Source organism: Chiroxiphia lanceolata, chromosome 2 (assembly GCF_009829145.1).
Source record: "Chiroxiphia lanceolata isolate bChiLan1 chromosome 2, bChiLan1.pri, whole genome shotgun sequence".
In the NCBI taxonomy this organism is placed as follows: Eukaryota; Metazoa; Chordata; class Aves; order Passeriformes; family Pipridae; genus Chiroxiphia; species Chiroxiphia lanceolata.
In genome coordinates this window covers 31682409-32835841 of record NC_045638.1, presented here as the reverse complement: position 1 = coordinate 32835841, position 1153433 = coordinate 31682409, and the positions used below count along the sequence as shown (strand labels likewise).

The following is a 1153433-nucleotide window of genomic DNA, read 5'->3' as shown; positions in this document are numbered from 1 at the left end:
TGGGCCTTCAGTCTCCTTAGGATGAATAGGCTTCCATTGGTACGATATGGAATGTAGATACCATCTTCTTCATCGAGGTCTGCTGTGGCCCTTTGAAGCATCATGCTGAAAAAGATTGTGAATAGGGTTGGTGCAAGAATGCAGCCTTGTTTCACACCATTGAATATTAGAAAGTACTCAGAAAGTGTGTTGCCGTATCTGATTTGGCCGTGCTGATCCGCATGAAGTAAGATGATCATTTTAAGGAACTTGGGGGGACAACCTAAATGTTCCAAAATCTGCCACAGACCTTTTCTGCTCACAGTATCGAAAGCCTTGGTGAGATCAACAAAGGTTACATAGAGACCTTTGTTCTGTTCCCTACACTTCTCTTGCAGTTGTCTGAGAACAGACACCATGTCTGTGGTACTCCTGTGAATTGGATACTGCCCCTAATACAGAAGAAACTCGTAAGGCCATACAGCAGGTGAAAACTGGCAAGGCAGCTGGGGTTGATGGAATTCCACCTGAAGTCTGGAAGCACGAGGGCCAAGCACTCCATGCTAAATTCCACGAGTTTGTGGTGTGCTGTTGGGAACTAGGTGAACTACCATCAGACCTTTGTGATGCAGTCATCATCACCTTGCATAAGAAGAAGGGAGATAAATCAGACTGCTCAAACTACTGAGGTATTACTCTGCTCTCCATTGCTGGCAAGATCCTGGCAAGAATACTTTTGAACAGACTAATACCCGTTATAGCAGACTGAAAGTGATACTCTCCTCCCAATGGGCTGAATCTGTGGAACAAATTATTGGAAGGCAGAAATCCAGTTCTGTGGAACCCACTTATGTTTCCAAACACAGAAGCCTTCATTTCATGCTGCAACATGAATCTCCTTCAGGCCACAAGGGAGCAGAGCACATCAATGCACTCATTAGTCTCATTGCAATAGCAATCACAGATACGTTCAATAAAAATGGACTGCCAAATCCAAGGCCCAAGCATCTTCGGTATTTCCCTTTGTAACTTCTAATGCTTTTCTGTTTCCTTTCAAACTCTGTTCATAGACAGAGAGAACTTTCCATTTAAGGAAAGATTTTCAGGGCCATTAGCATGCTGGGTATCAAGGCATAGAACTTCTGTCAGTCTTTGGCATGTCCAGGACCTCCCTGTTTTTAGGGCAATATTAGCCTGACAGGTTGCGGTTCAGTTCAACTACGGAGCTAAGACAGACAGAAGAGCAATGCATTTTGGTAGTGATTGACATATTTTAAACTCTGAATATGAACTCCATCCTGGTTAATGGCAACATTGCCAGAGATTTGAGATGGATTATCATTTCAGATACAGTGTTTATATCCAGTACCTGAAAAAGGGAACGTTAATTTTTCTCTAGGAACACAAGAAGCTTCAGAGAAGTACATTTCTTTTCCTTCCACTTCAACTTAACTTCCCTACAGCAAACCTTTGCGCAGTGCCACCTGTGGCATCATAACCCAAGTAAGGTTCTCTCTGACACCTTTTCTAGTTGTCTCTAGCATACAAACTTGTTGTGGTTGCTTCCACTATAACTTCAAGGTTCCTACAAAGAATTAGAAGCTACAAATTATAGCAGTTTACCTAAACTACTGTTTCAAAACTCTGTGATTTGTAGACTATGGATGTTTGATGGGAGTACACACACTTTTGGAGATGATATAGGTTATGCAGCAAAAATAGGTGGTTAAATTATACTATGATCATTTGGAAGAAGTCTAGACACAAAACTCCTGCTTCTCCTTGTTTCCAGATGTTTTTGCAGATGTTTGAAGTATCTACACAAAAATGGTAACATCTTGAAATGTTTTTTAAAATGAGATATTGTTTTCCACGAGCAAATGTTGATTCACTTAGTGATGCTTTCTACAGAAATGTAACATGCTGGACACAAATATGTCAGAGAGCATTGCATTCCTAGGTCCAGCATGAACAAGTGCCAGACAATATTTAGAAAAAGTAGTAGTCCCCATGCAGAAACTGCAATATTATTCGGTAACCTAATCCTGAAGAAAAACATAAATTCTATATGTAAACTGATTCTACTGAGAGCCCTAATGATAATACTATTGACAATTGTTTCTACCGATCAAAAATCTATGGAACAAAAACCCACATCAGACTTTTGATGTATTATGTAAATAAAATATAAATTTTTGTCTCCAGTCCAGTGTTAGCTAGCACAGAACTTGGAACTGGTTTTGATGCCTTCGAACAAGACAGGAATGAAAAGTCTCCATAAAGGGTAGCAGTCAAGAGACGAGTTGGAAATACTCAGGAAATGTCAGAAAGGTGCCTGACTTGGTTATACTTAAAAAAAGTCTAAAGAAAAAAAAATTATTAATACCAGCTAAAATAAAAGTAATAATAAGAGTCATAATTCATCCAACACATATGATTCATCACAGTGTAAGCTACAAGATTCCAATGCAAAATTCAGATTTCCTGATTTGCCATATTATGATGTCTTTGGTCCCCAGGAACTGGACCTTAATTCCCAAAGAGCTTAGATGATCTTTCCAAGTAACAAATCTACTGGCCAATTCTCTGCATATCTTCAGAAAAGTGTGAATTTCTCCAGCCTTTCTTTGCTGGCCTTATACCTTTCTTTCCTAGGAATGGTGACCTTCAACATTTCACAGTCTCATTTAGCCAAACTACATGCCACATGTAGTTTCTCATTCATTTCCACCCTGTCACTCAGACTAAAATCAGAGCAACCATTTTACTGGGAACTTTCAAACCGCAGGTTTTGGATATGAAGGTTCTTCAGTACTTCTCTCTTTTTATATTTTTATGCTAATAAAGTTGCCACAGAAGTGCTTCATAATAGAAACAGGATTGCATCTGAGAGCTATGCTGAAAAACACTCGTTAGATGTTGCCCATATCATATACAAATGACAATCTAGGGCGATGAAATGAAGCAGAGATAAACAAAGTTCTTATAAATGGAGAATTTTTCAAATGATAAGTAACCATGACTTATCCTCATGCCTCAAGTAAAAATAATTACAGAAATGTGAAGATTTTTGAAATGAACATTGCATAAAATTTCAGCATACTGAAAGCCAAGTGGAATAAAAATTTCATTTGGTAAGACTAGTTCTCCTTAATGACTGCATGTGTTTGTATCAGTCCTGCATATACTGAATTTCGTGAAGACCAGCTGAAGAAAAGGAACACAGTGATTGATGCAGTAACAGTTTTAAGAAACTGCAGTCACATGGTTTCTGCAGCATTATATTTTTAATTGTATTTAATCTATGTGACAAACAGAGAAAGGAGACCTTGAAGGACCGATTAAAAGAAAGAAGCTGTGCTGCGGATACAATGATTCATTGTTGAGATCCACAGTGCAATGAAAATATTGATGCCCTGGTAGGGAGAGTCTTTGCATAAGCACAAGCAACTTAAGAGGTACTTCCAAAAAGGTTGCTTGTGAGAAGTTGGGTTTTTCTCAGATGGAGTATGGTAACCAGCAATCTTCCTTGGGTTTAACACTATGAAGTAAAATGCTTTGCTGTTCATTATCTGGTGTCACAACATCTATTTCACTTACCACACCATTTTAATATGATTCAATATGCAAAATGTTGCATTTCACAGATGGCTGAAATCTGATATTCCACTAACAGTACCATTAAGACTCTTGTTGATTTAAATAATTAATTGTACTTTATTTTCCAACAGGCTTTGAAAGCCAACATGGTCAGTTGCTACATCTCTGCTAGGGAAGAGTACCTTCCAACTATGGGGTTGTAGCTTAATTACTTTTGAGCATGCCTCTATATACTGAGGCTTCGGTTGTTCTTCCAAAAGGGAAAGAAAGCAAAGAAAGTTCATCCAGTGACACAATGAGATCGCAGGATTAATCCCTGTCAGAAACCTCCTTGGAATAAATCAAAAGGCTTGCTAACCTCAGAGAGCTTTAGTTTGGTCCTAACTAAACACAGAAGCTTGTTCATTGCTCACAAAAAAAAAAAGGCAAAAACAACTCCCTCGGAAAAAAAAAACAAAAAACCAGGGAGGAACCCCACTCTACTGCAATTTAAGTAATTCTTCCCCTTGCACTATGATTCAGCATTATCTTCCCAGCCTTCAAAGACAGAAACGAACAGGGGTTCGGCAGAACAAGGATCATCTCGGACACATGTGTAGGATTTTTTCAAAAATTAAAACATTTTCTTTCCCTAATCAGTCCTATGTATTTCATACATCATTATTTGGTTAGTTCCATTGAATATCACTGCTGATTAACTGAGAAAATATCCTTCTGCTGTTTGATATAATGCTTCATAGTTTTGTGAATTACTAATTGCAATAAAGATATCATGCATCTCAAAACCTGTAGATGAAATTATTTGCAGACCAAAAGCATACAAAATGTACTGTAGAAGTGCAACGCACATTTGTTTAACGTTATGTATCTTTTGCTTCATAAAAACATATTGAAAAATGTAGACTCACAAGCTGCTGCACTGGATACGTCATTGTCGTGCAACTCTCTAAAATAAAAGTGACTGAAAACTCTTAAACCAGGCTGATGCTGAATTAAGTTCTCCTTACTTTGGGGATTCTTTTTTTTTTCCCTGTAATTTACGAATCCACTTCCACTGCATTTGCTAAAGCCGTTAAATATTTAATTTGTATTTGATTCTTCTCTCATGGCTGGAGTTCATCAGCTGACTTTACTTGGAGTAGGGTACTAATGCTGACACACTACATACATTTAAAGGAACACTCCTGTAGGCTTGTTGCTGGAATGTGAGTAATTATTAACAAACCGTAAGCCCCGTTTTCTTTTTGCTTAAATATCATTTGGGCTCAATTACACGATACTAAGATGAACAGGTCATTAAATTCGCTACTCTATTTATTCTAGTTTTAGCTAGATTAGATTCTAGTTTCATTTTTATTTGAGCTCATTTTCTTTGTTTTGAACTTTGACTATGTTATTTGATTGAAAGTTATCTTCCATAGAAATTATTGAGAGGATGAGGTCTAATACCCCTGCATACATCCCTGTATTCAATTTGATGTTAACTTTTGGGAGGCATTTTTTCTCTTCAGGATACTGTGTCATGGCTGCAGAGTTTAGAAAGCCTCATAAGTATCTAGGACCCTGCTCTTCCATGTATATGGTTGTGGCCTGAAAAGGGGCTGTTGTTAGGAGGAAAGACTCGAAAAGTCACATACACAGGATGGTGGGAACGGGCCAGAGTCCCCTTTCACACAGGGGGCCTGTGTAGACAAAGATCCTGTGGGCTTACAGCTGATGTGGCAGCATCACTGGGAGCAGAGGCTGGCACACAGCATCTGGTCACTCCTGGATAATTCAACTGAGGGCAACTTCTCTGATGCTGATGTGGAGCTGTGCCCCAGAGCTTTAAAGGTTGGGGGACTTCTTTGAACTATAGGAAGAACCATCTCAACTTTCAGTATAGCTCCAAAGGTTTTGGGAGATTTAGGGAGACAAGAGTCCATTGGGGAGGAAAAGCCCTGGTGCTGTGCCCATCCCCAGCCTGCAAGGTCTAACTTGGTAGAAAGGCTCCTGAGGTCACCAAGTCCAGTCTCCAGACCTGTGTGGGACATTGCTAAGAAGTTACATGGAATGGATAAAAAAATTGACAAACCAAGCATCTCTAACAAAGTACAAAAATATCGTATTATATTCCCTGGATTTGCCACCACTGCATGCTAGAGTGTTAGGCAATTGAAAAGAAATGGTTCAAATGCATTTCTCAGCTAGCTTTCTCAAACAGGAAGATTCTTAAGTGAACTACATCATTTTTTACCATGGAAGGAAGTAGCCCTTCTAGGAAGGAGGGCCTGACATGCTTCAGAACTCTTAATCTTTTCTCTAAATGGAGGAAATGAGTGCCTGTTTGAGATAATTACATACATTACCCATTACCATGAAATATGACTGTTGATTATGTATGTGCCAGGTAGGAATCTATAAATAAACACTTTTCAAATAAATTACTCAGTGGCCATTTGAAGTTCCACCTTTATCTCTGCAATGACAGGCTGGGTACGAACCTGCAACCCCGGAGGGAATAGTCTGGCCAGGTATAATTCTTCAATGCTTTTCAGTCAACTTACCTTACCCTTGGACCTGTACAGAAAGTATCAGCATCCTCTGAGAAAGACCAGAAGATCTAAGCTGTCCTTCTGATGATCTTTGTTTGTCTAACCTAAAAGGTACTAGAATTCAACCAAACTTTAACCTTCAAAATATCATGGAGTCTAGTGATTGAAAGAGGAGGTAAGGACTACATGGGTTTTTCTTGGATGGCACTAGAGGCGGAGGCAGAAGGAAAAGCCATTCCACATCTGTTGTACCATAGCGGTGACACTTGCAAGAAAAAAAATTCATGACTAGAGGAAGAAGGAACATGATGCCCTCACTGTTCACCGGCCATGCTGCTGCAACTTGAAGCTTAAGTCTTTCAAGCAGGGAGAAAAGGGGATTGATTGCTCCCAATTTCTTGCTGGGCACTCTATTAGTCTGCTGCATAGATGGCTAGTTCAGTTATTAAACTGGTATAAGAAAAGAGGTTCTCCATTTTTAAACTTTGAGAAGGCACATGCACTCTCTTAACTTCATGTGATACTTTGAACAAAAGAATAGAACTACTCTCTTCAGGGGTCCATACTTTCCATCCAGGGCTGGCAAAGATACCTAATTCCCAGAGGGGAATAGGATTTCACCTTTTTCTTCTGGCATCTCTGTCTCTCTACTTGCATGACACAGGGCCTAGCCTGCACAGCAGTGTGTGAACATAATCACTTCCCTCTTTCAAGATGCCAGGTGCTTTTTTTGTGTCTTAACTCTAGCTTCGTAGCAGGAGGCAATATTTACCAGACAATATCCAGTAGTTCTGTATAAAATTGATGCTTATTTTAGTACCACCAAAGATAGTGGAATTGCATAGAGACTTACCTTGATAGAGAAAACTTGGATTTTGCATGTTTTAGAGAGGGAAAGCAAATAAGGAGAAAGTGAGCAAGCACTGACAACAACAGCCAAAAAAAGGACATTCCAATCAAGGGGCACACCTGAGAAAGTCAGATATAGAAAGGAACCTCTCCCAGTTTTCTGTTACTCTTTCAGAGATGTCACTTCAGGTGACTTACTGGAGAAAAGTCAAAAGCACCTGCTTGCTTTTCAGGACTCCACAGTTTCCAAGTTTCTTTTCTCTCACCCTACTGCATGTTTTTTCTCTGTGTATAGAGAACTAGAACATGTAATGAACCATGTTTCTCATCTATTCCTAGCCCTAGGAACCCTATTGAACTCATCAGTGTTAAATTAGCCTTGATAGCGATATGTTATTTTGGACACTACTAAGCTGCAATGCTGCCACCTCCTAAACAAGCCATGGGCTTTGTTTCAAATTAACACAACAACTGATTAATCAATACTGAAAGGTTATCAAAAACTGTCTACTGATAACAGGCTTTCACAACGCCCAAGGACTTTTTTTTCTCTCGGTTATACAAAAAGTCATGGGCTTCTTTAATGTTTTTACTGCCTTCTTCTGGAGCCTTGTTTTCTCCTTCACACAACCTCTCCTGTCTTCCCTTTAAACTTTTTTTCTGATGATTTTCCCAGAAGTGCTAAGCGCCTGCCCTTCCATGGGTCTGGAGCCATGGGGCCAGCACCACAGAGATGAGGGCTTGCAGGCTGTGGGTTCATGTGCAGGGATACAATCACATACCAGGACAGGCCTGTGAGGAGAAAAAGAGCTCATGAGCCAGGTATTGGGGTGAACCCTGGAGAGAGACGGGGCTCTGTCAGTTGGTGGCTGGGACAACCTAGTTGTGTGTGGCAGAGTGCATGTGCCTGTCCTGCCTGTTGTAATTCCTCCATTACCGTACAATATGAATCACTGAGATGTTCCACTGAGAATGGGTGGATGCCTCTACTGGCTAATTGTTAAAGCAATCTGATATGGGGGAAGACTTGTGTTCTGAGCTTCACTCTAGAGAGTTTTTAAGTACGTGGTATAAATCAAAAAGACTTGGGAAAAAAAAAAAGTCTACACAGCACTAGGAGGTAGAGGATGAGGTATTGTTTGAAACATCTATTTCCCTTCCTTTTGAGTAGATAAATAAGTGTTGATTTGAAAAAGAATCATTGAAAATGAAATCCTACCTTCAAAGAACTTTGAAGGAAATATTAACATTCTTCCAGATTGTCAGGGCTTTTAAACAAAGGTCTGATTGCTCTTATGCTTTACAAGAAAAGACATTAAGCACCTAACTGCAGAAAAGGTTTGAGATTCTACATCCCAAGCAGCACAAGATGTGTTCCTATAGTCCAGAGGGTCTGGCATGGGTTTCTTACCTCTCCTCAGCATCCTGTACATGTTCTCCCTCTTGAATTTTCTAAAAATTCCCAATTTTAGCACCTTACTCTCTCCCTCTGTTGATCCATGGTACCAAAGGGGTATTTGTGAGCCAGTGGTGAAGTGTGTGTCTGCAAAGGTGCCTTTGCTTTCAGCTGCACATATGTTCAGTTCCCTCCAGAGGGGAGAAAAAGGCTTTTTCCTGAGAAAAATTTGCATCATCCATATTCGTAGAATCATAAAATGGCATGTTTGTTTTCTACAAGATTGCTAATCCTTTCTAAAAGATTTGCTTTAAGAATAAAATCAGGTTTTCTTCACATTTCTCACTTAAAGTAAATATTAGAGAAAAAAAATCAGTTCCTCTGCTTTGCACATTAGGCTGAATTTTGGTTGATTCTACCCTTGCTGAATCTGGTCCTAAAATGTGCTGAAAGATTCCTTCCAGCATGTAGAAATGTAATATATAACTTATAACATATATTAGTTTCAGTTGATTAAACAGAAATTTGATTTGATAGCAGTGCAGTCTGATAGGATTAAGGGGTAATAATATCTAGATATATTTTCTGGTAACAGCTTTGTCCACATCTGTGTTATAGACACATCTGCAGATGGCAACAAGAAAATTAATCTATGGGAGGTCAGTGAATTTATCTATTAAAATGACATATGACACAGCATTCCTCCACCTTATCAAAGAAGTGGTTTGGCTGCCTTATGCTCCTGTCCCCTTTGTCCAGCAAAACTTCTAAAACAAGAGGTCTTGGTCCAAGCAGCACAGTGAGTCAAGTCATTAAAAGGATAACTGTAATACCTTCTGTATTACAGCCTTGTGATCCATGAAATAGATTCAACTTCTACTGCTACTGTTTTGCAAAAAACACTACTTAAAAATAGGGGTGAGATTAGCAAATATATTATACTTGAAAAGACCATCAAGATCTTCAGACATGGCTGTAATGTTCAGAGTTACCCAATGGCAAAATATGAAAGAAGATTTAACTTTGAATAAATGAGAGGGTGAAAAGACTCTTTAGCACATTTTTCTTAAAACATAAACTTTAGTTTTACCTACCTAATTCTCTTAGAAATAAAAACATACTGTTTTCATTTGTGCCAGAGGCTCTTCAAATTTAATACACGTTAGCAGCTGGGAAAATCCAAAAATGTAGCCATTACAATTTATAAGTTAGTGCAGTCTCCAGTGAAATAAAAGTCAAATGATTTAATAACAAACTACTGTTTGATGAGTTAACTTACAAAAAGGCTAAAACTGTGATAAGAATGTTATCCAGCACAGCCTTCTTGTATCCCACTTGATATTCAATTCTTTTCTAAACTTCCTTTTTTCAACCTTTTTAAACCAGTACTCTAGCAATGCTGCCATTTTGCCAGAGCCTGGGTGTATACTTTAGTCCTTCCACAAATAAAACTCCCTTTCATTTCAGCAGGCGTTTTACCTGAATATGAAAGACAGTGTCTTTCCTGAAGCCTGCTTCAGGAGATAAGCAATTTTTATAGACTACTAAATCCCTCTCTAGGTTAAAATTACTAGATTACAGTTCTAATAAACACTTGATTATGGAGGCTGGAAATTTAACATCCATGCCAAGTAGACAAAATTGAACTAAATTTGCAGAGAATAAATGCTTTCAATGCTACAGTTTCCTTTTAACACAGAAGCAGTATTCTAGGAAATCTAGGTTATCATTGGTACATAGAAAGTGCCTGGGAGGTGGAATTATTCCTAGTATATCCTTACCATGAGGCTATTCAGAGCATAATTTGGAGCACTAGTCCTGAAATCAGCTCAAGGCCCTGTCCAACAGGTTTCAGAGAAGGGAATTTTTCGCTCATTTGGCCATTAGGGCACAAAACCAGTAACAAACCTGAGGAACACATACTTGCAATTCCAAAGTCAAAAGTCAAGCCTGGGTTCTCACTCTCAAATCTTTCCTTTCTCTGAGAGAGTTCTCTCCACTGTCTTCACTGCTATTATATGTTTCAGATGAGTTTTGAGGAACTGAAGGCCTTCATAGCAGCTACCACAGTTGCCAAAGGTAAAGAAGAAGTGCACTGCAATTTTGTACATCAGTCTCAATACTTGCCCAAGAGAATGCCTAAAGGGATCCAAGAGAAAGTTCTGCCTTAGGAGTTGAACAGGACAGAGATCATAGAATCATAGAATGGCTTGGGTTGGAAGGGATCTTAAAGACTGTTTAGTTTCAACCCCCCTGCCATGGACAGTGACATCTTCCACTAGACAGGTTGCTCAGAGCCCCATCCAAACTAGCCTTGAGCACTTCCAGGAATGGGGTATCCACAACTTCTCTGGGCAGCCTCTACCAGTGCCACGCCACCCGCACAGTAAGGATTTTTTTCCTAATATCTAACCTAAACCTTCTCTCTTTCAGTTCAAAACCATTCCCCCTTGTCCTATCACTATGTCACAGAAGTGACATTGACAAAATAAATCTGAATAATATCTGAGAATAAAAATACATCACATCTGTTTCAAAAGTAAAGAGGGAAGTATTATAGTGGGGTTTTGATTTCTTATGTTCTTATCTTTAAAACTGTAGAAGAGGCAAGCAAGATATTAATTCCATAACATTTGAAGAGTCTCTCATACTGTTGGTCCATTTTCTGCTTTTTTCTGGTGGGACTGTAAGGCCAAGGCAGGGCCTTACAAATGCATTTCTGTTTCAAAGCTTTGGCATCTGAACTCCACATCTGTTGTGCAAACACCGAGAAGAATTTTTATGGAGGAGGAGATGTAATTTCTAAGATCCCTAGCTAATGTAATAAAGTGGGTTCAAGGTGAGCCACAGCCTTTCTTCGATCCCCTACGTGACAGCTGTTGCATTTATCCCCAGTTTTTCAAGAGTGCAGATTTATTATGCACATTATAGGAAAGGAGAGGGTTTGTGTACTGGAAGACTACAGGTACTGGAAGGCTACGATGTAAAAGAAGATATCTTGAGAAATGGCAAAGAGCAGAAAGGGGAAAGAACTACCTTCTACTTAACTTTAAGATGAAAATACCCTACAGATTTTCAACCCAAAGAAATAAATGAAAATTAGTGATAAAAGCAGAGAGAAAGACAGGGAAGGAGAGAGCCCTGCACTAATCTCAGATTACAAACAAAATAAACAAAACCAAACAATAAACAAACAAAAATCACAAATAAAAAAATTACAATAATCCTTTGGATGGCATTCTTGTTTTTATCAGTTCACATGCAGCCACTGGAGAAAGAGAATCTGTACAACAACAGTTCAATTCCAGGACAGGAGTTGCCTTGCTGTCCAATGTGCAGCATCCTTCCAGATGTGCTCTCACTAGTCACCTGCACCAGCCCTATGAAGCCAGCAGAAACATCAGCCCACTCCAGGCTAAAACTCTTGCAGTGTTTAGCTTACACTACCATTGAACAGACTGACATTCAAAGAGGTGTGTGAGCAGTAATATCTGATTACTCTTTCAGCTAAACACCGTCTATCACCACTCTGCAACTTAGTTTAGTTAGCCAGCTGAGTTGGTAGCTAAACTATCTCTTCAGCTAGTCTCCCATCAAATGCTTGGTGAAGCCTGAATGAAAGACTGGTGGTCACAGACACCCCACTGGTTTTCTGTGGAAGTCAATGGTAGGAAAACCTCAGGTCATTCACACTGTAAGTAGCAGATTGCTGAATCACCTTAGTACTGCAAGACACTAAATCATGAGACATCAGCCATATTACATTGATGTCGGTTAACTCCCTTCTTTGGTTGACCAAGGTTTACTTAACGAGCATCAATATGTCTAGTTGACATATTTATAGCTTGGGCTTTCAAGTGATGTGTCACAGTGATAGCCCCAGCAGACATCTAGAGCACTGTTTGCTATTATTCTGAAAACCCTAACACTGCCTGTGGTTAAATGACGATGTGCCTGCTTGACCACCTTACATCATCCAGCACTGGCAGAGGGTTTGCTGGAATTAGATAGCAATGCTCATCAGTTTTGGGGTTTTTTTAACTGATAGGGATGCTTATCTGCCTGACTTGGAAACAAAGGCAGAAAACTGAGTTCAAGAAGATACCCTTTGTTATCAGGTATACCTGCAGTCAGAAATGGTTTTTTCAGGTCCAGATGGATTTGCAGACCCAATACACAATGCTGGGAGAGCTGAGTACTCACTGAGCCGATGTGAGTTTCACAGCTACAGAGAGGTTTACATTTTAGACCCACATCTGCATGACCTTCTAGTAGGGCAGATAACCATCTTTAGAGAACATCCTTTTGAAATGCTCTTCATCAAATATCCAGCAGGGCTATGGCTGCAATGTATGACATGAATGATTGTTAGTTAATACTTGGGTGCCAACATCCAAGACAGTGACAATAACTATTGTGGTGAATTTCCACAGGATGTAGGCAGCAAGTGTCTAAACCTAGTGAAAACCCTAGACAGAAAGAGTCACCTGAGAGAGGAATCAATAACTAAGGAATCATTCATCTGAAATGTCAGTAATGTAGGGAGTCTCTGACACTTGAACACTTATGCTATGTGTTAAAAAAGTAACAATAACACTATTGTTTATGTGAAAATAGAAGTGTAATGATCCACTATCTAAATTCTTAGTTATGCCCAATAATAAAAAGATTGTACATAATAGTGAGTCATGCTTTACATCACCATTGCAGGCAATGGTGAGGAATGGAAAACCTTTTCCTCTAGGACTGGAATAAGGATGGGATCTACTGTAGAGAAATACAGTACAATACATTTCTATGCATCAGTGTAGCTGAGGCAGCTGCTTACTGAAGGAACTAGGCAAACCCGAGCCTGCTTTAGAGGTAAAGAACAGCTCTGACACTACAGCAGCACAAGACTGCAATACCAGGGGGCTCAAAACAGGCAAGGCAGAGCCTCTTGTGTGGTGAACCCTGAGAAATGCTGAGATGCCCCTGCTACAGTTGCAAGTATGAGGCAGCACAAAGGTCTGGTGAATTCTTCCGGGTCTACAATGCTGGTGTGCAAGACTCCTGTCTGCTTTATGTGGATGATGGTTGGGACAATAGTTTCCAGGTGAGGTGTGTGGTAATGTGTCAGAAGGCATGGTGCAACAAACTCTCCCACTAACTTGTCCACCCTCTGGGATTTCTGTACAGAGGACCATCACTAAGGGCACACTTGCATTCCATCTAATAATCAGTAGCAACAATTTTACTTTGTCATGTCCTTGAGAGGCAATGCAACAAACTGCAAACAAAATAAACACCCTTCCTTTAGAAAATGCAATTTGGACATCATATCCAAATGAATAAATCATTCCTGAAATGCAGAAGCAATATTACTATTGAATTAGTGCTGGATGTTCTTTTGTTAAATTGTATACAATCAAAGCAAGGTGCCAAATTGCCAACTAACTGTCTGGAGGTCGATTTTTAAATTCATGGATGAGCTAATGCATTTGTGGCAGTGATCATAAAGGGAGGAGTTCACCTTGCATTAGCCTTGACTCATAACTATAAATCCACAATGTTACCCGAAATAGATGTCCTATTTCTTGTCATTGATCTGCAAGCCATAATTTAAACATTTACATGTCCTAATGTTGAGCCTTCCAATTGCCTGAAACATCTCTCTCCAGGGAATGGTCACCACGAGGAGAGGGACTGTAAAAAATAGGACCATCTTCAGTAAAAACTGGAAATCTTTCGCATCTTGAAGTTTATTGAAAGTTTCATAAGTCAAGGAGAGTCAAAACTGAATGATAAAAGAAAAGAAGCTGTAGAAATTGCTATAGTTAACTCATATGTTGCCTTACCTTTCAGTAGAGTTTATATTATTACAATAGAGTCATTCATTAATACAAAAATCAGAGAAATGTTGTTTTGCTTCAAATAATGCTATATGTTTCCCTGAAACTGATATTTTAAAAACAATACATATGGGAAATGAATGAGTCACCAGTTATGAAAAGATGTACTCATTCAGGAGAAGTAAAGTACATGGCAAATTTAAAGGAAGTGTTTTCAAGGCTATAGCATGAACAGACATCATTTGTAGGGGAGATTGGAGAGTGCATAGATTAATTTTCAGACATATTTGCGATATTTTGTAAGTGCACAAGCAAACTTCTCGATTGTTTCTTGTGAAGTACTCCCTTTCCTAAAGCGTGGAGATTGCTGTCAGCTAATTAAACGAGGGCAGTAAGTATGTCCAAACACTAGGGCAAAGTATCTGAATACTGATGTGAGTCTTGAGACATTGAATTGTATCATTTTTAATTAAATCGGTTTTTTTCAGACCACAGTTCAGAAAGCTGATGGAACAATAAGGTTGTGAAACCATGCAAGATGTTCATTGCAGTATTATAGTGAATTTTAAATCCTATAGTTTTATATAGTTTTTATATCAATTTGAATATTTACTATTTCTGAAAATTTCATAATTTACATAATCTGCAGTAGAAGAGTGCTGAGTTCTGCTGAGGCCTTTAAATGAGTCTATAATCATCTAATAAATAGATGATGATAGAATTTTTGAAAGTACCATGAAATTCAAAAAGATTTTGTGGTCTTTTAAAATGATACCAGTTATGAACATCAGTGCTGCGGGTCTAATGCCTACTTGACTTCATTTTATCAATTTGCCTTTTGTCGTAGTGGAAAATCAATAGAACAAATCTCTGTTTTCTTGTTAAAATATATCTTTGATCTGTAAGCCTATAATAGCCTCTAATTTTTGGTCAAATTACTTCTTAATGATTTCTGGTTTGCTACATCTTTCATACAGTTCTTTGCAAACAAAAAATGAAGAAATGTCCATGTATGCAGTGATGCTTCAATAGTCCAAATGGCCATATATATAAATGCCCCTCATGATGTCTTCAGTTGTACATGCATATGTAAATTTGGTGTGTTTAAATTCTGCGCTAAACTGAGTAACATTTGCACCATTTTTATATTGGAGGAAGAAATAAATCAGTGTCTCCTCTCACCTTCTAAGCAAATATTCTCCAGGGGCACTCCCTTGGTGGTGGTCTTAGGGAGCCCTGCAACTTGCAGGAGTGTGCCCTCGTCCTTCCTCATCCCCACACCTGGGCTCCACCTGATGAAAACTCGACTGCAAGAAACATAGAGAGCTTTGAGGACACAGATCTCATCCACATGTCCTGGGGCCAGGAAACTCCATCCAGGATGAAGAAGCACTCCTGAGCCCCAGAGTTTCCGTGGAGTCAGCACAAGCATTTCTCAGAGGAGAAAGTTCTCAGTTCATGTCATGAAAGGCAAAACTCCAGCTGATATAGACCCAAACATCACTGCTGGTCGTGTTTGTAGCACATGACATTTTGATGTAGTTTGGCAACACCTGTGCTCATATTTCCTAGCAAAGTTTTATGATCTTAACATGGCTTTAGGAGAAACAAAGGGGTTTCAGTCCTTTTGGATTGATTGAGTATTTAATGAATAAAGGAGATTTCTGACCTGGCTGTTGGCTGTAAGGAAAGAAAATTTCTTTGGTTGTTACTTGATGTCTTTGTTGATACTTTTTAGTTTTTTATATATCATATAGAACTGAATATCACATCTTTCTGCAGGAAAAGCTTGATCCTGTTTTATTAAAACTTGTGTGCACTTCTCTATTGTTTTGTAAGGAATTGCTTTGGGTTTCCTAAAACCACAAGAACCATAAATTCTTGTCTGGGACTGCTGAAAACATTCTGCAGCAGACAGCTGAGGCGTAAGTTGCCCTGACAGAGAGACTTCATAGGAGTTTCAGATGTCTATAACTTCTTCTGAATCCCCCTTTTCTGTAATTAATAAAGCTCTTCTTATTCTTTTTTTCCCTGTAACTCTCCAGACAGCTGTGTCAGTCTTTTAAAACTGTGGCTTCGATGTTTTATCTATTATTTCATAAAGCAAGAAAAAACTCTACTTTCATCACTTTTGAGTTTACCACCTTTTGTTTTCATTGGCAGCCCTTGTTCTAGTTATGAGACCAAGAGAAGAAAATTTCCTTATCCATCTTTCTTAGACTATAATTATTTTGAACATATTTATAATTTCTTTCCTTGACTTGCATCACAACTAGATGTGATGGCTCAGTGCCTTCTCCTACCAGGTGCCAGATGTCTCCAAACTGTTCCATGACATCCTGAGACAACCTTATGCAGTACTGAATCACATTTCTGAGAAGAATTGTTTTGCCCTATATCCAAGTGAAGTTTCCCTTACCACAGTTTGTGACCACACCTCTTTTCCTTGCACCTTTGGAAAGCATCCATCTCTCTTTTCCTACATGGTCCCTGTGCAAAATAAAGGAAAGCAGTCAAACTCTTGGTTTTGTCTTCTCTTTCACAGGCTGACCAAGTCAAGGCCCCTCAGTGTCCCCACTCATCACATGTTCCCCAGACATCGCAGTGTTCTCCACACACTCTCTTCTGTTTACTGATGTCCTTCCTGAAATAAGAAGCCAAAAACTGGACACAGTATGCCTCCCCACACCCTTGCAAATGCCAAGTAAAAGAGAACAACCACTTCCTGGCTATATTCTTGCTAATATAGCCCAGTCTGTGGTAGTCTTCATCATGATGCTGACCCATGTTCAGCCTGCTGTATGCCAGTTTCTCCTCATCTTTTTGGGCAAAGCTGATCCTTTAGTACCTTGCTCACTTCCTGCACAGTTACATGGAGTTTTCCTGTCCCAGGTACAGGATTTTGTATTTTAATTTGTTGAATTTTATTGCTTCTTTCAGCTGATTCTTCCATCCTGTCGTGGTTCTTGTGAATAGCAGCTCTACCCACCAGCATATCAAGGTCTCCACCAGTATGGTATCATATGCTAACTCAGTGAGTTTCCACTCCTTTTGCAGGGTACAGATTTTTTATGGAGATCACTCAATCTCAATATCAATGACCATTAACTGATTCTTAATAGCTTCCAGTTCCTGCCAGAAATATCTCACAGGTTTGATATCAGAGATCTAATATCCAGACAATTCTTTCTTTGTAAATTAACAGTGTGCACACAAAACAAGTATCTTGACTGTTTATTCAGGTACATTTGAGACACTAGGGCATTGATATATGCAGGTCCAGACCAGCTTTGGTTGCCTTCAGCAGTGTGTTCTCCTCCCAGGTTCAATTAGGAAAAAATTCTGTGATTTTAGGAGAAGTCACTGTTGAAAATTTTGATTTTTCTTGCCTCTTCTTCTGTTTAATATTTGTTAGTTTTACCTTGTGTCACCCTGAACACTTAATTTTCCCTTTTATTTACGCTTTCAAGTTTACATTCAGCCACATAGATACTCAAAACCCAATGTATTCAAAACACATCTCTGTGCCCAAGGAATGCAAGAATAAACTAAGAAAAAGAATGACAATTTCAATAGCTTCTGAGATATTTTTTGTCTCCATGCTGATGAATTCTGCAGCAAAATTCAAGGATCTTTCAAACGTGCTAGCTGAGTACTCAAAGTTCTGGCATAACCGCACAGCAGCTCTTACTGCAAAGTTATATTTCCCAAACAATTTCCACTTTTAACCAGACATGAATTTAAATGTAAAGAATCTTTCTATAAATAACACATAATTGGCAATGAAATTCATGTTCCACTTCGGAAAAAGAAGGCTCCCCTCTTTAGAGGCTACTCAGTACCTCATATTTAATGCTCAATACACTGTTTATTTAAGTCAACACAGAACACACCCTACTTGTACACATTTAGCTAAACTTCACCAGCTTTGAGTTCCCTTTTGAAAACCACAATGTCTCATGATTCCACTGTGACTAATTAGGATGACAGCCTTTAGCTTGGCTTCGCCATTCAATAAACAAATTTGATGTTTAAGTGTTCCCAGACATCATCATTCTCTGAAACTAACCCTTGTCAGGAGCCCTTTAGAAATGTAGAGTCCAAACCCACCAAAATGAACTACTTTTGGACAAATAATACAACAGCAAAGTTTCAGGCTTTATACTTTTTAGGCATGGTAGATTTCTAACTACAGCTATTACTCTCTGGGGTCATATAAGGACTATCTTGCCCATGGCAATTAAATCTCATTCTATGAATGGAATACACCAAAAAAAAAATAGAATAAGGTTTAGTTCTAAAACCATACAATACTCCTGCAAAAACAACAGGGTTCCCAAGGCACTCTTTTGTGTACAGTTGTCAGCAAGAAACAGGTGCACTACTACATGGCTGTACATGAAACCTCATGAAGTGACAGAAAAGTCAGAGGATGAAGTGTCATATAGCTGTTCCTGCTAAAATTTCATACCTTTTACCAGCTAGGAATGCTGACACAGGAAACCAAAAATGGAATAAGGGTTAAGAGCAATACGGAATTCAAAGGACCTCTAGCAATAAACGTGGCCTAGAAATCCAGACAGCACAAATTATAAACAAGATCATTGCATCAGATTTTAACTCAGACAAAAACACCTGGGCAGGTGTATGCCTTACATATTTTTGTGTTAACCTGACAAAGACTGCTGCAAGTGAAATATCAACAGCAAATGCTCCTTCAAGCAGTGACTCCTTCAAACTGTATTGTTGCAAGGAGTTGTTTCCTCCTAAAAAGCTTTGAAAAGCAATTTTCAGGAGATGCCTAAAGTCAGCTGGTCTCCTTCCAGAAAGGCCTATTTGGAAGGAGAGATGTCAGTCAGACTATTTTGGCTTGTTAGGTTTTCTTTCAAATCAAGTAGTCCATGTTCCTGTCAGTGACTGTAGCTCAGAGCACGCAGATACACCAAGTCCAGAGACAGGGAAACACTAAATTACACTATCCCTTTTGCTGCAGATGATGGGTGAACCTGAGAAGTGCTGAAGCAAAACTGAATGGCCTAAAACAGGAGCTCAGCATTAGTTGGTAAGGGACTTAAAAGAAACTTTCCAGAACAGCTACATTGATGCACGAGTGCTTCATGCTATTTTGTCTGTTTTCCCTTCCATGTCCTCTAGCAGAACTGGATGGAATTGCACTGTTTATTTCCAGGGCAGGTTTACCAGATAGGCAGGGGAAAAAAATTATCAAAATGAATCATACTAATGGTTCATCTCATCACTCCTGGCTGCCCACAGAAGGTTCTGCTTCATCTAAGGATGTTAATCGTACTTCTCCTGCCCTCTCAACACATCTATTTTAGGAGAGAGAAAAAACTAATCTAGAATATTTTTTTTGCTACCTGGCAATAAATTCTCTCTCCTTTTACTGTTATGCCATTGAACTCCTTCATAGTTTATGATATGACTTGATTTACAGTATTCATAATGTCACTAAATAGATCTGCAGCTCTGACCTATAAATACTGAGGTATGTGGCTTCTTCATTTATAAACGGAGTTGGTGATGAGAGCAAATTGGATTAAATGTTGTGGGCTGCAGGAGGTGTGAACTGAAATGCTATCACTCTACCTTTCTAATCTCATCTTCATATTTATCACTCCACTAGAGAGAAGTCTCCTCCCTTCATTATATCTGCATTGCAAAGCTTTTAAAATTGTTAATGTTCCCCCCTGAAGTCATACCGTCGCTTTATTTACTACGAGAGAAGATGAGGAAGTATGAAGAATGTAGAAGTTGACCAGTGTCGACAGTCTTCCCATTCATTTGCATGCAGAGAAGAAAGTCACACATAAAAAGGTACTTTCCAAGACTTATTTCAAACTTTGTCCAAGAATAGTCAATTTACTTATGTTAGATTCTATATTCCTGTCAAAAGCATGAGGAATGTCTTTATTTCCCAGAAAATGGTCATTGCATTCATCATTTTCAGAAGTAACTTCAAATTGCAGTGATGACCAGACCTTGCCTTATATTGTAAGGGGTACAAAATATTTAAGAAATGAATAAGAGAAAAGAATGACAAGAATTCTGGCCTTACTGGATTTTTATGCCTGTTTTAAAAACCTGTGGTGAGAGGTATTATATGACAATGTGAAGGGCTGTAAAAGTTTTCCTGCTACTAGCCGAAGAAATGTCACTAATGAGTAACACAGCCATCTCAAACTCGTAATAAAATTTTTTATAGTAACCCATACCAGTACAGGTTCTTTTTGACTACATATTACCTGTAGTTCTTCAAACCATCTGCCAACACTGAGGCTTCAGAAAAAGTGGGCTTACAGAAATTGGGTACCATTTAGCAGTCTTATGCCAGCAGCTACTCACTGGGAAAAAAACATTGCACACAGTGGGGAGGCAGCTTGGTAAAATCCTGCTTTGATATAAGTTTTGCTCTCTTAAAAAACACTGGAACTTGAGAGGTTTGACTCAATTCACTGCCATTCCCCAGCAGAACTCTCTCTTCTCCAGTTCCTCCATGCAGCAAGAGGAGCGGGATCATTTGATGCCAAATGCAAATTACTGCTCCATTGAAATGGAAACCTGCTGCAAAGTTCATATTTGATTCAGGTTGGAAAGCATACATGAGGATAGTTTTCAACACAGAGCTAACAGAGCCCAGGAGCATCAAGTAACCCTCAGAGCTTTTGCTGTAGCACAGTGATGCCAGCAGCTGATGCTAAAGAAAAAAACTCAGGAGCAGTTAATTGAGGGTGAGATAAGGAAAGGGTTTAATTTGTGCCAAGGCATAGATGTTACAGGACGCACGCACCAGCTGTGCCTGAGAGATTACATTTTATAATACTATCTGTCCAATCCCAAGTGTTTCCACCCCGTAGCTTTTGCCCTGGTCCTCTCCCGGCCCACCCCCTGGGAATTGGGTCTGGGGTGTATTTTGGGACCACCTCTTCATCACCATCACCAACTTCAGAGCACAAAGGGTACACAGTCACCCAGTTCTTGACTGTGTTCTGTTGTTGAGGCCAAGATATGAGTGTTCTCTAAACAACATAGTCCTTGCCTTGACAAGAGACTAAACATTTCTACTGAATTCAGGGGTAGAATTGATATGGGAGTATGGAATGGGGTAAGAGGGTTGAGGAATGTGTAAACTAAAGGGTGCTAAAGAGTGAGGAATACAATATAGCTACTTCTAAAATCTACTTCTACTATAATTACATATAAAGCTTATAAAAATTAGCAAAATCAAAAAAAACTAAAAGGGTCTTAAGGCATCAACAGCCACAAGCCAGGACAGAGCTAAGAAATACGTGGATGACAACATGCTATCTAAGTAATTTGGAAAATAACCTTCTACATCTCTTCTCTGTAGTTGCATTCTCTTTTGGAGCATCCATTGAAATGTCAAAGGAAGTGAGGAAGGAACAAGATGTTACAAGCTTCTTTGAATTGTCTTGGGTTTCTCGCTTGTCAAAATTAAGTTAGGTAAATGTGTGGAAAGCAACTCTTAGGACTGGGTGTCCAAAGCTTTTCAGTAGATATTGTTTTTTCTTTGAAAGACACTTCAGAACCCACACTGTTCTCTGTTTTTTGGGTACCATGTCAATCAAGTTCTGTATTTTCTAACTGCATGATTAGCTAGAGCTGCCCAGAACTTGCAGGCTGTGCTTGGGACTCTCCATGTTCTAGTCCCTTTCTTTTTTTTCTCCCATGTCTTCCAGAACTCTTATGCTGGCTGAGAGTAACTTATTATTTTTATAACAGTGTAAGGCATAAAGTGAAATAAAAGGAGGCTTTTAGAGTTTGAGAAAAGGAAAAAAAAAATAAAAAATAGCTGAGGTGAAGTACACTCAAGGAGAACTTAATCAATTATTGTTTACAATGCAGCTATTAAATGGAAGCTGATCAGCTAAGCCAGTCAAAGTTCACGAAGTGTTATTCTCTACACAAATGCCTGGAGTCAGAGTGTCACTTATCTATTGAATTTTCTGGTCTAGTAAACAAAACCACTGTATAAGTAACAGCAGAGGCATCACTGAAGGAGAGACACCTCAGGAGTTTTCTACCTCTTCCTATCTGGGGTTAGAGAACTTGGATTCGAACCTAGGAGATCTCCCCGAATTGCGAAGAAATACAAAAGTGACACTGTTGACCTCCCTTCCTCTGCCTTTGAATAAATAATGCACTGCTTTAGGATAAGTTGTTTCGGCTTCTCATGATGAGAACTTAGATCTGTCAAGCCCAGGTGAGCCCATGGGGGTAAGGTAGATGAGGCAAAGTGGTGAAGACTCTGGCAGTGGTGAAGTTTCTCATCAAGGGGCAGAAATAACAAAATCTTCCACAAAAGACTGTTCCTGGAAAGAAAGGGTCAGAGTCATAGTTCAGACTTTTCCTGTGTCTTTGAAATGTCCCTATCTTAAATAGCATTGTCGAGTATGTCTGGTTGTCTATAATAACGATGCTTGTCTAAAGAGACATTATTTTAGCAGCAAATGAAATCATACCCACAAATAAAGGACAAATTGGTATATCTCATTCAAATACAAAAAGTTTGTCCAAAATGAGCACTGTGGTATTTCAAATATGGGCTAAATTTTGAATGGATAAACAAAATGCAAGTTTTGATAGTTATTTACTTCAATGGTGCTTAAATATCTCTTAAACAGGTTAAGTAAGGAAAAGGAAATCACCATTAAACTGAAGGGTGACGCAAACACCTTCACATTGTTTAAACCAGACCAAATATATGTGTGCAGATGAAGATTTAATAATTCAGATTTCTGACACGTTTTAACATTTAACACTGGGAAAAGCCTCTGCCAAGCTGATTACCTTCATTGCATTTTTACAGTTAGTTAATGTGCAGAGCTAACAGCAGGATCTGTATCTGTAAAGGCTCTGTTTTCCCTTCTGGCAAGAAAGCTGTGATAGAAACAGCTTTATCCCCCTTTTGTACGTGTGTGTTTTGATGCTACCTAAGCATCTTGTAAAGAAAAGTGTTATTTAAAATTGATGTTTGCTCTGCTATATTTACAGAGAGCCGTGTCCTCTCAATCCCCCGTTAATCCCCACATCTTGTTTATGTCTGCATAAGCGGTCAACCTTTCACAGCAGCCCAAAGGAATACACCTCCTTGGCTTGTAAATGGATGAAATCAACCAAAGAAATTGCCTTTCCAGGTTTAAAAAAAAAAATCACAAATGGAGCACAATGAGAACTTCATGCCCTGTGGAATATAATTAAACTGTCGGGAGCCTCCTGCTGTGTTCATGGGATTGATGTTTATTATAGAACATCACTACTTAAAAACCAAGGGACCGGCTGTTCCAGTGCAGAGACCAGTGGAAACATGTTCCGTAGCATGTAGACATAAAGAAATGTGCATGCATTTATAGCAATAAAAGTAAATTAAGGTGAAAGGAAGGGAGAGGGGGCAGAAATCTGTCAAGTCATAAAACCAAATTGTTTGGTGGGACAGCTCCTACTGACTACAGGTGTCCCTTCATCTCCCTGTGAAAGCCTGAACACTGGTGGGCAAGGGTGAGAGCAGCTATGGACACCCCTTAAGGAAGGACCTGAAGGGTTTTGTCAGGAGGTAGAGCCCCACCTGAACTGGCAGTTTTAGGACACCCGCCTTCCCCAGGCAAGACATTTTGGTACACCTGAGATCTGTCCCAGAGGCTGCCAGAATACAAATAGCATTATAGGAACAGGGCCTGCTCATCTCGCATAAGAATTAGAGCTGACACAGGGGCAGGGCTACATCTGGGACTTCTTGTTGGCTGCACCTACACTACAAAATGTTTTTGCTCTCGGAAATGATCTTCAGCTTCTTTCCAAGTGGTGTGGAGTGACTCTGAGCAGAGCGCCTTGGAGTCCCCTCCAGAGCAGAGCAGCCGGATTCACACTGTAAAGCACATAGCCCATGTGCATGAGGCATCATTTTAGCCATCAGAAATGGGTGCCTTTTATTGCAGATGCAAATTTCTCAAATAATGTGGGCTGTATTTTGGTATGAAACCCTGGGTGTGTAATGTTTGTCCTGGGGCATGGTATGAGGGCAGCTGCATATATTGGGAGCTGCAAAAATTGTTATGATAGCATTGAAGTAGGTTGTGCAGAGGGACCCAAGGTTGGGACTGAATCCTCCATGCTGCCCACTGGAAGTAGTTTCTGAGCTGGACTTCCCTCAGAAGCAAACCCAGGTTTTTGTTTTCATTTGTTTATATTAATGGGAGCACATCAGCCCATTCCAAAAGAGAGTTACCATAAGCAAATTAACATTTCTGCAGCATGAGCAATTATGGGATAAGTTCATCCAGGGATGAAATGGGGAACTAAATTATTAGGTAGTGTAGAAGTACCAGTAATTCTGATCTGGCTTCAATAATATATTTACTGCATCTTCTAGTTACTTTCACAAATATTAAAACATTCTCAGTTAACTGCGAATATTGCCCAGTAATGTTGAAGAAGGAGACCGAGGATTTTCACACACATATGTAAAGTCTCCTTCAAAGAAGAGCAATAAGAAAAGATATCTGTAAAACCAACTGCGCCCTCCATATCTGGGCTAACCAATGACTTTCTGATTGTACAGACCAGGACATTGATCTAATCCAGCCCTCAGTAAAAAGCATTCACTGTTTAATTGAGATCTTTTAATAAGGAATCAGGACAGAACAGGTGCAAGGATTGAGACCGAGGAAGGAGAAGGACTCTGAGGCAGTAATAATGGCATTTTCTACCACAGGGAAGTTCTTGAAACAGTTTCCCATTAATCAAGTCACACTCATGATATTCATGATGCAAAAATATATTTCCTCTTTACTATGTTTTTAGCAAAAACAATCTTAACTATTATCTGTTTTTCTGAACCCAAATATTTGTTACACTGAAACCAGGAAACAATGGGTCAAATCATGAAGCAGGAGAGCCTTTTTTCTCTGGTGTTACCTACCATGCTCGGTTTGATTCACCTTCCTAATCACTTGAACTGCATAAAAATTGTTCTGTTGTTGACTGATAATATAATTAACCTAGATTAGCTCTCAGGTTAAATGAATTAATAAAGACAGAAAAAAGTTAATAAGCTAGTCAATAAAAAGATATGAAAAAATGTTGTAAAGAAAAAACTTCCTGATGCATCTATCTAAAAACAGTAAAAAATGGTTCTGTGATGCATAGGCTGAGGGTTGTGCCAGCCATTGGATGGTTTCCAGGCTGCTCTGTCTGTGTTGTACACTTTGTTTAAAAGACTAAACTGAAAGTGAGGGAAGAACAATGCAAGAAAGAAGAGGGTATTTAGAAGTAACATAGAGCCATACCTGTCCTCAATGGACTCTATGCAAAACGATTGCTGCACAGCAGCATCCTGAGAAATGTTCAAAGATCCTCCACACAAAACTGTTCTGCTTGTCTGTGGCACAGGCAACATCTTCAGCTGGATAATTAGAGGGTAACATGCTGGCAGAGAGTCTGTATAATCTATACAACAATAACATTAAGAAAAAAGTCAACATTCTGGGGACTACACCAGTGATCAGGGCACGATAATTGCTATAATTAAAAGCAAGGCAAATATTGCAGGAAAAGTAGGTCACTCTTCAGGCTGTGTATCCCTGATGCAAATGGAAATGAAATAAAGAAGATTCTGTAATGTGATCTAAAGCAGACAAAAACACTGCTGTTCCGAGGTTGCTGCAGACCCTTCATTAAATGCCTTTGTTTTCATATGCCACACCAGCAGGAGATGTTTTCATAAACATAGTGAAGCTGTTGCAGTCTGGTACAAGGACTACTGGAGAAGTATGTCCTAAAATTCACTGAATGGAGCATAATTAAGACCTATTGTGTACAAGGATGGTTTTAAGGAGGCTATCATACTGCCTATTTCAGAGCTGATGAACTTAAGCACTGGTGTTCTTCTGTTATTAGCTTCAGTCCCCGAATCTTGACATGTGGCTTTACACTTTCAGAGACATTGAGGCTTCAGCCAGTATTTAACGTCTGTTCAAGCAACCTGAGAACTGGTTTCTGAAGAAAGGCACAATAACAAGAAAACGGAAGGACCTTTCCTCTCATCCTCTTGAGCAACACATGAGCAGTGCACTGGGGGTGACTCTGTCTTGCTGGAGATGCCACTTCCACCCCTTCTCTGCTCATCTCCCTCCCACCAGTTCTTCTCCTTGTACAGGACTTACTAACATTTACACTGAGATTTCTGTGGCCCCATTGTTCACCCCACGTAATTTCTGTCTTGTTTTGCCCTCTCCATCTTTCCCAAAACTGTCTCATCACCTGACTTCTCCCCATGTAAATTGACTTTTTGTCTGACCCCTACAGGCAAATAATGCCTCCCCCATGTGCTAGCCCAAAAGCTTGTAAAAGCTGTTAGACACAAACATTCTCACCATGAAGCCCTTTGCACTATGAGCCTCTCCTTCCCTGCTTTTGGGTGCTACTCTTCCCCTCTGCCTTAACCTGGGCTCAGGGTTGCACACTGAGTGCTGGGTAGGCACTCTGCCCTGACAGCAGTGTGTGGGAGAGGTCTGGGTGTATTTCAACGAAAAAAGCGAAAGTGAAAAAAATCATTAACATATCTGAAATATGCATTTTAACTTTTCAGCATAAAGATCTCAATTTTCAAAAAATCCTTACATTTACCCTCTTTCCCATACCACTGCAAAATTAATTCTATATTGAATGCAGGGTTGCAAGAATTTTGTAGTAAGAGGAGGGCTATACTTAAGCCTACATTGCATTCCTTTGAAGGAATTAGCTAACACTGTTCCTCTTACTTGTAAAGATTCATTTATATCCATGGATTCTTTTTCTCTGTATCCACCTTTATTTTAAGTATTTTTTGACACTTATAATGTACCTAACAAAGTGATAAGAGTCACCAAAAAAATTCAAAGTGTACAGATGTTTTACCTTAGTAATTAGTAGAGCAAAGCAATTTCTCAGCATCGCTGTGAAACAATGGGCTTGATTTAGTTAGCATCCTGTAATGAAACTATTTAGACAATCAATTCAAATTAGGGTATGAAGCTTCTTTGGTAAACTACTGCATTATTAACCTTAACGATGTCAGCATTTGGGTTTTTGTTTTTCCTTCTATCAAACTCAACTTATTAGTGTCTAAGGTAAAAGTCACAAGAGTGTTTCATACTGAGAAATGTATTAATGTTGGTAATTAAACACAGCAACTGTGTAGCACAATGTGAGGGAATTGGGAAGTTTGCTAAACTTTAGAGATAGATGGCAAGGACAAATTTATCCTACTAAGCTTTTTCCTAAAGGTCTGTTTGTCGTGATTTAGCTTAATGCACTGAACTAACAGGAACATATAAAGGTATGGAAAGAAATAATAATTGCAATTATTTTGGTCAGACTTGTTCAAATTATATGTGTTACAATGTCCTACAGAAAAAGGCATCCACAGGTAGAACTTGAAAGTGCTAGGTAGTGTGTTGAGTTAACCTGGGCTGATTGCTGGATCCTACCCAGCCACTCTTTCAATCCCCCTCTTCAGCAGGGCAGGACAGGGTTGAGACAAAGGGCACACATGCAATATGGGGTCCTCCACAGGCTGCAGTGTGTATATCTGCTCCAGCATGGCTCTCCGTGGGCTGCAAGGGAACTCTGCATTGGTGCTTGGGGAACATTATCCCCTCCTTCTTCTACCACCTTGGTGTCTGGAGAGCTATTTCATTCCTATACTATATTTCTGTTAGATACTCTGCGATGGTTTACATGATCATCCATATTTCCTCTAGTAGTCATACGCCACCTGTCTATCTTCTCCTTATGACTTAGAAGAAGTCTAAACTATATTATCTTCTGTTGTTTTTCATAATTATTCCTGATTCTGGTGAGCATTTAGGACAAATTGGTTTCCTTGTGGGACTAGTTCTCCTTATAATTCATCTTCCCTAATAAATCTCATAAATCTTAGAGTGAAATGAACACTGGTATAATGAAAGTCTCTGTGAATGACTATTCAGAAGTGCTGCTACTCTAGATCTGAGAATTTAGTTATTTTCACTGCTTAGAGTTGTACCAACAGACTAAAGTCAGGAAAAAGATGAAGACCAACTAACTAAAATGGGACCATGGAAGAGCACAGTTACAGGACACCAAACTTCATGTCCTTCATTGCTCTGCCAACAGAATCTCACAAGTCCCATGCACAGCCTGAGAGTCCATGTTGGAATTAGAAACTAACTCCAAAAGACTGAGAATATATCTACATCCCTTGGCAAATCATTTTATGGTATTATACCCCACTTTCCTGATTACATCTATTAGAGTTCCGTGAGCTGCGACAAGTCTTTTTTTCTCAGTACGGCTTTTCCTTTAGTGTATTATGTTTCAGGACATGTATTTACAGCAGGTTATTAAGCTGGCCATAGTGTCCTTTTTACTGTCTAACTGCACATGGTTTGCTCATATTTTGATTCATCCTTGTAACTTACCTCTGAATGCTATCCTATTTTTTCAGTGTCTTTGTCAACTTAGAGACACAAAGAATGACAAGAAAAAATTATTTGGGTTAGGGACTCTCAGTTGATAGTCATCAACTATGACTGAGGACTGCTGTTCTGAATCCAAGTCATATCTTGTACTTCACAGCTCACTGCTCCTCTTCTGCAACATCCCAAGCTTTCTTTAACATGGTTCTACTCCTTACCAGATTTTTTCCTAACTGAAATCTTCACTTCCTGAAGACCACTTTTGTACAAGTGATCTTTTTCTCTGACATGAGTTTATTGACCCAGATTATCCTATTATTTTTAAGATAGAGGAAAACCAAAGTGAAAGTACCCATGAGGTGAAGAATACTGAACAATTTCATAAAAATTACACTTCTTCTCAATGGAAAAATAACATGCTAGATGAATAGACCAGGGAACTTCTCTATTTTTGAAGGCAAAATCCCTGCATATCCCATTTACTGACAGCTCCATATACAGTAGTAGCTGCATCTATCACAATATTTTCAGTGTATACTGTGATGTGTGACAAACTGATTAATAGTATATACACTCTCTTATGGTTGTAAATGGTTGAGGCATAATCAGGATTGTTTATGGCCTCTTTAAGCTGATTATCTTGGTGGAAGCAGCCACAGCAAAGGGAAAAATCCTCCTTGGTGAGCAGTCTTCTGCCTTGCCAGCAGAAGACACTGCTCCTCACTACCACACTCCAGCACACCACTTAATGAAGGGTATGGGCAGTTTCCTCTATATCAGTGTTTAATGAGGTAGCAGCACTAGTCTGATCTTCAAGTTTTTGCTCAAAGGAAGGAAGAACTCCAGGAAAATTTTCCAGTGAAAAAAGGTCCCTTAATTCTAATAGCTGAGGATCTAGACTTGTTCTACTTTAGGCAGGATTTATTGTGTAAAAAGAACAGCATATAGGGCTCCAGAGTGCTGTAATTCAAAATAAGCAAAAATGTACAAGCAAAAAACCTACTTTGCACAGATGCAGTATGAGAAGCAGTACCTGCAATTTTTTTTTCTGCATACAAAGAAACTTTTCAATGATTTATTGTCTAGTTACAAATTATTTTCAGCATATATTGGCAGCATATTGTTTCTTGTCCATGCTCTAACACTAGGGGCTGTTCCCCAGATGGAACCATTCAGAAAAGCAATAACTTCTTTCCCTGATTTCTGGCTTGGAAATCTGAAGAAAGCAAAGCAAATTGTATTGGAAGATACATGTCTGCTGAAGTTTAAGTGTCGGTATTGCTTCTTCTTTCCTTTTTCTTCTTTCAAAACACAAGTCAGACTTACTCTCATTTAGCATCTTCTAATTTAAGTTGGAGGGGTTTTTTTTCAAAGTCTAGTACAAAATAAATGTTCTGTCTTCTACAATTAGCAGACAGCACTGGCCAGCTGCCCAAGTAACTAATCAACATGAAACTTTTATCAAGACATACTGCAAAGGATATACAAGATCAAGCCAGATTCTATCACTACTCTGTAAGGTTATAAAATGAAATTTCAGTCACAAATCAGTTTCTTCTGCTATGTTTTTGTCTCATTTGAGAAGACGATAACTGAGATCAAATTATATTTTGAGACTCCTGCAAGGAAATGTTTTGCAAATACTAAAATCCTCATGGAAGTAAGTGATGTATGGTTATCTTCACTTATTGGTACCCTATCCTCCAGATGAGCACAAAAGAGTTCTAGTTTAATTGCTCAGCAACACAGCCAGAAATAGACACAGACAGTGACATCTGCACCAGAATTTCTCAGCTAGTCTGCAAATTTCCAACAAGTGCTTAGTACTGTAAGTGGTTCCCTGCTTGGTAGCTGAATGCTAGACTGCTTTTGCCTGAAGAAAACTTCAGGTGCTTAATAACAACTAATTCATCTCCACTCCTCTATTTTCTGTTTCCTTAGCAATCCAGGTTACTAAAGTTCTTTTTATCACTCTCCACAGAAGTATTCAGTTCCCTGATATACTTCCAGCTTATGGAAATGTTATTTTCTTATCACTCCCTCAGAACTGGGAGCACTTGCAAGGCACACATGTTAAGCAGCCTGAACATGCCCTTTTCTAGATCACAGATTTGTTTTTTGTCTTTTTATCTTACTCAAGAAAAAAAGTTTTCAACAGATAGTTCTTGGCTTCTTCTTTTGTATGATGATCCTTACGAGAAAGGGAGTTCATTAATGCCATTAGGTGCATCCTGTAAGGCTCCCTGACAAGCCATTAGGTACATAGTCCAAAGATGTATAGTTATGCAGTCCCCAGAAAGGATGCCACGTGCTGCCTTTAGCTTCGGGTGTCTTCTCAGTTATCCATCTGCTCCAAAGCAATCACTGTACCAGAGAGGCACACTGAGGAATCAGATGTATGAGTAGTCTAGTTATTTGTTGGGTCTTTAGATTTATAACAAGATTTGCACTGTTATTGCACATAACCCATTGCTATTTTCTTCTCAAAAAGATATTGTTAGAATTTTTCAGCAGGAAATACTCTACATCAGAGCATGCCAGCGTGTCTGTGTTGATATGTGATGTTAGTCAGACAAAAAAAAATTCAAAGAAGAATACCCGAACACTTGATTCCTTTCTGCAAATCTCCTTGTGGAGCTCTGCAGTCAGATTCTGCTCCTCCTCCAAGCCCCTGCTCTACTCCCTGATGAGAAATCACAATTTGTTTGGGTAGCAGACTTTTTTCCTCAAGGTGCTCCAAAGTCACTGACTTACACTTCAGTAGCTGGTGACAGCAGTGTGCCCACTGGCTCCTGAGGATTGCAACTGTTTGTGCTCTTCACTGCTCAAATCTGAATGTGCCTACGGGACCTTGAAGAAAAATGTTAATCTGAATATCTGAGGCCATGTTGTACAATATGTTGTCTAATTTCAACACTGTGGTACACTGGCTTCCCTAGGAGGCTTTCTTAATGCAGTCTTATTGCTCGATATACTCGGGTGGCTGCAATGCACTTTGCTCGCTGGGAATGTGGCAAAGCACAGCTACTTGAAAACAAACACTGTTCATCGTTGACGGGGAGAGGAAGAAGCAAGTAAAAACAGCCCATGCTGGCAGCGTGTCAGGATGGATTAGGCAGTCTCTTCTCTTTCAAAGGCATTGGCACTCTCCCATTAACCAGGCTGCAAATGCTACCTGGTCCATCCAACTGTGTCTTCACCATTGGGTGCAGTGCGGACAACAACAAACACCTTCTGGGCACCAGCTCAAGGGGGTAGCTGGTCCAAGCATGACTCTTATAGAAATGAGGATCTTTTCTTCTTAAAAAAGGCCAGCAATGTCATAATGGCATCACCCCAAATGTTTTAATCTCGTGGAAATAAAAAAAGAAAGTGTAATGGTAGACAGGGTTACTCCATAATGCTCCTGCTGGTTGAAACCACGTTTTGAATCAATGTTTCACTGCAGGATATTGCCTCCATAATATATTGCATCAATACATCAACAGAGAAGTGTAAGTCTGATACTTCACTGTTTCATAAATCATCCTCCCATCCTCAGCTGTAGAATTTATTGATTAACAGGATGGATATCTGGCAGGAGAAACACATCTCTCGGGATGTTTTCACCCACTGTTTAAGGAATATGTGGAAAACAAACCTCTAATTTCCTTTTAGAGGAGCATGTGCTGTGTCTGGAAAAGAGGAATAGCCTCAGATCTTTCTTCCCAGGGTCCCCCTTGTGCTGCCATCTCTGCAGAGGCACATTTCTCATCCCCATGGAAACAGGAGGAGGATAGCAACTTGCCTCTCCACAGAGGACCCTCTCAATAAAGCTGTCTAGAGGCTTTGTCTTCTCACAACCCAAGCAGTGACACCAGGGTCCCTTTGGGACCTGAGCTGTCCTAGAACACCCAGACCAACTCCCCCCAGCACAGTTTTCCTTCCCAGAATGCCACTTTTTTTCCTCTTAAAAATAACTAAATGTAATAAAATTAATTTTTACGGCACACTTAAAGGGGAGTCCATCCCTCCTCCCAGGGCAGCAGTGGCAGACAGAGAGGGTAGGGCAGAGGGAACTGGGCTCCCAGCAGTTGAAGTGTGGGGAGCAAATTACATGCTGGGACAGCTAGGCTGGCTGCAAGGGAGCTTCTTCTGGTGTCATGCAGCTGAATCGGTGCTAAGAGCTTGGATCTCAAAGCTCCTTCACACCTTTTTTCCCCTCTTTTCTCCCCTCACTTCTAGACACAAAAATCTTATTGCCACTCTTTCCATCACTTTCCTTCCACCTTCCAGAAGTCCCATTGCAGGACAGAAAGCACCTATTATTTTTCCTATGAAGCAAAGATGATACCCGTCTGCAGCCTCTTCTGCCAGTCCATCTAACAACATTTTCTCCCTGGATATTTTTCTCTAATCCAGGGTCTGGAAGGGATAATGTTTTCCATCACATCTGAAGGAAATAGCACAAAACTGTAAAACTTGGATGATACTCTCTAAAAATTTCTCAGAATAAATTAGATTAAATAAACTGGATTATTGAAATCCTGTTTCAGGATTTCATTGCTCAGGAGATGATGGATCCAATGGTCAGTATCTGGCATTTGCGAATGATGAAATCAGTTCTGTGGGAGAAAAAGCAGAGATAATTTGCAGTGCAGGAAGAAATAGGGTGATGCAGGTTTCAGACCCTGCTATGCTACAGGGAGATGGACCTTCCTGGTGCAAATGCTGGACTCCAATAGTACAACTTTGTCCCGCTTAAACATGTAAGTAAATCTTAAAAAAAAAAAAAAGAAAACCCCAAAGAAGAAGCCCTTAGTATCACCTGATAATCAGCATCTTATTCAGAGACTTTTTTAATTTCTCCTGTGACCACAGATCATTTTAGTACAGAGTACTCCCTTTTGAACTTCTAGTGTCTACACAACTGTTCACAGAAATGGTGTGTTCTTTCCTTCAAGAAGAGAGGATATATGTCACCCAGCAGGTTTCTCATCCTGATACCTGGAGTCAAACAGCTCAATATTAAAATCTTTCAGAAACGTGAGTTCTGAGTTAAAAAGAGTCAGTCATGATTGCTTCAAAATTCCACTCTCCTCTAGGTGATGTCAGGTTTTAAGATTATTTTCTAGAAGACTGGAGAAGGTTGAAATAGCATATCTTTTCAGATTAGTAAATCAAACTTTTGGTGGACTAAAAGAATTAATAAGAGGGGGCTATTATTGTGGAATAAAAAGACAGTTAATAGAAATCTATAAAAAATATCTAATTCTTCACTATAAATGAAAAGAAACAAGGATAATTCTAAAGAGACTATATATAAAGTAAAAATAAAAAATACAGTCAAAAGTCAACAAAGAAGCAATCTAATTCCAAACAAGTTTTTGATTATTATGGCATTGGTAACTAACAAACAGCAAAAATTATTAAATTTCTAGATTAAATGTTTTAATTTAAATAACTGAAAGTAGAATCTTACTACCTATTAATTTTCAAAATATTTTGTGCTTCTATATTTAACCTCAAAAGTATCAATTTCAGGCTTTTATGTAGTTTGACATTTTTAATATTTAATGTTCATGATATTTTAATTAACCAAAATTTACTGGAGAAGACATAACTTAGTAAGATAGACAAATTTCCAGCTGCTTTCATAACACTTGGTATTTTTTTTATTTTTTTTTCAGCAAAATATCTGGTCCCATTATATCCTCTTGAAATTTAAATCTAATTTGAAAGAGCACAAATTTAATGGTCCACTTTTATGTATTTTAATTGTTTCAATTACTAACTTTGCTAAATGGCCATATGGAAAGTACTTTTTTATGTGCTGTTAATTCCCTGATTTTTGTATCATAACACATGTTCTCAGCAAAGAAGAGGAAGTTACATCAGCTTCTATCATCATGCTGCTTTGTTTTACTCAACCATTTTTATTCTAGAGACACAAAATCCATCAGCAGGTGTAACTGGATATCTTTTGAGGGTCTCAGTAAATATCCAGCTCAAATTCCTATTTGTGTGTCTTTGCAGACCTCAGACAAAGAATAATAGTAAGTGTACCCCCATCTCTTATCCTTAAACCCTGAGATTGATCTGTGGCTCCAACTCAACCTGTGAAGTAACTGGTCAGCTAAACCTGATCTTTGTTGATAACATCCCTCAGGGAACAGAAAGGGATTTAAAAACAACTTTTCTGCTTGTTTAATCTTCACATACACTTCTGCAGCACTGTATATGATGGTCACACCAAAGTTAGTTTTGGTTCCTGAGTTATGTCCACTTTCCAATTCTCTTCCAAATATACTTGTGCAACATAAAACACATTTTTCAGTTCATTCAATTCATACCTGATGAATTTCTTCGAGAATGCGGCCATGAATTTTTAACAACTCTGCAAGCATAAAGGGAAATAATGCATATTTTTTGTTCTTCTCTATGCAATTTGACAAAGGAAGTTGTCCCTGTGCTCCCAAAAGAGGAATCTTTGTTAGCTGAGATGCTTGTTGCGTGTGCCAAGGCAGTGTTTCATGCTCCTGCCCTGATCAATGCCTCCCACAGAATAGAAGAAAAGTTGATGTCTGCTCTCTGTTTCAGGTCAGTTTTTCCTTTCTGACTGTTTGCCAAAGGAGAAGGGAACATTATGACTTTTCTAACTACTCCAGACTACCTGGATTCTTTGTTGCCTTGAGAGCAAAGATCCTTGAAAACCAAAATTTCAGCTGAACTGCTGCTGCTGTGGCTGAGGGACTCACAAGTTTCAGTTTTAGTTGTCCCATCTTGCTCATTTTTCTCTCTCTCCTCTCTCAAGCTACACCTACAGCTCCCCAGTAATCCGTCAGATGCCAAATACACTGCCTCAGATTTTGTCAGAAGGTGCACAACTGAGTGTGAGGACAAGAGAAATGTGCAGGAGCTGGTTCTGTTGCTTTATACATGTTCTTTTGGTTTTGTTTAATTTCATCCTATTTTAGGAGTTCCATGAGTTAAAAATAAGCTTAAGGCATCACCTGCTGTGCAAATCCGAAAGCAGCTTTAGCGTAGTCAAGGTCAGAGCTATTATATATAAATATCCTGTGATATTTAACTTCTTTTTCAATCTACATCCTATAGTTTGACCAAAATAAATAAAAAAGATGTCATAAGTGGTTTCCCGACTGTAACCACTACTGCTTTTTCTTTTCATTAAAGCTGCAGATTAATGTTTTCTTCCCAGCAACAGTATCTGAAGAGGACTTATATTTTACCTTCACTTTTCTACAGTACAGAGAGAACTGTCACCGTTTAAGAGCTAAAAATGACAATGCTATAGTAGCCTCCAGCCATTATTACTTTCAGAGGAATGTGTTTTTCATTTTTGCTACCTTCTAAGATACGAGCTATTTCTCTGAATATACATGCACTCACACATTGTCTTAGAGAAAAGAAAACCCAAAACCAACCAAATGCTCAGATCCAACACTTTAACTCAAAGGTGTTTGATGATTTACTACCAGTTTCTGTTACTCCAGTCCCATGTGCTGGTCACACTCACTTTCCCCCCTGAGGTGCTATGGTTTTTCCTGGCCATTCTCCTGGGCTCAGTACATAGACCATGGTGTGACGGGAGAAGGCAGTGTGCAAGCTATTTTCCATGACCATAGCAGGGAAATGCAGGAGCTGAGGAGCCAGGACATACTGGTTTCTGCAGCTCCTCCAATGGTGCAGTAATTTCTGGCAAAGGGCAAGACCACAGGCAGAGTGGCAGCTTCACCCTTGAACCCCAGAGCATGGCTGCAGACACAATAGCCTTTTGAGGGTTGTTTGAATCCTGGTTTCTGAAAAGAATCTTTCTTCAAGACAGTACTTGAGGTGCACTGAGAATTCACTAGTTAACTTTCCTTTCGTCTCAGCTATATTTTGCTATGACCTCCAGGGAAGGAGGTAAGCAGAGCAATTGAAAGACAGAACAACATTTTGGGTGATGCTGCAAATTACAGTTTTTGGCAACGTAGGTTCTGATTAGCAAGTGTCTAATCTCTAGCACAGAAAAAATCCAGTAAAAAATAATCTGTATGCTGAAGTATTTTACTGAATTTGAGTCTTGGTGACTATTTTCTGTCTATTGGTCATGGATATGCATCCTGAAATTTGCTGATCACACTCACTGCAGGACACCAGCACAGAACCCAATACAGCTCACAAAAGGTTCATCTCCCTTTTCTAATCATCAATGTGTATCAGGGCCACAACAGTGGTTTTATCTGAAAACTTAGTTTATAATTTAATTTCCATATTTACATTTATTGCAGTAAAAGCTCTCAAGAGAAATTCTTGTCAATATTTTAAAGCTGTTTGTCAAAGTGTAAACAAAGTTATCCACTCCCACTTACCTAAAGACTGGTGTCACTGGGGCACCCAAATAGATGCTGTACCAGTTATTTGCAATCATTCATGGCAATCTTATCAAACTCTGGTCAACTACAAACTATTTTGGACATAAACACAGTCTCATGAGTCAGGTTCACTAGTCAGTTGTGGAATGGAGACTCTGTGGAAGTTTCTCTCCCTCCAGTGGCAATGGAAAGAGTCTGGAGACTGGGAACCACAGTCCCCCAGATGCTATCATTAGTGAGTTATATTTCTAAACCACTGAATTTCTATCTTTCTAAATCATGAATTCTGTCTTTCCCCTTCTTAAATAGTAGACCTTTTATTCTGATTTCAATTGAGCTAATTGGAAATTACTCTAATTAAAAGCAAAAAAACCCAAATGTTTGTCTTCCCTTGTTTCATTTGGTGTTACAGTTATGGTTGGAAAACAGCAATCAAGTACAAAATTCATCACCTATTTTTAGACAGTAAGGTGTCTACAGTATAGGTATCTATGTGTGAGTTGGTGTTTAAGCATTTGTTACACGTAGACATTAATTAATACAGATTAAACAAAACAAGGCTAACATTGGTGGCAGCTGAGTATCTGAGCTATGCAATTGTTCAGCCTAGATAATAGGAAGATTCAATTGCCTAAATATTGATGCCATATTAGGTATATCCAGCTTGTGCTTCAAAAATGGTTGGACCTCCCAGAAGTCCTAGCTGTTTTTGACACTCCAAAATATACCATATGGCAGCAGATGACACATTTACATAAAGAAGTCACACACCATGGCTTGGGCAACATTGGTTGTGATGGAAGTTTAGACACATATGGACACCCATACACAAACATCTGAACTTCAATGTCTGCAAACTGGAACAGAGTACATCTCTTCTTATATGCATAATAACATGCTGTATCATTAAAACTTGAATTCATCTTTCTTTAGTTGCTGCCTTTAGTCACCCAATGTTTCATTTCTATGCTAGTTACTTAATCAGTACCACCCATAATTCTCAAGGACAATGTGAGTAAGGTCTCTTCTCCCTAGGACATGACCGCTGGCAGGCTAATTTCTGAGGGGGGGGCTGGTGGAGCCACCCAAGCAAATCCAGTCCAATAATTTGTAAATTCAGAGGGATGGCTGGGATAGATTTGTAGACTTCAAACTTCAAACCAGCACAGACCGGAGAGAAGATAATCAGGAAGCATTACACTTGCTACATCTTCAGGCAAGGATGTTGAAAGAAACAAGCAAAGGAACTCACAGAAACTTTTTTTTTCCCTCACAAGCCATTTCAGAACATAGAATGTTTCAGATGTTAAAAATGTGGTTGCTTTCTCATCACTGTGGTAACATTAGCTTTGGGTTGATTCCTGCTGCTGTGTGTGGCAGCTGTTGAACACATCAGTTGGAATGTACAGAACATGTTTGTCATATAAGTTTAAGCTAACCAATAACTCATCTTGCTATAAAACCTAACCCGTTCATGTCCTGTGTAATATCTGGCCCCTGCAATGTTAAAGCTCCTATAGTAGCACCTTAGCTAATTGCAACCATCAATAAAAAGGGATTCTAGACAATGAAAGCATCAATTAAACTATGAAACCACAAAAAAGCAGTCACTTTTAATGCATCACTTACCACAACAACCTGGTATTCTCATCTACAATTTTTAGAACTCTCGTTGCCATAACAACTGGATGCAGCCTTTACATGGTGTGGGCCAAATCCTGTCCTTGGTGACACAGATGCAAATTCAGAATAACTTTGCTGAAATGCCTGGAAAAACAGTGGTGCAAATACAATGTAACAGGGCAGAATGAGACCCACTATCTCTTTATGTAATCATTTTCTTCTTCTGCTTTGCCTTGTCAGGAAGACAAGATGTTTTTCTCTTCTACTCCGAATAAGCTCATAATGTAGTGGATAATCAGACATAATGACAGGTTAACCTGCAAAAGAGTGTTACATCTTAAATACCATATTAACTAAATCATAATTCGTATATTGACAGTTTTTGAAAAAGCCCAAGAAAAGAGTAAATCTGAGATAGGAATATATTCTTTCTGTTCAGAGGCTACATCTATATCACATAATATAATTAATAACTTGTATAATAAGAAGATGTAACCAAGTGTAAATTCAGACTTATTTGGCTAAACAGAAGATACTTTCACAGAAAGAAATGCTTTGGAGGGTCCTGGGTCTCATCAAGCAGGGCCCCATGCAGACAAATATTGTTTTATTTGCATGGAACTTATTTCAAAGACATCATCATAAAATATGTCAGACTTGCCACTCTCTTCAAGGAAATCCACAGGAATTTGCTGCCACATCACAGTCTATGTGTGGATCAGTACATCCAAAGAAAGTAGAGTCCGGGAAGAAAGTGTGTATCTGTTTTGTCTGGATTGATCTATAGAAGCATCTTCCAGGCTGGTAACTAAATAACATTTTGATTAATTATAATAGTAATTAGAAATCCAGTTGAACAACTGCTTTGGAACTAGATAGAGCTATATCTGCTAGATTCATAATAGTTCTAATATCCATTCCTGTTATAAAACCAAATTAAGCCGAGAGGCAAATTCTGTGGGTAGGCTGGAGAGAGGAATATGTAGAATTTAAAAGGCAAGGAATTCTTTATATGCAGTCCACAGAACTAACCAAACTGCAAAGTCTATACAGTAGAGATACTTTTACCCTATTAAATTCAAAAAGTATGGAGCTGCCATCCTTGACAATTGCTCTTCACATTTTAAGGCTTTGTCTGGATGAAAGGATAGCCAAAGATCTGACAAACCTAGCAGCAAGAAGGGAGGTGACTTGTTACACTGAAAGCAATATTAGAATGACATCATTTTAGAATGTGATTTTGTAACCAAACCTAATATCACGCATTACCAGGGCTTGGATGTCACTTTGAAGATTTATGCATAAACATTGCACTGAGGCAGAATAAGAACCTCAGAAAAACAGATTAGCAAGGTTTACTGCCCAGTGAAAAATGTAAGATTATAAAGTAAAAAAATACACCTGGCCAGGACATCAAGAGGTCAATTATTTTGTCTGTCTGTCCAAAGGCAAGATCATCTTTAACTGCATCATTCCATATGGCTTTTTATTCAGCTTCCATTTAAAGACTTTCAACAAAAGAAGTTTCTAAAATTTCTAGTCACTTGATTTCAATGGCCCATTTTCTTTATCATTAGAAGGCTCTATGGTGTACTTCAGAGGGGGATTTAAATATGGATAGGTATTACTGCAATATCTTAACTGTAATCTCAGTAAAGATGAACAGAAAGAAGAGCAGTGAAACCATATCAACACAGGCTGCATTGGCCAAGCTTTGACTGGATTTCCATTAGTAAAAACAGAAGCCCACTACAGTTATACTGATATTGATCGAAACCAGCTGATCTGCTGCATTTTACTCCCATCAGTTCTCTTACAGTATTGGATTAATTTTATTTTCTTTGAAGCCATGGTGCTTCACAGTTCTCTCTTTCAGCTGCTGTAGCTGCTGTGCCATGGTTTCCAAGCACTTATCCAGAATTTTTCAGGTTGATTCGGAATCAACTTGCAGGTGACTGATTGTTGCTGTACTGCCCCGTGTGTATATTAGCAAGAAGTAGGCAAAGTAATAAGATAAAATAGATTTTCTCATGTTTCATGGCAGATTAATTTATGTGAGTCTGTGCAATGAGCATCATTATACTGTATAACAAGAAAAATGGGTAATTTCAGAAAAAAGTGAACCTAGATTGGGAATCCTCCTTCAAAGCATTAGAGGAGGAATGTTACAAGGAAACATTCAAGCATAGAATCAAATCTGATAGAGGTGTTTGGCTAGAAGTGAGACATCTCCCACAGTAAGACTAATCCTTCAAACCAATCTCTGGATATGTAAACAATAGTGAAAGATCAACACAACTTTTCATGGTCTAAGAAAATGCCTAATCGATAGCACATTGGTGACAATAACATGGGTATAAGGCCCTACTGGCAGCAAAATCTCTTCTTGGCATGTTATAACTGCTTGGTGGTAGTGTGTCCATGCTCCTGTCTCCAGGGTAATTTTACGAGATCCAAAAGGAATGTATAAAGAGTGAAGGTAAAGGGCAGTGAGTGGAAAGGTTATGATTGAAAATAGTTGCTGCAGAAGCATCTGTTGGTAGTGCCTTCATGACAGATGTAGTAAAAACAAGGCCTACACCTAACATTGCTGATAAAAGATTGAGAATAGAAACATCATCTGTAAAGAAAGAAGCCACCAAATGTGTTGAAAAAAATGGAGAAAACATTCTACTGAGGAAAGTTAAAGGCTAAATCCATGTAAAAGCCTTCAACCAGGTTGAAATCTCTGGGTTAGGGGTTTTGACATCTGAATTTCCCTACAAACTCAATGAGGGCAGGCGGAAGGGAATCCTCTCTGCAAGGCAACACAGAGTTCACAAGCCTTAAACCATGACCTGAAGGTACCTCCCCCTTTCCTCTTATCTAGGGAAGAGGTGAGAAGCCGACCATGCTTCAACATAGGCATCTCAGTTCAAGTGGGATATGCTCAGGGAAGAGAGTCAAACCTGCATCACTGACCAAAACTACTGATTTTATTACAATGTAACTACTTTTTAGAGGAAAAAAATAGGAAGTGTAACAGAGTTCTCCAAATAGAGCAGAGCGACATTGCATAAACTGTGTGGCATGGGGGTGATGCACCACTTGAACAAACTAGCTAAGGGTTTTTGGCCAAAAGCCTCAGAGGTGCTGGTCCTCTAATGCTTGCTGAGTACAACACTTAGTGCAGTGGCACCATTCCTCGTTGGTCATTAGGCACTGCTGTAATAAATGTGATGAATGAGATCTTTATAATGCCCAAAAAACCAAACCAGATGCCAAATAGGAGTCTTTACATTCTGTAAAGCAGCAGAGAGTAAAATTATGAGACCTATAAATTAGGAGAAATCACCACTTCAAAAAAATTAAAATAAAAATGAAAGAAAAGATGGAAGTCTGGAAGGGATTTCAAGAGATTCTGTAGTCTATTTTCCCTTCCCAAGTCGGGATCTGCTGCTTCTTTTGACATTCCTGAAAAATGTTTGTCTAAATTGTACTCTTAAAGACTGCTTTCAGATTTCACAATTTCTGGAAACAAACTGTTTTCCAATTTAACTTGAAATTCCCTTACAGCAATTTAAAATGGTTCCTTCTAGCCCTAAGATTTTGCTCTTTTTATTCTGCTTCTTTTGAACCCAGCTCCCTATTTCAAGGAACACAAATCTGAGTAAGTCAGTAATATACTAATTTATACTCTTCACAGCCATGCTGAAATTAGTTGCTTCCAACAGTGCAAAAGCTCAGCATGTAATTAAACCTGTAAGACTCTATCTTAATGCTGAAATAAAGGTTTCAAAGGTTTCATTCATACAGACCTGTTCTTTGTGCCCATCTTGATATCTGTTATGTGATTCTCTTACAATTTGTCGATATTCTAAAATGTCAAATAGTTTATCACCTTCTATCTCTTCAATCTAAGTCTTCAGTAATTTTCTATTACAAGAGAATTTCTCTTCCTTTTTTTTTTAACACAAAATGACTTTCAGTTGAACTGCTTTATATGACCATCTGCGTAATTACTATGACTTACTGAACCAGCAGCTTGCAGATTATTAAGTGGATTCTGGTCCTCCTGGTGTCATTGGAAGTTCTGCCATTGAATTCAATGAAAGCAGGACTAGACCCCCTGAAAGAGCATTATTATTGGATAACTCAAAGCTCTGGTGAAAATTGACGTTGGTATATTGACAACAGCTTGCTTTTTTAATTTAGAACCTCTTAATTGGATTAACCAGTCACTTCATTTTGTGCCATGATTTTATATCTCTGAATGCAATTTTCTATGACTAAATAGGAAATGTTTCCTTCTTCAATCAACGTAGAACAAGAAAAATAAGTAGCTTTCAATCAAATGTACAAATTCCAACTTGCATCTCTTCATGCACAAAAATCTCTGGGTGATAAAGGAAAGGGACTGGATGGAGAAAACTGTGAGGAAGAAAGAATTTGGTTTCAGAACTAGGAGTGCAAGAAGAATAAACCCAGTCTATTTCTTTCAGGTTTGTGTCTCAGGCAGAAACAAAAAGGATTCCAAAGGCTGCACCCAAGGTCCCTGCTCTGGGCAGATGCCAACTTCACAGGTATGTACTCTTGAATCCTGTGTGATTCAATGTAATGCTGTTGTCTTACACCAGCCAGGGATGGACAAAGGAAGGCTGGTGAACAGAAAAAAGCATGAAGCTGAGGCAGGGGAGGTTTAGGTTAGATGCCAGGAAAAAATTTTTCACCCAGAGGGTGGTTGAGCACTGGAACAGGCTCCTCAGGGAAATGGTCACACCGCCAAGCCTGACAGTTCAAGAAGCATTTGGACAATGCTCTCAGGCACATGGTGTAATTCTTGGGGTGTCCTGTGCAGGACCAGCAGTTGGGCTCGATGATCCTGATGGGTCCCTTCCAATTCAGCATATTCTATGATTTTAAGACAATTGCTGAGATGAAGTTCAGGTCCTTCATAGGCAGCAGGTCAGAAACTCCCACTGAAAGTTTCTTGGATAGCCCGTGGATCAGCTCTCACCTGCCTTGAGCTGCTCTGACTCATCAGATTTAGGTCCACTTCCCTAAAAGACAAGCCAGCCTTCACCTCTCTCATGAGAACAGAGGGGCAGGCAGGAGAATGCCTTCTCTATGACATAACTGCAATTTCCTAAGGACTAAGTGGCCCTCTTGAAAAGAGGAGATCCAGAGTGGCTCCACAGGAGCAGATTGTCAATGTCCAGATGGCAGGTTTAATCTGTTTTTCAAAATCCAGAGAAACCTCTTTTCTTTGGGCTGGACTCCTGGGCTCAGGTTTCCCCCTGGCACTGAACTACAGTAACAAGGGAAATTATATTTATTGGTCTAAAGGTTCTAGGGTGACTAGTCAACTTTTATTTGTTTTATTAAATGTTACTTTTTTTTTAAACTTGATTCATATCAGGGGAATACATGCTTCAGAGCAATACGAGATCCAGTTTGCATTGTCTTCAGCAAGTCAGATACTGGACAAATAGCTTCTAAATCTTCAGTATGCTACCTTGCTTTTCCTCTATAATTTCCTCTGACCAGATTCGGGAACACTTGCCCCACTCATTTCCCAGGCAGTGATCTGACAAGTGATTAATATGTGTTCATGGTCATCATTCATTCACATTACAAACAAAGAAGCAATTTAACATTTACTCATATCTGAGAATGACCTTCCTGCAGCACGCGGGCTGGAATTCTTGAGGTCAGCTTGCTTGGTTTTTTTGCTCTTACTTTGTTCTCCTTTGAAATAGATTCATTCCAGTATTTGTGACACAGGAAAATAATCATCCCACCAGTTCTGCAACACATAAAAAACTGGAATTCTACATCCCCCTGCTGGAAAGATAATTTGAGTATGCATAAGGCATTACACGGCCACCTGATCCTTGCTAACCTGGCATTTTGTAGAGAAAAACAGACTGATACGTATTAAATTCCTCCACTTTCTCAGCTCAGTTACTGTGGAATCCACCTACGGGAATCCCTTTTGAAGAAATATGCCGTTTTTACTTACAAAATATACTTGTCATACAACCGAGCACAGGATTGCTGCAGCTTCTGTTTAGTAGGATCTGACAAATTAATGTTTTTACAGGGTAAAAAAAAGTTAAAAATCAGAGCTACTAAATTAGGGTGATAAAATTGCCTTCAAAATCTTTATGATGGAAGAAAAATCCTGTGAAGTGACTAGTGTGTGTGCTTACTCAAACTAAATTTTACAAATAAGTATTTTTAAATGGCTGCCTGTTAGAAGAATAAGAAAGCTGGGGAATTGTTTTGGTTTCACCCCCACTTCCCGCTCCCTGCTAAAGACACTGCTGCTGCAGGGAATTGTGTTACTGGTTGTGTTAAGCAAGTTGTGACAGCCATCAAGATGAATGTGTTTACGTGCATACCTGGTGACATAGTTAGAAGTGGTATATTGTAGGTATAAAACCCTGATCAAACTTATCTACAGGAAATCTTTGTGCAATAATTGTATTTCTTTGTTCCTTACTGAAATCAGAGCTGCTGCCTGGAAGCATGCAAGTATTTAATTTTGTCACATAATTCCCTCAGTTTCAGACCATGGTAAGTAACACTTTTGATATGTGTCAGCTGTCAATTCCTGTTAGAATATCTCGCTATTATATGGTTTAGATGTAGCTGTCTGATGATTACTGCTGGATGTTGTGAATTCATCCCTCCAAAAATGGCAGAATAAGTTGAATAGTAAGGATTCTGTATGAATTAACTCAATCCGTGAAGTGATAATTTCTGAAAGCTTTGTCACTGTGCTTCCTTTTGCTGGAGAGGACCACAGAGCACGCACTGCAGGCAAGAGCTTTGTCTGAGCAGAGGTAAGTCTCCTCTGGCCAAGTGAAGAGAGACCTCTACAGGTGTTTGGTTTTTTCAGTCCAACGCCCTTTGAAAATTGTTCCCTGAAGCTCTTTAGCAAAAGATGTGTCCAGTGTTCAGCTGCCAAGTCAGAGGAGATGGGAGAAGACCCTGGCCATACTTCCCATGGGACCTGTGCTGTCCCTGGTGCCACCTACAGTGCAGCCCTCCTGGGCTTGTCACTGTGTTTCCCTGGGGACCTCAGCCGTGTCACAGAGGATGTACAAGGGGATGTGTAACCCATTTGTCCCCAGACCAGCAGCCAGAGGGGTGGAAGCCGTGTTCTCCAAACATGCACAGGGCTGTTTCCTCCTGTACAGGACAGGGTGTGCTTGACTCTGTGGAAGAGGTAATTAAAGGTCAGATGAGCTTTTAAACAGCCAGCTTCATTATGCTTCTCTATGAGGCATACTGGGACTCAAGTTATTTATTATTATAACTGTTTTGGTGTATACACAAAAAACAGAAGAAAGTACACATTCCTACAGTTTTGCAGAACATCTGATGCTTCTGAAGAACTTAATCTATTTCCATAGGTAGCAGTCCCTAGTGTCAATACTCTTTGCTGCTTGAACAGCACAGTACGATGTAACCTTGATACTCTTTTTGTATATTTTGTAAAGCTTACTATCTTTCTCCATAACTGATGCTTATGGACAGAACTAAAGGCAGCCTAATGGAAAGCGTGATCATTTACAATCATACTTTCTGCACCAGTCTTCAAATCATTCTTCTCTCACAGGTATCAATAAGACTTGCATCACTAAAAATTCTGGGAAATAAATGAGGCATGTAAGAGAAGAGAAATGCTAAATGATATTTCTATGACAGATGCAGCAATGAAAAAGTAGAGCTAAAAACTGCTGATTCTACACAGCAGTTCAGCCTTTAAGAATTGTATCAGCCTCCTTTCTATATTTCATCATAATCATTATGTTTTAATCTATAGATGCCAATATTTTTCCAGAAGTTGCAAATGGGCACAGGTGCTGCAAAATGTTATGGCCAAATTAGGAGCAGTATTAACTTTTCATAATAACTACTTTTGCCATGAAAGATCAGGATTCTGAAGTTTCTCATGCACAAAAAAAGGATCGATAGGTTGATATTGGACACTTTTCAGTCATAGAGTATAAAAACATTTATTGATGGAACTGCATACTGGAGACTATTGAAAACTAAATGTTCTGTAGCAGAGATAAAAGATGAAAGATGGTACTCCAGGAAAAACTAAGAAAAATAAGAAAACAAATGAAACCTGATGAAATAAAAAGCAAAAAGTTCTCTTTTTTCTAAATTTGTTTTTCTCATTGGTATCTCCATAGGCTCCATAATGTTGCTATTCCTGTGTACACATGCTGCCCTGGATAATATTGGGAATTGTCCTGTATATTTGTACCTGATTGTTGACTGTCTAGGATATTGCTGCATTGGATAGGAATTCATAAGACCTCTGTTACAAAAACTCACAACCATAGCACTGACGGCCTTGAACAAGCTGCCCAATCAATTCTCTCCTTACCTGCTCAGTTGTAAAACAGATAGAATAATTCTGCCCTGGCAATAGTCTGTGTCTCTTCTCTTACATTATCTTAAGCTTTCAGGAAGGATATTATGAACACTTATATAAAGATCCTTGCAAAGTTCCCATGAATTGATATACCAATCAGTAAACAAGGAAAAAAATATTATCATAACAAGATAATTACATTTGTATACTTCTTGGTCATGGTGCATATATACAGGTATGCTATACTATGTACTACCATGTTCTCATAGGCTGTTTTATCTTTTAATGAGTTTGGCTAAGTAAATTACTCTACCACACCATCATTAATTCCAGAATCAGCTGGAGAAAGCCAGATCTGCTACTGTATAGAGCCACAGCTAGATGGAAGATGGGGCCTCATGCACATGGACCCAAACAGCCAACTTCAGGGAGCTGCAGGCACAGCTATCCCCTGAAGCACTCCCAGTTAAACTGCTACTGGGGATACATCACAGAGGAGTATCCTATGACACACAGTTATAGGATCTTTTTATTTCATATCCTTCAGAGAATGCCAGTTCCCTGTCTCCTTAGCCTTGTTGCTTCTTTGTTGTGCTGCATCCAGATTTCTGACCCCTCTCTCTCAGGCCTTCTTTCCAGTGAGTGCATACACTAAGCCAGTGTCAGTATGAAGTGCAGGGATCTGCTGCTTCCCTGCTCACAAAATTTGCATGGCTGTTGTGCCGCCAGACGCTGCCTATGTTTTCAGAGCTGTGATAGCTAAACCTAAATAGCCACTGTAGCGCATCGTGCTAAGCACAGATATAGCACATTTCATGGTAACAGCTTACCTGGTTGCCTTCAAAAGAGGGCTGAAATTGTCATTTTTAGCAAGTAACTGCTGATTGGGGTCTATTAGTCCCACCTGAGCACTAACAAACAGCTGTGCTGTCCCACAGTGCTGCTTCAGAGATGCTTGGGGTCAGGCATCACGCTGAGGATAGGTGCTGTGAGGAGGGGGCAAAGGAGCTGCAACCCAGTCAGTGCTGGGCCTTTTACAGCACAGTGTAGGTGAGGGCCAGGCATCTCTCAGGGTTTTGTTTCCACCAGCCTAATGATAGGCTGCTGGAGGGTTTGAAACTGCTCCTTCACTACAAAGAAAACTGTACTCTGTGTCCCCATCTATTTATGCATGATGTCCCTGCAAGCAGCAGGGGTTTGATCTGCTTGTATACTTCATCATACATCAACACACCTCCAAGCCAATGCATTGGCCAGTGGATATTTAGAATTAAATAATTGCTCATCATTCAGACAGCTCGGTAATTAATTGTACACTTCTTGAAATTCTATTACTTGAAATTCATGTGGGTCCACTCATTCAAGCCTACCTTTTCCATTAATTTTGTTGAAATGCTTGAATTCATACTCAATGCCTTTATATTCTTGTACTTTTTGTTTAGGTGCTAAAGGTCAGCAACAAAGCTTTAACATCAATGGTGATCTAAATATAGGCTCCTACATTTAAGAGCGTCATTCACAAAAAAATTATTTAAGCATTAAAGTACTTGAAAGATGAGGGACATGAAAGTTTGGCATGGCTTGAGATGTTGTGATAGGGCTGAGCATCAGTCTCAAGACCTGCTTGAAACTAAAGTCTACATGGGATACATGCTTTAAACTCCCAGTGCCTATATGCCCTGAGAGACCCAATCCAGCGGACACAAAAAATATGTCCAAGCATTTTGATAATGTGACATTCAGTTACGTACATTAACTGGTGAGCACTCTTGCTAACAAGCCAGGAGTTACCCTGAATCTGTTTCTCTCTAATTCAAATATATCAGTCAGCTAGCTGACTGATTATTTAAATGAATTATACTGTGACATCCTAATATTTATGCATGTACATAAAATCTTCTCCTTCAGAGGAGCTCAGCAATGACATGAAAGCTGTCATAATTAACCAAGGGAGTCAACAGCTAATAACACATGCCAGAGCATAGCTTGTCCCAAAAAGTCATTTCATCCAAAGTACCCAGTCCTGTCCAAACAAACTCAGTGGTCACTGTTTTTATTTCCTGAAGGGATTTAGTAATGAGCTGCATTTATAGATATCCCTGTATAAGGCTGTATAAGGGATATAATTTCCAAAATCTATGCTTTTCAAAGGGTTTACAGTTTAAATTGCTCTAACTCAGTTTTCAGAGAAAATGTCTTTTACTATGACTAAATGATACGTTTTAAATCCAATTAAATAACAGCCTGGCCATACTGTCTTGTCCAAATCACAGTGAAGAGCAGAATTAATGCTCAAGCAGATGTCATACTATAATGCAGAGGATCAGGGGTCTGACCTGTTGAAGCTCATTGTATAAGTGTCCGTAGCCCTTACAAGTTTGGCTATTTACATTGTAAGGAAACACCTAAACCAACTTCAACTCCAGGTGATAATTCTCTGTTGTACTATTACACAAAGCATATAGGAATGCTGTGCCATCCAAATAACCCACATTCATATTTGTCATACTTTAGCTTTACTGTCATATGTGGAGTCATGACTGTAACAAGAAAAGTGTTATAAATCTTGTACATTTCGTATCTTATGACAAAATGGATCCATCTATCTATGGATTGCTGTATCTATCTGTTATGTTTTAAGGACCCAGTAAACAGAACCAAAAAGACTGATACCTAAAGCTAGATCTCTGCTACTTTACGTTTAAAATAGAAATGGGAATCAGAACTGCAGCCCTCAGAAAGGAGGCTAACATGAACTCAGGATTATGTCTGTTCATGAGAAAATACAAAACAAAACCCAAACAACCCAAAACTTAAAGGGAATTATATTCTAGCCTGTCTGCTCAACCTCAGCCAGGAGCAGATCCAGCTCTTAAAGCTTCTCAGCACCTGCCAAGCCCAGGGCAGGTTGCAGAGGTCGGTTTGGGCTGACCTTGAAAGCCATGACAATGTTAGAGTGGCACAGGAAATTTCTTATATTAAACATGAATTCAATAACTTTGCTATATTTTTTAAATTTTATTCCATAGTGGCAAATTCGTGTTTTCAAATTAACAAGTAATTTTATCTGGCTTGACATGAAATTCTCTCCCCGTTGTTGTAATCATTATTCCAAAGTGGAAAACATTGTTTCTGCCCCATTAAATTATAAGATTCTCAAAAATGTCTGGTGTTACCAACCCTGGAAATACAGATGTTAGCAAATTTTCAAAAAGTGTCTTTCTCAGCAGAAGTCAGCTTAAGTCGCTTAAGAGGCAGGGTAATGAAAGAATGAAACATATGAATCACTCTAAGATGAATCTGTGAAGCTCTGGAGCCTCACAACTCTTACTTTTATAAAACTCTTGTGAGTTTTATAAACTCACAGAATCACTGAATGGCTAAGGTTGTAGGGGGCCATAGTGGGTCATCTGGTCCAGCCTCCTTGCTCAAGTGGGGTCATCTTAGAGCAGATGGCACAGGATTGTGACCAGACAGTTCTTGAATATCTCCAGTGAGGGAGACTCCACAAACTCTCTGGGCAACCTATTCCAGTGCTTGGTCACCCACACGATAAAGAAGTTCTTCCTCATATTTAGGTGGAATTTCCTGTGCATCAGTTTCTGCCTGTTGCCTCTTGACCTATTACTTGGCACCAGCGAGAAGAGCCTGGCTCCATCATCTTGACAGCCCCACTTTAGATATTTTGATATATTTTTGTTATATTGATGAGGTTCCCTCTCAGTTGTCTCTTCTTGAAACCGAACAGGACCAATTCTCTCAGCCTTTCCTTGTAAGAGAGGTGCTACAGTCCCTTAATGAACTCATTGAAAGTCATTGAAACACTGAGACTCAGATCTCTCCCTCAAATAATTTTAGTTTCCTGGGGAAACAGTTGCAAAACACAGGAGGAAATAAAAAAAAAACAAGCCAAAACCAAAAACAACAAAGTAGTAAGTAGTGCCTTCTTTTTGTATAAACATGCAGCCATTACTGAAATATAATGTAAGACAGCCACACACAACACTTTCATCGGCAAACAGGAAACTGGATCCATTAAATTCACGAGGCTTCAGAGAAGCTCACAGAATCACAGAGCACATAAAAGAAAAGCAGCTTTTTAATGAAATTCTTCATCAGGGAATTAATTTTTACCTTCATTCCCAAGTTAATTAGATGTATTTGATCACTGCCTGAGTGCCTGCATCTCTCCTGCCTTCCAAACATTATCTGAACCTTTTGGTCAATTTCAAACAAATCAAATGTTAATTAAAAATTCTCAAAATCTCCGTAGAAGAAGGTGGCCAAGGACTCCTTGAAGTCTTTTCTGAAGAATAACAACAGGAAAGGGGATGAGCCAACCTGTGCTCAGCTTCAGGGGATTCCTTTGTGAGAGCACCATGATGCCAACCTGCTGCACCTCACAGCTTTTCAGGTCCCTCCTTGGCCAGTCAGAAGATGGAAGGGCTACAGAATAAAAGCCTTTGCTGCTGCCACTTCCTGGGGTTTCATATTTCATTATTACCATTATCTTTTACCTGGACTATTTATATCTCTAGCTGTATCCATTTGTTTCCAGTCCCCTGGTTCTTTAAATAAGGCTGTCCAAATGTATTACTGTCATTTTTTGCTATTATTATTTCTTTTTTTTTTTTTGTGATGTGAGCTGCAGGCATAGCTCTTGCCACTATATGACTGCTTAATTTGAAGTAGAAATGTACCTAAAATAGTTTATCTTTTCTTTATTTTGGAACTTATGAGTTTATTCTAAATTATGAATGCTTTCACCCTGTTTTTCATTTAAGATGTGACTACCTGAATAACCTATCAATTTTCTGTCAGTTGCGTTATAGAGGACTTCTAAAGTCTTGCAAAGTGTTTATCCAAGGCCTAATTTACCAAGTTGATTTAGATATCATTATATGAAAGTCAATGGTCAATGGAAAAATTCTTTGATGGCTCCTACTTTCAGACAGAATTAGATGTTTTTCAGCAAGGGGAAATATTTTACCCTGAATGATATAGCACATGTAAATCATGTTTTTAATAAGCTTGGAAACTCATATGATTTTCCTTGAAATGTTTCTGCAGTGGATATATGCCAGGGTTACATCATGTTTCTGAAAAGGGGATCAACAATATTTCAAATGAGAATTTCTAGAGAGATGCCTTGGCAGAGGGGTCACAGCTATGGCTATGTTATTGTTGCTCATCTGTAAAGAAGAAGGAAAGATTCAGGCGGATGACAAAATCCAAGAGTATGTCCAAAATGGAGGGCAAGTGCAGCCATTTCATGTCAGGGCAAGGAACTCTCCTCCCTCTGCTCACTTATCTCATGCTGGATGTAATTGAGAGGAAATGTCCTCCCAACTGAATGAAGCCAAACCTGCACATTCCTCACAATGTGCTTCCCCTAAATCTTCTGTGCTTAACTGTAAGGCTGCTTCTTAGTAAAATGCAGCAGTTGAGGAGAATAATTTTATTTATATCTGTCCTAATTCATAGTCAAATACACAATTCATTATTCAAATATTCCCTGCTCAGGAGGAGGTATAACTGGGAAGGAAGAAATGCTGACTAAGTGTCTCCACAACTGCATCTGTTTCTTGTGAGCAGCTGGAGGCAATGAACTGTTATTAATTTTATTATGTATTTTGTAGTTGCCAGAAGCAAGTTGGATGTAAAGCTCTAACTAACAAGGTGTATAGAAATAGAAATTACCTCTCTGTTGTTGGCTGCAACTTCTCAGTAAAAGCTCCTTTTTTTCCTCTCCCCCTTTAATCTCTATGAACAGCAAGTGAATATTCCTATCACTGTCAGGGTGTCAAAACAGTCTCAACACAGGAATTCTCTCCCATGAACTCGCATGGCTGGGCCACCAAGACCAAACATTAAGTGTTGCAAGAGAGGCGACCTACAGCTTCTCTTTTCTGTTCTTGCTTTCCTCACGTAAATTCCACAGTTATTCCAGTGCCCTTTTTTTATCATCAAGAGCAGGATGTTCATACTACAGAGACAATCTCTATAGTACTAAAGTCTGCTGTGTAAAGCCTTCAGTGATTTCATATATATGACGAATGGCCTTTTAATGCATTACTGGGTCTTCAGAGATGTTTAGGATACCCCACTGGCCCTTGAAGTGAAAAGGTGACAGTAAATGCCAACTTCCTTCTGGTTTTATTTCATACCCAGTGGACTATGAACTGAATTACAGTCAATGAAGCATTCTGGAGAATTGTACAAATCATGCTACCGATGCAGAAATAGGACATGTAAAAACTTTCTCCTCCTAACAAATTTATAAGCTAAAAAATTCTGGGTTTGTAACTTGTGTGGATCAAACAATCCATTGAAATGAAAAGAAGGAAGACAGCCAATTTGTTCAATAATAGTGTGGAAGCACAGGTTGGCACTTAGATTTCAACATTGGTGTATTAGTCCAGAGTCACAGAACTGAAGACATCAACAAGCATCCAGTGTGATATCAAGCTCCTACAAAGCACATAGATTCAATCTATTTTTTTCTCTATTTTTCTCATAATTGTAGGTGGCTATAGACACACAAAGACACAGATAATCACATTCCTTTTTCTCTTGTGCATTGAATTCTTACATTTTGTGAGAGAACATATACAAGCAAGAGGAACTCTGAGCCAACATTTTGATAATTTCATCACTGTTTCAATGGAATGAAGCTGCTGGAGTGAGATAATCATAGCACCTTCATCACACTTTAAAAATAGGTATTTTCCTTTTAAGTTTCGAACAGCAAAACACGTTGTTCAGACAAGAGACCATAATCATCAGCAGCATCAGAATTTCAACCTTTCTTGAAACAACAGCAAGAAGTTAGTAGTAGAATCCAGGAAGGTGTCTTGTCATGGAACTTAAATTAATTCAGTTCTTCCTCCACCTCAGCAAACAGTTTGGGGCTATTGGCAAGTGAGATGAAAGAGAAGAAAGTGCCAAGCACAGCAGTACTTTCAGGCCAGCAACAGTGACAGCTATTAACACAGCATAGGAAGGCACAACACTTCTGAAATGAGACTGCCGGGGCTAGTGATAGAGGGGTGAGGGTAAAACAACACCCTGCCCCATTCCTGGAAAAGTGCTTGTAGTAGAGACCAGAAGGTTTAAGATCAGACAATTTTTCTCTGTACAATGTTTCAAGACTAAGACTGGAAAAGTTATTTGGCAAGGAATAGTGCCCTTGATTAACTTATCTATTTTTCCTGTTCACAGAATATCCAGAAATAGCTCACAATCACCTCTAATTTATCTGTTGTTGGAATGTACATGGTACATCTTGTTTAAAGTCTTTTTGGTCCTCTTTGGAGGATTTTTGGACTTTGATTCAATCTGATATGGAAACTGCTTTGGTTAGCTGATAATAGTCAAAAACCACACAGGATTGTTTTGTCCCTGAGAGTGTTAGCATGACTCATAATTAAGAGAAGGGTTTACAGAAAATCTTGAAACTTCAGGCTTTCAAAGAGCTGTGTAATAAATGCCACATCCTTAGTTGCCTTCTTATCCCTTGTGCTGCTTCCTCAAAGGGCCACTTCCTAGTGCCTGACAAAGAGACATCTCTGTAGCCAGTCTCCAAAGGATCTTTGTCCATCAGTGGAAAACACATCTTTTTCAAGAAGATCTCAGCTTCTTCTACACAGCAGACACCATGAAAGCATGGTTGTGCACTTGCAGAGCAGTTTTCCATTGCAATGGCTATGCCCTAGCTAGAGCATTCAGTGTTTCCAAGCTCCTAGGTCCAGACTAGCCAGACAAAGTCAGGTGGTGTGAAATAAAATGATCCTTGATTGGGATGAATGGAAGGTAGGATTTGGAATGGACGCTGCTGAATGCACCTGCAGCTAAGTATAGGTGCACTCTGTAGGATTTCCTCATTAGAAATCAGTGTTTAAAGATAAGCTCAATTTAGCCTGCCAAGGCATAGAAATTCCACTGAAAAAATCGAAATTAAGTTATGAAAGGAAAAAGCATCCAATGTATTTTAAAGATCATGTTTGATTATCAAATTCATTCTGAGTGTGCAGTTTAAATTTAAACATTATCATCTGAGATGAAAAAATGAATTTGGGTCAGTCCTGTTGTAGGAGGCATTGTCAGAACGTGAATGGCTCATTGAATTGCCTACTTGCCTGCATTATGGCTGCAAAATCTGACAAAGTTGGAGAATAATTTTGAGAAGTGTATTTATTCAGGAGTTAGAGGTATTAAGCAACCTGGATTCTATCCCTTCCATTTGTGTTTTGGTATAACCATGGACAGAAATTCCCATTCTTTTTCCATTTGGAACTTGACTTTTTTTCAGCCTCTTGCTGACAGCTGGTGGATGAACAATCTCTACAGCACCAGCATGGCTTCTGCATGGAGATACTTGCCACACTTGATCAAATCATATCTCAAACTACGGTTTAAAAAATAAATAAAATGAACTTCTTAAATCCCTAGCTGGGGAAAGCAGGCTTTCTAGATTTCTGGATTATTCCCTGTGCTCTTTCCTAAGCCCCCTCTAAATTCCTTCCTCCTTTGCCAAAAGGTAATCATGAAACTTGCTTAAATAATGAGATCTTTTATTCCTTTATACCATAGTTATGGGTAATACCATTTTTCAGCCAGAAGTAATTTAGTTGAGTCAAATTTTTCTCCTTTTGAAAATCCACAGATTAAAAGTCATTGGTGCATTGAGGTTTAAGTGCTGAAAAATGTAAGAAATTAATTAAAAAAATATTAGAAAGTTGCTATAATTTTAAAACTGGGCTTTGAATTCACTAAAAGAAGGAAATGAAAAAGTAGAAAATTATGTGAGCTGATACTGGTTCCAGCTTCTTAGACATATTTTAGGCAGCAAAGAATGGATATTTCTCATCTCACTCACTAAGTGAGCCTGCTTCGTCCAGAGGGACTACTTTCTGTCCTAGGAAAAACTGTGTCAGTTCCCAAATGTTCTCCAAATGTTTGACACAAAAGGGTAAACTAAGGACAGAGATCTTGTTGTAAATTACTTTTTTCTCCCTTTAGTGGATTTAAATTAGATGTTTATTATCGCCTTAACATTCTTGCAGTGGTTTAGTTCTGTATAATAGCAAAGCCAGTACTAAGTTAATTAAAAGAACTATAATGTCTGAAAGAAGCCAGCAGGTTTCTACGGGTTGCTGATCAAAGGGAAAGTGGTTCTTTTTTAATAGTGTTTTTTTCTTAGTCTTTTAGGTACACTATGTCTCTCTAATCACCTACAGTGTTGCCATGATGACAAAATAACATAAAACCAATAATCTGAAATAAAATAAGGTTGAAAAGAGAATTCACAAAAAAAAAAAAGTAAACCACCCACTTAAGAAAATCAGACCAGTAATTTATAAGAGCCATCACTGGTCAATCTAGAACCACAATATTCTGTAATCACAGCACCTCAATGACCTAGTTTAAGAATGAGTAATGAAGGACAGAAATTATGCGGATCAATAATGTTCTTTCATGTGAGTGGTAGTGATGTATTCGCGAAATAACGTAGTTTGAGTCAATGATATGAAACTATGGCTATACCATACTTGGAAAACAAGGTGTTGTGTGCCAGTGTTATCCCTTGATCAGCTGTCAAGCTAATATGCACATCGATATTTTTTAATGACCATATCAGTGAACTATTTGACTCTAACCATACACTTACTTTACTTGCATATAATCAATTTTTGTTTGTGTCTGTAAAGAATGTCAGCATTCAATATGATGTATATTCTGAAGAAAAATGAACCAACATTTTTATTTTTCTCCATAGTGCATACAGAAAATTTTTAAAAATACATGTATACTCTGGAATTATCTTTTTACTCTGAAAAAGTGTCAGATCACCTAACTGGTTTTCTCTGCTTTAAACTACTCTTCCTGTCCAAGTATAAACAGATTTCTGAAGCAGGAGGGTTTTTTGTGGGACAGGAAAAAAAGAAGGTTGTAATCTGTTGCACATATTAACCATGGACACAAAGGAGGGATATATGGCTAATAAAAGAAATAAGAGAGATTTTTCTTACCTTCCTCTAACATTTCCTGGAAGAAGAATTTATTGTAATTTGAAAGTACCACTAACGTGTGTCCCAAGGTAAGCTATAGAAAGAAAACCCACAAACTGCTGAATTTTAATTTTCATATCCTAAACGTAGATACAACATTGTGTCTGTCTCACCTACAAACTGTGGGATGTTACCCTTTTACACAGGTGTTTTAATAAGCACCTATGACATTTCTTAAAAAGTGCTTGTTTCAAGTAAACTAAACTTTTGTAGAGAAATGTTAATTTGAAAAGTGTTCAGTGGGAAGATTCTGAGGTCATATTGATCACAGAAAGAGAGAAAACACTGTTTTAAATCTGTGAATCTGACTTATTTGAGCACAAGTCATATTTGGAAAACATTCCAGATGTTTATTGATTTTCTGATAAGAAATTAAGAGAAATATGAAAGTCTGAAAGGTCAGAGCAATAAAGAATTGTCAGCCTTCATGCATATTTTATTTTGGATTCATTAGCAATTACAAAATGTTTTGCCGCTAAGACCCCTCAGTGATAAGCATTTTTGATGTGCCGTATTGATGGGGTAGGAGAGCTGAAAGGTGATAAATTTGACATTAAAATTACATGGTCTTTTGTATTTTCTGTGAAGAACTTGAGGCAATTTTATTCTAGCACAGTCGTCTTCAAATGTAAACCCATTTTAAGTCAGACTGTGAGAAACAGAATTTAGGCAGTGAGAAATTTTGTGAACAATTTTTCCCAGTAAATAGAACCTGTCAAATTAGGCTGATTTTTGCTGATCAACTCCATTTCCACAAATATTCACTAAGTTATTTACTCAAAATCAATCAGCCTGTGGTGTCTTTGCACACTGTTCACTCTATTCATTTCCCACACATTGAAATGGGGACAACATGACACAAATGCCTGTCGTGGTTTGAGACCCCCAAAATCCAATTCTCGAGTCCAAGCCCCCCTCCCACATCTCACCCCAGTGTGAGATGGGTTTTCCAGACACAACACAAGACTCAATATGGGGGGAAACGGAATTATATTACAATCACTGTACAAATAAATATTACAATACATCATATACATAATCTTAACTATCTCTCCTATGATAAATCAGTATTTACAAGGGATCAATCTCTTCTCCCTCCAATAAAAGTCCAGAAGGGAAAAGGAAAGATCCTTTCCACTCTTGGGGCAGCAGCCTCTCTTCTTCCATGCAGCAGCTGTAGCTGGACTGTTGCAGGTGGATCTCTTCCCAATACACACAAGGGGGGTCTCCTCTCACCCCTTCTCAGCAGCTGTAGCTGGACTGTTGTAGGTGGATCTCTTCCCAATACACACAAGGGGGGTCTCCTCTCACCCCTTCTCAGCCCTTCAACACCAAGCAAGGGTCTCTCTTCCATGGACTGCGGTAACCAGGACAAAGGTTCGCTTCACCACGTCATATCATGAAGTGCAGGGGTCTTCATGGTGGTCCCTTTCCTCAGGGAATTTATCCCTGAGTCAGAACGTCTCGGGCAGCTTTCAATTGAAAGCCTTTGCCTCAACCGTTCTATCAGAGCTCCTGTGCTCTGTTTCAGCTGCTGCCAGTTTGGCAGCAGCAGCGAGGGGCCCAAGGTCACCCCCTCCGCATTCCATTCGGCCGTCCCAGTCCAGCTCCAGGACCTCTCCGAGCTTCTTAGCTCCTCTCTCTCCAGTGCTGCTGTACTCCAAGACTCCTCTCAAATAGGAGTCCATCTCCTCCTCCTCTCTAGGAGGTCTCAGAGGGGTTTGGGGAGTTTGTTTCAGTTCTTACCCCAAACTCTCTCTCTCTGTAGAGCTTAGTCCTGCTCTGTTGCTGGCTCTCTCTCTCAGACATCTCTCTGTGTCTCTGCTTAGCTGCATGCTTGTTCTTTATCTTCTTGACTTTCTGCCACAGTCTCTCTGTTCACTACTGCTCTGCCGCTGCTCCTGCTGCCCACTCACAGTGGAGAAAGACTCCCAGCTTCTCAGTCACAGACCTCAGTCCAGTTTAACACTGTTTCCGAGTTTCTATGACCCCAGCCGGGGGCTGGGGGATTGTGGCCCCCCAGAGGGGCTCCTGCCCCTTCTCCTCATGGCTCTATAACATGACCACTTCTCCCCAACAACAACTACAACATCCTTCTTTTCCGATCTGGTTGTGATATGTTTATATTTTGCAGGAGCGCTGATTGGGTCAACCCCAAGGGACACCACCCCCTTGGGGGTTACCATTTTTTAACTCCAGGGGGAAAAATTTTTTCCCCCACCACAATGCCTCATTGTCTCCACATTGGGATACTTATTAAAAAGCTAAAAAAGGTATGATTAACAATAAAAAGCAATAACAAACTATGATTAGGGAACATATTTTTTCTCTGCATGATTAACTTTGATGGCAAGAGAAAATGGCTTTCATACCAAAAGCAAACCAAATACCTATGCTGAAGGTAATTTTAGAAAGCACTTTAAAATAACAAATATTTAATCTGGAGTTACGAAGATGATCTTAAGGATTTATAAATATTCTTAAGGTTGGTACTGGTGTCTTAAATAAGCTTAGAACTGTTAATCTATTTCAGACTTTGCACTGATTAGGAACACTGACTGAAATAAAACCTTGTGGCTAGAGAGCACTGGCTGAGTACTAAGTCAAGCTCCTGCCATGAATGACACAGTCTTGAGTATATCTTAAAGCTTTTGGCTGCATCAGGCAGAAAAACACGTGGAGCTATTCTTGAGTAATCTATGAATACTGTATTTTGATCTACATAAAAGAGTGTTCACTGTATGAGTACAAGAGGGCTGTCAGGAGAATCAGGCAGTGAGATAAGAGAATAGCTACTAGTAAGCTACCAGCAAATGTTAGTGCTCTTTTAAATAATTGACTTCAAAATTTTTACTTCCTCAAAGGACAATATTTGGTAACAGCTTCTCTAGAAAGACCAAATTTTGTAAGGGTCTGGAAGGAAGGAGCTGAGGAAGGAGTGATCCTTACAAGTCACTGTAAGGGAAGGAGCTCTGCTATGGTCAGTAAAGGATGTCAGGTAAAGGAAATTATTCAGAAAAACTGGATGAAGAAAGATACCTGTTCATGCTTCAGAAAAGTAGTTGATATTTGTAAAACCTCTGGATATTTATCAGTTGTCTAGTATCATATACATAAAATTGTATACCTAGTTACCATCTAAAATCCTTCTCTTTCTAGTTGCTCATCTTCTGGGCGAGTATGGCTAATGCCTGCACAACTCTGCAGCTCAGAGTAACATCATGTGAATATCCCAAGTACAATAAAGACACACAGCCTGATCTCGAGATGCCTCAGAGGAGGCAGAAAAGCAGTTGCCCTGGGTCACAGATACTAGACTATCAAGATGAATAGGGACTTTCTGTCAAATCATACAATTCCTGCTAAAGACCTAAGTTTTCAAAAATGCATGTGTATTCTTGAATTTAGAAATGAGCCTTACAACTTCATTTCTTTGGAGAACTGCAAAGCCACTAAAAGTGGCACTACTGAAAGTAAGAATAAGGAATTTTCCATCCAAAGTGGTTGAATTCTACTCCTATGCATGCAAGGAACTAACTCTCCTCTATAGCTAAAAAAGGTGGCACTTTGCTATCATGACTTCTGCCAGTAGTGGGAACATAGCCAGGGGCAGCATGGAAAATAGTTACCTAATTTAAAGTTCTCAATACTAATAATAAATAAGTGCTCCATGTATTATAACAATGTTCTTTCTGGAAATGTCCACCCCTTTCAGTCAAACTGCACACAAAAATCCTTGCAATAAATATCATATACCTTGCTATAAAATCTGTAAGGAAAGTCCCCTCCCCAAGTCTGTCTATGGAGCTTTCAAGAGTAATATTTCTATTATTGTGTAAGGCATATTATACCCAAAGTTTCCAGCAATGGCTGGAATAAATAACTCTTTTTAGACACTCCATAATTAGAGCCAAGGAAATGATATGTGATTAACAACCCACAAGATCCAATATCAGCAAGGAAGGCAGAGATTGTTGAAGCAGGATCACACAGAGGTCTTTGTGACAGAAAGGTGAAGCAGACCTAAAATCTTCATCATATGCTGCCGCAGTCCAGTTACTGTGCATTTTGCTACTAAGCTCAAAACAAAAATTGTAGGCTGTGACAGGAGAACACGGCTAGGAAAAAATCCTCAGGAAATGTAAGCCTTGCAAAATGTACTGAGGAAAGTGCAGATGAGAGCATGCCTTGGCACCCAAACTAATAAATAGGAAGATGCCACCACACAAGAAAACACACACCAACACCTGTCCCAACCTGTTACCTGGCATCTGAAGTATCACCTTCCTGGGCCCAGTTCTGACACTGTTCATTGTTGCACTTACAGATTTGTTTTACTTTATGGAGACTTTAATGGGACTGCTCATATGCGGAAACAAAATTAAATCATTAGATGCAAAGATATTTGAAGGTTTATGTTCAATTTGTAGACTGAGCAGGGCATGCTTGTAAAAAGAGAAGAATGTTTCTCATCCTGCAGTAAGAAGGTGTAGGTTTTCTGCAAGTCAATTAAATCCATCTTACTGTAGCTTTCAGAAGCAATTGTCTTTCCAATAAGGTGTGTTGGGAACTTGGCTCCTTATGTACTTCTCTTGTAAAGATCCATGTTTTAAGGCTTTTGCACGAGAAATTTGTTATTCTATATGCTGTCAGAGTAGCAGCCATATAATGTTTGGAAGCAGCTTTAGTGGGGAAGCAGCTTTTGTGGCGAACAATTGTTCAAAAGCACAAGCTCTGGAACATATTGTCTGTCATTTATTTGAATATAGTAATATGGAAAGTTAGAAAGCAGCCAGCCAAATTTTGCAGTTTGGCAGGATATAATGTAGATAGCCTCAGCACTATATCCAGGAGCTACTGGAAGCCTTTGAGTTGAATGACAAACCTCTTCCACTTGCACACTTCTTTAAACACTTCTAAGTTGCTGTTCATGGTGGCACCTGTTGCTGACTTGAGTCTCCTACAAGCCATGAGTGTAATTTTATACTCACAGTAGCTTGTATGCATTTGAAGGAACAGAGAGAGCTGTAGATGGATTTAAAAAAATGTAAAAATATACCCTTTCTCTATAGAGAGAAGTGAATGCTCCCTTGCCCTCCCTTTTACCACCATTTGCTGCTGAAATGTTGCACTTGTGTCACTGAGATTCAGTGCCAAGACGAGCATTTGCCACCTATATAGAAGCCTAAAATAGCACAGAGGCTGACAGAAATACCTTGAAGGCTGACAGAGGAGTGCTTTTCTGATATATTATACTCTGTTGTGGGAAGTTTTTATTTCTTTAGAATAGTATAAGCACCCTGGGGAGGAATATGGCTTAGATTTACTCTGGTCTGTCCCAAACACAGTGTGTCTGAAATGCAAAGTTATCATTGAGCACTCCCCAGGGGTCTGGAAATGGTGCAGCCCTAGTGAATGATAGATTTTTAGCAGTTCGCCTGCATGGATCCCACGTGGTTGATGTAACGCTGATTAAAGCAAGCACACTTCCTCTACAGCACTCCCATTCGTTCCTCTATAACCACTTACTGCAGAGACCATGCAGGTTTTTAATTATTTTTCTAAACAGGAAACCTTTTTCTTGGAAGTACATCATGAAATTTTAATGACCATGCTTTTAATTCCAGCAGAAAGACTTCAAATAGCAGTGAGTCCATGTGAAATTCCACATAGGTTTCAGCTTTCCTTCCACAACACAAAGAAGGAGGGAACCCAAGGAGAAGGTAAGAGCCCCAGAGTAACGTGTTCTCTCTTATTGTTCTCAGGTGATAAACCCCAAGGCTTTGCTTTCCATACAGGGAGGTAAAGCCTGTTTTCTGGTGCTACCACAGCCATTGACACCCATCTCACTGTTTTTAGCTCAAGCACAGCCAGGCAAGACACTGAGGTATCTCTAAGTCTCAGATTTACCAAGACTACAGGTGGGAGGATCTTCTCTGGTCACATCTTGACAACACGTTAACCTTCCTCTCCAAACAAAAGAGCATTGAGAAGCATGAAAATTGATTTTTTTTTTCCATATATAGAAATGTCAGACACTGTGCTCCAAAGTGTGTTGGTGAACTACATTGTACCCAGTGTAGGACTTAGTATTTAGTAATCTATGTTCTCACTCTGAAAGTTTGCTGACAGGCAGCTGCTTGACCCACGACTGGGCGGTCACGGTCTGCAAATAGACTGTGCAGTCATATTACTACCATTCTTTGCACTTTATCAATGAGAAAAGGCCTAAAGATTTAAATATCAATTTTAATATGGATTATTAGTTATCATTTGCTGTTCATTCATGGGTAGGATATGAGTATATTTAATTGACATAGAATTGTACCAGTTACTTGCTGTACCTCTTCCACAAAACACATAGAAAAATCTTACAACTTATTTCAGTTCTCTCTATTTTCAGAAACTTTTCCACAGGCTTAAACTTTCTTTCATTTTCCTCTTTTTCTTCACAAAACTTTCCTTCCCCTCATGCTTTCTGGAAGAGGCTGCACGAAAGTAATCACAGAATCACAGAACCAATTAAATTGGAAAAGATCTCTGAGATCATAGAGTCCAACCTTTAACCGAACACCACCACGTCAACTAGACCATGGCACTAAGTGCCACATCCAATCTTTCCTTAAACACCTCCAGGGACAGTGAGTCCACCACCTCCCTGGGCAGTCCATTCCAATGTCTAATCACCCTTTCTGTGACAAATTTCTTCCTGATGTCCAACCTAAACCTCCCCTGGCACAGCTCAAGACTATGTCCTCTCATCCCATTGCTGGCTGCCTGGGAGAAGAGGTTGACCCCCACCTGGCTACAGCCTCTTTTCAGGTGGTTGTAGAGAGTGATAAGGTCACCCCTGAGCCTCCTTTCCTCCAGGCTAAAGAGTCTCAGTTCCCTCAGCTGCTCCTCATAGGACATGCACTCCAGACCCTTCAACAGTTTTATTGTCCTTCTCTGGACACACTTCAGCACCTCAATGCCCTTCTTGAATTGAGGGGCCCAGAACTGGACACAGCACTCAAGGTGTGGCCTCAACAGTGCCGAGTACAGGGGAAGAATCACTTCCCTAGTCCTGCTGACCACACTATTTCTGATCCAGGCCAGGATGCCATTGGCCTTCTTGGCTACCTGGGCATACTGCTGGCACAGGTTTAGTGTCTGTCAACCAACACTTCCAGGTTCTTTTCTGCTGGGCAGCTTTCCAGCCACTCTGCCCCCAGCATTGCACAGGGTTGTGGCCAAAGTGTAGGACCTGGCACTTGTCTAGTTGGATCTCATGCCACTGGTCTCAGTCCATCTATTCAGCCCGTTGAGATCCCTTTGCTAAGCGTTCATACCCTCCAGCAGACTGACACTCCGACCCAATTTGGTGTCATCCACAAATGTGTTAATGGTACACTCAATCCCCTCCTCCAGATCATCAGTAAATATATTAAACAGGACTGGGCCCAACACTGATCCCTGGGGGACACCACTAGTGACCAGATGTCAACTGGATTCAGCACCATTGCCCGTGATGGTCTGTTACAGCGCTGAAACTAGTTGCACTTCAGAGTATGACAGGAGTAACTTGCATTGAACAGAAAAGGAAGAAAGGAAGGGAGGGAGGGAGGGAGGAAGGAAGGAGTAACATAAGGGTTTCTACCTCTATCTAATTTCTCCGACAAAAAAATGTGTATTTCTTCCATGCTCAGTGATTCAGTAAAAGTCCCTATCCTTCCTCAGTCTGACAAATTTCAGTTAAACTCTCTGAGAAGAGGAAGAGGAGAGAAGAGGAAGGAAATGGTCCTTTTTTTGCTCTCAAACAAAAATGAGGCTCATCTTGGACTTGATTCTTAGAGGTAAAATATATCTCCAGTCAAAGGCAGCCATCTGGCAAAAAAACAGGCACCATCACTTTTCTTTACTAATGCAAAAGATTCCCTGGGTAAATTAATCTCAAAGCTGGAATCATTCTCTGTCAGCAAATTTGCTTCAATAAATCAAGAAATCAGCAAACTCAGAAAGGTTTTCACAAAGATGACCCTGCATAATAAGTTTTTGCAGTGCTTAGTGGGAGGATACACCTGTGAAGGTGCAATAAATGAGGTGAATTAGCTACCAGCTGAAATGAATTATAGAGAGACCTTGAGAGAAATTCGAGGGAAAAAAATTGACAAATAGAAATCTGAGAATTCACATTTTACTTTATTAAGCAATGAAAATTAAGATGTTCTTGCATCATTCCTAGGCAGCTTATTCCTTTATTATTAATAAATGATATTTTATTTAAAGGATTTTGAAGTGGACAGAGAAAACAGTTTAATCATTTTGATTAAAAGCCAAGATTTTTCATCTTCAAACTGCTAAAATATCAGCATACACTAATAATGAACCTTGTTAATCATTAGCATCCTTCAAATGTAATTGGAATAACGCTTTTCCTAAGAGCGTGCAAAAGAAATGAGAAAAAAGCAGGTGGGGTTTTTTTTAGGTTAGACCTTTTATAACTAACTTTATTCATATTTTAATGAGTAATGTATGAATAAGTGGATTTTTAAGTTAACAAATGAATATTTAAAGGAAAGAGAACAGAATAAATTTGTCAATCAAAAGTCCTCCAAACTCAGGTACATGCTCCAGGCGTGATCTCGAAAACATTTATGCACATGAGTAACTCGTGACTCATGACTCATCTCAGTAAAGTCAAGGGTACTAAATTAACCTTTTAGGAGGAATGCATGTTAGAATGACAGTTTCTATTCCACCCAAGACAGCGGAAAAGATAAACATCTTCAAGGTAGGGGCCTAATATAAGGTCATCATCTAGGCTTTTTCTCCAGAAAAAGGTGGAAGGTCTGGGGAGAAATTCTGTGGGAAAGGCCCTGGATTGTGGCAAGCAGCAAGCTGAATGTGAGCATGTCATATGCCCCAGCAGCAAAGCTGGTCAACTGTGGCATGGCACACGGACAAAGGAAAAGGATGGTTCCTCTCTTTATGGCACTCATCAAGCCATATCTAGATACGACATCAAGTCTTGGGCCCTGCAATGCAGGAAAAACATGGACAAACTGTAGGGAGCTTTTGGAAGACCCCAAGGCAGTGGGGACTGGAGTCCTTGGCGTATGAGCAGAGGCAGGGAGAGTTGGGCTGCTTCAGCCTGGAGAAGAGATCTCTTAGAAGCGCCTCAGTACCTACAAGGGGTCACCAAGGAGATAGAACTGGACTCCTCACAGCAGTGCAGGATGGGAGAATGAGATATAAATGTGCATAAAAGAAATGAGAGAAAGGAAGGAAAGCTTTCTTCCCATGAGGACAGTCTGACAGTGGAGCAGGCTGTCCAGAGCAGGCTGTGCACAATCTTTCCTTAGAGGTTTTCGAGATCCAGCTGGACAAATCCCTGAGCAGCCTTGTCTCATCCCATAGCTTACCCTACTTTGAGCAGGGGTGTGGACCAGGTCACACCCTCTAGCTCATTTTTTAACTGATCCTATGATCCCACAAATTACCTACTGTTGCTGAAACCATGTAAATGTTGAATTTCCTCATTCCTTATGCTTGGCTGTTAAATGGTTCCTTTAATCCTATCTTTCTCAAGAAAATTTTATGTTTTGTCCTTCTAATGAAGTTCCCCAAACCTACATACTACCATGCAGCCTAGTCTTGATCTTTCCATAATAACAAGCACTTACCACGAGTTACTAGTATTACTATTTAAGTCAAAGATTCTGCTGTCCTGGTATATCACACCAACAGCAAAATAACACAAACTTATTCAACAGATCTTTATGTCTAAGAATAGATTCAGCTTACTTCATCCACCATCTCACTTTCTTAATCTTCCCAGTAAAATACCATGATAAAATGATTATACACATCACCATATGAAACTCCGTATATGTGACCCCTAACATAATACTTCTGCATTGATGACTAATTTAGCAGGAAAATGCACCAGAGCATTTCTGGAGAGTGAAGGAAATCAGGATAAATGAATCAGGAATATTTTTTTCTTTTCATTTTATTCCCTCTTACACAGGATGCCCAAACACAGGGTATTTTCAGTTACCTGAGGAATTTATGTACAAAGGTCTCATTCCTGTGGGCTAAACACTGAGCTCCATTGTAATTCTAAAAAAACCCCACCTCAAAGTGCTTTATGTATCAGAACTGTCTGCAGGCATGAGAATCTCTGTAAGGGTCTAACAAGAAACTAGAAATTGTCATGGTTATGAAATCTTATAGCCAGCCTGGCTGGGCCCTGTGTCAGGAATTTGACTTCTGTAGGCTGGGAATGGGCAGGGGGTGTAATGGGAAATGGTAATATCTTACATGCAAGGTAAGCAATGATTGCTCTTACTCTGCCCACTTTTTAAAAGCAAAGTAGCCACTGAGGCACTCTGTGGAGGACCAGATTTTCTGTGTGCATGCATGATACCATGCAAAGTTCCACAGAGAACTTTCACTCTGCCAAGTGCTTGGTCCCTAGTGGGGTTCAGACAGGAGAAATGAACACACACACTCTAGCTGGGGGAGCACATTCAAATCCGAAATACTCAGACTTCAGAGACTCTGGCTTTGAAGTGAAAGAGGGATACGTCTAGTGAGTTTCAGCAGCTCTGAGGTGGCCATTCTTACTTAGAAAGATTCTGGGGGGTTATATCCTCTTAAATACTTATGCTTTCTAGATCTGGCCCCAAGTCCATTAAAAATTTTTGCAGCAGATTTTGGGGAAGGAAATAAAAAATAAATATTAAAAAAAAAAGAACTTTCTGAAAGAAATGCTAGACAAATATCTTCTTCAGCTGTTTTCCTGCAAAAAGGCCAAGCTCAAGATCTAGATAATAAAAAGAGCAGGGAACTATCTGAAGAAATTCTCAGCTGGTATCCTGATAGGTATAAATCCTCCTCTCTCCCTTGCAAGATGCTAGTAACTGTTACAAACTGCTTCTTCCAAATTAAAGGGTGATAAGAATTACAAAAGAGGACAGATTTAACCAAATTTCACCCATCCTGGACAGATAGTAAAATGCAGTGCATCTCAGCTCTGGACAGCCATCCTAAGTTGTGAGAAGGTCTGGTAAGTAAGGAGAGAGGAGAAGAGAGATACGCTAGGACTAGTTCTTCTTACAGTATTGGTATCTTCTGTGATTTCCAGCTTTTTTTTGTGGACATATTAGGAAAGAAGGAGTTTTATAATCATATGTTCCAACATCAGAAAGTCAGCTAAAATAGATGGTTTTCCCACTGCAAATCTCCTTATCTACACAGTAATTTACTATCTACAAAAGTTAATGAAATCTGAAGTGATATTTGACATAAGTTTTTAGATCAAGGTGAAGGAATATCTTCCTGACCAAGTCTTTTTTTCTGTGGTTAAGTGCCCATGACTATCCTTTGGAGACCATTCAAGAAATTTTTCTGTGTAGCCTTTCCAGTGTAGATCTATATTAAATGAAGGATTGTAAACCTGCCTCAGTAGATCATAGGGAATAGCCAGACTTGTTATGTCTCTGATTATTCTCAAATCCCTAAAAGTAACCATAGTAATATTATGGACTTGTCTCCCTCTAATATGATGATGGTTCAGAGGTTTATCTTTTTCCAGATGATACAAGTACAACAGTTCTAAGATAATTATGTAGCTGGGAAACATGAAGGATGAATAAAGACTAGCTGCTTGAGCCAAACCTGAATAAGACAGATGCGTGGAAGGACATTTATTGAAGAACTCCCAAGTCCAGTGTAGGCTCCCTCTTCAAAGCACACACCACATGTAGGCAGGTCATGTTGTATTCCTGAATTGTCCTGGGCGGTTCCCCACTGCTGTATGCTCGCATAGCAGTGCCCCCTCAGTCACCTGCTGAGGCCTGCAGCAGTCTCTGATTTCCACTCCCATGATGATGTGACCTTATCCATCACCAGATACTGGCCAACACACAGCAGGTGATGACCTGCCCCCTGCTAGCAATGAAACATGTTTATGTCTACAGCCTTACTCATTAGGAAGTCTGACACACAAGTGCATTTCCTCAACCACCCTAATACCTCAGAGCTTCTCAAAGAGCATGGAGACATATTTAAAACTACTTGCAGCACCTTTGACGCAACACTTAGCTTAGGACTAAGTTATGTTCAAGGCTAGTTCAAGGCACAGAATTATATAATTACATCCTTAGCCAGCTATTTTTTTGTTTGATGAAACTCATAAAATGATGAAGGCCATAAAGAAGATAGTACTTTTGCAGGGGTCAAAAGACTGAAAACAATTTTGGCAGCTAAGGAATATGACCTTTCCTACCATCTTCTGCTTGAAAGACTGAAAACATGTTCTCTTGAGTGCAGCATTTCTTGGGTTACTATGGAATAATGAGGCATGTGTTACTCCTAAACAGCATGGAAAAAATACAGTGAGCCTTCTGCCATGGAAACTCAACCTTTTCAAGGTTGTTACTAGTCTATAGACAAAAATACTCTAAGTCGTAAGTCTCTTGCAAAGGTAAAGCCTTCTGAGCACATTCAGGAAACACAAGAAGGCACTGTGGAAAAAAGCCCTTGGAAAGGTCATTATTTAAAAAGTATTTCTCATGTGAACCTGCCCTTTTCTTCTTCTCCTCCCCAATTTTACAAGTGTACATTTCAATGAAAATATAAAGAAAAGCAATGGGCTGAAGTTCCAAAATAAGACAAACTTATAGAAAAGCATTGACTTTGAGACTCCTGCTGTAAAAGAACAATCCATAATGATGGTGCACATGTACAAAGAATTACAAGACTGTATTCTCGCAAACTTGACTTAGCTAAGATTAGTCTCAAGCCTTGATCAGCACATACAGGCTTCTCGGATCTCAGTGACTGCAGGGAGCAAGCACAGCAATTAGAGTTTAATAAAGCATAGATGAGGGCTGACTGCATCCGAGATCTCTGGCTGTGTGCCCCTGCATAGGCCAAAGTAGCACAGGAGGCTTCCCATCCACGCTGAATACTCTTCAGATGTCAGATGATGTTTCTCTTTGTGGCTGATCCCACTTTAGAGAGACATTTTAACAGTAAAAAAGCGCTAAGCCTCCACTTTATCTTTCAGAATTGGGCAAGATTCCTTCAGAAGGTTCTTCAGAAACAGCAAAAGGGTAGAAAAATCTCTACCAGTTATTGTCCTTGTAGTATATATTTTGGAAACAATCTGAAGAAAAAGATCAGTCTAGATAAGAAATAAAGATGCCACATCTAAATCATATTTTTTAACTGAAAATCTCTCCCTCTCCAGAGAGTTATAGAAGTCTTACCACAAAGCAGAATAAAAATATATCAAGGTCAGCTTCACCAAGTGAGTTTAAATGGCAATTCTTATTTCTCACTCGAGTTTTTTGAATGTGCTTGTGTTACAATGAGCAACAGAGAAGGATTGAAATGCTTGAAAATTACACGATTGTCACTGTAATTTAGCACTCAGTTAATGAAGGCTTGAACTCTTGTCCATATTGCCATAGTGCAGCTAGCAGGTATCCATACTGAACAGAGTTTACATTTGGAAGAAACTGAGTTGGAAGTAAAGATTAATCCACTGCCATATAAACATTTGATCTTGCAATGATCCCATTAACCTTTTTAGTATGCAAGGATTAGGCATAAGCAGCTAGCAAAATACTGACCTTATTTAAAATTGCAGAGCTGTGAGTACCCAAATTTTTTTTATTCTTTCACACAGGGACAAAGGTTTAAAGGCTTCCTCTGCTTCCTCTAGAAAACAATCGAGCCCAAAGTCTCACAAGTTTTGTTTATGTGTTAAAACACTGTTGCAATCAGCAGTTCTGTGAAGCAAACTCAGTTTAAAAAAAAAAAAAAGACAATTTTTCATCCAATTTTTTATCTCTGTTGATTCAGTTCGAATCCTATCCTGACTACAAGAGTGAAGAGGGGTTTGGAGGTTTCTCTGAGTGGGCTCTCCAGCACATCCTTTCACCAAGAACTCAGATAAGACTCATCCCACAGGCAATAACTGAACCTCCCAGCAGTGCCAGTAGCAGAGAGATCCTCTCTTGGCTGGTCCTAAGGGTGGAGCAGTCATGCCAAGTTTTATTACATTAACAGGTAGAACTTTCCAATACTCATGTCTTCTCATTAATGAGATCGATGTGCTTCTCAATGGATGGACTCTGGAGAGTTGCACTGTTGTGAACTTTTAAGCTCTGCAAGATCTCAGTGAAAAATAAATGCAGTCAACAGGTACAGCTGCAACATCCAACTCCGATGCTGGATGCACTAACTTAGATGTCTGCACGTGTGATTACAAACTTATTGCTTCCACGTAGAGGAGAGGTCATTAATCACAAGATCATAGAATAATTTAGGTTAGAATGGGCTTCTGTAGATCATCTGAGCTAACCCCCGCTCAAATAAGGCAGAAGTTCAAAATCAGAGCAGGTTGCCCAGTACCTTTTGCTTCTGTGACACTTTCACATGGCAGGGAATGGCCACACAGGGATGAGTAGTGTGATAGTAGGGTAGTGACACTGAGAATTATAGTGGATGATGGCTGTGAAGCATGGACCTAAATTTCTATATGCTACATTGTCTGGTAGTCTATCTTCAAACCCTAGAAGGAAGTTAGCAATAATTTATTTGCATTTTCTTTAAACACAGGCAAATTTTTTGGCATGTTGCCCTAGGAGGCTTCATTATTTCAGGAGTAGAACATTCAAGGTTGTTGAGGGATGAATTTAAAAACAACAAATAATTTCAACCCTGATAGTGGAACAACAAATAATTTCAATCCTGATAGTGGATTAACCCATTAAATAATACTGCTATTGTATTCTGAATGATAGAGCTAATATTTTAGACAGTTTTTAAAAAATATATATAGATAACACGCACCTGTGTTCCATGGATTACCTGAATCAACCTTTTTGACATAAAAATAGAAACTACTTGCAAGAGAGACTTTATGTCTTCTATGAGTTTGTGCAGCACCTAGCACAGCAGAGTTGCTCCAATGAAAACAAAAATCCCCACACCAAACCATAAATAAATAAATGATTTATTTTAACAAGTTATTTATTCTGGTGTTTTTGCAGATCTTTTGTCCCATGTATTCTCTCAACTTTGGGTTTCAAAAAAAAATAGCTACCATAGGCTATCCTTAAGGAGATGATGGTAACATGATTTGCCAGGGCACCACTGAGTCCTTGAGCACTTCCAGAAGGAGCCGTGATAAACAAGCGGCAGCTGCTGCCATTCAAGTCCCATTTGGTGCAAGGCTCCCATAGCCATACAAACCCAGTGCTGGAGAAACTGATCCTGGGAATGCTGGTGCCCCCAGATGAAGGCAGCTTGTGCAGCCAACATGGCAGGAGAGCACCTGTGGCTGGTGGCAGAGGTGGTGGAGACTTTTGCCATGGCAGTCCCTCACCACCATGTTGTGACCTCCTGAGCAGCTTATCTGGCAGGTCTTGTCGCCACTCAGGGACTTGTAAGTGCTGCACATCTCTCTACATGAAAGGATACGTCCCTCTATATGACAGTTCATTTTGGTCATGCTCTGTCTTCATTTGTAACGGTAGCTGAAGCATATTTAAGACGCCACTTTGCTCAAAGATGGAAATATGCAATTCGGTTTCTTTAATGACAATTATTACCACAGATCATGGTGACAATGCGGATAGAAGTCCTTACCATTCATTGCTATGACTTTGCCAAATGACTCATGTTTATTTCTCCATTATGGCAGCAGAAATGGCAAAAAAGTAAATGCCTGGACATTTTAATGGGCCTGGCATAGATAACAATATATTTGCACTTGCATCTAGCTAATATGCACTTGCTAGACTGCATACTTTATAATCTGCAACAGAAGTTGGCAGCGTCTCCACCTCTCATCTAAGATTTAATGGAAGGTACTGCAGTTTCCTATTAATAGCATCATTTCTCCTAGCTACAGTGCATGGGCTAGCGAGCATAGCATGAAGAATTGCCTTAGTACAGCAGCTCGGAAACAGAGCATTGTCATAACTTGCAAATCAGGGACGACAACATAAATGAGCTGCACATACCTTTTGACTGATTGCGCATTTCCATTTGCTTATCTACTTGTTAGTTTGCAAATTTAATTATTTTCAAAAGAGTTTCTAATCATTACTGCAAATTAGTGATCTACCATTGCATTACACGTTGTTAGACTGACCTGAGTAGTACGAGCAGAATTAAATAGCAGAAAATAGTAGAAATTAAAATGGAAAAAGAAATTAAGTTCTTATAACAAACGTAAGATTACTGCACATTTTCTTGTCATGCAGAAATAACAAACGCCAAGAACAGCCTACACTTTAAGGTCTCTTTTGAAGGAACAAATGCCCATATTTGTCACTCTCCCTTGCCTTTATTCTCCTTTATAGGGAATATGTATACTATGGTGAATGTCAACACTGACATAATCTATAGCACTTTTCAGGTTAGGAACCACCTGATCCTATGTTCCTTAGTTATCTGGCCTGTGGTCATTTGTTGGTGACGTCACACCACGTTTTTAAGGAAACATTGGTCGAGTCAAAGCCCTGCCAAGATCAAGTGGTCCTTGGTAATACATTATCCAGGCTGTAAGAAGTCTAGTACTGTTTTGCAACAGAAATAGTGTCACATCAGGAGGGCTGGCTCTGGGGCATGAGTTAATTCCCAAGCCCTTTCGGCAAAGCCAGGAGACAAGCAGCTCTGCTATGTTCAAGTAGAGGTGAGGAGGGCAGACAGCTCCCACGCTGAACACACTGTGTTGTGGCTCACCACAGCGCCCACGACACCCCATACTCACGGTGTGCTGGTTTGGGTGGGTCAGGTGCCAAGCTGGGATCATCTTCAGCCAAAGGTCAACCAGGCAGCCACCCCTAATCGCCAGTGTAAACCATGTTGCTGCACATATTTCACACTGTCACCATAGCCAGTCCTCTGTGGCAGCACTATTTTCCAAAGAAGATTATAAAGTGTCCAAAGAAAAATTAGTACATTTCTCCCTCCTTTCTCATTTTTAGCTGAATTTTAAGGCAAGCATAGGTCAAAGAAAGGAGATTGAGCTTTCATATCCAATTCAGCAGATGATTCATAAAATTAATTCTTGAAGTTACAAAAATAAAGTTAAATTTCCTTAAAAAGTGAAGCACTGGGTGTCCTTTCACTCTTTTTTTGATCTCATCTGTTTGTCTGGATCAATAGCAAAAGCATCTGAAGAAAGACTATCCAGGAAGGAAATTTTTAATAAAACACTTGTTCCTATGGTGAGTGCTAAGAGGGCTGAGGTGGGAATCATTGACGTTAGCAGCCAGTGTACACAGCAGAGAGAAGCTGCTGACGCAGATGAGAGACAGCCATGCACAGGGATGAGCTGATCTGAACACACCTGAAGCTCGGTCCACAGTCTGTCCTGGTTATATTTAACATGCATTCCCACTGTGTCCTATCTCAGCTGTGTCCTGACTTGTTCATGAGCAAAGTTCATGAAAAAAAATGTGATCTTTAAACCAGGGAATCATATTCTGTCCTCACCAGGATTTTATCAGGGAAAAAGTTGGGACAACCTGATTTACACTGCTGCGTTTTCTTTCTGCCAAGCAAGGAAGAAGGAGCCTCAGCAAGGCAAACACCTGATTTCTTCATCCACCAGCATGTTTGTTCATGAGGCTCCACTCACTGGAGGCCTCAGGCTGATGGAGCTGAGGGGGATCTCCTTGGTAGAAAATGCTTTGATAACTAAATACAGATAAAAGGCTTGTCTAGAAGCAGATCATCATTTCTCCCTTTTGTAGAAAATAAAGATAAACTGAATTTAATTTCATCCATTAAACACGGGGGTTTACAGGTGACTGGGTTCTCTGAGGCTGCAGACGTGCTGCACTGGAAATATTTCTTGGTAGGTCCAGTTCAATTTAACCTGATTCTCCTACAAGATTCAGAGATTATCCTGGATTCCTTTTTCAAGGGATAAGGTAGGTCAGCCTGGCTCTGTGCGCACATCATTTCCCAGCACCAGAGCCCTTTCCAGCTGTGGGAATCTGACTTGCATTTCTTTTCCTGAACATCACTGTTTTATGTTTTTTCTTCTGCTTATTACACCAGATTAAAGAAACAGGCTAATGCTGCAGGATTTCTTGATGCAGCCACTCCATTCAGAGCAGAAGCAAGCTCTGGAGTGCTGTCTGAAAATTGCTCTTGGTTTTATGCTATTATTGGGGGCACTCTGGTGCCTAAATTTAAGCACAATACAGGTGACTGAGAAAGGAGCACAGTTTCACTTAGTGCATTAGATAGTCAATAGAGAGATATAGGTACAAATTAGATGTCCTGACTAATCTTTATCTTTCTGCAGACCATACAAAAAAGCCATGGAAGTTGATGACCTAGTTGCTTACATCTAATATGTTAATACTAACAGTGTCCTAATCTTACGCTGAGATCCCATATCACTCCTGACAGACTAATATTTGAGTTTTAAGGCATCCTTTGATGGACAATCTGTATCTCACCAGAAAGCATCCTTTTTAGCATGACTGTTATAACACTTAAAAAAGCCCCAGTCTCCTCTGCTGTTTAACCCTACTTTATTTTCTTTGCTGTAGCCAGTTGTGCTTTGTCATAGAATCATAGAATGGTTTGGGTTGGAAAAGACCTTAAAAATCATCTTGTTTCAACACACTGCTGTGGACAGGAACACCTTCCACTAGACCAAGTTGCTCAAAGGCCCATCCAGTCTGGTCTTGAATATCTCCATGGATGGGGCATCCACAACTTCTCTAGTCTTCTGTTTTGGCAGTGAGTTGATTTTGCCTATGGAAGTACAGAACTTTTCATCTTTTCTTACCACATAGCACCCCATGTATTTCACACCAGTTTGTTGCATTGCTCAGTTCACCATGAGTGCTCTGGTTATGGTCCCCAACTTCCAGAGCATTTGCTATCCCATTTTCCCTCTCCCCTGCCACTCTGCAAAGGGATGGTGTTTGCCAGCTTCCATCTTGTTCTCACATCTTGAGAACATGATGGAAAATATTCAATTAAATCAGCTCCAAGGCAGACATTGTAGGTACCAGGTATTTGTTCTTAAAGGTTTAAGTCCCAGACAGTCACATCAGATGGTCTCAGCAAAGCAGTTGTTTTCAGAGAGGATTTTACCTGGTCTGTTCCCAACACCTTTCTCCAGACCTGTGAATCCTTTCAGGGGTGTGTGCTGCTCTCCTTTAATTTTGGAGGAGGCCAAGTGAAAGGCTGGTTGCATGACTGTGGTATGCACTTTATGCCTTCAGAAGCCATAACTACAGGTCCCTTATCACCACATTATCCGACATAAACTCACGAGGTGTATGTGTCCTCAGTCTGTGACTGGCCAGAAAGGCACATCTCCAAGGCCTTTTGGGGAAGTGGATGTCAGGAGCACAGCACGTAACACAGATTCCAATTTATGTCCATAGCCGCAGGCTAAAGGTCAGGATAAATGAGCCATCCACTGAGCATGAGAGACTCAAGTGATCACCAAGAACCCTAACAGAGTCCAGCCAGATGGTTTGTCACCATCTCCCTTCCCTGTGGCCTGTAACCCTGCCACAGGGAAGAATCTATAAGGGCTGTAGTACCCTGGAGCTCCAGTGAAGCTACTACCTCCTCCCTAGAACTTTACTTCATAAATTTTAATGTAATTTACCCTTGCTTTTATTTTTTTCTGCTTTCATACCTTTCAAATTAAATTCACTGGCTTATAGCATGTCAGTACTGCTGTTAGGTAACTGCCTAATGAATCTCAAAAGCCTAAAAAGGCTTCCAAAAAACTTCATTTTGTCTACAGAGAGGAAGGGGCTGATCAGCTCTTCTGGAAAAAAAAAAAAGATTTTTGGAAAAAGGAACTCTGTCAAAGTTACTTTAAAACTTATTTGGTTTTTAAACAAAAATAAGCCTTTACATAAACTTGTAAGTTAATACAGTGTGCTGCTTTCAGAGTTGTTTCTTTTCTCAATGTTATTATTAAAGTGGATAAAATTGATGCTTTTTTACCTCAGCAAGAGAGGTGGCTTTTCCTAGAAATGTAGACACATTCTCCCACAAAGACACAACTTCCAAGCTAAAAATTGTGTACTGACAAGGTATAAAAAATACAAATCATAATGTGAGGAGAACCAAGAGCTTGATTATTTCTACATTTCTGACGAATATGATGCATACCTTTCTGAGCTGCTATACCTCTTTTTTCCCCTGGTAACCTTGGGCTAATGCAAGCCTCTCCATCTAATAACAGAAATTAATAGAACATTTCTTTCAATTAGACATATGAAAAATGCATTCCCAAACCAAGCCACCACATGGAGTTAAGCTTTTAGAGGTGGAGAATGTGCAATCTTAATTCTTCTCACCCTTGTTCGTTCAGTTTACATAAATTCAATTCAAAATACCAGCTAATACTGGTCACCCTTTTTGTGTCTCCCTTTTTTCAGCACAAACACCACACATAGCAGAAGAGGAGGAAGGAGCATGAATTAACACAGGTTTCCAGACAAGGGAAGATTTACAGGGCTGCCCTGTGTACAAATCTCATTCCTGCTTTGGGCAGTTTCTCGTACTGAAAACAGGAAATTCCCAGAGCTTCACCTCAACAGATGAGTGAGATGCAGCAAGTTGCTTTGGTCCATAGAGCAGCTAAGCAGTAAAACCACTGAGGACGCATAACACAAGGAGGTGGGACAAATATTTCCCCATTCACTCCTTCTGCCAACAAATATTTAAAAAATCACTAAAAAATGGAAATTTACATGCTTTCTTGGTTGAGCTTTCACAGCAGATACATGTTGTGAAACAGGCTTTCCTGCCCACAGGAGGTACCCTGATAACACTTCTCCACTTGCTCCTAAATGAACATAAACCAGACTAGCAACTGCCTGTGGGTTTGCCACTGATATCCATGGAAGTAGTATCATTCTCCACCTAAAATATCTCTGCTCTGAGGTTATCAGGGAAATAGTACTAATGAACATTTCACTGCAGTGGTTTTGCTATTACTGGTGTTAGTGATTGATTTTGATGATTTCACTAAAGTACTGAATTATAGATGACTATATATAACCTAAGGACTCAAGAGGAGGTTAAATGACCCCTGACAATTAACTGCCACTTTTTTTAAAAGGCCGGTGCTTTGATAATACTTCTGGCAGGGAAGAGATGCGTAAAAAAGGCAGGTCTTTATTTCGATAAATTAAAAGGGGATAACAAAAAGAAAAAAGTATAGTTATTGCTGGTTTGCTACAGTGTAAGCATTCATTTGTGTCTAAACCTGTGTCATCATGAAGGATCAGCCTTGAAATTTAGCTTGAGTTAATCCATCTAAAGGAACTGGTGAACGCTCTCTTGATCTCTAATGTTTATAGGCTTTTGAGAGGGAAAAACACAGGAGAGATTTAAAGCCTCAGACAAGCAAAACCTTGCAGGTGTACACTTAACCTTGAGCACCCATTTCTCTTTAGGAAAGTGGCTGAGCATTTTTTTTTAATCTCGTTGACATTTTCTAAATCCTATTGTCTTTCATGGAGCCCACAGGTGTTACCTGAGAGCTTTGCTGAAGAGTCTTTGCCCTTCTACAGCCCTGCTGATTTTTGAACTTCTGCTAGCTCCACCAGCTAGCTCCACTAGTTCCTATTGCCATTCCCCTTTCAGTATTTGTATTTATAGTTTCTCAGGAGAGAGGCCACCATTAAATCATATATTGATTGCTTTCTTTTCAGATTACTTTATTGTGAAATCTCAGATGCACTCCCCACAATTTTTCTAATACATACAGCAAACCATCCTTTCCATCTCTGATTTATTTTATGTGATATCATTACTGTGTCTCTAACACATGCCTCCTCAGCTGCATTATTTCTGCTCCATCTGAAAAGCAGCTCAGGGCTGATCTCACTCAGCTGAAGGAAACCTAGACTCCCTCTTGTGAGCAAGGGATAACTGAGGCTCCTAAACACCCGAAGCATTTCAAGAAGATGGTTGAAGTCCAAGAAAGTCCAGCAAGGAATTTGTTGGCACATTTCTTGTCAAGCAGAAAGGCACAGTGCTGAGTCCTGGAAGCTGACTTGCTTGTCCCTCTGTCTCCTGCTCATCTTGCTAGAACAAGGAACCAGAGATTCCCAGCTGGATGACCTGCCTGGACACTTGCCTACTGGGGCCTCTTTAGTTTCCAGTTCCCCTTCAGCATGCATGGCAGAGCTATTGTGGCTAAGCTGTATTTTCCGTTTCACACAAAAGAAGTTGCATCATCTGTTTTCGAGTCCAAAATCAAGACAAAGCAAAAGCAAAACCCTACATATTGGAGCTCTAAAACTGTCCTTGAAAATACAGCTTCCTCAGCTTCACAAGTAGTAATGATTTATGCTTTCATATCTGTATCCTAAGCCAACACTACTGAAACATTCATTGAAAGGATAGCATGGCAGGGCTTTTCAGCCCACCAGGGTATTCCCTTGGCTATGTACTCAAATTACAGATGCTCACTATAGCATGCAGAGGGTATGTTCATTTGAGTATCCTTCAATTTAAAGAGAACAATGATGGGGGAGAAGCTGACAAGAGAAAAAGATGAGGGCAGTACATTAATGAACCCTCCTAAATCAGTGTGTGTAACCATCTAGCCTCTTCAAAAAGACAGCAATTGGCGCCCAGGAAAATAACTCATTGCAAAAGAGATGTCTCTTTTTTACAGCCGTGGTTATTGCTCCGGCTCCATGGGCATTGAGTGCAGTGTACTTAGAGATAACAACTGACACAATTTTTCTTTTCTGTTAAAGAAATTGTATTTTAAGCAATGGAAATGATTGCTTAAATAAGAAATTATCATTTAATCAAGATTTCACTGTCAACTCAGAGGTAAAATAATGAGCTATTTTATTTATTTATTTTCCTTGTAATAGTTATTAGCAAGCCCCCACTTTGACTGTCCAGAACACACTTTCCTGAATTATTATTTTTTTAATTACATTTGTTTTATTTTGCAGCAATGAGGTGTTTATGAGTTTCAGTTTTAAAAAACAACAATCTCCAAATATGTATGAGTCTGTGCTGCACGTAGGAACTGTTTTTCATCCTTCACTTCATCATGGCTTGGCTTTGCGAACGAAGATTTGGGAAGGCACTATCCACTTTAATCCTTCACTTAGAGTAGAAAAAATTATGCTGCAACAAGAATTTCAGTAATTAATTAGTACAAGTGATTTTCACAAATATGCTCCTGCTGTGAGACCTTTTGCCACAGATTAACTTTTATGTCCACTTCAGCCAAAAAAATAACTAACAAGCAGTTCAATAACCTCTCTCCTCATTCCACTAAGCTGTTCCAGCAATCAAACTTTTTATTTTTCTACACCCAGCCATTGTGGGAAAATGGACCAGTTGTGAAGGGCTGAGATAAAACCTGATAGAGCATCGGTTCTAATTTTCAATTTGTGTTCTTAAGAAAGATTTTGGCACATCCCCTGACTTTCCAATGTAGATTACTGATTTGTAATGGGACTTCACAGTAAGATGCTTGCTCATTTTCTATGTGGTTAAAATTGCTTCCTGTCATTTCTCAAAATGGGGATTAGAAATTGCTGCAACATCTTATTTTTGGAGACCTACTGGTGAAGTGTCATTGTTCTGAAGTCATGCATGCCCTCTGACCAAAAGCCAGATTCTGTTTGTTGCATTGAAAAGACATCCATATGCCTGATCTCTGTATGCAGGTGGAGTGCTCCCTTCCCACTGTCTACAGCTCAGTTGAGGCTGCAGGACATTGGGCTCAGTAAATCAGAGGACAAGCAACATCACTTGTGGACATATGCTCAAGGGAATGCATATCTACTCCTTTGGAGCACACACAGAGTATACAGGTGAGGTGAACTTCATCTTTATCATAAACATTACAATATTCTGCTTATCTTAAGGTGTGATATGTCAGAGAGAGGTGGAGGCTTTTGGGTGCTATTTTGCCAGGATGTCCTTTTCTAGGCTTTGGAACTGTAGATTAAAGCTCAAAAATGTGAAGTAAGCAAACCTCGGAAGTCCAGAAAGCACTTGCTTACGAATAAAAAACCAACAGACCAAAAATCATTTTTAAAACCTTACTAAGCTGCACCCACTAGTTTGTAAGAGGCAGATCATGATTCTGAAACGTCTCAAGAGAACAACACTGACCTTCTGTTAACCACGGCAGGGAAGAGATGGTCTCTTGACCTCCCACTTCTGCATTAGCACAGCCTGGAATATTCCCCATGTTTCCAATGGATCCAGGATTTCACTCATCTCCCAAGTGTTTCCCTGTGATTTTGTCTGTGCATTAATCAAAGGGCACAAGTTTATATTCATGGAAAAGAAATCTTTGGTGTAGCTTCTAGTGGTACAAAAACTGATTAGTGACCTAATTAAAAACAAAAAAGAAAATTAATTGAAAGATTCAAATAACTCTTCAATGATCTATGTGTACTGTCAACAACATATTTTTATGTAAATTGTTGTTTCAATACTTTTGATTTAGATTGTTGTAGGCTGGTTTTTTCCCTTCCCTTTTTCTTTTCTTTTTCTTTCTCTTTTCCTTTATGTACTCTCTTTTTCCCTTCCTTTCTTCTCTGTCACGTTAGTATGGTTTTATTGTTGTTGCTTGAATGATAAGACTGTAAAAGCACTAAAAACAATACTTGTTCTGAATTTTCTTCAAACAATGGGTTGTAGATTCAAATTAAAATACCCTCCTTTTCATGTCCAGAAATATGGCCTATGCAGCATGAATGTCAGATACCTGAAGATCTTCTCCTCTCTCATCAGCACAGTTGCTATTCACAAATTGCCAGCAGTTCCAGGTTCAAGACAAGCAGAGGCAATGGTTGATCACACTTGCTGCAGTTCAGCTACAGAAATCTGTGCCACAGGATGCCACAGATGCTAAATGCATCAGGGCAAATACACTGAAGACTACCTGGAGCAAAAATGCCACTCCTGGCTCAAAATTCCTAATTCTTAGATTATTGGGACCTGAGGGAGTACTGAGGATCCATTCGCCTTGTTCTTATTTTCCTAGGCATCTGCTGTGGACCAAAAAAAAAGGCAGAATATTGGGCTAGATGGATTATTCTTGTGGGGTTTTTTTAACCTGTAAGTAGATGGGCAAAAAGAAAGATGACAATCCTCAGAATAGGAAGTCTTGGAGCTCCTGGCAGCAGGATCATCAGGGCTGATGTTTCCCCAATGGCTTGCCATGCTGTCCATCCATAACCCAATCTCCTTTTAACACTGTGCGGAGAATTGCAGGATGTTTAGTTTTAATTCCAAATGTGAAAGAAAGCAAATATCAAACTCCTCCGTGAAACAGAATTTCCATTGCCATCCAGCTGCCTTAACTATTCATGACTTTAGTGTACAGAGAATTTTGTTTCACATTCCTTTAGTGTGCTGCTTTCCAAATTGTGCTAAATGTACCACAAGCGCTACAGAAACAGTCTCAGAGCAGCACGCCTGCACTGCCCAAATATCTTAATGTTTTCTCCTCTGCTTGCCAACATCAACAGCAATGTCAGAACAAGCCCAGTTTGGTATACCTGCCCTAGGATCTGTCATTCCACACAGTTCTTCATTATGAAACAGAGTTAACCATAAAAGAGCTCACATGAAATAAATGGACCTCTTCTGATGGGTAAATGAGACTGATCTGTGGTTTAAACAACATCTCAAGCCTACTTGCAGTCTTGGAGGATATCAGGATTGTCTCCTGGCTCACAAAACAGAATAGGAAATGTATCACATTGAGTGAGTAAAAGCTTCTTTTCCAAGGACCATCCACAGGCAGCAGGCGCAGCAATGCAGGAGGAACCATTGAGAAATTAAGAGGAGCTGGAGATATAGCTGGGACTTATTTCAGTTTGATTTGAATTACTATCTTTCATCTCTTCACAAGACATTTTGCAGCTTCCCTTGTGTTAAGACAGACGTCTGCACCTTAAAAAAATGTTGTTAGAAAAGAACACTTTGCTTGAGAGAAACACACTTTCAGTAAATTTTCTGAAAACAAAACTTTCCAAAAGGCTGAGGTCTCCTGTCTAAGGTCTATGCTGCAGATGTCCATGCTCTCAATGTGAACCTAACAGTGTACTAGAGGTCTGACTTGGCAGTGTCTTACCCTTAGCATAAAATATCCATCTATAACTGACTTCTTTGGTGGGAACAGAAAGCAAGTAAGCCAATTAATCTGTGTTATCATATATTATGAGATGTTTATAGGAATTATTTCTAAACTGCACTGATTGGATGAAAATCTTTCTATCGGTACCAACCTAGGAGATATCTGAACCATTGGCTGGACTTAAAAGGCTTGGCTCTGTGCAGTTTAATCTGCTTATTTCACTCTCTGCATCCCCTTGGACATTTCTGGAAGGAGGACAGCTGAGACCGTAAACAGATTCTGTTTTCAAGACCAACTTTCCTCCCTTCTCTATGTAACACCAGCTCTGGTGTTTTACTGTCGTCGTCTCATTTGTCTTCCTCCCCTTTCTTCACTTTAAAGCCTTTCCCTCTAATCCTGCTAGCAGAAGGTTATTCCCCTTCTGGATAAATTGGAGTGTCTCCAGTCCACACCAACTCCTCTTTCAGAGGAGCCTCACATCACATGAATCTAACATTTCTTCTGCCAAAAGTTTGTTTTCAAAATCCTGCTTGTTCCTTCTTTGCATTCAGTATTCACAGGACTTGTGAGAAAGTCAGCTGCAGCCCTCTCATCCAGTCTTACTCGTCCTGTGAGGATGCTATTTGTGTCACCAGTGGCAGCTAATGAAAAGCAGACTTTCCTAGGTGGGACTCAAACTGTCCATCATGATGGCCATGTGTTTTTTTGGGTGTTTGCTTTTTTTTTTTTATGTCATGCAGGCAGTCTTGCCCAATTTGGAGTCACCTTTCAGAAGTGGCTGCTGTTTTGCCAACTTTCAGATAGTGTCTCAGATTCTTCTCAGGTATCCTTACCCACTTGCTATTTCTTCAGGGAGCAGCAGCTAGAAACACATAGCATCATCTGTCCCTTAGTTCTAGCATTCTTCCCCAAAATTGTGTATCACTCTGTATGCTCATATCTCAAGCCTCCTCTTGCAGGAACCTTCCAAGTCCAATACTTCCATTTTGCACTTCTAATGAAAGTGTGAAAATTTGCAACTGAGTCCTTGCAGTCAAGGAAAAGCTGTCCTTCATCACACCAGAGCCAACTCAGTGTTCATAATGACAGCAAGACTGCATCTCTTTTTCTGATCCTTTGGTCTTGGTTCTGCAGGCTTAGGTGACAGTGTACAGCAAGGTGGGCACCCGCAAGATGTATGAGCAAAGCTGTCAAACAGGAACTGATGACTCTGTGACCTCTCTGCAAACTGCACCTCAGAGAGTAACACCTGAATTTTACCTCTCTCACAGAGAGCTTAATAATGCATGTTTTCACTTGGGTTTCAGACTTGTAGAGAGACAAGTGTCACTTCTTCCGTCACACTTACACACGGTGTCCAGATTTTGCGCTTGCTCACTGGATGTTGATTATACAACCTGGCTTATGGCTGTATCCTCTGCAAACAGCCTTAAACCCATTAAAGTCAACACTGGCAAACAGCAGTTAAAAATTCAAATCCCTCCATGAATCTAGAATTTAATTACTGCACTCTTTTTGTGACTCACAAAGAAACAGGTGGCAGGAGACCAATGTATGTGTTCCCTTCTCCAGTACATACATGGCTTACAACAATGGATTTATCACTATTGCCTTTTGTACCTTTGATACCTTATACCTGTCTTTGATGCCTTGATATCTGCCACTCCAGGCATCCTGCCTTCTGCTGCAGCTGTCTGGCTTTGCTTTTTGTCTGTAATTCAGTCCCTTTCTTTTTTCCATACGGGTTTTTCTATTATCCTGTCATTAAAATCCTACTGAACTTTCCCGTTGTGCATTAAGCAACATGACTCTTTAGCTAATCCCCAGTAGATATTCAGGTATATTTGTCCTAATTCTGTATTAAAAGGACTACCTAATATTCTGACACCATCTAAATATGCCAAATATAGTGAAGAATGTGGACAACATTTGTTCACAGGCCATGCACCTCATGTCTGAATTTTCCAGTACCTGCCCACACACCTGCTAAATTCCTCTGCAAGTATAATTTGGTTTGTTGTCATTTTATTTGTTCTGGCTTTTCACAGCCCAGAAGAGCTGAAGGCCAGACCAAGTAAGGACTCCTGCATCCACTAAGCAAGTGTTGCTATTTCTAACTTCTTGGTACCTCATTCCCAGGGAGTGACATCCAGAAGCAGTTGTTCACTGGGGCTAGAGTGACATCCAGAAGCCAGGAACTCAAAAAGTCCACTGTGTGTGCAGACCTAAAGCTAGAATCAGCTTTAGATCTTTCCATAGCTGGGCAGCTGCTAAGGGAGACTGATATAAAGCAAATTTACCTTGTTTTAGGTATTTTAATACTCTTTTTTCTGTTATAGTTATAAAGAAATAGCAACTTATATTTAATAAGAAATTCTGAAAAGTACCAAAAACAAGCACAGCACTGAAATGGTGCCTCCTCCTAATTTTTTTTTCCAAAACTTATATTTGGTTTAGGGGTTTGAGTCCTTCCCTGTTCCTGTTCCAGCTTCATGAATGCAGAGGCTTGTATTCCTTCAGGTGCAAGAGGAAATAAATGCCAGTATTTTCAGCTGTCTTGGTCTTTCAAGCCATAGAACATGTAATTCTACACTTCTGCAATATTATATTTGGCAAGGTCTACAGCACCATAAACTACACAGCCCATAAACTACAAAAGAAAAAGAATTTGTGATTACACATTTCTGAAGGCAGAACCTCCACACATTTTGGAGGTGCTTAAATTTCACAGCTCTGCCTTTTGAATATTCAGCATAAATTGAGGTCCATTTTACAAAAATCTCTGCTCCATTGCACTTCTAATCATTTGGCTAGCTGGAACTGAAAGTAAAATTTGCTGGTTTTCAACAACAGCATATTGCGCTATCATCTCATCTTGGTTTAACTCTCTTGCAACCCAGTAGCGTTTCCATTTCTACCACATTCTGTTCATGACATTTTTTACTTCAAAAATGGGCAACAGTCTTTTCCAACAGTACTTAATGAAGTTGCAAGCAGCAAAATATCCATTTTTGATGAGTAAACCTTTTCTTCTTCAGCTATTTAGGGCATGCCATAGAGGATCCTAATAACTGGAAAACAGACTGTTATGCAAATTTTTGATAACCAGAGCATACTTTGTTGACTTGGATTAGAAATGTTAATTAAATTCACTAGCGAGGTTTCTTTCCAGTGTAAGACCTTTCCATAACACACGTTCATTACAGGGAGGGTGGTGACCTAAGGGCCAGAATCTCCATTTACACAGGTTTCTGTTCTGTGGCTATATATAGACACGCAGGATGCAGAGGGACTGAGGCTGTCTGTGTGGTCTGTGAACTGTCTGGGCCTGAGCCAGCTGCGCTCCAGAGGATGAAAAGCCACGTTAAAGTAGAACTACATCCAAGCTAGTAAAACCTGCCAGGATCTTTACCATTGCTGCCATATTCTGGACCTGAGTTGGCTTGTATCTGCTTAGTCTGGTGCACAGGCAGAAGTGTCCAAGTCTTGGATGTCTCCTTCCCTCCAAAAAAAACCGTAATTCATTATGGCTGAACAAATCTGCTGCAGAGTTCAAGCAATGTTCAGTACTGTGAGCACAGGGCAAATCCTCATTTCTGACAAATAAGGAAATAGAGACGGCACGTCTTAATTCCCAGTGCAGCCCTCACAGGTGTGCACTGCCCTGGGAAATGAGTTGGAAATTTTTAGCCCAGCACAGGGAATCCCAGGAGGAGAGGTCACCATGCTCCATCTACGTCTTCCCATTAACAGCACAAATGCAAGGGACAGGGTACCAGCAGATAATGCCACACTTGCCCTGAGCTCCAGCATCCAGCAGGAGCTGCAGCTGTTTCCCCAGGGAAATGGCCTTGCTGGCTTGCTGCAGTGCCCCACTCCAGCCCCACCAGGCTGGTGATGGCCTTCAGAAGGATAGTTTCCAATTAATCCATCCAGAGTTCAAACAACAAAGGCTGGAGAGCTTCATGTGATGGAGAGTACAAGGCTGATGGAATCCCTGCCTGCCAATAAGAGTAGACAGCTGCTCAGGGGAGCACTGCAATTTCTGCAGGAGCTGCTGGGTAGTAACTAAGAAGCATTTGAATCCCTGGTGTAATCACCTGACATCCAGCAGAGTAAAATCCAGGTTATTCCCTCTTTCAGAGTACATTTAAGCTGTAAAAACCTGTGGAAGAGATTGATGCCCAGTGACTTTACACAGCATGCTGATCTACACCTGCCATCACACTCACGATCAGAAATTGCAGGCAGCTGAGAGTGAGGGGCTGCTTGTAGCTTCACAGGGCTCTCAGAAACAGTCCAACCCTTATGGAAAAGCATTGGCTTCATTACACATTGGCCAGTGCCAACAACTGAACACAGCTGGAAAAGACCAACTATGAAATCTGACTCCTGCTCTTTCAGATACCAGTCATACAACTCCTTTCAGGACTCATCTTGGGCGTGATTAGGGGTTTTGGTCCTCTCTTTTCCTTTTTGTATGGTGAAGGCACATCACACAAACCACAAGAATCTAGTCTGTTCTTTTAAGACCACTCTTTCCAGCATGACAGCATTTCCAGCACCAGCATGGCATCCCTGTTTTTCTTGGAGTTCCTCTTTCTTGAATATTGGTGGCCATAGCTGCATCCTCTGTCTCACATAAGGTCACACCAGAGCCCTGTTCAGTACCTTAATACTTCCTTCACTCTTCAGCCAAACTGGGATGCCAATATTTTGTTCAAATTATTTTTTCAGCTTTTGCTACAAATCTGTCATTTAGTTCTCATTCAAGAAGGTCATCAGAGACATTCTCAGAACTTGTTCTAAGATATTTTCATTACATACATAATAATTCCAATTTCCCTGACTGTACAAAGTCACAGGTTTGGATGGTAATATATCCTCAAAGCATACAACTCCCAGTGTTCTAGAGAAGAATGATTTTGTGTCTTAGGTATTGATGTAAACAAAAGGATTGCAGTCACATCTAGCTGATCTGGGAAATCCTGGGAGTGCCTGAAGCCACAGGGCACGCCCAAGACAGCAGTTAATGTTCAGTTGACTCCTGGCAGCAAGACAGCCACTACACATTGCACTACCTGTACATCCCTTGAAGGAGGCATTGTTAAGGTTCTTGTAGGGAAGATTCAGACTGTTGTGACCTTGATCACAGGGCAGTGTCACAGGGATAATGACAGTGTAAAGATGAGCACAGAACATCAGCGCTCCCCTCACTGCAGGCAGCAGCAATGTTGTAAGCCTGGTTCCCCTTAGGGAGTCCTGGGTGGCTGGAGCAGGCAGGAGGGCAGGTTGAATGATGGCAGCCCCTGGGCCAGCCTATAAGGAACAAAGATCACACTGCCACTTCTGCAGCAAGGCTGCCGTGAGCATCTGGAGAAGGCTCACAGCAACTGCAGTGAACTCCAGCTGTGATCTAGACAGAACATCCCCTCCAAACACAGAGAAGTTGGTTGCTGCTCAGGGTACAAGCCAAGGTACATACCACAGCGGTGGCCAAGGGAAAAGCATCTTTCACCTTGATCCACAGGTATTTGTCTTCTTCCACAGAGGTTCATTTCATCTAGCTTTTTCTAAAGTACTCAACTTCTTTAAAATGAAAACACGTTTGGCTTTGTGGGGTTTATTTTTTGAGGAACTATTGATATTATACCTGGAGGATGCACTAGACTTACCCTCATTCTGCTTGTTTGTTGGAAAGATGCAGCTAGGTAGCAGAAAAAATTCACCAGGTGGATTTCAGGAAAATGTTTTCTTGAAAATAAAGACATAGACCTTCAGCATTTAAAAAAGGAGAGAAAAAAAATCAGTCATGGTTGTTTTAGCAGGATTCTTATAACACAGCAGAGACATTATTATTAAAAGGAAAGTATCAGCAGAAAAATGTTCACAACCTAGTGCTGATGATTTAAGAGTAGTCAGGGATTCAGAAGACATTTTAATGTGCCAGCAGCAGAAGGCTTAAAACTAAAAAAAGAAGTCTGCAATTTAAAGGAGAAGTTATCAATGCTAAAACATCAGTTTGTGTCTCACTCACCTTCTCTCTTTTCTGCTGGGTCTGTCTCTCACCTGTGAAGTCCAGGAGCAAGGGTTTTTTTCCTTTTTCTTTTTTTTTTCCTTTTCTTTTCTTTTGATGGAAAATTGAGAGTAAGAGCAAGCACTTTTACAGACAGTGTTGAATTCTGTTTCCCACTAGACTCATAGACACACAGAATCATAGAATCATAGAACAGTTTGGGTTGGAAGGAACTTTAAGGACCATCTAATTTCAACTCCCCTGCCATGGGCAGGGACACCTTCCTCTAGACCAGGTTGCTCAGAGCTCCATCCAACCTGGTGTTGAATATTTACAAGGATCCCACAACTTCTCTGGGCAACCCGTTCCAGCATGTCAGCACCCTCACAGTAAAGAATTTCTTCCTAATATCTGATCTAAATCTCTCCTCTTTTAGTTTTAAACTGTTCCCTCTTGTTCTGTCACTTTCTGCCCATATAAAGCATCCCTCTCCCTCCTTTTTATAAGCCCCTTTTGAGTACTGAAAAGCTGTAATAAGGTCTCCCCCCAGAGACTTCTCTTCTCCACAGTGAACAACCCCAACTCTCTTACATCTTTCCTGGTGGTGGTTTCCCTGGAAGGGGCAGGCCAGATGTCCTTCCCACTGCGATGGCACAGTGGGGTGCTCCTGTTGTCCCTGGACTAGTGGGTAAAGGAAGCCGAAAGAGCCCTTGCTGATGTTCGCCCCTAAGCAGCTTGTAAACACGCCGGCACATCCACCCGGAGCACCATCGGGAGAGCCAGCGGAGCAGCATCGGCCACACGCAGGGTCCACGGGCGGGCGGGATCGCGGCGCCCGCGGGGCCTGCAGGTGGTGCTGTTTAATTGTGGAAGTGACTCCCCTCCTACGACAGCATCCCGCGGGATTTGCCTGGCACCCCGGAGCTGCAGTCAAGCGGTACGATCCAAGCCACCCACTGGGGCGGGTCGCTCCTGGGGCAGCAGGATCCGTAAAACACCCTCTGCCTTCTGACAATCCAGTTTCCTCCGAATAGGAAAAAAAAACCCTAGTAATAACAAGAAAAAGCCAATAACTACTGATGTGTTGTGAGCACATCTTCCCCTGATTCAGCAGGAACGGGTTGCACTTGTGCAGAGAGTGAAGACAGTTATATTTTATAGAAGCTCTCAGACAGAATTTTGGGTGCCCACTGGGTTTTGGCAGACATGCGCACTAAGTCCTGAGGTATTCCACTACTGATAAGCAGTACCAGAAGACCACACACATATCCAGCCACAAAAGCAGAAGACAAAAATGGTACAGTGGAATTTGCCCCTGCTCGTGGCAGGGGAGCTGGAACTACGTGATCTCTAGGGTCCGTTCCAACCCAAAACATTCTATGATTCTATGATTAATTAGTTTAGATAAAACCTCCAGATTTGTAAAAGCTCAGCATACCTAGCCATGCTAGTTTCTTCTGCAAATTTTCCAGAATCTGCCCAACTCCCTGGTCACCCAAAAGTAACTTTAAAACCTGGCCTGGTTCAATTCCTTCTGCAGGAACAATCCACCAGCCTGAAAATGATCTCTTGAAGAACTCTAACTTGGTTCCTTGCTCTGTCCTTGGGACACAGCCAAGCTGTGCAGCCACATGAAACACCCATCGTTTACCAGAGGTGCAAAGGGCAGGAAGGGCAAAGGATTCTCACAAATTTCGGAGCCTCTTTCACTTGGGCTCTGCACCTTTAAACCACACTATCTCTGCTGCAGTGTTTTTCTTCAGCCTTTTAGGAAGAAGGGAGAAGAGGAGAGGGTAGGTAGGATAGGTGGGGAGGGGAGAAGAAAGCAAAAATACCCCATCAACCTTTAGTATCAAAAGCCTGCCAAGCTGGGGAGGGAGTGGGAAGGAAGGAAAAGAAGAGGAATGAGTAAAAGGACAGAAGAGTTGAAAAGTCCTGCATGGTGAGATAAGGAGACCTGGAGGTAAACTCTGATGAAGGAGTGTCAAAATTCCAGGTGCTTTCTGGCCTTTGTAATCTTATTTGCAGACATGGTTTCATTCTTTCTTTTCAGGACCTCTGGAAGAAATAATTTGCTAAGCAGAAAGACATATTTGGTATCTCTGACAAGACTTCTCAAACCCAGATGAGCTCAGGATCTCTCAGTCTAGCATCACAATCTCTTCACTTGGGAGGTGTCCTTGATATTTCCTACAATGTCCCTCTGTGTGCTGCATCAGCAAAAGAAATTTAAGGATCTATGATCTCCTACACTATTACTTAACCATCCTCTTTTTAACACTTTTCTGCCTTGCCTTTTGGAACCTTCTACTCTATATGCACCCCAAGTGGTCATGACCCAGCATCTGAGAAACAACTGAGTAGCACAACCACAGCATAAATGCTATTGCAAAAATGAATTTATTTTAAACCTCACCTAAATCTTGATTAAGACATGACTATCCTCTGAAGTAGGCAACAATTTAGATTAGACATAGACCAAGATATTCCACTGATACTTTATGGTATGATGATAAATGCATAATCAATCAAATTAGTGCATCTTAAAAACATGCCACCTGTCAGGTGATCAAAAGAATTAGCTTAGAGTAATCCAACTGTAAAGTAAAAATAGTGGAATTTAAGCCACCAAACATATCCCTGTTGATATTGATGCCACAGATCATTCTGTGGTCTGCCACTAGCAGAGATGCAGAAATCCTTTGCTGAGATAATTCATCATTGAGGTGAACAAATTTTACAACCATTAAGAACCTCAGAAGATCATAAGTCCTCATTTGAAAACTATCAGAAGATAATATGAAATATTTATTGACTTAACCAGTTATGTGACAGTGTGAAGCTTGACACACAAGCACCTTCCACATGATGATGAATGATGAAAATGTAGCTTAGATCTTGAAATGACCAGAGAAAAAAGTAGTTCTACTTCAGGTTAGGTATTCAATTTTTCTACAACTGGGGCAGAGCCAAACATGCTTGCATTATCACTAAAAATGCCTCTTTTACAGGAGGATTTTTAATTCACATACTTTTCTCCCAGAGATGGAGAAAGTCTCCAGAGGGCTGAAATCCAGAGCTGACTGGATTCTCCTTATCTCCATCCCCCTTACTTAATGTCCTCTCGAAAAGGTCTTATTTTCTCTCTTTCCCACTGCCAGATTGACCAAAAAGACTTTTTTCAGGACTTTGTGGAGGAAGTGTACAGCACCCCAGCATAAAACAGCAAGGCTATGTGATATCAGTGTAGCTGAAGAAATGGGTTAGCAGTAAGGTATCTGATACATCTCAAATATTAATGGCAAAGGGCAGAACATTCCCATCCTGAACTTCTAGAATTCCTAGGATTTCCCAGATATTCTTGGCACAATGTTATTCATTATGTTTTTTATTAGTACTACTTTCTGGAAGGAATTGTAAAATAATTTCTAGTAAAAATGGTGAAGTGATATATCATGATTAGAGCAGAATGTTTACGTGTGAAAGCTTGCCCACATTCATAAAGGATGCTCAGATAAATAACATAGTCAAATTCAAAAATATGCCTTTGGAATTACAAACTTTATCCCTATTACATTCCTATTGTAAAAAAAAAAAAAATCCAATATCCTGGGATCCTTGGACAATGGCAACATTTTGGGAATGCAGTAGATAATAAAATCACTACAAGCTCCAAGGGCAGCAGAGTGGCAAGGAGTACAAATCTGGAGGCATGAACAATAGATAACGAAAAGAAACAAGGTAGTGTTCCCCTCTCAAAATGCAGCATTGTAAAGCCACCCCAGACTACTGACTGTGTCTCTGCCAGTAAATTACGAGCACCCTGTGCTACCCACTAGAACATGAAGGCTGGCATGAAATGATTCATATCCATGCCTGTAAACTATCTTAATTTCTAAAGAACAGTTACTGCAGATGAGCTACTGGCTTGTGATAACTCAGACATTCTCTGGGCTGAGTGGATCTGTCTCATTGATCCAGGGCAAAACCACACAAGGGTCTGTGCTAAGAATTTAACACCAGAGCAATCAAGTTCAAGTGCCCAAACAGTTTCCCGCTTAATTTACTATTCCAGATGTAGCCAGTGTGTCTAGGCTTGATAGATGCATCATGAGGACGACGATGAAAAATGGGAAAAGGCTCAGAAGAAGGCCACAAAAGTAATTTGTTGCCTATATAAAACCTAGTGGAAGGCTCAAAAAGCTGTAGTTGTTAACTTTATTTAAGGGATTAAAAGGCGTTGATTGTGATCTACACGAACCTATATAGGAAAAATATTTCCTGCAGACTACTACCCTATATTCCAGGAGTTAAAAATATGCTGATATCCAGGAGCTAGATAAATTCAAGATGTAAATAAGGACCTTTTTAAGCATTAGGACAATTAACTATGGAGCAAATTAACAAGTGCTCTGATGGATCCTTCATCGTGTGGGATCCTTAGTTTAATTTTTTTTTCTAAAAAAATCTTGCAAATACAACAGATGCTTGGGGGCTCATAAGAAAAGAACATATGAGTTTCTTTGACTTTGTTATACAAAAACCCAGTGTAGATTATTACACTGGTACCTTCTGATCTTGAATCTATGATTTGATGAAAAAACACTGTCAGTATCTTTAAAGTGTAAGTGGGCAGACTTCCTGCTAGATCTATAAAAGAAATTAAAATCATTACATGTGTAGTTGTAATCCAAGCTATGTAACCAATTTAGCAACTAGCAATGCAGCAATTTAGGCAAAAATTACTGTCTTTTATTGGAGCCAGCCACTAGCTAGAAAAAAGCTGCTGTAGAATAAAACCGCTGTGAAAAATGGAAGTCATTCTCGACATAGCTGTGCATAAACTACATAGTCTTAGAGATCTGAAAGCATTGCATCTGTCCTTTCTAGCTATCTTGAGAAAGCAAGACCCACTCTAGCTGGCACCTATGTCTCACTAAGAGCACTGGAATTTCTGTGCCAAGGAGCTCTGCAGAATTTTTGTCCAAGAGATATTTGCATATCCCAAACAAACCCAAACATAGCATGAGCTAATTGGCATGCTCTACCTTATCCTCAGTTATAAAATATAACCATGATCCATATTACTGCTATATGAATACAACAGTAGCAGAACTTAGAATACGTTTTCTGCTTGGATAAGAAACTGATGAAACAGACGTATGGGTTTCCTTACAACATCAATTTATTCATGAGGCAAAGATACAGAATAGAATACACCAGAGGTTGTTGCTAGAGCAGAGCTCCTCGTCCAACCTTTTTCTATTAGTGGTTGTCTTCTCCTTAACACAAAGGGAAAAAAGTAGAGACCCTTCTGGCTCAACGACCACCTCCCATTTTCTTGAGCACCCGTGGGAATAAACCTACAGGTGCCCAGTGTTGTCATTTCCCAGGTCCTCACCCTGACCCATGAGATAAGCCGTGGTGATGGCAAAGAGAAAAGCCCAGACCCTCACCCCTCCTGGGTCTCAGGTCAGGCAGTGAGCTGTGGGTATTTGCCTCACTGCCCAGGTAACTTCTGCTTCCCATCAAGGACACCATCAAAACCAAGTTTGTGCCCGTGTTCTATCCAGATTCCTTGCAATGCGTAATCTTTCTTGCTAGGTCCCCACATGACATTTTGAGCTTTGTCTTTGTGGTACAGGAGATCTCTGGGCTGTCATGGGACACTGGGCTGCCAGCTAGCACCAGGTGCCAACATCATTTGAAAACAGTGGAGTTGCAAGAAAAAGGCATTTGCAGCTGATTTTGCCATGCTGAGATATTGGCTGAATGCTCCATGGACCTACTTGTTTTGAGAAGGTCTATAATCTTTGTTTTCCAATTCCTTAATAGCAGACATTGAAGTCATGTTACAAACTAGGTATCAACCTCTAAAGTTATTTGGAGCAGGAACATGGAAATGTGAATGAGAAACAGTTGAAAACAGGTTAGCAAAAAAGAAGTTTTACAAGTGATTTCCAGATGAAAGCCTGGAAGGAATACAGTTCATATTCAAAAACCTTAAGATCTAAGGAGGCAGCAGCAAAAGCATGGAGATCACTCTGCCAAAAAGGAAAAGTGAGAGCAGAAAGCCTCTGGACAAGGTGTGAATGAGAGATTTATAATATATGTAGTAACACTGTAGTCTGTGGACTAAAGGAATGCAACTTCAACTGTGTTTCCTTTATAACAAAAGCTGACAGCCTGTACCAGGAGAAGTGGCCAAAGCTGTCTTTCCTGTTGAGAAATTGCAGTGATGCTGAGTGATAGGGAGCATGTACCCAGATGCAGTCAGTCAAAGCCAGCAGCACTTCAAAGTTTCATACCTTCTGCCCTCACTCGTGGGGCTGAGTTCCACTACATATGTCAAATAGACTTACAGTGCCTTGTCCTTCTCACAGTTATGCAGTAACAAAGCTATCTAGTGAAAACGTACTATCTTTACAGTAAAAAGTTGCCTTTATATGAGTCTTTGCTGAGAAGACAGTTAGGTCATTGCAAGACACACATCTCTTTACACAGACAAATCATTTATCCCACTACCCAAAATACCTCCATGCCAGAAATTAGCTGGATATATAAAGATCCTGCCTGCAAAACTTGAAAAATAAAAATGGGGTGTAGAAGAGGGGAGAAATCCCTTCAAATCTTGTGGGTTTGGAATGGTTGAGTTATATTAGTTTGGTTATTGGGATTCCTCAGCTTGAAGCAACATCCCTCTGGGAGGAAAGGTATCTGTGATGCTGCCTCCTGGCTCTGCACACTTCTTGAGCATGTACCCTCTGTCCAGCACTTCATAATGATGACATCCTCCACTGCCCCCCCGAGACTGAAAGGATTTTAATGCTTTAAACAGCTTTATAAAGATGAAATTCCACTGAAAGTTTATATATTCTGTTGGTGGAAGCTGTCAGGTTAATGATTAATTTAGAATAACTAAAAGCCATCTCAGACAAAAAATTTTCATCCCCTTTTTTCTGTAGCTGTTATTGCACAGAACTAATCCAGGATTTATTTCTACAAGTATTTATAATTTTTGTAGTTGGGTGTAATTTACTCAGTCAGTAATTAAATATCTCAGTTTACACACACAGACATTGTACTCTTCGTATTATGTGGCAGACTGTATAAGTTGTCTTAATTTTATTTCTTATTCCTTTATCTAGTTGCAGTAGGTGTCTCATTGTCCTCTGATGTTGTATTATGGGGAAAATTATTTCTGATATTTTCTAGATAGTTATTTAGATAACATAAAACATATACTGAACAATAAGGAACTAACCTCTTACCATTAACTTAGCATGAAATGGCAAATGTTTACTGGAACCACAACCTGCTTCCTAGGGATTTCATGCACCCATAAACTTTCCTAATCTGCTCTTAGTAAGCAGCCATTAAAGGACTCTAATCCCAAGTGGCACAGTAGAACTAGCTTTGTAGCATGTTTTGAAAGGCATTTTTAGTGTAAGTTCCTAATACTCAACAAATCCAGCTGAAAACAATATTAAATTACCAGCGGTCAGTTGAGGAATAAGCTCCACCAGCCAGGGCAGCGTGAGTCAGCACCAGAGGAACTTCATCTTTTCCCTGGGGAGCTCCACATCAGTGCAGAGCACCAAACTTCAGAGTTCCTTCCAGAAGTAATTTACTTGCATGCAGCAGGACAAGTTGGTGACCAAAAATCTATATTCCTCAAAAATTACCCCTTTTCCAGGACATATTACATGCATTTCAAAGTGTCAGCCATATTGGCTTCTCCAACGCATCTTTCACAGGGTCACAGGACTACAGAGTTTGGGTGTTTTGCAGTAGGTGTAATGAACACCAAGAGCACACTGCTGCTGCCATAGTCAGCCAGGCACTACTGCTGCCCCCTGTCCCCACCAGCCTGCAACATTCCCCTGCAGGTTGTGTGCCAGTGATGGAAGAGCCACCCACTAACTACATGGCCTGAAAAGCAACCTGAAAAGATAGGGTTTGCATAGGGTTTGTGGTACCTCAGGGAATTCTAAGTCAAGCTGTGCTCTACTGGCTGAAGCATCTTCTCCAAGAGAACTGGATAAAGAAACTTCGATGGGGCCACACATTCTCGGACTATGCAACATTTTATTTTATTTTTTTATTGTATTAATATATAAAGATGCACTCATTAACTGCACAAATGAATTTCCCCTCCAATTATATTCACCTTTTATTATATATTTCAATATAGAAAAGCAAGCAACACTGACATAAAACACTGCACTCTGTTGAACTCTCTGTGTTTATCTGAAGAATTTTTTAGGAAGTCCTTCTTTGTGAAGCGTTAAAACATTCAAGTTTATTTCTCTTCAGCAGCAAATCAGATTTTAAAATCTTCAGCAGACTGAAACATTCATCCTTCTAACTACTGGTAATATAAATTCTGCAAATACAGGACTATTATTCATCACAGAGCTCTCTTAGCTCTGAAAATGAAAGAAATAATTTATCACGCCCCACACATAACCCATGCAAACCCATGTCTTAGGAAGTCTGTGAGTACATGATATAATATCACAGACTTAAATCTGCTCAGGGTGAAGATGCTATTTGCATAGGTTGATTTGTGGTACCTTAAGAGCAGCAGAGAAATAGGGGGCTAAATTTTCTCAATTTCAGGATAGTCTCTTTTCAGTATTTCTAGTACTGTGATAGACACAATCAGTTAAAGACATGGGAGAAGCAACATTAATAGGGAGAGATAATCTTATTCATTAGAACTCTTGCTATTATGTCACACCTGTGACAGTGTCCTCAGGAAAACAAGCTGGTAACTCTTTCTGAATGTTGCTTCCAAGTATGAGAGTACCTATTATGCTTCTGCAGACAGGGACTGGGCTGGGTGGAAAGCGACTTTTTAAAGATGCTGCATTGAGGTATAGAAGGGCTGTCCACACCCAGACCTCCCTCCTGCCTTCTGGTTTAGCAGAACCTTTACTGACATCTTTGTAAAATTAAAACTTAAAGCCTCATTCTTTCAAGTAGTTACAGCCACTAAACTTCAGGCACGGGAATGGTCCCACTACAGCCCATATGCATACTTGTATGCTTCATTTTGGACATCTATTTTGCAGAAGCCTCAAACCAGCCTAGACATCAAATCCATGTTTAAGAGATCATACCCAAAGGACTGTCACTAAGTATGGATATCTATTGTTGTCTCTCTGCTCTGTGCCAATGCCTGTGAGATCTGCTGACTGGCTCTGAAGAATTGCCTCTGGCCTAAATGGTGTTAGTTGGGGGTGCTCCCACCACAGATTTGTGAAAGGCCTTAAAACCTGGAATTGCATTGTGCAAGGAGTAGTGAGGGCTCTGTATCACAACAGGATGGTGGGATTTGCTCTTCCCTCCCTAGGTCTGACAGAAGCCCCACCTCCCCAGCTCCAGAGCCAGCTGCCAAAGGTAATGACCACTGAAGGGTTGGCTAAAAGTCGTGGAAGCTGTAGGTTTGAATATGGTGATGGTAAAAGCTTGGACACATCTCTCTGCATTTCTCATGCTTCTGGGCAGCTATTTCCTGTATAGACTGTTATTTAAAAAAAAAAAAAAATAGAGATTTTAGATCTAAAGAGCTGTATTTTTTTTATTTAAATCTGAAGACATGTAATACATCATTAAATGATGGTTAATGGAGGAGTAGAAAAAGAAAACACATTTAAAGGCATCTGCTATGTGCCATTAGTTATTATCATTCAAATATAGACATTATGAGACGAATTTTCCTCAGTTGAACCTGACTGACCATTTTGGTCATGTAAGTTGAAATGTATTCTTGAAACTCAAATGTTAAGGTGCAAAGTCTTCTCTGGGTATGAGTCTCCCTGGGGCAAACACGAATATATTTCTTCATATGTGAGTAGGATGGAATTGATGGATAAAATTCAGATGGACACAAGCTATGCTACCTTATCCCCCAAAGTTTCTAGGAATCTTTTCAGCCACTGTACAACACAGTTGAGGAGAGATTTTGATCTGTTTTCTTTCTTTAAAGACTCAGGACAGTAGAGCTAATTTCACAAGCCAAATCCACCTACCTATTTGTACTATTTTTCTATTCAAGTGATATTTTCTTTTAAATTTTACAGGTAGAACTCGTCTGAAACTGGGAGTCGTAACTTGTTTGGGACTTTTTTCATGCTCAATCCACTGATTTAAAGCACTTTGGGTACAGCTTTATTAGCATTCTGTGAATTACTTTGTTGTGTGACAGACTGCAAAAAGACCGGTCTGAAGGATGCATTCATAATAATAAAGTTTATACCCTGATGTGATAGTAAAAGGTGGTTTAAGCAATGTTATTTGGGGTAATTAGCAGTAGCCATTTAGAGGTCCCAGCGTGTGTTTTGTAAGAGAAGCAATGTTAACCCTAGTGTCTTGGCCAGTTTCCAGCATAAGCAATTACATTCTTCCCACAGTAGTTAACAATCCCTTGCTGCTTCAATTAGATATGGTATTCTTCAGTTTCTCTCTGAGAGCTGTTGAGTTGTATTACTGGTGCTGTTATACGGCTGTTGCGTTCCAGCCGAGGGGTCCCAGTATTTTAGTTACAAATGAAGCGTTCTCTGCTTGTAAAAGTCTTCTGGAGTACAGTCTCAGAGCACTGCATAAATCAATAAACAACAGATGAACTTGGTATTTTACAATGACTTGAGGGCAGGAGGAAAAAAAAACAAAAGGGAGGAATGGTAGTGGCAGAAAGATAACCCCAGGATATGAATAAAACATGCACAGCAATACCCACATAGAGCAGGGAAAGGGCAAAGGCAGTAACAGTGGGCTTGGTCCTGATGAAGGAAAATAAATTAAGTCCAGAAAAACTGATTTAACATTGAATCAACCACACAGGATCCAAAGGGAGTTTACTTCAGATAATTTAGGAATGGAAATAAGGACAGATAGTCCCCAGTTTCCCTCTGTAAGGAGTGACAGCAAGAAAAGAGATTAAAAAAGCAACATGACCACTGCCAAGTCCTTGTATTTCTACTAGTTTCCTTAAACTGGTTGATTTCTTGCATGGGTAGCTACAACCTTGCTATCATGGTTAAAAGATCTTTAGAGTTGCAGTTAGGTGGCATGTTCCTCAATTTCCAAAGAAATGTTAGAAGAAATCTTTCCACAAGGTAAGCAATTTCTGCATATCCATTCTATATCCCAAGGGTATTTTATAGCAAAATAATAATGTGACTACATACAAAGAGATCTCTAGACAGCTATTAATTATAGCCGGGATAAGAATGAATAGAAAGGACAGCGTGTGAGGGCAAAATGTCAACAAGTATCTATTTTGTCTTGGCAACCTGGATCACTCTACTGAATAATCTGAACTCTTGTCCTCTGACCATCTTCCTTCTACTTTTCTACTTATTCTTTTTTTGTGTGTGTAATGTTAGATTTCCATAAATAGAAACATCCATTTATAGTTTTGGGCTACATGTAGAAAGAGAAGAGGAACACTGCAAGCACTTCATATGTGAGGTCTAGTTATGGTTGTCAGGGTGGTGGTAAGGGAGTCACAACGTTTGGAGTTTTTTATAAAATGTCATGTGCTTGCAAGAAAGGTGCTGATATGCCTATTAAACTATCCCCATCCTCACAATCTGGTGTTTCTCTGTCTCTTTTGCCTTAATACTCACATCCGAATCAGAGTAGTTTTGAATATTTTGGATAGTTCCTCTTCCCCCATCCTCACAAAAGCTACCTGTTTAACTGTCCCCTCTTGAGTCAGAATTGAAGGGTAAGAAATTGAGCTACAGGTATAGGAGCTTGAGCTTCATGTTGTTGTTTCTTCTTACTAGAAATACTACTGAGAGGACTTTTGAACCAATGGGATTCAGCTGAGGTGCATTTGAAATGTATCGTAGTGTGGCACAAACCCTCCCATGAGGGATAGTTCTGCCGTGTCCAACTGGAGCCTTCAGACAGACCCAGAGAGATAGAGGTTCAGAAAATAGGTTTCTGTTGACCTCACAGGACAGGCAGTGGGATTCTGATGCAGGATTAGATGTCTTTCTGAAATACAAATTGCCTAAATTCAAACTCATTAGCTTAACTTCTGTGCAGGAAAATCCCCTTTATCACATTTTGTGTCTTTTGAAGACTTCCTTTATGATTCTATTATTTTCATCTTAATGACACTTCTTAGGACTGTTTGGCAAATTACAGACCAGGATTTTTAACTTGATGTACTAACTATGCCAGCTATGACCACACTTTGTTTCTAGGTGATCTTATTTTGAGTTGGGTCTTATATTTGCCTTCTGCCTTGGATATTGAGCATGACCCATTAAACATCCTTGTCTTACAATCCAGCTGTATGTCATTGCCCCATTTAGTACCCCATCTGAAGGAAAAACTGCTACAGAGAACAAGCAGATCTCAAGAAATGAACAGTGTCATCCAGAGAAAGGAAGGCAAGTGATGGAAAGCAGACCTCCAGTTTATTTATATCTTTTAGTGATGCAAACAAGATGAAAGTGGTTTGCAATAGGCCTGCTTGCTGCTCTCCTGCTAAGGGGAATAAATGGGTCTTAGAAATCTTTTCCCCTTCATTGGTATAGTTACATAAATAGGGGTTTATTCAGGACTTGAGGAAGATGGAGGGGGCATTAATGCAGAAAGAACAGCACACTGATTGTAACATACCCCAGAAGTCCATTTACCTATTAATTCCAATATTTGTAATTTACAGGAAAGACAAACCCTTGTACCCTGGTCAATAGAGTGCTGAATGGTATGGAATGAATGATAGATCATCTGTACAATTTCAAAGATATCTTCTCCAAATTATACCCAATCTATACCCAGCAGGGAAAGGAGATAAATTCACTTTAAATTTAGATAATGCTGGAAAAAAAAGACAAAAAAAAAAGTAGAGAAATCAGCTGGCAAAGAGCATGGGAAGCAAAAATGGAAATTAATAGTAAGAAACTAATAGCCCACTCTTTCTATTGCACTGTAGTGGCCACAGGTGGTTACTGTGCCTGTAATTTCCCTCTTTGGAAGAGCACAGGCAGAGTTCTGCAGCCTCTTTAGCCAACAGACCTGTTTAGGTGGTAATCCATCTCCATCTCAAGAAAGAGAAGCAACAGATGTTCCTGGTGTTGTACCTGATGCCCTCACACGCAATGGGGAGTAAAAGCAGAATTTTACATGATATTTGATCTTGGCTGAAAGTTGAAAATCAGGATGAGGAAAGAGTTAGGGATGATAATGAATCCCTCTGAGGCTGAGGCATTGTGTGAGTTGTGTTATATTCAGGTATGTGATTGTTCACAATTCTCTGTGCAATTAGGTAATAAATACGTAGGAAGGGTGTGTCTCTACTGCAGAAAACTTGTGTGGATTAGGGATAAATTATTGGAGCACTGCTATATGCAATAATGAATAAGAAACAGATTTAAAACTAACGAGACAGAAGAATGGCAAGGACTACAACTAGAGAAAAGGCCTTCTATTTTTGAAAGGAAAAAAGCAATGTTCATATTGCCATTCATGTATTACACACACACAAAACTCCAGTTAATTGCAGATCTATTCTTTAGGTCCTATGCCTCAGATCACAGCAGCCCTAGTGCCAGAGCTTTATATTACCAGACCCTTCAAAAAAGATGGCTTATGCTGCAGTGGTGTGGCTGCTTTGCAAAAAGGTCATTACCAAATTATTGAGATCATGCAACCTTGTCATTTTACACCAGTATGAAGCAGAACTGTGCCACTTGCTCTCCCACACTGCACCTAACCTGCTCCCCTGCAACCTCATACGCTGCCAGAGCTCTGCTGTTACAATGAATTCCACAATGTCTGTGTGGTTCAGAATGCACTTGGTCATCATACACAATGGAGGGTCAAATGGGAATTAAATCCCCTCTGTACCACCTGGTTTCCCTTCACCTAAGCAATAGTTCTGAACAATATCTTGACATCAGGAAGAGAAGACAACTGGTGTGACTTGGACCAGCTGCCTCTGTACCAACATGCACCACTGAGATATGGGGAAGTCCTGGCTAATTACTGTGGCAGTAAATCTGCATTATATGGGAAATCTGTTGTTTAAATGTGTCTTAAAATGGCTTTTGGTGGTCTTTGCAAACACATGCTTCTTCTTCCCAACACCCCCCACGGTAACGTTATCCATGCAGGAATGTCCTGGGAAGGTGTCCTGAGGTGTTTCCCATTGGCCTTTGTTAACCCCTTCCTGTGATTGGGTGTTCCTGTAAGCCCCTTGAGACTTCTAATTGGTTACTCTGTGAATCCTCCTAAACCCTATAAATGTAACATCCCCAACAATAAACTCTCTCTTGCCTCCTCTCCACGCCTGGTGTGCTGTCTCTGTGCCTGCCATGGGACCACGTGCCTGGGGGGAGGGGAGGGCACCTCTCCCCTCCAGCCTCAGGGACAGAAGAAAACCCTGAGTAAACCCCTGGAGTTCCCTTTCCCCATCCTTCAAGACATCGGAATGGTTCTTCAGGTGGAAACGGAACTAGAACTGGGCCGCCTCACGCCGAGGGTGGGGAAAGGGATCCAGAATGGAGGGTCAAATGGGAATTAAATCCCCTCTGTACCACCTGGTTTCCCTTCACCTAAGCAATAGTTCTGAACAATATCTTGACATCAGGAAGAGAAGACAGCTGGTGTGACTTGGACCAGCTGCCTCTGTACCACCATGCACCACTGAGATATGGGGAAGTCCTGGCTAATTACTACTGTATCAGACACTTGTTGGGGGTGCTGGTTATAACTCTGAACTGTGCAGAAACAAGAAGGAAGAAATAACAGTCTTCCTGCTTTTCTTGCTATGTTCAAATGCACCTTCTTTTTTTCCAGGCTTTCTGCAATCCTTCACATCCCATCCTCAGAAATAATCATCTCAACACTGTTTAAATACAAGCAGAGATTACAAGGATTTAATGAAAAGAAAGTACACATCATAGGAAAAAAAGAAAAAAGATCTTTGCACCTGGAGACATGGGGAACAGAGAACAGTGACAGAGAAAGGATGGAGGCTGTTTAGCAGCTAGGACTAGAAATCCTTACAGTGCTTCTTGAATTGTCTCACCTCTACAACTCCAAGAGAGGGTTAGTGGCAGACCTAGTGCTGCATTACTTACTTGGCCCTAGAATATGTGGCTGGAGAGGATGATTAAAGGTACAAGGGAAGTCAGGTACTGAAGTGACAGAGGCTGATTTTCCTATGCACACTGTTATGCTGCCACCACCTGAAGTATCTCCCAGTGCTCATTGCAATGATGTAATGCATACAGCAGCAAGGGCAGGAACCTCTGAACTGTGAATAGCATTCACCCAGAACATGCTCCCCATGGACAACCAGGCAGCTCCCACCTCCCCCAGTAAATTTACTGCTCAGCCACCCCAGAGCAGCCAGCCTCCAGGACAAGAGGCACACCTGGGCCTTGCTGTCTGGTTTCAACCACAGGTTTCTATTCTCCTCAAGCAAGAAAATTAAAGCAGCCATCATCCACACCCCAGCTGTGTTCCCACTCTGTGCTATTTTAGGACGATTGCCACTAGCATCTCTCTGTTGCCTGGGCTAGCTCAGTGGGCAGCTCTCCTTCTACAAAGGTCTTGCTGCACTGTGCTTCTGATTCACCAGGGAGACAGGCAGGGATGGCACACATCAGCTAGCTCTTGATGCTTTGGGGCAGTCATGTTCCCAGTACAGGTAGAGCTGGTCTCCAGATCAGCTCTCCTGGGCCCAAGTCTCTGGACAGCTGGCCAGGAGGAGACCTTAGCAGGGAAACCATTCCATCCTAGGGCCAGTACAAGGAGCAATACAGTGCTATGTTGAGTTGCAGTGCAACAGTATGAGCTGTGATACACAGGTTGAAGCTGGATGACTGACTGATGAAGACCAGGAAGAGCTAAGTAGAGGCCCAGGATAGTTTCACTTCATCAAAGCCTTTTTCTCATCAAACCACCATAATTGCTGTGTACAGGTGCAGATGTTTGGGGTCAGAAGAGCATTGTTGTGAACTCCTGGCTCTGGTCAGAGCTGTGTAGGCAGGAGAAGTTGAAGAAATAGCAGAGGTATCAGTGCTGTGCTGCTCTTGAAACAAAATGTTCAAAAGAGGGGGAAGAAAACATGGGAAATGAGCATCTTACCTGGGCTGGTGGCTCTGTCTTGGTTTTGGACCTTTCTGTGGACACATGTGAATTAAGGAAATACCATTTTCCTTCTCTGCCTCAGGACTGTTCCTTTTCTTCGGATTTCCCTTTTTGCAGGGATCAGGAGGACTGGCTCTGTTCCTGAACTCAGGAAACAACTGCTCTTCACCTTCTGGGCTGCAGTCAGGCTTGCTGTAGTACAGCAAGCCTGCCCCGATGCCAGACTCGCCACTGACAACCTCAGCGCTCTTGTAGGTCCTCTAAGGACAGCTGGCCTTGCCTCTGTGCCATTCTCTCACTTCCCCTGCTGAAGCATCTCTGTAACTAGGGTTCAGAAAGTGGCATCTTGCTGCAAAACTGCCTTCCTAGCCAGACCCCCAGCAGGACTAAAGCATCTACCTCTATCCATTACCACTGGGTAAGGCTGGATCAGGAAGATAAGAATGTTGTGTATATTGTGTGAGATAGTTTGCATTGGCAATAAGGTGCTGCTACACTAGGTATTTTGGAAAATCCAAAGTCTTTCAGTGGTGCAGAATTCTAATACAAGACAAGAGGTCTCATTCAAAGAAAAGCAACCAAGGAAAGGCACATTGCAGACACCAGCTGCAAAACAAGGTTCAGGGCAGACAGGCATAGTTAACGAAAACCCAGTGGAGGCAAACAGCGAAAAGAAAGTAGAAGCACAGGGCCCAAAACCTGTAACAAAGGGAGGGCATGATCCTGGGTGGCAAAGAGCATGAGCTAGAAAGAGTAGCAAAAACTGTTGCAGTAACTGTGGATGGTTGGATTTGGACAGGTAATGCTGATCTAGTGTAAAGTCTACTGACAGAAAGCTAATTATCAAACCACTTTGAAAACATTTGAAACAGGCAGGAGTCTATACACACCTGACATTTCGTATTATAGGTTCAAGGTATTTTTCACCGAGAACTAGACGCACTTGAGCTTTAACACATCATCAAACCTCATCTGAATTATATGTAATATGCATGTATACATACATATGTGTGCACACATACAATAAAACAGGAGGCATCCCCACTCCAAAAGCCAGTGGCCTCTGAAGGCAAATAGTGCAGCTGTCTAGTAATGCCTGGCAATTACCATCAGCAGATGGAAATACCCTCTCCCAGAAAAAAACAAGCAAACCTACACCCTACAAGGAAAAAAAACCAACTATGGAAATCAGTTTGAAAGGATTTTTTGTAATAAAAGCATTGTAGACTCCAATGAAATACCTAGAGGCCTCATTAGAAGGTCCTAGATACATGTTTTTCAACTAGTTACTGTAAGGGAATGTGGAGAGCACTAGCAAGTAGGCCCCTGGAGAAGTAAAAGCAACCTTCTGTAGTTTGGATGCTAACTTTGAACTGCAGAAACACAGGCAGCCACAACAGGAAGAAATAAAACATTTGATTTTACTCTTATTGTATGCATCCTATTTTGACAGATTCCAAGACTGTTTGGGGAAAAGATTTATTTGATCTACCAGGATTCTCTGCCTCCATGTAGCTGTGTCACTACTATTTTTTTTCCACTGACAAATGTTTTTGTGTACATTTCTGCCTCTTGCTGTGATCCTGATGTGTAGTGTGTGCACTACAGTCTGAGTTTGAGCTCATGCTGTTCCAGGCTAAAGAAAATAAGGAGCAGGTGGAGTGGCTGAGGGGGCTACTAAAGATGACTGAGGAAATACAAGGGCATAAATATGGCAATTTCTTTATAATGAAAGTTTTCAAGTTTGATTTGTGGACACTTTTTTTTCATATGGAAGGTTGCAGAGTCTTGTGAATTGAACGCAAGTGTACTGACAGGCTGGCTTAGTCTGCTTTAGCAGATCCTCTAAGAAGCAGTTTGCATGTTCACAGAGATACCTTGACAACAAATGGAAAACTTATGCTTTACAATATGGCTTCATTATGTTTAAGTGGGACAACATAGGTCAGATGGGAACATGCACACTGCGAAGTCCAGCTCAAGTTGCCAGATGCCTAATTGCAAGGCAGCTGGGTTAGCTGCAAGACCGAAAGTTGAGTGTCACTGTTTCTCCCTGACAGGCATGCATGCTGTATAGGTTGAAGCATAATTCGTCTCAAGGGAGAATCTTTTGTGTGTAGATAGGATGAAGTTTAGGTCAGATTCACTACTAAAATGAAATCTTGGTGCTTGGAAGGAACTGTGTTTTGAGTCTGATACTGTCATTGCCTACCTTCTGTTTCACATTTTCTTTTACCAGAAACTTACCGAGAGATTGGGGTGAAACTTTTCTAGTTCTCTTTGACACCAGTAATTGTGGTTTTGTGTAGCCTCTTTCTCTTCTCTTCTGGTGACGAATGGCAATCCAATTTTTATGGTACTTCTTCAGTGAAGCTAAGAAAATTATGCACTCAGAAAAAGTAATTCCCCAAGAAGCTCAGTTGAAGGGATCAGGATCCTAAATTTATTCATTAGCCTAAATTGTCAACAACTTTCTTTAGCAATTTATTCCTTGGTCCTCAAGTGATCAGGAACCGTCAGCATATGCAATGTGAGGTTAGCACCAAATTACAGCAGTTAAGATTCCAGAGGGCTTCTTTTTTCTCCAGCGCAGGTGTCCACTGATATGAGACTTCCTATCTATGGTTTACCACCAATTCCAACTCTAACAGGGTCATTCTGCCTCAAAATGGGAAAGCCAGTAGAACCAGAAGTGTTCTCAAAACAGAAGGATTATTTTCCAGTCTAGGTCACTGATAAAAAGAGCTTGAGTTCTTAACAAACATTCACAATGGGAACTGTGAGTCTGAAACCTAAAATTCATGTATGGTGACTTTAAATAGAAAGCAGGAAACATGAGTTCATGTGTCAGCAGCTGAACAGCTGATGAGAATATCCCAAATTTTTTCAAGACATTTGGTAATGACCACTTTATTTAGACAGAAGAGCTGCTGGACAAAAAATTTATTTGTTTTGAAATTGATACTTTTCTTTCTAAGTTCACCCTCATGTGAATGTCAGACAAGGGAAAACTAGACTGTGATTATCAGGATCCACAACAAGAACGATGGACCAATGGATCCATGTCCTGCCTCCTTTAGAAGGCCTTCAAAAGACAGAGCAATACAACTGGCCATGACTCTTGTCTCATGAGTGAACATGATGAACTCATATTCATTCTCTTCTACCCATCCTCTGAAACTGGTCTCTGAAATGCAGTGCTGGTGTAGAAAGGGAATGAATACAAATGCGAGTGCCTTTTTTTCAGCTCAAGTCTGTTCTTCCTTAGGCAATGGAACCACTTTGTATATGGCAATAATAGGCTGCAAACATTACATTTACTCTGACAGCTGTAAAGCCACATTTCAGAGATACGAACCTTTCTTAATTTATATATCTTTTGCCTCCTCCTACATACACGTTTTGCCTTTTTGATAGCAAAATGGGGCCTGCAGTCCATGTAAAAGCATTGCTCGTTCATGCTCTGTGGCAGGATACCATATGACACATATTCAGTAAGTATGCACATATCCACCCCCCTGGCATAGAGAAAGTCAGGATTCACAGGAAGGGATAAGGTTAAATTAGTCTAACAGCAAAAGGAAAAACATCTAATCTAAAGTGATGATTTTTCTCTTGCACAGTGAGAGGGAAACTTAATTGCTGTACACAGAACTGCATGCTTTTCTGATCCTATAAAAGGAGTAACTTCCTTCTGATCAGAAAAACCCAGAAGTCTTTCCCCAAGTAGGACTCCCACTGAAGCAAATAGTTGCAGAGTAAAGATTTGGTCCTTGCTGCATGAGGCATATAACCCATCTAATTCTGCAAGCAAGGCAAGCACACATGAAGTAAGTAAGCCTCGTCCTAGAATTTTATTGTTCTCTAAAATTCCTGGAAGTGTTGGTGCTTTGTCATCATGTCATTGTAAAGCACAAAGATATGCAGATTTTTGAGCAGTGACCACACCTAATGCTGGAAATAAATAGGAGAGCATTATAAAACACCCATATCATTGCTAATGGCTCCTCTGTAATTTTAGAGAAAGCACCTATCCATATTGTCTCAGTTCTGACTATGTTGTTCATGTACTGATGGACAACGAGCAAATAACAAGGAAGGCCAGATCCCCCTGCAATTCCCCTCCCCAGGCTGGGCTGGGTCCCACTGCTTTGGTGGATGCCTATGGCCAGGCAGGAGCTATCCCAGACCCGAGGTTGGAAGCGGAGTCTGAGCAGTGCCCCTTGTGCCCTGTCAACACAGGCACATTTCACAGGCACTTGAGGTTATAGGTTGTCAGGTTCAACATGCTGCCAAATCACACCTCAGAGGCATTTTCTATCACCATAGGTCTTGCAGGGGTACATACAATGTCTGTGTTTGCTCACATAAAAAACAAAGTGGAGCCCAACTCTTCCCTGGTGGCACACTTTCTGTTTTGCGTGTAGGTGGTACCAGTCTCACCAATAAAATCTTGCCAGTAATGTAGTGAGTACCTCTCTTCCCATCCCCATCACCCCTGCCATGCTATGGGCACCTGCCCAGTCTGTCACCAAGCTGCACTTGTATCTCCACAGACTTCTTGGTAAGACAAGTGAACCCATGCTGCAGAGATGGCTGAGGATGGCAGGGTTAGAGAGGTTTAGTGAGGGTGAAAGACAGATTTTGGCCTGGAGGTTGTCCAGTGCAAAAAGAAGCATACGGTTGCCTGTCCAGAGAGAAGGGAGAGCTGTTCACCCTTCCCCTGTCACAGAGAGCTGGTTCTTCTGTCATGTGAGGATCTGCAGGCTCATTTTAATTCAGATGTGAAATGTGATGAAGAGCAACTTTACCCTTTGGCCCCTGCCAGGACATACCCCCCCACCGCTCCCCACCCCCCTCTCCCCCCGTCCCCCTCCCTCCCCCGCCATAGCACATTAGCACATGAAAGTAGAAGGAGAGTTGCCGGAAGGCCAGCAGAGATTGCTTGAGTGACTATGCAGCCTTTCCTGAGAGAACAGGGAGAAACTAATGCAGAAAGATTTTCCCAGCAGATAACAAAGGCAATCTGGCCATAGAAAGGTCCGGTTCCTACACATTAAAAGCAGTTTACAATTGTAGGTAGTTTCACCAGCCCTCCACAGATGCAAGAAGTTGCTCATATACATGAATTCAGAATCAGAGCCCTACTCCTGTCCACAAACCAAACCATAAGCCGGCTGGCATACACTTATTTTGTCAGGGTTTGCAAGAGTTTGGCCAGTACCAAGAAACACTTGGCAGAAAATTCACTTATCTTCTGTGCTCTGTATTGGGTCCCAGTTTCGCTATAAGATTCTTCTTGCAGCACTGTTCTTAATTTAAGCAAAGAGGTTTTATAAGGAAAGAGAAGCTTTATCTGGAAATCTGAATAAAATCAGTGAAGTAGGGAAAGTGATGGGGCAGGAAGGCGGGGCAGGAAGGCAGGGCAGTTCCTCACTCCTGCAGAGGTGCAGTAGTGAAGTGCGGGGAGGATTGGGCAGCGCTACTTAAAAGATCTGTTGCTCCATCCACTTTTGCCATTCAGAATAAGACTTCTTCACTTTCATGAGTGACTGGGAGAAGCATTCTTCTGGGCAGGAACTCTGGGTCAAAATGCAAAATTCACCAAGAGACTGTTGTCAGTAGGAGATCTACCAGTGTTGTTCTGAAAGGGGCAAGACAAAAGAAACTGCTCAACCACCACATTCACTCCTGAGCGCTCTCTGCTTCCCATTCGTGATAAATGCAGCTCTCAGGCTGTTTCCATGCACTAAGGTGCACCATGGCAAAGCAGAGGGCACAGGCAAGCTGGAGTCTGCCAACAGAGATGAGGGCACCAGTTAGCACTGAAGCCACACCAGCCTACTGTAAAAAATAACAATAGCATCCCTTAGCAATGGTCCTGGATCTGGCTTCCCCAAAAAGCAAACCCCTGCTTGGCCAAGCCCTCCCTTATGCAGGGAATAAGGGAGGAGTAAGGAACCTTCTAGTAACTCTTCAACTTTTATTTTAATACAGGGAGGCTTTTCACATGTGCTTTTAAATAAAACATCTATGACTGTATATAAGCAATGTATTATCAGGTGCCTAGTAGGCCAGGACAACTCTTCTGTTGCTTTTTAAAAATATATTAAAAGTACAAGCTCTAATAAAGCTGATTATTGCAAATGCTCAGGCCCTAAAATCCTAACTAAGCCACTTGACAATTAAGCAGTTCACACTGAATGATTCTATGGTCTAACTATTTTATTAGGGTTTTATTTCATTTCTACTGAAAATGTTCTTTGAACTGTAAATAATTTTATCTAATCTGTTATTTACTGCAAATGCAATCTTTAGACATGGATAAAGTCAACATGACACTTATTACTGATTTCATTTGCACTTGTATATCAATATGTTGGGGACCCACTTGAATTTTTTCTTAATGGGATATTTGCACTGATACTGTTAAGCTTAAAGCTTAAAAAGTGATTAAACAGCCTGCCTTTTGAACAGTTCCCCTGGAATAAAGTTTTAAAGTCCTTAACGAGACTGTGACATGGTAAAAAGGTTGTAAAATAATCTATTCACAGGTTACAGATGGAGACTGCTACCAAATCACAGTCTCTGTAATTAAAGCCAACAGCTGTGCCTTGTGTTTGCATACTGACTTAAGACAAATAAATATTTCTGTGGAGAATGACTCTTGTTCTGTTTTCCCGTGCCACTCTTCCAGATGCCAGCTCCTTCTCTCTCCTTTCAGTCAGCCTTGCACTTCCCTTTCTTACTCTCAGCTGGATGATTTTTCAAGCAGTCACCCAGAGTGAGGAAAGTCTTTGAGCAATCACTGAAAAAGAGTAGGACTATGTGCTCTTTAGCCTTCAGAGAGGGGAACAGGACATTACTAAAACATAAGGACCAGACAACAGCTATGAGAGCTTATTCTCTCAGGAGGGGATTGGTTTCATCTAAATTTATCCTTTCAGAAGTTGCTGCCTTCTCAAAGAAGGCAGCTGGCATCTCTCTGCAGCCAACAGAGAGAAACAAGGCAAAGGACTCCTCCGCAATCAACGTCTAAGACTGGTGGGAAGATCCCCCACTCCCAAGTGTGTTTCTCTCTCCCCACTGATTTAGAAGCAGCCTTGTTTTAGAAAGCCCAGAATATGACTGGACACAAAGCTGGGAGCATTTCTATCATCACACTGGGCGAGGTTCCCTTCCAGTTTCTCTGACGTATGTTGTGGCACAGGTCCAACCATCCTTCTTAGAGGGTAGTAAAAGAATGGAGGCAGTAGGAAGGGTGGACATGGAACAGTAGGCAGCAGCACTGCACTTTGTACCCATGCAGATGGCGAAAATCACATTGCCTATAGTCTACTTCAAGACCTACTTCAAGGAAGCCAATGAGCATGCAGCCATTCTGTTGTGGTCTTCTCATGCACCCCGTCTCCTGCAGAACAGGTGGAGGTCACCTGTCAGAGGTGATCACCTCCACCTCGCTCACTGGGGCACGGGCCTGGCAACATTCTGTCAACACTACATTCTCTGCTGGTGGACTGTCCAGCTGCAGCTCAGCCCCAAAACATTCCCTTAGCAAGGAACATAGTCCCTCTGCTTGCTGGGCAACTGGCTGCAAGGCTCCCGCCAAAGCTGCCCCTACTTAACCCCACAGGCTAGACCCCAACAGCCTGAGGAGCGGACTGGCACACCCAGCAGGGTCTTCCCTGCCCTTGAGAAATGCTATCAGCCCAATCCAGCTGTAAACAAACACAGGCCAGGCTGAGCACCAGGAAGGGAAGGCCATGGTTGCTGCCAGCATTTCTTCTGGAGCACTTTTAACAGGCTAGCAATCCTGGCAACACCCCATGGCTGCACATGCCAGCAAGTGTTTTGGGCACTTCCTTGGTGGAGAACAAAACCCTTGTCTCAGTGTTCTGCTAACTGCCAGCAGAGCACACAGACAACTTGACTCAAGGTACAGGACATTTAAAGCCACCCTGACCCATCCTTACCATGGTGCCTGATTGCTTCCGCAGCTCCTTCTCCAGAAGGAATCGCATGTTGTGCAGCTCTTTACATTAATGTGGGCAGAAGAAAAAGCCTGAAATTTCTCTTCAAACTGCTCAAAGGCTGAAAAGGAGTTACACTTTACCATCTAACCATTCAGGAGCTGGAAGGCTGGCAGGCAGAGATATCTCCTCCTATCCAGTTGTTGTCATGGGGCTGCAGAGGAAGAATGTTGTGCGACATCCTGACCTATTGTCCCACAAAAGCAAAGTTCTCCTCAAATTAACTCCCTGCTCCTCCATGAAAAGTCAGTGTCATCACTGTAAACAAAGAAGAAATATGATCTGATTTTCTCAGCATCAAGTTTACTCAGAAAATAACCTGAGAAAATACCAAGGCTTTTAATCAGTCATCCTGACAGGCCACGTGATGATCAAAACAAGAGTGTAAAACATCTTCTCCATTGAAACCCTTCTGTGAAGGAGCTATTTATTCATAAGATGTTGCAGCTCATAAACATTTGAAGGAAGAAAGGATGTGGTGCCTAACAACCAAATTGTTGTAAATGTTAGGGGACTCCAGAGACCCAGGGACACCGATGATTTGAAAGGGAGGGTGAGTGCAAAAATAACCCCAGGTGACTAGGCCAAATCACAGCCTTCCTGCACGTCTATGGCATCATCACTGGTGCTTCATTTCCCAGGGAATTATTAAGACTTAAGGAGTTGCATCCTACTTTCCATCTCTACTTACCAGCAGAGATGCTTTTTCCCAGTGAATTGCAGTGTGAATTTCCTCTATTCCTCAGAAAGACTAGACATGCTCCAAGGGCTGCCTTTGTCCTCACCACAGAGCAAATCATCCAAGCGTAAAGCAGAGCTTGGACTTATGCCTGCACTCCCAGAACAAGCCATAGTTTGGCTAATATAAATGATGGTACTTAGCTGCAGGTAAGTATGTGTGGATGGTGCTGTGGGCATACCAGGGACAGCTGGCAGTTCTGTGCATGCTTAAGATGCATAGTGAAGTTCAGCACAGAGGGTCCTTAGGCATAACACAGCCAGAGTGAAATGAGTAAGATTTTTGCATGGTGCTGTGCTATGTCAGAGAGATTTCACTTGGGGTAATCTTGGCTGCTCTTCTCCATGTGGCACTATACAGAGTGTACACTTGCTGTCAGGCATGCCTTCACATTTCTGCCTACCCCAGATACTCACACTACAGGCTTGAACAGATTTTTTTATACATTTCTAGGCTGTATAAAGCTCCTTCTCTCAGCTCCTTCACCACCCAGAATCCAAAGAGGCTGAAGAAACACAGAGGGTCATAAAGTAAAAATTCATATAATATCAGCTACAGTACTTACACTACAGAACTGGTTTAGGAGACCACTGCGGAGACCATGTGCTGTTATATTTTTTCAGGAGCACAAAAATCAGAAAAATGCATGTGTGTTCCAGTATAACCATTTTCTCAGTGCCCAGAGTGGACCATTGCTTCATGGAGACAGTGGGGTCTTCAGGGAGTGAAGCACCAGTTTTGGTCTTGAAGGGAGGGGTCTTAGTTCTGTCCTTGGTTTTATCAGCCAGCGTGTAACACATAGGTCAAGTCAAGTGCTAGCTTCTCTCTGACTCAGTACCTTCTGTCAGTGAAACATGGATGGTCATGGTTTTTAGGAAAACTCTTATATACTTGTGAACAGCCTTCTCCAAGACTAAGATGTTAATGTGCTAGCTCCGTTCTGGGAGAGAGATCATTCTGGTGATCTCTCTAGAAAGTGTCTGTTTTTGGGGAAAGGCTGCTGAGTTTAGGTTTTGTGTGCCCTGTGTAAGGCAGTACGCAGAGAAGAGCAGGGCAAGGGTCCCAGTGTTTCTTCTGAGATAGCTCAACCAGGACCACTTCCTCCTTGGGGCAGTGCCACTGCAGCACTGAACAAAGATGATACAGAAGGCTTCAGTCCACTGCGGTCTGCTGCTGCTGCTGATAGACAAGATAGGACTGCTACCTGAAGTACCTGAACGTGGAGGTGGGGAGAATGATGACATCGGTTCCTTTTTTTCCCCTCCTCTCTCCTCATTCTGCCTGCCATTACTCTGTGCCTGGATGTTGAGGTTCTGAATCTGGTGGGATTTTATTTTTTTAAAGAAATCTGGTTTTTGGACTTGGGCCTCCTTGTTGGCTGATGAAGGCGGATGAAGAGGTATGGGATTCTTTGCAGAACATCAGACAGTGCTGCAAGCCTTTGCTTGGACAGCTGTCACCTGAGGTTGACAATCTGGCAAAGACAGACTTGCATAAACTTCCATATTGTGGTTAAGGCTGTGATGTATTAGAAAAGCTAGATGTTCTCATTTAGTTGGCTTCAGCTTTGCTTACATCCCTGAGATTACACAGATGGCTCTGGCTTGCAATCTGCTCCAGGCTGTATCTGAATGAGCTCCCAAAGTGGTATCTGTAGAGCTCCCTGATGATTTTGGCATCTTTGATCACCAGGTGCCATCACCTGTCTACCTTCCCCTGAGCAGGGATGCCTTACAAGGACAGTTGGGTTTGTTCCTTGGAGAACCTAAAAGGCGATGAGGGATACAACCAGATTTAAAATTTTAAAAGCTGACTAAGATGCTCAGCCAAGCAAACACCATTCATTTCAGCTGGGAGCTGCTATTAAATCCCCAGGTCACACTGAACTGTGAGGACTTTTTAAGTAATGAATTAGTCAGAAATATACTTTAACCTACTAGGCTCCTAAAATGTGATGTAGCTGGGTTTTTTACTAAAACAGGTCTCTGCATCTTCACATAATTGTGTTGGAAGAAATGCACAGAAAGAAATCCATACTTGCAGTGCTCAGGTTTTATTTCCACTCTTGGAAACTAACAGCTCTGTTTTAAATACACTCGTGTGCAAATGCAAACACACACAACCAAATAATATATATATATGTATGTGTGTGTGTGTGTGTATATACTGTGTAAAATTGGTTCACCTTGAATTGTAACCAACTCTAAAATGCTGCACCATAGAAAAGCAATTGCTAAGCAGACAGAACTATAGAAAAAAACCATGCAGACACTTAGGGATCAGGTGGCACCAACATGCACAAGTTAAAACTTTAGGTCAGCCTTGCAATGATGTCCCATACTTCAGGACTAGCAGAGAACTCAGACTTATTTAACTGAACTCAGAATTATTTAACTATCATAAAAAAAGAAGTGACTGAAACAGTAACAAAGTAGTTTCTACAGCTTGGCTTCCCACTGCAGACCAACTCAGCAGCAACATTTGTTTCTCATTAAGTTTCTGTGGTTTATTTTTCTTAGCTCAATGGATAAGCAGATGGAGGAGGGTACAGAAGGGAGCTACGGTCTCTGAATGAATCACAGTCTCAGATATCAAATTGTTATCCTATACTAAGTCTTCCGCTACCCAGACCTCTGTTGTAACAAACTGAAGCCATTGTTTTCAATCTGCAATCCTCCACAGTTATTCCTGTGAAGATACAATCCCATTTATAAATTTCCCAGATGGACTGCTGTACAGCTGATATATTCATTTATTTTTCTTTGTAACCAGACCCCTAGGCAGTAAATCTACAAACAAGGACTGAGGTTTCTAAACTGTGAACCTGAACCAGGTGCTTCTGTGACAGACAAAATATAATCTCTATAAGAAAGATGGAGAGAGACTATTTACAAGGCCATGTAGTGACAGGGTAAGGGGTAATGGTTTTTAAGTGAAAGAGAGTAAGTTTAGATTAGATATTAGGAAAAACTTCTTTACTTTGAGGGTGGGGAGGCAGTGGAACAGGTTGCCCATAGAAGCTGTGAATGCCCCATCTCTGAAAGTGTTCAAGGCCAGGTTGGATGGGGCTCTGAGAAACCTGGTCTAGTGCACTGTGATCCTTGGCATGGAGGTCAGAACTAGATGATGTCTAAGGTCCCTTCCAACCCAAACTATTCTATGATTCTGTGATATCAGAAACCATTCTAAGTCATGGAGACATGCCTTAAAGCAAGGCACAAACACAGTATTGTATCACCCCCAGCCAAAATGTCATTGACTGATTTGATTAAGCTCAGAGAATTTAAGATCAGAGTTGAAAATTATATTCTTTCTTCCAGGCTCTGTTCTGGCTAAAACAACATTCTATTAAAGCACTTAACATTCCCTTCCACATTGAAGTTCGGAACCACCCTGTTCGCTGCCTCCCTGTGTGGTTGCACTTCACGCTACACAAATTTTCTCTTCCTTGTTTGCTTTGGAAACTCCTTGGCAGGAAGCCATCTCCAACTGTACATGGCATCTGGAGCTTAGGCTTTGATTCAGTGCATTTGTCTCACACTACTCTGGATAAAAAGGGCAGTTCAGTCAAGCAGGTATTTTCTTCTTCAGTTGCCAGTACCATGACATCAGCCTCCTTCTTTTTTTGGTCAAAACATATGCTTTAAAGATGCACTTTCTGATTTCTATAAGGAACCCAAAGGGGAAGGCAATTAAACTCAGCTTCTTTATCAAACTTCAGAACAAACAACTTAATGCAAAACACTCAAATTTGATGACATGCAGCAGCTGCACATTTTTTAGGTGGTACTCTTAATTTTTCATTCAATCTTTAGTAACTGAACTAAAATGAACAAAAAAAATGCCAAGAATCTAGAAATAATGTTCTTGCAGAGCTTGTTCCTATCTACTTTTTTCAGCCTGGTTTCTAACAGACAAAAAAATTTTGTGATCTTGTTGTATCGGAGTGTTTGGTCTTGTGTATCCCCTTGTTCTTTACTTATACCACCACCACCCCCTCCCAGATTCTTGAACCATTTAGATATTTCAATCAAATTTGATATGATGATCAAAACATCAGTGATACTAAGACCCAACCTGTTTTTATGGGAGTAGCCTAACAAGTAAAGGGAGAGATTCTTAAAAATGTACTAATCAAGGAGAGGCCCCTGGCACTAGCTCAACCCATCAATCACAGGAAATTGCACATGATAGGTATTATGAATAGCCCACATGAGAGAAAAAAACTCAGATCACTGCTTCTATTTTATTAGACACCTGAGAATCCAGCCATGAGACACAAGTCCCTTGGCGAGGCAGGTTTTGCTGCTTCTTCTGCTGCTGAACTTGCTGATTTGAAAACAAGTGTTAAGAAGATTTCTCACTTCTTTCATCCAACCATGTGACTTCTTTGACCTTGCTAAATTCCAGCATTTGCATCCTTCACTCTTTCAGGCTCATTTTTTTACCTTATGTCAGCTGATAATGGTTTGGCTGGTAGCAAACCAGATAAGGCTCATTTCTTTCCCCAGTGCTTACCACTCAATGAGGGGCAAACCAGCCAAAAAATGTTTGACATAATATGTGTTCACAAATCCTGCACTCAGATATCCTATGTAAAGAAAGTGTGCTAAATGTTTTTTAAGTGTAGATGGAGCCTCTCCCATTTAATGGATATTTTCTCTTTTTTTGCAAGATTTTTCCAAATGAGCACTCCTTTCTGAGGAAAATAACATCATCAGATGTTCTGAAAAATATTTCCTTTGTCTTTAGCTTTTTCCCATACATTTTTCATAATTTCTGAGTACCCTAACTCCTTTTCAGCTAAGACTTGTTTTGTTACCCTCTTCTATTTTCTTGCACATTCTTTGGCTGTTTTCATGCCTGTTATTTACCATCTTGACTTCAAACCAATGGATCTGTCCCACTCTTAATTCCTGGGAAACTCCAGTGCAACAGCTGAGTTTCCCATGCAAAGATTTAATTTCTGGGCAGCACCTTGCTCACTGGGCCTCAGGGGTGCACCCACCCTGGCAGTTCATACTGAAAGTGTGCTTTGGAGCTGATCTCCTGGCCATGCCCGCCAACTATGCTTTTCTTGTCATACCACTATAGCCTTTAATGGGCATCCAGACCACAGGACAAAGCTAGAACTAGTCCAAAGTAAAAATTCCCTGCAATGTGCCTTGTGTGGGTGTCATTTTCTCATGACCAACTGTTTTGCTCTACAAATGCATTTTAACCCAATCTTTCACAGTGATAGTACATACCACTGAATGCAAGAGTAGAAATTACCGTAGAATTTCTGGGGAGTGTTTCTATAATTTCAATGCATCAGTGTTTAACCCAAGTGCACCCTCAGCATATTTTCTCTTGTCATTTGATTTGTTTGCTTACATGAGGGTGAGTTTGCTGCTGCCTGAGACCATTTTGAGACTAAACTACTCTCCAAGTTCAAGTTCATTAATAACAGTCAGATTTAAGATTAATCCGGCTGAATGAGATGCAGTCAGGCTGGGAGGGTTAAAGCTATGGTGCCTCCAGGAAAATAAAATGCAGAAAGCAAAATACAGAGAAAGTTTTCAAAAATGAGGTTAGCTCTGCAGTTTGAGAATATGAAAATGGCACCCTTGTTCTCTATCAAATTGACTTGCTGCAGAAAAGGTTGGACTGGGTTCTGTTGTCTACTTGATCTTGTGGCAACTTGGATGATCACACATACATCAAATTACACAAAATAATTAAAAAAGGGCTGTCAGAAGACCAAGTTATGATACCAGTACACTACTTTAGTGTTACACTTGTGGTACATTGAGACTTAAATTTTCTTGACTTCACTATTACTGATTCTGACACTCATTGGATTATACTGATAACTAAGTGAATAAAACCAATCTCAGTAATTTCTCTGGGTATTCTTGGTTTTGTTTTGTTTTTCATTTCTCAGTGCTGATACTAATGAAGTTACAGGCTGAAGACGATATGAAGAGACATCGGCATTCCTCAGTGCTATAGCAGAGAAAAAAAATCCAACTAACTCCTAAAAGCACTTACTGTGGCTACTTCTCTGAGGTTTATTGTCTTTTATATGGAACTAGAGTCTGTAAATAACAATTCAGCATATCAAATTAATGACATTGAATGGAATTACAAAGGTATCTGAGTTACATAGTCATCCAACCACATATGAGTTCTCCTTAAATGGCATTTTATGTTTTTGCAAATCGAATTAGACACAATCTCATAGTGTACATTAGCAGGAATTAAATACTGAACTAGTTCCAGAGAAGCTACATCCACCACACACTGCCCCTCAAACCATTTTACTGATGAGTATGAAACAGCTCATGTAGGCTCAACAATAGCCCAAGCATCTTTATTGAGATGAGTGAATTTTACACAAGAAATGAATCACAATTACAGCAAACATGAATTCTCATCATTATCTGACCTCATCAGCCTGACCTCCTCGAGGGCTGATGAGGTTAGTTCTGGGTTGCCACTGATATTCACGCAACATAAAAACTGGAAAGAGATTTTTATTCCTGGCTTCCATCACAACAGCATACAGCCAGGGAGAGAGCTGCAAGAGACAGAAACGTGCTCCACAGGTCCTCCTCCCCAAAGCCCTGCATGGTCATTCTGGGGCTTATGGCAGCCTGGGGCAGTGTTTCTATAGTTAGCTTACACTAACTTGGAGTAGATTATTTCCGTTGTATCAATTGTTTTGGTTGATTGGTTGCTCTGGGGGTGTGTTTTTGTGTTCGTTTGCTTGTTTTCCAGAAACAATCCATGTAATCCATGTTTACAATCCTTAACATCCACCAGGCAAGAAGCACGGAAGGACAAGAAGAACACAGCAGCTAACCCCCGCTCCTGCTTTCAACCTCTGTTCACATGCTCACCACACCCCAAAGGTTAAAAACCTAAAAATTCAGTTTGATAAGACTCTGAATGAACTGAGGTGAGTGCCTGCCTCCCAGCAGATGGTGGCTACAAAGAGAAGGGTAGCGAATTTTTCTATTCAGAAAGCCCTTTGGATATAACTAATGCCCCCTTATATTGAAGTTCACAGTGCCTCTATTCTGGTGTATTTGTTTTTATCAGTCTGGATTGTGAACATGACCACTGCAAGGAAATACTTACGCTGGAAAAAGAAAGAGCACAGGGAAGAGGCTGCTTCAGTCAAAATGCGCTAGTCAAGGTATTAACTGAAGTGAACTGGAACTGGGAGGTAACAAGAAGCATCTGGCATTTAATGTAGCCATAGCAATTTTGTAATTATAGGAAAATAGTCCTGTGCTGTAAACATCAAGGCACTCTGGCCAACTAATTGCTCTAAATTGCAGACTATTGCCAAGCTGGCAAAGCTATATGATCTTTAATGATAATAAAATAGCTTGTGTCAGCATCCATTGACTTTGGTAGAGGTGTCTGACAGAAGTGAAGGTGTGGGCAGGAGGCATTACAGCATCTCAGAAGAAAAGACAAACACTGATTTCTTTGCCCTAGTCATCCCCTGAGAGACTATGAGAGCTTGAGGGCTTCCCAAGTGCAATGGTTTGTGCCTCAAATGGCACTTTTTCCTTCTAGTGTTTCAAGTGAGGACATAAAATATTTGAAGGAAGGGGGAATTCCGGTAAGGTCCAGTCAAACCTATTTTAAAACCAATGTGGTCAATATTCTGTGGTTAATACCAATCTAAAGGAATTCAAATCAACACAAGGTTGTAAGTAGTTATTAGCTGTCTGACAGCTTTTCCTCCCAAACCTCATTGATGGGAATCTACTCCAAATGAGGCCATTCATGCTATGCTGCCTCTTACATGGACAGCTTTGAATTTTAAACATTTTATTCTCCTTTGCATACTTCCACATTGCAGCCAACATCTTACATGAAACCAGCTATATTCCCTCATTATCAAAGAAGATCCTGGGTGATGTGTCAGAGGAACTGTTAGCTTTGTCCACTCTTGTCAATGGATTAGATTCATATATACATGTTTCCTGATGGTATTTCTCTATGAAAGTAGCTTTCTGAATGTTTTTTTTCCCTATCTTTGGATCACCACTTTTGTATATTTCTCCGTTCTCACACTGCTGTTAGCTAAATCACCATGTCCATTACTACTACTAGTGTACTACTAGTAGTACTACTGGTACTACTTTGAAGCCAGTGGTCCATGTGCACCCAAGAGGTGTAAAATAGGAAAAAAAGCAAAACCTTTTTGTCTGAAGTATTTGTGGTGGTTTCTCTGGATCATTGTGTGAGTTGTGATTCTCTCTGGACTTCTTCTGGGTTCTCATCTGGCTTCTGTACTGTCCTGTCTCTTTCCTCCTTTTGTTTACACTTGACAAACCACTGGTTTGCGTGTGCCAGAAACCCTTTGTGCAACACGCCCTTACACTCATCCACAGTGAGAGGTGGTCCCCATGCCATGCTACACCTAAGGAGCTAATAAGGAAACCAGATAAGTTGAGAACTAGGTGGAACAGGAAGATGACCCAGACGTGGTAGACCCTGTCACTAGTAACAGAGTAAGTACATACATCCTCAGAGTGATCCATGATGAAAACACAGAGAAAAACTCCTCTAAATTGTTCTACAAAACCTTGTTCACTGTGGTGTGTTGGCAGGATTAGGTTCAGAGCCTGAAAGGCAGAGTCCCCATTTGACCTACAGAGGAGGCACAGGTTAAAAGCAGACTTCTTGGAAACTTCCTTGACCAGAATAATACAACAATGATCCAGAATACTCCCTTTCTTGGTGAAGGCCATGCTATATCCTGCTGTCCTTGAGACAGGCAGCTAGTTTGCAAAGTTTGATCTTGAAACTGAGTCAGCCTATAAAATTGAGCAAGGATTTAGGTTTTTTTAATCCTGTATGCATCTAACTCACCTGGTCACTAAACTGATTTTTAAAAATCAGATTATTATTATTATTATTATTATTATTATCAAATCTGCCACACTGGATCCTAGAAAGATAAGGAAATTGTACTTTCAATTCTTAGTCTAATGTCACTTGCTAATTCTATTCCAAATGCTATTTATGTTCACTTTTTGACAGAAAACTGGAGCAAAACTTTAAGTATTCACTATTATTATTCTCTACATTATTCATTTTCAAAATAATGTGTGTTTGTAGGAATTTATTTCTAGCACCAAATTCAACTATAACTTAACAAACATGCATAAGCAGTCTTTCTAAAATAAGCATGTAGTATGCCAGAGCTAATCCTTAAAAACTTATCAAAAGTATGCTGAATTGTCCAAACTTGCCAACAATGGAGTATTAGTAGAAATAGAAACATTTTTTATTACTGAAATCTTTAAAAACAACAGTCCACCACAAGAGACACAGGCAATGAGAATGAATGAACTATGTGGATGGACAGAGTGCAGATCTATTCTGTATAGTTATTTTAAATGGAAAACAGACAATTTAGACTAATTTTTCCCTGATAAAAATCTATTAGCATTAATGGTGTTGTGACTACTTGTACCAAACTCAAATTTGGTATCTTTCAAAGCTAGAACCATGTAACTGTGGGCTTTAAGGCTGTACGCTGCTTTAAGAAGAATAGGTGTATAAGTACAAGCTGTCAGGGTCTTTTTCTTCAGAAAAGGAGGAACAAAGTAAACTCACTGAGTGCAAGAAAAACAGGAATCATGAGAAAGAAAAGGAGGCCAGATGCTTGCAGCCTTCAGAGAGAAGCGAACTGCCTCATGGCTATGGTTGAATTGATGAGGTTGAGTGAAGCCACTGTGGTAGATGGTAAGTAAAACAAGGGAGCTGGGAGGAACAAATGAAAGAGAAAAAAAGACTGCTTAGGGAAAGCTGGATGTGTTCAGAGGTAGTGGCCGTGTCTGTAGCCCTTGGAGACCAGGACACCAGTGCATAAGAGATGGATATCTGGAGAACAGGGAAAGGCCTTCCACTTTGGACCAAGGCCAAGCAGTTCCTAGAGCAGGCTGTGCTGGCTGAAATACAGAAACGGGTCTGCAATTGGGCATATCCAAGGAAATTTCTCTATGGAACACAATAGGGAGAAAAAAAAGTAAATTTCATACAAGCTCTTCCTTCCAAGAAAAGGAATAAAAATCAACCCAAAGCCAGAAAACCAGTTACCAAATCTGAAACTTGCTAGGGCTGCAGAATTGGTGATGCTTTTGGGGTCGGCACCCAGTTTCCTAAGAGCAGAGGAGAGTTAGGTGGGAGAACTCTCAGAAAGAGGAATGACAGTTTTGAATAAGTATTGTTCAGCTTGACAAGCCCTTCAAACTGTCATACTGTGGCTGGCTGGTTTGGATTCAGACATTTCTAGGACTTTCTCCTAAATTATCAGTAGCTTTGCCCAGGCCATCACAAAATTAAGAATTCAGATATGTAGCAAAAATATGTGTTAGTCTGGATGAATGTTTCATTTTTAATAAAGATAATAGAAGGCCTTCTGGAACAGCTCTGTTAACAGCCCCCTCAGCCACATGTTTGTTAGTGGGCAGTATTTCACAGAATCACAGAATGTTTGGGGTTGGAAGGGACTTCTGGAGATCATCTAGTCATTTGTTCCTTAGCAAAATGACTACAGGCTCTGTAGCAGTTCACTGGAGGCAACTATAAACTCTGATGTTTCTCTTTAATATTATGTGCCAATAATTCTGACAGATTTTCACAATTAACCAAAACCATTTCAGGAAATCCAGCGTTAAACTCCCATTTAGATAGCAGATTTCTTCCATCTGCACATTTTTCTAGTCTTCTGAGGAAATGATGTCTGGAATAAGATAAGTGGATTAACCATTGTGCTACTTAGTGATTTTTCCTACACCTTTTCCTATGTATGGCTTCTGTCACAGGTAGCACAACCAGCAATGAGACATTTCTATCACAGCACTTTTCCAAGGTAGTTTTTGGCTGCAGTTTTGCTTCCAGCCATTGTCATCTGCATTCAGACACCTTGCACTGTTTTGAAGCAGACAAAGTGGTTCGAGACTGTGGAACTGGTAAATGGTAGTAGACAGGTATAAAGTATATTGTTTTTAAGCAGCTCATTGCTCAGAATGATAAATGACACTGGCTATTCAAGTGTGAGCCAAAATAAATCCATTTTTAAATGGTGATGTCTCTCAATGAATAAAAATTGAAGGACCATACTCTGACAATGGAGAACAGCCACCTACTTATGGCATGTCAGGATAGCAATAAGTGACTCACTCGCCCACCTACACTCCAAGGACACCAGGGCCTGATGTCTCTATCACAAAGTTGTCACAACACTGAATTGAGACAAACAGTTTTTCCTACTGCCCACAGTCTGTACAGTACTCACTGCTTGTTCACTTTTCCAGGTCATCAATCCCTAAAATACCTCAAGGTGAAAATGAGTGGGAGTGACACTACACAAACACTTCCCTTTATTAGTAAGCCTGTACTAACATTTGCTTTAAAATCTGTTTGTTGATAAATGCTAATTAAATATCAGCTCAATGGTTTATTTTGACCTTCTCTTGGGATCTTTTGGACTCCTTAATTTGCAGGGCAATCAACAAATCCCACCTAGTATTTTCTGTAAGGTGATTAAAACCATCACCAGGGGGAAAAAAAAGAAGAGGATTTTATATAGTGGGAAGAAAGTGGAGAGAAACATCTGGAGCAGAGAGATTATGGGAGTTCCCAGCTGTGCCACAATTTGTTGATGATGTGAAAATAAAGCACAGCAGTGGCTTTTTCATGTGATGGTCAATAAGCTGCAAAGAATATTCCATCTGCAAAGAGATTCAAGAAATGGTTTGTCCAACAAGACATCAGCCAGTGCTTCCTGAGCTTTCTATATTCTTTGAGGAGCAGGTATCTGCCAGGGGCTAGTGTACTACCTAATTCTGCTGTGTGTTGCATGGAGATGGGAATTAGGGTTAAGGTTGTCTGCAGGTTGCCTGAACAAAGAATAAATTTCTTTATTCACTGTGGGGACAAAGAAAACTAGTCAGGTGGAGAAGAGAATATAAATGGAAGGGATAAAATTCATGCATTAAATAGAAGTGTGAAAGGACAGAAATTCAGCCCCAGAGGCTACTTGGATAATAATAAAATATTCCAGGGCCCAATCTCTGCAGGCTATTTGGAAACTACTGTTGAAGAGCTAAGCTGTTTCCTTCATAACACCCTTCCAAATACCCGATACATATTGTGCTCCAAACCACTGGTCAAACATTGCCTGAAAGATTGGTAGGCGGCTCAGATCAAAACAATATTTGGGACCAAAAGCTGAGCTAAAAATTAAGCTTTCCAGGTGATCGTGTGCTGGTGCTTACTTTATTTCTGCTTTGTTTTTAAGCATGGAGGAGTCAAGGAAGAGACAGTTCTGCACCAAGGATTGCATCAGTCAAACTGAGTCACTTGATATTTACATAACACATTCTCATGTAAGTTCCCAGTCTCCCAGAAGAACCTCAAGGATTTTTGCAGCCCTTCTGAGGAAAAAAAAAAAAAGAGCGCTTTTGCTGATATGTCTTAATCCATACCAGGGGTTTCTGCTGGCACAGCTATGCTGGTTGCAGATCACACTTCAGCACTCCCTTGATTGATGCACGTACCTTGCAACACTTTGTCATATTGATCTGGCCAAAGTCTGTGTTAGGAGAAAGGGAGTTAGAGGAGCAGACAAGGAGGGTCAGAGAGCAGAAATGGTTTTGTATTGTAACCAAGCGGAGAGTGAATAATAGTGAAAAGGAAGTCAACATATTAAGAATAAACAGAATAAACAGTACTCACCACAGTTTACTAGTTGGAGCTCTAATTCCAGCCATATAAACTTGGAGATTTTTTAGTGTAAAAAAAAAGTTTCTGTTTTTTATTGCTGTGTTAGCTATCTGGTGTTTTGTTGAAAGAGACTTATAAACTATATCCTTTCTTCATATGAAGATATATTAGCCTGTAAACTTGAAAGGCAGCTTGTGGTTGTTGAATGCATGGGTCTTTAAAAATCATGGGCTAGTGCTTCATTACATTGTGTTGCCATTGCAATTTTCCTCCACCCTTTGAATTTATTGTGCTGGCTGATCTTGATATTTCTTCTAACTACTGTTGATATGCCACTCTTTAACCGTCATTCCTTCTGATTTCCCACATCTTCTTTATTTAAAACATTAGTTATCTAAGGCCCAGTGCTTTTCTTGGAAGCAAGGCGTACAGGAGCTTGAGCTGCATTATGAAATTATAGCTGTAGCTTAATGAATGTAATTAATTTAACAGAGGCAAGCAATGGCCTACTGAAATCTCTCAGATTACAATATCATAACTACATGCTGTAGAGTACTACATTTCTATACACTATGCAGAGATAGATCCAGTGTGTGTATGTACAGACTGTGTGTATACACAAAATGGGTGCACGTATGTGTGGTTTTACTGTGTGCATATGGTGGGTGCTGTATAGTATATTTAGCGTGTTTATGGTCATGTAGGGATTAGTAGTGTTACCTGATAATATAAAAACATAGACAATAAAAACCTGTTTAAATTATGACCAGCAGGGATGAGTAAATGGAGGAAGGAAAAAAACATGGATCACTGACACTGCTGACAAAGCAGAAGCAGTCATTTCCCAAGTCAATATGCCAGCACAGCACCATGGAAGTACTATTTGTGAGGAACTGGCTGGAAGTTTCAGCTTCTGGACAACGGGAAGAAAGAAATATCCATTTTTCCTACACCTGAGAGTTACTTTCAGATCAGAGGAGAGCCAGCACTAAATTTCTGTTTTTCTAAACACAGTAAAAGCTAGTTGATTATAAAAAGTCTCTCCCACTTTTAACATACAGTCTTATATACAAGCCCTACACATTCTTAATGTACAAGCTTCTATTTAGTGTGTTAGTGAATGCTGCATTAGAAGTTATCTTTCAGCTGTTCCTGTGATACACATTTCCCACAGGTACCTAGCTGTAACTGATGCTTATATACACTCCATTGCCATACAGACTTGACTAGTTATTGCTTGCTACACAATAGAGAGGTCTACAGAGCAGTAAGATGAATTGCTATACCTGGAGGATTACACCAGGAAAATAACAAACCAAACAAATACAAAAAACACCCCCACCACCAACAACAACCAAATAGACAAAACCCCCACCAAATAATGAGTGTTTCTGAATCTCTGTAGGTTTTTAAACTGTTGGGAAACTCTAGGGAATTTGTGAGACCTCTCAACCCACTTCAGTACAAGTCAGATCAAATATATTTGGCATTGCAGAAATACTGGGTTAAATATTGTTTTTAAAAGCAGGTCTCCACTAAAGTTCATTAGCTTTCGTAGGCTGAAAGTATGACTTATTTCTTATGGTCAATGGCATACAATATAAACAGAGACAATAAGTTTGACATATAACAGTGATCTTAAAGTATGTGGTCTTTTAGCAGCCTGTGCTTGGGATTTTTAAGGGAGAAACAACCAGTTTGGATATTTGGATCTTGGCATTAAGCACTGAACTTGGGCATGGGTATTAAAAACAGAAATATTCAGGAGCTTGTGTTGCTCTATTACAAGGAATTTTCTACTTTTGGTTATATTATTTTGTAGGTAGTCTGAATTGGTCCCAAAGCACTGTTTTACTTCAAATATTTTTCAGGCTGTGTGTTACTAAAATACTGCATTTGACAGTTTCTCTGTTGATACTAGCAGACTCATTAGGAAGCCTGCAAGCTGTCCAAGCAGCTAGAAGGGCCCCAGCCACCAGAGTTGTGTGCTGCAGTCAGGGATCCCAGACCTTAGGGCATCCCTTGCCACTGGGGCAAGAGGAAAAGCAGATAGGGCAAACGTCCTCATAAGTATTATCACAAGTCTCCTGACAAACCCAGCAGGTACCACTGAAAATGCTGCCTTAATTTCAGCAAAAGCTCTTCAGGCTACTAGATTTCCAACAAAGCAGTCAAGCTGAATGAACTAGATTTTTTTCCAATCAGTTCTACTTACAGATGAGTTCCCCAAAGGCAGGAAAGTCACCCTTTCATTTTCCTGCTGTTGGGGTTTTTTCCTCCTTTTCTTTTCAAATCTCGTTGTTTACAGCCCATTTGCGCCATTTTGTACTAAGCCTGGCCATTCTGAGTCAGCTCTAGGCGGGAAAAAATCAATCAGTGTTGCCCTAGACCTGCAGTAGACTGAAAGCAGCAGTTGCCTTCCCAGGAATAAGAGCCTGCAGCCACCTCTTTTTGCTGCATGCCCAGTATCTGAGCTAAATAGGAGTCTTGTTTGTGCACTGCAGAGTCACAAAATCCAAAGGCAAATCTGACCACAGTGACTAGCCAGCAAGAAAACATTGGTTTGCACAGCTTTCTCTTCAAGAAGTCCTGACTAACAACCAAACAGCAGAAGAGCCCCAACTTCCTTTTGTTGATTCTTCATCCTCTCTGACCAATTCCTGTAAAAACTCATTCAAACATCTGTAATTAGCTTTTTTGGCAGTTTATAAGAAACATAGATATAGCAAAATATAAGTATGATATGTCATTAAATATCTCTTCATTTGAAGAGACACCCTGAATTGTCATTCAGGAACAATATCCTGAGACAGTATTTTCTTTTTAGGGAGGTGTGAAACAGGTTTTGACTCTATGCATACAGGAATTCCTACAGCAGCTTCAATACAAATCGAATAATTTCCAAGTTCTTGGTGTTAAAAATTAATAGGATTAAAAAAACCTCACAGAATTGCATTAAAAATCACAGTGTTTCTAAAAACATTAACTTATATCTTTTCATATCCTCCTCTTTATTTTTTGAGTCTGGGGTTCTCACTTTCGAGTTTTTTCCAACCATATTTTCTTGCCTTAGCAAGCTGAAATTGTTGCAAGTTCCCATTATACAAGGATATGCAGTTTTAAGAACAGCAACAAATACTGTGAGACTCGCCATGAAATAGCAAGAGTTGGCGCAGTAAGGATATTAACTTCCATGTCCTCCCTAACTGCAGTTTCTATAAATAGCATCTGTCTGCTTTTATTCCTGCAGTTAATTACATAGATTTTCCTGCATTTCCTCTTCTGCAGTGTCCCTGCGAATCAGTATGTTAGCTGGTGGACTAAAGCAATGCTTTAGTCCACCAGATGCTCCCCAGTAAACATCTTTGACATTAAAAATAAAAGTATTTCTGCAAGTGGGGAGCTTAACCAGGTAAGGAGCTGCTTTTGACTTCCCACTGCACACAGGGGGCAACTTGCCACTGTGTATTATCATTTTTGGCAGGTGTGCCAGGCACAGCTGAGCGACCACAGGATCCTGACAGGGTTAGGGTTTCTCCTGCATGCATCTTGTACTGTGTGTGCCCCATCCAGTTTACTCTTGTCTTTGACAGCAGAGTGCTGGTTGTTCCGTGCTCTGGACTGGCTTGGGCAAGACATTAGGGGGAAATTTAGTTCACTCAGCTTTGGACACCACCAGAGAAATATCTCCTCTGCACTAATCACTTATGACTTCTACAGTCAGTGAAAAATGATGTGCTTTTGAGCATAGGCTTCACCTGACCTGTTTACCTACTGACCCACTTTAGGATGTTCTTGGTGTCCTAGAAGTGCCAGTCTCTCTCCACCAACTGTGGTGGCACTTTTTCAGTTATTTGAGATCATTAGAGGAAATTTCCAGATTTGAAAGCCAAAATGTTGATCAATGGCTCCTCATAGCTATTCCATACAACTCAAATATTCGTTAAGCATTTCCAAAATGGTTTTTTCCATACGTATCATGCCTAGAAGCTAACTACAGCTACCTGAATGCTTTATTTCTTTATTTTTTCAGCTGTCCTACACCTTGACTAGTTTCTTATCTAGTTTATTATACAGTAGTACAGATTTCCAAATCTGCAGTCCCTGCAGCTCAACAGTTGGCCCATTTGCCAGGGGTGTGCATGCAAACAGGGTTATAGAGTGGACATGGCTCTTCAGGTTGTAGTGGAAGGCACCCCTCTGCTCTCTGGGCAGGCTTCTTTCCACACAAGACACCGATCAAAGGTACGTATTCCATAGTGCTGCAGCCTCCTTCCCACTCCAGTCCCTTACACACAAGAATCCCTCATCAGGCTGAACAGCTGGGTCGGGCTCACGGTGCGATGGAGCAGGAGATTCTGCAACACATAGTTGGCAGGATGCAAGATGCAGGTGCCCTTGGGGCACGGTAAATGGGAAAAACCTTTCGGTGAAATGCATGCAGACTGTGAGAGGCTTGCTAAGTCTCTGTAGCATTGCTCTCACTTCCAAAAGGCAGAAGCTGTTCCTCAATAATGTCTTACAATTGCACCAAAAAGGTCTAGCAGGGCTACTCGGGCCCTGCACAAGATTCCCTTCCCTTAATGCTGCAACACCGAATACTACTCTCTTTCGCACATGGTTCCTGCTCACCTTGGGACCCAAATCTCCCCTCTCTGATTGTTAAGAAACAAAGAAATGGGATTTCACTGGATGCAGACAGAGAGCTATGGTCAATGGCTGTAGGTCCAGGTGGAGGTCAGTGATGAATGGTGCCCCCCAGGGCTCTCTCTTGTAACCAGTGCTCTTCAATATCTTCATCAATTACATGGATAGTGAGATTGAGTGCACCCTCAGCAACATGACACGAAGCTTGAGCAGTGCAGTTGACACAACTGAAGGAAGGGATGCCATCCTGAGAGACCTGGAAAACCTTGAGAAGTGGGCCCACAAGAATCCCATGAGGTTCAACAAGACCAAGTGCAAAGTGCTGCACGTGGGTCAGGGCAATCCCAGACATGAGCACAGACTGGGATAAAGAACTCATTGAAAGCAGCCCTGCAGAGAAGTACTTAGGGGTTCTGGTCGATGAAAAACTGGACATGACCTATCAATGTGCACTTGCAGACCAGAAAGTCAATCACATTAAGGGCTGCACCAAAAGAGGTGTGGTCAGCAGGTCGAGGGAGGTGACATCCCTGCCCATGACAACGGGATTGGAACTAGATGATCTTTAAGGTTCCTTCCAACCCAAGCCATTCTATGATTCTATGATTTGCAGACTGCTTGTGGTGTATACATATATATATATATACATATATATATATATGCATGCATGTGCATGTCTGTGTATATCTATGTATCTCCTAGAGACTGGAAGGAAATGAGGAATAATGCCATTTTGGCTACTGTCTCTCCTCAGCAAATTCTGGCATTTTCAGCAGGCTGTTCACACTGAAAGCCTCTTGCCTTCTTTCTGCTAGTTCAAAACATGTATGCCTGTCTCCTTTACAGAGAGCCAGATGGAATACGTCTCATCTGCAAAGGGCAGAACAGATTTTGTCTGATGCGTGGTACCATGTCTTTACAGTTGTTTTTATAGTTCTTAAAGTCCCAGACTCTGACCGAGGCCTCAGGGTGGTCCCATCATATTAAGCATGTTAATACTAAAATAAGTCCAGATTCTTCATGAGAATCAGGACTAACTTGACAGATGTTTCTGGCAATATCCAACATGCAAAATCTTTATTTTAGGATCATATAAATATTAAAAAAGTGACCTAGTAAATTAGACAATATGTTAAAATTAGATTTACTTCACTTTCCTATGATAGGAAGAAGTTAATTGTTAAAATGGAATAATGATAACTCCAAGCATTCAGAAACCATGACAAGTCATATCAGGAGTTATTACATCAGTAACATATTTGGGATTTTTTCTCTTTGTCTATGGGGTTTTCATCCTTAGCATTCAGATGGATGCCAATTTCAAACCGCTCCATGCAGCCATCGGGCCAAAGGCATTTCTGGTTGGTGTTATGATTCTTACATACTGACAAAACCTCAAACCGTAGAACATACTTCCAATACAATCAGAACTGATGACTCTGAGAAGAGGAATAAAAATGGATATCTGATCTCTAAGCAACCAGCTTGTTCACATAACAATTTGATAATGATTTCAAGCTGGAGGGTGTGTGGCATCTAAAAGGCCAAGTTAGCACAGTATCTTGGGCCAGACAATCCCATAGTTCCTACTACCCTTAAAGGCAGTGTCATACCTAAAGGTTCAGCTTTTAGTGGCCTAAGATATCAAAGATGAGCTCATTAGGCATATTATCAGCATAATTCATGCTCAGAACCTCAACTTTAGTCCTTGATCTGAAGATAATGTGCACAGTTGAAGAAAAGAGTCAGTCACTGGGAAAGGCTCAGGGGAAAGCTAGAAATTCAAGAGATATTGGGCACCAAAGGCTGGATTCAGGTTAATGACAGGAGAAATCAGATAGCAGACACTCAGCAAACTGAGGGACATGAAGGACAATCAGAAACAGCCATGTGACAACAAAGAAAGACACATCACTGAGTGGCAGAGAGCAATTGGAGAACAGAGCAATCCTCAGACATTGCACATTTTTAACACTTTGCTCCGATGACCCTGAAAATAATAGTAAAGGATCCAAATTTTAATTCAAGTTATGCAGTAAATCTAGTCTTTGGTTCTTGGCTCCTCAGGTTTTTCCAGTCAGCTCACGTTTCTTTAGCGTGATACTTTGTAGGGCCTGTGCATCATCTGGACTGTTTCACCCCCTTTCCTTCAGAAGACCCCATTAACAGAAGATGCAGGTGTACTGCAGTTGACAACAAAAGCAAAATACTTGTCATTTTGTAATCCAAAAGCTAGAGCCAGATCTGCAAATGTGTATTTTGTACCAGTTAAAAGTTGAATTTACTGCCTGCCTGCCTCTAATTTGGAACCTCACACACTTGGACTGTGTGGGTAGGAAGAGCTCAGTATGAGTTCAGATACAAATATTCATGTTTTCTCAAATCTTAAGTGCACAGTTTTACTTAGAAATGGAAAGGAAGGACTAAATTCCTGGGAGTGTCTACACTGCCAAATTTTTTGGCTAGAAAAGCCTGGCAAACACTAGATTTTATAGGCTTTTTAAAATAAGGTTAACTCTTGTTTTTATTTATCATGGATTACATGTCCTCAAGTTTTAGCATAAATATCCAGAATTTTGGATTCCTCATGTGACTGCACAGAAAGCAGAGGTGTACCACATCCTTTCCTCATGTCACTGCCTTCCAACATTCTAGCATGCCTGTATTAATAAAAAGGCAGTTTACTGGCAACAGAGAAAGTCCCAGTTAATAACCTGAGGAGAGCTTTTCAGCTTTTTACCAGTGGGGTGTGGCATACTTTCCACTTTTTTTTATAGTGAAGCTTTGCAAGGGTGGCCCTTAACTCTGGCATACTCAAATGCAAAGCTTTAAACTGCTTTGAAGTAAATGATTTAGCACAGGAGTCTTCAGAGGCTCTCACCCAATTGTTTGCTATCTTTCTGCTGTTGTATCTGTTTGTAAAACTCTGCTATGTGAGCTGAGGATTACAAAAGAACTTTCAGCTTCTGTTTAATATCTTTAAAATAAGTTTCCCTCCTGTTACTCCATTGCAGAAAAAAACCTGTTAAGGTGAACCCTGAGCACTCCAAAACTGTGCAAGTAAAACAGGTTTTACATTATAGCCCACTGACTTATGGACTATTTCTTATAACTATGGGGTTATAACTGACAATTTTGGGATATCTGGTGTCGCAGATTTGGCCAATATCCCTAAGTGTAAGTACCATTCATCCCAGGTTAGGCTCTCCAAACTTCCCAATACACAGGTGTTTTCCTTAAACAAGCAGCTTAAGAGTTACATGAGAATTTATCTTTTCTTACCTTGCCTTGAGCACTGTGATTGAAAGTCTAATGTTACTAGATATCTAATCCTCAATTTACTTTCAGTTACCGTTTGCTGAATCTGCAGTGCTAAACTTGATCTATACATCATTTCTTATGTGGCATCAGTATGTGGTGGACTCACCTGTTTCTCAGACACTGTCACTGGCTCCCTTCCCCTCCCGGCACAGGTTCACACTACGCCACAGCATTGGTGTCTGCAGCATCCCTCTATTCAGATGTGCTGTACTAAAGCCACTCGTGAACCACCCAGCATTAATAAAGACAAAGTTTGCTCTAAGAGGGCCGTCTAGAGAAAAGATGAAGCCTGAACAGTGCTTGAGCTCCTGGGGGTCAGGGGTGAACCAGAGCCCCACACAACAATGGATCGCAGAGGCCAACAGGCAAGTGTCAAAAAGCCCAGCAACTCACTTTTTGAAGTATTCACTGCTGCCTGTAAGGAGCCCTTGGATGGGTGAAGCTCAATTTGTGGGGATATTGTGGAGTGATAATGTGTTCTTCTCATCCTATTTCAGCATTTCTGAAGCACAGGAAAAGGATTTTTTTTCATTCCAGCTCACTCTTGAAGTTGGCCCCAAGTGTAAGCAAAACAAACAAAAAAAAAACAAACAAAAAATACAGAAAACTGAAATCAGAAGGGTCTTTTTAATTTATCTCGTTTTTTTCTGTTAATATTTTTGTACTTTTTCCCTTATCAACAAAGGAGCAGACTTAGCAAAGAAACCCAGGCCAATTCTCCCTTTTCCCCTTGCACTTAGTAAAACCTTGTTGTTTCCATATTCCAAGAGCTGAGGAGCCCAGGAAATCCCTACTAGGTTTGCAGTAGCATCAGAAGAGTTGACAGCAGGCTTGGTAAAGGGTTTGTGACTTCACACAGCACCAATATCAGGTTATGTGCTGAACTAGCACTCACCTAGTGCCTCAGGGTCTGAAGGAGGTTCATAATTATCTGGACTTTAAAAAGCAAACTACAAACATATTGCAAATGGGAGAAGGAAGGATGGAGACACAGCATGACTTTATATCAAGACCAGATGTGCATACTTCATTCCTTTTTTCTGTGTTAACAAGAAACACACTGACAGGTATCAGGGGCTTGCTATTGTACTCAATATGAACCCACCTTAAGATATCACAGGATCAGGACCAAGGGTCACACCACAAAATGCATCTGTGCTACCATTTAGACACATCCTGGAGTGACCCGGTGCAGCCTTTCATGCTATCTGAGGAATCCCTTATCTACCACACCTGGTAGAAATAATTTCATTCTTTTCATATTATTTGTTCTTTAAACTTCTGCATTTATTTACTATGTTTATTTACTTGTGACTTTAGACTAAGTCTTTCAATCTGGATTATCCTCATCTGTATTTCTTGTCTATCCATCATGCTTTCTGTCATCACCCGCAACTGCATCTCTCTCCAGAAAGTGTGGAGTGCAAACCTCAGAGTGAGAGGTTGGCATTTTCCACCCCTTGCTGGAAAGACCTACTCTACTACAAGGGAATAGAAAACTCCAATAGAGGCGAACACATGTTAGAGCACACGACTGCCTGGACTAATGCAGTCCATCAGAAACCTCATTTTCAGTTCCCACCTTTGGGGTTGTCCTAGGCACCACGTCCACCACCGGTGGAGATGACGTGAGCAGCTGGGAGATGTTGCACTGCATCTCCCAGACCAAGCACAGGGTTGGGTACAACCACGGCACACGGTCTCAGTCAGAAAGTGGAGTATTTTGACGTGAGTCAGACGGTAAAAACTCCCACCAGCTGCTGCCGCAGCACAGTGAATGAACGCCGGTGCGGAGCGCCGACGCTTCAGTAGGAACTTCTAATTTCCTCACTCAAACCCCCTCCTCCTGCTTTCCACACGTAACTAAAAGTCAAAAGCAGCCGACGAAAGTGTCACAGCCCGGGTCTGTGGCCCGGGGCGGCGCGGCGCTCGGGGCAGGCTGTTCGCGGAAGCGCCGCTCCCCATTCCCGGCGGGCGGCCCCCGCCGTTCCCCCCGGCCCTGCCCGCGCCCCGACAGCGCCGCGCCGGGGCCACGGCACGGCAGCCCCGCATCCCCCGCATCCCCCGCGCCCGGGACGGGGCGAGGCCCGCGGGAGGAGGGCTCGGCTCGCCGCCTGCCCACGTCCCATCCCCGGCCCACGAGGAGGAGGAGAAAGCGAGAGAGGTCCCAGCAGAGCGGTTGGGAGCGGGTTCGAAAGAGCCCTCCTCCCCCCCGCCCGCGCCCGAAGGGGAAGAGGAAAGGAGAGCCGTGGCGGGCGGCGGAGGATGATAACTTAGGGCCGTGCCTGGCGGTGGGAGCTGCCCGCGCTGCCCCGGCGAGGACAACGGGGCGGCAGCGATGTCTCAGGGCACGGCAGGAGGAGAGGGAGCGCCCCAGGTGCTACCGGAGGGGAAGGAGAGGCAGAGGAAGAGGAGGCGGAGGAAGAAGGAGAGTAAGACGCGCCTGGTGCGCTCCAGCCTGCTGTTACCTGAGGCCGAGACGGAGAAGCCCAAGAAGACGGTCCTGGCCTGCAACCGCCTCAAGACCACGAAGTACACGGCACTGTCCTTCTTGCCCAAGAACCTCTTTGAGCAATTCCACCGCCTGGCTAACGTCTACTTTGTATTTATCGCCCTCCTCAACTTCGTGCCAGCCGTCAATGCCTTCCAGCCGGAGCTGGCCTTGGCCCCCGTGCTCTTCATCTTGGCGGTCACCGCCATCAAGGACCTCTGGGAGGATTACAGCCGCTACCGCTCCGACCAGGAGATCAACCACATGGAGTGCCTGGTGTACAACAGGTGAGGCATGGAGGGTGAGTGCCGGGGACGGCAGTGCTGTGGTGGCAGCCAGCGTTGGGGTCCCGCCGGGCACGAGGACTCAGGCGAGCGGAGATGTGGAAGCAGGGCAGTGAGCAGGTCCGTTGTAGAGGGCTTGCATTTCCACATGGAGTGCAAAGAAACTTCCAGTTGTACCTGGAACTGGTATCTCCCAGCCGTTTACTCACAACTGCCGGAGTTCATACAGTCCTACAGGTGAAAGTGAAGCTTCTCTAACTGGTGAAGTCCCACAGTAAATCACTGATTTATTAGTAAGAAACATTTTTATAGGTCTACACGTATGCTCTGGACTTGTGTTTTATACTTTAAAGGAAGGACACTGCAATGCAAAGTGCATGTAAGCATCACAGCAGTGTTTGATTTGCAAGCCTTTATGAAAACACTTCTCGATGTGAGCAGTAAACTACACTCGTGTATAGTTTCAGGCATGAATTTTGTTTTAATAATATGAGACCTCACTCAATCTGCTATTAAATCTTCAATGAGTGAAGGACGGATAGAGGCTAGAGGCTCCTGAATTTCAGTTAGGTATGTGAGGTTTCATGACATGTGAATTAGCAAGCCTAAACTTTGTTTGTCTTTCTAAAGAATGAGCCAGTCTTTCCATTCAACATTCACTTTCATTTATCGTCGCAAGTGTCATCATTCCCTGTGACTTTGCTATTTCCCAGTGCTTGTGATGGAGCATTAGGTCATTTATGTCCTTCAGAATTATTATTTTTTTAATGATCTGGGCAGTACTTTTATAGCACTGTGTTGGTATTTGTGAGTCAGACTGAAAGGACTTTTGCATCAACGTTTATGTGCTCAGAATCCAGCTTTACAGAATTTTTGTTTTGCTTTTCTCTGAATGCTAGACTGTCTTCTCTTAGTAGGCTAAGGCTACTGGGGAATGAGAGAAGAATATATTTTCCGAGAAAGCAGATTTTAATTCTTTTTCTGATGCTTCTAAGTTGAACAGAAACAAAACACGTGCCAAGAAGCTTACACTCTAATTCCACAGTCTAGCTGGGAGGGGTCCTCTGTACTGACGTAAGCGCTGAGACAGAGCAACTTTCCTATTGCAAGAAAGGCATGTGAAAAAATACACTGAAAAAAAACTCTAAGTAGGCTGAGTTTTCTGTGAAAAAAAATGCTGAAAAAGAACTCAGAATAGACTACATTTTTTAAGATCAGCAGACTCAGGTTATTTCACAAACTAACATCACATAAGAAATCTCACCCAGGGATATTTCTTCATCAGCAGATATGCATGCATGAAAACACAAATAAAAAGGACTTATTTCTGTACTAAACTGAAAGCAGATTGCTAACCTATGCCTTTGTCTAGTGCCTTTCTTGCCTGTAATTGTCTTTAACTCTGACCTCTTCTGGTGTTGAGGGAGGTGGGTGGCAGGAGGTCTTGTAAGGGTCTTCACGCAGTAAAGTAAAATAGTGCTAATGAAGATGCTCAATATAGCCTTTTCCAAACAAAATCAGTTTAGAAATAAGCAATTCTCCATATACCAAAAAAAGTAGACATGACTATGAGAAAAGGTGTACCTTTGGTGTTAATATCACTTGTGATCTTTTGGGAATCCCAGCTAAGTGCACTGCCCTTTGTAATACTTGTGGTGTTGCAGAGTAAAAGTCAGAATTGTTCCTTTTACTGCTGCTGAGTGACACTTACACAAGATTAATTTGGGAGTGGTTTTCCTTTGCATTTGCATCAAAGGCACGTGTCGGCCAAAGCCTTGTGGGGCAGCGAACCTGGAAGTTTAAGAGCTCCATCACCTATTCAGGCGCAGCTTTCTGGCTGGAAGCAGAGCTGAACAATGCATACTTACAGCCCACTGCAGAAGCCTGGTTGCCAGTAGCAGCTCACCTGTTTTCAGCTTCCAGTAGTCCCTAGGAAAAGCTTCCCTCCCACAACTAAAAAATCCAATCAAAATATGTGGTTAAAATAATTTGCTTACGTATTTTTAATCTGACCATTTTTAAAGCTTCAGCAAGTCACCTTTTTGAACACTCTTCAGCCCCAGTGAGCAAGATGGGACTAGAAACTTGCTACTTTTGCAGATGAAAGCTAAGATTCTTGCTAACTTGAGTGACAGGGTACCAGGAGTGAGAGATTTGTGTCAAGGTCATTGAAGTTGCTGGGCGTGAGTTCAGAAAAGCTGTTTTCTCAGAAAGGTGTCATGCCAGGAGAAACACTGGGGATTGATTGTGGCTTTCACTTTGTTTCCTTAGTCTCTTTGTTTCTGGAAAAATGTTGAAGTGCGTTGCATAAGGAAGTAATAAATGACAGCTTTCTCTTCACATCTGTTCAATGTTGATCCTTTATCAGTTCTACTACCTTTTGAGCAAGCTAGACTCTCTCTGTCTCTCCCTCCCCCTGGTTTGCCACTTCCTCTCTGTGAAGGCAGACTTTGATGCAAATGCTGTCCTCGATAGAGATGCTGCTGCAGGTAGGGCAGGTTAATGAAAGTGCTGCCCTAGGGCTGTCAGGGGGCAGTGACTCTGCTCTTGCTGGTCAGTACTTCCTAGCTTGTAAAGAGGCCTTCTACAAGATGGCATCTGAGTGCCAGGACTGTGCTATGATGCGCTCCCTCTCCTGCCAGCCTCCCACACAGCTGCAAGAAAGCCACCTCAAACACAGTCTACGGCAAAACAACATTGAATTATAACAGTCAGCAAATGGAGACAGGGACTTTTGCTTCCCAGTAGCAAAGAAAAGCCCTCTGTCTAATTTTATGTACTGTTTAGTGACCAAGGAAAGATTCGAGTTGGATACTGTGTGTTCTGTCATGTATACTTTTTATATATAATCCATACATGTTTTCCTGGCTGTTGAGGTACCTGTCCCCTGTTAGGTACAAGCAGCAATTAATGATGCAAGATCTACAAGACAGAGAATGCAGCGATAGGCAGAGCCTACTGCTGCTCAGGGCAGCTCATCAAGAGGAGGTTCAACAGCACACAGGCAGAGTCTACTTTGAGGTCCTCTGGCACAGTAACTGATCTGGGGGAAAATGCTGTTCTCCTGCTATTCTGACTGCTTGACAGCTGGTACAATGACTAGGCCTTCTTCCTCCTGCCTGCCCAGTGGTGTGGCCTCAGATGACCCATTCTCATACAGCCACTGCTGAATCAATGACTCCATGGCTCATTGTTAGCAACACTTATGAGACAACAGAACAGCAAAGGATGATGTAACTGTGGTGGGTTGACCTTGGCTGGATGCCAGGTGCCCACCCGGGTGCTCTATCACTCCCCTTCCCAGCCGGACAGGGGAGACAGTAAGGTGGAAAAACAACTCGTGGGTTGGGATAAGGCAGTTTATTTAAAGCAAAAGCAAAGCAGAAGTTTGCATGCGCAAAAGCAAGGCAAAGCAAAACGTAACACGGTTTATTCTCTACTTCCCATGAACAGTGGTGGTTGGCCACCTCTGAGAAGCAGGGCTTCAGCACACATAGTGGTTTCTCAGCAGGCAGCCCTTGGAGACAATGAATGCTCGCCTTCCTGCTCCTTACCTTAGCTTTTATATCTGAGCTGATGTCATACAGTATGGAATATCCCTTTGGTCAGTTTGGGTCAGCTGGCCTGGCTGTGCCCCCTCCCAGGATCTTGCCCACAACTGATGCTGTGCTCAGCAGTAGCCAAAACACCATTGTGTTATCAGTGCAAAGCACAGCACTGTGAGGGCTACTATGGGGAAATGAACTCCAGCTCAGCCAGACCCAATACAGCAACCTAAAGTAAAACGTTGAAGAGAGTTGCAGCTTCTTTTCACAGAAAGAAGACAGCTTTCCTTTAGAAATTCTGAATGTTGTGGAGCGTCCTTCAGAAGATTATTGCTTTCTAGGGTCAGATGGTGGAAAGGGAAAAGATCTGATTCTTTGAATAAATTGAAATAAGCTGTTGAATTTGAATTGGCAGCATATGTTGAGGAATGAAACATGCAGAAGAATTGCAGTCTTGTATTGCTCTGTGATGGACTTTGCAGGTCTGCCTGTTAGAGCAGTCAGGGTCTTGACAGGCAAAGAGGGAAGATTTCTTAGCCAAAAGGAGTTAATAGGGCCTCTCTCCAGAGGCCTTTAAGGGCGCGTCTCTCATTTGGCAATACAGAGGAAATGAGGCACTTACTTTAGGAGGACGGTTTTACAGGTCACCTAGAATTTCAATTCTGTACAGGTGCTTATGCTAGGAATGCTGGATCACAGCCAAACCCCTTAGTTGATTTAAATGGAGGGAAGTTAAAAAGGCATTAGAGCCCAGCCTGCAGAAAATTGGTTTTGCAAACCTGTGATGATCTTAGTCCCCTCTCTTTGTTCCTGTTCATTTCCATCACCCAGGGATGGAGGTTGAAGAACGGAGATTACAGCTTTTCAGTCTTAACAGTGAAGTCTTGTTTGGCTAGTTACTTTTCTGCATTGTTATCTTGGACTTGGAGGATAGGATGGTGATTTTTTTCTTTGCAGTTACTGTCTTCCAGTGCTCACTGGCTCTGGTTGCAGTTGTGGATCACACATGTAAAGGTTTGCTCCAAGTAATTCCAGGTTGCACACTGCTGCTACTCTTAAATATTTTATAGAACTAGATTTGTCACTGGGGCAGAAGTGTTAAGACTCTTCTAAGCAGGGGCTTTGTTTTCATTGTGCTGTTACAAAGTATGGTATACATTTACATGGTATGTAAATAGAAGATGAATAGTGATAACTACAATCACAACAAACAATGGCACTTGTCCTTCAGGGAATTACATTTTATTACTGACTCAGTGCTGTGTTGGTGAAATAAACTCCGCTAACATTTTTGTAGGAACCATATGTTCAAAACCAAAGAGCTTTGCTTTTTAAATCTACTCTCTGACTCTTGCTGTGTCCATCAAAGAGTATTGCTAAAGACTGTAATGGCCTCTGCATACTGATCAGAGACTGATAACTGCTTCTTGTGTCAACCTGTGACTTAGAAAATCCATGACAAATTGCGATTTACTACAGGATATTTGACTCCCCTGAGGTGTGGAAAATGTTTAATGGGGCATTCAGTCAGCTATCAAAGCAGACTGTTTTACATTAAATGTTAATTTATTTCTGCAAAACTGAAGAGGAGGAGAGAAGAGAGTTTGACATAGTCAACGTGTTTTCTATAATTTCCAAAATACGCTCTCTTCTTCCTCCCCTCTGTCAACCCGACAGTGAAAGCAATTCCAGCCTTGGAGAACAAGGTACAGCAGTGTTACCAAATCCTTGCAAAGGCACAGCAGATCCCATTCATGGCCTCTAAAATAGCTAGATGATGACTTGCCCTGCAACCACTTCACTTCTTATGTGCCTTATTTTGCTGACAACAGCAGTCTCTGAGGAGTACTACCCAAACAGTCCAGAGTAGCTTCTTGTCCCAAAACGTGCTGGCAGATAAGACATTTCTCACCGAAAGAAATAAGCTTGTCTCATCTCTCCCAGAACACAAACGTCACTTGATGTGATTGAAAAGGAAACTACCTGGAATTACTCAGTTTCCTCTGTGAGTGAGTTTGGTGCACAGAAAGCTGACAGCAAAAAGTAGCAGTCTGAATCTGTTGGTGAAGTCAGTGTTCCCTCCTTGAATTTCAGAGAAAAAGTGCTCTGTTCATCTTACTTTGTCTTTGTCCTTTGTTTCAGTTTTAGCTGGCCTGACAGTGAGTAAACTCAGTGGGAGAGGTAGTAGAGGCTTCTCCATTAGATTGATAGAGAGCAATTTTATTCTGCAGTACAGTTTATCCAAGTGGCAAGGAGTGTCTGTGCTAATCTTCTGAGATGTAGCCAGCTGCAATGCACAGGAGAACCCATCTCTCTCTCCAACTGTATGTATGCAGTTCATTTGCTAATCAGTGTAGGGCAAATTTTCTAAGTGCCTGAGCTTCTTTACTGGAAAAGAAAAATGCTTTCCTATTTTTACTAAGCTCTTTCATTTGTATGGGATGTCATGAGAGTCGCTGTAGGCTGTCTCACATGCCTCTGGCTAACTGCCAAAGAAGATGCTGTTAATCTCCACTGGAAGACCTGTGATGTCCCCAAATTAATTTTTGCAGTTACACATCCTGCTCCAGAGAGACATCATGATCACAGACCACAGCCCAGAATTATGGGTGGCCACCTTGTGTGCAGATCTACTTCCTGTCATGTGTCTTTATTACCTTGAGACCATGATTCTTGCTAGAGGTGGCCAAAAGAATAACAGCTCTACTTGATTCTGTCAGAGGGCATTTCCAGAGAACCTATGCAGGAGAAAAGAATTGCATGTATTGTTCAACTCTGCCTGATACTGTGATTCCAGATTCTACCTTTCAAGTGTCATTGAGTCAGCAGAACTGAAAACCAGAATTGAAACCCACGACAACCACGCAAAAATCAACGTTTATGGAACTGCTTACTAGCTAGCATGGCATAACTTAGCCAGGACATTCCTCCCACTTGGAGACCAGTCCTCTAGAGAAATAGGAAGGGTCCCTGTCACTGGGTAGGAGTTTTACAGACCCTCCTCCAGGTTTACAGACCCTCCTCATTCCTGGAGGGACAGGTTGCTTACCTGGATACAGCAACAGGAGAAGTCTGAGTGCCAAATCTCCCCTTGTCATGTAATCCAGCATACTCCCAATTTGCAGGGTAAGTGCTCTGAGCAAGAGCAGCTTTCCTTACAATACCAGGCCTTTTGGGTATGTGACGCTTTTGTGTCGTGCTGGTTTAAAGGTAAACCGGCAGGGGAAATGAACCCAACTCAAAAGAGATTATAAGTCAGAATAACAATTTAATAAAAATAATACAATAAATACAATTGCACAGACAAACAATTGGTTTTAACCCACAAACCCCAGATGTATAACCCAGCACCCTAGGACATGAACAGAGTAGTGTTCATTGGGCCCCCCTCCCCATACTGAGCCCCGTGTGGTCCCCCAAGTCCAAAAAGTAAAAGGAGAGGGAAAACCTGTTGGTGAGAGTGCTGGTTGCAGTTTGGTCGAGGGTGGTGATCTCAGTCCGGTTGGGAGTGCTATTGCAGTTGAGAGTGGTAGTCACAGTTAGGTTGAGAGTGGTGGTCTCAGTCCAGTCCAAGTTCCGGTCCTTCTCTGGATCCCACGAGTGGTACAGAAGTCCCAAGACCCCCAAGATTATATATCCTCAGGTTCAGGCAGGAATGCCCAGTACCTCCCTCAGGGCGGGAGGACAGGAGCATCCTCCTATCTCACAGGCCTCTTAACACCCAGCTTATAGCCTGAGGGGTCTGGCGTGCTCTGGGCAGCTGCTGTAAATGGTCTATTGATGGCATAGAATACACAGTTTTGGGTTACACCCACACAGTGATGAACTGGTCCCAGCTGTTCTAACTAGGACAGATGTATATACACAGTGTAGTCAGTGCAGCTGGCAAGACAAATGCATGGCTTCAGGGTTATGCTCGGTTTGCCAGATTTATGATATGTAGACTTGGTTTTAGCAAGCACATATATTGAAAGCAATTAAGTACATGAAAAGCAGAACAATTTGTTTCATTTCATATAGTTGGGGAAATGAACCAGTTTTCATGGCTTACCTTCAGCCTTAGTGTTTTCACCTGGGCATTGTCACCAATGCAGCTGTGTCAGTGGCCAGTCATGTTTTTACCCAGAAGAGATCCGCAGCAAAAACATGATTCACACCCTGCTGCTACCCATCAGCACTGCCTCACCTTGTCTTGCCAGAATGTGGAAGTAAGACAGTGGGAGTCTGTGCAGTGGGCCAGGGAGAGCTTCACTGCAGTGAATGGCATAAACATAAAGTGAGGAGCCACCTTGATGCTAGAAGCCAGGACACTCCCCTCTTATGGGTAAATTTGTGTAGTTATGGGCAGCAACTTCCTCTGATGCATATCAAGGACAAAAGTTGACTCACACCCAGAATGCAGCCGCAATGCATAAGTGTAAAAGATGTTAGCTAGCAGCTTTTCCTAGGTAGGTGCTAGTAGTGGTGCACGGGGGAGAGGATGTGCAAAGGAGAAGCTTGAATAGCCCTAATATGGAGCTCAACTAAGGAAATGTACATTTACAAGTGTATCTTTGCTTCTGAAAGATTAGATAAAGCAAACCTCAGATTTAGTTTTCAGAAGATCACCTATATATTTCTGAGTGAATTGGTTTCATCTTTGCTGTGTGTCCAGGAAGTGGCAGTGAGAGGGGTTCAAACTTAGAGCTTACAGTGCCTGTAAGATACAAGCTGAGAGGAATGTCTTTGTCTTTTTTACTCTTTCTAGGTTATAACTATACAGCCCGTCCACAGAAAGCTGCTAGCCACCCAGCTAATAGAGTGTTCTGTCCTGTGAGCTGCTGGGGATATCCAGCCCTTTTGAGCTGGGAAACTACCATCTGGTTCTTTGCTCCAACACGAGCAATGTTTTAGTCTGTTTCTCAGAACTGTTGCGGGTGAACATCTCTGCAATGGTCAGCCCACATCCTTCAGGCCATGTTGGTTAAAGGACAGTGTTGAACTGGCAAGGCATGCGTTTTCAAGGGTGGGAAACATCTTCCATCTCCTCTGCTATTTTGTTATCATTTTATCCTTGTCTGACCACAATTTCTCTAGAGTGACAAGTAGGCCACTCTCTTCAGTGCTGTGGCCAACACTTGCATCATGCCCAGTCATTTCATAAACCCAGACTCTGCCGGACATTTGTTATGACAGGCATGGAGGTCACTTGTTTTTATATTCTGGTTGCCTGGAAATACTGACCTACTTCAAGGAAGAGTTTAAATGTTTGACTGACAACTGCATTCCAGTTCTTAGGTATCTGTGCTGATACATTAACACTGAGGGTGTTCTTACATATCTGTGCTGATACATTAACACTGAAGGTGTCAAAACTATTGTAGAATATTTGGTATTTCTGTAGTTTTGATGGAGGTTTTAGCTTGGACCTTTTGGACAGAAAGTCCACTGTGAAGTGAAAGCATTTGTAAACACAGGTCTTTTGCGTTTGTATATTCTCTTATGCTTCCTGGGCTTTTTCTGGGTTGCACAGCCATATACCTGTATGCTTGACCCTTGTCTGTTCACCTTTCTGCCTTCCAGTAGCAATCTGACTATGCCTATTTTGTCTATGTTAGCTTGTTTTATATGTTCACTAACAAGTCATTGGGAAAGTTGTTGTGAAAACTCCCAAAATATTGAGGCCAACACAGGAAGGGCTAAACAGCAGTCACCTAAATACATCTGTGAACATGTTCTCAAAATCTAAACATAGAGTAAAATGCCTCAGAAGAGATGACAGTGAACAAATTTAGCAGGCAAATTTAGCAGACAAACCCTTATAGACTCAGGAAGTTCAGTAAATACATTAGAAAAGTGTAATATATTTTTGGAAAAAATAGATTATAAGAAATTGAGTATAATTCACCTAAGTCTAATCTTTCAGTTGTAGTGCATTATTTTTGCATGGGCCTACACTTACATTTGGAGGTTCAGATGCTTTCTATATTTTCTTTTTCTCCCTTTTTAGGATTTCCATGTTCTAATTGTCAGCTTCTCCTTGCTATACTTCCTTGTGATGTATACCTGCAGAGCTGTGAACCTAAAGCTGTTTATCAGAATAAAGATCTGTATTGATTTTATTTGCATGTTTGAGAGCATCTTGATATTCCTTCCTTCGCTATCATAGGTCCCTGTTTTATAAGAGGAGCTTGGACTGTGGTACCTATCTCCTGACAGAGCCACTGATTTGCATCTTGACCCTTCTTCATATGCCATTAGTTGTCTTCCCTGCAAACAGTAGTGAGCTGCTGATTGTAGCCCCCTGGCAAGAAGCCCTCTCAAGTGTTAATTAGGTTCTCTCTGACCTGACAAAGGTATTTCCTAACAGAATTTGTCATATTCTTTAGGTGAGATTTATTTCACATGTCTGTTAGCTAAAAGTATATGTTCAGTCTGACCGAGTCATCTATGCTTGTGCCAAAATCAGTGGAGAGCACTGAGTGGTCTGGGGGAGCAGGGGGAAATCTTTCCAGCTTATTTGAGATACCTTAGAAAGTTTGAATCAAGAGGTCCTTCTCTCTCCTGTGATGATACAGGTGAAGCTGAACTAGCTGACTTGCTTATACAGCTAAGTTCAGGCAAGATGAATCCATCCCATCATTAAACTCAGAAAAGATAGATTTTAATTCCTGTTAATGCTCCGTATGATTTTTTGACTGTAGAAGAGTAAGTAGCCTGTCCTGCTCAATATACTTTACGATTTATTTAAGAAACTAAGCTTGGGGAATCACAGACGCAAGTATGTTCACCTGTCAGGTGAAGGGGATAACCCAGTATCCCCTGCTTCATGTTCTGCCACATTCTGCCTTCAGCAATAGACATTAACTTATTGTTCATACTTGTGAAATGTATTTATATCATTTATCTCAATGCTGGGAAACAATGAGTTCTGAGATAGTTTTCCTCTTTTAATTGCAGATTGCATTTGCATTTCTGTGGAGTTTTTCAGGCTGTCCTCATAATGGGAGGAATCTTTGTATTTTGGGATGTTATTTGCTCTTTAATTTCAGATGCAGCTTTTGGGGATGAGTGTTGCAACAAGGTAGGAGGTTCCTAGTTCTGCTTTCTTCTATTTGTCTGGATGTACCTAAATATTAGGTAACTAAAACCACTTTGTAAGCTGTGTCTGTAAAATGCAGAGGGCAGTTGTGTGCTTGACATAATTGTGGCCATTAAAAGAGTGAAAGTGGGGCTTCACTGTCAGGTGTCTCACAAATATCATGTAGGGCTACTGGGCTTCTGTTTTCTGTCCAGTAGGCTCAGATGTTCAGACCTGCAGGTGGTAATGCTAGGTGAATCAGAGAGGTCAATGGTGAAATTATTCTGCTTATTTTGATAATTACTGATTTATCTTTGGTTACCAATTTATGTGCTGGAAATTTAGTGCCTGTCCATATGGGAGCATAGGCTCCTGTAGATATACCATGTAGCCATATAAGATGTCATGCCATTGTTTGCTGTCTTAAAAGTTCTGAATCCTGTTAATCTAATTGCAGCATTTGACACTCTGCTCTTCCTGATCATTCAGGCTTAAATGTACTGTATCCTATCAGGTTTTGTCTCTCACTTATTTTCAGTGCAGTTCCCTGTGTCTGTCTGCTTTTTGTGTTGGAATCATGGCTGTGTGTGGAAGTTCCTCTTTCTGTCAGATCCTGTGGGAGATTTCCAAAATGCAGGTTCAACAGAAAAACTGTACCACAGCCCAGCCAACCATCAGTCTAGTAGTGCTGATGGGTGCACCCATTTTTTGAGAGTCCAGTTTAAAGTCTGTAATAATCCTTGTCATGGACTGTACAATCCATGATATATCTTCAATTTGAGGAATACCACAGTGGACTGATATCTGCCAGCTCATGCCAGAAGAATCTGTGTAAGACCAGTAAGACCCATCTGCAAAGAACATTGCAGTATAGAATCCATCCCCAGACTGACAGTGTATCTCTATATGTAGAACTAACAAAAGTAGCGCTGAAATATAGTCTAGGAGGATTTTGTGTATTTGCAAAATGTTTCGTTTTTAATGTGTTTTTTATTTTGGTTGGTGGTTTTCTTGTTTGTATGTTTCTGGGGGTTTTTTTGTTTGAGTTTTTTGGTGGATGTGGGGGTGGGTATGTGTGTGTTTGTTTTTTCTTCCAGTTAACAAAAAGGTAGTTAATACCCTATTTCAAAACTGTTAAAGAATTCATCTTATCTTTACCAATGTCTCTAATGATAAAACTAAAGAGAAAACTTAAGTCCAAAACATTTATTTCTTTTTAAACAGACTTACTGAAAAAGAATCTACCATGATAAAGACAGTTCTAGTGTCTTTGAAGAACATACAGTCTCTCTATCTTTCAAAGACTTTGCGCTTCATTTAAGTGTAAGATTTCTCTGAAATTCCCCATGGTTATTCTAAATTCAATCCTCTTTGGAATGCAGGGAGCAGAAGAGGAGGAGGAGAGTTCCTGAGTTTATTTGCAGTGGCATTTGGTTTGGCATGGAGGATTTTTAAAATGCTAATTTGGTCCTCCCATATTAACTCATATTCTTCCTCTGCTGCTCTTAAATTGGAAACTTTCCATTTTACATCTGGCAGTCTTGTCCTCAGTAGTTTAACCTTTATGCTTTATCACTAGAAATAGCTGTTTTGTACATGGAATCCAGCCTGTTAGTCATAATAGCATTCCCTTCAGCTGTCCTATCTGGCAACTTCTAGAAAGGTTTCGTGTTTGCGGTTTTGTTTGTTTGTTTGTTTTGTTTTTAACCAGTATCTGCAATCACAGAAAGCATGCCTGAGTTGATGGTGCTGCACACTACCAAGAAGTTTTAAGCAAAAAAATTACAAAACATTCTTTTCACCACTGGCAGAAAGTTTAGAAATGCAGTCAAATCTACAGAGAGAAGTGGTTAAGACCAATGATGCATTGCCCCTGCTAGTTGAGCGTTATTCAAACTAGATGCAAATTTGATTGCTGATTTTTTTGAGAGCAGAGTTCTTACTTTTCCATTTACTGAGTATATATCCAGATGTCCAAGACTTTTGTGAGATGTGTCTTCATTGATGTCTAACTCCTTTCTGATCTGCTTTTGTAACTCATTAGTTACAGATAGATTCCACAGCAGATTATTCCACTGAGATCATGCACAATATGAAAATACTGTCTGTGCAAGAAGGGTCCCCAGTCAGTGTTTGCTGTAACTTTTATTATGGTGCTACACACCTGCACATGTTTAGTGGGAGCTCTAAGGTGATACACAGTGTGCACCAGGTATCTAGAAAGCTGTCTTTTCATCTTTTTGCCCAAGTCTAAATCAAATAAGAGACAAAGCTCAGAAAAAGAGAGATATTTTTTTTTCTATGACTTCCTGTGCAGTTGGTTACATGGATACCAGTCCTTAAAACTCCCAGCTGTAAAAGGTGTGTTTATACACACATTCAGCACGAAACATGGCTGTCCCAGCTAGTATATCGAAACACCTTCAGAGCACCATGCAGAGGTGGTTGTTCCTGTGGATGCAGTATTGGCCATTACTGCTGTGCTGTCTTGTAAGAGAATTTGTCAGCTCAAACATGGCCAGGTTCACATGACTAACAGTTTTCTGTGTGTGGAGGGGGCACAGCTGGTGGGAGTACGGGACCCTGCACCCTGCTCTGATTTACTGTTCTTAGACTGAAAAAAGACAGTAAGAATGTTCAGTAAATGCATTTACAAGTTGCATGACTGTGCTTAATTTTGTGGGGTTATTTCAGCTTAATTGAAATGCGTAGTAAGCCATCATTCTCAATACTGGCAGTTAATGCAGCATTGTTTCCTTAATAACTTTGGATCAGAAAGTATATTGTAAGAAATAGAACCCTATCAAAACACTCCTTTGTTTTTTTCAGACACACGTGGATAACAGGTGTGATCTACCGCATCAGCACAGGTCGCATTATCAGGAGACTCATGATGCAGGGTTGAAAAGGAAATGAAGCAAGTTGGATATAGGCTTAAGATATTCAAGTGAAGTAGAAGTAAACAAGTGCTACTGCAAGTTGCTATCCTTCTTCCATATTTCTGCCGAGTCCATTTTTGCTGAGAACTTAAATTAAGTGAAAAAGCTGCCTTTAAATTTTTAGGAAGGGAGCACAATATTTTTATGAAGCTTCAAAAAAGTAGCCTCTTTGTGCCACAGCAGTGTAGGCAGTTCATGTTCCAGAGTAATGTTTATCCTGAAAGAAGTCTACAGGAGAACACTTTGAACCATGAGTTTTCACCTGGCTTTCAAAAATAAGACACTTTTTGCAAGTCAGCCCTTCCTTTGGTCAATATAATACCCTCCTTATGATTTTTGGGATCACCTCCCATGGCCTTAAACATCACTGGCTTTCATACTTGACATCTGTCTGCATCTCTCTCTGTTGTAAGGGCAGTCCTCGGTAATTTGTATGGGGAACTAAAAGACACATTTATTCCACCCTGCAAGTAGGTCTGTATCAGCACTGCAGCAGGCTGCTGTGTTGGTGTGGCAAGCCCAGCGCAGAATGACTCTGATTAATGTCTCTGAGCTGTTCAGTAAGGCTGGTTAGGTAGCCTGCGTGAGGCACATAACATTTTGTTATAGTCACACTGCTTTAGGAGGAAAGCTGACTGTGCAGCAGTTGGTTCAGAAATCTCCAACTTGATTTTCAAGATTATTTTCCACCTCAGAAGACTCTGTGAACCTGGTTGACATACACATTCTAATCAAGAAGAAATACTGAGGTTACAATGTTTACAGCTGTAGACACCACCATTAACTGATCAATTCTTGGCCTGAGAAAGTTAAAAATATGATTGGGAGTTTAATAAGTCTTAAAATGGATATGAGGGGCATCATAGCTGTTTCTTTGTGAGGAAGCAGAGGGCATTTTTTAAATATCAATTGGGTGCTTTGCAGCTGAGGAGTTATAGGAGAAAATGACCAGGGTGACAGTTCTGCTGTCTTAGCTGTTTGTATGCTGGGACAGCTCTCTGTTTGCATAGTTGTGCTGTTTATCAAGAAACCTCTGAGCAATAGACAGCAAACAGCCACTGAATGGGTAGTCATTACAAAATAGCAGAGGTAGGTCTTTGTCTGCAGGCCTTCAAAGAGTCCAGGAACTGATGGCCAAAAAAACCAGTTTTTTTATGGTCCTGGGAACAGGCAGTACACAACAGCCAAGAAATTGGAAATCCAATATTTTCACCATGTCCTGGGATTATGCTTTGACCAGCTCAAACTTTTGGTCCTGGATTTACATTTCCAAAGCGGTGCTTTACTTCTGAAGTTGTGCTTTGAACTCTCTTGGCACAGAGAGGGCTGATGGTTGACAAAGAGATCAGTCTGCAAGGGTGGTACAGGCAGTCTTTAATTCAGCCGGCTAAGAGAAGGAAGAACAGAGCCAGACTTCACACATGAATAGCACTGACTTGGTCTCCTGTTTCAAGTTATTAAAATAACACTTCAGTGTTTTTTTAAAAGACATTTTCCTAAATACTCTCTAATACCCATAACAATTTCAGATGATGGGAAGTAAATATTTTTCTTCTACCACTGTGTTTTGGGTTTTTTCCCCCACTTGGCAAGCACTGGTATTTGGGGGTTTTGTATTTTATTTATTCTTCTACAATATTTAGGATGAAGTAGAGATTAGCTTTCCTACCAACACCTTGCAGATACACACACACAAAATACTTAAACTTGCCAAAACAAGTTATTTTTTACATCAGCATTCTTGAGTTATTTTCTGCTTGCATGTTTTTAGAAACAGAGTGTTTCTTACCAGCCTCTGTGAACAAAACATTGTGTTTGCAAGATGGAAAAACCAATGGCTTTTTAGTTAGTACTGTAGAGGTCAGCTAGGGAAGAGACAAATATGCAAAATCTGATTATTAGGTGGTCTCTTAAGACCAATATTAAGATAAATTAAAAAATAAGGAAAAAGACAAATGTAGTTGTGTTCTCTAATGTCAGAAAAATGAACTCTCAGTGCTTTATAACTGGGCCTTGAAATGAGCCCTGGGAGAAAACTAGGGCTTTGTGATGATTTTGCTTTACATCCAACTTTACATTTTTTCTTTTGATGGACACTTTGCTATATCATGACAGACTAATGTGACTTCACAAGCACATGAACTCTCCCTGTAGCACGATGGGAACATCACCTGTGTGAGAAAATCAATAGTCCCAAGGCAAGCTATATCCTCCCCAAGTCAGGGCTTCAGGGGCATCGGTAAATGAAGATATGCTTACTGTTCTCTTCCTGTTGATCCAGAACACTATTAAATATCCCATCTATGCTAGAGTCATGTTCCCTCCTGCCCCTTTTTATCTTTTGTTGTTTGATCTAGTGTCTTGCTGAATTGCTCAAAGGCCTTGGCAATCATTTTGGGAAAGAGGACAGTATTGAATCTTAAGGGCACTTACAGGGAATCAGCAGGTCTCCACTAGGGTCTTCAAAAGGATCTTGAGCAAGTTGCATAACCCTTTCTGTTGTCGAAGTCATAGTCTTCAAAATGGGGAAATCATGGTTTATCTCAGAGGTTTTGCAGTTTGAACCGCAACTTTTAAAAGAGGTCTTTGTTGTGATTTGATTCCCCTTAAAACCAAATGAAGTTCAGTGTCTTGATTTTCTCATTTCAGGGATATTCAAATGACCTATCTTATGTGGAAAAGCTTGATTTTTAATTTTTTTTCTTGGATTTTTGCATTATTAGAGATCTGATTTCACAATCTCTTTAAATGAAGTTGCAAATAGCTTATGGAAAAACTACTGTTATAGGTTATGGAGAGACTATTTAGGTTCAGTTATAAAGAAATCTGTATCTACCATCTGTAAGGGCCTGATCAGTCCCAACACTACTGTGGTAAATGGATTATAATTACTGTACTTCTTCCACAATTCCCAGGGAAACCGTGAAATAAAAAAGATTTTTAAAGAGCATTGTCAGGCACCCCAGAAAAAAAAAAAGGTGGGCTAGTTAAGACAAAGCAAAACATTTGGAAGTGCCATATGCAAAAATAACCACTTCAGAAATGCATGTTTACTGAAAAAATGTCACTGCACAATAACAGTTGCCAGGTGGTAGAGGTGTAACACTTTAGAAGTAAAGGTGCAATACGGAATAAAAACGTATGTGCTGTAACAAATTATGGACAGAATCACAGAATATGCCAAGTTGGAAGGGACCCACAAGGATCATCGAGTCCAACTACTGGCCCTGCACAGGACCATCCCCAAGAGTCACACCATGTGCCTCAGAGTATTGTCCAAATGCTTCTTGCACTCTGTCAGGCTTGGTGCCGGGACCACTTCCCTGGGGAACCTGTTCCAGTGCTCAACCACCCTCTGGGTGAAAAACCTCTTTCTAATATCTGACCTAAAACTCCCCTGACACAACTTCAGGCCATTCCCTCTGGTTCTGTCACTGACCACCACAGAGAAGGGATCAATGCCTGCCCCTCCTCTTCCCCTCACAAGGAAGTTGTAGACTGGGATGAGGTCTCCCCTCAGTCTCCTCTTCTCCAGGCTGAACAGACTAAGTGGCCTCAGCTGTTCCTCATACTGCTTCCCCTCGAGGCCCTTCACCATCTTCGTTGCCTCCCTTTGGAGGCTCTCTAATAGCTTAACGTCTTTCTTAGATTGCAGTGACCAAAACTGCACACAATAAGAGAGAATATTTCAAGTTCTTCATCATATTCCTTAGCTACAAATAATCTTGTGAAATATCTGTTCCAAAGGTCAAATAAAGACTTCAAAACAAAAAGGTTAATACTGAAACTGTCTCTAGCATGTTTATTCTGAAAATATTTCAGAAGATGACAAACCTTTCTCATGCAAGTCTTACAGGTTTTAGCTGTAGGTAATGAGGAGTTCTGCAAACACCTGGGCATGAGGATTAATTAATTTATGTCATCAAACTGAAAACAAGGGGAGTGTTTTTGGAAAATTTGTTTGGAGGAAGTGCTGATAAGTGAGGGAAACATGAAGCCAAATTCAGTGTTCACTTACCTTCTCTAGTACTGGACTATGCAACAGTTTTAAACTCAAATATTTAGATTGCACATTAAGAAGAAATTGTTTATTTTGAGGGTGATGAGGCACTGGAACAGGTTGCCCAGGGAAGCTGTGGATGCCCCATCCCTGGAAGTGTTCAAGGTCAGTTTGAGTGGGGCTTTGAGCAGCCTGGTTGAGTTGAAGGCCTCCCTGCCCATAGTTGAGACGTTGGACTAGATAGTCTTTGAAGATCCCTTCCAGTCTAAACCATTCTGTGATTCTATCCAGCAAAATAAAAGACTTACATGTCTTTTGCTCAAAAGGAAAGTTGGGGTTCTCAGAAGGGGTGAGAGTAAGGCATAAATTAGCCTCTGTATCCACCAGCCAAATTTCCTTTAGTTGTTTGGTGTTCTCTGAAACCATCTAGATCAACATGAGATTTCTCTTACGCGTCTTCAGCTATTTGGAAATTAGGCATTCAGTCCCACTAAACTCTTGTTCCTACACATTAGCCTGTGCAAAAAGATGGGCATCTCCAGATAGCTCTTGATCCTATCCATCTTCTACTAGGAAGAATCACCCACCATAGGTGTCCTCACCCCTCTTGCCATCTGCTGTGGAGACATCTAAGCAAGTAGAGGAGATGAGATCCCTCGTTTCCGGACAACTCAAATAAGGTGAAATGAAAACCTTGTCTCACCAGGAGGGTGGATGTGGAGGTGCATAAAGATGGTCTTAAACAGGACAGTATTTTACCTTTACACTGATGATAAAAAAATTGAGTCATACTAACAGACCCCTCCTCTGTTTGACTTTGTTGTAAATATCAAACTTTTTACCAGTTTTAACCTAAATGTAACTGAGTTTTAGGCCTAATTACTGCAGTTCTATTGCTTTATACAGGCCAGGATGTGCTCTCTCTGAAGCAGCTCTCATCATGCTGCCTGTATCACTAAGCTGCTTATTAGCACCAAATCCCGTGCTCCATTATAGGCCCAATTTTGTCAAAACTCTGTAATTTTGTTAGTGCACCTACTGTTTTTCCAGCAATTGTCATGGTTCATTTCTCACTGGAGAGACTTTTCCTATCAAGTGTGATTGAAGCTAGCAAACCCAGCAGCAAGTCCAGACCCAGGCCACCCCCAGCCCTGCATCAGCATAGTGCCGAGGGAGCCCTCCAAAGTCAACCTCGTGTTACTGGTGGATGGAGCCTTTCTGCCCGTGTACCTCTGTCACCACTCACCCAAGAAACACAGGCTTTCCAAAGCTGTAAGTGTATCTAAGTTCACTCAGATCTACTGCCAAAGGAAAAGTGTTAGGTTAATCCTTTGTAGTATCCTTCTAGAAAATGACTTTGGTGACCTTCTTACATTTCCTGAATATCTCAGGTTTTCTTATAAAAAATGGGATACTGAAATGCTATTCATGGTCATTTAAAATGAAGTGCTAAAAGCTTTGATGATGCTACAGGAAGCATTCCCCTTTCAGATATATACAGGCATTTTAAATGCATTTTCATTTTCAATAGCATTGACATCTCTGCGGAATGGTATCCTCCATAAAAGGAGGGAAAATGTCACATACCTCAAAGAGTCTCCTGATGTGCCCTTGATGTCTTCTGTACCTGTATAATAATTTTGTAAACATTAGGCCATTTGGACCAATACTAATGTTCTGCTTTATGTAGAAGGGAATGAGACATTGTAAAAGAGCTGATAGAGATAAATTGTTCTGTGAAGAAATACATAACAGAAAAATTTAAATCAAATGTGACTTTCTCTACATTTTTTTGGTCATAGGGGCACATTTTCTGCTTCTTTCCAAGACTTCTGTTTTGATCTTCACAGGGCAGGAAGGAGAGGGAAAAGAAGGGCAAGTTTTTAAATAAGATGGGAAAAGAAGGAGGCATTTTATTTTTCAAAACAGAATATGCATCCCGAAAAGCACATGTACAAGATCTAAACTTTGGAAATGAAAGACATCTTTCCTACCAGGCCCATAGAAGGGCTTTGGACTTATAGCAGTTCAGGTACAGAATTACTTGAATGCTGGAACTCAGCTGTGTTAAAGTCTTTTCCTGTCCCCAGCTCTGACAATCTGCCTATGTGCTCTTGGACATCTCCTGAAATGCACCCAGCAGTAATTTTCCACCTGCATCTACAAATGCCAGGAGATGCGGGAGGCATTACGCACTGGTTCCGTGAAAGATAAAAACAAGCTTATTGTCAGTAGGCTTAAAATGCTGGATCTGTACTTCACTAGAAAAATGCTTGCGCATAAAAAAGTAAGAAAAATCACAAACCCCTCTGCTATCACTTAGGCAAGTAAAATGGTAAATTTTCTGCTGTCGTGTTTTTGGGACTGAAACTGCTTCCAGTTTTGGGACTGAACTAGTACTACAAAGACTACAAGACGGTCTGCTTATTTGAACCTATTTGGTTCAGCTGTTTTGGTCCATCTCAGCTAAATTGTTGTCCCAGTACCCTTTTGCGCAGTTTTGGAACATTACAAATATAACAAGGGGATAAAATCTAATTTAGTATATTTTACTGGAAAAAAAACCCCAAACCTGTACCCAGTCATTCTGCTATCACACTTACTGCTGTCATGCCATTGTTTATTTCCAGACAGTGCTACTGAACAAAAGAGGCTTTTAGTGTTTCTATGGGATGAGAAGCTGTAAGTTTATTCTATAAATACAACCTGAACAAACTTGTAGGAAGGGCTGAGGTGCACATTTTCTCTAAGGAGGGCTGTGAGGCATGCTTTAAACAGAGAGATCCTTACTCGACAGGTAAGGATGATGAGTTAAGTCTCTTTCCTCCAGAGAGTACTTAATTGCTTTTTCTTGGGAAAAAAAAAATATGCCAGACAAATAAACAAAAAATGGAAGTGTTCCAACTATCTGTAAAAGTTTTGTTTTCGCACTGTGCTTCAATCTCATTACAGCTTTTGCGGAGTAACAGTGGTAGTCAGACTTTTGTCAGATGGGAAGTGATAAGGGTGCGAATTGCTGTAGAAAAGCACTATTTCCAGTAGTAACACGGCAGGTGTTTTGAAATAAAGCTGCTTTAACCTTTCAGATTGCAAAGGCATCCGAGTAATTCTAAGAATCACAATCTACACATGCCTAATTTCACTACTCTTTTCCTAATTAAGAGGGGAAAATGGTGTGAGGAAGCTGAATTTTGAAAAGTGTTCTCCTACAAATTAGCAGCTTCCTATTTCTGATCTGTCACTAGAAATAAAGTCATTTAAAAGTAGTTTCAAGACCTCCATGCTGGAGCATAGCATGTTGATGGGCACTTCAGGTACAAAAACCTATGTTTTGATCAAAGCCTAAAAAATGTAAAGGCAATGCACCACGGAAAACAGATTACAGTTCGTGATACCAAGATAATTGTTGTCTGATAACTATGTTTTCTTCATGACACGGGATGCAACTTTTTTAAAAGATTTCTGCATCATTTGCTGTTTGATGCAGAAAATCTTGTCTTAAAGATTTTATCTGAATGCAAATCCACCACATCCCTTTTGGAATCATCCTGGTGTGGTACAATGAAAAACTTGTGCATTGTTTTCCATCTGAACTTCGTTTATATTTAGGTCTTAACGAGTGAATCTTATTCTTTCCTTGCCTCATTACCTCCCTCAGAAAGCCTTGCTCTGTTAACAAATTTTGATCAGGTCATTTCTCATCCTTTCTTAATTAGTTAAATTGATCCATGGGTTAGAAACTTAGTATTATCCCCATCATTCACAAGGTCACGATTTAGTTAGATTTTCCTCCTACATAGCCTCGCATTATCTGTTCATATTACAAAGCAAAGTTCTTCATTTAACTGTTAATCTACTCTTGGCAACCCATATTATAAATAGTACCAAAAGAATCTAGAGGCTTCTCCTGCTTGGACTAAAAAGCACAAGTCCCAGTATTTCTAATGGATCTGGAATTAATTTCCTCTTTTTGCATGGTAAAAGTATAAGCATCAGAAGTAATGTGAACAGTTAAAGTAAATAAAATTAATCTATTTATCATTTTAAGACTGTAAATTACATGTTACTTTATCACTTTAGCACGGTATTCTGTTTTTCACTATTTACTGAAGACTGTATTTTGCCCAATAGCAAATCAACTATTAATACAGGGGGAAATTTGCAGTGTCAAACACTGTGCACAATATTCTGAGCACAGTGAGATCAAACCCATTCCTACCCATCCTAGCATAGGAGTGTAGGGGTTGGTTCAGAGCCTTTTGCTTGACAGAAATCTGAATGCAGCAGACCTGCTCCAAAGCACATGGAAAACACTGCAAAAAACCTCAGTGACTTCAGTGAGTTTGGGATAAAGCACTGGGACTTTCCTGAAAGGAAAATAAATGGCAAATATTTCTAATTGTAAGTAATTTTAAAGCAGACCACTTTGTTCTCCAGAATTACTTTTAAGGAGCTGCTAGAGACCAAAAACATGTATAATTTGATTAGTTTGATGTCTAGGATTTTTTTTTCCTGCTTATTCTTTTTAGTTGATGGAGAAAAAAAAAGGTATTCTCTTAAAAGCTTACCGCAGATTGATCACAGATAAATTAAAGAGCTTTGATGTGGCCAGCAAAGCATACTTACTAATAATACTTGATCTAATAACAAATACAAATGTTTTTGGAAAAAAGCTCTTGGGCGTATACTGAAATTACATGTTTGTTTTTCTCCCCTCTTTTGAATAATAAAAAAATTAAACTTTTTTTTTTTTAGGAATGTTTCATCAAGCTGATTGTTCTGCTTCAGCTATGCACACACTCTGTGGTAGAAAGGATAAACAAGTACAGCTTTGTATTTGGTTCAGAACAAGAGACCCTACATTGAAAACTCTCTTCATAAAAGCCACTGAGAGCTTAACCTGACTTAGGTTGCTGTTGCTTGGCTTTCCTTGCATGAAAGGCTTAGTGATACCAGGCCTATGTGCTCTTACAGTTCCCAGTTTTAGGGAAGAATATATAGAGATGAGAAAATTCTCTTCTTTGTCCTAAAATTCAAGGGTAAATGTTCAAATTTCCATTCCTCAGGTTTTTGTTAGCCTTTCTTCTTTAGAGGGAGGAGCTGTGAATTGCAGCAAAGCCTGGTGATAAGCTCCTATGTGCTCTTTTTGCTGACCATTTTGAAATTGATGTAGGTTTCAATGCCTTACTGAGCTCAGTGGGGACAGAAACTTGTCTGCCAGTAGAAGCCTAGGGCTGCCTAGGGTTCACTATAGTGTCAGGGTCTTTATTTTCAGAAAATGTGTTACTGTGTGGCTGAGGCGGAACTGCCTCATGATGCCCCGTCCCTGCTACCCATGTGCCTCCTTCACGTGTGCACCACACTCTTCCTTAAAGTGCCTGCACTACTGGCACAGACTACTGCTATGAGAAGGGTGCCCTACGATGCTTTTCTCTGGTCCTTAGAAATCCTGTTCTTTGCAGCCTCCGTTTTTTCATGGACAATTTTATACCTACTTGGTCTTGTCCAGGGATTTACCCCCTCGTGGTTAAGCATCCATTCTCTTCCTCTCAGGTTTGCTCTCCCGGAAGTAATCGAGCCACTCTCTTGGCTTTGTTTTGTTCACCATGAAAACCAAGCATAGGTAGTTGAAAATAAATGTTTCTTTGATTTACTTTTAGATCATTCTAAAAGCTCAAAATGGATCCAGAAGTTTTTTCATGAACACAAAATGATCACTGAAAACTTTGAAGCTGTTCTTCATTATGGATAAAGGCCAGGTTCATTCAAGGCCAGGTTGGATGGTGCCCTGAGCAACCTGATCTAGTGAGTGGCATCCCTACCCATGGTAGGGGGGGGTTGTAACAATGATCTTCAAGGTTCCTTCCGACCCAAACCATTCTATGATTCTATGATGAACTAAAATCATTAGTTAGGGAACAGCAATTTGAAACAAAAATTCTTGTAAACCAGAAAAGCATCTAACTTCTGAAAATGACACTCTGTCTGCCATCAGGCATCTTTAAGATTCACAGTGTGCTGTGGAATAGCCCTCCCTTTAATTTTTCAATCTCAAATAATCCCTGTTGAATTTCTCTAGTAGTTCTCTGCGCTCTGTCCTGAGCCCAGGTGACATGTCACCCTGCCATACAGGGCCTTGTGCCCTCGAAACAGTGACTTTGACACAACTGTCTTTTGGAGCCCTGGGCCTTGGAAGGATAAGACCTCTCTAATATTCAATTTGTAATAAATTATCAGCTGTTTTTGAAAATGCAAACTCCTGCCTTCCAATGTTAAAGTTCCATTTGGAGATTCTTGGGTTTAGTTTGTTCCAGCTGTCATTTTTGTTGGGGAAAAAGCTTACCTTAAAATGTGTGCTGCCTAGCTGCTATATTAACAGGGGCTGTTTTATTGAAAACTAGAAGCCAAGAGGGTTGTTTTGTTATTTTGGTGTTCCTTTTTTTTAATCCCCAGAATCTATCTAGTAGATTTCTTCGTGGCTGACTCCAGAACTCCTAATAAAAACCAGAACAGAACAAAATTGTTGGGAGACACATAAACCTAATATTAGTTTGGAAGGAGTAAATATTTATCCAGGCAGAAGGAGATGACTTATTTAAAGACTGACCTAATTTATTATTTAGGAAAACCACCTTTCTGTATCCACCCTGCAGCCAAGAATTGTCCTCTTTTTTTTCCTAGGGAATATTTTAGTTTAAGAAATGAACCACACAACCCAGAATATACTGGCAGGACAGTCTCCCAGAATGGAACTACTCATTAAACTCATTTATCCTCCTAACAGAGCAGTCTGAGCATGTTGCAGTGTTGCAGTGCATTAGGGGCAAAGCTGAATCACTGAAAGGTCACAGCTCTCAGACAGTGGCTGTAGAGGAAGGCTCTCTGGTCAGGTTTGGGTTTGTACTAGAAGTTTCAGAGATGCTTGTCCATGACAGACATCCTCACTCAGCAGTTCTGTTTAATACCTCATTTTTAAGCTATGTGCCAAGTAACCCCCCCAGAAAAACAAGTCTTGGAGAGCATGAAGGGGTCAGGGAGGATGTTTTTGTTTTCTTCATGTCATACTCGGTTAAGGTAAAATGCTAGATGAGGCAGGGGATTATAAAGATGGTAGAGTTTCTTATTTGAGGTTGATTGGTTGGTTTGGTTTTTTTCTTAAATCCTGTGCAGACTAGTAACAATAAGGAACATTCCATATTTGCTGGTAGCAATTGAGGTGTTGGATAGTTTGTGGTCTTAGGTTAGTGGGCAGTGGACAGGCCACCACAGTTATGGAAATTGTGATGCTTTCTCAGCTGAGAGGACTTGAAAAGGCTTGAAGAAAGAATTCCTTTCCTCCAGCAGAAAGATCCTCTCTGACATAAAGCGGGACAGCATTGTGGTTACACAACCTGTTCTAGTTGAAGCTGAGCCTTGCAGATCTGGTTATCCCCAGGACCCCCTTCCACTCCCTCCACTGCTCAGTTTAGCTGCTTTTAAGGTCTCTTCCTAGCTTTGTTCAGTCAAAATGATCCAGATGAACTCCAGCACTTCTCATAGTGGGATTCTATATTTTTCTAACTGTCCTGACCTAGGAAGCAGCTACACCAGCAGTTGTGTCAGCAGTTGGTGTGATGATCAGTCACATCTTACAGGAAGGCAGTGGTGAGCAGTCTGTGGTGAACTGCACAGGGTAACCACTCAACTTGGCCCAGTTGTGTTCAGAACATGCAAAGCCCTATCTTCCTAGAACAACACACGGAAAACATGAAGTTCCAGCGCCCCTTTTGTGCTACTGTTTGGGATGAGCTATGGGGCTATCCAGCCTTTCCCTTCCGCAAATGTGAATAAAATAAGTTTCTATCAGCATGTGTGGATGTTGTGCTACTTGAGCACAATAGTCTAGTAGCCCCAATCTAATATTTTATGTTAGTGTATTTGCTGTTCAGATGTAAAACACCTGATGGATTTTCATTGTTTCACTCTGTATGTGCCCCTTTGTACCACACTTAATATGCTTTCCCTCTTTCACAGAACAACTCCCAGTATTTGTAAGGTTATCACGCCTCTGCAGATTATTTGAATGTGCTGTGCAACATACTTAGTTATTTTTATATTTCCTCATAAAGATGTTTGCATGTTTGTGTTCTTTGAACTCTGCCCAGATTCTCATCCCTTTCATTCCAGGGACTGCTGAGGTCCCTGCGGAGCAGTCAGAGGAGTAGAAATCCCTGCTAAATGATGGAATAATCTCTCTGTTTAGCTACAAATTGTGCCGACCTTCAACTGTTGTGTTTCAAGATAGCATTGTCATCCACACCCTCATCTAGTGTGAGTGGGACTCATGTTCTTCGGTGTGTTCTCACGTCCTAATCTCTATGTCATCTTGACCTGTGACATGACGGGCAGATACCACAGCCCTCTTCCATCCATGGACTACAAACCCAGGCTTATGTGTTGTATTTAGTAGCTCACTTCATTTCTTCTTCATACACATAATTTTCAGAGAGTTTTCAGGGGAGGGGTTCTTCAAAGCTGATTACAGTGATAAGAAATCTTATACTTAACCTGAGTATCCTGTGTCTTTCTGCAAGCACTGAATTAAGACTCTGAAATGAGGAGCTGTCTTAAAACCTGACTGAATACAGCCTCATGCTAATAAACCCATCAGTTGAATTTAACATGGCTTTGTAATAAAGCAGATAGACAATAACTTACCTCACTAGGTCCTGTACTCTGTGTATTTGATGGGTCTAGTTTACCGTGATGCACAGCACTGCCTACAGACCATTAGCTTTGACGGTGACTAAAACTGGAGTAATCAAGCACTCCTCTGTGACTCTATTGCATATGCTGTCGTTTATTATTAACCTGTGTCAACAGCCCTTCTAGTAATTTATAAGCCACGTTACGCTGCTCTTTACACTTGATGCTATTAAAAGTAACATTTCTAGAAACCTTTTGTGAAATACTATATTGATGACAGCACTTACAGTCAGATTTCTGTGTGCTCTCTTCTTTTACTTTTAAGCTTTTGGAAATGCAATCACATTTAGAATTATATCCTCGTAGGTGTTTTTCTGCAGCTGTTTATTGCCAGAGAAGCCAGCCAAAAATCTGCAATTGTCATAAGTGAGAATTTTGACACGTAACTCTTTGAGAGGTCTGCGATTCTTTTGACATTGTTATTCATTCTGGTACTTAATGATTTCTTCACATGTTATACCATCACCCTAAAAATATGATTGTAAGTTTTGAAACTCATAGTACCTAAATCTCTTTTAAAGTTAAAAAAACCCCACCCAAACCCAAAATCAAAAAAGTGGGAATTTAGAGTGGATCTGTATACCCTGTTACAGTTGGTGACAAAATCCAGACTCACGTGGCTCATCGTGTCACTTCAATTAATACACAGCACTTCAACCACCATAATAGTCCACACTTTTACATAAACTCCAGAATTTCTCAGAGACTGCAACAGAATATTTTTTTTAGGTAAAAATTGGCTAAATACTATCAAATCATGATCAGTACAATGCAACCAGTAGTTTTATTTGCGGGGAGTTATTCACCCATAAAAAGACATAAATGGTTACCTTGCTAAGTCATATACTTTAGGCATAGAGTTGAATAAGGCACATTAATAGTTAAAATAGTCACAGTCTGCAGACAATTATATCTTTTCTCATTTTTCCACTACGCTATTTTAGGGAAAAAAATCAAAATAAATACCAAAACATACAATTCTTCTTGAAGGAAGAATTGCTTGTCTTTGTATAAAAAAGAGCCATAGGTTTTTAGTGTAAAGGAATTAGAGAATTTACCTCCATAGATTGTAGACATTATTATTGAACTTAGTTTAATTTCTTAGATTTGCTCAAACTGATTAACCTCAGAGGAACACCTTTTTGTGTTTTCTGATCTATGGGCAATAGGTTTTGTTAGACCAGGAATAATAGATTTAGTGATACCTAGAGATGGTATTCCATCTTCTGTTGGAGTACAGACATTGTGTCTATCCTGAGACCATAAGAAAAGCTTTCATTGAAAGCAAAATGATAGCAATGCCATTAAAATGTCCCAGTTTTTTTAGGACAGCGAGATCTGCCACTTGAGAACAATATGCAAACCAAAAACCTACTTCTGCAGATTTGTTTAAAGTGAGATTACATGATTTTAAAATACTTTGTTCCAGTGTTTTATGATCTGGTAACTTTGATTGCATTCTACTATTTCACTTGTCTTGTTTTTAGGAAACAAAGTGTCATCTTTTTTCATTTGGTCTGGATTTCATATGATGATGGTCTTAGGCTTGTGCCAAACACAACCTGGTTTGGTTTAAGCTGACCGGTCAGTTCTAACCACAGTCTGTCACTAGTGTGACAGTTTTGTAGCTAACAGATGCTGGAATTTGGCTAAAATTCTCTCAGTTTTAGTGCTTTGCTGGACAGATTCACAATCTGTGATAAACATAGGATTGCCAGAGTCCCACACCCATATTTAAAACCTTTCATTTTGAAGCTGTTACTGTGCATGCTAGCTCAAATAAATAATCGCTTGTTACAACAAACAGGACTTCAGACAGGTTTTGAAGTCCAGTCTGGACTTGTGTGGCTTGAAATGTCTTGTAATGTTTTGCTGGGGAAATACTGAGTCCAGCCTGAGTTCCAAGCACCTGAGTCCAGCTAAATACTGGGTAACTTTAGGGATAGCTGTCAGCAGATAGAGCTCTGCTGAGCTGAGCACTGAACTGTAAGGTGGTTAAACTGAGTACAGAATATTAATTCCACTGCAAGACTAAATCATTTGAGGCTTTTTGACTCAAAGATAGCTATCAGTATGTGCATATAAAAAGATAAAGGATTTTCACTGAAAATTTGGATCCTGCTGGATTTCCACCTTCCTATCTACTGCCATAGTTTACTTACCTCTCTGTTAAGGGTTTAAGGGGCACAGAGCTACCGTATCAAGGTAGACCAGCTAGAATGATACATTCTATTATCGGTTTTGATTGTAGTATTTCCTTGCATAAAATTCACTCTAATAAGAAATAGAGTCTATTGATAAACTGTATTAATCATAAAATCCCAATCTATGGATTATATCATTATACCTCTGTCCTTTGGGAAGACTTTTCAGTGTCACTATCGTCAGTTTCCAGATTTATTAAAAAAATAAGTTCAAAATAATTCTAAATCAAAGCATGAAAACTGGATCTATGCTGTTTCTGTAATGTTTCACAAATGAACTCATGGAAGTAAAGTGTGATTGATAACAAAGTGTAGTAGGATGTATTGTACATATTGCACATACACAAATATTCCTGTTTCCTTTAGTTTTATATGTCATTAAATGTACAGAACTCAAGATGCTTTACCAAATGAACTAAAGCTGGCTGTGAAAGACAAATAAAGAAATTTGTTTTCCCTCACTACATTTCTTGGGAGTAACTGAGCAAGTCTTGCTGCTCAGAGGTGGATCTTTGCAATACTGACAATTTTTCTGTAGCCTCTCTCTAAAAACTAGTATGCCCTGTGTATGAAAATGAATATATATAGTCCACTGAGATTATTTTTAATGTCTCCTGTCTACTTGCCTGGAGGTCACTCCAGGAGTGCAGCCCTCAATATATATTCAGCATGTGAATTTGACAGATTCATTTGACAGTCTCCAGAGACTAAATATGCCTGTGTATATGTATGCGACAAATACTTTAACCTTTGCAGAACTCAGTGGTTTCCTTTTACTTTTAGAATTTATCGGGTTGGATTTTTTGAAGGCATGCTCTGTAGGACAGGAAGATTTTGGAGCTGCCTACAGATTAAGATGATATCACTGTTTCTGCTGTGTCTTGTTTGAAAAGATGAAGGAAAATTATACTCTCTATGCGGAGTTCTCAAACAAGGTTTTGGACCAATAGCAATTTATTTTCTCATCTTAAACAAAAAATGACTAGAGATGCTTTCCAGTGCTCCATAAAACATTTTGCTTATTTTTATGCAGAATAAATGAATATAAGTCTAAAAATGTCAAGGAAACATATTTGTTTGGATTAAGCAAAAAAAAAAAAAAATTACAATAGCTTAACTCTGAAGAATTTATACAACTTTCTCACACCACACTCTTGCTCTAATATCACAGCTTATATGTAAGTCAGGGAGTTCTGAAAGTACAGTGATGTATGGCTGTTGTCTCTATAGACAAACAGAGCTTTAGGCAGCACACATACCAGTAGCACGCTGGTGCAGTGACAAGTGTATGTTGGAAGGTGTCTAAAATGAATTTCTGTCCTGATGACGAGTAATTCTTGATGTATGTTCACACAAGAAATGGATTGTGTTGAGGATAGTTGGGAAAGCATTTTCAGAATTTGTACTGTGCATTTACAAAGCGACTTGGTCTAAATTCATGCCTGCAGATAAGAGATTATTTTCCTTTGATGAGTAAGCCCCATATCAGAGGGAGATTGCAACCATGACTTTCAGTTTTAGGAGTTTTACAAACTGGAGTGTCTTCCTTACAAAGACTTCTCCTTACTTAACCTCACAGATATAGAACTAAATGCAATCACTTAATGTCTGGAAAAGTGTTTCATCCATTAGAGGAATCCTAAAAAAAAGATACATGATCAAACATGAGGTGCTAACAGGAAAGATCAATGCCTACAGAGGTATAGCAAAGACTAGATAAGTAGGTGGAAGGTGTTTTGTAGAGGATTTAGCTTTCAACTGGATGCAGCAAAGAGCCATTGTGTCCAAAGCCACTAATTGCTGAGGATAAAGAAGGAATGTGATTGTAGCAAAACAACTGGGGAAAAAGGATGGAGGCAAGACTGGAAATTAGTGTCTTGATAAGAGTTTGCATTAGGGAGGGAACGAAAGGCACGCATTTAAGATATGTTTTTTATGATGGGGAGAGGAGTGAAAAATAACCCTTGGATACTGCTTTGAGCAATAGAGATGAAAATGGTGATGATGTACGAGCTCTAAAAAGCTGAGATTCAAATATTTTAATTTCTTTTTAATTTCTTACAGACTTGTGAGGAAGAGCTATGGGGAAAAATTTCTTTCATTAGGTCCACAGCTTTTGTCTGCAGGACTAGATTGGTTTCATTTGGAATAGCATATTGTGAGATCAGATTGAAGTTCAGTTTCAAAACTAATATTCTTGCCTTTCTAAGTTAGCTTAGAACCTAGAGGTTGTGGCACAAACATTTTGATCTGTGTATGCCAGGCTGCTGAGTACTGTTTTTCTCTTCCCACAACCAGGGTAGCTGCCACCTGCTAAGGTGTTTCAGATCTCAGAAGCTCTTTTAGGCTGTTTGTTTCCTCTCTGAGTTTCAAACCTTTTCAGTAAGTAGTCTCTTTGAAATGGCTTGCTCTGCGCTCAGTTTCTGGACATTTCAAAAGCCAGTCACTTTCTTCTTTTGGCTGCAATAAAGACCTTGAAATTTATTTTTTCTAGGGTATTGAATTTCGATGTTTTATCATTTTTCCCCCAAGGAAGGTATGAATGTGAACTACAGAGAATTTGTCTTTCTGGAGTTTGGCCAGAAAGAGTGCTTTGCTGCCTGAGTTTAGACATCTGTTTAGATACATTGCTGAATTTGGGCCAAGATTTGTAGCTTGGTTTTGGAGTTCAGTGAACAATAAGTGAAAATCATGCATGAACTTTTTTTTCTAATTGTGAGAACACAGCATACGGGCCTACATACCAGGTTCAAAGCCCTCTACTCAGTGCTGATGGCCAAACGCTTCTAACAGATAAAACCTCCATTCTGAATCGATGGTCTGAACACTTTCAAACTCTTTTCAGTACCAACCGTGTGGTCCAAGACTCAGCAATTCAGTCCATCACACAACAACCAGTAAAGTATGAATTGGATACAGCCCCCACTTTAGAAGAAACCCTCATGGCCATACAGCAGGTAAAAATCGGCAAGGCAGCTGGGGTTGATGGAATTCCACCTGAAGTCTGGAAACATGGGGGCCTTGCACTCCACACCAAATTTCACGAGTTTGTGGTGCGCTGCTGGGAGCTCGGTGAACTACCATCAGACCTTCGTGATGCTGTCATCATCACTTTGTATAAGAAGAAAGGTATTAAATCTGACTGCTCAAACTACCGTGGTATTACTCTGCTCTCCATTGCTGGCAAAATCCTGGCAAGAATACTCTTGAACAGACTAATACCCACTATAGCTGAAGGGATCCTACCTGAAAGTCAGTGTGGTTTCAGAGCCAACAGAAGCACCACAGACATGGTATTTGTTCTCAGACAACTGCAAGAGAAATGTAGGGAACAGAACAAAGGTCTTTATGTAACCTTTGTCGACCTCACCAAGGCTTTTGATACTGTGAGCAGAAAAGGTCTATGGCAGATTTTGGAACGTTTAGGTTGTCCCCCCAAGTTCCTTAAAATGATCATCTCACTTCATGAGGATCAGCACGGCCAAGTCAGGTATGGCAACACACTTTCTGAGCCCTTTTTAATTAAGAATGGTGTGAAACAAGGCTGCGTTCTCGCTCCTACCTTATTCACAATCTTTTTCAGCATGATGCTCCAAAGGGCCACAGCAGACCTCGACGATCAGGACGGTATCTACATTCGATATCGTACTGATGGAAGCCTGTTCAATCTAAGGCGTCTGAAGGCCCACACCAAGACCCTAAACCATCTTGTTCGGGAGCTGCTTTATGCTGATGATGCCGCCCTTGTTGCCCACACAGAAGCAGCTCTGCAACATTTAACATCCTGCTTTGCAGATGCTGCTGAGCTCTTTGGGCTGGAAGTCAGCCTAAAGAAGACAGAGGTTCTCCATCAACCTGCACCTCAGGAAGTCTTCCATCATCCCCATATCACCATTGGCGAATCAGAGCTCAAATCAGTCCAACAGTTTAATTACCTAGGTAGCCTCATCTCCTCGGATGGCAAGATTGACGGGGAGATAGACAACAGGTTGGCAAAGGCATACAGTGCTTTCGGAAAACTCCACAAAAGAGTATGGCGTAATAAACACTTGAAGAAAAGCACAAAGATCAGTGTTTACAAAGCCATAGTGCTGTCTACTCTCTTGTATGGTTCCGAATCATGGGTCATCTACCGCCACCACCTGCGTCTCCTAGAACGCTTCCATCAGCGCTGCCTCCGTACAATCTTAAACATCCACTGGTCAGATTATGTGACCAATACATCTGTTCTTGAGCAAGCAGCAGTCACAAGTGTAGAGGCCATGCTGATGAGAACACAGCTGCGTTGGGCAGGGCACGTCTCAAGGATGAAGGACCACCGCCTCCCTAAGATCTTGCTCTATGGTGAACTTGCCACTGGCTGCCGCAAGAGAGGAGCCCCGAAGAAAAGATACAAGGACTCCCTGAAACAACATCTCAGCCTTGGCCATATTGATCACCATAATTGGTCCACTCTGGCCTCAAATCGGGAGGCTTGGAGACACAGCATCTATAACGCAGCGGAAGCCTTTGAGAACACACGCAGGATCTCTCTCGAGGAGAAAAGGCAACGCAGGAAGAACCGTGTCTTGCTGAATACTTCATCTAAGGAGTCTTTCTGTTGTGCCTTTTGCAACCGGATATGTCTGTCACGTATTGGCCTCATAAGTCACCAACGTGCCTGTAACAAATGTGGATAAAGCCTTCCCAAATCTTCGTTCGCGAAGCCCAGCCATGATGATGATGATGAGTTAAGAATAGTTTATATTTGTAAGTTTTTTGTTTAAATATGTAGAAATATGTACACATCTGATAACTAAAAAGCTCTTGAAAATAATTATGTTATAATCTCAATTTTTTTTAGAAGTGTGGATAATTATTATGGGAATTATTATGGAAATATATACTTCATTGTGAAAATGTATTGTCTGGTAAACTGATGGAAACAGGCTATCAAAATTTGTACTGATGGTGTTATAAATTAACCTTTTTATTGATGATAGTTCAGTAGCTGTGGTCAAGTGGCAAAGGTGCTTCCCTGCAGAGCTCTGTAATTACAAGGTCATTAACAGGATGAGATGTACTGTCTGCGTTAGGTGACTCTAACTCATAATTCCATTGGACTCACTATAATTCATAGTCATTTTGATTGTAAATCAGTGGGACAGGAAAGGACTATATTTCTCTCTGAGAAAACATTATTGTGAAAAGTATTATTCTAGCTTAGTATTTCATATTCAACTACACTCATTGACTGGCTTCAGTAAGTTTGGAATATTAATGCGATGAAGACCAACATCTTTAATTCAAGGGAAGCAACAGGTAGTATAAAAACATAGTCAAGTTGACACTGAAAGCATTAAATGAATTCTTATCCTGAGTTTTTTATATGTAGGTACCTACAGTAGTCAAGTTGTTGAATCTGAACTACCCAAATGTTACTAAAGGCATCCTACGTTTCCTTTAAATAGTAGAATTTTGCATTTTCTGTTTCTCACTTCTTCAATATGGATCTCTATTGTTTACTTTCACCAAGAATTTTGAATATAAAATTTGCATCTCTAAGCATAATTGTTTTGACTCAAACCTTCAAAGATTCATATCACTGCATATGATTTGCATGGAGCTCGGTCTTCTAATTCTTCTCTGATGGAAGACAGGAACATTTTTATATTCTGTGAATTTCTGTGAAACAGCCTTACATAAGGCTGAATTCAAACTGTTTTAGGACCTAGACTGTAGCAAATTGAGGCTTACACGCCCCCTGGTTTCAATCTAATGCAGGATCCAACCCAGTCTGTGTACTTGGGCATGAATACTGGGAAGTGCTCCCTCATCCCAGTTTAGATGGGGCTTTAATGATTTCCATTAAGAAAGCATTCTTGGGAAACACCTTGTTATTATTTTATAGCAGAATTTTAGAGATTTTCAGATTTTTCAATTTTGTTTTGAGAACAATATGGTAATTTAAATGTCTGTTATTACTAAGATACAGCCTGAGGCTGTTTGCTTTTCCTGGCATTTGTATTCTTGTCTTGCTGGGGCAAGCAGTGATCCAGAAACAGAAAGACAGGCTCTATAACCTATGAGAGCAGCTAAATATAGAAGAATTGGCTAGATATAGCCTAAGAGAAGTCACTATGCGTCAAACTTCAGCTGCACATTTCAGATCAGCCCGAAGAACAAGTTAAGGCCTATTCTTTGCCAGCTACATGGAAATATTAGGATTCTTCTGAGTTGTAGTCCCTTTTACTGCTCCTTCCCTCTTGAGAGTGTACTGATGCTGGAGGTGGATGTTTATGCTTGAATTCAGGGAGTCACTCAGGGATTTATCATAGAATTACCGTGTCATTTAGGTTGGAAAAAAATGCTAAGATCATTGAGTCCAACCGTTAATCCAGCACTGCCAAGTCCACCACTAAACCACTTCCTAAGTGCCACATCTACACATCCTAAATACCTCCAGGGATGGTGTCTCAGCCCCTTCCCTGGGCATCCTCTTCCAATGCCTAACTACCCTTTTGGGGAAGAAATTTTTCCTGATATCTAATCTAAACCTCCTGTGGCACAGCTTGGGGCCATTTCCTCTTGTGCTGTCGCTTATTACGTGGAAGAAGAGACCAACCCCCACCTTACTACAACCTCCTTTCAGGTAGTTGTAGAGAGTGATAAGGTCACCCCAAGACTCCTTTTCTCCAGTCTAAACAACTCCAGCTCCCTCAGCTGCTCCTCGTAAGACTTGTGCCCTAGACCCTTCACCAGCTCCATTGCCCTCTGGACATGCTCCAGCACCCCAGTGTCTTTCTTCTCACTGAATAGTTGTGGAGATAGACCACAATTTTATCTAGGATAGCACCGTAAATCTCCCTTTGTACCTCTTGCTGTCAACAGAGATGTGCCTGAGTGTACCTGAGTTTGAGGTTTTCCTGTTTATCTCCATTGAATGCATGTCCTCATACAATGAGAAAGGAATTTCTTAGAAACTCTACAGTTAAATATAATTCATAAGATTACAAACACGTGCACCAATGCATCCTTCCAATATCCTTGCAAGTCAGTAACCCACATATTATACAGTCTCACACCTTAGTTTAGAGTAGAAAAAACTTTTCTGCAAATATACAGTAGCATCCAAATTTGTTTACCTCTGCAAGATTGTTCCAATAATATTACAGCTAAGAGGTTTTTTCTAATTTTTTTTTTCTTTTAATCATCACCAGTTCTGTAAGCAGTTTAGTTTTGTGTGGCACCGGAGTAACAAAGTCCGGTGTATGGGCTAAAGCTAATTTCTGGAATTGCAACCAGAAGAAATTTAGAGGCAACAACATGAAAAACATAACCTCAGTTGTTCTGAATGTGACCACTGCACCCTGGGACCCACTGAGATCTCAGCTGGTATTCAGTATTTTTCCTGTCCTTAACCTGTGCTTTAGATTGTCCAGATGAGAACATCCAAATGAGATGGATGTCATGGATGAATGTTACCCAGACAAGAACAGAACTGGAAGGCAAATGTAGAACTTAATGATTTCAGGGAGAACTGGAGAAAGTTGAACACTTATATTCAGTCTAAGACATTGATTTTGCCAGTTAAATGTGAAAACGATGAATTACAAATGTTCTTTTCACTAATTATCTTGTTAACATTAAATAGCCAAACTATGTTAACTTCTAGAGTGCTTTACTGCAGTGGTTAGGTAACATGTGCCCTTTAGAATTTTAAAGGATATGTGCAGTTATGTGCAGAAAAGTAGTTTCCCCAACTGAGTATCCGTGAACAACTCCATCAGGACCATGTATGTAATTAGCAGTAAGTACCTTTTCTGATAAAAAAAATCTTTCAGCTGTCTCATGTTAACCTGAAAGAATTGGAATGATTTTTTCAAATAAAAACTCTTGCACTTCTTCAGAAGTACATTTCTTTAGAAATTCTCTACAAATGGCTTTTTGTGTATATGTAGTGAATATACTAATGCATTGTTATGTCCTGGGTCAGGTTGTCCTGAGATCAAATGAGGCAGATGTGTAGAACAACAGGAATGAGAAGGAATAAAATTTCCGTTGAAATGTCTGAATCTGTTAAAGAATGGTATTTTCCTTAGCAACTGTGCAGAGCCATGCTAAATTTACCTTTTAGGATGTACCATTAAGATTTGAAGAACTCCCTTGGAATGGTCACTGCCTTAAATGCAGTGGGAGAGCACCAAATGGAGGAGTTGGTCCACTGGAGGATTTAGTTCCCTGGATTTGTTCCTCTAGCTAGCACCTGAATGTTAGGCACTTGGATGGTATTCTCAAGTGTCCTCATGCTATTGATTATTGGTTTAGGGGACAAGGACCCTAGGAGGCTTCTACATAGAGCTCATGCCTTACCAAAATTTGGCACCTAGGATCACTGTAAGAAGAGTTCCTGCTTTTCTTTGATGGTTTAGGAAGACGCAGGAGATTTGTGTCATTGCGTTATCTACTATTTGAGTGGCTTCCCTTCAGGCAGGGAATTGTTTCTTCTTCCATGTTTTCAGAGCACCAAGCTCTGCTGAATCTTTTTGCAGTGGCTTGGAGCAGCACTGTAATGTAAACATTCAGTGTTAATATCTGTGATGGCTCTGGTAATCAGGATGAGAATCTTACCTGGCTGTGAGCACGATCACATCCAGGCCGTTCTTCCACTTCTCCACCTCCTTGTGTGATATCCTTTTAGAAAGCTGCAACACTAAACATTACCTATCTGTCCTGCTATATATAAAGCAACTGAGAGTCATCTCTCCCAGTATATCTGTTTACTGGAAGAGTGATAGGACTTTATTAGCATTTTTGCCAGTAGACATAAGAGTGTTGAGAATCATACCACTTACAGAGATCCTAATACTAGATGTCTCTCTGGAACAGCATTAGTTTTAAAATCAAGTTCTAAAAGGCAGCTTTTTCTTTCTTCAGTTTGTATAAAGTTTCATTACATGTTCTGCTTTTATGTTTTATGTTGTTATTGCAACAACAAGTTTCTTGGCTGAAAAATCATTTATTCCGGGTAGCAAATGTTTCATTATAGTTAACAATAGTGAGGTTTCTTTCAACACGAGGTATAATAATGGAGATAACACTGCCAAGAGAAGTTAAATTATTACTTCCACATTATAAGCCTGAATCATTGCGATTTCCTGAGTACTTTTTATTTCATAGCAAGTTTGACTAGTAGCAGAAAAATTAACAATATTCAGAAAGTGTAAATTTAATAAAAAGTACCTTTATGCCTCATCATTGCTATACATGCATATTTGCTTCTTGCAACTGTAAAATACATTAGCACATACTAACCCTCCAGAAAAAGAAAAAAATTATATTTGAAGTATTTGAAGTCAATGAAAATATATTTTAAGTGCCATTAAAAGAAGATTACGGAGTCTATTTAGAAACTTCAGTCATGGAGAGATTTCATTCTCTTCAATGTTTCTCCAAAACACACACAATTAATCTATTTTGTCTGATTAATATCAGATTCAGAGTCTCTTCATGATTTATTTTCATAGAAACAGATGTTATCATGTGTGGTGAAATGGAGATTGGAGACATATTCTGGGCACTATGTAACCTCCTTTGGCATTAACTTATGCTACATGTTTTTCCTTCATTTTGCCACAACATTGTAATTGTACACAAATGGTTCTCAGCATGTTTCCATAGATACTTGACATGTTCAGACTTTGTGCAGTGTATGCCTTGGTCTCACAGATAGCTTGTTTTTGAACTCCGAGAACTGCTACACCCATAGTTTTCAAATCATAATTGGTACTGGTTATAAATTACAGCAGTTTTGTTCACATATTTTGGTGCTGTCCACCAGCTCTGCTGTTGTAGGCTGTGATGACTTCATGCAAATCTCTGCTTGCCAATGAAGTGTTTATAGAGTGCTATGAACTCAATTAGTGTGAACCCTCTTCACACCTACAGGAGTGTGGGAAGTGGAGAGGTGGGGGATTGAAGGTGAAGGCTCCAACTCAGGCAAGGGAAAGAACAGACAATTTGGGAGAACTGTATGAGCATGACGTACCTGTTGACAAACAGCTGGATGCTGGAGCCTCCCTAAAGATAGTTTGGGCTGATATGACACTTCTGTATTTGTGTTACAGTTTGAGGTTCTCCTTCAGAAGTTGCTGTTCTGCTTGGGTCCTGTTAATTAGCTTGAAGTGTTTTTTAATTAGCTTACTTCTAACCAGAAGACTTGTCATGGCACTTGTAGCCAACTGATTTGAACATATTTTAAGTCACTGAGAGCAGAGATGTACCTGAAACAGATATTGTGCTACCCCAGTTTATTTCTACCTCCTGAGGTGAAGGACCTGGCTGACATCAAGAATCAATCCAAAGTATGCCTTGTACATGCCAAACAACTCTTTCACCTGTCTTTTGTGGAGGGCTTTTCCTCTTCCACAGACTTAATTTCTTGCTGTGTTTCTTTAAAATCCTACTGGTTCAATGGCCAGCCTCAGCTGGCAGGAAAAGCAAAGGAGTCAGATTTCTTTTGAAGTGAAGACGATTGTTACTTCAAAAGCAGGTCAGCGGATAGGCTTGGACTGGGAAACAAGATTTCACTTGGATGTTTTGAGAGGTTCGAAAATCTCTGGGTTGCAGCCACAACATATGTAAGAAGAGTTATACTGTGTAAGCCAGACAGAACAGGCTGAACACCTCAAAAGGTACAAGAGAACATCTTTTAATCTTCTCGTAAATGTATTCTACAAAACCTGCTAAGATGAATATAGGAGCTTAGTTGGGACTAAGCTAGGGCAGAGCTACATAGAACCACAGATGCCCCAGTCACTCACTGGATTTGATGGAGAAAATCTGCATCAGCCATCCCACTCATTAACTGTAATTTTTGTCATTGGAAAAGTACAGGAAATGAAGAACAAAAAATGATTACCCAGTAGTCCCCATCCTCTCAATTTAATGTATAAAATTTCTAGTATGCAGGCCTCGCTCAAGTGGAACAGATTACAGCTGCATAGCCTTCATATTTCTTTACCATACATTACTTATGATAATTTTCCCAAACTTAAAAAAAAAAAGAGGCAAGATGTTTAGTTTTGTTATCTTAAGTAATTTTTAATAATTCCTTATTGTGCCAAAACAGTAAAAAGACATTCAAAAGAAGTAAACAATTATTTTTGTAATATTTGAATGGAGACGGTTTGAAAATCTTCAGCCTTGTGTAGATATAAACTGGTATCTGCATGTCGAGAGACCAAAATTATGGGCATGATCTTTATCAGCTCACGTTGCAAAGGAGACCAGCAGAGGGAAAAGCATAGTTAATAGGAAAAGAAAATGTAATTTATGAGTTTCTGTGTTTCCAAATTATAAACTGACATTTGAAGAAAAAAATCATCAATATTTTTTGATTTGTTCAGTTTTTGCTGAACAAAGTAGCAGTTTTGCTGCTAACCAAAGCCAGTCTCAAATCTGGCACAAACCTGTAGGCTGTTCTGTTTTAAAACAGAGCATAGGTCAAATATGTGCAGTAGGTAGACTAATACAAATTTTTAATAGCAATAACGTATTTTTCTCTGTGTTCATACACTTGAAAGGATCTTTCAGAGTTTCCTTTTAATGTTCAAAAGCAGATATGCTTTATCATGGCAAAATAACATTAACCTCTAGAGGAGTTTGACTCCGGCCTGGGCGACATTTGTTGTTGGCTAACAAGTGTTGATGTCAATGCAGCTATACCAGCTGACTTTTTAGCTATTTATCTTTACATTTCAGTCAATGTTTACCTGCAACGATATGCTCAGAAAAGTGAAGGCACTGGCAAGTTCTGCTTCCAATTGTGGCAGAGAGAAGCATGAAGATTTACATGACCGTGGTTTTAAACCACAGATGACAGATAAATTGTTTGCATGCAAATGTATTGATAAAGATTAGGTTGTGTGCAGGAGGATGCACATTTTTAATATGTGAGCTCAACACAACACATTATAGTAACTGGGCATAGCTGGTCTAAAATTAATAGTTCGTCATGGTGATTTAACTAGCAAGTAACAAAAATATCTATCCATTCCTTTTGCAGAATGTCAGTAGTTCATGGCAGCATATTGATTTGCAGGACTTTTATGTAACTCTCCAGGTTCGAAAGATTTAGTATCTCTGACTTCTTCCTGTGGTTCATCATGGTTTGCAGCATTTGTTTCTTGTAGCATCAGCCTATAAGTATATTATAGGTAATAAAATGTATCTTCAGGCTTGTGATAAATGAAGGCAGGTAGAACTAGAGTTGTGGGCTGTTAGCTTCTGGGCTAAATATCCGGGTCATGGTTTTATGCAACCACTGAAGGGAACTGGATTCACTGAGATGGTGCCTCCCATTCCTTGTTCCTGCCAGAATTCTTCAAGCCTTTCAGCAAAATATTTCAGGAGGCTTGATGATGTTTACTTAAACTTGCCGAAAGCTTTTGTTAAAAAGGCCCTTGCAAACAGTGCCTGCAGCTGCCACAAATGAGCGATTTAGTCCACTTTAATAGTCACCATCAAAGGTATTAGCAAAAGCAGGGTTTAATATAAATTTGTGAAAGTGTGACTTAACAGAGTTTGATGGCAAGGTTCATTCTATTACTACGTTGATGACGCATACAAGGAAAATAGAATCAATTTTGTGTGATTTACAAAGGGGTCAGGGATGCAAAAGGGTAAGGTCGCAAGGGGTAAGGGAGATTTCTCTGTTGAGTCATGAGTTTTGGAGTGGACCTTCTTGCTTTCTAAACTTCTCATGGAACCTAGGTGCAGCTCAATCCAAACTTAGTTTCAGACTTGGTCAACAGGATATCTAAGGGATTTAATAGGGAAATCCTGCTATTGGGTCACAAGATTCAGAATAGATCCCCTTGCTTTCTAAAGTCCTGATGGAGCCTAGGTGTGGCTGAGTCCAGTCTTAGCCTCAGACCTGGGCAAGAATTTTTGTCTGGAGGATTTAGCAGCAGTCAATTATTGACTTAGTTTAGTGATTCAGTAAGATTAACTATAATCACAAGAGTAACTCAGTTTATCTGTAGGGTGTTTAAATCAATTCACACATGCACACGCGCAGACACAAAGATGTTATGTATATATATATATGCACAAAGGTACCTTTTAAAAATTCCACTCGAGTGTCAGTGAAATACTCATTTGGCATTTCTCAGTGGGAGAAGCTTGAACCTCAAGGAGTGGGGATATCAGCCCAGGACCAGTCATCAGCTTTTGGTGACAGTCCTCGGAGTATTGCAGCTTGAGAGCTTGCGAGCTCTGAGAGGCATCCCACTCTGATGCTGATGCAGCCTGCTGTGGTTCAGGAGAGCTCAAAGGGCCTCACTTAGGACCTCTCTTTATAGGGTTGTAAGATGATTGGCTTCAGTCATTAATCAGCTTCCATCCTGACCATAACCCAAGTCGATAATTCCTGAAATTATTCAAAAGTCCAGTAACAATGGGGTATCGTTCCACTGGAGTTATGATACAAGTGAGTAATGGTCTAAGGCTATTAGGGGATGACTGATTATTTCTCGTTCCTCTCCTTGGTCAGGCAACAGGTGTTCCTGATATAAACAGTGCCACTCTGCCTTAGCATAAGAGTACCTGGTATGGTCAAGGGACCATTCACCGCCCAAGTCATTACACAAAGGGTAAGGCCTAACAAGAATTACTGAGGTTGTAGAACAGACTTGATGAGGTAGAGCAGAGGGGTGGGGGATGCACCACCACAGAAGCCCTGTACTGAGTTTGCAGAGGACTGTCATCATTTTGGGCTCCTTCTCTATATGAAGTCCATCATTCCTAACTCTCTATATCATAAAACTTTACTGGTGCTGTATAACAGCAAGAATAAACATTAGTAGGTGATATAAAACTTGGACAACAAAGTCCTGTCTCTGCAGAATCAATGGCAAAAATTTAACTTTATCTCTGGAGTCACTTGTGTTTGCACTGGCTAGAGGTATGATGGTTGTCTCGAGGTGAGCAAACCCGCTGATCAGAAGATTAGGCTGATCACGTTAAAGGAATGCTCTTTAAGGACTGATGTATTCGTAGTTCAGCTAGTGTGACCCACCCCATCTGAAAACAGTGTTATGCCATACTCTGCAGAGAACACTTGCTGTGACTATCCATTGGCTGCAATGAGACAAGTTCAAAGCTGTGCTAGAGGACATAGAGCAACCCTGTTTGAAGAGGATTAGGAAGCAATTTTCCATGAAGACAGTAATTTTCCATCCACTACCTGACCCTTGTTAGAGCTGATCGAGTGGAATACTGGGCCAAATTGTTCTTGTGTGTCTGATGAAGGCGGTTGTGCCCTCGGGCCCTGGTGCATGTGCAGGAGGTCTTGCATTCGTGGATTCATTGAATCATAGAATAGTTTGGCTTGGAAGGGACCTTTAAAGATCATAGTACAATAGCCCTGTCAGAGGCAGGGCCACAGTTCATTATTATATCAGGTTGCTCAAAGCCCCATTTTGAACACTTCCAGGGATGGGTCATTGACACTACACTGGGCAACAAGTTCTAGGTCCCACCAGCCTAATCATAAGAAATTTCTCCCTTATGTTTCATCTAAACCTACCCTCTTTCAGGTAATACCATTACCTCTTGTCCTATGACTGCAGACCCTGGTAAAAATTCTCCGTCTTTCTTATATATTTATATTGAAAGGCCTTTATATATTGAAAGGCCATGATAATGTCTCCCTGCAGCTTTCTCTTCTCCAGGCTGAACAACTTCATTTATTCCAGCAGAGCCATTTGGCCTTGTGTTGCTCGATATCCACCCTTCCTGCCACAGTGCATACAGTTGTGGCAGTTGCTAAGCATGTGAGGGATGAGGAAATGCTAAAATAGCAATGCTTTTCAAACAATAGAAATTAAATAAAAAATAGTAGTGCTTATAGCATAGTATGGGACTACTTGCTGTTTTTAGCCTGATCATGCTTTTGTACTGCTGCTCATTGTACATGCATTTGTACGTCAGCCAGTTGCACAGTAAATTAAAAAGAATGAAAAACAACAGAACATGTAAAGGGATTCAGAGTTACAGATTGCAGAGCTAACAAACCCTTCAGATCTGCAGTGCAGTAATTTGTACTGTTATGGTGCACTGGGTTTCAAAGCAATTCATACTCACTAGCAAGACAAGTTAAATGTTTGTTTCAGCCTGATTGTGAAGAAAATGGGTAATTTCAGCACTTAGTATGTGCATTACCTGCCTTTGTTAGATTATCATGTTTTACACTTGGCTCTTACTAATCCTTTTCAGGCTTTATCAAAATGGAAATCACAGCCATAATTTTCATTCTTCCCCTTATAAACTGGATGTAATGAAAAGACAATGAAAAAATTCTGGGAGGTAAAACCTGATCTGATACATCCTTGTTACGCTACCTGACCCTTTATTGTTCAGGATTTGGGCTAAATATGTGAATAAATGGCAATTAAGTTACTAATTCCTGTAACACCAGTGAAGGCATGACTATCAGTACCTCCAAAGTAACAACATTGTTAAGACTTCCGTATTTCCACTTGGTTACAAATCTACTCATATTACTGCTGAAAGTGATGTATTTTAAAATAATATACTTTAAAAAAACAAAATAGCTGCCACCACTCCTAACCCTCCCTCAGAATCCCATTCTGCCAGTTGAAATCACAGAATCATAGAATCAACTGCGTTGGAAAAGAGAAACCCTTGATCCAACACTGTTGTGGTTACTAGACCATGGCACTACATCCAGTCTCATCTTAAAAACCTCTAGGGACAGTGAATCCACCACCTCCCTGGGCAGCCCATTCCAATGCCTGATTACCCTCTCTGTAAAAAATTCCTTCCTAATATCCAACTTAAACCTCCCCTGGCACAGCTTAAGACCATGCCCTCTTGTCCTACTGCTGGTTGCCTGGGGGAAGAGACCAACGCCCACCTGGCTACAACCTCCTTTCAGGTAGTTGTAGGGAGTGATGAGATCTCCCCTGAAAGTGCTATCCCAGGAGACCGTCTCTGGTGACAGTGGCAGTGACAACCATCTTGGTGCTCACACGGCAAAAGGCCTTCTGACAGCTTAGAAAAGTGTTAGAATAGCAGCTTCCCATTTTCGGGAGGTATTTTGCCAAGTCAATATTGTGGCTGTTTAATTTCTTTCAAAAGCACAACAGAATAAAGCAATTTCCACAAATGCCAAGAAAACAGGTGAGTCTGTGCATGCCATAAAACTAAAACCTGAAATTTTAGCTAAAATTAATTAAGCAATCACCTGTTCCTTTTTCCCCTGGCTCTCAAGAAAAAGTTAAAAAATAAAAGAAGTAGCAAACTAGCATGACCTTTAAAACTAGAGAGGTTTAGTGGTTGTATTCCAAAACAAAAGGTTCAGGGTAACTAAGCAAAAATTAGCTATGTAACAGACAGCATTAAGGCTAGAATGGAAATACAGCAGAAATACTTTAAAGAAATGACAGTGTCCTTTCTCAGTAGAGCAGCTGGGACTGCATTTTCACACATGACATGTCCTTGTAAATCTACATTTAGTGATGAATAGTGCAAATTCCTCTCAGTTAGGAACTTTGTCCAGGTATCATGTGCAGCACTATACAGAGTTTGTTCCCGTTGGAAAGAGGGAATAAGTGGAAGCTGTCTGAGGGTGCATCAGAGGGTGGCACATGATGGAGGACATTCAGGAGTCAAGCAGGTGTTCTGCACCCAGACCTGTTCTCATATCCCCCCTTGCCATAAAAGTGACTCCACACATTATGGACAATGGCTCCCTCCCCTTTACGGGATCAGATGGGTGACTCAGAGCATGGAGGGAGGGAAAGGAGAATATGTGAAGCTCCTGTTTATCCTGCTTAGTCAAGTCTAACATCAGCATGTCCTCTGGGTCTTAAAAGAGTGTCTTGGTAACTCAGACGTGGTTCTGAGTCACTGGGAAGTGGCCTCCTGGCACTCTGCATTGGCTTTTCCCAGAGTGATTGGAGAGTTCCTGAGAATCTTCCAAAGGCATTGTACTCCTGATACAAATCAAACCAGAAGCATCTCAGTCTGTGCATTTTTTTGATTTATGTGTCCTGTAAATGTCCTCTTTTTTTCAGAAATGAGAAGAAATATATAAGCAGATACTGGAAAGAAGTGAAAGTTGGAGACTTTGTGCAGCTTCGCTGTAATGAAATTATACCTGCTGACATATTGCTGCTCTCCTCGAGTGATCCCGATGGGCTGTGCCATATAGAAACAGCTAACCTGGATGGTGAAACTAACTTAAAACAAAGACAGGTGGTGAGGAGGTTCTTAGAGCTGGTAAGTCATCATTTAAGTTAAGAATTGGTAAACGGTAAGTAGCTGTTTACCAGTACACTCCACACCAGCTAAATCTGATTGTTCTAGTAGTGCTAATGAATTACTGCTATGGTTGTCATTAAAATGAGAGCACTTGCCAACAACTGACCTCATCATAGTATCAGAAGTTTTACCATAATTTTTCCCTGAATCTGAATAAGAATTATTTGGGGCAATTGTGTGTGGTTGGAAAATGTTGGGGGTTTTTAATGGCTTCTATTGTAGCTTGGTTCTTGAAAACACATTTTAACTGCCCAAGGAGAAGATACTTAAATATAAATAAATGCTTTTCTTGCCTGTAAACCAGATCAGTTTCAATTAGGAATTTGCCTGAAACTGTGTTGCAGAATATCCCTCCAGCACTTGGAGCATTAAAGCTTGCAAGATTTAAGGGGACAGCGAGCATGCATTCTGGAGTTGTCTGTGCTCAAAAACTGTTTTACTGCTCTCTCACTGTGCTTATCTCTGCCCAACAGCACTATTTTGAAACAAAACATAATCCAGGTCAGTTACTGTCAGCAGGATTAGAGGAAATTACCTGAAGTTTTACTTGCTTTAATGGTCTTACTGAAATACTATTTATTTGTGCATCCTCCTCTCCCGTCATTCTTACCAGCTAACTCCAGTTTCCTGTATTTGTCAGAAAAAAAAAATATTTTTTAGAATTCCACTACATCTTTTTCCTAGTTACTCTTCTCATTTGAGAGATTTTGCAAACAATGGGAGCTGCTGTCCTTAATACTGTCATCAAAGGTAACTACGGAAGCCTGGAGTTGTACTGAGGTAGATCAGCATTAATGAAGTTAAAATCCAACCAAGAGAAAAAAAGTCAGTGTGCCTTCCAAATAATTCTTTATGGTAGGTAGATCCTTTCTCTGAATAGCTTGTAAAAACATGAGATAAAGACTTGTTTAATCTTCAGTGATTTCCACATAGAATTTAGACATGACATGACAGCTACCAACATGGCAAGAAGCTTAATCAGCTGCAAGCCAAATGTTTCAAAAACTCTGATTGTTTCAAAGAAGTTAATTGAATTGCTTCTCAAACATCCCATCCTGTTCCCACTGAGAGGAAATTTCTCCCAGTGGATAGAGCTTCGGCGAGGTGCTCAAAGATGTATCATGGTTTTGTGCCAACACAGAGTTCCTTTGTGACTTCAGGTACATTATGTAGGATAAAATCTGTAGATTTTATTTAGCTTACTGAACACAGGCATGTTTTGCATTTGTAGGTACAGTTATAAGGTAAGGACACGTCCCAGCTCTGTCTCACAGAATGACCCAGGAAGGCACCAGGTCCTCCACTCATCCACAGCAGATGAGTGGATTTCTGTAATCAAAGACCACTGGACACATAGCAGTAGGTGTTGGTAAACATGGTGAAAGGAATTAATGTGTCCAAGTATAAATCATCAGAAGATTAGCTTTCAAGACTCTTGCTGCCCAAAGGAGTCCCTTATGCTGTCTTGGGATTCCAGGCCTCCTGGCAGTATGTAGTGACTCAGCTCTATTCCTGGAAGCTGGCAGGCTGAGAGGACACCTGCCAACCCTACAGACTCCCCTGCTCCTGTGAGCTGTGGAGCCTAGATGTGTGCCTGAGCCATCAGTTGTGGAGACACTTCTTTGTCTTCAGCCAGTGATTACATCCGTACATTGATACAGTAGGAAAAACCAAGAGGGACTACCCCTGCAATCTCATCTTTGGCATACGTGATGAGGTTTAAATTGCTGATCCAAACCAGGCAGCTAAAGACTTCAGCTCTGGGTTTTGTACAGTTTGACTGGACCTGTAACCATTAGACTGTTGTGTGGAAGTGAGTGGCAATGTTGTTTTCTCCTCAAGCAGGTTAAAGGTTATCAAAGATTGAATTGGGTCCTGTTGGGGAAGAAGGCTGAGGAGACTGTCGGAGGACAGAAATTGTGTGAACAATTTCTATTGCATTTCTGCGACCTTTGCCTTGGTATGGCTGGGTGCAGATAGTAATAAATACTGCGCCACTAATATGGCTGCAGGCCTTGTGCCAAGGTGAAGGAGGAGTTCTTTTGACAGGAAAACAAGTTTTATGGACACCTGCTGTTATCCAGTTAGTACTGTACACCACAGTATGTTTTCCTTATGTATCCAATGTAACCTGGGGAAGAATCACATGTCTCTGTGCCACAGGCAGCATATAAGCTGTCTTTCCTCTAATAAAGGGGACATTTTTGCCAATCATATTGATTTGTGTGCAATTCTGTCCGAGCCTCTCTGCCGTTAGGAGACAGTTCTTGCCTAGGGAAGCATAGCTGACTTTATGTGCCAAGCACATCAGGGTATATGTGGCGTGGCTTGCTCAGCATACCCTGCTTTACTGAGGAAATCTGTTATCATAGAGATACTTACAGTCAGCTTTGTAGACACCTGGCACACTTTGGATTTCCGGCTCATCCTCCTTCCATATCTTAGTTCTCTCTATTATAAGATGATTATGGAACTTTTCTATCTCAGAAGCGTGCTCCGAAAAATGGGGCTAAATAATTTTTTAAATAAATTTCAAAATGCCATGCTACAATAGCAGTGAGGTCCATAGTAAATTATCAGGGGTTAAACTGGGGGCAGTGACAGAATGCTCATTCATTCCAATGAAAACAGGACTGGTCCTCAAGGAGTCAAGTATTGAAAGAGAGCCTGTAAAAAAACCACATGCAACTACCTCCACTCTCTTAAAATAGCCGAGAAAGCAGGAAATATCCAAGCCTGGGTTCCTGCATCAACTAAGTTGTAGCAAAGTGCACACTTGAAACTACTAAGTCTTCAGCAGCTGCAGTATCACAGAGCCTCTCTGTAACAGCACCCCATAAGTTATCCAGCAGAATACTTGCCATCCTCATTAAAGTCCTGGCCAAAACCTGTCTATGCACACTGTTAATTCATGCAGCAGCATTAGCTTTCACACTCCATATTAGTAGGGATAGACTCATACTCGTTCTTGAAGATACTGCCCTGCTGAGAGACCAGTGAGATTGAGGGAGCTGCTTGGGAAATGTTGGATGAATAGTAGGACCATGGCCAAGTAGCATGGAATAACAAGGTGATGCCTATCTGTTGGATTGAAGTGTAGTTCCTCTTTGGATATGTCTTAAGTTGTGACAACTGGAGAGAACTTATTGTTAGATCTCATAAAATTTTCTTGCACCTAGTGCTAACCATCCTTTTGCCAAACCTCAGCGAAGCTCATTCCCAAATCTCTTACAGGACCTGCATCCCAACCTGTTCATGTATTGCCCAAGAATGCTTTTACATTTTTTATTAATATTGTGCTCAGCAGAACAACTCTCCGTCATGTTCATAGCTGTTTTGTTCTGTGTCATTCTGCAGCCCTGTTGTTCAAGCAGGAAAACAAACAAATAGATTATGTAGTCCTGACCCTCTCTTTCCCACACTGCTAAACACTTTCCCTACCTCCCTTACAGAATGACGTGCCTTGTCATGTGGCTTATCACAGGACAAGAAATAGATTTTTTTGGAAGCTTCTTCTTAAAACATCAACTGTCAATAGCTGTCTTTGAATAATGTCTCTGTAGCAGTATCTTAAGTATTTAAAAGAAACTTTAACAAAGCTTGGCCTGTCTGTGCTTTGTATATGAGCTAACTGATAACTTCTGAACACATGCCAGTGAAGCAGGTCAACAAAGGATAGCTATTTCTATACCAGTAACTCTGCTGGGCATGGGAATGGAGTGGGGGTGGGAGTAGGAACCGTTGTTTTAAGCTACTTGTATGCTTTTCTGATTCTGTTCCTGCCCTGTGTGCACTCATGCAATTTACAGTCCCACAGGTCTGCGCCGAGCTCTCATAGAGAGCCTGGTAGCCAATTTGGGGTCACTGAAATGGGGTGTGCTCTGCACGGTTTTCTTGCAACCACAGCATTTTCTCTAAATGCCCTCTCCAAAGGCCAGCAAGCCCAGTGCTGTTATGTTGGGTACAGCTGCCCTCTGGAAGGGCAACTGTTCTGCCAGCATCCTCTGAAGAATCTCTGTGTGTCTCTTTTCAGAAATAACGGCATATAAGGTCCATAGTCTCAGAGAGTAAAAGGTTTTACGGCTTCTCCCTTCCAAATCTTTGTTCACAAAAGTACAATTCTGCTATCTTTTTAGCCTGACTTTTGAAGAAGCAATAAGCAATTATAGAAGCTTTTCTGTATCCTCGTCTCCAATGCTTTGGAGGCATTATTTTACTTTAAACATATGCTCAGAAGATCCAAGATCAGCATTTGTGGGCTTGTGAATTCCAAGAAACTGTTTTCCTTTATAGTGCAAGTGACCAGAAATATTGTTTATTTTAGTACTGCTTTGAATTGTCTGAGTAATTTATAGTAGACTGGGAACACACTGCTTGTTAGCTTTGCATGTTTGTTAACGAATGGGATATGTCTGACATAAATCTGTATTTTCTGTACATGATTCTATACTGTATCAGTACACAAGCAGTGAGAAGACTCACTGATATATTCCTCTGTGGCTTCCATGCCTGAAGACACCAGTTTGAATCTATACCTTGTTGTTGTACACTCAAAATAGTCAGTCAAGAAGAAAGAAAATCACTCAGTGAGTAGGTTAAAAAAGAAAAAAGTAAAGAGGAGAGTTTTCAAAGGCCTTGACATTTTTTCCTCCAAGGCTTTAAATACTGTGTTCTTGTTATTCTGCTACTACAGCAACAGGATGTGTTAGAAATGTTTAAAATAGTCAGAAACATATTTCTGAATGCTATGTCTTTAAAACCAAAAGGATAGTGCACCGTCTTCACCCTAAAGTACAAATCAGGTCCATGTGTGCAGCATTGGCAAGTGCAGCTAAGGAAAAGCACTGTGCTAAATCTCACCATGAGTGATCTAACAGTGCTAGCAGTGACCAGTAAACATCTCTTGGAAAAAGAAAAACAAAACAACTGTTTCTTGGTATTTTACCAGTTTCCTTCTAATTTCAAACCCACTCTCACTGCTGCCGAGTCACAGCAGCCATTTCTGGTGTCTAATAGGAGGCACAGTAGGCAGGAGGAATCAATGTGTTTTCTGTGCTACTCGGCAAGCTGCTGTGCCACCACACCCTCCACAGTGCTTATGGAATGTTTTCCAGCCATCTGAGACGTCATGTCAGCCGCTCTACAGAGAGTGGATAAGCAGATACTTTGGGCTGTGAGAGCTCAAAACTCCCTTTCAGATTTCATAAACTTGATTTAGGATATTTTGATAGTATGAATCTAGACTCATGAAAAACATTTACATTTCCTTGCTCCACTGTTTTTACTCACTATGCCTTTTAACAAAATCCACAAAAACTCACTGTGGATTCTGGAGCAGCTTATGGTTTATTAACCAGTGCCTGTGTCCTGGATGTTTATGTGGAAAGCTTCAGTTCAGCTGAAAGCTAAGCTAAATGTAGCAGCTGCCATCCCCTGTGAGGAGGTGCATGTATCTCTCTCAGAACTGGTGGAGATAGGGGATGCATTTTTTTTTTTCCTCTCATTTTTTCCTAAGAGTAGAACTTAGTTTAAAACAAGTTCATAGTAGCATGATTAAACAGGTTTAGATAAGCCTTGCAAATGACTTCGTGACTGCTTATTCACTTTGTCTAAAAAGCACATCTGAATTTGTTGTCTGCCTGTTTGGGAGGTTCATTTGCATGCAGACTAGCACCGAAATAACTCATGAGTCTCATTTCCTCTCAAGTCAGTTTGTGAACCCTTCTGGAATATGTATAAACGCAGAGCCTATGCTTACTGCAGGCACATTTGCTCATCTGTCCCAGCCTGGAAGTTGGGCTAAATTGACAGATCCAGCTTTTATTCCAGCCCTACATGTTCCTGCACTGTGCTGGAAATACACTGGGTACAGCTGAACTTAGAGAAAACAGTCCCACAGCTCCCTGTTCTAAGCATTAGGCCATTTATACCATTTATTTCTTTCCCTGTGAGTCCTAGGCAGAAGCTGACCCAGAAGAGAAGCAAAGATTACTTTCTAGAAGGGCTGCCTTGTAAGCCTGACTGTTGGTGGCTCCAGGCTGCTCTGTACTTTGGCAAGGGCAATTCATGCTAATTACATGTAAACAACTCACAGGGCAGCCTTGGTATCTCAGTGTAGATGTTGCTTATGCATTCAGTTTTTACTCACTTAAAGAAAAATTAAAATAAAAAAGAAAAGAGAAAATAAAGTGATTTTCAAATTTTGGTTTAGTCTAAACTGATCTAAGATTTCTTGTGCATCAGTCTGCATTGACTAAACTAGCCCAGTCTGAGAGAACAGCTGAAGTTAAACCAGCTCAACTTCCAGGCAGGCTAGTTTTCGACTTACCTGTTGATATGAGCTTGTTATCTCAAAGAGTCTGATTGGATCTTTTAAAGGAAGACAAGAGCAGGTATAGCTATACTCTAGCTGTTGCTTCCTGTCCTACGAGTACCCTCAGGCTGTCATCTACCTGCAATTTACTGGGAATAGTACACTATTATAATCAAGTAGATGTGAACTAATCAGTGTTGTTTGATTCAGTGTTGTTTTGACTGTAAGTACTTTAACAGGGTAGAATCAGACCACAAGAACAGCCACTGTCTCTCTTTTCGGGGTTATTCCTTGTGCCTTTCTTTTTTGCGATATTTTGAGAAGGTTCATAAGGTGATGAAAAGTGGCTTGAAAATTCCAGATATGCACATGTTAAAATAGCAGATTAGTGCTCCATCCCACACATGTTGCCAAAATTAGATTTCCCTAAGGGAAAAGACAGTTTAAAAAAAAAAAAACCCAACAAGCAAAAATAAACAATGGTTTTCCCTATGCTCTGCCAGGATATAAAATTAAAACTTTTTCTTTTTTAGTTTTACACTTTAGCTGAAGATAAGCCTTGTAAAAAGGTGTGTTTCTCAGTGCAAAATGCAAGCATATCACACCCTATGAAGGACTTTTGTTTGAGGTCATGCCTTGAACGTTTTTTTCTTTGATGAGGGGTGAATTCCTACGAAAATCTCTACACCTATATTGTTATATCTTTTATTGGATAGTATTGTGTTCAGAGATGACTTGTGTGGAAACCATGGGCATGTCTAGTTAAAGAGGAAGCAGCAATACTGCCTCTTTAACAGAGAAACAAACGTATAACAGATGCATGCAGAACAACCTGATGCAGAGTAGGACCAAAATCAGTGCTGTGGCAAACTTTTTGTGAACAAGAAGTCCTAAAGGAAGGCTGAGAACAGTTTTTCACTCCACGCCATTTAGTCAGCAGTCTCGCACTGGAAAGGATGGGGAAATAAAAACCCAAGAATGATGGTTCACTTCCTCTTTGGTCAGCCTTGAGCAAGGTTAGCATCTCTTTCTAGTTTCCATTGTGCAGGTGTCCGGGCCACAAGTTTGAGTTTCGAGAGAGCACCATTAGAGGGACAAAGAATTTGAATAACTGTAAGCGAAAATTTTGGATAGAATAATCTAAGCATTGGGGGAAGAGGGGGAGGGCAGAGAGAGAGTCCAGTTCTGAAGAGTGCTGGAGTACTTTTACCATTGCCATTGGTTGTTTGCTTTTGTGTTTATATATAGGTTAAAGGGGTGAAATTGATGAATCTAAGTTTGAGTTGTGAAGGACCTCTCATCCCTAGAGTAATCCTTCCAGCGCTGGTGGAACAGTGGTAAATCCATGTAAGGAAATGCATTATGCCAGTGCTTATGCTGCATCTGACCTCTAGAGAGGCAGGATATTTCATTCTCTATATCAATAGCTCAGCATTTCTTCATTCTGCTGTTTCTCTGAAAAAGCATTAGAAAACAAGAGAGCATTTCAGGTCCATAGAGAATATAAAACGCTATATGGCTTTCCTGTTATGGAAAAGTAAACATCTACATTTAAAGCAAGTTAAGAAGAAATTTTCCAATTTTTTTTTTGTCTTGACTTTTCTGATGTAGCCTAATTCAGTTTTACTGAACAAAAGCTTATTTCTAGAACTGTTTATTCCTTAGCCTGAGAACGGGAAATATTTGGAATATGTTCTTGGAAATGAGATTTTCTAATATAACACTGAGAACTCCTGATTTTAGGTCCGGGATTTTGAGCTGGAAATACATCATATTACACTTCCCTCTGATACCACCATCCCAGGTGACAGTATCAGTGATTAGAAAAGGATGGAAAGACCTTTTTTTCCGGAGCAGAAGGGTTCACAGTATTAAACCACATGTAACTCCAGCTATAACAGTATGGTCTCACTTTCCTTTGAAAGTACTGAGGTGGAGAAGGGGTCTGCTTTTCTACCAGAAAAGGTAGAGCAACGATATGAGGAATTCCTCTATTTATTTCAGCATCAATGATATGAACCCTCACCCCACTTCTCTTTTCTCTACCTGCTGCTACCCTCCAAGTCTTTTACACAGTTTAGTACTGATAAGGCCATAGAGGTCAGTACAAATTTGCATTAAAATGTTACTTACATGGGAAGTGGCTGGCTGTATGTCTCAAAACTGTTATTTCAATAAAACATGAAAATTTCCATTCATTGGTTATACTTGGGTTCATACTTTCAAGCTCTGCTATGACTCTGTGATGGTCAGATACTTCACATTATGTGTATGTGCTCATGCAAGAGTGAGCTGTGGTTGTCCTATACGTGCGTGACTGGACACTGGACTGTTCTCCACACAGAACTGTAGTGGTTATACTTCTTTTTTCATAGGAGAAGTGTTCCAACTCTCATATCATTTTTGTAGCCCTCCTCTGGATCCACTCTTACCAGTTACATGTCTTACTTATAGCACAGTTGGATGCAATACTCCAGGTGGGGTCTCACAAGAGTGGAGTAGAGGGGCAGAATCACCTCCCTCAGCCTCCTGGACACACTTCTTTTGATGCAACCCAGGATACAGCTGGTTTTCTGGGTTGCCAGCACACATTGTCAGCTCATGTTCAGTTTTTCATCCACTGGTATCCCCAATCCTAATCCCCAGGGCTGCTGTCAATCCATTCATCCCCCGGCCTGTATTGATGCGGGAAGTTGCCTTGACCCACATGCTGGACCTTGCCCATAGCCTTGTTGAACTTCATGAAGTTTGCACAGGCCCACCTTTCAACCCTGTCAAGGTCTCTCTGGGTGGCATCGCTTCCCTCCAGTGTGCCAAACACACCACACAGCTTGGTGTCATCTGCAAGCTTGCTGGGAATCGATTCAGTCCCACTGTCTATGTCACTGATGTCCAGTGGTCCCCAGTACAAACCCTTGAGGCGGACACCACTCACTGGTTTCCCCTTGGACATCAAAGCATTGACTACACCTCTTTGGACAGGGCCATCCAGCAAATTCCTTATCCATCTATGAGACCATCCGTTAAACCTGTGTCTCTTGGATTTAGTGGCAAGAATGTTGTGGAGGAACATATCAAAGTCCTTGCAGAAGTCCCAAGTAGATGACATATACCCAGAGAATAATTTGTGAGGAAAGCCTGCACAAGAATAATAGACTCCTCTGTTCTGCTGTACTCTGATTGAACAGGTCATATGCATGTATGTCTTCTTTCCACACTTACCTGAACAAAGCATATAGATTACTGAAGACAAGACTACACAGGAGCTTTGTAACCATTGTGCGTGCCTGAAATGTGAGGCTGACTAGAGTGCTGAACTGGGAAGTGAACCTCACCTCTACCACAGTGATATATTTTCATTCCCCTCAGCTCATTTCCCAGTTTTGGAACTGGCAAGGCCATTGTGAATTTCTCTTCATAAAATACTGCAGTCAGCTGGTATCTGAAAAAAGTCACTCTTGAATTCCTTGAAAAGGTGTTCTCCACTTTGCTACCTGTGATTTTAGCATGTTGATTGAAAAGGAGCTTGTTCAGTAGAATAGATAGAAGATGAAAATAGGTCAGAGGGGAAGCTCTTAGCCAAAGTATTCTGCAAACATCCCAACTTCCCCAATGTACTGTACATGGCAACCACAGCCCTGTTGCCTTCAGACTGACTTAATCTTCACACTGCACTTAATCTTTCCTCCACCCTCTCCACAGGGCTAAGAAGAAAGAACAGAAACAGCTGGGATTAAGTGGAGAAGGTGCACTCTTCTTGCAGTGTTTGCAGTAGGGCAGGCATGTGATGGTGAATGTTGAAACAAAATACAAATCCAAGTGAAGACATCATGCCAGTGTCCAGCTTGGGGAGTTCTGACTTGGTTATAACGCTTTCTCACACTGGAAATGCCTGTGGAAAGGCTGAAAAAACTGTGATAGTGCCAATATAAATGCTCCCTTGTAGTATGTGGAATAAAAGGTGTCTTTTCATTAGGACTGCTTCTTTCCCTCTGCGCTCCCCTGCCACTGCCAGGGCCTGAAGTCTCTCAGTTCCTTAGGCAATTGCTGTATGTTACAGGTTTCCTTCACATCCTAGAGATGTTTCTTAAACATAATAACTTGCAAGGTAAAGATGCTTTTATCTAGTTATCCTGTCTTCAGGTTGAGGTGGGCTCATCAAGCTTTGGTCTGTTTAACTGCATCCTGACACTACAGCTACTACTTTTAGATTTTACCATTCATAAGGAAACCCCTGCATTACCAAACACTCTCTCTCCTTTCAGGACTCTGATGTTTTGGGTTTGATTTGTAGAATGATGTAAGAGCAGTGCTTAACATTTCCTCTTCTGATTGAAGAGTCTTAGTCCTTCCCACTACCATTTCTTCTGGTAGAACTTCATCCCACAAGAAGTCAGACTGGCCAGCAGGCTGGACCAGAGCAGGAGTAGGGCAAGGTATATTCAGAAGCTGATCTGAGCTGTTGTGCTTCTCCTTTAAAATGAGTGTGCGATGCTTCTGCTACTAATCAAGTGACGTTTTCATCCAGCAGTTACAAAATGCAGCAGAAAGACTGCTGGAAATCTCTCCAGAAAGGGGGAAGAACTGGAGAGTGGGAACAGTTACATCTGCCTGTAACCATGAAGTGAAAAGCCTCTGCAGGAGCAGTGTGGGTTGTACACAGAGTTTTGTGAGCCCTTGAGAGGCTTCGTTTGTGGTTTAGTTGAAGCGCTGAGCTAATGCTGAGGTTGGCTCTTACAAGGTGTGAGCCCATTCATTTATTTCAGTGACTAGCTTTTGGAACAGGCAGGTACCACTTTCTTAATTGTCCAGATCTGGGTCTGTATTTCAGCCTTGACAAACACTGTTCCCTTACCACTCTCCAGCACTACTAAGGTCCATGAATGAATTCATTCACACTCCTGTAATTTTTGGTGTGTTGCTAAGGGTGGCCGTCATCCCAAGAGACGTTAGAACTTGCATGTGTGTATTTTCAGCATTGTTGACTTTTTTTTTTTGGTACTTTTGTCCCATGATTGAGTAACAGCAATTTCTTCAGCTGGCTGTCATAGAATTATTGAGGTCTTTCTAGGCCTTGCAAGCAACACTTGCAACATTTTCTCTCCTGCAGGCTGGATATTGCATTATTCCTTCATATTATTTTCTACAAAGGGGAAAACTTAGGTCAGCCAGAGGAAGATCAGCCCCCTAATATGTATTTGACTTGCTCTGGTGTTCCAGTGCTTACTGGACATGAGTTCCAATATTCCAATGAATACTGAACATGAGTTACTTTTAAACGAACAATACTAAAAAAAAAAAAGAAATCCAATTATAGTAGTAGCTGTCAGTGTGGAAAACAGAACTATTAAATTCTGTTGTACAGATGGATCTTCTTAGTTCCTAAACAGCATAGATCAAACTGTTTCTTCCTTTTCTTGTGAATTAGTGGCACAGATAAATTGTACCAGAGAGACTAATGCAGTTTGGACATTTAAAACATTTCACTCTTTTAGTATATAAACAGTCTGTATGCTTTGGATACATAACATCAGTATGTAATCCCAGTTGCACATTAATAAAAGGTCAGATTAATTTTATGTGGTAAATGCAGGGTACTGCTATATAAAGCAGTAATAGGATGGACCAATGCATTAGGAGCATGAGTTCTTAGTGCACTTAAAAGCTTTTAAGCTGGAAAAGCTATTTTTCTGGCTGAGGCAGATTTCTTTCTATTAAATATTTTCTTTGAGTTGTCTCCATGACTCCATTTCTCCCTTTTTGTTTCCTCCAGGCATACATGCCAAAACAAATCCCAGAGCCCTCATCAGCAATTGTACTGCAGGGAGAAGTCTGGATAAGATACCCAGCATCGCCAGTAAACACAATGTGATAAGTGGGTAACTGTCACTGTCACCCAAGGGCGTCCTGGGTATTTACTCATTGCTGTCCTATTGGAAGGAAGGACCGAACATCAAAGTCAGGTTTCTGCAGAAGTGTAAAGTAGGGCAGGTGCATAAAGGAAAACATTTTAATAACTATGCATTATTAATATCACTAGCAGACTATTAAATCACTCATACAACAGGCATTTAATGAAGGGAAATATGTTGTTTGAACATTGTGTAATTGTCAAACTCATCTGGCAGAGCAGCATGCTTTGCTCCTTGAGCTATGACAGTTTTGTGAGGTTGCCAGCAGAATCGAAAAGGTTGGCATTTCACTGCAGAGATTCAGAATGATTTTACGGCTGAAGCTACAAAGTCATGTTGGAGAGAGCTAAATTCAGTCTGCTTTTTTTGTGACAAATCTTTATAGTCTCTTCATCTGTCTACCTGTTGATTCCCCACTCTGTAAAGCATTGTAACATTTTCTTCTCCTCAACACTTCGCCTTTTTAGGATATATGACACAGCTCAAGGTACTGTTTTAAATGGAACTCTTCATCAGATTTAGTAGCTGGAGCATTCTTAAAAGCCTAGCCACAAAACCCTTTGCATCTGCAATTTAACTTTAATTTGAAATTCACTTTTGAAGAAATCAATATTTAGCAGGTTTTTGCTTTTGACTAAGTCTGCTTATGTAAGGAAAATAAGCTTTTCCATTGTTCCACTTAGACTAAAAATGAATTTCCCTAAGTTTTAAGTAGAAGAAGTAGGATTTATGGATAGGATGTTAAATGTTTTCCTTGCAAGAGGCATCCTGAAGAAATGAAATACATTCTACAGAATCCCTGAGTACATAAAATACCCAATGTTTGAATCTCTCCCAGGTTTGTATCAACCAGAAAGTAAGTTGTTCAGATCAGTGGTGTACAAGGCACAAGTTTGGGACACCTGCTGAGGTACCAAATAATAAATATGACACATTCAGAAAATAAAAAAAATGCTTTCAGCTGCTTTTTGTGAATGGCCTGGCCTTGTTGGTGTGCACAGGGAGACAATGAGAACAGCGCATAAGTCAAGATTTCAGGGAAATTAGGCGCTGGAAAGCCTCATTTCAGATTGCAGTCTATCTAGGCACGGAGCTTTTCATCCCTCTTGAGACTGAGACAGCTTTAATGCCCAGTAGTTCTCTAAGTGAGAAGTAAGATAAGGAAAATAAGGCATACCAGATAAGTAGTGCACAAAGATCTGGAGAAGTTCAATGTTTGACCATATTTTGATCTTGATCTTTGTGTCTGTCTTAACGGTGATGCAGAAATTCAGCGTAAGAGAAAAATTAAAAGTAGTGGGGGATAATTTTTTTTCATGGACTTTTACAAAGAAAATAGCACAAATAGTGATTTGTGCACTGTGAAAAAAACACTTTTGGCTTTAACTTCTATGTTATGAGAGAGAACATCATTACAGTTTATGTTTCAATTGCTGCCGAAATGTAGGTAGCAGCATAAAAAGGAACATAACCTTGATCATTGTGAAATCTTGCATTAACTTTGTGCTTCTTTCTAAGCACTAAAAGCAGTCACATACAGGCTGTATTTAACATATTTGTTCTTTCATATACCAAAAAGCATTTTCACATCAAAACAGTGTCATCAGCTGTAATATACAGTGTAGATCTACCCTTCCGTTTCACAGGGAAGAGATGGAGAGATGGAGTGATTTGATTTATTAATAAACTAAAGAGCTTTTGCCATAAATCAGAATTCATCAGCTTTGTTTCCTTATGTAAACTACTATTCTAATTAGATTTTCTTTCCTCCCAGATATTGTCTGGTTAAAGACCATAGTCACATATTTCAAGTTAATGGTAACAGAATACAAATATACAGACAGTTAGATTTAGTGATAAAGTACTTTTAGTTCCAAAGCTGAGTAATAAATTAAAAGAATTCAACAAAGGAGGGAGAAAGACAATATATTCCATAGTAGTGATGTGTAAGTTGGGTACGCTTAGTCCTCTCTGATCTTTACAAGATCTTTCTTTTTTTGTAAAGACTTTAGAAGCCTCTAGATTTTAAGTACGTTTTTTTTGTTGTTGTTGTAAAATAGCTGGCCTTGCTGGCAAGTTTTCTAAGCAGAAAGGGAATCCAGTCTGCTAGCTTCCAGTGCTCTAGAAGTTAATGTGTCTGTACTGCACTGAAAACACGCTCTCTCTGCTGAGTTCAGCAGCCATACAAAGCCTGCATTTGATTACCTTACGTTTTATTATTAGGTGTCTAGGATTCCCTCAGGGCATTCATCAAAGATGTTAAAATTTCTTTCTTTTCTTTTTTTAAGACCACTGAATGAAATTTTGCGCTAAATTAAATGTAATATATATAGTATGTTATAATAAAAAGACAAGAAATTATTCCCATTCCAGTCTTTTCCCTCCAACTTACAAATGCAGTTTAAGCTACAGTGGTGAATGATTGTAGGTTATTTTTTTCTGTACCTTTTTTTTTTTTCTGCCAAGGAACATATTGGAGCAAGGAAAGAAAAGATCATCTTCTGGAAGAGCAGAGCAGGCGTTATGTAGAGAAAACAGGCTTTCCCAGCACAGCAAGCTTTGGTGTGACTTGGGAGAACTTCACCTTCTCCAACAAGCTCAGGCAAACCCAGCTGCCAGATAACCCTGGCTGCTAGTATAGTGTCTCTGTAACATGAACCTGTGACTGCTGGAGTGTGTACAGTTAGGAGCTGCAGTAGCAGATTTCAGATGTCAAAGCCTGAAAGCTCTGTAATGTCTCTTTTAGCCGGTGGTTGCTTCCTTGTGACTGCTGGTGTCTGCGCCTGTCTGAAGTGAGCAGATAAGGAACAAGGGTCAAAAAGGGTGTGAATGTGTGGCTTTACGATACGTACCCTGTTCTACAGCCTAATTATGTCTTAGGTATCTCTATAGAACTAGGTACTTCCAAACATTCTCAGTATCAAACTTCAGTCACCTAGAGAAGTTTAAGGCTGACCAGGAGATACAGCTATGAGCTGAAATACCAATAGTATTTAGTTCTGAGAAGATCATCTGGATTTCTTGCAATGGCTCAGGTACTTGGCTGTCAGTCTTGATGTAATTTGGGGAGTCTGATTCTCAGCATAGCAATCTTTGCTCAAAGCTGTCTTTTGGTTTTACTCCTTTTTTTTTTCTTCCTTGTTTACAAGCAGAATTCTGCATGTAAAAGTTTTTCTTTCCTCCAGTGGGCTGTAGCTAAGTGACAGCCCATCTTCACAGTTCTCTTTATCATCTTTTGCTTCTTGAAAATACAGAAAAGATTTTCAAAAGTGTCAGGCGTGGGTGGGTTGAATTGTCTCCTGTATACTGTAAGTCTGTCGTTCTTCCAGGTGTAACTGGTAGAAAAATGAAGGAGGGTGCCAGTGGTTATTCTGACATTTCCTCTAGTTTCTTTTATCTCTAATTTAAGATCTGGTTTCTTTCACCTCTTCTGAGTAGAGTCAATATCAAAAAACCAGACACCTGTGTGTTTCAGAGAAGCTGGCAATAAGATTGTGTTTGTCCTTTGGTTAGTGATTCTCAGTCTCACAAGTATTCTCTAAAAAGTAGTGGTTGGGATCTACAGCTGCTCAGAAAACCCATTATGAAACGTAAGATATGAAGTGCTAGCACTGTTGAGAGCTTAGTAATATGATAATACACAATTGGTTCTTTTATTTAAGTGTGATGCAAAGCAGCTTTATAAAGGTAGTCCTTGTTGATGGAGACAGCCTTCTCCACAGCACCAGGATCAGATATCTCTGCTTTCACTGCATAGTTTGTTTGATCTGGCAAAGAAAGGAGAACCTTGATTTTTATTTAACAAAATAAAGTAATTATGCTGTGATATGATGTTTTTCCTCAAACACAACAAGGTGCTAACTACAGGTAAACTTATATAGTCAGCAAAAATACTAGCCTCAGAATAATGAACTAGACAATCAAGAATGTTTTAAAGTGATAATTAAGAAAGAGGTATTCTGCTATATGTGTGTAATTTACTGTAGTAGATTCATTTATCTCTGTTGGCATAAAGCAATTAAGAAGTCTTGCTAATATTTCAAAAGCTCATATTAGCGTTGCCGTAATTGGCAGTATATTGACTTATATTGTCCTAGATTTTCAGTAGCTTCACTGAACATGAAGTATAATGATGCTATTGAATTTTGAGCTTTCCCAGGTAAATTTCATTTTCCTACTCCAGACCAAATTCATTTGATTGCCGGGCTCAGCATCTTTTATCTAATGCTTATAGAAACTCACATCTTCCAGTTGCAGAACAAAAAAGTCATCCTTGTAAGGGATATTTTGTTTCTCGGGTCCCTTTGGTTTTCAGCGCCAGTTGTCAGTGTCTTTGGTTTGATTGCCTTTGGAAAAAAAATGGACTTTAACATATTACAAAAGGTAGAAAAGAAAGAGATTTTGGATATAATTTGCAAGTATTTGCTCTAAGTAATTAACATTTTTATTATTCCAGGACTCAGAGTTTGACCCTTTGAAGTTCACCAGTGTCATTGAATGTGAGAAGCCAAACAATGACTTAAGTAGGTTTCGAGGTTACATGTGAGTATTTCATATAATATCCTTCAGTATACACTTTTTTTCTCTAATATGGAATAAAATAAATGTTGGTTTGTTTTGCACTGACTTATGTAAGTTGCATCATCATCGCATCTAAATAGAGCTGCATATTTAAAGCCCTTGTAGAGGATCCCCACTTTAAGGTGAGATGGGAGCCTCATGTTTCCATTCCTTAGGATGGATTTAGTTGTTATCTTCAACCAGTTTACACTCTAGAAATGAAGGCATAAACCACTGCAATTATAGACACTCTTCTCCCTTCCCTCCATGCATCAAAAAAAGCCCATTTGGAAATGGGAGGAAATAGAAAACCAGTCCAAGAGAGGCAACAAACAAACATAATTCATTGGACACTGCTTTTATGAAGATGGATCTGTTGCATGTTTCTTTTAATATATGTGTCATTGAGGAAAATCATATATTTCTCCAGCTATGGCATTATTCTTTTCTTCTCATTCAGACAAAAAAAATTATTTGCTCACATGATGGGTGTGCTTGTACATTACCACATCAGCTATGCCCACTTGACTTAATTCTAAACAAACAGAATTGCATTGACTGGGTGCTCATATCTGGCCAATCAGTCCTTCTCCAAAAGAAATGTTTTAGGATGTGCAAAGCACTTTGCTTCTAACATAACTGATTGTGTTGACTTAGGAGATGGATTCTTGCAAACTTATTTTTCCATACAGTTACCACAGGGAGAGAAGAGCCCAGGTTTGCCTGAAGAGAGTTAAACACACAATAATTGTGTTTCAAATACAATGGTTTCCCACCCATATTGATTAGGAGTGATAAAGAGTATTAAATTCTGTAAATGTCACAAGGTAAATTGCTGGAACTTGGGGAGTTTTTTATAGTGGTGCCATTTACCACCTCAGTTACTACTCTCAGATGTCACAGATTGTGTAGGATGTACTGTCAACTGGTGTAAATTGGGGCAGTTTCTTTGAAACTACAGCAAGTTGTAGTGTGGGAAAACATGTTCCTTTATTTAGCAGCACAAAGCCCTACAGTTCATGTAAAGATAAAAGTTTAGTATTAGACATTACTGCATGAGGGTGTGTAACTGTCTCCATTAATAGAGAGCCTGCTGTACTGCAGAAATGCCATTTCCAGATATGGAAATGGAAACTGTGGCAGCTTTTCTAGCACACTCTATGTGTGAATCTTAGTCCCCAAAATATTGAGCAGAGGTTGAAAACCATAGAAAATATGCATAAATTTGTTTTTCATTATATTTTTACTTATTTACTCCATATGGAAAAGGCCTGTGGCATGTAAGTTACAGAACCATTTATGTAGCAGAAAACATGGTGTTATCTTTTGGATGGCTATTATTCAATATTGGTTATATTTAATCTTCTTCATATTTTATTGTTTCACAAATGCTGTGAATATATTTTGACACAGCAAAAAAGACACAAATTCTGAATATGGCAGAAAGCATCAGGTGATTTCCAACTCTCATCAGCTATACTTCAAGAGATTTACAGCTGAAGGACCATGGGCCGTTTGAAGTAAAGAGTGGGGACCAACCCCTCAGCAAATAAATTCTCAGTCTCCTAATTTATCACAGATGGCTTCCCCTCCCCCCCTTTTTAGATTTCCTTCATTAGTATAATGAAATCATGGGTCTATTTCAAATCATACAGTAGTAACATATAGCATTGAAACATATCATTTCCATGTTAAACTCAGATCTTAATTCTTGTTCAAAGTCTTACCAAAGGTTGCTGCTTGAAAGAATGGTTCAGATAGCTACCAACCAATAATAGCTCAACTGAAAAGAAATTATACTGAGATATTTAAATAGGAGTGCCATGAAATAATAGACTGTCAAGAAATCCATATGTAAAAGCTGTACTGAGACATTACTGCCGAAGTTTGCTTGAAGTTTTGACCACTTAGTAAGTTTCCACTTTTGACTAAGACTTTTTTTTTTCCTGTTTGAAATATGAAATGCTCTTTGGTTCTAATGCCTGTGCTGACAAATCTTTTGGGGAACAGAAATGTTTTTGTATGTGTGCTTGAAACATGTAAAAAACTCTGTTCCCCACAATTTTTCTGAAACACGATCACTATAGGTAACCAATGTAGCACAGGCGGGCAAGAATAAAAGGAGACACAGTATTAAAAAAAATTTTAAAATACTGCAAAATGCATTGAGGTGGGCTTGGCCCTACTCTTTATTTGCAAAAGCGTAGCAAGCACATTACTGCATATGACTTCTTCAGCTATATTGCCACAGTCTGCATTGAACACAGTTGGGGTGTGCAGACACACAGACAGAGTACCAGTTTTGCTCAGGTGTTTGCTTTAATACTGCTTTGCAGTTTCTGTACCTTCAGATATCCCAAGCACATTCCCTCACTTTTATTTCCCCTATAAGAAGTATTCTGTGTAAAAAGAATAGAATAAAACCTAGCATGCCCCCTGCCTGTATGGGTCTAGCCAGTATGCATGGCAAAAATTCATGGCAAGAATCTCATGCCAGCTTCCAAAAATAGCAAAACTGGCCTTAAAATCATGTTTCTACCTTTTTGTGTGTATATGGGCAAGGGAAAAAGAAAAGTCATAGTTGGCATTCTGATTTTTCAGCTTTTCTCTGAAAATAAGAAAAGTATTATTAGACAAGGACATAAAACTTTATCTGATCATACCTAAATAGGTATAGCATGGAATTGTAACAATAATGTTAATAACTATGATATTAATAATAACATGAAGATGAATATGAATCATATGGATACATGTGTGTATTTCTATTTCAAAGCTTGCCATATCAAAACCAAATTGATATAAAATCATGTTATAGTTTTTTTAAGGAAAAACAATTTTGTATATTCATATACAGTGATGTCTCTCTAGTATGCTACAGTAACGCCACGTCTTCTGGAAAAAAAAACACAAAACAACCTAGATTAAGTTTCATCACAGTTTAGAGTCAGGAAGTTTCTGACTGATCACTGAAACTATGTTTAAGATTGTTGAATATTTTCTTTGGGAGTGTCAAGCCTTGGAAAGTAATACCAGCTCTATCATTTGCTTTGTAAGATGAGAAAACAAAAAGTGAAAGAAAATACTCTCATTTGAACATAGGTTTGATACATTTCCTTGTTATTTAATGCTGGTAAACACATAACAAGGAAAAACATAATAGAAGGCTGAAGTGAGCTACCATTGGACTTATTTTTGTGTTGCTGTATTAAACCCAAACTCTTCTATACAAACACTTTCAGGGTACTGTAGCGTAGTAGTAGCTAACTGCATCTGATCTGCCCATTTCTCCTACTTCATGGTGCATTTGTATTTTAGATGCTTAGATACTACACATTGCAGTGTCATCCATGTGAGAAATTGTAGAGAAAAAGAGCGTTGCACCTGCACTTGCCAGCGCTTTTCCTCACAGCTTAGCCTTTGCATTCCAGGCATCTGAGAGGCTTCAGCTGGACACTGTTTTAAATAATGACCGAGAAAATTTTCCTTCTTTGCCTATAACTTATATTGGCTTGAATCCAGATAGGGGAAAACAGACTGTTCAACTTTTGTAATAAGCTTAAAGTTTATAACTCTGCAGGGCTAGAAATGGGATCTAGGCCATCTCTGAACCCAGACATAAAGTTGTAGAATTGGCAGGTTTGTTATCAAAATGAGCAGTTTAATCTAGCTCTAGTTTTCATTATTATTTTAATCCAGATCTTTATGTATGGAATTTTTTCTTCATTTTAGCATCAATGCCCAACTGTCTTATATGTATATTCTGTTAGCGAGTCACTGGGCATGACTCTAGACAAGAGGGAAACAAGAGTTTCCTCCAGCCTCTGCCAGCTTCTTTCTCCTAGATTTTGATTTCATCCGTGTTTTCTAAAGATCTGATGAGCAACAGTTAAGTTGTCTGACTTCATTTGGATATGGAAAAGTAAAAAGCAGCGCCAAGTGCATGTAAGGATGAGATGTGGTCAGAAGGCTCAGCCTGTGGGTCAGGGCAGTAGATTGGGGTATTGACACCTACAGGTTAACTTCAGATGTTGTACCATTGCTTTGGAGGAGTTTTGTAAAATGAGATAATAAGAACAAATAAGCAAGTAATTATATATAAAGTTTGCCATGTGCAATATACCTGGCACAGTCCACTGTTACTGTGAAGTGTAAAAACTTGATGAGGGCTGTAAAATTATAAGCCAGAGCAATTACTACTTAAGTAGGTTTATCTTTTAAAGTCCCATTTATTAACAGGAATCATAACAATCATTTGGAGACTTTATTGGGAATTCAAATATCCTCGTGATTTATGAGAAAGGCTAATGTAAATTCAGCTTTAAAGAGCAGTGGAATAACAGAATCTTGGTAGCAATGTAATTTTGACGATATGGAATCATTAAGAAATTATTTTGCATAGTTTAGGCCCAGACACCTACTGGCATACTGTAAGAGGGATGTTGGGCAGCCCCCAGTTTTTGAAGCTTCTTTGGCAAAAGGTGAGGCAGTGGGTTAAGGAGGTTTGCTGAAGAGAACAGAAGTAAAACCTCTGTTCTTGTATCTGAGGCTGGCAGGGAAGATGGGCTGAGCAGGGGAAATTCTCTCCTGATGAAAAAGCCACCTTTCATTTTTGTGTTAGAATTGCAAACTTGATATTATCTATTTCTTCCTTCTCCATTTCTGATTGTTTCTAGTCTTATCACTACTGCAACTACCTCAGCTGTCAAACCTAATGCTTTTTCTCCATCTTTAAAGTGAAAAGCTAAGCACACTTGTTGAAACACCAATGCTTTTAATATATATATTTTTTTGAGCAAAGGGTGGGTATAATTTATTGCACTGAACTAAAAAAGACTGTATATGCATGTGTGTATATTTATAAACTTATTTATAAATGTATGTATATATTACAGGTATATTCTACTCACTAAAAGCATTGACCACTGAGGTTACATAGCATAATCAGTGTTACAGAATAATCTGGAAGTAGTCCTACTAGATTGGGAACAAGTACAAAGAATTTACCAATGTGAACCTTTTCTTCTTACATATCTCAGGATATTTGATATAGTTCTTAGGCCTGAGATCCTAGCAGTATGTATTAAAGTTAGAGTTTTGGTCCTCATTTACAAAAGGAGTCTAACAGGAAAAAATATAAATATGTAACCCAGGTGTGAAGGCTTAGAAAATTGGAAGCAAATAAAAAGAACTCCACCTTTATAAAAAAAAGCACAATTTTAAACCGGTTTGCAGATTTCAGAGGACACACAATTTTAAGTGCTCAAATCCAGGTAGACATAAAATTCAGTGTTGCAGCAGCACAGTGTTAATTTTAGTATAGCACATGTGCTTTTCAGGATTTCTTTTGGACTCCCAGCTTTTGCTAGTTTTTTACAGCAGTCCATTTTTTAGACTTTGAAAGTGTGATGGTTTTGACACCTGAAAGCGAGGACAGAACATTTAAACATTTCAGACATTGCCTTAATATTCTCTGAGGTATTAGGATACTGCAGTTGATTGCATGAAATTTAATTCATTTAAAAATGGTTTGAAATTATTATTTGGTTTGTCTTTTTTACCTTAAAATATTCTAATACCCTTTTTTGATTGTTATTGCTTAGCATTTCCCTATTAAGTCTCGTAAGGCTGTTTTCTGTGTTTCTCTGTCAGTTCATACACACTACTGTGTATGTAGTAGTGGAATAAGTTGTAGTGGAAATGTTACTTTTTTACATTTTCTTCGTGTGTTTTGGTATTGATCAACAAGAATCACCAGGGTGCAGGTGATTTTGGTTTTTCTTAGATAGTTGGTGAGACAGTTCTGAAAGGAATTTCTGTTGTCCGTGCTGATGAATACATGGAATATTTTTCCTTTTAACTGAACTGATACATATTATCCCTGGCACATCTTCCTTAGTATTGCTGCTTCTGAAGCAGTCCTTTCCCAATTTCACCGTATTTCTTTCTAGGATTTCTTTGGTAAGAACATGTGAATAGTGGGTTAATCATATCCACTACACAGCTGCTTTTAGGTGGACTGGATTAACTGTGATTGCTCAGCCAGTTTGCACATGCACAGGAAGTCCAATGCATTTTCAAAGCATTAGCTAGGCTGCACACATGCTGTCGATTTGGCCTGCACATCTCTAGTGAGCATTTGTCCAGTACATTTGTATATCTAACAGCAACTGGTGCTGCTCCAGCTGGGCGGCTGCATGTCAGGGATCCTTCGGTAAGTATTCTCAGTTTTCAAAATCTGACAGAGAATCTTCCCAGGAGGAAGATCTAAGGAAATATTTTGTCATCAGATAAAAAAAGACTTCTTAAATTTGAAGATGTTTCCTGGGCTTGCTGTATTACAAAGCAGTATGATTTAACAAGCTTAATGTTTTGATATTCTTTGTTTTGTTCTGTTTTCAAACTTTCTGTAGTATACATAAAAGTGGAAAAAAGGATGGACTGTTCAAAGATAATCTTTTGTTACGTGGATGTACCATTAGAAACACAGAAGAAGTTGCAGGAATAGTAATCTATGCAGGTAAAAGCTGTTTTTCTGTCTTAAGAGACATTCTACCCTTTTATAGTTTCCTTAAAATAGTAACAAAATTCCATATGACACATTTGATGCAATTCCTTCTGCAGGGCATGAGACAAAAGCTTTGTTAAATAATAATGGACCACGTTACAAACGCAGTAAGCTTGAAAGACAGATGAATGCTGATGTCCTTTGGTGTGTCCTCATACTTCTAATCATGTGTCTGTTCTCTGCCATTGGTAAGTGCTCTTTACAAGTAGGAATTTAAGTGTCACACTGTCTTGGGATTCATGCACTTAGCCTTATTGAAAACATATGTATCTGCCAAAACATGAAATCCATACAGCTACCTCCATGTTAATTTTTGGTGTGTTTTCTTCTTTGAAATCAAAATATGTCGATACATAAGCTCATCTAAATAGCTTCTTAGTGTCAATTGAATATATGCTATAAGCACAGAGATCTGAAGGCTTAGATTCTACTACCCATTCAAGAATGCCAAGTCCAAAAAAACCCACTTTATATGTACTCCCATCGAAATTACAGGTGGAGGAGTGTAACATACCATTAATCAGTCAACAAAGTAATTTATGAGCAGAAAATCACCATAATTAGCACAGTGGTGTTACCCAGTACTATTTATTAAATCCAGAGCACAGTGTACAACATGGAAAAGCTATCCCTAAGGCTGCAGCTTTAACGTAGAAGAAGTAAGTAAAAGTGTAAGTCTGCATAAATTAGAAGTAGAATACTCTCTAGACTTCTTGGAGTGTTTAAAGGAACTGCTGGGAGTTCAGGTTAATTCTCTTCAGACCTTTTTTTTTCTATTCATTTGCAAGGAGGAATTGAGTTTTACATTTGGCACCCAAAATTACTCTTTATGTATGGCATATGAATTCCATGTCCTTAATATTTGTGTGTTCTGTAATGTTTGTATGTGAGTCATATGGCATAAACACCAGAATGTTTCCTAACAACCATGCTGTAGTTTAATAACAATCTTATGCCATTTAAATATATCTCTGTGTACCTTTTTCCAGGTATTGTTAAATACTGTTTAAAGATGAGTATTTCCAGCTGTGAATCACCCAGCATATTTGTTTCCACTGAGTTCATGACACACTTTTGTAGTGTCTCAGTGCCGGGCAGCCAGTCTGCACGTATCATGGTTAGGCTCCAATTGCAGGAAGCCGCTGCCTGCAGCTATCCCCTCTGCCACTGCAACCGAGGTGTTGCCTCCAGAGCAGCAGCAGTGGGGTGTGCCCTGAGAGCGGCTTCAGTTCATCTGAAACTCCTGAGAGGCGAGAATGTGAAGGGAAGGAGTTGGCGCATGGTAGGTGACAGGGGTGCCTTCCCTTGTGGCCCGTCTGCTACAAGGCTGGAAGCCACCAGCAGAGGGCCAGAGCAAACTGCTGGAGGTGGTAACAAGCACAGACAGCTGGAAAGACATTTACTCGAGCCCTTGGAAACCAGAGATGCCTGGTGCTTCAAGACGTTAAAAGCTGTGTTCTGTAGAAGTCAGGCAATTTTTGTAGCTTCTGTTGAGAAACCGTAAGTGGAGGTACAACACTTAATTCTTTTGAAAATCTAAGGATATTTATAAAACAAGTCTTTATGTAGGTCATTCTCAGTGTGGAGCTTTTGATTTTTGCTCTCAAGAGTGAAAATATACACGTCAATAAAGACATGATGGTAATCCATTCATACTGGTCGTATAAGGACAAAATAATGTGCTCACTTGGCAGATTTATTTTTCAAGAGTTTAGTGCTGGGTTTTTGTATCAAGATGTAAGGGATCTTGTCAAAGGTGGCTTACAAAAGATTACTTTTTAAGCAGACCTTTGTCCTTTTTTTCTAATTTCTGACAAATAGTGAAAATAGTTTGAATGCGTCTTATTGTGGCAGAATTCTTCCTTTTTTAACCTTAAAAGCGTCAGGCATACCATTTTAGAATTTTTAGGACTGTAAATCTTAGTGCTGTACTGGAAAAGGCAACGTTCTGTCCCTTTAGCAAGAACGTAATTTTCCTGAAATAATAACAATCTTATCTTTATTTAGTTATCAGCACAATCAATTGAAAAAATGTTTTGAGCACAGCTCAGTATTTTTTCTGTTTTTCATTCCTCAGCTTCCACGCTATTGATTCTGCTGGTGCTGTTATTTCATTAGTTCTGTACATATGGTGGACAAGATTCACACAGTAAAATTAAAGTCTCTTCTGAGTTTATCCATCAGAAACTAGTTTAGTGATGGCTGACTAGTGATAGACCTAGTGCAGTCAGTGGAGTTCTTTCATTTAAACACAGAATATCACTGAAATTAATCACTTTCTGAAGAAATGTAGTTTTATTTGGTGATTACAGAAATTGTCTAAACTACTAACTCAGACTAGCCAGCTCACTGTATTTGGATGAAGTTATGTGAAATGAGTCTTGCATGCTGTCCTTAAGGCCAGACAAACCCCTTTCTCAAACCCCAAATCCCAAGGCAGAAAAAGACATGGGTTTTGGGGCATTTTGCAGAAGTCATGCAGAATAGTAGAAAACAAACACCAATTTCCCACATAGCTCTAAGAAGAAATTCATACCATAAGCACTTTTCCTTGGAGTCAATTTGCTTTTTTCTCTCTTTCAATTTTTCTGCAGGTCATGGTCTATGGGTATGGCAATATGGTGAAAAGAAGAAACCAATTTTTGATGTTCCAGGGCCTGATGGCAAATATTTATCACCTGTTTTAGCTTCATTATATTTATTTCTGACAGTGATCATAGTTTTCCAGGTAATCAAGTTGCATGTGCTGTCACCTCTGTTCATAGCTTGTGGTAATAAAGCTACATATGTACAGTATGTGTAGTATCCCTTTTACCACTAAGGCATGTAAGAAGGAAATCAAGCACTAAAAAGAAATCCACTGAGAACTGGCTGAACAGCAGATCCCATAGGGTCGTAATCCGTGGCACAGGGTCTAGTTGAAAGCCTGTCACTAGTGGTATCCCCCCCAGGTTCAGTACTGGACTCAGTATTGTTTAACTTAGTCATCAATGATGAAGGGGCAGAGGCCGCCTCAACAAGTTCACTGATGACACAAAGCTGGCAGGAGTGGCCAATACCCCAGAGGGCTGTGCAGCCTTTCAGAAAGACCTTGACAGGCTGGAGAGAGAGGCAGAGAAGAACTGTCTGAAATACAACAAAGGCAAGTGCAGGGTCCTGCACGAGGGGAGGAACAACCTCAGGCACCAGAACAGGCTGGGGGCCAAGCTGCTGGAAAGCAGCTCTGAAGAGAAAGACCTGGGGGTCCTGCTGGACAACAAAGCTATCTATGAGCCAGCAATGTGCCCTTGGAGCCAAGGCAAATGGTATCGTGGAGTACCTTAGGAAAAGTATTGCCAGCAGGTCAAGTGAGGTGATCCTGCCATTCTACTCAGCCCTAGTGAGTCTGGATTAAGAGTGCTGTGTCCAGTTCTGGGCTTCTCAGTACAAGAAAGACATGAAGTTCCTGGAGTGGGTCCAGTGGAGGGCTATGAAGATGTGTAAGGGACTTTAGCATCTCCCATATTAGGAAAGGCTGAGGGAGATGGGCTTGTTCAGCCTCAAGAAGAGACAGCTGAGAGGGGCTTCAGTTGTAAGTATCTGAGGTGAGAGTGTCAAGAGGATGGAACCAGGCTCTTCTTGGTTGAGCCAAATAACAGGACAAGAGACAACGGGCAGAAACTGAGGCACCTGAATATAAGGAAGAACTTCTTTGCTGTGCACGTGACTGTGCACTGGAACAGATTGCCCAGAGAGGTTGTGGCATCTCCTTCACTGTAGATATTCAAGAACTGTCTGGATACAATCCTGTGCAGTGTGCTCTGAGGTGGCCCTGCTTGAGCAGGGAGGTTGGACCAGATGACCCACTGTGGTCCTTTCCAAATTTACCCATTCTGTGATTCTGTATTTTATTTTAAACAAATAGGAAGAGAGGATGCAATGCGTCCTGCAGGGGTAAAACAAGCTTTATGCTTCCTATCTATCCTCTGTGGAACAACACCTCTAAGACTGTGGATGCCACTTTGGGTACAATGTCCTGGTATGAACAAAAATTTTATCCTTTTTTAACATCTTTCCAAATATACTACTCTTACCAAATCCATATCACAGCCAGATAGCAAACTCTGTTAAAAGTTTTTCGGTCCTAATAAGAAATATCTTGAATGGTAAAGGTGGCAGTAAGTTAAGAGAGATATTAGAATCTCATGTCACTGGGATATAGGGAAGTTTGCCTAGTGGGACACTCGAAGAGGTTGCTTTACTGGAGGCAGCAACTCCTTTATAAAAGGGAGTGAAAAAGGATGTTAAAGTACTTTTTACTCTGAAGGATTGGTTTATGATATTGGTTAAGAAAATTCGCCACAGAGTTCTTTAAACATCTACCTTTCACTGTAGTTTCTGTTTGTGACCACATTTGCCACTTATACATGCTATAATTTATCCCTCATATCTAATTCAGCAAACTAAGTAAGGTATGCACTCAGGAACTTCTGTGCTGAAAAAACATCTGCAGAGGAAAACTCAGGTACAAATTAGATTATTTCATTTGACAGGCCTCAAAAAGCAGTTGAAAATTTTTCACTTTTCTTTCTGCAGCAATTATGAGATGTGATCTTCATTCAAATAATTTGCAGGCCAAAGAAATTGTTCCTATGGAGAGATTAGCACTTCTCATTTTGTTTCTCCTATTCCTGCAAAGTGAATCTGTAAACAGTCTATTATTTATGCAGAAAAAATTTATTCAGTCCCTTTACATTTGCAGTATTCTGACTGTATTTTCTGTTTTGGCTTGAGGTTTTTATTTTTCTTTTCCTTTCCCAGCTAGTTCCAAGCTCAGCTTATTAGCCTCAAAAAGATTTGTTTCTGTCCAAGTGTTGATAATCAACCTTCTAGACATAATAATGCATTCCAGCTCTGCAACTCACCACAGATTTTCTTCATCTAACACTGTAAATAAACTCTTTCAAACATGATAGTAACTTTACAGTAGATGCTTAAAGTACATAGCCTCTTTATGTTCTAGTTTAGTACAAAGTTAACAAGCTTTAATAATTTATTGTATCCTTGCTTCTGTTTTCTCCTAATTCTTTCCTTTTGTGTATTCTAGGTTTTGATTCCAATTTCTTTGTATGTATCCATTGAAATAGTTAAAATCTGCCAAGTATACTTTATTCATCAAGATAAAGATTTATATGATGAAGAAACAGACTCTCAACTGCAGTGCCGAGCTTTAAATATCACAGAAGACTTAGGTCAGGTGCAGTTTATCTTTTCTGACAAGACTGGGACACTTACTGAAAACAAGATGGTTTTCCGAAGATGCACTGTTTCTGGAACAGAGTATTCCCATGATGATAACGGTGAGCTCATGGTCTTGTTTTCTATCTAACAGTTGTACCTTGGGCAATCTGAAGTAGTTATAAAAGTTGCTGTAATCTTAAATCAAAAAGAAAACCAAAAGAAATTGCACATGTGCACACTCAGCAAACTCCATAACAGCTGTTTTCAGATTAGAGTAATTTGATGGCTGTGTTCAGCTAGCAATGACAATCTTATCAGAGAATTCTGTAATGCCTAGTACAAGTATGTTGTCAAGGCAGTTAAAGCTTCTGGCTTTAGCTCTTGATGTAATAAAGCACTTGAGCACATGGCTAATTTAAGCAAATTAAATAGTGCTACTGGTATCACAATCGTTTGCTGTGTTTGAAGTATACAGTGTAAAATAACAGCTTCAAGCATACAGCCAGATTAGCGTCTGATTGAAACATGGAATGAGATTATCTTTTTGTACTGCGAAATAAATGTAAACAAAGCTGCAGGTTTACATATTAACAAGAAACATAATCTGATCAAACAGCATAATTTATGTTACCTTTGTCAGATTCTCTTCAGTGCTCCTGTGTGACAGGTGTCTGTCTCAAGGTATCTTCACTGCTGTATGAACACTGCAGTTGAGAGAATATCTATAAGTATCAGGTTCTTGAAACAGTAAAAAGTCACTGTTTGTCACAAGGAAATGTTAGGATTGTTACCCCTGTCAACCCTGTCACCTCATCACCCTTTTAAAATTCTGAACTAATTTCCAATTTTGTGATTTGTTTGTAATCTGTGGATTTTTTCTCTAACATTTTTTTGTTATAATTTTTGAAATAATCAATCTTAACTCTTCAAATCACAGTCTGTATTCAGGAATATATTGACAGCTACAATACTGCATTCCCGTTTGCAAAAAATAAGTTTCTTATTCTATGCAACATATAAAGATCACTTATTAGAAAGTTTTCTCAAAGACCACTACAGAATTTCAGTTTACAAATAAGATACAGAATAAGAGAGATAGTAAAAATAGACTGGGAAACCTAAAACATGCTTTAGAAAGATTATAAGATGTCAAATTGGAACAAGATATTTTGAAGTTTCGGATTATGCAAGGATTGTTCTTTTTTTTCTCCTACTTTAAAGTAGTACTGAGACCTTACAGTTAAGGCACTCTTTTTCTGGGTAGTGTTCCTATCCCAGTGTTACAGAAAAGAATTAAGCAGGGAGAAGCTGTGACTTCCTACTTCTGCACAGTAGGTAAGAAAGAGAGAAGAATTAGAACCAGGAGTATGTTGCTGTACTCCTGATACTGCTTGTGACACTCTGATTATTAATTCTTTTTTACTTCTTCCTTGCCATCGATCATTTGCTTGTTCATGCTAATTTCTGAGTGTACTTTGATCCTTGTGGGAATGATGGTATTGCCAACTGAAACAGTGCAGAAAGATGGTATTTCTGACTGAAACACTGCATTTTTAAGAGCTTGGTATCATCAGCTAATATGTAGACTGAACTGAGGCTCCTGAATCTGAGTGGTTTTTTTCTTCAGATGTAATGTATTTAACAGAAATCTTAGTTTGTGCATGCTTTCCTCTTAAGATTTCAGTTGCAATATAAATGTTAATGAAAGAAGAGTGAATTTCACACAAACAGAGGTGTCAAATAAATACATAAACTGATTCTTTTTTCAGTCATTCTTTTCACCTTTGGCTGTGTTTGGGCTTTCTTGTAACTCCAGTAATTATAAAACTTCTGACAAATACAATTTTTAAATTGACACAGCATTTATACATAGTACCTTTACACAGTATTTTATTCTTTTTTTCTCCTCTACAGAAAGTAGATCTTTCTCTATAATTCTTTATATAAATGGTGATAATTTCTATTGATTACGTTTTCTATAATCAGTATTAATAACACAATGAAAACTATTCTTCCTTCAAGTATTTTGTTAGCTCAGTTCTGCAGTCTGATTTTATAACCATAAGTTATTTTTTCTGCTGATGAAACCTTCTTGTTTAGATACGGTAAAATGTCTATCACAGCTCTTTCTAGTTTTATGGTGTGCATTAACAACATATCATTGCCGTGTGCTTACCTGCAAATGATTTGTCAGCTGCTTTTCTGTGTCTTATACCAGAGTTACCTGAATTTTCCTCATATGTTTAGGGGCTTATGTTATAACTGACGCCATCCTGCTCTGCACCTGAGGTTTTGTTGAAGATTTCAAGAATTAGAAAATTCTAAAATCTTTCACTTAGCAAGAGACCGAAGGCTACCATATATGCAAGAAAACCAAGTCAAATGCCTTTGTCTTTTCTTACCTATTTCAAAGACGATCTTGTGTCTTTCTTCGCTTATATGAGTATTTTTTTCAGGAATGGTGGGTTGTTACTTGGAATGAAACTTTGAGCAGTGCTTTAGATTAAGAAATTAGTTTAAAATTACTGTGCATCGGTCATGATTCAAAAGCTGAAGATAACAGGTCATTTTCTACTGTAAAAATAGATAGCTCTGTATGGAAATATCCTTGTTCTGAGCTCCTTGGCCTAAGTTTGTTATTCTGCTATGGCTGGGTAGCAGTGCCTGTTACTCCAGTTGCTTGGCTCTGCTCATGATAAGATCCTGTTTTCTGTTATGGATAGCTTTACTAAACTTTTAACTGTTTGGTTCAAGTTTTCCATGCCAGATGTTTGCCTCAGGCATAAATTCTGGGAGAGAAATTTCGGTTGTAACAGCACCATTCAGCCATATCGAACAACAAGGGTAAGATGTAGCACACTTTTTTTCCCCATGGTAAGACTGTCTGGCGAATTTTTGTCTGAAGTCATTTGGAGGCCCTATATTCTGGGGCTGAGCCATGCACACACACGGGGGGGACAGTTATGTCTACACTGGCAGATTGAGCTCCGAAATTTCTTCACTTTGGAACTTTTCTTTTGAAGCATTTTTTTCAGCATAATCTAGGACTACTGCATGTCTATTAATTACTCAAGCAACAGATTGTGCATAAGCTTCATAAATTTTCTCTATGCTGCATTATAAGCTTTTCTCCCTAAAATGTATTCACAGTTATGAAAAATTATCCCATTCTTTTATGTCCTAGTGATTGTTATTATACTGTATTTATCATCAGCATATTTCTGTTCCACCCACTAGTGCATTAAGCAAGGCATGTGACTTCCCTTAAATGTAGCTTGGTCCTTCCCCTTCTTCCTCTACCTGTGTGTGCAGTGCACAGTTTTTTGGGGTTGGGAGCTACTTAAAGGGCATACGCTCTGCTGTATTAGGTTTGGCATGTTTGAGGTGGCATGTCTTTTTCTTGAGTGGTCTTTGGAAATTTGTACCACAAAGCTGTATAAATTCCCCATGTGGAAGGCGAGCTTTATGATTGTGAGGGAGAGTTCTGTTTTGCATCAGACACGGACATGTTAATCATGGTTTTCATCACAGAGGCTTATGCAGACCTTATGCAGGGTTGAAGCAATTGCATTCTTCTAAAATAAAAACTGAAACCCTGAGCGAGACTTAATATTTTATTTTAAGTATGGGAAACAAGGGGCAGTTTCATGAGTTTGCTGGAGAAAATATTTTCCTCCAGAATTCTCTATTAGCTCTGAGTTTCTTATGAGGCTGATTGTGGTATGCACAGGAGTATTGCATTGTTTTAGTCTAGACAAGAGGTGACAAAAACATGAATAATAGAGGGCAATAAATTGCACTAGTGTGGGACAGAATCTCTTGGCCAACTGGAGGTAGTACAAAGTATTACTCATGGGTACTGCTATGTGAGATCTTAGTGCCGAAGAGGAATCCAGGAATGCTTGTGAAGGCTGTAGGAGAAAGTTTGAGCATACTCACTGACAGTTCCATGATGCAAGCGCTATAAAATATTCATCACTGTTGAAGTCACAGTATTTTGGTGGTGGATTATGCACGTATTTGGATCAAAATATAGGAATTCATGCTGCATGTCCTGGGGAGACTATGTTGATAGGGATGGGATTCTACTGACCTATTTGTAGTTATTTGCATGGAAGATAGTCATCCAGTAACCTTACAGGTAGTGGAGAAAATTAAACATTTGTGGGATGTAATTTATCAGGCTTGTTGTTGTTCATCTGTGATGGTTCTCCAAAACATGTCTATATCTCTGTGGTTTGGAATTCTCAATACAGATGAAGAGAATTCCCGCCTCATGTCTGTGTGACCCGAGTTCTTAATTCTGCTCTGTGGTCTCTTCCAAAGGTTATTCTTGACTTGCAGTGTTAATTCAGGAGCAAGACATGTCATGGGCCACTCCAGCTGAAGAATGATCACCCCATTCATAAATGTCCTGGGTATTTATGCAATGCCCATTGGCACTGTACTCTGGTTAAATCCCAGAATTATTCTTCCAATTAGTACTACCTTCCAGCCCAAATGAATGTTAACACCAAAAAAAACCCCACAACAACAATAATAACAACAACCACAAAAATCCACAAAAAACCCAAAGGAGTTGTTTCCCTATATGGCAAATTGCATGGCCATTCCATTAGCTCTTCCATTCAGACTAGTAGACAGCTTGTAACAATTCTTGGAACTGGCCATGCCCCAAGTCTGTGTGCTCATTCCAGAGACAGTAAGTCCAAAAACTGATGGTGCTTCTGGAAGCCATTACGTGATTTAGCTACAACCAGATGGTCTTGGCCTGACATTTGTCCTAGTTGTTTTCCAAATGCTGAATTAATCACACTCTTGCCTATGGGATGTGATCTCTGTTTTTCTAGTTTTAGCTACCCATTGTATGAAACTGTTGACAAAACATGAGTTGAATCTCCATGAATACAACCACACAAATCTGAAAAATCAGAATTTTTCAGTCTTTGAATTCATCCCGCTTCCTTTCAATGACTATGAAAAAAACTCTAGACAACATAATAATAAGAGAAGTTTGTAGGAGTGAAGGCAGATGATGAAAACCTCAGTGATTTTCTCTTGCCTAGCAAAGTTTCTTAACCACTAAATCTAAGAAAGAGTTTCTGCTTTCCACCTTTTCTTGATAAAGGTTGGCTACCAAGTAATTTTCATAGGAAAGTGCATTATGTTAAAAAAATCTCTTTCTTAGTTTGGGGGCCTGTTTTGTAGTGAAGCTTTCTTACTCTTTTTGTGTGTAGTCAAGAGAACATAGACTGCATATTCCAGCCATGTTGGAGAATTTGATTTTTTTTTCTTTTAAAGGCATAAAAATCAAAAAAGCCTTTTTCCATAAATGTAGCTGTTGCTTCCAAGGGGGCTTACCTGCCACCTTTACAATTTGACAATCTTCAGAAACCAGAATAGTCCATTTAGGACTTCCCCAGAAGGCTCAAAACCTTTAGCAGAAATGCGTGCTTCAGGCACTCTGTATAACTTGTTTGTAGTTTCTCTTTACATTTTTTATTGCTTTTTGAAAAATTTTCATTGATAACTAAGGAGAGAATCAGTATGAGCAGATGTAGAACACATTGGGAGTGCCCCATTTTAAATCCGATAAAAAACAGAATAACTCATATTTAGAGACAAGGAATACTTTTCTCTAAGCATATACCTACACTGACAATTTTTCTGAAAAATTTCAAGAAAAGAAGGAATTGTCTCTATTTCTAAATGGAGTAAAGAGTTCTTAATGAAGGACTTAAGGTTATTAATGCCAAGAAGTGAGAGGAAGGGAAATCTTGGTGTTTTCTGATCTCAAGACTTGTCCTTACAGGGAAGTTCTTGAAAAGTGAATTAAGATTATGTTAGCACACTTGTACAAATTTACAGCATGCTAGCTGCTTGACTGAATCTTTATGTAGACACTAGAGTGCACTTCAAAGTGAAATAAGCTTGCACTTACAAAATAATTAGGAAATAAAGTGGTGCGGTGGTGTGAGTTAAGTGCTGCACATCTAGATTTACTTCATGATAGTTTAGTAACAGTCCAACAGTTTGAGGCAAAATGGAATTTTCCCATAGTGAAATAGGGCCCACACACTGACAGCTGAATTATTCTGGTTTAGGGGGTCTGCCATTTTATTCTGCTTGAAGGAAAGCTCTTTACAGCTTCCTGATCCTATGTTTCTAGCTAGTGGAACATCTGGCTGTGTGGCAACTGTTGCCTAAAAGATTCAGGGAGAAAAAAAATGCCAGGGCAATTTAAGGAGGAGATAAGATAAGGGAAGGTTTTAATGAAGCCTCTCAGGCTCTGGGAAATACAAACCACCCACATGCCTCCTGACCCAGGTGTTACAATTTTTATGATGATGTCCATCCAGCCCTGTTCGTCCACCCCCCGGCCTTTGCCTCATTCCACCCCCCAACCCGCCCCTCGGGAATTGAGTCTGGGGGCGTTTTAGGACCCTCTCTTCCTCATCTTCATCTTCTTCAGCCTTGGAGGCTTTCCAAAGTTCTGGGTTTGAAGGTTGCTTTGGCTGGGTAATATCTTGTTGTCCAGGCCAGGAGGCAGATGTTCTTAAACAGAATGAAGGCCTACCTTGAAAAAGAGACTAAATATGCTGCTGGAATTTAGGGGGAATTGATATAGAATGGGGTAATAGAGTTGGATATGTGTAACTACTATGCTAAAGGGTAGGGGATGTAATACAGCTACTTCTAAAACATACATTCACTACATAACTATTTCTAAAACCTATAAAAATTAAAAATCAAAAATTCCAAGGCAACAGATCCCCCCTGTATCTGTCATAGATGCCTTGTCATAGAACATAGGCATGGAAGATAAAACAGAAAAAAGCAAAGTCAAAATGAAATTAAAGAAATGGGTTTTTAATATAAAAGAATGTATCTTCAAATACTTAGCAACTATTACAGAAGTGTTATAGCTTCCTGTTGTCTTCAGAAAGATGGAAGAGAGTTAATGGAATAAGTATTAATTATTGTTTCTTCTTTATGCCATAAATATAAAATTAACTGGAGCATAGTAAAATTTGACTTTCATGAATTGCATTGCTGTGTTTTCAAAGTTGTTTGTGTCTTTGCCCTTAATAAGAAACTGTATTGAACAAAAAGATCAAGGACATCAATTTTCAGTGCTGAAACTGAAAAACATCCCACAACAATGTCTTTCAGGTTATCATGTTCACAGGAAAAGGTTCTGAATTGGAGAGGGCTGAGTGGGTGGAGAGAGCAGCATGTTCCCAAAGAAGCACTCTATGCACAGCTGAAGCAATGTGAACCTTAACCGTAGCATAATGATTGAACCAGGTTTCATTATTTCTTCAAACTTCTTAATTCTTGCTGCATAATGTGTAAGACAGCACTTGAGAAAATGTTGAAAGGTGCTCAGGCCTGGTTTTTGTTGTCAAGCTGACTTTGGTATAAACTGAAATAACATCATTTGTATCAAAAGAATTACATTTGACTTGCTTAAATGAGGTGCTAGTCTAGTTCATACTACCCCTCTTCCTCCTTTTTCTCAATGGCAGGAACAATTAAATCAATGTGCTACAATGAAAACCTATATAGAGAGCAAGAGATAGGTATTATTGCATAGACTAAAAAGGACTATGCTGTTGATATAATTCTAATAAATAAGATGAGTGCTGCATTAGGAAACAGCAGCTGTGTTGTATAAACAAAATATTTTTAGATGTAATACAAGAAAGAAGAGCAGTGAGGAATCCAGAGATATGGTATGCAAGCATAACAATGTATTGTACATGAAATGCGTTCTCTGCTTAACCGTAGAGTTTTTATACATGGAATAAAATTATTCAGTTCAGGGTCTTTGAGGTCTTATATTTCAATACGTGTTTTCAGAGCAGAAGCTTAAATTAGGTATGATTATTTAAGAAAATATATCCTTTTTTTAAAAACTCTGTTCAGAAAGAAGTTGGACCAACTGGCTAGCACATTTTGCAAAGCTGAAGTAAGTAATTGTAGCCAGTCCTTTCCCAGGGAATATTACCTGTTATGAGATGCAACAGCACAACATTCTATCAGTGTACCATTCAAATGTCTAGCATCTACTGGGAAAAGATTATCCCTAAGGCAAATACAAGCCTTTTTTATGCTTTTCCTCAGAGTAGCCATGTCCACACGTCATGCTGACTCTGCTCAAGACCAGTTTTGCTGCTGAGAGCTGTAGTAAAAATGAGGCACAAAAATGTTTTTCCTATGATTTATTTAAATCTTAAATGTTGGTAAAGTGCAGAAAACGTTAGAGATGTGTCATCTTGAGCAATGTTTTTTCAGCCTGGAGTTTGCAGCATGTAACTGGGAGCCTGCAGAAGATAATGAATGCAGAGCTTGCACTGTCGGACTGGGCGCTGCCCTCACACAAGCCTCATCCCAGGATGTACACTCCATCATACCTCCCCAGTGTAGAGAAGGACAAAAGCCCTTCAATGTTCTGCTGCATTCTGGTTCTTGAGGCATCATCCTAAAGAAACGCACTGTGATGTCCACATGGCTCCCTCCTTCCTTTCTTCCTTGAATGCCTGGGTTTTCTTTGAAAGGAACCTGTGATGCTGGGGGGGAACAGTGAGCAGTCTGGCTCTCATCTTGATCGAGGGCCTGGATCTGTGCTTAGTATATTCTGCAGATCACTTTGGGTCCTTGGTGTAGATTCCTTCTGATACAGACAAACCTATAATCAATTGAATTAAATTCACAGTATAGGGATCTTCATTTCCACTGGGAAAATGAATAGAGGCTTACAGAGCAGAACAAAGTGGAAATTAGCAAGAGTCCTAGGACAGCTTAGAACTGTGCTAGCCCAAAGCATGTGCAAGAAGTTGCAGCAGCCTGTGCAGGTGGAATGAACTATGGCTATGGCTCTTTCTACCTCCATTGTCTGAATTTTCTGCCAGCAGGAGCCAGAGTGCAGTGGAAGATGTTGCATACCTGGGCATTCAGTTAGAGCAACGACCAGGTGTGCATTCATGTCCAGCACTGGGAAACTCTCCCGTTTCCCATATTTCAGACAAAGCCTAACATGTTCCAAATGGAGCTGAAAAAAACTCTGATTTACGATACTGCACTGATGAAGCTATCACCATGTACTGTGTGTGGTCTGGTTTCAACTCCTCCAACTGCTGTCTGACAGCTAAAACATGTTTGGAAATTGTAGCGCATGGTGAGGATGGGTTTTTCTTTGATCGTAAAGCTAGCTACATTGAAAGTGATCCTGTGCCAAACTCACCCTATGTAATGCAAGATTTTTCTCAGGAAGTATTTTGAAAGAATTTTTTTCTTTTATTTTGTTAAATGCCTTAATAATTAACCTACATTCTAGTGATTTATCATTTGTTATTAGCCAAATCTAATTTGTTACACTATAAAGGGAAAACAAGGCTGAACCACAAGTATGTAACTTGTACTGTATATCTGGATAGTGTGGATTATTTTGAAAGTATAATGAAGAGCCTTTCAATTAATACATAGTGAAGGAATAAATAGATACTCGTTAAAGTGGCATTTGTCTGCCTAATGAATAACCCAGATTATTAAATACCCATGGTCTTTAGGAATGAAAAAATATGTTATCTATCAGTTAGAGCTAAACAGAACCTGTCATTAGAGGGGCAGGATTCCACAGCTGTTTCACACCTCTTATTTCTGTTTTCTTTTTGATTTCTTTATATCAAACTGCCAGGATTGGTTTGTTAACATTGTTTTAGTTGGATTCTTGACTGAGAAAGCATTCATCCAAGATACATCATTTGGAAAAACTCTTTTATTCTGTGTGAGCCATTGCAGCAAATGGCAATAGAAACAAGTGTTGCAGCAGGTGAGGGTACCTTCATTTTCCTACTACATGCTGCATTGTCCTGCCTGTCATGCAGAGAGAAAGGGACAGACTCCCAGGTAGTTTTAACACTAGGCTAGGATTCAAGAACCTGTGTTCATGTCTCCACTCTGCAACAGATTGCCCTGACCTTGAACAAGGCTTTTTACAGTGTTTGTACCTCATCTCTGTATATAAAATAAAGGCAGTAGTGCTCCGTAGATGTGTTGTTCCAAGGACATTTCAGATGTCAGTTAACTGGTACTTGGTAGATGTGACATTTTTGCTGGAAAATACTTTCTGTGAAATTTCTGTATTCTGTTGAAAAGGACAGGAAAATTTTCTGGATTGTTTATTTCCTACTCAGACTGCAAGTGAAGACCAAATTAGTTGGTTGATTTCGTCAGGTAGAGCTGTGGAATAGTCTGTAGGAATGCAGTGAATTACTGCAAAGCCTAACTGCCTTTCAGAGTGTGATGATAAGGGAGACACTGTATTGTGTTACATTTCTAATTATGTTATCTGTATCCTCCATTAGATACTACCATTCAATTAAGACTACACTTTGTTATCTCCTGATAACGGAATCATTCATTATTACTGTGAAAGCACAGTATAATATTAAAACCAGATCAGTTGAACAAAGTCAGGATGTCCCTCTCCCTCCTTCTAAGCCACATTTCTTCCTCTTTATTTTTACTGATAGCCAAGCGCTTAGCAATGTACCAAGAACCTGATTCTGAGGAAGATGAGGCAGCCCCAAAAGGAGGAACTCTATCCCAGCGCAATAGTATCTGCAGCCATCAGAGCATCAAAGTAATACACAGGAGCCAGAGCACCAAAACCCACCGGCGCACAGGTAGCAGAGCTGAAGCAAAAAGAGCAAGCATACTCTCAAAGCACACTGCATTCAGTAGCCCAATGGTAAGTCGTGAGAACTAAATGCAGAATGTCCTGAATCTTTTAATAAAACTATGTTCTAAAAAAAAAAAAAAAGAAGGTAAAGAAATCTGTAACACATTATGTACTTCTTATAGACTTCATTTTGGTGTTTTTGCTTCTGCAGTCACAGCTGTTTGTACAAAAACAATCAAACGTTGTCATAGATGTTATCTAAATACCTTTCCTGTGGGAACAAGCTGAAGGTAAAGACAATCTGAAACCTTTGGGTTTAGTTACACCTTGGTTTTGGAAAGAAAATTTATGCCTTGCTTTTATCTACAGAAGCTGAAAGTAGCATAAGGTTTGAGGTCAAGGGCTCTAATTGTTCTGCATATGCCTCTTTTCTCTTTTGTCTGAGGATTTTAAAACTAGCAAGTGCTGGGGTGGACACTAGGTATTTCAATTCTCAGACACTGTTGACATGCACCATAACATAATTTTTAGCGTGTTTCAGTGGTTATCAAACGTTTGCATGTGTTGTATTTTAAAAAGTAAAAATCTTTAAATTTCAAAATGATGGTGAGTTAATGTCCTTGCAACTTCATTTTGTTTATTTTATACTATTGTAATTCTGTAGAAGTTTTACATGAGCTGAATGGTAATAAGAGAAGAGGGAAACCAAATCTTGTCTATCTAGGGGTTTTGCATTGTTGCACTGTTAACACAAATTCACCCTTAAAGCAAATTACAAATATGGACAATGAAAGATGCTGTTTGCACTCCTGGAACTTCTTGATTTCAGTCAAGAGTAAGCTCTTTTGATAAAATTCCAAACTGCAGTTTTTACACATGGGGTTCTGTGGTTACTCATATTCATCAACTGCTGAGCATCAGGAGATAAAATTCTACTGAGAAAAGAGGCTTAGATCAGTTTATCTTTTAATCTTTTGTATCTTTACCTCTGCCTGTGTTAAGAAGTACTGGAGTTTGCTCTCACAAGAAATATATTAAATAAGTGGAAAGTACTGATGAAATAAAGTTGAAAGTGCTCTGCGTTTCAATGTAAAAAACCCACATGAATTAACTTCAAATGGGTGGATGGTTGTTGTTCTCTAACAAACAATCGAAGATGGTTTTGTTTTATTGTTCTGATGTAAGGCCAAGCTTTAAATGTCATTGCTGTCTATTTTTTCCACACTTTTGGTCTCTGTAGTGTACCACTCTTTAGTAATAGATAATATATGTCTTGAATTAGACGGGAGAGAGGGAGGAAAATTAGTATGTAACTCTTCTCCTATCCACTCCCTCCAAAGTAGGTAAATATTGCTGTTATAATTATCTGTAGTGAAAAAGTTAGTAACGCATTACTCACATTTCCATTTCTACCAGTAGGCTCACTGTTAACTGCTTATTGTCTAGAATGGGTGTCTTACAGTTCTTCCCACCTCTGCTCTGTGGTGTAAAGCCACCACAAAATTCTTGAGATTGACACTGCTTTGGATGTTTTAATTTCTTGTTGCTGCTTTGGAAATTTGCAGAATCACTGAATATTAAACACTGCTATTTATTCTTAGGAAAAGGACATCACACCTGACCCAAGGTTGTTAGAAAAGGTGAATGAATGTGCAAAGCATCTGGAGGTCATGAGGAGCCATGAACAGCCATTATCCCATCTGAGTCCAGAACTATGTGACGTTTTTGACTTCTTCATAGCTTTGACTATATGTAATACAGTTGTGGTTACTGCACCGAATCAGCCTCGACAGAAGGTGGGTTAAAGAAACAGAAAAAGAGTGAATAGAGTATGTCAACTATTTCACTTACATCTATGGTAAGATATGCTTTCATCAACAGTTTCAAGGTACTTCTGAAACTTCCCTGATTTCTTGTACTGTAATGTATTTATTTAATAAGCATAAATATGTCTGTGTGTATGGAAACTAATTTGTAAATGTTCAAGACTTACCAGAAAAGGATATAGGCTGTCAGTGAATATTTCGTATGTATGGATTAAATTAAGAAAAGGCTGAGACATTTTTTAAAATGTTTAAAAAGAGAATATACTTGAAAAACATCACTTAAAACTTCCAAATTATATAAAAGATGCATCTTAAGCTCATTATGAGAAATAATGATCATTACTGCTTAAATTGGCCTAAACCAGTGTCATTGATGAATGAGAATTTCAAGAATGCAATCCCAAGATGATCTGTAACACAGAACTATAATGGAATGTAATATTAAAGCTTGCCAGCAGCTGGAATTTCCATTCTGGAGAAAATTCTGCAGTTTGCTTCTGTTCCAGATTGGAATAAGAATTGAACTAGTCTGCAAAATGATGTGGTTTTGTGCCAAGGAAACATTTGGAGAATGCTCAGTTCTGCTGTTTCAGGAATGCTACACTTTTATACAATAATATAATGTATATTGCTGTGAATATGCTATTACTGTTAATACTATAGTATCTGTAGAACAGAATTATGTAAACTGACATGAATGATAAAACTGAAGCAAAATGCTTTGATGCTGAAAGGTAAGACAGGGGAATTATTTATCTCAACATGTGTCTATTGAGAATGTTGTCAAGATTGGCATATTTTCGTAAAACTTTCCCGATACCACACTTCTCATTAGAAAAATCTTGCGTGAACTTTTATTTTTTTAATACCTTCACAGAATATGCACAAAGAATGACTATGTTTCATACTAATGATAGCTTTTACTATACACTACTGATGGTGGTGGTGCAACATTGATAGACTATCCATCAGTCATAGCTGAGGAGGTTAAAGAAGAAAAAACAGTTTTAATAGAAGCATGTGCTTTCCCATGCAGGTACAATTCTGAAGTTCTAGTAAGTCTGGGGTTTTTTTCGTGTTGAGTCAGTTTTGTCCATTTACTTTCCTTTCTCGAAATACAAATACCATTACTTTTTGCTCTCAAAGAAATTCTGCTCTTTAGCTGGAGATGGTTAGACTGAATATCCATGTCAGAATTCTTGTATAGCTTTTCTTTGGGGTTTGTTCATTGTTGGTTTTCTTTTTTCTTTTTTAACTTCTCAAGGTTAGAGACCGATTTGAACTAAAATCTCCAGTAAAAACCATTGAAGACTTCATACGAAGATTCACTCCAAGTCGCTTGACCTCTGGATCTAACAGCAGCAGTTCATCTAGTCTAGCTACAAGCAAATCAATGCACAGATTTGGATTAAGTGTGCTTTCATCTACATCCACGGAGAGCACTTTAATAAAACTGGACGAGAAGCTGGCATACTCTGTGCAGATAAATAACAACGGCTACAGGTCCCAGCAAGGCAGGACAGCTGTGGGGAGTGCACCTGAGGAAGGAGAACTCCGTTATGAAGCGGAGAGTCCAGATGAAGCTGCTCTTGTCTATGCAGCAAGGGCATATAACTGTTCTCTGGTTGGAAGGCTGTCTGACCAGGTATCAGTGGAGCTACCTCACCTGGGAACCTTAAGCTTTGAAGTGTTACACACATTGGGCTTTGATTCTGTCAGGAAGAGGATGTCAGTAGTGGTCAGGCATCCTCTCACAGATGAAATAAATGTTTACACTAAAGGAGCAGATTCAGTTATTATGGATCTTCTTCTACCCTGCTCTTCAGGTACACTTCTTACTTACCTTTGGAGTGGGGGGGGGGGGGGTGAGGCAGTTCTGTTTGACTGCTGAAGATGTCATTGTATCTTATTGCCTTCTCTAGCAAGTAGACCTGCCTGCTTTTGTTGTGAATATAGTGAATGGTAGAATGGCAGCTGTCTCTATTCTTTTATAATATTTTGCTATTATAGCAAATTTTCTGCAACAAATTGAGGGTTCCTTACCTCACAAGAATGAGTCAAAATAATTTCTGTAGAAGATCTTCTACTAGCAAATTTTATTTTGAGGGAATTTATTGAAACTTTCCAAAGCATTTTGCATTTGTCAGGAAAACCTGACTGCCAGTGCTTGGACTGGCAGTATTTTATATGAAACCCAAGCACTTCCCTCTGTATTGCAGCTTCCCTCTGTTTCATTTGTGAATCTTTACGTTCTTTTGCTGCAATGTGTTGCATAAATAAGCACATTTATGTGTGTTTGACTATGCTGCTAAAGGACTACTGAATCAGTCAGCCATCAAAACAAAAAGGTTGTGGCAAAAGAAGGAGAGATGCTGTTCAGACAAGAAATCTTGGCTTCAAATACATAGTTGCCTAGCAGTAGATGTGAACTCAAAACTTCCCTAAGGAACAGAGAATTCTCCAGCACCCGGATGTCATATGAAATGGGGACAACTTTAAATAGCTACTAATTGTAATCAGTTGGATTCCAGAAGAACTCTGTAAGCTTTCAGAAGTTAGAGGAGACACACGGGTTTCAGTTTGCATTAATCAGTTTGCATCTAACTTACTGTATTTTCAACCCTGAATTTCATCCAGTGTTTAAAGATTATCCCAGTATGTATGGACAGAGCCCAAAAGTGCTAGAGGTACTTCCCATGTTTGACTAACACATTGACTTTGTGGTTACTTTGACATTAATTGGAGTAAACAATTGTGAAAGACTTACAATGTGTAATTTTAGTTCAGTGAAATACAGAAAAGTTTGGCATTAGTGTTTTGTTTACAGCCATATTAATCAAAGCTGAGCCAGAAAAATTAAGAACAACTTGTCCTTAACTAAAAACAAAGTATTCATGAATAATTTTTTAGCAAAGATCTGATATCACAGAAGGCACATAGAGCATCTGTGGGAACTTGTTTCCCTCCAAAGTACTAATACTAATGCAGACTTTGTAGCACTGAGAATTTCTAATAATATACCTAGAAAATAATATTTGGAAACGAGTTCTCAGAATGGGAACTGAATTTTAAAAGGAAAAGAAGAAATTATTTTATACCAAATCTTAAATACTTTGTCACCATATAACAGACTACATTTGAAGCTTCAGTGTCCATTAACAGTAGATTCAATGGATCAAGGAATTTTCAGAGAAATTTCAAGCAGGTCTAGGACCCACCTGGGTAAGAACAGTAAAACCAGTCAGAAAAGCAAACAACACCAACATTATCAAAGGTGGTATACATCAGAGAGGAGGAAGCAGAGTTCCTGAAGGTCAGTGGGGGAATGAGCAGTTTCTGTAGCTGGGCAAATACAGATTCCACCATCATTACAGGCAAGCAAATTCAAGGTGGCTGTGAAACTGTGCAGGGTTTTTTGTTTGATTTTGGTGGTTTGGGGTTTTTTTGGTTTTTTTTTTTTTGGTTTTCGTTTTTAGCCCAAATTGAACTATAAGTTTTAGTATACTTTGCTTTTGCAAGCAATGTAAAGTGCGGCTACTAGAACATGATAAGCAGTTACCCTTGCTTTCTAGTCCTCTTAAGCCACTGCTGGCTTCAGTAATTCTGTATGTTTCAGCAGATCTGTCTGAAAAACCTTTGACATTTGTCTTGAGCAGCTTTCACTCCTGGAACTGAATTTGCAGTCTCTGCCTTCAGTATCCTAATGTCAGTGGATGTGTTGTTTATTCCCTCGGGTATGGCATCTTTTTCCCCTTACAGAGAGATCTTTTCCAGGTAAAGGGAACCTCAGAAGATTTATGCTGTGGCTATTATCTATATTGTAGGATGTGTCACTGGTTTCATCTGTGTTCTCTGGTGACAGTGAAACATGAGTGTGAGAGGAGATGTAATGCTACAAGAATTCAGGCATTTATCTTTTCAAGGAAATGACCAATAAGTGAATCGACATGACAATCCCACAGCTTGCTCTTTGCTCTTAGTGCTTCAGGGCCATGTGAACTCTACACTACAGTGTAGATACAGTCAAACCTGTATCTTCAGACTTCGGAGTATTTGTGCCCTTTAAACTGAAGGACCGAGGCAACACTGTTTCCATAATCTCCCAGCTCAAACACCACATGGCATGACTGGGTCCTGTCAGACACAGAAGTCCCTGTTTGGGATGAAGAGTATTTTAAAATATGACATGAGGAAGAGACCAAAATCAGAAGTATTATGTTTTAGCTTCATTTGTGTCTTACAGAAAAGTGTAAATTACTATGAACTTCAGAACTTAGAATGTTTATGAATTGACGCCATTTGCTCTACCTGTATATCTAGTTAAGACTGTGAACCTGATGTATTCTGATAGTGTACAAATATTTCCAAAAGCCTTGAAATTATTCCCAAGAGTGTATTATTTTTACTTTATCTCAACAGACACTGTGTTCATAAATAAGAAAGTTACTGTTTGAGTCAATACCCAGCTCACACAGGAACTGTGAACATAAGTCATTGAGAAAACAATGACTGGGCTGGCTTTCTGCAGCTTGAGATTATGGAAAGAAATGAAGCAAACAGTGCTCCAGTGCTCCATCATTTTTCTGGAGAAGATTTACTTGCTGCTTTTCACTGACATGGTGCATGTGGTCACACTGCTCAGCATAGACACTGCATCCCAGATAAAAAGGAACTCCACAGCTGGGTTTTGTCTGCAAGAGATTCTTTCCCCCCTAACTTCTAACTTCAGAGCACAAGATAAATCTCAGGGTAGGACTGATGAGGCACACGAGCAGCTAGAAGGGGGTTTAGCTGTCATTGGTTTGCTGGTGAAGGAGGGAGATGCAGCCTTCCACACTGGAATTGAGAATTCACACAGAAAATGGTGTGCACATCTCTACTTGTAGAGAATTACTGTCTTTGTTCATTGAAGGAGGTATAAGCATTTGACATTATGATCAATGCATGCATTAGGACCCATGGTATTCAGACGGATCTGAAGTGATTAACACCACGTAACCTTAAAGGGAAAGAAACAACTTTTGATGTGTTTAAGCACCTATTGAAGTTTTCATCATTTGGAATCAGTGAGCCACTGAAATAAGCCACTCCCTTATGGGATGTGCAAAAAATATGGCATTTTTCTCTAGAATGGTAAGGTATCACAATAAATTAGGAAGAATGTTTGCCTGCTTAATTGTTCTAAAGTTAAAAAAGATAACTCACTAATACAGGAAGTCTTGAAGAGTGCTGCAGTACTTCTCCCGGAAAAAAAAGTTTCTTATATTACACAGCAAAGTCACATATGCCAAAAAGATTATCATGCACAAATAGAAAAGAAGCTAAATGAAACTGTGTTAGGCTGCTAGTTCTGTATATGCATATTCCACTTTCTGTTGCAGCTGAATCTAGTTGTGAGCTGTTTTAATAGCTTCTGAAGTAAGCTGGTGGTGTGTGTTGGAGCTGCAAGCTATAGTGTAAGAAAAGGCTTTCCAATTGCAAATAATATTTGTAGGGAAGTTCTTCTGTAATAGCATATCTATATTGTCCCTTTGAGAAAACCAACAGTGATAGCATAGGTAGCATTAATAGATAGATTGACAGGTCCATGAGAATATTCCTTTCAGTATTCACCACATGACCTTAATCAGAGATGGAACTGAAATGAAGGTATGCAGAAAATAACACAATCTTCACAGAGTCCCTTAGGAACAACTAGTATGTACACTCCCAGCTTTACAGGCCTGGAGAGGATAGGATAGTCCTTAAAGGTGAGGAAATAGCTATATAGTGAGTGAAATGTTTTGATACGTGGTTGATATAAATGGAACAAAAACCAGAATATTGGGATTCCAAGCTCCCAGTTTCCTTCCTTCTACAAAATTAATACACATATGTGTTTGTGCTGGAGCACATTGAACCAATCCCAGCTACAGAGAGAAAATAAACTCTTGGTTTTGAGTTTCTACAAATGACTTTAAATGAAGAGTAAAGGTAAGTGGAAGTTGTGCTGATGTATGCAAGGTAGAAACTATCTCTGAGCTCTCTACATGTAAATTCTCTTCTAAAAATCATAGTCATACCCAGAACTTCTTGCATTGATTCAGGCTGATAGGTAGTGTCAGTACAGCACTAATGGACAGAAGGACCTTCATGCACTTACATATACAAAACAGAGCACTGTTTCCTCTTCTTTTGAGATATTAACCTTGGTGAAAAACTAAGTGCTATTTTTAACTGTCATTTTTCTACACATTATGAACTGTGGAAAAGTGTTTCCTAGCAGTGTATATGAAATCATACTTCTATTTCTAACATTATTGTTTGCTGTGAACATTATCATGATTTCTTAAAATATTCAAGCCAAAGAAATACTTAAGGAGTAATAAAAAGAAGGTCTTTCTCACATACATTCACAGAGACTTTTTTGAAGAGGGAAGACAGAAAAGATAGAACAAAAGGATTATTTTTTTTCAATGGAATATTTTACTTGAGTTTCCCAGGAAACATCAACAGCTCTTTAAAAGTATCAGTCATAAAGTGCTGGTACAATGAGTACTGTATACAAGTTTTTATTCTCAGAGGCCATTCAGCTGCTGTTATTTTTCAATCAGTAATTTATTTTTTTATTCTTATCTAGATGACCCTCGGGGCAAACATCAAAAAAAAATCCGAAGCAAAACCCAGAATTACCTTAATCTGTATGCTGTAGATGGGCTGCGGACTCTCTGTATCGCAAAAAGAGTAAGTAAATGAAGCCTTTTAGTTTGCTTTTAAGGAGAGTCTTGACAAAGATTACTGAAGGCACTTATTAATTTATTGTTCTTGATTCATAACTTCTTTTTCATTTTATTCAGTAAAGTATGAATGCCTCTACATCACATTGACTGTGCGCTCACATACTCTTAAATAGGTTCTCAGCAAAGAAGAGTATGCCTGTTGGTTAAAAACTCATTTAGAAGCAGAATCCTCTATTGAAAATCGTGAAGAACTTCTGTTTCAGTCTGCACTGCGGATAGAGAAGAATCTGCATCTCTTAGGTAATGAAATGAGAGCTGGACATGAAATTAAAATGTGATAAAATTTCTGGAAGCTTGGCTATGAAATCTGTTCTTTCCTTTAAATTGTTTCTGACAGTACAGAAATTGGCTTCTTTGGGACTTTATCATGGCTGTCATGTGAAGCATCACAAAGGAATGGGATATAATTAACATAGCAGACATACCCTGTATTCCTTGCTCCTGCCGTCATTTTATCACTAGTGAAATGAGTGGAGTATGCCAGGGATGAATTTGACATAATATCATAAATGGGAACTGCTGCTCTAAACAAGAGGAGGACTTGGCCCAAACTGTCTACAGAATTTCATTAGCTTAGTGCCGCTTCAACATGTCAGAGACTTCCATGACTCCAGGGACACCAGGGACATGCATAAAGCAAGGCTCATAAACTGCATTTGTGAGAGGCATCAACTCTCATACACATCACTCTCAGCACATGCACTCAGGGCCTGTGTGTTCTGTGGCAAGGGTTTGCAGTTAAAATCAGTGTATGTAAAAAGTATTGCTCGTACTCTTCTGAGCTGAGATGTTGAAAGATTCTAAAATGTATGTATAGTCACTATTACTCCATGCATCCAACTGCTTTCTCTGGCGAAGAAACTGGGACAGCCACAACACTGTCAAAGAAAACAATCTTCACTAATTGCCAACATGCCTATCTCTGGGAGACAGATCCACCTCACCCAACTTTTGGTCTATCTACTACAGATCTCTAAGGCTCGACATACAACCAATGGAGAGACAAAAAAAGAAAGTGCAGTTCATTTGATCTGTCTTAGATATCCACTTTAGGATTAGATGAATCATGCCTTGAAGTGTCTGGTTCTCTCTCCTGACTTAAAGGGGGGCATGAGTTGCCTAATTTGGACCACAGTAATCAATGCCAATCAGGCATTGGAATGGGCTGCTCAGGCTTTGGAATGGGCTGCCCAGGGAAGTGGTGGATTCTCCGTCCCTGGAGGTTTTTAAGATACGACTGGATGTGGCACTTAGTGCCATGGTCTAGCAACCATGGTGGTAGTGGATCAGGGGTTGGACTTAACGATCTCAGAGGTCCCTTCCAACCCAGCTGATTCTATGATTCTATGAAAAAGATTCCACCATGGTTGTACCTGTTGGCTCTGGCTGCACTCTAGGGTGAAAAAAAAAAAAAAAGTGAAATTGAGCTGCCAGAAAAACAAGTGAGCTCTAGCCAGTAGTAAACTATCAGCTCAGTCATTCCCCAAGAACCTCATACTGTGGTTTGTATCTTGCAATGATCAGTTATGATTAGGTTGTGGGAATAAGAAGTAAGTCTGGAAAAGGAATATATTTTCCTTTGTTTGGATAATAGCTTTCCCAACATTGCCCTAAGAATGTGTTTTCACGTAAATGACTGGTGGACTTCTATTGTTAATTGGTTTTTTTTTTCAAGGAACAACCACAGGAATAATAAATAGCTGAGAAAAGTTTATTTTGTTTTTCCTGTTGTTCCAGGTAGTTTGCATGTCTGTCACCTCCTCACTCTCTAGTAGCTAGGCTTGCATTTCCTCACATTGAAATCTCTCTGACACTCACTGGAGCACTGATGTATCAGTGGTTACACTGAGCTTGGTCCTGAGTGGCTTTTTGCCGCTCTTCATATATATGAAAATCTTGTCTCCGTCAATCGATTTATGTAAGTGTAAAAAAGAGACCCAATCTCTTATAAACAGGTGAAAAGATACAGTGAAAGCATGAAAAAGACACATTTTACTTTCTCATCATGGGCAACAGATTTATGATTTATTTTCTGCTATATCTCATTTGGCCACTAGTGTCTTTCTGCAAGAGCAAAGAGCAGCAACAAGGCAGGAAAAGGTTTATGTCTGCAGCCTAATGTGCTGCTGCGAAGGTGCAGTCCTGCTGTCATTCCCCTTCAAAAGGGAGAAATCTCTAGTGACGCAGCCTCTTCTCTCTGAGAAGAACTGAAATATCTCTGAGAACCAATGCCTTCTCTAGCAACATCCAGAAGAAATGGTGAAGATAGCATAGAGCATAGAGACAATAAGCCTTGTGAACCTCTGGGACTAGAAGTGGCATCAGGTTGCTTTTGAAGTTTTGAATTCTAGGTTTGCTGACTCTTGATGCAAGGGTTTACCCCTGCTACTTTCCTCTCCTCTTTCTCAATAGCCCCAAAAAGTTGCCCAAATCTTGCAACCATTGGTAATTTAGCTGTTTTCCAATAAAAATGACTGCTGGTTGTTTTGGTTTTGTTTTGTTATTTTATATTCAAGCTTACAATTTCAGGGGAACTGGGGAACCCTAAGTGTTTCTTAAGTGGAGAATATTTCACTTTCTTTATATGCTTAGGTGCCACTGGCATTGAAGACCGTTTACAGGATGGTGTTCCAGAAACCATTGCAAACTTGCGCAAAGCTGGGTTGCAGATTTGGGTTCTTACTGGAGACAAGCAAGAAACAGCTGTTAATATCGCATATGCCTGCAAGCTACTAGATCACGATGAAGAAATCATCACTTTGAATGCTGAATCACCAGTAAGCAGATCCAATATACAAGTTTACCAGTGAGCTAGTTTTGCCTTATTTTCAATTTGTACAACTAAAAATTTGATGGCTTTTTTTCCTTTCCCTCTTTTTTTTTTTCTTCTTTTCCTGCTTCGTCCATAATTTTCAGGTAGGACACGTCTTTGAATACTTTTCAGTGAATCATGCTTCTAAATCATAGTCTCATGTATCATAAATTTACTGAAGATATGTAACTTTGTATAGTGAATTCCACCATGAGTGAAAATATGCCATAGCAGCATAAATACCTGTCTTTGGTATGCATTCTCAAAACATTTCTAGTTTTGTTTATTGGTACTAATGAGTCTAAAAGGCCTGTTATTAAACACATGCTGAGGAAAAAAGCAGTTGATAACCTCTTGAAAATTTGTGCTTTATTTTTTGCCACTGATATTTAGTATTTAGATAACTCAGTCATTCATGTTTTCTCAGGTGGCTTTTTCTCTGGAGATAGAAGCAATACTTAAATCTCGATGCTAACTCTGAGAGGCAGAAAACCACATCTACAGTAATGCCTTGCTTCCTAATATACCTTTTCTAATCCTTCTGAATTACTGATCTTTTCTGTACTCAACTTGTTGCAAGCAGACAGTCACAAATTGGTAACTGATACAGTCTAACATACAAGGAACCAGACTGATAGTGCTATAGTCCTTAAATGAGGTGATAAAGTTGGACTACAGATCAGCAGAGGAGAGGTAGGCCATCAGTATCCAGCTCCAATTTCTTTCAAAAAGGAAGAAAAGATAACAGCATTTGCCGTTCTTGAGTTATCAACTGAACTGGTAAATTAATTTTCCATGTTTTTTTCTTTTTAGTCATACTTTGCTGTAAGACCAATAGCATTTCTTCTAAATGTTCATATATTCTCAATAACATCTTTTAGTCAAGTATGGCTAGGAGAGAGAATTAAGCTTAAATAACCTTTAATTGGCCTTTAACAATGCATAACACTTTGATCTGAGTTGTGGGCGTATACATAATGGTGTTCATCACCATACTTAACTTAGTACCAATTATATATCATTACCCAGCAATGTTATTCTGAGAAGGAGCTAAAAGAAATAAGTTTAACATACAATACTGCATGTTAAAGAAGAATTAGATTTTAAGCCTTTCTACTCCTTATTGTTGTCATAACTTCTGCAAGAATTGTGTTTGGAGCAAATAGAAAAGAAAATTTTTAGAAATTAAAACTTTAGCAGCACAGCAAATAGAACACATTCCCCATATTCATTATGCCTGATCATGCAGCAAACAGAAGCCTTTGAATACATGTTCCTTTCTCTCAAGCGTATTTATTTTGAATTTTTTTTTCAGGAGACATGTGCTGTCTTGCTGGAACAGTGTCTGCAATGCGTAGAGTCTAAATTTTCAAACAACACAATAGACGAAGCTACTGGAAACATGACTGTTGGGTTCACCCCTCTCTATCCACCCTCTGCCTCTGTGCTTTCCAGCTTGGGCCTAGTGATTGATGGAAGGACTCTAGCTTATGCCCTGGAACCTACGCTAGAAGATAAATTTCTTGCACTAGCCAAGCGATGCCGTTCAGTACTGTGTTGTCGCTCTACCCCACTCCAAAAGAGCATGGTAGTGAAACTAGTCAGAGACAAACTCAAAGCAATGACCTTGGCAATAGGTAAATACCTCAGTTTAAACTAGCCTGTCTTGAGAGTTTTGATTTTTTTGACTTGCAGTAGGACCCTTCCAGCTTCCTCACAAGTGAAACAGCCTTCCAGTTTTGTCTGAAAACATGTTAGACAGCTCTAACATATTTATTCTAACTTATTTAATGAAAACCAAGATAAAACTCCGAAGTAGTATTTGGGATTTCATCCTACAGAAGTTAGGTAATCAGAACCCAGGTATGCTATGAGATTTTGACATGTCTGAACACAGCTGTGAAGATCTGGGTTAGCTGATGCTGTGCAAAGCACCATTTTGCAGTCACTGTATTGCACAGAAAAAATGCTATGCTCAGTACTGTTTTGTCCAGTCATGCTTAAACTCAAGGTTCTGGGTTTTTTGTTCACGAATCAGCCATACAGCACAGGGTATGACTTGGCCTTGTTAGTACAGAGAGTGGATTTACGACTGACATGATTGCCAACACCTACCCTTCTTCCCAGCTAATCACTCAATTGGCGAAGGGGGAGTCAGCCTGTCTTAAATTTGACAGGGTCTTCCATGTTTCCATGATTTTTACACAAGAAAAGTCAACCAGCTCTTCTTTCCCTATCTGAAATTTAGGCACTTGTTGCATTAGAAGATATGATTGCAGCATGTTTTGTAACAAACACACTTGCTTTCATCTACCTGTATTGATTAGTCATAGCAGGAACACATGTGGGTTGGACCAGCCCATGAGTAACCCTAAGTACATATAATAATTGCCAGACTCGTGTCACACCCTCATCACCAAACATGTGCTGATTATCATAATCCTCATGCTTAATGTATTATATCTTGCTCAATTATGCCTCCCTCCTACTGAATTTATATCTGTGGCTGACTGTGGACATAACCATTTGCATATGTTGTAAAAAACGTCTGGCTCCTTTACTTGAATTATCCAGAATGCTTAAAAACACTAGTGGAGACTGGGCAGCCGGTATTTTCATTCTTTCTGAGCATCTTGAGCCTAAGGAATTGAGCACAAGCTCCTGTTCTGGCTTAAAAGCCTAGCAGTATGCATCTCTCCTTTTAACCAACATGAGCTAACTCGGGGCTGTGTCACACAGTCACAAAGACATCGGCTTTGTCAGGCGATCGGATACCGCTCTTATATGTGCCAACAACAGGGAAACTGTGGGGAGAAGTGATGTACACCTCAGCCACTGAATAGGGTCTCATTTTCCACTAGTACATCAGTTGTAAGTTTAAGAGGTTCAGAATAGATACATGTCTCATTCTGGTATCCTTTCTATGGCACCTATCACTTGTGGTATCATGAGTGGAAGCAGAGCAAGGAGTGGTAACTGTGCAACCATTCCAATTAAATCTACCAGTTATAGTAGATTTAATGGTAGATCTTGGACTGTAAACTCTAGTCTCTTGACTTTTTCTTTCATTCATCTACTTTTAATTTTTTTTTTATTTATTTTTACTGTGTAGACATCCTCATTGGCTTTAGACCTCCTTGCACATATAATTCTTAGTCATACCTGATTGCAGGCAGACAGTTAATCAGGAAGCAGAAGTATTGAGAAGCTCATTCTCAACCTTCCACTGTTTTACTATTGATGCAGTTCAGGCCCAATACTTGAACTAAAAAGAGACAGATTCGGTTTATTTTTACTTTTCTATGATAAAAAGATCTACAAAGATCACAATGTCTTGGAAACTTTGCCCTTTGAACCTTATATTCCAAAGATATATCCTTTTCTACCCCACATCTCCCTTAATAAAGCCACCCAACACTTAGTACGCACTCCCTTTTTCTCTACTCAACCGTGAGTAACAACTCAGTAACAACTGTTTTTCCTTTGCTTTGTTGCTGCTAAGTGTTTCTGGTCTACTAGTGACAACAAAACTGTATTTTGTCATCTTTAGGTGATGGTGCTAATGATGTCAGCATGATTCAAGTGGCAGATGTTGGTGTGGGGATCTCTGGTCAAGAAGGCATGCAGGTAATGTTGCTCGTTCAGTGGAAGGCACTCCTATGAAGGGATGAAACAGGCACTTCCCACAGGTCAGATTGATCAAGCTGCCTCTGGGATAGTCAGTACAAATAAAGGAGAAGGAGCAAGTTGTGCTGAGGAGTGCCAGTTGTGTTTCATAAGGGTGCTTTCAGCTTAGGTTTGAGCTTGTGCTTGTTCTCAGATCTGTGGTGAGTTTGAACACACTGTCTCAGAAAATTCAACTTACCGGATCCCTCTAAGCAATATGATTAAAGAAATAATTAGCTAAATACTATTTTAAAGGAGGAAAAAAGCTCAGCTATGCATTATTTAGGAAATAAAGGTTCATCTTATTCTGGCTTTTGTTCTCCTCTCTCCTATATTGCTTGGGTATACTTCTTCTGTGGAGTGCCTGCACACGACAGTACAACTCATGCAGCTTATTTGCATTTGTGGTGGTGGCCCTTAGCCCAGCCACCCACACATCTCACTCCCTCAGCCTATTCAGACAGCAAAACAGTGAAGAAAGAGGTAATTGCAGCACTTTGCAGAAACACTGCTCCCTACACATTATACCAAGAGTTGGTTTTCTCCACATTTCCTGTCACAGGGAACAGCAGGATAAGGGGACTTGCCTTGTAGTCTTCTGGATGCATTCTGCCCCTGATTAATGTATTTACCACTGAATAAGAGGCACTTCTCTCATCCCCAGAAGAGAGGATATGTATGTATGGAATGTATTATCTATTACCTCGGCCGCCTCTACTGCTAGTGCAGTTCAGTTGCCACATTAGTACCAGACATGGCAGTAAGATACAGAGAATGAGGAAGATACCTCATTTCCACAACCTACCCTGTATTTGGGCAGACTGATTGCATGAGAAAATAGAGTAGTTGAGTATATATCAAAGAGCTCTTCAGAGAAAGTGGGAAGTGTTTCCATCCTGAGGACCTGAGCAGATGAGCATGCTCCTTAACTTAGTTACCAGTGGGTGGTTCTCTGACCCACATTGCATTTTTTGCAATGTTGGCTGGATGTTTTGCTCCAAAGAGAAGAGAGGCCTCCTTCCCACGGTGCACACATTGGCTATGGAATTTTATTCCATGGAACTGCGTTAATGCTATAATTTATTTATTTGGATCAACACACAAACTTATGAAACAAAAATTTAAGTGAGCTATGAACTTGGGTGTCAACTTATGCATTTTCTGGCGTGCAGATCACCAGAAGATAGGACAGTACACTGGAGAAAAGTCAGTAGAGATTTTTCTTATTTATTCATGCACTCTTTCAATGTGTATGAATCCTTGAATCCTCTCTTGGCCATTCTTGAAGCCTGGATACTAGGGAAGATAGGATTCAGCCTGACCCAGCATAGCACTTACACTTGTTCTCCTTCTTCTGATCATCCAGTGAGTTCAATCAAAGTAATCTCGAGGGCCAATAAAAGGCCATCAGTGCACTTCAAACAGACAGTTTTCAGGGATGTAATCTGTTAAGAATGGTTCTCCAAACATGTTAGCAGCTGTAACTTAGACTCAAAAAAACCCTACTGTAAAAATATTTAGATACTCATTGTACATATGGCATCCCAGCCATAGACCTTGTGAGTCTGACTTTGATGGCTGGAGAGAGCAGGAGAAAAGGAATTCTTGGACTAAGCTGATGCCAGGTGTATTTGTTGTTCTTCAGCCTTCATCAGGCTCTGAGAGTTCTGCATGACTTCTGCAGTATCACTCTGCAGGCAGTGCAAATTCCAGAGAGCCCAGAGAAGACTGGTTTTGTGGGGCCCCACCATGCCTATCAGTTAAAAAAGTCTCCCCCAAACTCCTTGGTCTTATCATCTCTTACCAGCTCTTGCCACCTATGTATTCAGATAATTTTTTTTGCTAATGCAAATATATAGTGCTTGTAGCATTTTTTTGACTCCTCTCCCCTTTATGCCACTTTCAGTTGAGCTCATGCACTTACAACAACCAGTCCTCAAATGCCCCTGGCCTTTGCAGTTATTCAGATCTGAAAGCTATTTTCTCATTAACTCATTAAACTATCTGGTTTTTTCTAAATGAAAGTTAACAGAGTGGAAAATGTTTATAGATCCCTTCCTTTTCTGCCAGGTTCTAAGGAATCATGCAGAACTCTACTATAAACAACTGTCAGATTCGTACACACGCAGGTACTCAGAAGGCGTTGAGCATTGAGATGTCCAAAACAGTAATACTGTCTGATTCATTTTCCTTCCACATTCTATGGAAGCATGTGGAGCATGATTCACTTTTTCCTGTGAAAAAGCTGGAAGAAAAAAATAAAATGTGAAAATCGAGGGGATATTTTGAGACTAAGTAAACATGCAAATGTAATTGGATAACACTATCTTCCTTACTGTGTTCCTCACTGTAATAAAAATGGACTAAAAAAGAAAAAGATCCTGACACTTCTCACAGTGTGCTGTGAAGTACTATGTTAGAAGCACAAACGAAGCTAACGGGTTTGTTTTGACATTGGAATAGGCTGAGATGGTGTGGAGGACAAGGAAGCAGACATAGCATAGCTCTGTTCTTCTCAGACTGCAAGATAGCTGTATGTCTGCAAGACAAATCAGACTTCTGTGCTGGGTGGTTATAACAAGTGTGTCTCAGTACCTGAGAAATCCTAGAATGTGTCAACATATTAAAAAATGTCTCAGTGCTTATATACATCTACTTCTTAAATTGCAATGCATTCTTATGCCTTCTCTTGCATACTGTTTTAAAGTTTATTTTAATAGCTTATACAAGCACTTACTTGGGAAAATGGAGCCCTTATGATGATTTTCCAAGAAAGGGAATTAGGAAAACTTAAAAGGAAAGACATCTCATTTAAAAATACAGTCAAAATATACCCAGCAGAGTGTGAGGAAGATATTGCCCCTTTGGAGGTTTTCACCTTTCCTCATGTTTTTGCCGAATTGTGAAAAGAAAGATGATACCAAAATAGGAAATGAAATGTAAAACAATATTAAATGAAATCTTACTGTGATCCTAGGGCTAAGGAAAATCATGAAATAGCTGTGATAACACAAGAAGGTCTCATCTAGATGTACAGTACCCTGAAATTTAGTCAGAATTAGAGAGAAACTGGGTGATTCATTTTGTCAGTGTGATCTGACAGTCTGCACAGTCCCCTGGTAGTCTCATCTAGTGTATTTTTTTTCATATACAGTTATAGAAAACGTGCAATTTTAAAAATCCCTCAAAATCCTGATATCTCAGGACAGCCCAGTAAACTTCATAAACCAGCATAGCAAATGTAATTAAAACTAATCTTTTTATTGTTTTGTCTTTTAATGTCCAGTAATTATGATGCAACCACTTAACTGTACTTTTCCATTTTATTCTTTGGAAATTCATTTTGCCCTGTAAGCATGCTGTAGTTTTCACAGAGAAAGATGTTACAGCCACCAAGATGTTCACACATAGACCCCAAGCCTTCATGCTCAGGCAACTGCCATTGCCAGCCTTTCTCCCACCTCTCGCCTTTTGCTGTTGCTTTTCACCATCTGGAATGTAGACTGTAATCTCCTTTGGGCGACGACCAGGTCACATCGCATGTTCTGCCAAGCTGCTGGGTTTGCTCACGGGTATTTCAAATCAAAGGAGCAATAGCTGCCTTTCATGTGCGCTGTAATGGATTTCATTCCTCATGAGTACAGTTTCTATTGACTGTATGAGTCGAGAAGATGACTAAATTCATTGTTGTTGTTGAAAGTGACGCTTTACAATAAGGATTCCAACTTTTCTTTCATTTAAGGCGGTGATGGCAAGTGACTTTGCAATCCCAAGGTTCAGGCATTTGGAGAAGCTTTTGCTTGTTCATGGCCACTGGTGTTATTCTCGACTCGCCAACATGGTGCTGTATTTCTTCTACAAAAATGCAGTAAGTGTTTGACTTGGAACCTTTGTAGCACCACATGTTTCCAGGGTTTATTTTGTGCTAAGTGAGCATTAGGTCAGCCTTAAAATGGTTTATAAATAAGCTGCAAAGAAATTTGCAAAGTTGAAAGACAGCTGGCTGCCATTTGCAGAAATACAGGACCCACTCCATAACAGCTACAGTGTGCTGCTGAATGTGCAAATTAGGTAACAGAAATAACAAGCACTGCTTCAGAGAAGTTTCTTTATAAAATAGTTTTGCAGAATTTAGTTGGCTAGATACAGGACTCTGTAATGCCAAAGCCACCAGCATTGGTCCAAAGTAGTGGTTGAGTGTGTTTTCTCTTTCTGACCATATCTCATCATTGCTTATGAATCGCTGTACATGTTCCCTAGTGACTTGAGATAATTTGAGTCCTTTCTGTGTCTCAGATGCAGAAACTGGGAAGTTGTTTTCCTGATTTATCTTACACCCAACTAAGCAAAAGAGTGCATTAGCAAGGAAGCACACCATGGTAAAGAGCAGACAATGGGTCTGTATTTCCTCCCTGGTGTATGAAACAGGAGTGAATCCAGTACTGGGCATTGAGCCACTGGCAGCTCAACTCCTTCACCTCAACAAAGGCCCTCTGCATTGATCTTGAAGTACAAAGATGATTGATTGAAAACTGCCTAACAAGACAACTAAGAACTCCACCAGCTGGGTGGCAGTCACTGACAGGCACATAGATTTGCTCACTTACAACAGCTGCAGATCACCTTGGGAGCAAGGCATATGAAGAAGCAGGAAAAAGAGGAGAACTAGACCGCTCACACCTCTGTTTGCTCCAGAGGGCAATATATGAACTGTGTGCAGGAGGCTGGATTTTATCCTCAGTATCAGAAAAAAAAAAAAAAGTAGTTTTCAGTTTTGTAAAAGTTGCTTTCCAGTTTTAATCTAATCCTCAGTTTTTATCAGGAGAAAACTATAATTTGCTCAAAATTTTGAACATCACAGGACTACCTAAGGGTGTTAAAGAATTAATAAAGCATCTTTGTGTTAAAACAAGCGTGTTAGAATGCCTTCTGTGGTCAGACTAGAGACTGCATGCAAATGTCCTTCCAGACACAGAAGAAAGAAGGGACTTTGTGGTCTGAGGTGCTGCCTGAGTCAGAACTAGCAAGCAGATTCAAGTAATGCTGCACTGAGTGGAGAGACACCAGTTGAAGTACAGCAGTGAAATATGTGCCGATGTTCAAAGGCCTGAATTTTAAGGCTTGATCCTGAATGATGCCGAACATCTGTACTCCCACCCCCAGTGCTGAATATTTCAAGATACCAATTGACAGTATCAAATCTGAACTTCCAAGAAGTGTATGCATAGCCATCTTATATCAAAATAATAGCTAAAAAAACCCAGAAGTAAAAAACATAAGACATTCCAGCAATAAGCAGTCAGAGATGCCGCTTACACATCTACATTTTTGTTCAGTTTTTTAAAATCTTCCATTTTCTTTGGTACAACTCTCCTTGATTACAAGTATTATTTTTTATGCCAGTTTTAGTAAGACATTTTCAGACGCTCCGGCCTCAAGGCTAGAAAATAACTGAGGAAATCTCTTTGTGTTGGCTCTGTTTTGACACCCTTTAGAGCTTTCTGAGAAATACTTGTTGCTACTGACTCTGAAGCTGTAATTGGGTATCCAGACATGAATATGTCTGACACAGTGCCTGCCCTGAAGGAAAGATTATTATAAAAGGAAATGTAGGAGCACCTGATCCTTTTGCAAGGAGACTATTCTGGATGATTCTCCACAGAGACTTGAGATAGCTACACTGCAAATATTCTGCAAGTTTTCTGTTTCTTCAAGTGTGTTTTTCACCATTTGCTCATACTATGAAATTCTCCATTCTCCACTAGAACCTGCTTAACTCAAAGTTTAAACTCCACATTGCTGCAAAAGCCATTTGGAAACTTCAATGACTTATACAAAAAGGTGTTTGGATTGGTGGAGATGATAAAAATGCAAGTAAAATATAAACTAAAACATAGAATTACTAGAAATATATGAGCTTGATGAAAAGGGATTTCATGTAAACAAAATTCTACTTCCACAAGCATGCACATCTTCCTCTTTAGACATTATCTCTGCAAGACAGCACTGAACATTTTTTGACACCCTCCTCATTCACTGAGAGATTCTGTCTGGGACCGCATTTGTAAAACAGTCTCATCTGGCAGGGAAAGAGAGGAAACCTTTTTTATTTAAAATCTTTATCTAAATTTGTTTTGTCTTATTCAAGGGGGTAATACACAGAAGCAAAAGAGAACATGTTATCTGAAATTGAATTAAACACTTGTTTATTACAAAATAAAATTTCAGGGGAAAAAAGTCTGATTTAAGCTTGGCTACTGAAATTTCATTTGTTTGTACAGCTTTCTTCAGCAGTACTGCTGAGACCCATACTAGAGGTGCTAGTAAAATTTTCAGCTGACTGTATTTTAATCAAACTACCCATTTTTGTCAGAATCAAACTGTTTCCAAGAGAGGTTACTATTAGCAAGGCTCTAGAGAGAAAATTTCTTAGTTCCTGGATTAGGTGCATTTTCTTTTATTTTAAATGAGTGAGAGAAAGGTATCTAAATTTATGTATTTATTGCAATTTCTTTTTGAGAAATAACGCAAGGAATTTTGTTTGGTTTTGGGTGTGGAAAGGAAATAATTTTCTAAATATGTTCAATTTTGGAATGAAATTGCCATGTCCCACCCAACTGTACTGAAGCTTTGGTAACTCAGTTTGGGCCAGAGGAAGATATTTTTCTTGAAAGGTATTTACAGAAACATTTCTAGAGATGATCCTTAAAAAAATACTACCATTTAACTTTTAATAGGTTAATTTATAGTATGGGCTCACAAACAGTGAGATGTATGTTGCCGCTGATATACAAGCCACTTCAATGTAGTATGCAAACATTACCTGAGCACATGTCTACTATATATATACACACAAATATATATATATGTTTATGTACTGCAGGACTGACCTTCTTACGGTGTGGCAATTTCACTTCACAAGATAGGCTTACTTTCTTTGCAGCAGTTTTCACTGACTAAGCAGACCATAGACATTTTTTCCTCCTATGTTTAAATTTCACCCACATTTTGGCGCACAGATAGAACAGATCTATATTTTCCTCAGTATATCTAAAATTCATGAAGGGTTAATGTTCTCCAGCTGGCTGAAAGCTTTTTGAGAACAGAATGCAAAAAGAGGAGGAAGTGAAAGTGAAAGGAAGGGTCATGTCATTTCCCTTCTTCATGGTTAAAATGAGGAAAACCCTTGAGGAACAGTTTCCAACACTTTTCTAGTTGCCTTTCGTTTAGTGTTAATCACTTTACAGAGAATAATAAAAATTGTAGTTTTAGGAGAACCAAGCCTGAGAGTTTATTTCCTTTTCTTGGAAGCTGCCTATCTTTTCCTAGGCCTCAAATCCTCCGTCAACAGGTGAGGTTAGCACCTCTCCTGAACCCTAAAACCTTCAAGATTCTTCATGCTGAAGAGAGTATAGGAGAAATCAGTTGTGTGGTTTGTTTCTTTTTGGGTGATTCCAGCCCAACTACATGAACCATCCCCCTGCAACTGTGTATGCAGCTGATTTCTTTATAGAGCCGAAGAGTAAGAGAGACAGAAATCTTTACAGCACTGCTAATTTGCTGAATGTCGAAATACAGAGACAGAATAGTTAAGACAATTTTTCTAGACCTTACAGTTTAGTCTTCCTTGCTGCTGCTGGTCTTGTGTTGGCCTTGTTAAAAAGCTTTTCATTTATCTATTGTAGACCAGAAAAGCCTCCCAAAACATCTCAACCCAGCAGAGGATATTATTATGGAAATGTTTGTTCTTATAATAGTCATGTGAGTGCTATGACATCAATATTCATATACCTAGAGGTCAGTGGTGGTTGGGAGAGCTTTTTACAGTTAGTTAAATTGCACCTCAGCATTTCACTTGAACCGAAAGTTAATTTTATGTGAAGTCATCCCTGATGCCTGAGATCTGAGGTTCCAGCAGCACAAAGGCTTGCAGGCATGCCAAATGTTTGCAGCTTAGCTAAGATGTCCATACATCAGGAAGGGAGTTAGACTAGGTATCCTCAGAAGGATTGTTCATAAGTTTAGCATTCATAGATAAGTCCTTGCAGAAACTGAAATTGGAATCATTTCAGAACACAATGGGATGATGATCCTCCTTAGCTTGTTGTATTTACAGCATTATTCATTTTGTTTCAGATGTTTGTGGCCCTTCTCTTCTGGTACCAGTTCTACTGTGGGTTCTCTGGCTCATCAATGATTGACCAGTGGTATCTCATCTTCTTTAATTTACTCTTCTCTTCTCTTCCACAACTCATCACTGGTGTTCTGGATAAGGATGTGCCCGCTGAAGTGTTAATTGCTGTACCTCAGCTTTATAAAAGTGGACAGAATATGGAGGTAAAAACTTCTTGCTTATTGTAATTTCTTTACTGAACATCTTTAGTTTCAACTGAAAACCAACCCTGGTCCCAAAGGGTAGATGACTGATAAAAACAGTCTGAGAAGTCAGTATTATTATTTTGTGATATTTCCTATCTGAGTCAAAATGTCAAAAGTACGTCTAAACAAAAAACGAAACCAAAACATAAACAAACCCACCCCCCTTCCAACAAATGAACAAAAAACCCCCAACCAGCTATATTTTTAATATGTGACAAGAGAGAAGGCTTGGATGCTTTAAGTCAGTCTAAGCTGAACACCTCCCAGACTCACAAATAACCATAAAGGTAAAACAGATTGCACTTTGCAGCCTAGTGCTTTCGCAGAATAACCTCAAAGTACTTACTCAAAACTTCAGGCCCCAGCCCATTACAAACAGTCTGAAGAGAAAGATGGCTTTGGGAGTAAGCATGGTCAATAGACTTAGTCTCTGAGGGAGGTAGTCACCAGCAGATGACAGATTCAGCTGAAATATCTGTTGAAAACACCTCATCCTCACCTGCTTGAATTGTACAATGAAAACAGAAGGAATTCCAGGAGGGATTCAAGCCAAACCATTTCTGGTAATTACAGGTACAGTGTACTGTGGGAAATCTTGTTCCTTGGCAAAACTATCCATACAGAGACATTCCTTCCAAGGAAAAGCCTTCTTAAAAGTGTCTGACATTGTGTCTTCTGAGAGGAGACAGTGAGTGTTTTTTACCTCTAAGTGTACACCTGCATTTGGTACCCCACACATGTAGTGGCATTGCTAGACACCGTCCTGAAAACATGAAAAGAGCATTTTAGTGTAACTTATTTTTAGTCTGTTAGTCCAAGTTCTGTCTTTTTCATCTGTTGTTTCCCATTTTCTGTATTTCTTCTGTTCCAGTGCATTGCACTTTAAAAATCTGTAATATTAATACCTTCCTTTCTTGCATATTTTTAAGGTGATAGAAATCTTATAATGGCTTAAGCTTGTTGGGAGATTGTGTCTATCTTCAGTTGGCAAACTGAGAACTGTCCCAGGTTCACAGTACAATTATTTCTCATAGACAAGCCCAGAGATCACTCTAAGTTTTTTTGTAATCTATTGGTCATATTCTTTGCATAATTAACTAAAAAGGCATTTTAAAAACTTAAAAATCCTGCTTCAGGTAGGATCTCTTTCAAAAAACTATCACCAATTCGAAGCCTATAGAATTACAGAATAATTTAAATGGCTCTGGAGGCCATCTGATCCAGACCCCTGATCAAAACAGCTTCAAACCTAGATGAAGTTTCTCCAGTCTTTAACTAGTCTAGTTTTGAATGTCTCCAACAGTGGTAATTCCATAAGCCCTCTGAGCAACCTGATGCAGTAATTAACTACCTGTTAGTTCAGTAAGCCAAATATCACCATAATTTTTTCCAAGCATCTTTCAATTCCCATTTTTAGGCTGCACTGATATTCTCCATAAAGGGAAGGAGCCCTGATGAACCTCGTGGTTTGAGATGTAGACTATATCCCAAAATTAAATAAAACTTTTGCCATTTACAGACTATTTTTTCTTACATCTGGGTACTTTATATGACCATCCATACCTCTGCAATTGTATAGTTCTTTAAACCAAAATGTTAGTTTAATATTGTTTTTAGCAAGCAATTTTCTACACATGCATAGAGATATATGTATGTATGTTTTATGTACATATTTGTAACATGTCATACATTGATGCATGAATTACCACTAAAGCTTGACGTTGTGGATCTTCTTCTCTAAGTATATGTGAATTTTCTGGTTTCTCTTTTGTGAATAAATACTCTGTGCTTGTGTGTATGTGATGTAGAAGCCATTTATTCATGTTCTTAAAACTCTCAGAGCTCCTCCTGAAATCAGCGGTCTAACTGTAGTGCATAAAGTTGGGCACATTCATAAATGTTTCCTGGCCTGAGCATCAATTTACACCCTCTGCCAGGAAAAAAAAAATAAAGAAAAGAGGCAAGTGACTTTTATCCCAGAACAGAGTGACTTGCAGGTAGACTCTTCAGGCTTCATCCCCCAGGTTAGCTGAGTGATTGGCGAAGTTTTGAAGGTATTTGCCCAAGCCCTTAAAACTGCCCATTGAAATATACCCCTCAAAATAACTGTCCTGGCAAATAGCATTTTCATTATGATCTGATTTTCTTTTTTTTTTTTAATGGCACAGGAGTACCAACCACACATGTTTTGGATGAACATGATTGATGCTATGTACCAAAGTCTGGTTTGCTTCTTCATTCCCTATTTTGTAAGTGTTTGGTTTAAGCCTTTCTATTTTAAGTATTTTGAGGAGAACTGGCAATACAGCTTAGGCTAAGTTCTGTCTCCTTTCTCACAGACTTACTATGATTCGGAGGTGGACATCTTCTCCTGGGGAACTCCCATCACCACAATAGCTCTTTTCACCATCATACTGCATTTGGCTATTGAAACCAAAACTTGGGTAAGGTACCCACAGCCTACACTGAAACTCACTGGCATGTACATAATTCTTCTCTTAGTACTATCTTTAAAAAACAGAAGATTGTTGTTTCTTTCCCTCAGCGTATTCTATTTTTAGTAAGCATTTTAAACAAACATGAAAAAGGTTTTAAACTGTGATCTGCAAACAGCTTTGTAGAGTTTTATCTATAATAAGAATTTTTAAGTATACAAGGTTCTAAACTCTTTGCTGTGCATGGATTTGACTCCAGAAATTAAGTTTTAATTAAGAGTCACAGCGTATTTCTCAGAATATAAAGATTCATTATACTTTTGTTGTTGGTTTTTTTTGTTTTGATCTAGACTTTTCTCCACTGGTCATCTTGCATCTTTAGTATCATTTTATTTTTCTTTGTGGCTCTGGTTTACAATGCTTCCTGCCCAGTCTGCCATCCTCCATCCAATCCCTACTGGACTATGGAAAGGCTGATGGGAGACCCTATATTCTATTTCACTTGCATTATATCACCAGTCGTTGCATTGCTGCCCAGGTATTGTATCTTCTCTCATATCTTTTCTCATATATGAAGGCACTTTATGCATGTGATTGGGAGGGCAAGAAACATTTCTTTTTCCACTCCGTCTCTTTCGTTTTGCGTAACCAGCCAAATCAGTTTTTTTCAGCAGCTGATTTTATGAAGTCAGGTTGTCTAACCTATTCTGTGCTCCTGACCACAAGAAAAGACCACAGCTCATGGCCATAGACCACAGGATCAGGATAATTATAGACTGTTGGTTGAACTTCCTGGCCATGCAGAGATTTGCTACCCTGTGAGGTTTTCTGTGATGCTTCTGGATTCAATCCATCCTCACATAAAGTGCACAGTACAGAATTTCTGATAGCATGTTGTAGACCTACTTGTCTATTTGTAGGTGTAGGAGGCTGATCCCCATTGCCTTTGATTCCTCACTGGGAAGGATGAAAGACTGTGTGTAATCACAAGATGGATCACTGGCTAAAGACATAGATTTATTACTCTGCTTGTTATTAATCAAAATATTAGCATAGCACTCAGAGCTTTCCATCTGCAAGCTTGCTTGTGTCAAGTATAAGAAAAGCATATAGAACATTCTTATTTTTCTGTTGTACTTTTGTCTTGAATATTTTCTCTTAATAACATATTGGGTATTTCCTTCTTTCATTTCTTTTCATATGCACATTCTCCTCTTGCAGATTCCTGTACAGAACCCTTCAGGGAACACTATTCCCAACCCAGCTTCAGCTTGGACGCCAGTTGAGTAAACTGGCCCCAGAGATTCGCACCCAACTTCTGACTAAGTTGAATGTAAAGGAAACGATACATCAGACACAACCCTTTGCAGACAGTTTCTCACCAAGCCTTGGCTCAAATGCTAGTGATTGTTATAAGGCTAATAACCAAAGCACACCTTTGCCAACATCTCCTCAAACAAGCGAGTCACTTTTCCAAGAGCAAACAAAGGCAGAACATAAAACAGATCAGACTGTGGCTGTCTCTCCCCACGGTGCTGTATTGTATGGGGAAAACAAGCTCCCCTCATCAGCAAGTAGTCTGGAAAGGTGCATGGGATTTCATGAAGTTAGATGCAGCAATTCAGAGGTGGAGTCGTTGCCTGTGGCAACAACATTCCCATGGAGCTCAGCAGTCGACCAAGCAGACTTCAGTTTGTTGAAGTGGATCACATCAACTCCACTGTTCAGTCACATCGGGACTGTTTTACAGGCGTCGTCAAGCAGTTTACAAAATGAAACACAGGACAGTATGTGTGTGCTTGGCTCTTCTCTGCATGTGGACTTCAAAGGCTTAAAAGAACAGAGCTCAAATAACTTGCAGGACAAAATGAAAGGAACCCCAACTGATCACTGTAAAAATGACAATTCCGAGACCACCTTTTTATGATGTGGGCCGTAAATATATTTATATATTTTCTATTTGCACACATTTATAGTGAGATTACTCTATTTGTTTCCAAAGGTGAAACAGAAGATCAAAGGTACAGAATGATTATTTAAGAATGTTTAAATACAGTATATTGAAATAAGAGCTATAAATATGAAAAGAAACACTTGAAAGTTCCATATATTGTTTTATTTTTTCATCTCATTTTGTAAGGAAATGCCATCTCCTTATTTTTCAGATGCTTCTCTTTTATTCTGACACATACTGTAAAAGCAAAGGATCTATCTACCATATTCAAAAGGATTAGATTCAGCAACAATTATTGATATCATTAGAGGCCATTTAGTAATTAAGGAGGAAAACCATGATAATAAAGAGTTACTGTATTCCATCCATCATTTGCTTGCCAGGGTGTTTTGTCACTGAAGCAACCCATTAAGCAAAGCTATGGAATTATTGTACACCTCTCTGTAAATGTTAACAGTATCTTACCAACGCATTAATAATACTGGTATTTTATAAATGACACCATGTTCTGATATTGCAGCCATAGTATTTTATGTGTCATGATAAAACAATAAATAAATAAGCATCCATATTGCAAAATGACTTCCCAGTCTTGTGTTAATTGTTAGTCAGCCCTTCACTTGGAGTAGGTAGCATTTGGCTGGGCATAGCCTTGCATCAGGCTGTTCAACTTCCAACAAAAAGCTGCTGCTTGTTTATGAGGGAGGATTTGGTGGCAAAGAACTGGTATATTGTGTCTGCTGTAGCATTTGAGGTGGGAAACCTGTGATCTGTGCTGGAGCACTACCATGAGTAGGCTGCTGTTGCTTAAGAGGTCTGTCCTGCTTGCTGCTGGGGTGGAGGACTGGCAGGGTGGAATTTTGTTAGGCACCTTCGCTGTTGTTTCAGCCAGGTTAAATCAAGTCCTTGGGGATGGTGAACTGGAATGACCAGCTGCAAGGGTGCAGTGCTATGCAGAGTATTTGATCCTGGTCTAAAGCAGGCTAGCTCCAGTCCCAAAAGCAGGGAGCTGCTTTCTGAGCTTACGCCTGAGCCGTTGCTTGTGAATCACAAACTGCCACTGGTACGTGGGTGTGCAGCTGCACTGTGCCAGCCCGGTGGATCCTGGGGGGTTTAGCCTTGGAAAGCTGGTTGGTTCTTTCATACCTGGTCACCATGACTGTGTATGAAGCAGCTGCTGCACTTCTTTTCCTCATCACAGGTTTTTGGATGGCCTTTGCCTTGCTTGCCATCGGTTGTGTAAGGCCAGAACTTGTTCATGATATACTCTGTGCCTGGCAACCTGCCTCCCATGTGGATTGCCTCAGCATGGTAAGACACGGTGCCTACCATCTGTCACTTGCTAATCCACTCAGGATCTTTTTCTTCTAAGGATTTATACACTGGCCTCTTTCCCAAAGGCTGAATTGATAATATGATACTGTAAAATGCCAATGCAAGGGAGAGATGAAAGCAATGTAAATAAGAGCAGTCAGTCTGTAAATGTGTTACCCTGATGAAACATGACACATCCACACGTAGCTAAACTGCATTTTGGGATTAGAATTGACTAGAGACAGGGCAAAGACACTAAGGGACTCGCTATTGCAGTCTCCTGTGAATAGCTTTTAGCACATGATTGAGTTGAAAAAAATGAATGTGAAGCAGAACCTCTTCCTTTTATCCTTGAGTTAAAGAGGAACATGGGTTTACGTGTGTAGATTTTAGCGGAGGAAGGCACACCTATCGACTGATTTGTTACTGACTGAAAACTCTTGACGTTGCTCTGCTTTATATTAATTGTGATAAAAATGGGACAGTTAGTGGGCACATGGTTTCCACAAAGGTAGGTGGGCAGATGCCAACACAAGCCAGGAGCCTCTGGGGTGTCAGTGTTGACACACACCCTCCAGTCACTGGGAAGGGAACCTGCAGGACTCAGCTCAGCTGTAGACCGCCTTTGCAAAGGTCTCTAGTCGGGTGAGGTAGGCCCAGACATCTCTACTTGCTCTACCAGCCTTCTCAGTCTTGATAGGAATTCTGTTGGGATGACTTTGTAGGTAATTTTTTGCAAGGTTGGTTGGCTGTATTTAACACAGACTGTGCAAAGATTGCCATTGTAAATAACTTATCTGTGTGGAGCTTCAGTGTCTTTTAATGTCAGAGGGGAAATTGAATGCCACTTTGAAATGTGTAAATATTGCCATCTGGTTAGAAACCTTCATCTGCTTGTAAAACAGGATATCACAGAAGGACACAGTATCCAATATGACGTGGGCAGAATTCATAGGTTTGCAGGGTGTTAAATTCAGTCATAGCAGGAGCTTACCAGGGATGTCACATGTGTGTGCCCTCTATCAGTTACTGCAGCAGCCCCAACAACCTGGTGAGGCTCTCTCGAGCTTTTTGACTCCTCTGCATCTTTCCACAAGCAGGGTTGGTGTCCCACAGGCCTTCTTGGGACTTGCCTCGTGCTGGCAGCAGAAAGGCCTGGAGCATCACTGGGCTTTTGCTCAGAGCTCTATGTCATTATATTCTTTTCAAAAAGAACCTAAATTCCTCTCTGGTCATGCCTTTGTGATACAAAATTCAGTTTAGTTGTTGTGCTTTCAATGTTTCAAAGACTATTTGTGTAGGTAAGGCATAAAAGGGTTCCTTTGGGACTGCGAGGTGTTCCTGCATTGCCGGCTAGATCTGTTAAGTTGCCACTGTGAGTGTAAAAGTTGTACATCTGCCTCATATATTTAGGGAAACTGTAGATCTAGAACCTCAGCTGCTACAACCACCATAGCCCCTCTAATGTCTGCAAGTTGACTTACCCCAGCTGGGAATCAGGCCTCAATAATTGGTTTATTTTGTTGCAAAATAATTAAAAAAATGTCCTTAAAAGCATATTTTGAAATGCCTAAGGTGTAAATATTCCCTTCATACTAAAAGATAAAATATCTTTATTATGGCAGCAATCCTTAAAAAATGTATGAATTTAATCTTAAATAAACTAAGTAATCCTGCTGACCTTAATGGAGAAGTGGCCTCAGCAGGGTTGCTTGTGTGCCTACAGATAAATAGGAAAATGTGCCACACTGAGGCCAACATGTGCCAAATCTAAACAGTGAGTTACCTAGAGGCACAGAACTAAGTCAGTAGGATGTCAGGAAGCAAGTTGAATCCATTTTCTTTTGGGAGACACATTGTAAAATCATATATTTATATATATGTAATTTAAACCACAATTTTGAGGGGGAAAAAACCAAACAGATTTCACATTTTGAAAGAAAATATTAAGCAAACTAATTATTTACATTTTAAATCAGTTCTCTCTTCAGCTGCCAGAAGACAAACACATCAAAGCATACTTGCTGGGCTTTAGTGCTTGTCAACATTTTGAAGCTGCGATTAATATTTGAAACATTTTAGCTAAATAAATACTAATTGCCTTTTGAAGCTGTATACATTTATTTTAATAAAATAGCAGTAAAGTTTTAAAGTTATTCCTGTTGGTGCAGTAGAGCAGTTGTTATATCAGGCAAAACAAAGCTTTAAATTTGTGAGGCCAATCCACAAAAAGCATGCAGCTATTTATTAAAAGATTCCACAAGGCAATTAAAACAATACCTGTGTTTGGTCTTTTACCAACAACAGCCCCCTGTACACTGTTTCAAATATTTTCAGTGAACTCAGCAAGCACTTCTACATCTGCTCGACGTTGCTGGCTGAAGTAGTCCAGATGAAATTGATGACTGAGAAGAAGCGACTTGTGAATTAAGCATCACAGTGTTCCATATTTCTTACTCTTATTTATGTGAACCAACTTCTTGGCGATTTAACCATTTTAAAATTTCTTCTGGATATGTTTTACAAACAGTCAGAACTCTTCTATCAGGTTGGCACTCTAATCTCAGAAATCATATCTCCCACATATACCAGGGCACTAGAACAGGGCACATAAATGTCAAAACAGGAGCAAAACAATGCACCAATATGTTTCTCAAGATTTTCCAGCTATACATCACTGCTCTGGGTGCCCAGACAGTCATGAACCTGCTTGCCACCCTCCTGCATAGGCTGGGGAACCACAGCCCTACTCCCTGGTTAAAATTTCCTCAGACCCTTTCAAATTATTCAAAGAGAGACTGCTCTTGCTTCTATTATATAACTTCCTCAACTACCTTGCACAGAAGCTTGAGTTGTCATTTATTCACACCCAATTCACTGCCAAGGGCAGCAGTCCATGCTTGCTCCCAGTACATTTCCTGAAGGCTCTACCACTTAATCAGTAAGTACTGCTTTGTTATGCCTTGAGCCACCTTTCTAGTGTCATGATCACTTTTTGCTCTACTCCAGGCTTATACATCCTAAACATTATAGGCTGACCACCTGATCCACATACAGCAGATAGGTCGGATTTGAGGTTTATCCATTAAAGTTGCTTTATGAAAGGGTTTTGCACAAATACTGATTTCAGTATGTGGAGATGTTCAACTTAAACTGTCAGAAGTGCATGTGGTTGAATCATCTGGGATTGACAATTCATAAAACAAACATAAAATCTGCATCAAAATTTGAACTAAATAAATGAATTTTTAAAAGCCTCTTGTTTTTGCAGCAGTTAGTTTTTGATTCAGACTGATCTGTGTCTTGGGCATTGTTCAGTCCAGCATTAAATTCAGCACTGTGCTTTTGTAACAGTGCAAATGGCAGTTCCAGAAAATGATTCTGATACAAGCCACGAGCTGTGATGGAGCAGTAGCAAGTATATGCCAAAGACACTGCAGAACCTTCTAGAGAAAGGGTCATGGAGATGTAGCAAAGTGGAGAAGGAAAGGCACTGTTGGATGCTATTCATAAGTCCCAAGGCTGTTGGAGAGATGAGGGGATCTTCAGAGTTTTCCAGCCACGTTGGTTTTGCCTTTGCGAAGGTTCTGCACATCTTCCTTTCTGCCTGCTGGTGGACTTTACTCCATGGGGCTTAAATTTCACTAGAGCTGCACCACAAGCAAATTTGATATGTTACTTGCAGCTGAGAATGGATAATGGGATTGGATGCCAAACTAATGATGACTCGTATGGAGGTAGGTTGGCACTTGCTTTGCAAACAGGAACATGCTGGCTGTGCCCTGGTCAGGAGCTTTCCCAAACCAGGGACCAGGGCAGGTCCCAGTACTAGTTCCAGTGTTCCTCCCTGTGCCAAAAACCAGGGCAGGAGCCAGAGCAGGGGGGACCCCAGTGCCCTCCCATTCACACAGGATGCAAGCAGCCCTCCACTGCTCACTAGGCTGAGACCACAAATGTGCTTGCGGTGTCCAGGACAACTTTGGGCTGCTAGTGACTGGGAAGAGAAGCAGCAGATAACATGGCAGGGAAACTATCTGCTCCATGAGGAATCTCCTGCATATTGCATAAACAACTCCTTGTTTCTATCCCATGCTAATATAAATCCTGAGCATTGGAAAGCCCCTGAGATGGCTGCATTTCTGGCAGTTAAAGACACGATGGGGAGTCCTCTGCTGCCGTCTGAAGGGGCCCCTTGAAGCACGTATACATGATGTTGCTGCACTGTAGGTACAAGCACCTTTTCCATTAGCAATAGCTCCAGTGGTCATCTCATGTGTCTCTCATGAGGGTTCTTAATGCTGAAGGAGACTGCATGATCACAGCCAATGTATCTTCAGTTGAAAAAAAAACAGCATAATGTTTTGCCCTGGCTTAAGAAGTTCAACAGGGAAAGATGTAGAAGTGTCTCTAGGTCTGGAAAGCCGTATCAAATTGAGTGTTTTCCAGCTGTCCTGGGCTGCGAAACCCTGTAGTGTATCACACATCCAGAGGGATCACTGGTACTTTGTGTGCTTCAAAATTTCCTGGAGTTTCCTATGGGAGTGGCCACCCCTAAATCTCAAAATATAGAATTAGAAGCAGTTGTTGAAAATGGTAACAGTGCCATGAAGAGTGTGCTTAATTTACATGGGAAAAGAGCAGTTAAAAGAACGGACTAACTTTTAAGAAAGGTTTTTCACACAGCTGCATGAGGAATTATCTCTATTTTGAACAGCAGCTTCCGTGTGTCTTTAAGTACAGCTTTTTGCTCTGTGCAGTAATGTCTCCCCGATACATGAAGTCCAGCACTACATAAATCCTTCCAAGAGGAGGTTTAGCATATTATAGCCAGGGCAGACAAAGACAGCCAGGTCCTGCAGCCAGCTCTGCTGGTGGAAGGACTTTGGTTGGGTCACCTATAATAGTCCTGTTTCAGCAGCCTATCTTGCATGCGCCTGCCTGTGATGTAGCCCTGTGCAAGGTATGACTAAAGAAGAACCTTCTTAAAAGGAGATTAAAGACACCAACATTTAGCTTGGTCATGGCTGTTGCTGCAGCATACCTGGAAATATACAATGCATGGAAATACACCATGCATGGAAATAGTCTCTTAGTGAACACAAAATGCTTTGAAGAGCCCTCTGAGAGACTGGAAAAGGTGTCAGTGAAGAGCTGGCACAAGGTAAATAAAAACCTCTCAAACTGGGTGGAGTGCCTGTTCCCTCAACAGGGAGACGTGCTGGCACTTTAACTCCTCTTTATTATCTGGGCAGTTGCCCTAGCCAGGACAGGGCGCGGGTTTCCAGAGGCAGTGTTGACTCAAAACTGGACCAAGGGGCCTCTCACTCTGGCCCTGCAATCCTTTGACACAGCACTGCTGTAGCTAAAGTTAGTGTTTCCTGGCCCAGAATTCCCAGTGGTATATTATTCGTGCTTATTCATCACATTTTCCAAAAGCTGCAGGTTTTAAAGTTTCTAGTTTATTCCTGGACAACCTGTTTTATGTGCATGAAGGTACTGAACTGTCCTTGCAGCCAGACTTGCTTGGATGCAGTTCTCACCTTTCCACCCTTCCTCATTTTCCTCCCCAAAACACAATGCCCACAAAAAGCCACTTGGACTTTCAGAAACTCAAACCGTGACTGAGATATTGCTCACTACTTACACACCTAGAAACAAAACAGGAGTGTGCTAATGGAAACAGCAGAGATGCCTCTAGTTTAAATAGTGTCTTGTCCGGCACGTCCTTCACAACGCCCCCAGCTGCCCGCTGAAGGGACTGACACCGCTTCTTGTCCTATTCGTTATGTGCAAATGCTCCCACATTTCAGAGCAAGAAGGGGGATATTGAGCTTTTCGCCTTAAAAACCTGAAAATGCAAAGCTCTTCCTTTTTTAATCAAAATGCTGATGAAAATGTGGGGGTTGTGTTTACTAAAAACCCAAATTACCAAAAAACTCTTTCAATCAACCGTGTGTACTGTTAAAGCTCCATGAACTAATTTTATCCCGAGTGGGCTGGGTGTTTGCAGTTTGTAAGATCCCTGTCATTTCACAGACACAATTAACTTTGTAGCTGGTTTGTTGTACTAAACACCCAGGAATTCAATAGAACCATTATAACTGAAAGAAATTCAATATTCAGCTCCTTGTAAGATGATGGAAATAGAAAGTTTGAGTTGGTGTCATGCTGAAACCAAGGGCAAACGACGACACTACTGGAGGCACTGCAGGCAAAGACTCTCTCCCCTGGGTCCCTGTGGAAATTATCAAAATCAGTGAAGGTACCAAGAGCTTCAGATTATTTGAATTTTTCTGAGTTTTGGAGATTAAGAGTGAACTAATTCATGTATCTACAACCATCAAAACCAAGTGGAGCATTTTCTGCCTATTAAGTGTTGCTTTAAGCAAGGCCCACAATGCAAGGAAGCCAGGGTCTTGGATTATTCCATGCTAAGGAGAGAAAGAAATATGTTGGATTTTCCAAAAATACCCCATGTGGTTTTATCACATTCAGTTGGCTGCTGTTGTAGCCCACCAGCAACCACTACCTTACCAGATCATCCAAGACTGAAGTCAAATGATGTCTCCTGTCATGAGGTTTTGGGGGCACATCAAATACCAAGAGGTTTCAGTGGACACCTCTGCCCCCACCTGCCCCCACTGGGAAGAGGTGACAGTGGAGGCGGGGGACCATCCCAGCCCTCTCCCAGCCTCTGGCAAACCTTCCCTATTGCACGGGGCACCTCCAGCCCCTGCACATCTCCCTCCAGGGGCAGCAGCACAAGCAGAGGAAACACACAGAATCATAGAATCATAGAGTCAGCTAGGTTGGAAAGGACCTCCAAGATCATCAAGTCCAACCCTTGATCCACTACCACCGTGGTTACTAGACCATGGCACTAAGTGCCACATCCAGTCTCATCTTAAAAACCTCCAGGGATGGAGAATCCACCACTTCCCTGGGCAGCCCATTCCAATGCCTGATTACCCTCTCTGTAAAGAATTTCTTCCTAACAGCCAACCTAAGCCTCATCCAAATGCATTCCAAACAAGCACACACGGACTCTTCTTCTCCCCCCAGCTCCCTGTTCCCTTCTCAGTCTGGTATAAACATTCACTCAGATCTTGTTCCAGCCAATTTTACTTCTCTGTGTAGCACTACAGCAATTTCATCCCATGTACTGCAGCCAGGGTTTGTTCTTTGTCCCAGAGGTCCTTTATAAAAATAAAATACAAAATATCACATTTTTATGAGTAGAAGGGTGGTTGACAAGGGACAATTTGGGGACAGAAGTCCTCCTAAGCCTGTGTACACCAGGAGATGCTTTACCACATAAATTTTTATGCATAGGTGCACCGCCCATATTTTCCATCCCCTGGCACCGCAGAATGGGGAGAAAGGCTGCTAAAAAAATAATAAAAATCAGCCTGTCTTCTTCTCTTTTCCAGCACTGCTCTCCGAGTGCAGAAATTCTTCTGCTCAGCAGCCCTGTGCCAGCAGCAGTTCTTCAGCTCATCATCCTCATCCATCCTCAAGGATGGGTCCACAGCACAGCCCAGAGGTCACTGTTTCCAGCTGGGTCAGGCCAGGGACAGCTCTGCTCTCCGGAGCCATTGGAGCCCACTGCTGGGTTTTGAAGAGAAGAACACTTTTATTTGTCAAGGCAAGCAGAAGGGAGCGTGCAGACTTCTTCAGTTCTAAATAATAGGCTCTTAAACAGTACTTAGAGGCAATTTAGTGCTGTCTGAAGAAAGAGGTAATTTACATTTCCTGGTGTTCAGAGCAGGAAAAAAAAAACAGGAAAAATATGAGTGACTATATTACCACAGAGTGGGCTTTTTTTGTTTTTATTTTTTATTTATCACCTGCTTTAAGTCCAAAAAAGCCCTTGTATCCCTCTATTCCCAGTACTGGCCTTCCTATCCAGACACTTGTTATCTACAAACAGGAAGTGCTTCTGCACAGAGGGAGAAAAAAAAAAAGTTAATTAAAAAAAACCTGTTCCATTAATTTGAAAGCAGTGTGGATATTTTAAACCTGTAACAAGGTGCCTCCAAGTAGGAAAACCAGATTTTGCTCCTTACAAAGTTAAAATCTGTAATATTTTCAATTATATTTGCTTCAGATTTATGTGCAACTTATCCTTAAGAAACCAATTTGAGACAGGTTTATGAAGACCTTTGGGTTGGGATATTTTTACACTACTGTTAATATGGAAAAGTGCCATACTATATTGCAATTGTTTCTCAAGCTTCCCAAAAAAGCACGTGCACTGCTAGCTAACCCTAGACCTAATTACTACTTTTGTCTCCTCTCCCTGTTTTTCAAGGGTCTGAGTTTCTGGGAAAGCTGTCCTCAGCCCAAAGGCACCAAGGGCCCCTTTGGTCTGCACAGGGGTATGGGCACAGCAGGTGTTCATCTGTGTCAGGTTGTGTCAAACCTCCAAAATAAACTTCCAAAATAAACCTCCAAAATAAACCATCACACAAAGGCGAACTTGTCTGCTGCCTCCCACAGGTCATCAGGAGCTTCCCATGCGGGGCTGGTTCTAGAGCTTTTCCCTGGTAGTGCAGGGCAAGCAAACAGGCTTTAGACCAAACAAAGAAATAACACACAAGCCAGCAGAGAAAGAGAAATAGTGGGGGGAATTAATTTTGTTTCTAGCATTACAAAATAAAAGAAGCCACAATGCTGATCAGTTTTAGTAAGGTGTTTTCTTTCTTTTCCTCTCCTTGATAACACGTGCGGCTCCACAAATCTTGGCATTCAGAGTCCCTCTCTCCAGTCCTTTATAGACCAGCTGAGGAGTGAGCCATCTCCCTGGTCTAAATTACCTCAGTGACATGTATTCAGTCAACGGGCACAGCTGAATAAACCATCCCACTCACATTTAGCTGCCATCCCTGTACTAACCAAGGAGGGCTGGTTGGGAAGACAGCACCTTTCCCCTGCACCAGCACAGCCAGAAAGAGTGAACGAACTCTGCTTCAGCATCAGGGCAGCAGGTTGTAGAGGGACATGACAGGATGCAGCAGAGTGTGTTGGGTGCCACAGGATGCAACAGAGCCTGGCAGGGTACAAGATGTGTGTGTGCTGCAGGTGCTGCCATGGGCTCTCCGGGCTACTGGTAGGGACAGAATGCCACCCCTGCAGAGGCAGCTGCCATCTTCCCTGTGCAAATTCCTGGTGTGCAGATAAAAGCCCAGTGAAAGAGCAGAGGAGCTGGGTATGCCTGTATTTGAGAGCCTGCTCTATGTACAGATGTCAGGTTTACTCCCTTATACAAAAACCTGCAGGGTTTGTAGGCAGGCCTCCGAGATATTTGTGTTCATGTCTGAGGCATATTTCTCATATTGCTGAAAAGGGCAGCGCAACTTGACATCTCATTTTGGCACCCAGCGTGGCTGTATCTTGTATTTGCAGGCCAGAGCAAATTGCCTCAAGGCCCGTGTAAGAGTTATAGACTGAACTGATCATCTATCAGACTACCAGGACAGAGGTTCCTTGCTTGTTTCAGCCACGTGCCCAGGAGGAAAACTGACTGATGACTTCCATTCAAACCGTGAAATGAAACCCAGCAGGAACAGAGCAACTCTCCTGACTCTCATGCCACCTCTCACCCCACAGCCGAAAAGTGCCAACCACCTCTGCAGCCAGAAGTTCTGCTTCAGGAAGCACCTGCTGGCAGCCCCTTTTTGTATCTTCCACATGTGCTTGCTCTGAGAAGGTAAGAAGGTTATATCAAAGCACCTGCCATCGACCATCATCTTGGGATTTAGCACAGTTTAAGAAAGGAGAAAAAAAAAAAGTTGGATTAGACACACAGGCTTAGGCTATCCTAAAATTGAAGTTTTTATGCTCAGCATCCAGCCTTTGCATCTGTGGAGATACACCCTCTCTTTTTACACCCCTGCTTTCACAATTATCCATCTCTTTCCACCAACCTGAGAAAGCACATTGTTTAAATGATGCAGCTGAAGGTAGCTGGGAAAAGCTTGACCCTTTCTTTTCCTGTTACTCCACAGGCTGCCTTAACTTGGGGACACTCCCCAATTTTTTTCCACAACTCAAAAAAATTTGAATGATTTTTTTGTTATTAAACTACCAGCATTTCAATTTGTTTCCCCTTAATGTTTGAATTAATTTGGGCTTGTCTAGGAATATTCAGGTTTCTTTTTTTATTTCATATTGGGTTTTGCATGGCAAGGTTTTGGTAATGGGGGGGGCTACAGTGGTGACTTCTGTGAGAAGATGCCAAAAGCTTCCCCTGTGTCCAGTGGAGCCAATGCCAGCCAGCTCCAATAAAGACCTGCTGCTGGCCAAGGCTGAGCCCATCAGTGACAGCGGCAGGCCTCCGGCATAACAGATTTAAGAAGGGGCAAAAACCCCTGTGCAACAGCAGCTGAAAGAGAGGAATGAGAATATGTAACAGCAACAACCCTGAAGAAACTGAGGTCAGTAAAGAAGCAGGGAGGAGGTGCTCCAGGCACTGGAGCAGAGATTCCCCTGCAACCCATGGTGAATCACAGCATCACAGAATATGCTGAGTAGGAAGGGACCCACAAGGATCATCAAGTCCAACTCTTAGCCTTGCACAGAAAACTGTGGTGAGGCAGCCTGTCCCCCTGCAGTCCGTGGAGGACCCCATGCTGGAGCAGAATGATGCCCAAAGGAGGTTGTGACCCCATGGGAAGCCCACATTGGAGCAGGCTCCTGGTAGGACAGGACCTGTGGCATGGATCCCCCCTGGGGTCAGAGGTCCTGCCAGCAAACCTGCTCCAGCGCTGGACCCACTCTGGAGCAACCTGTTCATAAAGGACTGCACCCCATGGAAGGGACTCACGCTGGAGCAGTTTATGAAGAACTGCAGCCTGTGGGAAGGACTCACATTGGAGAAGTTCATGGAAGATTGTCTCCCACGGAAGGGACCCCATACAGGAGCAGGGGAAGAGTGTGAGGAGTCCTCCCCCTGAGGAGGAGGGAGTGGCAGAGATGATGCGTGATGTACTGATGCCAGCCTCCATTCCCTGTCCCCCTGTGCAGGTGGTGGGGAGGATGCAGAGGAAAGCAGGAGTGAGGTTGAATGTGGGAAGAAGGCAAGGTTGAGGGGAAAGTGTTTTAAGATTTGGTTTTGTTTGTCATTATCCTACTCTCATTTGATTGGTAATAAATTTAATTAATTTCCTCAAGGTAAGTCTGTTTTGCCAGTGACAATAACTGGTGAGTGATCTTTCCCTGTCCTTATCTCCACACACGAGTCTTTTCTTATATTTTCTTTCCCCTGTCAGCTGAGGAGGAGAGTAATCCTCCTGTCCAGTCAGGATCAGCCCACCATATATTTTTTCATCTACTCAGTAAAATACCATCAGGTTTTTAAAGTGCTTGTTTCCCTAAAAATATCAAAAGGCAAACAAAATCAAGTACTTTTTCTTTCCCGTAATTTGATTGCCATCATCTGAATTGATTTAGGAAGGTGCCAGCTGATTACTGTGCATTTTTTTTCTATTATTATTTTCTAACTGAAGCACATCTAGAGTTACTGGCCACAGCACATCTGTGAGGTAGATCAAGAACCTAGAACATGGCTGTGCATGATTACAAAGCATTCCACCCCAAATATTGCTTTTGAGTCTGGCCACTACCTTGTTTTTCCCCTTTTCATTTTTTTGGAGGGCTTGTTTTCATACTCAGTTATTGAAGGAAAACCTCTTCCTAAGGAGTGGGTCCTTCCTCATGCTCTCAAAAAATGAGGGCCCTGTTTTATTCTCTCCCCTCATGGTAGGAAGGTATAGTACAAGCCTTACTCCATGGGAAAATTCCTATCAATCTGAGCAGCACTCTGGATCTCCATGGAAGTATTTAGTGAAATTTCAGATCTTTTTTGCATTCTCTCACCAGAGCTGCCATTACTTTCATGCACCTCACATCCTCCTGGGCACTGTCACTGCCGGGGATACCCTGGCAGCATGAAAAAGGCCAGAATGGCCTGATGCTGAGTATGTTTAAGAGGAATTTTGCTATCAGAAATTTTGACAAGAAGGGTTTTTCAAAGTGTGGTCACTTGTGGCAGTCAGATCATCCCACAAAAGATAAAGGATTTAAGAGGCTCAAGCTGAAGCACTGCCACTTCTGATGTCAGGATTTGTCCTATTTCCTTCAGCCACTGCTTGAGAAGGCTCCTTTGTGCCAAGAAAAATCCTTTAATTAGCCAAGTGAGGTGCTGCCCTGGGTATTTTAATCACAACTACATCATGCAGGTGATGAGATCTGTGGGAAACACTGCATTTTCCTTTTTTTTTTTTTTTCTTAGTGTTCCAGTGAGACAAGACAGCCAGGAATTATGCTTGCGAGGAGGATGAGGTTCCAGGATAGGCTGAGAACTGCTCCCATCCAGTGAGGAGATAGAGGCTGCTCCAGGGCTATGGGAGGGAGGCAACGTCTTTGCCTCCTGCAGAGCTGCCATGGGCCATAAGAGCAGAGGAGCTGCACAGCCTTGGAGAAAACTCACCAAAAAAATCTTCCTTGGGAAATATCAGAGCCTGAGCCCGCCTTGGGCAGTTGCAGAGAGAGGGGTGCCAGGACTCCCACAGTCAGACTAATAAATCTCTTTCCTTTCCTCCCTTTCTCCTGAACCTGAACCTCAAAAAAACCCCATCTATTGCATTGTGTCACATTGAGTATTGCATTGTGTCACTTTTGTTTCCATGCAAGTAGCAGCCCAAGATGGGGAGCCTGGAGAGGCAGGGGCTGCACCAGGCTGTCAGGTTCAAAAAGCATGACCAGCATCAGGAAACGTGTGAGGGTGGCTGCTCTGCATCCGAAAGTCCTGCAGAGTCCAGCAGCATCAAGGGCCTGGAGCTGTGCCTGCTTCCACCACCACAAGCTTGTCACAAAGGACTGGGGATCAGCAAAAGTTTGGTATCCCAAAAGCACTATTTTATTGTGCTTTTTTAAGATGGAGAACTACCTGTCTTGGATGAAGTTATGGCCAGTGGTGGGGAACCTGCTGGGTCTCTGGGCCTCACCCAAGTTGCTCCTACCCTGAAGGTTTGGTTCATGTCTTGGCAAAGAGTCAGCTGCTGAGGACATCAACAATGGCATAGGAATTTTTTCTATATAATACTTGTCCAGAAACTGCATACAGCCTTTTCCCTTTTCACCTCTCTTCAACCTTATATCCTCCCAATCTCTCCTTGAGAAAACATCTCCACTGACAGAGTTTTTATGTATTTTTGTTCCTGGGAATCACTTTCTTCTTGCTGTCAAAATGTGGGAAAATGGAGCTGCCTTTCCTGAGAGCAGAAACACCCCAAAACACCACCCTGGCAATGCTTCAACAGCCACGTCTGAACACGAGGCTGAGGGTGCTCTCCAGAGCCCTGTGCGAGCACAGCCATTTCAGTTCACTCCATGGGAGAAGTGCAGGATGAGGCCAGAAGCTGAATACCAGGCAGAAAGCCAGAAGCTGAACCAAGAAAGGAGACTCTGCTTTCTGTAGAGCAGCACCTCACACACACCCCACTCCACCCCCAAATGAAAGTCTCTTCCCGACAGAAATTGTCCTGGATTTCTTTTCATGACATGATACAGACAGGGCCTATAGAGCCATTCATTCTTGGGGTTAGCAACAGAAACAATCCTGCATTTTGGTTTGTGCTAAAAAATAAGTGGGTTTTTTTTCCAAGTTTCATAACTTTCTGGTTGAAGATTTGAACTGAGGCATCAATGCTGTCACTCAGGTGTGAGGAGGCCCAGATGTACCCATAAGACTTGTCAGTAGTATCAGATAACAGTTGCCCTGTAAGGTTGTTGCCATGCCCTGAAATGGCTGGAGTGCCTGTGAAACACCAAAACAGACAATCGTTGTCTTGTTTATGCTAATGGACAGCACAAACTCCCCTCCTGCACAAGGAGCTAGGCAGAGTTTGACTCCACACCTCCAGGTTTCATCCCTGCCCATCCAAAGTGCATCCACTCAGTGCCATCTTTACCAGAGCAGAAACACTATGTCCCTTGCTTTTTCTGCTCAACCCTCCTCAAAAAGCTGCTAAGGGGAGGACAGTAGAAAACCTCTGCATTCCCTTTTTTCCCTTTTGCATTAAATATCTTGTACACAAACAAGAAAACAGACTAAATAACATGCCTTTCAGGGCATATGTTGCATAATACTATAGAGAATAGAAGCTTTTAAAGCAAATCTCTCCACTAAAATTAAAACAAACTGCTCTAAATAGCATTTGCTAGGCTCAGTAGGGCAGAGGGATGCCGACATGTTACCCCTCTGCAGCTTGTTAGCAGGCATTGTGAAACATATGCACTTTCCTTAAAAATGCAGTTAGGAAGTTATTATCCATCCTTCAAATTCTTTGGCAATGTGTGCACTTGCATCACCATGGCAAGGATATTCTGCATGTGCTTGTGTGCAGGTGTATAGAAAACAAGTAAATCAGAGTTTTATCTCTTTTTTTTTGTCTCAACTCCCAGTGTCTGGCCCTTGGCCCAAGGTACAGATGGGGTGGTTGGTCCAGAAGCTACATTTCTGTGGTGCATGTAGTTATTTGTCAGTGGGGCTTGTTTTCATCCCTGCAGGGGCAATAATATAAAAAGCCACATCAAGACCAGGATGAAATAAGAAATTGCAGAGGGCTTGGAGTCTTAGGGAGGCAGATGGGACATTAACAGTTAGAAATGACATGGGTTTTTCCAATATCCACATGTTCCTACTAGATTTTTGCAAACATTGCACATCTGTCAGAAGAACCATTCCCCCTGAAAAAAAAAAAATAAAGACCTTAAAAGTTTACAGTGTTAAAGTGTTGTTAAACACTTCCTTCTGTTTTTTTTCTTTCTGAAAAGTTGAGGGTAGCACAAATCTGAGTACAAGTATCCTAACGAGAAAAGAAAATCATAATTAATGAATGTTACTTTCAAAAAACAACTGCTTTTAAGGCTCAGTAACACCATAACTTTATAATCCTGTGTCTTGCAACTTAGCAGGGCCTGAAGGAAATGCTATGCCTGACTTCCATTTCCTTATATCCCTTGGTCAGAAAACACCAAAGAAAAGCTGAAGGACTTTCAGAGGTATCCTGGTACCCTCAGCATCAGCATTTCTCTAACCTCTCCCTCAGTTAGAGAGCAAACAAAGCCCAGTGTGAAATCCTAGACAGAGTAATTTTTATTGCAGTCATCTTCCAGCAGAGACCCCATGTGATTTCAAATATTGACCTGGATATATTATGTTTAAAAAAGTATGCATTATGTTTGCCCAACTAAAGCACTTTTGAAACCCATCTGCTTTAAATTGTATTTTGACTACTGTATTTTTACCCCGGTAGCATTTTGTTCTATAGCAATCCTTTAACACTGCTAGTAACATTTAACTCTGCATGGAGCATAACCATAACAGCCATCCATTTATTTAATGGAACTGGTAAACTGGAAGAAACACGTATACACAAAAGAAAGGAGAAGAAAGGGGCTGAGCCCAGAGAGGTACAGGGGCTACCAGCTGCACTCTGAAATCAGACCTTTGCTGGTAAAAGGTAAAAAGCAGGATACAGGATTTCAGGGACAAAAATATGACTAAGAGATTTGTTTTTTGATCTTTGAGGTTACAAGCCCTGAAAAGATGTAGACATGATTGCCTTCAGCAACGAGCAGCAGAAATCTTTCATGTGAAAGCTCAGCAGGAATTCCTTTTGGTACCTGTTAGGTTTGTAGACATAATTCAGATGCTTTCAACATGGTTAAACTAGAGACACTTGCTCTATTAAAAATAATTAAAAATGGCCCTAAATATCATGTGGTGCTCTGGGGACCATCCAGACCTCCCCAGCCTGCCATGTTTGCAGACCAAGCTCCATTAGATGGATTTTCATTCATTGCATAATCTTTAAGGTGGACAAGAAGAGACATGAGAAGGTAGCACGCTGATGAGGGGGTGAGTGCTGGTGGTCAGCACATTGGTTCTCAGCCCTGGATTTCCTGAAAGGCTGCAAATGTCCAGCCTCCAGCACACTGCTGTCTGGACCTGCTGGCTGAGCAACCAAAAGCATGTACAAGGCAAGCACTCAATAGGACCAAGGTTTCTTATTTTAAGTGCACCCTTCCAACTCCAGGCAGAGCTCTTCATCCTTTGTAGCAGGACCTACATGAAGAGTATTATTCCAAATCGTGAGATCAGAGGTTTTCCTGGGGAGGGTTTACTTGTTAGGGAAATAAGATCACCACAGGCTTCTCCAGAAGGCTAGAGGATATCCCTTGGGCTGGTTGTGAGGTGCTTTCAGGCTCTGCCCCAGAGGGCTATCGAGAGTCCCTGAAGGGCTTTGGAGGAAAAGGCCACACCCCTAAGAGACCACCACAGCAGTAACAGACATGTATTATGTCTTTGCCAGGCAGTATGGATACTGGAAAGAGGTAGACATTATGCTATTCATTTTAAAGGGAGCCTCTGGTGATCCTATAGAAGGATAAAGTGAAGCTTAAAGGAAAACTCTGGATTTTCTAAGGGGTTTTCTCTTCCTTTAAAATGTTAGTGATGTGAGGGCCAACAGCCTAGAGCAATCTGGCTGTGCTTGGGAACCACAGAGGTCAGCGTGCCTATCCTGGGAAATCTGAACTCTTGTGTAGGCTTGGAAAAAAGACAGTCAGAAGTGCCTTTTTTTTTTTTTTTTTGAGGTAGTGGCTTGTTCCCCAGTGTAATGGCTGCCATACCTTACCCTGATTCCACTTGGTTATAATCAACACCAGCAAGAACACAGCTCCCCATGGGCTTTGACCCAGTAGCTTTACACTCCTGGATGGTGCTTCATTGCCACATAAAACACAACAGTGAGAGTGTTGCTCCTGCAGTAAATATGCTGTGGTGCTGTGCTCACTGTCACCACAAAAGTGACACGAGCTGTTTTTCCCTCTCACAGGACATGTGCTTAGCTTGGCTGCAGTGCCCTCAGAGCAAGGACCTGCACCTGCAGCCTTGGGTATTTTGGTGGCTTTTTGGCATTTGTGGTGCAGAACTCTTGACAGCAAAGGATGGATTCTAGGTTTGTTCATTTTGCTTATTGTTTCTACATTACCTTTTTCTTTTTTTTTTGGTTACCAGTTGACACAAAGAGGGGAACAAAGTCAAAGGAGAACTGAAGTGCCCCTTCCTTCTTCACTCCATCACAAGGACTTTTTCTCCTGGCATCACACCTCACCACAGAAGGAGCTCTTCTACTTTACCCATGCAGAGTTCAGTTGCAAATTAAATAGGTATATAAATGGTCTCTGTGGTCATTTACATAGGAGGGATGTTTGGAGGCAGAGGCAACCACAGGGCAGGTGTAAGAGAGCAGCTGCCCTGGGCGAGCGGGTCAGTGGCATCTCCCTTAGGGAGTGATCGCTGCCACTGCTCACTTACATGGTCTGTGGATACAGATACAAGGACTTGAACTGCAACAACAACCTCCAGGGACATGTTTTTTAAGCTTCCTTGAATTCACTCTTGTTTTTGGCCTGCTGCAGCATTTGCCAAGTAATGATACCCTGCTGCTGTTGCTGATGCTGCTTCTGTCACCAGACCCAGGCTGATCATCCACCCACGCTTCCGAGCAATCCCTGTTTGCTGGTTCTAATACAGATTTTTGAAATTCTGAAGAGGGTTATTATTATATAATGCACTCAACCTAATCAAAGGAACATGGTAGAGCTGAACAGAGGTTGATGGAGCACCCCCAGGGGAAAGCCACCTGCTTGGACCTGCCTTACAAGCAAGGAGTGATATTTATTCACTCTATTACAAGCCAAGAATAAGCTGTCTGGAACAGATCCAAGATGACCTGTTTCAGTACTGAAGAAAATGCATCAAATCAAACTGTTGCTCATGCCTCTGCTCTCAACCATAAGTGGGAATTAGTATTTCTCATACAACCTCCTCCTGGCATTTTATCTTCAGACACCAGCACTGGCTAGTGAGCTGATCCTGATAGCTGGATTGAAGGTTGTTCCCTTGGCTTGTTTTACACTGTGGGAGTGCTCTGTTGCAAGTGTGGGAAGAGGAGACCACTTTCTAATGGCAGAGTGAACTAACTAAAGGAGGCTGAAAGTGCACCACAACACCTACTCTTTGGTTTTCCTTCACTTTTTTACAAATGGCAGAGTGAACTAACTAAAGGAGGCAGAAAGTGCACCACAACACCTACTCTTTGGCTTTCCTTCACTTTTTTACAACTACTGTTGCAACACTTTCCCTCCTCAAATGTCCCATATTTCATCCAGGTGAGCAGTCACAGAGGTGAGTCACACATATTGGAGGAAAGCAGGCAGTGTGTTTTTTGTAACTTACACCTCTGATTCTGTTACAGGAGAGAAAAGTTCTTTCATTGCCTGATTCTCAGTAGTCTGGCACATGGCTTTCTTGCCTGTTGTTTTCACCAAACACATTTTTTCAGTGTGCTGAGTCTCACATACATCAAACCATAAAGACAGTTAAAGTGTGTTTCACAAAATAAGCTTTCCCTACTGCTCACGAAAAAAATAGGAAAGGGTTAGTGTCGTCCTGGCATATAATAAAAAATATCAATATTTTTCCTCAAAAAATACAAATCAAACTTGTTTTCCAGTCAACATTCCTTCCTGAAGATCAAAAGCTTTCCTTTTTCATAAGAAATTCAAGACCACTAAACCCTGGTATATTTTAAGCTGAAACTAATATTTCTCATAAGGACTGGAAAGCTAGTCACGAGGCATACAAGCCTTCTTTCTTCTGGGGTATTTATAGGCCTATGTACAACATGCATTTTAGGAGCAGGTAACCAGAAAACTACACTGCATAACACAGTTGTGGACATGCCTGCAACAATACAGACTGGGCTCATAATTTTGCTCTGAGCATTTCTAAACTGCAGAAGGCTTGAGTCCATGTAAGACTGTCTGAGGCAAGGATCCCACTGTTGCTTTGCATGAGCAAATCAGAGCCCTCGATGATTTAATTTCAAATACAGGAATAAACATTGGAGCTTTGTCTATTTCACACATTTATTTCTATTTTTTCTTTGTGTGTGGAAACAGAGATCATCCAGCTCTGGGAATATCTGGGCTATCACCCATCACGGGAAGAACGTTGACCAGAGAAGGGTTACCAAGTTGATTAGAGCACCTCTCTCAAGCTGATGGAGCAACTCTCCTATGAGGAAAGGCTGAGAGATTTGGGATTATTCAGCCTGGAAAAGAAACAGTTTCATTGTGACCTAATTGCAGCCCCCCAGTACCTGAAGGGAGCCTACAAGAAAGACAGAGAGGGATTTTTCACAAGGGCATGTAGTGACAGGACAAGGGGGAATGGCTTCAAAGTGAAAGAGAGTAGGTTTAGATTTGATATTAGGAAGAAATTCTTTACTTTGAGGGTGGTGGGGCACTGGAACAGGTTGCCAGAGAAGTTGTGGATGCCCCATCACTGGAAGTGTTCAAGGTCAGGTTGAATTGGAACTCTGAGTAACCTGATCTAGTGAAAGGTGTCCCTGCCCACTGAACAGGAGTTGGAACTAGACCATTTTCAAGGTCCCTTCCAACCCAAGCCATTCTTTGATTCTATGATATAGATATAGGTATAGGTATATAGATAAACATAAGCTTTTTTTATAGGCAGATACACTTTTCTCCTTAGGAGATATATAAAGGTATCCAGGGATGCCTGACTACCAGCCTCCAGAGAAATATATATGTATTCACACATACACTCACACATGTGTGTAATATAACAGGAAGATTAGTTTCAAGCTTCCTCAGTTTGTTTCATAAGTGCCTCAGCAGAACTGCATGAACAAGCATAAAACAAGGATATAAAGGGTGGGAGAGTAATTTTTTATAACAGACGGTAGCACAACTAGCTGATAACAGCAAAAAAAGAAGTGATTGCCTCAGAAACTGGAAGTCTCTATAGCTGAATGGTGCATTTTCTCCCTTTTGACCTCAAGAGCATTCAGGAGTAAAAGATGATTTTCCAACTTTGCTGTGTCATTCAGATCTGGTGCTGCAGCTGAATGTGAGCACCAAACATGTGCTCAAGGATGCATTTCTCTCCCATTTCTGCTCTCGTTGCAGGCACTCACAGAGTAGCAAATATTACAAAAAAGGATGCCAAAATTAAATTCTCAGAGAAAGGTATTTTTCAAAAATTTCTCATCATTGATAATAATTTTACCCAGTAATAGTCAGGGGAAAAAAATCAGAAGCTTTTCAGCTGGTACCTGAGTGCCACAAATACTCAAATTAAGGAAGCTCGGAACTGAAGGGTACATTATCAATAGTAATCATGTTAATAGATATGATTGCTGATGGGTGTGGCTGATGGTCTTGCAAATATTGAGTACAGTGAGCTTCTTTTCCTTTTGTTTATTTTTTTTTTATGCATTGCTTGGCACAGCCATCAATCTCATTTTTCTGAACAGATTTCAGAGCAAAGTGGTCTCTGTGATGTTGCTGTGTGATAAGGCCAATATAGCTTCAACAGAACACGTTGGCTCTCATTAAAGCACCTCCCACAGAACATCTTGCAGTGCTGCACCTAATACCCTTTACTAATGACTGATCCACCCCAAGAGAGCTGCCCACCAGATGCTATCTATTCCAAATGCTGATACAGCCCATGCTAAGCCGGTTATAGGATTTGGGTCTGTTCTCCTATTCACAATGTCACAAGAACATAGGGAACAAGTATGCAGGGGACAAGAAATTGCCTCTTTGCCTGTGTGAAGGGGTAGGGCCAACAGCAGCACTCAGATAACTAGGAACAAGAAGCAAGGTCAGCTCCACATTCTGATACACATGCAATGAGCTGAGTCTGTTCGTTAGCTTCTAAGGGACTCCAGATGACTGTGCAAGATCTGAACTTAATGAGATAAATTGCACCCTCGGGAAATCCAGTGCTTTTTCTGGATTGCAATTTCTTAAGTTTATGACTCAGAGGTTTTATGTTACAAATGTAGCATACTCTACTCTAGCACCTGGTTCCCCAGGTTCTGCCGTGGCTGCTCCACCTGCAAAGAGTATATGCCCCACCCTCCCCCCTGAATCTGTCTTATTCAAATATTTTGTTTTATAATGCATCAAAGTGCCACTTACAAACAACCTGTGAGTTATGCTATTGGCAAGATCTTATTTTGAAGTCATTTTAAGATACAACTAAATATATCTTTTCACTTTCCAAAAAAATATACACTTAAGAAAATAATTATTCCTCCCCAGCTCTGAAGTGTGATAACACAAGTTGTAACATTGCAAACTGAACTAATTTCATTAGGAAGATAAGCCATCTCCCTTTTTACAGCACTCTGAATGACTTTAGCACAGCAAAGAGGTACTTCTCTCTCTCCCTCCTCCACTCCAGTCACCAAGTATTCAACAGGCTTCCAGCTAGATCAAAGGCAGCCAGATGATTCAAAGATTTATAGTATTACTTAGTAAGGGCAAGTGCTAAAGTCAAATGGTAACTTCCCGAGAGAGACTGATTACTCTGAACTGCAGCTAATACAATTCACTGGCAGAGAGTTATGAAGACATTAGTTCACACCAGGGCAAAGGAAAACTGCCACGTGGGCTCTGGCGTTCCTACCAAACCCATACCTACAGTGCTAGCAAGTTACCATGCAGAAATACAGCTATTTCCAGCACCAATGGACCCCAGTAAAGTCCACCCAAAGTTTCTAGGAAATTGTGGTTTTGGCTGTATTTTGTTCATTGGCATTGTGTTTTCACAACTTGAGATTTTGAAGGGCTCTTTTTGGCATTGTGTGGCCATTTTACCCCTTCAAATTCCTTATGCAGTTTCATTGTTTACAATTCCATTTAATTGCTACAGGGGCAAGCTTACTCCATGTTTCCATGAAGCCAATGTATCTCTGTGGCATTTTTCTTCGTTGCACCATGGCTGGAGTCAACCTGAGTGCTTCTTCTGTCAGTAAATGGCAGTGGTTACAGTACAGTGCTAATAATGCCAGGGTTGTGGGTTTGATCCCCAGAGGGGCCATTCACTTATGAGTTGGACTCCATGATTCTTGTGGGCCCCTTCCAACTCAGAATATTCTGTGTTTTGTGATTCTGAACTAAAGCCTTTCCTCAAGCTGCTAGCTGTTGACATGCTGCCTGCACAGAGGTCTCCACCTACGGGTGGCCTGAGAGAGTGCTCCAAGAAGGAGACACGTCTCACTCCCTGTTGTCCACCAGCTATTCCTGGGGCTCATCCCTGCACCCACTTCTGAGACTGCTTCTCCTTTCTTGGTCAGTCCCAGCTGAAGGCTTGGATGGATGGTCTCACTGTTTGCACCATGGTTCAGCTTGGCCTTTCCCTTTAGTTAGCAGAACCTTTTTCTATTTCAGTTTTAGGATTTTTTTTTATTTTCTTTAACAGGCCAACTGGAGAGGGAAATAACAGGAAAGGGTTGAACATTTGTTTCGATTTAATGAGTTTTGCACTCTCCCTGAGAATCTGCTCAGGAGAAAAACCCTTGCAAGCTTTAATTTATACAGCAGCCATGAAGGAAGTTATGGGGGTGGGGGTAGGATGAATAATTCTGTTGTAACCTTTCTTCCACTTACAGAAATAAAATGTATTGAGGCCATGGGAATGGCTATTGTCTTCTGGGAGTTTTAATTCTCTGCAGTACCACTCAGTCCCAGGAAGACTAATAGCTGAAGGAGTCCTGCACAGATCACCTCATTGCCCTCTAAAGACTATCAAGGGAATAAGAACCTCTGGAGGAGTGTGAACCACCATTTCTAGAGAGGCATGGAGAGTTTCATTTTCCTGCTGTGCAGGTTTTCTAATTTTTTACAATAAAAATAAAGAGGCTGGATTTGCAGAGACATCCCTGTAGTTCTCTTTGCAAGAACCGCAGGTGCTCCTCTCAGCACAAACCCACTTTGGTCCGTGTTCATGCCTCCTCATTTATTCTGGTCACTTCTTGCTGTGCATCAAATCCTTCCTGCTCAAGCTTAGAGCAGTGATTTTTACACCCAGTGATGAGACAAGAAAAGGAGACTTATCACTGAATATGTTTGCTCTAGCCCTATCTCCCTGGATAACAGCTATGCAAAGCAGAAACCTATTTATTCCCTGTTGCTGCTATACAGTCTTTACCCTACTTTGCATCTTTCCTGAGAGAGTGAGTCACAAAGATGGCACCTCCCATTCATTCCCAAATGCCCTCACAAGTCAGGCCCCATTTTCTGAAGCAGAAGCAGATTTCCACCTTGGCGAACTGGACAATTTAGTGTCCTGAGGTGATGGTTTGCATCCACACAGAGCTGGCACAAGAACAAAGGATCCCCTTGAGCCTTCAGAATGGCCTTAAGAAGGACTTGAACTGTTAGAAGAAAAAGCTGTTGGAAACAAGGGGTGTGACTTTTTCCACACATCCAAGACATCAAGCTTGAATCTTATCTCACAAGTCCTTTTGCCAGAGGAAAGGAAGGAGCCCTGAGGAGTTCAGTTAAGGAAACCCTTCCATTGAATCCTGAATTTACTGAGCAGGGATAGGCCATAAATGAAGACCCAATTATTAATGGATTGGGTGACAATGATAAAGGGAGGACCAACAGCTTTTTTTGTGGTCTTCCAAGGTTAGCTGTGTTGTTTTACATACAGGAACAGAGTCACAGTGAGAAAAAACCCCGTATCTGTGACATTAACACTGAAAGACAGTAGCATGTCACAGGGACATTCATACAGTAGGGATAACCTTGCGGAAAGAAATGGCAAAAATAAATGAATGTGCAAAGCACAAGCAAAAATTAAGGAATAGTTTCTAAGCACCAGGTTGTATACCATTTCTTTCTGTTAAATAGTCAACAGTGACTTCTCAATGTGACCTCAGCCAATGACATACATTGCAAAACACAGGCAGGAGTACCAATTTTTCAGAGCCTACTCTTCATGACAGGTCAAGCCATAATTTTGTTGTGACTCATTCCATCGCTGAAGTTGCTGACATTTATGACTGTGCTTTGAAACGTTGATATGCCCAAGGATTTTGCAACATTAGCTTTGACATGTCAAATTAGTCCATTGGCTCCTTCCAAAGTGAATCTATGATGTAGTGTATGAGGACACAGCACTGAGGGCTGTGTGACATCAAACAAGAGTTACCCTAAAATTCAGCCTCTCAGAGCCTCGTTTTCTGTTAGCAGTGTATTGGGAACCCCCTCTTTAGCAGTTCCCCGTGCATTAAAGGAGGAAAAACGTTGTCTGCCATTCATCAAAAGTGACATCTAACTGTAACACAGCAGAGATATGGCAAGTGTAAGGCATCAGCATTAATATTATTTCCCAAAAGGAAGAGAGACTGAAAAATGTGATGAGTATGGACTCATACTTGCTGGCCTGTTGCCAGAGAGCAGTCCCAAGTGTGTTTAATTCAGGTGTAACCTCAATGTCCTACCCTGTTATGAGTATCAGATTATGAATATCAGTGACATGCAAGCATTGAGTCTCAGTGTTGAGAATTTATCCTGATGTGCCTCTGCTGAATGAAGAGGTCTTTAGAAAAATAAACTACAGGCCATGCTGCAAACTCTTTGTGTACTTTCACTGTAGCTTTAATGGGATAATTTAAAACATCACAAGTGAGGGTTTATCTGCCCTGAATCTGGTTTTGCACTTCTTAATCAGCAGCTTGAACCCTATAATTCTCCGATGAGCCCAGTGAACTCAGGTGAACAGTAATACTGCTGGGTAATGTCATTGATAAAGTCTTGATTAGACCTGCAATTAGCCCTCAAGTGAAAATGAAGCTTTCCCAGTGTTCCCCAATATAAATTACAAAGCTACATTTTATTCAAGACAGAAGAAAACACAGAGGATGACCCTGGTAAACTCATCTCGCTTTATCAGCAGTAAATTTGTTGTTCGAGCCATTTAGGTCTAGTTACTGTAAATTCCTGTTTAATTATAATCCAGATGTTCTTAAGACCCTCTTACCCTCCGGCATGCCTTAACAAGTGCTGTACAGAGGAAATGCAGCTCTGCAGTTTTCAGAGAACACACCAGGAAAGCTGCTCCACACAGAGGGAGGTTGGGGCAGATCCTAGGTGATCCAGGGGAACACTTTAATCAAGGCAAGCTTTAATCCTAGCCCAAGTGGTAATTACCAGAAGGGGAAGAATAGGTAACTTCCCAGCCCCTCACTATGGTTTGCCCCGTGAGCTGCTGCTGCTGCTTGCTGAAGTGCTGCTCCAGCGCGGTACCTGCCAATACATGGGAAAGAAGAGAGTGCAAATAACATGAACAAAGACTGCTGAAGGCATACTCTGTACAAAGTACATAATGAACCCATTGAACTCATTGCCACAGGATGCTGCAGAAATCAAAGATACGAATATACTGAAACAACTTAGTTTATGTCACAGCTTGGTTTTTGTCCCTTCTTATATGTCCACAAACTTTTTGCTTTCTATATAATGGCTAACCATTTTTGGAAACTCTTTCATTTGAAAATTTTAAAAAGTTCTCTTAAAACAAGGATTGCCAAATGTTGCAAGATTTATTTTGAATGTTACTCAGATCTCTGTGAAAACCTTCACATGGATATTCCCATGAAAGTAGAATTTAGAAAAGAATCAGAATTTTAGATTCTTAATACTCAGAATTGCTTAATGGTCTCTGCTAATAGAAACTAATAGTCTCTGCTTGATAGAAACTAATTCCAAACCCTCTAAAGTTAAGCACGCACGAAGTTTGTCTTCCCACTTGGCAACAGTTAAGTCTTAACTCATTTCCATATTCTCCTTTTGCTCAGGCACAGTCCAATAAAGCTGCTCAGTGTATGCTATAAGTAAAAGAAGCAATGATGAATTTAGACTTTTTTTTCCCCCCTATTTAAAAGAAACTCCTGAAAAGTTCCAGTCAAGATTTAAAAATATAATATCACATCCACTCAATCTCTATTCAAAATATATTTTTCTTTTATAATATTGCCATCGCTGGTCTAATTACTATATTACTCGAGCTTTAGCACCTATGCCTACTATTGCTTGTGTTTTTAAGAGGTTATAATATTAACAACTATAGCATCTTCCTAAATACATCTCCCAAGTATGTAGTGATTTCTGTAATTCAGACATTTAGTTGTGACACAATATGGGATGCAAGAGAAAAACACACTCATTGTAGACATAAGCACCACACTGACAAGGTGAGTAATGTTGGGGGACACTGATAGATCTTCAGAAGAACAAGTGCCCAGTAATTCATGTGAACAGGACAGATATTGAAAGGTCAGATGCTATAGTCAGAAAGAAGTTTCTAAAAAATGTAACTTTTGCCTCTGCAATTACATTTCCAGTAGATCCTTCCACTTTGATCAGACACCGGATTGATTATGACAGTTCCAATTTCTCTTTAATTTTAGCAAATTGTTCTGCTATTAGATTGTTAGATCAGAGGAATATTCTGCCATCCAGTGGTGAAAAATTGCTCTTTTAGTTTTAAGGCCACAGTTTATATCAAAAACATATATCTTTAATAAAATGGGCATGTTTGTGTGACTGTAAAAACTTTCTCTTTTGTTCCTGGAAGGACAAAGATAACAAATTTACGGGGAGGTTCACATACACTGGTAAAACTCATGGGGATGTAAAGTGTACACAGACCCTTGTTGATAAATTGAGTTTGTTCTTTCATTAGTGCATTTGGTCTTGTTACTCAGCACAGCTTAGGACACTTGTGTGACAGCAGGGCATGTTTAGACGAGTCCTGGGCTAGAATAGTCCTGCCTGCCACCAATGTGTGTCACAGGCTCCAGGACAGAGAGGAGATCATGTATGGAAATGCTTTCTCCCCAGGCAAGGGAGAATGAGGCAATGTGCTTGGCCTGAATCAGTTCTGCCTGAAGCCACTAGTTGTCTGACCATGTTCATCATCTTTCTACAACAGCAGGCAATGTCAGGAATCTGTTTTGGACCATTTAACAACATACAAATACGTATCACAGTTTCCCAATAGTTTACCACTATATCCCCATTTAGTAACCTCCATGATCAAAGGTAGAGTTGGACCTTCACTGCTTTGGGTGCTGGGGGGGTGGCCACATGGTTACTCCAGCCTTTTCACACCCAACGCCCCCCTTGTGCCACTTCTGGGAGCTGCACAGTGCTGCATCAGGAGTGTGGATCCCTGTGTATCCTGTGCTGAAAGATCATGGAGACTTTACTATTCAAACTACAGTACCTATGAAAATAGCGATTATCAGAAAATAGTGAGCAGCCTCTGAAGGTGACCACAGACCCCCCTCTGGTGCCTGCAGTGGGTGTACCACCCCAGACCACGTGGGGTGGGTACCCAGCAGAGTGGTAAGACAGCCCTGATGAATCCTGGGGTGAAACGTGGCAAAACACTGCATGCGACTCCAGCCCACCACAGATCACTCTGTGGAGCAGATCATGGCTAGGTAGGTCACGTTTTTCATGTGAGAGGACTGGGGACTTTCTTGCAGAGCAGCCCATTCCTGAAGCAGGCCAGGCAGGAGAAATGGAGGAGAAGAGCCGAAAGGATAAATGCAGGATGTTACAAGAGCATTAATCAGAGCTGCCATTGTACCCAGTTTCAGGAGAAGACACAGATCTCAGCTTGATCTTGTCAGCAAAAGGAAACCAGGAGAGGAGCACCATCCCACTCCACGAGCACAGCATGGCCCTTCCAGGGGGCTGCCATGCATGCTTTCCTTGGCAGTAAACATAGTTAATTACTCCTCCAATTAGTCCCAAGTCTGCCACTCCGACAGGAGCTGCCAGAGCAGCTGGACTTTTCTTTGAGCTTCAAAGCGGACAGGTTTGCCCAAATCCTCTTAGGACACAGACAAGGGACACGCAGAAGACTAGTGAGACCATGTTATAACAGCACTGGTGGCAGATCAGGAGCTTGACTGTCTGCCTAGTATCAGAACTGTCATGGCCCTAAAAGCACTCACCAGGCCTGGAAAAGTGGTTTGTTTGACGAGATCTGGCCTAGCAGAGTCACTCATTTGGGATATTCCCAAGACCTAGGTGAGCTAGCCCTGGGCCTAATGCTTTTGACAGGAAAACACATTTAATACCCTTAAATTTATCACCCTTTAGTATTTTGAATATTTCATTCACTTATCTTTTGTTTTCATCCTAAGAACAATGAGAAGGCAGTAGCACCATTCTGCCTGACTACATGTAATAAATAGCTTTCAGTGTCCTCTTGATGACCATAATTATGTTGGAAAAGTACTCAGAGGCATTTTGGGTGGAAGAGATCAGCAGTGCAGGTGCATGGATTGCTCAAAAATCTTTTTCCCTCTGGGGGGACAGGGACCTGAACCAGTTCTTGTGAGAAGAGACAGTCCTGGTGTCCCTGAACCGGGAGGAGGACGAGTGGTGGCAGCAGCCTGCCCTTTACCAGTGCCACCACAGCCAGGACATACCCCAGAGATTAAGACACCTAAATTTAGTTGTTTTCATATAGTTTTGAAGAACAGGTATACCGATCAGACACAGGCATCTCTTTTAGGGTGTGCTGGACAGTCCTCAGACTGCCTTCAGGAGAATATTGCCAAAAATTAAGTTTGTTATGCAGGACTTTCCCCTTGTGAACTGCCAGCGCAGGTTCACGAGGAGAAAGTCCTGGTAACAAACTTAATTTCCTTTTACAGTAAGGTTACACCATTGATAAAGGGGAGCCAGATTATAGTAAAACTTTCAAAGCAGTCTCTAACAGAATCCTTCTAGACAAAATGTCCAGCATACAGGGACATCACCCATCATGTGATGGGTGAACAACTGGTGACAAGTTGGGAAAAATGATTATAGTAAAAGAGTCTACATCAGGCTGGTGACCAGTCACTAGGGGGGTTCTGCAGGGCCTATTTTTCAAGCCCAAATCAAACATTCATGATGACTTTTACACGGACTGAATTTGACTTCAGAGACGGTGAAGTGCCCTGGTAGAAAACTGATAGCATTTAAATTAAAAGAATAAGATTGTGTAACTTCAGCATGGCACAGGTTTTCTCCTTCTAATGTATTGTATCCAAGAGTTTGGTTTTATTTTGCATTCAGAGTTCAGCCAGTGTCTTCACTGCAGGGAGAAAAAGTATTGTGAACAAAGATGTAACTAGGTGAAGAGAAAAGACCGTTGACCCATCTTTCCCATCCATTATCCAGTCAGGTAGACAATAAATTTATGAAGAAATTCATTCTTAGATAGATTAAATCCTTGCTTCTACCATGCTTACTTGGGAGACAGTTTCTTTTACAGAAAGAGAGGCAAGCATAAGCTCTTTCTCTGCACAGAAGCAAATCTTCCTGCAGCAAATACACTTTAAAAGTGAACAGCATTTCCCAAAGACATTTTTGGCTGTGGGATTCATATTTTCCACATGGTGCTGTTCTTACTGAGCCTTAATCCTGCAACTTTATGCTCACAAGACAGGTTCTTTTGACTAAAGTTATACACGTGCTTAATCAAGTACAGAATAAGACTGCATTTATTCACTATTTTTGTAAAGCAATTGTGAATGACTCACTTGCATGTGAGTTGTTCAGTAAGAATTATGAGACTTTTACCTCTCTCCTGGTAATGTGAGAGAGCTTTACTTTTTGATTTATAATCATTCTCTTGGGAGGATTGATTCCATAGGAAAATGATCAAATACATGTGTTTTTCCATAACAAACATTTTCAAGGACTGGCCTCTCCCTCATCTGTGAGTGATGACCCCACTAACCAAAGTAGTTCAGTGGCTGTCAGACCAGCATCAGATCTTCCTGAGTCCTGAACACAGCCTGTAAAAAGCACAGCAAAAGATACTCATGGCTGGGTTTGGACCTACTTCGTGAAGCTTTCCTTATCAAGAAAAGAGCAATGCAGCTCACAGAAGAAACTGCAGAAACAGAATTTCTCTTGGCAGATGCCATCAATGTCAGCAGAATTACACCCCAAGGGAACTTAAACCTTTCAAAGTGGCAGATATTTTCAAGGCTATTTTGAGGAGATTTCAAAGGGGAACATTACTCAGAACACTTGATACTCCCTGTTTCCAAGAAGTCAGGCAAATCTGAATTCCAGAAGTGGGTTATTTCCTCTTTGAGGAAAAATGAGCTGGCAAAGATGCTGGATACCAGCAAGGGAAAGTAGACAAAACTTGGTATTATTTTGTCTGAATAACATTCATGCCCCAAGGAATTGCTTTATTTCTGGAGTGCTAGCAGTAGAGTTAGATCAAATGGAATTTTTTAAGGATCCAATAGGAAATGTGAAACAATGGCCTGCTTAATACTCTAACAAAAGCTCAAACCCTCATCCGGTTAGCTTTGGTGACGTTGCTGTTTTACTGAGGGTGAGATCTTGGAGATCAAAGCATCCTCATTCACTCTAAAAACTGTCTTGCCAGGAGCAAGCAGGAGACTGATGTCATCGTGAGGCCTCTCTCAATAATTTTTCAATGATCTTGGGAATCTGGAGAGGTCCCAGTTGACTGAAAGCTGGCTATTGGTGTCCCAGTTTTCAAGAAGGGCAAAAAGGATGACCTTGGAAACTACAGGCCTGTCAGTCTCACTTCAGTGCCTGGTAAAATTATTGAGAAGATTACTTTGGGAATTACTGAAAAACTTCTGAAGGACAATGCATTCATTGGTCACAGCCAGCACAGTTTCATGAGGGGGAAGTCCTGTTTGTCAAACTTAATTTCTTTTTATGACAAGGTAGCCCACCTAGTTGATCAAGGGAAGCCAGCTGATGTAATCTATTCGGATTTTAGTAAAGCTTTCGATGCTGTCTCTCACAAGATCCTTCTGGACAAAATGTCCAGCACACAGCTGGATAAACACATCGTGTGGTGGGTGAGCAATTGTCTCAAGGGTCGAGCACAGAGGGTAACAGTGAATGGGGTGACATCAGACTGGTGATCTGTCACTAGTGGGGTTCCACAGGGCTTCATCTTAGGCCCTGTGCTCTTCAACATCTTCATAAATTACTTGGATGCAGGACTGGAAGGGATACTAAGCAAGTCTGAAGATGACACAAAACTGTGAGGAGCTGTTCACTCCCTCGAAGACAGGGAGGCCCTGCAGAGAGACCTTGACAAATTGGAGGGCTGGGCAATCACCAACCATATGAAGTTTAAAAAACAAGCGTCAGATTCTGCTTCTGGGACTTGCACCACAGAAAGGAACCAGGGGGTCCTAGCTGATGGAAAATTGAACATGAGTCAGCAGTGCCCTGGCAGCCAGGAGGGCCAACCATGTCCCGGAAGACATCAAGCAAAACATCATCAGCCAGTCGAGGGAGGGGATTGTCCTGCTCTGCTCCGCACTGGTGTGGCCTCACCTTGAATATTGTGTGCAGTTTTGGGCACCACAATAAAAGAAAGATATTAAGTTGTTAGAGAGCATCCAAAGGTGGGCAACAAAGATAGCAAAGGGACTTGAGGAGAAGCCATATAAGGAGCTGCTGAGGTCACTTGGTCCGTTCAGCCTAGAGAAAAGGAGATTGAGGAGAGACCTCATTGCAGTCCAGAACTCCTCATGAGGGGAAGAGGAGGGGCAGGCACTGATCTCTTCTCTGGGGTGACCAGACCCAAGGAAATGGCATGAAGTTGTGTCAGGGGAGTTTTAGGTTAGATATTAGAAAAAGGTTCTTCATCTAGAGGGTGGTTGGACTCTGGAACAGACTCCCCAGGGAAGTGGTTGTCATGGCCCCAACTCTACCAGAGTTAAAGGAGCATTTGGACAATGCTCTCAAGCACATGATGTGATTCTTGAGGTGCTCTGTACAGGGCCAGTAGTTGGACTTTGATAATCCCTGTGGGTCCCTGCCAGCTCAGGATATTCTATAATTCAGCTGTCAGTGGGGCTGCTCTACCAGTGGTCTAAATGAAGTCACTGAGATTTCTGTTGAAGTAATAGTCTGCTCATTCCTAATAAGGATAAAAATACTACTAGCTGCTGTACAGCTAAATGACATTTGGTTGTCACTCATTAACAGTATAAAATGATACATACAGTCATAACAAAAATTATCACCAAAGTTTAAAAAGAAAAGCAGGAGGAAGTTTGTTCTTTCAGAAGTACACTCAGAGGCAATGCAGAATTACATGCCAGTGTCTGGAGGCTGCCCTTTCCCTGCACACCAGTAACTAGTTCACCTGGAAATGTGGGGTGGTGTATAACACGGAATGACAAGTGTTCGCGTCTTGCTGAACTTTTCAGGATATGTTTCAATAGATGGACACAAATGTTGCTGCTGCTTTCACATTAGAAAGAGTTAGTTACAGTATATACAGAAAACCAGTCTCAGCACTGTTGCAACAAGTATCCTTTGAAAGAAATGTTTTTTCTCATGACTGTAACACGTAAGTCTGTTCTGAGAATTGAACACTTTGCAACCTTCTTTGTCATCAGTGAGAGGTCTGAACTGCAAGTTCCAAATTGGATCTAAGTATCCACAAAATCTGAAGGTGCTTAAATCTGATATTTTGTTCAAGTCACTTTCATATAGCAAATTTCAGACCAGCTAGTGAATACAATTTTTTCTAGCTAGAGAATGGTGTTTTCATTTGGGCTCATCCATTACCTGGCAAGTAGTTGTACCACTCTGTCCTTTGTCAGGAGTAATGTACATCCATTAAAAAAACCACTCTGTGTCTCCTATTGCTTTCAAGTTGATTACAGAGGCAGGTAATGTGAAGTCTCTTCAAGTTCTTCTGCTTAAACTTGGCATACAAGCTAAAAAAAAAATACGGTGAAACAACTCATGAATTCTTCTCTCCAAATCCAGTGACATGTGGACATGAAGATGTCTAGAAAAATAAACATCGTGCAGACCCAAGTAACTCATATGAGTTATTGATAGCACTAGTGACCACAATGGAAAGGCCCCTCCCTTGTATGTGACCCAGCATACCTTTGCTTTCTTATTTAACCACCTCAAATTTTCACTGATTGAAGAACTTACTCCTGTACAGGCAAAAATAGAAGAGGCCTTGGTGTAAAGAAGCAGATTTGCTATCCAACATCAGTATTCTTAAGGATAGAGAATTTTGGCACACAAAAAATTCTCTACATACTTCTCTACCGTTTGAACCAAAAGGAAAGAACGCTTTATCTGCAAGTGGAGAAGATGCTGACACACCAGCTACACAGCAACAAGAATAACTAAAATTTAGCTCTTCCATCTAACATAAGGGAGTTCACTCTGGTTAGCCTTCAGGATAAGAGGAGGAAATTATTTGTTTAACGGTATGAGCTGATCAGTTATGAGAAGAGCTTGGATGTGAGAAGACTCTTTCCAGAGCCGACAGATGTGTATTACAGTTACGATAAACTCACCACAGAAGTGGGCAAAATATTGTGACAGTAAAGGTAATTACCCATTGAAAACAAAACAAAACAAAATAAACAACAACAAAAAAAATCCCAGACTATTTAAATCTTGAATTGTTGAAGCAAGACCAGCTGTCTGTACCAAATTATTTGATTTGGTTTAGTTAAGGTGGGTGAGAATTTTTAAGTAAAAGTCTACGAATTATGTTATACAAGAGGTCATATTATGCAATCACAATGTCCTTTCTGGATTTAAAATCTATAAATTTCTATTAGGTTTTCACAGGCTGCTGACTTTATTATAAACTCTCTGCTGGGCCTCAAATTCTTCATCTTTGGTCTCAGGGGACAACACGGTCCATATATTAATTTTGAAAGAAAACTTTCAGCTGACTATAAATTGAAGGAATAAAAGATTATTTGAGCTTAAAAAAAAAAACAAGCATCACACACAGAAAACAGTAATTCAGTTTCTTCTTTTGAGACTATTGCTCAGCAAAAAGACACTGGACAAAAAATTGTTAATTCATGTAGCAGAGACTGTGTCACCACAGAGAGTCAGACTATTCCTTTCTGGAAGAGAAGATACCTCAAGCAAGGAAGTTAGGTAAGAAGAGCTAAGCAGGCACTCTGGGTATATCCAGAGTATCCTGGTGCAGCTACACTACCCAGGTTGTCATGGGACCCCACCTCTCTAATTCTCATCCTGATTTTCACACACTTTCATCAGTTGCAGCCCCTGACCACAAATAGAAGGTCACCAGTGGTGTTATCCACCAGCATTTCCTAGTGTACAGAGAGAACGGGAAAATCCAAGCCATAAACCAGTCCCTGGCTGTGTCCCAGTCTCATGATGGTTGCCAGAACAGACAAGCTGGTCCCAGCAGGAACAGACCACCAAGGAAGGGGGATGCTGAAGCCACAGAGAAAATCTGGCAATACTGCACCCCTTTGGGCATAACAGAGCTATGAGAGCTGAAATTCTGAATGCAGGTTTGTCACCAGACTGCACCTACGTCGGGTAGGTCCTTTGTGGTGAATGATGAACACCATCCACCCTTCCCTTCAGACGCATTGCAGCAGGTGAAACATAAAAAAACATTAGTTAGTGAAAACATATCCATTGCTAAAACAGTAATGCCAAACAGTGCAGCATAGCCTGCTTTAACCTTCTCTTCTCAAATGTTCTTCATTTATTAGGTCTTTGCTTTTTCATTTTCATGAGAAATATCCCCATCTGTTTAGTGGCAATAATTCTAAGTTTCAGCATTTCACTCCAAGGTTAAGGAAAAAAGCAAACTATTACTCTGTTCACTGAAGACTAGAAAAATGGCAAATCTTGTAAGAGACCCTAAGATTGAGATGGGACAAAATCAGTTTCCCTCTACATAAAAGATTAATTGGAGAAATAATCTCCTTAAAAGACCATGTCCGGCACTTGCTTTTTTCATTTTCTGCAGTTCTCTTCAGAGACTTATTGGGACTGTGATTTCTTAAGGTAATGGACAGTGACATTTGCCACAGCATACTAACCCCTTTTATTCTACAGAGAAAATTCAGTCTGCATAAATGTATATATCTCCTTTTTTCTTATTTTTTTCCTGCTACCACCACGGCTGCTTACTGCTGGATTGCACTGGATGCTTTGTCTTTATGAGGCTGCTTCTTGACTGATTGCCTAGGATTTACATACACATTAAAAAAGCCATTTCATTTTATAAGGGTCAGCTGGGAATGTCCAGATGGGAACTGAACTCCTCCTTAGCCATCACCTACTGGCAGCTTCTCTTTTTTTATTTTCTCCCAACCCTATTGCCCACAACATTTAACATCAAAAATGACTGCCCATTTCACCAAGCACTCTACAAATACACAGAAAGTACTTCTGTCCACGATTCCCCCAGGATTTATAAGGCTAAGAAGATGCACAGGGAGATGAAGAGGCCTCTCCAGCACAACAAGGCTGGAAAAATGCATGCAGTGATCCATCTCCCTGGCTCCCTTGTCCTCTAGCTCCACAGACAAAGTGAACTTTGGAGTCTACTGGTTAGGTTCTTCAAGACCTGGTTGCAGTGGGAGATCGATTTTTTTTCAAGTGATTTGGGGAAGACTTTTTCAGGATTGCTGCAAAGTTGCCTCCCAGTTGTTCAGGATTAGAGATGTTTCAGTACCCCAAATATCTGAACAATTTATGTGTTTATTGGAAGTGTTTAATGGAAATTTGAACCTGATATATCAGGAGTAGGCTGGTCCTGATAGACACAGCATAAGAAATTGCATTGTAGCAATTGCCTTGTTGTCCATCATGTTGGGTTTCCATTACCTATAATTTGTAGAGATAAATATAAGGAAGATGCAGACATTTTATAAATAATGACAGCAGTTCTTCTGAAGCCAGACAGGTGCAGATAATTTTTCATGACCCAGGAAAAAGAAAATGGGAGGTGATCAGCATGAATACTAAAATACAAGAGCAGGAGCACATGTGCTATATCTCACAATGGTATATATTTAAACACTAAATATAATTTGGGGCCAAGTTTGAGGGTTTTTTTACATAGAAGACGCTCCTTTCCAAAATCTAGGAAAGAGCAACCACTTGAAATTAAAGTTACCAATATGGTATCTCAAAATTTTCTGAAAAGAAAAAAAAAATTACTGCTGTAAGGGATTGTTCTTATTTCTATATTTCTTCTGATGAACACAATGTTAGCAGTTACATATTTTCAATGTATAAAAAGTATACTCTTCCTTTTGTTCTACTTCAGTCAGCAATCATCTTTTTTCCTTTAATTTCTTTAGGTAAATTTTCTCAAAGTGGCATCTGTTTTGCCTTTTAAAAGTTAACTGTATAAGCACAACAAAATCAGAGAGATGTCAAAGCTGTGGAATTTTCCCTTGCAACCACACAAAACCAAGTTTTGGATGACTGTTGTGAGACGATGAATCATCTCAAGTTATGGGATTTGGGTTCAGGTTCACTAAGGTAGCTATTACGAAGCTCAGCAAATCTATATCCACCTCTGATCTGTTGTTGTTGTGCTTTTTGGGTTTTGGAGGGGGAGGGTTGTGTAGGAACTTCTAATATTATTATCCAAACTTAAACTTTGCCAGTTACATATTTTGAAGCATTTCTTAAATGAACCAGAAGTCCTGTCCTAAACTTTTGACAAATCTGATCAACAAACCCAAACACAGCAAACCAAATAATTTAGGGAAAAATGTTCTCAAAGATTGCTTGCAGTCAGCAAAAGAGCTCTTAGATACAGTTCTCTGGGTAAATCCTGGCAGATGAACTTAATTAAGAGAGAAAAACAATTAAATAGCAATGTGTGACAAAAATTGGCTAAACTAAAATTCTCTGTGAAATCTCCTTATTAGGAAACAAGAGAATTATCATTCTGCTGTTTTCCACAGAAGGAAGGATGGCCTCTTTCTGTCTGTGCTCGTGGGGCAATGTCAGCCTCTATTCACAGTGGTCCAGCTGGCAGCCCACAGATAAGGGATATTCCCATGTGGCCCCAGCCTTCTCCCAAGAGCCTGACAATGTTCAGCAGCCAACATATTAGCCTGCATATGCAGTGCCAGGAATGGAGCTGGCCAGGATCTACTGCCCTGACTCCTGCGGGGAAAAGGGGTGCAGGACTCATGGCTCAGCACAGAGACAATCATTAGCTGCTTCTGTCAATCCTGAACATGGGAAAAGAATATCTCAAAAGCAGCTCCAGCCACCACATCCCATCAGCTTTTGACCAGCTCATGACTCATTGGCTGGCAGGCAGATGTGTAACAAGAAACAAAGCCCCAATTTAATCCACTCCATTTTCCTCCAGCATGACTGCGCCGGAGAAATCAAGAAATATGCATGTGTTCTGATCCACACCATGCAATGACTCCTGGCTTTCATTTTGGAAAGGACGCTACCTTTCAAACATAAATTAAGTAGAAGAGTCCTCCTGAAAACTTCAGGTATGAGTTTTTTGGGGGATTCCTAGGTTTAGGACAGTCCTGAGCCATGTCCTCCTCAGAGAACTGGTGACCAAGAAACCATGGTGGGAAGTATCCCCGTAGAAAACCCCTCAGTTATGAGTGTTGAAGATCAGATAAAATGTCCAGTATATCCTGGTTCTCCTCCCAAGTCATCCAGGATTAACACTGTTGGGGAATAAGTGCTGTCCGTGAAAGTCTGCCACAAAATGGTCATTTTTCTAAGGTTCATAAAGCAATTAAGTGGTCAGTGGTCACCAAAATGGATTACTGAAATGGCCAATAGAAATTCAAATGGGCTCCTGTGAATATAGGGTGGTCTTATGATTCCTTGCAGTTATTATTCCAGTTTTATCAAAATAGGAAATAATTTTTAAAAATCAGAGAACTTAAACGTTCCAGAAATAGAAGTGAGAAGTATCCTTGAAAAAATGAACCATTGGTTTTAAAATATCATTGCAGTTGTTGTCATAGTTTTTAAATCTGGAAACTCAAGACATAGTGTCCAATACACTGATTGAGAGCAAAAAAATTCAGAATCTGCAAGAATATGAAAACTTTGAGGTGTTAATATTTCAAAGAAGATAAAGAATAGTCTGACTCTCTCCACGTGCCCTCCCCTAACCCTCAACCCCAAAAAAAAGATAATTTATAGCAAGCAATCTTTTTGGCTCTCAAATCTTCCAGGTACCATGTATAACAGGATTAAATTAAATTGCTTCCAGCCTGTGTCTAAAGATGAGGAACAGGATGCCAGCTGGTTAGAATAGAGCTACTTTACCAGTCATTATCTATTATGAAACTGTCTGGCTCACACACCAATTGCACATAAATAGGGTACTTCTTGAGGCCAACTTTTTTACCTTATCAGCTGTCCTAGCATCTCATAGTCCTCTGTTATAACCAGAAGATGTGCTCAGGTTATTTCTTCTTGTTTGGGACTGTGTCCTGCAGGATCTGGGGTGATTTGCTCTTGCATTGTGCCTGAGGAAGTGCTTGACAATACAGACACAGTTAGATCCATGGTTTTCAAAAGTGGGAGTCACAGTGGTTCAGTGCCAGACTACTAAGCATCTCTCAGAACTGATCTTTTTGTTGAATCTTTGCCACTTTTTCACTGAATTATCTCTTACTCCACAAAGGAGGCTGTTTGTTTCAGCTGGGCTGCTTTTGTTGTTAAATACTGCTCAGATTAGCAGATAGCAAAACTATACTTTAGCCCATACATAGTGGGCTAACCAAAGAGAAAAGTAAATCTAGTGAATGAGTTCTCTTAGCCTGAAACTGTTCTCTTTGCTGGAAAATATTTAAAGGAATAAAAAACTGTGGAATGCAAATGGGTAACATTTTCTACTGCTGAATATGACCTTATAAAAGGTCCTTTTTTCTCCTGGATGAACACCAACCTTACATATGCCATAGAATATTCATCCTTCTTAGAGTAATTTCTTTCTCAAAAAAAATTTATGTTTTAATATTGCACTAGAGATTCCTTTTCAGTAATAGAATTGCTGGATTCTTTTTTTTTTTTTTTTTTTGAAACTAGCAATAGATTGCAATTCATTCCACTGCTTTTATTTTTTTTTTTTTGCTTTTCTCCAAAAGTCTTTTAGACCATAGATGGTACTTCTATCTTAAAAGCAAGCCAACAAACAAGCAAAAACAAAACAAACCACCCAAAAGAAAACAACAAAAAATTACTAAGAAATATGAGAACTATCAGTGTGCAGTCCAGCAAGTTACCGCAGTGGATATATAAGCAGAGCCGTTCTAGGCGTGAGCAATGATCTCTTTGCTCAGTTGGCACAGCAGCATTGGAATTGCCTTCTGCTCTCTGCAGCTCTGAAAGATGCAGATTGTTGCCTCATATTGGAATAATGATTCGGCAGCCCTCTGCACCACTCAGGCATCTCCTAGCAGGGTGAAACAACCCAGCTTCCCAGTTGCAGTTGAAGCCCTCATGCAGAGCGGCTGATGGGGAAAGAAACATTTTAGGGCTTGCAGGGATCCTCAGGGATCTCCAGGAGCAGAGTGTATCACATTTTTTCACAGCATGATGCATCCTGTCATTGCCTTTCTACCCCACCTGCAAAGCAACTCTTCAGGAGTAAGCAAATTCACACACCACAATGGGATCATCGTCTGGCTCTGGAATTTCTACACGAGGGAATGAATTCCCATGGATTTGTATCATGAGCTTGCCCCAAGCAGCTCTCACACCAATACCATATCAATGCAAAACCAAGAAATTTCTGCAGTCTGGAACACAGTTCACCTCTGTTACCTGGGTAAATGATGTAGTGATGCAAGATACAAGTTGAGAACATGTTAGGGGAATTTGGCAATGGTATTATGGAAGTAACACATGTATGGGTAGTGAGCATTGCAGATATATTTGAAATTCTAGCAAGGTTCAAGAAAATGGGATTCTCAGCTTGGATGAGAACACTAATGGCACACGCAGACCTCTCTCACGCTCTCTTACAGGTGCCAATAGATGAGTTCTCCACAAGAATGCTTCTCTTGCATTCTGCAGGGCTCTCGTGCAGAATGTGCATTTGAAATATGGCTCCTTCTCCCAAAATTACACTGTTCATTGTAATCTTCCTGTTTAACTTGAGGATGGGAAGGTGCTTAACTAGCACCTAAAGAGGTTTCAGCTGGACACCATGAAAGCATAGAGGCAGAAGAAAAGTAGGAACATGTCAGCCAGCCCTAGGCAAATACAAATGTTTCACTCAGGTTGCAGACATTTACAAGGCACAGGAGATGCTGTGATATCCTGCCCATTCCCCGGCAGTACAGGGAGGAAACCTGCAGAATGATGAGGAGATACAGGAAGAGAGCATTGAGGGATCACTCCTGAAAGACTTGACCAATCAAAATATTGTAAGTCATGGCAAAACAGTGACCAGACCACAAACTGCATATGTGAAAAAGCTGAAGTAAAGCTTATATATTCAAAGTCTGGATGGATTCTAGGGCAAAAGGGGTGAGAGATGTGGAGATCTCTGCCCAATTTAGTATTTCTAGCTGCCTCAAGAGAAAAAAAATAAAATAAAAAAAAAGAACAGCTCTAGATAATGATTCACTTTATCCTAAAGCAGATGTTAAGATATGTCAGATGAGTCACAGCCTAAAATTGCCTATTTCATTCTATTGATAATAAAAGGGAGCCCAGAGTGATTAGTTCAGATGAAGACACCTACAATGATGAATCTGTTAGATGAGCTGAATCTCCCCTGAAAAGTTCTCAGTAAGGGTGCAGGCACGGACACAGGCTTTGCTAGACAGCAGCAGTGATGAGATACCCTAAGGTGGCTTTACCCTGACAGCTATCCAGGAAAGGCCTTGAAAAGCAGAATTTGTACTTGTTCATATCATCATCTCATTTAAACACTGAATCTTAAATCTATTCTATCAGTTAGTCAGAGAGTTCTTATCTCTGAGAGAAAACGTGATTTCTGAGTGAAAAAATGCTCCTGACATTAGTCATGTAGGTTTACGGATCACATTTTCCCCTTGAGGCTTTGTGGGATCTACTATTTGAACATCCAAGTCTGTACTTGGATACACAATCTGGATTTCTACTGTGAACTAAGCTAATGCAGGAGTGGTATGTCTTTCTATTACACAGATATTTGAAATTTGGCCTATTGCTACTAATACAATAGAATTTGCGAGAACAGGAATGATCCAACTGGTATTCTCTAGTGGAATGTGCTTAGTGGAAGACTAAGAAAAAGCTACAGCCTGGTAGAGGATCAGAGGGAAGACAGGGCACAGGGGCAAGAAGTAGGTCTATCACTCCAGAGAAAAAGTTGGCTCTGTGTCTATACCAGGACCTCCTCTGATCTGAGTTGCCCTTTCAGACCCCTGCAGATAGGGTGTGTTAGGAGAAACTGCTTCCACAACCTTTCCTCCAGGCCAGCTCTGGGAGAAGGAAAAAATGGCATGACAACAGGCACCCTGCCAGGGGACCAAAGCACTATAAGCAAATTTTTCAATTTAATTTAATTTTTTAATTACAAAACATGATTTGTACAGAAAGGTCTCCATTATACACAGGTAGCTTATCTGGCTTACAGAGAAGCAACACCAATGGGTAGAAATACCCATTCTGCTCCCCTCAACAGTCCCTCCCATGCCTGGCAACACATACTCATTTTTATGCTGCACCTGCCCAAGATACTTTCATGACCCTACCTGGGCCTGCAAGAACAAAGTATCCTAATCAGGGAGCTTTGTGCAGAAACCCCCAACCATCACTGAAGGAAACAACTAAGGGCCAGTAGTACCATTCTGGAAGTGAACTGCTGCTTCCTGACCCATCACCCCCCATGGTGATGAGGTGGCTGCATAGATAAAAAGCTGTCTACAGCTACATAGACTTATGCAAGTCTATGGCAGATTTATTTGCATACTCTGAAGGAGTACTTTGTGCAGAGAGGGTCCAGCCCTTGGATCCTTGCAAAGTTACAGATCTGCTTTCTGAACTTAGTACCTTGTTATGCCCAGCTGTTCAGCTGCAAAGAGCTAGAGCCAGCAAAGAAAGGTGCTTTAAAGTCTGAAAGTACTTTAGCAAGAATTTCTTTTCACATTTTAAGCTAATTGGAGATAATCATGTAAGCTTCTCCCCATCCCCAATTAACACACTGGCGACATTTACGACATTTACGTGTCTGGCTTGTGGCAGCCTTATGGGGCTTGACATCTGTGCATGGCAAAAGCATTCAGCTTCAGAGCTATGTTCCCAGAGAGCTATGTTCCCAGAGAGTGCTATCAGCATGCAACAAATTCTGTTCACTTAATAAATGTGTTGTGTAGCCTTGGGGGCTCTATAATAATTGAAAAAGAGGGAGAGCAAGGCTACCCTTAGAAGCATCAGAAGAGCAGTCAAAGTGGGGCTTGGCACAGGTGGCTCCTACAACCATGAACTGCACTTTGGTTAGTATGAAACAGCTGTGCAGATGCTCTTACACGCAGGTGAAATAAAAACATTAGGTCAATAAGCCACGGGCCTGAGACACAGAGATGGCCAAAACACACTGCGGTGTGAGGAGGTGGGCAGTGTGACTCTCTGAAGGAAGGCAGCAGCTCAACAGAAGATGTTAACATGCGTTTTTCAGCACTGTGCTGCAAGTTCCAGGCTAATTCCCCCAAGGCGTGCTGCTCTGTCTGCACCATGCCCTTCGGTAGGGCACTGTGTGTCTCAAGTGTGATAGCTGGCTTGGTTCAGGATGTGACCCATCATCCTGGTAGGATTTCAGCTGTCTCATGCTCTGGGGCATGACACTGCCTTTCGGGGTGAACATAACCAAGGATTCTATTTTTCTCAGTGAAAATGTAGCTCAGAAGTAGTATCCAATACCAAATTAATATCTTTCTTTGGTCTTTCATGTTCCCTCTGTGGCTTATTTGTAACAAGAAGTTGGAAAAGAGAGAGAGATCAGGAAATGTTTAATAACCTCCTAGTTATTTAATCTGTAAATAACCAAGCTTTGAGAGGACTTTGATGTGAAAGTACATCAAAAGATAGGGTTAGCATTCAAAATTATCTCAACAAACAGAAGATGAAGGCTGAAAAATAGCAGAAAATTCAGTTACATAAATGCAAGTTGGATCAGGTATACAAAAATATTCAACTAGGGACCTACTGTGTTAGGAAAAACCCAATCAGAGTTGTACAGGAAAGGATGTAGGGATTGTACTGCATCCATCATAGGCTGAACATGAGGCAGAACTGTTATATGAAGATAATACTGAGGTGCATGAACAGGATTATAAAACATCCAAAATAACTTTTGTTCAAAGCCAAGCTGTAGTTCAATGTCTGTGTATGTACACTGTGTTTCAGGAATGATGGAAACTGTCTGGGAAGAATCCCCTGCAGAAAAAGGTAGCTTAACTTGGAAATTTAGCTTGAAGGGGATTTCTAGAGGTCATCTAGTCCAAAATGACGCTCCAAACAAGGTAACTTCAACACATTGTTTAAGGTCTTGTCCGGATCAGTTTTGAAAATTTCCAAAACTAATGTCTCTCTGAAATATGAGAAAGACTCAAGAAATGGGATTTTGTCTCTGAAGGACTCAAGTTCAGTGGGATTCATTTGTGATTTGAAGGATTTAGATTAAGTCTTAGGAGAAGCTTGGGTCTTCAGGCAGGCTAGCATCCCTATAATCTTCAGACATTTGCATATTCTCACCCCACAGAAAACACATGGGATGGAAGTCTTACCTTCTGTCTCCACCTCAGGAATAGTTAGTTTGCTCTTGTAGCCAGTGCATGCCATTGGAAAGTTCTGAAGCAGCCTGGTCCTGACTTGCTCGAGAATTTAGTTCTAAAGATATATTTGCTAGAATCTCTAAGAGAAAAAGGTTTATGAATACTTGTATTTTAATATCATATTATCCAAGCACATTTAAAATACAAGGTAACCAGAAAGCATAAGAATTGCTCTTGAGGGCAAGAGGATTATTTTAGAATCCTTTTCCAGCTTTACCCTGATCATATGTCTTCACTGTAGATTCAGCCTGGATGACCACAACAAGCCTTGCCAGATTCTGGGTTTTTCCGTTGCAAATACTGTGTCTTTACTTTAGTCATGCATCTAGCCGTGTATATTTGGGTCCTTTCTGCAAGGACCTTTACCCTTTCCTGGACAGAACTAACAGAGCTCACCTGCCCAGGACAAATGGTGGTCAGGATCCAAAAGACCACTAACATTTGACTGGGCTTTTAGTGCCTTCTTTTATATTTATAGAACAGAGTTTACCACTAGGAAAAGAGTCAAAGTAGTAGACTGAAGATATACTTTCTTTTGATGGCTAGTACACCCTAATGCCCTGCAACACACATAAACATACCCACATCTCTTTTTGAAGTGGTGAATTCACCACCATATAGCAATTATCCAATTCCAAAATGAGTCATATTAACTACCAGAAGAGCAAAATCTGTCCACGCAGTAATTTCTGGCATAATAAATCTCTTTCAAGAACTTCCAATTGGACTATTTCTTTATACCTTTTAGGGGAATGTGGAGTGGCTGGTTTAGTTCAGGAATACAGAAGCTAGCCATTCAAGGACAGGCAAGAGGCAGGTGATCCAGGCAGAACCAAATTCAAGTGAGGTCTGAAAACCTGCTAATGCAAATTTCAGCTCAGTGCTGGAACCCAGTGAAACCTACAAACTCATTGTTATTCATTAAGCAGATTGAAGGAGTGAAATGAAATTCAGCAATTTGTCCGCCTCTGCAGAGTACAATATGTTCACTTTGAAGGGAAACTGGTGTATGGATGGGAGGTGAAGCGTATGCCACGCTTACCTCGGGGGGAGAAGTGGGGAGTCAAATGTTTTAAAAAAACCCATGTCCCTATCTCAATACACTTGCACATCCCTCATTGGCCTGTCTGGCCCCTTCACTGGTGAAAAAGTCCAGATGTCTGTCCTTGCCTGCTGCATGCGCTGATGCCAGGGCATCAAAGGTTCACAAGTGGCAGCTCCACCGAGCTCCAACCAGCTCTTGACTGATCCTTTATTAAGACTAACTTCTGCTTCAGCCCTGCTCCTGTGGCATTTTGTGGGAGTTAATTCAAAGCTGTGTGGCCTGCTTGATTAAAATACAGAGCTAAAGATGAGTAGGGAAGATTCTTCCTTCAGCCATTGAGCATGTTACCTTCTTCCTGCTGTTGCCTAAAGATCAGGAACAAAAAAACTCCAGGTGAATTTAGTATAGATAAAATATAGTGCAGGTCTTTAACGAAGGCCTTCTGGCATAAGGAGTACAAAGGCATGTGCACCTGTCCAGTGGTTCTACAATTTTATAGTACTATCCATCCAATCCGAGAACTATCCACCCCCCAGATCCTTCCCAAATCTACCCGCTTGGCATGCCTGCCCTGAATTGAGTTGGAGGTCCTAAGACCCCTTTCTTCCTTATCTTCCTTATCTTCACCCATGTATTGTCTTTGGAGCTTCTCCAAGGTTCCGGGCTTGAAGGTTGTTTTGACTATGGTATCTTTTTGTTCAGGCCTGGGGCGTGTATGTTCTTAAACAGAATGTGTTTACAATAGTCCTGGTTGAAAGGAGCCTAAACAAGCCTAAAGAATTTAGAAAATTTGATATCAAATGGGGGAATAGGGTTTGGTAAATGTTAACTACTATACTAAAGTATAGGAGATTATACAACTATACTAAAAACCTGTATTTACTACGCAGTTACTTTAAAATCTAAAAAAAGCTAAAAATCCTAAAAATTCTGAGGCATCACTGCCATACAAGGGATTGATTTTGTTATAATTACCCAAACAGAGCAGTTTATTATTTGCTCTGTGACAGTCTCTCTGAGACGCTAGAAGAATTCTTTTCCTGGAGACCCACAGAAAGAAACAGTACTGCACAAAGTACTGTGTTACTAGACAGGTCCAACACAGCAGGAAAAGAACCAGAAACATTTTCTCCTGTGTTGGGGGAGAGCTGGGATAGCTTGCTCAGGTAGTAAGAGCTCAGCACCCTCTGCCCCCACTTACTCCTTTAGTTTATCTCATGCTATGCTACCACGAGCATTCAAGCACAATCTTCCTTCAAGGAAACATGGTAAGCATGGTTGGACTTCAGCCTTGCCTGACTGTCTGCCACACTGCTTCTTTGCTGATCTGGAGGGTGAGATCCTTCTTTCATTTCTAAGCTTAGAAATGGGGCATATCTAAGCTTAAAAATGTCCAGTGCAGACTGTCCCCATCCCCAATGGCACCAGTTCCACCTGGGAAACAGAGAGAGAAACTTGTCAGATTCATCAGATGAAGTTTAGATGTCTACCTCAAGATGAGAGGAATGACTGTGTCTCTCCACCAAATAGAAAAGGAACCTGGAAAAAGTAGCTGAAATGAACATGCTAAGTGAGGTGTAGACACTGACATTAAATTGCATGACTCTCACTCAAGGTAATTAGAGGCTAACAGAGTTAGGAGTATGTACTTTAAAGCAGCAGGCTTTTTCCATCACCCATTTTTTATTTTCTGAAGTAGAAATTTCAAGAAAGCCAGTTCTTCAAGGTCCTAGAGGCTAAATATTGTAGCATACTGCTTCAGAGCTTTCTTGATTAGTATTTAATTCATTCTATCATTTCTCCTAATGCAGTGTCTCACCTATAACATTTCTGTGAGCTTCGGGGTTTATTTTCCATAGAAAATTATCCTTTAACAAGAATAACACTTGGTGCAAATGAAGTTCCTTTCTTCCAGTGAGCGCACAGAACTCTGCAGTTGTTAGCTGCACCTCCCACCACATTATAACCCTCTCTCATTGCCAGAAGTATACAGATAAACAGGGATTTCTCTTGAGGTCTCTCTTAGTGTATGCAATGCCTGGCAGGATGGGGCACCAATCAGTGATTAAGGTCAATCTGTCATATCCTCTTATGTGGTAGTCTCATAGCAAAGCAGCAGCTGAGCCAAGAAGGAGCTCCAGGTGCTCATTACACCACACACACTTCCTAACTTGTTAATTGTGTTTGAACAATGAAAAGTCATTCTGGAATTAAATTTGATGACAAAGTCCTCAGCCAAAATGTTCATTTGCTTGGGACATTTGTGAAATGACGTGTTGGGGCTAGATTGCCTAATGGCCCCTGGGCACTCTGGGGTGGATTTGGACCACCTACAAGGGTAACTTGTGAATATTTAGGCACCAGTAAAGGCACCAGTGAATTTCAGGGAAATGATGAGTGCTTTAAAAAGCCTACAGCTGCCTAACCATGACCCATATGTCTGGCCACAGGAGGGGACAGGCTGCAAGGAGGGGCAGCCCCACTACAGCGCAAGGCATCAGGGCAGCCTTGGCTGGCAGGGCCCAAAAGGCACACTCAGCTCTTGCAGACCTGTGCACCCCAAACCAGGGGCAAGCAGCCCAAACACAATCCACTGGCAGGAAGATTCCAAGCCAGTATCATTTGCTCAATGGAAGCTCATTCCAAAATTGTTTAAAAAGTGAAGTTACCCATCTTTTGGATGAGGAAACAGTGAGGCAAAGTCCTGAGCCACCTAGCAGCCCCCAGCAGAGCACACTTTCTGCTGTGTTTGTTCTGTACATACTCCTGGGGCTTTGCTGCTCCAATGTAAGTGTGAAGTTCAATTGCCATAGCAACGGCATCTGGCAGGTGCAAAACACTGTATTCTCTTTGCTAGATATAAGGGAAGACCTTTCTGCTCTAGGGAAGGGAACTGTCAGTTGTAATGAAGATTGTCCTCTCTTCTCTTACCTGGAAACACAGCAAGGAAAACTCTTTATTGATTTTTTCGTAAGAGGACTTGGGCTCCAGCGTTAATTACTTCCACTGTTTTTCTTTGCTGCACAATAGGCATCCATATAAGTAGAGGCAATAAGTGTTTGAGCTATATATAACACCATCTACAAAGTAACCAAGTGAATTTCTCTCCACAGCAGACAGAGGCAATGAGAAGGAGGTGAAGTTGCATGGAAAATGATGCTGCTTTTCATGGCGTCCTCATGACTGTCCTACCTAACTAGAACACAGGTCATCTCTGACAAGGCAGAGGTGGCCCAGAGCACTTCCTACCTCCTTTTCAAGGTTGCCATAGGCTGGTACTTGTGCCAGGTGTGTAGGACATGCCTCCCCATTCGAGGCAAACCCAATTTCCCTCTGCTGTACCCCAGGAGCAGTTTTTTCAAATAGAGATGCTGTTGGGATGCACCAAGGGCTTGGGGCTGGGCCAGCAGGAGGTGGCACAGCATCCACAGGGTCATCCTCCATCACCTTACCTTTAAACCTTGCACACCTTAGGAGAGCTGGAGGAGAGAGATGCCCAAAACCACAAGAAGTGTGCCCAAAAGTGTGTTTTCATTGCACCTGGAACATCAATGATGGGGTCACCCAGCACAAGGAGACTGTGCCCTGAAGAGGAAGAGAGGGAGGCGTTTGTCCACGTGTCCACATAACCATCAGCTAGCGCATTTTTTCATTTGTTGTTCAGTGTAACTATTTGAGGGCTGCCCCTCATTATTTTTAAGTTAATTTTTAAGTGGCCTCTATTCTATGAAAATGCTCTATTTTACTATTGAAAATACCAGAACTAAATAACCCTGGAACAGAGGTCAGAGAAAAGTTAATTATGTTAAAGGGCCAAATCCCACAGCATCCTAAGTTTCTAAATGATTTTGTGCCCTCCGTTTTGTGTTTTGTCACAATTTTTGTCTTGTTGTTGTTCCTGGTAGTTTGAAAGACATTACTCTTAGTTCCCATTAACTTTGCAGCCACAGTTACACTATCATAGGAGAGCCTGGCATGCAGACATCATGTGACAGCCTTGGTCAGCCAAGAGCTGTCCCCTACCCAAAACACCTCCTAACCTACAGCTGACAGATACAGCCGCCTGGTGGCGTTTGTGTGGGAAATTAGGGGCATGCTTTTATGACCAACAAAGCAGTAGAACAGGGGAGGGTATGGTGTATGGATAGCTATCAGTGGTCTGTCCCACCAGCTTGCAGAAGAGTATTAAACAAATGGGTCCTCTATAATAGCTTCTCAATTCTTTCCACTTTTTTTTCCCTAAACAAACATAACTCAAAATTAATTGTGATTTGGAGAATGAGGTCCAGGAATGAGCTGGTATCACAGCTTTACAGACACATTTTGTATTGTAGCATTATCACTCAAGTAACAAAATGCACAGGTTAACCATGAGGCATGAGCAGAGCCAGTGTGCATTCTGACAGTGAGTGGCTCTGTGATGCTGCATAATAAGTACTAATTATTAAAAGTGTATTTCTGTGTAACACAGTATTTGCTTCTGTTTTAAAGGGAGTCAAATCCAGGCTAATAATTTTGTTTATTTAGCAGTGTTATAAACAATATCAAACATGTTACAGATCAAAAGTGGCCAAACCCAAGATTGTTTCATTGGCAGAGATAACTTTCATCTGTCAAGGCAGTCCGTAAAAGAGCAACAGAAGAGCAGCAAGGCCATCTCCTTCAAAGGCGCTGAAGGCTGCAGTTATTTGTATTCTGAAACATAAAAAGCACAAATTCAAAGTAACAAGTGCTAGCAGCCTGTTCTGTTGCAACCTTTTGGCTAGAAACAATACATCTAAAAATACATCTGCTGATGAGGTCAGTAGGTTTATCCCTGGCGAGAGTCAAAAGGGCAGGAAGTAAATAATAATGCAAAATCAGGAAAAAAAAGTTCCAGCAGTGGGAAAAGATCAAGCTCTTTATTTGTAGTTTCAGCTTTCCTGATCAGCTCCAGTATGGGATCTCTTTTGTGCTGTTGAAACTTCAAGTTCAAACTATCACTGCCCACAATGCAGCATAATTACTAAAATAAAAAAGTGTTGAAAACAAACACAAACACAAACACAAACAACTATTAAATAAAAAATAGGTCACAGTAGAAGATGCCCCCCATTCCACAATCCTGTGTAAAGACACAGATGGAGTGTCTTTATGGCTGACAGTGACTAATTTACTCATCAGTAGACAACACTGTCCACTAGGTTCTGTATGTGTAGGTGAAGATGGGATGGTCAAACTGTACTCATAGAATCCTCTTCTCCTGCAGTTATGGGTTTCCTGAGAGCCCCATTCCTGCATGGCACATAAGATATTTCCCTGCTCCTACAGAGAATAAGTGTGAAGAAGAAAATGTGGTGGTTTTTAGTCCCGTGAGCATGCTCTTCAAGTCAGCATCATAACCAAGCTGCCAGAAACTTCCAGACATAGCAAGAGGTGGCAGAGCTTTAGGGTTGTCAAGAATTTTTCTAATGAGTGAATAAAAGGCAAAAATTAAAATCTGCAATTGCTTTGAGGAGAAACAAAATAGTTTCATGAATAGCCTGACACAGGACTACTAGGGCCACTGCAGAACAGCAAGCAGAGGTGGAAAAAAGCCATGACCAGCCCAGTAGCTACCAACATTGACAGTGCAATGCCTTCCTATGAAGAAGTACAAACCAATTTGGGCTTAAAAGCAGCAGCCTGTTTTAAAAGACTTATGTGAAGAAGAAGGAAACAAAAGAAAGGGGGGAAAATTTTAAAATAAAAACCTTTGCTTTTTATTTGTGCCACACTGTCTGCTTGCTGCTAAGGCACAACCTGCAGACGTGTGCCAGGCTTGCAAATCATACTAAAGCATCTGTGCCTGGGGACTAGTCCTGCTCCTAAGTCAGCATTTTGTCACCAGATGTCCCAGAATTACATGAGTTGACCTTACTGACACTGCTGCTCTAGAAGAAATAGAAGGGACCATTTGCATTACTAAAGCAACTCCACTGAGGCAAAAGCACCATGGCAGCCAAGGCAAGCCCTGCTGAACTGCGAGGTCCCCAAACAGAACCCTCTGCAAGTCTGCATCTGCTCCCATCACAACGAGTGCCAAAAATGCCCTTGCCTTCAGCTAGATCAGGATGAGGTGCTCTCTTCTGGGAAAGGCAGAGCCATCCTAACAGAAAGAATCAGAGCTTATCAAGCAGAATAATTACAGAAATTGTAAAGGAATTTTTCAGGGGGATTATTTTGAGGGGAAAACACACCTGTATTTCAATTATTGCTTCTAGAATCCCTTGATGAGGCAGAGGTGGCTGTGAAATTCCAAGTCTGCCCTGTACAGTCAGAGCTGGCAGGTTAAGACACAGTTACCTTACAGACCAAGTGGTTGTTCTGGTTTTTAAGTTCCCTGAATCCCTTTGGATAGATGAGAAAAACTGATGAGGTTAATAAATCCAGGCAGTTAAGAGGTAGCTGTGACATTGTCGTATGAGGGAAATCAAAACCAAGAGGCCAAGCACTCTGATTTCAGCCATGTTACACTTGGGATAAGTGGGACCCATGAGGTTTTTGCTCCTTTCACAACTTCACAACAGCACAGTGTTTAAAAGTTCAAGGTCTCTTAGCCCTGGTACCCTCACCTACTGAGCACACTCCGGCACTGCTTTCAGTCCAGCACCTGTGCTTTGAGGAGCAGCAACATCCAGGGACTGATCCAGGTTTGTCTTTCCAGGTTCACTCGGGAGTGCACTGGGCTGTCCTGTACCCCAGCAAAGGGTTCACACTCCAGCAGCACTGACCAGGTCCCAGGCACATCCCTGCCGACCTCCAGCACACCTCAGGGCCATCTTTTCATGTAACACAGTCTTCATGGGGCTGCGTGAGCGGTTCGTGGCTTAGCCCTCCTGGTACCTTGTACTTGCACCCCACAGAGCCCATAACACACAACTTCTGCCACAGTGGGGGTTTTGGTCCTTTTCGTTTTTAAGTAATTTTCTTTAGATCACACAAGAAATCCACAGATCCATCTCAAAGAAGAAATCATCTATATACTGTGCCATACTCGCTTTGCCTCACCACCCTAAATTGTTTTTTGAAACTGAGGGAAATTCATCTCAGCAGAGAAGCATCTGTTAGCTCTCTAGACATCAGGAGCACAGCTGACCTTTGGAGAATGGACCCTCTCTGATTTGACTCTCTGTGTCTTTCAAATGGGCCCATGAGACGGTTATACTCTCTTTTTCTACCGTAAAGTAACCCCACGTCTGCTTTTGTGAGGTGATCAAGTCTCCTCACAACACAAGCTGATTCTTCGGGAATAAAATGTCTTTTCCAAATAATCACATACAACATCAACAAAATAAAGCTTATTTAAAGCACACACTAGCAAATTGCTATTTACCCTTGGAATTGTTTTTGCTGACAGAAATTTTATTTGAATCAATCATTATTGTAGATTGGGGGTACAAGGCTGTATTTGTTCAGGAAAAAAAAATCCCACTATATAAATACTAAAATGGAGTTGCAAATGCAGAGGAAATTTCTTGATTGATAAAACAAAAATTAAATATTTTTGTAATATGTCTTATTCTAATCTGAAGATTTTGACCTGAGTACTATATATAGTATTCCAGTTTAAGCCTACGTATCATCAGCTGTTTAAAAGAAACTGCAAAGTTCACCTCTCAAAGATAGACCACCCTTTGTAGAGCAAAGAGCAAATGTGTACCAGGTTCTGCAAATTCTTTGTCCTCTGCTTATCGTTAGACACAAAAACACTCATCAAGTGCACAGCATTAATCATACACCTAAGTATTTGCAGGACAGAGACACCATTTGCTCCAGCTTTTACACTGCCAAAGATAGCCAGGAAACAAATAACTAAGTCAGGGCATCCTCTTTCAGCTGTATCTGCTCAATAAAAAACTCTTCTTGGAGATGGCTGGAGTCCTGCCTAATTAGGCAGACGGGACTAGACATGACATCAGATGAGCCTTTTCAGGGAAACTGGTTCTGGGGAGGAGTTGTGATTACATGTTTCTGACACTGGCTGCTGCCGGAGGGAGAACACCAGATGAGACGTACTGCTCCAGCAAGTGCTAAGTTCTTAATTTAGGCATTTTATGAAAATTGTTGAAAAACATTCTAATTGGAAGGAACTTTTGCTTCTCCAGCATAGAATTTTCCGCATTTGCATGAAAACAAGCTCTTTGTGTTTAAAATTCCACTGGTCTTGCTGTTTATTCCCCATTGGAATTCATAATCCTGTGTTTGCACAAAGCACTAAAATTGGTTGCTGTGGAAGTGTTTCTATCAAAAGGAAATGATTATTAATGATCAAGAATGAACAGTTGCATAATAGAGATCAGTAAAATAAGCACCATTCTAATAATTATGCTAATCTGCATGAAACCAATCTCTTCAAATGCTTTGAAATAAACATATCCCAGTGACAAAAACCATCTTTAAACATGAAGAGCAGTAAGAATCATAGCAGCAAGTATGGGTGGAGGTTGACTCTATCAACAAGAGTGGTGCATTTTGCAGCTGGCAAGTTTAAAATTCTACCATGAGCTGCACTGGGTTTTCTTGGCCAGGTTTTTGTAGCCAGGATTTTGTAGCAATCCTGAGGAAACATTGACAAATCTTGTGGATGATATTGTGATAAGTATTAACATGGTATCTCCTTTCTATATTCACAACTAGCTCCTTTTGTAGCTCCTTTTGTACAGGAGCGGCTTCTGTGAGAAGTTGCCAGAAGTTTTCCCAAGTCCAGCAGAGCCAATGATAGCCAGCTCCAGGATGGACCAGCTCCTGGCTAAGGCTGAGCCAATCAGGAATGATGGGAACACCTCTGTGATAACATATTTAGGAAGGGAAAAAAGTTATTGCCCAGTAATTGCAGCCAGACAATAACAGAGTGAGAACATATGAACAACAATGTGGACACCAAGGTTAGTGGAGAAGGAAGGGGTGGAGGTGCTCCAGGCATTGGAGCTGAGGTTCCCCTGCAGTCCATGGTGCAGACCAGGGTGAAGCAGCTGTGCCCCTGCAGCCCATGGAAGACCATGCAGGTGCAGAGATTCACCTACAGCCTGTGGAGGAGCCCATGCCAGAGCAGGTGGATGCCTGAAAGAAGGCTGTGAATTCATGGGAAGCCTAAGCTGGAGCAGAGTCCTGGCAGGGACCTGCTGACCCATGAGGAGAGGAGCCCACACTGGGGCCAGTTTACTGTTAGAACTTGTGACACGTGGGGGACCCACACTGGAGCAGCTTGTGCCGGAAGGACTGCACCCCATGGAAAAGTGACCCATGTTGGAACACTTCATAAAGAACTGTTGTCTGTGGTAAGGACTCACATTAAAGAAGTCTGTAGAGGATATTTCCCTTGGGAGGGACCCCACGCTGAAGCAGGGGAAGGACTCTTCTCCCTGAGAAGCAGTAGGAACAACGTGTGATGGATTGACCGTAACACCCATTCCCTGTCTCCCTGCAGCACTGGGGGGAGAGGAGGTAGAGCCCGGGAAGGAGGGAGTGGTGGGGGAAGATATTTTTAAGATTTATTTTACTTCTCATATCCCGCTCTTATTTTAGTAATAAATTCAGTTAGTATCCCCAAGCTGAGTTTGTTTTGCCTGTGATGTATTTGGTGAATGATCTGTCCCGGTCCTTATCTCTCATGAACCTCTCGTTATATTTTCTCTCCCTTGCCCACTTGCAGAAGTGAGTAATAGAGCAGCTTTGGTGAGTGCCTGGCATCTAACCATGGTCAACACCCTGCAGTGTCCCAGACTAAAATTTTTAAGACTTAACAGACAATTAATGACTTCATATAGGCAATTCCTCTTGGCCCAAAATACATGTAATAATGAACTAATACAAACCCTTGAGAGAAGGAGAGGCTTTTCTGGTAGTTTACATTATTTCTGATATGGTTACTGCAAACATGGAAGGCTTTGTTTTCTTGATTCAGAAGAGAATCAAGAGAATCTTGATTCCTGAGATTCAGAAGCCTGGCATGGGTATTCTGTTTCTAAAAATCCTGGGAATAAGTGAAGACAGTCCTCCAAAGGGCTTTTGATCAGATCACAATCTTGAGGTGAGTTTTGAAGTCCATGAGAGTCTGCTGGTATATTACTAACTCCCTGCAGAACTTCAGGGCTGAAGCATCTTCTTCCTTAGCAAAGAACTTCCTAGTTTTCCCTTGTAAGACACATTTCTTCTTTTCCAGCCTACAGATCTCATCTTTGAACTCAGACCCATGCCACTTCAATGGCAGTAGGAACAACCCTTTTTTTGGAGCAATGCACAGAGACCTCGACGCTTAGTCAGGGCTCACAGTCCCTGGGTTTGCCTGCACCAGACCTCCAGAGGAGCGATATGCTGCCCGCCAAATCACTCAGAGTCAGGTTTAACACAAATCAAGATTTAAGAATAAAATGTTTACTTTAAAACATTGATAGGCGATCATGGAATTATATTATAAAAAGATAAATTGTCTTAACAAGGACATGTTTAACAATAGAGATCCTCCTCTATAGCATCTGGTGTTCACCTTTTTTTTATTCTAGGTTAAACAATAATATCTCCAAAATAATTGAGTTATTTTTTTCTTTTGAGATTGTTTCTGATTCCTCTTGCATCTTTTCCTCAGTCATCCCACCTGCCCTCTCCTGGGTAAGCACTGAAAGAAGAGGCACAGGAGGGTGCTCAGATCATTCCTTCACGCCAGCCACAGCCAAGACATTCAAAGCTCGCTTGCTTCTCCCCTGTGAAACCTCCATCCTTGTTGCCTGTGCATGGGAATTAGACACCACTTGGTGCTCTGTGTCCAATAAGGAGATAAAAACGTTGCTTCTTTCCATTCCTTTTCTTCTACAGATGGTTTTTGGCTTCAGGCTGCTTGTCTGTTACAATATCCTGAGGAACCATTGACAAATCTTGTGGGTGATATTATGATAAGTATTAACATTGTATCTCCTTTCTATATTCACAACTAGCTTTATTTTGTGAGGCTCATGTAAGTTTAAACATGCTACTTCAAAGATCACAAGTGAGAATGTCTGTTTTATCACACTCAGCCCGCTAAGATACAGTCTCAGTTAACAAGAGCCCTTGCGGGGAACATCAGGAAAGCAATCTGACAGCTTGAACACCTCATCCACAATTGCAATGGAAAATGGGTTAGTGTAACAAGGGTATGTCACCTCTTCACCAGAGCCAAAGGTGAATTTCTCAGTGAATTACACATTTACATAATAGGAAAAGTGGAGAATCAATGGACAAGCAAAAAGTCTTTATAATAGCAGTCATTCCCAATTGCCTTCCTGTCAGGCTCTTGGCAGACCAAGGGTTATTTGAGTTTTATAGCTCTGGTACAGAGGTATTTCCAAAGCCAACATCATTCTGACACATGAAGACAAAAATATCGTCCTTACTATAGACTCTAAATCACTTTATGCATGCATGACAAAGATGAAACTGAAATATTTATATAATCTCCTTTTATTACAAGTTTTGCCAAAGTCTGCAATCTGCCCTGTTATTAAGTGAAAAGACTGTGTCTTGTCTGCTCATAGTGACATCTTTGGCATGGGCTGGAGGTGATTATTTCTCTATTTTGACAGACAGAGAGTTCGAGGCCCAGGTACCAGTTCTTCAGGTGCAGCCTTTGTCACCAAGTGAATTGTTCAGTAGCAATATGACACAGGAGGGCTTGGAAATATCCTTTGTCCTGCTTTCTTCATCAAGAAACTACCTCTCTGATAAAACACAAATTATCAGACAATGAAGGAGAAGTGTATCTCTTCCCTCAGCTGAATAAACTGCAATGATGTAAGTAAATAAATTCAAAGCCAATTGTTGTGACTTAACTTAAACTTACTGAGTAAATAGAAATGTAGCTGTAGTTACTCTTTGCCAATGATCTTCTTTGGCATTTATACATGAGTAATGGTCCTCAAACCCTATACATGCATGCAGGAAAATCTTTCAAGAGCTCATGTAAGATGAGAGGTATTCAGTTCAAACTAAAGAAATGAGACAGTAGTATGCGAGCAAAGGGTTGGTGTCTTGGAGGTGTACATGTTTGGATATTCAAAAGGCTTTGAACAAGCTCCTCACCAAAGACTGTTAAGCACCTGAGTTGTCATGATATATGTGAGAATACACTCTTCTGAATTAGTGACTAGTGAGAAGAAGTTACACAAGGGACATGGATATGGTTCAAGTTCACAATGAAGTGAATTTCACAGCAGGATCCAGTGAGGATACCTGTATTCAATAGCATATCTGTGTATCACCTGGAAAGGAAAAAGGAAGTAACTGAAGTGACAAGTTCACAGGGGTCGCAGAGTGATATAGAGCAGTCAGACTCAACTGCAGGGAAAAGCTGGAGGCAAGCTGATGGTGCAGAGCTGCAGAGTGGTTACACAACATGGAGGTGACAGCAGGCAAATTTCAGTGTCAGTAACTGCAAAGTAATGCACAAGGGGAAAAAAACAAACCTGAAACTATATCTGACAGAGTCTAAAGAAGGTATAATCAGTCAGGAAAGAAATCTTGAAACAATGTGTTACTTCTCTGGAAGTAACTCCATGTTCAACAGTGGTTTAAAAGGCATTTAAGGAATTACTAGCAAAAGAATAGAGGAAAAAAAACCAGACAATACTATTATGTCATTGTATGAATCCCCAGAGTATATATTCATTGAATATTGAGTACCACTCTGGTCATGCCAACTCAAAAGGAATGCAACACAGTTGGAAGTGGTGCTGGTGAGACAACAGGATGGTACAACTTCTGAATGAGGCAATGACTAAAGAGACTAGGAATTCACTTTGGAAATTGTATGATTGAAGGAGCATATAATACAGGACTTCACAAACAACACACTGTCACTAAAACAAATAGGGAAAGTCTGTTCCCTACTTGCTATTTTGTCTGGGAAGAGTGACATTGTCTAGTAGAAGGATTAAAACAAAAATAGGAAGAACTTTTTAACCTAGCACACAACTGTATCACTGCACTCAGTGACACAAGACAATGAGATGTGAAGAAGTAGTAATCATTTTTAAGGGGGATAGATCAGTTTATGAGACTTCATCAAAGGCTATTAAACATGATGATCTGTCTGCAGCTACTTACTGAGGAAAATCCCTGAAGAAGAGAGAGTGAAGCTGTAAAAGCATGCCGGGTAATATCCCATATTTCCTCTCTACCTGCCCTTGGCATTGGTTGCTGGATGCTGGAAAGAACATGCACAGGGCACTTTGTCTAACCTATTGTGGTAACTCTCACCCTAATGTGTTTACAATGATTACAGTTTCCATACTGGTAGTTTGGCGTCCAGTTCACAGCTCATTGGAGTTAGAAATTCAGTTTTCTGATGTTCAGCTACACGAAATTCAGTGAATGTTAGGTTATCAAACCATTATGTGTAAGTTCATTTCACCTCTGCCAGAGAAGGAGGCAAATGAACAAATATTATTTTGCTCCCTGGGTTTCCTTTGGAGCCAAGTGGTTATTTTCTTCTGAAACAAAGCCACAGTAATCTCATAGGGTTACTGCACCCCAGATTTTGCTGAAAAAAGACAGAAAGGACAAAGCAATCCCAGGTCTGTTTCTCCCCAGCCCATAGAGCCCTCTTGCACTACCACAGCTGCCTTTGCACCTGCAAGTCTTGTGCTGTTCCCCAGAGGCTGCAACACATGAATCGATTTCCCACTCTAAAAGCATCACTCTGGTGGGCTTCAGCATGGCTTCTGCTTCCTGAGAAACTGTAAAAGCAAGAGGGACACCCACACACTAGCACAGGCACAGGAGTACCCCAAGCGGCTCAAAAAAACCCAGGGTCAAATAGAATATAACGAGAACAGAAGCAGCTTTCTCTAACAGAGGGCATCAACACTGAGTTAGGTTGGCACACATTTGTTTTGCACTGCTGGAAAATTGATCCTGAGGTCTCTGAGTTGAAAGCTGGGGAATCTGAGGGGACAAAATGAAAGAGTGTATTATGGGAAGGGTGCTGAGAAACAGAGAGCAGGTCCACATAAGGTGAAGGCTTTAGGCCATCCTGTGGGTTGCTCTGCCTATGTGAAATTAAGCGAAAGACTGTGAAACTTCAGAAAAGCACCAGGGAGCTTTGGGGCCAGAGAAATCACTACCAGCAACTATTCTCACCAGAATTTTCCCTGCAAACACTTCCATGTCTCTGATCGCCAAATGAAGATTTCTGCTTTGCTGCTTCAGCTTATCTGGGAGTCCTTATCCCAGCCAGTGCACTTACATTATTTTTAGCATACACAGTAAAATTCCTTTTTGTTTATGAAACATCTAGTTTTCCCAGACTTTACTACTGTGCTTTTGCTGAGGCCACACTGTTTTACAGGCTTATAACCTCCACAGTTTAGCAGCGTCAGATTTATCAGATACCATGATGGGTAAAACTGCAGAGTCCAAAGGAAATTATTAAAATCTCAGTCAAAATAAGATATTGCAGTTAACAGAGGATTTCTTTTTTTTCCCAGCTTAAGCAACCCAGATAAGCACCTGAGCATATAGGCTTTAGAAGAGGTAGAAGCCAGGTTTACCACTAAGTCTGGCAGTACATCATCAAACTGAAAGAGGGCAGAATTAGATTAGATATTAGAAAGAAATTCTTCGCTACAAGGGTCGTGAGGCACTGGAACAGGTTGCCCAGAGAAGTTGTGGAATCCCTATCCCTAGAAGTATTCAAGGCCAGGTTGGATGGAGCTCTGAGCAACCTAGTCTAGTGGAAAGTGTCCCTGCCCATGGCAGGGGGGTTGGAACTAGATGACCTTTAAGGTCCCTTCCAACCAAACAATTCTATGGTTCTATGATATAGAGTAACTGAGTATGAAACTATGTGGGAGTAACTGAGTTACTGCAAATTGCACCTTCTACTCATGTGACACTTCATGTATCATCTGATACATAGGAAGTTTTCAGGAGAAATCATGGGATTATGTGGCTAATAAACCCTAGGAACAAAACACAGATATGTATTTTTACTAGTCTTAAAAGCCTGAATAAAAATCACAGAATCTTATGATGTTAAATTAATGAAGCATTGAAGTATCAAAACAGTTACCTGGGCAATATATTTATATACAATTTTAAGAAATTAAAAACCTTGGATATTCATCATATCATGAGGAAGAAAATCACATGAAAGACAATAAAGTGCTGACACTGCACACTTCTGTCAGTAGAATGGTACAAGAAAAATATAAAGCCCACTGAAAACTGGTACTTTTTTGAGAAAAGGTGTAGTACTCTGAGATAGCAGCTAGAATGTGCCACCTGAGGTCATCTTAATGAAGGTGAGAGTTGATTAGACCTGTAACTTCTGTAGCTTTATACTTTTATATGACTCTTTCTTATTGGTTGAATATTCTTAAAATTCATATTGTACTTAACAAATCTGAGAATTTGTTCTGATTTTCTTTCTTTGTTTTATCATCACAGTTTTAAGACTGGAAGCAGTTTTTGTGGCTAAACAAGTGAATGCAAAACTTAGCTTTGAACGTTGTACAAATATTGCTAATTTATCGCAGTTATGTCAGTGTCTCCCTAAGGGATGGGGTACCAGGTTATTTTCCCTCCTTTGGAAAACTAGCCCATCTCTCATCTCCTAATCCCCATGGGAGGGTCCTTCTGGCACAGTGGTGTCATGGAAGGGTCTCTTCACCACACCCTCTACTTTGCCTAAGAAAGATTCGTCAGGAAGAGAGGTGACAGAAGAGGGTTTGACTTTATGTCCTAGCAGCTAGATGCTTATCTTGGACATGAAAGTCATAAGCCTGCTCCAGAAATAGGTAGATGATAGATAAATAGATAGACAGATAGATAGATAGATAGATAGATAGATCGATCCATGCTCCAGAACTATATGTGTTTTTTTATACAGTCATTTCTTAAAAGCTTGAAATGCATAAAATCCATTAAAATAAAGGGAGCAGAAGTGCCTTATCTTGCCTTGCCTTGCCTTACACTGAATCCCTTGCCCCAAGCTGTGGAGCCAGACTACTTTACAGTATGTGTTTGAGGCAGGCAAGACCCCCAAACCTACAACACTCAAAAAAGGACATAGCAAAGCACAAGTCCTCATGCTAAGGGTATGGCCACCAACCAGCACTTCTCTCAGCATAGCCAAGCGCCTGGACATGTGGCTTCTGCCTGCAGTGCTGAACAGCCTCACCTCCCGGCCTGACGCTGCTCGCAGCGCAGGAGCAGTGGTTGTCAGCTCCTCTGGCTCCCCTGGAGCAAGACCCTCCTGCAGGATCCACTCCTGCAGCCCCTTTCAGCAGTGGTCTGGATACAGGGCACCTATGATCTCATCCTGTTCAGGAATTTTGCTAAATCCCCAAAGGCACTGGTGGCATGTTTAGACGCCTAAACAGCCTTATTAATCAGATCAATGACTAAGGACAGCTTGCTGTCTGTACTAGTAACATAAAGGAATCGTGTCTATTAGCATATTAAGAACTGAGTGTACCTTGTCCTAACATCTGAAATGCCCAATAAGAAAACCTGATGGGGACAGGTTCACCCAACCAATTCCAGCTATCTCTGGCCTTGTCCTGGAAAGGGACAAGGAAAAGACCAGGTTTCTGAGGTCAAACACAAGGGATGTTGGAGGAGGAAAATTTTCAAGTGAGTCACTGAGGTTCTGTGAAAACTAAGAAAAGAAAAAAAATGTAACAGCAAATCCCTTCAAGAATACGTTTAATGATCTTGTTTCTCGGGCTATTCATAGATTCTGTCATTAAAAAACCCAGCTTGAGGCACTGTTCCCCCAGCTCTCTCCTGGAGGATCTCCTCTGCTTTCTGGTTTTTGTGTAAGGAGTATATATTTCGGTCAGGGATAGTGCTGACACAGTGGCACCTACCAGCTGTCCAAATGCTGGCATGGGCAGCTGGGTAAGCCAAAAGCCCTCGAGCTGTGCAGCTTCATCTGGGGATCTGGCAGTGGAGATGCAGAGTAACTAGCATTAGTTTAAAGGAGAAAAAGTCCTTCTGAATCGATTCCCTGTTGTTTCTCACAAACAGCATTTGCCTTTGTTTTTGCTTTCTCTGCCTTATCCCATTTTAAGGCTCATCCTGCTCTTACTGTCATCATGGCCCCCACTGAGACTCAGCATAGTTCACAGTAAAACTTAACCTTTCAATTTGTCAGTGGTAATACAGTGGTTAAAATCTCAAACACCCAATTGGGAAGTCACGCAAAAGCTGAAAGCTTTTGTAGTTGTTGGCAGAATGCTGTGCTGGTAAGATGTGGTGGGTTCACCTCAGCTGGCTGCCAGACACCCACCCAGATGCTGTCTCACTCCATAGAGAGAAAATAAGATAGAGAAGCTCATGGGTTGAGTAAGAAAATCAAAATCTGTGCATGGAAACAAAACAAAAAGAAAATTTTATTCACTACTTCCCATCAGCAGGCAGATGTCCATGCACTCCCTAGAAAACATGGCTTCAGTACATATAGCAGTTTCTTAGGAACATAAACATCATAACTCTGATGTCTCCTCATTCTCCCCCTTTATTTCCTAATTATCCCCTTTTTATTGCTGAGTACAATGCATATGGTATGGAATATCCCTTTGGTCACCTGTCTCGTCCAGCCCCTTGCCCAGACTAGCCCTTTTTGTGGTGAGAGGATTGTCAAGACAGCCTTGATGCTGTACAGTCATTGTTCAGCAGTAGCCAGAACACTGGTATCTTCTCAGTACTGTTCTAGCCACAAAAGCAAAGCCCAGGACTATACAGTGCCACGGTCCGAGGGGGATGGGGCCGTGACACAGCACGGACAGGTCCGGAGACAAGGTAGAGGTGCAACTGGAATACTTTATTGAGGTGTCCAGAGGTATTATGGGTTTCAGGCGGGGAAAGGGCTAGAACATGGGGTGGAGCATGAGACAGACAAATGGGGGAACAAATCAGGGTAGGGACACAGGCAAAGGGGAAGGAATGTGGGAGGAACTGAGGAAGGAGAGGGCGAATGGTAACTGTCTCCTCTCTGCAGCTTCTGCAGCCTATCAGAGAGGGGAGCAGGGAAGCAGGGTGCAGGCAAACTCATGGCAAGCCCGAGCATGCCCTGGCTGTGCACTGTGTAGTGTGGATACAATGAAACCACATAAAAACAGTAAAGTCCATATAATAACTGTAAGGTCCATATAATAAAGTCCTGTCAATTGCTGCATGTTTTTCTCTACGCCTGGAACCTCTCCCATCCTGAATCTTCTTCCTTCACAATACAGACTGGTGTGAAGAAAGCTAACTTCATCCCAACCAGAGCCAGTAAGAGCTGAAAGAATCTAATTGTCCATATTACGAAAGAAAAGGAAAAACAAACAAACCCAAACCCTGACTACTTGTCTAGTACAGACAATGACTGTTCTACAACTAATCCAACTTCATAGATGGCTACGATTCCAGCACCAATTAGTTCACTTGTAATACAGAAGAACTAGCTCCAAAGCTGGGATTTATACATCCTATGTCATGGACATAGTTCAAAAAGATCTTTTATTTGTCTGTAGGATTATGGTTCTTCTTGTCTCACGTAGTACACTCAAAAAATAGGTGGATTGTTTTTTCATTTCTTTTTGCAACAAGAATTAAAAGCTGATTATACGTTCATTTTGGAAAGGATGTTCAATCGGAGAAATTATATGGAAAGGCTTAAACCCTACAGACTAACTCTGATTCTTTCTTCTCTCTGGAAGCACGAGTACCTGCAGAGCTGCATGAACTGTGAAGGCGATCGGATGCTGTGCCTTGGCTATAGTCAGCTTGCCAGACGAGACCTCAGGAGCATTACTTCTTCTCTACATGCTCAGATGTAATTTTGCACTGGGAAGCCATAGGTAGGAAAAAATCCCCTGGAAAGGGGCAAAAAAAAATCTCCTCTCAGATGTTGTAAAGCACTGAGGACTTTGGTCTTAGTATAAGCTTAGCGAAGATTGGCTCTATTTTCTAAACAGCAAAGCCTAGCTGAAGTCAGATGGAGTACCAATAATCAGGAAAAAAGGCTGAAGAGGGAATGGGTCTGAAAACCATGGGAAGCAAGGCATGGTTTCACCTCACATAACATCATCATGCTGGAAACACAGCATGCCTAGGTCCCACTGCAGCCACCAGAGAGGCACTTTTGAAAACCATTCAGAATCACATTGGCTTATTTCCCTTTGGGTTTGCCTACCACTCTCCATTGATGCTGGAATCACTTTCGTACGTAATTTTAAGGCGTGGAGAGCCAGAGCCAGTCCTCTGAGCAATTTTTTTTTCTCGTGCTTAATTTCATCTTGATGACTAACAAGTGAAAGCATAAGAGTCTTAAATTATAGCTACTCTCCTTTGAACTTGGCTAATACTGGGCCCTGCAATGGAGCAAAGAAATTACATGTGGATGGACAGAGACAAAGCAGCAGATCAAATTGAGGGCACTGCACCGAAGGCACACTGCATTGCTACAACATTCACACACCAGAAGCTAATCATGAAAATTCATCATAATCATGTGTCTTTTGTGGTCCTCTCAAAGCTGAATAAATGTTCATTCACTACCTGGTAATAGCTGGCAAAGTCCTGGATACTGGAACAAAGTATTCAGCCCTATTTAGTCGTATTCTGGAAAGCCATTTATGTCTTTTTTTTTTTTTTTAATTATTATTAACACTGCACCATTAAGAATCGTGATCATCATTTGCAAACTAAAGAAGTGGTAAATATGTCTGGGTGCAAAATTTATTACTGAGAAGTTATTGCCTGATGTGAGAGAGGGTGCAGTAATTCCTGATTTTTCACACAAAACCTCACTTCCAATAGAGAATTGTTGAAAATGTTAATAAATCATTGCTATGATATATTTAAAGGCTCCTAGTGAACACTGCAAGACATAAATCACAGAAGGTGGCATTTTAAACTAGTAAATAAAAAGTAAATGAAAATATCATCACATAGATTTAGAGGGTGTCTGGCAACACGGACCTGTGAGTGATTTTTTTTTTTTTTAAGTGCTCTAAATGGGAAGTAGCAAATACTGGAAGTCTACAGTATGACTCAGCATTTCTAAGGCAACACCCTGTCACCAAAACTTGAATTATGACCATCTTCAACTGAGAAGAATGATGGAATCTAGCCCACCGTGTGTATCAGTATCAACTCTGCTCAATTATAAAAGAATCTGGAGGACAAAGCACAAAGTGGTTTGGAGGAATGGAATCAAACAGACCCATTCATAGGGCTGAGAGTTTGTCCTAAGTAAGGGATAAATCTTACACCTGTGTGGGCAAAAAAAAACCAAAGCAAATGGATACAAAGCTGGGGATGTGCTGGCTGGAAAATGCCAGACTCAAGCTGCAGATAAAAATAATAAGCTGCAATTTGCCACTATCATTGAGTAGTGCCTATGTTATTTTTGAATCTGCAGGGTGAAAATTATCTAATCTGGAATTTCCCCTCACACCAGCAAGATGTAGATAGTACTCCACATGTATGACCCTCAGAACAAGCCAGGCATTTTTGCATGCATTGCAAGTTGGGATACAACAGCACAAAGTGCCCAAAGGTGACCTCCCACTCTTTTCTGTTATTGATGTTAAATGCTGGAGCGACACCGTTCCGAAGGCCCTCTCTAACACAGCTCCTTCCAGGGCACGGAGACGCTGGGAGAGGAAGACACTGGAATACATCCTCCTACCATCGCTCAGTCTGCACACATGGCCATGAGAAGTGTGGTTACAGTTAGTGTACTATCAACACCTATCAAGGAAGACAGCAATTTTTACTCTTTAAAGAGATGTAAGGCAGCTTTTTTGAACCATATGCAACTGGATTTACAGTTTCTTACAGATACATTCTGCTGGAATATATCCAATTCATTTCATAAATATCTTTACCATATAGACTATTTAAGATGTTTAGAAACTAATTTGAAATATAAAGCTTTTCTATCTTAAAGTTTGTTTTCAGGTCTGGTGCTGCCTGTACTAAGAAAGATGTTTCTCACTAGCAGAACCATCAGTAAACCTCTGGAAAAGGAATTACCTAGAACAACTTAGCTTTTTGGTTCAATAGTCCCATAAGCGTTAGAGTAGGATTAAGTTTTCTGCCATAAACGTTCTTATTTGAGACATTTGTGCATGATGATACATATATTACATTCTAGAGCCTATAATGAAAAACAAAGTTTGCCCTACTTTGTGGAAGAAGGTGGATTCCAGGCAAATTTCATGTTGTTGCAGTTGTGAAAGGGCAGTTTTCCCCTCTTTTCTACTGCCATGCATTGAATTAAACAGCTTTTGTGTTTCAAAATCAAATTCTTCACTTGGAGTGGTGAAGAACTGTATGCGTCTGTGTCCTAGTTAGAACAGCTGGGACCAGTTCATCACTGTATGGGTGTAACGCAAAACTGTGTATTCTATCGCTTCCATGCCATTTCCCAGAAACTGTTATCAGTAGACCATTTACACCATCTTCCCAGAGCAGCCTGACTCCTCAGGCTATAAACTGGGTGTTAAGAGGCCTGTGAGATAGGAGGGTGCTCTTGTCCTCACACCCTTTGTGGAACTCCCCGCCCTGAGGGAAGTACTGGGCATTCCTGCCTGAACTGGAGGATATATAATCTTGGAGTCTTGGGACTTTTTTAACCACTCGTGGGATCCAGAGGAAGACTGCAGGCCACCACTCTCAACCAGACTGCAGACCACTACTCTCAACCAGACTGCAACCACCAGTCTCGACTGGACTGCAACCACCACTTTTCAACCAGACTGCAATCACCACTCTTGACCAGACTGCAACAGCACTCTCACCAACAGGTTTTCCCCTCTCCTTTTACTTTGGACTCAGGGGGCTCAACAAACACCACTCTGTTCATACCCCAGGGTGCTGGGTTATACATTTGGGTTTTGTGGGTTAAAACCAACTGTTTGTCTGTATAATCGTACTTATTGTATTATTTTATTAAATTGTTATTCTGATTTATAATCTCTCTTTTGAGTTGGGTTCATTTCCCCTGCTGGTTTACCTTTAAACCAGCAGAGTCTGGATTCCCCTGGTAGAAAAAAACTAACAAATCCCACATTTTCAGTAAATCAGCCCAGATTTTTACTGCACTGTCCTTTAACAGCATCAAGGAAGGATATAAGGCAGTAGAGCTCTGTCTTCAGTTCTATTTTCTTCATTTGGTTTAAATGGTGTCACAAACATTTCTCTTTTTTTTTTTAAATAAACACAGATAGGCTTTTTTATTAGCACCAAGTTTCTAGCTGAGGGAAAGGATGAGGGAAAGTTAAATTGAGTTTGCTTCATTAGAACATTAGTTGCATAATTGCTGAGATTATGCAGCTGTTACTGTCTGCAGGTGTTAAGTGCTGGGCAAGACTTTTGTGTCACTACTAGGAAAATTTTAAAATGCAAATTTTTAGTAGCAACACTGTGCATTTTTAATTATTTTAGGTGAGCTTCCATTTCTGATTATTTTGGTCCACTCATGGTTTCATATGTTTGTAAAACTGAGTATCACACACCAAAATGCTTCTTGTACTGTGATGCCACAGTCACAGCAGGAGAGCAAGAACATTGACTGCCTCAGTGTGTCCTGAACAATGCATGACCTTTCTCTGTCTCTTCACATCCTTTGTAAAAGACACTTTTAAACTATCACCTCAAGAGGCTGTGACCTGTTTTGGCTTCTTAACATCCACAAAGCAAGTCGAGGTCCATCTAAGTCCAGTGGGAGGCTCAGCAGGCCCATCTATAGATGTGAACATTATGGGTTTACTATTAGCCTGAAGGAAACAAGGCTAACACAATCAGATGGTTTTCCTGTATGTCCATTTTTTCTTAGCAAAGAATGTTCTTCTGAATATATTGACCAATTTCCTCTGGACTGAGGCAGCAGTAGTCTCTTCTGTGCTTCACACATACTTCATGAAGACAAGTGGTAAAGTAAAGGAGAGAACTCTCTTAATGATCCCTCCCACAGAGGAATGGCAGGAACAGTACAGCTGGTTTTTGTTTCACCTGGTAGCTGTGCCTTGATTTTCTCAGTTGCCTTTCAAAAAACTGTGTATATTCTCACAGAAAGTTCCTTTGTGAACCCTGTAATTCACTTTTCCAAGCCTCTTAAAGCCCATTTCTCCCCCCATTAGTTCATTTTATCTCTGCTTACAGCCACCTCTGAAAAGATGTTATCTTGTCTGCCTGTAAGGCCAACCTCTGTGCTTCCCCCTCTGCCTGGTGTTTGTAAGTCTCCCCTGTAACTCCAGGTTGGACACTGATGACCACTGCCATCTGAAACACGACTGCTCCTGCCTTCTGCTTTGCTGAACACCAGCTGGAGTCCTTGCCTCTTCCAGGATGGTCCTCCCAAAGACTGGCCACAAAACAAACTATTTCCTCAATCAATATGTAAATAAATGAAAAGGTTTTATGGATATTTCCATGGAAATGTTCAGACAAAATATGAGCTTTCCTCTGAAATTTTGGCTGTGAGTATTGCTGTGTTTCACAACAGCACTGATTCAGGAGCCTCCTTTTTCTGCTGCTGCTATGGTATGAGCAGCTAGCTAAGACGATCCACCCCACAAGACAACCCAGCATCCCACATGAAGAAATCCTTGTACCCTGTCTCTGTGCTCATTTTATATAACCTGGCTTTTGACAACAAAAATCTGCATTTTATTGTGAGAAGGTGGTATTTTTCATTAAACAGTATAATTTAGCAAAGCACAAGCTTTCCATCAAAAACAATTTACATACTTTTTTTTTTACATCAGTTTGCTAGTCCAAAACCTTTCCCTTGGGTCATCCCCAGGATGTACAGGAGCCCAGGGCATGCGCTGACAGACTTCTTCCACCTAAACCCACCAGCGGAGCCTGCAGCACTTCAGGAGTGTTCAGCCAACCACAACTTGCTTTAATTGAGTAAATGTCCATAAAGGAGCTTTTGAAGATGCAGTAGTGGCCTCATTTCACTGTATTTTGATTACAATGTGGGTGAGATTCCTCCGTCCAGACACCTCGGTGTGAGTTAGGGTGGGGTTAGTGCCATTGCCAGGACCACTTCAGATGCCTTCAGCTGTCACTCCAGAAGGACCTGGGTCTACCATGGGTCCCAATACCTGTATTGAGAGGCCTGAATTTAGCCCTTGAACTCCACTGAGCAGAAGAGGACTTGGACACCCAGTTCACTGTTGGGTGTACACATGTACACATCTAACTACAAATCACTGAACCTTAGAGCTGAGGCCCATACTATGTCTTTAGTGTGATGCTATTTAGATCCAGTCTGACAACACAGCTAAAGTCAGTGGGTTATGCTGTGCCTGATACCAAATCCTCTTTGGAGAGCCAAACTCTTTCTGGTGCTGCCAGAGGAGCACACACTGTACCAACATGACCTGCAGGTGCTGATCTTCCCCTCTCCACTGACTCCAGGTCTTCACTGCATTTAATTTACACCTCCAACACTGATAAATTCCTCTCCCAAACAAGGTGCTCTCCAGGGGCTGATTTATTCACTACAATGTATTTTAGTCACAGCAAAACCCAAGGAACAGAATATGTCTTCTCTAGCTCTGCCAGACAAGCATTTTGCATTTGATGAGGGGCAATTTATGATGGTTCTTGGCTGAGCTGAGAGCCAGCAAGTGTGGCAATCTGATTTCAGGCAGGGTAAGACTCAGGCAATGAGGGAGTACCTTATCACTTCACAGCCCCAGTAAAATACTCCACCACTTTCTGAGAAAATGACCTTTGAAGTGGTTCATCCACTATCCAGCAAGACACAGACAGGAGGAGAGTTACCCTGGACCCCAAGAGCACCTGAAAATCACCCTGCTCCTCCTTCCTTCACCTTGGAGAGAACCAGCTCTGTCCTCTTCCCCTTCATCAGTATCTCACAGGCATCCCCTCCCTGCCCCCAAAATGATCTGCCTTCACTGTTTTCTGTAACAAACTCTTCCTGCTCCTGCCAAAGTTGATGGAAACCCCTTATGAGTTAGAGGGAAGGTCAGAGCTCATGGCAGGAATCCAGCCCTGTGGTTTACAGGGTTTGGGTACTCAATGACTCTTTTGCTTAACCAATTGTTTTTCTATTGAGGCTTCATGAACAATGAAAAAAATAGCAATGGTCGAGCCCATCCATGGTATGTTTTGCACGTCTCATCTTCCACACAGTCACCCTCATTGCTGTTTCATAATGTCAAAAATAGAGTTTACTGTCAGGACACACCAGATAGATGAAGCACGATTTGGAGTGGACAATGGAGCAGCTCCACAAGGAGAGCTGTCAGGCTAAGAGGAAATCACCAGTGCAGTTCCTCAAGGAAATCACATTTGAGGCAATCTCGTGGAGTGTCTTAGCAATGCCTTTCAGTCTGAATACAGATACTTGCTTTCAGACGTCATGAACAGCTCAAACTTTTCCATCAAGAGCTCTTTAGAGGAATAAAATATGCTTGGTACAGGGTACAGGTGAGCACAACATTCTACTTCTGCTCATCCCCCTTACAAGGAGGAACATGAAATACCCACATGAACCTGATAAGAGGGCCTGTGCTGGGGAGCCAGTCCAACAGGCAGAGACGAGAGAGGCCAGGTTGTTTATCCTGTGGACAGAAAGGCAGAGGGGGATTCTATTGCTTTTCTAGAAATATCTCCCGAAGGGCAGAGGAGTTCCTCACCTGAAAAGACAATGCTGACACAAGTTTAAATGACTACGAATAATTCAGTCTGGAAACTGAGATGAGAGGAGGGATTCAGCATCAAATTTCATGTAGGGCAGTGGGGGAAAGAGTCTAAACTTCTTCCCGGTTGGAGCCTGCTATAGTTATGAAAGTACAATGGTGTCAGTGGGGTGAGGAGACAAGGGAGTTTAGGCTGGAGGGAAAAGCCAGGATTTTGGAACTGAAAAAAACTGAACACTTTTTCAGGTAATGAAGCCCTTCTTCAAGGCATTTTGTAGCATCACGAGTGCTCTGCACACAGGGGGGCTGAAATAAGCAGTGTAGCACACAGCTTTGCCCTTTGCCGGTCTGTGCTGTGTGCCCCTACACGTTAGAGGCTAATGATATCCCAGCAGTAAGATGATTGCTTTTCTCTTGATGCACTCCTTCTCGCCTGTTTTAAAATGCAAAATCGACAAGGCTGAAATTTGCAACTACACGACTGTGAACATTTCTGATGTCCCATGTTGAACACACCCTTTATCCCATTTACAGCCCCATCATTAGGCCAGCAAGATCCCGGCTACCCATCATCTCCTGTGTGCAGTGCAGCATTTCTGCTCATCTGTCACTCGGGTGTCTGAGCCTCTTTATTGTTGTATCTGCATATCTCTGCAGTGATACTTTGCTTGTGTGCCAGGCACAGCTCTGACATACCGCATGAAAAACAAAGCTCTCCTAATAGCCTTTCTCGTGATGATTACTGAACAGTATCCCTGAAAACCTTTAAAAGAGAATAAGGATGTAAGTTGCTTCTAGTAGAAATTGCCTAGTTTCAAATTGCTCATGGCTAATATATGTACTGAGGGAAAGAGAGTTCAGCTCCTTCAATATTGAATATGAATTTTGTATCTATATAATATCATAAGGACCTATATATTGAATAAATAAAGCATGGGCAGGGCTAGTCATGATTTAATACACAAAATTATGTCATGATTAAATCACTAAATTATTAGTCATGATTAAATCCTACTAAACCTTGCAGTGCAGGAACATTAGTGAGACCAGCTAAAACTTTCCTCATCCACCCTCCGAGGTGCCCATCCACCTCCCGTCACCCACCCTAAAGCTGTGTGCTAGGTATGGCAGTGCAGGGCCAGGGGCTGCTGCAGGCACAGCTCCCCCAGTAATGCTCTCCTCCAGGTTTACAGCAGATTTCCATCCCATGCCATCTTTATAAAAATAAACTGCTCTCTCTCTTAGCCCCAAGTGGAAATGTTCTTCTAAGGCAGTGTATTTCATTTTTAAGTAATAACCTGCAGTGGCTTTTTCCAAAGGTCCTTTACTGCCTGGGATTGGTTTTATTTGATGGGTGAACAGTGACATCTGCTGGGAAAAATCCCCGGGAGGTGGACTGGGTTCTCGAGGTGCCCAGCATCCGTGCACTCCTCCATCCCCTGCACCCTCTGCATCCCTCCCTCCACTCCCCCTCCCCTGCCAGAGGGGGCAGACAGGGCTCTTCCACTGCCCATAGGGCTCGTTAGCTGCACACCAATCATTCGAGTTTGGAACAATTAAGCCTATACCTGTCTGACTGCGTAAGGAGCAATTGATAAAATTCAATAGGTCTGTATCTATTTTCTTATTGCTTTTTCAAGTGATAAAGGTTGCATGTGTGCATGGGGCATGGGGTCGTGGCACGCAGTGGCTGAGCTCTCAGAGCTTTTATCCACGTCTCTCTGAGCATTGCAGTCCTTTATGTCTCTCCCGTCCTGCACTATGATTTCCTGCTGCCTTCCCTTTTATTAAATTATATCTACAAGAGGACTTATCTAAAAGTGAAATTCCCTGGCAGAATTGCAAGCAATAACTGACAGCAAGGACTGTGTTACTACTGAGTGTCTCTTCAGCTGGAGTGAAGCACATCTCTGATGTCCCATATAAATGACACAATATTATACTCTCTGTAAAATTCCCTCCCCTTCAAAAAAAAATTATAAAAAAATCTTTACATTAGGAAAAATACAATCTGTCACTCCAAGTGAAGTACTGGACCTGTCATGTAACTAGCTATGCACTTTCTTGGGTTGTTTGAGGCATTAGCAGTACACCTCTGGATCATGCAGAATCCAGACAATTTATAGGACCCTCATTATGGTCAGGAGCCCTCTGACTGTATCGTGGTGGTTAGGTCATTTTGCAAGAGCTCTGTCTTCCAGTTTCCCTGGGAGAGGGGTGTGGCTAAAAGCCCAGCAGCAGGCACCAGTGATATTTCTTGTACATATCATTTAACTCTTCTGCACTGTTTTCCCATGTTATTGAACACAAGAGCTATTGCAACTTAATAGTGTCAGCTCATGTTGATCATTATGTAACTGTAAAAAAGAAAATTACTAACATCTTGACCCGAAAGCACATCCTGTTGCAGGGAAACTGAGCTGCTCACCAAATCGAGCTGCTGCTTCTGGCCTAGAAATACGGTGGTGCAAGAAGTGCTTGCTTTTAGCTGAAGGAAGAGGAAAATACAGCGCACCTGAACTTGCTTCACTACACCTGAACTTGCTAGGCAACACATGGTACCAGGACCCAAGCCCAAATTTGCCTTCAGCTCAAGCTGTCTTGCTTCCACCACAGAGCCCTCATCATCCAATCCTTCCTCCATGAAGGTCCCTACACTTCCTGTTCTCCCACCCCAAGGCTCAGATACCCCCATCTCAACCCCATCAGGGATTTCTGCTCTGAAGTTCCCATGGCTCAGCCTCTCCTCCCTGAGAACCCTGCTAATATCACCACATTAAAATATTTCCAGGAATCATGTTTCTTTTCCTCTTCTGCATGTCCCTGCTGCCCAAGAAAACATGATCTAAAATAAATGTGCTGTTCAAAGCTAAAAGAAGGTCTCACCAAGTGCATAACTAAGCCAGTAATTTATGTACTTCCCTCTGCAAATGTGAATAACGCTTTTCAAAACTCAGTGCATGAGGCTGGAGAAATTCACTGGTCCATAAATCACCAGAACAGAAGAGGAAGTAATGGCAAACTGTATGCACGTGCCATACAGGCAATTGCCACTCTGCAACTCCCTCCCACGCCTGAACACATTTGCTTTCAGAACCCCCAGCCGACGATGGATGGCATCCTCTGCCCCTTGGGCGTTGAAGCAAGTGGCAGATGCTCCCTGATGCCAAGGAGGAAGAAAGAGGCAATTCCCCATGGACTGCCCGACAGAGGACTCAGGCAGCATGCTGCTGCCAGCCCAGGAGAAATAATGACTTTCCCAGAACAAATATGATTTGTCCCAGTATGTATGTAGGTAATGCATCCAGAATGAGGTTCTATCCCTATGCTGCTGTCCACTTCCTTCCCATGCTGGTTGTCTCTGGTCATGTGGAGGATACAGACAAAGCACAAATTTTGAATATGAGTTTTCTGTGGAGGGTAGCTCTGAATGACTCTTCCCACTGTATCCCCAAAAGCCTTCTGACTTGAAGATATCATTATGTAAGACAATCTGCTTTCTTGCTTTGTTTAGCAAAGCCTAACCTACAGAAAGGTACAGAGATGTCTGAAGGTGAGAAACATCCCCAGAGAAACTACTGAGAGAGGTACTGCAATGAGGCAAACACCACAGGGTGGGGTGACATGTTCAGAGCCAGGAAGAAGCAGAATGGGAAGCAAGTGGAATCTTTGGGAGACTCTCCCCTTTCGGAGAGACAGAGAGATGAAGGAGAGAGGAAGACCTTGGAGATGCTGGGGAAGAGAGAAACAGTGAAAGAAAGAAATACTGAAATAAGCACCACTATAAAACCTCCTTTACTATTTTCCTAACTTGGAAGAGGGCTTTTCACCTGAAATTACACTTGAAACTATAATTTTTAAGCTAGTAAAAAATAATAAACACATCTGATTTTCTGTTTGTGATCTGGAGAAGGAAATAAAAGATTTTCAAAGAAATCAAAGTAAAACTTCTCAAAAGATTCTTTGGAAAAAAAAATAACCTTCATTTTCATATTACTGATCTGTGACTCTTCCTACATAGCTGAGCATATTCATATGAATCACCAGTTTACTCAGAAGAGTCAACATCCAGCTCACAGCACTGAGAAGGAAAGCTGGGACAGCCAGAGCCACAGCCTTGCTTGTTTTAGACCACAGAGCTGGAGATGACATAGCAGGTGTCAGGAATCTCTTTTGCACTCATGCACTGATACAGCGGGAGACCTGACAGGGACCCACAAGGAAAAGACAACTGAATGATGTGCTTAAGAAAGCACCAGAAAAATACTTGGTTTTGCACAGGCAGGACTAACCTCTCTTGCTGTGAAGCAATCACCTTGCATCTGCTAGGCAAAAGCTGGAGTTGAAAGCAAGCAGAATGATTGCTAAACAACTCTGCACCAAGAAGGAGGCTGAGTAACTGAGCCCTGAAGAACTGTACATATATGCATATGTTTGGGTGTGTGTTCAAATTTAGCATACTGGCAATAACACTTCTGCAAAGCAGTCAAAATCTTGAAGTTAGCACCAAAAGAATGAGGTTCAAAAAACAGCCTGGGGAATCTTTCTGCTGTCTGTGCCATTACGGTATATACCTTCTTTGCATTTCCAAGATTTTCCCATCAGCTAGACAGAGTTGACTCTCTTTCTTGAACTGAAACAAGAAATATTCTGGTGTTTCCTTTGATTGTAGAAGCTTTATAAAGACTGAACACTGTAATCAGGTGACCAGAGGGTAAGAAATGGCAGGCTTTACTCCTTTTGACTGTATGAGTAATTTCACCAAAGGACAAAAGAGAAACAAAAGCAATAAATAGCCTCCTCTGTCCAGGGACAAGAAAACCTAAAGCAACATCATGAAGAAAGCGAAGTCGAAAGGTAACATGCTGCACTTCTGAAACGTGGTGTGAAATGGGGACTAAGTGTCTCTCCACTCTTTCATCTTAATCAGCAGCTTCTGAAGAGGACACCCTGGTCAGCCTCTCCAGGCTATGTTGTGAGAGGAGAAACCTCTAAGGATTTATGTGAGGCAGCTGTGCTATCTGTAGTATCCCATCTAACTTTCAATACAGCTTGGTCATGTTCTATTTTATGTTCTGCTTCAGAACATTTGAAGTCCAGAAACTAGGAACAGAAGTATATATGCTGGGATTGTAACAGGCTTGCTCTCTACTCAAAATTTCAGAGCTACCCTACTGCTGACAAGCTCTCAGGAGACTGCCTTGTAACAGTCTAATAAAGCTATGACTCCAAGTACAGAGGCAAAAAACTGGAATGATTTATTTAACACGTGAGTGCTATTTAAGGGTCTTGGGGGCTTCCATGCTAATGAGGAGGTAGGGTTTTTCCAAACAGGGGATTCCACAATTTATTAGCATTTACAGTAACAGGGGTGACATAAGGGGAAAAATTGATTTACATTTCTCGGATACAGTATTTACATTTGGGGGAAAAGGATTTGATATTTCCAGTAAGCAAGATTATACTGGGGAAGGGTGGTCAGCTTTTCCTGAAATAAGGATTTACAGAGGGAGGAAGAAAACAAGGGGATAACTGATAGCATCATGCAAAGTCTCTCTACATACTGCTGAGGGAGATCAGGACAATCCACACAAAATTAATGTCAGTGGCTCTTGTCTGGTCTTTTAGGTGATGGTTTTTTCCCCAGCCTCTGTGGCCCAAGGTTTCCGGCTTAAGCCCACCAAGGCCCTTCCTGATGACAGCTGAGGTTTGACTCTTACACTGCCTGGTTGAAGTGAAAGCTCAAAGCTTGTTTTAAATTCATGAGCACTATCTGTACTCACTCCAAGCCTCCTTATCCATAGTTCACCACACTAAGAACACCTTGTCCCTCTAATATTGTCCCTAATAGTAGCTTAACACGAGTCCTGCTCATGACACCTTCACTGCTCCCAAGGGATTGCATTCTCCCAGATTGTCAAGATAAACAGTGCAAAACAAGCCTTTAAAGTACTGAAAGAAAAGCTTCCCAGCACACCCAGCTAGCATAAAGAGAGCACAGACACAGTGCTTCTGCAATCTCCACAGTTACAAGCACCTCAGCATTGCCTCTCAGTGTATTACGCTTGACACTGCAGTCTTTTGAAATACAGGGATTTTATCCTTCTCACAAGAGAGGTTAAAAAACAAGCTGCAGTCTTACAGTGACTTACTTCTACTGCAACAACTGTTGTTAGAAATGTTAACTCTGCCTGAGCAGACTGGAAAAAGGGAAACAAGGTAAGTAACAGTGAGGCATGGAGTCAAACCTGGTTTTTGAACTAATAAGTTCATTTTCTCCCTCTCCTCTCTTCTGCAGTCTCCTTTTCATAAGGGAATGGTCTGACTGTGTCAGCTTTCTTCTTCAATCTGAAATTATTCTGTTGTCAACCAAGCTACCTTTTTTTCCCTTAAACTATAGGGCCAACATGCAGAGGATGTACTAAAGGACTGGCAAACACTCTCCATTTTCTTCTTGATCTAACTGCAGAAAAAACAGCAGGCACAAGGAGCTGCCTTGGTATCACCTGATAACCTTCTGGAAACAAAGGAAAGGGAAGGGAAGGGAAAGGAAGGGAAGGGAAGGGAAGGGAAGGGAAGGGAAGGGAAGGGAAGGGAAGGGAAGGGAAGGGAAGGGAAGGGAAGGGAAGGGAAGGGAAGGGAAGGGAAGGGAAGGGAAGGGAAGGGAAGGGAAGGGAAGGGAAGGGAAGGGAAGGGAAGGGAAGGGAAGGGAAGGGAAGGGAAGGGAAGGGAAGGGAAGGGAAGGGAAGGGAAGGGAAGGGCTTCATTAAGCATCATTCTATTTGAATTTGACAGGTATAGGAACATCTCATTGATTTTTCTGCCACTTTCAAACACCCACTTTATGTCTTCAAACTGTCCCAAATAAACAGGCAGGGTTGACTCTTTCTTAAAATGAAGTAAAAGGTACTGTAGCATTCACTTTGATTCTAGCAACTTCTAAAAAGATCAAACTTGTTTTTATTAAAACAACCAAGAGTAGACAGGGTCCTGTTTTCTTTAGCAGGATGGCATAGTTTCACCAAAGGACCTGAAAGAAGCAAAAACATCAAGAAGTCCTCTCTGATCATGTTTCTCTCTCTTGTTTCTGCTGCATCCAAGCAGTTCAACTGGTGGATTCAACTTCCAGCACTCCTAAGCAGATTGTACTTAGGTGGGGAAACATTCCTGTGGTAACAGCCTATATGCTTTTCAACAGTTTTCGTAATATGTGATGCAAAGTGGCACAGAGATGCACGGGGAAAAAGACTACCAAGCTAAAGGCAAGAGCATATGTATAAGTGTGAGTTGTGGCTATCTGTACGTAATGAAACAACACAGGGTGTTATCCTCTCTCTTCCTCCACTCCAACTCAGTGGAGTGGAGCGCAGCTATATATGATGTGTCTGGATGTTCTCATGGCTTTCCAACTCTGGAGATATCTCCAGAATATACATACCTAGGTATGATTAATACATATCCTTAACACAGCTAGGAAAGGAGTAAGAAATGACTGGAAGATATTCTTTAAAAATAAGAATGTGTCTTTCTTCTTTTGTCACTTAAGTAATGAAATATTAACTCACAATAATTAGAAATATACATGACAAGAGCTTGCCCCTTTTTAGTAGTCAGTGATTCCTTCTGCAATAAAACTGAAAAAATCAAAATGCAGGAAGATTATATTTCAAGTGCACTATCAATGTGACAGAAATGGAAAATTCAGTCTATTCATTATATCATGCTTTTGGTGGTTGAGGCAGCTACTTCATTTTAAGTAAAGAACTTCCTGTGTCTTTGACTATAGCTATTTCTGGGATAAATCATTTTTAAAACTGTTAATCATGCACTGACAGTAGAAAAATAAAGGTCAACTTTGAGTAATATATATCACCAAAATGTGTCACCTGTCATTCCCCTTTTGAGCCTGGAGTTCCATAACAGGAGTTAATCCTGTTTGTCTACTCTTTTTTGGATATATAACTCACTGCAAACTCCATGACTTCTTACCGGTTGTACAACTAGTGCAACTAATATGCCTCTTTTAATGACAGTACAGATGGTTTTACTGTGTGTTTCAAAAAATATTACTTTTATGAATCACAAAAGAGCATATTGTCTCTTTAAAAAAACAGAAAAAAATCTTTTAAAATCTTTGAAAAATATATTGGTATTACAATACTTAGAGCCTAGTCTTTCCTTGAAGAAGTGTTTTTAACACCAGATTCCATGTCAACTAACTACTGACACTAGGTTAGCTATCCCTGCCTGATCTAAATCCTAAAATTTCTGAGCTAACATATCCAACATGTTTTTAAAAGCACAATTTTATCCTTATTTGGACAATCCTGAAGAAAAAGCGTATCACTAAAGCAACAAAGAACACTAGGACATTCAGCAATGTTATTCATAATTGGTTCTGGAGTTATGCTCCCATGAGCTCCAGTTCTTCGAGTGTGGCAATGAAGCTAACTATGAAATAATTTCTCTGGGTTTAGCCCCAGTAAAAACATCAGGAGTGTGACTAATATATAAGCGTACAAGTTACTAACTCATTCCATGCTCAGATGATGTGTTAGCACAAGTATAAAACAGAAGATATATAAGGGATATATATACAATGGCGAGGAAAAAACAGCTGTTCTAGCCATGCTTTGTTATGCTAAATTATAATAATATCAAAGTCATAACAATATCCTGGGAAGCAGTGCATCATTTTCAGGCCTGAATTCCTCTTCTACTTTGAGGTCTAGTCATTCAGCATGGCACCAACTTGAAAGTGCTAAAGTGTACAACACGAGAACTGTCTTTGTCATCAGTTAAAGAAGATTCACCGTGGAAAGGTTTATCCCCTCTTTTGAATGGATCAGTTATTTATGCTTAAGAACTATTTTAGATTTAGTTTTGCAGGCTCCCAGAATACTTCTTATTCAGATGCATGTAGCATGCTCTGAAAATTCCTTGGTTTTAATTAAAAGGAGAAATTCCACCAGGACTGAGAGACTAGTCATCCTGGAAAAACATATCTCTGAAGTTTTGGTTCACTGAACCAAGGTGACTGTTTTATTCCCAAACTTTGTTTCCTCATCCCTTAAAGTAAAAGAAATAATTTCTTTAAATTACCAAATTATTTTTAAAAAATTATGTTCTTTTGGGGAAAAGGGATTTCCACATGTTTCTTGCACACTGAATTAGAAGGAGCTACTGTGAGTTTTCACAAATAGTGCTGGGGTGCAAGTGTGTCATTTGACATCCCACAAGAAGAGAAAATACTCAGATTTGCAACATGGGGATTTGCAACATCAGTCAAGGGGAGGAAACCTAGAAATATCTGCTTGCCGCTGTCCTTGTTTACTGCCATTGACAGCTCCATGACTCCTGAGAAGCTACTGAAAGGTATGTCAGGGCAACTGTCAGTATTTGAGGAAGTCTCCAGCACACCTGGGACAAATTCTGGGGACTGATGGCACAGTGATGCCCCGCTCTGGGACAGCTGCCCATAAGAAGTTGCAGAGCTGGGGCTTCCTAACTGCTGGTTCGAACTATTAGGGTATGTCTGCTTTCAAATAACACAGTTTAAGCCCTGGCCTTTGATGATCTTCTACACTGGATAAATGTTTGTTTGCTCTCTGCTTTGGGTGACAGCAGGCTGCTGGAGCAGCTCCCACCAGGCAGTTTGAAAGTGGTGACACCAGCTTTGTGTCTGTCTACCCACTACCACCCTCCAGCATGACCCCAGCCCATTCTTGATCTCCATGTGGTCCTGAAAGCTTTGATGCCCCAACTTGGAGCATGAATCTTGCATCTGCAATTTCCTGCCATTAAAGTGTGCTGTGGTATGTTAGAGCAGAGTCTTCAGATTGTTTTGAAGGTTGGAAGCTCAGAAAGTCACACATCATCATCATCGTCATCACCACAATAACAGTAACAGCAGCAGCAGCAACAATCACAGAGGCAAAAGGGCAGCACATCACACCCAGCTGTTCCACAGGGCAGGCTCCAGCCTTCTCTAGAGGCAGCCAGAGATGGCTCTGAGCCATCTGAACAGGACTGTTTTATATGCCCTTTATACTTCTTTGGGAGCATCCTGCCCTAGAGCAGCCAGAGCACATTTAATCTCTTAGCAGTCACCTACTGGTTTGTCTGAACTGGTAAAATGGGCTGTGCTCTGGCACTGTGGACAAATGGCAGTCCCCGGTTCTCCCCTGCATGGCAGACACTTCTCCCAAAATCAAGGTGATCATATCCAGACTGTCTGGCAGGAAAGGTCCTTGGTATCTGCTGCTCTCCTCACAGTGCCAGTACCAGCAGCTGGTAGTCAGTACCACCCTCAAAACCATGCCAGCAGCCAGGATAACCCAGCCAAACAATGTGGGAAACCACAGGGCAGTGCTCAAACATATGCCCCAACCCTTACAAACCACAAATGGAGCTCAGATGCTCCGCTAATGGGCGCATCTTGCAGTGTAGCAATCCAAAATTCGGATATCAGCAGAAAAGGAACTGCTAGGATTATGTAGCAGGCCGTGGACAACAGGGGCTGAGGGAAATTTCATCATCTAAGGGCCAGACAAGACCCACTGATATTCAACCATGTGGACTGTCCTATCTCCTGCAGCAGGATATGGAAAGACTTTGTGATGATGCTATCAGTCCATGCAGAAGCCCATTTGTTTTCTCTCCTCCCTTGTAATCCTTGTTTCAGGAAATGTTAACCATACTCCCCACAGTGTAATCCTGGTTACTGGAAATATTAATCCTCCTCCCCCCCCATGTAATCCTGGATATGGGAAATGTTAACCATTTTTCCCCCCTATGTAATCCTTGTTACTGGAAATGCTAATCAATTGGGTAGTTCCCTAGTTGGCATAACCTGGCCTCCTCATTAGCATGTTCTGCCCCCGAGACCCTTAAATAGCATTTCATGTGTTCAATAAAGATTCCAGTTTTCACCCCCAAAACCTGAGATCGTTTAGTTTTTGGACCTTTACACGGCAGTGTCCCCTTTTCTGGTTCCTGCCAGGGAACCTTGGACACATTTTCTAAGAATATAAAACTTGAAAGCTATCAGAAGTGCAGGACCACTGGCCAGAAGCCTGAGCTTGAGAGCTGGTGGGAAACCAGGCATATTTCCATTGGAGCTAGGCTTTCCAAAAGCTTAACAGTCCAGGAATTGCAAGCGCCCGGCATTGCTAAAATATACATCAAAAATAGCCAGGCATTGCCTATACCTCTCCCCACAGGTGTATGTTCCTATGGAGAGAGAGGAATGCAACGGGAAAGGAAATAATCTGATGGCTTTGTAGGCAGAAAAATAGATTGACCTTGAAGCTCCAGAGAGGTAAGGGAAACAACTAAGATAGGTATCTTGAATCAACCACCATAAATTTTTATTAAAAAATGCTGTGGCACTGCTCTTGATGTAAAATCTGGTAGCCTATTGCCATATCAACACAGTACAAGAAGCTCAGAGGGAACAGCTTGAGCCATCAGAAAAGCTTGAATGTGTTGCTTGTGAAAAGTACCAGGACTGACAGCTCCGGAAGCTAAAGGGCTTTACCTCTCTTTTCCAGTACGTGGCGTTAACAACAGTGGGACACGTGTCGAACAGCCCACCCCAACCTCATAAAAGAAGGGAACTCTGAACTGGGACCCATATGCTATGATAAGTCTTGAGCGGAATAGCAGTGAGGTTAAGAAAAGTCAGAGGGAAAGGTCGGAGAGGAAAGACAAATCCCTGAGAGTCTTTGAAGCTGCTCATCCCAACACTTGGGAATAGCAGAGCTGAACCTAAATTTTTCAAGAACTGTTATGTTCATCCCAAGTCCCTCAAAGGGCAAACTACTCTTATACATATTACCCTAGAAAATGTTATTCCTGTTGTTCCAAAGGAATGCCCAAAAAACCAAAGCAGGAATTAGATCTCCATGCCTACACAGATATTACTCATTTTTTTACTCTCTTAGCAGTTTTTTCTGATGTCTTAGATATGAACCAACAATAAGTGACTTTTTGTGATGTAGACTACAACACTGGCTGTAATCACATACTTGGAGTAAAAAGTAAAGAAGTGTTTTTAAAGAAAAACAGAATTTTTTTTCATCTAAATAACTTGACAGCCATGAGGTAGAAGGGATCTTAGTCCATCTGCCCTACTACTATCAGCCTCAGGTGTTCAGGTATTCCCCATATCCCTCCTCCATGTCAAAACTGCCATAAGCTGGGACACCAGCAGCTGTTGCATCCCGTAAAAAATATTCTCCTAGCATTGGTCATTTCACCTTTACTAGTCAGTGCTGTGTAGCCACAAAACCAGCTAACATTGGCAGGTTTTTTCCCTTAGCCACAGTGCAAGAGCCTTTCAGGGGGACTACTTCCAAGCTTTGCTATGGCTGAGAGATTCCTACCTGTGAATACTGAAAGATCACGAACCCTTAGATGTGTCCATGAAATATTCTGGATTCAAATAACCATTTTTTATCAGTAGCATGCTTCACTGGAAAATGTCTGGCTAGCTAAAGGGAAGCACATTGACTGATGTTATTAGTTGTCCAGTCACCCTAAGCTACCCCATTAGTGCTTCCATCTTAAAAGCCCAAATGTGCTATGCTTTTTTTTTCCCACTCTTCAATCTTATGTATGACATCCGCCAATGATATACAGATAAATTTTAAAATAATATGGTGTATACTCATCCCATTATAATCATATTATAACTGACACTGAATCATTGCTCCACAAAGAGGTAAGCACAGGAAGGAGCAGGGCCTCAATAGTCCCAACATTTCATAACTTTTAAAATTCCCAAAGTCTGAGTCATCCCATGGCTTACCAGAGGAACAACACTGGAACGTCCAAGAGTTGTCTGTTTGACCTCATACACTAAGTATCTAACATCATCTTAACACAGGACTTCAGCTAGAGAGTGAGAAAAGCTGTTATTTAAATTATTTTAAAATTAAAGATGATTTAATGACTAAAGATTTTGATTGGTGTCAAGAATTAACTCCAGAAGTAACCACCAAAGCCTGCTTCTTGTGTTGAAAGCTGGTATGTTTTGAGCACCAGACCCACCCAGCTCCTGGTTATGGTGAAGCAAAGCATTTGCAAATGTCCTCATGGCCTCAGGGGGCAACTGAGTTCTGGCACAAGTTTTGTGCTAGGGGAAAGTGGTTTTACAATTTAGAAAATAGAGCTGCTCCAACAAAAGGTGGTTATTTAATTATAGTACTTTAATAGAGACGCTTTATCTGTAATAAACAAAGCGTGTGCATGCAATTACATTATTTAGAATATCGACTACCCATGCAGTGCAAAAATATTGCTCTCAGTTGCTTTGTTAAAATACAGCTCAGCTCCATGCATGTGGTTTTTCTGCTCTCCAGGGTGTGGAACTACTCCCTGAAAACTGAAATAAATATTCACAGGAGACAGGACCAAATTGCCTCAAGTCTTTCACAGGGATATACTGGCATCTCTCCAATGCTAAGTGAAGTCTCTAAGGGCTTCCTGGTGAATTCAGTGAGCTCCATGTAGAGTTGCTTACCCACTCCTCTGTGAGTAACCACATCTCTAAACCAGAGACAGTAAGAGACAGTAAGAAAACGTTGCTTAGCTGTATAAAGAAGAACATCTTTAAGCTATGACAAAACATATAATTATATTTATCCAATATTGATGTTTCTATTTACCAGAGCAGAGAGGATGAGGCACAAAGTTTCAGTGAGTTACCAGGGCTTACATAAAGCTACAGTTTCTAACCAATAATGTGGGCTTCAGAGGTGAGGAACAAGCATATTTTATCTGAACCATAGCCCAGTTCCCAAGTTAGCAGTCCCACAAGTCCAGTGTGGGCTCCACAGGACTTGTTGGGCTCAGGGACATGGTAATGAAAACTGGGAGTCACTGCTCCAGTGGAGTGTATGTACCTCTAAGTTCTTGTATCAGAAAACCTTAGGTATAAGGGGGTTATTTCGGTTTAAAAAAACATCATTTATTTACCACACTAAAAAACCCACAGGTATTTCAAGAAGTTATTCTGTAAAGTTAGATACGTACTTTTTTTCTCATAACTCAAAATAAGGACAATGTATGTTATGGTATTTTGGATCTACGCATGGCCAAAAAGGACATGTATATTGACCAGTCATCTGCCACCTACAAGGATGGATAATGGTCCACTTCTCTCATGCACTATTTGTGGATTTTCTTCCCTGCCCAACCAAAAAACAACAGACTGATTGACAAACAGACTTTTCACTGGGAAATGAGATTAAAAAATATTTCACCAAACTCTGTGTAGTCTAAAACTCCAAAGAGAGCTTGGGGCTGCCACACTACATTTTCAGAATATCTGACAGCCAGGGCCAATCATAGCCTAAAATTACAGAAAAGAACAACAATTTCAGAAATTAGCAAGTAAAGAGCTGCCCTGGACACCCAAAAGGAAATACCAACTAGACACAGGCTGCTGGATCCTTATCCCCAAAAGTATTTGAACCCTTCTCTCTGATCAGTATTCCCAGCAAAGAAGATATTTCTGCTGGACTTATGCTTATAACCAGGTCAGCTTTTTCCCATGAAAAAAACAGGGAGGAAAAAGGACTTTTTTCCCAATTCTATGTAGCTATTACACAAGTGGCCTTTCTTCTAATCTGTTTAGTTTTGAGTGTCTCTCTTATTGGCATAACACAAAGGATGAAATCTTCATTAGAAGAAAGATTCAAAACTGGCTGGCACAGACCTGAGGTTTGCAACACGAGCCAAAGACAGAGGAAGACTCACCTCTCTTCCCTCACCTCTCTCTCTCCCTTCCTCCCTCATCTGGGAGCACAACTGAGGCAGAATATATCCCATATTAATCTGCTGGTTCTCACCTAATGAATCAGTAGGCACAAGGATTTTGAATTAAGCAAATGAAGCAGAACACAGATTTTAAAACAACAAAATGCCCTGACTGCTCATGGGTGCAAGAGGGTACTCGGGTAAGTCAGTTCTTGCCCTTTCATGACTCTTTTTTTTTTGCATGAGACTGATGTGGCAGACCCAACTGTTGTGGGAAGACCCAAAAACTGGAGTGACTTGGTTTGCAGGAATGTCTACCCTGAGAATCCCCTGGGGCTTGGAGAGGACTGAGAGCCCGATTAGCTCAGCAGACTCCCCATGATGTACCTAATCCCGAAGTAGCTCCAGGCAATCCCGGGATACTATGGGCAGGTACAGACAAACCTGGACTTGTTCCACTTGGCGGGGTGCTGGGATGGGAAGGACAGGAGCACAGTGTGGATGGGAGCTGGCTCAGAGATGCCAGATCACTGCATTAACCCAGGGTTGAACCCAAGCTCTGCTCCAAAAATACTTGGCTTTACTCTGTACTAACACAGGTTTATGGCTTCCAGAGCTAAGCCTGGAAGAGCTAAGCCATATGGAGAAGGACGCTTCACAGATTGACAAACTCAGGTCTCTGGCAGTTTGGGAATCCTTTTGCTATCTTCTGTCTCACACTGCAGGTGCCTAAAAACTGAGACAAGGTTTAGAGCAATGCCTAAATTGTGAAAGTAACCCAGAAAATTACCAGCTGAGTAACAACTGTGCAGTGGAACTGACATTTCACAAGAGTATATGCAGGGAACAGGTTTTAAGGCAAGTCCGAGAGAGCAGCTGTTTTCATCCTGTTACTGCTCAACTCTGGGGCTGCTGAGCATTTTCTATAATGTTATCTGAGCAGAGGTCAGGATCCATCAAGATTAATATGGCTTGTTTCTTGGCTTTTCTGATCCATGGCTTAATGAAATAAACTGGAATAGATTGGACAGAGTTGGCAAAGTGCCCAACACAAGTCTCGTTGTCACTTGGGAAAAGTAGCAGGCTACAGTATGAGAGTATGAGAGGCTACAGTCTTTTGCTGCCAAGGGTTTTATTCTATCGTTCCTGATTTACGGGGTCAGGCTTGGTAGGTAGCCTGACTCTGCAGCTCCATCTCTTGGCAAACATCAGGTATCAAACATACTGCACAGGCTCCACGTACTTCAGGCAGAGATGCGCAATAAATACTTTTCGGTGCAAGATACTCCTCATTTCCTTAGCGATAATGGAGGGACACAACTCTCACCTAAAATAGAAGAGGGAATTCTCTCGTGTACTTCCTTCAGTGTTTGTTATGTTATCAACTGTTGCTCTGGAAACAGTCCCCAAGTCAGAAACCAGCAACTGAGAAAGAAACTGGGCTTTGTGTGGAGTTTTTTTGTTGTGTTTTTTTTTTTAAATACCTAATTAAATTTTTTTAACTGCTACTATTTTTCAGTCATGAGAAAAGATTTAGCAATTCTTGAATAAGCACTTTTATCTAAAAAAGAATTATGTCATCTTCTCCGATCAGCCAATTTGGCCCTATGATGGCCGATGCAATCATGATATACATATCTACACTGTTCTCCTTGTTTGTAGGTCAGTATGTCTCATGAAAAAAAAAAGCCCACAAATTTGCAAACCATTACTATTTGCTGCACCGTTGCCTTCTGCAGCCTGTATGACTGATGATCTGATTGACATCTGTGCTTCCGAGTGAATCTTAGTGATTTATCCTAGTTGATAAAGTGGTTTCGCCATAAGTACAGGCTAGTCAAGACTAGTCAGACTTTTTCAGACCTGCTAATAAATCATAGTAATGCCTTAATCTGACCTGGATTAAAAGTATTTTAAAAATGGACAATACAAAAAAGTACAAAATGACTCAAGTTATCTTGTAACAAGTACAGATAAACTCAGGCTCTGGGAATGGAGAGGAATAACACGCAGATACAAAACAGTCTTGGACAGTCAAGTGACAAAAGATTTTTTTCTGAGGGTTTGAAAATTAACAAAGAAATGGGAGAGTGAAAATGGTGGAAAGCAAAAAAAATTTAAGTAAATCAAGAGAGGAGCTTGGGTGAGATACCAGCAAAGCAAGATGCCATCAGCTGAATGCAGCATTTTCAAACAGAGGATGATGTTTTCTGAAAGAATATGAACTACATCTTCTAGGTTCTAAATTTAACTGTCAAGAGGCAGAAAAACACTTGGTTGTCACTGTAGGTATTTTACCATAGATACCTCGTAGTGCTAAAAAGAGGAAGAGTTAGGAAGGAGTTAGGAATGAAACGGGGAGGCAATACTGAAAACACTTTTTATTACCCAAACCAAGTGCATCTGGATCAGTTCTGGACACCTTGAGAAGGACAAAGCAGACATGAAAGGAGTTCAGAAATGACAATGAAAATAACTAGAGGCATGAAAAGCTTATAGATGAATAGTAAAATCAAACCTTTTCGCTTCAGAGAAGGGAAAAGATGAAGGTGTTCAAAATAATGAATGGCACCAAAGAAAATGGGTCCTGTTCATCATTTCCCATCATACAAGAGCAGGAGGGCATCTGCTGAAAATGAAAGACAAAGGGTGAAGAGCAATCCTTTCCCACAGCATATGACTGCCTGGTGCAGTTCCTTCCCACTGGAGGCAACCGAGGCTGGGAGTTTGCAAATTAAAAGGGAATGGAAATGTGCATGGAAAAAAAGACAATATGTCAAGTCAAGTGCTAAAAATAAAGATGTGATTTGATTTTAATGGAGGCTACCTTCCAGTGTAGGCTGCAAGACATAAAGTGGTCTTTGAGGTTAGGCAAGAGCAAACTTTTTCCCCTCCAAGGAGGGGAAAAATCTATCTCGCTCCAGCATTTCTCAGACCTTTCACTACCAGATCTGGCCCTTTCCAGTGTCCCAGAGAGGATGCTGGAGCAGACACAGGAGTGCCTGTTTATGAATCAGCAGGTCCTGTTCTACTGCACCAGCAAATAGGAAAAAGCTGGGAGAAGCTAAATGTGGTCACGGGGAGACAAAAACAGACAGAATTCACAAGAGTGTAAAAATGAAAACCAGATCCAGAGTTCAGCTGAGTTTCCAAACAGCCAAATCTTGAGAGAGTGGTGTTCCCACTTTGAAACCAGCAGGGGAAAACAGAGAGAAGCCCTGAGCACAGTGCTCTTCAGAAAAGATTAATAAACTGACACAAGACACTGAGAGAAAATTTCACTGTCTGTGCAAGAGAGAAGAGCCGTGAGCAACCTAGGAAGTACAAGGGTAGCAAGAGATGGCAGTTGTCCAAGAAAAGATTGGAAATGGTGTCTTTGCTCTAGAGAGGAACAAAGATACCTCAAATTTCCCTAACTGGTCTTATTTTCATCCCTGCATGCTCAAACATGGTAACTCATACTCAATTTATAGCTTTTATTGACAGTTTTCCTGTGTCGTTGCCATACTTGAAACACACCGTATGATGATTTCATTTTTTTCTTAGTGGCTTGGCTAAAACTAAATCTTCTTTGGGTTTTTTTTGAAGATATGAAATAGAAAAATGGGACCAATTTTGGCATATCTGCCATATTGCACAGCTTTCAGTATACTCTGTGTTGAAATATTTGTTAAGGTCCACTGTGTTGCTCTCTGGGATTTCATGACCAAGCAGGGGTGCTTTACCACTTTTGCAGATTCCAGCCAGGAGTCCCTCTCTCTTCATTGCCTATTCAGGGACTTGGGGTGGGCCAAACCTCTAACCTACAAACAAAGGTTTGTGAATGAAAAAAAGATGGTATAACACACATATGAGTTTTCAGTATTTCATTATTTCACTATTTCAGAAATCCTAGTTTCAACGTGTTTCTCTTCAAAAGTAGCAGAGGCTCTGAAGTCTGCTATGACTGGAATCTGACTATTCCTTTGCAAGTGTGGATGGCAGTCACTAACATCAGTGAACATCAGAAGAACATCAGTTCTTCTCCACAGTTCTTTTGTTGTGCTATTTTAACTCCACTTCTCTCAGCTGATCTTCTAACACAGCATCCTCCCCGGATAGTGTGGTTAATTATACAGCCACTCTGCTTGCAGAGTTAAGCATATCATAGCTTTTTACACAACTAATTTTTTTCTTGAGTAGCATTTTCCGAGAGTCCTGATGAAAAGATTCACTTGACGCCTCTATCCACGCATTATGTGTTCCTTTTTGCTTATTGATTTGAAATTTCATTGCATATAAAATCATTCATTTGCAAGTAGTGTTCCTTTCCCATAAAGATTCATAAAATATTACTTGCTAGTTCTTTCTTCTATAAAGGACAAGCTGCTCTTTTTGAGGGCTGTGCAATTATTCTGAGATTTTCCCCATTTCTGCACAGGAGTTCATCTCTGAGTACAGCCTAAGGGGAAAGTCAGGCAGAGCAGCAAGGAAAAACAGCCAAGTACAGCCTGGGAAGAATTTCACACACCTCTTTCCTTCAGTCCCTCAGCACACACTGACAGAAAGAAATACAGCTGAGAACATCATCAACCTGATCTGCTCTTTGATTTTTAATTTTTGTATAGACAGGGTGTTCCAGTGCACAGATAATGATCAGCAAGTTGATGAAGTTTTGCAATAACTAATATAAGTTTTGAACCAGTGCTTAGAATGGTTAGCATTTTAATACATGCAGAGATAATTTGCTGTTCAGCACTGGGCAGGGAATATTAACCAGCCAAAATACTTATTCACAGACTTTTCACAATACAGTTCTCAGTCTGCATAAAACTTCAAGCCAGAGATAGGTACAAGGATTTCAGTGAAAAAAAAAAAAGTCAAAAGTCTTTGAGTGTAAGCAGCTTAGAATACATAAAATTTTTGGGACAGATGATGATTGTCAACGAAATAGAAAGGACAACCTTGTCTAGATTATCGTCTAGAGCTTAAGCTTCTCTGTGACACCAGTGTGATAAAGTATAAATATAAAACAAAAAAAAATGAAATTAGTATGATATCTTCAGCCTCTGCACTAGCATCAGTTGGTACTGCAGAGGTGCTCTCATATCACCTGGTTCTGCATCGCTGCTCCCTATAAAACAGATGATGTGCTTTCCTGGGTTTTCTGAAGTTCAGTTGAGACAGGCATCTTGAGTTAAAAACTTAACCCAGGGAAGACCAAAGTGATTGTGGCAGAGTGTGAGCATGTGCGTGAAACCTGAAAGAAAAAGCAGAGGTAAGATCCTTTCCATTGCTGCTCATCCTTAGGCTTGTCCTGCAGGCACCCCACCCAAAGACTTGGCCTTGGATATACAGGTAACACAGGGTGGGGTGGGGGGAACAACCTTCTTTCCTAGTCATGCCTTTACAAGTAGCAACTCCTCCAGCTGGACAACTTTGCATCTGCATCAATTAATACAGCTCACCAGTCAGGGAACTTTGCATTTTGTGAACTAACACTTCAGTGAAACCCCTCTCATCAAAAGGAAAATAATTTACTTAGCCAAGCCAACTTGTCTTTTCTAAAATAGAAAAATAGACCGGCCAAGCCAGAATGTAAATTTACAACGTGATTTGGAGAAACTGAAAAGTACTTTAGAAAATCAGAAGGAAAATAAGAAGAGGGAAAATTGTAATGTACCAATTAGAACGGAATGTGAGCTCTCCATGCTAATGCAGGATTCTTCCTAATTTGTTTTCCAGGAGAGTCTTCAAAAAGATTGAAATTTAGCATTAGCACATCAGACTGGCCGCAAGAATGACAGCAATAATAATAAACCACCATATTTCAAGTAGTCAAGAGAAAAGTTAGGTCTTTTAGGTTTTATTCACTGTCTTAATAGCTCATATCCATTAAAATTCATAGAAATGTCAATGGGATCACAATTTCACTGCATTTTTGAAAATCAAAAACCAGTAGTCTTGTGACTACTGGTCAGGCTCATGAAAAGGTCTGACAAAACTAAAAAAGAATGTGCTTGCATTTTTTGTCTTAGTTGCCATCAATTCCATTTCTGAATCCAAACAAGCATATGTGCACACATGCACACATCAATACACATACTTACAATTTTCATAATGGTATCCTTGCTTCCACAAAAAAAATAAAGAAAAAAAAAGTGGTTTGTGTTGTTTTACCAATGCAGAATATTAGTAAACACTGAATTGGTTCACCCCTGGTAAGGTCCATTATAATCCAGTGGCCCCTCACCTGCTCCTTTACCTCACTGCACCCTTCAGACCCGCTGCAGCAAGCCAGCCCCCAGCAAAAGTTCAAAGTCTTATCACCTACCTGCATCGCTGAAAATCTGCAGCCCCGTGGCTTTGGGGGAGTTGGAGCAGCCAAGGGAAATGGAGGGACAGGGGAAAAGCTGCTGTGTCACTGTGGAATGCTTGGCACCCCATTGAAGGGAGTGAGACAGCAAAATCAGCTGCAGTCAAGCCTAATCCTCACTGACAGGGGGGAGAGCAGCAAAGAGAAAGCTGAGGAGTAAACAATAGGGATTTTCCCTTAGCAACAGTGATATTTGAAAGCATAAAGATAAAAATTATTTTGGGGTTGCCTGAACACTTAGCAAGAGTTTGGGATTATTTGTGCAGAAGAGTTCAGAAGAGGCTGCAAGCTCTTTGGGAAGATCCTAAACCTGAGTGTAAACTGAGTAAATCTCTGGTCAGCTGTGAGAGGGAAGCTGCAGTGATTTATTTTAGCTGAACAGGGTTTTTATATACTTACAGGTTACTTGGAACCTCTGCTAACCCCAGTGACCATCTTTGCAGCAGCATTCAAGGCACCTGCTGTTTTCACCTCCTGCTTCTCTCCACAGACACTTTTATTTTCAGTGTTCATGGTTGTTTTGCCTGTGAAATTCAGTGCAAGGGTACTTAAATCTTCTTTTGTGAGCCTCTCAGCTCAAAAGAAACACAAATAATAACAAAATACCCCAACTGAGGCTGTCAGAAAGGCCTCTATCATTTCTACCTGTAACTTCTGGGGGTCCAAGGCACATCGTTCCTGCTCATTTTGTGGGACAGTCAAACCCCAAAGTCAGGACCCAGTTGGTGACTGTCAGCAAACAAGGGAAACAGAAATAACAGGCTCTAAGAAAGGAATCTAGAGCAGGGGCCCCAAAACATTCACATATTGCCTGTTTCATTGCAAAGATGACCAGCAAAGAACACCAGCAGGAACTCTGCCCAGATGTGTTAGGTAACTCCCTACTGATATGGATTACATTAGCTTTCCACATACAGCTAAATTTTTTTTTGCTCTCCTTGAAACTCATTAAAATACACAATAAAAGTGTTTTCCTTTTAATTTTTTTAGCCATTTTAAAAATTAGATTGCCCCATATGTTTTATATTTTCAGGTCATTTCCTGGGATGGAGAATACCTTTGGGCAAAGTCTTTGTTTCCTTAAACTTAACCCAGCTGTACTATCCATACAGATGAACAGTTTTCAGAAATAAGGTACAGATAAGTCCAGCAGTAAGTTCAGATCACAGTTTCTTTGCCACACAGAGGATGTCTTTCCTTGTGTAGTTTTTCAGTTTCAGTGTGCTTTCTCCTCAGCTTATGCACCATTTCCCTGTTTCTTCAGCCTTACTTGAACAACCTCAAAATTTAGGTTAGGCAGCAACTAAGCTGGAAGATGGCTCTGACCAACCTTGCCTGCACACATTGCTGCAAATCATCTCCTGTGTTGAAAAATCTCTCCCCATTGGAGGGTAGCTTCACTCCAGCAGCAGTTCATGTAAAGGGATTTTGTGAAAGGCCAAAACATCCTTTATGCAACCCCACAAAATCCTAGCCGGATCATGCCACCATGCATCAAAAAAAGAGAGCAGGATCAAAACAGCATCTGCCTCATGCTACCTTTCTGCCTGGAGAGAGGAGACAGCCCTGTGCGTGAAGGGTGTGGGTGGGAGAGAGTGAAGGAGGCAGGTGCCGCTGGATGGGTCAGGCAGGCATGCCAAGGGCTTTGGCCACATCCAGCTGCCTCCATTTACTTTAACTCTTGCTCCTTCAGAGGGGATGGGAAAAGCAAACCCTGGAGAGGAGCTGGCAGAAACAAGGCTTTCTAAAAGGCCACCTTGGAGGAATTGGGCAGTCTCCACCTCAACCCCCTGCCTTCCACCCACAATCCCTTCCCTCTGCCCCCACATCCTCCCCGGGTCTGCTAAAGGATCCTGATTTACACATCTTGTTTGTCCATGAGCAGCCTTATTGATGTCCACAGCCCCTCCGTCCTCAGAAAGGTCTCCTCAAAGTGACTGAAGGTGTTGTCACATGCTATCCCTTTTGCCTGGAGCTGCACTTCCATGGTTCTGAGATGCTTCAGCCTGAGCAGTGGCTGAAAGTGAAGAGCAATACCCCATCTAAGCATCATGTAAAAGGCATCTGATTCAGATATGGAGAGAATGGGGACAATCAGTCTGAAGGGTTTTGGAGAGGCAGGGGGCAGATGAGGACCAGCAGCTAGAGGGAGAAAAGGCAAAGAAGATCAGGAGGGCAGAATGGAAGACACAGGTTTAGAGAATAACAAGAAAATGAGGAAAACAACATTCAGGGGGAGTAGAATTGGAAAACTGGAACTGGCTGAGCAGTGAGAGCATGAAAGAGCAAAGCAGGGGTTGGTGTTCAGCAAAGGAATAGGAAGAGTAATGTATAAATAAAACATGGCATGAGAAGTACAGAAGTCTGGGGAGAGCCAGGAATGCAGAGCAAGCATGTGGCAACAGGAGAGAGCAAGAAGTGCAAAGCAGCAAGCAAAGAAAAAGTAGAAAGATTAAAGCAAAAGTTTGGGGACCTGAGAGGTATTGAAGCTCTCCTTTTTTTTTTTTTTTTAATTTTCTGTCCAGAAATGCCTATGGAAGTTTCTGACAAAACATCCCATATCTCCCAAAAGCCACCCCACAAAAGGCAGCTGGCAGCTGCTCTCTGCCACCTACTTCATTTCGCACCCAGCACCAGTTCTGCAGGGAAATTCACATTTTTGTCCTGGCTGTTAGCATGTCCACAGGTATCAATAGTATTATAAATCTATGGGTTCTCTTTGCTTTTTAGAAAGCCAGGCTCCCAATCTTGATTCCATCTGCCACAACTGGTAGCATAATGTAACCCTATAGAGAGAATATACACTAGGAGACACAATCCGCAAAGGACTCTGCTCCACTTATCGAGTTCACTTCTTTTTAAGATACAAGATTTCAAATTAAATATTTGAGCCAGTGCAAAAAATCCAAAATGTGTTTCTCTTAAATTCAAACGTGGAAGGAAAATATTTTGACTTTATTCTTCTGGAGGAAAAAACAGAAGTATTACACTTCCAGAGTGACACAATTACACTTCCCAGAGGGGTTTCCAGCTAAAAACAAAACCCATCAATGAACAATTTAATTTTCTTTAAATGGCATTTTCCCTCAGTAAATGAATAAACTTACTTCATTTTTTTACCTCAAACTTTCTATTATTAATCTGTAAAGCACAGTAATGCTACCCATTCATCTTTTTGAGATGTTATGAAAATAAAGCCATGGGAAGCACTCAGTTGCTATAGTAATTTAACATCATAGGAAAAGGCCAATGAGGAAACAAAGGATTTTGGGTTAAAATCAAGCATGAATTGTATGGTAACCTTAAAAACCACATAAAAAGATGAGGGGAAAAAACATGTTGAGGCAAAAATTCTGCAAGAATAAATATACCATGTGTTGGCATAATTAAAGGCTCTATGGCTCACACATATACTTCCTTTCTGACATTTTCTGAGAGATTTTTAGGTGACTTGGCAACCAGAAGAATGTTTTTATTAGTTGATGGTTTGTGTGTCAAACTCTATTTGATTTGCTTTATATGAGTAATTTAGTCTCTTGCCCGGATACTTGAGGAAATTACGAAATTGCAAGTTCTTTTTCCATTAGACTAGGTACCTCATAAATATATCTAAACTATACTATATACCTATATTTAAAAACACTTCAGATGAAACCCTTGCATTTCTAACTTTTGTCCGCAATCTATTTCTTCTGCTCTGAAAGTCTTTCTTTTTATCACCATTTTATTCCACTCTATCTTCAATAAAAAAGAAATGCTTCCTAATCACAAGACGTGATGGAGCTTGCTACATTTTGAAACAGCTGTATGCTTGGGTGCTTAAGAGCATTTGGCTTTGTGCTTTGCATCTAACAACGCACCTAGGTGAGCTGCTATTGGACAGGGACTTAATCCCTGTCATGTTTAATCACTATATTAAAAGATTTAAAGACTAATGTTAAAGACCATTCAGTTTGGGCACCATAGAGCTACAGGATGCAGTCGGGAAAAGCCACTCGGTTTATCCTGGCAAAATCTATTATAAATCTTTAAGAACAAAAGCCAGGAGAGCTGAGAAGGAAACTCCTTTTCTGTGACACCCCCTCCCTGTGACTCAGACATCCACCCAGAAGCCCTGGGACTTCCTGCAAGTTTCACATATGAAGTGTTATTTGCATCATTTACTTAAATAGTTGCACTGCATGGTTAGCTCTGGTGTGCTTCTGTTCTGCATAACACCAATAAGAATATTATTAGGTCAATATTGAAAAAAAATCCCTGCTCAGTGCATAACTCTGTGCAGTGAGGATGACTCATCTGCTCCCCAGTGCAGAAAATATGAGGGAGTCATTTTACATTCCCTCAAGAATTTGACCCCCAAATATAAAATCCCCTGCTTGGATCCCACAGTGTTGCAACGTGATTGCTAGCAGCAGTAGCTGGGGATGTTTCTGCCTGTCCAGTTGGCTAAGGAATTAGAAGTCCCTCTTGGAGGTGTGAACATTTCTACAATTCCCCAAGTGCTGTTACTCTGTTCAACTCAGATCTCAGGCAGCTGCACATCTAGGTTTATTCCCTTGGGCCACACAACTTCGATGTTGCATAAACTCCATTGGCTTCCAAATTCGGTTCTCTGGTCCAAATCCAGTACTAAATATTTTTAGCCTAGTAATTCATCAGCTCAAGGACTCAGATGCTACACAAGAATTATGGGGCAAATGCAGTGCCTTCTGCACTGTGCCCCAAAGTCTGGGTCCCTCAAAGTCCAGATGAGGGGGCTGATGGAGGCCACCATGGATTCTTCCTTGAGTTTCTTACAGATTTTCTTCCGGTGCAAAGCAGGGCAGGCAGTGTGGGAGGACTGATGCATGCTGGCTCACTCCCTAATGTGCTGTCAGGGTGCAGGTATCACAGTTCAGAGCCATCCTCATAGTTACCCAGATAGAGGCCTCATGTCTCAGAGGATATACCATTCAAACTCACTTTCCCTGTCAAAGACCAAGTCTAAACAACTTCAGAGGATGTTTTTTAACTAGACCATTTCTAGAGTGTTATTTAGAAGGCCAGAGAGTTTGAAGGGTATTTGGGTCCTTTAGCTTGTACTTGCTTATATGTGCTACTTAACTTTGCTACTCCTTTTATATCTGCGTTAAGTGTACGTGGAGGTGTTCTATAGATGCATCAAGTAAAAAAACAACGTAATAAAACTAATCATCATATTGATTTTAACCACATTCCTACAAAATAAATGGAAGCTGAAATTCCAGCAGCTGAGAGGGACACCTGAGATGACTTCCATTGAGCAGGGAGAAAATACAACGTTACAAGGAACGCTACTGAGGAGACAAGATCTTTTCAATTGTATAAATCAATTCATATATGAAAGGTCAGATTTCAGAACTCCCCACATTACAATCTCTCTTCTTGCAAAGAACTGTACAAAGAACTGAACCTGCAAAACCCACCTCGTATGACCTTCTCTGTAACAACAGAGACTGTCCAAAGCCTCTCACTTTATCTTCCCTAGTGGATAAGAAATTAGTATTGTGATAGCAGTGCATACAGTACCTTTATAACTACTTTATCTAAAGATAAAATTTAGTTTTTCACAGACAGCCCTACAGCAATCATCACTCTTTGCAGCTACCAGAACCTGGTACAAACTTCTAGGGAGCAACTCTGTTAAAATAATCAGCTTCTGCCAGCACCCATGGAGCACAGATATCGCTCTCTGATGCTTTCCCTGCAGCCCTTTTATCTATGCTGCCTTGACTGAAAACATTTTCACAGCCACAAAGCTAACAATATCACACATCTTTTCAAACATCAAGTCTTCCTCAAATGGTAAAAGAAAGAAATTGTAACACAGCAGACTACACAGTGATAACCACTGACGAAGAATCTATATCATATAAGGGTCTTATCAGTAATGCCATTCCTCATGAATACTTATTTAGATTTATAATGCATCTATATAAGTAATTAGCAATTTATTCCAGTTATCCCCATTTTACTTCAGCAGTATGTGTATTAATTCAAACCCTGTAATTTTTTTTTCAAAAATAAGCCACTGTTGTTTTCCTACCAATTCATCATCAGGATAATAAACATTGTCTATGTGTAGGTGTATGATAGCCCAATAGAGGTATGTTTTAACACTCCAAAACAACCTTTTCAAATTTTAGCCTTTATCATATGTTTGACTTTTTTTTCCTGTATCAGTATGCACATACACATAAATACAAACAGAAAACCTAGGGAAAACAAAATGCTTTCTAGATCAATCACTGCTAGCAACAGACACTTAAAAATCAGACAAATCATGATCTCTATACACAAGAGAATTATTTGCTCGAGTAGGTCAGGAACCATGGAAAGTGTGCTTCTCTTGTGCTAGGTATATATTTATTTATTTATAATGTAAGTGAGTGGAAACTGAAATATGAGTACAGAGGAATCATCAATGGGTGTCAGTCTGTAGCGTGGTCTCTTCACTTCTCACTCACCATAAATACATGTCTGCACAAGGAAGATAAAGGTCACAAGCCCTCTGTGTCTGGGATGACATCTCAAGATGTCCTCTGCAGGACAGCATGAGAGGTGTTTTCTTCTTGTAAGGTGTCATGGTTTAAACTCAGCCAGCGGCCAAGCCCCACACAGCCACTAGCTCGCTCCCCCACCAGCAGAATCAGGGAGAGAATGGGAAACTCATGGGTTGAGATAAAGTCAGTTTAATAGGGAAAGCAAAAGCTGTACATGCAAGCAAAACAAAATAAAGAATTAAGTCACTGCTTCCCATAGACAAGCAGGTGTTCAGCCAACTCCAGGAGAGCAGGGTCCCATCAAACATGACAGTGACTTGGGAAGACAAACACCATCACTCCTCCTTTTCCCCCCCCCACTTTATATACTGAGAATGATGTTGTATGGTTTGGAATATCCCTTTGGTCAGTTAGGGTCAGCTGTCCTGGCTGTGTCTCCTCCCAACTTGCCATGCACCCCCAACTTCCTTGCCAGCATGGCAATACGGAAAGCAGAAGAGGTCTTGGCGCTGTGCAAAAACTGCTCAGCAATAATAAACACCTCTATATCTTCATCACTGTGTTAGCACAAATCCAAAACACAGCCCCACACTAGCCACCATGGAGAAAATTAGCTCTACTCCAGCCAAAAAGCAGAACATAAGGAAAGTTCAACATGAAGTATAGAGCTGTTGATCCTTATGTATTCCTTACCCATATTTGCATATTGTTACAGTAAGACTAAGGATCAAAACTCCACTTAGTGTTAAGCTTCAGAGTTCATATCTAACCCTAAGTTTTTTGACACTAACTTTGATATTATTTTCAACTACTTTCGCTTCACAAATTTGGCATCATATTCTTAAGACAAAAAAAATTATTTAAGCATGCTAGTTAGTGTTTTAGCAAACTATGCCTTAATTAGCAATTAAGCATATGACACTGTATGAAGATACTATTTCCAGCAATACAAGGATTATAGTATTAGAAATAACTCTACAACTCTAATTCCAGTTCATAAATTATTGCAAGCACTTACTATGCTATACAACTTAGCTGAGGTCTCTAGATGCTTATAACTACGTTTTGAGAAACCTGGAGCCTTGGTAGAGAAATCAAACCACACTATTCACTCCCAAGGCAAAGATTTTCTTGTGTAAATCTTTACTTTCAGGATCAGTAGGAGTGTTTTTATGGAGAAGGGAAAGAAAGAAAAACAGGGGGGTGTTACTTGCTACATTTAGGAGGTCATTTGTTTAGTTGAAGAGTGGAGAACATAACAGTGTCTGTAAGCATGGAATTAACAAAAATTATAAGACAGAAACTGAAGGGTATTCTTTCTGGGGTGTAACATGCGAGTCTTAGTAAAATCAGTGCAGGTACTTTAATAAAAGATAAATTTCCCATCCTACACAATGCATCTCACCATATTTCCACCCATTCTGAGAGACAGATTCTTCAGCTATTTCCAGCTGTTCTCTTCAAGCTCGAGAAGGTAATTTGTGCCTTGAAGGAAATTTTCCATTCTAACACAGAAGTTCATGATTGAATCTCAAAAATGCAATTCTTATAACTTTGGCTCCAACAGCACACCAATTTAAAATTAACTGTACCTTTTCAACTCCTTTATGGTCATTACAGATAAGATGTCCTAAATAACAAACAAGCATCCAGTCTTGTTCATACAGTAAGAATAAGAAACTGAACCCCAGCAGATGACACCATGATATCTGCTGTTATAGAATCTACATTGAATAACGGTCTTGTCTTGGGATTACTTATTCAACTTTACAACACTTTTAAGTCTCCAGTGACATCAATTTTGATCAATTTTCACAAGCATGAGACTGTATTCATTTTCAATATCCTCTCCAGAATGGTGAGGATACAAGGTGAGGTACTTCTTAAATCAGATGTCACTTGTGGAAAAGCACAGAAGCACTCACTCACGGATTCCCTCTGCAAAAGCAGTGTTTGTTCAACCTTTCAGGGTTATAGAATAATCCCTGGGCACAGAATCACATCTGTTCTGTGATTTTTTTTTTATATTTTTTTCCACGATTGCAAGGCTTTAGGGGAACTTTTAGGCTTACAAAGGAAACATTTATTGTATCTGTTTGAATCTGATTCTCATGTGTATAAAGAGCTCTATATTTCTTCTTCAATGTCTCTAAATAATGTGATGTAGCTGGGTTTTATTTTCAGGTACCTACAATAAATAAGTACTGTAGGTTACTAAAGGAACTAGTTCAAAGAAGCTTATCAGATCTTTAGCAACACAATCATTCACTCACAGGCTTGGCCTTTAAGTAAAGTAAAAACAGCATTTCAGAGTTCACACAGATTAAACCACAGGCTAGAAAATCAGCACCAAAAGTAATACTCCATTTCATACATCAGCAGACTTTCTAAGAGACCAGAGAATGAAGATCCTGTTTTAAAAGATACTTATTTTTAGTTCAAATGAGTCCTGAATCTAGACAGCTCCAGTCATATTTGAAAGAGAAAAGCAATGGGAACAAGGATCTCTGAAACACCTTGGTAAAACTCCAAGGTCTATTTCCATCCCAAGGGCCAAACATTTCAGTGCTTATTGAGGAAAAATTCCCACGTATTTCAAGTGGATTTTCCTCTGCCACAGCTGTATTTCTTCAGAAAGTATTATGTTCCTATATCATAAAATGTAAAATTAAGAAAGGGAAACTGAAAGCAAAAGTACTAATGCAAAGAAGATCCCTTACCATAGATCTATGTTTCAGCAGTGGTGGATTGACAGGAATCGGATAGATGCTCAGTGCTTTTTCAGGCCAAACACTTACTGATTGCAATTTCTGGGTACATAACAGCCTGGTGATCTCTTCTGCAATATGGGTATTATCAGTCCAAAGTACATTTCAGTTCTGGGGTCAAGAGGTGTGACATGGCCACATGCCAATGTCACATGGGGCTGAGACAGGGATTATATAGTAGTTTCCATAGAAAGGCAATTCAGGCACATAGGTCAGATTCCAACATGCTCTAGCAGGACTCCAAGCACAAAACTTTATCTGTATAGTGTCTCTCAATCCTACCCTTCTGTGATGAGCTCAGCACTGTTGATAGCGCTTGTCTCAGGAGGCAAACAATCTATAGTATTTTTAATCTCTGGGTTCAAACACAATTTCCCCCACTTTGGTGATAAATTAACATTTTCATCTCCTTGTCTCCAGATACATTCTTCTTCAAGGATCAATGCCTCCCACATCCTCATCCCTCTTCCCCCTCTGATGCTCTTTGAAAATCAGGCAGGGACCGAGACACAAAACACAGGAATTAAATTTTCCCCTAACACTGAAACCAGGCAATTCACTATGAGAAAGCATGTGAGGCAGTTCCAACCCTCCCTCTTCTCCCCAGTCTCCTCTTGTTTTCCTGAAAGGGGCAGCCAGCCAAGAATATGGTGTTTATACACTGATGAAGAAATGCTGTGAGTTGTATATTCTACCTTTTGAGTAAGGTCATACTGCAGGTTAGGTCTTAATAGCTACAGGAGGTTGAACTTGGTATAACTGTCTCTGCAGCAGCAACATGTACAGTAAAATGAATGTTGCTGCTGAGGAAAGGAGCGGAGATGGGCTTCTCTTCTAATATCTTGCACCCAAGACAAGGGACTTTGGAGCTGTGGCTGATGCTTTTTCTTCTCAAGCTAATAAGGTCTGATTTTCATGCAGACACCCCTCAGGAGTGCCCTCCTTTTCAAACTGAAACCTCTCCAGACAACAGTATTAGTAAAGCAGATGTATAAAATGCTGGGTGTGGAAAGCTGCATATTGATCCTAATTATCCAAGCCTTCAACTTTTCAATTATGTCATGATGACATATTAAAAATCATTTATTGACTGGGAAAAATATGGACAGCTGGTTGAACCCGATTTCATCAAGGTGCCACTGCAGTGCTAAGAACCAACCCATACTTTGTATTCAAGGGATGAGCTGTTTAAATAGGAAAGTAATTTTGATATTAAAATGCCAAAGAAGAAACAAAAGTCATAAATTGAATTTGTCACTGTGTAGGATAACCCAAGGATAAAGTGAGTTTCTGGCATGACACAAGTTTCTCTTGGAAATATAGAGTGTTTCATCTCAAAAGCAATTTTACAACTGGGTGCTGTGCTGTCCCTTTTTTAGAAAAACATGTGCTGTGTTTGCACTGGGATTGCTTGTCAGATTTTTTTTTGGCTGTGGCAAGTTGATAAATGCAGATGCCTGCACCCTTCCAAGCATTATTAAGCATGTCACATTAATTGCACAAAGCCATTTTGCTCTGCTCAGCAAGTCAGACTTCTATATATATCTAGGAAAAATAACGTAGGCACATGGTCAGAAAAACAGCTGTCAGTGAGGGTCCTCTTCTACAACCAAAACAACAGCTAGCCCAAACCTGCATAGCTATGTAATGTAAGGCAGTTTTAGGAGTGCTGTGTGCTGCAGAACATGCCAATATGTCCGCATGAAATCTCTGAGTAAACAAAAGCATCACTCCTAAATATCTTTCACAGATAAAGCAACTATTTGAGACTTCTTTCTGAAACCAGACACGTCAGAAACCAGAGTCAGGTTTTGAATGTAGAAAAGTGCATTGATACAGGACAGCAGAGAGCAGGAAGGTGGAAAAAAATGGGTTGAAAACGCCGGCAGCACTGGCAACCTAAAGGTACAGAACTGGAAAGAATGCACAACGGCCAAAAAAAGAGAGTATTCCCAGTTTATCTGCACAGGTGAGCAAAGCAAACATCATGAAGACCTGCAGCAGACCACAAACTCCCTACCCCACAGGAAAGAACAAAATTATCTATATTCTGCTCCTTCAAGAAGACCGGAGGAGGTAAATGCAAGGCTAGCAGAAAGATGGTACGTGAGACTTGGAGGCGAAGGGGTGCATGTGAGCTACTTCTCTTTTCACCCTATTTCCTTCCAGAGGCAACTGGGCTGGGCAAAGCACTGAGGGAAACAAGACTTTACCCAACAATCCTCTTTCAGCAAAATGCATCGTGAAACCTCCTTCAGCTTGCAGGGAGGAACTGAAACAACCTCACTCAATTGAGATAAGTCTTCAGGCCAGAAATGAGAGCCACTTCAAGACAACACGAACCTCCACATCACAGCTTAACCAAGAGACCAATTCCTCTCTTCATCTGGAGAAAAGGGAGAACAAGTATGCTTCTCAGGACTCAGAAGCACAGCCCTTCAGAAATGCCCACAGAAGAGGAACGACTAACTCAGAACTTCAGTATTTCATTCTACTGCTGATGATCTTTTTGCCTCCCTTATCTTTTTATCTGCAAAAGGATGCATAAAGGCTTCAGCTACCAGCAAGCTGAAGCCTTTGGCTTGGCTCAAAAAGGCTCAGAACACTTCAGTGTACCTTTATCATTTAAGGGGTTACACTTACGGAGCTTCACTATGTAACTTTCACTCACATAATTATTTAAAAGCAATATCAAAAAAGAGTAGTATTATCAGGTCATTTGTATCGGGGTTTTCGAATTAAATGAGAACAGGACACACACAGTGCTTTCTGTGTGTTTACAAAGACTTCTCCAGAGGAAATTATTTGCTACAAATCTCTGAAGTGAAACATCAATATTACTGAAATTAACATGCAGCAGACTTGGTTAACAATGGCATTTCTCCAGCATCACAAGCAAGTGGTGAATGAGTTTGGGATTCTATTTTTAATGTCCTTTTCCTCCTGCTGGAAAACACTGACTATTCCATACAACTTGTGTATCAGGAAGTTGCATTTGTGCCCTTCAGCAGTTAAAAAAACCCTGCTTGTTTCCAAATGTTAAAATGCTGAGACTAGATTTTCTGCGGGACTTCTACTTAGTGACCAGATTATTAGCTTTAATTGTTGATTTTTACTTTTTTAACAGTTGTTGCTTCAGTCATGTAATTGGAGCATCTCACCACAGTCTGCTCTGTTGAGGGGATCACTGCAAAAGACAGTCAAACAGTTTGTTCCCCTCAGCTGCAGTCCATACTCAGGCCCTGGATCTGCAGGGATTAGCAAGGCAGTAGGGACAGAGTGGTGGCTTTTCCACTGGGAATTCCAATCAGATTTTTCCAAATTCAGAACCTGTTCCACTGGGCAGATCCAGTTGCTTTCCAGCAGCTGGCTATACCAATGTAAAGTAGGTGAAAGCACTCATGGCAGCAAAAGCATTTCTTTACCCTAATATCTAAGCACTTCAGAATAAGCAACATACTTAAATGAGGCAGGAAAGCACAATTATCCCCATTTTAAGAGAACTGACTTGGCCCCATCAATGGCCACAGTTAAGCTGTGGTTAGTCAAGCTTTCTTAAAGTAAAATAAAGTACCAAGCACATGCTATAGAACCTAAAAGTGATTTAGTATTTCCCTCCAAAATAGGAACTTATCCCTAGCAGAATCAAAGTGAAATCCATCATGCAGTTTGGTAATCCATAAAACACTGCTATGTTGCAATTTGTTCTGAGTATATTCCTTAATGGGAATATTGCATGTCCCCTGACAATGTGATTTGTCCCACAGATTCTTAAAACAGAAGGAAGGCTGAGTCTTTTCATACCTGTGTCCTATTCAGAGAAGTTTCCTTCCCATACCTCTGCATCCAGCCAGTGCGATAAATAAACCCCAGCATACACATCACCTTAATCCATCCCGCATATCTTCTCCATCTGCTGTCATCTGCCTCTTCCTCACAATTGCATTGGTTTGTTCAGAGGAAAAGCTGAGAAATGTCTAAACAATATTACCTTGGCACCGTGACGGGTCATGAACTGTTCCTTACTAAGCAGGGACAAGATCTCAGGATTGCAAACCATGGAAAAAAATACATTTCATGTTCTGCAAGGGCCAAAAACCCCAAGTCCAGTCAAGTGCCAGCTATTTGGAAAGACAGGGGTAAAAAAGACCATCATCATATAAATCCACGGTGTCCCTACCCTGGATAGGATTTTGAGCAGTCCTCGTTCTTTCTGCTATAAGAAAACAAGATGAATTAATGTCTTGATAAAAGTTATGGAGACAGCTTCCAGCAATGATTGACTGGGACATATTCCAGGAAGTGCTTTAGGAGAACCATTTGAGCATGCATGGATAAGATTGTGAAGGCTAAAGCTAGACCAGAGTTAAAACAAGTGAGGGATGTGAAGGACAATAAGAGGATCTATAGGTACATCAGAAGCAAAAGGAGGACTAAGGAAATTGTGGCATTGCTGCTAAATGAGGCAGAGCATTAGTGGCACAGGACACAGAAAAGAATGCCCACTGGCATGGTGTGGTCTCGGAGCTCCCAGATTCCTATGGGTAGTAGCAAAGCCTGAGGGAGAAAGATGATGTTTTCAGAAGAGGAGGAGGAATCTATGGATACTTGGATAAACTGCACATATGTAAACTCACAGCATCAGATGGAAAGCAACAAAGCATACTGAGAGCTGGCCAATGTCATTGTGAGGCCATTCTGCCATCTCTGAATGATCATGGCATTTGTGAGAGATCCCTAAGGGTATGGACGTCATGGAAAGTATGGCTTTCCAGAGTTTCACCTGAAACTCTGGAAGATTATTTCCAGACTCAGTAAGAGCAAGAATGTGACTGGAAACAGCCAGCATGGATATACCAAAAGCAAATAATGCCTGACCAGCAATGAGATGGCTGTGTAAAAGGGGACCAGATGATGTTGTTTACTTGGATTTATACTGTGACATGCTTCCCATAGCATCCACAGAGTCAAGCAGGAGAGAAGGACTGGACATGTGGGATTTGCAACAGAGAAAGGGAAAAGCAGCAAAACAGTGCATATTCCAGATCCAGTTTTCTCAAGATTATTATTTCTGAGGTAACAGAAAAGCTCATGGCACAATAAACTGTGGCCTGAATCTGAAATTTTAATACATGAAAGTTGGCAGTTTTTGCTACTGTGTGGGAGTGAGCCTCCAGATGCAGAAGGGCTGTGCTCATTCCAGTGATTATTTTTAGATGATTACCAATGTCCATCTGAGCACAACAATGTACCCTGCTTTCAGATCACACTGAAGTACAAGAATACTTCATTCAGTCCTAATATTTCAATTATACATCTGTCCACCGTGTTCCCTCTGAGTATTATGACTCTGCACTGATGCATAATGATGTTAAGTCCAGTGGTCTTACCAGCTATTAGCCTGCAACATACATATTAGGACTTCCATAATTGTGCTAAAAACTGTTATACATTCATGTGTTCTTAAACTCATTTCCTGGCCCAGACCTTGGCTTCAGTATCATGTTTTTGAGAATTTATGTTTATGGTTTTAACAGCTTATTCTAACATTTGAGAACTTCTCATATTTCTAGTTTACACTTTTAAAAACAAAACAAAATCCCCTCTGTTTAATTCCCCTTATTAGGGGATAATGTAAAAAAACACACAGATCGGTTTTCCTTTTTTTCTTTCTACTTACTCCTTCTCCCCTTCAATGCTTGCAGATCCACATATTTAAAATTCAAAAATTCAATATCCAAAAAAAGTCATATTTTGCATGCGTTTGCCAATTTTGAAATTATTTGATCAACCTGCTTTCAGCACTGACCTGCCAAAATGCAACTTTTACTTATGTTTTTAAAATCCCACAAAAAGAGTACTTGCAACACATAGGCCTGCTTATAGGTAGGGGAGGGAAAGGAATTACCCAGGAGGCAATGGAAAAACTATTCATAGGAGCAGAGGAGCGAGCCAGGCCTCAGGCAGGGCTGATCAGAGGATCAGAGGGTTTCTTGCCCAGCCTACAGGCTGCATCCCTGAGCCTCACTCCCGACCCTTCCCAGCCCGTTAGTCAGCTCTGCCCTTTGTGCACCCCAGGGTGTTGGGTTTGAGTATCGCCAGGCTTGGTGATCTAAATTTACACTGCTGCAGGCTGGGACAGCAGGGCTGCTCCCACGTTAAGGAAACTTCCCAGCTTTTGGTCTCTCCATCCTCTCCTTGCTTGCATGCCAAGGGGCTGGACAGGGCAGGATTGGCCAGGCCTGGCACTGCCTGTCCTCCCGTGCTTAGGCCAGCATATGGCTCCAGCATGGGCTCCCCTCCAGAGGTCACTGACCGTTCCCCTTCCCGCATTCCCTCCTGACAGCCAGCCCTGGCTGCCTGCCCAGATTAAACCCGATAAACCCCGGGTGGGCTGCCATGGGGCCCGCCAGTCGGGCCAGAGTCTGTGGTGGGGCTCAGTAGGGACCTGCCGAAGGCATGGAGTTGGTGGTGGCCACTCTCCTTGTACGCAGCAGCGATGGCCCCTTGCTGTGCTGGCAATCCCTGGGCTGTGCCCCGACCTCCATGGCTACACGCGCAGCTGGGCGTGTGTGTGTATGTGTGTGTGTACGTGTGTGTGTGTACGTGTGTGTGTATGTGCGTGTGCATGCAAGGGTCTGTACATATCTGTGTGCATCCATGTGTGCCCACATGACTGTCGTGTTTCAGCATGTATGCACATATATGTGCATGGGTGTGACATGTGCATGTGCATTCACATATGCAAGAGCACCTGTGTGTGCTCGTGGGCATGTACAACCCTGCATACATGCCTCCTACCTATGTGTCTTTATGTGCGTGTCCCAGGGTACATGTGCCTGCATGTGGGTGCATATGTACGTATGTGTACCTGTCAACCCACACGTGTGTAATGCATGTGTCTATGTGCGATATGTGTTTGAATATGTAAATGTCTGTATGTGCATGGTTATGTACATGTTTATGTGCGTGTATGTCTGTATATGTAGGTGCGTAAATATGTGTGTATGTATGACTGCGTGCAGGCACGCATATGTATATTTGTGTGTATGTGGGTGTGTATGTATATGTGTGTATACGTGCATATATATGTGTATGTCTGTATATGTGTGTGGGGGTGCGTACGTATGTTTGCATGTGTAGGCATGTGTGTGGATATGCCTGTGTGCGTGTATGTATACATGTGTGTGTACATATGTGTCTGTATACATGCGTATGCGCCTGTATACGTGTGCGCGCTGCCAACCAGGCGCGCGCCCCCACAGACCTCCGCGCCCCTCGCCCGCCCGCGACTCTCCCCCCCACGGGTGTTGCGACTGCGCACGAACGGTCCAGCGCCCCGCCCCGCCCCGCCCCGCCCCGCCCCGCCTCGCGCGCCAGGCTGACCGCCGCTCTACTGACGGGGAGGAGCCCCGCCCCCTCCCCACCACCTCCCCCTTGCCCTCTTCCAACATGGCGGCCTTCGCCTCGTATGCGCGAGTGCGCAGGCGCCGCCCCGCCTCGCCCTTTCCGCCGGGCGCCGCCGCAAGCGCACAGGGCCGGAAGGCGTCGGTCTGGCCGCTCTCTATGGTTCCCCGCGGTGGGTAGCGCGCCGCTGCCTCGCCTCGCCCCCGCCCGCGCTGCACGCCGGGACACGGCCGGTCCTCCCTGCCTCCCTTCCGCCCCCCCGCGCGCCCCGAGCCTGCGCCGCGCCGACATCCGCGTTGTCCCAAGATGGAGGCGCGGGGCTCGCGCTGAGCGCGGCCCGGCCCGGCACAGCAGCAGGAGCAGCAGTAGGAACAGGAGGAGGAGACGCGCCCGCCCGACCCGGCCGCCTCTCCCTCTCCGCCCCGCCAGGCCGCGGCTCCGGCGGCACCGGCAGCAGCGGCGGCGGCGCCTCCTCCTCGCCCGCGGCCCGGCCCCGAACGCGGCGCGGCCCCCGCATGAGCCCGGGCGGCGGCGGCGGCGGGAGCGCCCCGGAGCAGCAGCCGCGGCGCCCAGGTCCGTGTGGGTACCGCGCAGGGTGGGAGCGGGGATGGCGCCTGGCTCACGCCGACCCTGGAGGGGAGGGAGTCGCGGGAGAGGCGGCCTTGCCCGCTCTCCGCCGCCGGGGTGGGGAGGGCGGACGGGAGGCGGCGACCCCGGGGTCCTCTCCCGCTCCCCGGGAGGCACATGGGTGTGGAGCCGCCCCAGCGCTCCCCAGGAGCGGGAAGGCCGGCCGGGCGGGTGGCTCCGGGCTTCCCCCGCCCCCCCGGAAAACCGGGTTCGCCGGGCGACCTTGGGTGAACCCGCCTGCTCTGCCTCCGCTACCCGGCCCGGGGCTGCTCCGCGGGACTGCCCTGGGCATAGGCCGGCTCGTTACCATCGGCGCGGCCGCTGCGGTAACGGGAAGTGCTGCGAGGGTCTCTGACCAGTGTGCAGGGCGTGCTTCACAAAGTGGCTCCGTTCACTTACTCGTGTTACCTCCTGCGCAGCCTGAGGAGTTGGGTCTGCTCACCTGTGCGCAGGCAGCCTTGATGATGCATGTGATCGGTCGCTCCTGATTGCGGGTCTTTCTGGGTTTCAGTTTTTAAGCAGTGTTTCTCTTAAAGGGTGTTATGGTTCGCTGTTGATTTGTAAATCAGATGTCTAAGACGATGTGTTGTGGTCGTTCAGAAGTTACTACTGCTTAGGAAACAAAACATGTTCCACGACTCTCCTTTAAGTGGCAGGAACCTGTAATCTGTAGACTTGCAGTTATTCCTTTTTTGTTTTCCCTCCAATTAATGAAAATACTTGTTTGTATTTCCTTCTATGTAATGTGTCTGATGTTCTAACTCTGAGACAAACCACGTGTCTTACACATCACTTCAGGGATGCTCCCTCTGTCTGTATTGAAACTTACCTGCCTCAGTAGGAGTCTGCAGACCTGAAGCTCTATGAGAACTTGGCTTCTCAGATTGGTTCTGTCGAGCATCTTGCATGTCTAGCAAAAAGTTGCTCAGTGGAAAATTGTACCCAGTTCTCACTTTGATTTCCTAACAAAGTAAGACCTACCTGGTTGTATTGTCAGTTTATCTTTTTTTTTTCTGACTGGCTGACTGGTTTGAAAGGGAGAGGTCTAAAAGATAAGATTAAGTTCCTAATTCATGCAAATAGCATCCACTTAGAGAGAGATTCCCTGCTAAGGGAGAAGCTACACTCTTAGAGGTTGTACTGTTTTGTTAAACATCTATGACTGGTGGGGGAGAATAATGCAGGTGGTGAGAGGTACCTCTTGATAAGAATGAAAACTGCAGGAAACAGGCTTTACAGTTCTCACAAACTGCTTGATTTGGATGGTGGCACTGAGTACTCTGTGCCCTTTTATCATGGAAGCAGTTTAAGGTACTTTTGAGAAATTGGAAAACGTGGTAAAACTCAGTTTAATGAGTGTGTTGAATTGAAAATATTAAATGTGCATTGCTAAACTGCTGTGGATATGTGAAGAAAACTATCACTTATGTTTGTCTTTTAAAACAGATTTAGTTTGCAGTGCTTATGACTTGTCTTCCTTATAGTAATATTCTGTCAACTCAATACAGAAAAACATTCAAAGAAGACCTAGTCAACTGCTTAGGTTTACAAAGCTGAAAAATACCTTTAATTGAAATTATTTCTGTGCAATATTACAGATGCTTCATCTCTTTTACAAATACCTTCCATTCTGCTGTAAATGTTTGCTGTTTAATGTAGCATCTTTCCTAATGGAATTAACAAGTTAATTTTGTTTATCAGAGTTCTTTGCTCTTTCCCTTCACTGGAGTGTCCTGAGTATATCCTAGGAATTTAGAAACAAAACCACCAATTTGGCAATATCAGTGGTTGATTTGTTTGGGTTCGTTCTGGGATATGGGTTTTTGACCGTGTAGAAAAAGCCAGGCTTGAAAAAGCAGAGACTTTTTCACAGGAGTGTGCTTCAACGCCTGGATTTCTCTCCAGTTCTGAGTTTCCGCCTCAGAACTCTGAAGTTGTGTGGGTTTGATCCTTTTTTTCAATACCAAACAAAACTTAGTCTTTTTTTTTTTAATTGCTGCTGTTGCTTAAAAACATGCAAACAATGATTCTTTTGTGAATGGATTTGAAATTGGGTGTGTATGTTAAATACATATAGGGATATTCTCAGCTTGTTAGAGCACCTTGAGATTGTCCCTATTCTAATTGACTCGAGAAAATAAAACAGGTTCTTTTTCATATAATTTAACTTCTCTTTCAAAAATATGAAACGACATATGTACCACAGTATCAAATCATTATAATTATGTCCCTTGTTGACATTTTCTTCACTAGTTCTCTGAATTCACAGGTTCTATTAACCAAATAAATAATAGGGGTAGAAATATCTTTGAGTTGAGTTTTAAGTAATAAACACGCTTAATTGTGAACATAAGTATATAACATTTTAATAAACAATAATTAGTGTAGTACATGATATGACACTTTTGATGAAATTAATTTAGTGATTACTGTTTGTAAATATGCATCATCTTAATTTTTGCTGTGTAGGAAAGAGTTTTCTTCCACCCTCTGCTGCTTTTAGTTTCAGTTTACTTAGTGATTGTCCAGAGAGAATTCATCTTTTTTAAGCACAGGAAATGTCTTTCTCCCTCCCCACACTGATGTATTCATACACCTGAAGATAAAAGCCACTAATTTTTAAAAATAGAACATGCAATTGAGGGAAAAGGGGACAGAATTCATGAAGTGTGTAGGCATATATCTCATTTCCAGCATCAGTCTTCATTTCTGGTACTGTGGGCCAGGTCTTCACTCTAATTAATGAATTGATATTGATTTTTAAACAAAGGAAGCCTGTTTTACAATTTTTCTGAATTATCCTGTATATTTAAGGTAGTTTTATAGTTCCATAGAGAAGCAGTGTTGAAAAGTTTCCTGTCATTAATCAAATTCTGATTTGTTCATGGAAGGAGAGGGTTAATACATTTGTTACCAGGGTCTGTAACAAAAAAATCTAGAGTATGTTGTTTACTTAAAAAAAAAATTACTCCTTCCCCCCTCCCAGAAATGTACTGTAAGCATTGCTAAATAGCTGGTTCCCAGAGACAACAGCAATGAGCAAATCTCTTGTTTGAAGTTAATTTTGTCACCTTAGATACTTTGACCTCAGCGTTCACTGCATTAACTTCTGGTATTTGCAGGCAGTGCCTGACAGCCTCATAAGGTTGTGTTGTCCATGAATAAAAGTTTGGGAAAAAGCTGGTTCGTATGAATACTAATGTGTCTAACATATCTGGTTGGTTAGCAGAAGGCCAGCAAATACAATCCAGAGGTAACATTTTGTAACGAAGCCACACTTCAGTAGCTGGACCAGCTGGTGACACATTTCTTCAGAAAATAACCTCATAGGAGAAACATGAAAATGAAACAATGTTGAGATCCAGGTTTGGCAATATAACACGTGACTAAATAGCGCTTTAAATTGCTATTTTTGAATAATTCCACCTTGCTGTGGCTAGGAGTGACAGAACTTATGGACAAAATAACTTACTGGGTCCAAAATTACATTATAAATTAAATATTACCATGGTGTTCTGTCTCAGAAAATATTCTTATGAATGAATCTCTTAAAGGAAGCATTAACTACTTCTTACTTACCTTAATAGGTTGAGCCTGCTTCCCTGTATTATGCAAACTGATGAATGGAGGAAGGGGGTGGAAGTCAGTCTTTACCAATATTCTTTCCATGATCATCCTGCATGGCTCTTTGCCCATGTTTTACAGAGTGGTGAAGAATTAGGAGAAGCTGCAGTTGTTCAGCTGTGTGGAACTAAATGGGTGGCTTCCCTCTGGACTCTCACTTCACTGTTTTAGGTAAGAGGGGTGATTTGCTTCTTTTGAAGCAACTTGCATTTTCTTAGAGCAGAGGTGTATGTGTTTTAACAGAAACTTCTGGTTAGCAAAGCAGAGGTTTGAACTTTTTTTTTCAGTCTGGTGGCTTGAAAGGGGTGTTCGTAGCATGTAACTGTCCCAGTACTTTTCATTGAAAAGTGTTGCTGTTTGCATCCATTCAAGTTACTTTAAAAACATGCTTCATATACTAACGTGATTTCATTTTGAGGATCGTGCTTATCTTATGTAGTATGTCAAAAGTGGGGCTGTCACCAGAGGTGGATCACAGCAGTTATGATTTAGGACAAACGAGCTGATGTACCAGTTGACTGCTTAATATGGAGTGTACTACTTTTGTTTTCCATAGACTTGGAATAGTTTGGGTTGGAAGGGACCTTTAAATGTCATCTAGTTCAACCTCCCTGCAATAAGCAGGGACATTTTCAGCTAGGTCGGGCTGCTCAGAGCCCCGTCCAGCTTGACCTTGTACGTTTCCAGGGTTGGGGCATCTCCCACCTCTCTGGGCAACCTGTTCCAGTGTTTTACCACCCTCATTGTAAAAATTTCCTTTCTTATATCTAGTCCTCATCTACCATCTTTTAGTTAAAAATCATTACCTTGTCCTGTCATAGCAGACCCTTTTAAAATGTTTGTCCTCATCTTTCCTATAAACTCCCCATAAATACTGAATGGCTGCAGTCAGGTTTCTCCAGATCCTTCTCTTCTCCAGGATGAACAACACCAACTCTCTCAGCCTTTCCTCACAGGAGAGGTACTCCAACCCTGTGATCATTTTTGTGGCCCTCCTCTGGACTTGCTCCAACAGATCCATGTCTTTCCTGTGCTGAGAACTCCAGAACTGGATTCAGTACTCCAGGTGGGGTCTCAGAAGAGTGAAGTACAGAGGGAGACTTGCCTCCTTCAACCTACTGGTCCTGCTGCTTCTGATGCAACCCAGGATACATTCTGGTCCGCAAGCCATCAGTATCTCCAAGTCCTTCTCTGCACAACTGTCAATTCCCTCATCCCTCAACCTGTATTGACACTGGGGGTTGTCCTGACCCACGTTCAGGACCTTGCACTTGGACTTGTTGAATGAGGTTCCCACTGGCCCACTTTTCAAGCTTGTCCAGTTTCTTCCTGGTGGCATTCTGTTCCTCAGGCCTGTCAGCCACATCACACAGCTTGGTGTCATCTGCAGGTTTGCTGAGGGTGCACTAAAATCCCACTGTCTGTCAGTGAAGATACTAAACAGTGCTGGTCCCAGTATGGACCCCTGAGGGATACCAGCCGCCATTGACATTCATCTGAACATTGAGCCATTGACCTTCTGCATGCAACCATCCAATCAATTCCTCATCCACCGAAGAGTCCAACCATTAAATCCACATCTCTCTGATTTCAGGTGAAGGGTGTCGTGGGGGACCAAGTCAAAGGTCTTACACGAGTCCAGCTAGACAACATCAGTAGCCCTTCCCTTGTCCACTGATGGAGTCACTCTATCATAGAACAGCATTAGGTTGGTCAGGCAAGACTTGCCCTTGGTGAAGCTGTGGTGGCTGTCTCAAATCGCCTCCCTGTCCTCCATATGCCTTCATGTTCAGTCCTTTTGTGACAAAATGTCAAAGCTGTGACCTAAATAACTAAAGACAAAATTTATGTGTAAACTATAGGATAGTTTGAAACTCAGAGGGAATTTGATCTTGATGGGTTGTGCATCATCCAGTAGGATTGCAAGCACAAAATCATGGAACGTGTATTTGAGGTTTGTAGTTGCTGCATAACTATCTGGCAACAATTAGTCCATATAGTTTGCTTTTCATTCTGGTGTCATATAAGAACTGTGACAGAACTTCTGTCTTGACTGAGGTAGAGTTCTAGAGGTGAAACTAGTTCATCTCTACTTCACAGAGAAGGCCACCATCTTTGCTTCCTTTGACAGACCCCTTTTAGGACTTGTTAATACTTTCTTGATAGTCATTACACCAAAGAAGTTGATGAAACGAGGAGATTAGGATGACAAACACTCCTCTCCCTTACCTTTAGGAGCTGCGCGCAGAGGAGGCACAAGAGCGATCCGTATTGTGTTGCCAAGCTTGCACAGTGCTGAGAGATGCCAGGCTTGTCCAGGCAGCCAGGCTCTGGTATTACTTGTGTGCTCCTGCTCTGGTATGCTCTGTGGGACCCAGGTTGGAGCAGCTGCCGTTCAGCAGACTTGGGGTGTTAGAGGGTGTGGAGCGGCTCTTAAAGGAGCTGAACTTCTGAAGTGGGACATATGTCAAAATACTTCAAGAAAGGCTATCATAGTTGTAGGTGAATTTTTCTTTTGCATTATGGTTAGTCATGTGTTTGAGCTGACTACTGTAATGCTTAAAGTATTTTTATTTTACAGTGTGTTGGTTTTCATTTTCTTAAAAGGAATGAAAAACTTTTACAAAGCTAGATAATACTGAAGAAGTTTACCACTACCGTAGAATTTCTGTTTCTAGTACAGTGTTTCATCTTTCTTATTTGTATAGCCATATTCAGATAATGATTGCTTTTTTTTTTTTTCATAGTGAAATCTCATGTCCAAAGTCTTGGTGATGAATATTATGATTTACTATGTGTATACACCCCACTTTATTTTTAGAAAGTCCAAGGTATACCAGTGTACACTGGCTGAGTAGCTAAATCCAGGCGTGTTTCAGCTGTTGCAGGGAAATTTACTCGTTGTAGATAATAGAAATACATACTTAAGAGTCCACACAACCTGCAAATCCCATCAGAATTCCAGGACAAGGAAATTCCTGAGAGAGTGTACCACTTCTGTGAAACACTGGTATTTTTTGGTTGTGAAGGTTGAGCCCTTTACATAGTAAGCTTGTGATAAATACTCCATTTGCAGGATTCCTATAACCTGAATATCTTATTGAAAGAAGGATGTTTATGAATACTTGTTTTTTATTTGGCTAACGTGATTTTGGTTAAATTTTATTTTGGTTAACATTAAAATGTCAGTTGTGGAAGAAAATTATTATTAATTGAATTTAAATATTTGAAATTGTATTAGAAAATCTATAATACTGGGTAACATACCTACCATTTTCTTTAGGGTAATGCTCTCAGAATTTTTTCTTCTATTCCTGTTGTGTGACAGTTATTGAAAAAAAACAACTAGGCAAACACAACAACCCAAATACACAAGTGGAAAATATCATTTAAGCACTGATAGAGGTGATTTTATGATATCTTTTATTGAACCAGATATGAGAGTTGCAAAACATTTTTTGTAATTTATAATTAATTTCTTAAATATTTTGCAATTCTGTTTAGTACTATGTGGTTAATTCAGTAGTTTACAAGTCTGTGTTATTATAATCCAGTGTGCCTTGAAGTTTCTTTTTCTTATTGAAAATGTATGACATAGTTGTAAACAAGCAGCTCTTTTGGCTGTGGTCATGTCACAGATCAAGATTTTTTTTTTTTTAATGTTGAGTGGACGCAATAGTGTTGGCCAAGAATTTAGTCACACTGGCCATTTACATTTTTTTAGGCAGATGTGGCTTAGTGCTAATTAAGAAGTATTCTAAAGGTGAATGTGAAAGCATGTCTGACTTCATGAAATCATTTTCATTCCTTTTGGACAAGCATTACAGATCCTTATTTCATTTTGTTGTTGGCCATGTAATCTTTGAGCAAATGTTTTTAGTAGACTGCTGAACTCTCTGTTCTGCCTTAGTGGTGACTGGTGGGGTGAGACTGAAGAAGGAGAAGTGGAAGTCCAGGAATTTCAGTTTTGTGTTGCTGGAGTTATTTGCTCTTCTGCTAACTGCATGTTGTTATGCAAATCCCGTCTACATCTCCTCCTTTGTGGTCTTGTTTGCTCTATCAATGGTACTGTCCTACACTACTCCATAGCTTCAGTTATGTTGGGAAGCATTGTTTTCTCCTATTGCTGAGCACTATTCATAAGATCCCTGGTAGATGTATTTGTGATACTTCTTCATGCTGTAGTTGGTGCTCTCCTCCTACTCTGTGCACGCTGAAAATTGGTGCTTTTGTACCTTAGAAGAGAATGAGAAAATTTTATACAGATGACATTGCTCTGTGTATGTACAGGAACAAATAGATACATTGAAGTTCAAGATGGAAGTCCTGCTATGCAAGGTGTGAAAATATTGGTCGCATTTGTTAGAATACTTTTAACTGAACGTCTAATGCAGTTACTGTAAGTGAAGAATTATTCTTCAGTAGAATATAAGGGGTTCTGGGTTTCTGTTGTTGATATGGAGTGGAAGTGCTACCTCCAAATAGGAAAATCATCAATTACTCTTTCATTTGTTCAAATAAATTTTTCTTTTTTCTTCTGACTGGCAGTAAAGTTTTCTTGATACAATTGTGTATCATTAATCCTAACTCTACAGAAAGCTACCATAATTATTAGAATTTTTTGTCAAAATAGCAGCCTTGTTTCATGAAACAGGTAGGGTGCCCTATATAACTTCTTTATAAAGCAAAAAATTGTGTATAAACTGTTAGTGCTTAGAGCTTTACTGGCAAGACTCTGTTGGTCCAGGATCACCCCGTTTCACTTTCCTGATAAAGGAATGGGCTCTTGGCACTAAATGAGGTTTGACATATTTAAAGATAAACCTGAATCTACTCTTAAAGCAACCAGATCGGAATTTCCTTTGTGAGAACTCTGGTCTGTGTTGGAGATCAACCTAAATAAACTGTGTTGGATTTTTTTGTTCTTAATAGAGTTTTTAAACCAAGAAATTATGTATCAAATCTTCATGGTACTGAAAATGTATTACTCTGTGCCAAATGACTAACTTTTTGGAAAGTGATTGCTAGATTTCATAGAATCAGGGAGTGATTAGGGTTGGAAGGGACCTTAAAGATCACCTAGTTCCAACCCAACCCCCCTGCAGGGGCAGGGGCAGGGGCACCTTCCACTAGACCAGGTTACTGAGAGCCCCATTCAGCCTGGTCTTGAAGACCTCCAGGGATGGGAAGTCCTGTAGTATCACTACAGGGGAAAGAATGGGGAACGCTGTTTGTATGAACCTTCTGCTTTTGTAGCTTCCTTAACATAGTAAGTATTTTCTATTGTGTTTTTTTATAGGAAGTATGATTTAATTTGGTAAGTTATATGGTTTAGTTTTAGGTATCCTGTGAGGAGCAAGGAGTTGGGTGCTATGATCCTTGTTAGGTTCCTTCCAAGTAGACATATTCTACGATTCTGTGTTTCCTTTCTTTGCAGACTTGTGACCGCATTCTTGAATGTATTGTCTTGAAGTCATATTGAGCTTCAGATCAATATGGAGCATGGTGCAAAAACTGAACTGTAATGTTTTGCATTATAGGTACAAGAACTGTAGAAGTCCATTTTGGAATTTGAAAGAGCAAGATTGTTCAGCTCTTGAAAGATATGGTATGTTTATGTTTTCACTTATATTATTTGTATTCTAGTAATTATAAAAGCAAATAGTTACACTTTTGTCTCCTGATTTTAAAAAGAAAAACAAAGTTGAAAATAAATTCAGGAAGAAACACACATTCATTTGTCCCTTATTTTTTGATGATGTTAACTATTACTTAGTCATAATTCTCTAGAAAACTGAGTTATTTGATTTTTCTTGGAGAAAATAAATACTCGTGATATAACATTGATGAATTCCCTTTTGATTTAACAAACTCAGCATCATGCTGCTACCATTCATTTATTTCTCCGTGGATTAGATAAGAATTGGTGTTTTTCTGAAAGCTGTGTGGGTTGATTTTATTTGCTGCTGAGCATATTTATAGTCAGGCTTGTACACCCTTTAGATATGAGATATGACTCGAAAAGTAAGTTCAGAACTACTAAAAACTTATGCAATCATCAGTGTAAGTCAAATTTACAGATAGGAATGCTGTGAATTACAGAAATATAATCTTTTCTAACAGTGTTAACATAAACCCATGGTACATGTATCTCTTTGTCTAGACTCCTAAGTGTCCAACCGGTTTAAAAATATGTATGTGTATTGCAGCAGGGTTGGAACTTGAACTTGTAGTTATTTTGATTTCCATTTCCTGACTTTATTCTGGTGTAGTTCTGTGGAGATACCTGGTATTCCTGTGTACCTGGAGATGCACCACTTTGCAGTGTCTTTTAAGTCCTATAGTTCTGCAACGTGGTACATAAAGAATTTTTGAAACTTTTTGCATCACTGCATTCAAAAAACCAATTATCGTTTAAGTTAATTTTTCTACCATATTAAATAGGTCTATTAATGCTTATATAAGATTGTATGTAGTTACTTCAACAACAGCTTCTAAGCTATGTATGTACTTCCTCTTTTAACCCCTTAAAATGTGGGGAAGAGCTCAGTAACTGCTGACAGGAGTTTTCTGTGCCATGGGTTTATGTCTGGATTTTTCTTTCGAAGGTAATTTACATAGGAATGTACTTAAAGTTTTGAAGTCTCAAGTTTGCAGAAAAGTTGTTGGATGTTTTTAAGTTGTTTTGTAGGAAGGTATAGATAGGTGATAATAATATGATTAATTCTAAGCTGGAACTTTAGCTGTAGTGTATACTAATTAAAAATTGTAAATCTGTCAAAAAGCTATAATGTTACATTATCACAATCCAGATGTTCCTGAGAGAATTGTGTAGATTGGTCCTTTACTCTAGCAGGCATCTGGCAGGTAGTGTATATTCATTTTTGCACCCACAGCACCACTGGGACCACCCACCTGCTTCTTGCTCTCCAGTTCAATATCAGTTGTATGTGTGATGGCTCTTCAAACCTAAGCCATTGTTTATTTATTGCCATTATTCCTGCTGGCTGCTTTTTTTCTGAATGTTTAACTGCTTGCCACTGTATGTATGTGTAGAGTCTTTGTAATGGTATGTGCTTCATAAAGTGATGAAGAATTCCCCTCTAGTTCCCCACAAATGGTGAGTAGTGAATACTACTGGAACATCAGAAAAGCTGAATGTCATGCTATAAAATTGCATGGTTGCTTGATCTTAATATAAACTGTATTTAAACAAACATGCTGGTGACACTGAAGACTTGGTGAACGGAAAGGTGCTTTACATGGAAGGCAGCATGAAAACTGGGTGGCAAAAGAAATCAAAATAACAGACCAGAAGCAAAAGGACAGACAGAATGAAAGTTTAAATATTAAAGCTGAAGCAAAGCTGTAAAACTTACCTGAAAGTAACTGAACTTGATAGTTAGTCAATAAAAGAAGAGGTACTAAAAGAAATTTAAATAGATGATTGGATTTCACCTACTGATGTAGGAGGGGCTTTCTATTCATAACTGTATATCATTTTGGAGGGAGCCTCGAGTAACAGGTATAACTGAAATAGAAACAAATGGTTCTGCTGCAAAAAAATTAGGAGTGTGTGTAGTGGAAGAAAAATCAGCTGTAGTCTAAGTGAAAAATGCAGAAGCTAAAGAAAATTTTGTGTCTCTCCTTCTTTTACAAAGGTGAATAAAACACATCTATGATCTTACTGAAATAGCAAGCCAAAAGTAAATGTTGAAGGCAAAATCTAGGGTCCAGAGTTGCAGGGGCAGTTGTAGAAAATGGAAATAACACACAGACCTTAAACTTTGACTTGAGGGGAGGGAACCAGGGCAAACATTAGATATTTTTCTGTTATTCTGTGCTTTGCGAATATCATCGTTTAACCCCAGCTGGCAACTGAACACCACACAACCACTCTCTTGCTCCCCCCAGCAGTGGGATGTGGAGGAGAATGGGAAGAGTAAAAGTGAGAAAACTCCTGGGTTGAGATAAAGACAGTCTGTTAGATAAAGCAAAAGCTACACATACAAGCAAAGCAAAACAGAGAGATTGTTCACCACTGTCAGGCAGGTGTTCTGCCATCTCCAAGAAAGCAGGTAACGTGTGACAGTTAGATGTGTTCTGTCACATGAAACAATGACTTGGGAAGACAAATGCCATGACTCCAAACATTATCCCTGTTCCTCCTTTTCCCCTCAGCTTTACATGCTGAGCATGACACCATATGATAGGGAAATGTCTCTCTGGTCAGCTGGGGTCAGCTGTCCTGGCTGTGTCCCCTTCCAACTCCTTGTACCTGCTCGTGGGTGGGATGAAGAGCAGGAAAGGCCTTGACTCTGTGCAAGCACTGCTCAACAGTATCAAAAACATCCCTGTGTTACCTATACTGTTCCTTGCACAAATCCAAAACACCGCTCCACACTGGCTACTGTGAAGAAAATGGACTCTATTGCAGCCAAAACCAGCACAGTAGAGTATTGACATAAAAGCAAAGTACAGATATTATAGGATGGAGATTTATATAAGTCGATGCTTGATCTCTTTGTATTGAGATGCACAAAATTCTACCTTTATTAAACTCATAACTTGTATTTTTACTGAAGTGTAAATTCCAAAATGGCACCAACTTTAATTTGAAGATAGTAGCAAATTCAGATCCCCACCCCGAATAATTTCTTCAAGTGTTACTTGTCCTCATTATCCTGCATGCTTCAGTTTCTAGTCATAGGGTGTTTGTGTGCTTTCTTTTAGTTGGAAGATATTTGTGTTCTTTCTGTGCTGTGAGAAGACTTAGTTTCTTCCAGTGTCCATAATGATTAACCTGATTAACTTTGAATTCTTTTCATTGTCTAATCACAACGCATTTTCCTCTATCTTTACATTGTCTTTGTAGCTCTTTTCTACTACACTTTTGAAGAATATTGAATAATTGGAGAACTGGGTTTAAGTTTTGAAGGTGTCTGAAATACTTTGTGCAGATGAATAGACACTTTTTCATGAATGCTTCATGAGTCATATCTGTCATTCTTGTGATATTAGGAGCGTGTGTACGTTTGCTCGTTGGTTGTGACTGCCTTAGTCACTTCAGGTTGGCATTTTCCAGGATAGAACCCAATTCTTTTGGTCTTCTAACGAATGTGATTTTGCATTTGTTGTTATTAGTTGAATTGTTTCATTTACTGGGCAGTGGAAAAAAAACCCATATAGATGCCTTATTACCGTTTGGTTGGGGTTTTTTGTGGCTCCATTAGGATTTATACGATCAGGTTGTATTAGTGCTGGTTTATTTTACCATAGGATCATTAATAATTTGACCTTCTAATTAGATGCATGAAGACAACTTCTGGAATTTTATGACTTTTTATGTTTTGTGTGTTGGAAGCAGCACACAGGCAGCAAAAGTAAATGATATTTCCAACCTTATCAAGAAATTAAGGCTTAAATGTGCCTATTACATTATTTATTTGTTTTTTCTCTGCAGATGACAATTAAGATTGAACGTAGGGATTTGGTAAATATTCTTCAAGACACTTGAATCAATCTCAATTTATAAAAGGCCAACTTTCCTATCAGTTGTCAGTTCCTTACTGTATAGAGATGACTGTTCCGTTGTGGTGTTCAAAGTCATTCTGGGAACATATAAAATTCATTCTTGGAGAATTCAGAGGGATTCTTTAGAAAACATACAAAAGCTGTCTTTAGTGGTATCTTCTTGAGAGAGATGATTAATTAAGCAACTCAAATTCTGATGCTGGATGGTAAGGTAGATCATGGCACTTCTTTGTACAGATGTGAATCACCCCCATATTCAACATAGATCAAAAAGAGAATAATAAAAAAAAATTGGATCAAAGACTACTTGGATAGCCACTTCTGTAAAGGAAACCTAAATTCTTACAAGTGCCACCTCCCAAGGCACCCATCTTTTAATAAGGTCAATAAGAAGTTATAGTATACAAAAGTGTTCCTTCTCTGAGGGGTCTTCGAAGATCTCAGATACTGTGTCAGCTGCCAGATTGCTGTGCTCTGACAGAAAATAAACATCAAATAACCCAGGGAAAGTAGTAGGTTTAGGAAATCCATATAAGTAACAACTTTTAATTTGGTGATTTGTACCTGGAAGCTATTTGTCTTTATTTTTCATTGCTGACAAATAAGTACTTAAACTCTTCATGCTGTGGCTTTAGGTTCTGTATGTTGCAGCTGGGGACCTCTTCTTGGCTCATGTTTATAATGGCAGACTTTCAACAGTAAATGAAATATGCAAAGAGATCTCATCAAGCTATGCAACAAAGTTGCTTTTAGCCCCTTCTGATGCATCTGAACTTGCTTTCTGACATCTTGTTCTTTCACTCATTTATTATTTATTTCCTCCCTCTTCTTGAGCTGATAGGAACATTCTTTTCAGAAAATATTCACCTATGCTGCCTTGGAGAAATAGGTGGTGTTCCAAATCACTGTATAAACATTATTTATCCCGTTCCCTCTTGATGAGGGCTAGCCCAAAACACACAAGGTTCTTCAGACATGCAGTTTGAAGACGTGGAACTTGTATATTGTCTTCCTAATTGCAGTAGGGGTTGTTGCAGTCCTGGTTGATTCTACCCCTCATAACTATTCACTAGGCAGATATGACCTGCCCAGTCCCAAAGAGCCTAGCGGCCTTCTTGGGTTTCTTGGACATACTCCACAGGCACAGACTTCGTTTCATACCTTCAGCTGCTCTGTGTGTCTGTGAAAGCCTAAACCGTAAGCCACGATGATGAGAACAGCAAAGACCAGTGAAATTCATTTGAGTACAAAGAATAAATATCTGCTCTGGGGCTGCCGTTCCTACCTTCTAAAAGGTAAGTTAGAAACAGAGGGGTTTTTTGTAAGGGAATTCCTGTGACAAAAAAACCAGTTGGTTTAGGTCAGTTTCCTATTCTTCATAATACCCTCATGCAAGATGTTAGTGTATTCCTCAGTGTGGTTTCCCTTTCCTGATCAAGTAGTGTCCTTTTACTCTCTTACCAGTTGATTTTTTTCTACCTTGTTTGTGTCAGGTAGTCAAAATGTTCTTTGTTCAAACTAGATTCAAAATAAGTGGTCTTTGATGGTAAGTCTCCTTCACCACCCACCCTATGTTTCAACATGCTGGTCTCTTTGCCAGCAGACACTACTCTCCTGATGCATGAATGAAGAAGGTTTAGAAAAATTAGTTCTTTCATCTGTTCTAGGGAATCCTTGCCAATCATATTCTGTCCCACAGGAGTGGCAGCAAGGATAGGTGGGGAAGGTAAAATGAGGAGGAGATAGATGGGAAAAATTATTAATTTAGATTTTTTGCATCTAGATTGTTGAAAAGTAAGTGGCATGAGATTTTTAGATCCCAGTACAGTAAGTCTAGTTTTAAGATATCATGCAACAAATCAGAAATGCTGAAACTACCGTATTCAAAGCTCTGACCCATGATACATTCAATTTGTAGATACAAATTTCACAACAAAACTTAAATGAGTTAACTTCGGCTCAGTGGGATTTGTGACAGTTCAGATAATGCTTCTCTTCATGGAACTGCTGTGGATACTATGTTCGGTGGTGTGGTAAATCTGACTAACAGAGTTGGATCTGTGTCAGGCCTTGGCACAAACTTTTCTTGGCTATGCTTGTAGAGCTACCACCCTAATGTATGTTTTTAACGTTCCAAAATCTGGTGGTGTTTGAATCCAGCACCAGCACTTTATTTGCTCCTTCACTGTTGTCAGTCATGTTCATGGCTTCTCCCATATGAAACAGTCTCAGGAAGACCTTGTTTTACTAAGGTTGCTGGCAGCCTGCTGTTCTAACAGGCTTCCATTTGAATGGAAGACTCCTGTAAGGAACCTTTGCGTGTAGTCTGGGTGATATAGGACCAAGTCTAGGTTGGGAGCAATTGATCACACCCTCTCCAGAAAGGAGCTGATACTTCCAGCAGTCAGACAGAATGCAGGTTTTCCAGTCAACAAGGCTTTAAAGATTATACATCTGTCCTCTGACTAGCACACTGAAAGTTACTTGGGCAAAGTGCTAGAATCAGTGTTAGAATAGGCATCTGTTTCTTTAAAGCTGAGACTTGCCTGAAAGTGGACATTTTCAGGTCTTAAACAATCAGAATGCCTAAGCAGTGTTTTACACCTTAGTAGTTTTACATCACCATCTTAATTTTTGCTGAACTTAAGGAGTAAGGGAAACATAATTGGAGGGAATAAATAGAGGCCAAATTTTGAGATTGGGTGATTTTTATGTTATATTCCAGTTAGAGAACGTTTACATTTTAAGCATGAGTATAAAGGTAGCTGAATAGGAAGTTCAGAATTTTGTCCTTATGTCAGGTAAATTTTAAAAGTTAATGAAATAGAAACAGATAATGTACTGTGTTCTGCATCATCTGTCACTGCATAGTATCCAACTAGCCTAGGAATTATAAGTTGTCTGCCAGAAATGCTTTCTAGGCACTGGGTCTGTTTGGACAGACATTAATTTGAAAATCTTTACCATGTTTGTCCTTTAATGTTGACAAATGAGGAACCTTTTCAACTGACTTTTAAAAATCGTTACTGCATTCCTGGCATTGACTCAGTTAAACTTTGACAATTTACACCTGTAAAACATAGGTACTAAAGAACCTCTGTTTTGTTTTGGAGATTTTTGCTAGCCAGCTTCTTTTACAGTTTCCTTATGTCAACTGCACTTGTGTTAAGGTGACAACACTCAAGTATTACTAATATTAAAATCATTAAATGGTACTTTTTCTATCTCAAGGAGTGTTCATGGTAAAACCAATTAGCATCATTCTGAAACCAACACAAATTTCATTCTGTTCAGAGTTTGTATCAGAATAGCAAACTGTAGAATGACAAAACTTGGCAGCTTTCCTGACAAACTTTAGAAAATCATAACCCTTACTTACTGGTCGGTGATTTCATATCTCTGACAAGTTGACTGATACAAAGTAGCATTGAGAATCAAATCTAAGATCTCGCTGAAAGACTTGTAATAGGTTGGACTGAAGCACAAAAGAAGGTGCAGTAAAGAAACAAATGTTTTTTACTGAGACATTTAAAGCTACCTGATGTGCTGTCTTAGTATTTGCACCAGATTGCTTTGACTGCGGGTGTTGCAAAAAGCTGCTGGTGTGCCCTCAATAGCTTTGTGCACCTTGATGTTCTGTATGAGGCGCTTGCTGCATGGCAACTGGCAAATGTGGGGCTTCATCTGGGTTACCACAGGAATGAACTTCTCAGGGTACAGAGGTCTGTCTTCATAGCTACTGCTGTTTAGAGAAAGTAAGATAACTTTTTATTTACTAAATACACTAATAACTCCAATTTTTATCAAAACTTTATATTAGCAGAAAGTGAACAATGCTGTTTGTCGTCTGACTCTCCATCAGAGGCCTTTTTGCTTTACAGGCTTTGTCCAGTGCACTTAGGAGCTTGGGTGGGAGAGAGAATGGGATGAATTGAGTGTTGAGTATTGTGTTTGGAAATATTTTATCAGTTAACTTTAGTTTAGAGTAGATAATAGCAGTAGGTAAGAGACTAATTGGTTCCTTTTCAGCCATGGAAGTAATCAGCTGGGGTGGTCCCAGGGCGCTCTGGGCACGAGTATTGCTGAGTGATCATTGGCTGCCACCTGCGTGACAAAGTAAAGGACCAACCCTTCAATTTTTACCAGTGGAGCCAGATCACGGGAAACAATTGACAGGTAAAATACATTTTTGAAAATTTAAGGGAGAGGAGAGAGAACACATGATATAAATGGACCAAAGAATCTAAAGATTTGTCACAGATAGCAAAGGTTGCTCTTCTGAAAGTTTACATAGCTGTAGCTTACTTCATTTTGGGGAGAGGCACACAACAAAGTGCAGGTTACTTTTTGCTCCCCTGGGAACAGAGCCTTGCTAAGAAACAATGTTAATTGAGTTGTATCAGGGAAACACATAATGAAATTTTATTCTAGTTAGAAATTATAGTTCATATTTACACACATGCTTCCAGATCTTTGAATGCTTGTTGTATTAATGTTGGGTGCTTTCCACTGGTCCCAAAGATGGGTTTGGATTTTGGTTTTTTAGAAAGACTAAAAGTAAGTTACTGAATTTTCAAGTTCACTAGTTGATAGCACTGTACTGAGTTACTCTAGAAGTCATAGAATGCCTTGCAAAAAATGATTGTAAGTCGGTCTTAATCTTGGTGATAAAACAATGCTTAGTATCAATATTTTTCTTCTGTTCTATGTTGTTTTTTTTTATTTAGAGAACTGGCTGAAAATAATTAAGGGCTTTTTAACTACATTATTTTTACTTATTTAGAGTTGTTAAGCTTATGCTTAGCCCAGCGTGATACAGGACTGGTGTGACAACTCGGTTTTGATCAGTGACTCAAAATTGTGATCACCCTGATGTCACCGAATGGCCACAGCTTGTAAAAGGTAAGTATAAAGCATAGCACATTGTTTCTCAGGAATTTCTTACTTATCATGTTTATTTTAAAGTATTTAATTTGTATGGCTTAAAGTTAATTTTATAAATAGTAGTAAGTTATATTGTTTGTTTAAGATAAGTCAGCTGGCAAAGTTGACTTACACTCTTGCTAACGGTGATTTCAAAGCTCACATTGCTTGTCTTTGCCTGCTTTTTAAAATATGAGCACTGTAGTGCTCCATGAAAACCTTCTTAGGAACAATACTATCACTTAAAACTCTCTGGTAGTTTTTACTGTCATACTGAATTTCTGTATAAATTGTTTAGCATAATTATCTAGGCAGTTTGTTCATTTTTCTTTTTTTAAAGTATTTGTCCAGGAGGCTTGATGATGTTAAAAATGCATAAGCATGCATACCATTACTTTCCTCTCCTAAAGAGGTACACTGAAGGTAAAAGGATTGGCTTGCAGAATGGGGAAGTTGCTCCCTATGTTGCTGGAAATGAGCCACCATTTTAATTTGCTAGCTCATACTGCAGTATTCAGATTAGTTGATGTCTTGTGATCAGTATCTACAATCTAATTCAAAGCTGAAATTTTTAAGAGCATTTGCTCTGAGATTTTCTCTGAACAGAACTCTTGTTTCAGATTTTAAACATAGTGAAAGGACATCTTGCTGTACTATATACTTGTTTTTCAGTATTATTGCCTGCTCAGAGAAAATAACAAGGTATCTTGTTTGTAAACAATTGGGTATTGCAGAATAAATAGCTTCTTAGCAAACAGGTACAACTTTTGTAATTAGATTGATCTTCCACTTCATTTAATGAGTACTGAAAGCTCATTTTATTTGGTGCTTACATTGCCATTTGAAACCTTTTAAAATGGAGATAATATATGCATTAATAGTTCTGCAAATCATAATTATGGTAGGTCTGCTCATGTTTTAGAAAACAATAAGCCGAAGGAATTTGATCCCTGTTTTCTGTAGAACCACTTATCTTAGAGGACCAAACCTTTTTCGACTCAGCTACATTGAAGTTTTTCTGAACTTTACTGAAATGTTTTCATGTTTTTATTGTTTTGGGGGTTTCGTTGGGTTTTCAGTTGTTTCTCTTATAGAATAAACTTTTTTTTCACAGTAACATGTACTGAACTGTACTGTCTCTTTACAGCCCAGATAAAATACTCACAAATTATGAGGATAGGAAAGGATTTTGGATACACTGATAGCTGTGTTTACATACCTGTACTGCAAATCACTGCCTTTTTTACCTGCAAAGTGGATACCAAACTGCTCTTTTTCTCTAATTCTTCATACTGATGTTTATTTTAAAGGCTCAAAGTGATTAGTACTCTTGATGTTTTTCTTTTAATGCCACTACTTCACTCATATTTTCATAGCAACTGGAAGCACTACTCTTTCCCAAAGCTTCAATGTGTTGTATTTCCCAATACTGAAATAAAGATAGCAACACCTCAAATGTCCAGAGTTTTTGCTATCATTTTCTGAAGTCCTAGAAATAAATAGGAGCTAGCCAGTATGGATATAAACATGCTTCTCAGATTGTGTGACTTACATGCTTTGGTGAATAATTGGAAAAAAAAATTGAGATTGTTTTCATTAAGTATTTTGTGGCTTGTTTTGGTCACTGGAGTTTAAGGGAAATTAATTTTTTATTTGTTTTACTGCTGAGCATTATTTTTGTCAGCAACTATCTTGTCCTGAACTTAAGGAGTAAGGGAAACAATTGGAGGGAATAAATAGAGGCCAAATTTTGAGATTGGGTGGGTTTTATGTTATTTTCCAGTTAGAGAACATTTACATTTTAAGCATGAGTATAAAGGTAGCTGAATAGGAAGTTCAGAATTTTGTCCTTATGTCAGGTAAATTTTAAAAGTTAATGAAATAGAAACAGATAATGTATTGTGTTCTGCATCATCTATCACTGCATAGTATCCAGCTAGCCTAGGAATTATAAGTTGTCTACCAGAAATGCTTTCTAGGCACTGGGTCTGTTTGGTAAAATGCAGAAAGTTGTTAAGGTACGGAATTTTAATAAAGGAACTAAAATTTTAGTAGAGAATTCGGAGAACAATCCAAGCTTTAGAGACCATCCAGTAATACAGCACAGTTAAACATGGTTAAAAAAGAATGTGTCAGGCTACAGATGGAGATTTCCAATAGCATTTAGAATATTATAGATAGTCATATAGTAAATATTAGAAATTCTATTTCTATAAACAAAGTTTTTTTCCTGAAAAAGCTGTGGGAAAACCTGCTTAGCTGTCCTGACTGAAGTCCTCCAGCAGACTGGTGAAACCTACAAAGTGAGTTCTATTTTAGCTCACTTCTGGTTTGAGAGCTGTCATGAAAGGGACTTTTGTTCATGTAAGCTACAGAGTTTTACTGTAGTGGCTGTGCTCTGTTTCCACTCCTCAGAATATTTCCAGGGTGGCAGTTCTGGTCAAGTGTACCAAAATCCATATCCAGGTAAGGGTTCAATAAGGTCCTTTAGGGTGTGATTTCAAGGCATTGTAAGGCAACGAAAATCAAAACTGCTGCATTTATACTGCCTTGTCTTCTGGCTTGTCTAGTTACAAACTCACTGACTAAGGGAAAGTCCCAAAGGGAAGAAAAAAATACTGCCTAAAAAAAGTTAACTTTTTGAATCAGTGCTTCCTTAAGGAAGAAGATGGGAGTAAGGAGGAGCTAAATAGATATAATGTAGCCTACTTAAGTTAGTCTGAAGCTATACCTCTTAAATTATGCTGTAAATTAAGTCAAAGAGGTTGCCAAACTAAACACAGGTACTGCTTGTGTATTCAAAAATGCCAGACAATAACACCTAATTCTGAATATCACTGTCTGATCTCTTGACTGGAATGAAGAAACAAAAAGCTGTCTGAGGTTACGTCTACAAATTCAGGGGGAGAGAGATGTGAAATTTGTTATGAGATTCTGTTGGAACCTGCTTCTGAGCTGCTACTTTAGAGTCCAACTGTGTAGAGAATCTGTTTGTTGCAGTTGATCACTGATAAACTTTGAATATATATTTTGGTTACAGAAGTGATTATGAAGACCTAGCCCAGAACTGGTGCCCTATGCAGCCTGAATACAGAAGTACTGCCAACAGATCTCTTCTCTAATGGCTGCTGTTGCATAAGCAGTGGGGGAAAAGTGCTGTCCTCCTTGAAGAAATCTGGCTTAATTATACTGTCAGGTTTTATGTTACAAGCTGTATTCTAGAGTTTGGTAAAATAAATTAAATCTGTAAGTGTCAAAAAGTTGATGCTGTTAGTGTCAATAGTACACTACCATTACTTTCCACCTTTCATAACTTTTCATATTGTAATGACTTAAAAGAACAAAAGGTTAAGGTTTTCTATCTGGTTTTGCAGATCACCAGGAGAACCTCACTCTGAGAACATTGAAACTAGCCGAATGTAAGTAAATGAGTGGATGAGTTTGGTGTATCTTGTTTAAAAATCTTTTGAACTTACGTAACAGCTTTTCTTGCATCTGCTGAGTAGCAAAGACAAAAGCTGAGTAGAACTGTAGAATTACCTTAGAAAGTTTCAAGTTAATATTTTGCTATGGAAAAATAATTTCAAGCCTCTGTATAAACTGTGATGATTTTTTTTGGAGGGTGAATGAGTTGAAGGGAAAGTTGAGAGGTTTAACTTAACGTGAACCAGTAGATGGTAGCATAATACAGTGTCAGAAATCTGAAGGCCTACATTCAGACTTGACAGTAAGGGTGTAATTTCTGCCTGCTGTTCACTAACATCTTGCATGGCTTTGAAGACACTTCAGTACTAAGGCACAACACCTGCTGATATCTGTTGTGGCATGGATTGTTGAACTAAGGAAAAAAAAGTCTGACTTAATTTGGTGAATTTATATACTAGTTAATTCTAGAAACAACAAATTGGCTCTCTTTCACTAAACAGTGAATCTTGCATAGCATCTTGCTGACAGTTCTGAGTCTTGTTTTTCTCTGCCTTTAGCATAGAAACCAAGATCAACTAGAAGCAGATTGTGATGGGCTGAAATGTTCATTTGTATTTAAAATTCAAAAGGGTTGCAGGAATGAGAGGACCATTTTTTTAAAAAAAAAGGTTATTTGACACTTTATTCTTCTGTGAGTTAGCATACAAAGATTCTTTCCTAGCTATTCAAACAGTCCTGTCATAGAACTCAAATAGGGAAACCACAAACTCTGCTTTTCTGGCTTACAGCAAAGTTCCAAAATAATAGAGGGAGTGTAAGCACAGTGGTTAGTGTACTGTCTAAAGCTTCAAAGGATCTGGGTTCGTTTTTCTTCTGCCACAAACTTCCTCTCTGACCTTAAACTGTCTCCTCCACGCCTGCCCCCCAAGTGGTTTAGTATTTTACGCACCATGGGCTGGATGCCAGTTTCTGGATGTTTTGTAGGCTGGGGACATAGTGTGAATTGCTCAAGGACTTCTCTACTGTACCTGCCCAACTTGGGGAGGAGCAAAACTGAGGTTGAGCCCACACACACATTGGACTGCATACCTAATTTTAAAAGTGATGAGAAGGAAGCAAGAATGCTTTTCTGATGTGTTTTTAGCAATTCACTGCAGTGATGCCTTTTCTTGCACTAGGAGTAGCATTTCTCCTGGGATGACAAATTTCTTTTCCCTCTCTCATGCCAACTGTTGCAGAAGTGCTGTCTGGCTGCTTCCTTAGGAGTACAGGTTAATAGGGATCCAGACCTGAGAGATGACTGGCTGTCACTACGTGGACACGTATTAGAGGTTGCAGGGCTATAGCCCTGCCATAGTCTCTTATTTCTGCTCCAGTAGTGGCCTGTGCTGCATTGTCTTTTATTGTTCCTGCAGCAAGTTGAGTTGTGTTCTTTTGTTTCCCTGGCCTAGCCAAACGGGGGAAATCAGGCTGCAGGCTGGCTGTAGTCCACTCTGGATATTGTCAGTTGGACTACTGTTTTTTACACATTGGAAGGAAAGATGTATCAGGAGCAGTCATCTAGAGTGGTGTGAAACAAAGACTCTGTAAGGACTTATGATAAATCAGAAGGAAAAGGCAGTAAAAGTCTTTTTTTCCTTCTAGAATTTTGACAATTCTTTTGTGTATGTTGTTTATCCTCCTTAAAACTGAACCTGAAAAAATAATCTACAGTAGTAAGCTTTTCTGCGTGATAACTGAGTACTTTTTTTTGTGCAGAACAATAATCAGAGTTGTCCTGACTTTATAGATTTCAGGTATTTGTCTGTAAATGGATGTAAGCCAGTGAAGTCATAGGAATTCACATATTTGAGTAGTAGCTATACAGTATACTTGTGAAACTAAATTGTTTAAAATTGTGTCACAATTTGACGTGTACGTCACCTATTACAGAGAATTTTTGCAATCCTGCTGCATAGTTGTTCTTGCTACATAAGGTGGAATGGCAGGCTGAACGTGTAGCTAAAATATGTTATTTACATGCCTATAAGTCATTAGTAAATGCAGGGACTTAGGCAAGTATTTTGTTTCTTCCACAATGAATGGTTAAATTGTTTTTGCTCTAGTTGGCTGATATAATTGCTTTATTTTTTTCTGTGGTTTGCATTGCAAAGCTTTATACCAAGAGCATAGTCACATATGTTTCACATGTGTGAATGAATATTAATTAAAAAATAAATACTCTTGGATTCTTACACAGCAAAATCTTCCATGGGTAAGTCTTGCTTATCCCAAGCTTTTCAAATTCTGGCTCTACCTGTGGTGAACATTGTGGTGCTAGCTCAGAGTTAGGAGTCTTTTTACCTTAACATTCATTCAAGTCTTTGAATTTTTAAGGTCAGTGTCTTCTATCTGCTCCTGTCACACTTCTCCATTGATTTTCAGCTTTGATTAGTATAATTTTCTTAAAACCTCTTTAGCACTAAATTACATAATTTAATTGTTTACCAGCAACTTCTTCTTGTTCATGTGTTTTCACTCTCCATTGTATGTAATCACATATCAAGACAAAGTTTTGGGTGTGTTGATATGGCTTTCTGTGCATTCATCTTTCCTCTCTCTGCTTTTGGGGATGGGATGCCTTGCAGTTTTGAAACTCCTCTCTGCTTTTCTAATAGGGCTGTAGCAAGGTAATTTTTCTGAGAGACAAGTTTATGAGATAGATGCTGACTGTTTTCTTCATTCCCTCTCTCTAGCAGTCTTCTTGCATTGCTCCATATAACCAGGAGAGATCTGTTCTCAGGTTCACCCTTCCTGAGGAAGTGCCATGCCTGACTTCGTCAGCACATAATGTGTTCCTGGAGGCACAGTGGATCTAGAATATATGGTAGGGAGGGAGGTCCCTTGAGTGAAGCCAGTATGGTCTAAGGGGGTTCACGGTCTGCACCCAGGCTGTTGGGGTCCACTACACTGGAAAGAATGAGGTTTGGAAAACGTGAGTTCCACGTGCGTGCACATTTGCTGTGGTGTCAGTGGTTGAGGTGGGAAAAAGGTGTTACAAAACTGCTGGAACAGCAGGCTTGGTTCCAACTCTGGGTGGAGTGTTTGGCAGTTTGGTGCACAGGGCACTTCAAAAGGGTCTCTGTGGGCAGTGCTATTACTGGAAGCTTGTCTTCTCTAGCGCTGCTGCTCTTACTCTAACTAAACAGAAGCAGGTTTGAAACTGTTTGAAACAACATGCAAGGTTTGAAACTGAAACTCTCAGAAAGCAGTATTTAACTTCACAAAGATATCCATCCACAATTCACACTTTTTTTAACAGTTTTTGATCCACTGGTCATCTAGTTTCCAAAGGGTAGTAGAACTGTATAAGTCTGTTTCTACCTCTGTCTGTTAATGCATATACTGGAAGTTATTTTGCTATAAGTACTAAAAAAACCCATTCTCTGTTTTATTTTTCCTATCCAAATGGCAAACATAGATTTTCTTCTAGTTTTCATGGACATTAATAGTTTTGTTGTTTTTTGTTTTTTTTTTCTGTTAAGAAAATAGCTTATGAAAATTTTGACACTTCCGAATTCCTGATTGCCATTGTAAAACAGACTGTTGTAAATTTCCCCTTACTAAAATCAGCTGTTTTGGAGCAATCATAGAATCATCAAGGCTGGAAAAGAACTTCAAGATCATCAAGTTCAACCCTTGACAAATCACCACCTTATCAACTAGACCATAGCACCAAGTGCCATGTCCAGTTGTTTCTTGAACACTTCCAGGGATGGTGACTCCACCACCTCTGTGAGCAGCCTGTTCCAAAGCTTGACAACTCTTTCAGCAAAGAAATTTTTCCTGATGTCCAACTTGAACCTCCCCTGGTGCAGCTTGTCCTCTTGTCCTGTCACTGATTTCCTGGGAGAAGAGGCCAACCCCCACCTGGCTACAGCCTGCTTTCAGGTGGTTGTAGAGAGTGATAAGGTCACCCCTGAGCCTCCTTTTCAGAGCTCCTCTGGGCTAAACAACCGCAGATCCCTCAGCCACTCCTTGCATGACTTACTCTCTAGACCCTTTACCAGTTCTGTTGCCCTTCTCTGGACATTCTCCAGCACCTCAATGTCTTTCTTGTAGTGAGGAGCCCAGAACTGGACACAGCACTTGAGGTGTGGCCTCACTAGTGCGGAGTACAGGAGGTGATCACTGCCTGGTCCTGCTGGCCACACTATTGATACATACTGTGGTGCAGGCCAGGATGCCATTGGCCTTCTTGGCCACCTGGGCACACTGCTGCTTCATGTTCAGCTGCCGTTGACCAGCACCCCCAGGTTCCTTTTCCACTGGACCACTCTCCAGCCACCCTGCCTGCAGCCTGTAGCACTGCGTGAGGTCATTGTGACTGAAGTGCAGGACCTGACACTTCACCTTATTGAACCTCATACCATAGGCCTTGGCCTTGGCCTAGTTGATCCAGCCTGTCCAGATCTCTCCACAGAGCCTTCCTGCCCTCCAGCAGATCAACGCTCCCACCCAGTGTGAGATTTCTGTGTAAAACTAATATTAAAGTTGTCATGTCCCAAGCAGAAACCATTCAGAAGTATGTAATTTCGTGCTGGTATTTCCAGACAAGTATGAAACATTCATGCGTATTTCTGAAATTTAGGTAAACTTAAAAGCAAAATGTGATGCATTTATGCAGATATTTTAAACTTCCTTTGCGCAGTATTGCTCTGTATTTAGTTTAAAATATTTGAGGAATGCAAATTAGGTTCTGTTTCATAGGAACTTTTGAGCAAGTACACTCAATATCTTATTTCCTATAGATTTTAGACATTCAAAAATTACTACCCAAATTCAGCCCAGTTCACCTTTGCCAAAGAATCTACAAACACAGAGGATCAGTGGTGTATGTTTCCAGTAATACTCCACAGTTTTGGCAGCATTTAAATTGCAAATGCGAAGTACTTTTTATGTGGCTTTTTACTAGTTAAAAAAAAAACAAATGAAAAGCCTAAAGGCATTCTTTTTTCTTTAAGTACTGCAAAAGTAAGTCAGTGAATACTAATTTCATGCTAAATGGAATAATGTGCTTACAAAATTATTGGACATTGGGAAGGAAGTTGATGTCTATTTTAGGTGCTTCTTCTCACTGAAGTAGTGTGTATTGCTTGAGGAGGTTATACCAGGCCCACTGTGTGGGAAGTTACCCTTAAGGCATAAGGAGGTGCCTGTGATATATCTGTGAAATGTTCACAACTGCATCTGCACCAGTGCAGTTTCATACTTGGATGTGCAAGAACAATATGAGTATTCCAAAACGTTTATGCAGGTCAGTCACTGCAGCTTTAGCTACAATAGTAACTGTGTGCTAATGTACAATGAACTAGTCCTTGAGTTTATAAGGCAAGAGTTAGATCTCCTTATAGGAACTTAAAGGGAGCTGTGGTCTTCACGGTTGTAGCATGAGCTAAGAATAGAGAGTGGTTTTATGTTACCTCACTTGATCAACCAGTTTTAATCCCTCAGGTCAAGACTTTAAGTTTTCTGCATGCTAAATGAGCAATAGAAAGTGATCAGGTTTTCACTTCTGGAGAACACAGAAGATATGATGTGGGGGTTTTTGCTGAATAATGTGGGAATAGGAAATGTGGGCTGTTGTCAATGAGCAGTGATAATAATTCCCGAAGTACCCCGGTGGGAATGTGGTGTGGCATATCTTACTGTTCTGTAAAATCACACATTGACTTATTGGAACTGCATTTTCTGTGTAAGTACTTCCAACAATGGGCCTCAGTAAGGGTAGCTCTTATGGAAGGCTCGGTAAATTCTATTCTACCTTCTTAGGTTTGTATCCTCCCTTTGTCTCCACTGTTTTTTATATTCTTAAATAATTTGTCTGAACTCATGTCCAAAGTCTGTGGGATAGTTGCCCGGGGAGGGGTGGGGGGGTCCAGCTGGATTGCTATAGGTTTATAGGGCTTATGGGACTTATCTGGGAACACTTGAAGAGGTGGCTGATGTCATCACAAGGCCTTTCTCAATGATTTTTGAATGATCTTGGGAATCTGGAGAGATCCCAGTAAATTGGAAGCTGGCAAACATTGGCCCAATATTCAAGAAGGGCAGGAAGGATGACCCTAGAAAACACAGGCTTGTCAATCTCACTTCTGTGCCTCATAAAATTATTGAGAAGATTATTGAGAAGATGATTCAGGGAGTTACTGAAAAACACCTGAAAGACAAAGCAGTTATCAGTTGCAGCCAGCACAGCTTCATGAGGGGGAAGTCAAGCTCGTCAAACTTAATTTTCTTTTTTGATGACAAGGCAACCCACCTAGCTGATCAAGGGAAGCCAGTTGATGTAATCTTTTTGGATTTCAGTAAAGCTTTCGATACTGTCTCTCACAGGATCTTTCTGGACAAAATGTCCATCACACAGCTGGATAAACACACCATGTGGTGGGTGAGCAATTGGCTCACAGGTCAAGGACAGGGGGTAATAGTGAATGGGGTGACATAAGACTGGCCACCTGCCACTAGTGGCGTTCCACAGGGCTCCATCTTGGGCCCTGTGCTCTTCAACAACTTCATAAAAGGACTTGGACACAGGACTCAAAGGGATACTAAGTTTACCAGTGATACTAAACTGGGAGGAGCTGTTGGCTCCCTCAAAGGCAGGGAGGCCCTGCAGAGAGACCTCAACAAGTTAGAGGGCTGGGCAATCACCAGCCACATGAAGTTTAACAAGGGCAAGTGCCAGATTCCACACCTGGGATGGGGCAACCTTGGATGTACCTACAGACTAGGCAATAAGATGCGGAAAGCAGTGCCATGGAAAGGGACCTGGGGGTCCTGGTTGACGGCAATTTGAATATGAGTCAGCAGTGCCCTGGCAACCAGGAGGGCCAACCATGTCCGGTGGGGAGCATCAGGAAAAGCATCGCCAACCGGTTGAGGGAGGGGATTGTCCTGCTTTACTCTGCACTGGGGCGGCCTCACCTTGAATATTGAGTGCAGTTTTGGGCACTGTAATGCAAGAAAGGTACAAAGCTGTTAGAGGGCATCCAAAGGAGGACTATGAAGACGGTGAAGGGCCTTGAGGGGAAGCCGTATGAGGAGCGACTGAGGTCACTTGGTCTGTTCAGCCTGAAGAAGAGAGGCTGAGGGGAGACCTCATTGCAGTCTACAGCTTCCTCATGAGGGGAAGCAGAAAGGCAGACACTGATCTCTTCTCTGTGGGGGCCAGTGACAGAACTCAAGGGAACAAAATGAAGCCATGTCAGGGGATGTTTACCAAGACAGTGGTTGGGCACTGGAAAAAGCTCCAGGGAAGTGGTCACACCACCAAGCCTGACACAGTTCAAGAAGCATTTGGACAACACTCTCAGGCACATGATGTGATTCTTGGGGTTGTCCTGTGCAATGCTAGGAATTGGACTTGGATAATCCCTGTGGGTCCCTTCCAGTTTAGGACATTCTATGAAATTCTAGTACTGCTGTATTCTAGTACTGTTGTACACCGTATTGTTTGCTTCCATACTTGATTTAAAAAATAAATAAATAAATATTCTAACCTTCAGTCAGAGCTTCTGTCTCTAATGAAGTTTCACAGAACTTGAGCCAGTGAGTCTGCAGCCATGAGTCAAAATGAAAGTGTTTGTACAAACAGCATTATTGTAGGCATGGCAAAGTTTGAAAAGTAATTGGTAGCTAAATATTAGAAATGAAAACATATTGAGTCCCTCAGAAGTTGACTGTTAGAGCCAAATCTAAGCTTATCTTTATCTCCTGGCATCTCAGATATGACCTAATTAAAGGGGAGTGTTGTTTAATATGTTAAAATGTGGTGTTAATATACCAGTGTTTATACATTTAGATAACTTTATTTAAACTAGATATGTGGGCTAAAAAGGTGTGCATGTTGGTGAGATGTGGCCATAGCTCAGGTGTAAAAATTCAGCTTTTTCATGTGATAGACTTACCTGCTTACAAACGACAGTATTTCATACTCTAAATCTGAAGATCTGGAATGATCAAAGGTCAGGAATGATCAAAGCATGAAATCTTGGTATTCACAAACAGATGTCTGTGAAATTATGTACTGGTCTAAGTTCTATTAAAACACTAGTGTTTTTAAGCCTCTATGCTAATGGCTGAAGTACAAAAGACAAGATTAAAAACCACTTATTTTTAGAGATACATGGAGAGAGGCAGATTTTCCTAAGTATACATATAAAAATTTGAGAGAATAGAACTCTTTCATTGGATTAGAATATAGCTATTCCCTGTTTATACAGTAGTGGCTTTGATGATATTACTCATGCTGCCTAATTTTTTTTATGGTCTTTTACCTCCATCTCGAGGTGGCAGGGAAACATTTCTCCTCAATTGTTTTTTTTGTCTTGTAGTGCACTGGAGCATTTGGAAGGTCAGGTAGACATCGAGGTCATGGTTTTCTTTCTAAGATATATTTTCTTCTCTAGGGTAATGAGATCTTGAAGGGTGAACAGAGAGGAGCAAAGGTGTTATTGCTGAGTAATACACACCTCAGTAGTCACAGTCAGAACGTTTTCCCTTCTAAAGCATCTGGATTGAAGCTGATACTTAGCCAGCCAGTATTAACAGCTAGGTGCAGCAAGTGCTGAGTAGTACCAGTGGGTCTAGCACTTAAGTTCTGAAGTACTTGTTCTATGCAGAATCTGTGCATGCATCAACATCAGGAAAGGCAACTTTGAGTTAATATCACAATTTCTGATGAAAATCTTGCTTCCTATGTTCTAATCTTTACAGTACACTAATCACTAAAGTACATAAAAGGCCTGCATGTTACACCTATTCGAAATGTTTGAATTGTTTCCTGGTTGATAGTTTTCATTAATAACTTGTTTTCATTAAATGAAGTCAAGGTTTGGGGGTTTCTTTCCAAAATACAGTCAATTATGGTGCTCTTAGTACTGCATGCAGCTGCTTCTGTCCTGATTACCTGTAGCTTTCCAGTAATTTCTTTAGTATTTGCAAATTTCTGTAGAAGTCTGTGACCTTATTAGTAAGGCAGTTAAATTTTCTTCTGTGTGTATATATAGTACTGAGCATATGGACTTGTATAGCAGTACCAACTGTGATTTTTTTTCAGATATTTGCTTGCCACCTATAATGGCAGGAGAAAGGGAAGAATTTGGCAAATACCTTTTTTTTTTAGAGAATTTATTTAAGCCGAGGAGAAATATATTTAGCCTTTAGCTCATCTGTATTTGTGGTTTTGGCATCAGTTTAATTAAGGAATATTTTTCATATGAATTTAAATACACTAAATATGTGATAATTTAGTCATCTAGAATCTTGCTAAAATGGCTTAGATTTTTAAAGGCTTTATATCTTATTAGTGTACTATTGATAGTATGCTAAATAAATGTCTGAATTGTTTGTATTTCATGCCTTTTCCGTCTGTCAGTGGCAACTGTGCCTCAGTACTATATATTAGGTTCAAAAACTGTATGAGATCCAGTTCTGTTTCACTTGCAGCCTTGTTTTGCATCCAAATTGCTCTTTTTCAGTGACAGTTGGGATTGTTCAGAACTGTAGATTGTCTCCACTATAGCACAACAATGTAAAGCTGAAAGCTGTGCATAAATAGGATTTATCTTGCTCTTACATAGAACCCATAAATTAAATTGTGTGTTAAATATATTTACATTTGTCAAGATGAGAATCCTGCATTTAAAAAAAAAAATCTCCTGATGTGTCCTCTCTGACAGAAATCTTGTGTTTCAGTGCCTGACTAATCTCTGCCTTGCTGATGCTATTGAATGAGCTTTGTATGTGAAAGCTCTACTAATCCTTGTACTTACTGTTTGAATGTTTGCTACAGGAAGCGAGCAGCTGCAAAGCATCTAATAGAGCGCTACTACCACCAGTTAACCGAGGGCTGTGGAAATGAAGCCTGCACGAATGAATTTTGTGCTTCCTGTCCAACTTTTCTCCGTATGGATAACAATGCAGCAGCCATTAAGGCCCTCGAGCTTTATAAGATTAATGCAAAACTCTGTGATCCTCATCCCTCCAAGAAAGGAACGAGCTCAGCTTACCTAGAAAACAATTCCAAAGGTGCCCATAACAATTCCTGCACTGACAGAAAAATGAACAAGAGGGAAATGCAAGGCCCAAGAGATGACTTTAAAGGTAAGATGTTTAGAATTTTCCTAAAATAAAACACATTTCATATGCAAGAGTACAAGCCAACAGAATTCACTGTGGTGGGGTTCTGCTGACTTCTTAAGTAAAATACAATGTTGGGCGATCAAGTGTTTTATTATGGGTTCTGAAAAATGACTGGATTAATGCTGAATACTGATTCTGAATGTGGATCTTTACCACCTGTCTGTTAAAATCAACATGCATTTGTTGTCTTGTGACACTAGTGATTTTGCAAATATGGAAAGGCTTTTTTAGGTGCTGTTGTATGACTGTTTTAGTTTCAGTAGTTTCATAACTCTTCTGCAATTAATGGGTTATAAAAGTTATGCTTTAACTAATTCCAGATTCTATGTTAAGAAACTTAACAGATGAAAAAAATGATACAGTGGATGATAGGCAATACATTTACTAAGCTAAAAAATGTTTAAGCAAAGTTATTTCTAAGCCAGTGTACAAAAATGAAATAATGTTCTGTATATCTTTTCTAACTTTTATGTAGCTTTTCAAACTCTCAAATAGTAAGTACATACTAATAAAATAATGCTAGTTGTTGCCAAAAACCTATGATTCTAACAGAAATCAGGCCAAATGTAATTAAAACCATTAACCTTTGAGTAGATCTTTTTAAGGATTATGACAATAAGTGGTATAAACACAGAAGTTCAAATTCATTCATTTTAGCTAAAGAAGGTGAAATTGTTTACAGCAAAGAATTAAAGAGGCATATAGAGTCAGCAATAAAGCATAGTATGGTGTTATAGGGGACCTAAGATGTTCCAGTCAATAGCTGCATCAGTTTGTTCTTTATCTGATGCAAGAATAAAAGTGTCCCCAAATTATTTATGATCCAAATAAGCAGAGAGGCAAACAGTAGGGAGGAGAAAGGGGGGCAGTGTAGTATTAGGTGGATGAGAGGCACATAAGGTCTGTTTTGTGATTCGTCTCTTGACTGTGTGTATTTTTAATGGAGCTGTGCATATACAGAATTTTCCTCATTCTCTCTAATCATCCCCTCTCCTAAGGGTAGATGCCTCAGAGTCTTCTCGACCTACCTTCAGAGACAGTCTATTGGCTACAGCAGTGACTCAGACTTCCTCTATGGGAACATCACAAGTATTGACCTCTCTTTGTGGCAGTATAGACAGAGAACAGTAATGCTCTCTGAGACCTAGTTACTTTTGGAATTGGATGATGTCTAAGGAATCTAATGCTCTGAAAATTTTTAAGGTCCATCTGCTGCAGCACTTACTGGGAAACCTGCAGTTGTGTTTAAGGAAGCCAAGGAAAAGGATGTGTAGCTTGCCTTTATGCTTGACATAGGATTTAAAGTTCTAAATAAGTTGAAAGAAATACCCTTCAGAAGTGATTATTTACTTTACTTTTCTGGAGTGCTAAGCCCTAGAACTTTTACCTTTGGGGAAGAAGCTATGTGGAGGCCATTGTAAGCATCTCAGTAATATCTTAGATGTCAGTTTAAAAGGAAGGAAATAGAGAAATCACAAATATAAAAAAAGCATAGGTTACAATTGTTGTCAGAGAGAGAGGAGGCACCATTTAAAGATCTCTGTAATTACCTGGGAAGCTATTTTCAATTTTGATCACCAAAATATTAAACTGGAAAGAGAGAAGGTTAGGCAGCAAGCACACAATTTTAAAAAGGTTCCATAAGAGATGAAATAAAATTTGCTAATTAGGGAGTGTTGGCAATATTGTTGGCAATATTTAGATCACAGGTAGTCTCTTTCATATCAAGGATCACTGCTAAAGCTTGACTTCATGTACAGATTTGTTATGGAGTGTTACTGAGAACAAGGTCTGGGAGGAGTTGCATTTACTTCACTGGATTGCTTCTTTGAAATAGAAGAGGTGAGAGGAGAAGGCATGTAAAAGCTAACAGATTCAGACATAAGTAAGCCAAAATTGGCTTGTGTTAGAAGGAAGCTTCACTTACATTTGTTTTCCTCCAGCTGTTCTCATTGCTGTAAAGTAAGAATGAGGCAGACCCTTATGGCAGCTCCTTTACATACTAGTCACAGGATATGACTTTTAAAGCTGCTATGAAACTGCTGATTGTAATATTAAATATTTTAACTGGAACTTGCACATGGTTAGTTCCTGAAATACTAAAACCTTTAGAAGAATGACTGAGAGTCCTTGCTGTAAGTATGAAAATCTGAAATGTGTTATATTGTTAAAAATTAGCAGCACAAGTTGGTAATTTATGTTATGAATGACCTCGGTGGTCCAGAGTCAGTGAACTTGAGACTGTGGTCCTCATTTTGAGGAGCCATGTCATGGAACAACATCTGTATCAGCAGTTAAATTTCTTTTAGATGAGTTTTGCTTCCTGAGCGTGCACTGCAGCAGATAAAAATAGGAGGTGTTGCACTAAGCTTTTCATAATGTTGTCAGTACTGCTGTTTTTTTAACAGGACAGATTTTAGTTTTGAGCTTTTTCACTGTCTTCAGATTGGTTGGAAAACAATCTAAGAAGCATGACATAAGCTTAACCTTTCCTGTGTTATGTGTGCTTTAAGAGTGGCTTGGGGCTCTGTGGAAGTCAATAGATTGTCTGTCTTTGCATTATCTAGTTTGAATTTTTAATTTAATGACTGCTTGGAATGAATATTAGTGTAGATAATCACATTTCAAAATACTTTAACATATAGTGTATTTATTAAAAATGTCTATTACAATGATGCACTTCCTTCTTTCTGCAGAGGTAGTTAGTTATTCTAGCATGGTTGATGAATACAGTTCTGAGATGTGTTTTCTAGGTCTCTAGAGATGCTATTAAACAGTTTCAGTTTTAGGTCTAAATTGTGTCAGTTCAGAAGAATCTGCATAAACTAGAATATCTTTTCAGGGTCTGATTGTGGTAATCCTACTCTAAAGCACCACCTCATGTGAAAGCATCTATGGGTTCTGTTTTAAGAAGTAACATAGAAAGCTAAAAATAATGTTTTCTCTTTTTCTTTTCTAAAGAGAAAGAGATTTCAAATAACAAATGGACCTCCCAGATGACTTATTTTGTATCAGGAGTTTGGGGAGAGGGAGAACAGATGATTTGGAGCAGATGATGTTTGTAAGCCAGCTTGTTCATCTGAATAGCGTGTTGATGAGTATACCCAAGTTGTTTATCTCAGTGAGGTCTAATGTACAAAGAAATAACCCACATGCCTCACTGTGTGTGTAATTTAGAAGGCAGCATACATTGCTGAGCATATATATGATTTTCAGGCACCAGTTTAGTATAAAAACAGTTGCAGAAAGCACTAAAAATAGAAATAAGAAATCTTATATTCCCATTAACATACAACAAAACAAATTGTTGAATCTTTTCTTCAAGTTCTGTTTTTAAGGGAGAAAGAATGTGTGAAGTCCATAGACATGCTACATTTGAAAGAAAGAGGTTGATACAATCTGGTTTGTTTAGTTGAATGATTTATACATTACCTGTGCAGATTTACCAGAAGACTCTATTGTTGCAGTTTAAACCTCTTACTGATTGCTCTTGTTTAGACAATATAGTACTGTTAACTACCAAATGTAGTTAATTGGCTGAAAAACAGTTTCAGCGTTGTGCACATTCTGATTGACATCCATGAATAAAGTATTTTACAAAATCAGTGAATGAAATTGTGATTCTTCATGCTAATAAAATTATGAAGTATCTGTTTTGAAACTATCCAGCACTGACACTGTTTTTCCAGTGTTTGTGATGATATGACACACAGATTTCTTCAGAAGAGCAAATAAGAAACATTTTATCTTTTTAATATTTATCTTAATAAAATTAATAACTTTATCTTTTTATAGATGTGACTTTTCTAACAGAAGACAAGATATATGAAATTCTTGAACTATGTCGGGAAAAAGAGGATTATTCCCCTTTAATCCGGGTGATTGGGAGAGTGTTTTCTAGTGCTGAAGCACTGGTACAGAGTTTCCGAAAAGCCAAGCAGCACACCAAGGAGGAGCTCAAGTCCCTTCAAGGAAAGGATGAAGACAAAGATGAAGATGAAAAGGAAAAAGCTGCCTGTTCGGCTGCAGCTATGGAAGAAGATTCTGGCGCATCGTCGTCTTCGTCATCAAGAATAGGTGATAACACACAGGGAGATAATAACCTCCAAAAACTAGGCCCAGATGAAGTGTCTGTAGATATTGAAGCAGTCAGACGGGTCTATGATAGGTTACTTTCTAATGAAAAAATAGAAACTGCCTTTTTAAATGCACTTGTGTACTTGTCACCTAATGTGGAATGTGACTTGACTTACCATAATGTGTACTCTCGGGATCCTAACTATCTGAATTTGTTTATTATTGTTATGGAGAATGGCAATCTTCATAGCCCAGAATATCTGGAAATGGCTCTACCGTTGTTTTGCAAAGCAATGAGCAAACTACCCCTTGCAGCTCAAGCAAAACTGGTCAGATTGTGGTCTAAGTACAGAGCAGACCAAATTCGGAGAATGATGGAAACATTTCAGCAACTTATTACCTACAAAGTCATAAGCAACGAGTTCAATAGTCGTAACCTAGTGAATGATGATGATGCTGTTGTTGCTGCTTCAAAGTGCTTGAAAATGGTTTACTATGCAAATGTAGTAGGAGGGGATGTGGATACAGATCATAATGAAGAGGAAGATGAAGAACCCATCCCTGAATCAAGTGAACTAACTCTTCAAGAGCTGTTGGGTGAGGAAAGAAGAAATAAAAAAGGTCCTCGAGTGGACCCACTGGAAACTGAACTTGGTGTTAAAACTATAGATTGCAGAAAACCACTTATCCCTTTTGAAGAATTTATTAATGAACCACTGAATGATGTTCTAGAAATGGACAAGGACTACACTTTCTTCAAAGTAGAAACAGAAAATAAATTCTCATTTATGACCTGTCCCTTCATATTGAATGCTGTTACCAAGAACCTGGGATTGTATTATGACAATAGAATCCGGATGTACAGTGAAAGACGCATAACTGTGCTCTACAGCTTAGTTCAAGGACAGCAGCTCAACCCATATTTGCGACTTAAAGTGAGACGTGATCACATCATAGATGATGCGCTTGTCCGGGTAAGTCATACAGCAACATGGAACTTAGGTCTGTTGGTTCTGACTGGTGCAGCCTACATGGGCCTTGACTAACTGAAAAGGACTTTGTGTGAGTGGATATATACTGATTTCCTCTAGGAGAATCTCAGATACCTTTACCAGATTGTTTGAATTCTAAGTGTGATGCTGAAGATATATGTTCAGCAGAACTACTACTCAGAGTGGTTGCAGACTTAGATGTTTTAAAGTGTCATATAGTTCTTATTCTCGCTTGTCAGACTGCATTGTTACAGCTCTTAACAGTGAGAGTGACCAGCTTCTGTTTCAATACTTCTTCTTTGTCCTCTGGACTGTCCTGGATCATCTTTTGATAGTAGGGTTTTTCAGATGGAAGTTGGAATTAAAACCTTTCAGTCGTGTACTCTTCTTGTGGATTTCTGAACTTCTAGAAGTAAAGCATTGTTGCAGTTTGGTGCAAATACTGACACGACTGAGAAAGGAGAAGACAGACAATTGAGAAATATACTGTTTTAAAATTAAAGCCTACTCTCTACCAGGTTTTTAATTTAAGAATACTCTTTGTAATTTCACTTCCTATCAGACATACAGTTGTATCCAGTTTGTTTTGTCCACTGATGTAATGGGAGTTTTTCCTTTACTGTTCAGCTGAGGGATATGTAAATACTGGAAAAAAGGGAGGGACAGTACTACCTCTTAAGGAGAGGATGGGCTAGAAGAGCATAAGAGCTAGTTTTAGGGAGATGTTCTTTTTAATGTCAGTTACAGCAGACGGAAAGCAAAGCTTCCTCCTTATGATGATAGTTGGGAGGAAAATACATAAATATCAGGAAAGGCATTCTTCCATATACAGCTTGTTGGGAAAGAAGTTGAAATCTTTGGGGACAAAAAAAAAATGTTTAATGTTGCTTAGAAAGCTCGTGGGCAACATCAAGATCGTAGTTGCTGCAGCAACTATGTTGCAATCAGGCTGCAGCAGTCACTGCAGTGCACACTCTTGGTCTTTAGGAGATTTAGGAAATTTAAATCAGATTCAACTCGAACATGCTGATTTGAATTGTGATGCACTTGCAGCAGCCCTTGCACAGCCTAGCAGTTTGGAGTTACATGCCTGGGCATGTTGCCATGGATCCTTGTATGACTGTTAATTTAAGCTGCCAGAACATACTAAATTATGGTGACCTGACTCTGTCAAAGCCCTGAGGAAAGTAAGAATTTTAAACTGTTTATTCTGGGACAGAAAATAAAGGGAAAACATAAAATTGTTCTGAATTCAAGAAGTCTGAACTGTAGTGGTAGTCATCAAGACCAAGTGCAGCCCAGGCATTTCTCAGAAGTAGAAAGTAGATTATATTCAATAAAGTGGAGATGAGCGCAGACTCACCATCCTGGCTGGAGGAAGGGACCGTGTAGTTTCAAACAGATTCTACAAGGTAACTGTTGTGGGATGTTGTGGACCTGGGGAAAATTATATCCATAAATGTATGTAGTGGGTACAGAATCCACCTTTTAATTATTGATACGTCTTAACTGATGATACGGAGTATCAGTGCTCAAGGAATAGATTTTAAATATTCCTCAGGAAGTGTTCAGAGTTAAAAAGAAGTGAATGAAACAATACAATGTGGCTGTTGACTGTAGTGTGCCTATGTCTCTTTCATTTGTTTCTTTTCATTTTAATATCAAAAAGGATGCAATAGCAATACATTTCAAGAGCCCAGAGTCTCTTCAAAGAAATTGTAAAGTCCTCTTAAGGGTAAAAAAGATGATGGCAAGGACCTAAAAGATGGAATGTAGAAGTTGAATGGGAAATCTGATTTTCTTAACTTGGTAGCACCTAGCCTTATTATCAGGAAGCAGGCTTAGCATAAGCAAAGAGGCCTATTTTTTTCCACACTGTACCTTAAAATGGTGAATGTCTTTGCCCGGAACTTGTAACTGTTCATGAAAGAAAAATCCATCAAAAGCTAATGGACATTAAAGGCATTCTGATGTGACCCACACACAAACCTCAGGGAGCCACTAAGCTGCAAGTGTGTTGGTGGCTGGAAAAGTATTGCAGGGAAAGTGCTGTTGTACACTGTCCTGCAGTTCCTTCAGCGAGTGCCTGATCTGTTCAAGAATTGCATGCTGTTGTTACGGGCACTTTCTGCAACTGGTTGAGAAGTGATTTTAGTAATTTTCACAATTTGTTTCCACTTCCTAATCGGTATGAAATAGGTGTGGAGGAAGCTCTTAGTCTTACGTCTTAAGCTTTAAAGCAGCTGGCTCTATTTCTGGTGATAGTCAAAGATGGGCACTGAGTGCACCAGACCTGTGTCTTTACAGAACAGTCGGTGCAGACTTTTTTGAGATATACTCAACTCAGTTATATCAAATAACTGATAACTTCCTCATAAAAGCATTTTCAGGAATATTGACTAAAATGAGGTTAAGATGGTCTTATTCATATTTTCCTTGTTGATGCTGGGTATTTTTCAAACAAATATAACTGTCAGCCTTCATAATTTCTTGCAAATGGACTAAACACTGACCTTTTCACGCTAATTAGTTGAGCTAATTAAGTTATTTCCAAGCTGTTTTTCACCTATTGATACTTAATATTTAAGTTTTTATAATTCAGTATATATGTTTTCTCACTTTTTGGACTTCATTAAAACAAATGCGAGTACTGGTAAGTGATTTTTTTTTTGTTACTATTATTACTGTTGTACTTTTTTCTTTTAGCAAGAATTTGAAGCAATACCTTTTAAATACTTTTGAAGCAATAACTTGTTTCAAGTTGCTTATTAAGAGACTCTTAGTTCACCCTGAAACACATACATCTAAGGAAAAAATCTCTTTACAGATTCTTTGTTCAATTTCTTTTCATGTATGAATCTTGCCTTAGAAACTTATTTTTCCTTTTTTTATTGAAAATTATTTAATGAAACAACAAACTTTCTTTGTATTATATACTTACTCTATGCTTACTTGTATGTATGTTATTCTGAAAAGTCACTTGGGGACAGGAGTGGAACGTTGGAATTTGTAACATCCTAGTCCCCACTTTTTTAAGGAACCCTTACATTTGGGATTTGGTAGCTCAGTTTGCAGTTCTTGAAAGCAGTTAACATGCTTTTTTCTGTCTAACAGGTTTAATAGGTTAGCTGTACTCCTGCTGAGTCACAGTACATGCACATGGTAGTAATGAAAGGAAATATATCCTTAAATCCCTTCTTCTGCCTTTTCATCCCCCAGCAGCTATTTCTTTCATCCCTTTCTTCTGAGTTTATTCTTCCCCCACCCCCATGGCCCACGTTAGATGTGGCTTTATTCTCAGGCAGCAGTAATTTAAAGGGTGTGAGTTATGACACACAAGTTCTGCAAATGAAAATGTGGTGGATTCCTTCGGCTGCATCTGGCTTGTACTTGCTTGAAAATTAGAGACTAGCTTTGACAAATTTCACATGTAATGTAGACAGCTAGCAGGCAGCAAGCCTCTCCTGCGTGTAAATGACTGTGACAACTGAAACCAATAGGCAGATTCTCTCATATATTAGCAACCAAGTACTTCAGGAGCTTTGATGTTCTTTTAGACTGTCATTGTTTCTGTGTCCAGATGAAAATGTCAGCACTAGTCTGCCTTGGATGCAGAGTATGTGTGACTGCTGATGTGTTCAACCTCTGAAGTACAGCTGGAGAGGACACTACTTTGTCACTGTAACTCTTGCTTCAAACGCCATTTTTTAGAAAAATGTATTGACTGACTTATGTCATGATGTGTCACTGATATTTTCAAACTTTAATAAGCACTGTTCTGTCATTTTTGCCATCTAGTGTGGAAAATATTCCTGCCACTGCCCTAAAGAGAGCTTTTATGCTACATGGCTAGAATTTGAGGTGGTTTATGATCATTTTTAACCAGTTTTAATTGAATAGAAATTAGTCGAGCTACTATCAGTTTTAAACAGGTAGGCAAACTCTGGTGTTACATTAAGCTTCTAAGTGTTTTTATATTTCTGCCATTCAGTGAAGATTCCCATAATTCAGGAAAGCATAGTGTTATTCTGTAAGCAAAGTAGAATCACACCATCTCTTAAGTTGTGGTACAGTATCATGTTTCAGCAAACAAAATACAGATGTTCTTTATGACATGGTCTCTCAGCTTTCAGCTTTTTGATTCACAGATACTCAATTTTTGATGCTCCTGCTTTAGACCTGCTACACATGTGCTTTTTAGGAATTCCCTGTAAAATGTAATGATGATTTCAATGACTTGGCCAGTCAAACCATCACGATATAAAACTTTGGTAATTCACACACATAGATTATGTTTATCCAGCAACATCTGTGTTGACAAGATTGAGGTAGCTCTGATTATTATAAACAACAACAACAAAACAAGAGGGAAAAAAAACAAAAAACAACCAAGAGCCAAATAACTATAACTGAAGGTGATAATTCCTTGCTGCAGAAACACTGCTACCGTTCTGCTAAAATCCAGTGCCTCTGTACTACTGTGTCTAATTGCTGAATTCAGTTTTTCTTGTGAAGCATCAGTGTTGACACAGATGTTCGAAGGAGCAGCTAAACCTACAACTGTCAGTTGAGCAGCTTAGCAACATTGTCCTGCTTATAGAATTTACTTCAAGGAGAATCAGGCTTTGATCAAAATACTGGCTTTTGGGTAATCCTGTATCTGACTCCCTTGCACACAAGCAACACAGTGTTTCAATCTGCCTAGCCAACGTTTCTCAACTAAGAGTGTTTCCTTCCCCTTTTTTTTAATGCTGTTTTTCTCAGTAAAAAAAAAAATCATTGACATTTCTTTAGTTGCTCTATATGTATAAATATGAACTGGGTAGAGCCCTTCCCAAATCTTCGTTCGCAAAGCCTAGCCATGATGATGGTAAATATGAACACTTTCCTTAGTATAAGTGCATTTTCATGACACAAGAGAGTCTTCACACTGTGACAGAGGGTTGCTGTCCCAAAAGAAATGCAGCGGCAACACTTGCTTTCTCAGAACCCATTCAAATTCATAAAACTTGCAGTATACTAAATTACTGGTAGTAAATACTACAAAGCCAATAGGGGAGAAAAAACCAAAGCTTTATTAGTGCTGGTTTTAAGTGGAAGGAATTCAGACAGGAGAACTTGTGTCTCTCCAGCATGAACATATAACCTGTATTTACAGTTTTAAAATAACTTGTAGTTCTCTGCTTTTAAAAAGTCACAGTTGTACTTGGAACATGGCTTAAGCTCCATTGTTATCATAGTCATGAAAATAAATCTTTTACGCATCTGTAAGATGCACAGTTTTAAGATTCACATAAAAGGCAAGGTGCTAAAGTGCACTGTTACGGAAAGCATGGGATGAAAATACCAGTGACAGGGGAACTGCAGCAGAAGTATTGTTGATAAAATACAGTGAATTTCAAAGAATAAATGTTATTTGGTCTCCTTAGGGGCAAAAATATTTTATTGCAAATGATATACAATAGAATACCAAACACATTAGGTAGTACATAACTAAGTTTTTCAGAAAATCTTGTCGTTTACCTGATTGAGATGTAGACTGATCTCACTTGCTCTCATTATTGGGGTCTTCATGGCTTACCTTCATGCTTTTTTAACTGAGTTTTATATCCTATGAAGTCAACACTCCCTCTCTTTCTAAGTCTAGTTTTCAGTACCAGGTAGTGCAATTTTTTCTCCACATGCTCCTTTTACATGAGGTGCTGCAAAGTCTTCAAACCCATTATGATAACCACCCTGGCTCTGTCACCCATCCAGCCCTGCTGTGCTGCTTGGAACATGGATGGCTGACTTGGCAGTTAGTAGGAGAAAATGTGTCTTGCTGGTGGTGTAATTTTATGACTTGATGGTGTCATTATTGCTGCCTTTACCTTCTCTGTTCTGTTCTGTTTTACTTTACACTTCTGTAGGAAATTTCTGGGTTGTAAAGAGTGTGTCGGCATGTGTGTGTGCATAAGGTAGGGTAGCGAAATAAAAAGAAATGGTTCAGCATGTTAAGGACACTTGGTAAGTACAATTTGCACTGGCCCAAATGAGAGGCAAATCTCACCACTAATATTGTCTTGGTAGAGGAGTGTACAGGTCCATCTGTGCTGTAGTTTACTGCTTTTGAGTTTTCTTTGCCACATAGGTATGTTTAGTGTAATCGTGCTACATAACTTTAACCACTGTGTTTACACTTTTAAGCATCATACTTCTAATCAGCTGCAAAATATTCTTGCTTAACTTTTGATTTACTGAAAGAATACATTTTTGTTGTAAGAAAATTAAAGACCTGGCAATGTGCACTCACAGCCCAGAAGGCCAGCTGTACCCTGGGCTGCATAAAAAGCATTGTGGCCAGCAGGTCGAGGGAGGTGACTGTCCTCTTCTACCCTGCTCTGGTGAGACCCCACCTGGAGTGCTGCTTCCAGCTCTGGGCCCCCAGCATAAGAATGACATGGGCTTGTTGGAGCAAGTCCAGAGGAGGGACACAAAAATTATCAGAGTGCTGGAGCACCTCACCTTACAGGCTGAGAGAGTTGTGTTTGTTCAACCTAGAGAAGGGAAGGCTCCAGGGAGACTTCATAGCACCTTATAGTACCTAAAGGGGGCTGACAAGAGCTGGAGAGGAATTTTTTATGAGGGCACATAGTGACAGGACAGAGGGGAATGGCTTCAAATGACAGGAGGATAGGTTTAGATTAGATGTTCAGAAGAAAATCTTTACTCTGAGAGCGGTGAGGCGCTGAAACAGGTTGCCCAGAGAAGTTGTGGATGCCCCTTCCCTGGAACTGTTCAAGGCCGTGCTAGATGGGGCTTTGAGGAAACTGGTTTACTGGAAAGTGTCCCCACCCATGGCAAGGGACTTGGAACTAGATGGTCTTTAAGGTCACTTCCAACCTAAACCATTTTGTGATTCTATGACCTGTAATGGCCGTTATATAGACTTGAAACCCTTTATTATGAAATGTCAGAACTTCTATTTGGCCTTAACTGAACTTCCATTTTCATAGAAGCAATGCAGTAGATCTATTTAAAGGCACTGAAGAAATAAGAGCAAGAGATTTTTGAGACTTCCTCATAAGGGTTGAGGACAGGGGATCACTTTGACTATAATATTAGTGTCTTTTTTATTTCTGGGGTTTTTTTCTCAGCTCTTTGAGAGATGCAACTACTCATCAAAGGCTTGTTTTCTGTTTTCCACTCTGAAAACATATCTGTGTGATCCCTTCAGAAAACCATTTATTGTCAAATGTGTAGATCAGATTGTAGACTCTTACTAATGAAATATTTCTATCTTTTCACTCAATAGCTAGAGATGATTGCCATGGAAAATCCTGCAGACTTGAAGAAGCAATTGTATGTTGAATTTGAAGGAGAGCAAGGGGTAGATGAAGGAGGTGTTTCCAAAGAATTTTTTCAACTGGTTGTGGAAGAAATCTTCAATCCAGATATTGGTATGTGTTCTAATAATTTACTAATTTAATGGATTGTTCTCACAAAAGGTTTGCCTGGATGATCTTTGAAGGTCCCTTCCAATATGGATTGTTCTGTGTTTATACATTGCCTTTCTATATCCGCTACTGCTTCTCTCTGAAGCTCTTCAGATTCACTGGTGATCATGAGAGTATTTGACACACATTGAGGCTCCTTGTCATCATCAGTCATCCTCCTAAGGAGGAATGATGAAAGGAGTAACTGTGTGTAGTTAGTGAGAGCTGTCACTGCTTGTTTAGATACAAGTCAGTAGTACAGGGTTTCTTTGGAGGGTTCCTTTGTTGTTCTCTCACCTTTCTCCTCACTTTGCTTTGTGATTAGCTTCTAGAATTAGTAATCAAACCAAAGAGGAAGCGCTTCTGCAATAAAGCAAGAGTAGGACTATGGTGAGTTTTTGAGTTATTTCCTCCCCTTCCTCCAGCTTAATAAATCTGGTAGTCTCAATTCTACAGATCCAAAGTGTGGCCATAATGTCAAATTTGATTGTAGTTAGTTAAGAACCAAGAGTAATTTGATATATTGGGGCCAAAAATTAACGTTTCTCTTGTAGCAGTCACATCTCCATCTTACCCTGTTTTCCCTTGCTTCCTGCACCAGTCTTTTAAGCTTCTGTCTTTATACATGCAAGGACATGCTGCTTTTGGTATGCAGCTTGTCTGCTATTCTGAAAAGATTAAAATGTTATAAAATTATATGAATACTTTGTGTTGGAATAGAAATGAGATCTTCCAGGTTCCTATACTAATTTCATATATTCTATGTGATATATGATGTCAGATTGTACTTCATTGTACTTCCTGTAATGACTTCCATTAAAGAAGCTCAACAGCCATTAGTTGATTTGGTTTCATTGGACAATTTTAAAAAAGAAAGCTTGGGTTTGTAGCTTAGAAAATTGACAAAAATACACAGAAATGCGTTTTGACCAGGTTAAAGAGGAAGTCCCCAGAGTCAGTAACAGAATATGAACCTTGGCACTTGCCCTTCACCATATGCAAGACAGTTCTTATAACAAGTGGTACAGTGCCATAGGCAAGTCTTACTCTGAAAACTATTACCTCGGAGAGATTTGGAATCTGAGATAGCAAGCTTACTTGAAATAAATTAAAGTATGGCAAAATAAGGAAGTCTTAGTACTTTGACTGATGAAGTTATCTTTCCAATGCTAAATAAATAGATTTTTAACCCAAGTTTATCTTAACAGAACTTGTATGGGTGCCTATATTGAAATACTCTTTTTTAATAATGCTAAAGTCTGCTTCAGCTAAGATCCAGCCAGTGTATATGTACTTACTGTGTTTATAGACTAGATGTGCATGCACATTTTAAATTTTACTTCCATATTCAAAATACAAAAAAGTATGTATGCTTTTTGTATTCATAGTAACTTGGGGGTAGGGGGAAAGGACATTTATTGGCTTTTGGCATAAATATGTAAAAGCAGAAAATGTAACTTGCATTCACAGTCATCTTTTCTTTGGCACCTATTAATATGCATTGCAGCATAACAGTTTATGTATGCACCATATGTACCAAGTGTGCCTTTTATTGATTTTTAAACACTTATTTACCTGAGAAAACAAAGGAGATCCTTTAAATGGAGATTAAAATTTCTGTCCTCTAGTAGGTAGGTATGGAGTGATGTATATTGTTATAATAGTTTTTTCCAAGTGTTTCCATGTTAGACTACCTTAAAGTTTTTCTCAGAGGAGGCAGTAACTCAGAAAAAATATTGGATTTATGAGCAACAGTCACCATGGAAAAAGGGAAGAAGTGATAACTTCATATAATATCCCTAGCAACACTATACACTTGTTTTCCTCGTACTGAAGATTCCAGTTTCTTCTGATGTTTCATTATTGTTTTAATGTACTGTAGTATTAATTTTGGTCAGGGAATAAAATATTGTATTTCACATTAAAGTGTGGATCTGAGTAAACTGTTAATCCTTCTGGATTAGACATTTGGTGGATTTGTGTGTTTTGTGTTTTAACAGTTTAACTCTTCTGTCATCTTCCAGAAAGTACAAGTCATATTGCTTTTATGTGCCAGTAATCCAGAAGTTACTTCAGTCAGTTCAGAAAATGGAACACAGGATTCTATATAATTCTATATAATGTTTCTCCTTTATATGCCTGAGTTGCTTATCTGTTTCTGATTTTCCAGTTGCCTTATCTGATGTGTCAGTCTGTTATTTGTGTGCTTCCTGAATAGCTGACCCTGTCCTAGTACCTTACTGAGATAAATAATCAATTTTGGGGAAAAGCCAGAGTCTCTGAATGAGCTTGCAGTTCATATCCTGACATTGAATGAGAAATCAGTCTTTATCTCTTGACTGAAGGTGACATTTTCAGTCATTAAGAGTGATTTTGTGGCTCTGTTTGTGTGGCTTAGTAATCAATTTGTACATCTACATAGCATATCTTTTACGAGCTGCAAGATAAATCCCTGTGGCAAATGTAGTCGATATTCTTGACCGCATGGTTCTGACTTGTAGTGTGTTGGGAATAAAGAGCCTGGGGAACTTTTTCTTAGGTTCTACCTGGGAATCATGACACTTACCTGTACAAGCAACAGGTCACCGGGACTATACTTGTCCAGGGCAGTCTCTCTCTCCCCTTAAGTCTATGGGGTTTGCATTTATCTTGTTTCAGTATCTAGTCAGGTAAGCAATGGATTTTATTGTAGGATTCATTTAAATAATTTACAGCCTGTATACGAACTCTGGTTTCATGAAGAGCTATCTTGTGTCTTGATACAACCAAAAGGGTAAGAGACTCTTTGCCTGTCTCTTGTCCGCAGAGTCATATCCTCTCCCTGCAACTTCTTTCATGTGCCCGTTCAGGTGTTTCTTGCAGACTTCAGCACTCAGCTCATGAGTTGGGCAGAAATTGGTCACCTGAAATAGTGAGCTGAATGAAGAGAGGGAGACAAAGCAAAATTACTCCCTTTGAACAGTGACAGGCTGTAAAATTGCAGCTCCTCCTGTGGTCCCATGGTCCATTTTCCCCTCAAGTTCAGATGTATGTAATAGCTGCAGAAACAATGGTCCTTGAAACAAGCAAAGAAATCTGTTGGGCATCTAACTCTAAAATCATGTGTGATGGTCAATCCCTGCTCCATCTTCATAGTTTCTAATGCAGTCACAGGGCTGCATCTAGTCCTGTTCCTTTGCTGGAACTGGCCTGAAAAAGCCTTTGAGGAAAGGCTGTCACTTTTTAGTAATTGGAATCCTTCAGGATTGTTTCATCCACATGGTTTTTGATTGTGTTCTTTTCTTACTCTGTTGTATTTGTCAGAGTTACAATCGATGTTGACAATGTGTTGCTGGTTCCTCAGAAATGGCAGGGGATGAAAGCTTGCATAGGTGCAGCTTCGTGGGTGTTGCAGGTGTTGTATCACAGGTCTCTTGCATATTTTTAGTGGTGATGTGAGTTACAGGGTTTTGAGCAGCTCCAGTTTACCCTAAGGTAAATAGTTTCTCTTTGCCATTAAATTCAGTATAATGTTAAGTTAAACATGTTTTCAAGGCTAATGCAAATGGATTAATAACGATAAGTTTTACGTGCTGTTTTTATTGAATTGTAACAGATATTGTTCAACTTTTTTTTTTTTAACAGGGATGTTCACATATGATGAATCTACAAAACTCTTCTGGTTTAATCCGTCCTCTTTTGAAACTGAGGGTCAGTTTACCCTGATTGGCATAGTACTGGGTCTGGCTATTTACAACAACTGTATACTGGATGTACATTTTCCCATGGTTGTCTACAGGAAGCTAATGGGCAAAAAAGGAACTTTCCGTGATCTGGCAGACTCTCATCCTGTAAGTTCCTTATGTTCTTTGAGTTTATTAATATATTCTCCATGCAATAACTTAATGTAGATTTAAATTAAACACAAGATCACTGTTAGAAGTGGAAGTGAAATAACCAGTGACTCATGTGAAGAGTCTGTATTTGTTAAAATAAATTCATAAGCAATAAAGCCTCTGGTTTGGAGGAGGCAGAACTGTAAAGTCAACAAATAGGGCTGGGTATCACTAAAACTTCGTTTTATTTTTTTACTGCATGAATTGCTAAATATCATTAAGCACTATTAAGCATAAACAAATATTAATGGTATCTTCCCAAAGAGACTTCTAAAATTAGGCTCCTTATAGCTATTTGTAGAAGTAGATTTCTAGGAAAAAAATGTCAAAATAATAGTAGACATGCAAAGGTGTGATGCTCCTATTTTTTGTCTAAAGCAAAAGAAAGATGAGGCAGTTAATGAATATCCCTACAGTCTGGGAGCAGTGATCAGCATCCATCTTCCCCACCCCTTCCCAGCCAGCAGCTGTACAAAAGCACTGAGCTGTATGTGGTAGGTGGAGCATACAAGCGTCTGTGCAGGATGTCTTGGCCGTACTCCACCTGCAATCAGGGATCACCAGTAGCTTCCCCTCATCTTGGCTGGCATGAGTTGTTAGTAAACTTCATTTCATTTCAAATGGTGGGACATTCCCCTTTTATGAGCAGTTATGCAAAATCTTAGGCTATTCAAAGATGAATAATGATACTGTTTAAAAAGAACTAACTTTTCATTTTTGAAAATGAGGCATGTGTGACCAACAGATACATTATCCAGTCTGCTTTGGATGGCTACATACAACAGTGTACCAGATTCAGCCAGTTTTTCTGTATAATATTGAGAAATAGACAGTGCCCCAAGTTTCCTTTGATTTTTATTATATGCTCAAAAGCTTTTGTGACAGAAAAAGTGGATTTATTTCTACAGAACAAGGCAGTCAGGGCATTTCCTAATCTTTCTCCCGTGCTCTTATGTTTTTCCTCTGACACCTACGCTGACTTTTAAAATAATCTTTTTTTAACTCTTTGTATTCTAATATGACTTAAACACTTCAGAGCTTTTCAAACCAAAATGAAATTCTCAGTAGTCAGACCTCACAATGTTTTTTCTAATGCTGTACAACATGAACAATAGGGTTTTCACCAGCCTACACCACCAACAGTTCCAAGTCCAGTCATTTTCAATGCAAGTTATTTTTAAAGGCTCTGTGGAAGAATCAAAAAGACACAGATAGTGAGAGGTTGAGGTTTACTTTCAACAATAAAACCATTAAGGGGAAATTTATTACTTCTTGCACACAGTTGTTGCTTTTACCTTCCCTTTGCATTCTCTAGCTCTGTACATCTGTCTCAGCCAAATAATTGTTCCTTTTCTGCATAACCTTTGGTTTCCAAGAGAGTCTTGGGCTTTTCCTAAGGCATAGCAGGGAGGAAAGCTGGTTGCTCCTTTGAATAGAGCAAACTCTTCCAGGTAATTTCAGATTCCACTTGGTAAATTCTGACCTAACTTGTGATTTATTTTTTGTTGTTCGTAAATGTCTTCTTATGTTAAAGACTGCCTCATCTGTGTTGCTTCAGGATTACTTCCTATGTGGTTTGCATTTTAAATCAAGATGTAGGAGATAAAAGCCTGCTGCCTGAACTTTATCTGATATAAAATACAGCATTTTCTTTGATTTTAACACATAAATGTTCCACTTACTAGTATAACGTGTTCTGGATGCCAAAAGTAAATACCGTTTCAAAAGAGTTAAGAAGAGGCAATTAATGGCTTTTAAGCTGCAGGTTTGACCATTGCATTTAGGAATATTGCTGGGTACTGATAGGCTCTTTTAAGAGTTATATTCATTGCCATGTTTCTTTTTTATCTTAATATCTGCTGGTTTTCATTTTTACAAATGCTGAGCTTAATAAACCATTGTTTGGACTGCCATGGGAGATTTCAGGTGACTTGTGTCATAGAATATAACAATCCTTTTTTGAGGCAGGTGATTTCATGTCCTCTGGTATTACTTGGTGAAATCTATTGAAGCTTATTTTTTGACAGAGATGTATTTCTTATTCTGTTAGGTTCTTTACCAGAGCTTAAGAGACTTGCTAGAGTATGAAGGAAGTGTGGAAGATGATATGATGATAACGTTTCAAATATCTCACACGGATCTCTTTGGCAATCCAATGATGCATGATTTAAAGGAAAACGGTGATAAAATTCCTATTACAAATGAAAACAGAAAGGTACGCTCAACTTTTTAAGCAGAATCTGTCATCCTGGTCATGGGTCATGGCTAGGCTTCGCGAACGAAGATTTGGGAAGGGCTTTACCCACGTTTGTTACAAGCGCGCTGGTGAGATGTCGCTACAGGGCTTTGCAAATGTGGGTAAGGCCTTCAAGCCTGCACAATGGATTTTTTAGGTGAGACGCAGTGTGCGCGGAACTGAACCCACCCTTTAATCCTAAGGTTCGTCTGCCAGGGCCAGGCGAGCTTGGACAGTGGCAGTGAGGTCCTCAGGACATAGGTTTGATTAGAGTGACCTTCTCTTAGATGGATGGCCTTACAGGGCTAATCGAGCTGCATCTGCCCAGGTTTAGAGTGTCCTTCTCCTCTGTGTGCTCCGAGGCTCCCCCTCTCATCTCCCACGAGGGCACAGTCCATACTGGCAAAACTCCCCTTCTCTCTCTCCTTTTCACGCCCGGGGCTGGGCCCGAGCGCCAGCGGCCGGGCTGCGCCGTGCGCCCATGTGCCAGGCCGGGGGCTGCGAAACAGAATCTGTAGTTCTTAGATATACCTACTATATGTAGAATTATGTAGTACTCTATAAAGGTTTGGTCTCACTTATAATGTAAATTTAAAAGCCTTTTAAAATTGGCATACCACAGGGTAATTGTGAATGGAAAAGGCTCCTCTTAAAGAAAGCATCGATACATGCATGTGTAACTTCTGGGTATGGTGTTCAGCCTGTTTGAGCAACATTGAGACTCGTTCTTTATTGTTACTGAATAAAAGCTGAGCCCAGATAATCCATGTAGAATTATAGAATTACACATATTTTGGGGTCTTGTATTTTTGGGAGGTACTTCAAGTGACATGTGTTGAAGCACTAAGGGATTTATTTCCTTGCAGGAATTTGTCAATCTGTATGCTGACTACATACTCAATAAGTCGGTAGAAAAGCAGTTCAAGGCCTTTCGGAGAGGATTCCACATGGTGACCAATGAATCTCCTTTGAAATATTTATTTAGACCAGAGGAAATTGAATTACTTATTTGTGGAAGTAGGGTAAGAATTCTGAATGTACACCAGAGAGTGGAGCTTTTTTTGATCCTAAATATATAATTAGTGGTCATCTTTAAAAATATCATCTTCTTACAGAATTTAGATTTTCAAGCACTAGAAGAAACCACAGAATATGATGGTGGCTATACAAGAGACTCTCTTATTATTAGGTAATTTTTTTCTAATTTTTAAAGATAAAAAAGCACTTTATCTGCCTGTGTCTTAATAATGAATTTAATATTGTAACTTTTGGTATTTTTCTAGTACTGGAGATGCAAATGTCTTATGTATAATTTCACTTTACTCAAGTATTGTTATTAGAAAAGAGGAGATGATATAAGCATTGTTGAATCAGTATTTCCTTAGGAAATAGGAATAATAAAATAAAGTAAGAATATCTGCAGAACACCTCCTAGCCAAGTTAATGTTTTAAAGACAGTTAAACTGCAGTGTTTGGGTAATATTTCTGATTTCTGCTTCTGAATCTCACTGATTGGTAAATACATTCTGTTTTGATTTATGAATACAACTTGTAAACTTGATGTTAAGCCTAATTAGAATTACTACACCTTGAAAGCTCAATTACTTTTGAAAGTCTCATTTATACCAAAGAAAACTTGCAGTTTACTTACTTTTTGATTTCTTCCTTGGTAGGGAATTCTGGGAAATAGTCCATTCATTTACGGATGAACAGAAAAGACTATTCTTGCAGTTTACAACAGGCACAGACAGAGCCCCTGTGGGAGGACTTGGAAAGTTAAAGATGATCATAGCCAAAAATGGCCCAGATACAGAGAGGTAAATAAAAAGCAAACATTTTTTGTGTTTGTTCATAAATGAAAGGGAATTCTGTGCTTTTAAGTTATTAACGTAGTTAAATCTGAAAGTTGAATCTATAAGAAGAGTAAATTTCCTTTAAATGTATTATTTTGAACTTGTGAAATAGCGATGTATTTCTTTTGCATGTACTGCATGTTCCCAGATCTGAATTAGTATCTTGTTTGTTTGTTTTTGTTTTCCCCCCAGGTTACCTACATCTCACACATGCTTTAATGTACTTTTGCTTCCGGAGTACTCAAGCAAAGAAAAGCTTAAAGAAAGATTATTGAAGGCCATCACGTATGCCAAAGGATTTGGCATGCTGTAATAAATATAACAAAAGGGATTAAAAAATGATGGTGATGATGTCCCTGTCCAAAAAGGCCATAAGATAGTGAGCTACAGTAGTCACCTGTGTTTGTGCCTCCCTTCTTTACTGGGGACATTGGGCTGGAACAGCAGATTTCAGCTGCTTATATGAACAAAATCTTTATTTTTTCTTTTAGCGTGAAAGTGTTACATATTCTTTCACTTGTATGTACAGAGAGGTTTTCCTGAATATTTATTTTAAGGGTTAAATCACTTTTGCTTGTGTTTATTACTGCTTGAAGTTGAGCCTTTTTGAGTATTTACAAGAAAACAAACTGTACTCTCCCAAGGAAAATATTGCCATCATTTGTAGACCATGTAACCTTCAAGTATGTGCTATATTTTTGTCCCTGTATCTAATCAAATCAAGAACTGTACTTTTTGAGAAGTTTGCTTTTGAAACTTGAAGTCTTGGAAAACAGTGTGATGCAATTACTGCTGTTCTAGCCCCCAAAGAGTTTCTGTGCAAAATCTTAAGAATCAATAAAGATGGAAGGGAGAACTTGGAATGTTAAATTGCAGCCTTGAGAACTTTACTTTAGTCACAGCACAACAATTAAAATTCATTTCACTATATGTTGTCTTCACATGTCTTGTAATAAACTGTGTTTTTAATTAGGAAACATTTCTTAGCATATGAAAGGATAGAAATTTTAGTTACTTTTTTAAAAAAAGAAGTTTACTGGGGAAAGTGCATTTTCAATGGACAGCTTTAGAGTAGGGAGTGAAGTGTCTCGAAAAAAAGATAGGAAGTTTTTGCTATATTATAAAAAAAGCATGTGGAAGTGCACTTAAAATGAAGTTTTATTCTTAATTGCCTATTATGTTGACATTTTAAATAGACAATCCAAAGTCTTCCCTACATGTTATGTCATCATCATTTATTTAATGAATCATTTTTCCTACCTATCAAGGCACATGATCAGTGTTGCGCCATAATCTAAAGGGATGGCTACTGTATTTTAATCTCATCTAACAATAAGCAAAATTGAACAATATTAAACATGAGGCCTACTTCATGTTGTACACTTCCAACCATTAAACTGTTAGAAAGTAAGTACTAAGGTTATGTTCATCTACTACATAAAGTATTCAGTAGGTTTTTAATTTAACTCTACAAATCATATCAGAAATAAATCCTTTACCTTTCGTAGTCTGTGTTTAATGTTAATTTCTCCTGTTGCAATATACGATGAAGGGATTATGCATTTTTAAGTGGCGACATAACTGGCATATCTCTTTTGCAATACAAGCTGCAGCGAGTGTGCAGAGCTGAGCTTGTGCCTTGACAATTGCTATAACTGGCTACTACCGATCAAACCCGTGACTGTGTGGAATTGGCATTAAGAGGCATAGTTTTGAAATCATTGGAGAAAGAAAAGATGTCTTTCAGGACTATTTTAATAAATTCTTTCTAGTAATAGAAACAGACAACTGTTATGTAACTATGATGCTGAATAAAACAATGACCTTTTTTCACCACGGTTCAGTGAAAAAGAAAACAAGTGACTTCCTTACTTTGATAAATTGGATATTAAATTATTTGGTTAGAAAATGTTCTAGTACGGCATAATTTGAGGGTTGCAGGTACAGAAACTCCAGAAGCGAACTGTAGTGATGTGGGGTCCAGCCATGTTCCTCTGTCAAATCCAAGCCAATGCCAGATGGCCTGGACGTGGGGACTGAAACTTGTTGGGGAGGGCAAGGTGCTGTCTGTCTTCTGGCCTTGGATCTCAAGGTGGACCTTAGGACATGCCTTCTTGAATGTCCACCTTGTTGCATGTCCCTGAAGAGGAAAACACAACATATCCTACCTCTCAGTAGTGTGGCTGACAACAGATCTTTGGTGAGCCCTTCAGGTCTGGAGCATCTTTTGCTGTAGGTGGTGAGAACAAGATTTGCCGAGCACCTTGAGGTGCTTCGTTACAAGTATGAGAACATCTTGATACTGCTGTGTGGTATGTACTGCATCAACAGTCCAATACTGTAAGCTGTATCCCTACAACTCATTTTATTCTGATGTGAGTATGCCCAGCTGACAGGTATACATGATTCATGTTGGGGTTCTTTATGTAGGTCTAAAAGCTATGCAACACAAAGTCTTCTAACTGAGGTGTTGACATTGTAAATATGCTTTTTCTGTTTTCCTTTAGCATTGAGATTAAAATAGTACATAATTGTATTGGCCTTTAAAAGCGTAAGCTGTTTGTCAAGGAGTCATTTTCAGGTAAGATATAAATACTTCATATTTGACTGATTTCTCATTTAAATATATACTGCCTCCCCCAAAATACCACTAAGGAGATAGTTTCAATATCTCCTTATTGGTGTTATAAATGTCCAGCAGCAGCAGTTGATAAAGTTTAAAATAAGTAAGTCTTGAAGTCTTGTAGCTGCAGGCTGCATTCCTGCTCTGCAGAAGTGCTGGTCAGCCTTCTGTTGCTTGAAAGCGAACATGCCATTTTAAGTTTTTTGGAGTTTGGTTTTTTTTGGGGGGGGGGAGGTGGCGGCTCTAGGCACACACAAAATGTTTTGCATCCTCACTTAGTTCTTCAGCAGCATTTAGCATATTTTAGGTCTACAAAGCTTACCTTGGAAACTTAAGTGTACTTATGTGTCACTGAAATAACTCTCGTGAGTGAGACAGAAGATTCCTCTTCCAAGGTAGGAGTCTGATGCCAGTGTGGTGGTGCTCCCTCTGCAGGGTGTCCTTAATACGTTAACAAGAAAACATGTGGGATGTCTCAGCATTGCCTCATTTGACGTGAGAAATGCCTCTTCAAGTATCTCCTTCTGCACCCTAATAGAAAGCTTTTGCTTCTTGCTAAAAAGATTTCCGGAATGGCCGTCAGGAGTGAGCACAGTTCAGTTAACTAAGGAACAGCATTTTGTGAATTTCTGACTTCGCTTGTCTTCCATTTGGCAGGCAGCAGCCTGAGATGGGACTGTGGCAGCCAAGGGGACCCCTCCAACCCTGCAATTTGAGGAAAGCTGATGCTGGAACGGGCTGGCAATAGGCCTAGGGCTCCAAGCAACTCTGTGTTTCAGCAGTCAGTCTGTGCCTCTCACCCAACAGTGGGTTTCGCTGCTGAAGCAGGAGCTTCATACCACATACAATACCATGCAGCTGTGAGGGACCTGGTGGGCTGAGCCTCCAGGTAGCCTGCAGTGTGGGCTACCCAGATGCTTGCCTGGGTTTCTGCTCTGTGGAGCAGGGAGTTGGACACAGGTTTCCACACTGCTGATGTTCTGCAAGAGGACAACCCCCACATCGTCGGCTTTAAGGTGTTTCCCTGGCACTGTTGTAGCCAGTTACCTGCAGGTAAATTTTTAATCTCACTAGAGGATAAAAATTTCCTGGTTGCCTCAAGAATTTTCAGGATGAAGATGTTTCAGTTGGATGGAATGTTGAGTTGTGCCTTATTTATTCTGCAGAAAAACTCCAGTGTTTCAGCATGCAAGATGGAGCAGGAATTTCTTCCAAGTTTAGCTATGCAAAATCAAACCTTTCCTGACAAGAGTCAAGTTTATTATGTTTAATCTCACTCACAAGGGTATGTGAGGTTACCTACACTTCTTGTTTATACTTAAAAGTTTAATTAAAGTTGTCACCAAATTTGTAAGACCATCAAGGACTTAATTTTATTTTAAAATTTAGTTTTGTAGCATATCATGGAAGGGATGCTGTTTTGGAAATAGGAGTTAATACTGGCATTTGTCTTTAGACAGGTCACTTCTCACCCAGAAAACCCATGAAATAGTGTCGTTGTATTTTTCTCTAGTGCTGCATCTAAAGGTGTCTTCAGCTGTTGATTTATTTTTCATTAACAAAATTAAAATGTGTGCGTGAAGGTGGTTTTAGTTGCAGATGTGCATCTTTCCAATATGCAAGTATAGTTTTGTTCTATTCTGCAGTAGGATACATCAAGAAAGTGATCCTGATATATAATTGAAGTTTACCTACTGTGCTTGTGTTTATGGATGTCTTGCTCAGTATTATATCCTGCTTTGGGATTTCTGTGTGGGGAAATGTCTAAGAGTCAAGGACATTGGAGGTGCAAGTAGTATGATGCGAATCATCATTCTATTTTAGGACAATAAAGTAGCATTAGGAACTGCTTATGTTATCTTGCTGCAGAGTTTTGAGATTAAAAGAGTGAGAGCAGAGCTGGCTCTGAAAGTCAGACAGCGATTGCTGGAATTAGGCTTCTGCCTTTGGAAGGACATGCAGCACGACTCAACTATAAACAACTGTATGTGCAGGGATGCCGCTGCTCCTATGGCCTTGGCTTGCAGCTTGTACTGAGCAATGTCAGGTGAAGGTAAAAACTGCAGCAGCCTGAAGATTTGTGACTGAACTATTGTCATGTGCAAAGCTGACATGAAGCCTTTTTTAACTTCGCCAAAAGCTTTGGTGTATCTGCTGTGCCAGTGGGTTCATGTACAGAGAAAATCCCTCAAATCTACCTTCCCACGGCATTCTTCTGCTTCCAGACCTGTACAGTACAGCAGTGCAAGCAGCAATGCTCAGGAGAAACTGTCTGTAACATGGCAACTAATTGAACTTTTCTATTCCAAGTTTTGAGGTGCCGTACATTGTGTGCTGCTACATTTGATTTAGTTATTTCCCTTGCAAGCACTCAGTGTTTGAGCAGCAAGGATAAAGATCAGGTGAGCCAATGTTACAAATAAAGGGGGTTTATTTCTTAATGCAATTGATTTTTAACAAAAAAATGGGAAATTCAGCACAAGCATGTTTCCTAAATGAAAAGGAATTTTCAAATTTTCAAAAGAATAATCTCCCTGTGCCATGCACACTGATTTTTAATTTTCTTTAACTGCCATCTATGCATGAATCCTGTGAATTTTGTAGCAAGTCACCTGAAACAAAGCAGGTGACATTCTGGCCTCACCAATACCAGTACATTCTTTTCGAAGCACAACACAGACTTACTTCTTTATGAGCATCTGATAAGGGTTGCTTATCTTGCGCTAGTTCTTTACACATTGAATCTCTCTGTGGAGGGTCTCTTATTCCCAAACTAAAATCCACAGGAAGATACCCTTTCTAACAAAATTCCTGTGATTGCTTTGGGGCTGCAGCCACCAGGCTCTGCTTTCTGCCCCAGTTGGAACATCCAGCAAACAGCCCAGGTGAGAGCATTGCTTCTGCACCGGAGTTGTTCCAGACAGCGTCCTCAGGCCTTTGAGGCAATCCTGCTCCAGACTTGCAGCTTTTTGGACAAGCAGTTTTATCATCCAAGCCAGTTTCCTTGCTGGCTTTGACTTTGGAGAAGAGAGGCCTTCTCAGTGTCTCAGGTCTAGGAAAGGTTTCCTGGATTTGGGATTCTGTTTCTGGGACCACCCCACTGCAGCTGTTACCACCTTAAGAAGATGTGCTTAGTCCCTTCCTTCTCTTTTGTGCTCTTGGCTTCTCCTGCAGGACAGGGGATGACCTGGAGCCAGCGCTCTTGGCTGCCACGTGCTGCTGCAGACCAGCAGTGGCAATGGGGGCAGCTGGTGGTGCTGAAGTGGCAGTAGTCATTCGCCTGCTGCCTCCAAGCGTTCCTGCTGCTGAGCTGTGGGTAGTAAAAATGGACTCTTTCAGCAGTTTCTTCACAGAATCTGTAAGGCGAAAGCCTCCAGCAGCTATACTCTGCTGGTTTTCACCTTTCCTCTGAGGATCTCATCCCAAAGATGGTTGTGGCCTCTGGAGTTTCCTAGGGGCTGATGGCAATATCAGTTGATCTCATCGTCTCCTGAGTTTGCTCTGCAATTTTCCCTCCCCCCTACCGAGGTGAGAGTGAAGCTCTGTAGGACTGAAAACTGTGTGGAGTAGGCAGCTCTGCTGTGCAGCACTTCTGTCCTTGGCACTGGCAGTAGCTGGAGAGGGGGAGCATGCTCCAACGGAGTCATCCTTGTCACATTGATCTGGCTTGGGCCCCTTCTGACCACCAAACTTCAAGTGTAAATCAGAAAACTGGTTGATAGAAAGGGGCTTCCCTGTCTGCTTTCTTGGGCTGCAGATTGCAGCATCTCTAACAGCCTTCCTTCCCTGGTGGCTGAGCTGCTTGGTGCTTCTCCCTTGCCCAGCATGTCTGTCACCCCTACTCTTGGCTGTGGTTTTGAACTGCTACCAGCTGTCCCGAGGTGCTGCATGGCTCTTTTGCTCCTCTTCTTCCTCATCCCACCCCTGCTCCTTCGGCTGCCACTGCTAACGGCATTTGGGTTATGACAGGTGAAACAGTCAGTCTTGAATTGCTGAACTGAAAGTGTTCTGGTTGGGGCAGCTCCTCTGTCAATCTGCCTGGTAGCTGTGAGCCTCATCTGTACTGTCAGCACTTGGGACTGAACCAGGCGTGGAGGAACCTGGCTGTGGCTGACAGGATAAATCAGCTGTGGTGGCAACTGATGTGTTTGGAAGGGTGCTTTCCTAGAAAAGCTCTGCAGCTTTGTGTTGGTAGACATAAGCTTTCTTCCTAGCCTTCATGCAAGTGTGGTCAGGGGCAGCTGTGCTATTGCAAAGAGTTGGGGCGTTGGCTTTTCAGTAGTCAGAACTATTACAAATCCCACCTCTGGATCATTTCCTTCACCAAGAGTGCCCAAAGTTGCTGCTGTAAGGGAGGCTTCCCTGTGCCACACATTGGACGAGTACCTGTGAACAAGCAGCCCTGAGGACTTGCTAAACAGCCTAAATTTGCAAGTAATTTGAAAATAGTGGGAATCCCACTGAAGCAAATTGGGTGAATTATCTATGCTATTCTGCAATTAAAATACTTCAGTGAGTAACTGCCAATCTGTTCTCCTAAAAAGAGTAGATCTTTACAGTACAGTTGGTTTGATTCATCAGCCCTGGAGACAGGTTATGCCAAAATAAAACCCTTTTGGGCTTCTCTGTCTCCTTCTCTGGAAAGGCAGGTAGTGCCCATGGGTTCTTGCCATGCTATACACCTGGCTGAGCTGCTCAGGTATTGTGACTGCTGTGGGCAGGCTCCACTTCCAGAGCAATGGGGGGAATAACTGTTGGCAATAAGAATGGAATGGTCTGGGGTTTTTTTTGTCTTGCCAGGAAAATGAAGAAATGACATAGTAAAATAGACAAAAAGCTGAGAAATTAATAGCTAATCATCAAGCTCCCCATCATTTGTGCTTTCTGATTTTCCATGTTCTTCAGTTGCCTATTACAGAAAGGTTGGTACCAGCCACCACAAATGCTAAGGAAAGAAAACTGGAATAGCAGACAGTAGTAATTCCTTTCATGCGTCTCTGTTTCTGGTGTTTGTAACTTACCCCTGATTTACCTATATAAATAAGACAGGTCTCTGTTAAAGCTGGACAGTGTCCTCCTTGGTCTGTTGGGAAGACAGCCCATGGAAGTTGAGCCATTGGCATTGCAGTCTGTGCTCTCCCTGCAGGAGCCTAGCAGAATCAGTAGAGCTGATGAAGGAAATCTCTGTGAGAATTCTCTGTGCTGGTGTGTCTGCAGTAAAGCTGATGTTTGTGTTCATCCTTAAATAATTGCTTAAATAATACAAGTCTTTCCTCCTTACTCCATTCCTAGGGTATGGAAGGGGGAGGATTGCAAACACAGAACAGCAGAACTGTATTTTCCACAGTGAAGCTGCAAGGGCAGTTGGCAGCAGCAGGCCTCAGCCATTGATCTGTGAGATGGAAATGGTTGCAAAATCTGAATTTCAGAAACAAAAGGCCTGAACATTTTTAGCCCCAGAGCTTGTTCCTCAGGGCTGTTTGTGTTTTCCTTCCCATCTACCCAAGGCAGAGTGTAAGGGAGCAAGGCTTCTCCATCCTCCTTGTAAGGACTTTCCAGGCACCATTCTCCTGCTCTGGACTGTGAATGGGGCTAGGGGATGAGAGGGGAAGTCTAGGATTGATGACTTCCCTCAGGAAAGCTGCCACAGCTGAAATCCTGTGCTTTAACTGCCTCTATGGTTGCCAGATCCATTTAGTGCATAATTCATTTTGCTCTCAGGGATACACGCAGGGTTTTTACAAATGTTGAATTACATAAACAAGGGTTTGAGTCTTTCTGTTTGTTCCAGGTTGGAAACATTAACAGAAGAGCTGGGACCCTTTGAAGCCAAGTGCAAATGCTGTCATCTTGCAAATCTTCAGGGTGAAGAGCAGCTCTCCTTTAGTCCGCCTGACTGTGTTATCTTACTGAACAACCTGGACTAGTTCGGCCTATGAACCTCTCTCTCATGCTTGGTGTCAGCAGTGATACAGACAGGAATATGTTTTCCAAGCCAGCAACATACAGACCAGCTCAGAGAAAGCACTGATGCTTTTGTGGGGGAAAGGAAAACGAGCAGTTTATTTCTTAATGTAAAGCAGAGCCCTCTTGTAGATTAATAAATATTTGGCAGGAATAAAACTGTAAAGCAGATGCCTAAGAAAAAAGAATTAAAAGCAGGGTTGTACTTTCTCTGGGCTGTTCCTGAAGACAGAGCTGCACAGTCAAGTTGACCTCAACCCTCAGCTGTACAAATACAGGAGCTGTTTTGCTGTCACTGCCCCTTCTGTTGTCCAGTACATTGAATTTTCCAGAGTATTTTCTACGGTAAAAACTGTAAAGTAAATAATAGTAGGGGATGAGGGTAAAAGGATTTGAGAGCATTTCCAAGAGCAGCAAGGCTTTAATCATTTGCTGTTGGGGCACAGGGTCCATGACTGGAGGCCTTTTCCCTAGAAAAGTTAGCTCTGAGCAGCAGTTGGAGCATGGTGTGCTGCTCCACCACCTTTACTCTCCTTTTGCATGTGGAGCAGATGTTTAAACATCTCCTTTGCCCATCTGGTGTTTCACTCAGAACAGGCAGTTTGGAGCAGCAATACCCCCCAGTTGGCCCAGGTACAGTGACTGCTGTGGCCGTTACCCCCCACTTGTAGTTTCGGGGCCTATATTCAAACACTCTGTAAGCGCTGTCCCATTCCTTGCTTTCTCTTGTGGTGGGTTGAAGGCCCAGCCCAGCCCCTGCCAGGTAATTTTTGGTAGGTGATGTGTGTGCAAGTAGCAGAAAGCTGTTAACACTTATTTCTGCTAGACAAAACACTGTCCCTGCTGTGCTGCCCTGCATGGAGCTGGGGAAGGGGAGGACAGGAGCCAGGTGGCAGCTGCATGAAGAGCCCATCAGTCTCTGTGCCTCACAGACCTGACACCCCTCAGGCAGTGGGGGGGTGGTTGGGTTCATGTGCCTGAGTGGTATCTGCAAACACAGTGATGGTGTCAAAACTGGGCACCAGAACAAAGCTGCATGCCAGCTGCCCTGCAGTGAGGGGAGAACACCATTCCCACTTAGCTTTCTGTCACTTCAGATCTCTGTTCCAGCTAACGATTTTCCAGGCCATGTAATGTTGAAATGATCAAAGTCTGTCATGAAATACTAACATCTGTAGTGATATAGGTAAGAGAAAACACAGAGTTGCTTGAACATTACTCAAAATATTTTAATGTACATGCTGTAGCCACATTAAAGAAGGGGAAAAAAAATCTTACAGAGATAAACTGATATCAAAGGATGTGATGTCGTCATGCCAGAAGCTGTATGTTTCAAAGTGACTGAAACCAGTAGCATCACAATGCTCTTTTTCTGGCATATGAAAACCAGACCAAGAGGCATGGAAAGGGAATAGCAAATATGTATTTAACTGGTAGATTAGGCTGTTCTGATCCATCAGGTAAAGAAGCAGTCTTGTGTTTGTAAGGTTTTTAAACAGGTATAAACAGTACTTTAAACAGCTTTACTTGTATATACCTATTGGGCTGGAACAGCTGTACTATGCTGGGTAGATAGATATTTACAGAGAATGATGACCGATGTAGAACATGTCAATAAGTACAAAACACCTACCAGATGTGGTGTAGGAGTAATACAGCAGTGAACATCAGCCACAGGTGAGTGCAGTACCTGCCTCTCTTACGAGGTGAAAGTTGCAGGTGCAGCAGCCTGTGACTGCCCCATTTGTGCTTGCCATGGTCCACTGCCATGAGCCCACACCCAGCTCCACCTCAACCCTGCTTTCCTCAGGGGTAGTGAGGGCACTAGACCCTGCCAAAAGCAGCCTCTCTGACCTCGCCATTGTCTCAAACCCTTAAAGAAAATAAGGACAAAATTCAGCTGACAGACCAATACTCCTCAATGCCACTGGCCACATACAGGTCTCAACTACTTTCCAAACCACTTGTTACCATCAGTGGAAATTTTGATAATAGAAGTTAAGACCAGTCTACAGTAGATACCTAAGTGTAGTTGTCTTCTAAGCCAATGATAACAGGAGTTTAGACATGGGCCATGTGTGGACATTACTACCCAATGGTCCAGTGTTGCTGGCAAAGCCCTGTTCCTTAGTTACTGACAGATTTATCTCCGTCACTAGGCTCAAAAGTGTCAATAGAAGGGGGACAGCTGCTTGCCCAGAGACAAGTGCTTACTCTGAGCAGTTGTATTCAGTTTAGTAAAACCACCTCTTTTTATTCCACTACCATGCAGTTAAACCACCCTCAGTGGATTTCTCACCAATTCTCCCACAGGCCATCAATCCCACATGCTATTAGGGCTCCTCAGTCAGGACTGAGGACAATTGAAAAGTCAGAGCAGTGCCCATGGTAATACCTAATGCCATTGGAGAATCCAGCTCCTGTGCCATGGGTGCTGAACAGACTGTGCTACTCCATGCTTTGCAAAAAGCAGTGCGGTAAGGGAGGATAGTAACATAGGGAAAGTTACATGACAGAAAAATACTGTACAGCAAAAAATGAAAGCTAGTATCTTCCCAGCAGGAGAATACTAAAAAAATCCCCTCAATGGGAGGGAGAGAGGCCTAGAAAGAAACTGGGAGCAGGAGGCTGGAGAAAGCTAAGAGAGGTGTGCAGGATGCAAATCCTGAGGTTGCAGTGTGACAGAGCAAGAAACCTCAGTGCCAACCTGAATATCACAACAGGCTGAGTGGACCAGACGTGTATTCAACTCAGAGCCAGACAATTACTCTGCAGCAAGCAGAAAATCAACCAACACAACCTGAGCAAATGTGGCCTGCATTCTCCCTAACTAACAGAAATGTGGTAGTGTGACAACTACTTTGGAGAAAGGATGGCAGTAAATAGGAAAGAGAGGTGGAGTAGGCACCTGTTCTTAAAAGAAGAAAAAGGAAGAAGTGACTGGAATGACTTTGCAACATGGCGCTTGTTCCCTGCCTCACAGAAACCCTGTTGTGGGAGAAAGCTGGCTAGCAGGCAGGGACAGCCTACCCTGCCAGTCCACACAGTTTCTCCATAGCCTCCCTCTGGGACTGCCCGCTTGCTGACAGGGAATTCACTCAACATCCCATATACAGGAACTGCATGCACCAGGGCCCTCTCTTCCCAGGTTTGGTGAAGCCATACTGCCCCAGCTGCCTTCCACCAGTGAGCTTTTGGGGACTCCCAAGTGAGTGTTTTACCAGTGGGGATGGAACTGTGCTAAGAAAAACAAAAGGGGGGGATTTCACAGTTGCAGTTGCAGAGCAGCAAAGGCTGTCACAGACCATGCCAGAAAGGACATGAATAAGCACTGCTACTCTCTCAGCATGGTCCTTTGTGCAGAGCCCAGCTCATTAGAAAGAATTAGACTAACGCGTCCAGATGCATGGCTGTTTCATACACTGCAGGGCTGCACGGCAATGCCCAGGTAAGTGATGCTGCTTTGCTGTTGGACAACTGTTTGCACAGACTCTACACTGCGAAAGAACAAAGATTTTGAGAAACCCGGATTCTGTCCGTGCATTTAATCAGCTACTAAGGTAGCAAAGTACAGCAGGTACCCTATAAATATTTTTAAGCCCTTAAAAAAGAAAAAACCCAATTCCTTCTACTTCAAGTACGATGCCTTCTTAACACGAGATGTATGGGAAGAGACAGTGTGTCAAGGCCTACAGGTACCAAACAAAACAGACATTCTGAGCATAACTTGTAAGAAACCCACTCCCAGTACAAAAAAGTACCCAAGAGCCAGTCCAAATTTCCCCCTAAGAAGATGGTGACAGTGTTCTATTTGCAAAGAAATACTGCTTCAGTTAAAAGTGCTAAAAACCATTCTCTTGAGTTCATATAAAAATAATCATGTCTATGTATGCACACACATATTTACATACATTTATGGCTTTCAGTGCTTCAACTTTCTCGAATAAATGAGGAAATATAAATGCTCCATTACTGCTTTTTCTCCTCAGGTTTTTCAGCCTCTGCTTCTGCAACTGATAAGCTGCCACTACCATATTTTTTCACTCGAGTTTCTACTCTGGAAAGTCTCTGCTTCACCTTTTGTTGAGATGCAGTGTATTCTGCCATGAGCCTCGCAAACCTAGTCTGCAGCGTATCCAGAGCTGTTTCAAGTCTTCCTACTTTTTCTTCCAAGTCTTTTGGGTCAGCTCCTGCTTTTGCTGCCTCCTCATCTATTAAATTGTCTTTCATCAGAATTTGACGCCCTTTCTCTTCCAGAGCCTTTTTGGCTTCTGGATACTCTGTGAGGGCTTCCATTAAATCATCTTTAGACAAGCAGAACAAATCAGAATAACCAATACTCCTAATGTTGGCTGTCCTTCTATTGCCAGATTTGCTACCTTTGATGTTTAAGATGCTGATTTCACCAAAGTAGCTGCCATCGCTTAGGACTACAAATTGGGTTATGCCATCATCTGCCACCACAGCCAATTTTCCCTCTTTAATAATGTACATTTCTCTTCCAATATCTCCTTTTTTACAAATGTAGTCCCCAGGACTGAAGACGGTAGGTTTCAGTTTCAGTACCAGCTCAATGAGAAGTCCAGCTTCACAATCCTGGAATATACGCACTTTCTTTAGCGTGTCCAAATGGACATTGATGGCAATTTCAGCCTTCAACTTGTCAGGCAGATTTTTGAGAACTTCCTTCTCATCCACTGTTTTCTTGTTGGTCCAGAGGTAATCAAACCACTTAATAACCCTGGCTTCCAAATCCTTAGTCACTTTTCGGAATTGCATGTACTGTTTAATAGAATCCACTTTGGCCTGGAATTCAGCCCTGGAAGCATTCATGTTAGAAATCATGGAGCCGACGTTACCAACAATGGTAGCAAAGATCAGCACACCCACCAGGAAGTCAATGACCACAAAGAGATACTCTTCGTCTTTCACCGGGGGAGGTGTTTCTCCAATAGTTGTCAGTGTGAGCGTCGACCAGTACAGACTGTAAATGTACTTCCTAGACAGGCGTGCATACTCTGGAATGGAAATGTTGGGATAGACCCAAGTGTCGGTTCCAAATCCAATGACCTTCGAAATCGCAAAGTATATACACGCATTCCAGTGGATGATGATAAGGATGTACAACACAAGATTTCCAATACGAAACATGTTTGGATAATTTGTCCTGGTCTCAGTACGGTCAAAAAACTCAAACAGCCGAGCAATCCTCAGCAAGCGGTTAAATCGTAGTTCAGGGTAGTTCAAACCGAGTTTCAAATAAGCCAGGTCGGTTGGCAGAAGAGACAGCACATCCAGTTTGAACTGCAACGTTTTGGTATAATGTTCTCGTAATTTCTTTTCATCCTTAACTAGCAAGCCTTGTTCAAGGAAGCCTTCAGAGAATAAAAATACAGATTTTACTTGTTAGAATAAAAATACCATCAACAGTACTGAGTGACTTACATTTCAGATAGCTGAGAACGTTAAAATTTTTACTGTTACGGATACAGACATTCATATAGTATGAGGTCATTTAACTAAAAATTTAAATATTTCAATCAAGTTTCAAAGCTGATATATAATGATTAATGATAATGACTCTATTATTACCACAGTGCTCCCTGAAGTTTTCTACTCTACTCTGGGACAGCTGTATTTTTTTCCTCTAAGTATCTTTGCAAAAGGAGACGGGAGATTCAAATGTCTCATTTTTTATGAATCATTGGCATGAGTCATAAATAAAGTTAAGCAAGTGTTAAGCAATTGTGTATAAAATCAGAGAGAAATATTTTTAAATAAATACCAAGAATAAGTAGGTATAATGGATCATTGGAAACTTTTTTCCAAACAATATAGATACTCAGTGACCCGCTCCCTGAGCCATGCTTTTCCTCTTCTGTCCAATGTAAAACTGACAGGATTTTCCTTGGTTTGCTCTTTTAGTGTTTCCAGTGAGAGAGCTAGAATGTTGCACATTGATATTCATTCAAATGATTTTGAAAATATTAGATTTAAAAAGATTACAAGGAGATATAAACTTAGTTAGAGACCTTTACTGCAGACAGTACAGCCATAGTGCTCTTTGGTAACTCTGAAAGCTCAAGGCATTGAAAATTTTCCACAAGGAACAGCCTATGCAATGCAAAATACTTGCTGCAATTTCAAGTGGAGATATCCAACTGTCTGCCCACTGGGCCACTCAGGAGGAAAAGTCCACTGAGAAGAAAACAAAACATTCCCTGTATGTGAGGGATTATCACATTTTACTAATCCCTTAGCAATCTACAAGCAACCTACAGCTTTTTCAGGGAAGTATCTGCTGAGGAAGACCAAGCTTCATTTCTTTGTGCCCTACACAGCACAGCTATACTTCTGGAATGTGTAGTAGATCTATAGAGATGCCTCATGTGTGTATCTGGCTTTGGATATCTGCAAACTGATGGTGCCTACAAATGGAAGTATTTCCTGTGCCGTTAATGTGTTACATCCCAGAAAACTGCTGAAAAAGCTGGTCAAATATGTCCTTACTAACAGTTATGCAACTAAACAGAAAAGTTGGCCAGGCAGATGAATTTCTAACTCAAAGTTGTGAAAAATAACTTTGAAAATGCCTTCCTCCTGAAGGGAGATAAACCCCCTCAGCTCTCTTTGTCCCCTCATGGAACTGAAGTCTTACAGTAAAACCTTTTGAAAACATCAAAACATAGAGTATGCTAAACACAACCAGCTGCTGAGACATGAATCTTTTCTGTTTCACAGTGCATAGTCACCAAATAGGTGAAACACAGTGAAACTGGCCCTGCAGTTAGACAGAAATGCCCCACGGAGAAGCTGATATGGATTAGAGTACTCATGGGGCTACCTAAATCCCAGTTCAAAGCCAGGCCCTGCCCTCAGGCAGCAGGAAGTCAGACTCTTCCCCAAAGGCTTCCAGGACCTCTGTCCCCAGGGCAGATGGACCCTGCAGACTTAGAGAAAAAGGCAGCAGGCAAAGGTAGAGCCAGGAGGGGTTGTTATGAGAAAGATTTTGGCACCTAAAAGAAGTGAATTCTTTATTGGAGTGCATGAAATTGCAGCAGACACCTGCACTGAAGTGTTCAGGAGATCACTGCTGTGATTCTGCGGTTCCAATCCACACTCGCAAATTCAACCTAACCACGCTTTAAGACATAATTATCAGGGCAGCCCATGGAAATTTATAACTTGTATTGCCTGGAGATGCCCAATTTCTGCTCGATTCTTTCTCATTACAATAACAGATAAAACTGCAGAAGGTAAATTTAGTTGGCACAGTTGGCATTCTAACTACACAAAGAAGATGAAGCCCCCCTTCCCCTACCCCAAATACAGCAGTCTTGTGATTTAGGCTGGTATCTGAAATTTACTTTCCTTTTGAACAAGGTACTTGCTAAGTTCAAGAATTTGGCTTGCCATGAGTTGTGTGCTTCCCACATGATAGCATTTTTAGCCCCTGTCTTGTAATTATGTTTATAACTTTTCACAAGCCATAATTATTGTCAAGCTGTCAGTACAGTTTTAATTAAATAAATAACTAAAAATAAATAAATAGATAACATGTTAAAATGAAAGATTTAAAAGGACTCTCGTTTTAATGATCAGTGTGGGTTTGGACCCTTTCAAGGCATTTTGAGGCTTTGTCTGTACCGGTCAATAGAACAAGACAGGAAACACTTTCTGGCCCTGAGACCAGCTACCATGACAGCTTGTAAGTTCTTTCAGGCAGCTCCAACAACAACACCATGAACAACACCCACCCCCTGCTGTCTTCCTAGCGTGTCCAGGCACTGCCTGAGTGGACCAAAGTGCAAGCATCAAAGTGTATCAAGGGGTACTACAGCAATTTAATGTTATGGATCACTGTATGTCCTTGCTTAGGCCTATATTATGACCTCATTTAGCTAAAAACAGATATCCCTATAAGGTTAGAATCTGTATCAGCTGAGCATGCTCAAATAGGAAATCTTCTCAGCCTGCCAGGATTACAGAATCACGAATGGGAAGCTGAAGAGAACCACTTAGCATGACATGGCACAGTCCTCACAGATCCTTTAAGTTCGCACTTCCTCCAGGAAGGAAAGACCTAAACGAAGGGGCCTGGGTTAACCCTAACCTAGCACCAGGCAGTGGCAGATCTGGCCAGGACCTCACAGAGGCTGCAGAAAATACAGTGGGAGGCACTGCTGGTTCCAGGCAGAAGACCACAGACTGAAGGCTGACATTGGTGCCAGGCTCTTGCGCTTGAGCAATTCAGCTGACGCTTCTGACCAGGATGCTGCACAACTTGGTTAAGAAAACAGTACTTGTGTGGTACAGTTCATTTCTTGCCCAAAATGCCCTATTGTCCCTTCCCCACACAGCCTCTTACAGTGGCTATTCAGTCAGCTTCTGGTATGCCTATTCAGCACTGATAGAACTGAATTTAGAGACAAGTGAAGAACAAATCCAAACTGCTCAGCCACTTCATCTTTCCAAAGCCTCCACTGTTGGGGTCTGCCAGAGACAGGATATTACACTGGTCAGACCTCACAGGGAAATTTCTGTTTCCAGCCTTTATATACAAGTAGTATTTGAAAACACCCAAAATCCCAGAAAGACTCACCTGTTCTGAATCTGACAAACATGTCAAAAAAATAGATGATATCAGAACAATAATCCAAGAACAGCCATAATTTAACATGGTCCATTTGTAGCTCATCAAAGCAGGCTCTAAAGAAACAAAGATTAAAAAAAAAAAATTACACCAACTGCACAGAGTATTTGCAGTATGTGTCCTAGCAGCATGTTAGCGCACATTGTTAGAACTGAAAAATTACAGGCACCATATCTCCATGGCTAGAGCCATGTCTGAACAGACACTAAGATCTTTCAGAATTCAAAGGTGTTCAGGCCAGGAATAAAACTCAAACACATACATGCCATGCAAGTGCACTTACGGAGGATTAAACATATCCCTAAACATATCCCATTAAAAATGCATCGGGTTTCGTGGGCTACACATCTCCATTAAGACAATGCCCAAATACAAGGTTTGTTTCTCAGTTGCAAGCCGTCCTCATCTCTAGAGATGCATTATATTAATTTAAGACGCCCCACCACTGCCCCCACCCCTCCCTTCTGTTCTCTCCTGTGAGATGAGAAGCCCTCATCCCTGGCAGTGGCCAGAACACACCTCAGCCGCCAGCCAGCAGGTGGCACACAAAGGCCGCACCAGTGCTCATGAGGACACTTATTGCAAGTTACAACCACCTGTTTTTAGACTAAAAGATAAAAAAAGAAACACTGGCCATCTATTCCCAGTGGTAGACATACCGTATATCCCTAAGGGTATATGAATGGTAAATCTTCTAAGTAAGCCACCCAAAAGATACTGCAGGGAGGTAAGGGGGTGATTTACATGGGAAACACAATGATTGAAACATAGAATTATTATTAACGGAAATCCATACCTGCACACTAGCATACACCAGTTATAGAACACGGGTGCAGCAATTATGGTCAGCCAGTTGTAGTACAGATTGCTTGAAGGATCTATCACAAAGATCTCTTTTTTTGGCCTGGAAAGGAAAACATGCAGGTTTACACTGGAAATGTAAACAAGCAACCTGCTGGATCTCCCTCTTCTGGAGGCTGCTCATCTTGTGAGGAACTCACAGCTGCCTGAGAAGAGAAAGTATCCATGCAGGCAGCCCAGACCGGATACCAAGCATTAGCTGCATCCCATCTGACAAGCTCTATTTCTTTGTTTGACCCAACTTTGGAAAATGTAAGTAAGAGTGGGAAGAAAAACCCAGACATTCACATCATCCAGGCTGAAACCTTTGTGTATAAGCCCCCCACTGGAAAAAAGTTAATTGTTAAATGTTTCTTACTATCACTCCAGTTAGAAGGTTATGTTCCACTGCTAGAGAAAGAGCCTTCCTTTGCAGATAATTTTTTTTATTTTTGGCAAATTCTATTATGGAAATAACCACATAAGCACGCATTTAAACAAGTAAAACACATATGTATTCAAATACATGTTTATACGAGTAAGAATCTCTATGTGCATATGCACATATAGTGCGTGTGACTAGGGCTAAAACACGGCTGGGTATGTAAAGGCAAATTTCACACATTCACAGTCCTGGCTCCCTAGGCCTCACAACAAGGAAGTGATGCTAAAGGAAGCATACAGGTCTGGAATTTAAAGATTTAAAGAACAGCATGGCTAATGACACATACAGAGTGTGCTCAGAAGTCCCTTTCCTCAGCACAAGAAAGGTTGATATGGAATAGACAGTAATTAGGCACGTAATCAGAGGAAATACATATTAGTGGATTGGGAGGTCCAAAGCTGTAAAAGTTATTCCAACAGTGACAAGTGTGCCCTATGAACGTATAATAGTGTGGGGAACATATGACCAGGAAATGCACTAATATGTATTTGTGCGACTTTTCCTCATCTCCAAGAATGAAAATCTATTAAAAAGCACTGAATATTTATTTCATATTTGTGTGTATTTCTGATATTATCACTGCTGTCAGCTGCATGTCCAAACAATGTTAGTAAAGGAAGCAGCTTTAAGCCAAAAAGTATTTACTTTACTGTCTTCACTACAAGTTTTAAACCATTTCTTCTAAAAAACTGATTACCACCTCAAAACTGGTGACCATGAAATATGGTGTTTATACGATGGAGTACACTACCTTCTAGCATACATTAATTTTTTCTGCCAAAATGTTTCAAAATGCTTTTGGGTACTTCAAAGCTCAGGCTTTCACTACACAGTAATTGAAGCCAAAAGAAAGCCTTAGAACAAAGGCTTTCTAATCAAACAAAGCATTTACTGAGAAAGTAAAGGTCTTGAGATCAAGCAGATTCCTTTTGGAAATGATTCCTAACTACATGTCCCCATGACTACATAGCATATGCCACTATATACACACATACATATAAATTTACAGTATATTACTGTAACATACTCCTTAACTGTGAAGTCCAACCAAATGCATTCTCTTTTTTCATCTGCTTCCATTGTTGCTTTTAATAACTGCTAATACTAAATTGTACTATGCTTGTGTCAGCTTTAGAGTGACAAAGCAAGAGCAAAGCCTTCAAATGATCTCATTTTGTTGCAGAAATACGTCATCACCTAACAAACAGAAGCAAACTTCAGTGATCACTAGCCATCAACTGCACCATATTAAGTAATTAAATATACTAGTCAGTGAAATAACTAAACTTACTAGCAAATCTTTAATTTTCTACATGTAAGATTCTCGGTAAGATGAACTTGAGTTTTGGTTCATCTGCTCTGAGTCATTATGGACTCTGAGTCATTTTAGAACAATGAAAAGTCTGTGCAGCTCTGCAAAGCAGGCTGCTGTCCTAAAATGTCCTTATAGTAAAAAAGTGATCTTCAAATCAAAGTGACCAAAGGCAGCTCAATTCCCTTTTACTGACATAGGAAGCTGATCGTGACACAGGTCTAAACACAGGTCTTCAAGACGTAACAACTTTGCCAAGCAGTTGAAACCTTTCCAAAGTGGAAAACGTATTAAAGACTTGACAGGCTAAGGTTCTGCAGTCCACAGAACAGTGATAGTGAAAGTGTTATGATGAAATGCCATACCATGTTTTGTAGTGCAGGGAGGTATGTTACAAGCACATATTTGTTCTTTATACTTACTCTTCCTTTTTTTTATCATCTTTTTTGTCATCTTTTTTGTCATCTTTCTTTTCCTCTTTCTTTTCCTCTTTCTTTTCCTCTTTCTTTTCCTCTTTTTTCTCCTCTTTAACCTCTTTCTTTTCTTCCTTTTTGCTGTACAACATAATGCAAAGCTTAGCAATATTACCAATACTGAAGCAGTTTAGGGAGAGGGGGGATGTTGAGGTAGAGGAAACTAGACTACTCTCCAGACAGAGTAGGACGGGGATCCAGCTGAGACCTCTCACCCTGGCAGCACCACACTCTCACATCAGGTAACCAGCTGGCTGATTCTCTGCATTAGTCACCCACACTTTCTTGACCTTTTCAGACATCAGTGTACCAGGATGATTTTAAGTAAACGCTCTCAATTTGTTTCATTCTTTAGAACCCAGGCATTTTAAAAAAAAATCTATCAAATTATGAAAAAACTTGAAATGGCTTAACAAACTGTCAACATCCTTTGCATAGCTAAAACCTCACTGTGATTGTCTGAAGCTTTAATAGTAATTAAACAAAATGACGCTCAATTTTCTCTCATGGTTCTTTGAAATCAGCAAAGCTATAATTACTTAATTACCTCTGGTTTTAACAACTGCCTTGAAGAATTCCAGACAATATCTGAACAAAATCAGCAAATGTAGAGAAAAGAAGTGTGTCTCACTTAACTATACAGTAGTCATTTTATAAATGCTTTATAGTCAACATGATTAAGCCATCCTATTTTAGTTGCATGTAAGAGGTAGAGATCTATTATATCTATGAGACATTCCATGTGGCATAGTCCACGAGTCCGCAAGATGACTTGAGCTCCAAAAGGATTTCTTTGCTTTCCATCAACTGTAATAGAAGAACGGGTTGCCTGGCTCAGATGCAAGTGTCTGTGCTTGGTCAGAGGAGCTATGCTCAAATTGCTCTGCCCATTTTCCATTGCCACAGTATTCAAAGGCTGAGCATTAAGCATGAAGTTCCAACCTTTCTTAAAATCAATGGGAATTTTGCCCAGACCTGATGGAATCATGATAGTCTCCAAGTTAATTAATCGCTTTCCATTCAATAAAGCAAAATAGGGACCATTTAACACGATATATTCTAACATTCCAAAGTACCCAGCACTGACTCAGGCTTCAAAATTTAACTCCAAACATGGATTTTCATACTGTTCAAGCTCATTAGAATGTGATAAGCCAGATATAAAGATAGTTCAAGACTCTTCTGTTCAGACAAACCTAAGAATGGGGCAAGTCAGATCTATATTAACTTATAGCAGATAGGTCCACAAATCCTTTTCAAAACTGCAGAAAGTTAACATCTCTCTTAAGATTCTGCCAATACATAATCTTAAAGCTAAATTTTATACATGCCTTGGTCAAGAATCATGTAATGGATTGCCTGAGATCTCCTTCTTTTTATTTGAAATTTGTCCAGTCCTTGAAGAAGAAAGTGTCCCCATGAGACAGAAAAGCCTAAAACTGTTCCTGACACTACAGTATATGTGGATAATGCATATTTAAACATAACTCCCCACAGATAATGTCTGTTTTGGATGAAAGCCAGGGACTCTAGCTCCCATGGGAGTTTCATGTTCTCTGAACTGCTGAGACTGGGTCTGAGCCTCCCTTTGCACCGGTGTCAAGAAAGGATACATTAGTTCAATGACAGCCACATCCCACAGCAAAGGCAGAGTATGGAATAACAGGTGAAAAACAGGACTTGTGCTTTTCACACATACCTGCTCATACTGCTCAGATCAGAAAGGTCTAGGCTGTGAATGGCAGGCATGTCTAGGAATGTGCTTGTTACAGGGAGAAAGAAGCACTCCAAAGGAGAAGACAATAGTCACCAATTTTAAGATAGTAGCAGCTTTCACCTGTTAGCAATGAGCACCTGTTCTAATTCTTACCCTTAGACATTTCCATAGTGATGGAGCAACACAGTGTGATTTGGAAAGCCCAGGCTCATTTGGTAAAAAATGCTGAGATCCTACACTTCGCCACATCCAGGGAAATATCTACCAAGCTGACCAACACCACTGAAACTTTCAAAATTATACACTGCAAGGGAGTATGACTGAAGGAAAAAAGAACCTTTAGCTTGACTGATCTTCTATTTATGAATGCATCTCAAATCAAAGAAACAGCTTTTCATTTACCAAGGCTGCTTCTTACACAGCAGTGGGAACTGCTGCTCAAGTATCTATTTCTCTGCTTACTGACTGCCCTGGACTTTATGGCTTCATTTTCAAATCTGGCCCCAAAACTCCTTCCTCTTTAAAAAACATTCAGGATTTCACTGCAGATTACTATAAATGGTGTCTGATCTTAAAGGCAATTCACAGTTGCTGTTATCAACATCAATGTAGCTCTTCAAGATTTAAAATGTCTGTCATTCTCACCAACAGTTATAAGTAAACAGAATTTGCAAAGGGTAGGGCTATACATTTGTGGATCTTGTTATGCAGGGAAAAGTAGGTTGAGGTAGAGAATCAATCGAAAAGTCCTGGTGGCGTTGAACTTTGGAGGGAATATTTTGACCATTCCAGCTCCCTCCTGTGTTTATGGTTTATTTTTAAAAAGTGAAAAAACATTATTTTAACACAGCATCTCATGCCAATAATTATTTTTCTCTGGCCTGAGATCTTCTACAAACTCATCTGTCAACTACAGGTATCTTTCATAATTGAGTTTCTTCCATTTATGTGGCCTCTGTGCATCTTTCCATTATCATACCTCCCACCTTACCACACTCCCACCTATTTGCATGGAAGTCACTCGGACAAAAAGATTGGTCATAATCAAAGACTTGAAAGCATCGCCAACAGTTCCCCAAGACCTGGCATACTTAGGTCTTAAAAAAGCTTAAAAAAGACATTCATTTGTTTTTCTTTATCAGTGCCACTGAGGAAACTGGAATGCAGTAACTAATAAAACAGTTGTTTGTGTTTGCCATTTTTTACCCCAACAGAGCAGCATCCATTCTGTGTTTCCGCAGTTTTAGACTTGGAAAACATCTTCATCAGCCTCATAAAAACACTGTCATAGTCTTTGAATTAGTCAAATATTTGCATTTCTCATCTGTCAAGTACTTTGAAAATCAAGTAGGTTTCAGACTGTCAGGCAGGTAGACAGACAGGTACTGTATTTATTTAAAAATGACGAAAAATTGGAAGGATGAAAGTCTTGCCCAAGGTACATGAGTCATTGCCAGAAACAGAGAAAGATAGAAGTATTTCCATCCTAATCAATCCTTTGGGCCCCATCTCAGAGGCTAAGCTGCAGGCTTATAGCACTTCTTTTATACCAGTCTGAATAAAAATCTACACATTTCTCTCACTGTTCACTGCACACAAATTTTCCTTTTTAATAAAAGTTATGCAAACAAAACCAAAAAGTTGATTTAGGAGGCGGAAAAGTTCTTGTCCACATATGTGCACAAAGGTTTTGCAGCATCATTTAAAATGTTCAATTTGAACTTGCCTATGACAAAATTATTTTGAGAAAATAAACCCCAAGAGTGTTCTAAAAGTATTTTTGACACAATCAGAAGCTGTCTTTATTTTTTTTTGCTTTCATTTGGAAAACAATGAAAAAAATTTACTATCATCATGCGTGAGAACAGATCTGCTGCTGGATACTAAAGAGCAGATATGTCCTCCAACAGCTGAGCAAGAAACAAACATTGGTGTTGGGTGATTTTAAATTACAGGAGCTCGTCACATTGTTCAATAAATTTCTCTTTGGTGTAACACTGTGAAATAGCTTGTCAATTATATAAAACAGACAAAACAAAAGGACAGCTTCTGTTAGAGCTTCTTTTACAATACCAGCCTTAATATGGTGCCTTTGACTCTCTCTAAAACAACAATATCTGCTGAACACAATATCTGAACACACTTTAAAGGATGCACACAGAAGTGTTTTCTTGGTACCCTGACCAGTATCCACTTCTCATTTGACAATCTGAAATTTTTGAGGCACTTGATTTGCAAAAAGGGACCAGTATGTTAAAAGAGAAAAATCACTATTAGAAAATTAATACATGAATCTAATTTAAAAACTGAAGAATTAATAAATCAATTGGTGATGCAGTAAAATCAGCCAGCTGAACTACAGGAGGTAGCGACTGAATTCTTGATCAAATTCAGTCCTTGAGAGGAAATGGTAACTTCAGACTTAGTATGTTTTTCATACTAAGAAAACTAGACCATTCTCTATAATAAAACTATATTCCTAGGAAAGGCTTAGTGAGAGCTAAGGAGTAACTACAGTAACTACAAATGTTACTAGGCTGGAAAGGGAAAAAGACAAGGTGCCAGTAGTATAGAAAGATGTTTGGAAGTTATCAGTACTTACTCTTCATTGGTGTTGTTGCTATAGTTGACATTAAACCTGGCCAAAGGCCAGTGACTGAAAGCAAGTTAAATAAAACACATTAAAGAGTGTAAAGACTGTTGGTATTTCATGCACGTGTTCACAGACATGACAGACTAATTTACTAGCACCTCACATATGCACTGATAAGATTAGGAAGGTCAACTTTGACTGCTGTGATAAGCCTCTTTGCATAACTGCTTCAAGGCACCAGATTCTCTTCACCGTGTGCTTTGCATACCCATTTGTGACCAGATTTGATGCCTGAAGCTTGTTCTTAGGTGTATCAGTGCATGGCAATATGCACCTCACTATTTTTAGCCTTTTACTCATGGGGCTGCTATTTTAAGCTTTCTTCAGTCCTTTCAACTCATCTTCATGAATGCAGCGTCGAGGCTTGTGGATAAGTAATGAGCATACCTACCATTGCTGCAGAATTAAGCCTTCAGGATATAACAACTGGGATTTACTGTCAAGCAGCAACAGTGTAAAACTGAGAAGGCAAGGATGGATACTCTCAAATTCACTTTGAATAGCCTTATGTAGAGGTCTCTTGGCCCAGGATCAATGCTGTCCTCTCTAATTACTTCAAATCTGAAGTTGCTACTGATCAATTGCTACCGATCCAGACATCTGAGAAATGAGACAATAGTCTGGCTAATTCAATATGTGCTTTTGAGCTGAATTTCCAAGGAGTAGATCAAGTGAAGATAATAAGGCTGTGCTGGACCACAATGAATCAAGGTAACCTGTACCATGCACAGCCTTTCAAAGATTTTTGCTTTAATCTGAATGACTAGCTGAGATTTTGAAACAAATTGTCTTATTACTTGCTTACCTACCGATCCTTAACTATGCAGAAAAAAACAAATTTAAAAATGGGAGTCTCTGCTTCAAAGTATAATAAACAGAAAGTCAGCTTTTGTTTTGGGACTTCATTTTTGCCTCTTCTAGCTGGAGTTAAACTTAAAACACTGTATCATATGTCTATAAAGCAATAATAATCCAGCAAGTCAAAAAACATAAAGTTTTCTCTTGCAAGCCTCTGTTGCTCTATTGGAAAAAAAAATTAAGATAACACTGAACCTGTCTTTCATACCAAAGACTGAGTATGTAGTAATAAGTGAAGTCAGCAGCCAAAAGACTTTGTCATTTCTGCATCAGAAGCCTTCTGTAACATTTGCAGATGAATTCCTGAGTAGGTATAACAACACAACTGCTTGTTTGAAGTTTCCTAATACTTGCAGATAATGTGCTTTAATATTAATGTCCTGAAAAGCCATAGCTAGCAATATTCTGGATTCTTGAAATAAAAATCACATTCATCCTCAGTAGAGATGAGTTTAGCAACATCAAGTTGCACTGCTTGCCTATGATAAAATTCCAGTTCTGAGAAATCATTCTGCCTGAAGCAGTATGACCAGAATCCTTTACTTCACGATCTCTGCCACAGTGCATTTGAGGGGGAAAGAGAAAGTCTGCTGAAAGCTGTAATACTTCAGTTATATGAAGATTCCCAGGCAGCATTTCCCATGTTAAGCTCCTTACCCTCTTCTTAAAATAAAACTTAGATCCTAATTACCAAGAAAATACCATAACCTCAGTCATCTTCATTTAAAGTATAAACACATCTTACCTGTTTACTGCCCCAGGCCGCTCACGGCTACCCAGAAAGGAGCGGATGTTACTTTGCCTACTGGACACCTCTACGAGCTCCGGCCCTCTGATACGTTCCAGGAAAGAATCAGGCCTTTGGTCTTCATGATGCAAATGTCTTGTGGCCCATGACCTTACGGATAAGACAAATCGTGACAGCCTGCATGGAACAGACACACAAAACTGACTGAATCAGACAAGAACATAAGACGCCTTAAAACATTCTCACAAACAGCAGCCCAGGAGGATTTTTCTCCACTTCTCCAGCTGCCATGAAATTAAACTTGATGGATCAACCGTAAACCCAGTCACTTCCCTCAATTTCATAGATTACCTTTTGCAGTGGATCAGGAAAATATCTCACACATTAGTTCCTAGTCCACAGTATCAGCATTGCAGGAGCAATACGATATTCTTGTCAATGAGGGCCTTTCCATCTCAATGTGAGATACTCAGTGAAGTCCATCAGATGCACTTGTTTTAGGTCCTTGAGAATTTGCAGTCAAGAGTCATGTTATGATACCATAACATTTAAATTGCTTAGCATTTATGTTTTCATCAGAAACTACCTTGTATATCAGAGCACACCTAATGGTAGCCAGACACACACATAATTCAAACTATTCTGAAAAAGGGTAAACAATATAAAGATTAAAAAGGAAGTTCTCAGTATGAATTTACACAAAATGCACACCTATAAACATTTTTCATCTAAACTCAACTTTTTGCACACTTTTTAATCTACACGTGGTGGTGTCGCTATCTGACAACCAGAGAAGTTTATTCTCCCCCATACAAAAGGCTTAAGTGTAAACAACACTCTTTAAATGACCTCAGTTTTGTAAAAATTTTTTTCTTTGCTCTTTGGAATACACTATGCTTAAACTGAGCATGGTCTGTATTGTGTGTAATAATGGTATCCAAAGGCAGAGCTCTGCAGTCTCAGACAGAAATATTTAAAGCAGACACAATAAGTTTTTGAAGCTCCACTTCAGGTTTATGTTTAAGTCCTGGTAATGTGAACAGTTTAAACCAATGGTTGACTTCAGTTTTGCTGACTAAGGTTCCAAATCCATTATAAACATAATTGGATTCTAAAAACCGAGAGAAACTCTTGCACTCCCAACACAAGATCCCCTGTCTCCTCCCTTGCCAGAGCCATCTACCAAAAGGGAACCATTGTTATGTTTTATTTGATAGAACAGTAACATTGCATCTGCTATCAGCTAGAATCAAACACTTACCCATTTACTTTACAGTTTGGCCTCACTTCATGCATTTCCACAGCATTCAACATATTTTCAGATCTGATTATGTAAAAATAATTATTTTTTTTATATTTGACAACTTTGTGTGGGCTTATTCAGCCTCTCTCAGATTCTAAGATTTTTACTAGCAATAAGTGAAGAGTTGAGAATCAAGGTCAAAGGCAACCTCTGTTACTTCTTAACAGACTTTCTTCATCCATTTTCTTTGGAAAGTGATAGCTCTTCTTTCTTTGACTCCAAATTGTGAGTGGTCTCTTTCAACACATTAAATTTAATGCTGGAAGTTCTACTAGTCAGCATGTTACCTTGCCATTGCTCCCCTGCCTGTGAATGAGCTCGTCTGGGATTCAGATACATGTCTTCCCTCCACAGAAATGACTCCCTGCAGTTCTGAAGACGCATCCTCACACAGTGAATGGGTTCTGCAAAGGCAATTTTTTTTTTTTAAGAATTCCATATAGCATTCACCAGACTTACCCCTAACCAGTTCTTTCCACCTACTACATCAGGAAACAGGGCAGCAAATTGTCTTCTTAGTAACATAGCATATGTTTGATAACCCTATGTTCCGACATAGGCCATCCAATGTGAATTAAAGTCAGGGGAGGCTCTGCCATATGTTCCAGTAAGCTCAGAAGCTAGAGACTATTCATGAGCACTTGAAAAAACAGCATTTGAGAAAAAGAGATGAAAATTTAGCCTCATCTTTCAGTAATGGAGTTTTGAAATTTACATCACTGGAACCTGGACTTTATGAGGGTTCACTCTGAATTTTTTTTTAGTACTCCTAGGATTTTCTCTGTGTTTTCCAGTCTTTTGTATTCACTTTTACAAGACTTTATCACGACCACTAAGGATCTTTTTTTTCCCCCCTTTGTAATGCAAACATGAACTCTCACATGAGTCTGGTCATCTGTATTGCCAGGAAAATATTGACTATAATGATAGTTGTGGTATCTTCATAAGAACTGGCAACAGCACTTTGAATGCCCACAAAAAGATAATTAGCAGCTCAGTTTTGTGGGGTGCACTCACAGTTGAGAAACTGACAAACACAGAATTAAAATTTTATTATTTCTACACAAAGAACAACACTAAAATAGATCCTGAAAGTCCCAGGATTCTCAACTTGTTAACTGTTTTCTACTTCTCTTCTAATTACAAAACACCAGTAGACACTGCCTAGTACTGAAATACTTTTATAATCTAGTTTATGTTGTCAGTGCTGAGGATATTGTGGCTGCCAAAGTTAACATGGCTTCTAGGGGAAAATCAATGAACTCATGGAATAGAAATTCATTATGGATTACCAGATACACAGAACCTGCATTCATCTCAAGAAGTCTCCTGAGCTGGATGTAGTAGAGTTTGCCCACCTTTTTTACTATTTCCTAGAGCACTGGCCTACAGACCTGCTGGCAAAAGGATGCTGGACTAGTCCATCTTTTAGACTGCACTACCATGGCTATTTTTAAGTACTTCCATTCCTGTTTACAGACAAATATACACTTTGTGTATACTCTAATACTGCTGCTGGGCAGTGCCTAATAAGTATGTAAGTTCTCATTATAGTCAGTGGCTATCTTCAGCTTGATTCAGCTACCTCAATATAGGAGTCTAGTACCATTTGGAATACTTCAAAATACTTTATCAGACCTCTCCAGAGCACACAGGTCTCTCCTCACATCCACTAGCACCACCTAAATGCTTCAAATACCCTATGGTATCTCAAATAGCATTAGATGCCTGTTTTAGTCAACTGAATACCTCTCTCATAATCAACAGAGCCAAATGAGCCTAAGAGTTATTCAGCTCCAGGGTAAGCTGAACAGTTTCCCGGGTGCTGCTGACTGTGAGTACTGACTACATCTCCACTCATGACAGCAGGAACATAGACACCTTCTCACACAAAGGCACTGAAATCCAGATGTCTACAGCGCACAGCTGAACCCCAACTTTTAGACAGGCAACCTGTGTCTATAGTCTATTGTGCTGCCTCTCCTATTTGAGCTGTTTCTCTGCAGAGGCTGAATTTTTAAAATGGAGATTCATTTGTTATTTTTTGTTTTGTCGATTTTTTATTTTAACAAAATGATCCAACTTCATAACACGCTACAGAAGTAAAAATATGGGCACAAAAGTCACTTACTCCCGCATATATGAGAATGACAGCTTAAAGATCAGGAGCAGCTCTCCGTTAACCATTGCAGTGAATTCTTTTTCTTGATAATGCCTCATATCATAGCAGAAAAGGGTTTAAGCACATCCTTAGCATTAGGTATAAATTTAACACCCACTAACTTTAGTGAGAACTAAGTAATGTGTTTAATTGCTTTGCTGAACTATAGCCAACAGGAGCTGAAGGAAGACAATGGCTACTATACAAAACCTGGTGGTTTTTTCCCAATGTCTATAGTTGTATATTTTGCTACAAAATAGAGAAGGGCTAAAATTCTGGATGGGACCTATCTTTTGGTACAGACATATTCTAAAACAAAATTGAACTTAAAAAACCTGTACCAAAATTCTTTGAGTGGTATTACAAAGGTATTGTATATACTTACTAGCAATCACTTGAGCAATCCAAACCCCCTAAATATGAGATCTTTTTTAAAGAGTAATATTGTATCTTTTTATCTCTTATATTTTTATCTTTTCGTGGTTTATCTTTCTATATCTTTATCTTTTTTATATTTTTATCTTTTTCAAATCTTTTCATCTTTGATGAACTCCCGTAACTAATGCTGATAGCAGCAAATTTCTTCGAAATAAATGTTTCTTTAAGACCATCATCATGATGACATAAGTGCAGTTCATATTTCAGTCCCTCTATCTGTCAAAAGCAAGACATTGCCTCTGAAATTGCAGATGACCAAAGAAATTCAATCCTACAGTTAAATCTTTATGACCCCACTCTCACATCCCCATCAGTAATTCCATTTGTGAGCTGCCAATCACTGATATCTCTGCAACTAGGACATAAAAAAAAGGAAAGGAAGATCTTATTTCTGTGTTTTCCCTGTTTGTGAGATATCACTGTAAACAGAGACAAAGGGACATGGCTCTTCCAAATCTAAATAAGTCAAGCAAGACATACTGTGCAGAATAGAAGCAGCTCCATTTTCCCTAGTATAGGTACGCTCACATGACAAAAGGTATCATGTAAGCAAAGCAAAATGGAAAAAAGGACCAATTCAAACAGGGCAGGAATCACATCCATAGTAGACACTAGGGGCATGCAATTCAAAAATCCTCATAAAGCAGGCAGTCCTATCAGCCCAGCAGGAGTTTGAGTGCTCCAGTCTGGGTATACGTTTGAACAGCAAGAAACACTCTGACAAGGTCCACATAGATGAGGTGGTTGACTGTAACAAGACAAAAGCAGAACATTTTTTCCAGCCTGTACAAATGCTGTGGATCATCAGACACCTTCCTGCAGGCCCAGCAGGGTTTGCTCAGTTTAGAGAAATGACTGGTACTGTGCAAAATGTAAGTGCAAGCTCACTGGCACAGTTTAAACAGTCACTTTAAAACTATTAAAACAGGAAGGCAAATGTAAAGGAACTATTTCCTTTGTACAGTGATGGACTCTGAAAATCCAGTACAAAAATGTTGATATTCTTTATACATCACATATGTTCCCTATCACATGAACTAGGCAATTTGCAGAGGCTACATTTAAAAAAACTTCCCAAGGCTTTTCACTGGTGCTGAAAGGATCTTTTCTTTTTCACCAAATTCCACATACTCTGTCAGCAGCACACACCCTGCTATCTGTGTGGTGACTTCAGAAAGATGTTTCTCCTCAATGAGTTAGTATAATTTCAAATGAGGTGAAAATGGGCTTTATTCCTGAGGTAGTACAGCTTCTGGTTCCAAAACTGCAAGCCATGGCAACCTCCCTGCATCTGTCTCTTCAGTACTTTGGATATATGTTGCTAAGTCAGTTAAGTGCACAGGGTCAACAAGATGACACAACGTTCCCATAACTCTAGCTCCTATTCCTGGTGCTAGAGGAGTTCCACAAATTATGCAGCAATCTGTCCTCTTGACTCTGATGAAAGGAATGTATTACCTGATATAGCCATTTTCAATCCTTTCAATATCTTCATCAGTAGTTCTGACAGACAGTCTGTGCATACCAGGGTAGGAGTGCTGGGTGTTGATTTTTGCCATTTTGCTTTACATATCAACATCTAAATGACAGCTGAAATGGGAAAAAAAATATGAAGACTGCAAAAGAAATGTGGTCAGTACTAAAAAGAGTGCTTTATTAAAACAGTAGAAGAGTAAAAAGCAATTTCAACCATTTGAATAACAGCCAGTGATATTTACACATACATATGACATGTTTCTTGATTTACTTGTAGTAGATAGAAAAAAAAAAGTGCTAGTAAAAGTGTAACAAAGAAGATTCATCATGCCCTAAAAAAAGGGTTACATGACACCGTATTCTTTTTAGTGTCTGAGCTTTATGAATACCTACACTGTCATACCTATTATCCATTGAAATTGCATATAAAATCTCATTAAAAAAAGATTACAGTTAGAAAGTCAACCAAAAATAGCTAGATAATACATGTGCTAGGACAACCCATTCCATTTTACATTGATTCCCTTGTGCTAATTTTATCTATTTTGTGACTAAACTGTTTATTCCAAAAATACATATTAACCAAGCAGATAACTAATGAAACTTACCCCTCAGCTTATTATACACCATGCAGTAATTCTATATTATTAAAACTCTGCACTAAACATATACTCAGATTTTTTATTATACTGCTTCAAGACAATCTCTGTTAAGATATTTAGCCGCTCACCTCCTACAAGTTTTAGGATATTGATCTGAATCCCTTTCCAGATTTGACCTTCAATGCCTTTCCAAATTCAAATCACATCTATCCTCGCAAAACAAGTTTTAAGGCTCAAGACAAGTGTCTTACAAATAAGGAACTGAAAGACTTTCAGTGAAAGCTTTGAATTTTTAAAACAGAAAAATTTAAGTTTTGAAACTCCCTTCAGGAAACTTTTTTCTTTGGGATACGACTAGAATGAAATTCTCTTAGGATCAGTTAACTCCTTCAGTCTACCTACTGTCTCTTTTTCACCTGAAATCCTCTGTCTCACTGACTACACAATATTCACCTTAAGAGGAAATGAAACACAGATCTTTCAGAAACTAACTTGCTGTCCTGAATTATTCCTGAAGCAAAGCCCATAATCCATTATTAGACCTATGTTATGTATCCACTTTCTTAAAAAACAGACACCCAACTTACCCTGCATTTAACTTCCAGACAACTAAAGAAAATCACATAAAACTTTTAAAATTATTTAATATATTTCAAAATATAAAATAGGTTATTTTTTTATCCAGAAATAATAAAATTAGTCTAGAAATAGCACTTGCGTATCATTTAACACCTGAAATTTTGATTAGTATTTCCCATTACTAATTTTGCCTCATTGTAAGTCAGCTAATGTCTGTGTCTCACCTTAAGCTGAGCCCTGTTCATGCTGGTTAACTGAAGTTTTACTGGGGAAAAATGGGCATTTTTATTACACATCAATATAAAGAATTGAGTTCTTCCAACCCAGCCTCAGATTGGAACGTTTATTTAGAAGAATTAATTTCTAAAGTGCAGATAATTTATGCTAAAAACATAACTCAAGGTTTTAAAAGCTTGGTGGTGGGAAAAGAAGAATCATTCATAAGTAACAAAGCATTAACCTTTTTTCTAAAGATATATTTTCAGCACAAAGTTAGTACTGAGTTAAGATTTTGATGACCTAACACGACAGTAACACTCATCAGTTCTGATGATTCACAATCAGATTGATGTCTACCTCTGGCAGTGCTTAAGCGAGGGTCACCTGGTTTATAATACCCAACAAATAAATAACTCTGCTAAAACACTAAAACTGTTGAAACAATAAAATCATGAGCTAATAAAACCCTTCTGAAGTCTTGGGATGATGTCAATAATTTGTTACCAACAACATGTATTCTCTCACTGAGAAGACGCATTGCCCCTGAATCTGGAGATTAGTGAACAATGCCTTTCTGTATTTCAAATGCTGTAGGTGTGAGTATGGATTTCCAGACACTTGTGCATCAGCTCCCGAAAGTTTGGTTAAAAAAACATTAAGTATAGTATTTCTTTAAACTTAAAACTGAAATGGCTTCTCTAGATGTTACTAATCTCCTGAAATTAGATATTACTAGTCTGGACTTAAACACTATTAATAGATACTGGAATTAGATATTCCAAATCTCCTCGAAAGGCTTGAGTATGCCAGTGGAAGTGCTGAATATGGGAAACACTCGTAAACCTTATTTAGACTTCCAAAAACTATGCCACTAAAGAAACAAAACAAGTCATAGGATATGAAGTCAAATACTATTTTGGATTAAAAATGAGAAGACAGAAAGCAAGAACAGGATTAAACAGCCCCCCTCACCACTGCAGAAGTTTAAACAGTATTCCTCAGAGCTCCATAGGAAAATCTGTCATTAATGATGCTGACAAAAAGAAGGAGTGGTGATACAGGAAGATCTCAGCATGGCAAAAAATACTATAGGCAGGAGTAACAAAAGGAGTGCAAGGAACTTCAGGGTGACCCCCAACAACTATATCAATTTCTCAATTTGATGACAAGTGATGTGCAACATAGGCAAATGGAAATTACTGAACACAGGTGAACAGCATGTAAGCTACTGCCTTACATGCTTCCAAATGGGCCATATGCTGTCAGAAAGGGAACCTGAGAGTAGTTTTAGATTAAGTATTAGAAAGAAATTCTTCACTATGATGGTGGTGAAACACTGGAACAGGTTGCCCAGAGCAGCTGTGGATGCCACATCACTGGAAGTGTTCAAGGCCAGGTTAGATGGGGCTGGGACCAATTTGGTCTAGTGGAAGGTGCCCCTGCCCACAGCAGGGGAGTTGGAACTACATGGTCCTTAAGGTCCCTTTCAACTCAGACCATCCTATGAACTTATGATACATGTACAGCTCACTGCAGGCTTGCTGATGCAATAACTGACAATATATACATGGAAAATGTTAATGACACAAAGAACACTAAAACTGTTCCACAAAACAACAGGGCAGACTTATTTAGAACACTAGAACTTCTCTTGAACAGAAAGATAAAGCAGCATAAAAGCATGGCAAGAATGATTAAGGACATAGAGAAGGGAGAGAAATAAAAATGGTCTTGCTTACCCTAGAAAGATGAAGAATAAAATAAAATTATGTAGGTAAAATTGGAGCTCACTTCAGATCCGTTACAATAATTTCAGCTGTAAAGTTCACACTCAATATACAGTGTCTTCTAAACTCTTATTCTACACTATACTGGAGGAAAGGAGGGGGGAATATTTCATGGTAATACAACTCTACTATTAAGCAATAAAATACAATCATGCATTTTTGGAAGGAGGTAGGGACAGTGGATGAAGGTGTGTTTTGTGTGCCCAGCTGTGGCGGAGGGAAACTGAACACAGGACTGATAGAAATAAATAATGCAGCAATTTGAGTACAGAGCGGGTGGTGAGACCTCCTGAAGTAACGTGGTTTGGCACTGCATAAAGCCCATAAAATTCTGACAAATTACTGGCTATCTGATAAAGGAGAAATATTTGTTCTTTCTAGGCCTCCAAGAATCCTAATGATAAATGTGTTCAGTGGTCTAGGGAGGAGATCAGCTTTTCAACATTGGATCCAAAATCTGGCAAGTGACTGACTAGGGAGCAGCTTATCATGAGCTATGAGGAGGAACCAGCAGGAAAGTCCTAAAGAGCCGTGAGGCTCCGCAAACACCTTTTGCAGGGCCACAGAGAGACAGCTCCAATTGTCTGGGATCTGCAGTTCCAAAATTGCTACTAAATACTGGTTCTTATCAGGGAGTTTTAAGAAGTGAGTAGAGCTCGGCTTTGTATTTAAAAACATAGTTGTTACAGTAGTGTGGTGGGTTGGCCTTGGCTGGCTGCCAGATGCCAACCCAGCTGCTCTCTCACTGCCCCTCCTCAGGAGTCCAGCAGGAAAAAGTAAGATGTGAAAGCTCATGGGTAGAGGAGAAGGACAGGAATATCACTTAGCAATTATCATTGCAGGCAAAACAGGCTCAAATTGGAGAAAATTCAATTAACTTATTGCAAATTAAAATAGAGTTGGATGGTGAGAAACAAAAACAACTCTATCCTTCATTTTTTCCACAAATTCAACTTCACCCTTACATTACCAACTCCTCAACCTCCTCCACCCTACCCAGCAGCACAGTGGGTGGGGAATGGGGGGTTGCAGTCAGTCCATAATGCTTCCTCAGTGCCGCTTCTTCCTCCTCACACTGCCGCTGCTCCAGTGTGGGTTCCTGCTGCAGGCTGCAGTCCTTCACAAACTGCCCCAGTGTGGGTCCTCCATGGGCCACAGTTCCTGGTAGGAGAACCTGTTCACACATGGGCTCCTCTTCACTGGCTGCAGTTTCCTTTAGGAAATAGCTACTGGCTCCACTGTAGGGTCATCCACAGTGGATGTCTGCTCCAGTACGGTCCCCTCCATGAGCTGCAGGGGAATCTCTGCTCCAGTGCCTAGAACAACACCTCTGCTCCTTCTTCTCTGACCTTGGTGCCCGCAGAACTGTTTTTCACCCTTTTTTCCTCCCCTCATTCTCAACACACTGTTTTCGTAGCATTATACTCGTTCTTAAGTGCTTTTCCCCAGAGTGCCACCATCTCGGCTGCAGAGGATCAGCTGGAGACATCTGTGTCCAGCACAGGCAGCCCTGGTTGCTCCTCAGAGAGGGCCCCACAGCACCCTGCCAGCCCCTGGGGGCCTGGACCCACCACACATTGGTATTTGCCTTCTATAAAATCTCTATTATCTCGGAACTACACTCTCTACTCTAAATATTTAAAGGTAGTAATTACATTGAGAGTAAAATTTGATTACCTAAAGGCTGACAAGCCTGATAAATCCACGTTAGGTCCTTAGAACAGGTATTTAGCCTACAAGCGACTGAACAAGAGAAACAGACAGACAAACAGAAGGATAGTTCTCTGACCCTCAATCTAGTCACCCAGCAAAATAAAACTTACCTGAAACCCTCCTAGCTCTTGCAAGATTGACATCTTTACCAATGCCTTAAGCAGAATTTTAACATGCTTTCTCACTTAGTCTTTCTGTCCTTGCTACCAATTGTACTAACCAGAAAAAGATGAATAATAAATAATTCCACACTCAAGCATATTGCTTTTCAGTGCTTAAATCACTGAGACTGAAACTAGAGCTAAATGACAAAGATGTATTATCCTACTAAAAATGCAACAAATTATACATTACTGATAGCACTGCCTACTCCAAATGCAAATAGTTCATGTACTCTTTTATCCTCTTGGATTCAATAGAAACTGATGTTTTGTGTCAAATTATTTTATATGCACTGTCTGGTATAAAAGACCTGTTTTATCAAGACAGCAAGTTGTTTGACAACAAATATGAGTTCAAATAACATACGAAAACTTCAGATTCACATAAGCCTTTACTAATTTTGAAAATCAGGTTCTACTTATCTCTTTAGAACCATATCTGTATAGACCTAGAACAAGAGGTTTGAAGGCTGCAGTATCTAAATTTAAGCAGCTGTGCCGTCCAGTGGATATCCTAAAGCAGGCATACAGAAATTCAGGTACCCAGGAACAAGGCTCTAAGAGGGGAGCTACATACGCTAGCCAATATGAAAAGACTGAAGCTAAAATAGGAGACTGGGCATCTAACTCCAGGTCAAAAAGAGGTGGCACCCAACTGACAGCCATTAACTCCCCCCTTTCTCAAGTCTGTTTGCTTATGTGCAGCAAATTGTACTGTGCTGAGCAGCTGCACCTCAAAAATGAGAAGCTTTTTGAGTCTGCTTCAAGTTAAGCAAGCCAAAACATTTGTACTCCTTTCTCCAGAGCCTCCTACCAATAGATTATGGGATATATTCACACATAACTCTCTCATGGGTTTTCAGTGCTCTGAGGACGTATACTGGGAGCAGCAGCAGGAATGTCTGTTTTCAGCACCCATGGCTATTTGGACACTGTCAAGGCCTCTGAGCAGCTTTTTGTCCTATGTTTCAGACAATTTTGCACATAATCAGTACGACAAAAACCCAGGCACACACTTTAATATTATAAATTATATAAAATTTAGGAAGTTGATGGCCATCAGCTAAGCTACCAAAATGAATTGTACAGCTTGTCAAACATCTGTGAAAGAACTTTGAATTACTATAGTGTCCTTCTCAAGAGCATTGAGAGTTCACATTTGGGCTACCCTAGCAGTTCCCCTTTGGGACAGAATATGTTAATTCACCCTAACTTAATTCAAAATCATTAACCAACCAAGAATCAATACACCTGATACAAAACAAATGTAGTTGTTTATCAAGCAGTGATGGCAGATCAAGCTATTTATATCACCACTTAATATTCTCAAAGCTTATTTATTTAGACTAAAAGGACTACGGAGGGAAAATATGACAGAATTCAAAAACCAGCTTTTCAAGGTGAAATATGTTTCACCATCACAAAGTAAAGGATGACCTTACATACAGTTTTGTAATGGATCTTATGTGTTTGTCTAGTTGGCAAAATACTGTAGTTCTTGAGGCTTTCAACATTTCATTTATTGCTATGGAAGCAGTAATAAGCTGCATAGGATCACTTACATCATTTCAGTTAAGACACGTTCTAAATCCTCACACAGCCGCTCAGGTTCAACCCTGCTAAGACTTTGGGATTTATTTTGGGATTTGACCTCCACCTACATGATCCTTGTTATATCACTTGGTAATAGTTGTAGCTCAGCTGTATATTCTGTATCTTGTGTATGTTACGTGTGACAGCCTGCACCTCCAATGATACAACCAGAACAGGCAACAAATGGACATCAACGACTAGACACTGGATCTTTAAGTAACTACAAGATGTGAAGACAAGGCACAACCACTTGGAGGTTTGTAAATTAACCCGCAGATAGGACTCTGGCATGTTGTCATGGACATCAACTTTGTATAAAGGCTACTAGATCAAATCCAAGGGACTGAAAAAATAATCAGCAAGCTGCACCACCTTACCCTCATGAATCATTATGCATAACAGTTTGAATCAACAATTCTTAAATCCTAGGACCTCTTTTAAAAGCACACTTTTCAAATTTTATTACTCTCTGCTACAACATATTGCATTTACCACAGTCTATGGGCACTGACATCTCCTGAAAATGAACACACTTTACATGCATAGCCTAGTAGCCTCAGTCCCAAAGATCTGTCAAATACCTTTTACAGGTACTCTAGGATGTGCGTATACTCCACACAACACTGCATATGCTTGTATGTAAAATTTAGAGTTTTAGAATGAAATGCACATGATTAGCCTTGATCAATTTGACGGCTGAGTCCCTGGCTCCTTGTAGTACCAAAACAACCTTTAGAATAAATGGTTATTTGAACTGAGTTTCCCTTCTATATTTATGAATTATCAGTAATGCAGTTCAATTTTCTAAGATCTGCTAAACTTTTTTGCAGACCATTTTCTGTGAATTTATTTTTTTTTTAGACTGGAAACTATTTAAGAGAAACTAGGCATGAATACTGAACATAATGTTGTAAATTAAAACGCAGTAAATTACAAATTACAGCTGACTAGACAACCAAGCTACATCGTGTTGTTTCTGTTGCTGGTATGGGCTAACAAGATGCAGGTACCCAGTACCCATGTTTCTATACAGCAAATAAGCTCTGTGCAAGGCTTCTGTAGCCACTGTCTGAAAATCACCAGTTCTGCCAATCTCTCTGTCAGTACATTCATTTACCAAGATAACTCTTAAAAGGGAACATAACAGGGGTATGAATACAGCTAAAACACAGCAGGTTTATACTTCTGGATGCACGTCTATAAAATATATATGTAAGTTTCCATGTGTGCACGTGCGTACATGTGAATGTTATCCCCTCAAATTCACTCCCTGCCCACATTACGTAAACCATTGGAGCTATTCCACTTGGCTAGGGAAGGAAAGCTTGAGAGGTAAATTCTGTCACGTTTCACAAGCAGTAACAAGACATTCGACAGAAGAGGATTTAAGAGATGCTAATGAAAAGAGATGGGAACATCAGAGAAGGCTGCAGGACAACATGCTGAACCAAAACGACTGAGCTTGGGTGCAAATTAGATGACAATGGCTGGGATACACAGAAGGCAAAGCTGAGAGATGCTAATATGGAAGGATGCTGTGTACTTTTTTAACACTGATGTGCTCTTCCCTCAAGTTGTTCACTGCATGTTTACTATGACTACCCTTGCTAATTAGACATCCTTACAGTCCCATTATCATCTGCACTTGTATTTTTCTAATCAGATGGTTTTAGCATGCATAACTCAAAGAAAATTACATAAACAATACCAGAGGGAAAAAAACCTGGTAACTGAAGGCAAAGTTATGCTATTTCAAAACCTGTAACATCTGAAACTACACTTTACTTATTTGTAACAATGAAAATTACAGATTTTAAATACAACGTTCCTCTAATACTTGCTTTGAATGCAATAATTATAAATCTGGAAAACAAAATACAGTTTAAAGTGTCCACACTCAACAGGTACCAACACTTACACTAACATCGATTCTTCAGAGAACTGTAACGTTCAGGTCATTTTTTCTTGTCTTCTTTTTACTTTTTTTCTCTCAGCAAGTGAGTGGACCTCTCATCAGAGAAAGACTCTGATTACAGTTATTATTGTATCTTGCATATTCTTAGGCACACTATGGCCTGGATTATACTACAGGAGTTTTGCAAAAGATGTCATATGGCTAGAACCAAGGTCAATTTATTGGGAGCACCGGGAATCACTGGAAAATTATTCCCTTTCACTACTTGCATTATTTGCTAGCATTTCCTTTATATAGGAAACGATATATACAAACAACCTCCTGCTTACACCACAGCAACCAGAGAGTAGAGAAGTTAAGAGACACATCGATCGAAATGGCAAAATTAAGTATCAGTCAACAGGAGTGGTGTAAGTGCCCCTTGGCCTCACTTTCGTATGGATTCGTGTCCTGAATCCAATCTGATTGTGAGTATGCAGAATTCTGTGTCAATTAACCAAATGAACACTTTCATTTAAAACTAACTAACTAAATAAATAAATAAATATTGTAAAGTTACGTTTTCATTTCAAGCTTCTGAGTTAAGGTTTGGAACTGAAATCCGATGCAGGACACACGATCCCGCTCTCACGGGCATGACAGAAAGGGAAGCTTTTTCCTCTTCCAGACTCACCTGCCCACGCTTTCCTCCGCAGCACCCGAACTCTGGAGCTCCGTCCGACCGTCCGCCTGCCTGTGGGACGCGGATGCCCCGGGGCCGCGATCCTCGAGCGACGCTGGCGGTCAGCGCTGCCCTTCCCGGCGCGGTTCCAGCGCGGAACCTTTCCCGGCCGCGGAGCCGGGCAGCCCCGGCAGCCCCGGCAGCGCAGCCCGGCCCGGCGCGGCCCGGCGGGGGCGGCGGGGCAGGGCAGGGCCCGCCGGGCCGCCCCTCCGCGCGGCGCGGGCGGATTACGGCCAGAGCCCGAGCGCCTAAACCCGGCTCACCGGGAAAAGCCGCTCGAAGGGCTTTGCGATCCTGTTAAGTTCTCGGAGAGGATCAAGACGTCAAAGCGGCTCGGCGGCGCCCCGGCACATTTCGTGCCACGCCGAGGAAAGTTGGGAGCCCGGCGCGGGTAGGGCAGGGCAGGGCCGGCCCGGGGCCGCTGGCGGAGCGAGGACCCGCAGCCCCGGGCGGCGACACGAGAAGGGACGGGACCGGGCGAGGCGCCTCCCGGCAGCGACACACGCTCCGGCGCCCGCGGCACTCTCTCCCTGCGGGGCGGAGCTCATCCCGCCTCACCGGGGCGGGGGCCGGAGCATCGGTGCCTGTGGGCCAGGCAGAGTCCCGCCGCCGCCCCCCTCCGCCTGCCGGCCGCGCTCACCGCGCCAGCTGCTGCCTCGGCCGCCGCCCCGCGGGCCGTGCCGAGGGGAGAACCTGGGAAGAGCAGGGATGCTCGGCGGCGTCCCCAGAGGGGCCGGCGGCTCTCAGGAGGAGATCTCCGGGCCGGCTGCTCGCCGCCCTCCCCTCGCACACGCTGCCCCTGCGCCTTCATCTCGGCCGGCGGCGGGCGCGGAGGGGCCGGAGCGGGGCGGCGGCGGCGGGACTGGCGGGAGCGGGGATCGGCAGGAAGGCGGGTGGGGACGTGCCTCTGCCGGCTGAAAGCGCGTCCCCCTCGGCAGCCGGCGCGGCGCGGATTTCCCGGGACTCTGCCCCGCCGTCCCTGCCTGAGGCGGACCTGAGGGGATGGTACCCCACAGCCGGTCTCCCCGCTGGGGCCGACACCTTCTCCCTCATGAGAGGCGTTTCTTCTCGTTGTACCGCTGAACAGGTTTCTTCTTCAGTGCTCTGGCCCTCACTCCCTGACCTCCTGGAGGGAGCTGACGCTCATTTTCATATGCTGAGGCTCCCTCAAGGCTTTTGCATTCCCTCGAACTTCACCTGTTCGCCTCTGATTCTGCTTTTGACAGGGTTCAGAAAAGCTGAAAACAAAGAGTGTGTATTATATATGAAGTGATTCTTCAGCTGGAAAATGTCAGCAGAAGCCATGTCATTCCTAAAGGAAAGGCTGCTGCATTTTGCTGCATGTCATTGAACACAGTGCAACATTAGAAATTCATTTGAAGTGCTCAGGTTTGTGGAGTTAGTCACTGCTCTCCCCTCACTGAGAATCATTTTACGTGGGAAAGATGAACCACATGACACAACAAGGCCTGAGGAGAAGAAAAGACCACGTCTAAAACTCTTAGAACCCATCGGAAACTCAAGCTGTCCGTATCATATAGCTATCACATCAGTCTTCAGAATAACAGTTTTTGAGGATCAGAACAGAAAACCTGGGAAGGCAGAAAGCATTTGAAGAGCACCTTTTTTCATTCCTTTCCTGCTGGACTGACCCCTAAGGAGTACTCCAGGCAGTGCTGTGGAAGCACTGGTAGGGGAGCTAGCTGAACAGGTGTGCACCAAGTGCTAGACTGCTCTGCTATTGTTCCTCAGAACACTCAAGCACTGGTTGCACTTCCCAGGTGTTTCATCTAGATACACATCCTTTGCAGGTCCTGGCTTCCTACTACAACAAGGCACAGAGAATGGGGGGTTATGGTCAGTTTATCACATGTTGTCTCTGCCACTCCTTCCTTGCTGTTCCCCCCTGCTCCAGCCTGAGGTCCCTCTCACAGGAGACAGTCCTCCCCAAACTTCTCCAACATGAGTCCTTCCCACGGGCTGCAATTGTTCATTAACTGCTCCACCGTCGGTCCCTTCCACATGGTCCAGTCCTTCAGGAACAGGGTGCTCCAGCATGAGTCCCCCATGAGGTTTTAAGTCCTGCCAGCAAGCCTGCTCCAGCACGGGCTCCTCTCTCCATGGGGCCACAGGTCCTGCCAGGATCCTGATCCGGTGTGGGCTTCCCAGGGGGCCACAGCCTCCTTCAGGCATCCACCTGATCCAGTGTGGGGCCCTCCACAAGCTGCAGGTGGATGTCTGTCCCACCATGGACTTCCATGGACTGCAGGGAGACAGCTGCCTCACCATGGTCTACACCATGGGCTGCAGGGAAAATTAACTCAGCCAGACCCATTACACGACTTCTGGTCAAAAGACCCTTCCAAGATGAAATGTTTTTATCCTCTTATTTATCAACAAAGAAGGTACTACAAGAACATTCTGCAACAGCTTGAGAGATATGAAGGGTCTGCATTCCTTTGTCTTCCCCTGGAAAGTTTTGCTTCTTCGTGCTTTGTGTGTTATGCTCTGAAGGAAGAAAGTGATACTGCAAAAATAGAATGGGAAAGCTCTATCTTTCTAACAGGAATTCAGGGTGAATATCTGTGTTTTAGAAATCTTACAGCTACTAGAAAATTACTTGCGAGGTGATATACCTTAAAATACTTTCTATCAATCTTTTTTTCAAACGATACACTTAGAAAACCTTTGTCTTCAGTACGTTAATTTTAGTGCATGGCTTAAACTGTTTTCAGGAGAAAAAATGGGCAAAAAGCCTTCCCTTTCTCCTTTTTCTGTTTTGTGACACTGCCTGTCTTGTTATTTGCCTTTATTTGCATATAATGAAATAGCCTCTCATATCATGTTGGGGTCTATAAATATGTCCATTTTACTGTATTCATTAGATTCCTATGAGTTGGAGAAATACTGACAATAATACAATGGCTAAATGACCATAAAATTTATACGTAATCTTGAGCTATAGTCTTTAAAATTGGAAAAGGAAACAAAATTGGAAAAAAATCGTGATCATTGAGTCCATATTTTGCACTTTTTTGTAATATGTACTTTGACAGTCTTCTGAGAAAGAAATAATTATGCACAGGTATCTTTCTCCAGTTGCTTTCCCTTTCACCAGTCTCACATGCTGAGCCTCCCTTTAACTCCAGAACCAGCTGGCTTGTGAGTTTCCAGTAGCCTCTGAGAAACAAAGGGGAAAAAAAAAGGATAGGTAACACATCAGTAACTTCTCCAAAATGCACTGGGAAAATGGAAGTTAATTGCAATAGGAGCCTTGACTTAGTCCATCATAGAATGAAATCCTGAGCCCGTAATAGACTGGAAACATTCAAACTCAGCGCTTGCTGGAAGATACACTGCAGTGTCCTCCTGCATCCAGCATCAGGACAGCATTTTGAAGAATGTCTAATCTGTGAGGCAAAAAGTAGGTCTGAGAAGAGGATAAAGCCAGCTAGTCTGTGACCTGTGTTCTGTAAACCCACCCTTCTCTCCACTGGCTTGGGCTCAGAGCACTGGTGCAGTGTTCAGTTTCACTGATTTCGTTGAGTCAGGCCCTGAGCTGGAAGCCGGCATTATGTTGGAGCTGCCCTTCCACATCTTCAGGCCAATTCCTGTCATTAGTCATCTGAGCATAAACCCCAGTAGTTCAGTCAGTATAGAGGCAGTACACCTCACAGACCGAAATACAGAGTTGGGCCCTGTAGGGAAGATAGTCAATGACCAGAGTAGAAGTTCTATACATAATCAACCTTTGTTGTCAAAAAGGAGTAAGTGTTTAGTATCACTGCAAGAAGTCTCCTTCTGAACCTTTTAATGATAACATATACTATCATTAAGCATATGTTTCAGCCTGAAGAAGAGAAAATGGAGGGGAGATCATAGCAATCTACAACTTCCTCATGAGGGGAAGAGGAGAGGCAAGCATCGATCTTTTCTCTCTGCTGACCAGTGACAGGACCTGAGGGAATGGCCTGAAGCTGTGTTAGGGGACATTCAGATTAGATATTGGGAAAAGGTTCTGCATCCAGAGGGTGGTTGGGCACTGATATAGGCTCCCCATCAGAAAGTGGTCACAGCACCAAGCCTGACAGAGTTCAAGCATTTGGACAATGCTCTCAGGCACATGATGTAATTCTTGGGATTATCCTGTGCATGGTCAGGAGTTGGACTTTAGTGATCCACATTGGTTCCTTCCAGCTCAGGATACTCTATATTTCTATGTAATTATGGTGTCCAAGGAGTGAAACCTCATCCTTTCCCTCCTATGAACTGCAATTTTTTAGCTACTCTAAACTGGTCCCAGGCAATCGATAGAGTTGAGTTTATTTCCAGTACCTGTGGCTTTAGCTACACAGTTCTGTTGTGAGGGGCACTGATGTTATTCTAATAGTTCTCCCAAGACTGCTGTGCTCTGCAATAAAGCACTACCAGGATGTATGACAAAAGAATAAGGCTTCATAAATAGATAAAAAATAAAGGAATGTGTTCTAAAATCTCATTTTCCTCAGATTGAGAAATCGTAATTTCCTGTTTGCATTGTAGCTCTGACCTGTTTCTTCTGATTGTTCCACTTCAAATGAATTAAATGAACAAAGATCAGTGAAATAATTGGACTGAATTGCCAACCTAAGAAAAGCTCATTTGGTTTCCTTCCCAAGAGAAGCACTGATTTGTTCTGCCTTAAAAAGCAATTCTCATATGAACAATCTGAGTTATAATTTGGAGAGGACCTGTGGGATGGGAGCTTCACTGAACAAAACCGTGCAGTTCACACATGCAAATGCAAGACAAAAGCATCCAAAAGACAGAATAAAGAGAAACGAGGAATAGAAATGTCCAAACGGGGTATGTAAAATCCACATCACAGGTATTTTCACAGTTCTGAATCAGCCTGATCCTGCAAGGAACTGACTACTGTAGAAAACTGAACCTGGGCAAGCCATTTTCATAAACTAGCCCCATTAGAGCCAGAAATGTTCTGACAAGTAAAAGCAAAAGAGCATACCTGTTTAGTGTTCTACCCTGTAATCTCCACGTTGTCCTAATTATAAGTGAGTGAGCTCTATTTATTTTACCTTAATCTGCACCACTGCGGGGGAGGTATAGTAAGGGGAAAGGATAAGACTCTGCAATTCTTTTTTTAACCAAAATGAATGACCTTTTCCTTGGTTTGAATAAAAATAAATGCTGAATGCACAGAAGCTGCTGTGTCCCTTTGAAATCAATGAAAAGCATCCCGCACATTTTGGTGTAAAAGGATTGGATCCTTGATATATATACAACAGCCTTAGCATTCTCCTAGACCCAGTTGTTTTTCCAAGCGAAATCACAGTACAAGTCATTACAGGCTAAACTTTCCAAAGAACGAACTGAAAGCCTTTAATACTGTTTGGTGTTCCTGACATGGCAAATAGAGGCATTTGCATAAGAGCAGACCAAGGCATAGGCAGATAAGGAACCTTCCTGCCTGCTGCCCCGGTGAGCACAAAGCTCTGTCAGTTATGTCGCACCACAGCTCACAGACAGAGCCTCTCACAGAAAAGCCGGTACGTGCCCCTGCCCCGTTCTGTGTCAGAAGAGAGCCCCGAGGGATGGGGAGCACATGGTCACCCATCAGCAGGTACACTGGCTCCTGGCCTAGGAGAGGTGTGGAAATTCCTGCTGACTGCAAGCCTACCTGTGAGTTCACTTACCATCTTGTGTGAGTCAGACTGCCTGAAGACACAGGCTCGGTGAGCCATGCAAAAGCACTACAGATGCTCAGGGAGCTGTGGAGGTTTTCCTGTGAATTTTCGTGCTGCTTTATTTAAACAAACATGATTGCAAAGGCAGCCTTGTTAATGTTTCCCAGGTGACTAGCTTGGGATAATAAGTACACACAAGAGCACTTATTTTTTTATGTTGGTTCTCAGGACAATCCTGTCTCTTAGTGAAAATAGAACTATCCCACTGTCTCTAGGGGAATTTTAGCAAATGCTAGTCGGGCCTGAGGCACTGATAGGGATACAGCCCAGCTACTCCAAACAGAATAAATTGACATTTCCAGTTACATAATGATGGTCCATTAGCAGCAAGCACAGCAAAGAGAGACACTTACGTGAAATACAAATTGGGGCTTAAAAGCCTTTCTCATTGTGCTTTATGATGGCAGTTGCTGTCATGGCTGGGCCTCACTAATGAGTCTGAGGAAACCTGGCTGACAGACTGCAGCCAAATGTTGGTAATCACAGATTATTAAAGATGTCTCTTTCATGAACTCAGAAATATCTTTACATGGGTCTAACAACAGCTTGCTCAGACTCTGGTACTCCTGAGGTACAGGAGACAAATGATGAGTGGTAGGTCTCTAAGTGCTGTCTGTAAGCACAGTCTCAAGTTGTAAATTTAGAACTAAAGAAATTAAAAAACTAAAGAAAGTGTATAGGAGGGCTACTGGGAGCTAGCAGCTCCAAGTCCCCATGTTCTGACCCTCATTTCAACAGCATCTTGAGGAGAAAGCAGTGACTTGCCTCAACCGCTGGGTAGAGAGAAGAAAAAAATCCTATCCTCTTCATTTTGGAACTAGATGATCTATAAGGTCCCTTCTAATCCAAACCATTCTATGATTTTGCCTTGGAATTATTTTAGCCAACACCATTTATTTCCATTTACTGTATGCATAGCTCAAGATGTAAAATATGTCTCACTTAATAATAGAGTAATCATAAAAAGTCAGCGTTTGAAAATGTGATAGAAAGCTCAGTATTTCAGTAGAGCACTGTGTCCTGATGAATCTTCATTTATCTGGCACTGTTTAATGTCTTTATTCTTTCACACAAGTTAGATAAGGCAAAGGTGAAGTGCTGAAATAAGAAATGCTTTTAAAAAACAAATATCACTTGGCTAGGACAGATGGGAACTGTTGTCTTACGATATCAAGATGATCACAGACAGCAAAGGCAAAGACATTGGAAATCTTTGCCAATGAGAACATTCTGTACACAAGCTTTGCTTGAACAAACAAGCTGTCTGAGAGGTGGTGTCAGTGACCAATGCACTCCCTTGCTGATGTACCTGGACTGAACACATTACTGGCTCTCGCTGCACTCTTGGTGTGAGAGACAAGTTTTTGTCAGATGACTCTTGTCTCTCTTTGGGGCAGATACCTTCTTTTGTAGTGTGAGCACTAGGCTACCTATGCCCTAACTCCTTTTAACTTACACACACACATGGTTAAGGCATGATAACTTACTATGGACTGGTATAGCCCATCATAACTAACCAGAATGCATATATTCCTCAAGACACTGAAATCATCCTGGTTTCAGGCAAGCTTGTCCTAATTCCATACCAATGGGAGTTTTATTTCATCAGACTAACACCATACTTAAAAGTCTAATACAATGGTCAAAGACCTTCCATAGCAGTAACTATCAGTAAAACCTAAGTTCCAAAGCTGATGCTACTAGTGCATGAGGAATGAGGAGGACTCAAGGGGAGTGGCTGAGGGAGTTGGGCTTGTTGAGTCTGGAGAAGAGGAAGGCTCAGGGGAGATCTCATCTCTCTCTACGACTACCTGAAAGGAGATAGTAGCCAGGTGGGCAGTCAGCTTCTTCTCCCAGGTAACAAGTGATTGAACAAGAGGAAACAGCCTGAAGTTGTGCCTCTTGCCTTGAGTAGGCCTCTGGAATTGCCTTGGCGGTGTTGCAGCTATTTCAGTGGGGCTCAAGGCAATGGTATCAATATGTCTCTGTTAATGCCTTTGTAGCACCTATGAATACAATTGTGTTTATTGACAACTTAATGTCATATTCAGAGGGACAGCAAGGCACTATAATACAGCACTCTGGATTAGCAGCCTGCAAAGAGATTGCAACTAATCTTTTGATGCCACTTGGAAAGTCAAATGAGAAATGGCAGAACAGCTGCCATTGGGAAAGGGATTTCCCAGAATGGTGCCTCTTCTTTTCAGCACAGAGGAAACTCAGGGAAAACTCTGAGTAATTTTCCTGAGGGCTAGAGACAGATCCAGAGAGTTTTTGGAAGAAGTTTCAGAGATTGGCAGTAATACAGAAGAACACATGAGATTACCCTGCTAAAATCCTAAGTGGCTGGTAAGAATTAATGCTTGCACCTGCCTATGCACAAAAGAAAAAGTACTGGCTGATTTGATGCTGGCAATGCTTAGAGGGAAAGGACTGTTTCAGCAGAGTATATTTATTAAGATAAGCTCCTCATTTATTAGCTTACATATGAAGAATAGCCCTGAAGGACAAGTTTCATAACCCTAGAAAGCAGGATTCCTGAAGTTATGTTATCCTTAAATCCTTTTCTTGCCATGGGAGGTGGGGATTGCTGGAAAGCATGTTGTGCTAAGTGTTTTTATGCAAAAATAGAGAGACTAAAACTGAGCCTCAGACGCTTGTATGATGCTACTGAGAGACTGGAAAGGGGAGCTCAGAAGTTTCTTCTGCCTTTTCCATTGCCATGTAGCTATCTTTTCTAGAAAAGAACTGAGTCCCTTTGGCTTTAGCACCCTTCTTCTAGTGACAAATAATATTTCATTCTAGGGCTATTTCATTTGCTTTGTCCTTATCCTCAAAGCATGGACTGATCGCTACGTAAACAGCCGGTGAATGGCACACGCCTGTAATTCAGAGGTAGGCAAGCCAGATGTCTGGTTTGCATGGCAGTTCTGAGTCTGATAACTCATTCATGTGGACTCTTTAAACACAGAAAAGAAGAGGAATGTCTTCTCTAAGATCCAAACTTTGAAATATGAGCAATCACCATTCACAAGGAAACTCCATTCAACATTCGTAACAATGTCAAATAAAAATTCAGCATAAAAAATAAGAAAAATCAACTTCACAAACTTCTGATTGCTAAAGTAAAGCCCCAGTATTCAACAACATAAAAGTGTGATCAGGCCATTCTTGGCATAGCAGAAATCACAGATATTTTCAAAAATAAATCCCAAAGATATGTACTACATCAAAGCTATTGAAAAGTGACATTATTGCATGTTGCTTTTTCTAAAAGATGTACAGGGTAGGTCAGATAATTAAATTACTGCTGTACTCATTTCAAAGAATAACAAAACTAAAATTAGGACAATACTCTACAAATTGCTGTACCACACAGAAGTCAGCAGTCACTTTAATTGTGGCTACATTTTGTTTATGCATAATATGCAGGACTGAACAGTAGAGGGTGTTAGCTTAAAGGAAAATTTGAGTTCACAATATGGAACAAGTCCTGTTTGCTACAATTCACAACAAAAAGTCAGGTGCTGGTAATATAGCTGTGTCTCAGTCTAAATGGCACTGAGGAACCTGTCCATCGCCTCACCTTCAAGAGTAGAGTAAAGAAAAAAAAAAGAATTGCAAAAAAAACCCTCTTAGAATCATAGAAGGTTAGAATTGTTTAGGTTGGAAAAGATCTTTAAGATCATCAAGGCTAACCATTAACATAACACTTCAAAGTTCACCGCTAAACCATGTCCTCAAATGCCACATCTACACATCTTTTAAATACCTCCAGGGATGGTGGCTCCACCACTTTCCAGAGCAGCCTGTTTCAATGCTTGACAACCCTTTCAGTGAAGGAATTTTTCATAATATCTAATTTGAACCTCTCCTGCCACAACTTGAGGCCATTTCCTCTCATCCTGACGTTTGTTATCTGGGAGACTGATCCCCCTATTTTTATGTCATTTATGACAAATTTGTGGAGTTGAATGATTTTTAATGTACCTTGCAGATTGGATACTTGTTCTTTTGATGACTTTCTGGGTAGCAGCTCAGAAAATATTTTTAATTAGAGGTTTGTATGGCATGCCTTGGTATCAGTAGATTTGCCTTTCTTTTCTGCAGTTTTCTAATGGCAGAATGATTTCTTCCCCTCTTCCCATAATTAAGCAGATATAAATGGTAATGGATATAAATGGACAAACCTAAGCCTCTCCTGCAATACTCACCTGGGGAATGACTTAAGTGACAAGGCTCAGTGCTATTTTAGGTGCAGTGGATTATCTCACCCAGCATCCAGCAACCAGACAAAATGAATCTTTCATAAGTCTTATGTCATATATGACACCCTGAATCAAATATCTTGGAGACCCTTGGGCATCTCAGATAGCATTGGACTAATGTGTCTAGGCAGCTGCTCTTCATCCTGTTTGTTTAGATTCTGTGTGTATGAAGAGAAAGCAAAATAAAGAGATATTTTTAAAGTTCCTTAATTTATTTAGGCTTGCTCAGGAAGCATATTTGTGGCTACAGTATTCATGAGCATCACATCTACATCCCGAATCATGGGATTTTGCTCCCTCTCCATTCAGTTTGATGCTGAATCTGTATCCTGGACACACCAATACTCCTCAGCAAGTGCTTGCATTTAGATTTCAACTCTCAGATGAAAATTGTCAAGCATGGACCTTACCACAGACTTGGCTAACTTTCTTTGTACATTTTAGTTCATGAAACCCCATGAAGGTGTTGCCTTGGAGGTTTTTGATTTTTTAATTTTTCTAGGTTTTAGAAGTAGCTGTATTTATTGTATCCCTCACTCTTTAGCACAGTAGTTACACGTACGCAACCCTGTTACCCTATTCCATGTCAATTCCCCCTAAATTCCAGTAGCATATTTAGTCTCTTTTTCAAGGTAGGCCTTCATTCTGTTTAAGAACATCTGCACCCTGGCCTGGACAACAAGATATCACCCAGGCAAAGCAACCTTCAAACCCAGAACTTTGGAAAGCCTCCAAGGACTGTACGTGCTCTGAAGAAGATGAAGATGAGGAAGAGGGGGTCGCAAAACTCCCCCAGACTCAATTCCCAAGGGGAGGGTCGGGGGGCGGAACGAGGCAAAGGCCAGGGGGTGGACAAACAGGGATTGGATGAACATCATCATAAAAATTGTAACACTTGGGTCAGGGGGCATGTGCGTGGTTTGTATTTCCCAGAGCCTGAGAGGATTCATTAAAACCTTCTCTTATCTTACCTCCTACTTAAATTGCCCTGGAGTTTTTTTCTCCCTAGGTCTTTTGGGCAGCAAAGGTCACAAATAAGACACATTTTTAAAGTATTATATAGTTGTAAGTACCAGGTGAATATTATGGGAACTAACTGAAGTCATGTATACTGGTGTCTGGTGTCAACTAACAACAACCCCTTAGAGTTACCTGGGGCCACTGCTGGAAAGAGCAAAACAGCAGTGCCAGATCAAAACAGTAAGCATTACACAGCTTATTAGAAGACCCAGGCCCTTGTAGAAGTGCTTGTAGTCTAATTCAAGGGAAAAAAAATTCAAAACAGCAACAGATGTGCATGTAGGTACAGTGTATACTAAAACTTTCTTTACTATTACCTACTTCACAGGAGCCAATGCATTCTGAGATCTGTCTTTGCCAGTTTCTGTGCAGGAGTGGACTTGACCTCTTAGCTTCTCCCTGACTTCTCTGAAGTTAAAAAGTGCTTGCTGAAGCACCTATAAACCACATGCACACACAAGGTCACATATATACAGGAACAAAAGTTTCAGTGGGAGACACCGTTGCTGGTGGGAGGAGAGGAATATTGTGTTGAGTGCTTTGGCATGCTGTGAACTTCAAGGCTGTTGCAGCCAAATTTTACAGGTAATGGTCAAACTGGTCAGATTGGTCGTTTGAATACATTGATCTATTTTTAAGCAATACGAGGTGGGTAGGCAGGGAGAGAAAAGGATCATAGGTTACTAGTTGGCCATCAATTTGTCACTAAGAAAGTTCTTGGTGGACCCTGCACAAAATGTCACACATTTATGGGAGAAAGGATTCTCAAAATTCCCACCAACTATGAAAAATTATGGGGCTTTGCTGTTTTGTGCCACTTAAAAAGCACACCCTCTTAGGCTTTTCAGTGTAACTCATTTCTCTGTGGAGTTAAACTCTGCAATCTCCTGCTGCTCTTACAGCCAGAATTAAGTTAAACATTCCACAGTAAGAAAATGAGAAAGAAGAAGCAAAGAAAATTAATTTTTGTCCTGGAAGACACAAAGGAAGTCTGTGTAGCTTTTGTGCTCAGGGTGACAGCACAGAGTGACAGCATGTGGCTGCTCTCTGACCATGAGGGCTGGCAGAGCTGAAAGGACCAGCAAGCACAGCATCACACGTCCCAGCCAACGCTAATGTGACTGAAAGCATTTAGCTATATATTTAATTAAGGGAACAAACAGGAACACTCAGCTGACAGCACGGCAGGCGTACTCACAGCGTAATTGTCTGGAAACATATTTTTAAATTCATGTGCAAAAAATATTTAAGCACTCAATGCCAAGCTGTTACGCTGAAGTGCTGCCTCTTGTTTGCCAAGGAAAGGTCTGAGTTTCCTTCACCTTTGTAAAGCAGCTGCACAAAAGAAAGGTTGAGGGTAAACATTGGCAGGAATCTTCTTGTAGAAGATTTTTTCTCCTCTACTTTCTGTACCTCTTATAATTTATTCACAGACAAATGACATACTGACCCCCTGTCATCTCTTATGATGTAAATAAAAAATGGTCCGTAAGTACTAAAATATACTTCTGTTCAGGAAGAACTGGACCAAGATAAATACTGAAAGGTATAACGCACCCTGCCTTGGTGTCTAGTCTGCCACGATTCTGTGAGTTATCTATTAAATGCCAAAGCACCTTGCCTTTTTGTGGACAATTCAGATTCTGTATCCGTGACTTCCTATAACAGCCATCCCTACAAAAACTTGCCTAGTTCCTGTATTTTGTGTGCTTATATTTATATTTTTAATACTTTTCATGCCTAGCAAGGGCAAAGCTCTTTCAGTTCAAGGTGACTTTCATGTTATATCAATGAAAACAGCAGAAAAGAATAAACAGGCAGCATCTGTGGGTGGTAAATGAATGCAGTATGTGTGAAAAGACTTTCAGAACAAAGCCAGGCTCTGCAGACAGGCAGACAAGGTGAAAAATGTGAAGTATAGTAGAAAGAAAACAAAAAATTTTCCACTATATTCTCCATCTATATTCACTACATTGCCTGAATTCGCTCCCCACACACATTTCTTGGTATCTTGGGTTTCCATTTCAGCCATGAAAAGTGAGTAGATTCACAGTACCTTGTATCAGAAAGAGCATGGGGAGATGGTAATTCTATGAATTGCTGGCACATAAGGAGACTGTCTTCCCCCAAAAATCCCCCTTCATGTTCCTAGCAAACACAATCCCACTACATCTCAGCAAGCAGGAGACCAATGCTCCAAGGCCTGAAGGGCCAGACCCTGCACCAGCTCCACCAGTGCAGGACCCGGAGTGCAGGAGCGGCCCTGACATGTGGCACCATGTACTGCACTGGCTGTGGCTTCAGGTAGGTGCTAACAGGGCAATCCAAGGAGGATGCAATGTTAGTGATTTAACCTGAGGAGAATGCTGAGCTTGAAAAGTCATCATTCCCAAATTTTTATTATTTACTGCTGTTCCAGATTTTGTTTTCAAGCACAAGCACCCAAGCTCTGCTTTAACTCTGAGCCTACTAGCAGCTGTGTAGCTCCAGCAGTGCAAGGTAGATTTTAAACCAGTGCAGGCTACTTCTCAACAGAGCTGATTAATGCAGGGTCACTGCTGAAATAGCCACCATCATGTGGCTTCTGGTTGACTAGGGGGCCTGACAAAACTGTTTGCAGGAAAAAAATCTACCTGGAAAAGTTTAAAAGGAGAGGCAAAAATATGGTAACCTATATGTGAACTCAGATGTGCCATGCTGTGAACTCAAAATATATTCCAGAACTAGGGAGAGCTTGGCTGGAGCTTGTGAGCTCCTGGGAACAAACCTTGCTGCAGGTTTGAATGTCTGTTCTGTATCTTTACTGCAAAACCAGGGAAGATCTGCCAGACTGTTTAGGTTAGCCCTGAGTTTTTTTGCTCAGCTGAGCCTGGAACTCACAAGTTATCTCAGGGGAACTAAAGGTGCTGGAATTAGCCACAGCCCAAAAATCAAAGGCCTTCCATCTAATCCTGCCTTGACCACTCTTGTGAAATTCAATTACAGTAATTATTTTTTTAAAACTACTGAAAATTAGGACAATAGTCCTAACACAGTGTCACAGAAGAACCACTCAGGTGCTGGGAAATAAATGCATTAATGAGATCAAAGGCAAGCTCTAGGAAGAAAAAAAAAAAGCACCTTTGCAAATGAGTGCCTGTGATATATCACCATCCTTCTTTTTATGCTGAACCATATAACAGTTGCCTGAAAAATCTTATATACCTGTCCATAACCATGTCTCTCCAGATGAAAGGCTATTTCCAGAGGAAAAAGATATGAGCAGTCTGAGAAAAAGTTCTAAAATATTCCTGTCTCATCAGCTTCCCTGAAAACTACAGCATCTCCTGTACTAAATCTCCATCCCTCTTTGAACTTTCCTCTCTGCTGGAGATAAAAAACATAAAACAAAGATGAGGTGTGAAGGGATCTCCAGTCTCCTCATCACTGTCTGACATAGCAAAAACTCAGCTTACGGTCACAAATCTGAGCTCAAGATCAGTGCATGCAGGTAGCTGTGACTGTGTCAAAGCCTGTGTTCGGAATTTCCCAACAGCCTTTCCTCAAAAGCCTCAGGCAGCTAAAGACCATGTGGAAAAGAGGGAGGCAGAGAGGCAGCTACACAGATGCCACAATGCTCAACTGTGAGTTATCTGCAGGGGAAACTGTCTGGAGCAGGGAATGCTACTGGAGATGGACAATTACCTCTTCTAAAGCTACTAAGGACTGAGATGTGGGGCAGCTTTCAGAGGAAGGAGTGACACTGCCGGTGCTGAGGCCCCAACCTTAAGAGCTGGTTGGAGTAGAAGAACTGGGCAAAAAGAACTGCTGTTCAGTTTAGGCCACAGATGTGTTTGTATTTGCTTGCTTTTGATCTTTTCTTACAGCCCTGTAATTAGAAGACTGAGCTTAGAATATATTGAAATCATCCCTCACGTGGATTTGCTCTCCAGCATGTTTTCATTAAATTGGAACCTGGGCACTACTAAGCCAGGTTGAGGTGTGTCTTTGCAGAAGCAGCAAGGCTTCATCAGCAAACTTCTTCTTGTAACTTGGGTAGGGACAGCGTTTGCTCCAGGGCCAATGTGGGGAGGACTGGCATCGCAGGCAAAGTCTGCACCCTTTTCTGCTGAGCAGCCTCTTCTCCCAGGAGAAGCACCTCATAGCTGGGGGCAAACCTCAGCTTTGATGCCAACACCCTCATTTTATCAATGGGAGAGGGTTATGGTTGGGCCCCAGATCCACTCAGAGCCATGTGGATGTGTGTTTAAGAAGAATTATTGGATCTCTCACAGCACGGTTTATCAAAGGACTGAGCCTTGGGAGCTCAGCTGTATTTATGCAGCAGCCAAGGGAAGCAGTGTTCTCACTTGCCTAGGCAAGCAAGGAAACAGCCATGGAGGAAAAGGTCCTTCGCATCCTTGTGCAGATTGAGTCAAAGTTTCCTAGACAAACTTCTGTGAAGCTGCCCCTTTTCTTGGAAGATAGGACATTGCTCTGATTTCATGGTCACAACTGAGTAGGAGATTACTGATGACTTTCTAAAGGAATTCATTCTCAAACACTTTTCCACTTCCTCCAGTTCCAACAGCTGCTCTCATAAAAGCCTTTATCCATATTTCCCCTTTTATCTATCCTTACTTCCCTTGGACCCTGAGAGTTTCATGGCCACACTACCAATAGGACAGTGAACAGATGTTCTCTCCCTGTGTGTTTCATGCCATGCTGAATACAAGGGGCTGAATCCCAGTCCCTGGATCCAGAGTTTGATCCAGAATGGCAAATACAGGTGGGGGTGAATATTCTTTTCTGTTCCTTTGTTGGGGGGGGGGGGTGTTTGTTTGTTGTTGCTCTGTAGACTAGCTTTCTTATCACATAGGAAAAGTGCTATCTTTGTAGTTGGCCAAGAATCACAAAGAATCACAAAGAAGGAGTCTAAGCACAGTCTTGGCAACCCGAACCCCACCACTGCCATGTTTGTATGAGGCAGTGTGATGAAGCAGCAACCTGGTTTTTTTGATGATCCAGTTGTGCTCTATTGACAGAATCTGAGATTAGACCTTCCTGGTCAAGATCAGACATATGGCAAATCTAATTGGAAAATTCATCTTGTTGATAGATCATCATAACACTACTTGTCTCTTTAAAACAGATGGAGGAGAGAAACAAGCATATGAAAACATAACCTCCTGTACATCTGCACTAGGGTGTGGAACTCAGGACAGAGTCCACTTTGTGCAAATGGACCAACTGGAATGTTTGAATTAAGAGAATAAAGCATACTGACAGTTTCCAAGCTTAATACAAAGCAATGCAACAAAACATTTAACCAAACTCAGGCAGGAAAAAGGTCTTGTGGTCCACAGTAGGGAAAATTAATATGTTACCCCATGACAGGTGCTTTTTGAGGTCAGACAGCACACCCAGAAAGGAACAGTGAAATGGATTCTTAATAACAAGTGAAAAAGAAACTCATCCATCACCATCCATATTTCTATAATAAATCAGTTTTTAGATGTAACTTGTCTAAATAACCATCAATGATTGATGACCACACTTTATGCAGAAGAAGAATTAACCATTCAGACTACCTGTGCTGCCAGTTTTAATCCTGCTCTTGGTTAACATTTCTCTTTGTATTTCTCACAAATATGTATTGCATGCAGTGGAATACTAAGTTTCTTGAGCCATTTTTTTCAAAGGGATCCTAGTCTTTATCATAATGGGTTGGCATACAATCCATCTGCACTTAACAGTATGTACATACAAAATTGGCCCACACTCCATTTTGTTCATGTACTTGGAATTACACATGCTCAGCCTCAAATACACAGTAATCACAGATGACATAGGTGAGATGATCATGTCTATGCTGAATTAAGTCTGCTTGAGACACATCTTCTGCAAAAAATGTGAGCAGGTAAATTCTAAAATCTGTGTGATTGAAAGTCATTCTTGAGAATAAAATAGATATCTAAACTTTTCATTTAGAAATTTTTTCTACAGCCATGCACAGTGCTTTTCCACCTATTGGTAGTGCCATTTCCTTCAGAAAACAAAAATATTCTTATCCACAGTAGAAATATTTCTTTCCAGCTGTCCTGTCCTAGGTATAGTTATATTAGTGATATCACTTCCAATTTTTCTATTGTGTAAAAAAATCCTTAGTGACTCCCTAAAACCAAGGACTCCATCTCTGTATCAGCTCTATTCTCCAAGGGAATACTCCAAGATATGATGGAGTGAGGAGCCTGACCTGCAGAACAGAAGGTAACATGAAGTATGCAAACTGGAACTTCAGGATAGACCATTTCAGAATTACAGTTTTTCCCAGGTTTGAGTCTTCCCTGAGTCAGGCCATGCAGAAATTTCAACACTCTCGTATCTCCGCTGAAGTATCTTGGCTTCAAGGTCATTTTGGCTACACAAACTATAATTCTCCTTTACTAAATAAAAAACTCTGGGGTTTTGGGTTCTATTTTGTTGGGGGATTTTGTGTGTGTGTGTGTGTCTGTGTGTACTCCAAACTGTGACAGAAACAGATCTCAAAACCTCAGAATTTCCCCAAAACTGATAGGTCAATGTTCTTCTGGGAAATATCTTCACAGACAGTGTATACGACTTTCCTGGCCAACTGTACACCTGAACTAGCTACCTAGAGTAGCCGGCTGAAATATGCCTGAAGGAAAAGAGATAAACATATCCTCAAAGACTCTGTTTGCCTCCATTGACCACAGAAATACAATTTTTTTATACTCTCTCCTAAATGATGGCACCAGGTTATTCTCATTTTGTATTAACGGCTGTTAAAAATGTGGAGCAAAGAGTGGGGTTTGAGATTTTCAGTGTGTTTGTATATAGAAGCACAGCCAAAAAATCAAGAGATGCAGGGTATTTAGTACGGTATTTTTAGTTCTCCTACAGCAGGGGACACACATTCATCTGAAAATAATGTGACACCTTCTCCTTCTCTGAGTTGCTCCTTGAGATTTGGTAATAAGCACCACAAGCAGCTACAGGTGCTGTCTCCACACTGGCCTGGAGAGTGTATCTACCAGCTTTGCCATAAATCAGATGTGACCTTCCTACATCTGTAAAATCAAATCAGAATATCACACTACATTTGCTGGATAGAGAAAATTAATCTTTACTTGGTTTTGGGGGTTTTTTTAACCGGGTTCAGTCACCTATCAATTATTTGGGATCTAGAGCAGACGCTCCTAAATGTGTCTGGGTGCAATTCCTGCTTTCATGTATAATGCTGTAATACTGAAGCAATTCCTCTGCCTCCAGAGTAGCACTCACATTATAACAAGCAACCCTTGGTCTACATCTGTGTTACTGAGAGGTTAGTTTTCAAGGGCAAAGCACCTCAACTGTGTTCTCATAGGACAGTCCCCATCAGTGGAAAAGCTTTAGGACAGATACACGTAAAAGTCAGTGACAGTGGACAACTGGGTAAGCACCCTGCAGCAGGTCTTCCCAGATGCCTTACAGACTGAGGCTCTGCAAAAGGAGTTGTGGGAAAAGGTATTTCATAAGAAAGACCTACAGTTAGTAAATCAAATAGTTCTACTGTAAGCACAGAGTAATTTGGAAAAGACAAATTTTCTGTTCTCTTTTCTCATATTGATACTATTCAGCAGCACAGCTGAACCTCTGACACTGTTTCTCTTTCATACATCCAAAGTAAGTCTGAAAAATCATAATTTATTATTAACTAATAAGTTTATTTTTGATTCAAGAAATAGAATTTCACAGTTATAGATGCTAAAAATCTTTTGTATCTGCAGCCTCATTCATTCCTCCCAAGCTCCTTCATCGCGCACCCTTAATGTGGCTTCCTGAGCTCTGTGCAGTGGTGCTGAGGCTGGCTTGCCAATCCTCACTGCTCCATGTTGACCCTGATAATCTGGTGGATGTTGCTTTTACCAGGCTCTGGAGAATTTTCTGCAGATGGACTGCACAAGCAACAGCGAGACTTCAGTGAGCTGGGTGTCGAAGCTCTTGGCGACTGCAGAGTTTGACACCTCGATGAACACCAGGGTGATGAAACGGAGAATGAAGATGCTAGGAGAGAACAGGTACTCTTTAGTGAGAGAACACACTGACCCACCGTGAGCTTGGATATTACAGTTCAAACATCCCTTGAAATTTATCACGAAACAAATAACTCCATGACTATATTAACAGAGTAGCAGTCCTGTGTAAAGGTGCTTTTCACTACTTTCCTCTCTGCTTTCATGCCCGTGACTTCAAACCAGTCTGCTTTTTAGGTATTTTTAAGTATTCTCATTTTCTAAGCTTGTGTTGTTATTCACAGGCCAGCCTTTCTTCTTACTCTTCCTCTGCTGGGGACAGGCTATATGGACCTTTGTCTGTCCAGTACAACCAGGCTTGTCTTCTCTGGTTTTCTATTTGTGTCACTGAAAAGTCACTTTTTATAGTCATATTAAATGAGACTACCAACTACCAGGCACCCTCCTGGCACAGAACAATGACAATCATAACCAGACGCTGGATGAAAAATGAAAGAGAATAAAATAGGAAGAAACAAAGTAAAACAAAAGTGTTTACTCTCTTCTGCTTCATATATTTCTTTAGGGGGGATTTTTTGGTTTTCAATAATCGTATAAGAAACACTTGTGTAGTAGAAAACAAAACTGTGGGAGGCATCTGAAAAATAAAGATATGATATACATGGTGAGGAAGCAAGAGCACAGACTGAGTACATAAAGAGTACAAGATCTGAGTAGGATTAGTTTTAGGAGTGACAGTCATCCATAGCTACCACTGAAACTCTGAAGCTGTGTTTTAAAAATCAAAAGTGTGCCTTTGAAAATTGTCTTATAAATGCACATTGTCAGCACTTAGACACACAAAAGGAGCGTTCTGTCTCTTCTTCAGCATCCTAAGACACAGGAATCTGGAGTTCACCTGTGTGAGGGTCAGGAAATTTCTTCACTGTATCCTGTCTGTCTGCAGTACAAAAACATTGCCAGACTGATATACTGAAAGGTATCATGACTATACTCTTTCCCTGAGTAAAATGAAAGATGCACTGTTAAATGACTGCTCCCATCACATACAATTCACAAACTGTTTATTTTCTTTACCTGGTGCACATGCTCTCTATGTATCTTCCCAAGATGTTGAAATAACCCACTCTGGTCTTGCTCCCAGGATCTGGATTGAACTGCCCTTCCACTCCACCTTCAGATACCCCAACACATGCCTCCTACACCAATGGCACTTTCTTTCCTTGCCTGTCTCCATGTTTCATTCTTTACAGGGAAAGAGATAGAAAGTTTAGCACACTTTCCTCTTTCCATTAGCTGACAATGCCGAGAGAAGAGAGTGGTTCCAGCCAAGCTGTACCAAACAAAAGAGACAAGCAAAAGCTAAATCTGGAAGCCATTGGGGAGCCCTTAACCACACACAGCTGCAGTAAGGAACATATGCAAGCATAGCTGAATTGACATCAACTGCTTATTAAACAAGCCATGACCAACAGATGGGAACACTGCTTTATTATGATAGCCTTCTCCAAATGCTGAATGAACTAGCTTGGAAAATGAGACTAGAAAATGAGTGGGTGCTAAAAATGTGAAATCCTACTGTGGGAAATCCAGCCAATCCACTAGACTGCCAGATGCCACAGCTGTTACACTCTTGAACCCAATTCATAGGAACTACATTTGCCACATAAAAGGATAGAAAATGTGCATTTTCAGAGGTCTCCCAACTACTCCATATTGCCAGTTATAGTAATTATCAGCAAAATTGCTTCAAGCCACATCTCATTATAAATGAAAAGGAGATTTTGTCTCTGTTAGCTATTATTTGCTAATGCATCAGGCAATGCAGTCTATTATAAGTATCATACCCATCCTTCACTCCATATTTTTTCCAATTTATTTTTTTTACTAGATACAGATTTAGAAAATTGAGAGGGAAATCACATGTAATGAAGATTGATTTCAGAGGTCATGTTCATTAGAGAACAGAGAAAAGACTAGAAAGACAGGGAGAAGAATTTTTCTATAGAGATACATGATTTTTAAAGTATCTCTACCAACAATTGTTGCAATAACCATGGGTGGAGTTAAGTATCAATGATCTTGCTCCATCAAACAGTATTACTTGAGTTACCTGGACAAAGAATCATTAGCCCATTAACAGTCAGCAGAAATTTGCCAGGCCTTCATTCGCTCTCTTATAAACTTACAGAGCTAACTAACACAGTAAGAGAGGCAAGCATACACATCAAAATAATAATGTTTCAAATATAATAGTTCTGGAAGAAATAAGACAAAATTACACTTCAAGACAATAATGAAGCTAATATACACCAAATAACTAACAAAATTACTTGATCTTTATTCACTTCCACTACTGTTGTTTCCCTCAGTGGGAACAACAGAAATGGATTGTTGATACCTCTTAACTATCATAAATACTTTAACAGCACAAATCAAAGCACAAACATTCCAAAATGCTCCTTTAATTCATACAGGGTAGCTGTATGTGGAAATACAAGGGTTTATGGAAATAAATGGCTTCATCAACCACCTATATAAGAGCTATGTAGCTGAATCCACATTATCTTGGAGAGCACAAAAATCCATCTCCATATCTGGCAATGCTCATTCAAGTTCAGGAGAACTTCCTGATATAAGAGATGAATGTACACATGAAGTCAGCAGAACTGTAGGAAGAAGTGCTGATTGACACACTGAGTAGTTATGAAACACAGCTCAATCAGACTATTAAATATATACATATATATGGATCTGGACACAGGAAGTGACAAGACAAACCTTTGGAAAGAAAATGCAAGAAATACTGATGGCATTGAATGCTTTTAATGCATTACACCCATACACACATAAGGAAAACTTGTGTATAAATATGAAGAAAATGCCTTTACTTCAGGCAAACAGGTCAAGACTATTGATCTATTTCAAAAGTTAAAAGATATCCAAATTATTTGGGTATTCGATATCAAGAGGAAAAGAACATGTGGGAGAATTATACAGCTTTCAGATAAACCGGTTCCCAGTTTAACAGACTGCCTTAGAAATCTCAAAAAGTATAACCTAGTTACCGTAAAAGGTATTTAGCTACCAAAGTTATTATTGCAGCTATCCAAGATATTTCTCTGAGATACTGACTCTATTTTTAAAAAATGCCATGAAGTATTGAAAGCAACTACTCGGAAAACCTTGAAAGGGATCACTCTGATGAACATTGGTGTGTCAGGCATATGAAGGGCAACAACTGAGATTTAAGAGTTATGCAGGGTCTGAAGATGAAAATAGAATGTTTCACCTTATAATTACTTTTGCTATTTAGGCTCCTGACTTGAATATCCAGCCTTATTTCAACATAATGAAAACTCCATGAAGGGAAAGTCCATTGCTAGATATCTGATATTTTTAATATCTGGCCCACAGAGACTAACTGAATAATTCATTAGACCAGCAGAGCTTTCCAACTTCTCAGCCATGTTACTTAACACTTACATCAATGTAATTAAAGATGACTACTACTATGGAAAGTGTTAACCTGTATAGGTGAATCTCACAGATCTGGTGATCAACATATATTGAACTGCCAAGCAGTAAATGTAAGCTAATAGCTCATACTAGACTGAACCTTGGGTAGAAGGAAAAAAAAATGCCAGGCAAATTTCTTTTCTTTATTCTCTTCACTCTTTATAATGAAGTCCAGTATTAACACAGTTAAAATAGATGTGTACGTCAAAAGTCAAGTAACCCATTTGATATAACTTACAAAATTATATACACAAAGTGCTGTGAAACATTAACATAGTACGAAAATGGGCAAATATCTACACCTGAAGAGAATAAATACACAGTCATGTACAGAGACTGGATAAAGAGGTATCTAATGAAACCCTGTGAAAATGACCATATAGTGTTACTTCATCAACTCACTGACTTTCCCCTTTCTGATAAAACACAGAAGGATATGTAAATGAAAATACAGCTAAATAAAAAAAAAAAGCCATATTCAATATTCATGGTATCATAAGAAGAGGACAGGGTACCCTATTTAGCATATTCGACCTGCATAGCACGTTGAAGGCTTGTTAGAGTACTATGAGATTATTTGCTAAGTCTAGGCAGGATTAAAATGCACAGATAACCACTGCTCTTGTTTAATCTTTCCTTCAAGCTGCATGGAATCAGTTACAGGACTTGCTGATCACATTAGCATTATTTCACATTTACTCAGTATCTACATCTCAAGATGTCCAATAGGAAGGCACCTGGGATAACTGAGCATCTGCAGTGAAGCAGCCCTACTTGTGGAGCTGTGGTCTCTCACACAGCTACTAGACAAGGCCAGCACTTCTGCTCTGACCAGGCCACTCCTAAAATGCCAATTATATAATGGGCACCATAATACCCATTATAAGCAATGTTCAATGGAATTTGCAGACAGTCTTTAAAAGATGAATGAGAACATAGAAGGAAAATTCAGAGGAGCCAAATCAAGTTGATTGACAATGTTATGATTGAGTGAATCTAATAATCCACTACTTCTGGAGGTAAATAAATAATGAGGATGTTAAGAATATGTTTAAAGTGGTACAAGGAGATACATCTAGCAAGTATGGATAAAAATTCTCTTATCTTTCCACTGACAATATGATCTTTAAAATGAAGAGCCGACTGGCATGTAATGGCAGACTTACACTAGGCCAGGGCTCCATTGCAGAGTGACAGGGAGTACAGATACCAATATCAGCTTTAACTGAGCTAGCTCATACACTAAAAGCAATTTACCCTCTGAGGCACTGAGCTACAGATGCAATAATTTAATATCTGCAATACAGATATTAACACGTAACACAAGTAACAAACAGTAGAGGGACTGGAATACATAGCTTATAAGCAGGTACTAAGGTTGGTGTTACTGCATCTTCACTGCTACTACAACTGTTAGGGAAATTATGGTAGCATGTGCTGAAACATGCTTAATTCATTTATTGCCTTTGCTGTGAAAACACATGCTGAGAAAGTGTCAAGAGCGGTTTCCAAAGGAGATGAAAGAACTTCATCACATAGGACATGGGAAAGCAAACTGGGATAACACCTAGAATACTAGTTCCTTGTCTGGGGAATAACTAAAGGCCCATCAGAACTGTTTAATTCCTAACATTTATAATTTTCCAGACCTACTTCTTTACCTCCAAATTCTTCTTTATTACTAGACTGTGAATTTCTTCCTCTCTGTTTTACTTCACTTCTGGAGACAAATATAAGATCATCAAAGTCTGACATCTTCTCCCTGGGATGTCTTTTGTCTACTGCTCTCCTCTTCTTTTTCTTTTTCCCCCTCTTTTCTTCAACAGTACTTTCCTTTGCTTCTTCTCCTCCTTCATCTTCCAGAGGTGAACGAGGATAGGGCTTTGTGGTCTCACTGTCCAGGCTAAAAAACCACACAAGGAAGTTTGCAAAGCTAAAAGCACACATATCATAGTATCTTAAATCCTTTTTACAAGATGTAGATTTCACCTTTTTCCACATCTCACAGCACTAACAAGAGAATGACTTGTCACACTCTTGACCATTTCATAGGGCTGTAAATGTCTTACAATTCAGTTTCCCTTTTACTTATAAAATAAGTAAACAATAGCCTAAAACAGGGCTCTGGCCCCTAATTCTCTCTCACTCTTATGACTCCAGAAAGGATTTGGGCAATAATGTTCTTTTAAGGTGTCAGTCCAGATCACACAGTGTTTTACTTTGCATATGGAACTTGTTAGCTACATTTGCAGAGTGCTTGCTCTGCTGTAAATATTTCTTTTTACTGTGATGGCAGAAAAACACCTCAAACAGACACTAGAGTCTAATACTAAAATGCTGAGAGCTATATTAGTACCTATAAAGATTCATGAATTCAGCATGACTCCTAGTACACACCACAAGAACATCAAAAGACAATCCCAAAGAACTCAGAGCTGGAGTCAGACAAGCTATTTTAATATGTCTATGTGCACTGGAAGCCTGGACTATGCATTTTAATTTTCCTTCTCTTCCTACTACAGGACTTAGCACAAAAAGATTGTCTCATTTTGAGCTTCTAATGTCATACTGCATTCGAACTTTTTGATTCCTTTCCAATTAAATTATGCTTCCTCTTTGTTTCTATCAACAATGTCAGCATATTTTCATTAAATTTCTGTGCACCCATGAGCAATATGCTGCACTGTTCCCGTCTAAGTATGACATAGAAGGTAGGGATCTATTTTAGAATACAATAAATAACAAGTTTCATTAGAAAGTACACTTCGATGCTCTCTTCAAAAGTAGGTGCTTTAATGGAAACTCCATTTAGTGCATTAATTTCAGTCAATTCTCCAAAGAATTCCTCTGTTTTCCTGTGAATAACTCAATGTTCTCATCATTTGTATGTAACAATGGCAATTCAGCTTGCTAATAAATTCTGTTTGGAGAGTGAATATTAAATTTTATATTAAAGCACTCAGTCATGAAACAAAGCATGTAGAATGGAAGCTATTCTTATTGCTTATGCATTTAGTCACATCTTTTCTTAATATGGTACCTCATTTAGAATATAATCCAACTTAGTAGAAGGGAAAGACTTCTACTGTTTTTGCTGGAACTCAGATCAGTTCTATGCCTGCCTCTTTTCAACTGGTTGTATGCATTAAGTAGGGAACCATGTTCTTCAGGTTTGCTTTTTAGGGAAAAGAGGCTACCACTATGTCAGTGATCTGGCCTGGGAAAAGACACTGAAGTATTTCCAGATTTGGAATTCTGCTCAGTAACGGGGAGGCATTTATTGGTTTGTGTGCTGTGGGTGCAAGTTGGTAGAAGTTTCAAACTGTACTGGAATCACTACTAGAAAATATGTGGGAAATAGGACTTGAATCTTAGTTGCTTTTTGTTCCGTCATTCTCAGGGAATCCATAGATCAGCCCACAACTGGTACTCTCACCCATAATTTTTAGATGTAATCTTTAATAATGATAATCATATTAGAACATTTCAATGAAAATTAAGAACATCTGCGGGTGACTGTGCACTGGAACAGGTTGACCAGAGAGGTTGTGGAGTCTCCTTCACTGGAGATATTCAAGAAGTGTCTGGATGCAATCCTGTGCCATGTGCTCTAGGACAACCCTGCTTGAGCAGGGAGGCTGGACCAGATGGTCCCTTCCAACCTTACCCATTCTGTGATCTAAAATTGCCTTTAATGGTGTAATTTGTCCTGTTCATGCCTCCTCTTGGGAATAAACCTCCCATAGCGGAGATTATACAGTTCTTTGGCAGCAGTGCTCATACTACACTGACATACATGGAAGAGGAAATCCATCATCCTGTGGGATGTCAAGGCACATGGAAGATTCAAAACAAAACTGTGTTTTCTCACACAAAACGTGAAACTGTGCAGCTCCCTCTGGGAAGAAGCTATGGATGATGAAGGTTTACATGGGTTCAAAAAAGTAACTGCACAAATTCATGGAAGAAAATTCCATCAGGGCTGTTTAAAACAGAGACTCAGTTCTGCTTCAGAGAATTCTTAAATCACAAATTGCTGTACAGTGGGGATGTACTCTGGAGAAATATCCCTAGATGATTGTTCTGATCTTATTCTCCTTCCTAAGGTTTGTTGCTCTCAGAGGTTGTTGGTGCTCTGAAGGTTATCACAATTCCCTCCTATTTCAAATGGGTTAAACTAGAACTAGAACTTGATGCAAGATGAAAATGTAATCCACAATTACCTGGAACCACTGCATGTTCAGTGCATACTTCACATCAGAAAAATGTTACCCCTGCTGCACATAAGTTCTGCAGAACTTAAGTAGGGGCTCATATTCATCCTACACACTCTGTCTGCATCATTCCCCAGATTCAAGCCCAGAAGATGAACCACTATCTTAGAAACAACTTGCAATTTAATGAGTAGCTTTATATCACAATAATTATCTTAAAAGGAAAATAAAGTCTACAACAAATAGAAACTCCATCCCACCTTCCAGCAATGCTCTTAACAACTTCCTGGGACTTAGCTTCAAACCATCACATCTCACTAATGTTTCCAGAATGAAAATAGGGCAATAAACTGTCAGATAAACTTGGTTGCATGTGTAGAGTAAGACAGATCAGAAAAGCTGTAGTTAGAGTACTATATACAGAAATCTGACGGCATAGCTGAACTCAGAGTGCAGCATTTAGGATTCATATAAAAAACCTTTATATTTCTAGGTTCAAACATACTCACATCTCATAATCCACCATCTGCACCGTTCTTATGTACTGACAGGAATAGGCATACTTTGTTTGGCTGATTTTAATAAGCTCACTTCTTACACAGTGTTCCTGTAATAACACAATCAACATGCATCTAATTTAAATCTGCATCTCAAAACCAATGAAGATACATATGTATAAAAAGTCAACTGTTTTAATATAACTGTAATCAGCCTTTAATAAAGATAATTAAAAGTTTCAAGTACAAAGTACATTTTTTTAATACGCACTATGAAAAATGCAGTAAAATTATCATAATGACTTATGAACAAAAAAACCAACCAAACAAACACAATGAAATTAATTTCAGACTATACTGACTGTGATAAAATTCCCTGTGTTTCTCATTTTAGCAGCATGGAACTTGTGCAAGCCACCAAATAGATTATAGAGGAAAGAACTGAGTACGATTTAAGAATAAATTATCCTATAGAGTTTCTTGATTCAGGTCTATTACATGAGCTCTTCACTGAGCTCCAGAATCTGCTTTAATTTGGTTAGCTGGAGACAGTGAGCTGATTAGCATGGAAAATTCTATCTGCCTCTTCAAAAACAGAATACTGGTAAAATTATTGCCAGACAGGTATCATCCTCTAGGTTTACTTACCTTCCTGTTGTTGAACATCAGTACTGTGTAGAGTTTGTTACCTGTTTCCACCCTCTCTGGTGTTGCAATGACAATGGCAGGTACATAATACTCATTTCTTGCCTGTATCCCAGTTCTGGCAAACACATAGTCTCCAACCTGCACATCAGGAAAGGACCAGTGCAAGAGCCATGTAACTTGTGAGTTTTACAAGACATAAAAGGTAAATACTAAGATACTTTTACATGAATCATCATTCTATCATGTTCACATGCTTTAATATGGATCTTTGAAAGAAAAGAACTTGGTCCTTGCATGTACTGATCACACAATTGCCACTGAATCGAGAACACAAAATAAAAATAAAGGAGAAAGCCCTACTAAAGGTACCTGGGCTCAGCTAGCAAGTTGACCTGAATGAGGAAACTCTTGCAACTGTGCATTCCCTTGGAATTCATGCAAATTTTTACGTTTTCAATGAACTTTTAAACCAACCTTGGGAATTTTAGGTAATTCCATATATAACTGACTTATCCAAAATTGTTTTAAAACTTAACACACTAGTCACAATTTTCTATCAAAATCTGCAGATCTTTAGAGTTGGAACTTCCCCTTACAGAATACCAGGAACTACTGTATCAGAATTTGCCTTCATTTCAAACAGGAAAAAAACCCCTAAAATCATGAATCTAGTTTTAAGTGTAATAAAGTGCTTATAAAAACATTTGGTGCACTCAAAATAGCCATATCCATTCTGTATCTTTTCTGTATCCATTCCCTCTCTTGCATATAAAATAAGAATCACCTGAAAAAACAACTACGATTACAGGTAGTCTGCTGATAAATTTTAAATAAAAACAGAAATTGAAAAAAAAATTAATTTTTTTAATTAGTTATTTGCCTTAGTATACAGTTATTTGCTGGATTTAAGACATGCTACGAAAAACAAATGGTTAAAACTTGCTGCACATCACACTATGTATAAAAGGCTCTCTTCAATTTATAATCTATGTGCTAGGAAACAATAATTCTGCTAATAAATAGCTCACCTTTCCTCTATAGCTGGGGAAATATTCATGTTTTATAAAGAATACAATACAAAATAAGTTAGAATGCAGAATTTTAATAAAGAAAGAAATAAGACTACAACAAAAACAAGCTTCAAACAAATAAAAAACAGCCTGTTGAAAGTAGCTATTTGAAAGCTAAAAAAAGTCTATCCTTTACTCTAGGCTTGGCCAAATAAACAAAATTAAAAATGCCTATTTGCTGTCATAAAAAATCCCAATTTTTCACCTGCAGATGTGGGCATGGCATAGCACCTCCCACAGGTATAGTGAACTTCACAGGTACATCCCAGCTCTCCCCATTGCTGAAGTCAACAAGTGCACAGGTAGAACTGACATTCTTTATCACAGTTCCTAAAAAACAACATAATAAAATATTCAAATTATTTTTCCTTCAGCCCTTGTGGAAACGTTTCTTTTTAAATCCTAAAGGCTGTCACATATCACTGAGGTCAAACACGTCTATCCTATACGTTCTTCGCTTTCATTTAGCGAGGGTAAGCTGTGCTAGGGCACTAGAGAAATTTGTACCTAAAAAAACCTCCCGTCTTACTAGCTATTATTAATAAATGCTATAAAAATAAAATTAAGAGTCTTTTTCAAGCACAGGTCTGAAATCTGTAAGCTGATCAGGTGGATGAGAGTTGGCATAATGAAACTATTACACAGTTAAAAATATGTAATTGAAAATAAAAACAAAATAAGTAAAGGTAACACAAAAATAAATACATAAATTATTTTTATTAAGAAATTACAGAACTCAATTTTACTTAATTATTCTTGCTTAACACTCAACAAAAGGTCAGCAGCATTTAGTGAATTTTTTGAACACATGCAAAAGCTTGGCTTTTGCCAAATGATCAACAGAAATATTCAAGGGAGACAGCAAATAGGGATAGTTGATACTCTTGGGTACTCAGTTACTCAAAAGGATTTCCTTAGATACTCTTCATATCATTGCTTTCTAACTTTACAAAATGTATGTCTTCTTATAAATGTATATATGTGCTCACACAAAATATATATTTATTTTGCATGAATATACACATACAATATTAAATTTCATTAAGAAAGAAGCAGATAATTATGCAAAACTTATGTTTTATCAGCACTAAGAAACACTAAATAATATGGAAAATGTGGACAAAAATATATACCTGGATAATAAAATCCTGTGACGTTTGATCTTGCAATTACCTTTTGGCTTTTGTGAGTCACAAATATTTGCCATTTTTGTCCTGTCTTAGACTTTGACTTCATAGTTGCTTCTTCATGTCTCTGTAATTTGATACAATTATTTTGGCCACAACAGTTAATACAGTCAGCCTTAATCTATTCTTTGGAATTAATGAAAAATTTAGGCAATGTAATGCTATAACCTCTGTAGAAAATACACGGTAAACTATAATTATTTTAAACTTTCAGAATAGTTATAAGTACAGTAAATACTCATGGATAAGTTCATCTAAGACTTTTCACTATAAAATCCTGTTCTATATGGTCATAACAATACCTATATTTTCATGTGTTCAGGCAGAAATTTACCTTAGTGAATTATAGTTCCAACTACCATTTTCCTACAAAAAAATTTACAAAGTTGCACAATTCATACTCAAGGATGTGGTAAGCAAAAATCAACGTTTTCAGAATAAGAGAATTTGCTCTATAGATTCATTTTGTCCAGCTAGGAGATTCTTCACAAAAATATGATTTTCATTAAAAGTACCTCACTGTATGGGATGACTCATTAAAATTCAGAATTAAAATTTTCAGGAATTTTAAAACATTCCATTTTAGCAAAATATTATACCATATTTTCCAGAGCTGTAACTGTCCAACATTCTGTCCCACATCATACACTAATTCTCCTCTTTGGGGGGCAGATCCTTTGACTACAGCTCCTCTAACACACACACTGGAGTTTACTGCTGAATGGCTCATAAGTCTAGGGTTCCACTTACTGGATAGTGAGAATAAAAATACCAATGCGGCCATGTGGTAGGGGAAAAAAGTGTTTTTTCCCCCTGGAGTTAAACAAAATGGTAACCCCCGAGGGAGTGGTGCCTCTCTTGGTGTCGACCCAATCAGCGCCCCTGCAAAATTTAAACATATCACACCAGACTGGAAAAGAAGGATGGTGAGGTAGTTGGAGAAAAAGTGGCCATGTTCTGAGACCACGAGGGGAGAAGGGGCAGGAGCCCCACTGGGGGGCCACGGCTCCCCAGCCCCCAGCTGAAGTTGCAGAAACTCGGAAACAGCGTTAAACTGGACCGAGGTCTGTAACTGAGAAGCTGAGGGAGTCTTTCTCCACTGTGAGTGGGCAGCAGAAGACAGAAATGCGGCAGCAGAGGCAGCGCTAAGTGGAAGGCTACGGCTGAAAGTCAAGAGATAAGAAGAAGCAGCAAAGACAGCATGCAACTAAGCAGAGACACAGAGATGTCTGATGGAGAGAGAGAGAGAGAGAGAGAGAGAGAGAAAGAGCCGGCAACAGAGCAGAGAAAGCTCAACAAAAACAGTTTTTGGGTAAGAACTGAACCAAACCCCCCAAAACCCTTTTGAGACCCATCCTAGGAGGAGGAGATGGACTCCTACTTGAGGGGAGTCTTGGAGTGCAGCAGCACCAGAGAGAGAGGAGCTAAGAAGCTCAGACATCCTGGAAGCTGGACCGGGACGGCCAGACGGAATGCAGAGGAGGGCCTTGCCCCCCCCCCCACTGCTGCCAAGCTGGTAGTTTTGAGACAGAGCAAGGGAGCTCTGATAGAACACTTGAGGCAAAGACTTTCAACTGAAAGCTGCCCTAACGTTCTGACTCAGGGGAGCTTGAATCCCCTGAGGAAGGGACTTTCACAAAGATGCCCTGCACTTTGTGATATGACGTGGTGAGGCGAACCTTTATCCCGGTTATCGCAGTCCACGGGAGACAGACCTTCGCTTGGAGTCGAAGGGCTGAGAGGGGTTAGAGGAGATCCCTTTGTGTGTAATGGGAAGAGATCCAGCTACAACTTCAGCTACGACTGCTGCATGGAAGAAGAGAGACACTGCTGCCCTGAAACGTGGAAAGGATCTTTCCTTCTTCCCTTCTGAACTCTTATTGGAGGGAGATTTGATCCAATGTAAATATTGCTTTATCATAGGAGAGATAGTTAAGATTATGTATATAATGTATTATAATATTTATTTGTGTAGTGACTGTAATATAATTCTCTTCCCCCCATATTGAGCCTTGTGTTGTGTCTGGAAAACCCATCTCACAGTGGGGTGAGTTGTGGGAGGGGGGCTTGGACTCGGGAATTGGATTTTGGGTGTCTCAAACTACGACAGGCCAGCTTGCTGTGGACTGACTCAATTCTTAATTGAAATCAGTGACTGCCATTAGTAGTAACTGAACGAAGAATGGATTTCACACAACAACTGAGGCAGAGGGCTGTGGGAAATGCAGTATGTCAAAAATAGTCAGACACTCACAAGTGGCTCCATATGAAAATACACTGTCAGGCTTTCTGAGCTTCTGTGTACATGACTTTACAGTCACCATATTCTTTTACCTTAAAGCCTTTTACATCTCACATTAATATTTTACAGAGTCTCAGTGTTGTTTGTCTTAAAGTAAACCATGTTCCTGAATCTCCTTTTTTCTGGAAGAAAGAATATCTTCCCATTCAGGAAGCTTGCTTATAATAAATCAGTTTCATCATTAAATGAAAATGGTGAAACTGATTTTCACCATTTAAAAAATCAGTTTCACCATTAATTTTTAAAATATTTATTAGCCTACCTCATGAACAATTTGCAAGCATCCATCTCTTACACAGTTCTTCTGAATCATAAAAATACACAACTTGAAATCTCAAGATTTTCCACATATCTACACACTGCTCTGAAAAACTATTGTAACTCAGACTCTTTGTAAAACTCCTGCTTGCTAGGGCATTTATGACCTGTTTTCTTGCCTGGTGACATTTTTCTTCCCAAAAAGATGTATTTGATTTGATACTTGATTTTCTCTAAAAGTCAATAATGATGGAAAAGATATTAACAACTTTGACTAAATAGTTCGTTCTCAGTTTCACTATAATTATCAGTCTCTTTTTTCCAAAGTCCCCCACAAAAATCACAAATAGTCCTAAAAAAAAGTCCTAAAAATAAGCAAAACACGCACACACACATAAAGGCAAGGAGATATTTTAAATGGGAGATATATGGGATTTTTCTAGCTTATTCTTTATCCCTATAGAGTATTAATTATATCAACAACTCTGTTTTTCAAACTCAGGCTAAACCAGAGGCTCTTCACAGCGCTTAACTGACTGCTGGAAGTACAACCCAACAAAGGCTGATTTGATTGCAGACTTACAGTTCCACAGACACAAAAAGGTATTTGGGTAAGCCATTTAGTTAATTCCTCAGGCTTCAAAGGGACAGCTGCTGCTGAATATTTATTATCAACTAATTTGTTATGCTTGACTAATAACTTGGGCAACTTTCCAGCACTCTGCATTAATCCAAATACTAAAGACGACACAAGCATCCACAATGAAGATTCAGTCCTGCAGAATTCAGGTGGCTCAGAAACACTGTCTAAATTCAAATCCATCCCTCCATCCCTCCTTCCTCTTGCACAGCTCAGACACTGTCAGAGTGCCCATTTCTGGCATTCAGTATGTTTATTACAAAAGAGCCCCATCTGATTTTCAGCCTGTTTAGCTCTGCTACTGTTGAAGGCAATGCAAAAAACACATCAAGTGAAGGAGACTTTGTTTACCTTCCAATAGCTGCTACATTTTTTAATTCCCTTTCAAAAAATTAGGTTTTGCCCTTTCCTACTATAAATGAGAATGGATAGGAAGACTGTCCACAGATCTCCATGTATCTTGGTTTGAACTTTGGCTTTTCATAATCCTGACACCTCAGAGGCAAGCAACCACTGCTTTTCCCAGGCTGTCAGTGACACCAAACCCATTCTGCATAGACAACAGTCCATTTTTATGAAAGAGCCTATCTTCTTGCACCTACACGCTATCTGTTCAGCAGGTACTTCACTGATGACAATGGAAAATTTCACCCAATATTTCTTTGTAGTTATAACTTTTTAGTTGTTGTGTTATTTGGGATGCTTGTTTTTACTTTGTCTCCCTAAAAGAGACACGAGAACAAAGAGAGGAGATGCCAAGCTGTTTGGGAAACATATGAATGCTAAAAAGGTATCAACAGAGAGAGATTAGTGATCCTTAAACAGTGAGGAAGAATGAGGAGCATAAGAAATAGGACACATGGATATAAAAGGGAGATCCAGAATTTCTATTCTTAGAAAGAATCGAGTCTCGGCTATAAATATTGCATTAGGAATAATTAGATCGACTGTATATGAAATACATTTTTCAGAAAGAAGAGACTCAGTGAGCCACTAGAGGTCCCTTTCCACCCAAATAAACATGCTTTACAAAACACATTATACTTATTAACTATTTTAAGTTATTTTTAATCATATGGTGACTATTCAGCAGGATCACAAACAAGTGTGAGCCTTATACGTTCAATGTCATCCTAAGGAAAACATAGTACTTTTAAAAGTATATTCTTAATGAAAGTTAAGCAATGAATGCAACTTTATTTCTCTGCAAAATCTGAAATCCACCCCTATGCAGAAACAGAAATATTTAGTATGAGAAGGAATGTTCTCCATCATGCCCAAAAGCCAGATTACAACACTGGAGGAAGAAACACTTTACATTAAATTGTTAAGCCATTAACAGCAAGCACCAAACTATCCTGGAATCTATCACACTTGGACAATAGGAACGCCATGACCACAGTAGACTTGAAATTGTCTAATGAGAGGTGGGTAGGGGACCCTGAACAATTTTTTTTAATGTCACATAATGTTGTAAAGAATTTTATAATTCAGTGAGGACAAAAAAAATGATAAAAAACTGGTGGATGACTGTTATGCCTTACAAGATCAAAACAGAAAACAAAATATTTTAAGTCAAAGCAGTTACTTATTAGGAAAAAAAATCAAACCAAAGTAAATGATACCTTTCTCATTTTCAGTATCTTAGATGAAAGCTGAGTGCCAGCCTGAAGAGGGAGACTTGTGTCAACTCATGCTTTGATCACTACAGCAGAAAGAACTGAGTAAACTGAGTATAATACAGTCTACAATTAGCCCTTCAACCAGGTAATCATCAGTGTTCAAGGGTCTATATTTTGCCTGATAATAACTAAATGGGTTTGCTCATTTCCTAACGCATTTACTTCTTGCATCACGGGAGGTCTTTGGTCATCTCATGGCCCCGTGCAGGTGGATGTCTGCTTCATTCTCCTCCAATAAGGCACTGGCACAGCCTACCTTTCACAGATGTGTCCAAACAAAGCAGCCTGAACACAGCTCCCAGAGAAGGTCAGAGCACAGAGGGAGGATAACGACCACTAATTCAGTTGTAGGTTTAAATAGAAAGCTCTCATAGCAAGGACATCCAAAAAGGATTACTAATTCTTTTAAGAGGTTGTGTAGGTAATTCAGAACTCATAAAAACTAAAAACCAAGAGGTTTTATTCTAAATTCAGTGAAAAAAAGCAGGAAGAAATTCAGAGATCTGTCTTGTTGAGTAGGGCTCCAGGATAATGGTGATTTTTCTACCCCATCTCACAATGACAATTTTCATTCAGTGCCATATCAGCTATTTCCTTGTTGTAACATATTTCAGCTGGCTGTTTATTTCTTTATACTCATTTTGTAGACAGACATCACAGCTGGCAAAATCTCTGACAGCATTTTTAAAAGACTCCGCAATTTTTAAAATTTTTTCCACTGTTTTTCTACCACATAAACAGAATTCTAATTACATCTGCCTTTCTGCCTCTCACTCTTAAAGCCTTTCAGTTGTAGATTAGCAATTACTGAAGATGCTGCTCTGATTAGACTCCTAAAGCGGGTTGACTCAGGATAAGTGATTGCACAATGTTAATCACATCATGTCTGTGAGCACACATTGGTTGTTCCAAGGCAACAGCAAAATTACAGCCAACAAATGAAACATGAACATGTTTCTGCTGCTCTTGTATTGGATATTATATAGCAGAGGAAAATCAATATTAGCAATATAATATTTTCAGACTAAAGTAAAATGAATCATCTGTTTTTTGAAGATATTAAAATGTTTTCAGATGTACTTAATGCAAAAAAACCTCAAAAACTATAGAAAACTGAAAGTGATCCTTTCCATAATCACTTATTTTCATACATGGCCTGAGCTATCATAATATATTTTATACAATTTAACAAAATTTATTTTTTATAACTTATGTCATAGTATGTAAAAGGCCACAACTTATTGTGAAAACTATGGCTGTTCTTTGTGAAAAAAAAGTTACATCTCAGTCAATGAATGTCAAATAAAACAAAATACTTTTGTTATATTCTGGTACACAGTGAATAGGGATACTTGGCATAATTTACAGTTTCAAATTCCAATTGTACATTCTCATTCATTGCTGAGCATTCACACTATAGGTTTGTACCATGACCATTTGAGTTTCACTTACATTACCTCTTTAAACTGATGTATGTATGTCTGTATATGGTTTTGTATATGTTTACATGCATACATTGGGACATAAAATAACTATGATGAATATTTGATTATGCTTCTTACATAATACAAAGCATAAGACTTCCCTCAGTATTCAATGCAACTAGGCTAACCACATGGTAGCTTCCCTCACTCAATTATATAAAATAATGAACAAGAAAAGGAATATATTAATATATGAGCTTTATAATTAATTCTCTATTTGTTTTTCCTTATCCTCTATTGGAACTTGGAAGTCTGAGGAAAGATTTTCTTTCTTGTTCATTTCCTAGAGAGCTGATTTTAATATTATCATAGTATTACTCCACCTAGACAGCACTTCTGCAGAGGCAGCAAGACTCCCAGGGAAGCACCGTTCGATGAAGCTTTAAGATGAAAAAACTTGAAACTGAATAAGAGAAACATTTGGGGTTTTTTTCAGAGCTAAGTACTGTGAATTTCAAAGCATCAGTAGTATATTCAGAAATCTTTCTATTGGGGAAGATTAAATCACTTTTCAAAACTCTAAAATGAAAAAGTATATTCTCTCTTCTAATAGGACAGCCTGACTAACTTTAATTTTATACCTATTGCTCCATGTATTTCCATACTTCTTTCATTACACCTCTCAATAGGATTCCAAGTAAAATCAGATGTTCATCTGGAACATGCACACACATATATACAAGTACATATATATATATACATATATATATATATAAAATCACAAACTTTAATAACATTTTCAGAGTAGCTAGACTACTGTATTAATGCTAGACTAATGTAATAATGAAATGGAGAGAGCACTCTTGCACCCACTTGCAAAAAGTGGGTGTCTCCTTCAGCATGAGCTCCAGATGCCACTGACTCAGTTCACAAGGCTGTGAGATTGGCCACCAGTTCATGTATATCCACATTTTATGGACAGTTAAATTTTAGTGTATGAATATGAAGCTGACTCCCACCTCTTCTCTACATCTTTTATTTTACAAGAAAGATACCATAGGAGATTATAGTGAATTACTCCAACATTACAAGATCTTTTAGTCCTCTTTATCAGATATTAACCCAACCAGATCTTATAATATAATTGCCTTTAATGTATCTGTTCTTTCTCTGCTGTTGTTGCAGAGGATGCTTTGCTCCAATTAATTTTTAAGAGGTTTGATTTCTCTGGTTCTCTCAACTTCAGAACTTCTGTATCCCCAGTGCTTCAAAAAAGTCATTGAAAGCTTGCTCTCTTTTTAATTACCTTCTTTCCTCTATCCATTTTATTTAGCATCATGCTAAATGTCTGGTTTATCAGCTATAATCATGGAACAAAATTATTCCAGAAGCACATACTGAAAAGGAATATCTAACGAGAAAAAAATCCCTTCCAACATATTACCTTTTTATTGTTGCTTATGTGCGATTCTGAGCTTTTCTCAGTTTCCTTTTTGACAGCTTCCTGAAGATCAGAGGCTTGTTGCATATATGTTAATGCTGCCAGTATCTCATCTTCTAGCAATTTTACATCTTCATAGGAAATTGGCCATCCCAAATTCTCTAAAGCCTCCAGCAAAGCTTCTTTATGCTGCATATATTGGACTGGACCATCCTCTTTAAATCTTAAAAAATGTATTTAAAAAAATTAATAATCACAAGTAGAAAAATTTTAATTATGTCAGTACTTTACAGATAGAATCACAAAGCATAAAGGCAGAATAAAGCATCAGATTCATCCAGTATATCTTTTGTATGCCACAAGTTCTTGCATTTCATCCAGATACTGTTGTGTCTAGTCAGACAATCATATCTGGCTTAACTGTATCTCATACAAAGACATCTACAGAGCAATTCAAGTGGCTGAGCATAGATGCCTGGTGTCATTTCAGATGCCCTAGAATATGTGAGGCATCAACAAAGAACTTGTAGACACAACTGAGAAATCATTAAAACCCCTGGACTTCTGGAAGAGCAGGTAGAATGAAGTGGCAAGTATGGAAACAACCTAAAATGGCACCTGACAGATACTAAGTCCTGATTTGCCACAGGAATCTGGACTGATCACATAAAAAGAGACAATCCCCTACTATTTTTCCCTCTATCAGTCCTGCACTGCTCAGTTTCACTCAGTGACCAGGAGTTTGCTTCCATCCATGGTTCAGATTATGCCAATGTCCATGAGACTAAACAGCCAGTTTGAAGCCACACACCAAAGGTACTTACAAAGGTGAAATAGATACAGTCATCTTGTTGATTAAAAAACCCAAAGAAGCCGAACCTTCTAAAATCCAGAATAGGTAGAACTCTTTACATCTTCAGTTGGAAGTAACATAATTCTCCTTTTAGCTTTTTTCTGGCTCTTCTCTACAGCTTTGCCAACACGTAAAAAAACCAATGAAGCCTAGATCTAAGGGAGAGTATTGAAGTGATACCTATCAACCTATCAACAAGGCAACCACAGTGATGCCTATCATGTTGCCATCCTCTTGTCACTGCTTATCTCTCTACTCCTCTAGGAACTGTTCTGTATTGAAATTAACCTGACCAGTATAATTATTTACCTAGATTTTTTGTCTCTATTTCCTGAATCCATTATTAATTCATAACAAAGGTCAAGCTAATATCTCCTGAGTTGGAGCTCTTAAACACTTTGAACACAAGCACAGTATTACCACTGCTCTAGTGAATTTGAATTTCCCTAGTATCTGAGGTAGCATTTTAATACACACTAGCAAACCAGAAGGCTCCTCAGTCAATAATTTCAGGACTCCTGTGACCAAGTTACTAGACTTTGTTTATTACTCTCTCTTTTCAGATTACTAATTTTGAAAGTATGTTGTCATTCTTCTGTAACACATGAACATGGTCACTCAAATTGTAAACTTAGAAGAGAAACAGATCAAATATTTCAATATCTATGCACCAATATTAATGATTTAATATGCCCCTCTAGCAGACTATACAATTGCTAAGACTTTTTTTTTTTTTTATTACATGCACAATCGGCCGCATAGTACCAAAAATGAGATATTTTGGATGTCACTCTGTCAAATTTGTATACTGTACAACTCATCGTTTATCAACAGACATCTATTTCCTTCTTTTTTTCCCAATTATATGCTGTTCTTTTGTTTAGAAGTCTTGATTTCATCTCTACACCAGAACAGTTTTAGTTCTCCTTATTAATGATAGAACTGTGGGGTTTTTTACTCATTAGCTTAAGTCTTCTTATAAGCATTCTAGTTTTCATTCGTGTTTTTCTGCCTAGGAATATTTCAGGCCCATTCGGTTTTCATTAACTGATCTTTACTTTATTCTCTGATGCAAACAGATGCTAACTTCACTGATGTCAGTCCTGTCTATACAGTTACTAGTTTTCTAAATCAATATACAGAAATAGGCTAGTTAAAGTAGTACAAGCTCCTAGTGTGATATATAGTTCCAGCACATGCTGTTAAGGTACTTATTACACTTTTACAAACAAGCCACTGAAGTGCGTTTTACAGGATGAGAGAAGATTTACTTTGATGCCAAAGGCAATGACATGCTGCCCTCTCAAGGCCCTGCCACTTCACACTGACTAAGAAGAGATCAGCGGCATTCAAATGGAAGGCAAGTCTTTTCCTTTAAAATAAGTAGCATTGCAAAAGGAGGTCCAGAATTTGGTATTACTCCATATCACATATACATTTTTGAAAGCAAGATGTAGTCATGAAACATTTGAAAGTTAAACCAGTTGGTTATAAAAACAGTGACAAAAAGCTATCAAATATTTATGACCAGCCTTTCAGAGGTACATTACAAAACCAAAAATGATAGCTTACTTGTCTCTTTCCTCCTGAGATAGTGCTCTCCAAATAACTAGGTTCAGGCGCCTATTAAAGAAAGCAAAGCAGTTTTTGAGGGAATGCAGTTCCTTGTGCAGCTGATCATCTCAAAACTAACAAATAAACAGTTTCTTAAGACATCTGCACTGATTTGTATTCCGAGAGCACTGTATCATCAACTTGTATCTTTATCATTCAGCTATGAAATTATCAACTGCAAAAAAAGATGGGGAAAGCAGCGTCTTCCATCAAGTAGCAGCACGACTATTTCAGGGTCATAGAAGGTTTAATGGCAATCACTGCTGCTTCCTGACAGGATTTTCTATGGATGGTTCTCTTCAGCAGCAGTAAGCTAAATCAAATAACAAAACTGATTAAACGCCAGTTAAGCTGCACAGTTTTTCCAATTAAACAGTTTCAGAAAACATAGCCTGAATGTAGTAATGCTATTTTTTTTTCTGCTAAGATTACTCAGGTTTCTAATTCATTAAACTCTGGCTATGAAGAAAAGCTACTAACAGGAAAACAGAAGTGATTATCCCAAAGCAATGCAGTTCTGAGATCTTCTAAAAGCACCACTAAACTTTCTGCTTTTGCTTTCTAGACACAAATTATAAACTCTTATTAGATCACCTAGCTTATGGCTTTCTCCATAAACATCTCAAACAAATAAGCCATCATTAAATTACTTCATTTCATACTACAGAAATTTATCTCTACAATGATGCTAATTGCTGTAATTACAGAACAATTTCAAAATTTCCTTTGGAAATACAAGAACAAATTCACTGCTAGGAAAAATTCAGATTGTAACCACTAGAACATTAGCGGTCTTGCGAGATTTATTGGTGCATGTATGAAAAAAGCACATTACCAACAGATTTTGAATATTAATTTCTTGATGATTCATTTTATCTACTAGAAACCAAATCCCAGCATTTTTAGAATATAAATTATTTAGTTTGTTCACAATCTGCAGTCTCAGCATGCTCCACTGACTATTTCATCCTTCTAAATGTGCATACTCATAATTAACTCATTTGTAAAAGCTTCTGGCTGTACAAAACCATGCACAGTATGAAGCTTCCAGTGTTTTGCTCCTTCAATATTCTCTTTGTCAGAGTACAAAAATTCTCCCCTCACCACTTTTCTTCCTCTAAACCTGATGCTAAGGTCGATCTACATATGGGGAAGATATTATTACGCTTGCTTCTGTCCTTGAAACCCACATACCCTGATGTATTTTTCATCTATACATGTCAGAATAAATTTGTGACCAACAACTATTCACAAAGCCGAACTGCAACTTTTGCAAATTCAATTACTAGAAAAGTACTATGGCATTTAGAGCAAAATGATTTTGACTGGGTTGCTGTTTTACATGTGGAGATAAAACAAAGACATCTCTTTTTTACATTGTCAATTATAAGGATCTTCAGACAGATCTTTCTTGTACACATCTTTTTCACAGAAGTGGGAACTCAATCCTACTATTGTAAATACACTGATCCATTGACCTCTGTGGGTAAACATAAGTAAACAGTACTCCTAATCATCAAATTTTTAGGGAGACTGTGAAAATGCTGTCAGTAGAAGATCACCAGAATTCAACCAGAAAACATTTTTATTTCCCTGAAAATCGAAGTCAATAAATGCAAAATTGAATGGTATGGCACAGCAGTGAAAAACTTGATTTTTTTTTTCAGAAGTCACCATTACAAATACACCAATTGAACCTACTATCAAAATGAGTAACAAATCAATTTCTATCAGTTCATCATCCTGAAAATAACAGTATTGTCTCAGTGACAGAACACACAAAACCAATAGATAATATCCATTAATATTAGACATATCAAGTAGCATTTGCAAATCATACTTCTTGATTTTTACCAAAAAAGATGTATGCAGGACAATAGGGATGAAAAACTGAGCTATTACATGCTTTAAAAAGAACTGTTATGATCACAGAGCTACAGAGGAAGAAAATCCTCAAACCTTAAAGTGGAATTAATCAAAAAACAACGAGTAAGCACTTGTAATCAAGAGGGTTTTGGTCATATAAAATAATTACATCTGTAAATGTTACAGAATATAGTCTAAAAAAATATTTATTAAAATAATACTAGTTAAAGCTCTCATATGATTACTGAATTACACTAAAGCCAAATAGATGCATTGTTTCAAAAAAAATGCACAAAGTCATATCATGGAAAGAAATAGCTTAGGGGTCTAATGTCCTTGTCCTGTTTACTTCTGTTGTGCTTTTCCCAACATTGAATTAATAAGCACAACACATATGTCTCTTAAAAAATCCCAACCAAATTTATATTGTCAGTATCTTATTGGTGCCTCAGTTATATTCTTGCATCCATGGTTAAGTGATACAGCTGGCAGCAAAAAGCAGGTCCCTAATTTAAATACCAGCCTATGGATTTAGGAACTTAATTATAATTTAAAAGTCTGGCTAACACTGTATGTTTATGGGAGATTTCTCCACAGGGATGACTGCTTTCAGGTTTATTCCCAGTAAGTAAAAGAATTTTGCTTTTGTTACTGAACGAACATGACCTGGGCAACATGTTCAACATCTTTTTATTATCTCCTTGCCTATCATCTGCTGGTTTTTCATTCTCCTTTTTACTGCAAACATGATAAATTTCTGGTGATAGACTTGCCTTTTGTAGGATTTAATTGCTTGTTCCAGCTTCTCTTTATAGGCAACAAGATTCACTGCCTGAGGATTAATTAGTGTGATCTCCTTCTTGTCATTGCTAACATGGGCCAACGGTAATATCTATTGTACAATAAAAGAAAAAGATTTTATTTATCATACAAATTTTCCTCCACCAGAATGACTGAATGCTGAGGGTCAGAACAGCCAGAAGGAACAGTAGAATGCTGCAGAAAGAAAAGTTTGAGCACACCAAGCAAATGTCAGTATTAAGATTCAGTTTCCAGACAGTTCTTCTGAAATGCATAAGCTACAAACTAAGATTCCTAACTATTAGTTATTTCTAACTAAATCAGTACTGTCATCTAATAATGGAAGGCTAGGTCAGAAGGAAACAAACATGTCTAGAGCAATTCCATACTGTATTGCCTTAAAATAACACTCTCTTATACCTATTAGCATCTAATTCTAGCATACAGGTGTGAGAGTACATACTTAAGTGTATTTAATGTTCTTATTGTGGAGCACCTAATTTTATAAGGAATTAGTGTATTATAGCTATAGAGAGACATTTTTACCATCACACTGATCACCAAAGAGAGAACAAGGTAGATATTGCTCACTGAAACTAGTCTTAATTAACCACAATAAGGCTTAAGAACCTAATCAGATTCATCAGAATCAGGAACTTCAATACTTTTCAAATCTCACAATATAGCACCTACATAATATAATGACCTACGTCATTATAATATAGAAAGCTATACATTTGCAAGTAGATCTTCAAAAGCCACAGAAAAGGGTAGAAAAGGATGACAAAGAGGAGGAAAAATGCCTTCCAAACTGTCAGTCCAAAATCCCCCCATCTTTCAGCCTCTTAAATTACTCAGCAGTTTGTGTAAGAAAAGCTATTTTATACATCAATGTCCTGGTGTTGAATATAAACAGGAAAAAAATGCAAAAATTGCAGAAGATGGAGAATGGTACTCTTCCTCTTCAACGCATGCGGCTGAGTGGGAATCTTCCCCAAGTGCCTGTCTGAGATCAGGATATAGATGAGAAAAACCCCTATTGGGGGAATAAGACAAATAAACAGCAACTAGAGCAATAAAAAGACTTATTTAATTGAGAACATTTTCAGTGATGTTTTATTTGTGTTTGAATCATCACAGCTTAGGTGGATTCCAAATTACCGCAATATAAACCATTTTTCCAGGGGCAGTGGTGTGACTTTATATCCCCCTCTCTTTCTGAGGACATCTCTCTGATTAATAAATCCGTGTCAAATCAGTGCCAGACCAAATCAAGGCTTCTAACATTATCACTTAAAAGCTAATGGGAACATGTCAGTGAAGTACCTTGACAGAGACAGAGGAGATCAATCTCTGCCCAGAATTCTGAGCAGTGAAACCTGGCTACTTGTCATTTCCAGATGAAGTCTGAAGGCTGAAAGGCAAGGAACTGATTACCCCTCTTCAAGTTCCCTACTGCCATGATTGTTGTCTACAATGTTATACTCAAACCAAGTTAAAAGTTCAGCAGAGCCTCACCATGTAGGAGCCCACTTCCACACTGCCTTACAAATTCTCAGAGTAACTCCAAGTGCAAACAGCACAATTTACAATGTGAATATTTAATATAGTTTATAAAACACTTTGAACAGAATATGAGGGGCAGACAAGCATAAATACATTATTATACTATTGAAGAATAAAACCAGAATAGAATGTGTTCTTAGCAAACAGTAAACTTTAAATATTATGCACACTTTGAGAACAATGAAAACTGCTCACGAAGTCAAGGTAAATTTGACAGATTCAGCTGAAAGAAATCACAGGGAAACTTTTTTAGTGCCAAAATGTTTCATAGTTTTCCAAACACTTTAACTTTCATACCAGAAGAATTCACTTGTTTCAAAATGGTTTTTACTTCAAACCCAAAATTTCAAAATTTTAGAGACAAAACCAAAGCACAATAACCCTACAAAATCTTTCTTGCTTTAGACAAAACAAAGATGTTTTTGTTGGTTGAATCTGAACCTGATTCTTTTGAGCAAAACATTGAGTCAAAACTCCATGACTTCCAAAGTTGTACTTATGATGCCACAACCTGCAATATATACTCACATGATTCTATATGCAACGGTATTTCCTCCAGAATTACCATACCATAATTTAGAGAAGCTCCCAAGCCATGATCTTTTTTCTGACTATGAATCTGGATGGGTAGTTCAATAAATTAAACTGTTTGAAATAACTCGGGTGAAACTGACAGGTCACACAGAACTGAGAACAGCAGGTCAGCCTCTTGATAATGAACAGTTGTCATGGAAACCTTTTGCTTGCTGCATCTCTGAGGTAAGAAAACTGCTCATAGTTACTCCATCATAACGGTTAGCAAAGGTTGAAAATAAAAATTATACCATCCCCTGAAAACAAACAAGGATGTCTGCATTCCACACCAAGAAAACTAAGAGCTTAGAGGGAAGAATGCAAAAATATCTGTATATTTACTATCTTCAATGAAACCTTGTGAAGTACTGGAATTATAAAGATCCTTAAAGTCTCCTATTCAAGCTCTATGTCTAGTCTCAGAACCTATTTTCTGCTTCCCTCAATTTTCTGCATGAAGCTTAAGGGAGAAGGTTCTGTAGCTCACAAATTCTATTGGTTCCAATTTGTGTGCAACCCCCAATCTTATTTTTCCTTTCTATACTCAGCTTTAGATCCAGAAAAATCCATTTGTCTACACACAGAACAATAATTCTCCACTACCTGAGAAACTGAGTGTCTGAATACAACTAATGGGAATTAGCAGGTATGAAAAAATTACAAAAATTATTATTTTGTCTTTACATCCTGAAATCTAAAGAAAGCCCAAGATTACTTTTTGAACTCTGCACAGTACTGCTTCATTCTAATGCTGAACTTAAATTCAGTCTTGAACTAGACTAGCAGAAGCTTTTATGACTTGCCATTAAAAATGGCCTGTACAAATCACTTGTTTTGACTACTTTCAAAGACCATTGTTTTACAGACTGGGTTGTTTTTGCTAGTAGCAATTCACATGCAGCTCAGGGTTGTCTGTAAAGGGTTCAAAGGACTCTTCATCAAGAAACATGGAAGAAAGAGCTTCTCTTAGTAGGTATATTTAGAAGAAGATGGGAAAAGAAGTGACTGCTTAGAAATCAGATATAAGAGTTACGTGAAATTCACAATATCTTTGTTTAACATTTCATTTACAATAGATTGTTTTGTACAGTTTTGTAATCACTGGATGTCTGAATTTTTTAAAAAATGGTTATTTTACATCTGAAATGTTAAAACATACATTTTGAAATGTTTTCATATAAAAAGACATCTTTTAATTGCGTAAAAAAAAAATTTCACACTTCAAAAAATCCTTACAGATCTTGGTTTTGACTTGGTTTTACTAAAACAGAGGAACTAGTTTTTATTCCACAGTCTGCATGCTACAGCCAAAATTCCAGTTCCTATATTTAAAAAACAAGCATGGAAACTTTAAAATGTACAACTGTGTACATTTGTTATAAATCTTTTCCTTAGTTCTATACCCCATTCTATTACAAATCCCTTGTTCACTCCTTATTGTTTAAAAAGATCTCGTTTAGCTTTTTCTTTGAGTACTGTTTAAAGAAAAAGTTTTTATTAATCAAAAAAAGCTGCAGCATATTCAAAGGACTTTCATAGGATGCATCACACAAGAATAATTAGAGCAACTTGCCACAAAATGGATTTCCTTTAAGTGGAATGGCAATTAGAGCTTTATGATATATAATTCACCATAAATAATATAAGTTTTATGATATACAATTCACAACCTCACAGCTGTCTACACACCTATTAGAACTAAATTTTAGTTACTGAATTCCAGTACTTTTCAAAAGGTCTTAGTGGTCACATGTAAACCTTGAGAATCCACAAGTCCACCAACTGTGCACCTGCATAAAATGACTTTATGAACTTGAAATACATACTCCGGTAAATTAATACATATTAGGAGAGGCTGTGGTGCTCAAGAAATTGCCAAACACCTGCTGGCTGCACACTGCCATCAACAGGTAGCTGTGAAAGAGCTTAAGGGTAAAATATGTGAGAAGTACTGCTATTAACTATCAGTTTTATCTTCTTACTGATGCATGAATGACCACATAGATACGCATTATACATTTAGTGCACATGAACTATCTACAATGAACACCAGAGAATGCTATTATGACATTTATAGAAATTAATTTTAAAAATCCTTTTGAAAACACTACTAAGTTTTACTTAAAGCGTAAGAGTTTTACCTCATCAAATACTTTAGAAACTACATGCTTGTCCAGAACTGGGATGTATTTGGTACCATGAGGGACAGCTGTAGGAGCCAAGGCATCCATGATGGTGAGTCGCCTAGCAACCAAGCCATGGGTCTTTAACCAAAGAGCTGAAGAGATATCTAGAGAGCTAGAAAAGAGAGACTGTAAGATGTAGCACAAGGCAGAAACACATTTGAAAGGTCTGAAATGACTGAAGAAAAATAGAAACTATAATTTTTGTGATGTATTTCTATATGCGCACACATACCTTGTAGATGCCTTTTTCACACTCTGCATTTTCAGATCTAAGGGAAAACAATTCCATTTCATTATCTTAGAGGTTTTGTGCACACAAAAATATACATAAATAAGCTGACATATAATAGCGCCATTTTTTTATTTGAGCCTACTAGCAGCATCACAAAGACTACACAATAATAGCTATTTCATTTACTAAATTAATCAATGAGAATTAGGTTTCCTTTGTTTCTTGGTGCTTGATCAATAGTAAGTGTTACTATATACCACATGAGCCCTAATTAATCAATGAGGAATGTATAAAATAGGTGGAAATTTTTTTAAAAAACATAAATTAGTATTTTTTTATTTTTTTTTTACCCCAAACCAAATATTAACCAGCTTAATTCCCAAGTCAAGACATGATACCAAGTACTACCACTAATAAGATGGCCAGGAGTAGCTACTTTAAGGTGTATCACTATGAAAATCTGTATAAAAGATATATAAAAAACTAAACATAACATGATTAAATGTAAAAAAGTCAAACATTTTTAAGCGTCATATGTGAGGTTTTAGAATGACTTAGCAAACCTATCATAAAGTTCAGAGTTGCATGAATTAGTGAAAGAAATTAAAACTATCTGGATTTATACCTAAGCCCCCTTGAAAACACTATTATCTCTACATATGTGTCTGTCTCAGAGAGCATGGGTTTTGCAAGTCTAAGCATATTAATGAGTGCAACCTCTTTTTACATTGGTACCACAGAATTAGAACCACCACTCTCATCTTTTAACCCCAACATTGATCATAACCACAAACTACTGTTCCACAAGAATAATGTATTACTGTACCACAGGTACAACAAGATTGTCAAGATCTATTTCTTATGTTGATAAGAAGCAACTGTAATATCCTTTCAGCAGTATAAGGCATAGCTGTATCACAACTGCTGCATACTGTGAACACAACCAAGCTGTTGTAAACTGTATAGTTTGGGCACTGGCAGGAGTCTGGCCACAGTTGTAAAGACACTGTTAGAATACCATTCTGCATGTCCACCAACTCTCTGCATCTCTGTTGCGTTTCAGTCCTTTGTACTGCAGTTTTGCCTCAAATGAGGCGCCACTACTTACAAATGCAGCACAAGAAATGTTATCCTCTGCCCCACTCAGAGCTTCCTGTTCTGCCAACTTGCCTTTCAAAATAGTTGTACATTTCACACTCTTCTTGACAGAAAAACTTTTTTCCTCTGGAGATGTTCTTTCCTCTGGGCTTTCTTCCCTAGATTTCACACCATGGCTCAGGATTCGCAGCAGGCTGCTCTTTGTTTGCTCTGTAGGTGTTGAAAGGGAAAGAAAGGAAGAGCTCAAAGAGCTAACTTACTTACAAGTACATGCCTAGGATTTTTGAGTTCCTCCTTGGTATTCTGTCCCAATTTTAAAGGGCCTGCCTACAAATGACCTCAAACACAAAATTGTTTGTACTTTATACAACACAAAGTTGTACTTTGTACTTTCCTCAAGATGAAGGTTTCTTTTACTTCAGCTGGGTAAACTTGGTTTCAGACTGCAAGGATACAGTGCATATACTTCCAAGAGAAATATAGTGTTATGGGTGTAGTAAGGGAAATATTAGTGTAAGTAATGCTGTAACTAGTGAAACATAGATCAGCTCTTCATTCTTGCCAGATATGTACTTCCTTAGAATAAAAAGAGATAAGGGTTTAATATCTACTGTTAAAAAACATTTACAGAGCTTTCAAAACATTTTGTTAAAGTGGTTAATTTTTTATTGCAGGACCTGTGATGAAGGACAAATGAGCAGACATTTGTTTGTCTGTTTTGGCCAGATGAATAAGATGGCTGAAAGTAAAAATGAAGATAAGTTAGATTTTTAAAAGGATGATTATTTATATCATCATACTTCATTTGTTCCTACAAAAGGAATGCTTTTTGCTATTTGCAACAGGATCTTTTCAAGTTAGTGAATAAATTCTGTTAATAACTACAGTTCATTTGAGTCTTACCTGCATATAATACTTTCTTTCTTCGGGCTGGACTGTCAGCAGTCGTTTGCCAGGTTTGCTGGTGTGGTGTCCGTCCTGGCTCTTCTGAAGCACAGAACAACCTACTGCTAAGAGAAATACTCAGCTCTTCAGCATGTTTGGATACAGCTTGTTAAGTGCTTGTAAGTGGTTAGTGCTTGTAAGTGTCAAAAAGAAATTATTCCAAGTATATAACACCGGTTTAAGAAATGCTAAACTGAAGTTTTCTGGTAATTTAAATACTGTTTTCAGATGCTTCGAATAGAGCAAAATATTTTCTCTGTTATACTAATCTGCATTTCAAAGGGGAGTTCAAAGGAGGTTAAAATATTCTCAGTTTTTAAAATTATTTAAAAGTCCTTTCTTAGTTTATTTAAAAGATGTTCATTACTTTTAAGGTAACACCCTCATATCCTTTTAATAAGGATAGAATGTTCTGTAATAGCTACTTTGAATCCCAGGGGTAAGAGTAAACCTACCATCAGCAATGAAAATATCTGACACACACATATATATGCATATATATATATATATATATATATATATATATATATATATATATCTAAGTGCCAACATTAATAAAAAATATGACATTTCTAAAATAAAAACTTAAAAATATTTTTATGCTGGACATCCTACCTGCCCTTCCATACATATGAAATCATTCCTCAGCACTCTCCAATTTTCATTTATTTTACTTTATTTTTTATACCTTTACTTTAACTTACTGTTTTTAATAGATTTCTGTCTTAAAAATCTGATTTCTTTTAATGCAATTTTTTACTTTTATACTATTACTTCACAGGTAAATACACAAATATATCTGTACATAATTTATGTTTCAATCAGCATATCCCAGTGAGTGGCAATTTAGTCATGAAATCCAAGCCAGCCGTACCTATACGACAATAATTTTTCACTAATCCTTGAGATCAGAGGGAACAACTCTACCATGTGTTGGAGACAGAAAAATAATTTCCCCTCTATGCTTTAATTATTCCTAATATCTTGAGACTATTGATATATTTGAGATAATTTTGTTTCAGGCATCATGGTATTGGTGCATTTTTCCAGATTTTTCTGGAAAAAATCTGTTAAAAAAACCACCTCAAAACAACAAAGCAACAACCTTTCTTTTAAAAAGAGAATGTCAGAGGTTAAAAATGCAAGACAATGAAAAGGAGAAATGTAACAGACAGCTCTTACGCCTTATTAACAAAATAACAGTATGAGGACATACTTATTCTCTGGATAATTTTCTTCATTAAAAGAATCCATCATCAGGCTTTTGACATGAAAGGTCTTTACTTTCCCTAGATCTTTTTCTCCTTGATCAATTTCTCGTTTCAAAAGATGTATGTCTTTATTCTAACAAAAAGAAAATCGTATGTTTTAGTACAACTAGGCCTAAACAAGTTTCATTTCTGAACTGAAACTAAGCAAGTTCTGATAATAATTTTGAATAATGGCTCAGGACAGCTTCCAAATTTTGTAGACTCTTTCAGGTAGACTCTTGTGCTTGGCATTACAGCCTTTGAAATTATTCTTCCTTTCTAGGAAAAAGACAAGCATTCCCTAACTAGCCAGTTACCCCTTGAGCTATGAACAGCCATATTTCTGAATAATTTACAGAGGTCAGTAGCTCCACTCACTTCCAGCAAACAAGAAAATAAATAAGCAAATAAATAAAATACAATACAAGTTATGTACAACTGGTGGCCTGCCATTCTACAGATCACAGCTGTATCACATACTGTCCCTGGGAATGACAAAACATACTCTTCAAGGGAACACTGGAGCTGACTAAGAATCATTTGGATTAAGGAGGAGGAAACAGGAAAGAAATTCCAATGATGATCCCCTTACAACTCCCACAGGGCCAGAAGTGTAGAGATGTACAATACAGACTTTGGCACTCATCTGTCCAATATGAGCAGTGTCACACAGTCCACGCCATCAGCATCACTCAAATTGCCCAGTACACTCTGTGATACTTTTCAAGAGCTGGATTATTTTCACATCTTCCTTCTAATTGGCGTTTACAAAGTTCAAGTTTCCTGCTACTGTCTTATTCCTTGTTGTTCTCATTGTTTCACCACAACCATTTCTAAAATTTGTGGAATCAATTGTTACTTTTAATTAAAAATAAGAATATGTTTCAAATGGATGATTCTGTTAGTCTATTCAGAAATTTTCTACTGGGGATTGTTAGATTGAGCTGCTTAGTCACACCTGATAGATGACTGCTATTCTAGTCATTTTACTCATTATGGATCTCTCCCCAGTGGCTACTGTAGAGCAAACTTTTAACAAAATTGATGGAACCATTCATCATCATTCAAATTCAGCTCTGCATTCTCTCATTTTTTAACAGGATACAAAACATAGTTTCATTTTAAACAGTAACTTATTTCTGAGACAGCAGAGATCACACGTGTTTCTTCCAGAGCTGAATTTGGTCTGCATGTATTTTTAGATTTTGGGTTTCAGGCGGGGGGCTAAGGGAGGGGGAATCTGTTTCCAACAGTAGCATTACAAACGTACTTTGCACGTCATTTGGGCTTTTTTGTTGCAGTCTAATAAAATTTAACAAGCAAAAAATGTCATACTTATTGCTTTTACATCATTTTGAAGATGACTAGGATTAACCCTCTTTTTTTTTTAATAATCTATTGTAACGTGAAATCACAATAATGCAAGTTGTGGTTCCTTCAACAGCATGAAGAAGCAAATATATTTATTTTCAGATACTCACAAGAATAAACTCTGCAGTATCAGGATCAGTCAAATAAATGTTGTAATAATGAAACCGTCCCTCTGTTTTAGTAGATAGTTCATACAAAAATTTATTAGCTTCTATATCATCACAGTTGAATGATACAGTATGGATGGGAATTTTACAATGAAGATGGACCTCAGCAAAAATTATTTGGGAGGGCTGAAAATTGGAAAAAAAGTATATTAAAAATGCGGCATCTAGAAACGTATTTATCAAAACATGGTGAATTTGTAAGAATTTAATCAGTCATACTGTTGCTTATAGACAAATATAGACCAGTTAAAAGCATCCACCTTATATGGACTGTTATTTCATAATTACATAAAATGAGCTAATTTAAAACAGATTTTGAAACATTGATAAGGCATTAAGGTACAGGATGTAAATTGCAATATAATGAGTACTCTTTGTTTCTGAAGTCTTAAAAGAAATTACTAAAGTATAGGAAATTAAAGTACTGCTTTGGTGTTTATTATCACTGGATATACATAAAAATATTTTTGGAAGTATATGAGTGTAGATATTTTTAATAAACAAAATTAGTTCACAGAAAAGTTGATTCAATACCAGGAAACAAAATAGAGGCTGAGAAAATAGGAAAGCTAGTTTCCTCCTCACGTAAAGAAATAAAAATTAGGTGAAAAAGTAGATCTACCATGTCTGAAAACACTGAAGGATCTGGTAGAAAAAAATTATTCATTCAGTTCTGTAAATTCTGATAACCCTTCAGCTGTTCAGAGTACTCAAAAAGCTTGACAAATTAAGCAATATTTGCAGTATTATTGTTTGTTGCACTTTAACAGTTAAAAGTAATCTTGGCCATTTACCTCTTCTAATTTAAAAAAAGTAAAACATAAATCATAAAAGGCATTAGTAACCAGGTAAAAAGAAATTAGGTATTCATTAGTTTTGAACTTAATAAAAATATTAAAAATAAGAATATTAATAAGTGTATATTAAGCCAAATTATTCTTTGGTAAAACATTAATATATGCTTCTAGATAGAAAAACTGTGAAACAATGCAAATAAACATCCAAGAGACTGCACAAGACTCAGTACTGCAGGCATGATATTCATCTCCTACTTCTGACTTCTGACACCACTTTTCTGCATTTTCTGTTTTCTCATTTTAGAAATACCTGGTCAGGTCTCCCATCCGTCAAGAGATAAATAGCCTGAGTGTCAGTATCAGCAAGAGCAATCTGGAGAGCTTTGAGTGTATTTGTGGAACTCCCAACCTAGGAAACCAAGAAGAAAGAGACAAAGAAACAGCTATAAATACTAACAGTTCTTTGCCTCTGTTCTTAAATTCATAATGACAGTGTAGTGATTCAGGGGATAATACAGAACCAAAATGACTAATAAAATGGTGAAAACATTTATATCATGTAGCTAGAAAAATCAAAGCAAGCGTCAAAGTAGCATAAATTGCTACCAGATTGGTATTCAGTGCTTATGCAAACACACATAAGCAAAATGCTGGCAGAAGAAATCTGAGCTGTACAAGCAAAAGCAATCACTAAAAGACTATAAAGATAGGAAGATGTAAGATAGAAGATACATTCTCTTAATTTTTCCCACTGCTGCTCCTGCATGCCAACTCATCACTGTCCCTTGAAACACATATTTTACTTCACCAAATAAATCAAAAGCTCCATAAAGGAGTTGCATAAGTTTATTTCTCAAAAACTGGTAAGAGACTTCCTGACTTTCCAAATATTTTTCCAGACTCTCTCCCATCTACTCCTTGGCAAATTAATGTTAACATAATTTATATTTTAGCACAAAAGTTATCTATAGCAACAAAACATGCCCAGTAAAGTAATACTGTGCCCACTAAAAAAATTTTTGGAGTAATGCTAGACATTTTTCCTATGTATGTCATTCACATACTTTGTGATCGTGATTTTTTTTTTCTTTTTAGACTAAATGCAACTCTAAACTCACTGAAATGCATTTTATGGCTTATAGGAACCTAAAACCTACAGTTTACATCTTCAAACGTCCACCTTTCAAACATGCAGAGTAGCAAGCCTTCCAAATTAAAGGTACATGTAAAGTTTTACCAGTATGGAAAAGTGTTTCATCAAGTCTTAGTCTTTTTCTGGGGACAAAGCAAAATCCCTGAAAATATTTGGATGTGTTTTATGGTTGTATAACACCCGAATACTCCTCTGGAGGGAAGGGAGGATTGTAGTGGTGCAAGAAGAAACTTGGGATCCACATATATAGTGCATTGCAGAAGATAAACATAAATCTCTAACACCGACCCATGCATAAAAAAATGTTAAGAGATAGCATTATCTTTTCAGTCCTAATAATTGCATTAAGACTTCTTCCAGTCCTTCCCACCACCACCAAGTTCTGTTAGAAAGGATAAAGTAAGTAAATCAGGTAAAATGAAATAGGAGGTACATTCTGACAGTGTTTCTGTATAGCTGCATAAGAGTGTGTGAGCAAGACAGCTCATATACTTTATAATCCTATCTTCTAATTCACAAGCAATCCTTATCAGTACCCACTCATAAGAAATAACTAGCCAGAGACATTTTGTTTGTGTTAAATTTATCTAATACTCCTAATGTTTTAGTAAGCATCATAAAGTTTTATACACATCACTCATTATTATGTGTAAATTGGCCATCCTGGCTCTTTTGATAATGGTACCTAGTTTTGAGCTAATTTGAAACAAAACAACTTCTTTCACTTCTTTTCATGTCATGGGAACATAGGGTGGATGCTGATGATGTGAGGAAAATAATTATGTACCTTATAGTGAAAGCTGTTCATTTTAGGTTTCTCAATTGCTACTGTTACAAATGGACACTGGTTTTATCAGTGTTTAAATAACATTGACATACTTCAACTATGTGACATTACCACCTCTAAAATTTTCAGTGTTATCACATCTAAAGGATTTTTAAGGAACAGTTAGTTACTGTTTATAGTTCAGCTTCCATATTCATAATCCTGGGACCAAAGTTTATAAAATGAGATCAAAGGAGCTACTCTGAATAATAATCCAGACCACTCCTCTGTTGATTTCAGCTTCACTGTAAAGTCAGCTTTCTGATCTCAGACTTACACATACACTGCTTAAAAGAGGCTAAAAGGTCACCAGCAGATGCCAACATTGAAAAAAGTAGTCTGCTCTTGTACCATTTCCTGTACCACTTCAGATATCTAGATCTGAATTTCGAATGAAATTTATAATAAACAATTAACAATTTTATGAATAATGATGAACAAGGCCATTCCCAAATGCATATATAAGATGGTATCAAATTATGGTAGCTCAACGTATTATTGAACTTGCATGAAGCTGTACAACATATATGATTTAAACAGAGCCAAGTTTTCAAGTCTCAAGCAAAATTAACTAACCTCAGTTTTAAGTATTCGCCAACTGCTCAGTGAGGCCACACTAAAACTTTCTTTTCTCTATGTGTTGGTCTGTTAGTATTTTCTGAGAATACTGTTATTTATCTTGCTTTATAGTCTCAGAGGCATTATGTAGCTTCCCCAATTCCCTCATCCCCAGGAATTTTGTATTAAGTCTGAGGAAGAGCTGTCATAATGCTGAGGAGTTTTATTACATAAACATGAGGGGGTTTGTGTCAGAAAATATAACATGGGATACATCTGTAGCACTGGGCAACTGATTCTCAGTCCTGTGCTCATAATGTTGTCCACATTCGACACATTAGGTGGTCCTAAAGCTGATGACAGTTACAATGTGGGGGATGACTGTGGCTGACTACAAGCATTTCTACTCTGTTTCAGGGAAAAGTGCTCAGATTTTGGCCACTGTCAGAGATAGAATATTGGGTAGACAGATAGATGTTTGGTCTGGGTGTGGTTGCTCTCATGTTTCTATCACAGCTAAAGTCACCTGCCTATCTATTCATCAACAAGGACTAGAAATGCTTCTCCAGGTTGCTGACATGTTTCCTGTACCACCTCTGAGCTGTAAGTCTGCCAGCAACAGCTCTCATAACCACGCAGAAGCCCTGCAGCCAATATGACAAATTTAGACACGAGATCTGAGCACTGACATGTTTCCTGCAGAAATCAAATGGGCCAATGTCTGCATTGTGGCTACTAAACACAGAAGGCTGCAAGTTGAATTATTAATATGATTTGATAAACAGGTCCTCTGTTAAAGGGTTATTACACCTGACAGATGATATGTTGTACTCAGATCCACAAAGGTCTATACATCATATATATTTTCAGCTTACTCAAGTCAAATACTTAGTCAGTCCAAAATCACCCCAGCCACACAGAAAATGAGGAAACAAATACAACTTTGTACAAGCACGCTTTGTGATAATTAGTTGCCATATTACCTCAAGCTGTTTTATCCAAAGCCAAGCATCTTGCAAATTTTCCTCATTAACTTCAGCAAGTTTTTCTTGCCATGCCACTGCTTGGGCACTAAATTTCACAAAGTTAAATCTCTTCTTGTGTCTCAGTTGTTCCTGCAAGAGATAGCATCTGAATTTTACATACTGATAAAAGTAAGAATACTTGTATCCTGAAATACTGAGTACTAGCAGTTGTTTTAATTATTATATAGTTGATTATATGGTTACAATAATATTCAGTTACGGCGTACAGAGAGATATACAAAGACAGAGACAATTACTGCTTACATCTATTAAGGTTACTTGAACTTCCCAAAGTAAGTCTCCATATACTCGTATTTCTCAAACTACTTGAACAGCAAATGTCTAGGAGGGCATGAAACAGAGAGATGAAACTGGGTAGGATCAGAGGTGTAAGAAAGAGATTATCACTGCTTACCAAAGGAAATTGAAATCAGAAAGAAAGACATCACTTAGAGAAAGAGAACAAGAATCAAATAAAGAGCACTGGCAACGGGAAAGCAGGAAAAAAATAAGTTAGGAATTTGCTGAAGTTGCTTTTGGAGAAAAGTAGTAAGTCAGGGAAGATTTGTGCAAGCTAGTACAAACTTTCAGAGTCTGAAACCTCTGCCTCCTTTTCATCACCATTTTTGTGCAGCTGCTTGTGAAACCTTCTGGCACAGTATCTAATAAATTTCTAGAGTTGATCTGCCTAGAGGACCACAAGATACTATGTCCTATGACTGCACCTAGCTCAAAAACCTCTCTGTCATAGTTTTAATATTTTTAGTCCTACTAATGATTCTATTAATGCCAGACTGATTGAATTTTTATTTGTCAGTTACTTCTCTTAGGGCTAAAGAAATTTAAGATTAATCATGTTTTAAGAGTACCCATTTCAAATATTAATGTACGCTAAGTTGACATCATTGTAGACTTCTAAAACTAGGTGAGACAACTTCTGTCTTGGGTGTGTCTCCCAGTACTCACAGCTTTTGAGGTGCTTCTGCACTTTGCAAGTCCCATTGCAAAGTTCTGAGTCACTGCAAGATTCAATCAAGTTCAAAACATTCTACACCCTCTATTGTAGAAGTATGAACGTGAATTTAGAACACACATTACAAATCACAACATGCCAATGGAACTGGATGATAAATGAAAATGCCAAAAGGTATTTCATTGTATAGCTTTTTCTCTGTGTTTTTTTCTTGTTTTGTTTTTTATCTTTTTTTTAGGAGGAAGGTGGTTCGCGAGAAAGAACAACATAAGCTTTTTTATTTTTTAACATTTTCTCTAGCTTTTTTCAAATATTTTTATAAATGAAGCAAAAATACAAATTTTTAATTGAAAACTGAGCACATGAAGAAAAATATAAATACTTTTGTAAAGCTGCTATTTAAAGAAGTAAAAATAAATAAAAAGTGAAATAACAGCCATCCAGAAGAGATGAGCCTCCTCTAAAATGCTCCTAGCCTTCAGAATCATCACTTTGTCCTACCTGTATGAGCTGAAATATTTTTTCCTTCACCAGTGGCAGCTTGTTGTTCATAGACTGGGATGTATCAATGAGAATATAGACATTATCTTCAAACACATTACCAAAGAGCCCTCTGCTTCCTTGTTGAAGCCACTTAATCCTAGGGGAGGAACAAAAGTATCAAAACCTGTTCCATAAGATCTCTGGAGCTCTGCATATCAGAATCTAACAGGTAGGATCTTTTTATCACTGCTGTACTTCTTATTCTCTTTCCCTAAACACCTGTTAGTGTTTAGGGAAAGAGAAGTGGTATATTGCCCTTGATGAACCCATCCTGTACTTCTTATTCTCTTTCCCTAAACACTTGTTAGTGTTTAGGGAAAGAGAAGTGGTATATTGCCCTTGATGAACCCATCCTATGTCATTACATAACAACACAGGACATTTTTATTTTATAATTTCAGTAGAAATCCAGAGACAGATAAAAAAAAGACAAAACAATACAGCATCTCTATAAAGTCAATTATCAGGTTGTTTAAGCTGGGAAATCCCATGTGGAAGCAACTATAACTATTGTCACTGTAACTGTTCACCAGTCTGAACTCAGTAAATCATTTAATCACATGCTACTATGCCTCTCTTCTCAGGAAACCACTTGAGAACCTATTCTGCAAGGAACTTAAACACTTTGAAGAGCCTTAATATAAAGCAGATACTTCAATGGTTTGCTGACCTTGAGCCTTAACTACAGACTAAGTTTTACATTTTAAAGAGGATTGGAGCGTGCCTGCCAGTTAAATACGTGCGTACATACTGCTGTGCACAAAAATCCTTCCTCAGTAATGGCTGCAGCAAGTCCAAATCTGATTTCCCCTGAGAGTCATAAAGTACCCATCTACTCCGAAACAGAGATGTTTAACAGATGGAATATAATGGTCCTGGGAAAAATATTACTCATCTCCACAGAGGTTTAAAAAAAAAGATATCATGGAAACTTAAAGATCCTATTACATTTGCTACCGATAGCTATTTTGTCATTAATTATTTCCCCAAAAGTGTTTGATGAGGTCTACCAGGACTTTTTAACATTGAGATGAACCACTCAAAATAGCAAACCCATAATCTCAGCTTGGATTTCAAAAATATACACTCACTAAAACTGTTCATCTCAAATTTTCCTTTGACACTACATAAATGTTATCCTACATACAGTAAGATGAAGAAAAACTAAACGGAATACCAAAATTCTGTTTGACCCTGCTAAATGTAATCAGGCTGCTATACTTTTGGTAGGGAAGCAGCAATAAACTGAAAAATTCATCAATAAAATGGAAGTTCACATGCTTTCTTCAGTGAGAGATCTCATTGCCCTAATATACAAAACAGAGGGCAACATTTATTCTTTCTCTCAGTTTTACAATAGGTTACCTTTGTCTCCTAGTGTAGCTTTAAAAGCCAGTTTACTCTAGGGCATCTTTAGGACAGATTAATCAGACCCTCAGATTGCCTATTTTTTGGTAGATGTCCTACAAAATCTAAGAGTGTCTGTATGGCTACAGAAATGTAAACTAGACAGGCAGTTTGAGCACTGAAGTTCTCATCATGTGCGTTACTTAATAGCTCATGCCCTGACTCTGATCTAGACTGTTCAAACTTGTCTTCAACAAAAAGTTGCAAAAGATAACCATTATCAGCATGCTGTACTGTACTGTGCTACTTGGTGTTCAAGGTATCTCAAGGGATACTAGATATACAGGATGAATATTTATTAAGTTTTATTGATGATTCTTTAAGTTCTCTGCCACCCTATAGTCCCAATACTTTTTGGCAGTTCCAGCAGTAATTCAAAAATGTGCAGAATGACTTTCACATTTGTGTTTCAGAAGGAGAACAAAAGATAAAACTGTTCATCAATTTTCTTACATGGTTACTAAGAAATCCTACATATAAGATTCTGATCTAAAATAGATTTCTGGCTCAGTAACACTACTGTCAGTTTACCAACCACTTCAGTTTATTATGACAGTAAATGTCAAACATTTCAACAACCATGTAAAATAATACAAACTGAGTTTATGTGAACACTAACCTTCTTTCCACTTGTCTGAGAGCTGTCCTCATTTTCTCTTCGTACTGCTTATACTTTTCTGTACTAACATATATGTGAACTACAGATCCATCTTTCCAGAGGGTGTGTACAAACCTGTCACAGTATCTTGCATGAATTACCTTCCTCTTTGTCTCCTACAACCAAGAAAAACCCGTTTCATGTTCCAAAACACATTATTTTGCAGTGCCTTTAATATTTGGTGAACAAACTTAAATGTACATGCTTGTTGCACGTGAACAGGTGCAGAAATAAACATGAGATAGGATGGTCACAGAATTCGCTCCTAGCAAGTCAATAGAAACTGGTTTTATTCTTGTAGCTAGCAAAAGCAGAAGCTTTACCATTACATCAAACAGTGTAATGGTAAAGCTTGAGAAAAACAAATAGAAGACATATTAATCCAAATTTGTTTAAGTACCTGCAAACACTGCAGCAGATGAGACTAAAACGTATTCTGAAGACAAGCAATCTTTGCTCCACCACACAGAAATACATAGAAAATGATGGCATTGCTTAAGCCAGTCCTGATCTTTCCTTTCAGATTACATGGGAACCGGCAAGGAGTCTTTAAAACCGTCATTTTCAAATAGCCCTTTGAAACGTTCTTTTCATTACATTCTTTGTCCCAATAATTAATAAGACGATTTTAACAGAAACTACAAAACAATGAGGCCATATACTATATCATAAATTCCTCCAACAGCCAAGTTTTCAAGCTTCAAAAGAAAAAACAAACAACTCACAGGATGAGAGGAAAAATTAACAACACTCACAGCATCAGTTTGTGAAGATTCATCCTCTGGTTTAGTTTTTATGTCAACAATCCCATCTACGTGGCGGAAAATACAATCAGCAAGTGCATCGTACAGTGTGAGCTTCTGAGCTTTCAAGCCATATTTCTGCAACCACTTCTCAGAAGTCAAATATTTGTCATATACATGATTTTGTAATGGATGATCAGTTTTGGTTGCTAATAAAGAAAATACAACAAACAAAATTTCCTGTATAACGTGGTTCAGTGTGGTTATACTATTTTCAAAACCAGATTATGATACTAGAGTCAAAATTTTCAAACTTGTTCTGCTTGCTCTGACAGCATTGGAGTGAGCAGATATTTCTGAGCGATTTTTAACAGCCTCTACTTTGATTGTGTTTTGTTTTTTTTTTCTTATCACACAACTCATTGTAACAAATTCCTTTATAACTGGAAAAAAAATCCAACATCAGAAGACATTAAACAGTGACAAGATCAACATATAAAAGGAATACTCTTAATAGTTTAATTACAAAATGCCAGAAAGTATTCCTGTATAACATGTCTAAATTCAAGAAGAATCATTTGAGAAAATGAAACTACAGAAGATATAACTGAAAATACAGTTGAGTTGGTTAACATTATGTAGTGGGTTTCTGTGGGTAGGTTTTGGTAGTGGGGGAGTTACAGAGGTGGCCTCTGTTAGAAGCTGCCAGAAGCTTCTCCTGTCTGGTGGAGTCAATGCTAGACAGTTCCAGGACGGACTTCCTGCTGCTGGCCAAGGCCGAGCCAATCAGGAGTGACAGTAACGCCTCCGTGATAACATAATTTACAAACAGAAAGCCATTCCGCCAAAAGAATTCCAGCCAGGGAAGAGCAGAGTGAGAACACGGGAACAAGGTAGACACCAAGGTCAGTGCAGAAGGAGGAGCAGGAGGTGCTTCAGGCACCAGAGCTGAGGCCCTTGCAGCCCGTGGTGCAGACCATGGTGGAGCAGCTGTGCCCCTGCAGCCCATGGAGGACCATCTCTAGTTCTACACCCTCTTTCAAGCATTTTCAACTGATACTGAAGAAAACTGGCCTCTTTTTTTGTCTGATCTGGTATAACTGTTCTTACGTTTACCCTTTCACATCATATTGTCTTACAAATTTTTCCAAGGGCCGTCTTAAGGTAGGGCACTGCACATGTCTGGATACTGGTAATAAGATAGAGGGCTCTACACTCACTCATCACTATCTTGATAAAACAACTAAACCAAATAACCCGGTAGTGGGTCTCATAGCAGCGTGAATTTGTTTTGTCACACTTTAATTTTGGTGGACCTGGGTGGTATAAATGTCTATTCCATTTAGATGCAGCTACAGTGATAACAGCATTGAGATCCTGAGCCTGTAAACAAACCTATGGAAGCATCTACTGCCCTTACCCACACAGAGATCAGCCAACATTAAGGCACATGCATGGTTGGAGCCTGCTCATGAAAATATTTGCTTTATGACTGCCTGTGGTCCTAAAAACAAGTGTCACAAATGCACTCACAGAATTTTAAAAAGAAAACTGTTGTTTTCTTTTTTCCACATGCTTTGTGTAAAAAGTCCTGTCTCAGTTCAGGTAGCCAGTGCATTATCTGGAGTGTCAGCAGAAAAGTTTACTTTTTTTCTGTTTCTTCTCCTGCAGAACATCACAGTGTTCAGAACAAACTACATTTTGCAGCAAAGTATTTTAAACAGGAAGGCAAAATGTGGAAGAAATGCAGGCAAACTGAAAGACTGCAGTTATTTGGATGAACAGGTAATAGTCAAATAATGCTGAAGAACTGACCAAATAAATCATACTGTTAATTTAATTTCTTTTAAATTATTTATGAATTGATTATATATGAAGGCAAACACTAAAAGAACATTAAAGCTGCACAGTCAGGAACATACAAATAAACGCTGAAATTAGGACTGCTCTTGCAGTTTTATTGTGGTCTCTTGGTTCATATCTATTACAGAAGAGCTGTTTAATTTCATATGGGAAGGCTTACTAACTCAGAAGATGATATTATCAGTATAAAGAACTGTATTATGCCTTCACAGAAGAAAAAACTCTAGTTTTAATCATGCAGAGCTATGTTATGGACAGAAATTCAAACCCAGCAGCAAAGAAAAGTTTCCAGCTTCAAATTATCATCACCATCCCGGTCACGTATCTTAACACAGTTCAAGTTCCTGACCAACTGACAGCACAAAACATTCCTCAGCAGGTGATCCAGAAAGGAGCATCTGGTCTCAGCCTCCATCTAGCCAAAGTAAAAGCAATTGCACTGCAAAAACAATACTATAGCTACACAAAATCATCCATGACTTATGCTAATTCAACTTGAATCTTGTATCAACTTACACAAAAAGTACCAGTAGACACTGCGTAAGTATTTTAAAACCAGGGTGAAGATTATAGGCTCTGACAATCATGGCTATGATCCTGAAAATCCATCCCCTTGATTGCAGTCCAATGCTGAAGCAGCCTAGACTCTACAGATTCCTAAGTTTTCAGTATTTAAGTCTTCTCAGTGTGATCATTCTGCTCCAGAGCATGTCCAGAGAATCTCCATCTTAGAAGGGCTGAGTAGCACCTCACCATCCCCTATTCAAGCCTTCCAGAACTTCAGAAACCAGCTATGCTTCTGTCTCCAACGGTGTTCAACCCACAATCAATATGCACAGAACAACAAATGGATCAAGTTCTAGGCTAAACACAGTGGTGGGAACTATTAGTTTAATGAAAAATGTAGGTATTCCTCCAAGTTTCTTAAGACAAGATTTGTCAGAGCGCTCATCCAGAATTGTTTTCAGTCTTCTGCCTTTGATTACAATTCAAACTCACACTTTTTTCTTTTTAGAGGAATGAACTGGGCCATCCCAAGATGACCATGATGGGAGAGGGATGAGGTACTTCCCCAGCACTGTGTGGAATAAAATTAAAGAATTACTGGCCCAGGTAGAAAGGGAGAGACTACAAAAACCAAAAAGAATTTTCATATCTTAAAATGCAGAAAACTTGTAAACCTAATCACTAGTGAACTAAAAATGTTGTGTTTCACCTCAACCTGTTAAAGTTCAGCAAGTTTAAGCCATAATAAACAGAGATTTGTATTGGAAAGTTTCAGGCAACCCTAAATTTAGATAACAACTATAGATGTTACCTGTATATAGACATTTCTGAGAAAACCATCCTCAAATTGATGATTAATGAAAACTTTTCACAAATAAAATACTGATCATGAATATAATGGTAAGTCTCTGAAAGAAACATAAATTATACCATCTTGAGAAGCAGGCTGGTCAGATTCTGATAAAATTTTCTGAACTTGTCTCACTGTATTCCTGGCTTCCTCCAACTCCTTCCAGATCAAAAAGACATCTTCACGGACACCAGCTACTGCAAAAGAAATCCTAAATAGAACTTGACATTTTGATAAAATTTCCACAATTTATAACTCCTCAATTATTACAAAGTCATTGGTATATCCAGATGTTGCCATATAACTTTGTTTTCTTGAGGTCCCATTGCAGTGACAAGTGCTGTTTTCTGATAGACTTCAAAACCCCAATTTTGGAAGTTTAAAGAGAAGACATTTTCAACTCTCTCAGTTTCCTTAAAGTACATTAACAATTTTATTTAAAATTAAACCTTCACTCCTGAAGACTATGTGATGAAATTTTGCTAAAGATGAGTTTATTTTCATCCCAACAATTCTCAACAGTCATAAATAAATGTTAAAAGAAAAAAACTGCTTTACTATCAGGCTATATTGTCAAATAAAAATCAAAAAAAAGGAAAGATGCAAAGCTAGAGCTGAGATAAGGTTTTCTTAATCTCAACAGACATGTTTTTCTTTATTAAAATAATTAAAATATGTATTTATTCCATAGAGTACAATTACTAAAATTGAGTCACATTGTATATCTAAGCAGAATGTTCACTACTAAAAATGTGTTAAATTGGGTTAGTCTCAGAGATTAAATTGCAATAGCACAACGCAGAGAAACTGTGTGTACTGTTACAGCAAAAATTTGAAAGAAACTGAATCATCAACTAACCTAACCACAAATGCAGGCTACAACCTGTTGCAGATCACAACCTATTAATGAATTGCACATAAAGATGCTGAACAAGGCAAGCTATATCTTATCATCTAGTGGTTCAGTCAATATACAATGGTGGTTCACTGTATGAAAGATAAGACATGCAAACTTGCCTACTAAAGTAAGTTATCAGTAAACAAACAAACCTGATCATTTTGTTCTTTGATAAACTTCCCTGAAATAATACTAATACGAAAGTTGCACAAAATAAGAACTCAATTTTAATTGTGAAATGCTCTCAGTTTCCAAGAAATATTTTGAAATGTGTTATTGTACACTGCCACCTCCTGGGACCTTCCTGCATTTCAAAAACATCTGTCGCAGCCATTAGGACAAAGATCAACGTTTCCTAAATCACAAAAAGCTTTAGTAAGGCAGATCATTCCACAACATAAAACACAAAAGGGAGAAAAAACCTCCATCTGTAATCATTCCAAAAGAAGTCGACTTTTCTTTTAGAAACAATCTCTCACCAGAAATCTGAGCACCAGCAAAATTCAAGGACGAACAGATCTAGAGATTTTCTGATGAGTACTCAGCCACTGAATGTGTAAACATATACCTTTGTCACAGTTAAAACCACAAAACACATGCATTCACACCACACATTCACACCTTATTTATGCTGCAGCACAGTTAAGTAAAACTGCATGCACTTTCAAAGTAAGTACCTTTGATGACAGTATACAGGACAAATGCAGGCACCAACAACTGCACATTATGAAATTCCAGTTGCTTAGAAAACCTTTTTTGTGGGAACATTTTTTCCTGGATTCAATTGGGAGAGAAGGCTGCAAGCAGTGATATCCACAGCAACTTTCTCTCTCTACATGGGAAGCTCTCCTCCACAACTGCCTTGGCCTCTTTTCCTCTACAGCTAAGGAGGAGTGGAAAAGCTGTGTCTTTCGAAACTGAGCCCCCCCACATCAAAAGATACATACACATGCAGTGCATAGTATCTTCCAGGTGGCTCTCAACCTGTGGCCTGTCCCTCAAAGCACATCACTGGTAAATGACCAAGAAAGCACGAACCTCACTTTGGTTTAAATTCCCTGCACTCACACCTCAGATGTGCCATTTTTTGGGGACCACCAACCAAAGAAAGTCACTCCTCTAAATGGTGCAGTTTCCAACCAATCCAGGCCCATGATCTCTTGTACACCTTCAGGCATTCATGTTCCAGGAAAGACCCTGTCTTACAAAGATCCCTTTATCCAGAGAGGGAAAGGGCCCTCCTGGTCCCCCCCTGCCAAGAAGCACTATCCCGCTGCCCTGGCTGGCAGTGTAACAGCCACACCCCTGGGGAGCCCCCCGTTCTGATTCAAAAACCACCACACTGCAATGGCAGGAGGGTGGCCACCAGTCACGTATTAGGGAGCCAGCCAGAACACCCCGCAGCCTGTCCCTGGCCAAGCACAGTCGGTTCTCCTCAGCTCTCCCCACAGCCATCGCAACCCTGCAGAGCACCCCACGCTGGGTAATGTTCCAGGATAAGGAAAGCTCTGAAAAAGAGGAAGAAGATGAGGAAGGATGTGGAGACAGCATGTGGCAAGAGGCAGAAGCATTTTGCTGACACCAGAGAATTGAGAAGCAAGATGGTGGGTCTAAGCAAAAACACAAAACGCTTGCACAGGTACACGGAAACTCATAACTGCCCTCATTTCCATTCCCCAGTTATTTAACAGTCAGGCAATCTTAAAAGAAGCAGCTTCTCCACACCTACCTCCCTGCAAACAAACTCATCCTGTTCAACGACTCACTGTTACATATTTGATTTTCATGTTGCTAAGAAAAAAAAGCCCATAGTTCAAAAAAAAAAAAAAAAGCCTACAAAACCTACAGTATCTTTGCAACATGTGGCAAATACCAATACAGAAGCAACTTAGGGAAAACAAAAGCACTTCTTACTTTTCTGGTTATAAGACTTAGACCGTGGAAGACAGGAAATACAAATATAATGGAATAAAATCTATTTCAAAATTAATTTGCTGGCAAGGCAAGGTGGGAAAGCTGATTATTTCACAGCCAGTCCTTTCCTCAGCCTCTATGTGGCAGTAGAACATAGCAATATTCCCTCAAGCACTGATTTTTAAAATCCTCACTTAGAGGGGTATGAATGAAGGCACAAAAGAGCACACCTTTTATCTCTGCACCTGCCAAGTCAAGCAGTACTGAGTCCCATTCTGCCCCTTTCCCACTGGACAAAGGCACAAAGCAAACGAACTTTGAATCCCATGTGGCATCGCGGAGCAGCTATCTGCATCACTCTCTACACATTAGCAAAGAGGTTTGCCAGGCCAAGGCTGCTGAGACTAGACAAAGCACATGCAAGGAAAAAGCAGAGGCAATTATCTTTGCTACAGCTTCTAGGCAAAGTAGCTACTCTTCAGTCATTATCCTGGCTCTCCAAAGGGAGGCTTCAATCTTTCCCACGTTGGTGTACATAAACAGTGCAGAGTTCATTGACTTCAATGCCATATATACAGTGGGATGACAGTCTTAGGCTTCCCATTTTTACACACAACAATCTGAAATTTTCCCTGTGACTATCACGTAAATGTGGAAAATCAAGTACACCTAAGAATACAGCCTTACACGGTTCACAAGGAGGGCAGACACGTGCTTGTTTGGATTTATCAAATCAGTAAAATACTGATTTCAGTCCATCTGCATTTTCTTTACACATGCAAGCTCATCTATTCCACCACACAGAAATACACTGCACAGAGATTTACTGTTTCTATTTCAGCCACTGAGGACCGTCTATTCATTTCAGGATCTAGTTCAAAACACCATTGCTTTTCAAGATCTGTGTAGCACTTATATCCCTGTTACTCCAAGAAGATGACACAAATGTCTCCCTTTTCAGAAAGAACCTTTTTTCTCCACAGCTTTCACCACTTCTTGCCCTCTGTGTCTTCAAGTTCCAACTTAAATGTCATCTCCTTTCCCTTTACATTTTAACTACATAACAAAATTGCTTAATTCTGCAGCTTTTTGCAGACGAATAAACTGCACAAAGAATGTAGTCAGAAGTGATAACAGGAAAATTAGTGCTGGATGAGGAGATATCATCACATTGGTGAAATTAGGCTTTATGTAAAAGCATTTCTCTGCCTTAAGTAAATCTGAGGCTGCCAGCATAAGGACCTTAATTCTTTACTGGCTTACACCTGTTTTGATCTCAAGTACCCACTCAAAATGAGTGTAAAAAAAATTCAAATTTGGCAGTTTCTCACGCTTGCTTTCTAAATGACTGCTCAAGATGCAAAACAGGGGAGAAGGGAGCTCTTATCTAAAGTTTTAAATAGTTCACTTCTGACTTGTTTTGGCTAGGCAAATGAAAAAAGAGTGAACATAAAGATATCGTGTATTTGCAAAATGCTGATATGCAGTGAATACCCAGAAAACTATCCAGTGTCCTTAAAACAGCTTTTCCAGTCCGTAAAACATGATGATGAGTTTCACTTTCCAGCTATTGCATTTGTGGTGCAAGAAGGAACATAATCAAAATATTCCTGTGCCTCTCCTTATTTTCCAGAAACACCACATTTGGATGATTAAATCTCTGGTTCATTCTCTATTTATTTCCTTGTATAGTTTATGCCACACATCCAAGAACCAGTTTCAGAGCCCATTAGTGAGTAATCGATGCTTTTATTTTTATTGCCTTATTATTACACCCTTGAAGGAGTTTCTGAAACAACAGACATCAGACACAGACCAGAATAATGTCTTGAATGTGTTTTCTTTTCTGAAAGGACTTTAGATTCTGCATACGACTGAAACACTGATTGGCTGCCAGTGATGTCACGACTGTGCTTGTAATACCCAGTAAATGCAGAAAGCTAATTGTGTTCCTTTTTAATGTGTAAATTCTACTCCATAACAGCAATAAGACACAACAGACAATGCGCTTCAAGGGGATTACTGCCCCTTTGAGTGATTAAAGCTATTCAGCTTTCAGCTTTAGAAACAGTGGTGAGGAAGTAGTTTCAGTCATACAGGAGCTCTAGGCCTACCTATTGAAACAGGCTGACTGCCCTGGGGAAGAGGGAGCCAGCTCCCCCCATGCACACCCCCAAATGTGGTCCAGCAAGACCACGGCAGACTGAAGGTGATCATTATACTGCTCTGAATTAGTATGAAACGAGAGATCATGTTTCGAAGCAGACTCTGCTGTTGGTTTCCAAACCCTGCACGGGTGAGGTTTGAGTGTCCCTTCACAAAGCAAAAATCAGGTGAACCTCACTCTTATTTCTGGCCCCCCACTATCGTTCTTTCTCTTGTACTGTTAAAATCACAGTCCTAGTGAAGGATAACTTAGTACACAAGGAACTAGACTACAACTCAAAAATGGCCAGTTAGTCCAAGACTGGCAAACAACCTTATATGAGCCACTAAATCCACCTTAAGCCACACATTCCCAAGCAGTGAGAAGAGGATAACACTGTTGTATCTTTGGGGCAACATTAATGCCACCAGCATAATGGGGATATGACCTATTAGAATAAAGAGGTCTGATGACTCCTGATATCTCAAGAAACCTTTTTTTTTACCGTCCTGCTAAAAAAAGAACATCAGATTTTACACACAAACTTCATTTCATATCACAAACCAGTCTCCTCCTGACCTGGCTGAAACTCCAGTCCAGTCCACCGAATATTTACCCAGAGGAAGCAGCACTGTAACTAGTAAGAAACACACTAACAGCTTTCTGCCCAGCTCCACCCTGCAGTGAAACTGTTTATTTTGGTTGTTTCCTACCAGGGTTTTTTTCATCTATCCTCCCACAGCCACCACCACTTTGCACTGCCTTCTATATGGCCACTTTACTGTGCTTGTAGCCTTTCTTTATGACAAATTCTTGAGAGGAGCAAGTGAACCTTGTGTTGATTTGGTCCCCTTACACAAATTTGGTTTATATTGATGCGGCTGTTGTATCATATGGTCTTCCGCACTACTTCTCTTCCTTTCTGCCATTTCTCTATACATTTCCACAAGGTCACTGGCATAAGCACACCAGTACTATTCTTCATCTTCCTAAACAAACGATCTTCTCACTTTTTTCACTTCTGTCTCATTCTCACATGCACATCCTCTACTCTCTTCACTTCTCTCTTTTTTTGCCCTCTCTTTGCCACCCACAGAATTTCCATTTGACCAGTCCTGTCCTCACCCCACCCATATCTACAGAGGGTTTTTTTATTTTATACTCAGCAAGTGTCCTGTATTACATTTCTATTCTGAAATCTCACTGAAAATATCATTATAATCTTGTGTTTTAGATTGTCTACCTAGTGGCATTCGCCCTTTCAGTTTTCCGGAGTTCAGGGCAATTAGACCTTTTCCATCCTCTTCATATTTTAATGCAGCTCCAGCAGCTTGTCTATAGTCTTTCTTCTCAGCAAAAGCATGGAATCTGTAATACAAAATGAGTTTCCACCAGCACACAAATTACATAAACACTTTCCTAATTTTAAAGAGATGTATGTCACACATGCAAGAGCATAGTGGTGTACAACTTCAGAATTATTTGCTAATCTATATCTAAACCTTCAACTACAATGAGGTAATGAATATTATCAAACTTTTTATATACATTTCTGTACCTTCTGAAGTCTTCTCATGTAGAACATTCTTTCATTTGGGTATTACTTACTCCAAGGCACCTTACTTTTCAATTTCCTGGAAATCTAATTTTAATTAATGCTTTTAACATGCTGAGCAGGCATGTAATTCGAGATGTCTGAGATGACACTATCACCTTTTTATCAGATTATCCTCCCAGTTGAAAGCCTAACAGGAACATTTATTTCATTATCGACATACAAATCAGGATGACAAACAGACTTCATTTACCCTCACTGTCAAAAGAGAGAAGCTCTCAGAGCAGGAAGAAGATGTGTTTCTAAAACAGAACTACACAAAAAAAAGGCTCAAGCCATGAAAAGCCCATGAACTGGGCTGCTCCTATGGGAAAGCTGACTTAAACTTGTAGACAGTTATTGGGCAAATAAATATCTGCCGGCAAGATATTAATTGACCCAGTGAGTCTCTGCAGCAAAGCTGGACTCATGCAAAAAGAAGACAGTGAGAATCATATCAAACAAAACAATTCCTCTCAGCTCCCCTTTTTGCCTCTCTCTTTACCACAGAAGAAACATTCACTTTCCTTTAATAAAAGAGGTAAAAACTCTGCCAAAAGGAAATGAAGGATAGTGACTGGGATAGTGACTGGCAACGTACCTGGTAGCATGGAGGTACCACAGTTCTAAATGACCACAATCATTTTAAATGCACATGAGACCAGAGCAAACATAACACTTTCCCACAGTCTTGTTTTTGGCAGACACTCCATCTCTTAAAAGCTACTTTTAAACACAGATGGTTATGAAAGAGCTAAGTAGCTTCCATCTTAACAATTCTCTGCTGTCATTTTGGAGATTTCTGGTGTTGGAGGTCCTCCCACTTTTGCACAAACAACAGTAAAACAAAAAGAGCTAGCAGCCATTTCACAAGTCTGTAACTTTTTGGTGACTTCTGTTGCACAAACACCTACTGACTCCTACTGCCCTCCTGCTGTTCAGCATGAGTTTGGTATTGTGGGGTTTTGTATTTGTTCATTTATTTTCCTTATTTTGATATCAGAATCAAGATTTAAGTAATCTTATCCCTTTCTACTGAATGCTGATTTTCACCACATGGCTGACTCCCAGGATAAAGTAGCCAACAAGCCATGTGGAATATATCAGTTTCCACCAATCATACCAAATGGATGCTAGAGAGCATGGTACAGAACTGCTTTTCTACACAACCAGGCCAGATGAAGAACACCTCATCAATTTTCTGTTACTCCATGAACCACCAGTTTAGGACAGGCATTTCCTTTTCAGTACATGTCTGTATGGCACTTGAGCCAAGAAAACTCTAGATCCTTTTCTGGTGCCTGTGGATACTACCAATGTACAAATAAATACAATAAAAACTTGGTTTAGTTTATGTTATGAACCTTTCCCCTGAACAATTTTCCAGACTTCAAAAGAGGGGCAGACAACAGACGATTTAGGATATAAAGAGGGAATGGCCTTTCTGCAAGCCAGTGAGAACATACATGGAAAAAGACAGTCTGTTTAAGTAGGGCCTGCATTCTACTCATGTCACTTCCCCCAATTTCCCCCAATCACTCACTGAACTGCTTTGTCTCATTTTCCTCATGGATTATATTTAGATATGTTCTGATGCCATTCCTATCAGCAAAGCACTTTATGAGTACTGAAATCTTTACTGCCCTTCTTTGTCATACCTGCCAGAGGCCAAGCGGCTCAGCTCCTTCAGAAAAATAATAGTTTCATCTTCCCTAGCATTGAAAGACACAGTGTTGATTGGACAGGGGCCATCAGAAACCTTCTCAAGGAGTAGCTGTTTTGTGTCCACTGGAACATCACCCACAGCAAAGTAATAAACGGCTTCAACCTGTCATTAAACAGAAAGAAAAATGGCAACTGGAAGATATTGTTTTACATAAATGTCTGGCACGTATTCAAGCACTGTCCTGCGCCATGTATTGGTAAGAAAATTTGGTAGAACCGACGCATTACTTGGGCGATAAGATTTTCAGACCTTTGGTTCTTCCTCTCATTTATGCCAATAATTCAAGTGAATTCCATACAAAATTTCCTGAAGTGAGAAGAGAACCTGACCCACAGCTCTCGCGTCTGATTCTGCCCAATGCAACACTCTTTCACCAGAAGTTAACTGAAACCAAAGAGAAGTGTAAGGAAGGACAAGGCTCTGTGCCACATTACACTTTTATGAAGAAACACACTTTGTTGGTGCCTTGTCAGGGCTGAAAATCTGGAGGAATTTTTATACCAGACATAGTTTTACTGCCTGCATGTATTTTGAGGCTAGGAAAGACGCATCATTATTTGAATGCTATGGCTGGTATTTACAGATATTTTGTATTTTTTAAACTTCCATAGCAGAGGGAGCTTGGCAGGTTTATATGGCCAAACACACTTATAGTCTGAAAATGTTATTGCAAGAAGAGAGAGAAGCTGAAGAAACGCCCTTTAGTTATTGCTTGAGAATTACATTATGAGGGATTTTATGTTACCTGCACTTACCCATGTTACCTGCACTTACCCATGCTAACAATCCTCACGGTTTCTTGAATTTTCACCATCATTAAAACCAAATTAAACAAACAACTAACCTACAATGGCTTTCAAGACAATACATACAGCATATCAACATACCTACTGATAAATATCTAATAAATAGTTGCCTAATTGAAAAAATACACTCGGAACACCCTCATGGAGCAGATCATCCTAAAAACTATGTCAAGGCACATGAAAAATAAGGAGCTGACTGACGACAGTGAACATGAGTTCACTAAAGGCAAATCATGTCTGACAAATTTGGTGACCTTCTACAATGGGATTACTGACCTCATCTACCTGGACTTATGCTAAGCATTTGACACTGTTCGGTAAGACATCTTTGTTTCTAATCTGGAGAGACAGGGATTTGATGGATGGACCACTTGGTGGGTAAGGAATTGACTGGATGTCGCACTGAAAGATTTATGGTCAACAGCTCGATGTCCAAGTGGAGATCAGTGATAAATGGTGTTCCTCAGGGATTGGTACTGAGACCAGCAACTTTTAACATCTTTGTCAGTGATATGGACAGAGAGATCGAGTTTGTCAATGACATCAGGCTGTGTGGTGTGGTCAACATGCTGGAGGGAAGGGAGGCCATTCAGAGAGACCTGGACAGGCTTCAGAGGTGGACCTGTGTGAACCTCATGAAGTTCAACAAGGCCACGTGCAAGGTCCTGCACCTGGGTCAGGGTAATCCCAAGCACAAGTAGAGGCTGGGTGGAGAATGGATTGAGAGCAGTCCTTGGGTGAAGGTCCTTGGTTGTGTTGGCTGATGAGAAGCTCAACATGTGTCAGCAATGTGCTCTCACAGCCCAGAAAGCCAACCATGTCCTGGACTGTACGAAAAGCAGCGTGGCCTGCAGGTCTAGGGAGGTGAGTCTCACCCTCTATTCCACTCTTATACTGGAGTACTGCATCCAGCTCCAGGGTCCCCAACACAAGAAGGACATGGATCTGATGGAGCAAGTCCAGAGGAGAGCCATGAAGATGATCAGAGAGCTGGAGCACCTCTCCTATGAAGAGAAGCTGAAAGAGTTGCTCAGCCTGGAGAAGAGAAGGCACCTTCCAGTACATAAAGGGGCCTACATGAAAGCTGGAGAACAACTGTTCATAAGAGCTTGTAGTGATAAGGCAAGGGGGAAGGACCTTAAGATAAAGGAGAACAGATGTAGATTAGATATAAGGAAAAAATTCTTTACTGTGAGGGTGGTGAGGCACTGGAACAGGTTTCCCACAGAAACTGTAGATGCCTCATCCCTGGAAGTGTTCAAGGCCAAGGTGGATGGGGCTTTGAGCAACCTGGTCTTGTGAAAGGCATCCCTGTTAATGGCAGGGGGTTGCAACTAGATGATCTTTAAGGTCCCTTCCAAGCCAAACCATTCTGTGATTCTATGATTCTACAAATATGACTAGGAATCCCTGGATGTGCACCACAAAAGAGAAGACAACTATTTGAGTTCAGGATGGCACTGAGGAAATATTTCTGCACTCATACAATTTCAGGCAGTAGTAAAGCAAATTCAATATCACCTGCAAGTGTGCTCATACATTTCCTCTACTGCCTTTGATACTGATTTATATTTCAGCTTCCTGAGTCAACAGACTAGCACATGAACATCTTTTGTCCAATTTGTACTCAAAGCCTTCAGGCTGTAGGATCCCTGTACTATCCCACATCATAAGTTTATGAATACAAGCTGACATGGACTCCTGGATTTCAGGCTTCCTCCCTCGTTGACCTTTCAGCACAACTACTTAGGCTGCTCCTCAGCACTGGAAGACGTCTCTCCCAAGCAGCAACCCAATCTTCGGCTAGACCAGGCAAATTAACGAAACAGCACCTTGCTGCCTTGAATTTCTCTTGGATTTTGTAGAGGGGTGAGACACTCCATGGGAAGCAGGGCCCATAGTTACAGACTCCATTTTCTTGTGAGCAAGAAGGTCTGTGGTCAACCAGGTGTCCTAGCATCACTGATAATTCTAGATAAATACTAATGGTAAAGAGAAGAATCGTTCTGTTTCATTAAAATTCAAGATTAACAAAAATAGAAAAATAGAAAAATAGAAAAAGGTGCACAGAAACAAAAAGAAGGAACTCTTGCAACTCTTGCACCTATCTGTATTCTAGTTCAGTTTTATGAATTCCCTCTCTGCCTCCTGCAGCTAAAAGCTATCTGAGCACACACACAAATCTCCCAGATGGGACTCAGTTCTTGGACAATACTACATTTCTATTGCTTTTGCTGAAGAGGCTCCTGGCCCAGAGGAGTGTATGTATATTGCACAACCACGTTTTCCTGTGTTCCTTCAGATTCACATCTTCTCCACCTCCCTCCTAAGACTGCCAATAATTCATAAAGTTGATGTTCCATAAGAATAGAAATTTTCACACTTTCTCACACTGCCTGCCTCTGCAACTTTTCAAAATGCTGACATTTGTTGGGCATAGCTGATAAAGAACCAACTCCTTACAAGAAAATTTAAAAAAATTGCTAACTACAGATTATTCACTCAACTTCAAACTCAGCAATGAAATACCACAAAGGAAATGTTCCTACAGATTAGTGGGGAAAGGTTAAAACCTTTCAATTTAGTCCTTCATATTTTGAAAATTGTAATTTATACATCTAAACAAGCAAACAAACTTTATACAAGAACAGGAGGGAGAACAACATGAACAGTTCCTCATAGTCTTGATCTTGGTGGGGAGGCATGTTTTGGGTGGGTGATCCGCACTTCATGGAGTGGCACCTGTACAGAACCACAAGTTAGACACTGTGGATGCATCTGTGGCATATAGAGCTCAAAGGAGTGCAACCTTACAGAAGAAGACAGTTCATGAGGAAAGGAAATCTAAGGAGTCACCACACATGAGAAGAAAAGGCCAGCTAAAGGAATGACAGGAAGAGCCATGTGTAGAGGGAAAAAAAGAGATATTCTTTTGGAGCAACTTCTTTTGATGAAGCCATTTCTGAGGAATGAGTCATTTATGACAAGTTCAGTAAGTAGACAGCTTTTGCCTAGGACTGAGTGGGGTCTCCACCAGCTGCAGTACAGTGACATTTGCACCCAAGTGAATTGTCAATTATGAATGATAATCACTTTATTTAGGAGTAATTGAAGGGTTTTTTATGTTGAGCACCTGCCACAGTTGACTCCCCCAGATTGCCCCATAGCCCACCTATATCCAGACAAAAATAATAGATGTATCACTATTGGACAGATTTTAATTTCTGTTTATTCAAACAGAGAACCATCAACGAGACTTTTTTTCATCCAAACAATACTGAAATCTAAATATGGTCTTTTTAGTTACCCACCAGGAAATCAGTACTATACTGCATATTGAAAATGTTAATAAAATTTATGAAGGAGACATTTTAAAAAGCAGTCATAAAAAGTCTCACTGGTGCACAATTTGTTCCTCACACAATTCCTTTTTTAGGTTCATCTGGATAACAATCCAGCAGCATAGGGAACCAGAAGGTAACTCAAGCCAAATTTACCTTCTCCTTCAAACAACATCCCAGAAAGAAACTTACAAAGGAGGTAGGACTGGATCTGTGCTCAGGGATGGATGTTAGTGGCAGTTAAAACCAGTGATTCTACTCCATACACAGGAGGCACATTTTTTGATTAAATTCAGGTATTAGGGAACTGAAAGAATGTATATTGTAAGCAAATGTCATAAAATATCTCTTTAATAACTCAAGTTTTAAATGACTAGCTCAAATGATAGCATATATGTTTCATGTCTTGTGACTCTGCTATAATGATTAAAGTAATATGGTACTTTTCGAAATTAACAGCATTTAATTGCAGGAATAACTGTGCATGGCTTTGTCTCTGTCATGGAAGAAACTCTAGCTATAACCTGGCTGGTGAAAAAGGATTTGTGTATCCCTACCATGAGTTAATGCTTACATAAATCTCTGTATCACTATTTTGGATTTTAAATATAATTTTTCATTAGCACATTGGATACATATCAAAATAAAAACGGTTTCTCTGTCTTCAATAATGTTCATACTAACAATTTTCTCACGAGCTTGAAGCCCTGAAAAATATATACAGCAAAGAAAATGGAAGGGAAGATACTTTCTCTTTCCCTTAATGATTGAATACATTATTTATTCTGGGTACTCTAGAAAAGAAAATAAACAAGTTTCTGCATTCAAAATACAGTACATTTACATAAACAGGCCATCAGTAAGCATAGTATGCAGCTACACTTGTGGGGAAAAAAACCCTTTCCAAATGCTGTCATTAATATTTATCTTTGCAACATTCATCAGGTAAATCACAGCAGCCAGTCTGGCATTGTATATTCTTGGATTTACTTAAGGTTTCTGAAAAGATGTATGAGCTTACCGCCTCATCACCCATGGCTTCCAGCAGGGCTTCAGCAGAGTTGGTATGGCTGACAGCTGTCATATGGTCCAGCTTCCAGAGCCACGTAACAGCAGCCTTTACAGTATGGTCAGACACAGGAGTAGGTTTCTGTTGCCACTTCATAAGATCCTGTGCAGCCCTGAAAATGAGATTAACTATAAATCAGAAATAGTGAGAATAATGCTGGCAGAACAAGAGAGCAGAGCTCTGCTATTGTTACAATTCTTTTATATTTTTAAGTAATAATTACAATATACCACAGATACTAAATCTAGACTTGAAATAAAAGAAGCAGAGGGAAAATAACATAAATAGAAAAATACTGTAGTTATATATGATTTTTTTGAGACAACTGTTTCCAAAGTAGGGTCAGGAGACCTAAAGTATGTCAAAAAGAGTTCCTGATTCGTATCTCACTGTAACATAAAAACTCAATCAGGTTTTTAAAATATGTGTATGAAAAAAAAAAAGTCTTCTACAGGTCTTGTTCCACAACTTGTTGCACAACCTTTGTGTCAGACCAGTTTAACTGACACTTTTTTTCTAGCTGATCTTCAGCTACCTATCCAAAATGAAATTTGTGATGCTAAGCTTTTTGATATTTTAGTTGTTAAAGGGCTTAGTCTTAATGGAAGAAATACAAAGCAAATGAGCATGCTTGACTGTTCACTTATACATAAAAAGGAACTAAAAAACTGACTGGTTCCAGTATCTGTGACATTCCATTAAGCACTGTTTTGAAGAGTTTCCTGCAAATCTAAAAGACAAATATGTATCCCAAGATTCTTTTAAAGTAACAGTTTATATGCTGCATTGTCCTTTGTCTCTCTCCTGCAAAACCAAACAAATTGACGAACTTAATTATTATGTCTCAATTTTGACTTGGCCTTGCAGTTCATTTTTCAAGAAAAAGTTCTCTGTTCTTCTCAAAAGCTACGGAAGTTATCTGCTTTGGAAGTTATCTACTTTGGAAAATATCTACTTCTGCAACAGGTGGCCCAAAGAAACTGTGGATGCCCCAACACTGGAAGTGTTCAAGGCCGAGCTGGATTGGGCTTTAAGCAACCTGGTCTGGCTGGTGTCCCTGCCCATGGCAGGGGCGTTGGAGCTAGATGATCTTTAATGTCCCTTCCAACACAAACCATTCTATGATTCTATTATTCTTTTTTTTCAAATCTCAGTTGTATCACAATCTAGAGGATTAAAATAGAGCAGTAGAGCAGTACAAATCTGTTAGACAATGCTTGGGTAAAATAGCATTAAGAATCACAGTGCAGTTTCAAGTTAGCATTGTGGAACCAATTTTAAAATTATATGAACTAATTTGTGCATAATTTTTTTCCACTAATCTATCCAAACCCAATCTTACAAGTTCAAACTTTTATGCATATGAGAATTTTAGTAGAGATAGGAAAAATTTGAATAGCTGCTTCTATTCTCTATTTGTAACTAAACGCTAATTCATTTACTCCTTTTAGGGAACAAGCGCTTGCCTTTTGTTGTGGAAATCTACTATTGTTTCCTAGTTCTGCTACTGATTTCTGTGACCACGGAAAGCTATAGAAATACAAAACGCTATGCCTATGGCACTCAGTGGAGAGTTAATTTAGCTGCAAGGCAGAAACCTTAATGCCTAAAGATACAAGAATGCCTCGACGGTCAGATAGGACCTCACTTTTTCACTCTCGAATATTTCAATGCCTGAAGGGCACTACTGCTATTGTAAAGTCCACCTATCTTTTGGGGTTTCTGTGTTACATTTGTAGACTGCATATATCAGTATTTGAGTTCTGTTCCTCTTTATCTGTTCTTCATGATAACAGTGGTCTTCTTTTAAATGGAAGTAGCAAGTTCAAGTGACTAGGGGTGGATCTTGGCGGAAAATCTATAGATGAATGACATGAATCATGACAACTTACAGTATAGAAAGCATCTTATACAAGTACATGTCTATATAATATGCAACTCCTTTCTATTCTCCAGCAATGGGCCACTACGGACTTCTTTGTTCAGCTTGGAGAGGGCTCTGGGCAAACCTGACTGTGGCCTTTCAGCACTTAAAGGGACTTATAAGAAAAATTGGGAGAGACTTTTTAGTAGGGCTTGTAGCAATAGGAGAAGGGGTGATGGTTTTAAACTAAAAGAATGTAGATTCAGACCAGATATAGAGAAGAATTTTTTTTACAATGAGGATACTCAAACACGGGAATGGGTTGCCCAAAGAATTGGGAGATGCCTCATCCCTGGAAACATTCAAGGTCAGGCTGGATGGGGCTTTGAGCAACGTGATCCAGTGCAATACGTCCCTGCGCATTGCAGGGTTGTTGGACCAGATGGCCTTCAAAGGCATCTTCCAACCCAAACCACTCTGATTCTATGATTCTTTCTGCTTACCGAATGAGGTTGAATCTGGCAATTTGGATCACCTGTTCCACAAGTACCATAGAAAGTGCATCCCGACATAGATCAAATTCAGCTGGAGCTGCAGTGCCAAAATCCAAAACAATGACAATGCACCGTTCTTGAATCACTCCAAATATCTGCCGGCTCTCACTGGTTAACCATTCCATTCGCTGCTTATACAGCTCAATAGCTCCCATTAGACAATCCACAAAATGAAGAATCAGTTCTTTTTTGGCTGTCAGCTTCATTTAAATAAGGGAGAGAAGGAAATTGAACATCAAAACAAATAATACAAATGCAGCCCCAAGCTCAGCACAGCTGCAATAGCTGGTTTGCAAGTGTCAGATATGCCAACCAAGGAACAACCCATTTTCCTTCCACTATTTCAAGAGCAAATACTTGACAAATGCATCTAAGCTATAAAGAAAAGGCACTGCATTTTGTTCCTAATTGCTTTTCATAATCTTTTTATATGAGCATGGGACAGTGCCAGTGGGTTGTCTGACTTGTCTGTCTCAAAACTGGAGCAATTAGAATGAGCTGAACACAGTCTAGGATGCAGAAAGGGCTGCAGAGCAGATGGGTGAACAAACAAGACAGAGAAACTTTGTACCTTCTCAGACTAGAATTTTGACTGGCTCTTAAATTTTTTTTACAGCAATACAAGGGAGCATACGGTTTGGTTTTGGGGCACTTCAATCTCCACCTTGTCTTTAGCATTTGAAAGGAAAATGCAAAATGTTTCTTGTCTGTACTATTATCTCACTAAAAACAGCCAGCATTACAGATTAACTATTTGCAGGTAGGTACTTAGAGAAATTTAGTTCAGATAACTGCAATCAACAACTAAAACTTCCCATACCATTTCAGAAATATAAGAAAAGTCTAGATTCAGTATCAAAATTAAAACCAGCAGATCCTCCCTATGAATACATGTATACACATTCACCATGACCTGTGGGTTTAAAAATGCACCACAGATTCCAGTAAAGATATTCTCCCAAAATCTCTGACCCATGTGAGCCAATTTACTGATCACCTTCTATCTCTAACTACCTTTCTGGGACTAAGTACAAAACCTTGACTATACAAATGTTTTTAAACAAGAACATTTCTCAGGGAGAAGTAATTTTCTGTGTCAGTCTGCACACTTTTCCCTCTCATTTGTATTTTTCTGTGTTCTTTAATATCAGCTAGTGCCCTGTAATGTGCCTCCCAGATACAGAGTCTCAGGCAGTCTGCCAAAGGAATGTAGGCTTGGGAAGGAGCATTTAGAAATCCAGTTTCCTCCTATGACAGTCAGACTCATACAAAGAAGCTTATTGCACTACACTGACCAAACTCCATTTTAAAATAAAGACATTTTCTTGCAATACTCTCTTACTTGTATTTAGCCAGTCCAGATTTCCATTTCTCTGAGGGCTGGAAAACTTCTGACTGTCCAGATGAATTTTATTCATGGCAATTCATACCCGTTTATTTTTGGACTAGCATGCCTTTTAGCATAGAAAACCATAGGTTTTCTCTATCCCTGTCATTTGCCTTTCTGTAGCATTTGAGGGGCAATAACACTACCCTTCATCAGTCTTTGTCAGACTTACATTTCAGCATCAACCAAGCCCTCTTAGAAGATCAGTACTCCATTGCAGTTCATCCTACTAGCTCTTCCCAGTACCTGCTCTGGTTTGAATTGCTTCATCTCAGCCTGTGGTAATTGTACACAATATTGTACACAATATCCTAAATGAGATCTGACCAGATCTTGTACAGTGGCAAAAACGTTTTCGCTGCTGTTTTCATCATGTCCTAAGATTAAAAGACATTATGTAGATATATCATATGGGAAAAAAAATGAGGGAAAAAGGCTCCCTGAAATGGTTCTTTACCCCTGTCCCTCAGAATTTACTCTAGTCATCAGAAAAAATGACAAGCCACTTGCTTTAGTAAAATCCTTTATAAATTAACTCTCTCCCTTCCCCACTCACAGGCACATCTCTTCAATCAGAATCCATCCTCTTAACAATAGGGCCGACAGCAGCTGTTGCTAAGACATTCCTTAGAACACAAGCCTGGGCAGAGATCCAGCTAGCTGTCTCTATAGAATAGGCTGAGCCTTTTGTGACCTGCTGGCACTAAGCAAAGCAGTGCTTTGCATTGGCAATGACAGCGCATTTTGTCTTCTTATTTCAACATCCTGATTTGTTTTATTAATTATGATTTTATTTTTTTTAACTCATTCTGAGCATCTTCTTTTTAAGGGTTCCCTCTTTCAAGACAGGTTAAATGTTGCTTAGAAACTGCATCATGTCTGGGAAAGATTTACTGCAATGCTGCAGCAAGGCAAGAGCATAACACTTCGAAATGAAAAAAGATAGCTAGGTTTTCTACCACTGATGGTTATCACTAACAGTTTGACAAAAAAGAAGAAAAAATTATCAAAAGATAAAGTTCTCACAAAGAATTTAAGTATTTATGACGCAGGGAGGCATTTTAGTCACATCATTCTGCCACAGTGATAATAACTTCTAAGTGCACAAGGAAGTTACCACAAGTCAGCCACACTTACATTATACACACTGCCATCTTGTGCTCTCTTGTACTGAGGAAACAGACCATCTGCATACCGAGAAGCCACAGGTTTCCCCAAGGTGGTCACATAATCTACAGTAAAATTTACAAGAGATCAAGCTGCTAATCTTTAGGACTACTTCAAACAGATATTTTTCAGGCTGATGTGTATATCATCTATATGAGGCACATGCATCAGTATCGAGCACTTGACATTAAGAAACTTGAGAGAAATTCTAATTTTGTTTTTGTTTTACAATTATTTTCTTCCTATATCTATGATGGGGCCCTGAGGCCCCCAACAGGCCCTGACTGCCCTCATCAGCCTCAGCTGGGGTTTCTAGGTGCATCACACAGAGTTTCACAGGGTACATCAGGCCTGGGCACACAGTCTCTGCTCTAGCCATGTCATAGGTATACCTGTCTCAAGTTCTGCTAGTGGACCTCTCTGCTGGGTAGATCCCTCAGCCCTGTATTATAGCCTTGTCTGCAGTTCTGTTTAATGGATACTCTGAGACCTGTGTGATGGCCTTGGCTCTAGTCTTACCTCTAGCTCCATCTCCTGTTGCTCCTGGCTGCACTCCCTGGCTGGGCCCTAGACACAGTTAATCAGCTCACCCTGCTGCAGGACTGCATCATGTTCAGTGAGGGCACTGCCTGGGCTGCAGTCCCTTTTTGGCTCCTGGCTCACTCTGCCCTCATAGAGCAGCCCTGCTTTTGCTGCTCCCTGATAGTTTAGTCAGAAGTGGGGAAAAACCCCACATCTAATTATTTATAGGCCAAAAGGCTACATATGACTTTAATAAATGGAGGTTTAGGCAACCTCACAACAGGACTTGCAAATATTTGTCTGTCAAACAAAATACAAAATCTGGTACAGATAATGCTGTTCTCTTACACAACTAAATGGGTGCAGAATTGAGTGCATCTAAGGAAAAGGTTGTGTTCTGCTCTTTCAGTAGCTAGAAATCTTCTACAGGATCACCACTGATAGGAAAACATTAGGGGTGGGAACATTTAACGTCATAAAGCGGCTATCTGTACAGCATGCTGCCTTGCCAAGCCAGTACATTCTGCTCCTAACACTGTGACAACTTTCACCCTGCTTAACAGCTTCTTCTTCATCTGCAGCATACAGTATTTCAGGAACTGTACTGGTGATCTTTGAATGCCCCATGGACACAGGCCAGCCAAAATCTTAAGTTATGCAACCTAGAACAACTGCAATACATTACAATTCCTACTTCTCAGGCAGCAAGCTGTTCAAAGAAAGAAATATCCTACCATGCTCTGCAAAGCACCATTATGGCAGCAGTTAATAATTATTAGCAAACTCTTCCCCTCCAGCTGTCAGATAAATGCAAAGGAACATTTTTCTATAGCCTGACTTTGCACGAAAAGCAGACTGAATTCTAATTAAATGTAACTGTTTCCTTAAAGCTGAATACCTGGAAATACTATACTATTCCCAAGCAGGTTAGCTAACCCTGATGATCAATAGTAGATTGCAGATTATGGCACGACATACGTTATATTTGCAATGTGAAAACAGATAGAGATTTTATCACATGCTATTTGCAGGAAAAATACTAGCAGCTTCAGCAGCCTGAGCTACTGCCCACTACAGCCTAATTGGACAGGATGTGAACAGGAGCCCGGATAAAGCGACAGTAGAGTAAGGAAAGCCCTTCTCAGATCCTCAGTCCTTCTCATATGAAAGAGAGATGGAGTTTCTCAGTTCTCTGAACTGGCAACATCAGCAACTATGGATACAGCTTCCCTTTCTGCCATTATCATAAGAGACAATGTAAAAATCTGCAATGCGTACATTGGGGTGCAAAATTAGTGTGACCCTACAGACTACTCAGAGTTAGGGGGTTTATTATCCTATTATTGATTTGTCTTATACCTTTCCTATGCTGGAATCCAATCTGTGACAAAATCTGGGAGAGGGACAATTTGTTTCTTTTGAGACCATAACGTTGAAGCCATTCAGAAGATGAAACAAGGGATTGTACATCTGTGCTCCACTGACTGACTGCCAGTCTTCTTTCCTTCTCTTTTGATTCTTTCCTGTGGGCCTCATGGGAATCTTCAAGATCTTGCCTGTGCTTTGAATCAAAGACATCTGTTGTAAAGATAAATGAGGGAAACACAACTTTTATACTTTAACCAAACAATTCCAAAACCAAATGAAATTAATTATCTCCTTTCTTCACCTATATTGCATGATCCTCTGTATATATATATAGCTCATCTCTTGCTTTCTTTTTTTATAATAAACAATGTTCTTAATCTGGAAAGCTGATCTCAGTTCGACATATCTACTTGCTGTTATATATCTTTTTCTTCGTTCATACACATTTATCTTCAATTTATTAAAGAAAACGTCTCTTGTGTGCTGAAATTCAAGCCCTGAAATCTAAGTCTGGTTTGCCAAATGGAAATTCTTCCAGCTCCTAAGACATCTCTCCTAAGACTTGGGAATCAGAACTCATAATAGTCATTGAAAGATTGTCAGACCATCACTACATGTACATTTAGTAGCATTATGCAATAAACACAATTTCCTAGCAAATATATGTTGAAGTCCTACCATAAGCAATAGCAATGCCTGCAGCAGATCCTGACTTTATTGCAAGGCCGGCGAAACTCCCTCTCCTCACACAATTTTCCTCAAGTATAAATGATGGTTCTGGCAGTATCTGCTCTGGGCTGTGACATATCATGTACTTGCACAGGAAATCATAGAAATGAAGGTCCATTTTCATTTTAAATTCTATGGGCCATGGAACACATCTCAGCACCGATGTATAGTTGGCTGGGCTTGCTCCGCTTGCATCTGGCAGCAGAGACAGCTCAGAGCAGAGAGTGGCTGAGGGAGAAATGGAAGCAATGACAACAGTAATGCCTCTGTTCCTCAGCACAGAAGTTCTAGGAGAACCTTGGTATTATTTCCTGTTCATTCCCAAAATACTCTGCATGAGTTAAGCTGCCTCTAGTTGATTAAATACCCTTGCTGTATCTAAGTGTGTTTTCTGTGGACTTTGAAATTTTCTATTTATTTTCCTCAGCATCATCTGGTACATCCTTGTTCTCCATTACCCATATACTGTAAGTTGCCTGTAAATGTACTGCATGCATCAAACTGCTCCAAAATACAAAGAACTATACTTTTATCTTTAATGACTACAAAATAATCTTCAGTCTAGTATGGAATATGATCAGAACTCTCTGCTAAGATCAAATATTATAACAACTGACCTGGTTACAAAGGTTCATTAGATAATTCCTCAGTTAACACTACATACAGGAAATGAGACTCCATCTTCAGAAATCATCTTTCAGTGACAGAGAGCTTCTATACAGTGTAGACTGGCACCAGCTCTTTCACAGTAATCAGTTCTACAAGCAGGGTGCTGGGCTGGCATGCCTGTAGAGGCTGGCATTTTACCAGCCCTTCTCCTTTGCTCCACACAGAAGCAGCAGCAACAGATGTTAACTCTAGAGAGAGGCAAGTGAAGGTTTGCAGCTCCTCGAGCTCTGTATATAGTTAGGCATTGTTTGTAGTCATTTGAACAGTCATTCCCAGTTTCCTTCCTCAAAAACACATAAAGGCAAGCACAGCACCCCACACACACAGCCCAGGGAATAGCACAGCTTCAGAATGGCTTGTACACAGCTAGCAGCATGCATGCTACAAAGTTTCAAAGGAAACTGGAAATTATCTGGGAAAACACGGAATCTATGCAAAAATAGTGCTGAAATACTCACAGTCACTCCAGGCAATTCTCTTAGATGTACTGGCAGTCATGACAGATCTCTTGATTGGCAGCTCCTCTTTGCTTTCTTCTTAAACCCTGAGGAATTATTATGTTTTAAGAAATTTAAAATATTGCCATGCAAAGGTAAATATGAACTGGAAATGAGCTCCACAGGTCCAGCCAATAATAAACTGCAGAAGGATGAGATCAAGATTTTCCTCATGAGATCAAGATTTTTCTCAAGAAAAATAATAGTATGAAGTAAAAATAGCTACTCCCTATCTCAAGAAAGGCTGAAGTCAAATTTGACAGTGAGCCCCATACTCAAAAATGAGAAAGTAGGAAATTGGTAATATCATTTCTCTTCCTTCACTCTAAATTATAATAAAAAAGAGACAATATACTAGAAAAATAACTGTGGTGTTTTGGCCTGCTGTCAGCCGGTTGTATTATATTCTATTATTGCTTTGCAGTATACCTTACCTTTGTTATAATCCAATTTATGACTAAACCTGGGAGTATCTGAGACACAATTTTGTGAAGAGAGTCACAACTTTGCCTATAAGACTACAAGATGATTCACAAAGACAAAGAATTATGTGTGTATACATGTACAAGAATGTGGTATAAGGCCCAACTGTGAATAAGACACAGCACATGAACAGAAAACAAAACACTAGACAAAGCAAGGTAGCATATATTGGCTGAGAGTACTGCTTTGAGGCATCATGCTTTGTCATTTACTTGGTTCTTCTTTTAATAAATAAGATGAATGAATGAGGGATATTTATGAACCACTTAGCAGGCACAGCTGTTAGCTATTGTCATCAAGCAGTTTTTCCCACAGGAAAAGGAAAAATGGGATAAAATATTAACCCAAGGACTTAGTCTCTTCCCTCTTTCTTTATTACAGAATGGAACATGCTATTTATTCCTCTCATATGGGTTTAAATACCCATATGGAAACATATAAAGCATTCCAGTCTTTGTCCTGCTCATGCAGAAAGACATGAACAGTGTAAAAGGAAGGGAGGACTTTAAAAAAACAGGACTCTGTTCTGCATCCTAACTCCCCAGGTGTTGTGCAGAAGATGCTCCCCAGCAGCACAGCTCCTGACTAGCCTAGACTTGGAATCAGCACAGTAAAAAGGAGCCCTTGCCACAGGGGAGCCATGGCAGAAAACAGCCATAGTGAATGGCTATAGCAAGCCACCAAGCTTGTGCCATTTCTCTCTCAGAATGCAGAAACGGTGCCACAACACTCTCACAGTAGTAGCTGAGACACATTTCAGGCAGCAGCCTGCATCAGAGAATGAATCCCAGGTGCCATCACATTTTCCAGATGCCCAGGGGTGTAGCCTCCAGCACCACGCTCGGCTGCTTGAAGAGCACCTGGATATGAAACACTGCCTCTGTATGAAAAGGAGCATTTGAAAGGAGACAAAGCAACTTTCAATGGAAACTGCAACTTTTACCTCAAGTCTTGGAAACAGCAAGTTCAAAACTGATGACAGCTGGGATAACCTTCAGCCCAAGATCTGAATCCAAACAGGTTATTTTCAAATGATGAACCAGAGTTCATCTGGGCACCTCTAAGCTTTCCACTCGGGCCAGTGCAAACAAACCACAAAAACTTTCACCCAGCACCTGCTCAGAGTTTGTAAGACACGTGTGGATGGCAGTGTTTGCTGAGGCCATTCCACTTGGCTGCCCCTCACAGGAGGGAATGCTTCGGGAAAGCCCACACTCCCTATAGCACAAGAAGCCACCACACACCATCCAAAACACTGAATCTCCAGTGAAAGGGGGGGGGGGGGGGGGCTGAGGTGGGCGGCTGCCCACTGAAGAAACTGAATCACAGAATCACAGAACAGGAAAGGTTGGAAGGGACCACAGTGGGTCATCTGGTCAACCTCCCTGCTGAAGCAGGGTTGTCCTAGAGCATATGGCACAGGATTGCATCCAGACAATTCAGGAGTATCTCCAGAAGTGAGACTCCACAATCCCTCTGAACAATCTGTTCCAGCACACGGTCTCTCACACGGGAAAGAAGTTCTTCCACATGCTCAGCTTCTGCCCGTTGCCTCGTGTCCTAGTGGTTGGCAGCACCGAGAAGAGCCTGGCTCCATCCTCTTGGCACCCCCCTTTAGATATTTATACATACTGATAAGGTTTCCTCTCAAATGGGTCAGAGGGGTCAAAACCCCAGCAGGGCCTGAAGCGGGGGTGCGGAGCAAGGGCCAGGGTGAGGCATGGCCATGCCACTCAACGGCGCTGCGCCCTCGCAGCGGCCACCTGAGGTAACCGGCCGCGTCCCCGGATACGCCGCATGGAAACGGGCGGGGGAGAGAAGCCGGGGCCTCCGCGGTGAAGGACCACGGCTCGGCGGCACACCTCCCGCCGGTGCCGAGGCCGCGCCGCCGCCTCTGCCGCCGCCTCTCCTCCCCCAGCCCGGCGGCCCTCACCTGCCTCCGGCCGCGCCACCGCCCGCCCGCCCTCAGTGCGCCTGTGAACCCGGAGACCGCCCGGTTGCTACGGCACGGCCTCGCCTCAGCCCCGCGCCCCAACCACCGGGCGGGGAGGAGGGAAAGCGCGAGGGCAGAGCGGCCCGAGGGCGGCCCGCGGGACGGCACAGGGCGCGGGCACGGGCGGCTCCGGGGCCGCTGCCGCTGGCCCGGCCACTGCTGCTGTTCCCCCCGCCCCTGCCGCTGGTCCCCCCTTGCCTTTGCCACCGCCCCTGCCGCTGTCCTGGCCACTGCTCCTGCCCCTGCCGCTGGCCCAGCCACTGCTGCTGCTGCCGCGGGGAAATCCATGCGAAGTAAAGTCATTGTCAACAGGCGCCGGGACAACGCCGTGCATTCATTCATTTGGGAGCCAGAAATACACAGGCCAACTCAGTCGCAGAAATCTATATATAGCAGATTCGAGCTTTTTGTTCTTGTTAATTCTTAATTTAGGCTAAGCCGTTGACAATATTTATGCCAAGAGCAACCACGCTTGTCCTTTAAAGTCAGAGGAACAGTACACCCTGGCTAGGGAGTTGCTGTGCTCCCAGAATCACACAGAACCACAGAATGGGTCAGGTTGGAAGGGACCACAGTGGATCATCTGGTCCAACCTCCCTGCTCAAGCAGGGTTGTCCTAGAGCAAATGGGACAGGACTGCGTCCAGATGGTTCTTGAATATCTCCAGTGAGGAAGGCTCCACAACCTCTGTGGGCAACAGTTCCAGTGCACAGTCACCCGCATAGTAAAGAAGTTCTTCCACACATTCAGGTGGAACTTCCTGTGCATCAGTTTCTGCCCGTTGCCTCATGTCCTAGGGGTTGGCAGCACTGAGAAGTGCCTGGCTCCATCCTCTTGACACCCCCCCTTTAGATATTTATACACAATAATGAGGTCCCCTCTCAGTCATCTCTTCTTGAGGCTAAACAGACCCAATTCCTTCACTCTTCTCCCAGAGAAGCCAAACTAAAAATTATTCTAGTGTAGTAAAATATACAAAAAGATGTGCACCGTAATACCTGAACATAGTATTAAAAAGCTCCCATTGATGTCAGATAGTCAGAACCCCAGGTCTGGCTGGGTTTGGTCCGTAGTTTGTGAGTGCAGTTTCCAGCTGAGAGATAGTGCTGAGCTTTACACTTTCCCTGTTTTGCTCTGGTTTACTATGCAATCACAGAGTAATAAAAGATCCGTCACTTTACAGGATCAACGGATCAGCCTTATCTACATATTGATGTCCATATGGAAAGACACACCCACAGGCCGTCTTGCAGCACACCAAAGCACTGACTTCAGCTCTCCGGGATTGGTAAACAGTGATACGCAAGAAAAGTTCCTTACAAGGCATGCAGTTGGAATGGGAACATGACTTCCTGGAGCTCCAGCTTCTCATACAGTTGGAACCAAGGGTTTGAAGACTAGCCTAGGCATGGCAAGTCATTCGGGATTGCACAACTCTTGCCCTGAGGTATAGAAAAGGCATTTATTTCTCAGGCATGAAACATTTTCTCATTATATCATTAAAAATAGTAGGTACTAAATGTTCTCAGGATCCTTTCAGACACCATGACTGCCATAGTGCAAGCTTCTGTAGAGACCCACATTTTTTGGTGGGAGGCTTAAAAAATTTCTCCTGAAAGTGTAAAGGCAATGGATTTATAAGTAGATGCCCAAAAATCAAACTGGTGAATCTGTTGATTCATTATGCTACTTCCGGCAACAGAAATTTTTTTATCTAACACCTAAAATTCCTCACTCAGGTAATCTTTTCTCCACTATACAGTAAAACTACATCCATTCTCATGCCTAAACATCTGTAAATGTAGTAATTAGAAGTTTAAAAAAAAAAAAGGGTTATATGTGCTGAAACTTTCTATTCATAGGGTGTGCCAGAAGCGTTCACTCAAGGCTTGGCTATGCTAAACAAAATGTTTTGCAAGAAAACATTCCTCCCAATGCTTTGAACTGCAAGGTTTATAGAACCGCCTGACAAGCCCAGGGGCAAAGGCTGACAAATGCAAAGCTACTTCTGGCTCCCACAGGCTTCGTGATCAACTGACTGTCGTCTCTTAGGTAAAGTTCTTAGGAAAATAAAATGCTTCCTGCACATCACATAAACGTTGTTCCTTGTTCAAGTCAAAACCCTGCCTTGACCATTGTCCGCTCTGCAACTTGTGTGGAAAATGAGGAATGTATTCTCCATATGCTGCCTGCTGAATGGGGCAGGGCTGACTAATATAGGAGGCGGAGATCCTAGTGAGTTGGAAGTGAGAATTCACTCCTCGTACAGGGATGATAAAATTAAATCTGGAGCCATTATGTCATCTGACCTTTAGGCTGGATGACAAAGTAATATCATTCATCAGAGAATGCATTGCAACATGGGTCTGAGACTGCATTAGCAAGCATGACTTTGTCCTGACTCCAGTATTTCACCTATCGATAGATATATTTGATCACTTTTTCTTATGGCTAAAAATCGGCATTGTAAGCATTTTCTCTGTGTATTTCTCTATATTTTTCCATAGCAGTGCTTAGAACATGAAACTCTTGGCTTGTGTTTTTTGATGATTCCTTTTCAACAAAAATAAAAACATAATCCACTCTTTTTCTGTCTTCCATTTAAGAAAAAAAACTCTTTAACATAATCTCTTTTTCTGTTAGATAATTAAAACTACATTTAACATAAATTTGCAAAAATTCTTTATCCATGCAAAGCATTGTACATGGTGCATCTAATCTAACTGCTAATGTATTAAGAAAGAGACAGTCTCTCATAGTGATACACAGGATCAGTAGGTAAGGATACTTATGGCACTGATGCTTATGGCTGTGATAGTACAAAGAATGAAGCTTCACCAGGAAGTTTAATGCTGTCACACATCCTTCCCGTGAGTGTCATGCTTCCTGTTGACTCTCAAAGAGAGACAGGAATTTGTTGCAAGGGGTAAGGAAAAGAACAAAAGCAAGATGGACTGAACCTGAGTTAATGCTGCCCTTAGACACATCATTTACAGTGATTGTCTAAAAAAAAACCCAAAAGATCACATATACCTCAGTTAATCAGCACAAAGTATATAAAGCATAAAAAAAGTCAAAGAAGTAAAATATTTTAAATACTGTTTTCAGGTGTATGTTGTTCTCACCCTTCAAGGGCCTCCTAAAAAAATTCTAAAAAAATTCTTGATAGTATGTCTGCAAAACCCAGAGGTAAATCAGTTAGCCATAGAAGAGTTGCCTCTGGTATCAGCAGCAGTGTAGTGGCATGAGCGTGGGATTTCACCTGTTCCTGCCTAGAAGTCAGGCAATCAAGGCAGGACAGAGTACTGGGCAGAAGAGCTGGGTTTAGAACAGGCTCAATCGCATCTATACAGCATTGCATTGTACATTTACCCGAAGTATTTTAAGTTTCCAGACACCCTTTAAATTGCTCCTTCAGTTTTTAAGGTAAGTCCTTAAGTTCTGCATGTCAGAACTGTGCAGCCTACAGCTTGGGACTGACTTATAGCCCCTGGGCCCTTTAGTCTATCTGTTGTGAACTTAGAAAGAAGTAATCACACTTTTGGGTGAGGACATTGCAGGGAGGTGGCATGAAATGAAAAAACAGGCACTGTGTAGTGGGGATGAAGGAAGGCATGGTAAAGGGCAAATGGGGATAAACTAAAATTTTAGGGGTAAAAGCAAGAGACAGGAGGGGAGCTAAGAAGAATGTGATTGATGTGCGATGGGAGAAGCAAGAATTCAAGCTGTAGAAATGGGATCCATATTAAAGATGTGGATACACTTAATAGGAAAATTGGAAAGGGCTGGACTGGCATGGTGGAAGTGAAGTGTATAAAGGCTTTTTACCCCTTGCCCCACAATCTCCATAACAAATCAGATGCACTGGATAAACTGAGTCCCATACTGTAGGAGCACTGAACTGGAGGAGGAAGGCACGGGAACAGGAGACTACTGTCACTGTGCCTAGATCTAACCAAACTGTAGTATCTGTAGGACTAAAATGCTAGCCATAGAGTAATAATGCAAAGCCAGGCATCTCCTCTGGATGTGTAGTGCCCATGTTTAAAAATCTAGTTTCAGGCCTTGAGGAAAGAGAGTCGTGTTTCCAAAAGAAGCCAGCAACTGGTTGTCTTCAACAGCGCACCTGTATTTTTGAGTTGTACATGTTTTCTCTACTTAGTCATCCACTGCTGCTTCCCGAATCTGCCATGTGCAGTCTTGCAAGAAGGGTAGTTGCTGAATATGCACATACCATTCTGCAGCTTTTAATTTTATTTCTTCCTTACAGTTTTCTTTAGATCTATACTTAACTAGAAGTGTTTCCAAACTGACAGAAGCAAACAGAAACTTCTCCATCCCTGCAAATTTGTCTTCCAGTCACCACATGTAGCACAATCGGGTATTAATGGAGGTGCACTTGTCACTGGAGAAGCAATGCTGCTTGGAACAGTGCATAACAGACCAATCAGAATTTAAAATAAAAATAATAATAAAAAGAAAAGATAGCAGATCTCCATGACCTTTGTTTTTAAGATAGGCACAGCACATCAAGGTTTGCCACTCCCTGGTACCCACACGGTGTTTGTGTCTTCTGGAATGGAGGATGAAAGATACAAACATTGCTGATTCTTCACTGCTATGGGGTAATATTGCCTTACTTAGATCACATGAATTTCTTTCCAGGTAGCCTGCTTGCACAAGCACGAAAGCATGCTATCAGGCACCATGCCCATACTGGAGAGACCATACTGAAAGGAGGAGTATGAGGCATGAAATGCATGGAAGTGCTTCCTGTCTTCCTCAGCAAATAAAGAAGAGGGTCTCACAGCTCTTGTTCTTTCCCAAGTTCATTGTCAGTGATGTCCTTCTTCCCATTTTTGGAAGTCACTCTTGTTTGCAGCTTACCCTTGAACTGAGGAGTTCTTTTTTAGGTGAGTGGAAAGAAGAGAATTGGTTTCTTATTCTAGTGAGGAATCATCTCATTATTTGCCATGACATTTTCCTATCTCTGTCTTCCCATCACAGGATGATTCTAGTTAAAAAGTGTAGAAAGTCCCCTATGCTCCCACTTACATCTGCTTGCTAATATCCTTTGGTCTGTGAACCCCCAGGACAGGGCATTGAAGAAATCTAGTAGTTTATCGAGAAATGAGGTATGCCAGTAGAGGTAAAGAGTCTGGGAAGCATAGGGAAGCATATAGAGCAAAAATGAGAAAGTAAGGTGATTGGTTTTTTTCCCAATGCTAGTACAAGAGATAAATGAAGGAGACTAAGCTAGCCACTCATAATTCTAGTTTAAAAAAGGGAACAAAGTTCTTAAATGTGAGAACAGTGAGGACATGGAACAGATTTAAAGCTGGAGAATTGGTGGGATACAAGCAGCTTAAAAGGTTGATATACAAGGGAGCAAAGTGACCAAGACGGTCCTGTCCATTCATCTGTTCTTAGGAGTAGGCATGCTAAGTGCAAGACAGAAAATGAAAGATGATAATGAGGCATAAATGGTGAGACAGGAGGAGTGAGTGTGTGAAAGAATGAATGAATGAATTGCACTGGAGGGGAAATTTTCAATGGAGTATTTGAAATAAGAGCATGTAAAACCCAAACTAAAATGTGCTTTGGGTTCAGACACTCATTTTGCACCATCATAAAAACACTGAATGTGTATCAGCACAGCTGATACACACATAGCCACAGAAGTTTACAGTGAAGATGCTTCAATTGTTTGGGTACCAGAAGAGTTCAAAAATCTAACAAATATTTTGCCAGCACATTTAAAAGCTAGTAAATAGCTTAGCAAGCTGAATACACTAGGATAAGCCAAAGCTAAAAGTTTGTTCTTTCAAGGCGAGACAGAGAATGAACAATTTCCTCCAGTAAGGGATGGTTTGGCTTATCATAAGTACCAGGGAGCAACAGTGTGCAGTGGTTTGTGGAAACCAGAAGATTGAGGTTTGGTCACAAACTATTATAGTGCAAATGAAGTGCCTGTCTTCAAAAACACTGAAATCTTTCTGGGAGCCTCAGGTGTGAAAGGGTAGAGAGAGGTCATGTGTGACAAAGTTATTAAGATACCTCAGAGTCCCTGGGATTCCAGTCAGTTTGGAGGCAATTTTTTGATAGTATCTAAAGGCTGAATCAACTCAAAGGACATTGTTTTATAATGATACAGCCTTTATGAAAGTCAGGTTGCTTTATTTATAAATATCTAGAGCCACACTGCACCCACAGATTTCCAGCTGTACTGTGTCCCTAGCATTCACACTCAAATCAAATCATCAATGCATGCACAAGGAATTCTGCCATTCTATTTGATTTTCTTGAGCATGTGCCAGGGTGTTACATACACTTCTATCATGTTTTCTGCCTTCTATAGAGAAATATGCATTCACTAGAAATCCTTGTTACAGTGATTAAGCCTATGAGATCAGGGAATGTTGGGAATGCGAGAAAAAAAGATCAGTAATTGTTAAAAACGATATTTTTAATTAGAAATTGCCCATCTTGTATAGCAGATAACAGAGGATCTTCACTGTAACAGCAAATCAAAGTGAGTATGTTGAGATTTCTAATCAAGTCGAGACAAGAAATACTGTAATATTGTTGTATTACTGCCAAAACTATAGATAGCAAGGGTGGGGTAAGAGAGGCACCAAATGAGGAAAATAATAGCAAGACCCTGAAGCGATGGCTGCTCCAGGTGGAGGCAGCGTGAGGGTGAGCAGCAGGCAGCTACAGATGAAAGCAAGCACAACAGGAGACAGGGGAGAAGAATCCAGAGTAAAGGGAGTTTCCCCAAAATATTCCACTACCATTCTACAAGGTATATAGTATGTAACAATAAATTCCACATTTTAATGTGCAAACGAAAACCTACATCAGTAAGCTGCTCCAGTATAGACCAGGTTGGATATTTTACCGTGAACAACTGTGAAACCAGCTTCTTCCATTTTAGATAAAGTTGATCTGGACTCATCTGTTCTTCAGCCATTAGATATACAGCAAAGGACAGTGTATCGGCTTGAAAAATGATTTAGGCTAACCAGTATTAGTTTCTTTCATGCAGAAGATAGTGTTGCGGTGTTACCAAGCAAGATAACTGGTGGTAAAAATTGCTCATGGCATGTTGACGGTCACTTAGGCCCACAAAAAAGGATTTGCCTCGTGACTTCAGACATCTATGAAATGGGTGATTAATCAGAGCTAGTCACCTGCCCTCCTTGCCAAGTCAGTGGAGAGCAGCCATCTTCCCACACCCACGTATGCCCTGCCTGTCCAGGCTGAGCGTGCCAGCTTGCAACTCTGCGAAGTAGGAAATGTTTGCAGGCTCTCCAACATTGCAAGTTATGTGAATGATGGGCAGTTGAGGTCCTGCCAGTGGGCTCTGACTGGTGCAAGGGGCCAAGAGAGACACACCTTCATGTGTGTCAGTGAGAGAGGAGGATGCTTTCAAGTGCGGTGATCTGTGCCCCAGCAGCAGAGAGCTCACTGTTCGTTGTGCTTTCACCCTCCACATCTGCACCAACCCTCCATAAAGCAGCAGGGAAGATGGAACCCAGAATGTGGGCGAAGGCCTCACAGCTCTGCCAAACCCGATCTGCTGAGGGTTATGTGCCAAAAGGAAAGATTTCAAAGCTGCCTCCTAAATCTTAAACTGAGATTGCAAGGCTTGCTCTTAGAAGGCGTCAAAAAATATTTGTCTCCATTTCATAAATGCAGCATCAGCCCAACAATAATCACTGATTTATAAATATTCATCCTGAAAGCAACATTTATACCCAGTCACTGTGTTTATACTGAGACCCATGTTTTGAACAATAGGTGAATTACTACCTTCATTCATTCTAAGGGTTATTTGGCCAAAAGAAATATATCATAGATGACAGTTCTTTACTCAGAGAGATGCACACTGGACAGTTACTTCATTTAAAAAAAATACCTGCTGTGTAATTTTCAAAATGTAGAATATTTAAGGATTAGCTTTCTCTTCATTGGCAGATAAACAGTCTTTTCACATTGTATGAGTTACATTAGATTCAAGAGGAGACATTAAACCTATAATGCTATATTTTAAAACATTTTATTGTATTCTAACAATATAAAATAGATTTGGTGTTAATAAAATCCGGCACAACATTTTGATAAAACAAGAAAAGAAATACATTAAACAATTAAAACCTATTTTTCATCTCTTAGTTTTCATATATTTCCTTACTATATTTGTGATGGATATATTGCTTAGAGTACTGGATATATTGCTTAGAGTACTTTTAGGCAGGACTTTGTGTTTAAATAACTTCATCTCTCTCCTCACTTTAAAGGATTTAAAATATTTTACTACCATTGAGCTCATTCAGAAGAGATTGGTAACCTCAGTGCATTGTAATTCCAGTCAAAGCACAATTAAGATAATAATTCTCAAGTCTGTATAACTCTTTACAGCATAGTTTCATAAATATTCTACAGAGTTACGAAATAATTAATTGATAACAATTTTCATGAAGTACTTGCTGACATTTTAATCCACTGTCATGGGGCAGGAGATGCCTCACAGAGATAGCACAATTGAGACACTGCTCAGGTGATTTATAAGTTGGCCCTGGTTCCTCCTGCTGGATTGTCATAGGATGTCCATGAAAAGGAGAGTAACATGCATTGTTCTGTAGTAACCATCAAAGAAGCTGTATTTAGTGACATCTGCACCTATGGTCCTGCAGGTGAGGATTTTGAGTGCACGTGGGTTTAGAACAAGGAAGGAGCCAGAGAACTGATTTTGGAGGGAATGTTTTATTATCGTCAGGGAAGTGCATTTTGCAAGGGCTTTGAAAGGCGATTAATAGCATTAAGACAACAACAACAACAAAAAAGACTTTTTATGTCATGACTGAAGAACCTGTAGACTAGGCTTTTTGTTTTAATCAGTGCCTTTTGTTTCTTTCCATCCTGGCTGCCAGCTTCATCCCATGGAACAGGAGCTGGGATGTCTGTTCACAGCTGTCTCACTGCATGGCTGGCAGGAGGTGCTGATGCTGAGCTGAAACCAATTCACAGCCTGCTTTTGGGAAGCAGATGCATGGATGTAATTATGCTAATCAGTGCACTTTTGCCCCTCCCACTTTTCTCAGCACTTCCAGATGCAGTACTTTTATTGTAATTGAAACAGTAATATGTGACATTAATTTTAATTTTCTGTGATACCCCCACAGTTGGTGTGTGTCTTCATAACTCAGGGCCCATTTTACAGATGACTCACGTAGTAGTCAAGGTTATTAATTTGTTACAAGACTGCCTGGAATCCAAGATTTTACAGTGTTTCTACTTTGCTCACAGACTTAAAATCTGGAGCCGCTCATGTTGCTTATTAGTTGAGCAAAATAATTAGAAGTGTTAGTGTAACTATTGTTATTTAGGGCCCCGGGCCATGGCATTCCATGCTGGAGATTCAATGGAGTCTCTTATCCCATCTGGGTGGCTCAGAGCTTCATCTAGGCCAGGAAGTACCTTTCTTCATGAGAAGTCCCACAGGCTGTGATGGAGCAACTGAAGTACACCCCCATGCCACATGAGTCAGGACACCAGAATGTGCCCTTTAGGTGCTAATTAAAGTCCACTTCACATACAGGAATATACTTCCAATTAACATAGTAGCTCTGGAATGTATTGTGGGATGTGGAGAAGAGCAGGAGCTATTGCAGAAAAAAGTAATCGGCACGTTAAAATAACAAGATCCTTGTGATTAGTCTGTGTGGTCGTATGAATTATCCCACGGTAACCCAGCTCCAAGTTCCAAAATTGATGGTCATGTGAAGGTTTTTCCGGGACTTCCAAGAGCTGGGCTTCTCAACAGTCCAAAAATCTGAGGAAATTATGCTTTTTCAGTTTCCTTCTCTTGAGCTTCCCATGTCACTGCATGGTAAAGAGCCAAAATTACTGTCTTTTCAAAAAACTTGAGGAAAAATTTATAAAGGACAAAGAAATATGTCATTCAGAATGGTGTCCTGGGGAAAAAAAAAATCTAAAAACCTCCTTTCATGAGTAACCTCAAAGTTTATTTTTTTGTTTTGAAATTACTTCTTATTTTGGAATTTCACTTGGATTAGAGATCCAAAGAGTCTGCCAATTCAAGTCTCAGTTGTGATTCAGCTGTTACTCATCCATAAAATGAATAACTTTATGTCCTGTTTCTTAATTCTTAGAAGATTATAATGAATTTATCATTACCTTTCTTTATCCTTTCTCAAACACTAGCCAAAGCACTATTCAATAGAGAAATAAGGAGACAGTCTATCTGAAAGACTCTGCTGAAGCCCAGGATGTTTATTTTTCTACAGAGAGCTACTGTATTTTGCTTTTATTCTACTTTGCTTAAGAAAACACTGTAGCAAGCCTTTCCACCATTTTGCACCTAAAAGCTCTGAATCCTGTACCAAAGATCCACTTCAATTAGAAAACCTCTGCCATCAAGTGATTCCCAGTGTGCCCATGACATTTGTAAGCAATAATCACATCAGACTCCATTTCCTGAAGCTACCTTCATTGCCTTCAGATGCACTTAAATTCTGCTGTCTTCAAGTTATCTTGCAATGAATATTTACATAAAGCTGTGGTTTCAATTGTGTCCACACTTTGTGATCTGTGCCAGAAAAATAAAGGGTCTCAACACCAAAGAAGGTTTTTCAGTTTAGCCATAAAGTGAGCACAAATACACTCTAAGATGTAGGTAGCTAGCAAAAGGGTGCTGGCCCTTACAGTTCATATGCTTTTTGTGAAATCACTTATTTTGACATGTATTTAAACAAGCACATGATGACAGTACACAACAACTACTGAGTATCTTTGTGTTTCTAGTATTGTTATTGTGTCATCTTGGTAAGCATAGAAAATGCTGTTGCCTCCAACGGCAAACAAGGAGCTCTTTAGTAAACTGCTACAGAAAGTCCTGCTCTCCCTCTTTTGAGTTCTTGGTAAAGAGTCCTCTCAGAGACTCCATTAGTCTTCCCCTTTCAGGTCTTCCCAGAGCACTCTCAAAGAAAGAGAAGAAATCTCACTGCTGTAAAACCTTTGGACACAAACTATAAACAAGCAGTACAAAAATTGTGCCAAAAAGTATCCGGTTTTGAAAAATATTATCAGCATCCTGGAAACCAGAAGCCAGAATGAGCTAGCCTTTAGCCTTGGTTAAATACACTGAACTGAGGGAACTGATGGGCTGAATGAGAACAGATCATGAGCCCACACCAAGACAGAAACATGTTTCACCCCCTCTGAAGAGGACATATTTGGATGGATCTGCACATGTAGCAAGAAAAATAGAATTCTTTTGCAGTGCTCCAACAGTCTTCTCTTTCAATTATTTGCTTTACCTTGTCCTGTGATTTCTAGCACTCTGGAGAAATTCACACTTGGAACACACAACTATATAATCAGGATTTTTGGGGAAGAGATTCATAAAATTAATAAGAGATAAAAGAAAGCTTGAGAAGATGTTCACATCTGAGAATGAAGAATCCAACTATTACAATGTATATTACCTATTCCTGAAAATCTTCCCAGTTGATCACTATGCTGAAAAATATGTGAAAATGTAAGCATGAGTGACTGTCAGCATCCCCGTGACACAGAATAACAGTGATAAAATAGGTAAGAGTCAAACACAAGGCATTGTGTTTGAAAGATGATTCCTGGTTTAATTTTGAGAGGGGAAGCCAAGCCTACAGCCCATTTAATTTTATTGTACTGAGCAGTTGTATCCTTTTTATTCTTTACAGTGTCCTCTACCACACCAGTTTAATGAATGGAAGGCTGCAGGAACTGCATTCATTTTTGAGACTGGCTGCTGAGGGACAGTTATAATGAGGGCTGATAGGAACAGGTGGAGAAAATGGCCAGGATATAGCAATTTAATAGATTTTATATAAAAATATAGCATGGCACTTAAGAGCTCCAGCTCTCAGCAATTAGTGAAAGTAGAAGGTGATTACAGCCCTGTTATGGCAGATGTCTTCCTCTCTCAGTAGTCCCAGTGCCTGCACATACCTGCAGTACTGCACCAATTACCATCCTTTGCGACGAAATCCCTTTCATTTGCATTGAATTAGGTCATTGCCCAGTTGCTTTTCCCACAAGCACAGAAAAGTGCAGAGATGCTTAGAAAAAGAGAGGAAGGATACTTCCCATTTCCCAAAGAAGCAGAGACTGGCAAGTAAAACATCTAAGAAATGATGCTAAGTGTAAAACAATCCTGCTTTTCTACTTCTGTTTTCTTATTCCCACTGATCTGCACTGCTTCTCAAAACATAAACCTGCTCAATATAAGTATAACCACAGGATCAAGGACAGCAAAATATTAACAGCTGCACATTAACAATGACAGGCTAAGCCAATTAAGCTGTAATTAAAACACAGCATAGCCTGACAAAGGTGGCTTCATTAGAAGAATGACTATGGTGGAGGCTGTTTGCATACTCTGCCATTGGCTTGCAGGAGGAATGTCTGCCTTCTGTTAAGTTCTGGGTATTGGGCTGGTGTCACAAACAGGAGTGTAGGGTTCCCGAGTAACACTTAATCTTGCCAGAGTGCTTTACAAATATGAGGCTAATCTCATGGCACCATGAGGAGGTAGGTGTTATCTCCTTCTGCCCAAAGTCAAATGACTTGTGTAGTTGCACACATGGAGTCTCCAGGGAAGGGTCAGAAAGAGAATACAGAATATTGTTGGGGTTTTTTTCTGTCTTATCCTAATTGCTCCCTACTGAAACCATTGTTAACTGCAGAACTCGTTTTCTTTCCTCAGAAACTGAATGGTATAATTTGCCCTGAATGCCATGAATGCCAGATAGTGCCTTAAATGCAGCTGCTTCAATTCAGCACTGAGGAACATCTAGCATTTAAGGATTATTTTATTGCTTGTTGCCTACTATGGCTTCAACCAGGCTTTCCATCTCAGATTGTAAAACTGGATTCATGTTACTATCCGAAACTAGCAGTGGCACAAACTAGTTTTACAAATCAGAAAAAAACTATTTTCCAGCTATTCCAGCTATTTTTGCCGAGCAGTGAAGAAAGTCCACCAGCAGCAAAATGTCTGCTTATGTAATCAGCTTCAGTTAACTGGGGCTGGGTGTTCATATGATTAGTTTAAAATATTTAATTAATGTTTATAAGAACCTCCCATGGGTTCTTAGTGCTCCATGTTGCACTTGAGTTGCCTTTCATAGATAAGACTGTAAGAGAACAGCCCCATAACTGCTTTGTAGAGAGGGAGACTGACAAATGTAAAAAAACCCCTTTCTTATACATTTATTGTAGCTCCTGTTTTACGAGTGCCTCTCTCTAACTGTTAAACAGCAGCTGTTTTCTTACAGGCACCACAGCAGAAAAGAGACTTGAAAACACATTACAAATAGATGAGATGACCTCAGGGGCTTCTTTCATGCAGAAGAGGATGCCAAAGAGGAAGGTGTTATAAAGGGAAAGGAGATAATAAAGTATCATCACAGATATCACATTTAAAAGGGCAGCAAGACATGTAACCTATTGTTATCAAATCTTAATCTTCCTGACAGGTGTTTGCTTAATAAAACACAAGGAGTTGTGGATTTTCAGTTCAGCTTAGAGTTAGTGAGGTCTTCACCAAGGTTGTGGGTTTGATCCCTGTATGGGCCATTCACTTAAGAGTTGGACTCAATGATCCTTGTGGGTCCCTTCCAACTCAGAATATTCTGTGATTCTGTGATCTGTGATTTTAAAACAAGCTGTAGCACTTGCTTGAATTAATGCATTTCCCAGCCCCATAGCATAGCTGAAGCAGAAAAATCTCTTGGAAAAGTATTTCCTTTGGATTTTGAAGTTACTTGTGAATGAGAAGCAATCTTTGGCAACTTGTCCAGGTGTTATTTTCCTTTCCAGCTTAAAAGATTTACCACGACAACACTGGTAAGCTTGTGTTATCCTTAAAACTTGTTTTTCACGCTGCATTCTCCTTCTTGCTCGTTACTCTAATGGCACTTTCATAAACATCACATTTCTTTCTGCGTATTCTCAGCCTGTGAAGACCTGCGTGAACTACACAACTGTCATAAATTATAGGAGTGCAGCTGAAGGCAGCAGTGGTAACATCAGGCCCTGCATACAGAGTCCTATTTTTAAATTTCTGTTTTGTTGAGAAGGGAGGGGGTTTCCTGTGAGCATAATGAAGTGGTGCTTGGCTGCATGCTACAGATAATTTCTCATGCAAATTTTACCCAAGTCTGTTCTTATGGTTCGCTTATCGCCTTGAATGGAGAAAATAAAGTCAACCATATGGTACAATAGTTCATTATTTATAAATAAATATGTGATATGTCATCTTCATAACAAAAACCAAAAAACATAAAATAAGTTTCTCCAGAGAAACAGACGTATGAAAATAATATACAACTGCAACACAGCTCTAACCCATCTAAGCCAGAATCTGTTGGAATCTCAAGGAATTTCCCTGCAGCCATCGGTGTGCACTGGGCCAGGCTCAGGATTTTCTGAGCATCAGCTGCTAAGAACCTCAACTATCCTGCTCCCCAAACACAGTTTTTGTAGTTTACTATAGTACATCAGTGAGATGCTCATCCCAAGACCTTATTATGTGACTCAAGAAACCATGGGAAACAATACTCTAAAATGTTTAATTTCATCATTGAATCTTTCCAATAAATGCAATGAGATTCAGTCATTCATTATCTACCCCAAAAGTGGATTAAAATGTGCCCACCACTGAAATAAAAACAAAGCTTTTAAGGTAATCTCAGTAATAAACCAGCCAGTCATCTCTTTCAGGTCTGAAAATATATGTGCTGCAATAAAAAAAATTATTATAATTGTTAATTAGCTCAGTATAGTTAATTGATGTGTTCTGCAGCATCCTTAGAATTTAAATTCTGCAATTGAAAGTAATAAATTAAATAAAATTAAGAAACATACTTTAATTTTTAATCCCATTATACCTGCACTGTATTTTAAGCATTAGGGAGCCTGAAATTCACAGTAGACATTTAATGAATAATCAGACCTGGAGATATAATTTGTCATAGCCAAAGAAAGGGCTTGGTAAAAACCAAGCCTGACAAGTTAATTAAGTCTGAATATATTGGATAGTAGGAATATTTGCTGGCATTTATATATTTTTTTTTGTTTTAAAATTTTTTTGACATATAGAAAAAATAAGAAACAACTAAGAGAGTCTACAGCATATAGAATTACAAATCTTGAAAAATATTTAAATATTTAATAGTGTAAGGGGGGTACTTTTGAATTGGATGATCAGTGGAGCATAGAGGCGTGAGAAAGGAATCATATTAGGATGTGAAACCAGCTAGAGTATGGTACAATGTAACTTCATGGCACAAGCTAATTGTAAGGTCCATTGTGCTTTTTAGCAAGTCAGCTTGATATCCCCTATTATCAGAGCTGAGTTCTTCCTTGGTTTTGCTACATACTGCAAGATGGATACATCTACCCTTGAAACACAATGGTAGAGGTCATACATAGGGGTGAGAAAGATGATGATGGGAGGAAGATTATGTGGGCAGGGGTCGCTCGCCCCTTGCCCTACAAGTAGGGTATGCGCAGACTGTTGCCATGAGGTAATGATTAGGCGGGGTTTGGCTGCCACTCAGGCATCACCTTATACTGCGTACTGGCCCTACATAGTGTAATGTGGAACTGATAAAAATGGGGTGTCGGGGCTGCTGAGCTGAGCGATACTCATCCTGCCACCGAGACTGTGTTGCTCCGCGGGGACGCCCGCTAAGCCTGGGTACCGACCAGCTGCTGCAGATCCTGACAGCCCTGGCCTGTCTGTGTGGGCAAGCACAGTTTATTGATAGGAAGCAACTGAGAGAACAAACTTTTTAATATCCCTTTAGTGTCACTTTAATTCCCCTTTTATTATTGAATATTGCCATAGTATTTCCCTTTAATTTCTCCTTTTACTAACCAATATCGTGTTAATAGTTATCCATAATTGTGTTAAGATCCCTTTTTCGGTATCCCTTTAACACCCCCCCCTTTTCACTAGTTAATACTGTATTAAAGGCTGTTCATAGTATTTGTTTTAATGTCACCCGATAAGGTAGTTATTTTGTATCCCTTTTTTAGTTTTTTATTCCTCTTGCTAAGTTTATTACTATTATTATTATTATCACTGTAATAAAAGATATTTTATGTGTTTGAATATTTCTGACACTTGTCTTTATTCCGGACATGTATCCAAACGAACTGTTACAAATAGCTACCGGATGCATTTTTTCATGCTTTTCATACAAAATTTCCTTCTCAGAAAACCCAGACAATATTTAAAAGAGTATTTTCATAAATGGCTTGGCCTTACAACCCTTTAACCTCATGAGTCATTCCAGATCATGCTAAAGCTTACTCATGAGGAGGAATGTAATTTTTGGGCCCTTAGCATCTGACCTCACAAAGTATGATGCAAACTTTACCACCACGAGTGAGAAAACTAAGTGCAGTGGCAGGGTGCTGGATTCTCTTGCTGGAAGAGATGAAGCTTTTGTGCTACTTCATAGGTAGCTCCCTCTGTCTTCTATCACCTCTATCCATGTGCAAAGAAGCTCAAGTGAATCAAATGCTTGCAAGATCCAGCCATAAGTGTTCCAACTCCTAAAGGACCTAGACTGGCAACACACTGAGTCTTCTCCAAACTGGCTGTGTACCTCCAAACTTTCATTAATGTTTTTTTTAGAGGGTTGGCATTGCCAGGAACTGCCTTACAAAACCTGAAATCCTTGCCTTCACACAGATCATGAAATGTTTCTCTCTCTCTCTCCCGCCCTCCCTCCACACAGACAGACACCCATACACACACATAGACATACATGTCTATACATGCACCTATGGGTGTAAGGGTGTATGCCTCTGCGTGTATATACACATTAAAGGTGGGCTTGTTTGCTTCCTCTTTTTTAGGCTTCAGGAAGCCTACAGTCTCAAATTCTTCCACGATGGCTGCCAACATCATTCTTTGACAGGAGGGGAAGGACAAGAGGGAATAATCTCATAAAATCCCATGACTCAGCTGGGATTCAAGATAAAACCTTGTCATTCATAAAGAACATGTGAACACTGACAGCGACTGAACCAAGTCCACAGCACAAGTTAGCAATGCTTACATGGTTTCCCATTTTGAACTTTTGTATTTTGAGATATATTTTTGCTGCTACAAAAGAACAGGTAATAAGAAACTTGGTATTTCTGTGACATTAAGAAACTGTTATCCTTTAAGTATTATTGATCTTTCCAAGCAGTTAAAGGTTTTACCCTTGGCTAGTGGTTTGTTGAAATACAGCAAAAGATATACTTTGTAGAAGTTGTCCCAAATCAATCTCCTGATACCAAAAAGCCACGTCTAGTAAAACCATGTGGTCATAAAACCTCCCTGCAGCTGTTGCCTTTGCAGTGGACCCTGTCCAGATCCTCCCTCGCAGCACAGAGAACATAACAGAAGATATACTGCAGCCTGGGATGCTCTATTCTATAGGTAATTTTTCTTCTGGGATCAAAGCTGAGAGAGAACTCCTATTCCATTTCACGCTCTCTCCTTGTAATAGCTCTCTGACTGCAAATGAGGGATCTTCCCACTGTTATGTAGGAGAGACTACTGTGACAACCCAAATCACAATCCATGCTGTGACTAAAGTCAAGTTCTTTGGGCCTCTACAACTACAATGCTGCGATGATGAGTGGTACTTTCTCCACCCACACATATGCTCCCAAGGCATAGTATTTATCCCCATTCTTCCTCCATGTAACAGCTACAGGCTGGATTAGTAAATAAAGCAAGCATGGAGCCTGGAATGGGAGGTTAAACATTGTGCTGGAAAGTCAGCAATTTTAGTCATCGGGTAAAATCTCCCGTGACGGCATTCCTTTCTGAAACCGGATCCTGGAGAGAACAGCTTACAAAGCTGCAGGGATGCCAGGCAATGATCTATGGCCCTGGCCTTCCTGAAATGTATTCCTCCCCAGCATCTGTAAGCTGTCAAGTCATCCGTGTAGTCCTCATGTATGTGTAATACATCCTTGAGCCATGACTTTTCTCCTGTGGTTCGAAGCTCTATTTTCATGTGGCTCTGGGTGCTTTAATTATGTGCAATGTCAGGATACAGGTCCAAACAAAATAATTTTAAATTGGCTTCCCTATTTTTAGAGGACAGCTTATGTCCTGCTTGGATGATTGAACAGAAATGTTTGGGAATGGCCCCCAAACATCTTCTTGTAAGCTGAAAGTCTGAAAGCTACAGCTAAATCCAGGCAATCACATGATGATGAGTGTAATCAGGACCATACATCTGAAGGATGTCTTCAGACTTTTCCAGAAAGTTGGGATCTGTCACAAGAACTGCAAAATTTTTAAAAACTGAGTATTCTTTCTGTTCAGACCTGTTATTACATACAGTAGTATTGTTGCTAGCTAAATATGATTGGACCTGATGATGTTAGAAGTCTTTCCCAACCTTAATAATTCCATGATTCTACAAACCTTTAATGATGTGGGGGCTTTTCTTCTAGATTTTGGAACCGGGGGTGGGGGAAAAAGGAAGAGAGAGAACTTCTCCTTGAAAACTTGGACATTTGGACTTTTATCAGCATTAATCTGATTCCCAAAGAAATTGTACGCTAAATCATAAATCAACTAAATGAAATGAAGTAATTTTCATAACAGAATCCAGTGCTGAAATATCCAGTCTACGTAGAGTTTGGGATGAATGTATCATGTTTAAGACTTTTAGCCAACCTCTGGAATTCATGTGCACTTTTTCCACTTGAGCTGTTACACCACAAAATCAGTCTCACTGTTGCATTCACAAGTTGCCCAGAGAGCAACGCAGTGCTCAGAAACAGAAGACAGCTCTTCTGCATGGGATCTGGCTGGCTGCATATAGAAAAGTCATGACTGTCTCCAGGTGCCTATTTTCTGTATAAGGTTGGACAAAAATGTAATTATTTTGACTTTATAAAATGCTTCAAAAGGATCTCTAGGGGTAGCACTGCTTATAACAACATCCTGAAATGCCATCTGAAGGCACTGCTGCTAACAAGGAGGATCTGCAGCTCAGGATTCCTTCTTTCACAATCTGGTCACCAAACCCAATACTGAACCTGCTGTGGTTTCCCACAGTTGTTGATCCTAGTATCCATGTGTAAGGTATACCTTTAATTACTAATATAATTATTTCCACCAATGTATGGGTTATGTTGTAGAAACCCATAAATTACATTTTTGCCTACAGGTAGCATTCATGTAATTATCCATGTAACATAGGCACAAAAACACATGCTCTTTACTGAAGAAGTCTTTACTGTCATTTCTGTACACTCCTCTCCAGAAATTCTCCTGTAAATACCCTTCAAGATTTAAAGAGGTACAACTTTTATTTGCTGATTTTTTCTTGACTTCACGTGGAACCACTGACTGTCTTGTCTGAGAACAAGCCCAGCCCTTACAACCAGCATACTTCCTGTTTCACATTAATTCTCCTAATTCCATAAGGCATTAGGGATGGCTTGTCAGAAGTAGGTCTGTTGTGTGTTGCAATGATAATTAAGGGAATTTTCAGCACACAATGATATTTGATTTTTTTCCTACTAAAACAGAGAGTGAGAGGTCACCTTATACTCAAGGTTGCTCTGCACCTTGGTAAATATGTTACTCTGAAAAAAAATCAGCTAAAGCTGATTAAAGCTGCAAGTAGTTTTCTAATGAAGAGCATATTTTCAGTTAGATTGGCATGTTGGCCTCCCAGGACAGACAACATATACTACTTGGTATTTACTTTAGGATATTCCCTCTCTCCTTCTGAGATTACTGAAAACTTGACTTGTCTACAACATTCTCTGTAGTCTTTGAAAATTACTTACAGATGACAGGAAGGAATCTGGTGGCCTCTCATATTTGTCTTGAGTCTTTTCCAATTAAAGAATTCAGGCAGCATGAAAACTTCAGCTGTGTCTGTTTAATCAAAAGAAGCCCATGACCATTCAGCAGTCGAGCACAAAAAGTAGTGAGACCATGGAGATACAGAAAACCAACAAAGTAAGACAAGCAGAAAGCACAACTTTGTGAACACCCAGAAAAGTCGATTTCCTGTTGTAGCTGGCATCCTTTGTTCCACTTCCAATAGCTGTATTTAAGTAATTTCTTTTAGCATTTTTAAAATACAGGTGGTTTTGCTCTTCATGCCTGGATTCATAGGAATGGCACACATTACAGAACTGAAACAGGCATATATAAATTCTTCAGCATCATATAGCATTTAGCTGCTTATTGGTTTTATATAGTATTTGCAGAAGTGCCTAATAGCTGGAAGAAAGAGTAAGAGGAATAGTCCATGACTGATCTCTTGATCACCTTAGAAGATAAGTGCTTTTATAATTGAGTAATTTTTAACTTGTATAACTTCCTGGGTTCCTCTTTTGTCAGAGTCTTTACTGATAATAAAAAGTTTACAGTATGGTAAGTAAGTTGAAGGCAGTAGGATAACCAGGTGTGATGGGACCAGAGGCTGCCAAAGGTCAATCTCCCTCCTCTGCCAAAGGAAAGCACTGGAGTCATACCACAGAGATGGGAGGTGCAGCATCACAGTCTTAGGGGTGTAGCAGATGGCTGGACAGATCTCAGATATCTTTGGCAACAGGGGATCAATAACGCTCACACTCAGAATGATGGAAAAAAATTAAGAAAACTGGCCTTCCTTGAGCAAGGAGACAGGCACAGAGACAGGAGTCTTGGACATGCAGCCAGTATTTCTATTCATGAGCCCCGAAGGCACTGCTTACTAAGCAATTTCCCCATGAAGAAAAGAAAAAAAGTAGAGCTTTCTGTATTGGGTCTCTTGGACCACACTGACTGTTTAGAGCCATCTGATACACTGGGAGAAGGAGAAAGAATTCAAATATCTAAAACCACCAGAGTGAGGACTGTAAAAAATAACAACTAAGTTATCAGGTGATGGTATGTGCTAAAATTGCTAGATCACATGGAAATAAAGTTCAGCAGCTGCTATTTTACCAGCATTACTAACTCGAGTTCTCCCATAGACAAAAAGGAATAAAAAAAGCTGTCTGCTGCCTACAAATCTGAGATCACAAGCCATGGGCCTCAGACAAGACTTTGGCCTCAAACGTCTATATTTTACTATAAAGACAGATATACACTATAAATTAAATGAACTAAAATATTCATTTGCTTGGTAACTAAAATAAATTTTCTACCTATCATTATGCTCCACAAAGTATGAATAAATGTGGACTGATGTCAAATGAGTCACAGAAAAAATAAAATAATGCCTGTTTATCTTTACACGTCAGCTGTTGTATTATATGAAAGTCATTCTACATTAAAGAGCTTATAAAGTTAAGTGAGACTTTACTGCCACAGTAAGAAATTATTCTAGGCCTTTATTTTCTGTGAAGAAGTAAAAGAGAACAAAAAAACCCATTAAATACAATTCTAATGTTAATCTTCATAAGAACATCTATTTTATTTAAGACAAAAACTTAAACAAATGTTTTATTGCAAAAGTATTGGTAACCCACCTGGATCAGTGCCTTTGATGACGCTACAAATCTTTGACCACACAGTAAACAAACTGGCAGAGGTGTGAGTGATTCTTTCACTCTAAGAAAGAGGACAAGACAGTTTGGCAAATTGCCTTGGTTGCCGTTCATTTACCAAGAAAAGTATATTAGCAGCAAGTCTGGTCACCTAAAAGTAAGACTCTGCAGGGATAGCTCCCAGTTCAAGGGCCAGATTCAGGTTCAGAAGAGTCTTCTGAGTGTCCCATCATTGCCTTGACTTGACTTAAGCCTTCCTCCGCAAAAACCTGAGCAGGTCTTTAACTCAACCATTAACTTTCTAGCAACTCAGTTGCCTCTAGGTTGCAACACCCAGTGCCTAGGCAGCTGAGGGAATAAGTAGTTTGAACTTATTAGGGCAGACAGCACTTCCTCCAAGTGATGGTGCTGTATTTTATTAATAACATGTTATCCAGCTTTATACCCTAATTGCTGCCTTTGAGCCAGAAGCAGTAAAGGAGGGCAATGCTGCTCTCCATGCTGGGCCTTTCCCTGGTAGCCATTGTGTACTTTGCACTTAAGGCAGTGGGCACAAAACAGAAAAAGCACTTCTAGAAAGAAGCAGGAGGGCTTTCCAGTCACTAAGCTAATACTCTCTGAAGGGAAAAGTAAAGCAGGACAGCATCTTAACAGTGCTTCTGGATGTCAAGGCCAAAATCTTTTGTCACAATTTTTAATATGTAGGCCATGCATCTTGCAAAGCAGAGCCTTATAAATCTTTTCTGTTTCTTGCAGGAAGGAAAAAAGCAGAAATTTGGCTCCTTGGAAATGCCGATTAAACAGCAAACAAAAAAGCAGCAAAAGGGCAACCTCCACAGGAGTGGTTATTTTCATTGAGGAAGCTTTTGCTGGGGGTTTCCCTTTGCTTCTGGTCAGAAGACAGTTTTGATGAGGCTGAACTTTGTGTATTGAATTTGGAATGAGTAATACAGGCAGATTGTGTGCCCAGTGGGAGACTAGAAACTTTTGTATTAACATTTACTTTGTAAAGAGTTTGCAGAAAGGTAACTCATACTTTGTCAGCTGCGGAAAATAACATCACTGATAATGCCATGAACAGGCTTCTGACAGAGCTATAAACACTGAGACAGAAATTTAGGGTGTTTTTTTAAAGGTATCAGCTGTGAATTCCCAGCCTCAGGGTGAGTCATTGAGACCAGATGCAGCATTTCAAGGAAACATTTCTAGTGAAGTGACTAAATAGTTGGAAAAGGCCCAACTGCAATGCATTCATAGGCATCCCATGGGTCAGGTGAAAGAATCTGTTTCTTAGGGACACCTGGGCCAGGTGGTATTCACAGATGATACAGAGACAAAGGCCAAAGGAGATGGAGTTGCCCAAATAGAGGGAAGCTGCATCCAGGAAAGCAGGAGCTACAGAGATGTCGGCACCCAACAACTGGAGCGACACATGTGAAGAGCTGTCCAGGCTCTCTGCAGAAATTAACAGCTGAAGAGTTGTGATTTGGTGAAAATATGATCCATGGAAAATACTTAGGAGGCTGAAGGGGAAGGAAATGTACTGCCTGAATAACACCAGGAGCTACTAATGACCGGCTAATGCAAAGGCCAAAAGAAATTCATCACCCATCAGCTTCAGGGTGTGTGAAAACTCAGTGGATTATGTTGTGTGATCGGTGTTTCTATTGCTATTGTACTGGGAATTGCCTTCATGTAGTGACCCTGGAGGGGTTCTGGGCTACTGAAGCGAGTAAATGTGCTCTGGAGCAGAACTGAGCCCCTCTACAGAGAGCTGGCAGGAAGAAATGTGGCTCCAGGGAGTTCTTTGGGCTTCAAATGCTTCTAGAATGAGTATGGAGTAACAAAGATTAATTGCTCCCTGTGACAGTTCTAAACTAGGCCACTGTGCAATACTTTGCCTTCGTAAACCTGTTGGAGTATTTGAAACTACAGCTGTGCCATCGGGTTTCCTCTTTGTCAGGATGCTGCCTCATGTGGCATCAAAAGTTGAGCTCTAAGAACAAAAAAAGAGATTGACATTACCAGACTCTAAGGACAACATCCAAACATTTCACAGCATTTCATGGCAAAGAAGTGTGAAATACCCCACTTTGCCCAGGTATTAGGGAAATATTCACAGAAGACAAAGAATAGAAGCTATTGCTCTAATATAACCCATTTACCTTAAATTTGCAAGGATTTGAGCAATGCAACTGGGTGTAGTATCAGGTGACATACCACAATGTGCCTTTGTTTTTTTTTTTTTCGTGTCACAGTGGATAACTGTGAGGTTTTACATTGGGTGGTGGAAAATGGCCTGACCACAGCTACATCATCTTGAACTTCCCATACTGGAACTATTAAAAAAATCCTACTCAGCATCTTCCTGAACAACTGAGCCAAAGCTTCCTGAACAACTGAGCCAAAGCTTTGCAATAATTGTAAGAAATGTAATTCCAAATAGCAGCAAACTTTCCTGCAGTCAAGAGCTGAATGTGTTATTGGTTTTGACCGGGAGTCTGCATCATCCAGTTACACTGACACTGACAGATTAAGACAGAGCACAAACCACAGCAAGGTCTGTAGAGTACCTTTCATATTCATGCATACACCAGAGATATTTCAGAGGATGAGAAATTATCTAATTTAAGAGACAAAATCTGAAGATACCCAAGAAAACCCATAGGAAGAAGATCCAGCCTAGGCCAAAAGGTCCCTGAAGCTTTTTTAGAAGATTAGCTAAGAAGGTTTAACTCCCTGGGGATGTCAGTGGCTTCTGCACGTAAACTCTAAAGAGACAAATTGCACACGATGGATAGACCTGGACAGCAGAACAAACATTCCTGTCTCACTGATAATCTAGAATGAAGAATGTGGGGTATCTCCCAGACTTGAGCAGGCAGTCTCATGCTGGAGCCTGCAAGGACTGCTGGGCTTCCTGCAACCATGGAAATTACAACAGTGATCAAACTGCTAATGCTTTCACATTCTTGTTGAACAAAACAGGGAAAAGTTGCAGAGAGCACCTGGCAGTGACGCTGTATGGTTCTCTGTGTGGGAAATTGCTGTGTTTGTATTATATTACACTTTTTTGTGTTTGATGGGTGAGGAGAGGCAAAATGAAGTTGGGCCAGAGCTCTTACTCAAAGTGCTCCTCTAAGTTTTAGACTTCTTTGTGCGAATGAAAAAATAACGTGGTAGAAGAAAGCTTTACATAGACAAAACTATGCCTGTATTAAGTCTTCATCCTAAGATATTTACTTTATTCCACATCTGATCCCAGATGAATGAAAAAAGCAACAGCAGAAATTCCACAGTACCCCACCGAGACTTTCTTCAAGACCAACTCTATAAACTATAGGATCTGTGTGTGCAGGGATTATACTTTTTGATCATATAACTGCACAGACTGAAAAGAAAAAAAATAAGTTCAGACTAAAAATTCACATTGCTGTATAAACAAAAACCAGCCACCACTTGTTCAGTGGGACAGCAACACATCTGGTCTCCAATCCTGTAGCTGTCTGGCTGAACAGGGCTTGGGAGCACGGAGGAGCTACCACTGCCTAGGAGGAAGGGAGTGTCCAGTATTAGTCACCAGAAACCAGGTCTGAATCATTTCATGGAGTTCTGATTCAGCAAGTTAAACATTGGTGAGAAACAGGAGATGAGTCCTCAGCATTCTGCACTGAAGCAGACAAGTGCTGGAAAACCCAGGAGGAGAACAATGACATGACTCCAGAGATGTAGCAGGACCTGGGACTGAGATGGGCCACCCAGCTCTTCATGGGCTTGGACCCAGGCATGAGACATTGGTGTGCTGGGGGAAGGATGTCCTGTCTCTGTGGACAGCAGCGATGACAAGAGGTGTATGAGGTGGCCCTAGCAGACCATGGCCATGTCCAGAGTTTGCTTTTCCCCATCTAGTTTTGCTCACCCCGAGCAGACAATATGAAGGCTTACACTTAGGCCTCCTGTGCCCAAGAACGACTGCCCACAATTACGCAAAGCAAATGTGGAGAATGCCACATCAGCAGTCCTCCTCGGGCGTGAGGAGGATTAGTGCCAGCCCCGTATGATGTTTACATAAGAGGATTTGATCTATGCTTCCTAGTGTGATTCACAGGGCTCTGCCTTGCTGGAGTAGCTAAAGCTAATTCCTCTTGCTTCTGTACTTGGCCCTGGTACTCTGCTTTCTACAGCAACTGCACTGGTAACAGTAACATTGCAGCAGGTGTTATGGTCCAATTTTAACACAGATATTTTTGACTGGCATTTTTGTCTCTTCACATATTTTTTCCAATTGTACTTTTTGAGCCTACAAACTTATTTTTCAACTGCAAATCCTGCTTTCTTTATTTAGATGAAAACCAGAACACTAACATTTAGAAATACAAGGTTGCCAGCACCATTTAAACACCCTTCCTTAAATACATAGGTTTGGAAAAACAAAACTGGTGCCTCTGTACTTTGACGAGCTAAAAATGACACTGGTTTCAAAGATATGGAGCATAAAAAGAAATTAAATGTTAAACTATAAATAACTCAGTTTTCACTTGGGCTCCAGAAACTTGCACAGCTTTCTATACAGGTAGTCACTATGGCACCAACTTATTTATCAATCACAAAATGTAGTAATTCAATCACAAAATTGAGAATTTCACAGAATGTCAGAGTAGCACTACATTTTTTGTTTGTTTGTTTCAAAAATATGCTTTCTCATATATTTTCTTATAAATTTATAGGTTTTCTATTCAAAGCCTTGGTATTCCCTCTTCCTGCCGTTCGATCAGTGTACCCATTTTGTATCTGTTTTCTGCCTTTAACTAGTTCACAAGACTCTAACACAAGAATCCAAGAAAGCTTCACTTACCAGAATTTTTAAGTGATTTGATTTCCCCATACTTTAGGAGCAATGTGCAGGTAAACCAGAAGGCATAGTAAATAACCATGTTTTGAGCAGGATCAAGAGTTTAATACTTGAAAGTTCTGGACATGACCAGATCTCATTCGGCTCAAACTCAATTATGATACTGAATCATCTCTATCTGGCATGACTGCTGCTACGCAACGTTTTCATGAAGCTTTTATGTTAAAATGCAGGTTTTTGCAACTAACTTATCTTGGGTTGTTCTTCTTCCTGTTGCAGATTGGTTTTTGTTTTGTTTAATTTTTAAGTGTGGTGTGGCTTTCTGGATACTTCCAATACCAGCAGATGTCGCTTAAGAAGCTGAACTCCCTAGATCCATCTGGTGTCCTTTGCCCACATGGTTCCCTGGGGATGTTTCTCTTACTAGTGTTTCCATGAAAGCAGGCTGATGGCTAGCTACACAATCCCCAGCCAGAAAGTCCCCTTGGCTGCTTTTCATCCAGTCCCTTCTGACACATCCAGCTTTGGTGGGCTACAAGGAGTCAGGCCTCCTCCTAGAAGAGCTCTTGAGTTTACTTGAGACACTCATGCAATCATGCTGTGTCAAAGTACAACTAGAAAAAAAGGAAAGTTGGTAAGAGAAAATTATGTATAAGCTATGATTAAGACATTAACAGAACCATTATTTATTACTCAATTTTCTATCACGGCAACCAAGATCAAAGGTTCTGCCTTTTATTCCCCTATGAAAACTTTATCTGGATCAAGCTGAGTCACAGTATTCAGTTTTTCTGTGGAACTCTCTCCTACATGAGTTTTTCAGGAACTTGCAAATGTACTTTCTTCAGCTCAGCCCTCTATGACCATCTCTTCCCCATTCACCACCTAAATCATTTATGCACATATAAGTCTGTATTTCATTCCCTACTGTTTGTCTTGGAGCCACAAGAAACCCATTTGTTATTGAAAAGCTTAATTTCATTTCAAAGTAATTTTAAATATGTCAGTTTAGAGCTGCTCTGGTTTTAATTTTTTCTTCATTTGGTTTCAATATGTTGTCATTTTTACATTTTACTTGAACAATCCGAAGGGATTATATACTATGAAACATGAAATTATATGCTAAGAGTGTTGTTGTCACAGGAACAGTTTGCTTCCACTGCACAGTGACTAGCAACTCACTGTATCTGTGTACGACTGCTGCAGTAGCTGTGTGGGAGCTGACTACTGCAACTCACAAAAGTGCCCGTGCAGGGTGGTGCATGCAGCTGCTTACAGTCTGAGCCAGATGGATGTTATCCAGACTGGTCTGTGTATCAGGTAACTGCACTTACCAAAAGCTCAGAGCTGTGTTGATAAGTCCTGCAGAGAGAACAGTTATGGTAAATACAAGCACCGTGTCACAATGCTGTGGTTTCAGTTTTCATATCAGAGCTGGCCTGCAGCCTGGTAGCTCAAAGTATAAGAGCAGGCAAGCAACTCTCCACACTCATCCATCTAGACATAACCCCTGAGGTATGTAGAAGGTCTTTTAATATTCCAGAGAGGGCATCAGTTCCCAAATGCTCTGTCTTCTCTGGGCTCTTAGTTCTCTCTGTTAACAACATTCCACCTCCATCCTGATTTGTGCCCAGACATCTATACCTCAGTTTGGACAGGCAACGCTGACAGCTCTTGCGTTGCTGATGGGAAAGCAGCAGCTGGAAGGAGGGCAGCAGGTTCTTATTAAAAACAAATTTCTTTAAGAAAATCAACTAGTTACTCAGGAGCCTCAACTCAGGCTTCCTTAGCTCTCCAACCTACTACAGCTCCTCATCCAAGGCAGCACTTCATCTTTTGAATCTTTTTGTACTCTGGTGTATAATAAAAGACTGCAATATCTCATACTCAGCCATATTTCAACTTATGCAGACTGAGATTTGATAGACACTAGATACAATTTTACAGGACAGTACAACATGCTAGCCCAGTTAGAATGAGCTGGCACTGGGAACTGCAGCAAATTCCTAAAGTACTGGCTATATCCCATTTGCAGAACTGCACAGCCCCATGCTGTTATTTAAGCATCTGGCAGGAGCTGTGTTACTCCTGTCCTGCTCAGCTGGTGCCACTTCTCTTTTTTTTTCTGCCCTGACAGATCTGGTATCTCCTCTGAAGAGCGAAAGAGAGGAGACAACACTTACGAGCTCTGTACCTCATCTCCTCTGTTTCCCCCAGAGCCTTATAGCACAAAAAAATACTGCACAGCAGATTTTAAAAGAAAATGAAGTGATCATGAACAAACATGGAAGCTGAGGGGATACAGCCTTGAATGATCATACTAGTACAGTCTATACTGGGGCTAACCCTCACCGATAAATATCTCTGTAGTGCTTCTTGGGAGCCTTTATTTCTCAGTGTGAGAGATGAGCTAATAGGCACTTGGAGACATGCTAAAGTGATGTCAGTCAGTCCACAGCAATAAAATATCAGGGAAGATCTTTCTAAACCTACAAAGCTGCACCATAAGAGCCTTTGGTCTCATCTTTTTTTTTTCTCTTTTATATGTAGAACTGAAAGAGACGCTTAACCCACAGCAGCAAAGGGGAAGTCACAACAGTGAAGAGCCATCATTTACAATCCAAACCAGAAATAGAAATGAAAGAGAAAACCAAAGAGCAAAAGAGAAGTGCATATCTGAGAGGCTGTACACAGAATTACAGTACTAATGTTAACATAGGCTACCTGAAAGGACAGGAAAATCCAGACATCCCCTTACTCATACTTCATATCATAGAGCATATAACTGAGTTAAGATGGAGAAAATATCTAGAGTTGTCTGAAGGGCAATGAGAAGAAGCTAATCATCAAACTCCTCAAGCTCTTCCAGAAGAGAGATTTTAAAGACAGAGAAGACACACCACATGCACAGAAAGCAGGAAGAAACAGATGGAACTGTTTTCAAATCATAAGGCAATTAATCAAATTCTACCACCAGAATTTCACCCTGCCTCATCCTGCAAGTTGATCTCCATGTGCAGATGTCTCTGACATTGGTCTCCTTCTTTGAGGATCAGGGGCCCAGGCATGAACCAGAAACCACAGCGGTTGATGTGTGCCCCCTTTGCGTGCTTCCTCTATTGTTCTGTTCAGCTTGTGCACTGAAATTAACAGCACCTCATAAAAAATGCCTTCTTATGACATAGGTTCCACATGCATTGGTGGTAATCTGGGACTGAATAAACTCTGGCCAAGAATTTCAGATGGAGGTGTCTGTGGCTGAGCTTCTGAATCTGCATGGAGACAACTGGATAAATGACCAAGCATACTGATGATTTTAAAATTGCCATGAAAATCAGTTGCACCTCACCAGTCTGAGTATTAATTAACATCTTTTCACCCACACACAGAAACACTTTGGCACTGGCACATCATTGCAATGCAGTTGGATGTTGTCATCAGAAAAGATACACATAGCTGAGTTTATCACCATTTTTGGTAGAATCCCATTTAACTGAAAGAACAGGTTTTCAATGAAGTTTCAACACTCAGAAAACCTTTAGGAACATAAGGATACAGTTCTGTGTATCTTTGGGCAGAACAAGGTATTGGTTCATCTATTCTTTGTTCAGGCCCATTCCTTTTCTATTTCTTCCTCCTTTCTCTGTCTTTCTAATCAATCAGTGGATTCATTCAGCAGTCATGGATGCTTCGGCATGAGATGCCTCCTCTAAAAGCAGAAAATTTAACACATGGGATTTACCACAAAATGAGCAGATACACAGATACCCAGCATGATTCTGTGGGTATACCATACCACATTATACCACGTCAGCAGCCTTGGATTTCTACCAGACTATGGTTGAGAGAAGCGCCGTGTTAGGAAGTTCCAGCTTTGCTGAATCAATGTGGAGTATGGGTAGAATAAATATCACACACCTTGCTGTCACACCAAAATATCTATCCATTACACCAGAAACTGCCAGGTTGCCAAACATTGGAGGAGTCAGTAATACTGTGCTGACAGCAAAATAGGGCTGAATTGCTGCACCCTCGGGGAATGAATCTGGAAAGTCTGGAGCATACTAACAAGGAATCTAAACAACATATGGGCGAACGGGAGCAGTTCCCTTCACTGGCAGTACTCTTACACACAAAGCTAACCTGGTGGTTGTGGTGGGATTGAGACCTTTGTGTCCTATCCCCCAAGTTCTCTATGAACCAGTGCACAATACTGCATGGGACAGGGCATGAGGATACTGCAAATGCATTAGGTTAAGTAACACTGGTCTGTCATTCACCTCGTATCACTATACTACAGCCACACAACACCCATTTCTAGCCAGCCTCCTCCATGGTTTCACTTTTTATATATCAAACCTGTATGCTGATCACAACTAATTAGGTCACCCAAGATCAGATCAGTCCACTCTGCCTGGTGCCAGGATCACAGAGAGAGAGGGACAATTATATGGCAATTGCATGACACTGATGTAGCAGTAGGGAAACCTGAAGTGGTGGTCAAATGAATGAGGCCAGTACTTATTTCATGCATCTTTCCAGGCATGTATCCACAGCAAAAGTTCATACTGCAGCTCACAGTAGTGATAGTACAGATAGCACTATTGCCAGCAAAATACTGCATCCTTGCTTTTATTAGAGAGAACTGGTAAACCACATGGCAAAGCTGAAAGCAGGCTCTCTCACTGAGCAAAGGTGTATCCTAAATTACAAGCCCAATCAAAAAGTCATCATCCCTTTCTCTGAGAAAGTAACTTCTGGATTGTTACATTTAATTCCTAAAATGTAAAATTCTTACAGAAATTGAGGATATTTTTTCCTACTGGGTTAACAAAAGGCATATGATGATGAGTGGTTAAGCAAACAGAAAATCAAAGTAAAATAATAAAACCCCCCAAATTTACCCCTGTTTATCTTGAAAATATTCATTGAGTAAAAAGTAACAAGGGTTTGCTGAAAATAAATCTTGTAGACAATCCTGAAATATTAAAATCCCAATAAATCATATCTCCTCTGTTTTCTTCATGCAAAAGTTTTGCAATGCTACAAATGTTGGAAACAAAGCCCTCCAATGACTTGAAGCTGGCACGGAAAATGAAACAGCAGGGGAGTCCTGAGCCACTAGTGCTCAATGCAGGGTTGCCTTCAGCACACAGGTCCAGTATCAGCAAGTAAAAGACACACCACAAATTCACTGGGTAGTAAACCCTGGTTTAGGGTGCTCAAAAATACAGCCAAGTGATGCAGAGCACTGATGTGATGCAAAGTCATTTTGGCAGCTCAAGCTTATTGAAACTTTTCCAAAAGGACAACTTTTCCCTAGCAGACTCAGTGCTGGTCTGTGCATTGTTTCTGTGTCATCCATCATAACATTGAGGCAAATGAAGCAATTTAAGGAGCAGCAGAAAGAATTATCTGGAAGAGTGGTTTTATAGAGAAGGGTTAAAAGAGCTTAATTCATCCAGTTTTGTTAAAGCAGAGGTACATGGAGACATGTCTCCAGCCAGCAAATACTTAAGTAATGCAAACCTTAAGGATGGAGAGGAAATACTTGGGCTTCTACATATGGGAACAAGTAGGAGTAAATGAAAAGAGGGTGGGGAAAGACCGAATGTCAGAAAATCTTATTGGCAGCGAAGAGCAGAGCTTGTGCAAATTTTTCAGAGGAATTCTTTTAGTTATTTAAAAAATAATTTGAAACATACTAATAAACAAGCTAAGTAAGTCTGTACTAGCAGGAAAGTTGATTGGATTACCTAACGGCCTTATCTCTCCCCATTTCTTTCTTTGCTTCGTTTATTTTCTACCAAGTAATCATGTATAACATTTGGTAAAAGCAAAGAGAAAGTAACCCAAGGTATATTCATGACCTCAATCTCAATGTTGATCTAAGAAACTCTATTTCCCACTGTGAGTTCATGCCATCCCAGCAGAACAGGAGAAATAGACCTCACAAAAATTTCTCATTTATTCAAGTGCAACATCACCTGGGTTTGATCGGTGTCCCACAGAAGAGGTAACTCCCTGCAGGAGAGAGACAAGGTGGTTCAAACAATGGATTATTGCTTTCGGAGTCGGTCAGGCAGATCACCTCTACTGAGTACCAGCAGTTGAAGAGGTTACAGGTCCCGACTAACCACACTGACACTCTCCCAGGAATTTTTGCCTCCATATCAAAGGTGGCAGAAACCACACATCTGTATTTTAGTAGTTCTGGTTCCCTGCACAGACAAAAAAAAAAAAAAAAAAGAGTATAAACTATCCACAAAGGTAACTTGCATGATAATTGAAAGCTGGCATTTTGGTGTGCTTTAGGAGGAATGTTTAAAACTACCACACCTCAGTAAATGTAGCAGTCTTTAGGTACAAACCTTTTCAGTGAAGGTAGGCAAGGCTGAAGGTGGACTGACCAGAGCTCTTCTGGTGTTAAATTTACTCTATTCTAGCCGTCATGCTGACAAAGCTGAGAATGGCTGCAGGAATCAGAGCACAGCTCCCTATTTGAAAGTCGTTCTGATGTGTTCTCCAGTAGAACTGGGCATTTCTTCATCTAACAAGTTGGCTGTTGAACTTTAGTGTCTCAGTATTTATGCAATTTCTGTTTATCAACACAACTAGATTTCTATAAGAACTATATTCTACACCTTGTCATAGTTAATTGTAAGAAGCTTTTTTTCAGTATAGAAATTATTTTTTAAAAATTGTTCAATAGGCTCAAGCAATACTACAATATCCAAGTGTTAATATTTATATGTGCTGCATGCATAAACCAAGCAACTTGAAGAGTCTCAAACACGTATGAAACAATATAACCCAGACTAAATCAGAAATAAATTAATGGAATGCTTTTTGCTTTATCATTTACAGACATTGGACCATATTGTATTGGTTTTTCCTGCACAGAAAACAGTGGGAGTTCTGGACAAAGATGAAAAGGAGAATATGTACTACGACCTGTTTGTTTTCTACTCATATCTTTTTCAAAAGTCGGTCTGTGTTTCAAACAAATAAAAACTTCCCATATTTTAATGCTGTAAAGTTTAAGATTAATAGATACCATAATGGTAGGACTCATGGTTCTTCTCTCATGTATATTATGGCCTTTTTTAATAGCATAGTTGGCATTTCCATTTTTACTCTAAGGTAGATGTTGCCATCCTTACATCTTAGTTTCATTAGAGTTCCCATTAATTTCAGTGGGTAGGATGCTCTACAGCGTGAATTACAACGTCTGGATGCTTGGTTGTGCAACACTGGATTTGAAAGACGAGAAATAGGAAGGAGCTGACTTCTTTTTCCAGAAGAGTAATGCATGTACAGCAGAAGCCTAGTTCGGATGTAAAATCAAGATCATACCGGGTCTACTGTAATAAAGATGCAGCATTAATTGCTGTTTGTCTTTCTCAGTTCTTAGGTTTGATCATGCTCTTTGATGTACATACCTATCCCCCACAGAAGTCAAAGTGTGGACTTCTGCTCACAGCAGTAATCAGGCTTTATATGTGGTTTGGGTGGTTCTGATAACTGTTGACAGAGATTCATGCTCATAAGTCACTGATTGGTGTATACCCATTTTCTATGCAGTAGTTAAAAGACTATGCAACTTTGAAAGATTAGTAATTACAGAGAAGCATTTAACTTGATTCCTCCTCCCATGTCGTCAGGAAGTGACCACTGTTCCTGGGAAAGGTTTCGACCCAGTGTTTCCAACTTTCTATTTCACTCTTAAAAATAAACCTCATTGATACTGTGGCCATAGTTCAACAAAACAGCCGTATCCAGACTTTCAAGGTGTCTTTGGGGAGTTCTAAGAAAAAAGAACAGTGTGTGTTAAGTTTGCGCAAAAGCCATAGCAATACTATTTTAGTTAGGTTGTTAGTCAGGCCTTTAGAGACTCCTGGTTTATTACACTACCCAAGTCTTTTATGCTGTTCTGACAGCTGAAACTCAATGACATGTTCACCAAATGTGACATGTTGATCAGGTAGGGAAATGAGCTAAGGAATAGCACATGGGTGCATACTGGTTTTTTATTCTAAAAATCTAAGGCTTTTCTTCACTAAACAAAGACTATTTGTGCTACAGACTTTTCCTGTTAACGCTTTATCCAAGATGCCTTTGGCACTGTAAGTCCTGATCTTGGACAGGCAATACCCAATTCATATCTCTCACTGGGAGCCATGGCACACCTGGTATCACAGCTCCTGTCAGGACTAGTTCCATGGACACATTTCCCAGCGCAACATCCTCTTGACAGACACCAACCTCACACGTTTAACAACTTGCCTTCTCCCCATCGCATATCTTCTCCATGCATTCACAAAGGCCTTATGGCCACTCGTGTCCCTCAAAGGCATAGTCCATACATGTCTTCCCTCAGCAACGGCAGGCACGCACTATCACGCCCTGGCTCCAGCACAGGCCTCACACCTCGCCTCAGGCGGGCAAAACCTCTCCCTCCTCCAGTTCTATTGCTGCCGAAGGTGCTGCACCGACAGGCCAGGCCCAGCAGCGGGGGAAGGGAGCGGATTTCCTCACGGGGAGGGCTGCCGACACCCCTGCTCCACAACACCCTGGGCTTCGACCAAGGAAGACAGGACGCGGGAAATGGGCAGAAACACCGGAGAGAAACGCCCCCGCCCACCAGCGAGGCCGCCGCACACAGAGGCAACGGCTCGGCGCCCGCCCGCCACCATCTTGGACGCGGGCAGGAGGAACGCCGACGGCCTCCGCAGGGAAACAACAATAGCGTCACCACAGCCCTCCCGGCGGCGGAGAGAGAGCGCTAAGGAGGTGGGCTGGCCCCGCCGCGAACAGCCGGCGTTTACAAAAGACGTAATGTCGCGTTTAAGAAACAAATAATAATAAAAAAAAAAAGTAAAAAAATTAAACCAAAACAACCCGGTCACCAGCCCTCTGCCTAGACCAAGGGGAAAGTGAGGCCGCCTTGCCCACAGTTAAAATGGCACCTGCTCTGCGCCCTCGCCTGGCCGGGGGCGGGGCCTCCCCGGGGGGGCGGGGCGGCCCCCTCTCCATCCCCCGCCCGGGAGACGCGCGTCAGGAGCTGCAGCGCGCGCGCTCGCGGGGGTGCTCGCCCGGCCCCGCCCCTCCCCGAGCTCCTCCGCGCGCGCGCCGCGGCCCAGCCGGAGCAGACGCGGACACGGACACCCGGCGCACCCGTAGCGCCGGCGGCAGCGCGATGACGGCGGCGCCTGGCTGCCCCCGCTGCTCCCCGCGCTGCCTCCGCTGCTCCCCCGGCGGCTGCCCCTTCCCCCGCGCCGGCGGCTGGACGGCCGCCTGGCGGGGCGCGGCGCTGCGCTTCGCGCTGGCGCTGCTCCTCCACACGGCGCGGGCCGAGAAGGAAGGTGAGACCCAGATTTCCCTTCCCTTTCTTGTCCCCCTTTCCCCCGCTTCTCGTCCCCTCCCTCCGGTGGCGGCGGGGCCGTTGGCGGCCGTGGCCCGCGCCCGCTCCCGGGCGACGGCGGCGGCGTGGGGGGAGGCGGCCGCGAAGGCGCCCCGGGGTCGCCGCCCCTTGTCCCGCATCCCGCCGGCTCCCGCATCCCGCCGGCTCTCGCTGCCCTGGATGTGCAGGGAGTCGCGCCGCTGCGTCCCCTGCCCGGCTGCCAGGGTGCGGGTGTGTGTCTCTGTGTCTGTGTGTGTCCGTCCCTGTGTGTGTGTGTCGCTGACGTTTGGCAGGGGTTTCTCCTCCCCTGACAGCGGCGGGAATGGAGCTGGAGCTGCCCTTTAAACAGAGGAAAAGGGAAAGAAAGAAGTTAAAAAAAAAAAATTGGGAGGCTTTCTCGCACTGAGCTGGTTTCCCTGCGGCAGGCTTCCAGCGGGAGACCGAGCCAAGCCAAACAGACGGGCGAAGCTGCATGAGAAAGTGCAGAAATGTGCGCTTTTGCATGGGTTGGATTTGATCTCTCACCAAATGACAACGGGACCCCCCTTCGCCTCCCCGAACTTCTGAGAGGTGTCCGGCACCTTCGCGGGATCGATGGCGTTTTCTCCAAACTTTATAAAGTCCCCGTCTGACTTTCCCTAACTCGCAGTGTCTGTGATTTCGGCACGCTGTCTTTTCATTGTGGTTTAGCAAGGAAAAAAAGCCCCGAGCGAAACACCTAAGTATATTCTGTAGCATTGCTGAGAACGGCTTTCAAGCATTTCCAAGGTGCGGACTCGTGGTCTACTTGAAAGCGTTGCTGTTTGGTAGCATTAAAAAGCGGCAGGTAAATATAATGTATTGCAGAAGTAGGCGAAACAGATTTACTTTGGCTGGACAAGAGAATTTGCTTTTCAGGCAAGTTGCTGCACTGGAGGAGGTGGGAGTTTGAGGACTGAGAGGAAGAAACAGAATAAAAAGAATAAGAAGGGTATGGAATAGAAGTTTAGTGAGGAGACTGATTATGTGTCTAGAGCAGACTTGAAGGAAGAAATGCATCCTAATAATGCATATATAAGAATAAATGTAGATATGCATTTCTAGTGAAGGACTCAGTTCCAGTAATTTCCTAGTAGCTTGTTTTTACAAATAGGATGATGTTGCTTAGCAAGTGATTAAAACGTCCCAATTTTGGTTGTTGCACATCCACTGTTCACTTGATTTTGTCTTCAGAGAATGTAACATTTAGATAACAGCATGAATATGATACCTGGTCTTTAGAATGATGAGAATGTGTGAGTTTGTCAGTGTGGTCTGTAGTGTCTTGAGATACTTAAAGAGTTCAAATGCTTGAGGAGTTCCTATTTTTAGCTCTATTTGTGATTGCATTCCTTCACAGGTAATAGGTTATATGAGTTTATAAGCTTTGTCAGTGATGTCATATACTGGTATGATGGAATTGATTCATGCCCTAAAAGTTGTGGTGGCTGGGGCCATGGTCTAGTTTGGTTCATTTGTGAAGAAGATACAGGGTTTTTTTCCTCTATGGACTTCTTTGCCATTCCTAAATAAACAAAAACAGTTTTAGATTCACAGAGTTTGAACAGATATGATTGATGCCCTTCAAGAGAAGGGAATAGTTTGTACTGATACCATTTCCTTTTGTTGATACAGTCTATTACTTAAAACTTATCCCAGCAATACTTCTGTCTTTTTCAAAAAGTGAATTTGTTCCTCAAATAAAACACGGTTTTCTTTTGGTCTTTTCAGATTTCTGACACTCATTTTTCTTCCCATCTGTTCTGCTGCATTTAGGGTCATTAGTAAGTCTTGCTTTGGTGTTTTGGGTTTTTGTGTTTTGGTTTGGTTTTTTTTAATTCATATTTTATTGACTTCTTAAGAGTTCATTCGCAAGCTGCATTTGTGGATGGCATGTTAGAAAGTGTTGTCTTGCAGTCTTCCTTTTGCTGAGTGCCTGTTTAAACCCTGGATTAAAAAAAAGGCAAAACAAAAACCAAACAACAATTTTAAAGCAAGACAAAGATAAAAGGGACTTGAGATCCAGTCGCACTGACCTTAAGCTACAAACTAAGTACCAGTCTGCAAGAGACAGTAAACACAGGAGAGGAAGGATCAGCTTGGACAGGGTGGGCCTTTAGACCATGATGGGAGCTCAAAATTAAACAGCAGTTGAGAAAAAAGGAGGGGAGAGTGTTTCAGGCTGTCCTTTCAGTGCCTTAGCTTTTACCAGTTTGTGTCAAGTTAAACATAGTAAGACAGAGTTTAAAAATAATAATCAGGAAGCAGGGAAGTAGCTAGGAATATCCTTTCCATCTCCCAGATGTGGGCATACATGTTTCACTACAGCTGCAGGAAGGAAGCTGTGGAGAGGGATTAGAGCTGAGTGCTCCTGAGGACTGCTGAGTTGAAGGTGACTGTAGTAAAACAATGCAGTATATATTCCAGAGGATTTGCAGCAGAAAAAAAGCTGATAAGAAGCAGGTGTCAGATGAATGACAATTGTGTGAGAAGAACAGATCAGCACATGACAAAGTAAAGTGAAAAATGAAGGTGGAGGACACTGTTTTCCTCTTACCTTGCATGTACATGAGGGGGAACTGGAGAAAGGATGGAGCTAATGCACTGAAGAGTATACTGGCTTTGTGCTTCTATGGAGAAGGAGCAGCAAGCAGTTTTTCATGGAGCTGTCACTAGTAGAAACAAGGTTGATGCTGGAGTGTTCCAGATAGACATGACTGCTTTTGTACCCAATCTTAGTTAAGAAGTTTGAGAGGAAAAATGTAACATAAACAGCTTTGCCTAACAGCAAAAAGCAAAACTGAAGTCCTTTGAGTGTTCAAGCTGTAAATCAAAGTCTTGAGGAACAGTGACATTGCTGTACGCTCTCTGTTCTATAGAAATAGAACTTCTGAGAACTGTCTGGTGTCCGAATAGATACGAGAGCAGAGAAAACTGCATATGGACCAGCCAAAAAAACTTAAACATCATTTTCAAACTAAACGCTGATGTGTGACTTTACTTTTTTTGTGCCTAGCTGGATCCTTAGTGCCCATGTATTGCTGAGGAATGAGTAAGACTGAGAAGGTTGTAAAATTTTTTGTTTGTTTGTTTTTTTCACTTAGGAAATCTGTGAACCATAGCAAAAGAATATCATGGCAGGGAAAAATTTCTGCATTGAGTCTCAAAGAGACTCTTGCTGTTTAGGAGGGGCAAAGATAACTTAGGAGTTTCTTTTGCAAATATGTATGATTTTCAGGCTTTTTATAGGCTTATCCTTTCCTAGTGTAATTATCACATTCTGTATTGACACATGGATTGAGGACAGCTTTCAGTTTATATTTGAGCATGTGTGGTTTTTGTTTGGGGTTTTGTTTGTTTGGTTTGGTTGGTGTTGGTTTGGGGAGGGATGGGACACACAACACACGCACAACAGCCTTCTGGGTTTTAGGTTGAAGGAAGCCATAGCAATGCCATAACCCCATAACCCCGTGGTCAGTAAAATGTTTTGAAGACAAATGTCTAACATGAGGATGCTTTTTTTTACAACCAATTTTTTTTTTAAATCCCTTTTTGTTTGGCCAGCTGACTGAAAACCTGTTGGGACTATTTTGATAGCTCTCTTACCTACCCATCTGTTCACAAGATATGTGCAAATAGAGTAAGGTTAATATTTAGGCTAGGTTAAATCCCTGGCTGTAATATTTGAAGTTATGTCTTAGTGCTGGATCTGGCAAAAATTTCTATTTAAACATCAAAGTTATGATACCAGATAGGTCAGTGAAAATAGGATTTTTTTTTTCCTCTAAAACTTGATGTATTCTCTGCTAGCATCCTAGAAACTAAGGTAGTTATGGAGTGTAAGTAATGGGTAAAATAATCACGGAGTTGAAGGGAGATGTCATTAGAACAGTGCACTGGGGTGCTGGAGTTCTGGTTCCATTTTTGTCATTCTTTCTAATTGCAGTCGAGTAACTTCCTTTTTGGTTTTTACTAATATCTACAGTAGCAATCCAGGATACTTCACATGAGTGTGAAAAGCAGACTGGTGCTTGAAGGTGATATGAGAGAAAGCTTACAAGTTTAAAATAACATAAGAGTATCTTCACATATACAGTTTGTTTGTCGTATCCTGCTGTCAGAACTAATCTATAGCATGCCCCCATTTACTTTAATGCTTATGTTTTGACCCTGACTTAAATCAAAATATGATGCAAAAAGAATGACCTCAATCAAACTGAAAACACTAGTAGCTGAGGTAGCACGTGAAAATCATGAACAGTGTGAGGAAAACACAGTGAATAAAAACTGACTGTGCTATCTCACTGGGGTTTTGAAACTTGAATGTGGGAAGGCTGATTAGGTTTGGACTGTGACTTTGCTCTTGTGAATGAAAAATATTAACTATGTGCTTGGATTGAACAGTCTCATAGTTGTTTGCAAAATCTTTGGACTAAATTAAAGGAAAAATTGTCGTGCAGTGGACAGGAAGTTGAGACATATTCTCCATGACCTTCAGTGTAATCTCAAAGTGAGTGTTATTCCCTCCTCTGGACCTCTTTCTCCCTCACCGGTGTCCAGTTAATACTGCACGTGTGAAGCAGACTGGGGTGCCCTCACCTGTAGAGGTCAATTTAAGGATAGTGTGCTCAGTTCAGGGCCTTGGAGCGTCATCTCTTGAAGGGACTTGCTATGTATTTGTGTAGCTCTGAACATGATGAAACCCCTCCGGGGTTTGCAGAGGTCTATAAGTTTTGCATTCTTTAAAGCTTTCAGCTGTGATTTTTGTCAACAATTGCCAGTATTGCAATATGGATTGCTCTGAGTCATTTAGATGCATTTGTGCATGTTAAAAATTCACCTGTTTGCAGTACAGTTTGGACACTTGCTGTGTGTTGATTTATTTCAGAACTTACCCAGTTTTGCTCTTCTTAAAGTGATACATGTTGTGGTTCCGTGGTGTGATTTACTAAGCTTATGAGTTCAAGGTGTCTTTTCAAACAGTAAACTTCATAAATGACCTGAGAGTCTGACTGTGAATGGTGGATGTTGTGGTTCATGCATAACTAGCAGTAAAAGTTGTGTGACTGAAGCATAGGCTAGAACCAGTTTGGTTTGTTCCCGTGTTTGTGGGTTCAGCAAGAATAGAAGTCTATAATAATCTATTTTATTTCTCTTGCTAGTACCTTCTATCCAGTGTAGTGCCTCTGACTTTGTCAGACAGTCTACAGCATGAAGATTACCTGGGTATAACAGGAGCTCAAGAAAATATCTTTTTTTTTCTCTAAAAGACAGCATTTGAATTAAATTTGAACTTTTCATGGTGATACATGGGTGTACTCAGAACTGGAGTGGGTAATACCTTGAGCATCCTGCTCTAAATGGACACACTCTGACCAGGGGACTGGGCTGGAGCCTCTGGGGTCACTTCCAACCTGCATTATCCTGTAGTTCTACAAGTTGAGCACAGTGGGTCCTCACAGTGGAAGCAACTAATTTGATCCATTGTCCCTGTGAGTTGAAACTATAGTAATTTAAAAAATAATTTGTTTTTTGAAAAAATTGTGTTAGTATTTCAACATTTTAATTATTTTTTAATTATTAATACCAAGAATTTCTTCTTGCATAGGGAGAAACCAAAGGAACCAGTGACCATTAGAATTAAACAGAAGGTATTTATCTTTTTAGTCACAAATACAGGCAAAGAATAATCCTATGTCAGATAGCGTTTGTTAGAGGCAGATGGTAAAATTTTAACGTGATGCAGGATTGTTGTGTATTTGTTTTCTCAGCTGTCTACATGGAATAATTACTGATTTACTGACTGCAACAAGGATGTGATGCAGCATTTGCATTTTTAAAATATGGTTTTAACATTTTCTAATAAGCAGCCTTGATAACTTTTGCTCTGGAGTATTAAGGGGACTAAAATAGAATTGTATGTGCTCTCTCTCTCTTTTTGAAAACCTTGGATATAATGGGGAAATAGCAAAGAGCTGAAGTATTGCAGTGTAATTCCAGTTTCTGAAAAGGAAAAAAAAAAAAAAGAGGAGTTTTACACTAGTTTGAGGTTTTCCTGCTGCACTTACCAGATTTACCTTCTCGCTAAGACTATCTCAGATGGATTTTTAATACCTCTTCTACTGCCTGGCATGCACTGCAACAGAGAACAATCTGAGAAGGGAGGTTTTGCTGTCCTTATCGAACTGGTTTTAGAGATAACTGAGTGAAATTTCGTGGAAGGAGATGTACAGGAAATGAAACTATATACATAACAGCTCCTTCTGTCTGTGTACTGTATGAAGTTACAAAATGTTACTTAATAGAACTGTTCAGCTGACTGTAATGCAACATGCTTAGTGTTTTTTAAGTTAGTTGATCAACGGATCCATTAACTATTCTTCATAAAGCTGTTTGTCTTAGCAATGTCTTAAGGGGTATCTGAGGGTTTTTTCAATTGAATACCTAGATATATGTTGGACTATACAGATTTGGTGTAATAGAATGTGTACTTTTTAAACTTTTTGAAGTTACTTAAAAAAACCCAACCCTATCACCAAGGGTTGTTTGGGATTTTTTTAAGGTTGTTTAAATGAGGAAGCACAGCTAATACTGATATTAAACAGATTACATTGCCATTTGAGGCAGTGATGGTAGGAGACAAAATTGTGAACAAGCATGGTACAGATTTAAATAATTTGAAACACTTATTTCCACTAAACCTGTTATATACTTGTTCGTCAACTTGATAGAAGGGAGTCCTTATAGAGGAGAGTGGTAGTGAAGAAAAAATGACTGAGAAGTTCTCAGAAAGAAGGTTTTTAAAGAGATAATTCTAACTTTTAAAAACTGAAAGCTTTCTCGTTTCCTAACAGGCATACTTTGTTGAGAATATGTCAAGGTAGTTTCCTGAGTGTGAAACAGAATGGCTTCAGCATAGTTTGATGTGACTAGCTTATGAAATTTCTTTATTTTTGTAATAGATAAGCTGTAGACTGAAAATGTCTGGCTCAGGTTGAAGATGATAGAAGATAATGATATTGAGATAGAGTAAAGAAATCAGCTACTTTTTCATGACATCTGCTTCCACTAGGGGATTTTGGGTCCTCTGTTTGAAATGGTATGTTAAATGAATGTTATGAATGTTAAATGAATTTAGAAACTGGTTATCTGAGGCTTCTAAATAAATATAAACTAATCTAGAAATATAGAAGAAGTCTTAAAGAATCAGTGATTTACACCACAATACTGTACAAATATTTACAGGTGGAGTTTGTAGACAATGATAAAAACTATCCAGGCAACTACATAAACTGCAGAGTGTTTGGTTTTGGTTTATTCCCAGCAGTGGTTTGTGCTCTACCTCAGAGTCTGCCTGCAAGGAACATCTCCGGGCTCTATTCTGGGACCTGTCCTGCTTTGTAGCTTTGTCACCGATCTGGAGTTGGAATGTACTAATACTCAAGGGCAGGTCTGCATTTCAGAGAGATCTAAACAGGACAGAACAATGAGCTGACAGGACCTTAATGAAATCCAAAAAGGACAAATGTAAAGCCCTTCCTATGGGACAGAATAACCACCTGTGAGGGATACAACCTGGAAATGAGTCAGCAATGTACCTGGCAACATACAGGAGTGTAGCCACTGCCCTGAACAAAGTGATTATTCCTGTTTACTCAGCACTTATTAGACCACACCTAAACCACTGTGTTCAGTTTTGCTCTCTGCCATCCTACTGGAAGGATACAAAGATGATCAGTGGGTGCATGACCTATGAATAGAGACTGAGGGACCCATGGAAGTGAGGCTTTGGAGGATCTTTGGAGGATCTGCCAATATTGAAGTAGTTTATGGAGAAAATGGAGCCTGACTCCTCACAGAGACACAGGTCAGGAGCCTGAGAGACAGTGGCCAAACAGGGAAAGTTTGTTTTGTACCAGGAGATGCTGCTCTGTGATGACCCAAGAAAGGCACTCAGACACTGTAAAATAGCATTGAAAATTCTATTTATTAGAACTAGTGCTGTAAAGAGAGAATAGCATAGATAATAGATCTGTTTTGATGCTGGGAACCCTGAGTTGTGCAGCATCAAACAGCCCATCAGTCCACACGCAATGTACTGTGCATACTCTGCCCATAGAAAGGGTTACTCCATGCTGGTCCGTAGAGCTATTGCTGGATTGCCTTGCAAGAAAACAACTCTATTCATAATTTTACTGTCAAGAAGAAAGGATGTTCACCTGGGAATTTCCATCCCTACTTTAGATAAAGGCAAGGCCACCCAGGTGGCATTGCCAGTATGGAGTGGGAGCTGCCCGCAGGCTCCTCTGTTCCAGAGAGCTGTCTGAGCTCGCCCTGCAGCCAGGGGCTATGTGCAGCACAGGCCTGACAGCCAGCCTGGACATGCAGCACAGCACAGGCGTGGGTCTGCCTGGGTTGGCTCTTGCATGGATCACTGACGACTCCATCTGTTTTGGCCTTCCAGTCAGGATCACTGTGATGTTCTGGCTTGACATAATGAGACTGCATTTCACGATGAGGACAGTCAGGCATTGAAGCAGGTTCTCTGGAGAGGTTGTGGAATATCTGACCTTGGAGGTTTTCAAGGCCAAGCTAAAGGACAGCCTCAGCAACATTGTTCATATTCAGCATTCACTGTACTTCAGCAGAAGGTTTAGCTGGGTGACGTCTTAAGGTCCATTCCACTCTCAATTGCTCTGTCTCTGTATTTTTTGGTCTCCCTTGTGATCTTAAAACTTGGAGGTTGCAATAACTTTGTTGCAACTGATGGGAATATCTGTAAGAGAGGAGAAATCTGAGTTTCTATGTAACTCCATGGTGAAGTTGGTGCTATGGTAATAGTAATTTAGATATAGTTTAGGTAGGAGCGGAGTTGTAATTGGATCCAGAAAGCTTCATGGGTTGCTGCATCACTAAAAAAAACGTGATCATAGAATAAAAACAAGACCCTGTCAACCATTCCTTATTGCTGCGGTCGTGGATCACATAGGCTTTATTTGTTCCCTAGTTTTTATTCTTTCTCTTGAAAAATTTGTTTCAACAGAATTACTTATATCTGATCTTCCATGCAAAGAGTAATACAGCTGTTAGTTTCCATCTTTGCTAGCTGCTGGTAATATGATAGTAAATTGAACTGTGGTTGACACGTTAATATACAAGATGTATTAAAGTAACACTTAACAATCTATGCAACTCATATGTCTGTGGAAATACTGAGAGATATTGATATTAAATGTTGCAAAATTTGGCCATTCCTTTCTTGCAGCAGGTGACATGGAGTACTTGGTCCTTACTGGAAAGCATTTCCTTCCTTTGTGTGTTTGTGTGTTTGGTGTTCTGGACCTGTGTGTAACTTCAGTCTGTGGAGCCAGCAATGGGCAGTCTAGGGGTACCAGAAATTATCATTATCAAGCATGTAACAGAAAGCATTGAGGCTACTCTTGCCATCTAAGTTGTCTTTCCTGAGTATAAAAAGGTAAGGAAGGTGTGTATGTGTGGAACTTTTATATTATGATATAGCTGCTTTTATATTATCATATACTTTGTCAGTTGCCTTTCATGTAGCTTAACTAGGTCATGATGTGCCCAGATAGCTTTCACTGAACTGTATCTTCCAAAATAAAAAGATTAATAAATTCCTTGGTTTTGGGGAAACCTGATTATATCTGATGCTGAGAGAGATCATTGTCATTGACAGACTGAATCTTCACAGGTGAAGCCACTCTGCCAATCAGTACTACTGAATGTCATTATCTGATGGAGAAAAGACTGAAATGAACTTAGGGTTCATCAGGGAAAATTTGATTGGAGTCTTGGTACTTGATGAGTCCAATGAATTCTTCCTTTGATTAAATTTAATTTCTCTAGGGAAAAAGGTAGCAGAATAAGGAACTTGGAAATTGAGCGTAACATTTATTTATTTATATATTTATTATAGATATAAAAATATTTATATCGTGAGAAAAATTGTGATGCTGAAGGGCCTTTTAATCTAGCAAAGCTATGCTTATTTAAGTTGAGACTTGGTACTAGGCATGTCAAAGTAGAAGCGAGAGGTATTTTGAGTGAAGGTAAATGACTGTTGTCTTAGTTAGGGGGCAACTTAATGATGTAGGGTGGTTGAAATCTTCAAAGTAGAATTAGATGTCTTTCCAAAACATATTCTGTAACTAAGCCTAAGGGTTTGGAATTATTGGGTGAAATCATGATCTCTGTTGCACAGGGTGTTAAACCAGATCATCACAGCTGTTTGTAAAAGAGTCTAACCAGAAGAGACTATATATTTATTTCTGAGGGGTAACTGCCTCCAAGGTATTGTAAGTGGCTAAACTGAATTTCTGCAAACATTTGATCTCCCTATCTCTACTTGCACCTTTAATTTCCTTTTAATGTTTTAGGAGTTTTCCCCCCAAACTGGAATTCCCGTTTCGTTTCATTTTTCTTGCCCTATATTTTATCTTCTTTCAAAACTTTCTGCAGTTGTTCTTCTCCACCCATTTCTCCTCTGGCTCTATCAGACATTGCAGACAGCTTTTTCCTGCTGGTCTGTGTTCCCACATGGCAAGTCAACAGAGTGCTTTGCTAAGCAATCAGTAAGTAGCGTTACTGCCACATCATTAACACCAGGGCTTTAACATCGGACTTTTTCTATGTTTTCCAGGCCTTCGATTGTTGTATTTATAGACTTTGTATGGTAGACGAATAAGCGTTATCTTGCCACTGTTTTTACTTGTCCTCCAGGTTTAATAGCTGTTTCCAGTGGACACTTTAGTGTTGCCATGTGAGCATAGGGAGGGTCAGATACTGTGCTCCTCCCTCCCAGTGATTCTTCTCTTAAGTGATTTAGTATTAATTTAGTTGCAAGTGTTATGCAACAAAATCTAAACTAATGTGTTGTCCAAGTACCCTTCTTGTTCTATAAATTCCTGCAGTTCCACCCTGTTAAGTGACCAAAGAAAAATGGGGAGAGAAGCAAAATCAGGGCAGGGAGGAGAGCAGAACTCTGTCACTTAGTAGTTCACAGTTTCTATGCCATGAGTGATACAAAGCATCCTCTGTAGTGGGTAGCAAGGTAGCAGTAAGGATTGAAAACTGAGGAGTGTCCACAGAGCATAAGCTGTAGCTCTTACCTGGTTGCATTCACATTGCTAGCAAGACATTTATGTGTTAGGAGGTATCTGCCTGCTACGTGTTAAATGTTTCTATATGCCAAAAAGGTTAGAATTCCAGGAAGTCCATGTTATTTTTGCACACATCAGTTTGCAGTGCTACCTGAGTGGTAAAACTTACTGCCACAATGAAAAGTTTCTGATCTAAAACTTGAATCTAAAATATAAAGTAAGATAAAGCTTTAAGAGTAGTTTAAAGTGGCTGCTGTTTTCCTCTTCTCATTGCAGGATAGGGTGTCTTGTTTTTGAGGATAGTTCCAATTAATTTTTTGCCTGTACCAGCTCAATAACAATTAATTTATAGGAGTATAACCTAATTTAACATATTGAAATTTTAAAATATTAACAACTGCCATCATTAGAAAAAATAAAAAGCTTTACTTTGTATGACCCAAAACCAGAAAAAAGGATGCTATTTGCAGATGCTTGTTTTCTCTTTAACTTCCTTTTAAATTTTTTGCTCTCTTTAAATGTTTTATGAGAAGTTTCTATGAGTGTCAGAAGTATTGTTCTCTTTGGCTTAAAAATAACATGCACTAAAGTTTTTCTCCAGATGATTTATTTCGCCTTTCCTATTTAATTATTTTTTTTTTAATTTATTTTAAAATAAGTTTTCTTATTCATACCCCATGTGAATGGAATTGAGTATTATTTCCTGAGAAGCATTTTTGAGCCAGCAAATAATGTCTTTGGAGGAACAAATGAAATTATTGAAATGTTTAAAAGTAAAAGGCCAACTTAAAGCAATTTTTTTTTTCATGGGTATTTTAAAGCATCTGACAACTTTTAAAGTAGTATTTTGGTTTATTTTCAAGAGAAGTTTTGTGATCTTAATTGCTACCATCTGAAATAGACCATTTTGGTCAATGGCAGATAATTTTTTAAACTCTTATTACAGAAAAATCAGATGAAAATAAAAGTCACTTTAGCTGAAGTGGAAGAAAATGCAAATTCTGTAGGGTGGAAATACAAGCTGAGTACAGAATAAGCATCTGAGAAGAAAGGTATTTGAATAATGTGTGATTTTCTTTTTTTGTGTGTGTCAATCTAAAATCACCTAACATAATTTCATTAGGAAAATAACAAAGTAAAAACAGATTGGTAGTATGTGTTACTTTCAGTGAGCTTTTCTGTTTCTACGTATGTTTGTATAGTTTTATTGCAAGGATATATCTCTCACCGGACACATCCAGTCAGTGCTAACTCTGTGAAAAGAAACCTTCAAGCGGTCTTGCACTGTCTTCTGAAGTGTGAAACAAATGCTGTGAGCCAGATGTGGGAGCAGTGGCTCCCACAGGAGGATGGAGACCCGCTTTCTTCCTTTCTCACACTGAGCAGTGGCTTCATTGTCTGTCTGGAGCCTGTGTTCTGAATCAGAATCATGCTGTCACTTTCTGTTTTGGAGCTGGCTTTAAAAACTGAATTGGTGACTGAATCCGAAAAATCTGCATCAGTCTTAACTAAGGGGAAAAGAGACGAGTGGCTGAAAACAATGTGACAGCTCTTCTTACTAGGGAAGGCCCTTGCTGTGTAAAGGAGCTTGTCTTTTATCTGAACTTAGAAACGACACACAAATAACTTAGCCAAATATTATATGCGGAATTAGTTGGCTATCAGTTAAGACACTCAATTTGTGCTGTTGTGTGCAGTAAAATACAAATTATTTGACTTTTTTTTTTATTACCCTCACATTCATTATTATATCATTTAAGAAATGTTTACAGAGAGCAGGTGACAGTGCCAGGTGAAGTCAGAGGCGCTGCAAAGCTTGGCCTCACTGTGTGGAATAGTGTGCTCAGGTATTGCAGTGCAAGTGAGCGATGTGTTGAGCTTGTATTAACTTGGGCCTAGGTTGGTGTATATGAACTTACTTGAGTGCGTGTTGTGTAAAGTCTGAATTTTTTTTTTTTAAATCAGTAGTACAAAAGGAGGGTTTTGATGAAAATTCTGTCTTTTTGTTTTTTGGCTTAATGTATTGCTTTTTCTTTTCATGTGATGATTAAAGTGCATTATCTAGGAATGGTTCTATTTCAAATCTCTAATACATAAACAGAAAATAAAAATTTGGCTAGTTGGCTTTTGAGGGGTGGTCAGTAGAGTTTTTAATAAAGAATAAAGCATATGTTTCTATGTAAAAAGACTTCAAAGTGAGACATTTTTGCATGTGATCTTTACTACTTTGTGTGTATTTTCTGTCTTTGTTGTGATGGCTCTTTGTGAAGTCTCTTGGGAAAATTACTAATTTCACTTTGTTATGGAGTACTGAAAAATAAACAAGCGAATAGTCTATGTGAGTGCAAGAGGATTTAGCTGGAAACCAGGCCTGCTGGCTGGTGATTCTCTATTGCCTGACATTCACTGGCTCATAAGAGAATGACCTTTTACATTTCCAGTGAACCTGTTGGGATGTAGGCAGAAATTCAGGCGGATAGCTACACTGACTCTTCCATCTTGGAGAACAGGCCTTTCATTAAACAAATTTATTGTTTTGAACACTGAACTGGGATGTGTTTCTTGAGGCTGACCAGACTTCTGTATTCCTGAAGCTGATTAAAGTGGTTGCTTGCATTACAGTGTAATTCCATTTTTCTTAATCTGTGGAGTATTTTGGTTTTTACAATTTAATTTTCCATTCCATAATAATGTTATTTTATCATTCTGTATCCACCTGCCTGTATTTCACATGCTGCTCAGTTTTCCACTGTTCAGGATGATTGAAATTGTGTGATATCTATAAGCAGTTAATTCATAGTCAAAGCTTTAAAAATAACTCCTCCAGGGTCAGATGTGCTGTTTAACCAGTAGTGATACAAAGACAATAATTACAATTACATAGACAGAAGCGAGTGGCATTTAGCACATTGTAATTGGCTCATGTGGTTATAGTTACCTTGAAGTGAGCTTAGTCACTAAGACAAAGGGTTAGAAACTGGACTTTAAAAAAAAACCTTACTGTAAATTAGGAATTATTTAAATAATGGATCTGGCCCCATTTTAGTAAGCTAGGATACTATGTTCAGAATTTGGAGAAAATTCGGAGACTGGATGGTACCTGCTTTTATAAATACAGCTTACAAGAAAGTTAGAAAACTTGTTTAGACAAGAGTTACGGAAGAAAAGAGTTCTTACAAGCCTGTAAGAGAATATATTATGATTAACATAAAAATAAATGAGTGCGCTGCTGTTGAGTAGCTGTTCCAGAGCTAAGTTGTATTTCAGGATAGTGTTTTTATAAGCATATATGCCAGAATATACATTTCTGTTAAAGTGAAGGAATGGACTGTGGCTAAATGAATGAAAAGTTTACAAAGCCACCTTAAAAATCTGATCTCAGTCAGAGACGGCCTCATAATTTTTTTTTTATTGTTGCGCACCAAGAGTTCGTGTTCACATTGGTCTCGCATTAATGCAAATTTATTCTGTTAGGTGTAATTCAGTCACATCTGAAGACTGGTATTGGCTAAAGTTGTTTTGGTACTAAGTTCCCATTTACTTTGGATATGTGTAGGATTTTAAAATTTTCTTCTTGTTACTTGATGGTTTATAGGCCTGTGCTTTTTTTTACCTTAAATGTGAAAGGCTTGGACAATCAAATTAGGGGTGTGTTTGAGCAAGATTTGTCTACTAGCTATGTAAACTTGTGAGAAGATGCTGCTTAATCTTTGAGGAATTTAAGTGAATTCAATATCTCTTTGGGCCACTGTTGGTTTAATTTTTGATATGTTAGGTGTTTACCATCCACCACTGTGATGATGTCAGAAAGGGCAGGGGAAAGCATTTAATAATCTACTGGTAATAATGACTAGATAGTGCATTTACTGTTCTAGAAAGCTGTGGTTTGGGGACAAGGGGCCATGGCTGTGGTGGTGGGTTTTGTTTTACCAAGCTTGGAAAGTGCTCTCAGCAGAACAAGGTGTTCTGGAGCAAGTAGAAAGACCTACATTCATGGTCTCTTTCTGATATCTTTTATGGGCTTTTCATAGTAAAGCTGACTTAATCAAAGAAGTTGCATTTTAAAGGCTGTAAATTGAAAACAAGCAGAAAATGCAACTTATAGTATTTTTAGCACTTGTTTGTCTGTCTTCTGTTAATAGTGACCTACTGTCTGAAAAGAGGAAACCAGGAATACACAAACTATAGCTGGAAAAATTTAACCCTGAAATCATTTACTACCCTAGCAGTGAGAATAACTGAAATTCTTACAGATTTTCATGAATCTGTTACATTTGCTTTTGTGGGAGCTTGAAAGGATAGAGGTTTTCTGCTGAGAGGGATTTGTATTTACCTCTTAGAAGAAGGTATTCTGTTCAGCACAGGTGAAGAGGAAAAGAGACTATGATTCTTCTGGCCTTGAAATCTGTGGATATAAATACTTATCCTTTTCCTTCTTTGGTCCATGAACATACTAGTAACATTTAAAGTGTGACTAACAGCTATTGTAATCAGCCTTCAGGGCTTCAGTTGCCTGTAGGGTCAGGAAGAAATAATTTTCCTAATGTGTAATTTGCCTTCTTGGCTGCTGATTTGTGCAGTGGCAGATAATACTATGACAGCTAAAATGCTTCCTACCTCAAATGTTGTGTTGTGCCCCTCTTGAAGCAGTTGCCAGTCATGTGGCAGGGGTGACTGTAATGGTTCCTAATTTACTACAGTTTACTCTTCGAGGGTATCAAAGTATTGGCTACAGTATTAGTCTGGTAATGGACCAGCTCAAGCTTTGGGAAGAAGTTTTTCCAGGAGAAATTGTTAGGGACTTAGCAGAAAACAGTCATCTTCCTCTGTAGCATGAGGAATAGTTCACCTAATAAAGCATGCCCAAGTGACCTCATACTTAATTGCTTGCAGAGTCTTTGAGCATTGGTAATAACCTATTCTCTATTGGTGACATATATATTTTGTGTAAAAGGACAGAAAAGACTATTTTTGGACTTGCACTGCAGAAGTTTGTAAACTTGCTTAGGTCAGGTAGCACAAGTGCAAAAGGTGAGCAACTGCTGCTAATTTTGGAATGGGCAAATAAATACCCAGAAGGGCACTGTCAGCATTTCACTTTGAAGAAGACTTTGTCCTCTCTGTGGTCCATATTAGACAGTCTGAGAGCTGCTCTTACAGGGATTTGGGTGATTCTTTATGACTCGTCAGTGGAGCTTTTTAAAATGTAATTGGCTTTGCCTCATTTGAATGAGGTGACTCGTTGCTTCATCCTGAATTGAGAGTCTGAGAAGCCAGTTCCAAAAAAAAGCTTTCATCTCAGGAAGGTGTAAGTATTTACTTGCCATTTCCTTGCTTTGATGAAATAACCAATAAAGTAGAAACATAGGCTTGAAAGTTAGTCTAAACCAAAATAAAAGGTATAACCACAGCAACTTCGTCAGCATCTCAGTTGAGATGCGACTGCCGTGAAATGGCCAGCAGCCAAGCTTTGCAGCACCTCTGACTTCACCTGACACTAACTGTCACCTGCTCTCTGTAAACATTTCTTAAATGATGTAATGATGAATGGCACTTCTATTTAACAGTGTCATCCACTCAAAATGTTCTGTAACATCTGTTGCTTCGTTCATTAGTTGTCACAAAGATGAAATAACTAAAAAGAGGCTGAGAAAGTGTTTGGAGTTTAGTGAAGGGCTGCCTGAATTCAAGCTGCTTGGGTAGAAAGCTTGGGCTAATTTCTGTGAGCTTCTGTGTATGTTATCCTTGTGGAAGAATTGTTGCTATTTTCTGCTCTTTGTACCAACAGTGAATCATATTTAAAACAGAGAAAAAAACCTCGGAAAAATATTAAGAATTTGTGATTAGATAAAATACCCTTTTATGCTTTGCTGGTTTTTGATAGATCATTAATACAAAAAGGTGTTTTCTGATAATTTTTTTGCTTGTCCCTGATGCCTGTGTCAAGTGCTGTGTGTTCATTGTTTCCAAAGCAGAGATCTAGAAAACAAGAGAATGACAGAAAGCCCAGCCTCAGAAGTGCAATTCGTTTTGCCTCTTAGGAAGGTGTGCTTGTATTGAGAAAGTTTTGTTTGTTTGTTTTTTTTTAAGTTGTGATTGTTAAACTTGCAGTAAATCAAATACATGAGAAAACATAATTTCATTCTGTATTTGTCTCCAAGTTAAAAATTGAGAATTTTCCCTCCATATCAGCTAATCTGTAATTTGGTTTTTTGCACAGAGGATAAGCAGGAAATTTCCCTGAAATTGTGATTAACTATCATATTCTGTGTTTTAACCTAATGTGTCAAAGCTTCATTGTCTTGCATTGCAGTTCACTTACAGATTTTTGAGTGGTTTTAAAACCAAAATTAAGCATTGATTTGAATGTCTCACATCATATGTATTGCCAGTTAAATTGAGAAGAATTCACTTGTTCTTTGTTTCTAGCATTCAACTTTAAACTGGAAGACCTACTCCAGTAATTTAAGTTTTAAAAGCCCAAATTTTCATGAACTGTAGGACTTGATTTTGTAACAGCTGTTTAAATGTTTTGTTTTGTTTGTTTTGTTTGTTTTTTTAATCTCTTGCCCTATGTTCTGTATAGTTCTTCAGTATAAATGATTGACCAAACTCCTGATTCTTGGATCAAGGATGGGTTTTCTTTGTTTTGGAAAGCGTTAAGGAAATGACAATACATACACAAAAAAACCCTCTACGGTATTACTGACATGACTGACTAGGACTGTTCATGCCACTATTAATATTGCAGGACATGCATATTGTTTATAATCTGAATGCCCCCTTTCCCCTCTGGGGTGATTTTCACACTCACCCTGAGCTGGACTACTTTTGAAGGTTTAAAGGTCCTTTTTCAGACTGGGATTCAAGATCCATCTTCCAGAAGCGCACACTGTGCTTCTGTGTGCTGGGAAATCTTACTTCTTCCTGTTGAAGTTGTTCCTCTTTCAGAAAGAGGGGCATATTGCCACTCAGCTTCATCTAGCTGAATGGTAAAGACAGTCATGGAAAAAGAACGTAGGGTACAGAAGGAGTTATTTATAGGGTTTTGGTTTTGTTGGGGTTTTTTAATACAGTTTTCTGGTCTGAGGTTGTTCCTGTATTTTATTCTGAAGACCTGCTTTTTTGTGTGCCTCAGTAGACTTTTGAGGAGTAAGATGTAGAACAATTTGAACTTCTCTTTCCTCTTTAAATCATATTCATTTTGTACGCATTATTATATTTTACGGGAAGGACACTGCCCTTATTTCTTTGTCTTTAAAAGAAAGTAGCATTCCCTGCATTTTGAGAGGAATTGAAAAAAAATTTGCCTGTCCAAACATTTAGAGGAAATAAGTAGAGGATTTGAGGATCCTATATGTGACTGAGGCTTGAATTTTCATAGAATTTAGTTTTATGGTGCAAGTACTTCTGAACTTTTTCATATTTTTATATGTTACTATCAAGATGGAGAGAGTTGTTGCCATGCCAGGGATTAGGGAACAATGTGAACAAGGCTTTCCAGATGTACCGTTAAGATTTTTGGTGTATAAATGAAACAGAAATTCTGTTTGTAAATGTCTGAACTCTTTGTGGGCTTAGATGTATTAACTTCAGTTGTTTTATTGAAGTATGGAGTAACCTTGGTACCACCAATCTTTTTTGGGACCCTAGAAGTTATTGTCCCCTTTGGAGTTAAATATTTTTATGCCAAAATACTGATTTGCCAAGTGTGGTACTTCTCCAAGGAAAATTAGTGTCACAGATTTTTTTTTTTTTGTTTGGTGTTTGTTAGACTCTGCATTGTTATTTTGGTTAGTCATAGGTCTTTGTACAGAATGAGGTATAGCAGACTTTGGATGTTTTAAGCTGCTCTTCTTATTTAATAATTAAATGGTTTTTTGTGAAGTTACTTAGTTTTTTGTTTTTCTTTGCAGCTTTCATCCAGTCGGATGGCATAATAGAAATGCTACGTTTTGATGAAGGAGACCTATTGCAGGTATGTACTCTGAGTAAACCATCTGATCTAGCAATGTTTCATCTTCTTTGTGATAGCTGCTTTTTGAAACTCCTGGGTAAGTGGATTTTTGAAAATAAACAAGCGTCAAACTTTACTGCATAAAACCTTTGGACTTTCTAGAGTTACTTTCAGCAGTATTCTTTGGTGTGTCCTGAGGTTCTAGTTCTCTGATTCTTTTGTGTTGGGAAACTGGTGGAGTTTACTACAGGTTCTCTCTGGCCAGTTTGTCCAGTTCTTTTTTCTCAGAAAAACATAAGGATTCATTGTGTTTAAGACTTATCTTGATGTAGAGTTGGGATGCAATTGGATAACTCATTTGGAGGAACTGCAAGTGTTGCAAGATTCCCAAACCTAAAGGCAGTACTTAGGATCCAACTTGATCAAGTTGGATTTAAACACATTCTAATTACTGCAGTGAAGTAATTGCAGATATGTATTTTTCGGGTATAGTGTTGCCATTTCTGTCAGCTTTCTTTTGATGTGAGTCAAAACAGGCAAAAAGTTAACTTTAAAGTATATATGCTGATATTGAGATGGTGGTAGTAGTTGAGATTAAACTCATAGCAATGTGGCTTAACTCTAGAGCTACGTAATTCTGAAGTTCTGTAGACTAGAGTTTCATATGCATGCATTTTGTAGATTGTACTTATGTTGAGAATACCTTTTGTTAAAATTCCTTAATGGTTTTAGTCCTAGTGGTTGAAAGGGAGGAGAGGAGAAAGAAGAAATCAGTTAATTGTTTAAATGATTAAGAACACATGGCATGTGACTGTGTTTCCAGAAGAATCAACACATGTCAAAGCTGTGTAGTTCTGGGCTTGTGATAATATTTTTTGTTTCAGAGCGATGAAGGTGTCTTTTTCTTTTTTTTCCCCCACGTACCTAAGTTGTTTGGGTTTTTTGTTCAGTTGTTTAGGGTTGCTTTTCCTTCTTCACTTCTTGGTCTTTAATGTAAATCAGAAATATCCCCCTGTACATAGTAAGATTATAATTTACAAGAATAAGATCCTTCAAAGTGATGTAAACTCGTGACAGAAAAGGTTGCAATTAAAAACAAACGAAAAAACCACCTCCTGCAAAAAAACCCCAAACCAAAAAAACCCTCTACCAAACAAGCAAACAGAAAAACCCTGGGTTCCTCATTAGCTATCATGTGCTAAAAGCATTCTCATAATAGATATCTAATGTAGGCTTATGTTTGGACATGTAGAGTGGTGGAAGTTTTCCATATACTGGTTACACTCTCAATTATTGAAGCTTTTGACTCTTTGAATATTTCTTTAACTTGAATGGAGATACCACATATCACTGTAAATATAAGGAAAAACCACATGGCTTAGTTTCTTTTCTTTTATATGCTCTATCAGAATATATATTCTTCAACACACGTGGTTTAATAAAAATTACGTGACACGTCATTGGCCCAGTGTTTTAATATAAAGATGGTGTAGTCAAATTCACTTACCTATATTTTAACTAATTCAAATGAATCTTACAAATCTGTAATTGTCTTGCTTATTTTAGCGCTCTGTTAACCACTGTAGTTCTTAAACTAGAAAGTAATGGTACTGCTGTGAGCCACTCAGTAAGTCATATAAAGATGGGAAAGTAAAATGGATCGTCAGTCACTCTAACTTTTTTGCAAGATGCAGCAGAGGCAAGAGAACTAGTTTAAATACAGTGGGACAAAGTCCAGCAATTCTGCCTGTTGCACTGTAAAATTTCCAGTTCTTTGGATTGAGTTTGGCTACCACTTACCTTAATATGTTGCAAAACCAAATTTTTAGTAAGACAAAATTTTTAGTAAGTGGTTTGTATGGTTTACATTATGGTTGTGGCTCTTAAGCCAAAAATACCTGTGTGAGTAAAACCAGTTCCTTTTAATCAGAATGACAGCATATACTGTTTTCTCTAGCTTACAAATTATTTGTTTCTTTTTCACAGAGATTTTAATATGGTGACCTCTTGTGACTACTTACTGCAATTAAAAAAAGTCAAAACAAATAAACTTGTAAAAACAGACTTATGTCTTGTGAACAGCAGTTACTTGGGCTTCCTGTAAGTTTTCACAAATGTTTGTTGATTGTAGATCATCCATTATTACAGCATAAGTACCATGATGCAGGAGTAAATCAGTATTGCCTAATGTTTTGTCACTTTCAGGTGATTATTTTTTTTTAATATGAAAAATAACCAATTCAATGCATAAAGTGACTAATCATTGAAGTGTCAAAGCCATCTCCAGCCTTGGTTTATCCCCACTCCCCTGAGAATTTGGTATTTTTACAGTGGAAGCAAGCTTTTTTCTTGTTTGAAAGAATTGCTTTCCAAGTAAGGCAAATTGAATGCCAAGCCTTGAATAATTTTATTGTTAGGGATTCTTGCCACCTCCTTCCAGTTAGTGTCATCCCTCTCGATACTGTTTTTTTGTACTTATTTGGAATGCATACTGTTGGTGAAACACTTCTTATGTTTTTCCATCATATTTTAGGATTTTTGTTGTAAAAATATAAATTAAATGTCTTGAAAGATTGGGTTTTACCAGACTGAGAACAATTATTTATGAAAGAGCAGAAACCTTTAAATATTGAAGTAGAAAAGCATCACATTTGCTAAGAATAAACTGACCATGGAAATTCGATTAGTTCGTATTAGTGGTTAACATGAGCAAGATACTTTTTGGGTGTGGACTTACAGTTTGTGGTTTAGAAAGTGCTATACCATGTAGTTTTACTTTTCATCTTGCCAGAGCAAAAGTGAAAATTCTATTCTTTAGCATAAATGTTCAGATTAAAGATTTATATCTAAATAAATTTGCGCTACTTCTGTCCATGGGTTAAGTTACAAGAATGAGAGAATTTTCTTACTCTTTCTATTCTTCACATGAATGAGACCCTTTAAGGATAAGGACTCAACAAATTTTTGAATTCTTTAGATAATTTATTTAGATTCTGAACATAGGGTAAGAATAGTATAATGTAAATGCAGTGCAGAGTTTGGCTTTTTTCTTCAGTAGCAGGTGATTTACAGGCGTCTGTATAATTGGTTGGCACTTGAGTCATAGAATTGGTTGATTAGAACGAACCCTGGGAGTTCATCTAGTACTTTTTTCAGGTAGTGTTGTGTGTAGATTGACTACCCTTGGCAGGTGCTTGATTCTTTCATTATTACAACCTCTAGAGAAGTAACTTTCGTATGTTTCCTAAAGTACAGGTTTGTTTGATTCTTAAGCTAATTTTGCTGCTGCTTTTTTCTCAAATACGTATTAAATTGGGGGTCTTTCTTTTTCCTCTTCATAGCAATAATTTTGTACTAAAATCTACCTACAGCTTCTTCATACAAGTTTATAAAAACACTCTCTAAGTTTCTTTACTAGATTTTTGTCTATATGCTATTTAAAGTATAGCATTTAATTGGAACATTAGTGCTCTGAGAGAGGACAGAGTGGTTCTTTCCCCATGTGGTAGCACTTGTTTTAGTAATTCCAAAATGAGTTGTAAGGTTTTGACAGCATTTTATATGCTCGTATAGTTTGTATTTCTCTGTGCTCTCCAGACACATTGTTTTCTTTAGTGTGCTACCAGTTAGTCACTTATTCCATTTCCAGTTTTAGATTTGAGTTCTCCTTCAGCTGAACTTCTCTTTGTCAGTGTCCGGCCATCTCCTCTGTGTCCTGATTATTTGAACTCTTGTCCAGATCTGACAGATGCTTCAAGCTCCTGCTGATGATGTCATCTGCAAATATAGGAGGGCTGAAATAAAGTGCAACTGTTGCTTTTAATAAGTTATCCTTTCGTGTTAAGCCAACATACTGTCTCACTTTTTGGGGACTTTATTTTGAAAAGTGAACAAACACTAAAGGGAAACTTATTTTTTTCAGAACAAAATTTTCATTTGTTTTTAGTTCATAAAGTGCTGTTTTTCACGTGTTCCATTTATTGTTAGAGCTTTTACCTTGGGTATCTAATGTTCTTCTGCACAATGTAGTTGGGGTTACTATTTTCTAGAGCGAGCAATCTTTTATTCAGACTTCTGTGTATGTAATAGTATTTTTGAATTCCTAGAATTAGAAAGGAAAGTGGTAAGACCTTTCAGTCAAATTCTTCTAACATGAATCTGCTGCAATAATCTTAAGTGTATGAAATGATTTTTTACAGATGAACTCTTAGAAAACATTTTACTGATACGCACTGCTTTGCAGAGTAACTGAAATAGGGGAAAAAAGAAAACCTGTGTTATTATATATACTTAATACATATTTGTTGTCATTGTTCATAAACTGCTGTCAACTGCTAGTCACAAAAACTGGTAATGAGAATAAAAATGGTCCTAAATGTCAAATAGACAGGACCTTAATATGACTTGGGGTGGCTTTGTAATACAGAAGCTGTGGAACCGAATTACATGTGTGGGAATTGACAGTGTTGATTGGAGGAATTTTAGTATTTTCTGCATGACTTATACTTCATTCTCTGTGGTAAAGAAGTATCTTAAATGGCAACCATTCAGTTCTGGTGTATCAACAATAGTGTTTTCAGGGAGTAAAGTCTACCTGTATTTTTTAATTAACTCAAATTTTTATATTGTACATGGACTTTTTAAAGGGTTGTGATATGATCTCCATTGGTATCTGTATAGCCAAACTGCTGAGATACAGACTGTGTGAGTGGGCAATAACGTGGCTGGGCCATTGATCTCGATGATGTATTGTACAGTACAAAGTTCAGCTGGCAGTTGGTTACCCGTGATGGAGCTGAACTGAGGACAGTTAGGACTGCCTAATGTTTTCATTAGCAGCCTGGATGATGGAGAGTATTCTCAGTGAGTTTGGAGATGATAACAAATTGGTTGTTGCACTGGAAGGCAAGACTGCTATTCAGAGGGACTTTGGCAGACTGACAAGAACCTCATGACATTCAGCTAAGGCAAGTGCAAGGCCTGCACGTGGGAGAGAACAACCCTGTGTGACAGCACAGGCTGGCAGTAGTAGCAGCAGCAGGAAAGACAATAGTTTGAACACAACTTGTCCATGTGCTGTTATAGCAAAGACAACCACCCACTTACTGAACTGGAAGATAAGGGGTGTGATTTCTCCCCCCCCACCTGTGGGGCTGCAACTGGAGTACTGTGGCCTGTCTGGGCTACCCAGTACAAGGCAGGCACAGACAGGCCTCTAGAAGAGGCACAGCAGAGGGATACCAGAATGCCAGGTGGATGGAAGGCTTCTCATGTTAGGATGTATTTCTTCAGCCTTTAGAAGAGAAGACCAAAAGGAAAACTCATTGCTGTGGGCAGTGTAGAATTGACTGAAGCCAGATTTGGAAGGATGAGAGGCTTTGGACACAAATTTCAGCATGGGACACTCTAAACCCATGTAAGAAAAAACCTTTTAAGCTTGATGGTCATCAAACACTGGACCAGGTTACTCAAAGAAGTTGTGGAATTTCTGTCTTTTGAGATACCCAAAACATGATGTCCCAAACCTGTGAGTGACCTGCACTAGACCTCCCCTAAGCAAGGGTTGACTCAATGGCCTCTGGAGCTTTCTTTCACATGTGTATGATTTTATAAAAGGATAAAAGCTATCTTAGTTCGTTTTCGTTGCTTGTGAGCAGCTGAAATCCTTCAGAGGAATTGCCATCCCCAGGCTTTAGTTTGAAAATGATTAACTGGTGCCCAGGAGTGACTGTTGCAAAGCTGATGTCAATAGCGCTTGTTGCATCAGCTTAAGTCAAGTGATGTTTTTGTTTCCTTGTGTGAGTTTGGGTCATGAAAGAGAATGGCAGAAGTGACTCAGTTCAGTCCACTTTCAGCTACCTTTCAGATTACAGCATTAATTTTTTTCATTACCTTAAGCAAGATATTCATCATTAATTATGTTTCTTTTAATTATACTCCTTACTAGCACAGAGCTCATGAGTGCAGCAATGAAGATTTAAGCTGCCATCTACATATTGGTTTTGTAGCTGTCTCTCAACATTTAGTTGCAAGCAGTACATAGCTTTTCTACAAGAAGGAAGCAGCCTTGCTATAAAATAGCAAGATGTAAAGTGTTCTGAATGAGTCTTTCAGACTGTAACAGTCTTTTAAATTAGTGTGGATACTCTTGTGTAGGAATACAGAAAGCTTTGGTTGCTGGGAATTTTGTTAACATTAAAGACAAATATTTGGTGTCCAGAAACTCCAGGTCTTAAGAAAGCTTTGCTGCTTTTCCCCCACTGTCCTTGTGTAAGACTTTTGAGCTCTAATTTAGTTGTCTAAACATAAGTAACCAGTGCTATTTGAGATGTCCTGGGCTGTCCTGGAGATCTACATGGCCCTGGCAGATACGGCACAGGGCATAGGAGAAACTGTCCTGGACGTCAGTCTGAGATCAGGCAAGTTGCCCTAGGACATTTATCTAAAGTGGCAGCAGATGCCTATGTTTAGATAACTGAGTGTAGTGACAGGTAATATGACCTCTTACCAATAAGTGAAGAATAGCTATTATAACAAATTTGTGAGACATTAAAATTAACTTGGTGGTTGTGATTGGTGTTTTGGTGGTATTTTTTGGGTTTTATGTTCTGGCTAAAGCTAACAACTTCTTTAGAGACAAATTCAGGCTATAAGGTGTGTGTTTTGATTCTCCATGTGTGCAAGATATCTACTGTCTTCCACAACTGTACTGAATCTGTGAAATGTGCTTTGAGGTACAGATTCTCTGTGAAATCTTTCTTGAGGATATGAGCCTCTGGAGAGAAATTGTTCCAAGTCTTTAAACTGGTGCTGGCTGACTGCCTTCAAGTTTTCTAACTCACTGTACAAGTTTTCTCAAGATCTTTTTTCTGAAATCCCTTTGATTTATAGTCTAATCTTTCTAGGGTTATATAAGAGATAAACTTAGAAAACTAAAGCATGAAACTGTTAGTAGCAACAACCTAAATGTTATATACTATCTTTAAATTAAAAAAAAATCATCTATCTTCAAGACTTTAACACAGCCTTTTGGGTGAAAGGATTAAGTTGGATCTTTAGGAAGAAATTTTTTACAGAGAGAGTAATCAGACATTGGAATGGGCTGCCCAGGGAGGTGGTGGATTCACTGTCCCTGGAGGTTTTTAAGATGGACTGGATGTGGCACTTAGTGCCATGGTCTAGTAACCATGGCAGTGTTGAATCAAGGGTTGGACTTGATGATCTCAGAGGTCTTTTCCAACCCTGTTGATTCTACGATTCTATAATTATAAATGCCCAGTACTGGTAAGAGGGGTGATTTTTCCCTCTCCTGCTTATTTTTCCCACTCAGTTGTGAAGTTCTGCTGTTTCTTTTGTGCTGACCTTAGTTTTTGTTGTTAGGCATTTGGATTGGGAAATTAATCCAATTGATGGTTTTCCCTCTGTAACTTAGCTTATTATGTATCTTGAAACATTAATAGTGTACATATGTAGCCTATGTCCTGATCTGTACATTGCAATATTTTGTTATTTGCAATGTTTCTCCAGTACAGATAAGGTTTAATAAATGTTTCATATAAATTGTATTTTGCCAGTGCTTCTCTTTTACAATGTATCCTTTGCAGATGAAAAGACTAAGCTGTATTAATTACAAAGCATAATGTTATTTGTCTTTTCCTGATAAACAGACAGTATTAAACAAAACCTACACTTTAAATAGTGGATTGATCAGACACATGGTTTTGCTTGCTGGCATTTTTGTTTCACACTTTTGTGCAGTCACACAGGAAAAATAGCATGCTAGACTGTAGTACAATAGGCCCACAATTATACTTGAAGATCAAATTTTAAAAAAAAAAGTATTTGGGACTTGTAACTGAACACAGTTATATGTTTTTGTTTACTGCACAACTCAAAAGATTGACATGTAATAAAAATGAGTGATAATTATAGAAACTGCCACATGAGATTTATTTTTGGTTCAGTTCCATGATGCTATGGCTGCTGAAGTTGGTATGCTATTTCTTTGCTTTTGATTGACCCTGATCCAAAGTCCAAACAAACTTAAAAAACCCCAACAAATTCCACACAAAATTACCCACGAAAAATATCAAACAAACCAGAAAGCAAACAGCTTCTGCTCAAAATACAGAAAGTGTCATTAAAATTAATTAGTAATTTTTCTTGTTTAATAGACATGTGAAAGCAAAACCCAGGCATTTCCTTGTAAGTGAATCTTTGATAGATTTTTGCTCTTAAATATATTTGAGGTTTATGAGTCTTACCAGAGTGATTTATGATTTTAAACTTGATCTATGGATATTAGACTTAATATTTTCATAGCAAATTTGAATTTCAGAACTAGACGGGAAAACCTTGAGTGTTCAGTCAGATAATTTAACTCCCAACAGTTAATGACAGCCATGGCTATTTAGTATTTGCATTTTTGTCCATTATATGTATTTCCATTTGTTTCTGTAGTTATCTGGAGTTTAATGTGATCTCCATTACCCTCTGTCTAAAAGTTGGCCTGGGTGGAGTCTTAGACTAATATTAGGAGTATTGAATGCAAATTATGATGCTTAAGAGCATAGATAATGAACAACTTTCTGCATGAAATAATTGAAAACATAATAGAAAATGCTGTCGTGTTAGAGCCAAAGCTAATTGTCAAGGATGGGACAGTGTTGGTAATGGCTATTTTAGTTGCCCTGTCATAGGATCTGAACCTGTTAACTCCATCATCTGACTGTCAGGTAATTGCTGGTAATTTAATTATGTGCTTTGATTATGTTTTCAAACAGGAAAAAAACCCACAATTATTGAAAGGAAGCTTTTATTTAATTGTAGTGAATCATGCACTTTCAAGGGCATTGATAAAGGTTACGGGATGTTTTATATATCTGTTAACTTCATAGAGTAAGTGTGGCTGTTGTGGTCTAACCCCAGCCAGCAGCTAAGCCCCACACAGATGCTTGCTTACTTTCCCCAGTGGGATGGGAGAGAGAATCTGAAGAGCACAAGTGACAAAACTCTTGGGTTGAGATAAAGACAGTTTAATAGACAAAGGAAAATAAAGAATTCACAAAAACATTTTTCTTCTTTCTTCGTTTTAGTTGAATTTCTCTTACAACCCGTTGTAAACTGTTTCGGAATAGTAAGTATTTACTTATATCTTAGTGAAAATAGAAAATGAAGTGTGACATCAGAATTAAGAAGCTGAATTGAAAGCTTATCAGTATGTGAGTAGTATATCTTAGCTATGAAAACATGGAAACATTTGCAAGCCAGTGTATTTTTAATGAAGAATAAGAATGGCCTGTTTGATTACAGTACAAATGCAATAGGTAAGTTTAAATGAAAGCTTGCTGACTTTTAAATTACAATAAAATTGACAGCATAAAACAACTTATCTTGTCTCTTAGTATTCTCTTCAGGGAGGAAAAACTGCACCATACTGCAAATGTGAACCCCTTCCTGCAATGTCCCTTTAGCAAGGCAGTCTTTCTTTAAAACCTCTATTTCAGAGGTTTTAAACCAAAAAAATCTGATTGATGCTCTCCTTAGACTTTCAAAATTGCAAATAAATCCTCAAGTTACAAACAGATTAGCTTTATTTTACAATGGTAAATAATGCACTTCCAGCTTTCTTCAGTTTGATGCAAATTAGAGGGTGAATAAACCAACTAATTTCATTTTAAATTTGAAACACTACTTAGATTTACAGTCCAGGATTGATCCTTGACATGAATCAAACACTAATGTTTGTAGACTGTGATTTCATAGTAGTAATAAAATTTCCAAAAAGCAAAATAAAAATTCCTCTAATAAAATATATTTTAAATAAAGATAATTAAAAAAAAAACTATTTAAAAATACTTTTATCTTAGGAAAAACAAAAAAAGAAAGTATAATTTGTAGGTGAAATAGAAATCAATGAAGCCAAGGGACTTGACTTTTAGTTCTGAAATGAGATGCAACCAATTTGCATTCCCCTTGCAAACAAGCAACATCCTTATACTAGAGGTGAACTCAGAAGAGCCAAGGTGAACCATAGACTTTATCAGACCTGTAAGCTTTCTTCCCACTCTCAGGACATAAATATTCAGCTTGGCCATGAAATCTTTAAGAGGAGGACTAAAATCCTCAATTTGATCTCCAAATCCTGTGGGAAGACAGAAGTTTTCAAAGGCAGGTATGTTTTAACATTAGCTGTATCAGGAGGGCATTCCATATGCAGCCTTCTAAGCCAGTTGGTATTTCTAATACAAGAGTAAACTAACTGGAAATCCCTGGACAATCTAACCTCCTTGTTTTCAGGTAATTAACCGTAATGTCCAGCGAAGTGGAAGGAAAGGTATGAATAATAGAGGCTAGAAGATCATTAGGAGAGGAGATGAAGTTTCCTAGTCAAATGGAGATTATAGCCTTCTTTGTTTTCTAGGTGTTAAATTACATCAATGAGATAATTGCTTGACTGTTACGTGGTTTATATTCTTTTTAATTTGCTTCTTACATCTGTGCTAGGTTTTTCTGTTATTCTATACAGTGTTTTGATTTCCTGGACTTCTTTTCCTTCTCTCAGTTTTTAAGTTGTTAAGTTGCTAGTTGTTTTACAGTTTGTAGGAGTTCTTGCCACTGGAACTCACCACAGTTCTTGTCCTGGACCAAACAGTCTTTCAGTGGAGGCTTCTTTAATTGGAAAAAGCCAATTTGCATTTTCTGTTCCAGATCAGAACTTCTCCTTTTGTCTGTCAGGGTCTGACCAACTTGTGGCAGTTGGGTTGGTTTGGTTTTTTTTCCCTCACAGGAAGTATAGTGCTGTCAGTCTTAAATTTATTTTTTTTTTCTTTTACAGACTGAGACAACTTTAGGCCTCAGTTCATATCAACAGAAAAGGTAAGCATATTTCTAAACATTTAATACAGACTTTAGTTGCAAGATTTTTGATACTTATCATAAGATTAATAATGTTTTAGTGTAAAAAACGTAAAATACAAATAGTGATTTTTTTTTTTAAATTATTTTTCTCATACAAAGGAAACAAAACTAAAATGTAAAGCAGTTTTTAATATTGGACAGCTAAATCATAGAATCGTAGAACAGTTTGGATTGGAAGGACCTTAAAGACCATCTAGTTCCACATCCCCTGCCCTGGGCCGGGGTACCTTCTACTAGACCAGGTGTCTCAAAGCCTCATCTACCCTGACCTTGAACATTTCCAGGGATGGGGCATCCACAGCTTCTCTGGGCAACCTGTTCCAGTGTCTCACCACCCTCACAGTAAAGAATTTCTTCTTAATATGTAATCTAAACCTTCCCTTCTTCAGTTTAAGGTCATTTGCCCTTGTTCTGTCACTAAATGCTCTTTGATGGGAGTCCAGTGTCTCACCGAGCCGGTAATTAATACCCCATTTTTAAAATAATTTTAACTATAAAATTCAAAATACATTTTCTGATATATGCAGCTCAGCCTTATTTTTTAATATTAACACATTGTGGCTGCATTCAGGTTACTTACAGAACATTTTTAGCTAAGAGTCCTTGCGGTGGCTCTTTCGAAGATATTCTGGCACAAGAAGCGCCCACTGTGAGGTATTTGCCTATTATTCATTTTAAGAGGTCAAATTGTTACTTTTAGAAACGCTTTTATTTGCTTTCATGGTAATAGAAATAAAGTATCAGCTTTTTAAGAGATTGTGTTGCTAAATAAAATCATAAGATCTCTTTCTGTTTTACGGTTTAGTGCTGGTGTCTATATTCCTTCATAATTTATGGCACAGGAGAGGAAATAAAACCCTTTAAACAACTGGTAATGCGGGAAAAATATATGTAGAATATGCTGAGATTTGAATTTTCTACAGTAGCAATTAAAGATGTTACAGATAAAATTCCACAGAGCACAGTCCTCCTCCAGAAAATCCCAGAACAGCTAGAAAGGTAATGTGAGGATACAGAGCAACAGTTGCTGCCCAACTTTGCAGAAATCTTTAAATACTGTATTTGGCAGCATTTTCTTGGTCTCCAAATGCAAAGATGTACATAGGTTATCTAAAATTATCAGTGCCTAGTACTCTGTGATAAACAGCAAAGCATTACAGAAGTGCTGCAGAATGTCCTTAGGACGGATTAATATTGTGCTTCAGCAGAGATGGACATCCATATCACGCATAGTCTTTTCAGGCATTGTTTTTTACCATTTTTATAACTGCTTCTGTAACTAACCTTATTGAGACATGAAGCTGCACTTCAGTGAATTGCATCTGTTAGTAGACTGCTTCTGGGTAATAGCAGTACTGTAGTTGGTAGTTGAGGTGAATGCCCACTAACTTGGATGACAGCATGGATGGAACAGTGAGGATAATGATCATGTTGGGAACTGTGTGTAGTTCACTCTCAAGTCTCATTCTTAAAATCAAAATTCTTGCAGAAGGAAAAAGGTGTTGAGACCATCTAAGTTATAGGTTCAGATGACTCGTGGCTAGTTCTTAGTCTACTGCAGCTTGTTCGCAGATACCAGTAGTCCTCTCTTCCACATGCATCTTTTCCTTTTCATGTTGTTGTCCTTGTAGCAGGTATCAACTGGTAAGTGTTGACACAGTGTAGAAGAAGACAGTCTGTTCTTTCAAAAGCACCATTTCTGCTTCATTTCCTATGCAGGGTTCTGTGAACATTGCACTCAAGTTTTTTTTCTATGAACCTTGATAACATTAAAAAAAACCCCAGATGTTCTTTACAATTTTGAGCTCAGTACTTCCCATCAGGGTAACTGCATGATTCTAGTCATGATATCATCTCTGAATCCCAGCAAAGCAGAAAACTAGGGTAGATATATCATTCTCCTCCTGGTAAGGGAGAGTTCGTTGCACATGTAGACTGCTGTAGTAGATGGAAAGTAGCTGTAAGAAACCTAACAAAATATGAAATGCAGGCACACTGTCTTCAACGCTGCTGATGCTTTTGAGAACGCACACAGGATCATTCTTGAGGAGAAAAGGCAACGCAGAAAGAATTGTGCCTTGCAGAATATACCTCCTAAAGAGTCTTTCTGCTGTGCCTTTTGCAACCAGACATGCCTATCTCGTATTGGCCTTTTTAACCACCAACGTGCTTGCAACAAACGTGGGTAGTGCCCTTCCCAAATCTTAGTTCGCGAAGCGTAGCCATGATGTTGTCCTTGACTTCAAAAGTTAGAGAACTTCCAGGGGTAGGGAAGGAAAATGTTTAAATTGTGATATAAGACCGGGAGCCATAGTTCTACATGCATGCAGTAGTAATTAACTGAATGTCATTATGCTGTAAAGTTGCCCTACCCATGGGTGTATCCTGCCTTCGGTGAGCAAGTGCCTAGCAGAGCAGACATTATCATTATTTTCTAGTCTGCTGCAAGTTGACTCATGTTGGGCCTTTCAGTATGCAAAGTTTGGGAATTCCAATATTGCTTGTTCCCATTTGAATCTTATTACAATTGTTACTTCTATTACAATAGTTAGCATTCATGATGATGTCGCTGCCTTAACCGAACTTTAACCATTTAAACATTCTGTACTGTCTGACTGGCTGTCCCGGATAATATAGCTCTTTGGTCTGAGAAAATGTTGCCTAAGCTTTTCATGTATGTGGAGAATTGTGTATGGTGTGATTGTTCAAGTTAGGTCATGTTACTCTTTACAGTATTTTCAATGCATTTGAAATAAAGATATTAATTATCACTTTTGTAAATATTGTAAATTTTTCTAATAACTTGTCCATAAAAGGAGTTTGTGTCCTCTTACCAGTAATAACCAATAAAAAAAGAGGTGCTGTCTGACCATTCAAAGTTTTCAATTTGGTTGAAGAATGATTTCTGTTTAGTGTTACCTTGACAGTGGAGGTACGTGAGCTTTTTATGTCCATTTTCATTTAAAAGCGCACTCTAAATGGTTTTCAAAATGGGGCCATAAACTTTGAAGTCATACTGTGCATTTGTTTTGTTCTTTCAAAACATCACTGCCTATATAATTTTCCGATTATATTTTTTTATGTCCAATGTCTTCGTAAACTTCGTTTTGTTGAGTGTTTGTTCTGTGAGGTTAGATTTTAGCCTGAGAAGGCTAAACTATATTGTTTGGCAACTATAATGAGTCACAGCAGCACTTAGTAATAGCAAGAATTGTAATTTTTTTGTAGATCTGAACAGTTGTTCCTATTTATGTCTTAAACCTTCACTTCTATTATATTGTGATCTATATACGTGTGGCATGTGCGTGCACACACACACACATAGGGAACTGTATACTAAAGCTGACTGACTATGCCTGTTCTTGGCCTGAGAGTGTTTTACTTCTTTTGTGTGGATAAAGCTATTTTTAATGACTAATCTCTAAGTAGGATTAAAGATGATTCGACATGCCAATTTACAGACCTGTAAATTGATCAGCATGCGTAGATTCAGTTGTGGAGTTTGAGTGTATCATTGAGATGTATTTTTATTTACAGAGCTTCTGACTTGTTACGCTGTTGTTGTTGCCCAGATCTGCAGTAAGAGAGGATACAGTTGTCATACTCTATTCTTAAATTTTTACTCCTGTAAATAGCTTTCTTGTTGAAGTGGTTCTGAAGTATGGAAAGACATGTGAATTTGATCAATAATTAGTTTTCCTGGAATTTTTCTGGATGAAATTGGATTGATTGAGTTCAAGGCTTCAGCTTTCCTACGGCGAGCCATATGTCCTTGCCCCTTCCATTTTCTGGCTGCTCCCTCTGAGGCAGATCTAGGTGTTCTGCTACCCTGAGTGGGTTTGTGGAGCATATTTGCTTACCCAGGACAAGTGGCTGCAGCTCGATCTTTGGGCATTTGAGATTGATTCAAAGTCAGGGATCTGAAACAAGAATGCTGTTTTAATATCAGTAACATAAGCATTTGAAGAAAAAAGAAAGCTGTTGGTCTTGAGCCATTCAGGAGCCATTGACTTTGAGCTATTCTTTATCCTTTCCTGTTTATTTTTTTTACGTTTTTATCTCCCTATTTTGTTTTATCATATGAATACAATTTTTACTCAGCCCAAAATAAAGTGTTACAGAATTACAGAGATGCTTAATTGTGGTCACAATCACATCATTCTGAATAAAAAGAATGTTTCAGTCAATGAAACTGCTTTGTATTTTTTCTTGCAATTTCTGTTGTGGGTTATTGATTGTGCTCTGTATAACTGTACTGGTAAAATAAGTGGCAGTAGTTGCTTCCAGGTACTTTGTCATCTTCCCTTCTGGATTGTTTGAGTGCTATTTAAGTTTTGGTCTTCATCTATTAGAAGTCTCCTGAAGAGTTCCCAGTGGGACATTAGTATAGGTAAAGCTAAAGAATGTTTCCAGAGCAGTCTCATCATCTTCAGGATATTACAAATTTTGAACAGTATATATATGGGCTGTTTTCTCCTTGTGGCCTCAGTACCATCGGATGGGTCTGAGATTGTTTATGTACTAATATAGATGTAGCTAGAGAAACTCATTAGGTGTACGTAAATTACTGCTAGACATTGGACAATATCCAAAACATCTTTCATAGCAATGTTTGAACATTTCTGTGAAAGGTGATGTAAACCTCTTTAGCTGTTTCACTTAACCCTCCTTATATAGAGGAAAAGTTTACACTCAATTAGGTCCATTTTAAAGATTTGTACTCTTGCATAATCTTCTTTGGAGACACCACATAATCATGTAAGTGGCTGGTAAAATTACAATATTCTGACTGGATGAGTTTGTTTTGTTTGTTTCTTCTTTTGAATTAGTTACCCTATTAGTATTAATGAATGTTTTGCTAAGGAAGGGCTATTTGAAATGCGAAGGGAGCAAAAATGTATCAGTTAGTAGTATCTTTTACAGCATTTCAATTTTTCTTGCAGTGTATCCCTGTATCGGGGAAATTGCCGACCCCTCCGGTTTGAGCCACCAATGCTGGATTTCCATGAACAGTAAGTTGAAAAGGTCTTCTGATCTGTTTAGTTAGACAAATAAAAAATTTTAAAAAAAACCATTCAAAAATCAAACTGAAAACAAACCCAGCTGGGGTGGGTGGATGGGACCCCTAAACAAACAAATAAACAAACAAACAAGAAAACCCAGACAAGCAACAAGAGCATTTAAAGCAGATGGAGCTGGTGGAGAAGGTTGTATACATAATTTGCATTAAGAGATTGTAAATGTAATTGACCAACATGTTCCAGAAAGCTGGTGTACTCAGTTTTAAACATTGTATAGTGACTTGTCAGCTGCCATGGTTTTGGTGGTGTAGGTACTTGTACTTACTTTTTAGGTACTTGTACAGCTACACTGTGGAGCAGACAGTTTTAAGTCTAGAACTTATACTGAGGTGAGATTACCTTTCTGTGTGTAACCCACATCAGGGAGTATCTACTCTAGCATATCCATTTAGCTATTGCTTTGGTGGCAAACAACGTGGCAGTGGATCTGCACTTATTAGAACAGAAATGTCAAGTTGTGAAAATACAGCCTCAAGGAGAACAAACAGCCTCCAGGAACCTAGCTCTGTGCTCTCTACCTTGCAGTTGATTGCTGTTTTCGTTCTGACTTCTCTAAAACATAAAGGTAGGAGGAAGAAAATGTAACAATTTCATCGGTGTACCTGTTTGTAATCAGTTTGTCTGAGAAGTATTTCAGTCTTAACTTTTCCTGACAGTAATTGGTTACTGTGTATAGGTAGCTACCACCCCTCTTAGCAGTCAAAATTGGTTCTGGAGTTGGTGTTCATGGATGCAGCCTCTGTGCATGATTGATACTTTGATCAATGTAAACTGCAGTGAGGGCATTTCAAATATTGCGTTAACAGTTCAGCCTTGAAGAATGAAAACAGCCCAGGTATGCCTGAACACAGCATTGCTTCCCCCATCCTTAGCCAGTGCAGCTGCTGGATGAAAGGCTGCTTTATTTACAGATAAGCCACATATTATTAATAAAAATATAGTACCCTTTTTCTGTCGGAAAGACTGTTGTATGGTGTGACTACAGAGATTTGCAAGGAAGCTCCTGTGTATTGACATGGTGTATACTCCTGTCTTTCTGAAAGAAGAGAAGCTGTAACTTCGTTTGCACGGAGGAGCTTTTCAGAAATAACCTCTATACAAAAAACCCCAATCCAATATAATGTCACTAAATAACAAAGCTATTATGAAAATGCCTCATTTTGCAGAATTTATTTGTGCTCAGTCTAACAAAATTGTAATCCTACTTCGAATTAAAGACAGAATAAGTCACTCTGTCCCCTCATCCTTTTTCTTTCAGAATTTCTTCTAGCTTTTGATGTTGTGTATTTTTGTTGTTTTTTTTCTAATGTCGGTAACTGGTCCTAGGTAAGAGGATATTGAGTTTCTAAATTGAATGGCAAATGACCTTGTGGTAAGCCCTGTTCTACTGCATTTCTGCTATAACAAAAATGAGGTTATAGTTAACAAATCAAACTGGTGACTACAGTATAAATTCAAACTTGTAGAGCAGTGTGCTTTCTGTTAGAGTTACCGTAAACTTACCTACTGATTTGGTTTTAAATTATTTTCTCTGCAAAATGGTAGAACTTTCTAGTTCATAGTAAATCCAGAATTTGACATTTGAAATGTATTTTATGCACTTTTTTCTACTATGAATAAAGTGTGATGTGCTTTGAAATACCTTGCTTTTAAGGGTTATCTAGAGTTTGCATGCTTATCTGAAAAAAGCTACATGTGCTTCTTTACTTTGTGGATTTCCAAAGACCATTTTTTCCCCCTTGCTAAAAGTAGATCCAAGACAGTATCATAAATACTTTAAGTTGTTGTTCATTATATTTTGGCTTTTTATGTAAGCTGTTCGTGGTCAGAGCTAAAAGCACTGAACAAATAATGTCGATCTAGTACAGTGTTAAAGTAGCAACAAATCTCTTACTTGGGAATGGCTCTGTACAGTAAATGCAGAACTGCACTGTAAATTAAAATGGGAAACCTCTATGTTAGATCTTGATTCATTATGTGTTCTATTTTTTTTAACAGCATATGATAAATAATTTATCTATTGTCATTTAGATCATAGTCTCGGGCAGAAATCCTCTTCTGATTTATTAAAACATCACTAAGATGTCAAAGGCAGTTTTAGAAAAGGTTTAGATATGGAGGCCCAAAATTCAGTTTAAAATCTGTGAGCCAGCTCTAAGAAATCCCGAGTAACTCAGCCTTATGGTGAGAAAAAACTGCAGGTGCCAAGTACCTTGGAAGTCAAATAATGCGTATTTAAGCTTTTGAGGTTTTCTACCTTCTAAAACAGACAGGGGTTTACATTCAAATTCTGGCTTTTCTGTCTTTGTTATTCATGGATTTTAGGAAAGGCATAAAATACATATTTAGTTTCTGAATAAGTACTATACCTAAAGGGTGTTTTGTTAGTAGGTAGCATGTAGTACTTAATGGAGCAAACTTGTTCAAAGTTCGTGTTTGTGCTGAGCTATCAACATGTATCATGCCCAAGCTAAAGAAATTTTTAATATTTAATTTCAGTTGGAAGCTAAGTCATTCTTCCTGTGACATTTTTGGTCTGCTGAGAGTGTGTGGGTTTAATCAGATGTTTCAAAAACGTGCCAATTTGAGCAGGAATAATATTTAATAAAGGTTACTTTATCTAGAGATCTCAGAAAATCAAAATCTGTATTAAGTTGATAAATAGGTGCTGTAGACACACTTCCTGTGTTCCCCTGGAGATGAGATTACAATGGTCTTATACTTCTGATTTATAACAGTTGGGGGTTTTTAATGCTATTTTAATATGAAACAAACACTGCCATATTCTACTACTTTGAAGGCAGTCCAGGTAATCTCACATTTATCAAAGGAAATGTATGCTGTAGGTTGGGATATGCAAATCTTTAGCTCACTTGAAGGAATCCCAAATGTTCTCTGTATATATTAAGCCTCTGGGAATGGGATAGAACTGTGGCAGGTTATCCCGTATCACTGTGCCAAGGGACTGCTTGGACTATGTGTGGAATACTCATTTGGTTATTTAATGTGTAAACCTGTTACTTGTGTTTCTAAAGCAACACCAGTCTTTTTCTGGAACAAATTCTGCAACATCTTGGATATTTGAGATTCAGGGCTTTAAAGAAAATGAGCAAAAACCCCTCCACCTAAAACCAGCTCCACAACTAGTTGACTTCATTCTTACCTGAATTCTGTTGCTTGTATTCTCAGTTTTTAAACTGTTACTCTCCTCTGTTGTCAAATGGAAATGGAATAACCGAGGTGTTCTAATGTACAAACAGCAACCATAATTTCATCTTCCATAGCTTTGGGACTTGGCTGCTCAGAGGCTATTTGGAAGAACAATTATTAGCTATATGGCTTTCTGTGTTTAAGATTGGTCTTCATATTAGAGGTCCTGTAGGTGGCCCATGTGAAGGAAGGTTGTTGCAGAGCAGTTTATATTCAGTTCTTGCACCTGCTTTGTAGGTGAACGTGGATATTCACAGGTCTTGATACATTCCCTAATCTTTATTAATTCAAATCTGACTGTATCAAAAGTAAACTTTAAGTTCTTCATAACTAAGCTTTTTGGTAGAAGTACCTTTTGATAATGGAGCACTTATGTACTTTGGGTACTTTTAGAACGCTGACACAATATAAGGAAGAACTGCTTACCATCAAAATTTTAAAATGTGGCATTATTTTAAAGATGAAGTTGACATCTTACCCCTGTTTCATATAAATGATTGCTAATGTATGAAACCATACTTTTGGAAACAGTAATATTTTAATCTTTGATGAACATATGCTTCTATGGTGAATGGAGGTTCTTGCTTCACTCAATTTGAGCAATGTCTCATTCTCAGACAAAATTTTCTCAGTGGTAGGACAGTATTCTGAAGTTCTGTCTTTCAGTTTTCTTTTGATAAACAATCTCATTGCATTTCCTTTGAAGTGTTTTCATTAGGGGATTTTTGTAATGATTTTGTGTTTCTTGTTTGTGAGCTGTAGTATTTAGCAGGATATTCTATGAAAGATTTTACTGGCCTTGAAAGCAATTGCTTGGCAATGTTCAAATATTTGGGAGCTTCTTCCAGGTCTGGAGACCTTATGTTACTTTAGGTAACATAAGGGACATATTTTATTCCTGTAGCTTTAAGGACAGGATAGTGTCAGAATAGGTAAAGATCTGGAGAATACAGCTGTGCTGAATCTGTCTTAATATGCCTCCCTTTGAATCTAGACTGCACTGCTCTCAGTTATACTTCTAATTGCATCAACCAAAACCAAGAAAACCAAGGCAAAGGGGTATTTAAAAAGTAAAGGCATATAATGAATGTGTTATATTGCAGTGAAAACTAGTTTTCACCCTTGTAAGGCTTTCCTGCTGTAAAAACGTGTGGGAGGAGTAGCATGGTAAGAGAATGGAGAATGATATTGTTAACAGTTTAACTATTTGAAGTATTCCTGAACTATAGAAGAAATGTTTGTATATACTAGATATGGTAGATATAAATGTTCTTAAAATCATGGAAGTTACTTTAACCTAAGGTTAGTATAAGTTTAGCAAATTGGTCTGTTTTCTTCAAGAACTCTAATCTCTTAGCAATAAATAGTGAATACTTATAGCAGCTAGAGAGTTTACTCAAGTCATTGGTTTTCTTACAGTTTAAACAAGTATATTTACAACTGGTCAAAGGACCTATAAGTTATGTATAATGTAGAGCCAAATGTTTACACAGTACATTTGATACGCTTGTAATGTGTGAGAGCTTGAGATTGTTGGAATTTTAAAGAAATGTTGCAAAATGAGACTTTCATTTCCCTTGGATTTTTTTAAATGCGAGAAAGTGTTGACAGCGTATTGACATTTTGTCCAGATCTACTTCAGGTTTTGGTTGCATATCATGCTAGAGTGCAAAATGCTGCCAAAACAAATAAAAGTTAGATTACACCTAGATTGCACCTTTAGATTAATTCTGACCACACTTGGTGACACAGTTGGATAAAATCTTCTTGCTGGCTTTTTATGTGTGGGGGTTTGCTAACTGTTTGGAAAAGGTATGATTTTGTTGTATGGAGTCTAAGTTGGATTCCTAACATAAAATGGGGCATTTGCTCTGTTTAGTATGTTACGTAAACACCAACTTTGTGTACTATAAAAGAGCTTTCTCTCTTTGTTAAAAGGCAGTAAAATTGGGAAGCTAAGAAACAAGTAATTTGTAGGCTAGCACATGTGTAAACCCAAACCCCTTCTGTTTTCTTTGCTTTTCTGAGTTGGAGATGCATTTGCTTTCTCCAACATATGTGCTCCAGTTACTGACTTCAGTTAAAGAAGCCACTTACCTGTGTCACTCAACCAGCGATGCATACGGTTTCACGTGAAACAGGAAGGATGCTCTAGTCACTAATTCTCTGGTTTTGTACATCGTACAGTCTTCCTTTGTGTAAGGAACCGCTGTTTTCTTCAGAATGGGCACAAAAGGCATTCCCTTTCAGTCTCTAGACGTAACCTTGTACAACCAGCTCATTTTGTTTCTTTTAATTAAAAGTAGGTGGATACATTACAAGTCAACACCCAAGTTCTTAGAGTTGAAGCTTGCTCACTCTGATCTTCTGACTGGAGAACTGTCTTCATTGGTTAAGGAAGTTCCCAAGCCACATATATTTAGAGGCTAGGAGAGTGTTCTGGGCACCTGACTTTATATGCTTTTCACATGACACTTTTACCTTCTAGGCGTCTGTGCTATTCACCCCTGTCTGATAGGACACTGTATGACAGGATACTGATTTAGCCTATGATTTAACCCACTTCTGATATGTTGGGCAGCAACCAGTCTTACATATGTTTCCACAATGGCCAAAGATGCTAAATGAAAAAAATTCTTGGGGGAAAACATATGTAAAACTCTCAAATTCATTAGGAATTTACCGGAATTGAATCTTGAGTATGTTTACGTATATTCCCAGCATTTCAAAATGTAACTGTGAAGTTTTTGGTCGACTTCAGTTTTCTCTCCAGTCTCGTTACAAAGAATAGGAGATGAAACAGGAAGAATGTATCTGCTGAATTTATATCCTTTTACTTTTCAGTAATAGATTTGTATCATAAATCAAGTGAGCATTTTACAGAGGTGCTTAAACCATGTACAGTAAGAAAAAATTAATTGCTCTTTTAAGAAGGCATTTTCTCAATCCATATTTGCTTCACAGTGAGTAGCTAGATATTTTTGCAAGTCAGCTTTGAGCCAATAACTCAAGGATTCATCTCCCCAGAATTTGCAACAGCTGATTTCCATTGTTAAAAGAATCTACCTCTTGATCCCTGGAGTAGCAGTTAATTCCATTACAAGGACATGCTTACTGTAACTGCAGATACCAACTAAGACTTTGAGAAGAGTTGAGTTGCAGCAGTAAAGAACCAGAACATAGGCATCTTGACTCATTTGAACAGGCACCTCCTCCTTGTTAATTACTGTCATCTCATCTAGGTTGTGGTATCAAGTTTTTTATCAGTGTAGGTGGACCTAGCATTATGCAGGGACAGAGGATCAGGAGCAAAATCTTACATGCCTTGACAGTTCATATTTGCCTGAAGGTGTGTGTCTGTACCAGCTTCTCACAATGAAAAGTACTTGCTCCAGGAAATTCTGCTGTGAAATTTGGCATCAGGTAACACTGTACTTGTGCAGATCATTGTGGTCTGATAATCTACAGCTTGGAGAGCATCCCTGATGAGATTATTGCTTTGAATGTATGTTCATTAAGGGTGTCTGGGGTCCACTGCTCTACCTGGATTTTACCATGTCTGGTACCAGAAAAACAGGAGAGGTTTATGAAGTCCTATTTCTGTAGATTTGGCTGACATCAAACTTAAAGAAATAAGGGAAGCTGTATCTCAGCCAAATGTAGTACTGGACTCATTGTTTCAAAATCAGAATGATCAGCAAAACAGTAAAATAAAACACAGTCCTAACAACAGAATTCCTTTTAAGTTCCTTCTGCCTTTATCACTTATAATTAATACTATGGTAGTTTAGTCTGGAATATGAAGTTAGTGAGCTGTGGTGTCAGTCATGGCTGTTTATTTTCATAAATTTAGCCTGTCAAATAGACTGTCTTATAGTCTCTTCTCTTCAGAACTAGAAAAGCATGAAGGCCTTAAAAGATTGTTAATATTTGGAATATTTCCTAGATAACGAGTTTTACTTCCTTTCTGACAGGAACATACTGGTGCTTCAGTATTCCCAGTTCATTCAACACCATTTTCATGATGGCTTAGTGGTGTTTCGCACATTGATGCATCATAAAAGGTGTCACTGAAGTCAACCCTGATTTTAGGTTTTCATTATATAGCTGGTTTTCTGTAGAGACCACAGGTGATATAGTAATCATGTCATTTGCTCACAGTGCTTAAAACCTACCTCATCTCTCACTTACTGCTCTTGTGGTTTTAAGGAACTGTTCTGCTTGATTCTTGTTTTCAGCTCTTAGCTCCTCTTATGAAGCTTGGAGTGTTTTGTAATAGAGGAGAAGGACGATTTCCCCTTCTTGGGGAGCTACTGAACATGCTGTGGGAAGTGAAGTGTCCAGAAACTGCACTGTGGCAAGCAGAAGAGTTGCACCAAGATGTTGGGAGCACGTCTTCCACTAAGGAGAATCAGAAATTGCAATGAGAGCTAGGGAACAGACAGTTGATCCTCAGGAGAGACTCAAAGAGCTTTCTTCAGTGTTAGGAGAGGTTGACTATTTTATTTCTTCCTTTTTTTTTTTACTTTGATGTTAGTAAAATCAGAGAGTACTTTAAGGCTTGACCACTTTGTCTAAACAAGGAATTTACTGCAAAAGTGCTGACTGTTATACAAGCTTGCTTATGCCTTTCATAGTTACCAAGCAGATAAAATCCTCAAGGCTGTCTGTACTGATGTCAGTGAAGGAGTGTTGAAGCAGTGGGTTCAGAATTCAGGGAGTGCTGGGTAGCTCCCTATCAGCAGACACTTTTTTTCTGGTGTGGTTTTGCGTGTGTTTGGTGTTGTAGTGGTGAATAGCAAAGAAATTTACAGTAGTAGAGTGCAGATATATTTTTCTGTTAGTGAGGATGCTGTTTGTTGATGGTTAGTAATTGTGTCTTTGAATTAATGGCATCGTATTTAGCATCTGTCTCTTTAGCCCATGTTTCATTAGTAGGAGGTTCTGTCATCACAAACACTTTGTAAATTGTAGTGTAGTTTGATTATTGTTACTAAATTCTCCATTCAATGGAGCCTTTAATTTACAACAAACTTCATGTGCTGGGACATAACTTCACACCCCCCTCCAGGTTGAAAAACTGTGAATGCAATAGCACTTACTAATTTGGCCTGTTAAAGTGAATTGAGGAGGGTAGAATAGCTGCCTTTTGCTGGTCATCGTACTTCAGGTACTACAGGTAGTAAGTCTTACCAATTGTTTTGCTGTCCTTGCAATGTTTGGAGCAAGTGACATGGGAGAGAGTGCTGCATGGAGTACATGTAGCCTGAAAGTTGAGTTAACTATTTTAAATTCCAGAATTCAAAATTGAGCAATTTGTAATCTGCACCTTGATTAGTGCTTTGGTGCTGATGCTTAACATGTGTGTTAAAAGGCATGAAAAAAATTCTGAAAAGACAAAGTCTGAAAAATAGTCGGTGAAACTGGAGCATCTATTGTCACCTCAGCTGTTGTAAGCAAAAACAAGCCCAAATCTTGTGTCAAATAAATTGTTAGAATGTTTTGTTAGTGAAATCGTGTGTTGTTTAACTCTGTGACTACCATATTTTAGGGTTCTTAAATTCTAACATTTATTTCAAGCATTTATTTTTTTCCTTAAGGTATGAGTACAAATACTATACATATAAAAAAGTTGTTGCTGAACATGTCCGCCTACTTAATTCTGTAGAGCATGTTATAAAATATGATGCCAGAGAAATTCTGGGTTCTGGGTAAAACTGCTTAAAATCTATAATGGAAAAAACTGGCGTTTCAAATTTTGTCTAGGGTGTATTCTGTTTATTTTAAGTTGCTGTGTACACCCTGTCTTAAGATAGTTATTTAGACATTCTAGCATGGAATAGAAAACTTGGCCTATTCTGATTCTGAAGTAAAAACCTGACAATAGAATTTCATGAGGATGATGCAACATTAGGTAAGCCTTCAGGAAAAGTAAGAATAAAATGATGGAAAAGATGTTAACTAAGTAATTAGTCTAAGTATAATTTACACATTACTTGAAAAAAAGCATTAAACACAAAATTCTGTTGTCAGTATGCATCACTTTTATGCTCCTTTCTGGTTAATGGGAAAAAGCCCAATGCTCTATTGTCTAGATTTCTGATGCTTCGAAAATATTTTCTGTGTTTTGACAGGCCAGTTGGAATGCCAAAAATGGAAAAAGTTTACCTACATAACCCTAGCTCAGAAGAAACAATTACATTAGTATCAATATCTGCTACAACATCACATTTTCATGCATCGTTTTTCCAAAATAGGGTAAGTTATTTTGCTTTCTCAAAATGAACTTTTCTTTCCCCTCTGCAGTCTGAATGAGAGCTTCTTTAAAGAGTAACTTGCTGCAATAATGGCATACCTAAAAGTATTAAGGTATTGCAGTTCTTGGTCTCAGAGCAAATTTGAACTCAGTACAGAAACACTGGGACTTCTGACTATGTTGGAAATGTAGATTGTAATTGAAGGTTTAACAGCAGATCTCTTTGCTGCTGAAGTGACTCCATTGCCTTAGAGCACTTACAGGAACAAACTGTTCCTATAATTTTTCTGAATTTTTCTGAAAATTCTAAGTCACGTGAAGTAGTGTTAGTGTGAAGTAGTCACTCCAATGTGCTAACAGCTGTAAGTAATCATGTTACAGGAACTTACATGTTCAAGAGCGTGGTGTCAGCAGAGTTAACTCTTAACCACCTTGTTGTCAGATATAGTCCTCTTGTTTCAGTTTTGTCTGCAGGGCCTGTGGCTTAGCAGAGGCCATAAAAACATTAAAAACTTCAGAAAACCTGTCCATAAACAACTTTTCTCATTTATGGAAGGCTTGAAGTAATTGCTTTTCTCCAGTGATCTGTGAACTGTCAGACTAAAATATTTCTGTGATAAGCTGAACTCAGAATTTAACATAAAAATTCAATTAAATATGATCCTGCACTAGATAATATAGTTGTAAACTATTGGTATTTTTATTATTTTTTTACACATTTTATTTGTCTGAAACTTCTACTCCTTCTTTCTAAATCTGCAGTAGACTTTCTAACTTCAGTATTTCTGTAAAGAACAGAAGAGATCTTCTGTAGCACAAAAACCATTGTTCATCTGCGTAGTGTAATGTCTTCAGTAAACAGTTTTGCTTATCCCTCTGCTTGCTTGCTTTTATTTTTTCCAGAAAATTCTTCCAGGAGGGAATACATCCTTTGATGTAGTTTTCCTCGCAAGAGTAGTGGGAAATGTAGAGAACACTTTATTTATTAACACTTCTAATCATGGGGTATTTACTTATCAGGTAAGAGAATTACACTGTTTCAGAAAAAGTTGTGTGAATCAAAGCAGTATCTGTTATGGGACACTTAACCATCCAAGGATATTAGCACAATAATGATAGGTTGTTTAGGGTTTTTTTCCATCAACTCAGTTGAAGAAATTTCTATCCCTGCTGCCTGTTGTAAAACAAAAACACACCATTGTAAATATTGTAGGGCAGTACTGTAAACCAGATCGATGAAATTATGTAGGATTTAAAACCCTCCCAACACCTTTTTTGTGTTATTTTTGTGGCTTATTGTAGTGATCTGGCTCATTTTGTAGCTCTGTATTAATCTACTCCTGTGACAAGACACTGCTATTCATTAGGCTGGCAAAAAGTCACTCACATTACTCACTTGAGATTCAGAAAGATAAACCAGACAGATGAGAGAGAATAAAAAATGAAAAAAAAAAAGATAAATACTCTTGTTGAAAGAATATGACTCTTACCATGACAACGTTTTGCAAACAACAACAGAAACGCTTCCCATATGGATAGTTTCATAACGGTATGATTAAAGGAACATTTCACATCTCTTTAACCTATGGCTGGTATTTAGTGTTTCAGAATGTCAGAAAAAAGGTGGTATTTTGACTTCCCGTTTTCTCAACATGTCAGTGTAAGTAAGTAGTAGCTATGAGAAATGGCCTTCAGCTGCAAACGATAATGGTTTAAAATATTTGGTTAGAATTATACTATAAAATTAATCAAAAGAGTACATGGTGGATTACTAAAACTGGTGAGCGTATTTTAGGTTCTGCAACAGTTACATACAGCTGCTTAAGCTTGTGTTTCTTTTTCTGAACCAGGTGTTTGGCATTGGAGTTCCGAACCCCTATCGATTGCGCCCATTTATTGGGGCACGAGTTCCTGTAAATAGCAGTTTTTCTCCTATAATAAATATACATAACCCCCACAGTGAACCTTTGCAGGTGAGCCTAAGAGGAAAATCATTAAATGCTCATTTGTGATATTAAACTGAAATTTTTATTTTGAAACTTCTTAAAATTCTGTTTGAATTTTAAAGCTGTTTGAGGTCAAGTCTTTCATATTGTGTGAAGCTTTTTCTGTTCAAATGCAAGTCAGTTCTAGAAATTGTAGATTATAATCACAGATCTCTTAATTTGCTAATTGAGGTTTTACAGTAAAATTTCAATTTTTAACATGGTTATAATTACGGCAAAATAAAGATTTAAATTTCACTGGTAATTAAGAGTATTGAAACTTCACTGGTAATTAGGAAGAACACTGAAGCAAACAAAGTTAAATAGATCTTGTGCTTTTAATTTGGTGATGCCTCAGCTTCCTTTTGCCTGTTTTGCACAGTGAAGGTGGTGTTAAGGTGTAGAGTAGTAATGTTGGCAAGCATTCTTATGTTAAGGCAGGATTGATGTCTTTACCTAACCAAATTCTGATTCTGTGAAGTAAGTGATCCACAAACTATGAAATGCTATAGAAAGACATAAATATAGCACTAGCAAATGGCTATATCGTCACTAAAGTGAATTTATGAGATACTCCAGTAGTCAAATAGTCACTAAGCTATGCCATTGCATGTGATAATACCTGATAACTAGAACAAGATCCCTTTAAAGCTGAGTGCTAATGATTTTCTGTTATCCACCTCAGGTGGTAGAAATGTATTCCAGTGGAGGTGATCTCCATTTAGAGCTTCCAACAGGTCAGCAGGGAGGTACGAGGAAGCTATGGGTGAGTAGCCATGTCTTGCAGCACTCATTGTACTTGCTTGGGGAGTACAGGCTTTTGGGGTTTTTTACTAACTTCATTTCTTGTTTTGTGATCATTAAAATATCCCATAAAAATGGAAATAATAGTGGTCTGTTACTGTAATGGGAGTAGGAATCAAATGAACCATTTAATTACAGTAAGCCATATGTACTGAGCTGTGCTTTTTTGAAATGCAAAGATTAAAATGATTCCCAGTAGAATAAAGTACACCTACCTGAGCTTTCAGGACAATGTCCCAAAGGCCTGTGAGCTGGATCTAACCCACAGAAAATAAAATACATATTTTGTTTGATTTGTTGGTTACGGGGGTTTTGTGTTGGCTTTTTTGTTGTTAGTGGTGTTTTTTATCTCAGAAAGTCCTTCTTGCAAACTACTGTGAATGCACAGATAGGTTGAAAATGCAGCTGAACAAACTTAGGGAAGAAAGTCCTATTAAGGACTACTACATAAAAGAGCAGCTTGTCTAGCTCATGATCATGAGCATGTCTAGCTCAATCCCTAGATCATGAGTCGAGAGTGGCTGGAAACTATTCTGGAAAATATTCTTACATGCATGCCCTGCAGTTACTCTTTACTCTCTGGTGCTAGAGACAAGGTAGTGGGTTGAATAGACTCATGGTCTGGCCTGTTAAATCTGTTTTGTCGTGTTCTTCACTTAATATAGTTTTGAAGTAACACCTACTGATATCTTTAAGTGAAATAAAATTTAGAAGCATCCTGATGGTACAGTTTTGGCGTTATTCGGTATATTACACTGTTGGTAATGTCCAGCTGTCATGTGACAGTTTAACTTGTTGTAAGAGTAAAGCCAGGATATTGCCAAGTGAGCTATGAAGGACAGTCACAATACTTAATTCTTGTCTTTTCTGGAGAAAGTCCATTAGAATGGCAGTGTTTTAGTGTTAGATACAAAAATTGCAAGTAAGTATTAATACAGATCGCAAGCATTTTAAAAAATACAGTGGAAAGAGATGCCAAGGGTTAGATGTAAACATGAAAATGGATTTTAAAAGATGAAGGTCCTAATGTCTTGACACTGTTTTAGTCAAATTGTATTGCTTCTAAAGATAGCCCCTTCCTTGTTGTCAAAAGAACTCAAGAGGAATGTTTTTCAGAGCATGTAGCTTTTCAGCTTCTCTGGGCCAGGTTGCCAGTTAAAGCACTGGTGACTAGCATGTGAAAGCTTTCAGTGTCTTGCACAGACTAATCCTCTTGTTTCCCTTGTCAGCCATTGGTATTTCAAAACAATAAGGCAAATAGAAGAAATCAAACCAGTAGGAGGAAACACCCAGATACATCATTGTATTGGTTATGTCAAGAACTTCACTGCAGTTAGAAAAAACTGCAAAGTAGAAGAAATTATTTGAAATATGGTGATGATACTTTGACATATGGATTTACATAATTGTCTAAAATTATTCTGATACCAAATGCTTGAATGATTGGATGAAGCGGTCTGTGTATGCAGGAGTATTTCTGTAATCACTCTTCAAAGTTACTTCAGGGATCTGACCAACTTTGGATCTCTGGTTACACATATGGAAGAGTCACATCACATCCTTTGAAACATTAATGAATGGCTGCATTATGTTGGATTTGTGAAAGAGTGTGTAAACAGAACTTGAAAGCTTCTTGATTTGATATTCGGCAGTTTTCAAAGAATACATACAGCTTGACCTCCAGCATGCATTGGTGTTTCAACTACAGAGAGCACAGGAGAGGTGTATAAAACAATTGGTTACTTCCTGTCCAATTTCCTACCTCAAAAACATGAAATAAGCTGCCAACTGAAACAATACCAATCATTGCAAGGACTACTCATCCAAAATTTCTACTTTCTGTTGTATTTATTTGCACTTAAAGTGTAGGAAGTTCCAAATTTCAAATCAAGGCTTTCATCCTCTATTAAAAACAAAATAAAAGTACCAGTGATGTTGGTATGTCAGTTACGGAGCTGAAGTTAGTCTTGTGCTGCAGCTGTGTACACCAAATACAGAAAGAGTTGTCTTTCAGATCCTGAATGCAGATTGGAACTGATGGAATAGGCATGTACGGAAACTAAAATGCATTTTGACTTTTTGCTGTAAGCTACATGATGGCCCCACAAGCTTCTGGCTACTTGGAGTTTGCACTATTTCAGTTTGTGTTTAGGACTGAAACTGTATGGTTTGTGTCTGCTTTGGAGAAAAAACAATTAAGATATGCAAACCCAATATTTGATCTTACAGTACTCAACAACATTTTTATTAACAACTTTTGTTTATTGGTAGAATTCTGTTAATTTAGTCTGCTGTGTTTTACCACAAATTAATACATAAAACTTAGAATTGGGATGTGGAAGTTCTCTTGCATATACCTGTTTTTAATCAGTGTCATATTACATGTTTACAACTAATTTATAAATTAATTTAATTTATAAATTAAAGTCTAATTTTAATAATATGGAGTCTACCTTTTTCTGCCTTTGCAGGTTTTTCTCTTAATACAATTATACTCAATGCTTCTATTGTAATTATTTGGTATGACAGCTTTTTTTGTAATTACTGGACTCTCATAAATGTGCTTTGGTTATTTATCAGGAAATACCTCCCTATGAAACAAAAGGAGTGATGAGAGCCAGCTTTTCTTCAAGGGAAGCAGATAATCATACAGCCTTCATTAGAATAAAAACAAATGCCTCAGACAACACAGAATTTATCATTCTCCCTGTTGAAGTAGAAGTTACAACAGGTTTGTAGAAGAGTGGTTGTTTTTGTTGATTTTGTTTTGTTTTGTGGATTTGGTTGTTTTTTGGGTTTTTTTCAGTTATTCAAATTAATTAACTCTTAGTATAATAAGAAAATAGTAACTTTTTTTTTTTTCTCCTTAAAGCACCAGGAATCTATTCATCAACAGAAATGCTAGATTTTGGTACACTACGAACACAAGGTAAAGTATTCTTCAGGTCTCTAAGTATTTATAAGGAGTAGGGTGGGAAGAGGAAAGCCCACTTATCTTTGTATTGTTCAGGGTTGCTTGTGGAATGATACTTTTTAAGAGACTGATAATAGCGTGTTACAACAGTGCACAGATACATTCGCCAGCAAGTATACTTGACATGTGTACAAGCAAACAGTAGTTCGCACATCTGGTTCTAGGTCTAGTAATAACATTAGTCTCACACAGTTGTACATGACTTAGTCCAAAAACCATTTCAGTTTACTTAGTTTGTGAACTTGTTTTGAAATACTGCGTTACATCTGCATAAGTTTTAATGTTTTCAGACACGGGGAATAGTGAAGGTGTGCAAACTTAATCAAATCTGTTATTTATGATAAGATTTTTTTCAAGTGCCACTTACACATTTGTGCTTAACATTAATTAAATTAATATTGCTTAGTGAAATAAAATATATACATTGGAAAGTTGTAAAACCGAAGGTATCTTTTGAAACTATAAAAGGGATTTTTTACTGAAGAAAAACAGATCATCTTTTTTCAAGTAAAAAGATATAGCTTCTGAGGTACTTTTCCTTGCAACTTCCTTAGCACGCAAAGATTTTACATGTAAGATTAGTTTCTGCTGGTGCATCTGGCAAAATCATTCATTATAGTATTTTTAGCCTGTTTGTTTCTTAATATGTTACAAATATGAGTAGTTAGCTGAAGCATGTAATACCTACTAATACACAAAACTGTGGGTTTTAAGTGTGTCAGTTTCTTGGGACTAGCTATTTAGACTGGCTATTCTGTCATATTAGTCTTAACTTTTTAAATCTGAACAGTGGATTTATTTGAGGAACCAGCTAGTGCAGATGAATTTGTATATGTTTCTTATGTTAAAATAGCCTAATAGCCAGGTGTGGTTTTTTTTCTTTAACAGATCTGCCAAAAATTTTAAATCTCCATTTATTAAATTCAGGAACAAAAGATGTGCCAATTACAGTAAGTTTTATTTCCTTTCAATTTGAAACTTTCTATATGGATTTACTTTCTCTCATAAAAATTGATCATTCACAGGTTTGCCATACAGTGTTCAGAATTAGAAGCTAGGTGATATGTGACTGAAAATGTAACTTAATAGGAAGGCAAATAATTTTTGTGCATGGTAAAATTAATTTGCTTCATAGCCTTCTTTGAATGCTCGGATGCTTTGAACAGCATTTATAGGCTGTGACTGCAGTATCTGAACTTCTGAAAGCTTTTATACTTGAGAGCAATAACTCATGTTCATTGAATGAGATTAATGCAGAGTCTGTGAGATTCTCATCACACACAGATCACATTTGCAGATCAGTGTAAAAAGTGGTTGCCCAACATAATCTTTTAAGATAAGCAATGCATAGCTTTCAAGAGCTGACTGCAAAATGATCCTTGTTTTCTTGAGCTTATCTGCTTTGTAGCTTGAAATACGAAAAAACCCTAAAAACTCTAGAGCCCTTTTCAGTAAGATCACTGAAGCTGGATGTGAAGTGCAGCCAGCTTCAGAATTCTAGAGTTTGGATTTTCTGTTTTCTGTTTTATTACAGAATTTTGGCTCTAGTCTGGTAGTCCGCCTTTGTTCATTCAGACCTTTTTCCTGTGTGATTTTTCTCATTGCCCACTATTTTTCTCACTTCTTCTTTCTCCCCTTCCTGTCTTCCGTGTTTTCCAGATTTAGTTGTGTAGCTAGCTAGCTATACCTTGTCCCAGTACACTTCAAAAAGTGTTGAAGTGTTGAAAAGAAACCAGAGGAGCGAGAAGAATGACTGAAGGATTGGCAGAGGTTTCTTACTGAGCTCTTGGAGACAATGTGTGTTTGTAAAGGTTATAGTTGTAACTATAAGGAACAGTGTATTCATAGTACAGATCTAGCAAAACCTTAGGATACTGGAAACTGAGGCTTAATGAATTTAAAGTAGAAACAGGACACATTTTTAGTAATGAAGGTAACTTTTCACTGTGACAGTCCATTGCAGTGCTTGCTAAGTAATGATTTTCAAGTCAACAGAGACTTGCAGTATAGCGCAAACAGAATTTAATTCACTGACTTCCTAATGTGTTATTGCATTTATGAGGTCAGGTGATCCTATAAGGTCTCTCCTGGCTTTGTAAGCTATGACCCAGCTTCCGTGGAGGTTTTTTTTAAAAAAACTGTATATGATTTTTACAGTCAGAAGGTTGGTAGATTTATTATTTTTTCAACTAGATCTGAGTGTCCATCTTCTAGATTTGATGGGATTTTGGCATAGGGATGCTTTTTCAAAGTTGGAGGGTTTTTTAAAGTATGTAATATATTTCCTGAGTACAATGCAAGTAACCATGTATTCACACCATCAGTATCACTTCTAATATCTGATAGTGCAGTGCCTAGTTCATACTCCACTATTTAAAAAAAAAAAAGCCTATCCATTTTTTTTAAATCTGTGGTCTTTACACCATGGACTATAAACCAAAGATGTTGGTCTAATGGAAGGCTGTCATTTGATAACCATTAGACATGTCATGACAAAACTTTTTCAGATAAATTATTCTTTTACAGGGTATCAAAGCAGTAAATTTGGTATTCTTAAAGCCTTTGGGACTCACTTTTGCAGTGAAAAAGTTACCACATCAGTCCAGATGTGATGTATTTTTCAGTGTGTCACATATGGAACATCAAGTCAGTTGTTCTTCTCATTAAGGCACAGCTTTGTTGGGAAGTTTGTAACCTTTCTACCTTTTGAAGCCCTGTATGAATTTCTGCTTTTTAAGGGAATTCAAAGGGTAATTAAGGGATTTCAAAGTGGTAAGCAAGAGTAAAGAATTTTTGGAAGGAACCTGGAGAATAGTTTACTTCTAGGAAAGCTTGAGAAATGGAGTTCTGACCCTTTAGAGTTAGAGTTTAAAAGCAGTGAGACAGAGCTGTGTGACAAATTTCATCTTAATGTCAGAAGAAAAGGCCAAGGCTATATTTAGCATATGTTTAAGCTGGGTGTTGGAGGAACTAAATATCTTCAGGTCATCAGTGTGTGAGAGACCGCTAATACTGTTACCAGCGTTACAGTTGTTCAAGTACTTAGTCATGCTGTAGTCCAGGAAATTGGTTGAGGAAAATAACAGCAAGTCACTTGACTTTGTTTTTTAAGTTTTAAAACTCCTTATAAAATCTTCCTCATGTTGTAGGATTTGCTCCATTACTGGGGAGTATAATGTTTATTTCGTGACTGGATAAACTATTGCATTGCTGCAACAATTAAGCCATGCTGTCAAAAACCTAGTAAATGTAGATTATTGAACACTTCCTTTTATCCCTTCTCTAGAATGAAAATTTTGTTTCCTTAGGGCATTCAAGCCCATTTGATTGCTAAAAGTAAAGACACACTTCAAAACTTGAGTTCCTCATCATGTTTGATGCATGAAGAACCAGGAACTTCAGGACAGCCATAGTGAAGCTGAGTTCTGTCAGTTTGAAAACAAATGTATTTGTATAAGCAAGTATTTAGTTCTGTCACAACTCATATACTCGTATACTTTACTGGTTAATTTCTCTTATCAACCTACAAGAAGTAGCTTGCTTCTGCATTATATTTTCAATCTGCACATTTAAGTGCATGCATCTCAAAGCTGAGGGTTAAAATCTAGTAGTAGTTTATTTGATGGCTGTTCTGAATGGTGCTTATGGAGATAGTGAACTTCAGGTAGTTAGGTGTTTCCCTGGTTTAAGAGAAGGCCGAGTAATTACTGACAATTGTGTCTGTAAAAGTGAATAAAACAGTAGAGAGGGGGTTCTGCACTAATGGAACTAGCCTTGGTCTGCTAGCTGTAGCCGCAGAGCTTTTTCGTCTTGGAGCAGGGTAGCTGTGTCTTTACTATCTGTAATCAAAAGTCTACTGCCTGCTCAGTCTTTAGATCAATATACTAGATGGATGGATAAGATAAAACTGAGTTCTGGAGCTTCTGACAGGTAAACAGCATGGAAGAACATGTGCCAGTCTTTTAGTTTATTAGAATACATGTAGTCTGCGAGTACTTAAACCTTCAAAGTCTTTCTCAAGAACTGCTCAACAGCACAAAGTTTTCTCCCCCTTCTGTGTCCTTTAGAAATTTAAAGTCTTAATTTTCTGCTCTTATGCTAAATATTGAATGTGTCTTCATGGAGCAGGGCCAGGAGTCTTGAATCGGGCATTCTGTGGGAAAGCCATGTGTTACTGAAGCATATCTATTTAGAGTTATTCTTTCCCACAGAAGTTGCTGTTAGAAAATTTTCAGAGAAAATTGGTGGTATTAGATTCTTGATGAAACTTGTTTTGCATGTATTTTCATGTCCCTATCTGATGAATTTTAATTCAGGACAAGTTTTGCTTGAGCCTTAATTGAAATATGTTGAAATTTGCGCAACGTGAAGTTGAAAGGATTCCTAAGCATGTTTATTTTTCCTTTAGTTGTCTTAATTCTGTATTTCCCTTTATAGCATGTAATCAAGCAACAAATGAGAGATACATTATGTAGTTCAGAAATTTTCAACAAAACAGTGTAAATTACTTCCTTTACTAAATTAATTAGCTGTAGGCATTTTGAGTAAATACATCTAGATTTGTTACAGTCATGGTTTAAGAGATACTGTTTTTCTGACAACAGACTGTCCTTTTGAATATTTAGTAAATTTGATTTACTAAATGAAATCAACATTATTTCAAACCAGTAATTAAAGAAAGCATTTTGCATGAAGCTAGCCTCTAGAAATGGTTAACCTTTCTGTCATGCAGAAGTTGTGAATTTCATTATTTCTTTGGTTTCATCTGCTTTAAGAGAGTTCTTTTTTTTAAAGACACGTCAAGATTTCAGTTTTGTAGTGTGGATTTCATTAGAAGAAAATTGAGAATTATTAATTGATTCATGAGGAGAAATAGCAAATATCTGCACCATGTATATTTAGGTGGTGGACAAAGGTCAGTACTATAAATCCAAAACTTTGGTTGAGTTAGCAGAGATTATTCATTCGCTGCTAGAGTGTAGTGCTGCTTGTTTCCTCTAAGGATCATGTGGTCTGCAGAATTTAGTTACGTACAATTTTATGACTTTAATTTACAATCAAGGACAGCTTAGCTTGGAAGAAGTGTAATTGGTTTGTACCACTAGCTGTCTGCCTTGCTCCTCTCTGGCCAAGAAAGGCTCAGCTGCTTGTGAAGCAGGTGCTAAACCGCTGCAGCCCAGCATAAGGTAAACCAGCACTCATTTCAGTTTCCTTAATACAGCAGCCTGTAATTTGCTGCGGCTTAACAGCTGCTATGTGAGCAGCTGAGCTGTTCTTAAAGCAGAAGACAGCTGGGGAGGAAGAATCATGGCAGCCATCCTAATTTTAAGCAAAACAAGAATAAGAGCATTTAAATGCTCCATACCCAGTTTCTCTCTATGGAATCTAGAATAGAGAGTTTGCTAGTAACCTTTATAAAGTCTCCAGATGATGACATGGAATCCCTAATCCTGCTGTGTAGCAAAGAGTACCTCTACAAATCAGCTCTGGCTAATAACTGACATAACAACTCTTCCAGTAATGCCCAATTTACCTTTTCCATTTAGTTTAAACCAGTAATCCTCAGATGTAAAAGGTAACCTTGTAAAATGTTAGTGTAGAACGAGTGTCATCTCAGATTTGCAAAACTGTTCTCTATATAGTTATTTTTTTTTTCTCTGTGGCAGCTCTGAAGACTTAGATGGGATCAGAGACAAGGTAGATGTCTGTATCATCACTGGTAGTTGAACAAGTCAGTTGACAGCTTTCTTAGTGAGTGCCCCAGAAACAAATAGTCTAGCTATTGTAACCCCTGCAGCATTAAGAATAAAAAATAAATCTTAATTTAAATAAAGCTTATTTTCTACTCTATTAACATGTTTCTGGCCATACTGTCACTTCATTCAACATGCCCAAGGAGAACTCTCTATTTCCCATTTTCCTGAATACTGACTAATTTACAGTACCTGAAAAAAATTCTAAAACAGCTTTATAGGATGCTTTGTTATAGGAAAGACAGACCTGCAAAAACTTGGGCAGAACTAGTTGCACTTGTATCATTGTGAAAGATATGTGAAAGCTGCACTGCTTGTTAGCAATCATGAATTTACAGGTGCTTCATATTTTGATTGTTTGCAGAGTGTTAGACCTACACCACAGAACGAAGCTATAACAGTACATTTCAAGCCAGTTACGTTAAAAGCGTCTGAAAGTAAATATACCAAAGTTGCAAGTATTAGCTTTGATGGTAAGTAGTACTCCTCTCTTAGAACTTTTCAAGTGCTTCTGAAAACTTACTGAAGCTTCATTAATTATTTTCACTCTTTTAACAAAATGCTATTTGTAATTTTGAGAAGGAAATGGAATTTTCCTACCTGGAAAAGGCCTATGGTTCTTTTAAACTTCAGTTATTTCTGAAAGGATTGTCTCTGTTCATGATTGGCAAGTAATTTGGACTGATGAGAAGGTATTCTTAGTATTTCTAATAAACATAACAGTATTCTTATGTTAAGACACTGATGATTTAAATGTATTTTTAGTCTAAACAGGCAATTGTTTTTGAGAAATCCTAATAAAACAGGAACAAGTTTTTCCTGGAGATATTCCAGTTAGGCAGAAGAGAAAAAATTTCACAATGAGAACAATCAGCCATTGAAATAATCTCCCTAGGAAGGGGTGGATTCCCCAGTATTGGACACTTAAGATCCATCTGGCCAGGGTGCTCAGCCATCTTGTTTAGACTGTGCTTCTGCTGGGAAAGAATAGACCAGATGATCCTTGAGGCCCCCTTCCAACCTGGTATTCCATAGTGTGACTGTAAATACTATACTGACATTTTGTAGAAAGGCACCTCAATTTTTATAGAGATTTTAATCTACTGTCAGAATGATGGTAACTACTCCTATGTTACTGCTTTAAAATACTAATTGGTGCTGTAAGTCTTTCTTCCTGGATTGCTTAAAAATGGAACCTTATAGATGCAATACTTGTGACAGACATAATTTTAGAAGTTGTATGGATAAAGAGGAAAGGATCGAGATTTTTTTTTTTAAATTATCATTTAGTGATTAGTACTTCAGATATTTAATAACGTACACTTTGTAAGATGAGTGAAGTATGTTTTAGCCTATAAATAAATCCTGAAATAGCTGGACTCTGTCAACCTGAGGTCATAATATGTTCAGGTTTTGAAACTGGTAGGATTTGTTATATGAGGACCTCCTGGCTAACATATGGTATGTCTTGGAAGGAAGTTCCTGGGAAAAATACCTAGTCAAACTGCTTAATGTGTTTAAGGAATTGACTTGATAAATTCTTATCAGTGAAGCAGCCAGCCCTAAATATTTGCAATTTCAGCTGTCCAAATACATATGGGGCTTCAGGGGCTTGGTGGTTTCTCTTAACTAGTATTTGAATCCCTTGACTTTTCTGGCACTGTTGCTACCAGGCTGACATTGCTTGACCTGTGATCTTGGAGCAGACCTGTGAGCATCATTCTTGGTTCTTGTGTGGTTTGGGTTCTTACATGGATTCTGCTTCTATTTCTGTAAAGTTTTGCTTGTCTTTCATTTCTTTGTTACTAAGATGTTGTTGTGTTTCTGGCCCAAAGTTCCTCTCAATTGGTAGCTGTAAATGGGGAGCCCAGCAATCTCAAGATTCTATTCTGTTACTGGAGGGATAGATGTATTCCATACTCCCTACTGGGGAGTTCAGATCATCTGGGATCCATATTATCCTCTGGAAATGTTCAAGTTAGTTATATGACAGGAACAACCAGGCTTCCCTATCGTAGATAAGCTTACTAAATCAGGTAGGTCATCTAACTGGTCTTAAATGGGAAAAATTCAGAACTCAGATCCCTTGCTTCCTAGGCTTTACACCATGCCAGTTGCTTATTGAAATTTCCTTAAGATCCATTTTTTTTCTTCCATGATACTACATTTCTGAGCTAGCTGTGTGCTTTTATTCTTCCACTCATTCTAGTCTAACCTAATAGATCATTTTTTTTGTCTGCTTTAACAAACTTCTTATGTTCTCGTGTGTACAGCATCAAAAGCAAAAAAAGCATCACAGTCTTCTGGGAAAATAACTGTTAAAGCGAAAGAGAAGAGCTACTCCAAACTTGAAATACCGTATCAAGCAGAAGTGTTGGATGGGTAAGCTTACAGTAACTGAACATAGTTCAAAAGCTAAATGCTGTAAATTAACAGGGAATTTAGTCTTTTTGAGGGGGAGCGGGATATAAAGAGGTGATACCCAAACTTTCTGAATCTGGAACTCATTTAGAACTACAATTACTTGTTTGAATTTTTCTGTTTTTAAATAAGTAGAAGAGGTAGTCTTAGCAATTCAAAAACTGTTTTCAAGGCTTGAGTTCAAATTGTTTGAAGGGAGTTGTTTTTCAGAGCAGCTGAAGACTGCAGATGAGACATTTTAAAAATGCAGTATTGGAAATTTTTCTGCTTTTGCATTTGCTGTTCTCTTGCAATATGAGTAAGGGTAGAGAAAATATTTTTGGTTTTAAGCAAAATTTTGAAAGAACTGTCAGTGCTTTCTTGGGTTTTGTTATTTATTTACACAATATGGCTATGTCGACTTTAAAAACATATTTTAAATGAGATGTTACTTTATCAACAAAACTGAGAGAGTATTTTAAAGGCAAACAAGCTAAACCTTACCTATCAGAACTCTTGTGAACTCTTGTGCTGCAGACACCTAATTTCATTAATAAGAAATATGCATGACTTGCAGACTATCTTAATACTTGTCCTCCTGTTATGCTGTTTTACATGTTTTCTTACCTCATTTGAATTACTTAATTATCAAAGTCCCTGTAATGCTAATAACATAACTTCAACATGCATTGGGATATGTACCTTTTTTGCTGTTTGAATTGATGAATTCTTGTCTTTGTGCAAGGAAAACGCTTTATGTTGGAGGAAAATCTTTATTTCCTTACACTGTTTTCTTCTAATAGATACTTAGGATTTGATCATACTGCCACACTCTTTCACATCCGTGACAGTGCTGCTGATTCTGTGGAAAGACTGATCTATCTAACTAACACATTCAGTTTTGCAGTCCTTATACATGATGTTGTGTTACCAGAAGAAGCAAAACCAATGTTTAAAGTAAGTCTCATTTCAGTGAATACTTTTACATAATAGTAAATGCTTAAATGTGATGCACTTTGTTCAGTTATGACATTGATCTTCATTGTTCACTGATCTAGGTCCAGAACTTCAGTAAACCAGTCTTAATTCCACCTAATGAATCCAGATATATTTTTACACTTCATTTTATGCCTTCCACATCATCCGTTCACATAGATAACAATATTCTACTTATCACCAATGCTTCTAAATTTCACCTACCTGTCCGAGCATACACAGGATTTCTAGATGTAAGTATTTTTCTTTTTTTCTAACTACTTCAATCTAATAGGAGGCAGATTTCCTAGGACTCTTTTTAATTCTTTTTTCTATTTCAGTTACTGATGAAAAATTCTTTTTTGTTCCCTTCAGTTTTGCATAGCAAATGTGTAGAATTTTGAGCTTGTCATGGTACTGTTGTATTAGACTTATTCATCATCATGGCTAGGCTTCACAAATGAAGATTTGGGACTAGACTTATTAATGCATTGTTTAATGAGCTTAGAGTTTGAGCACACTTTGTTTAACTCATGCTAAAATACTTTTATCAATCTTTCTAGTACTTTGTACTGCCTCCAAAAACTGAGGAACGATTTATAGATTTTGGCATATTGAGTGCAACAGAAGCCACCAGCATTTTATTTGCAGTCATCAACAGCAATCCAATAGAGGTAAGGGTGGATTTATTTTTATTTTATCGTTTAAAAAGTTTACATCAGTGTTGTTACTGAAAAGAATACCTTTGTTCTTTTTAAGCTGGCTATAAAAAGTTGGCATATTATAGGGGATGGTTTGGCCGTAGAACTTCTAACAACCGAAAAGGGAAACAGAACAACGATAATTGCAAACCACCATGAACTACAAAATGCTACTCCATCCGATCAGTCCTCGGTAAGTAATCCTTTAAATCCATTGCTTAAAGCTAGATTTAGGTGGGGAATAAAAAAGAGAGAACCTCTGCTACTTCTTGCAGTTTGACTTTAGGCAGGGCAGAGGTAAGAATTCTTAATTTTCATCTGAATGTGAGTATGATAAAGCATGTAGATTTTCTAAATTTATTTTAAGAAGCAATATTGTATTCAAATTGGTTAGATTTTGAAAGGGTAAACTGCAGAAACAGCAATCTTCATGCCCTCAGATAATGCTCATCATTCATCAGAGTAGAAATTTATCACCACAAGGAATAGATAATTTTTGTGTTAGTCCCTTATGTGTGTGAATTTTTTGTGTACCAGTGACAGTGCTTTTAAACAGATTTTGAGTCAGTTTAAAGGAATCAGAGGATGTTGGGTATGTTTTTAGTGAAATTTCTTTCCATTTAAAGGAATACAATGGATGACCCTTTTCCTACCATTTACAGGTGGTCCTAGCATCAGGCTATTATGCCGTGTTCAGAGTAAATCTAATAGCAAAAGAACTTGAAGGAATTCATGATGGAGCTGTACAAATCACAACAGATTATGAGGTATATTATTGTATATTCATGGGTGTTGCCCAAAAGATATGTTGAGTCTTTAAGTGTGAAGTTTTAAGAGTTGAATCAGTGGACAGGTTATACGGTCTGGGAGAAGTTGAGGTTGGAAGGGAGCTCTGGAGGTCAGGTTATCTTTGCAAGTTAACCCTGTGTCCTACAACAGTATGCTTTCATTACAATTTTCATCTCACTTTCAGAAATAACCATTTAAATCTGACCTACTGCTTTGCAGTATGGATTTTTCAATGACATGACATCCTCAAAGCATCAGTGCATGGATCTGTGGGCGTAACACGTGCTGACAATGTTCTTTTCAGTACATTATCAGTTACCGAAATTAAGCAATAATTTCAGACTTTTTTTGGTCAAAACCCAATGTGAAAGCTGTTTTGTAGAACAATAGAATCATTAAGGTTGGAAAAGACCTCCAAGATGATCAAGTCTGTCCTTTGACCAAATACTACCATGCCCACTAAATCATATTGTGCAGTTTCCTGGCAACTGATGAAACAGTTCTTACGCTAAGATTAGTACAGGAGAGAACAACCAGTTAATTCTCAACTTCATATGCCATATTTTTTCCAGAGAGAGATTCTACTGGATAATGGAATGTGAATTTAATATCTTTTTGTGATATATGTAGAAAAACACCCAAATGTAACTCTGTGCTTTTGAAGTCAGGAAATTATATTACTTATTGTGTGGTTCTGATGGTGCTACAGAACATGGGAAATTGCTAATTTTTACCGGTTATCTGAGGTTTTAAGATTTTTTTAATGTGTCTATACATGTATGTGACCCTTCAATTATAGAGTCTGAAGCATTTCATTTTCTTTCTTGTTCTTAGAAGTTATTCTACTTGTATTGGTACTTCAATAATAAGCAGAAAGAATATCATTGCCATCCCTTCCACATTATTTTTTTCTATGTATGTCAAGGTCTTATCATGACTTCCTAATGTTTTTTGAGAAGTTGGGTGTGTATCCTCTTCCCTCATACTCATTTACTTTAAAGATGTTACCCTCTTGTTTTCCAGCAAAGTGAGACCTATATAATGCCCTACTAGAGAGCTTATATTTTAAGTATGCTTTCTGTTCCATATAGAATGGTGCTAAGGATGTATGGGTGATGGTATAGAGTGACTGTTTGGAATGTGATGATGTGTTGGAATCTTAATTCATGTCTCCATGTTTTAAATGTTTATATAATCTCAGACTAAATTAATTGCAGAATTTCAAGGGTTTTTTTATTCTATACAGTTTAAAAATGGAAGAGATGTTTAAAGTCTGGAATGTAAGTATTCATTTCTAAACTTTTCATGTGGTTTTTTTTTTTTTTTGTCCAGATTTTAACTATACCAGTGAAGGCAGTGATTGCTGTAGGCTCGTTGACCTGCTCCCCAAAACATATTTTTCTTCCACCTTCTTTTCCGGTAAGAGAGCTGGATCATATCATTAAATGTTTTCCTGCTGTGTTTTTTCTTTATCTGTCCTTTCCAAGGGAGACCATTGTCCTGAATTGTTGTATGTCAAATTGCTGGAGAGATTGTGCTACTGAACTCTTAGGATTTAGTTTGTCGTTATTTTGGGGTTTGGTTTCGGGTTTTTTTCCCCCCATGTGTTTCAAGCATGAGTTACCCCTATATCTCCTCTACAGCCCGCTTGAACAGCATCTTGGACTACTGATATGGTCCCAAACCTGATTCTTTGCAGCTTCATTCTGCTGTAGCTGTAGTCACTTGATTATTACCAATTCATGCACGTTGGCACCATGAGTAAGAGAGATGAAATTGCGCAAATGCTTTCTCCAAATCCCTAAAGTATTATACCAAAGGCACCAAAGTCAACCAAGTCAGATAATAAACTGATACTTTAGTATAAGGAGCCCTTGATCTCTGTGGGAGTGCTATTGTACTGTTTCCACACTGAAAGTAGATCTGAAGGGTGCATGGTCGAGTACATGAACAGGAAAGCAAGAAAGCTGTGTGAGTCTACAGGTCTCTGCAGAAATATGTAATGGCTGTTTTTATCCATGCTCCTGCAGTAGTGTTTATTCAGTGAGTGCTGAAAGCAGTTTCTTTGCTCAGGGCAGACTCAAGCAGGAAGATATGAACCATGTAATACTTTCTTCTCACTTGGCATTCAGAATAACCATAGAAGCATGGACAGTCAAGGCATATGGAATTTGCAATTAGTATTCTGATGAAGTCTGAACTTGATGTGACTTCCTGATAAGTGGAGAATGTGATACAATAGAAAAATCGTAGGGATAGAGTTTTAAAACTCAAGGGGGCTGGGAATGAGCAAAAGGAGATAGAGATGACAATTTCCTAAAAGGATAAAACTAACTCCATGCATGTTGTGTGTAAATTTTTTGGGGGTTTTGTTTCCTTGTGTGGCCTGCATAGAGTCAATCTCTTGTAGAGCAATGTGTGTTCTTCTTCTGATAGCTCCTTAGTATCTCCTGCTTATCTTGCAATTTGTATACTCTTACTTAGTAATTTTTCACTGGCAGTTTATCAAATGTTTTACTGCATGTCAAATAAATGATAACTTTTTTGAAAAGTAATGGAATAGGTCTCATCAGAGGAAGATAGGTCAGTCAGCAGGACTTCAGTGACATTTGTGTCATTATTCATTCCATCTCCCTTCTGACCTCCTATGTCACAAATTGTTCTGAAGTCTTTTGCTACTCTTGAGATGAAGCATTCATGCCTACAGTTGCAAAAATCACTGGTTATTTTTTATCTTTAGGATGCATATTTTCTATTTTACTATATTGCCTCACCATTATATGAGTATTTATTACTCTGAGTGCCGTATTTTTAACTTGATCTATGAACTGCTGCATAAGCTTTTGATAAACTGAATTAACTTAAAGGTCCATTTCCCCTTCACCACAGATAAGGCAATTTCTATATTCTGTGTCCTAATTTATTGGGATTATTAGGAATTATTGTAATGATGAATTCCTGTCAAATTCATTGTCCCTCTTGAATGCCACATTTAAGTATTTTGTTCCATTTTGGACCATAAAGAAGTCTTGGTCTGCTTGATTTTTTTTTTTTTCCTTGTTTATTTACTTTTGATTTGTTTTGTTTTGGCAGGTGTTACTTCTTGTAGTACCTGTGTTTCTCAGTCTCTGAGGCATAGCTTCCTTGCTGTCATAATTTTTTCTCTTCCCCAGATTGGCGTGATTTTTACTGCCTTCGTGCTTTTTCTAGTGATGTTGTCACATGATAATTCATTCAGGTGACATTTGGCTTCCTGCTTTTTGTTTGGAAGTATAGATATAATAACCTTTGACAAGATTCTAGGCTGTTTCCTGTGTTCAAGCCCCAAGCTTTTCAGAGTAGTCAACTTCACTTACTATTTCCATTAGTTGATCACTTAGCTCTTTTGATATTTGAGAACATTGACACCAGGCTGACTTGTATTTTTTCTTGGATTCATTTCAAACTAAACCTGTGCTCACTGAATTCATGCTACTCTTGCATCTGGTTATTCTGTAATGCCTCCATTACTTATGAAAATAAGCCTAAAATAGCATCAGTTTGTCTTGTTTCAGTGTTTGGTAGAGAAATTTGACATCTACACCATCCAGAAATAACTTGGTGCTACTATTTTAGTAACACTTGCTTTTCAGTTCATACCTAGGATGTAGTTCTCCTGCAGCTGTCTGGTTGCCAGTACTGTCTGTCTCTGTTTATAATTTTACCGTATTTGCACCTAAGTCTGATTTCTGGTGTTCCATCGAAGTTTGTCAGCAATACACAGACAGTGTATACAGACCTTGTAAAGATCAGTTTCTTGATTTAAACAAATCTTAGCTGTGTTGACTTCTGCTTCATAGTCTCATCTTTAGTTCACAGTGCCACCTCTCAGCTCTTCCCTGATCAAAGCTCATCTTTGAGGGCCTGTATGCTAAAAGGCCTTGTTCTGTTTTTCTTACTGCTGATGGGTAAAGCTGTCTTCCCTCATCTGTTGTTTCATGTCTAAATGCTACATAAAGGTCTCAGTAAAATTTTATTTGTTCTACAGAGTTTAACAAACCTGTATCTTGCCCAGTTGATGGCAGTTTGTTACTCATAGGATTCCACAGACGAAGACGTACCTCCTATTCAGTTTAACAGAACTGTACTGTTTAGGGATTTGTAGTTTCTTTCCCTCTGCAGTTTTTACTATTGCAAGTGTTACAGTGTGTGACTATTTCCTGTTCCTGTTGAGCCTGCAAAAGTTCCATCTCTCTCATGTCTCCACTTCAGTCCTTACTATGGAGAAATTTTTTAAAAGCTGCAAGTATTAGTTTAAGGGGAATATTAAAACCTCAAGTCATGTTCATTGGAAGATAGTCTTGGGGATTTATATTTGCTCGTATTATTTTACATAAATCTGAAGTCTCACTACCAGTCCTGAATTGCACATTTCTTCCTTTTGTTTTGTTTTTTATTAGTTGTTTACTCTGTACTTGTCAGGGCCGGGTGTTGAAGTAAAGTGTAAAACGTGACCACAGAACAGTTGGTTTACAATTGAGGGCAGGGGGAGAACTTGAGCATTGCAATGATTCTGATCATGGCAAATGATTGAACTACATGTTCTGTGCTTAAAAGGTAAAACAACATTTGACTCAGTAAAGGAAGCAGGGTGTAAAGGTGTGGAGAAAAAAACTTGCACTGTTTTCTTCTTAAATGTTGTAATTTTGGTGGCTGATATCTTAATCACATTGGGAGCAGGAAGAAGGGTTGTATCTGTGTTTTAAATGCCCTCTGTCACCTGTAGTGTTTGTAATCCATAGCTTCCCTTTAATATTCCTTTAAGGTTATTTCTAATTACTATTTCTAATTACTAGCAGGTTTTCCCTTGCCTTTCCTGTTCTGGTACTTTTTTTAACATGATGTGATTAAGGAGAACTGTTTTCCTAGCTCCTCAAGATTCTTAAGGTAATCTTAATTTTCAGAAAGGGATGAACTGTGTTTGGAAGCAGATGGAGGAAAGAATACAATTTCACAGAAAGTTATTACCTTGAAGTGTTGCAAGTGGCATTTTTTTAAGATAACATAGTTAAAAATCTCGATTTAACATTTCAGCACTGCTGTGGTCCTTGCCAGCCTGCATAAATAAATACATACGCTAGGGAAAATGCATATCCTGCACACTTTTCCCCTCTTTTGTTTTCTTTAGGGGAAAGTAGTTCACCAGAGCCTGAATATTATGAACTCCTTTTCTCAGAAAGTGAAAATACAACACATACGGTCCCTGTCAGAAGATATAAGGTTTTCTTACAGAAGGCTAAGAAGTAATAAAGACGATTTAGAACCAGGGAAAAAATCAAAGGTTTGTTTATGCCTTATTTCTAAATGTTTGTAAGTTCTCTCTTCTATATATGTTAAGTTTCTGTGGTCATCAGAAATCTTATTTCTTTTTTCTTTGGTCATTAGATTTACTGTGCTGTTGATTTATCTTCTCTTATCTGTTTTGCAGATTGCAAATATTTATTTTGATCCTGGTGCACAATGTGGAGATCGTTGTTATGTAGGATTGCCTTTTCTAACTAAATGTAAGTAATGTTCAACTTCCTAATAAAAATAATTTAAAATAAGTTTTGTCCTTAAGCAATGATGTTACTTGAGGAGTTAAAAAAACACATTATTTCTTAAAGCGGAATCTAAAGTTCAGCACAGCATAGCAATGCAAGAAGATGCATGGGATTCTGACTGGGATTTGCATGAGAACTTATTCAAAGAATGGACAGAAATAAAAGAGAACTCAAGCCATAGGTAAGTATTTTATCCCTGTTATTTTCTCAGGCCTTAAATCACTGGAAAACTCTGATATGTGTGCTCTTATAAGGTTTCTTAATACCTTATATTTCTGAAAAACCTTAATACAAGGTTTCTCTTTCTTTCTGCCTGTTGAGAGGGAACCAAGAAAGGAATTGCTCGGCCTTCTCTGCAAAACTTCTCAAGAGAGCATTTTAAAAGTTAAAAAACAGTAATAATTTCTTCAAGTCAAACACAACACGGAAAGTTACTATTCACTGGAGTTTGCTGCAGTTTTTGAAAAGATGGCAACAGCAAAGCAATCTCTACTCTGCAAAAACTTCCAAAACCAGATTTTGTTGTTTGTGCAGTATCCCTGCTTAAAGTTCTTTAAAATAGTAACCTCAATATTCCTCTGTCTGTACTGAGGTTATTGCATTTCAGTGAATTAGCAAGTTGTCTTGTACTTTATCTTGAGATTTGCAGAATGGAAGATGATCAGTGGTTGCTACTTAATTTTTAGAAACAGTCAAACTCCACAGACTGCTACATACCTTTTAAACGTGTGCCTTCTCATACATAAAGTTGATTTAATCTCCAAGAGACACAAGTTAATCTTAACAGCAAGTGCGTGTCTTTTGTGATGATAGCATCCAGACTGCCATTTCAAAAAAGGTATGTGACGAAGCAAAATGTCTGTATAGAACAAAATAGAGCAACAAAAGCATACCCTCTTATCACTTTGTTATCTAATGTGGAGAGCTTGTAGGAGAATGGGACCCAAGTCTGCTGTGGAGGGTGGTTATAGCATTATAACAAATCATATATTAAGATGTATTAATGTATCTTAATAGCAAAGAACTTCATTCAGCAATAGAAATAGTGGCTCACAGTGTGACTAGTTCAAATTTGGTTTAGATTTATTAGGAATATAGGCACAGAGACTGTGTACCCATTGCATCTAAAGTATGCATACAGATTTACTGTACATCACACATGTGCAGGCAGAATACATTTTCTGGATAGTGGATGTCTGGATGCTGTATTGCAGTTTTTCCTTTCTACTCTTTATACCTTTGTAAATCATCAGATTAGCTTTGGGTTATTTTTCCTACTGATCTGAATCTGTTATATTCTCAAAATTTGTTTCTGCAGTAGGTGTAGCTCTTCTTGCTTCTCAAACTAATGTTGTTTTCAGGGTGCTTTTAAGCCCTCTGGTTTTTCTAGGCTTTTCTGTTTTAAAGTAAGTTATATCACTGTTTCTCCAGACTGAATGCTGTATTTGAAGTAGACACAGATCTTCAGAAGGATGTCCGGTTGAAAATTACAGCAGAAATGGCCTGGCCTTCCATCCTTATTTCACCACGCCATCTAAACTTCCCTCTCACCAACACAAACAGCTCATCAGTAAGTTATTTTGGTGATAGTATCATTTTAATAGGTATTTCTAATTACATTAATTCTAAAATAAACTTTTAAAAATTGTGTTTCTGAATAGGAAGAAGAAATTTTTCTAGAAAATCCAGCAGATGTTCCTGTGTATATTCAGTTTCTTCCGGTAGCTCTGTATTCTAACCCATCCACTTTTGTTGATAAGCTCTTAGAACGGTAAGTATTGTTGTGGAGTCCTTGGAGTGCTCTCACTCTGCAACAAAATGCATTTTACAAAAAATGCATGCATGATTTGGCAGTTTTGTTGGTAGTTACAGTGTTGACCACTTCTAGAATTTGAATCGTTAGGCCAGTTGAGATCCGAATCTGTTGCCATTGAGCACGCGTCTGTATTTTTTGTTGAGCTAAATTGTGTTTACGTTTCTTTCTTAACTTGATGTACAAGGGGGGAAATGGAAAAATAAAAACAAATTATTCTTTCAGCTGCATATTGAATTTTACCATGGATTCTTGATTTGTGCTAAAATCTCTAAATGCAAGTATGTCACCATCTTCCCTGATCCGGGAGAAATAAAAAATTATGATTTTTTTTTTTCAGGTTTAATTTGAGTAAACCAACTAATTTCAATCAGAGGACTCTAGAGTTCCAGGTCTTCAGAAATTGTGTAAGTATTTCAATACATTCTTCATAATTTTAAATTTAGTTATTTTAGCGTTTCGTAAGAGTTCAGCCATACATGTCTTCAAGTTCGGTTATTACTGTGCAGAATGTGATGCCTCTCTTGGATATTTTCAGGAAATTGAGAAAAGTAATATTTCTTCAAATATAACAATTAAAGTGTCACTTTTTCTATGTGCTTACATTATAATACAACTGTAGAAGTTATGGGAAAACTGCATTTACTTGTTCTCTTACTGACGGAGGATTATTTTCTTCAGTATAGTGGTTACTAGTCCTAAAATTAGCAAAGTATTGAGTTTTCCATTGGTTTGTTGGTTCTTTTAAGTGATTTAAGTTTTGTGGATCCTCATGTGCCTTTTCACATAGAGCGTGCCACATCCTAAGCACTTCTTTTCTCCTCTGGCTTTTCCCCTCCACTTGCAGTTTGTGCAGTGTCTAAAGTCAAATGGCAAACTTAGCAAAATACACTTTTTTGGGTAGTTCTATTTTATTTGCTTTTTCCCCTTAAAACATTTTTAGAATATATAAACAATGCAAAATTCTGAGGAGAGAAAATATTCCGTAATGACTTAAAGCTAATTTAGTATTTAAAATACATACATAAGAACTTTTGAACTCTTTCTTCTACTAGAACTTTCTGACAGAATCTACATGGGTGTAGTTTAGGTCAGTTCTGTTCTGTCATGTTGTTCTATTTCTCCATAAACAAAGACAATTTACTAATAAGTAGGGAAATTCATGTGCCATCAGAGTTTCTGGTTAAGAAAACCGAAATGTCATTGGGTAGTACACTTATTTATGACAAGACCAGTTTTTTAGCTGAAATAATACCATTCCTAGCAAATATATGTGAAGTGTTGCTTTGTTTTCTCTACTCTCTTAAGGTCCAGCCACTGCAGACCACCATGGGACTTACAAAGGGCTTGACTCGTCATTCCGTTCTAAGCCTAATATTAAAACCTGGTGAGAGAAAGTCTGTCAAAGTAAAGTTTATTCCAGTTCTTAATAAAACTGTTTCATCATTGATTGTTATCAGGTAAGACAGATATTTCCGAAATGAGTATGAGTTTTTCTGATGTTTTTTATTTATATATATAAGGTCATACTTATGATCAGCTGTCAAAAAACTATTGCTTTTACAAGAATAATTGTAGAATCCTGTGTGTCTGCAGAAGGGTTTAATTTAGATGTAATTGTGACGTTATACAGTTGTTAAACTGTATTCAGTACATATTCAGTAATATAAATATATAATGCACTGTTATCAGAGAATCGCAGAAGGGTCTGGGTTGGAAGGGACCTTTCAAGGTCATTAATCCAACGCCCCTGCAGTGAGCAGGGGCATCTTCAGCTTGCTCAAAGCCCTGTCAGACCTGAGTCCTCTGGACTCACTCCAGAAGGTCGATAATCCTTCCTGTCCTGGCACCCCAGAGCTGGATGCAGGCTGGGGTCTCACAAGAGCAGAGTAGAGGGGCAGAATCACCTCCCTTGACCTGCTGGTCATAGTGCTTTTGATGCAGCCCAGGACGTGGTTGGCTTTGGGGGCTTCAAGCACATATTGCCAGCTCATGTCCAGTTTTTCATCCACCAATACCTGGAGACTTGATTTCTTAAGTACATACTACACTGTCTTGAAAGTAGAGACACTGGTTATAGATGCCATTTGCAAGATCAAGCTGCAATGCAAGTTCAGTCTTTACTAAAGAGCTCTGAATAACTACTCCACTTTTGTATCAAGTGTGATGCATTAATAAGAGATTCAAATTTTAACAAGTATTTTATTGGGGTTTGTATTTGTATATGCTGTGATTTCTTAGGCCTTTTGTCTTGCAAACACTATGGTTGAGATCCCCAGTATTTACTTCCATGTTGTGGGGAATTATCTGTGGAACTGCTTATATTTTTGTTCTCCAGATTTGGAATATAACTTCATAGTCTGTAGAGAAGCTTTTATAAATGTTTCCCCCTTTTTTTGTACACAGAAATAATTTGACTGTAATAGATGCCATAATGGTACAAGGACAAGGAACAACTGAGAGCTTGAAGATTGCAGGCAAACCTCCTGGTCCAGGAAGTTCTTTACGCTTTAAAATCACAGAAGCATTATTAAAAGACTGTTCAGAAAGTGAGTACTTCTTGAGCTAGTATGCAGAACAGAAAAGAAATTATATTTTACACGTAAAACTTTTAATGTGTGGAAATATTTTCCCCCTGTTCTAGTACCCCAGAAATTTCCTTCCTTTACATATCTTAAAATTACTACTTTATTTAGGCAGAATATTAAATATGTCTTTCATTTTAACTTGAAAACTAGGAAAGATAAAACAGAAACCCGTTGTCCATTAAAATGCAAGACAGAGGAGATGAAGATCCTGATATATTTATTAGCATAATCTGTAATTCCTAAATTTAAGACAAATTGGATCACAAACATAACTTCTGTGTATTTTTTTCTTCTCACACCTTCAGAATCTTTAAGCACATAGCCAACAGGGAAAAAGTTCGGGTATGCTCCTTGATGAAAATTAAATTGCAGCCAGATTCTACTGTAGGATCAGAGGTTTTTCTGCCCTGTAGCCCCAGGCTTGCTTCTGCGAGGAGAGCTAGGAGTACCTGTATTAACCAAAGGAACTGGTAGAAGAGGTTTAGTTGTATCTGGTGTCAAAATCTACTCTGCTACTCTGCAGTTTTCCAGACATATTTCTAAGGTGCCATGTTAATTATTATCTGAGATTATTCTGCTTTTTTTGATGGAGGAATAAGAAAACTTCAGGTTTACTCATTACCTCTTACATGTTGTGGTTTAGGTATTTTTTTGCTAATAAGATATGTATAGCTAGCCATGGATTTTTATTTTTAAGACACCGAAAGAAAAAAACCCAACAGTTTTAATTCTTCGTTTGATGGGACTGTTCACAGAATACCACAAAGGTATTAGGCAGTACATCAAAGAACTTCTGAAGCTTAGATGATTTTTTTGTGAGGCAGCAGTGCTATCAGAGGTTCAGGGTATTTCTTCCCTGATGAGTTAGAGGGCTCTGGAATTGCACAAATGCCCTACCTTGACAATGATGAGAATCTGGCTGCAGGGATATGTTCCTACAGGTTACTTAGTTTATTTCCATGAGCCTCACTAGTCTCTCTTATGCTGTAGTACTGACAGCACTCTATTCTGCTGTAGAATATGAATGTAGTGAAGGATGTCTGTTTAGCATAACACTAACCACTTTTCTGCTGTTTTTTTTCTAGAAATGAAATACAAAGAACCAAATTTCACACTGAGAAGAACATTTAAAGTGGAAAATACAGGACAGCTGCAGATTAATGTGAAAACAATGGAAATCAGTGGCTATACATGTGAAGGATACGGATTTAAAGTAGTTAACTGTCAGGAATTTGCACTAAGTGCCAATGCCTCTAAAGACATTGTCATATTGTAAGTATTTTTTCTTACATCTAAATCAAGTCTTACATTTGGATTTTTAATTTTGTTTCAGAGGAAAACTCTCTTGGTTAAATTCTAAGGGCTTTTTACTGAAGCTTTGTGTGTTTGGGGGTTTTATATAACTTTATACAATCATGACATTTTTTCTCTCTTCTTGGAAACACTATTTGATTTTTCATTGTGTTTTTGTGACTGGATATAGTATTAGTTCTCTTAATATTCAGTAAGTATATCTTACTGAGTCAGAATAATGTTACTGTATGGGATTTTATACATTTCCTTCATTTTAGTTGTGAATGCACGTGGGATCTAGGTTTACGTATGGTTTTGGTGCATTGCAGTATGTAGAAAGGAGCCTTAGTCTAAGGATTGTTATTGTAATGAACAGTATTTTAGTCTTGAATATTTTGTCTGTTGCCTTAATGACAGCGATTGTGTAATTCTGACAGTTTTTATTGTAAAGATCTCTGCACCAAACACCGATCATTTAACAGTGCTTTGATTTAAAGTTAACTACTCAGAATATGGTATCTAACAAGTTCAGAAGATGCTTCTGTTCTGCAAGTGGATGTACAAAATATTGCAGGCAGTGAAACTTCACCAGTATTTCTGCACAATCTTAGTTTATGATGAGACCATGACGTAGTAGGGATGTTTTTGAAAAGGCACACGTTAGTGACTTAAAGGTGAAATGTTTAAAAACTTTGTGGCTCACATAATAGTTGGTTGCATTGCTTACTTAGAGCTGCTGTTAAATTTTTACTGTATTCATAGCTTTTTTTTAACAGATTTGGTCAAAATTTATTTTTGGTTATTATAACTTCATATGGTATCTCAGGAGTAATCTACTGTCAGATGTGTTAAGCATAGGTATTAATGTTGTAGTCAAATACTTCTTGAGGTGTTTGATAGATACTCTTAAGTGTTTTTAGGCTGTGTGGTAATTGATGGAGTTGGGTTGTATTTTTTGTTTGTTTTCGTGGGGTTTTTTGTGGATTTTTTTTGTGGGTTTTGTGGTTTTTGGTTTGTTTTTAATTTATGAGTCTTAAAAATTGCCTCAAACTTTCATGCTATTCACATGAAAAGTTCTAACATGCTTTACTTTGTTTTCAGGTTTACACCAGATTTCACTGCTTCCAGAGTCATACGTGAATTAAAATTCATCACTGCAGGAGGCTCTGAATTCGTATTTATCTTGAATGCATCGCTTCCATATCACATGTTGGCAACATGTGCAGAGGCTCTCCCCAGGCCCAATTGGGAACTGGCACTGTACATAATCATCTCAGGAATAATGAGGTAGTGTGTGTGTTTGTTCTTACAGGCACAAACTACTGCTGTTTGAATACAGGTTACAGAGAAGCACATATGTATTCCATACGTGCTGTAATTGGTGTAAAGTAAAATAGGGTGAGGTCAAAAAGGAGAACAAATTAATAAACACTTCTCTAGATGGGGTGTGAACAGTTTTTAAGGCTGAGGAGTACTGACTTTGTGCTCAAAGCAAGGACAAAAAAATATACTTCTTGCTTGAGCCTGTTTCCTTAAATGAGATACATACTCCTGTTAGCCCTGGTAATTTGTAGGGTCTTGAATGAGATTAGGTATTAAAGCACTGCTAGCCATGAATTCCTATAGAAATGTAAGCGTACTTCTGGAGTATTGTGCTTCAGAGAGATATGAGGCAGTGACTGTAATGAGCTTAGCAGATGCCTTGGATGAATTTAACTTTGCTGCCACTGCTGTGTGACAGACAACTGGTGATACTAATAATGGGATTTCTGAGAACCTGAAGGACATTGTTTGCAACACTGCAAACTCACAGGTTACGTAGCAGCATATTAATACACTTTTTTCCTCAGCAAACAGACACGTTCATTATGTCTAGTTGAATTATGAGATGAAAATTCCACCATTTACATAGTCTAACATCTACCTATCTTTATTTATTTGAAATCTGAGGTTATAAATTGTCTGTTCCTGCTCACCTCTTGGATGTGAGACACTTACCCCCACTGCTTTTGTCCAGGGAAAACCCTACCATGGAATCTTACCAGTATGAGTTTTGATTTACCAATAACAACAATGCTGTTTTTCTGTTCATTAGTGTTAAGCTTATATCTAAGTGTGAAAGGAGTCGGTGCTGTAGATGCCTGTAATGAAAATGTGGTCTTTCTGTGTGCTCCAAATCCAAAGCATTATCACACTATCACGCACATGTAATTTCCTGCGCTTTTTTTTTCTTCAAAGTAAGTTACTGGCTTTTCCATTTTGCTGTACTGTGTTACACAAATGTTCACTTAGGGTGTCTTTCCTTCTAGGGATTGACAAAAGAAATAGAGAAGATAGTTACACCCCACTTCATTTTCTTTTTTTTGCTCTTCAGCACTTTCCTAAGTAATGCAGTCACTAACACTGCATTACTTAAAGTGCTGAGTAAGTACTTACGTGGTTTACTTCTGTATATTTGTTAGATATGTATAGGCTGAGTTTCTTTTTTGTTCTTTGACAGTGAATAATGCTTGCCAGCTCATAACTGTAGTTTGCATGGATAATTTATATGTGCTGTACTTGTCAATTAGACTTTACAAAAGAGTAGAGAATACTAATACCTTACTGTGTCTTTTTTTTATAAGTACAAACATCCTTCTTAGGAGCAAACTAGAGAGGAGTCCTAACATATTTCATAATATTCCAAGGTTCCTATGCATAGGCAGCCACACTTACACTTAGGGCGCCATCATGTATGGGTTTGGTAGTTGTCACTAAAATAACTCTTCCATATCATTGCAAAGCTATCCTTAATTTCTAGGAATGAACGCTAGGAGTTTGTATTGTTCATGTTTTTTAATTTGATAAGGTGGTGTTTATTGTAGCCTTCCCTAAATCACTGTTGGTTCGGATTCTTACCATGCTTGTGGCTCCAGGTTTTGAAGTCCAACTTTTTTTCTTTTGGATTATTATTCTTGGCAACTGCATGTCAGACTTGCATCTAGTTTCCATTCTCGGTGCTGGCAATGTGCTTATATCACACTATGCTATTGTGTGTTACGTTTCTATCAGACAAAATTGTGGTTTCGATGCAGTTTTCAGCATTTTCAGTACAAGGTACAATTTTTGTCCTGTGTGATTAAACTCATTAGCCTTAAAATGCTCAAAACTAAGAAATAAATCCTTAGATGACTGCCTCTCTTCTCTGCAGTGTACTCTTTCTCTTGGTGATTGGAACAGCCTATCTAGAAGCTCAAGGAATTTGGGAGCCATTTAGAAGACGCTTGTCCTTTGAGGCCTCAAACCCTCCCTTTGATATGGGAAGGCCACTTGATCTCAGGAGAATAGTTGGAATTTCATCTGATGGAAAGTAAGTAAATATTTGGGGTTCTTGTGGTATTTTTCCCATTTATTTCCTCTTTAATTATCAAACCAGTAAAAAAGTAATACTGCTCTATAGAACAGGTGAATGAATAAAGATCCTCTCAGTTACTTATAAAAAGATGGCTTGGATTAAAAGATGACTTTTGTGATTGTGAGGAATGTCCTTTCTTTGAAAAAAAAAAAAGGAAAGAAAAGAATCCCACCAAAACCAAACTGTACCAAGATTCCTGTTAATGCTCTCAAAAATGAAAGGTATAGACTGCAGAAAAATTGCAGGCCAGAAGTTCCTGCCTTTGGTGTCTTAGGTTAGCTAAAGAACTTCTCCTTTCAGGGTTCCCTCTGACATATATGTATTGACTGTCATTTTACTGTAGTTTGGTTCGTATGTAGAGCGAGCAAGCAATTGAACAGGAAATGATGAGGGCTACTGACTTGTCAGACAAGTTGTAGACATTTTTGCTGGTTGTATGCCAACAGCAGTGTAGTTCAAGGCTTCTTTTGGACATGGTGATTCTTTTTTCTTGGTGAAGAATGGAAACATTAAGTGTGTTTTAAACACGTTATTCTTCCAGCTTGAATATGCTTGGATCGGATTCTAATCACAGTTCAACCAGAGGGATCTACGGAGCAGGCAGTTCGTCTTCACGATCCGGTGCAGGGAATCATAAACAATGCAATGCAACAGCACACCTTCACAGCAATAGAAATGCACCTGATGTTGAAAACATCAAATCCAAAACCAGTTCAAGCATACCTAACAGGACTTCAGCACAAGCAGCTTCCATGCAGTCAGTGAACAGAACGGGCCCCTTTACCTTGGATTCGGGTTCCACAGCTCAGACTCATGCTGCAGGCAGAAGAGCCAAGGGGACGAGGCAGAACCAGCAGCCAATGCAGCAGCAGGCACCAGCTTTGGCAGAGCAGCCCCTCCAGCAACCCTCAGCATCTGGGCCCCAGCAGCAAGAGCAACAGACTGAAAGTGCTTTGCCACAGCTCCCGCTTCTCAGCCCACCTCATGGCGAATGTGCCAGCAGCAGAAGGCACAGCTCAGAGGATTCAGATCTCACTGGGCTCATAGAAACTATGGAAAAAGACTTTGACCACCCAGAATCCCCTTCCCCTGATGTGTTTACAGAGCAGCCCCCATCTCCACTAGCAAAAAACAAAGGTAATAATACAATTGTGCTTTAACAGGATGATTCATTATGTAAGGCACAGGACAAGATTTAATCAGCTGTAAAGGTCATGTTTTCACAGTGTGAAAAACAATAGCTTCTGGGGTTCCCTGTCCTGCAGTATGTGCCTGTGTCTTGAACACTTCTGTTGCTTTATGGCAGTGAAGTTTGTGCTGTGCTAGCTTGTCATTCTTCCTGCAAAAATGCTGGAATGTTTTGATGAAACAAAGTATGAATATCTAAACATCTGATCCCCTGGAGAAGAAAGATGCTTTTGGTTGCTATTCCTTTGCCTTTGGGTTAGCATCCATGCCTCCCACCTCCATGATTTGTACTTGAGGCTCAGGGTTGAGGAAAGGAAAAGGAAGTTGTCCTAGTGTATTGTGAAAAGTGAGGCAGGGAGGAGGGGAAGAGAGAAAGATGGGTAAGCCCCTGTGGTACTGTTTGGCAATGGAATTCTTCATGCCCAGACTTGCAGTTGTAAAAAATCCTTGATGTCAGGTGGTCGGCAAATTAACATATGGCACCTGTATCTATACGTTACATTCATTTTTGCATGAGGTTAGAGTTGAGTTAGAACTGTTTATCCATCGTTTCAGTTGCCTAGAGTTTAAAATTAATTTTTTACATTAGATATGTTTAGACTTCTGAAATTATACATCAGTTATTTCCTTCTTATGAACACTTTGTTAGAGTAAAACTTCTAATCATGATTTTTGTATGAGCAATTTCAGTTGTATCTCAGAATTATGTGATTATTTAATCTTAATGTGTTTATTTCTAAACATATTTTTCACTTTTGCTACCAACACTGTTGTGCAGAAATGGTACTGATACTGTGTTGCTTATTAGAGATCAAGTTAAGAAAATGAGTCATAGGAAGGCATATAAACACCACAGCATCTGTGTGATCATGGACCACCAAAGAGGAAAGCTTCACTCTGTTAAGTGGTAATGAGCAGAAAGTTCTTAATTAGTTCAGAGTGGCTGTTACAATGCATTTGGACTTTCAAAGTGGAGACTCTGAAATGATGAGAGGCTTTGGGATCCTGCTGAAATACGCTACTTATGCTGTTTTGTTTTCGGCAAAGGTATATGTAGTTGGGGGAATTAAGAGAATTGCAACCAATTTGTCAGGTACTCATTCCATAAAGGCTAAGTGGATTTCCAGAAGGTGGTGTGACAGTAGGTAGGTTTCATGGACAGTGTCTGTGTTGGCAAACAGTGCAGTGCTGGAGCTCTGGAAAGCAAAGTGTCTGGCAGTGAGGATGCAGTGTCCTCATAGGGCACATGTGAGCAGATGTGCAGTGGACTGATCCAGTCTCCGTACTGAATGCCTTAAAGAGCTAGGAGTGCTTCTGGAGCACATCTTCCATTTCTAGTTCAGCCTAAGAAGGAACCAGCTCTTGCACTCGAGTGTGATTTTGTGATGCAGCTGCACATGCTTTGTGGGGACCACTGAGTTTGGTTTCAAAAGCATATTCCCAATCCAGATAATGTAGCGTACCCATTTCCATTTGCCCTCTCTAAAAATGTAAAACTGTAGAGGAAGTTCTATCTGGATCTATATACACACACTGATATTTGTCTTTAGATAAGTAGTTAGAACTAGTCACAAACGTTTGTAGAAGCACGAGCTTCTGGACTAAACTGTCTGTCATAAGATCCTGTGCAGGATTCCTGTTTTTATAGTCTATTTTTTCAGCTCCCTAATACTTGTGTGTTAGCTCACTGCTGCAGAGGCTGCATTAGATTTTTGTTAAAAAGCTGCTTTACATTATATTTTAATGTCATTAAATCTTTACATAGGTTTTTCTAATGATGAACACTAAACTGCTTAGCAATCCTGAATTTAGACTGCATTTGAAGCAAATCTTGGAGCAAGGCTGCCTGAGGCACATCCAAAATACCCCCAATATACCAGAAGCAGACCTTTAGAAAATTTCCATAGAAAGATGTGCTTGTATTTATGCATCTGTTTGCATTCATGCTGAAAAGCATATTTGTAATTCCAGTACTTTTGTTTTCTTGATACAACCATTGATATTTATGTGCTAAAAAACCAAAGTTTAAGGGCACTGCTTCTTGATATGTATTTGGTTTGGTATTTGCCAAAACACTGGCAAATTTCTGGTTTGGTACAAACTTTACCATTTTGCCAGATGAAATATAACAGCTGTCATGGTGCTTCCAGTCTCAGTTCCAGCTTGTGCTGGTACAAACCAAGAAGAGGCTGAATCCAGTTATTCAGCACAGGTTAACTGAGGCTTGAGTGAGCTGCTAAGTCTGTCCAGGAGGCTGTATGCAGGCACTGTGTGGCTCATAAATGAGAATGCTTCTTCTGAAGGGCAGAATATTAGAAAGATCCTATGAGTAAAGGCATATTACATCTAATAAAAGACATAAGAATGTTGTGAAAGCTTACATCCTCTAAGAGAACAGCAACAGGCAATGGTAAGCTGATGAAGACTCCACACACGCACATGCACAGTTGCTCTGTATTGATGCCTTTTTTTTTTTTTTGATGACTTTTTTTATTCCTTGGGAGCCTAATCCTGCCTGTCTTGCAAGCCAGGACCTTTGGCTTGATTTTGAAGGCTCTTAAACATCTGCATTTTGACCTTCTACTGTGCTGCATCTCAGTTAACCTGAAATTGCTGGAAAAGTAAGCATTATTTATTTGTATGTGTATTGCTTCAAGAAAATTGATCAGACATCCCTTGGAGTGTTTAATGCATTGTTTTCCCTGCTCTGAGATATAGTAACATTTTAATGTGTCAAGCTAAACTTTTTTACAGTCAACTTAGTCAGACATCTTAGAATAGTCCACTCTGAAAGAATAAACTATGTTAAGAGGAGAAAGCATACTTGGGTGTAAGATTTTCAGGTTTGGGGTGTTTGGGTTTTTTAGCTCTTTGCTAGACAAATACTATTAGTGATTTTTCTCATTCACACTAGTCTTATTTCAAGTTATTTTGTGTTTTTTCTAAATGACAAGCATGCTAATAGTTTCTGTTCTTCATTTGTTCGGATGATAAAGCTTGTGTCAACTTCTGAAGTTTGTTTAAATATAATCTTACATGGTTAAACTGTCAAATTGAATTCTATGTTGTTTAAAAGCAATCCCAGGAACAGAGCAGAGAAGAATAATAGGGAGCCAAGTGCCCACATCCACAGAGAGACACTGAGAGTACAGCTCAGGAGCATAAATGAGATGGTGGAGAACGGAGTTCTTCAAGTCTAATGCTTTTGCTCACAGTGAAGGGGCAGTTAAGTGGTTGATGTGTCCTAATAGGCAGCACATTTCAGAGGCTTAATCATGTGGGTTAGCCTCTGAAATGAAAGGAACTAGCCCATCTCTGAGTATTGCTGTTGAGAATCTGAAGCATCCATATCTTCCTAGGAAAAGGGAAAACAATTCAGCGCAAGGCTAAGCCACAGAAAAAGCGGGAAGAAAAGGACAGAAGAGGGAAAGGAAAGCAACAAGAGGATGAGCTGAAGGATTCCTTGGCAGATGATGACAGTTCTTCAACCACAACAGAAACCTCAAACCCAGATACGGAACCACTGCTCAAAGAGGTACAGCACTGCTCAGAAAAGGAGGCCCTTGTGTAGCTGGTGTGTCACCTGTTAAGTAGGAACACAGTCTCTTTCCGCCACGCCACCCTCAGCTTTCATATAATACCCTAACAAAGGAAGAACATTAATTAAAAAACATCCTTCCCGATCCTTGCCTTCATTTCTCTATCAGATTTGCTCCTCTATGAGTGCAAACATTCTTGAATCATGTAGTCACAGGACTGAAAATGCCTGGGTGACTGTGGCTTGAATAAGCCACCAGCTGCCAGCAGCACTGTGGGAATTGTTTCTCGGTACCCTCCTGGCCTATTCTGTTTGCAGAATAAAATGCCACAGTATGGACACTGATTTCACTCCATAATTAAGGTGTATGCTAAATCCATGTCTTTTGTCAATTACAAGGGGTCAGATCAATGGTAGTAACTTGTCAGTAAGTAGTTAACTTAATTACCTCATACAATACCCCTACCTTTATTTGACTCATTTGGCTCACTTGCTTCTAGGTAATAAACTAAATCCCCAGTTTGTGTAGTGGGACTAAACAGAGCAGAGGTAATTGAGAAAGGAAGAAAACAAAGCCTAAATTGACATCTTAAATTTGAACTTTGGAAAAGACTGGGGGGAAAAAAAAAAAAGAAATCCATGTGATATATTTTAAAGGTTATGGTTTAGTAAGTTGTCACTTGAAAATCACCATTGATTTTTTTTCAAGATGGCTATTTGAGACTATACTTGTATTTAGAAAGTATTAGAAGTACGGTTAAAGAAAATAATAAATTGAATGGTAAAGTGTCTCATATTCTTTGCTTTGTTGAAGAGTCTGTTTTAGGTGGCCTGGACTGCGTTACAGCAGATGCAGTAAACGTCTCAGTACAGAGCTAGCATGTTATTAAGTAGACTCAGAGGCCGTGGCTGGAGGAGCTGTGTATTTGCAAACACCAGATCTGCTTGAAGCACATTAATTTGCTATTTCGATTTCTACTTCTCCAGATAGGAAAAAATAGATACCACATTTTATAGGTAAACTCACTAAGTAATAAAAGAGAACTTCAGTGCTACAAAAATGCTCATGTTTTCCAATAGCATTCTTTCCTCAGTCCTGTTTATACTATGTTTGTTGTGATGCAAGAAGAACTTTCCTTTTAATTAATATTAATATGTTATGTCTTTTATAGGAACCTGAAAAACAAAAGGGAAAAGTTATAGCAGAAAAACCTGAAAATGAAATAGTCCCAGTAAAACAGAAAACTAAAAAAGTACTTACAGGTATCAAGAAAGAAATCCCTGTAGATGTGAAAACCAGGTAAGCATAATAAAGGCTTTTTTAGTAGGGAAAGTACTGTACTTGAAGGGAAGATGTATTGATAAAAATCTCTGTATTTGACTGTTGTGGCTGCCAGTTTGGCATATGCCAACAGCAGGTACCTTTAAGCAGTTTCTTCTTCCTTCCTTGATATCAGGGAATATCTGAAGCTTGTAAATAATAAATTAGTTAAAGGGGAATATAGCACATAAGTGCAAGCTAAATCCAGACATGAAAATCAGGCAAAGCCATGTTGAGATTTTTATAATAGACATTGCATACACAAAGTGGGGTTAATGTTTCTAGTGGCAGCACAGCGAGGCAGCACCAATATGAGTGCCTTTAGTTGCCATTGGTGAAACTGCAGCCATGCAGTTTCCATTTTCATATCACGGAGTAAGGTCAGTCTTGGATATGTTATGAAAGGAGGCTGCTGCTGCTGTCCCGTAGTGTCAGGTGGTTGATTGCAGAGGATAGAAATGGCAAAAATGAAGAATCTGTCTTACTATAGCTAATTCATTCCAAAATATTATTCTGAAACCAGGTCGCTATCCAAGTGCCACAAAAGTAAACTTTACTGAACTGAGGTGTAGTATATTGGCTATGTTTTCCCTGTTGCTGTATTTAATAGTAGACTGAGTTCAGTAGTTAGAAGAAATTAATTTTTTTCAAAATATTTCTCAAAACTTTGCCTGGCAAAGTCTCCTCCTTATCTTATTTATTCTTATGCTTATGTACTTTCCTTTATCATATAACTCAGAAGTTCGTTACATGTGACAGTTTTCAAAGACCACAATGAGAGCTGGTTTGGAATCCTTCTACAAGAAGGATCCTTCTACTAGAAAGTGTGAGAGATGGAATCAAATAGCTACAGAAAAAGAGCAATAGACAGCCAGATGGATTTGGTGGTGCATTTGAATAATTTTATGTCATTGACTAAAAAACAGTCCTGTACATTTAGGGCAATAGCATATTAGGAGCACATGATCTAACAGGGTTGTGTGGGGGCAGAGTAGAAAAAGGGTAGTTGCCATCTCTTGTTGCCTCTGTATAATCAAACAGGTTTTGTAATCCTGGAGCTCCAGGATGAAAGCTGCTCCTGGAAGGTGAGTGAGCCCTAATACATATGTGGAGCAGTGTGGGTAGAAAATGATCTAGGGCTATGAAGGGTGGAGTTGCATATAGGAGAAAAACATAATTCTGCTTATTCATAAGAAAGCCACAAGAGACCACTGTTTTGTGAGAAAGCATGTATGGCCCGTATATATAATGTGTATGTATGTATGTGTATGAAATCCTTTTCAGCACTTCAAAATAAATGAATTTCTGTTTTCATTTAGTCCCTTGGAATTGTCTTATACTCCCCCATTGGAAAACAAGCAGCGCAAACCCTTTCCATCCAAGATCTCTACACAGCACCTTTTGACGAGTGGGTCTAAATCAAGAAACCTCCCCAAAACAAGAGGTAGTGTGAGGCTGTTTTTTTATAAATACATCAAGACTTTTATTTGGTTGTTTGTAACCCCTCTTGAGTGCTTAATTCTAAGTCTGGTGTGCAAAGATAGCTGTTCAGTTTATTATCCATACACTTGCTTTTCTTCTTTTGTTTTGATAGGTCCAAGCAGTAAATTAATGGAGAGCAGGCCATCAGTATTAGCCAAATTTCTCCCCAGTGGTTCTGGGCCAGAGCTAGGAAACACAAGCAGCTCAGAAGGGGAAAAGGATTCTCCACCACCAGAGTGGGACTCTGTGCCTCTCCACAAAGCTGGCAGCTGTAAGTAATCATTAGACAATGGCAGAATGAGTCTTCTACAATTAATATCTGTAGATAGAAACCTGTCTCCTTTTCACTGCACAGCTATGCTGTGTTTTTCTGCTGTAGACCCCTTATTGATAGCATCTGATGTGATTTGGGAGGTTTGAAAATGGAGCGGGCAGAACATGGACCATTCTACAGTTCTTCAGTGATGAACAGGATTTAGAAGCTGCTGGAGGAATTGAGGAAATGAGAATTACTGCTCCAAAAAATATGCATTTTCTACAGCAGATGGGGTTTTGGTTGGTCAAGTCTGCTGCAGCCAAAGTTGAAACTAATTAGATGATTTGTCCTTGAGAGGGAACACTGAGAACACTTTAACGCAGTGGTTGGCAGGGGACACTCTTACAAGCATTTTCGTTGCGTTATATGTTCCTTTGTGTGGGAACCAAATCACCTTCCTCTTGGTTGCTTGTGAACTTAAATCATACCTCTCCACAGCACTCACTAGGAAAGATTCCTTCTTCTGCACAGATCTGTTTGTCTTGGCACTTTTGTTGCAATACAGTCTCTCTGAAAATAGACAGTAAACCTGAATAACCAGAGGTGAATATAGAGAAGAAACTGCTGCTTCCATCACTGGGAGCAAACAGCCTTTGTCATAATTCCTCCATTTGAACAGAAAGGATAGCAGAAGTTCGAGAAGCCTTTGTTGTAATAGAAATACTATGAAAGATGTTTTGTGTTTCTCTCTATAGCTACAGACAACCTTTATAAGCTCTCTCTACAAACCCTGAATGCAGATGCTTTCCTGAAACAGAGACAGCCCTCACCGACACCCGCCTCTCCATCTCCTCCTCCTCCCACATCATTTGCTTTTGGGCCACGAGGAGGCACTTACAGCAGCATTGTGAACAGCAGCTGCAGCAAGTGAGTCCAGATCAGTGCCTCCTACTGATTTCACAGACACTGAGCAGTTGTGGAACCTGCCTGTTTCACAGGGTGCATCTTCCTTTTCTCAGACCCATTTCCTTTTCCTGTGGAAACTGCTTTTTTGCAGATACACCACTGTGCATATCTTGCCACTCTATTTATATTTTTCTGGTGTTTCTTACAACTTGGTAGATTGGAAAAAGGTGCAATTACAGGAACTGTTGAGCTGTTGTGAAAGTTTTCGTAAATTCTAGCTTAAATTGCTGGGTTTTTTATCACACTGCTGAAGTCCAGAACTTTACTCTTTTTTTTCTTTTTTTTTTTTTTTTCTTCTTTTTAGTGAAACGAAAAGCAAGCAGGCTAATGGTACCAAACATAAGCTGTCAAAGGCAGCTTCTCTTCCAGGCAGGAATGGTAACCCCACTTTTGCTGCTGTAGCTGCAGGTTATGACAAGAGCCCAGGTACAGAACCAGTCTGGAGTTGTAAATATTTCTCAATATTTCCTGAATGTTCTGTTATTTTGCTAGGGTTTATGTACTCATTTTTTACATACATATTCTTACAGGTGGCAGTGGTTTACCAAAGGCTTCTCCAAGCAAGATGGATGTTTCCAGCAATATCAGCATTTCCCACACAGTTGTTGACAGTGATGGCTCTGACAGGTAATTTTTATATTCTCTAGGCAAATACCTGAGCACCTAGAAAAGAAGATTGTGAGCTATTAATGGCATTTTGAAGGGAGTGACAGAATTCATTCTGGTTACTTTTTTTTAAGCTATTTTTTAAAGCCTGAGCACAGCATCTCTCACCTTGCGTAAAAGTTCAGAAATTGCAAGTGACTCAAAACTAGAAAGAAGGATGTTCTGCATGTGATAGGAACTTCCCCTTACACAATGCTAGTAACTCAACAATCTTGTGTTCTCAGGCATTTGAACAATGAGAAATCAGCTTGGCTCTCTCAATACTGAGGAGTGTGTACCAAGGTCTCTTGAAATAGTTCACAGGCAGAATATCTTGCTGTACAGCAATACCTTTCACTCCCAATTTTAACACCAAGATCAGAACTATCAGTGGGCTTTGTGTTCTGAGTAGGAGCAGAATACAGCTACACTCAGACATGTTCCCCAAGGCACGTGTATTTTCTGGCATATTTTGGCAGTGAATCTTGATCTCGCTTGTAAAAAGCAGTGTCTGGTAACCTTTGTGGAATAGGTAAGAGACTTGAATTCAAGCTTCAATATGCAAAGGAATTGTTTTTCTGAGTGAAGTTGGATGGGGAAGAGGGGGTGTTTTTGTGAATGTTTCTCACTGGTTCCAGTTAACTCATGTTAGTTACAAGAAACTTGCCCACAAGCCAGAGCGTGAGCATTTGTATCCCTTCTCAGTGGCTCTAATTTTTACCTGCTTGCCAAAAAAACTGCGCTATGGCTTGGACCCTGTGAGTTTGCTGAAAAACTGTTCAAAAGAGCTGCTCTCAAATTTGTGTTTATGCTCAATCTACAGATTAAAGACACTGTGTCTGTATTACTGTGTTGCTCCAAGGTGGGTGTATACACAGGAAAATGGTATTTCACTGAGATCCCTTATGAAACAAAAATAAGCTGATTTCATAACTCTCAATCACCATTAAATACATATGGTTAAGTATATACACACACTTGTACATATACATTTGTACATAGGTCAGTAACTTAATGTTGTCAATAGTACTGTGTTAATAAGTTGTGTATTGCTTTCCTGTTACTCCGTAATATGTAGTTCGGGTTTGTGGAGCCCTATCAGCAATCCCAGCAGTCCCGATTTCACGCCTCTCAACTCATTCTCTGCATTTGGACATTCTTTTAACTTAACTGGAGGTGAGTTTTCCTTTTCAGATATTGTTCCATATTCAAATACAGGTAAAGAAATGGTGTATCTCCATTGCATAGTCTTAAGTGCAGACAGCATTCCCATCCTCACACCTAAAAGGGAAGACTGTGTAGGAAAGTGTGTTAAGAATTTGGTGATATATTCTGTGTTTCAGTCCAGAGAAAGTGTTAGTGGAAATTCTTTGAGTGTTTGATGGGCTGGAAATTCTTGAGTTGGGAATTTCTGATATTTGAATTTTTTTCTTAGTCTTTTCCCCTCCCTCCTCCAAAGCTTTACTGTAGGTCTCACAAGAGTGCCAGTAGGCCTGTGGTTTCCTGAGCATAAAGACCTGCATAAAACCATTGCTTTGTAAGTGAGGCAATGGCCCCAGATGACCTGCTGCTTTCCTCTTGTGTTTCCATCCAGTATTTGTATAGCTGTACAACGAACTGATGCACACTAAGCCCAGCAATCAATTCCTGTATTTAAATATTTAGGTAAACCTTTAGTAAATGACACAGAGATGGGCAGGCAGGCTATATTGCAGGGCATGGATGCTCTGTGTACTTGGGAAGATTTCCATACGGTATTTGGGGATGCATGGTGTGTTTTAAGGCAGCTGCAAAAGATGATAAGCAAAGCAAACTTTGGATGTGGCATCTGCAAAATGGATAGTGTGTCGGCTGAAAAATGCTATCTACTGAAAAAGTTGTATGTCTGCTGAAAAATGCAAACAATGGCAGATGCTGCTGCTGTGGAGTTTTTTCATCTTCATCAGCAACCCTTGGCACCAGTGACTCTGAGGGACACCAGTAAGAGCCTGGGACCAGTTGCATGTGCAGGGAAGAGGCAAGCTGGGACTGCTGGTGCTGCCCTCTCCTTTTCATAGCAGAGATGAGGATGGGGATGGGGCACCACCAGTGTTGCCTCCTACCAGGAGTCACCTGGGAAGGGAGTGCTGTGAGGCCAATGAATGCTGCCACTATTAGAGGCTCCTTCAGCCCAGTCACCTGCTCCACCTGTAGTTACCTTGTTACCAGGAACTGCTAGGACTCTCAGTATTGCTGCATCCAGAATTGAGTGTGTCCACAATCACTTGGGCTTGTGCTGAATTATACACAGCAAGTGTTTAACCCTTTCTCCACCATAACCGTGACTAACTTTGTAGCCACTGTCTGATGTCAGCCACATGACATGAGATCTGTATTACTGTGTGACCTCTTCTAATCTCACTGCAGCAGGACCTGCAAGAAAAGTATGGGGAATGACTGTGAAGAGTGTTATTCTTGGAAAAAGAGTAAGAGTAATGTACTCAGTTTTATTTCATTTTATTTTTAGAGGTTTTTAGCAAACTTGGTTTAGCTCGATCTGCATATGGGCAGGATGTTCAGAGAAACTGGAGTGAATTCAATAATGTTCCATCATCCATCTGGGATCCTTCAGCTCCAGACTCTGTACCGTCCTGGCCAACAAGCTCGAGTTCCCCAACTCATACAACTGCAGTAAGTATTCAGTCCAAATACAGTGTTTTATTACTGTTACCAACTTGTTCTGTATCTCCATCTAATTTAATTCAGAGGATTTGGAGGTGAAAAAAATTAACTGAAGAATAAAGGAAGAGGGAATTTACACCTACTCATCTTTGTGTGGTTAAGTTGATATGGCTGTCGGACAAAGTCTGCCTGCTTGCTGATGATGAATCCACGTACACTGGATATTTATATTCACGTAAAAATACTTCTTACGAGAGCATCTTGCAGCACTTAAAGTGTATTCCATTTCAGGATTTTAGAAAGAGGTGTTCTGCTCCTGTGCAATGGCTGGGCACTGGCTCAGTCACTTCTAGTTTGAGGGACAGTTGCAAATTAGCCGATATGATAACTTTCAGACTTTGATTCTGCTTTCTGAATCCAGCATTGCACCTGCTTGTAAATTAACAAAATGTCCCCAAAAAGCTTATCTAAAAGACCTTAAATATATTCTTTTCAGCTTAGAAGAAACACTAAAGGACTGAGCATAAAGTGAAGTCTTTAAACTGACTACTAATTTTGATGGAAATCTTGAGTATAGAAAAAGAAGAAAAAACCCCACCTTTTACAGGTTGTAGCACTACACTGTCATCCTTGTGCCATCCTTCTGTCAGACTAAAACTTAGACTGCAACAGCTGCCTCCACTGCCAGCAGAAATCATTCTTCATGTTGACTTCTGAAAATGTTTTTGTAGTGAGTAATAGGCAGTGTTTACTTCACCTGGGAGCAGTTCAGATGGAGTGGGGGAGAGCGGGGGGGCAGGGGAAGCCTAAGAAGGTCACACAGCTTCTTATATACACAGACTCACTGATCCTGCCCTTGTCATGTGGTTACATTGGAGCTGGAACCTCTCTAAAACTATGTAAGGAGAGTTTTTTGGTTTTTGGTCACATGGAGGGCAGGGTTCATCAGCATTTGATGGAAGGAGGGCTTGAGGACAACCAGAACAAGCTCTCTAGCTCTTAACTCCTGTTTCCTGTCTGCTTCTGAAAAATATTTGGAAGTGTGCCTCAGGAAGCATTGAGACAGAAGCCAAGACAAATGGTATAGAAGAATTGTCAGTTACTCCCTTTAAATTCTTTGATGTAGGGAGGAGACATTTTAGGAGCTTATTCAAGGAGAAGGTCACTTAATAAACAAGAAGCAGCAAACTGACTGAAACATTCAAAACCTTTCTAATAACAGTGATTTTTTTCAAATGCTTATGGCAAGCCAGAACGGGAAAGCTTGGCTTTTCCTATTACTGGGCCTCCTTGCTCTAAATGCTCAATAAGAGAGCAGGTACCAGGCCAGGGCCCTGCCCTTTCCTCTGTTCTGGCACAGAGCCAAAGCCATTGTTGCAAACAGCACTTAGACAGTGGCTGTTGTGTTACCCTCTTTTCTAGGAAGGTTTCAGGGGAGTTGATTTTGATTGTTCTCCTTCCTTATTCTAACTCCTGCTTTCCCCTTTTCTGCACAACTGTGCTTCTATACTAAATAGCATTTGACTTCCGGGTCCTGTCTCCCCTCAGCCTTGACTGCATTGCTGGTACTTTTATCCAAGTTTCTTTCTAACCACATTCCCCTACTCCCCTTTTCTGTTTCCCCATGTGTAGTTCTGCCTGCCAGCCACTTTTTACCTTCCTCTACCAGCCTTCAAAGGGCATATCAGGCACTCTTCTTTTCTGCTCATTTCCTGGTTGCTTCTGATTTATTTCCCATAATAGGGTGGACCTTTAGTGTGTTAGGGTTTGTGCCTGTGCAGCAGAGTGAGTGTTTCCTGCTTTATGCTTAGTAGCCTAATGCTTGTATAGCATAAATATAACCATTTATTTGTGTGACAGTAATACACTGTCACCCTGATTTGGCTCTGTTTCTCAGTGATATCAAAGAGTCCTAATGACATTGGCTGGGTTAACCCTCAAGTAATGCTCAAAGCTCCTGTCCAGCGCTCGGTAGCAAATTCTGTGAGGACCTTTTGATATTGTGTTAGCGTCCAACCCATATCAGGTATGATTAGATTGAGCCTATCTTCTTCATTCCAGAGGAGAGAATAAAAACCTGACATGAAGAAATTTTCAGAGTCTACCTTGTTTTCTTTCCTAAAGAGATTTTAATTTAAATCTCCAGATGCAGAGAACACTGATACTGGTTAACCTTTAGTGTGTGTTTTCTAGGGGCAGAGATCTTGGGAAGGGGTACCCTATCTCTCCGCCTAGTAAATCCAAACATAAGGATGTACCTTAACAGCAGTTACTCAACAAGTCCACTGCCTTTGGGATGTATCAAGTTTACTGTATATTTGCAAATTGAATTTACAGCATATGTACATTAAATCTGTTGACACTGAGATATGTGGTGTGCTAAGCCTACATGTAGCAGGTTCTCTGCTAATATTAGCATGAAAGTTATGCTAGCCTTTCCCATCTCTGTCTTTGGCTACTTCTGGGTATCACTTTCCCCGACACCACGGGTTAGGTTCCTCTGCTTGTTGCTTGCTACTGTTTGGCCTTTAATAAAGCAATTGACAGAACCTGGGCCTTGTTCATTCCTGCATGTATTCTCTAGGCTTTCTGTACCTGTCCTATGCATCCCAAATGCATTTGTGACATGATGCAGCACACCTGCATCTGCACCGTGACCACATCAGAGGCTTCCAAGTGTCTTGAGCCAGGACAAACTTACTGGAACTCAGTGATAAATGGCTAGGTCTCCTATCCCCTCTCCCCTCATCAGGAGAAGTTTTGGATGGGGGTTGGAAAGTATATACTAGGAATATGGGGGAGGTACAGTTGGGCTGAACACAGGTAGGTTCATCCAAAACAGAAATGTCTGAATACAGGGAGATAAGTTTGCAAACAGCTGGAAAAGAAAAAAAAATCATAAAAGGACTTTGCTGTTACCGTCCATTGCAACTTGAATTTGTTGGTTTTTCAAGACTATGTTTATCTACCTCATTCTAACTAGGTTGTTTAAGCTTGAGTGTTCTGGCCCTTGTGTGTTTGAAGCTTGAATACTCATAGTGCTTAAATTAGCAATGGTATGGGGATATAAAAGCTCAAATGAAAACAGCCTAAAAGCCTATAATATGATTGCACTCTGCAGGGAAGCTCCCAAACGTGTTCAGTTACATCGGAGTGCGGTTCCTGTGGGAAAGCTCTCCTAAAGGGAGTTCAGAACTCCATGTTGCAGGGAAGACAGAAGGGGTTCCATAGTAGGCTTGCTGCTGCTGCTGCTGCTCAGATACTTTTCTTTCAGGGGGGCTATAAACAAGGTGAAAATAGAGGTTACCAAACTGCTACTTACCTGGCTCTGTCTTTACTGCAGTCAATCCTTGGCAACCCCAGTGGCCTGTGGTCCACCACTCCGTTCAGCAGTTCCATTTGGTCAAGTAACCTCAACAGTGGCCTTCCTTTCACCACTCCAACAAATGCATTGTCAGGCATCGATCTCATGGGTAGTGAAAACTCCTCTGCTGCTCCTCCGCCACCTGCTGCTGCCACTGTTGCCAATCCTGCTGAAGACATGGGACAGACCTACAATCCTTGGAGAATTTGGAGCCCAACGATTGGAAGGAGAAGTTCAGATCCTTGGTCTAATTCACACTATCCTCATGAAAACTGAAGTTAAGTAAAAGGAAAGAACTCTTATACAGGTCACGATACAATTCTGAATGCAAATTTTTGAAACATCATTTTCAGACCGTTGCTGGTCATTACTTCCTCCCCCCCTCCCCCTGTCAGTCATGCTTTCATCATTTGCTCCTTTCTAAAGTCTGTCCTGCAATATGGTAGTGTGAGATTGCAGATAAGCTTGAAAAAGTCTGGGTGTGGTCACAAATCCCAACTACAGCTGAAGCCTGTAAATATGAACAGTTTCACTGGTTTCATATTTTACCATTTGCCATCTTTATTTAGGAAACAATTTGAACTATAAAATGGTCCTGGCATGCAATACTTTTATGAAAAGTACCGGTTTGGTTTTTTAAATTTTTTCCAGTGTTATCCTCCAAGTTCTAATTTAAAATCAAAAAGCACTTTGTGCTAAAATGCAGAGTATTTTTTTAAAATAAGGCTTTGTTAACACAGGTTGTAAGAATGTAAAAAGGAAAAAAAATCAACAAAAAATACCAACAAATCCAACACAAAACCTTAAGAGCAAAGTGGCTGAATGTAAGAGCATTCTGTTGAGACTGTAATACACTTTGTGCTGTTTGTACATTTGTAAACCTGAATGCATTTTTAAGTTGAACTGAAATGCACACAGCCAAGACTTGTGGAAGAAACAAGATACCTTGTGCATTTCTTACAGATACAACTTTGGGTTGTACTTTAAAATAAATACCGCTTTTTTCAAGATTTGTGTGCTGTAGCTCTGTTCCTCACGTGTTTTCTGGACTTGTGTGTGCATGACTCTACTTGGTGTTGCCTTCAGGCCAAAATCTACTGTGCACAGGGCCTGCGTTTCCAGAAACTTCCCTGCACAGGGGACCTGGCTTCTCAACAGCTTGGGTTTGTATCAGAGCAGAGAATAGAAACTCTTCAAGGTTACACAGTGCCACACTCTTGAAAATCCACTGGATTTCAGCAAAAACCTGGAAAAATGTCTGTGCTGTTTGAGTTTCCAATTATGAGGCATAATAGCAGCTGCTGCTGTTTGTTACGCCCATACCTTTATAACACTGTTCATGCATAGGTCTGAACAAGAACATTGCTATTCTTAGATATAATTTATCTGTCCCTTTAAGGTGCCTGTTTCCTTTCATTAACAGTAGGGCAAGCCCCAGTGACTGCATATATTCCTCTGAGCTAAAGCCAAGTAAAAATGAACCCTTCCATTACCAGAAAGAATTAAGAGACTAACAACATAAAATTACTCATGACTCAGTGGCTCTGCTTAAAATTTACAGCAGCAGATTTTTATCAGAATCCATCCTTCAAAAAAGAGTAAGAACAGTATATTTTAATTAATATTGCTTGTAGCATAGAGGTTTTGTATGCAATAAAATGAATGTCTTATTTATTTAACCAAGCGAGCCCTTTTCCAGTTTGCATTATGTAAACAAAATCTCTACAACTGTCAGACTGCTGGCTTCTTGCTGCTACCAGCAGAAGCTTGAAGATAAGATCTCTCAAATAAGAACCTGCAGGAACTCCTTTGTTCTTAAAATTTGGGTATTTCTAGAGCCATGCAAGGTCATGAAATGTTCAACTTGGATTTGTATGCAATTTCCTTCTGAGTAACCGAGTCTCCTACTGCATGAAAATAAAGGGAAAATAAAGAATTAGTAGTTAAGCTCCTGACATGCCAAGGCCTGCTTCTCTGTAAATGGAACTTGGGAAGATAACTAGCAATAACTTCAAGGTGAAAGGAGCTGCTTAAGGTCATGTGCCACTTCTTTCCCAGCAGGTGTTTGCATTGGAATTGATTCTGTGGAGGATAGAAGCAGAAATGGATTTTGAGATACTAATAGTCTGCAGTGGTTTAATTAGGGAGGACAGGAAACAAAAATTCTGGTTTAAAATTCCTTTTGAACAAGACAAGGCAAAACACAAGTTATTTAGACTTCCCCCCCAAAAAAACTGTGAGACATTGCCTTGTGATATTGCAAGTAACCTCATCCACCATTAGAATATTCTTAGTTCTTGTTTTGGAAGAGCTTCCCCTTGAGCACCAATTAAACATTAAGTTCTGGGGTGAAACCACCTGAACTACCAATATCTTTGACACACAGTTTTCACTTTCCTAAGAGAGGAAAAAGCATGTCTTTCTCCCAAAGGAAATATCCAAGGCCTAAAAACCTTATGAGTGTCCTATTTTCCTTCTCCAGGGTTATTTTGGAAAGCACCTTCACTTTCTTATGCCTAGTTCCAGAAAGCAAAAGAGCTGCCTTAAAGTGACAATTGTCACTGACAGAATTTAGGTGAAATAAAATTTGGGCAAAAGTTTGGTATAACTAAAGAAACCTCTGAGATGGTAAGTACATGTCCAAGATGGCTTTTGCTGCCTTCTCCTGAGGTATGTACTCACCAGCTTTTATGGTATAGTCACTCTTTACATGCACTGAAAACTCATATTAAGAGGGGGTGAGGTGGTAATGAGACAGAAGCATCCACAATGAGAATAATAGGACAGAGCTCGTATGATGGGGTAAAAATAAAAGAAAATTATATTTTTGACAAAGCATATGAGAAGTCTTACATAAAAATCTAGATGGGGTTGAAAACATTGCAGCATCCTGGGAGGACAACCTCAATACAGGGAGATCTAAGGTCAAAATTTTGCTTGAAAGCAAAGGTGACTGTTCTCACAGGCAGAATGAACAAGACTGAAGCTCAGACATGAGGGAAGTTCTGTCTGGAGTAAAAAAAACCAGAGGAAAAAACACCTCAGCCTGCTCAGAAGACAGACTGTCCTGGACACCAGGGAGCTAACAGCGCTTAAGATAATTTAAACATTTCAGAGTAGAATCAGGGCCAAACTGCCGTGAGTCAGCTCTACCAGACCTGGAAGCTACTGAGAGTGCAAAGTTCCCAGCAAGGAAGAGAAGCAATTACTGTTAATTTTGGTAATTATTTTGGTGCTTCTAAAGAGCAATTCTATTCTGCTAACATTAAGAAATAGACATTAAAAGCCTGAAAAGTTTCTGGCCTGTTACTAAAACCAGGAAGCCTGAGGTAGGTAAGTATGGCCCTAACATGTGAAATCAGTTTAATTATAATGAGCTGTATTTCCAGAAGTTCTTGAAAGGCATTAGAGATTTTGTTAAAGTGTAAGACTATATCAGAATGGGATATAAAATTCCGGTCAAAGAAAAGTTAGTGTTTGTTTCACAGATGCAGACGCTTGGAATGAAGCAATATACCAATGAGCAGGTCTGGGTCCGGCCCTGGCCACAGCTCTGTCAACAGCGGTACATAATGTAGCTTGGCCACTGCCCTGTAAGAGAAACACCAAACTGGGGGAAACTGTAGGAGGATCTAGGATGCAGAGTGTGAGTAAACAGCAGGTTCTCACCACTGGAGCATCATGGTGAAATTGTACTGAAGTTGTCCACTGCACTTTAGCTGACAGTGAACTGTGCCTGACTAAATGAGAAGTAAAATTAAGAGTGCCCAAAGTAAGAAGCTCTCTGTCACTGAAACCATTTCACCCGGAGTGATGTTTTCACACTGAATACAGCTTTGACTGGGCTTTGTCTGTTTCCCCAAACTGTAATTATGAGGAAGTTTTCTGAGCTCCAGTGTTTCGGCCTCATGAAACGATGACAATTTCAGCTGAGCCAGTTCATTAGAAGAGAGCCACATGCTGGGATTGAAAATAACCCAGCTTCTACTGCATGGTTGGTGCAGCTGGAAGAGTGTCCAGTCACCTCATGTTAAACAGGTTCTGCTTCAAAACCGAGTCTTTTGCCCAATGCTTGTTTATATCTAACGCCACTGAGGGACGGACTTTATGTTCAACTGGTGTTTTAGTCATATAAATACTAAAGGAGTCTTCAAGATGACTGGGTCAGCACACTCTTCAGCAGCCCTCCAAACACAACAGCTAACCATGTTTACTGCTGCTAGTGTGCTGTGTTATCTAGCAGCAAGCAGAGCATGACTTTTTTAATGTGTGTGTATATATATATATATATATATAAAAGAAAAAATCAAATATCCAGAAAGCAAAGCCCCAAGCATCTGTGGGAGCCAGAGAAAATATAATTAAATACTAGCCTAAACTCTGGGAAACTAATAAAAATTGGCCATCTTAAGAAGCAATGAAAACCCTAATATCACTATATTTGCTGAAACACAAGGACTGGCATAAACAAAACTTTTTTTTTTTTTTTTTAACCAAGAAAAATGCAGAAAGCAGAAGGAAATGCCAATAAAGATTTTATGGCTCCCTAATAAAATCCCCTTGAGGTGTTTCTGTCAAGCTGGAATCTCCAAAAAGTGGTCCTTCAGGAAGGACCTGTATCTGAGACTGGATTTTGCTCTCTATGTGCCCATTGTGAAGCAAATATTTGAGTCAGTGTCATTAATACTGTGGGACCTTCAAGGGTTACACTGACTCTCTCCTGAAATTTTACAAGTTAACACTCAAGTAGTCCTTGAGTGGCAGCAGCGAGTGGGATGTTCTAACACTGCAGTAATGGGATTCACATGGGACTCTTGCAAGCTGTGAAAAATCACAGTTCAATTCCTTGCCCTAAACAAGATGGGATCTAGAGCCTGTCATTCTACAAGAGACAAAAGATACTGGCTGGGAAGGGCATGAAGGGGGTCAGGTGGGTGGAAAGATAATTCTAGAAAAGAGGTACAGACTGCCCATTTTATAATTCTGGGGCTAATAAAATATTCCCAAGGGGGGGAGACACACCAATCCAAACCAACCAAACAAAAAACAACAACAAAAAAGCACCCCAAAAACCACCAGCACCAATTACCTATTCTGATAAGTTTCCTGAGTGTTTTTAGTACAGGTCCATGGCAGGACAAAATCACTTGTTTTAGTTTAGTTCCAAGGAACTGGCTGGGAAGCAAGTGCACTGGGAAAGGAGCACCTGGAGCAGCTTCTGCCTCTCCCAGGATCACTCAGTGGCACATTCTGGAGTTGCTGTCACGGAAGACAAGACTCTCTGAGAGAGGACATTAACCTGCTTTAAGGCACTGTAGAAGACAACAGAGGCTCAGGAGGACAGCTCATTGCCCCTCGAGGGAAATACACAGAAGCTGGAATCAGGAGACTATTATACTCCTTCACCATGTGCATAGACTATAATGCTTTCTGGAATGGGAAAGGACTTTCAGCCCCTTCAGCTTTACCTTGCCATCCTCCTGCTATACCTCGTCCTTATCAGTCACATTAATGACCAGACAAATCCTGCCAACCTGCAAGAGACTGGCAACAAAGAATGAAGTAGGTCCCCAAAATCTATGCAACATTCTTCATTAAAATGGGTATGACTCATCTTACAGCTCACAGGAAAATTCCTGTTGTGCTATATAAACTAGAAATCTTTTCAGACAACACTAATTTTAAGGAATAGTCACTTATGTCTCATCCCAAACCAGAAACAGAGAAGCTTATTCCTGTGAGCTTCCAATGCAGATCGAACTGTCAAACCTTGCCCACATTTAACTACCTGTCAAATTCTTTTCTGTGGCTGAAGATTTGATCTCCAATTCAAGGGAGGGGTAGGGTGTAAAAATTAAGAGTTTAAGAACACATCAATAACGTCTTAAAGCTTCAGTTACTCTATTCTGCTATGGCCTTTGCTTAGTTTATCTTAATATTTTGAAATAGTCAGGGCAGGGAAAGGAGGGGAGGCACATAAGGAATAAAACAATTCAGTTATTTTTAGAAAGTTAGTGACAAATTCAGATTTTCTGTACATGTGAGGAAGGGAGGGTGGAAAGAAGAGGTTTAGATTGGCTTTTAGAAAAAATTTCTTCACAAGGGGTGAAGGGTTGTCAAGTATTGGAACAAGGGTGCTCAGGGAAGTGGTAGTGTCACCACCTCTGGAGGTATTTAAAATATGTATAGATGTAGCACTTGGGGGCATGGTTTAGTGATGGACTTTGCAGAGTTAGGTCAACAGCTGATGATCTTTTCTGGTCTAAATGGTTCTGTGATTCTACGTTTCTATAAAAGATGATTCCTTTCTCTGAAGCAGCTGAATGCAACAGTTTAAATAAATGCTCCAAAAGGATAACTCAGCACAGCTAAAACATCCATGCTACAACAATCAGCTCAACTGAATATCTAATGATTATGCAGAGTTTAATTTCAGATGTGCAAATATGGGAGCTGGCCACTGGCTGTGAGTTGAAACCAGGTGCATGGAACAAGAATGAGCTGTAATGTGTGCTGACTTAGTGCCCTTACATGCATCAGCTGTATGCAAAAATCCATATGGTGCAGTTATTAGAACAATAAAAACTGCATATTGCTTAAGTCAGCAGGTTGAGCACCAGAAAGCATCAGAAAATAGATGGTATTTGTCCCGGGTTTGTACTTTAACGGAGCCTCCTTGTGAAAAGCCACTGATTTGGTCTATACAGCAATACTAACTCGTGAGGAAAAAAAGGCTTTCAGGAACTCTGATTAAATCGGCACACTGGAAAACACGTCCCCCAACTCAATAAATTTGAGTAATGCCATTTCTTCCCTTTGCAGAGTGAAGAATGAGTTTCCTACTGTTTGGATAAACAGCACCCCTCTGTGGCTATGAACAGCATTCTGGCCGTCGCAGCAGTGCCTGCTGGCCTTACCATTTCCGCTACGGCTTTTCCTGACACCTACAAAACAAAATCCCAGCTATAGTAGTAACATTTTGCTTTAATACGTTGTGCTTTGGGAAAATTAACACTCCTTTCCCCACCTCCAGACTATACAGCTACCATTGCTCAACAGGAATGCGCTATAAGTCCTAAACCAAGAGGAACTGGAAAGTTCCTACAGTTCAATAGGGAAAGTCCACAAATCGGGGAACAGTTAGTCATACCAGGCTTTTACTTCTCTTCAAGCATGGTTTCACAACATGCCAGACAAGCCTAATGCAATAAAACTAGGTATTCCTGTATTTACTTTAATATTTCTTTCATCAAACTTTCTAAAATGAACCACTCTTCTACATGCTTTCAGTATCTCTTTTTCTGTATCTGCTCACGTAACAAAATTAGTTCTCCAATATTGAATCTCTTTAACTGTGATATTCTGTACATGTTCGAGACACTCAGCTCTTCCAATTCACACAGGACATTTTTACAACTCATTTCTACACCTGTACTTGAGAATTTTATGTGGGTATTTTGTATTTTTGCTCAAATCTCCAAACACATGCATTGGCTCTCCCCTGCTCTCTTTCCATCCACTTTATCCATGTGAAAGGCCTTTGCTGAGCTCTTTTCCGGGGTTCAGCATCCTCTCCCCTTAAGAGTATTTCAGTTCTTATTGTTTGTGCTGTCCCACTAACTAGTTTCAATCCCAAAGCTCTGCTGCAGCCCTGCTCTCTTCCAGGTTGCATCAGGAGCCTTGTGGAAGATTCCCTCATAGTTGAGGAGCTGGTGATCTCAGGCAGTTCCTGCCCACTGACCTCTCACAAGCACAGTAGTGGCCACTGCACCACCAGCAGATGAAGAGTATGCCTCCATTCCCTGAATTACTGCTGAGCTGATGAACCTTCTCAGAGGAAATGAGCTGGGACTGAGGAATACAAGCCAGATGAATTTTTAGCAGCGCTGCCATGTTTCCACTCAGTAATTAAGCATTCTACTGGTTGATATGTCTCAGTAAGTTTTGTTCTAATTGCTGCCATCAGCCGTGTCTCACAGGTATTAAAAAAGTTATCCACTTCCAGAGACTACTCCCATGTAGGTATTGTAAAGCCTTATTATTCATACAGAGATTCACTTTTTTTGAAGAACTAGAAGTTTCATGAAAATACTCTAACAAGAAACTGAGAAAAGTCAAAGAAACTCCTCTTCAGCCACTTGCCAACAGACTTTGAAGTTGTGGATATGGCCACAGCATTTTTAGGAACACACTCATACAACTTAAAGTTTGATTGAAAATGTAAGTTCATGTGCTTTAACTGGAAGTCCTGACAAGCTTATGGGAAATTTGGTCGAAACACAATGTGAAGAATGTGGAATAAAATACCATGGTTAGAGGAAAAAAATGGGGCAGGAATAGCACTGAATGAGAAAGTTCTGATGTCAGAAAAAAAAATACAGAAAATCCCATCAGTAGGACTGTATCCTATCGTAGCTAATGAATGCTATTCCAGACCTGATGGATGTCTCTCAAAAGACCTAGGATAGACCCCCTCATGTTTGTTACAAACCTACAACATGAAGGGCATTTCACCAACATTTTCAGAGCATTTCTATAGCAGGACATAGTCTCCAGGATTTCAGTGTTAGACGCCAGTGCCATCATCTGCCCAATACCAACATTAATTGGTGGCAATTTAATCCCCTAAAAAAAAAAGTTATTTCAATCTCGCTCTTCAGAACTTCTCAAACTTGCACTTCCCCAAAGAAAATGGCTGGCACCGCTGTGGGACCACTCTGGACATGTGGGAGGGATGCCCTGGCCTGGCCAGCCGGGCAGGGATGTTGTAGGTGGGAATATGTGGGTGGATGCAGGTAAAAGGGGGTGAGCAGAAGGCCCCTGGCTGGGTCACTGTGCTCCCAAACCTCCTGCATGTGCCTGCTCACATGTGGGCCCCTGGGAGTTTCCTACAATGAACAGTGTTACAACCATTCCCAGTGTCGGGAAGGTATGGAATACCCACCAGGCCTCCTGCCTGCAGGCACAGCCGGGGTGTGGCTTGAAAGGTTGATGCAGTCCTGTGTTAATTGTGTTGATGTAAATCCCTCTCGTTACTTACCCTCGTTACTTACACGATGGCCGGTTAATCACGCTGCAAATAAACTGACAAACTGCATCCATCCTGAGTTGCAACGGGGAAAATGTTTCATGAGCTGGGAGCAGAAAGTTTGCCTGACACTTAAAGTAATGTGAGAAAGAGGTTGCTGTTGAGTTGTGCCTTTAGGCCCTTCATAGCCTAAAAGTCTTGTCATTCATTAGGAAGAGCTATTTTAAACAAACCTAGATCCAGCTGGCAACAATACATAGATAAAAAAATTCTGAAGTGGGTCTTAGACATGTTTAAGAATTCACAAACTGAAAAAGGCTGAAAAAGCTTAACCTTGAAATCAAAATGACAATCAACAATGAAAACCTATCCCTGCTGAAAAACAGCCCAACTGCTAAAGCTGCTGGAGGGATGAGTTGGCTGAAGGGAAAGCAGCAGCAGAGAAAGAATTCTATTAATGGAAGGAAGAGGGGGAAAAAACAGAGAACAAAGCTCAGGAAGGCCTTACAGAAGATTAATAGAGAAAGTATATAAAATTAGAAAGAAAAATACCTTATATTGCTTTTTTATTTAGCTGTTGCTGCTGAACGTGTAGCATGTGGGACAAGCTGGTGCCTGACTTAACTACAGAAAACTGATAGCAGCTGTAAGTAACTACTTCCTGACTTGAACATCTGTGCAAAATGTCTCCCTACACAGCTTGGCTTAATATATTCTGTAACAGATAAAAGAGTATCAAGTCAAGGAACCTGAAAGTGTTTATTTTCATTTACCACAAACACATTAAAAGTAAGACACCATTTGTTATTCTTGTCAGTTCTTTATTGGTTGTCATCCTAAAGACTAGCACATTTACAGCATACATGGATTGGATGAACTAGAATATATAAAACAGTAGCTATATGTTTATGATATATTAATACTGCCCAAAACCAAATAAATAAAAATATTTCAAAGCACAAAGCTTGGCAAATACAGTTGTGTTGGGACAAAACTGTGTCGTATTATACAGTAATTTTACACGTATAAATGAAACAAAAGGCAACTGTGCTGTAGGTACTTTCACAGAACATACACAGAACATACTTGGCAACAGTTTTCTTTTTTTACCTTTGTATGTTTTATAATTTAAAAAATGTACTCAAAAAAAGAACATTAGACAGAATTTCATTTTACAGTAATCCTTAGATTCACCTCTCCTGTGCAACAGAAAAGTTTACTTCACCCTTGTGAAGCGTCCTATGTGGATTTCAAGTTTCACAGTTTTTCTTTTTCTGATGAACTGCTTGAGATCTTGCTGTTTGTGACGCCCTTTAAACGAGCCCATGGGTGTGCATGTGCTGACCATGCCTTGTACAGAACACGTGAGCTGGACAACAGCATTTTACAGGTAAGCTTACTGAAATCAGAGTATTTTAAACAAAACAATGCAGTACTTGGGACAGCTGTTCCACCACACACATACGAAATTCAGCAACTTTTTCTGATTACACTGGTGTACAAAATAAATAAAGCTCTAGAGCAGATCTAATGATTCTTGGTCACAGTCTAAGTGAGTGGTGCTGCTATTTGCTATAAGAGACCTCTTGTTATTTTCTTCTGAAGCTGAACATTGGAAGATTTTTAGTGTAACAATACAGGACTTAAAACAAAATTAACCATGCTTAAAATATACAAAATAAAATTATCAACTCATAAAAACTAAGGGATATAAAGAGTATAGTTTATACAAAAATAAATGTAACATTTAATAACAGGCCAGGAGCTGAAAGTTGAGCAGAACTAATGTAGTAACATGTCTAAAGAGATCCCACTGAAAAGTTTTTCACGATATATTTGTTTACTTATTAGCAAAAAATAAAACAAAATCAACATTTATTAACTGGTGAACAGAGTTTGTAGCATTTCCAAGGGACTGTTCTACTGCAGATGATTTGTTCAGACCTGGAGTAGGTACTACAATACACTGCTTTTGCACAGAATTCTGTGTTTTGTTATCCTAGAGAGTCTGAAATAATAATAACAGCTTAGTTCAGCAGAACTCTCTGACATGCTGCTTTGTGTTAAACTGCAAAAAGCAAAATGCAAGAACTGCTGGACCTGTAACCCCCAAACCTACATGGGAGCAGAATGAACATGGCTGATTGATAGAGCAGTGACAGCACAGACAAACATCAGTGAGAGGAAGAAAGAAATCAGGAAACAGCCATATACTTACCTGGCTGTTGCTACTCTTACAAAATAAATGGGCAGATTTTTTCTATTCTAAAATTCAGATCCTTAGAAACCAAGAGGGAAAGGACACGGTGTGCTGAACAAAGTTAGCTAGAAATTATTTGATCCTGTTAAAATTTGGAAAATAACATTTAGCTCCTTTTTAAAATGCTATCTTAGCTTTGAAGGCAATTATTTCTGAGATCTGTTGAACATTTTTTACCAAATGCTATCAAACTGATCACCTTTGTCCCAAGCTAGAACCCACCTGCAGTTCTCAGGCACAGGCAGTAGCACATGAGGAGTTCCTTTCTATCAACATGGGGCATCACTGCCTTCCTCGGAAATACCCTGACATCAGTCACTTCCCCCTGCCAGGATTCTGAACAGGTAAAATGCAGAGGTAAACAGAAACCAGTTTTGGTTATGGAGTAGCAGGGATGAGTTGGGCACTTTGAGCACTCTTTGTATTGACATACAAAATTGATATAGAAAAAAAATCAAACACTGATCAAAACAATGTGGTGCCCCGAGACACTAATGCTTACAATCCAGAAGTGATATAAAAAGCCGTGGGTAAAAATGTGTTAATTAATGTACAACACCATGGAACAGATCAAACATGTCATGTGCAACATGAGCAACGTGCTTGTTGCACTTGCCTTAGAGCGGGGAGGGACAGGGGGAACTGTTGCTGGCATTAATTGGTTAAGCATCATTACATTTCTGAAACATTTTTTTAAAATCAGTTGTGTGCCCAAGGGCTTATCTGTTGAAGACAACAGGAATTTGTTTTATTTGAACAGAATTATAAGCCAGACTTCATATGTCTGGCCTTTTACATATTGTTAATTTCATATATGAAGATGGCATCCTATATACAGTAAAACAATTTAGCCTCCTGGCTTTTATTGTGCTGATTTTTTTAAGTTAAACTCCCATTTCTTGATTGTAACAACACATTCTACAGTTACGAGACTGTCTAGGATCCAATCCCTTTTTATTTACAACTTCTGAGTTTTACTCTCAGTTTTAAAAAGTTTATGAAAAGCTCAATCTCAAGTCAACTCAGTATAAAAAGATGTTATGTGAAACAGCTGCCTAAATGCCGTTCCTAGAGTCCTTTCCCATCCAGGAGGTACCTAGCTATTTGCATATAGGTAATTATTAAGTATCACAATATCTGCTCATCTTACATACACTGAAGGCTATTTAAACGGGCAGAGAGTCATCACACTATTCTCAAGCTAAGGTGTTGGAATAATTGTTACTATAGATTCCAATTCTGTAAGTAACATGCTCTGTATAACCTAGCGAAACGTACAAAAAGGTTATTTATCTCTTCTGGATGACAAACTCATGTATTAGTCTAGAGTGTATCCACAGGTTTTAATGGAACAGCAATTAAAGGACATGGTATGTTTATGTTTCAACTTTTCCATAAGTTCCTTCTGGAGGCCTGTAATACTTTGGGAAAGCCTTCAGTTGCAGGGAATTAAATGCATACTTGCGACATCCAACATTCTTCATTGTATTTTCTCGGCGACAACCCTCACTGGGGAAAAAAAACAAGCACAAAAAATGACAGCAGTAAAAAGGAAAAAAAAAAAAGACTTAGATGAAATGAACTGGTTATCTCATAGCATTAAAAAAAAGTTGGTTATATTTAATGAGCGTTTAATTAATTTGCCACTGCAAATATTAAAAATGATGACTCATCATACAATGCTGGTAAGAAGCACACAGAATGGACACATGCTATGTCTGATTGCTAGTTTTGCATTTCTGGAAAGCAGCAGCACTTCTACTGAAAAAGTTCTTTCACGACGGTTTCATGTATTTCAGGGTACACTGCTGAGGAGTTCACATGCGGCTTCATTGCACAAGGGATCCCAAAGAATTGCTTAAAAGCAGTTCTGCTAATTTATTAATACATTAAGCTGAAAAAGAAAAACTGCTGATCTCTCTATAAGACCTTCAAAGTAATTTTATTGTTCCCTGTATGTCAGTATTATCAGTACTTACTTAAAAGATTAGAGCTGATACAAAAATAATGACTTTCCAGTTATCTCTGCATGCATAAATTGAATTGAAAACCAACAGAGTCTAAAAAAAAAATCTTAATCATGAAATAGCAGCTTTGCTTAGGTGCAAAAAAAGACTGTCTCTGTTGACAGTCATCACCCCAATGAAACAAAGCTGTGCAGAATTTAACTATCACCCACTGTTTTGGTGCAACTGCCCCCATATTACAAAGAGGTTCTGTGCTACAATAGAAAACTACTCTGGTTATAAGGCTTCTTTACATTTGTAACTCTAATTCAGAGTTCCTTTGCTTATATCCAAAAAACAGACATACAAAGAGGAAGCACTATCTTTTAAATATATATTATAAATCAATTTAGGCTTGCAGGAGAATGTCTTTCCCTGACTGAGGACTGAAACCTAAACAATTAATACTAGACCTTCATGGCAAAGTGTACAGTACAACATCTTATGGTGGAAATGTCACATTAGTCCTGTCTTGGAGATGGCTGCAGCATCTACCAGGTAAGCTGTGGTCATCTGATTCAAAAGGAGGGTTTGGATTCTGGTTCAGTTTGAAAGCTCTTGTACTCTCACTGACTTCACTGTTCTTCTAATTTTGGTCAATGAAACTGGCTGTAACTGTGTTCTGTATGTAACATCTACTTTAACTTCATAACATACTGTAACCTTTTTGCTTTAAGAAACAGTAAGTTTGAAATTTGTCTCCAGAGCACATTCTGTGCTTGCCTTTTATAGAACAGACATAGAACATGGTTTTCCTGGCATTGGTTTTTGTGTTATAGAACTCCCCCAATGGCTGTTGCAGCTAAACAGATTCATCAAAAAATTGCACAAGTTACACTTCAAAGCACTAATAAAAGCAGTAAGTTTAACTAGCAAATATGGGATGCTGGATGAGCACTTTGACTCCAAAGTGAATCACTCTGTTCACAATGCATTCCACTGCATCTGGTTGTTGCACATGCTCCTCTGTGGCACAGAGATGGTGACAAAAACGTATTTTACACACACCATTTCATGTGCCATCTTTCTTCTGCTGTAAGCAGTAAGCAATACAGCATCTTAAATCTCAATGCCCAAATGAAAGCACAGACCAAGCTCAAAAAGGAAAAACCCAAAACTTGTCCCCACTAAAGAAAAAAGAAAAAACCTATTTGTTTTCAAAAAGCCTAGATGAATTTAGGTGTGGTCTTACTGCAATTCTAAGTGACAGTCATGAGCAGTGATGATACTTTGAAGAGATTAATAATTTCAGGGAGTTCAGTGGACATGCCTGCCACTCTACTATCAGAGGGTGGTCAGACACTGGACCAGGCTCCCCAGGGTCATGGTCCCAAGCCTGACAGAGCTCAAGCCTGACAGAGCTCAAGAAGCATTTGGGCAATGCTCCCAGGCACATGGTGTGATTCTTGGGGATGGTCCTGTGCAGGGCCAAAAGCTGGACTTCAGTGACCCTTGTGGGTCCCTTTCAGCTGTGATTCTACTAAAGTTACTTTCACATCTTGTTAGACTGAGCCTAGGACACTCACTGCGTTGCAAGAACAAGGCCACAGTCCAAGCTCACAACTGTTTGCTTTGTAAAAAGGTAGACTGGGGCGCCCAATAGTAAATGAACCAGTGTTAATCAAAAAGAAGAGATGATTACTATGGAGACACAGTGGTACCAGGTATCAGCAGAGGACATGGGTATGTCCAATACCATCATACCATGATTTTAAATCTCATCATCAGTAAGGATGTACCTAAATTCATAGCAACTAAAAATAAATAGGATACATGCTTAAAAAAAAAAAATATATATATATGTATATATATATAAAAACCCAGATATGTCTTTCTGGTGTTTTGTTTTTGTTTTGTTTTGTTTTTTTCCTTTTAAAAACAAAATTGGAAGAATAGTGAGGAAAAATATCAGGAGATAGTGTACTGTACAGTCTGATTTCATGAAGACACAAATATAACACACACTTTTTTTTTTTTAGTTAGAATAATTAAATCCAAAGTTAGGATTTAATTTTAATTTTTATTCTAACTGTGCTTTTTTGGTTGTTTTTTAGCATACCTCTTCCAGCAGCTTTCAAATTCCATTAAAATTGATAATAAAAGCTATAGCTACCTATAGTTTTTGAGCAAGTTAATAATAGTAGAAAATACAAATCACAGTACTAGTTCTCCTCAGAAGCCCAAAATCATCTCAGGCACCAAGCGAAGTAAATCCCTTTATGAATTTATCAAACTACATTAAATGAGGTTAGGTTTTTTTTAATCAGCTATTGCTATTGACAAGCTCTGCCAGAGCACTGAACCAACAAAACCTTTCAGTTTAAACAGGCCTCCCCCAGTTTGATGTTATATATAAATGATGATCAAATTTATCTGCATCACTAAACTAGGTAAGCCGCTTTAGTTTCACCACCTAAATACATGTTAACTTACCATCATTCGTTTAGCACTAAGTCACTATCAGCATCATAATTTATTAAAGCTGTCCAACACTTAAAAATGGAATAACAGTAATATTTAGTCTAATGTAATTAAAATAAAGCCCAATGGAAAACCTCAAACCCACTTACTACAGGAGCTAACTGATACCTCCCTCTTCTTGCCTGAAATATTAAAGACCAATATCTTTATCTTCTAGGATGGTAATGACTCTATTTCAGAATAAGTTCTATAACAGAGCACCTGAAACAGATAATAGATCATTAGCAGGCTAATGCCAATTACATCCCCTTCCTAACCACAAGTTATTCTCTTTATGTCTTTAATACATTGCAAAATGCAGATCTACAAATTGAATGAAATAATTCTGCATGCAGCACACGGCAAGTTGGTTTTTAAGTGGGTACACTAGTCTATTAGAACATACTTAACCATGAGAAAGGAACAAGACTATGGTTCTACAAACTGTCCAGTAATTTGGATATTATGCTTTGAAATGAAGGTAGAAATTTGTTTAAATAAATTTCTTACAATTTCTTATAAACCCCACCCGTGTTTTTATTTTTCTCTTCATACCTTGTAAAAATGAAAGGCAAGATTAGCATACCCCTTAAATATACAAAAAGATACAAATTCTTTTCAGATAGAGTTCCTTTCTCTGGAATACATGAAACAAGTAACATAAAACTATATTTGGTAAGAGATCTTCAGGCCAGCTAAAGTAACGAGGTAACAGGCCAATGTCAGACTATGTTACAAGCACTGAAAGCAGAACAATAATTTAAAGTTTCAATACAATTCTTTTTGATAAAATAATTTGATGTATATTTACAGTTTAGTACAATAGAAACGTAAAATTGTAAGGCATAATAATAATTCTTGGCAGACAATGCTATGACACATTCCTTTGTCCAGCGGGTACCAAGTGGCAATACACATTCAAGCACTTTTTTTGTTTTTGTTTTTAACTTAATCTTCACTTGCAACGTAATCTGGCCACCAGGTACGCTATGCTCAGGAACAGCCACACAATCAGTAAATTGGGGCTGAGAGCTAGTAAAGGAATAGAGTAGAGGAGGCTGGGATCTAGTCTGAAATCTCGGATGGGCACCAAGCCACTCAAGTTCTTCTGCGTGACTATCTCCCGTGTTCCAATGCTGTGAAAAGGAAGAAGGTTGGGAAGAGGGAAAATAAAACAGAAAGGAAGACAGACATGCAAATGAATGCATAAAAAGAGATGGCAACACAAGGTGGTCAAGAAAATGAAAAAACATGGAAGAACGCACAACAAAATCAGAAGATGGAAGTAAAGAAAGAGTGGAAAAAGGTCTCAAAAATATGCATCAGTACAATTGTAGAAATAAGGAGAGGGAAAGAGAATAAAAGAGAAAAATAAGAAAGAAGTACTGTAGTCTAGTGAAAATAAACACATGTAGGTTGAACATAAATGGTTTTCCATGTTCATTCTTTCAGATTACCAAGCAATAATACCCCATGCTGCTCTGCCATGCTTTGGCATGCTGCAAAGAAGTGGAGCTCTGAAAAGCAAGCTGAACATGAATAACCATTGTAGTATTTGACCCTTTCAAACATCTTTCCATGTGGGCGGCAGTGCATTAGTTTAACCTCTTAACTACCTGTTCAACATGTAAACAAAAAAACCCAAATCACCCATTTGTTTTTCTGCTTTGACGTGAATTCAAGGGTGTATCAATATACTTCTCAAAATGCATGTTTCTGAAGTGCCTCAATATATGCACATGAAGGCAAAACATGCTGCAAAGCCCATCTCATTGTGCCCCCACTTCCTACACTGAGCACTGGAGGATACAGTGGCAAACACCTCTTCAGGTAACCTGAGGCTTTGTAGTGTGGACTTCCATAGTGGATCACTCTTATATCTTGTGCAGTCCAACTCTAGTTTGCAAAGCAACAGCTAAGTGCAACCTGTGAGCCTGATCCTGATAAAACTAGCGCACTCCCTCCATCCATAAAAACTGATCCATAACCTTGCTGGTTGCACAGCAAGGTTAGGTAACCAATGGACAATGTCCTGGAAGAAAACAGATAGACCCTGGAGGTGGTGAGAGAGAAAAATAGCATTCTGAAGCTGGTGACACTTCAAGTCAAATGGAGTTAGGTGGGCAGGAAACGAAACCAAATGTATTTCTGATCTGAATTAACAGATCCAAATCAGTGATCAAAATATGTTTTCCTGGTGCCTACACTGGACAAGGGCAGACTGCATCTGTGATGCCTACAAATCCCAATTATTTTTGTAGTGGTAGGGAGGAGGATGTGTGTGTGTGATCAGAAGAATCAGTCAGTGGAAAGCTAATGTTGACTGGAAAGTGGTGGATAAAGGCTCAGTAAAATAGCCTGGAGGAAGTAGTGTTTTAGAGTATAGATAAAAAGCAAAACAGTGGGAAAGGAAAAGAAGGAAGGATCAAAATGACAAGATGGCATTATCAAAATCACATGCTACATCTCTACCATTAAAAATTAGTATCAAGCTACTCAATTTTACACAAGGACATATGTACAGACACATATGGTGGGAATGGAGGCAAGAGCTGGAAAGTGCTTCCTTGTCACTGTTGGCCCATGTAGATGCTTCTACCCGAGGGGTGAAAAGTCACCTTTTGGATATGTCAAATATACCAAACTGTGCAGTGTCTTAAATAAAATGTTAATCAGCAGATTACCTCTCGGAGAGGACTAGGGTAAAGAGACAAAGCAAATTCCCTGCTAATTCAGCTTGCATATGGGAATCCTCCCATGGCTGCCCCATGCTGGACACTGCTGGTTCCACCCAGCTTCAGTGGACCCACTGCAGTCACAGCTGAGCCCCTCAGCCACGCTGGGGCCTCAGGGAAAGCCTGTGTAAGAAAAGGTAAAACACTGCATGGCAGTGAAGGACAATGGGAAAAGATGTGAGAAACATCCCTGTGAGCACCAAACGGAAGCAGAGTTTCCCCCTGCAGCCATGGAGACGACTGCACGACAGTCCAGCCCATGGAAAGGACCCGTGCTGGAGTGGAGGAAGAGTGTAAGGAGGAAGGAGCAGCAGAGAAGAGCTGTTATGGACTGACTGCAAACCCCCATTCCATATCCTCTGTGCACTGCTCAGCATGGGGAGGAGGCAGAGGAGCTGAGAATGGAGGACCAGAGTACTTGGGCCTAGAACAAAAGAGGTTGTGGAAGGCAAGGTTCTTTAATTTTTGTCTTTGTTTCTTAACATCCCAAATCCACTTGCAAAAAATCAATTTTCTATAAGCTGAGTCTGTTTTGCCTGTACCAGTAATTGGCAAGGGATCTCCCTGTCTTTATGAGCTTTTTCATATATTTTCTCCCCCTATCCTGTTGAGGGGAGGCAGTGAGTGAGCAGCTGGGTGCGCACCTGGCAGGTGCTCAAGGTCAACTCCACACAATTTTATTCTTAAAGTATATCAATAACTGAAGACATCCAAGCAAGTTTTTCATGGCTGTTTTATTGCAGTGAGTGGTCATATCCAAACATGACTCTCAGGACTTTATTATGTAATTCCTTTTAGACAGTACCATGGCAGCTAGAAGAGATTACTTCCCTCACCCCATTTCCAGTTGCTTTTCAAGAGTCCCTGTCAAAGACAGCTCTCCTCTGCTGGCTAAACTGCTTGTGTTGCAACTTCCTAATTGTTTTAATGAAAATGAGCTAGGCTACCTGAAACATGTAAAGGATTTTGCTACACACAATGATTTTGACTGAAACTGCCTTAGAGCATACTCACACAAACATCTCCACTGGCATTTCTGACAGGACAGAAATCTGGTAGGGGAAGGGACAGCAGGGATTCACAGGTCTAATGGGGAGTGTTGGCTGCAGATGGAAGAGGCTACATGATCCATCTGGACTTTGACTCTTGATCTGCCTTTACTGGCCAGGCAGCCACTTCCTCTGTAGCTTGGACTTCCAGACATATCATCAAGATTTTACTACTTGTAGGCTGTGAGTTACCATATATTTCATTAAAGACTGGAAAAGCTGTAACTTATTTACAGAAAAGTGAGTTTATTCTAATAGGATATTTGTTTCTAAGGTGAAAACCACAACCTTGTATCTGTGAATTTCTACAAGAATCCACAATGAGCACTCTTCGTTCTCTCCCTGATGTCCATGCTCACTGAATGCAACTATCACAAGACCAGAAAGGAAGGGAAGTCCTTGAGGAGAAGTGGGAACTAACACCTCCGAAGATCAACATCACATGGAAGAAGAGATGCTTTCTTAATTTTTTTCAAGAATGGAGCAAGGATGCTTTTCTTCTCTGGGAAGTTACCAGTAGAGATTAAATACTTCCTCTTGAGTCTCACAACTTATTAGTACCTCTTCCCTGTCTTTCCAACTACCCCAGAAACTTCAAAAGTCTCCAAGAATGAACCAAACCTTCCTTTTCCAGTACAGCTGCACAAATAAAAGAGCCAAGCTAAAAGAAAAATACCCAAGTTTTCTGAATGCCCTGGAAGTAATTTGCCCTTTCATGTCCTATATATATCATCTAGGCCAGGCCAACCTGTCCAGGCTGAAATGGGATTCGGTGGAGTTGGACTCCTCCATATTTATTCCATAATACAATCTGTCTCATTAAACTTTGTTAATTCTGTGCCATTGTTCCTGAGTAAAATCAACAAGTAATTTTAAAAACACAGTTATGTATCCCAAAGAGCAATGAGATGTGAGGAAGAAAGAGCGATGAGCTTGAAGAATGGTCTAATCTTGGTTTTCCCTCAGGACTAGTCAGTATTTGTTCTGCACAATCTCTCTTAGTCAAAGATGTAACAGAAGAGAAAGTCACGTCTTTCACCTGCCAGAACAAGTCCCTGATGTTGATAGAACACTCAATCCAAAGGTTTTGATTAAATTGGCCCTCTTTCAATATCCCTGTGTAGGTCAACATAAAGCAATATTTTTCTTGGGTCAATACTGTATCTGATCCTATGTTATATTAAATGGGTAGGACCAAAACAATGTTATTATTAACCTCTCTCTCTACTGTGCCCACAACTGCATTAAAAGAACTTCATGGACCCAGTAATGAATTTGAAGAAAGTAACAAGATTCCCAGTATTTCTCCTAGTTGTTTTTATTCTTATTAAATACAAAACTGTGAAACAAAACTATTTTTGCTTCAGATGTCTAAGTCAGCAAGTTGCATAATTTAAAGATGTTTGACAGCTACTTAGTTCCTTTTTAAGTTAATAATTTCTCCCTCATGAAATTGTTTCAAATTTTGTTTCTAGCATCAAGGTTTAATTAGTCTCTGAGTGCAGTTTTCATGTACTTTAATAACTCTGTAACAATGTGGCAAAAAGTGCAGCAAAAAAAGTGAAAATAAAGAAGTCCAGTGACATCCAATTAGATGTAGATATAACCCCTCAAATTATTATTGTAAGAGGCTGGAAGTGTTATATTGTATGAGACATTTTTCTTCTAGGCAACTGAAGAGTAGGAAAGGGTCAAACAGCAAAAACATACAGAAAGGATAAGAGAATTGAACACTCTAGAGAATTTGGTGAAAAGACACACAGTACAGTACATTTGGTAAGAGTGAATGTTGAAAAACAGGACTGAACAGCATTGTTGAACTACATTGATAAAGACTAAAGCTAGATTTCTTATCCTTTCTTTGGGTATGTGACTTACGGAGTTTTCCAGCAGTGCTTGAAACAAGGCATTGAACAACAGTAAACAGATTTTATTTTTTTCTTTAAGTACAGTATTTAATTCTGCAAACATCTCTGCTGCTTCAGAATACAGAACATCATTATATTGATACGACAACAGCACACTGACACATTGTGATGAAATTTGGTTGTTGTAGTGTGAAACACTCATACATTTCACCCAGTGAGCAGTGTTTCACTGCTAAAGAATACACGTGGCAAACCAGTGCAAACTGCAGGTGTCTGTGTTTCAAAGAACAAAAGACAGGCCATCCCTGAGTAATCTGCCTGATCTAGAACTAAGAAACCCAGTGCTGTGACAGTTCAGGTAACCTTATCATTAAACAACTTCCAAAGAAGCACCAGTGTCCTGTTCTATAAGCTCAGCATTAACTGAAAACACGTTTTTACATGCTTCTCTGAAAACTTGTTTACTACTGAAAAGTCAAGCCCATCTGATACAAAACTGGTAAGAACCAGCTTTAGCATATGCAACTCATATGCAAGGGAGGGATGAATTTTAGCAGCCAGTTCTGCAGTTTTCTGACTTTAGTTTACTTTGTTTTTTCTTTTGACAGAAACAGAGACCACCACTCCTCTGCAGTTTGCATGGTTCCTCACTCAGGAATAAGTGATGCAGTCAAAGTCTTACCTCCTCATACACTCCAGAGCCTGGGTGAAAACCTGTGGAGCCATTCCATGTTCATGCTGTAGGATCAAACACTGCTCCAGGGTGACAGACATGGCAGTCCTATCCTTGGCACTTTTACAGCTTGTAAATCGAACACCATTTAGTCTGCGGCATATCTAGAAACATGATATACAATCCATCATTTTGTCTGTATACATAACTTTCTGTCAGAGAACATATCTGTACTTCTCCTTAGAGACACAAATGCTGTGTAGGACTTTGATGTTAAAATTTGTCATCTTTGAGAGAGCAGAACTTCATTGTGTGAGTTGTAGGGAAAATTCTGATGTGGAAAATACATTTTATCTCCCCATGTTTCATTCTAGAGGAAGTTTAACCTGGCAGCTTTCCAAGCTACACACAAGCAAATGAAGAAATACAAACATACCAATAATAAAAAAGAGAAAACATGTATGCATACAGAAAATCAGCTGAACTATACAGAGATGCTTAGATGAATAAATACCTCAGCAGCTTGCCAAAGGATATCAACATTCTTGTTTTTCCTTGCATGTACATTTTGTCCCAGAAATCTTAACAGTTCAGGCAGGCACGTCTGACTACGAGATCGAGGTAGACCTATAAAACAAATAAAACCAATTCCACTTATTTATCTGTATTCAACAGATCATTTGCAAAGATAAGTGTTCCTATTTGCCTTTTGCAAACATAATTGTGTTTTCTTGAAACTTACAGAGCTTACAACAATTAATTGAGTTCTTAATTACTTAGTAGCATCAAAAAAACACATTCAAGTTTAATTAAACTCAATTGGAAATATAAATTCAGGTTATTTAAAACTTCAGGAACTTAGAATCTAATAGCAATATAATAACAGAATGAACAAAGGGAACAAGATTGGTATAGTATAGATTGGTTTGTGTGTCACAGAGGTGACAGGAGTCATGTGTGTCTCGACAGAAACTCTGAAGCTATTTTCTATTCTGCTCACATTTTCAATTTTAAATTTGCAAGCTGGTCAGCTGTCAGTTACAAGAAACACTCTGACAGGACACTGCATTGTCATATCTGTTTATTAATATTTCACTAAGCAGAAATAAAGCAGTTGAAATTTTTCAGAGTACCTCGTCTTCTATGTTCAAGTGTTACACATGATCTCTTACAAATGTAGCAAGACTCTCAAGAAAATCAACTACAAGTATTAAACAGATTGTTATTTTGTTGTTTGTTTTTTATTTTTTTGAAGGGGTAACCACAGAGAACACCAAGAAAAGCTGTGGCTGAACAAATAAGAGGTATTCACTGTTAGAAATGATTATGTGAGAAAAAGAACCCTACATGGGTAACACACGAAGTTTTATTTTTGGACTACTTGTCTTCTCACAACAAACAATATGTTAGACTAACCTGATCTTCTACTGACAAGGTGACCTGGTGAGTGGATGGGGGAAGGCTGTGGATGTCGTTTGCCTGGACTTTAGTAAAGCCTCTGACACCGTTTTCCACAGCATTCTCCTGGACTAACTGGCTGCTCATGGCTTGGTGGGGCACACTGTTCACTGGGTAAAAAAACAGCTGGATGGCCAGGCCCAGAAAGTGTTGGTGAATGAAGTTACATCCAGCTGGTGGCCGGTCACTCATGGGGTTCCCCAGGGCTCAGTATTGGAGACAGTCCTGTTTAATACCATTTTCAATGATCTGGGCAAGGGGATAAAGTGCACCCTCAGTCGCAGATGACTGACAAGTTGGGAGGCATATTTATCTGCTGGAGGGTAGGAAGGCTCTGCAGAGGGATCTGGATATACTGGATCAACAGGCTGAGGCCAACTGTATGGGGTTCAAAAAGACCAAGTGCTGCATCCTGCACTTGGGTCACAACAACCCCAATGGAGCGCTACAGACCTGAGGAAGAGTGCCTGGAAAGCAACCTGTTGGAAAAGAACCTAGGTTGACAGCAGTTGAACATGAGCCAGCAGTACCCAGGTGGCCAAGAAGGCCAATGGCATCATGGTTTGGATCAGCAATAGTGTGGTCAGCAGGATGATGACAGTGATTGTCCCTCTGTACTTGGCACTTGTGAGGCTGCACCTCAAATCCTGTGCCCATTTCTGGCCTCCTCACTACAAGAAAGATGTTGAGGTGCTGGAACATGTCTAGAGAAGAGCAATGGAGCTGGTGAAGGGTCTGGAACACAAGACTTATGAGGACTGGCTGAGGGAGCTGGGGTTGTTTAGCCTGGAGAAAAGGAGGCTTAGGGATGACCTTACCACTCTGTACAACCATGTGAAATGAGGTTGTAGTGAGGTGGGGGTTGGCCTCTTCTCCCAGGTAACTAGCGACAGGACAGAAGGGAACAGCCTCAGGTTGTGCAAGGGGAGGTTTAGATTGGATGTTAGTAAAAATTTCTTAACTGTAAGAGTTGTCAATCACTGGAACAGGCAGCCCAGGGAAGTGGCTGGTTCAGCATCCCTGGAGGTATTTAAAAGACAGATGTGGCCGTTGGGGATATGGTTTAGTGGTGGACTTGGCAGTGCTGGGTTAACTGTTGGACTTGACAATCTTAAAGATCTTCTCCAACCTAAACAATTCTACATTTCTATTCTATGATTAGCAATATTGTGCCTATCCTGCTTGGCTCTGCTTGAACTCTACAGCTACCAAGAAAGTAATATCTGTAAACAAAAAGAGTGCACAGACCATCTCCCCAGGTCTTTAAAGACAAGGAGAACAAATGGAACAAGGACAAGGAGTTAAGGAAGCTAAGACAGTAATGCACTTACTAATTCTGCAGAGCTTTGAATTAAGAGTACAGAGACAAACGCAGTGGATCAGGAATCAACTTTTCCTGTGTACTGTTCTTGAAGGGAACACTTCCTACAATCTGGCAGCAGACACTTCACTGAGCCTTTTGTTCCCTAGAATGATCTTTGTGGTTTTTCTTTTGTCTCTACTTACCATAGACTACATCACTGGTCATAATCACCTGGTTTACAGTTAAATGTAAAATGTTATTCTCCCTTGACAAGGGTTCATGGAAAAGTATGTTTCGCTTTGCACATTGTAAATATCACCTCAAGTTTCAGGGAAAAAAAAAAGGCAAAAGCAAAAAGATGACTGGATCAAACATAAGAGGTTTGGGGATGAGGGAAGAGACAGAAGTCAAAAAAAAAAAAAGGCAAGCAAAATTCAGGAGGAAAGGAACAAAATGGGGAATATTGTTATGGAAAACTAGACAGAGCTATGTACAAAAACCACTTTAAATTGAATAATTTTTGAACCTTACAAGAAAATCTGATGCTAGACTACTATATAATAATAAAAAAATAAATTTTGCAGCTAAAATTTCCAAGAATTAATTATGCAGGATTATGAATGCCTGAAAGGAGTGAAAAAGCTTCTGCCCTCAGCTGTATAAAAAAAATCCAGGGTAACCGAAAGTACAATAATGTACTTAACAGACAGATTTCTTACTATCCTGTTGCATGATATTGCATTTTTATTCCTGCAATAAAACAGCAGTTGAAGAACTCATGAAATTAGCTTAGAAGAGGTTTGATAGTAATAATAACGAATTGATTAATTTTCACAATTTTTGTGGTCACATTTAAGTAGCATTTATGCCACCGCCTTCCCCTCCGAAAACCCCAAACAGTAACAAGCAAGACATTTTCCTACATAATCAGTAAAATGCAAGCTTGTAGCAATTGCTTCTCTTCCAGGTTCTCTGTTGTTGGCTGCAGATGCAGCAATTATAGAAAAGCGCTAAAGGATAAGGAGAGGGCAAGCGGACTGAGTTCCTCGAAACTGGCAATTGCTCCCTGTGCAGGTTATGATAAGTGCAGAGAACATCACCAAAAATTGCACATAAGAGTGCTGCTGCTATAACCTCTCACTTTTATGCCTTTCCCTCACAGCAATTCAACTGCCTGGCTGCACGATTATACAGTACATAATGCCACTTAGAAAGAGATGTAAAAGTAAATTTAAAAAGGGAAGTTAATCAGTCTGACCTTTGAATCTCTTGAATCTGCTCTACCCAGTACTAAAGTATTGAAATAGAGTCGCATCATTTCTTGGAGGTTACTAATGCTGCTGTATGATCAACATTTAAACAACTAACATAAAGCAAATGAAAAAATCAGCCTGAATTGTGCTGTTCAACCAAATTTGTCATTAATTACCAAATACTTACAATCATCAGGCAAAACTTCCTTGAACTGCTCAAAGTATGAATTCAAACGCACTAAGCTTTCCATGTTAATTATTTCTTGCAGTGAGGTGTCTCCAAATCTTAAAAAGGTGAAGAAAGGAACAATTAAGCCCGAAGTAAAAGGTTTCTCCTCTTCTTCAAAACAACTGCACTTGACAATGTGACTCCCAGAAAAAGTTTAAAGATTCATCCCATGAATTCCTAACCATTCAAGGGCAGAGTTGAGTGTAACAGAGAAGTATTGCAATAATGTATTACAGAAGAAGAAAAGACATGGGTGTGAGTGAAAAAAAGGAAAGGATGGTGAAAGAAAAATGTAATAAATATTGTCAACAATGCCCTGATTCATCTCATTTAACTATATATATATATACATACACAGATATGCACACAGACTGCTGACATCTGTGCTAGTCACCTTTATAGGCAATATAGGACAACAGTAATTGCTGGAATGCTTTTGTTAGACTTCTTCTAGTTGCCCACCATCACAGTGCATATTCCACCCCAGTACCAAGGCTGCTGTCACAATATGCACGTGCCTGACTTCACTGGAGTTCTCCATTAGAGCAGTGCTCTGTCAACGTACTCTTTAAAGGATATGGCCACAACAGCAGGAAGCTCTGGTGGCTCTTCCAAAACTGAGCAGTTTCCAGAGCAAATATAATTACATATTTTTCAGCTTTACAAAAGCAATTTTGCATTATATAAACACTACAAGGATATGCTAAAATCAAGGTCCATCTTGACCATTATCCAGGTTTTTGACAGTGACCAGAAGAGGGAGTCTAGAGGACAGTGAAAAACCAAGAGAGCAAATACACAGCAATACTCAGAATGATCTCTCACAGATGTATAAAGTCACAAGCAGCACCCCTGTGTTAAATAGCCCATGACAGATTTCCTCATCTGTAAATTCACTTCTGAACCACATAAACCTGTACTAGTCTCAAACCCATGAGGTAAGAAGCTTCACAGCTACGTGGCACATAAAGAAGGACCTCCTTTCATTTTTTCGGCATCTGACAGCTTCATTTGTTATTCCCTTTTTTGTGTGTTGGAGAAACTGACTCACTGTTAGTACTGCAACAGTGCAATTACAGAGCGACACAGTTCCACTGCCAAACTGCCATTAAGGTTGAGCTTGCATGACTAAATACATACTTCTCTGCTAAGGTTTGCTGCTCATTGATTCCCACATTGAAAAGAACAGGCTGAACCCTCAGTAACATGCCACTTTGAATCTCTCGCGGCAACAAATCGAACAAGGCGCTTGGCAGAGGGATCCTCACATTAAATCCATCACTGAAAAGAAGTAAACAGCTATTAGTCACAAAGATCAAAAAGCTACATTCCAAGAACATGTTATTTACATAAAGAGTGATAACATCTAGAACATAATAAAACTATTATGTTCTTATATAAATAAATAACAAGTGTATAACACAATAAAAACCAAGTATCAATCAATACTGATTTTAAGGAACTGTTACAGCTTGCTCCCAATCAGAAGATCTATTCTAGTTTAAAAATAAACCTGCAGCAACCTGTAATGTTGATACTACATCCTCATGGACATTTAGTTTTGCTAACTTCATAACAAAAGCTGCTTTTGCTTTGCTCATTAATATAGCAGCTGTCCTACAACTTGGGTAGAAAAAGCTAAATTTTGGCATATCCCCATCTCATCCAGAGTAAAGTATATTTGATTTTTTTTTACCGATTCCCAGTGATGACTGGCAGCATGTCAGTAGATGTATTTGATGTAGCCTGAGTTACTTTAAAGGTTACATTCCTCAAGTCCATGATTCCCAAACTCATGTCCTCCAGCATTGCCAGCTCCTCACCTAAATCAAAGAGTAAAAAGCGAATCATAATCATTATTTGTTATGTACAACTTGCCTTTATCAATCTGATGATGACAGTAGGTCATCACTCCATTAAGAAGTTCCACAGATGAAGAGGTCATGCAGCCCAGGCCTCCCCCTTGACCTACAGACGTCGTGACTGACTTTGTGGGCTCAGCAGGTTTAGAAAACACCAATTATCTACAACAGTCCAGATGACTGTTTTTCAAGTAGCTTACACGCTGATTTTCCAATTTAGATGATATTAGTAAGTACTTCTCAGCATTGTCAGAGCCATGATACCCTTCGTGTCAGAAAGGCTACAAGGTATTCTGGATTTGACAGGTAAAGCATTCCCTAAGTGGCATCCAGATGGCTGTTCAAACACAGGAGTGAAATGTTTTGAAGTGAAGTACTTTTCCTTTTTATATTCTCTCTTCAACCTCATTTTGTACTGTAAGACTACAGAAGGTCAAGAAAATTCAAAAAGCATATTTTGGGCACAGTTTCTCCCACTTCGCCAGAACTTTAATCCATTTATTTTCTGAAAAAAAAAATACCACCGTGACATGTTTTAGTCTTTCTTAAACCTTTGACATTATAAGACAGGTACACTTTATCTTTTAGAAGTAATTCAACTAAGTGCAAAGAAATTTAGAGTTGTTAGCTAATTAATTACTCCCAGATATAATCTAGCTTTGCATTTCAGTTTTCAAAATCATTTTGTAGCTGAGCTGCGGATTGTTCCAAACACTCCTATTTTGCTATAGCCAATTCAATGCAGAATTTGCTGACTCGACAGATAATCACACCCACTGGCCCCGTGCCTTTACCGTAAGTGCTCAGCAGGCTCTCAAACTGTGCCAGCAAGCCAATGGTGTAGAGTTGTCTTAGAAATCCATCGTCATGCAGGCAGTTCCTCAGCTTGATAATGAAACCGCAAATGAGAGCTGTCAGCTGTGAGAGAGAAAACGGACAAGAATGAAGTGATTCTAGATAAAAAAAGCACTTCAGCCCCATACAAAAACAGTATCACTTATAAGAGGTGCCATAAAATCTGTTTGACAGATGCTCTTTTCCCTTAATCATCACTCTTCTTTTCCTTGCTGAAGAGAGACAACCAACAAACAAACCCCCAAAAATTCATAAAATCAGATTCAGGGCACTCTGTTTTCATCTCACAAGCTTTCTCAAAATGGCACTGCTGTATGTCTTGCATCTATTTGTTTTCAGGACATGATCACTTGTGGTAGGGCCTACAACTTATGAATTACAAAAGAGTGAATTGTTTTAGTCTCAGATGGAAAATCAACACAGCTGGTTCCAGGCCACAAATTTTGATAGTATAAATAAATTATTGGTTTTTTAAGAATGGCATTTGAGAAAGCTTAAAATTGCAGTATCTGTTTGCATTATGCAGATTTAAACTCTAGTGTTGCAAGATATTCACCAGGGATGGTGATTCCACCGCTTTCCTGGGCAGACTGTTCCAGTGCTTGACAACCCTTTCCACAAAGAAATTTTTCCTAGCATCTAATCTAAACCACTCCTGATACAACTTGAGGCCATTTCTTCTTGTCCTGTCACTTGTTTTACATTTTTGATATTTCATTTTGGGACAAAAGCCCTGCCAAATGACGTCCAAGAGATAAACTGCTTGAAATGAATGAATGAGATACTGATTTCACAGGGAAGTAGATGCACTACAGAAGCAAAGGAAGAAAGTGGGTAAAAGGAATGCGGAAGTTTTTTTAGTGCAGACACCTGCCAGTCAGTGCCTGCCTGACATAAGAGATGCCAGTAGTTCCAAAAACAGAATTTCTAGGAAAAAAAATCAGAACTCATTTCTCTCCCTGTAGCTGGACTTCTCTCCTTAGGTGCAATATGTCCTATTGGCTTTCTCAATGCAGAAAACAACAAAAGGTAGCTGAGGGACTACACTTGCTGCTCATGAGCTTTTTTGCCCCCTTCTTTCACATCTTACTTCTGCTTTTAGTTTGGTGACATTGAAAGGCAAAGGTTATTTCTGTATACAGCACTATATTTCACTAGTTCTGGAATAAGTTTTTAAAAAATGATGAATGCACATCCAAGGGGACATGTAAGTTATTATATTGTCAAACGAATATAAGTGACCAGTAAAGACAGGACAGCACGACTTGTGAGGGGAGGTCACACTGTAAAACCCAGGAAGAGATCCGAAAAGTTCTAAAAACATTAATCTTTCAAATTTCATATAAATCCCACTGCATGTGGAAGTGCAATCAAATCATGCATATTTGCTTGCTTACAGTTTGACAGAAGACAACATCCCTGCGATACTGAAGGCTCAGGCAGAGCCCTATTGTCGGGGCACTGTCCTGCATTAATAAAAAGACCATGGCTTTCTTTGCCTTGTCACTCATCATGGCTACACAATCGGTGAGTGTGGTCAGCAAAGGATAAAGAGCTTCACTCCATTCACCTGCTTAAAAGAAAAAAAAATTAGCAGCACTGGAAGTACTTTTATTTGAAACAAACACACACATTGAAAAGAAACTTCCTGTTGCAAGTCAAAGCTGTTGATAATTCATATTTAGAGCTCATTTTATTTTGGCTGGATGGTTATTCCATGCTTGGTAATAATTCGGTGATCTTACAGAGTAGTTATTGCATGAGGAAAATATGGAGAATTTTACTCTGTAAGGCTGTTATGACTTTCCAGACCATGTAAAAGTTCCCAGATCTGTGCCCACAGAACAGGCTGATTTGATCAATGGCTGATTTGGAAATCATAACAGAAACATGAATAACTGAATACAGAAGTGTATATAACTGCATGTTCATGTTCAAACACACCCTTTCACAGTGCATACACAGACAGCATAGAGTCCACTGGATTACAGAAATAGTGAACATCTGCTTAGCCATTTCTGTCAATGAGATTTTTCCCAAATATCTCGCCTTTGAATCTTTTGTGGACTCATAGGAATATCATTCAACTGCCTCACCACCTTACTGATCCTTACTGCACCTCAGTGAGGCAAGACTGCTTATCTCCCATTTGTAGCATAAGAATAATAAGACAGAGAGGTGAGAAATTCATGTAGGTACTCTTTTAAGTGTTTTCTGTCTCCTGAGTAGTTTTAAAGGTTTAGAGGGAGCTAACAAGAAATACTAAATACAGTGATTTAGACGGGAGTCATCCAGATCCTTGGAAGTATTTTGGAGCTCTTCTTCCACTGAAATACATGATATGACCCAGAGGGATTCTGTTCAAGGTCCTACACAGAAAGCACAGAAATGAAACTGGGTTGCCCAACTCCTATTTTAGTACCCCAAATATTGTGCCATTCCTTCTCTCTAAGAGATTGCTCTGCCTTAAAATATCCCACATGCTCATTTCTTTTCTATCCTTCTATCATCTTTTGTCTTACCACCAATTTAAAAAAATTTCCATGAGTTTACAAAAAATTATTCAGATGCCATACCAAAATCCATTCTCTCTGCAATATAAAAAGAAAATAGAACAGTGCTTTGGTTTTGCCCTCCTTAATGTAAGGTTGAAACAGAACACTTCCCTTTTTAAGGGGAAGAACAATGTGTTTTAGTTTTAAAAAGCACTGGAGCTCACAAACAGAGCACACACAACTCCCAGCCCAGCTGGCTGTAGGAAGAGGGCAAAGTACAGATCAAAACCTGCATGAATGAGACACTTCAAGCCCCTGAAAGGAAGTTGTTTGACACGTTGACTCAAAGGCAGGACTAAGAGTTAGTAACATGTTTCTTTGATAACCAGCCAAAGAGGGGAACCCTGGAAGTCTGCTAACAGAAACATAACTGACAAGATTAACAAAACTATCCTTTTGGCTTTTGTTCTATGTGGTAGATAGATAACCTCATAAACTACACATAGGGGAATTTGTTTGGCTCTGTTCCATTGCCATAAAAAAAGCAGGAAACATCAAAAGAACAGGCAAGGAATTACAGCTTGTGTTTTATAAAGTATTTTCTCTCAAAATTAGTCAGATGTCACAACATGGCCCTGTGATCACTTAGAAAGCAAAACAGAGATGACAATAACAGTGTTTCTCTTACTGCATTTAAGAGCTTTTCTATAAGCAAATGAGAATGACAAAAAGAACTGAAAATATCTCTCAGCGTATCATCATCATCTCATTGCCTGGATGTACATATATGTTTGTAGTTACTAACTCAGAGCAGATTTAAAACTGTAGTGCGTCTGGCAGCACTTCATTTGAAAGATATGTTTACCTGTGGTAATCACAAAGTGCACTGGTGAAGACAAAGCAATTGTTAAGATGGTTTTTTGTCCCAATAGTCACATTCTATGCAGGGGCTCATCCAGGGTAGTGAGCAAAAATCCTCTGTGCTGTGTATTCTCTTGGTTTAAAATTTTAGCCATGAAAAAACTAAACCCTTGTCAGTCTGCAAAATTCTAAATGCTTTTTGCTACCTACTTCACCTGTGTTCTTCTAATTTTTTAGTCAATGGTAGTTGACAGAATAGTAGTTGACAGGAATAAAAGTAATTGCACTCCCAGGTTCAAATCAGATTGGAACGTCTCAGTATTTCAATAACTGTGAAAGAATTCTGAGTGTTCAGCTTTCACCAGGATTCTCCTATTCTTCTGTTTTCCCCTCATTAATTTTCCTACCAGAACTTTATTACTAAAAGTGTATTTTCTATCAAATCAATCAATGGCACCTTCAAACAGCACAAGGCTCTAATTCTAATTCTAATATGAACTCTACTCTGAGCTCTGCTGTTATGTTCTATGAGATGATTTTTTTAAAACTATTATAGACTCCACTGAGCAGATGCATAGATAAGATGATTTGACATAGGGTTTGAAACAACGGAGATGCAACAAGGTGTTACAGATATACAACAGCCAGAGACCTAGTCCAAGCTAGCTGTTGGTATGTCTGGGACACAAATCCTGCTTTTTAATCAGAGGTTTCTAGCTCATGTTGTAAGTTGCTCCATTTAAAAACTGGCATTGCACAAAACATAAGGATGCCTGTCATTTGCTTTAAACATTTTATGTTGTACAGCAATAGACAAATCCTGCAGACTACACTCAGACAACTGCAACTGAATTCTGGCTGTTAACTAAGGGTCAGACTTGGTCCTATAAGTTTTTGCTATTTTTCTTATGATTGCTGCTGACCAAAGTCATACCTTAAAATACATTTTCAAATGTGGCATTTTGAAGGAAGAGGCAAGGGGGTGGGAGTGAGGGAAGGAGGGAAGAAGAGAGAGATAAGGTTTTGATTTTTGCCCCCTAAGGGTCTCTCTTCTACAGAGAAGTAAAATATTATGAAAACATCTGTCCTCTAGAGACTTGAAAAGATATTTTTAGTCTTTTCATATTAAAAAAACCTAGCATCCATAAATCAAAGTACTGTCTACCCACACTTGCCCTTGATCTAGGTCAAGGCTGCAATGACTCATGATCTCTAAAAAAGAGACTTATTAAGTAAGTGGTAGTTACGTACCCCTGATCCAGTAAAGTATAATCAGGAACCCACTTAAACAGGCACTTAAGTGTTTCATTACACACTGCAGCTTCAGCCACTTAAGTTTAATATGCAGGTTTGGGTGTATGTGGGTACCAAGTTGGAGTGACCTGACTGCTTTTAATTACTCATTTTAAAAGTAAAAAATACATATATTTATGGACCACATTCGTATTTTGCAAAAACTAAAGTGATGTTCCAAGAATTAAAAACTCGTGGAGTTATTTATTGATTAAAAATATTTTCTCAATGATAGAAGAAAATGGTGGGTAGCTGAAAACAACTTTAATATATTTTGTGAAAACAAAAATTGTAACTGCACTGAGGCTTTATTTCCCTTTGGTTACACTAAACCCAGGAGCCCACGCTGTAACAGTTCAAAGACTGAACCTTAAGTGAACTCAGATTAAACTACTCTCAAATGGAAGAAACTACAGACATCTACCCAGGAAAGAGTGGTATTGAAGAGGTATGTTATTCAGACCTTGTAAATGTGTATGGAAGTACAAGGACAGAAGAAAGAAGGCTAACAGTGGGACAAGACACCTAAATTTTGTATTCTGAAACATTTGACTTCCAATGCCCAACACTGCTTGGTGCATACCCACAACAGAGATTTTCCATCAGCCTTTTTGGCTGCTCCTTATTCTGCTCAAGTTCTCATTCAGAAAGGCCAGCTCAACAGCACATATGAAAGGGCATGTCTGAAATGTCTGAGATGTCAGACTTCCACAGATTTCAATGACATTGGAACAGGCCTCAAACCATTGTCACCTACATCCGTTTGCTAAAACACATCAATTGGAAAAACCAAAGAGGCCATGAACAAGTGCTCTCACATACCTGGACATGAGAAGTTAACATATGCCCCCTGTACTCTTAGGAAATAATAACTTCTCAACAGCTGAGGTAACTCATGTGGCACTACAGAGCATTACCATTTCAGAATGGTCAATCTTAACAGTAAGGCACTTGTTCAGTTAACTGTGAACAAACCCCTGCAATTTTCAGAAGAAGCAGAAGCCATGAATGCACATACCTGGGCCAGATTCTTCCGGAGTGGGGCTGCAATCTGCACAGAAATGGAGGGGCAACATGCATGATTAAGGAGCAGCAACACAGTCAAATATAAGCAACTCAAACGCTCAATGCCAGGGTTCTCAAACACTTCCACTGAGTGAAGAGGAGCTCAGCAGAAATACTTGGTTGCCCGCAGGCACCAAGGGCATGGGCTGTCTCCTCCACTCCATTGTTCCTGATCAGAGGATCACCTGGATGGGGACTTGGAGGAAAGCCAGTACCTGCTAGCTCACTGTGGATTACCCGTCAATCCCCAGTGATCCACAGGGCACAATTTGAGAACCACTGGTTTACTGCAATTATAGAATAAGCTGGCAGTAAGGCTGCTAAACAGAAGAGCAAAAGACTAGCAGTAAGTTCAACACACTTAACAGAAAATGACATTAAGGAACCCACACCGAAAGAGTAATAAAGAAACTGTACTTTGCTACCTTAGTCAAAATTCTGTTATACAATTTCTGAAATATTTAACACAACCAAGTCTATGAGTATTCCACACTCACTTCAGTGGGAAGATCAAGCTGTCCAACCCCTCTGCAATAAGCAGACTTATGAACAGTGTTTGCACCAGATACCTAAGAAACAGGATTCCCTCTTCGGGATTTTTCAAGTTAAATTCACTCAACATTGGTTGACAGTCAGACTTTAGAGATTCCTAACAATTAGGTAGCACTGGGAAATGGCAGCAAGTCCCTTAGCTTTAAAACTGGGTACACTTCTTGATTTAATGTTTCTGCCCCAGGTTCTGTAAATTAAATGGAAAGATTTTTTTTGGCTATTTTGCATGAACAGCAGGGAAAGGTTAAAGAAATTCTTTACACTAACACAATCTTCGGTAAGTACATGCAGCCAATTCCACATTCATAGAGTCTAAGTGTCAAAATCCAGAGCAGATTTAAAATATCTACTGAAAATGAAAGAAAATTATTGTTCTAAGATGTTTTCAGCATCAAATTCTCTTGGGAAAAGCTTCTGATATAACCCATCACAGATTTTTTCTATTCTTTTTAATATTCAAATTAAAAATCCACAACTTTTAATCACTGACATGAACATTGAAGGTTACTGATTAAACTTTCATGTACATACCTATAAAATTTTATGTAAACTACCTAGCAAATAAAAACATTTATAGGTACCAAACTGGTAGAAGAAATTTAGTCAAAGATTGAGTACATATTCTGAAAGAAGAACCAACTCTCCTATTCCTTTATAATACACAAAAATGTCAGTCTAATCTAGAAAAACACCGTCTTTTAAGAGACTAAACTGTATGTACCATGTGCAAAGCTACACAAAAATACATTAACATTTATTTTTCTTTCTTTTTCTTAAGGTACCACCTTGCACTGCAACACTAACAATGGGATGGACATGAAGTCACATTCACACATAAGGGACAAAGGGCCATCAAACGATAAGACAACAGTAAAAAGGAAATGAAAACACAGATCAATCTTTCTAAAGCTTTACTTTGCCCATCTGCTCTATTAAGTGCCCAAGTCATAGTGATCACATGTAAAGAATGTGAGAATAAGTCAAACAAATATATAAGTAGGTGACATAATTATGAAATCTAATGCACAGCTGCAGAAATGTCAATCTAAACTGATAAAGACATTTTTCATTCACATGCTCACCACCTTATGCTGGGTTCAATCCAGCACCCACTTTTAGCTCAAATTTAGATTGGATTATTCCACTGAGAGCTTGCACTGCCAATTCCTACCTTCCAGCTACAAGAAGTCTAAAAAATTGAGTGCCTCAGCAACACAGCTCTTGACAATTTTTGTTAAAACTTGCTTTGAAATCCAGTAAATTCATCCAAATTCAACTCAATCTAATGGGACTACTTGGCTCCCTCCCATGCTTCGGTAGCCCAGCTGGGACCATAACTTTTGCAGTAGTGCCTGCATTTCTCTCATGTTCTATTTATCTTTTAAAGAGGTTCACTATAATAAGCTTTGATTGCTGCAAAGAAGCTGAAGCCAACGGGAAAGCTGCTAGAGGTGGTGTTTGACATATGCTAACACACACAGCTGTTTTACCAGCTTAAAACATCCAGAGTGAAAACCGAATGCCACGGTCATCAATGGATTTGGCAAGGATTTCACTGAGACCACTTATGTCAAAATAAGTAATGGGCTTAGCACGCCCAGTACACAAAGAGCCCTTTCTGCCTTACATCACTGCTTAACACCACCACTGAACTAAAAACACATGGAGGGATGTAAGGGAGGCTAAGGAATTATGCCAGCGCACAGTAAGAGAGCAGCAGTGACAAGCAGTGTCTGGCATACGCACTTGTCTTTCTGAGGGAATGGCATGCACAGGATGGTGTGGATGAAGATGGTGGTGAGGATGATGAAGGTGGTGAGGATGATGAGGTCTCATTTAAATCTTCTGGATTTATCCAGTAGGCACGAGTGTCCCGATTACCTTTCTTACTAGTGCTGCTGACGTCACACTGGAAAACATCTTCACAGCTGTCACTTTGCAAGCGCTCCTTCTGGAGAAGTTTGTCCACTCTCTGTATAATACACTCTAGACTTTTGTCGACATTCAACCAAACTTTCTCCTTAAAAGAAAACATTTCCTTCTCAATTTAAAAAGAAAAGAGACATTGGGTAACAAATCCCTTGGTAATATATTTCCTCTTATGTTCTAGTCACAAATCCTCTGAAAATCTCCTCTGGGCTATCATGGTTACATACGTGCACACACAAATTATGGATACATAATGTATACCAGCATGCCAAAAATATGTAGTGACACGACTCATGTGCTAAATTGCAAAGTTATTTTCTAAGTTAATTTGCCAAACAATTTTAGGTGCCTCTTCCTGCAATGTTATTCCAATTTCCAATTGGCACTATTGTTTATTCTTGAAATTCATGTTTGACATAATAATTGTATACAATCACACATCTTTTTTTCTATATAACTCAGTGAACAACAGATAAAATTACTGTATTATAGTACTGTCTAAATAACTGAATTAGCTTTATTCATATCTCATTACTGTGACTTGGACTGTAAGTCAAAGTATGCCAAAATAATTGAAACTAGCAAGGAACCATTTCCAAAATGAATTGGATCTTTTTTAAAAATTGGTATTTCACAATATTCATAACTGTTTTAATTAATCCTAACTATTTGTGAGATTTAATTAATTTCTCTTTATATTTCACAATGACAGAATTTACACAGTCCAACTCTCATTTTGATTGTCAGGGTGGTAAGGAAACCATTTGAATACTTTGTGCAAACAGTTTTAAAATGCTCTTCATAGCCAGAACAGTGACAGACTACAAGTTATAAACAGTTAGATGAGAATAAAAATAGGAAGGCTGACTTGTATAGCTAACAGACAAAACACATCTTATTTTGGAGAAGTGCAAAAGCCCATTGTAGTATGGTCAGGTTTTTTTTACTTTAAAAGCTATTTACTTTCCCTTGGAACTGATCTCAAAGAAGCTATGCACCCACTGTAACAATTTCCACTGTTTAGGAGACCCAGAAATATTTATTAAGGCCTGTTTGTATTCCCACACCAAGGAGTAACTGAGCATAGGATAGAGGTCATTTTTTCACTAGTTGACCAATCTCCTAAATACCGATCCTATATCTGGTGAGCAGCTACAGAGCTTGTCAAAGAAGAACACAGCAAACAAAAGTAAAAAGAAGAAAGTATTCATCATTCCACTAAGGGAACATACCCATTCCTCTTCATGCCAATCCACCTGCAGAGAAGATCGGCTATTTCTTCCTGTCCATCTGGCCACAAGTGTATCTTGATCATTTCTCAGCATGACTTGTTCCCCTTCTCCAGAGGTTGGAGATGCTTTTGAAGCTATATAGTCTGGCCTTGCAGCATTCAGTCCATGTATTGAATTTGCCAACAGCTTGCAGTCACAGACTGTGACAAGTTGCCGGGTCTAAAAAGCAATAAAACCTCCACATTTCAAAAACTTTTCATTATTCCATACACAATTTATACTGTATTTTTTCACAGAAAGCAAAAAAGGACTAGTATTCTGTAAAAGGTACCTTTAGAAAAATTTTACAGAATGTCCTTAAAACACAGTATAGGATCCCAAAACACAAATGGTGCATTTCCAGAGTCTGTACCACTACATTAACCTTGCAATTTTTGAAAATTTCACTAAGGAATGTGCAGTTCACCTTTATCTGCACTTCATTTGACAAAAGCTTAGAACAATGTGCAGACACACGTCCAGTGTTTGGGCACTGGAACAGGCTTCCCAGGGAAGTGGTCACAGCATCAAGCCTGACAGAGTTCAAGATGTGTTTGGACAATACCCTTGGGCACATGGTGTGACTCTTGGGGTGTCCTGTGCAGGGCCAGGAGTTAGATGACCCTGATGAGTCCCTTCCAAGCCAATATATTCTATGATTATACAATTTTTACACTCCACACAAGAGTTGCCGCACCAGAGAGACCAAGCTTCACCCCCATCATCGCATCTGGAATCATAACAACACTTAAAACGAGGGCTGAAGGTAAAACCACTAATTTTTCCTGTTCCCCATCTTATTTAGTGGTGTTGTATTAAAGAATTTCTATAAATTATATGAATATGAAAACTATGTGGCCTGTGCGTCTATTAAAAAAAAAAAGGAAACAGGACTTTACTACATTATATATACACATTATCCAGCTGTAGATCAGTTATTATACACAGATCAGTTATACTCAGAGGGAATAAATAATACATTTACATGAGGTCACGTTATTTTTTGCACTCTACAAAGTTATATTCATATCACCTCCATTGGGACAATTTATATTAAGTTGACTGGCCACTGCTGCTGTTTACAATGTTCAGATCTGCCTCAAGGACAGAATGGGTCAGTAAAACTCCATTTGGTTTTTTTTCTTCCTGTAAGATTGTGTTCAGCTGTGGGTCCAGTCTGGTTTTTGTTAGCACACAACAAGAAATAACTGGTTTACATCTCTATAATTCAAGCAAAGGTTGTGTCACCATTATTCCTTATTTCACCAGTGGAAAAATACAGAATTGTTTCACTAACTTTTGCACAGTTGCTGCTGCTTGACAGATGACTCAGAGCATTAAAACATCCCAGGTGGTTATGGAAAAAAGGATATAAAAGAAAGTGAAGAATGCACATTACTGGAATATGATGAATGAATAGAGGGAATCAGAGGACATTGCTCTCCACTGCACTCTCAAGAGGAGGTGAAGGCAAGAGTGTGAAAAGTAGGAGACAGCCTAAATAAAAGCAGGAAATTTTAAAGGTTGATCTAGTTTTTTTTCTTTGGGACTGCACATGTTACAACACACTACTGAACAAGGTAAAATAGATGTTTTAAGAAATCCTACTAAAGACAGAAAAAAAAAATAAACTGTGCTTCAGTGGGGAAATGAATTATTCTCCTACCTTGTCTGCCAGGATAGCAAGTGTTCTTTCAAGGCCATTAGCTGATCTATCCTTGGCAGCTCTTGACAGCCTTTCTGCATAGTAACTGACTTGCGTTTTCAGGGTGTTGATTTGTGCAATAATTTCCTTTGCTCTAACAATGTCCTGTGGGATGTATATTATAGACTGGGAACTTGTTGAAGTGCTGAAAAAGAAAGAGTGATTTTAGAGGGAGAATTGATCTAGAGGTACGCACATTACAGTGGCATGCTGGGGAATTAATGGCAGACAACAAAAATTTACCTAAGCTAGCGATCAACAGTGAAAGGTGAGTGGGCAATTGCACAGCAGGAACATGATCCTAGAGCCTTCTCTGCCTTTACTGAAAGCATTCAGATGCAGATTTACTAATCATTTATGTCAAAGGGCTGTGGGCAGAGTTTGTACACCAGAAGGACAGTTTTGCTGAGGAGAATGTGGGTGACGGATTTTGCCATCAGACACAGAACCGCTGTTTGCAGAGACAGCTTGCCCCCTTCTCCCTCTCCTTACTACACAGATACTTCACTAAGGCCAGGTTTACAAACCTGTTTTATCACAAAGCTAATAGCACCATGAAAAGAAAATCTGCACTCCTTCTCACTTCTTCAGAGAATTGCCATGAGATCCATAATGCAAACACCGTGGTATTTAAAAAAAAAATCCAATATATACTTTCCTCCATTGCAGGCCTAAATCAAATTACACCAGTAAAAGCAATTTTATCATAGGTAAAAAACCAATGTGTATCTCCAGGTTAATCCAAGGAAACTGTCCTCGGTGTAGTTTCTGTTTGCACACACTTAATATACTAAACTAGGGACATGATACAACTCTCTCCATAGTAAACTCATCTGTGACAGTATCAAGCACTACCAAGTTTTAGCCTTTTTCAAACAGTAAGGGAAATAAACTACACCAATAAAACATATCTTTATATTGGGATACTGCAGCTCCACTAAGACTGCTTACTTGGCAGTGGAGAACAGTTTGTCCTTTTACATTTAGATGTCTACAGAAGTTGCTTATCCAGTCCAAGACAGATGTTCTGTAACTGCTGGAGAGAGAATAGCACTTCCAAAGGGTGATTTAATCCTGTCTGAGAAAAGCCATTCACAAAAGCTGCCTTTTAGCTTAGAAAATAACTTCAGGCTGAAGCTCTGCTCTTAGTTAGTTATTTAGAACCAACTGATCACTACTCCTTTGTCAAGCAACATGCTGGCTTTTTTCTTCTCAGTAGGAAAGGTATCCTTTACATCAGCTCCAGTTGTGACAAATGCAATGCCCATTCACAACATGGCATCAAGCCTGAGGTGACACCAATTGTATATTATCTTAATTTTATTTTTTTTCCCCAGTCATGAATGGCTTCAGCATAGTAACAGCACAGAAGAACCTACTGTTTGCACCAATCTCAGCACTGTTCAATGGACAGGGCCACGCTGAGAGACTAGATGGAGAGGCGTTTCTTTTCCAGCCACAGTTACCACAGATCATGGCCTCCAAGAAGTGTGAATTCCTCTGCTACCCTTAGAGCAATGCCATTAATCTCTGCAGCGTATCTGTGAGGTAAGACAGGAGGATTGCGTGGGGCATGCTTTAAAATCATGCCACAAATCCAATTCTTGTCCCTTAACTGATATTAAGGCAAGGGGGACCTTAATGCTAGTATCTGTCTAAGCTCCATTGCAAAAAAAGAGATGAGGGATTTGTTTCCAAAGAATGTAATGCAGAAGTGATTCTTGAAAGAGCTTCCTTGTCTGTGCTTTGGTCACCCACCCGAGTGAAGCAGAGAACAACCACTCCCCAGAACTGCTATGCAATACAGCAAATTCAGTCTCAGCTTTTAGGACTTTCTCTGTACATGATTTGTACTCTCTAGTGACTGGTGATTTTAGTGACAATTCCTCTGAGCAATTTCTTTCCACAACAGTGTGGTTAACATGCATAAAGACATATTTGGCAGGAAAGGCCATGCAGCATATTAAGATTTGATTAAAGTTACTATATTTTTAATCACAGACATTTGCTGGGATGATTGGGAGAAAAATTTATGGTGTAAAGTTCACATATACTTACTTTCCAACCTGCAATTGTTTTTGCAAATGAACAGCTTTCATTGTACTATATCAGCAAACTGTAACACAGACTTAAATTCTCAGTGAATTTGGGGTTCAACCTCAATATGAGTAATTTAGAGCAGAACTTCTGCATTGTTGAACCATCGAGTAATGTTTCCTTTTCATAGCACTGAATACCTCAACATTAAGAAAAATAAACAAAAGTTAAGGAAAAATGTTTAAATGAAGACATGGATTACAGAAATATAAACCATGCCCAATCTATCATTATTGAGATTTAAAAATACGTAGAGTTATCTTAATTATCTTCCACCTCTGGCAGAAAGTTTCTCATTCCAGGCAGTTTTCACTGGAAGTAAAAAAGAAAAACATATAAAATCCTTATGTTCTGATTTTCAGTTTTCTAACTTCTTATGATCAGAGAGAGCCAGGAAGCTAGCTGTTCATTACAAACATTGCAGATGAAATGAAATTCATTCACACATCATGTTCTACAAAGCAGCTACAATTACTTAGAGCACAACTAGGGATGCCATGATGCATGACATTAAAAAGCCCTGCACACTTTAAAACACAGCAGATCTTTGCCAAAGAAAAGAAAAATAAAACAACCCAAACAACAGAAAACCTCTCTATAGAACTCTCAGAAACAGAAAACTCACCAACACTCCTCATAACTGCTACAAAAAACAAAAAACCAAAATAAAATTAGCAGATTGTTAGCAAATACCGAAAGCAGAAACAAAACAAAGTATATTTGGGGAAATAACTTATTTGGGTAATTTTTTCAACAAGGCGGGTACATAAAGATCAAACTTGTAAGCAAAAAAACACAGATTGCCAGATGCCCATGTGTTGTTTTGGGGAAATGTTGTGAATGCACCAAGCACAGTTATGCCAATGAAAGGAGAAGGAGTTGAATGTAACAATGAAACTGAGGAGATGGGTCTCAGTTCTACTACACTGGCTTTTATGACAACATGGAAGCACTTAAAATGAAAGTTACTCTTCAAACGTTGAACCTGCAGTTTTCATGGACCCAGAAGGAATAGTTCTGAAAAGCTTAGAGGAAAAGTACTGGATAGAAATTAAGCTCTCCAATCAGCTTAATTATTGAGTGAAGCGGAAAAAAAGAAACAAAAAAGCTGTGGGAACTTATATATTGTAAGAGTAAGGACCACTTCGGTGGCTAGGGTGACAGAAGGAGGTTGTTTCAGAAAGCAATAGTGGTATCAAAAGAACAGAAAGGGTGAGCCTAGCACACCAGTGTTTCCAGGTTTACAGTTTCCTCCATTCCTATCCTAGTGTGCACTTTGTAAGCCTGGAATAATTACATTAGGCATATTTTTGCATCAATCTTTTTATCAGTACATATCTGACTGATGTTCACAGAATGCTGTTAACTCACTTCTCTAATGCCAAAATTATTTCTGCAGTTTGCAGAGCCTGGTTCCCACATCCCTCCCTCCTACTATCAGCTCCAAATTATACTAATCCTTTCTTTTGAAGGGCATGATCAAGGTCTCCCTTCCCTAGCTACAGTGACTCCTTGTCCTGCTGCTCTCATAATGCAGACCCATACAGCAATCTCTTTTCTTTGAGAGATGGAGTGGGTGCCATGTGTGTTTCTGCCTTCAGCATATGTGACCTTCCCAGTTCCTGCATCTTCCTCTAGTACATATGGCTATACTTTCAGAGAGGTCACTTGACAGTCCCTGAAGACAGGACTGTGGAGATCAAGTATCCTGTTTGTAGAGCAGAGGCCGGATTCAGAAGCGTAATCTGTGCATAAACCTTTAGGCAAAGCAGAAAGGCCTCAAGCAATAGCCCCAGAACTAAACCCACTTTGTCAACAAGGAATTTACCAGACACAGCTGTTTCCTACCAAAGAGAGCTCAGGAACATGACCTTGAAATTATGAGAGAGGTGAAAGTCTACTGAAAATAATGGGTTGAAAGCATGATGTAGTGCAGTTGAGGAGGTTCTACAGATAAATGTCCTAATCCACAATTAGGCAGAGCCCAAACCCAACACCTAAAATAACTAAACTAAATGAATCAACAAGTATGCAGGAAAATTAAAGACTCCATAAAAAGACTATTAGAAAGGGCTCATTAGTAAATAAATAAATACAGTAATATAAAGGTGAAAGTGTTTTCCCTCTTCTTTGGAAAAAAAAAAAAACACTGAAAAATCTTCATATTTTATAGTAGAACTATTAAATGTAATTCAAGAAAAACACAGAATGATTTTCCTAATCACTGAGAATGGAACAGAAGGAAAAGGCACAATAACACCTGACATAAATATTTCTACTTACTGTTTCTTTGCCTCTTCAAATTTATGCAGCTTTTTCCGCAAGCCACCCGATTTAAAGCCTTGACAATGAGCTGCTGGTGCTCCTATGGTGACTATGTCGTAGTTCTGATCTGGGATGGACAAAAACGACTTACAAATGAAAGCTTGTCACCTTTAATTTGGTCAAACAATTGTGGAAGTTCAAAAACTACTCTGAAAATAACTTCTGGAAAACTTCGTGCCAGTGTTTTGAAGGACAAAGAAAACTGAATTGTTCTAGAGGCCCTGGAAATCCATCAAGTATTTTTTGAAGTGAAAGACTCATATGTGAACGCAGGTCTCCTTGTTTCTTAATCTAGAACATTCACAGTGATAAAGAAGTCTTGAACATTGGTCTCTACACAAAACCTGTCACTACTGTAATCCCTCACATGGACACATGGGACAACTGTGTGCCCATAGTTAGTAGGAATTACTGGTAAAAGAAGGGAAAACCTAGGTTATTAATGAAGAAACAAGCTTGATGTGAACACATGTGCAATTTTGCATAACCATACATATTGGTTCCAGAGAAAAAGCACAACAGTCAGAACCTTTGCTATTCTGCTACAATTAAACATGGAAGGGACACAGCATCTTAACCCAATCCTAGTACAAAGGCTGACTTGTGCCACCTAGGGTACAGTTAAACACAGAACCTAGTTTTGCCACCTGTAGAATAGCAATATTTATACTTATGCCTCTTCTTTTGCAAAGATATTTGGACTCTGAGGCTAGTATAGCACTTTGTAGAAACTTGGCTGTATGGTTGAGGATGGAAATAAAAAAAATTGAGAGAAAAGTCACAGCATAAGGTGAAGACAGAGAGAAAGAAACAAATACCTGATCCTCCATCATCCTGGACTCTCATTCTCTGTATATGTAAATTCGTAGGAACAAATTCCAATTTTTTATCAGCTTTCAAGCTACTGGCTTTAAATGAAGGACCTGAGAAAAGCAGGAGAAAAGTAAGGACAAAACCCCTCTCCTTGTGCCTATGCTAAAACAATCAAGAAGCTTCATTCATTATTTGCTATGTGCTGAAAGAAAAGCAGAGAAAATGAAAAAAAAAAAAAAAATCAAATTCTTTCTGTTACTGTTCATGCTTGTTCTCTACTTTAAGGGTTAGATAAGAAAATAGAGCAGACAAATATTCCCAGATAACTAGCAAACTCACAATAAATGTTAATAAAGACAAGAAATATAACAGCATTTTTTACTCATCAGACTAAAAAATTCCGGGTTCCCAATTTCAGAGAAACACTACCGAACCTGGTTGAGAAGAATCATGTTATTATGAAAAAAATTCACCTTTATACTGGTGCAGGTCAGTTAGATTTTCCTGATAAGTTAAAATAATTGTTTGGTACTGAGTAACTATTTGTCGGCGAAGGCTTTCCCAACAAGGAGACAGTTCTCCTAATTCCTCTAGTTCACAAACCCTAGGGAAAAAGACAAAAAAAAAAAAAAAAGGAAGAAAGAGAGGTGTTTATGCCCATAGTACACTTGACTGAGAATGAGTTTCAGATTGTATCAATGTAGCACCATCTTCAGCAGACACACTCCAAATTTACTGTCATGTAACCTATACAACAGAGTGGGAATCCTCCCAAACATACAACCTGAAGCACAGCTGTTGAGCTCTACTCCAAGGTACATTGGTTCCACCCAGGCAGAATACACTGTGTTACCTCCAGGAGCCTCAGGTGTTGGTCAAAAGCAAAGCTTCCCACTTTTCTCTAGGAACTTTCAAACCACATGAGGATTTGCAAATGATGGGAACTGTCATCATGTTAGGCGACTTGGGACAAGGACCTTTTAAGACCACTCCACTGAATTGTGGTGGCCCTTAAACTAAATCAGAACTGTGACGGAGGTTAGGTGGGATGTTAGCACCTATCTGATGTTAGGTACAAGGAGTATCTGCATTGGCTGTGTATCTACAGAACAGTTTGCAAGACCAGGGAAGGCCTAAGAAGCGTAAGCATTAATAAGGGTTTGGAGAAACAAAAGATGAATCAAGCAAACCTTCATCTGAGATTCAGGATTTTGGCACTCAAGATTCCCTGCAGGCAGAATAATGGATGACTGGATATCCCCTGATATGAGTAGGAAACACCCTGGCTTTCCCCTTGCACCCCGACTGCTAAGTTTGCAGTCATACAGGGCAATCCTGAATTACATACTGTTCCCCAATAGCATTGCTGAGAAAATACTCAGTGTATTTCATGTCATGTCTGTATTACTGTCTTCTTGGATTAAGATATTAATTGGAATAAAGAAAGAAGGTGAAAAGTAAACAAGTCACCACTAGACACAATTCAACAGCACATTACCCCAGAAAGGGCAGAACAATCACCTGTCAAAAGGATCCAGCAGTTCTTTTTGCAGTTCTCTCAATATCCCCAATTCTATTGTTTTAACCCATTGTCTGCACATAATTTAAGACAGTATTTCACAGTATTTAGGATACTATCGAAAGAAAACAAATTTCCAAGAAAAACATCAGACTGATTTGCCAATAGGCAACTGCGTAAATATACTAGCGACTTGGATAAAGAGACTTTCAGTTTTATCTTGCAAACTGCTTCCTGCATAAGATGCTATTATGACTCCCTCATCAAAGTCTCTGCTCAAAACTAGTCATGCATTTGAGGCCAGGTCTTCCCGAAGCAAACTCACGGCTTAACGTTTCAAGTTTATTTGTTTGTCCTATAGAGCTAAGACAGTAGGAGGTGTGCATGCCATGAATAATGAGGTACACAAAATACTCCCCACCCCAGTTAGATGTTTCCTTTCAAAGAGCTCTGGCCCAGAAGAGTTTTAGTAAGAGACAGCAGTTCTGATTATCCAAGACATTTTAAAGGTCACCAGGATGTTAAGACAGAAGCAGTTGTGCTTGTGTAGCTGCCTGTCATTCCTCTGGGCTGCAGCACAGAGAACAGAGCTCAGCCAAATGTGAGAGATCCTATGAATACAAAGTGTGTTTGTGCAAATCATTGAGGGTCACCTCAATTGAGCAGAGAGAAGGAAGTCTTTCTGGGTAATTACACAAAAGCAGTACTTACCTTTGACCCACACAATTCAGGGCATACCAAGTGGTACTAACAATCATGTGGGCTGTTATTAACCCACAGCTGTATACAACAGGCACCCACTGATCTCTGTATAATTTTAGCAAGAGCCTCTGAACATTCACATTTCATGGCTAAGGCCTAAACAAACTGCACTGTCTACAGTCTTATAGAAAGCCACATCTTTTTCTTCATTCACCCTAAATTCTCCTCCTTTTGTCTTCAAATCCTTCAACTACATCCATCACAGATGGCACCTAATGGATAAGCTTGCCAACTCTTTATATTGTTAAGGTTGTACCTCATAATGAATAGGTCCTTTAAACCTACTGTGAGTAAAGCTGTAGAGAAACAAAGACATAAAATAAAAATAAATAACCCATATCTACATGTGCAATGGCATATCCCTAGCCTGCTCCAGTAAGGTTGTAGCAGGACAGTTGGACAAGATACATTCATTCTCTAGAATCTAAGTGCACGTCAATAAAAAGCAAAACTCAACAGTAGAAAAAAGCATTAGTTTTCCCATGCATTACAACAAGTCTCTGTCATCTTCCTGTGAGAGTTTACCATTTTCACAAAATATGAAAATATCTAAAACGAATGGATTAACCACTGATTTTCTTTCAAAATATTCTAAAAGAACTAAAATGTCAATATAAAAATATGAGAGTACTACATAGTTTTACTTTTAATTAAGGTCATGTTTAGTTAGGTCTGTAGGAGTGGATTCAAACAGTCAAAATAAAAGCCCAATACTCAAAACTACAGCTAAAATTCTTTAACATTCCAATCTTGGCCTTTATAAAGAATACACAAACCATTAGATTTGCAAAGTACAGCCTACAAATGTAGGGAAGTAAAATTCATAAATGAATATGCTGCCTGGAAGAGAGTTAATTGCTTCAAAAAGAAGAAAATTATAATAAACCTAAAAAATGCTTATCAGATTTCCTTCTCCCTCCCACCTCCTAAAATGAGACAATGTCATTACTGTCTTACAGTGTTTCATTTTACTTGCTTTTATTCTGTTCTCCTTCAAAGTGATTTGGATTTTTCTTCTCTCTCTGCTATTCTAATTACTTATTCTAGTCAGCTAGTTTCTCTGCTGTCTCTGTTCCTTTCTCAAAATCCTCAGCAGTTGGAGTTATTACACTTTCATTTATGCTGTCTCATCTATTCAGATTTCCCTCCAACTATGAAAAACTGAGAGAGGTTTTATTTTTAATTCAACTTCATTTTTCCCTTTAGATTAAAAATAAACCATGTTAAAAAAACAAAGTGTATTGAAGTATATAAATTATTATATATATAAAAAGACAACATATTTTAATGCGCAGGTCGTAATATAGTCATACAACTATGGAATAATATATTCCTTTGAATACTTTTGTGAGAGGAACATATAACCCCTAAATGCAGCAACTGTAGTATGATCCTGTGTTCACTATTCAGTCACTGTACAGTCAGCAACATGCTGATTTTACTAATTTTTCTTCAGTGCCTCTGTGCATTAACACAGATATATTCCTTTGTAAGTCAGTAACAGGTACGTCACTGCTGTATTACTGCACATGTTAACCATTCCAAACTCACCTTGCTGCATCTTCTTCTAGAAGCAGTTTCACAAATTGTCTAGGGATGTGCAGTGACAGGATGCTCTCAGCCATCTGCTCCAAGATTCTTAAGTGATTTCCATCAGTGGTTGGGAAACGATACATTCGGCAAATGGCACCACCAAACACTAAAGAATTAAAATCGTGTTATTTAAGCATAGGGTTTGAGTTAAAAGTGTACAAAGTCACTTCTTTTTTAAAGTAAATGGCTTTGGTTCATCATTGTGCTATAACACACTGCTGTAATGATCTGATTTATCCAGGCATCAGTCTAGCTTTTCCAAGCACAGTCATTCTGCAATTGCCACTCTCCTAGTGTTTGCAGGAAAAGACTCCACTCCAAATGACTTAAAAAACTGGTAAGGAAATTAAACAAATGAAATACATAATCAATTTTTTAAATAATTTTTTTTCATCTCTGTACCATGTATTTTCCTCTCATGCAATCATTTGATGGAAAACTAACTTTTCTGCAAGAATATTTTTTTAAAACAACTTCCTTTCCTCTGTCTCTCTCCTCATCCCCAACGGTCGCTTACAGTCAACTTACTGGCAAATGTTTGCTTCCGTTGTTTTTACAATAAAAAATAGTGCAAATGATAAAATAATTTATTCTTGTATGACCCTCAGAGGACTGCTCAATCAGCAACTTGATCCTATTCAAATGAAACATCTGCTGAAATGCCCTGGGGCCACAGGCAGACAGGGAAAGATGAGCTTTTTGATGACTAAAGCTTACTTGTCATAGCCCACAGCAGCTTACCAGATTTCAGTAGTGCATCTTTCCTTAGTGAAGCATATTTGGATCTGATTCCTAAAGATTCTGTTAAACTTTCATCAACTGGCAAAACAGTCTAAACAAAAAAAAAACCCAGAAATAGTAAAGAATAAAACGTCAGTGCCTGGGCAATATGCAGTGATAACCCTATCACACAGACTTCAAAGAAATATTTGACACAACATGTGCTTTAAATAAATATTCAAAATATGTTTACTGTGGACAAAAAATACTGCTGGCTGAAATAATAAATCCTAAGCGTTTTTATTTACTTCTACTGCACAGTTCAAAATGCCATAGATTTTCATCCAGCCATTCAACTACTTTCTTTCAGCACAGCTCCAGAGTCCTTAAAGGTACTGCATCAGTATGTGGCACCTACAGATCTGGATGGATACGAAGTGATACTAATCCACACCGTAACTGTCATACATAGATACCACTGTAATTATCACCAAGATACTCAGAACACAAGGTTTACAGAATTGTCTAGGCTGTGAGAGTGCTGCAAATATCTGCTCTCAAATAGATATTTGGGGATGAGAAAAAAAATACATCCAGCAATCAAGTAACCTGTAACAATACCATGAGCCTCTTCTGATGAAGGACATGAGTACTTGAAGTGAAAGCTTAATCATTGTAAAAGAAAATTTGCCTCAAGACTTTACCCGAAACATGAGCACCCCAAGAGTTCTGCAAAACACAAACTGGCTTCAAAATCACTAGGCTGCTTTTTACAGGACTCTGAAAATGTAAACCACTACTAAATAATAAGATGGACAGGAAAGTTGACAGCGGATGCCAACCTGGCTTATTTCAATGCTGGCAATAAGGCTGCACTCTTCTGTATTTGACAAAATGCTCATACTCACCCTTCCATTAATTGTATCAGGTGATCTTGTCACTGGAGGCCTTTGGTCAGATTTTTCCTCCATTTGCCATCCAATAACTGTGATGTTACCTACACGGTCACTTTCAGCCGACCTGCAACAAACACTCTGCGTTGAGATTTTTTTGGAGGTGGACCTGTTTATCAACAAGGGAACACTTATAAAAGGCTACTAATCTTCAAATTTAATGAACATTTTAAATAGGAAGCTTTTCAGCTTCATTCAGCATAATTTTATAATGGGTTATTCCAACAGGAGAACAATCCTCTCATTCTGCAGGGATGCTGTACAGAACTCCTAGTTGAAGGCAACCTAAAACCATGCACATGTTTCAATGCTCCTGTAAAACCAGAAAAAGTTCAGATTTTACAATTAGGCAAAAGTAGCTTAAATTGAGAACATTACTGTGGAGCAGATAATTGGATGTCCATGCACACTTGTGTGTTGCCTGTGCATTTCAGTGTCTGAAACCAAACTTTCAACTCTCATTTGTACAGTTTAACTCCAACTAGTAGAGTTGAAATGGGTAAATTTTGATTATACATGGACTAAACAGAAGTGGTACATCTCAAATCTACCTCAGCCAGACAAGGTCACCAGTTAGGAGGCCGATGACATCTTGTGCTTCTGCAGATAAACTATTTAGATTGGGAAAACTGGGAACCTGATATTCCAGAAAGGAAAACAGATGCTATAAAGGATCCTGAAAATACGTGGTCTAGGAAAGAAGGTGGTGAACATTCTCAATGAAGGTAAGATCCTTGAGGCAGAGAAGGATCCTGGCCACCAGGGAGTTGCATGGAAACAACTACTAGAGATCCCCAGGGATCTGCCACTAACTGCTGAGACAGGTTACTAACAGCTGGGCAGCTGCACAGCAGGAACTGACACAACTTTCTGTCCCACCTTCCCAGAGCAGCAGCCATCTGGGGTGGGCACCTGACAACATATGCACACATTAGTGAATGGGCAGCAAGAAAAGTGAGTGAGTCAGAGACAGAGAAAAGCAGGGCAAAAGCCGTAATCTTGCTGGGTTTAATATACACACCAGTACCCAGATCTATCATGGATGTCATTTATTCTGTCTCACCTGTGACAGAGTAATTTTGGCAGAGACACTGTGTTATTATTTTACGATAGAGTCTAAGTGGTATTTTAACATTGTCATTTACATGTCAAAATATGCTGAAACAAAAAACCAGAAGTTGCTGGAACACACAGTACTGGGGAGGCAAAAGAAAAAGACACACAGTGTGACTACAAGAAAAGGTTCAAGTATTCAAATCATACAGCATTTTTACAGACATTGCACTGTGCCCAGCTTACACATCTGAGGGTAACATGGCAATGGAAAGAAATGCATGCATTCACACATTTAGATAATCAGAATATACTTGATATCAAAACAAGACAGTTCAATAAAGTCCATTTTCAACTTAAGAACCATGTGTAACACACTAGCATGAAATTCCTGCATTCACATTCATCTCCCTCAAAACACCCTCACCTTCATACCTATGATAAATTATTTTATCCAGTATCGATGTCATACTTTTGGTGCCTTTTCTGACTCATTTCCCTCATCTACTCCCATTGTGAAATCATGTAATTTGCTTTCTTTATAACACACTGTGGAAAAGCCAAAAGCCTTACCCATTTCTTCTCATAGCATAAAATGCTTTGCCCATATTTTCTTAGTGGTGTCTGGGCTAAGAAATTTCCTCAAGTTTATCATAGTCATGGTTTCTAGTGCTGCTTATGCCAATACTACCAACAGTGTTCCTTTGTGTTTTTGGTTATGCTTTCCTCCTTCAGCTGACTTACCCTTGCCTTCTCTGACAGGGATGCCTGTCCTACTTTCAACACAAACTACTGTAATGTGCTTTTACACATCAGAGCTCTCTTTTCTTAATTTTACTTTGCCTTATTAATTCTTCTCCAATCCCCAACTTTGTCCCATACTGGCTTTCCAGAGTGTGGTTTGATTCCTATGATTAGAATGACTGCCTTAAGGATTGGTATTAGACTCACCCCCTCTTTTTCATTCCCCCTTGAGTCATGTTCTTTCCTCAAAAGTTTCCTATATGAATTAAACTAGAAAAAAACATCAATCAATGATGCTATACTCTGCATTATATTGATAAATACACTATTTAGCAACAAATATGCAATTTAGCAACAGGTAGGTGTTGAAATAGTAAATAGAGCCTAGATTTCACTTTAAACTGAAAGAAGGTAGATTTAGATTTGAAATTAGGAAGAAATTCTTCACTGTGTTGAGACACTGGGAACAAGTTGCCCAGAGAAGTTGTGGATGTCCCATCTGTGGAAGTGCTCAAGGCCAGGCTGGATGAGGCTTTGAGCTACCTGGTCTAGTGGAAGGTGTACCTGCCCATGGCAGTGGAGTGGAACTAGATGGTCTTTAAGGTCCCTTCCAACCCAAACCATTGTGTGATTCTATTATTCTATGCTTTATCTAAGCCAAGGTATTCCAAACAATTAAGGTAACTATTTCAGTGGGTTTCATTCTTCCCATCAGAGGCTCTTTATACATCAGTACAGTTAAAAAAATATTCTGCCACTCTTCATGGAGTCAAACACTGAGGTGATAGAAGGAAATGCACAAACATTAAATTGGTCTTGACAATACTTTCTTGACTTGTAGAACCCATAGAACCAATATCTACCACTACTCACCACACTAGAAAGATCTTGTTCTGCATGTTTCAATTATTATGCAATATAAACTAGTTTTTCTGTAATAGTGGCCTGGAACTAAAAACCTAACCAAAGAAAAGGTTTTCATCACATCTTAGGCATGCTTTCAAGAATTAAGAATTAATTCCTAAATGGAGAAGAACATTACAAACCTTAGTGTTATGTGCAACCTGTGATACTTCTCCTGAAGAAGATCTTTTACAGTGAACGTCCCAGAACCCAATAAATACATCTGAAAGAAAAAGAGTACCAGAACCCTAATTATTTACCTTCACTATAAACAAAGGCTTTCTCCACAGCACTTAGGCCCAAAATAAAATTATTAGGTACAAAAGTCCAAGAAAAAGAGTAAGATTATATATGCTGACACAAAACTAATTAAAAACCCTTAAAACTTCATAAATTTGGTAATTAATAAAAATCCTTTTCATACTGGAGGACTTTAAGCGTTTTTCTTTCTATACGATATGAGCAGAGGCACTCTAATATATACAAGCTTAGGCCCAGCATTACAGCAACACTGAAAGTAATGACTGAACAGGGCTCAGACTGACTTGGTGAACATTTCACAGTCCCTCCCTGACCCAAACTCAGCTCCTCCTGATGAAACTACCTCCTCTGGAGGTATTCATTTTCCCCAGAGCCTCCCCATGAAGCACTGGACAGAGAGAGATAGCTCTGCTGTCCCTGGAGGCCACAGAAGAGCAGTCAGGTGGGGCCTGAAACAGTATTCTGAAAAGTCTGAGAATAAAGGGCCTCAGTTGCCCACAGAACCAAGTAGTAACATGGGAGTGCTGTCACTTAAACTTTTTTCAGTAAGGGAACAAATCTTAGCCCTGAACAAAATCACTAAAGTATCAGGGCAGGGTGATTTCTGGAATTTAGCAGCTCTGTTCAAGAGGATAGTTTCATAATGGCATTTTGGCATAGGCTAGAAGCCTCAGTTAGGGTTACTGGATCCTTTCCATTATCTAGATCAGTAAAGATGTCCACAACATAAGAGAACAAATGACAGGACCTTTTCAATTTAAATCCAAGGTTCCCAAACTCGATGCAGACAAGCCTTATTTGAGAAAACTGGCAATGCTCCCCACTTTGCCAAGTCCATCTCACAGTATTTGCTCCTCCTTTCCCTATCCATCTTGTTTTCTGTATGGTCAGTGCTGCTATCCCTTTGCTTTCTTCCACAAAAGTAACTAGTTTTACCTCCTTGCCTCTCATTTCCTTGCTCCACACTGACTGGGTAGGCAACAGAATAAAAAAAACTTACTGTTCCCTGAGATCTATCTTTGACATCGTAGACGGAGAGTTTGATTTGTGTCATTTGATTGATAAGAGAGTCTTGGAAAAAGGCAATGCTGCTTAGAAAGATAGGATTACTTGTTCCCTGTAATCATAAACAAAAAGCCAAAAATTAATGCAAGGTGGTATTTGTTAGGAAGAAATGCTTCCTGTGTTAGCTTCAATTTTAAATCTAATCCAGGAGTACCTCACCACTTACCTCAATAATTTCTGTCTGTGCATGCTTCGTCCAGAACGCCTGGGGCGGTGTAGTTACACTCACTGCTACAAAACTATTTGGTTTTCGATCTAGCGATGGAGTTAGCAGCTCACTGCAAGCTTTAGGTATGCAACAGACAAATAAGTTTAGATTCAGGATCCTTATCCTATTGCTGTAAGACTCTATATATTTATAAAAGCATTTCATATACCCTGAGCAGTGAAACAATGAAGGGTTTAAATACTCGTTCTACCACCACTCACCTTTGTGCATGCAAACAGTAAACGTGCAGTCTGATCAGTCTGGCTCCAAGCTCCAAGAGCTGCAACTTAAACTTGTTCTCTTCTAATCCCTGCCTATCCACCCTCCTGGCACAGCTCATTATAACCATGTCCATGCATAGGTTTTCCTCTGGAATCTCAGGAGTGTGGCTGCATTTGATTTGAAGTCACGCTCCATTAAGCCCATTACCAAATGGCATTTGCCCATGGAGAACAGACAGAAGCACCTGAACATTGATCAAGCAGCACTACTATGGGGAAAAGTAGCTCGTAATTGTAAATGTCAGCAATTTATTTCCTCTGAAATGTTACTGTGAGTTTAACTGCTGGGAAGGGATTATGGTGAGTAGGAAACGACTACCAAAAATTTCAATGAGTGACTCTACACAATTACATTACACTTCAGAGACAAAGTCTATCTAGCTAGATACTAGCACAAAAAGTGTGGTCCAACTCTGCTTCAGCTACATGCACGCAGTTAATTCTGAAATTTACCTAAATAGCTTTGCAGTTCTAGATATTTGCAATTTATTTGAAAATATTTAAAGTACCTTATTTAGCTCTGACAGTGCTTGTTAAGATTATTATTCATAACACAGTTACACACATCTGAGAAAATTTTCTAATTTTTCATTTCAAACATGCTGTAAGAGCATAACCTTCCAAATATAAGTCCACTATTAAGCCAAGAAAACCATGCTGCAGTTGAAAATGTGGACTGAATTTTCATGACAAAAATATTTTCCACTTATTCTTCAAGTAAGGTGAGTCAATGCACAAGCTTCTTGTCCAAATTTAACTATCTCAGAATTTAGGTCACTTCTGCATCTCACACTTGACAACAAAGACCACAGGAAAGAAGGTATGTGTCATAGCTGGTAATTCTCAGAAAACATTCTGCCCTAAAATGGTGTTTCCAGCAAATCTTCAGTTTGCTTGAAGACCTGAGCTGCTGATACACTGACAGTGGAGACAGTTTCACTGTATCTTCATATAAACAAAGTAAACATTCACATAGTAAACATTTAAAATTTTATAGGACAGATGTTTTAATTACAGACTTTTAAAAACATCACAAAATCAAACTGTTTGTTGCTTAACAAAAGATATTGTACTGGCAGCACAAAAACTGTACCACAACTCCATAAAAATCACAGTAAAGTTGCAAACCTTACTATATGAAAGGCACTTCAAAATCAACAATTAAAAACCAGCACACATGTTCAACAGCATGCATCAGCAAAATGAGCATAAAAATCAATAAGCCTACCTAAACTGAACTCTAAAATTGGTTCATCTGGGTCCTGAATGTTTCCTGTAAAGCAGAAAAATTAACACAAGATTAGCCAAACATCACTGTCACGTGAATTCTTTCCTGAAGTTGCAATCATACAGAGAAAGAAATTAAATTTTATAGAAAAAAAAAATTTAATCCAGTGAGCCATGAGTGGTATCTAAAATATTTATTCTGTAATCCTTGGTATCTAAAAACTACTTGGAAAACCTGGAATGATCTCAGTTTATAAAACATATTAAAATGTGTAAATTTATGTAACATTATATGCAATATGGGAATATTAAACATTTAATATCAGCAGAAAACAACAGGATTAAAGCCACTATTAACTCCAAGTTATTAAATCAGATACATCTCCTCTGTAGTAGTTACTAGGAAGAGGTCTGAAAGTATCTGTTTCTATCACTAATGAAAGAAAGCCTCTGAGGGTTACAATCCTAATTTACTAATCATAAAAGATGAGGGAGATAAGCCTCAGCTCCCTGAACTCTCTCGAAAATTTTATACAATGTCAAACAAGGAGGTTGCCAAGACTCTTCCTAGACCTTGACATTATTTTGTTATTTTCTCCCCACTGGTTATTTTTGACTGATAAACAAAACTGCACAAAATCTAGTTTAATTTCTCTTTTTAATCCCCTCTCCAATTTTAATGCTTTGTCTATTTTAAAAATGGTAAGTTCAAGATTTTAAAATTTCTTAGCATAATTCCTTTATCTCACTACCTCCACATAACCAAACACATCTGAATCTTCTAGCAATTAAAAGAAAAACCCCAACATTAGTACAAGGTAGATCCTGAAAGGAGCAACAACAGAGGAACAGCTGACACGAAGGTACCTACCTGTCAGAGACAGGCCGAGCATGTCAGAGGTGACATCAATGGTGGAGGCCCGTTGCACAGTGCGGGATTTTGCACCATGGCGGGGACTGTGTTCTCTCGCTGTCATTTTCTCATGAAGAATCTTTCTTTTCTCGCTGCTTGGCTTTACTGATGTTTGTCTCACAGAGTAGCAGAGTGCAGCAGGTTGTCTCCAATTGCTATTCCTCTAACATTACCACACTAAGCAACAGAGAGAGCAAAAACAAACACTAAAATTTTAGGCCACTATCAGCTACTGTTCTTTTCAACAGCAGCAAACCTATTGCCATAAGATCGCCTCAGGTCATTCAAATAAAATGCTCAAGGCAAATCCAATACACAGTAACTCCATTTGCATGAACTGTACATCTGTACATCTGTAACATTTTACAATAAATTGTTGAAAACTGTGCCACCTGCAAGAAAGGCTCTTCTGTCAGAGAATGGAGCTTGAGAGAGACTTGTAAACGAACCAGCTGCTCTTCTCCTTTGTCTAAGTTATTAAAGGATTCTTAATGAAGTTTCCTGGCTTTCATAATCCCTGGGGAGCACAAGTAAATTCGTCAGATGGGGCCTCTGCCTGCAGAGGAAGAACAAGGGATAAGGACAAAGGGACAATGGGTTGGCAGAGCACAGAACAAAAGGGCAGGAAATGTTGTTAGTGTCAGCACACTGTGTTGTTCTAGGCTCTACTGCCATGAGAAAGGGATAATGAAAACTGTAAATAAAACCTACTGGGCCAGAGAGAGGTTGAAATCCTGGGATGGTGGTGGAAAGAAAAAGCAAAAGGGGATGTTTGCTGACGTGGCACATGGCAGCATTGGTGCTTTACCCTATACTTTCTTGGTCTACAGACATCCATGACAGTTGTTCTTCCCTCACAATGCCTATGAAGTGAAACATTACAGTAGGAAAGAAACACAACCTACAGAAAAAATGGTTATGATTTTAAATGTGGTGTTTTCGGCTTGGCTGATAAATTTCAGTGTTCCTTCAATTAGCCACGTTAGCACTTCAGTCATGGAACATTTTTATTTGTTTCACAGTATTATGACAATCACCATTAATTTAGGAAGTGAGGAGTAAAATCTGATAAACCTGAAAGATAGTAATACAGTGACTAATACCTTCACAGCAGCCCCTCATTCATTTTACAAAGCATTTGAACCGTACTGCAAAATGAAAGAATATTTATCTTTTAGGTTGACAGACCTAACAATGAGCAAGATGTATTCTAATTAAATAAAGCACCTAGCTTATACTTGTGTTTTTAAAAGGCACTTCAAACCCGTCTGAAGACCTCCAAAAGAACATTTAACCTGCCTAACTTAAGTCTCTGAATTTAACTAGCCAGCATCTCCCTCTGGAGGACTCCAAAAGAATTTCCTTTTCTCCACAGGGAACTCTAACATCATCTTAACTAGCACTGCTTCACTGGGCATCTAAAATTCAAATGCAAGTTAAGCATTTAAGATAACTGAATTGAACACAATCCTAGACATCTATGTTAGCCTAGGAATGAGATTTTAAATGACCTCATTCCAGGAAGGAAGGAATATGGGCTGCGTCTACCAGACAGGCCAATCTGCTGCCACTCAGAACTGTCATAAGTCAATTCCAAATAGGAAAAAAAATGAATTCTTGAGTGAAACAAGAAGAAATTGAGAGCTCTGAACATCCCATCCCCAAAAGCTTTGAGACTCAGTGACAATGTATGAAACAACACTCTGCATTATAGTTATAATTTCTGCCAGTCAAAAATTAAAGCAGGCAGTTTACCACTTCATACAGAATCACAGAATAGTTGAGGTTGGATAAACTCTGGACAACATCTAATCCAACTCCCCTGCTCAAAAGCAGGGTCATCTAGAGGAAGTTGCTCGGGACTGCATCCAGTTGGTTTTGGACAAGAATGTACCTCTCTGGTCAGCCTGGTTATTCGGAGGTTGGATCATGCACAGTAAAAAAGCTTCTCTTATTTAACAACATTTAAGTGCTTCAGTGGCTAGTAAATCACCAGACTTTCTCAAATAGTATAGAATGTCCTAATATTTGGTCAAACAAAACTTCTATCAAAATTCTTTGCCAGTTTCCAAGTCTTTCCATTCTTCTGATTTTTTACCCTTCTTGTGGCAATGGGTTTTCCTTGGTTTGTTCTTTATATAATGAGATGTTTAACAGTCTGTAAGTCCATTACACGTAACTGCCTGAAGAAAGACCCACAAGATGTGCTTGCAGAGATTTAGACAGAATGCCACAGCCCCTTCCCTCCAAACCTACATATACCTTATTAGAGAGTAACTAACATGTTCACTTAGGTACAAGTCAGACAGCAGTTAGGTTAAAGAGTCCTGCTGTTTTTTTCAGCTACAATCTTTAGTTGCTGACATCTTTAAAAAGGGTCAATCCTTGAGCAGTTAAAATAGAGTCAGGTATTTAATTTGTTTTGAAGTTATTTCTATTTAAATATTATTGAGCTTAGTAATTTTTTAATGCTCTCTAACTATTCATTGAAGTTGCAATATTAATTTCTCACCTAATCATACATTTTCAATTTACTTACATGGATCATACTTACGGAAAGCTCTTTTCCTCACGTGTGCAGGAATTTTGTGTATCAACATCAGTTAAATCCACATCTAAAAAATCAACAAAATAATCAGCATTAATTATCAATCCTTTTATACTGCATAAATCACAACCAATGGGCAGGTACCATTCTCAGATTAACTGTAGATTTTACTTCTGATCACCAGAGCTCACAATAAAGTTTACTGAAAATAGAAAAACAGTATAATCCTCTACTGGACCTCACCCAGTACTAGTCATAGCAATAACCAGTTAGAGTAGGAATACAAAGAAATAAACTTATGTTGAAAAGGACTGACTTCAGGTCAGCATTTGGTGAGTGGGTAGAATAGCTGATGGTAACATATGTTAACATGTTTACTGAAAAGCTTGGGGCTATTAAGAAAAATGAATGTATACGATACGTTGAATATGAGACAGCATTTCTTACTATACTTGCTTTTCTACAGTTAAACTTTCAAAATTTTGTTGTTTGGAAGAGTTGTAATTGCCACTGTCAGGAGAAAAAAATCCTGTGTCGAAACACAGAAGTTCCAAAGATTAGGATGTAGGGATCTTTCTCCATTGGGTAAAATTACCATGCAAGGGAGGCTTCTATAAACAGCTGGCAACAAGCAAACAGGAAAAATGAATTATTTTTAAATTTACTACAGGTTAACTGAAGGTTTGAATTTGCTAGTGCTACCACCTCATTCAAGTACACTTGCATTAACAGCATATGTCTTTTAAGACATCCCATCTATGCCATACTAGAACAGAAGAGACAGGGAAGCCCAGTCTGAGCTTCTTGATTTAATTGCCAGCCCTATCAATTACCCCACACTGCTTAAGAACTTAGGTATGAGCTCTTACCACTTACAGAAAAGAATTTTATTTTACCTAAACTACAAAGGAGGCAGGTATCTGATCTCAGCTCACTGCCCAGGTTCTCTGCATAGTCAATGGTGAGACACAGGCACTTCCAGCGAATGAGTCACCATTTTCCAAGGTAGGAGGGATGAGTCACCTCATGAAGCTACCTCTCTTTCTCTAATTATAGAAAGAATTTAGATGACTAGATTAGGCCTGATGCTGCATCTGGGCAAACTGGATCCCTCCCACAGTTGTGCTTGCTCAGGCAGGGATGAGTTAGTTCCCTCTACTCACTGCATGGACTGACAGACACAAGCAACAGCTGCTCTGATCATTTGCTTGAATTACAACCCTTTTAACAACTGCAACTTTATAATCATGTTTTTGATAAAAATCAATGGAGATAGGACTCCTAACAAATTAAAGGCAGTATTAACACACCAGATAGTTTCCCAAGATGGTACCTTAATGGATAGTAATGAACTGGTGCCACTCCTGCAGCCAACAATCCCAAAGGTTGATGTAATTCATGTCCAGGCAAACTATCCTGAAGATGGGCACGATGCATCTACATGTAGCTTTTGACTTTCCCTTACTATTACTGCAGACAGTGGATGTTGGCAATATGTGCAGCTTTGCACTTCGTGAAGTTTTGCTGCAAGCTCAAGTTTCAAGAGCAACATCCGAAGCTGTTGTTGACCTCCAATACCAATAATGGCCATGTCCACAGTTCAGAAAAGGCTTTTGAACAAGGGTCCCTTCTGTTATGTGAATGTTTATTTGGTGCTCTATTAGCACAAAAACCCATGAGCAGAAGAAGAGCTCTTCATCAGATGCCACTTCCGCCCTGCTACCCTCAGTCCTGTCAGCTGGCTGTGGGAAGCAAATGCCACCCAGCTCAGCTGCATGGCCTCGTGTCCTGTAGGCTTGAAACCTGGAGACATTTGGTCTCACTCTTGACTGCTTGCAACATCTCGAGCAAAAACTATGATTATCTCTGCCCTAGAATAAACCCTGGATGATTAGCTTGTACAACTACAAGCTAATATTCTCCTTATCTCATCAATCGTTTTAGCAAAATGCTTTGGTCTGTTATCTTTTGGGAATAAAAACCCCAAACCTCTGCCAAACTACCCCTTGAAACAAACGTGTCAGGTGAGATCAAACTGTAAGATTTTTTCCCATTCACACATCAACAAGCAGGAGAAAGAGGATACTCCTGTTATTGACTGGCGTGCCAAAGCAGAAAATGCAACAGCAGTGGAAGGCTAAATGTTATTAATACATTGACATGAAGAAAATAATAGAGAAAAAGGGAGAGTTTGACAGTTTCTTTAATGCTTAATAAAAGAGGAAAGAAAAAAGGGGGATGTAATCCTACTAAACATTTACCATCATCTCCAAGAGGGAGTGAAAAAGTAGTTTCGGGGTACTTGCTGAACTGTAATTACTTTTACAACTCTCTTGACCCTCCAGACTGTAAAGTGCATTCCCTGAACCTTTCAAATTAGGGTTTCTCTTCCTGAAAAATCCATTTGGAAACATCAAGGACTCCTTCAGCCAACTGCATTCTTCAAATAACATCTTAATAAAAAGTTTCTCTGATTGAAAATATTTTAACAACACACAAAAAAAGTGAAAGTGAATACTGCCTGAAACAGCATTTTGGACATGCAGCATGGCCAGATTTTCAACTAACATCCTATTTACGGTAATCAATATGGACAAAATAATGGAAAGGATGAAATGCCAGACTATGGTAAGTTATGATTATGTTGCCTTTCATGTATCTCTAGTATAACTAGCATACAGGGAATTTTTATTATTTGTTTATTACCTCCAATGATAGAAAACCTTGGTAGTGAAACAAAATTTGCCATCTTGGCTCAAACTCAATTTTTCAGTAATTCCAGCAACCCACCTCTAACAGTTGTTTCAAAGAAGATGCAAGGATTTTATCAACCATGAAAGGATCTGAGGTGAGGGCCTGGATCAACCCTATCACTACTGGCTGCACAGGCAACCCAAGAGCAAAATATCAGCTCAAAGGACAGCAGTTTCCAGCAAAAGCCTGCTAAGACCAACTAAGATTAAGAGCTGTTTTTTGCACAGTCCGACATGCACTTTGCTCTTCTCTCTCCTTTAATGAGAGAGTGAATGTCCTGAATCTCGCACAGACCAAAACAGGAAAAATGAAGGCTGTGACACCTCGAGTCAGATCCTTCCAGCCAAACTTGTGGGGGCAGTAACACAGACTGTGTCTACTGCAGATCCATAGGTTGACAGTGTAACAGAGTTTCAGTCCACTCACTCCATGATCTAGGTCATCCCTCTTACTATGTCCATGGGAAGGCAAAAGAAAACAAGTGATGCCACCATTCAATATGAACCCTTGCCTCCCACTGACGTTACTTCCCCACCAAAAACATACTCAGCAGGTGCTAATTTGTCAGCTCCACAAAGAGGCCATATTTCCCCTCTCAGTCTGCTTCTTAAGTCCAGGTGTCCTTCACAAGCTGGTTTAACGTCCCGCTCTCCCACTCACCAGAATCTTGATTATCAAGGACAATGAAGTTTGGCCTGAAGAATCTGGTCACTCTCTGAAGCCCACCTGAGCATTCTGAGCAAGTAGGTAACCTCAGCAAGAACAGGGAAAAGTCTTTAACAAGAAAATGAAATCAACTACCACAAGATACAATGAATGTATTTGTGCAGTGTGGAAATTCCCAAATGCAACCTTTCAGCGATACTTAGATAAAAAGACATTTCTGCATCAGAAAGTAAGTTTCTTTCTCTTTGCTTTCCCATCCACAGATCCCACTTACTTACAGATAAATACGTAAGTCACAGAATTTTTTCTTGGTCCTTCCCCACTAGGAACTTCAGCAAACTCAATCTAACAACCTAATTTTACCTCTTCAATATATTTAAGTACTTTCTATAGAAAACTGCAATTTAGGCCACTTAATTCCTTGTGCAAATTAAGACTATTTGTCTGTATTCACAAATGAAATACAATTAGCATTCTTCTTAATTATTGCTTTAATTTCACTTGTCATCACAGTATTTCTATTTCTTCAGTACTTCTATGAGTACAAAAATACACACACCCAGGGGTGGAAGTGAACATTTGTAGCACACACGTCTGTTAACCAACAAGGAAAAAGCACAGCTCTGTTTCCCTTTTCAGAACAGCTTTTATCAAGTTGAACATGGCACAACGCCCTAGAAAACGATGAGTCTTGCTATAGAGCAGTTTGAAGTGCAACCCTCTCAGCCCCCTCTGTCATTTTACCAGCAGAAACAGCTTACAAACAGTCTTTACCCCAAACAAACAGTCTTTACCCTCTTCACAAGAAACATGCTGGGTACACTGTGGTGAAGTTTCCTATGCATGGGATGACTTCTCTCCTCATAACATGGGGTTCTTGCACTGCCTATACAAACATGGAAAAGCCTGTATTTCCTGTTGAGGAGTTTGGAGTGGAAACACATTTCCGAATTACAGTCTTTTGAACACTCTCCTAACACCTGACTCTTCTAAAGCAGTCTTTCATCACAACCATGAAGCTAACAATGCAGAAACAGCACCGCTCTAACTGGAAAAAACAAAGAGCTTAACCCTCACTCTAGAGGAGCTACTCCTGCTGCAGGAAAGGATGAGGTAGGGGAACAAAGGCAGGAAAAAACAAAAAACAAAAAACCCCCAAACCCAAACCCCAACAGTTTATGACTTGAAATAAAGATGAACAAGACACACAATGTTTGTTAAAGATTTCATACATACTGTTGATTACAGATGGATGGCAGCAAAATAATCTCCAACACACAGGCAATGTAAGGGGACCACAGACGTCACAGAGGGATAAAAGCACTGAAACTAGATCTGTAATCCGAAGTTTTGGTCAAGTTTGGATTACAACAAAAAGTCTAGGGAACTATCTGATTTATCTGCCAATAATACTCATCCACTTGACAGTAGCATCAATTAAGGCTAATGTATTCTGGTCAAAACAATCCAGGAATCACAGTGCTACTGTTAGCACTGTCCTCTATATGTGTGATGGGATCTGACAATCTGCCCTGAAACCACTGACCTTCACTCTTGCAACAGGACTGCACCTCAGGGTCACAGCTGAAACTTTACTTTCCTGACACTACACTTTCCCACATGGAAGAATGATCCATTAGGTCACATGCACTCCCCAAAAAAATTTCCCAAGCACTCTCTGTTTTCATATGGCATTGTTCTGACTTGCTGTAATTCCTACTCTTACTCTTTTAAATGTTTATATCAATTAAAAATATACAGTAGCATCTGAAGATGAGAAATTCTTTCTCTAGCATATGTGTTTTCAATAAGACATTCAACTGACTCAGGAATTGAAAGAGTGTGAAGTATTTAGAAACTTAAAAATAAATGTTACTGTGGGAGTAGTATTCCACAAAGGTTATTACTAAGATTTAGGCAGCATAGCAAAACTGGAGTTGTTTTATGCTACTAATGCAAATCTGCTGGTGCATATTTTTCCATCAACATTTGTTTTGTACTCCTGAACTGTGTTTTCTGCATGTTTTCTGATCCATATATCTTTTTGTTTTCTTATTGCATGCCTGGACTATGTCTAATGGCTATGATACTGGATGTCTTTTCAAACGAAGTAATTTTTTTCCCCAGATATCTGATTCCTTTGTGCTGCTTTTATTTCTTCTTCCTGGAACATAAAATTGTTTGTCTACCCTGACCTTTCTAAATCAATGGGAGAGAAGGTTGCTGCAGGCCAGGATCCTGACTGCACAGCTCTTTCCTACATTTATTTCTGGAGTCATGTAAACAAGTGGTGGGATGCTGGCAGTTTGAAAGCATAGGCATGTAACTCCAACCAGGCCAACAACAGCCTACACCTCCCACCACTGTTCAACGCCTTGGTGGGACAGCTGTCCCCATGAAAGAAATCTTTTTTAATGACAGTCCTACTCTGTGGGTTAATAGTAAGATCACCCTGTAAGATACAACGGAAGGGGTGTGCTGCTTCAGTGTCTGACCAATTTCTCAAAATATTTTCTGTGACAAGTTACAGGAGGCCTGTCACTAGTGGTGTCCCCCAAGGTTCAACAGGGGACTCAGTATTGTTTAACTTGGATGAAGGGGCAGGGGCTGCCTCAACATGTTCACTGATGACACAAAGCTGGGAGGAGCGGCTGATAGCCCAGAGGGTGTGCAGCCCTTCAGAAAGACCTTGACAGGCTGGAGAGAGGGGCAGAGGACTGCCTGAAATACAACAAAAGCCAGTGCAGACTCCTACACCTCGAGGGGAACAACCCCCAGCACCAGGACAGGCTGGGGGCTGACCTGCTGGAAACCCACTCTGTGGAGAAGGACCTGGGGATCCTCATGGACAACTAGCTGTTCATGAGCAAGCAATGTGCCCTTGGGGCCAAGAAGGCCAATGGTATCCTGGGGTGCATCAGGAAAAGCATTGCCAGCAGGTTGAGGGAGGTGATCCTGTCCCTCTACTCAGCCCTTTGAGGCCACATCTGAGCGGTGTGTCCAGTTCTGGGCTCCTCAGGACAAGGGAGACATGTAATGCTCCCTCCTGGAGCAGGCCTAGGAGGGCTATGAAGGTGATTAGGGGACTGGAGCATCTATCCTACGCGGAAAGGCTGAGGGAGCTGGGTCTGTTCAGCCTCAAGAAGAGACGACTGAGAGGGGACCTCATCAATGTCTATAAGAATCTGAAGGGAGGGTGTCAAGAGGAGGCAGCCAGGCTCTTCTCAGTGGTGCCAAGCAATAGGATGAGAGGCAACGGGCAGAAACTGACACACAGGAAGTTCCAACTGAGTAAGAGGAAAAACTTTACTGTGTGTGTGACTGTGCACTGGAACAGGTTTCCCAGAGATGATGTGGAGTCTTCCTCACTGGAGATATTCAAGAACCATCTGGATGCAATTCTGTGCCATGTGCGCTGGGATGGCCCTGCTTGAGCAGGGAGGCTGGACCAGAGGACCCACTGTGGTCCTTTCCAACCTGACCCATTCTGTGATTAACTTGTAGCAGCACTACTGAGACCCAACCATGTAGGAACCATCACATGTATTGACAACCATTGATGATTTTAAAACATACTGGAAAAATATTTGGAATATATTGAAACTGGCCATATTTGATTGCTGAATTTAAAAACCCTAAATCGGTAGCACAAAACTGGAATAAGTAAACATGACCTACAAAAAAAGAAATCACACCATAAGTTGCTTGCGAGTCTTTGAAGAGTCATAAGAGGAAATCAGACCAAATCTCACTGACATTTCTAGGAATTTGACTACAAATCACTGTGATCATTACATCTGTTGTAAGATCAGCAGTTTTTTATTAGAACACCATATTTCAAGAATTTGAAATTTGTGAAAAATCCCCTGAGGTTTCCCAGTTTTTACTATCAGCCTTACCAAAACACTTTGTTGAGGTGTGATTGAACAAAGGAGTTATTGTAGAAAATAAATGTCTTATAGTGGATATTATGTTAGCTCTGAGACAGAAAAGACAAAGATAAAATAAAGTTTGGTAAGAGTAATGAAAGGTATATTTCTACTGCTCTGACTGGTTTCATGTGTAAAATGAGCAAACATATGAACACCCATGGAAAACTAAAAATGTTGCAGGTACTTATGTAAAAGGCTCATGTCTCCTCACTTCAACACGCTACAGGTTAAAGCAGTCTGTTCAGATAGAGACGGTAGAAAGTACTTGTGTAGCTGCAGTATGTGTTATGCAACACTTCATTCTGCTACAACATTCTTTTCTTTTGTTCTCATCTAGTAACAGACCATAAATAATAAACATTTTAGTCCAGAATTCCAAGAATTCAAAGAATTCTTATAAGACTCCTATAGGGTATGGCCATGGATTTTCAAATAATTCTAACCACAATCTCTACTGGTTTATTTTCATCAACTAGTACTGATCAATCTTTAGAACTGATGTAGTTTAGTGGGCTTCAAAAGTTTGGGTTTTTTTAAATAAAAACTGCAGCAGGGATGATAGCAATGATTACAAAAAAGACATAAATGCTACACAAAGACAAAGGACATATATTTAGTGCTGAGTTCCTTGTAGCACTCAATGCTCAAAATACGAACTTAACTGTCAGAGTTTTGTCAATTCTCCAAGCACTAACATCCTCATAAAACTGGTGTGTTACTACAGGCCAAGTTTATCTGAACCTCACTTTTTTTAAAAGCAAATTCTGCATGGATACAGAAAAGTCTGAAAATGTGAAGGATGCATCCCAAAATAATTTCCTTTCTTAAAGTTCATGACTAACTCACTCTTATGACTGATATATTTGACTCTCAATTTTTGCATGCTAAGGCAAGCAACAGTGATACCAACTTTTGTTAATTCCTCTTGCCTCCCACCACACCTTATCAGAAATTCACAAGCATGCTGCCTACCTCAGTAGTCAAACCTCCACAGCAAGGCAGCAGAGATGATGTTTCTGCCCACAGCTACCTGTCTTGCTCTTCTGACTCGGATGACAACAGGTAGCTGCATTTCAGTCACACAGGTTTGCAGTCCATCATCTTATCAAAGCCACTTTCAGCAATAGGTTAAACTAAGGTATTGAACTGTATCTCACTGTGGGCACAGGTTCCTACATCCATTGTTTCTGCCAGAGAGGCAGTACCTACCGACAAAAGGGTGGGACCAAAAGCTGACTTTACAGACTGGGTCAGAACAAAAGTTTAATCAAGCCTAGAGTTCTCTCTGAGAGCCATCAGTGCTGGAGACTGAGACAAACAGCATAATGAGCAGTTCTGTGAGGCATCTCCATGTTTGCACTACCCAATTCAGATGACAAGCATCCTGAGAACTTTCTGAGCTGGGCATCACACCCAGACCTCCATATTTAAGGTCTGGGAGTAACACAACAGACAGTGTCTAGCCAGAGTCGCAGCTGGCCCTTGCAGCACTGTTACCCTGTAGCCCTGTAATACCACACTGCCATCACTGGTGACCAGCCACAAGCCCTGTAGAGAGGCTTGCGAACTCTGAGCACTTAAGCTTTTTAGGCTTGCTTTGTTTGAACTTTTGTTGACCTGCTTGCAACTTTGTTTTAGCCTGAAATTAAACTTGGTTTAGCTGGGACAACAACTTTTCCAACAGCAGGCATGTCTGTGGCTAATCTGTTTTCACTTTAATCTTTGCATGGTGCCATTATCATTTTACAACTCTTAACATGATGTGGAGTAGAAAATACAGGCCTGGTATCATAGCAGAGGCCTTCAGACATGGAGACATACAATGGAGTAGAAGCATGGGATAAAAAAGAGACAGGGTGCAGAGTTGGCACTTGGAGATACTGTGGCTATAGCTTACAGACTTAAAGCTGGACAAAACTGGTTTTAGGGTGATCAAGTATGTATATAAGGTATCACATATAGTAAATTTGACTGTAACATGGAGCTGCAGACTACTGAAGAAGAGCCAAGTTTAAAAGCTTTTTCAGAAAGCATAAAAACAACCCCAAATGGATCCTAGAGTGAAGAAGAAGAAACTATCAACGTGAACATAATATTCCCCAGATATTCAGATCCTTCAGTATCTGAAGTCTTTTGGATGCTGACAACTGCTGAAACACCTCTACATCCCTACTAGCAGAATGAAACTGCCTTATGATCCAGAGGAGGAGGAAAAGGGTGAGCATTACAGCATGATAAAGAGGTAGACCCTTTGCGTATTCAGTACATTTTACCACATTGTTATTTATTGAGACTTTCCCCTATACAGAAGCATTATTTCTTTACCAGTAATCATGAGATTGGGCCAAGAAATGATTCCTGGATTAGGCTTTAATGACTTTAATTATAGTAACAACAACTACTTCTTATTAGATGTAATGTGTGTTTCATCTTTGCACACAAAAAAGATTTTGAGTGTAAGGGCACAGATGTGGAATTTGGTGCCATTCTTCACTGTTTACATGTACCAGCAGATGCTGTTGTCCTGTTGTATGAGATAATTTTTTTCAACTGTTAGGAGCACTAATTTTACTGTTTCCAGCCTTTTCAGGTCCTGCAGACCTCATCTCTACAGCTTCATTTACAGAGGTTTTATAGACCAAAGATGTAAGAATGAGAGCTAGCCATAACATTGTCAGGACAGTTTATTATCACTGGGGTAATGTCCATGTTACAAGCACAATCTATTTGCTTCCACTGAAAAACATAACATGATTGTCTGCATGCTGTGAATCATAGACATCACTGTAATACAGCTTTGTTAAACTGCTTTTTAAAACAGCAAATGTCATAAAACTAAACTTTATAACTGTTAGAAGTGAAATAAGCTAGAACTGTGACAAAATTAAATGGACATTATTAAACTCTGTTATCAACAGTTTTCAATCTTTTCTCATTCGAAAACGCCTTGAAAATTTTCCATTCCAGTGGATGAACCCTTTGGTATAATTTAAAGTTACTGATCATAGGTTGCTTTCCTCAATCACTTCCCACCAACTTTATTTGCATAGTTCATGGACAATTTAAATCCACCAACTTAAACATTCTATGAACTAAACAGCTGTTTCCATCTGCTCAGAACTACACAAAATATTCACCTAACATTCTAAATTTTTCCATATTTGGTCTCAATTCAGAAGCAAATTTGTATTCGGAAAGTGTGAGCAAATGCTTTTCTCGGTATTTTCCAGTTCTGAAAAGGGAAAGTCTATCAATAACCTTTTTATGCAATTAAGAAAGAAAAAAAGAGAAAACAATATTTTTTCAACAAAGACGATAAAAACAAACTGTAACTAAAACTCTACAGAGGAAATAGTTCTTTATGAAGTATACAGTTACAAAAACCCAAAACATGCCATTGGCTAAACCAAATAAAAGTGAGTTAGAAAAAAATCAGTCTGGCATTACCTACGGGGAATGAAGCCAGGGACCACTGATTGAAATGCAGAAGAGTAACACTCGACCCAAGCCCAGCAGATCTTTTAATTCCGAAGTAAAAGCAGCGTCAAATCCCTATGAAAATCTCAGCTACTAAAGTATGATGCAGAAAAAGTGGTATTAGTATGCATTCAACAAGCACTTGGTTAATTCTTCCACTCTGAACATCTCTGTGGCTAAGTGTCTTAGGAGGGATGGCTCTGCAGTAAAACAGACCTAGATTTTACAGAGAACTCCACACAAAACAAGCTACCAAATCACATCCTTATCTTGGCTATGAAATTATCTGAGTGCCAGAGAACCTCAGGTATGTAGTCTCAGTGCACAATAAAGACTGCAAAAGCCACAAAAATCCTGTTCTTTATACTTCTTTTACACTCCACAAGTTTTTATGTGACCTGAGCCCCACAAGCAGTTTAGCTAATTTCAATGATTGGTACTGTAAAATCCAAGCTTATACATGGATGAGTGTTTTCAGAGATCCAGACTATAGAGTCAGGTAGAAGATGCAAAAGTTAACATGTTTATTAACACTTCCATTTTCAAAATATGACCACTACACAAGTAGACAATTTTGCTTGCAGTTAAACTGGCATAAAAGCAAATGTCATGAAACTGCAGGTCTATCTGCCTTTTACAACTGCAGACAAAATTACATGGCCTGGGAGTGGACAACCACAGCATCCAAATAACTTGTGTTAGAACACATTCTATTTTCATTCCCAGTGACACCCCCCAGGTCACTTGTGCATAAGTGAGAACAGAATTTGCAAACACATCCAAATGGTTTTCCTAACGTGTTCTGTCATATTATAAAAACACTCTTTAACCTGCCAAGATTACAACTCAGACTGCAGGATTCAACAGTGCAAAATACACTATGAATTTCTCCTTAGTTCTGGGAAAGCAGTGGCTATGTAGTAATTGCTGTGCCTGTTTTCCAGGCACTTTTACAACCAAAATCCTTTCGGCTTTCATGTTCAGATCTTCCTTTTTGATCACTATTATGGAAACTGATGTCAGGATAAAAGATATCTTATTCCTTTTGTGCTATATGACTCCAAAGCCAAAACATAAAATTACAATATGTCAGTGCCATCTCTGTAGTGATGGATGTAGCTGGACATAGAAGGGATCCTTCCTTCTGTGAGCCTCCTACTTAGTGTACTGATTTTGTCTAGTTTAATGAAAAATGTTTTGTAATGGATGCCAAGCACTTATTGGTAGTTACTGGTGCTCCTCGTAAAGGAAAAAAAGGACAGTTTTTAAACAAGACCCACAAGAGCAGCACTAGGTGACTGGAAAAGTTACAAGCTGCTTTAAGATTTGAAGAAAAATCATGAGATATTTTTTGTCTGCACTTGACTCTGCCCTTCACTGCATAGCAAGATATCCATCCAAGCTCTCCATTACAGACAAGCCCTCTGGAGCTCGACCAGGTGGAGTTCTCTGTAAAGCTGAATAAATATCAACAAATGCATATGGTAAAATATAATCAATTCAGACCACTCATTGTCAGTGCTCTGGGTATCTGTTTTTTCCATGGGTATCCATAACCACTGACCCCTCCAACCGACTTTTCCTCCCTTGAAAAATGAGTCCTCAAGAACTTCTTCTTTCCTTTTTTTCTCCTTCCATGTCAAATATTATCTGAAAGCATCACTCTCACAACTTTCCTTCCCAAAAAAATAAAAGACCCTGTGTGGAAGGGTTGACTTTACAACTATTACTTAACCCATCAAAGCAAATGGGTTAAGACATATAACCTATTGTTTGAGGACATAATGCACCAACAGGCACCACACAAAACAATGCTGATTTGTCATACTTTGAACCCAAAATAGAAAAGGCTTTTCTTCTTATAGTATATGGTTTTCAAAGCTGATTCATGGAGAAATATCAGGGAAATACACCAGAAAATATTACAGTTTGTAATTCTGAAAGTAAATGCTACTTTTCAAGGCATTGGTAAGAGCCACATGTGTCTGAAATGTTTACAGAAGACTTTTTTCCAGAATTTATCTTCAATAGCCATTCAAATATGCAAACTAGCTAAGAGCTCATCTGTTTGAGAGTGCATCAGTTGGCCTAGAATATTTTATATTACCTCCTACCTTATTGTTTAAAAATGTTTTAAATTCCCTTACTCTAATTTCTTTTTACCTAGTTCTTATTTCTACAGCCTATGAACTACAAAACAGTAATAAATAAAAGCAGTGATAACTTTTCTTGCACTAACAGTGCAAACCTCAAAATATATTGATATATTGATAAATAACTGCAATTCTGTGCCAAGATTAAACCTTTCCAGGGTGGCATGTGAAAATACTCATAGCTCTTCTGCTAAAATGTTAAAAAAAATATGTCAGAGAACCAAACTAAACTATTTCTATATATACACAATTAGAAAGCAAGAAATTCCTCTCCCAGTAACAGTGGATAGAAGGAGGCTTTTGCTGCAGAATATGGTATTAAGCCAAACAGAATGGACTCTGATTCTTTATCATCTTTTCTGTATTCCCATTATCAACAGATTATTACCATGACATTTCAATCACTAATTTGACATATTTTCAACTTGGTTTTTACCAGTTTTCCTTCATAAAGCTGTTACCTTATTTCTGTACGGAAGGTGTTAATTTTTTTCCTTTCCTTAAGGTTACCAGTTGTTCATAGTAGAACCACAGAATTCTGTATTAACTTGGGTTTAACTCCTATATTAGCTTTTATGCATTAAAAAACCCAAAACAGAATACATGGAGAGTCCCAGTTACTTAGGAAAGAAATCTGTTGAAAAATATTTCAGGAGTGTTTTTCTTCAAGAAAAAGTTTTCCCTCTCTCTAGACTGAAGAATAAAAATCTTTACTCTGCACCTCAAAACAAAATGAACAAAATGAATTCCTTTAAAAAAGGAAAATCAAAGGTAGCTCATGTTTGCACTTTGCCTCCCGCCACCCATATAAATCATAGCTGGTGCCTTAAGGGTTTAGCTTCTGAAATCTGGTCTTATTCATCTAGTGCTAACAGTCTTCACTAAGACTAAGGGACCTGTCACGTTTATTAAATGGAGTCTGGGTCACCTTATGGGATGACATTAACAAACATAAGAGTGCCAAGTGAATAACAAGAAAAACACCTAGAGATGGAGATTTACAAGTTTCTGGAACGAAAATTCCTAATGAAGCAGTGAAAAACCATAGAATCATTAGAAGAGGTTGGAAAAGATCACTCAGATCATCAAGTTCAACTGTTAACCCAGCACTGCCAAGTCCACCACTAAACCATATCCCCAGGTGCCACAGCTACACGTCTGTTAAATACCTCCAGGGATGGTGAACCAGCTACTTCTCTGGGCTGCCTGTTCCAGTGATTGACAACCCTTACGGTTAAGAAATTTTTACTAATCCAATCTGAACCTCCTCCGGCACAGCTTCGGGCCATTTCCTCTTGTCCTGTCACTAGTTGTCTGGGAGAAGAGGCCAACCCCCACCTCACTACAACCTCATTTCAGGTAGTTGTAGAGAGCAATAAGGTGCCCCCTGAGCCTCCTTTTCTCCAGAATAAACAGCCCCAGCTCCCTCAGTTGCTCCTCACAAGACTTGTGCTCCAGACCCTTCACCAGCTCCATTGCCCTTCTCTGGACATGCTCCAGCACCTCAATGTCTTTCTTGTAGTGAGGGGCCCAAAACTGAACACAGGATTCGAGGTGTAGCCTCACCAGTGCCAAGTACAGAGGGACAATCACTGCCCTGGCCCTGCTGGCCACACTACTGCTGATACAATCCATGATGCTGTTGGCCTTCTCAGCCACCTGGGCACACTGCTGGCTCATGTTCAGCTGCTATTGACCAGCAACCCCAGGTCCTTTCCCACTGGGCAGCTTTCCACCCACTCTTCCCCAACCCTTGCATTGGGGTTGTTGTGACCCAAGTGCAGGATCCAGCACTTGGCCTTGTTCAACCTCATACCACTGGCCTCAGTCCATCGATCCCACTATCCAGGACACTGTACCAAACCTGTAGATTTACACAGCTGGAGTTTCCTCCACACAAGTGTTTTTCTCTACATCTCCAATTTGAATGTTTGACAATATTTGTCTGCTGCCTGGGACAGCTCCAAAAATCACCTTATCACAAATCACAGCAGATTTTGACTAAAGGAAACTCTCCAAAGTGAACATGCACAACCACAGTGTAAATGCCTACATTTAGAAGCACTGGATCAATGTTCAAAAGTCCACTAAAAATAGCTTGGTGTTAAAAGCTGAGCAGCACTTTTTTATTCCTTTTCTTTGTTTGCTCATGTTAAAATGGGCAAAAAGTCAACAATAAAGTGCAATTTCAGACAGCTTATTTTTTAAATGCTTTCAAAGAGAGTAAGCTTTTATAAGGGCCTGGGCCACAATACATCTTTTAGACTATCTTTGTGTTCTAAACATTTCTGGAGGTAAAATTTAGACTGCATTAAGTGTTGGGGTTTTTTTAATATGGAAATGACAGAACAATCTTGAACATAAATATTCCCCAATGGATACATTCTTGTTTCAAAGCAAAATCAACATAAACAGATTTTAAGAAAAAATTAATGTTATTTCTGTCATGCTTGCCTACAAGCCCCCAAAATACCTTGGCTTAATTTATCTTTAGTTTTTATAGCATATATTTTATCCAAACAGAAAACATACCATTAAAATTATCACAACAGAATATGCAAGTAAGATGGAACAACCTTCTCTCTTGCACTGCACACAAGATAGAGTTCACTCAGATCCTATTTTATTGCGCAAAAATATTTAGTTTTCTAATACTGTTTAAGAATCTGCGTGAACAAACCATGAGGACAGTATTTGCCTTGACTAAAACATCACGCTATGAAAAGGTTAAGCAAGGTGCACAGTCTTGGATGGGATTCACTTCACTGAACTGTACAGGAGTTAAGCCAAAGAAGCAACTATATAGAATTGAGTAGGGAAGGATAGGAATCTTTAAAAAGGTAATTTTTTCTGACTTTCAAACAGCTATCTTAATAGACTATGAAACAGGATTAAATTTGCATTCCAACATCTCATGTTTAGTAATGATCTACAACAGTACATTGTGCTGACTTCATCCACCACCACCCCCCTCACCCCCACCCCATACACACACAAAGAATCAGGGAAGGAGAGGATTGCTGGAAATTTCTTTATTTCTTTTCTCCCCCAATAGGACTGTGAGACATCTTTTTCCTGAAATTTAGAGGTGGAAGCCCCTAAGACCTTATCGTCTTCTCCAAAAATGTCTTCAAGTGATGTTTTTCCAGTTTTTCTGAGCATCCTTATAAATGACAGCTATGCAGGACTGAGATACTCCAAGTGTAGTCTCTCAGGAACAGGCTTAGACAGATTTTCAAATTAAAACCCCAGTTTACTAGCCAGAAAAACGTGACTTGGAGCTAAATAAAACCCAGCAAACAGAAAAAGCGCCATACCTAAACTGGGACAGATTCTAAATCTAAGGCAGTTGACCATGACTAATAAAAAATAAACTTGAAAAAGCCCTCACACGTTTTCACGCTTATCTTCTCAGTCCTCCCCTCCTTGTCATCCCTCCTCGTGGACTGTCATTCAAAGCACTCTCTTTCCAACAGAACAACCCCCTGCCAAACTATTTACAATTTAGTCCATAAACAGTGTTTTTTTCTTTACTGTGGCAACTTTCCAAGTAAGGACTGTGAGATCATAATTTTTCACCACAGAACAATAACAACTTAGTACCACTATAGAATAATTAGTTAGGAAGTAAAAAAAAAAGAGAGCGAAGACATACTACTCTCTCCTGCTATTCTTCTCGGCACTTAAAAACCTCAGAAACGCAGGCCAAGCACTTATTAATAAACAAATAACTAGAGAACTAAACAGTGCTGCCAGAAGTACATTAAAAAGGTTTCTTGCTGTGGCATTTGCCTCCTGCTACTATATGAAGATTTCTGATAAAGATCAACCTGATCAATGTCTTAATAGTTGATAAAGCCACTCAGAACATCTCAGGATTTGCAACAAATCAGAAAGCACATTACTCACCCTTGCTCAAAGGACTCGGCTCCTTTTCAAACCTCGTGTTGGGACAAACCAGCACCTAGGCAAAGGGCAGCTCTTCACTAACAGGGTTACAAGTTTCAGCATTTGTCAAACTAAGGAGGTATCTGGGGCAAGGGCTGTCACTGACTCTAAGTGCAGCACCGATATTTGTCACTACGATATTTGCACTACAGGCACATCAGTGATCTACAACCACAATTTTTACTTCAGAGCAAGCTTTTCTCTGAGTGGTCATGAGTTGGCTGTCTAGCAGTCAGCTTCTAAATGTATCTTGTCACAGGTTGAACTTAACGCACCTTTGTCCATCCCTACACATTCAGTCAAAGCCTGATTTATCACACAGCTTTCCCTGTGCAACGCAGGGAAACACCAGGCCAATACAGCAGACAGCAAGTATCACACTCTACAGGAGTGATCAAAAAGCGCAAGCTGCCAAACAGCCCTAAGTGCACAAAATTCAAGTAATCATTGCCCTTCATAAATCTTTAAGCTCCTCCTTAACTGTATAACAAACATTTTCCTACTGACTACTGTCATACATTATGCAATTATCACTATGCATTCTGTGCTGGCTAAATATTTTATCCACATGCTAGGTGCACACACAAACTCCAGTCACTGAGAAGTGTCATATATTAAGTTCACATCATCTCTAAATCATACAACTGGACACTTCTATTTTGGTATCATAATCTTTGTACAATACCACACTATTACACATAAACCTTCATTAGTCCTCTGACGGGCTACAGACATCCTGCTTGTTAGCTATCACCTACCCAATAGCAGCCACATTTCAAAGCTCCCCATGACTTGAGCAGCATAGTTACAGCAATTACATTTCCCATTTTGCTAGTCTTCCTGACATATTCAACACAGCTGTTCCAGACTCCTCTTGTAACATCAGTCCTTTGATTATCCCTGCAGTTTCTCCTAGAATCACCTAGAATGGTTTGGGTTGGAAGGGACCTTAAAGACCATCTCATTCCAATCCCCCTGCCATGGGCAGGGAACATCTTCCACTAGCCCAGGTTGCTCAGAGCCCCCAACCTGGCCTTGAACACTTTCAGGGATAGGGCATCCACAACTTCTCTGGGCAACCTGTTCCAGCATCTCACCAACCTTACAGTAAAAAAAATTTCTTTCTCATACCTAATGTCAATCTTTTGGTTTTCTCTGACACTGTTACATACTGAGGTGAAGTTTCTTGGGTATCATAGGAAATGGTGCACACTTATTCCAGAGCAGGTCCCAGCCCAGAAGCTCCCAGCTGAGATGCCCTCCCTCAACCAGAAACACCTCTCTTGACACTTGCCTAGACCCTATCCATCATTTTTTCATGCTGGTGCCAAATTGACAGACTAGAGACAAACTTGAACCCACTCACCCTCACATAGGCCTTTCTCCTTCAATGTCTTCCATAGCTGAACTCCCTATTAATAGAAAAGTTGTTGTATTATTTCCAAAGCTGAGGAAGCACCAGTCAATTTCAGGCATTCAGCACTGATGCCAGAGTCAGGCACCCTGGCTCTTTTAACAGTCGAGACAGAAAGCAGGAGCTGGGTGCCTAATTAAAAATCTGCCTCTTTTCCAGTGATTACATAAGAGTTTAGACTGCTAATTTTGACACCAAGGTTAAACTCAGAAAGTGAATTCATGACAATGTGTGGCCTGACACTCTGCTGGGTTGAATTCCATCCCTTTAGTATTACCTAATGGTACGACTAATTGTATAGTCATCCATCTAAAACGACATACTGGAAATTAATGTCCTCCTCCCACCAGCAAGTTTCAATAGCCTCCTTTGAATGCAGCATGATATCAACTCCAGAAAAGAAACTCCTAAAACAAAAAAGCCTCAATAAAACTAAACAAGTCAACTCCCAAAGAATAATTCATTGCATATATCTACTTCTTGTTGTCTCTCCTGGGTCAGTTCTTTGTGTGCATTTCCAGTTCTTACACCAACCTAATTTTCTTCCACCTTGAACAGTAATTTTGATGCAGCACTATGTTAAATGGCTCAGTAGAATCCAGAGAGACCAGATCTAGCACACTTCTTTTTCTAGAAAACCTACTTTCTTATTAAAAAAAGATACTAGGTCAGTTTGACATGACCTATCTTAGTAAAATAGATCATGTTTCATCCTCCCTCCACTCAACTCCCATGTCTTTAATTATTCATTCCTACAAAAAATATTCTAAGGGTCAAATTCACAAGAAAGCCTAAAGTTCCCTAGATCACATTTTCCACATATCTAACAGTATCGAGTAATAAAAATCCTCTAAAAAATCTTAGTAACGGATCTATATTTTAGTTACACATAAAATAAAGGTACCTTTAAGAAATTTACAATTTGGGAACTCCCAACAGAGTAACTTAAAAGGTCACTCTGACAAGCCAGAAAGTCTGATTGATTTTAAAATATGAGAGATGTAAAAACTGGATACTTCTTCCCAGAAAACAAAAAGCTATGTGAAATGATGAGTAAAACACCCAAGACTTCCTGAAAGCTCCTGAGACACAAAACCCCACAAGATATAGATTGAGCCCTTGTATAACTTGATATGGGTTGGACTTGATGGTCTTGGAGGTCTTTTCCACTCTTTATGATCCTATGGGAAATCCTAGTGCAAATCTGAGATGTTTCTGGGATTCTGTTACACAAGTCTCTAAGAGTTGCAAAGTACTTTAAATTCCCATCATTCGGTACAATTTCTTATATTCATAAACTATTAAATATGTTCATTTAGACTTTCCTATTAGTTGGGTCACTCAAGCATGCTACATCTGGAAAAGTTTTTGTGAAAAGGCATGACTTTCTTGATAAAATCTGAAGGCTTTTAAAAGAATAAATACATTACTCATTTCAAGAAAACCGTTCAACAAGATGTAAGAACATTATTTTCTTTCCCACTCCCCTTCTTGTTTTAGCACTTTGGTACCTCTACCAGTTTGACATACACATGTAAAAAAAGCACACAAAACATTGCCTTAGTCTGCAATTTTAAGCTCTTTTTCTGACCCAAATTTGCATTTTTATCCCTTGAGGTGAAAGTAATCATCTTGTTAAAAGGTGATATTTGCATATGTTGCCTCCTTCAGACAAATCTGGGCCCGAATTTTAAGACCTACTTAGCGATTCATTCTTCAAACAGCGAAAGTGTGAGTTGTGCATCCTGCTGCTTTAGAAGCAGGTTTGTAGCTGTCTGCTACAATGTTCAAAAGCAAGTCCACGTTCAAAACAGGCAAGCAGTTAAGACTCCTTCTGAATATCAAGGCTAAAATCTTCTACTTGGGCTACGCCTAAATTAACACTTATGGGGCACCAACAGGAAGGGTGGAAATGGAAGAGCAGGCGCTGACCTCTTGTCTCTGGTGGCCAGTGGCAGGACCCAAGGGAATGGCATGAAGCTGTGTCGAGGAAGGTTTAGACTGGATATTAGGAAAAGGTTCCTCATCCAGAGGGTGGTCGGGCTGGAACAGGCTCCCCAAGGAAGTGGTCACAGCACCAAGCCTGACAGAGTTCAAGAAGTATTTGGACAACACAGTCTGGGACACATAGTGTGATTCTGGAGGTTGTTCCATGCAGGGCCAGGAGTTGGACTTGATGGTCCTTGTGGGTCCCATCCTACTCAGGAGATTTTATAATTCAGCAAATTCTGGTTCAGCAAGGCAACTCAGCTTAGGGGCAGTGCATCAGAATATGTGTAACTATAAGCTTCAGTTCTACAGAAGCAAGCAAAAAAGTTAAGATTTTTCCTGGTGTAGACTTCAAGACTGACCTGACTTTTTGGGAGACCTCCAATCACTGACAACTGCACCTGACTTCACCAAGGGTTGTGCTCAGTGTCTACAAAGGACTTTTATTGAGATGTCAGACTTCAGATTAAAGATATGTATTTGAAAATTTTCCCTGCCCTCCACAAAATTATGAAAAATCATGCACTAAAGCTAAAAATAACTAGGAGCCTTTTCTGCTATTTATTCTGCAGAGACTAGCATGATAGCAATGCCTCAGTTTGAGGCATACTACTCTGCAGATTTTTGTCTTTTATTACAGTGCTTCAAGCTATTGCAGTCCAACCAGCCTTGGAGACCATACAGATAGTTTGCAAGTGTTTGTACTGCACAGTCCAGACCTTTTGATGTGTGGAAGTCTGTATTTGAGGACCTACATGGTCACTTTATATCTTACCTTCCTAGCTATAAGAAAAACACCAATGGAAGTGGGAAAGCTTCCAAGAATGAAAGTTGCATGGTAGGCAGCCGATTTTGAGGGTTGGTTTAGATAGTTCGGATTAAGTGTTAATCCTCTCACTATGTTTTAGTGAAACAATTATTACTGAAATCCTCACTATGATTCTGTGGCAGTTCATCTATGTATCTCCCAAGGATAATGTTGAGATTATTAACAATTAGGTGCTTGAGATTTTGTAATTTAAACACTGTAACAACTTTAAAATTAAAAGGCAAACACAGGAGTAAAATTTTATGGTTTTGAATTGCATGCAAGCTTGGACAGGATAAAGTTCCATGCACTTTAAAGGGCTTGATGTAAAATACCATTTAATTCCAGAAAACCCTTAATTTGTTTTTGTGCTGGCACAGAATATAATACAGGTTAAATATCTGAAAAAAGAGACAAAACACTTAAAACATTTGATCTGCCTCCACCTTCTCCCTGACTCTGTGCCGTCCATAGCTGTTCTAATCAGCCATCTATCATCATGTCCTCTTACCCTTCTCTCTGTCCCTCTCCCTGCATTATGGCTCTATTCAATCTCATTATGCCTTCATTTAACATATTATTCACACATAGTCCTTCATCTCTGTCTTCACTGCTAAAAGCATAGTTAACTCTGTGGACCAGAATCAGCACTCTGAAAATCCCTTAATGGAATACAGAACATTATAGAAAGGCCAAGTGCCACACGTTATGCAGTAACTGCACATGTAGTTACTGCAATTATACACACCAATTCAGCATGGTGCATGAATCAATCCAGAACTAACAAGACAATGATGAACACTGTGGTCTAAGAAACAGGATCACTGCATGTTTAACACAACATGCTTTTATTAACAATCGCCTCTCTTTAGTCAGTCACCTGTGCAGTCTGTCCATTCATCACCTATACCAGTCTGTACTTTAGCAGGGCATGTTTTCTAGAGATGTCACCCAGAGAACTGACTGAAGAGAAAGCCTTGACTGTTACTTAGAAAGGGTCCCGTAACCTGTTTTATATACACATAAAGGAGCCTCAATCAAAAAGTTATGTGGAGCTTTACATATGAAACACTGAGTTTGACTCTAAATGAAGAAGGCACTAAATCTAAATCAGTGGAAAGAAAACATGCACCAAAATACCAAGCAAGCAGGCAAACAGAAGTGGGTGGCATTCTCTTTTCTTTCTCTCCTATTTTCTCTCCAGACCTACTCTAACACAAAGCTTCAAACAAGTTGTGTGATCTGATAAAATATGGAGTGGGTAGCACAGCCAGGGCCATATTTGAGAAACACATAATTAGGATGGTATTCTGTCCCTGTAGGGAGCCCCAAATGCTGTTTTTTTCCTCTATTGTTATGGATTTCTTTGAAAGTGTGGAGACAGACCCCACAGGGGAGAAGTCATAGCTGTCTTGGGGCAGAATGACAATTCTTTTTTAATTTCTTCAGTAAGAAGTAGCACTGAACTGGATGGAGATGCAGGAGTGCCTTGGGCATATTTTTTCCATTGTAGACAATGATTAATAGAAGAAAGATGATATGAATGACTAGTATTACTGCAATTCATTTTAAGTCACAATAAAGCTAGCAACAGGGTCTGGTAATGCTAATTTGCTGCTGGCAACTTCATCCCTCCCTTCTTGGGATGAAGAAGATCTGTAAGTGCATGCCTGATTGCCAAGTTGTTCTTCACTGAACAGTTCAAGATGGTGAAAGGAAAATATTACACATAAGCTCCTAGAGCATCCTGTTGTGCACTCTATTCCATTATGCCCCAATTAAATAACAGAGTCCGTGGTATCAGTTATTTGCTTTAATTTCAGATGTAGGCAGAATCACGGCAGCACACCTCGCTAGACTTCTCAGTACTTGATTCTCAGTCTGCATTAAGATACACATCTGATACAAGAAAAGCACGGCTGCAGGGGAAAGTGCATTTGCTGACTCTGTGTGCTTGATCTTACAAATGAATCTGATCTCCCTTAGCAGAAGCTGGGGAACAGCATCTCTAAGTTACTGCTATTCATCACTGACTCTACTGCACCATTCATTCTTTGCTGAACTTTGTAAAAGGGCACTGAGGGTACTACATCAGAGACTAGGGCACTGAGGATTCATCCTCAAGTCCTGCACATGGCTGTGAGTGTTACATTGACTAGGAGCATCTGGTTTCATCTCTTGCTGCCTCCTATCCCCAGAGCAGCAAAACCTCCTGCCTCTACTGTAAGACTCATTTTATTAGAGTCTGCTTCATACTGCCTTGCAGTTCAGGTCATATCCCACACATCATCAGCACGTGTGCCCCAACTTCTCCTACTCTCTGAAATACCAGAGGCAGCTGGTCAGCCCAACATACAGATGCTCCATGCACAGGAAGCAAGAAGAGTCCTATGACAGAACTTTGCTTGGAAACAAGTGGGCAAGAGTCTTCTCACTTCTGCTAACAGAACACAGATTCCCCTCTCAGGGCCTAGTAATGCAACTATCAGCCTCCTCACCTGCCACACCACAGGACATAAAGTAGTTCTTTCACTGTGGAGAAGTAAATACGTGACAAATGTTTGTGAAGTGCCCAACACGGTTCAGTTCCCACCCTGAAGGATACTGCCCTATGCTACAGCAATATGCAACGACAATAAAGGTAGAGCTTACTTCTTCCATCTCTGCTGCCCCGGGATGTTTAAGGAGAAAAATTAAAGAATGACCGTTTTGGTCTTATCGTAGAAAGGTGACAAATACTGGTCTTTCAGCATAGGCTGTACTTTAAACCTCTAAGACTTCCAGAAACACATCACTTGTTCAAATACAAACATATCATACCGTCACAAGCCATCAACCTATCTGAGCTTCTGTGGACAACACACCCAAACAAGAACAGAGAACGTCTGGCCACTATAATGAATTACCCACGGTACAAAACATAGGGCAAAAGCATGCCACCAATACCAGAACATAGGATCTTTTCAGCATGTCATTATTTCTGAGGCTGAAGATCCTTTAGATTTGTCTGCCTCTAAGTTAGGATGACTCTCTGAACCCTTGCATTCAGTGTCAACAGATGATCACACATTATAGTAGTAATCACTAAAATTATATTACCTTACTCCACCTTTCACAGATGAAAATTAGCATGTGTATCCAGTTCTTTTTTCAATAAAGTCTGAAAGACACAAAAAGGACAAATTGTTTCTGACTGAATAGATCCAAATAAACAGGCTAGTAGTACAGGAAATTTTTGGGGAGGTAAAGTAATAAAACCCACTAGAAACTGGTAAAAAATGCAGAGTGTTAACATTTTATAACATAGTTTCATTTGAAACAGAATTTGAACCGTGGATCAGTTCTGAGGAAAGAGAACATAACAATAAATTTGAAAGTGAAATTTCTGTTTTGCCTAAAACAGCTGCCACTATCCTAACATTTCACCTATGGTCTGTTCTCAGCCCCCATGGTGATCTTAAGACATGATCATTATTTTGGAAGGGTACTGCTCCAAATTTTCAATTCTACACTTTCTGAAATGATGCAAGTGCTGTGCTGCAACCCAACAGTACAGTGCTTTTTAGGGGTAAATTAGGAGCAGAGGGCATGAAGGCAGTTGGGGTGTTGGAAAGTACAAAACCTGTTGGGATGAAGAGTAAGGTGAGGTACACAGACAAAACTGGCACAGTGCTGTCCACATGGGGAACAGCCCATGGGATGAATTATCTCTACCAACTTGGTCACTACAAAAGCAAATCCAGAAGTAAAGTAACACGTAGTATAAAAAAAAAGTGGCAGATCAGGATGTGGGAGCAAACTGGAGAGCTAAGTATGGATGAATCTGATGAGTAATTGGCTGGGCTACAGGACAGTCCAAGACAGCAACCAGTTGAATACACTAGCTCATCTTCTCAGTGTCTTAACTTGAAGGCGAAAAAGAGACAGGCTTCTTCTAATGCAGTCCTATTAAAGTTACTATCTCCTGCTAGAGCCCAGACATATCATACCTCATACCATACCTCAGATATATCAGTTTTTAGTTCTTTTTTTTCCTAATGTCATGAAACTGGAACCACTAGTAACATTGTTTCATGCTTCCAAAAGTATTACAGAAAGAAAATAATGATTTATAAGTAACTACTTAACTGCACAACTGACACACCACACAAATTGGTCATTCAGTTTCACACCTCCACCTCTCTATTTACACTCAGAATTATAGAATAAAATCATTAACTCTCTATCGGGGAGGTAGCATATATCTCCATTGATCAAATTTTTTATCTTAAGGCCAAAACACAAACTTTTCAGCTAGTATGCTCTCCAGGGCAAGAGCAAGTATGATTTTCAAACTGAAATATCTGCCATTTTGTTTCAACAGAGCATGTTAGTAATCTGACTGTGGTACCACAAAACTGTGACAAGGCAACAGGTTCCTATGTAGAGAGGACGTTTCTCTAGTAAAATGTGTAGATGAGGCAAATATATAAATACATACAGTAAGATTAAGAAAGCTAAAGCTTTAATTTACAGAAAAATGCACTGACAGTCATAAGTAAAACACTCCTTAAAACATTAAATTCAGTGAAAATTTATACATAAAGCAGTGTTCAGATTTATGATGCAGTAATTAAAATGCAATTCCTCAGTTTACAGTGCTGCGTGTAAATAACATCAGTTACACTGCTGTGTAAATAACTGGAAAATCAATACTAAAGAAGAACCAGGACTGAAGTACAAGACAGAAGTTAAAAAGCACTAACACAAAACAGCACACTACAGACTAACAAGAACTTCCTCTACCATTTGGAAGTTTATCATTTGAGAAAAAACAAGAAGAAAGATCTCCGTGCCAGACAAGGCAGCCACAAAGAGAAAGGCTTATGAGGACAATGAAGAAGTAGTTTCTCCAAAAAATTGTTAAGCTCAGCAAAGTGGAAGCTGAGGAGAGCTACAACTTGCTGTTCAGAGATACATGACAAGGGCTAAACACCAGAGAGCTGTAAAAAGCACTAAGATAAATAGGGTGTTAACAAAATAACAAACCTAACTGGAATAATAGCAACCAAGAAAGCTGGTTTTGCCAAGGAAAAACTTATTTTCCATATAATAGAAGATTTCATCATCATCATGGCTGGGCTTTGCGAATGAATATTTGGGGAGGGCTCTACCCACGTTTGTCACAAGCACGCTGGTGGCTAAAAAGGCCAATACGAGACAGGCACGTCCGGTTGCAAAAGGCACAGCAGAAAGACTCCTTAGGTGGAATATTCTGCAAGGCACAAATCTTTCTGTGTTGTCTTTTCTCCTCAAGAGTGAACCTGCGTGCGTTCTCAAAAGCATCAGCAGCGTTATAAATAGTGTGTCTCCAGGCCTCCCAACTGGAGGCCAGAGTACACCAGTGATGTTGGTCAATATGGCCAAGGTTGAGATGATGTTTGAGGGAGTCCTTGTATCTTCTCTTTGGGGCTCCTCTCATGCGGCAGCCAGTAGCAAGTTCACCATAAAGCAAGATCTTAGGGAGGCAGTGGTCCTTCATCCTTGAGATGTGCCCTGCCCAACGCAGCTGTGATCTCAGCAACATGGTCTCAATACTTGTGATTGCTGCTTGTTCTAGAACAGATGTATTGGTCACATAATCTGACCAGTGGATGTTTAGGATTGTATGGAGACAGCGTTGATGAAAGTGTTCTAGGAGACGCAGGTGGTGGCGGTAGATGACCCATGATTCAGATCCATATAAGAGAGTAGACAGGACTATGGCTCTGTAAACACTGATCTTTGTACTTTTCTTCAGGTGTTTATTTTGCCAGACTCTTTTATGAAGTTTTCCTAAGGCACTATATGCCTTTGCTAACCTGTTGACTATCAATCTTACCATCCGAGGAGATGAGGTTACTTAGGTAATTAAACTGCTGGACTGATTTGAGCTCTGATTGGCCAATGGTGATATGGGGATGATGGAAGACTTCCTGAGGTACAGGTTGATAGAAAACTTCTGTCTTCTTTAAGCTGACTTTAAGTAGCCCAAAGAGCTCAGCAGCATCTGCAAAGCAGGATGTTAAATGCTGCAGAGTTGCTTCTGTGTGGGCAACAAGGGCATCGTCATCAGCATAGAGCAGCTCATGGACAAGATGGTTTAAGGTCTTGGTGTGGGCCTTCAGTCGCCTTAGGTTGAATAGACTTCCATCAGTACGATATCAAATGTAGATACCGTCCTGATCATTGAGGTCTGCCGTGGCCCTTTGGAGCATCATGCTGAAAAAGACTGTGAATAGGGTTGGTGCGAGAACGCAGCCTTGTTTCACACCATTAATTATTAGAAAGGGCTCAGAAAGTGCATTGCCATATCGGACTTGGCCGTGCTGATCCTCATGGACTGAGATGATCATTTTAAGGAACTTGGGGGGGGGGGGCAACCTAAATGTTCCAAAATCTGCCACAGACCTTTTCTGCTCACAGTATCGAAAGCCTTGGTGAGATCAACAAAGGTTACATAGAGACCTCCTGGATCTCTTGATTGTTTTCATGGAACTAGTCCTTGTTCTTCTTGAAGGAGAACCCTAAGGTTTCTTCAGAGGACTGCAGGATGTTGCTTTTAATATGGTGCCAAAGTGTTACAGGAGAGGTATCTGTAGATTCTGCGGAATGGTTATCAAGCCTGGTTTGAAGATTGGTCTGGAATTTGTTTCTCACTGTGGCTGATTGGAGATTGTTAACTTGGAGTCTCCTCCTTGGGATACTGCCCCTTTTAGGTTTGAATTTAAGATTGAGGTTAAGTTTACAGTGCACCAGTCGATGGTCTGTTTGGCATTCTGCACTGGGCATCACGTGGGTTTGGTGGACATCGCGGACATCTCTCCATCGCACCAAGACATAATCAGTCAGGTGCCAATGCTTAGATCTGGGGTGCATCCATGTTGTCTTCAGACTATTTTTCTGCTGAAAGATAGTATTAGTGATGGTGAGCTGTTGCTCCGCACAGAATTCTAGCAGAAGTCGACCACTATCGTTGCAGCTTCCAACACCATGCTTGCCTAATATTCCTTTCCAGGTTTCAAAATTCTTTCCTACTCTGGCGTTGAAATCACCAAGGATAATGATCTTATCATCTGCAGGAACCTTTTGGGTAAGGCAGTGCAGGTCGGAGTAAAACTTATCTTTTTCAGCAGGGTCAGCTTGGAGAGTTGGGGCATATATACTAAAGAGGACCACATGTTGCTTGTTGTGTAGTGGAAGGTGTAGGTAGATAATGTGGTCAGAATGACCTGTCAGCAGATTTTCGAGTTTAGGAACAAAAGAGTTTTTGATCATGAAGCCAACTCCTGAGAGATGCTTTTTGGTTCTGGGTTTACCTGACCAAAAGAGTGTGTAACCGGCACCCTGTTCTCTGAGGCTGCCTTCCTCGTGAAGGCGAACTTCACTGAGAGCAGCAGTGTCGATGTTGAGACATGACAGTTCATGGGTAATTAGGGTAGAAAGATGCTCAGGATGTCTGCTGTCCACAGAATCGAGCATGGTTCTGATGTTCCAGCATGCTAGAGTTAATTTGGGTACAAACAGAAGATTTATGTCACTGTTAAAACTAGACTCAATAACTCAGGAAACTCCATCCAGCCCTATGCTTTCTTGAACTCAGCAGCAAACCATCTAAAATTTCTTACAAAATTATACCTCTTCATAGAAATGGCCTATAAAGCAGCTCAAGTTTTGCTCTCTTCATTGTCCAAGGTGAAGGCAGAACAAACTTGAGGTTCATTTATATGACTGTCAGTTTAGATGAGAAGTTATAAAGCATTTTACTTACCCTGGCTTTTGAAGAGTCCCTCAACGAGGACAGAGACACTTGACATTATGTGGAGCTCTTTTCAGGGTTAAATGTGATATGCAAATTTTCGGCAAAAAATTCATATGCTATAATAAATCATTATTATTTTGGTAAATTCAGTGCAGGCACACAAAGTTCCAGTTTGGTATCCTTTATAATTTTGACTGCATTTATTTAGTATAGTTATTTTTTTATTTTTCCATTCTAAAAGCAAGGCATGTACTCTGAAAGCTCCCAGACACCATGAAAGCTACTCACAAGGCAAGCCATTGCCAGCTACAGTCACAAGATCAAGGACCTGCTACATTATAATCCTGTAATATACTGTACAATCATTCACCTTCAGGACATCTAATATAAATACTTAAATCTGGTCAGTTATTATTCATTTCATTCAAAATTAAGAAAATAACATGGCAGAAATGATAAAGGAACCTAAAAACTCTATTTACAACACTATGACAAAAAATGACTAGTTCTATGGCCACGGGCAAATCCCTTTCAACTCTGTGGCTCAGTTCACATACCTGTAAAATAGGCACAATGTGACCTAGTAATGACATCAAGTTTCTCTGCTGCCAAGTTATATTCATACCTTGCTCACTACCCTCAGGAAGTCACACCCATTTTGCAGAACATTTGCACTGAGATTAGCAATGTCTTTTAAAAGCAGCCCATCAGTAAGATTTTTTAAAAAATATTGCAACTTCTGCAGAGCAGGCAAGACCTCCCTACTGATTATCTCTGTAAGTTCTACCCTCCTGCAGATGCCCTCCTGCTCTGCACCCCATTCTAAAAGCAACTTTGGTTCTTCAACTACATTTCTACATATTTTAATGGCACTCCAATTCTGTTGCGCTTTGGTACCTGATCAAGAACCATCAAACTGCTAGCTTTAGCCATAACAACTGAACTGAAGACCAGTAGTACCTGCCCAGGTAGGAGATGCCCAGAGACTCCAATGGCACTTGTATATGAACAGTTCTAACTGTGCACCAACTCAAGGCCCCCCTTCTCACCTTACATTGTAGAGTTTTAACATTACACTGTCCTGTAACAGCAGCAAAACCACAGCAGAGTCTGGTAATGCACTGCTGCAGACCACACCAAAGCACCATCTTCTTGACGTGTCCTGCCTCTGGCCTTTTGCATTAAGAGATGATAAGAGGAAAAAAAGGATTTTATTAAAGACTGCAGCATGCTTTGGCTTAATTAGAACCATACAGAAATTGTTCTGCAATCAACTGGTGAGGGCAGTTCAAACCTTAAGTGCTCACTGTTAGATTTTAAAAGCCACTCAGATCCTTCGCTGTAAGGAAATGATATACAGTGAGATTTTTTTTCCTCCCCAATTGTCTGTACTTGCAACAAGGGTTACCACACAAACTGAGGAGAACACCATTTCTCAATCAAATCTGCCACACCATTATTCCAAAATACTGCAGAAAGTGAAGCATGTAACACTATTTTCCGTGGAGGAACATCAAAGTGTTATAAAAAACAAACATAACAGGGAGTATACACGCCCTCATTGGAAATCCCTCACTTTCTCCTCCAGCTTCCCTTCTTCCCTCTTTCTGACTCACTGGACAGCAGTTAAATAATTCCAAGAAGGAAGGAACAATTAATTCTTTTCCATTGCAATTAAATGTGGTGGCAACATCTCTGAAGTGTACCTGCAACCCATGACACCAGGTTTGATTTTGTCTATTAGTTAAGCACAGAAAAACAGAGCTACTTTGACCAGAGCCTAGTTTTGACAGCTTTCATCCAAGTACACTCCAACAGATTTGCTATTTCCATGAGAGCTGAGCCAATCTAAGCTATTGCCTCCCATTGCTTGTCCTAACTTTTCCCCTCCTCCTGTCTGTCACCAAAATGGCACAAGTTGGCATGTTGGTATGACCTCAACTTCTTAAAAAAAAAAAAAAAAAAAAAAAGAGATAGAACCAAGATGGGGAAGGACTGTTCAAATCTGAGGAGCAAGAACCTCTGCAGCAGACAAGCAGCTGAGAATGAACCACACGACCGTAGAGCTGCAAACTAATGCTCATTCAAAGCAAGCGGTCAGGCCCAACATAACTCAGAAGACATTTCCTGTAAATGTATTTTAAAGACTCATGTTTCCAATAATCAGCCTACAAACTCAGGAAGCATGTTCTTTTTCTAGGTCAAAATAGCTATGACCCCTGCTACAAGTCACAAGCAGACAGAAAGCAGAATATATGGTGTATCCTGCCGTGCTCTGTCTGATCTTCTCCTTTGCCTTGTGGTAAATAAAATACAGCATTCTTAAAACTCTTTAAAAACTATATATGATTTCCTGAAGTTTTTCCTCATTCCCCATTTTGAAATAACAGTCTTCAGGATTTTAAAGAACATAAACTCACTTTACTCTCAGCAAATTATCATTATGATCAATTTGGCAACTCTTTTTGCAGTACTAACTTACACAAGATGCTAGCACCATTACATCCAAATATGCCTTGCACAAAAAGAGGACACTTGCCTTGATCTGACTTCCCTAGAATTATTTCAGATTTGTTTGCATTATGTATGCAACCTGTACTTAAACAACATTAAAGTTTTATCTATTTTCAGCTCCTGGTTGTGAAGAAAGACAACACACATCTGCGACTATCACTGACTGCATCAGTGCTTTAACATTCCTAATGCTGGGATGTGTTCCTGAATGAATCACAACAGAAACACAGGTACCTTGCTCTGCACCTGATTTTCATGGAAAGAAAACCATAGCACACAGCAATACCTCCCCCGGTTGAACAAATATAGAGTCAGAACCCAGAGCACACCTCAACATTAGGTCTGTTCCTCACCACTGTCACATACGCACCTCCACAAATCAGTCTAGATAAAGAGCGCAGTCCTACGAAATGGGAAGACAGGAAAAGAAGATTAAAAGAGACAGTCTCAAGGTCAAACTGGTTTGAACAAGTGGATCCTGTATTTCATATTCTACTTTACATATTAAAGAGAAGTCATGGTTTGATATTACAAACAGTATCAATCCAATCACCTACTACCTGCTTATGCAGAAAAGATGACGTGACAATCCAGGACCATGGTGCATCAACTTGAATAGTTTTTAATACTGTTTACAGTAAATTAATGACGTCCAGTATCTAAAACTCTCACTCCCTTCTTTCATTTGTTTTATCAGTGTCACAGTAAGAGACATTTTACTTAGCTACCAAATGTCCACATGCCTGTCTTCAATTTTTTTTCTCGTGGGAGGCAATGTTTTCAGGCTAGATAATATTCCATTGTAAAATTAAACATTCAAGTAGCAATGGCTGAAAATTATCTTCATGCAGTGCAACCAAATGATAATTTTCTGAGGGTGTTCAGTTTTACACAAATTGCTGAGATGTCATTGCCATTAGCAGGGGTTTTCTTTACTGCATTGACCTTGTAATGCAGACATATTTTATGAACCCCTAAATGCAACTTGAAAGCTGATGTAAATGGCAACATTGGGCACTCCAGTCATGAAATGTGCAGCACAGTACAGGGTAATCTAGGCAGTATTATTAATTTTTGCATATAAATAGTCACAAATTTACTGTGAAGACACTGTTTTCTTGAATCTTAGAAATATGAATCACAAAGGAATGGGGGGGGGAAGGGTAAGTTGTAGGGAAGTTGGGAAAGATGTCACACTTTCAAAAAATAAATATTGCAAACTATTACATTCGTCATCAGCTACCACAGCCCTCCCAAGTGCCTATTTAACACATCCCTTCAAAGAAGCCTTTTAGATGTCTGCAAATATTGCTGGTGACAATACAGCACTGTGCTAGGAAGAAACGGCTCTTCCCATTTATCCTGGATGTCTTGCTCATGATAGTAAGGGGTATCAAAATCTTCACACAAATTGAGTCAAATTCTTGAGACATCTTCTTGTCTCCTCATCACAAATATAACACCATCTAAGCAGATCTTCACTGGTAAGACCTGGCCTCCATTTGTCTTTCTTCTAAATTTTATGTAAAATTGCTATTTAAAGACACCACTGTTTTTTTAAAGAGACAATTCTTCCATGTGTCAAAGTTTTTTGTCCCTCAATAAAATCCTACCAGTGGCACCGTGTTACACGTTTTGACTTTCCATTAAATTAAAGGCTGTGATGTCTATATATCTGAAATATGAATCCCACAATGAGCACAGGAAAGAACATTTAGTTCTTCTTGAGCTATTAAGAAATACTTGCACCTCACAAAAAAGTCAAAGCATTTACAATGAAGTAAAAACTGAGACACCATGGGTGTTGAAGCCAAGCCCCTCCCTTCCTCGGTTCACACACACACAGACGCTGGGAGTCTCCCCTCACTTCCAAGCACAAAAGCAGCTGTTTCCTTCATGCTCTCCCTGTGCAAATGGAAGTTTATCCTTCCACGTGCCCAACCAGGTCCCCCCCTCTCACTGCTCTCCGTACCTTGAAGGTGCTCATCCCTTTCCATATCCCCATGCAGTGAAATGACATGGTGTCTTCAAAAGGCAGTAATACTCATGAGTATTCAATCACAAAAGATGTCAGTAAAAAGCAGGCAACAATAAAGGATGTAATTTCATCATATAGCAATAAATGTGACAAATTAACGTTGTGCCACGGGAGACAATTCTGACTGTATTTCACTCTGATCCCTCCAGCCATGGCTTTGTGGAGCTCATCAAAATAAGCCTATTGAGCACCTCCTGCAATGGTAGTGGTGGTTTCACTCCAGAGACCACAGGTTTCACTCCAGAGACCACCATCGAAGCATGGATTAAATGCCGTCAACACAACTCCCTTCAATTCAACTCCCACTTCTTACTTAAATTTATAACATTGCCTACATCCTTAAGTGGATATTTCTAGTTAACATGTATTTTAGTGAAAGTGCTGTAGATAAACTGATTGTAAAAATTGTTGGTGAACATTCAGTAAAGATGGCAAAGCCCTGCAGGATTTCTCACAGGAGCCTCTGTAAGACACCACATCACTTCAAGACAAACTTACAACTAAAACTTCATTTAATTTGCTTCTGTCCAGTAATAAGCAATACCTAGTGTTGGGAAAAAGTAAATTACATGATGTATAAATTCTTATGCTAATTTTTAAATTCTAAAAATGACCAATCTGTAAACATAAACACTCTCAAGTTACTTTTTGATATAAGACAACAAGCAATTTCTCTGAAATTCCTATATTTGAGATCAAATTTGTCCCAGTTCCCTTCTATTCCTGACCTGAACTGCAGAATTCATAGGAGAGCAGCCAAGAGAATCCCATCTAATTCTCCATTAGTCTTTCTTTACAAAGTCCATTTCTGGTCTAGTTTGCAAGTCTGCCTCACTGCATATGTACCAGCAAAAGAGTAGCCACTTTTCCATGAAACTTTTCTGCATAAAATCACTATCCTGTAGAAGGATCAATGTTTTTCATACCATGTTTTCATCAGAATCTACAAAGCAATGGGAAAATGATAAGAAATCTTTCTTATGTAGGCAAAACCACAAAGGCCACATTCTTCCTATTAGTCACTACCTCCTGTTTACCAAAATTGAAAGTCATCTGCTTATCTAAGGAACAGAGAATAATTTGATGAACTTTTCCCAGACACCCACATTCGAGGGGCTTATGACAGAAAGACCTCACTCTAGCCAGCTTAGTTGCATGCATTTTTATGCCATGTATTTACAGCCACATTATTTAGTGATAGGAATATTCGTGACACAATCCTTTTCATACAAATTCTCCATGCTATCATACAGAGCTCAAAAGAGCTCTTCCTGAAAGCTTTCCTGAAACAACAGAAGACACTGTCAGTATGGTATTATTTATTTCACGTCCTTCTATGTGCATGAAACGAATCAATATTTTACCATGCTGGTCCATATGTTCTCAGGAGAAACCCTCGCAGCTGCTTGACAGAAATAACATCGATGCCAGGGAAAAAAATTAATCTTTTGCTTTGAAGTTGGACTATTAGTGTCTATTTCTGAAATGAGACAGAAGAAATCTTTTATAGCAGTTTCTATTTTATGAATCTGGGACTTATAATACATTCACCCATCACACACAGGAAACCTGATGAAGTTATTGGTTTTTCAGTACAATCCAAAATGTTGTAATGCTGTCTTCTTCTTTTTTTGTTTTTAAAGCAGATTTGCTGCCCAAATAACCTGCAGAAATGAACATACTCTGTTATTCACTTCTGCCTGTAGCTGCTTTGCCATCTGGCACTAGCAACTATTTATCTAAAGAGTAAATTTGAATTAAGGATCATGAACCTGCTCCTTTTAAATTGTTTCACCTGAACACAGAAGGTCAATTCACAGTTATGTGAGACATCAAACCTACCAATTCACTGCCATGTATTTAAGTCAATACAGCAGAATCAGAGGTACTCTGCTGCTTTAAAAGGCAAAGCATCAAACTGAGATGAAAACTGAGCTAATCCTAGATTTTTGTGTCCCTATAAAATACCAGGAGAATTCTGCACAGAAATAACATAACCCTGCCCATAATCTCACTTAACCAGAGCAAAATGAACTATTCTGATCCTTACACTGGCTCTGACTCCAGAGCAGGGCAGGGAGACTACAGTCATGAAGGACTGGTCAAGTGGAAACTCACACCCTGAAGGCAAATAAAAGGACCATCACTGCTATATTCAGAGTACAGGCTGTATCCTTCACTCTTTATTTAAACTAGCACATGCTTAATACACAAAGGTTTGAACAGACAAAAATTGAGACTGTGACTTTTTCTGTGTGATACAAAAGCTCATGCAATGCAATGAGGTGAGAGCCCCTCTAACAGTTCAGGCCTTCCAGGGCAAATAGGACGCGTTCACCACCTCTCTGCGTCCCCCTGCTTGAACTGCTCCAGGGTTAAGTGAGGAGCTTTTCGGGACACAGCAGAAACACAGATTTAACAGTTCTTTCCCCCTCCTCTTTAAAACCAGGCAACAAATGTAATCTAAATAAGATTCCTGTTCTTCACAGAACAGGAAGAGGGACCAAAGGGATGCCCTCTAGACACACACACATTTACAAGATCCCCAAAATAACTGATGTAAAAATTGTCATCTCTAAAAATTATGCAAATAAAAAGAATTCCCCAACAAAGAAGATGGTTCACAATTGTGAACAGTGCTATTCATACTGTTCATGTGCAAGGATTTTATTCTAGTATTACTCCAGTTTACATGGGCTTATTTCTAACATGCAAAAAAAGAAAAAAAAACTTGAAAAAGGAATCAACTTATACAGACTTTTCCCCTCCCTCCATTTCAAATTCCACTTTGAAAACAGAAATGCTGTTCTGTTCTATTCTGTGACAAGGATGTACTACACAAACACTAATATACTGCTGTTTTTTCATATACTGCAGTGTCCTTTTTCAGGAAGTCAAATAGTAAATCACTATAGAAAATATCACAACCTTTTTTTTTGTGGGAAAATAATAGAAATCCTTATTCAGTACATGAACCACCTTTTACTCTGTGTAAAACAGAGTATTTAATACAGCAGTGGTACGGTTTGGGTTGATCATTAGGCTAAATTGTAATACAAAAAAAAAATCACCCATATTAAAGATTACTCATACAAGTTCATTTCTATTACAAGACTGGATTTCCCCTAAGTTCTTCACCAGCCATTTAGCAAGGCTAGTTATAAATCATCACTGATGTCGCTTTTGTGCAAAACAAGAGAGTAAGTACTTCCCCTCATTAGAGGTCTCAGAGCTTCAAGAATTTTGTAGAAATGCTTTATTTATTTTCTCTGTGCCCCTCATTTCTCCACTTTCTACCCACAGCAACAGCTGTGTTTCCTGCAGAGTCATTTCCGCCTGTCACGGCAGGGAGAGGTAGAACAACATGCCCAAGGACAATGCCACTGTCCGTTTTGAAACTTCTGCTCAAGGACTGAGAAAGCAGAACATGTAAGAGATCAGAGTTAATCCAGCAGCATTGCTTCCCAACTGCCAGGAAGGCTGATGAAGGGCTCAGAATAACAAGGTTAGGGCATGGCCACAAAATAAGTCACAGAAAAAAAAGCAGCAGGTTTTACAAAGGAAAAAAAAAAAAAAACAAATAAAGGACAGCTGAACACCCCACCCTGTTGTTTGTGACACAAGCAGCACAGGGGCAAAAGGGAAGAGCTGAATTTCATAAGCTTTGCATCATTTAAGGCTTGCCTACGTGGAAAAACTACCAAGGGGAGAGAATCATGAAACAGGTTACACCAGAGGACCTCAAGTGAGAATCAAAAACAGGGCTTAAATTTCGGCAGGAAGTTCAAAAAAGCTTTAGCAAGGGCAGAGATAACAAAACATGGCTCTGTAGAGACATGCAGAGATGAGAAAAACAGCCATGATATCCTGTAGGCAAGGAACAGGAGTGAAGAACAGTAAGCTGGGATCTTCTGCTTGGCTTCACAGAAAAGAAAGGCCAAGGAGATCATGAACTCTCACAGTTCAAGTCCTGTCAAAAGTACCAGTGAAATAATCCCCATAGCTTCTGGCATTTGTTACCTTTGCAGACTGATGCAAAGCCAACTTAAGGTAACAAAAACTAACTTTCAGAGGGCCTAGAGGGCAGGTTTCCACAATACCTCTTATACTTAACTACAAAGTCCCGGCATAGAAGGATCAGATCTATCTGGTTTCTTTGCACTTAACACAGATATGATCCCTTCCCTGCACCTTGGATATTTATGTTTTCAGTTGTAACTTATTAATATATCCCAAAGAAGGCATATAATGATTGATATAATAGCACAACAATCACTACTAAAATTGCCTTAGTTCTTCCCAGAACCTCTCCAACTGTCCAGCTATCTTGCAAGATTGGACTTTTTGTTCTTTTTTTCAGCTGATGTTCTTCTTTCAGGTGACGTTCTTTTCCACTTAATTGCATTCCAGCGGCAGACAGAGGGACATAGCAGGCAGCATGAGAATGACAGGAATCAGAGGGAGTTCTCTCTGGCAGGCAACTCTTGCACAAAGAGTTTATGGACAAGTAGGAGGGAGAGGATGTCTTCAGGGTTGTGTTGACTCAGGGGCTGTCATCCTGGTCTTTAGATGTGAAGCATGTTTTTCAAATGTCTTTTAAAAATCATTAACTGCACCCCCAATGCATTAATAAAGAAATTACATAAACTTAACTGAATATAATTGAGTTTTATTAAAATAAATTATTTGTTCTCTTTTGACATAATACAGAATTTGTAGTGTAAATTCATATATGCTTAAAGGCAATCATGAATGCAAACACAATTCCAACAGAATCTTGGAAAACAATAATTCAGATACAAATCAGTGTAAAAATTAAGACTGCAGAGACTGTTTTATTTCTACTTGTTTGGATTTGGAAGGGGAAGGAAAGACTGTCATGTGCCAGAAGTTTGTTAGTGAACAGTCCCAAAATCAAGCCTAATATTGTTAAAACTAGCCTGTATTTATAATGCTGTAACATGAGAAATATTGTATATCAGAAACATAAATAATTAAAATTAGTCACCAAAATGTTGCTCTGGGAGGTGGGTGTCCCTGAGTGCCTTTGCTTGAAAAGCTTCTCTCACACTGTAGTTTTCCAAGTTGGATGTCACAAGAAGTATGAAGATACCACAAATGCACTAACAAACCTTACTTTACATTTTATTAAGAAACCTAATATATTTTAAAAGAGAAAGTAACATCAAATCTAGTTAATTCATAGCAATTAACCGTGCATCAGCAAATGCTATAAATTAAGAAACAGAAGAACCTAAAGCATGCTGTCATTTTTAAATGCCCTTACTACAGCACCAAATTTTTTGAGATGAGAAAATAGTGGCCATTTTTATGTAAATTCTACAAGGAAATTAGTGATAATTTCAAGTACCTGAAAGTAAGCTAGTAAATGACTGGGTTTTGAAAATACCCTCATTCTCTCATTCTGAAAATAACACACAAGATAACAGGCTCCTTTGTTACTAAAAGCAGCTGCCAACCTCACTGTAACATGCACTTTCAAAGGACACTGCCTTCCAAATCCAAAATAAATGGGGGGGGGAAGTAAAAAGGAAAGAAAGAAGAAATAAGATAAATTCACTATTGCAGTTCAAAATCAGAATCCCTAACTTATAAAATTTCTTGTGGGGAATATAGCAAAGGCTCGAGACTCAGTGAATTCTACACAAGAATAATAAGCAATACCAGTCAAAACTACATTAAAATTACAGCATCAGAGTGCATAAAACAGCAGTAAGGCCACTACAAACAAATGTTTTATCCACTTTGCACATGTCAACGCTAACTAGAAAACTAGAATATGTCCCACTTTTTGCATATAACGAATTGTAAGAACAGGGCACACGTGTGTGTGTGTGTGTGTATATATATGTATATATACATATATATATATATGGGCTTTTAGTGGCACAAGATGAAAACTACCTCAATATCTGGATGTATCGTTTACAGTATTCGAAGAAACTATTTACATCCAGGCACTGCACGGATCACATGCACAGTCTCAGCCTGATTGCTGAAGGCAAAACAACACCATGATTCTAAAGGTAAACAATTGTTTTGCTACTTGTAATGCCACTGATTTTTATTCTAGTGACACAGAAATTTGGAAGTCAGTAAATGCAGCTTTAAGCAAGAACTAGAGAACTGCAGTGCTCTCCAAAGAACAGAGAGCTGCTTAAAAACTAATTGTTTCCCTTGCCCTACCATCTAGCAGCACTGTTTCTTCAAAAGAGGTCTTCTGTCCTTAACATGGCTGCCATGCCTTACATAACATCAATGAATGAGAATATAGTTATTTTGTTTCCTAGGACTCACGCTGCCCATTAGCCATATGATTCTCCATATGGCACAGCAAACAGTCGAGACAAAGCTTTGCAGTAACGCAGTGCCGATGATCAGCATCCTCTGAGAATAACAGCAGCAGAAATTCAGACTTTACGAGCTCCAAATTCCTTTTTATGTATTTTTCTAGTAAACAAACAGGAATTCTTACCTTATGAAAACAACAGTAATAATAACGGTGCTCAGCATAGCTTCCTGTCTGTCATCTGCACTCGTAAAAAAAAATCTTGGTGCAACTGTCTGCTGCAGCAGGTAATCAATAATATAACCTGCTTCTTCTGTTGCCAGAGCTGCTCCATCTGAACGCTAGCTAACGTGAACACTGTCAGTGTGAGTCATACCAGTGACTCAGAGCAGATGCAGAGCTGCAGGAGGAGTTTAAGTTTCAAGGCTCCCTCTTGGTCCCTTGCTCCTGCTTTCTGTTGCGCAGGCACTCACTGTCTGCCTGTGCATCTGTGTGTGCCTGCAGACTGCCCCAGCTTATTCTTTCAGCAGCAAGTTTAATTTCATCCTCTACATAATCAGGGAGGGGGGGGGGGAGGTTTGGTTTGGATTTTGTGGTTTGTCTTTTTCCCCCAGAACAGCAATTCTGTTTCTTTCTTCACCACAAATATATTTATCATGAATGCAAAAGCTTGCTCTGCAAACCAAGTCAATACCATGCTTTGTGAGGTGATGTGCTACTACAAGATACTTGTATGCTCACACCTCACATCAAGACTAAGAGAAGAACTCAAAAACCCCAGGAAAGATTCTAAACCAAAATTATTCAGTCTGGGCAATATCAATGTATCGTGACAACTTTATACCAAAGTGTCTCTGATTTGATCAAGTACTCTGGAGAGGGCAAATTTGGTCTCAAATGCAGTGAGATGAAAGAACTGTAGGAAGGACTCATGAGCAGAAACCCTGTGTGCCTGACACCAGTTTAGCAGGGATAAGAGCCTACAGGAGAAGAGAATAGCTACATTACAGACAGGAGTAGCACATTTGGGTTCAGGGCTGAGTTCCGGCAGCCTCCCCCACAGCTATCCCTGTGGCTAGGTACTGATCACCTAGTCAAACAAGCATTTTGATTACCTATTTCACAGGCCTGCCAGCCTCCCTACCACAAAACACTGAGAACAGGCATCATGAATCCAAAGCTAGGCACTGAATACTGGACAGTGTTGATATGCTGTGCTGCACTGATCACACGTATTTCTGAAAGGCACAGCAGTTGTAGTGTTGAACAGATCTAGACTTCCACAGAGGCAGATGAAGCCCTCTACTACTGAGCCACCACGTCAACCACATGGAAACAAATCATGGTGAGATGAATTAAGCAAGTATTGTCAAAAGAAGCTGCTGGCCCAAGGAAGAACGCCATTAAAATCCACAGACCTGATTAACAGTCATTCATATAAACATCCCAGACAGTTTGGGAAAAAAGCACTTGGTTTATGTCAAAGCATTTACAGCAGAACATCTTTCCTCATACTTAGCAAATATCCAGTTGGCTATCACCCAGATAAACAGATTTGTGTTGAGATTTCTCATGCAAAGGCTAATATCAAAGCATGACTTTCATGGTTCTGTGGGGTTTTTTTCATTTTAAAGAATTCCTTCTTCTGTAAGGCCCAATCAAATGAAAGGTATGCCAGCTCAATACAAGTATCTGCACAGCACTCTTCAGTACTGAATCTGGTTGTTAAAACCACTCAACAAACTTCGTACTATTGATGGCGAATGTTTACTCCATGTATCTCAAAGCAGCCAAGAACACTGCCTTGGCAGAGATCAAGAGACAAGAAAGAATCAAGCTGAGCAAAACAATCCTTGAAGCATGCTAATGGAGATAACATAAACAAAGGGGATAAAGAATATCTGGTATCTGTGAAGGTACACTGAATTAAACTCTTTTCCCCTAAAAATATTAGCATTCTATCACTTGGAAAATCTTCTGTTGAATCCCACCCTTTTTCCCAATTTACTAATGACAGTAACCTTTGCTCCTGTCAAGCTTTCGAGGCTTTATTTTTGTGCGTTAAATGCCTGAATAGGCAGAAGAATGCTAAAAACCACAGCATGTCAGAGAAAAAAAAAACAAAACACAAAAAACACAACAGCAGCACCAAAAAACAAGCCAAGACCCCCGAGATTTTAAACAGGAAAACTAACAGCAAGGCCATGGTCCAAATGGCCTCTGTTACACAGACAGAGAAGACAGAACTGAAGACAAAATTGGATCATACTTCAAATATCTGGGGATTTGGAGGATGGAGTTTTTTTCCTTTTGGGGGTGTGTGGTTGTGGGTTTTGTCTGGATGGGATGAAATTGTATATCTACATTGAATTTTGTGCTGCTGTCCATTTAAGAGCATAGATGTGCATGACAACTGACTCAAAGAAAAGAGCTGTTAAAGGCCTCAAAGTGATAAAACACACCAAAAGTGAGCACGCACTGTCTACAGTGCACATACTTGCCTTACCTGCAAAGGACCCCATCTACAAATCAGAAGTGATTTAGCTGCTCTAGGCAGCAGTTTCTTATTGCCTACTTGATCAGTCATCTTCGTTGGACCTCTTGTAGTTGAAATGGTTTGGATTGTGAGTTAAAAAGTGGGAAAATCTGAAGCTTCTTACCCCAACAGAGGTAAAGGTACACAGATGTGGGATGAAATCTTGAACAGAAATTTAGTACAGCCTTCTAAACTAACCACTGCTGTAAGAGGTTCTGCATTAAGAGGCAGTGTAGACTACAGATAGTTTTTACCTTTTCTCCTTTCGGAAATAAGAAAGGAAAGGCCTTTCTATAGTACCTATTAAAAATGGTACTAGACTAAAGAACCTTTTTCCTCCTCATCATCTTCCTGTCTCCAGGAATTAGTTTGGAAATTTTTTTAAAAGTCATCATTAAGCCACCAATGGTGGAAATGGTTTCCCACAGCCTATTCCAGATTGTCAGATTTCTTATTAACCTGGTTTCTCGTGAAAGCTCAGAGTCCAGTCAGATTGTTGTTACTGAGAACACCAACCTCAACTCTCATTCCTGAGCCTTTTTCTTCTTAGCTTACAATGTCCTGGGGAGGGGAGGGAATGGAAAAAAATAAAAAAAGCATTCATTTTCTTCAAGGGCAGAGCTGGCTCCCAATGCAATAAAGTAACAGAGGCAGACTGAGGACCCCTGCCAGTATCCTCCTGCCCTCACCATCCTAGCCTTCCAGTGATCTTTCCAACAGCTACATTCTCTGCTGCATTCTAATGTTCTGTAGCCTTGTTTTTCTGAGCCCTGTGGAAAGCTGGGATTTCAGATACTAATTTTTGAGGAGCACTGACACACATTTTCAAAACAAAAAGCTGAGCTAATTTCCTGAACAGACTCACATTCTGTTTACTGTTGATACGGGCATTACAGTACTCACCGGGGAGCAGCCATGCATGGAGGTGAGCATGAAGCATACACAGAGTAGAAGACACACACTCTAGAAGTATGTATTTTGAAAATACATATAGGCAAAAAGTTGAGAAGATACATATTCTTTGCATTATCTTACAAACACAGCTAACTGACTTGACACACGTCCACAGCAAAGCTAAATTCAGAAACTAGATTTCAGCGTCTTGCTCACCTGACCATCAGACTTCCCTTTCGGTGCATCTCAGTTGTAGGTTCCTTTCTGCCAGCTAATTACCTTTCATGGGTATTTTGATATGCTATGACAACAGCATTGTTTGCTTCTCAGGAAAATTAAGACTCCTACTGGGAAAAGCATCAGAACAAGAATCTTTATCCTGCACAGACAGTGAACAGAGGAAGCCACACATGAAAGCAGAGCTTTAGTGATTAGGTATGGGAGGAGGGAAGAGGAGACATCATTCATCAATGTCTTGATAGCATCCTGCATCCCTCTAAAAAGCAGTTAGCAAAGCAACTTTTAAGAGGATGTGGGAAACCATTTCCATCACACAAGTACATCTCTTCACTGAGACCACCTCCTCAAGTTACTGCTATAGCTATGACCCACGTAAAATATATTTTCTATTTCTAACAACCTAAAGCTACATAGCCAGCACTGGGAAGAGACTACAAAGTGAGAATCTCCCTGTAACACACTGTATGCAGATCTCACAGGGAGGGAGTTCCTGCACATCCAGTGAAAATGCAAAACACAACCTAAATGCCCAGTTCCTCTTCGTGCTCTGTTCTCAGCAGATGAAACAACAGACTCTGAAAGACTAAGATCAGAGAAATCAGCCAAAACAAGACAAGGACAATGTATCTCATAGCAACAAAGATGTACTGACCATATGAGACTATTTTACAGACACTGCTGTGGCTCCTGCATTTTACATTTGCTGCATGTGAAAGCTTGCTTGGGAAAGAAGGACTCCCCAGATTGCACTTGATGTCAGCATAGCGTCAGCTGATCTTTTGGCAGCCAGCCTGCTCACAGCTATCCACTTCTGCTCTCTTTTTAATGCTAACATCTGTCCATGTTTTGCATTGACAGAAAAGGTCAGCAAGACCCTAATGACACATTAAACCTGATAATCAGATGCACCATTTGCAACTACCATGTGCAAGGTCTCATTCCCCTTATATTCAGAGCTCGGCTTTTTCCTGAAAAAACCCAATACAGTGCAAGTGCAGAATTATCTGTAATCTCCAATCTTATATATACACCATAGAGTTCAGTTTGGATAACTAAAAGCATGTCAGAAGACACCTGGTCTCCCCAGGCTTCCAAGAAAATGAAAATTTGTTCTATCAATATAGACACAAGTTTTCCGAATCCAAACAATCTTTATTTTTCTCTACAATGCACAACTACCTCTCTATTATAAATCAGCATGCCCCATTTTCTGCACTCACACAATTGTTTCAATTGAAAACTGACCTGTGAATCCTAACAAAAGAGACACCCAGACCCGGGTATAAACCCATTTTGAGGCAAGCGTGTTACTGCCTGACTTACCACAGATCCTCACATTGTGTAACAAAATCATATACTCTGACGGGTATTCTTTACATCCACTCATTTTGCTCATTCAATACACTCTATACATTTTCAGACTGAAATTTCTCCTCTTGTCTTCACAATGCAGGACTTGCTGGTGATCTATGACTGGTAGGTTCTTCAACGCCTCAGAAAGAACAATTGTCAATGCTGGAGAAAGTCGAGCAAAGACTTATTGTTTCCCCAGTACCATCTGCTGCACTGGGTAAACCAAATTAAAAACCAGTAAAACTGAATGCAAAGCTGAACACTTTTGATGACTATTCTGCAGCATTTCTTATAAAATTTACTCCCCATTTACACAAAGAAAGAGCAGCTGTAATACGAGATTTCTGTTTGCACAACAGATTTCTAATGCTTTGTTCTTATCTTCTCAATTCATCTGTACCCTTTTGCAAGTTAACCAGTCCCTATTTTCAGCAGGGAAATCGTCTTCCAATATGTTCCTTATCAGTAAGGCCATGAAAAGAAACTGCCTATCTAGACACATTTAAGGGCCTCATTCTCTTATTCCTATTTTTACCATTCTTTGCCTTTGCAATGCAAAAAAAAAAGTCCCGTTGTTAGTATAGTGTAATAGAGCACTTCACAAAATGCTAAGAGGGTCCCCAAATGTATGTTGATCAGTAAAAGATCTCATAAATAGAAAGGCCATGGTTAAACAATTATTCTTCTCTCAAAATTCTTTATTTCTTCTTTCAAAATACATTATATAACAATCCAATCAGAAACAGTTATCAGTAAGCCCACAACTTTTAAGTTGCTATATATTTATGGTGTGCTGCAAATTATTCCCCAGATTAATGACACCAAATAATCAATGGGACCGTTCAAAGACTAAGGTACCGTACACGCTGGATTGTGCATCCAGTGGGAGCCCAAGGTGGAAAAGCTTATTAAATGTGTTGATAATGGAAGCGTTTCTTTCATGATTAATCTAAATTTTGACATTCAGAACTTAATTGACTTCATATCATTTGGGATTTTTCCTAAAATTAGGTCACAGAAAAAGCTCACTAGGAGTAGCATTTCAGTGTTTCTAAGGAGATTTCAAAAAATCTTAATGTCAAAGGCTCTGTGTCTTATTCTAAGAACAACTACAAAGCAGCAAACCTACAGAGATAGTAAAACAATGAAAATAATAATGATTAAAAAAAATTCAGAATCCCCTTATTAAGTAAATAATTTTTTTTTTTGGCAGGTATATAAAAATACAGACTGCCCCAAAAAGACCCACCAGTTATGATATCTTTTTCCCTGTATCCCTGGAAGACCAGGTGATATATCAGCGTTGTGATGAGTTGCTTTGTTGTTTGGGTTTTTTTCAATCAGTTTCATCTGGTTTTGTATAATCCATAAGTATGTACTGATATATTGCTATATGTATTTTTAGATTATTTTCACTTTCTAGTACGGTAAAAGGTCTTGTTGCTTAGGATATCTTGGTGCCTAAAGTGAGATCAAATATTACAGATTTGGCATCATACAGTGTTTTTGGAAAGGACTTTGAATTTTAAGGGAATTAGATTGGGCAGATAATAATTGAAGACACTGCATCATTTGATTACCAGGTTTAAGGCATTAGAGTCTCACTGACCTCTAACAATGTTTATGTGTCTGTATAAGAAGCATGATCAGTATTAAGGTATCATGATTAAATAAAAACAATGGTAATTGTGCTACTTAAAGGTATTTTTTCATATCTATATCCTATGTTCATCTGCTCAGTTTCCCGTCAAATGTATGGCATACATTCATTCTGCCCTTCAACAGATCCATGTAAGTCACCATACAATTCCAGCTATGCAGAAGTGATGTGCACAGCTGTTAAGTTTATTGACATATTCTTTTATATTATAAAGGCAATAAAACATATATTTTATACTAATCTGCTCTCCCCTACTTCTACCTTCTTCTAGTTCTGTCTGTGATGTGTTTCAGCTGTTTGGAACTGATGGTTACTTCTGCAGCTGCCTGATGAGGTTCACAGTGGTCATAGCCCACAGGTCCTGCCACCCTGCACCTCTGGGAGCTGCAGCTGTCCTTTCCAGTGTCATCTGGGTCAGAGACCCAAGGCTTCCTTCTCACTGAGATTAGTTGGACAAAAGCACAGGTGTGTTTTGGCATACATTCTGCACCCGAGACAGAGTCAGGACAGAGAAAAAGCACGGACCCAGAGATCAGGGAAACAACAGGCCATGTTATCCTCACTACCTGTTGTCCAGATCACCTCACAGTTTTTAACCTAAGACAGAGGAAGGCAAGTTTTCCTTCCCACAGCTCATCCACTTTGTTTTTTTGGCAGGGAGGAGTGGGTCTGGATGGTTGTGTTTTGTTGTTCTGGTTTCTTTCAAATGGAAGAATGAAGAAGACTGAGTCTGAAGCTTAGAAGCACAAGTTCCTAGGTCCCACCTCACTCAGTCTGTAATGATTTTATTCATTACTTGCCTGACATTATGCAGAAAGTCTTGGGAACTGAATCTTAAATCAGTGCATTAAATATTGGACAAGTTTTCTTTCAAGGTATTATTAAGTAATTCTGGGATAATGCTTAGTTTTGGAAGGAAGATATCAATTTATCTCCTATCCAAATCTTGTGAGGTTGATTCTAGCCAATATAGAACTCTTCAAAGAACTATTCAATAAATGACAGTCATACTCATAGAAAGCTGCACTCTGAACTATATTCTTTTGCAAGTTGAGGATTTCAAAAACTCATGAAATCATTTTAGAGATAAAGAAGACTTACTGAAAAGACTTGGCTATAAATACAAAACCACCAATACAAGCGTAAGTCATCAAGAGCCATAAAGACAGGTAGTATAAAAATACTTCAGCGATTCTATAATCCAAAATAGCATTAATTTTATGTTAACTTCTCTAGGGAAAAACAATTCTAATAACCCTCCATGAAAGGCCTTCTGAAATAGAATACCCTATACTAATATTTGCTGATTAAATGAATAGTGAACAGAGACAGCAAGCTGAGCAAAGAGAAAGGCTACAGAGCATGGAAACTACATGATCCACACCAGTAACTACAGAAAGACTCTTAAAATACACAGGCTGTAATTCAGTGTTACAGCTGTAGGTAAGATGGAGACTTGGGCACGTTAAAATTAAAGACAAGTAAAAGCTATCCTCACATTAAACCAATTTCAAAAGTATGGGTGTTTTTCTTTTTTACAGTGGCTCTAAAAAACGGTAAGATTCAAGAAGCACCTGTTAGGCAGAGTTTCTAAATAATCTGCCTTTTTTAGGAATTCATGTAATAGGCTGAAACCACACAAATACCAGCCAAACACTATTTCAAAAGGACATGATGCTTTGTCAGCTTCATATAAATAAGCTTAACATTTATTTTTGTAGACTACAATGTATTTTTATAGACTATAGTAGCTAGTCAGCACAAGCCTTTTTTGTACAAAAATGGGGCACATTTCTTCTACCAGCTCTTTCCCTCCAATTCTTCCTCACAAAAAATAATGTACTGCAGGTTCAAAAAATATAATCGAGACCTGCCTGAGCCTTTTTATAAATAGTAACAAACTTTGAATGACACTGGTAGCAATCAGTGGCTACGTAAGAGAGTGAAAATAATAATTTTTAACCCACATAAAAGAATTCCACACAGGAAAGTAATGTATTTTTGGTATCTTACTTGTGATCTTTTGGGGTTTTTGCCCTTAGAGAAGCCTTTTCAGATTTATTACTCCAACGTTCCACATCACTGTGGGCTACAACCCTGTAACTGAGGTACTGAAAAGATGAAACATGTAGAGTTAAGTTTTTCATTGAAAAATTTCCCATTAAGGGGGGGGGGGAGAAAAAAATAGGAACTTAAAATATTGCAATAAAGAAACAAATCTATTTAGTCCTCCGACAGATGCTGCCTGCTAAGCAGGAATAAACGAATATTTAAGAATAGAAGCTAAAAAGTCATGCCTTAAAATTCTATAACACCTCTGATTGCTTTAATAGGGTGAAAATTACTACAATCTACGCTACTCTTTATATGCAATGTGGAGGCTGAATAGACCACATTAACAAGAATGTGCAGGAGAGTCAGAAAATGCACTGTATTTTCTACTTTCTTGGCAAAAGAAGACAGGCCGACTGCAATTCAGGGCTCCTAAGCTAAGCACGAACTAAGTTGTTGACTTAGGTGTCAGGAGTCACCTCTCTGAAGGCAATTGCTTTCCTCTAAAACTTCAGAGAGGATGAAGTCTGCTGGTGCTAATACGCCCCAATCAGGCCTACCAACAAATAAAAAATTCTGCAGAAGATATACAGAAATGCTGCAGTTGCCTAAGTGCTAAAGTTAAATAGCTATCCAGTAAAAGCAGAGCTCAAAATAGAACATAGATGGGAAGAACTTGTCTGTGAGGTATGAGATTTCTTAGAAGATGATAGACAGAAACAGGATATGTCAGAGCTGGGGAATGAAGACTCCCAGCAAGGCAAAGATCGATGTTACCATCAACAGGATATGAGTTCCAGTTAACACACCAACCTGAGAGCAGTTCTTAGCATATGGTATTGAAAGGAGAGAAGTTAATAGCACTGTGGTGGCTTGCTAATGGAGCGAACTAGTTTAAAGAACAGGAAATGGAGAAGAGAGGGCAAAAGTGCACAGCAAGTCATCTTAGGACAAAGTGTGTCAGGGCAAGAAAAACCTCACAGTTAACTGTGTGAAAGAGAAAGATCCAAAGAGATGGATTTAGAAGAGGAGTGACTCAGGGAGAGACAGGCACACACTTGTAAGCTGCAAGAATTAGCTGCTTGATTGACGGGCTGCTCAGAAGAAAACCAGAGATGCCTGGGGAAGCTGTGACATTAAAGGAAGAGATACTTCATAGAAGTATTATCTGGCAACAAAAACAATGTTTGCTAACTCTCTGGGGAAAAAAATACAAACACCTTTTTCATCTCTCTTTCCCATTTTGAATTTAGGTGGGAGAGTTTTAAGCCTGTACCTAAGACTTTGCTGCAGTTAACTGCACCCATTGACAGCAGTAAGGCCTCCTCCACTGACACAGGTGTCTGAAGAGACATGCAGATCTCCATAGGTTTCAGTCTGGACAAAAGTCCTAATCACATCTTGACCAATAGCATTTTCCCATGTGAACCTATCACTCCCTGAAAGTTTTAAGTCTCACTGGCAGGAACGTATGTGAGACACTAAACCAAGAGAACTCTATTATCAGAGGTTTCAGAAGTCATTCCCTGAATCAAAGCTTCCTTGTTCAAGGGGACTAGACACCTACCATCAGATACCAAATTCTTCTATAAAAGCAAGTGCTACTTCACATGAAGTATTTAAGGTCAGCTTAGCCTCTCTAATGCAATAAGGGCAATAATAATAAACAAAGGGAAAGCAATACCATGCAAGTTTCCACCATTTCCTGGACCACAGATCAGAAACTCCTGGCCTGCTGTTAAGCAATGCTCAAAGGTTTGGTACCTGAAGCTGCAATATGGAGTTATGCAAATCCTCCAGGATCCCGGAGCATGCTGTAGCTCAGTTACACAAAACACATGACAGGCTGAGCTAGGATGCTGTTTTGGACTACCCATCCCTGAAACTCCTGGGCTTTTGGCTTTGTGACATAAATACCCCTTTATTGTCAGTATAGCTTTGTCCAAGTGTTGCATTACTGACTGGCTCTAGCACCATTTTTTAGAATTGTGTGGCACTGACAAAAAAGCCAATAAGAAGAAAAACATCAGTAATTCCAGAAGAACTGCTGTGCAGAGCCTCCACAGGATATTCTACTGCACAGGTTGCAGACCTGGAAAGGTACCATGGCAGGTTTGGCCTCTAATACTGCAGAAGCTACACATCCACAGGAAAAGAAAAAAATGGTACTGTAAAGTTTAATCCTTCTGTGATACTCTATTATCACCACCCTGAAATTTGTAACAGCTCCCTGAAGCAGTTGCCTTTTATTGTCCTCTTTAAGTCCACACACCGGTTTTTGTACTTTAAGGAGGATCTACCAAGTACAGGGTCTTCTTGAGGAGATGGATGACAAATACAGGAGGAAAGGATAACTAACAGAATTGCTTCTTTACATCTTGGAAGCTTTGGGTGCTCTCATCCTCCTTTTTCCTCCAAAGCCACCTACTCATAGATTTTCTCGAAGTACAAAGAACACTGGAGGAAGGTGTGGAAAAGACTGATAAATAGGGGGCAGTACTATGGTATGGTGGTAATCCCAGCAAGACATGAGCCACTGAATAGCATCCTTAGCATTCAATTTGGGAGAACACTGAGAGTAGCTGGTACAGAACAGGATGTCTCTAACCTAATCTCTAAACTGCTACCAAGTCCCAGAGTGATCCCACCATCATCTGCATGCACAAAAATGAGAAAATTCAGGAAATTACTGTTTCTCTTTTTCTCTGTCCCTCAGTCTTAGGCAGGGAGGTTGGACTAGATGATCTCCAGAGGTCCCTTCCAACCCTAACAATTCTGTGATTCTGTGATCTCTCAAGTCTGAGAGCTAACAAACCTAATAAGTAAAAAAAAAAGACAAAATGATTTTTTGGGTAAGTAATTAAACTGGTATGTTTTATTTCAGACAGAGATTATACAGTTAAAGATTCAAAGAACATTCCATCTCCTGGAAAATCTTCATCCTGCTGCCTGTGTGAACAAACAAAATATAACCTATTTTTGCACCATATGGCCTGTCATGTGGGTGCTAAAGAGTGAGACTTGTACACTTGGGGCTAATTAAAAGCAATGTCCCCACTTATGCACACATGCACCACAATCAAGCACTTACCTTTCGTTACAGGTGAATGCACAAAATCAATCAGCTTTTCTTTTTAGTAATTCTGCTCTATTTTGCCAAGTCTATGTGCTTTGTCACCCTTCAGATGATTAAAACAGTGCTGTCACAAAATCATCCAAAGCTAATTATCTACTTGAAAAATACAGACAAGTGTAATCTTTAAAAGTAAAAGCAGGAATGTTTTTCTCCTGGCATTTTTTTAAGCAATTGAAAATTTGTGCTGAAGAAGTAACTCTCGTATTTACAAGAAATCCTTTAATATATTTCTTGAAGAAATGTCACTTAGAACATGAAGCTACATAGTCTACAAAACTTGAATCTCTTTAGAATAAGTTCAGCAAATACATTAAGAAGACAATACAGAGGTAGAGACCTGCCCATCTTACTGCACATACTCATCTACATGTGGCTCAATGCTGTGCTGAGAGACTGAAGATCAAACCAAGGAAAGGTATGTTCGTAAAGAAAATTAAGGCAGAAAAACACCTCAGGATGAAACTTCTGGGACAAGCATTACATGGACAAGATAAACCCTCTGTCATTGTGTTGTCCCAAGGCTGATGCAGGGTCAGAAGTTTAAAGCACCTGTGGACCTACATAGCACGTCAGCAATTATAAACTGTGTGATATTGAATGTTTTCCTCAAATGCCCAATTGCTAACATTGCAAGACTAGGTAAAGTCTCAGATCTAATTTCTAAAACTAAGTAACCATCATTGCAAATCTCTGCTCTTTCGTGATTTAGCAGAGAGAACTCTGAAGACCTGAACCACAGAAGTTCAAGTGCTGGAACGCAACTAGGAGGACCTCCCCCTCAGGATTATTTGAAACCTCACCAATGTTTACACCCAGCTTGAACAGTGAGTTTTGACCACTGGCAGCAAGGTAGCTGCACACAATTCCAGTTGCTTGGACTGGAATACTGCTGAAATATTTAGACTAGGTTCAAGTAGCAGAAAGAAGGTTGCATGTTGCTACAAAACACACAAAAAAAGTGAGTTGGTTACCTCCATAAGGACAGTGCTTTTCTCTCAGAAGAACAGCACCAATGTGAGACTTCCCCCTAAAAAGGCAAAGTCATCTTCTGTCCATTGCTACATTGCAGGGTGCTCTCTACTTAATTACACCTGCCCTCTGCCTCTACAATCATACATCCACAAGCCAAGCAGAAAAGCCACCTCCCCTTGTCCCTCTAGTAACTCCTTTCAATTTGTTTTTGAAAAATGCTCAAGGACAAAGTGGTTTTCCCTATCATTATAGGTAATTTCTTTAATAGAAGTTATTTAAAACACTGACTCCAGTCAGATAACTCCTTTATTCTGCAAGTAACTTCACCAATGTCAGTAAAATTCACTCTTGTGAATTCATTCACAGGAAAGACATCAGTGCTCGACTTAAAGCTGTTTTCAATATGTAAGATTGGGTGACAAACAGGAATAACTGAGTTTCCCAAGGCGTGAGTTTTGTTCCCCTGAGCACAGGAGGAGCAGAAAGCCAACACACAGTTATCAATCGTGAGTGTGTCAGGTGTCTTGCACAAAGCTGTCCCCTTGAGAAAACGGCTAGGAAGCACTGATCAGTAACTATAAATAATTCTGAATTGCTTCACTTCTGTGTAAGACTGAAATAATCCATTTGGCAATAAATAAAAAAAAAAGGTCAGAAAATCTGTGGAGACACAAGACACATCATAAGGAGACATCAGCAAAGCCTGACACATCTGCGATCCACTGGCGTTTTTTGACAGGTATAAGCAAAAGTGACAGCAAAACTGGAGAACTGTGGGAGAACATAAAGACTATGAATTCTGGAGTCTTTGCATTCTCCCACAGAGAACTTCTACTCAAAAACTTTAAACACTTAAACTTCTTAGCAACTGTTTCCTTGTTTAATACAGCAAAACCACTTTAAGTATTGTAGTGATACAAATTAGAAGCATTAAGAAAACAAAAGTATTTAACTTTGTAGAGACCTCAGGTTCCTCTGACTAAATTGGTAGCCTTCAGGTAGTAATCCCCAAGTCCAAAATGAAATCTGTTGGTATTTTAGACCTCATTCTGCCTCTGGCTCACACTTGTTATCTCCATAACCCTTCGGCAGAAAGTACTCATGGTACTAATAGGTCCCATAATTTTTCACCTCTTTGCTACAAGACCTTGTAATGTGCCTACCTGTAGAGGCCCAAGCAAGTTGGTTCAAGCCAGACTGATGTTGGTTGTTTCAGTAAAACCTGCAGAAAAAAAAACAATCTGAGTCAGCCCTTCACTCCCATCCTACTTCCAACAGCAGGCTCACATCTCTCAGAGTGGTGCAGACAACTGGGCTGAAGCCCAGGCAAGTGCACTTACAAAACATTTACAAAAACAGTACCACTGATGCAAACAAGCACATCCTGTTTCAGCTCATTTTCAACAGTTACCAAAAAACCACTTAACTTTGTTTAAACTACATTTAATTACATTAATAATTTCTCAGTTCCAAAGGTCTGCAAGTAGAAAGGAGACACCAAAGCTAAAGCCAGGCTTTTCCATTCCTCAGAGAAGCAACATGCGGTCACTTCAATTCTCACCTGCAAGAGCTAAACCTCTCAGACTTTGCTGATGAACCAGAACATGATGCAATTTGTTTGAAAGAAATTACATTTTTCACCTAAAACTAAAGGGCTACAAGTTCTGATAGTATTTCTGTTTTCTGTATATTGCTTGTTATCTTTCCTCATGTTAGCTTGTCCTATTTCTAACTTCTCAAGGTTTAGATTCTAGGATAGAAGTACACTTTCAGTGTTCCACTAGAAGATTGTTTTTCATTTATAAACATTGTGAGAGAGAAACACACAGATTTTTTTACAACTGGGAATGATATGTCCTCTCTCTGTTGCCCGATTAATTACAAACTATTTCCCTCCTTCTCAGTCTGTTTCACTTTGAAGTTCTACCTTTTCAAGAGCAGTTATTACACAGTAAAATCATTCAGATAAAATACAAACCCTGCAACAAAATGCTGTACTTAAAAAACCAGCAAAAATGGGTATGAATAAGTGCTACGTTTTTTCATCATTAACAACTGTGGAGGTCTAAATGGACACTACAAGGGTCAGATGTTCACTGTGTATTTTCAACAGATACTTGGTTTTAGAGACAGAAATGTAAGGCTACAAGCTTAATGCAAGAAATTGGCCGTTTCCTGTACAATAGATGACATCTACCTTCACTTCAAACTACAGCAAGTGCTAGCATGAGACTTTCAGGTTTAACTGTCTGTAACCACAAGCCCTACAAACCATAGTAGAAAGTCAGTTAATGAACTTGCAACAAATGCAACAATTGCTACCAAGACAAAATTACGAGACTGTTTTAAGTAACAGCACTCCTTCCTTCTGCATTACTTACATTTTCTCCTGCTACAAAAATGTAAAGTTTTTTTTCATTCTATAATTATACAATTTATCTCCAGTCTCTACGATTCCCACAGAAGTAAAGGTTTGATCAAACACCCACTGATGTCAGAGGAAGAGACAAGTCAGACCATAAAGAGAGGACGATAGCCAAAATGTAAAGGGTCTGTTCTGACCAATTTAGTGTCTGTCTTTCACAGTTTTTAATGACACCAAGAAGAGCCAAGAAGAAAGACTCCCTCAGCTGGAGACTTGGCAGGTATCATAAGCAAAGAAAGGATGGGTTTTTGTAGTCTCCATTCTCTGTTACTTAGCATCATGAACTCCACACACTACAACCTACTTATGCTCCTGCAACAGAACAGAACTTTAAAGAAAAAAAAACCCTCAGAAAATATTACATATCTTCATCCTATCTTCTGTTACCTACAAAAGTTTCTATTTTGTTGTTCCTACTTACCTGAATACACACCCTGTACAGCCACAAAGCCAAATTTAGGAGTCTGTGTATATGTAACTTACATGCATACATAAGTTTGCACATTTGCAAGCATTTCTCACCCACAGATGTGTAGACAAACACCTATTTCTGAGCAGAAATCCATCTACCGATGTTTCATTTATCTGACCTCTCTGTGTCCATAGCCAAAAAAATAACAAATGTAAGTTCCAAGAACTTAATCTTAAGAAAATCTGTCATTATTAGGTTGAGTTCAAAAACGAAAGCAGCCAAGAGGTCAAAATAAAAAAAAAAAAAAGTAATATTTTGATTGGCTTTTTCATTGTTTTTGGAGAGCTCCTGAATAACACACTGTATAAGAGACAGCTACCAATTTTTTTTCTGTTTCACTGAAATTAAAAGCCAATTTCAAGGGTAGCAACAATTCTGTCCAGCAAATAAATTATCATAATAATTTACCGTCACAAGTTGTTTCCTTTTTTATATTTCATTTTCTTTGAGTGATAAGAAAGCACTGATATTAATTTCTCATGCATTAAGAAAATTCTGTCTTAAAGTCTACATTTACAAGGCATGGGAAAGAACACATGCTTTTTTCTAAAGGAACATCATGGTTGATCACACTGTAATGATCAGCAACTGCCATACACTTTATTATATCGCTCTGTAAAACCAAACTTCCCTTCTAAACACATCTATGATGACCTATGACTAACAAATCACCTGGCTTAATGTCTAAGTTTTACTTGGCTCCCTGCCAAGTCCCAGACCCAACACCAAAATACACCCAGCTCAGTGCTAAGGAAAAAAACTATGAAAAATCCAAACTAGCCAAACTTATATGAAAATAAATGTATTTATGACATATACAGCTATGTACAGTTGAAATACCATGCACAACTTCAAGGGAAAAGGGAAAGGAAAGGGGGAAGGAAAAAAAAAGGAACAAAAACAAAATAAAATGTACACAATCAACAGCCCAAGATCTAGCAACTAAAAGAATTAGCAAAAGAATATCTTACTACTCTCCTGGGGACAACAGAAAGTCGTGCTGGGACGACCGCCGGCAACCTCCGCCTCCCAAGGTCGGCAAGGCCTTACCAGGCCTCACTCCCCAACATGACAGACTCAACAGCAGGGAAACCCGCACCTCCAAAGCCGCCGGAAGGAAAGAGATTGAAGGCCTCTCCTCCTTTCTTCTTATACTCCTGGCTTACGTAAAAATCGTAGGGAATACCAGGTAATATGGGCACTTCCTGGTCACCAAGGAAGGTCCAGACTAAACTACTACGCTTAACAACCTAAGAAACCCACAGTCCACTCATAGCATAAGTTCATACACTTGTGCTCTGTATATTAAGAGCCAGAGCCAAGGGAAATGCCGAAGACTCAGCCCAGTACCACAGAGCTTTTTTTGATGAGGCTGACAAGTCTCCTCTCTCACTGCACAGGGTCCCAGACTGGGTTCCGTCCACCCGTGGCCACTCACCCCTGCTATCAGCGATTGCCTTGGACAGAACCAGAGAGTAAATGAAGGCAAAGGCTGAAGATTCTAATACAGGTGGTGACTTGTATCAAAACATAAATAAACCCACCCCAAAACCTGAAGAACTACTGATGAAGTTTCTGCTCGTACTGTTTCTTGGGATATTCTAAAAGGAACTCTTGCCAGTCAAAAGCCACATATAGCCTTTTATGTCACCCTCCTATGAGTCGTGTTGCATTTTTTCCCCCATGATGCAAGTAGTCACAAATAGATGTGGGAATCCAAAAATACGAAGTTAGTTTTGTGCGATTTGTTTTCTTTACTTAAAAAGGCACGATGGTTGAAAGAAAGGAAAAAAAAATCATACAGTGCAATACATTTAATTACATTCAGGATTGTCTGGGGAAAAGGAGAGAATGATCTGAACAAATTTAGCATCTGAAACAAAATCCAGAGTTCTAGAGAACACCAAAATAAAACCACACAGAAATACCGAACTTTCCCAAAGTCAGAGTACAGCATGAGTGTTTATGTAGAAATCATCACTGCACACAACAGACATTATCGTCATGTCTAATTAATAGATATAAAAATTTTACCCTTCTTTTTAATCTACAGTCACTCAGAAGTAAAAGGTATTTGACTAGATTATGGATACTGTTGCCCTGTGCTTGGTCTTTCTTTAATATTTTAATTTTCACTAACTATAAAGAAAATCTGAAACTGCTACCAGAAAAACGAGGATTCAGGAAATTTCTAAGAACATCTGTGAAAATGGTAACTTAAATAATGAAAAGAAATCTCTTCACCCAAATATTTTCTTCACAAAATACAAATAAGCATATCAACTGTTCATTTGTTTGCCTTATAATTATAAATTTGAGTAGAGAAAATAAAAAATATAAAGCTTTCTACATCTACTTTGTGAAGAAAGCTCCAGAAAGATTTACATCTTGAGATCTCCAAGTATTTCTACTGTCCAAGATATTATACTTCGACTTAACAATTAGTGATTTTAGCATTTACTAAATAGATGATTTTTATCAATGTAAAACAGGTAAAATGCTATTGAACTTTCATTTATTGTAGGAATGTTAGAAAATAGAATTGATAAAACCCATATCACCAGCTAAATTTCAAGCTTTGCTGTCATTTTAGCTGAGAAAACATTTTTATCCAAAATCTGAAGTATACAACTGCTAAAGAATTTGGAAAGTGTATGATAATACACATATCACTGAAACTTTGGTTCAATGAAATACTGACACTTCATTGGTATTGATCTTGAAGCGTTTGAATAAAAATGTAAATTTCTGTTTCTAACAAGTCAGTTATCAGAAGAGTGAACCATTAAACAAATATCCTAGAAAATATATGTCTGCATGCATAAAAATTATCACTATTAAAGTTTCCAAACAAAACGCAATGTGAAAAATAAGTAATGCATCATTGCCATTAGAAGCAAAATTATTATATTATTATTATATCCTTTCTCTTATAACTTGAGCACATGTCCAAAAAAAAAAGTTGAGAATTTTTTTCATGCCAATGTTTTCAAGTAGGATTAAATACTGTACATTTCATTTTCCTGTTTCTTTTTTAGTGAGTAGAAATGACTGCTTTAAAAGCAGAAGCATTCAGTCCAAGTAGAAGGCACGTGCTTCATGTTCTTCAAACAGAGGTCTTAATCTGAATAAATAAAAAAGTTTAATAACTTTGCTCAGTTAATCCTGTACAGTTATGAAATATTTCTGGGCAGGAGCTTTGAAAATGATCTTTCTAATGTTTGTATGAAACCAAGGTGATATAAACAAATAGGTCTTTTTTCTCTGTAGGTGTCTTTTTCATTAAAAACAGGCCTTCCAGTTCAAGACCTGCACTGTGAAGGAAAATATGCTGCTATTGCTCAAGGCTTACATGCTATTTGTTTTAAGACTTAATTCCTCTGAGTTGTCAAAACAAAATTTCTTAGCAGCTCAAATCCTCAATCAAAAAAAACCAACACCTTGGGGCTCACGAGGGGAGACATGGATTGAATCAGAGCTGGCAAAAAAGCCTTTTGCAATGGTCAAGTTTTCTTACACAGGTAATAGCCAGTCTAGAAACAACATCCCCCAGATGCTCATTATGGAGATAACACAGCAGGTCTGAAAGTCCTTGCAGACGAGTATTTATTTTGCTTTAGTATCAAAAAGTTCTGCTGTGCCCTGTGGCAATGGCCCTACACTGTCCTGGTTACCTGCTCGTGCTGTGAGGGGCAAAGAGGGGCTCTCACTCAGAGCAGGCAGTATCCTGCACTGCCTCAATGCACAAACAGCCCTTACCCTTCCCCTCCTATTCTCAGCAAAGGAGGGACAGGGAAGATGAAGGTGCCCAGTACTGATCCCTATGCCTAAAATGTATGTGCCCATGCAATCCATGGCACCCTGCCATGTAGGTTGTCTCGTTCAGCTGGTGCCAGTGGGACCATAGGGTTGTGCAATTACCACCTCACCAGGATGTTGGGATAAGTCACATTTCTACTCTTGGCTCCAGTCCCACAACTCAAACGGCTGATGCAACAACAGGATAAACAGCACCCATACCAAGTTATAAATTGTTTTCATCAGAGAGCACGGCATTTTGGATCCCAACTACTAAGCACTATGTTGAGCAAATTACACAAGAAGTTTCTTCTCCTACATGTCCAAGAACCTAAAAATTACTCCACCTAAGCTACGGCATAGCAGTTCCCCTTTTGCCCTGTTCTGGCCCATTTGTGTTTGTAAAAACTATCTTTTACAATCAGATCTAGATAACCACTGCTAATGACTCACTGAAGCACATTAGTAATTTGGGATTTATGCCATCTTTTTTTTCAGTCAAGACTGATTAAAGAGATTTGGCAATACTGCAAACATAATTCAGCATCTCTGGCACTGTTTAGAAAACTGTGATCACAGCTTCGCCTGTATTAAGACAGGTGGTCATCTGCAGAATTTCATGCTGATGCATCCAAAGAACATCTATTCAGCCAGCCGTTTGAACTGTGGGTGAAAAAGCTGGGTGGGAAAAGAAGATAAGATCCAAGAGAGTATGATTAAGCAAATACCCTGTTCTACAGAAGAAAAAACTCCAGCATTAAAAAACAGACACTGTACAATGCTATCCTCAAGTGCTGCATATACATTTTATAAAACCAAAGCATTTTTACATTAACAACAAACTAAAAACAAGACTTCTATAAAAATATAGACAACTGATTTTGATACAGCACACCTTAAAACAATAATTCCTTAAATGTGTTATCAATTTGCAACAATGTTTTTTCCCCACACCTCCTCTTTCCTTTCAACTTTTTCTGAAATCAGTGCTCCAATGACAGAAGCAAACCCACATTGCTTCAAGCATTCTTCTGGAACCAAGAAATGGAAGCAGGGTATGAAGTTAATTAAGAGCACGATATTAAAAGCTGTGGTATCAGCAAAGCGAAGGTGCAGACGGCAGCAGATTTTCTGTGACTATCTGCAAGAGAACTTGTCTCCACTTCCATCTGAAAGCCAACATCTAGTGCTCTGAATATGGAAATGCAGTGTAAAGCCTGGAGGTCAAACTACTGTCAGCAAGAGACTTCAGATTCAAGCAGATAGAAGACAGAAACTCCAGCTCCAACAGGCAGGGACTACTGCTGCTATGTGGGGCTATGCCTTCGTTTGGAGATTTTCACACAGTTGTAAGCCTACCAGTGCAAACAAACGACATTGTCATATTTCCAAAACCTTCCAATGTGTTGCATGTCCCTCTCATCACCCACCACCACATTTTCCAGTAAAAATCATCTTCATGGGGACATCGCGCTGGACCTCCCGCTCCAGCTTCATGCCCCTCCTGTTCTCCAGAAAGGAGACTGCTCCCCTCCTACTCATCTTAACAACTTTACTCATTGCGTGTGTCATTTCAGGGATTTCCACACTGGTCATTAGTGCCAGGAACACCTCTCTTGAGCCTAAAATTTGCCGTCATTTCCACCCCTGCTGGCACCAAATACTAAGTGCTACAGTAGAATTCAGTATCTTATAATTGCAGTGTCATACACACTCATCAGTACCAAAATATCACTTTCAAATGTGAATGTGAAAGAAGAGGAGGCCTCTGGGAAAGGGCTTTTTTGAGCATCTGAAGCAGAATGAGCCAGAATATCAGATCTGAACAGCATATGGCAGAGGTTTTTTGTGTAAAAATGAGAGGGAAAAGAGCAGGACATGTGCCTGAAAGGCAACATGAAAAATGGCTTTAGCTGGGCTGCCAGAAAAAGAGAAGGGTTATCAACCCTGCTGGTATTTTGGTAAATATAAGCACATGCTACGTACACATACAGGGGCAGTCGCCTTTTTCCCAGAACCGTCACTAAATGAATGCCCAAAATGATGCAAAAAACAGCAACAAAACCATCCAACCATAAATAGGCAAGATGTAGCTTTATTTTCCTTTTCAGCTACCTTCCCGAGACCTTACTCAAAGTGCCCGCTGTCAGCCCCGTGCAACAAGTCATTTAGGAGAAAACCAGGTCTACGCCCAGATTATTTCCAACCACACGTACCACAACAGGAAAACACAAATATATCCTGTACCATTATATCATCTCACTCCTGTCTGCAAACAGTAATCGGAGACAAAGGTAAGACTCTGTTACAAAGTATCTCCACTAAATAAAGCAAACAAACAAAAAAAATCTTTACAGTTACCCACCAGCACAATGCATTTAAACACTACTAACTGAACCCTTCCTCTACACACACCCATTCAACTTGTAAAAGGGTGCAAGAGGTGTTCAAAAGCAAATAGGGAGGCAGGTGATGGAATGGGGAGGGAGGCTGACTTCCATTTGACAGCTGGCGAAGGCTTATAATTTGAGAAGGTCAGGAAGCAGCTCCCCAGAGAGAGAGGCTGCTCCTCTGACTAGAACCACCTCTCATGCTACCTAGCTTGGAGGAGGATAGAGTTGTTTCTGACTCAAGAGATGTTACTTAATTTTGGTTCAGTAGGAAGCAAAAAAACCCTTTACATCCCATATGCCATGGTACTCAGAACTACCTGACAAAGGACAAGCCAACATTTCAGTAATGCATCAAAGTTCCAGCTTCAACACACAACAGCCACAGGAGTCTCACCTTGAAAAATATCCTGAGCATCCTGTCAGAAGTAAAAAGCTGTTTATTTGGACCAAGTGAGAAGAAATTGATATGTATCTTGCAGATGACGGAAACAGGAAAAATGAGATCACAAATGCAGATTTACCAACAATATGATAACAAGCCTTTTCCTCGGTGACAATGGTTTGTTCAAGACTTAAGTCAATTGAACAACCATGGTTTTATTTTTAAGTCATCTTTCTTCCTCTCTGGAAATTAATTACATTTGCATATTAATTACATTGGCTATTACCCTATCCACAGGGTAATTAAAGAAGTTTTTATATTGGTAATCACTGTCACTAAAATCAAAGCAGTTGAGAGCATTTTAGGATAAAGATGCAAAGTGCACCTGCTACAATTAATGGTTTTCTTTGATTTAGGTATCTATAGCAGTCAACATGGGAACCTCATGCTTCACTTCTAGGTTTTCTTTCTTCCTTTTATGCTTCAAGAGGCTGATTCTGAAAGTAGAGCAAATTCTTACCACTTAAAAATGCTACACAGCCTCTTTACTGGACCTTCTAATTCTCACAGTGCCTTGAAGGTACTCCTTTCAAGCATTAGTTCAGTATTTTGAACATTCATTGTGCAGGGGGTTGCTTCTCCTTTCATTTTCTTTCTGAGAAATGCAAATGTCCCAACTTCTAAACTTTTGGGCGCTTTCACTTTCTGACTGCTAATTCTGTTAACTCAGTAGTACCAAAGTTCCCTACAAGTTCATAGTTCTCCTTCCCTTTTTTTTTTTTCTTTTTTGGAGAGTTGTTTTGGTGCTTTTTTTGCTTTTTCAAGTCTTGCTACTTACAGTTCCCTAAGTTAATGCTGTCATGAGTGTATTCCATTATCTCCTTCCCACCAACTACAACACAAAAATGACAAATAAATTATATTTTCCCTACTTTATCCATAAATTATTGTCAAGGTCTATTAAAGGCTTTTTGTCTAGAACTCATACATATGGCTTTTTGTAATCCTGTCAAACTTTCACAGGCAGCCCATGCCCCTCAACTTGTGCTCTGCAACTGCTCGTTCTGGTCAGGTGTATCTCTTGCCACCTTTATGGCTTCACTGTTTCAAATGGTCTAAATTCTACTTCAATCCTAATCTGCAAGCATAACTGCAGCAATGAGGAAAAAGGGGTCAGCAAAAAAAAAATCCTCCTTTCCTTCTATTTATGGAACTAACACTTACATTTTCTTTTTTATTACCCGAGCTCTTGCAATATTTTATGTAAATTGAAGCTTTCCTCCTTCCAGAGACAAATAACATTACCCTCCCTTAGAAGCATGAGTCTTCGTGGACTCTCCAACCTAGATGCTAAACAATAAACCAAAAAAAAAAGAGCAAAAGAATATAGATGGATTTTTACCACTTCTTGCCTCCTCCAATCCTTAGATCTCACAATTTAAATTAGACCAACTGTTCACAAGTTCTATCTTATAAATCTCAGCAGCAGGTCTCACATGGAAATTACCAGGGTAGACTGTGCTTCAGAGCCTCAGAATGCTTCTGGGAGGGCACTCACCTTGCCAGAAAGGGTCACAATATGGGAACAGACCGAAAATAAATGCTTCCCATGAAACACCCATCTCAAAACCTTTATTTCAGAAACTGTATAGCTCCTGATATTGGTCTGCAGCAGAAATACCACAAAATGGACTTGTTTGCATTTCACTAAGTCTTCACTTGCTAAAAGTTCCAGGTGGATGCAATACATACAGATACTGATGTCAGCATCAAACTGTCAACTTGTGCATAATTTTGCACCATGAATCGCTAAGACAATGAACAATATACAATTAAACAAATCCAGGCGTATTGAGAAGCCTATATAAAAGTGGATTTTGCCTACCCTCATAACCACTGTGAACGGTCTCAGAGAAACACAGAAACACAGAGATTTTGTAGAACTTCCAACAATTATTCCCTCCGGATTCACTGGTGCTTCTGATTATTTTATCTGTCTTGCAATACTCAGTCTTTTCCCAAAAGTCTCTGGTCCTTCAAGCAGGTATTACACACAGGTAAGACAAATCCTTTCACCTTATCAGTATCAGAATAAAGCTTGTAAATGTGTCAGACAAGCCAACTTGTAAAGAGGGCAGCACCATTCACAGGCATAAAAAAAATTTAAGACACAAGGCTTTTCAGGAAGACCAGAATATTAGGTGACCACACAACACGCTATTTTACTCAATATTATTGAGTGAGGACCATCTAGATTGGGAGCTACCTAAAAGCTCACAAAGCTGGAGACAAATATGAAGTCTATGGCTAGGATTATTTCAACAACCCTCACAATTCTAAAGGCTTCCTGCAACTTCCAAATGCCCAAGGTTGATAACACTACTGCCACATACATTCCCTGATACCATTTTTTAACTGCTGCATGTAAAAGTCAGGCCTCATGATTATTTTACTTGACACATGACCACTATGGCCTCTCCCAAAATAACCTTTTACTGGATTCTCACAACTAGTATCAAAGAACTGTTTTCCTTCCCTTCCTATCAACCTCACCCATGAAGTTCACCAGGAGCCTGTCCCAAATGCAAAAGAGTAAGAACTAGGAAATGGAAGGGGTAAAAAGGTGTGCTTAGAGCAAAACAAATTTCCACCCTCAGACTGAAAGCTCCCAGGAGTAGCCTTGCAGAAAAACTACTATAACACTGCGTAGAGACATTCCAGCCCCTACCCGTCAGACATAGTGCGGAAGGAGGGAAATAGAACAAGGAGGCAACATAACAAAATCATAGAAATAAAGAATTTCTATTCCTATTCCTGGTCTATGTGAGACATGACATTTACGTAAGAAAACACCAGAAGTTTTCACTGCTCTTCCTGAGAGGGGAAATGTCACTAGAAAAGCACTGATCCTCACAATTTGTTCCCCACTTATTGTTTGCCCACATACCTGCTTTCTAGAAGGACTAAAAAGTAGTGTTTTTAGAGCAGCTCTCAAAGTCTCTCTGGGCTTAGCAGCTAGTCTAATTGCTGAGTTGCTTCTACACAGCAGAGCAGAACCCTACATACACTCTACCAGCATCTTTTCTCCCAGGGCAATATTATCCTGCTGAGAAGTAACAGGCATTACGCACTCACCGAAAAGCAGCACAACACATGTACCAAGAGGCACCAGTGGCCCTGTGATGACTTCTAATGGTTTTATTTGCATCTCACCAGTCCAGTTTTAGCAGTATGCTCATTTTACTTACGAGATTTTAATACAATTGTTCACATTTGCACTGAAGACCCCAGTATCTGAGAGCATCTGGACACCTACTGATCTGCTGTAACTGGGCCACCCATGTTATACAAGAGAACTGCAAAATATTTTATGCAGACATGTTCATTCAATATCCTAATGAGATTTAGTTTGAAATGTTCTCAAAATTGAATAGTGTGTACACATCCAAAACTCTCATTGCAAATTCACACACTGTAGGAGCTTTCTCACAGATTTCTTGACCGACTGCATTTTGCCGTGCTCTCTTTTTATACAGCACGTAACTTTCTGGTCATAAAAGATTGCTTGCTTCCAGCTTGAAAGCCTCTTGGGAACACAGAACTGTAACATGCAATTAATATATTAAGTACAGAACATTTCAGAAACCATGATGTGGAAATCACATAAAAAGATAGAAAGCTACGTGAGAACCTGATGCGGAATTAACAAGGCTTGTTCCATAGCCATCTGTAGCTCAAGAGAAGCAGTAAACCCACAGCTCATGTTGGATGGCTGTGTCTCCAGCACTGCTACCATAGCCACTAGTATTTCTACCAGAAATATAGTTCTTACTGATATTTCTTGGAGAGGGTAATTTCACTAAAATATAGACTGGGTCAAACTAACAGGAAAAGAGAACACTTATTCTTGCCAAAAAGAAACACACTGTAGAAAAGATTCAATCAAAGCATATGTAGTTTTCTCAAGTCTTATAAACTTTGTAAGATGAAGTCTGTCTATTACTTGAATAAAAAAACCCTAATTAATGCTGACAACTTAGATGGCAGCACCCATATATTTTGGGTTATTGCTCGACAAATGCTTCTCTTGTCTGAGAAAAGGTACATTGCCTGGGAAGAGAGTTTTGCTATACATCAAGGCAAAGACACACTTCAACTTCCACTATTCTTATCAAAAGGGGAAGAAAAGGAAAGTCTTTGTTTACATTGAAAGCAGTTCCTTGCTACACAAGGTTTCCCCTATTTTCTAATGGCCAAGTCATTTAAATGCTACCACTAAATAATGGTCCCACATTATTTAAACCTCCTATATGCTACTGCATGTCAAACATTACGCTGCCGTGTCACTGAACAGTAGATGAGATACACAGGCTCACATGAAGGGAATGAACAGTTTGTGAAGCACTTTCTAATCCTTCAGCAAGAGAGGAGCAATCAGAAGGTGGGACCAGTAGCATCTCTACCTGTAACTATGCCTGCTCAACACCATGTCTTAAAAGACTACTGTTTTCATTTGCTTACATTTCTCCAAATGGTGTGCCCAGCAATTTTTCATGCTGAGTGTTTGCCTCAGACTGATTTTTAAAGAATAATCATCAGTTAAAACAGTTCCGCTACTACCAAAACTAAGGTCTAAAGAAAAAACATTTTGCATAAATTCAAAAAACAAATCCCAACTGTCAGTCCTTCCTGTCTATTACAATCCTTTAAAAAGTCACCATAAACACAGATCTAGTAGAGGTTGACTCACAACTAAAATCTCCAAAGATGGCAAAAGAATAAGTACTCTTGATTGTCACAACTAACTGCATGTGCACTGCCCTACAGGCACCCCAAGGGGTTCAGAAGACAGCTCCCTATAATAATCATTCATCAGTTTGACTGAACATTGAACTGGGCCAACAGAGCCTGTATCTCTACAACAACCCTTCAGGAATCAGAAAGGAATACCGAACTTAAAAAGATGGGGGAAAACGGCCAAACCAAAAGAACAGAAGTAATAGATTTGAACTTTGCCAATACTGGCAAAGTTGTCAGAAGACCAGGACTGAGGTCTGGGGGTAGAGATAAGGTCAGAAATAACTTGGCTGGGAGGAATCATTGCAGTAAAGAGCTGGGGAATTGCCAATTAAGGGCAGACCAAAGAGATGGGACAAGTAGCAGAAAGAGGAAAACCAAGGGGAGCAGGCTAAACTGGTGCAAGGAGGCTGGGAACCAGCTTTGGGAATGGGAGAGAAACTGGACACAGACTTCAAGGGAGAACCAGCTGGCTTCTGCAGAAAGAATAAAGTACCAACTAGCTTGGGTGTCTGACTCAAGATACCCATGATTGAACTTTGGAAGTATACAGTCTTTTACATAATATATGCAGAAATAGCTAGGAGGATTTACCAGTTCTGTAAAACTGAAACCAGATCTTAAATTAGGCACCCAAAAACTGAGAAATATTGTACTGACCAAACAGCAAAAGGAAAATGTTCAAAGACTTGCCTTGCACCACACAAAAACTCTAGGGAGTGGTAGGGTAGTGTCCCTGGCCTGTGGAAGGATGCAGTTCTCAATTAAAAAAAACACCATGTCCTTTTCTTCCTTTAATCCCTTGTTTTGATCACTCTACAACTTCCAATTTCTGCAACAAATAAAGCTGTTACACTCACTGATGTTCTTTACTGACCAGTTCATCCCCAGATTAGGCCCCTCTTGTGCATTAAATACAACACAGAAAAGTAGATCATCTAACTAAAGATTTAGCATAATTGAAATCCACGAGGCCAAACTGTGGTTACATGGATGGCTCTTTTAACACAGCTATTTTGACAGCAGTGTACGTCATTCATTGTTTAAAATGCCGTACTCATGCCTATAACTGTCTTGTTTGTATGGAGCAGCAGTGCTTTCCATTCAGCATGGAACCAGTAGTGCCAAACACTTCCCTCAATCCCAGAAATGATGATGAACAACCCACCCACTCTTTGGGAGCAAAAGTTACAATCACTAGAAAACCTCAAGGGCCATCTTCATCCATGTTTCTAGAAGCATGGGACTGAACAGCAGAGCCACAGGGAGTTAAGTGTCACAGGACAAAACCTTCCAGCTTCCAGCTGTGACACTAACTTGTAAACACGGATGTATATACATGACTTTTCTACTGATATTATTATCTACTGGTTTCATACTCATATCTGTGTGATACTGTACAATTTTGAACTTTAAAAAACGACCCATCAAATCTGGAAGGGGTAAGATACCTGTGATATAATTCTCTTGTGCAGATAATGTCCATACTCACAAAGCACCCAAGAAATGCTCTACAGAATTCTGGACAGGAAGACTTATCCCAGATTTTAGTTTTTATATGTAGCGTCTTCCACAAGACAATACCAGAGCACCTTTTTTTTAAAACAAATGCTGTAATGTTCAATAAATTTTGATATTTTCAGAACTGTTATCAGAATTAACAATGCACTAATATTTATGGCTTTATGGTAAAAATATAACAGAAAAATGGCCCAAAGAGCTTGGCTAGTAGCTCTGGTGACTGAAGATATCACCAATCTGCTGTTCAAGTTTACAGCCTCTCAAGTAAAGTTAATGGACCAGATCAAGTGAACGCTCTTCAGAAATGTCAAACCAACAGTTTAAATTAAGCTGCTGAACTTCGCACTAAAGTTGTTGAAGCGTAGGGACACATTTTGTTCCACCTGCCATGCTGTGGGAGGCAGTAATTTCCAGCCTAGTGAATGTAAAAAGTAGCTACAGTATCAAAAGAATTACTGGTGGCAAGACAAAATGTAGCTGAGTAAGGGGAAAAATTAAAAATAAAAAATAAACATCTTTAGAGGGTCTATCAATACCCACTTTATTCTGAGCAACACTGAAAAAACCCCCACAAGTTGTTTTTTGAAAGAGCACTATGAAAAATTAAAGGCTTAGAAAACTACAAAAAACTATACCCTTAACACTGGTCATCACAGAGAAAATGTAGAAAAAGAGCTGGAAAAATGCCAGGGAAGACTCCAAGCAGGCAAGTATTTTCAAGATGCCTTATAAAAAGCTATTTAATTCTGAAGTTTTATTATAACTCTTAAAGACTGGACAATTCTTGAAAAATTCTTCTGAAGTCAGAATCCAAGCTTCAGACCGTCAAGGGTTAAGACATGAAGCAGACACAAACCAGAATTATAGAAAGGTTCAATGTTTACCACCCTTAGCAGTAAACCCTACACTGCATCTTTCCCAACACAATAGATTTAATAACAGAAAGTCAGTGGAAGAACAAACTCTCAGCAAATCTTGTATCTTCTGTGCCTCCACTGCTGGCCATAATTTCCACCTTAGAGATTTGTTCTACTCATGGCACAGAGAAATTCCAGGCATCAAATTCTTTCTAATCACATTTCATTTTGCTGGAAGGAAGTTACAGAAAACTTGGTGATACAACAGGGTAAAGCAGTTTTTCAAGCACAGAATTAATCTAGACAGCTTAGCCTTGTATAAAAGGAGGGAACTGAGCATGTGCAGAGGCATTTTCCAGCACTGATTTTAGTTGCAAAATTCTGTACAGTTTGCAACACTGCAGTAAGGGTACCTGAGCTATAAACAGCCCCAAGGAATTGAGGTGTGCTATTTCCAAAGATTTGCAACATCAATACATATACCCTTCCTATAATTAGTCATATGGTAGAAAGAATGATTATTCTTCTAAAAGTTTAGATGGAGAGTAAAACATATTATTTTCTTAAGCAAGACTGAAATAACCGTGCTTGTGAGAGCAGATGACCTCAACTTCTTTAAGCATCTAGCAAGGGGAGTTAGCAGCACACCTCCGTCTGCAGTTCTCATCCAGAGTGGCACAGCCTCACTCGCTTCCCACAGGCTCAGGTCAGAATACATCTGGCCAGGGAAGCCTGGCTCCAAAGCCTAGCCTCTGCTTTTGCATCCTCCCTAAGCACATCCCAGCTGGAGCTACAGGTTTGGAATGCCTCCAGGTTTTTTTCAGCAACTACAACTCTGAAGTGCTCCACTGGCAAATGCTATGAAACATTGATGACAAGTACACTAGATGCTTTTTTTTCTATCACTATCTCTCCCATTTCCCATACTGTCTTATTCTATTCTTTTCCCTTCACTTCCCCCCTCTATATTCATGCTCCTCCCATGCTACTCCCTTTCACCTCGCTCAGTTATCTCCCTCACAAAATCCATTCTGTATGCAACAAACTGGAAGAACACAGCTGTATTTAGAGAGCATCACATCTCACACAACAGGCTTCTCTGTCAGCATGCCACAGCAGTAGATGCACAAACAAGATGCAGGCATTCGTGAGATATACAAGAATATCAAAGGGCTTATGCTTTCATGAGTGGGCCTGGTCTACAAGAGCAGCTGAGGAATGTCAATGTCTTTTTGAACATATTCCACTGGTTTCATACAAGGTTTTGGCGATATCTCAGTGTTGCATGTAATAAGTACTTTTAGTGAATACATCGCACATTCACAAACCTCTGTTGCAGACAAATCCTTCGTCATGTACTACAAACTGCACAGAAAGTCTCCTCCACCTAAGATCAAGATCTCAACTTGCCTGGAGATTAGGGGGAAAACTACATTACCCTCTTATATTTCATCAAGATAGTTTTAGCTAAGTTAGGACATACCTCAGTACTTGAATTTCCAAATTTACTGTTTATAGCATATTTGGAAATAATATAAATTCAAGAATTTCGCATTCAGTCGAAGTATAATCATCCAGAAATAGCCTTCTTGCTGAGTGAATACACTTTATTGCAGCTTTCAAATGCTGTTTTCGAGAAGTGCTAATGTATATCTGCAGTATTGGCACCTGCCTTTCCTCTGCAAGAGCCAGAAAAGTGGCTGGAGCGATGGGCTGACAAGAACAGAAGCACAATGTCTACCTGTGTCGGCTGATGCAACATCATTTAGCCCAGTTTCCAAAACAGGGAAAATACAGCAGTAACTGCCAGGGAAGCCTGGGGAGGGTTGCCTTCCATTATCTTCTGTACACCTCCCTTACCACGTACCACACAAACCACAAAGGCCAGCTATGACCCCACCACTCCCCCATGCAGACACACGCCCTTGTCTCAGTCACATCCTTAATTTACAAATGTCCCTGTCATTTTCCTTACTACTCCACTTGGTCAGCTCTTTATTCTCAATCTGCTCTGCCTCAGTTGTTTGGTTTTGCCTCATGCTGCCAGTTTGTGGCAATGCTTCCCTTACAGTAAGCAAAGCACTACAGAGAACAGAATGTGGGAAGCAAAGGAATGAGGGCAGCGGGAAGTGGCTGTGAAGCAAGAAAGGGAAATTCCTCCTTCTATCTGAAAGCCAGAAGAATCAACTTCATCAATAGTAAAGAGCTTATCATATTAGGCAAAGCAGCAATAGGTGTGATTTAAACACATTTGAGACTATGCCTATCTGTGCAACAGATGTGGATGAAGTAGATACACCCTAAGGTTTTCTTCTTCTAAGGTCAACAACATTTTCCAATAACGTTTCTGCGAAGGATGTCTGTTTGAGATTTAGGTAGATAATCCAACAATGGAGAGGAAATTCAATTTGTCAGAAAAGAAACAGGAAGGGAAGTGACAAGCAGAAGCAAAGAGCCTGTAAGACAACACTCTGGGCTATGCTGCCTGCCTTATTTGATCTCCTGTCTCTCTTCGGGCAACAGGTAGAGGTTTCGTCTCTAAGCAAGGCAATTGCTCTCCACAGCCAGGCAAGAAATGGGTAAGTTTTTCCAACAAAGTCATCTACAAAGGGTACCCAAGAGGTACTTTTATATTCTAATGGTGCATCTTATGCACCAGCAATTATGCAATTAAAATTTGCCATGGCAGAGCACATGCCAGGAGCCTGAATTAAATCTCAAGAAGTAAACAAGAACCAAAAGGAGATCCTTGACCTTCTCATTTTCCTTCCTAATTCTAGTACAATAATACAAAGACTGAGGAACCAGAACATATGGGAAACAGAGTAGCCATTTCCTCTAGCAGTCATTATGCTTCACAGGGAGAACTTCCATTTAATACAGCATCTGTGCAAGTAGACTGGACTTGAATAGGTCTAAAAGATGGCTGACGATAATGAACCTCCAATATATATGAGATCTCAAGACTGAAAACTCTACTACCCGAGAAGGGGTACAGCCTTCTGTCTCAGCAGACAGCAAGTGAGACAGATGTAAATAAGTTTCTGCAGAGATGCGATCACTGTCTCCAATAACGGAGCCAAACACTCTCTGAAGATCACATGGCTCTTTTGCCACACTTTGGTAGGATTCTTTGTTTCTCCATGGGTCCCTGCATGCTACCACCCACTACAGATTAAGTTAAAATTAGCTCATTAAAAATAAATTAAATCATAGGCAAATTTGTCACGTATCTAGAAAAATGCACATAGCCTAGATACGGATAATTGAAAACAGCCCTGAAATAATGATTTGCCAACAACTTGGTACTGCAGCAGGGAGCAGTGAGTGAAAGAGGTCACATCCACCTCGAAGTTTGGAAAGTGCCAGACCTTCTAAATTTAAGAACACTGAATGTGAACTTTTTGCCCAAAATACATATGCTCTCTCCACCATTTGCTCCCACATAACATTTGCATGGAGAGTCAGAGAGACTTGTGAAAAAATTGGCAAGATTCTGCATTCTCTGAGTTCCTAGAAGCAAGGTAGCCTACTGAATTACTCTTCAGCAGCAGGAAAAGGAAACTTAGGAAGTTTTTTAATTAAGAGCCTTTGAAAAAAGCTTTAGCAAATGGTGGTTCTGCAAGGGGAAACAAATTATCTTGTTTCCAGCACAACCTGGTTCTTGCTTTAGAGTTTGAGGGTAGAGGAACAGATGCATCTCTGATTCTGTCCTTAAAAAGCAACCTGGCTAAACCTTCCCAGCCGACTCTCTGCTGCCAGCTTAGACAAGTTCAACATCAGAGGCTTCTGCAGAATGAATGATATCGGCCTACCAATGGAGAGCTTCTATCAACACCGTGCAGGCCTGTCCAGCAAAAGCCCCTCTACCAACTTCGCAGTCCATGCTAGGCTTTGACCAGCACATAGTGACTTTACTCGTGGTATGGGGGGAATGTATGCCACTGGGATAAAGCTTCGAGTTCATTCTTAACGCTGCTCTGTCAAAGCCACGAGACGGATGATGGTGCATCAGTACTGCAAAGGCATTTCTACCATATTTCACAATCATATTCCATCTTAATAAATAGGCAAAAATCTGAAATATGCACCAAACTAAACAATCTGCTTCCTTTTAAGGTTTCTCCACATGGGAAAGGAACCATGAAACCCGGTCTGGAATAAATTAAGGGAGGTTAAATATCATCCTTGTACTGGATGTCTCACTCCCGTATCTCTCCCCGAGGCGGCTGTTTACGCGCAGTACCATCCACACACACTGTTTACCCGCACCCGCCGCAGCCCGGCCCGGCCCAAGACGAGCCGCAGCGAGCGACGAGTGCGCACCGACCGCGCCGGTACCGCCGCAGGTGACAGCGCCGTGACCGAGCCCCGGCGGGCAGGGCCTCCCCAAGATGGGGGCTCGGCGGGGCGCGCCCGGCACAAGAGGCGCCTCCGCCGCAGCCGTACGAGCCCCGCCGCGCCCGGCGCTCGGTCTCGCACCTTCTTCCTCCGACCCCCGCTCCCCGGCCCGCGCCCATCGCTCACCTCCGCAGCTGCCGCTCTCCGGGCACCGCCCGCGGCAGCCGCCGGCCCCGCGCCCCCAGCGGCTCCGGCGCCCGCCCGCTCTGACGGCGCCGGGAGCGGCAGCCCCGCCCCGGCGGTGGCCCGGCCCCCTGCGGCCGCGGCGAGGCGGCATCGCCTCCCGCCGGGGCTGGGACTGCACCGCCTCAGGGTGCCCCCTCCGGCCGCCCCGGCAGGCTTCGGCTCCGAATCATCCAAAACCAGAGAAATTAGGATTCTCTTGCATCTTCATCTGAAATGGGGATTTTGAGAACGGAAATGTCACGGGTCTGCAAAATACCCATATCACAGCTATGATGTTTGAGCCAGATTATTTGAGCCAATAATCCAGATTTGTTTTTCTTTTCTAGTAAAAAAATCACAAAATTAATTAGGTTGGAAAAGACCTGTAAGATCATCAAGTCCAACCTATGACTGAACATCACCATGTCAATTAGACCATGGCACTGAGTGCCACGTCCAGTCTTTCCATAAACACCTCCACTACCTCTCTGGACACCCAATTCCAATATCTAATCACCCTTTCTGTGAAGAAATTCTTGCTAATGTCCAACCTAAAGCTCCCTTGGCACAGCTTAAGACTATGTCCTCTCGTCCTGTCGCTGGTTGCCTGGGGGAAGAGGCCGACCCCTACCTGGCTACAACCTCCTTTACCTGAGTCATAGAAAAACAAAAGAAATAAGGTCACCCCTGAGCAATAAGGTCACTCTTCTCCAGGCTAAACAATCCCAGATCCCTCAGCCACTCCTCACAGAACTTATGCTCCAGACCTTTCACCAGCTTGATTGCCCTTCTCCAGACCCACTCCAGCACCTCAATGTCTTTCCTGAATTGAAAGGCCTAGAACTGGACACAGCACTCAAGGTATGGCCAGACCAGTGCTGAGTATACAGGAAGAATCACTTCCCTAGTCCTGCTGGCCACAGTATTTCTGATACATGTCAGCAGGTTTCCTCCATCCATACTTACTGTCCACACTTGAAGTTTCTTGATGGCTGTCTCAGCCAACTGCCATTTGTTGAAACTGCTGTGTCTCTAGAGCCTGGACTCCATTTTTTAACCAATTTCTGTAGCATGCTGCTATCAATGAAAGGTTTAACGTGCTCAAGCAGTGTTCAGCGTAATTCGAAAGAAGGTAGGAAGAGGTCACAGTCCAGCTCTGGCTCATTCTATTATTTTTATACAGTGCACAAAAGCAAGGGGCTCCTGCTTGCAGGAACCATGCTAAAGTGAGGTATTACTGAGACACGCACAGACACACTTGTCTGGATGACTCCAGCCAACAGTGCATGACCTGCAGAGGACCACTGCCAAGCACCAGCTGAGTCAGTCCCAACACCACTCTAGTGTAAGAATTTTAATTTCCCTGTTGCAGTTCCCTCATGCTGGAAGCTGCCAGCTCAAGTCCTCAATACCGTCTGAATTTGGATGGAGAAGCCAGGAGACGTAGCTTAAATTTTTCATTTTTCTTTACACATGTCATTGGTGGAATTCTGTGCAAGCACTTCCGGTTTCAAAGTCACACAGATCTTACAGAGAAGAGGTGTTTTCAATGCCTAGTCAAGCATATGTTACTGTTAATATTTATCTTTGGTCATAGTTTAGCACAAAGCTCATGAACCCTGCCATGATTTTTAACAAAAAAGAGACAGAAAATAAGAGCTCTTCTGCATACCATGCAAACTTAAAGCCATCCTCTCATAAAAATATCAAATATACTTGTCAAGAACAGGTTAGAAAGCAAGTAGACTTTATCACTAGCATCCTTCAATTTAAATAGAGAGCTTCACAGCATTAAGAAGTAAAAAACAGTTTATTTGCAGCTGATGACATTTTTAATCATCATCAACCAAATTACAACCTTTTATAACAGCAGGTTTGGACAACTGAAGGACCCACCAAGGATTCTGGAAGAATGATGTTTACTACTGTTCACTTAGCATTAGGAAATCAAACAGCACTAAAACCCAAGGGACCAGAAGGGCACTTACATCACACCAGCATTGAAGAACCACGCATAGAACCACCATGTAGGCAGAGTAGTCTGAATCACCCAGGGCAAAATACAAGAAAAACCAGCAGGGCAGGAATGAATAGGCTCAAGAGATTTTTCATTTACCTAATTTTTTTGTAAGATTTTGTTTTCTTAATCAAAGAAATCTGTAAGTAACAAATCTCACAAACTAATTGTCACAGAAGAACTGTATTTGAGTAGAGGTGCTTAGAGAACTGCTCTGGGACCATTACCAGGTTTAAGACTATTTCACATTTTCTTCAAAGATGTGTAAGCACATATAAACTTATTGCTGATTATATTTGTGGACAACCCAAGAGCTGACACTGTGGTGAACAAAAGAACTGGACCCTCACATAAGAGTTCTGGAACAGCTGATAAAGCATACTGTTCAAAATTACTATAATTTTTAAATAGCCAAATCTCAGGCTATACGTCCAGGAAAAGAACACGAAGTTGTACCTTGGGAAAACAAGCCACACACTGGGAAAAAAACACTGACTCTGAAAAAGGTATTAGGGTCATAATGGACGAGGAACTGAAACACGAGATCCAACTTAACACTTTGACAAATGTGATATCCACCTTGGAAGCAAAATCCAAAGAAAGCAAGGATTTTACCTGCATGTAGACCAATGGAAAAAAACTGTAACAGGGTTTTATCTCCTTCTTAAAAGATTACAAATCTGTGAAGGGACTAAGGAAGACAGGCATAACACAAGATTTTAGGAAGTCAATCCATGCATTTCATTGAGAAATATTAAAAGCATTCAAATGCTTTCTAGTAGGAAAATATAAGATACTGACCTCTTTTGTAGAGCCATCCCCTCTTCCCCTAAATGAAAGCTGAAGTCAAATTCTAGTCACAAGACAGACACGTACTTCAACACAGGGATTACTAGCTATTGAAATATAGTATCAAAAGAAAACATAATTAGATTTTATGCCCTTTTCAAGAGCCAATGCCTTTCTCTGGCATAAAAACCTTCACAGAAGGTCAGATTAGATGAAGGGTGTCAAACTCTAACCACTAACATAAAGCAGGAAGGAATCTGAATGTCCAGTCTCAGCTGATAAAGTGCTTTATGTAATTTCTGCCTTTATATTGAACAATGCAAAATTTTACACGTCAATTCACCCTCAGCACACTATTCACCCTCATCTTCCTTAGTTTGTCAATGATCTGCAACTTGTAAAAGATTTCTTCCCCCACAGATTTCCAGAAACTATTCTGCTGTGCCCATTAAAGAGGTATGGCTGACACAAAATCAAAAGCTTACGACAAGCAATAGCTACCAAATATTAGACCTCTCTGTTCCACCACCAAAAAAATATAAAAAAGTCGTGTCAGAATTTGACTAAGAAGTTTATATTCTTCATGATAATGAAGGGCAGCACAATTTTACAGCAGCACAGTTTATCATCAGAATTTATGAATTACAAGCCAATTTCTATATTTGCTATTTTTCCACAGCTCCTTTTAAAGTACTCGTAGTAATATTGCAAATTTGGGATATCTTGTTTTAAGTCACAGAGATTCACAAGTATCATTTCCTCCGCTACTAAAAATCTTTAGTGGAATTATTTCCTCCCATTTCACTGCAACCCAACAGAACCTAAAGGCCAAGAAAAACGTGGCACATGAAAGCTTCCACCAGGGCAAACAAACCTCAGCTCGACACAAAAATATAATTTCAATGTTTATCTACTTGAAATATATCACCTGACATAATTAGGTAGCTATTAAAATGCTTACCTTACTGTTTCTTCCTCTTTCAATGTTTAAGGACATTATTAATGAACCTACTGTAAGTCCTGAAAATAAAGCTAGTCCACTTCAAGAAGCTGCTCTCTATGTTTACAAAATTTTCTTCCTACAGACTGTTAACCAAGTCACTGGGGGGTGTTCCACTTACAGAAATAGTTGGTTAATGATTTTCTGAAGATATTTCCAACAAAACAATGCCAGACAGAAAATTCAGCATGCACATTTGGAAAAGAAAAATAAGAAATGATCTTAAGGTTTCTGATTACTATTCTATCAGCTGCAGTTTAAGACTGGAATTAAACTGTCGTGCTCTTCAGCTGTAGACAACAAGACACATATTTAGAATAAAGACATATATTCCAAATCATAGAATCATAGAATCAGATGGGTTGGAAGGGACCTCTGAGATCATCAAGTCCAACCCTTGATCCACTACCGCTGTGGTTACTAGACCATGGCACTAAGTGCCACATCCAGTACTCCAAGTGTGGCCTCACCAGCGCTGAGTACAGGGGAAGAATCACTTCCCTGGACCTGTTGGCCACACTGTTCCTGATCCAGGTCAGGATGCCATTGGCTTTCTTGGCCACCTGGGCACACTGCTGGCTCATGTTCAGCTTCCTGTCAATCCAAACTCCCAGGTCCCTCTCTGCCTGGCTGCTCTCCAGCCACTCTGTCCCCAGCCTGTAGCGCTGCAAGGGGGTTGTTGTGGCCAAAGTGCAGGACCCGGCACTTGGTCTTGTGGAACCTCATCTCGTTGGAATCAGCCCAACTCTCCAGCCTGTCCAGGTCCCTCTGCAATGACCACATATCAAGTGCTGGGGCAGCATGAGTACTTGTGAAATTCATCATGTCAACAAAGCTGCTACGGTTCTGTATTTCTAAGTTTTCCAACCACAGGCTTAAACAAGAGATACTGCTTACCACCTACATTCTGTGGCTGCATTTTTAGATGATTTCAATTTAATGCTCTTCTTATGAGCAGAAGGTGTCAATTTAGTTTGTTCCAGGCTTCCACTGAAAAAAATAGTATTATTTTAAAAGTCTGCTTTGAAAAAAAGCATCTCACCCAACCTGCTACTCTCCAGAAACTTAAAAGTGAAGAGAGAACACACAACCAATTTCTTATTCCACCCAGTGAATAATGAAGGTCTTTAATAAGTAATATAAACACACGGACTTATATGCTTATCAATTCATACTAACTTGGAAGAACAGAGTTAATGACCTAAAGAATTTTCAGAGTAAATGACTATGGCATATTTCTGCAGTTCTGCAACATGTGTTTACAGCCATTTAAATACAAATGTGTTTGCAGGATTGGACCACAGAGAGAACACGTTAATTGATGAAATCAGATGTTAATGACACAGACAGGTCCTAACCCTGACGGAGCCGTGTCTGTGACGTCAGTCCTGACAGCATTCAGCACTCTCTGACTCTGCCACTGGGTAAAGCGAATGGGAGGAATGAGAGCAGCAGGGAAAGTTCTTTGCAAACTGTGTCCTGTATTTATTCAATATGAATTATTAGCACCACATATATTTCTGATTCTAAACCCACTATGAGCCTTTTGGAGCCACGTCAACTATTTGTCCTTAGCAATCCAATTTCACGGATTCAGACACATTGCATGTTCCATCTTGCAAAATCTACCACAGCATAGAAATATGCACTTTTTTTAGTAAAACCCAGTAGTGTACCACAAGGCATGAGACAAAAATATCAATATATTTAAATAAAAACATTTACTGTATTAGGAAAAAAGCTAGAATCAAATCTATAGTACCTACAGCTTTCCATTAATAAAACAAATTATTATTTTTCGCACAAAAACCATTAATATCTCTCAAGTAGAAGAGTGGTCAAAGTCCCCAGACAATTATATAGGTAGTCATTTTTAAACAGAATATGATTTTACCCAACACTGGAATTGAACAGTGATAGTCTCTTGAGCAAATCAGTATTTTGATACATATCATAGGTATTTTTATACTGTCCTAGGTAGTTAGTGAACCACTAGGAAGTTTTTTATTTTGATACATATCATAGGTATTTTTATACTGTCCTAGGTAGTTAGTGAACCACTAGGAAGTTTTTACAGTAACATTCTAGTGGATCGAATAATACAAATATTCTGTTAATTATTAAATCCTTAAATGTCCAATAGCAAACACTGAATTTAACACTCGATCTCCACTGGATTCAAGTCAATTACTAAAAATAACTCTAACTAGCTGTCTCTCTATGATCTGTTATCTGTCTGCTCCTTTCCAAAAGCGGGTCCTGCAGCACCATGAGGTGAGGCTTGGTGATTATGGCCAAGAAAGGAACATAGATTACTTGAACCATCAAGCCTACAGGCCACTGCAGCAGAGCAGACCATGGAAGAGTCTGTGATCACCAAAACCACATACTATTCTGACTCTTCTCTCTTACTGACATTTAAATACCTGCCATGTGGCTTTTTATTTATTTTTGCTCCCTTTCTTTTTCCTCATGGAGAAGGCTTGTGAGTAATACTTTGAAATTAGAGTGCTAAGTTAAGAACAGTCTTATAGACATAATTTTATAATTTTTGTGTATGTAAAGAGATGATATGGTAACTAGGAGGTAGAAAACAAAGGATGTTTACAGCACTTGAACAAATGAACTAGCTTCCATATAATCAACAGAACACGAAAATGTGAAATCAATGTTGATTTATAATTGCAAAAATAAAGTCCTACACATACAAGGAATATAAACAGTCTTTGATCACAGAACAGTTGCTTAAGACAGAATTAAATAATCAACATGCACTCATTCACTGAAGTCATCACTTTTACAAACAGTTAAGTGTTGCATGTATCTGTTCAGACTAAATGTAAATCAGACACTTGGCTATAAGCTTCAGCCAAGAAGTTACCATGACTCTCCTCTCTCACTATCTCCCAATCTTGTTTCTAATCACCTTGTCTGAAGTTATTTGAGTTGCCACTTGTAAGAGTTCCACTACCATTTATTTCTTAAAGGCTTCTAAAAGGCAAGGAATGACACAGATACTGAAAGAAGAAAAAAAATATTCCTTTGGGAAAAAAGTTCTTAATCAGAACCAGTTAATATTGACCACTGTCACAGTTTAAGCACTGTTACCCCCACAAATCCTACTTCCTTACCAGTGTGGGAATGAAAAACATCACCACTCCCATCTATTAGTGCAAATTTACTGGGCAGCAAACCTACCGGAGAGGAAGCAACTTGCACACACATTTTACAACCGTGGTCAACTCCTCATCTCTGAAAACAGTTCTATCCTGAGGTATCCTCTGGGATACCAGTCTGCTAAGAAAACTTCCTCAACACATCAAGTGAACTCCCAGTTCTATACCTTCTATTATTGTAAAAGCAAAACATGACCAGAATTCACAGTAAGGTCACAGAAGACAACTTCACTTCAAAACAGAATGATAAATTCTGCAGCTTATTCTGGATTTCACATATTTTATTTCAAGTACATGACAAGTACCCATTTTGGCCAGAACTTGCAGCTTTAGGCTTGTCTTCTTTTTAACATTTAAATGCACATCCAGGTCAATCTATCAGAATACTCAGGAGCAGGTACCTTCCATGAAAACACTGCATGAAAGGATATAGCAGGTACAATCTTCTTACTTTAGTCTCTGTTTTTTGTAAAGTGCTGATGAACCCTGAATTCCCATGGCTAGGTCTCTTGATGAAGACTTCAGTATCCCTTCCTTCCTCTGAATCTTGCCCTGGTATCCAACTGAAAATTGAAGTCAATATATTAAAAGCCGGTATTTTGCAAAAGAAATATTTTAGAGTGCTTGTGCTACCTTGGCACTTAGTAACATCAGAACAAAGGCCAGAATAAAGCAGAAGGCACTGTAAAGAAAACTAGTGATATAGCCAACAAGCCATAGGGTGGTTCTGATTAAAGAGACATTATATTATCTTAAGTCTCACACAAAATTAAAATTATGTGATAAGCATCCTGTGCATTTTGAAATAAACAGTGGAACAACAGAGATGACAAGAGCAGCATAGTAGGATGTCAAAGAACACACAAAAACAAGGTAGTGTAAGTCTGCTTAAATCAGTTTTTCCAAATGTAACTGATAACCTGAAGGAGGGAAATTCAGATTTGGTTGAAGTGGGAGTCACTGCAAATGTCCATGAGGAGAGGGATAACTTAAATACAAGAAGTTTGTGGAAAAAATAGAAATAAATCAGTAAAAACTGAAATAATATTCAGCTTCTAAAATGTACAAGTTTATTCTTGGCAGTTACAAAAAAAGATTTAACGGAAGGCTAAAGATGACAGTAAAGCTAAAATAAAAGGTACACTGCAGTACTTACAGAAGCTAAATTGCAATTTCTTTCCCAGTACAGCAGAAAAATATACTTTGATCTTGGGAGAATTCTGAATTTAGATAGTCAGTCTTGAAGATGGTAGCGACAGATTGCAACTCAGCCGTATTCAGATATTAGACTGAGGAGGTTTCTTTTATCTCCATTAACTAACCCTCTTCCATGATTCGAAACTGCAGTAAAATTTGTAAAGAGCTCGACTACATGATGACATAGCTTATCCAATAACCTAGCAGCTTCCACTTTAAATCCTGTTCCTACTTAAATGTCTAAAGTTTACTGAAGCTTACTCTACCGATAAGACATTCTATTTCCTCACAAAGAAAACAGTATCTAGGCAAAATCCCTAATCATTTTAGAATACTGTAAATCATATTTGCATCTAGTGTCTAAGTTGGTTTTGGACACTCTTTAATCCTCACTATTGTAACAAGTAAAAAATTTGGCAGGGCACAATTATTGAAATTCTCAGAATTAACAGGACAAGAAAAACATCACTCACCAGCCTTAGAATTTGGGACAATTAAATAGAATCATCTAAGAGCCAGGCTTCTTCCCACATGACTGGATACATTTAGATTGCAATTTAAGTTTCATCAGGCTGCCTTAACAATCCAGATAAAAATACAGGCACATCACCTGTATATGTTGCTACTGCAGCATCATATAGGTATTTCAAACATTTAATACACAGCATTTTTCCTGTCTGCAGAAATAATAATTTGTGACTGTATGGATTAATACGGTTCATATAGGAGAGGTACAAAAAGCTGGAATGACTACTACAGAATGGAAGAAACATTTTAGGTACCATTTCAGCTGTGCACTTTTCATTATGTACCACATCAGCTAAAAATAAAAACCAGCCCTGCACAACTCATGTTTTGATACCATCTTTATAATATCTTAACTATTTTTTAAATATCATGGAAACACAGGCAAGACATTTCTGGACGTGAAACTCCTATCAAAATAGGGGAAACTTTATCTAGTTACATTTTTGTCAGTATCATATGGGACAGTTCACTATATAAAAACCCCAAACTGTTAGTTATCATGAATTCAAGTACTCCAAGAAAATTAATGACTCAGTGTGAATTCAATGCAAGATCCTGATTCAACAGTGAAAGTCTCATTTAATTTCATTTCAGTGTTCTCTATACAGATTCTCTTTGGATGACCTTGCAGACAAAAAATGTCTTGTCAATATTCTATCTTACAATTACCTGATCTAGAATTTTTTTAAACCAAAACTTTACTAAAAACAATAGTAAAAATACCTACCTCACTACCTGTGACATTCTAAGTCTAATTCAATATAAACACATTTTTCCAGTTTTTCATACTCTACTTTTTCTTCATGAGAACAATCAGAGTTTTTCTACATACGAACATCCATATTTTAAATTGGATTCAAAGGCAGGAGCTGTTCTGCTTAATGACACCAGCTTTACTGAATTAAAATGTTCTTCAAAAAAGTGGGAAAAGGACAGAAAGCATCCAGGCCACTGTCACCAGACATGCCACACTTACCATTGATCTTTTGCATGCAAAGAATGTCACTTGCAAACTCCTACAGTGTCCTTCCCTCAAGCATTGTTTAGGGCTTTTGTTTTCCTAGTAGATGAAAAATAAAGGATTAAAAGCTTGATTTGCGCAGCGCGTCAGAGAAACACCAAAATACTTCCTAGAATCAGAGTGGTTTGGGTTGGAAGGGGACCTTGCAGGTCACCTAGTTCCAACTTCATACAAGGTTTACTGGGGATTTCGCCTCGCTACGATGAGCTGCGCTTTCCCCTGGAGCTGTAATTCCCTGAGGTGCTGCACACAGGAGCGAGCAGGCCGGAAAGGGGCGGCTTGCAGGCGGCAGCGCTCACCTGCAGCACGCAGGGGCTCTCCAGCAGGCACTGCCGCAGGTCCTCCCGCACGCCGCTGCAGGCGCGCTCGTCCTCCTCCTTGTCCTCGTAGTACTTGGGCATGGCGGCGAGCCCAGCCCTACGCGCCGCTACCGCTCCCGCTCCCGCCCGCCCTGGCGACACCTCCGGCGGCCTCCGGCATCCCGGGCGCTGCGGCCGCTTCCGGCGGGGGCAGGAAGAGACGGGGCGGTGCCGGGGAGGATCCCGGGCGCGTGCGCCGTGGACGGTGCCGGAAGGCTGCGGGAGGCGGCGGCGGCGGCGGCTGCGGTGCCGGTGCCGGTGCCGGGCGGGGTCGCGGCACGGGCCGGGGCAGCAGGTGAGCTCCCCCCTCCCCACTCCCCTCCAGCGCGCAGCGGAGCTCAGGGACGTTCGGCGCCTCCCTGCCCGGAGCGGAGCGCGGGTCCCGCTGAGGGGGCGGGTGTTCGTCAGCAGCGCCGGCCGGGCCGCCCCTAAATCTTGGAAACGTACGGTGTTAAGGGTTGGAAGAGACCTTAAAGATCATCTAGTGCCAACCCCCCCGCCATGGGCAGGGACACCTTCCACTAGACCGGGTTGCTCAGAGCTCCATCCATCCATCCTGGCCTTGAACGCCGCCAGAGTTGGGGCATCCACAACCTCCCTTGGCAGCCTGTTCCAGTGCCTCACCACCCTCAGAGCAAAGAATTTCTTCTTAATATATAACCTAAATTCCCTCTCTTTCAGTTTGTACCCATTACTCCTTGTCCTATCGCTACAGTTCCTGTTGAAGAGTCCCTCTCTAGCTTCTCTGTTTTCTCCCCTTCAGATACTGGAAGGTTGCTATGAGGTCTCCACACAACCTCTTCTCTAGGCTGAAGAGCCCCAGCTTTCTCAGCCTGTCTTCACAGGGGAGATGCTCCAGCCCTCTGTCACTTCGTGGCCTCCTCTGGACTTGCTCCAACAATTGTCATTGTTTATACTTGTGCTCAGTTTCTGTCACTTCAGCATTGCAGGCACGGCCTGCATCACGTGATTTTATTTGTAGCCCTCACTATATGCAAAACCAAACACATCTTTTGAAATTCTTTCTTTAGCAAGATGCTGCCAACCACCTTGGTTAGTTCTCGGAGCCAGGGCAATGGTGCGCTGAGCCCCAGGGATGCTGCAAGGCACACGGCCGGAGCGAAACGCTACAAGTACCTGAGGAGGCTCTTCCACTTCCGACAGATGGACTTTGAGTTTGCGCTTTGGCAGATGCTTTATTTGTTCACTTCACCACAGAGGGTTTACAGGAACTTTCACTACAGAAAACAGACAAAGGACCAATGGGCGAGAGATGATCCTGCTTTCCTAGTACTGCTTAGTATCTGGCTCTGTGGTGAGTGCAGGACAACAGACAGCGTAAGGGAGAGGGAGGGAAAGTTTAGGGATAAATATTCATTTTCCTTCCAATAACATGCAAAAAAGAGACCAGTCCATATGTATCATCTTTTAGTCAAAGTAGAAGAGAGGAAAAGGGCCTAACCTTTTGGAAGTTAAGACAGGAATTAGAAAATGGAATAGGCATAACTAAAACTGTTTAGTCTTGAATTGATCTCTATTGCAACTCATTTTCTGTTGCATTTCAAGCTATGCAGTTCCCTGTAACTTTACAGACAGTAATAAAACCCCATACCACACAGTAGTGCTTTACTTAAAAAATACTGAATATTTGGTTTACCTGAACATTATGGATAAAGTACTGTTTTTACCATAAAGGCCCAAGTGAGATTCTGTATATTGCAGAATTAAGCTATAAACAAAGCGGCTCATCTAAGTGACTGAACTGCAAATTCAGTAAGTATTATCCCAGTTGTCTTCTGTTAAATATTTGTAATAGCAAAAATATTTCATATAACTTTGAAATAAAACTATATATCACCACGCACATGGTTTGGGTTCACAAGGAGCTTTTCTAAAACAATGTTTTATTTTAGCATTGTGTGAATTCTTTTAAAAATAGTTTTGAGTGGAGTAATACAATTATATTGTGAGTAAATTACATTATATCTAGGTTTTGGTGGAAAAAAATGAGCTGTTGGACTAAAAATCTTGGGGAGAAAAAATAAAAAGGAAAGTGGAGATTTCATAACAGTATATTCAAAGAAACCCCATCAGTTTAAGATCTCATGCTTTTTTTTCTACAGCTGACTTTAATAATCTTTTTCTGCTTTCAGTGTCTACTGTAGGATTTGGATTTGTGCTGGACATGGGGTTTTTTGAAACAATAAAGCTGCTACTTTGGGTTGTATTCATAGACTGCGTTGGCGTTGGCCTCCTGATTGCAACTCTGATGTGGTAAGTAGTGATTTCTGAAACTGAGTTCAGTATTGCTATTCAGACGTGGAGAGTCCTCTGCTGTTTGCAAGACACTTGGTTCTTTGTTTAGGGTAAACTTATTAAGCAAGTATTGCCTGTAAGTTTTGTGCTGTTGTAGTAATTGTTTCAAAATGTTGCAATAAAAAAGAACACATCTTTTTCTTCACTATTTCTTGCAAAAGATAAAAAAATCATCAGGAAGTGTGTATTATGGTAAACATTCCAGCTTCTTTTCTTTCTTTTTGAGCTGGTTAATAGTCAGCAGTAATGCCAAATCAAAAATGTGTTCAAAAAAACCCAAACTGTTCAATCAGAATAATGGATGAAAAAATTAAGCAATGTAAGACTGAGGATGATTGTCTTTAAGCCCACGCTCCTTGCTGAAGATTTTAGCAAGTGCCACGACAAGCCACATCTGTTCTGTCTCACATGTGGCAGCTTCACTGCTTTGGTGCTATTCACTGCTGGTTTTATCCTCTAGTGTCCAGGGACTTGCAGAAGTGGAGAGGCAGGAGCAGGTCAGCTTACAATCCAGGCCTCAGCACCGTGGATGTGTCCTGCAGCAATGAGGGAGCCATGAAACAATGGGAAGCTGCTGTTTCTGTGCTGCAGCAAAGGGAGGGCACCAAAGAAAGTATTTTTATTTTACCAAGAACTTAAGAAAGTAAAAGCATTTAGAAGAGTTCTTAGTGATGGAGCTGACATCTTAAACTGATGCTGATTGGAAAAGGGATAAATTCCTTTCAAACAGTGGCCTCAGGAACTCCTGCAAACTTCAGGATGAGGCACGTAAAGAACTGTAGCTGATAGATGAAAAGTCCATCTGACCTATGCTCATGTCTGGGACAGCAACCCATAAATTGCTTGGGGAAGAGCTTATAGTAAAGCTCTCTGCTCCTGGCCTGCCATTCTCTAGTAATTTGTGCCTCAGGGTGCAGTCTCCTGAACCAGGAAGGCTTCAGCATCTGCTGATTTTCCTTTATCTTTTAATTGGCTTCCTGCAGGCCTCAGTACTAGTCATCCAGTTCAGTTCAAGTTCCTTCTTCCAGTGCAGACTCACCTTTTTTTCCAAAAACTCCCCCCATTCTTAAAGAGTCTAAACCCCTTCTTGCCTCACCTCGCCTCACCTCACCCCCAGGCTCTGCCTCCTTCTGACCCCGCCCTTGGCACAAAGAGTATGTCAGAGGAAGCTTTCATGAAAACTCTGGTCCCTTAACTCATTTCTGAGCATGTATTGACTTCTTGTTCCTCTTCTAAATGTGATAAATTTTGTTATGTCAGCAGAACTTAAGCTGAAGCACGGTCCTGAGGCTTATTCCGTAGCCTCTAACACCAGGCAGTGCACACTCCATTTGCATTTCTTTTCAGTAAGAATGGGCTCATGTTATGAGCACTATCCAGCTCTCCTCCTGTCTTTGTTGTGCACCAGTTCTGTAGAGATGAAATACGCCATCTCGTGTGATGTGTGCTGATCCTTTACTAAAACTTTACTAAAGTTTCCTCCCTGTGTGTACAGAGAGAAGTCGCAGCTTGTGGCTGCATTGATAAGATTGTAGCACTGGTTTCTTTAAAGAAGCATTTTGTTTCTGTATTACCAGCAGTGTAATACAGTGTTCCAGCTGTCTGTGCATGCAGGGGGATGTAATCATAGTTTTAACAAAAACATTTTAACAATGGTCTGGTCTGCATGATTCTTGCATGTTTTTTCTCCCAGAGAGCAGACACTTTTGGGTGGAGAATTGGAATTGCATATGACTTACTATGTCAAACCTATGTTTTGATTGTCAGCTTTATAGATTCACATTAACAATAGTCTCAAATATCTTTTTATGTAGGTTCATTTCTAATAAGTATTTGGTGAAGCAGCAGAACAGAGACTATGATGTGGAGTGGGGATATGCTTTTGATGTGCATCTGAATGCTTTCTACCCACTTCTAGTAATTTTGCATTTTATCCAGCTGTTCTTCATCAACTGTAAGTAGAATACTTTGAGCTCTCTGCTTCAAAATGGTGCACTATCAAAACAGCTGAGAGCAGTTATCTCTTGCAGATGTCATCATATCTGACTCTGTCATTGGTTATTTTGTTGGGAATACATTATGGTTGATTGCCATCGGCTATTATATCTATGTGACATTCCTAGGATACAGTGGTGAGTGACATCAATTTCTTTTGTACTCATTTGACTAAAAACAAGAGCATGTTTTCAGTCTATTAATTTGATCTTAGTCTATTAATTTGTAAAGCAGAGGCTCAGCTGGGTGTTGAAGTAATTCTTTCTTTGTGGTAAAAGAAGTTTGATAGAAATTTTCCAATCCAGATTTTCAGCTGAGTCTACATCTTAACCAGAGAATTTGTATTCTCTGCTTTACCAACTTCCCTTCTTGTATTAGACCTGTAGAACCACAACTTTGTTTCCTTGTTCCTCTGTAAATCCACTTCAGGATGTTTGCATTAGATAAAAATTCTTTAATGAGTCTAAGGCCACATTTTTTGGTAAAGCAGTTTCAAAAAGCATTATGTGGTAACAGTAAGACTAGTAGGGCAGAGATGCCCGAGGATGACAATAGAGCAGAACTATTTTTTCTTGCTGTCTTGCCCCAAGGCCACTCCACAAGAAGCACCTTTTTTAAAGAGCACTACTTTATACTTGCTTCATTGTTGCTTCTGTTTCAGCATTGCCCTTTTTGAAGAACACAGCTATTCTTTTGTATCCCTTTGCACTTCTCATCATGCTCTATTTGATCTCACTAGCATGTGGATGGAACTTCACCAAGATGCTTTGCTCCTTCTATAAATACAGAGTGAAATAAACCCAGGACTTTATGTATCTAATGTTTATTTTCTTTTTACGTTAGCTGGTTTTGACAGTAAAAAAAAAATTTAGAACATTTTGTAAATGGTTGTAAATTTCTCTTTATTGTAGATAATTGTGTAAAAAAGTTTGAAGTGTCCTTTTTTATTAAAATATTTACAACAGTAAACATGTTAGCAATTTTGTTCAAATACTTTCTCAGTACATTCCTAAAAACAAGTTACTTGTACATCTCTGTAGCTTAAATTTAACTGCAACAAGTCTATGTAGCATAACTCTTACTGCAGGTATTTTGCACATACTGGTATAAGCTCTACATTATGAGGGGTTTAAGTGACACCAAAAAGCAGTTTTATTGAAGAACAGGATTGGAATACCTTGCCTTGGGACTGTGTGAAAGTATGGATCTTAAGAGTGTTGCGATGGTAAAGCAACAACTGTTTCTAGATAGAGATCTGTCCTCTCCTTGAGAACAGATTTATTTTAGTGACTACTTCAAATACACATGGACAGCTCTGGCACACAGAAGAAACAGTGATGAAAGGCACAATTAACATGACCCATATCAGGTTTCCAAAAATAGCAGCAAGTTTTTAAACCCAATCTCTAGCAGTCCAGTGGGTATTATTACATCCACCATGCTGAGTGGCAGGTCAATGAACATGGAAGAAAAGTACAAATTAGTTTGGCTACAAGGGTGGGTTCGTGGCAATGCCTGCAGCTGTAAAGTCCACAAGGCAGGAGTATAAACTGACCATCACAAACAATACCTTATGGAGAGTGAAGATGACAGCTTTCCAACATGGTGTTCACTAGGATTCAGTTTCCAAAACAACACAAGAGTAAACTGGTTACAGTAAGACTTAATATTTCAATACTAGAATTTGATCTCTAAGGAAAAACTATATTTTATCTTAAAATACCAAATATGCTGGCAGTGCATCTTACAGTACTGTGTGTCTCAGCCACTGTTAAGGCTTGAAGAGAAGTGTGTTTCCCTCTCAGCAATGCTGAGCAACGTTCTCCTTTAAACAAGGAAAGCACTGAACTGCTGATCCATGGAAGGCGAAGGATTCCAGTCAGGACCTGCTCCCTCCCTGGCAAACAGCACAAACTCCCGTCCTGCAGGCAGCTGCAGCCTAACTGTACACCTTTTTCCTAACAGGAATCCTAGCACCAGTGATCACCCACTTCAGTTCAAGAGTAAAAATTCATATTTGTGCCCTTTAGATACCATTGAAGGACTTGGGGCCTGTGTACCTTCCCTTTAGAGATATCAAAGTTCGCCCTCTTGAAAGAAGGCTTCATCATTCTCAAAATTAAGCTGCTTTAACTTCTGGCAGCTCATTGTTTACAGCAGAAATTAGCAAAACCCTTCAGAGACCCCTCGGGTCAGAAAAGTGACACTCTCAAGGACCAATTCACCAGGTCTCCATTGGGTGTGTGTTTTAAGTCAGCAATCAATGTTAGCCTGAAAACACCAGTTGTTTAATGTTTCAGCATTATGCTGGTGATTGTAAAGATGATTTAAAAATACGAGGATTTTTTTTTTAACCCTTTCTAACTACAGTTACTTTTCAGAATACATCCTTTCTAGTAAGAACAAATATAGAACCTTGGGTTAATGTATTTCAGGAGAGCAAGGTTTGAAAAGATTTCATTCTTCTTTTTCCCCACAAGACTTAAAACAGTACTTTCAAAGTTGGAGGCAAACTACAAATTACTTCATCTGGAGCAAGTATTTCCAACAAAATACAGAGATTAGTGAAATTAAGATATATTTGAAAAAAAAAGAAGGAAACTGTTACACAGTTGTTCAATTTTTCCAAAGACTAATCACACTCCAGCCCATTCAAGGAATTGCGTATCACAGGGGCAAAGTACAAATTGCTTTGCCTAAACTGACTCAAGGTATTTAAAAACTGCTTTTGAAACAGCGTCTAGCTGTAGTAGCAGCAAGACAGAAGGGTCCAGTCTTTTCTTGGTCCATGAATCATGTTTATCTTTGAATTTTTCTAAGCCATCTTTAAGTAGAGAAAAAACAAATATATCTACAGAAATTTTTTCCATCAATGCAAATACCTGTTTGAGATGCCTGCAAAAGCTCAAAGCCTTCTACAGTGCTTTAGAAACACTCATTAAGAAAATAAAAAGTGCTACTTTGGGATCACATCCTGTTCACATTATTTACAAAGTTTTCCTTAGGACTACCCGCTGAACGAGCAAAGCAACATTATACTGCAAGCCTTGTATTGCCTTGGTCCCAAGCAATCCTAATCAGCTCACAAAAGCCAGTGCTCGTATTGGCGAGTCTGTCTGGCATCCAGTACAAGAAGTTAAGAATAATTTGCCCGGATAATGAAGGTTTCTGGCAATGCCTTTGGTTTCACAAAAGTTCACTTTTCTGAAGCTTTAACAGCATCAGAAGGAGCTAGCAGGATCATAGGATAATGCAATTTATTTTGAAACACTTTCTATTACTGTATAGCTAAGATTCAGAGGCCTAGAGGGGATTTTTAAGGCAACAACAAAAATAACCTGAAATTAAATACACATAGGGAAAAACTCTCCCAAATAATTTAACAGGTTTAAGATACTGCTTAAGATCTCTTATGACAATGCTGTCACTTAAAATGGACAAATGCAAGAGACACTGGCCCCTCTGGAGTGTATCCATCACAAATAGTGCCTGAGCTAAAGGCTGGTGAGCCAAACTGCCTAAGCACTTACTTCGCCACTTTAGCCTGACTTGGGGATTGGAATTTGAAAGGTAGAAAGCCCAAAATAGCTGTCTGCGGAAATAATTAGATAGAAAATATCCTCCTTGCTTTTTCTATTTTTCAGCAACATTTCCAAACAAATTTGCACAACTACCTGATTACACCATCTCTGAATTTACCTGAATCCATGAAATGTAATTTGTATTAATGTGGCACTTTTATTTAGAGAGCATATAAACTCAGGAACATTGAAACTATTAAAGCAGCCCAAGTATGAGAGAATAAAGATACACTAGTCTTTAGGAAACCATCCCCATTTTACCAAGCAGTAATTTGTTGTCTTGGATAAATCTCTTCTCAACATTTTTGAAAACTAAATATACTGTTAACCAGAATTCTGCAATCAGTGTGGTAGGGATCTATGTATTTAAGTATATTAGCAATGAATCATCTTAACTACTGTGAAACCTCAGGAATAGTAATGCTTTTAGAATAAGCACACAGCTTTCTCCAACAAGTGGTACCAGTAAACTTCTGAAATCATGAAAAAATGGAAAAGGTCACTGTCAGCAAAACTAATTATATTAAGAAACTTCAATATCTAACATATTTCTGCAGTCTGAATTGTAATAAATAACTCTAGTGTAAATAACTTGCATCATTCATCCACCGACATAGATGAGAAGAACGCCTCAATATTTCTCAGACCTTTGCTAGGTAATGTGTGATAAAAAGCCATTGCATGTCAATAATTTGATGGCACGGCATTATACAGGTGACAAACGGGGCTGTAGCACCACAACAGGCTAGCGTCACACGAGATTCAGAGCCTAGTCACCCAGGTTCCAAAATCCAAGAATAAACTCCATTTATGTGGCCAGTACTTAGCTTATGCCCACAGTCTCTATGGGCAACGCGAGCTTTCCAAGTAACATTTTATTTAGACCACCTGATGTGATCAGAGAAAGTAAACAAGGCCTGCCTGGTAGCTTTCTAACTTGAACTTACACAGTCAGTCTAAACAGATGGTCTTGCCTCTGTGTACAAATCTTGTCTTCCCTGTGTCCCCAGACAACATAGTTAAACCAAAATGACAACAGTCTGTAGAAACAGTTAAGCTCTTCAACTTGAATGTTGCTAAACTGTCAAAGCTACAACACCACTTTCCAACAAGGCAGAAGAAAAGACAGATTGACTCTATACGCCAGTGGTGATGGTTTGCAGTGCTGAAGAGTCAGGTTTAGGCTCCTGCTCCTTATAAACGTGTCATAAAAGAGAGGCCAAATCTATTAGCCAAATAATGCTGGAGGTACAAATTCAAGATCCCCGCTCTAGATGAGGGACCCTGCAACAGGTTTTGTGCATCTGTACCCTGACCACAAAGATCTCAAAGGTCTTTTTCAACTTAAACGATTCTATGATTCTATGTTGGGAATAGCAGAGTGGGGTTTTTCCCCCACAGGGAAAACTCTCCAGCTTCCGAGATGTCAGTTCCAGGAGGCTTGTTCACAGCCCAGCTGAGAATCCCCAGGCCAAGGTAGATGCCTCCCTCCAGTGTCAGTCAGGCACTTCTTTCCTATTAAAGGGAGGAATTCTTGCCTCTCTTTTTCCTGATCATTTCTGACTACCTGAAATCTTCCCCTGCCTGTGTCTTACATATAAGCACCTAAGCAGAAAGACTATTAAGAGCAGCACCAGCAGCATTAGTACTGCAACAATTCCCCTCTGGATGTAATCCAAACCATGCTTTGTTCCTGACTGAGTTTATGATTCATTTAAGATCACTGTTGTTTCCCTTGAAACAAAAAGGCAGGGTACTAACTTGAGGCCAAATTTAGTTCCTAGTAAAAAAGTTCGTGTGAGTTACTACACTCATCAATAAAGAAGTCAAAACTAAAACACTGTTTTTGAACAACGGAAGAAAATAAAAGTAAACTGTAATGTATCCAAAATGAACACTACATTAACAGAACTTTTTAAAAGGAGGCCTCCATAGATCAAATGTATCTATGTATTATTCGTTCTTTTGATGTAAGGTAACCTCTATCATTCCAAAACAAAGCTGGAGAATGATTTTTTTTCAAGACAGAAAATGAATTTGTTCAGGCTAGGAAATGTTTACAAAGATTTTTAGAAATAACTGTTTGGAAAAAAAAAAATTCTTCTAAAATGCAATGGATTTGATCTAAAATCACTGCCGATTTAGTACATAATATGAAACAAGACATTTTAACATGCTTTTTATGTGGCTACAAACTGTACATAGTGGAATTTCATAGCCCCAAAGAATAATGCTCTTCAGGGGCTCTGTTTATGCCTCTGAACATCATTCAGATTCTGTGTACAAAACTATGTAATTTAGAAACTTAATCTAGTTTTTTTTAAACATGGCAGTAAATTTGAAATATGGTATTAATTTATGTTTGCATCTCCAAAGAAAAATGTAGAAAGATAACTTAAACTAGAGAATTCATAAAAAAACTATATCAATTTAAAATTTTACTGCATAAAAATATGTACTTTTCAAATTATTTTAATAAATTAAATATCCCTAACATTTTTAATATATATCCCTGACAGTCTATAAAAGAGGGTTCTTGTTATAGAAAATAAATGGAACTCCGAAAGTACCCCCTTCATAAAACATATTTAACAATAATTATATTTTTTTCTTCTTCTTCAAGGAATGTAACAATATGTACAACTTCTCTATATTACTATACTATCAAAATAGTACAGTTTAAGCATAGCAGGGTTTTGTAACCATAAGATGGTAAAGTCACATTAAAGTGGAGGACAACTCGGGCCTCAGACGAACGTTATCAGTGTGGAGCATCAGTTTCTGGATGGATCAGATAAGAAGGGGTAAATACAATCTTCTCATCTACAGTAGGTTTCACAAGAGGTAGAGTTCAAGTGGAAAAGAATGAAATTTGGAATTAAGGTGCATGCTCAGTATTTTCAATTTGTGATTTGCTAAGGATGTCAGATTTTATAGGAAAAGTTTTCAAGGATCCTTTTTCCTCTAAAGCAGAATTCCACGATCAGTTTGTAATCTTTTTAATATGAATCTGAAATGGAGAATTGGAAAAAATAAGTCACCATTTAGTGTATTACATTTCCAAGAGGTAGCTATTTTCAGTGTTAGCCAAAAGTTTGAGCTTCAAAACACTGACAGAATAAAGAAATCTCACATTTGCTGGTTATATTTTTAAATGTTATACCACCTCTTACCTCATTCAGAATTGCCCAAACGGCTGAATTTTGTATTACTGAAAGCCGGAATGATGAAATAGGGTTTAGGCTGGGGTCAACTGTTCCTTCAGCTACACCGTTTTCAAACTTCCCTGCAAAAGAAGCAAAAGTATATCCTCGATTAAGTCCTGTTCAACAAAATGAAGTAAAAAATTTGTGTCCAGAAAAGTGTTTATGTAGCATCACACTTCACAGGTGAAACCTACTGACTGGTATCATTCCTGAAACAAAAAAGACAGCGAGCAATTTTGACATCAGATTAAGCTTTGCAGCAGCAAACAATATGGAGTGTATCATCAGAGCACACTGATCTGAACAGGATTACATCTAAGAATAAAAGCTTTAAAACTGTCTAAAGGCATTAGCACCTCAAATGCTGAGAAGATTTTGGCACAGGTATTCATTTAATATCATGGAACGAAACATAAAGCCTTTGTCTTATGTGTTTTCAAGGAGGAGTAAAGACAAGGTATATCAAGGAGTAAAGACAAGCATCTTCAATTATATTAGGATGAGTAAGAATCCAGTTTAAAAGCCAAGTTAGACTTTACACTCATATACACAACAATTTGATCTCTAAGGAAAAACTGTATTTTATCTTAAAATACCAAATATACTGGCAGTGCATCTTACAGTAATTTATTGAGACAAAAAACATGCTTTCATTATAACAGGGCTGCCCAACCTATGTCCAGCAACTAATACAATCCATGAGTAAAATTTCTCTTTCTTGACATGTATCCAGGCACCTTCCCCAGAAGCCACTTGGCTGTGGAAATGCCAATCTCATCCCATGATGATACAGCTGATTTTCTATAGAGTGAGTTCATATCCAGGCCAAGAACACAGCTCACACCAAGGCACTTGTGCAGTCACAGAGCAGAAGAGGTGATCTTATACAACCTGGAAATGCCTCTACTATAATCTAGGTGATTAATCCTGGCAGAAAAGTTGAATGTAGCTGCACTTCAACTAAGAGAGTCACAACAGATCTTTGTTTAGTACATCAGTCTCGGAAAAGAAATAGCGAAAACAATATTAAGTAAAGCCTACAAGGTCATGTACCCAAAAATGAGTGATCAAGAATCAGGTTTAGGTTTGGTTTGTTTTAATGAAAATGTCTTGACCGTTGTAATAGTAACAATACAGATTTCTTTCTACTGTGACATACCTATCCTGAAGTAACCATCCTCTAAGCGTTTGTCTTTGGTTTCTTTGCTTAATACCAGTTCTTCATTCTAGAATAACAAAGCATGAAAGAGATCATTTGACATATGACTTCACCAGGGAAAGACAAATGTGTGTACTTTAAGTGCCCTATGTAACTCCCATGGTAACTGCCACACGAACACAATACTTAGCAGATACTGGCATACGTGGTAGAACAAAGGCAAAGACAAGATCCTGCCTTCTTTTCCTATGGTTGAACAAGAGCAGATTTCTCTCAGGACAAATGAAACTTACAGCTTACTTTTTAATCTAAGACTTTGGGTGAGATGAAAAGCCATCAGACCAGTGAGGGAAGCATTGCAATTATCACTGCCTCACTGAAAAAGGATGGGGATCAGTAAATTTTTCTTAATAAGCACCAAAAATTAAGTTGTAAAGTAGAGCTTGAAAAACAGCTTGAAAATTACAACCATAATCACATGATCCAATACTGAAAGACCCACTATAAGAATTTCCAAGGAATGAATTAAAAATGCTTGACAAAACAGGAGAATAAATCCATCAGCTTCTTTTTTTTTTTAATTCCTACTTTGAAGGGAAGATGCTGAAGAAGTGGTGGGGATTTTTTTGTGGGTCTGTTTTTGTTTTTTTTTTAATTTGGGGGAGTAGGTGTTTTGGTTTTCTTTTGTTGTTGTTGCTGTTATTGTTTGGAAGTTTTGGGTAGTTTTTTGTTATGGATTGGTTTGGGGCTTTTTTTTTTTAATTTGTTGCTTGAGTCCCAGACAAATACAGTCTGGGGGCATTCCGGTTTCTAAGGGTTTTTTGTTTTTCTGAATTCTGCTTAAGGAGAACCAGGGTTGAAATACCTGAGCGGGCTTCTAGCTCTACTGAAGTCCATTGTGGAGAAACAGGTCCCTCAGGAGTTGCTGTCCTCATAGTGGCAACATTTTTTGTTGACACCAATGGCTTAGGAACAGGCCAGATAGAGAATTTTCTGTTTACCTTTTCCACATATTGCATCAATAGCAACAGAAGCTCAGTAGCATTACTTCCTTAAGGGATGCTCCAGTTTGAGGGACATTTCACAGCCAAGTATAGCAAAAAAAGAGATGCTTGATGCACATTTTTGCTCATTATCTTGTATATTTGTGTTGTATCTTGGGCTTAGATGAAGTGAGGGCTGCTACTGTTTTTGTAGTTGAATGTATTTCCAGGTCTTGAGAAACAAAACCCACAGATCTTATGATATAATATCCCACATGTCATGTTGTATAATTAGAATCAAACTAACAAATTTCTTTTTAGCGGTGGGGGTGGTCATAATTTCCTATTTTTGCTCGCTCCAAGAAGACAGACTGCAAAAATGGATACATGAACTCCTCCATAATTATTTAATTTAAAAAAATAAATAAAAAGTAATTTAAAAAACAAAGATTCAGAATATGGCAATTTAGGCATAGATGTCAAGATTCCTACACCAGGTAAATGGGAGAAGATAGAAAAACTTTGCCATTTTAGTACTAAATAAAATAAACTTGTCCAAAGTAATATCTTAATCCTCTCACAGACTTCTGTGATATAAGTGGTTAGCTGTAATATCTGGTTGAAGAAAAAGAACCCATACCATCTGGTGTCAAACAAGAATATACTTTAGATGAAGAAGCGCTCTCCTGTGACAAAACTCTGACTGATTTATGGGGAAAAAAATAATCAGGAGAAAGGTACACGTTCCGTTTAAGAACCTATATATTTCAGTATATAGTAAGGTCTGGATGTGTGTCAATTCCTGAGTTAAGACTTTTTTACTATGTCAAAAAGCGGATTGACTTATGTTTCCCATTTTCCAAAATACATGGAAGAGGGAAGACTGGGGGGTTTTATGCTCTACATAGTAGCAGTGAACTGGACAAAAATGACTTTGTTCACCACCAAATTATCAACAGCACTTGTAGCAGACTGCACTCTGAATGAACATCTGAATAGTTACCATAGTCTTCTGTGAACAGATCCAATTAAAAGAAGAAAAATTGTGAGAGCATCAGAGCAAAAATATCATACACCCAAAACAAGTATTTATGTCTCCCTCACTCTTTTAAAAAAGTCAATGAAGTTAAGAGATTTTGCTTTTATCCTGTAATGAAGAAGACAAAAATCAATACATTCATACCTGGAAAGGCAAAACTTCTACAGTCGTGTTTAGAAGTATGTCTCCTGGATGCTCTGGATTGCCACTGTGAAACAAGTACCTATACACGAAAGGGGAAAAATAAAACAGCCTACATACATCAGTCAGAATTAGCTTTGTTACTATTTTACATGTTAATCTTCACATTACAGGTGTCACAAGGACAAACATAACTTTATAACTGGACCTACATCAGATGGGGATAAGATGGTTTCACATACTACTGTAATTGAAAGGGCTAAAATTTTTCATTTTTTTGAAGAGTAATTGGAGAGCATTTTACTGAGAAAGGGAGTTTCCCTAATCTGATTTTGACAGATTGCATTATACAAAGCACCCATCGCTGTAGTCAATATTGCCTGGCACACACTGGTACCACCTACAGAAGCAGGAGCCCTGCCTTCCTTCAGCCTGTCCCCTTCCACACGTCACCCTCTCCTTGTACCCACAGGATGAACTCTGCAGATTCATTCTGAACCAGTTCTGGGAACTTATCTTAGTCAATATTTTGCCAGGACAGGGCTTCCTAAGTCCAACTCTCCACCCTGGTTCGTTGCAAAATCTCCTTGATGATTGTGCCAGGAATTCCCAACCCATATCCACACCCTCAATGTTACCTGAATTCAAAGTTCTATTCCAAAGACAGATTTATTTAAACAAACAAACAAACACCTATGTTAAGAGGACCTTTTTTTTTTTTTTACACCTGTACAAAGTCCCCATAACCATCATTCAGTTGTGCATTTAATGATTTTTTTTAATGGTGCAGAGTAAATATGTTTAAAACTGTATCTAAACGTATCCCTAAATATCCCTATCAGCATCAATCAGTGAAGTGCAAGTTTTCATATTCTAGCTGCCCACTCTCAAAACAGCTTTTGCAGTCCTGTATGTATAGATAATGTTGCAAAACGGACTGTTTAGTTCACTTTTCTTTATATATAACAGAAACTTCGTATTATTTTGAATACATATTACATAAAAAAGTAACAATATTTTTCACCACTAGGTGGAATCAATGCTTGAAAAATTGTTCATCACTCACCCTTTTTTCTAGTGGACCAAAAAGTTTATTCAGATTACTGTCAAAAACTACCTAGATACTACACCTACTCAGATGCCACTTTTAACAAGCCCATTTTATTTTATTATGTTTAAATGAATATGTAAAAATCTATCAACACATTTCAAATCTTTCTTCAATCAGAACTCAGAGTGAGAACCATTTTCGACATTAAACATGTCACCAGCCAGAGACAAAATTAGTTCAGAAATTATCAGTTGATTACAATTACAAACATTAGCTCAATTTGCAATTTATTAAGACATAGTTGAAGATGTAAATTCCAGTTTGTCTTTATCCAGTATGTCTGAAACCAGGTAAATACCTGCCATTAATCCATGCTGCATAGCTACAAGACAAGTAGAAGAAAACAGAGCTTTCTGATCCTGACTTAGAAATGTCTGTGACCTGAAAATCATATAAGTACTTGAAGAAAATACAGACACACATAGAACATTTCTTTTATCAATGCTCAGAAAAGAAGGAAAAGCACCCATTGTGATACAAGAAAGCCACATTGATTTCTATTGCACTGGTTTCAGCAGAACTGCACAGCTGAACTGCAAAACAGAACTGGACTGAGTAAGCTTCAGAACTGTATGTGCTTCAAGAAAAATAATTTCCCCACTGCAGTTTAATGTAAAGATCAGTCAATTCTTAAGTATGCAAGCTACATAAAACATCCACAGCTCTTTTGAGAAAAATCTTGTAACTTTTGCTAAACATTAATGATATCCAAAAAACCCCAAAGAATCATCCTTTCTAGGAAGATGCCTTCATTGCACATCTCAAGACCAAGGCACTCACAGGTTGGCACGATGTCAGAACAATTTACAGTGGTAATTAATCAAACCTGATTTCCAGACTTCCCTGTAATCAAACCTGCTTCTTTATTGTGTTTTCTATAACTATCCATATGCACACACAAATGCATATGTCACATTTTAAATTATGTTTAGGAAGGAAGGGATATTTTTATATCTGAGTCTTGCTTCAACACTTGACAGATAACACCTACTTAAACATAAAAAGTTACACAGATTGAAAACAGAAGTATAAATACACATACACAGTCAATTCATATCTATGACATTTTGTTTAGAAATAAAATTTACAAATTAGAAAATTTATATTGAAATAAAATTTAATTTACAAACAAATAGATATTCTACAACTTCTAAAATAAATGTCATGAGCTATGCTTTTGTGAAACTTGCTTTCCTGATAGGGGAGATTTTGCAGTGGAGATTTGCCACAGAGAGTAAAACCCATTTTGAAACAAATATCAGTTAAATTTGCCATCCCAAAATCCTTGAATTGGCTTTTAAGGAACCTGTCCTCACCTCCCCAAACCTTTTGGTTTTGCACTCTATATATGCCAAGCCAACTTTTACAAATTTGCTGACATGCTAGATATTTAACTGGACAAGACAGCATTATGGAGTTCCCCCTCCCAGGGTGGGGGGAAAGACATTTGTCCCCTAACTAGTGAACTGATTTATTTATCTGACACCTCTTAAATAAAACAGACTTTTCTAAAAACCACAGAGATATTCACAGCACATTTGGGGTCTTCATTAAATCCCTAATGTAGAGTAATTCAGCTGATGGTCACAGGATTACAAGGTTGGCTTTTTTTCCTTTTGTTTAATCCTCTATCCACTAATAAGATGTCTGGCCCAGTCCTTTTTCTTTCAAGACAAACATGGGTTTACAATTTGACTGAATGATCTTAAAGGTCTTTTCCAAGCTACATGATTCTACGATTCTAAGGTTTTCAGATTGTGACAGGTATTTCTCAATAGGGATACTGAAAGACTTGGAAGTAGCTTTACTTTCACCTGCTAAATTATTCTGACACCTGTCCTGGGATTTATATATGACAGTCCATGTAAACAGTGAAAACATGTTTTTTTTCCTTCCAAATTATTTGCCATTTTTCTTAGGGTAGAATCATTAAGATTTTCTTTTCTATCTGCTGCTTAAACATAGCACCTTGCAAATCATTCCTTCAAATTAAAATTCCAAAAGCCATAGATCTCTAAATATAGTAATCCCAAACAAACACAAATTCACCTAAAGTTAAAAAAACATCCCTACTATTACCTTACGGAATATTACTTCACTGCTTCTTTAATTAAAAAAAAAATATGAAGATAGGCACAATTGAACATTTTTTATGAAAGTCATCAGAGAAAAGCAACTCTAACTTACTACTAGTAAATGTAGTACCAATGTACCTGAATCTTAGAGAACCTTTTCCTCTGGCAGTGTCTTTTTAGAGTCGCAGGTCAAAGATAATGACTAGCTACTCTAGATATTCAAGCACAGAGACAAACCTCCTCTCTGCATTATGCATTATTAAATGTATGAACTAACTTACATACATTCTGCTCATGACCTCAATGGAGTATGAGAGTAAGAGGATGCTAAACATCAATATCTCATGTAGCATAAAAATTACACAAAATTTCAAGAGCACTGAAGGTTTAAAACAAACAAAAAATACTCCAACTAACAAACAAAATGGAGCAAAGCCAAAGCTAAAAAGAAAACTTTCAGTTTTCATATTCAATAACTTGAGTATTTACCCAAGCTGAGGGTTTCACTTGTTGCCGTGGAGCTAGATACACATATAAATCACACCAAATAGAGGGGGGAAAAAAAACCCCAACCAATAAGCTGAAACAAATATTTATACACATTCAAACACACAAAGGGAGGGAAAGGCAGAAGCATGATTATCATTAATACACCAACAAAAGTTTAGGTTACTTATCAGGGAAAGGTTTTTCACCCAGAGGACGGTTGAATACTGGAGCAGGCTCCTTGGGGAAGTGGTCACAGCACCAAGCCTGACAGAGTTCAAGAAGTGTTTGGACAACGCTCTCAGGCACATGGTGTGACTCTTGGGGTGTCCCATGCAAGGCCAGGAGTTGGACTTGATGATCCTGATGGGTCCCTTCCAACTCAGCATATTCTGTCATTCTATGAACTGCTAGGGTACTTTAAAAGCCTACACTCGGATTCAGAACTCCCCCAGTAGTAAGCACGTGGAAGGATTCTCACCTCTTGTAATATCCCCCAGAAGCAGTGTATAAATTCATATAAATATTACTAATCTGCACTGTTAGCTTTAATATTCTTCTTTGAATGGCTAAGCTTTGTCATCATCTCTGCTTTCAAAAAATAAAAAAAATCCCAGCTACACACTCCTCTCTATCCTTCCCCTGTTTTGCTTATGAAGGGATGTATCTCTTTTCTTTCTCTCACGTCCAAGTATATTTATGCCCAAAACACTATTATTCTCTTTATTCCCTAATTTGATGTCTTTTAAGCATAAAAAAAAAATCTGTCCTTTATATTTTATCTAAACAAATATAAGCGCCAACTATTTCTTAATATATAGAAAGTGTTCTAATTAAAAATTAGAACAGAATACACAGAATAATTTTACCTGTAAATTATGGCAGCTTTATCAAAGGAAATAATATACAAAAATTCTTTGAACAGCACAATTCACATCCACTGACATTATATTTGGGTTGAAGGAAACAAGTTATCTCACTTGATGCTAAACACAAATTCAAAGAATCTATTTAATAAGGCAGGCCTTTATGCTCTGTAAACATCAGGAATCAAATCCTCTTCTTTACATATCCTCCTTATGTCTCTTTTTAGCAAAATGATGTATTTTAGTATATCCCATTTTCAGAAAAGGAAAATAGGTAGGAAGGCAGAGAGGAAATGTTTCCTTCCATGTTTGAGCAAATTATCCATAGCAACATGCAGCATAGCAGTTTTTAATTCTGCACAACATGAATTTCTATAAAAGCAACATTCAGTCAGCAAATTTTTGGCTCTCTACAGATGCCATCATCCACTGCAAGGGTCATTATTCACCAATCCTATCCAGTATTTTTGATCACTGGATGCAAAGGTGGTAAAAGAAAACTAATCCAGCTCCTTTGTGTCACTTTCCCAGAATCCTAATTAGGAAACGTTATTCTACTGTCACTGAAAACTATTTCCTCATTCAAAATACAAACAGAAGACGAATAATTTCTTTTCCTTCTCTCAAGTTCAATTTATTCTCCTATTCTTTATGCATCTTACACAGTCTTTTGAAAAAATTGTTTATACTTCAAAAAAAAGCCTAATTCCTCAGGTCTATGTATATACACCTGCCAAGTACTCACCTAGGTAAGCAACGAAGTAGGAGCTTTCCTATCATGTTATAATTCCCAATTCAGAAAAAAACCCTCAATGAAACAAACAATTTTCCCCTGTCAAAAAAAAAAACACTACCAAAAAACCCCACCCCATTAACTTCTGTGCAAAGAACTAGTGCACCAAAAGGAGAGAACTTTCTCATGTTGGTCAACAGACCACAAAATAGCTTGACTGAAGAGGTGATGGGAGGATTTTGGATAGTGGTCTTAGTCTTTTTTACCCAGCACATATCTAAGAAATTAATTGTCTCATACTACTCTCAAACTCAATCTTTTACCATACCATTTCCTAACCCTATTCAGCTGTGCAGTCAGTAAAGAAGGCATTTAGCTGTGCAGGAAAATCTCATTCCCCAGACTATTTGTGCCTTCTGTTTCCCAGTGAGGACCGTGACATCGGCTTTCTTACGCTGCACTGTCTCTCTGGAGTATGCACACATCAAGAATAATAAGAAAGAGTCTTAAATTTTTAATTTTTGAGGTGGTTTGGGGTTTTTTGTTATTTTGGGAATGGGTTTTGTTTGTTTGGATTTTTTGGTGGTGGTGGGTGGTTGGTTGTGTTTTTAGGGGAGGGGCTGTTGTCTGTCTGGAAATCTCTGTTCTTATCCTTTATGAATTTACTCATTTATCCATTATGTTCTTTTACAAGGTTACTTCTACTGAACTTTTAATCCAATCAAATGTAGAAAGGTTTTGTTGGGGTTTTGGTTTTAGTATGTGTGTGTATATATGTAGGTGTATGCACATAAATGTTTTTTACGCCCCCAGCTTAGCTGAGGAAGCACACTCCATTCAGTTTTCTTAAACATAGGCATTTGCCACCATTTGAGATTGCACTTGGGTATATGACCTCATCACAGGCTGGAAAGATGCAATTATGACATCTCAGAGATTCCAGTCCTTCTGGAAATCAGGTGAAGTATTTTAGAGTATCTCAAGTGGCATTAACATCTAACATTTAGGCAATAGCATTAAGCCTCCAAGATTTCTGACTAAGAACTGTAAATCCAGAAACACTGCCAAACACACAAATCTTGAATATTATTGCCATTAAGGAGGAAGCAGCATGTCCTTGGCTTAGGCAGCTCTTCTCTTCTGTCTCTGAACCACACTTTGAGGTTTTTTCCCTGTCTCATATGAAGTCCTTGCCTCACTGTTATGGGCAGAGTTCCATGCCTGGAGCAAACAGCATCAGTGGCTGGGAGCCTGCCTGCCAAATCCCTGCTGTCAGTGCATCCATTTGAGGATGTTCAACTCATTAGTACAGGAGCTTATGTAAACACAGAAACTAAAGTCCTCAAATTCTCTTTTATGTACACTAAAAAGTATTATCCCACCTGAAATATACTGACAAACACCAAAGCATTTTATAAAACAAAGAGATTTTCAAATATTGCCTATCAACTGACACTACCATTAAAAGCTTAATAAAATGAAGATGGTGTTAAATTTTAATAACATGTATCTTTAGAATCAGAACAAATATTATTTCTAAATCATCTGCTCTGTGTGTGTGCACCTATATGTGGTTCTTGAGCTAGAACTGCCCATGAAAGGTTTAATGTATGACACTGAAGGGGAGCTTCTACAATGAATAGTGATTATGAACAAAGAACAACTTATACATCAGTCAAGTCACTGTTGTACTAATCTAAAACTAAAACAATTTTGCAGTTCCCTAGGCCTTGAGTGGTTGTTACTGCAAAAGCAAATGATGAGAAAGTTCCACTTACAGTTTTGTAGAGCTGTTAGAAAGTCTGTTTTCCTTTGTAATGCATTTCATCCTGTATTACTCTACCCACAGGACTTGCATCCCATAGGATGGATACTTACATTTTAGATGCATACATGACTGAATGCAGAATTTATAACTTTGCTGTACTTAAATAAAAAAGTTCCTTTTATTTTTCACTGCTAGAGAACCTGTTTTAAAAGCTGCATTTATTTTCCTTTACAAAGTACCAGGCAATCATCTGTTACTTTTTATGAAGGTATTTTTCAGCACTGTCACAATAATTTCAAAGCAGACAAAATAATGTATATGCTTAGTTACCAGGAGTCCAACAAGACCCTATTCACACTCAATACATTAATTTTCTAGCTTAGTCACATATATATTTCTTGCATGACTCTCATGACTTGCATGATAATTCTATGTTGTGAGAGGATCCCACAGGAAATACATGTGAGGTTAACATCACGTGTTCCCTGGGATTCTAGGGTCAACAATATAGAAAATTAGATTATTAGTCTCAAATACTGCATATTCAGTATCTATGCCAATAACAGAGCGCAGGGTAGTAAATGTAATCTACAAACTGATTTGTCAAAGTATTAAGATTTCACTTTAAAACTGAACTCAAGTCAGCAAGTTTAACCTTATAAAATCATTTTATTAATAACCAATATCACATTAGGATGACTACCCAGTAAGTTGCTAAAAGAAGAGGACAACTCTGGGGCAACTGTAGAGATAAAAGTAGTGCTGGGGGGGACGGGAATGAATAAAACCACACCACCACAAACAAAAAACAGATTTCCCCTTCCCTCAAAAAAGGAAACTGCTAATCCTTCTGAAAATATTCCAAGTAACACTATCAAGCAGCGTTGCAGAAAAGTCTAGAGCATAAGTTTCTTGAGGAGTAGCTGAGGGAGCTGGGGTTGTTTAGTCTGGAGAAGAGGAGGCTCTGGGGGAGGTCGGTACTCTGTAACTACGTGAAAGGAGGTTGTAGCCAGGGAGGGGCTGGGGGGTGGGGGGGTGTGTGCTGTTCTCTTCTGCTGTGCCTGCAGTGAGAGGACCAGGGGAAATGGCCTTAAACTGAGACAGAAGAAATTCAGATTAGGTATCAGAAAAATTTTTTCTCCAAAACAGTGGTTAGGCATTGGAATAAGTTGCCAAGGGAGGTGACGGAGTCACCATCTCTAGAAGTGTTCAAGAGCTGTCTGTATGTGGCACTTGGGAATATGGTTTAGGGTGATTACGGTGCTGCTGGGTTGAGGGTTGAACAAGATGATCTTGAAGGCCTCTTCCAACCTTGATGATTTTGTGATTCTGTGAAGCAGTTATATACAAGAAATGATGAGCCTCATATTTTAAAAATATAAAGCAAACTTAGATATATATACTAGTGAGGTAAGGTTGAGTTTTGTTTTTTGCTGGGTTTTTTTCTTTCCACAGTATAAAATACATACTTGTCCTTTCCTGCAGCTTATTTCTTAAAATACAGATCAGCATTTGAAATCCATTTATACTGAAGCAAACCGGAAGCTCTTTTTAAAAATATCCATTCTAAATTTCTATTGCAGACAAGTGTAAACATAATCTAATTATAACAGTCATAGGTTATGCACTTCCAAGGGCTTCCTCCAAGTAATTAGTGCACACGTTCTTTGAACACCATATCTGATTTGTGTCAATTACATCCATAAGGAGGACTCTGAAATTTAGGCACTTAAAAAAGAAATGGCTGTGATGATGATGGACACCACTATCACTTAAGTGCTGCAATGGAACATCTTTCTCAGATGTGTTTTGGCTGGTTCATAAAGAAACTCTTAAATATAACTCTCAGTTTTAATAATTAAATCTGTGTTTGGAACAGCAGTGTACATACCAAAACAGCCAAGTGGATTTCAATAATTATATAACAACCTGGAGGGACAGAAATTCAGTATTTCTTATCCTTACAATGTAGGCTATTTTGAGCATTTATCAATTTATTTTAAAAAAACCTCAAAACAACAAACCAAAAACAAACCATACTTCAACACTGCTGTGCAATTTGCTTTTAAGAAGAAAGTCCTTCAATCTACTTTCATTCTCAAGGATATGCTACTGAAAGAAATGTATGTATTTCCTTACTGCAAAAACCAGAGTGAGACCCTAACATACTATTAAGGGACATTGGTGGTGTGGCTGGAGATCTTTTGCTTGGAAAAAACCTAAAAAGGTTCAGTGCAAGAGCTGTTACTAAAATAACTGTTAGAAGATTTCAATTTACACATTCTCCAGGTGTGGTTTAGAACAACGACCACCTATTTGACTGTTCAATATTCAGCAGGGATCTGCCAACCGGGTCTTGCAAAAAATAGCCACACCTTGCTTTCTGCTCAGTGAAGTGAGCTCAGTTCTCATTTTAAGCTATTAAGAGATCCTTGCCAGTGTTATCCCTGACATTATTCTCGGATCTTAAACATAAATATTTAAAGACTTAATGAAAGCTAATTACTGAACTGCAGAAAACTCAAATTCAGTTCAGCAAAACACTTGGCGTGGAAAAATAAACTACAGGAACAAGTTAGTGCTCTGTCACAGTGTAACAAACCTGCCATTCATTCAGTCAGAGCTGTGGTCAATATTACCATTAAAAACCTTCTTCATCAAGAATTTGTTATGGGAGTTACTAAGCAGTTACACCTCAAACTGACTTGGCAGACAAAATTTTCTTTAAATTCCAAGAGCTTTTCTATTACTTAAAAAAAACCAACAACTTGTTGCATCCTTTCACAGACACAGGATGGTTATAAAGGGTGTATTTTCTACTCTTAATTCCTACTATCAGATTTATTTCCCTACCAGGTAAGTCTTGTAATGTTTGGTCCATTTTCCCTTTTCTGTGTTTCAACCTGCAAGTCACAGTTTTATTTCTGACTGCCTCAGCAAGCATCCTTGAAATATCAGGAAATACCATTGCTCCATTAGACCTTCACCTTTGAAATGGCTTACAATGATAGCTCAAATAACCTTAAACTTAAGTCTGAACAGGTAGCACCATTCTAATTGGTGGATTTGCTTTGAGCAAGCAACAGAACACAAGATACTTCCCTTCTTCTAAAACTAAAATGCATTTCTTTAATAAATCAAAATAATAGCATAAAAAAAAAAAGATATAATCCTCTACTGCTAAGACTGTTCTTAACACAGCATGTAGACGTTAACTACCTTAGGCCTAGCTACAATTTTCCAGGGCACAACAACAATCACTATTTTCCCACCTTTTGCACAGGTAATTAGTACTTACTCATTCCCCCAGTTCCCTCCACCATTCAGGCAATACGTATCAAAAATTTTTTTCTTCAGACCTGTGCATGTCATTTTTTATAACAGTGCTGACCTATGACACTTGCTAGCAATGCTTTCCAAAACTGCCATTGAGCATTTGGCTCATCCTAATCCACTCAAGATCAAAATTTGCTGCTTAGACTTACCCTATTCAGAAGATAGATTCTTTTTTAAATAAACACCACACAAACACAACAAAATGGACAACATTTACTTCATAACTTTAAAAAGGAAAATATGATCAAAAAGAAATTAAAAAAAAAGTGTTTTTTAAACTATTGGCATAGGATTAAAAAAAATATTTTGCCTTTAATCCAAGGAGGTATGGCAGTCATATTCCTTAACACATCCATCTTGGAAAGCTAACTGGGAAAGTCTTTTAAAGTACAGAAATCAACTGAAAGAGTAATTGACATCTCAAACAACAAATTTGAGTTTCACAGGTCAGACTAGTTTGAAAAAACATAGTAGTAACAAGGAAACTACTGATCCTCACTGTTGCACTAAGCCAAGGTGAAGACTAAGCCTTTGATAATGTACCAAGGCACAGAAGTTGACTAACTGTATTCAGTTCAGGACTGCAAAAAGGGCTCCTTAATACCCAGTTAAATTCATTCAAAGAAACTTTTTCTACAGGGTTATAGGCATTGGCCTAAAAAGAACGCATTAAGTTATGTGAAGTAACACCTAAATAGACATTAAATAAACCATTTATAAGTCTTGGACTACCATGTTGGCAAGACGGTAGCAGCAAAGCAGCAGATCAGTCTCAATAAAAGTAAAGGATGACTAATCTCTATAGTGCAAACTCTATTATCCTTAATTAATCTAACTAATAGCTAAAAAGAAGTCACCTTTAGTCCTCTAACAAATCACAGATATTTGTATTTTGAAGACACCCCCCCCCCCTTTTTTATTCAATTTTAATGTTTTTTTTAAATAGGTCAACTTGGAGTTTTAGCACGATGACTTTTTTTCAAGCCCTAAAGCTACATCTAAAAAACATGACCCTCCAGAGCTCCCAGCTTTCAGGTCTGGGGACATCGTGATATGCTCCAGCAAGATTCCAGATCTGGACAACCAAAGGACTGAAGCCGCAGGGCACAACATACTGTACCACATACCATGCTGTACAATTGCACTGTAATTAGAAGCAGACTAACCAAATACAAACAGAACCAAATTGGTTTCTTTTAAATTCTCTTATGAAGTGTCAGAGAAGCACTGGTTTTGCACTGCATTTATCAAAAAAGCTCCAAATTAAATGAAAAAAAAAAAATTAAAAAGCAAGACAAAACTTACTGTAGTAAAAGATTTGGAGGGAAGACAGTAATGATCATAGTTTCAGCCGAACTCCAAATGTTCTACATCATTTCACTTTAGGTTATAATGACAGTCCCAAATTCTATCTTCAAACATTCTTGGCACAAGCAACTTTATATATGAGACCAAAGGCAAATAATTACTAACCTTTCTACATTGACTGGCTTGTCAAATTTAAAAAGAATATAATCTCCAGCAACTGGTGTGACAGCCCAGAAAAAATCTTCCCCTACGTAGGTTTTTTCTAGTGTATGCCCCTGGTAGACTTTTAAAGATGTCGAAACCTCTGCAGGTGGATTCACGTGGATTTTATGCAGTAATGGTTTCAGGAAGTCTTTATCCTAATTGAAAGACAGACAAACATCATGCTGGTCAGATAACCTTGTTTATTTAATGTTCTCTTCCAAAGTGGCTACACTTAAACATTTGCCTAAAATGGAAAACAAATGCATTACTCATTTTGGGTGCATCAGATCTTGTACAGATTAGTAAGATGAGCATGCCATAAAAGTAAAAAAATGAGAAAAAACATCCCCAACAAAAATCCACATTAGCTGAGACTAGCACTTCTTATACTCAATAGTAACCAGTTTACATCAGATTGAATTCCAACTGGAGCAATATACACTGTGCTTGGAAATGCAAGACAACAAGAAAATGCCTGTTTTCTCAATCACCACACAGTTTTTAATTTAATTGGCCTGCTGTGGAACGGAAGGGAAATATTGGCTACTAACTGTGAGTTTCTGGATCTTTCCTGCTAGAGAAGAGTGGAGGCCAACATGCTGGAAAAGAGAAGGCCTGAAGCGTATCCGTAGATTAGATTTCTGTCGATCACAATGTTTCTGAAACAGTGTGGGGAAAAGGGAAGGGTGGGATAAAAAAAAGAATCACATTAGTAAAAACCAACACAAGGTAAGAACCTAGGCCTATTTATCCAGTCTTTCTTGTTTTCATTCCAGAAATCTACCAAGACTGATGTGCAAATATAACACTGTTCAAGGTTCTTGCACAGAACTTGTTTATTCAGTCTTTCAGCAAAGGTGCTACTTGAGAAACGAAGGACCAAAATCCAAAGTTTATTCCCCATTTGGAACCTTCTCGAAGACTGCTATTCAAGCAGTGACATTCTGCAGAGCCTCAGCAGTGGTTACACATATGAGTTTATTTTAGCTCTGTTACACACAGAAATTAACTAAACTTTTGCTTTTCATCCTATTGCACTCATGTCCAAAATCTGAAGCAATAACAGTTATAAGCCTCTGAGAACTGTTCTTTTTGAGATAAAAATCCTGGCAGGAAGAAAGACTCCCAGAACATGCAGTAATGGTAACACACACTACGCTATTTTCCAGCTCACAAAAACCAACTCATTCACCATCACAAAAACATTTTAAAAGTTTTATAATAAAAATAAACTTACAGCATCTTTCTCAGGGTTACACACTTTCACCCAGAGGATATGGTCCAGGAGCCAATCAATAGGTTTCTCCTTATAAAACATAAATATGAACTCTACAATAAGAGTGATATCTGGAGACTGGAACATTTTACCTGTGGTGACATTAAGAATAACTAGAGTTACTTTAGATTAGAGATAACATTGTCTTTTGAAATCAGTGAGACAACAGATGATAAATTTGTGCCAAGACAAGAAATGCTAGCAATGAACAACCTGAAATCTCAATGTTATTAAAAGTTCAATAACTGTCAACTAAACAAAACAACTATTAGAATAAGAACTTGTAATAGATCTTGGTGCTATCAAAATATTCAAGGTATTCTACAACACAGTCTCCTTAAGAATAGAAATTGTCAGTTTGCAAAAATAGAGAAAGAACATTTATGGATCAGCATCTACTGTTCCCCATGTCATGTGTAAGCTTCAAGCATCTGAGATGAGGAGCTTTTGCAAGCGTTATCTGCCCAGTCACACAATCTCAGTTTTTGTAGGTACAAAAAGCAGAGATGGAACACCTACCACTAACTTCAGATCCTTCTGTGCAGGAAATCAAAGGGAAAGAAGGAAACTATAGAACATATCCAGAGACAACACAACTCAATACAAGAGAGACAGCCCACAGCAACCAGAGTTTTTTTCGGAAGTGCACAGGCCATCAGCAGGACTTCTAGGTCATAGCACAGTGCCATTCTGGGTGGCACTATGCTAAAGGATTCTTGGGAACCCTGTAAACTGAGGCTTAAAGGAGGCCTTTGCAAAAGAAGGAAACTCACTGTTGATGAAGAAAGTCTATTTACTATCAACATGAACAACCACCTATGTGGTTGTAGAATACACTTCTCTGCCAGTACAGATGTCTGAAGAGAAAGGTGGCCAGTACACTGGGCTATTGTGTTAAACTGAATGCAGCACTTAAAAAAAGGTACCTTGTATGAAGACAACCAGGAGCAAAACAGACTGACAAGTGCTTGTACCAGGGACTGCACTCAAGCATTGAAACAGGTTGCCAGGGGGCTTAAGTTGCTTAAGTCCCCATCCCTAGAGGTATTTAAAAGATGTGTAGATGTGGCACTTGGGGACATGGTTAATTGGTAGTGCTGGGTTAACGGCTGGACTTGATGATCTCAGGTCTTTTCAACCAAAACGATTCCATGAATGCGTGCCAGCTAAAATTCCAAAGGCAGTTCCAGATTTAAAGTCAGATTCAGAAAACATCTCCAGGTTTGCAGATGAAGTCTGCCTCTACTTTGCTAGGCTACAATGGAGAAGGCAAGAAAGACATTTTGTATCAATGAATCTCTTAGGAAGACACCAGCTGAAGTGATTCAGTTCTGCAGATGGTGCTGAGATGTGGGCAGTGCTAGATTAAACGGGGATGGGTTCTTGGGGTATGTGGGCATCAATGGATCAGAGTCCAACAGAAGCTCTTCTCCTATGCACATCTTCTGTCTCTCCACATTTTGGAGTCCTGTACAACAGTACTCAGGTATAAGAAATGTTTCAGGGGTTTTTTCCACTTGTGAGGAGGCCTCCATAGGCTTTCTAAATAACAAGTTCCACAAGTGGTAGAGGTTCTAAAAGTTTCTCCTATTCTTAGAAAAAACAGATGGAGTAGACATTAAGAACAGACTCCCCTCTCAGGTACCCAAACCACTTCCTACACTCATCAGAAAATGGGATTCTGTTCTCATCTACAAGAGGACAAAATTACCTGGAAAGGCCACTAAGGAGCCGTATAGGCTAGTCTGAATGACAAGCAAATAGGGAACAACATTTTATATGAAGCTTAAGAGCTGTCAGCAGTGTAGCACTCTACTTGAGTAGGTGGCTGAGTGGAAGTGAAGAAATGGTGCAAGCAGTCTACCTTACCAAGCCATTAAGGAGGATGTTCGCATTTACATGAACAGAAGAGAGGATATACCTGAAGTATCACCCTGAACCAGAACTACACAAAAATTAAAAAGTTATCTAGGCTTTAGTGATTAGGAACATACATTTTCACTGTGACTGTACATGACTATCATTCAGAGCCAGACATTCAGTTACTTCTCTTTCTTTTAGGCCTCACTGAAATCTGTAATTCATAGAAGGCTAACATAAGGCAGCACAAGGAGCTGGGAGTTCAAATCTCTGTTGTAACAGCGATGGAACATTTCTCTACCGGAACAGGTGACTTATCCTGGCACATTATACAAAATATCAGAGTAGATATAGAATGCTGGTTTATTAGCTTACATATATTATCAACAACCATATTTTTAAGGGAAAGTAAATTTGCAGCAGCCCCATTGTGTGTGTTCCGACACTACCAGGTATCAGACCCTTACAGGGATTTGCTTAGAGAATGCCAGGATCTCGAATTGCAAGATCCTTCATCTTCCTAAAAAGGGAACAGATACTTAGAAGATCACCTAAAGAGCCTTGCCCTTTCCAGAAAACAAGTCTGATGCGATCTCATTTCTTTATGACTTGTGTGAAATTGGTTAAGAACATAGCCAATGAAAGAATACTTATTATGGAATTCTGAGATGAGTTTGGAGGGGTCTGAGCAAGGCTACAACATGATGCAGTTCAACAAATACGGAGGAAGCATCTGACAAAAGTGCCAATTATTTCATATGTTGGAATGATGATTCATAAAGTGACACAGTGGGGTGGAAAAGTAAATGTGGTAAAACAATAAATGACCTGACACTGCTACATCAAAGTTGTCGCTTACAGAAACCTTTAATTTGACTGTTTATAAAACCAAAACATTGACATCACTTGTAAGTGGTTGTTGCAATGAGGTTCTCAAATAAGTATTTCCACTTGAAAATACGCTGTAACTAAAATTTGAAGCTCCCACTACACAAGGGACAACTTCTACTAAACTAGGGAAAATTGCAAGGCTTTATTCTTAAAAGACCTAAGAAAGATGATATGATTTTTATTGTTACTATTTACACATTATATTGTCATATTGTTAAAAACATTATTTGTGGAAGTAAATATTTAAAAATGGGTAGGAAACAATCATATGATTTGTACAATATTGTGCAAAATATTCATGCAGAATAACAGCTTTCAGCTTGTCACACATCCAGCTAAACAGGCTCCCAATTTTCCTGGTGATTCATCTCTGCCTACTGCTTTCAGTGGCATAGGGCAGGAGAAGAGAAAAATATGATAAACCCTAATCAAACACCAGCTGAAAAATGGGCCTAATCAGATGTTTTTGTGATGTTTATGGGACTGAAACCATCATTTCTAGATGGCACCTGCTGAGGCAGTCTGTCAGTCACATCTGCTGCCATAGGAAGTAGACCTTCCCATGAGGTGTCAGAGAGATGCACAATACCCTGCAACTCAGAAGACAGAAACATCCCCACAGTATTGCTCCAATCTCAATGCAAGCAGACTGAAGAGACAGTTTATCCTCTTCCAGGATCTATACACAGTCAGGCTGCTCTAGAATCCTTCTCTTCTTTGTCCCAAGGACAGAGCAAAAGAATCAGACTGACATTTTTTCCTTTGACTAGCTCATCTTCTGAAGAGCACAAGGATTACAGTTCTTTAGTTGTCATCACTCACAGACCATGTAGCTTAAAACTGGGTGTTAAGGTACAGGATCCTTGCCTACAATTAAAAAAACTGAGAACAAAACTGAAGAGTAGGAATTTACTCTTTCCCCTAATTTAAGTTATCCTAATTTTATCTAAAATAGAAACAGGGTATCAACAAATTATTTACTTCCATAGGGCAAACTAGTCTAGGCCCAGAGGCACCTTTCTCTAGGTCAGCACACTACTGTCCACCATGCAGTCAACCACCCAGGACTTCAGGAATAATCTAGCTGCCATGGTGATATCACAGGACACACCAGGAAACAAAAAACCAAAAACATTAAAAAAAAAGAAAAAAAAAAGAAAAAAAAAAGAAAAAAAAAATAAAAAAAACAAAAAAAACAAAAAAAAGAAAAAAAAGAAAAAAAAGAAAAAAAAGAAAAAAACAAAAAAGAAAAAAAGAAAAAAGAAAAAAAGAAAAAAAGAAAAAAAGAACAAAAAGAAAAAAAGAAAAAAAGAAAAAAAGAAAAAAAAGAAAAAAAGAAAAAAAAGAAAAAGAAAAAAATAAAAAAAGAAAAAAAGAAAAACAAAAAAAAACAAAAAAACAAAAAAAAAAAAAAAAACAAAAACAAAAAAACAAAAAAAAAACCAAAAAACAAAAAAAACGAAAAAAAAACAAAAAAAAAAAACCAACAACAAAACCCCCCACACACAAAAAAATCCAAACAAACAAAAAAACCCACGCCACTCTGATACATCCAACTACAACTAGTCAGAATAAACCAGTAAGCATCAGCTGGCTGTACCTGCACTAGCATCTTCAGTGGCCTCTCTGCATTACACTGCCCCGCACCATGGAAGTGTTCAACAGTGGAGACAAAGCCACCTCACATTAATTCCTAATGATCACTGGAGTGAAGATGAACAGGCAACACCCTGCCCCCAAGACATGTCATTGTCTCCATTCAGTAACCAAGGACAGAAATGCTGTCACCACCTTCCACACAGTTTGGGACAGCTTTGCCACGGTCCCTTATCCTTCTGTGTAACACTGCATTCCTCATCCGTCATTTCTGTCTCAAGACACCACCATCACAGTAGTTCCGCCATAGATCCCTTTTTTCCCCAGAACACACTTCCTACAGCAGCTTAAAAACAGAGCTCTTCAGTGAAGTCTCTGGCAAAACAAATCTTCAAAACTCTGGAACCCTGACAGTCCACAGCTAGCCCCTGTGACAGAAAGCAGCCCAGTACAACTCCTACTCCACAGATCCAACACCCAAACCCCTCTGAATCCAAATAAGCCAAGCCCTCCCTTAGTCTCTTCTAAGCAAGAGCAGCAGCAGCTTGGCTTCCCTAGGGCATAGCCATAGCCATAGCCCAAGAACAAGCAGCAGCCTTTGCCAAGGTCCTTCAGTCTTGCAGCCTCCCATGCAGCAGCATGTGAGCCACAGAACCATTGAGATGCCATCCAAATCTAGGCTACAGAATGCTCACTGGCCACCCCCAATACGTAGTCAAACATCATCAAGCCAAAGAGACCTAAGCAAAAAACTGCAGTCAACATGCACTGCCTCAAACCAAAGACAACAATTGAAGCAACGGTTCATCCTGCTGGGTGTTTGTGCAGTTGGTACAGTACATGGGAATATACATAAATCCAGGAGAATCTGCTGACAAAATTTCGTAGGTTGCACATTCTGGATGCATACAACCTACCATTGGAAAGAAACTTCAAAATCCAAAAGAATTAAGACTCAAAGGCAAAATCTTGCTCCATAAACCCCTAAAGATATGCAAAACGTAGAAGACATTCTCCATACAATTTATTGCTAAAAATGAGAGCCTGGAGTGGAAAAAAATAATTGTGGACTACTTTCTTCTATTTATTGAGCCCTGCCAAGACTTCTATACATTTTTCAGTCCACTTAAATGCCATCTTTAGTGAACTATTCTGGCCCTCTCAGTATTCTTGGTAAGTACAAGACATACTTGAAATAAAGCACTTTGTTTGCTACAATTCTCTGAACTTCAAACATCTAAATCACTCCTTTTCATTCTTCTGCATAAAAATAATTAAATACACTGAGTCTACACCAACAATAATTTATACCCACAAGCACATATTCTAACTATAGTTGATGTTTTCGATGCTTTCCCTGTTAATGATATGCAAATTACTGGCATTAAAACCAGAACTTCTTTGAAGTTATTTAAAGCTCAAACGTTTGACTTGATCTACTCTTCCCCAAACTTCAACTATGTGCACAGCTTGAGCAAAATTGTAATCAGAACAACTTAAAATAATCAGAACAACAGGCCTTAAAACATCAGGGCACAGTAAGAACTCAGAGGAACTATATAAGACAATGTAAAGGCTGATTTCAGACCATTCCATTAACTGTTTGTGACAGCTGACATAGCAACAGTGCATAGTATTGCAGTTCCTCTGGAAAACACTTAGCTCTCAAGCAGTTGGAAGATAAATCAATATTTCTAATAAAAAGCTAGTAGGACTTTCCTACATTCTGTCACAGGGACCGCAGTGCAAACCAGAATCCAGAGGAGCAAAAGATGCATATTCTTCCACAGAGCTTCTTAGGGAAACATCATACATCTCACACATTATTTATTAGATACTTGACAGCACTTAAGACTATGCTCTCACTATTAAAAAAAACCAAAGGAAGCAACATCTGCTCTGTGGCAGAGGTGACAGAATTCTATAATCCTGCTGTCAGCCTAAATAGCTACATTTGCCACTGTCTCATGTAACACTTGCATAAATTAAATTTTCAGGTCAGAAATACACCATGACAAAAAAAGTTTTACCTAGCAAACTTGCAAGCCGATCAAGGTTTCCAATAGCTTACAGTGAATCAGCCACACTTCTCTTTTTTAGAGATTATTTCAAAATCAGTCACATTTAGGCAACAGTTGCCCAGAGAAGTTGGGGATGCCATCCCTGCAAATGTTCAAGGCCAGGCTGGATGGAGCTCTGAGCAACCTGGTCTAGTGAAAGGTGTCCCTGCTCACAGCAGATGGGTTGGAACTAGGTGATCTTTAAGGTCCCTTCCAACCCAGGCCATTCTATGAATTTGGTGCTCTAATTTCTCTCTTAGATATTTATGCATAAAACTCATCCCCAGTTACAAACTACTTTTGCTCTTCCCCATAGCTATGTGCATTACCAAATAACCATAGTATCAGTCTGCATCAAGATCCATAAAGGGAAATCAGAGATGAGGCAAATCTACATTACTTGCATAAAATTTCCATGCAATACATGGTTACAGCACACCAATGTGTCTCAAAGCCAAAAGTTTTAGTTGTTTTCATGAATATTAATTCTTCTCTCAAAACTTAAAAGCAGGATAAGTAGCTAAATTGGGAGAAGAAAAAAAAATCTAATTTAATTTTCTAGGTAGAAAAGCAGCATTAAGATGTGTAGCCATAGCTAAATGCATCTGAAATTCTACTGATATCATCTAATTAAAAAGAGGCAAACTAATATGATACAAGGAAAAAAGAACAGGGATGCAAGCAGCAGGAGCTAACGACTAAATTTAGCTACAGCTGTTTTCAGAGCCTACACTGACCACAAGTATATAGAAAGTATAGAAAAACAAGATATTTTTAAACAGTTGTGTTTTTGATTAAGCCAAGTCTCAGTATTAAGAACTATCTACCTACTCTTTCTGGCTTAGACACTGTGCCCTCTACAGCAGCACTGAGAACAGAAAGGGGTGTGAAATACACAGATATTAAGCAAGTTAAGTGATCTGAAATACAACTGCATGGGGTAGACAGTGCATGTCCTAAACTGTTTGTTTTATGCACATTTTGATATGTCAGTCTTACCAAATGGCAATTTGTGACTGCGCTCTACTACCAAATCAAGCAAATGTAGAGTAACTGTAAATTACTTCTACAGCTCAGGAACAGAATTTTCCTTTGAAGTGCAATTAGGACTGGAGCTAAAATTCAAATTGTGGGTTTAGTTAGGGTTAGTGTTTAACTGTTCAAAAGTAGAAACAAAGTCTAATCAGATGCCAGTACTCAACCAGACTTTGCTGACACAAACAGAATGTTGCATGGGGCTCCCCAACCCAAGAGACAAATCTATTTAGGGTAAAGGTTTTAGCAAATTATTTAAATTTTTTATACTAGGCAGTTTCATTTCCTATTCCTCCCACCTCTCAGGCCACAAAACCAGTCCCATAACTTATTCAGCAACAGTGCATCTCTGATGGTAGCCCAAGGCAACAAAGCAGATTAGTTATGTGGTGGTCAGGTATATAAGGAGACTTTACTCTGCCCATTTCCTCTCCTCCTCTCCATTGTTTCTGTAGGTTCGACTGGAAGGCAAGTGTACAAAGTACCATTCTGTACCCCAAAATAGTATGTATTGCTTTCAAGTCTATTATCTCTCTATAAAACATGTTAGTGTAAGAGTGAAGAACCATAATGTAATTTCTACAGCACCCTGGCAGTCAATCCACAACCTGAGATCCTGCATAACTTCTGTCCCTGTTGTTCATTGCAAATGACAGACAGACTCCAGCCACATCTAGGAAGAAGCAGACTGTCATAACTTCTCCCTGATGAATTAAAAAGATGGAGATAGAGCAGGCTTTGCAACAAAGACCAACTGAAATTTTGGCACTAACATCAACGAAGTTATTTTAGGAGGAGTTAGTTCTATGTTTTTTCTTTACTTCAGTCAGTTGTGTTCTAATGACATTTTTGTTTTAACAATAGCTAAATTCAAAATAAGTCATGCCTTGCAGTTTGACTGTATTTTTATAAATTAATTAACTTTTCATTATAAAAATGCCCTCTTTTCCAACGGTTTGAATTTGCCTCAGTTATACAAAAGTATACAAAAAGAATGAGCGGTCAAACCAAGAACTATAAGTTAAACCAGAGTTCCTAAAAAAAAAAAAATCAATGAATTTCTACCTCTTGGTCTCTTTTCAGTACAAAGAAGATAGCTTTGAAGTCAGATCACTATTCATTTACAGTCTGAGGATGAATGTGTTATTTCAAACTACATACAAGTGAACATTTTCTTACCAATGAAACCCAGTTGAGAAAATTCTAGAATCATCCAATCTTCAGAAGCAAGCTGAAGTGCAAAATTTTTTATTGTGCTGAAATAATTCTGCTTGACAACGATGTCATCTTCAAGCTAGAGGAAGGTAGCAGTGATATCAACATAAATAAAAAAAAAAGCCTCATCAAAGCCATAGGAAAAAGTACAGCTAGGAAATACTGATTTATCATATATTGTTAACACAGAGCCATATATGTCTAATCCTAGCACTGGAATAACTGTTGTAGGGATCGGTCTGTCTCTTTGTGGAGAACCAATACAGAATCCTTCTGCAGTAAGAATCCACAAACATATCTCAACTTCTTAGCTGAGAACACTGCTTTTCCACCTTCTTTCTTCAGAGAAAAATTATCCATGAAATAATGTCAGTCTAAGTGACATCTTCAGGAGAACAAGCAGAATATCTGTATTACTTGTACACAAACATGACACTCTTTCCTCACAAACCTAACAGCACTGAAAGAGTTTCTCCTCTGAGACGAGAAGTTGAGACACTGTCTACAGAAGCAGGATTCATTTCACCTGGGTTTAACTGTCCAATAAAAGCACAGGTGCATAGTCTAAGCTAACCACCTAGTCCAGGCAGCAGAACTGCCAACATGGGGTGCTACAATCCCTTTAATTCGTAAGTGCAGGCATTAAGGACCCTGCTTTTCCTGTCCTTTCTCCCAGTGCACTCATCCTCTCCCCCATTTGCTGGCATTAATATTCAGTATCAAACAAGACTGTCTCATGTTGTTGGCTGCACAGCTTCCAAGACAGCTGAGACTCCAAGAGCTCTGAGAGAGGGGTCAGCATAGCTTTATGAAAACTAGACAAGATGTGTGGGACTTTACACCCCAAGGACACAGTCACAAAATCTAAATAAAGATCATTAGTGCAGCTACTAAATCCACAATACCTGTATAGTTAAGACTTCTACTTCAAAGCAGAAACACATGATAGGAACAATTCAGAGCCAAATTAAAGAACTGCTTAACTCTGTTCTTGGAAACCTCTTTAAAAAAGAAAAATGTGTCTATACTCAGTGATATTAAAGTGACACTGCACTTGCCTTCAAAAGAAAGTAAAAAATGGATTTTTGCTTGATTTCCACTAAAAACTATGCTGGCATTTTTTTGCCTAGGCAACTCAACAATAATTTATTTGGGGGACAAAGAAAAAAGAGTAGTTAATCTGTTTGGATTCCTTCACTTTTTTTGCTAAGCATCTTAAGTCACATAGGACAAATTACTTTTTCCTTCAGAGGCAGTGAGACAGCGTCCTTCTCAAATTACTTCCTCATACACCATAACCACCATACTTAATGCCCTTCTTAAACTATGGGATCAAGTTATCTCTGTTCTGTGTAGGTCTTTCTGATGTGTCCAAGAGCGTAATTTCTGGAAACTCATTTTAAAATTTGTCTCAAAATAAAGAAAAGAAATTTACCTGAATGTAATAAACTCCCTTTTTCTGGGCATACATCATAAGAAAACAATAATCCAAGTTTTGTTTTGTTCTCCATCTGAAATGAAATCAAAAGCTTAAGGTTTCTGAAAAAAAGTTTTCAATACACACTGGCAATATAAAGTAAATCTCACTATGAAGAATGAGGCATATTAGTGAAATGTTAGGACAGCTGCTTTTGGCATTGTTCCCTCAGGAAATCCTCTGCCTGAAAAAAGGAACAAAGCTTTCACCTTATGCTTTAATACAGACATAAAACTGGTTCAATTTGAATCTGATTTTGTGAAAGCTACCTGGCATTTCACTAAAAACACATGTGCATTTTAATTGGCAACTTAGCAGGAACTACTGGGTTTTACTGGAAGTATTTCAGGAAGAAAAACAGTAAACAGAAGAGTCTTCATACAGGAATAAAAGTACATCAAATCTCAGTTCTCCTCCCAAAATTTAACACTAAATTAATACATCCAAGCATAGGCTCTGATCACACACAAAACAACACAATCAGCTGGAATGAGATGGATTCACAGAGCACTTTTAGCATCCCCACACTTGCAAGAATTACAGTAAGAAAACATTTCAAGAATTCACAACCTACTTGCCATTTTATAAACAATGAAAGTGTGGGTGTGGGAGGAGATGGGAAAAGATCTGGAGGAATAAACTTACCTTACTCTCTCTTTTGAGTCTCCAAACGTCTCTTTCAAGTTTGTCAAGTCAGGATAATAAGATGCAGGAGGGGCTATTACTTCCACCAAGCCAGAATTGATCTCTGTAGAAAACCTGTCAATAGAAACATTCTAAATTCACATGAGAGATTCTGAGTTCTTGCTTTCTGTTGGTACAGTTATTGTGTCTGGTTACAAAAACAACTTATTCAAACAAGGTGTGTAAAACAGAAGCAATATATAAAAAAGTACTGTTTTCCTCAGCATCTCCTTCAGAGCACTATCACCTCTCACCAATCAGAATCAAACTACAACCTAAGCATTTCTTTTGCCTTTCTTTGTTCACTACCTAGTGATTTTTTTTCTATAGTTCTCTTTAAACATATGGAATACAAGGCCTTAACACAATGTCGCAAATTTCCATTCATGTTAAAACAAAATAAACATAACATAAACATAAATCTGTTTATGCTGCACCAAATAATTTAATACTACTTATTGTTCTACAATTTAACTGACTGAATCACTGCCTCTTAATTTGTCATCTATTACTTTTTTGTTCAAAAGTCCAAAGCCCCAAGAAACAAAAAAGCACAATCTCTTATTTCTAGAGTTTTTTTTATTAATTACTTATCACAACCTGATTAAGGAAAAATCAAAAAGCAAACCCACCAATAAGCTAAGAAAACCCCCCCCCCCAGAAAACTACAACTTACTCTTTTTCCAGGCTTGCAACAACACTGTTAACATAATCAAGATCAGTCTGGAAAAAAAACAAACATAAAAAATGAAAAGAACACTTAACAGTTCTGGAGGTACATTTCAAAAGAGCGAAGTGCAAACACTGCAGGTAGCTGTCCTTGAAAATCCCTTTCAGTGTGTAAGCTATTGGAGTAATGCAAGAACACATCACAAATGTAACTAAGCCATATCTAATATGAGAAGAAGCTTTTATTTTTGTAAAGAAAGGGGAATAAAATTTACCTCATATCTGCACTTAACAGACAATTGTTGGTATTTTCTTGCTACCTCTCATGCACTTTATGATGAAATCATCACTGAGTGTTTCTGTATTCAACCTGGCTGTACACATGCATTCCAGGAAAAGAGTTCATAATTCATGTGACTGAAAACCCTGACCTTTGTTACACTTATTAATGATCTGACGTACTATTTATGTTTTTGAAAAGAAAATTTAGTCTATAAATCAACCCAGATTCTGGTGGCTCATGAGGATTCTGGAGAAAGAGCTGCCTTTGAAATGCTAGAAATAAAGAACAGTTCATACTTTTTCTGATGAATTTGTATTGCAGAGTATCATTAAAGGATTATACACAGAGAATAAATCCCTTTCAAGCATTTCTATAGAATTGTTAATCTTGTTTGATAAAGGTGCTTACCCCTTGATCTTAAAAATCACCATTTTTTATTTTTAAAGATTAGTTTTATGAAATCCAACATAATGCCAATGACGCACACTTTTCAAAAAGGACAACAACAGTGGGTTTCTTTCAAAAGCAGGTTTTAAATACCAAAGAATATGTGAATAAAAAGCATTTGTCATAATTTTTTCATATGTATTTTCTTCATAAGTGCTATGCCTAGTGCTGGACAGAAGTTCTGATCAGCAGATAAGGTATTCACAACTTAAAACTCATCTTGCAGTGAATTCCATACAACGATACTCACAAGTCCATATGGACACTGATAATCACTAAGTGTTTAAAATACGTATATGAATTGTTCATGCACATTTAATTAATAGAATGGAGGTAAAGACATAACTTTTTCTCGTTTGTACAACACTCGCAAATCAGTGACCTACTGACTACCTAAAAATAATTTTAGTATATCCATATTTAACTGAAGCATTTCTTTTTCTCTCTTTTCAAAACCTTTTAAAGACTAGAAATACAGAAATTGCAGTTCAGTCATCATACAAAAAAGACAAAAATTTGTATTTTCAGTTGGCATATCACCAGTCCAGTATTAATAACTCCAATATTTGTAAAACAATCCATACTGTAATTGCATGGAAAAATACAGGATTTATATATAAATATATCTACCTACACACACTCAGTAGAAACACAGCTAGTTTCTATACAGTATTCCAAAGATTAAAATAAATGCCAAACTTCATCCCAACTGGAATCATATATTTGACCACAAGCCTGTGCATTAGTGCAAGTGTCCCTAGAGTGAACATAGCTTTGACCTCTTTTGTAGACTACTATAAAGCCTTGCTACTACTTTTAAAACCTTACACACTTATACAGAAAGCATCACAGTCAGGACAAAAAAAAGTCTGGCATAGGAGGTTTTTTTCCTAATTTCCACAATTTGTCTGTGTCCTTCACAGAAAAGGTTGGCAGTTTCCCAGTCAGAGCTGCAATCACAATAGGGTCACATTAAAAAGATGAAGCTTGTAGTCTTCCAATCTCATACTGTAATCTGGGTTGCTGTCACACGAAGTCAAGAAGGTCTGGTCTTGTTCAGCTGCTCTGAACACAAGACACAGCAAATACAACTGCTGGTTTACTAGGTAACCTTTTCCTTCTGAATCAACAATCACTGCACCACTGTAGTGCAAAAGGAGATGCCACTTTTAGAACGAACAAGAACATGCAGAACAGAAGAGTTGATGCTATTTTTCACATGATCAAATGCATTAAAAACTTGGTATTCTGCCACGATTTCTAAATAAGCAGTTGTATTTATATCTACCAGAGATATATATTCTGAGATTCAGAACCAGGACTTCAGCACAAAACTCTTTCCCTCAGGACAGCAGGTTGACTGTCCTCTTTCCACATCAGAACTTTGCCCAGTCTAACACTAAATAGAATCTTTGCCAACACCCTTTTGCTGTAGACACGTCCCAGGAAAGCGGCACTTCAAAATTAATTCACACAACATCATAAAATAAGTATGAAAATATGCAATAAACTTGATCAATCCGTGACTATACACAAGGCAGGAGTTAGGTAGATAGAAGACTTTGCAGGGTAGCAATGGAAGGAAATCTGGAATAGCTAGATTAAATCTAAGGACCTTTCAAGCAGTATCAATAAATTCAGTTAGTAACTTAAAAGCAACAGAAAAAAATGTATTATTGACCAAAATCTATTTCTCCTTTTCGAGGAAGAAAGTGTTTACTGCCTTAACAAAATAAGACATAAGGTCCTCTTTATCAATCTGCAGGACACAAGACTGTTTGTATTCAAGAACCTTAAACAGGACAAGACAAATCCAAATTAATAAAAAGAAGACACCTTTGAAAGACAACGTGTAACTGTTCTTTAGACTTCCAGTGAATATCATCTGGTATATACTAGGCCAACTTTATAACACATATGATGAATTTAAAATCTGTTTCATGGTATCAGTGCTGCTTTTAACTATTGAAAGGAAATGTCACTGGTGATCCCATCCATAGCAGGGCAACTCTTACGATTACAGTTATGAATGTTTTTATCTACCAAATCTGAAGGCACTATCAAAACTGTAATTTTTTCTTAGTAAAACTCTTAATGTTGAAGATTAAATAATCTCTAGGAGTTTCTGACCCATGAAAAAGAAGCATAAATGAACATTTTAAGAACAAATCCCTTTAAAGCAATTAAATTAAATTAAAGCAAAATTGTGTTAGTCCCCAACCAAAGAGTTAACACTGTCAGCAAAAGAATCTATGAATCACATGAAGCATTACAAACAAGTTTGTCCTGGTGAGTGAATCTCTAGGAATTTTATAATGAAATAAGCATGGGTGGTCATTTCAGTATAAGCAGTTCAAATCTTTTGGCCTGTTCTTTCTTCCAAGGCATACTGATCTCCAAGAGAATGCAATAACACTTGGAGGGAGACATCTTCCTTTAACTGTTCATGAAGAACAAAGATTGATCCACATCAGCACCTTGCTTCCAGCAGAGGCAGCCATGAATAGATACATAGCAAAGAGCAAGAACAGGACAAGCATACGCAACACCTGCTTCTGCTATCATCCACACCGCAATTACCTTCAGGTTACTTCCTGAGACAGATGTGATTTTATGTATTTAATATTCCTCAGTAGACTCATCTTCAAGATATCTCATTAACATCCCCTTGAGCCCATCTAAACTTTCAACAAGAAAAGAAGATTTTAGATTAAGAGATCTGTAGAGTTTCATAAGCTTGTGAATATGGCTATATCTAAGGCTTGACTCCTCATATCAGCAATTTTGATAAGAAATGCATATTTTGATGCTTTGATGAATCTCTCAAAAAAAAGCCTCAGAATCTATTGTGGAACACACTAAAGTTTCAGACTGTCAGTGAAATAAGTTTTAAAATTTCGTCAGCTTCTGTAAAATACTGTACTAGAATTCTCTAAAGTACTTTTCTCTAGTGCAAGTGAAGTTGTGCTTCAAGTTTGCAATTATTCCAGCATTTATCTGAACAAACATTGTTATTCATAATAAACACAGAAAGAACAGAGCAGCAGTGAACTTTCCAATCTTTTTGATTGATTTTTATGAGTGTGTGCACAGCAAAGCAGCAGAATATATCAGCTAGCAGACAAAACAAGGGGTTAGAAAGTTCTGATTAACAGATAGCCAAGTGTCACACAAACTCAAGATTTCTAGTTTTAATAATAAACCCTTTCATATTGTTAAATCCTTACTTCATACCTTGAAGAATGACAAAGGGCGGACTGTTTCTCAAAACATAGGGAAACCCGCAGCACTTAAGATCAAAGGTTTATTTACTGTCCTAAGTGGTAGATGTATAGAAAAAAAAAAAAAAAGGTGCAACCATAGAATATCTCAAGTTAGAAAGGACACACAAGGATCGTCAAGACCAATGCCACTTGCAGGACTACCTAAAACTAAACAATATGACTAAGGGCATAGTCCAGACACCTCTTCAACTCTGACACTGCCATGACTGCTTCCATGAGAAGTCTGTTCCCATGACTGACCACTCTCTCAGTGAAGAAAATTTTCTTAATGTCCAGTCTGAACCTCCCCTAATGCAGCTTTATACCATTTCCATGTATCCTGTCACTGGTTACCAGAGAGAAGAGATCAGCACCTCCCCCTCTGCTGCCCCCTCAAGGAAGTTGTAGAATGTGATGTCACCCCTCAGTCTTCTCTTCTAAGTTTAACAAACCAAGTGACCTCAGCAGCTCCTCCTAAGTCTTGCCCCTGAGGCCTTTCACCATCTTGGTAGTTTATCTAGGCTCTTAGATTATCCAGATCTTAATTCTTAAATGAAATCTACCAGAAGTAAATCTTAACTTATTCAAGACCACCTTTCAAAAAAAGGAAAAAAAATCCCTGGGAAACAACCGTTGTGTGGTCATTTCACTGCTTACTAATTACTACAATTTTATTTGATCTTTCATCATCCCTATAGAACAGGGGTGGGATAATTTTACCATGTATTTCAAATAATAACAAACAATGCAAAATTACAGCCTTCAGAAAAGACAAAGAAAATGCATATTTGCCTTTGAAATAGTGAAAGTACATATGAATGTATTTACCCATATACAAGGCACTAAAACTTACACAGGAAAAAGCAGCCACTAAAGTGGCATTTGCACCTATTTTAGGATACTTATTCAGTGAAAAAAAAGCCCTTAGGAATAGAAGTGCAGCAGTGGCTTCCAGTGGTTGCAGTAGCATAGGGGTATAAATAAAGTCTGTGGAAAAAGGTAATAATATCTTTTAGAGTTCAACAAGTGCAGCTGGAAAAAAATTATTTTCAGGAATACAGTGTCTCCTTTCAAATCTGAAGCAGCAAGTTCAAGTTAAATACAGGAAACATGAGAACAAGATGCAAAGCAAAAAACAGGAATGAGAATACTGTCATATCATAGCCATCTAATATTACATAAGCAAAATGTTGCCCATGTCCTACATGAGCTAACGACTTCATCCCTCCCTTATTGAAAACCCCCACTCTACCACATAGGCAAGAAATATCTTTCTCTCTCTAGTAATTTCTGTGATTAACCCAATTCAGTCCAGGACAGGGTTTCACAGTGCAAAAGCCTTTGGCAGCAATAGCAGGAATACAAATATACTCTGGTTTCTCCCTGCCCTTGTGCCCTGCATGTCAGCTCCTCAATCATGAGGGCTGTGGATTGTGCTGTGAAACACAACACCACATCAGAGAACAAGTTTAGTTCTTAAGAAGGTCAGAAGAGCAAAAAACATCAAAAGGCAACTCAAAACAGGACATTCAGATGCAAGTTATGATAGTGTCATACAGCATCCTACTAGTTCTGTGCATATTGCAGATGAAGCCTGGTTTGTGGAGCCTGAAAGAAAGCAGCATATACAGCAGCCTCGCACCATGGAAAACTTTTTCTTGTCCTTGAGGGAGCCTGTAAATTGTTGCAAAGGTTTGTTTTCCAGAAGACAGGCAAAAGTACCCTTCAGCAATATGTGATCTTTATTTGGAGGACAAAAGGAATTTGTCCTCATTATTTTTAGGTCAAGGCAGACCACCATAGAAAAATTTGACAGTATTGTCCAAAACTCAAAAGTGTCAATCCAGCCAGTCATACAGATATGAAGTCACCTGCTACAATGCTTCTGAAATAAGATTATTACTTGATACTTCCCATCTCACAAATACCCTAGATGTCCCCAAAGAGATCAGATACAACTCTGGCTACTAATAATTCCCCTACCAGAAGCATCAAGTAGTTACTGCGGCCCAGGTGCTTCTCAGAAAGTATCTTAGAGAAGCATTTCAGTCATTCAGGTCTAGGGCTTGAGAAAAGAGCACAATCCTGAATTTTATCTTTGTGCTGAAATACTAAATTTGTCTCAGATACATTGAAGCTTTCAAATCATTCAAGGATCTTTTCTTAGATCGAAGAAATATTTTTTTATCACTGGTTTAATTCCTCATAAAAACTTTGCTAGTCACTGACATGGAAAGAGGACCATAAAATTCGATGTCAGTCACCAGTATCAGCAGTCCATATTCTCTGGGTACCAAAGATAAGGTGTCGAAGAAGCAGGGACAGCAATAACAGTTTAAATACCTCAAATTCCCACTGACAGGTCAAACTACCTTTTCAGATACAACAGCTGGCAGTGTATCTAGAAGGTGTGTTCATCCTGATTAGTTTTGAATGAAATGTCCAAAAAAAAAAAGGCTACCATGTGTGTAAGCCTTTATTATTTGGTGAGGATAATGTTATCTTCTTGCACAACAGCTTCGTCTTTTATTTTTTTAAATGTATATATTACATACATACATATGTATGTATATGGCAAGATCTACCGGTCTTTTTCCAAATCAAGATTCACAGTCAGATCTTTTGAAGACTAGGAACACACTCTCCAGGGCAACTCCAGGAAGGGGCAGCTCACAAGTTTTTAACAATTAGCAGAAAGTATGAAATGTCTGCATAGCTGGGATGATGCTAAAACATCTGGGTTGAGAGCAGCACAGACAAAATATTCTTTTGTTTTCTATCAAGAGAGCTGCTTATCAAAGAGAACTATAATTCATGCCCAGAGCAAGAAGAGGTGAAAATACAGGCTTGTTTATTTCGTGGAGAAGTTTTACACGCTGTACTGCAATGTTAATACCTACAAAACAGGTTCAGCAAGGTTTGACCCAGTATGTACACCCAGTGCTTAATCTGCTGAGGCTTTGTTCATAGCAGCACACAGGATGGTACCTTTCTGGGTGCTTGTGTCACACTGACCCAACCAGCACAGAAACTCTTCCAAAGAAATAAAGATTCTCCACAAAAGGAGCACAGAGAAAACACTATTGAAGATTGACATAATTTAGCAGCCACTGTTTACATAAAGAGATGACACAGTGACAGCAAAAGATAATCAAGAAATACAAGTTTTCTAGCTTAAGTGAACTGTATATACATGACACAACAGAGTAAGATTTAAATAGGTAATATGCAAGAAAGTGTAATACATGGCCTAGTGCTCTAAGAACAAATGGTTGGGTAATTATTACCTAGTCAGATGTAATCAGCAGCGTACAGAAATAGCAAAATGCTTTTGCATACCTGTAGTGTCATCCAATTCTTCCTGAAATTATTTGTCCTTCTGACATTTTTGGTCAAATCAAGGGGTTATAGTCTTTCCAGCACACACTGATTACTGTTTGTACAAAAGACTGTGCTAAGTGCAATCTCTGATTAATGAAATGGACTGACAATAATATGTGATATATTTAGAATAAGTCTAAAGGTGCATTTTCTTCATTGTAAATGAAATGTCCCCACAGAAAAAAAAATAAACTGTTTAGATAGCAAAAAAGGATTTTAATTTCTCTCATATTCATATACATGCCTGTTGTTCTGTTATGATCATGTTAACCACGTTTACCATGTTCGTTACAAACCTATTAAATAAAAATAGGTTTTATATAAATAGGTTAAAAAACAATTTTCATCTGGATTTCATAGCTTTTTAAACCTAGAATCTGAAAGCAAATTCTCATACAGAGCAGGTTTATGAGATGTGAATCGTTTGTTTTCAAGTCATCTGATGAGCCTATGAACAAGCTACATTGTGAGGGGGAATAAAAAGATTTTGAGGTATAGGGGTATAATGAATCATGCCTATTTATTAGTCATCCTAATGAATACCTGCAAATTATTATGCAATAAAGTTATTTTCACAAATTGGAGAACACAGACATATATGTCAGTTACAAGGACAATTGTACAGCTTACTGTCAAGCAATTCTACTAATGATTTAAATTGGTGATTAAATATCACATCAGCTGAGACATTTTAGAATTCCTTGAACTTCCAGTATGGAAATTTACTGTGTATAATTATATTACTGAGAAATATCCATTAAATGAATATGCAGATCTCTTTATTTAGCAACCATAATGCATCTATATTTACTAGCTGATCTGTTTACACTGTTGATGCTGTTTGCAGAAGGCCATTAGCCTTCTAATTTGTTTTCTAGTAAAAAATGAAATTACAAGAAATTAGTGAGATTGAACTACTAAAAAATTAGCAGTATTAGAAGAGTATTTTAGGGTACTTGGCACAGAAAGATTACAGTCTGTGACTATGGCTTCCAGCAATGCTTTTTAAACACTGTCAATTTGATTTCTCAAATAAAGATAGCAAGAAAAATACTAAAATCCCTTTAAAATACTATTTTTCATATAATTTTCTCGTAAAAACATATTTGTAAAGTCTTGTGCTTTTTTGTTGTTGGTACAAGCTATAGACAAAACATAGATAGTAATTTTAAGCTTATTAGCAAAACTACATAACCTAACACTATGACCATTTCTTGCTGTATTTAAACTGCACATATGTTTGAGCAGAGGTCATACCTTTTTTCAGAAACTTTTGCCATTATTTTTAGTACAAGAGTTGGTCAAAGTTCTAATGTACTTTTAAATAAGCCTTCATTGTTGCACATAATAATGACAGCAATAGTCTCAGGAATTTTTGGCTAAGATACCCCACAGACAAAGCTATTTAAAAGATAAAGCCTTTCCTTCTGTTTAAGGAGAAACAGAAGTCTACCAGAGGAGTAGGCCTTCCTTCAAATAGCCAGAGAAAATGCTTAATAAAACTACACTTTTCATCTTGCAGAAGGAAGCTGAAATATATAGCATCAATCAGAAAAAACACAACATAGTTCAGGATGAAGCATTTAATGTACCATATTAATCATTCAGAGAGCTCCCTGCAGCAATTACAAAACAAACTATAAGAACTTAAGAAAATATAAAATATGGTCAAAGAAATAGTAAGGCAGGGAAGATATAAAATTGGATGGAGTAAAGAAAGAGAAATGCAAATCTAGGGAATGGTTATAACAGAACAAGAATCTAAACTGTGGTCTTTCAGATTTTCCCAGACATTCATGGCATGCAGTGCCCAAAGCAGGTATGTGAGTAAGCAGGTAATACTGCTCTCAAAAAGGTGGATATAGAGATAAGACAGAGAGGGTAACCATATCCTACTCCAGAGCAAACCACACAATTCTCCATGGGCACAGAAACAACAGTTCCCATGTTAAAATGTTCCATTCCTTTGCAGTCACTTCTGTAGAATCATTCCCAACATGAAAGAGAATTTCACATCACCTCAAAGGAAGAATGTTATTTAGCTATGATAAACTTGGGTACAGCAATATGGCTTGTCTAAGGCAAACAGAGATTGTGCAGTTGGGGACACTTCACTCCTATTCCAAGTCTTGCAGAAGACAGAGAAACCAGCGATAAGTCTTCATAGCTCAGACCTCCTTAAGCAAAACAAACGAAACTTCGGTTTTACACCTTGAAAAGAAAACACACTAAAAGGCAATAAAATTTCTCCAACTAATGTGAAGAAAAACACAGCATTCCAGTAATTCAGAATGAATTCTGTTTCCTTGATACTCTCAACTGATAGTTTTTGACTGACTATCAAGAAAAAGAGCAATTTATATTAGAAAACACTAAGAAACAGTTCTCAGATACAAGCAAAAAGTTTAGAAACTTTTCAAGGAAAGCTTTAAAATATGATAATAGGCATTTTAATACTTGTAGTTCTATTTGAGTTTCCACTGATTGACCCCTGAATGGACACTGGCTCACAGAATTAAAACCATTTTCAGTTATAATTGAGGATTTGAATTTTCATCTGTGGCACTCATAAATGACTGTTTCAGTAGAGCACTACACCGTTGAATGAAGGTCAAACACATATACACATTTCCCACTGTCCAAATCACATTTCTAAGAAAAGCACATAGAACAAAATAGGGACACGCAATTGCCAACCAACTGAATTATTTCTGAAAGCACTCTACCAATTTCCTAAATTTGATTTCCACTAAATCAGAGCCAAACTGAACAAACAGTCCAATTGAACACTGAATTAATCCATTAAAAAGGTCTGGGCTTCAAACATTCACATTGTCCAGAAAATGAAATCAGTAACAATCCGTGCCTAACATCTCAAACTGGAGCACTCATTTGACAAAGGACTAAGCAGTAGCATGAAGAAAATCCTCCCCTAGGACACCAGAGTTCCTTAGTCATTATTTTGATGTTGAAGGAATAAGGTAATTAGCACATCTTTGTCACTATGTATAAGCATAAGAAGAATTGCAAAATAACCAATCCACTAAACCATGTCCACTATTCCCTTAATAAATAGACAAAGCTGGGCTCTTCAGGATTGTTTCTCAGAAACCCAAGATTGACACCTATTCCTTTTTCTGGAAGAAGACAGACATCTGTCTACATCTTGAAGAAGATCCACATCAGTTCCTGAAAGGAGTGTTACTTGTAATTAAAGACAGGTTAGAAATTGTGTAAGAATATTTAAGTGATTACCTCTCCTATAAAGACAACCATAACACAATCCAGTTTTTCTTCAGGGGACAGCTTATCAATAAGGGAGTGGAGTGTTTCTGTAAGGTAAGACTTGACTTTTCTTTTCACTGTAGGTATTCCCATTACAATGGAAACTGAAATCAAAAGAAACCAGAAATGTACTTTCAGTGACTTCATACACAAGATGGAAAACAAAAATCTTGCAATAAAGCATTACTTAAGAAATGCAAAGAGTTAAAAGGTCAAGAGCACAGTAATTAAAAATAGTTTAAAAATATACCACCCATCATCAGGAGTATGATTAACATAATCCTCACCAATGCTCAGAACAAACACAGCAAACAAAAAAGTAATCCTGGACATGCCAGATTATTGCACAAGTGTGGTGGGCTGATCCTGACTGGTCATCAGGTATCCACCAAAGCCACTCTATCACTCTCCTCCTCAGCTGGATGGGGAAGGGAAAAATAACAAAAGGCTTGTGGGTGGAGATACGGGCAGGGAGAGGTCACTCACCAATTACTGTCATAGGCAAAACAGACTCAAGGAAATTAATTTAATTTATTACCAATCAAATCTGCCTAGGGTAATGAGAAATAAAAATAAATCTTAAAACACCTTCCCCTTTACTCCTCCCTTTTTCCTGGGCTCACACCCGATTTCTCCACCTCTTCCCAACCAGCAGCACAGAGGTCAGAAATTGGTGGCTGCAGTCAGTTCATTACTCATGGTCTCTGCCACTTCTCTCTCCTCGAGGGGAGGACTCCTCACACTCTTCCTGTGTTCCAGCATGGGGTCCCTCCCATGGGAGATGGTCCTCCATGAACTTCTTCAATGTGACTTCTTCCCATGGATGTAGTTCTTCATGAACTGCTCTACTGCGAGTCCTTTCCACATGGTGCAGTCCTTCAGGATCACACTGATCCAGTGTGAATCATAGAATCAGATGGGTTGGAAAGGATCTCTGAGATCATCAAGTCCAACCCTTGATCCACTACCACCACAGTAGTGGTGGCACTAAGTGCCACATCCAGCCTCATCTTAAAAACCTCCAGGGACGGAGAATTCACCACTTCCCTGGGCAGCCCATTCCAGTGGCTGATTACCCTCTCTCTAAAGAATTTCTTTCTAATGTCTAACCTAAACCTCCCCTGGCGCAGCTTAAGGCCACGCCCTCTTGTCCTACTGCTGGTTGCCTGGGAGAAGAGACCAACCCCCACCTGCCTACAACCTCCTCTCAGGTAGTTGTAGAGAGCAATGAGATCTCCCCTGAGCCTTCTCTTCTCCAGGCTAAACAACCCCAGCTCCCTCAGCCTCTCCTCATAGGACTTGTGCTCCAGTCCCTTCACCAGCCTCGTTGCCCTTCTCTATACCTGCTCCAGCACCTCAACATCTTTCCTGAACTGAGGGGCCCAGAACTGGACACAGTACCCACAGTGTGGGTCCCCTCTGGGGTCATAAGTCCAGCCAGCAAACCTGCTCCGGTGTGGGCTCCTCTCTCCATAGGACCACAGGTCCTGCCAGGAGCCTGCTCCACTGTGGGCTTCCCACAGGGTCACAGTCTCCTTTAGGCATCCACCTGCTCTAGTGAGGTCCTCCACAGGCTGCCAATGGATCTCTGCTCCACCAGGAACCTCCATGGACTGCAGGGGGACAACCCACCTCACCACTGTCTTCACCACAGGCTGCAGGGGAATTTCTGCTCCAGCATCCATGGCACCACCTCCTCCTCCTTCTGCACTGACCTTGGTGTTTGCAGTTCTCTCTCTCATACTCCTTCACTCCTCTCTCCAGCTCCAATTGCCCTTGTGCAGTTTTTTCCCCCCTCTTAAATCTGTTATTCCATTGGCGCTGGTCTGGCTATTGGTAAACTGTTGGCATCCTCACACAGAAGCCACCCCTGTAGCCCCGTTACCAAAACATTGTCACACAAAACCCAACACAATAGGGAACAATCAACAACCACTGTATTAATCAGATAAGGTGCACCAAGTCTTAGAGAGTGATTCAATTTCCTAACTTAAGTTTTATTTTCAAATTGACATACCAATTCTTCACAACTCAAGTATTTAACTTCTCAGAAGTAATCTTTTAAAAAAAAAAAAAACAACAAACCACTGCTGAAAAACTCTATTACTCTCCTTGCACCTAGTTTTGGTTCTTCTAGAAAAACAAGTCCAGGGCATCAGAGTTGCACAGAAATCCTCAACAAAACTTCTTGTCTCTGACAAAAGCACCTCAAATGCAAAGCAGTAATAGTCCCAGCTACAATGTTATTAACACCATCTTTCAGCTGGTCATTTGACTCCCGTGTTCCTTAACTTTTCCATACTCTTTCTTCTGCACCCTACCCTGAACACAGGGCTGGTTACCTAATGGGAACACAGTAGATAACAGGAGGAATACAGTAAAAGGATAAAGCAGACTTCATGAAGACAGCACCAGCATTCTGAGCCCCCTATGTGAAATGATTTACCACATCATAAATATATTAAACAACTATTAATAATGTTGTTTATCCTTCCATATAGAGCCTGCTTTGCCTAGCAACTGCACATTAACAAGCTCTGAATTTTTAAAACAAACACTCAAACAATCACAGTGACCAGGAAAGGAAAAGATGGGAAAATAATTTAAAACACTGAATTTCCTCCCACTGTTTAATTAAATAAATAAACCCGATTCCAATTTCTATTTTGTAATTCTAAGTTTCTGTCATATATTCCCAGTAGGATATAATACAGGTTTCACTTAAAACAATAAAGGGATATCAGATTTCTCCTCCCTGAATAACATCAAAATAAGAGGTGGTTATAGTCAGAAAAATAAACCAATGGCTCAAGCCCACACATTTGTAATGCAGGCATGCCTTCTGTTAAAATAAGGAACAATCAAACTTACTGAAGTAATGAAAAAAATACAGGCCAAGAGTAACTACTGCTTGTTTCAAAAACAAGGAGGGGAAGGAAAAAAAAGAAAAGAAGGATCTAGTGGACAATAACAGAAGTCTTTCAAGTCAGGTAGAACAGAGAGAAACAAGGATTTATTGGTGCGGCCTTCAAGCTTAGAGACACACACACACACTTTGAGGTATAATCAGCCTGGTTTGGCTATATGCTCAAGAGTGGGATCCCATGTAGCTATCCTAATGGCCAAAGCTCAGAATTTGTGAGGAATAGGAAGGGAAAAAAAAAAAAAAAGGAGATCAACAGTATTGCAGCACAACACTGATTTTTTTGTCCCCCTCCAATGACTGCCCAGATTTTATTGATGCAATTATATCTGATTATCCTAGTTTTTTCAACTCTAAATTTATACATTGAAATACACTGTTCAGAACAACAGAAACATCAACACTAAAATAACTGTATCCACGTATGGTTGCCCCAGAAATCTGAAAAGCCAAAGGGATGTATCCATTAGCTGTTCAGAATCTGTAATGCTCGAACTTTGTTTCCTTTTAGTTACAAAAAATTCATCCAAACTAAATGCTTCTTAACTTGTACTTTAACAGGGCATGGGGTGTGACAGGTTATGCAGAAAAGAGCAAAGCTGAAACCAAGCTCCTTTCATCTTGAATTCAGTGCGTATTCAAAGGACATCAATATCACACAAGTTAAATGAGATGTCCTTGATCTACCAAGTAATGCAGTAAATTATATTTCTAAAACTAGAAAGTCCTCCAGATATAAAATACGAAATAACCATTGTTATCAGCATACCTCCTGTCCTTCCAAGGCCAACCTGCACTGAGGGTTGAAGGCTTCCTTCATTTTTCAACAAATGAGGCAAATGGTAATAGATATTTGGCACTTGAAGAGATTTTCTACTTGTTAGCTCTTTCAACAATTTCAGCGTCTCATCTGCAAACATACAGGAAATCAGTAATGCAGAAAAGAATATGAAGCCTTAAGCAATGGTAAAAACTATAAAATTCCAATATTGGTCCTAACTGAGAGCCAGAACGCATTATACACTTTTCTGAGTCATTGTATCTTGTGTACAAAGGAAGTATTTTCTTATTTTGATTTTTTAATGCACAATGGCTGAGACTCTTGCACCTATAACCTTGCTACAGATACGTAAGATTTACAGAAGTAAAGTGAATTTACAGAAGTAAGGATGCTCTGCTTCTTTGGGGGTTTGATAGGTTTGTGGTTGAGGGTTTTTTAAAATGAATCAAAATCGGTGGCTTATTTATCTAGATTATTTTTTACTTGCACTTACAGAGCTCATCACTACGTAGCAATGCCTCTGCAAATAACTTTTCAAAGCTACAAATACATATTGGAATACACTGCACAAACAGATCCAAAATAAAAATAGCATTAAATATACAACTGAGATTTTGAGTATTCCTACTTAAAAAAAAATGCTAATGCGAATTTAATTTATCCATTAGAGTACTTAAAATAATTCTTGCTCTTTCTGGAGTAACTGCCTCTCAGGATGTCCAGGTGGCTCTCAAAGTTGCAAACAACAGTTTTTAAATTCCCCTGCTGTGCATGTTGATTTTCTTGCATCAAGTGTGAAAACAACTCATTTCAAATGACACATACGATAGCATATGGATCTTTGAAAACTTATGGGCTTTATAATATCAAGTTAAGTAAAAAACTATATTCAAGGTTTCTAAGATAAAATTGTGAAGATGTGTAAAAAGTAATGCCATAAATGTAATTCCTCTCAGATTCTGAGTGCAGCTTCTACAAAGATAGAAGAGTTTTGTTATGGATTTTGGTTTGGTATGTTTCAGGATTTTTTTGGCATTTATTTTTGTGTGAAACTAAATTCCTAACTCTTCAAATCTTGAAAAGCAGCTTGTAAATACATGTCATAAGTAGAGATGCTTATTTTAATAGACTCCAATACAGGTATATTTTACTTTTCCTGCCAACGTTTCTTTTAGCTTCAGCTGCAAAAACTGGAATAAATTCTGTCAAAGTATGACAGCTCTGTGTATGAATCGATAAAGATCTACATAAAACAATCCAGAACTCTTCCAGCTTCAAAGACAAAAAATGCTATATAATATTATGTATACTTAAGTATATTAAACTTAATACAAATCTATCTAATATTATGCTCTGAGCACAAAAGCTCAGGAATTCAACTTCAGCTGACTTCCCACCATGGCCCAGGGGAAAAAGGAGGTCCAGCCCAGTTGGGATCCAGACATGGTAGAATGTAAAAAATGTGAATCAGTATCAGAAGAGAATAACTTCATATCACTATATTGCCTATAAACAAGCTAAGTAATTTCTAGAAAAAAATGTGGTAATAACTTAATCCTAAATCTAGAATCAAAATTACTTGACTTCCTCCGTGGTTGTTCACTTTAACAGCAAAAGCATGCACACAGAATAGGAAGACAACATTTACAGTCTAAGTTAAATGTACCCCTTAAACATACAATTCCTAGAGATCCAGGAAACTACTGGGATCAGGATGGACAGGCCATTAGTATAGGACAGTAATTCATCATTAGTATCAGCACCATTCCCCCACCAAAAAAAAAATTCTATAGAAAATAGTAGTCTACAGAACAAATGCAAGTAGAAAACTGGTTTTTGACTTGCAAAACTCTTTTAAATTCCTCATTAGGGAAATACAGTGAAATTTCCGCATTTTCCAAATCAGGCCTCTTGCCAGAAACTTTATATTTATTTGTTATTCATTTTCCATCTAGAAAAATCAGAGTGACTAAAGCAGTAATAGTGTGATTTTAAAAGTTAATTCCAATCTGGTGAGTAGTACAAGGTCATTCTCTAATACTGCCATACACAGCTCTCTAAACTTGAGTATCTGTCTCCAAAATGATTAAAAACTTCCAGAAGACTTTACCAGTGTACCATTTAATCACTATTTATTAAAAAGGCTGCTTTCTTACAAATCATAATACCTTAGACAATGTTTTTACATCTTCCAGTTGACTTTTAAACCTACTTGAATTGTTTCAAGTTCATCCATTTCTTCTGTTTGCTCACCTTTCCCCTCAAACTCTATTTAAAAACTCATGTAAACTATTGTTAAAATATAAACAATATGTTAAATAAGTAACCAAGTAACCAAAAGTTCCAGCTTTGGGAGCTAGGTGTGAAGTAAGTATTCAGTTCCTAAAGTAATAAGAATGAAGGGTGGGTGAATCATTAAGAACATAAATTGGAAAAAAAACATAAAACAAAAAAACCTACACCAGATATAACATATTAGACATTCTTTAATCACGCTGCTGAACAGTTTCATTTGGCTTTCTTGGTAGCAATTTCTTATGCTATAGTAATAAGAAGAGATATTGGCATTGCCAAGTTATTAAAATACACAGTATGTACCTGAAAAATTATTCATTGCATTCTTACTCCCATTTGTTTCTGCTACTGCACGCCTGAACTGCTCCAAGATAGCGTTCAGCTCCGAAGAGCGCTGCAGAGTGCGATGCTCAGCTATACGAAGACGTTCCTTCAAAGCATGAAATTCCCGCTGATATGCAATCAACTTTTCTAGAGAGAAAAAAGATGATCCTAGTTATTTTTGGAAACAAACACCTACCGACAGATTCAATGAGGGTCAAACACAGCTCAGCTATGCAGCACCTGAAATCCAACCAAGAAGGGCTCAGCCCAGAACAATCTCACCTGAGGAGCTGGGCATTTATTACACAGCATACAAAGGGAAGAGCTGTACCAGGTATGCAAAGTAGGTACTGAGGGGGGTATACCCCTCATCACAGCCATAGACAGGGGCAACCTTTGAGTTCCGATTACTCAGCACCACAAGTCAATTATGAACCCATTCTTGGAACAGACACCCACGAACCCTTTCTTTTAAGAAGGCAAATGGGAGTGGTCCCTTACAAAAGCACAGGTTATGCCTCTCAAAAGACCCCTTTGAATACGTTGCAAGAATGAGTAGACCTTGACAGTATTTCAGACATATCAGTTTCAAATTCAAGTTTTAACCTAAGGTTAAAAGGTCTAAGGTCAATGACTGAGAACTGAAGAACAAAACTTTTTATCAAAATTCTGCTAATGTTGGCACATGCAGGTATTCTTTGACAGGGGACCTAAAGGGAGAGGGAAACAGCAAAACTGATTTGCTGATATGTTCCCTATACCCTTTCCACCAGCAAAGTAAGTGTGCCTAGATTTTTCATCCTTCCTTCTTCCTATCGACAATCTCCTCGAATCTCGTGCTCTCCATCATCACTATCACTCTCCTTCAGCCAATACGAAGATATGGAGTATCTTCAGTGATTTTATATCTCATAATCAACATTCCAACCACTCAGCTGATGTCCACAGACATATCTTTTTTTATTATTTACCTATCCATTCCTAGTCTTTTAGTATTGCAGTGGTAGGGAAGCAAAACTTCAGCAAGCAATTTGAATCTCTCCCTGTTGCTACATTACAGTAACACATGGGGTGAAAAAGGAATTAGAGTCAATTTTCCCTAGTAAATAAGGCTGCTTTTCCTCAAGTTCTTTCAATTTACATTTCTTTTTTCCTTTTTTTTGTAGCTGGGATGTACTGTTATGTTTAGAAAATATAATTAACTAAAAAGCCCTATTTCGAAGACAGAAAAATAAAAGCATAGTTCACTACCTCTTAAAAACATTTCCCTTGTCAGCCTTATTTTCCTTTTTTCATTAAAACCAAAGGGTTATTGCTTTTGTGCCAACAAACCCAGAACACAGATGCTGGCCCACAACACCAGTGCTAGCCACACTGCACACAGCTGACTGAATCCAGACTGCTATTTGAAACAGGAACTGGTGCTTTAGTCTGCAGCATTGAGAAAACTAGGAAAATTTTCTGGAGTTTCTGGCATGTAGGACATCCTTACGTGCCAATGATAACTAACAAAGTAGTTCGGTCTTGATGCTTCCAGTGAACTGTACTGGTATTACATTTATGGTACTTGAGATCTCAAAAGCCTTGATTACTGTAACAAATACCAGACAACAAGCAGTCAACTTCTCATGGTTGCTTCAACCAGCAGATGTATCTGGGTTCAAGAGGCTACTCTAAAAAGATGCATAAAGTCCTGACACCTATCCTTCAAAAATGTATGACTGATTTTTTTTTTAAGTAGGTCACAATATTATTCAGTCAAGTAAAACCAGAAAATGCTAACATTACAAATACAGTAAGATTCTAAGTCCACTATCCTATGAGTATTTTTCTAGTTATTTATGCAAAATGAAGTAAAAAATTGCTCCTTGAAAGAACTTTTTCCTAAAACACATCTCTAATACTACCAGACCTAGCACTTTTCATGGTTTTGGAGACTGATATGTAATTTGGCTTTTTGGTACTCGTTTTATAATATGACTGCCTGTATTATTAAACAAAATTTAAATTTCTGACAGTTATATCTTTAGCATACTTTCAGAATTTCAAAGGTCAACTGCTCAGATACTTATCACTTACAAACAAACAAAAAAACCACAACAACAGCAACATCAAATTTTATCTCATACCAAAAGGCACTTTTAAAAGGAGAAAATACTTCTTAGGCTCTTACAGTATCACCACCAGTGGTCACCACCTGTCCCAGACTCTAGAAAAGTACCCCTTAAGGCATCAGGATTTTATAAATACTCTGATTTTTTCAGAGTTCCTGACTCTTGAGGACTTGGGAATGAGCCAATAAATTTAATAACCTAATTTTACTGGAGAAGCTTCTCCAGAAATTCAAGGCAGTCTTTCTGAAATGTCTATGTATGATGAAAGGTCAAAGTTCAATTAGAGTTAAAAATGTCCAGTGCTGTATCTGACAACAAGAAGGATTTTGCTGAGTATATTAATAGCAAAAGGAGGTCTAAAGAAAACATTGGACCAATACTTTTTTATTACAGTCACCTGACTAATAGGGTTGAAGACAAAGAAGCCTCCATCTTCCATATTTTTAGCCTCATCTTCTTCCTGAGATCTAGTGACAGTACACGTGGGAACAGCTCAGAGATGTGCCAGGGCACGTTCAGACTGGACATTAGGAAGCATTTCTTCACTGAGAGCGTGGTCAAACCCTGGAACAGGCTTTCTGGAGAGCCTTTCTAGAGTATTTAGGAGGCATCTGACAATGCCCTTAATAATATGCTTCAGGTTTTGGTCAACTCTGAAGTGGTCAGGCAGTTGGACTAAATGATTGTTGGTAAGTCCTTTTCAACTGAGATACTCCATTCTATGACAAACTGTAAGCATTGTATATACAAAAAGTAGTCAATAGAGTAGCTGATATTTTCAAAATACATTTGGCCATTTAGTGTTTTATTGTTCAGATGTTTCTCTAAAACCTAAAGAAATTGATTTCTTGTCAGAAAGTATGCAAACACTTTTTTTCATTGCTGTTACAGTAAAAAGAAAAACACTGAGCCTAAAACCACAGAGGAAACAGAGATCAGTGGTCACCATGATGAAAAAAGTTTCTTTTCTACAATATTATGAATCACTTTTCTTATGCTGAAATCTAGAGTAATTTAAAAAAACAGAAGTTAGTTATTGGCCCTTCAGTAAGTTATTGGTCCTACACAGCTGATGGAAGAATCCCTTGAACAGCAGCTGTAGCCAATATCACACATATGGCATCCAAGAGTTTCAGCATACAGGCGTATTTTTATTTAAGAATAATATACTATTTTACATTGAGATGAGAAGGTGATGTTTTTCCACACTTTGGTCTGGAAGGCAAAAAGATCAAATAAAAATAACCAGCCCTCATACTTCAAATGAAAATATCTTGTTAAGAAATTACTTGAGAACTGAAAGCACTAATTCTTCATCATTTTTCTCTTAAACTCTAGTTGGTTCAGCAAAACTGCAGAAGCTAAAACCTAAATATTTTAGCTGGCCTGATGTTGCTCACTTCTTGGAAAGTTAATGCTATGTCAACTCAATCAGTACTTTATCAACTTTTTCCCCTTGTTGCAAGATGTTCTTGTAAATATGGAGAACCTAGAATGTAGACAAGCTCATTTGAAAGTTGACGCAGTATCTTGAAAAGTAAAAATTCAAATCAAACTATGGAGGTCTGCAAGTTTTTGACCAGAGATGAAATCTCAGCTCTCAGCCTACTCTTCCTTCTCTGGGTTATTAACAGTTCTCCTACTAAACAACAGTTAAAAAAAAAGTAATTCCAAAAAGACACCATTTGCCTAAGCTATAAACTCAGTCCACTCTCCACTTAGCCACAGACAATCTTGACTACATAATTTGATTTTTTTTCTCCAAAGTTAGACAACTCACAAGCAAAGTTTAAACCAAATGGCTTACTTCCTAAGCTCGGAGCTTCTGAATACATCTTAGCATACATCTAATATCTTAGTTCAGGCTTTTGTACTTCTTGTCTAATCTGTTTACGAACTTCAACCCATGTTTTTTCCTCGGGATAAAAAAGGGCATCAAAGTAAAGGAACAAGAAAATATGCTGTAGTTTGAACTTAGAAAAGCATTTTGCAGGTTGTCTCAGCTCAACTGAAATAGAAATAGAAGACTGAACTGCAGGTACATTACTGGCAGTGGCAGAATACTTGCTGTATTCTAATTCCAAATGAAACATCCACGGAACAAGAAAACAGAAAAAAATACCCTGGAAATACAACCAAACGATTCTAAGGCTATTTAGTTTCAGTGTCAATAAAAATCATCCATAGCTTAGTTTTCGTTTATGCTACTTTTTTAGCAAAAGGAAAATTGTTTACGCCTCAAGCCTGTCAGTGTTTAGGAGGCATTTGGACAATGACCTTATGAACATACTTTAGCATTTGGTCAGCCCTGAAGTGGTCAGGCAGCTGGACTAGATGACTGTTGCAGTTCCCTTCAAACTGAAACAGTCCTTTCTTTCCTAACATGAAAACTACATGAAGAAACTACCTTAAGTGCCCTTCTAAATTGAGTGCAGACATTTACAGAATCACTGAACTTCTTTGTTACATTGCACTAAGGAAAGGAGGTACAGATACCACATTATCAGAGATGTATTCTGACCCTATAGAGACATCTCTCTCAAGAAATTAGCTAAACAGTGGACAAAGAAAAAGGGATAAAAACCATATAAAAGGGAAGTTGGCATTCCTGGCAACCTCTGCAAAATGTCTGACTCCATGTAGCCTACAACAGCCACACCATGATACCCTGTGAATCCAGTAAAAACCCTGCCACTCCCTATATGAAAAAAAAAAAAAATCTCTGTCTGCTGTATAATATACACACCCATTTAGGTTTGTTTTGGGGTGGAGGGGTGTTGTAGAAAAGGATTGCATGAAGACCCTTACAAGCCCCAAGAATGTTTCAGTGACTCTCAGTATTGCTATTCTTCCTCAGGGAAAGCCTTTTACCGTCTGCTAAAAGCAGCACCTCCTACAACATAAAAAGCAGTATGAAAGCTTTGCAAGCTGTTATTTTTCTTATCAATCAAGCAGGTTCACAAACACATTAAGTCACAGGCTATTTTCACAACTGGAAATTGAACATATTGAACTAAGGTGGCTGTATTCACATAAATAGATAAATAAATAAATAGGCAAGCTATAATTTACTCAAGAGCTCTATGTTAGTATGGCTGGTTGTCTCCAAAGGCAGATGCATCAGACAAGAAGATCAGAAAAAGCTTTATGACCTTCCCATATCAAGAGCAGGCAGTGGAGTTTTCGTTCAAAGCACAAATCAGCTGAATACCCAAAGTGATGGATCTGCCACAAGACAAAAAGGTGGCCAGCCATAGACTTGGCACTCATAAAAGACAGCAAGACAAGCAGAGAGCTTACCTTTACCAATTAATTGTCATCCTGATTTATATTTCCTGCCCTTACCCAACTGAACCATTGAAACCTCACCCCCCTTTTTTCATTAAATAACAACATGAAGAATTTACTGCATCTGACACACAGACAAAAGACTTTAGCTGTCAACAAAGCATTGCACACAAATATTCCATGAGTAAAAGACATAGAGAAGGAACAGATACTTGATGCAACAAGACATCTCCTCTATAGAAGAGGGAAATATTTACATCATTATTCAAATCAACAGTGTCTGACTGGCAATAGTTCTAAATTCACCAATATAACAATTAAGTTTTATGGCCCCCTCTAATGACAACCCTTTCAGTTTTCACAAGTTGAAGGTTCCACAGCAAATGTCTCATTTTTTTGCATACTCTGTTGAAGAGTTATTAAAATGCCATTAAATAAATGTCTGAATCTAATTCAGGTATTTCTGTGATTAGTCATGCCACAACTCATTTGCTCCCATTATAAAAACCCTACAGTAGTTACCATCATGCCATGGATCAGAGACACTAACAAGCTTTATGTATTAATTCATTACACTTGCATCAAGGATGTTGATCAGTTTACATGTTGATAAAAAATAGAGGTCTTAATGGACAGAGTGCTTCCACACTGGGTTTTATATAGAGTCAGTGGGTATAGAAAGAAGAGGTTACTCTTCAGTGAATTAGGGATTTGCCAGCATGCCAGCCAATTCAACCTGGCACAGCTTTTACAGGAACATTTCTTTGTTTGAGCTACATAAGGTAAAAAAATTAGTTATGCACTTCCCATAAAATCCATTCAGATGCTTTACGTGATCCATGAAGTTGTAATAACAAGGACACCAGTATCCAGTAAGTCATGACAATACCCACACTTCAAAGATATGCTCAAGATGTATTTTTTAGACCATGTTTGGTCCATAATACCAAGTACCTTCCAAGCTATCACATTTGTAGTATCACCTGATCAAAGAGTCACCTTCACAAACAGATATACTTTTAAATCAAAATCCTGCTACGCTAATATGTGATAGCACTGGAAATAATTTAGTCTATCAAAAAAAAAAAAAATCTGAATTCCTCCAGCAAATAAAAAGAAATTCTTACTACACAAGCACTTAGGTAATTCTCAACTTCATCTTATAACTGACACCTTTTTTGACAAAGGCTAGATTTCCTCTTTTGCATGGGTTTTGCAAAATGAACTATAAGTACAAGTAACCTAATGGTGTTCTACAAAATTCTGCTCCTACTGCACGGTACAATCATCCAGCAACCACATAAAGATGCACAGACAATACATAGTGGCATTTACTAAGAAAATGTAAGCATTGCTCCCATTGCCCTTTGGAAGTGACTCCAGAGCTCAGAAGATATTCATAAGGAACAAATGAAGCACTGCATTCTCATATGTCCAGCTGAGAAGAGGTGAGCAGAGGAATTGTCAAACCAATCACACAGGCATAGACAAAAAGCTATGTCCACAGAAGAGAGATATTAAAGATGTTTCAGACTCCTCCTGTGACATTTAGACTTATAAAAACAGTAAAACATTGTAGCAAAGTGAGATAATTATCACGTGTCAAAACCTGTATGTATGCACAAATCATATTCATAACCAGAAATTTTGAACAGTGAAGAGTAAAGAAAGTGTTAACAAAATTTCCTCCCAAAAATCAAATCTCATCTGTGCTTACAAGTCAGATTCTGATTTCTTCTCAAAACTGGTCAAAAGCTGATATATGGTGTCCTTGAAATGTTACAATATATTACCACGGATGACTACTCAACATAAGCTTATTAGCTCCCCCGCTCTTAAAGTGAAATTAAAACCTTTTATAAACAAGTTATGATGAGTTATAAAATCTGAAGCAGAAAAGCAATCAACCATGCAAATACGGAATAAAGCAGTACACTGTAAATGCTAACAACAGACATGCTATAAATAAAAGCTCTTAAGAAAACTGCTCAAGGTCAAATTTTATCAGTACTCTTTGAACACTTGATCCTATGGACTTTTTTAGTTACAGAGTTTGTAGCTATGCCCATTCATAAAGCTATTTTATTATTTTGAAGGCATTAGAGAATATGCAATTGTTTTATAATACTCTGTGAAATTAAAGACAGAAATTAAGGAAGATGATTCACATACAAAAAAATACATCCTACTAATCATAACAAAACATTTTTTGCATCAGGAAACAAACAAAATCAAGATGCAAGTGGACAAGTCATTCTTTTATCTCTAATCTTGTTACTCAAACTGAAAGGTCATTTTAGCAATTCAGTATTTCAATCTACCAAAACAACCCAGTAGAGCTACTGTTTATTGCCCTTGTTTTCCACATAGTAATGTACTTATTAGGATCAGAAGTATTTTAAAGAGTGCTTATTCAAGAGCTCTCATTGCAAAGAACAGCTTGGTTTTGAGTGAAGGTTTTGCAGGATTTCCTGTTTTTAAAAAATAACTCAATTTTGATTACTTAATTTCTCATTGTAATTTTTTCACATTTTGTGCTTCAAGGATCTCTATAAGCAAAATAATGTGGTTTTTTTTCTCTCCAACTAATCGCTAGCACAAGTCTGAAGCGTTTGCTTTGAAACTTTCAGGGCCTGATCCAATCCAGTCTAGACACTTTCGTTTAAACATTCCTTTCCAGCAGGAGCTGAAGTTGTTTTCTCTAAAATTTTTAAAGCAACCTGAATATGATCCTTTGTAATATCAACTGGTAAAACCTTTCTATTTTGAACTGTAAATGTCAGAATCACTTTGCCTGTAAATATTCCCTCGAAAAAGTAGAACTCTCTGCCTTCTCAGAGACTTCACATATACAAAGAAAGCAGAAAAAAGGGAGTACAAAACAGATCAGACTCTGAAATCCACTTCCCCTCCCATTTTTTCTATCTTTAACATAAATCCACTAAAAATTATGCAGCTTACCAATAAAAATAGAAACATGAAGTGATACATCAGGCAGATTGGTTAAATTTTTTTCTAAAAAGTCACAGAATAAAATGTTTTCCTAGAGGATAAACAATCCTAAGCAATCAAATAGTCAAAGAAGCCAAACTAGAATGGTGACAACTGATGACTGATTTACTTAAGGGGTATTTTCATAGCTGGATAGAGCAACCAGGAACAGTCTAAATGTTTCCAGATGCAATTACACACCTTTGCATCTAGATACAAATTTTTCAATACAGAAAGATCACAACTTAGAAAATTTCCTACATGGTCATAAAACCCATTACCATACCACTCTCAAATCTCCAATGCTGAGGGCTGACAGGGGGTCTGAACATTCCTCTGGATAAAAGGAATAAAAAGAATAATATATCAGAAAATCCAGACACCCACGACTAAGGAGGTCAAGTCAACAGAAGCATATGGTGTTCTGTCTGCACACTGGCCTCAGACAATAAGGATAATTAAACACATGATTTGTTTGAGAAGAGTATTGGCAGCACTTGAGCTGAAGGTCCTGCTTTAAAACAGAGAACAGCAAGCTACAGTGATGGGGAAAAACAAACAAACAAAAAAAGAAATCTCACATTTGCAAATTATTTGTCCTGATCTGACTGTTAACTTGACTAGAATTCACACTTTGCCTAGTAAACAACACTGCCCAGGACTATAGATAAATATAAACCTCAGGGCTTTTTAGGTTCCAGCTATTTGATTTTTATTTTATTCCCAGTGCTAAGAAGCACTGTCACCTCTGTTGGCATTTCTTCTTTAAAGGGAAAGTGATATAAAAAGGTCACTGAAATCATAGCCTAAATCAGTCCCACAATAAGCAATCAGTATTTAACACATCTCTAGCCCTGAACAGAAACACTGAGGAATAAATAAAAGCTTCATAGATTCTATTTCCAAAAAGCAAAGCAGTACAACAAAAATTACTGCAACTTCTGTTGTAGACATTAATTGTATAAAGAGTTCCAATTTAAGAAATTAATAAAAGAAAAGCTCAGCTAAGTATACAAAGCATTGAATTCACATAACCTGGGTATTAACACTTTACAATGAAAAAAAATTACCTTCGAATAACTGTTACTAAAAGTTCCCACTTGGACATTTCTTACACATCTTGCAGAAGGACTTAAAGTGTACAACAGTGCAAAAGAAATAAGGAAACCTTCAACATCACAGTATTACCTCAAAAACAGGAACACAATTTACGGGGACAGCTTCTACAAAGATCATTATGTCATGGTTATTTTTTTCAAACTCACCGCCAGTCAAAAAGCAAGGCTATAATCCTATACTGCTTAAGCAAGCACAAAGCTCCAGTTTAAGGAAAAATTACAATCATAGCACTAAACCACACCTTTAAGATACAGGACAGGTCAGTATCTAGCCTGTGTTCTTGGCAACACTGACAGACTAAAGCACATTGGCTAAAAGAAAGTATTTCCATTGCATTGTTTAACAGATTAAAATAAAACAATCCATTCTACACTTCTGCAGAAACGTGTCTATTAAGCATACATTTTGCATCCATTTACATTTGCTTCCATCATTTAGTTTATATATGTGTATATATATACACTTTATTGCTACCAATAAACAAGAATATCTTCTAAAACCCACATAATAATTAATTACACTAATTTCTGACAAGATAAATCAAAGAAGTCATAACCACTTATGCTGATCCTACCAACATGTGGCTTTATAATCAGCATCTCTGTAGGGTATCATAATTTCAACTTTAAAATAATTACAAAAGCTAATCTTGGTAAAACACAGTTCTTTCACATCTGTTAAAAGAGAACAAGAAACAACCCCTTCACCTGAAATACTTACAGATTTGCTGACAATGTAAACAAATGCAATTACCTTTTAGGTAATTCAACCCCTTACAGCTAGTTTGACTACAAGTCATTTGTGACATTATATGTTTCTCCTCAGACATCAGTCAACACTTTTGGCTGCAAGCACATTAACCTATATTAAGGTATTAAAATATTCATGCTATCCAGTGGTTTCAAATTCCTGGGGAGTTCTTTTGTGGTGGGTTGTGGGTTTTTTGGGTGGGTTTTTTTAAGAAAAATATTTATCTGCATACCACTTTTTTATAACCTACTGAACTTCTAATTCCATTTACTAACACATAAATTCTGTTACTCTGCTGTAACAGAATTCATGAAAATGAAGTCTTTGATCCTCCTTGTTACTGACTTGGTAAGTTAAAACTGGAAAAAGGATTTGAAGGAGAAAAGAAGTTCCCATAAAATTACCAATTCGGTAATCGTTCCAGCTACCCCTAATCCTGTCACTCACATCTTGCAAATAGCCAGACTTGTGCAAAACATTTGACACTGTCCTGCACAACATCCTTATCTCCAAACTGCAGAGACATGGATTTGACAGATGGACCACTCTGTGGATAAGGAATTGGCTAAATGGTTGCACTCAGAGTTGCAGCCAACAGCTCGATGTCCAAGTTGAGACCAGCGACAAATGGTGTTCCTCAGGGGTCAGTACTGGGACCAGCACTTTTTAACATCTTTGTCGGTGATGTGGTCAGTGAAATGAGTGCACTCTGAGCAAGTTTGCCAATGACACCAGGCTGTGTGGTGTGGTCAATATGCTGGAGGGAAGAGATGCCATCCAGGGGGACCTGGACAGGCTTGAGAGGTGGGCCTGGGTGAACCACATGAAGTTCAACAAGGCCAAGTGAAAGGTCCTGCACCAGGGTCGGGGCAATTCCAAGCACAAGTAGAGGCTGGGTGGTTTGAGAGCAGCCCTGGGGAAAAGGGCTTGCAGGTGCTGGTTGACAAGAAGCTCAACATAACCCAGCAATGCACACTTGCAGTCCCCAAAGCCAACTGTGTCCTGGGCTGCATCAAAAGCAGCATGACCAGCAGGTCAAGGAAGGTGATTCTCTTCCTCTCCTCTCAGGAGACCCCACCTAGAGTGCTGCATCCAGCTCTGGGGCAACAGTATAAGCAGTACATGGACCTGTTGGAGCAAGTCCAGAGGAGGCCACAAAGATGATCACAGGGCTGGAGACCTCTCCTATGAAGAGAGGTTGAGAGAGTTGGGATTGTTCAGCCTGGAAGGGAGACCTTATAGCACATTCTAGTACCTAAAGGGGGCTGAGAAGAGAGCTGAGGAAGGAATTCCTACAAGTGCACACAGAGACAGGGTAAGGGGGAATGGCTTCAAACTGAGAAAAGGTGGGTTTAGATTAGATGTAAGTTAGAAATTCTTTACTGTGAAGGTGGCAAGGCACTGGGAACAGGTTGCTTGGAGAAACTGTGGATGCCCCATCCTGGGAAATGTTCAAGGCCAGGCTGGATGGGGCCTTGAGCAACCTGGTCTAGTGGAAGGTGTCCCCTGTCCATGGCAGGGGCTTGGAATTAGATGGTCTTTAAGGTCCCTTCCAACCCAAACCGTTCTGTGATTCTAGGATGAACTGAACCTGCATTCTACACTTTTTATCTTCTACTTATCTGATGCCTCCATATCAGCTATAGTTATAGCTGTATTTTAAAATACAGGAGATGAAATTTTAGTCAAAGGTTACTCATATTATTCCTTGTATTCATGACATACAACACATAAGAAAATCGAAATGAGTAACTGATCTGAAATCACCTTACTTTTTTCTCTTGTCCAGCTCTTATTGCCCCAGTCAACTGCATTGCTAACAAAACACAACATAAGCTATACAGCTGCAACCAAAGCCAGTCAATGCCTCCTATAGTGACTAGTGTTAAAAAAAGATAAAGGGAGGAGAACCAGACAATATGACGTGTTTGTCATATGCAAATGCTGGAACAAATAATAAACTCTAACAGATCAGAATTTCAATTATGGTAAAAGAACTCATAAACAACAAAAGAACTGACCAGAAACAGCAACTAACATGTTTTCACGAGATTAGACAAGACAATATCAGTTTCTAGTTAGACTCAACTAAGGCCATTGGAATGTGTCACAAGGTAAAAGAAGGTAACATTTTAAAAATTTCAGTGACAAGAACAGTGTCTACAAAATACTCAGTGCAGAAAATTAATACCTTCATTTAAATTTCCCAAATCACTGTGTTAATTACATATTTTCAATTATTTTTCCAGTACACTACTCTTCATTCTACATTCGATACCATGCAGATGGAAGTCTATTCAACCTAAGGCGACTGAAGGCCCACACTAAGACCTTAAACCATCTCGTCCATGAGCTGCTCTATGCTGATGATGCCGCCCTTGTCTCCCACACAGAAGCAGCTCTGCAGTGTTTAACATCCTGCTTTGCAGACGCTGCTGAGCTCTTTGGGCTGGAAGTCAGCTTAAAGAAGACAGAAGTTCTCTATCAACCAGCACCTCAGGAAGTCTTCTATCATCCCCATATCACCATTGGTCAATCAGAGCTCAAATCAGTCCAGCAGTTTAATTACCTAGGTAGCCTCATCTCCTCGGATGGTAAGATTGACAGAGAGATAGACAACAAGTTAGCAAAGGCATATAGTGCCTTAGGAAAACTCCATAAAAGAGTTTGGTAAAATAAACACTTGAAGAAAAGTACAAAGATCAGTGTTTACAGAGCCATTGTGCTGTCTGCTCTTTTATATGGATCCAAATCATGGGTCATCTACCGCCACCACTTGCGACTCCTAGAACGCTTCCATCAATGCTGCCTCCCTACAATCCTAAACATCCACTGGTCAGATTATGTAACTAACACATCTGTCCTAGAACAGGCAGCAGTTACAAGTATCGAGGCCAAGTTGCTGAGAACGCAGCTGCGCTGGGCAGGATACATCTCAAGGATGAAGGACCACTGCCTCCCTAAGATCTTGCTCTGTGGTGAACTTGCCACTGGCTGCTGCAAGAGAGGAGCCCCGAAGATACAAGGACTCCCTGAAACAACATCTCCACCTTGGCCATATTGATCACCATAACTGGTCTACTCTGGTCTCCAATCAGAGGTCTGGAGACACACCAGCTATAACGCTGCTGCTTCTTTTGAGAAAGCACGCAGGATCACCATCAAAGAGAAAAGACAACGCAGAAAGAATCGTGTCTTGCTGATACCACCTAAGGAGTCTTTCTGCTGTGCCTTTTGCAACCAGACTTGTCTATCTCGTATTGGCCTTTTTAGCCACCAGTGCGCTTTGTAGCAAATGTGGGTAGAGCCCTTCCCAAATCTTCGTTTGCGAAGCCTAGACATGATGATGAATGTTTTGAGAATGAAGGGTAGAGTTGGCATCAGCCACCAACTCTACAGTTCCACCTAAATACCACAAATGGCAACATCCCTTTTAATATACCAGTCTCCTGCATTTAATTTCCATTTGAAAAATGCATCTATAATGTTTCAATAAAAACACAGTAAAGTAGCCATGAATGCCTTTTTCTTCTATGGCAGATTTAACAATCACAGCAACATGAACAAACAGTAACACGCTCAACACCAGATAAAGATAAAAGAAAAAAGCTGAAGCACAGATTCTTGCAAGGCCCAGAGGGCTATTCTCCACTAATTTAAAAAAGGACCAAGTACAAAAATACACCCACAAACACAATCACAAGCAGTTTGTTCTACACTCTGAAGGAGGATTAAACCAGCAGTATCATGAACAATCCAAAACTAAGACATATAACTTATGTCTTGAGTTTTAAATAAACCAGCTCTCTCACCTGGCACTCTGGTATCTTTGTGTGCCTAGTGAGAGCCAAAACTGTGGGGTGGGAAGGGTACACATTCGTGGGACCAAGCAGAGGCTCTGGTCCTAACAGTCTGTTTCCTCCAAACTCAGAGGAATACAATGTTAATTTGTACTCCACAAATTTCAAGTGCTAATAAAGGTTAATTTGTATTCCACGGTACATTTGAACGAAGCCAGAAGGAGAGACTAAAAAAGTATTATGAAGGAGTAACAGAAGGAAAGAGAGCATACAGCCGCATGTTTTAATGCAAAAGAAGCTGCAGTAACCTTTCAACTTTGAAAGAATTTAACCACAGCCATCCTACATTCATTATCCAAGCCACTGGTTTATCCTTGTCTACACGTGAATTTCAGAAAGGTCTCCCCTATTTCTGTCTAGAGCCTCTCTGATCAAGAGAGTGCAAACAGCCTTTATGCAAAGCAAAAATATTTAACCCTGACACTTCCACACTCACCTCTACACATCCTCCAGAATGTGACTTAGAGCAAATATGCCAACCAATTGTGCAGTAACTGAGTGACTGACCCCTCTCAGACATCCCAAAAGCACACAGACTATTGTACAATCTCTCAGCAACTACTTATCACAAATACACACCTACAGAAAGTTTCCCAAAGGTGTCATTTACTGTGCACACTTAAACAATCTGTGTGTACACAATTGGAATTTCTGGTAATGCAGTAATTCGGTCAACAACAGGATGCCTGTGTAGCAGCATCCACCCATCCGGGGCTGCAGGCTCTGGATCTGAAGGATTTCTGCCCAGGCAAGATTTCCACGAAGAAAAAGAAGTCACGTCCAGAAAAAAAACAGGTGTGCGTATCCCAAACCTTCTCCAAAAATCATCACATTAATATGCTCACATACTCTTGAATGTTCAGGGCTCAAGTTTTGAGGGTTAAGACACTGGATATTCTCCGTATAAGTAAGTTACAGTCCAATGTGGCCAGGAAACAAAGTACACAGGAAAGTAGAACACAGTAGCACACAGGAAAAGCAATCAGTTCTGACAACCTGAAAGCTTCCAAACACTTTAACATGATTTGTTTCTACTACAGAACTGTCAATAAGTCAGTGAGTTTCTGTGCATACAAATTAAGATGTTCTTACTTCAAACTATTCCTATCCTTCCTCTCAGAAACAAATGTACACATACAAGCCACAAACTACAGCAAGGAAAGCCAGTTTCCTAAACTAAACAGAGATTAGTAATGGCTGATTCACAGCCAAACGTTGAACATTTTCACACATTAGAAGAAAATTCATCTAGCAAAAGATAACTGGTAAGAAGAGTGCTACAACCTCACCATTTAACAACACTATTTTAAAGTGCTGAAACTTTTAGAAATTTTTATTAGCTTGGGCACAAAATTCAAGCCATTGTTGAAGCCTGGTTATTATTTCCACACATTAGTGGGTTGAGGTTGCTGATGCTTCTTGTTTCTTTGTGCCTTGTTGTGCCTTGACAACTGTCTTGAACAAGCTCTGTTTCTGAGAACATATTCTTTCTAACTTGTCCTCCTTGCAAGAAACTCAGGATCAAAGCTTCATCGTGCTCACATATTGCTGCAAATTAACAACAACCTTGTAAGTCAAATGTAATCCCATCACATTTGTTTTATTCAAATCTCTCTCTAACGGTACCTCTAGAGTTTGTCTAGGGGCTGTGCAACTGAGTATGAGGGCTGCTTATTGGCACAAGTACTTAACTAGTAATTTGTAATGGAAAAAAGATTTAGTTCAGCCCATCTCCGAACTGTCTGAGGAAACTTAAAATGTTCATGGCATTGATATGCAAGACCATGATGTATCTGCAGGCTACAACAGCAATATTTGTGCTTCATAAGCATAGGAAACTTTTAAATTTTTTTGAGCATTACACAGAAAAATTATACACTGTCACAAGCAGGAATAGGGTTTCTGTTGTTTACAGTCAGATAGATGGGTGGCACATCTGTGGGAAGCATCCGCAGGAATAGACAGAAAGCTGCATGAAAGCTGAGGAGACAACCAGAAAAGCAGCTGGAAGCACAGCTCTACAATACTGTAGAGCAATTGCTTTTTAGGTACAGACTAGCTGGAATAAAGTCTTGCACTGTGAGCAAGGAAACTGCTTTCTCTTCACTTTCTGCCATGTTCAGGAACACGAAACACAGTGCGTTATAAACAAAACTAAATTATAGACTTACCAGTGTCTCATCTTAAAAAGAAGCAACTTACAGGACTCTAATCCTAAAAATTGTATCAATAATGAAAAAGGCTTTTTTGTTATTCAGGTAGCAAATAAAGTCATAATTACACAGCAGGAATAAGGTTACTGAATAAGATACTACTCCAAACTGTGTGAGTGAAGAAAAATAAAAGAAAAAAATACAAAATCATACTAGAAAATAAAAATCTTTTTGAGATTTTTCTGACACGGTATGTTCATGGTTCCTAGTTATAGAATTGGTTGTTTACTGTTAATAACAATAAGAGATTAACAATAAACAGATAAGGGATTCTGCTAAAATACAAGCATGCATTTTATGTATTTTAAGGAATCAAATTTTATTATAATAGCAGGCAACTCTCACATATCTCATGCAAACATCAATATTATTAAGCAATGAAATACACTGTCATGTTGCTTTTGGCACTAGAAGAGATAAGCCCAGCAAAGGTCAAGAATAATTACATTAATTTAGGTTATAAAGAACTTCTGGGGGTTATGTAGTCCAGCCCCCCACTCAAAACTAATTTCAGCATGATCACTAGTTCCAAGTTAGAGTATTTTTGCCAGCTGTAGGTCTTTCCTAGCTAAGACTTATTTTGGAAGCGTCATATTGATTTTAAAGACCAGTGTAACTCACTCTTTTTGTGCTAGCCCCAGTCTCTGGTACCAATTATGGTATCAGTGTCTTTTACTTGTCATTGCCAGTTTAACTTATTTTTGAAAAGGCCTACATGGAAATTCTTCACCACTGACACCTCGCCAATGATCTACTCCAGTATGTAACTATACTTGCCATTACAAAAACTGTTTCCACTACCTAACCTTGTCCTCCCTTTCAATTTCAGTCCCTTATATCCTGTTATTCACTATGGCCACAAACAATAGATGCCCTTTTTTTCTTCTTTTGGCAAGACCTTCTTGGCAAGAACTTTTAGAGTATTTCAGAATTATCTCTCTCTCTCTCTTCTTTTAAGCTAAGGAATGTCAGGGCACTGATCCTTCCCTTACAGAGTAGGTTTTCTGAATCTTTGATCACTTGTTGCTTCTTTGAATCCCATCTAATTAATCTATTTTCTTTGCAGTGTACCATACAGAAACAGACACAGTACAAAGCAGAACAGAAAGAAGACTTCCTGTGCCTTGCTGGAGCAGTAGACTTTATACTTATTTCCTTACACCCCTTTTTTGTACAATTTCTTCTGTTTTCTGCAATAACATGATAAGTACACTTAGCATGGGATTTACAGTAAACTTTCATTCCTAACTATCATGCTAACATCAAATTTCTTCCCCACTCTTTATGTATACATTTGATTTTCTTCATCTTTACTGGGCCCCATGTTTTGACTGCAGCATTTTCCCCTACCTTCAACCCTCTATTCACACCCCCCCTTCCTGACTAGGTCTCCAATTTGCCTAAATTATTTTAAACTTGAACCTCTTTGTCTACCTTTGCTGCTCCTCCCATCATGGTGCTGTTTGAAATCCAATAAGAATTATCTCCCTCTCACCACCCAGATTCACTAAGGAAAATATCAACCACCACCAAAAATACAACAGATTACTGCAAAGCCCCTCTTGCTCACTATTAAAATGTGACCATATATCTATTTTAACTACTCTAGGAAGACAATTACTGGCTTACAGTCCATTGCACATTTGTAAAATACATGTCTTACAGTAGGATATGAGCGGCTGTGTCAGATGCAACTGTCTTTCCTGGCTTGGCTAAATTAATCACATGATAGTCTCTGGATGCGAGTAGCAACCAGGATTTTAGAGGAGTCATGCAAGCATAGAAGATTCAGCATAAAGAAGTATTAGGAGAAGTCACACTGAGCAAAAGTACGGCCTTTCTCCAACTCTAACAACTGGGCTGTAATCAGAGCAGCACCTCAAGATGTTGGCTGAGCCAAATGACGTTAAATGCTCTGAGAGCAACCAAATTTTATAATCCCATAAACTATTTGGCTAACCTGGATAGCAGGTTACTAAAAAAAAAAAAAAAAAAAAAAAAATCAAAGAAGGCATTGCTGCAAAAGCCCCTTTGGTTGCAACCCTTTTCACTGCAGCTTTCCAAAAATCACTGGTGCCAGAGGAGTTCTGGTGCAACAGGCATAAGACAGACAAAAAGATACTTCAGACCCAAACACTGCCCACCTGAGCAGCAATATATATACCTCTTCTGCTTGATTCAACTGGGACAGGGTGTTCACTACCTCCACAGGACTCTCAGTAATCATTCCAAACCTACATTCCAGGTTTAATGAAATTCAATTCCTTTTTTTAAGTTATAGGTCAATCTGCTGTTGAAAACAAGCTTGAAGTGTATTTTAGATAAAGACCAGAGTAACATTCATGTGTTGGTGTTAAAAAGAAAAAAACCCTCTTATTTCCTTTAATTTCAGCTCCTGTAAGATCTGCAACAGACTTTCCAAAGAAAACCAACATTTCCCTTCTATTTAGCAGAAATGAAAGAGACCTCTCTTCTCCAAACTAGCATAAATTGTTATAACACTTTCTACTTTAGCACACCAGCCCATCCCTCCCCTTCTCCTGCCTTCACCCTTCCCAGTTTGCAGTCCATTGAACTTTTTTGATTGGTTTGTCTTAACTCACATCAGTGGGAAATCAGCACATAACTCTGAAAATCAGAACATGCAGCCAGAAGGCTGTAGCAGCATTCACTCGAATAACAGCTTCTCTTGGGATCAAAGTATAAACTAAGGTGGGTTATGGTTGCAAAATACTAACATGCATCTCTCAGATTTCTCACCTTTTTTTTTTTTTTTTTTTACAAGAGAATATTGCATAACCACTGCCAAGGGGGAAAAAACAGAGAGAGAGAAAGAGGTAGGGGGGAGGGGAAGGAAGAGGGAGAGAGATTCTGTCCTCCTTGTCTTGTTTCCTCTATGGTTCTTTCTATAGGACTCTTCTTCCTCTGGAAATAAATATTTTTGGTTCTTATGTCAAAATTTTCCACCATTGACTGAGGCTTTTTGTCAGGTTCCTCTCGGTTAGGTTTTCTTATCCTTGTTGCTAAGTTCAGATGTTTTTGAACGCTTATGATTATTGTGGCTGAGAAACAACATGGTAATTTTAATTTTATGAAAACAGCCAGATGAGAGAGAAGACAACAGTTTTATTATAAATTCCAGGCTATTTTCTCTCCAAATGAGAGAAGACATCATGCTTAAAAGGAAACAGTAGCTCCAACCTTCATTACTTAAGTATGAGTGAATATTTAGCAAATTAGGAAGCAAGCTAAATATCTCAAGTTCTCTCAGAGGTCTTCACATGTGAATTTATATCAGCATACCAAAATAAGCCATCCTCATACAGTGAGAAAATTCTACAGTTATGGCAACACTCTTGGATGAACTGAAAACCTGAAGCTTTTCCAACTAATTCTTCATCTTTAAAGGAGAATGATGAAATACACCACTGTTTTCAGAGTGCTACAAAAATGACATAGTTCAGCCAATCCTGAAGGGCTAAACTGCACCAGATTTTCACAATATATGTTCCACACTTGTTCTCACATTTCAAGTAGCCAAATGCCTTCTAAAAGTCATGTAAGACACTGCCAACAACCGTCTTTGGCCAAGAACAAAACTTGCATATTTTAAATGAAAAAATACTTGAATTAAATCCTACTGTGATTGCCCTAAATTCAGTGAAATTATTTACTTTCCTTCCCAATTTCCACAATGAATTAGGATTAGGAAGTTTGTTGATTTAAGAAGAGGAGGTTCTTGAGCATCATGGAGCATAGTGCTCTTCCCGGAACATTATGTACTCAAACCAATAGTCACGTTAAAAAGCATCAAGACTACACTCTCTACACAGCTTTGATGTCATTTTTGTGACTGGTGTAATAGGTACACAGCACTGATCTGTAATGGTTAGATCTTCTTAAAAGCAGTGCTAGAACTCACAAAGGAGGTGGTGAAGACCTGTGACCCTGAGCTGGTCAGTAGTCCCAGAAAGCACGATTCAGTCAAAAGAGATGGTATTAAGTATAAAGTTATTCCTTGCATAAGAGCTCAGTCTTAGGAGGAATTCAAGGACATCTTACACTGAACTAACTGTGAATGTGAAGTGATTGCAGATCCTTTAAAAGTGGCCCTTCTGTGCACCACAGTAATCAGCATTTTGTAATTTTGATTTCCAACATCTACTTAACTTATGCTAACCATAGTACGTTTTTAACCCTAGAAAGAGGCCTTACAACTGTTGTTCAAGAATCCCTCACGAGAGGTCTTTCCCATGTGTATTCAGGGCTTGTACTGCTTCCTTGCAACTCCAGTGCTTCTATACACTGCATGAGGTCCAGAAAGTGACAAAGATCTTGGGCTAATTTTGAAGACTCTCTCAAAGGACCACAGATATTTCAGTCAACCTTCTTCAAACACAGTTACCTTTAAAAGCAAAACATATAATTGGCCATTGTGTCTGCCTTGTGAAATGTTATTTACATAATCAGACCACAGGGTAAGCTAAAGCCATGCTGTTTCCAACGATGGCACTTCAGACAGAGTATTTCCGTCAGTTCCCAACAATTTTTCAGCATATCCTTGAAGTTTGCAATGCATTGTTCTGCAGAGACAAATTTTTGCACTATAAAGCAATACCAAAGTCTGTATTACTTTGAAGTGTCTAAATCCTATTCTGTATAGACTAAAACTAGTTATATTTACTAGGGGAAGATGTGATCTACAAAAATATCATATAATCCCAGTCTTAATTGGTATTCTACAAATGATTCTGCATGTTAGGTGATAATTATCCAAGATCTTAGTTTCTAAATTAAAATTAGAAGACTGGATTAGGGTTGTTGGAAAGAAGCACTATGCTTCTGCTTTAAAAAACAAAATTTGTTTCAGTTATCACTGAGCAATTTGAGGGGGGTTGCTTTTTCTTTCAAAAAGTGTAAACAGTATTTTCTTTCCTACTGTAGATTTACTTTGCTATCTGAAGATTTAAACATACAGGAATCTAAATGCAATATAAATGTAATGAATAACAAAATACGATAATCAAAGTATGCGACGCCCAACAGCCCTTCAGCGAATGAGAACAGCAAGCACTGTTTTCTTCAAACTGAGCTACTCAAAAAATTTGTAATGAAAACATTATCAATTAAAATACCATCCCACAAGGCTTACTAAATAAACATAAAATTACATCGAGCTGGACAAAAAACCTTGGCAAATATTTATCATCAGTTTCTGAATCTTTTCCATTGGTGCGTTGAATGAAAATGTGGCACTTAATTAACTCCAATCTGTTTTGATTTTGGAAAACCTATGCAAAATTTAAAAAATAATGTTCTATGTATAAACTTCTCTTGAAGCAACACCTTAAGCACAGGTGATTTAGACTTTAGTTTTGTAACTGTGATTTATGATTAATTAACACATTACTGATACATCATTACAATTATTTTTATTTAACAAATTACCATCTTAATGCTCAACAGCAAGATCTGAAGAAGATAAACGCAGAAATTTTATACCAACGCTAAGGAAGTATTGATTCTGAGCATTCCGATGGAAAAAAAGGTATAAAAAAGAGCAGTCTGACTAACAAAAGCCCCAAATAGCAGATTTTTGTTTATTTCTTTTAACAGAGACTTTTCCTTGTGTTACGCTTTGACAGAAGAGACCGAGACATGTAAATCATGTATCATATAAGAAAGGAAAAAAACCATGACAAAGAGTTTCATAGATATCTATCTTTGCAGAAGTGAAAGCAAAATTCTTATGAGGTTCTTCAGCAAGAAATTAATAAAAATGTAACTACTGAATTTGTTATTAGTCAAAACGAAGAAAATACTACTTAAAGTGCTATTCAGATACCCTTTTCTTGTCTGTCTTTGGCACATCTACACTTCTGCTGTCCAATTAAAAGATCTATATATTACCACAACCTTGAGAAGCTGACATTTTTTCCTCCTGCTTGCATTCAGAAGGGTAGCCTACCAACCAACTGCTACAGCAGAATCACACCACAAGGCATCTGCTTCTCCCACAAATGCCCAATGGGAAAAAAATATTCAATATGACACAGAACTCATCTGCTTCTTTTATACTTAAATAAGGGCTACAAGTTGGCTATGCTACAACAGACAGTATTCATGGAAAGCCTCAGCTTCCTCTTCCTGGACCTGAGGCTCAACTGAAGATAATATTCTCAGCAGAATAATAAGAACAAACAATCACTGAAGACAAAATTAGTTTTAAAATTACTTGCTCTTTGAAGAATGTAGTCTACTGTTTTTCAAGAGTTCAGATGCTTATAAAATAAAAGAACAATCCTTTCTTCTTCTAGAAAACATTGCTGAACAAGTTTATTTGCTTTACTGAAAGATAAAACCCTACTTTCAGTAAACAGTCCCAACCCTCAGGAAAAATGAATTTTTCAGGGTTCACATGGAGTGCAGTAAGATCAAAGATATATAAAAAGGTGAAAGTCTACTACACACAATAGAATTTACACATTAATTATTTTAGAAAATTGTTTATGTGGTTATAATAGATGCATTTCCCATTACTTGGTCAATTTGCTCATTTCTTACATGATACTCTGACAGAAAGTATTTTAAATTTCATTCAAAGACAGCAAGAAAAGTCTTTCAATGGTGTTGATTGGCAGTTTGCCACTGTCATCACTAAATCATCAGGGAAGACAGAAAGCAGCACCAAAAATAACATTCTCTAGTCGGGTCCATTGGCCATATGTTACATGGGTAAATAAATAAATAAACCATGAATCAAAAACAAACATATGGTTTTCCAACAACCATAAACTAGGAAGAAAAACTAAAGCACACCTATTCAGTTTTGACCAACCAATTCCTCCAACAGCAGCATTTGTTTTATTTCAGGTACATTTTTTTTTTTAATTTTTTAGATCAGGATCACTCCAAGTTAATTTTCCTGGACCTACTAGCACGTGTTTATTCCTCATCAAGGCAGTACCTTCTGTAGCAGAGCTAGTCAACAAGCAATTTGCAGATTGCTATCATACAGCAGCAGCACACAGCCATGCAGCCCTGTGAAGGTTAATTCGGTTTCAGAGCTTTTTACTTACCTTTCCCATTCTGCCATGCAGTATACCAGGACAAACTGAGGAAAGTAGTGATGAAAACTAACACGGTGGCCACAGTTCCATTTCGGAGCCTCATCTCATTTCAGCATCACACTTGTTTATGTTCTATTAGTGATGAGGATCTATCTGTTGGGCTACAATGAAGTTAGCTGAAGTCCACCAGGAGCAGCTGGACAATAGCGACACAATATGTAGCTCTCACATATCAGATGTATCACAAATCAATCCATTCCAAACTGTTGCATGCTTTCTTACAGTTCTCATCAATCAAACTTCTCTTTATTCTTCTAGTCCTGTTTAAAGGAAACGAAATTTAAGAGATTATGCCAAAAAATATTTCCAAGCGCCCCCCAAGAACCGAAACACACTACACGTTCATTGCTGTCTCTTATGTGCACCTCGCTCTCGGCTCAGAGAACAGAACTTGTTAGAGGAATGTGTCCTTTTTCTAAGGCTGCTTGTGTCTGGAGGAGCTGTATTTCACATAAATTCAGTCATTAAAGGACAAACATATACATCACCAACATTACAATTTTAATATAAACTGAAGCAAGGTCACGAGTCACCCAGCAGGTAATGAACTGATACAAAAGCTGCTTTCAGGAAGCAGCAACTCAAGGCTCCACTCTTAAGTCCTTACTTGAACAAAACCCCTCTGAAATCAGTGAGGGTCTCATGTAACTGCAGCAGCAGAACCACGCACAGCAAAATGAGAGACCAGATTTACAAACCCACATCACTCATCTTTCTCTGCTCAGTGCAAGAGCATTTGATCCATCCACAACCCTTTTTTTCCTATCTCAGCTGCAGCTAAAGCACAGACTACAGTCACATATGCACTGACTGCTCAATCTATACCAACTGGCAACAACCCAAAAGCCCCATAAAAAGCCATATGACCATATCCCTCTTCTATCTCCACCACACAGGCACAAGGATAAAAAATAAGTTACCTACAGGTCAGTTTTATCCTTGGGGAAGGTTCCATATCCTGAGATTAGAAAATCCTCCACTGGTCAAACACAGCCAACATCTAATCATCCTGTCCTAACTAAGTAAGACAAAGAGAATATAGGGCAATAAATTAACCAACTCAAAAAAAAAAAAAAAAAAGAAAAAGAGGGGGAGAGACTTGTTTCCAAAGCAATAAATCAGCTCTTACAGTAGTTCAAACATTAGCAGTCAACGTTCTTTCAAGGCACTGCCAGGTTTTTTTTCCCCACTATAAACTATACCTGATACAAGTATGTTAGTCAGCAATAAACAACTAGCTCTGAATTTTCCTTGGAAGCAATCTCTGTCATTTTCTTGCCTTGCTGCATTCAGAACAACAGAGTGAAAAATACTTTTTATTATTATGGTACCAAGAGATTCCAGACAAATCTAAACTACTCTTCCCAAGCTTGTATCACAGCACACATTACCTTTACCAAAGAGCTCACAAAACAAGACATAACCAACAGGTATGGTTAAAAAAAGAACAGAAGAGAACAACAAAGTGGCAGAACTACACACTCCTGTGTTCAAATCTTGGTCACAACATCCACGTTGCAGAAAGTGTTTACCTTTGGACCACAATTACCTCACCTACAATGTTACTAGCATAATTTCTTTTGAGAAACTTTATGCACAGATAGGTTTGTGGTTTTAAACATTAACTCTGAAAGTGCATAGTACCTATGAGGAAAGGAACAAATGCAAGTACATGGGAAGCAGACACAGTGGATGGTAAAATTCAGTAAGAAATAAAATAATGAGCAGGAACAGAAAGAGCTGTGAAAGGCCTTAGGATAACAGAAGCTTCAATTCAACTCAATGAGAGATAAAGACAACTAAGACACCTATGAGGGATAAAGACAACTAAGACACCTGTAGAAAGCTAACCAGAGAGCACGGCATGCAAGGAAATATCATCAGTACCAGCACTTTGAAAAGGAGATGGACATAATTAAAAGCCAGAAGGGTAGGCAATAGTAATCCAGTGAGAAGTTAAAAGTCTGGATAAACTCTAATAGCAAGGAGAGGCAAAGATCCCAAATCCCAAGGTTTTTATAAGGACTGTCTACATGAATTTAGGAAGTTCAGGTGATTCCCAGACTACGAGAATAAGCAACTAGGACACCCACAAGATCAATGGCACCAACAATTTAACTCTAAAGTGTCTCTGAAGCAAGGATGCCTAAACTGTAATCTACTTTTCCCATTATTTTAGCATCTGTCAGATGTCTCTGGAGCAGCTCAGGTGTGCACAAAGGACCAGGCTGCAAGTTAGATGGATTATCCCAGTGGGGGCAACTGACAGCTGGTCCAATACGCAAAGAGAGAGGGCAATCAGGCGAGCAGAAATATCAACTGATAATGCAAGGAAAGTGAACCATATGCCTTGCCAAAAATGTGAGCATCATTTTTACATCTGCTGCAACAAAATCGAGATGTTACGATCAGGGCCTCTCACTGTGCTATTGGAATCCACAAAAAATACAGTCAGAAAAAATCAGAAAACCAAAAAGTAAAAAGAACAGTAGCAACGTGATTCAACTGTCAGTCAACGTGCACAAAATCGTGTCAAATCAATAATTATCATGGGTTTGAGTTGGCTGGTTCTGCTTTCATCCTTCTCTTTGGGTGCTGCAACCACTCCTCTTAGCACAGGCACCAGCAGCTCAGCAGTACTTAGATGGTTATTCAAGCATTTCACTATATCAAACTGCATACATCAAGGCCATGCATGAACCAGACATGTCCCAGCTTTTAAAAATGCGTATAGCTAAACCAGCAGAAACACATATGTAGATGCACATAAATTATTTAACTCCCAGCTGGTCACTTTAGGTTTGTTTAATAATTTACAACACAATCTAAACAAATTTAACTGAGGGGTCATCCAGTCTGAGATGACGGTATGATAGGGCATAACTAGACAGATGAAGGCTATGAAATTTGCCAGCATCGTTATAATCTGAACCTTTCCCACTGCAGAACGAAGGGAATGACCCGGCTGGATGCTGAAGGCCATGGGTGCTGAAGGTTCCGGCACATCCTGGATGCTGAGCAGCACCCCATTGAATCACGTCTTAAATAAAAGAACAAGTTTCTGTACGTGTCCAGACACTCCCAAAATACATACAAAGCATATTCCCAACCGCAAACCATAAAAACTGATGCACTTCAATGCGCCTGCAAAGGCTCTTCACACAGCTGCTGAAGGGCTGGATAGTGTGGGATCATAGCATGAACAGTGCCAGACTTCCGAGAAAATGAGCCAGACCCCATCCTGCCGGGAGGGCGCGAAAGCACCTACCACGGCAGCAGCGTTGCGTTGAAAGGGTTGTTCTTGAAGGCAGAGGAGAGCGGCACGCGAGTAAAAGACAGAAAGAAGGAAAAGGTGGCGGAGATTTGCTAAACGGGGGCTTTTCCACCTTATTTCCACTGACAAGCTCCAGCACACCCCGCGGCGCGCAGCCTGGAGCCGCCACCCGCCATCCCGCAGCCCCTAAACCCGGGAAAGGGGGGGAATCGGCTGCCTCCGTGGAAACCGTCCCGAGTTAGTCGGGACCTCCCTCGGTGTCTTACCGCCCCGGTCGTGTCCATCTCGTCCGGGAAGCGAAAAATGAGCGGGGGGAGATGGGCATCGGGCGCCGGCAGCTCTGCCGGGCGGCAGAGGGCGAGAGAGACGGGGACGAAGGGGAGGGAGGGACGGAGAGCGCCGGTCCGGGGAGCTGCGCGGCGCCCGGGGCATCGCGGCGGGGCTGCGGAGGGAAGGAAGAGGCGCAGGAAACTGCAAACTCCGCCGAACGCCCTCGGGATCCCGGCGAGCGGGGAGGAGCAGGAGGAAGGGCTGAAAGAGGGGTCTCCCCCGGGCGCCCCAGCCGGAGAGGAAGGGGGCGCAACGCCGCTCTGCCCCAGACCCCCGCGGGCACCCCCGGGCACAGGGCGAAGGCAGGAGGCGGTAGCAAGTCCCGGGGAGGAGCGGCCGGCGCTGCCCGCACCGCCACGCAGGTGCACGGGAGCGCAGAGGGGTGCGGACGGGCAGATGGCGGAGCAGGACGGCCCCCAGCCTGCGACACCGCAGAGACCCGCGGCGAGGGGAAGCGCCTCCGCCGCACTCCCGCTCCGGACGATGCCCATCGGAGGGACGCCCATCACTCCCGCTCCGGACGATCGCCCATCGGAGGGACGCCCATCCCTGGACCCTGCGGAGCCGAGCCGGCGGTCCGCGGCGGCGCGGGGCGCGCAGGCGGAGCGGGACACGCTGACCGCCGCTGCCGAGCTCACCTGTGCGCGGCGCTCCGGCGCGGCGGACCCGCGGGTCGCGGGGGCTGTGCAGACTCTGCCGGGGCTCTCGCTCCCTTCCCCGCCCGCCCCCCGCGTCAGCGGCGCGCCCGGACCCGGCGACCGCCCCCCGCCCCGGGCGCCATGGAGCGCGCGGAGCCGGCACCGCCCACCCGCCGGCACCGCGGGCAGCCAATGGGCACCGCCGCGGATGGCGCCGCTCATTGGCTGGGCGGCCTGTCACTCTCCTCGGCCGCGGCTATAAATGGCACTGTCTCGCAAGCCCTCCTCAGCAGCTGCGGCGGGAGGTGGATGGGGGCGTGTTTATGGCGCGGCGCTTTCCGCAGCGTGTCCCCTTTTTAGGTTGTGCTTTTGGGGGTGTATGGTTTCGGGAGAGCCCCAGGAAAGGCTTGGTGGCACCAGCACTTGGGCGCTCGTTGCCCTGTGGTCAGCTGCAGGAGGTGCATCCTGAACTTGTCTCTCCTGAGGGCCGACCCCTGGCCTGCTGTGTGAGGGTTTCTCCATCTGCCCGTCAGTGCCACACGAATGACGTGTATCGGTGCCCCGTATGACCCGCTTGCTCGCTAGTGACAAGAAGTCATAGTCGTGAATTTCACCTTTGAGTTCACACCGTGCTAATAGACACCTCCTAGAGCTGTTTGAAATAAAGAGCAGCTTGTTGCTTCACACCAGTAAATGAATCCTCTGTGCTTTGTCCCGTTCTGGGGAGGGTGTTCTCGTGGCAGTGGTTTATGGGCCGCCCACGAAGTGGTTACACAGGTACAGTTTTGGAGGTGTGAGAGTGAACTCAGTTTCCTCCAGAGGTTCCTTAAGTGCAACCAGTGAGAAAGTCGGGGCAGCTTTGCTCTATGGGTTGATTATTTAGAGTTGTGATATTTCTGTTCTGTAAGTAATCCCCTATCTTCAGTGTTTCCTTTCATGTGTTCCTGGAATTCCATGCATCTTTTAGAGTCTGAAAACTCCCATTAAAATCAAATGGCACCCTCAGCACAGGGTAGGATCCAATCTACCTCACAGGAGCTGTGCTCTTGTCATGTAGTGCTAACTGGTTGGCAGTGTTCAATCCTTCTGACAGATTTGTTTCCCCTTTTCTTCTGGTCTTCCACCTAATTCAGATAAAGCCCATAGTACACATTTTCACTCTCCATAGAATTATAGAATCATAGAATGGTTTGGGTTGGGAGGAACCTTAGAGACCATCTAGTTCCAATCCCCCTGCCATGGACAGGGACATCTTTCACTAGACCAGATTGCTCAGAGTTCCATCCAGCTTGCCTTGAACACCTGCACAGATGGGGCATCCACAACTTCTCTGGGAAACCTGTGGATATTTACTCTCCATTAAGGCTCTTATGCTAGATATAGTGGGATAGTTCCCCACTAGAACTTTAGAAACTGGAAAAATCTTACTAGTTATTCTGTCTGAAGAGTGACATTTAACAAGTCTCCATATGTTTTCATTTTTTCTTACCAATGCTTCAACACATTACAGTATCTTTACACATTCGGGTGCCTGCACAGTAGCCCTTCAGTGATTTTGTTGTCTTTCTCAAAGATCACAAAGAGGGGCTGGTGGCAACTCAGGCAGAGCGCAAAAAAGAAGCTCAGGAAAAGTTTGCAAGGTCTTGATACTCAGGCTGTTCTGTGATTTTTTTTTCATTGAGTGATGAGAATTTATTATGCAAATGTGTGCTTCAATCCTCCCTTTTACAAAGAAGTGGAATGGAGTGGATTTTTTATTGAAAAACATATTCAGCACAATAACTTTCAAACAAAACTTAGAGCATGCACATCCTCATGCACACAGACACATCTATAGCAGAATTTTCTGTAGAAATCCCAACAAGCTAAAAATATTAAAGGCACTATTGTTTGCATCTAATAGATTAGTGTTGCTTAGGGATATGAATTTTTACATTTCTGTGCTGGAAAAAAATCCTGGCAGAGAAATTTTCACATAAAAGTTCTTTTGTTGGGAGAGCTTAGTCTGCTGAAGAAAAGACTGGGTTACAAGATGAGTATAATGACAGTTATTTCACGAGAACTATCTGAGCCTTCATACTTTTTGTCCTTTCACTGATTGAATGTTTGCGTTAGGAGGGGTTACTGACTGCAGTTTGACAGTATCCAATTAACTATTAATTTCCCCAAACAATAGAGTAAGTGTAATGTGATTGTTTCTCTGACATCTTCCCCTTAAGTTAGTTTCTTGAGAAACAAGGCAAAGTTCAAGACAGAAAAAAATCAACATTGCCCCCATCTGACCTACTGCAGCAATAATCAAATGCCTCTTGGCATATTCCGCTGCTTGATGCACGGACAAAGTGCACAGTGAAGGAAAACGCTGCAGCTGCCAGTGGAAAGGAGTTGGGGCTATTTGGCTGGCACACTAAAATGTTGCTTACTTCTAGTAAGGGTGGCAGCCTCCTTTTAGGCCTGAGCAATATTTAATGCAGGCAAATTTATGAATTCTTTCTTCCTACCGAGTTATTCATCCATCCTGAACAGCCACTGCTGTTCAGCTGGAGCATCAGTCTGAAATGAGAGAAGACTAAGCACTCCCAAACTTCCAAAGTTGTGTTTAAATGCAAGTGTTAAGGTGCAAACGCTATAACAACCCATAATGCAGGAGACTTGGGGGGTGAAGTGTTTTAAAAATATGGGAAGCTTAAATCTTTAGTGTTCCAGCTTTGCTTGCTGGAATTAAAAAAAAAAAAAAGACCAAGGAGTTGGCAATTCTCTACCAGCAGGAAATAATAATTAAAAACAAAAACAAAAACACAACAAACCACAAAACACAAAAGAGAAATACATAATCATATTTCAGTAGATGGAAAATTTCATGCTGGGAAATTTTTGCTAACGTATTACCTAAATATCAGAGAAAAGACAAAGTGGCAAAAGATGCTCCAGGCCTGCTGTAATTTCACATATGCTGCAGTGGCTGTTTCTGGCACACCTGGGCAGTCAACTTCTACAGGGCTGTGTGGTTGTTGCCATTCATCAGATTTGGAGCTTGTTTTATCCAGGCACTTTTCCTGACTCCTTCAGAAGCACAACACTGTTGTCCTTGCATTTCACTGTGCTTGTGTTCTGGCTTTCTCAGGCACTGGGAAAAATGCAAAAAAGGAAGAGGTGCTTGGCAGTGGCAGCAAAAATCTAAACAGTTGTTTGGCTTAAAAATGGCCATCTGAAAATTGTCTATATCTCCCGACTGAAAATTGAGTCCTCTCTCAGAGACAGGATTTATTCCCTGCCTGCCACTTAACCTTGTTTTTTAAGAGAGCAAATGCCTCTCAGTGTTTCTACCTCCATTTCACCTCAGTTTTGCTTTTTTCAACTCTAAGCCTTTCATGACCAAATCTTTGTTGCTGAGCACCTCACTCAATGAAGCTGTGTTTCTGCTGGGCCTTTCCCACACTCCCATATCAACAATAAACACAGAGGGACATAAATACACCCAGTGTGTATCATGGAAGGACTGGCCATGGTTGCCCCCTGCCCCTGCAACTGGTCTATGCCTCAGGCTGTCTCCTGCATAAGGACACATGCCATTCCTACAGCACATGAGGAAAGTAAAAGCCAACTGCTCTTCAACCACCTTCTTAAACCTGGTGTGCTGAGGAGCTGGGCTTGAAATCATGGCACAGCACAGGGCAGACTTGAGGCCTCACCTGGTACCCTGGCTGGGCAGGAGACCAGGCTCGGGAAGGGAAGGGAAGGGAAGGGAAGGGAAGGGAAGGGAAGGGAAGGGAAGGGAAGGGAAGGGAAGGGAAGGGAAGGGAAGGGAAGGGAAGGGAAGGGAAGGGAAGGGAAGGGAAGGGAAGGGAAGGGAAGGGAAGGGAAGGGAAGGGAAGGGAAGGGAAGGGAAGGGAAGGGAAGGGAAGGGAAGGGAAGGGAAGAAGAAGGGAAGAAGAAGGGAAGAAGAAGGGAAAGGAAAAGAAGAAGAAGAAGGGGAGTTTTCCTATCCTCTCCCTATGAGTAGGTAAAATAGTGTGTGCATGACAATACAGAATGTTTTCCCATCTCACAGAGATTTCATACGCATGCAAATTCAGATTTCATCACAGTTTTACATACGTAAGCTGAACCAAATGAATGGTTCAGTGGCTGAGCTAGTTTGCAAAATACAGTTTCTGGTTTGTACTGTTGTAAACTTATTTTACACACAAAACTGCGAGATGTAGAGTTTGTGTATTAATGTGTGACTTATGTAGCACCTGTTGTAGTGCTAATACTCAACAAGGAAAGGGACATTGAAAATTTCATTAAAATATGATTGTAGATACAAATTCTTAGTAGTCAAAAAATACCGCATTTAGGTAATCTGTATTCAGTCTTTTCTATGCCTACATTATGAAATAATCTTCTGCTATATGTTGTGCTGCTGCTTCTCCACACACAACTGTGTCTCAGTAAGACATCAGGTGTGATGGTACCATTCTTTACTAGTAGGTAAATTTTTGTTCCACTTTAACAAGAGGTGGGAGAGAGAGCAAGTAATCTGTCCAAGAAGTCTTTTGGGGAGGTAGGAACAGAGCTTGATCTCCAAACTCATAGAATCATAGAATCGGTCAGGTGGAAAAAGACCTTTAAGATCATCAAGTCCATGTTTCTTTACCCTCACCCTCACATCACTGTCATTTTATTCTCTGTGGAGATTCTGTTGAGCTGCAAATGCCTCTACCATAAGCTCAGAGGTGATGAACATTTACATTTATTCATCTCCTTCTGAAGGCAGAGGCTTTTAAATGCATTTGTACTGTTACATAAACATGAACCTGGAAATTGTGAAGTTCATATTGTGCCAATATTGCTGATGGTAGCTGAGGTCCAGTGCCTGGGTAAAGAGCAGTCAGATACAGTTAGTACTGAAGAGATAGTCCAAGCAAAAGGAAACCACATTAAGAATTAAGGATTTTGATTGCCAGCTCATTTTCCACTTGCCTACTTCATGGTATCTCTCTTCTACAATTAAAAGAAAAATTTTCAGGGAAATTCTGATAACTAGACTTCACACTTTGGACATCATCACTGTGAGCAAAACACACTGTGAAGATGTCTCCTTTAACTTACCTTGGGGTAACTTGGTGGATGGTCCACTGGCAGCTGAGAATCTGCAGTTAAAGGGAAGTCTGAACTAGGTCCTCAGCAAGGGTAGGTTTCTGAAGGTCTTCTTCTTCTGAGGGTCTCTTTCACTGTTTCCTAGAAAAACTAAATATAGCTTCAGACAGCACAGGGAAAGAATCCAAGGCAACTTGCACAGGCTAAAATAAGGTATTTTAGAAGGGTCTGTCAAAATCCAGCATGTTGCCTCACTAGTAGAAGAAGTTTTGAGAGAGATTGTGGCTCCTGTATAACTCTTAATTACTTTGTGCAGAATTGTTATGAACTATAAAGATTTTCTAGCTCCACCCACTGCAAATGCTCAAATACCTGATTAATGAACATTTAAGGCTCTAGTATATTTTCCAAAGATGTGGAGATTTGTAAAACCTGAGCTAAAATCTGCAAAACCAATGCAGATCTAACCTTATGGCTGCCAAGAGACACAAACTACAACTTTATACTCCATACTTCTGGCACACGCTCCCTGCCAAAGAGTGGGCTGGTTGCACATTAGTCTTTGCATCACTGTCTTTGTCTCACCTCTCCTCTTGTCTAACCCAGCCTGCCTCTTTGTCACCAATCCTCCTTCCCACAGGAAGATGAGGTTGTGCAGGACATGGTTCAATCCACTTTGTTAGAACCAGATATTAAGGAGTCAGAACCAGATACCAGACTATTGGCTAAAATATAACTCTGGGGCATGTAGCTCCCTCCTATTCTTGCCCTGTCACCCAGCAGATGTCAGATCAGTGGGTGTCTCTTCCTTCCACTGCTGACTGAAGGGCAGATGTGGGCATCTTTTGCAGACTAAACTGCAATAGAGCATTTGCTGCCACATCCCTTCACTTTATGCTCTGTTTCTGATGGGGGTCAAAAGCCTGAAAAAAGGCACATTATGACAAGAGCTCTGCAGATGGAGGAGCAAGAGGAAAGCTTCCTGTGCTTTCTTGCACTGACCTGATCTCTTTCTTTATAGAAGGGGAGCACTAGGATGAACTTGGTCCACATGAAGGGAAGAAGAAGAAGAAACAGATTCATGAGCACCTTGATGAAGCATGATCCTGCAGCATGTATCCTTCTAATCATGTCTGCTCATCAACTTACCTAGTCTAAATTTCACCCTGAACAGCATATTCACTGTGCATATCATTCCATACCACAGCAGGACCATGGACCAGCGGACTCAAATCCAGCCCAGGGAGGATGAGAGCTGTTATTTGAACCCAAGGAGTATGCCAAAGTGATTCTTTCAGCTGCTGATTTGGGGTAGTGGAGAGGGAAAATTAGTAAGCGAATTATATCTTTAAACCCCCTTGCTCGACTTACCTATGGTACGTATCATTAACTTGTATCCCTCCAAGACACAGCAAGTGTCAAGACAATCCCTGTGAGCCTGTGAACTACAGAACTGAAAATAACTATCAAAGCCACTCTCCATTTAAACTAGCAGAGCTGTTGCTCTGCTGTAATGAAAAGATCTCATGCTTTGCCCTATCACAGCAGGGATCCAGGCTGTATTAAGTCATTCTCGCTGGCCTTAAAGGCTTTAGTGATGTTTCTTTCATTTGAGCGTTATCTTTCTGCCAATTTACAATCCCATCTCCTCCCCAAAAAGCAAACCTGTAGTTATCCAAGCAGTAGCGGAGGATGATATGTGGCAAGGAAAACAGATAGGACAGGACCAGTCTTCACAGCATTTAGAAATAATGAGTGCAGTTTTCCAGGTCTTAGGACTTTTTAGACCGTGGCTTTAGGAAAAGGAGAAATGAACCTTAAACAGGAGCCCTAACTGTACAGCTGGAATAGCATGAAAGTAGCAACAAGCTGCACTGCTGCAGCTTCAACAGGCAACAAAAATCATAGTAATAACATAAGAGCCTTGGGACTATCAGACAGCTCTCTCCCCCGGGAAGGACACTGAGGACATACATTTTTTAATGAAGCAATGTATTTCTTTCTTCACCAATTCAAAAGAAGCTTTAGATTCCCATCTCCACATGCAGACTAGGTGTTCAGCCTCCTCTAAATTGCCTGCAGATTACTCTCTTGGCAAACAATGGGAAACCAGCAGTTTAAGAACAATGTGTTGACATTGTATTTTATTCCCAAAAAGTACTTTTCATAATGATAGCTCTTAGTGTGATCCCACGTGCTGTGCAGCCACGTGGGCAAATGCTAATTCCACCCACCAAAGGTGCAGGTAATGAGAGTGAATGGGACAGGGGTCAGGGGCAGACTCCAATCAAAGCAATTAAGTACTGCTGGCAGATGGAGCACACTGAGCAGTTGATAAACCCTTTCTGAGGCTTGTACCGTGTCGGTACCTCGATGATCAGGACGGTATCTACATTCAATACCATACTGATGGAAGTCTATTCAATCTAAGGCGACTGAAGGCCCACACCAAGACCTTAAACTACCTTGTCCGGGAGCTGCTCTATGCTGATGACGCCGCCCTTGTTGCCCACACAGAAGCAGCTCTGCAGCGTTTAACATCCTGCTTTGCAGATGCTGCTGAGCTCTTTGGGCTGGAAGTCAGCTTAAAGAAGACAGAGGTCCTCCGTCAACCTGCACCTCAGGAAGTCTTCCATCATCCCCATATCACCATTGGCCAATCAGAGCTCAAATCAGTCCAACAGTTTAATTACCTTGGTAGCCTCATCTCCTCGGATGGTAAGATCGACGGAGAGATAGACAACAGGTTAGCAAAGGCATATAGTGCTTTTGGAAAACTCCACAAAAGAGTATGGCGTAATAAACACTTGAAGAAAAGCACCAAGATCAGTGTTTACAAAGCCATAGTGTTGTCTACTCTCTTGTATGGTTCCGAATCATGGGTCATCTACCGCCACCACCTGCGTCTCCTAGAACGCTTCCATCAGCGCTGCTTCCGTACAATCCTTAACATCCGCTGGTCAGATTATGTGACCAATACATCTGTACTAGAGCAAGCAGCAGTCACAAGTGTAGAGGCCATGCTGATGAGAACACAGCTGCGATGGGCAGGGCACGTCTCAAGGATGAAGGACCACCACCTACTTAAGATCCTGCTCTATGGTGAACTTGCCACTGGCTGCCGCATGAGAGGAGCCCCGAAGAAAAGATTCAAGGACTCCCTGAAACAACATCTCAGCCTTGGCCATCTTGATCACCATAACTGGTCTACTCTGGCCTCAAATCGGGAGACCTAGAGACACATCATCTATAACGCAGCTGTCTCCTTCGAGAACACACGCAGGATCACTCTCGAGGAAAAAAGGCAACGCAGAAAGAACCGTGTCTTGCAAAATACACCATCTAAGGAGTCTTTCTGCTGTGCCTTTTGCAATCGGATATGTCTGTCACGTATTGGCCTCATAAGCCACCAGCGTGCCTGTAGCAAATGTGGATAGTGCCTTCCCAAATCTTCGTTCGCGAAGCCAAGCCATGATAACCGTGTCGGTGATGAAGAGTTTGATAACTGCAACAGCTGCATCAGTAGCATATTGCATGTCATGCATAATACTGCTGTTACTCCTATCCTGAGAGAAACAGAGCTGTAACAAATGACAAGGTTGACATATGCAGAATCATTTGGTTTTTAAGGTGATTACAGGTTACAGAGCTAGGCACGTGTACTGACATGTTCCAAGGATGACTCCTGTTTATGGATAATTGAACCTTGAAACCATCAAGGGCTGAGTGTTGTCCCTGACCACCAGAGCTGAAGGGGGAAAAATGCAAGGACAAACCAAAGAGTATTACAATGGGCTTAAGTGAAGTGGACTTGTGCGGAAAGCCATGGCTTTCCTCCCTGTCTCTCCCATGCTGCAGGATGTGTCTCCTCTTCCCTCTGCATTTAGGTGAGGTTGCCAGGTGCAAGAGTATGAGCCCAGAGCTGGCCTTGTTCCCCAGGGAGCACAACTGGGATGGTATGTGGTTCTTGGAAGAAACACATCTCACCACCTTTGTGCAGAGTGTAGCTGCAGCCTGGCCCTCAGTCTTACCATTGTGCCCATCCTGTTTCATTAGAACCTGTTTACATTTTTAATACTGTATCTGCTGCTAATTACAGCCCAACAATACTAACCCAGTGTGCAAACAAGGCCATCATCTAAGTATTGTTTTGTGTAACCAGAATGCTGGGGTTGCAAACATTTGCATAATGTTTAATTATTTAGTCAAAACATAAAATTTGTCTTCCTCTCAAAAGCATTTTTGTGAAATGTCTCAATAAATAAACACCGCTATGTTTATTAACAGCAGGGAAGATTCATAAAATGTATTAGTCAGAAAAAAGCAAATAACTGCATCTTGCTAGAGTAATCAAAATATGCCACTCCAAAATAAGTCCCCGAGCATGGCAAACACCAGCATGAACTTCTTTGTGCAACAAAGCAGAAGACAATTAAAAGCGTAACAGTTCAGCAGCTGTACCTTGGAGGGGTCAGGAAGCCAGAATTCAATGGCTTCATTCACTCATTAATCAATATATAACATTTTGAGAATACTGACTCAATTATATTGAGTCAGCTGAAGTGAGCCTTGTAACTATAAAAGGTAACATTTGGGGTCAGCTGGAGGCCCATGCATGGTGCTGCAGCCTGAGGAAGGCGTTTGCAGTCTCCTGCTCCAACATGCTGCCCATTGGAAGGTGTCAGGGCCATGCCCCAGGTGACAGGCCCGTGTTTGCACCCCTAACGTGTGACCTGGGAGCAGAGGTGCTTCTTCATGGAGTTCCTCTAGGCAGTTACTTAATAGGATGAATAAAGCAAAACAGGATCTAGTAAAGTAGCCAGAGGTGCATAATAAAAACATCTGCGTTGATGGCATAGGAAAGGGGTTCCTTCTGCAGCGTTTCTGCACCATTGCTTTCTGATAGGGAAGAAGGGCTGGCTCTGACTTCAGTTGTTTTGGTGTGTAAATAGAAAAATTCCCCTAAAATAAATTGTCAGAGTCAGGGCTGAAGTTGCTGAATGTGTTGGGGCTGGTGTCCCAGCACCAGTCAAGACCAAGAAGTTCTTTCAAGCAAGTAAAACTCACAGGCTGCAGAGGAAGAGACAGACATTGGACTCCAGTTTGATCAAAACAGTTTCTGTGCCCAAGTATAAAAGCTCCAAATTGTACTGGATTGTTTGAAGGGAAGGCAGAATTCAGGACCTGAAATTGATTTTAGATGTGAATGCTTGTTCCCAGGACATAAGACGTAAGACATACTTTCTCCTAATTTAGTGGGCAATTGCTGCTTTAATTAAGAAACAAATATTTTAGTAATTTGAAATTATGAGCTTGCATATCAGAGAAGCATAAAATTAAAAGGTTATTTCATTTTATTTAGACAAGATGGAGGTTTTTATTATCTCTTTTAAATTTGACTTTATACTTCAGTTGTATTTCAATAATGTTATGCAAGAAATTAGCCTCATGTCCTTCTGCCCTCTCTGAAACTCGTCTGTTACTTGCTAACAAGAATTCCAAATTACTCAAACCAATTTCTGAGACATGCATATAGTTAGGAGAATCCCTTTTTGTCCATCAATTATGTAAAAGCTGCTGAGGAAACCAACTCCTCTCCTCCAATATCCTTGGTGTAACTTCCAAGACTCAGTCTGAGCGTTACTGTTCTGTGGCTCTGTGCCAGGGTCATGTCACACAGGAGCTGGAGAGGGGATGGCTTATTTTGGTAGATGGGTTTGGGGAGGTGTTTGAGCAATGGAGTAAAGCAAATGGGGAAAACAGCATAAGTCTACCAGCTTAAATAACCACCCTCTGCTTTCCCCGCATGAAAACCTAAGCCCACATAAACAGGCTCTGACAGCCAACGCTGCGTTTTTGCTAAGCCAAAGCAAAACCCTCCTTCCCATCCTGCTTTAGGGAAGTAGGTCACAGTAAAATCTGCCTCTCCAATCTCTTATCCATGATCACAAGGTAAGATAAATTATACCTTCACATTAACTGGGGAAACTGTGGCTTGAAAAGGCAATTCAAAGTCTCAGTGTCTCTCTGACAGCAGCTGACAGCACCATCCACCATCAGAAGTGCCTTGCAACCCACTGCCCCGGGCTGCTCATGCTCTGCACTCCACTGACTGACCGAGCTCAGTAGCTGGCTCTGATGGTGGGGAAATACAGGCACCCCTGGGTGGCAGGTGGCTCTCTGCAGGCTGCTTCAGCACACCTGGAAAACAGAGAAACACAGAGGAGGAAGCAGCAAAGAATTCCCTGCTGAGGTGGAAAGGTTCCTTCCATTATCTCTAGCTTCAACTTCTTTTCTTTGCATTGCTTTTTTTCCCTTGTGAGACTGTAACACTGCCACACGCAGGCTGTGCCCACCACAGTGCTGTGCTGCATAAAAGCAGGGGCAGCACATCCGGTGTCGTGAGCATGTCCTGTGAGCGCTGGAGCTGGATGCACCATTGAACCACCCAGGGGTTTGAAGGAGCATATGAGCAAGCTCTGCAGTGCCACAAGGTTGGGGGTAGAGGAAGTGACTCATGACACTACTCCTCTTACTTGGGAGTCTTCTGTGGTTCAAAATAAAGGCATGAACCAAAACACAGGCTTCATTAGGCAAAAAGCAATCCCTTCTGTGTACTTGAGGTGACTGCTGCAGGAAGAGGCAAAGGAGTTAAAAGAAAGCGAGTCTTGTTTAAAGGAGTGGCTAGATGGGGAAGATGATGTCTGTTTTGCCTGGACAGGCTCAGGACCTTATTCTACTGCCTTGTCTGCAGGCAGCCTGCCCACCAAAATTATCTCCGGTGCTGAGTGCAGTGAGGACGAGCCAACAGCTTATTAAATAGGAGTCTGTGTTATTTCTGCCGAGAAAGGTGGCTTTTTTTTCCTGAAGGGTTATTAACTGAATTCTTCTCTTGTCATAACTCTGCTTGTTTTTCTCTGGGTTTTCCAGACTATTCTCCTTGGTTCTTCATTGTAGGCAATGGTTTGCAGGGGTTTACTGGTAGTCTTGTTAAATTTGGGGCAGTGGGAATAAAAATAATATGAAAATCAGGTTTCTTTGTGAGACACGATCACCAGAGCATGACTTTGGGACAAACTCGGCTCTGCAGTTCAGCGACTTCCAGTTTCTGATACAGTGTTGAAATCTTTACAGCAGCTTGGGCTGCCACTTGCACAAACAGTCCTGTGACTGGAGTTGGAACCCAGAGATATGTAACTACTGTTGCCTCACCTCAACATGGTCTGCTACCAACTGCTGGTTGGGGAGGGCAGCACAGATGGTGGTTTGCAAGAGGAGGGGCTTGCTGGGTTTTTCTGCCTTCTCACCATCACTGAAGGCACCATAGTTTTCCGTGGCCTGGCCCAAGAGCAGCATGAGTGACCCGTTTGCTTTGTCATCTCAGAGCTGCCAGCATGGGTGACAAGTGACAGTGTGGAAGCCATGCGCTGATAATCGTTGCAGGTCCCATTGGTGCAAAGTGCCCTTTTTTAGTAGACAGTGAACAGAGAATTCTTTCTTTTTCCTTTTTTTTTAATTAGAAGTTTCTCAGGAAGAGCCGACTCTCAAAGGCAGGGTAGTAATTTATGTGTCAATTCTAAACTTGAGAAATCAAACCATATTTGGGGAAAAAAGGGAACTACTTGCAACAATTAGTTAAGATACCACAATATCTGGCTCAGCATCCTTGAATAGACATGAGTAGAATTATGAACCTGAAACATATACCATTTCATACTTATTTGTATAAGTAAACAAACAAAGCAAAAAGAAATCAACAATAAAAGTACTCAATGTGAAGGTGTGTGAGATGGAAGAAAAATTACTCTCTATCACTTTGCTTCAGTAATATCTTACATTCTCTTAGTTGCATTCCTAACAGTTTTAAGAACTGTTTGGGATCAGAGAGTGATTTGGGATCCTGGAGAGGGAAATAGTTCAACATTGCCCTGAATCATCTCCATTTAAGCTACCATAGGTGAGCTGGAGTGGTTTTCTTCTGGGAATACAGCCAGTGTAAACAGAGAGTTGGAATCTGCAGCAAAGGTGCTGCAGCATACTGCAAAGGAAGAAGATGTGAATAGTCTGTGAATACATGTACCATCAGTCCCCAGCTTCAAAGTGTAACATGATGCTGAGAATTATTTGGGACTAATAGTCCACAAAAAATCTTTATGTGATATTATTTTGTGAAGTCAGACAATAAATGATCCCACACTATAAAAACTCCATGATTCCTGTCACTTACTGAGCATCTTGGCAAACACTGAGAGTATGTGAGCCTGAGACCTGTGCCTACTTGGAACTGAAATGCCTTCTCCTACAAGAGTTAATCCCATGCAGCCACATTGTGCAGGATCACACAGGGCTACATTCCCCCCTAGGGTTTTTAACAATGTGCAGCACTGCCCAGTGTTCACAAATGGCTTTTTTTTGACTCTGTAACAGTACAAAAGTTATCTTCTAAACACAAACACAAAATCCTGTAATTAAACTTTTGTTACCCACAGCAAAGTGCTCATCATGTATACCAAGCAAACATTTTGGCAAGTTTATTGTGCTCCTCGAGACTAAGAGGGAATTAATGGCATTGCAAAATTACAGCAAGCTGCTTCCTATGCTGCTGCTGGATATTTTCACGGGCAACAAAATTAATTTTGAAAAAATGCAACAGATATAGTAAACATTTTTACTGTCAAAGGCACCAAAGTGCAAAACACCATATCAAAGTAAAGGCCAGGGGGATATTTGGCCTTAAAAAATTATTGCACTTCACTGTCTATTAAAAACTATTTAGTATCAATTTTTCATTTAAAATTACTAAACATTAGGAGGTAGCTGGTTAGGATAACCCAACAAGTAAATTGCATAAGTCATGAAATTTAGAGTTTTTGCACTGAAAGATGCCTGAAAGACAATTTCATTTGCATTGTGTGAGGCCCTTCACCCCTGGGAAGACATCTTGCTTGTTAAACAGAAAGCCAAAGATGTCTCACGCAGCACTTCTGGGAGAGGAAACTTCTATTTTTCAAGTCCATTTTGTTGTTGTTCTTTGACTGTAATTCCAGCTCTGTTAGTTTATGTGCATGAGTCATAAACAAAGGGTGAATTTTTACATTTTATTTTCATTAGATGTCATATTCCAACGGTATATATTGCAGCTGCATGAGCAAAATGGATCAGGTGAGTCAGTTATGTTGCTTCGCCATTGGAAAAGTACAGTGACGTCCTCAGGAAAGCTGATCAGATCTGAAAGGCTTTTCTCGTGGTATTGAATGTGAAACAAAAATCACTGTTCATACAGAGGAGAGCACTACATTTGTGTTTCCATTTTTCCATTTTCACAAATGAGCCATTTGACCAAAGAAGAATACATGGGCTCTAAAACTATTTCCTGTCTACCTGTTGACAAGACACCTAGAGCAAGTCCTACCTGCATGACCCTTTCACTTAGAAATCTGGGTACAAACCAACGCCGTGAGAAAATAAAAATTCACCTGGCCATCATATCAGAGGTTTAAGTAGGCAAGTGTCTTTGCTTGCACAAAGGCAAGGCACATTGGCAGTGCTAAGAGAATATGAAGAAGACCAGTGACATTGCCTGCCAAAGACACTCACAATATCCCAAGCCAAGGCCCCACTTTTTGTGTTGAGCAGCACTTGGTGGGTTTTGTCTTCCACTTGTTTGCCTATCTGCATTCTGAAGTCAACTAAACCTATGGTGTCTACAACCTCCTGTGGCAATCTGTTCCAGTGTAACTCTGCATTGTGTGAGAAGAAGCACATCATGTTATTGCTCCTCTGAAGCACATTTTGAGACACTTGAACTGGTCCATAATTATGGCAGAATTGGTCAAGATCCTGAGTTTGTCTCCGGTAGGCCTGAGCAGCCTGTGGGGCTGCAGTCCGTTCCCCTGAAGGTCAGATGATGGTCACAGGCTTGTAGGAATCCACAATGCTGGTTGTCACCGCTCACAGCAGTCATTCTCACCCACTTGGCACTGAAAACATAGAAGTGAGTGGAACCACCAGAAACCCTAAGGCAGCAATACCTGGACCTCATCACAGTCAATGGCAAAATTGTCCAGCCGATGGTTCCTGCCTCAGCATGCTCCCAAATCTAGATCCCAAATGGCACAGGAGGTGTAGGGCTGTGCTCCATGAAGAGCTGGTCGTCCATTCACCTCCTCTCCTTGACACGTCTGCAAGGGAGCTGGACACGGGACTTGTTCCCCTTGAGATAGTGCAGGGCTTACCACGATACCTCTGCCTTTCACCTACATTATTCCTGAGCATCTGTCTATGAAAATAGGAGATAGTCCAAGAGATTTGTACTCTTCCCCATACACTGCACAGGTCATGCTCCAGGAATTCAGTTGTGATTCAACACAGTTTTAATTGTTTTAAACAGGGAGGGAATTGTAAGGAGACAGACCGTACCTTTAGCTACATTTCCTGGAAACAATGTGCTCTTTTCATGGGGTGACAATAATTAGAGAATACAAATTTGGTCTTTTTTAATATAGTATATTCCTTTAATACAGAAACTGTTTGGTTTTTTTCAAAGATTGCTACAAAAGGTAACATCATATCTTAAAATTACACTTTATGCTAATTAGTTATTTATTACAGAAAGAGTGTTTTGGAAGGACAGGGAGTTAAAGATGGTTTTTATTGTATCTGAAAAATGTGCCTTTTTCCACTGTAGATCCTAGAGTATGATTTGAATGCCACAAAAAAAAAGAAGTCACTTGAAATAAAGGATGCTTGCTCATGGGGGAGCAGTGTGAAATTTCTTTGCAGAACCAAACTTCAGACAGTTGAGCCCAAGGTTGCACGTCCTGTAATTAACTTCCTATTTGTAATTAAATTACTATTTCTGGCGTGGATCTGTTTAACAGAGAGCTGTCTTGCAGCTTCTGATTTCAGTGGGTATCCCACACTGCTTTCTGTGACCTGCAGGAAGGAGAAAACCCTGGGACAGCTGGCAGAAACCTATTTGGGTGGGGACCACTGACAGCTGCTGTGATGGGCTGGAGCAGGTCTGTGCAGATGCCCCATCAGGCCTCCAGCCGGCAGATTTCGGCAGTGATGCAGGCTGACTGTCTTTGTCCAAAGGCCTTGATAAACAGAAAATTTGTTTTCCCTCCTGGTATTTTCAATGATGAAAGACAACCTGACTGAAAACCTTTAGCAGTGTGTTGGATATTCACATGCTCAACTCTCTGCTTCTTTATTTATTACAAAATGTTGTTGTCATTACTGAGAAGCTTGGGTTTTCCTCCCCATCTCTGAGGAGAAGACAAGGTTTTGAAATTGCAAAGTCTAATTCCTAAAGTTTGCCCACATTTTTCCAAAAAGAACATTAATTTGACAAGAAGAACAAAATCACTGATACAAACATAAATAAAGCCAGGGAGTACAGTGCTAATACAGGAGTATTCACCCATGAAATGCTTGCCTTAGCAGTGGGACATCACAGGGTTTGTCCTTTGCTTCTTTAACTCACAGGGAGGTCTTAAAATATGTTCAGAGTGACTTTGGTGAATCAGCAACAAATGATTTATATTGTCAATCTCGTTAAACAACTGGAAGTGAAGAGCCTAGGAGACTTCATGAGTGGGAGTGCCAAACTGGTGGGGAAGACTCAGGCCAATGAGCATGAGAATGTTATATAAAGGTAGTCAAGTACAGACGTTCTATCTGTATGTTACTGATTTTTATTGAGAAGAATTAAGATTATGTAGGGGATGTTATGTGAAGCTGACACTATGATGAAATTCACAGTTTTTCCAAGCATTTCAGTTTGGACTTTAGTTCAAGGATTTTCAGTTCTTAATTAAATTCATATTGTCCATTGCTACTAATACCATCCTCCTAACTGATTACAAAGCTTTCACAAAAAGGAAAGCCAGTTACAACCAGATAAATTCATGTAAGAAAGCAACTGTGAATGCACTGCTGAGCTTCCAACTGCAGTTCAGTTTCCTTACTGCTCACTTGCTTGCAAACATTGTGCAACTAAGGTTGCTCAGAGAAGGAGACAAGGAATTTTTATTCATGGTCATGCATAAATGTGGGTATTTGTGCCTCCTGAAATGTAACCCAACCCCAGCACCATCGGCTCAGCCAGGCAAACACACTGCTCAGGCAACATGTTTTAATGGAGCACTCACTAGCAGCTATTCATGAATACCACCATGGGCCTAACAGCTTTGGTAGGAAGTGTGTCAGGCGATTCCAGTGAAACACATCCACAGAATCGGGCTGTTAGTGCACAATTTGTAAATGTAAACAGGGAAACCCATAAGAAATGGAATTTTCCCCCAACAACAGAAGTTCAGCAAAGTTTAACAAAGATCCTGTTTTGATGCAAACATAATTAAAAGCAGAAAATGCAGGAAATACGTAAGGCAAAAGTTTTATTTTCCAAAGTATAAGTATGTCCTTAGCATAACCAAAGTAATCCATTGCCATTGCCATCCTGATTGCTAAAAAGTTGAAGGTAAACTTTTTGACTGCACCTATTGCACACTTTCTCCACAGCTGTATAATAAAACCCTTCTTCCGTATCAAGAGATTCTCCACTGTGATTAGCTGGTATGTAGAAGTTCAGTTAAGTAGTTGACTTAATTATGAAAGATGCTATTTGTTTGCATCATTCTATTTTATAATCTGCGGCATATCACTCCAAGCTTGAGATTTCTTTTTGGCCAGTTCCATCCACGATGGCTCATCTGGAGCAGCATTACTAGCTTTCTTCAAGTGGCCTATTTCCTCCTTATCCACCAGTGCAGGTGATGGAGCTACTGTGAATAAAACACATGGGCATTTTACACTTGCTTGCTGTGCAGCTAAACACCCGAGCTCTTTTACTAAATACTTTCCATGCATTGCCCTATGGTAGAATATCTTTACATTTCACATGGAAGCTTCTTCTGCAATAAGTTATTGAGGAAATTACCATTTTGTACTCTAAGTAATACAGTGTTTTTCTTATCACTAATATCTTTTGATCCCTAAATTTACCAAAACACAACATGATGACCTGGATTCTTTGCTGGGCCCTGTGTTAATGCCCAGGCCAAAGAACAGAGAGTCTTTTCATTAGCAAAAGCATTCACTTGCAAATTCCTTCTTTACCCAGCATCCAACTCACAGGAATTTTATACTGTCAAAATTTCTGCCTTCTTTCAAATTTTAATTTACCAAAGAGATGTACAAAGTTATTGTGGGAGGACTAATGGTCAGACAGTTTGTTATCACATCATTTCAGCTCGCTGAGGAAGTCACATTAAAATTGAATGCTATTGAAAATATTTTTGCTTACATTTTACAGTGGGATGGTGCCTTTGGGTCTCCATCCAGTGAAATGGCCTAGCATTCTCAATTCACCTTACTCAAGTTTTGGCTACTCCTTGTTACTCTTTTGTTTGTAATCAAACTGGTCAAAAGAATATGCCACCCAATAAAACCCCAGATGTTAGAGCTGAGAAAACTCTCTGAGTTTTCATCTGGCTGATGTGGGGCTGAGGAGGAGATTAGGATCTAGCTCCTACTCCTTTTGCAGCACACTCAAGCACACTTTTCTGACAAGGTTGTGAGATAACAGCCGACATTTTAAGCATTTTGTTTCCTACCAGGGACATAATGTGAAAGTGAATTGGTTCTCAGCAGAGGTTCCTTCACTTCAGACTTTGTGTCTTTCCTCTGCTCCTCAGAAGTGGTTTTAGCTGCCAAGTGGGATGTTTTGCTCCATTGTTGCTTCGCTGACCCCTAGGCACAGAGAGGGATAAAATTTAAGTAATGCAGGGAGAATGAGTCCAGTTTGGAAGAACACAAGCTAATGGAGTGGATGTGATGCCGGCCACATTTCAACACACATCAGTCCCAGTCCTCTCCCTTGGGCTGATACCTGTTCAGAACGTTCCAGTGGTTTCACGTTAACGTCCATGATACTCAACTTTACAAATTAAAACTATCCATCTGTATCTCTTATTCATAATGGTATCTATGAGTAAGTAATTATAGTCTTCAATGCAAAATGTATTTCAAGTCCTTTACACATCTCTGCTAGCATATATAGGATTTGGAAACGCTCTCGTTCTCTCATGTTTCCCTTCCACCTCTCAGATTTTGTGGGTAAGGGCACTGTATTTTTGGACAGTTGATGGTAAATGGATTTTTCACAAAAAAGAAATCAAACACATCCTCCCATAGATTTTCTTGCCAGTATCAAAAACTATCCTGAAATGATAGTGCCTGGTGCCATGTGGGAGAAAGAGAAAGTGGGAGTAGCACAGTGGCACCAAGCGTCATATGCTGCAGTCAGGATCATCTTGGCATGTTTCTCTGTTAGCTGCTATAGAGAAATAAAATGCACGGCATGAATTTAGAAATCATTGCCAGATAAAATCTAGAGTTTCTAGTTCTGACACAGAAACTGTATTTTGGGTTCATTTAAGCCCTTGTTATCTAAGTGCTGTGACCATGTTAGGCATTATTGCAGTTCATAAGCTTGCCTAGGCATTAGGTATTATTTCTTGTTAATCTAACCACTGCTATTTTTCATCATCTAGAAATCTTCTCTTATTCTGGGATATGAGACAGCTGCCTGGGTTTCTAACAGTACCATCTGAAGCAAGAAAGTAGGCCATTTGCACTGGGAATGCTATACTGGTATAGGACACACATGTTCCTGTATCAGTGCAGGGTTCTTCTTGTGCAGGGTGCAAAACAGGCAGCACTTGCATGCTGCTGCTCCATGAGATAGTCCAGTACTAGGCAAGCCTTATTAGTGTTCTGGATTCATGCCAAGCACTTCTGCTGGCACAGCTCTGTCATCTGGGAAGATCGCCTGCTACAGGTATCACCCTCTTTTGCATGGGATCTTTGAAAAACCAGTGTCAGCCCATATTCCATGGCACCACATGTGCTTCTGAATTATCCATACACAGGGAACCAGAATTTATATCTTGGCACTCTCTACACATACAAAAGTTATTTTTATCCTACTTCAATTCTCAAGGCTCTAAAAATTGTTACCTAGGAGCTTCTGGGAATGAGCTCTTCATTCAGTGTTAAATCAGTCAGGAGGTATAGGAGGAGGTTCAATGAAATGCTGTGCTTAGAAGTACAGTTAAAGAGAACATATTCCCTCTGCTTTGAGAAAGATCAGAGACTGCAGTTTAGCACCTCATTTGCAATATTTTAGCATCCAATACACATGTCAGATCTGGTAGGTATGCCAAGAAATTTTACACACTTCACATAGTTCCAGGATTTCCTGGAAATACACAATTACATATCTGAAAAATCAGAGAACTCTGAATCTTTAACATATTTCTGAGAGCACTGTCTTTGTTACTTATGGTTATACTCATTAAGTATCTGTAATCATTATGGCATGACTGCTAATATAGCAGTAGATTCAAAGAATGTTATAGGAAGGTGATACAAAAGCATCACAAATTTTTACTATAAGTACCTCTGTTTGTTCCTTTTCTTTATTCTTTTTCTCTGTATCTGACTTAATATCCGGAGCCACAAGCTTTTCTCTGTCCTTCTCCTGCTGCATGCCCCTCTGCTTTTGCCTTGCAATGGAAATCCAGGCTGGCTCTGCTGGAGTGTCAAGATCTCTTCCAGAGTCTCCGGTAACCACAGGGGAAGGCACACTTTTCTCTGTTGACAAATTATTTATGTACATGGTTATAGGAAAAAGAGTTGTAATCAGCTTCAACTCATACTTGCTCAATACTCTGATTGGTCCAAGGATGTGAAAACAGCCTAGATAAACAGGAATTCTGTTTAGTTTGGTCTCCAGAGAGCACTTTTCCTGTGCTTGCTTGTTTAAATTATCATTCTACTGGTGAAAAGCACTTTGCATCTTTGTTCAGCTGGAATCGCAGTGTCACTGCCCTCATGTGAGGGAGATGCTGAAACATGAATCAAACTTCACTAATCTACCCATTTCCCAAGGTCTCCCCTTCTCTTCCCTCTTCCATTACCTCTTACAGATTAGCAGATGCTGATTCAAAGCTGGACACAGGTGGATTGTGGTGTTGCAAAGGCAACTTCTTCCCCACTGCGGCTGCCCTCAGCTCCTGCTCTTCTGGAGAAGAGGAGACTGAGGGGAGACCTCATCGCAGTCTACAACTTTCTCTGAGGGGAAGAGGAGGGGCAGGCACTGATCTCTTCTCTGTGGTGGCCAGTGACTGGACTCAAGGGAATGGCCTGAAATTGTGTCAGGGGAGGTTTAGGTTGGATTTTAGGAAAAGGTTCTTCACCCAGAGGGTGGTTGGGCACTGGAACAGGCTCCCTAGGGAAGTGGTCACAGCACCAAGCCTGACAGAGTTCAAGAAGTGTTTGGATGATACTCTTGGGCACATGGTGTGACTCTTGGGGATGGTCCTGTGCAGGGCTAAGGGTTGGACTCGATGATCCTTGTGGGTCCCTTACAACTCACCATATTCTGTGATTCTGATGCCTATGCAGCAGCAGCTGATGTCTTAGTCTGCTTCCTGCCTTCCTTCCACCCCTTTAGGAGCACCTTGGTGTCTGCAGGTGCCATGGGTGACTGCGCACAGCAGTCTGTGGCATCTGATCACACAGAAATACCACTAAAACCATGATGTGATTTTCTTGTCTTTGGACGTGAGGTTTACTTTGACTTATCCCTGCTGACACTGACCTGCTTTTCACTGGTCCCAGTCACTTTCATGGTGCTCTACCAGAACTGAGACTTCAGTGAGATGAGAAAAAAAAGCACTTTCTAGAGTAGAGGTTCTAAAGTGGTACCTTGCTGTCCTTGCAACTGCCACCCAGGGATATGCAGTATCCAGGGGTATGGGGAAGTGAAATACCCTCTATTCAAATATTCTGGGAAGGGAAATCCTGTCTATTCACTGAACAGAACTGGATCAGGAGAAGAGTCTCAGTATCTCTGTTTGCGCCATCCCCGAGGTTCTCCACTTTTTCATTGGCTCACACTGCACCCAAAATTGAATTTTCCAACTACTGTGGAGCTTCTGTATAGTTTAAAAGAGGAACAAGAACAGTACTAACAACCTCAGAGCCAGAAAGATTGATTTAACCTTTTCCAACCATTTCTGGTCACTGATGTTACCAACATGTACAAAAGGTTATTTCAGAGCAGAAGTTAAGCTTCTCATCCTCAAATCACACGTGGTCCTGCCCCTTGGAAAAGTTTGTTATGTAGTCAGCATCCTGTTCAGGGACACAGGAAGAGGCAGAGTCAGCCAAAAAGGATTACTGCCCCAGAGCCCCTTAGGGCTCAGCTTCTCTGCTGGCATAGAGCTGGGCCTCTCAGCCACAGGACCCTGTGGAGCTGTCAGGCACGTTTCTGAAGGGTAATGTTCTAGTTTGGAGCAACGTGGCCCCGATCAGGAAAGCAGGCAAATGTCTCTGAAGGCACATTTGAAATGCATCATGAAGGCATGAGAGATGGAAGAGAGGAATCTTTCCCAAGAGCTGGAGTCTGCAAATTCAGGCACATAATGAGAACTCACAAACTTAGTTTGTTCAGGTATTTTCTCAAGTCATTGTTATATCTCACTAGAGACAGACCAGTTATTTGAACAAGAAAACTTTGTAAAGCCTATGTCAGCTAAGGAGAGAAAATATCCCATGTTTTGCTTTAACACCAAAGGAAGATGTTTTGCCAGCTGATGCCTGCATTTCCCTTCACTTTCACCTCATGAAATCTTGCAGTGAAACCTCTGGAAGAAACAAGCCAGAAAATCCAGATGTTCAAATACAGCATAGATAAAGCAGGGCCCCTGAACATCCCTCCCTTTTGCACAGCATGTTACTCCAATTCTCTGCATCCCACCTAACTCTTTACATTGACAACAGCTGCTCCTCCCATAATCTTTTTCCTATCGCCAGCTTTTTCTGCCTTTCAACGGCTCTCCTTGCTTCATTTTTGTCTCATTTTACAGGATAGTAGAGAATGAGGCTGGGAGAGATCTCAAGATGTCGTATAGTCTATCCTTCAGCTGCAAGGCAAGATCAGCTGAAAGATCAATATCACATAAACTGTTTCCTCACAAATATGTATCTATCTAACTCTGCAAAGACAGGACAGGTCTCAGTCTCCCTAGGCAACCTATCCTATGGTATGGCTCTTTTTTTTTCTACTATTTTTTTTTTTGCCTATTCAGTAAGTTAAATCTTCCTTGTTGCAATTTAAATCCTTAACTATTTCTCCTACACACTATGGACATGAGCAGATTACTCATAGACTCCTTGCGGCAGCCTGTTATACATCTGAAGACTAACACAATGTTTTCCCTATTTTTTTAACTATTTTGATTAAAAATATTCTCTAGATTGCTCTTGCTTTTATAGGAATTGTCCTAATTTGGTTCAAATCTTCTGCAAATACACTGCTCAAAACTGACACTTGAGATGAAATGGTGTTAGCATCAGCTGAAGTGGAAGGCCTATGCCACTTGGTTTCTTGAAATGGTTTCTTGTACACATCAGTCAGTGCCCCTTAACTTCCACAGTTCTCCAAGATAACCACTAGCAGCTCAAGGACTGCTAGCCCATCTTCTCTGAGTATCCTAGGACAAACTTCTTCATAAGTACACCCACAGAGTTGAATTGATGTGATATCTGTTAATGCATCTGCCATCACATTCCCTCCTTTGCTTGCAGGCCCTGCCCTTAAACCCACCTACACCTTTTAAGGTGGTGAGCAATTTGGGCAGGACCAGGAAAACCAGGTGCTAAGCTTCATCAGTTCCCAAAGCACTACACGGTACGCAGGTCAGTGCCACTACTGAAGGTGATGTCTAGCGTTCCTCGGAGCTGAGAAGAGCTCTCTGGCTGTACCCACTACCACACACAAACTATTTGACTATCTTTTCACCTTCCTTCGCCATTTGTAATGTCTTGGTCCTCAAAAACTCCAACATCTTTACCCTGCAGGCCCTTTTCAATCCACTCACCAACTTTTCAATGATACTGGGAACCTGGTTTCTCCTTTGATGCTGCTCGTGATGTACATCTTAGTCACTGTGACTCTAAATCCCCCTTTGTGTTTTGTCCCATTTTCTCTGTCACACCACAGGAGCTTTCTGTAAACATCAACATTCTTCCTCCTCTGCTTCTACCACACAATCAATACCGACAAAATGACTGCTATGTCCAGGCTCTATTTACTGTTCTACGTGTAATGGTCTTATTGCTACCTGTGCTTCCATTTCTCTGTCATCCTCATGAATTTAGGATTCATCTTGCTGTTTTTTCAATGTGCACTGCCTGGCACAACAGGGTTCCCAGTCCTGCAGCGATATGTCTGGAGGCTGATATTACAACAATGTTTTTCATAAGGCAGATACTCTAACAAAGGCATCAAGCACCTTCAGTCTTTAGACAAATCTCTCTGATAAGACGCCAGACATCCTAGTCATGCCAATTAGAAAGCAACCAAATTAGGGGCAAGTATCATCCCATAAGAGATGGTATCAGAATGCCCCTGTGACAATAGGGAACAAAAGCTCTTTAACACAATCTAAAAGGTTTTATATGTATCTGTATGGGCCTGACTTAGGACAGCAGAGTAGTATCACCTATAGAGGATCAAGAGTTGATCTGCATCTGGGAAAGGCTTTCTTGTATCTTTGAGCAATTATGTTCTGCCCTTGTTCTTGTGAGATTCTTTGCTGCAGAAAGCCAGAAAGGCAGGCAAAGCAGAGGAAATGCCTTATCTTCAGCAAAAAATCATCACATGCAACCCACGCAGGATTTGCTACCTCATCTGTCAGCCAGAATTACTGTAAGTGGTAGAAGAGGCATATTCACTATTTATTATCTTTCCCATTGCCCAGAGGTGCTTTACATCCTCCCACCTCCAACTAGATAAGGTTTCTTGGCAGTATACATGCACCATTTTTACAGCCAGAAGGATGAAAGGTGGTGAAGTAATCCAGGAGACAGCATGGCAGTTGATAGCACGAGTTGGCAGTTTAAGGTGACCTGAGACTGTCCTATGAAGCTCTTGGTACCCTAAGAGACACCAAGAGACAAAAAGCTTTCTCAGGAAATGACTGTTCTCAAGAGAAGTGCTGCTTGCACATCCTCCTCCATTCATAACAGCCTGATCACCTTGAACAAGCTCTTTTAGTCTTATCTCATCCAGTCATGGGATAGCCCCTGTGCTTTTATGGTTCACCACGTGGCAAAGCACAGTGTTTAAGGAATTGCATAGCCAGAGTGAACCAAAAGTACTCAAAAGGACAATTTTAATTCCTGTTTCTGCTGCATGTCACATGCTCAGCAACAAGCACAGAAGCACCCAGCTGATCAATGCCACTTTTAGGGAGATAACACAGTACAAAATGCAAGCAGTGGCATCCTCTCTCGGAAGCTGTGCAAGTTCAACAGACCACAGCGTTTCACTTCTCCTCTGGCAAAGCAGGGCCGAGCCTCCTGCGTCTGTGTTACACTTGGGAGATCTTCTGAGTAAAACTACAATCTGAATCATATTCTTCAGTTCTTATTACAACATGTTATTTTAAACAATGTGCTATTCAACTTGTTACTTAATAACTTCATAAGCTAATAAAGGACATAGCTGGCAGCAATTTTTCTCTCATTCACTCACCGTTTTAACCTCATGATTGCAACTTTCCCTGTTTTCCTTGGAGCTGGCTTGGCCTCAGGCTATTTTGAAAGAGAAAAGACCCTTCTTCCCCTTGGGTTAAGTTACCAACGACGGAAAGATACCAGGTCAGAACTTGTCAAGCCAGTCTGTGCATAATGTCACCAAATATTAAAACCAGAAATAAGTGTCGACTACTGAGGTCTTCTGCTGCCACTGGAAACCGTGCCCAGAGGCTGCTGAAGCCTTCCCTTCACGTCTTTCCCACAGCCACCAAACACACATGAACAGTCACACAACCAGCTGCTTCACCATTCTTCACCACTTCAGTTCCCTCCTGCACATCAGAATCCCCCGAGCTCCCCTCCACTGGTCTGACAGCAGCAGGGCTGGCTGCCTCAGTAGTCTCCTAAAGGGGGAAATTCCCCTGCTGCAACCCCATTTAATGGGGGTTTCCCTCAGTATCTTACTGAAACAACTTACTTTTTTTTTCCTCAGACTAAAGTTCTGGTCTTACAAAATTTCTTTTGCTTAAATATTGTGGAAATGAATGTGTGCACTTCTCATTGATAGTTGGATATTATCATGTAATATGTGTCATATTGGTTGTGTGAACAACACGATGAAGATAAAACATTAATCTTTATGTGCAAAAGGAGATCTGTGATTGACTTGTTATTGTGCATCAGTTTATACACACACACAGAGAACGTGAAAGAGAAACACATACCTATTCCTGTCTACTGACAGACAGTTATACTCTGTATTCAAATGTATCTCTGTGTGTGTGTTGCTTACATGGATAACCACAGCAGACATATTCAAACATTACCCTGAGATTGTCTTTTTTAGAGACAGCCTCAGATATGTACCCATTTTCTTTAAATCTAAAAGCCTCTGTACACAAAGATAATATAGCAGAGGCTCTTTATAACATTTAAATCTCATACCTGGAAAAGAACATTCTATATCTGCAAGTACTGCAAAGAGTGGTTAGTCTTGCTGTATATCTGTGCAGGGGAAAGGTCAGAGGCAGAATATTAGAGCCTTTTGAAAGTCAAACTACTAAAAGCAAGCAAAGCTAGCTTGTGATTCCCTGAGTGTTTTAAAAGCAAACATGCTCAAAACTAATCCAAACAACTTTACACAGGGAGATAACACCCTCTGTATGCAAGTATCATTGTTTTATAACACTGCTTATGCATGCATATTTAATTCCACACTGTTTTATCTTTGCTCATTTATAAAACACCAGTTATTTTAAGAAGGGCTTTACAAATGCATATAGCATGTAATATAGCCTGGCCTACATATTCCCCTTTGTTTATTAAAGCACTACATGCATTCGTTTCAGTATACAGACCTGATCCCTTAATTTCAAAGCTATTCTAAAAGATTTGGCTAAGTATTTCTGTCACTTCCTTCTTCTCTAAGCTGCTCTGTGAGGTATTTGACTTTTGATTGGATCAATACCACAGATGCCAGGAGAGTCCTTTTTACACAAGAAACTACTGTTTGCATCAAAGTGTATCTCATGGCTGGAATACAGCCATGTTGCAAAACAGCCTGACACAACTGAGAAGGCAAATTCTTTTGGAAAAAATAAAAAAAAAGAAAGGAAAAGAAAAAGACAGCTTTCTTTTTAGCTGTAGCCAGGACAGCATTAAAGCAATGTCTTTTTGATGTAGATAGAAACATTTTTCTTGTAATTTCAGAGCCTCTATTTACCAGACAACGTACACCAATTTCATTCACTGTTACATCCATTGTCCTTCCCTGATGTCCTTCCTCCACCTTTTCTCTGTTTAGAGCATGTCTCCCACTACAGCTCCTCAGTAGTTGATTTTTATATATCCTAATATGCACATTCACATAGGTATTGCTTATGGTTTTGCTCTTGTAATAACCTGTTAGCATATGGTAATTGTTTCTGCCCTTTACAGGATTTATAGCAAAGTCTGTCAACTACAAACAACCCAGTTTAACCTTTTAAATCTTGCAAGGACTCATGCCTTTAGCTCCAGAAACTTAAAAATTACTCCTCCTGGGGTGACTAATCACAGAATATTCACACATCCATTAAAGAGCCACCTTGCAGCCCAACAGAGGCCAAACAATCCCCAACTATTTCCTCAGAAAACTCCATGGAGCAGGAGTGTTGCTTTCACCTGCAGTGGTAAGCCAGCATTCCATCAGCCTTCCTGTTGTCTTTGGTACCAGGAGTGCTGAAAAGCTAAAATTTGAACTGAATGAACCAAATTGCTCCTGCTGACCCCATGACACAGCAAACTTTTTCGAGATGAGTATACATGAGAAGGGAACTGCACCCCCTTACATCACCATTTCACAGCTTGTCTTCTTGTTCAGCACAGGGAATTCCTAACACAATGTGGAAAGAAACTCCTTGACAGCATAAAGTGTCTCCGGATGGTGACCACAGCCCTTTGAAAGGGCTGACGAACTCAAGGACTAGGAGAGGGCTGGGTGGGTAGAAGGTAGTGCTTGGTCAGATGTCTAAAGAGAAAGTTCTGCCATGGGATAGGAAGGACCTTGGGTCAGTTTGGAGCAAACTGCTTTGTATTTAGAATTAAACTCTGAGTCCTGGCATGCCCTTACATCAGAACCTATTACCAAGCAACTCAAAGCTGGAGATAGGAGGAAACCTGCTTCAGTTGATACAATAAGATCAGTGGGGCAGTATATAAGGAAAAAAACTAGTTACCACCACAGACCAATCTGAACCATCATGTTAAACAACCCCAGGTCATATAGATTTGGTGTAATACTCTCAGTACATGTTCAAAACAGGGCTTCTTAAACCTGTTTCAGATTCCAGGTGCATGCATCCCTATCAGGGAGACTGGGGCATGACTCTTGCCCACAGATCCTATTTTGCAGAGGGCAGTCCTGAGCCTGGGAGCAGGAGTCTCCTTCACCCTAAGGCTGAGGAGCCACAGGAGAAGCCTGGAGGAGATATGTCTCCCCAGCTTCATTTCTTTCCCTTCTCCCTTCCCTCAGCACTAATTGTCTCCTGCCCCACTCCATCTGAGGCATCTGAGGCACCCTGGGACTCAGCAAGAGGGAAGAGATAAAGGGCTCTGTGCAGGAGCACTGGTGCTCCCACTGCTTTTCTCAATCCCCTGCCAGACCAACCTGTGCTAGGTCTCCTCTTCATTTGTTCCCAGTACGACCCTCCCCAAAATCTCAATCCATCAGAGATGTGGGCATCACTGAAAATAATCTACTAGTCAGGGCAGCAGAGAGGGGAAAATGCTTTTAAAGGGAGCACTGAGATTATATACATATGTATTAGACACACATATATATGTGTATCTCTTGCCTTGCCTGCAGGATGTGGGGAGGCTCTGGCTAAATGGCTGTAGGGACCTCGTACAGCTGTGGATGACAACGAATCCCCTCCTTTATGACTGCTGGGAGAGCAGGAATCTGTAAACATGGCCAGAGTCTTGCAAAAATATCTGCGATGCTGAGGCAGATGACAGCTGGAATCAAATGCCACTCAGGGCAGCAGCAGTCTCTGAGACCAGGAAGAGACTTCTGTCACCCTATAGGACAAGTGGCCTCTTGTGCCCTGAGGTCTTCTGCTGCTTGGTGCTTCCCCACTCCAAAGCTCAGAGACTGACCCCAAACAGAGAAGAGCAACCAGAGTAGGGGAGCTCTGCAATGGCACAGAGAAACCTTGTCATTTGCTTGTCCAGCATCTTCTCCTCACATTCTTAACATCAAACCCGTGACCAGACACGTCCAGGGCAGGGAATAATTTTCTCCCATATATCAGAAGACCTAAGGATTTATTTTTTCCTCTCTTGGCTGTTTTCTGAAATGAAGAGCAGAGGTCTCCTGCTAGAATTGCTTGAGTGTGCTTCACCGAACTTGTTTACTGTCATTGCAAAGACCTCAGACACTAGTGCCACTTCCAGTCTTCTGTTCCCTGCCTGCAGCCCACAGCATATCAGTCTCCAGAGGACTGATTTTTTTTTAAACTCTAACCCAATTATATAATAGAGACAACACGGTGAAATTGAAAAATCTGCAGCAGACACAAACTTACGGTCTCTCCTGGCTTTAAACTCCAGGAAGCTGCAGGGTTGTTAATTTTTCTTTTAAACAAGCAATGACTAATGATAAAGGTGGATAAATGAATAAGCAAAGCTCGCAGGAGGCAATAAGTAAATGGTGTGTTGATCATGGCAGGCAAAGATGGGCCTCATTGCATTTCTGTCTCAATGCTATGGTGAAAAGAAGGTCTAGAGGTCTGAGTCACCCATCCCACACAGGGCACTACATGTAATATGTGCTCCTGGCTTTTGAACTGCCATGCAGCAGCTCTAAATGGGGACAGTTAGTGGTCTGGTATTTCTGTTTCCCAGTACTTGCTAATGCACTTTATTTTTTGAGTGTCACTTTGAACATCCCTTAAACAATGCCCTGAAATGCAAAAATCAGAAGCAAAACCATATTATTCTGTCTGCTGTTTCTCTCCTGCTGTCTTTCTGATAATCTTTTCAGCAAGGGAGAATCATGGAGTAACACCACTGAAGGCAGAGCCATCAGCTGGTGCTCATTAGTGTCGTGACTGACACAACAGTGCTGCCTCTCACTCTCTCAGGAGAAGGTCACTCTTTGCAAGTGAAGGTAATTTTAGAAAATTCTGGGAGTCTTACCAGGCACTTTACCAGGATTTGACTGTTTCTCCAAGTCTCTGTCTTCACTTCTGGATTCAGGAGAATGCACAGATTTGTCCTTCTTCTCCTTGTTTGCAGTAGTGTTTGGGATGGTTATGTTTTGCAATGCTGGCTTTTTAGGCAGTGGAGGTTTGCTGCTAAGTTGTTCAGAGGACTTTGCTTTGGGTTTGATCTTTTCATTTAAAGAATCACCAATATTTGTATTGGCTGGTTTTTTGATCTCTGCCTTATCATCCTTTAGAAAGGAAGTCAATCCCTCATTTTCTAAATTAAATTCTGCACTGTATCTTTTAATCTCTTTTGATTCTGGTGATGAGTTGTCTTTATATTTCGAGGACAGTGAGGTGGATCTAAGTTTCACTTGAAAGGGACTTTTATCTTTACAGCTTGGCTGATTCTGGGATACCACCGAAGAATTGCTTGGCATCAGCACTGCATCAACAGTCAGAGAAACATAACCAGCCAAAATTTCTGTAGGTTCTGTGTTCTCAGAGTCAGACTCTGCCAGCGAGGTCTGCTTTTTGTTGCTGCTTTTTTCCTCGTCCAGCTCTGATCCCTTCTGGAAGTTTTCTTTCCACTTCTCATTTCTTGAGGAGACCTTTTCTTTGGACAGGAAGAATCCAGTATTTAATGGGCTTTCCAACTCTGATCTTTCTGGGAAGTGTAGACTTCTGGTTCTTGGTCTCTCTCGTGCAGAGGAAACAGAAAACTTTCTGAAGGCACTGAGTTCACTGACTACTTTTTCAGCTTTGTTCCCCAGCAGTTCCTCTTTGTGGACCAGTGACTGACTGTTCTCCTTACCAGAAGCAGCTGCCTCTTGTGCAGTCTTTATTTTCTCTAGAGAGCAGGAAGTAGATGATCCCATCCACACTGAGGAAGCAGGATGTGAAACATGGAACGAGTCTGTGGGCTGGGAAGAACCCACAAAAAACTCCTTGCTGGACTCTGACAATAGAGTAAACTCTTTCTTTGCCTCTTCACTACAGGGCATTTCCACAGGTACCTGATCATCCTTCTGTATATTTTCGTCTGACCTTCCCAATAATACAACACTATTCTTACTAATTGGAATATTTTCTTTGGATGGTATTTTATTTACTGGAAACACAGTAGGATGCTCCTTATTTTCTTGATTTAAAATATTGATTGACATATCACTCACATCCCCAGACAACAGAACCAGTGTTTCTGAGGAATCTTCTTGGTTTTTTACTTCTCTGCCTGGACTGGAGTAGGAAGAAGTTGCGGGCTCTTTGTCTTCTATCAACAGTGAGGACTCAGACTCCTCACATGCTGTTTCCAGCACTGGTTGGCAGTCCTGTGGCTTATTATCTGGAAGCAGGGCTTCCTGTACAGCAGCAGGCTCAGAAGCAGGGTGAGTCATCGCTGGTCTCAAAGCAGGGGGGAGGTCCTCAGGCATTCTGGGCTTTGGCCAGGAAACAGCATCTTGCGTTGCAGCTGCGGTCCATGGCAGCTCTTGATTGCTGGGTTTGAATACAACGTCATCCTCTTCTTCTTCTTCTGGGGTACAGCTCAAATCAGTCAGAGATTCAGACTGGGTCCTCTGCAAGAAAGAAATTCAGAAAGCCCTGTCACCATGTACAGCTTCACTTTTTTCCTTATTCATCATTACATCTACAATCGAGATCTTAGAGAGGAAGGCAATACTTGCCTCTGATGCTGAGCTTGCAATTTTCTTAACCTACAGACTGGATACTTTTTTACTTAAGCACATCCTGGAATAATGCATTTAACCAATATAAAAGCAATGAGTGACACTTCCTTCTGCACAACTAGTGCTTTCATGCCTTTGTAGATGGGAAGTTCATCAAAACAATGGCCATTGGACTGTCCTTAGCAATTGATTCCCCAGAGCATACTGCTTGTGTTGTGTTGCTCTTAGGCAAAAAGTAGCACTTGAAAGAGAAAAATCTGTCCCTTTGTATTTTGCTACTCCATACTAGCATTAAAAATAAAACAACCCATTCCTTCTAAAGCATGACTCTGAAGAGGGAAGAGTATATAGAAGGAAGAGCAAAAGCCTAACAAACCCATCCATGCCAGCTGAGTATCTGCCCAATATGGCAATCTTGTGTCTAATCCCACTGCCATACGGCATTACAACCTTGCTTCCTTTGTGTAAAAGTGTAAAAGCTTTTTTTTTTCAAGAGTTATACTATTTGAGAAAAGTTTATAAATTCATATGTAGTTACCTGTGAGGTCTTGTGATTAAATTTCAGGTGAGGACTGGCTAAATATGCTGGATTATTTGAAAGCACAGTATTAAGATGCTGAATATGCCTTTTCATATGGTGCCTGTATTAGCTCACTGGTTCACTGTAGTTTGTTGGGTAAATATATACTTTGGATGTAGGCCCTAATTCTAAGAACACAAAACCTGCACTTTGAAGATATTTTAGGGTTCTTCCAACTTCTTTTTTTGTAAATGCAATTGCAAAACCAGAGTTGAAATGCCACCTGCATTCACAATCCATATACATAGGAGCATAAAAGCAGAAGACATCAGTTAGCCAGAAGCAAGGTACACAGGTAGAGTTGGGCAAGAAAACATTAAAAATTGTATTATCAAAACATGTGAACGCTCTCCATGGAAAACCAGGAGGGCTCGGTCATCTGGCAGTTTATAGGCAGTCTGGACAAAGCAATTGTATTTTAGTAACTGTTAGAATGGAAGAGGAGGTTTGACCAGTGAATTATTGCTTTACGTGCTTTTCTAAATAATGGGCCTTATCATTCTGTTGCTCACAGCAATGCTTTACTGAGCTGAAAGGTCACTCACAGATTTTGGGAAATACAGAATATCAGCCAAGTCATATTTTGAGACAGAGGGAATAATATTTCTGGTAATAAGCAAGCTAAATTAATGGTTTTACTGTTTTTAAAACATGGAAAGCCCAACGAACAATAAAGCAAATACTGTAATAAGAACTGCAAACTTCAGTGATAAAAGAGAAGAGAGAAAGAATAAAAACTAAGCTATGCCCTTTGTAAGATATGACAAAGAATAAGATAAATGGTGTTTAAAAGCATGGTTTAAAAAACAATTTTTTTTAATACTATACAGTTTTTAATGTATTTTTAATAGTATGCACTTTGCTTTCCATTGTGCTTTGCTTTTTGTTTGGTTTTGGTTTGTTTGTGTTTTTTTGTTTGGTTGCTTTGGTTTTTTTCCTGTGAAAACTTATTTTAATTCTCTATAGTGCACGTAAAGGATTTACAAGTTTTGGCGTGGGGAGATGTCTGAATTTAGGACAGTCTTTATGTACAGAATTTGGCTCCAATTAATAGGTCAGACCAGCTTCTGCACCACAAATAGGATACTAAATTGTATTGCACAGTAAATTTAAGAAGAAATTGTTACACAAAGTGCTGCATCAAGAGTTAACAGGTAAACTCATAATAGTTAATCTGTTCCTAATGTCTATTCCCAATATGTAGCCTCATTAGATAACAGCTATTAAAACCCAATGAAACATCCATGCCACAATATGATTTTATCATATCAGAGTTTGAAATACAAAGTCCAGTAAGAACTTTCTGGGTTTGTGTCAAACGTGACACTGATTATTTTCACAAGTACCTGAGAAAATCTTCTCATTTTACTGGATCTCTGGTTCCGGGGTTTTATTAAAAGCTTATGTTTAGCAGCAGAATTATCCAAGAAAGTGGATTCAGGTGGAGTGTCAAAATTGGCTGTAGGTGACACGGTACTGTCAGATGTCTGCAGAGATCCACTTTTGTGCCTAGTGAACAGCTGACCATCTGCAGAATGAGCTCTAGAAGAATGTAATGTAACCTGAAAAAAAAAAAATCCCCAAACAGAGAATCAAGCAAAGACACAAAGACATGAAAATAACAATTCTACAAATACATGGCCATGTTTATTAGTATTTTAACTGTGCCTCTTTTTCTTTTTGAGTCTCTTTAAAATACATTGCATTTCCTAATGTTGCACGTGATGTACTGTTAGCAATTCTGCATTTTTAGCTACTTGAATATCATGATGTACTATCCAGTGGGAAGGAGCAAATCACATTTAACTGAAAGATTTAAAGCACACAAATACATGGCCAGCATGTTTTAGAAGACAGATTTATGAAGAGTACTCTGTTACAGAACCCAAAGGGCCATTTTCCTTTCTGGGTCTGTCCTCCAGCATCTCTGTCTAGGCTCCTACCCACAGTTGTGCTGTGCTGAGCAACTTTAGCTTCCTGTACGTCATCATGTCCCTTCAAACTCTACAACACCCTCCTAAAGACAAAAGAATCGAACATTAGTGGCACTGACACTTAAGTCAGCTTGTGTTTTCACCTCATGTATATATATCTTCAAAATAACTAGGCAGTTTATCTGAAATGTAAAATTTCATTTGTAGACTACTCTGGGGAAGGAAGTGATGGACACTTCCTACTTGAGGCAAATAACCCATCCAGAAACAGCTCCTGAGTGCTGAAAGAGGTGTAGTACTTTCATGAAGCTGGAATCCAGCTTACCTTTGAGCTCCATCAAAAACTACCCTAGTCCCAGGGATGATGCAAAAATGAGACTGGAAAATTTATGAAAAATTACTCTGAAAAGAGTTCCTCTTTTCTCTCAGATTCAGTTTTGCAAATAGGCAAAATGTTATTTCCAAACTATCTGTCACAGCATTAACATGACCTCTGACAACTGTGATAGCACTTCCTTTGTAGGCTTAAAATTCTAATTCATTTCATTCGAGGAGTTTTTCTGCTTTGTCATGCATTCTTCTTCTTTTCTTCTTCTTACTTTTTTCTCTGGAAGTGGTATTTTATTAAGGGGGCTGGACTGGAGATGGGGAGAGCAGGTTAGTGTTTGTTTTATTTTGGGAGAGAAAAAGCATCAGCGTTTCCTGCAAGTAGAATTCTGCACTGTGCACTGTAGCCAAAAGACACTCTGTAGTGTAGTGAGGGCCTGCTACAGATTCCTCAATGGCCAGGGGAAAACTCCCATTGATTTTAGCAGAGGCTGGATCCACAGCTTCTGGTCATACTTTCTATTTAAGAAAAAAAGTAGCACAGCCATTCTGAATAATGGATGCTCTCATTAATTTTCACTCTACAGTATCTGCAGTCTAGTACCCAAACATGACTAATGTACAACAAACGATACGTGGCTGCATTATACATTAGTACCTAGCAGTGAATACATTGACATTTCAGCTCCATGATAAAGATGCAGCACATGTTCTCTTTTAAGGCACATCATTATTTGCCTGCCTTTCTTCTGGCTCCTGCTTTTCCTTGAGAACTTTGCATGTCTTCTCATTGGCAGTGCTCAGTGTTGGCCATTACGCTGGAAAATCCGAAATCTGGTTTCTTACTTAATTTAAAGCAGACTGAGTGAATGCCAGCTCTAAGCCAGCTGCAGAAGTTGCTGTCCCACAAAGTCTGGCTCTGGCAAAGCCTGCTGGAGAAGGAAACAGCTGGCAGACCCCTTTCTCCAAATCTCATGTGCACATGGCTCAGTTGTCCATCTGTCAGCTGGTCGTGGTGGGTGGTACAAGGTGGGAGGCCATGAGGAAGCCCCAACCCCAAAGCCTAGACAGGACACTCACGATTCCTTTTTCCTTTCTTTGATTCAGGAAACCTTCCAAGATACAGCAAGGTGTCACTGCTGTCCAAAACCTCAGGGCTGCATGTGCAAAATTCCTCGGCCCTGGAAACTGGTCTCCTCTGACTTTTAGAAGGAGGGCTAGTCTCTCCGAAATGCCGCTCCTGTGGTTTGGGAGGAAAGCCTTCAGATGGAGCTACATTCTGGCTGCACTCTGCAACTGGACTGGGATGAAGAGAGCTCTGAGCTAAATGATAGGGCATATGGAAAAAGCTAAGCAACTGTGTAGTCACTACCATGCCTCAGGAGTCAGCGAGTGAATCAGAAAGTGATGTTAATGGAACAACAGGGAGACGTAAATCCTCCTTTAACAAACATGCATCTGGACCGTACAAAATTACAGTGAGCCCAAATCAGTTTTCAAGAAATACCTTCTTCATGAGTTTTGCTGATTTTCTTTGAAAAATATTAAAATTTCACTGCATATAAGCACGTTTTTTAAACAGCTTGATGTAGAATCTAAAATGTATGGCCAGAAATCTTTGCTGAGCCCTGCTGCAGCTGGCCTTGAAATGCATTTTGCATAATTACCAAGAAATGGTCAGCTCAGGACTAGCTTCTCTATTTCCTTTCTGCAATTCCCCTTCACCCCTCCTCCTGTTTCTAGAAAACGCTCTTCCCTCTACCCCCTGTGTTGTTTCCACCATGACTCCAGCTGTGGACAGCTAAAAGGGACTCTTCAGAGCTTTTCAAAACAGCCCTTTAATCAGCCAGAACGGCTGGCTGCTGATTGAAGAAAGTCATCCATTCGCCTGTACTCAAGCCCTGAAAACATCACTGCAGCAAAATTCACAGCCAGAATCCTGCCGAAGGCTGAGCCTCAGACTCCTAAGCAGTAATGTCAGCCACTAACATCAGGCAAACACTTTCTGTATTAGTGCAAGGTAATTCTGTGCTTAAAGCATGGTCTGGGCAGATTTCAGAGGACCAAGAGTTTGTTCACATCTCTTCAATAAGCTTTCTCCCTTACCCTAAGCATGTAACTCATGCAGCCTTTAATGCAATTTCCCATCTTTAAAAAAGGGGGATACTGTTTTAGTGTCTGCGGCTCAGAGATTAAATCATATCTGTAAAGTTTGCTAAAGGATATGAGCTATTCTAGACACCCTAATTATTATCAACAGGAGATTACGTGGCATCAGAATTATGCTGATAAATGATCATAGCTTTTATCTTAGATGGACAGGCATTAAAAAAGCACAGTAAACAGACAGATATGCAATTACATACATACAAAGTTGGTTTTTGCAGCAGACAGGCAACAAAATAATATTTATGTCTTAAATTCCTTTAAAAAACTACTGTGGGTAATTGCTCGTCCCTTAATACATTGGCAGAAGTTACCTGTTCTTCTTCTTCACTGCCTGTTCCAGCTAAACTCAAAGAGCTAAGGTGCTTGTGAGAGTCAAAGAACTGCGGGATGGAATGAGGAAGAGATTCAGTAAAAGATGACAAACAAGGTGGATATAATCGCAGAAACAATCTACACAAAGTGCACAAGGGTACTGACAATGTACGTTGTTTTTCTCTATAGTCTTAAAGATTAGCAAGGACACTGCAAACATAAAGTGTAAGACATGCAGATAAAGAATGAAATAATGTGTAACAAAACTATCATTTAAAAAAAACCAGCTTCAAATTATTTTGTTTCTTTTTCCAATGACACCCTAGAAAAACATTAGAGAGCTCTCTTATCAACATACTCAAGGGGGAATACAGATTTTTCAGCCTTTTTTTTTAATGCCTGGCAGCTCTCTGTAGTCTCTATAAAAACCACAGCATTCCCATGCATGCACACAAACACATCCTCTTCTTCCCAGTTCTGCATTTTCTGGTGTGATATTTATATTTTAACAGGAACAGAGATTCTAAGTAGCTGTTTACACAGAGAGAGAGCATTTTGAGTAAGGTATTTCTGAATTGTTCAGCAATAAAATAAGGACATATACAGCAAACCAAATAACTTATTTTGCCTTCCACACATAGGTAAAACAGGTCATTGAACACTGATTTTTGTCAACACTGGAACCACTCACTCTTGTTCTTGTGCCTGAGTTTAGGCTCTCATGGAGCAAAGACATTTCTGGAGGGCTTCTGGGTAATCCATCATCTTCAGAACTGGTCCCAGCATCCTCTGTTCGCTTTGCATGAAGTCCAAATCGAGGTGGAGGTCCCAATTTCATGGTAGGCTGGAGTTTCAGCTTCAGTGTGGCATAAAATACATTAGCATAGTATGATGGATAGTATAGATAGATACGATAGAGGTTTCCCCAGAACATCTTTTAGCTCAGGTTAATGAGTTACCATTATTTTAACTTTACAATTGAATAATCCAGAGCACAGGACATCTAACTTTAGATGTTCTCTTAGGGAGCCAAACAACCTATCCAATTTTCAGCTATCATTTAAGATATGATATGGCTGTCAAATTAACAAATGTAACATTCAATGTAAACTGCAGACAGATATTACTAACTAATCAAATGTTCAGCTACAAATATTGGCCCCAAAAAATCAAGTCTGTGAAGACATTCCACCTCTTGCATTTGAAAAAATTATGTTGTGTAAATTACCTGTAAAGCTCTAATCCGGTCAGAAATGTTTTCTTGAGAAAACACTCTTACTGGCCTTGCAGGCTCTTGCCCAGTCTCAAGGATGAAAATGCTATCATGTGACAAAGCTCTGCTTCCCATAATGCCTTTATGTGCCCTAGAATAATACAACAAATGAGTGAAAACATATAGACTTTTTTGCCACTTCTTTTAACTCAGGTAGTCTGTTGAATGTGGAGTGGGAGACAAGTGTGACAAACAAGATTCCAGACTTCTCCATGAATACAATACAGTCATTCAGGCTTATCTAAGTAATACCTTTAAAAATCAAACAAAAATTTGCAAATGCTGTTACCTGTCACATTAACAAACTGAATCATGGTTAAATGAGTTATATCTTATGGAAAAAGCTACTACCCCTTGGCTGGAATCCAGCAGCTGGGTGGTGTGACAGTGCCGCAGGCAAGACCACGTGCAAAATGAAGGAGTTCACATAAATGAGCCCGTACTAGAACTGGACTAACTTCTCACTAATGTCAGAACGTGTCTTGCAAATGACTGACCATTACCATAGGAAGAATAAGTACCTCTTACTACCTAAATGTGGTTACAGCGCTTAATGCTTCTCTGCTGTACAGATAATTAGCAAAAATACTTCAGGCAATGTAGTTCTCACAGAGAATCATTTGCATAAATCCTTACAAGATCCTTACAAGGTGCTGCTGTGCTTTATATCAAGACCCCTGGGATTTTCTCTTATGAGAGTGCAGAATACAGAACTGTTTGGGTTCATGTAACTGTCAAGTTAATTGAGCAGGCATTCTTAAAAAAAAAACAAAACCAAAAAACCAAAAAATCTGTGTATTTTTGGATCTTAGATACACCATCATAGGGACATTCAAGACAAACATAAACAAACATGGCAGAAAATAACATTTTTCTCATAATGGCTGCTATAAATATGTTTGATAAAACAATGGCAGGAAAAAGTTGATCTGTATTCTTGCTGCAGAAGGAAGGAAAGCTTCCTACTTCTGCTTAATGCATTAGAGACATTAGAAGAACATTTTATCTAAATGAAAAGGTGATCTCTGCAATGCATCCAAGGTCAGACAGATCTATAGCAATTTGCAAAGTAGGTGCCAGTCAGGGTTGCAGTGGCTGCCCAATTCACCAACATTTTACAAGGACTGTGACAGCACCCAGATAAGCAGTGCACATTTATCCCAGCATGGTATCCTCATTTTCTCCTTCTATCAGATGCATACCTCCCAGATGCACAAAGGAGGTACCCTGGATATCTCCTCACATTATGAGTGTTCAAATTAATTTCCTTCCTTTCAAAGAATTTCCTGGTCTTTGTCTGTCTAAACAAATATTAAGAAATAATAATGTAAAAACCCTTCAATTTAGGGCACAGCAACATGGCCAGAACAGCCAAAGATTGTACCCACTTAGATGTGACTTCATTAAGTCATTCACAAGAGAAAGAAAATCTCATCATCCATGTCTTGTTAATATGTTGTCAGACAACAACACCATAGTCCACCCGGTGCTGACAGCCCAGAACTCCTGGGGCTTCAAGATGGACTAACATGACTGTTGCCAATGCCACAAAAGCAAAACAAAAAACCCCAAAGAAACCCCAAAACAAACTAAAAAAAAAATTAATTGTTAATAATTTCTTTTGGTTGTTTGGCGCTGCCTGGTGGCCACATCGCATAATGTTTTAAACGGACAGGATAGTTTTTCTTTCCCATCCCTGAACACAGCAGCATCTCTTGCTTGAGGACCAGGAGGCTTGTTCTGAAGGGCAAAACATCCACCAATGCAAGGACATGCTTTTTAGGCAGCCAAGGGACTCTTCAGTCCCTCTCTCCATCCAGGAACACATTTGAACTTTAGACTGGGTTCCTCGTGATTACCTTTCATAGTGGGTAACATTTTTGGCAATGCCAGAACAAAGACAGGACTTTCAGAGGCAGATAGATACACAGGTTGGAATTCATCTGGTCTAACTTCAGACATTACACCACAGGCATTTACATCAGAGCTGGTCGGCCCTGGCTCCTGTTTACATTCAGTGGGGAGACACAGGCACTTCTTAGAGCCTATTTCATGCACAAGGATGATACAAGCTTTCTTAGTAATGCTGACTTCTCTCTGATAACTACAAAATGCTGGTGATTAACAATCCCTGTCCATGGCAGAGGAGTTGAAACTAGATGATCACTAAAGTCCCTTTCAACTCAAACTAATCTATGAATCTACGGATCTATAACTCAGACACAGACATTTGTCCTTTGGTCAAATGAATCCCATGTAAACGGGAAATAAAATCTTCAGAGCCTCTGGTTCCTGCTGACTTCATTTGCAGTCATCCCCTTACTCCTTCCTTGCTTTCAAAAACCTGGCATAAATGGTTAGGCAACTAAATTTCTTTAAAAATCCTTAGGAGTTATATTTTAGGGGCATAAGGCAATCCTGGTAGGATATAAGTTGAGTATCTAATTAAATTTTCAAGATGGGAATGACATTCTTTTGAAATGATAACCAAAGCCTTGTTTATGATTAAATGAAAGTTTTTTAATTAATGTTTCTTGCTGCACCCTATCCAATTACCTTCTGATTTGTCTTGCATCAGCCATTTTAATTTGCACTTTCCTAGAAAAAGGAACTGCTTGAAAATTCACCATGCTGAACAAGAGAAGGTAATTTTGGGGTGTCTTAAATCTACAAACATTGTAGCAGTTTTATATTTGTTTACCAGGGAGAGTCCAAAGACTTACTCGAGTTCATCTTCAGAGTCATAATTAATGCGCATGTCGTGAGAGGCCGCAACATCACTTGCTGACTGGCACAACTTCAGATTGCTTCTTGCAGAAGATGGTGTCTCTTTCCTTTTCTTTTTACCAAAAAACTTTTTGAAAGATTTGAACTTTGATTTTTTCTTTCCTAAGTGAAGAAACATAAATAAGAAGTGTGTGCAAATTTTGGAACAGTGATAATTCCTTTATAATTTCCTGGAAAATGCAATACAGTCCACTCTTGCATTAATGTCTTTCAAGACTATACTGTTAGCATGAAATTACTATTATCTTGAAGAATAGATTGCAATGTTTATGAGACATAAAAAATAACTGATGGTGTAGAATCATTCCTAATAGTTTCTACTTGCTTCTTCAGGTAATTAAACTGTGAAGGAAAAATTTGGTCTTAACAGCCTGGGATACAGAAAAGAAATTACAACTTCGAATCACTGCCTTTGTTCAGCAAGCTAAACAGTGATGATAAGGGCAGTGCTACCAAAACCAATTTAAATGTAGAAAAAGCATACATAGGTGAATGTGCACTGTCGGGAGGCAAATGCTTTTAAAGTGTTGGTTTTATAATACATCCCAGAATATTTTGAATGCTAATTACAAGACTCAATGGATCACAACTAGAAATCAAGCAATAACCTTGAAAAGCAATTCTAGTCTGCTCAGTGAGGAAAGACCTGAATTAGGATCAGTTGCAAGCTCTGTGAAGGAAACTATTTAAAATTACATGAGTGTTTTGCATGGGACATTCCAACAACTTGTGCTTGTCCTGTTTAAGTTGGCATGACAGCCCTGAGAGGCATCCCTGTCAGCATTTCACTTACTCGCGGATCTTGTTGGATAAAAAAGTTAGCTTCATCACAAGATGCTACAAAAATCTTATTTCAAGTCACTGAAAAGGTAAAAAAAAATATAACAGCTCTTGGAAACAGGAGAAGAGAAAGTCAGAACATATTCTCTAAACAGAAAGATTCACTTCTCTGTTAGAGCTAAAGCCTTGAAGCTCAAGAAATCACAGCACTTTTCATTCACTGGGAAAGGGCGCAATTCTACCTGAATTGTCCTCTCCATCTCCTTCAGCCTCTCGCATCTTAGAGTCCATTACCCTCGAGGAACTCATGCTACGAGCACTAAAGGAGGTGGAAAAAAGTGTTAGTCATATCAACAAAATAACAGTACTTCACTATATATGTGTGTACATACATACAGACAAGCTACTAAAATATAAAAATATAAAATAGAATGTGTAGATTTACATATGTCTACATACATGTCTAAATATATGTGTGCATATAAAAAAATACATAAAATGTAAAAGTATCCCATGTGATACTTATTAGGCTAAGGTATAATAAATTCCACAAACTATTTCCACTTTCAGGAGACAGTAGTACATGACAGTTCAGTTGGCCAACTAGCCCCTCTGGTCTGAAAACTGGTGAATTCTCGAATGCTTCCAAAAATATGCATCAGAGGAGGTGGGCTTCTTTGATTCTCCCTTTCTGAGCCTATTGAGGACCACAGACAAAATGATAATTACAGCATATGGGTAAGTGTACAAGTAACAATAGTGAAGAACCCCATGTATTTTTCCTTTATTTACAACCAATTTGAAGCATTCTACAGATTGTAGTTTTCCTTAGTTTTTAAGTAACTTGCGAAAAGGTAACAACTCTTCCAAATACTTCGTACAGACAACAGAAAAATACAAGTAAAACAAAACAATAAATTTTCTTATTTTCTTCTCTCCTCTTTGTTTTTTGGAAGTAAAATATCACTTTGCTTATTAAGGTTCCTAAATTAAAAAATATTTCCAAAATCGTACATGTCCCAAGCCTGAAGACAGTTTATCTGTAATTTAAACTGCATTTCCAGAGCAGTAGTCTGTTTGTGTTCTCTTTTCTTCATCTGAAGAGTCATAATTTCATGGTCAGGGCAGAATAAAGTCATAGATGCCATTGACTGGGTAGTTGAGTTAAATGCTGCAGAGTCACTCTTTGGGCTGTTGTGGTGACAGATGCTCATGCCGCAAGCTGGATAGGAGGGTGAATACACTGTGGTTGTTTTGATCCCCTGAAATACCAGGAGACTTAAGTAACAAGGTTCGTAAATTCAAAGAGTTAGTGAAATGGGAATGAAACATTTATTACTCAAATCTAAAACACAACACATTTCCTGAACCATCAGCAGCCACTTGAGCTGGGCTGTGACAAGTGCCTGCATGGCAGCCACAGCAAAGGCCCCTCCGCTGCCCAGAGGCTCCAGGGCTTCTATGACAGCTGGATCCACACCCTGGTTGTAAAACACCCCCTGCCACCACCCGTTGGGAAAACAAATCAGAATTAAGCACAAACACGAAAAACTTTTGGTTGGAAATGTAGGGAGAATTAGTAAGGAACCGACCCTAGTGGTGTGGCACTGGAACAGGTTGCCCAGAGAAGTTGTGGATGCCCCGTCCCTGGAAGTGTTCAACGCCAGGCTGGATGGGGCTTTGAGCAACCTGGTCTAGTGGAAGGTGTCCTGCCCACGGGATGGGGGTTGGAACTAGATGATTTTTATGGTCCATTCCAACACAAAACCATTCTGTGATTCTAGGATACCTTTATTTTTAAAGTAAATGCCCACTGGGAGGTGAAAGATAAATACGTATTGTGGGCTGCAGCATATCCTGTCAATTATTCAACAGGGTGTCTCAGATTCATGTTGTCACATTGCAGTAGCAATGGCAGGAGTGTAAATCAGTATCTTTAAAGTTTCAGCTGTCATATGCATGCCCTGTAGCATCTATAAGCTACATGCATCCAGAACTGGAATCCTACAGTCAGTCTCTATATAAATTATGGACGACATAACTCACATCCCCATCTGTGGCCCACTGGCAGAGCCCCACTGCATCCAGCTGCACTCAGGTGAGGATGTTTGGGTTTTTTTATCCAAATGTTCATATGCCATACTTCTCTAGTGCTCAATAGCAAAGCCACTGGGGGATAAATATCCACACAATGAAAATGTTAGTTTGAAACATGCAGGCAAGTATGAACCAGTTCCCTCTGGCAAAATTCAATCAGATAGTATATTACGTTTCTGACAAACCAGAATTGTGTTGCTGTCCTATCACATCCCAAACCTTGGCAGCCAAATTTCTAGAGAATAAAACCAACTAAAAAAAAAAGTTAGCGCCACCATAACATGTGAGAAAATTTGTGTGACTTATTTGTGACATTGAGGTCACAAAGAATGTTTCCACTGGGTGCCCCAAACATTCAGGGACACTGATATGTGGCCAGGGGTGCAGCACACATCTCCCCACTTAAAAGAAACAGAAGGACACTGAACCCTGATGAGCTCTCTCCTTGCCAGCCATGTGTCTTGAAGCAAGATCCTCACCCTTCTGTCCCCATGCAGCAATTCCTCAGGTCTGCCACGTTTTTGCTGTTTTCTAACTTTTTTTTAAGAATTACTGTGTCTTCCCAAGAAACACCCAAGACTCAAGGAAGGCAGCCTGTTGACACTGTGCTTTTGAGCACGTCACTTGCAAAGGCGCAGAGCTGGAGCGTCAGCTTGTGAGAAGTGAGGTGCTTGGCCCACATTGTGCAATTTGGTAAACTGCTCATATAGAACTTGTTTAGCATAACTTGCTGAGCATCAGGAGCTAAATTTGCTGAAGCCTTAGGCCGCAAGCTGTGAATTTTCACCTAGACATGTTGAACTTTATCTAGTCAAGTAAAAGAAGGCCACAGAGCCAGGTCAAGACAGAAGATACAGAAGCTACTTTCATTAACAGAAACTTCAGCTTTAGAGATAAGCAATGTCTCGCCTAGAGGCAGTGAAAGGACACAAAGCGGAACAGGGAGACCCCAGACCCTAATATTACTACTGATCTGAACTGCTGCATGAAGGGTGAGGAATTTAGACTGCAAGGGTATAATTGCCCAGGGGTTTCTTGGTTTGAGGTTCCCCCTTTGGAGGCACCCAGCTCAAGCTATAGTTGCATTAATAAAAAATTACTTTTATAGAGAAATCTACCTCTCAGCTTATCAATTCAGCAGAAACCTAGAGTAAAACCCTACTATGATGGCTGGCATGTATAGTTTTCGTAAGTCTGGCAATGCAGTGGGACTCTAGGCAACAGCCATCAGATCCTCTCATCTCCAAATGTCCAACTCCTGGCCCTGAGTGACTTCACCTGGGAACTTATGGGACAGGAGGCACCAACCAGTGAGTGTTAAAATTCTGCTACTAAATTCTAGGCGTTCTGGGTCCATGTGGGTTTGAGTCCCACCTTGGAAGCATGCTAGGAGAAGTGTGGGAGGTCTTATCCTCATAAGATGCACGAATTTCACATACAGTTATGGGGAACATACCCAGGACAGAGAAAGGGATGCCCTCAGCCAAAGTACCAGAAAAATGAAGGAAAATAGATGTCACTGCAGGTCCATCAAAAAAATCAGCAATAACATTGCATAAGGAACACTGGACAGCACTTAGAAGAGCGGGGGTATGGCCCCATTAAGGACGTTTTGAATTTAAAAAGGTGGCTATGCTACAGAAAATTTTGGAAAATGAAAAACTGCAGCAAATGGATTACTGGTATGTATGGGATAATTGGGCATATGACCACCATGAAGAAGACAGTAGAAAATGAATATGAAAACCTTGAGGAAGAACCTTAGCTGCAGCAATTGTAATTTAATCAAGATGCCTGCAGAGCCAGTCTCAGCACCACCTTACACTTCTCCCTCTGTATTGCTTGCCGGTTCCTCACCAATTACTTCTGCTGTCCTCAATGCTTCTGCTGGGCTTTACCCTGTGGTGTCTAATGTTATCCTTAATCCCATCACAATGGAGCCAGTGGTGGTGGGGTGCATGTATTTTGTGTGAAACGTTCCTCCCACACCTCAAATGTTACGTGTGTACACACCCGTCACCCCTGGAATCCTGGGGATTTGGTTATGTGTGGAAATCACATGCCTAGGTTAAGACTGATATGCATCATTATTTTATATTAATTGTTCTGGATATGATCCATCCTGGGCCAATGTTGGCCTGTTGCTGAGAGAGGTGTTCCATCTACATGAGCAAGATGAGACATTTGAAAAAAACATGAAGTTGACCCTACTGCCAGAGGCTGGTCAGATTTCTGGCCTCAGGTTGATGCTGGTCGGGCTTGTAATAATCAGAAGTAATTGCCAAACAGTGTTTGCAGATCTGATAAATGTGATTAGAGCTTGTGAGGAGACGAGTAAATTCAACTGAATTACAGGAATGTAGACAGAGGCCAGAGGAACACTTAGCAACTACTGAGAAAGACTGTAACAGGTTTTGTTGAGGAATGACTCTCCAGAATTTTAATAATATATTATTATTTACTGTAATAAAATACAGCAGCAAGTGTATTTGTGGACCAAGCTGCCTCTGACAACTGAAACTATTTTAAGGATCACATGCCAGCGTGACAAAGAGAAAATTAGAAAGATATTATATTACCTGAGGTTCTAGACTTGTACAATACGTAACTGATTCATCACTTGCCAAGCAAGACACATGAAGATTGTTTGAAAGATACTGTTTGTCCATATACTGCTTTAGTAGGTCATCCAGGGATTTCTTTGTTCAAGGACCTTCTTGGGAGATGCCCAGCTCAGGCTGTAGCACTATTAATAAAATGTACTTTTATAGAGGAGTCTCTCAGCTTATTGGTTCAGTGGAAAACTAGTCAAATCCAGTTATGGTGGCTGGCCTGTGTAATTTCCATAACACCAGATGCCACCAGCACTGCTAGAATCAACCCTCGACAGCTCAGTGTCACCTGGGGCAAGATCTGTCTGCTTTGCTGTGGGAGAGCTGCCAAAGAAACCCAGGCTGCATGCAGGGAGGAAGGCTGTCCAGGTAAGATAACTGGAGTGAAGCAGAAAGCAATTCAGGGTGTAGGTTAGTGGCACCCAGGGTGCAGAAGGCGACATAGGGAGCAAGTACCAGTGGCCTTTGCCTCCTGCACAGGAACGTAGAGGCTGACATCCCCAGTAAGGAAATGGTTATTTTAAATTATGGTCCCAGACATTTGGGTCAGGTAAGCAATACTGGTTTTGCAGTGGCATGACTGTAAGGCTTTTATAAAAACTACCCCTCAACTCAGCATGCAATTGTAAGGATTTGGTTTTCAGCTGAAAAGGCAAGTTTCCAGCCCAAACCTGCGGTTGGGTGTGACTCTCCCAGGCTGATGGTGGCTAACACGGAGGAGAAGGAGGGAGCAGCCCTGGCAGCAGTAATTATGTTGTGCAAATACACACTATAAAGAGGACAGTGAGGCGTGGCCACCTGTCCCATACCAAGGGTGAGGGAGGAGTTTTGTGGCTCCTATTACCAAGGGGAAATTTGTTTGCGTCACAGATGCTTCCTTAATCTGAGGATGGTGGCAGGGGGAATCAGGAGGCAGCAGAGGGGACTGGAAGAACTTGCAAAGCACTTGGGCGGTAGTTTGCTGGTGGTCAGGTTTTCAGAAAAATCCTCGGAAGTCAACAAATCCATTTTTAGCAAACTTTGGTTTTAAGCAAATACTGAAGCTGAGACAACCACTTGCTTGAGAGTTTTGCCAAGGGAGGTTTCCATAGGAGCAATATCCCAACACAGTGTAAAGAGATACTGGCCCCCACTGAGCATCCAGCAGCTGCCAGAGATCCCTCCATGATGCTCTGCAAGCAGGCACTGCCTGGCTTAGCATCTCACCAAACCTAGCTGTAGACAATCACATTCATTTCTACCTTGAAATTTATGATGACATTTTTATTAACATGGGAGAAAGTTGGTTTTCCTTTTAAATGCTTCCTTTGCTGAACACTGCAGAGAAACATTGGTTTTCACCTGTTCAATACCCACCATCAGGAGATAACTCTATTTTCTTTCTCAAATATATAAACTCAGAGAACTGTTCTATTTATATCTTCCCTTTTTTCCTTCAGGAAAAAAATTTAACAATATCTTTAGGCAGGTTTTCAATCTTTCAAGCTTTTTGCTCAATATCTGTAACAAACCCTCCAGTATTAATACATTCATCACAGGAAAGATTTTATTAAAATGCGATACTTAAGAGGAGAAACAAAAAAACCCCAAAGTCCAGAGTTTACCCTTGGTATGACTATAACTGCTTCTCACTTTCTTACTTCCCTGATGTAAAAGGAGGTTTGATTTTTTGCTCTGGAGCTAAATTTCTTCTTCCTCAAAGCTTTGTTTAAAATCTATGAAGGTCTACAAATTTAACAGCTGTGCAACGAAATAACTGACAAAATCCAGCAGCTTTGAATCAGCACCCACTGGGATGGGGGGTATTCATTGTGCACTTATGCTTGGATCTAGAGGCTTGGCTGCACAGCAGGACTGCCGAGCTTTCTCATTTCCAGTTTCCCCAAGGATTTACTGAAGTCCATCACTTAATTAAATCATCCTGTGATCTGAAGACTCAGCAGGATTTGCATCCTAAAGAAGCAGCCTGCATCACTTCTCCCATGTTAGGAAGGGCAAGATTTACCACACCGCTGGCGGTTGCACCCCTTTCCTCTTTTTTTCCCCTCCCCACATTATATGCGTGAATTTTTTCACAATGGAATACCAGAGGTACCTGGTTTATCAATTTATTATGAGTTTTTATAAGCTAAAAATGTCTGACTATAAATTGCTAAATATTACCCATTTATAACAGTATTTTTTGCTATATTGGGCTTCTCCCAGCAGAGACTTTTTCCACTTTCCTTCATCCTTCTCAGGTCCTTTCTAGGTAAGCTGTGACACAAGAAATACAGCTGAGACTACGTTACCGCAGAGAATAAAGATGGAATATAGCAGCACGATGGGTTTTTATTCCCCTTTCTATCACTCCCAAATGCCAGTACACTCAGGAGTGTGTATTCAAAAAAATCACAGTTTAACCAAATGATTTACACCTTTCATTTCTTTGTTGTATAAGAATATTCCTTTTCTAGTAGACAAAGAAACACAAGGAGTTAAAAAATCTGAATTTACAGAAATTATTTCACATGAGAGGAAGACCTGCCCTTTTCTCATAAATTCCAACTGATATTACATAGCCTTGACACTTTCTCCTATTAACAGAGATACCAACATCAACCCCTCCTTTCAAGCTCCCAAACAACCTTCAGTGCTCCCGAGTGATAATGCTTGAGGCCTAGACAAAACTAAATCTCTCACAGTGTGCCCAATTATAAAATCCTTTCCAAAAGTCATCCATCATCTTGAGCTTATGTTACTAAGATAAACATAAACCTCTCCTCTCCACCCCTGCTCCTGCAACAGAAGGTCTAGGAAGCATAGTGAAGTGCTATCCCTGAGCTAGCAGAGCATATATGAGCCCAAGTATTAGGAGTGTCCACATGAGTGAGATGCAAGTCTCTGGGAATCCAATTAAGTCTGTAGAAACACATCCAAAAAGCTCACAAAAAGGACAGGAGAATTCGATAACAACTGCAACCCCATTTCCAAAGCCATACATCTTCCTGCTCCAAGCCTTTCTTTATGTCAAAGGAGTTTCACTTTTCATTTTTTTTTCTGCCTCCAATTTTTAAATCAAGTGAACAAATGCACCTGAGTGCATGCTTACACACACACAGCCATCCTATGAGTTTTATTCAGACTCCCAGCGCTGTGACTGAAGGGTCACCCTGCCTTCCTACCATATGTCAGCACCTACACAGGATCTGTACATATTCTAGCTTTGTCCCCATCCTTTTTGGATTATTAAAAATAATTTAACTAAAGAAGACATTTTCTGAGAAAACTGCATTGGTTTCCACTACAAAATCTATATAAAATATCAAAAATAAACCTCATGCCAAACCAAGAAGAAAAACACCCTTTCACCTTTTGCACATGACTTTGACTTTTGTTTTCCAAGTTGGGCAGACAATCACTTCGTTCCATTTTGTTCAAATGTTGTGAATTAACAAGCAAAAACTACTACTTTGCAAAGTCTCTGACTTCATGTGTTCTCTGCTTGTTTTAATAATTTAGTGCAGATGCTGTTAGCACCTACTTGTTTATGCCAACTGATGTCCATGGGGACGTCATCTTCAAAATACAGTATTTTCACAAATGATTTGCTGTCTTAACGATTGACAGTTTGCTATCCATCTTTATCTGTCTCACACTGAAGCTGGTACACTTTCCCAATCTTTTCTTATCTGCATTATTGGCAAATAAAAGGTTTTGTTTCTTTGTTTGTGGCTAACATTTTTCTCTAGCTAATGCTACCCATGTAGCATGCTCTCATGTTAAAAGAAAATTTGCATATTGCACAACCACACTGGTGTGGGGAGAGCCTATGTGCCACTCCTCATGCTCAGAGCAAGGCTGGTTGCGCATAGCTTTGCTGCCAGCATCCTCTCCGTGGCTGCACAGGTCCTAGGCCAGCATCCAAGTGAGAGCACCCAGCCTGAACACAAAGTCAATGTTCTCTTTTAAAACTCTGCCATTTAGGGATCCTCTGATCCTGTTCCCAGTCACTGTCAAAATTAATACAGCTAGCTGTGATTTGCCCTTTCTTTCAGAAATGGCTAACAAAAGTTAGCTGCACCAGCACATAATCTCTTCCAATCCTGTTCCTTGTGCCACAGTTTGCTACTCCTCCACCCCAAACATTAGTGGAAGTGAAGGAGTAGGAAGCTGTGGCACATGGACCAGCTATGAGTAACTACTGACACACTACTGCCTCTTTGCACCAGCCCTTGCCTTTGCAGTACTCGCATCTATCACTCAAATCCCTGTTGCATATGGTGTAAACATAAGGTGGTGCTGGATATCCCTGGGATCACTGAGAGATCACAGGACGTCAAGTAATACACTACCTCCTAAAAGGAAGATAGGATAAAGTTTGCTGCATGGCCTCTACATCTGAGCCTTTGTGCAAAAAGGGCAAGGCCTGCCATGAACACCACGTGAGGCTTTAGAGGCTACAACAGGAAAAACGGAAGATGCAGCAGGTGCATCTTCCCAAGCCTTTCAATGCACTTTCTGGGTATTCAGTTGTTTTCACGTGCTTCTTTCACTGCTCTTGGGCAATGTGCGTTTTCCTTTGTCTTACCAGCCCAAACTCCTCTCTGGTGCATCTTCCTCTGTTATTCCAAAGGCTGTGCAGATTCTCTTGCTGGATCCTCACCAGCCCTTCTGCCACGCCCCTGCCAACACTGCATTCCTTTCTCTATTACAAGAAAAATGCATTTCCAAAGGATAGGGGGGAAACCTTGCATTTCTACCTGTTTTTTTCTTCAAGAATGAACAGTCCTTCCTTTCTCTGGCATTTCTGAGAGAAGTGAGAAACACTTCATAAAATAAACTCTCCTCCCAAGCAGCTTTTGAAGAGGGAGCTTTTTGTTTTTAAAACAGTGCATTGCTACAGAACACACAAACAGAAGAGGTCAGAAGGCACACCTAGGATTGCCCAGTCTGATGTCCTGTATAGTGTAAGGAATAGACCCCAGAAGGGTGAAGGGAACTTTTCTTCCCTGATAGTGCTCGGTAACTTGAGGGTATACACCTTGACAAAGGTCGTATTTTGTTAATGGGAAAAGCCTTACCTTGACTTGCATGCTTTCTTTAAACAAACGAAAAAAACCAACAAACCAAAAACAAAGCAAAGCAAACAACCATACAGAAGAATTACAGGAAGGGGGGCGGGGGATGGAGTTTGCATTGGCAAATAATAAAGCAAACTCATGTGAAATGTCTTATTCCTATGCAGTAACCCTTTCCTTCTTGCTTTCAGTTCTTTATTTTTTGTGATTTAATAAAGGGGCCATGAGATCTATTCTACCCACATGGAAAGCACTGTTATTAAGATCTGTTAAAGTAAAAAAAGTCACATTGGCTCTCCTTCTTCCTCAGCATGAAGGGATAATAAAGGCATAGCTGTTTCACACAAAGACACAAGACCTCCCCCAGCTAGCTCCCTACCAGAGATCCTCTGCTATATTTAGGAGCACAAACAGCTCAGCATACTACCAGAGTTTTAGGTTTGTACCAGCCATCTTTACTGACAGAAGTACAATCTGTATTTTTAACTTAAATAATACAGAGTGTTCACATAGAGTACTTTGGTTAATAATGTTCTGAAGAAGTTCATAGTTTTTGTACAATAGCAGGCTAATGTCACTCAGAGTCAGTGGCGTATTAAAAATTCATTGTGCCTCTCCTTGAAAAGAAATAAAAATAAAGTAAAATGTCTTGCTTTAGTTAGAACAAAATTACATTTGATTCTACATGTCGCAATTGCAATTACTGTAGAATTCAGCATTGGGAATGTTCCTGAAGCTATTTCACAAAAATAATTATACCAGGTCTTTTGGTATTCAGAATGAGTAAGAATACCAACATTGTTATAAAGGTCTCAGTGCTTTTAAATTCAAGGAAATATAACAGGGCTTTCATTGATCCTTCCTTGCTTTTTTGAACCATGAATACAATTAATTGTCTGTACACCTCTGTACACACACACTTACTTTGTGGTAAAGAAAGAGTAAGATTCCCCTGGAACCACAGCAAGCTCTGAGCAATGGCTCACTGACACCTGCTGACCCATTAATTAGCCTTATGTAAGTGTGTTCTTGTAGAGTGCAGAGGCTAATGGGAGTTTAAGATGCAGAGAGTGTTTAGCAGTAGCCAGAATGAGATCCCTGTTCGACTTTATCTGCTGTTCTGAAGGCAACTCGGTGGGCCAAGTTAACCAGACAAGGAAGTCAGTTGCTAACATCTAGAGCTGAACTTGGCCCAACTTTCACAGGTATATAATGAGTGGTGCAGTCAACAGTGTCATTTTAACAGTTTCTTTGAAAGTTAATGACAAATCTTTTAAAATGTTGTGTTCATTTGAACACAGAATATAGTTATATCCCAGGCCTACTTCCAAATATTTTGCTGTTAGTGTGATGAAAATTAGAGTCTGCTTTGGGCAAAATTAAAAAGGAAAGTGAACAAAATAAAGAGACAAAACTGGGCTTTACCAGCTTCCTCAGGAATTCCTATACTGGAAGGATGAAATAATTATTGTGATCATCTATGAACCACGTGCAGAATAGTTTTAATACTGTATATTTAAAGTAGAAGGGGGATAAAAAAAAGAAGGAAAGTAGGGAATGCAAAGAGAAGCCAGAGCCCTTCTAGGCAGAGATACACCAGACAGTCAGCTGAGACTAGCCAGAACATAAGCAGGTTGATTTCCAGGAGCTGCTCCTGAAAGGTGCCATCAGGGGCCCTCAGTCCTCAGCTTTACCTCATTTCAGCCCACATCACTCTGCTGAACTAGCTGCAGTCGTGTGCTAACCTGGAGTCACCTCGGATGCAGGGATAACAAGAAGCCATGTCTTCAGCCCAAGGACTGGTTCACCCTCCTGGGTCATCTTAGCACGAAGGAGCGGCAAGGATGGAGTGAGATCCATCTGAAGCCACGGGATGGCAGCAGGACGTGGTGGGGAAGGGGAGCACCATCCCCTGCACTCCCTCTGTACTCTGCAGACTCTAAGGCCAGCTTCCTCCCCTACATCCACACCGTCTGTCCAAGAGGTACAGCCACTGTCAGCACAATCTCAATCCTCTGAAATTTCCCCGGGCAACAGTGCTCACATATTTCAGCAATAACTGCTACCTTGTAAACACATTCCACATTCCTGTTGCATTAAACCCCACAGGTCAAATGCAAAGCTGAACAGCCTCTTGTCTGACTGTTGTACAAGCCTTGCTCTGAGGCACTACATGTGGCAGGCTTTTATTTGGAAAAGACCTTCTTTAGTCTCTTTTGACTCTTCCTAACTCAGGCCCTCTCAGCTTTCAACTGATAATCATTTTCTTGAGCCCTGATGGGAGATAGAGGAGCCAGGGGCTCCTTTATCTTTCTTCTCTCTGAGTAAAACTCAGATCGCTTCCAGAAAAAAGAGCATGAGATTTTTAACACAAGGTCACAGTAATATATGACTACCTCAGGGATTTCAGGTAGGAGTGCAGTTAATTTGGACAGTCTTCATAACCCAAATAATTTCCTACATGGAAAGACTGGAAGGTTGCTTTCTGCCCACACCACAATAAACATCATGGCTGAGTCCTTTCATCATTGTTTGGAACCTTCCTCCACACTCTATAAGAAAAACAGGATTTCACAAATGTAAGTAAGTACCCTAACTTTTTGTCATTTACTCCCTCACGACATGTACTTCCAAACTTTTAATTCTTACTATCCACTCAGGACATATTTGTTGTCATGCGTTTGAAAGACAGAAAATACTTTGTAGCTTTTGTCTCCTCATATACTTGCAGGTCTGTTCTCCAAACCACAATCTGTGCTGCAAAGCAAGGATATAAGCAAATGGAAATAACTGCCACTTGCTCAGGTTCTTGTTTTCTCCTTTGTTCCTTCCCTGCAGCAATAATCTCAGCAAATATAACCTCTGGTAAGTCATTCTGCATGTATAACCTCCAGCTGCCACTTCAGACTTACAGACTTTTGGAAGTCAAAACCCTGAATGCAGCTTAATAGTTTTTACTGCCACCTCAACAGAAATCTAGAGCCAAGTCTCCAGTGCACCCTACAGCACCTGCACGAGCCCACTCATTCCGGTGGACTGGGAAATAGAAAGCATTTCACGGAATCACAGAATTATTAGGGTTGGAAGGGACCTCTGGTCCAACTCCCAGCAAGGCAGGGTCACCTAGAGCAGGTGACGCAGGAACATGTCCAGGCGGGTGGGTTTTGAAAGTCTCCAGAGAGGGAGACTCAACGACCTCCCTGGGCAGCCTGTTCCAGTGCTCTGCCACCCTCAAATGTAAAGAAGTCCTTCCTCATATTGAGGTGAAACTTCTTGTGTTTTAGTTTATGGCCACTGCTCCTTGTCCTGTTGCTGGGCACCACCAAAAAGAGTCTGGCACCATCATCTTGACACCCACTTCTGAGATATTTATATGCATTAATGAGATCCCCTCTCAGTCTTCTCTTCTCTAGACTAAGTAAGTCCAGCTCCCGAAATCTTTCCACATAAGAGAGATTAAATGCTTTTCCTAATGTTCTTCAAGCAGCATGTCTCAGAGTAGGGACCAGACAGTCTGTCATGCAGAAGCAGTGCTCAGCTCCAGGCTGAGCTTTGCTGGAGCCAATGGCATAGACTGAGGTGCCCTCTCTGGTCTAGGGCCCAGCTCCCCATGGCACCCTGTGATGTAGTGAAATGTAGGAGGCAAACGGAACTCGATCATGCTCCCTGGGTCTCCCCAGGAAGGGGTTCCATAGACCACTGGTGGGGAATATACTGGGAGAAATGCCTCCCTTCTCCCACATCGACACTCGCCCTCAGTCGTCTTCTCATTTCTGCCACTGCGACAGAAGTTCTCCCTATCCTCCTCCGACCCGAGCAGCATTTTCCTTGTAAAACCCCTCACTGATTTAAGATCTCTGGCAGAAAGCTCTCATGTGCACATTTGTCCCTGGCTGCATCTCCCTCTAGGCAACAGAAAGAGGAAGACACTTCAGGAATTAATAAGTCTAAACCACTTTACTCCAAGAGACACCCCCGTGCAGAGGGCATCTCTTCCTTTCTGCTCCTTCTAAACATGATTTTCAGGTTCCTGTATAGCCTTTGGGGCTTACTTGGCACAGGGGATAGAATGGTGGCGATGGGAATATAGAGCCATTCGAAGACTTATCACACTTGTCCCCAGGGTCCCTTCTTTGAATATACCACAAATGTTTTACTTCAATTCTCAAAAGCCTGATGAGATGCAGGTTATTAATTCATGACTATGACAAGATTATTATGGTTAATTTAACATGTGCAGGCACTTAACTAACTACTGTTGGGAAATATTTGTCATTAATTCAAAAACGTCCTGCCTGTAATTTGGCAGATATAGTGCAAGAGTGCAGCAGAAATCCAGCATGACATAAAGAGCCCTCATCTGCCATCACCTTTACTTGTGCCTGTACAATGCTTGAGCTCTGCCTGATTGAAATGAGCACAACAAAACGTACTGCAGCATTCACAGATTAAATGGCATTGGCATTCAAACACTAGAAGGAGCCCAGACGCAGGACGTGGAACAGAGAAGCACATAATCTCCCCATGGGGAGTGAAAAGGACACCACTGGGAGAGAGGGTAGCAGAGCACTATTCCTAATCAAAGCTCAGAAAGCAAAGCTATGCAAACAAAAGCTGCTTGCGTGGGCTTTCCTCCCACCTCCTGTGGGTCTGCCTCGATTCCTACCAAGGTAGATGATGCAGAGTAAAACCAGTGGTTTCATTTAGGAGCAACCTGTCTCTCAGGCATGGCACAGACCTCCAGGGTCATCCCACCACTCTTGGGGAGGGAACTCCCTACTTCAAACTGCTGTGCTTTGCTTGCTTTCCCAGGGAGGCAGGTGAAAAACCTGTGTGCACAGAGCTAGTTACAGCAACAAATTAAAACTCACGTCCAAAGTGACCAATCTCACGGCACCTTTGAAGTGTCCCAGCATTTCTCAGCCTTTTCTGATCCTCTGGGCAGGTCCAAAGGCAGTGATGAATTATTTTGCCCACAAAGGCTCTTTACATCTGTGTTTTTGCAAGATCTATCACTATCATATGCATCCCATCTATCAGCCCCTTCCTAGTGCAGGGACTCCATGCATGGCCTGGACTTTTTCAGTTCTCTCATACAGTAAACTCTCCTGACGAGCAGCATATTTTGATGCACTTACATCTTTGAGCTTCATATAGGTGTTTCAGGATAAAATTTGGGAACATACTACTGGGGGGAATTTCCAGAGCATTGAATCCTCCATTGTTGCTGGCAAACACTCCATATAATCCCTTCACAGGCTGATTAAAGTCTGATTTTGAAAATTATTCAAATTCAAATGCTATTCAAGAACTTTGTAACTCTTATGTGTTCAAATTCCCAGACTAAATGACCAGTCTATACCTGTTTATTTTTGTGTCAATGCAATACTTTCTTTGAAACAGCTTTTCTGTTCTGCCACAGGTATTTAGAGAAGATGGCCATCTCCCCTTTCAGCCTTGATCTGCAAAGCCAAACAAGCCATGGCACCTTAATTTCCTCGCAGAGATAAACTCTCTATTACCCTGGCCATCTTACTTATCCATCTTTGCACCCATGCTACTCTGAGCTCATCTCTTCTGGCAGTCAGATGTCCAGAACTGGACACTGGATCCCAGGCAGCCTCAATAGCTAGATGACACAAAAGTCATCTTGGATTTAAGCTCCCTAGCTCCTAGTTAAGCTTGCATATGTTGGCAGACAAACACAGAGGGAAACATTTACCTGCTTCCTCTAGTCTGCTCTCTACTGCAGAGTCCAAGGACATGTTTGAGCTATTTATTATCAAGAAATGCTGTTCAATGCAAGGACAGTGTTCCAATAACCTCCCCAGACTTGGCTCTTATCTATGTCCAAGCACCCAGATGCTGATGCTGGCTGCCAATACTAGACTACAGGACCCATTCCAGCTTCTTTTCAAATCCCAAAGTGCCGGTATACGTTCCTTTGGCTGGATTTGCAAGGGCCTAGCCATCTGTGTTATCTGCAGAGTGTCTCTGATGTAGGTATAACATGAAAATATTTAGCCTTTCACAGGCAGTTGGCAAATGCACTAGCTCAGGCTTGAGGAAATTCTGACCTTCTTTGCTTAGGGGCCTCCTTCCTTTCAATATTTTTAAAACTATTTGTGAGTCACAGCAAGAGGTAGGGAATGACATGTCTAACAGAGCTCCCAGCTCTGTCAGAAAAGCATTATTAAGAGGACACTATCAGGCTTTGTGAAAAGAGGAAAGATCAGGAACTGCTGGGTGACTTTATCTCTTGTGTCCCACCTATCCTATGAAGGTGCTGTTTTACTAAAACAGCTAGATCAAAGCTCCTAAAGAGGTTTCTGCTGTTAACTGTCTCCTAAAAGCTGCTGACCTTGAGACTGGAACAATTAAATGAAATGTGAAGCACCTCCTCAAACAGATATTTTTCCTTCTCTGTCCTACATCACCTAACCACACAGTAGTATGAAGTTACACACTTGGGAGAGCTTTTTGTAATAAAGAACATCCTGAACTGCATGAAGACACTGCCCTGATACATATTTTTTCTCTCGTCTTAAGTGGACACATACCCTGTAAGTCCTAGGAATGAATGTATGAGCTCTTCTGTAAGTATCTCCCATATGTATGATAGAGACAAAAAACAGATTGGACTGGCACACTTTGAAAAGCAGCTGCTGTATCAGGTATGCAATGTGAGACTCTGGGAATTGTTTTTCTGAATACTAAATGTGGAAAATATCAATTGAAACTGCACTTAGTCCCTCTGAAGAAATCAGCTTCTGAATGCCTTCAAGTCAGTACTCAAATTAAACAGCTTCGTATTAGAGATAATTAAAATATATGCTTAAAAATAATCTGATCTTTTATGTCCCTATTCAGAATCCACCGCTACAAACTCCTGTGCAAAAACCTTGTAAGCATGCTTGCAGTGTACATGTCCTAGAGATGTGCAGCCAGATCTTTGGCTGATGTCACTTGGCAGGCCTTTGCTCCAGTTAACTGGAGCTGTACCAAATCATATCATAAGCTGGAACATACTGCTTATAAACTTCTGAAAAAGGCAAGTTAAATAGCTTGTATGCACCTGGAGAGATTAATTTCCATGTTTTTCAAAATATGAAAACTGTATTTTCTTTGAGGAGTGGTCCTTCACAAAACTATTATGCCAGCCCTGTGCCAGCACTAGATACGAATATACTCTGGTTTAATTCCCACCATCTCTGCTATCTGTGAGTAGAGAAGACACAGCACAAGGAAGACAATTTTTTTTTTGTAAGTATTTTTCTTAGAATGGTATATCACTTTAATTTTTACATTTGACAAAGGGCTTCTACTTGTAATCTATCAGAGGAAAACAAAAAGCAGTAACAAATCCCACTATGTTACCAGCCAGAGGCAATGACTGCCGGCCTCTGCAAACAATACATAGTTAGAGGAACTTGCTGTGTTCCATTTTGTAAACGTGGTACAGGGAGTGAGTTGCAGCAAGAGCACAGCAACCAATAACTCTTGATCACTTAAAGATTTTTCATTAGCCAGTTCTACAATAAATTAACTAGAGAAGTGTAAAGGTTGTTTTCAACAGTTTATAAACACCCACTACAAGGAACGAGGGAAGACAGTTCATCTTTTCACTTAACTTTTTTACTTACCCTCCGATGAAACTTTAATAAGTACAAAGGCTGGTCAATACTCCCAAAACTGAATGCTGTGCACCTGTGTAATCAAGAAACACATTTCATCTGTCAGGAAACAACTTTTAAAACACTTCAGACATAAACTTCCTTCAGCCGCTTACCTGCGTAGGTTCCTGTTTGCCAGATTCAATGTACCACAAAAGGCTACTGGTGTTTCAAAAGGGATCTGTCACCTTCCCAAACATTTAAGTGGTAGCAAACCCAGCAGAGGTACTTTCAAATTTCCCCAGAGAATTCTGAAAGTCTTGATTTGGTTTGACTTCGATAGTGCACCCTATGTCTCATCAGTTATCCAGCACGGGGCTACTATCTGCCTTCCCAAAGCACGAGTTATTAGCACTGCCCTGATCCTTTCACCAAGTGATCCCTGTATCTAACGCGGAAGGAGTCGGTCCGAGGAGAAAGCACCAGTATCCCCCAGTTGCTAGGTAACAAGCAGGGAGATCCTGACCTGAATTCTTAGTGGAGGCTGATGTTGCTCAGGAAGCTTAGCTGGGTCCCTCCTGGAAAGGGAGTGCCATGCCAAAAAGTTCCTCCTGGCTTTGCAAAGGCCATGGCGTAACATCACGCAGGACAAAGGGACAGCAGCTGAGCTATTTTTATGACAAAAAGGTACCTGTTCTGAAAATAGGAACACACGCAAAAATGGAGGGTGAATTTTTTGTTCCTTGTGCCAATGAAACTAGAATGGTTTTAACATTAAAATGATATCCTTCTATTTCAAATCTGGACATTAGATAAAGTGGAAGAAGCCACCCATCATGTGCACAGCCTCAACATTAACAAATGCAACGACAGAATATTAAGCATATGAAAGTAAAAAAATATAGGTTATCTCAGACATGTATGCTAGGAATCATAACATAGAAAACTGAAGAGAAGCAAATCAGGAAGTTAGTGATGACAGAAAAACTCTGCATTTTCTGTCCGTGTAAATATTTTAAGTTACTGCCATGGCAGTGTATTAATTACTCTATTTAGCTTGCAAACTCCTTAGGATGTATTTTCAAAAAGAAGAAAAGTAAGGGCTGAGCTAGACCTGAAGTGCCTCTGGGTCCCTTGGATGGGGTATACCTGACCTTAGTCAACCTGTATACTGAGTGGAAGGAAATAATGCCTCCTCATATGCAGCTTAATACAAATGCTGAAGACCCAATTATCAGGAAAAAATGCCTGTTTGCTTTCTACTGACTCCAAGGAACATCTTGGTAAATGAAAGCAATGCTGTGACCACCACGTGTGGCATGGCTCACACATGCTGGAGGGGCCTGTGAGGCTGGGAGGGCTGAGGGGTATCAGTGCAGAAACAAATCTTTTCACTCCAGCTGGCTTCTTCGCATCTGGGCACATTCTCACATGTGGGCAGCTCCCTCCTTGCTCAAGTAGGTTCTGCCAGTCCCAAACAGGAATATCTAAGAGGATGTGCAGCTCAGCCAGGGCAGTAGCTCCCCTATCACCTTTGTAGGGCACACTCTCTGCAGGAGAGATTAGCAGTGGCTATACCTGCCACACAGCAACCACATGGGCAAAAGCTCTTTTAAAGAGGTGTCTCAGGCATAGGAAGACTGGCCTGTCATGTCTTGAGAAGTGCAGCTATGACCTTAAAAGGGAATTACTCCACAATAACCTTTTATCTGGTAGAAATAAAGCAATGCTTTAATGGAAAGGAAATGCACACAAGTGTCTTTGCAGAATGCCAGCCTAGCTCAGCTATACAATGGTACATCTAATGCTTACTCCTAATGCATGTAGTGTGGCCCCAAAAAAGACTGTCCTTTGATACAGCCAGGTTCAGTGTGTTCAGCACAGGCTCCTGGTCAGAAAGCAGTCTCTTAGCTATGCTTGAAATCTCTCCCTCCCCCATAAATGTCCATATTTACCCAGGGAATCAGTCTATCCCTGCAGCAATTATAACTGTCCAAAAGCAGATAAGTATTAAGGTGCTCCAAGTACCTTTCTGAACAAGTGCCAAACCCCATCACATTAATAGGAAAATTATAGTTCTTTTGTTCATTTCCCTTCTCTCATTTTATTGCAGAAAAAGGAAGAGCTCAGTGTTAAGTCCTACCCCAAAAGCACTTAAATTGTCAGACAAAATAGTTACGGATGTCATGATCTGAATTCAGCAAAGCTGAATTAATTCAGGCTTTAAATAGAGTCACATTAAAAACACCCCAAAAACGTATAGATAACCCAAGAGACATTGGAAGGAAACAAACTGAAATTTTAAGATGTTAAATATATACTCACCTGCTGCTAAAGAAAAGCTGATCATGTAACAACACTGAGCGCAAATTGGACATCACAGCTCTGTGCAGTGCAACTGATTTTTAAGTAGTCCAGATATCCTGAAACAATTTTCTGACGAAAGGCCATCTTACAGATACCATCACCAGAAGGCAAAACAATGCAGAGAATCTGCTCATAGAAATATTTGTATTTTAGATAGCACTAGATTAATTTTTTTACTACAGATTCTGCTTTTTGGTACTTTAGTGCATCTTTTCCTACAAATTCTTCCAAATGGCCCTAATGTAGAGCAATGCAACAAGCTGACACTAAATAGCAGAAATTAGAGAAAACAGAGGAAGCCTGGCAAAATGAAAGGTGCAGCCAATATAAGCTTTTAATAACAAGGTCCTTAATAGAGACAAAAAGAAATTAAAAGACACAAGTATGGTAGATTTGAGAAGAAATGGAGAATTGCTGAACCCGAGAGAGAGGAAGAGGGAAAACCTCTCAGGGGCAAGAACTTAGATGTGAAAGGGGAGAAGGAAGATGAGAAAAATACTTCAGATTTTTCTGAACACAGACTGAAGGGCAATTGTGAAGACTGGAAAGAGAGCCATGGGAGATGTTTCAGGTAGGTGCCAGAATCCAGTGATCTCCTGGCCACAGATGAGGAAATGGCTTAGTCAGTGATTTGTCATTGACACTCTTGGCAAAGCTACTGTAGGGCCATTGATTTAAACTTCCGTGCAGAAAAGCGAATGCGAATGGTACATGGATCAGAGTGATAGACAATTAAACAATGAGAACTGCAACACAATAGAGCAGTTTTACACAAAAGTTAAACAAAGGATGTAGATGGTGACAGCTGTTGGAAATGCTGATTCCAGGGAGAGCTCAAACTGGGCACCTTTCCACTCTCTGAACATTTCCTCTGATCATGTCTTGATCAGCAAAAATGGGTAAGTAGTAAAATGGATCAGAGTGGGGTACAGAAAATCCATTCCATGGTGTTAAAAATAACCTGTCACATCTTCCTGTTGTCTAAACTGGCATAACTCCATTGGCTTCATATGATGCCAGCTTAAGATCTGGTCAAATGCAATGAGTAAGAGGAAGGTGGCAGTGCCCCTTACATGTTTCCCTTTGCCCACAGGCAGGTTTCAGCAAAGTCTGTCTATTCCAGGGGAAGATACTTAATAAAGGATTTAATCTTCCTGATGAATACGAAGGATGCCAGAGTACCAAACCTGTCAAACACACCTTGCAACAAAATACATTTTTAAAAATTTGCTTCATTCAGCTCTATTTTTGTAAAGCCATGTAAAACGGAGAATTCTAAATTGCCTGACTTCAACCACTGGAAGTCAAACGCTCCCATACAAATCTCACTGCAGAAGTGTAGTATCACAGTAACTGAGATCTTACATAATCTGGTCACATCTCCACACACATCAGGAACACAGTGCTGAGAAGTCTCCCAGTTGTTCAGCCACAGAAGGAGCTGCGTGAAGCACTGATTCACGCTGATGAATTGTAACCAAGCAACACTGCCAGCATCTCTCCAGCCCATTGTTCAACTGAGCTGAGGAGAATAGCAGCAGAACAGCACTGAAAATCTGCCAAACTTCGACTTCAGTTAAAGAATACCATCCCTCTAATACTAGACATAGTAAATTCTGTAACCAAAGTTTAACAGAAATAAACTGTTACTTCTCTCTCAGTAAAAAGATTATGTCATGCCTGAAGGCAGCAAATTAATTTCTGTGTGTCCATGACCTCTTGTAAACCATCTTTACAAAAGAAACAGTTCAAATTCACTTTACACAGAAAATGGAGGGCAATGAATTATTCATCTGAGCAGAGGGACAGAAATACTGCCTTTTTTTGGTTTGGCTATTGGATGCTGAGGGAAACTAAAGACAACTTTCTCAGATACAGTAACTAATCAGCAGCAACACAGACGAGGTGGAAAGGAAGTAGATACTTGAAAATTTCGTTCAGTGAGAGTTAGCAACTCTTTTCCATGTAAGCATCTGAAACCAACAGTTAATGCACGTACTACAGCTACTACATCATTGATATGAACCTTATTATCATCAAAGGCATTAAAAAATTAGGTTGCAATACTGACATTTTTTTCTTTTATTGCGGTTAAGTCTGAGGGGTTGGATTATTTGTCGTGTTTAATGCCACCAGCCTGGATATCAAGAACAAAATTCACTGTAAAATTATCCATTCTTGCTCTTCATGGAAATAAGAAGACGACACAGTCTGCCAACAAGACTGTTGGTTTCTAGAGAATTTAAATTTTTTAGATGTCCCACAGTATCCTCATTTCACCAGAAAAAAAAAATCGCATGTATAAATTAAGAATAAGATACAGAATTGACTTGTTCTTATAACGCAAAAGACAGGCTAGCAGCTGTAGGCATTTCTCAGAGCACAAAAACCAAAAGCACTGACCTGTGAAACAGAAATAGTAATAACATCTGCTAGATTTCTGGGCTCTGAAATCACATTCCCTGAGAGCAAGTTTCCAAACTTATGTAAGATACCACTTCCCTTTTCAATGGATTATGCTTCTCTTTTGAAACTTCACTTAAAAGCCTGAGTGTAAAACCACATGTATCTTTCTTTTCCAGGAATTAAAGTAGTAGAGTAAAGTTACAAACTGCTATGGCATTGGCATAAAAATAGATTTATCAATGTCTCTCCAAATTTGTGATATCCTAGAATGACTTGGGTTGGAAGGGACACTAAAGATCATCTATTTCCAACCACCCTGCCATGGGCAGGGACACCTTCCACTAGACTCAGCTGCTGCAAGCCCCATCCAACCTGGCCTTGAATACTTCCAGGGATGGGGCATCCACAACTTACATTAGATCACCCTCTTTCCTTACTCCCTGCTTTTCTTTCTAGTCTTTTTTTACAAACCAGGTTCCTAGATATGGTCTTCTCAATCCCACCACGGGGAAATCAAGCGGTCCTGTATTCACTGTTTTACATAGAGGATCACCAGGATTTCACACACGCAGGAATGCTGCCGCTTGGGTTCTCTCTACATGACAGTTTAGGGTCCTTCCTATAAGTCCTCAACACTGCCACAGGTTTTGACACTATACAGTATACTCCCTAGAGGGTCAAAGTCTGCTCTCCCTTGGCTTGAGTGTGAGCAGATATTTAAAGCAGAACTTGCTCTCCCCTTCTTCTTTCCCCTCGTATGTTTGCCAGATGCCTTTACTTAATGTCTGTTCCCTGGATTGGCTCTTAGATTGATTTCTTCCCTCTACATTTGCCATCTGCTGGTCCAAACAGCTAAACAATACACTTACTTCTCAATCTCATAGCATTGATTCATTCTTGCTGTCAACTTGGCATCCAAAATAGTATGGCAGGTCTGGGTAAGGCCTTGCTCCGCCAACAGGAATTTTCTCCTTGTACCTTTGCAAGCCGTTATCACAGGAGCAAAGTTTTTAAGAGGGAAGAAAGCACAAAGCCAAAGTGAGAGAGAGGTACCGAGAGGAACTGAACCACGTTGTCTTGATAACAGGAAGTGGTCTGTGTTGTGGCTATTTCTTGGAAACAGGATTTGCAGCCCAGGCAGCTGGCTTTGTACAAAGAGAAGACATCAAGCTGTATAGCAGCTAATGGCATGTGCACTTCCAAAAGAAACAAATACTTTGTGGAAAAAAGCTTGACTTAGAGCCTTCGAATCCTTTTCCAGAGTCTTCAGCAACTGTCTTCCTCTCTCCAGTGAAAATTTATGAGGATTCCTGTGAAATAATTGGTGTGAATATGGGCACCATGCCTGTGCCCTGCAGGGTACACAGCCTGGGCAGCACTAGAGGGGAAAGGCCAGAACAAGGGCTTGCAAAACTGCAACAGCAGCTGGCTGGGAAGGGTGTGAGGAAGAGGACAGAGGCAGTACAGAAAGAGGAGGAAAGGAAAGGTGCCAAAAAGTCTTGTTATGACCCCACCTAAATGCTTAACAGCAAGGTTTACTGAGTTGCCTAAATGTGCATGTTTTACCCATCCTGTTACATTAAACTCAGAATGTTTTAGAGACGAGTCTGTCTCTTGAGTGTTTGCACAGTTCAAAGCACAATAGCTCCTTGTGCTGGCTGAGTCCTTTGAATGCTGCAAGAATACAATTAAATAATAGGAGCAGTAAAAAGCTTCATCCTATTCATACTTGAGAAGATCTTGCATGGTTCTGGACAAATCACAGCCACAGCAACACTCAACAAACACATTTTCTAATCCTCTCATTATTACTGTTGCTTTCTCTTAAAGGTATTTTAAAGAGAGAAAAAAACATTCCTTTCATGAAAAAATATGTATTTCATTTAATATCTGAATGCCACAAAAGACCAACAGTGTAAGTGACTAAAAGCTTGAGAATTCCTGGTTCAGTGCTTCTCTGTATGCTTAAATTTGCATATACACTTGCCTTTTTATGTTTCTCCTGTGATTTTGGTGGCTCAGCTGACATCCAAATAGCCTGCCTGCTCTCAACTTTGCATCACATGGTGAAGTAAGTGGGAACAGTGTGAGGTCTGCAGGGTCTCAATCTCTTAATGTTTAGATAAATGCTGACACTACAGAGCTGGTCCTAGTTTTCCAGAGCTTCCAACCTGTTATGAATCTAATAGAGAAAACCCAGCACTTCAGTGTTCTTGGTCTCAGCAGCTCTGATCCAATGCCCGTTGAAGCCAAAAGAAAGGTTCCTTAATTACCCAGGTAGTGTCAAATCAAGCTCAATTAGACTCAAGTGCCACTGAAGAACAAGATGTAAACACAAATTCCTTCACTACTGAACTGTACAGCACCGACCTGCCTGCTCCAGGTCTTCGTGTAACCTGATACTTCATACACCACCCAGCGTTCAAGGGAGTGGTGCTGAGAAACACTTCCTGAAATTCCAAAGCTGCTTTATCTGCTTCACGTTGCTAGTTCACAATGAGATTGCTGGTTGTCACCATCATGAATGGAAGGATAAAAATTCAGTGATAAGTTATGAAATGTTACATCTGCTCAAGAAGGCAGAACCACCAGCCAAAACCAGTGTGTCACAGAAATGTGTAAAACAGCACCAGATTTAGCCAGATCCAGCACAAGCCAGGTTTATATTTGAAAGCTGCACTGGTACATATGTTAGTAGGTGTATGAATAAAGGAGCAGAAGATTGTACCACCAGTCTGCATATCCATGGTAACAAAGAGAGGATCTCCTGGGAAAAGAAGTTGTGAGTGGGGGAACAAAGGAGCTTTATTCTTTTCCCCTTTGCCTTAGGGCTAAATAGCTTTCACACTATCTAGCAAGATTATTTAGGCCGGGGCCATGTTCATCCCTGGATTACAAGAGCAATGAGAAAAAAGAACAATATGGCACCTTCAGCCCTCAGAGCGCTTGTCTAGCTTGCACTGCGGTCCATGTCTCTCTTATGTTCACAGCTGCTGTTCCACCTAGGCTGAAGTTGATGAAAACACACCCAGTCACACTACAAACAACCCATTATAGTAGACACAGTACAGAACAGTACCCAAGACATACACTGGTGAGTTGGGGTGTGCAAGCTAAAGAAACAAACAGTGGCCTGCTATGCAGCTCTCAGTATACAGTATTTAGGCATGAATCGTGGAATCGTTTAGGTTGGAAAAGATTCTAAAGGTCATTGAGTCCAACCATTAACCTAGCATTGCTAAGTACCAGTATTGCTCATTTCTCTTTGTATATATGAGTATGTTCTAAATACATTTATGATGACACAATTGCATCCACTCTAGGCCAGGTTTAACAACCTTTACTGTCTTGTAACTACTCATAAAAGTTCTATTACTACTGAAGGACAATGTCCAGACAAAGAATGACCAACTGCAGAAGCAATTAAGTTACTGGGATTTCCATGCAACACACAGGGATACCAGTGTCCTCACATGTGTGCCTATTCCATCACTCATGGTTCAAAGAGCAACCCCTTGAGCTCCCACTCCTCTGTGTTCTCCAAACTACACTCACAGAACTGCCATCTCCATCCATCTCCTTACAGACATCATTTGGGCAAGAGGGAGGTGCTGCACCCGGCACTGACTGAGCCCATATGGACTGAATTCTGGGTACCTGCATGCTGAGCTGCCAGGCAGGAGGTCAAAGAGAACAAAAGAAATAGGCACCATCTGCCCTATTGCTGTATGTAACCTCTGAAGCAAAGGGATGAAAAATTGTTGCAAATACAGTTATTTTTAATAATCTCCTTTTTTTATTCTCCTGCCCCCCAAAAAAATTCCAGTTTATCCATTTATGAGTCTGAAGCTCTCTGCACATGGTCCATTTCTCTTGCTCCTTCCTGGTCCAGGTTCTTCCTGGTCTTCACAATAGGCAAGAAAAAGTGACTTCAGAAAGAAAGGACGACAGAATAAAACCTTAGCATACCCAAAAAGTCATCTGAACATCCAAACAGGAGCAGAAAAGCTCCTTCTTTTTAAATCCATCTTTTGTTTCCATGTTACAAGGTATGTTTTTTAATAGTTTGTTCTAAAATAAGTTGGGCGTGGTCTTTTTACTAACTATTGTATGATTTGATAATAATATAGCAGAGCAAACCACTTTCCTAATCTCAAATAAACTCTTAAATTCTACAGTGCCTTTAAGAAAATGGGGCTTAAATACCTTTTTATTTTTTTTCCAACGTCATGTATGCCCAGGAGAAAGCAATTTTTCCTCTGTTTAAGTTGGTCTTGAAAGTCTTAGAATTGACAGTTGCATATAAACAATTTACATCCTCACTTTTACAGCTACATGAAATAGCATTAATTTATGCAGTACACAATGTCTTGATTTCCTGATTAATCTCCCTTCAGGCTTTCACTGTAAGTCAGTGATATTTTATTAGAGATAAGGTAACAGTGATACTTGTATTAATTTCCTTCATTACATTCAGTTGCTTGTAACTTTGGTGGGTGGTGTAACTTTTAGGTCTTTTGAGTGGAGGGACAAAAGGATTAATAGCTTGTGATGGTGTAACTGGAGTGTCCACCTCACAAACAAGAGGTAGGTTATGGTTGCACAATGAACCTTGGTTCTGACACACTCAAGCTTAGGGTTTGACTCAGCAAAGTAAATAAAGCTCTTTTCAAGCAGTCTGCACAAAGTTGTCAGGGCGTTCTGGTTTAACACACAGCACAATATCACGCATTATACATGCAATGGAATTAATTAATACGTTTAAAAACTGTCAACTACCAGGTGTAAGCACTTCAATCTGCTGTTCCTAAGCAAAGTGGTTGAGAGTTTAATAAAAAACATCAGAAAGATTAGGTAAAATTTCAACATAATTTTGACTTCTCATATAAGTAGACCCCTTGCATGTTCCCGTTGCAGTAACTCTCTCACCTCCACTAGCAAATGGCTTTTCCTTCCTCACCCTAAGCTATTAAAACAGATATTGTATCCAGATCACTACAGGTTGCTGTGGAATATAAAGTTTTAATGACACCACAGCAGACTCTTGGGCTGAGCTTATAAGAGCTCTCAGTTTTAGTCCAAATCTAATAGTAAAGTAAACAGAGTTAGGATGATGCTCAGTGCTATTGTAAATTCCAACCACATTCCATCTTGAAGAACGAATGGAGAAAAAAAATGGTGTAACCACTTAAAAATATTATGATGAAAACTAGATTGGTCACTTTTATTTTGCTCTAGGCTTCAGAAACAGAGGCCATTAAAATAACAACTAGTCTGATAGAAAAGCTAGGCAGAAATGAGGCTTTATATTGTGGAGATACAGCAGACAAAATGTAGTGCTATAGGAGCAGATGTGGTTTTAAAAAACAATAAAATACTTTTCACCAGAATTCACAAGTTCATTTTGTGGAGATGGAATCAGGAAGCCCTTGCTGGACATTCCCATCACCAGCCACAGATCCAAAGTCCCCATGAACCCAACAGAAGGTTCATACTGAGCTGTACCTATTTGCACACACTTTTACACTGTGACTGAGCTACAGCTTCTGATTTTGTTCAGCATAAGACTGCAAAGCAGCTGAGCTGGTTATTAAACCAGACTGTTGAAGCAAGTGTGTAAAAATTACAGAATTCAACTTAAAGGTTACAGTCTAATTGCCAGTATTTTACTTTGAATAAGGAACTTGCTGCATCAGGCTCACTGCAAGAGTTGCAGAGGATATTTCTGTGAAGTTTCAAGAAAACTGACTAAAAATCTCTTGACAATTTACAGTGTTCTCTGCTCACAGAGTCATTTTGTATCAGATTCACAGGACTAGTTTTTACTAAAAAAATCCTCTCACCATGACAAAGGTTGTGGAAACAACCTCTTCAGAGTAAACAGCCCTTCCTTAAAGCACTCCATCAGAGTCCAAACAGAAACCCTCATATGCTTGTGCTAACAGTGTCAAGTTACGCGAGAGATGGTAACCAGTTTAAAGAGCATAATTTTATCAGAACAATAGGCCAGAACAAATGGGGATCCTGGAATATCAGATATGTGGCACTATATTATTACAAACCCAGGATTTCAACTTGTTTCTAGGAAAGAAATGTCCTTCTTTTTCTCCTATCTTCTTCCACTGTTAAATTTCAAGCTAATAACCCATTGTTGTGACTGAGCAAAGCATTACTGAAGCAATGGCTACAATTCAAAGCAAGTGTAAAACACAACAGAGCTTCCTTATCCATGAATGTAATGAGAGCTACAGAACCATCATCTGTAGATGCATGGCAAGACCAAAGAAGCAACTGATGTTGTGGGTCAGAAGAGACTTCCTTTAAGATTACTATCACAAATGCAGGTATTTGTATGGAAGAGATGTCTCTGCAGGAAAGAAGAAAGCAAGGAAGGAGAAACTCTGCTGAAAAAACAGTAGTAAAGTCAGCAGTAAGTATGAGAGAAAGAGAGAATAGTTGTAGAAAAAAATTCCCTGAAAAGGCCTAATGACAGCATTACTTCATGGGTGGCAGAACAAAGTAGTAAGTGATGCTCAGAGAAGCCTCCCTCCTCTTCGCTGCATTCTACTTCATCCATAGAATCAAGGTTTGCTTTGGTTTTTCAATTATCAGGATTGGATCTGGCTTCATCTGCAGATTAACATTAGCTAAAAGTTATTAAAAAATGCCTGGTTTTGACCTAAGCTTTTACAGCCTCAGATCTCAAGCAAATCCAGGGACACAAGCCCAATTCTGACCTTGCAGCAGTTCCTTGTTCTGTCTTGCCCACTTAACAGTTTTATTCACATATTTTACTCTGTGTTCTCAACTGCCTGTGCAAAAGCGGAAGAAGTAGCAGCAGCAGAACAATTTTCAGGTGGGTTTTGTTGATTTCTTTCACAGCTGTGGCAAGAATTACTAAAGGCAAACTCATCGAAATACAGTAGTGAGCCTGTTCTACAGCCACGAGGCCAGAGACGGGACGACAACTACGCACCATGCCAACCACTGGGAACCCACACTCACTCGAGCTGTGCTAGAAGGCCCCCTTCTCCTGTGCTGAACTCCATCCATCTTTCACAGGCCAGTAATGCTCCTTGCTGTATTCTGCATTCCAGCTTACTGGACACGTTACCTTCACTCCATCACAGCACCCAAAACACCATTCCTTCAACACATATACAGGGGAAGAATGTACCTGAGAAATTCTGTCCAGCAGAGAGAAGGAGATTTCCTGAAGTCCCTTAGGCTTCTCAGCTGACTGCAGGATGTGCCACCGTTTCTCAAAACTAATCAGCTGTTCCAGAGAAACATGCAACTTATGAGGAGAATGTGTCAATTCATTCACCATATATGCTCCTTTACAAATACGTAGCACAGATTGGAACTGACATTCAAGATGACCCACACCCTACAATAAGCCTCACAAAAACTGCCTAGTTATTCACTTTTCCAGCTTGCCAAACTAAGCCTCCATACTCAGTGTCAAGCTAAAACATTTGTTAAAATAATTCTTGGCTTCCTTCCACTCCAAACAAGTTCGTCAGACAGATATTTCAACTCATTTTTGACTCAAGCAAGCAGAAGTAGGAAGGTACAAAAGTAGAGATGTAAGATCCGTCATTAGTTAAAATATGATTTTTTTTGTACATATTTTTCTTCCACATATGGATAATGGAAGGTTTCGGCTATTTTTGAGGTCACTGTCTCCAATTAAGAGAAATGCACGAGCTTTAAACAAATCAGACAACCGTGGAACAATTTTAATCCCTGAATGAATAAATCCCTTGGGGGACCTGGCTGCAGAGAAATCAATGGGCAATTCTATTAAGCCTTAGCAGCAAATAAGGCACAATCTGGCTTCTACAATGGACCTCAAAGCCACAGATCCTGTCATAAGAATTTATCAGATTCGTGTGATCAGTCATCAGTGTACAGAGCCCGATTATACAGAGAATTTCTTCTGCTTACAGCAGCTGTTGGAACAGCATTGTCTCTAGATCATCTTTGAGTGAGGGGCTATAATCTTATGCGGAAAAATGACAGTAATAAATGTTAGCTGGGTGAATACTCATTTATTCCAGTGAACTCCTACCCTTATCAGCACCCTGCTGCCCACTGACCTTACCTCTAGCTCAGAAGTGTTAATAGAAGTGTCAGCTGTGACTGTGAGAAGCTCGGCATTTGCTCCCACAGCCTTTCACAGCTACGTATAAATGACCTCCTTTGCCCTACAGACTGGAAGTGCTCTCTCTAGCTGTGGGATCAAACACAAATCATTCATATCGTACTACAAAAATACACCACAGACTGGCACAGAAGATAGAACTGTGCTTTAAAAAAAAAAAAAAATCATCAAAACAGAAGAGGCAACTTCCCCTCCTCCTCCATATACCTACATGCTCACCTGCTGACATCTCGCACGGTAAGGACAAAATCACTTTGCTTGATGTGATTGATACAGCCTAGGCCATATCTGGGAGCCTCTGCAGCAATACCTTGGGCTGCACCTGCTCTTGCAAATAAAACACTCTCGAGACTGTCCTGTGGCGCTGGAGACAGTGCTCGAAACCAGACTGCTAAACTCTCATGATCTTCGAAAGGGGCTGACTACAGCCACTCGGCTTGTTGAAAACATTACCAGCCTATCCAACCAGGACCGTGTCCAGGGCTGTTCCAACAACACAAGAAGACAGGTGATCAGTGACAATCTGACCCAGGAAAGTTCCCCACATTGTTCAATAGTTGAGAGGCATCTTCCCTGTCCAGCTACCCAAACTGTTCAGATCTGAGGCATGTCCAAGGTGCATGACAGCTGCCTTCTCTGCTCACAGGACTAAATTTCCTTTCCTTGAAATCAAGGTATGTGAATAAAGAAAAAGGGTGAAAATAACACACATACAGCCACTACCCAGACAGAGCTGTGCTACAGACATGGCACACCCAGTGCTCAGAATTCAGAAGTACTCACTCCAAGCATCCACTCTTTAGTTACAGAGAATCAAGTTTTCACAGCCATTAAATGCTTAAAGATAGAGATGGGAGCTATCACTTCTTGCAGTGAATAGCAATCCTTACCCAATAAAATGTACAGTAGGATTTTTAGGTTAGGTGCCTCAATCCTATTTCAGTTGAAATGAATTATATCCCTGAAAATGTTAAAAGCCTCTGTATTGAGATGCCTCTTTTATCCCTTGGCACCTAAACACGTCTCTAATCCATTTCACTGGCTTATGAAAGAAAGAAATACAGAAGTAATACTACAAGTCTTTTCCTCCTTCTCCTGGGTAAATAAAAAATATCCTCTGCATATTTCAGCTTTGCAATCTCACTTCAAGTCTACCTCTGAGCACTAAAATGGAAGTCCTGTGGAAGCTGCTGAGGTAAATTTCAACACTGCCTGGTAGAATGAGACACAAGACAGGCAGAAATAGTTACGTAGTTTAATTCACATTGGTTTGGCATTCGGCCAAAGGGGTTTTGTGGAAGTAATTAAAAAAAGGGAACCTTAAGTCACTAGAAGGAACAAATAATTTTCACAGTGACACTTTACTTTTCTTCCCCAGCATCCTTTCAGTGATGCACGTTATCCAGAATTCTGTAATCTGCAAAATCAATTTAAAACACCAATGTACAGTTATCACGTCACTCTAAAAAACTAAATTGGTAAAGAAACATAGCAGTCTTCATCTGTCGGTTCAGCAGCAATCAGATAAACTGGCTTTACAGTCTGGACCATATATTCATCTCACACAGATGTGAAAAAGGCTAAGCTACAAGATTAAATAAAAACCATACATATTGTCTACCACAACTCTTATTATTTTGAATCAATTAACTTTTGAGATAAGTACATATTCTAAGTGGATATTTGAGAGCAGTAAACTGTACAGTATCTTAACAAGTGGCTGCCGAGGAACAAGAAACCAATACGACTTCACTTCGATAATTTTGGACTGGGTGATTTTGGGGGAATGCATCAGGATAAGAAAGAAAGTGCCCTGCCAGATGAGTCTGACAGTTCTGCCTGTGCTGTTAGGAAAAAAACCATAATTCTAATTTCTGCTACAAAGCAATTAGCATACTAGAAGAAAATTACAGTACACAGTGACACAAGATAATGCTCCACATTAACTGTTCCTATAAACCTTAAAGGCAAGTAAGAGGGACAACAGTAAAAAATGTTATCCTCCTTACTTTAACAAAAGATGTCTTTTTCAGAGTTAACTTCCATGTACTCATATTTGGAAGCCAGATCTAAAATACCTGAAATAGCCTCCATTTTCACAAACTGTTTAGCATTCCTCTCACTGAAAAAAAATCAGTCTTTAGAGTACAGCTGCCTTCAGTGTCCCAAAGACACTAGACACTTAGGAAAATTCAGGACACTTCACTGAAATACACTAACTTGTCTTTCTTCAAATATTCCTTTTTAAAATTCTGGGAGAACAGAGCTGATGGGAATAGCATTTTCTTTTTCATGCTTGCATTATGTACCAGTATAGCAAAATCCAGCCACCACTGGTAGCTTGAATGCACCAAGCAAGACATGGAGGAGGATCTCTGCAAGTCTGCATATTCATTCATGTTTACAAAACTGAGAACACAAAGGTCTAAGAGACTGATTGACCTATCTGAACTATTTGCTTAATTGACGATCAACTCTAGGTTTCTTAACTGCTCTTTCTGATTCACTGTCTTGTATATATGTTGATGACACACTGTTGAAGGACCTAAGGGCTGATCTCTGGCTACAGACATCAAGTAAACTCTATTTTACTATGATACTGCCACCTGTAGTCTTTCTGAACACCCCACTACCTCTGCACAGTTTTGATTTTTAAATTTCTAAAAATGGCATTGTTTATCCTTTGCTGAAGAGTTCAACATCACCCCACTCACCAAGAGAAACGTCAAATAAAAGGTTTGGGCAACAAGCTTTCATCATCTTTCCTCTGTGATTTCCAGCCCCGCCTAAAGATCTTCAGACGTTTGCCTGCCCTGATGTTCTCTGATGAAGACTCTGCTGTCAGCAGGTCTGAGAAGAACAGGCAACTTCAAGGTGAATATCTACCAAACGAGCATGAATGGTTACTTCCAAACAGCAGAGAGCATGCCTGAACACACTACACAACCAGCCCACACTGCAGAAGACTGGGATGGAAATCAAATCTGAAGTTTCTATGAGGCCTAATGGAGAACTCTCACCAGATACTTCTATATATACACTTCATTTATGCTCTACTTCTGTACACTGATTAGTACTAGTGACATTAATTCTCTTCCTCTTCCAATGTTTTTCTGTACAATAGTTTTTTTATGCTAACCCATCATTAAACTAAAAACAGATCTTGAATAGGCCAGACATATATGCCTTACATTGCAGAGCAACACACAAAGTGATGTGAATTCATAATCTCTCTGTTTTGTAGTGTTACAAGTCAAGACTTAAACCCTATGGATGTTTTGCTCAGTATTCCTAGCTATGAAACTGTCAACTCAAAGGTGATGCATTAAACACTATATCAACTCAGAAGGCCTGTAGCTACAGAAATTAGCTTCTTCCATTCTTCTTTCTAGGAATGGAATTAGTTAGAAGGACACAGACGAGCGTCTGTCCCTCCTTAACCTGCGATTTGTCCAAGTACTTATGGAAACTCTTGCATGTTTCCATGGTCAGCTGATACAGTGCAGCCTCTGCATCTGCCCAACCCCCTAATGCCTTGCACAAAGCTTTGTGATACTGATTCCAGTATTAACAGAAAATGTTGCAACTGTAAGATTTCACAAATTACTAATTGTGATGGCATACAGTGCCCCGAATCCTTTAAATTCAACGTTATATTGTATTTACAGCTTCTTTGTTCAGTTCTAGAATATTTTCCATTTTAGGAAGGAAGGAAATCTACTCAAGTTTAGAATCAAATAAACCCCACAATTCTAAAATACAGTTAGCTGATAGCATTTTATAGACAATGAGTTAGAAGATTAAGTGGTTCCTCTGTTATTCTATTTTTCTTTAAATTGCAGAGTTGCCAAAGCTGATTTGATAAAAGAAGAATGACAAGGAGAACGAGAAACTGTGTAATCTTCCCATCTCACTTACCACTTTCAGATACAAAGGAGTAAAACTGGAACCTGCCTCCTCTGCCCAGAATTTTTATGTGCTAAAAAAAACCAAACCAAAACCAAACAAAACAAAGCACGCTGAGTTTTTAGCTTTTCAGGGATGCAATATTAAACAATGTCATTAAAAATAAGTTGACTTTTAAAAAAAATAAATTCCTTTGCTGTTTAAAAAAAAAAAAGTGAAAGCAGAGCTGTTGTGTGCTTTTATCCATAGAACAAACAAACTGCTTATGGAGACTGTAGCTTAGCAGTGTGAGCTAAAGCATTTTTTATAACACTGTCAAGAGTGTGTCTTGCCTGTTAGCTCAGACATCATACCTAAACCCCTAAGTGTATCCATAAAACAAAAAGCTGTATTGCAGTACAGTCAAGATATTTTCCTTGAAGGATTCCTTTCAAAGCTAGGTCTGCCTTAGCTTAGCAACAAACTTCATCAGAAAAACAGATGGTAGAGGACACCACTGAACGTATGTCCCAGCTTATACACGTGGGTAATGTGGGTTTTCCATACTCCTGGAGCTGACTGATGAAGTCTGTTCTGAAGCTGCTGGGAGCATGGAGGACCATGGGCCCAAGAATTCTGAGAAACAAAATGTACTAGAAGAAATACAGAGAAATCAGGGTCCTGTTTTATCTCATTCTCTTTGAACATCAACTAACAGGCTAAAAAACTTTGCCCTAAATCAATACTCCAGTAATTACACTTCACTAGACTCATTCAAGGTCACGAAGAGTCAATGGTGACAAACTGCTATAAAATCCCACTGTATCTTTTATACCTGTTTTGATGCTTATCTCTCTGAGTCATTGATTTAATCTTCCTCTTGAATTATTTCGAAATTCGTCATAATTTAAGGCATCACCAATGAGTACAGTGAAACTTGCTCCCAGGGCATGTTTCAAACATGCTGTACTAAAGCAGATACACCATCTGCTGTTTAAAGGGCTCCAAGACAGTTTTCTGTTAGTTAAATTCCTACAACTACTGGATAAAGTGCTACTGCCAAGAGGAATTCTGTTGGCTCCCTCTGAGGCTATACAGGGTACAGGCATCAGGAGTAATGGGACTTGCAAGAGGTATGAACAAAGTAAAAGGTTACCCTTGAAATCAAGACAATGATTATTTAAGTCTGAGCTTCAATAGAAACATCACTGCTGATTGTTTTCACAGAAACATCTACTAATATATTTACACTATTCTCCCAAACTAGACTGCTGTCTGTGTTTTCCCACATGCCAGCAGACCCAGTGGCTTGGCTTTGAGTTGCCAAGATTTTTAGTTTCACCCTGTTATAACTCAAACAGATGTAGGCATTTTTCACTCAGAATTTTACAACCCATGATGTTCACTCTTTATAGACACCAAAAAATGAAGTATTGTAGAATTACTGTACTGATTGCATTATTTACTTTTATGTTTAACTGTAAAACTTTCTACTTCAAATGTATTTCAGAGTGGCCAAAGACCCCTTTGCCTCATATTCCAATGTTCTACCCATATCCACCTCCAAAAAGTAATCAAATTTGATACTGTATCAGGAAGGTCTTTCATGACACAGATTTTATGAGACTGTCTTAGCTTAGCCCTCTTCATGTGTAGTGATGGAGTGAGAGAGGCTGCAGTATCACACTGAGAAGGCACAAGAGGAGGAATTTGTGACAGTATTTGCCAGTTCAAAAACATAAACTCAGAAGACCCAACCTTACCAAACCAAAGCTGAATGATGGAAAAATATAATTCTGAAGGAGTTCTGCTGACTTTGGGATGAGTACCAATCCACAGAAATGCTTCAGTACAGATAAAGCCATCTTCCTTAAGTGACAGTGTTGTCCATGAATGAATGTTTCACTGTAATAAAATGGGTAAACTAAATGGTCTCCTGCCCTGGCTGTTTTTGCACAGCCTTTCTTCTCTCTTTAATAATATAGAGCCATAAATCTCCCAGTAAGAGAAGACTGTATATTTAATACCTTGAACACATTACATTTTATGACTAAATTTCCATCTTTCCTGTGATTGTTAACTCTCAAAGTATGCAAAGCTGGGAAATGAAGAAGCTTTTTCTAAGAGTGTGTTGCAATCCTGGCACATACAACCTTCGTTCTACTGCCTTCCAACAAAGATTTCCATGTTCAAGCAGATGTCCTTCAGTATTTTGGTCTCAAACAAACCAGACACATTCAGTTCCTCAGCACCTACAGTTTCAAAAAGGGACTTCTAGGCATCTGAACAAAAAGATAAATGAATTGTGCATTGCTGTATATATACTACGTTTAATGAGCCAAAGCCAGGCCTTGCTGTTACGAAGCAAGACCTCAGAGGGCAAGACAACTGATGCACTCTAGCAGGGCACTGGACAAGAGATCTGTGACAACAGTAGCAAAAGACTTGGAAGACACCTTCACTTTTTGCACAGTGAGTGCTCTGCAGGTTCCCATCTACAATGTGGATTGGTTATAATGCTCCAGTCAGAGAGTGGTTGTGCTGGTAGAACACACATCTGAAATCAAGAGTGGAACAGCTGGATGCGCTGCGAGTCAATGGCCATTTATTAAATCCTCACACAAAACAGGGAGAACTTGTCTCTGTGTTGTTAGACAAAGATGATTTCACTTTAGCCCTGCTGAATCCGAAATGCAGCTTTGCTACTGCAATAAATATTTGCTTGAGACATTTCCATAATTTAATCATATTTTCAGTTGCTCAGTAACAGTTCAGTGCCAGTCCTTGCTATTAAGGAGCTTGCTCCGTCCTCCTCTTTGCTCCTCTTTTGTCATAACTGTAAATATTGAATCTGCCAGCCAAGTAATGTACAGCTGTTAATGCCCTGCACGAAGGGATAGCAGAGGCTGTCTGTACCACTACAAGCCACATGTGAGCAGAGCCCTCTTCTCTGGGGAGCTCAGCTGAGCTGCAGGCAGCAGGCACTCATATTCCCACGCACTACCTTAGAAGCAGCACTGCTGCACCCACTACTAAACAGTTTTATGGATTTTTTTCAAGAGAAGAGTCAGACTCTATATATCTACAAGGAAACTTTATGCTAAAGAAAACATTTTTAATTAAAATCACAGTAGAATTAAAGTTCACAAGGTCACTGCGAAAGCAAAGAAACATGAGCTTCTACTGTCTATAAACTCTGACGTCTGTACACAGACAAACCAATTACCCATCACTATAAACAACCACAGACAGTTCCTACTTCATCACTGGATAAAGCAAAATGCACCTGCTCCCTTCCCTTTAATGGTAAGCCAACTGCTACCATGAAACCGCCTTCTTTCAATGATTAAAGAACTGCAAGGCAAGTGCCAGTAATAAAGTTATATTTTTTTCCTCCTGTAATCTAATCTTTGCCCTGTAGAAACTGCTGATGAGCTCAGTTCCACTTAAAATTTACATAGAAACAATCCATATCATGTTGCATGGAAAAGGACTGTTGCCCCAGTGTTTACTGGCCCAGTGATACAAGGAATGAGAAATTACTCAGACACAAAAATGATGTACAGCATTGTATTAGTATCAAACAGGCTTTGATGCATGGTTGCTATTTTTGGAAGCTAATGATCTGTGAGTGATAAAGCAAATGAACTTTTTAATGATGACAAATACAGGAGAATGTACAGCACCGAGTAGAGAACACGATGTCAAATAAAGAAAGATTTATGGGAGCTAATTATGGTACATAAGATTTATAATGGAAAAAAGAGGAGAATAGGAAAAACTTGTAGAAGATCGTGTGTGTGTCAAGTTGGAATAACAATTTGCTTTCAAACAAAGAGATGGACTGTATAGTTTACTACAGGCTTCTAGTTGATACTTATATTGCTTTGGTATTTATATGCATATAAAGCCTAAGACATGCAGGATTTTATGCAATTGAAAATAAACTAGCTATAGAAAAAAACTCGCTATAGAAAAAAATGTAGTTTTTTAACTAGTGTGAAAATAAGCAAATAAATAGTATTTTATTGATATTAAATCTATAGGATATTTTTCAGTTAATTGTATGGCAAAACTGGCAGGGTGATGTTTCCGCAACTAAAATTTCACTGCACTCTTAAAAATTTTTCAAGAGATTCCCACGCATTGACCTAAGATCCATCAGTGTCAATTAAAATTCAATGGACTAAATACACTATTGACAACAAAGTTTGTCAACAGAAGCTAATGTAATAATGAAAGAAATTGATTTGTGGTATTTCAGATCTCATGACCAAAAATACATTAAAGAGGACGAAGAAGTCACAACATTTAAGGCAAATTTCAGGCCGGAGGGTCAGTCAGCACTTCGCGAGACAGGAATGGGAGAGGGTCAGAAAACATCCCGGCCAGCTCAGCTCAGCCTTTCCAAAAGAAGTTGGTCTGGTGGGAGCACGGGCCTGTTCACCTCAATCTAATTCACACCTTTGACAAACCTGGAAATGTCGGTGGTGAAGGAACCACTTGTGCACACAGAAACCCGTGTCCATGTCCCACTACGTACCTTTCGCCTCTAAATCAAACGCCTTTTTAGCTTCAGATTAAGCGTTTCCCTTCGCCTGCTTTCAGGAAAACAAGCTCCGGAGGACACACGGGGAAGCGAAGCCCCCCGCCCCCGACGGCCGCGGCTTGGCCAGAGGGAGTCGCTTCCCGGCGGGTCTCCCCGCTGCCTTCACTCACCTGGAGCCCGTGCGAGGGGCGAGGCGGCGGAGCCCTGGCGGCACGGGCGGCCCGCAGGGGAGCGGTGCCCGCGGCCGGCAGCGCCCGGGAGGCTACGGGGAGCGGCAGGATCGGGCGGCACCGGCCCATCCGAGCCGCGGACCTGCCGCCACCTGCCCGCGGCCCTGCCCTGCCCCGCTCCTCCCGCCAGCCCCGCCGCCACCTGCGGCGCAGGGCCCGCCCGCGGCCCCGGGGCCAAAGGCGAGGCGGGCCGGCCGCGCTGCCCCGGGGGCGGGCGGGGTGCGGCACCCAGGTGTTTTCCGCCTGGGCAAGACACTGACCGCGCCGGGTCATAGACGTACGGGAGTGAGGAGAATGAGCGGAACGGGCGCTGTGAAGGGCCAATTGCACCGTTTTCCGCCTCGGCTTTCCTTTCCACTTCGCCCACCCGTAGCGGCTTAAGGTAGCGGCGAGCCATCTCCAGGTTTTTGCTGGAGCGAGTTAAAGACCGTTGGAGGTGGCGGGATAGTTGCAGTGTGTAGCTATAGGCAGGATGTTTGTAGGGGTATCAGAGTGAAAGGCTCCAGCTGAAGTTGCTTGCAGCTGTGAATAGTCGTGCATTTGGATCTTCAAATGGTGTATTTGAAGCTTAGCTTCCATGCAAGAGGTGAGAAAGGATGGATGGACAAACTGGCCGGAAGAACTGACAAAAATAACCTCGAGTAGTTTCCCACGTTGGCATCTATCTATTCCAATAAAATTCTCTCAAACTTGTGAGTTCTGATTTCATAATGAGCCAGTGAGTCTGAGGACAACAGTTCTGGATAGAAAATAGAGATGTTGCCTGAAAAAGGAATGACCACCGCACTACATTGCCTTGTAGTCCAAGGTAGAAGTGTTAGAATGAAAAATTATGTGGAGGTTGTTTGTTTCTTAGGGCAGTGGTAAGGGAAGCAGAAATGAAAATGGAAAGCTGGTGCACACTAACTCAGTCTTAAAATGAAAAATCATTTCCACGTTACTTCTAGAGCAGCCACTCTGGGTCAAAAAAGAAATTCAATTATAGGTTTTATTTCTGCCAAGTAGCATTGTTTTACAAATGTTCATGCTATACTGGCAAAAGTGATTTTATAAAATATTACTATGTGCAGGAAAGACATACCCTTGTGTAAAGCAAATCTGAGAAGCACATTGTTCACCTGCTCGGTTGCACTGCAGCTCTGACAACATTTTCTGCTTTGTGTACTCTATATAATTGCTTGGGTGTAGGCTGCATTGAAGATAAAAAATGTTTGTTCTTCTCCCACCTCAGGAAATAAAAACACTGAAAATACAATGCAGAAGAGAAGCATAAGCTAGGAAAACTAACCTTAGACTTTTGCATCTGCTGAAATAAATTACTAAGCTGTTTTGTGGATTTTTATAAAAATCAAATGTGGGGCGGCCTAGAGAAAAATCTAATTGCAATATTTTAGAGAGCTAAAAAAAATCCATTGGATGGAAACATCATTTTAGGCCATGTCTTCAAATATAATGTTTTAATTATAAGCAAATTTTGTTTTTTCAAAGTTTATTAATAAAAAATCTGATCCGTGTCATGAAATAAGGTTATATGTTTTGATATAGTCAATCCAAGTGGAGTCACATGAAAATTTTATCAGTCTAATTAAGCTCTTTTCCTTCTGTCTGGAAAGTGTCCAAAATGTAAAACTAACTGAAATATCTTTCCATGTGTTCAGATAACTGTGCATGTTAATACCACAAAGCTATGTATGATTCATTCATCTTCATTTCACATACTCCCTCTGCTGGGAATTAGCATGAAGGTTCAGTGGATTAGAGGAAAGATCATTAAGACAAGAAGATACATTAAAAACTCTCTTTTGCTTCTTTCATTAAAAGATCACACTTCTTTACAGACTGTCCCATCTATATCAGTAAATCAATTTGTATTCCTTGTTGCAAGGCTATTCATACCAAAATCACTTAGATGTGGAAGGAGAAACTAATGCAAAGTAACTAAATATTCCATATATACTCACTTTTTATGCATTCCATTGTTTAATTTAAGATCTGCTAGTATCAAAAATTACATGAATATACAAAAGCAACTGAGTAACAGAACTGCAAAAGTATCTTTGATGCTGATAGACATGTGGCTAATACTCCACTGTCTACACTGACACCAATGGGATTAAGTTGCTCTGAGAAGAAATGAGGTGATAGAATAAAAAACTCAGCTGTAGTATTACCAAAGAATACCCCACACCATGGAGGAGCTGCTCGTGGGCAGAGCTGTCTCTCTGCAGCGCTGCCTGCTTGCCATGAGTTCCCTCTGTCCCAGGAGCCCAGCCCAGCTCAGGAGCACAGCAACAGCCCAAGGTATGTAGTGACCCTCTGGTGGATTTGGTGCTGAGTCCCTGGACCTCAGGCCCTGAGGAAAATTGCAGGAACGCCTTGAGAAACCAAAGTTTTTCTGCTCAAAGACTAAAACCACTTGCTAAAACCTCTCACTACAACCTTGCCTGTGAGGAAAGGCTGAGAGAATTGGGATTGCTCTGCCTGGAAAAGAGAAGGCTTCGGGGTGACCTAATTGTGGCCTTCCAGTACCTGAAAAGGAGGGAGAGGGACTTTTTATACAGGCAGAAAGTGACAGGACAAGGGGCAATGCTTTTAAACTGGAGGAGGGCAGGTTTAGATTAGGTGTTAGGAAAACATTTTTTACTCAGAGGGTGTTGGCACTGGAACAGATTGACCAGAGAAGTTGTGAATGCCCCATCCCTGGAAGTGTTTAAGTCCAGCTTGGATGGAGCTTTGAGCAACCTGGTCTAGAGAAAGGTGTCCCTGCCCATGATAGTGGGGTTGGAACAAAATGGTCTTTAAGGTCCCTTCCAACCCAATCCATTCTATGAATCTATAATTCATTCTAAATCTGGTTTTCTTTGAGTGGAAAAAGCAGGATAAATCACATAGATACAAGGCTCCAAATGCTCCCGAAAGGTTGCTTGCATAGATTTTACAAGAAGCAGGGAAATATTTCTCCCCAGCAACACACCATGAATTCTTCCTCTTTGGTGGGACTGTACTGTAGTGGGGATACTATGCTGTATGCATAGTAGCTCCTGCTTCTTCTAGTATGAAGAAAAAAGATACTAAAGAGGGAGGATACCGGAGCACTGAATTATTTCTTCTACAAACCCTGTAAACCAGTTATGGTCAAGTGAAATACCTTCTACTGAGTAGTGGCGACAGTTTCCATTGCCACAAGTAAGCAAACTTATCTGGAAACAACTCCATAACCAGTGGCTAGAAATTAGAGAAATATTGCTGCAGAAGAGCATGAATACTTTTGAAAATTTTATGGTTTCTTTGTTACGCAAAACAGAAAATTGTAGATCATAACAGTATAGCTGAGTTTAAAACACTCTTATTTCATATAAAGCCAAATTGTATTTTCAGGTTTGCCTGTGTAAAAATGTTGTGGTAAAAGGCACTTTAAATATATATATAAAAATCAAGTATAGCATTGTTCATGTTTGCAAATAAGTGCCACAAGTATAAACAAATGATAAACAGATTCCTTTTGTATGCTTGTTTCCAATCAAAATATTGTAACTAAGCAATGACTAGAAAATCACCCTACCACAAGTAACCCACATTATGAGGAAATAGATACTACTACAAAGTGTGTAACACATCTCAGGTTGGGCATAAACAATAGTAATTACTGGGTATTGAAAAAATTAAGACGTTATGGATTAGAGAGTTTACAACCCAACGTAAAGAACTGTAAAGATTCCGAGCTTATCATCTATCCATACTTAAGGACAAATTTTCATATTCAGTCATAGTCTGAAGATTTTGGAGCAGTACATTTCCCCACCAAGAAATTCCCCACCAAGAAACATTGTTGCAGTCCTCTTGGGCTAGCTATTACTACAGACATTGCCAACAAGCAAGGTTTTTTGCCAAACGAAAAGGTATTATTTGCAAACTTCAGTAAATTCAATTAATTCTTTCATTTTTTCTTTCTTTCAGTTTCTGACCTAGGTCAGATGTAGGCAGATGCCACTACAATTATCCTGCTCTCTGAATATACTCACTTAAATGATTTTTTTTTTCTTGAACATCAAAAATTTTGCAGCAATTAATTGCTCTCAGAAGTCACTTGAAGTCTATATCTTGTCATCATTGACAAAAGTTCCTTTGGGTCCATCCATGACATGATGATCCCTTTGCAATTTGCCTGCAGAAAATTAAGGCTTTCATTTCCATAACATTTTTTTAAGGAAAGGCTAACCCTAATAAAAAAGGCTATTACTTTACCTGGGTACTTGAAAAAAGCAAGCTTATTACATGTTGGTATTTACAATCTCATGTTCCTTTATTCCTCTTTGTGTAAGAAAGAATTTTAAAGTCCAATTTGCTTAAGAATCTTCTGCATTTACTTCGTAGGTGAGTACCTCTTTATTGACTTCCTTATTATCTTACATGGAAAAGCATCATTATTGCAACTAAGGAATGACATCTTAGGACATTGGCATCTGCACTCCACAAAAGAACTCATTTTTATCTATTCTAAGTATATTTACTATCTGCTTCTCATCTTCCAGATATGGGTATTAGTTTTATAGACTATGATCACATTTCTCAAACTTTTTTATGATCACCTTCTAAAAAATAATCAATATGGCAATATGATTTCAAAACAACAAATCACTTTCTCATCTTCTGGGATGATGAGATGATTATCTTCTCTTATCTAGTGTACAATGTGCCTTTTAATAACTGCATAATATGGCAATGGTTAATGTCATTATGTCTGCTCTATTTCAAATACAGCACATAGATTTCCCAGATGATTTATAGGAGAGAAGTTTACATATTCTCTTGCATTTAAAGTGCGAAAATATAGAACATAGACAAATGCTATGACATATACTGCAGAAATTCTGAGCAAGTGGTAATAACTACCACCAAACAGACTCACTCATACTAAAGAACTCTAAGTAGAAACTTTGTGCAGTTTTAATAAAATTCTTAGAAGTCAAACACACCTCTAGTATGTATGGAAACATACAAAATCCCACATTTCTTTACAGATGAATATCAGAAAACATGGCATCCTCTGGCATTAGTATCTTATTTATCCAAATTAATAACTTAGATTTGAAGAGGAAAAAACCCTACATTCTTCCTATCTTGAGATGGCACAGCATTCTCACAAGCATATAGTTCAGCAAAAATACATCGAAATCATAACACCTTAATATAGACTTTTTTTCCCCAATAAAGTTTCATACTGTCATTTTCTTTTCTTATTTTTCAGGTAACTTTTTCAAAACCTTTTAAAATCATGCATGCTTTTAAAATCAAAACACACTAGTGTTTTACTTTCCTCAAGGTAAAGTCAATGGAACTTGCTTATTTCTGTTTACTGAGATGGGCCACCTCACACAATAACAGAAGAGCTGAGAGAGGGGTGGGAGAAGGAGCTGTTTAGACTGACTTCTTCCCACAGAACAATGTTGAGTGTTTAAAAACCTGTGCAAGCATTTGTGAAATAGATTTGATGACATTTAGCATTCAAGAGGGAAAATTGTAATTAAATCAGCATTAAACTTTAACTCTCCAGATGTTGTGCAGAACCTTCACAAGCCATTGTGAATATAACAGTCTAAGTCCTTGAAACTAGAATCCCTAGAAAGAAAAAGAAAATAAATTTAATTGGTTTCATGTTCGGTGAATACAGAAATACATTCTGATGTTTCCGTGTGCAAAATTTTAAGGTTTGGATTCTGGAAGCACTTTGAGCAGGCTTCCCATAACAGTCAGTCCAGATCATTTGACAGATTAGATTTTATTGTACAAAAGTGCTATAGTGCTCTTTGATGTGAAAGACAAGCTTTGGACTCCTATCACTTAAGAAAATCAGACAGAAAATGTCTTTCCCACCAGGTTTGCAAGACAAACTGCAAGGCACATCCTTTTCACTTTACTGGAACAAGGAGTTTCACACAACAGAGAGAAAGATAGAAGAATAAAAAAGTTACTGTCCAATTTACTTCTGATATCACATTCTCAATGAAAGAATAAAAAGGTGACTGTCTGCTTCATCTCCCATCAGTCTGTCTGCTGAAATAGCACAGAAACCCTGGAGATGAGGAAGTGCATTAGTGGTGACTCCAGCACTGCTATCTCATTATACTTCATGTACTGCAGAGTCACACAGTAGCTGTGGAAGAAGCCTCTCCAGTATGTAGTACTTGTTTCTACAATATCTTTTCCCTGGTAACTTGTCATCAAGCAATTGAAAAATGAAATTTCCTCTCCTGGAAGACTATTTCTAGTGGTGTTCTGCTTTAAATACAATAGGAACTTACACCTAGATCATGTTTCATCAATCCCCCATATATCTATTTTAAAAGTCTTAATTCTGTAATTCTGCTGATGATTATACCCAAATATCTGCACTAACATTCTTGCTTTTATTTTCAGGAAATATCTTAAATTTATTTTTCTTTCATTCTGATCTCAATGAATTTTCCAAATCTTTCTAGAGAAAGATTAACTGGGAGGGAAATTCTGTCATCACTCATAAATATTTCAGGCATTTATACTATTCCATCTTTTTCTTGATACAGACTCTAAGTTCTAGCCATAAGATTTATCAAGAACTTTAGTACTGTGGACATTAGAGGACTCAGCCAGATATAGGCAAATCAAATGCAAATCACTTATACAAAGCAGACAGTTACAGATTCAGATCTCTGCTCTATCTCAGGAGAGCCTTATGAAACAGGCTATTTTATTCATAACTGTATCACTACACTACACAGACCTAATAAATTCTTTCCACTTAAATTTTGAAATATAACACTGACTGCCAGTGTTTCAGTTTTTATTGCATGTTTTTCTTAATGAAAACAATCCCAAACCATTTAGCATAAACAAGTAACTAAGTAGTGTTCAAGACCAGGGTGCATGGGGCATCGAGCAACCTGGTTGAGTGGAAGGTGTCCCTGCCCATGGAAGGTGTGTTGGAGCTAGATGGTCTTTAATGTCCCTTCCAACCAAAACCATTTTGTGATTCTAGGATTCTCCAAGTCTGAAACAACCCTAGTCCTTCCCACTTAGACAAAAAAAAAGTATAACAAAGAGCTGGATGAGGATAAAAGTTATGAATAGCATTAGTTATATATCTTGAGCTCTCAAAACAATCAAGCAGAAGAAAAATTGAGTTCATTTCCATGGATTTAATTGAGAAAGAATTAGCTTAAACCATCTAAAGATTTTAAGCAAACAAAGTATTTATACCTAGCTCACTTATTTCATTTTTAGTCCTTACTTAAACTTATTGTATCCTAGGAATGTGCAAAAGCGGATCATGCCATGTAAGGCCAGCCAGGACAAAAATAACAAATCAAAACAAAACAACAAAACACCAAGCAAAAATCCCCTGCAAAACAAAACAAAAAAACCCCCAAACAAAACCAAACAAGATGCGAGTTGAATTCCTAATCTATTTTGTAGAAGATTAGTCTTCATTTAGTATTTAGCCAGAAGTTTACTAATTAGAATGGAATTCTATCACCCTGAAAAGGGAGTGATGCAAATAAAAAAAGAACCTTAATTGTTAGTATTGGTGTGGTGACTACATGGATTGCACCCTCTTTTCTTTATAAGTATCACAAGTAGGAAGTGTTATGGTAATTAAAAGAAAATGCAACTGTTCCAAATAATGCTTTTTTCAAAAGCTTAAGGGCTACACTGTACTCAGACTAAGGAGGAGTAGACACAGTTCTATCAGAGGAACAAAGACTCCCTGTACTTGCTATCAAGGTCTAGCAATAGCTACAAAATCACTGTCTTGCTCAGCTGTGTTTTTTTACGAAGGGCACCAGAACCAGCTCACTGACCCAAAGGAAACTTGTCTCATATTGTTAGGACCTATTATTAGAACTTAGCGGAGCCTTTGATAGCAATCAAATGCCAAAGGTAATGAACTTAGTTAACAAATTAGACTTGGAAGTACATTATCATCTCAAAAGCAGAAATTATTTCCTGCAAGTCGTGAATTGAGACCTTTTTTCCTCCTCAACTGGCAATATTTTTTTAATGCATGCTGCCATAAATCTACCAAAAAACCATGATGCAACAAGCATGCAGCTACCAAAAATGAAACTAAGTTGAGACTGAAACTGTCAAGGGAGTAGCTCCATATTGTGGAAGCTCCATTCCACTAATTGTTAAAAAGAAAGCTGGGCTTGCTCCTCCTCAGGATTACAAGTACTTGAAAACTTAAAGAATGCATTTATGTTTCTTGTAAAAATGTTCACGCATATAGAGTAAAAACTATTTTGAAAACTAGAAGAAGAAAGACTGGATAGTTGAGAGCTTTTATGTAGGAAAGATGAAAATATTTACATATAAACCTTGCGTAAAACAGTGGCCAGTCAAGATTTTCTGTAGCATTATTTCTATTACTGTTTTAAGAATTTTTGACTACAGCATCCTGGTGCAAGTAATTGCTGTTTACTATATACTTTTGATACAATTCAATAAAACAAAAGAAAAGGAATATCATCAAAAGATTATGGTCCTGAATCTTCTTGTAACTTTTCTTGCATAAATGTAATTCCATGGAATTCAGTCAATATTTCAATAGGAAATATCAGAGTTCATGCTTTTATTTTTATTTCCCTCCCCAGTGTTTGGAACTTAAATATTGTGGAACCACCTACCCTTCCAGGGGCCAGTCCAGAGACCGATGAGGAGATCAAGGATGGGAATGTTCAGGTGATGATGCTCTTAATGTAGAGCTTAACTGATACAAATTTGTACAATTCTGGCATTGAAGCTTCTGAAGTTCCCTAACAACACAGTATTTTACTATGACAAAGCACTTTTCAAAAAACATTAAAATGTCACTATAAGCTTTTTTTTTTATTTAAGATTGTCGGCTTTTAAATTTTATTTTATATTAAAAGGAAATGTGGTTTTCATCATATACTTCTCTGAAAGACAGATTAGTGACTCTATTACTCTCTTACTCAGACTTAATTCTACATATCCATTGTCTTAATTTTCTTTGAAAGACAGAAGTTAGCCATGGTTTCTGCAGGTTAAACTCTAAAATCTGCAAAAATTTCCAGGGATGAAGAGCTTAGATTTAAGGTTATTCAAAAGTAAGAATGGTGCTGTTTGCAGTATTCTTGTGCTATTTGAGTTGGCAAGGCCAGTGGACTAGAGTCTGAAGTGCCTGAAACAGATGGATATTTAAGAGATGCTGGACTCCCCAGTAGGGAAGTTGCAAAATGGTAGTCTAGTCATTTTGACTGCTAGGCATGGGGCCGGGATACTGGATCAATCCATAACTCCTGTATGTGGGTGTATGGGAAGGAAGTATGTGGGATTGGATAATGCACTGGAAAATTTTGGAGGTACATGCTCATGTGAGATCCTCATTTCAGGCTGTCAGTTGTTTACATAAGGAGAATCTAGTCTGTGTTGGATTGGGAAACTAATAGGTAGGGTGGCTACAACAACCCCTGAGTTCCAGTGTGGCTTAGCCATTTCCACACAGCTACCCGTCGAGTGGACCACTGAAGCAGGTCACCAAAACCTGCAGAGGAACGATCAGATCCAGCACCAGCTCATGGAGGTGAATCTACAGGCAATAAAAGGGCTTGCTCTAGCAAGAGGAGCCCAGTGAGCCATTAGGAATCTTCCAGCCAGCTACCACCATCCCACAACCTGGTGAGGTATCACATACACTGTAAAGTCTATGGAACCAGATTTATCTGCATTGACTGTGAGCCTTACTAGCATTGTTGCTTTTAAGGACTTTACTATGCTCATGTTGCACTATCTGTAATGGTAAAGAAGGTGCTGAAAATTGTAGGAAATCAGAGTACAGCTGCTTGCACTTCTCCCAGGTAACACTGGGTATGAATGTAGCAGCCAAACTGACCAATGGGGAAAGGGAGGTACAAAGGCAGCAAAAATGATGGTCAAGAAACAGAAAGGGATAAAAAGTTCCACAGGTCATATACCTGAGGCTGTCCAGGGGTACCTGACCTGACAGTCAGTCTCTGTGCTTGGTCACCACAGCCAGGACAAGACAATAAATCAAACCTGTTGTTTCCACAGGAGTCCAAACTGCTTCTGCAGTCAGTAAGATGGGAGGGATGAGAAGGCGCTTTTCCTGACTGGTGAAGAAAAAGGTAGGCAGATGGATTAAGCCTCCTGGTATCACTGTGTTGGTGCTCATTGGTTGCTGACAGTGTTGACACTTCCACCTCCTAACTTCAGGCATTATTTCATTCTGCATCAAGGCAGTAAATCAATACAAGGGGAAGCCGTATGAGGAGCAGCTGAGGTGACTTGGTCTGTTCAGCCTGGAGAAGAGGAAACCGACTGAGGGGAGACCTCTCAGCAGTCTACAACCTTCTCATGAGGGGGAGAGGCAGACACTGATCCCTTCTCTGTGGTGACCAGTGACAGGACCCGAGGGAATGCCCTGAAGTTGTGGCAGAGGAGGTTTAGGTTGGATATCAGGAAAAGGTTCTTCACCCAGAGGGGGGTTGGGCACTGGAACAGGCTCCCCAGGGAAGTAGTCGCAGCACCAAGCCTAACAGAGTTCAAGAAGTGTTTAGATGATATGCTTGGGCACATGGTGTGACTCTTGGGGATGGTCCTGTGCAGGACTAAGGGTTGAAGCCGATGATCCTTGCGAATCCCTTCCAACTCAGCATAGTCTGTGATTCTGTGACTAGCTAAGTCAATGTTATAATAAGGATGTCATATACCCACTTCTTTAAACTAACAACAAAACCCCAGTCAGTACTCACCTCTGTTGCTTCCATTATATACTATCATGATACTGACTTCAATAATATTTTTCCTATATGGCCAATTTTCTGGTTTTCATTTGCCAGTACCAGAAAAATAGAAGCCAGCTTGGATTTTTAATTCCCTTCCCTGTAAGCAAGAGACAGAGATACCTTCGCTTGCATGACCTTCTGAGAGAAAACAGAAAAGAAATAGAATTCTTGTAATCTTTGCAAGGGCATTGAAAGTCCACTGTTATGACTTTTTTAAAAGGCCAAAGAAGAAAAAAGCTCTGGTCTTTTAAAGAGGGCTAAATCTAATGTCAGCCCCAGATTTTTATATGAGAACATTTCAGTCTTTGCTGTGTAAGATTTCTGCACACTGCTTTTGCAACTGACTTACAGACAGCTTAATGGAACGTAGATTTGTTTTTTCCAAGGCAATGCAGGTAATTATGTTTGTAATTCTCCAGAAGTAGAAGATAAATTCTCTTCAAGAATGAAAAATGGTGATCTTTGTTTCAGCATAGGCTCAGTCTAATATCTGTTTTTCTAACTAATTGTAAACTAAGTGATTATATTGCAACTGTAAGCAACCATGTGAGTAACGAATTATCCTTGACTAGGAGAAGAGATTAAGGGTGGAGCCTATTGCAACTTTCTGCCAAGTGAACACTTCAAGAAGAAACACTTGAAGTCCCTGTCAGGGAATACCCATACACCATGAGATGGATGCATTCACACAGGGGAAGTAGGGAGGTTCTTTTAAAACAAAGGTTCTCCTCTATTAGCATACAGTCTGGCTCATTCTATGCAGCTGGGGAAGCACAAATTATGCCACCTTTTAAACTGACTTCCACATCTAACACAAAAATTCTGTAGTTTTTGCCCTTGATTCAGGGTAAATGAGAATCCTATTTGAAACTGAAACTGAGAAATTTAAGAAATTCATCTTTAAAAGACCTAACTTCAGGTATAGAGATGCCCCCTCTGAAACCCTTGTCCTTACTTATGAGAGAACAGAATATCAACAAAGTAATTTACTACAGTTGAGACACCTGATTCTCAAACCTGTGCTATAATCACATCACTCTGCTTCTTTTAGCCCTCTCTTTTACATACCCCAAAATAAAACCTGACATTGTAATATTTTATCCTCAATACATCCATGAAATAGAGAAGTTCTGTGTTTAACAGGTAAGAAACCTATTTAAGACACAAAGACTATGCAGATAAACTAAGTCGTGAAGTAGGACAGGGACCATTCTCTGGTGCTGTGGCCAAACCATATGAAACAGTTTCTACATGTTGTTAGACTATCTTCTTAAAAAATTTAATATAAAATATTTGGCCATATTGCCATTTGGGAACCACCCCTAGCACCTCAAGGAGTACCTGGGAGAATGGGGGTTGGTACAGGCTAAAATCATTCCAGAGGGTATAGAGAACTAGTAGTCTATAAAGCTCTTGTATAAATGACTAGTCACCTTGACTCTCACTATAGACCTAGACAGGCATCAGTATGAGTGAAGACAGACGAGCATCTTCAAGAAAATCACCCATCCCATCCTAATTCAGGCTATTCCAGAGGGTAGTGGATCTCACTGTCTCATTCTGTTGGCTATAAAGGGAACCTATACAACTAATTTAGACAGCATGTATAACATCTAAACAGACTAAATTTAGTGACATGAATAGTCTCCAAGCACAAAGGAGACATACAGCAAAGCAAACACAAACTTTGCCATTTATCTGACTAATTAGTCTAAGTCTTAGTACTATATTGCATTTCACCCCAATTAGCTGCAGGAATCACAATAAAAAACATATACTTGCCTTTCAAAGCATTCACTCTCCAGCTGTCTTTTGGTGATATCCAGTTCTGCCTCAAGCTCAGCTGCTCTATTTCTGAGGTGAGTAAAATCTCGACTCTGCACAGCACTGTGAAGTCCATACACTTTAATTAGATAGCAACTGTAATCCTCCAAGCCACATACAATTATCCAAAATTAAAAGGGCAGCTATATTATGCAATTGAGATTAAGAACATTTTTTTTGAGCAAAATATAACACTATGCAGGAAAGTCTATTAGAGTATAGCTGAGGAATCAAAAGCAGGTTTTTGGTATCTTCTGCTATTAAGGTAGCCAGGTACATTGGCCATTTGAAAATGAAGGTAGATATAAAACCATCTCTATTTATATACCCTTTTAAAGAATGAGAACAACTGCAATACTCTCCTGGTCATTTACTCACAGATGATTTTTCTCTAAAGCAAGCTGTTCCTTGAGAAACTGAATTTCAGAGTCTTTCTCTTGTTTTGCTATCTGTGACTGAAATTCTTTCTCACAACTGGACACAAGCAAAGATTCCAGGTTTTTCATAGATGCTCTTTCATTTCCCACTTGTTTTCTCAGCAGCTCTGTTTCAGAATGGGATGACTCACTCTGCAGCTAAACAAAGATTTTAAGTTTCAGATGTGTGTCTGTTAAGCTTAATGGCATTTTATCAGGGTAATCTTTACAAAAAAATAAAAAGATAAATATAAAAAAGGAAGTCTGAGATCAATGACAAAATTTGCTTTCACTCCCAGATGGATGATTAGAGCTATATTTTCCTAGTTAAAATCCTGTCAGATTTATAAATTCATTCAATGTATATATCTGAATATAAATGTACTTGATACAAATAACAAAATGCTATGAAATATATGTATCAATGGATTCTGTAGACAGAATCATTAAAGAACAGGAAGTAAGTTTCACATTTTGTTGAGGCAAGAAACTATTGATTAACTATTTGCATGCAGGAAATAACACCTGATAAAACAAACCAGTATCAGCATAATCAGCAGAGTGAGAAGGCACTTAATTTGCTTAAAGGAGCATCAAGAGTAAACTGAGGGGGAAGGAAAATGAATAAAATACAAACCAAGATATTAAGTATCTACATATCTTGGGGAAATCTATAAAGGAAGAATACCCATAAAATCTACTATATTTCACTGCCAAGGGAAAGCTGGACATATCCGAGACATAGCTAGATACAAAAAAATAGCATAAGTAAGCTAGTTGCTATTTTCCCTTCGTCTTTGATTTGCATGTATGCATTTTAGTCTGTCTAACTGAGTCTGTTTGGGGTGCTGCAAACACTTTTATCTGTATTTTACGCAAGCCTAGTTTACATTACACACAATAATGCTCAACCAAAGGTCATGGGAAATCTGTGAACTGCAACATCTTAACAAACACCCACCTCTCCAGCACATTCCTCAGAATTTTCAGAGGATAATAATTTTTGTGTTCAAAGAAGGAAGATACTGGGAGAACTCAGATCATAGGCCAACAGGGAGGGGGGAAAGAAAAAAAAAAAGAAAAAAGCATTTTTCACTTACCAAAGCACAGCTCAACTTTTTTTCTCTTACCAAACTAAACTGAAAGGTTTCTTCATTCTTAAAGATCCCATTTTCTATGAACTGTCACTCAAAAATCTAGTTCCTTTGCAGAGAAACAGTTTTGATATTCTACATTTGTATTTCAGAACAAAAGAACACTGAAAACTTCAGGTTTAGTTTCCACTTCTGAATATATATATGCTGCAATCTAGTAATGCAGATTCTGCACTAGAATACTATGTAAAATAAGAGCCCTATCTGAAGGTTCTACATGGCTGATGAAAGATTACTGGTTGAAAGATATGGAAAAATTCATGAAAATTCCCCAACTGCAGACTTTTCTCCAGCTTTCCAACTGCATTTCTGCATTTTTCTTTCCCAAAACTGTTGCTGTTCTCCACAGTCCCAGCAATCCCCTCCACAGACAATCTCACAAAAGGATCCAGGGAGGCTTAATAATATTAGATCTCATAAAAGTTTCAGATAAATGTCATATGCTGGAACTCTTCCCTATCAAAACAATCACAGAGGATTCCACAAGCATACAAAAGACATCACACACATGTGGCTAGAACACATAACAAACTGTCTAACAGCAGCTTTACCCATGATGGATGCAAAAGGCATAAAGGTTTAAAGAGAATGCTGGAAGCCTGTAAAGAACAAGAAATTATCTCAGCTGGAGTAGAGGATGGACAGGTCAGTGACAGAATCGTACTGAAAATATCTAAATAATCTAGGTATGTATGAACAATTTTTCAAAGTTTATCCAAGCTTAGTTTTTAAAAATTTATCTATCAAATATTAATTTTGTAGTTTTTGTAAAAATCAAGGTTAACAAAAATTTCAAGGGAAATTAAGAAAATATTAAAGATATTAATACTTCATAAAACAGTAATTTTAAAGTCCATGTCAAGTTTCATTGCTAATAAACAACTCCAGCTATTCTGCTTACTTATTGACTAGATGTAAAATGCAAGATATCTTTCTTGAAAACAACCAGTAATTTTAAGCCCTGACTTTTGAGTATTCGTAGTCAAGCCTTGCAAAGCAGTGTCCTTTTCAAAGAGTATACAGCACATAAACTTTGAGGACTAAGCCCCTGAGAAATGCCAAATTAAACATTAAAAAATTGAAAAATTGATCATCCATGATCCCAAAGTATATGTGGATCCCTTAAGTATAACATAAGTTAACATAAACTTGTTTTTCTAATATATTTCACATACCCTTTCTACTTTTTCTGCTGTGGAAGTTAAATGCAAATTTAATTGTTGACTCCATCTAATTTAATGCAAAGGTTTTCTATAGATGTGAGATTTGCAAGTATAGGGACTCTCCCAATGTATATTTTGAAGCTCTCTATCCATTTTCAGAAGAGACTTGCTTAACGCAGAAATATGAGACTTGTATGCTGCTTCTGTTGGCAAATGCTACAGTAAAGCAATATCAGATAATCAAATGCTACTGCAAAAAAATTTACAAAAATCCTACAAAATATCTCTATGTGAATTTCAAGAGGCAGCAGTAATTTATTCTAGAATAAACCATAGTTATTTCTTTATATAACTCCTGTATGTAAAAACTAGAAGAGTTCTTGCTTCTGACAGCAAAATTAGCTACTGACATTTTAAACTCTACTCCTAGAATTCTACTCCTTCTGCAGAGCTAATAAGGTTGAAAATTCTGCCATGGGTCACATTTCATTTTCAAATGAGATCCTCTCATTTTAGCAATAAAATGTGGGTTTGAATGTAGATGATCTGTAAATGCTGAGATTCTGTCAGTCATATTTATACTGCTGTCACCTGTAAACTGAGGCATGACTATGAGATGACAAAGTCACACTAAAGAGGAGTCCACAAGTTAGCAGCAGCAGTTCTGACTGAAAGCATTAAGAATTTCATGAGCTTAAAATTAACTCAACCTAGGATTTTCCTCTTTGAAAAATGCCTGTACTTTGCCCAGTTATACTTGTATTCCTGGTCAGTCACTTTTAACTTCTTAATTTTCAGAATGTGGCAGAATGGATCTGGGAGATTAGTAGAGCAAAGTGAAAGGTAAAGCACTGTGATTTTCTTGAAGACTTCATTAAAAATTACATCCCAAGAGATGATTGTATGAGGAACATACCACATTAACTCTAGCTCTGTTTTACCTAAGAAAAGCACAAGAAACACAGAGAACTGCAGAACACATTAAGATTTTTGAATGAAAACCTCTGTGCTTTGTATGTGTGCCTTGCAAGTAACTGCTATGAAACTGAATATGACATCTGGAATTCTGATACAATATGTTGACACAGTTTTCATGAAGAGGCCTGTTTACTCCTGTACTTAATAGCAGGTGTATGGGGTGGAATTGGAAGGATGAAATTAGAAGGATGAAATATCTTCTGGTTTGAGGCTTTCTGGACAAACTAGGACCATGTGCCATTTTTATTATTTTTTAAAAGAAAAGTCAAAATCTGCCACACAATCTTCCTGTGGTGTTGCTGTTCTGTTATTGTTACATTCTCATCCACTTTCTGACAGCAACAGTTTGGTTCTCTTGAGTATCTAATGTGCTTAAGTAGCCCTCGGTAGTTTATATGATATTGATGAAGGACAGGTGATCTGCAACTAAAACTGGGAAAACCCCAAACCACGTGTATATCTTTGCAGCATATTTCCAAAGCCATGCTGTGAATATCCATGTAAGTTCTTCAGTTCTTCTTTTCAAGTGGGAAGAGGCTCTTTGGGACACCTAAAAGAAGGTTGAAAAGCTGGAAGCAAGAAGAGCAGAGACAGGAACATAATAGGTGACAAAGCACTGGATATATTTCAGGTATGCTGTGGAATTGTATGTGACTTTATGCCGTCAGTGATTCCAAATCGAAGAGCATTTTACTTGTTATTTTCCTTGAAATTTGCTATTATTTTCCAAGATCTCTTTTCCCAAGTGTGACTAGTGAAGATCTAATCATATTATTATATAAAGTTAAAATCCATACAGTTCATGGCAGCAAATCTCTCTAAAACATAAGAATTTGCATTAAACATAACTTAAAAATACTACCAGACCATTTCAAGGCTGAACTATGGAAAGAAAGGTTTCAACTCACTTGCTCCATCTGTGTTCCAAGGGACTCTATTTTCTCTTTCAACCTGATCAGTGTCAGTCTAAGAGGAAAAGCCTGCTTCTGCTTGATGGCATTTTGCTTCCCAACTTTCTCTTTGTTCACAGGCTTTGTGGTAATTCTCCAAGAGCTCACAGTTCTCTCTCTCCTAACACATAAAGCTTGTTTATTTAATAATTTACAGTAAGCTCCACAAAACAGGGATAGCTACAGATCTACAGGTATGGTGTTGGATATTCTATTTCCACTGAAAATTTAGCCTCTTGGCCAAAACATTGAGACACTTTTTAAGAACCAGAGTTTTGTTCAAGAAGACTAAATTTTATGAACAAAAGACATCTGTTAAAAATGTCTAGGTTAATGTTAGAAATACAAGGTATAGCAATGTAGCACAATAATATTTTTTTTACTTTAATCCCAGAGTTCAAAACCTCTGTATTACTCACTGTCTAAATTTATAAGTTTAATAAACACACAGGCATATGAGTGTATACATATAGAAGCACAATGAAATATATTGCATTAATTGTGTACTGCAAAAATAGCCATGAAAATGTGTCCAAGCTAATAAAACCAAATTAATAGAATGCCAATAAGTTTTGGCTAGGAAGCAAATTTTTCCATGGAGATATCATTAAAATTTTATTTTTAGTTAAAAAACAACAGCTTTTACTAACAGTTTTAATTTATATACTCACCTTAGACTTCAGTACATTCTTCAGCCTGACAACATCTGTGTTTGAATCGTGGGCCTTCAACTTCATATAATCAAGCTTGTTTTGGTACTTGGCTAGTTTTTTATGTAGTACCTGTGAAGAAAGTTTCTTTTCATGAGGTTAGAGCATACTGCTTATACCTTTACAAAAAACACAGAAAAATAGCTTGTACCTAAGGTCTATGGCTTTATTAACTGGTTTTTTAAAGGCTGTATAAAATCTAAATTATTTGTACTTCTATACACCAAATTTTTCACTTGTCAAAAGTAATTTGTTTCTTTGACTTATAAATAATGCTAAATCTTCCTAAGAAGAAAAATGTCTGTAAAGAAATGAAGTATTTAAGAAGAAAAATACAGATGGTTTATTTAGCAGCCAAATTGTCATAAAACAATTTAAGAAGCAGAGCTCAGTTAGCTCCCTTTTTTTAAACATTCTAGTCTTTTAAAAGCCCACATTTTAAAAAAGAAGACAGATAAAAATTTTAATTAAGTGGTCTAATTATTAATTAATTGCTTATTTCTTAATTAAGTGCTTATCTCCTAATCAGGAAAAATAAAGCCAGAAGTACTAGAAGGACACACAGAGAATTTCTGGCAACTATTGCTTGAGAAAGAGGACAGAACAAGGAAAAAAAATGCAGAAAGGCTGTCTTGAACTGCACTGTTCAGAAACTTTTTCTTTCATATAAAATCACTAGGAAAACATTCATCTGCAAGAACTGGGGGCACATGTGTGCATGGGGGTGATGTGGTGTGTAGAAGGGTATGAAGAAACTCCTGTTCCTGTTGCAGAAGGGCTGTGAGTTGCTGAGAAAGGTGCTCTGAAAATCTGTCAACTTTTCCAGTAAGCCCAAATGTAGAAATGAAAATACTACCTTAAATACATGGAGTAACACCTCAGTTAATGGAATAATCTAGAGGAGCCAATACACAGTATAGAGGCAAGCCTTTTAAAACCACTTGATCGTGTAAGACAGATTTTTGTTTCTAACTTTTTCTACAAGCATCCAGGCATTGCAAAGAAAACCATGAAGTTTTCAAAAGCAGCTAGGAGCAACAGGAGGCATCATCAGTATCAACTGTGCTTCTGAGAGAAGGTGAAGCATAGTGATTCCCTAGAGAATCTTTGGTGGTTAAAGCTGCTTCAAACCTTGCCTTTCTTGGTTACTCAGGGAGGGCACCAAAGTGAAACATGTTTGAGAGAAGTTATTTAGAAGGCAAGTTGTCTCACCTAATTTTTGCAGCAAAGAATTAGGCACCAATCTAAAGTCATTAGCTACACTGCCTCTTCAGTGAATGGAGAGAGGCAGGTAATATTAATTACTTTAAAAACTGGAATGGGATGAATCTCCTGGAGGAATTTTCTTCACTTAAAAGGGGCCTTAATGACTTAAAGCTTTTATATACTTAAGATCAGGTGCAGTTAATTTGCTCCTTTCAAACTAAATAGCACTTCTAGAGGAAGAGAAAACCAGGTGAGCAGTAGACTAAGTGTAGAGAAGAAAGATCAAGTATCAGAGAACCTAAATGAAGGCAAGAAGCTGAAGAAAAAGAAGAAAACAAGAACATTACATGGGGATGAACTACTACAGGAATTAAGCTTAATTTCTAGCTGCTTGGAAAATGTTAGTGCAGGAGTATTATGTGTGCATGAGATGGCACTTTAAATATTTTAATTACTTCTACTAGGAACTGCACAGATATAATTAACACAGTAGACAATGTAAGGTTGTATTACAACCAACTATTTCCATTATCTTTTATCCAAAAGCCACTTTTAGGGAAACATACATCAATAAAATGCTATTAATAACATTTAGAACCTTGTTAAAATGTGTAATGTGTTACATTATTAGCAGGCGAAAGTAATAAGCTTTTAAGTACTCTAGACCAGTCACAGCACAGTATAAGGAACACTCACTGCTTTCTTTACAGTAATTTTCCATACAAGTGATAGTTACAGCTGGCACATTGTTTTTACTTTAAGATCAGAAAAAACCATTAATTAGCTGTTCCTCAAAATAAATATCTAAACCATTACATAAGAATAGCTGGTTCTCTTCATACAAGTGAGCTAAGCAATAAAGGAAAAATCAGAGTTTGAAACACAATCTTAAAGCTAGTTTGCAGATTTACTTCAAATGAGGACCCACCAATTTCCTGTGCTACTTGAAAAAGGCACCATTTTTTCCTTTTAGTCAAGGGTTCTTGGGACAAACATACTTGAATTTCTTGCTTAATATTAGAAAGATGCTCCTGTAACCTGTCATTCTCCTGAGCTAATGATACTCTGTTCTTGTTGGTCTGTGTGAGTTCTTTGTTGGTTTCTTATAGTTGTTGATGCAAACTGGTGATATCCTCCTCACAGATGGAGAGCGCTTCAGCAGATGTCCTATGCAGCCAATAAAAAATTCTTCAGGTATGACACTACTGCCCAATCGAATACAAATGACAGCTTTTCCAGTGGTTAAGTTTTCAAGTCAGGAAAGAAAGCTGTAACATTTTGATATTAATCTGAGTAAAAGAAATTTCTACATTAGTACATCCTATGATTCATTTTTTTATTTAATGCTATAAATTAATCACAATTTGATAATAATGTTGACATTTCTTACTTTGTGGAATGCTCCAACTCAGAAATCAGAATCTTGAAATCTGAAATTATTTTTTCCTGGAAAAGAAATACAGAATTAAAATAAACCTCTCACCACTCCTCAGTATAAATGGAAGAAAAAAATTGAGCAATATTATTTATATCTCTTTTTATTCAACTAGCTGATTATCTTAACTATTTAATGCAAAATGGATTGTGATTTTCCAAGCTTCATCATGTACTATTTAGATTTGAAAATTCTTTTCTTTTTTTTAATTTGGGAAACAAAAGAACAAATGATATCTGAGTGAAAGCCCTGGCTGGTCTGGATGGTTGTGAAGGGCTGTTAGAAATCCCGATTCCAACTCTGCCCCCTGAAAGAAAAGCTGTCCATATAACCCTTACATTCTCACAGTATTGTCCTTTCACCCAGGGCTGACACATTCTTGAGGGAACTGGTGGATGAAGTGGCTAAGCCACTATCTGTCATATTTGAGAAGTTGCAGCAATCTGGTGAAGTTCCCACTGAATGGAAAAAAGAAAGCATAAATTCCCCATTTTTAAAAAGGGAAATAAGGAAGACCCAGGGAACTGCAGGCCAGACAGTCTCACTTTGGTACCTTAGCAAGATCATGGAGCAGATCCTCCTGGAAACTATGCTAAAGCACATGGAAAATAAGGAAGTGACTGGTGACAGCCAACATGGCTTCACTAAGGACAAATCATGCCTGACAAATTTGGTGGCCTTCTACATAGGGGTTACAGCAGTGGTGGATGAGGGAAGCGCAACTGATGTCATCTAGCCAGACTTGCGCAAAGCATTTGACACTATCCCGCACAACATCCCTGTCTCTAATCTGGAGAGATGTGGATTTGACAGATGGACCATTTCGTGGATAAGGAATGGGTTGGATGGTTGGACTCAAAGTGTTGTCACTCAGCATCCAAGTGGAGACCAGTGGTGTTCTTCAGTGATCAGTGTTGGGACTGGTGCTGTTGAACATCTTCACTGGTGATATGGACACAGACTGAGTGAAGAAAGGATCAAGAGCAGCCCTGGGGAGAAGGACTTGGGGGATTTGGGAGTGTTCGAGGGTGGGAAGCTAAACCTGACCTGGCAATGTGTGCTGTCAGACCAGAAAGCCAACCATGTCCTGGGCTGCATCAAAAGCAGCGTGACCAGCAGTTTGAAGTAGGTGATGCTCCCCCTCCACTCTACCTTCATGAGACCCCACCTGGAGCACTGCATCCAGCTCTGGGGCCCCCAACTCAAGAAAGACACTGACCTGTCAGAACAAGCCCCAAGGAGGGCCACAAAGATGATCACAGGGATGGAGCACCTCTCCTATGAAGTCAGGCTGAGAGAGTTGGGGTTGTTCAGCCTGGAGAAGAGAAGAATCTGGGGAGACCTTACAGCACCTTCCAGTACCTAAACGTGGCCAACAAGAGAAATGGGGAGGGACTTTTCACAAGTGCATGTAGTGATAGGACAAGGGGCAATGACCTAAAACTGAAGGAGAGCAAGTTTAGATTAGATATTAGGAAGACATTCTTGACTGTGAGGGTGGTGAAACACTGGAACAGGTTGCCCAGAGAGGCTGTGGACTCCCCATCCCTGGAAGTGTTCAAGACCAGGTTGGATGGAGCTTTGAGCAACCTGATCTAGTGGAAGGTGTCCCTGCCCATGGCCAGGGGTTGGAACTAAATGGTCCTTAAGTTTCCTTCTGACCCATCCATAACTCTGTGTTTTCCTTGAGCCGGGGGTTCTACGGGACAGAAGCCAAGCAGCTGTGATGAACATACCAACTTCTGGTACAGTACCAGCATAACAGCTTAGCTAAACAACTGTGTGCAGCAAGCATGCAGTCTCTGCACTTTTATGCTCTTAAATCTTGCTTTCAGAGATTATCATAATCCTCATTTTCCCCACAGGTGTATCTGACTGAAATTCTAGAGGCAAAACAAAATCAGAGGTTAGAAAAAAATCCTAAAAATTATTAAAAAAAAAAAGACACATTGTAAAATCTTCTACAAAGTTATCAGTAAAAGCATTTTCCCCATTAATTTTACATAAATATTTATAAGCACTCTCTTCAAAGAAATTTTAATTATTTCTCTACTTGGTTTCATCTTGGGAGGTTTTTGAATAACTCTTATCTATGAAAATTCAACTTTCAGTATCAAGTTTATGACTTAGAGCACAGTTCCTTAATAAACATTACTAAAGTCAAGAAAAGGTGTTCATATTTCTTTTTGGTTTTAAGTACAAATGAATACTGAGTGACCAGTTGCTGCTATACCTTTTTGAATGGCTTTTTCGTTGGGGGAGGGAGTTAAGCTAAGCTTCTCCTTAAGTGACACAACATTTTCTCCACACCTTGACAGATAAAAAGATGACTTCCTCAAATAATACTTCAATTCTTAATGGCTGTTTGGAGATGGAAACAGGGAGGTGGGTGGGCATAATAAATTGGCATTCTTGGGCAACACCACCTCCCATTGTTGGTTTAAGTGGAATTCTTTGGTTTTAGAGCACCTTTAACACAAACCTCCCGGGGCCCATCTGCACACATGTGGCATAGGCCTCATCCGTGATTAATGTGAAAGCCTCCGAGAAAGGCAGGGAAAGGCAGCACAAGCAATGCTTACAGGTCAGAAGACTTCAGAGACAAAGCCAAGCAGCCAAGTCTCATTAATCCAGCCCCAGGAGAGAGATGAGTATTCTGAAACTGCCACAGCTGATCAGCTGGGACTGACTGTTAGCTCAGGCAGCTCAGCTGAACACCTCTGCTCTAATTAGGTTCATCTCTTTCAGAAACTAATATCCAAGGAGACACATTTACAGCTGAAAACTCCAGCAATTGCAATACAATCTCTCTGGCTTGACAAGAACAAAACAAGTGTTAGATAAGACTGATTTAATCTTGTGAAAATAGCCTTCTTTTAGTTAAATCTTATCTTCTATCCCAAACTCATCTACTCTGCATATGTATTTGTAAGATTATGTGCCAGTTGTATCTTCCAGAATAAATATCACCCTTAACTTGTTCCTTGACAGTGTCAAGCATTAGCTTCACACATATGATAAAACACCAGTCTGAACTCATTCCTGATTTTTAATGGCAGGATTGACATATTAACTGCTTTGCAGACATTGTAAAGTTAAAATGTCATGGTATTACAAGGCTAATTGCGCTTTTCTTTATTCCATCAACAAAATCATACGAGAGAGACTACTTCTTACATCTTCTTATGTCCAAGATAGCAGTTCTTATTTACAGTACCTCTAGCTGCATATCTCTTCTTGGAATAGCACAGACAGGGACAGGAAGACTGGTGCCTTTGAAGAAAGTGATGTGAAAAGGGTAAGGGGGCCATGTGAGTCCTCTGACTCCTATTGCCTGCTTCTGTCGGGCATGGATATAAAGAGTCTTTGAAAGAGGCTGCTTTAGGTAGTCCCAAAGTCAAGCTGAGAAATCAGATGAAATGCACTCTCTTCCCTGTTAGCCACTAGCGCAGGTTTTATATTCTGCAGACAGTGTCAGGTGAATGATGGGTTTTTTTTGGCAAGCAACCACTATAAAGCACTCATGAATAGAGCTCACCTTTTCAGATATTAGGTGTGAGTAACACCTCAGAAATACAATCCCCACCCAAAGAGAAGAAATTGGAAGATTTTAACTTCCAGAAAAAGAGCAAGAGAAACAAGTCTCTTTCTTTTCCTCACTCCATTCTGGATTTATTGTAAGTCTTTCTTTTGGATTTTGGTATGGTGGAGATCATCAGAGACTCTGCATTATCATGTTTATCTCCAAAAGAGATGCAAAAAGAGCATTTCAGGTTTTCATAACTTTAATTATGAAGAATAATAAGAATTTTATTATGAAGAATAAAAAATTCTTCTTCATGAAAGTTCATTTTAGATGTGAAATTAGACATTTTTAATTAGTTTTGCTCTGGTATGTCTAAGGTATCCTCTAAGAGACGTATGGTGAGTTCTCTCTAATATGGATGCAGGTTAATGTTGTGCACAGCAGTTACTGTGCTTTCTGTATACCAAACAACACTTTCTTGATCAAAGAAGAAATGAAATTCATACACAGGATTGTTTTCAAAAGCAAAAATAACAATAGCTGTATTTTGCAGATGTGATTTATACACTAGTAGTTGAGACATAAAAAATGTATTTAAAAGTCCAATCCAGAAGAAATAAATAAATAAATCATGGTGTGCATTTAGAAATTCATATTTTTTGCTTATTGTCAGAATATTTCCAATTATCTTGCTGGGTTTGTCTTCAACAGTAGCCACTTTTCGGGAAAGGCATTTATTGTTCATGTGTATTTTACCCTTCAGCATATCAGAAACAGACCCTTGACGTTTTTACCTGTCCACCTAGTATTCTGCACACTTTACTTTTTTTTAGCACATTGTGCTTCTAACCGTGGAAACATTTTTTGACTAGAAAAACACGTAGTGTAACAGCTCAAAGTAGGTTTTTAGTGTCACCCTGTGGCAAAATGACACATTGCAAATTTCCAAGAATCAGTTGCCAAAATGGAAACAAATGGTCCCACATTTTGTTTGGTTTTTTGAAACATAAGAATTCTCAGAAGTCTCACAAGATGCATTTCCCTACTTCTGACCAGTGTCACAGTGCACGGGTTCTCTTCTGCATTTTGCCAACTACTTCCAAAGTTGATTTTCCAATATTCAGAAGTACACATGCCTTTTGCCCTGTGCACTACTGAATAGCTCACCCCAGTGAAAAGTTATCACCAGTCTAATTTAGCAAGAAGTTATGTCTATTGCAAATCACTTCAAATAATTCACAACTTTTTTTTTTTTTAATATGACAATACAATGTTCCAAGTGCTGGGACACACATTACATCAAGATTCTTTTAGAGTCTGTTTCTCCCACTAATCACCACCAGCACACATGTGGTGATGGTGTTTTACTTTTTATTTGCCCTACTACACCCACACAGCCCTTTTAAGTGTTTGGTAAGGACTGTCACGCTCTTAATTAATCAGTTCTTCAGTAGGAAATAACCCCAAGCTTATGTCTTTAATCTTGGAAGTCTTTCATCCTTATCCACCTTCTTTTCTCCTTCACCTTTCAGGGAATATAGCTGTTCTGATACTGTTCATTCAACTAGAAGGTTAAGGCAATTCAGGCCACATCATATACAGTTTTCTTTACTGGAAAAGCAAATACATGAACACCCAGTTACATGCCCAAAGCCAAACTGCTTCCTGAAGTAATCTCACTGTTTCATCTGAATATCAATTTGGCATTTCTTTGAAAGTCATCTATTCCTAGAGCTAGAAAAAAAGAAAAATTACTTAGCCCTAACTACCTGTTCAAGAGGGATAGCCTATGTGAATTCTCACAACCCACTGTATCAAACTTTTTCTCTACAGTTCCTTCATGTCTTGGTACTCTTATATTAAGGCAGAGAGGAAGACAAAAGCATGCAATGTATCCTTTATAAATACACATACACCAGAAAGAGATATACAACACATATTTGCCCATAGGGATACTACTGCAGATAAAAAAGTTCAGCTAGTATTGAACATTGTCCCACAGTGTAAGCTTAAATACAGACAAGAGCTCTTGATAGTTAAGGTCTGGTAGACTTTAAGAATGCCTTAAACCAATGCAAATCTATAGACAACTTGCTGCATGAAATATGTCTACAGCTACTTAGGTTTTGATCACTTCCAGCTTGTTAATGAATTACACTATCAACATTTAGTTTCCATATCTTCCCAAATCCCATGGAGAGTTTCTGCGTATTTCACAAGCCTCTGTACATTTGTATTAACTCCTTCAGCCTCCTTGTGAACCCGTGAAAGCTGCTAGCATCCACAACAACCCGTGGAGAGAAATTGCGCAGCTGGGTCTTGCAAGAAGAATCATCCATTTTATCCGTTGTGCATTGGCCACTTGTTGGCATGACCCTGTAAGTATTATTGACAATGCCTGTAAGTATCTGAAGGGAGGGTGCCAAGAGGACGGAGCCAGGCTCTTCTCAGTGGTGCCCAGCAATAGGACAAGAGGCAACGGGCAGAAACTGATGCACAGGAAATTTTGCCTGAATATGGTGAAGAATTTCTTTATTGTACGGGTGCCTGTGCACTGAAACAGATTGCCCGGAGAGGTTGTGGAGTCTCCCTCGCTCAGATATTCAGACCCGTCTGGGCACAAACCTGTGCCACGTGCTCTAGGATGACCCTGCCTGAGCAGGGAGGTTGGTCCAGGTGACCCAGTGTGGTCCCTTCCAACCTCTCCCACTCAGTGATTCTGTGACCCGATCATTCCCGCTTTTTCCCAGCTCCCTCCCGCTGCACAGTGCCATGGCTACGCTGCGACAGGCAGGACATCAGCAACCCCCGAGGGGCAGGAGCCCGCTCACAGCTCTCCGCCCCCATCCCTTCCCCAGCTCACCGGCGGGGCAGCGCCCGCCCCCAGCACCTCTCACCCGGGAAGCGGAAGGCGCTCCGGAGGCCGCCGGCTCCAAGGACGCCGCCGGCTCCAAGGAGCCCGCGGGAGCGGGGGCTGCTCTCCCCGCCGTGAGTAGCGCAGGGGTGGCCGGCGGGACGCGGGGGCGGCGGCGGGCGAGGGGCGCAGCGCCTCGGAGCAGCCGCCGGGGCCGAGGGGACACCGCGCCCGGAACCCCGTGGGAAAAAAAGCCAAAACAACAAAGCTAGACTACGCGAAGTAAAACCGCATTAGGAAGGCTCTGTTGAGTGAGGGGAAAATACACATTCCGTCTCTTCCTTTGGTCTTTTAGGCACCAGGGACTGCGAGGAGCAGCTACTCTGACACCTCCGGATGTTTTCGGGAAGCTCCCGACAGGGCTTGAGCGGCATGACCCGGAGGAGTACCATGCCTTGGAACTGGCATGCTGCCGTGGGAAGAGCATGACTGCGTCATGCCTGCCTCTAGCATTTCATTTCTGCCGCATCCAGCTTTAGCAGAGTGGGAATTCCTTCCATCCACTGTCCAATTATTAAAAACATGGTACTCCAGCCATCATTAAAGAACTGCTTTCGGCTGTCCTGCGTCCTCAGGACTCCAAAAGCTGGCTTCAGGAGTACAGCTAGTGGAGCCCTCATTATCCAGTCTGTTTCTAATGACGTTTACCAAAATCTCGCTGTGGAAGACTGGATCCACGACCACATGGATTTAGAGAAGCGACAGGTCCTTTTCCTTTGGAGAAATTCCCCTGCTGTGGTAATAGGGAGACATCAGAATCCCTGGCAGGAATGCAACCTCAGGCTGTTGAGGCAAAAAAATATAAAACTAGCCAGGAGAAGAAGTGGAGGAGGGACAGTTTACCATGACCTCGGTAATATCAATTTGACTTTCTTCACAACCAGAAAAAAATACGAGCGAATGGAAAACCTGAAACTGGTTGTTAAGGCACTGAAAGCCTTGCGCCCTCAGTTAGACATACATGTCAGTGACAGATATGACATCTTGCTAGATAGGCACTACAAAATCTCAGGTACTGCTGCAAAGCTGGGAGGGACAAGTGCTTATCACCACTGTACCTTACTCTGTAATGCAGATAAGTTTGTTTTATCTTCTGTGCTAAAAAGTCCTTATAAAGGGCTAAAGAGCAATGCCACGCCTAGTGTGCCTGCCTCGGTGAAAAATCTCTTTGAAGAGGATCCTAGTTTAACTTCTGAGATGCTCCTGGATGCCATTGCTAAGGAATATGCTACACAACACCAAATAGATCATCATATCACCTTAATAAACCCAGCTGATGAGACTCTGCTTCCTGGAATTAATAATAAAACTAAAGAACTACAAACCTGGGAGTGGGTGTACGGAAAGACACCAAAGTTCAGCGTTAGCACTTGTCTTAACATGGCCTATAAGGATTCTGTTCTTGACATTAAAGTAAATATGGATGTAAAGCATGGAAGGATTGAAGTCTGTAACATCGATCTGCCGGAGCAGTGGCTGCCACCAGCACTGTACAGCAAACTGGTCAAGAGCCTTACTGGCAGTAAGTTTTGCCCAAATGAAACCACAACACTAGCGACAACACTGCTAAGAGTGTGTCCAGAAGATGATGAGTTGCACAGCAGGTGGAATCTACTATGTGAGAATATGGTAATGCTAATGTGACTTGCATTTTGAAAATGTAAGTTAAACGCCTGTTGCTTTTTTATTTAATGTACTAAAAACAAAATTAAAGCTGAATTTTTCTCTTACTAGTCAAACTGTTCAATCTTGTGCTTTTGTATAATATTACAATTAAATTTCACACTGCCTGCACCCGATGTTCCCAAACTGTAGGATGTAAGCCACTGCTGACAAGACATCATTGCTGCTTAAATCAGAGAAAACGGTGCAGGCATCCCAAATTGGCCCTGTAGCAGAGGAGATACAAATGGCTGGCAGAGGTGGGATGGGGTAGGTGAAAACTGGTGCTTTGCTGCTGCACTGGATGCCCCAGCCTGGACCCTGTTCCTTGGGGATTGTAGTCCAAAGGCTGTGTCTCAGCCCCTGAACTGTGTGGAGACAGATGTCCCCTGGTTTCTGGTTTAAACTCCTTTCTTGCAGAATGCTGGTGCCGCTGTGCCTCCACTGTACAAGCACGGTATGTACGCTGAGCTCACTGCTCTGTAATGAATCACTTTGACAGTTCCACCCTGGATTAGGGCTTTTTTGTCCATGCATGTGCAAGAGCAGGCAAAGGATTAGGAAATTCAGTGTGGGGGGTTGTGTGATGAGAGCTGTGCCTCCTTTGTTCCTACACTGCCTGGCACGAAACTGGGAGTCCCTGCTGCCTTGGGTACTGGCATCTAAGCTAAACTTTAGGAGATACAGTTGCAAGTACAGATCTGGGAGAAACAGGTTTTCTTATGTTACAACCTAGGAGAAAATTTTCTAGTAAGAGACAATAGTGAACTAAAAATGACAATTTTAATGTTAAATAATAGTTAAATATAAAGTAAAATTATGAAAGAAAGGCTCAAGATATATTTCACTGTTGTTGTGAATAAGCAAAATGCAATTTTGATTAGGTCAGAACAGAAGCACTTTATTACTACAGTTTTAGGAGAGAACCCAGTGCAGCAGTGACAGACTCCACTGATGTGAAGTCTCCAAAATGAGGCAGTCACAGAGTTTATGTACCTTTATATTACACGACTCTTTCTTCACCAAACTGCTCTTGAATAGTACAGTTAGTTAAATTTGAAGTGGGAGGTTCATCAAGCAAAATGCCATAAATTCACCCTGTCAAGGCGTGAGCACATCAAGGTAAATTCCATTCAGCACAATATATAAGCACAACTCAATTTACCTAAGTCTTTTCCCAGAAGGTTAACCAGGCTGGTAGGACTTTAAATGAAACCATGGTATCCAGAAATGAGACATAGTTACAAAGAGCTTGTTACTCAATGACTTATGTGTTGCCCTGAAGTACCAATACCATTTACTACTTCTGTATATAAGGAAACTGCAGGAAAAACAGAGGTGGATATAAAGTGGATTGAGAAATGCCAGTATCAATTAGGCAACAAACAATCCTGCTATTAATAGGTCAAGATAAACAAGGATCAGTCTGGCCTCAAGAAAGTAAAGAAGCAATGATGTTTATGTTCTTGGGCCTGTCCTAATCACATTTCTGAGCCTGTGGCATGAAGGGAAAGTTGGATGAAAAGTTAGCATAACTATTGGACAAAGACTTAGAGGACTTACAAGTAGGTCTGTAAGGACACACTGATTTCCAGTGTCCTTGTTGTCCATACAGAAAACCCTCAGCTGAAGCTCCAGTAAGGATTTCAAACTGTCCCTTACCTTTCTGAGTGGCAGCAGGGGGGTTTCAGCAGGGATCAGTCTGCAGTCCTCCCAGGCCATGCAGAACATGGGAATCCAAGTCATAGCACCGCATTCTGTCACGGAATAACTGGAATGCAATTTTGATCAGGTCAGAACAGCAGCAGTTAATTAAATAATGCTGCCCAGATGAGACAGCTGCAAATAGTTAAGAAGTGATGCCTGCAAAGGCCTATAAGGTTACTTCCACACTGACACCTTTAAAAGATGACTGGTTGATCAGCTCTCATGAGGAGGAAATTACACGGCAGAAGTGACCTACCTTTAGTTAAGGAGTGCAGTCAGTGGGGGTGAATCCAGCCGTCAGCTGGGACTGGTGGTAGGGCTGAGTGACACTCGGCTGAGCCCAGCAGGGAAGGTGGCTTAAGTTCATCCCCACAGATGATGCCAGGAGGGACAGTTCTGGCTGCACAATCCAGGTAATGATCTGACTGCATCAATGTGAGCAGCAATACAGAAGAATATGGCTTGGAGTCTTATTGCAGAACTGTACTCTCAGATTTCTCTGGTAGTTTGTTGGTTTTTTTCCATTCCTTGATGCCCACTGCTCTTCACACATGGTGTTTCTACTGACAGCACAAGGAACTGTTCAGCGATAAAGGGCTTATAAGTAAAAATTGCAGTGCAGCACCAAGTGGTACATCACTAAAGGCTTACTTGTACATGTGTACAGATACTGCAGATCCATGGGATCTGCAAGGAAAGCTGTAGTCTTAGCTACTGAATTATAGTTGAATTAGAAGAAAAGGCTCCTTATTTTGCCTCTGTATGTTTAAAATTGCTGAACTAGGTTAAAAGACACAAAGCTTCACATTTGGGCAGCTTACTGTATTTACAGTGAGCTTTTTCCCAATCATGGCTGGATCCATGAGGCATTACCCAGCTTCCTTGAATTTCTCTATGCAGTGAAGAAGTCAAACAGATGACTAAAACTACAAATAATAAAAAATATTTTTTATTTCCATTAAAAATAGGCATATATTATACACAAGTGAATAAAATTCACAACAGTGACTAGAAAACTAGTATCACAGCAGCAAGCCCAGGAGCTTCTATGGAATGTCTGGGGGAACAACTAGTAGCACACAGCTCTGTGGCACATATATTACTCATTTTGCTGATGTAACACTCCAAAGCTGAGACATTACTATGAGGAAAGGATAAAGAAGGCAAACCACTGGCAAACTGTGACCCAGAAAATAAGGTGAAGGCCAGCCCCATTTCTTCTTGATTTCTGTGGAATAGATTTGTTGTTATAGGCAAGAGGGAAAGAATAGCAGCATTAGATGATAGAAAATAAAATAATAAAGCACATTAAGGAAAGAAAAGTATAATAGAATACACCTCTAAACATGCTACTAGAATACAGAGGCCTACTGTATTACAGGAGCAGAAAGCATAAGGCACCTATCAGTCCTGAGGCTGAAAAGATTTTGATGGGACCTGCAAAAGAGGCCACTGCCTGTTTTTCATGTCAGAATACATGACTTTGGCGAATTCTTGCTAAGAAAGAACTCTTGTTTAAGAAGAAAAAGCAGTAGCAGCTCAGGTAATACCTTCTGGTTTCCAAAGGATGAAGGAATGACTAGGAAAGCCTTTGTCTTTACTCCAAATAGCATATTCCTTAGAATCACAGAATACTCTGACCCACAAGGATCATCAAATCCAGCTCTTAAGTGAATGGCCTATAAAGGGATTGAACCCACAATGTGTTATTAACACCATGCTCTGACAAACTGAGCTATTCAGGGTATCCAACTTTTGGAAGAACTTAAAAATAAATTTTGGTTTTTTTAGGGGACTGCAATAGCAGTAGGGAAAAATGCAGTTGAGATTGGCATGAGTAGCCAGTCATTGGACTTTAAAGTCAGAGAATAAGACTGGGAGAAGATCATACATCCTTTCCACACCTAATGCAAAGGATGGAAATCAGGTATATGACCATACATCATGGAATAAAAGAACATATAGGAGTGACAGGGAAGAGAATACAGCTGTTTGCAGCCTTCCTAGTCCAAAATCCATCATGCAGAGACACATAAGACAACCCTAAAATGACTGTATACTGAACACTAAAACTCTTGTAGGCAAGAGGCTTGGAAAATGGAATGTTAAATTTGGGGTTACTAGTAAAGTCTGTGAAATAAAGTATTATGAGATTGACTAAAACCCACTAGAATAGTAGTCATGACTAGAATACAGGAATTAAAGGAAGTAAATAAGACTGCTTATAAAAGAGGACATGAGACAGCCCAGCTTCCAATGTTTCTGAGGTGGTCAATTACAGATATAAACCCCAAAATTGGCTCAAGACAAAATCAGTAGTAAAAATAGAAATGACAGTAAAGAGGCCTTTGAAAGACAATATTGAGGGTCTGTTATGAAATCAAGATAAAATTTAGACATAGATTGTATTAATTAAGATTACAGAAGTACAGTGAAGGAATTTACAGTTGTGTTTTCTCAGACTGAAAAGCCTCAAGTATTCTGCACTCAAGTATGCTGCACTAAGTACTTGGAAGAGTTGCTTCTGAGGATGGACAACTGGACTCAAGCAACGTCTTCCAGTCTTACATTTTTATGCTTATGAAAACACTTATTAAAAGCAGTCATATCTGATTACATTTTCTTTGTGTGTTTAGTGTGAAAGACATCCACTGTTGTTTCATGACAAGGTCGCAAGTCAAAGTCACAGTATCCAATGCTGAAGCGACCCTGCAGAAATTAACAGAATTGACATGGTGAGCAAATACTGTAGAAGAGCTCATTCTAAGTTAATTAAAGAGGTCAAAGCATTTTTACCTGTGGTTTCTTAAAATAATCAAGACCCCTTCCAATCTTAATCATCCATCCATTGTTGAATCTGTTTTAAAAATTCACAAATTTGAATACTATGAGTATGTTGAATAAAAAAATAGTTACATCCACATGATGCACAAGTTTCTTGTTTCAATCACAATTATTTCCTAGTGTCACCGATACCTGTGTCAACTATAGAAGACACAGCATAAAGAGACAACTAATATTATGTTCACAATTAGACAACATGAAACTATGGAGGCTGATTTTATCCGATGAGAGCCACTGCCTTCTACTTTGTTAACCACAGCTGTAATTAATAGTTGTCTCAAAAGTTAGGGTTAAATAGTTTGACTTCCAATAACTGGAATTTGCTCATTTTTTAAATCCCGCACCTGATTTCTCGATCATGTATTGAAGACGAAAATTCAATATTCAGTGTTACTCCATAATTCCTTAATGACTGTTGTATTTCTTCCAAGCCACTCGTCTGCTGACTCCTCCCACTACCCTGTAAAAAATAAAAATAACGTGGTGGGGTTTGGATTGTTTTTTATTTTAATATGTATTCACTTCTGGTCACTTCTTCCTAAACTCACCAACAAAAACTTTTTACAATCAAAGTAGATTTGCAGTTTCAAAGACAGGATAAAGAGCAGACAGATTACAGGTACATTTGCTAAGGGATGTGGAGGAGGAGTTTACTCTCAGGCCTTTGCAACTAGATATGAATTACTATTAAAAATAAGTGCAGTAATAGTTTAAATAAATGCAGTGCTAGTTTGAGAGATTACAGCTCGTTAAAGCCTCTAAAATGACAACTAAATACAGCTGTTGGAAGAGCAAAAAACCCCATATCTCTATAGATGCTTTGCTTTTGATGACATTTTCCACAACAAAACTTTCACAGAAACATCTTTTCGATTTAAGACTCTGCTTACCAAGAATTTGTTAGAGTTATCAGAAAACTCGAACTTACAAAATTACTTATGTTCAACTATCACATTTTTATTTTTCTCTTAAGTCTGAGTTTTCTGCTGAAATCATCAGAGACTGAGTCTAACAAGTTCTGGTAAGTAAGAACAAGTCTATATATTTTTTTTTTTTGCATGTGGCATCACCTGCCACATCAGTAGAAACCAAAATCTAGACACTTACCTCATCATAGGAAGTGAGGAGGTGGATTGTTTTCACTTTGCACGGCCCCTTAATTAGCATCTCACAGAACCGTAGAAAGTTATACAACTGTAAAAGTTTTATTCAATTTAGTAACTTGGAATGTCTCTAGTACCTACATCTGTATTAGTTACACCAAGTATCTACTTGCCTGATGAACGTGCCTAATGTACGGGTCCTCCACCCAAACTTCAGAAACAACCTCAGTAAGGTACTCATGGAAAAGCTTTTCGTAGCCAAAACCCGTTGCGTTTTCCTCTATCCTGATTTGCTTATGGTATTTGCCATCTGAAAAGAAAGCAGGTCTCTGTTGAAGTAACGGTCAGGACGTAATTTCTGTGTTAAAACACCTCACCCATCAAACATTTGCATAAGAACAGACATTTAAAAGCGAACAGGTACATCACAGTTCACAGAATCACAGAATGGGCCAAGTTGGAAGGGACCACAGTGGGTCATCTGGTCCAGCTTCCCTGCTCAAGCAGGGTCATCCCAGAGCACATGGTCCAGGATTGTGTCCAGACAGTTCTTGACTATCTCCAGCAAGGGAGACTCCACAACCTCTCTGGACAGCCTGTTCTAGTGCTTGGTTACTCACACAATAAAGTTCTTCCTCATATTCAGGTGGAACTTCCTGGGCATTGGTTTCTGCCCATTGCCTCGTGTTCTATTGCTGGGCACCACTGAGAAGAGCCTGGCTCCATCCTCTTGGCACACTCCATTTAGATTTTTATACATACCTTGTTTCTCTTTCTCGATGTGTTTTTTAATGTCTTCGGCTCTGGTCATGTACTCGGAGATCTTCTGCCGGTAGCGGTGCTTTTTTGCCTCATCCTTCGTGGCTGTAACCCATAAGAGCACAGGGGCCATTAAAAAACTCTCCCCAGCACTTCCTGGCCCCGCTCTCCTGGGGAGACACCGCCAGCTGCCTCTCTCTCCTTCCCCTTGTGCCGACGGCCCTCCGCGCCCGACACAGCTCGAGTGTTCCCGGAACCGCCCCCGACGCCTGAGGCCGCGGCGCCCCCTCGCCCGGTACCTTTCACCACCTGCAGCAGGAGATCGATGCCCTCCTGGTAACACACCAGCGACTCCTGGAACCGGGATGCCACGTCCAGCTCCACCGCCCGCTTCACCGTCTCTGCCCCGGCCCGCTCCAGCGCGGCGGTGCCATCGCCCCCCGACCGCGACATGGACAGGGAGCGGGACCGGGACAGCTACCGGGAAAGGGCAGGGAGCTGAGGGGGAGGATGGAGAGGGGCGGTGTCTCACCCTTGTCCTTCCGCCCGCTCGGAACTCAAGTGCCGCGGCGCTGGTGTCCGGCCGAAAGAGTGCTGCGCACCGAAATGGCCGCCGGGGTGGGCCGGGCGGGCCTGGGGCTCGCAGGAGCCGGGAGGGTGAGGATGGGGAAATCGGGGGCGAGATCCAGGTTGGGATCGGGGGGCATCTGGGGGGGGATCTGGGGCGGGATCCAGGTGGGGATCGGGGGGATGTGGGGCGGGATCCAGGCTAGGCTGGGGCACGCAGCCACTGAGAAGGTGGGGATCCAGGTGGGGATCTGAGCTGCGACTCGCAGCCGCCAGGAAGGTTGGGATCTGTGTAGGGATCCGCGCGGGGAATGGGGCTTGTGGCTGCGTCGTCTGCATGCAAGTATTCAGAGCTGTAAGGAAAGTGCAGACGAGTTGTGCCCTCCTCTCTTTGCAGCTGCTGGGAAAGAGGATGGAGGGGATGGCGTCCCCATCCTGGGCTCGCTGTCTTTTTACCAGGTCGAGAATTCCAGACTCGGTATGTGCTTCAGTAATTGAGAAACTGAAAAAACGAGTGTTAGCTTGCTACATTTTGTGGTTTGTTTTTGTTTGTTTGTTTGTTTGTTTGTTTGTTTTGCTGCGGTATGACAGATTTCCAGAGACTCTGTGGGATGAGCGAGTTCACAGTGCGCTGGGTGAAGAACCGGCTGAAAGGCAGAGCCCAGAGGGTTGCAGTGAATGGGGTTGCATCTGACTGGTGACAGGGCAACACTGATGTTTCTCAGGCTTCAGTTCTAGGGCCAGGTCTGTTCAAAATATTTATCAACGATCTGGATGCAGGAGTTGAATGCACAATTAACAAGTTTGCAGAGATATCTAGACTGATTGGAAAATTGGACAATCATCAGTGGCATGAAATTTAGCAAGAATAAATGCCAGATACTGCACTTGGTACCAAGTGATACTGGGCACAGGTATAAATGGAGACAAGAGTGGCTGGAGAGCAGCCCTGAAAAAAGGGATCTGGGGGAGCTGGTGGGCAACAACTCAACAGGAGTCAGCAGGGAAGCCGGGCAGCCAGGGGGGCAAACCCCATCCTGGAGGGCATCAAACACAGCACAGCCAGACAGTCAAAGGCAGTGATTGTCCAGCTGTATTCACTGTTGGTGCAGCCTCACCTCCAGCGCTGTGTGCAGTTTGTGTGAGCCCCCCAATTTAAGAAGGACATGAAGGTCTTTGAATGCATCCAGAGGAGGGCAGCAAAGCTGGTGACAGGGCTGGAAGGCATGTCCTGAGAGGAGCAGCTGAGGACTCTGGCTTTGTCTGGTTCAGAGAGAAGGAGGCTCAGAGGTGACTTCACTGCTCTCTGCAGCTTCCTGAGGAGGGGAAGCAGAGGGGGAGGTGCTGAGCTGTTCTCCTTGAGATCCAGTGACAGTGTGCATGGGAATGGCTTAGAGCTGCCAGGTTCAGGGCAGGTTCAGACTGGACATCAGGAAGCATTTCTTTACTGAGAGGGTGGTCAAACACTGGAACAGGTTTTCTAGAGAGGTGTTCAGCTGCCCAAGCCTGTCAGTGTTTAAGAGGCATTTGGACAATGCCTTAATAATGTTTTAACTTTTGGTCCACCCTGAAGTGATCAGGAGATGGACTAGATGATTGTTGGTAAGTCCCTTCCAACTGAAATATTTTGTCCAATAAATAATTAAACCAAAGTGATAGGAAGTTTGACTTGCACTTTACATTTTTACATTTACATTTTTGCAAGATACCATCTTGTGTCAGTTCATACTTTTCCTTAAAAGCATTTTTAAGCCTGTGGAAAAACGTGCCATGCAGAGGCTGAGCACAGGCTCCCTGAGGAGATGCACATGAATTAGTTGTGCTGGTCCAGTGTTGTCCATGTGTTTCTGTGAGTCACTATCAGCAAACCATTATAAAGATATATTTGACTTCATGTTATAAAATTTTGTTTCACTTTGTTGGTACTTTGACTGCCTAAAAAGAAAAACATGTAAGAATATTTACCAAGGTTGAAGTATGTTTTAGAGAGTAGCTGACTATAATAATAATTATCAGATATTTAGGAAAAAAACTTCTGGTTTTGTGAACTTTTCATTCTAGGTATTTCAGCCACGGCCTGGAGATCATGAGAAGTATGGAGGTGACCCTGAGCAGCCCCACAAAATCCACGTTATTACTAGAATAAAAAGTGTCATTGGTCGCCCATATTGGGAAAAGAAGATAATACGTGACCTTGGGCTGGATAAAGTATGATTGTTGTTCTTTGTACTTGTTGTATACATCAGAAATGGAGCATTAAGCTGGTTGGTTTTTTAAGGACCTCAACTTTGCAGTCACAAAACATAATTACATTTATAGCAGCTGAGGGAAATGTTCATGGCAAATGCGCTTTCAAAATATCCCTCTATGGTATTGTGCTGCATGCCTGAGGAGAACTTCACCCTGAGAATTCTGCTAAAATAATAGAAATAGATTTGTAAATACTTTGAATTCAGTTTTCTCTGTGGATCATGTTATTTAGATATTGCAGGAAGGCAAATAAGACTCGTTTATCAATGAAAAGGCTTTGAAGGCCAAGACTAAGAGTTTGTGTCAAAGATGCGTTTATCCAAGCTTTTCAGGCACATTGTGCAAAGATTCATCTAGTCAGTGTTATATTACAGAGAATAAAATGTGTGCTTGATCCATTTAAGATGTAACTGAAACAAGCAGTTTTGCTCCTAAGTTCCTGTATTTACATTTATAGTGTTTTTAACAGCTGGAAGAAAAATGTATTGATAATGGAATGGGAATAAAGTTGAAATTATCATTTTACTGGAATCAAGTTTGATCCAGTTTTGGTTTCGTATTTTTATGTTCGTGATGCATGATGGTTCTCTAAATCTTACATTTGCAATTGTGGTTTATATTTTTACTGATAGTGTGAAAAGTTCAGTGAACAGAGATTTGGGATTTGACAACGCATTTGTAAAACCTGTTTTATCCTTTATGTAGGCGCATCAGCCAAGACTGCACAAAAATATCCCTTCTGTGAATTCCAGACTGAAAGTTATTAAACATCTGATAAGGTTTGTTAATTATTTGTTTATTTATTTGTTTATTTGGAATATTTAATGTAACTCTCTTCTAGTCACAGGACTTCACTAAGCAAACTCTTTTGCCTGTAGAATAAAGCCACTGAAACTACCCTACGGGTTGCCAACAGAAGAGGAAATACCCGGCACCTTTCTTACACGCAACGGAGAGCTTGTCATTAAACGGCGTCTGAAACCTGTGGAGCAGAAAGAAATTAAGTCATAAGGTGTAGTGGTTGGATTTAGATTTTATAAAATAAATACTTTGAATTCTGAGTTAAGAGTTCGTGTATGAAACGTAAGAAAATTCTTAACCCTGTCTGGTATGAATGGCAGAGGTGACACTTAAAGAATTGTATGTGTACAGATAGGAAATTCAATGTTGTTAATAGTTGCCTGAAATATTAAATGAATTATAGGCTGTCTGTCTTTGTGTTTTAATTTTGTGACTAGATTGCTGCAGTTTATGGCTAGCTGTAAGAGAACTTTATTTATAAAGTCAGATAAGCAGAGAAGTGAGTAGAATAGAGGTAGCTAATGATGTTGAGGATGTTTCCCAGCTATAACAGTAAAGGTTTACAGTGATGATGCAGGACTTCACTTTCACTGCACAAAGGACAGAACTGGAATTGAAAAGCCCTCTGCTTAGTAGTCACAGCAGAATCGACTGGCTATCCACGGAGAGTGTCAGGCATTTGGATGACTTGCCTTGGTTATCCAGATCTCAGGCTTGTTTCTTAGCAAAGAATCTCTCATCTGGCTTCTCCTGTAACTTAAAAAGTACATAAACTCTCCATTTGGACGTAACAGGAGTTATTCATATCTTGGTATGTTGTATAATTTGTCTTCCAGGAAACATGCTATCTCACTTCATATATATTCCCTGATCCTAAATGTACAATAATAGCCTAAGAGCTGCAGCTTATGTGAACGTTGATGCTTTTCCTGTTCTAAAATTGCAAACTTTAGAAGTCTGGAGCCCCTGAAGCATGCCTCTGACACGAGTTAGGAATCACGGGCTGCAAGCTTGTGAAGGACTACTCTGTGCGTAGTTTTATTTACTGCTGCTGTATCAAATGATAAAGTAGTTTTCATTCCAGCAAGCCTAAATTCTATTCTTTAACGCACTGTGAGCCTCTCCACACTAGACACACTGAAAAGGAGTTAATCTTAATGACTGTATGTTGTGAGAAGGTCAGAGGGATACAGTCGCTGAAAATGAGTGTTTATCCTTTCCGCCGGCTTGCAGAGAAGGGTAAACACCAGTAGGAGTTCAAAGGAGTAGACAGACATATCAGTACAGGGAGATAAAAGCTGGAAGCACTGTGCACAGAAGGAAAAGGATAGGCTACAGTGGCATTGAAGAGTGTAATGGCCCCTACGGGCAGGCTGAAGGCAGAAATTAAAATTTCAGCTGAAATAGAATAGCATGGAAGAAGTGAAGCAGATAAATGAATGATGTTTTTCTTCCCTCCCTCCCTCCTTCCTTCCAGCATCTGCACAGCGTCTTGTGCTGCAGTATGTTAGAACTGCAGTCTCTGCAAGGTGTTGATCACGTTCCCACAGGGAGGTGCTTAGTACAAGCTGGAGTTTGAACCCTTTTGAAGGACGTGTGTAGTGCACCCAATGTGCAGGGCATGCTTGAAAGAGATGGCACAAGTACTAGGGCCCAGAAGATGATCTTGGATCAAATGGATCTTGTTGCTGGTGGATAGCAAATAATAAGATTTGTGCCAGGATTGGAGCTCCAGAGCACCAGAGCCAGGATGGCTCAGCCTTACCAAGCGGGTTCGCGTTCAGGTCCACGGCACTGCAGGCTGGTGAGCCTCTGGCAGAGGACGTGCTGCCGGTTCCGTCCCACACAGTGTGTGTACAGATACAGATATGGATATGGATATGGATATAGACATGGATCTTTTGTTCATTGCACGGTACTGATGCTACAGCCCACAAAAGTACTGTAGGGTATTCCAGAGGGAATGTGTTAATGAACGGGCTTGCTTGGTACCGTGCAGGGCTTCAAAAGTGTGTGATAAACTACCTAAGTTAAAACAGAGCTAATAACTGCTTCCCAAGTACAGAGAAGGGAACCTAGATAGTACCTGTTATTTCTGGGAAAGATTTAGGTACAAGAGATGCTTTCAGATGTCTTTAATTGGCAACCTGACAGTTTTAATGAAAAAGGAAATTGTATTTCCTTAAAATGTTCTGTTTGGATGTTTCTGAAATGGTATTTCTTCCAAGGTCACAGGTGTCATACAGTCAATCTGCTATCCCAAACCTTCTCTGTATAAGCACACATCCTCTAAAGATTTTCTCAAATCTAAAACCTGAACCAACAGGGTGCACAAACACAGTGCATGTCCACATCCTTTCATTAATGAAGCTTTGTCAATGCTCTGTGTAGATCTTTATGAAGCAGGGAACAAACAGACTGACATAAGATAATCACAAAATTCAGGTTGGCAGGTACCTCATAGGTCTCTAGTCCAACCTCCTGCTCAATGCAGGGCCAGTGCTGAGGTCAGACAAGGTTACTCAGTAGTTTATCCAGCTGGGTCTTGAAAACCTCTGAGTCTTGAAGACCTCAGGGCAGGGACAGCTCTCTGAATGGCCTGCACTGCTGTTTTGTACTGCTGTTAGAGGTATTGGCAGATAAGATGCAAGGGAGATAAAATCTTGTTAAGCAGTGTTATAACTTTCATGCAGCATTAATCTGCTGCTTGAGAAACTGCAGGCACAGGTGAAAACTCTGAATATTCTCCTGAAGTAAGCTAAAAAATGGCAAGAGATAGGTCGCAGTTTGGATTATTAGCAGTGTTATCTTTTAAGTTACTTTTTTAGCCTTAGCTGAAAAAAAAACCCGTTAGAATCTTGTACTTGTTTCTGGCTTCATTGCTCCCCCCCATTCTTACTATTTCTGAGGGAGAAATCCAGGTTGTTTTTAATTAGAAGCAAAGTATGAATCAGTGACTCTAATCATTATTCAGAGATTTCAATATCCAATTCTCTTATAAAAATTGGCTCTTGCATCCACATTATTGACATGGTGTTGTGCCAGTATTCAGTTTGTTGTAGTTCTGGATATTGTTAGCTTCTACATTATCCCACCTGAAATGAGAGTGAAAGAAACACATGAACAGAGGTGCTACTTCATTAGTAAATAAGCAAACAAACAAAAATCACAACTGAACTGCACTGCTTTAGTTTATCCTCCCTTTTCACCAGGATTGTTGGCCGTAATATTAACATTTCCAGCTCTTTTTGTCACAGAGGTATTCCTTTTGTGTTTTAACTTTGTGAAAAAATCATAATTTCCTCATTCCAGACTTGGTGATCATTGTCCCCTTGCTGTATTTTGCTAATGTCTTCAGTTTTATGATTGTTTCCTTGTGTGCATATTCCTTCATGCCTACCCACATTAATAACCTCAGACATGTTACTACTGTAGTTGGACTAAAGGGACCCAACTGTAGGGACGGCTTCAGGGTAATCAGTGTCTAAGAATATAACTATGTTTCCTCCGGAGAGAACCAGACATTTTCAAAATTAGTGGGTTCCTCCTTCAGAGTTGCCAGGATAGGCAACCAGGATAGGTTGATTTGTAGATGGGTGGTAACATGAACAGAGGAACTGGGATGTGTTTAGTTTTCTTCAGTGCTTGGTTTTACAGCATTTTCATGCTTGGATTTACATGTGTGAAATGTTTCAAAGCTGACAAAACTCTACCTTTGAGGTCCTGTTCCTTTGTCCAAGCTGGGAATTTTTTCTGAATTTATAAATCTGCATAAAATCTCTGTGTCTTATGGTAAGTACTCTTCAGTGTCCCATGACTTGTCAATCTTACAGTACTGTTTATCAGCCTGAAAGTGAGACAGCAGTATCAGCGTACCAGAAACCTCAACCCCACTACTTATTTATCCCACTATTTATCCAGAGATCTTCATTGCTTACAGGTTGCTTGTGTTCATTTTGATTCTTAATCTCATGATTTACCTCTTTTGTGACTGTATAGAGAGGAAGCAAGTGCAGCTCAAGGTGCAGGTAAAGCCAGCAAATGTGTGAAGGGCAGACTGTTGGGGCACTGAAGAGGAATTCCTGCCTCACTTCCTTGTCTTTCAGAGCCTTAAAAAACCAACACGGCTGCTGTTGTAAAGGTGACAGTGTGCAGAAAGCAGCATGACTGCTGCTTCAGCCTTTCCAGGTGCAAGGTGACTGCTCCTCTCCTCCCCAGCTGCATCAAGGGTGGGAAAGTCTGTTTCCTCTAAGAATCTCCCATGGATCTCTGCCCCAGTCCTCCTTCTTCTCCTTCTTCTCTTCCCCTTATCCTCTTGTACAGGATAGTAAAGCACAAGTCTGAGGGGGCTGGAGCTGTTACAAAAGCAGATCCCAATGTGTATGACAAATGTTTAGGGATTTTACAGATAAGGATACAACTTGGCAAACAAGTGAGGCACAAATGTAGGCATGAATAATGAAGCAAGATCCCCCGCTAGCCAGGCCCCTGTGGTGCATAAAGTGTAATTAACCTGATGATGTGTAGCTGCAGCCTGCAGGCCTCTGTGCTCAGCTAAAAGAAGTGCTTTTTGGAACAAGACTTATTATCTAGATATGAAATAGGAACAGGTAATCTGTTCATTCCTAAGGGAGTGCTGGGAAGCAATCAGTGGTTTCATAGTGCAAAAGCAGTCTGCTCATGCCCTGACACTCACTGGGATCCTTCCCAGGTTCTGGCAGCTGACAATCTGATCAGCATTGGCTTTAGTGTGGCCACAGAGTTGGCTGAAAAGGCTTAGTGGGTTGCCTTTCAACAGGGCCTCTGCTGCTCCTCTAACTCTGCTTCAGATGAAGGATGAGATTTGTGTTTTCAAGAAGGTTGACTATAACTGCACTAAGCGAAATGCATTTCCAGGGTCACCCCAGCCGTCCTTCAGCACTGCCCCAGCATGTGACTCTTGAAAAATAATACCAACAATCAATCACAACTTTTGCAATGTTGGCGTGGTGTTTTTCCATGTTCCTCAAACCTTTTTCTACAGTCTTCTCTTGAGGCATGAAATCCTACAACATGACATGCCCATCATTTTTAAAATCCAAACCCAGTTTTTATAAGTCATTATGACTGAGCTGACATTTTGAATCCTTCTGACTCTATTTAGAGAGAAACAATGATACAATGGACTAATTTTGCTGAAGGGTAAGTGCCCTAGAAATCAATACACAGATAATATAAAAGACATTTTATTCAAATATAGAGGGCAGTTCTCTAGCATGCAAACTAAAAGGTGATTCTTTTAACTCTAAACCTTGGGTGGAATAGTCCCAGATCTAGGGCGTTTTAATTTAGGACTATAATGGAGAAACGTTCAGAAGCTCGGGTCGTGAGGGAAATCCTCTTAAGGAAGGTAGAAAAGCAGATTTGATGGCAGGGTTGGATGTACCAAGCAGACCTTTATTTTCTCTGTGATGGTCTTAAATATCATCTCAAAGGCAATGCTATTCTCAACGTAAATTTATGTGCTCAAGTGGGATTTGTGTTGGTTGTGGGAAAATCTGCTTGCATGGCAATGACTGACAGAGACCGAGATCCGTAATAGGCACGAGCTTTTGTGTGAGTGTAAAGGGAGATGAACAGCTGAATTAGTGCCTACCTACACAGCTCAGACCTTCTGTTTTCACGGTTGGCTCCAAAGCTCCAGTTGTGTCAACATTCAGAAAATTCCCATAGCTCTCCGAACAGCCTAAGAGCGGTATTTACAACCAGAAGTCAGGCCAGCACAATGCATGACTCATGCTGCTAAAATGCTTTCAGATCCATGTCTGAAAGCCATGGCATCTCTCAGATACTCGTGCAGGCGTTTGTGCTGGCAGGTGTGGTCACGGTACATCTTGTCGGCTCTGGAGAAGATTACCTCTCGGTCATGCCAGCCTAAAGCCACCGTGGAGCTTGTAAGGTGAACTGGGGCTTTGTGCACAATTCATCTCCCCTAATTTTAGCTTGCCTAAAACTTAGATATCTAGTCTAAGCTTGTGACTTGGGCTGCCCACATGGCCAATGGAGAAAGGCACTTCAAAAATGCAGTTTTTCTACTCCAAAATAAAATAAAAAAAAATAAAATAGTGAGAGTCAAGAGAAATCCTACACTACTGACTTGCTCCAGCTTGCTTTTCCATAGCTACCATGAACAAGAAAATCAAAGACAAACATCCTTCATTTACATCATTACAATTTATTTGACTTGCAGATTGTTTGTCTTGCAATTTATCTGCATTTATCTGTTGTCAAAACATGCCATTGCAGGAGGGAAAACATACAAAGAGCAACTGAGAGGAACAATGCTAACCCGATCCCAGCAGTTAATGGAAAACAGAGTTTGGTACAGTGAATTATTTACAAGAATATTAGACAAACATCACAGACAGACCCGACATGTTTGCTGCAAGATGTCTCTCCAACTTCTTACTGCACTTCCTGGAGGCAAATGGGCTTTTTATCTGCTGGTGGAGTTCTGGAGCAGTTGGCTCAGTGCACTCTTCCCATACTCACTGGTCATACAAGAAACAGAAATGCCTAACAGCTTGTTGTGTATCCTCCCAAACACAACAGGTTTTCTGCTTTCACAGCACAAACATAATTATTATTTAAAAAAATGAAATACCTTTTAATTTAATTTAAGGCCCCACTGCTAACAGCTTGGAACTAGGAGGAGCCTTGTCTGAAAACGACTGCTCCCCTTCAGTTCTTGGAAGCAATAATGTACTGACAATGAGAAATTGTGAACCTCCGCTTTTGGATGGAATGAAGTTTTCACAGGCAAAGATCCAGGAACGATAACATGACCAGAGCTGCAACTGCTGAGAATTCGGATATGCAGAGACTATGCCAGGTCTCTGTTGTTATCCCCTCTTGTACAGAGACAACAAAGGTCAACAACCCTAAATTAGCAGCAGTGTGGATTTCAAAGCCACTGTAGCTGTGCAGCAGTAAGGAAAAAAGCCACTGGGTGGCAGAACTCCCCACAGTACAATCCATCCTAACCTGCTTCTCCCCCACGGTAGATTTGTGAGTGTGAAATGCTGTTTCACTCTTTCAGCAGCTCTTTCACATTTTAAGCTGGGGGATTCGTCCCATGTCATTGCACTGAGAGATTCAATTCTGTAAATTCGTCCTGTACTGTTGGTACTTCCCATAGAGAACCAACTGCAAAAAGTCACAGCAGCCCATGTATGGGGCTCTTCATGTTCGTGATTGTGACTGAGTGTAAAAAAGGTTGAAACAGAGGGAAGTACACCTGGCAGAAAGGAAAATAGAAGAGATATGACCCAAATGAAGTGACATTAAAAAATCTGAAAATTCAAAATATCACTGAAGATGATTCACCAAACAGTAATCTCCAAATGGTCTCCTTATTGCTAGGGGAGAAACATAGAGGATGTACCAGTTTGCTTCTTCTACATCATAGTAATTGAGGCAGGTTGGTAGATCTCCCATGTTTCCAGAAATTTTTGCTTAATCATATATGCATACAGGAAGTGTCACATGTCATGGGAAGTGTTTTCCTCAATAAATCTCTATTTGGACTGCTGGGGAAGGCTGCACTCCTGAGAGGACAGACCATGGGCCACAGGAGCTGCAAGGGGCTCTGTCACTCCCTGTGATGGAGAGGAGGTGCAGTCCTCCCCATAACCTGTGCCCTCAGCCCACCCCTCCTTCTACAACGCTCACAAGGGGACCTGAGCACTTTCTCCTCTGACAGCTCTAGCATCAACCAAGATTTTGGGGAGGGGGTGAGAAAGTGCATCAATGCTTGGGACAAGGCAGCAAGGCATGCCAGGCTTACCCAGGAGGGCAGCACTGTCTGGCAGCACAAACATTGAGTACGTGGGGCGGTTCTTCCTGACCATGCAAAACAACTTGAAAATCAATTATCCATCACTAGCATACATGAAGATATAAATATATCTCACTGCTTGCCGAATAAACACAAAGAAATTCTTTCCAAGCTGATGGGGTATTTCTCTTGGTTGTGTGGGCAAAGTGACAAAAGGAGTCACATCTCTTTGCATAAGAGGCCCCAATGTCAGCTCTCCTGCCCCAGCACAAACCAGCCTTCAGCTGTTCATGAAAGACTTGTGACTTCATGAGACACTCACACTTCTGCTGCTGTTTCAAACATGTCTTTTACAGCATCTTGTTAACTTCCTCCAAACTTCCTCAAACTCCGATGTTTAATTCAGAAAAAATAAAATCAGTAATGTTCTGTAATGTTAAAATTAGTAATGCTCAGTGCTGTGCTCCCACCATGAATGCCTTTATTCCCTGCCCGTATTCTGTATACCAACCTCCTTTGCCACACCTGGGCAGTTTTGCCTGAATCCCCCAAGACTTTCTTTATGCTCAGCTAGCTCTTCAGCCTCCATATAGAGCAACCTGACAGTCCTGCTACTGAAATATTTTGTGTATGTGGTAAGTGTAGGCCACCTACCTACAGAATATACAGCAATAGCCATGATGGTCCATTCAGTATCAGTGTCCATACACTATCAGTAAGGAGATCACAAGAGTCGCAAGGGAAAGACAATTCTGATTTACCCAGAAGCCAGGTTGCAGGGCACTGGATCAGATCTGGTATCAGCTCCTCCTTTTTCTTCTGTGTCTGGCAGGAGGGAAGGACTGCCTCTGGCAATTAAATGCTTCAGGGCAGACATCCATGGGATAATCTGGTCCTCTATATGGCCCTTGTGACTCGGGCATGCAGACATGTCTTGTTAGAGATTGTCCCCATTTCTAAGGAAAAGGTACAAAAAATATGCTTCCAGGATTTCTATCATTATGACAGGAACTCCTGATTTCTGTAACCATGCACATATCCAAACCTCTCCTGAACTTCATCAGTTGCTTGCTCTGAATCAACTGAGGGGTGCTTGAATAGGTAGGGAATTCATAAAATAAAACCTGATTTAAAGGACAGAAATGAGTTAAATTTCTCCTTGCTTGCCTTGCAACAAGATACTTTTCCAGTTCTTGAGGTGTTTGTGGAAGGCTGAGGGCTGCAGCAGTAGGGTCAGGTTAGCCATGTCCTCTCTGTGTGGTTTTTTTTCATGCTTTTGAACATTTCTCCTTATTGCTAATTAGCTTAATAAGGCATGGGTAAGAAATGAGTGATCCTAGTTATACTTTCAGGGGAGAAACTAGGCTGACATAAGCTTCCCAAAGCAATTAAGCCAATTTAAGCTCCGGGAGGTTACCTAGCCCATGTCAGGAAGGCAGGATGCTCTGGGTATTGGGAGCTGCTCCCTTGTCCCAAGGCTGCATGATGGCCTCAGAGGGAAATGCAGGGGCTTGTAGATGATTGAGACATGTGAGGAATTGGCAAAACTTCGTGGATGAGAGAAACAGCCTAGAAAGGTAGGCTGCACCTGAGCTGTAACATAGGCAACCTGTGTCACTGGAAATTGAAGAGCTTCTAGAGGAGCATTTCCATTAGAAGCAGGGGAAAGCTGTCAAATGCAGAGGACTACCCAATTTGAATTGATGTGATCTACAAGTTGGACATGGCTGACATTCAGTTTACCTCTGAAAAAAACAGGAGGGAAATAAACAGCACCATCCCAATAGATGAGACAGACAAAATAGACAGGATACTGTGACAAGGGTTTGGCACATGCAATATTAAGCAATGAAGTGAGGGCAAACTTAAAATTCTTCCTACACAGTTGCTAAAGACTTCAAAATCAAGCCAGGAGAATGCAAATTCCTAGTGCCGGGTAACACCAAGATAGCGGGCATTTCAGAGACTTGGGGGCTAGAAAACCAACAAGATACTACATTGCCAGCCTCTGGAATTACAGAGTAGGATGCAGAGATGGATGAGTGATACTGTATGTGAAGGATAAAAGTGTCACAGTATAAAAATATTACAGGAAAAGAGAAGCATCCTGAAAATGTGAGTGGAAATTCCAGTTGCTATTAATAAAAATGCTGTAGTAGGACTGTACTGTCAATCTTTTTTGAATTCAGTAAGTGTGGTCAGTAGGGCCAGAGAAGTAGTAAATATAGGATGGTGGTACATGTGGGAGCCTGTGTATGGGCTGGATCAGTGCCTTGTCAGGATGAGATGCAGAAGTGGAATTTTTGGTTGCAATAGATTCCTGCTTCCAGGAAAAGCTGGTTCAGGAACCCACAGGAATAAACACTAGGGAGTGGCACAATGGGCTTCATTTGAGAGGTGTTAGTGGGAAGATGCTCTGAGGTTGCAATCCTATGAAGTGATCACTTTTAGCATTGAAATGGGAAAAAGCAGGTCATGTGCATCCAATATAGGTGTATTTGGTTTCAAGGAAGACAAGTAAATAAATTGAGGCAAGCATTAGAAACAGTCACTCCCAACTGCAACACTGGCTCCACAGGAGTCCTTGGGATCACAGGCTGGTGCCCATCCTGAGAAATATAGGAGAGTGTATTAAAGATGAATGAGGTGGTGAATAAACCTAGTCAGCTGAGAGACAGTCAGCCCAGCTCCCATAAGGAGCAAACCTGCCTTGGTTCCTAATGGTGTTCTGGGATCATGTCAGCAACTGCATAGATAAAGGCCAGCGGGTGAAGTATAGCTGGGTCTTCAAAAAGGAATTTATGAAGATTCAAACTAACATTATCAAGGAATCTAGATGTGTCTTTGCCACCCAGGAAGCTGTGGAGGCCAGTGGCACCAGCACATTCCCAAAGCAACTGGATCAATTCATGGACAGCAGTGCCACACAAAGGGTGGACGTGTCTCCCACCATCTGTGTTAAACAGCTGGGAATGCTGAGGGCACAGGAGGAAAATGGACTGCAGAAAGCAACCAAGTTCTCCTGCTGCTGCTGGAGACAGACTTTGGGATGCCCAGTCACCAGTATCACCCACACGGCATGTCCTATAGTCATCTGACACTTCTGGTTTAAAGGGGGGCTGGTGTTGTCTTTTCTGGCCTGGATAAAACATGAGGCTTTTTTTATTAGGAAGAAAGTCACATAAGATGAGCCTAATATTTTGAGGTGCTGTACTCAGGGTGCCCAAGGCACTAGAGAAACCCTGTCCTGTGAACAGGTTGCTGGCCAGGAAATCCCAGCCCACTTGTTCCATGAGTAATGAAGCAGAACAAATGCAGTTCTTCAGCACTGTTTTGCTGTGCTGACATTTCCCTTTGTTTTCTGCAAATCGCGAGGAGAGAGACATGGACACGTGGCTCAAACTGATCCAACTCCAGCGTTCACAGTCAGCCATCAGAGCAATCTGTTCTACCATGGGGCTTAGGGCTCTGGCCCATGGGGACTTGGTTTTTGATAGTGTTTTCCTGCTGCTTCAGTTACTGCTGAAACAGGTTGTTTAATTGGTCCCTCTGCTTGATGTCTATGAAAGACAATCATTGCAGCCCCAGTCTCCAGACATAACCCTACCTGAGCCATGGAGGCATCAGCCCATACCACCTGCAGCTTAACAAGTCGATGAGAGAGAAAGCTTACTACCTCACATTTGCTCTTTATTGTAGGAAACACATTTAAATACATTTCCCAGTACTCACATCAGTTGTGAAAACAAAGCACAGGACCCTAACAGAGAAGGTTTTTCTTTCCTGTTTGTAATTTTTTTTTGATTTGCTGACTGCTGATTCTTATGCTGTGATGTTAGCCTGGAAAGGTCCTTAAACACCACCTATTGCATTTCGCCTCTCTACAGCAGCATGGCGATAAAGAGAATAGGTTTAAATTAGATATTAGGAAGAAATTCTTTACTGTGAGGGTAGTGAGGCACTGGGAACAGGTTTCCCAGAGTTGTTGTGGATGCCCCATCTGTGGAAGTGCTCAAGGCCAGGCTGGATGGAGCTCTGAGCAACCTGGTCTAGTGGAAGGTGTCCCTGCCCATGGCAGAGGAGTTGGAACGAGATGGTCTTTAAGGTCCCTTCCAATTCAAATCATTCTGTGATTCTTTATGATGCACAGCTACTTCTACATGTTAGTCTTGGCTGTTCTTTAAAACGCCCAGGGAATGTTGCGTTGCTTCGTTACATTGAAAGTTTTTCAAAGTATCCAACACAAATCTGCTGCCAAACTCGCTGCTACTTGCCTTACCCTCAAGAGGAGTATGTGGATCATTACTCTTCATTTGTTTTGCATATTAGAAAATCATACTCTGTGTGCTTTTTCTCTTTTCTGGAAAAAAAAAAATCTAATTCCTTATTTCTTACAGGCTGTACTTTCCATCTGAGTTGTGATTGTCCTGAGGATATTTTTGTTGGTGCAACAAACTCCAAACATTTGCCAAGCATCACTGATGCTGACAGCAGAACATCTGAGAGAAGAGTTACCTCAGGTGCTTCATACACAGTGCTATGATAAAGATAACTCCCCAAATGGGATTTTCCCTCTTTTTATTTCTTTTCCCCTCCTCCACTGACATCAACTTCTTTTTTTCCCACTAGAACCCTTAGCCCTTTCCTTGGGATTGTCGCCTGCCCACTACACCTCCTCAAGTGCATTGCACCTCTGTTTGATTGATTTCAGTACTTTGGTTCCTGTTTTTCATAGTTTCTAACTATCAGTGGAATAGCTCATGTTGCTGCTCAGTGTAGCCCATGGGTTTGATAGCTCATATCCTCCATTAATTTTACAACCAAAAATTCGAGACAAACTGGTGTAGAACAAACCTGTGTGACTCCACTTGAAATGTCTCACCAGTTTGGCCAGAAGCTGCTGATAACCAGTGCTTTTTGCACTTAAGGCCCTCCACATATGAGGGCACTTCAAATTTCTGCTGAAAGCCTTATTGAGCTCGTGATGCAGCACAACCATGGCTTCTCTTTTGGCCACTTCCCCAGTTAGATAAAGACTTTGGTTGTTCTGAGGTGGTTTTTCCCTACCAAGTCAGGCTGCCAGAACCCTCCTAAGTCTTGCTGCTTTGTTGTCCCCCAGGGTCTCTTGAAGCAACCATTCAATCCTTTAACATCTTCCTCAGTGTTGTAGACAGGTGTCCTGGTATGTGATTCCCTGGAGCTTTCTTTCCCCTCTATTTTATCTTTTCTCTTTCCTTACCTGAGCTTTTGCTTTTGTCTGATATGTTACTTGGTATTAGATCATTTGCTTTGCAAGATGTCTGTTGGTTTTTTTTTTCAGTGGGCTATGGGTCAAAAGGGTGACCAAGAGCACAGCTGCAGCTGCCTTGTCTACTCCAGGCAGAAGAGTAACTCCCAGTAACATGGGAATGGGTGACTAGAAAAAGATGACAGGGAACAGCAATCTGAACTCACTGTTTATCAGGAAAGCTTTTGCTCAAATCTTAAGGCAGCATGCCAGTGTTAAACTTTCCTAATTATTTACTCCTTCCTACTAATTTATCAAGTTTCAACTCATTGTCTGCAGATGTTTTCTGTATTCACTGCAAGGTGCTGATACTCTAAAACAATATTTGCAACAAAATATGGAATTCTCATAACTGGGAATTTTAAATGGACTTAAAAAATAAATAATCCTTTGTGGTGATGTTGCACAAGTCAGCAGGCAAGTCTGCAGGCTCTTGGATGTTGCTGTGATAACTTGAAGCAGCAGCTTCATGGGTAACACTCGTGTAAATTGGACTCCTGAGGAGCTCACAGGTCTGCAGGGATGGCAGCACCAGTAGTGGTGACAAGGAGCTTGCTGGCAGTGATTGAAGAGAACCAAGCATGAAGGCAACCAAAGGAAGCTCCACTCTGGTTCACCCTCTGAACTCAAACCCCAACTTTGTACACATAGGTAGCAATGAGATTTCCTGCCCCATTTGAAGTTTATACTGATCTACCAAAAATGCAGTCATAGGCTTTATGTAAGAGTTTTATATAACACAGAGGTTTACATAACATAATGCACCAAAGGCTTCATCCTATGAATTTTACCTAAGCTATGTCAAGTAGAAGGGATCAAACCACATTAGAGGCTTCATACATTCTATGACAAAGTAACAATTTTAGTAAAATTATATTAATATAGTGCAGAATTCACTAAAGACTAAATAATATATAGTTCAATGCCTGTGGTTGCTCAACACTGAACTGTTTACTGTAGTCTTAAAAAAAAAAATATAGTAATATTTGAGACATCCTAGAGTTCCTTCTGATCTCCAGAGGTGATAAAATGAGTTTGCTTGTCAATATGTTAATGATGGAGAGTCCTTGCTGTGACAGAAAGCAGATGAGTGACCGGCAAGACAAGGGGCACAGCATTAAAATTGTTCTGCTGGCAAAAGCTGTCTCCAAACCAGCTCTCATGCTTCCTGTCTTGACCCTGCCTGGCAGCCCAGGCACACACACAGCATATCCCTGTGTTACCAGGCAGGGACTGCCAGGCACATCACTTCTACATCAGCAAAGGTGACAGCTGGCAGAAAGGTGCTCTGATATCTCCAAAATGGAAATTCAAAAGGCTAAATGTGAACGTCCTTATTCCCTTGTTCACAGGTTTGGGTCAGTGGCCGGGCTCAGGCCCAGATCTTCTCACATATCCAGTCTCCAGCACCATATTCCTCTCCTTGTTCTCAAACTAAGTTTTAGGTCCATTCCAAGAGTATCAAACTGGGTTATTTACTCAAGTTGTAGCTTGTTACCCACTGAGTCCCATGAAATTGAAAAAAACAACACTGGAATTTAACATTTATCTTTATTTTCTCTCTTATTCTTATCATTATTCTCAGTATTATTCTAATTATTATTCTAATTAAACATAAATTGGCACCCAGAGACTCATCCACATAGAAGACCACTTTCAAACAGACCTTATAAGCCCAGAGCTAATTTACTCCTATTAGAAGCTGGGATTTCTGGCAGAGGGATGGATGCTGAAATGCTTTTAAATTTGCAGGAAACCCAACATAAGGGAGCCAAAGATAAAGTAGGAAAGGTTGCGGGGTTTTTACCAACACTGTTGCTGTGATACAGCTCCTGGGTGGGTACGTATGGGGCTGACTCCTACTGAGGGCTGGTGTCTAACGGAAAGGCGTTTTGCATGCCTGCTGTGGCGCTTGCAGTACTTTCTATATAGAGGATTTCCCCTATGTGAGGCTGCTTTTCACCCTTAAGAGGTCCCCAGTCCATGGCCATGGACTCCAAGGCTTGGTAGACTAACCAAATCATGTTTAGCATTGTCCCTCTCAAGGCTGGCCACAGGAATATTCAGCAACTGCAGAGACCAAAGGCTCAATGAGAAGTGTCTTCATTGCCCCTTAGCCAGCAGCATCAAGGGGAAGGAAAATTTTAACTCAGGGACTTCATCCCCTGCATTGGCTGTGGAGAGGGAAGGAGGTGGATGGAGGTGATGGGAAGAGCACAGCTGATGTCCAGGGAGAGCTGCCTGTGTGCTTGCATCTGGGGGATGCATGAACAGCCCTGGGTTCAGCTCCAAACAGGAAGAGTCACATTCCTCACTCAAAATTTAAACACTGCTGGTCTGTCCCCATCTGCTTCTCAAAGGCCCCAAGCTTGTGGTATCTCATCCCTGTGGGTTCCCTGGAAGGCAGTGCTGAGCTCGCCCATTGGTGAGTGGGGAGCTGGGATTTGCTGGAGCAAGCAAGGTGCTGCTGGCAATGCTCCCAGCATCGGTCCTGCCAGAAGACCTGCTCTGGGTACTGTGATCACTGCTAGTCTGTGCAGAGGAGAGGCTCAGTGGTGGGTCAGGTTTATGACCTAGAACCCATTTCTCTTGAAGTATTGGGCTCGCCTAATCACGCTGTTGACGTAGTTGTTGTCTCTGCTGCATGGGTCTTCCTCGTAGACCTGGAGATTGCCCATTCTTGCATGGTAGGTGCAGATTCCCCCTGGAAAGAGTCAAGAAGTTATTGTTTTGGGCTTGTAAGTAAGAAATAGAGTTTTAAGAGTAAAAATTTCTAGCTGAAAGGGCCATGCGTCTCATCAAACATACACAACTGCTTGGCAAAGTGCTAACTGTGCACTGTTGTTGAAAAGTGACTGATTTTGTAAAATCTTTGTTGCTACAGTGAAGGAACCCATGATTCTCTCCAAATGCAGGTGAAAATGGCATACTGTTTCCAGAAGTGTGTAATCTAAAAAGGCAGTATCAGAGCAAGGATGGGAGAGTAAATTATAGCATAGAGTGAATGAACCGCCATGAAGATAACACGGACTATAAGGACACCTGGATCCCAAGATTCCTGGACACAACAGCCTGCCACAATAAGCTCATTGTGTTGTGGTCCCTCAATTTCTGCCTCAGTTTCCCCAGTGGCTTGTGTTCGGTTATTTTCTACCTTATTTATCCACCTGACAGCTATTTCACATTGCTGATCTGCCAGTTTGGAATTGCCTCTTTTAAATTAGAAAACTGGGTTTGGTTGGGGTTTTTATTGTAAGACATGCTGTAAAATCTGCCAGACTGATGCTCTTTTTCCTTTAAAAGTGACACCAACAAGTGCACAATACTCTCAAGTGTATCCCTTTCTAGTATACAGCCCATTGTGTACCTCTCAGCTGCCGATCCCAGGTCCAGGTAGGATGTCTTGTCCGTACTTCATTAATTGAAAGAACCAGAATAGTTGAGCACTGATTTATGTGTTCTTCACTATCCCACACTGCATAAGGCTGCTGTAGCTGCCTGCTGATCTAGAAAAGACAAGCAAGAAAATGGGTTTCCCTCTGAATGCAACCCCTGCTGTAGCTTCTTCTTCTTCTTCATTGGCCCCCCAGGCTGCAACTCATTGAAGTGACCTTCTTCCAGACACTTAAGCACAACCTTTGATTTTAGTGCTGTTTTGATTACAGGACAGTCATTTGCTGAGGTAAGCACTAAATTACTGTGCTGTTACTCATCATCCTGATGTACCTGCATCAAGCCGTACTTCTGCCGTCCCTGGTCCCAGCCGTTGTTCAGGAGCAGGCCAACACGGCTCTCCTGTGACATGATGGCACCAATGAGAGCTGGGTCCAAGCACAGGTTTCTGGCTACTCGTCTAATTGGGACCTCATATCTCCTCAGGCGCACGAGGTCTGCCTCAGCAGTCTTCCGTACTATGGCATATCCTGCAGCATAGGAAAAGGCAGACTTAAACACATCCCTGTCCAAAACCCTCCCTTTCCCCTTGAGCAGATGTATCAAAGAAGTAACTCAAATTCTGAAGGAATTGCATCTACACCAAACTGGGCAGTGGAGCTTGAGGAAAAAGCACAGCCCTATTGGCTCTGACCACGGCTAGGAAGCTGCTGTGCCAGTACCCAAGGGGAAGAGGGAGGCTTCTTAGGAAGTGGAACCACATGTTTGTGGTCCTGTTCTTCTGCAGCATTAACCTGACACAGCCAGATGTGCAATGCACGGGGAAATAACATGAGGAAAGAAAGAGAGAAATGTGAAGGAGTTACCAAACACTAGTCATCCAGAAGTAGGATGGCTACACACTTGGGACCTTTGCCCTGTAAAATGTGTCTCTGACGGGTCACCACTGGCTAGCTCAGCCAACATGCCAGCACTCAGAACCTGGATCTGTGCATCTTCACCTTCCGGCATACGGGCCCTGGGGTTTTGTGAGGATGCTGATGCCAAAGTCCTGGCTGATGAAGAAGCCGTTTTAACTGAAAAGGGGTGGTACTATTTCCCTTTACTCTGAGGCTGAAGATCCTGACTACAGGACCTGTGGTTTGTGCTTCCACTTCCCACCAGATCTGGAGGCTTCACAGCACCCACCATTTTGGGAGAGGAAATGTTGCTTTCTCCCTTTTGACTAATTGAATAGCTGCACCACATTTAATTTGGCAATAACAGTAAGTAAAGCATCTCTCTGTCAGGTAGAAACAGGTCGACAAGTCAAGCAATGAATGATACCTACCACAATCTGGGGCTCTTACAGCTGTACAGGACATCGTGGGGGCTGGAAGAGCACTTATATCACCGTAGCAACTGTAACTCATGGATGGAGCTGAAATATTAAATGGAGGTGTTTGAACACATAAGATCTCAGAGCAGTATTGTACAAGTGCTGCAAGTGCGTACAAGTTGAGCATGAGGGAGTCACCCAGACCTGCAATCCACAATCCCCTTGTGTTGGCCCTGCTTGTACAGTTGCCACTGCTCTCCATCACTAAAGCTATCAAGGAAAGTAGAGAACAGAAATTTGTTCTTTTCTAACTGAATATCCACTTGAAGCAAGTGGATCTAACGAAAATTTAGATGAATATGCGCCTGCCCTGTTAGGTCTAAAGGCTGGTGTGGGAATGAAGAACCACAGTCTCTGCATTTATTTCAGAGGGCTCTTCCCATTCAATGTCCCCAGTGTCCAGGATCCCTCAGGTGATGACTGGAAGTACCTGAGCACCCCAGCTGGGAGTGTCTCCTGTGTCTCTCCATAACCTGGTGAGGAATTAATTCAGGAGAATTCTTGCCTCAGTCTGTGAAAATTACCCCATTTCCTCAGTAACCAAGGAACAAATAGCCTCCATCAAACAGCTTGCCACATTTGTGAGACCATTTCTGAGCAGTCAGAGAGACTGGATAAGGTTAGCTGGAAAAATCAAGAGGAGCTATGTCTGTGACTCCCTTTTGGTTTCAGTCCCATACTCCAGATGTGCTGGTTTAAAAGACATGTGTGGGCAGCAAGCGGACTCATACAGCAGCTGAGGACCTTTAGCCACACAGGGTTTTACAGGGCCATGCAGAAAGGGAACCTCAAGCCTGTCTGCACACCTCCTTTCTGTGGTCCTTCTGCAAACAATTCCCACTGTGCTTTTGACAGCAACCCAAACCCATCTCACCGACAAGGGCTGAAAGGCCCAGCAAGAGCAGTGCGGGGATCATGGTGATGGCTCTCCTCAGCTGTCCCAGGAGACCTGGAAACACAGCAGTTTGCAAAACATGAAGAAATCACTTCTGGTCTTCAACAGCACTGTAGCAAAGTTGGGGTGCCAAAAGCTCCTGCCCTGAGGCACCAGACGGGGACGGCATTTCCTGAAGAGGGGTTGGGGAGCAGAGGCACCTTCTCTGCAGCATGCTCTCCCCTTGGGGAGCTTGGGATCAGGGAGGTCCCTGTTGGCAGCCTGGGCCAGCAGGGACCTTTTTAGTCCCTGTCAGTTCTCATTGTTTGCTCACATGGCCCCTCCTGAACACCCGTAGCGTGTCTTTACAATGACAAGGTATGCCATCTTTGCTTTAATTTTATAGGTGTTTGAAGTCTAATGTGCTACAAAGTGCACACATCTATTGCATCTCCGTTCAAAAAGGATTTTTGCTTGGCTTTTGGAAAAACTTGCTTTCAAAAATCAAACAATATAACCCTTAATTCTCTGCTAAGAGCATGCAAGGCAACTCCAAGATTTATTTGGTGAAATAATACTTCTCTGTGCAATAAGAGCAGATTATCACTTTACTAATAAATGCATCTGTTGTGCTTATTAAAAAAATTCCAAAATGTCATCAGATAATAGCTATCAAATGCAAAAAACATTGACTGTATTTGGCTTGTTGGTTAACACATGTAAAGAGAGCAGCTTTTATGGCTTACAAATACTTTTTTCCCCAAGATGTCAAATAAAAAACACACCATGAGTCTTGTAGGCAGTCATCACTAATGCTGTTAACACTTGAAAATACATTATCGATTTTAATAATGTGTGACCTTTTCTCTAGACTGCATTTCTACTGCAAACCAGACTGCATGAATGGAGAAACGCGGATAGTCCACCAGTGTCATTGGAGAGACTCCAATGAGTGAGTGAGCCTACTCAGGAAAAGTGTTCACAGACGGAGCTGGGTGCACGCAGGAACTCAGTTTGACCTCTAGCACTAACACTGAGTATTTACAAGCCCGGATCAATATAGCTTGACCCAATACCTATAAATTCAATGGCACATCCATATGGGTCTGCATCAAAAGCTACAGGCTGTAGCTCTTTCCACATGTAGGAAATTGCCGGATTATAAATTTTTAAGTTACCAGCCATTTTTTTCCCCTCCCATCACAAAAACCTCACAGTCCTGAGTTAGATACAGCATAGCAATCACAATACTGATAAAATGGTAAATCAAAACAAAAGGCTAAGTCAAAACAAAATAAAGGCTTCTGGCTCTAAAGAAATGTTCTAAGAGCGAATTCAGACTCACCTGTCTTCAGTTGGCCTTCCTCTGAGGCAGGTCACTTGATGACTTTTATATATACATGTAGGAAGAGGTATCCACCCTATGGGATTTGGAATGTTAATTCCTACCTGGTGTGATGACTATTTTAAAGTACAATAAGTAATATATATTAAGAGCTTAGAACTCTACAATTTCTTTCATCCAAAGATTTGCACAAGTAGTTGTTACTCAGACTCAGGACAACTCTGTGAAAGGAAATAAATACTGGTTTTCCTCCATCAATAAGCACATTGCTGCACAATAAATGACTTGCAGAAAGTATTGCAGTGAATCAGTTGCAGAGGCTAGGCAAAAATCAGATCCCTATCTAGTGCTCTCCTTGCTTTGTGTCTGAGTTAGTCTGGGCACATTTCTGGAAGGATTTTTTTGGTCTCATTTCCTCAATGATTTCAGATTGGCAAGCTTTTAATTAAGAATTCTATTTTTGTATGAATTTTTAAAAGGGTAATTGAAGAAAAGCATCTCACTGCTTCATTGATTATGGCAAATTTAATTTGGAAAGGGAACTTGAATACTTTGAGGACAGAGGCAGGATTTGACTTTCAGATTTAGGGAGGCAGGATGCTGCAGCCAAAATTAGGAAGAAGGAAACTGGTCTCTCAGCAGCTGAAACTAGAGGGGACACACAGAGGGTCTCTGAAAGACTTGCACCTTGTGGCCAAAAGACTTTTCACATATCTAAAACATCTGAGTCATTTCGAGAAGGAAGGATGGTCTGGGAGGCCAGTGCCCTTCAATCCTGTCCCCTTTGCCATATTTTTCACTTCCCAATACTGCCCAGTATGTGTGAAGGGTAGGAAGGCAAATTTTTTTCCCAGTACCTTTCTGTTCATTGTTTAATAAATCACAAATCCATCTATTCCCATTGCTCCTCTGGGCTTGAGATGTGGCAGGTAGGAAACACTGTTTTGGTCAGATACTAATTACTGGGTTCAAAATCAAGTGATGGCTATTAGTCTGTAAAGCACAGGAGATGATAAGTGGGTCGTGTCACCTCAAAAATCAATAAACAAAGTATCATAGACTTAAATCCATGATAGTATGAAAGAGGGAACCTTCACTGGAGAACCTAACCTTCTTGTTCCAGGAGGGTTGGAATATGAGTTAAGATGAGGCTTAAGTATAGACTCATAATGACATCTTCCCAAGATTACGACAAGGCTAGGCAACCATTTTTCATGTATGAACCTGATATCTTTGTGGTATCTCAGACTAGACTATCACTTAGTCCTTTTACTGGGGTTTAACATTTCAAACAGTAGAGGTTTAACAGGTAGAAAATAGAAACATCACATGTACAGTGTGGCTTTAATCTTCTCAAAAGGAAATAGTGACTGAAGAAATGCTGGAAGGGAAGAAAGGCAGAAGAAATGATCTGGGGAAAGTTCATAGTGCACAGCTTGATGGTAACAAAGCCAGCAGATGCATTCATTTACCTTCTACAGAACAAGGCAATTCATATTAGAAAGAGATGTATTCTCTCAAATAGATTATAGTAATTTAATATTAACCTCCAGTCACATTTTATAAAAACAGCATCATGTTAGTGACAATAAACTAGTGTTCCTCTGTCACTGAACCCGTGTTCATGCTGATGACTTGGGACCTTTTTTTTGAGAAGTAGCCTCTGATCTTAGGTAAGATTTCTTTCCTAATGTGTTGGTCACTTGCTGACAGTCCTTAAGATAAAGTTTTGAATTTAAATACTGTTTGGTTTTGCTATGTATTTTTCTCTTTCATTTATTAACTATGTAACCACATATTTTCTACATTTCACAGTAGTCACATGAATTCTTAATGCCTCCTCTGCTTTGCATTGCTCTTTATGTACTTACTGAGTGGATGCTATGTTTTAAGTGCAATTATTTTTATCTGTGCTGCTGTAGGCTCTTAGGTCCCTGGGACAGATTCCTTGTATTCACATGATTTCCAGTGTAAGCCCAAATAAGAGGATATTTTCTCAGTAGCACTATGAAGTGGAGTTGTTTTTGCTAAAAACCTCTTTAGCTTCACAAAATTTGCTGACTGCCTTATAGAGTAAAAGCCAAAAGTAGGCAGCCTTTATGGAAACAGAGTCATGCTCACATACAATGAATGAAGCAGAACAGTGTGTTTGTCCAAGGCACCACCATGTAATGAGAGCTGCATGATGTTAGAAAACACCATCTTCTGCTGTGGGGCTGTAAACCCAGAGCACTGAATTCAAGTGAACCACTTAATGAGAGTAGGCTGCATCTGTCACTAGTATGTCACAGTTTTTCATTTTTATGATAGATTTATTACATCAACAGTACACTACCAATACATATTCTCTTTGTCCTGAATTTTGGTCAGCACAGTGCATGACTGAGGGAGGGAGGAGATGGAAAGTCAGAGAAAGAGGAGTTCACTTGTCAAATGGTATCTGCATCTTAAATTCAAGAAGCAGGAAAGCCTCCTCATATTCACAGGGGCATTCTGGCAATAAGCTGCAGTCAGTGACCACAGACATGGTTTCTCCATGGTCTGTCACTGACACTGTTACGTTGAGTTAAAGACAGAACAGAGTGGACAAAAAAATGTCATCTGACAAAATAGCATTTCCCACTTATTTTACATAAACTAGAAGGGAGCATACCTGAGATCTAAAGCACATCAAGGTTCAATACCATCAGTTCTTTCCTACTCACAGATTTTGACTTTTTTTTACCCTCATGCCAGGTGAAGTTTTTTCATTCCACTTAATGGAGATGTGATCAAAATGGACCAACATTTTTTAAATAGCATTATGTATTGTACATGTTATTCTCCTTCATGTTGCAGGTTACAGCATCACGTCACTGGGTGGTAAGAATACTATCTAAAATTACCTGGAACAATACCACATTAATTATTGTCTCTTGTGAGTTCAACTGATTTCATAACATTGACAGGCAGATGCATTTCTCAGGCTGTTCCTTTTGTCTTGGGTGTAATTATAGGTAACACCAGGTATTCACAGACTTTGTAACTGCTTTATAGGGAAGCTGCCCATCACTTCTGACGCACATTGGATGCCTACTACTAACTGACCAGTTAAAAATGCATCTGTAGCATCATCTCAGACAATCCCTCCAGAGCTGTACTCCCCAACTTTTAAAGAGACACACCCAGTTTAATAATTAAATTTCTATAGTTTTTCTTTTCTATATCTAGTATACCTGGAAGTAATCATAGAATCATTTAGGTTGGAAAAGATCATCTAGCCCAAACATTAACCCAGCACTGCCGATTCCACCCCTAAACCATGTCCCTAAGTGCCACATCTACATATCTTTTAAATAGCAAAGGTCTTCAAACTTGTAAGAAAGAAGGCTCTCAGTTTTCACTATGTTCAGAAATGAACAGGTGCTGAGGGCCCCAATCTCTTCCTTTACCTTGCTTTTCTGAAGAATGCAGATGAGCATTGAAATAACATTAAACTCTGCCTCTGTTTAGCCACAATATTTATGAGGAAGGAAAAAGTGCTTTCCTTCTGTTCTCTGAAGTGAGATTTTGAGTTTTACTGTAGGAAAAGTGTTCTAGCAAAGAGGACACTGGACTGGATGTTATGAGACATCCAGCTTAAATACAGATCTATCACCTAAAGCAAGTCCTTTGGAGTTTGAGCCGGGATCCTGCATGTAGGTCAGGGCCAATCCCAAGCACAAATGCAGGTTGGGGGATGGATGGATTGAGAGCAGCCCTGAGGAGAAGGACTTAGGAGTGTTGGTTGACAAGAAGCTCAACAAGAGCCAGCAATGTGCACTTGCAGCCCAGAAAGCCAACTGTGTCCTGGGCTGCATCAAAGGGACTGTGAACAGCAGGTTGAGGGAGGTGATTCTCCCCCTCCACTAAGGTCTCATGTGATCCCACCTGGAATACTGCATCCAGCTCCGGACCTCCAACGTAAGAAGGATGTGGACCTGCTAGAGCAAGTCCAGAGAAGAGCCACTAAGTTGATCAGAGGACTGGAGCACCTCTCATATGAAGATAGGCTGAGAGAGTTGGGACTGTTCAGCCTGGAGAAGAGAAGGCTCTGAGGAGACCTTACAGCACCTTCCAGTACCTAAAGGAGGCCAACAAGAGAGCTGGGGAGGGACTTTGTACAAGGGTATGTAGTGATAGGACAAGGGGTACTACTGAAAGTGGGTAGGTTTGGATTTTGTTGCCCAGAGAAGTTGGTTGCCCTGGAAGTGCTCAAGGCCAGGCTGGATGGAGCTTTGAGTAATGTGGTCTAGTGGAAGGTGTCCCTGCCCATGGCAGGGGGGTTTGAACCAGGTGATGTTTAAGGTCCCTTCCAACACAAACCATTCTGTGATTCTATAACTATTAAGAGCATTTCTGTGTGCCTGGAATTAATGATGCAAAGCATTGAGGACTCTCAACGTTTTAGAAACCAAACAGGAAACAATTTCAGACTTTTTTCTAGGGCAGCACACTAACAAAAGGAATAATTAGCAAGGAGGAAGTAGATCAGGAAGGCAATTAATGTTGTTTAGTGTATTACAATCACCTGATTTTCATACCATGTCATCTTGGGAAAAGCCAATCATTACTGGAGATTGTGTGGTTTGTGATGCAGGTAAGTTAATTTTTAAACCTTTTTTACAGGAGTTAAATGTTGAAATCATACCATCAGGCAGGTGACACTTGAACAGGTGGTGCTCAAAAACACAAAGTATATTACACAGATTCAACACTGAGCTATGTGGCTACTGGATCAGTTGTGGTTTATTTTAGGCAGCGTAAACCATGGCTATAATAACTGATCCAAGAAAATGTAGCCTTACAACATGCACCTCATAGGATTTCTAAAAGCACGTTTTCTTAACTACTTCCTTTCCATCAACAAGCATCAAATATCTCTCAGTGTATGTGCACTTGAAGTTATTTCACCAAGTTTGAACAAGAGTTTTTTTGGGTGAAGCTCTGGGGTCTTCCGTACTACTTTAGCCAGTTTAATATGTTACCTTTAAATTGATGAAGAAGGTATGAGCATAAGTTCCCTTTTGTAGGATATAGAACAACGCTTTGCAGGGGGACAGGTAGCAAGGAGGATCTGCCAGACTGCACTGTCTTGGATCACCACAATCATACTGCTGAAGGCTCCAAAGCGTGATCCAACAACAAAAGTTCAGAGTAGACCTTTTTTTGGCAAATATTTATCCTTTAAAGGGGGCTCAGGGGCAACATTCCCCTCAGAACATTCTAAAATATTCTACTGTAACATCAAGTACTTTCTACTTCCAATTCCTAGAGAGGCTTTTCTTCAACTCCAGAGTGTAACTCTCACTCTCAAACAGTTGTATAGAGCTGTTCTAAACAGACAGATCAACCCACTACTGAATTTTCCTTTCAAAAACTGAAATACACAGCTATTGTATATGCAATGAGAACAAAAGCCATCTTATTTCTGCATCAGCTTGTGCTTGTTTGTGTGTGCATGTGGGAGATGAAGTGATAACACTCCTCACACTGAGTTGAAGACACCAGCTTTGCTCTTAAATGGAAGACAAAGGGCTTATTTTAGAAACTGTACTGTTCAAAGCCTAAATTTTCTACAGATTATTCCATAGAAAAGTTTTCATTTTAGAATTTCTAGATGGTAAATAGCACAATGGGGGTTACTTGGAACAAAATTCATCTTTTGAGTTGACCTCCCCCAATGACACTTATGACACTATGACTCCCTATGACACTTGCAGGCAACCCAGCCTATCAACGAGGTCTGAGAGCAGCTGTGCCGTTGTCGCCTTCTCCAGAGTCTGTTTCTTGTCCTCTCTCTTTCTGGGACTAGACTTCTTCATTCTTTCCAAATCCCAAAGCTCAACTCAGCACTTAATTTCTGGGTAGATTTCTTGAGCAGACCAGCACAAGGGAAACACAAGATCAATCAGTAATCAAGGAATGGCCAGTGAAGTCCAAATAATCCAGCATTAAGAGCAGAACAACCCAGATCCTGTTTGGTAATTTGTGGCAGTAAATCTGCATTATATGGGAAAACTGTTGTTTAAACATGTCTTAAAATGGCTTTTGGTGGTCTCTTTGCAAACACATGCTTCTGCTTCCCAACACCCCCCACGACAAGTGTTATCCATGCAAGAATGTCCTGAGAAGACATTGGCCCCTTTTAACCCCTTCCTATTGGTTGTTAACCCCTTCCTGCAACCTGTAATTGGTTACTCTGTGAATCCTCCTAAGCCTATAAATGTAACACCCCCAACAATAAACTCTTCTCTTGCCTCCTCTCCATGCTGGTGTGCTGTCTCTGTGCCGGCCACGGAACCACGTGGGTGGTGGAAGGAGGGGAGGGCACCTCTGCCCTCCAGGCTCAGGAACTGAAGAAATCCCTGATGCTGGAGTTCCCTTTCCCTATCCTTCAAGACGTCGGAATGGTTCCTCAGATGGAAATGGAACTAGAACTGGGCCGCCCCACGCCATGGGGGGAAAGGGATCCAGAGTTATTACTGCCTTCATGCATTTCTTCAATAATCACTTCATGCAAGCACCTGGCACAGACTAAAGCACTAATCATTACTAGAGTGACGTGCTGAGTTTGGGCATAAGCCCCATCACTTCCAAGCTAGACGTGAACATTTCTGATCTCTTCGCTGTCCAACACCCTTTCATGGATAACACATGCCAGACCAGTACCATTTTGTGATTAGCCTGGGCTCAGGAACCGTAGTCAGTCATGTCCAATCTATCTGCCACAAGCAATTAACCATGTGCAACCCATGTCCTTTCTGGATATTGAGTATCATCATCATCATCTCATTTATTATGGCCACTAGATCACTGTTAATGAAGTTAATCTTTCTGCTTTTCAAGTCTGAACAGCTGACATTTGTTTCAGCTGGTGTTCTCTGTATTGTGACACTTCTAGCTTGCTGTCCCAGGTTTTATTATCACGGACAATTCATTAAATTAATGGGCACTGCAAAATCACTGAACTCTACAACACAAGAATAATTTGTTCCTCACTACTCAAACTAGACAAATTTCCCACTTCTTAAAGAACTTACAGGTTTCTGCAAAAATAAAATTTTTGGGTTGGGACTGTTCATCTGAAAGTAATATGCAAAATGGAGATGTCACCAAGAGGACTGTTCAGTAACAGTTTTAACGTTCATTCAAGACAGAAAATGCAGAAAGCAGACATGAAAGAACTGAAGGAACAGATCTAGGAGATTGCTACTTCAAAATAAAGTTAAACTTATAATTACAAACAGTCTCAATTTCCCTCTATACCCATGGCAAGAGTGTCCCTGTCCAATGCAAGGGGATTGGAACTAGATGATTTTTAAAGTCTCTTCCAACTCAGGCCAGACCATCATTCTATGATCCTACTCAAACCACACATTCCTGCAAACTCCTTGTATCAGCACTGGAGTATGTGCGGTCATGTTACAAAGCAGATGAAACAGAGCTCCCAGGAAGGATGAAGGAAGATTAACCTAGGAAAAAAATCATCAGCTTAAAGTGACATGAAACCACAGACTGAGTAGGATTTGCGTTGAGTTTGTAATGAGGCTATTCACACGTGGAACTGAGGAACCTCCAACAACGCACCATGCTGGAATCCTGACAAGCCCACGTGTTTCCACACAGCATGCAACTGCATTAGACATGATTTTGTATTTCCACAGCCTGTTCAACATAATTAGACTCAGAGATGAGTCCTGCTAAGACACCTGTAAAGATACTGTTGAAACATCGGTTTCCTGAATTTCATGCAACTGGATAAAGAAAAAAAGAAAAAGGAGAACTTTCTAATGCATTTGGAGAGTTTGTGCATTAAAAAGGATATCAACTCAAAGGAGGTCTGCTTTATGCTTCTCCTGGATGAAGAGGCAGCTGTGTACATCTTAAGCTGATTGCCTTCTCATAGAGATCTCATACTGTTAAGACAGAACTGTAAGTAGTTTGCTAGAAATCTAGAAAGAGCTCATAAAACTTTCTGATGGACTTTTTAAAAAGAAAATTAACCCACAGCACCTAGACTTCCTTCTTTGAAAGGATGCAGTAGACAACATTAGAATTAAAATAATTTTATTTCAATGTACATGAACAGAAATAAAATATAATTTTTTAAACTTAAAGAGATATATTGCTGGGCTGGCCCAATCACAAGTGTTCTCCACTACAAGGCAGCAAACTGACTAGACCCACTTCACTGCTTTTTGGGCCAAATGGATTCAAATACCACCTGAAAAAGGGTCCTTCAGCACAAAGCAAATTATTTTTTTGAAAACAAAAAGAAAACTCATCAACTCTTCACCTAGCCAGAAATTTTACATTGTGTCCAAGGAAGATCTCCCTTGAAAATTCTGTCCATTACTGAAGAACAGTACACAGTATGTGGTGCTATATCTAAACTTAACGATCAAGGTTTCTCCCAGATACCTTTCTCTATTCTACTCTCTTGTACAAAGCATCTCCTATAAAATCCAAACATTCACAACCACAGAATTATACAAACCCATCAACAAGGCAGTCTTCAATATGCTTGTTGCTATGTGCTATTACCTGCTGTATCAGCTCTGACATGCAGTGTCATGACATAGATGGTACAAAGGCATTTCTCCTGGCCATCTGTTTCAGAATTCACAGAAGTTATGACTGTTTTTACAATTTATAGCACAATGCAGTTAATTTATTTAATGTCATGATATGGCACCATAAAATAAGGAATCATTTGTTAAAATGCACAATTTCTTTACTAATCATTTTGTGGGGCTTTACTGATAATATAAGAATAAACTTAAAAAGACAACTGGAAGAGGAACTGATGGAGAAAAATAATTTTTTTAAGTGTCTGTTACCTCTTTTAATAAAGAAAAAAAAACAGAAAAAAACTCCTGTAGCTGTCAGATTTAACAAAACCAACAGAATTTGTTCCTCACTCAACACGGTTAAACTGTGGCCTCCTTGCCACATGATGTGGATACTTGGATGAGGTTTTAAAGAGATTTTTCTTCCATTATTTTAACCAGCAAATGCTCTCAGATACGGAGTTCCCCAAGCCACAGATTGCTTCACAGACTGTGGGGAAGCATTGCTATCTGCTCACCCTGTTTTCACTCTTCCTTGTGCATCTGCTTTTAGCCACTGAAACTGGATGCTGGGCCAGAGGGAACTTTGGTCTGACTTCATACAGCTGTTTCTAAGTTACTTCAAAACATTTCATAAGTTTACACTTACTAAAAACAAAATTCATCATTTGCCATGTCATTTCGTTAGAAGGACTAAGATTTTTGAATTACAAATGACTTCCAAAAGAGGAAAAAAAAATATTTAAGCTTTTTCCGCTATGACTCAGTTGTATAAAACTGTATAGAAAAATGAGAATTATGTGCAGATGTAATGAAAAGCAGTAAGCTTTATAAAAAACATTCTTAGAAATGTACCACGCATAAACAAAAGATGATTTACAAATATATTTAGTGGCTCTTCTAGTCATCATCAGAATCTGAATCATATATCTTTCCTCTGATGGTCTTCTTATCCAGCTTTGTAAAGCTTGTTCCATATTTCTTTTGACTTTGAAAAGGTGGGTCCATCAAGTTTCCACTAGGGGAAAAGGGTAAGACAAGTTGATTAAAGACATATTCATACAGACAATAAGCAGTATCTCTAATGACCTGTTTCTCCAGAAGAAAAATCGTAAGAGACCACAGTGCCGACTCCCTAAAGCCACTTTAAGTAGCACTGTGATGCTGCCAGCACAGCAATCTGACCTGAACAGTTTTTCCCCTAAATACAGTTTATCCTTTCACCATCTGCTATCCCATAGGTTGAAGGCAAATAACTATTTCTAGGCTCTGAGGAAGACTATGCCCTTTTCAGGGACTCCAGAGAGCAGGACATTATTTTCAGAGCAGTGTGGAAACATGGCTCACTTTGCAAAGCCAGGGTCTGGCAAAACGAACAAAAAATGAAGCAACTCCCCCACAGCACAAGGAGGCAAAACCAAATACACAGTACTAGTAAGGTCAAGTAGGAAGCAAATTTATGCCATAAGACAATGTATTCATGTTTAGCAAATTCAATGCTGTTTGGTATAAATCCTGTGAAAGATTATTCCCATAAAAGGCTGTTGCTGTCTACAATATACATCCAAGCTGTCTTTGACTCCTCTGCTGATCTGCTTGTTACTGAACTGGGAATTACCACTTGTTCTGAGTTACAAATTATAATTTCAGTCATTTCACCTGAAGTTCAACAGCTACTAAGCCAAACAGAACAGTGCCAAAGACATTAAAAACAAAAGACCAAAATTAACCTAAAAAAATAAAGACGACATTTGAGCCCCACTGGAAAGCAAAGCAAAAAGCAAAAAGTCTTGGTAAATAATTCTCCTGTGAAGTTAGGCTATTGTGGTGACATATCTACTACTGCCTGCTGTCCTGTAGCCTTTAATGTAGTATCTATTATGATTACATTGTACTGGTACTCAAATAATTTATTTACACTTCTTCAATTTATTTTCCTTTTCTGTACTGTTCATTGGAAAACAAACATATCCATGTGTGTGATATGGACTAAAGAGGACTTCCTGAGTTGTCTCTGAGGCAGATTGAAAATGCTCAGATTTTACTGCGTTGCAGCTGCGACAAGAAGCATCTAGAGCTGATTTAGAGGATTATATGAGATGCATGACTCTGAGGTCATATCAAAGCAGCACAGCTACTCTATACACCTCATTGCAAGAATTGGGTTTATTTTTATTACTATATAAAAAGGACAACATAACACTCATTACAATGGCTCAATACTTTGCCAAAGAGATTCTCTTCCTTCCCTTGCCAGAGCATTCAGATTAAACTCTCATATCAAAGTTAAAAACTTTCACAGATTTTCCTTTCTGCAAGTATGTTCTCCTTGCACTTTATCTGAAAATAAAACAACCACAAAACAATTAATTACCTGTAATTAATTATGTCTGCACAGCCTAATCTCCATTCTAAGGTTTCTGTAGTGAAGTCATCAGTGTTACCGAGATCAGTAAAGCCCACAACGTAGTCTTGCGTTTTTCCATCTTTTATTAGTGCTAGAGTGGGAATTACTTTGATGCGCAGTCTCTCGCACAGGAAAGGAGATTTTTCAGCATTTAATTTCAAGAATTTTGTCTCAATGTGCTTTTTTGCCAATACAGTCAAATGCTTGTCCATTATTTGGCACCTGTGGAAAAAATTACCCAAAATACATAAAGTGTTAGAATGAAAACAGTGAATAACATGTATTTTAGAGAAAGTTTAAAAGGAGCAGTAAAGAGCTAGTTCTGTCATGTTACTACCTCAGACACGACCTTTCTAATTTAGAATTTAGTTTCAACAGAAACTGTGTTTTAGACGTAGCTGGATTCAATGACTAATAGAGGAACAGCCTGGAGCACCTTTAGTGCACAATTACACCATTCATTTCTCTAATTTCTTCCTAATTACTTCCACACACACTTGCAAGCCTCTCTCTCATTTCTTGAGTATCGCACTTATTGTTGAAATTTCTTTCTGATTTCTATTGTTCCTGCTCTACTTTCACTCCCTGTCAGCTGGAAAAATTTCGCTATACAAGGTTTCTTCAGAGAAGTACTTTCAACATGTTACAGCATTTTGGATTTTTGCAGTCACTACCTTCACAGCTGAGATGCAGTAATTCACTGTGAGGGGAAAAAAAAAGTGATTTGCACAGACTGCTACAGCAGGGCTACAGGCAAAAATATTTCACTTTTCTGTTGCCATGGAATAGGAGTGAGTATACAATTCTTTACTAATTGTTTCTCAGCTGAGGGACAGTGACATGAACTGCTCAAAATACTTGTCAGATGGCAGAGATTTGTGGACTTGTCACCTGCAACCTCAACTTTCTGGATCATCTTCTCTAAGCAATTTGGCTTAGCCGCAAAGAACGCCGATGTGACTGTCCTTTAACTCAAGAGGAGAGCTGAACAGAACAAAGAGCTGGAGGAAGCAAAGATGAAAGCAACTTGGTATGGTGGTTGGTTAACCAGAGACATGGGCTTCAAGTCGGTTGTCAGCACAACACATTTTACAAAGCACTTCCTCTGAAGTTCATTCTCCTGTCTGAGTCTACCAGACAGAACTTTGCTGGTTCAAGACGTAAGAACCAAACAACCCAAACCTGTTTCTAGGCTACTTTATTTGCAGAGACAACTTTCAACTTCTTTGAAAATAGCCAAATAGAACCACTTCATGTATTTCTGAAACTTAAACACTGAACTTAGAAAATGTGGGACACAGACACCTCACTGCATAATCCAGCCTCGACCTCTTTCAATTTCTCACATTGAGGCTGTCACAGTTTATATTCTGTAAGGTAGAGAGAACATAACACCTTTGGGGGAAAAAAAAAACCCCAACAAACCAAAACCAGGACAACTGGCTTCTCCTTCAACAAACTACTCTACTTTCCATCTGGATTTTAACAGAACGCATTTAAAGAGACCCAGTGAGGAACAGCCTATAACCCAGAACTTCTGAAATTCTTCCAAGGAAGTGGGAGGTCTCATTTTCAGTTCCTATTTTGAGTCAGGACATATTCTCAGATCTAGGTGTCTCATACCTTAAAGAAGTGTCATAATCACAAAGGCACAGTCACAAAGGGAAAGCAGCTGCAATTTGCATCCAGAGATCCTTTCAAAGTAAAAGGTTAAATTCTCAAGATGCATAGACAAGATTTTGGTTATACTTTTATTTTTGTTTGCCAGACCTGCCGAGAATATTTCTATCTGGAATAACCAAAGCCATACTTCTGAAATGCTGCTCTGCTATGGTCACTACATTTACAGACCTGGCTGCCTCAAACTAAATCAATAATCTCTCAAATATTGTAAAAAAGGTTGTACATTTATGTTTTAATCGATTATATAACAGAGTATTAATTGTTGTCAAATCACGTTCAGAATAACTCTAATGGAAAAAACACATTTTAAAAAAATCAAATGTCTTGAGAAGTGAGATTAGTAATGAAAGAATTTGAATACTTCTAAAAATGCCTGCTTATTTGTGGGATTTGAAAGAATAAAAGAATACATCTGTTTTTGTAGACACCTCTACACAAAAGGTTTCTTCAGCATGGCTTATTTACTATACCTGAATGTTGTATCTCTATAGAAATGGCAAACAACATTTTTACTTTCTTTGACTTCTTGGAAAAAGTCTCTCTCACTGGGGATTTCTCTGTATTCTCCGTGTCCTTTTGAAAGCCATTCCTTTTGGAAAACATAAAAGGAAATAATTAGTATAGAGTTTGTTAGTCCTGCAACCTTCGTGCAAGCTCTACAGATTTCAGAAAAATTAAAGAGGGGGCCTGAAGTGAAAAACCATTTCATACAGTCACAGAGAAACAAATTATATCCTGTGCTTCAGTTACATTTTGAAAATATGTAAATACCACTAAGCCTAGGTTTGGGCTTGCCTCTTTTTCAACAGCAGATATGTAGTTGAGCAGTAAGGCCACCCTTGCTTATTTGAAAATACAAATCTTGTACAGAGCTGCATAAATTTCTGCAATGCAGCCTCTCACTAAGACAAGACTAGTTCAAAGAATACCATAACAAAAATTCTCAGCATTTGAAAAGCACCAGCTGACAGCTTGGGCTACTCTCTCTGAAATGTTTTTGTACATTTCAGAACTCTTCTCTAAAACTTAATCAAGCCACTACATGTATTAAACAGATTTCTTCTAAGTTTTTCCTCTATGAAAAAAGCCTACTAACTCATCTGCAATAGATGATGTTTATCTATCAAATATACACTGAAGGGATGTTAACATGAACCAGGCTCACAGAAAACCATTCAGAAAACACATATGCACCATTAATCATAAAATGTATGGAGAAACAGAATCTCACGAGCTAAAATTTATATATAACTTCAAAAACTGCCTGATTAAGTGTGTAAATACAGTTCACAAAAAGCTAATCTTGCAGATTTTCAACAGACACACTTAAGGAAAAATCCAGCTTCTACATTACTAGAAGTTCATTGCAGTGTATTAAAACAAGTACAAACTAAGCTAAATGATTAGAAGTAGCACAGTATGACAAAATTTGACAAAACACTTTTGTTTCCAATGAGGGAAAAAATTTTTGATAAATCACTGTTCTTGATCTTCCAGTTTTGTCTTAGCAGAGTTAAGATTAAAAAAAAAAAAGGCTTCTGAGCGAACCAAAGATATCCTGTAAGATAAATTAGGATAGAACAAAGAATTTCCTGAATATTGTATACATTAAAAATTCATAGAAGTATGAGCATATGAAAAAGTCACCATGATGCACATGACAATGAGTATGCGAGTATGCATTAATTCCCCTCTGCACAATTTTATTCTGTAATAGTGTGGCAGCACACTCCTATTACTGAGCAGTATCCTACTTCACATTTGCATTTGAAAATGTATGAGAACAGTGACTTAAGACCAAACAACATGAAAATGCTTTTGCATGAGATCTATCACATGTTCACATCCAAGTGTTATGACTCCTGAAAAAGGAAAACACTAGAATCAAACATAAACTGAACTTCTGAAAATAAGCAAACAGTATGCCACTTTCTCTACTTCTGCATTTAGAGAATCCAAGCTGCTAATGCTGCCTGTCCTCCAGCATCCCAACCAAGCCATGCCATTTTACCACATTCCCGTTTCAAAGCCTGGCATTAGCTTTTAAGGATTCCATCAGAGGCAGAGCATCTCCTTTCAACCCAGTCACCTCTTCCCCATCAAAATCTATTTCTTGAGTTGGCTTTGCTTAGGTGGAGTAAGCTAAGAAACCTATGGCTTCCCTGTTTACAATTCAGGTCTCACATCATATGTTACCAAAATTTTGGTGAGAACTATTGTTCAAAGAGACTTTTGAGGGAGCATAAAGACCACAATTTGACATGAGGTATCAGGGACCAAGGGAGAATTTCTTTCCTGTAAGAAGACATGAATGGTCATACAAAGACAACATTGCACTGGGTTAGAAGGAGTGCGACAAACGATTCCACCCTAGGAACAAGGAAATACCCGGTATCATCCTTCTACAAAATACCTTAAGAGAACAGCATGCACCACTTACATGCCACAAGTAACAATCCAGAAGCTTCAGAAGGAAGCTTCTGAAGAAAGAAATGAAGGAGCCTAAAGGATTATGAATAGGTTGCCTACAAGGCTTATGCTTCCACATAGTAACGTTCAGTGAAAATGGACACACTCAAATCTCTGTAGGAGAGTCTTTATCCTATCTGTATCGTAAACAATCACAGAGGTGCTTCTCTCCTCCTGTTAAAAAACACAAAGCATGCACACATGGACAGACACCTGCTTTCCTAGATAAGTTAAAATTAATAAGTATGAAAAGGTGATGAAGAACAAAAAAAAACCCCAAACCAGCAAAACAACCCCAAAGCACTTAATTCACATACACAATTTCCCTAGGATTTCCCAAAAGTCTGTTACATGTAACACATCAAGAGCCTGTACTACAGGAATTACTTGTTTCTGCTGCTGAGTCTTTTTTAGTGCCTCAAGCCTCCTCTGTTTAAGGCGTTCCAGTTCATCTTCATCCATTTGGTCCAGCTTCTGTATTTCAGCATCCAGATGTTCTTCCACAACCTTGGTAGACTGAAGTATTTCATTCTCCAGAACTTTTTGAAGTATGTCAACAGGGGTATCGGCAGCCATCTTTAGCTGGGAGGTGATCTCTTCAGTGCTGTGGAAATAGTGACACAAGGAATTAACATTTATGCAAACAATTAAAAGCCTGATCTCTCTTGCAGTTCACACCCTAGAGAAACAAAATACTGTGCTTTTTGAAGATAGGAGTAGATAGTTCTTTTCTATACTGCAACCCTCCTGGGAGAATACTTTCACAAGGAACAAAAATGGCAACAAAGATACAAGTCAAGTCCTGTTCTCTCAGCCCCAAAGCCATATATTGAAAGTGCAGAGGAAAATGAAACCACTTGTTAACATAAAGAAGAAAAAATCACCAGTTCCAAAGCAGTGAGCCAGATGCACCTACCTTTAATAAATATTCTGAAACAAGAAGATGCAGTTGGAAAGCTCCAAGCTGCTGTTATAGGAGGTATAAGATGTCTCAGAACAAATTTAAGCAATGCTCAGTATACAAGTTTCTGGCAGTAGTTTAAAGCAATTACTTTAAGCACCGCAGGCATGTTAACATATTTAAATCTGCATTAACACTCCTCATCTAGAAGAAAGATGAGGTGCTTAACAGCAAATGCTTTAGGCCAATACACTGCTTTAATTAGTACCAGAAAACTGCTACTGCAAACACCACCCTATGGTAGCCAGCAACAGGATTTGAAAGCCACTACCTATTGCTGTGTGAAGAAACACAGCCAAAATCATTTTCTCCCCGCTCAAATACATGAAAAAGCACAAAATACTAACTGGGGTGCACGATGAGCTGTGACAACACAATCGATTGTTCTCACCAATAAACTGACACTGCAGAAAACTGCCAGTGTAGCGACTGACAGTCTGAAAAGGGGACAGCGCACCGTCACCCTACTCAGGTTCTTAACCCGCAGGCCACGGTTCTGATGTGCTGAGTTTGGGTTCCAGGGTACTGCTGGCTGTATTTCAAAGCAGCTGAGCTGCCAGTGCCACTGGCTGTGCAAGCACGTTGCACTCAGAGGCAAGAAAAGCACTTTAAGTAGCGACAGGCAAAGTACCAACACGAGGGCAGCACTCCAAGTGTACTGCAGCAGCAGCGCCCAGCCTGCCGCCACATCCACTCGTGTCACTGCCACGCTCCCCGACTCGCAGCACCTCGCCTTCCCCCCCCCTCTTCCCAAAGCTGCTAACCACAAATCTCTCTGTTCCCTAAACCCCTTTCTTGTACTTCCAGAGGGAACAGGAACCTTGCCAGCGCAGATCAGAGGCCAGCAGGTCTCCAGGAGAGAGAGAGAACCCTGCTCAGCTGGGGCAGAGACTCGTCCTCCCAACAAACAGGAAGAAAAAGGAAGACCAATCCCAGCCAGGATCTACGACAGCCCGAGGGCTCCCGGCGCCCCAGGGGAATGCCGGGTGCCAACAGGATTTTCCTACGCAGCCCGAGGGTTCGGCACCACTGCTGGGGCCGCGGTTCCGCACCTGGGCCGGGAAGGGGCGCAGGGGGCCCGGCCGAGGGGGCGGCACACGGCGGGGGCACCGCGCAGGCGCCAAGCGCCCCCCTCCGCAGGGCCGCTACAGACAACGCTACAGACAACGCACCCACCCAGCTCCGGACGAGCTCTCCCGGGACACTGCACCGCTCGCCCCGCCGGGCCCGGTACTGCCGCCTGTGGCCACGGCCCCCACACGGCCCCGGCACCGCCGCTCACCCTCTACCGGCCGCGCCCCGACCGCGGTATCGCGAGAGACAGCGCGGGGCGGGGCGCGCGCGGAGCTGACTCCCCGGCGCACCGATTGGCCGGGCCGGCGACCGCGCGTCCCTACGGGCGGCCGCGCCCGCGCCCGCGGAACTCCTCCCGACGCGCTGATTGGCCGCGGACCCCTGACGTGCGCGTGCGCCCCGCGCGCGTGCCGGGTGCGTGTGTGCGCCGCACCTGCGCCCCGGGCGGCCCCTCCTCCTCACACGCCGCGGCAGCCCCGCCCCGAGGAGGCCCCGCCCTCCGCCGTCCCCCTCACCGGCGGGGCTGTGCCGGCCCGGGCACTGCGCGTTCCCACGGCCCTCGCCGCGCTGCCACGGACGGGGCTCGGCCGCGGGCGGCGGGGGCGTGGCAGCGCCCTTCTAAGCCCCGCCCTTCCTTTTCCCGGCGTTCCGGAGGCTCTGGCGGCTGTAGCGGGAAGTGGGAGCTGGGATCGTGCGCCGCCGCTGCCGCCGGTATTTTGGGGATTCCTCCTCGGGGTTGTGCGTGTGTTGCCGGGGCCGCAGCCCCGCGGGGGTGTGTCGGCCGGGAGCCCCGGGGCCGGGCCCCCGGAGCGAGGGCGGGAGGTGAGTCACGCTGCAGGAGCGGGGCCGCCCGGCGAGAACGTGGGATGTGCTGCAGCAGCAGGGCCTCGTCGTCTCTGCTTCCTCTTGTAAGTGCGCTGGAAGATCCGCTGATTTAAATAATGGGATATTAAAGCGTATCTTCAAAAAAAACCAACTCAAGTGTTCTGCTGTCGTCTTTCTTTGAAATCTGACTCCCCAGTACCGAAGTGGGCTGACAGGCAAGGTGCGGCGGGAAGATAAACTCGGCCTTATCTGAAGTCTGCTGGGAGCCTGGGTGGGAGAGACTGATAGGGAGCTACAGCTGTTCAAAGGCAGAGAGAAATAAGAAAGTCAGGGTTTTAGGGAGTGAAGCAATCCTCGGGTTGCAAGGTGAAGAGGTCTGCTCTGTCCGTCAGAGGAATTACTGTGATGGGGTGATGACGACAGAACACGTGCAGCTCTCAAAGCCTATTAAATACATAGAGTGATGACTGTGCTCCCTGTGAGCGTTGTTATTCCTGCTCCACCTTGCTTTGCTCTTGTCAGGAGGAGGTGGGGTTGCAGCAGAGAGCCCCTCTGCCTCAATGCACTGTTTGCTGCCTTGCTTCCATGCTGTGTGTCTGTGGATGTCAGCTGCCTCCTGCCCCACAGCAGCAAGACCTGGGCTCTCCTGTGAGACAGCCCAGCACCGTGTCTGCTCCCAAGGCTCCTTGGAGGGAAGCGGGAGGGAAAGTTTTGTACACTGAGAAAGTTTGGCAAAGGGGGGAATGAATTACCGTACTTTTAGTGCTACCTAGCAGCCAATTTCCCTGCCATGGAACATCTCCCATCCCTGGAGCTGAGTTTGGTCACTACCACAAACCCAGTGCTGCCTCCTCGGCCCCTCCTGTGAGGGCCAGTCACCTTAGGGTCAGATGGTGGAGTTTTGGTTACACTTCACCTCCAACGAGGGGGAGTGCTGGGGATGATGGACCAGCAGAGCCCACGAAGGGCTGGGGGAAAACTACTTGTGTGTCCAGAGGAGCAGTGAGGTGTCCTGGGCATGTCCCACACCTGAGTTACTGCCTGGTCACTGTCCTGCTGCCCTGTTCCCTAAAACTTCCCCCTTAACCTTTCCATTCCTACACTTAGACCTAGCCATTCTATTTGCCTACAGGTAAAACCTTTCCAAACATGTTAAATTTGACTGTTCAGTCAGGTTTCGGGGCTAAATGGGCCACAATCCTGCCAGCAAGTCTTGGGCCCACTGGGGAGGCAGGAGGGAAACGACAAATTCGGGGCGTCACTTAGACGTTCTCCCAGGGTCTGCCCGAGGGCCGGACCGACGGGATCCGGGCCGGTTCCCGGAGCCTCTCGGTCGCCGCCCGTTCCCCCTCCGGCCGCCGGGGGGCGCCAGCGCCCGGAGGCCGCACGGCGTGGCGGGGCGGGGCGGGGGCGGGGCGGGCGCGTGCGCGGCGCGCGGCGGTGCCATATGCGCGGGGCGGTGCGCGGGCAGCGCTGAGGGGTCGCGCGCCGGTGTCGCCGCCATGGGCAAGAAGCAGAAGAACCGGAGCGAGGAGAGGTGAGGGGTACCGGGATTCCCCCCCGCTCGTCTCGCCCCAGGGACCCCTGCCCCGGGCCACCCGCGGCGGCGTGACACGGCCCACACGGCGCTGAGTCAGGCGTCGGGCCCGGCCGGGGCTCGCGGCCTCGTCGCAGGCGGGGCGCGTCAGGCCTGGCTCGGCCCGGCCGTGCGTCTGTTTGTCCGTCAGGGGCAGGCGGCTCGATTGCCAGCCAAAAAATAGCTGCTTAGTGCAATTGCAGTGCCTCAGGTGTGGGTTTATTAATTATTTTTTCTCTCTTATCGGGCGTTAGTGCAGTAGATCGTGCTGAGACAGTGACATCTACGTACTTCATGCTGTAACAGAGATCTCTGCATCTTTAATAAATGCAGACGTTGGATATTTTAGTGGTTGAATGGTAAGAGGATTGCCTCTGTGGTTATGTCCATATCGTCATGGACACTGCCGCATTTGTGAACTTTTTTTGTGTGTGAGAGTTTCCTATAGAGGCAGCTGTATTAACCATATGGAATGCTGACCGAGTGGCGTTGTGTGTATATACACAAGCAGGAGAGAACGTGTTTTTACTTGTCACTGTAAAGTAACTAATACAAAGATACAGTAAGTTTGAAGAGTGTTTTTAACTTCTAATGCTGACAAGTAGTTAAATAAAAACTGATGTCTTAAAATGTGTATAGGCTATAAACTACAACTTTTTTTCCTTAACTTTTTGAGCCATTAGGTGTTCTTAATTCGGATCTAAATGTTACAAAAAAGAAAGAGTGATAATGTAGTTGCAGTTACCCTCACTGTTGCTGAGTCCTAAGGTTGGTGGTTTCATCCTGGTGGTGGTGAGGAGCTCTTATGGGGAGCTGTCACATCAGGTGTCCTTCACAAGGAGCATGTGTTGGCTCGTGTTGGCTGTTTCATCTTGTTCGCTCAAGGATCCACTTGACATCATTTTTATATGCTTGCTAATGTGACTTTGCTCTTCACTGGTTACTCCATGAAGCTCCATGGTGAGCTACCTCCATTGGTTAGCTCCACGTTAAATCCAGATCTATGAGAGGCATTGAGTGTTAAATGCTGTTTCTTTCCTGTTTGTTACCCTTAAACCCAGTTTTGTCCAGCTCTGCATTTTCTTTAGCCAGCCTCTGTCAAGTTGTGGGGTGTCCTGTGCTGAGTCTATAGAAGACATCTCTGTTAATCCATGCCTGCGCTCCACTGCGTCCTATCTCTTCGCTTCTCAAGGCCACTGCTCCCATACCAGGCCTGTATTTCTCTACACCACATCATTGTTGTAGAGTTGTGAATATCTCATTCTGTGCAGTGCCTGCTCGTCAGTGGTGTCTATATGAAACTATGGTTGCAGCATGCTTGGGTAAACAGAAGTGGAACAAATTAGACATAGGCACCTGGTCAAGTAGAGAAATTGCTGTCACAGCTAAATCAAGGAACAGTTGCAGGCAGGTCAAGAGAAGTTCAGCCAAAGTAAGCCTTGGAAGTCTAGTGATGTTTTGGAATAGGTGTTACCTGCAGAGGTAACTTCTGTTGTCTGGTGGTGTTGGTTCTAGCTGACATCCCTGTGAACGTCAAGTTCCCTGAGGGAGAGACTGCATCACATATTTGAATCTGTAGCTTCAATTTGGACTTCCAGCATTCCTGTTCGGTCTCCCTTCTGTTTCCAGTAGAGTGAGAGAGGAACAGCTTTGCATAATCAAAGGCTCCCAGTTGGATTTGCTTGCCACATCTTCAGTTTTGTGCTATGCAGTGTTATTTGTGTTCTCCTCCTTTTCCTCTCTCCCTCCCCAACAATTACGTTACAGATACAATCCCTTACATCCCTTTTGATTGCAGCTCCCAAAGCATGTGGCAGCTCACAGGCACAACTCACAATGCAGAGGAAGCAGGAGGGAAGGTGCAGGTGGTATGTTTGTGTTTTGTGAATATTGATTTGACAATTGACATGGTGACAGGAAGGAGATTTTCTGCTCATCTTCTGACACAGTGAGACAAGTTATGTAAGGTACAAGTCATGTTTACTTTGCTTTTCTCCCATCACCCCCATAGCTCTGACTTCTGTAGCGGAGTTTCCTCCTCACTTGTTTCTGCTGAGTACAGTGGAGATCATACCAATGAGTATTGTTATATGTCTGGGAAGTGTGCTGGGAAATGAGGGTGCGGATGAATTTTGTCCGTGTGTACTTATACCCTGTTCCTATGACAAGACCCTGAGTTAGATGGTGAGCAGGAAAAGAATAGGAATGCAGGACTTGCTGTTATGAATACAGATTGCTGCCCGAACACTACGAATTGGTTCCTACTATATGAGCAGCTCTGTTATGCTCTGCTGGAACTCTTTTATTGACTGCTTGGTTGCTGTGCATCTGCCAGTAAAGAACATGTTTATCTAGAATGGTCAGATACATGGTGTGGTGTGTTAAGTGCTTCGTAAAGGTGGAGGGTGTCGAGTCATAAATAGCTTGTAAGACATTGGGAAGTTGCTTTAATTGTATCCTCTTTGGCATTTTGTGTTGATCACTCATTTTCAAATGAAACTTCTTAGCAAATATTTCAACGAAAACATGAGGTATCTGAGTTTTCAGGCTTTCCTAATTGAAGAGTAGGTGTTCTGATGTGTAGTCTAGCTCTTTCTGGAAGTGGTGTAGTGCTTTGGCTCTTTGATAGAGTTGTAGTGGCAGAAGGTATGTCAAGGTTCTATTCTGCTGGCTTTGGAATTTAGTTAGGATTTTTTTCTTTAAATGTGTGGGAAGAAAGGCTGTTCTAAACTACAGAACTGTGCTTTGAATCCAAGCCTCAAACTGCTGTTGTAGATTTCTAGTAAGTGTGCTATGTGCTCTATGTTACAGATTATTGCCAGCCTGGAATATGGATCTTTCCCCTTGATGGTGTTAGGTTTTGATGTGTTTTTCCTCTTCTCCCAGCTTTAAGTCATATTCCTCTTCTCTTAGTGGTTTTCCTTAGGTTCCAGTAGGTAGTATTTAGGTGTGTTTACTCTTCTGCACTTTAATAAAGTGACCTGTTACCTCGGCATACCAGTCTGATCATTCATGCTTATTGCTTTAGAAGTTCCAGGTGCCAGCTGTGATTCTGCAGCCAAGAGTGAACACTGCTGCTAAAATAAGACTTACAGTGCTCTTGCTGATGTATTGCTTTCTGTTCTACAAATTAAATCGCTGGTATTGTCTACTAGTTGTTCTCTTTGGCTCCTTTTTTTTATTAGTGTGCTAAGTAAAATCTTCTTAATGTCCTGTAGGGAAGCTCTCTGGAGGCTTGAAAGTATACAAACACCTGTAGTTTGGAAACATTCTGTACACCAGAAAATTTACAATAAGTGTCTCTATCTGCTTCTCAAAAGTATTTCCTCATACAAAGCTTTCTCTAGCTTTGGCAAGAACAGCTGATAAACCCTTGAGATTCCTGTTTTGCCAATCTCATCTGGAAGATGTAGTAAAATAATGCAAAATAAATCCTCCATTGCAGAAATTTATTGGCCTGTTCTATGCAAATGTATATTTCTTCCTCCCAAATTTAGTTTTTAACACTGGAATTTCATATATATATAAGAAAACTATCTTTATATCAGTTGGATTTTTTTTTAAAGCAAAGCATCACTGTAAAAAGACTATAAGGATCTTTAAATATTTGTGGTAAAGGCAAGATAAACCAAAAAGCACTACACTAAGGAGATTGTAAGAAGCAGCTTTTCTTGTAAAAATATTGATACTCTTTTTATCTATTACCTTCATGAAGGCATCTAAATCTTATGTATAACTGCTTCTGAAAAGTGTGAAAATAGTACATCACAAGCAGGAATTGCGGAATCTGTTCTTTCATTTCTCTGAGGACCTCTGGAAAGCCTTGCTTATAATAGAGGTTTATGGTAAGTTAAGCTTTTGCTGTTCTTGTTGGCACTCATAACATCAAACCAGACAAGGTCTACATACCTTTCCTGGTTTTAATTGGATTAGTGCTGCCATATTTTTCTGACTCTGGGCTCATGTGCATTGCTCTACATTTGTTTTGTGCTGTTCATCCCTTAGAAGCTGCCTAGGAGTGAAGGTTACAGTTCTGGACAAAGTCTCCAATTTAGTAACTTGTAGTGTTTGCATAATACTCGTTTTCCTCCTCCCTCTGACTTGTCCACAAAAATAGTCTCTTAAGAGAGGTAGAGGAGATAATTTTTCTGCACACAGATTATGTATGCACATAATTCAGTCATTAAGCTTGGCTGAAAAAGTGCAGCTCAAACTGGTGGGTGTTCTGGCCTGAAAGCAGTTAGTACCTTACAGAAGTGTTTTGATGATCCTGGTGTTTGCAGCATGGAGGACTTATTTCTGTATGTCAGTTTGGTGGGTTTTTGTTGATTTTTTTTTTTTTTACAATAGTTCTGAAATTTTAAATTTTAACACTGAAATATGTTTCTTTAAATACACACTGCAAGATGAAGTGTTGGTTTTAATTACAGTTAATGTAGATGGGCATCCTTTGCTCTTCAGAATTATAGACAATCTAAAGTGTATTTTGTGAAGTTGTTTTAAATGGTATTTTTGTGATGTATTTTGATTTTTATACAGTGACATGTGTAGGATATGGAAGCTGTGAAACTCTGAACTTCGAGGTAGTTTCTGTCATCTTTGCGCTGTTCCTAAACAGACAAAACCCAAAAGAACTAGGTCAAGGAAGACCGAATGCTAGTTTTTTACTTAGTGTTTCATATTCCATGCTTTTAGGCATCTTATTCTCTTGAGATCTAAACACAGAAACTGAACCTTGAAGAGCTGCTTTCTTCCAGAGATCCGTGTTGCCAGCTACCAGCCACAACAAAAGCTTTTTATCTTGTAGTTTTGTTATATCTTTGTTTAAATGGGAATTTTAGGCTGTGATGTGCCTTTTTTTTTTTTAATCTGAGTTGAATAAAGGAAACGTTCTGTTTTTCTAGAACCTGTTTGGGTTGAAGGTTAGGTTTTCTATCTTTTTTCAGAAGGTTTTGATTAGCTGATAGTTATGCCACTCTTTTTCCCCAGCCAAACTTGAAAGAGAAGGCATGGCTCTTTAATATTAAAAATTGAATCATTGCCTTGGGAGCCTGAATGAAAAGCAATTACCCTTTTAGTCAGATTTTACTTATTTGCTGTCTCATGTAATTAGGTAGCTTCACCAGCTTCCTTCATCTTTGAAAAATCACAGAGGTGTAGTTTCATGTAAAACTCAATTGAGTTGAGCTGTCAGACCTTTCAAACCTTTTGGTGCTACTCTCACTGTCCTCACCTCCCAGCTGTAACTGCTTCCAGTGCAGTGGATTCCGTGCTTATGTGCCCACAGTACAACTCAGGTGTGTGATTTGATCTACCACCAAAAAAGTGTTTTCTGCAAGGATTTGTGGCCACAGGATTGCCCGCCTGAGCTGATGAGAGGGACAAGTGTGGCTGGGAATGGGGAATGAAGTCACTTCTCCCCTTCCCTGCCCCATAGCTCAAGAAAAATGCAAGAGGAGGGTGCCTTATTTGTGGGGCTGTGATTTTTATTTTTATTCTTTAGGCACCGACAACAGCAGTGGTGGGTTGCATAGCTAATGCTCGCATGGACACTGCTTCACTTTTTGGGCTGAGGAAGGAGTGCAGCTCATTCTTTCCTGAGTTTCAAACTGTCTCAGCATATGTAATTTAAATGTTTTCAGTGGGGGGAAAAACCATGTGGCTTCTTCTACTCTAAAAGGAGAAGTTTGTGGTGTTCACGTACTTTGATAGGTCAAACTAGAAGGCGACCAGGGCTTTGTTTTCATGTTTTGAATAGCCCTGCTGAGCCAGCAGATGCTTGCATTTTTAATGTCATAACCCACTTAAAGGTTGTGCGGGGTTTTGAACAATTAAATGATAACTTCCAAAGTGGAACCAGCTTCTCTAGAGAAACTTATATTGGCGTTCTGTCTTTCAAACAGTCTTAATGCCTACAGGTAAAAACACCTACAAATAAGCCATTCAGCATTGGTAACTTGCTGGTTTTGGATAACCTCGTATTTAGAAATGAATCCTTGTTACTTGGCTTATTACCCACATATATGGAGGATGGGCAAGGTGCTCTAGGGAAGTAATGGTAAAGATCTCTAAAAATATTAGTTTTACGTGGTCTACAACTACTACAAAACTAAACACATGGAAACATGATTCAGCTTCTTTTCAGTCTTTTTAAAGGTCAAGGGCTTTTTTTTTTTTTTTTTTTTTTTTTTTTTTTAAGCAAAAGAAAATGACCTAATGACAATGATGTTCCTTAGAAGGTGGTTAGAAGAGCTGGTGTCATGTAAATGATGAAATATCTCCAAAGTTGCCTCAGCAAAAATGAGTCTTCTGATTATGCAGGAATGTGGGCAGGGAGCTCACAGCAGTGATGCAACTTCCTTGCTGTATTGACTTGCTGACTCTTCTGGCCCATGCTCATTAATGTTTCAGTGGGTTTTCTTAGGTCAGTTTTTGATCATATGGTGCTTTCTTACATTTCAACTTCACTTTTATAGAGACAGTCTAAAACAGATCTTATGTAAAAGACTTGTAGCATAATTTGGCTTCACATGTTAGCTGTAAGATGAAGGCAAGCGTTAGTAATCATGTTTGTCTTGGTCAGTGCAATGGATCAAAAAGTGCTTGTAATCTTTGAGTCTGTGAGTACTCTTTAATTTTAGTTTCAGCAGGAGAGTGTTATCCTGTTGACTTTCTTTTTAAAGCTGGAAGTTGGATTTCCAGTAGTTAAGGGTTTGTCTCATTTTAAGCTGAATTCTTCCACTTAATTTCTGCAGTTTCACTTACCTAATTTCAGTAGAGTCAAATTGCTATGAATGAGGGCAACTCAGCTCCTTTGTATAATCCTGTTGTTCCACTCTTTCAGCTCATGAATGGATTAGTAGTTTCCTTTGCTCTTTATCTCACTGCTGCCTAGTCAGGATGCCATCTCTGTAACGTGTAGCTGTTTATAATGAAGTGTGCTTGTTTATAATGAAGTTTTTCCTGTAATTTTGGGATATATATTGTAGGTATGGTCATAAGTGTACTGAAAGTCCTAATTGTGTGTGTTCTTAGGAAAGCACGTGAGGAAAGCATGCACATTTGCTGGTGGTCTTGCTAATGTAATGAGCTTGTCTGTTATTAAAGAATATCTGTGAAATGCTGTTGGTGTCAGTTGGCTTTCCTTCACTAGAACTGGCATGGAAAGCTGGAGGAGCTTATTTGTTAAGGAAGAGCAGTAACGCATTTTAGCTGCAGAAGTTCACTGAGCAAAGAAAAATGATAAAAGCCTATTAGCTCTTATTTCAATAGCTGTAGTCCTGCCTTCCTGCATTTGGCTTTGTTTGCCTTGGCAATGCCCAGGAAGTCTTTCAAATTTCTATGCCTAGATTTTTCTGTTACAGAGACTATATTGCATGCAGTATCTGTCCTTTGTATGGAAGCTTCACACTGTGGAAATCCCTTAATAATGAGTATATAAACTATGCCAGTACTTGGAGTAATTTTTTTAACCTTCCATGGAAGAGTGAAGTGATAGTTATAGTTTACTTATAACTATTCTGACATACTTTGTTAGGAAGCGTTGATAGTTTTTATCTTATTTCAGAATTGTAAGTTTAATGTTGACTTGAATGTTGAAAGTTGACTTGAAGCATGACAGCTTCTGCTCTGGTGAGCAGTGCACTGATGAGCACCTGTAATATTGTAGAGTGGGAAAGAAAAGGTGAAACTTCAAACTTTAAAACTACATCTTGCTAATTGTGAACAAGTGTTAGAAACTGAACTTCACTAAGTGAGGTTGTTTTTAAACAAAATGGTAAAGTATGCCTGTAAAAGACTAAAGCAAACCCTAGAATGTGGAAATTAGGATTAATGTAAGTTTGAGCATCTGTAAATTAAAGCTTGTGTTAGGGTCAACTCTGGCCTCCAGATGGCTTCCACAGGGATTTTCTAGGTTCTGGCTGTTGCAGGGCATTGCATCAGAAAAAATAAACTTGATCCAAAACTGTGCTTGTTTCTCATGTTTTAAAAACATGATTTAATAGCTGAGGGGTTTGTTTGTTGTTGTTTTTTACTGTTTCTAGTCTTAAATGTTGTTTCCTTGGTGTACTAGCAAGAGAAACACAGCAGTGTTGGTTTTTTCCTACAGAATGTGCATCTATCAGTCACGAGATTTTTTTTTCCACTTTTCTGACTCAATAGCTTTCAGCTGTGTGGGATCTTGTAAGTAGGAGAACTACTGGCTGTCTTGGTACATCTGACTGAGCAGCGGTAGGTGACAGCTCTGTTTTTCCTGTTTTCATCTTCCCACTGAAAAAAAAAATCATACTTTGTCTTATAGGCAGGATTTGGGGTTGTAGCTTTATTTGTTGCTCATTTTGTTTAACACATAATGTGAGCAGCTTAGATTGTGTTTTGGGTATCACTTTGTTACTGGCCTGATTTGATGCTTTGTTTGCATGAGAGATGTTACTGAATTTCCTCTGTTGGTCATACCTGTCTTAAAAATCTCCAAAACTTATTTGGGGTGGTCTGGATGATCCTGGTTAGGTACAGAATGGTGTGTTAACACAGCATTTATTTAGTAACCGAGTTAATATTCAGGATTCTATCCTTTCCTCATGTAATGAGGCTTTCCTCATGTAATATCAGTTTCCATTAGTTTATGCAGACAACTTATACTGGAACCCTTTTGGGCAACAGTTGATTTCTTAATGTCATTTCTAGGGCATTAAGGTAAGTATTTTTTCAGTATAAAGTATGTAAATGTGCTGTTTTAAAAATGCTTTGAAATCCTGTTAAGTCCTATATTGCTGTAATCCTGCTTAAATGGCAAAAGGCAGTGAAATTGTGTAGGGGAAATGTAAAGCACTTTTTCTTTTTGATTAGTAATGTAATTGCAAAGAAAAATAGTTTTGTTTGGTATCTGAAATGTAGTGATCTCTGTGTACTTGTTATTGATTACTGCCCTCTCCTTTAATTAATCTGACTGCTGTGTCTTTCTCCACTGCAGAGTTTTGCCTTATATTAGGCACAAACCTCCATGGAGTAATGTCTGCAGCCATTTGTTTTGAAAATTGCTTGTTTTGGATTGAGTGAAGTACACACACCTTACTCCTAGTGTAATTTAATGCATTGAAGTGCTGTATTAGCAGTATCAGAGTTCTTTTTATATCTGGCAGCAAAAACAGAGGCTGGAATCAAAAGATATGAATAAGAGAGGTAGCTTAGGCTTCAGTTGTGAAACAAAGACAAAGGAAAATCAGGGAAGTAACCCCTTCTCAGCAGTGAAGTAGCATTGTTTTCATTTTTTCACTTTCTAGACCCCCTTGAGCCTCTTACGTTGGGGAAACATGGGGTTATCTTTTTGGTCTAAGGTAGTGAGGCTGTGAAATCTGTTTACAAAGTCTTCACGCAAAAGCAGTTTGAGGCCAAAATTGAAAACCATTTGAGCATATTCTGGTCCTTTCAGGTTCCTGTATCAGGCCCTCTTAGGGTTGAACCCTTGTAAAGGCTGAGTGGAGACCTTTTGGAGGTCTCAAGGAAGAGGTTCTTGCAAGAGCGTTCGCGTTTTTGAAACATGTTTGGGGACTGCTTAAAAAAAGTTTACTGATAGAAGTTCCTAGGTGTATCTAATAATGCCAATAGGAAAGAAGCTTTCCTGGTATGGATCTAAGTGTAGTGGTTTCCTTATAACATAAGAATCTCCCAGGATGAGGGAGAGCACCTTCTCAATCTTCTATTTGACTTTCTTTTATTATGATATACTAGTGGACTATTATTAGAGTTTTAAAAGGTAAGGAAATTCAAGGTCAGTATGGGAATAAACTTGCAGTAATGGAAGCCAGTGTTTGAATTCCTTTAGCTTTCCAGTGATATTCTTGCTTGTCAATTCTTAGGAGTTATAGCTGTATATATTGCTGTATATATAAGTGCATGCAGCCTTAATTTTACTTCATTGAGGAAGCTTGCTGTGTCACTCCTTAGTAAATGGAAGTGTAGTGGAAAGTATAGATTATTTTTCAGAAACTAAGCAGTAGAAGCCAAGTTTGGAAAGGCTTTTATACTATATTGATACCACTATTGTGACAGCTGGACAGTCTTTATTATTATTCCTAAAGTGTTCTTGCTGGTGGGTGTTAGAGCTTAATGTTTGTGAATTAGTTTCTTCAGTGTTTGATTTGAGACTTTTTTTTTCCCCCAAAGAAGTTTTCTTCCTCAAGGTTCAGTTGAAGTGAGTTGATTTAACAGCAAATAAACTCTCACCCCCTTAAAGCCTGTATGCTGGAAAGCATAATGGAACACAGGCATCTTCTTTGCTTGTAGCAAAAAACCCTTGTATTTTATGTTTGGACATAACTTTCTGCTAAGTTGTAATGTGAAAAGTCAGCCTTGAGAATATCTGTGTGAAATATAAGCTGTTAAAGGACTGATGCTTTGGTATCTGTACAACCACATGGTTAAGATCCTGTAGTGATGGGAGCAGTATGGCCTTGGAATTGTAGTAGAGCATGTATTGTGGTCTCTCTAAACTGTTTCAGACTTGGATTTGACTCAGTCTCCTCCATTAACTCCTAGAGCAGAAGGAGGTGAGCAAATGTGCTTAATAAACTTGATATTCTGCAATTAATGCAAAAACAAGTGTGAGGGCCCTTGTGTAGACCTAGGTGTAGTATAGTTAGCCTGAGATTAGGGCTTTAATTCTAGGTGTAGAGATGAATGACATTTTTATTTCAGCTGTTACCCCTGGTGTACAACCAGTTAAACTGCTTAAAAAACCAGCTCTCCAATTGCTGAAACATCAAGTCAGCTTAAGGGGGAAATGACCAAAAAGTTTATTTTCTATTGAAGAGGTGAGGATTGCTTTAGAAATCTTTCATTAACTATTTGAGAGAACAGTTTCTTTTGACAAATGTACTACTAATCATGTCAGCACCTAGGAAGCATTTCTAGGTATATTTAAGGTTTGTATTTTCCTTTCTTGACTAAAAGTAAGTATCTCTGGTGATGCAGGTGCTGTACAACGAGGTGCTTTGTTGTACTGCTTTTTATTTGTTCAGTCTACATAGAAGAAAATTTAAGATCTTAAAAATACAAGTAATCAATCTTGGCCTTTAAAAAAATGAAGTGCATCGTTGCTTAGTTGTGCTGTTGTCTCATATAAAGTGTTTGGTGACTTGCATATTCCCAATACTTGGCATAAGTTGGGTTTGTGAATGTCAGCATTCACTTGTAAATGTGAATTTAAAGTTGTAAAATGTAAAATTTTACAATTGTAAAATGATTCAACCCTTTCCTTTTGTGAAGAGAAATATAACTTGGACTTACTGAATTTCAGGATCTGTAAATGAATAATTAAATACTTGATTTTCTTTATTAAGATTCAACTCCTGGGTTTATAGATTGGTGAGGCTGAAGTGCTCTAGTAGTTTAGAATTTGCTGATCACTTGAAAGCCCTGAATTTGGAATAAATTCATTTCTCTTATTTTCTGGTTATAGTTTCTGGTACTTGGTGGGTCAACCCTTGGCTGATTTGTCCTAAGTGGGTGGTAGTGATTAAGTGAAATTGTGTTTTCTGCCCACATATCTAAGAAAGAGTTAAATGAGATATTAACAACTTATTGATTAAATGGTTCTTGAAACTGCAAGTTGTGATAAAAGTAGTGTCCTAATATTTGCTACTTTATAGACCAGTTTTGGTCTGAGAACTGAACTTCTAAGTGTGAAGCAGGGAATAAGTGAGTCTCCTTTCTTACAATTGTGTTGTGAGCGTGTTTAGATGGTAAAACATCTGGACAAAAACTTTCAGCTTTCTTTAGGCTTGAGAGAGGTAATACTAAGGCAAGTGGTGAAAATGAACTGCATTGGTATTTTTTATGGGCTGCTTTAGAGTCTGACTTGGGCCTGAACTCTGTTCCTCTGTGTGGCTTATTTTCTTAAAAGATAAAAATAAAATTTTCAGTCTGATGGCAAAGCACAGGCAACTTACTGTAAGGTGGAAGCTGTAAAGAACTTCCACTTATTTGCTAAATAAAAATACAATAGTTTTTCTGTTTGCTAAAGGACGTTTAAAGGAGCAGATAAGTACCTCTTAGTAGATTTTCCTGGTTATAAATTGCAAAATTTCTTCTATTTATGCTTCATTTTTACACTTTCACCGTGGTGGCTGCTTTTCTGTCAGTGACACAGACTGTGATTTGAAGGGCTAAAAAACTTATCTTTTGAAGGAACAAAGTCAAATAGTCTAGTTACATTCTTTCAGGAAGTTATATCAAATCTCACAGCTAAACTTTAAAAGTCGGTGTTGGAAGAACTGAATGTGTTTTACTGTTCCACCTTCCTTCACGTGAAGGACATGAATGAAGGTTTTTTCCTTTCCGTTGTACTGAGTGAAATAAGGTAACAGTGCATAATAGTTAAATATGGGGGGATTTCCCTTGCATTGCTTATGTTTTGTGATTGATTTTGCATTTTGAAGCTTTTGTTTTATGCAGATGGCTTCTACTTACGTAAACTTAATGTTTGAAGTCTTGAAAATGCTGCTTTCCTTCCCCATTTTAGTGCAAAAGATGATATTGATATTGATGCCCTTGCTGCCGAGATAGAAGGTGCAGGAGCTGCAAAGGATCAAGAGCCTCAGAAATCCAAAGGCAAAAAGAAAAAAGAGAAGAAGAAACAGGATTTTGAGTAAGTTTGGGTTTTTTTCCTATCTGTCTGATTTTATTCCATTATCCAAAACCTCAGTTACTTAAGTACCCTAACTTCTTTCTTATTTTAGTGAAGATGATATCCTGAAGGAGCTGGAGGAACTGTCAATAGAGGCGCAAGGAGGGAAAGTTGACAGGGAACAGCCTTCTACAGGAAAGGTGAACACTGAGAGGGAGGTGGGCTTTTAAACAGAAAATTATTGAAATATGAGACACCCCTGTCCCAGAGAAGTTGTAGTGATACAGTGTAGTTGGAGATCCTATGTGAAACATGCAGCTAACATGTTTTTTTAATTATACTTGATCATATTTTCATAGTGAAGTCAATTGTGGAAGATTTTACCAGAAGCCATGTCTTCATGCTAATAATTATTCAAAACCACTCAGAAGAAATTTTAATTGGGGCTGAGGTATGGTGCACTCAGAAGGAATAGTTATTGCTTTCAAACTTTGTCTTCAGTATTAGAGGCTTTTCTTCTTGTATCTCAATGCTACTTCTTAGCTCATGATGGCAAGTAATTTTTCATGGCTGATTATTGAATTGTTTAATTACCAGGTTGAAAATGACAATGAAGAAAGCTTATCAAAACAAGATAAAAAAAGGAAAGGAAAGAGTAAAAAAGCCAATCTGGAAAATGACTATGACAGTGAGGAAGTGGAAGATAAAGATAAAAAATCTAAAAAACCTCAGAAAGCAAAACAAGACATGCTTTCTGGCAGTGATGATGATGATCATGAGACACGGCTTAAGAAGAGCAAAGGGAAAACTCAGAAGTCAAATAAAAAACAAGATTTGTCAGAAGAAGATGAATCTAATACTAGGAAAAGCAAAGAGCGTGGGGGTGGAGTGTCTACAGGTGAGAGTGGTGATGAATCGGATGATGTCTCCCAATCTAGAAAAGGACAAAAGAAAAACCAAAAGCAAAAGTCTGCTCCTGCTGCTGAAAGTGGGGATGATGAAGAAGAACCTTCATTCAAAGTAAAAACGGTGGCCCAGAAGAAGGCAGAAAAAAAAGAACGTGAAAGGAAAAAACGTGAAGAAGAAAAAGCCAAACTCAGGAAGCAGAAAGAGAAGGAAGAATTAGAAGGTGGTAAAGAACCAGCAAAGCCAAAAGAATCTCTAAAAAAATCTGAAGAGAAGGCCTCTCCTGAAATCACAGCAGTCTCTGGCCCTGGGGAAAAAGGAGAGACTCCTGCAGGAACAGAGGGTTTGTAACATGGTTCCTAAAACTGTAATTTAAACACTGTGGCTTTTATAAGAGGTGGCAGGCAGTGAGGAGAGTTTGTTGGTTTATTTTGAATTGTACATACTAGACATTTGGTAGCTTTGTCTGCCTCTCTGTGTTGGCTCACATGTGGCTGTGTTTTCTGGCCTGTAGTTTGTTCAGACACATGAGAAAATAAAAACCAGATAGTGAGTTCTTATTACAATATATGATTATGGTTCTGTATTGCAAGAGTACTTTTTCACTTCCCAGTTATTCTGTTACTTTAAGGCTTCAGGCCCTGACTTTGGAACTTAAGAGACAGTTTTGTTGTTTGTGTTATGAAGTGTTTATGTAGAAGCCAATGAAAATGTTCCTCATTTGGTGTTATTTATCGTATTTCAAACATTAATTGTATTTAGAGTATCTTTGAAATTTCTGGGGTTTTTGAATGTATGCATCTTCTTTCTGTAGCTGATGACAATGAGGGGGACAAAAAGAAAAAAGACAAGAAAAAAAAGAAAGGTGAGAAAGAAGAAAAAGAGAAAGAGAAGAAAAAGGGTCCCAGTAAAGCCACTGTTAAAGCTATGCAAGAGGCCCTGGCTAAAATGAAAGAGGAAGAGGAAAGGGCAAAACGAGAGGAGGAAGAACGCATAAGACGACTGGAGGAACTAGAAGCAAAGCGGAAAGAGGAGGTACCGTATATGTCACTCCAAGGATAAAATAAGGGAGAATGTCATCTTAATTTGTATGCTTGCTGGTGCAGTTGGTGAATGGTACTCTCAAGTATGTGGTGTGACTGTTGGGGATGGCCCTGTGCAGGGCTAAGTGTTGGACTTGATGATCCTTGTGGATCCCTTCCAACTCAGCATATTCTGCAATTCCATGAATTAGTCCTTAATATGTTTGTCATGAACAGAATATACTGTTGGCTAGCTTTTGTGCAAAGCATGCTCTAAAATTTCTGCATGTTTCTTTATCTTTTTTTAGGAACGATTAGAGCAAGAGAGGAAAGAAAGAAAGAAACAGAAGGAAAAAGAGAGGAAGGAGCGTTTGAAGAAGGAGGGAAAACTTTTAACAAAAGCTCAACGAGAAGCCAGAGCCAGAGCAGAGGCTACTCTTAAACTACTCCAAGCTCAGGGTAAGCAGTAAAGTTTAAAATAATAATAATTAAAAGAACCCAAAAAAATCCGCTGAACCTTCATGCCTGTTACTGCTCTCTGTTTGTGTTTTTCTCTTTGAAGTTAGGAGGGCAAGTACTTAGTGATTCCATGTAAAGCCTGCTCTGTTGTCAAGGAATGCAGTGTCTGTCTTCCTTCCCTGTCCCCCCCCTTTTTGTAAAGTAGGTTTAAATGTCTGTATTTTCATCTTACGCTTTAAATATCCAACTTTTTAATGCGTTCTACTTGCAGATTAAAGTTGTTAGTTGTGAAACTTAGGAAAAAGCACTTAAAGAAGAGGCTTAGTCCAAAGGCCAGGAAAAGCAGATGGGCTATGCTGCAGATCTTATAAGACTGGTGATCTGGATCCTGTTGAATTAATTCACAGGCTTAATTAGGCAAGGGCATTGTTTTGCCTCAAGTTAGCTAGTCCATGTTCATGAAATCCTGTGCAGGTCTGTGATAACTTCAATTCTGCAATCTTAAAATCCGATTGGATTTATTGCTTATTTTTTGTTCATCATCTCCTTCCCCCAGTTATCCAACTTCTTTTTGAGAGCATTCAGTAGTATCTGATGAATGATACTTCAATTGAGTTTTGCAGCTTTTGAATCCAGACTATTAAAAAAGATAAAATATACATCGAACCTACTTTCCACTCTTCCTTCCTCCATCTTCCAATTTTGGAAAACGTGTTCTTATTTAAACCAAAGTTTGTTTATTATTTACCTGGATTTTCTTTCTAACAATTTTTTTTTTTTGCAGGTGTTGAAGTGCCATCCAAAGACTCTGTGCCAAAGAAGAGGCCAATATATGAAGACAAAAAGAGAAAGAAGCAGCAGCAACCAGAAAATAAAGAAGGTATGGTTTGCATGGATTCTTAATAGATTAATCATATTTCTGGAAGCTTTTATGAAATAAATCAGTTAATGCTAAACTAATTGCACCTCAGGGTGCCTCAGGTTCTTTTGACACCTCTACCCTCACATCCAAGTGCTGATGCCTTAGGATCCTAAAGTTATTTTGAAGGCTGTGCACTTAATCCTTTGTTTTACAATCCACTTGACTGTTTTTTTTTCCTAACCTGGGTATTGTCTTAAGATTTTCTAAATGTTGGAGATGTACAGGATGTAAAGGCCTTGTACAAATGTGATGTTGTACAAATGCTTTGTGTGCATATGTAGGTCAAATACAAAGTAGTGTAAGTAATAATGACTTATAATTAAGTCTAAGTTGATGTCCCAGGATGAAAGGGGATTGATCCTCATTTTAGTTCTGTTCTTTGTGGTGGAGACAGTTTGTTCACTTGTTTTCTTGTATATAAAAACAAATTCTGGTTCCTGGGTGCAAGTCATTCAGAGTAGTTCAAAGAGCTTGCATTTTTGAAAACTTACTATTTATTGCACTAGTTAGAGTAGGTTGAATGTGTCAGTTTTTTACTTCTGTGGTTCATGACTTTCCTCTGGGGGTATTACTATGGCTCTTTTCAAGACTAATCCTTAATTTAAAGAATTCAGATTTACTTCTTCTTTAGCTTTTTTTTTTAATTTGACATGAGTTATGTGACTACTTAGCAATTAAGCAGTGTGTGTAAAGAGTTGAAATGGTACTTATCTGAATTGTGTCGGTGACTTTTTATTTTTAATGAAACAGAAGAGAAAGTATGGCTAGTTCATTAGTATTGCTTCGTTTTCTCTTGTCTTTTAAAGAAAATGAGGAGGCTTTTAAGGTCAAAAGCAATAGTAATCATCTTAGCCAATAACTGACCTATCTCATAAATCTTTTCAACTGCTTGGAAAGCCAAATGTTTTCCAAATAAGCTGGCGTGGAGCTGTATGTCTCAGTTGGTTTGCACTTTGGAAGAATGTAGCAACCAATTTCCTGTCTTGCAATTTCAGAAAGTGTGGAGGTAACTTCCCCAGCTGAAGATGCTGTAGAACTGGAAACACTAGTGAAAGAAGACACTCCTCTTCCAGTAGAGCCAGGTTGGTAGTAAATGCTAATAAGCTTCAAACACTTCAGCCTGTCTGTCAGTGCTGCATGAAAGTTATCATACCTCATTGGATGGGGCTGAGGGGCTATTCTTTCTTGAGATAGTTGCCTTTTTTTTTTTTTTCTTAAGGGAGGAACTGATGGAATTTTATGGAACAAAGAGGTGTGAAGCTTCAAAATGAAAGTGTAAAGGTCCCTTATTTATTCTGGGTGAGCTCCAGTGTTAAATTCGCTTAGGGAAGTAGCTCAAATAAGCACATTAAGTGCCTTATGATTCACTCCCCTGACTTTTCATTTGCTTTTTACAAGGCCATTTGTCAGCAGTTAGGTGAAGATAGGGAGGAAATATGCTGCTTCTGGTGTTGATAGTGCAATATTCGCAGTGATGTTTTACTTTCATGAGTGCTGAATACAGTGGATATGGGTGAGCTTGTGGAAGTGAGTTACCAGCCTAGCAAGGGATTGTTACCCTCATTTTTGCCTATGCACAGTACTTGTTTTGTCAAAATCACGTTTTACTAGACTCCTTCCTCAACAAGGAGACTGTTTCAATTTTTACCCTTATTCTTAAGTTAGACAAATACTGACAAAATGCAGGTTTTGAAAACAAAGCTGAATGTGTAGTCTAATTCTTGCTTATCTCATGATTGCCATTCCATTGCCGTAAGAAAAGGTCTCACTGGCAGTATGTTAGTTCCTAGTTAATATTCTAGCAGTGTGGAATCTACTCTTCATTTCAGAGAGCTGAAATTTCATAACTCAACATGTGCTGCAACAAATATATATTGTATAATGCCTCTTTTGGAGAGGGTTGCAAGTTTGCATTTTTCCACTTGTCTTTTATTAAGAGCTGCAGTCTCTTCATATATCTTACTGAATTCCTGTTGAATTAATAAATTAAATGCTTCTGAAATCCATGGTATAATTATATTGAGGCACCTGGAGTCCTTTTTATGGACAATTTGTATTTTCCCACTAGTTAAAATTATACTGCAACCCAACTTGTATTTGTGTTTCTCTTTCACTTTCTTACACATGGCTGACTGTTAATTGGGCAGCTCCTCTCAGGGATCGTGGTTTTGGTAGAGGTTTGTGTGGCAGGCATTATGCAGGCACTGGCACGATATGCAGGCAGGAACTAGATGAGTAGATTTGCTGTGTCTCCCACAAAAATGTTTTGCTAGGCAAAGCTGCTAGGACTATACAATATTTGTGGAGAGAATTGGAGATTATTTCTTAAGTTCTTATGGAATGTGGAGATATTTGATACAATTATGCTAACAAGTAACTTGTAAGTTGCATGTGTCAGTATGTCAGAAGAAGGGGCATCTAAAAACGTTGTATGTTGCTGGACTGACTGTTTCTTTTCCTTTAATGTTGGATTTCTTAGTTTCAGAAGACAAGGAGGAAGAAGATGAAACTGAAGATGCGGGCTTGGATGACTGGGAAGCTATGGTTAGTGATGAAGATGGAGAGAAAGGTGGGCATGTAAATACCAAAAATGTGTGCTTTTTCTGGTTAAGAGGTTTCTTTGGGCTGAGTTTTCTGTTTCTGTACAAAACTATTTTATTTAGATTTTTCCTCCACTCCAGTAGATAAATTGTGAAGTAAGTGATTATAAATAGATATAAGACCCTCTTCTCAAAGGCAGAGCTTTCAGAAGCTGCAGAAATACTGCTTGAGACAACCCTTTGGAAATATTCATGGGTGTAGAGTTACCACCTAAAATAAATCAGTTGGAATTTTTTGTTCTTTTTTTATGGGACTGAAAATCCTCTTCTCTTAATATATGCTTAAAACACGTCTGGGAGTCCAGGGAAACCTTTTACCTGGTGTTGTACTTCTCTAGTAATTGTTCCAAAGCTATGGGAGTTTCACTACACAAATCTAGCAACATCTAGGAGATGTACTGTTGAGACAAGTTCTGAAAGAAGTGAGGGACAAAATGGTGTGAAGGTTAGTGGGCATGCATTATAGTAAGTTCTCTCCTACAAGGAAAGACTGAGAGAATTGGGATTGTTCAGCCTGGAAAAGAGAAGGCTTTGAGGTGACCTAATTGTGACCTTTAGTACCTGAAGGGAGCCTACAAGAAAGATGGAGAGAGACTATTTACAAGAGTATGTAGTGACAGGGCAAGGGGGAATGGATTCAAACTGAGAATAGGTTTAGTTTACATATGAGGAATAAATTCTTTACTGTGAGGGTGGTGAGACACTGGAACAGGTTGCCCAGAAAAGCTGTGGGTGCTCCATCCGTAGAAGTGCTCAAGGCTGGGCTGGATGGAACTCTGAGCAACCTGGTCTAGTGTCCCTGCCTGTGGAAGTGGGGTTGGAAGAAGATGGTCTTTAAGATCCTTTCCAACCCAAACTGTTCTGTGATTCTGTGATGTGCTTCTTTCAGAGGCAGATGAGGGAGAAAAAAGGAAATAATTACCAGAACATCCATATTCCTGTGTATATATGCCAAAAACCATATTCTGTCTGCACTCAACAGCAATTTTTATGGAGAACTTAGAGCTGCATGAGAGTCAGGAATAAGTTCTCAGATATTTTCTTCCGGTTGGAGAAATGTGTATTGCTGTGAGCCGTCCTGAGCAGGAGTCAGTTACTGGTCCTAGTGCTTCCATAATGTGTCTTCAGTGGTTCCTATGCTCAAAGACTATTTATTCATCAAGTACTTTTATTTGCTCAGGCCTGTACTTCTGACACCTGTGCTTTCAAGTGTGATGCTTTATATACAGATATGTACAGCAGTATGGATTTCATTCCAACACAGATGTGTTCCTGTGGTGCTGGACTGTTCTGCTTTGAGTTCCAAGGGCTGCTCAGACTGTTTTAGTCTGGTGCCACTGTCCTGGGGAGGACATAGCACTTCTTGCTGCTTGGATTTGAAGACTCTCTGCCAATGGGATCCAGAAGAAGAGCTTTCCTGGGAATTAGATTTAGTGTATTACTAAGCTGATGGACTTTTAGCATAGTAAGGAAACATAATCTCTAAGAGCAGTGAGCCTCCTAACAGCACTGTAAGGAGGAGAATGCATGGCTTTAAAGTGTTCCTTGTGTGTTCCAAGTGTTAGTTTGCCTCTTATGGTTTCTGAACTAATTGTAGATGGGATGCTTTCAAAGAAAGAAAATTACTTTTTGATAGTTCTTTTTCTTTGTTTACTGAAGAATTCCCCTGAAAAATACTAATCTTCTCTGAACAGTCTAAGAAAATGTTAAGATGAGATTCTTTTATAGGTGTAGGAGAGATCATCTGTTCTAATTGTTATGTGTGCTTAAATGTGTGTTCCTGATCAGTAGTATGCAGAACCCATATAGGAATGAATTTGGAGTATTTTGGCTTTTCTTTTTAAAGGTGTTGGTGCATTCATTCCTTTATGAAGTGCATACAGCACTTCATAAAGGATGTCATTTTGTCTGAATATCTGCAAGTAAAGTCAAGCATAAATGTGCTGATAATATCATTCTTTCCCCCAGCCCAAACTCGCTCTGCTTGCCTGGATTCTAAACACAAGTCAGCAGCTCTAAACATGAAACACTTTTACACTGCAAGTTGAAAAATTATCTTGACAGGCACTTATTGTAGTACCTACTCTGTCCTCACTCTTCTGGAGTAGTCTCCCTTTTTACTTCTTGTTGCCATCTCCCCCACAGCTATGAATTTAATAGAGAATTTTTACTTCAATTTTTTTTTGACAGAGAGCAAACCTGTTCACATTGAAGTCAAAGAACAAAATGAAGTGGATGAGGAAGAGGAGGAAGAAGATGAGGAGGAGGAAGAGGAAGAAGAGAGTGAAGAATCTGAAGACAGTGAAGGCAGTGAAGATGAGGATGAAAAGACTTCAGATGAGAGAGAGGCAGACTCCCAAGCTATTGGAAAACAATCTATGGAAAAAAAGACCAGCAAGGAAATTAGCTCTGATTCTGAATACGACTCTGACGATGACCGCACTAAGGAAGAGCGTGCTTATGACAAAGCTAAACGGAGAATTGAGGTATTAAGATACAGTTGGACTCTTGTGTTATATAAGAAACAACTTAATTTTCAGTTAATTGAAAAGCCTTTTTGTCAAATTTGTCAAAATGATGGTCGTGTCAGGACTAATGTTTAGGCAGGTTCAGAAATTGTGTTAATTAAGAAAAAAACACCTGGTTTCGTCTGAAGATGAAGTATTTGCTTTTAGGCAACTTGACCACAAAGATGACAACTTCAGTGTTGTTCCTCTCCACCTCTCTCCCTCCTGGAGAAAGAGGCTTCTATCATTACAAGTAGATATTTCCAAGTTTTAAAAGGTGTGTTTAAACTGTTCAACACTTTTGTGGCTGCTGATGTTTTTGGTTTCTTCACCCAAGATACTTCTTCAGAATGCACCATCAACAAAGCTACATGTTAGTGGATATAATAACTTAGGCTGCTAGACTGTAACCAAAACCAAACAAACAAGAACTTATCTGTTAGTTGAAAATTTTTGATTTGCCAAAAGAGGGATGACAGACCTTGAATTGCCTTGAAAATGTAAGTCCTGCAGTTAGCAACATGTTTGTATATATGTAATCAAGTCAGGAGGCGAGGTGTGGTTTCTGGTTTATGCTTACCAATTTTCGTGTCTTTTATATAGAAGCGACGAGCTGAAAACAGCAAAAATATGAACACTGAAAAGCTCAGAGCACCAGTTATCTGTGTCCTGGGGCACGTAGACACGGGCAAGACCAAAATTCTAGATAAGGTAAGGTGTGGAGTGTGAAGGCACTGCTGTGTGTCGTGTTTATGCATGTGGGTTTTTTGGTTGAAGACAGAAGTAATTACAATGTGCTCAGAGAACTTCAGTCTCCTACATGTAAGTATTTCTGGTCTGTTTTTTGTCTTCAGCTTCGCCACACTCACGTGCAGGACAGTGAGGCTGGTGGTATCACTCAGCAGATTGGTGCAACTAATGTTCCCCTTGAAGCTATTAATGAGCAAACCAAGATGGTGAAAAATGTAAGTTGCAGCACTTCAACAACTGTTTCTTAAATATGAAATGTAAACTAATTAAGACCATGTGAGATTTCCTGACATGGACAGGTGTACTTATCCCCCATCTCTAATTTTGAGGTTCGGGGTTTTTTTTATTTTTTAAATTCTTATCCTTCCCCCACCAAAGGGGAGGCTGTCTCATTTTTCATTTTAGTTGATACATTTGGTTTCAATTAATGCGTTGTCCTTTCTGCAGAAAAATATGCAAATACTGGTTACTGTGTTCTGGACAGTGCATATCTGTCCATAGACTGCTTATTTGTCATTATTTTGATTGTAAATTGAGACTTTTTGAAATCTACTGAGTATATTTTCTGTTAAACTTACCATTTGCTGTATGTGCTGGAATTGGGCCAATACCTGGGTGATTCATTTTTGTGTTACAGAAATAGTAACTGTTCTGTATTGCTTGTTTTGGATACTATATCCTATTTTGCTTGTGGCAGCAGCTGACTGAAAAGCCTTAGTAGTGATGGCTTTTTCCAAGACTTTTTCAGTGTATTAAATATGTAAAGTGAGGGGAGAGGAGAAAATAATCAAGACAAGGATGATAAATCTCATTACCCTATAGACTGCCTTGTCTTACAGGTTTTAGCTTATGGCCACTTGATACCTAGGGGAATGTGCTACTTTAATATTGAAATGAGCTTTGGCTGATTTAGTTTATGAAGAGTGCTGGCCTTTCTTAATATGTGTGTCTGGATTCTTGAAGTGCAGGCTATCAGTAATGTTGCCAGCTCTTATTTTGTTTGTTTTAATTCTTGTGCAATCTCTGGAAGAGAACTAATATTTTGAAATGTTAGTTTGACAGAGAGAACATAAAAATTCCAGGCATGCTGATAATTGACACTCCAGGACATGAGTCTTTCAGGTAATGTTTTCTCACAATGTTGTACTTATCAGAAGTGACACCTAAAACATATTTTTAACAAAGTGCAAGGTCTTTGCCTAATTCATTGTGTTAGTCCTCACTTGAAAAAAAGCCGAACAAAACCAAACTATAAAGTAGAGGAATAAGTGGATTTGCTTCATTTGCAGGTGCTTTTTATATCTGGTTACTTGCTGGCCTTTTATAGCTGATAATTTTCTGTCTTCGTGCCAGTTGAGCCATGAATATCTGAAAAAGCATGTAAATAAATAGTTAGTGTACTAAGAGGAAAGATGGAAGCAGGAAGCTAGCTGGAGAAGGAAAGGTGAGGATTTCAGGTGACCTAAGTACTCTGCTATGAAAAATTAAAACTTCTGTCCTATTCTCCGGTTCATAGTGCCAATGTTAAAGTAACTGAGTTGGTAAGACTGGGAGTTACTAATTGCACAAATCATCTGAGTCTTAGCAGAGATCAGATACTGTCTGGGAACACCGGTGGCATGCAGGCAAGCCACTGAATCAGCTTTAAGGTTAAAAGGTGGCATGCATAACTGAACTCACTGGGATGAAATCTCCAAACAGAAGGATTAAGACTTAAGTATAAACTTCTGCAAGCACTGAAATGCCATGTTGTGGGACACTTGTTAATGTCCAGATCAGTACCTTGGCATCTTACCACTTACAGTTCTTCCATCTTCCAGCCAGGTTTTGTTTGGCACCAAAGATGTGATAGTCTGTTTATATTGTTTAAAAAATATAACCTTGTATACATAGTGCTTATGTAACATTGTATAAAAACAAGGTCTTGTTCAGATTTTGCACTCCTGTATTTCACTTTAACTGTCCTAATTCTAGCTCAGAAAATAATCAGAACATGTCTTACATTATAAAAATATATAATAATATGAGAACTGTTGGGAGAATAATAGTTTCTTATTTTTGCTTACACATACTTTAATAAATTCTATTAAATTTGCAAAGTGTCATTTGAACATTTTTTTTTATATAGTTTCCATTTTTGAGGGGAAATAACCACTTGATCAGCTTTAATTTTTTGTTTGTCAGTGCAAGTTTGACATTGTACTTGGTGTTTTTATTAAAATTCTATTGCTACATTACTGATTTTTTTTTCCTGTCTTTTAATGCCACAGCAATCTAAGAAATAGAGGAAGCTCACTTTGTGATATTGCTATACTTGTAGTTGACATCATGCATGGTTTGGAGCCACAGACAATTGAATCAATAAATCTGTTGAAATCAAAGAAATGCCCCTTTATAGTAGCTCTCAACAAGGTAGGATAGCTTTTTACTCTAATAGTGTATATACACTTTCTCTATGCTAAAAGTGTATTTGGCATTTGACAATTGTCTGTTTTCTTCCTTGAACTGGAATTTTTTGTGTGAAGTCTGAAGTGGTGGTTCTAGGATCCTGTGTTTGTAATTTTTGTGTCCTTGATACCACGATGGCTTTACAGGAGCTTTGCAGAACAGTCAGTTCTTCTTGGAATTCTTACTGATGGATTTTGTTTACCTTATGTAACTTCTGTATATGATTCACACTTCTGGAAGTTGTGCTTCAGTTGTGGGGGTTTTTTCCCTTATATGGATTTTTGTACATTTTCTGATAAAATTCACCACAAGCTTCAAGGTGAAAAGTCACACTTCATTTTAGCCACTGATACTTGTTAGTTTGACTTGAAGACAAGCTGACTTTAAGCCCTTGGAGCAGTAATATTGATCACTGGTGCAAAGTGTTTTGGGCTTTACAATATTAAATGGTAAAGTAGCTAGTTACTTTCAGCCCTGTTTTTAGAAATCCTGTGCATGTGAAATTATGCTGCCTGTTTGTGATGACTTGATGAATTACATATAATTCATATGAACCTAGAGATGAATTATATATGTGGAAATTACTCGTGTCCAATGACTTTGGAAGCCATCTGACATGCTGTCAGAGAACTGTCAGAACTATTCATGTGCAGTGTAAAAACTGCAGTATACTTCAAAAAATGAAAGGAGTATTAAGATTGAAGGTGGTTGAGGAGGCCATTATCTCATTTCTGAAAACAGCTACTTTTTTAAAAGAACCCAAACAACCTACTGGATGGAGAGGTGTTAAGGCCTTATGGCAGAATAGTAGAGAGTTCAGTCTCAGACATGAAGACCCAAATACGTTTCACCGCTGTCACAGGCCTACAGTGAACCTGAGATTAAATAGCTGAAAGTTCTTGCATTTCAAGTTATAATTGTATTATTTGACTAGATTATAATCTGTTTTCTTAGATGTAAATTTTGATTTTGTACAAATGTAATAGTTTCTTGGACTAAGTTGCTCCTGCTTTGGAAACTTATTTAGGGGAGTATTTCTTAAGTACACAGTCATGTCTTTTGAACAACTCACTGTGGTCCCTTTTCTGTAGCAACACAGGAAATGGTCCAAATTCAATAATAAGTTTTAAAAGTTCTATGTAAAACTAGTACAGTCTCTTTTTGGGGGGAAAAAACCCAACACCTCATGATTTTGGAGTTTTTTTGTGTGTTTTGTGAAGCTATACATGACTCTCTTTCTTCTGAAAGAGATGTAATTAATGCATATAAACCTTTTCCATATGAACCTAGATTATTATAGCTTGAATTTTTAAAACCTGAAGTAGTATTGCTATTCTAAAATGATGTCTGACTTTGGGTAAATACACAAACAGAGCTAAATATAGCAGCTAAAGCAAAAAAAAAAAAAGATTTAATTTGATTACTGGAGCAGATAGATGGCAGGCTAAGTTGGTTGGTAAAGTATTTCTCACCAATAATGTTGCATAAGCATAAAGATGCCCTTTAGTAAGCTGCATAAGATGACCTACTGCTGTATTTTCAAGATTGATAGGTTATATGACTGGAAAAAAAGTCCAGACACAGATGTAGCTGTCACCTTAAAGAAGCAGAAGAAGAATACGAAAGATGAATTTGAAGAACGTGCAAAAGCTATCATAGTAGAATTTGCAAAACAGGTAGGTTGGAATATTCAAAGTTCTTTGCTTAACAAAAGTGATAGTAAATGGGGTGGGTGGGTGGTGTGGTTTGTGTGTGTGTGTTTGTTTTGGGGTTGTGCATGTTTTTTGTTTTGTTTTGTTTTTTCCCTCTTCCACAAAACAACTTAGAATATCAAGAAAACTGTTGCATCTCCTCTGACGCATTGGTGTTTACCTCTCATGAAACAAACTCCATTACATTACATTAATCTGTTTTAACTGCTTCATCCTTAAAAGTGTTAGTTTGGAGAAAAGTAGCTAATTGCTGTGCATGGTCAATGGAGTCATGAATAGCAGATGAAGTTTTATGTCCCTGTTCTTTTTCTTTTTGGGAATATCCCACACTGCTTCCAAGTGTGGATTGAGGCTTCATGTTCCATAGCATACTGTCAGTAACAGTGTTGTTTTTTACATTGGGCTTTAAAAAATGCAGTGGTACTTGACTGGGGTTGAATGTTTCTGTTAATACTGATACGTATATGTTTTTCCGTGTGTAACTGTTAATCCTGATTCCAGGGCTTGAACGCTGCCTTGTTTTATGAGAATAAGGATCCCCGCACTTTTGTTTCTCTTGTACCTACCTCTGCTCACACAGGGGATGGCATGGGAAGCCTGATAGCTCTTCTTGTGGAGCTCACACAAACTATGCTGACTAAGAGGCTGGCTGAGTGTCAGGAGCTGAGAGCTCAAGTCATGGAGGTAATCCGGCAACTCTTCCTTGAAATTCATACAGAAGTTTCTCCCTTCCCTGCCCGTTTCTTTCTGGTAAAAAATTGTATGTCTGAAGTCCTTAAATAGGGAGTAACTTTTTTCCCCTTTCATTCAGGTTAAAGCTCTGCCAGGCATGGGCACTACCATAGATGTTATTCTGATTAATGGACGCCTGAAAGAAGGAGACACCATTATTGTTCCTGGAGTAGAAGGTCCTATAGTGACTCAGATTAGAGGTCTTCTGCTACCTCCTCCTATGAAGGAGCTACGAGTTAAGGTATGGCAGCTGGTTTTAGTGTACTGGCATTTAAAACCAGGAAAAAATAAATCAAGCTTTATGAAAAATGAGAATGTAGTAGAGTTCAGCTATATTAGCAGTATCTAAGGGTGGCTTCAAGGGAAAGACAGCACACATCTGGTGTTTTTCTGTGAATGTACTTGTATGTACCTATTGGTATGTGTGTGTTGTTACGATAGTGGCAAAGAAAAGGATCAAGGAATTATCTTGCAGTGAGGATTAGGATGTGCATGCTTTAATAAGGGATTTGAGCATGTGGCTACATGTGAGAGGGAGATACCCATCTTAAATGGAAACTGGAGTGTACTGGTACGGTGACTTCTGAGTTCAAGCTACATCATTAGTGAAAATTGTTTTTTTTTTTTTTTAGTAACAAAAATCATATACACTTAGGTTTGAGAAAAGTGAACAAGTGAGTTTCTGGGGTTGGTTGGTGAGTGACCAGGACTTCTGCAGAATCTGTAGCCTCTTGGCATTTTTAAGAGTTGTTGGAAGTTTTGCTGCCTTAGTCTTAATAGCCTGAGGAGAGACACTGAAATAAGGAGGTGACACACAACAAAAGGCTATAAATAAATTGATAAATATATTAAGATTCATGCATACAATTCAAACATGATTAAAAGAGCTGCTCTGATTTTTCCTGCTTAAAAGTGTCTGGACAGATTTTGTTTAAGGCAAAAAACTCCATACAGATAACCTAGGTGAATGTAATAGGATAGGCCTTAAAGGTTTGGTTCAGAGGTGTAAAACTAGTGTCCCTGCAGACCGCTGTAGTCCTTGGTGTTTAATCTAGTTCCATCCTGCAAATGTAGATACTCTTGTCAGTAATACTGATAATTGCGGGGCCCTGGGTTGACATTGGTGTTCTCCTTCTGCTGTGAGATTGCTGTTGCCTCAGAGGTGCTGAAGGATGCAGTATTGGTGCTGAGGTGGAATCCAAGCAAGATCCTCTTGACCTGCTTTAAGTAGAAAGACAAGCCCTTCTTTCCGCTTGGCCGGCTTATCGGCTGCGGGGTGGGACAGTTACCTTGGCAGATAAATCTAAGGCTTCCTGCTCTGGAGCGCAGCTTTACAGTAATACCGTGGTAATGGCTACAGAGGGACAAAAGGGAAATGGATGTTTATGCTTAGGTTTTGTTCTCTGCTTGGTTGGAAGCTGGTGAATGTTCTTCTACCTGAGGAATGAATTGAAAGCGTTTCCACCCATTTGCTTCCCTTTATTTGAAAGCAGGATAAACTGGTGTGTGAAACTCCTAGAGACTCCAGGGTTTTTTTGGGAACTGAATAGCAACGTAACGTAACAGGTTCCCATCAACAACATCTTCAGATGATTTTCTGTCCTTTGGTGGGAGATGGAGCACAGGGTATCAGCATCATGCTGAACACTGGATTTGGGAACCTAGAGCTGGGCAAGTAGATCCAGGGTATCTGTTGGGTTTTTTTGAAGCAGACAGTGAGAATGCATTTTGATTCAGCTTGTTTATGCAGAATTGTCATCCTTGAAATAAGTCCCAAATTTTGGGGTGGAGGGCTAAAGAACAGAGGCTTGCAGGAACAAAGTGCTTCCTGAGGAAGGAAGCTGCCTTGCAGTTATAAGAAAAAGATTGGACATGTAAACAAAAGAAATGAAGAAACAAACCAGAAAATACTTCCAACATCGATTTAAAGATCTTCAGAAATAACTGGTTTTGTCGTGCCTTGGGGCCATGCCTTGAGTGTGGAGAGATCTTCAAGGTTCCCCTGGCTGGGGAGGAGCACCTGGGAAACTGAGCGTGGAACTATGCTGGATGAGAGGCCTTTAGTGGGAGAGTGAGACAGCTCTTCCTGCACAAGAACTTGGGCTGTGTATCAGCTAAGCTTTAGTGCTTTTGTTGAGGTGTTGGCATCTTCCCCTCACTTCGCTGTTGGTTTATTAGTGAGTAGCTGCCTATTGCTGCTTGCACTTTTCTAGCCTATGTTTCTCTTTGGCCCCTTTCTCTGTTTTTAGAGGATTTCCCTGTGCCCTGCCCCCCTTAGCAGTGCTGCAGGAATATCTGAAGGGAGAGGAGCGTGCAGACAGAAACATGCAAATGCAAAGCAGAGACAGTCACTGATGAAAGATGGGAGGTGCTGGACTTCAGTGTCATGCTCTCGGCTGTGCTTGTGGGTTGCAGTTTCTTCAGCTGCTCAGCACTGCATTGTGTTGCTGTGCTCCATTGACATGAACTCTTTGCTAGTGTGTATAATCTCTTTTTCAGAACCAATATGAGAAGCACAAAGAGGTTGTTGCTGCTCAAGGTGTGAAGATTCTTGGGAAAGATTTGGAAAAAACGTTGGCTGGTTTGCCACTGCTTGTAGCTTATAAAGAGGATGAAGTCCCAGTCCTCAAGGTGAGGTGGCTAATGTTGAAATACAACACACCGAGGGTAACTTGAGTTCTGTGGTGATGAAACTCATTCAAATGTTGAGAGCTCAGTACACAAGTAACTGGCTTTTTTGGTTCCTTTAAAAACTGCTGTAACGTGCTGTAGCCTTGTGCCCATGTGAGGCTTTAGCGATGAGATGTCTTTAGTGTCTTGACCATTAGCTTTTTCCCTGATATTTTGCTGGGGTGTCTCTGCTGGTAGAATGAGATGTGAAAACAAGTATCATGGCATAGTTTGACTGTTAATTACTGATTTTGTATTTGTAGTAATTTATGCATATACTCTATTTACATTATATTAGGTACATATCTGCTAGTAGAGTTCTTTAAACTGTCATAATTGCAAAGCTGATTTAAGACTCGTGTAATTTCTTTTGTGACTTAAAAAGTTGTGGAGAGGATGTAGCTATCCTAAAACCAGAATTGTGGTGAGATGCTACTGTTCTCCAAAAGCAGGAAATTATTTTGAAATTACTAACACACAAGGTTTCTTTTACTTTTAACTGTAGTTTTACTTTAGTCTTCTGTCTACTTATTTGTGCCTCTAAAGGGAGGTTGAACGTTTTGGATGTCCAAACACAGACCTAGTTGCTGGGTACGTACAAGAATGTATATAAAGTGTACTGCTAGGAGTAGATCCGTGGTGGCCTCAAGTAAATGGCAACACCCATTTATCTGCCAGAGGAAGAGGTGGAAGTGCTTGGGTTTAAAAGGCATGGGCTCTGAAAAATGTGATTTTTGACTCCTCTGAAAGCAGCAAAATGGCCTTGCTGCTCTTGCATCCCGTTTTGTACCCAGGCCTAAAGAGAGTTCAGGGTCCTTTCCAGCTCATGGCTTTAGGAGTCAGCTTTTCCTATTAATCCTCAGGCAGCCACAGGCATCAACACACACGGAGTGTTTGCTCAACCCTGCCAGCAGACAGGGGAGAGCAATGTGCATTCTGCAGACTCCCAAGATGGGCATTTGCTCTGTTTTGTATGATCACCTTCTTGCAAAATCCTCAGGTCTAGTTCAGCTCAGGCTTTTCTAATGCCAGAAACAATCACAGTGTCTCACAGGGCTCTGTATGACTTACACTGCAGGTCTGAGTTGGGAACCTATCAGTATGGCTGTCACATACTTTCACCAGCTCATGAACGGGAAGATTTTGTATCCTGAGGCATAAATAGCAAGAGAACTAAAATTTCCTTTTTCTCTCTTTTTTTTTTTTCTTCTAAAGGATGAACTAATACATGAACTGAAGCAAACACTGAATGCAATCAAATTAGAAGAGAAAGGTGTTTATGTCCAGGCTTCTACTTTAGGCTCTTTAGAGGCATTACTTGAATTTCTTAAAACGTCAGAAGTGCCAGTAAGTACTTCTGTGCTGTATCTGATGTTGTTGGTTCTGTGTTTTAGTCACTGTTTCCTTTTGACTTGGCAAGTTTAGTGACTGGATTTATGTGGCTTTCTTCAACAGTATTCAGGAATTAATATAGGTCCTGTCCATAAAAAAGATGTTATGAAGGCATCAGTTATGTTGGAGCATGACCCACAGTAAGTAACTTTGCTTTACTCTGTTGGTAAATGTGCGGTGGTGCTGCAGGAAGGCCCAGTGCCCTCCTTAGCTCTGGTTCTGTGCTCTGTCTGGTAACCTGTTGGGCTCACTCTTCCCCACAGGTATGCTGTCATTCTGGCATTTGATGTGAGGATTGAACGTGATGCACAGGAAATGGCTGATAGTTTAGGAGTGCGTATCTTTAGTGCTGAAATAATTTATCATTTATTTGATGCCTTCACAAAGTATAGGCAAGACTACAAAAAACAGAAACAAGAGGAATTCAAGTAAGTATGAGCAGTCGTATTCTGGATGCTTCCCAAGTAAGTGTGTTGCTTATTTTAGTATACATGAAACTGCATTTTACCTCTTGTTTCCTTGTTATTACTTAGTGATGGGAAGGAAGGGGAGGGTAGAACTATAAATTTTCAAGAATTCAGCGCTCCAGACTAACTGTTTATATCTGAGTTAGGCATAGTAGGGTGGGAGCTGTGGGAGCTGTGAAAGCTGTGCAGCAGGTACAAGATTCAGCTAGAACTGTTATGTACCATGGAGTGTTTTTATTAAGGTTTGCTTTCTATACTTGGCTTCTGTTCCTAGTTTCTGACAGATGGGTTAGCCTTGCAGACTAAGAAAATAAAACTGAAGAGATTTGGATTCTGTTGTTTTATATTTATGCAATTCCAGTGTAGAGGGCTTTATTCTGACTGCAGTAACATGAATATGCAATCATTTAGGGATTTATAGGGACCCAAAGTAAATTTTTGGAATCGTGTGTCATTGGGTGATCCTCAGTAAACTAAGACAGTCAAAATAAATTAAAATGTATTTCATTTCATATTGATCCCAATTCGAGTTTGTATACTTCAGCATTTAAATGTATTTGTTCACTTTACAAACAAAAATCTTGAAATTTTTTGAGTCCTTGTGATGGGTTAAGGCAGCAGTATTTCTATTCCTGTGCTCTTCTGCGTTGTTATTAATACTGTAAAATTCCTACTCCTTCAGTCGTGGTCTAAGTTGAGCGCCCAAGCCTGTTAAAGTAAAATCCATGCCAGCCATGCTTGATTATTGTTCCCTGTAGTTCTTGAAGATCAGCTATTGACTGGAATTAGCAAGTTTGGAAAAGAGATTTTTTTTCCTGCTTGATTTTTTTCCCCAAGTGACACTCTTAGAATAAATACCCAAGAATTGTGGGAGAAGGCAGAGCTATTAATGCTACATACGCTGTTCCAGTCTCTCCTTCCAAGTGCCTTTTCTTGTCATCTTCCAGGCATATAGCAGTGTTTCCGTGCAAGTTGAAAATCCTCCCTCAGTTCATTTTCAACTCTCGTGACCCAATAGTGATGGGTGTTGTTGTAGAGGCCGGCCAGGTGAAGCAGGGGACTCCCATGTGTGTACCCAGCAAAAATGTAAGTAAGCACCTCTTCCCAGGGGATGTTTGATCCACCTGGTAATTCCTGAGATGAGGCACTGTGGAATTTTGCGTGCCTTTCCCCAGTGTGCAGATTTCTGGTAGGAGATGAGGTTCAGACTTGTAGATCAAATCTCTCTTCTGGGGATCAAGGACCTAATTGCTCTCTGCCAGCAGAGTTGAGCCCTGCAGCTGGACACAGGAAGTGTGGCTGGAAGGTACCTGCCTGAGAGCCGTCCTCCTTCCCCACTGCCAGTTCTGTGCTCGAGTAACGAGCACAGTTGACTTCCCCCCTACTTAGCTACCAGGAATGACAACTCCCACCACCTTGAGATAACCAGTTGATATCCCACATGAGCTATGGGGTGGTTGATGTTGCTGCCCTTTTCGGTATGAAGCACTTGCTGTGCCATGTTTTGCTTTGCCCATGCTGAGGCAGCAGCTCCACCAGTGCTGTGCTTCCTGCAGCAAGTCTGTGTGTATAAATGGGAGCTTAAGGGAAGGGTGTGTGCACAGGGGGTTTGTGGATGTGTCCTACAGCTGCTTCATTGCATTACAGTTCGTTGAAATTGGAATAGTTACAAGCATTGAAATAAACCATAAACCAGTGGATGTTGCAAAGAAAGGCCAAGAAGTATGTGTTAAAATAGAACCTATTCCTGGGGAATCACCTAAAATGTATGGACGACATTTTGAAGCAACAGATATCCTTGTCAGTAAGGTAAGAGCAATCTCTTGTTTTTGGAGAGGGCTTAGGACAGAGTGGCAGCTTGCTTGAAGTGGAACTGTTGCATGAAGCCTAAAAACCATGCAAGGAGCTTCCCCTTGGAGACTGACAGACACTTGGAACAGTGTGTGTGTGGCATCATTCAGCCAAGTTCACTGTAGCCTTAGTTTGAGGTCTGTAGTGGTGTCCCTGGAGAGGCCTGAAGGAGTGATGGGGCTGCAGCTGAAATACCTTGTAGCTCCCAGCACCCAAGAGGGTAAAATGCTACACTCGCTATTCGCAAACCATTGTCCGTAGCTGGTGCTCAGCAGTCCCCCAGAGTATCATAGCTGGTGTTGGGAATCATGCAAGAAATAGCTGCCCTAATTCTGGAACACTGGACTGGGATGGGGAGATGATCACTTGCTCAGTTTTTTGCTGTTGGATGCAAAGCCACAGCTCTCCCCACTCCCAACTGCTTTAGTCACTATGTTTTAAGACACCTCCTGCCAGACACATGCTGGGGGCATGTGCCCACAAATGAGGGGTGAGTAGGGCCTGGGATAGGGACAGGGAGGGGGTGCTGGTCCTGTGGGCCCTGGTGGAAGCAGGAGACCTCTCCAGTTCTTGCCTTTTACTGCATAAGGGTGCAATTGTCTGTCCATCTGCAGAGACAGACCACATAAGGGATGTGATGAGAAATGAAGGGAAATGAATGGGATGGTCATACAGCTAATCAGTGGCAAACCTGGGATTAGAACGAGCTGGTCTGCTGTGCAGACTGATGCCCTTTCTTCAGATTGTTTCCAATGTACTGAAACTGCCTTTAATACACTCGCATATGTGCGTTTCTGATGGGATTGTCTTGTGTGTTACAGATCAGTCGTCAGTCCATCGATGCTCTGAAGGACTGGTTCAGGGATGAGATGCAGAAGTCTGACTGGCAGCTTATAGTAGAACTGAAGAAAGTGTTTGAAATCATCTAGATAACTTTTTACAGCAACGGGGAGGCAGGAATAAATGCACTCTTCCTGTTCTAAAAAAGTTACCAACAAAGTCGTATATTAAAGACAGTGTTGGATATATGTTTGGGAGGAAAATATGTGGGTAAAATGTTTTCCATGAGAAACCAAGAAATTTACACTGGTTTGACAGTGGTCAATTTACATGTTCCCATGGTTCCAATGTGCCTGTTCACCTCTCCTACTGCCCTAATACTGGCTGCTGTTTTAAAGTTTGCCCTTCCTTCTCTCACACCTTCCTTCCACCCTTTGTCCCTCCCTCTCTCCAAAATAAAATAAATTGAATTTTTATTACAGAACTAAAGCTCTTTCACTTTTCTACTGATGAGAGCAGTACTGCAGTATTTGATTAACCAAGCTTCTGCAGACTTTGTGATTCTCGGGACATTTTTGATGTAAGAAGTACTTCTTTATTTATGCATACCTCTTCCCTTGACTTTCTTTTCCAACATTCTGCTTTGTGCCTATAGAAATTTTTTTAAATAGAAAATTAGGCAGTTGGATATCTCTGTATTTGCTTTGTGTGAAACAATGTTGTAAAGCATAGCTGCCCACCTTTTACTGCTTGTACAGTTCATGGAAGTCAACCTGTAATCATTATAATGCAGAGCCACAAATAAAGGAGATGGACGGAGTGTAGCCCATTTGTTTTACAGTTTGCTTCAATAATCAGTTTCACTCCATGGGCTGTGGCAGATGTGGAAAGGCCAGGAGGGGCCCTCCTGCCTCTCTCTGCTTGGCAAAGTGGTGGAGGCGCATTCCAGCAAAGGTGTCTCTTCCTCTGACTGCACTTCCCCCTGCAGTGTGTGCAGGGTGCTGATGTCAGCGTTCCTGAAGCACTGGAGTGGCAGGCCAGGTGTTTAGCACGGCACAACTCTCGGAGGAGTTCAGGGCTGGCATCTCTTCTCCAGCTGCTGCTCAGAGTGGTGTCAGCACCTGCCAACAGCTGCCTGCCAGGGCGCTGCGCCTGGGGATGCTGCATCAGAGCTGTTGGGGCATCTGACACCGTGGGACTGAACCAGCTCTGAACTGGATGATGTTTGTCATGACCAGGAGTCAGCCTGTAATCCCAGCATTTTCCTACCTTACCTTCCCCTCTACCGCCCTGCTGGATGACAGCTTGATGTATTCCTACGCAGGCTGGCTGTGGGTATCATACAGCTCATGGTGACAGGAGCAAAACAAGCGCTCTTCAAAAGCACAAACTGAAACAAAATCAAGAAGGATCTTTCACACAGCCGAGATTTTTAGCATTTAAGATATGTACAAGAGTTTAACTTGCAACAAGCAGTTCGATCAGATTTCTTCTGTCACTTAGATTACTTTTTTTGTTGGAAAAATCTGAATGTTATAATTGGGATTGTGTGGACTCCATTACAAAGGAACATTTAATAACTCACCTCCTTTGCAAATGGAATTTAATTTACCAGAACTTTTTTTTTGTTAGACTTCAAACTTGCCATTGAAAAGGACCTTTTCAATATGGTTGGTGTGTGGTGCAAATTCCCGTCGCTGGGTGAACAGAATTATCAGAGGGAGAAGACTGCATTTATTTAATTGTTAACATTTTCTTTTGCAAACTATGCAATCATGAAAACTACACTAATAAAGTTCTTAAAAACATAGATGTCAAACACTGTGGTCTTGATGTATTCTTGATTGTTTCCTCAAAGGTGGAAGGGTGTTCTTCCCACAGGTAAAAACTCTGGGAAAAAGACTGTGCTACTTTGGTGGCTTCCTGTTGGGGAACTTAATAAAATATGTAAAATACCTTCACTAAAAAACTTAAGGAAGCAGATGACTGTTGTTACATTTAAGGGCTTGGAACAGGGATCACAAAGAAAGAAAGTATAACTATCCTGATTTAGCATTACTTAACTGTCTTTTAAAGTTGGGACTCTGAAAGACCTAAACTAGAAACTAATGGAAACTTAGATAACTTGATTTAGATAGTGTAGACATGTATCTGCAAATCAGATCCCCCCCAGCCTTCCCAAGGCTGAACGGTCCCAGCTCTCAGCCTCTCCTGGTATTATGGAAGAAGCTCCACTCCCTTAGGCACCTTTGAGGCCTGTGTTGGGATTGCTTTGTATGTCCAAGTCTCTTGTACTAAGGAAGCAGCACTGGACACAGCACTGCAGGTGTGTTGTGCCAGTGCTGAGCAGAGTGGAACAATCTCTTCCCTTGGCTTCTTGGAGATGTTCTTTCCCATGCATCCTTGGAGGCTCTCAGCTGCCTTTGGTGCAAGGGACTCTTCATCCCAGACAACCCCAGGGCCTTACATGCTGAGCTGTTCTCCAGCACCTGGCCCCCAGTGCTGGGGGTGGCTCCTCCCTGGGAGCAGAACCCTTCTCTTTGCTGAACTTCCCAGGGTTCCAGCAGCCCGTTGGTCTCCAGAAGCAGCACCCCCTGCTCTGTCATATTGGCCCATCTTGTGTCATCAGCAAACGTGCTGAGGGTGCCCTGCCCCACCATCCAGGTCATTGACAAAGATGATGAATAAGACTGACCTAGTGCTGACTATGGACACCACCTGGGCCTGGCCTCGAATAGATTTTGTGCCCTGACCACCATGGTGGGGCCTGCCTGCCCAGGTAGTTTTCAATCCACTTCTCTCTCCTGCCTGTACTTCATCAGCTTGTCCATGAGGATGTTACAGGAGATCTTACGAAAAGCCTTACTAAAGTCCAGGGAAATGACATTCTGTTCTTCCCTCATCCATCACTTGGCTGTAGAAGGCTGCCAGGTTGGTACCTCTCCCCGTGTGCATTACCAGGAAGCCACAGGCACAACCCAGAGCTAAAAGCTGCTGTCACTCTGTAACCTGTGCTGCAGCCAGTGATGCGACTGCCGTGGCCTCTGTTCCAGCTGCACTGTCAGCTGTAGCTCATCTGAGTGCAGGAGCTCCTGCCCTGTGCTAGGGGAGATGCTTCCAACTAAGCCAGTGGTGCAAATCCTGCTCCTGCTCCAGTTTGCATTCCAGCTCTCGATTCTACACCCAGGTGGTCCCCCACACCTTGAGGACTATGTTGGATACTTCTCCACAGTTCTGTCATTTCTTCAGAAAATGAAGAGATTTTTCCTACCACCCAGGCTTTCCTCAAGTGGTCTTCATTCTTTCCAGGCACCTGAACAGCCTTGCTTCTACATACTGGGCCAAATACAACTGTACGAGGTTGGTGCACACCTGGCAAAAGCAGACTTGCCCAAAACACAACCTGCAGAGATGCAAACACACCCCCTACCAGGGACACAAGAGCTGGGGCAATTTATTTCACTTCTGCTACTCACTACAACCTATTTTGCAATGTTGCAGAAAAGAAACACAGGCTGGGAAGAACTGCAGTATTCTGTAAGTGGCTCTCTTTTGAGCAGGAGCAAGGCAGTGGACAGATGCAGCTTAAACAATGCTCCAGGTCAGCTATTCCCTTGCTCCTTCGCAGTGCTGCTTTTGGGTGCCTTGTTCTCCAACAGAAGCACATGTGTCCAGAGGCTTCAGCAGACACTGTGTACTTTGGGAGAGGCTGGGCCACTCTGCTTTGAGCCTTTGAAGGATGAAACTGAAAATGAACTAATATTCTTCCCTCAGCTTAAAATCTGTAATAAAGTCAGTGTAGAAGAAACAAAACGTGGCCAGGTGCACGTACAGCAGCCTCCTCCACATGTCAAGGCAGTACCTCTGTGCAGAACTTTGTGAAATTAATCAAAGCTGCAGCTTCAATAAAAGGAGTTCACTACATTCAAACTGAAGCATCACAAAATAGAATCAGTACAAAAATATACATACAGTTCTTTATTAAACAACTGTAAACACTTCACTGTAAAAATCCATAAAACTTTATAAACAAACATTTTGTAAATAGATTCTATACTACAATAAAAGAATTTTAACACAATTATTTACATGCAATACTGACAAATTTGGCACTTTCTGAAAAGAAATGTACAAAACACTTTGTTGTTTAAAAAGAAATTTGAAATTATAAAAACTCAGGGCATTACTATCATGCACTTTGCAAATACCTCACAAGCACTTATGGCACAGCTAGCAGAGAGCTCCAGGCTCTCATCAAGCTCTTTACTACAAGTTCAGATAACTTTTAATGTGCTTCCGTAAGTTTGTTGTAAAACTACCTGAACATTGTCAAGAATGAAGTCAAATGCCATATTCCAAACTGATTCCACAGATGACTGCATTAACCTGAAGGAAGAAGAGAGTGAAAATTACTGTTACAGAACCAGTCTTTTTTACAATCAGCTTTGGTCTTCACAAGGTCAAAGCGTTTCACCGCAAATGGTATTTTCATTCAATTCTGGTAAAGCCCTCCCTATTTAAATACACCAAGTCTCACATAATGCCACAGACTCCTCTGCCACCCATTGGTGAAATTTCTGGTGTGGGCAGTGTCACAGCAGGTTGTAAACACTCACATTTGGCAGTGCTGTGAGCCTGTGATCAGGTGACCTTCCACCAACTTCATACTGGAGATCAGAAATTACAGGCTTCTGGACCCTCATCCTTCCTTCCTCATTCCAAGACAGAAATGCTATTTCTCTTTTTCCAACAAATGCCAAGAGCGATGGACACAATTAAATAACAGGTTTTGGGGGCACTAACACAGTGTTTACTGCTAAGAACAGAACGAAATCATGGAGGCCCATGGAGAGCTAAGAGTTACCTCTATGACTCAGCTGCCACTAGAAGCACATTAAGGAAATGCCCAAGGAAAACAAAGTAGCTCTGCACTCTCAAAATCTCCCTCTAGATCACTACATCGCAGGAGAGCAGAGGGTTCCTACATTTAGAGCTTTAGAGGACGTAACATGGGTATCATATGGACAAGTACACATCATCCAGCTCCTGATTCCTTGTCCTACACTTATTACAGGGCCCTGCAGAGACACACTGCCAACGGTACAGAGCCCATATACAGGGACCAGGAATGGGACATGATGCTTTCTGAAGAGTTTTATAAAGAATTTACTATACAACATTCATAAAACAGTTCATTGCACTGTGTGTTTTGCATTTTCTAGGGCCTAAAGACTTCCCCATAATACAAAAGCCTGGTGAAGTTTCTACATTGCTGTAGTCTTTTAGGTATTGATTATTCTGTAAAATATATATTTTTCAGATCTAAAACACAGAAAGCTGAGCTCCACAGTTAAGCACCAGTAAGCACTTAGTAAGCAAGTCATAAACGCAATTTGGGCCTCCTGACTCATGGGAAGAGTAATAACAGCATAATAACTATGTAACAGGAATCAATTCAATAAATATGAGGTGAGACAGGATCTGGATACAGCAAGAGAATGAAGTCAGGTCTAAGGTGCCATGAAAAATTAACAAAAACAGGATGAAAAAAAGGGACAATGTTGATGAAAACTACATCCTTTGTCCAGAAACAAAAGACTTGCCCAGAGAGAAGTTATGGACGCCCCATCCCTGGAAGTGTTCAAGGCCAGACTGGATGGGGCTTTGAACAACCTGGTTTAGTGGAAGGTGTCCTTGTCCATGGCAGGTGGTTGGAACTAGATAATCTCTAAGGCCCCTTCCAACTCAAACCACTTTGTGACTCTAAGAAATACTACTAAGTGCTACCCCAGTTTTTAAATAAAATTTAAGCCTAAAATATTTACACTCATCAGTGGAATGTCCAATGGGCTTGTGGCCTCACAGTGAAGCATCTACTGTATAAATATTAAAAAACCAGTCTAAAATGTCACAAGTACTAGCAATGAAGTTACCTTTTCATGTATTTAACAACCAGATCTAACTTTTCCAAATCTTTTTCTTCTATTAGATCAGTACAATACTTCACAACCTGTAGAATGTCTTCTTCCATAGGATCTGTAATACAAAATCATTAAAAAAAATGAGATCTTTTGTCTAAGTATACTCAAAATATAATCATAGAATAACGGGAATGTGACAGAAAAAAATTCTGCACTGTCAGGGCCTCAGGGGCCAACCTAACAATTGCTGTATTCCCATATGACCCCCTCAACATCAGAAGTTGTGCACATCACAGGACTGCAAGGTCCTGAAATATCTGTCTCATAGACATCTTTTTCTTCACTCAGAACAACTGACAGCCAAGCTAGCACTAACCAAAGGGAAAAGAGACTGGGATTTAGAATGGAGTGGTTGTTTTGAAACTTTTAGAATTATAATGTCCAGGGTATGAAGGTCAGATTTCCCAAGATATAAAGGAGTTATTTGTTTCACATAATGTTAAAATTCAAATCACAATGTAGCAATAGTGTTACATTTTGGCACTTCCCTTTTTTCCTAGAGTTCTTTCCAGCATTTATTTTGAGAAAAAAACAACCCTCGTTCCTTTGCCTCTAAAATTACATTTTCATATAAGAGGAATTTCCTTTCAAGAGGTTTCATCCCAGTAGTTGTAATACATGTGAAAAAAAAAGGAAAACCTCCAACACAAGTAACATCAAGGCATAAGACACATGGGTTAAAGAGGAAGCATGCAAATTTTCATGATGTTAAGCAAGACACAGGAGCTGGCAAGACCACAGAGTAACAACTTGATAGAAAGAATCAAGTTCCTCCAGGACTTCCAAGGCAGTAAGATTTCAAGATTACCAGGAAAAAAAAAAGGAAGAAAGTACAACAAGTCTACTAAAAGCAGTTTTCCTTGTGTTGTATGCAAGATTACCACTAGCATGACACCCCTCACCTGAAATAGTTGTGATCCATTCCTTCAGCAACGCCTTCACATCATTGAATTCCACAGCTCCAGCGAGGTTTGGTGCTTGAGGCCTAAACGAACCTGGCTGCTGGTGAGTCTGCAGAGCTGAGGGGCCTGAAGAATCTGAAGTTGATGGAACTGCTTCTGGCTGTTCCAAACATAAAAGTTGATAATGCTCTGACAAATATTGTAAAACCATGTATATATACACAGATAATTGTCTAGTAAGGAATCCAGTAAAGGACACCAGCTGCATTTGTGAACATGAACTAAGTCTAAAGAAGCACACATAGCTTCACTGTTAGTGTGGAAAGTACCTGAGCAGCAGTTCCTTCTTGTTTCAAGAAACCATCTATTAGCTTCTGTGGGCTTCCAGATGTAGCTGGCATGTTTTTTGCAGGGCTACCAACATGTTTGTTTTTCAGAGGACTCTGAATCTTTTTTAAAGGACTGACTGGATTTTTTTTCCGTATTTTTTTCTTATTTTTCACAGTTGTATGCTTCAGGTTTAAGAAAGGATTTTTTGACACTGAAAAACACAGGAATAGTCAGTGGTTGACACATTTAAAATTTAACACTTTTCCATTGAAAGGGGAACTCTGTATTTTCCACAAAAATCTAAGGATCACTTGGGAGAAAACAACCTAGATAAAGCAACCTTAACATTCACATGCCATTCCAAATCCTGGCAATGTTTTAAGTATTTGAAAAGCACTGCTAGACATTACTGTACTCAGAGGATACTCAGCTATTTGTAAGCCTTTCAATATGGAACATTGCAGTACTTCAGTATAAGCAACTGTTGAAATCTGAAGTCTATTGGACAAATTGCTCAGTCAGAGCACTGTCCCATCAGCGGTTATCAGCAAAGCCAGCAGTGTAGAGCCCCTTCCCCAGTGCTTTTTTATGAGAGCTCATGAAAGAAATTGCTCTCATTCCCTCATACTCACATATCTGTACTAGTTCACTGGCTATGAAATCAAGGTGTTATAATAATGCAGTATTTAACTGGCAATGAACCCAATGACATTTCAACCTATTTTATGAGAAAGCACGTTCACAGGGCATTAATCTTATTTCTTTCTACTGATTAGAAAAAGGAGACTTGGATGATCAGCTCAGAGTAAACCCTTCTGACTATCAGACACATGGTGTGATGTAGCCTATCTCTCGCTGCCCAAAAGCCATACCAGTGTTTTCAGTTCCAGAGAACCATGAGAACGCTCTCTGAACACAGTTTAACTAACGTAGGTACTGAAGATGCAATACTTTAAATCACAAGACACATCAAGTTTAGATTCTACTCTGCAAACATATGGCTGTGGCTAAGTAGTGCCACAGTCCCCATGAATTGAATTAATTACCCATTTGAGTAAAGCTGGGCATCTGTTTGCAAACTGAGACCACAGCTGGTTATAACTGACAGTCTGTCAAAAATAAATACAGAAATTCAATTGAACACAGCATCTTCACAGAAGCTTTCTTTAGTTCTATTTTCCAGTTTATTTTTTAGGGTTGTGTAACTGTTTGAATAGTAACCAACTCCTACACAAGACTGCTGTACAGGTATATATTCTCACCAAAAGTGTTAGCAGGTTGCTGCTCAGACTGCTTTTGCCTTTGATCATAGGCATCTTTCAGCTCTGCTTGCAATTCAGCAGGTAGTGCAGCAAAAACCTCGGGGTCCACCTGAACAGGAACAAAAGATTCATTTGATTATTTTAATAGTGAGCAGCACTGTTTGCTTCCCTCTAGGTCACTCATATGAGAAAGGTATTTACATTTTATGCCAAAGAAAAGTAAACGAGATATAACTGAAACACTGCAAAACGTTGTACACTTTCTTTGTATGTTTTACTTTGTAAAAGCAACCATTTTTTCCATCTAATATTACTCTACTTTAATTATTTCATAAAATTACTCTTATGGGCCTCTAATACTCTAACCATCTTACCTACTGATACTGTATTAACAGGACATTTAAGCCTAACTCAAAGAACACTCTATTCAAATTTCAAAACACAAACACTGTGACAATGAGACTTTTGTTCCTCCTCTTCTTTTGATACTTCTGTTTCCTGGAAGCTGCTACACAATTCAAAATATTCTTGGAAATAGTCTCACTTCTTTAAGAACAGAAAAAGCCAAGTCCAGCTATGTCTTTAACTAGCACAAAGAAGGTTTAATTTCTTTCTCCTACAGTTGTCTATCCCTTGTTTGACTAATAAAACCACAGTCCCTTGCAATTGTCCCAGGGACTTGAATTCTAGACAGGAAATGGTTTGTTGCCAATTGCCAGACACACTCATATGGATAAAACAAAATTTCTTGTATTATCAGTTATCTTTCATCACTGCGTGTCTGAAGGAGGAAATTAGTGACAGGTTAGTCTTGGAGTTTCCCACTGTTATTGGGCAGTGTTTTCAGCTCATAATCAGCAAAATCTAATTCAAAAAACCAAACCTATCATTTAGAGAATTAAATCTGCCAGTGGGAGAGTGCCCTTCATTTCACTAGTAAAACTCAGAGATGTGCACAAACAACAAAAAATTAGCCAAAACTGCAATTACTATTCTAAGGGCACAATACACTTTCTATCATTATCTGAGATACTGTATTCCTTACATGTACATATGCACATGAATTAAAATTTTCCTCCTACTTTCAATAGAGATTTGATTTTTTAAAAACCAAAATATATATGCTATGACAGGAAGGTACAGTGTGCTATTGACATACATGATGTCTAAATTATATAGATCATAAACATGAATGTGCTCCTATAGCACAAGTTAAAATTCATCAATGTAGCACAACCTTTCTTTCCCATTTTTAGAACTCCATGTGCCAACACAAATTTTTCACCACACAAAATACACGCTAATTAAAGAAGGAAATGGGAACAATTCTGATCTTGGGCAGAACATTGTACACATACATTGTGCAGAACAAAGCACTGTAGTGGAATGCAGCCTATTACATCCAGAGGTGTAAGTTGTTTTTTTAAATATAAATTTTATTTAATAAAGCTGTTTTAAAAAGGTTAGTGTTCGCTGTTTAAGCATTCGTGACTCAAGAATATGGTCTGAATTGGCACTGGTTTTTGTGTACATCACCTACTAATTCATGCAGAAATAATTCACTACAGGGAACTGGATGCACTTTTATTCCCCCTATCACTGCCCTCTCAGAGAGTGACATGTAAAAATTCACTTAGAAGAGCCATCAGTCAAGTTCATATGAGTTCTATACTAATAACTGGACTTTCAGATAATTTACTGTACAGACAGAATGTCCTAACATAGCTTTCACATACCTGTATGATACTCAGATTATGGGGAACCTTGTTTTATAAATTCATGTATTACCTCAGCATACAGCTACCAGTATTTTTGATGTGCTTATATAAATTTCCTTAGGAAGAATCTATACCACGTTAAGACAATGTGAGGATGAGATGAAAATCTGCCACCACTAATTAATGCCACTGCTACAAATCTCATTCATTTCTAAGCATCTGTAATCTTTATTTTTTGCATCCTATGCTTCTACAGAAGTAAGCTGCTACAGAGATATACAGCTGTTCTAAATTTTAAGATTACTCCAGCAACTGATGGAAACAAATACAACCTATCTGGATTCCTTTTACAGGAGAACCTTACCCAACAAGAGACATTTCCCACACATTTTTTAATGAATAAATTACTATCAGCCAATTAACTTTGCACCTGGTAATAAAAACACAGTTCACACAAAAGGAATGAAAGGTTGAAAAACAAACCTAATTAAGCTATAAAAAGATGGCAGGGCATAATTTACATCTGCTGAGTTGATGTAGCTAAAGTACTCCATTTGGAATGGCTGGCTATATTTCTATACCTGAAACCTAATACTACTTATTTCACTGCATCATTTGCCAGAAAGTAATTCTAAATGTTTGTGTGCAATCACAGAATATACACTCCCACAAAGACTTTAACAGAAAAATACGTGTCAAACTATATTTAGAGTAAGATGGTATTTTTGAATTAAGTTCATGTTTGATTTTAACACAGAAAAAAATCCTCCCATATTAATGAACTGGGTGTAGCATTTTTTTTTTCACCACGCCTAAGGGAAGCTATTAGACCATACTATTCTAGGTAGTAAACTTGTACCTAACTCAGAAAATGAAAATTGTAAATCTTACTCCTCTTTTTGTCAAAAAGGAAAATCTGAAGTACAAGCATAAAACACTCTAAAATAGATAGTATGGATATCCCTGACAAATAAATAGGAAGTAGCCAATTCTTCTTGAACTATATCTTCAAACAAGAAAGCTGCTCTGCTAAGCTGCATTCTTGGATCAGAATCACAAAATGCACTGGGAGATAGAGACAGAAAAGCCAGTGTATTTGAGTGTATAAATTAATGTTTCTAAGAAAACACCAAAAAGTAAAGCTGTTATAAAAAACCAACAATCGATTTCTGACAACCTAATTAACAGACAGATAAAGCACAAGCACAAACTAAAAGGGATTTCTGTAGAAAGCCATATGCAGTTACAATTTACCCCGAAAAACTGTACTGAGTAGTATGACAAGTGTGGAGGGGTGTAATTTAAAGCACAGTAAAATTTAACACACAAATCCAAGACAAACTCCTGTTTAGCGACAGATGTAACTATATAATTTAAACCAGCTGGGGTATGGAAAACTCAGATACTATTTACACACTAATCCATAGGGAAAACCAAACTTTGCAGTTCAGGAATAAAAACTGACAACTGTTTCTGAACCAATGAACTTGAATCAAGGTGAGGAACTTTTAGTTATAGAACAGACTACACATTTTTTTAATAGCAATTATGCATTAACTTTTTAGTGAAAACAGGACAGGAATTTCTACCTGATTTTCTCTGGATTCTTTGTCAGCTAAGCCGTATTATTGCCTTAGAAACAACAACAAATATCTCTCTATAAATGTGATTAGGTGATATCACTTCATTTGAGAACAGCAATGACACAACAAACAAAAATAAAAATACTGCTCTGTTCTAAATTATGCATATGCAAGATATTGTATCTCTGGGTAACCCAATCTTTCATTTTTTAAAAGATTTTTTTTAATATTTACACTACATTTGTTCAGCACCATCTTGGATTGAACGGTGGAATAACATTAGAAGCATCATTACCGTTACCTGCTGCCCCATCAGGTCCCTGTTTTGACAAACAACTCTGCACTTCTCTCATCCTGGACATGCTATATATGAGTCCATTTAAAAACTATGGAGATAAGCATGATCTTTAGCCATGACTGCCCTTCTCCCAGGAATGTGATAAAAACAACCACATCTGCAGAAGAAACTAGTAGAGGTTGGCTTTACCTCATCAGAACATACACTTAAACAGAGTGAGTCTCCTGTGACTAGCTAAGCAGATTTAGGACTGCTTCAGACCTATGGTGCAGTGCAACTCAGCTGCAATGCAGGAAAAAAGGCTCATTGCAAAGCAACCATAAATGATGAGGCTTTACATTAAAAAACAGCAAACCCACAGGTATACTGATGACTATAAATCTTTAATAAATATTGTCATACCATGTCTGTGACAGATAAAGTAACATTTGGCAGACTTTTAATTAAAGGACCATAAACAATTTTGGGATGTTAAAGGTTCTAGTTAATGCTGTTTCAAGAAAGCCTGTTAACTTCCTATAGATGAGAAGTTGTTGTTTACTGACACCATGCAAACATCGTACCTGTGAGAGAGCTGGCAAAGCTATTACATTGATTCCCATACTGGTATTTGGTTCTTGGAGCTCTGGTATTTGTAAAAGCACTGTTCCAACTGGTTGTGACAGAAGTGCAGTGTTACATCCATTTATTGGCTCTTTTTTGCTATCTCCATAACTCTCTCCTTGTTGAATGGTGCATATTTGCTCTACTTGTTCTCGGAGATCAGGCGGCAGAGCTTCTAGCACAGACTTATCTATCTACAAATGTAGAAAAGCTTTTAGAGTTTTCCAAGGAATACGTAACAGAATTATTTTAGTGAAAAAATTAGTTATACAGCTCCTGAATTTTTCCCAAATCCCTTACATTTTAACCTGTGTATGCGAACACTTAGGAACCTGACAATTACATTCCGCAGCAGCAAATATCATTTAAGACTAAGCAGCTCAGTAAATACAAATGCTCAGTTTTGTCTTTTCACAATGTTCAGTCTTCTCATCACAAATCACAGACAGGGTTTCCTCCACAGTTACCTAGAGATAAGGAAACCCAAATTCTGAGTTCAAATTATACAAGCAACATGCTGATATGAATACTGAAGTGGTGTTTGGTACAAAGCAATTAATTTCTTTCTTTATACAGTTCTAGGGTAAATGTTACTGATTTACTTTAATGGTATTATGTATGTTTGCATACTGTCAAGACTCTTGCCATAGATTTTGATAATGAAATAAGCTTTTACTTAGTATCAATTATTGACTCTAAACAACTGAGAAGATCCCTCAGTGTCCAGAAGTTGCTGTATACAATGACAGCTGCACCAGTGACTGTATGAACATAACTGACAAGCAGATGCACAGTATAATTTTTCTCACAAGTAATATTTGAGTAAAAACACGTAGATAAATGCCAGTGTTTGCCTGTAAGTTCTGCTGAATAAGACTCCATAGCAGTGTTAGAACACTTTCTATTTTGCCTTTAGGAAGAAGATTCGGAACTTAAGACCAGATTCTGGATTTACAGAGAAGAACCACCTATATACCTAGGAAAATCTACTTGCCTTATGCTAACTGAGAGATTTTGATGAAAACTGTGGTATTGTTAATCACTTCAGTTACTCTTCTACGTTCTGTTTGTGTTCACTCGTTCCAAATTTGCTACATATATAAAACTCTACAAATATTTTCTGGGAATCCTGGGTGTAAAATACCTTACTGCTGCTTTCCTAGCACACAATACACAAAAAGCAGGGTGGCACTAACCTTCATCACTCCTTCCCTGTACCAAATTTCGTATTATATTCTGTATTATAGTATGGTTAAAAGCAAAAGGAAAGATGAGCACATCGTGCCATAAGGCCACCAAGGTTTTAGGAACTCTACTACACATCCAGTGCACTTTGCACTTGCTTATACATATTCCCTCTGCAGCAGTCTGAGTGTACAGAGCTTCGTATTGTTCAGTCAAATTACTTTTAGATCCTGAGCTGGTTTGGTTATTGCATTATAGCAACAAGTTTTCTGCCGAAAGCATAATTTGCTTCTTAAAAATGTATAAATATGTGGAAAAGCTGTAATAAGAACATCAACAAATGCTTTTACAGATTTAAATTACAGAAATTAAAATGACAGACTTTTACAGAAGAGCAAGTAAATCTGCTTATACCTAAAATACCTACAAAATTCAGTGCAGCTGGTTCACAGCAGACCCTTCTAACAGATGTCTACTTGAATAACATGTGGAAATAAAAGGCTCTCCATTTGCTAAAATGTACCAAAAAAAATCCCCCAAACCCTTAGAAATATTTTACTTCAATAAAGATTGTCTTCCTCTCATATAAACAGTATATCCTGTACAAATGTTAAGTGTGCATCTTAACTTCAACATTACTTATTTTATTAAGGCAAAATAGTTTTGCATCAATAACAGTTACTGTGCATCATACTCTACTAGAACTCTTTTTATTTAAAAAGAGCTCCTTTTCAGTCTATCCAAGTAACATGGACAGTCCCAAGTTATTACAATACACTGCAGATGTTTAATATTCTCAGGTTTTACCTGGGAAGCAGATGGAACCTCAATACTCAAATTAAGCCTGGATTTTACGCTGATGGGAGAATGCATGCCATTCCATTTGACAGCAGACTCGGTGTTGTTGGCATTAGAATTGAGACCAGGTGTGAGATGAGTACCACGAGATGGAAGAAAAGTGCAGGTTCTTGAATTAGAAGATATTTCGAGGTCCATAGCAGCCACAAATACTATATATATGAAAACAAAATACCGAATGATCATCTAATAGTTAAAAATACTCTGAAGATTCAAGACACAGTGAAGTTAGTTTCCAGTGTTACTTGCTAAAGAGTTTACACAATATATAGCATAATTATAACACTTCCTATTTCAAAGTATCCCTTGTAATAATTAATTAAAAAAAGTTTGGAATAACCTTATACAAATATTTATTAGTAGCACTTTCATTTGCAGCAGCGTAATCCACTCTCAAAAAGCTTATGTTAAATAATTTATACTGGTAAAATATTGAATAAGTATTCCAAAGGTTAATCTGTGTTGGAGTCCTTCAGAACTGATCATTATCACACGAGCCAAGTACAAAGCTTACTGACCTTCCTTATGTTCTTCTTCTGAGTGTTTTTTTGCTTTCTGAACATGAAAAAGATCAATAACTGAATGTGATCCACCAGTTAAATGTCCAGATTGTACTGCTGAGTGAGCCGAAGTGGTTTTACTGATGGGAACTAACTGTTGTACCTGAATTCCAACCTAAATCCAAAACATAAATACACTCATTTGAAGAAGTTTAAAATAAAAAAAAAATAAAGTAAACAAAAAAATCTGTAATTCTATCACAATAGCACTGCCTTCTTTGGAATTGGCTGCTTGTTGTGTGTGGGGGAGAGGACGAATAAAAGTATGCTGAAATACACACAAACGGCCACTAAAAACAACTCAAACAAATCCCAGGATCATCCAGCACAATCCAACAACTAAGAAATTACAATGATAATACCATCTTCTCTGATACAGAAAAGTGCTCTCAACAGGATCATGAAACAATGTGTTTATTATGAAATTTCTTAGACACTAAGAGATATAGAATTAGTGACCAGGAATTGATTAGTATTAAATCTGGCTACCCACACAAGAAAGCAATGTTTTCCCTAAGGACAATGTGTATTATATCCATCACTTAAGTCTATAAATGAAAAAAAAAATATTGCTTCACTTCTAGACATGGTTTTCAGAAAGTCTCAATGGATTAAAGTACCTTGGTGGAAGTAGTCTTTTTCAAGACAACCTAATTTTTCATGTAACTTCTAAATACCAAATGAGCAGGGGTTCAAAAACAGGGTCCAACTAAGAATGCACTGGTACATTGTGTGAGTTTATTGCAAATCCTCTACAATTTTTAAGAAAAGAACTGGGCACTTAGAAAAAATTGTATATAGGACTCAGAAAGCATGAAGGAGCTAGTGTATATTTCTACTAGGTCTTCTATAATTACATAGCAGTAATTTTTTTATTAACAGTTTCTTAGTTGCAATAATGGGAAATGACCTCATCACTGTAAAAAGTTTTTCTTTGCGCTTTTTGTTTTTGCTTTGGAATATTTCTAGGTTTGAGTTCTAGAACTTAAACAAAGCCTTTGGAATATTGTATTTGATGTGCTGAACAGCTTTGCCTTGGTTTTTTTTTCTGCCTTTTAGGACAAGAGCCTGAATTCAAGTGTTATGTGAAGTCCATGGGACAAGTGAATGCATTTATCTGCCCGAGTGTGGGCACAAACAACTAATGGTATCAGTTCAGAATCTTTTCTAGACAGACAGAAAAAAGACACTGAAGCACGGCTCACCTCATGTATAAAGCTTAAGGGGACTAGCTCCTGCACAGACATATACATTGGGGGTGTCTGAAGTCAGCTGAAAGGACAACCACTAAGGGATCCTGGATGGTTCTGAACTTTTTTTTTTATAATCTAGAACTGGATGGCCCCTCCAGTACTCAACAGAGCCACCTGGTCAGAAGTAGTACATTGTTTTGCAAAACAACATGTCCAACATCCAGGGGACAGTAACTCTAAATTAGAATCCTCTTAAAACAAGGGCTAAAGAAATCAGGTGAAATAGAATGACATAACAAGTCAGCACAGATAGCAAAGGAGACAGACAAGAAACTAGAAAAAGACAGGGACGGGAAAATAAATATTTCCTCACCTCCAAGCCAGGGGGCTGACTTTGTAAGGCAACACTGAGTTGAAACCCTACTTCTATATCCAGATGACCAATAAATACTCTGTGCTCCATTTTAACAAATGGTTGATGCCAAAATAGACTTATCATGTGTTCACATTGCTATGACAAAACCACTGAGATAAGCAAGACTGTTCTAAAATAAATTACGAATTAAAAGAACCAGCAAATCACCTGCAAACAAAGGCCAAACTATGGGCTGGTAACTTTTCTTGCTCTAAGACCTGCAGTCTAGAACAAAATCTCCTCTATCTATATCTCTGATTGGCATTACAAGCAGTATTTATATTAGTTACTTAACTAATAGCTCTGCAGAAGTTCACAGAAAATTCTATGGCAAAATAAAATTTACATGTGCTAATAGAACTGTAGAAGATACAGTCTAACTTTGCTACCTTAGGCTGTTTCAAGTTGTGGATCAATTCATACCCCAGTAAAATTTTTTTTTTTACATCTATGGCTTTTTAACCATGTTTTTCAAAGGTAAATATAGCAAACATAGCATGATTGTGTAGCCTACATAAGCTTTGTATTATCTACACTTCTGCTTAAGTTTGGTTATCATCTAGCCTGGGGAACTGAAAATTTATGAAAGACAACAAAGAAGGTTCATAAAGAGAATAAACTTCAGTTTTCCCATTAACTCACCCCTCGCATATCTGAAATGTTCAGTTTCATTGTGTGAAACATATTTAGAGTTTCTTTCCCAATTACTTTTGCACTGTCTGTTGCATGGTCTAGAGTCACAGTCCTAAAAAGAATAAACAAACATGGTTAAAAAAGAAACTGTTTCACAATCTTAAAGACAAGAACAATTCTGTACTTATTTCAGAGAGGACCTCCAAGAAAGACAGATCATAATATCCTGGCATACAGAAACTGAACACTGTTTTTTTGTTCTGAGGTTCCTTACTGACAGTAATTAAAAGTAAGTATGGTCTACAGAAAAAAAAGCAAGTTACTTACTAACTGAACATTCTCAGTGTGCAGTCCACACATTAAACTGTCAAATAAAGTATATCTTTATATACATGCTACCTAGTGAAGCCAGAAAAAACCCTTTCACACAGAAATGCACTCATGAATTTCTATCCTTCACTCAAGCTTGAGTTTGTTCAGTATTATTTCAGTTGTCAATCTTCAAACATCTACAGCAAGACTTTCAGAAGGAACTCAGAGGGAGATGCAGACAAAGGCATGTGCATGTGGATTACAAACAATAAAGAACTCAGATTAATGGTAAGTCAAGTGTCACAAAATGACCCGGTTGTTGAGTTTTACAAATTGCCACCTGAGAACTTAGCAGGGCAGCAGAAGTGCTTGGTTGTTCTGGATTCTCTAATGGCCTAACATTTGAGACAGGTAAGGACAGAATTTCAAGTGGCTAATCAAATATTTGTGAGTGATGTAAAACTTCTCACTGAGGTAACCCATGCAGTTTTAACTCTGATGGGGTGAGCTTTACGGATATAAGGAAGTGTTTTGACAGGGTGCCATTCTGATGGTGTTACTCTATTTTTTAATCTGTTAGAAAACACAATGAAAAGCAAGTAATCTCCAGAAAGGTCTAGTTCCACCAATATGAAAATGAAAATGCTTCCTACTGAGAGCAAGATGAAGATCTCCCTAAGCCTTAGATGATAATATTTTTAAGAAAAAGGGGATCAATATCAGTGTGAGTCTAAAGGCACACAACATTCCAGAAGAATATTTTCAAAAGGTCTATGCTGTACTATCAGGACTCGATTTCAAAGATGCGGTAAAAATACCATGAATGTCTCAGAAGCTGAATTTTTTTTCATTTTAAGTGTGTCTGCAAGTCTGAATCCTTTGTAGTACTATGACTATTATTCTAGGGAATCTTGACCTGTAGGATAAGAAAACATAGCAACTCATTCACCTGTGAGGTGAAGGAGTAAGAAACGGGTCATGAGCTACAAAGCAAATTTTAAACCAAAGAGAAAACCCGGACACTTGAGGGAACACCACTCTGAGATTGTAATCCATTTGCTTGGAACCAACCTCTCGTTTACTCTACTGCTGCTAAAAAGCTTTTCACTGGACTGAAATCCTTTAACAAAGACAGGAATACAATACCTATACCATCAAATAGCATAACGATAACATCATCCAGTTTATCAATAAAAAACAAAGATCAATCAGAAATAAAAAATGGGTAAGAATAACAGCACTGCTTGTGGAAGCTGAAGCTCCTACTCCTTTGATGGTAACCTATCAACTAACTATCCAGGCAGAATAACTTGGTTATCCCATTTCCCCACAGATGGGCAGCCATTACAGAGAGCATCTCAACAAGATCAACAGTGCTACGGGGAGACAAAGTAGGAGAGACCTTATCACATGGATAAGGATCCACAAGAAAAAAACCAAAGGTATTTCTGATAAGGAACTTACAACTACGTGAGAAGATCTAAGTGTGAAGGGCAAGAGACATGAACAGGTTGCCTGCCTGAACAGCTGAAATAAGGGGCACAGTCCTTGACCTTGAGATTTTGAGATTCAAATTCCTAAGCTCCACTTTGAATCTTGTCTTTTCTAGGACCAAAAACTTCTCTGCAGACTTACTGGTAAAACAAGAAGAAAGACAAGATTCAACACTAACAAACTGGTTTGTACTAAGACAGATGACTGCAATTCAAGGTGTCTGATGCCAGCTCCAATCTTCAGAATCCTAAGTGGCCTCTCAGTCTTCTGCAGCAAATCATTCTGCAAATACTGTCCCAGCACCCAAGTCTAGAGTTGGACAACTACCGAACTGTCAGACATCCTTCTTGACAAGTACAAAGTGCAATTTTCTTTGAGAACTGACTCCAACTGTCACAACCAGCATGTGACCAAAAACCTATCAAGGAATAGCAGAAAGCCTCTCCGGGGAAAGTACCCAACGTCACACAGTTCAGGGAGAGAAAGCAGTATGCAGCAGCAGAACCTTTCAACTTGGCTGGTCACTAGAAGAAATAAAAATGCTGTTGTGTGTGTGCTGTAGTGCAGAATGTAAATATGTCTTCTACAAGCACTACAAGAAAACCTCCAGCTCAATACTATACTCAATACCTGTGGAAAGGTACACCAACAATATATATGTACACATGTATTACTGATGACCAAAACACCACATATGTACAACCCAAACAAAAAGGACTTTTGATACTACTTCTTATTTCACTGCAAGTTTGATACACAGACGGAGGTATCAAGAACTTTGAAATTTCTGTCCTTCCTTCCTCTAAATTTTGGTGCTCAACATCCTGCAGAAGTGTGTTCATGCCTAGTAGTTACCTGGCAATATTATCACAGATTCCATGACCTCCATATTTTGCAGGCTCCACGGGTGCTCCAGCCTTTCTGACCATAATTTTAAGGGTCAATCGTTTACCCTTCATACCAGCAGCTTCAAGCCTACGTTGGATTTCTTCGGAGAGGCTGAGAAGGAAAGCTTCTGCTTCCTTAGGCTGAAGAGAAAAAACAACAGGTTTAGGTAATTAATAATTTTCAAATATTAAAGGTAAATCATTAAGGGTTAATACAATCCAGACTGTGTAAATTGAAAAGAGCAACCTGATTCACTGGCAATGGTCTTATTTAACTTCAAGTGTAATTGTAGGTCGCTGAAGTTAGGTGAGATGGTAGATTCCTATCCTAATGCTGAAATATTTGTACAGTAAGTCCTTTTGGAAATAAGTTTTTAAAAATTGTATTTAGAAACCCCAACACAGAATTCCAAGTCTAACTTTTAGCACAAACCTAGAAGATGAAGAGTGTAGGGCTTATAAGGAAAATCTTTTTCTCCACGAGGAAAGTCAAGCAGTGGAACATGTTGCTCAGGGAAGTTGTTCAGTCTTCATTCTCGAAGATTTCCAACGCCAGACTGGATAAAGTCCTGAGCAACTGCTCCGATTTCATAGCTTCCCCTGCTTTGAGCAAAAGGCTGGACTACACAACATCATGAAGTCTCTCCAAACCTGTTGACTTTTACCTATAATTCCTATAAATACTCAAGTTCTCAACAAAAAGCTGAGTTACTTTTTAAACACAATTTTGTCAACAACACTCCCCCCACCCCGACAATATTTGTAAGAAGTCTAATAAAAATGCTGTACTGGAGCAGCTGGTGATTGTTTCAGCCATTGGTATCTTCAAATAATCAGCATTTAAATGAAAGAGAATGCTAGGTGCTGACAAACCTACTGCAGTTCTCTTTTTCTGTACCAGACTTGTATAACGAATGCAGAATAGCCAGCTAATTTTGTGCAAGCTTCTTTTCAGTCCAATACTTTTGCAGTCTCTCCTCCCATTTTATCGTTTGGTCTCCTACTTCTTCATTTTCCTCATTTCTATTTCGTGGCTAAGATGGTGCTCTAACAGATCAAAGTGTAAGTGAAAATAATCAGAATATGAGAAGACTCTTCTACAGCTGAAAGAAGTCACTGCAGAAAAGAAGCAATTTAGAATTTACCTGTGTAAACCTTATTCCATAGTTGATTTCTGCTGAAACAGATTTTCTTTCTTTTTCTGTACGAACAGGTCGATCATCCAAACCACGACAAAATCTGTAGAGCATTTGCCCTGTTTTTGGACCAAATTCTTTTTGTAGTTTTGACATCGAAGCACACTGCAGATCTCCACAGGTTTTAATTCCCAAAGAAGCCAGCTTAGATTCCATTGTCCTGCCAACTCCTAACAACAAAGCAGTTAGTTCTGTTAACCCTATACAATTCAGAACTAGTTGAGTTTTGAAAAAATAAAATTTTTCTTTTTAAATCTACACTAGGTTGTGTCAGATTAACAAACAAATATATACCATATAAAATAAATTCGGCTCCATAAAACATGGTTTGAATGGAAACTTTTACTGTCTTCACATTTATTTCTTTAATCTGTTTCATATTTTAGTTTTGGATGTCATACTGCAGCAAGTCTCTTTATTTCTGGGTAAAATGTGAACAACTCCTACTTGCAAACTGTCTTGACAAGGTACTGCCTGTTACAGGTTATATAGCTCTGAATCCTCACAACACTCAGTCCAAAGAGAGTGTCCAACATGTAATATGTTTTACATCATGTACAACTGATTTAATCTAAAAGAAAGCCAACAAATATTTTGACCACTGTTCCACTGCTTCCTGGGTAGAAAAATAATATTTCAAGTAGAAGTGATAGCATACCTGTATTACTTGTGCTTTGAATTACCAAGCACTGGAAATTGTAGGTATCCATGGCAACAGCACATATGTAAGTGTGATAAACTGAAGTATATTTTCTGGGTTTGGAGAGGTGGCCTGTTACTTCCAGAAAATAGTAGTCCTATGTATTCACACTACCAAAGCCAGCAAAAATTAGAAATCTCAGGTAATCAGATTCTATCTTTGATAATCTGTTTCTCTGTCTAGGTGGCATTATTGATACAAACACTAAAAAGTTTTTACTATGAACATACAAGTGGATTCTGAAAGCTTTAAATCATTCTGGAGAAGAAATACCTTCTGTAAGTTATGACAAAGAGAAGAAATGATACTGTGCTGTAAATTGTGTTAGGCCATGGAAAGGGTTACATGAAGAGAATTTCTGGTAAACCTGCATCTGTCTATGGATGTTGTTCCTACCACTCTTCCATTTCATTGTCTACTAATGCCTATATTTTACTGCCCTTCTTTCTTTTTTTCCTAAATAGGTAAAAATACTACTTTGAACATTTAATACTAAATATATGTGTGTATACATGCAGGCTGAGGTTAGCTGATCGCTAAAAGCATAAATGAGTGCTTACTCAGCACTCTGTGCACCATTCCTGTGTCCCATTACACTGCATATGTGTACTGAGTAACAACACAGAGCTACAGGCCAGGAAACACTTCATGTTACAACTTTATATTCCTGAACAATAAAAATACACAAAAAAACCTGTGTTCATACAGTTGTATTTCATATATCTTTACTGTTTATCACATTTTGGATCATAAATGTGCAACAGCATCTAAACTTGTTTGATCCAGAAAGCAGATTAGTAGCTGAAACTGGTTTAATATCAGGAGGTAAAATGTCCTCTAAAAGTCAGGAGTACCTGGAAGGCTGGTAACAAGTTGTCCTCTGATAAAATCATCCACTTCTTCAGGTTTTAAGTGATAGTGTCCATCTGGTTTTGCTTTACGAGTTGCCATTCTGGCCAGCAGAATATTGGAACCTGTAAAAACAAAATAAAACACATCTGTGGTAATTTCTGTTGATTTTCTAGTAGAATGCTGCAGTCCAATACTCAAGAAAAAATGCAGAAAGTATAGTCAAATTCTTTAACTTTAACAAAGAATTTAATGAAATATATTCATCTATATATTCGCAGTGCCTACTTCCAAAGTATAAGCTAGCAGTATGTGTTATTCAGCAGTGAAACTATAGTGGTAGCTGCAATTGCAAAGTCAGTAAAGGAAGAATTCTGCTTACAGTCATGACTTTCCACAAGTGGATTTCATACACTTACAATCACTCAGTATAGGTATTTACAGATACTCAATTCTAGTATTAATTAGGGACAAAAACAAAAGAGAAAGGAAGGAGCCAAGTGAAAACAAACCACGGAAGTCTTTTCAGATGTGTGATTTCATATACAATACCTACTACAAATCACACAGATCCTTGCTTTCAATACCTTCTAATAATTATGCGAAATCACGTCACCTTATGAACTCTTGCTGCTATGTCCATCAGGAGCACAATTTGTGCTCATTTTTCTATTTGCTGGAAAAATACAGTCACATTTCATAAAAATAAATGCAAGAATATCACACAGATGGAATTTTAGCATACTGTTTAGATAACAAAGGAGACATGATGGCAATTTTATACATTTTTGCTTAAAACTTTCCACTTATGAAGATTTTCTTGCATTTTTATTCACGCTAATTTGATGTAAATGGCAACATCTTCCAAAAACACTTAAGAGTTCTAGCAAACTTACACAGCTTTGATACATTAACAAAAGCAGTCACTGCTTGTAAACAGAAATGAAGGTACTTACCCATCCCAACAGAAGCTGTGCATTTAGTTTGGTCTCTGATTTCGGTGCGGATAGCATTTGCAAATTCATCAGGAGTCAATCTGGTCTCTGTAAGGATTTCAGTGATATCTACTAGTGCTTCATCACAACTGACTGCTTCGATGTTATGAGTATAGCTATCAACACAAAGTAAAGGAGGTGAAACACCAGCAACAGCTCACCATCTGTTAAAACAAATATGTAGCAAATAAAGTCTTCCCTTTGTGGTGGCATTTCCCTGCTTATTTTGTATCACACATTACTTAGACATTAAAAATGCTAAACCAGTAAATTATAGCAATATTATTAATGTAGGACTAATTTCGACATGCATCATGATTTTAAAGGAACAGCTAGAGGAGTTGAATATTTATTTTTCATTGACAATAACAAATTTTTAGTTTTTGTTCAAGTGCATTTTAAACCAGAAAATAGTTTCTAATAGATGTTACTCCAAGAACCTGTTCTTAAGTTACTCAAAAAACACCTCTTTAAAGGATCTCACAACAAAGCAGGGGATCTGCTTCTCGTGGTGTAATCAGTAAAAAATTTAACTTTTTGGAAGTCAGATGTTGATTGTTTACAGGATTTGACGTCAAGATAAAAGAATGCTCAGAAGCATGGTGCTCAAAATAAAAATTACTACAAAGGAAGACCTCAAATAGGAATAGGTTTATTGAAGCTGAAGAGTAACACGGAGATGAAAATATAAACTGAACAACAGCATTCAGCAATGGCAAAGAAAATATGCTTGATAATCCTACTATGAAAGATCACATAAACAAACAGCAAATTACCTTGCTAATATTTCATATACTGTCCGTGCAACTTCTTTGTATGCATCAAAATCATATGAAACCGCTTGAAGATTTGGACACAGCTTTTTTGCTTGGCCAAAAAACATTCCATTCTTTATGCCAACTTGTCTGAAATTAAATAATAAAAAAACCTCAAGTAAACACAGCGAAAACTTTTCCACAAATTAATAGGGAGTATTTTCAAATTAATTGTCTTTTCCCCAAAAGACGGGAAATGGAACTCAGTGTAACTGCTAGCAATTTAATAGGTAATAAAATAACTGCAAACAGAGTATTTGAATCAGCTGTGTAATATTCAGCCATGGAGCATGAACAACCTGAGGACAAAGACACCAAAAAGCACTCCTTGCTATCTTCTGCCTCAAATTAAAACCACACACATACTACAGTGACTAAGATAGTTGGATCTTATATTCCAAGGTGCAAGTTTACATAATTAGGCTCCTGTTAATAAATAAACTTTAACTTTTTGAGATATAAATAGAAGCCTGCCTATCCTAGCAAGCTCAAGAAAGGTTCCAATGAAGAAATAATTTCTGGAGTATTATTTCCATCAGAGAAAAAGATGGTATTTCTAACATTGTGTTTATATTTATAAAAGTTGTTTCATACTCTAAAGATTTATTAGTTATGTTATTGGAGATGCTCAGCATAGTCTCTGCAAGGAATGCTTTTAAGTTTAGTAGTCACACTTTCTGTCTTACTTTAAGTAAAACCTTCCGTATGTGTCATTAATTCTATAAAATAATGCAATTTTTATATAAAGACACGAAGATAACATTATGAAATCAACAGTATCACAGTGAAAAGCATAAGGTTTTCTTTAATGGGCTTTATTTCAAGTAACATGTAGGTTGAGAGCTACTGAGCAGCATCTAAAAAGAAGCATCATCCATAGGGAAGACCTTCTGTTAAATTCTAACAACCTATGTAACTACAACATCGAACACATAAAACTTCCTCTCTAGATAAATTTAAAGAAACTAACAACTGCTATTTTTGGACATCTTATGCCTATCTGTATGAGACTTTTCAAGCAAACTACTGGGTAACTTTTACCTACCTGGCTTCATAACTACAGGAAGCTATTTCAGCCATGGACAGAACAGTGAGATCAAAGTCAGCTCCATTTAAATGTGTGGAATCCGGATGCTCCCAGACTGATGAGTCCAACTTATCAGGTACTTTAATTTCTGCTGGGAAAATAAAATTTTATCTTTACGTTATTTTTCCTAAGATTTCAACAGAATGAATGTAAATAAAATAAAAACTATGCATTTTATTTTACAATTTCTATACTGTTATCTACTTATGAAGAGGTTCTCAGTTCTATATTGATTCACATCATGGACCAGAAAAAAAACAAGACCCCCTTCCCCCATAATGTCTCTCTGCGGATAGGTCTGTACATACTACTAAAAAGAATATCAATAGAAAATTCCATTTCTATTTTCCCCCAAATTATAAGACAGCAGCTTGTTGGTGACTACATACATCATACTGTAAAGTAAGAATGATTAGCTTTAGTGACTATAAAAATAATCAAATATCTGTGACTAACTGCTATAACCATAACCTGTAAACAAATACAAGACACTAAAAAATTTACCAACTGCTTGGCTAAACAAGAAGACACTTAGTTATGTTCCTTTTTACAAAAAGCACACCTATCACCAGAACACTGAAATTGCACACAGAATAAAAATCCACTTTTTATCATACTTAAAATTATTTTTCTAATAGTCTAAATACCAAAAGTGATTTTTAAGAAGTGAAATAACCAGAATGCTAAGTAGGTTAAATGCAAAAACACTGGCTAGAAACTTATATTTCCTTTAACACTCTTATGGGGATACTAATTAAAAGAACTTCTGCTTTTACTTACTAATAATTCTCTTATTAGGATATGTCAACTTCTTTCAAATATCACCATAAATTTATCTTAGATCGAAATGACAGAATTATAAATACTGCAACCCCAGACTTAAAATGAGACAGACCGACCCTAATTCTGTAAAACTTTACTGCCTGTTCTTATATAAATTTTAAAGAATCTCCAGGCCCACTAGGTACTAGACAGAATTTCATGACACTGAATAATGGGAACAAGTAAAGGATTTTCCATTTATTTCTATCTGGGTTTTCACAGTATGTAAACCTCGATATACTTGTTATACTCTAAATACAGATCAGCTTGAAAAAAATTAATAGATGCAAAAACTATTATGCTCTCCCAAACTCCCATTAGAATCAAAACGAGGTATCATACAGAAAAAATACTTCTATTTATTTAAAATGAAATCCACTATGCAGTTCTTTTTCATTACCGTAGTCCATTTAATACCACACACCCTTGTAATATAGTAAATGGGGACTTTTCTTCAGAGTGCCACCATGCCTAACTGTATTCCACAGGACTAACAACTTACACACTGACAAGCTGACTGAAGGAAACATGGTGCTACGTGCCCATATGAGTAGCTATTAAACCAGAGAAAGTGGTGTAATGAGTGAGTGGAGATAGCTGGGGTAGAGCCTGATTCATGTGGAAAACTGCTTTTATTCAGAATTTCTGCTAAATTTCTGCACCTTTTTATGTCTTAAATATTTTAATGTATGATGAGCTCAATAAGTTACCTAAGATGTCTGCAACTGAAAATTAGAGCAAAATTATGCCCCAAATAAAGATAAGAATGACAAGAACAACTTCTTTAGTCCATGCCTTCCTGTGCCCTGGCCTGAGATGTTGCTGTCATCTTGTCTATCTTCACTGGGTTCGTCGACTTTTTCCACATCGCAGCAGAGCAGATCCCCCCATGAGCTGATGGAGTCACTTCATGTGAAATTCAGGGCAATGCAGAACACATTGTCCTCAATAGAAGGCAAGGTAGAGAACCTCTCATCAAAAGCTGGGAAACTAGACAGGCACATGGTGAATGTGGAGCAACGGATGGAGAAATCAGAGGCCAGGACCCAAGTCTGTGAAAAAGAAATCGCTGAGAATAAATCTGTGACTAATATGATGGTTTAAATCTGCTGCTCTTTAGAAGGAAAAGGGAGATACTAGGGTTGAGGGAAAGGAAGCCTAGAAAACATTCACATCTTGGGCATCCTGGCCATGGAAAAGAGACCCCAAACTATGAATCCTGATCAACATATGTTAATCTTTTTTCTTTAGAACATGAATGTTAAAGATGGCACGTAAGTAGAGAAGTAATTTCTACTACCCCGAAAGCCTATCTCCAATTTGGTGACTTAGGGTGAGAATGACAGCAAGTTTTTAAATTTAAAAGTTATGCATTTTTGGATGAATTAATACAAGAAAAAGAAAGTATTTCATAAAAGAGCCAAGATTCTATTGGCACTAGATATTTCTGTTGCAATGCAGATCAAAGCCAAAGTATCAGTATCACTAAAGAAGTAATTTACAAATAAAAAAAAAAAAAGTAGCTGAAGCAGCAGAATTCAGTATTTGGTCAAAAGTGATTCATGAGGATTTGGGGTTTTTTGTTTGGTTTCTTTTGGTTGTGTATTTTTTGAGGGGGTGAGGTGCTTTGTTTCTGCCTTTTTACTTGGTTTTTAATTTGGAACCTTTTTTCAAATAAGCAAGACCTGGAGAAGGTAAAATCAGAGAATACCTGGAAAATATGAAGCACAAAAAACCAGTGGGTTCCATGTTGAAGCATGGATGTAAAAATGTGCTCATGTTCTAAGTTGCTCCCAACTATCTTTTCATTTCATTTTATAACATGTTCCCATTGTGTATGTTTAATGGCCTAATTTAGCATTTGTATTTTTGATATTTTAGAAAAAGCGTTTTTCCATGCAATACATGTGCCTACTGGACCGTGTATCCCTCTGGCATGGCACAGTTAAACATATGCTGTGAAGTGTCTGTGGTGTTTGAGAAGCCTAATCAGCAATTCCACCTTTTCATCTAAGACCACAACTAACTGTAATTTCTTTGCCCCAAAAGGAAGACAAGCCATGTACTTATGAGAATGCAAGCAGAAACAACAGGTTGGGGTTTTTCTGTTGATAAAACCACTGCACATGGAGATAAAAATTAATAAAGAGACTAAAAAATATTATGGACTGCAGCTAATGAAATAGAGACTATAAAAAGAGTGTTAGGAAAAAATCCTTTCACCAAAACAACAGGCTGCACAATCAGCCTAAGTATCAAGAAAGAAAGAGCTAGCTGCCTGCCTGTGTGCAAGCCAGTGAGATTGGATGCTGAAGTTAAAGAAATGAATGTGTGGATATCCAGAAAAAGCTGCCACAGTAAGAAACTGAGCTTGTTACACAGCGAGGTTGAACTCTGTGTAACCTTAAGCAACACATACAGTAGAAGAGATACTACTGAATTTGTGAATCACAAAGAACATTCTAATATCAGTTGAACTTCTGTAATTTCACCACCTCACTCTCCAAACATCACTTGATTGTATTAAGTCACACCCTTATCCAGTGTAAGATCCTAATAAAAGTTAGGTAGTCACTGTATAAAACTGAACCACCAATGAATACTTCATACACAAGCTATACTACAGAAAATCCAACTCTATAAAAACCACAGCTATTTCTGCCTGCATACTGAAAAGTCCTTAAAAACTTAAAGGTCAGTGGGTTCCACATACATATATTCTACCTCAGTTTTGAAGTGTTCTTAAACTACAGCAAAAACACAAAGAAAATGGCATCACTTCCAATAATATGTTGCTTCCAAATGTCTTAAAAAAACCCCCAAATCAAAACCGGAAATTTCCAAAATACTAATATTTCATGAACAACCATGGAAGAACAACCTGCCTTTTCCCCCCTCTTGTATTACCAAAATAACTCACTGAGGTGTAAACTTTATAACAACAATATTTGTTACCACAAGGTTGGTAAAAACTGCATATACAAAGGAGAAACTCAGCATCCAAATCTTAACCGAAATTAAATAGCAGTTGCCCCTTGTATACACACTTCTACCAACCTCGTGTTAAAAACTAAGCTTCAAGATGATTAAACAGAATGTTGTTGGCCACTGAAGTTGCCAATGTTTAGCAATATACTTTCTCATACTAAATACAGTTCAGGCAGTATAACAATAAAACTTGTTAATAAAACTATGGTTTGTTTACATTAGTACACTGCTACTTGAGGACACAAAAAGTAACAAATTTCTGAATTACTGCAGGCAAGTATGGAATTCTCAAACTACAGCAGATGCCCTGGTTTTCAGGAAACAAAGTACCAAACAAACAGAACTCACGGAAGTTGCACAGACTTTCCAAAAACCTAAAATGCTCTAAGGACCACCCAAATTAACTCATTGTACACAGATATTCTACACATGCAACTCAAAAGCCAACTTCAATCAATTTCTCACTGGCCATATCCTGTTGTTTCTAATTTCACAGTAAAAAAACTGTAGTAGACTTTTAAAATTTATTTAGTACATTCTTCTCTATAACTAACTTTCTGAGAGAAAAAGTGATCCTGGACAATCTGATTTATTTCTTATTTTAAATAACTACTTAACATTCATCTTAACCTCAATGAAAGTGAGTAAAACCTGAAATTACCCTAAAATAATTTACCCATACTGAGCAAAGCTAACTAACAAGAAGTCATGGCACTGTGCTATTCCTGAGGCCACAGTGCACCACCACCTTGTTCAAAGATATTTCTTTTCTGAAATCCCCCACATGAAAGAAACAAATGTATCTGTGGTACTCTTTATTAATAGTTTTTAAGGAAAAAGTCTTTTATAACAGCAATTAAAAACAGACAGACAGACAGACTTATCTGTACCTGCTTTGCCATTCAATAGCTTATTCTGGTAATATTGCTGTTCAAGCTGGGGGTTTGCACCAGGGCGCAGTGGTGCTTTTCCTGCACCTCTGTTGCTAGTGACAGCTACTGGCTTTCCTATGGAAAAAAAATACATATACTTAAAAGTCAACATCTATAATAGCTTACATTTTAATAACAGCACAACTAGGATAAGATCACAAAGCCTTTTAATTTATTTTTTATAGTTTCTTTCAAGCTTATATGCTCCTACAGCATTAAAGAAGAGACAGGTATGAAAATGACTTGGAATTGTGACAACGAATCTGATGTCTTAATTGCAGTCACGTGTAAAAAAGAAAAGTTTTCCAGGAGTGAAAATATAGCTGTAAGAGTTTGCCTCTAGTAACAAGTATAAATGGAAGCTGTGAAACTTCACCAACGACCTAATGATTCACTAGTTAGATACAGCAAATATCATACTGATTTTAAAAACTTCAACATGTTTATTAGCTAAGTAAACCAGAAGAATACCAAAACACTCTGTTCCACTTGTTTAACTGTACAAAATCAAATCTTTAGAAAACTTTTGACTTTTCTGTAGTATCAACACCTCCATGGTGTTTTTAATGGAAGCTAATTTACGCACTGAAAGTTCTGGTAGACTTCTGTGGAACAGAAAAAGTATTTGCAGAAAAGTCCTATGTTCTTTATATTCCAGTAATGGAATTTGAAACTTGGCAGGAAATAAGGTTTTAAAGTTCCAAATGTACCAGGAGTATCTTTTTCCTGCCTTTGGACAGAAGAGAGCAGAGGAATCATATGTACAGCTTACTCTTTTTCCCAAGGTCTATGATAGTTGGGTGTGAGATGGTCACCACCGCACCAAGTCTTCAGACTTGTGCATCACTGAAATTCAGTGTTTGCACCGAACAACTAGGATCTCCATTTCTGAATGGTACATTTGTAATACACAAACCCACCAAAACTTGCTAAGGTGCTCCACTAACTCTCCTATGTCCTAAGGATGATCATACAATTCAGGCTTCTAAACGCCTTCTGAATTTTTCAGCTTCAGGTAGGTCTTATAACACTTCACATGTAAGATAAGAAGGGGAAGGAGAAGCAAATTTTCCTTGAAAAATATGCATCAGGTAAAGAGACAATTAATTCTCAGCCTTTACCTTTCCACTTTCCTAGTTAAACAAAGTTTCCTAAACCACTTCAGGAAAATTATTAGGACTTTTTTTTTTTTTTTTTTTTTTTAAAAACAGAGAGTGACCAAACCCCATTTTTGGTACAACTCAAATTTGATCTCTGATTTCTAATATGGTAAATATAAGACTCAATAAGATACGTGCAATATCACAGAGAATAGTTACTACAGATTTTACTTCTCTCTTCTTACTTTAGATACTGAAAGGAGATAGCAAGGAGAATTCCAATTCTCTCTCCACTTGGCTTTTGGATTGTGAGAAAGTAAACAGGACAGAAACAATAAGCAGATAGGAAAGCTGCATAGTCTGACTATCGAAGACGTAAGAAAAATTATTAATATGCAAAGCTAATTTTGTAAGTGTACAAGTTTGGTTTTTTAAAGGCTCAACTGAGTAAACTGTAACACACAGAATTAAGTACTGACCTTTGAGATCTGGTCTATTTCGGATAGCCACAGACACAAAGAAGCAATCCATATCCACGTGCATTATACAGCTCTGTGGCTTGGCTGAGCTCGCAACAGACACATTACCTAGTATGAAGATATACCAATAGAAAGCTTGAACCCTAATTTATACACTTTGTTACTACTCACAGTAGTCATCAAGGACTATTACAAGTTTTTACCACCTCTAAATCATAAGTATTTTTGTTTCCTCTCACCACGAAGGTATTTACTCTGAGAAAGGTAAACATAAACAGTTCACAAACAACCTAAACAATGCATTAAACTTAAGAGTTTCTATTTTATTTTGTCATAATTAACACCTTCTACCTAACAAGCTCCCCCAGTCCAAGGAGGTTAACACATGTTGTGGGCACTGGATCTTAATTTCGCCATGTTAACACTGAATCTGGAACAGAGAATTTTACTCCTTTTTGTTCATCAATCAAAAGAATTTTTGAAAAGATAAAAATAAAGTTTAGTTGCACTAAGAGCTACTGTTATTCTTCATGAAACACACCAAAATAAGTTTAAAACCTCCCATGCATTTGGTGTTGTACCTACACTCACACGAACATTCAGCAAAGATGAGCAAGATACCTCCAGATTGAAAACCTTACATGCCTGAAGCACTACAAATACTTCCTAGAAGTTGCAAGACTGCATGTCTACGTTGCTGACTTATTAGAGAAGGCAATATCTAACAAAAAAATCTTAATCTGAACAATGCATAAAGTGCAACAGTGAAAAAGACTTCAATACATCAAGTGACTGTTCCGCTTAACATGTGAGTTAATTACTGAGTAATCAGAAAAATGTTTTCCTGTTTTAAGTAATTTACAATTTGAACTCATTCTTTGAAAAATAAGGACTATCTGATAATGGGTGTATTTACAAATCAAGTAATCAGGTTAAGAAGTTGTGACTTGTCAACTGAAATACAGGCATTAACTATTTGAATCATCTAGGCCAAATCAAAGAGAAAATAAAAATATATTACCAAATACCATATTTTGATTAAAAATATACATCTAGGTAGTTTATAAGGTAACATGCTTGAGAACTGGGGTGTCTTAGCACAAACACAGAATCAGTTAATTTATTATCTAACAATTCTTTTAGATGTGGCAATTTATCGTCAAGCATATATTCGTATGATTACAAGCGAATATTTTTACAGTACATGAGTTGGAATCTCTTTAATGGTAGACAGCTAACCTTTTAATTGAGTAAGACTGTAAACAAGGGATTCTAAAGATGCAAAATACTTTATCTATATTTGTAACACTTTGCCTCTCATGAATTACACAAGTTTTTTCACTTTGGTCCTTGATGCAATAACATAAAACATTTCTCTTCAAGGCAGGTTCAGAAGTCTCATACGACACCGTTAACCATTTAAACAGACACAGAGCTATATAAAACTCTTACTATCAAAAAATTTTTAATTTTAACTTACTTCCAAATCTTTTAAATTTTCATGCTGAACAATAATATTTTTTCTTCTGTTTTTTCCCTACAGATTTTCACACAGCAACTAGACTCATGTATGTTTAGATATAGATAGATATATATTAGTATTTTTTCCCCTTGATCAATCCACATATCTTGGTAAAGTCAGGAATAGTATTTCTATGAGAAGGAATTCAATATAGACCAGAGTACCATATTAAGTCACATTTTAAGTTAAAAAAACCCAAACAAAGCCAAAAGCAATTGGATCAGTTAGTTTTCACTGCATCCAAGTCAGCAAGTTTTTCCAGATAGTCTGACTGTAATATGAATATTGAATACTAACCTATGTAGTCTCATTTAGACATTTAATGTACAAAGATATAAGGCATCTTCTCAACATAAACCTCCTTAAACAAGTATCTACCTGTGTCAGTTTTAAGTGCAGACCTGCCTGCTTTCCATTTTTTTAATTTTTCCCTTCCTGGAAAGACACCGCTGTTTTTTCTCTGCAGGCTGTTGACAAACTCTGTCAATTCACACTTCCACGTTGATATATGATGCAGTCTTGAACGTGAATAAAAATCAGAAATAAAACTACAATCTGAAGGTTTGGACACAGGTAAGGAAGCTGCCTTGCTAGGAGCAGGTACAGAAGTGCTTTTTGTGCTTGAAGGCCCCTGAACAGTGGAGTGGTGAGCACCATTTATTTTAGTATTACTGTGCAAAAATGAAGATGAGGATGAGTTACTCATAGTCCTGTGTGGACTCCACGAAAAGTCTGTATTTTTGTTGCTTTGCTGCAACTGCTGCATTGTGCAGTCTCTAAAGTCAACCATGCCTTTTTCAGTCTTCCCCTCCTCCTGCACAGGGCCTGGAGAGAACCTGCTTGCAACACCGTTGCCGGAGGGCACCAAGCAATCCTGTGTCTTTAAGGCACTGGTAGAAGTGTGTGTGTGTCCGTTAAAAATGGCAGTGCTGTCTTTATGAGACTGAATCCCATTTTGTTTCCGTATGGGAAGAATCTCCTCCAGTTCTGTAAATCCAAAATCGTCACTTTCTTCTTCCTCTTCTTCATTCCAGCTACTTATTCCATTGGGTGTGATCTCATTTTCCATTTCGCACTTTTTAATATGATTTCTGAAACAGATACAATGATTAAATACTGTATCTTTTATAAATAAAGGCACATTTACAAGTCATTTCAAGTGCTAAGTATTTATGTTCCTAATCGTTATCGGTATACACTTAAGTGTTTTTTACATTCCCAAGACAATTATCTCAAAACTCTGAGCCACATCCTCTCAATGGCGCAAAATACTGTATAGCCATACCAAAGATTTTGCAGATTTCATCTATTATTAACAGCACTACCAGGAGTTTACATGAGAGTGACCATGCTCACATTAGAAAAGCTGCTGCCAAGGCCTTTTAATTTGGTAAGAGGTCTCCAACTGGACTGCAATAATTATTTATTTGTTAACAGAACTGTCTACTCTGGCCTCCAATCGGGAGGCCTGGAGACACATCATCTACAACGCAGCTGTCTCCTTTGAGAACTCACGCAGGATCACTCTCGAGGAAAAAAGGCAACGCAGAAAGAACCGTGTCTTGCAAAATACACCATCTAAGGAGTCTTTCTGCTGCGCCTTTTGCAATCGGATATGTCTATCACGTATTGGCCTCATAAGCCACCAGCGTGCCTGCAGCAAATGTGGATAGTGCCTTCACAAATCTTCGTTCGCGAAGCCTAGCCATGAACAGAACTGTACTACCATGCACAGCATGAATGCTGCAGGAATATGCAAACCATCAGAAGGAGTTATATTTTTATCAAAAGATGTGATTTTCCTTATCTAGTTACAAACAAACAAGAAAAAAGGTATACACAAAAAACTGTTTTTTAGAGAATTATTTTCACAGAATCACAGAATATTCTCAGTTGGAAGGTATCTACAAGGATCATGGAGTCCAGCTCTTAAGTGAATGGCTCGTATAGAGATACCACCTAAGACTAAGGCATTTTTTATTTTTTTTCCCCAATGAAAAAAATCAAATATGTTCTTAGCTTTTGATAAAAAACAAACAAACTACTTTTCAACTTTTAAGCATATAAACCAAAGTATTCTGCCACAAGTGCACTGAAAATTTACATTTACTCTGACAGTGTAAAGACAAAGCTTTCACTCAAAAAATTAACTCCGGGTATTAAAACCAAAGCTTTCAAGAGTTGTACAAACTCCTGATCTGCTGAAAAAACTCAGCAAACCCAACTATCACTCCCAACTCCCAAAGCTAGCAATTTAAATACACAAAAAGAGGTGGGAAATAGTTAGCTATCTTGTATGGCAGTTAAACCAGAAAGCCAATTACTTGTGACAACAATTTGGTTAAGATTATCAGAAACATAAATTATATTAAACATATTATTTTTGAGGAGTTGCATGGTTGAAAATAGTATATTCAGTGGCATATACTCAGCATCAGTGGATAGGGCAGGATTTTAAACTCGTGTTTTTCAGACTAAATTGATAATTTCAGAAGTCTGAATATTCTTCTCACAGAAGAAAACTTTAACAATGCAATAATAAGAGGTGATGGTGATTGCACCACTCATGGTTTAAAATACTGGTATGAAATACTGCTTAGGATATTTATTTTGTGGGACTGATTTTATTTTTCCTAAATGTAAACAAATCCCACTCATGTAGTAGAGTCTCCTCAGCATTATGCATAACTGGATTTTAAATAAATTAGCTGACTGTGGAAGAACTCAGTACAAATCAGAAAATACAGTATCTTGTACAGTATCCTTGGCCCAGTTTGAGCAGTAGCGTTGAACCAGATGACATCCAGGTATCTTTTCCAACCTAAAACATTCTATGTTATGATTCTAAAGAACAAACATGTACTTCTGAAAAAGGTGCAGGAACCTTCTTACAAAAAGAAAAAGAAATCCAGAGAAGAGTTCAAGCGGAATGTTTCTTTCCAAATTCCAACTCCTCTGCCAGTTAAAAAGTTTCACTGGTGCTTTCTGTTCTAGTTTCTTTCTCAAGGTCTTAGGCCTTTTAGGACACTTTTTTTTATATTGTAATTTCATTTTTTAACCCATCTTCTCTCTCAAGCGTGACTTAAACCTTGCTGTTAGCATACGTAATATATGCTGTGACTTTTTTTTTTTTTAAGGACACTAAAGAAAGAGCTTAACAACTAGTATACATTTATATTCATTCCTAGGTACCTTTAGCAAAAGCAGTCAAATGATACCAGCTTTTTATTTTTGAAATAAAAACCTACTTTTCAGTGTCACTAGACATAATCCTTTAATGTATGCCTGTTGCCTCCATACAGATATATTATATCCTAGGACACCTAGGTGATATTATCATGCAAACTGTGGTCCAAAGACTAGAGACAAGGCTTGAAGTCAAGGTAACTGTAGTTCTGCCCTCAACTATTTATATAGCTATACCTTACTTTTAAATTTCAGTGCCTCAGAACTTCCCTCATAAACCTGAAATGAACTTTAAAAATGCTATATAGTTATAAATGCAAACCCATCATGGGTGAATGATGAGCATCTGCATTGCAGGATCTAAAACACTTACACCCTGTTGAGATCTTTAGCTATATTGCTTGGACCTGGCATGGCATCTTCAGGTTTGCATATGCTGTTAAAGTTGAGACCTTTTTGAACACTTGACTGCTTGGTGTAAAGCTGATAGGGAATGTGCGAGAGGAGACGTCCAGCTTTAATGCTGAAACAACAAAAAGAAAAGGAACAGGTTACTGTCTAAGAATTTTTTTAAAAAACCCAACCTTCTATGCTAAAAAAAAAACCCCTCACGTGCAACAAACTATTACTTTGGTCACTACCTTTTGCTGTTCAGTCATACTTGCAGTTCCTTTCACAACCCCCTTCCCACCTCTAACTGGATTGAACTGAAAAGTAATTTGCGATGTGGTGACTGGTACTACAAAAGATATTTGCACGGCAATGTTATTCTCTTGTCTACATCCATTTCTCTTTCCAACTGACACATACAAAGCACACAAAAAGCTTAAATATTTAATTTAAACTCCAAAATAAACAGTCAAAAAAGCCATGATGAGTGGTCCAGGTTATTCCACCTGAACAATGCTGATTGAGCTCTTTAGCTTGGAACAATGCGAATGCACATGTTCTAACCAAATTTGGGTAGAATTTGAAGGAAGCCAGCTAGGATGTGGTTCACTATTAAAAAGAACTACTTTTTCCATTCCACAGGACTAATTACCCCTTCTTGTGAGAAAAAACACTGATGCAAGCTAGACAGAAGAATAATTTCTAAGCACACTTTCCATAAATATCTACAGCAATCATTCCAGTTATATCCTATTGTGTTGCAATGTATCTCCCTCTTCTTTGTCTTCTTCCACTGAAACTGCAATTATATTTAAGTAACTGCTAAATTCCTTAGGGAAGTCACACACTTAGAAGGGACATCATCTCAAAAATACACAACAGTATTGTTGCTGGCAGTAGAGATAACAGCCTTCCCAGCCTACACTTCACTTCTTTGTATACAACTCTTCACACTGAACACTGGATCAGAGCTGCTGAAACTTTTTAGAGCAGAGGAACCTCTCCCATATCAAAGCAGATTAATAGTAGTACTTAGTTTTGAAGATACAACTGGATTCAAACTTTTTAAGAGAATTTAGCTCAGTGGCAGATACTGTTCTTCTACACCTGAATGCTTTCTCTTGGAGATGTGCTTTTTAACTAGCTCAGATCTGTACTACTGCCAGGGGAGCTGAACAGTAGAACAAAAGCCCTTGGGAGCTTTCTTGCTGCAATTAGAGAAGAATATAGTGGGAGATCACATTTCCCAATTAGATAAATTAAAACTGGTCACACATATACAAAGAGACCTGGTAAGGTTTCTATGGAAATAGGATAGTAAGAACAGCCTCAAAAACTTACCAATTAAATATTGTTTGATACATACATATATAGCATTCATAAAGGAATATAATTTACATTTAACATTGCCAAACAGAGTTAAAAATACACAGGTAGAGTTCAAAAGCTTTCTTGTACAGAAAGTAGTGATGCAGCAACCAAGCTTTTACAATGCCTGATTAGACTTTTTCCTCCTATCATGTAATATTTCAAAATAATTGCTGCAATTTCAAGATGATTAAAAAGCCCACATTTATTTAAGAACTGGTTCATGACTTCAAGATTTTAGCTGCTGGAATAGTTGCATTACTAGATGAATCCACAGTTGTTTTTTACCAAACCGTAATTAAGATACAGCAACAGGAATCCTATTTTAGATGCGTCATTCAGTATCTTTCCCCGTTTCACATTCCCTGGATCACAGAACTCATAATCACTGAAAAAATTAGGTTGAAAAGGACCTCTGGGGGTCTCTAGTCCAAACAGTGATCAAAGTAGGGTTATCTTTAAAGTCAGATCAGGTTGGTCAGGGCTGAGTCCACCCAAATGCTGAGTATCTCCAAGGGCAGAAATTCCACAACCTCTCTAGGCACCTGTTCCACTGCTTACTCTCTGTTATTGTGAAAAATCTTTTCCTCATACTCAGTCAAAATTTTCTTCACTGCAACTTGTGACTATTGCCTCTTGTTCTTTTGCTGTGCATCTTGAAGATCTGGCTCCATGCTCTCCATAACCTCCATACAGTGGAGGAACCAAAGAACATAAGTTCTTTGTAAATAAAATGTGGGGTATTATTTTTTGTTTTGTTACAAAGTCACAACACAATAAATGTTTACATGCATTAGTTACAATTTTATGAAAATGCTTTTCAATTGACATCCTTCTTTATTTACAGATGAAATGAAACTTATGCAATGCACAAAGCAAGAAGTTAAAAACCAATCACCTAATACTTATTTAACTGAGATGACAGCTGGTCAGCTGGTTGGATACTAAATGGAATCACTAGGATAATGTTCAGTTTCCTGATATGCTTGAGACTTTTTGACTGTTCTTAGTGAAGTTTCTCACGGAACAATCCCCAAGAAGCAAATCTTCAATGTAACAGCGATATTTTTACAGATGTTACAAAGACAGATTAATTTTAAACTAACCCATAATCTCAAAAGGCAATCTTCTGTAATGCTTTTTTTTCAGATTTTTTTTTCTCAACCAAAAGGAGAAACCTCCAGATGCAATAGACTTAAACTCACCTTTCCATGATCCACTCTGGCCGAACTACTTTTTCTCCTTTCAGTTCTTTTATTTTGGCATTTGGAAGATTGGTGGCAATGATGTGAGTTGTTTTTGATCTGGAATAGTACACATGGTATTGGCCTCCATGTAACATCATTAGCCGCCTTAATTCATCAGCTGAGGGATCTATAAAATTAAACCCAGAAATATTCCTGTTTTGTGTCAGCAAATACAATAAGAAAATCAACTTTAATTCATAAATATGATGCCACAATCAGAAAGAGTGAAAACCACTGTTTTTCTCCTGAAAAACCTTACAAGTTCTTCGAAGAACAAATCAGAAAAACATTTTTTAAGAAATGTAGAAAACTGTCTTTTTTAAAAGACTGATTCAAAATGTAAACATTCTACTTGCTATAGAGGATTGTCCTGGACCTTCCCACAATACATTATGGTGGAGGGCAGGAAAAAATAAGTAAATTTAATCATAACATAACATCTACGTAACACCAAATTAGATTAATTCGCATATCTTTTCACCAGAGTATGAGAAACTAGTTTATATCCAGAAATAATAGAAAATAAATACTATAAAAAGGGTTTAGCAAATTTTACTATAAAATTTCTGCTTTACTGAAGCAGTTAACTCACTCTTTCCTCACCAGGTTATTCATGAATTGTTTTTGGGAACAGTGAATATCTTAAAAACTAACAACTCTTCTTATCTCCTGAATAGTGTTAAAAAGGGTACTACTTCTGTAAGCAGAGGTTGGGGGGTGGCGGGGAGAAGGCAAGAAGTTTCAGCTTTGAAAACATTTGCAGTGGTGTCACACTGGCCCCAAAAGGTTTGAGTCAGTACAAACAATGCTTGAATAGTAAATCTAGCATAAGGCACTAAAAAAAAAGTTGATCAATACAGGAAGGAAGGAAATTTTTTTAAAGTATACCGTTACAATTTTTTCCAGTGGTATATTGTCAATTCTCAAAATATGTCTAACATTTCATTTTACCTCTAACTTTTAAGTAAAAGTAGCACACATTTTCTCCAAGTGTTATCTTTCCTACTCCAGCCTTTTGGACAAATGTCTTGTAAAGCTCTATTTAGGCACTTCTACCTTGAAGAATACACAAATGCCAGATTTTCACCAAAAAACCTGCCCGTACTAAATAACAGATTCAGATGTATTAGTAGTTTAACATATCCACCTTAACCTATTTCAGTCCGTTTGAGCCCTGTGCTTAAACCAGCATTAATCCATATCATAGAAGCTGTACACATCAGTTACATAACAGTCACAACATTCCTGGCATAGATCCTTGAAAAAGGCTTCTGGGGAGTTTAAAAAAGGCTATTAAGCTGCTTTACAGAACCCAGGAGAAGCATGAACTTAAGTAGGGTAGATTAAAAACCTTATTCCAGCTAACATGCCCTACCAGTCCATCACAGATAATGCATATATCTTACCTCTTCTCTTGTTCCTCCTTCCACTATTAGTGGGTTCTCTGTCTCAAGCACTATGCCACTCCGAGAAAGAAAACCCTGATGTACCCACCCAAAAGTAGATTTAAGGCATACAACCCAACCATCAGTATTTTGGAAAATTAAAAATTTAATATATGTAGGAATATGGAGGAAGTTAAAAGGTTTCATTTCAAATAACAAGATCATGGAACATGGAAAAATCTACTCCTATTTCTAGCAGTCATCTCTCACGTAAATGATTTAGTAAAGCAATATTTATATTCAGAATGTAATTTTATATTGAAAACCTTAATAATGAAAAACAAAGGAATATACAAAACATATACAGTAATTGTCACGTATTTGTTTAGGTGTAAACTTACGTATTTTACAGTTCTTCACTCCTATTAGGATGATAAACATTAGAACAACGCAAAACAGATCCTCAAAAAAAAAAACCAAAAGTTCACCTGTCAAGCCATTGACGTAGATGGCGACTCCACTGAAGATACTTGATGCATTTCCATCCCTCTGCTGCTGTATGACTGAATCTGACCGGAACTGATCCTCCAATTTCTTAACCTTTGCCGACATGTACCCACCCTAGTTTTTAAGTTAAAACACAACCCATGAGGCTACTCTTATTTCCTAATGTTTACATAGAGAAACTGGTCAATTACAAGACTGGAAAGGTAAGCAGCATTCCTTCATATTGAATTTGGTTGACACACAAAAGACATTCATTTTCCAAATGAAACACAGCAAATGTTCCACATAAACTCTTATCTAGATAACTGCATCTTGTTATCAACATGGTAGGATTTATTTCATACTTATTTTTTTCCTATAGAAAAAGATTCTATCTATATAAAAATTCTTATGGAATAACAAGAAAGAAGAAATAAGGAGATAATGCAAGTTTGGATGCTAAATTGGGGCTCATTGCCTAGAGAAACAATGTAGTTCCATGTATTTTCAGTTCTTAAATATACATGAGATAGTAGTAATTTATGTAAATTAGATGCCTCAGTTATTGTCTGTCCAACTACAGAATGTGGTGGAGACAACCATAAATAGTTTTAAAATTACTTAGTGTATTTTTTAAATGGCGATTTAAAGCTATTCAAGGGTCTGCACTTATTAATAATGCAATTTAGTGGATTATTGAGAACAAAGACTTCAAAACTTTGTAACTCAAAAATTTCTTTTGAACTTAATTATGCATTTTCAAGCAAAGCAAAAGCATTTCATTTACAGCATCCCTTTAGCACATATAAAAAAAATTGTAAAACCCTTTTAACCACAGTGCCATTTACCTCTTTAAAAAAAAAAGACACTTTGTTTTGTACATACCCATATTCCCCATCCATCGCCTTCGGCAGCCCGTTTCCGCCATCCACCTCGCCTCATCCTGAAGCTTCTGCATAGGAAGAACAATGCTTGATCAATTAAATGTTCAGCATTTCAGGCCATTTACAGATAATCAAAACTATTACATTTTTTTCAACAGGCTTCACTGAAGTATGTGAGTTTCACAGCCAATCTAGAAATGCAAAAGTGCATAAAAACTAGTTCCTCAGTTTTGTAGTAATGCATACTGTAGTTCCTTCTGTGTATCAAAAACCACACATGTACATTTTATTGTATTCTCCCTGAACACAAAAAACTCCTTACAATGTTCAGTTTTCAACACCAATAATTAGATTCTTCCTGTTCACCACACATCTTCCATAAAAAAAAGGAGTAACAAAAGGTTCTCAAACACAACTGCTAACATTCATGCAAAGCATTGCCCAAGTCATAAACATTCTTTTATTTCCTATTTGATACCATATACATGGTATGATGCAGGTAAACTCCTCCTGGTATTAGAGACTGGATTAATTTCACCAATGGATTTACAGCTGCTTATAAAATGTCCTAAGACTTGCTGCTCCAATGCAATACAACACACAAAAGCAAAAACACCAAAGGCTATCTTATGGTCAACAAAAAGCCAGCTGTTTAAATGACCTAGGAAGATCTATAGTTAGGTTTGTGATGTGATTCTTCGGGGCTTTTTGTTTGTTTGTATTGCTTAATAATAAATAAATAAACACAACCAGCCAAACTGCAATTTTCCTTTATGCAAGACACTTATCCCACGAGCGGAACACAGCAGTGTCCCCAGATAAGCTATTAGTTGGTTGGAACAGAACTCTTGGATAGAAAATGTTTGGACTGTGGCCAACTGTTCCCTGCATCCAAGTGATTCGCATTTACTATAGCTGCTGTAACACTGATTTTAAAATATTGATTAATGATGTAATAAGAGGTCACTATTACAGAGTGACCTGTAAGAGGCCTGCTATTAAATCTCTTGCTTTCTAACCAAACTCATTCTCTAAACAAAAAGACTATTTTGTCTTTTAGGTCTATCAGCTCTTAGAGTATGAGGACAGGACTCTAAAATTTAAAAAAAAACAAAAACAAAACAAAGGTGACTGCCATAAGTGTCCTATTTCATTAAATATTTAATTTATATACCCTTATCTTCCATAAAAATGCAACACATTCTGGTCATTTTCCTATCCAGGCCTTCTACTGCCCTGTTCTGGAGACTGCCTCATTTATTGTATTAAAGTTCTGTTTCCTATGAACCTGGCTGAAAGTGAATTCTAGCTTCTTTTAAAACCCTTTTGTCCCAGAGCTACCAAACAGGCATACTTTGAAAACCAGTTAAACCGTCCTGGACTGCAGGCAGGTTTGACTGCAAAACAAGACACAGCAGCAGGAAAAGTTTTTGTAAGTATGATTGTTTTCATGGACTACTGCAAATATGCCAAATTAGGTAACCACAGATTATAGTCAAGCAGGTACAACTATCTTGAAAAGACAAGATTCTGTTTTATGTTTCGGGACCTTTGCAAACACAAGAAGATCGTGGTGCACCCAGTTCTATTCTTATAGTTGCTGTAGCTTGATACATAACCAACACACATGTATGTAATTATGAAGATTAATCACATGTCAAGGAGATGAACTCTACGCCAACAACCACAACAAAGCAACCCCTCCTCAGATTACTGTATTTTCTCTCTAGGTACCTGCCTTTCTTACTCAGAGATCTATTTCCAAGACATTGGGCCTTCTGAAATTAACTTTTAGTGGTTTCAATTATATGTAATAGATACCACAGAACTCTTAAGAAGCACTGAGAAAAATGAGAGGAGATGAGCTAGATGACCACATAAAATACAAAATAGACTTTTTTCCTGTAGAGGACAGTATATACTGGAAATGGCTTGATGATTTCTTTCCTATTGAAAATTTGTATTTTTCCACAGCTGAAGTCAACTTTGACATCTATCACTCCTGGCTAAGAAATTCTTGAAGAATAGTGCAAGTTCAAAAAAACCCCATCCATTAATAAAGATGTCATCTGTTGTTAGATACTACAGATATCAGTGTACGAGTTCATAAGAGACACCACAATTTTAACTACTAACTACCCTTTCTCTCTCTTAATAAAGGATGACAAAGTGGCTACAAAAAGGAGACAGGCTCTGTCTTCATAAGGAGCCACACGGAGAGGACGAGAGGCAATGGATACAAACTGCACCAGGTTTCTTCTTGTCATAAGAAAAATATTTTTTGGAGTGAGAACAATCAATCGCTGGAACACAGGGACATGGTAGAATCCTCATCACTGGAGATTTTCAAGTTGCAATTGGACAGGGTGTTAGATAATCTCATCTAGGCTTCCTTACTCGTGAAAAGTTGGATTAGTCTTTTGAGGTCACTTCCAGTCTGGGCTGTTCTATGATTCTATGTCTATCAGAAAGACCTCATACAAAAATAAACTCTTACTCTGAAAAAGGCCAAAGACTGTATGAAATCCACACTCTGAATCACAACTCCAATCACCAAGAAGATAGGATTTGATAGGTAGTTAACTCTGATCCCTAAACAGGCAACCTCCTGCTTAAACTAAACTGAACTAACTAATGCCCAATAAACTGAAGAACTGCCTTCATAAGGGTAAGCTTTTCTGAAATCTTGAAACACGTTTAATTTTTATTCAGGACACAGAGGAAGAAATATCTCTAGTCTAAAAGCCATTAGAGCTGAAAAACACAACTCGTGAAGGCCAATCCAAATAAGAATCATGGGGATGTGCCTAGTTTGATTAAAATCAGAAATGGGACAAACAAAGCTACTTTAGGTCAGTGTGCCAAAAACATGACAGATCAACTGCTCAGAAGTCATCTTCCTACAGCCTGAAAAACTAGAGAAACTAGGCTGTAATGCCTACTTAAAACATCTGATAATGATATACCATTTCTTTGGTAGATATGATTTTTGATTTAGTCCACTTAAATTCTAAATATACAAGTTAGGAAAACAGTGCTTCAGTGATTACTAGATGCCTCTGGCTCAAGTCTTGAGGGTCATGGCTTATTTTCTTAATGCTGATATGAAAGAAAACCTGGGAAACTAACTTCTCCCTTTGTAGTTCCAGAAACTGAATGATGAGTCAAGGTTTCTAGAGACAACAAAGACACCTCATTGCTAAAGACTTGCACTTACAGTGCGAATTTTTCCTTGAAAATGAAGGTAACCTCTACAGCTGCCTTGCTGAAATCTAAGGAACAAATGAGCACGAGAGATATCTTGCACAGGATACATTCAATCAGAGGAAAATTTAAGCAAGATTTTAAATACGCTCACTGTGTCATGAAATAAGAAATGTAAGGAAGGTATGATACTCCCTCTACAGGAATCATGATGAAGGGATAAGAAAGAGAAATGCTTTGTAAAGAACCCTTGAAGTACGGGGCGGAGAAAGTGTGGGTGACTGGAAATCAAGATGGGACTTCAAACACCCATCACAAGCAGGCCAATTTCAGACAAGAATTCATTTTCCTTGTAGTTCTTTCTTATAGTATCTAACTTGTTTCAGAACAGTTTTCTCTGTTTTCACAAATTCAAGAGCACAAATGTGAACCACAAATGTGAAAGTGAACCACCAGTTACTAGTTTTTAGGTTATTTCTAGAGCCTGAAAGACAAGGTATACAGCAACCCTCTGCCCAGAGAAAAGCTTTCTAAACGCTCATATTCTGAACCTTTGAACACAAAGAAATCTTCAGCAATGAAAAAAAAAAAATCCCAACAAATTCTTAAACTCCACAAAAGCCTATAAAGACAAAAATATTTCTAGGAACAGATTCCAGGTTTTCAAGAAAAAAAAAAAAAGTCAAGTTAAGAACTCCTGCGGTCAAAATTCGCGTAATTTGGTCCTGTACCTCTTTCTAGACCATGTACAAATGGCAAAACCTTATCACTCTACCAAATAGGGTTAATTAAAATTCAAATTTTTACTGGAAAATCCTTTTCAAAACTGGAGCTAAAAAAGAAGAGCTTTGATGCTTTGTACATCAGTAGAGGCTAAAAGTATGTAACATTCCTTTGCATACTGCTTCACAGGCCTAGCATTATATTTCCCAATCCACAACCACTTAATCCTCTTAATAAAGGCTGTTAATCAAAGCCAGCAGATCAGGTAATGGAATGAAATATTAAGTGTACATTTTATGAATTCTCTAAACATGCCTGCATGTATAGAAGAGTTACAGAGCAAGGAACATAGATGTGAATGTTGACGTTAGTAGTTGTTTTAATCTCATCTGTAGCCCATACAGTCTCATGCAGGAAAGTTATTTCTTTAAAATACTCTAAATTCAGGTTGGTGTGATTGTAAGACAGTGGCTTTCCATTATCCTGGGCAGCTGGGATAACACGGATAAGGGACTAACCCAGACCAAAACCACGTGTTGTGGGGAAAAATGGTTGGGAATACAGAATGCAGATCTCAATGACCCTGTTAGAAGTGAACACGGATCCTCACAGGCTTTTTAATTCTAGATCAGTACTAGTCCTGCCCAAACTTGAGTTGTTTCTGCCATACTCTTCAGCAGTGTCTTTGCCAAGTATATACAGCGCAGAGGTATTTTCGCTGCCTCTTCAAGTAGCCAATTTGAATCTGGCAGAATATACGCTTCATAGCTCTGCACTACAAGAAAGTATATGAATTATTTCCAAAGACAAAACAAGGCTGCAGTGTGACTCAACAAACAACCCTCCCAAAGTTGTGTCTAAATACATGGCACAAGTAATGTTTCATTCAGATAATCTAATTTTAGGTAACTGAAAGCTGCATGAAAGTATAACACATTGTAACAGCTACTCTGCACTTCTAATAGCTACTCTGCACTTCTGACCAGAGTAGGCATGCTGTCACTGTCCCCTAATGCAAAAAAATTTGATTTAATTAACATATTCACACCCCACAAGTCTTATTCTTGAAGGTGTTACTAACAGAAATATGGGTGTCTCACGCCACAGATGATGAGTATCAGAATCTTTTGCTTGAACTGTAGATTCGACCCATCCCAGCTCAGCAGGGCTTAAAAGTTGTTTCCATCAAGTGGGTATTTTGTGGCTTGTTTGAGTTTCTTACATCTACATTCCAGCTCCCACATCAAACTCACCACTCTACTTGGCACTAGTCTGCAAGCTCTTTGAGGAAAGAACTAACCTACATGTTTACACATTTCTCAGCACAAGAGAGTCCCATTCTTGGCTGAGTCTTCTGGAAAAGAACTGCTGCGACAGGGTATAAAACTGTTTTCTACCACATATTGAAAAGTTCAGAATCCAGCAGATGAACTCACACAAAAAGTTCAAAAGCTTTTTTAAAGATACTATATGCTTAAATGCCTGTGATTTTAGAAAATTCAGAGCTAACACTATACTGCAAAGCAACTGAATTTTATTCTAAGTGGGAAATAAACTCTCAGGGTGAAGTTTCTTAGGATGGTTGAGTCCACTTGATGGCTGACTGTCACCAAAAGGGACAGTTCTGCTCTTCAACCTTTGCTGGCCTAACAGGCTTTATGCCTTCATCTCAACCTCTACACTGCTTCCAAGTTCACAGGACCCCTATGTTCACATCGGTGCCACATGCAATTCAGCTCACTAAAAAACCCAGAAGTATGACATAAAATTACTGGTTAGTTTGTTTCCTGCAAGTTCAGCAAGATGAACTGACTTACAAAAGCTTAAGACAAAGCCAAAGCAGACAGGCCAGAAAAGAGAAATGGATGGGATCCTAATATTAGCCATTAAAAAATAGCTAATTGAAACCAACTTTCAGGGTCATGGTTATAACTAACTGCAGGGCAAATGTAGCTACAGAGTCACAATGAGCTGACCAGAGCTGCTCATGTTCTTTTCCCCCAACAAACCAAGGGGTAAGCTACCTCACCTTTTCCATTAGGATAAGGGTTTTAAAGAACATTACAAACAGCTCCCCATCTTAGGCCACGTATGTCCATATGATAAGTACTCCTAACTACAAGTACCTTAAGTTACAGGGTCAACTAGCAAGTTCTATTCTGAAGTTCAATCTTTGATGATATTTTAAAGCAAGATAAAAGAAATTAGCTGAAGGACACTTGCAACAATAGCTGTCGTCAAAAACACCCAACACCACCTTCATCTTCTGTGAGTAAACCTAAGAGTATGAATTAGGAAAGAACAAACTTTAAAATCTTAGGCAAATCAAATATTAGACACAAAACAATCAGCACAAGAAATTTAGATGTAGCATTTTTCTAAGATGTGAACATCCATAGCATTTGCTAGAAAGGTGAAATACCATATAACTCACACAAAGCGTGGGAAAACCCCAAGTCCTTCAGAATCAACTCCTTCTGTGCAGATGACTATTCTAAAACTGTGTTCTGTGTGCACTTTAATTTGAGCTTGGCAGCAAAGAAATGATACTCTGACCTTCATTTCAAGCACTCCCCTAGAAAGAGATGCAGGAACTCTTTCCTAAACTAATCCAGTTTCCAAACTGACTATTTTTGCAACTCAAAATGGTCTTTATTTCCAATCAGTCTGGTTTACAATCATGGACTAAATACTTTACACTCAAGTAACAACTAAGAAATATCAATTTCTTTTGCTAGCTAAACGTCACAATGACATAAAGCAGTTGTACAGCAGGTAACCATCTATATGAGAGTGGTACAAAACAGAAGAGTTTATATCTTTTTACAACTTCTTTGGAAGTCCAGGGCACATGATTGTTTTAGTTGTCCCAGACTGAGGAAGCATGAGCAGATGGTCCAGAAACCAGTATCACTGCACAGTCTGCACCAGCTTTGAGCACTCTCTTTTCAAGATATCCTTTTTGCTTTTATACATGGCATTTGAGATGGCTAGTTCTTTGAAAAATAGCAAGACAGATTCAATTTGAGACCAACTGTCAATGTTTCATTCCCCTCTAGGAATAACACTCAGTAGCAGCTCCAGTCCATTTAGAGGTTGTCACAAGTAGTGGTTTAACTTGGTTAAATTTTTCTTCTGCTTACAGAAAACTGTGGCCTTCAGTTTCAATGTTTCTGTATTTCTCAGTAAAGTCATGACCTCCTCAGCCCCTTCAGAGTTCCTCAGTGATGACTGGCTTTTCCTCACAAATTTTCATTGCTATATGTAACCATGTAGCTCAATTCACTTTTTAGTTCAAATATCACCTCTGACACATCTGCTCTTACTGTCACAATACATTGGCAAGTTTCAGCAAACTTTGATTGGCTTCATAATTTCTTTTCTGTGCTTGCTTTTGGGGCTTCAAACTCAAAGAGGACTTTGCACATTCACTGTCTTTATGCCAGCTTCTAAATGCCTAGAATCCAGAATAAAATCCATTAAGAAAAATCAGAACAAGAAGCATAGCTCACGGAATCAGGACTCTCTATAGCAAAATAGTAAATGGATTGTAAATCACCAAAAGGAAATTCTCTCTTGGACTTGAGTATCTGAAACAATAAATGAGAGGAGTTTATACATTGGGTAGTTTTCCTTCAAGTCCCTAAGTTTATCTATCTATAGTATTTGAGAACAGAGAACTGTGTTAATTCTTTTCTTTGAAAGGAAGACTGGGATCTTCATTTTCTACCTAATAAACCAACAGAATTTGTTCAGGAGGTTTTTAGTTTGTGCACCCAGTCTGACAATCCAGTCCTACAACTCCTGTCTTACCCAAGTAGCCCATGCTGAGGTGCAGGTCAAGAAGTCAGCAGGTAGCATAATTAAACCATGATCCCTCCTCCCTAACAACATGAAGAGTTGCTGCTGCTGCTAAATGATTTAGGCTTCCTAGAAACAACTGAAGGAAGCATCCTTGTAAACCTAAAGAAAAACTTAAGTCAGGAAATGCGGGTAAGTGGAGGTAAGACTATTAAAAAATAACTTGAAAATTTTCATGAGGTGATCAAAGGAAGGAATCTCTGAACATTCTGAATTTATTAACATCAAATTCAGAGGAACTGTGCTTTTGAAAACCTCTGACATATACTACCTTTAACTTCCCCAGACTTCAGCCCAGCAGACTAATGAAATCCTTCAGAAGAGAGTACATATTTTTGATCAATTTTACGAGGTATAACAAGACCAAGTGCAAGGTGCTGCACCCGGGTTGGGGCAATACAGGCTGGGGGATGAGCAGATCAAGAGCAGCCCTGAAAGACTTGGGGGTGCTGGTGGATGAGAGGTTGGACATGAGCCAGCAGAGCACACTTGCATTCCAGAAAGCCAATCATATCCTGGGCTGCATCAAAAGCACCATGGCCAGCAGGTCAAGGGAGGTGATTCTGCCCCTCTACTACACTCTGGTGAGACCCCACCTGGGCACTGCATCCAGCTCTGGGGTCCCCAGTACAAAAAAGACACAGCCTTATTGGATCAAGTCCAGAGGAGGGCCACCAAGACGATTAGAGGGATGGAGCACCTCTCCCATGAAGACACATTGTGAGAATTGGGTTTGTTCAGCCTGGAAAAGAGAAGGCTTAGGAGTGGCCTTATTGCAGCCTTTCACTACCTGGGAAAGTACAAGAAAGAAGGAGAGAAGCTATTTACAAGGGCAGGTAGTGACAGGACAAGGGGGAATGGCTTCAAACTGACAAAGAACAGATTTAGATCAGATATTAGGAAGAAACTCTTTACTGTGAGAGTGGTGAGGCACTGGAACAGGCTGCCCAGAGAAGATGTGGATGCCCCATCCCTGGATGTGTTGAAGGCCAGGTTGGATGGAGCTCCAAGCAACCTGGTCTAGTGGAAGGTGTCCCTGCTCATAGCAGGGGGCCTGGAACTAGATGATCTTTAAGGTCCCTTCCAACCCAGGCCATTCACTGATGAAGCTGGGTTTTTTTAGGAGACATGCCCAAGGCAGTTGTGCTTTATGGTCAACCCAATGCTATCACTGAGCAGGCATTGATACAGCCCAGGCTTTTCAGGGAAAAAGAGAGATACAGGCGTTCACTTTGCAAATGTTAGATGATGTCAGATACCGAGGAGGACCATCTCTCTACTCATACACAGGCAGGAAGCCTCTAAGAACTCAATAACTTTACCAGCAAAAGCACTGATGACTAAAGATTCAGTATTTAAACAGACAGATTTTTCCGTTCATAGCAGCTTTTGAATGACATTACTTAATTTTAACTGACATTGCATAGTCAAGTTCCCAAGTGTTTTTCTGAAATTGTCTTTGAACCTCTAAAAGCTGCAAAATCTTTTTTGAAGTAAAATCTTCACAACATATGGCTTCTATGCTTAACCTTGAAGTTTTGAGTTTTCCATGTCTTTTTGTTAGTTTTCATCAACTCAGAACAAGATTAGGAAGAATCAGATGAAACTAGTAACTGGAGAAATCAAAAGAAATGGAAATATTTTTTCATCTATTGCCTAGTTTATTTGTAGATTCTCTGACACTGGATACCAAGGATGCTAAAAGTCTATATTAGTTGAATAGATAAATGGAATAAAAAGACATCATACTTTTTTTGAGGTAACAAACTACAGAAACTAGGTAACAAACTACAGCATATAAAGGGAAAGTATCCCAGTATGTTTGTTTATTATTACTGAGGCAAACTTCTGATCTGATCCAATATATTTCCAAGTTTCCTCCTAAATACAGAGAAAGATAGAAAGACAGAGCACAGTGGTTCTGTGTTTTCCAGGAAAAACACAGTTTTAAGTTCTTGGGACAAAATAAAAAATGCTTTAATTCTTTAGGATCCTTAAATTAAACTCAAATCTGAATTGTACTCTTGGCCTAAAATGGTTTTAAGTTGGCATTTTAACTACCTCTGACATCAAAACAAAAATATTACACTACTACTTAGTGGAGACAGATTGATACAAAATGGCCACAAAGCACAAACAGCTTATCCCAAGCCAATACAACATCTGCAGAGCTTGGGTTAAAAATCAACACAGAAGTTACAGGAATCATTATGGAGGAGGAATACTTAAAATTTCAAATCAGCCAGAAATTACAGTGAAAAGTCAGACCTCTCCTCCCGTATTGTTTTATAAAGAAGATTATTGGAACCACTTACCAAATCATACAATTTCAGCAGGAAAACAGAGCAAATAGTGACTGAAAAGGCACTATTAGAGACTAGTGCTCTAAGGTTTCCTGAAAACAACAGGCAGATTCAGAAACCAGGAAGAGTATCTTTTCAATACAGATCATTATTTTAGTTCTTTACTTCAAATGGGAGTTGCATTCAATAGCACAGAATGGTAAAATACATTCACTCTACTTGGAAAACTGCACTAATCATTTACCTTACATGCCACAGGGTCAGGGGCTTTACTATTTGTAAGAATTACCAGCAATTTAATGAATTCCTTTAAAAAGCAACAGCTTCTAGGTTTCCAAAATGATGTTAAGTGGAGTGAAAACACTTGTCCAACAGGCTGACTCATCATGCCCTGAACTAACAGCTGATCTGAGTCAGCTCAAAAAGATGAAGTCATGAACATGGTGGACAGAATCTTATTTTACTTTGGATATTCTCTGACAACTAAAAGCTGACAAAAATACTAGCAACAGTCTCCAGGATCCTGCCAAAATACACCACCTACCTCACCTTGCGAGAAGACTGTCCATCTTTAATTCAATACAGAAAAACCTGAGTGCAGTTCTTGACCCTACTCTGTGCGGCTTCAGCACTGCTTTGTTGCCATTTGGTATTCAAACCAATCCACCTGCATTTGCAAGAGTGACTTTGCAAGGTACCTGAGCAGTGTCTTCTAAGCAAAATCAGCTTTCTCTTTTTCAGAATCATTTCATAAAACAAGAAGCTGAAGAGATGTGCATGAATCAAGGCAAACCAAATAAGGAGGTTACAACTAAGAACTCCCTCATGCTGGGATCTGGTTAAAGTATTTACAGGTACTGGGGAACAGAAAGCAAAACCAACAGAAGAGTTAACCACAGTATGGCTGAGCTTTACCTATGCAAGCAAACGAACCACCAGTTTAGCACTATTAAATAGTGCTGGGAGACAGGAAAGGAGTCTGTCCCCATGTCTCCTGACCACAAAAAATAATTAATAAAATACTGCTTTCCCCAAAACCTAACACTGAAATTCAGGGACCACCATCTGCCCAGGCATGTAAAGCAAAGAATACAGAAGATACAATCCTTGCTGTGGGTATACCAAACTAAAAGCATCTCCTTGAAGAATTTCATGGTCACAGAATCCTTAACTACAGTAGCAGCAGTTCTTCAGTCAGTTTTGAAATAAAGGCCACAGAGATGGAAGATATCATTACATCCTAGAATTTAAAGCTGTTTCGCACACTCACCTCTCTTCTGCTGAAGACTGGGAAAGAAAAGGGTTTCCTAATTCTGACTTCTATCTTATGAGTTCTTTACTCATAAGAGTAAAGAACCACCAGCTACTCCACATGAAATACTCCACATGAAATCTCCTCTCTCCGTGAGGAGATCTCAGACACAGAGGCTCTCTTCCCTAAAAACGTTTGCATCTCCAACTCAAATGCTGTCTGGTTTCCCCAACAGAGCCAAAAGCTGTTCTTAGGGTAAAGCCCTACAAGTATCTCTCTTAAAAAAACACGCTTCTGAAAGCATAATATGACACGTCTGAGAATTCCTTGTGACTCTTTGCATCCACTTAGATTTGCTCTTACTTCCAACTTTTTTTGCAGCTCTACAGCCACTCCCGTTTCTATTTGTTTCCAGTTTCTCCTCATTTTGCTATGCTTCGGTAAACACACGGCACTATCACCAAACTAATCCACTTTGTATTCTTGAGGAAGGGTTTCAACATTTGGATATTTAGGTCCCTATTTATATCTATACCAGGCAAACATGCTGCTAAGAGCTGACAGAGATCTCAGTGATATTAATATACCCCTTTGATTAACCCAGAAAAATGTTGAATAAAAAAAAAAAAATCATTCTTCATGAAATAAAAAATAGCTAACAAATTACAGAGGGAAAGCACACAGCAGGGTCAGGCAAATTATTTTTCCCTGCTTGTCCTGAAAGGGATGGTAGAAATATTGAAAATTTGCAACGAAACTTCTTTCAAGAAGTCATGTGGGTCAAGGGATCAGAAATGAATAATCAAAATTGGCACCCAGTTACAACACACTATCACTGCATCAGAACAGCCTGTAAGTAAGAGTATGTATGTAGTATCCAAAAAGATGGACTGGTTTGAAGGGCCCATTACTGAATGACTTAATCAAGACATGTATATTATACAAAGGAAAATATAGAATCAGTTTACTACTGAGGCTGGAAATATTCTAATGTATTTTTCTTATTAGAGCTTTGCTTTTAGAACAACCTTTCCTAAACATCAGTGAGTCACGAGGTAGGTGCTTGCACTGTGCCTCTACTAACACTGTCCTACCAGTGACCTCCAGCAGTGTGATATCTTGGGATTATTTACTAACAGGGATTTGGTACATTATGCATTGGAAGAAATGGACTGAATGAAAGACCAATATTGTGGGAGTGGGTAATACCCACATGCCTGAGGCAAGATGGCAAAGGATTTGTCAGAGATTTGTATTTCTGTGTTAAACATCATAAAGCTTAGTAAAACGGGACTATTCCAGAAATAAATTTTAACTGTAAGCTCTTGCAACTAATAGTAATTAGGCAACTCTTTAAACCAGTTCTATGTGAGCAACAATTGCATCTAAATGAATAATGAATTCAGATCGTAAAACTACAATCCTCTGTGTTTACTTCTTTAGACTACAACAGTAAATTTGAGGTTGGACCTGGATTTCAGATCAAGATGCACAACAAACATCAACTCATCCTTTCATTAAGACAATCATTAACACGAGCAGAACATTCACAGCCCTGTGATTCTAAAGACTGAAACATTAATCTTAAAGCATCAGAAATAATGGGATATTACAGCATACAACACATAGGTTTTCTACCAAAAAAAACCCCCAAAAAACGTGCTTGTGATACTATCTTCCTCCCCCTTCTTAAGGTTAACATGACACTACCACGCATTTCCCATCAGGAGCTTCTTGCTCAGTATCACAGGTCAAGTCAGTGGTAACTGTATAGCAAAATGCACCACAATCATACAGGGAAGGGGTGAAAGAAACATCAGCGAACGCATCTGTCTCTCGGTGTTTGTAAGCACGGGCTTACTCATCAAGCACAGGTCCTCCCTCTTCCCTTCAGCACACCGGTTATACCCAGCACTATTGCTCAGCAAATACAACTTGTCACAAACAGGACGGGAAACCGCAGGCAAGATACACGCTGCTACATCGCGGGGAGCGTTCAAGAGGGCACGGCCGCGCCAGGGCTCGGGCTTTCGCTCTCCTCCCCTCCAGCCTATTTCCCTGCAGTGACCCCTTGGCGCTGGCAGAACGCTGTGACAGCCTCGCTCGCCCCGGCTCTGCCGGGGGGGGGACCCGTGTTGTGTCTGCGGCGCAGGCCCCATGTGACAGATACAGACAGACAGACAGACACGCACACAGTCAGACAGACACACGCACAGGTGCGGGGAGGGGCGGGTGACCCGGACACGCGCACACCTGGCGCGCACCCGCGGTGTCTCGCGGGGCGGGCGGGGGCGCGCCCAGGCGCGCGCCCAGGGGGTCCGTCCCCGCGTCCCCCCCGCCCTCCCGCGCGCGCGCGCGCGCGGGCAACCGAGGCCCCCACGCGCCGGTTACATAACGCCGCGCGCAGGCCCCCCTTCCCTTCCCGCCCCTCGTTCCCGCGCCGGGAAAAGAACAGGGAAGGCCCAGGCCGCGGGCCCAGGGAGGGGCTGAGACAGGGCAGCGGCTGCGGGCCTCGTGCCTGCCTCTCCGGCTCCCCCTCCCTCCCTCCTCCCCTTCCTGCTCCCCGTTCCCAAGCCGCCCCCCGCACGCCCCCCCCCCGCCGCGCCGTGAGGAGGAACGCGCCCGCTCCGGTAGCCCCGCCGCCGCCGCTCACCTTTTGCCGCGTCCCAGACGCACATTCCCGGGGGCGCCGCCGCCGCCTCCTGCCCTGCCGGGCCGTGTGTGCTTCACATCGCGGCTCCCCCTCCGGCACGGACGGACGGACGGACGCACGCAACCACCGCCTCCCGCCCGCCTTCTTCCTCTTCCTCCTCCTTCCCAGCGCCAGCCGCCCTCTCCCCCCGCTCTCCCTGCCTCCTTCCCTCTCCCCCCCGCACGGTGTCCCCGGCACGGCCCCTCCTCCTCCCTCCCCCCCTCCGCCCCTTCCCGCGAGCGCGTCACGGGAGAGTCTCGCGCCACCAACCCGTCGCCGCCGCGCGGTCAACAAACGGCGCGCGCCAGGCGGGCAGGGCCGCTGGGCCAGGGCGCCCCCTGGCGGGGCGTCAGAGCACGGAGCGGGGCTGGGGGGCGCGAGCACCGCGGGGCACGTGACGGCGGGGATGGGCGGGGCGCGGCGCGAGCAGCTCTCGCGCCTCTCCCCGCGCGCCCGAGTGGGCTGCGGGGTGGCGGCGCCCCCTGGCGGCCCGACGAGCGCGCCGCAAGCGCAGGCGGGCGGTTGGCACCGGGACGGGACGGGAGCGGAGCGCGGGGGGTCGGTGTGCCCAGCACAGCCCGCACCTCCCGCTTACGGGGGTCGCTGTTCAGGGAAGAAGCGGGCGAGGAAGGCCCGAGCTGGGTTGTGGTAGTGCCAGCGTTCCTCTCCCGGCCTGGACCCCGGTAGGAGATGGCGTGAGGGGGGTTACGGCCCGGCCCTGGCCCTGCCCCTGCCCCGGCTGGGTCCTGGTGGCTGAAGTGGGTCTGAGCCAGGTTCAGATCTCCGCAGCCTCACTCTTGAACGGATTCCTTCCGCGGGAAAAGGGCCTGCTTGTTCCTCTCCCTTGCTGGACATGGGCCTAACACCCACTGGCTCCTCGCATGCGGTTATGCATTTTTATTTACAGAAACACAGAATCAGTTAGGTTGGAAAAGACCTCCAAGATCATTGATTCCAACCTTTGACCAATAACCACCTTGCCAACTAAAGCACTGAGTGCCACGTCCAGTTGTTTCTTGAACACTTTCAGCAGTAGTGACTCCACCACCTTCCTGGGCAGATCATTCCAATGTTCAACAACCCTTTCCATGAAGAAATTCCTCCTGATGTCCAACCTGAACCTCCTGTGGCACAGCTTGAGGCTATGTCCTCTTGTCCTGTCACTGGTTGCCTGGAAGAAGAGACTGACACCTGCCTGGCTACAACCTCCTTTCATGTGGTTGTACAGAGCGATAAGGTCACCCCTGAGCCTCTTTTCTCCAGGCTGAACAACCCCAGATCCCTCAGCTGCTCCTCATAAGACTTGTGCTCCAGACCCTTCACCAGCTCTGTTGACCTTCTGTGGACACACTCCAGCACCTCAGTGTCTTACAGTGAGGAACACAAAACTGGACACAGTACTTGAAGTGTGGCCTCACCAGTGCCAAGTACAGAGGGACAATCACTGCCCTGGTCCTGCTGGCCATGCTGTTGCTGATACAGGCCAGGATGCCACTGGCCTTCTTGGCCATTTGAGCACACTGCTGCTCATGTTCAGTGGCTGTTGACCAGCACCCTCAGGTCCTTTTCCACTGGGCCACTTTTCAGCCTCACTTCCCCCAGCCTGTAGCACTGGATTGGCTTGTTGTAACCCAGGTGCAGGACCTGGCACTCGGCCTTGTTGAAAGTCAGATAATTGGCCTTGGCCCATGGATCCAGCCTGTCCTGCCCTCTGCAGAGCCTTTCTGCCCTCTAGCAGATCAATGTCCCACCTAGCTTCGAGTCATCTGTGAACTGACTGAGGGTGCACTTGATCTCCTCATCCAGATCATTGATAAAGATATCAAACAGGACTGGCCCCAGTACTGAGCCCGGGGCAACATCACAAGTGATTAAGAGAAGTGTCAGGGTGCTACCTGTTCTTGCCTGGTAACTTTAAAATCCAGTGTCCATTTCAACCCAGTCTGATGAAGGGATCTCAGACTCACCATTATGAAGCTTTACAAGTTTCATTAGAAAGAGCAGCAGTGATGTTGCATGAGAGCTCAAGGTAACTCACCTGCTGAGCTTGCTATTGACAGCCAACATATTCCAGTGCCAGGCTGGTCACATCATGTGTAGGCACTCCTCCAGTTCTTCCCCAGTTGTAGCTCCTGGGAGAACATTTGAGATACTTTGAAATGTGTCCATGGGTAGGCTGAGAAGAAGGGAAGGCCAGTTGTGGGGGAAGACATAGGGTATGTGGACATCCTTGTATAGGAAAGGAAGTGTAATAGTGGTAGGAGAAATAAGACAGAAATCCTTAGGAAAACCAGCCTTAGATAAAAATTATTATTGAGTTACTTGTTCTAATTCTGTTATACGCAATTTGTTTTATAAAAAGCAAATAGCTCCAGTCCTACAACTGTGTTCACATAGATCTGCTAGGAGCCATCACTGATACTAGACAAAATTCCATTTTCCTAGAACCACATCAGTCAACCCACATGGGCCCAATTCCAGGGATGCAGTGGTACATGTCTGTCACTGTAAGACAAGGGCTTATGTGGAACCTTATTTTCTCTCCCTGCATTGCCAGAGCAAAGCAATAGTTGTCCTATTCTGTGAAAAATGTTACAATTTCAAATATTTTTGTGCTCTACACTGTGCAATAAAATCAAGACCTTTGTGCACGTTCAGACTTTTACCCATGGCTAGTTACGTACTGCTCAAGGTATTCATGTAGGATAAGAAAAAGCTGAGTTTGGGTCTGCATAGGTCAGTTGTCCATCAGCTATTTTAGCCAGGGAGCAGTTTCTTCATTTCACTTGGAGAAATACTTATAGGAAACCTCCTAGCACCTTCAAATATTTGGCTTTCACTAAGTATTTCAATGAAACTCCTCTTCAAAATGTGGGTGTTTCCTGCTAGAGGGAAGTACTAACTAGAGTTTTGATCAGCTTTAACCTGCCATATTTTGGAGACATTGCGGCTGCCCACTTTCAGACTAATTTCCTCAGCAATTATATTACCCCATCCCCTCAAAAAAAAAAAAAGTTCTGAGAAACACTTTCTTCAGAAAAGAAATATATCTGTTTCACTGGGCCAGCATTTTCCACTTTTTCTGAGAAATGTCTCTACTAATCCCAGTCCTTGCCAGTGTGGAGCAAACTGTTAAAGTATTGCGTGACTGGATGTGTGCATTATTTTTTCCTTACAGAGCTATTTCTCTAGGGGGCAGTTGTGGAGCAGAAAGGCAGAAAGACAAGTGGAATAGGGATTAATTTAAGAACAGCTTTAAAATGGTTAGTCAATGATTACATTTTATTTTTAAATAGAAACTGACATATAAGCAAATTATAAGAGGAACCAACAATTATTTAGAGAGGCATATGGGGAGAGCTGTTTTGTTTTGTGAAATAAAGCTGGGGTAAGAGTTACCAGCGAAAAGCCTTGAAGTAGCCATACTGTACTTTCAGCAAAGAATACATACAGTTACTTAAAATAGGCCAATATTAGATTAAGAAGAAACAGAAAAAGGAATTAATGTCAAAAAGAGAATAAAATAGGGAAGTTTAGGAAAAGGGCCAAATATTAACAATAGTAAATTATTTTCTCTGTCTTGTAACACCCTCACGCTGTAATGCATCTGCACCAGTGAGCTCCTGAACTGACAGAGGAAACATCTTAGGTTATAGTAGCCAGATTGGGAACCAGGTCATATGCTTATTCACTGGTAAATATTTACAGAGTGAAGCTTGGCTCAAAGCGTGCTGACTTCAGTAGAAGAATTCTTGCTGTCCTCACTGAGTTTGGAATCCAGTTTGAGGCTGGGGAGAGAGGCACTGTATGTTCTGTGGGACTGCATTCTTAGCTGGGCCTTCTCAGTGAGGTAAGTGTTATTGTTGAGCAACCTTTCCCTATAAATCTCACTTTCTGAGTCAAAATCTGCTCCAGCTTACAAAAAGCATGTCTGATATAATTTCAGTAGCTTCAACACAAAGGCATTTCCAGGTGAAATACGAGAGGCTCGGTGTCATGCTACTTGCAGCCTAATATGGGAGGCGTGACTGAGCAGTGACTGTGGCTGCTGTGGCCTCTGAGGGCTGCTGTCATAAATATAGAACAGCTCTGGGTCTCTTATTGTGAGAAAAGGTATGTAAAGCCACCACCAGATCTCTCCCCATACTGATATTTTTGTGTATTCTTTCTAGTCTCATGTGTCAGAGTGATGTTGGGCTGTCATAGTACACACAAACATGAGGGTCAACAGAGAACCAATCTTCTGGTATTCCACAGAGAAAGGAGAAAACTTAGCTCGGGCTATTCCATTGCTTGCCATTTTGCTAGTGCACAGGTAGTGTACTTCCAATTGCTTGGCTCTCCTAGAGCCAGCTGATTGTCTAGTAGAAGGCATCTCGCCACCCTCATCCCATTTCCAAACAAAGAGGCTCCATAAGGTGAAGCAACCAGTTGCTGCTCAATATTGTCCATAGCAGTCACCTGCCAGCAGATTCTGTAGCCCTTGCTCTGTGACAGCAGTCCCTTGACAAGCAAATAACCCATTGAGAATGGCTATAATGGACCTTGCCCTTGTTCTGTGGTAGGTAGGTCCTTACTTCTCACTCTGCAGTTTTCCTGCTTGAGGAGCTCTTGGAAGCGTCATCTGTGCGAAATTCATGCTGGGCGGGAGACTCCTCAACTCAGGTTTTCAGCAGTAAATGCAGAGGTGTTTTTTATTTGGGCAGCGCAGGGATGAGGTCAGAGGGCACTGAATTCACCTCAAAGTGTTGACTGGGCTCCCTGGACCCTTTCATAGCAACAGGTTCAGCCCTGTAATTCAGGTATTTTTCTCCGCCCAAGCCACGGGAGGCTGTTCAGCACAGATGTGCATAATTTATTCCCGAGCACACCCAATTCTCCTGCTTGGGAGTCGCTCCGGCTGTGGCCGCCGCTGTGGTGCTGTTTTACGCGCAAACACGTGTGTACACACGCACCTCCTGCAGCAGCCACCCGCATATCGGGGGATCGGCACGGGCCAGCCTTGTCCCGGGGTGGGGATCGGCCCAGGACAGCGCTGTCCCGGCGTGCCACCGGGCAGCAGGACGGATGCGTGGCTGCCCCTGTCTCCCGGCAGCAGCGCCGCACGGGGAGGCAGCGGCTCCGCTGGCGTCTCCCGGCGAGGCGGTGCTGCATTGCGGGCACATCCCGCCCCGCCCGCCCCCCTTCTCCCTCTTAGAGAGCTCTGGTGACACCCCCGCCGTGCCCCCGTCCGGGAGGTGTCGGTCGGAGAGCCAGAGGGAAAGGAAACGTGCTCGTCTGCAGTTTCGCGTATCTCTCGTAGGGTGGAGGTAATTACGAAGGACAGACACACATTTCACAACTCCTGCAATGCTGTACTAACACAGCCTGCTGTAGTGTTGCCCTAAATATTGACATGTAAAAGCTGCAGGATTATTGCAGTGGTTTCCTGACCAGGCACCATTGTTTCATGGTAACCAGTGAAACTGCTATTGTTAAATTTCATCTGCAGTGTTTGGTTGTAGCATCAATATGTTATATATCTTTACCTACACCTACTTTTTAATCATGATACCAGTTTTCATTAGCTCCTAAAACATGATGCACTTAGATATTTTTAGGTGCAATATATGTTTTATTAAAATTAAAATTAATTAGTTCTGCTAAGC

At 39.8% G+C, this 1153433-nt stretch overlaps 17 protein-coding genes and 3 long non-coding RNA genes across 85 annotated transcripts; 8 read left to right on the top strand and 12 right to left on the bottom strand.

The window, feature by feature from the left end:
- Positions 1-136988: 136988 nt before the first annotated feature.
- ATP10A (ATPase phospholipid transporting 10A (putative)) lies at positions 136989-251129 on the top strand. The gene is made up of 21 exons (XM_032680638.1): positions 136989-137621; positions 183193-183397; positions 200121-200206; positions 206638-206744; positions 206849-206980; positions 209387-209520; positions 211879-212131; positions 222551-222768; positions 224301-224495; positions 225790-226351; positions 231145-231248; positions 231418-231544; positions 233897-234081; positions 235432-235753; positions 237667-237743; positions 241525-241650; positions 245919-246119; positions 248330-248410; positions 248501-248605; positions 248947-249134; positions 249818-251129. The coding sequence occupies exons 1-21, from the start codon at positions 137182-137184 to the stop codon at positions 250521-250523; spliced, it is 4554 nt and encodes a 1517-aa protein (XP_032536529.1). The 5' UTR covers positions 136989-137181; the 3' UTR covers positions 250524-251129.
- Positions 251130-299947: 48818 nt separating this feature from the next.
- LOC116783383 lies at positions 299948-343395 on the bottom strand. Of its 7 annotated transcripts, XR_004355662.1 has the most exons (5): positions 343230-343395; positions 340642-340719; positions 339435-339542; positions 301060-301178; positions 299948-300068 (listed from the first exon to the last, which is right to left on the bottom strand). It is a non-coding gene; the product is annotated as an uncharacterized LOC116783383 (long non-coding RNA). The 7 variants fall into 7 exon arrangements; XR_004355665.1 differs by lacking the exon at positions 301060-301178 and having other exon boundaries at positions 300050-300068; positions 343230-343380; XR_004355666.1 differs by lacking the exon at positions 299948-300068 and having other exon boundaries at positions 300989-301178; positions 339435-339545; positions 343230-343394.
- A 17084-nt stretch (positions 343396-360479) lies between these two features.
- On the top strand, positions 360480-414632 carry UBE3A (ubiquitin protein ligase E3A). 5 transcript variants are annotated; one of them, XM_032677875.1, is made up of 15 exons: positions 360480-360540; positions 364300-364389; positions 369759-369826; positions 377782-377928; positions 378536-378654; positions 382050-382094; positions 391937-392247; positions 396082-397337; positions 404650-404794; positions 408455-408660; positions 410756-410920; positions 411808-411963; positions 412057-412130; positions 412615-412758; positions 412987-414632. In XM_032677875.1, exons 5-15 carry the CDS (start codon positions 378635-378637, stop codon positions 413105-413107), a joined length of 2643 nt encoding a protein of 880 aa, XP_032533766.1. In that variant the 5' UTR covers positions 360480-360540; positions 364300-364389; positions 369759-369826; positions 377782-377928; positions 378536-378634; the 3' UTR covers positions 413108-414632. The 5 variants fall into 5 exon arrangements, with proteins under 5 accessions (XP_032533766.1, XP_032533767.1, XP_032533770.1 ...); XM_032677876.1 differs by lacking the exon at positions 377782-377928; XM_032677878.1 differs by lacking the exon at positions 364300-364389 and having other exon boundaries at positions 360522-360540.
- A 7962-nt stretch (positions 414633-422594) lies between these two features.
- CNGA3 (cyclic nucleotide gated channel subunit alpha 3) lies at positions 422595-453836 on the bottom strand. Of its 3 annotated transcripts, XM_032677883.1 has the most exons (9): positions 453701-453836; positions 444441-444572; positions 440671-440787; positions 439078-439257; positions 437424-437477; positions 433054-433185; positions 430831-430938; positions 429984-430090; positions 422595-426756 (listed from the first exon to the last, which is right to left on the bottom strand). In XM_032677883.1, the coding sequence occupies exons 2-9, from the start codon at positions 444539-444541 to the stop codon at positions 425351-425353; spliced, it is 2205 nt and encodes a 734-aa protein (XP_032533774.1). In that variant the 5' UTR covers positions 444542-444572; positions 453701-453836; the 3' UTR covers positions 422595-425350. The 3 variants fall into 3 exon arrangements, with proteins under 3 accessions (XP_032533774.1, XP_032533772.1, XP_032533773.1); XM_032677881.1 differs by lacking the exon at positions 433054-433185; XM_032677882.1 differs by lacking the exons at positions 433054-433185; positions 437424-437477.
- A 16511-nt stretch (positions 453837-470347) lies between these two features.
- VWA3B (von Willebrand factor A domain containing 3B) lies at positions 470348-542895 on the bottom strand. 15 transcript variants are annotated; one of them, XR_004355603.1, is made up of 30 exons: positions 542773-542895; positions 540318-540403; positions 538453-538671; positions 536542-536636; positions 533967-534217; positions 531552-531711; positions 526316-526485; positions 524268-524431; positions 518186-518302; positions 514898-515094; positions 514104-514258; positions 512036-512174; positions 510520-510651; positions 507310-507408; positions 506146-506328; positions 504631-504758; positions 503373-503479; positions 502542-502679; positions 501372-501408; positions 501095-501251; positions 496787-496905; positions 494106-494156; positions 491684-491903; positions 483880-484000; positions 482952-483076; positions 481677-481814; positions 481041-481138; positions 477979-478220; positions 472589-472829; positions 470348-471850 (listed from the first exon to the last, which is right to left on the bottom strand). XR_004355603.1 is itself a non-coding variant. In XM_032680678.1 (29 exons), the coding sequence occupies exons 2-29, from the start codon at positions 540355-540357 to the stop codon at positions 472645-472647; spliced, it is 3987 nt and encodes a 1328-aa protein (XP_032536569.1). In that variant the 5' UTR covers positions 540358-540403; positions 542773-542895; the 3' UTR covers positions 471924-472644. The 15 variants fall into 15 exon arrangements, 14 of the variants coding, with proteins under 14 accessions (XP_032536569.1, XP_032536574.1, XP_032536578.1 ...); XM_032680678.1 differs by lacking the exon at positions 470348-471850 and having other exon boundaries at positions 471924-472829; XM_032680683.1 differs by lacking the exon at positions 470348-471850 and having other exon boundaries at positions 471924-472829; positions 503373-503476.
- LOC116783284 lies at positions 539050-559013 on the top strand. Its single transcript, XR_004355615.1, has 4 exons — positions 539050-539059; positions 545678-545686; positions 546519-546521; positions 558080-559013. It is a non-coding gene; the product is annotated as an uncharacterized LOC116783284 (long non-coding RNA).
- On the bottom strand, positions 551891-578321 carry LOC116783283. 11 transcript variants are annotated; one of them, XR_004355613.1, is made up of 5 exons: positions 578242-578321; positions 570917-577079; positions 570607-570634; positions 564403-569886; positions 562148-563167 (listed from the first exon to the last, which is right to left on the bottom strand). It is a non-coding gene; the product is annotated as an uncharacterized LOC116783283 (long non-coding RNA). The 11 variants fall into 11 exon arrangements; XR_004355614.1 differs by having other exon boundaries at positions 564403-570634; positions 570917-570972; positions 575260-577079; XR_004355607.1 differs by adding an exon at positions 551891-552720 and having other exon boundaries at positions 562726-563167; positions 564403-577079.
- Positions 578322-578434: 113 nt separating this feature from the next.
- On the top strand, positions 578435-670719 carry TMEM131 (transmembrane protein 131). The gene is made up of 41 exons (XM_032680677.1): positions 578435-578637; positions 597730-597791; positions 608608-608648; positions 613634-613702; positions 623116-623239; positions 624141-624257; positions 625088-625210; positions 625908-625988; positions 628607-628757; positions 628899-628955; positions 629889-629950; positions 635118-635226; positions 637027-637135; positions 637957-638110; positions 638212-638382; positions 638692-638802; positions 638888-639022; positions 639492-639596; positions 640951-641037; positions 644786-644938; positions 645086-645161; positions 645264-645381; positions 646632-646770; positions 646862-646971; positions 647354-647420; positions 648322-648473; positions 649420-649562; positions 650687-650873; positions 651996-652181; positions 654085-654243; positions 654830-655425; positions 658836-659011; positions 660187-660314; positions 661655-661779; positions 661930-662088; positions 662829-663000; positions 663344-663465; positions 663570-663666; positions 664763-664860; positions 666191-666354; positions 669689-670719. Exons 1-41 carry the CDS (start codon positions 578472-578474, stop codon positions 669983-669985), a joined length of 5658 nt encoding a protein of 1885 aa, XP_032536568.1. The 5' UTR covers positions 578435-578471; the 3' UTR covers positions 669986-670719.
- Positions 670720-679537: 8818 nt separating this feature from the next.
- Positions 679538-803759, bottom strand: INPP4A (inositol polyphosphate-4-phosphatase type I A). 13 transcript variants are annotated; one of them, XM_032679576.1, is made up of 29 exons: positions 803703-803751; positions 783694-783752; positions 754145-754205; positions 750600-750667; positions 729911-729971; positions 727315-727533; positions 726445-726489; positions 724894-725012; positions 724663-724779; positions 723545-723624; positions 720657-720768; positions 719770-719860; positions 718987-719134; positions 715628-715758; positions 715160-715264; positions 714300-714408; positions 712642-712659; positions 709881-710064; positions 708176-708394; positions 706761-707034; positions 704416-704448; positions 700146-700318; positions 698688-698811; positions 697728-697854; positions 697172-697312; positions 695990-696087; positions 692303-692415; positions 691798-691952; positions 685039-686599 (listed from the first exon to the last, which is right to left on the bottom strand). In XM_032679576.1, the coding sequence occupies exons 6-29, from the start codon at positions 727418-727420 to the stop codon at positions 686419-686421; spliced, it is 3003 nt and encodes a 1000-aa protein (XP_032535467.1). In that variant the 5' UTR covers positions 727421-727533; positions 729911-729971; positions 750600-750667; positions 754145-754205; positions 783694-783752; positions 803703-803751; the 3' UTR covers positions 685039-686418. The 13 variants fall into 13 exon arrangements, with proteins under 13 accessions (XP_032535474.1, XP_032535468.1, XP_032535473.1 ...); XM_032679583.1 differs by lacking the exons at positions 685039-686599; positions 750600-750667 and adding an exon at positions 679538-682506 and having other exon boundaries at positions 706896-707034; positions 803703-803759; XM_032679577.1 differs by lacking the exons at positions 685039-686599; positions 750600-750667 and adding an exon at positions 679538-682506.
- Positions 803760-805532: 1773 nt separating this feature from the next.
- Positions 805533-814006, bottom strand: LOC116782706 (cytochrome c oxidase assembly factor 5). 2 transcript variants are annotated; one of them, XR_004355326.1, is made up of 4 exons: positions 813769-813965; positions 813425-813508; positions 811087-811286; positions 805533-807837 (listed from the first exon to the last, which is right to left on the bottom strand). XR_004355326.1 is itself a non-coding variant. In XM_032679570.1 (3 exons), the coding sequence occupies exons 1-3, from the start codon at positions 813868-813870 to the stop codon at positions 811245-811247; spliced, it is 228 nt and encodes a 75-aa protein (XP_032535461.1). In that variant the 5' UTR covers positions 813871-814006; the 3' UTR covers positions 810208-811244. The 2 variants fall into 2 exon arrangements, 1 of the variants encoding a protein (XP_032535461.1); XM_032679570.1 differs by lacking the exon at positions 805533-807837 and having other exon boundaries at positions 810208-811286; positions 813769-814006.
- A 2-nt stretch (positions 814007-814008) lies between these two features.
- Positions 814009-819108, top strand: UNC50 (unc-50 inner nuclear membrane RNA binding protein). Its single transcript, XM_032679569.1, has 6 exons — positions 814009-814123; positions 814860-815143; positions 815982-816102; positions 817959-818098; positions 818175-818276; positions 818801-819108. The coding sequence occupies exons 2-6, from the start codon at positions 814864-814866 to the stop codon at positions 818935-818937; spliced, it is 780 nt and encodes a 259-aa protein (XP_032535460.1). The 5' UTR covers positions 814009-814123; positions 814860-814863; the 3' UTR covers positions 818938-819108.
- Positions 819021-897679, bottom strand: MGAT4A (alpha-1,3-mannosyl-glycoprotein 4-beta-N-acetylglucosaminyltransferase A). 2 transcript variants are annotated; one of them, XM_032679567.1, is made up of 16 exons: positions 897588-897679; positions 893295-893605; positions 869860-870027; positions 867250-867390; positions 863528-863661; positions 852906-852952; positions 852191-852304; positions 851504-851579; positions 850033-850147; positions 841373-841503; positions 840687-840794; positions 840097-840290; positions 828252-828330; positions 826086-826152; positions 824894-825006; positions 819021-824730 (listed from the first exon to the last, which is right to left on the bottom strand). In XM_032679567.1, the coding sequence occupies exons 2-16, from the start codon at positions 893386-893388 to the stop codon at positions 824704-824706; spliced, it is 1608 nt and encodes a 535-aa protein (XP_032535458.1). In that variant the 5' UTR covers positions 893389-893605; positions 897588-897679; the 3' UTR covers positions 819021-824703. The 2 variants fall into 2 exon arrangements, with proteins under 2 accessions (XP_032535458.1, XP_032535459.1); XM_032679568.1 differs by lacking the exons at positions 819021-824730; positions 824894-825006; positions 826086-826152; positions 828252-828330 and adding an exon at positions 836398-836616.
- Positions 897680-913024: 15345 nt separating this feature from the next.
- On the bottom strand, positions 913025-979100 carry CRACDL (CRACD like). 6 transcript variants are annotated; one of them, XM_032680391.1, is made up of 12 exons: positions 979067-979100; positions 957233-957296; positions 940063-940139; positions 938977-939142; positions 936209-936344; positions 935672-935836; positions 934980-935048; positions 931585-931800; positions 927963-929547; positions 918136-918329; positions 916289-916424; positions 913025-915457 (listed from the first exon to the last, which is right to left on the bottom strand). In XM_032680391.1, exons 3-12 carry the CDS (start codon positions 940127-940129, stop codon positions 915312-915314), a joined length of 2880 nt encoding a protein of 959 aa, XP_032536282.1. In that variant the 5' UTR covers positions 940130-940139; positions 957233-957296; positions 979067-979100; the 3' UTR covers positions 913025-915311. The 6 variants fall into 6 exon arrangements, with proteins under 6 accessions (XP_032536282.1, XP_032536280.1, XP_032536283.1 ...); XM_032680389.1 differs by lacking the exon at positions 979067-979100 and adding an exon at positions 978747-978810; XM_032680392.1 differs by lacking the exon at positions 979067-979100 and adding an exon at positions 959528-959548.
- Positions 979101-1005884: 26784 nt separating this feature from the next.
- LIPT1 (lipoyltransferase 1) lies at positions 1005885-1007603 on the top strand. The gene is made up of 2 exons (XM_032679799.1): positions 1005885-1005961; positions 1006183-1007603. The coding sequence occupies exon 2, from the start codon at positions 1006410-1006412 to the stop codon at positions 1007529-1007531; it is 1122 nt and encodes a 373-aa protein (XP_032535690.1). The 5' UTR covers positions 1005885-1005961; positions 1006183-1006409; the 3' UTR covers positions 1007532-1007603.
- A 781-nt stretch (positions 1007604-1008384) lies between these two features.
- MITD1 (microtubule interacting and trafficking domain containing 1) lies at positions 1008385-1014559 on the bottom strand. 4 transcript variants are annotated; one of them, XR_004355360.1, is made up of 8 exons: positions 1014262-1014486; positions 1013966-1014067; positions 1013377-1013513; positions 1013208-1013294; positions 1012445-1012560; positions 1012053-1012113; positions 1009212-1011965; positions 1008385-1008647 (listed from the first exon to the last, which is right to left on the bottom strand). XR_004355360.1 is itself a non-coding variant. In XM_032679801.1 (7 exons), exons 2-7 carry the CDS (start codon positions 1014012-1014014, stop codon positions 1011870-1011872), a joined length of 546 nt encoding a protein of 181 aa, XP_032535692.1. In that variant the 5' UTR covers positions 1014015-1014067; positions 1014495-1014559; the 3' UTR covers positions 1008385-1011869. The 4 variants fall into 4 exon arrangements, 2 of the variants coding, with proteins under 2 accessions (XP_032535692.1, XP_032535691.1); XR_004355359.1 differs by having other exon boundaries at positions 1008385-1009320; positions 1009513-1011965; XM_032679801.1 differs by lacking the exon at positions 1014262-1014486 and adding an exon at positions 1014495-1014559 and having other exon boundaries at positions 1008385-1011965.
- MRPL30 (mitochondrial ribosomal protein L30) lies at positions 1014458-1017987 on the top strand. The gene is made up of 5 exons (XM_032679802.1): positions 1014458-1014619; positions 1014927-1015007; positions 1016591-1016737; positions 1017485-1017558; positions 1017658-1017987. The coding sequence occupies exons 1-5, from the start codon at positions 1014473-1014475 to the stop codon at positions 1017788-1017790; spliced, it is 582 nt and encodes a 193-aa protein (XP_032535693.1). The 5' UTR covers positions 1014458-1014472; the 3' UTR covers positions 1017791-1017987.
- Positions 1017988-1032269: 14282 nt separating this feature from the next.
- On the bottom strand, positions 1032270-1038190 carry LOC116783463 (lysozyme g-like). Of its 3 annotated transcripts, XM_032681034.1 has the most exons (7): positions 1037839-1038190; positions 1037674-1037749; positions 1036329-1036403; positions 1035407-1035496; positions 1034410-1034606; positions 1034051-1034189; positions 1032270-1033387 (listed from the first exon to the last, which is right to left on the bottom strand). In XM_032681034.1, exons 3-7 carry the CDS (start codon positions 1036369-1036371, stop codon positions 1033257-1033259), a joined length of 600 nt encoding a protein of 199 aa, XP_032536925.1. In that variant the 5' UTR covers positions 1036372-1036403; positions 1037674-1037749; positions 1037839-1038190; the 3' UTR covers positions 1032270-1033256. The 3 variants fall into 3 exon arrangements, with proteins under 3 accessions (XP_032536925.1, XP_032536924.1, XP_032536923.1); XM_032681033.1 differs by having other exon boundaries at positions 1037674-1038190; XM_032681032.1 differs by lacking the exons at positions 1036329-1036403; positions 1037674-1037749; positions 1037839-1038190 and having other exon boundaries at positions 1035407-1035721.
- Positions 1038191-1045744: 7554 nt separating this feature from the next.
- TXNDC9 (thioredoxin domain containing 9) lies at positions 1045745-1055093 on the bottom strand. The gene is made up of 5 exons (XM_032680200.1): positions 1054961-1055093; positions 1053211-1053427; positions 1050825-1050943; positions 1048639-1048893; positions 1045745-1047282 (listed from the first exon to the last, which is right to left on the bottom strand). The coding sequence occupies exons 2-5, from the start codon at positions 1053397-1053399 to the stop codon at positions 1047165-1047167; spliced, it is 681 nt and encodes a 226-aa protein (XP_032536091.1). The 5' UTR covers positions 1053400-1053427; positions 1054961-1055093; the 3' UTR covers positions 1045745-1047164.
- Positions 1055094-1057115: 2022 nt separating this feature from the next.
- Positions 1057116-1092924, top strand: EIF5B (eukaryotic translation initiation factor 5B). Its single transcript, XM_032680832.1, has 24 exons — positions 1057116-1057220; positions 1069783-1069908; positions 1070000-1070087; positions 1070485-1071136; positions 1071608-1071828; positions 1072124-1072274; positions 1073059-1073154; positions 1074192-1074278; positions 1075676-1075765; positions 1077987-1078282; positions 1078907-1079014; positions 1079158-1079268; positions 1080108-1080175; positions 1081324-1081465; positions 1083046-1083177; positions 1083715-1083897; positions 1084025-1084186; positions 1086445-1086576; positions 1087831-1087962; positions 1088071-1088147; positions 1088271-1088435; positions 1089422-1089560; positions 1090122-1090283; positions 1091147-1092924. Exons 1-24 carry the CDS (start codon positions 1057186-1057188, stop codon positions 1091252-1091254), a joined length of 3663 nt encoding a protein of 1220 aa, XP_032536723.1. The 5' UTR covers positions 1057116-1057185; the 3' UTR covers positions 1091255-1092924.
- On the bottom strand, positions 1080311-1147936 carry REV1 (REV1 DNA directed polymerase). Of its 6 annotated transcripts, none has more exons than XM_032680829.1 (24): positions 1147747-1147936; positions 1133752-1133818; positions 1132869-1133001; positions 1130954-1131122; positions 1128364-1128513; positions 1125183-1125895; positions 1123283-1123390; positions 1121662-1121778; positions 1116920-1117052; positions 1115836-1115964; positions 1115021-1115175; positions 1114070-1114189; positions 1112465-1112685; positions 1111288-1111460; positions 1108636-1108738; positions 1106344-1106500; positions 1105775-1105977; positions 1103743-1103976; positions 1099581-1099689; positions 1098318-1098529; positions 1097989-1098148; positions 1097039-1097141; positions 1095425-1095491; positions 1080311-1080421 (listed from the first exon to the last, which is right to left on the bottom strand). In XM_032680829.1, the coding sequence occupies exons 2-24, from the start codon at positions 1133806-1133808 to the stop codon at positions 1080350-1080352; spliced, it is 3798 nt and encodes a 1265-aa protein (XP_032536720.1). In that variant the 5' UTR covers positions 1133809-1133818; positions 1147747-1147936; the 3' UTR covers positions 1080311-1080349. The 6 variants fall into 6 exon arrangements, with proteins under 6 accessions (XP_032536720.1, XP_032536717.1, XP_032536718.1 ...); XM_032680826.1 differs by lacking the exon at positions 1080311-1080421 and adding an exon at positions 1084559-1084726; XM_032680827.1 differs by lacking the exon at positions 1080311-1080421 and adding an exon at positions 1084559-1084726 and having other exon boundaries at positions 1116920-1117049.
- Positions 1147937-1153433: the final 5497 nt, after the last annotated feature.

Coding starts and splice junctions, on each gene's coding strand:
- LOC116783463 (XM_032681032.1), bottom strand. CDS start 1,035,656: ATGGAGAGCAGTGGCAACTGTACAAGCAGGGCCAACACAAGGGGATTG. Junction 1,034,190..1,034,409: donor AGAAGTACGGCTTGATGCAG/GTACATCAGGAT, acceptor TGTCTTTTCTAG/ATCAGCAGGCAGCTACAGCA. Junction 1,033,388..1,034,050: donor CTGGGATCGGCAGCTGAGAG/GTACACAATGGG, acceptor GACTCTTTCCAG/GGGGAATCTGCACCTACCAT.
- VWA3B (XM_032680678.1), bottom strand. CDS start 540,357: ATGACTGCCAGTACATCTAAGAGAATTGCCTGGAGTGACT. Junction 510,652..512,035: donor AAATATTTCAGCTCATACAG/GTAGGACAAAGT, acceptor TATCTCTTGCAG/GAACAACTGAGACACAAGAA. Junction 502,680..503,372: donor AAAGAAAGTATTATATGCAG/GTAAGACTCAAA, acceptor CAACACCTACAG/AGCAAACAAAGAGCAGCCTG.
- CRACDL (XM_032680391.1), bottom strand. CDS start 940,129: ATGAGTTCCTCGAGGGTAATGGACTCTAAGATGCGAGAGGCTGAAGGA. Junction 935,049..935,671: donor ACTCAGGCACAAGAACAAGA/GTGAGTGGTTCC, acceptor TCCATCCCGCAG/TTCTTTGACTCTCACAAGCA. Junction 929,548..931,584: donor AAATGAGAAGATTTTCTCAG/GTACTTGTGAAA, acceptor TCTTTCTTGCAG/AGGACCCAGTCTGAATCTCT.
- MGAT4A (XM_032679567.1), bottom strand. CDS start 893,388: ATGAGGCTCCGAAATGGAACTGTGGCCACCGTGTTAGTTTTCATCACT. Junction 851,580..852,190: donor GACTCAAAAGAGAGAGTAAG/GTAAGTTTATTC, acceptor ATTTCATTTCAG/ATGGAGAACAAAACAAAACT. Junction 841,504..850,032: donor TTCTCAACTGGGTTTCATTG/GTAAGAAAATGT, acceptor ATGTCACCACAG/GTAAAATGTTCCAGTCTCCA.
- REV1 (XM_032680826.1), bottom strand. CDS start 1,133,808: ATGAGGCGAGGTGGATGGCGGAAACGGGCTGCCGAAGGCGATGGATGG. Junction 1,128,514..1,130,953: donor CCAGAGTGGATCATGGAAAG/GTGAGTTTAAGT, acceptor TTGTTGTTTCAG/CATTAAAGCTGGACGTCTCC. Junction 1,111,461..1,112,464: donor ATGGAATAAGGTTTACACAG/GTAAATTCTAAA, acceptor TTTTCTCTTCAG/CCTAAGGAAGCAGAAGCTTT.
- UNC50 (XM_032679569.1), top strand. CDS start 814,864: ATGCTGCCAACCACCTTGGTTAGTTCTCGGAGCCAGGGCAATGGTGCG. Junction 816,103..817,958: donor CTGATTGCAACTCTGATGTG/GTAAGTAGTGAT, acceptor CTTTTTATGTAG/GTTCATTTCTAATAAGTATT. Junction 818,277..818,800: donor GACATTCCTAGGATACAGTG/GTGAGTGACATC, acceptor CTTCTGTTTCAG/CATTGCCCTTTTTGAAGAAC.
- MRPL30 (XM_032679802.1), top strand. CDS start 1,014,473: ATGGAGAGGGGCGGTGTCTCACCCTTGTCCTTCCGCCCGCTCGGAACT. Junction 1,014,620..1,014,926: donor GGCTCGCAGGAGCCGGGAGG/GTGAGGATGGGG, acceptor CTCTCTTTGCAG/CTGCTGGGAAAGAGGATGGA. Junction 1,016,738..1,017,484: donor GTGACCTTGGGCTGGATAAA/GTATGATTGTTG, acceptor TCCTTTATGTAG/GCGCATCAGCCAAGACTGCA.
- MITD1 (XM_032679800.1), bottom strand. CDS start 1,014,415: ATGTCGCGGTCGGGGGGCGATGGCACCGCCGCGCTGGAGCGGGCCGGG. Junction 1,014,068..1,014,261: donor CCTGCTGCAGGTGGTGAAAG/GTACCGGGCGAG, acceptor TATGGGTTACAG/CCACGAAGGATGAGGCAAAA. Junction 1,013,295..1,013,376: donor ACATTAGGCACGTTCATCAG/GCAAGTAGATAC, acceptor AAACTTTTACAG/TTGTATAACTTTCTACGGTT.
- TMEM131 (XM_032680677.1), top strand. CDS start 578,472: ATGACGGCGGCGCCTGGCTGCCCCCGCTGCTCCCCGCGCTGCCTCCGC. Junction 646,771..646,861: donor CCAACACAAACAGCTCATCA/GTAAGTTATTTT, acceptor GTTTCTGAATAG/GAAGAAGAAATTTTTCTAGA. Junction 663,001..663,343: donor GTGAACAGCAGCTGCAGCAA/GTGAGTCCAGAT, acceptor TCTTCTTTTTAG/TGAAACGAAAAGCAAGCAGG.
- TXNDC9 (XM_032680200.1), bottom strand. CDS start 1,053,399: ATGGCTGCCGATACCCCTGTTGACATACTTCAAAAAGTTCTGGAGAAT. Junction 1,048,894..1,050,824: donor TATAGAGATACAACATTCAG/GTATAGTAAATA, acceptor TTTTTTCCACAG/GTGCCAAATAATGGACAAGC. Junction 1,047,283..1,048,638: donor GCAGACATAATTAATTACAG/GTAATTAATTGT, acceptor CTTTTCCCCTAG/TGGAAACTTGATGGACCCAC.
- LIPT1 (XM_032679799.1), top strand. CDS start 1,006,410: ATGGTACTCCAGCCATCATTAAAGAACTGCTTTCGGCTGTCCTGCGTC.
- CNGA3 (XM_032677883.1), bottom strand. CDS start 444,541: ATGGCAAAAATCAACACCCAGCACTCCTACCCTGGTATGCACAGACTG. Junction 437,478..439,077: donor CGGCCTGGGGCAGTAAACAG/GTAAGATGTGTT, acceptor ACTTGCTTTCAG/TCACTGGCCTTTGGCCAGGT. Junction 426,757..429,983: donor GTTTGTCAGATTCAGAACAG/GTGAGTCTTTCT, acceptor TATTCTCTGAAG/GCTTCCTTGAACAAGGCTTG.
- INPP4A (XM_032679576.1), bottom strand. CDS start 727,420: ATGACAGCGAGAGAACACAGTCCCCGCCATGGTGCAAAATCCCGCACT. Junction 726,490..727,314: donor GCTCGGCCTGTCTCTGACAG/GTAGGTACCTTC, acceptor TCTGCTTTACAG/GAAACATTCAGGACCCAGAT. Junction 708,395..709,880: donor TTGCTATCCTGGCAGACAAG/GTAGGAGAATAA, acceptor ATTGCTTTTTAG/ACCCGGCAACTTGTCACAGT.
- ATP10A (XM_032680638.1), top strand. CDS start 137,182: ATGTCTCAGGGCACGGCAGGAGGAGAGGGAGCGCCCCAGGTGCTACCG. Junction 234,082..235,431: donor CTTTGAATGCTGAATCACCA/GTAAGCAGATCC, acceptor TTTTTTTTTCAG/GAGACATGTGCTGTCTTGCT. Junction 235,754..237,666: donor AGCAATGACCTTGGCAATAG/GTAAATACCTCA, acceptor TGTCATCTTTAG/GTGATGGTGCTAATGATGTC.
- EIF5B (XM_032680832.1), top strand. CDS start 1,057,186: ATGGGCAAGAAGCAGAAGAACCGGAGCGAGGAGAG. Junction 1,075,766..1,077,986: donor TGATGAAGATGGAGAGAAAG/GTGGGCATGTAA, acceptor TTTTTTTGACAG/AGAGCAAACCTGTTCACATT. Junction 1,086,577..1,087,830: donor ATGAAGTCCCAGTCCTCAAG/GTGAGGTGGCTA, acceptor TTTCTTCTAAAG/GATGAACTAATACATGAACT.
- LOC116782706 (XM_032679570.1), bottom strand. CDS start 813,870: ATGCCCAAGTACTACGAGGACAAGGAGGAGGACGAGCGCGCCTGCAGC. Junction 813,509..813,768: donor AGAGCCCCTGCGTGCTGCAG/GTGAGCGCTGCC, acceptor TTCATCTACTAG/GAAAACAAAAGCCCTAAACA. Junction 811,287..813,424: donor TTGCATGCAAAAGATCAATG/GTAAGTGTGGCA, acceptor TTCAATTTTCAG/TTGGATACCAGGGCAAGATT.
- UBE3A (XM_032677876.1), top strand. CDS start 378,635: ATGGCCACAGCTTGTAAAAG. Junction 404,795..408,454: donor AATCTTCAATCCAGATATTG/GTATGTGTTCTA, acceptor TTTTTTTAACAG/GGATGTTCACATATGATGAA. Junction 412,759..412,986: donor AATGGCCCAGATACAGAGAG/GTAAATAAAAAG, acceptor TTTTCCCCCCAG/GTTACCTACATCTCACACAT.